The sequence below is a fragment of the Bactrocera neohumeralis genome, chromosome 2, assembly GCF_024586455.1.
Source record: "Bactrocera neohumeralis isolate Rockhampton chromosome 2, APGP_CSIRO_Bneo_wtdbg2-racon-allhic-juicebox.fasta_v2, whole genome shotgun sequence".
NCBI classification, from domain to species: Eukaryota; Metazoa; Arthropoda; class Insecta; order Diptera; family Tephritidae; genus Bactrocera; species Bactrocera neohumeralis.
Window position 1 is genome coordinate 74,125,644 of NC_065919.1, and position 1,090,246 is coordinate 75,215,889.

The window sequence follows — 1,090,246 nt, forward strand, 5'->3', positions numbered from 1 at the left end:
TTTGCAGTTAATTTACGTGAACTTTATTCCTTAAAATTGCCACCCACGCAAAGCTGTCAGTCGCACAATCTACCAAAGCAAAAAATAACAACAACTACAGTAAATAAGCAGTTCAGTAATAAAAGCTTGCCAAAACCTGGTAGCCGATCATTAAAAGTCGCAATCATTTCGGTGGTTTCATTATAGTCACTGCTGATTTATTAATGGATTAACACACACACACACACACTCACATAGGCGCATGCATGCTCCCACCAAATATACATTTCTATGCACATACAAACATACACACACACACACATATACATATATACATATGCATAGTTATAAGTGCTTATGGGTAGCATCACAGCCGCAGCATGATCATCAATCGGGCCTGACGCTGGAACCGGCTTAATTAAGTTAACGTATTCACCTATGCACAATCTAAGAATGTTAGGTTAGTAGCCCGTTGTTGCCAGCCATTAGCGGTTGTTACTGATTTGTTTTCTCTCTTGCTTGATTGTTTTTTTACTGCTCAATTGCTTTCTTGTTATTTAGTTAGTGTTGTTGTTGTTGTTGCTACTGTTATTTTTCAGCCGTTGCCGCGGCTGATTTCAAAGAAAATTTATTGCTACCTTCAAAATGTATTCGGCTACCGTTTGGCATGGAACCCACACCGAAATACCTACACATACAGAAATATATAGCTGTGTATGTGTGTTTATAACAAAAAATAGCAATAAAACATTAGCAACAATAAAAATCGATGGAGGCAAAAAGAGTAAATAAATTGGAATAGTTAATAGCACATAACAAATTAGCCGTACTCGTTGCTAATGCGGCATGAATACGCAGGTATTTATACAAATATTTGCATATATATTAATATATATTTATGTATTCACATAGAAGACTATATGTATTTATTTGTGAATTGGAAGAGGGTGTTTTGGGACTTTTAAGTGGATTTCGTTTTAATTAGATTTTCGGCAGTATGATTTATTTTTTATTCTAAATTTATTGTTGTTTTAGTTTTAACTTTGATTAACGATGCCAGTCAATGGATCGATTAAATAAATGAATAAAATTTTTTATTTATTTAGGATATCTAATGCAAATCTTCACCACATGCGAAAAAATAGGAATATATACATATGTATATGTGTATATATGTACATACATATGTACATATGTAGGGTATATATGCTGAAAATGTTGAGAGCTGAGCCTAAATGGGTTTCTGGGTATTTTTGCGCTCTACTTGAGTATTACTTCAGAGAGTCGTTGTATAATTTTTAGCCATTTTTTAAAAACATTTGAGTTCTTTATAAAAACTTATCTTACGAAGATAATTAAATATTTTAAAGCAAATTTTGGAAAGTTTTTTCATATACATATGTGTGTACATATGTCCTTAAAAAATTTTGTAACACACCTCCAAATAACGAATATTCAGAATGCACACAAATACAAATATTTTTTTTACCTGAAAAATACTATTTTTTTAATTGGCAAGTATTTAAGTTTTTTACTTAAAACTTTTCAAAATTGTGAAATAATACATTTTTAAATATTTATATTTTGTAACAGTAAAATATTTGATTTTCTGATAAAAAATTAATTTTTTTAACTTAGAAAATATTTGCGTTTTTTAAATCCTTTTCAAAATTCTACAATAACAATATTTTTTTACTTAGCAAATATTTATTTTTTACTAAAAACTTTTTAATATTTCAATTTTCAATATGATTTTGTGATGAAAAAAAAATTTTAACTTTTCAAAATTATGAATTATAAAACTAAAATTTTTTATATGGCAAATATTTAGTATTTAATTAGAAACTTTTATAAATTTTTAAATTTTAATACGAGTATTAAAATTATTTCAAAATTCATAATTTTTTACCTCAACAATTTTTAAACTTTTTCCAATTCATATCCATATATGTATGTACATATGTATGTAAGTATATGTATATGTACTTACGCTTATTAAAAAATATCAAAATAATTTCAATATGCTTCAATACGTGTTTTCCCGAAATGATTTAAATGTAACATGAGCGCCATTAACCACTTGAGTTGCTCAGACAGTGATTTCATCTCATTTTGTTGTGGTGAGCAGCAAGATCTCTCGAGTGCCACACTTAATCATCATTAAGTAATGTGGACTTATCTTTAGTGAAACTATTACAAAATGTAACATGCGACATGTGCATTTATGTCTGTATGTGGGCGCACTAAACAGTTCGTAGTAATTTGTTCGCACACATATAAACATACATAGATGCACAAAAAAAAGCAGCGCATTAAGGATACTGGCCACAAGAGGCTGCCTGCCTTTTTACTCACTTTCCTCGCTGATATCGTTTTCCGCCCCGAGTGGAGGCATAAATCAATTTCTAATATTGTAGGCTGGTTTGTTTTGGTAGAAAATGTCATTCGGGCTGGCTTGTGACAACTTACAAACATCACATAATACGCCTACCAGACACATACTGGCACACACATACATGTATTATCTGCGCTACTCGCCGTAAATTGTGCGTGCTGTTGGTGAAAGTGATATTTGATACACAGTGTGGAATTTGGTGAGTGTAGAAATTATGAAATACAATGTTCACTGCATTTTATGACCTTCTCTAATCGCTTACAAGCAGCACTTGACCAGCAGAGTTAGACAGTTGGCATATGCGATAAGTGCGGTGTAATGTACATACATATATATGTATAAGTATATCTGGAAAATTGATAAATTCTACTGAAATATCTTTTTCTTTTCTTTGGAATCATTCTGCGCGCATTTGTTAATTATCCAACAAGTTAATTAATGGCATGCCTATCTAACGGCACAAAATACGCAGACAATGTGTCTCCAAAGGAGAGCGGGTGTCTAAGCGGTGCTAAGCGATTACCAAGAAAACAATTAAGTACAATAAGGTTGCAGACAAATACATATATCTACTTGTATGCGGTAATTTTTTTTTATGAAATTTAAATTTTTAATTTGGAAAAGTTGGGAATAACGGGAGATATTATATTTCCCTAATAAATATAAATTCTATGAAATGAACTCTTCTTATTTTATTAAACAGCAAAAGCATGAATTATGGCAGCTATAACTTCAAAATAATTCGGACTTTGACATTAAATACAATCGGAAAGTTTCATTAGAGGACTATAGTTAGAGAATATAAATACATATATAGATATAGTAAAGTATATTTTTAGGCCGATAGGAGGGTTTAAGAAGTCTTCGTAATATCTATATGGATATTATATATATGTATATATTATATAAATCTTCGATTATTTATTTACCTTTTTTGTGAACTTTAAAAGTTTTATTTAATAAAAAAATGTAAAAATTGTAAAATAAAAATTTTAAATAAGCCATAAATTACATTTTATTTAAGCTATTGTATGTTATTGGAAAAATTAATATGAGTTGTTATATTTGCTGAGCTGCTTATGCTGTTTTTGAGATCTTTTGAGGATACTTTAAACACAATTTCATAAATGTTCTCATTTTAATTAAAAAAAAAAAACACAGTATATAATTTTTTCACGAAAATTTAAAAAAACAAATTTTTAACAAATTATTTTCAAAAACTTCATTTTTTTTAATAATAAAACATAAGAGAAGCAGTACTTATTCGTAAAATAACGTAACGAAAAAAAAAGCTAAATTTTTTAATTTTTTCAAGAAAATATTAAAAAAATTGAGTTTGAAAAATTTTCGAAAATTAAGCTTTTCAATTATCTTGTCTTCTGCTTCGATCACAAATTTATTTTTTTGTAGGTTATTTTTTAACTTAAATTAATCTTCATCTTTTCACGAATTATATCAATAAATTGTTTTAGGTTTTTTGTTCTTAGGATTTATTTGTTCTAAAATGTAAGTATTAAGACTTTTATATACTAAATTGTTTGCGCAATTACATATGTATCTCACGTATAGAAAATAATAGGTTTTTATAAACAAATTTAGCTTTCGACTATCATCATGTTTTAGTGAGATTTTTAGTGAAAAGTTAGCTACAATTATAGGGAATTATATTCAATTTTATAATAATTATTATATATTTTTGTATAATATTAATATATTTTACTAATTAAATATTCCGCATTGGTAAGTAAATCACTTTAAAATGTTATAATTTATTTTGATAAGCCAATAATAATCTAATAAGTATTCCTCAAATACATATACAATGTATGTATGTACACACATATGTATGTATGTATGTATGAGTGTAAAATATATAAAAACATGTCTTTTCACTACTCGAAGTCGAACTCCACCCTCAAGTGCTTCATTTCGTCTTAGCTTGCAGTCGAGTCACTAATTTGTCCTAATCGCCAGCATTGAAGTGCCGCTCAGCAACCTTCTGCACTTCACTAGCACTCACCGTCGCCAAACGATGACTTAGAGTAGCACATTAAGCACTTAATTAGCGCCAATTGTGTGTAAGTAGGCTTGAGAGTGGAAATTATTACGAAACAAACAAATTTCACTGACTCTTGAGTAAATATTGAAAACCGCATGAAAATGAAATGAAGTCTTAATGACATTTTCTCGAGAACACACCGAGTGCTTCAACGACAGTTTACAAGTTGCGAGACGCCATAATTAAGCGCAAACATATTTACATGCATACATATAAATGTGTATTTGCATATGCACGAATCAGCGACAACAATAGGCGCACTCAGAAAGTCATTACCGCTAATTAACCCGACGCCAGGCTTGACAATAGAACACAATAACAGTAACAACAGAAGCTGTGCGCCAATAAAAATACGCGTTGAAATCATTTCGTCAGTTAACTGTTTCCTATTGGTATTGCAAAATTGAATTGATAATTGATGACAACAGTTGAAATTTGAAGAACAATTGCTTTACGGTAATTGAATTTTGAGGTAAATTTGAAAATTTTCATGTGAATGAATATGCATAGAGAAATTATCATTGAGCATTGGCAAATCCGATTTTTTTTTTATAATGGAATTAAAGCAAACTAACCGAATTGTAATTGGATTCTCTTTCAGAATAGTTTTTATTTGGAAAATAAATAAGTGTTTTATTTGGAAAGCAGCCCACAAAGGAAAGAAAATATTTTTGTTTGGTGTATATATGTAATAAGTATATAAATAGAATCAAAAAAAAGTTAAAAAAAATAAAAAAAACTATAAAATTAAACCAAATATCAAAATTAAAAAAGAATTTAAAATTAAATTAAATTAAAACGAATTATTTTCTAGAACACTGCATTTTCTATTAATCTTCAGTATGCTTTAATCCAGTTATATGTATGTATATATTTATTGATTAAAGATATTAATACGTAATATATTAAAACTCTTTATAGAAACTTTGTTAAATAAAATAAAGTCGTACATAATAAAATTAATTTGAAAAAAAAAAATTAATTAATTTAATTAAGAAAGATTGTATAAAATAAAACAAAGTAAAATAAAATTAAATTAAATAAGAATATACATATATGTACATATAATGAATTAATTAAAATAAAACCAATTATATAATAAAATTTAAAATTGGAATTAAAAATTAAATTAAATTTAAAATTAAAATCAAAACAAAATCAAAATTATAATTAATTTAAAATTAAAACCAAATCAAAATTATAATTAAAACAACAGTAAAATCCAAATTAATGTTAAAATGAAAATCGCGCTATTATAAATCTTATTTTGATTTCGTTGTCTTACCAAAAAATTACGAAAATTATTTATGGATTTAATTTAAAAAAGCAGTAAGCAGAATGTCATCACTACAAATGTCATGGTTGTTTGCAATTTGAAAGGGTCAAAGAAGCTCATTTATTTGTTATTAGGAAACCAAAAAAACCACGATGCTTCAAGTGTATGACATTACTGAATGTACAGCAAAAACCAAAAAGCATGGATGCCAACCGAAATTTACTAAAATTGATTTTTGATTCTAGACAAAAAGTCTAGTTTTCAAAAAAGAATTTTTTTTCTTTCGACATTATAGACAAACAGTTTAGTTCTCAAAACAGAAACATTTTTCTTTGGAAGATATAAATATAAAGCTCTCTAATTTCAACGTTCTTGAGACGTGCGATGCAGTTCTAAGCACAAAAGAAACTTGTTTATGAAGCAAGGTATTATTATTAACCTGAAACCTGAACCAAATGAAGGAAAATAAAATCATTTATAAAAAAAAAAACTATACATAAAAACTCAGTTTTTTCAAAGAGTACCATAGTACGACTTTCTATAAAAAGAAGTCTATATTAGTTCCCTTCAGAGTTGTTATATGAAAGTTTTACTGTACATAAACATGTATGTTTAAAAAAAACAACTATTCACTACATTTATTTAATATTTAAAGATATGAGTACTTTTGATTCAAAAAAAAAATAAAAATAAATATAATTAAATTTTTAATTTTAGTTATTTTAAATATACTCCCATTAATACATAATAAGCTTAAACAAATGCACTCAGATTCGCATGTATAAAACATAAATAAATGTGTACATACAGACATATCAATAACAAATTGTCTTAACTAAAGCAAGACCATACATATGTACATATCTACTGTATTCTTGCAACAACTTGTCTGCAAGTTTATGTGTTTCATGCGCCCTCTTAGAATTACCATTAACCATTACCATTAGTAATTAAAACGAATGACACAAAATTGCGATTAATGAATAAGGTAATAAATTTGTTTCATTTAATTTAATTCGCATACATATAATTGAAATTCACACACACACATACATACACATATGCTTAGGCAAGAGAAGTTAATGGCTGTCGATTGATCTGAAGCTGGTCACATTAATTCATTAGTTTAGCTTAATTCAACGCTGCTTGCCCATGCATATAAATATCTATATCTAATGAACTTATGTATTGCTGAGCTATAAAGAAGCATAAACCAAGCGTTTTATCCATTGTACTCTTATATTCGATTCTGTGTTCAAGTGAGCAGTTAATTAGCTCGATAATTGTTATTTTTAATTGAATATTATGCTTTTCTTCCGATAAACGTTTATGAATTTAAATATAGTCGGAATTATGTTGCAATCTAGTTTGTTTCCTGGGATTTTTTATAAAATAATTAATTTCCTTTTAACTTATTGAAATTGGCTTCCAAAATGTTTCCCGAAACGCTGGCTTCAGATTTGGCGAAGAATTTCTCCGAAACGGCTAAAGATATCGACCTTTTTATATGTATTGGTCAGACAGTGTTCGAAGGAAGAAGATTTTTGATAATAATTTAAATTGCTTAGGCAACTCCTGAGATGTAATGTTCTTTGCAGAAACGACTTTTTTGGGAAGCGGTCATTTTGTCAAAAACCTAAATTTCTATAATAATCACCAATAATTTATATATATATTTTTTTTAATATTACGCAGACAAATCTTCCTCACCTCTTTTCGGAGGTACAACTGGAGATCGGCTATAGGATCAAGGTAATCCAAAAATTTTAAAAATGATTTACTGATTACTAAAATAAATTAAACTCCGCAGGTAACAGAAAAGCTAACGATTTGGCAAGTAAAGGCACCCTGGCCCGGTTGTTAATTGAATGGGAACTGGTCGATGCTCCCATTTCCTCGTGTGATATACTACTAGATAGCTGGGCTACACGGATGCTTGATCAGCGCTGGTCTACCATCGGTTCATGAGCTGTTACAAGATCCTTTCGGTTAAAAATACTTGGCGATCTTTGCTCTTAGTAAGGCCAGTTTCTCCTTAGTCGTCGGGGTTATAACAGGCAATTTTCCTATCAACGTAAATGCTATAAGGTTGATAATCTTGCCAAAAGCCAACTGCAGAAGCTGCAAATATGGAAGAAGACGAGGTGGAAAAATCTTAACATTTCCTTCTTGATTGTTCCACCTTTGCGAGCTCAAGACTTAAACACCAGTTAGCATACACATTAAGATATCTCACCGAGCATGTGGGAATGGAAATTAAACGCATCAGCAAATTTTGGTGGTTACAAGACGCTTTTCTGACTAATACGATCGAATCGGATCAGCCACCGAACCAAACCTAACCTACTAAATAAAATGCCGGTCAAAACTTTTCGGATTTTCAGTGGATATAACTACTTAATGGAGGTATTTACTAACTAACCGATCGACTTGAAGATACCTCTCCATCAATACAACAACAACAACAACTCTAGAATAATAATTCGAGAACTCAATTGTCTAAGAATATATTTTTTGCGATCAATATTTGCTGTGTTTGCCGCTACTCAGCATATTCAGAACCGTTATCGGTTTCAAATTAATTAGTTTAATAAATATTCTACTTGAACTTAAAGTTTGTAAAACTCACCTTGAGATTCATCAAAGTCCTTGGTGGTCATTTGAAAGAGCGCGTCCAATGGTGTACCATTTGGTTTCGATTTTGAGCTCGAACCATTGGTAGCTGTATTGTCGCCGCTAGAACCACCAGCGCCACCACCCAAACTATTACCACCACCATTCGACGAAGTGGAGGTGTGCGAAATGCGTTCCCGATCACGATCTCGCTCACGTTCACCCATAACCATTGATTGTGCGCCCGCTGACGCCGATGGTTCACCGGAAGAACGTGCGATCTCCGGTGAACAACAATCGCTAGCCGCCGAACTCGAGCGCTCCGAACCACTTTCAGATGGTATCATATCCATGCCCATGTGGCGCAACAGCTGCGCCTGAGCATTGAAATGCTCCTGCAGCTGTCGATGATAGTCCAACGCCAAGCGCTGCTCATAATGTAACAACGCCGATGGTATGAACGGACGCACCGGCATCGGACCCAGCAAATGATCCCAGGGACGCACAATTTGTGCGCCCGGCAGCAGCATTGGATGTGGCATGCCAGCGGCTGCCGCCGCCGCTGCACTCACCATATCCAGCGGCTCGGCGCGTGGTTGCAGCAGACTGCTGGCGTTCAGCAAGGGGCGTGTAGGCGTACCAGCTGCATGTTGTTGCTGTTGTGACGCCGGTTGTGGCGGCGGTGTTGGCGAGGTGGATGTGGCGCGTTTCTCATGTCCCAAAATATCGGCAATGGAAAAACTTTTCACACCCTCAATATTCGACTTGACGGCAGTGCTAACGGCATTCCCGGCGCCGACATTGGCGGTATTCGGGCTCGCTGTTGTTGCAGTCGAAGTGGGTGTTGTTGGCAATGCAACAACGTGCGTTTGCACCGGACTGGGTGTGCGATTACCAATGGCGGTTTCCTCCATTTCGCTGGACATGCGTAAGCGTTTCAGCGGTTGGAAATACTCTTCAGCTCCGCCTGCACGCGTCAGTCCAGCAGCAGCGGCTGCGGCAGCGGCGGCCGCATGTTGTTGCATTAAGATTTGTTGATGTTGCAGCAAATCGATTGTGCTGCGATGTTGCGACGGATGCGCCAGCGTTGGATGCGGGTGTTGTTGTTGGTGTTGTGTATGGTGGTGTGGTAGTGGGCTGGGTGCGCCACCGACGGAGATTTCTGATTCAGCAGGGCTAGCGGGACGCATGGTGAGCGGACAAAGCATGTTCTGTTAAGCGTACAAGTTTCTCAAAAGCGTATTAGCGCCGTTATAAATGGGTAGCGGCGGCTTAAATGTAGTTTGTGTTGCGTTGCAAACCTTAAATTTTTTTGCAATTTTTTACAAATTTTCACACACGAAATATTGTTCGGTTTAAATTTTGAAAAATATCTCTAACACTGTAGTTGTTGTAGTTTTTGTATCAATTTCGTTTCGCTTCCTTGTTTTATGTTTATTTATTATTTTTTATTTTTTTAAATTAATTTCTTTTATTAAATATTTCTTTTTTCAATGTTGCAACTAAGTCATATATAAGCAGCTACTAATTTGCCGACATCTAAACACGCTTGTAGTTTGTTGAGCACTGTCAACGGACAGCCGACAGTCGACACAAAATTGAAATCAATCAAATCACAAATCAGTTAGTCGCACGAATCAAACGACGCTGCGCCAAAACCTCTAGCAAACGATTCTCCTTGAGATACTCTCTGATTAGCCGCTTCATTTATTTATTGTTGCCACTTGCGCACAACACGACACGACAATATTTCACCGCACTCAAGCACTTGTTTGTACATATGCATGTATGTATGTCTACTTATGTATGTATATATGTTTCTATACCGTTAAGTCTGTCTATACATTATATTTTCGTAGTGATTTTTTTCTTATACTCCCGTTTTCAATATACAATGTATGTATACATACATATATGTACATACATATATAATTTCTTTTTTTTTCTGTGTTCTTGAAGTCTTCTTGTTGATGCTTAATTTTAATATACGACTGACTGACTCTGGAATGGTCGCTACAGCGCACTAATAACCAAACGGATCAAACGAACCAACCTATTCACTCGACGCTTCGCAGTCAACTGTTCGAAACTAGACTGAAGTTTGCTAACTAGACAAGTTGATTTTCGAGTTTTTTGCCGAGGCTCTCCCTGCTTTCGTGCAGCTAACGTCTGCTTGTTACTGTTGTTGCTTTTTTCCCATCTTTAGCATTGTTGCCTATATGCATGAAGAGCTATTAGCTGCCATATGCTGTTGGTGGCGGTGGTAAGTCTCGATCTTTATAGGCATATGTGTGTGTGTGTGAGCATTGCCTGCATTTCAATTGGTTTCTTATGCTTGATGATGCTCCAACCGCGCTCTCTCCGCTGACACATACGCACACACTGTACAAACACAAACGCTTTTGTTGCTGGTGTAGAGCAAATTGTGTGTATATCGTGCCATTCGTGTTGTCGTGTCTTGTTTGTCGACAGTTAAACTCGACAATCAAATCTTAACTAAGCAAATGAGTGAGTAGTCGAGATCCCGCTAACGACAATGGGCCCAGCGTCAATGATTGTGGTGGCAGCGGCAGCGGCAGTGTCAGCCTACGGGCATATTAACAAAGTCAAGCCAAGTCAGTTAGGCAGCCACCAAACAAGTTTCGTGCTACAAGAACGAGCGCACAAACAAAAGCAAAGTGGTACAAGTTGTTTGAGTTGTTAAACAAAAAAACGAAATGTAAACGAAGAGATACTTGCGTATGCCTTACGAGAGAGTCAAATGCCAAGGCAAGGCACACAACGAAAAATCAAAAAGAGAGTGGTGTTTGTATCAAACGCCTATGCGCGAGAGAAGGCCGGACATTATGCGCCAGCTTAAGCACTTGGCTATCACGGTCGCGCTCATCTCTGCCTAAGCTTGTGCGAAGAGTACGCCTGCTATACATGCGTCGAAAGAGAAAGAGGCGTTTGCGGTGAGCTGCAGCCAATCAGTGTGCGACAAGGGAAAAATCGCAATGGTGGCAGATGTGCTTTAACGGTAGTTATGGCGTTCGTCAGCGGCGCAAACTGAGTGGCGGTTTGGACAGCTATGCTCCTCTATTTACACCAACTGGCGGTGTTTGCAGTGCAGTGTGTTAAGGGTAAAGCTCTGCAGAGTAAGCGAGTGAGTGCGTATAGTAGCTATGTGACTGAATGGGTGGTAGAAATTAATAAAAATATGTGCGTCGGTTGTTTGTAAGTAATTGGGCCCTCTAATGAGACCGTTTATAGCGGCTGGAAAAATGTGCGCTTGTTATTAACGATGAGATGAGGATTTATTAAATGCGTCTGACTAGTGCGCCACCCGAAAGCAGCTGTCACGGTTTAAATTGAGGTTGAAGGGCGCATGTAAAGCACCATGAAGGCATATATGTACATATGCATGTTTTTACTATATATGTATATGTAAATATGTATGTAGATATGTTAGAGTGAATTAAAAACCAATCGTTTAATTAAAATTGTGCAAATGACAAAATTAATTTGAAAATATAGTTCAACAAATGGTCCCTTTTTGAATGTATTGTCTATCGGTGGTCTATATAGAACAGATTTACATCATAAATATTTCTCTTCGCTGTGTACCTCGTACATAAGTTTATATGTATACAGTATTTATCTATAGATTATGCAGTGTTGTTGTTGTCAGCACAGACTTTATATTATAAAATATTTAATATCCTAAATGAAAAGCATCAACTCACCGTAACACTTTCAGCATATGTAAAAATGTCATTAGCGACGGTAAAATGTAATTATGTGCAGAAGCTTAGCTAGAATCAAGTAAATATACATACATGTATGTTATTATTTAATTAATATATTTACATGAAATTGGAAATTTTGTTTAATAAAAAATATTCTCTATAACTGTACTATATAAATAAAATGATAAAATATTCAGCAATAATGACGCTATAATACAATTTTTTCCTAGATATTTGACCAATTTTTTTGAGAGACTGTCATTAAGAAAGAAAGTGCTTTTTCAATTTTTCGAATTTTGCTATTAAAATCCTACAAATATAGGCATAATCTATTCACTCTTCTTATTTCAATTGTGGAACATGCATATTTCTCTGCCAGGCTTAGATGACAGGTCTTCGAGAAAAGGAAAAATTTTTTATTTCAAAAAATTCTTTTTTGTTTAAAAAATACTTTTTTTTAAGGCTATTGACTTCTAAATTAGATATCTTTTTATTCCTAATTAGTTTAACATTTTATAAACTTTTTTAAATATGAAAATTGTTAAACCCATTAACAAAATATTAAAATTAAAATAATTTACGAAATTTGAAATCGATTTTTCTTTAATTGTTTTCAAATAATGCATTAAAAATAATTCAAATGCCATTTAAAATAAATTTTTTATTAAATTTTATATTTTTTTTTACATTTTATTTTGTTGCTCCGCTTCGAATTCATCTAAAGATAAATGTTTCTGTGACCGAAAACGCAAATCATCAAAATCTCTCCTACTAAAATCCGTTCACGTTTAGATGGAAATTGAAAATTTAATTTTCACTCCAAATATTTTTATTAAAAAATCCCAACCCTGAGATATTTTTTATGTGAACTTTACTGTTTTAATTTGCAAAAAATTAGATTTAACTTAAATTAAAACTTGAAAATAAGCATTTATTAAGTAATGTTAGAAAAAAAAATCGTAATTAAGTTATTGACTTTAGTATTAGACTAAGAACTTGGGAAATTTCGAGAAATTATTTTTTTTTAATTTGGACATTTTGAAGTCTATACTATTAAAAATAACTTGCAACAGTTTTAAAAAAATTTTTATATAAATATTTCCTCATACACAGAGCTATTTGCGAGTGCATGAAATTTGTAATTTTGATGGACCAAAAATCAGAAAGTTTTTCGAGGACGCCATTTTGTTAAAGTTCAATGCGTTTTAGTAAAGAACCGTTGCATATTTTTCAAGTAATTTAATTTTTATTGTGTGTTTGAAAATGAAAACAACGAATGAGCTATTTAAGTAGCTTATTTTGTATTCAAGCCGACTAACTTTGTCCACATATGGGAATATGAAATATCAGTAAATTATGTACGTTCAAAAATATATATTAGATACTGTTCAGCGTTATATGCATGCGCATTAGGGTGTGTCATTCTGAGTCAACCTTTTTTTTTAACTGAAAAACAGGCTAAAAACTTTCGAAAATGTCAAGAATCGATTCTTAATCGACTTCGACTACTGAAGATCGATTCCGAAAAATCGATTATTTTACGAGAAAACTCGATTTTCGAGTAGAATCGGAATAGAGTTTACCATCCCTACTGGCAGCTATCGCGTGCACATACCTATAATAACCTCCGCACAATAACCACCACAAAAAAAATGATTTTTTTTCCATGTAATTTATATGGAAAACAGAAAATTTGAAATAGGCACCTCTTAATATTAATATTAAGAGCTCATCTTTTGAGTGACTTTCTTTTTCACATTTTCAAAAGTTTTTAGTCTGTTTTTCAGTTGAAAAAAAGGTTGCCTCAGAATGACACACCCTAATGCGCATACATACATATTTGTATTTATATATCAACTTTTGAGAAATACATACATATATACAGCATTGCAAGTACCTGAATTGTTCTGAAAATACAAAACTCTTCACATTTTTCCCCACAGTTGTTGTTTTAGCGAAAACCAAATTTACCACGCCCATCACCACTCAATACGCTCGGTTGTTGGAATTCGGCGACATCAAAGCGATTTTTGTCGTTTCGCATAAAATGCAACGAGCGTAAAGTTGCTAACCAAAATGCGAAAAGAGCAACTACAACAAAAACAAATCTTTAAAAATGCTTTAGAAAAAACAAAAGTAAGATTAAAAAAGAAAAAAAAAAGTACCTACATATGTATTTCCTCCAACTTTAGTTGTCTGCCCGTCGCCAGTAAGTCAGCAGCTTGACAACAACAACTGAACCACAGTTCAGCCATTCAAATAGCCAGTCAGCCGAGTACACTCAGGCATTCAATGGCTAATGTGGTCGTCAGTGCGCTCAAGCTATTAGCTAGGGCTAGCGAGCAGCCAACATTGAGCTTAAACGGTGTTACAAACTTTAAGTGGCGTTGCAGCATTTTGAAGTTCCGTTTTGTTAATTCCGAGTTCGAACATAAAGTCTGATCATGCCTCCACCAATTTGCGCTACCTGACGGATAGCTGACGAATTGTTCAAAGTTGACGCGACTCGCTGCTGCTTGTAATTTGCGGCGAAATTTTGTTTTGCGGATGCAGTGGTGTGAGCGTGTGGGGTGCTGGAGGTTTTAGAAAATTTTAAGTCATATTTTATTTGTAGAAGCTTTTTGCAACGTTCAAAAATGATTTTTAAAGAACAAATTATTGATAAGAGGCGCTTTGAGCACTCTAGACCCCAAAACCTAGAACATTAACCCATGAATGATTTGAAACAACTATTTAAAGTAATTATTTATACTATTTTTTCTCAAAATCAAAACCAAATATTTACATTTATTCCAATTTAGTAACTGCACCCTCTGTGCAAATTATTGGCAGCCGCCTCTGTTACGTAATACCTACAAACACTAAACTAATTTGTAAGTAAGTATATGTTTCGACTATATACCGAAACACCTACATCCATATTCATATGCACAAATACATAAGTGCAAATATGTATACATGCATGTATGTATGTACATCTGTGTTTTGGTGGCTCTTCGAGCGCGGTGGACGTCAATTCGTTCCTTCGGTGGAACGATTCGCGAAGTACTTGCAGTTAATTGCCGTATGCAGATTTTTAATGACTTTCCCACCTTGCGGTTGAATTCGGAAAAAGATTCGGATAAAGACTGGTGGTGTTTCAGTAGCTAATTAGCTTATATCTTTTTAGTTAGTTTCTGAGCAACGTAAAATATGTCGCAAGCGACTCTCAAATGCAACGCTAAATGCACATATGTATACACATATGTATATATTTCAGCGCACACACATACTCATATACCGTGTACGCGTATATGGAAGCGTATGTGCATGTGAAGACACCTCTAACAAATCAGTTCCGAATTCTAACTTTTATAATTCATGGCCTTATATTACCTTTGTTGCATTCTTTATACAAATGTCTCATAAAGTGTGGAATATATGTATTTACTGTAGGCAATAATTAGCAATGAAATTGCGAGAAATAACTTCGGAGTGTGAGTTTAGAAAGTTTAGCAAATATTCCGCCACACTATGGTATTATAGTGTTATTGTGATGGTGGAGAGGGTATAAATAATGGTGATTTATATTCAAATTTGAAGTGGCGTTTTCTTATTGCAGCTAAAAATACCGATGTCAAAGAGTATATATTCTTATTTAAAGCACGAAGTTTTGTTTTTGTTTGTGAGAAATCGCTGACAACCGATTGACTTTCTAAAAAATGTGAGAGTTTCGCACTACTTATTCCGTGTATTTTCAAGGAAGGGGAAAAATTCGAACATAAAAAAGAAATTCTTCTGCTCTGCAGAATTTGCTGACGGGTCTTAAATTGGGTTTGTTATTCTGGAAAGTCTCTTTTATCAACTTTAAGAATCCAGTAAAGATTGAGGGGATATAATTTATTTTTTTGTAGATTAATTTTTATTCTGCCTAAATCCTTAAAATGTTATAACAAAAATTATTTTAGGTTCATATAGAGCGAAATAATATGAAGAAAGAGCCGAAGGCCCTGGTAGCCAGTGCTGATTCTTACAAGTGGATTAATTATTTATAATTACTTCTCTTTTAAATAATTCTAAAAAAAAATTTGGCGCGAAGCCTGAAAGAGTGCTTCAGATTTTAATGGCTTATAATAACATGGCAGAACGAATCAGAATTCTCATTTAACATTTTTGAATAAATTGTTTCAATTATTTTACCAACAATTAATAAAAAAAAATAAAAACCGTTCGAATATCTGCGGTTCCAACTGCTGAACTTCTGGGGAGAAAAGGATTTGTGCAAAGTTTCAGTTCGTTATCTCAAAAACTGAGGGATTAGTTCATGTATATACAGACACATAGACAGACATGGCAAAATCGACGCATTCATATATGTTTTTATAGGGTCTCGGACTTTTCCTTAGGGGTGTACAAAATTTTGTAGCAAATTTAATATACACTGTTAAGGGTAAAAAAATCGAGTTTTTGAATCGTCTAATTATAATTCGCTCTTAAATTGGGGATTATTATTCAGGAGAAATCTCTTTTCTTGACACATATTTTGATTATTTTCTTAACCTCTTTATTATACTCTCGAAATTCCGATAAGCTCGAAGAGATTTGACTTTTATTTTATTCCATTAGCTCTCCTATAAAAACTTTATAGGATAGTCTTTATTATCAGTAGATAATAATATTACGTTGTCTTTGCAATCCTGCAACATTTTTTAAAAAAGTTGAAAATTTAGAAAACGTCACTTCAAGAACCAACCAACTCAAGAGACTTTTTTCTGATGACATGTATTGTGACGTAAAATATGTAATTATTCGTCAAAATTTATTTTGTCGCCTTCAAAGTAACTCCCACCAGATGTAATGCACTTATACCGACGAAACACTTTTCATAAGCACTTTTTGGGATGGCTAGCTTCTTCAGCGAATTTTGTTTTATCTCTTCGATCGACTGATATCGGGTTCCATGGTGTGGCAATTTAAGTTTGGGGAACAAGAAAAAATCACAGAGAAAGTCTGGTGAATACGGTGGTTGATCGATGATAATCATTGAGTTTTTCGCCTTAAATTCGGTCACAATCGTGGCTCGATGCAATGATGCATTATCATCGTGGAAAATCCATGAATTATTCTTCCACAATTCCAGCAGTTTTCGATTTTCTCACGCAATACAACGGAATAGAACTCCTTAGTGACCATCTGCCCCTCTGGAACAAACTCATTGCGCACCACACCACGAATATCGAAAAAAATGTACATTACTTTGATTTTTGAGTGGCTTTGGCGCGTTTCATATCCAAGATATCCACCAAAATCATTTTAACGGACTGTCGAGAAATGTCGAGCTCTCTTGCCATCTCTCTAACGCTTGCCTGACGATTTTCAAGCACCATATCCTTCACTTTTTTAATATTTTCATCAGTTGAAGAGGTCGAAGGTCGTCCAGAATGAGGCATGTCTTCAACGTTCTCTCGATTTGCACCACTCGTAGGCTTTTATTTGTGATAAATCGGAATCATCGTGAGCCTTTTCTACATTCGCAACGAATCCGCACATGAAATTTGGTTAGAAATACAAAATTTGAGACAAATTCTTTGTTCGACATTTTTATCAATTGTAAAAATAGCAACGCACCACTAAGGCGTACCCACTTAAGCAAACTGATTAACAGAATACGTTTTTTGAAATATCATTAAGTTACAATTTCCGGATGCTTTTTTGTCGCTATTTATTTATACAATTGAAATGAAAAACTAGAAACTCAAGTTCAGCAAGATATAAGGCTTCCTGATAATGCCTTGAAACCTCTATTGGGAGATTTAGTATTTTTTATTCGAGAAATTATATTTTCTTAAGATAATATGAAGAATGGTGTACATTTAAGGAATTCACCATAAGATAAGTGTGGGAGATTTGAGAAAGCATGCAATCTAAATATGTTTACTTTAAGAATCCACCTTATCATTTGAAATTTCTTGCTGTAGGAATCTTGGGATCGTCTTAGATAAAATTTATGATATACTCATCATTGCCCACTCAGTGTTTATAATTTTTTCCAGATTTTTAAATAAAGCACATAAGCAGACACAATCTGAGCGCCATCTCATAGTTCTTTACATACGAGAATTGTTCAGAAAATAACGAAAAATATAAAATTGATAATTTCTCGAGTTTGGAGAGCCACGTGTTTTGGTTGGCGATTTGCGTTTGTTAAAAACGCACTCTTTCAGCTTGTTCTTGAATTCTTGACCCAAAACAATTATGCAACGATGCTCTCTGTGATTTTTTCCTTTTTCCAAAAACAAGGAGAACCTAACAGTGCTGTCATTTCACAAGGCGGTTGAAAATCTCTGAAGATTCTGATAAGAATCTCCAAAAATTGAGTGTGTTTCGACTTTTAGAAGTATCGCCGGTATAGGAGAATAATATCGAAAGGGGACTATTTTGAAGGCTAATATTAATTTTTAAGAATGAATAAATATTATTTTCAAAAGACTAAAATTCCCGAGCCGAAGAGTTGTATTTGCGGTTTTTGATAAATCTGTAAGCGAAATAGTAAAAGAAATCTCGTAAAACTCATTTATATTTCACTTTAATAACAAGAACATTTATTTTTTGGCATAGCGAATTTAATTGATCACCAAACGGAAAAAAATATAAATGAAAATTACGATTTTTACTTTCAATGATTCCATTAAAAAGTCATCAATTATTTATTATGAGTCGCTTGTATGCTTGAGTGTGTGCGCTTAAGGAAGAAAAATCGATTACATAAATCGCACGGCGTCAAGGTGTCTAAAACAATTACAACTCAAGTACTTACAAGGCTCCGGCAAGCGCACCGCACACCTGACCCGAACATCCTGCAGCGAAAATCGAGCAAAGTGCAGCGACGGCAACTAACACAGCGCAGGACTAATTGAGACCCTGGGAGGCCAGTCGAAGAGGCAAAGGGCAGACAAAAGGTCCAGTGAGAAATTACCAAAGAAAATAAATATAAATGAGAATACAATTTGCCGTCGACGAGCCAAAACAACAAATGCATTTGCTGCAACAGCAGCAAAGGCAACTGCGTTGGTGGCGATGGCTACCTACACAAACATACGCATGCGCAGCTATTTAGATAGTTTAATTTTTAATCGAATATAAAAAGATACCGATTGCCACTTGTCCGCTGTGTCGGCAGCATGAAAGCAGATTTTCCCTTTGATTTTCATTTAGCTGCGCGCCCACGGAGCAAGCATCGAGCATCAACGCGCTTTGATAAGGTCACAAAGGGCTAATCACACAAATATTTGTGTGTATGTTTGGGGGCAAATGCCGCGATTAGTTATTAGCCATTCAATATCGGATACTAAATGTACGAAGCGGCCACAATAGTCAGGCGCGCGATGCACACACACACAAACAAACCTATGAAAGAGCCGTGGCCGGAGCAGGGTAGCGTAGTTGCTGGTTTATTGCCGCCACCAACGCTTAATAGCTGCGCTTTCGATGGCGGGCGTTGCGAGATTGCGTCGATCGAATTCGATTCTAGCGCTTCTGTATAATTTGTGTACCCCTCGGCGCATGTGTGTGTGTGCACTTTCACATATAAAAAAGTATTGTAAGTGTGTATGTGGCATCCGATGCTTGCGGAAGAATGTGTTTTAAATTTAAGAATTTATTTGTTCATTTGCGTGGGAATTTCAATTTCGACGAAGTGGCGCTGCTGCCACTGCTACGGCAAGTGCGGCAGCAAAGAGGAATGGGAAAGTGTTAATTGCATCAAACATTATCGAGAATAGTATATAGTGTGCGGATGTGTATGTAAATGCGTGTGCCTGCGTAAATTAACCAATAAAAAATTGAGCAATATTTGTTTAGATAAAAGAAGCGAAGAAAGGAGTTGCATGGGAAAAACTTTTGGAGAGGAAATTTTATTTTATACAGATTTAGGAAGTTTCACCTGTGGCGGTGTTTATCAAGCGTGGTATGGGCAGGAGCTAAAGGATAACAAATACAAATGCGCTCATTTGCATGATTATTTGGATTTTTTGAACTTTAATTAAGGATATGAGAGGCAGCTGGACATTGGTGACTCCAAAATTTATTTAAATTTCGTAAGGTGCGTCCTACAATTAACACTTTTCACTAAAAGCTGGATTGATTCGAAAGAGGTAAAGGGCTGCGGCAGCTGGCGAATAACTTAAAAGAAAGGATAACAGGGAGTAAAAGGATGCGATTATCTAAAGTGGTATATAAAGTTTTTTTTATGGTATTTTGTAAATGTACTCATATGTACTATATATTATAAAATTATTTAGTAAATTTTAAGAATAGAAAGTCCTATGATCATTTTTGATAATTAAACGCTTGTCCTCAAAATATGTCTGTGCCATCTTATGAAATAATAAATGTTTCCAGGCAATTAAAGATACTTTTACAAAAATGTATATCTAAGGAGTCTGATGATTTGCCGTGGCCCAAAATATGGTTATCTGCGGTACTAGATTTCAGCATAGGAAAATTCATGGCTGACTCCGGATCATGTTGTGATATACGGAATACAAAAAAAAACGCACTTCAACAAACACAAGGAAGGTTCGACGTCGAGAAGCAGCAATCACAACAGACAGCAGAACGATTTCCTACTCGGCTTGCACTCCTGCTCTCTGAGAGCACTCGTCAACAACTTGGTATAAGGAAACCATTGGTGTTCGGAAAATGCAATAGAACAGCTGGTACGATGAGGAGCATAATACCAGGAGATGGTGAACCCGATTTCCCAATCGATGACGATAGATCAGAAGTTCCATTACCTGCCCATGAAAAAGTTCGAACATTCTTCAGACGTGCAATTACTACGTCTGAAGAACAACCAAGCGGCGGGGCCGATGGATTGCCGGCCGAGCGACGAAGAACTTATATGGAACATGCCTCAGCTGCTTTATAAAATATGATCGAGAGAAAGCACATCCGATGATGGGAATTGTGCTCTGCCCAATCCATAAAAAGGGAGACCCCAGAATCTATGCCAACTACCGTGGGATAAGCCTCCTCAACATCACATATAAGGGTCTATCGAGCGAATTGTGTGAAGACTGAAGCCCACCTTCAACAAACTGATAGGACCTTATCATTGAGGCTTTAGCCTTACAAAATCTACAATCGACCAGATTTTCACCATGCGCCAAATCTTGAAAAAGAACCAACAACAAACTCAGCATCGAAATCCAACGTAGAATAAGTCTTGCCAACAGGTACTACTTCAGACTGAATAGGCAATTGTGAAGTAAAGAACTCTGTCAACGAACAAAGGCCAAATTCTATAAGTCACTAATCATACCCGTCCTGCTAATATGGTGCAGAGACATGGACGATGACAACATCTCGGAGTCGGCTTTACGAGTTTATGAGAGAAAGATTCTGTGGAAGATTTATGGTCCTTTGCGCGTTGGCCACGGCGAATACAGCGGCTACGCTGTCTAGGGCATTTCGTCCATATAGATGAAAATACTCCATCTCTGAGTGTGTTCGACGCAGTAGCCACCGGGGTAAGCGGAGGAAGACCTCCCCTCCGTTGAAAAGACCAGGTGAAGAAGGACCTGGCTACACTCGGAATCTCTAATTGGCGCCAAACAGCGAAGAGGAACCACCAATATTTTCAAGTTAGGCAACATAATTTTTCATTTAGTGACACAATTTAAGATTAAAAAAAAAAACTTAAAACCAACTGAAATCATCTCAGGTTTATTAAAAGATAAATTTCGTCTACAAATAAAATGCCCTAACTTCGGCCTAAACTGCTCAAAACTTTATTCTATTGTTTTTGTAAAATTTATTTCAATAGAACTGAAGTCAATCAAATTGTATGAAAATTAAATGTTACTTCCATGATTTTAACACCGATTTGAACGCCCTCAATTAGAAAACCTCAAATCACTACTGCGCTTATTTATATCACGCGAATTAATTGTAAAAAGTTATTAATTGTGAAAAAATATCAAAAGCATTTTAATGAAGTAATTTCTATGAAAGCAAAAACAAATCTACAAATACAATTACAATTGCAAAACAATCACTTCATTCAATCAAACGACCGCACACGGCGTTCGAAATTCGCCCGAATTTATTACTAATTACCTAAACGAATGCAACAACAAAAACGTTAACGGCAACTAACTCAAATCATAACTAAAGTTTGATGAAATTGCTGTTTGTAATCGTGCAATGAATGTTTGCCTACAACCACATATGAATATGCATGTGTGGGTACTTTGTTGGCTGACCAGCTGACCTGAGCATCTATGCGCATGTATGTGTGTATATGCGCATGTAAGTGTTTTTTAATGATCGTTTTCATTATTTGATTCCACTGGCCGCTTTAGTTCTCCTCATTTGCTCGAGTTTGTTGGCGCTTTGTGTGTGTGTGCTGGATTTGTAGTTGTTAGCTGCGGCTCACTGGCTGTGTGTGAGGTTGCCAAATCAGTCTAACGTGGCTTTCGCAATTTTTCGATTTTAATTAATTTTAAATTAAATCGGTTTTTTCTAACGTTTTTACTTAAATTAGAACAGTAGGCTTTTGACACGAGCTTAACGGTTATGTATGTGTAAATATGTAGTATGAATATGTGTATTGTTGAACAATTACAGGAAGGAGAAAAAAAGGTATTTGAAGTGAACTATTTTTGTTTTTGTGTTTTTTAAAGTTAAATGCATATTTGAGTATTTTTTGTGATTTTTCTATGTTTTCATCAATTATATTCTCTACCCTTACTTATACATATGTCAAAATTGGATTCGGTGATTCAAAAGTAGGGCATAAGGAAAATCAAGAGGTTTCAACAAGGAGTAGCGTCTGACCAAATTTGACCCGGACTGACAAAGAAAACCTATATTTTCATATATTATAATACAAATATTTATTATGATCGTCCAAATAGGCTCCTCACCCGATGTCGGATTCTCCGTTCCTTCTAAGCCTTTTTTTGCTTTAACTACCTGTTCAGGGTATAAATATGTAAAGAATATTAGCCAAAATGCCACCTTAAAATTTTTTCACCCTGGGCCTAATTGATCTAACTTGCCTATACCTACGGGCCTGCCGCGCTCCTGAGTCAGTACAAGCATGTCAACGCTTAATCCAATTTGCCATACATTCGACTGGGATGGTCTTAAGTTCTTTTTTTCGGTTTGGATTCATTTTGAAGCTGTTTGACAGTAACCCCTGTCACGCGGCCAGTAATAATGCGTTTGAGGAAAGTGTGGTCGAGCTTTTTCTTTAACTTTTTCGATGCTGTCGTCAGTAACAGCGTCGGATTGGCTACTCGCTTGAGGCAAGTTTTCGATAAGTTCAAGACCTTCCCTGAATGCGTTTTACCATTCAAATACTTGAAAAATGTTCAAGTAAACTCATGATTAATTATTTTTCATGCTTAAAATCGCCAGACAAATCTTTTGCGTCGTAAACAAACAGCTTTCAAACACACACTAATTGACATATGCAGAAGAAAAAAAGGTGATACCAATCTGAGAATAAGTATTAAGTCCAAATCAAACTTGATCATCAGATGATATATTCCGCTTGAAAAAAATAATTACGATAATTAGGCTTATGAAACGGCCAACTGTTAATAACCTGATTTAATATGATTTGCAAGTGATAATCTTTATTGCTCAAGATATTCTATCACAAGACATAAAACTAATATTTATTGACACTAAAACTTTAGCCTTGGCGGGGTAGTTAGTTTTAAATTCGATTCGATTTAGTTTTTCTTGTTTATCAGCTTCTTATGCAATGGTAAAAGTTAGGGCAAGTAAAGGTTGTGAAAATTTTACTGTTAAGTTATGAGTGTAGGTATCTATAAATGGGCCTTCAAATTTAAATAACATTTATTTAATTAATATATGACTATTTTATTTTTTATACCGTTTTTATACCCTGAACAGGGTATATTAAGTTTGTCACGAAGTTTGTAACACCCAGAAGGAATCGTCGGAGACCCAATAAAGTATATATATAAATGATCAGTATGTCGAGCTGAGTCGATTTAGCCATGTCCGTCTGTCTGTCTGTCCGTCTGTCCGTCTGTCTGTATATATACAATTTTGCAAACGTCATTTTCTCCTCAAGAATCTGCTCATTTGTCGGAACGGCCGATATCGGGCCACTATAACATATAGCTGCCATACAAACTGAACGATCGGAATCAAGTTCTTGTATGGAAAACTTTTGCATTTGACGTGGTATACTCACGAAATTTGCTATATGTTATTTTCTAAGGCAACAATGTAATCTCCGAAAAAATTGTTCAGATCGGATTACTATAGCATATAGCTTCCATACAAACTGAACACATAGTTACTAACAGAAATGCACCTGTGAAGGGTATTTAGCTTCGGTGCAACCGAAGTTAATGTTTTTTCTTGTTTTTAGTATTTGTTATATCACTTGTGAAAGTTATGAACTCAAGAGATGTGAATGTCGTCAAACGTAAGTTGTTATTAATTTTATTTTTAAAATAAATTTGTAAAAATATTTATAATTGGGCATCTGTGGTACAAAAAATATTGTTTTTCCTTAAAAAGGGGAATATCAGCCTAGGTACGGACATTTGTGAGCGTATATTCTCTCAACCAACTAACAACTTTATAATAGTATAATTTATTAAACTTCTAATAACGAGTCGTTCTTTTTTTAGCCTTATTTCTTGAAGGCATGGAATTCACTAGGACATCCATTGATTTCCTTATAACGGGACTGTTCAAAACCACTTCTAAAATCTTTATCAACTGTCTTTTAGCAACTTCACACATCGCTATATGCCATAAGTGCTCAATAGGGTTTGAATCGGATGAATTTTCGGACCAATCTAAGCGTTAAATCCTTTCAAAATTCGAACTGAGTAGGATCATATATACCAATATTATTTTATACAAGATGTTTTTCCAATCAAAACTTAGCCATTTTGCGATGGCAAGGCGCTGAGTCATCCTGGAGGACTTGGTGATCCGTTTAAGGATGAAGCCATTCAATTGCGGGCACTAAACAATTGTTAACCGCTATCGCATATTTTTGTGCATTCATTATTACATCAACAACGTGTTGAGGTCACAAAACATGGTAGGAAAAGTAGCACCAAATCATTTGACTTTGAGGAAACTTAATTTTCTTGACTACACAATTATCTTGGAACCTCTCCCTATCTCAACGACGCACGTAAAGCAAATAAAATTTGCTTTCGTCAGATCACATAATCTATTGTCAATCCTTTTGTTCCCAATTTGGTACTCTTTAGCCCAAAAAAAGTGGACAGCCTTTATTTTTTGTGTTAATAGTGGCTTTTCGGCAGGAAGTCTTCGATATACACCCACATCACTAAGCAGTCGGCGTATGGTTTGGATGCTTAAATCCACTGAGGGAACGTTCAATTTTAAAACAGTCGCCTAAACTTATCCGCCGTTGATTGTTTTCCAAGTATACTTTCGGGGACCACCTGATCCCTTTTTACGCTCGAAAACATCACTATTCTCTTTTTTTCTGTTAAAGACTAACAATATACTTATGTAATATGGCGCAAAAATAAAATGTTCCTTCCGATGTTTTTTGGCTGTATTTTTTTTTTTAATAAAAAAACTTTGATTCTGCTTGTGGATTACTTTTATTTGGTCTTTTTTTACATCAAGTCGAGAATACGATATCATGTAAATGGCCGCCGCCACAGTTGATTGTCATTTGAGCCCTTTTTATGGCATTTTCCATCACTTTGGCCAGAACTTCCGCCGATAGGTCCTCACATTGTTGACGGATATTGCCTTTAAGAGCTGCAAGAGTTTGAGGCTTGTTGACATAAGCCCGCGACTTCAAAAAGCCACACATAAAGAAGTCTGGAGCGGTAAAATCAAATCTTGCTGGCCAATACAAACCGGGAAATGCATCCTTCAGCATATCGCTTGTGGCACGTGCAGTGTGCGCCGTTGTAAAATTTATATATAGTATATAAAAATATTTTTTTATTTGGTGTGTGAATTTTATTTTTTTTTTCATTGGGGGGAGGGGTTTTTCAGGATGTTTCGCCTTCTCATTTTAGCTCGCCTTCCAAAGGATACTTGGTCTAGGTTGGTTCGTCAGCTGCTTGAACCAAATGTAAAATTATCGTTTTTGGCCACTCCCAAGTGAATGGCGCTCAGAGAACTTTCCTCACATGGTTCCTGATTGAAAAAACGAAACGCTCCAGCTCTGAGAGTGTTCGACGTAGTCCCAGCCGGGGAAGCAGAGGAAGAGGAAGACCTCCACTCCGTTGGAAAGACCAGGTGAAGAAGGACCTGACTTACATGGAATCTCCAATTGACGCCAAACAGCGAAAAGGAAGAACGACTGGCGCGCTGTTATAAACTCGACTATAACCGCGTAAGCGATTTTTACGAAAATAAAGAAGAAGAAGAATTTTAATTTTAATACTTTTTATCCAGTATTTCTTAAAGTGGCTTTTACGAAGGACCAAGGTTAGATATGGGGTCACTAAAGGGTTGCATTAGCGAGTTAAACCGTTTCGATAAAGTACCATCATGTTCCAACCACTAACAATCATCAAATTGGAGCATATTTTTTACTTACTAGTTAAGCTTGCGGATAGTACTGTTTATAAGGTTAGTTATTTACATACTACAACTACAAAGTGAAAGGATTTTATTTTGGGGAATTTTTGACATTTTCATAATTTAGCCAATCCAATAATAAGCGTAAAATGCAAGATAAATTTTATGTATTATGTAGGATAATTTTCAACTTTCTATCTACACAAGCGTATGGCATCAAGTTGTATTAGCCTAATATCAGTGTATGGCGCTTTTATAGAAATAACAAAGACAATGCAGCAAACTGACACGCTTAAAATCTAATAAATGCGAAGACAACGGCTGCCCTTTCTAAGATTTCATGAAAGTGGATTAGTAAAGTTTGAAAGAAGTATGAATAGAGTAAGAAAAGACCACCCACGAAATGTGTAACTGAAAATTTCTTCATTAATACCATTGATAATGTGTACTTTCGAAATTATTTGACTTGGCTGGTGAGTTGCGTAACTCCTTTACACTTACAAAGGTATTAAGGAATCTCCAAATTCATTCGAAAACAAAGAAAATTAATACAAATTTATTGTACGTTATGTGAACACTTTTTAGTCATGCGCGCAACCCGGAAAACACACAGTTTAACTGAGATGTGCGGAGGCGCATATAGAACGACTCTTTCTACAATGGTTTTTATGCATAATTGACAACAGAATGTACATATACATATGTAGTATATAGATATGTATATGAACTTGAGTGATTAGTTCTTTTAATTGTTAATTTCTTGGTTTATTAATTCTTTTTTTGTGAGAAAAGTAAATATTTAATTATTTTGCATATAAATATAAGTATTTATACATATGTATGAGTATGCACATAGATTGCTTGTTTTATGCTTACATAAATTTTGGTATTACGGTGTTTACGTGAAAATTAAATGCAATTAACGCTTCTTTTCTAATTTTGAAAGAAAAGAAAATGAGTTAATTGAAAATTAAACAGAGAAAAACACTATCGGGTTGGTAATTTGACACTGGCCTGCTTGCTGGGGATTCCGGGCGCAATGAATATTACACCAACAACGTTCTGGGCGTTATCCTCGATATACGGTTATTACATATTCAAGTGAAGCAGGATGATATGCTCTAAGTCATGCGGCTCATGATTTGAAGCCATTGCAGCCAGAATCGGCGTGACTACGGCATAATCGACCTTGTTAATGAATCCGAGCTAAGATGACATTGTAACCGAGAAAAGAAGATCCGTGAAATATTAAACATAACGTTCTAGTAGGGAAGAATGTTCCAATGATTCCGATTCAAACTAAATAACTACAATTCAGTCTTTCAGGTTAAAATTGTTAGTATAACAGAAGGCGCCACATGTGTTTCTGCTCTAACAAACAAGTCTATAAACCTGCAAGTGGATAGGCAAGCAACAATTAAGGCTCTCCGTAGTGTGTTAGACTCACTGAGTAAGGTTATGCATGCAAGCGATAACTAGACTCTCAGTAGGGAATTCGGTTAATATCATCTGGTTACCAATTCATGTAGGGATAGAATTAAACGAAAAGGCAGATGAGTTGGCTCAATCGGGGACAGCTAGAAACATAAATCCCCTAAGCTGCTCTAGACCATTCAGCTCCTTCAAAAGGTAGTTTGAAGCAGCGGATCCTAGAGGAATTCCTCAGGTCATGGAACCCCAGCAACACAGGGCATAACACAAAGTTACTTTGGATTAGTGTTGATGGGGACAGACCAAAAAGCTCTTACTGCTAGGCAAAAGGGAAGTTAGTAATATTGTAGGAGTCATCTCAGTGTACCTACCCTTAAGATCCCACCTTCACAAAATTTCAAAAGTGGTTAAGGATTAACTTGGTTACCAACAGGGAACGTTGCGCTTTACCTTCCAACCAAGCAAACAAACCAACACAGTTGGAACACTTTTTAGCATATATCACTCTTCTAATGTGATTGTAGTTTCGTGATGTTGATATTTCTTCTTCTGCAAAGTGGCTTCAACCCATTCTAAAAATCGTCTTTCCAATATATATTTTTCATCTATAATACTACCACCATTGTCTATGCATTTAAGGTCTTTGGACAACTACATCTTAGAGTAGTATCAAAATGTGACATAAAAAAAACCATTTAACCTTAGGAAAGATCGACTTTCTATTCTGTTCGCACGACAGTCGGGTTCATGTAACAGGAACGGATCTAGATTTTATCTAATTCAGGACTGCTAATTTGTCAGGTTTCCTCAAAAGTACATATATGTATATTTGGAATATATTCTGCCGATACAACAACAAAAATAAAAACCATTTTCCGAATAGCTAGAAAAGCAATGCACTTTTTCACTGCTTGGAAAATCTGGAATCTGAAGTCTTAAAAGAATTATTAGCGACTTTCGCGACGGAAGTGAAGAGAACAAGAATAAAAAAACACAATTTTTTTTAAAGCCAAGCAATTATGATTACACAATAACTTACATACATTCTCAAGCGCCTGAGAATTGCGCACACTTTCTCAAATGTGACCACATTAAATTTGCACAAAGACCGACTGGCTTGACCCCACAAAGAGAATACAACATGACAAAAGTTGGCCACAAAAGGCGGCATAATGAAGAAAAACTCTAATTACATGCTTAAGCGCTATTCGTATCGATCGGTAATGGGGTGCCGGAGATCGACGAAATGCAGTCCTTAGTCGCTTTTCATTGCCATTGTCACGGCATTGTCGGCCGAAGCGACGCTGTTGTCGCGATCTCGCATGTTGTTGCAGCTGTAATCACTTAAAATGCCAATATGCGAAGCCAATGCGCGACAACAACAATAATAATCACAACAACTGCGTTGAATATGAGCATTGAAGACTCTTTGCAGCACCAGCAATTGCAAGCATGCTTGCCACAGCAACAAAGATTGGCAACATCACCATCACCGGCTACGGCAACAGCAACAACAAAATCATAATAAAGATCGGCGCCGCCACCAGTCCAGACGCGCAACACTACAATGCTGCAACATAACGATCATCGGTCAGAAGAAGAGGAAGACCAGCAACAACAACAAAGCAATTCACAGCAGACAAAGGAAGTGTGGCAAAAAGCAGTAAAAGCGTCAGGAAGTGCAGAAGCGAATTGACGCGACGACGTTGCAGCAGCTTCGGCGGTCGAATATTCCACGGTGTTGCACGAGCATTCAATGCATTTTTTCTGAAGTTGTACGAACGTATGTATGTATGTATGGGAGGAATTGCAGCAACGAACTGTGGCAAAAACTTCAGAGCATTGCCGGGGCGAAGCCGCTCTCGCTGTGGGCTGTTGTGCAAGCGGGCTTTTGTTATCTTCAGCGTGTGTATGTATGTGTCTGTATACATTTGCATAGGTGTGTGTGTCTACAGCATCTCGTTGTTGCAAGCTCCACTCTTGTGTCCTTATTGCCTGTCGTTTCGTTGTTATAGTTGTGGTTGTTCTGTTTAGTTGCTGGTGTTGTTGTTGTTGTTGTCATTAGGTGTAGTTGAGCGCCATCTCGTTTAATGCCTTTAAGGCGTGACCAGAGTATTTTATAATGCGCACTGATCAAAGGATGCCGCCACTTTTTATCTTCGCCGACATTGACTCAATGTTGCAGACACATGCACACATACATACACACACTTATAGACTATACATATACTCGTACATATTCGCACAGCCATCAATTGCCGCCAAATACCTCAACCGTGGCATAGTTAAAGCTCAACTTCAGAATGTTTGCATGCATGTATTGCATGTACATACATACATACATACATGTGTGGCTCAGGAGGAGGCTGTTGGCTAAATGGAGTGAAGTGGAATTGAATTTACTCATTTTAGTTGTTGACTTTACCAAACGCAAAGCCGCAGCACAGTGGTCAGTTAACGATATTTAGAGTAAATCCTGAAAGGTTTGCGAAAAAATTATTTGATTAAAAAGCGGATTAACTTACAAAGTTTTAGCTCGAAAATTCCAATTTTAGGCTAACTGAGGTTCGGTTAAGAGGTCGATCCTCACAAGGATCAGACTTAGTCGGCATAAAATGCTGGACCTTGGTGATATCTAAACCTCCTAAATATTATAATAGATCTATTGCAAATTTGTTGAGACAGCAAATGTCAGTGTATAGCCTTATTCCTTCTGCATTCTGGTTTGCCGAAATCAAAACTACTGAGCTGTTTCAGCCTCAGTCTTGCAAAGGTTGGACAATAGTGAAGAAAGTGCTTGGATGTTTCCACTTCACCCTCCTCCATATAACTTAGACAACTACCGTCCGACAAGATTTCTGGTCTTACGGCATTAATGCCTGTTGGACAGTGTCTAGTAAAAACCATCACTATTCCAATATGAGACTAACAAAATGATTTTTGAGTTAGGGCTTCTAACGTATAGCCACTCAGTTCAATCAGTTTTGTTTTAAACTCTCTTTCTGAACACATTTTTCAATTTTGTAATTTTATCATCTTGTAGAAACTTTTTTATTCCACGGAGTTGGACCCTTTTTCAGCAAGATCGCGTGTAACTCGAAAAATAATTTCATATAAATATGTATAATAAATACATATTTTACATAGTTGCTTAAACTTAAAGTAAAAAAATTATTCCAGCGTGTGCCGGTCCAAAGTAGCATGCACACCCTTAATTCTCGAGGCTTCAACACCCCCAACGATAGTATTATTGCTGTTTTTTGTAACAGCATATAAAAAATATATTTTTAAGAACTCTGCGCAAATGAGAGTCTCTGGCCAGATATGAGCGGCGCCTGTCCGACTTACATAAATAGGTCCGAGTTTGGGACGTAGCGCCATCTTCAAATATAACCGATTGATTTTTAGTTTCTGATATTTCTGCTTTTAAGAAATTCATGCTCATGTTCGGATTATAAAAACTTTTTTTCGTTCCACTTAAACGCGACACTGTGCAAGCGCATTGCATGTATCTGCCTTGTTGTAATGTTGTTAAAGATGCAACGTTCTAAATATGCTGCTCGACTTACAACGCGCTTCAAATGATGCATTTTATGCCACAGCCACCTCGCCCCGTCGCCAACACCAATTTGTGTAAATGTTATATTTTTGCGCTTCCTCTTTTGTTTTCAATCCCTTTGGACACCTTTCATGCCGCAACAGTGCGATTGAGCTCTTAGCTGAATATTTCCTCCTGCTCTCTCGGATAAGTGACTTTTCTTCACTACAAGCAGTGTAAAGAGGCCAGAAGTATATACGTTCCTACCATAATTGTAACTGAACGTTTGTATGTATGTATGTAGCTAAATATCATTAATTGTGGTTTAAAAAATCTCAGTCGTTAAAAAAATTTTTATATTAAATGGTCTTGTCTAGTATTTTTATTAACACATACAAAAATTTATTTAAGTACCAAATAATTATTAGAAAATTTCCAAATTTAGCATGCGTTTTCTGTGCGAGTTTGAGTTTATATTGATAATTTCATGACGTAACTATCAATCTCTCAATTTTCGATACTATCTAATTTGTTGTTATAAAGTAGATTTATACAAAAAAAAAATTGATGCAGAAAAAGCAATACCAGTTTTCATTCTGTAAAAATTGCATATTTTTTAACATTGCCAACGAGGTTTTTCTTCTTTATTGACATAAACACCGCTTAAGCGGTTATAGTCGAGTTAACAACAGCGCGCCAGTCGCTCTTCGTTTTCGCCAATTGGAGATTTCAAGTGTAGCCAGGCCCTTCTCCACCTGATCCTTCCAAAGGTCTTCCTTTTCCTCTGCTTATCCCGGCGGGTACTGCGTCGAATACTCTCAGAGCTGGAGAGTTTTCATTCATTCGGATGATAATTCGATGAGCTATCTCAATGTCGTAGTATATCCTGTACAGCTCTTCGTTACAATAAACCACTTGTAGAATTTGGTGTTTTTCGTCGAGAGAGGACTTTTCTTCTCAATTGCCTACTCAGTCCGAAGTAGCACCTGTTGGCAAGAGTTATCCTGCGTTGGATTTCGAGCCTGACGTTGTCGTTGGTGTTAATGCTGACTCTAAGATAAACGAAATTATATACGACTTCGAAATTATGACTGTTAACAGTGACGTGCGAGAAAAGTCGCGAGTGCGATGACTATTTGTTTGATGACAGAAGATATTTCATTTTGTCTTCCTTCACAACCACACCCATACGCTTCGCTTCCTTATCCAATCTGAAGAAAGCAGAGTTTCCTTGTCTGAAACCTCGCTTTGTATCGAACGGCTCGAAGAGGTCCTTCCCGATCTTGACAGAGACCAAAGTGTTGCTCAACGTCAGCTTATACAGCCATATTAGCTTTGCGGGGATACAAAGTTCAGACATAGCGGCATAGAGGCAGTTACTTGTATGCTCTCGAAGGCGGCTATAAATTTAAGAAGAGGTGATGTGTGTTGATCTTCCTTTTACGGAAATTTTCCAAGATTTGGCGAATGATGAAAATCTGGGCAATTGTAGATTTTCTTTGGCTAGAGTCACATTGATAAGGTCCAATCATTTTATTGAAGGAAATTTATTCATAAGCGAATGTGTCTTTCACACAGTACGCTCGATTGCCTTGTAGCAGGGTTGTTCCGTATCCTCCTGACCCGTGCTGGCATTGAGTCCAACCCGGGCCCCATTTTTCTGCTGCGTTTGCGCTAAAAGCTCCATCCAAACTCCCCCTTTGTCAGGTGTAATACATGCAATGGATGGAGCCATCTAAAGCCTGCTCAGGCACACAGGGAGTGGACCACAACGTACTTGGCCTCATGTTACCAACGCACTACTGTGACCTTAGCTTCTACGGCTGTGCAACCTGCAGATAGTTCGCCCACTTTTTTTCTAAATTTAGCAACGCTTTATTCATTGCTAAAATACAGAGAAGTGGAAATGTCTTGAAAGTTAGGAGAGTGTATTTACCTTCAGAAAAGCCTTAGTGATATAAAAAGGTTTGTTATAATTCAAGACCAAACTATCCGCTATTGAACTTTAGTATAAGCCAAAATGAATCTAATGATTTGAGTACTTATTCTGAATTTGGGCTCAAACTTTCCCAAAACTAAAAACTAAGATTTCTCAAGAACTAATGGGAAAAGTATTTTTGATTGCATGCCCTAATGACCATCTTACCAATATGGATACATATATATCTAAAAAAAGATGAGGAAAGTATGAATGCGTTTCTTAGCTGAGTCAGCTCTAAAGGAATCCATATATTGATGAATTTGAGTTCTTCATCATTTCCAAACAATATTTTTAGGTTGCGAATATTAAGTGTATGGATTTTGATTAAAAAAATTTATTCAAAGAGCAACCTCTTCGCTAAATTTATTCAGGTAGGGTGGAAAATCATTAACTCCGTTAATTATCAAACTATCACGCCTCTATAAATATTAATTAAGTTTAATGCGAACAAAACCATATAAAAAACAAGAAAAAACGTTAACTTCGGTTGCACCGAAGCTAAATACCCTTCACAGGTGCATTTCTGTTAGTAACTATGTGTTCCGTTTGTATGGCAGCTATATGCTATAGTTAACCGATCTAAACAATTTCTTCGGATATTACATTGTTGTCTTAGAAAATAACATATACCAAATTTCGTGAATATATCTTGTCAAATGTGAAAGTTGTCCATACAAGAACTTGATTCTGATCGTTCAGTTTGTATGACAGCTATATGCTATAGTTAACCGATCTGATCAATTTCTTCGGAGATTACATTGTTGCTTTAGAAAATAACATATATCAAATTTCGTGAATATATCTTGTCAAATGTAAAAGTTGTCCATACAAGAACTTGATTCTGATCGTTCAGTTTGTATGGCAGCTATATGTTATAGTGATCCGATATCGGCCGTTCCGACAAATGCGCAGCTTCTTGAAGAGAAAATGACGTTTGCAAAATTTCAAAACGATATCTTAAAAACTGAGGGACTAGTTCGTATATATACAGACAGACAGACGGACAGACAGACGGACATGGCTAAATCGACTCAGGTCGACATACTGATCATTTATATATTTATATACTTTATAGGGTCTCCGACGATTCCTTGTGGGTGTTACAAACTTCGTGACAAACTTAATATACCCTGTTCAGGGTATAATTAGTTGGTTCGCAGCACTCACCCCTTGTGAGTATGCAATATTTTGCCACATAAAACGCAAGAATCATTTTGCTGCACAGCCAGCAGCGAGTGACAATCAACAAGGTAATACCGTTCTTACAAATATACAAACACGCTCGCAATCACGAGGCGCTCCTTATGAAAAGTGATTTTAGCGCCAACAATTTATTGTAATTAACAACAACACAACCTCAATTTACACATTTTAATCTACAGGGTGACTACATTTGTGTGTGTGTGTATACTGCACACATTCGGTGTAACAAATTTTGTCGACTTCATTAATTTCGCCTTTGACGTTTGGTGTTGAAATTTGTCACGCCTCTTGTCAAGCGATTGTCATTGCGCCGAAAGCATTTGCCGTTGTTTGCCTGCTTTGGAACAACTTTATTCATAAGCGAATTTCCTGACAACAAATGCTTGTAAATGTGTGTGTGTGTGTGTGTGGCTGACAACTGTCAAGTGACAAAGGAGAACAGCAATCAAAATATAGCCGAACGAATTGCAGAAGAGCACCGAAGGACTCACCCCTCTGCCACAATAATTACACACTTACACACACACACTCGCACATGCATTTGCAATAAATCAGTTGCAATTGCACCCTTGTGCTGCATAGCCTCCCTGTGTTTATCTTGTAGTTGTTGTTGTTGACGAGTCTTACCTTCTTTGTCACAGCAATAAAGTCATTTTCACATTCGAGTTGGCGAAAATTCTCGGCGTGAAAATTCCACAGCTGCCTTTTCGTGCAGCGCTCACCATAACTGCGTTTACCGTTGGCACTGTGTTGTAGCTTATGCTACTAATCAGTGTTGCCATTGTTTGCAACTCTCGAATTCGTTGAGATTTCAATTGTTTTTGAATGATTCGCTCAGCCATTGATGTCGTGACACGAATGTGCGCATTATGAATTGTTGAGTACTTAATTCTATTAAAATGAAGCGTGTCCGACTGATGATCGTTTGATGTCGATCGTATGAAACGAAGAGGTGGCCATTCATTCCATTCAAAATTTGGCTTAAAAGTAATTTTTGCAGCTGAAATTTTGAGGCGGGATCAATTGCGATCGTTTGCTATTATGCTTGTAGATAAATACTTCAAAATCGACTTTGACATAATTAACTCAAGAACAACTTTATTAATAATAAATAAATAGTTTGGATATTTGTAAATTGAAAGTATAAAAGTATAAAATCGCGAAAGTATAAATCAGTTTTCTTTCAATACCAAAAGAAGTAACTGACATATATATATGGTTAAACGTATTCATGTATGTTTGATTTGTCTGACGGGACCCCGAAGCCAAAAATGTAGTAGTGGCTCTATGAAAACTACCTCTCATTCTGCAGTGACCCATTACTCCAAAAGAGTTTGTTTCCAGATTTTTCTCCAGGAATTTTCATGATGCGTAAATTTCGGCTGAAGAGTTGAAATAAAGGGTTTTCTCAATATTTCCCAAACTTTCTTCGTTTGTGGCAAGAATCTAATAATGGTGCCATAATACTCTATTATAGACTTATGTACTTATATTGTATTGAAACATGTGGTGTGTTACATGTCGTTTGGTAATGAAGTGTTCAATATACTAATTTCATAAGGTGGTGATAGGATTATTTTATTAAGATATTTTATATGAGGTACTACTGTGGGCAAAAAATAGTAAGACTTTTAATTTAAATTTCAAGCGAAAACCAATTCAGTCAGATTTTTTCCAGTTTGAAATGACTGTCAGTGACATCTGTGCCAAACGTCTCATCAAAATACTCATTAGTGTTTAGTATACGCTTGTCTTTCTGAAGTAGTTCCATTAAATTTTGAGTGAGGAATCAAATTTCTGGTGCCGAATTGGTGCTTGCGAATCGACGACTAACAGTTAGAGATCTTTCTGAAGTCGTTGGAATATCAAAAAGATTAGTTAAAATCATTTTAAAGACTATTTGGCCCTAAGAAAAGTACGATTGGTTCCAATATCATAAATTTTTTTCGAAAAACTTTCGATGAAAATCGCTGAAAGAGCTAAAGCTGTCCCAAAAATCAAGTATGAGTAGTGTTTCGATGATTGAAAGTAGCGACGCCATAAATGCATGATGAGGAATGGCGGCAATTTTGAAGCCGTCAAATTTAATGTAGACGAATGAATAAATATTTTTTCCCAAAACGAAATCCCCCTTTCCTTATCCATATTTTCTAAGAGATAATGAATTTCACCGCTAAAAAATTACTAAACATGCCATTATTGATAAACATTCAAAAAAAGTATGTCGAAGTCGAAGCCGACTCTTCAAAAGATTTTGGGAGCTCGGACTTCTCAACTCGTGGCGAATATTACATACAATAGCTTGATAACTTGTAAGAACCTTAGAGCGACTAAGTTTTCCATGCAAAATATCTTGGTGCTATCAAAGAAGGCAGAACAGACCAAATGGAGAAAAACAAGCTTGGTGATCTCTTACAAAGCGAATTGAAATCTCATAAGTTCAGTCGAAAAAACATTCTTTGGTATTTATGTTTTGAAGATTATCTCTTTTAAAAGTTGGCCGCAGCGACGTCTCAGATGTTCCTGGCAAAGGCCGGAACTGAATGGAGATTATCCTCATCGAGTTTAGACTTAACATATCCCCACAGGAAAAAGTCTAACGTCAGTCTTGAAAATACATTTTTGAACACCTGCACGCTAGAGGTCAACTATTACTTACTTAAAACTTTAAACTCGTTTTTCTCGAAACTGTGTATTCAAAAGCGATTGTCAAGTTTTCTCGCGAACTATATAACCGATCTAAAGAAATACACAAGCCTGCCAGATATATATGTATGTAATTTACAAGGCACACCTTTTTTCTGATGGACTGCTAGAAATGATGTCGTAATGGTCGAGTTTCGAATATTTTTTTTTGACAATTTCACAAAACCTTTGTAAAATATGTATCTTTGAATAATAGAAAGTTTAAATAAAATATTTAAATTATTTTATTAAGAAAATAGTTATTGAAAATAGGTCGATATTTCCGTGAGGAAACCCATATGACAAACCCAAATTTTAAATCGATATCTCGAATGGTTTCGCTTTTTCATACAAAGACTTCCCAATTTTTTGATCTTAATAAAGATTTTGGATATAATTCCCCTTAAAAAAGATATCGACATTTTGTCAATTTTCGATTTTGAGCATTGTGGGAACAATGTGTTCTAAATTCGATTTTTTAGTTTGCATTTATGGACGGAATCGCTGCAGAAGTGGATTATCTTTATATTTTTGTATAATTTTTTTGTTAAGAAATCCAACTGTGTATTCCTAAAATTTTATAACTAAGACATTGATAGAGTAGGTTTTTTTTTCTTAATTCCCACTAATCAATTTTTTTACGTTGTCATACTAATGCCCCTTTGAATTTGGTCTATTTCTTTCATTTGCACTTATCAAGCGTGTGTGCATCATTTTCATACGGATATACGCACATACATATGGTAAATGCATGCATTTAATCAATAACCGTATGTTACATGTACATATGTACATATGGATGTAGATGCATACATATATCACATTTATGCTCCAATGGCCGAACGAGTCAGGTTAAATGACGCAAAACGAGAAATTACAACACGCAGCCACAAATGGCGAATGCAAATAAATAATTTGCCACAATGCCTCCTCTCTACACATCTACTTCACTGCGGCCTCTCCTATGTCTGTTGTGGCAGCTATAAGCCGTTTGTTGCATTTGTTGATTTGCTGATTTCATTGTGTGTGTGTGCTTGTGCGCCATCAGTCAAAGATCCTTTAAATTATTTGCAATTACACTAATTGCTGGCACAGTCATCGTGCAGAAAGTGCAATAGTGGCAACAACAAAAGCAGAAACAAGCAATCACAGCAACAAATACAACAAGAAAACAAACATAGCGCCAACATTACGAAAGCGCAAAACCTGTCTACAGAAAGGCCGCAGCAAAGCCTACAACGGTTCCAATATAAATTTGCATAATTACACACACGCATACATATACCTTTGTGAATACATATATATATTTGAGTACGTGTGTGTGGGTGTGTGTATGTGTATAGAAGCATGCATAGAGCACCTTAAGCAGCGCGTCACTTCGAGCGCAGTGATTGCCCCTCGGGTTGGCGGCGCCGAACGGCAAGGCGATAACGTCAAGTGGCCTAGTTTCGCGGCAATGTGGCCCGCACATACTTACCCTCAAATTAGCCTACACCAAAGGTTGACTACACGCACACATACATACATATCACACATATGGATCGCTAAGCGTTTTACTTATTAGGCGTCACTGCAGAGGCAAATGCAAAGCGGTAGCGGTATTACCGTCAATTGCTCGGCTTGTCATGGGTTTGCCAATTTTTTTCTTACGTTTTTGTTGTTGTTGTTATACCCTAAACTAGATCTATTAAGTTTGCCACGATGTTTGTAAAACTCAGAAGGGAATGTTGCAGGTCTTATAAGATACATGTGGGTATATGTGATCAGCGTGATGAGCTGAGTCAACTTCGTCATGCCCGTCTGTCCGTCTGGCAAATTACTCTCTTAGGTTTTGAAATATCGTTTTGAAATTTTGCCCACGTCCCCAGTTTTTCCCAAAATTTCATTGCCCTTTCGGAACCGTCGATATTGGAGGACCACAGCTTATAGCTATCAAGCTGAGCGATTAAAACCAATTCTTTGTATGGCAAACTTTCTTATTTGACAAGAGATCTTCACAAAATTTGGCAACAACTGTTTTCCAGAGCAACTGTATAATGTCCAAACAAATTGTTCAGATTTAATGACTATGGCATATACATATGTAACTGCCAAGCAAACCGACCTATCAAAATAAAGCTCTAATATAAGGTAGAAAAATTTTATCCTTGTGAAGGGTATTATTGCTTCAGTTCGACCGAAGTTAGCGTTTTATCATTTTTGTTGCTACTTTATTTTTATTAAGTGCCAGCCTGCCAGCCAGCCTGCAAGCTGACAATCGCCCACTCAATCGCATTTTTATTGCTGTGCGAATTTGTTGCGGAAAATTTAAGTTGGCGTTGGCGTGCGACGGCCACCCTCCGCTTGCGAATCGCAAACGAACGCCCGCCGAACGCTCGAAAATCCCCGGTTGGGGGGCGGGGGTTCAACGCCGTACGGCTGCCACCAGCGATCTTTTCATGCTGTTTGCATTTATTAATTGGCTGACATGTCCATTTATTTCGAAAATCAATGATTAAATAGCTAAAATGCGCCGCTATGTGATTGCTACCGCTTGGCTTGCGGTGTGGCGCGCAGCTTTGAATTCTAAGGTCGCGCCGGTGGTCGCGTAGCTGTGTGCGGCAATCATCACACGTATGCCTATATATGCATGCATGTGTGCTTGTGTGTATGTATGAAAATCTCAACTTATGTCTGTGTGTTTATATCTTCTTGCCATAAATCGTTTAATTTGGTCGGCGTTGAAAAAGCGAAAAAGCGAAAATGCAAATTGTTGCCAGCAAATGTAGCATTAATCTTTTTCAGCTTAGCAATTATTTAGAAATTTAAATAAATTAATTTTTTAAGCATTTGTTGTCGCTCTAATCGTTGATGACTTACTTAACAACAATTTTAAATTACACAATAAATCTGTGTGTTTACAATGTTGATGAGTTCGTTTCGGCACATTAGGGGTGATCTCGCAGCTGTGGACAAAATTTTGTAGGCAATTAAAATTTGAAAAAATGTAAGAATGTAAATCTGTCTGAATATATAATATAAAACCATTTTTAGATCATTACATTGTAGTTTAGATTTGCTTAATTACTTTTAGCACGAGGCAAATCTCCTTGAAATAGAAATAATGGTTATTCTTCTTTATTGTCGTAGACACCGCTTACTCGCTTTCGCTGTTTGGCGCCAATTGAAGCTTCCAAGTGTAGCCAGGTCAAGCTCCACCTGGTCTCTCCAACGGATTGGAGGTCTTCCTCTTCCTTTGTTTCCCCCGGCGGTTTCTGCGTCAAATACCCTCAGACCTGGAGCGCCTACACCCATTCGGACAATATGGCCTACAGTTCATCGCTCCATCGACTGCGACACTCGTCGCAGAACCATTCTCTCGAAAACTCGTAAAGCCGACTCATCAGATGATGTCTTCGTTCATGCTTCTGCACCATATAGCAGGACGGGGATGATGAGTGACTTGTAGAATTTGGTCAAAGCTCACGCTGCTTTTCCATCCACTCAGATAGCAGAGCGGTGGTACTAGCCTTGAACTCATTAACAGTGCATTCAGGGCTGGTCAAGGAGTGCCTTATCTCGCTATCAATATCATTGAGTCGAGCGGAATCGCAGGAAATTGTAAGGATGATAAGCTAGCAAGAAGAAGTCCTCTAGAACAGCTATCCGTAGAATGGGAATGGTTCGGGGCTCCCCTGTCCTCGGGTGTTCTACTGTCGGATAGCTGTTCTTTGCGGAAACGTGGCCAGCGCTGGACCACCATCGGTACATGCGCTGTCGCAAAAGCCTTTTAGCCTATGATTGATCGCAAGAGATCTAGTGATCTCTTTGGCCTCACTAAGGCTAGCATCTCCCTAGTTATGTGGCTTTTAACAGGACAGAAGCAAGCTGTATGAAAGAAGATGAGTTCGAAACAACTCAACACTTTCTTCCTGACTGTCCTTAGTTTGGGAGATTAAAGCTTAAGCACTTGGAAGCGCAGGTGGATGGAGTCATGTGTAGAAGTTCACGCAAGTGAGAAAAGTTCTCTGATCGCTATTCCCTTGGGAGTGGCCAAAAACGATTCTTTTACATATGGCTCAAGCAGCTCACGATTTCCGGTCTTTGTCCAAATATCCCCTGGGCAGCCAAAAAGCATCCGTTTGAAGGCGAGCTAAAGTGAGAAGACGAAACATCCTCTCCACAGGGTTGTGCGCTGTGTTTGGGGCCAGCCACGTAAAGAGCACTACCAAGGAAAAGAAGAAAACAACCTTGGATGAGAGACCCCCTTTTGATGACGACCCTTGCAAATGTGTTGAGGATTACGATATGCTCCTTTGCGCGTTGGCCATGGCGAATAACGCATTCGATGGAACGATGAACTGTATGAGATATAGTACGATAGGACCAGGTGGAGAAGGACCTTGCTACGCTTGGAATCTACAATTGGCGCCACCTTGCGAAAAGAAGAAACGGCTGGCGCGCTGTTGTTAACTCGGCTATAACCGCGTAAAGAAGAAGACTTGGGAGCGCATACATTCAGTCCCACCGAGTTGGCGGGAATGGAAATTAAACGCCTGTGCAAATTTGTATTAGCCACTAAACGTTTTGCTAATTCATAAGTTCCCACACAGGAGTTTGTTTTTTCTATGGCTTCACAAAGGACTAAATACCACGTGCGGTCTTTGATCAGCCGTCTAATTTAACCTAACCTTGTTTGAAACGACTAGTATATGGAACAAAACTTAAGCTAGTACCAAATCGGAAATGGGCTAAGGCGAAATGTAAAAATTGTTTTTGACTCTAACTTGTCGAAATGGATTTGTTAGCAAGAGTTCCATAACACTGAAGTACATTCCAATAAAGGCTTTACCAAAGTCTTAGAAACAGTTTTAGTAACATATGCAAGAATTTTTGAAATCCTTCAGGTTAACGCTTAATAACAAACTGACACCTTCAGCTTTTCTAACCATTATATTAATATTAACATTTGTATTATTAATTGTACAGCTACTAGTATCAGAAGCGCTAAAGGGTATTTTAGCGCATTTTAAAATATTTGGCTTTATACACTCGTGGCCACGCAAACCTTACAACTATACTTTCTTAAATTTTTTTTTCGTTCTTTTTCGTTCGTTCGGGCTTTTTTTGATTTATTTTTTTTTTTATGTTTTTAGTAATTATAGTTTTTAATTTATTACGTTTAATGAGTAAAACACAAACAAACTTGTCTGTGCTTATACAAAAGCGGCCGATTTTATGTTTTCAAGTTATAACGCGACTAAACTTCGTGTTTCAATTTAAAAAAAGAGAAGAAAACATTAATTTCAAATATAGTGTAAATGTAATTAAATTAAAAAAAAATAAAAAAATATAATTTTTTCATCGCATGTCAGTTTTTTTCATTGCGAACTCATTTTGTTGAAAGTGTTTTGTTTTTAATTTTTAATGTTTTTGATAAATAACATGTCATTAACTTGTTACTAAATAAAAAATTTCTATACCGCAAAAAGTACCGCTATAAAGTATTGTCAAATATGCACAACACTTGAAAATTTTGAGTGGTAAGCTTTGCGTGGCCATGAGTGTATATATGTATATGTATATTGCGATGTATTGTGTTTGAATAAATAAATAAATTTCAAATTATTTATATATATATGTATTTTCCATTAGTACAGACGTGTGCAGCTAAAACGATTTCATTAAATGGAGGTGTGCATTCTGCATAATTTAGCAGATAATATAAATAAATATAATGCTCATAGTAAAGCAGGAAAAATATAGGGTAAAACGTTAAAAATTCAAATTAAGTGCACTCATATGAACATTTATATGTGGGCATATTTCTTCTTCTTCTTCTATAATCATTGGTGTAGAGTTATGTAGCGGAAAATTAGGTTAATATGCTTAAGGCTTAAATTTTTTAATTTGAATTTTTTAGTTTTAACTATAATAGACTGCAAAAATATTTAAATTTACATTGTTATATTTTATGTTATACATACAATATATGTATGTAATCAATTTATAGTATATACATATGTATGTATGTAAGTAATTTCTTAATATTATGACAAATTTTGAAGAGAAGCTTTTACACCTACCAAAACACAAATAACTGCAAAAATCAAAAACTCAAATATGTATGTATTAAAACCTGTTTTGTATTGTTATTTTACTAATTTCAACTAATCATGGCTGTGTTTCAAAATATTTTCTTATTTAGTTCAAAATAATCATTCGTGTTTTGTATACCCATGTCTTTCTGAAGTACACAAAGTACATTCGTCGATTTTTACCATAAGTGAAATTAGTCAACAAAGAAGTTTCACTAAGTTTTGTGTGCGGAAACAAAATTTCTGGATCCGATATGTTCATAATGTTGAAAAAGGCCTTCGGTGATAATTGTTTGTCGCGGATAATTGTTTGTCTTGGTTTTTGGACCACGAAAATGCATAGTCACATAATGCTTTGATTCTTCGTAATTTTTTCGCCCAATTTTCAACCAATATCCTGCCGTGCCACCGTATTCCCCTGATTCCGTGTAGCTTCTGGCTATTCAGCAAACTCAAACGACCGCTTCGGGGAAACCGTTTTGAGTCAATTGAACACATCAAACGTGAATCCCTAAGCGCAATAAAGGCGATGCCGGAAATTTACTTTAACAACTGTTTTGATGATTGAAAACACGATGGTACAAGTATATTTGGGCTAAGGGGGATTACTTTAAGGCGGAAGACATAAATTTTGAAGAATAAATTGAATTTTGGAAGCTTTCAGTTTTGCATAATGATTAATGATCTGTACTTAAAAACATTGCTAACGAGATGATATACGAACAATTTTTCTGGATTTTGCTTACAGAAATATTTTAAAGCTCTGCTTTCGAATTTCTTGACCATTTCTTTTCACCAATTAACATGTGAAAAAATGTGAAAAATACTTCAAGGATATGCAATCCTTTACCACAAGTAAACTATGTAAGCAAAATCTTATCCTCGTAAGTCTATCTCGTGGGCCGTATTTTCATCTGCGTCACGTGGAAAAGCACGCAGATAGTTACTGATGGTTAAACGTGGGTCATTGACGACAATGTCAAGCGAAAACCGTCGTGATCGAATCATGGTGAGTCACCGCAAACGGGGACCAAGACGGTCAGCAAAGTTTTGCTAAGGTTTTTGTGAGATTAGCATAGCACCTACTACTATGAGGGCAATAGCCTGCCCAGAAACGTTCAGATTTTGACACTAGCAGAAGATTTGTGTTCTATCAAGGCAGCAACGTTATCGGTCAAAGCAGTGCATATTTGATCAGAACATACTAACTGTGGTAAATAAAACATACAATTGAATGCAAAAATAATGGATTTAATTTTAACTTTTATCATTCTCAGCGGAATAAAAGGTTTACGAAAGCATACATACATTTATTTTTCTCCCTCCCACAATATTCATCAATTTTTTATGACTTACTCTTCCAAAAGAAATATGAACTTTTATTGCCCTTAAAGGTTCAAAGCGCTTTACTTCTTTCATCATTTGCCGTGATTTACATGTTTATATCAACAGTTTACAATTTATCTGAGCGGAATGAGTCAGTGGAGCCCGAAAGCGATGCTTCATAATATTTATTAATAATGTGATAGTAATTCTTTAGCACATGCAGTCGCTTTATTTGTATTGTTTATGTTCTCTTTATTGCCTTGAACTGCAACTAAGAATCCGAGGGAACCCGCTACACCAAAAAAGGTCGATCAAACAAGGAAGCCGCAACGATTCCATGGAATTGCTACCTAAACAGTAAAGTGTATTCCCACGAAATAAGTCGGCATGTCTAGATCGGCAAGTGGACACACACACACACATGCATAAAAACATATGGAGTTATGCACACAAATACATGTAATTGTGTATGTATTTAAGTATGCCATCAAATGCTGCATTTACTAAATTATATAATACCAATGAAGAGAAAGGAAATATTAGATTTTTGACTGCAGCGTTAGTTGCCGAAGCAATTTGGTATTTCGTGTGTGGAAATTCACAGTTGTCGTGGCTACTGTTAGTTTTGTTGCACCAAACTTCTGTGGCTAAAACTGAAACTAGCAATGCTGGAAGTCTGTTTGGATGTCAGGTGCCTTTCTGTCAATCGTTTTCGCATATATTACAGTGGTGGGCATAAAATAATAATGTATTAAATTTCAAATAAAGTACAAGTGGGGAAAAATTATGTCCTTACATGGGTTTCCTTGGGTAAAAAACAGGTTGTTTTCAAACTTTTTTTCTCATTTAAAAAATTAAATATTTTATTACAATTTTTTATTATTACTCGTACAAACATACACTATTAACAAATAAATTCTAAATTTTTTGGAAACAATTTTTAAATTCGACAATTACGTCGCCAATTTCGATGACCCTTCGGAAAAAGATATGCCCGCGTTGGCAAGATAACTCCTTACAGGATTGTCTAAAGATAAAAATACGTGATTCAGTTAGAACCTTAAGTTAGAACTTGGACTAAGGAAAAAAATTGAAAATTGGATTTTCGGCAGACATTTTTATAAAAAATGTAAATTGTTGTAATAAAAAAATTCTTCCTCCAAGTCTTTAAAAATTGTATGTCAAAGATCTGTGTAAAATTTCACGAAGATCATTTGAGTAGTTCTTAAGAAATCTTGCCAGCTGACTTCAACAACACAGTTTCGAGAAAAACTTGTTTAAAGGCGGCGCACTTAGCCTAGCTAGCCTCGAGCGCACAAGTTCTCAAGGCTGTATCTCCGAAACTATTACTCGGATCAACTTGAAAATTCAGGACAATATTCTAGAGGGTTGTAGAATTTAATAACACAATAAAAAACTCGATTTTTTTGAAACCCGTAAACCCATGTAACCCCTTAAAAAAGATGAGATGAACTGGAATAATTCTGTTCATTAAATTATACATTATTTTAAATTTTTATTATATTTAGCTTTTCATCAAAAAATATTTAAGTGAACACGTTTTTATAACCACCACTGTAAGCGCAAAAGTTAGTTACAAAGTAAGCATTTGTATATATACATACAAGTACATTCGTAAGTATGTGTTTGTATCCTTCCTGAGTGCTTGTTTGACGTTTCCATTCACACGTCTTTGACAAGTGGTCCCCAGTGCCGCTGCAACAGACGCTCGCTCGTTCGCTTACTCGAACGGTCCTTTCCAATTGACTCCCACGTTGTGGGCGCGGCTACTATTTTGACGTTAATAAATGTCAGAACGCTGAGAGCGTGAGTGCGAGTGTGCTAGTAACTGTGTGTGTGATGCCTTTATTGCTGTGGGCATCTAATAACACTCGCATGACGTAATGTTGATGGACAAAGGCATAGCAGCCGGGACGGACAGATGAAAATACACACACACACATATACACATCTCCGTACATACGATGTGTTGTGTAAAGGATATAAAGAGTGAGAATGAAACTGATTGTCTGGGAAATTGACGGCAACATTGATTGTAGCTTTGTTGCTGTTGTTGCTCGTCGTTATTTGTTTGTAATATTGATTGCTTTATTTGCTGACTGCCGAATCGGGATTGTTTTAAATGAATGCCGTATTGTGTTTGTATGGAGTTTTCGGTGGCACAAATTGTTTTCGGGATGATCCCAGCGCCATGTGTGTGGGGAACAATTATTTAATTGCGTCCGCCGTGTTCAGCTGTGATAAACGTACTTTGAGATTACCACGCTGCTGTTTGAATAACACATCATCTGTTTGTACAAGGCGCTCACAAACACATTGCTGTTAATATTTGTGTAGTCACGTCTTTCTAAATATTTTCATATACTCTTAGATACATATGTGGTAACTCAAAGCAGTACTTCAAGCATTTCTTATTGTATTAATGGATTCCAGAAGTGAATTGACGAGGAAATAGTCTTTTTTTTCACATGGTTTCTAAAGCTTTTTCTATTAAAACCTAAGATTCTATTTTTATAAGATGGGCAATCATATTGAAAAATTACGGATTTCCTTCATATAATACTGAATCCTCTATAGGATGTTCAAAAAGAGCTGTCCGGCTGTGAGAAAGGTTTTTTCGTCAAAATTTATACTTTTGAGAAAATGGTGGATTTTCAAAAAAAAATGTTTTTTTTTCTGAACTTAAAGGGTTAAAAACTCGAAATTGGTATCTAACATCTTACTACTTCAATCATTACTTAACAAATATATCTGTCAAAGTAGTGTGAAAATTTCAAGTTGATTGGTACAACCGGTTCGGAGGAATTTTCCCCACTTACTGTAAAAACAACTTAAAAAAAAAACCGTTGGTATTATCAGATAACATATCATAGCTACGAAATTTTGGCCAGATCAACTTGAAATTTTCGGAAAATATTCTCAAAAATAAAAATAATAACACCTTAAGTTAGATTAGGTTAGGTTAGATTAGGTTAGCTAAGTAGGCTGTCCGTGAGACCACGAATAATCCCACTTGGACTTCCAGAGACGCTTGTCCGTTGTGATGCCCAGACCTTCTAATTAGGAATCGAAAGGACCCTCGTATGTCTACGCAGCGCCTTGAGCCAGGCACAAATCTATTGAGCTGGCGAATATCATCTACTCCAGTCAATTCGCCGGGATCGTAGTCTGGCGAAAGCTGGGCAGTGTAGGAGAAAGTGTCTGGATGTTTCCACCTCATCTTCCTCTCTTCAACTTTGACAAGTTGCGTCCTCCAATGTCTTTAGTCTCACCTCGTGAGTGCCATTGAGACACTGTCCAATTAAGACACCTATCATTGCGGTCATGTGAACCTTCTCGAAGATATGTGAGCAAGAAGAAGCCGCCCGAAACTGTTCCGTGGCGCAGTGGCCCAAGTTACGAGAGATGCAATCGAAGTGCGAGGGGATTTCAGAATGTCCCACTCTTAGACCCTTAATGAGTCCAGCTTCCTGGAGTCTGATCGCAATCTGCAGAAATGCATTTGTTGGCTATGCCGACGGGTGCTATATGTATGTAGAAAGACACTAAGTGCCAGCTTTGTTTTTGTAGGTAGGGAACCGCTGATGTCAATCAGAGCCGCTCGTTGAACACTTTCCAGCTGTTTAACGAGTGTGGCTTTGTCGAGCACCCTCACCCTCAAACAAATACACCATAGAACAGTATTGGCTTAACTACGGTTCCGTAAAGCCAAAGCACAAATTTTGATGAGATCAATCATTCTTATTTTAAATTTTTTCTTTCATATTTTGCAAATTATTTCCAACTTCTTAATTTTTATGTATTTTGAAAAGGAGTACCGTTACCATTAGAAGCAAATAAGATCCATTAATTTTTAGTATTAGAATATGCTAGATGGTCTTAATTATGTTACAGAAACACGAATTCTAGTCACTTTTCGCACAGCAGAGAGGATGCTAAGAGTATTTGGAAAGTGGCAGCACTTCATACAGTAATTATACTCGTATATGCAGGGTGATCAGACTAATGTCGACAAATTTTCTCTCACTCACTCGAGCAACCTCATACATTAATCTAGCTATACATGCATATACATATATAAATATAAAAATTTGTATGACTTGGAAAAAATCACAGTCAAGCAATTTAGTAATACAGTGGCAGATAATAAATAAATATGCGCTAAAGTGATTATGCTCATTTCCCATGTCATTGCAGACAATGATGCCGCGCTGCCGTTCTCTGTCGTCAGTGGCATCATTAAAATGCTAAAGACGCAATGGCGATCCGCAATCATATGCATACACACGTACTTGTATGTGTGGTTAGAGGAAGACCACCGGATGGAGGGTATGAAGAGGAAATGTGTCGCGACTGCCGCTGCGGCAGTAAGCCAGCGGAAGTATCAAATGGGTGGCGTTTGATGTCACAGAGTTCACTCTCACTATCCCCTCACTATCCGCTTGCATTCAGGCATACATATGTACACACATGATCTTGGTGACTGCACAAACTGTCCAAGATCAACTAAACGATGTGGTGACTTGCAAAAGTTTCAATAAATTAATTTCGTCTTCTTCATTTTTTATGACTTCTTATTATGCTAACTTTTTAATCGCTTTGTTGTTGCCACATATGTATTTGCCAGTGGTTGACACTGTGGCGTCGGCGCAATATCATTAGCATGTCGCCTGCTTTGACATTACGAGGTCTGCAAACTAATATGCACGCAATTAATGTTGCGCATCATCATTGCCGGCAACAGCGCTGCCGCGGCAAGGGAAAGGTCAGATGAGAGCTTGAATAATAAGAAAATGCATGGCTCGCTGACGATTGCAAATTTGTTTCGTGGAAAAATGTTTGGCGAAATTTTTGGCGCTTTGAAAATGAGGCATCAGTGCGCACCGTATCTGTATATGTACATATATGTGTGTGTGCGTGTATTCAGTGCAGGGTTTATGTACATGTGTAGGCGTGTGTTGGGGGCACATCCTGCCTATATGAAAAAATTCGCTTGGATGACTGCAATATGCTAATAAGCCATACGTTAATAAGCAGTCAACGTATTTAGACTCTACAATTTTCAATATTTATTTACCATATGTTATTTATGTGTGTTTGTGTGTGTTTCAATGCGGAAATGGTAGTTTTGTACTTTTTTTACTCGCAAATATGAGAAAACCAGGAAGTGCAAGTACAATAAATCGCATTTTTTATATAGTGATGGGAGTAACTTTCCGCCCGAAATAATGAACTAAAAGGAGTTGCCAATACTAAAGAATTCCAGGTTATATAATGGGAATACTTTAAATTAAAAGAAGGAAAGCGCTTAAGAATGTTGGTTCTTTTTTGGGGAAAATACTGAAACTTTGCGTTTGCAAAAATAATCGACTTGAGATATAACAGACACCCTCATATTCGATTAAACCATATTTATTATTTTTATAAAAGAAAAACGAGTTTTTAATAAAATGTCGACACTTTTTAGCACTTATTGCCTTATTAGGAAGTGAAGGGGCATTGTTGCATTTTTAAGGGTTAAAGACGGTTTATCTCGATTCCCATCAAAACTACGAGCCCTATAGAAAAAAGTTGTGATAATGAAAGATAATGAAAGGTCCTACAAAATTCTTCTTCTTACTAGTCCGAGTTAACAACAGCGCGCCAGTGATTTCTTCTTTTCGCAAGGTGGCGCCATTTGGATATTCCAAGCGAAACCAGGTCCTTCTCCACTTGGTCTTTCCAACGGAGTGGCGGTCTTCCTCTTCCTCTGATTCCCCCGGCGGGTACTGCGTCGAATACTCTCAAAGCTGGAGTGTTTTCGTCCATTCGGACAACATGACCTAGCCAGCGTAAACGCCAAGAAAATATATTTTAGATTGAATAATTTTTTTTTACCATCGAGACCTTCTCGAAACTTGGCTTTCTCAATGTTGGTCTAGTAGTCGACATATATATTATAGTTTATTGCTGAAGGGCTTACATGGGTTTACGGGTTTCAAAAAATCGTTTTCAAAAAAATTAAATAAAAAAAAAATTATTGTGTTATTGAATTTTATAACACCTCTAGAAAATATTGTCCTAAATTTTGAAGTTTATCCCAATAATGGTTTCCGAGATACAGCCTTGAGAACTTGTGCGCTCGAGGTTAAGGGCTAAGTGCGGCGTCTTTGGATGCGTTTTTCTCGAAGCTGTGTTTTTGAAGTCGGATGGCAAGATTTCTCGCGAACTACTCTACCGATTTTCATGAAATTTTCCACAAGTCTTTGAGATACAATTCTTAAAGACTTGAAATTAGTATTTTTTTATCGATTACAACTATTTGAAAAAAACGAAAATAAAATTTCGCGAAATTTTCATGTTTTTGTAAAAATGTCAGCAAAACATTTAATTTTAATTTTTTTTCCTTGATCCAAGTTCTAAGTTAAGGTTTTAACTAAAACACGTATGTATTTAACTTTTAAATGTTTTTTTCCTAAAAATTATAGAATTTCATTGTTAATAGTGTATGTTTGTAGTAATAAAATATTTAATATTTTGCAAGTGAAAAAATTGTTGAAAAAAGGCTGTTTTTTACCCGAGGAAACCCAAGTAACCCCTTAATTAAAAACTACATTACATATATGCGTGTAGAGAAATCTTCACAAATATAAGAAATTAGAACTGAACATAGTTTTTGAACTAAAATGTATATCATCAGACTATCAAAAAAATGTCGATACTTATTTAATATATGTATCTATATATGTATATTTTGAAATTGATATCAATATTTTACATTTTCTTTTTTTCGAAAACATGTATGTATGTATTTATGTTCATCAGGTGCTATTTACATTTAATTCTCTACTATATTTATTTTTCCTCATAAAAATATTAAATTATTAATAATATCAAAAATACCATCCACACAACAAAATTGTCAAATACAAGAATTTTTCTCGCAAGCTGAACCAAAAGTTAAACTTATCATATGCCCGTAAATATGTATACCCACATGTATGTACATATGAGCAAAACACATATTAACTCTTTCATAATGGCTTGTCCAGTTAATAACACAACATAACCTCACTTTGTCGCCTTTTACGATTTTTTCATGTCATTCTTCTCATCCGCCATATAATCCTCTTCACATGCGCTACTAATTTGCTCTTTTTTACTCCTTTACGACCTACCGCCGCCACAATCACAATCGCCACACGAAATAGCCGCAATCGGAAATGTTTGATCTTTGCCGACACAAAGCGGCGAATGTGTGGCAGCATTCCGCGTGCCCACACTCACGCCCGAACTACAGCGTACCTATGTATGTATACACACATGTACATTCGTGTATATACATATATGTATGTATATACATATATGTGATGCTGGCGTCTTGGCCAATGGCCTGACGTTGTTATATGATTAAGTTGCTGTCTCCTACCTACCTCCCTCTCTCCACCTGGTGGAAGTTCCGCATCAACGAGTTGCGCTTGCGTACATTTCGTATCAAACATACATATGTATGTACATGTGTGTGAGTATGTAGCTAGGTACATCAGCGCCGCTGCCAGAATCTTGAGGTTTGTCTCGTTAATGCCCACTTTGCTTGGTCATTTATTAACGCACACCACCGAAGATCAGAACACACGCAATCAAATTGATCATATTTACACATGTGCGCATATTTAACATATATACATACATAAATATGAGTGTACATATATATATATGTGGTATTTACTCACGTATGTGCTTAAATTAGGCTTGTGTACATGTGGTCTCTGGGTGAGTGCACTTAAGTGTTTGCCCAAGCTGCCGACCGGAATCAGCGCGAAGTCGTGAAAGAGGTAAGAAAAGAATAATGAACAACAACAACATAAGTATATTTTCAAGCGCATTGGCAACCATGCTCACACAATGCCACAAATAACATCATTATGACCATCACATATTTCATCATCATCACCAACAACATGAGCAGCGCCTGAGTGTGGGCATCAACGTCATCATTCTCAGCGTCAACTTGATTTGTACTGCATTCTTGCCGCATTTACCGAGCATCATTCGACCGAAGCCGCAACACAGCTGCCTCCTCGATCCGACAAAGGTTGTTGTTGTTGCGGCTCGTTGTGCCAGACTGGACCTCATTAGCTTTGAAGTTTAGCGCGTTTGCGTGATTGGTTAAAGCGCGTCCAAAGTTTTAGTGAGTTGTTGTTGTTGCTGTTGCATGTAGCTGCTTTGTTAGTAAGTCCTTCACCTTTGTGGCACCGTGCCGCAAGCTGAAGACATGGTTGTTTTTGTCTTTTTCCACTTCTTGTTTGTTAATGTCTTTGCTTTGTAGCCGAGAGTAATGGCCGCTCTATGTGTTTATATACATACATATGTATGTACATACATATATGCACATAGTACATGTGCTTATGTCAGTTGTTTATCATAACTTGTCTAACTGATCTGACAATAAAGACCATTGTGTGTTCAATGCGTCGCCCATTGTGGCAGCAATCAATGCCACACGCGCCCAGTAGCCATTAGTCGGTGTTGCCTATTGACTTCTGGTCTTTGCATTTTAATGTCTATTCGTCACATATAAATTATAAATATCTTCATGTATATTACATATGTATGTGTGTATGTCATTGTTTTACATTGATTGGTTTGGTTGATGCGGCGGTTAGTCACCAGTTTCCCTCCATCTGACATGCAGTTATTGTTGTTGTTATCATGTTTGCTGCTACAGCTTCGACCGTCTATGATTCTGTGTGGTGACTTGTTAATTTAATTTTATTGCTGTTCACCAGCGAGCGGCGCAAATGACAGATTTGTTTGTGGTGAAAGGTTTTCAATTAAGAAAATTAGACAGTTGCACGCTTCGTTGACGCATGTGGTATTTCTAGAATCATTAAAAATTAGTTTCTAACTTTTGATAGAAAAATAAAAAGACGGGCAAAACGAGAAATATTAACCGTTATTATTAGGAATATTTATTATTTCTGATTTTATTTCTCGTTTTTTAACTCTATTATGAGTATTTTTCTTCTTCTTCTCCGAGAACTCAAAACTTCGCCAGTTGCCTCTATCTTTAAAGAGGTCAGGCAAGTTGTATATCCCAAGTGCAGACAGCTTGCTATGCACCTGCTCCTTCCATTGGATGCGTGAGCGCCCTTGCTTCCGTTGTTCATCCATGGGTCTCGAGACGAGCGGGCTTTTTGCTGGAGCATTTTCTTCCATGCGAATGCCTTAACCAGCGCATTTGTTAGATTTTTATAAGCTTAACTAAGTATATACAAGTCGCCATAGAGCTCAAGAGTTCATGGTTTTATCATTTTCGATATTCATTGCTCACATAGACGGCTCCAAAGATCTTGAGAAAAACAGCTCTCTCGAATGCTCCATCATCTGAGTTTGTCATGATCCATGTTTCTGCGTCGTATAATAAGACGGGATTAATGAGTAAATTCCCTACTAATCCCAAAGTAGCACCTGTTGGCAAGAGTTATTCTGCACTTTATCTGCAGGTTTTAATTATTGGTGGAAATTATGCTGCTTCCGAGATATACAAGTTTCTTTCAAATGTATCGTAGTAGATGTAGCCAACAGTTAGGTGACTCAAATGACGCGAGGAATCTTTGCATTTCAGCATGTGCTGACGACTCTGATTTTTAATCCCTATGATGTCTATATTCTTCACATATATATTACAACAATCCTACCCAATGATCTTCCGACTAAAATTGTTGCTTCAGATTTTTTACCATCTCTGCCACAAGAATTTTTTTATGTGACAAGCTTAAGGGGTTACATGGGTTTTCTAGGGTAAAAAACAGCCTACTTTCAACAATGTTTTTCTTATATAAAAATTAAATATTTTTATTGTTACAAACATACACTATTAGCAAAGAATTTCTGAAATTTTCGGAAAAAATATTTTCAATCGAGTCTCTGTGACGCCATTTCCGGTGACCCCTCAGAAAAAGCATGCGCCAGCGTTGGCAGGATAGCTCCTTAAAGAATCATCTAAAGTGAAAAATACGTGTTTTAGTTAAAACCTTACCTTAGAACTTGAACGAAAGATTTTCGGCATTTTTACAAAAAAAATTAAAATTTCAGTGAAAATCTCGAGACTTTTTTTGAAATAGTTGTAATCAAAAAAAATTCTTTGTTCAAGTTTTTAAGGATTGTATCTCAAAGACCTGTGTAAAATTTCATGAAGATCGGTTGGGTAGTTCTCGAGAAATTTTGCCAACCGACTTCGAAAAAAAACGAGAAAAACTCGTTTAAAAACGGCGCACTTATTCTAGCTAGCTCCGAGCGCACACTTTCTCCAGGATATATCTCCGAAATTATTACTCGGATTAACTTGAAAATTTCGGACAATATTACAGAGATGTTGTGAAATTTAATGAGGCAATAAAAAATAGATTTTCTGAAATCCGTAAACCCATGTAACCCCTTTATTGGTTATATTAATTTGTGAATTTCAATATATCGACTGAACAGGGTATATTAAGTTTGTCACAAAGTTTGGAAAACCCAGAAGGAAGCGTCTGAGACCCTATAAAGAATATATATAAATGATCGGTATGTTGAGCTGAGTCGATTTAGCCATTTCCGTCTGTCTGTCTGTCCCTCTGTCTGTCTGTCCGTCTGCCCGTCTGTCTGTATATATACGAAATAGTCCCTCAGTTTTAAGATATTGTTTTGAAATTATGCTAACGTCATTTTCTCTTCAAGAATCTGTTCATTTGTCGGAACTGCCGATTTGACATGGATAACTGTTTAAGGTAATAACATAATCTCCGAAAAAGTTGTTCAGATCGGATTACTATAGCATATAGCTTCCATACAAACTGGACACATAGTTACTAAAAGAAATGCACCTGTGAAGGGTATATTAGCTTCGGTGCAGCCGAAGTTAACGTTTTCTCTTGTTTTAAAAAAAATTTTGAGTTTCTCTCGAACTCTGCTTCTTCCGAATGGCTAGACTGATCCTGATTATTTTAAATCTAATTGTCATGTAATTGATTGAAGAAGTACAATATTTGACAATTTTTCACAAAAATTTACTTATTTTGGGAAGCCGTCATTTCATCAAAAATCAAAATTTTTATTAGTCCTACGATCATTAACTATATTGGTCTTTAGCAATGATAAACTTCTTGAATTTGAGACAATTTCCCGCAGAAAATTTTTCTAACCGCCAGACATGTTTTTTCGAAGTTCCTGCCGGAGATTGCCAACGAGATCAAAATTATCCAAAATTGATTAAAATGATTCACCCATTATTATGATAAATTAAATTGTCAAAATGAATGTTCTTTTATTTGTAACTAAATAAAATTTCGATTCGGTAAAAAAATTGAAAAAGTTGCTTTTTCTGAGTTGTAAGTGGATAAGCAATTTTAGGCCTTAATCGTGGCCGTTGTGACTTATAAGTTTCGAACCGGTATATAGTAAATATAGGGAGCCGGTTCCATAGACGATACAAGAATCGAAAGCCCTCAAAATTTTTTGGACTGGACTTCGTGTAGTTATTTTTATCTGTAAAATTCCATCTGTTTATATCTGTAAAAATCCACCTGTTTTAGTAACTAGATCAAGAATTTTTATATTTTTACAATTTACAAAATTTTCAACTATTGAAGCACCTTTTGCCAAATCCGTTTGTTACTGTGCTCTGTTCACTACGAATACTGTGGAACTAACTCTAGTTTCAATATGAGGAACTAACTGAAGACAGGTGAAGCTTCGATTTTATTATAAGACTCATAATGTTATAACAGGTACATTAAGAATATAGCATATATCTGAATGCCGCAGAATTGAAGAAACAATAAATTTACTTCTGATATTGAAAATACTTGATTTATTTAATTGTAGTTATGTATTTAAAATAATGCTCATATATTTACATATACAAATCTATTTAATACAAACATTTTCTCAAAAATGTAAAACGCACTCTAAAAGCACATCTAATACTATTTTAAGGCAAAACACACTATTTAAAAAACTTGGTTGATTAATTACAGGAAATAATAAACTTTGTGTCAACACATTCTTTTCTCCCGCACTAAGGACCTTATTTATCAAACAGCTTCCACAATTTATCCCCTCCAACTTCTAACATTTCGACTATTAATTGTTTTCGCGTGGCGTTGACGCTCACCTTGCCGTTTTCGTAATGTACCCACACATTATCATCGTAAATGCTGCTATTAATTTTTCGGATAAAGGCGTAGGACCTTACTCCATCGACTCACCTTCAGTACAGCATCTCCATTGCTACACTCAGCAACATCGAAGTTCGACACTTCGCACACCGCTGGGAGCGATTAATTACTTGACAAGCAATAAAATCTAATTCAAGGAAGCGTAAGCATCCACTAACGGATACAAATCGAACACAATTACTCTCGCTTTCGTATTAAAAGGGCATTAGAAGCTTGCAACTTGTTGGCTAGTCGACTGGAAAATCACACCCAATTTGTGCGGATTGCTTTAGAAGTCAATGATACGCTTATTTTCGTTTTCTTTGCCGAGCTTTGTAGAAAGTTTGGTGATTTCTATGAGATTACATACCCTATGAACTGTATGTGTGCGGGTGTTTATGTGTTTGCTAGACGACGCTGACTTCGAGCTGAACTCATTATTCATACTCGCCTCGTCCTTACACATTGCACAGTTACTTCTGCTTGCTGCTTCTGCTTCCGCTGCTGTTGTTGCCCCAAAGGTCTCGTCACTGTCGTGTAAGTCAGCGTTACAAATCGTTATCCTATTTCGCATCCTTTTCACTTCGCACCCCAACACCATTTATTGTACGTTGTTTTTGTTGTTAGCGACTGTTGTTTTGCTGTTTTGGTTGACAATATTGTTGTGTTGTCGGTGGCTGTGTGGTGATTTATTTCTGTTGCTGTAATAAATTTCTTCACTCCAGGTGCAATGCGGCATAAATCAATCTATTAGTTTGTTTGCTCGCTCGCTCCAGCGCTCCGGCGTTTTGGTCGCAAAGCGTGTTGTTGTATGTGCTTTGTGGAGGGAGTGAATGCGTTGACATTTTATTTACTTTGGTGTTTGCTTGACATCGCTGTTTTGGTGCAAAACTCAATTATCTCTTTTCTGACTGTGATTTTGGAGCGGAGTATTTATTTTCTGGCTTTGCTAGTTACCCAAAAGGTAAATCAAAATAAATGTATACACACATACATACAAATAACTGTAGTATTAAAAAGTTAGTTTTGCTTGAGTGATTTATGGTATTGAAGATTATCTATTCGAGATTTGAGTTTATTATGAATGGCAGACCACAAATTGAAATAAACAGTGGAGACTTGGATGTCAAAGGATCCGTCATCGATTTTCAGCAGTGTTTTAAAAATATGGAGATTACTTAAAAGGTTTAAGAAATAATTTTTATCAAGAAAATTTCTGTGATCAAATGGAACCGTGGTGAGAATAAGTACTCAATCTCCCATTTGGATGACATCACCTAGCCTGCGTAGCCGCTGAACTATGTATGTATGTCAATGCCATGTTATAACTCGTATAGCTCATTGTTCCATCGACTGCGGTATTCACCTTGGCCAATGCACAAAGGACCATGAATTTTCCGCTGAACCTTTCTCTCAAAAACTCATACACCGACTCGTCAGATGTTGTCATCGTCCACACCTCTGCACCATATAGGAGGACTTTGTCTTTGTTCATAGATAAAGGAAATTACTTCTCAGAAGTAGTAGCACCTATTGGTAAGAGATATTCTATGTTGGACTTCCAAATTGACATTGTTGTTGCTGTTAATACTGGTTCCAAGATAGACGAAATTATCTACAGCTTCAAAGTTATGACAGAACATATACCGTCTTGCCTTCATACACTACCAGACCCTTTTGCTTCGCTTCCTTAGTGTGAAGAAAACAGAACTAACTACGTGTTTCTTGACACCAATGATACCAATATCATCAGCGTACGGCAGGAGCTTTTGTCGCTTTGTCTGTAACCTCGTTTGAAATCGAATGGCTTCGAGAAATCCTTCCCGATTTATGATTACCTAGGAAAATTTCGACTTTCGTGTTTCTTTCATTGGAAACATGTTTTTACATAGCGGGTCCAAAACCAGCTGCACAACTCCAGCTGGGGAGAAAGCTTCATTGAACACGTTTATATAAAGCGAGCCACTTGCTCCAAGACAGACGTCCACTTACAGCCGCTCTTCCTGATGGACAGTCGCTGCAACATTGTCGAGAACTTAAAGCGATTACCTCGGAATGTTCCCATCAAGGCTCCTTTTCTCTTAGCCGGACCTTGAGATCCACATGAGTTGATTACCGCATCTCACTTTAATTGGTTTACGTTACCCGGGATGTTCGGACTTGGGAGTACGAATTTAGTAGGGTAGCTCAACTGTGGCTGGACACGTACCCATAGTAACTACTAAATCCCATTTAAATCCCAGATCCCACTCTCTACGAACGAAAAATTATGCTCTATAAGGCATTTGCATACTTTTATATGGCGAGGAAACATGGACGATGACAAGCGAGATGAGAAAGGACTTCGAGCATTCGAGAGAACTGTTCTTCGCAAGATCTTTTCAGCTGTCCACGTGAGCGATGAATTTCGAAGAAGAAAGAACCACAAATTATGTGAGCTTTACGGTGATATGGATATATTATACGTAAAGTTAAGCGCACAAAAATCCAATGAATACGCTGGATAGATCACGTCGTTTGCATGGAAGATGATACTTTGGCAAAATGCTTGTGCGACTCGAGACCAATGTATCCAATAAAAGAGCCAAGTGCATAGCAAACTATCTGCACTTGAAATGTACAAATGGCGTAACCTCCCTAAGGATAGAGACAAATGGCGACCCACAGTTCTGGTGGCAGAGAAGAAGACGAAGAAGGAAAACTTCGACTATCAACACTTAACTCCAGTCTTCACTTTTCGGAAAAATCACAGCTTTAATCAAATTTGAGGACCAAAAAAATTTTCGTAATTTTATCTCAATTCATAGCCGTATTATTCTGTCCCTGTTCAATTTCTAATACACTACTATGTATTACATCACAGTTTTGTAATACATATTTCATAACATAATTCTAAACCCTTACATAAAAAATCAATTTTATGAATTTGTCAAAACTTAAATATTTATTTAATAAAGCTGGTTGATACTTGCAAAGCGTTCTTAACACACTTATCGTTATGTTACGTTACGTTACTTATATGTAGCATGCTCATGCGTATAGGAGATGCGTTTTTGAACCTTTATGTACATACATACGAGTACACTTAAGCCGCTAAAGGCACCGCACTAAGCAAATGTGAAAAATAACTTTTTAATTTGCCGAGAAGGAAGATATTTCGCAGACAAAGAGTCTACGCTATTATGGAGTTTATAAAAATCCAATTATTTCCGTAGAACAAAGCAGCTAATGCTAATAGATGTTGTGCACAATTACTCATTCTCGCCCACAAACGGATAGACTGGCACCTCCGCAAGCATTTGTGTGTAAGTGTGTGGGCCTCTCTTTGAAAATAAGAAATGCGAAACAAATTCGAACAAGTGTGCGGAGAAAATTTGGCAACAGGTCCTTTATAAGTCCTGTACAAGTAAGTATTGTGCTGAGACTAAGTAAATACTCACACACACACGCACATATGAGAGTACAAATTGGAAATTGATAAACATTATGTTGTTGGCAGTAGTTTGTAGGGCAATTAAGCCGGTCAATGCGCTCTGCCACAACAATCGGCAAACGCCGCTCGGGTGTAATAATCCACACGCAGCCGACACCTCGAAACAAAGGACGAATTTGCTACACGTTGTTATCCCATTGGAAAGAAGCAGTGCTCTTTGCGATCCTTTGGATCCAGGATCATTATGCTCAGCGCTCAGAGCTCAGCAGTTATTTAACAGGTATATATTAGTTATTGCATGCTAAGGAAGGATAAAGGATGTTTTGAAATGCAGCTATTGTTGGCGAGTGCATGAGTACGTATGTGTACGTGCCTGAGTTTGTGTGTATATATGGTGGGTGTCGGCTGCTATTTATTAATGCGTAAAATCTTTTGTACGTTGGTGGCTAATGGCAAGCGCTTTTGTTCGGTCAATCAGTTCACACCTTTTTCAGCGCTGGCGGCCTCTGCTGTCTGTATCGTCCGAGCGCCTTGCACTGCCAAGTGAGAACTAAGAAATTCCAATTCCATTTGATGCCTCGGCAAATTACAATTAAGAACGGCATAAAAAGCGGGTTTAAGTGAGGCTGCAGTCCAATACATAAATACACATACATATATATATGCATGCAAACATATACTTGTAGCCGTCCTTTGATCTTCGCCGCCGATCTTTGATTATACGCAGAGCCGAAAGTAGGTACCGTACGCCCTTAAAGACGGTGCACAGGTGCCAAAATAGTTTGATAATTATTTTAAGATCTTCGACTAACGGCAGCGTAAATCTGCTGGCAACACGACGTCCGCGCTATGTACGTGTGACGAAAGGGAGGAGGTAAAGGTACATTTTTGGCCAATAAGTGCAATTAGAGCTAATTTAAAGGATGTTTTATGACGCAGCAAAAGCAAAATAAGCGAAAATTGTGAGGAGTCGAAGTGAACACGCTTAAATTATTAGCTGATCTTAAGTGCCCAGCGCTGGCGAGATGTTTATGATAATGTTAAAAAATGCAGGTTGGTGTGAAATTTCCAAAAACTATCACTTTTTTGTTGTTATTTCTTTTCAGTACCGTGTTGAGTAAGTGATTGTTGAAAGGGATTTTATATGTAGGCGGGTTCTGATTAAAAGCATTACATGAGTGTGAGCAATTTATGAATTAAAAAATACCCACGATATATTTTTGGACTCAATTATTATATTAATTCATAAAAGTTTTACTTTTTCTTTAGATATCATCTTAGTTGTGATAGGGGTTGTTGGAATCATATCTGAATTTGGATTCTATGTTATTTTGATTGACTCTGCAATACTTATATTTAAAAATGTAGTCCCATTATTGTTCTTTTTAATAAAAAAAATATGAATGATTAATAAACCCTACTTCTTCCAGTGATTTTCAGAAAAAACCTTTATTTTGGAACGAAGTTATATTAAGATAAAAGGTAGATCCAGTGATAAAATCAATAAGAATTCCAGCTGATCAATTGGCAATTTTTAGCCAATCACAAATTTTTTTGAGACGTTTCATATTGACTTCTGTTATTTCACCTGGTTCGCGAAAAGAATGCCTGCCGAAATGTTTTAACCTCAGTCGTGCGAAAGCTGTCTACCTTTCTTCTATACAACTCTGACAATTTGCGCCGGATAAGATTTTAGCCTGACCAGTCCTGTGAAACTCCTGCTATTGCGTTAAAATTAAGAGAAAATAGTTCAGTGGATCGTCTATATTCTACTCCAAGCCAAAATGCTTGTTAAACTTACACGAGGTTCATGAGTCCAGTAACGGAATGCAGGAAGCCAACGGAGGTGCAGCTCCGTCCTCTTGTCCTCTCTTGCGACCTCTTTGGGCTTGCAGTTTGCACCGGATTCCGCTGTAACCAACCAACCAAATGAGTCTGAATTCGATTGATTTTTCTTAACTAACTTTAAGCGCATAGGAAGCGAGCTCAACGCTAGTATTGCCGTTCTATTGTCGAGGTAAAAGTTGATCTTCATAAAAGAGGTTGCACTTTGGAGCATTAATTAGCTGTGTTAATGACAGCCGCTACTGTTTGAAAAATGGCACAGTGATCCGGCAGCCTAAAATTTATAGAAAACTATGAAATAAATAAAGGTTGGAAGGAGTCTTCACTCTGAGCTTCGACCCATTCCTGATAAAGTTCACAGCGCCTCCAGAATCCAAAAAGATCAATGCCGAACAGAAAAAAGTAGCCATTGGAAAACACAGCGACCTTTTTCAATTTTTGGACCCTTTCGCATACATAGCTTCCCTTACCCTTGCAGCGACCATTAATGCTTTCCGAACCAGTACCCCGAAACATATTCTTCTTCTAACAATTGCATATTCTAAATGACCCATAATGTAGGTAAGATACTGTATTAAGTGATCTAGTCTAGAGGCATGAATTTCAGGTAATCTGTGAAGTTGGAAAAATCTCTTTCCTCTCTTTCCACGAACTTGGCAGTGCCTTAAAAAACAATGTTTATACCACTTTTACCGACTGTTTCGAAATTTTTAAAATTGCTAATAAATAAAAAATTGGAGATATGAATAGTTCCAGACATAGACAAGTCTATAAAGAAGACTCTCTGAAAGTTCCAGGTAAATCGTAGAACCTCAGAAATCGTTTTGAAAATGTTTATTTCAAGAAAAACGGATTTATAATTTCAGTTCCGGTCGAACCAGTTTGTATACCCATATGTATCTCCGAAAATAATTTGAGTTTTGAAAAATTCTCTTGTAGACATATTCCTGATTAGTTAAACTTTGAAAATATAGAAAATCGATATTTTATTCCTATACTACCCTCTTCAGAATTTTGAGTTCCAATAGAGTCTTCTGCTATAATATTTATAAACCCGTATACTTTTTTTCCAGTATAAACATTGGTGTGGAGGGTGGCTGAAAATCCTGATTTAAAACAAATAGAAATTAAAAAATTTGAACTTTCGGGCTATTAGTTTGCATACTATGTCTTAGAGTAGTTTTTCAATATAATCGGGTTTACTTATACAGTTCATGGCTGTGATGTTATTACAACTCCCTAAAATTTAAAATCTCTTTGTGAGTTTTCTTACAAAGCAAAATTGTAGAAATGATAAAAAAATTGTATGCCTTCGTCAATAGCTTGTTGTTAAAAAATCCTACGTGTTTGCATCAACTAGTTATCTAACTAGCAGTACTGATGGGGATATACACAATAGATTTAAGGAAAACTTTTTTAAAGTAAAGCTAAATCCTTATTGAAGTTATTTATAAACTAAGCAGCCAAATAGCTATAGATTACATCATTACTTAAGAGTTTTGACCAGTCTAGGGTTATAAAAAACCTCTTACTTTGGCAATTTATTTTCAAAAACACTCACAAATGAATAATATTTCTAGGACCCTAAAATGTGCTTTAAATACAACAACTTCTGAATACATACCAGTCAATATAGTATTCCAACTACTCTTAGTTAAAGGAATTCCGTACCAAATTTTCACATATCAATTTATTTTACACTGCTTTATCGACTTCATCAAACATGTTGTATGTTGCAAATATACTTCTTGCAGCAAACAGAAATCTACATCGGCATACACAAGTATTTGCCTTCGTATTCTACACCCTCATTCGCCTTTCTTTTGTTGCATTTCATGCTCTGCACCTCACACCGCTTCTTGGTGCTCCATGGTCGCATCGAGTGGAAATTGTAGGCGTGTTGCGTTTACAGCGCATTCGCTGTACAATTGCTGACGTCACACTTACAGCCAACCAATCGGCTGCCGATTGGTCGAGTGTGGCAAGATGAGAGTGCTTGCGTCCGGTATCGTCTGATCCGGTGAGAGGAAATGCGTCGCGAAATAAAGAAATGCGTCGACAAACGGCAATTGTTGTTACTTGTTGTTACTTGCTGTGTTTGTTGATGGACTATCAAGTTGTTGTTTTTGCTAAATATTATTTGTGTTGTTGTCATGCCCAAAGCGTAGCTGCAGTGACTGCCATTGTTGCAAGTATACGAGTATATTTGCGTATGCATGTAATTGCCGCTAAGGGCCATCATTCATGACCCGTCGCCGCAACCAACCAGCCAGTCAACACAAGTACTGCCGAGTCCCCCTTCCTCGAATGCTGTGCAGCAAATGAAATGACTTCTAATTGCTGTTTTACAATTTCCATTTGACATAAACACACTTAGTCGTTGACATAAAATTATAGATTCATGCATTACTAGACTCAATCGAAACGTAGCCATATGAACATGTTTTTGTGTGTAAATAATTGTATACGTATATACATATTTACATACTACTCAACAAATATAATTTCATTACAATTTCCTTTGCATTTATCACAATCAAACTGCAGTAATTGTAAACAAATGAATTTCAAATTAATCGCACCATAATTTCGCTATAATTTCAGCCAACGCACATTTCATTTGGATTTGATTTGAAATCATTTTAAAAGCTACATATTGAACCATATCAGGAAATATTCCAAATAAAGTACGTGGAAAAGATGACTACTACTAGCCGGAAACTTGACTCCGGCGTCGGTAGGTAAAATCGTAGCTGTTTATGTACGCTATATCCTGAACAGTTTAGAAAATATAAAATTTATAAAGTATGCCACGAAGTTTGTAACACCCTTTAGAAGAACCGTATAATATATATTTTTATATAAATGATCAGCTGAGTCGATTTAGTTATGTTTCTCTGTCTGTTCTTCTGTAAACGCGTGAACTAGTTCCTTAGTTTTTGAGATATCGCGGAAGTTTTGAACATGTCTTTTCTCCGCAAGCAGCTGCACATCTGTCCGAACCATCGATATCAGAACACTATAGCATATACTGCCATACAAACTGAACAATCGGAATCAAGTAGTTGTAGGAGCAACTTTCTCATTTGACGAGATATCTTTGCTAAATTTGGCGTGGACTATTAAATAAGGCAGTAATGCAAACACCAAAGAAGTTGTTTAGATCGGGTTACCAAAGCAATAGCTCCAAATTTTTTCCAAATTTTTCCAATTTTTTATTTTTGTCCAATAAAAAACGGTGTTCATTTCGATTTCTTAAACCCGAATGCAGTAGAAACGGGCTCTTATTAAAAATATATTTCAAAAATTTTTCAAATTCTTCGATCAGCAGAACGGATATATTTTCGATCGCGAGAAGATAACTAGATATTGATACAATTTCCATTTTAAATTATTTTCGCATCTTCTTTTCTAAGAAAAAGACCATAAATCATTCTACGGTATAGAATATGGTATATAGAATATGGTCGGACGAAAGCATGCCCGTCAAAAGAGGATCAATTCGCATCACCTCTTCGTCGATTTTAAAGCCTCCTATGACAGCACGAAAAGGAGCTGCATTTATGCTGCTATGTCTGAATTTGGTATCCCCGCAATACTAATACGGTTGTGCTCCATCAGGATTGGGAAGGACCTCTTCGAGCCGTTCGATAGCAAACGAGGTTTCAGACTAGGCGACTCCCTATAGTGCGACTTCTTCAATCTATTGCTGGAGAAAATAATTCAAGCTGCAAAATAAAATAAGGAAGATATTACCTTCTACAAGAGTGAACAGCTGCTGGCGTACGCCGATGATATTGACATAATTGGCCTCAACAACTGTGCCGTTAGTTCTGATTTCTCCAGACTGGATAGGGAAGTGAAACAAATGAGTCTGGTAGTGAACGAGGGCAAGACGAAATATAGGAGATAGGTCATCAAAAAAACAGTCGTCGCACTCGCGACTAGGCTCCCACGTCACTGTTGGCAGTCATAACTGGTGCAGAGGCATATACGATGACAACATCTGAAGAGTCGACGTTACGAGTTTTCGAGAGAAAAGTTTTGCGGAAGATTTATGGTCCCTTGCGCATTGGCAACGGTGAGTATCGCATTCAATGGAACGATGAGCTGTATGAGTTTTACAATGACTTTGACATAGTTCAGCGAATTAAAAGACAGCGGATACGCTTGCTAGGTCATGTCGTTCGAATGGAGGAAAATGCTCCAGCTCTGAAAGTATTCGGCGCAGTCCCCGCCTGGGTAAACAGAGGGAAGAAAGACCTCCACTCCGTTGGAAAGACTAGGTGGAGAAGGACCTGCCTGGACTTGGTATCTCGAATTGGCGCCAAAATGCGAACAGAAGAAACGGCTGGCGCGCTGGTGTAAACTTGGCTATAACCCCGTAAGCGATGTCTACGCCACCAATAAAGAAGAAGAAGAATTTAAAATAATTAGGTAACAATAATAACAAATCTTTAAACAAAAATATCGGATTCAAAAATTCTAAATAAAATTTTAACTCAAAAACCAAATTGAGAAATTAAAATTTTTCTGGAAATTTTATATTTCGAAGCTTTTTTAACCAAATAACGTAATATTTGAAAAAAAACGTATTAAAAAAGCAATAGAAAATAAAGAAGTATATATGTATATAATTTAAATTGTTTCCAATATTTAAGTATCCCACCTAGCATCCTCGGAGCATTGCCTCCATTTTGTAAGCAAACACATGTACGTACATAGGTATTATAGTAGTGTTAGTAGCTATTAAGGCAATAAATTATTGACTTTATGTTGTCGTCTGTGACATTTCATTGAAATTACTATTTTGAGTTTTTATTTGTTTGATTGCCCCTGGCGTTTATTTCATTTCGTTCGCAGCCATATTATTAGCTCTGTATTTGTCGAGTGCCGCAGACTGTTTGTGGCAATAGGGGTGCTAATAAACACATTTCCACACAAACATACATACGTACATACATTTAGCAAATGAAGAGCAGGCTAGCGGAAGGAAGGTGTACGTGTGTATATTTGCGTGTGTGTGTGTGCGGTAGAGTGACCGCCAGGCGTGCACAATCATTTTGTAATGATAGTATCATTAACAATAATTACGGTTTGATTGTTTCAGGCGTCGTTTTTTATGTTTCGCTTTTCGCGTTGCTCACTTGTAATTTTGCAGATCGCCAGCGCCGTGCTCGCATACATATGTACATATGTACATGCATATGCAGTCAAGAGCATACATATGTGCTGGTTGGCTCCGCTCATTGGCTCATTCAGTGGCCATTAGTTGGAATTATATTTGGTAAATAAATTCACCAAGATTAATTAGTGTAATAGATATCGATTAATTTTTTCCATCTGATTAGTAGCACCCATTAGGGGAAATGAACAGAATATAACTTAACTTTATTGGTAATTTCGTATTTATGCTTATTTTAGGAGCACTTCTCTTTTTTTTATAAACTTTTTAGCAAATATTTAATAATAACAAAGTGCTATTTATTAAGTTAAATTTTAAAATAAATAATCATCATTTTAAAAGAGTTAAATCAGCAAATATAATAAAATTAAAAGTTTTAAAGTAAAATATAATGTCTGGTTAGTATGTGCAGCTGCTACATACTTGTATATGAATGTGCGATTCTGACAAAGCAGCTTCTTGGAGAGGAAAGGATGTGTGCAATATATAATCTCCGATGTTTTTTCTGGTTCAGGGTTCAGGATATGATTAAATGGTGCCTCGTGGGTGTGACGCAATGGACCATATTGGTGATCGTTACTACGGAACTAACGAGAGTCAACCACATTAATCGAAAACATTTTTGTTCGGAAATTATAATTACTTTGAACCAATTTATAGAAGAGAGGTTGCAAATAATTCATAAAAAATAATAATTGAATAAATAACTTTTAATCAATTTTTTTTTAATCCCAATTTGTATTCAGCAAATTCACATGACCACTCCAAGAACGCCGTTTTGATTCAATTGAGGTTATGAAAGCTGAATTGAAGAAGGCTCTGATGGCCTTAACGACGGAAGATTTTCCAAATGCTATGATGGCATAAGTATATTGCAGCGGGAGGAGATTCCAAGCCTCCCATTTTTATTTATATAAAAAGACAGCTTATGTGTTTTCTATAAAACCATTAAAACCATCAAACGTTATAAGATAAATACCAATTACTTTGATTATTTTTTGAAAATAAATAAGTTTAAAAAACATGCACTTTAATTAATTGTTTAATGGTTTTGCAATTTTTCAAACTGTCAACCGTTTGTCATACCATTATAAGTAATTAGTCGGTCAGTTCGACATGCCGAAGGAAGTTGCCAGCGGTTAGAGCTTCTGTAAAAAAGACAAAAACAAAAAAAAAAAATAAAACATAAATTTTATTGTCAACTGTCATCAAGTCAACAGTTATGCTGCCGGCCAGGTAGTGACCACAACAGAAGCAATTTTCTTTCATTGGCATGTTAAAGTAATTGCGGTTTTTACAAAATTTGTGGTTCATCAATCTAAAAGTGAGTGAACGTCTGTACTGTATGAATGCACAACACTTTCAACATTTTCAAATGTGGAGCTTTTCAATAATAACTCAACGCAATTGCCTGCGTTGGATGTGAATGAGTGTGCGTGTAAATGTTTTCGACAGCAATTTATTTTGATGCACCTAAGACATTTCAAATAATTTTTCATCACCACCGCTCCCCGCTCGCAAACGCAATTAGCCCCAATTGAAATGATTTCAACAAATGAAATGAAATGGTGTAAGCTTTATGACCACAAACATCAACGTGAGTCAGCGCAGGCTAGAGCAAGTTGATCTTGTGTGAGTACTCATGCAAAGACATACACTCGCATATACATATATGTATATATATATTTTTTTTTTCAATTATCCGCTTTTGTTGTCATTACAAGCCGTGTTCTGTGTGGGCGAATGCTGTTCGGTTGCCTTTCGCGGCTCCAAACGTGGCTGTCTTATAGAAATCTGGTAATATTTATGGCATTAAATTGAAATGCGCTGACAAAAGCTGTCACTGCCAAGCGCTGTCATTAAGTGCCAACAATTAGTGGAGAACAGTAGTAATAAGCGATTGGAGATCGACTATTAAAGCAGTTGCCACTTGGCAATTGGTGGTTGGCCTAATGGCCGCTGCCTCTCCTGGTGGTTAATGTTTGGGCTTGGAAATTGAAATTAAAATTGATTGATGGCTACAAGCCACACACGGCTGCCAGCTGACCTGTTTTAGAGTAAACGATTCGTGTGGCGTGATTACTAGTCGGAGCGCCTTGTAAATGAATTTGTAATAATTCGATGAAATCGGTGCGTTTTCACCTAATATTACTGGAGAATGCAAGGTGAGGCACATTTTTGAAAGCAATTGGAAAATGCGGGAAAGTTGTTTGCTATATACCATATTGAATGGAATATATATTATGTATAGTATATATAAGTATGTAAATAAATATATATATGTATATATTAGGGTGCTATTTTTTCAGTCCCATCATGAAATTTCCTTGGAAATATCCTAAAAAAATTACTTGAAAATTTGAGCCCTTAATATTAACATTAAGGACTAGACCAAGGCATGTAAAAATTTTCCATTGAAAATACACGACGCTTATGATTTTTATCTTTAAATTTCTATAGCTCAGAGGCATTTTATGGCAACTCACACCGGCGAGGTAGTACGGAGCTCTAAACCTAATTTTTCCACGAAATTCGTATTTTTTTGTATATAGTATATCTCGTAAATGGAAAGAGCTATAGAAAAAATTTAAATGACAAACTTGTAGGAAATTTTATTTGCTACAAAAAAGGTTCGAAGGTCAAAATCGCTTTCATTAATACTTCTCGAGATATTCGGCTTTTTAAGGAAGGCTTTATAGGATTTTTATATGTGGTATGTAATAAAAAATCTATGAAAATTAGTTAGTAAGCAATCGGGCTGTATTCTTGACCGACCGACATAAAATTTTAACACGACATTATTAGATATTTGCCAGAAACTGATCAAAGGAAAAAAATATTTGATAATAAATCCGATATTTTTAAGCCACTTGAAATGCAAATTAAAAACAAAAACGATTTTTTCTTTTGAAAATTTTCCGTTTTATCAAAAACTAAAATTTTGAGGACAGTCGATCATTAACTGTATATACATACATATCTACAAATATAATACTTTTCTTAATTTTTGGGTTTGTGATAATTTTAATCATGAAGTCTTCCCAAGCGCCAGATATCTTTTTTCGGAGGACCTCCTCATGATCAACTACGGGATCAAAGGGATTCAAAATTTTTTAAAATGAATCACCTGTAAAGGCCTCTACAAACAAAACTTCACACGAAAAGAGCATTTTACTGGCTTTCAAGTCGATATGGCATCTTAAGGGGTTACATGGGTTTCCGCGGGTAAAAAACATCCTTTTTCAACAATTTTTTTCTCATTTAAAAAATGAAATATTTTATTAGAATTTTTTATTGTTTCAAAAATATTTTAAACTCGGCTATTGCGACGCCTTTTCCGGTGACCTCTCGGAAAAAAGATACGCCCGCTTCGGTAGGATAACTCCTTACAGGATCATCTAACGTCAAAAAAATACGTGTTTTAGTTAAAACTTTAACTTAGAACTTGGATGAAGGAAAAAAAAATTGAAATTTGAAATTTTGACAGACATTTCTACAAAAAAACATTAAAATTTCAGCGAAAATTTCGCGACTTTTTTTCAAATATTTGTAATCGAAAAAACCCCTTGTCCAAGTCTTTAAGAATTGTATCTCAAAGATCTGTGTAAACTTTTATGAAGATCGGTTGAGTAGTTTTCGAGAAATCTTGCCAACCAACTTCAAAAACACAGTTTCGAGAAAAAAGCGTTTAAAGATGGCGCACTTAGCTTTGCTAGTCTCGAGCGCACAAGTTCTCAAGGCAGTATCTTCGAAACTATTACTCGGATCAACGTGAAAATTTAGGACACTAGAGATGTTGTTGAATTCAATAAGATAATAAAAAAAATAGATTTTTTGAAACCCCTGAACCCATGTAACCCCTTAAGCAAATACAAGATAGATATATAGCTTTATTTTCAAATAATCGAGGGCCAAAGTATTTATCATTGTCCACGATAACTTTAAGATTAAGCCATTATGAAAATATGGCGACAGAGTAGTCCAAATCGACAGGTTTTTGGACAAGCTTCATATATGATTTGTGGTGGAGCGCTAATCACTTTTCTTGGAGCATAGACTCCAGTTGGAATTTGCTTTCTTCTATGTTTGCTTTAGTATATCTCAAAAAACAAAGAAGAGGGTTGTCGATCTGTGGTTTCGATGGTTACGGAGCTTTTTACAATTTTCTCATTTTTGGAGCAAAGTGTTTTGAATTGTTCCTCCCATAAGGTAGTTGCCCAAAAATTTTGTCAAGGACTATGACAAGTAAGTCTAAACTAAGCTCTCATTAGGTTTCAACTTATTATCGAACGTCAATTGCAATGCTCTCAGGAACTGCTGCCTTCAAAGAATATGAGTTTTAGATTTCGAGAGTTGTAAAACATGACTCGAATTCTAAATTTTATCAATCTGTGAGTGTAAGAAAATTTCAAATATGTGGCAACATGCTTATAGGTCTTCAACTTTTTAAAAACCGAACGATTTCATTTATGATTTACAATTTCATGACAAATGCAATCTACCTACACAATTGTTTGTTTGAATAATGAAGTGCTCATAACGCAAGCACTTCGGTTCAATGCCACGATTAAGTTGTATAGACATACACACATATAAACATATGTACATATATACTATATCCGTGGACGTGGTTCCTGCGCCAAGTCGTATGCAAACAAAATGTAGAATGGCCGAGGGGGGACTTGTGGCGCCAAGAAACAAAGTTTCGCATCGAATTCGAATGAACTTTACGTATGTGCATGTGTATGTGTGTATTTATGTAATCGCGTCTTGTGAGTAAGCACATGCATGTATGTCATCATATACGCCCGTAAGTGGCACTTTGGCGGCGTACAAGCTGCAATTACTGCCAACGCTCTACACTCTTTTCCGTTAATCTACAAGATACGCTAATGGCTCGATCGTTGCGCATTTAATGAGATTGCATTTGTGATAAATTAATTGATAGTTTCCAGTTGCAGTTGCATGACACTTAAAAAGTGTAGTGTGGGGTTTATTAAATTAAAGTAAGTACCTACCATTGAACATTTAAAGACCGAAAAATTACAAATAAATAAATAAAACAAAATGGTGATTAAAACATAATTATTTAGTTTTATTTGAATGTAAAATAAATGCCATTAATAATATGGACAAATTTTAGTTAGTATAGTATTAGTTATGTATGTATATATTACAAAAATTATTAGATGTACATATGTATTTATCTATGTCGTGCATTATTTCGAAAATATTATTAAATGCATTAAAAAATAAATGAAAAATTAAATAAAAAATATTTAAATTTTAAAAAGTTTAAAATTAAAAAAAAAATAAAAAAAAATTTAATGCCGCAAATTTATCATTTCAAAAAATATAATATTTATTTTCCAATTTTTTAATTACAATTCCCAACACTGTATACTAATGCAACTTCCTTTCTCCGTCGACCACTGGTCACACCTACTATCCACATATAAAATATTGTGAAGATAGAAAAAAAAAATGGCGCATTTTCGTCACATTGATCCAAACTTCCTGGTAAAGAGTTGTCACCTGAAAAAAAATAAAAATAAATTCTTAATCAGTAAGGATGCTGTTATAGTCCCTATTTCAAGAAACACGAAAAATTTTTTTTTTCTAAAAATCAGTGCGATCTTTGAGATCACGATATTGCTAAATATTTTTACCATCAACTTTTTATCATTTTTGAAGGGGGTATTCTAAATAAAAATCATTTTTTAGTAGATTCTTAAAAATACAGAAAAACGCGTTTAAAAAAAAATTCGATACGGCTCTTCGAATTGATCCTGACTCTCCTGGTGGTCTGAAAAAATAAAAAGAAATCTTAATGTAAGGATGCTCTTAAAATAATTTTAATTTTTAAAAAAAAACAAAAATTTTGACCTGCTGGAGAAACGATATGTTATATAAAGGTCTAAACTTTAAGATATATGAAAAAATCGAACTTTTCAAAATTCTACGGCCGAACCGGGCTAGAATAACCCTCTTAATAATTTTAATTTTTAAAAATCCTTTGAGCACTCAAACAGCATATCAAACAGCATTTAAGGGAATATATTTCCAGAAAGTTATGGATTCTTATACAATAATAAAGAGGAAAAACACCGCGAATTTCGGTTTTTTAGCCAGCTTAAGTTGAATTCGTCATCTCTCTGCTAGGTAATTTAGTGCACTATCGCCTCGCGAAATTTCAAACTTAATGGGGAATGTTTATTATCATACGAAACAATATTCATTGGCATTTAATTTCTGAGGAATACTTCTTTCAAATGTTGGTCGCAGATATACGTCTCAGATGGTCCATTCGTTGAGTCCAATTTTCGATGACTCATTCGGGCATTTCGACTGGTAACTGGTGAATGCGCCGGCACAATTGACGATTATGTTCTCAGCGGCATCATTTTTGAAGAAATATGGACCGATGATTCCACCGTCCTACAAACCATACCAAACCGTTGTTTTTTCTGCATGAAATAGCAGCTCTTGATCCTCTTTAAGTTGCTCTTCGTGCCAAATGCGGGAATTTTGTTTTGTAATAAAGTTGAACGATTTATAAACGTTGAAATGCCAAACAATACTGAATAAAAAGTAAAAACAAAGTTAGCAAGTTTAGTTCGATAAAATATGGTACAAGAATACCTCATGAAAGCGGTAAATATCTCTTTCTTTAAAGTTGAATACCTTAGAAAGTATATATGTACATAATTATCTGCTTGACGAATTGAGTCGATTAAGCATGTCCTTCTGTCTGCTTGTATTTGCGAGAACTAGTCTCCCAGCTTTTGAGATATCGATATGCACACGCCCTCTCCTCTCCAAGAAGCTGCTCATTTGTCGAAATCCACGATATTGGACTACTATGGAATATTTACATATATAGCTACTGACTGATCAATTCTGGAATAAAAAAAATGTTTATTATAGAAGATATCTTCACGAAATTTGGTTAGATTATTGTCCAGGACAATTCGCTTTCCTTAATCGGATCATTTCATTTGGTAATGAAGCTTTCAATGCTCCGGGTAGAAAAGGATCTCTTCATCTCTTCGAGATGTACATACTTTATTTCACTGTTTTGAACTAATAATTTAGGCCTGTATAGTACTTTTCAAAGGTTGTAAGAAAAAACTGAACTCCGAGATTGTCGGATTTCTTACATTTTAAAATTGTAACATGTTCTTCTCTATCTAGCACTTAATGCTAAAATGAAATGAATGATTTAATTCTGTGAGAACTGTACCTGTAACGATAATAAAATAATTCACACTTACAAAGAACTCTTCGAATGTCTTAGGCGCAATTTCAGTTGAATTCAATCTTTCCGGTGCTTTAATGCAACATCGATTAATTTTCCTCATCATAAATCACAAAATTTCTAATCTCGCCGCAAATGCATAATAAATGTGCAACTTTCGAGTACATTTATTTCGCTAATATGTGTGGCGCCTGTGTGTTTGTGTGTGTGCAAGGCAAATAAAGTCAAGTGTGTAAGTAATCGCATTCGTTACGCACACTTGTACGCGATTACGGCTGGCTAAATTAAATTCGTGTGCATTGGAGTCTAAATACCGGCCTTGCAGCTGGTCCAGACAACAAACACAACCTGCCTGACATCCTGAAAAGCCATCAAAGCCAAACCTGTGCATACCCCACACTCAATACCTGCGCCGTAACTGTGTGTGTGTGTGTGTCATGAAACAGATTGCGAAGCACATAAAATTTAGTTACGCTTGAAAATTTCGGAAGTGTGAAAGCGGAAGTGGAAATGCCACATTTTATGAGCATTTACTTGCCGATGAATGCAAGAACTTTGGGGGTGGTAAGTTGGCAAAAGTGATGACACGCATACTAAACTTGTCACACTAACACTAAAGCACACATACATACGCACTTACGAGGGCATTCATGACATGAACACTTGAATGGACGCGATAATAAACTGTCATAGATGATTACTGTGGGCATTGTGGCGCAGTGGGGATGTTGATGATGATGGTAATGTTGATGATGACTTCGCCTTCGCCAATAACATTAATGACATCGCCAGCGATCTGGGCGCGTCCACGTCGCTGTGTTCGTTAGTTGTTCGCTACTGCTCAGGGTCATTAAAGAATTTCAATTTACTTCTTTACGGTGGATGAACACGTGGATAAATGACGCGCACGCACACACAGACGCGCACATATATAGTACACTTAAACGCTTTGACAGCACCCAAAGCTTATAGCCCTTCATAGGTGTATTGGTGGCACTTCAAACGCTGCCGCAGCTAAATGGCCGAGAGCAATCAGAATGTGTGGCAATATGACACTTGCACGCAAGGTGTGTCGCCAAATTAAAAACACTAGCATCCAACAAAGTGTTACATAACACGACATAATGAATTCATGAGCGCTTTATTAAGCGAGGGCAAGTAAGTGTTGGCTTCATGTGGCGGGTGGTGTGTGGAAGGACTTTGAATTCTTGGCATGCGCTTTTTGTGATTAGCAAATTAATCGTGTGTGCTTTTGAGTTGTTTCGACAAAAATAGTGCTTTCCTGCCATTAAACTTGATAATTGATTATTTCGTTAAATTTTTTTGTTGTACTAAAAGCGGATATTTATCATGCGCTTAATCTTGCTACGGACAATTTATTTGAATTGGTTATTTTGTTTGTTGAAATGAGAGAAAAGTTGTAGGAAGTGGGGATTTCAATCACTTATTCCATAGCAATTAGAATACCTTCTTCTTCTTTACTGGCGTAAACACCGCTTACAACAGCACGCCAGTCGTTTCTTTTCAATTGGATATTCCAAGCAAACCAGGTTTTTCCTCACCTGGTCTTTCCAACGGAGTGGCAGCCTTCATCTTCCTCTGCTTCCCTCGGCGAGTACTGCGCCGCATACTTTCAGAGCTGGAGTGTTTTCATCTATTCGGGCTACATGACTTAGCCAGCGTAGCCGCTGTCTTTGAATTTGCTTAACTATGCCAATGGTATATCTCATACAGCTCATCGATCCATCGAATGCGATATTCGCCGTAGCCAACTCGCAAGGGACCATAAATCTTCCGCAGAACCTTTCTCTTGAAAACTCGTAACGTCGATTCATTAGATGTTGCTATCGTCCATGCCTCTGCGCCATATAGCAGGACGGGAAAAATGTGTGACTTATAGAGTTTGGTTTTTGTTCGCCGAGAGAGGACGTTTCTTCTCAATTGCCTACTCATTCCAAAGTAGCACCTGACGTTGTTGTTGGTATTAATACCGGTTCCAAGATAGACGAAATTATCTACGACTCCGAAGTTATGACTGTCAACAGTCACGTTGGAGCCAAGTCGCGAGGGCAACGACTATTTGTTTGATGACAGGAGATATTTTGTCTTGCCCTCGTTCACTACCAGACCCATTTGCTTCGCTTCCTTATCCAGTCTGAAGAAAACAAAGCTATGAGGATGGAGCCATGTGTAAAAGTTTACTCAAGTGATAAAAGTTCTATGAGCGCCATTCACTTGAGAGTGGTCGGACGATTCTTTTACATATGTCTGAAGCACCTCACGACTTCCGGTCTTAAACCAAGTAACCTCTGGGTAGCCATAAAACATTTGTTTGAAGGCGAAGCATTCCTCCCTTGGGTTGTGCATTGGTTCCGGGATTCGCCACGTAAAAACACCCGAATGAAAATAAGAAACCGCCTCGAAAGCTAAAATGTTTATAAAATAAAAATTCCTCAAACAATTTGCTGGAAAAGAAGCAGTGCAAAAATACAAAATTTATGCATTTTTTACATAATGTAGTACATATATAAGATGAAGCAAGAACTCTAGGTTTAATATCACTGAAACAGAGTTTCACTTTCTTCTTCAAAACCCCATGTAAAAATGTAGAATTCATGAATAGGAAAGATAATGTCAGATTTGTGACACGCTCCTGAGGATGATAGTTTTACAAGCGAATTAAAATGTTACCAAAGAACAACAAAGCTAATCACTGCACTGAAAAATAAAATTTACTCTTTTCTCAAATCATTCTAATAATTAAGTATTTACCATTTTTACCAGTTTATTTTCGTTTTATTCATTTCTGAAGAATCCGTTCAATTTAATTCGATACGAATTAATGCGGCAGCACGATCATTGGCAAGAGCCCTGCTGACAGCTGCGTTGATCAAGCAGCACCAGCAAGCATTTCGTTAGCGGCAGCGTTGATGCGCGTTGGCATTTCTTTGCTGTAGGTCGCCGGTGGGTATTTGCTGATAAAAATAAGAAAATTTTGTTCCGCTATAATTTAAGCGAATTATCTATGGAATCAAAATCTCAGATACAAACATTTTCGATACGTGTTTGAGCACAAATTCACTAATACTTATGTATTTACGAGTATATGCGTGCTTATGAACACATAAGAGCTTGTGTATACATGTATTAATAAACACATTAACTATTAGAATGGCCAGAGGAGAGAAGTGTTAGGTGCGATATATCATTCTCGTAGAGTGAAATTGAAGCTTCGGAACATTGTTAGTAATACATTTCTTATAAAAATGGTCAATTCACATAAAACTTTTGCTTCGCTTTGCTTCAGACATTTGTTGTCACTGAAAAGTTTAATGTCCGCTTTTGTATTTTGATACTGAAAACAAAACGAGAGAATATCGCCCAGAGAACTAGTCAAAATTTTTATTTTTGACAATGAAAGGTATGTTCCAAAGTAAACAGGCCTTAAAAAACAGACGGTCCAAAAGCATGTCGAACGAGTGTTTTCGCTCGTTGGCCGATAGTCAGTATGCCGGTGCAAGCTTTTTGAATAGCCTCTAAGTCTGCAAAACGCTTTCCTTTCATGGGCAAATGCATTTTTCCGAAAAGGAAGAAGTCGCACGGTGCCACATCAAGTGAATACGGGGAGTGGTTAATGGTTAAAATGTGATTTTTTGTCAAAAAATCGGTCACAAGCGTCGAATCGAATGTGGGATTCTGAGCAATTTTTGGTTGTGAGTCAATTTGTGCGGAACAAACCGTGCACACTCCTTTCGTAAGCCCAAATGTTCGATCAAAATGCGATGTTTTGATGATGTTCGATGTTTTGGAGATGTTCAATTCCATTTCCATGAATTTTAATGATGATTTCAGCTGATTTTTGATGAATTCACGCACAGTTTCGATGGTTTTTCCGGTGATAACGGATTTTGATTTAAAAAATCTAAACTACTATCAAAATGCTCGTTTTTCATTACCTGAAAAACCTTTAAGAAGGTTTTGTGAAAATTTCGACACAAGTTAATCGGTCCAACCGTTTAATAAAATTTTCCTCAAAGTCTCTGAAAACAGAAATTCGAGAGCAACTATTCTAAAATTTTGCGAGTCGGATATTAAGTAGCAATATCTGGAGGAGGTTATTACATATACATACATATATGTATACCTCATTATCAAAATTCGTTTTTAATCACGCTCTCCTTCCATAAGTCATTAAAGACTAATATAAGGCATACCTAACTTTAAATGAAATTTCATAAAGAACAAGAACGATTTCAATTTGGTGAACAGGGAACTAATATCTGTCTAATGTACAGGGTTAGCAAGAAGGGGTGTGCTTCGGTGGCACCAGGTCTTTTTGGAGGACCTGGAAGATGTCGCTGATGAATGAGCAAATCCAAAGTTGAAACGATGTTCATTGTCTTTTTTGACATCAAAGACATCGTCCACCATGAATCTGTTCCTCCTGGACAAACCGTTAACGCCAAATTTTACGTGGTAGTTCTCAAGAGACTCAAACGAAGGGTCAATCGGGTCCGACAAGACATCGCAGCCGATTGGAAGGTGCACCACGACAACGCCCCGGCTCACACCTAACCAAGGCCGGCATCCCAACGCTTCCGCAGCCGTCCTACAGCCCAGATGTGGCTTTTTTGTTTCCTTGCCTGAAAACGCCTATGAGAGGCAAGCATTTTGAGACAACAGAGCAGCATGCACCTCGTCTCTCAAGACTATTCCGGAGAATGCCTTCCATGACACCTTCAATGCTTGGAAATCGAGATGGCAGCGCAGCATCGCAGAAGGAGCCGATTTTGAAAGTTTTTAAAGAATTGTAACGATTGGTTTAGTACATTTTTTTAATCGACTCAGTCCTATTACTTTCCGGACAAACTCTGTACTTTGAAATTTACTGAAATTCAAACATAACCTCGGTTAAGTCTAATAAATACCACACCCCATACAAGATCAAATTATGTGTTTTCGCACTAGAAGAATGAAGCACTGATAAACACAACTGAACAAAAATTAGTTGTTATTTTACTTTGGAAGGGTCGTGGACGTTACGATAGTTCTTCAAGCTCTCCTCCAAAGCAATATTTCTGCAAACTTTTCCTCTGCAATTACTTTAGGATAAAGCTGCCTTACAAATTAATCCATTAAATTCAATTTCTGCATGGATTTTTTTTTTATTTTACAAGATATCTTCACAAAATTTGAAGGAAATTATTTTTGAAGGTGACGCTATAAATTTCGAGCATATTATTTTGATCGGATCTCCTTAGCATATAGTTACCATACAAACTGATCAAATCAAAATCAGGTTAAAAATAATTGTTCCCCGTTTTACGTGATCAGAAATGCACCTGTGAGCGGTATTATATCTTCGATGCAGCCAAAGCTATAAGTTTTTCTTGTTTTCGAAATTAAATTTAATTTGTTGCACCAAACTCCTCACCCCACTGTGGAATTTATTAATCCTTCATTTATTGAATCGTCATCTGTCAAAATAAATTAAATGTCGGTCCGTCTGCCTTACAACAATTGTCCAAGCGTGAGCGTGCCCAGCACGGAGATCCCTCTTACTCGCTCAATGCGTTCGCCGGCGATCGTGTTAAACACGTGTGCTAATCTCTTTACAAAGTCGGTGAAACAATAAATGCGAAACAAAAACGAAACAAAACCCGCCATAAAACTGAATAACACTGTTCAATCAATTTAGCCACACTAAACGCACCGCCACCGCACGCATACACACACCCAAACACACGCACAGGTATCAATATATCCAGCGGCAATATTTTAAGGATCAGTAGCATCAACAACACCAACAACAATACCAATTTACAATACCGCTACCAATAGTGCAAAAAACTACACAAACAAAAACATATTAAAGAAGCTACAAAAGACCATAAAGCGAAAATCTAAAGAATCTCACACCAAGCCAAGGAAGCAAGCAAGCCACTAAGGGCGGCATCATCAAACTCGCATAAATCTTCAATGGTATTCATTAATTTTCCTCTGACGACTCAGCGCTGACCGCAACGCTGCACACATCTAACTATATTTACAAATATTATAAATATGTATGTAGACATATACATATGTATATGGATACTTTCTTGTATGTGCGCTTGTAAAGGCGGTGAACAAAGGAAGTGAAATTGTATGCGCACAAAAAATAGCAAACAATGTATGTGCGTATTAAAAAGCAGTTATCATGCAAAAGTTGTTAAGGCGCAAGGTAGGAGCAACAAAGGCGAAAGGACAACGCACCACACACCACAAGGAAGGAGGATAACACGCCGAGTTTTTTCGTTTATTGGATAAGTTGTAATTATCATTAAAGAGAGAATAGGCGCTAAGGAAGCACACCTTCTCGGAGAATGCACTTATATGTACATATTCAGCCTGGCACAAAAGATAATCGAAAATTGTGCAGATAACATACCTGCATCATATCTACTACACAATGTACTTAAGGAAAAATAATTATTATAGTCAAAAGTTCCACTGATAAGATCCAATCAGTTAATTTATGATGAGCTTTAGACTCTTAGGGGGTCATTCGCGTTCGAGGTTTCAAAAAAAATTTTTTTTCGCTAATTTCTTTTGACAACATACGTAACTAGAAACATACGCCATAAAAGATTTTATCTAAATCGTGTTGTTTTATGAAATGTTGTGCGTAGTGTTTTTAGAATTGACAATACAATAACAGATATTAAAAATATTTAATTTGTACAGTATTTTTAGCTCCAAAAACATGGTAAAAAATCAATTAATTTTTAAATCGCCTCCATTTTGTCAAAATTTCAAATATTCAGAAAAGTAGGAAGACTGCTCCCTTACGACAACAGTTTTCAAAGGACTCTAAGTCCGTTGGATAAAAACCTTATTCTCGCTTAAATACGAATTTAGAAACACTTCGGTTCTAGACTTTCCGCAATCAAGTAAAATATCAGTTTGCTAGAGCTCAGACAACCGACAATAACTTTAATTTTCGAAAACAGTTAAAGTTCAAAAGACGAATGAGACTGATCAATAATCCAAGTAGATGTACTTTTTTCGACAGCCTGTTTTTGACAGATCACGCGTGAGTCATGTCAAGCTGTCAGGTTATTTTTGTTCGCTCAACTTATGATCAACATATTCGCAACACCATCACCCATCTTAAGACCCAATTGGACAATATTCGCCCGAATATACCATGTCCAGCAAGTAGTGAAGAAAATATGGCAACCGTAGCTGAGAATGTACATGAAGGCCGCGAAGAGTCACTTCCGTGCCGTTCGCAGCAACTTGGACTGACATATGGAACGACTTGGCGCACTTTACGTCGAAATATAGCTTGTGCAAGAGCTGAAGCCGTTCGATCTTGGGCTCTTGAATAGCTCTATGGACTCTTGAACAGTTCCAACAAGATCCGATATTTTCGAGACAAATTTTGTTCAGCGATGAGGCTCATTGTGGTTCAATAGGTCTGTAAACAAGCAAAATTATCACATTTGGGACGAGAGCAACCTGAAAATATACAAGAGCTGCCATTTTATCCAGGTTGAATCTTCGGTCCATGTCTATTCAAAAATGATGCCGGTAAGAATTTAACCGTGAATGGCCACCATTATCGCACCATAGTAACCAACTATTTGATGCTTGAATTTGGAGCTCATGATCTCGGCGACAAGACGACACCACTTCCCACACATCGCATCAATCAATGGATTTATTCAGAGAACAATTCGATGAGCAGATAATTTCACGTTTTGGGTCGGTCGATTGGCCACCAGGATCGTGTGATATCACACCGTTAGACTTTTTGCTGTGAGGATATGTAAAGTCTAAGGTCATTCGCCAGTTACCAGTCGAAATTCTCGAACGAGTCATTTAGACTCAATGGATGGAACATCTGAGACGTAGCCGCGGCCAATATTTCAAAGAGATAATCTTTAAAAAATAAAATCCAAAGAATGTTCTTTCGAATGATAATAAACATTCCCCATTAAATTTTAAGTTTCTGCGTTTTTTCATTCAAAAAGTAAGGAACATCGAAATGGATCACACTTTACATTCAAATTTTGATATGAATTTTCATGTCACACAAAAGCCTAAAATCTGTTCTGTTTACCTGTTTTGATATTTCTTTGAAAATATATATGTAAATCTACTGCTCATATATTTTTTATCAGTTGACCTAGAACAATTTTGATGATTAGATGAGTTTTAATAATTGAATATTTCACCAATGTTTATTACGATACAAAACCATGTACACATACATACTTGTATATATTATACGTCGGTATATTTATCACTTTTCATTACAAGATTTATTGAGTAATAATCGGCCTAAGCTTGTAAAATGTAACCTCCCAACCTTTCAAATGCCATTTTTAAGAATCGATCGTATCGGTTTTACCCCAAATTAATTGAATCGCAGTACATCGAGGAGTATCCACATGCAACAGCTTAACCAAGGTGCTCTAAAATGAACAAAGTTTTAACAGGAACATACTATTATATCAGATTTTTAAATCCGAGTTTAATATGTTGATTATTTTTTAAACAGTGTGACTTAGTTATTCAATTGTTAATCAAAATTTTCACTATAAAGTCCTAAAAAGTAGTATAAGTGCGTTAAGGCCCGTTAAAGCATAGTGAGATCCTTTACTGCTTAAAGTTAATCAACAACATGTTCAATAAACCAGAGTTTGTGTCGAAACTTGAACATTTAGAGTGTCCAATATTTGCTTTGGTAACTCTGATGTATCTCTCTGTCCTTATGCTCTTGCAGCAAATTGCTACAGAGTATAATAGTTCACCTAACGGTTATTTATTTGTATCATCTAAAATAAACGAGTTAGATATAGGTTTATGTATATAGTATATGTATAAATGACCAGGGTGATGAGACGAGTTGAAATCCGAGTAACTATCTGCCTGTCCATCTATGCAAGCGATAATTTCAATAAAAATGGAGATATCTTAATAAAAATTGGTACACGTATTTCTTGGGAAAAAGGTGAGAATGAATTCGCAGATTTACTCTATATCGATGTATCGGCAAATATGTGAGTTAGTTTAAAAAAATTGAGACAGCGCGTTTTTCTAATAACGGTTAATCTTTGTGTCCAAAATGGTCAAAATCGAGGGAAAATGTGCTTAGACCCCATATAATTAACAAAGCTTAATCACCTGTGGGTATTCCACTGGCAAGTTGCAAGAGTATTAAATGTTCGGCTACACCCGAACTTAGCCGTTTCTTAGTTGTTTTTGAATAATTTTTGACTGATATTAAGTTTATTATAATGCTACCAATAACTTTTAGCCTTTGAAAGTCTTATCTAAATAAATTTTATTGTCTAATTTTGGAAATCAATTAAATTCACAATAGGAAATTATTATTCTCCATTCAAATGCTTATGACTTTGCTACTTGTGTTGCCGCTTGGCAAACCCATTCACATGCTCACATACATACATACATATGTACATACATATGTATATGCACCGAAAACTCCTCATCCTCATGCATTTGTATGCGCTAATTTCTACCCTGAAAATAATTTTTTGTCATAAACCTACAAATCATTCAACTAAACCGCAACTAATTTGCATTACAAGAAATTCACTTAATTATAAACATATGATATTAGTTAGCACGTTTTCTCATTGCTTTGACAAATTCATTAGTAAAATTGGATTTTTCCCGTTTTGCATTTTCGCATACACAAATAAGTCGCTACCCATACAGAGACAGTAAATACAAAACGAAAGCGATAAGACTTTTCATTTATATAAGCAAAATGTAAATTAATGTTTGTGTATGTGTGTGAGTGCCGTGCAAGTCTTTTAAGCTAATTTGTTTACCGAAGAAGCGAAGACTCATTACCATGATGAGAAAGCAATTTCATTTCTGAGAATATTAGATATTTAATTGTGTTGCTACACTTCGTGTCTGAGAACACATTTTAACTGAATAATTAGTATTTTTTAATTACCACAAAATTTCAGCGCAATTTAGCGAGTATCTAGCTTGTTTCCTGGCGACCTCAGTTAACTGTGTGTTATACTGGCACAGATAACGGGTTCGCTATGTACTCTGTACATGAAATATTAGGGGCAAATAGTTTAATTTTATTACCTGATAATGGTGGGAATGACACAAAACTTCACCGGGCTCAAATATTTCCTTCAACTTAACAAAACTAATTATAACGTGTCTATACGTAAACTGATATACATACTTACTTGTATTCAATCGCATTGTTATTTTGAAGTGGAAAATGTGACGAAAACAAAATGTAGGAGTTTCAAGCAGAATCGTTATAATATATATTTGACTTCTTAGATAATAATAGGAAAGATTTGAACAAAATATTTTTATTTGTTTGAAAACTCGATTTATGTATGTATAGTATACATATTGATGTCTCACATTATACACACACACTGTGCGAGGAAAGAACTGCCCTAGATGTTTTCTGGATGATCGGATCTATGCGTAACCGGATATCGAGAAGCGTAAACGTAACTAAAAATATTCATGTCGGCAAAGAAATGGAATTAAATCGGGAATATTTTCCAGCGGTCATTTTTCACAACTTTCGACATGGATTAACTCAGGAACGATGGATTGAAGAACTTAATTCAATTTTTTTTAATCAAGTTTCATAAATAACAAGTATTCAACGATTGTATAGATTCAACAGAGGCCTTTGATCACTCCAAGACGAATTTCGTAAAGCTCGTTCAAAATCTGTTGTTGGTCCGGAAACTATTGATGTTGCAAAAACTAATATTGCACGATCGTCAAGTGATCTATCGTGAGATTAAGACAGACAACTATGGGCATGAGTGAGACCAGCAAAGATTCAATATTTGATGAATATTTGGCTATAAAAAAATTGGTTCAGTTTGGACCCCACATAATTTGTCAATCGCTCAAAACAAGATTTGTTGATAGAAATATTTAAAAACACGAAAGAGTTGCTAAGAAACACCTACAACGCCAGTCGACTGTATGGGTGTTTGCAGATGAGCAGAATCAAAGAAAAGTTATTTACGCATGGAATAGTTCCACGCAAATGGTTGCTCTGTTGTTTTTAGAAAAACTGGATATGTCGCAAACATACCACTAGAACAACGGAGACCAGTAAGTTTTGAGTGGCGTATATTTGTGAAAAACAAAAGCGATTTTCGCAGCTGAATATTTGGTTGTTCTTTAATCTCGAAACATAAAGGGCAACCCTTGTACTTGTACCTTGAAATTTACAAGGTACAAATTTACAAGGTACAATTGCAATCACAAATCAGTAACACATGTATTTATTTCACAATCAGTGCTTTTCGGATCCTTATCCTGTTCTAACGACCATTGGTTGAAGGTAATTAAATATGATTTAATGTGTCACAATTATCGTAATAATAGAAGTATTAAAAGCAAATTAAAACTAAAATAAACACAATTTTCTTCAACTGCAGTTATAATCGTATTTTTATATGTACATACATATGTACCAGAAAAATTAAACTAAGGCATTGCATAATTTGTCCATACATTATTTTCTATTATGGTGACATAAATAATGTGGTGAAAGTACAGTGGTGTTTTGATACTACCTGAGTGCACAAAATATATTGTATATCGATTTCTCCACTTGATAAACAGAATAGTCACAAAGTAATAACAATCTCAAGTATGGAAGATACTTTAACATTTAAACTTTAATAACTGTAATAAATTCTTTTCTTATAACAGAATACAAGTTTAGAGTTTCTCAACCAGCAAATCTGAAAAATTTACTCGCTGCCAAGAGTTTTTTTCAAAGCAAGAGATCATACATATATGCGTTTTTAAGTTCATCTACTATAAATGGACACCATTAAAGTTCTTCTATATAAAACTAGAAATATGACGATACTACGAAGAAAACAAGGTAAAATGCTAACTTCGGCTGTACCCTTCACAAATACAAAAGGTTCGTTATAGGAACTTGGTTCCGTTCGTTCAGTTTATTCAGAGGTTGCATGCATATTGGCTTGGGCAATATTCCATGCCAAATTTCGTGAAGATATCTCCTCAAATGAAAAAGTTTTCCATACAAGCACTTGAATCTGATTGTTCAGTTTGTATGACAGCTACATATATGTTATAGTGGTTCGATATCGGCGGTACCGACAAATAAGCAGCTTACTGGAGAGAAAAGGACGTGTGTGAAATTTTGGATCGATATCTCAAAAGCTAAAGGACTTATTCGCATATATACAGACAGACGGATATGACTAAATCGACTCAGTTCCTCAGAGAAAATATATTTTACAAGGCCTCCGACGTTTTCTTCTGGTTGTTCAGGTTATCAAAATTTCTTAAAAAATTTTAAGCAATCGACTCGAAATGTCAATATTTGCAGGAAATTATCGAAGGGGTAAGATTCTCCAAAGAATAATTTCAAGGAATGGTGCCGCATGGACAGTCCTTGGAACGATAAAAATCCGGGTCCCTTCCGATTACTTAGACCCGACCGTCGTGCGAACAGAGGAGGTCGTCCGGGAAATCGGCTACGAGATTAAGAGAATCCAAAATTTTTTTTTAATGAATTAAAGGATATTAATTATACGTAAATTTTTTATTATATTTAAGGATTTGTATATACAATAGACTGTGCCAAATAAATAAAATATTTTTTTTTCGGTCCCATATCAAAATTTCGTTGAGAGTCACGAAAAAAAATTTGTGTAAAAATTTGAGCCCTTTATCTTCATTTTTCAGTTAGCGCTCGCAAAAATAAGAATTTTCGTCAAAAAATGTCTTTTTTCATTCATTTTTTGGTTATAGATAATTTAAAATACCAAATATAAAAAAAAACTTGGTATGGTTTTGTAGGAAATTAAATTCTCTACAAAAATGATCCTTTCTCGAATTTATAGAATCAACACCGTTTTCTTTATTGTGCATTCAATTAGAATTTCTTCTATGATTTTTATTTTCAATTATTGATAAACACTTATTAAACTTCTTTCCAACGAAAAAAACAAACTAAATCAATTTTTCTAGGAATGTTTATGATCTAAACAAGTAGTTTTTATACTTTAATTGATTGTTATATGGTACAGTAAAAGATAAAAATAATTTTATTAACAAATATAATGAAGACAAAAAGATTAATCTTTTTACAATTTTTATTTATAAGTCTCGCGGACTTATAAATTATTTATGATGTAAAATTTATAAGATATATCTTTTTTGGATCTTTTTATATGTACGTCTATACCAGAATAGAGCTTGTAACTTGAAACGGCAGTTATATAACCCCGCCAGGGTACAACTGCAAAAATGACCTCATAGATGTCGTTAGTATAAGTATGTATGTGTCACAGCTGATTAGATGAAATTGGCTGCATTAGCTGACTAATTTCTATTCTATAATTTGAGATATGTGGATATTTATTGTTATTTGTTTTGTAAAGATATATTACTTATGTCGTAAAATAGTTCAAATTATGTTTATCTTTTGGGTGCCGTTCATAATAATTTGCCATCACGCAAGCTGCCTAAAAATGGAGATGTTTTTAATTATTTCATGTTTAAGTACAAGATCTTAAAGAAAACAATTCGTGAATGTACTGCCGAGGTTATAGAAGAAGTTCAAGAGATTTGGAGTGTCATGAACATAACACTTATAAAAAACAACATGCTATCACAAAAATTGAAACGCTTTTTACAGAATGGAGAAATTTAGATAAAAGTCGATTTAAAAAACATTCTGAGTTTCATCTGTTGAAAATAAAACAATAGAAAACGTTAATTTCGGCTGCACCGAAGCTAATATACCCTTTACAGGTTCGGAGATTATATTATTACCTTAAGCAGTAATATATGTCCAATTTCGTGAAGATACCACGTCAAATGCGAAAATTTTCCACATAAGCCCTTGATTTCGATCGTTCGGTTTGTCTGATAGCTATATGCTATAGTGAGCCGATCTGAACAATTTCTTCCGATAATACATTATTTCCATGAGCAATAACTCATACAAAATTTCGTGAAGATATATATCGTTAAATGAAGAAGTTTCCCTTGCAAACATTTGATTCCGATCCTTCAGTTCGTATGGCAGCTATATGCTATAGTTAACCGATCTGAACAATTTCTTCGGAGATTACATTGTTGTCTGAGAAAATAGTCTATATCAAATTTCGTGAAGATACCACGTCAAATGCAAAAGTTTTCCATACAAACCCTTGATTCCGATCGTTCAGTTTGTATGGCAGCTATATGTTATAGTGGTCTGATATCGCCAGTTCCGACAAATGAGCAGCTTCTTGAAAAGAAAATGACGTTTGCAAAACTTCAAAACGATATCTTAAAAACTGAGGGACTAGTTCGTATATATACAGACAGACAGACGGACAGACAGATGGACATGGCTAAATCGACTCAGCTCGACATACTGATCATTTATATACATATATACTTTATAGGGTCTCCGACGATTCCTTCTGGGTGTTACAAACTTCGTGACAAACTTAATATACCCTGTTCAGGATATAAAAATTTACCAATAAATTGGATGAATTATTTGATATAAGACTCAAAAGAGATATATCTGATAACTCCTATCCTGAAGAACTTTTTTTGTTAGTAAAAAAAGTAAAGGCCGGTTAACACCTCTATCAGATGACGTAGAAGATAGGAGTTTTCCTCTTGGACCAATAGAAAAATGATACTTATGAAAGTCAATCTTTATCGACTCTAAACATAGCTCATCATTTTAATGTACTAATATTTTGCTTTGACACAATAATAAGGACAAAAGCAAAAAAAGGACAAAAGCAAAAAAAGATAAAATTAGCATAAAATTCATTATTTCAAAAATAAAAAATATTAACAGCTTAAGAGTATTCACATTTATTAAAGTATAAAAACTACTTGTTTAGATCATAAACATTCCTAGAAAAATTGATTTAGTTTGTTTTTTTCGTCGGAAAGAAGTTTAATAAGTGTTTATCAATAATTGAAAATAAAAATCATAGAAGAAATTGTAATTGAATACGCAATAAAGAAAACGGTGTTGATTCCATAAATTCGAGAAAGGATAATTTTTGGAGAGAATTTAATTTCCTACAAAACCATACCAAGGGTTTTTTTATATTTGGTATTTTAAATTATCTATAACCAAAAAATGAATGAAAAAAGACATTTTTTGACGAAAATTCTTATTTTTGCGAGCGCTAACTGAAAAATGAAGATAAAGGGCTCAAATTTTTACACAAATTTTTTTTCGTGACTCTCAACGAAATTTTGATATGGGACCGAAAAAAAAAAATATTTTATTTATTTGGCACAGTCTAATATCCAAGTATGGATATTCGGATATCCGGATATGAATTTGGGCATATTTTTTCCATTATTGGACTTAGTGCTGGAGAAAAATATTTTTACATAGGTATCTCTGTTACATTTGCATTTAATTTCATAATACTACATCACTGCCTGAGCCGACTGCGTTACAATAATAAGTGAAAATATTTTTGTTGTAATATTAATGTGCCACTAATTGTGGCTAGTGTTACTGTATACAAAAGTAGATGGGAAGTGCGCTCAAAACTGCTGTCGGCGACATATTTACACACATACAAATATATGTATACATATATATTAAAGTCATTGCTCGGGAAGAAGTCGAAAGTATTGTATTGATTACACAGTAATGAGCCACAATTTGCTCCCAAATGCCAGCATTTTCTTTATAGAGTTCTTGCCCGAAATACTGCCAATGATCACCGGCTTCTGTCTTGCCACCATCGATATTGTTGTTATTGCACTGCAGCTGGTGCGACTTGCTTTCGACAGGCAATGCGCGTCAAAGGAAATTCGTTTATAATCGCCATCATCAATTACACTTCTACAACGCGTCGGTGGCCGATGGTCGGTGGTCGGGTGGCTGCCTCATAAATTGTAGGCAGTGGCAGGCCGTTCATAATATTGCTGGTGGCATGGCAATGGCATGGCTGAACGTGTGTTTATGTGTGTGGCTCAAATTTCTACTGACTAATTTTCGAGTAATTTTCGTAAAAATATATGCGACGGCGGCAATCGGCAATCGGCAGTTGGCTAACTTACTTATGCGCCTCGTCGCGGCAATCGGTTGATGGCGCAACGCGCACACGCCGCTCCATACATATGTACATAAGAGAGTATAAATGTGTGTGTGTTTGCGATAATGCTGCTGATAGCGGTGGTGTTGGTAAATTGCTTCATCGACGCCTCGCGCTTACAAACAAATAAAACACACATAAATATTGGGCTTATGCGTACGCCGCTCGTTCGCCGTGCCGCAGTGGGTTTGGCAGCAGCGATTTAATTTAGTGGCTCGGCGCAAACCTTCATTTCTGTGTATATATAGGTGTGTGTGTGTTGCCCTGTTTGCCTGCTGTTGGTTCGCTGCTTGATTGGCCGCTTGAATTGTAAGTATGTCTGTTTGTATGTCCATATTTTATTTGTATTCTGGGTGTTCCGGCAATTTGTTCCCTTTACTCAATTAACCCGTCATTGCTGCGCCACTCAGCGCCCTGCACACACTCCGCTGCACGCTGCACGCGGCTTTTGAGACCGTGTGGCCCTCTTCGGGTAACTTGTCTTAATAGAGTTGCCAAATGACAGTTGATTTTTGGGCTGCAGCTCGTACTCCCTTTCTCGCCTCCATTAATAAACAAGAAAAAAAGCAAAAATAATCATTAATATTTTTTATTGTTTGTTATTGTATGTTTCGTAGCCATTATTATTATTAATAATGGAAACAATAATAGCAAAACGAAAGGCGAGACAATATGCCAATTGGGTACGCGGTTGCCCTTTTTTGGGTGCGCGGTATGTGTGTGTGCGTTGTATGGAAAAAAGCGTATATACATACGTACATCTGTATACTAATGCATATATGTACATATGTACATATGTATGTTTGCGTCTATATATTGAGGTGTGTACATTTGTTGCAGCATAGAAACCTATAACCATTCTTGTTTTTTGTTTTTGTTTTTCATACCCATTTATTGTTCTTTACCCGCGTCTTTTTTTGTTGTATAAAGTGAATTAATGCATTTCGCCACATATTTCCACGCCTTTCACATGCCACATTTCACTTATGAATCAATTTTTATTGGTTTTTGTGTGTACACATTTGTTCTGAGCATGCGAAACGGCCGAAAAAGCAACGCTACACGGAGGTCACCATAATATTAATAAGTACATATATATATATCTACATATCTACCTTTATTCTCAACACCAATCGGAAATGCGTAGAAAAGCAGTTTAGAACACACTGCCGCTTGAGTTGCTATCGCCGCCAATATCTAGGCTTTTCTCGGCGCAATTAGGGGCACAACGCTTGTTCAGTCCTGCGACGCATTTTCTTGTATTTTTTTACACATTTATTATTTTTACTTACACACATATACACATACATTCGTATTTAAGGAGTATATAATGCCTGCATGGCAGACGTGGCAACGATCCGCCTTGCAGCGCATCCTTCTAGTCACATTCGCTCTCTCCTACACCGGTTTGCTATTAGCGTAAAAGGATTTTCCGCTTTTCTTGCGCAATTAATTTGAAATTAACCGAAAACCACAAATAAATAATAAAAATGTGCAGGCTACATACACACATACAAATATTTACGTTACGTGGGTGTATGCATGTTGATAATAGAGTTTTAGGATATTAGGCACATATGGGCGCAATTTGACCATGTTAGGTCGCGACACGGCATCTTAATTGCTTTTCACTTTAATATCTCCATTTGTTTGATGAATTTCCATTTTTTCGTCCACTTAAAAATTTTCTTCGCTGCATTGTTGCAGCTGACGGCTTTTCAAATATCCTTTCTCATTTTTTACGGTTTTGGTTAAACTGGTAATCATAGTTATTACAGAATTTATTTAATTAATTTATTTGTACTTAGTATTTACTGTTTTAGGGAAGTTTTAATAATTTGAATATATACTTTGCATCGCATATTCCACATTTACTCTCCGAGAGATCGCGCATTTGTCGAAACCGATCGGATTCAAGTTTTTGTATGAACAACTTTTCATCTATCAATCTAAAGAAATGGTGCAATTTCCGAAGGTCGGATCATAGCATACGGTTGTCATACAAACTGTACGATCGGAATTAAGTTCTTGCAAGGAATCTTGTAAGGAGCAACCAAAGTTTCTTCTTTTTATATTATCGTCGTCAAATATTTAGTTGTTTTCTTAGAAAAATTATTCGTTCTATACCATATCACCCATGAATTAATAGCAGCGTATATGTGGTACGGAAGAAGCGGTCCTCAATCAGATCCATTCTCAAGTTTAAGGGGTTATATACAGTTAGGATTTTCAAAAAATCGATTTTTTTTTTGCGTTTTCTTAATATATATATATATCTGAGTATGCACGTACAAAATTTCAAGTCGATCCGACGAATATTTTCGAAGTTATAGACACATTAGTGATGGCGCGCCGACTACATGTAAAGTGCTTTCAAAACTTTAAACTCGTTTTTCTCGAAACGGTGTTTTCAAAATCGGTGAGCAAGATTTCTCAGAAACGGCTCAACCGATCGGTCTGAAATTTTTACACAAGCTTCTTAGCTATATTTTTTAGTAATTAATCGAAGGATTTCCACATCCGATGAAAATTTCTTATTTTTATAAACAATTATAGACCCGAATTTTGGTCGAAAATCGAACCTTTTGCTTTGAGTAGCCGCCATTTTGTCAAAAATTTTTTTTTTTTTGCTAATTCCTTCGATCAATCACTAGATTATTTATTATATTAATGAAATTTATTTGGTTTTTGCATTTTAGATGATCCAGTCCAGAGATATCGTGCTCACCGCAAGAGGCCTTTTTTTTGCGGACCTCTGCAAAATTGGCAATATCAACGTTCCCGATCATTATTTTTGGCAATAAAAAATATGTGAATACAGTTTAAGGTTGTCATAATATACCTGCCAAGTTTCAAATCAATAAACGAAATAGTTTTCTTAGAACAAATTCTTGAAAAATGCCTTTTTTTCGACCTCCTAACTGTATATAACCCCTTAAGATGCTTCCTCTATTATAATCGAATTTTGTGGCAACTTATCGTAGCTCCTCTTCTTGAAAAACAGCAACGGCTTGAAAATAAGTAACGTAAAAAAAACAGTAAAAATATAATATCGTACCACCTCTTCAATAACAATGGGTAGTTTGGGATGAAAGTTTTATTGATTTCTACAATACCTTAGCATCAATCTGATAAAAAGGTTGCAGAAATTTGTTTATCTACAGATGGCTGAATAGCCATAATCTATTTCAAAGAACAATACGGATTTTAATAATAACCAGGCACCATAAATTGTTGTCATTCGAAAACTATTCTAAAATCACACAACTCGACAAAAACACAACAATGGGAACTTTGCAAAAGCAAATTTTAGTTTCAATGTAAACTTTCATTAACCCTATATAATGATAAAATAGTGAGACTTTGTTCATAATTTTAAAATTCTTAATTAATTCTTCAAAATCTATGTAGTCCCCACCTCATAGTAATCCCTCCTAGCAGCTGTTATTCAATGCGTTCAAAGGCTTCAATAGACTCAAAATGGTTTCCCCGGAGCGGTCGTTTGAGTTTTCTGAACTGCCAGAAGTCACACAGAGCCAAGTCTGGCTAATACGGTGTTGGATGCACGATATTGGTTGAAAATTTGGTGAAACTCACGAAGAATCAACGCAGTTGGTGACGGTGCATTATCGTAGTGCAAAAACCACAAGTTGCAGTCCCTCTGCCCTCTTTTTAGAATAGCTTCGTGCAAACGACGATTAATATTCAAATGTTCCTTGCTGACAATTTGGCCGGTCGAAAGTAATTCAGTCTGCACCACACCTCGATAATCGAAGAAAGCTGTCAACATAACCTTGACTTTCGACCTGCTTTGACATGGTTTTTTTCGGCTTCGGCTCGCTTTTGTCACGATATTCAGCCGATTGTGTGTCTGTTTCCGGGTCGTAAACATAGATCCAAGACTCATCACGCCATTAATTGGCGTAGACACCACTTACGCGATTATAGCCGAGTTAACAACAGCGCGCCAGTCGTTTCTCCTTTTCGCTACGTGGCGCCAATTGGATATTCCAAGCGTAGCCAGATCCTTCTCCACTTGGTCCTTCCAACGGAGTGGAGGTCTTCCTCTTCCTCTGCTTCCCCCGGCGGGTACAGCGTCGAATACTTTCAGAGCTGGAGTGTTTTCGTCCATTCTATGTGAACTATGTCAATGTCGTCGTATATCTCGTACAGCTCATCGTTCCATCGAATGCGATATTCGCCGTGGCCAACGCGCAAAGGACCATAAATCTTTCGCAGAACTTTTCTCTCGAAAACTCGCAACGTCGACTCATCAGTTGTTGACATCGTCCAAGCCTACGCACCATATAGCAGGACGGGAATTATGAGCGACTTATAGAGTTTGGTTTTGTTCGTCGAGAGAGGACTTTACTTTTCAATTGCCTACTCAGTCCGAAGTAGCACCTGTTGGCAAGAGCAATCCTGCGTTGGATTTCCAGGCTGACATTGTTGGTGGTGTTAATACTGGTTCCTAAATAGACGAAATTATCTACAACTTCAAAGTTATGACTGTCAACAGTGACGTGAGTGCCAAGTCGCGAGTGCGACGACTGTTTGTTTGATGACAGGAGATATTTCGTCTTGCCCTCGTTCACTGCCAGACCCATTTGTTTTGCTTCCTTGTCTAGTCTGGAGAAAGCAGAACTAACGGCGCGGGTGTTAAGGCCGATGACATCAATATCATCAGCATACGCCAGCAGCTGTACACTCTTATAAAAGATGGTACCTTCTCTACTAAGTTCTGCAGCTCGAACTATTTTCTCCAGAAGCAGGTTGAAAAAGTCACACGATAGGGAATCGCCTTGTCTGAAACCTCGTTTGGTATCGAACGGCTCGGAGAGGTCCTTCCCGATTCTGACGGAGCTCTTCGTGTTGCTCAGCGTCAGTTTACACAGCCGTATTAGTTTTGCAGGGATACCAAATTCAGACATCGCGGCATAGAGACAGATCTGTTTTCGTGCTGTCGAAAGCAGCTTTGAAATCGACGAAGAGGTGGTGTGTGTCGATTCTCCTTTCACGGGTCTTTTCCAAGATTTGGCGCATGGTGAATATCTGGTCGGTTGTTGATTTTCCAGGTCTAAAGCCACACTGATAAGGTCCAATCAGTTTGTTGACGGTGGGCTTTAATCTTTCACACAATACGCTCGATAGAACCTTATATGCGATATTGAGGAGGCTAATCCCACGGTAGTTGGCGCAGATTGTGGGGTCTCCTTTTTTATGGATTGGGCATAGCACACTTAAATTCCAATCGTTGGGCATGCTTTCGTCCGACCATATTTTACAAAGAAGCTGATGCATGCTCCTTATCAGTTCTTCGCCGCCGTGTTTGAATAGCTCGGCCGGTAATCCATCGGCCCCCGCCGCTTTGTTGTTCTTCAGGCGGGTAATTGCTATTCGAACTTCTTCATGGTCGGGCAATGGGACGTCTGCTCCATCGTCATCGATTGGGGAATCGGGTTCGCCTTCTCCTGGCGTTGTGCATTCACTGCCATTCAGCAGGCTGGAGAAGTGTTCCCTCCATAATTTAAGTATGCTCTGGGCATCGGTCACTAGATCACCTTTGGGGGTTCTACAAGAGTGTGCTCCGGTCTTGAAACCTTCTGTAAGCCGCCGCATTTTTTCGTAGAATTTTCGAGCATTACCCCTGTCGGCCAGCTTATCAAGCTCTTCATACTCACGCATTTCGGCCTCTTTCTTTTTCTGTCTGCAGATGCGTCTCGCTTCCCTCTTCAATTCTCGGTATCTATCCCATCCCGCCCGTGTTGTGGTCGATCGTAACGTTGCGAGGTAGGCAGCCTGTTTTCTCTCCGCTGCGGCGCGGCACTCCTCGTCGTACCAGTTGTTCTTTGCACTTTCCGAAAACCAAGGGTTTCGGATGCAGCTGTACGTAAGGAGTTTGAAATGCCGTCCCACAGTTCCCTTATACCGAGTTGTTGATGAGTGCTCTCAGAGAGCAGGAGTGCAAGCCGAGTAGAAAATCGTTCGGCAGTCTGTTGTGATTTCAGCTTTTCGACGTGGAACCTTCCTTGTGTTTGTTGGCGTGCGTTTTTTGCTGCACAGAGGCGGGTGCGAATCTTGGCTGCAACAAGATAGTGGTCCGAGTCGATGTTAGGACCTCGGAGCGCACGCACATCTAAAACACTGGAGACGTGTCTTCCGTCTATCACAACATGATCGATCTGGTTGGTAGTTTTTCGATCCGGAGACAGCCAGGTAGCTTGATGAATCTTCTTATGCTGGAATCTAGTACTACAGATAACCATATTTCGGGCCCCGGCGAAGTCGATCAGCCTCAACCCATTTGGGGATGTTTCGTCGTGGAGGCTGAATTTACCGACCATAGTGCCAAAGATACCTTCTTTGCCCACCCTGGCGTTAAAGTCGCCAAGCACGATTTTGACATCGTGGCGGGGGCATCTCTCATAAGTGCGTTCCAAGCACTCATAAAAGGCATCTTTGGTCACATCGTCCTTCTCATCCGTCGGAGCGTGGGCGCAGATCAGCGATATGTTGAAGAACCTCGCTTTGATGCGGATTGTGGGTAGACGTTCATTCACCGGAGTGAATGATAGTACTCGGCGACGGAGTCTCTCTCCCACCACGAATCCCACACCAAACTTGCGCTCCTTTATATGGCCACTGTAGTAAATGTCACAAGGACCTACTCGTCTTTGTCCTTGTCCCGTCCATCGCATTTCTTGGACGGCGGTGATGTCAGCCTTTATTTTCACGAGGACATCAACCAGCTGGGCAGCGGCACCTTCCCAATTAAGGGACCGGACATTCCAGGTGCATGCCCTTAAATCGTAGTCCTTATTTCGTTTGCCGTGGTCGTCATCAAAAGGGGGGTCTCTCATCCGAGGCTGGTTGTTACTGTTCATTGGGGTAGGCTTTTTACGTGGCGGGTCCCAAACCCAGCGCACAACCCTATGCAGGGGATGTTTCGCCTTCTCACTTTAGCTCACCTTCGAACGGATGTTCTTAGGCTAACCAGAGGATACTTGGTCAAAGACCGGAAGTCGTGAGCTGCTTGAGTCATATGTAAAAGAATCGTTTCTGGCCACTCCCAAGTGAATGGCGATCAGAGAACTTTCCTCACTTGCGTGAACTTCTACACATGACCCCATCCTCCCATGACATCCTAGTAGTCGGAAAACATTGTTCTTTTGTTTTTTCGAAATGGGTTTCTCTGATCCTTTCGATATTCCAACGATGCGTTGAAAGATATTTTCTTATAACATTCATAAAGCTTCTCTGAAATTTTTTGCTAACAAATCCACACTCACCTTGCCGCAAACATTAGCAGTCTTCATTTACTAAGTAAAAGGTTTCGAGAATTATGGTATTTGATGGGTTTCCTTGAAAAAAAAATAAATATTTTAGCACTCCACAGATACATAAGTATAAGAATTTGTGAAATTTTAATGGTAAAATATTCAAATCTCCGCCATTTTGGCGTCATTATCGGCAGTCTTTCAATTTACCATTTTTCAAAATAAGACACCAAGCCAATGTGTTATGTAATTTAACAACATTACATAGAAAATGTTATGTGCATATGTTTACTTATACACAGAGCCAAAAACTTCACCTATAATCAATAAGATTGACTTCTAAAAAAGCTTTTCGGGCGAGGAGAGCTAGGGGGGAAAAAATTGAAGAAAATTTTACTAGAAAGTCCTCTTAATTTTAGCTTAAATTTCTTCTAAAATCTCTTGAAAAGGAAACCGGCTGAAAATAAAAAGATAACTTCTTATTTATTAATTTGTTTTTGTAATTTTGTCAAAAAATTCAATTGTAAGAAGAAATCTACTTGTTTTTATGAGAAAACTATTAAAGAGCAAATCAATAAGGACATCCACTTATTTTTACTAGAACCTTATTAAATTGATTAAAAAGAAAAACCTTTTATTTTTAAAAGAGTTCTTATTAATTTAAAATTTGCTATTAACGTCTCAAAATGCGTACATACATATGTACATATTAATGTTTGCATATTGCATCAGCTAACTTAGAAAAATTTTACTTGGCGACAGTGATATTCTTTTTATCCCGTTGCTTTTTTGTGAAGTTGCATATATTAAACACCTGTAATAACATGTAAATGGCACGTGCCACATTTCAGTTGCTCTTGTGTTGTATTGTTTGCTAGTTGTGTTGTAAAAATTATTATATTATATTCAAAATGTGCGATATTTATGGTGAACCAAGCCAAGGCAACGATGAATTCTTGGAATTATTAAAGTCCTGGGGCTTGCTAAACGAAATAATTGATACCTTGATTGAACGGGGGGTTAATTCCTTTCTCATTCTTGAGAAAATGCAAATTGATGACGTTGACGCTTTTTTCGACTCCCATCTTATTTATGCTAAGAAGAGTTTCTGCTTAGTTTTACAGGTCATCAACTTGATTTTATTAAGAAGCGTTTCCTCTTAATTCTAAGGGTCACCTTCTTAATTATATTGAAAAGGTTTTCACCTTAGTTTTATACATAGGTTATCTATTACATTTCACTGAAAAGGATTTCATCTAAATTCTACGCGTCATCTCCTAAATTATATTGGAAAGGTGTTCACCTTAGTTTAACGTTTTATCTTCACATTTTTATTAAAAGGAGATTATCCAGTAATAATAAGATGGGCATCTTATTGGAGAGAAACTGAAGAGAAATCTTCTAAAATTGGTTCGAATTTACAGGGCATTTTAGGTGGCCATTTCGCTCTGTGTAAGTATATGTATGTATCGGGTGATTTGTTAAGAGCTTGATAACTTTTTTAAAAAAAAAAACGCATAAAATTTGCAAAATCTCATCGGTTCTTTATTTGAAACGTTAGATTGGTTCATGACATTTACTTTTTGAAGATAATTTCATTTAAATGTTGACCGCGGCTGTGGTCCATTCGGATAGCCCGAATTTCTTCGGAAATGTTGTCTTCAAAGCTGGAATAGTTTTCTGTAGACTTTAGACTTGACGTAGCCCCACAAAAAATAGTCTAAAGGCGTTAAATCGCATGATCTTGGTGGCCATTACGGGTCCATTTCTTGAGATGAATTGTCCTCCGAAATTTTCCCTCAAAATGGCCATAGAATCGCGAGCTGTAGCGCCATCTTGTTGAAACCACATAACCAAGTTCAGTTCTTCCATTTTTGGCAACAAAAAGTTTGTTAGCATCATAGCGATCGCCATTCACCGTAACGTTGCGTCCAACAGCATCTTTGAAAAAATACGGTCCAATGATTCCACCAAACTGCATTTTTCGGGATGCATGGGCAGTTGGCCACCAAGATCATGCGATTTAACGCCTTTAGACTATTTTTTGTGGGGCTACGTCAAGTCTAAAGTCTACAGAAATAAGCCAGCAACTCTTCCAGCTTTGGAAGACAACATTTCCGAAGAAATTCGGGCTATTCCGGCCGAAATGCTCGAAAAAGTTGCCCAAAATTGGACTTTCCGAATGGACCACCTAAGACGCAGCCGCGGTCAAATTGTGTAAATGTCATGAACCAATCTAATTTCAAATAAAGAACATATGCGTTTTTTTTTTAAAAAAGTTATCAAGCTCTGATATATATGTATAAGAGAACATATATACTAGTACATGTTATACATCCATGTAAGTATCTAAACTCATATTTGTACATCAACTAATTGCTTGCCACCTTAGTAACCGGTGATTGTGTTCCACAGCAAAAGATCACCAACCGCACAAGGTGGTCGCCCGCCACCATCATTACAGGGAGAATCATGAGAAGTACAACCAAACGCAAAAGGCGAAAAACAACAATGCATTTTTTTTATTGTACAACTGTACATATGTATATAGTGTGTGTGTTCGCTAGGAGTTAAAACACCACGAATCGTTTTCATATGCAACGACGGCACAAGCCATCAAAATGACCAAAATAACAAAGCAGGCCAGCAAAGAAGAAGAGAAAAAGCACGAAATGAAAATGCAACGTGTGTTTGTATGTATGAATTGTAGCCAAAAGCGGTTAAGCACCAGCCAATATCACCATACTCGCCACCACCAACCAGCCAACCAACACTAACAACAACAACAACAACAACAACAACATGAAACGAGGCAAATGACCAAATGAAGTCAACAACAACAGCAAACAAAATAATAAAATATAAAAAACATAACAAAATAAGAAATAAAATTAAAAGAGAATACTTAAAAGGCCTCGCGCTTTGATTGGTCACCACCGATCGCCGACATTGTTGAGGTGGAGATCTCGGTGTAAGATCAAAGGAATTACTAGCTGCCTGCTGGAGATGAAACAAGTTGTTGCCATTTCATTTGTGGCACGTCAAAAAGCATCGTTTGGCCTTCTGCGGCACTGCGCGGTGGAGCAATTTGAATTAGTGGCAAGCGGCTAGCCGTCAGTGGTGCCTATTTATTGTGCAGCACATCACGGCCCCTGACAGGCGGAGATCATTAGCAGCCATGTTCACGATTGCCCAACAAACAGTCGCACATACATATAAACACACAGACACATACAACAGATGCTGCATGTATCTTAATTGCACATACTCGCACCTATGTACATGCCCATTTTATATGGAATTGCTGTAGGTAGAGTTTTTTTGTATTTGTTGTCCGCATAAATATATCATCACGATGTGCTGTAGATCAGGAATTGTTTGACATTATAGTTAATTATCATCGCTTAAGATTTAATTGCCTTCATTTCTAAGCATTTGTGGGCTCATAGATCTTCATTTCAACGCTGAAATTAGAGGAACACAAGGTGTGAAATTGAAATTGTAGATTTCACCTTAAGAAGCTCAACGGGTTTATATGTGTATGAATGTTTGTTTGTGTATCTGTGAGTAATAATTGTATTAATTGGTTTATTTGTACGTGATACTTTCTATCTGTAAGTTGATTAGCGGTACTAATGAAGATGTTCATATATAAATATTTTTGTTTTATACATACATATCTGCATATAAAAACATAAATAATTTTATTGTTTTTATGATAAATCAACCATGAGCCACTTCTAGTATAGTGGTAGAAATTTATATAAATATGATTTTTCAAATTGTACCTATACCCTCTTATATTACAGTCTAAACACAAGCTGGAAAAGTGTAAAATTCAAAACGTTATAATCTTATGAAGTGGGGTGTTGGCAAAAATAAATGTCGCGCCACGTCTATCACGATTGCCACCCTTCAAGGGATCTAAAGCAACACAATAAACAATAAAAAACGTGAACTTTGGTTGTATCGAAGCTAGAATACCCTTCACAAATAAAAAAAAAAGTTTCCATACAAGAACTTGGTTTTTATAGATCGATTGCTATACGCTACGGAAGTCTGGTTCAAATAATTTGTTAGAATACTGTAGCATATAGATATTTTGTAAATAAAAAATGTTCCATACATGTCCATGAGAAAATTCTTGAAGGTGTCTTGTCAAATAAATTTTCACTGCAAACACTTGATTCCGATCGTTCAGTTTGCATTACAACTACTATATGCTCCAGTAATTCGATAACGGTTCCAATAAGCTTCGTGGATATAAAAGGATTTGAACAAAGTTTCAAAACGATGTCTCAAAAAAATTAGGGGAAATGATAGTATCAAACTAAATATACCCTGTACACTGCCTAAAGAAAACTTTATTAAAATTCTAGACAATAATGTCTCGATTAATTAAGTTGTTAAGAAAATAAGTGATTTTAAATCGTTTGAAAAGTTTATTTGATCCTTTACGCGAATAGCTTTAAGGCTTCTAACTTATAAACTTTGAACATTAGCAGACTCCTAGAAACTTAACGTTTAGCTAAAATCACACACACTAACATACATACTTATGTAACAGTACTGTCAAAAATGTTATAAGTGACTACTACCACTACACCGACATTTTGAAAACAATGAATTCAGTTGACCATTATTAGACTATTATCGCTGTATTTGTTTCTCCAGTGTGATATGGTTCTAAAATGAGTAAATTCGGTTTTTAAGTTCATCGAGGCTCCAATAATAGACAAGTGCCTACATCGAAGCTCAAAGCATTGCATTGTCTAATATCAGTAAATACCATTGTTAAACTAAAATTACTATAATACCTCAAAAATTCAAACCAATACAGTAGTCCCTTTTCATTAAAACCTGTTAATGGTAAAAAGTACGGGACTTCTTTATTTAATAATAAGCCCTTATTTTTCTGTAAATATAGAAATTTCTACAACACATTTACTTGATTTTTGATCTTGAATGTATTTCATATTTTTAAGTTTCTCAAACAGTTTTTTTTCTTAATTTTGCTAGCATTAAATTATAAGTTAATCCGTTCAACACTACTTATCAAATTTATCCACAGCCGTTTTCTCTTTATAGTAAATTGCTCCATAAATTTTAGTTGTGTACTTTTACGAATGCAGTGTTGGCAACGAAATACGCGAAAACCGAAGACTACTTGTATAATGTAAATTCTTACTACATAACCCGTTCATACCGTCTTCATATTTGTACTTATTGTTTTAATATAATTGTTGTAAATCACCATCACGGATGTTTTCTGTGTGAAGATGGTCGGAAAGCTTAATGAGATTTCAAATGTTTTTTTTTATATATAAGATCTTAACTTTATTCCATATACTTAGTATAAGAAATTAATGTAATAATGGACGACGATTTAAGGTTAAATTATAAAAGGGTAATTGAACACTTATTTTCCGATGGTTATTGGAATATGTTCCAAAGTAATTTCTATGGTTGCTTTTAAAAGAATCGAACAGACATAAAAATTTCTAATAAATTAGTTAGAGTTAAAGCCCTTGGCCGAATATATGTAATTCCAAGTAGTTCCTATTGCCTATACCCGTCGCTTTGCCTTTGAGGATATTAGAGTCTTTTTTTATCCGTCCAAGGTCTTCAAACTCGTCAGCATTACTCCAAATTACTTAACGAATATTTTCTGCCAGTACAACAACAGCGTTCAAATAGAAACCCAAAGCATCTCGAAACGCCGTTCTGATCCGTTCGTCCCTTGGCGAGAAAAATATCTCCGACACAGCTCTGTTGATCAACTTGAAATTGTCAAATGACCCTCTGAGATGTGTATATTTACCAAGTAATGATTGCAGGATTGAGATTATTGATAAAAATCTCGATTTTTAACGCCAATATGTAGAGTAAATTTTTTTACAACAAAAGATTTTTTCTAAGTCACCATTTTATGCAAAATCAAAATTTTGACTAGTTCTTCGGTCATTTTCTGTTTTCATCTATAGTATTGATAATTTTATGTGGTTTTTGGATTAAAGGTGTTATGCAGAACAATCTTCTTTACGGCCAGATTCATTTTTTCGGAGGTCCTCCTGGAGATCGGCTACTGTATCCAGAGGATCCAAAAATTTCCAAAATGAATAGCAGATTTTTAAAGTACCTAAAATTCTTTAAATATACATTTATTTAATTTATTTGTTAAATAAATATTTCTCTGCAGAAAATTTCAAGAAAAAAGTATTTTTTTGACTTGCCAGTGGACCAGTCTTTAAGGGGTTATATACTACATCTGTCAACTTTTCGGAAGAAATATATTTCACGAGTAACAAAAACTCTCGTCAAAGGTCCAACTTTTAGTCAAGTTACCCGGATATATGCACTCAGAAATACTTTACACTCAAATACCGCATTGAATACAACAACAAATACACTAGCACACGTGTTGCGCTCAGTCAAACAGATGCTTTAACATTAGACTCAAATATAAATTTTTTTTAAAAAACAGTCACGCAATATTAATAAAAATTAATTAAAACAAATTCGAAATCAATTCATTGAAAGCAACCAGCGACATTATTAAATTAAATTGAAGTCATATGTGCTTATTTAAATAATTTCGTGCAGCTGTAATCAAATGGACAATTATGACAATTAAGCTTCAAGAGCAAAATGAAATCTGATTCGAAACAGAGAACTATACAAATTCGAGCATTTTTGAACATACTTACATACAGATATATGGTATGTATATGCGTGCGTGTCTCTAGCTACAACAAAGTATCACACTATCTAGTTGAAACCAATTAAAACTGAATTTTTCAAAAATGGACATATTAATTTTTAAATTAATAACGAAAAAATGAGTGTAAACAACATAATAAAAAAAATCGGTGAGTGTGTGTGACTGTGCAATTATTTGTTATTGGAGAGACGTATGAGTTCAATTAGCGTAAAAGCTATAATTTAACTGAAAGCTTGTTTGGCACATAAAACCGATTTCCAATTTATCACCCTGAATTTTTCGAAATCGTCCATTTAGGATGTTTACTGCCAGCTCGTGCAATTAACATCAATTTGTCAAAATACGATCAATATTTTACGACTATTCCGGAAGGCAACCGAAAGCATTGCTCTTTATGCATACTCGTATATATGTACATATATATGTATATATATATATATATGTGTGTATATATACTCGTAATGCCGTTAATAAACAATTGTTGTATAAGTTTAACATCCGAGTTGACTTTAATCGAACTTGTTAAAGCCAAATTAAATTGCATACTTCATTGTTGGCGAAACCGAAACAAAGCTCCGAAGGCGTATGCTTTCTACGAGCGCCGAGCAGTGTGTGAGTAATATAAATTTATCGAAATTTTATGACTCTGACCGTATATAAAATATATGGTTACGTAAATATAATGTATATTGTGGCCTTAAATTTCCAGGAAGCGGCATTGTTTTGTAGTTTTAAGTGAAATGTCGAAAAATAAAATAAATGTGGTATATCAGAAGTAGATTAAATCACGATTTTTTATTGATAAATAAGCTAAATAATAAGAAGTAAGAAGCCTATAATTTTGAAAGATTGTGAGATCCCTAAATGGTCATGTGTATATAAATCGGGATGTCTTCAAAATTTATTAGAACTCGATAAAACATTAAATTCTTGATTTTGATCGGTCAATTGTATAGCAGCTATATGCTTTAGTGATCTGATATCCGCGGTTTCGACAACAGACCAGCAGATTCTTGGGGAGAAAAGTATGTTTGCCCAATTTCAGATTATTATCTCAAAAGTTGAGGGACTAGTTCGAGTATATCCATAGACGAACATGGTTAAATCAACCAAGCGCTTGACGCTGTATGTATACATGTACATATGTATACAGGGTTTATCCGGAAAGTAGTAGGACTGAGTCAATTCAAAAAAATGTATTGAACCAAATGTTACAATTTTTTAAAAACTTTCAAAATAGGCTCCTTTTCGATACAGCGCTGTCAGCGCGACTTCCAAGCATTGAGGGCGACACGGAAGGCATTTTCCAGAATAGCCTTGAGAGCCGACGGAGACGGACATATGTATATAGGTAAATCGCCTAAACTCGTGACACTGATCGTGTATGTATGTATATATGTACACATATATAGTTTATAGGGTATCTGATGTTTCCTTCTAGTGTCCTTATATAGTATATAGACTATAATCTATGACATAGGACAATGGTTGGACCTAGTTAGGATGGCTTTCAGCGTTATTCCAAGTTCTAACTTTGAATTCGAAAGTATTATTCTCCTTTGCAGAGGAACCCTCAAAGCTAGAAGAGAGCTTTAATTTACTTTATAATCCTCACTCTTTCATCGTTCTTCATATATTGGGTATGAATACCAGAAACGCTTGCTCTTAAGCACTTTGCACTACCAACAAGAAGTCAATGCGTTCGCGGCAGTACACTGTAAATGCGAGAAATATTACTGAGAAAATATTTGAAGTCTTGCTAATTAGGTAGACGCCGTCGTTGACAACTCAGCTTTGTGCTTGTCGTTGTTGCTGTGGCGGCGCTTCTGATGAGCCAACTTTCGATCGCTTTGTAGGATGATTGTATGTATGTAGGTTTGTGCATAAATTCCAATTTAACGGTACCACCCCAGAGTCTGACATGACACGAAGGCGACAAAGCTGCCGAAAACCGCAACCAAATGCCATCGCACGCTAAGCTGCAGCAATCTGGTGGTCCGCCGTTTGCAGTGAAGCGCAACTTCAACTTTTTAGCGGCGGATTACGCGGGAGCATATAATAAAGGCTTAAAAATCTTAATATCAAATTATGACATATTTCTCGGAATTGACTCGCAATTGCAATTATACATATATTTGTGTGGGGTTTGTTCTCTGGGTATCTTCAACGATATCCGTATGACATTCGCAGTTACCAAATTGACAGACGATTGCGTTCCACAAGAGTTACGCCAAATTGCTTAGTCGAGTCAGAATTGCAAATTCAAATGAATGAAATGCATACTAAATTATTAGATCGCGAATTGCAGACATACAGACATACATATGTACACATGTGCGGCTTTTCTACTGATCTTCCCACATAATTTATTTGAATTCTATTTAGCTTGCTGCGAGGCGGCAGTTTTGTAGTGTTTTTATATACATATGTACATATGTACATACATACAAATGTATCGACATATGTATGTCTTAAAATTGTTATTGTCACATTCTCATATATTTTGTATACTTACAGCAGCGTTTAGTTTTTGGCAGCAATATGAAGCAATGATTACGAAGTAGTTCGAAACAAGTGTGTTTGTCCAGAGGCTTATCAAATTACTTAATTATACGAAAATTATCATCTAGAGCCTAAAGTTGTTCATCATATTTAATATTATCCAAAGCAACCGACAAAATTTTGATAATCGAAAAAGTTTTTTCGTATTTATAATCAAACTTCAACTTATTTCTTTATATTTATACTAAAAAATATATAAAGAAATATGTACCATTTTGGTCGTCCACTTTTTGCCATTTTTCCGCTAGAGACATTATTCCATTTCATAGTATATCGAAATTTCCAGAACAGAAGCGAACCATTGTTGTGTTACACATTTTCACTCATCGTTCCGTAAACTTCACAAATTTCATTTCCCGGTTTAATTCTTTTCCCTTTTTTAAAATATTAAAATATCAATTTCCAACATTATTTTATCACACAATGTGATTTTTAACAATTTAATTCTTTTTTGATTTAATGAAGAAAATCTCATAAAACTACCTATATGGTACTGTGATTGGTAGCACTGGAGATATACGACTGCAACGACATCTATTGACAAAATACGAAAAGACTTTTTCGACTACCTAATATTTTATTTTTCGCAACTTCTACCTTATTTTGATCGCCCACAGTGATTTTGGCAAGTGAACAGCTTTCTAAAGAGAAAAGGATATGTGCCAAATTTCAGATCGATATCTCTTTACAGGAACTCCCATGTTTCCCTTCTGTATTAAAAACTTCGTGGAAAACTTAGTATATCCTGTTTAGGGTATAACAACAATATAAGCCATTTACAAATTTACATAAATTTGTTTATATGTTTGTACTTACGCGCTTATGGCGAATTTATTAATTACCTGAGACAATTTTTTAATTACCTTAAGTAATTTGAAAGCGCTTAATTGCTTTGCAGTCGCTTGCATTAAGAAAACATCAATTTGCGCACTTTAAGGATGCAAACACAATTAACGACAAATAAACACTTTGTAATTTGTGCGACACATCAGTACATTTATACATATTTCGTACTTGCATACGCATATGAATTTCAGAATTTCTTGAAATACATATACACATTTGTCGTGAGGGACTTTGTAAAACAAAAATACTAAAAATCATGAACAGCCAATTTACGACGCCAACAGCGAGCGCTACAAGCGGCATTACTTATAAAGTGAGAGGCATATTCCTTAATTCTTGAAACATTCTTTTTTTTCATCAAAACTTTCACCGATATGCTCAAAATCAATAGTTTTCGTTTCCAAAGCATAAGGTTGAGACTTTTTAGTGAATTTTAAACTCAGACCTCGAAGATTCTATTAATTTAAGAGATAGGATAGAGAAGATACGATTCATATAACCTTTGCTATATAAAATAATGATAATTTAGAGACAAAATTAAATGGGCTTATGCCTTTAAGGCTTTAATCCAGAACAGAATTTTCAAAAAAAGAATTTATAAATGTAATGAATACTGCATTTTGTCTAACCCGTTTTAGTATCATAGCGTTAGGGTCAGTCAACTTCACGTTTTGAACGAAAGTCTGTTTTCTAATTAGATGAAGATGGTACTTGGAGTTTTATAGGAACATTATCTAATAAACTACAAAACCCGTTTTTACTCGTTGATACAAGTCGTTGTCCAAGGCTTTCTTGAAAATGCTGATTCCGATGATTAGTCCTGTACCCTCCAATTGCTATCAAATTTTCCGCTTTAGATTCTCAAAATTCGGCTTTTTTACAGCTCTAGACTGGTCAAACCACGTAAATACCTAAAAATTCTTATATTTCCGATTTGTAGAAAAATTACTTAAATACTACTATGAAAAAAAATAAAACACTTTGTTCATAATTTCAAAATTCTTAATTTATTCTTCAAAATCTATGTCGTGCCCTCAAAGTAATTCCCCTTAGCCACAATGCACTAGCGGCAACGTTTTTTCTAATCCAAAAACAGTTGTTAAAGTCAATTTCCGGAATACTCTTCAAGACGCGTTGCGATTTACGTTTAATGTCTTCAATTGACTCAAAACTGTTTCCCCACAGCTGTTGTTTGAGTTTGGTTGGAAGGAATTCGGAGTGCGCTACACCTCGATAATAGAAGAAAACTGTCAACATAACCTTGATTTTTGACTTGCTCTGGCGTGGTTTTTTCGGCTTCGGCTAACCTTTGTCACGATACTCAGCCGATTGATCGTCTGTTTCCGAGTCGTAAACATAGATCCAAGAATTATTGGCAGTAATAATATGTTTCATGATATCCTGGTGGTCAGCAAGCATTGTACCACAAACGTTAACGCGACGCTGGTTTTTGAAAAAAATTTAGTGATTTTGGTACCGCCGTGCCTTCACTTTTCTTAGGCCCAAATGATCTTTCAAAAAGGTTTTCCCTGATCCTTCCGATATTCCAACGATGCCAGTAAGATCTCTGAAAAGTCTTACTATTTTTGCACATAATATAAATCAAACTATTGACACCTGAGAGACTACCAAACAAAAATTAATTTTCTTACGCCAAACCAACTATTGTCTAACTGCTTAAGTGCCAGTGTGTACCGTCTTAAGGCACCACTAAAGCGTGTACGCGCATTTACTGCATTTGCGTGCCATTTGCGATGGGGCGAGACTTTTCGAAATCTGCTTAATTAGTCTGCCGCGTTCAAGTGTTTAAGGCGCGCAAATCGTTTCGATTAAAATGTGCGCCTTGATTTTAGCCACATGCACGCACACACACACAAACACCTGTATAAACATGGACACCAGCGCGTGCAACCAGCTCCACCGCAGCACCGTTAACTACAATAAAAGGAGGAAAATTGCAATTCGTGTGAATATGTACCATATATGTATATATGTATGCATGTGACTTATGTACATGTGTGTGTTTGTGTGCCTGGTGCACTTTTAAGAAAATTCATCGCATAAATGCCGTTCATATTTATCCTCATTAAATTGTCACGCATGTCGTGCATTTGCAACACTTTGAAGTTGTCAACCATGTGTCCGTTGGCGGTGGCGCAGCGGCGACAGTAACGATGTGATTGTTGTTGTTGCCAAACTGCTGGCGGTGTTGCAAATGATGTTTTACTGGTTGTTGTTGTTACTGCTGTTGTTGTTACTGTCGATGTTGCTGTTGTTGTTGTTGATGTTGCTATAATTGTTGTTGTTTTCCTCTTATTATATTGCTGCTGTTGTTGTCGGCGTTGCATTTACCGACAACCGCAATGACAATATTGGCGCGAACGATGTCTCAACATGAAACAAGACACGAAGAAAGCTTGACAATTAAGTGACATTTGGATTGGCACTTTACTGATGTATTATTATATTGAATAAGACTTTACGCTCAACACTAAGCGGCATACATTCATAAGTATGTATGTGTTGTATATATGAATTTAAATAATAAGTGCAAATAATTTGCGGTTTGTGTGCGAAGAGGCTATAAAGATTTGAAGAGTATTCACATTAAAATTTGGTCGTACTTAAGTAGTGTACCGTTACGATAAAAAATGTTTTCTTCTTTTCAATTAACATATTTAACCAAAAGCCGACGTCAACATGTATCTGTTCTGACATTCACGTTAGAGACTTACTAAAGTGCGTGTCTTCGAATTGCAAAAGTGGTCGAAAGCCACAGGTTCTTTGGTTCATTGCATTTGTGATATACATATTTATACCGTAAGCAAGGTATTTTAACCAGATAGAAATGTCGTAGACCCTATAAAGAATATACTTATATAAAGAGTGTTTTTTAGACATGTGATTTTCAAGAAAAAATAAAACGCATGCAATTGAATGTTAAGTTCAAGGATTTACATAGTTTTATTATACAAACAGGGGTTTGCTATAAAGTTTTAAAAAATATATGGAGAGAGATCCAATTTTCGACCACTTTAGGGAGCAATTGAGATCGCATGTCATAACGCCGTATTATCGTGTTGCCTTTATATGTGTAGACAAGCGATTACAAATAAAACCATATAAAAAATTCCAGCGATGTTAAATAACATGATCTTGTAGGCCACGCCACAAGCCCACAGCGCGAGATAATGCGCTTACCAAAAGTTACCTTCAATAAATTGATTGTTTAGTAGCTGTGTGGTATACGAGTATGACGCCGTCTTGTTGGAAACAAAGATCGTCCACAGCAACATCCTTCAATTCAGGCAAGAACAAGTCGTTTATAATTGCTCTATAATGTTCCCCTATGACAGTAACATTATGGCCGGTTTCATTTTTGACATAAAATGTAAGCCAATGGATTCCATGGAGGACTCCAAAAAGTAATGTTATGAAAATGTAACGGTTGCTCTTCGATACTCTGATAATAAATTTGTACGATTTTCATACGTTGTACCAGATTCCATTTATTAACATTGTCAAGATTACCAACTTCGAAAAAGCGTTGCCTCATTGAAAACCGCACGTCAATTATAAATGATCAGCGTGACGAGCTGAGTCAGTTTTGCCATTTCCGTCTGCTCATCTGTCTGTCTGCCCTTATCTCTCCAAGAAACTACTCGTGTTTCTAAATCGCCATTCATCATTATCGGACCACTACAACACATACATACATACGCACATAGCCGTCATACAAACCGATCGATTAAAATGAAGTTCTAGCTTTTTATTAGACAAATTATCTTCAACAGCAACACCACAGTCTCCGAATGCATTGTGAACAACAATGCTAAAAGAAATGGAAGTGTGAATGAAACAGAAGTAAGAAGATGACGAGTAGTGTTCTTATTGTTATTCAAGTGAGAGATGGCTCTAATGATTCCTAAATTTGAATAAAGGGAAGATAAGAAAGTATATGTTTATTATACTCTTGCAAACAGTTACTACAGAGTATTATAGTTTTGTTCACCTAATGGTTGTACGCATCACCTAAAACTAATGCAGATAGATATTAAGTAATATATACTGGTACATAAATGATCAGGGTGACGAGAAAAGTTGAAATCCGGTTGACTGTTTGTCTGTCCGTCCGTCCGTGCAAGATGTAACTTGAGTAAAAATGAGAATCTCATTGAAACTTGGTATGTGGGTTCCTTAGTACAAAAAAAATATCAAGTTCGTAGATACGGTAACTCCCATATCTCAGAACCCGACTAACCGATTTCGACAAAATTTAGTACGTGGCATTCTTCCTACAATCTTATGTCACATTGTGCAAATGGACGAAAGCGGCCAAAACCACGCCTACTTCCTATATAGCTCAATTTTAAATTCCACTCGAATCGTTCTTTAACGGGATAAAATTTTGCACGAATAATGCCTTTAGTGTTGTTAAAATCCCATAAAAACTGTTCAAGCCCATAGGTACCAAATATTTAGACCCCTGATCGATAATGTCGGTCATTGTCTGATATATAAATTGATATTAAAGGATAATTATTTTACTATAATGGTATGTCTGTATGTAAAAAATGGGTTGAATCGGAGCAATCCTTCCTATCCTATACTTATAATAAAGATTTTCGAACTTTGGGGTGACTTTCTACCGCATATTTCGGCCAACATGTGAGTTATCTCAGTGGAAACAAGAGAGTGTGATTTACAAATAACAGTGTATCTTTATGTCAAAAATAGTTAAATTTGAGCGAAAACTTGACCCAGCCCTTATATAACTACTATTAGGATTTTCGAACATCCGGCTGACTTTACTCAGCCTATACTACATATATATGATTGGTTTTACACCTTAAGGAGTTTCCCTGGCTTTGATTCTTGCAAGTTGCAAGAGTATAAAATGTTCTGTTGCACCCGAACTTTGCCCTTTCTTACTTGTTTCTTTATTTTGCTTTAATAAATTAAAAAAAAAATAACATTCGGTATTTCGGGTATACCTGCATGTGATTATGAAAAGAGCACTCCATTCGCATTTGAAGAAATACAGCTCTGTTTCCTGGAGAATTTTACTATTTTATAGTTCAAAAATTAAACTCAAAGATTATATTACACGCCATTAATAACCCTTAGTAAAGTTTTCTCGACGATATATTTTATTACTTTTTATTCTCCTCAAGTGTTACGGTCAAATTTTATTCAAAACTAGGAATATCAGTATAATATATTTCAATATTCCAATGAATTTATATTTGGTACAACTTGATTTTCTAACAGATGGTCTACCACATTGCATTAAACATTTAAAACTGTAAACAAATAAAAAATGTAATACAAAAGTCGGCTTTAATGCCGCGAAGTTCTACAAAATGGCGCATTCTGTGGTAACTGCTATATTTTATTTAATCCGAAATCTCGCCAGCATCTGTGTACCGACAAACAAAGCAGGAAAAACATTTAGACACGGAGAAAAGCCACTGCCTCAGTTCCTTATTAAATTTGTTGACATAAACGCAATTGTCAGATCATTTATCCGCATTAAATGCTGCGATGCGTAAGGATAACAAAGCCACCCTGAAAGACATTTTGCGCATGGCGTCACTTCAACACCGAGGATTAACGCTTCTGGTGCTCTGTTTGTTGCTGTTAAAATACAAATAGCATTTGCTGTTTACGACAACGTGGAACAACCCTCACAATACAGTGGAGCGCTTTCCAATTTGAAGTAGATATTTTCAAAATTTATTCTGTGGTAAGGAGCACACTCAATGTAAAATATATCGTTTTTGTGTATTTCGATTGGGTTTACCTTAAAAAAAAACATACTAAATTTTTTACACATTTTTTTGTTAGCAGGTTATTGTATGGGCAATATTTTGTTTTGGTTTCGTCCATAGAATTGACCGGAATCACTGCCGCAGAGGAGGGCCTTAGTTTGAGCGTCGTCGGAGATCGCGCGTAACTCGAAAAATATTAAGTTGTTTTCTTCAATAAATATATTAACATTTGTACTACTTTTGACCCACTGTGTATGCTTTCAGTTGTTAGTCTGCTGAATTTCAGTTTATTTAACTTCGTGCTACACTACTATGATGGCGACCTTTTCACACTTCCCCCTCCACTATTGTCATTCTCGTGGCAGTTTTTCGCCATACTTTGACCTCAAACTTGATGAATTTATGTGCATGTCAAGTTTGCCGAAACATTTCTGTAAGGGCGTGAACGTTCAAATTAGACATGGTGGTAGAAATTTTAGAGCAAACTAAAAATAGCAAACAACAGTTATAAATTGGTATGTATGCATACATATCTGTTTAAATACACATACATAGGTACATATGTATGTACATATATCAAACAAATTAATTGAAATGGTGGATGAAGTTTAAATACGAATTAATTAGACTTAAATTGGTGTATATCTAAAACTAAATGTATTTCCACATTAATAATTTATTTATTTGTAATTAATTAATATAAATTTTGAGAATTGAAAAAATAACTTTTAATATTTTTGTATCGAAAGTAAACAGAATTATTTTTAAATTTTAGGGCTCAAGCGGTTTTTTCCTAAATGCTCAAGTTGATCCGAGTAATAATTGCGGAGATGGAGTCTTGAGAACTTGTGCGTTTCAGGCTAGCTAGGCTAAGTGCGCCGTCTTTAAACGCGTTTTTCTCGAAACTGTATTTTCAAAGTCAGTTGTCGAAATTTCTCGCGAACTAGTCAAACGATCTGAATAAAATTTTATACAAGTCTTCGTTATATAAGCTACAAGGTCTTGAACTAATGACCTTTTCAATTAAAACATAGAAAAATGTTCAAGAAAATTTGATTTTTTTTGTAAAAATTCTGCCAAAAATACAATATTCACTTTTCTTGTTGTTTTTCTATCCAATACCTAATTTACTCTTTTTTTCTACCTCATATGATATTGAATGAAGTTCCGCTGCCAAAGTGGAGTCATCTTTTTTCTGAAGGCCTGCCGGAAATGACGTTGTACGTAGATTGCCTTTTATATTTCGGGATTTGAGAGCAAAAAAAAAAAATTAATAATCAAAAATTGATTTATTGTTTTTAAAAATATTTTCCATTAAAATCTTTATACTTTTGCCTGCGTTCCAATTTTCGAAGCATTCTTGCTACTCAGATTGAGATATCTCCAAAACATGACTTTGAACGTACCAACCGCCTCTTCACGTGTCGAAAAACGTTGACCTCTTAATATATTTTTTACGAACGAAAATGAAAAGAAGTCCTTCGGTGCCAAGTCCGGATTATATGGAGAATGACTCATCAAATCAATGTTTTGAGTCCACAAAAATGCAATTGTTTCAGTCGATGTGAGATAGCACGCATTGTCATGGTGAAGAGTGATCCGTCTTCGGTGGTTGGTTTTTCTGCTTTCTTCAAAGACAACTGGCAAACAAATGGTTGAATACCACTAAAAATTCACTGGTCTGGATTGTTCTAGTGGTATGGCTACGAAATGTCCAGTTTTTCTAAATAACAGGCAACCATTTGCTTGGAAGTGCGAACAACTTTTGTTGGATTCCGCTCATCTTGACACCCATACTGTCGAGTTCTGTTTACTTTCGGGCTCATGCGCGTAAATTCACGATTATCTGTATCACCTGTCATCGTAGTTTGTTAACATTTCTCTCGACTAATCGACAAGTACCTTTTTTGAACGATTGACTAATTGTGTGGGATCCAACGTGAACAAAATTTTTTTACAGTCATATGTTCATGCAATATTGATTGTATGTATGCTAGAGCGGCTAACGCCCATAGCTGTTTCAATCTCACTATAGGGTACATGATGATCTTGTAATATGAGCTTGCGCACAGCATCAATAGTGTCCGGAACAACAGTTGATTTTGGACGACCTTTCGCAAATTCGTCTTGCAATGATCTACGACCTCGATTGAACTCACCATACCATCGATAAACACTGGTTTTTAATGGAGCTTCGTAGTCAAAAATATAATTTTTGTCAACATTATACTGTTTCTGAGTTAATCTACGTCGAAAGTTTTAAAAAATAATCGCACTAAAATGTTGGATATTTAATTCCATTTTTTGGTCGAGAAGAATATTTTAAGTTACTGTAAACAACACAAATAGCGCTCGTAAAACGCTCAGAGTATGCATGCCATCAAAAGTGTCAAACTTTACGATAAAATTTTCAGTCACCAGATTGTAACACTAGTATTGCCAAATCTCAATGTATAATATCCAACCTAAGTAAGTAATAGCGGATTTTTGAAAATTTTCCTTTAAAATCCACAAACTCTTTGCAAAATATGTATATTTGAATAATAATTTATATAAAAAAATTTATTGAAATTGTCCCCGTTAGAACCGAATGGTGGAAAAACAATACTACATACTATTTAAAAGTATTTAAACAGATACACACACAGAAAGATAATGCCTATCGATACACTATATACGCGCTTGTGTATGTGCGCTTATTATCATTATGCGAAATATGTATAAAATTACATCGACTTGTGCCGAGACATTATTATTAAAATATATTTGCATATGCACCCATCGATATATGATACATACATACGAGTATGTGTACCATATACGCAACAACATTGTCAGAGTATCAAATTCTAATTGGGTTAAATCAATAATTTTATCATAACACATAATTGCTAGAAACCGTAAACTTCAATGTAACTTCTGCATATGTATTTGTGTATATACATAAACATATAAATAAATGGCATATGCAATTATATTCAAAATAATCAGTAATAATGCGAGAATTAATCGATGCATTGAAGGTTACATTAAACATAATGTTAAAAAACATTAATAAAAAGTATTAAATGTAATTTATAATAATATAAATTATCTAAAAAAATTCCAGATATACATAGTTATTATATTAATTTCTAATATCTAGTGCAAATTTGAATAACAAATACATATTGACTACATCGCACGTTGTTATATATTGTAGTTCTAAAACTGGGAAAGCTTTAGTTAACAAATTAAATTTTGTTAATAAGTAATTATTAATATAATGATTTCAAGGGTCAACGCAGCTTTCACAAAAAAGATATAGAAACAACTATCCTTATCATATACATATGTTGATTATATTGTATATATATTTGAACCAATAACTGGTATGATTCTTCCACAGCAAATCATAATTAACCTCAGGCATAATTTACTTCATTAATTTTTTTATACCCTGAACAGGGTATATTAGCTTGTCACGAAGTTTGTAACACCCAGAAGGAAGCGTCGGTGACCCTATAAAGTATATATACAAATGATCAGTATATTGATCATTGTCTGTATATATACGAACTTGTCCCTCAGTTTTTAAGACATCATTTTGAAATTTTGCAAACGTCATTTTCTCTTCAAGAAGCTGCTCATTTGTCAGAACTGCCGATATCGGACCACTATAACATATAGCTGCCATACAAACTGAACGATCGGAATAAAGTTCTTGTATGGAAAATTTTCGCATTTGACGTGGTATCTTCACGAAATTTGACATGGATTACTGCTTAAGGTAATAATATAATCTCCGAAAAAATTGTTCAGATCGGATTATTATAGCATTTAGCTTCCATACAAACTGAACACATAGTTACTAAAAGAAACGCACCTGTGAAGAGTATATTAGCTTTGCAATTTTGTTTTTAACAAAGTCCGCAAGCAGTTGTGCTATTTAATAAGGACAGCGTGCTATTTAAAAGCAATAACGAAAGTCGTTTTATTAAAACGTGTTTTTTTGCAGAAATAAGGCAAAAATAATATTTTAGTTTTAATATCAATCAATTAAAACCCGGTTTTTCTTTTGATTGCATCGATATATAAAAGGATAAGCACTGCGATCCAAAAACTCGAGAACATATTAAATATTTAGTGAAACAATGAAATTTTTACGGAAAAGTAGCGAATTTACTGAATGCTTGCAAAACACTGGTTGGACAAGCAGTAAAATGGGTTCCCCAGATTGAAACACGCGGCAAGAAGTCAAAAATAGCATTGTTTGTCAAAAAAATATAGAGTGCTGTGTTAAGAAAAATCCATTTATTTCGTCAAAACATATAAAATATGATTTGAATATTGATGTTGATCAATCAACTAACCGCGAAATACTTATAAAGGAAAATCTGAAGAGCCGAAGCAGGAGAAAAGGGCCTATGTTGTCAAAAAAGACCGTACAACAAAGGCTTAAGTTTGCTGAAAGACATATTCTTTGGCCTATATAACAATGACATAACATTTTCGGGTTTGACGAAACAAAAGTCAACTTATTTAATTCTGATTGAGGTACACAGTGACAGCGTCGTTAAGAGAAAAGTGCCCAAGTAATAATGAAAAGCTTTTTCAACTTATTCAAAATTCATGGAATGCAATTCCGGTTTTCGTCTGCCTGAACCTAGTTGACTCTATCGAAGCGGTGTCAATAAGTTTTAAACAACCATGGATTTTCAACAAAATATTAAACTACTTAGAAATTGATATTATCACAATTGAATGAAAACCAGTTACTTTTTTTATTTAGTATGGTATTTTTAGTTATAGTAAACGACGAAGTGTTCTTATTTTTTTTCACATGTTAATATCGCAAATTTGAAAACAAATGCAAATAAAATACAAGTGTTTGCAAAATATGGGTAAAATTGATAAAAAAATTTATTTTTAGTTTGTTCTCAATTAATTTGATTAGTTAATTGCCGTTGATTCCCCCACATTTCTAGATAAACTTTAATTTCATTAACTGCATACCACTGTCCTTATTATTTTTCACATAACGGTACATCCTCCTGAAAAACGATAACATTTTGAGCTGTATTCATTCGTACTTTGTCTGTAGCAGCCGTTAAGGTTAGGTGCAAAGTGCACACCTCAAAAAAAAAAATATTTTCTATTCTAAGGTTAAATTAGGTGAAGAGGCCGATCGAAGAAGGAACTTCATCTTAGAACTCCTATTACTGGATCATAAGATTCTTACAAATTGACAAAACGCTTTGAGCCGATCACAAATTCGTGCAGTCGACAAATGCCAGTTTCGACTATGTCTTCCGGTTACCATGATGATTCAGCCTCAGTTTTGCAAAAGCTGGACAATGGAATAGAAAGTGTATGGATAGTTTCAACTCACCTTCCTCTATATAATTCGGCCATCTAGCATCGGGCATGCCTGTTGAACAGTATCCAATAAGAACTCCTACGATTGCAGCAAGATGAACTTTGGTCATCGCAAGTAATTCATTAGATCTGCTTCTCACTCTGTGCTCTATCATAGGTCAAAAGGCAGTAACACAGGAGTTAGTCGTCAACCAGCACGTGCTAAGCGCATGCGATGTCAATTCAACACAAAAGATCCTACTAGGTCCCAATCTCTTGCAAGCGAAGCAAGGGTATCCTCTCTGGTTACATCATCGGCTTTGAAGTTGCCAGCGATTCCGCTGTGACCAGACACCCAAACGAGTCTGATGTTGGAGTAGCATGCTACTATTTCAAATGCGGACGGACACTTCTTGACTAGTGCTAGTATTGGCTCTCTACCATCGGAGTGAATGCTCACCTTCTTGAAAAACGGCTGCTGGCTTGACTGCGATTTAGTGGTGAGAGTTCCAAAAACAAAGACAATATTAAATGGTCGTCCTTTTACGAGCATAGATGATATTACAAGCGCATTGCTGAAAGAACCAAAGACTATCCTACAAATCGAGTCTGAGAAGTGTTTTGACGATTGAAAGAAGCACTGGCATAAGTACATTATAACGAATGGAAACTATTTTAAAGGCGACAACATTAATGTAGACAAATTAATAAATATTCTTTCTAAAAAAGAAAAATTCTGTTATTTTTTAAACATTCCTGCTATCGCTAACGAGATATAAAATAATGCGTCCTTTGTCCTTTTACTTGAGGTTATGTGCTCAATGAAATGTTGATTCCCAAAAAAAACTTTTACAGCGAATCCAAACTTTTATATATTTAGTGGCGTATTTCGTGCCAGAAATACAAAAGTAGCAGAAGTATTTCTAAAACCAATGCTGTCCTTACGTTTTCTAAAATATCCACATAACTTCCTTTACCCCATCTATATAAAAAATGGTTCCAATCCATTCAACGAAAACACTCCTCTCTTATATTATAGATATTTTGGCTTGTAATAATAGTGTGCTATAGTTATAAGCTTTTATTTATTTGCGGCGAGTAGTTCAAATATAAATATCTTCAATTTGTAAATTTTAATATTCACTTTTACTACAACATACATACATATAGTATGTATATTATATAACGCTCCTGTCTACAAGCTATTTATCGAAGGTCAATATGTAGCGTGTATTCCCACCTGCCTTTTATTCACCATAATTATCTCAGACATGCTCCGAATGATCTTTGAAATATTCAATTAAAGCACATCTGTTTGGAAGTATATTTGTATGCATGTAAAGGTTTGAATGAAAATATATGAATTTATTTGGTTCGTATAATGTTACTCGGCAGCTTCTTGTGTCTGTCGTTGAACTTTTTTCAACTTTACTCCTATTTACTCTTAAATATTTTCAGCTAATAGTCTATGTTTATTTCTGGAACCCTTTCAGTGAATATACATATGTACGTGCTACACCTGTTCTACGGTTGAAAGGATACGGTTGAAAGGATGGTAAAAAATGATAACCAAAGAGCCACTTTAATTGTAAGTATATCTTTGTTTTCAAATTATCCAGCAATTTTAGGTATGTAGATACGCAATGAAATGAACTATGTACATATGTAGTATTTTTGTATACAAAGCAATATTATGTATTATTTATTAAAAATTAATATTATATACTGAACAGGGTATACTAAGTTTGACAAGAAGTGTGTTTGTCACACCCTGTCTAGAAAATATCGGGAATTCTTTATTTCCCCTCTCATCTCCCGCTTATGTGGAAGACAGGTACATTTTTTTCCTAGGTTGATACAAATGTCCTTAAATATGATGCCAAAAAATTAGCGCGATCTGTCAACCAGTGTGTTTACAGCAGCTGTTTATGTCAGTCGACCTCAGTAGTGTTTGTCGAATCTTAAAATTTAAATCAACGAATTTGTGTTAAATTTCGGCCAAATACTCAACAAATATCATTGAGCAAGCACCATATTCACCTGATATGGGCGCCTGTGACTTTTACCTTTCTCCACACTGAAATATCCACTTCGGGGAACACGCTTCCACTCAATTGAAGATATCAAAACAAAGTCGACGCGAGAGCTGAAGGCCATCCTGGAAAGTGCCTAATGTTTTGACGATTGGAAGAAGCGTTGGCACATGTGCATCACTTCAAATGGATGTTACTTTGAGGGTGATAAAATAAATTTAGATGATGATTGAAAAATTTTCGTTTTATTTATAAATTCCGACATTTTCTTGACAGGTAAAATATGTACATATGTATCTAAATGATCATCGTCTCTGTGTATATACGCGAACTATCTCCAGTTTTTGAGATATCGATTTGAAATTTGCTCTGCAAGAAGCTGTGCATTTGTCGGAATCAGGACAATATAGCACATAGCTGTCATACAAATATAAGATCAAAATCGAGTTCTTGAATAAAAAAAATATTTATTTGAGAAGATATCTTCACGAAATTTGGCATAGATTTTTGCACAGGGCAATTCTGTAATCTCCGAACATATTATTCAGATCGGATAAATATAGCACGTTGGTGCCATACGAACTGACCGATCAATTTCAAGATAAAGATGTTTTTATACCCTTTAATTCTATGAGAAATTCAACTGTGAAGGATTTTACAGCTTGAGGCTTGCTTTGTTCAAATGCATTTACTATATTATCGAATCGATTATTTTTATGGATATAACCAGGTAATTAGGGAAATGAAAGAATTTTATAAAATGTAATATTGTAAGTGCCCATTTAATATATATTTAGTATACATGGCATATGTAACGCATTAATACATACCACTAGTATATATGTATGTATGTATAGTATGTACGTGTAGCTATGTAGGGCTTCCGTCCATCACATTAAATAGGCTGTAAAGCTTAGCCAAAGCAAATGTGGTTCATTTCACTTACGTATATATCTATTGCCAACCCTTTTCCACACATTTTCAATATACATGTACTTGTATGTATGTATATGGACGTATGTGAGCGCTAAAATGCTTTTTACTATTATAACCGCTGTTTTACGGCATGGCCACTTTTCTGTCATCAATTTGTGTAATGAGCGGCGAGAATGTAATATCGCATGCATACGCATACCCGCCCAATTAATTTACCGCCAACTTTTATGGTCACTCACTACTCAAATATGCACAATGAATTTATTTTAACGCACGCACACACACACACACATTCAATTCGGCGCAATAAAAAACAACCTGCTGAAACATGCATAAACACAAATTACCTGCATTTGAACGAAACGCACGGCAGACTGCACGCAATGTCGCCGCTGCCACCGCACACACTGCGCAGCAATGCACTTGCATTAAAGTACGTACATACACATAAGCATCATTATATGCGTGTATGTAATGCATGCTCTGCCATCTTTTTGTCCCGTTGTGTGCAGTTGACTTTGTTGTGCGTTTCTAATGACACGGTTGGCACCTTAACCGGCCTGGTGTGACCATGCGCATGCATCTACTACTTATATACAAGCAATACATACATATATATTCGTATGTACTTAATTTAATACGTTTATGGGTGCTTTTAAGCACACACACACATATGCATTAATTTTTATGCGCATAATTTGACACCAGTTTCGGTGTTTGTTTTGACACGATCGTCAAGTCGATAGGCCCTAATTAATTCCCCAAGTAATTTTGTATAAAGAAGATTTTGTAGTTTAGATAAATAATAAATTGCCCATTAATACGGTTTTAAACATAGGCATACAAGAGTTAATCGAAAAATAAAATATTTAGGCTTTAGTACGAGTAGTCTCGACGGAATATTTAAAAAGAAGTAAGGTATTGCTTACTTCGGGTGTGACGAATATTTAATAATTTTGCATATGTGAGATCCAAAAGCGGTGAAAAATTTTCAGGTGTTAACAAAACTCTATCTTTTCTTCTTTATTGGCGTAGACATCGCTTACGCGGTTATAGCCGAGTTTACAACAGCGCGCCAATCGTTCTTCCTCTTCGCTTTTCGGCGTCAATTGGAGATTCCAAGTGTAGCCAGGCCCATCTCCACCTATTTAGTTTTTAAAACTCCATATTAAACAAAAAAGCACTTTGCTATAAAGATATGATCTGAGCAATATATTAAGGTATTTTAGCGTTGTCTTGAACAATAATTTATAGGTTTTGTCCGAAAAGTAATAGGACTGAGTCGATTTAAAAAGATTTATTGAACCAAATGTTACAATTCTGTAAACACTTTCAAAATAGGCTCCTTCAGGTCGATGCAACGCTGCCAGCGCGGTTTCCAATTATTGAAGACGTTAGAAAGGCATTCTCCAGAATAGCCTTGAGAGCCGAGGTGCCTGCTGCTTGGATCCCCTCTGTCGTCTCAAAATACTTGCCTTTCATCGGCCTTTTCAGGCAAGGAAACAAAAAACGTCCGAGGGAGGCCACATCCGGACTGTAGGGCGGCTGCGGAAGCGTTGGGATGCCGGCCTTGGTTAGGTAGCTGTTCGCAAGAAAGGCGCTGTGAGCCGGGGCGTTGTCGCGGTGCAACTTCCAATCGGATGCGATGTCTTGTCGGACCCGATTGACCTTTCGTTTGAGTCTCTCCTTCATCAGCGACCTGTTCGCGTCCCACCAAAAAGGCCTGGTGCCACCTGAAACACATCACTTCTTGCTAAAGCAAAATCCGGGTAAGCCTGCTTGTTCATATTAAATGTCTCTTTCGCAGATTTACGAGTTTCACACAGAATTTAATCGCGTACCTATGCTCTAACGAACGCTGCATTTTCGACTTGCACCACTTACAGAAACACGTCGTGTGAAAATGTTTGCCCTAACTCTCCAGGTGCTCATAGACAACTGACCAGCCACTCGTTCGTTAGCTAAGAACGCCCTCTACCGAATCCAATCGGTGCGAGCACGCTTTGAAGTACAGTCGCGGTGGAAGAAAATCAGTCCTATTACTTTTCGGACGAACTATGGGAACTATACTGGAAATAAAATACTTACATATATCAGGTATATGAGGGATAAGGAAAGAATTGACCCTAGTTCTCCCATTGTTGACATATGCTCACATCTCACCGAATTTTAATAATATATTCTACGATATTTTTGGTAAAAAATCACCAGAAGGCTGTGAGGTCGATACATGGAGGTTTGAAAAGTTCCAGTGCGACAATGTTTGCAAAGTTTTATCTCGTTAACTTCATTGGCTCTCGATTTATATATTCCACATTTAAAGAATCAAAAGGAATTTCAAATTCTTATATATGGGGAGTTGTCGTAGTTGCAGTATGTTTTCACCCATTTTCACTATATTTGTAACATAAGAATGGCAGGATAATACTTTGCACCAATTTTGGTTGAAGTTGGTATAGCAATTTCGGAGATATAGAATTACACTTAAATATGGCCAGTAACGCGCACATTTTCTAATATTGAACACAGCTCTTATGATTGGAAAAATCTGGGTTCTTGTGTTTCAATATTGTCGGGGAGTACTGGATTTCACGCATATGCTAGAAAGTAACCAGGACTGCTCCTACATAATTAGATAACTCTTCGAACACTCTCCAGTCACCACCAATTATGTTTCTGTTGATAGCGTGAGGTCCAAGACTTCCTCCCAGCCCGAAAATTTTGCCGTAATAAATTTTGAAGCCACTTTTGATTTGATCCCATCATATTTCACCCATGGTTTTCGAATAAGACTAAAATGCCCCTCTTACTCAGAGGTTTGTCAGATTTGCAATAAAGAAATGGTCACTAGTATGGGTTTACTGGATTTGCTGTTCTGCTTAATCAGCTGCCAGTAAATGTACATAAAGTGTATACTAACAAAAATTATTCAATAATTATGTTTCTGTTCGGGCCAATAACCTTTCGACCACTTGTCAGTCGCTATCAGACATAGCTAATGCGCCTTTCGTGTGTTTTGTTTTGTTTAGTTTTGTTAATAGCAACACTGTGTGATAATTGGCCACCATTTTGGTTGCATATGTACACTAATAGGCGTTTGCTCACTTATAAGTACTTACCTATATCTTACCCGATTGTTTTGACTCTTTAACTTGTTTCCGCAATTGTTGTTTTGCCAACATTTTTATCTACGCGCCAGTGGCATTTGGTCGACACCGCCGCCGTCCTCGTCGTCGTCGTTGCCAGTGGCCACAATGTCATTTCAGCTATTCCCCCATTTGCAAAGCTATTGCTTGAGGCATTCATATGTGGCATAAGCTCTTATGTACATATAACAGAGACTTATGTAAACTGTTGTTGCGGGTGCACCGCAAAAGGAGCGCTAACGATAGCCGCAAACGAAATGTTGCACCAACATACACACCCATAACTCGGAGCGCAGTTAATGACATTCAATTTGTGGCGGCACCCGCATTGCATTTCTTTTGAGTTCTTGCATCCACAATGTTATATACATATGTATATACCTTCATGTCATATATACATATATGGTAGACACACACACGCACTTATGTATGTATATGCTTTGAAGACTAGTCGTACACCCTCGCTTCCGCTGGCCACGTTCTCTACGACCGCTAATAATATGCTCTTAATGATATACCCATAAATGCAGTTCCATATGTGTGTTTGTATGCCGCAGATGATGACACCCTCAATAAATTAAATTCGTCAATTTCATTTTAAATTATAGGGATTGTATGGCATTTTACCATCAACGGCAAAAAATAAATGTTTTGCTGGTAATTATTTTGCCGCTGTTATAGCATACAGACATATGTATGCACAACTAAGGTCCAAAATGTTAATTTTTGACACGTTTCAGTGACTTTCCGCTGCACCTATTTCATAAAAACTGAAGTCCCATTCTTTCCATGAACAGTTATCCAAAAAATTTCTTTTAGTATATTTCGAGGTTCTCAACTGCAATATCTTGGCTCTTCCATAGTATAGAAAGATATTGAAATTCATACACACACATTTGCTACATTTTGAAAGCTTCAAAGCTGCCTTAATTTTATTTGAATAATTCGAATTTACAGATATCTAATAAATTAATTTGTAAGAGCTAAGCTCTGGCAGCTAGTGTTTCCTACTCTGCAAGATAATAATTGTATTATTATTTTTCATTTAATAAATAAATAAATTACTTCCAAGATTTTTCCTTCGAAATATCTGTTAAAATTTCAAGTGGAAAACTCCTTAAAACTGTTCGAAACAAAAGCTTTAACCTTATATATCATGTATGTATGTAGAATTCTCTAGTTATCACTTTTGGATTCATATCAGGAGTATTCAACACATTTAGCTTACGTAACATCAGCATCAATTTCCATAATTGCAAAACTACTTTGATACAAAGCTAAACATATCTACTCCAGTATAAAGAGTAATTCATTGTAACAAAGGAATTTAGCACAATTCTGAATCCATGAGGGATGTCTGCTTTGTATTAAATGTGGTTTCGTTCATAAAAGCAGTGATGTATCAAAATTTCCTAATGGAAAATCCAGTTTGTGAAAAATGTTCGACTAATAACTTAATCCTAAAATTTTACATTTTTTATGTTATACATACTCAGAACGTTATTGCTATTGTTTACAGTAACTGAAAATATTCATCTTGACCAAAAGCCGTAATTAAATAGTGAACATTTTCGAACGATTATTTTTTACAACTTTCGACATGGATTAAACTCAGCAGCAGTGCTCCGATGAACTCAAGGGGCTATACCAGGGTAACGCATAAAATTAGGCGATTTTCGTGAATTTTTTTTTAAAGAAAGTACTATATTGAATGTTTCGAACTTCTTTGGACGTAATAAGTTATATTTTCAGCTATATTTTAAGATTTTATTTTTACAAAAATAATGAAAAATAAAGGAGTTATGTGCTGTCTTCGGAAGTGCCAAAACAAAATTGCTCCAACTGCTGACATGATTCCAGCCGAATGAGTATCTGAAACAAAAAAATTCAAAAAGTTTATTAAGCTTAAAGATATTTCCTATACAATGGCCTACAATTTTTGAAAAATATCAATTTCTGAAAAATAAATAAAATAACAAAATGCCGTAATTTTTTTTGTTGACAATTTTCAACCAATCAAAAAGATCGTAAGTCATTGGATAGTAAATGTATTTAACAATACTCAGTTTTAATTTGAAGTCGGCTTATTTCTCGTTGAGTTATGATGTCAGCGATTTTGAAAAATGTTGTTTCGAGAAAAACGCGTTTAAAATTTCACTTATATACAGTGTGCGACAAAACTAAAGCACGGAATCTACCTTGTCGGTATTTAAGTGAATAAAATTATAAAGTAGGCATTAAATGATTTTGTTTTTATTTTTATTATTAGTTCATTCATTCTTCTTTTTAAATTAGTTAAAATAAAACAAAATAAATTATTTAAAAAAATAAAAAAATCCATATGTGACAAAATCCAAAAATTTGATGCGACAAAACTAAAGCCCGAAATGGTTTAATGATTGAAAAATTTATGTCTTTTAATATTTCGTTGCGTATCCCTCATTTTTCAATACAGCTGCACATCGGCGAGACATACTCAATTAATTTATTTAACGTGTCGCAGGAAACGCTTTTCCATGCTACCTTACTCATATGTTTGCCCTGCTAGCGGTCGCTCTTTAGAACGCTGGCATCCAAAAACTATTCAAGATACGACTTTGCCGATTTCACAGGATATTTTTGGAAATATAAACTAAGCAACTAAGAAAAGGCAAACAATTTTTTTTTTAAGTGTCACACTGGTATAGCCCCTTAAATAAATTTTTGACGATGAAGCTCCATCAAGATCCAGAGGTATGAATTCAATCGTGGTCGTAGATTACTCAAAGACGAAATTCGTACAGATCGTCCAAAAATAATTGTTGTTCCCTAAATTATTGATGCTGTGCACAAACTTGGTGAAGGAAAATATTAAAAAAATACGAAACTTCGAAACAAGTCTATGACCCCGTAACAGGTGATGAATTGTGAACGTAAGAGCTAGAAAGTAAACAGCAGTTGACTGAATGGGTGTTTCAAAGAAAGTTATGAGCATACAACACTTCCAAGCAAATGGTGGAAAAACTGGACGTGTCACAACTGTGCCACTGGAACAACGCAGAATAGTAAATTCTGAATGATACCCAACAATTTTTTGACAGTTGTCTTTCAAGAAATCAGGAAAATCAACTACCGAAGACCGATCACTCTTCACCATGACAATGTGAGCTCTTACACACCGACTGAAACACTGCATTTTTGAACACTCAAAACATCCACCGTGTAGTCCTGACTTAACACCGAATGGCTTCTTTTTATTGCCACACATAAAGAATAAACTTACAGGTTAACGCTTTTCGACACCTGAAGAGGCGGTTGATACGTTCAAAAGGCATGTTTTGAAGATACCTCATTCAAAGTGACAAAAGCTTCGACAATTTGTTCAAACGCAAGCAAAAGTATACGTATGTATATAGATCTTAATGGAGAATATTTTGGAAAAATAATTAAGCTATTTTCGAAGATCAATATTTGTCTGCATACAGCTATTAGGGGATAGGGATAATTATAACTTAATAAACATTATAAATAGTATACAGCACACAGACTGATTTTGCTGGAAATTTTTGACTCCCTACACAGAACTGGTCTATTTATTGGCACCTTGATTAACTGCCAGTACACTCTCTTTAATACTAACCACTCATTAAGATATAAGTAGATAAAAAAAAAGACATTTCTAAAAACTTCGTACTTTCTTCAATACAAATCAGCACCATATGGCAACTCTGTGCGAAATAAATGGCTTACATTTTACTGCCAACCCTATTACCCAAGTTTGGTTGCTATCTTAATTTCTATTTGACGCCATATTTGTTTATTGTTAATTTGTCACCATTGCTGTTATTGTCATCAACCGTTGCCATTAGACAAAACAACCAAGTAGCAACACACCAACAAACTTAAGCAGATATGCACATGTGTGTGTGCGTGTATTTACAGGCAATATTCGTGTGCGCCCTTGCGGTAACTACATTTTATGGTGCTTTTAGTGCGCGTGCATGAGTATGTGTGTGTGTGTCACTGCGGTTTGCACCCATAATTATTGCCGTTGCTTTGACAACAATGTTGCAAGTTTCCAATTAATTTTATTGCAACGTTAAACGTGAAACACTCTGGAAAAGACGCGCTTACATGAGTTACAATAACAACAACAATAACATGGACACTAACAATAACTATTTATTTTAATGAGCCGCAGCGATATTTATCTACACAAGCGATACTGCAACTAAGTGAAGATCATGGCGTTTAATTGTTTGTGCGTTTAAACCAGGTCCCGCCACAAACTCGAGTTTATTGGTGAATTGAGGCTTTAACTTTACACACTAGTCACAAACGAAGATTCTTTACTTCCTATTAAACACCACTTTTTTTTTAAACTGTTCGTAAAAAAATTTTAAAATTTGTATCTATTCAAAAAACTCTATTGAGTATTAAACTTGGAGTTTCTGAAACTCCCGAATGAGAACATGTCCAAAAAGGTTGTACGAAGCCATTTTTAACTATAACGGTATTGTTGTTTTTAAAGCACACAGACAGTTTTGCTATTTCGGGATTTTTAATATAATCCCGAAATTTCGAGATTGAAACCGGGATTTATATTTACAACAATTACAATTTAACAACCCTAACCTTAAGCCTTAAAGTTTTCGCAACACCAACATATAACAAAATTTCGGGATTCACATCACTATCAAACTTGTTTCTTCGCACATGTTGCAATTTTGCGGCTTGTACAATGTACATCTTCAATAAGGTGTTAATGGTTTGCTCACTCCTTTCAGCTCAGGCTCATCTGCATTAACCACAGCACAACGTAACAACAACACTAATAAAGGGAAGTTTGCAAATTGTGTGATTGGCGAAGCAACTTGTCAACATGACTAAATTGGCACATATAAATTTTCAACTAGACCCCAAACGATTACCATAGCTGGTGCCTAGCAGTCGTGGCAGCACATTATACATATTACCTTACCTTTCTTATGAGAACCAATATCTACTGTTTCTTGTCTTCTTGGCTGATTGCTTTCTAGCATTAAGTGGTTGCTGTATTAAACGCTTACTAAGCGGTATTGCTGTTGTGTGACAGCAATTCTTCATATTGCGTTAAAAGGTTTGGAAATTATAAAAGGATTTAAAAATTTTGCCGATGGCAACAACAATAGCGACGTGCTATTTAAATGAAACCGCAAGGTTCATATTTCATTTGAGTTAAGGTGGAAAGCTGGTGATTAATGAATTGATGGGGCCTTAGAGGCACAATATATGTCGACTATTCGCTTTGTTTACAGCTCCAAATTTATAATGGCGGAAATTATATATAAAAGCGCCATATTCCTCTTTTAGGATCCTTTCATGTTGCAAAATTATTATTTTTTAATCAATGACAAATACTGTTATAATTTTGTTTTGAAAGGTTGACAATTTTAAGCATTTTAATTAAATTTAATTTACGTTAGAAAATTTTTTCTCTGAGTTCATTCTCAGAAAATTATTTTGGTGTAGATCTTTCACCCTCCCACACTTCCACTTGTAAAATGTATCGATTTCTGCGAATTCAGCGACATTATTTTTTCTGATGGCGTGACAATTATATTTGAAACGCAAAAGGAGATATTCTTTGAGTAAAATGAGACTTTTTGTAGATTGACTCCAGATATATCCACGTTTGATGTTTATGAAGACCTTCCGCATAATTTTTTACATAAAACAAGAGCACACTCAATACTTTCAACTATAAATTCGTAATCCGAGCATTCGAAAACATCAAAATTTTCTAAGATACCCGGCTAAGAAGTAAATGTTTTGTAGAGCTATGTAAATTAAGGCAAACTATTTTTTTACTGTAAAACCATTTGTTATAAAAAATACTGTTTGAATAGGTGATAAAGTTGATCCATCATTTCTTAAAGAACTTCTTAAAAAGTTGTCTTTTATATTTTGGGATTTGGCAAGCTTAGCGACGCATTCTGGCAACTTTATTGAAAAATTTAACATTTTTGGTGTTAAAACAAATTTCTCAATAAGAGCGCTATAAGTTTTTTTAAATAAACAAAACCGGTTTGGAATATCAATGAAATTCTTTACATTCAATGCCGATATGTACGAAACTCGATTTCTTTTGCATGGCCACCACGGACACGCTTGCAAATATCCAGATGATGGTCCCAATTTTCGACGGTTTTCAAGCATAAACCGGCTGGTACTGCTGCAATTTCACGTTCGATATTCGTACGAAGTTCATCAATCATCGCTGGCTTGTTGTCATAGACCATAGGCTGGACGCAGCCCCACAGGAAATAGTCTAACGCCGTCAAATCGAACGATTGAGGCGGCCAATTGACTGGGCCATTTTGTGAGATAACCCGTTCACCATACTTGGTTTTCAATAAATCGATTGTGTGACATATTGCCCAAGTCCAATAACACCACCGGCCCATAAACCGCACCAAACCGTAATTTTTTCGGGATACAATGGTGACTCATAGAGTATATGTGGATTGCTGTCTGACCAATAACGCTTATTTTGCTTATTGACGAATCCATTCAGCCAGAAATGTGCCTCATAGCTGAAGATGATTTTTTCCACTAGACGTCAATTGCTGATCTGATAAGCCGATTATGACGACCACAAATTGCACTTAGCGCCCTTAAAGCTGAGGCCACTGACTCCAAATTTCGGTAGTAAATTTTAGTAATTTCGACTGTTGGATCGTAAATCTTTCCATGATGAAATGGCAAACCTTACTGAAGATAAATGTCAAAAGAACGACGAAAAATGTGGCGTCGTTTGCTGTCTCTATTGGTCTACTTTTGTTGCGTCCCTACTAAAAAACCGTTACATACTCAGAACTTTTTGACAAACGAATTTTCTTTGTGTTTTTTACAGTAACTTAAAATATTCATCTCGGTGAAATTCTTTTTCACTTTGCATCCCACACAATTTGTCGATCGTTCGAAAAAAGGCTCTCATTATTTTTAAAAAATACGATAACGGCGTTTTGAAACACGTCTATACATCATGACAGGTGATGAATCGTGGATTTATACGTGTGAAAGTTATTCGCGCACGATGCATTTGGCAACCACACTACTAGAACAACGGAAAATAGTAAATTCTGAGTGATTACAAGCATTTGTTTGCAAGTTGCGATCAGAACACATGTTTTGAACATACCTCAATCAGTGTGGTAAAGTGAGTTTTTGCATCAATATATATTTTCATTCATTCATTATTTCACTCCGAAGTCCAATCGACAGTTATCCGAGGGGAAAACGATAGGAAGATTATGGCGTCATTATTTGGGGATGCGGATGGAATAGTTTTTATTATCTACATACATTGAAAAAGGAAGGACTATCAACAACGACTATTACAAAGCGTTATTGAACCGTGAGAAGGACGAAATCGCCGAAAAACCGTCGCATTTGAAGAAAAAAAGTGCTGTTTCATCAAGACAAGGCACCGTGTTATAAGTGAAAACGATGGCAAAAATCCATAAATTGTGCTTCGAATTTCTTCCGCATCCACCATATTCTCCAGATCTGGCCCCCAGCGACTATTTCCTGTACTTTGGTCTCAAAAGAATGTTCGCTGGGGAGAAATTTCCTAAAGAAATCATTGATACTTTCATTAACTGTGGGCATAAATATATTCAAAATAGAAGTTATATGTAGGGCAACATGATCACTGTTATTTAAATGTCTAAGAAATAATAACAAAAAAATTCTAAAATAATAATATCATCCAAAAACATTTTATTTTAAAACCATATTTGGTAATCTGATGTTATGACGGCGAAATCTCAGAGCTTTTATGCCACAAAAATGCATTTCGATGTATAAATTAACTACATATATGCTAGCGTATGTAGCAAGTAGGTAAACATGTTTATGTACTTACATATGTACTATATATCGTTGTGCGACTTGTCTCGTTATTTTTGTAAACGAAGTGAACAAATCATTTGCACAACAACAACCAATTAATAAATAAAAATAAATTATTATTGCACAATTCATGGGGTAATTAGAGACGCCTCATAAAAATCGTTTCAATATACATACATATCTACATATCTACATATGTGCATATGTATGTATGAACATGTGCACCGATCTGAGCACGATTTTAAATAGACAATTTGTTGGCACGACATACTGTCAAAGCGAGTGAGTACTCGTTTAATAAATGGATGAGTTCGTTATTGCTGATAGGTGCACACAAACACCAATGCACAGACTATAGCTTATATACATACGTATGTGTTGTTGTTCTGATGTATTAATTGAAATACTGTAAAAAATAATAAAAATACAGTAAATCAATTGTTGGATGGAATAAATAAATAAATATATATTTGAGTATGTTAGACATGGCCATTTAATATAAGATATAAATTATTGAATTATTGAATTAATTTAACACAGGAAACATTATTAACCTAGGTTACAACAAAGCCATAATACCCTTCACAGGTGCATTTTTTATGGCATAAACGGGTTCTAAAAAGATTTTTATCTTGCCTTAGATCAGTCAGTTAGTATGGTAGCCTTATGCTATAGTGGTTCGAGATCGGTGGCTCCAGCAAATGAGCAGCTGCTAAGGGAGAAATGCGGCATGCGCAAAATTTCAGAGCGTATCTCAAAGATGTCATCTGTGCCAAATATCACGCGTTAACGTCTGTGAAACAATACTTTCCGATTACCAGGATATCTTTAAAGATGAGTCTTGGATCTATGCTTAAAACTCGTGAACAGACGATCAATAGGCCGAATATCGTGGCAAAGTGTGCCGAAGCCGAAAAAACCACTTCAAAGCAGGTCAAAAATCAAGGTTATGTCGACAGTTTTCTTCGAGTATCAAAGTGTGATGCACTCCGAATTCCTTCCGACCAGCCAAACTGTCAACAGGGAATACTATTTGAGTGTTATGTGTCGTTTACGCTAAGCTATTCATAAAAACACGCCGGAATTATGGTCTGAAAACTCTAGGTTTTTGCAGCACGATAATGCACCGTCGCATATTGCATTGATTGTTCGTGAGTTTTTCGCCAAATTTTCAACCAACATCGTGCCTTAACCACCGTATTCGGCTGATTTAGCTTCGTGTGACTTCTGGCTATTTAGCAAACTAAAAACGACCATTCCAGGGAAACCGTTTTGAATAAATTGAAGACACTAAACGTGAATCGCTATGCGCATTAAAATCTATTCTGAAAACTGACTTTAACAACTGTTTCGAGGATTGGAAAAAACGTTGGCTTAAGTGTATTGGGGCCAAGAGGATTACTTTGAGGAGCATGCTCTTAGCAGTACAGATAAACAAATGAAGAGCCAGTCGGACAAAATCTACTCAGCAGGTAATGCTGTTCAGTTATATATATATATGTATAGTACATACATACTATACTTTATCCAGGGTATAAAAATTAAAATATCAAGAAATAACATTTCTCAGAGAATTTTCACTATTTTTCCTTCCCAAAAACAACTATAAAGCTTTTGTATGCGCTCTCGCTCACGCACAACTGCATTTTAAAATATACATACATACATACATATGAATATGCATATTCCCCCTTACAAGCCCTCACTTAATGAAGCTGCTGCTATTTTTGGAGCATTTCCAAAAATTAATTACATTTTCCTTTCGGTGCTGCTCCATCAAACGGGCGAACACCGGTGGCCGACTGGCGTGCACTCAAATGCGCCAACACGCTTTGCAGACGTCACAATCGCTTGGAAACCGCCACGGATGAGTTCCACACACATTTGCTTGCATCCCAATGACATTACACATCATGCGAATACCTAGTCAGATCTAATATGTGTATGTGTGTGTGTTTGTGCATTCGCTACAGATGGGGCTCATATAGCTCGGTATTTATCTGGTTTGCCAGCGCATCCTGCACCTCTAATTGCACTGTGGCAACGCTCAATTTAGTGCAATCAGATTAAATCCCATTTACATTAGCATGTGCACAAACACCCAGTTACAGTTACATATGTACCACTATTTAATGAGTAAGTACATTCGTTGGATTGGTAGGAACTGAAAACAGGTGTAGAGCTATGCAAGCTTATGTACATACAGGCATAAATATGTATATGTACAGTAGACGCTCACAAATTAGAACTCTCAGAAATTAGAACTTCCAGAAATTAGAACCAGAGTTTTTAATATTGGATGCTAAATTAGAACTTCAAGTTCTAATTTCAGAGCGGTTTTTTTTTTAATTTTAAACACAAGGGAATTCCCATTTTTTGTTGCATTGAATTGAGCATCTTCAAAGCAAAGATGGCAACATAGTTGCATATTTCAGCGATGATGATGTGCCACTAGCACAGTTGTTTAACAAAAATGAGGACTGCAATGAAGCTCTCCAAATGAATCAAACTCGTTTAGCATAAATTGATACAAACAGTTTCATGTGTATTGATGGCATCGAGAAATGAAAGAAAGTAGCGGTGCTGAGTTTTTGATAGCAGTGAAGATGACGTTGTTGATGACACACCAGTTATTTCAAATGCTGCTATTGAAAGCGTTAACAATTTAATAAATTGGTGCAACATGAGTGAATTGTCTTCCAGTGAGCACATGGCCAATCTTTTGGCCCTCCGTAACGATATTGTTATATCGGATTTAAAGAAACCAAAAAAAAAAACAAATATTACTGATTATATCTCAAACAAAAAATAATTTTGAACTGAGCCCTTATCCTGAAATTTTAACTAATTTCTGAAATTTTAAGTTTTTTTTTTAATAATTGTTATGTTTTTAAATAAAATAAGAAAATAAATAAAAAAATGTTTTTATATAGTTTTTGGAACTGGCTTAACTCTTAGTTTTATTATTTAAGTTAAAAAAAACCGTCCAGAAATTAGAACATTTCGGAAATTAGAACTACCCCAAAAACAAAGTGGTTCTAATTTCCGAGCGTCTACTGTATTATGTACATACATACATAAATGTCACAAATATTTATGCATATAAGTTTTTATATATGTATAATAGTATGCGTTTTTTTATGTGATTCATTAATATTAGTTTAGCCACTGTTTTATCGTTATGTTTTGTTTATTAAATGTTTATTTCATTCTGAGATTTTTATTAATACAAAATGTGATTTTTTTTGTAATATCATCGAAATTATTGATACAAATCGAAATAGGCATGCACATCGATAATTCATAAAATAACATACTTTATATCTATTTATAGCCTTTTCCCCGTTTCCCGCATTCCTTTGATTTTCGAAATTGTATTTTTCGAAATTTAAAGAATATGAAAATTCATTAACATTATCTGCATTTACATTAGCTGTTTTCCCCTCTCTACTTATTAACATTCTGTGTCTATTTATTAACATTCTGTTGTAAACTCAATGTTTATTTTCATTTACAGATGGCGCCAGGTTTATTTATTAACATTCTCCGGATATTCATTAACATTCTTGTGTAAACCCAATTTTCTTGTAAACTCATTGTTGAAGTTTCATTTACAGATGGCGCCAGTGTTATTTATTAACATTCACTGTATATTCATTAACATTTTCATGTAAACTCAATTCTCTTGTAAACTTAATATTGAAAAGTAACTTACAGATGTCGCTAGGAACATGTTCACAGGGTGCAACTGTTTTCTTATTAAACAATTAAATACTCAAACCGGTCTATGTTGATCATAAATAACTTCCTGAGTGACATCTACTGTGGAATTTGATTGAAATTTTTAGTGCCAATAAGGATAAGCAGGAAGATATTCACATATAGATGTCGCGGCTGTTGTTAAATGACTTGTTGATGAAAGAATTGATGGATAATTAGGAGTTGTTGAATTTTTGTCTTGAATAAAGAGTTTTTATGTTTTTAATAGTGTTGGCAAATGAGTAAAATACGAAAATAACGTAAGTGACTGAAGAACTGTAGTGAGGGAAGGTTTTCTTAACTTTAACTCATTACTCGTATTTAATATCCGAAATATCAATAAAAGTCCATTGAACTAACATAAAGGAAAATAAATGAAATATGAAGCTTGTAAAACGATATGTATAAACTAATGTTACTAATACTTATCCATTTAAGTTTTGTGATATCTAGTAAAAAATGCAATATATGTACATACATATGTATGTATGTATGTATATATAAAATGAAGATATGGACCTACTTTTGTTCTCATTGGTAGGAAGTTTAACAAAGAACAAAGGTGCTACATAAGTTATTTTTTGTCTCAATGTCTAATACAGATCGTCTTGGTTTCATATTTTTATATTTGGTCTACAACTATATTCATGCATTTTTTCCAATATTTGAACTTTTTTTAGAAAAATATGTGTATGTATGTAATTATATTTTTCAAGTATTTTCCAACCGAAACTATTACATTTTCCAATTTTTTAGCATCTTTCTGCATCGACAAACAAATGGTAGTCAGAAAGGGCTTGGTCTGATCAGTAAGGCAGGTGAGGCAAAACTCCGCAGCCACAGTTTTCCAATCGATCAAACAGATCACCGAATACATCTCCCTCAACACGTGATTGAGGTGAACTAGATTTAATTATTATGTAGTATGTACTAACGCTGACAAGCCACTCCCATCTTTCAGTAAATCTGTTCCTCCAGTTTTTGTATCATTTGGTCACAAATTTACGTGAAATATCACTCTGTACCCGACTATATGTTTTCGGTACAAACCTACATAGAACGCCAAAAATTAAATGTTTCAGGAGCCATCAAGATATTTATTAAGTTAAATGCGATCATTCAAAGGGTTGATAATTTTAAGATGTTACAAATACCTTGCTTTTGTGAATCTTCTTATGAAAATTGTATTATCATAATCATAAACTTCCAGTGGCGTAGCTACAACTTCGGGCGCCCTACCTACAAGTTTCATGAGGTGGTTCGAACAAAAGTGAATTTTTACAAAATATCTCCGATATTAAGTATATAAAATTTAAGAACTAGAAGCCACGCAAATTCTGCAGTTTCAAAATTCTCACAATACGGTTTTTGAGGAAATTGATACTAAATTTACAAGACATCTTATTAAAAGCCATAGAAAAATACCATTTTCGCCCTATACCTTGTACACTTTTGACACAATTTGCAGGAATTTTTGCCCGAATTGGAGTTCTTAAATACCATTTTTGCCGCCCGCAAGACGTTGCGCCCGGGGCGGCGGCTCCCTTCGCCCGCCCCCCTCTAGCTACGCCACTGTAAACTTCCAATATACATACATACATATGTTGTTTAGCACATAAGACGTTCCTATCTATATTTCTGCACAACCTAAGTCGAAATCAAGAGTTATTTTCGAAGTTTCAAACATAGTCGAATTAGTTTCGAGCATTGAGTTCACAATTAACTGAATTTAAAAACTTCCTTCATCTTGTTATAATTTTGCATGCTTGGCTTAGACTTTCATATTCATACTTCCTCATTAGTCACACTACTTTTATCGCTCGTTTCTTCTTGTGACTCTGGACAAGCAATGTAACCTGACATAAACTTAAATGAATCAAATGGCATATGGTTTTGCCTGAATGCTAAATTAAATTAGTTTCCTCTGAGAATTTTCGCTTTGAATTGCCCATGCGAATCATTGCTTTTGTGGGCACGACTTTAATATTTGACACAGAGTTGCCACATGCAAAAAATATACAAAAACGAAAAACCATACAAATTATTTTAATTTAATTAATTTTAGCATTATAACTCATTATTTAAGGATCTGCTCTAATGAAACAAACTCCGCAAATTGTAAATAATATGACTGCTCTTAAAAGAAAAAAGTAATTTCAACATCTAAAAGTATTGATCCCACTTTAGGTTTTTGTCAAGATGTCATCTAATATAGCTTGCGTTTTCCTTTTGAGTTGTCATTAAGTGGAAAAAGCTTTTATAACACCCCGTCTTTTTTATTTTTCGAATTCACTACTGTCAATGTTTTTGTTTTCTTCTTGCTCAGCTAATTCCTTGAGCTCGTCATTAGAAGGAATAGCTGCTGTTTCTTGAAGTTATTTGTCGACGTCTTCCCCATTTATCTTATACTATATACACCGGTCTATTTTACTAATTCCACTATTTCTTCTACTATTTCATTCATATCGACAGAGCGCCCAATGTCTTCACTCATATTTAGGGTTATTTAGAGTTTACATTGGATTCCTCGGGTAAAAAACAGCCTTTTTTAACAATTTTTTTCATGTATAAAAAACTAAATATTTTATAAGAATTTTTTCTTGTTACAAACATACAACCCTAACTTAAAACTTTGACGATGTAAAAAATAACTGAAAATTGAATTTTTGGCAGACATTTTTACAAAAAATAAAAATTTCGTAAAAAATTTTTTCCAAATAGTTGTAATCGAAAAAAAAATCTTCGTCCAAATCTTAAAGAATTGTATCTCTAAGACCTGTGTAAAATTTCATGCAGATCGGTTGAGTAGCCCTCTAGAAATCTTGCCAACCGACTTCAAAAACACAGTTTCGAGAAACACGCTTTTAAAAACTGCGCACTTAGCCTCGAGCGCCCAAGTCCTCAAAGCTGTATCGTATCTCCGGAACTATTACTCGGATCAACTTGAAAATTTAAAAAATCGAATTTTTGAAACCTGTAAACCCATGTAACCCCTTAAATCTGGCCAAATATTCTTACATAATTCATTTAGCAGAAACGCAGACTATATAATTCATGAAGATGTAGAGGTGCACGTTTATTAGAGACATCTACAGATTATACGAAACTCCCAGAGACATGGCAATTGTCCTGACCTACTTTTCAGTGCAAACGAGTCACCTTTTGACGGCCATGAGCGCCTTGGCAGGATGATTCGGATTCAACAATGAGAAGGGGAAAATCGAATTTTATATGATTCTCGATTGGACGGTTAACAGAGCAGAAAAACTTCAAATAGAGAATCTTTTTTTCTTTTACGTTCTCTGCTTCAATCGCCTATATAGCCGTACTGTAAGTGTATTCACAATTAGATCTAGTAGATCGCGTTAAAAACGATATATTCCAAAAATATCATAATCAAGATATGTGGACCGGTTTCGATCGCATTCTATTTTATTTTGGTAATTCTGTAAAGTATAACTCTGTAGAAAAGTGTATGCGCTAGTTGGCGCTAGAGTCAAGTTTGTAGTAAAAGTAGTATTTATGGTCTGATTTAGCTAATATTCCTAATATACTTTGGAAATGAAAAGGAACGTGGGGATTCGTTAACTTCCCCTTTGATTTACAAAAATATTGAGAAAAGGACAATCAAATAAATATCGGTAATTTCAGCACATCAGTATTTTACCGACTTCCAGCTACAAAATAACGGTAAAAACGAAAACAAAACTCAATTATTACTTCAGCAATTTTTCAGCGAATTTATTACAATAAATTTGCATTTATTAGCGAAACTCGCATGGCGATGTGGCAACACGTTTGTGTCTGCTCGTATAATGCGTGCTTTTTAAATCACATCGATTTGCGGCAAATTACGACGACTCAATTGCTTTTCCTTTTCATTTTTTTCCATCTGTTAAATTTAATTTCTTATGATGAGGTTTTCAACATTTTGAATGATTTGCGGTTAAATTGATTGTTGCCGCTGCTAGTGATGTTGTCAATAAGTATTGTTGTTGTGTTGTTACCGCTGCTGCTGCTGCTGTTGTTGTTGTTGTTGTCGTCGTTTCTTGCATTATGTGCTACGCCGGCAATTCGTTTCGAAATCCAATTTCAATTTCAAATAAACGCTTATGCGAAAAATCATTTGTACGTTACGTACGTGTTGCATCACCGATGTCGAGTGTCGAGTGGCGGCTGCAGCAGTCAGCGCCAATTGTTCGGCTGCTCGACGTCGATTTGCCCGCTTATGGCTGATTGCAGGGTGCCGACACAAACACACACAGAATGCATAACTACGCAGGTTTTCATGCGCACACACATATGTTATGTCTGTATAGATGTATGGATTGGTGTGTGTGTGTGTGTTGCAGTGGGGAAGTGATTTGTCGGTAATGGCGAGCCGGACATTGATGGAAGTCTAAATTGGCTGCATCGCACATCTGCCAATATCGTAGACTTGTGAACTTTTGCCATTGGAGCTGCCAACACACGCCGCCCAGCATCAAAATGGCGGGCTGACGCGCCGCCGGAGACTTGGCTATATGTGGCAAATTGGAAAAAACTACTAATTTTGCCGTCCAGCGCCGTCGATGGTGAGAATCGAATCCAAGTCGCTGAAATTCGTTTGATTTGTGTTTGCGTGATTTGCCTAAAAAATAAGCGAGGAGCACATAATTTGCACTAAATTGTCAGAAATCAGCTTCGTTTTTTTCGCAAAGCAATTTCTATATTTTTTATATGCATAGATGTACATATGCACATATGTATGTGTGTGCCTAAGCGGTAAACACACCCCCTGATTTGGCGTTTTATTTAACCACTACTCTCAAGATAATTGCTCCACTTTTTGTTGCCATAAAGCGACGGAATCGCTTACAAACGAGCTATTTAAGTGAGTGTTGCATTATTATTCGTTTCCTCATTACAATTACTATAAATATAAAACTCATTCATGTTTTCATGAATATACTGTGTATATACATACTTATTGTGGAATTCATACATACGTGAACACCGTACATTGTTTCGATTATACAGTATACAGGCAATAAGATAGTTTATTAACATTTTTGTTCCCAAATACCAGATTTGATTTTATGTGAATCTGAAATTAGTTTAAAGCGTTTTAAAAAAAGTCAAGTAAGGAAGAGATAAGTTCAGGTGTAACCGAACATTTCATACTCTTACAATGTTTCCGAATTTCAATAATATATCTCACAGATAAAACGACATTTTCGATAAAAAGTTAGCAATTGGAACTGGGGTCTACATACTCGGTATAGGTATATGGGGGCTTGGGATTTTTTGATTTGATGGTTATAAGGTGGCACTCTTTAAATGCACTAGTCATGCAAAGTTTTAGCGCGATACTTTCATTGTTGCGTGATTTGTATACTGGAAGGAGAAGAAATCAGATGTAATTTAAAAGAGTGTAATGGAAAGTAGGAGTGTTTTTAATCCAATTTCGCCCATATTCTCACTATAAGATGGAAATGCTGGCATAAAGTTACGAACCAAGTATGGTTGAAATTGGTGCCACGCCCATTGCTCAATTCTTATACTGACTCTAATAAAAAGTTGTTTATCATCTCGGCCCGGGATTTCGATTTCCGATTCCGATTTCAACCGTTTCTTCACCTTCAAAGGGGAATCCAGAAAAACTTGTTCTGAACAAGTTTGGTTGATTTAGCTAAAATGGTTTGGAAGATATGTACATATATAAATTATATATAAAACTGCGCGAGATAGCTTTAATATTAGCCATCCGAAATCGCTGGGCCGTTGCATGGCAATTGACAAGGCATTGAACCACTAGCATACACCAGGGTTGAAACAGTAGATTATCATCTAAATCGAGGAACATGGCATCAGTTCATACTTCCATAAACGCCACGCACAAATTTCTCAAATTATGAACTTCTGCCTTATCGACCGAATATCTTAGATTGGGCCCAGGCAACTACTATTTGATTCCAAACCTAAAAAAGTCTCTTAACGTTCAAAATTTTGAGTAGAGTGAGGAGATTATCGCCGCCACGTTACCTATTTTACAGAGATCAAAACTGAATAGTTAAAGCTTATTTGTGTCTATTATAATGACCACAGGTATAAAGATGTATATTATATTATTTAAACATATGTTTGTATGTACATTAAGCATATGTACATATGCATGTATTTACATATGTACTATGTATGTACTATATATATTTGCACTAACATACGCTATGTACTCTTATACATACGTACCGCCTACTCAAAAAAGTAATATTCCAACAAAGAAATCCTCCAACAAAGAAGTACTCCATTTACAGTTGTGGCGGCGTGGGTAATTTATGAAATGCTAACAGCATTTTCGCTTATACATATTTACTTTCGGATGGCTTTACATATGACTATGTACATGTGTACATTTGTATAAGCTATATCAGGCTGCGACTACATTTAAAATGCCTACACTTCTATATACACATGTACCCTACAGTTTCATAAGTATGTATTTATACATACATATATAATATATGTTATAACCATATTAATACACATAAAAGCACATACATATGTACATATATATGTAGATGTATGTATATTTGTATGTATGCAAGTAAGTGTATTTGCGTAACCATTTGCATGAAACATTTATGATAACTGTTCGTTTCGCACACTTTCCATTTGCGAGTTTGGCGGAGAGACAATCCGTATGCTCCACCAACGGTAGGCTACACCAAAACACTCAACAATAATCGCATCCACAATAACGGCAACGGCAACGGCAACGACGACGACGAGAACGCCGACGATTCAATTGTGTTGGGATTTCATGTGAAATGGCGTAATTAACATGAAAGTGTGCGCATTAAATTAATTTGCTTGGCGTTATTATTGCCTCATTGCGGAGCTGTTGTTATTGTTATTATTATTATTTGGCGAACGCGTTGTGGATAATTAACCGGTGAAATATGCTTATGTATTCCCATGTATGTGAGTGTGTACGCTTATTCATACATACATATTGCATAATTATAAAACACTTTCGGAGCTATGCCGTTAGACAGAAGAGATGTCACAAAGGGTGCAGAAAACTCAACTTCCATTTGGAGATCTTTCCGTCAAATAAGAGAAACGACCATTAAACTGGAACAATAAACTTAGTGGTATCTTCGTAAGCATGATGCCGTGATTAAGTTACGGTTGTGCTCCAAGACCTGAGGAGTGCTTCTAGGGTCTATTGCTTAAAACAATCCTTGAGGTAGCTGAATGGCTTGGGGCAGCTTAGGCAAATTGTGTCTCCAGCTGCCTCCGAGAGTTTAGTTATTGCCTAGTGGCATAACGTAAAGCAGGGACACCTTGTATTGAAGCTTGGCTATCGACCAGAAGGTTCGTGGACCTGCTGGTTAGAACAGAATCCACTTTCTGTTATGCCCACAATTTCGGCCTAAAAGACTAAATTGTAGTCAATTTGAAGCTACTTTCTGCGTATGGATTATTACAAATGAAGTCTGCTCATGTAACAATTTGACCATTTGATCCGTCGGTAAATATGTAAGTAGATTTGTGCGTTGTGTTTACCTCCTCATGAGTCTCTTTACTCGGTCGCATTGCCAATGTGGAACGAGTTCATTAACAAGATCGGGTATGATATCTACCCGTGGTGATAACAAGATTTTATGAGTCGGTTGGACGTAAGCATTGCCTCACACTTCACTTGTATATATTTATATTGGCCTTAGGTCAAGGATAACCTCCAGAGCCTCAGTTGACAACTTACCAATCTGAAAATAGTTCGTAGTTCAAGTCGGAATATCGCAGCCATATTGCCCATAGAAATAATTAATAAGAAATGATTTGTAATAATCAATTATTTAAGTTTATCTGGCGGTTTTTACGATGGAAAATATTTAACAACGAGTTTTGCCATTTTTGAAATTTTGTATTTTCAATGGAGTCACGGCAAAATGTTGCAGTAGAGTTTGGGAAATTTACTTTCTCACCCACACAAGTATTTGAGTGACACAAAGCATTCAGCGAAGGTCATGAAATCATCGAAAACTTGCCTCACGCGTGTTGTCCATCCACCTTTGTTAATGACGATAGCATCGAAAAAGTTAAAAAAAACAGCGTTCAAAAAACGTCGTAGTGGCATCAGAGAGATAACAGAGGATCTTAACATCTCTTATGGATCGGAACAAAAGCCGAAACCGAAAAATCCACAATTAGCTGAAGGAAGTGTAGGGAGTTTATGGATTAAACCTTGGCATACTTGCATTGGTTCAAAAGTATCATGTTTTGAAAGTGATAAAAAGTATAAAGAGTTGTATTAAAATTCGTAAAAAATTGCATTATTAAAGCTTCGAATATATATGTATGTATGTACATGCAGCCTCAAGCTATATAGTATATATGTATGTACGAGCGATTTGAATAGTCTAAGAAATTTGTGGTATGGCAAAACAGAAAAGAAGCGGCCTTATAAATGCCATCACTCGCTCTTACTCTTAGGTGCCCCTTTTGACCTTTGACCATATTTACATAAGTATACTCTAAAGCTCGATGATAAACGAACGGAGAAATTAAACTTACAAAACTTCACCTTAGTCCTCTCGCCTCATCTTCATCCTTCTCTGGTCAATTTAATCTTCATTCCATTGTTAATATCCGTTTGTTCATTTGGATAGCATCTATAAATAAATGTACTTACGTAAATTGTTACCCTCATCTCAAAGCGTCAATCAAAGTACGTAACATAAAGTAAGTGCAAAGTGGATATTTTCAGGCGAAAAGGTGCACTTTCACCCATTTTTGGTGGATCTACAAATTGAATGAAAGAAAATTAAACTCAAGTTGCAATAAAAAAGTGATTTCTGCAATATTGTTGCAAACGTTGCCTTGAATTGGTCTTTTATCAACAGTTGTCGGAGTTATTGTTGGCCGAAAACGGACACGGTGGCAGCGGTTAATTTCACGGATATCCCTTGAGTGCGGCCCAGAAAGTGCGTCTCTTTGATTTCAAATTGACCGCCGTCAACGCCACAGCCCCGCCCATTTCCCCCGAAATTGCCGCAAACAACAACTTCCTTTAGTTCCCTTTAGTCCTTTTTGGCAACTTTTATTTTCACATTATCTGGGTATGTTTTTGCTTTAATTTCGCACCGAAACGGTTTGATCCATTTTGGTCATTTCATTTTTTATTGTTGCCACACTTTGTAACCGAATCTTAAAACGCAAACCTCCCAAGAAAGATGCGCAAAAGCAAACCAACAACAACAAAGTCCAAACAACTTGACACGTTAAGTCACAGCAACAACAACAGCAATAAAAGCAGACCATACAGTAAGGGCCTTGCGGACGGACATCGCTTTGGTAGCGCCACCACCAAAGCAAACACTGTGGGGCAACAACAAATGTGTCTTTTTCTTCAAATTCATTGTAGTACGAGTATTTCGTCTCGTTGGTAATTTGACATGAAACTGACATAATTGGTGCTTCTGTTCCTGTCCTTACTGCCTACAAGTTGCCTTTGTTACCGTTTCCCTTTGAAGGTGAATGCTCAGCGCGCGGACAGCATGTGGCCATTGCGTCGGTGCCAGTGCCATTGCCGGTCGGTTGCTATTTGGGCCGGTGGATATCGGTACGGTCAGTCAATCTCTTGGGCGATTTTGGGTTTTATGACAGTCGCTGACGATGTCGTCCGCTCATTCGTTCGGCGCTGACACGAAATGAAGCTACCACCTTGGCGCCGCAGGGGTTCTCGGTACGCACTTAATGACAAATCGATTTATAAAACCCCAATACAAACACCAGTAATTGGTCATAAACAAACAAAAGTGCCCAAATACGCACACATACAATGATATCTATGTATGGGTGCGTATAATATTTGTTTGTGCGTTCGTTGTGTTGGCAGCCAGTCAACAGTAGCGCTTTGGAGGCGTTTTATAGGCGATTTTATTGCGGCTCAGTGGCTGTAACATCCTCCGTTGGCAAGGATAATGACTTTCAATTGTTACGTCGGCACCGATGACAGGCCAATCATCAATTGTGGTGTCAATATGTGTGGCGCTTGTTTTGCCGATCAAAAATATGTTGTGCCAATGACTCGAACTCGTGCATTGGAACAGGAATCGTTAATGTTATTCGTTGTGAACATATAGAAAGTTATACATATGTAAGTTTACACACACACAAATGTCAAGTATATTTAATTGGCATAAGCCCGTATAAATAGCAATAAACCTTAAGAAACTATAATTCAAGTCAATATCGCATGAAAAATAATTATTTAGTGTCGTAAGCATCTAAGCGACTTTGTTCAATACTTTAGAGGTTAATTATGTTTCATCAGAGCTTCCTCCAAAACTTATTTATTATAATGCTGAAATTACAATAAATCTGTGAAAAACAAATAATAGAAATTAACAATAAATGTGAATCTAGCAACTTATCTTTTTTGGTTAAATAATATATAGCTTATATTAATTTATGAATATTTAAAAGTTTTAAATAATTGAAAATATTTTTGACATTATCTTCGTTTGGGGTGTTTAGTATGGATATGGGATCTTGATGAAATACGGTGGATCGGTGGAGGTTTAAGGATTGGCATTCCTTAAGGATATGGGTGATTGTTAAAGGAGATGAGTTGCAGAAATGGCACGTTGGCTGTGACTCCTTCTTCATCAAGTGAAGATGTGTAAGACGGGTGTGCCCAAGGCGTAGTCTTATAAAACATTTGTTCATTACAGTTGTCGTATTGGTTGAAAGTCTTATTGCGTGTTTGTCTGGATTTAAGTTTTTGTAGTGACCAATTTCTTTGCTCCATTCGTATTGAAATTTTTGGTGAAGGTCTTGTAATATCTCACTTTTGATTCGTTTTTTTGGAAATGGTATAAATAGCTGAAGGGGAGATGTTGAAGCCGCTTTGGCTGCTTTATCTGCTAGCTCGTTTCCTGTTATATCGACATGACCTGGGATCCACATGAGCTTGATTCTTTTTTTTAAGTTTATTAAGGAAGTCCTAATAGTAGATATTTCTTCTGAGTGGTTGTTGAGGTTATGAACTCCATGCAGTATTGCTTTGCTGTCTGTGCAGATAACAAACTTATTGCTTTTTTTGTGGCGAATTGCAACGCGCTTAGGACAGCTTGAATTTCAGCCTCGTAGGGTGACGCTTGATCTTGTAAAACTCCGTTTGCTATGAGATCACCATTTTCATGGACTACTGCAAAAGATGTTCCGTTATTACTTTTTGACCCATCCGTAAATAGAAATTTCCAGTGGTTGTTTTTTAATAAAGCGGCTGCCTCTTGAAATGCTTGTTTATAGATAAGAGGGCTAGTTGAGTCTTTAGGATATACAGAAAGCGTGTTGATAAATGATTCGGAACATAGCAACCAAGGGGGAGTGATATGTTTCCCTGAGTTTTTGAATAACCATTTCTGTGTTTGCTTTATCATATAGAACATCTCCACAAGACCTGATCTTATAGATATGGTATTTTTTCGGGTTTTAAGTAGCTTTATTTCCTTATCCAAAATTGAGTTATTGTTAGAACATATAATGTTAACAGAACGTGCTCTAATATAAGCGATACGATCTACTAATGAAAGAAAACCACCTTCGGCTAGCAGATATTTGACAGGAGTTGTCCGAAAGGCCCTAAGGCTAAATCGGACAGCAGCGTGATATGCGCCCATTATTTTCGTAAGAGATGATTTCGAGGTCTTGCCATAAATTTGCAATCCATAGTCAATTTTTGCGAGGATGGTAAGTTTTGTAAAATTTATGAGTGTGTTAGTGTGGATATGGCTTTTGTTTGAGGAAAGGTATTTTATTATATTGAGTCTGGAGGCGAGATCTTGCTTAATGTATGTACAATGTTTGTTAAATGTGTTCCTTCTATCAAAATACAACCCTAAAATCTTAATATTATCGGTATTTTCTATTGTAATATTATTGAATTCAATACTTATTCTCCTGCAGTTATGTTTTCTGCAGGAGTGAAAATGCTTACATTTTTGTAAAGAAAGTTTGGCGCCAGATCTTCTTGACCAGATGTGGATGCTATTTAATGTATGTTGGAAGAAGGATTGGATATCATTTGGATCTTTTTTGTTGCACATAATGTAAAGGTCATCCGCGTACAAACAGAATTCTATGTTTTTTTGTTCTTTTAGGATTGTGACGATATCTTCAAAAGCAATCAAAAAGAGGACTACTGACAATGGGGAGCCTTGAGGGATTCCATTTGACAGAGGGAATAATGGAGAAAAGACATTGTTAACCCTTACACGAAGTTTCCTGTTTGTTAAAAAGTTTTTTATATAGTTGTACATTTTTTCGCCTGTTTTCCATTCCACTAGTTTTTTTAGTACCACGTGAACTCCTATATTATCGAATGCGCTTTGGAAATCTATTGCCAATATAGACACATGGTTTCTTACTGATAAATTTTTACTTATTAAGTGGTCAATATATAGCAGAGCATCTATTGTGCTGGATCCTTTTTTAAAGCCAACTTGTTGTTGGGAAATTAATTTAGAGGAATTGAGGTACCACGTTAGTCTATTTGCTATCATTTTTTCTTGTAATTTCCCTAAGCATGGTAATAGGGATATAGGTCTATAATTTTGGATGGAGATCTCATTTTTGCTTGGTTTAAGTATGGGTATGACTGTGGCTATTTTAAAATTCTGTGGGATAATGTTATATTCGTATGACCGATTATATAGTGTAAGTATTCGTTTTTTAATGTCTATAGGAGAGTTGGCAATCATTTTGTAGGTTATTTTATCGTGGCCTGGAGTTGTGCCCCTGGAGTTCCTTAAACATGCTTCGAATTCCTCAATTGTAAAATTAGTTTCCAAAAACTTTGTGTACTTATTCGGAGAAAAATTAATTTCTGCGTTAAGAGTTGTATTTTTTTCTATTTGGAATTCAATAGGGAAGTTTGATGAGTCAGAATTAGAAGAATAAAATTGTGCGAATTCAAGGGCAATGTCTTTTGGAACTGACATAGTGTTGTTGTTAACCGAGATGTATTTGATGCCAAAGGGCTTGTAAGTACCGGAGAGAAGGTGAATCTTTTTCCAAATGTAGCTTGTTGGTGAGGATGGATTGATAGTTTTGGTGAGGTCTTCAAAGGCTTTGGTTTTGGCTATTTTCTTTTGTCGGATAAAGTGGGCATTCTTCTTTTTGTAATCTATAAGACTTTCTATGCTTTTCACTTGCCTATATGTTTTCCATGCGTCTTGTTTTGCCTGCCTTAATGAATTTAGGTTCGGATTCCACCATGGAACGTTTTGTTTAGTATTTCTACGTTTGGTTTTTGGAATAGATTCATTGGCAGCCTTTCTTAGGATCTTTTGAATTTGTGCGGCTTCTTTGTTAATATTGGGTGAAACTATATAATGATTTTGTGTTGCAATATTTTGAAACTTTCGCCAATCTGCACGGTCACAGTTGAATTGAATATTTGAAGAAGGTATCCTCTCCGAATGGGACAGAAAATTGAAGGTACATTGTATAGGAAAGTGGTCACTATTGTGAAGATCATCTATAACATTCCAACAGGCATGAGGAAGATACTGTGGCGAGCAAAGTGATAGATCTACATTGGTGAAGCTACCATGTGTTGAAAAGTGGGTTGGCACATTATCGTTAAGAATTGCTATATTTGAGCTTAATATGTAATTCTCAATTATTTGCCCCCTAGCGTTACAATATTGGGAGCCCCACAAAGGGCTCCAACCATTGAAATCGCCTAACATTATTACTGGAGTATTTACGTTGTTGGTTAAGCTAAGAAGGTCAGCTACGGTTACAAGTTGTTGGGGGGGAATATAAACACAAAAAATTGTTATAACATGGGGAAAGTTAACTTGTACAGCTGTAGCAATAAGATTTGACGTAATGTTAATATGTTTATGTTGAATAGACTTATGCACTAATATAGCACAACCCTGCTTAGAGGTTACATTGTGATGTAAATTAAAAAAATATTATTATTTAATGCGATAATTACGCGGTAAAGATGTCATTCACACTATTTGCCGATTTCGATGTGCAAATGTCTAAAAATATTTCCCAGAATTTCTATCTCGAACTGTTTTTTTAAAAGAAAGTCTTCCTTCTCTTCTGTCTACTCAGTCCAAAGTAAGACAATCGTATTCTCGTGTTGATGGTACAAAGAGTAAAGCTTTAAAGATCAATAAATAAAAACAATTTACATTTACAGAATTTAAAGTAATTTAATAATCAGTGAATCATTTTGAAGATTTTTACATTCCCTTGATCTTGTAACCGATCTTCACGAATACCTCCGAAAAAAGGTGTCTAGCAAATAGGAAGATTTTCCTGCTTAGAATTATTTCAAATCCAAAAACAAAAAAATTATTATTATTACAGTAGATAAATATAGATAATGATCAAAGGACCAGTCAATATTTTAATTTTTGACAAGATGATGGCTTCCAAGATCTAAGGAGGACATATGGATGTTTCAAGTCCATCCCTCCAGCGTTTTCTGAGAAGTTTTCCCCACCCATTTTGAAAAAAGCATTTCGAGAAAAGCGCGTTTAAAGTTTTAGCAGCTAATTTTCACTAAGTTAAAATATTATTACAATACGCTCATGTCACCGAACGTCGTGTTATAATGTTCGCTATTGATGGTAACGGAACTTCCTGCCTCATTTCGAAATAAAAAGGGTCCGATTATGCTAGTTTTTGGGAATACCATTGCGTTTCCTGAACCACACGTGGATAATATTCACCACAATAGTGATGGAAAAGCCATTAAGCCAGAAATGGTTCTCTTTTGAGAAGATGATTTTTCGAGGAACGTGAATTTTCGTAATAAGTTTGATCAATTTCCAAGCGTTGTACCAAAATGATACGTGACGTGATGAAATGGCAATATTTACTGAACACACTGACAAAATGTTACACAAATCCGTAAACAAGCATGACTGCCACGAGCTGTCAAAATCAAGTCATCCCTCTTGGTAGGCGCTCTACGGCAGCTGCGCCTTTCAAAATACTACGGAAGCTAAGAGGAAAATCTTACAATTGTAGGGGAGGGTCATATTTGGTCGTTGATATGATCATGTGGGACCCTATTTGAACGCAATCAACCGCTCACAATTATTTACGTCATTATTCTTCTTTCCAATTCGCTAAGTAATATTCCTACGTTGATGTATCCAAAACAAAGCAACAATACATGAACTCACAATTCGTCGATTAGAAGGCCAGTTCTTATTATACTACATTAAGATCTCCGTAGATTTTATAGAGTGTTATTCTTCTTCTTCTTAATTGGCGTAGACAATTACGCGATTATAGCCGATTTAACAACAGCGCGCCAGTCGTTTCTTTTTTTCGCTACGTGGCGCCAATTGGATATTCCAAGCGAAGCCAGGTCCTTCTCCACTTGGTCCTTCCAACGGAGTGGAGGTCTTCCTCATCCTCTGCTTCCCCCGGCGGGTACTGCGTCGAATATTTTCAGAGCTGGAGTGTTTTCTTCCATCTGGACAACATGACCTATCATCGGCATACGCCAGCAACTGTACACTCTTATAGAAGATGGTACCTTCTCTATTTAGTTCTGCAGCTCGAACTATTTTCTCCAGAAGCAGGTTGAAGAAGTCGCACGATAGGGAGTCGCCTTCAGGCGGGTAATTGCTATTCGAACTTCTTCATGGTCGGGCAATGGAACGTCTGCTCCATCGTCATCGATTGGGGAATCGGGTTCGCCTTCTCCTGGCGTTGTACTTTCACTGCCATTCATCAGGCTGGAGAAGTGTTCCCTCCATAATTTAAGTATGCTCTGGGCATCGGTGACTAGATCACCTTTGGGGGTTCTACAAGAGTATGCTCCGGTTTTGACTACTATTAATTGAATAGTATGATAACAAAGGGTTTTCGAAAGGTAAAAGAAGGTGCGACGTAATCATAGCTGTTATATTAAATATTTGAAACAAATGTGCTTCAAGCCCTTGTTCTTTCGAGGATAATTACATCTAACTAAACCTAATAGTAAAAGCTTTTTAACACCTTTTCTCTATCATGGTTATTCTAAAAACAAAAGGTCTCATTTTATCCACTCTAATAGTTATTGTAAAACTGTATAAGCTATAAGTTATCAAACGACGTTTTTGCTTATTGAAAACTATCTCAAAAGCATTCACCAAATACATACATATGTAATTGTCTATATAAAACCATTAGAATGGTCATTATATACTAAATTATTTGAATAAATCATCATCCAAAATTCCCCAAACAAAAATTAAATTATGAATGCTGTAGAATATTAAGTTAATGGCTTTTCGTTTAGACGATTTCCAATCAAAGCCATTAGTGACATTTTATAAATGGCTGACAGCACATTATGTACTATGTATGTATGTATGTATATACGTGCACATGGGAGTGTATATGTATACATTATATGCAAATGAGTTTCTGAAACTCGAAGGCAATTATAAACAAATGAATGGTATCTTCAATCGACCGATTAGTCAATAAAAAGCAACAAACATTTTCACACTTTTATAAAATATAGGAATAATATATGAGCATATAAGATAATTTCTTAACATTCGGCAATTTTTCTCTTTCCATTTTTGTTTTTGTTTTTTATTTATTTTTTCTTGCTTCCATAGTCAAATAATTTTAGTTAATGGGCCTTGTCGAATGTTCACATCCGGTTATGCCACAAAAGCTGTTGACAACACACACACATACACAAAAATATAAAATTTTATGAATACTTGTGTGCGAGTGCGTGTGAGTGTACGCTTTTATACTACTTTCCGTTGCCTTAACTGTCTTCTTGTTAATGACAGCAGCGAAGCAGATGAAAAAAGAACATTCCATTCACTAATTTCTAGACGCCGGCACCTCTTTTACTCTAGGGGGCGCTGAAATCATCACCTTTTCGACACAATCAAATTTCGAGTTGTCTGCCTTGTTGTTGCTGTTGCTATTGCAATTGTCGTTGGTTGTGCGTGCTGTCGTCGTTCAACTGCTGCCAATGCTGACTTGAGTGCTGTCATATTATCTTGTTGGCCTGTCAAAGTCATACATTTTCATGCCAGTCTGAAGCTTCAGACCAACACAGAGCAGCGTCCAACACTAAATGGAGGCCTTGTTATGGGAAAGTTGGAAGATGGCCGACCAGTGCGAGAATTGTAAGTCAAACATAAATATTCATATACTATACATACAAGAAATTCATATTCATAGTCGCATTTACACATGAAACTGTAATAACAACAATAAAAGTTTTCGTGTTTGTATTTGTAGTACATTAAGTATTAAGTGGCGATTTGATAAATTTGTTTATAAATTTCATGCGTAGGCTTACTAATTACCGATTATACCTAACATTAATGTAGTGATTTAAGAAATAGGCGTTTTACAAGCTTTAGAAATCACATGACAAATGAGTCAAATAACCACAATCGCTATTTGATTGTTTATGGAAATTTTTGGGTTTGGACAAAAGCAAGCCTTTTTAAGCCAACACTTTACAAAGATCATATTTATTTCATTGTTATAAAGTTTGATTGTGACTGCTGAGCGCGATGCTCGGCGGTCGTATTTCTTATGCTTTTTCACGTTTCAAACAATGAAAAAGATCTCTCGAAATAGAAGCAAAATTATTTTTTTTTAATTGTTGAACAATTTTATTTAGTCAGCTTGGAGCTTACATCTCTTCAAAAACATGTTATGGCGAATGTACATATTTTTTTGCAATGGTGTTGGACATCTAGTAAGGATGTACGGCTAGAGACACCATTTATTTTGTTAATAACATTATGAAGGACGCGGTTATACGGGTTTCTTCGGGTAAAAACCAGCCTTTTTCAACAATTTTTTCTAAAATAAAATGAATTATTTTATTAGATTTTTTTATAATTACAAACATAGACTATTAACAAAGTAATTCTGAAGTTTTTAGAAAAAAATATTTTAAACTCGGCCATTGCCCCGCGTTGGCAGGATAACTCCTTACAGGATCATATTTAGAACTTGGACGAAGGAAAGAAACTGAAAATCGGGTTTTTGGTAGACAGTTTTGCAAAAAATTTAAAATTTCCCAAATAGTTGTAATCGAAAAAAAATCCTTCGTCCAAGTCTCTAAGAATTGTATCTCAAAGATCTGTGTAAAATTTCATGAGGATCGATTGAGTAGCTCTCGAGAAATTTTTCCAAAAAACTTCAAAAACACAGTTTTGAGAAAAACACGTTTAAGGACGGCGCACTTAGCTTAACTAACCACGAGCGCACAAGTTCTCAAAGTTACATCTCCGAAAATATTACCCGGATCAATTTGAATGAAATTTAGAACAATGTTCTAGAGTTGTTGTAGAATTTAATAAGCCAATAAAAAATCAATTTTATGAAACTCGTTAACCCATGTAGCAACTTCACAAGATAATGACACAAAGCATACATCAAAAAGAGCTAAACAGTGCTTCAGTTTCAGACTTTGAATTACAGAAATCATTGATTTAAATACAGCAGCCCCAACGTCTTAGAGAAATAGGATAAAGCATCCACAAGATATTGACAGTGATCTCTTAGATATTGAAAACTACATTAGTCTTGATTTAAAGTACTTCCTATGTAGTACGTCACTGGTAGTTAATACATGGGTATACATATTAGGGCAGTTATTAATGTAGAAAAAAAGTTTTAAAGAAGTCCTGTGTGAACTTAGGGAATATATGTACCGTGGAAAGCCCAAATGAGTACAAGTAGCGCTTTGCGTATTTATAATGAAAGAGATGTTCAAAGAATATCTGAAAAATGTTTATCCTTTTAGTTTATGTTCAATTCTAACTTAATTCTAAGATTACTAAAGGAAAAAAGATCTTTATCTATGTTTTGATCGTTTGGTTTGAATTACCAAAACAATATTCGGGGATTATAGCAAAGTATTGGACAATAATCTATACCAAAATCGTGAAGATATATTGTAAATAAACAAGTTTTCCATACAAGGGCTTGATCTTGAGAAAAGGATGTGTGCAAAGTTTTAGAACGATATCTCAAAACCTGAGGAACAAGTTCTCGTCTATACAAGGGCAGATAAACAGACGCGCATGGCTTAAAGGACAAAACTTGCCGCTATGATCATTTACATATACAGTGAAATTCCTCATGAATGAATAACAATTATTCCATTGTTATACCACCCTAATGTTTGTCCATACTCTCAATAGTTTATATTTTCATTCCATTCTTATTGATAAATATTTAATTTTCACTTTTACATTGCCACTACTCAACTCTCATTACGCCGCACCAACACCTACCCATCGCATTGAATGATGGAATATATCACTCTTCGGCCGTGCGACCATTTGGCAGCAATGCGCGCGAACACTTCACTTAAAAGCCGCATAAATAATTGCGCAAACACCCTACAAATTGCAAATAAACACATTAACCCGAACCTTGCCTTCTGGCTGGCCTGCTGTCAAGCGACACAAACATACACACATACATGCTAGTATGTACATAAAACGGATGCAGGGACGATTGTTCACGAGCGTGAGCTTCCATGCATGTGTGTGTGTGAGTAGCTGGTGCGCTGCCTCCGTCGCAGCTGGTGAGAATGGCGCTCGCACTCACTCTTATCGGACCATGTAAATGTCTCAACTATTTGTTAAATGCTAAAACGACATCGGCCGTAATGGAAATGACAAGTCGTCGGTAACACCAGCGACTGGACGCTGACAGCCACACACCAATAACAACAACAACAGATTTTCTCATATAGTTTATATGTATGTACATATGTATGTGCATATCTATGTATGTATTTATGCAGTTGGCAGTGCTGAAATATTTTATGCCAAAAAGGGCAAACTACGGTATAAAGAGCGACTTGGCGAAAATATGTCTGTATATCGACACACATACATACATATACCCATACAACAATTTACGCAAACACACAAATTTACGCATTCACAAGCCTCATATTTATGAAGTGGAGCCAACGCGTCGCGCAGCCGCTACAAATATCACACAATCACCACATTTACACACACATACATAAGTACGTAGGCATATAGTCCCTTACACGCATGCGTGCTGCATCCATGGAAAGAACAACCAGCGACGCGTCAGCCTTCTGATAATCTGGAGTGAATGTCATTAACATTTTGATTGGATGCACTTTGTACCGATCACCAACTGCTCAGTTCTTGGCTTGTTCGATTCTTCTCTCGGCCGACTTACCGACTGCCGAACTGCCTGGCCGTACGACCAAGCAACTCTTCGCAGAGGACTGCGCTTATCTTAAAAGGTTTTTATTTGGGCGCCGTTAAATGACCACGTTCCTCTGGAGAGTAGGGTAATATTAGTAGTTTTGTGGTGCTTAAGTTGCTTATGAAACATACCATTATACACGCGGATAAATATATTTGTTTGTATGTATGTTTGTGTGTAGTGTACAGTCACACTTTCATAAATTTATTTATTAAGCTGAAAATATCGAAGAGCAGACGATAACAAAGGAAGCCAAATTATTTTACACTGATCGAAAACAAACTCGTCTTAACTTCTGAGGCACGCACTAACAAACAAATATTCATACACATACAAACACACGTACATACAAAAATACAAGCATACATACATACTTATGAATATATATATACTTCTACATGCATGATCTTCTGTTTGAGCCTTATACGACCAAAAAATACGCGTCAACAAAGTGGTCAGCATTCGGTGTCTGGTGTTAAATTGTCGCGTGTCCATTGTTGTGGCACCCCACCCACACTGGCCACATGCACTTCTGTTGCAAATATAATCAGACAACCCACACTTACTTACATACGCATGTACAAATGAATGAATGTCAGTGCGTTGCCAACTACTCTTCTTTTCGCCTCATATTTCAGTCTGCCTGCCTTAATTGCTTTCCAGCGACAATTTGGCTTAAGATTGCTAGCAGCAATTAATCAGACTTTTTGCCACAATGAAAATTCGTATAAAATAGACAAATGATGCAAGTGCTGGGTTTCGAGTGCTACTTACCTGTGATGGCAGATGTACATACAATATGCATGCGTTGTTATGTAAAATATTCTGTAAATGTGCAAGTAATCATATTCGCATTTGTTGGCTTAATTGTTGATTAATTTATGGCGAATAGACTACTTCGGGCAGGACTTGAGAAATGCATACATATGTATATGTATGGAACTGCGGTCTGATAATAACTTACTCATCACCAGTTAGCAATCAAAATTTGCTATCATGCAATATAATAATGCGACAAAAGTCCACGACCTTGTATTGCCAAACCGCTTATTGAAGGTGAAAAGGCACTAGAAATCTCAAAAGATTGCGTGGGTTATATGCAAATTAAGTTCAGCACAATCGAAGAAGTTCCTGCATTCTTTCATGTCCGTCGATGAAATGTGGATACACTGGAACACGTCAGAGACTGAGAAGTAATCGAAACCGTGCACTTCAACTGGCGGACATTTTTTGAAGAAAGTGAAAACTGTCATACCATCTATCACCCTTAAGAATTAACTGTACTTACTGTCTTAAGCCATGATACTGCGTCGGCTCACATTTTGCTGTGTCAAGGTTATCGAGCTGGAAGAAAAATACTTGTATGTTGAGAAATAAATCGCCATGTTGCCAAAATATTTGATTTTCTTTTGTAATCTAATTACTTATCGACCGCCTCGTAAATTCTCCATCAATAAATATTTCATAAGTTTCCAATTCCACATATTCCCGTAGCTGCTTAACAGCTACACTGTTTTTAAATTTCGGAGATGGATGATACTTAATTATGTATATATATTTTCACTTGGTACTCTGAAAAATAGATTCTTAGACTCCTTTAAAGAAATCTCTCCTAGTAAAACTTTTAATTGTACCGGGAAGGGCTACCGACTTATAGTTTTCTAATATTATTGAAAAAATTAAATCTGGTCTCTTACGAATTTTTGTATATCTAGTTGTTTATAATATATATATTAATGGTTAAAGTTTGATTTGACAAACATGATCACTCATAAAGCCCACCCCCAACAAACTGATTGGATCTTATCAGTGTGGCTTCAGACCTGGAAAATCAAATATTGACCAGATATTCACCATGCGCCAAATCATGGAAAAGACCCGTGAAAAGAGTATCGACACACACCAACGCAGAATAAATCTTGTCAACAAGTGCTACTTCGGACGGAATAGACAATTGAGAAGTAAAGTCCTCTCTCGAAGAACAAAGACCGAATTCTACAAGTCACTCATCATCGCCGCTTGCTATATGGTGCAGAGGGCATGGACGATGACAACATTTGATGAGTCGACGTTACGAGTTTTCGAGAGAAAAGTTCTGCGGAAGATTTATGGTCTTTTGCGTGTTGGCCACGGCGAATACCGCTGTCGATGGAACGGTAAGCTGTACGAGATATACGACGACATTGACATAGCTCAGCGAATTAGAAGACAGCGGCTACGCTGGCTTGGTCAAGTCGTCAAAATGGATTAAAACTATCCAGCTCTGACAGTATTCGACACAGTACCCGCCAGGTAAGTAGAGGAAGACCTCCGCTCCATTGGAAAGACCAGGTGGAGAAGGACCTGGCTACTTTTCGAATATCCAATTAACGCCAAACAGCGAAGAAGAACGAATGGCGCGTTGTCGTGTTATTGTAAACTCGGCTATAACCCCGTAAGCGGTGTCCACGCCAATAAAGAAGAAGAGAATGTATATTTATATATATACTTTTTTTAATAATTTCAATCAATTCTTTACTTACAAATATCGTATATGTATTTACCGTTATATCTGCGTACATTTACAAATTTCTAGCTTCTTGAGCAATAAAAATCTTCGAATTTGCAACACATATGTATGTGTGTACATATACACATACAGATCTTTTGTCTCACAATGTCTTCCAATATTTTTGCCCATAAATGCAAATCGTATTCCTAATGACGATCATTTACTACATTTAAATGACACTTTATGTCGCAACAATTGTGAGTTATGAAAGTCGTAAAAAGTTTTTGAAAAAATTTCGAAACCAAATCTTTAATAAATTGTGATCGTAAAATAAACGCAATAAAATAATTAAGTGTTCGATTTGAAAAGTGGACCTGACCAAAAGACAAAAACTGCCAACATTTACAGATGCTCTGACTACATATATATGTATGTATATTCAAATATAAATATATGCTAAACACATCATGTCTATATGTACGTATGTGTATAAGTATTTTGATTGCAAAGTCGGTTAAATTGAAACATCTAATAGCCATAAAAGTGCAGATCGTAAAACCGTCGAAATGATCGAAAAATATGGCCAACCGGTTAGGCCATTAAACGTGCGCTCACTTGTTGGCGGCAAAAATCGTTTGGAAGTGCTCGTAGAGTTAACGAGATGTTTAGCCAGTTAGTTGACGATGGTGCTTTGCTACATACTCGATCAAATATACGTAGAATATACACACATATCGATCCAGATAATGAGCGTAGATTAGAGACAAACTCATTTGCTAAGCGTTCGAGAATAGAAATGAGGCTATAAAATGACACCTTCAGCAAGTAATTAAAAGAGGGCAAGATTGAATCACTCATCGACGCTTGAACCCGAAATAAATGCTCACATAAATATATACCATATACAAGCAGAAGAGGACTTAATCACTTAATTTGTGGCGTGTGGCAAAGTGTCAGCAAACTATTTCACTTATTCGTATGTAATTCAATGCACTTTTAAGTAACAGAAACCTCAAGGGTTTAATTGCCGTACCCTTCCACACGCACATCCGCTTGTTATCGTCCACCGCTGGCCGATGCATTCATCTTCACCTGTGTACTGCACTTAAACACATACATACACCAACGCATTATGTATCTGTAGGTATGTGTATTGTGAGGCGGTGAATACCCATATATCCTGTGAGCTGCACCAGAATGACTCATATTTGTTGCGGCGGATTACCGTCAATTTGCTTATCAACTGTGTTTCTCTTCGGCTTGTTCTGAGCGTTTTGGCGACAATTTTCCTACCTTTGTCGTCGCATATCTTTCCTTTTGGGGTTACTCGATTTAATTTCTTTTGTTTTCGTAATGATTAAATTTTTATAGCAGTGATTCCATCAATTAGCGAGTATTTTTTTTTTTTTTTTTGAAATTGCTCTGAGTGTTTCTTATGTAGCATCTGTAAATTTCTTTGTTTAATATACACATTATCTGTCCTACATTAAGGTTACTAATCCGAATTAAATTAATTGAAACAATCGATTACTAATTTTACGTAATTCTTATAGACGTTCTCTTCGGACGAAGTTTTCGAAATATTTCTACTTACAAACCAATAAAACCTTCTTCAATATTGGCTTTAGCTACATAATCAAAAACCATGCTGATGTGATCAAGTGTTCCGAATACTAGTAGTTTATTGGCAGAAAAAGTTCTTTAATGAAGTTTTTTTATTTAATAACTGCATTTATTTGATGACTGCATGTTACAGCCTAAGTGTGATCCCCCGCCATGTGAAGAGATCAGATACCTAATCTAATCTAATAATCGGCGATTCATTTTGAAAATTTGTGAATTCCCTTGATTCAGGTGGACCTGCGAAAAGAGGTGTCTGGCAGTGAGAAAGATTTTACTGATTAAAATCAACTGAAAAGAAATAAAAAAAAACAGTTATTATAATAGATGAATAATAGCAGCCTGGGCCTGATTTCTGCAACGGAGTGGAGGTCTCTTGATTCGCTGAACTCATCACAGCTCATCGTTCCATCGACTGCGGTATTCTCCGTTGCCAATGTGCAAAGGACCATAAATCTTCCGCAAAACCTTTCTCTCGAACACTCTTAAGGCCAATTCATCCACACCACATAGCAGGACGGGAAAAATGAGTGACTTGTAGATTTTGGTCTTTGTTCACCGAAAGAGGACTTTACTTTTTAATTGCCTACTCAGTCTAAAGTAGCAACAGTTGGCAAGAGTGATTCTGCGTTGGATTTTACGGCTGACATTGTTTTTGGTGTTAATAGCGGTTCCAAGATTGACGAAAATATCTATGACTTCGAAGTTATGACTGTCAGCAATGAGGTTTTAACCAAGTGGCGAATGCGATGATTGTTGGTTTGATGACGTGAGATATTTTGTCTTGTCCACGTTCTCAATCAGACCCATAAGCTTCTCTTCCTTATCAAGTACAGAGAAAGCAGAACTAACGGCGCAGTGGTTGAGGCCAATGATATCAACATCATCGGCGTACACCAGCAGCTGTACACTCTTACAGAAGATTGTATCTTCTCTATTTAGCTCTGCAGCTCGTATTATTTTCTCCAGCAGAGAAAAGTTAAAGAAGTCACACCATAGAGAGTCGCCTTGTTTGAAACCTTGTTTGGTATAGGAGAGGTCCTCCCGATCTTGACGGACGGAGCTTTTGGTGTTGCTCAACGTCAGTTCACACAACCATATTATCTTTTACGGTGATACCAAGTTCAGAAAAAGCGGCATAGAGGCAGTTCATTCTCGCGCTGTCGAACTCGCTTTTAAAATTGACGAAGAGGTGATGTATGTCGGTCTTCCTTTCACGAAGATTTTCCAAGTCTAAAGCCACACTGATTAGGTCCAAACAGTTTTTTGATGGTGAGATTCAGTCTTTAACCCACTATGCTCGATAATATCTTATATGTCATATTAAGTAGGGAGAAGGAACACACTTAGGTTCCAATCGTCGAGCATGCTTTCATCCGACTATATCTTGCAAAGTAGCTGATGCATGCACCTTGTCAGCGCTTCGCTGCCGTTTCTTTTTAATTGGAAGTGATTTCTAAATGGCGGATTCCAAACTCAGCGCACAACCTCACTAGGCGAGTGTATCGTATTTTGTATACATTTGTATAGCGAGCGATTTGGATCTTTGTTATTGCCCTCTATATGTTTTTGCCTAGGAGCACTACGTGGACGTGGCAATGAACCGACTCCGCTATACCAATCAAAGAAAACGAGTACTAAGCTTCATCAAGATATCTTATTATACTCTCGCAACAATGTTGCTAAGGAGAGTATTATAGTTTTGTTCACATAACGGTTGTTTGTAAGTCCTAAAACTAAAAGAGTCAGATATAGGGTTATATATACCAAAGTGATCAGGGTGACGAGTAGAGTCGAAATCCGGATGTCTCTCTGTCCGTCCGTCCGTCCGTCCGTGCAAGCTGTAACTTGAGTAAAAATTGAGATATCATGATGAAACTTGGTACACGTATTCCTTGGCTCCATAAGAAGGTTAAGTCCGAAGATGGGCAAAATCGGCCCACTGCCACGCCCACAAAATGGCGGAAACCGAAAACCTATAAAGTGTCATTACTAAGCCATAAATAAAGATATTAAAGTGAAATTTGGCACAAGGGATCGCATTAGGGAGGGGCATATCTGGACGTAATTTTTTTGGAAAAGTGGGCGTGGCCCCGCCCCTACTAAGTTTTTTGTACGTATCTCGGAAACTACTTTAGCTATGTCAACCAAACTCTACAGAGTCGTTTTTTTCAGGCATTTCCATATACAGTTCAAAAATGGAAGAAATCGGATAATAACCACGCCCACCTCCCATACAAAGGTTATGTTGAAAATCACTAAAAGTGCGTTAACGGACTAACAAAAAACGTCAGAAACACTAAATTTTACGAAAGAAATTGCAGAAGGAAGCTGCACCCAGCCTTTTTTTAAAAATTGAAAATGGCCGTGGCGTCGCCCACTTTTGGACCAAAAACCATATCTTAGGAACTTCCACCGATTTCAATGAAATTCGGTATATAATATTTTCTTAACACCCTGATGACATGTACGAAATATAGATGAAATCGGTTCACAACCACGCCTTCTTCCAATATAACGCTATTTTGAATTCCATCTGATGCCTTTTCTGTATAATATATAGTACATTAGGAACCAATGATGATAGCGGAATAAAACTTTACAAAAATACGGTATTTGAAAAATATGTAAATGACGTATAATGAAATCTCGATTATCACTTTATCATGCGAGAGTATAAAATGTTCGGTGACACCCGAACTTAGCCCTTCCTTACTTGTTTTGTAATGAAATTGAAATTATCGCTTGTACGGACGTAATTCAACTCGTTTCCTCATCTTTATCATTTATATACATTTTTGAATTTTTTTTTCAACTCCTACCCCCTCAATTGTTAGTGATTGACAAACAAAAAATCCTCCCTCAAGTCAGGCGCAGTAGCTTAACTCTAAGGGGTCACTATTTTTTTTTACGTTTTTCGTTTATACATTCAAACTAAAATTTCACCAACTAATTTTCGTTTCTTAAAAATAACCGTCACATATTCAGAAAGTTCACTTTTCAAGCTTTAAAAATTTCTGCGACCCTTAGAATTAAACTACAGCGCCTGGCTTGAGGGAGGATTTTTTGTTTGTCAATCACTAACATTTGAGGGGGTAAGAGTTGAAAAAAAATTCAAAAAAATTTTTGAAGCACCCTAATATACATATATATAACTATCTAACTTTCTTGATTAGTTTTAGGTATTACAAACAACCGTTACGTAGACAAAACTATTATACTCTGTAGCAACATGTTGCAAGAGTTTAAAAAATTTAACAAACACGTAAAGCACGAATCACCCTACTTGTGTCATAAATATTTTCATATTCGATTCTATATTTATTCGGATGTATGTATATATGTATATAAAACTATACATATTCGTACCTGTCGCCGTTAATAAAAGCCAAAAGCGATATTAAGACTACACATTCCGCGTATTAGTGATCTTTAAAAGCTTTTTAATATTATGCTTGTCGATGTCATTTAAAGTTTATTGTTTTTAATAAACAGCAACACAAGTGTTTTTTACTCGCGTTTGTTGTTGGTGATGAGTGTGTTAATTTGTATTTTAAATGCTAATTAAATCGCGATAATTTTTAAAATCAATTCATTAACATGTTTAAGAGTTAAAACAAAAGGCGAAATCAGTTTTTTTTCGATATTCATTAGTCCAAATGTGAACCACATTAATTTTTTCTCAAATACATTAAGAATGAGATACAATATCAGATAAGAGCATTCAATCGGAATCTGTTAAACCAAAAAACGAGAAAACATTTTACACTTCTTTTTATGTATGTTTTTGGATTCAAGAAGTGAAAGGATGAATAATAGCTTTAACGCCTAAGAGCTGACGTAAAACTTCTTAAATACAATTGATCATTAAATGTTAACAAGTAATACTTTGGAAAAGTACAAACAAGTTTAAGCTAGTGCTTTATATCATATCGAAATACCATACATTATCAAAATTATAAAATATTCAATTAAATACTTTATAACCAGTCGTTTTATTGAATTTATCTAAATTAATCTGATTTGTATCAACGGATCTATGTATGTATATATCTCACAAAATAACACAGAATCTTCTGCGAAATGCATAAATTTAATTAGGCTATAACCGCGTAAGCGGTGTCTACTCCAATAAAGAAGAAGAAGACAAATTTAATTTTAATTCATATCCAAGTGATTTCTTTTTTGAAGGGACATTTACAGACTTTAATTAATGTACGTTACAAATCTGCGATTCGTTTTAAAAAAATTTGGATTTCTTTGATCTAGACCCCGATCTTTGGGATGTCTTCCGAAAAAAGGTGCCTGACGGCGAGGAAAACTATCTCAAATCCAAAAATCATCAAAAGTCCTATATCTTCGATCATTTCCTGTAAAATGTATCTAAGAAGGTCCTGTGAAATTTTCCTCACTTTGAAAAGTGTTACGAGAGAAACGCTTTTAAAGTTTTGGTAGCCGATTACAATAAGATGCAGAATTCAAACAAATATGCGCATTTCTCTGAAACTGTTTGTAGGATCAACTTTAAATTTTCGGATAATATTTTCAACTATATGTACATTCGATATCGTAAGTAATATGTTTTTAATATTCACAAGTGAATGTAACCGCTTAAATAACATCTAACAGTTTTATGCAATAGAGACACGATTACTCTTGCTATCTGGAGTAATAAAAAGAGGCATCTATCACGTTTAGAGTTCTCTCATGTCCAATATTTCATGCCTTTGAAATGTCTAGTTTAGAAATCTGATATTTCTAACACACTTTCAATCAGCGCTTTGTAAATATGAGATAGTGGACTTTTGTTTCCTCTGCAAGTGGGTGTGGACTAACTAAAGGGGTTATATATCTTCTTTGTCGAAGAAAAAGTTTGGATTTTTTTTTAGGTATGTAGCAATTATTTCATTACACGAATGTTTTTATTTTTTGATAGTACACTTTACTAGCAATGTTTGTGCGAAATTTCGTGGAAAAATATCAAATAGTTTTTAAGAGGTGGCTGTTTCCCTTAGAGGCCTTTTTTTGGCAGAGCCTTGCGGTGATAATTCCCCAGGTCGAACAAGTCAACTGAAATCATAAAAGTAAACAAATTTCATTAGTATAGTGTAATTCCTTGTGCTTGAACGATTGTTTTTATGATTTTTTTTGTGCACATTTTGATCAATAGAAATTTCACTAAAAACTTCATTTCGGCGAAAGCGAGTTTGTGCGTAAAAAGTCGATCGTTCAAGCACAGAAAAATTTCATTACAAACATTTAAAAAAAAATTTGAAGAAAATCGGTTCAGTAGTTTTCCGCCAATCCATGTCACCGCAAAGTAATTTTTCAAAAAACACTATTTCGAGATATTCGCACGTGAAGCTGGCCGCTCGGGTTTGGGGCCGCAACGAGGCGCGCGGCTAGAAGTGCTGTAACTTTTTTTCTACCGCTCGAATATCTAAGAAAATTTGAGAAAATGTTCTCAAGGAGTTGTTCTTTAAGATAAAGCAATAAAAAAATTTCGATGTTTTGAAATTAAAGAAGGTATATAACCCCTAAAACCGCCATGCGTTTACACCATGCTGTTACGTTGAATCGTTAAACCAAATTCTGAATGGATTTAAGTTTCTTTAATTTTCATGAAATGAAGTTTTTGATTATAATTTATAGATGTCAAGATATATAACTGTTGGAGAAAGAAAAACTCCAAACACTCATCAGTCAAAATTATGAAAATATTTAATAATTGCAAAACCATCTGTATTCTTCTTAAATCATTTTTATGCTTTCCAACACATTCCGTGCAACATTCTGAAATTTTAATTTAGCGTGAGCTTCTTCTAACGGAATCTGGATGTCAAGTGCACACATCATTTTTCATATTTTCAATTTTTTCCTACAGTTTATCAGCAATTCTGCAAGTGCTTCTAAACGAGCGCTTAAAAAATAATAAATGAATCTGTTTAGACTGATAGCCGCATATACACACTTATGGTATGGTACATAAATATGTACATATATACACATGTATATGGTACGTTCTTTCATTTTTCGTACCAATTAAAATTCAAAAACAAGAAAAAACGTTAACTTCTGCTGAACCGAAGCTACAATACCTTTCATAAATACAAAATATCACTATAGTAAAAGTAAGTACCTGCTTGTCTTTAAAAGAACTTGATTTTAATCGGCCAGTTTGAATGGCAGGTGTATGCTATAGTCAAGCGATCTGAACAATTTGTTCGGAGATTGTAGCGATGCGTTGAATAATAATCTTGCTAAACTTGGTTATTATGTACATATATCTTGTCAAATAAAAAAGTTTCGCATCCAAGAACTTGCGTTTGAACGGTCAGCTTTATGGCATCCATATGCTAAGGCTTCTTGGTGAGAAAAGACCGTATGCAAAATTCCAAATTAATATCTCAAAAACCATCGGGGAGTGCTAGTTCCTCATTTTTTGAGATATCGAGCTGTATTCGCGTATATGCAGATGAACACACATGGGTAAATCACTTTAATAACTTATATATGTTAACACTGTAAAGGGTCTACGACGTTCCTTTCTGGGATACAAACTTCATCGCAAGCTTAATATACCCTGTTCAGGGTATGAAAAGTAAATTAGAAAAAAGTGAACAAAATGTGTAATTATTTTTAAAGGCTGGCTCAGTGACTGAATGATTAATTTGAACAGCTTTTTGCTTATGCAGTTATGTAATGTTAATAAAAATTTCACTTGCCGACTCATTAATGTAAGTAACACGGGGTATTGCAGATTTCTAGCTGCCACAATTTTTCCTGTGAGATTTCCCAGCTTCATTCTTTTATTTGGTTTTTTTTTTTTGCTACGCGGACCAGTCGCTTCGGTATACCACCTTACATACCCACACAAAAGTTGGCGTCATTGACTGGCAAGTATTTTCTTTACGTAAGTATATATGTATGTGCGTACATATATGTACATATATAACCACCCACCAACTTGACTTGACAATTGGAATTTTTGTTTCTGTTCGTTGTTTTTGCTTTTTTGCTCACTGCAACAAAGACGACAATTGCAGCAACGACATTTCATTGTAACGAAGGGGAATTCCGATGTTGACACTCACCGCAATTCTCAATCTCCGATGCACATAGTACATCCAATACAACGAGCTCGCTTGTTCCTCTCTTTTGCCTTTCTGCCTTGTTTCCACTAACTATTCAAAACGAATTCTGCTCTTTCATGATTTCTTCTCTTTGTTTCGTCAAGCAATAATAATTCTGCAACAACAATTACTTTATAGTTGCATTACAAATGTGGAATTGAATTCAGTTGGTGTAGCGGGAACTTTTTCAAAATGGCCGCTGGCAGTCACAAGTCCCAGCATGACACGTGAATTATATACATAGTTCCTTAGAGCTCATTTTAAAATTCAAAACAATTTGTGGTTATATTTATTTGAAACTAAATGATGTTAGTTCCTCTCTAGTCTTCTTTTGGTTTTTAATATACTATAAATCGCTATATTAAGTACTACTAAACCTGCACTGGCTCATCTGAAACCTAAGTGGACACTGTCTTATTGGTTCTCATGCGGTGAGACTAAGGATTTTCGAAGACGCAAATTAGAACTACATGGAAAAAAGATGAGGTAGACACATATACTATATATTTCTCCTCCAGTGTTCAACTGTCGCTAGACTAAGGTTGAAACATCTCTATAGTCATAACTTCTATGAACCATGCAATTGGCTGGAATTTAAATTCGCCACCTCAAAAAATATTTCCTGACCTGAACAAACTACTGGTTGTACACAAAGGAAGCGATTAGCGAAAACGATCTAATCAAAAGTTAATTAATTCAGAGAAAAAATGTAAATATATTTAACTTAAGTAAAAACCCTTCTGGAAAAGACATTGTGTATCTCAAAATTATGAAAGAATTTTCCTCTGATTTCTTCTGATTACTACTAGTAAACCCACAGCATCAATCTCAATATATATTATAAAACAATAACCAAGATGTATTTCTAACTAGGCGAAGTACACTATAAAACGACTTTTCTTTATCAGAAATCACTTTGTGAGTTCTTGACAAATAGATACTCGTATACTACTATGAGCAAAAATTATTAAGCCTTTGTTCAAAATTTTAAAATTCTTGATTTATTCTTTAAAATCTAATTCTAATCTTAAAGTAATCCCCTTTGTCCGAAATACACTTGTGCCAACGTTTTTCTCCAATCCTCGAAACAGTTGTTAAAGTCAATTACCGGAAAAGCCTTCAATGGGCGTAGCGATTGACGTTTATTGTGTTCAATTGACTCAAAACCGTTTCCGCTAAATGGTCTTTTCAGTTTGCTGAATAGCCAGAATTCACGCAGAGCTAAATCAGCCGAATACGGTGGTTACCGCACGATATTGGTTGAAAATTTTGTGAGAAACTCACGAAGAATCAATGCAGTATGCAACACAGACGTTAACACGACGTTGTTTTTCGAAAATATTGAGTGATTTTGGTACCAATCGTGCTTTCGATTTTCTTAGGCGCAAATGATCTTTCAAAATGGTTTTCACTGATCCTTCCGATACTCCAACGATGCCAGTCTCTGACAATTAATGGTCGATTCTCAAGCACCAATTCCTTTATTTTATTGACGTGTTGATCATCAGTTGATGTTGATTGCCGTTCTGGGCCGATGTTCGTTGTCAACGCGTTCTCGACCCTATTTGAAAAATCTGTACCAATCAAAAACACTTGCTCGCAACAAACAATTATCACCGAAGGCCCATTTTGAACGTTTCGGCACCTGAAATTTGGTTCCGCACAAAAAATTTAATCGAACTTCAATGTTGAATAATTTCACTCATTATAAAAATCGCCGAATACTTTAGAAAGACAAGCGTATACCAAATACGAATGATTATTTTGATGTGAAGTTGGGCACAGTATCACTGACAGTCATACGAACCTAGAAAAATGAACGAATCGTCAAATGAGTTTTCGCGCGAAATTTAATTTAAAAAGTCTTACTATTTTTTGCCCACAGTAATATTTTAAACCAGCATTCTCTTTTTGATTAGAAACGGTGTACCTTAATTGTTCCGAAAGTTCCAATACCGGAATCAAATTCCTATTGTAACATCTGCTTAAAACAGTGTCCAGCCCGGGTGAAGTTGAGGTTCGTGTAATTTTGATAGCATACCATTAGCTCATGCTAAATCTATTTAATTTCAGCTTTTCAAAATATGGTTACGTAAATAGTTCCATGGGAATATCGGCTGTTTATTCAGGTCTTTTATGCATTTTTATACTCTCGCAACAATGTTGCTAACGAGAGTATTATAGTTTTGTTCACATAACGGTTGTTTGTAAGTCCTAAAACTAAAAGAGTCAGATATAGGGTTATATATACCAAAGTGATCAGGGCGACGAGTAGAGTCGAAATCCGGATGTCTGTCCGTCCGTCCGTCTGTCCGTCCGTCTGTCCGTCCGTCCGTGCAAGCTGTAACTTGAGTAAAAATTGAGATATCATGATGAAACTTGGTACACGTATTCCTTGGCTCCATAAGAAGGTTAAGTTCGAAGATGGGCCAAATCGACCCACTGCCACGCCCACAAAATGGCGGAAACCGAAAACCTATAAAGTGTCATAATAAATAAAGATATAAATAAAGATATTAAGGGGCAGTAAATGAAGATTTAAAGCAAATTTGGTTTTTTGTACATATCTCGGAAACTACTATAGCTATGTCAACCTAACTCTATGGAGTCGTTTCCTTCGGGCATTTCCATATACAGTTCAAAAATGGAAGAAATCGGATAATAACCACGCCCACCTCCCATACAAAGGTTATGTTGAAAATCACTAAAAGTGCGTTAACCGACTCATAAAAAACGTCAGAAACACTAAATTTTACGGAAGAAGTGGCAGAAGGAAGCTGCATCCAGGCTTTTTTAAAAATTGAAAATGGGCGTGGCGCCGCCCACTTATGGACCAAGAACCATATCTCAGGAACTACTAGACCGATTTCAATGAAATTCGGTATATAATATTTTCTTAACACCCTGATAACATGTACGAAATATGGGTGAAATCGGTTCACAACCACGCCTTCTTCTAATATAAAGCTATTTTGAATTCCATCTGATGCCTTCTCTGAATAATACGAGTATATACATTAGGAACGAATGATGATAGCGGAATAAAACTTTACACAAATACGGTATTTGAAAAATATGTAAATGACGGATAATGAAATCTCGATTATCACTTTATCGTGCGAGAGTATAAAATGTTCGGTGACACCCGAACTTAGCCCTTCCTTACTTGTCTAAAATAATTTACCATAGTAATGTATATTTTTTTTTACAATCAGAAAGTACAGGTTTCAAAAAACAGAAAGCATACTGACTTAAAAAAATAAGATATTTTTATGTGAAATTTTTTAATTGTATTATGTTTTTTTCGAGTTTATAAATATAGTTTCCGCTTCATATTTCAAATTTAAAGAATACTTTGTATGCGTACACAAAAGTTCTTTGAAATAATAATTTTGTACCTACAAGAAAAAAAACCCAACAACTTGCTTGTTTCAATTTTTCATATGAATTTTAAACTTATGTGGAAAAGATGTTTATACAAAGGCTTAGCTCTATTCATTACCAACAAGTTGTCCTTATAACTTTTTTCTATAGAGTTCGTAGTTTTGGAGGAAATCGAGATAAACCCTTTTATAATCCTAAAAAAAATGTAACGACACACCTCCCTCCCTCCCCTTCTCTTCCCTCAGATCGTTCGTAAATTCTTTTTAGTTTATTCTTTTTTTTAGCTTTCCTTTCCAAAGGGTCTCAACCTACTATAAATTTTACAAGGCTTCTGCACTAGTGTACATATGCTTTCAAAAATAGTCCACCAAATTGGGTAATGTACTCACATATTAACCAAACAATGACTTATATTGCCACAATCTAAATATACCTCTCGTAAAATACAATTTATAACAGTAAAACCAACGTTGACATTTTCAATTTTCACACTAAAAATGATACCTAATCAAATGGCAATACCTGAATGCCAGAATGCCCGACGAACACGCACGAAATCACGGAAACCAACTTTTCCACAGATTTACCAAAAATTGCAGCAATAAATATAAATAAATTGCGTCTTTGTTGGCCTAGTAAAATTTTTACAACCCATTTCGTGCGCACCAACACTGAATATAACGGTCATAGCAATTGGCTTCTCGAATGCATACATAATTAATGCTGCCACTTGGTTTGATACGAAATTGGAAAGACATTAACCGACGACGACGAAGTTAGAGCAGACGATTGTGAACAATGCTTCCGCATGGACGGAGTGAAGGGCAGGCAGTACATAATGTACATACATACAGACATATGCAGTTGGCAACAAATCGACAGAAGCTTCCAGCGAAATTGCTTTATGTGCAATGGATTTTAATGCCGATGGTGGTGAGCTTTAACCGAATTGTATTTTAGAACAGTTGCGAAAGTGTTAGTAATTCGTTAAAAGACTGGTAATACTTTTCTGGGCAAGATTCCAATTTCGCACGGTACTTATATACGATATTTAACACCAGCAAAGCATATTTTAATGCCTTCCACACAAGCTTTCCTAGGGCGGTAAAGTGCCTCGGGCCTCGGGAAGAGTCTTGCTAAGCTGTAGTCATTAGGTGTAGGTATTAATTGTTCCAAAAAACATGGAGCGCCATCCATATGAAAAAATTGAAGTGACTCTTTCCCTCATCACATTTTTAAGAGATTTAATACAATGATCATAACTTAACCGAAAATAGACCACAAAGGATTTGCAGTCATGTGAAGACTATCAAGCAGTGCATATATGTATGTACATATGTATGTATATATAAAGGTACGTTCACAAAATGATTGGCATCGCATCTATTTTAGTGAGAACATTTACATTTATGGTCATGTGACAGAAATAAAAATGCATAGAAAATGAAAGTCCAACTCCATTCCGGGAAACGCTCGTCTGCACTTAGAGAAAATTGTCAGCCAAATGCCCAAAAGCAAAGTCATCAGCACCGCAAACTTTACCGCAGAAGACAGAGTACTTTTAACAAGATTGACACTCTTCCGAACAGAAACATGTGAACTTGTCGGTGGGACGGTGAGAGGTCGTAGAGCCGAAACAATGGAACTTGTGAAGATTTTCGAAACTAAGGCAAAGCGAAGCTATGGAGCAGCAAATATTGTTGTGGGAGCAACGGCATTGGTTAAATATTCCATGAGTTGCCAATAAAGTCCGGGTTGTGCTGGTGTGTCAGCGTGGGGGGGGAGCAAAGGCTCATCTGCCTTCGCTGCCAGCGCTGAGTGCCTATGGAGGTTCACGGTGTGCTTGCAGGTTGTCTTATTATTAATGTAATTGTGCTTGTTGCTGTTGTTGTAGTTGCACAAAATGGCAAAGTACCATAATATTTATATATGTGTGGATGTGTGTGTTTGTAATTGTGTGCGCTGTAATTGTGTTGGCATGGCTGCGTTATGCGATATGCAACGTGTAGTCTACAACTTCGTGTTTACTGATTGCCACTTGCCTCATGCCTCATGCCACATGCCGTATGCCGCATGCTGCATGCCACATACCAATTGGCATTCATGCGCCTGAGCTCTTTTGTCTTTGCAAAGGTGAAACTAATTTTGTATTCATACCAAGTATCAATTTCGTGTTGCTGCCGCTTGCCGCTGCTGTTGCTGTTGCTGTTGCCGCCGTCGTCGTCGCTGTCGATGTTTAATGCTGCTGTTGCTGTTATTAACCGAAATAAAAGTAAAGAAATGAAATAAAAATTTCACCAAACATTGTTATGTTGCTGTTGTAATGTTGGCTTATGGCCGAGCCTGTTTGTGCGTGTGTGTGTGTGTGTATGTGTTGACTGTGCCGTCGTAGTTACATTTGCCGTCACTATTGTTTTTATTGTTGTGTGGAAATTGTTATTTTGCATTAAAATTGCATCGCAATTGCTTTGCGTTTTATTGTTGTTATACGCAGTTGTACTTGTTATTGTTTTTATTATGGTCGTTGATGCGAAATCCAATTAGCCATACAGCAGCAATTGTGCATTTACTTATACACATATATTAAATACACACATATTTTTACATATGTATATATAAATATGCATATACTTTACGGTTATACATATATTTCTTAAATGTTTAGTATATATTTATATGGTTTAATTGCGTACATATGTATGTATGTACATATATTAAAAGATCGATTTTTTTTATTGGATTTAACAAATTGAATGGATTTCTCCTTCAGTAATAATATTGACAAATAATATTGTCAGTCGTGAAGAAATGTCTTTAAAATAATGGATGATCCAAGTAGAAGTGCTTTTTTCAATAGCTTTTTTTGACAGGACACGCGTGAGTAGTGTCCATCTTTCATGTTATGTTTGTTCAGTATTGCTCAACTTATGGTGAACATAATCGGCCTACTGAGCATACTATTCGCATCACCATCATCCCTTCTAGAGACCCAGCATTCATTGTTGGATAATATTCGACCGAATAAACCACGTCCAGCACGCAGTGAAGAAATATAGCAATCGTGGCTGAGAGGGTACACGAAGACCGTGGAGAGTTGATACGGCGTCGTTTCTAGCAGAAACAGCGAATCCTGCTCCTCCTTTTCTCAGTTGCCGCCCGTGGAGATCAAAATTTGTCGAAAGTTGAGCAGCTGAGTCGATTTAGCCATGTCCGTCTGTCTATCTGTCTGTATATATACGAACTAGTCCCTCAGTTTTTAAGATATCGTTTTGAAATTTTGTAAACGTCATTTTATCTTCAAGAAGCTGCTCATTTGTCGGAACTGCCAATATCGGACTACTATAACATATAGCTGCCATCCAAACTGAACGATCGGAATCAAGCTCTTGTATGGAAAACTTTCACATTTGACATGGAATCCTGCTTAAAGTAATAATATAATCCCGAAAAAATTGTTCAGATCAGATTACTATAGCATATAGTAATAATATAAAAGAAATGCACCTGTGTGTGTATACCCTATATTAGCTTCGGTGCAGCCGAAGTTAACGTTTTTTCTTGTTTTGTTTTCATTTGAACCATGTTGCCATTGTTGAATACGCATATATAGTTTTGTACACATCTAAGTTTTCAATTACAATTTTTCATAATATAAAATATCAAAACTGAAATCAAACTATTAAAAATGGTTTATATATTTATAAATAATAGCATTCGCCTCTGTTTTTGAGTTAGTTTAAGAAAATTTCAAACATATTGAAGACAATTTTTATAATTACAACAGTATATCGAGACGGTAACCCTGCGTTGTGAGTGAGCAATCAGCTGACTCGTTTCTACGGGAAAAACCAAATCGTGGGAAATTTTACGGTCTCTTACGATAAAGCGGGCGGTAGAAGCGGTGTTAGCTGATCATTTACATTGCGCTCTCATAAGATACATAGGTCGTATCAGCTGATTCGGGCTGCTGGTTTACGTTGGTCGCTGTTTCTGTTATTACTGGAACATTTAACGTGGAGCTGAAGGCGCTCGACCTTCCCAAGCGACATCGCTTCGCTCTTATGAGCTATTGAAAAGTTCCAAGGAGATCCAACGTTTTCGAGCCAAATGTTGTTCTGCGATGGGACACATTTCTGGCTTAATGGGCCCTTTCATCCAGAAAAAGCAACGGTTTGGAATCATCATTCTCTATTTCTTAAAAAAATTATGTCGGTGAGAATCGAATCAATCAATGAATTTATTGAAAGAACACTTCGCTGAGTAGATAATTTCAAGTTTTGGACCGATCGATTTGGCACCAAGATCACACGGTTATACTTTTTCCTGTGGGGATATGTAAAGTGTAAAGTCTATGCGGACAAGCCCGCTTCCATTCAGGTCTTGGAGTAAAACATGACGTGTGTCAATCGCTGGTTACCAGTCGGAATGATCGAACGAATCATCGAAAATTGGACTTAACGAATGGACCATCTGGGACGTAGTCGTGGCCAACATTGGAAATAGACAATCTTCAAAAAATAAACGCCAAATAATGTTATTTCGAATTATAATAAACATTCCTCATTAAATTTGAACTTTCTATGTTTTGTTTTTTTTTTTTAAAGTAAGGAACGTGATCAGGATATGGATCACCCTTTATAAAATTACACAAATTTTGTCGCAAATTCAAGTTGCAACTTGTAAAGTTAAAGCGTTCAACAATTACATCGGACTTCAAAACTTGTCCGATAGTAAATCCGGGTTCATGTATTTGAAATAAAATATCTTTCTCTCAGATAAAACTTAACTTGAGTGTCATTACCTAATATCTATTTACAGCTAGATAGAAACTTAAAAAAAATACAACTTTTCTTAAATACAAGATTTTCTGTTTACATTTGTTTTCTACTTTTAAATTATAGCCTCACAAATCCCCATCAACAAAATTTTCTTTTCTTTTGAACCATTCCCCAAGCAATGGGATCAAAAAATCGTCTTCTTTTTTTCATTTCTTCATTTCTTCCTAAACGGTAGTAAAGTGATTTTTAAAAATTCGAAGTCGTTTAAAAGAAAAAGCAGTTGGAAGAGGGAGCTGTTCGACTGTAACTTATGTTATTCGCAATATTACACTCAAATATTCCATTTCTCAGTGTCGTAATTTCACGTCATTAATTAAACAGTCCTATTTAGACTACTTTGGAATGTGAAGAATAAAGTCCTCGTTTCCTTAAATGTGGTGTAACGTGTGGGAGATTACTATTAGATCGTATTAAACAAAAGCATAGACTTAAACCATTTGCTATGTCAATGATTTGGAACTTACTAAAGGATCATGTGAGTGACTGTTAATTTTGTTTGACTCAATCATAATACATTACAACCAAGTCCAAGCACACTATCCAATATTCAAACTTGTCTTGGCAAACAGGCCCATCATACATAGTGTCGAACTGCCTGTTATTTATAGGTCCACCAATACAATTAATAAAGGATAAGAGCTTTGAAGAAGAATCTGGAAATACTTGCAAAGAAATTTTTGACAACCCTTTTCCAAAATTTTCTATTAACTTATAATGCATATCAATCTTTGGGGTGTAGTATGTCCAAGGGGATGCAGTGCTGGCATGCCAACATATTATTGTTAGAGAAGTAAAAATACTTTATTCTTCTTTGGCACTACAACCGTTGTTCGGTCTGAGCCGAGAACATGAAACTACGCTCATTGCTTCCATCCTTTGTGAGGTCATGCCAGTTGTACATCCCAAATGCAGTTAGGTCGATACGCACTTGGTCCTTACATTGAATGCGTGGGCGCCCTAAGTTCTCTTGGGTCACGAGTCGAAGGAGTTTTTCGCATAATTTTCCATGCAAATGACATGGCCTAACTATGAAGCCAAATGCTCATAAAAATCATAAATATTTTTTCTATCTTAAGCAATAATTTCTCTGGAGTGGTCCTGGTATATTCAAAATTTGATATGAGTTTTCAATTGACAAAAAAGTTGAAATTTTATTGACCAGTGTTATCAAAATTAACCTATTTTCTGTAGACTGGTAAACTCCTTAATACCGAAAAAATTGGGAATATATTAGAACTTTTGCTGATCTTTAAACGACGAAATTATTGTTTAGTTCCAGAATCGCATGAATAAAACCATGACTGTATAAATAAACTGACTTATCTATTGATTTATTCTTGTTTAATGGTGTAATAAATTTCTCGCAATAAATTCAAAAATAATGGCCACAATAAAATATTACGCATGTATATAAGTATTTATTTGTATTATGTATATAATCTGCAGCTAAATTATAATTAATATTAGCAAAGAAAAATCATTAAAATATGTTTCGTTAAGAAAAATGTAACAAAAATAATGTTCTTGTATGCATTAATGAAATATAAAATTGCAAAAACGTAAATAAATTACCTTAAAACATTAGAAATTCTTATTCGAATTAATTTTATTAAAAATTATAATACAATTATTTTGTAAATATTAAAAAGCGAATTATTCGATAATTATAATTTGGAAAGAACAGTAAATACAATAAGGCAGAGTCTCCATAATTATTTACTCATAAAATATTAATTTTTGGTTAATATCAAACAATTTTTTATATACAATCTTCATATAATAGTGTCTAATCTTCCTTTGTTTCAGCTAAGCTACTCTTCCGAACGGTTTATTATAGAAATTTCAACTTATGTATGTATTTCTCCTAGTTCTAGACCACATGTAAGCTTTATGAGGTACTCTTACAGTGAACATAACTCATATAGCCGTACTCCGCCATCGCTACCCCACTAGTATATGTACTCACACGTACACATTCACAACTGTACATAGATGTGCATTTGAAAAGTTCAATTCGAATTCGAACAGAAAATGCAATTCGTGCAGACTAATTGAATAATAAGAGTAATGTATATTTGCCAGCTGCAATAGAGTTGTCAATCTAATCGACGATTATCGGTTGGTCGGTGGGTATGCAACGCACACCAATACTCTCAGCGGTTCGCTGCTTTACTGGAATTTCTGCCAAAGGAAAATAGTGCACCAATGTGCATTATATAGGTAGTGTTGAAAATATGTTATGTACTTACCTATATAAGAGTATATGGTAGATAGGAAAGCAGTATGGCTAATAAAGTTCTCGAAATGTCATTAAAAATTTGCCCACAGCGATAACTTCTAAGGTTAACCCATTGAGCTAGTATTGGTGAAGCTTTAACAAGGTTATAAGCTACTTTAATGAACTTACAGGTAATGAACATATATCCAAATCAAATATCTAGCAGTTTTTCCCCCTCTGATTGAAATTAATCCATTTTATATTAAGAAATGTAGTATTTTTTATTTAATTTCCACCATCTGACAGTTTGGTATATAATATTGAAACAGATTAAGCGACTGTGAATATTTAGAACAATCATTTGATGCAAACATGGAAAGCCATTTTTAGAAGAAACTATTTGAGTAGCTCAGCCAAAACCTTCAGATTCAAAATGTTTAGGTTGAGGTGATGGTTTTCAATTCCTTAATCTTATCAGTAAAGCTAAGACCTTGAGAACCTTTTGTTTAGGCAAAAACGGTGCAAAATAATTCTGTCCAAGACTGAGGTACCAATCATTTATACACTTTTTTTCGACAATATACATCAAATTTAAAATCAACCAGTCAGGAAGTAAACTTCAAAAATTAACTTTACACTCTTTATAGCTCTTTCTCTCTATTTTACTGCAATCGAACTTCCATATAACGAATCAAGAAGGCAAAAAACCTTTGTGATTTAGAAAATTTGTAATAGGGAATTTTTGAAGAAGGTTTTGTTGATAAGTACAGATTTATTCAAATATTTTGAAACATTTAGTAACATTCGCTTTTTGTAACGCTGTTCTAGGTTATTAATTAATGCCTCGGTGCACCAAGGCTGTATAACTGAGGTCATGTTTGAAAGGAAATAAACAAACTTTATATGTTTTCAATAATTTTTGGCTTTATTGGGATGCGCTGTTATCAAGAAGAGATATTATTTTTCTATATTGAGTTCTGAACGTTTTTGACAGCTTCAAAAGTAAGTAAATTCGCTTGACATCGATACTTTTTCCAATCAAAGTTTTTTATCGTCCCGAAGCATTTTTTGATTTCCCAATATTAAGTAACTTAAGCTTCACCGATCCTGTCATATTTAAAGCTACTGTTTATTGATTTTAATCGACAAATTTTTAATTCCGGGCTTCCCTAAATATATTTTTCCTTTTTTTTTTAAATCAAAATCGATATAAAATTCATTATGAGCTTAGAAAAATTCGTGGCAAAAAAAATTTTCTCATAACTCTACCCTGAAAATAAAATAATTAGTTGAACTTCCATTCCTCCAGACTCTACAGCTATTGACAGCTAATTAAAAACACTACATAGTTTAAAGTAAATGATGTTATTTTCCAATAAATCACTTACCTTTACTGTTTTTTTCACTCATTTTATTGAAACTTACGTTAAATTTGTAGTCTAATAGTAAAAATTTTAAATTTGAAGATTTTAACAAAAATGTGTAAAATATTTTATAGGCAAAAAATACTGTTGTTAAAAAAATTGCTTACTTTCAGTTAGTATTTTGGGACTTAACCCTTTTTTAATACTGCTTCACATATTGCGAATTGACGTTTTAAAACTCTGACAGCACACTACTAGTGTTGCTTGCTATGCCGTCCTAATATCATCAAAGGACATCCATATTTGTGATATTTTTGGTACCTACAGCATTTTTGACATCAACACAAAAGTGTTCTCTTTAGGCCACTCCAAAACATTAATGAAATTTTCAACAAAAAACTTTTATGTCAACTTTCCCACATGTTTTGGATTATTTTGTTGGAATTTCCATATAACAGGCAAACTCCTCCTTAGTCCATGGCAGAATAAAATTTTTTAGGATGTCGACGTATTTTTCCTTTTTTAAAATTCCATCAATCTTATGGAGCGAATCTACACCATTTCAGGAAAAACATTCCCACATTGATCTTCCACCATGCTTCACCACGCGTGAAACATAGCGAAGATCAAATTATTGATAGATTGGTCGGCGAACATACCTTCGACCATCAGGATCTATGCGATTAGTTTTGGTTATATCGCTCCAATCACATACTGCCATTGATTTGTTGTCCAAGATCAATAAGAGTTGGAAAAGTCCATGCGTTGTTTACTTTGAATTTTAGTCAGAGGTGGTTTCCTGCGTGCTGCCCTATCGTGGAGTCCAAATTTGACCAAACGCCGGGAAATTGTTTTCTTGGATATTTGGACATTATATTCGTCTTAAGTTTTATGTAGAACGTCAGTGCAACTAAATTTTGGATCCCTTCAGGCGATGGTAGTAATTCAGCGATCTATTTCTGTTGCGTTTTTAAGGTTTTTTATTTGTGTGTAACATTGGAAATAGTTTTAAAATTCTGTATACGCTTAAGTATTGAAAACATTTTTTTTAAAAGATTCAAAATTTCTTTGTACGTCTTTCGAGACTGTCGAAGGTCAAAAATCTGACCAAGTAGGACAGGTGTACAGCTGCAGCATTTCCGCTTTAAAAAACTTGAATAATACACTTTAATATATTTTAAACCACAACTTTGAAACACATCCTTACCAGAAATCAATAATATTATTAATAAAAATTAGCACAAGAAGAAACTTTAATTATTTAAACTATTGTTTCTAATCAGCTGTCGCACTTAATTCCCCTTCAGTGGAGTAGCTACAAATTCGGGCGCCCGGAGCCAAGGATGTTCTGCCGCCCCCCTTTATCTACCTACCTACAAGTTTCATGAGGTGGTTCGAACAAAAGTGAATTTTTACAAAATATCTCCGATATTAAGTATATAAAATTTAGGAACGCCACGCAAATTCTGAAGTTCCAAAATTCTCACAATACGGTTTTTGAGGAAATTGATAGTAAATTTACAAGACATCTTATTAAAAGCCATAGAAAAAACTCATTTTTTGCCCTATATCTTGTACACTTTTGACACAATTTGCAGGAATTTTTGCCCGAATTGGAGTTTTTAAATACCATTTTGCCGCCCCCAAGAAGTTGCGCCCGGGGCAACTCCACGGAGTGACAATTTTAGTTTCCGGAAAAAGAAAAAATCAAAGAATCCAAATCTAGTGAATACGGTGGTTGATCGATGGTATTCATTACGTTTTTGGCTTTTTATTCGGTCACAATCATGGTGCATTATCATCGTGTAAATTTCATGAATTGTTCTTCCATAATTCTCTTCGGCAGTTACATTGCTCTCCATGAACGAACGATCGGAATTCACAGGATCAAGTAAGTCCAAAGAGCTGCTTACGGTACTCTTTTTGAAAAACAAAAAAAAAATCAGCTTTATCGGAACGAGTCGAGTAAGAACGCGTTCCACACCCATAATATCCACCAAACTCATTCGAATGGACTCTCGAGAGATGCTCTCTTGCCATCTCTCTAACTCTAACAGACTGCGTGGAAAACTTAATATACACTGTGCAGGGTATAATCAACTATTGATTATGTATGCCAACGAAGTAATCATTGTTAAAATTACATCATTATCATTTACATTTTTCAAGAGTTCATTAGCAAACTCAAAAAACTCAATAGCAACGTAATGTCATTCATTAGCCCTCCAATCCATTATTCAGTTTTCCAAATCTTTCTCCTTCCCACTCACTATCACACTCATTCACTTCGGTGATGGTTATGTTCTATTTTCTCTTTTGACATATTCAGTACCGTAAAATTAACTTCTTGTTGTTGCTGTTTTTGTTGGTGCTCGTACTCATTGCCAATTGTTCTATTAATATGCCACATTTGCGCTTGCCACAATTTAACGATTTCCTCTAAACAGCAAATCAAAGATATCGAAAAAAAGAACGCCAACCAACAAGAAAATAAATATCAACAGAACACAGAACACAAAAGCAAAACGTTTTTCGTTTAAAACGTCGCTAATACCAGCTGCTGTTGTTGCTGTTGTACGCCATAATGGCACTACACACACGAACACTTACGACTGTCACGAGGCGCACAGCTAAATCGCTTACAGCTTGTGGGGGCAAGTCAATAAGCGACTCCATGAAATTGCACAACTACAACAAATTGTATGCACACAACAAAGCAACAAAGCGAAAAAGCAAAATGCCGACGCATGCGCCGTGCCAATGGCAGCACAGCAATTGGCTGCTAGGCTCCGCCTCCATTGTTGCATGTGATCTGCTTGCCAGCATAGGTTTGCATTGAGAGCTGTGTAGTGTAAGTACAAGTATGTGCCGTCAGTGCTGCCAAGTTTCGATAGAAATCTATGAAGCTTACAAGAAGAACCTGTTTAACGCTGCTTGCTCCTCTACTAACCCTCGAATGTAACGAAGTGCTTCATTGCCTTTTGAAACGGTATATGGAAAAGAGGCGGCGCTTATTGCAATGTGTTTTCTCGATTTTGTTGTTAGTGCTGCTGTTAGTGTGTGGGCAATAATGTTCACATTAAAAGGTACTCGTACACACTTCAAGTATTTGTTGCTGTTGCTGCTCTTAGTAATATCACTATTACCGTAGGTTAGGGCGGAACGCTGAGTATTTACTTGCTAACGAGCGCGACGACAACTACAACACAGCAGGAAGGAAGCCGTAAAACTGGTATAACGAGCCGCTACTGGTGCCACCAACAGCAAAAGTAATAGCAACAACAGCGACAACCGCTCTATTCGCCGGTGCCTGGGGTGAGTTGTGTTCGGCACACGCTTGTGTTGGTGGTGGTGGCGGCGACGTTGTTATTATAACTGCTGCGCTCTACTCTATCGGCTGGCGGAGAATCAAAAAGCGGAACGTTTTATTATTAAGCTGCTGCTGCTGCTCTGGTGCGGTTGCAATAATCGAGACTAGCGTGCGTTCGCACAAAACCACTTCATAACTGCTTGGCTACACGTTCAAGTTAATTTGCGCGCTGTTCGCTTTTCGCTGCTCGCCTACTCAACTCGTAATAACGGTTTAAGAACATACGCACGCATACATTAATAAGCTCGCATAAGCGCGTTTGTGTGTGTGTATGTAGGTGTGCGTAGTCCGCGACATATTTGTGCAATTGGCGTTGACAGCGCTTTTTGTCAGCGCAAGCATTTGACACCAAACACATTCGCGACTCATACACGCTTGCCGAGTAGCACGGCAATTGGCCATTCAACAAATCGGCTTACGTTCAAAAGCGTTTAAGCGCTTGCTGTGACGCGTTCCGTTGAAAGTTGTGAAGTTGCGCCTAAATTAAATGGCAATTTTGTGAAAAGACAAAAATCAAATAAAAGTGTGTGTGCAAAATAACAGAAAATAATGAAACTACTTACTTAAAAAGTATACCAAAAGCCGTTAACTGTTCTAAAATTCATTGAAAATTAGTTGAAAAAAACTATTTTTTGAATTAAAACTACTTTTCTTAAAGTTATACGCGTTTTATCAACTCCTTCGGTATAAATAATAAGTGCAGTGTTTTGTGTTTCCGTGAGTTTATACTAAATTGGCGCCACAACACCTCACCATGTCATCAACACACGAACATGAGGATGAGGAGCGTGACGATGTTGAGGATGAACAAGAGATTCACGTTGATGTTGATTCGGATTCACGTATTTCCTGTGGCAGCGGCTCCGACGTGGATATGGAAGGCGGCAGTTGCTATGATGAAATGGAAACGCCGCTAAGGTTGGCCTTAACTTATATCCATAGCCCAAGCAAACTTTATATTGAATACTTATTTGTCTGCTAAGCTTATTAGAAGATTTAGTATATACATACAAGTGCATATGAGGTACAATTCTGATGGATCCGTATATGGATATTCTACTTCCAATTGCCTTATATGAAATGCAAATTTCTATCATTCAAATAACCTTTAGCTCAAATTGGATTTAAAGTTGGGAACTAAAGCATTTTTCAAATCTCATCGGGAATTATTCATAAAGTATAAGTATAACCAAGCATTTCATACTCTTGCAACTTGCAAGGATTAAAGCCCGGGAAGTATGTACATTCAGGTGCATAAGGCCTGTTAGTTATGTATATGGCCGATTTTTCACCCGATTTTAGTCTTTCTAGGAGTGGCTGTAGTCCATTGTCGCCCATTTTCACTCTATATCATAAAAATGTCGGAGGAATCCCTCATGCCTAATTTGGTTGGAATCGGTCAACGAGTCACGAGTTATACGTTTTCACATAAAAGTGGGCGGTGCCAAGCCCATGGTCCAATTTTGACCCCCTACTATCATCTCGCCGGTTAATTTTATGTTTCGGGCATATTTAGTTGTTAATTTATCGTACGTTAAGTAGTTTTTAAAAGTACCGTTATATAACTAGTGAGCGAAACTATCATCCGATTTCATCCATTTTCACACCGCCGGTAGTAGTTCTTATAGTATTTGCGCTACATTGAATTTAAAGGGCGATGCTACGCCCACAACTGGATCTGGCTACTGCGATCTCCTGTGTCAAATTAAAGTTGTATATCTTAATTTAGTGGTTAGTTAGTTAGTTACTTTAAAGATTTTTCGTACCATAATTCTTCAATTGACGTTTTGACAGACTGACTTTGTAACTAATATCCTTGCTTTATCTACATCCAATTGTTTTATTACGACCTTTCATTTCGAATCTCTCATTAGAAAAATTCTCTGACCGTTGAATAAAAGTTCTAAAGAAATGATAATGAAGATATCGTGTTTCTTATGGAGGACGTATAAATCTTTTATTATACTTAATTAAAATTAAAATTATGAAAAATTTTAGTATTTACTTGGCCATAAACGTATAATATTAGCGATGTTTACCTCGTCGCATTTATTGGAGTTCAGACTTGACATTGTCGTATAGGAATTCAGGTGATGAAGTTAAAAATCAAGACGAAGTCTAATTGTCAAAGTTGCGTGGATGAAAAGAGTTGGTAACATACATTTTTCTCCGAAGTCGAGCTTTCGCTAGACCGAGGTTGGAACATTACAGGCGCATTAGCCGTAATTTCATATTTTCCGCCTCCACAAATGTTTAACAAAGCTCAAAGCGCTTGTCGATTTATGAGGGTCTTGTTGATCCATAAGTAGTCGCAAACTAACCTAATTTGGCCATAACAACAAAATGCAATTGCCTTTTGGGAGAAAACTATTTGAAATATCCGATCATTCAATTAAAAGTGAAATCCAAACAAAGACTTTAACGCTTTATGCCATATTTTATAATATCTATATTTAGAAATTTGTATATAAGAAAAAAGTCATTTACTTAATATGAATTTTTCTAAAAAATCGTATACAAAGCTTTCCGAAATCAAGCTTAGTGACACAAAAAAATCATGATCCAATTAGTTGTCCTAAAATCAACCACATTATTATACATTATATGATTATTCACTTTTACACCTAGAAGACCTCGCATATTTTAAATCGCGTATATTCACATAAACTAGAACTCAGAAATGCCTAATAGCAAAACTATGTTAGTCAAATGCTTAAAAATTGTTCAACAATTTAAAAACTTAATAAATGTATGTATGTATAATTTGTAAATTAACTAACAAATTAAACAAACGCGAGCAAAGCAAAATGGGATGAGAAAGAAAAATTAATAAGCTGTGAACACAGCGACGGAGCTAACACGCTGAGCAGCAAAGCAAAACGAGCAACTTTTCTAGTTATGCCACATTCAGGGCGACAAAGTGTTTTAACGGTATATAATCATTATATTTATGTTGTGTACCGTTTCTTCTAAGTGAATTCTTCCGTGAATCTTTTGAGGTCTCGTGGTTGGTTAATTCTGTTGAGAAGTAGCAAATTGAAAAGAGGAATGAGATTTTAGAATTGAACTAAATTTTGATGGTATGTATGTAGACCATGAATACGATAGGTTAGATTTGGCCCACCCTAACATAAATACATAAGTATATACATAGTTCCTGATTTTAGAACTATTTCTATCCAATTTTATAATGACAGATGGGTTCAGTTTTTTCGTTCCTCGTAGAAAAGAAACATATACATATGTATGTTCTTTTAACGATGCTTGTTTGTTCTTTTTACATATATGTATGTTCCTTTTCTGAGTTAATTATGATATTAATTGATTTTGAAAGTTCTGCAGTCGTATTTTTTTGCAACTTGGCTTCAGAAGAAAACTTTTAAATCGAACAAAAAAATAAAAAAACCAAAAAAACCTTAACTTCGGTAGCACCGGATCTTTACACGCATAACATATGAGTCTCCCACGTTTCTTTCTGTGTATTCCAAACTTCGCAAACTCATATACCCTGTTCAGGGTATAAAAAATAAAAATTATTACTCATTTGGTTCCTAGAGTTATTATAACAGTTGTTTTTAATGCAGTGTGTTTATTGTTTCAATTTGGGATATACTACTCATCTCAATTTTATCTTAACGTTACGAAGCCTAATTTAAATTTATGATAATTTTGGTTATGACACTCAAAATAAATAATTGGGTAGTTAAAGCTTTGCAAGAGGCTTGGTGAGATATTTTTACAAATTACAAATTGATATGTTTGTTAACACTACTTCAGAAATAGAAGTTGCTACGAGTTCTAAGTTGACCCCGTGAATTCGCGGTGCTTTTTCATATAATTAAGTCAGTAAACCGAGTCGACGTCTACATCTACAACAAGTAAAGCATGAACATCTGAACAATAATATTATGTTTCATTCTTGAAGCTAAATTGTGTGTAAAATATATATAATTTTACATTTATATATGAAAGATGTCGTCAATTTAATTTTAGCACGATAAGAGCTTGTGAAATCAACAAATTGGCGTCAAGAGCAAAGCAAAATGTGAGAAAATCGTGACCACTTAAACTAAACGATGCTTGTTTGGCATTCTCCACATGTGTAAAGAGAGTTAAAATATCAGGGCCGGATTAACTGACAATATGGGGCCGCTTTGAAACTACTTAGCTCTACACTGACTGTTCAATTATGTTGCTTAAAAAGTATTGGCTTGCATTTTATATGAATATACATAAATGTTTTGAAATTCAAATGAAATGATAACGTTTTAACTCTCTGACCACAATTACACAATTGGCTTTTTTCGAGTATTTCTTTTCAAATTTACTGCTTTACTTCCTTTTAGCGCCCCTTAGTTAGTGCCGGCCCACATAACTGAAGTACACGTAAGACCTGCACCGTTATACGCCAAGCACACAAACTGAACTACCTTGTTACCCAACGTGTAATCCATGCTTTCGTGAACAAATTTTATGCATAAGCATAAATATGTATATCTACACACATTTGCACATACATATGTATGTACATATGTATGTATGGCCCCATTTATAATGAGTGTACATATTTGATTTCCATTTTAAATTAATGAGTTTTACAAAGTGTCACTGATAACAACACGAATATGAAAGGTAGTTTAATCCAATAGACTGCAGCGCGCAAACGCGAATACGCGGAATACTCGCATTTATTAATTAAGAATCGAAAGGAGACTGGGGGCCCACGCAAGGCACGACATAGCGCCGTTTTCGATTAGGCATGCGAATGACGGTGGACAACAATGTCAACAGCAAGCAGTCAGCAGCCCGCAGTCGTATTAGCAATCGCTGACAACACCAATGGTATACAAAACTAAAAAAATCACAACAACAATCGCCCAAAGTCAATCGAATAACGCTGGTGCGAAACATGAACATGAAAACGCGCGTTTAAAAGCAAATATTCGTGTGAATTTTGAGATTGTCCAGCAGCCAGTGACGGATTCGATAAAAATAGAGCAACAACAAGCGAGTGTGCGTGACTCTGTGCATGCGACAAGTTTTTACACGAATATTTTGTTTATACTAAAATGCCAAAAATGCTAAAATCGCAAACATCGCTTGTTTTTGTAGATTGTGTCAAAATGTTGAGACATGAAGAGGCGTTAAGTCTTCGAAGGACATTTTTTTGTATATTTTTTAGCTTAGGACTTTATTCTGTGCATGCAGAGCTTCACATGAAGTGAGAATACGACGTGCCGTTTTTCGAAGTTAGCCTTAAAAGTCGAAATAGTTGCCTACGAATTCCAAAATTGTTTAATTGAAGACATCATTAGTAATTATAATTATGTACCATAAGTTATAAAAGAAGTGGAAGTATGGCTCTCATTCACTTTTTCACAGTAGAGAAATTTTTTGAGAAAGGGGATGTATCTTAATAAAATTGAGGTTAAATAATTGTTCTATGGATTTTGTTAAAAAAAAATTAAGAAAAGGTGTTCAAATTGCCCCAATCTATATTTTATTACGCTGGACAATAACTATGTATGTAATCCGATTTTCCTTGTTGTTGTTGTATTTGTAGCGGCTCAATTCTGCAGAGTTGAAAGTCCTTGGCTGGATAAAAACCCTGGTCCATTCCGGTTACGTAGATCCGGCTGTACCGACTTTTCCTAACACTCATTAATTCGTATATCGACTACTTTTCTATTTAATTCCGGAAATTATATCCGATGTGAAAATAATTCGAAACTAAAAAATCTAAAAAAACAAAATTGTGTGACTTAACTCAAATAAAACAATAAAACCCCTGAACTTAAATGGCTGCACGGAAGCTTTAATACTCTTCAACGTGCATTTCTTATAGCATACAATGGTGTAACAAGATCTTTATCTTGATTCCCAAAGGTCGGGATGTGTGGAAGTTAAATGACATAGTGATCCGTTTGATCCGGAGATTTTAGATTTATTGATTCAAATGAAATTTAGTGAAGATAAGTTTTCCATACAAAGACTTGATTTTAAACATTCCGCTTTTATGGTTTATAGTGGTCTAGTATCAGCGATTCAACTGAAAATTCGATTTCATTTCTAATTGCAGTGAATCCGTGCAGTCGGAGCAAACGCGCTCATCGTCTAGTGAGAATTTACCCTTTAGCATATCGCGCCTGCTGTCGAAGCCCTTCGAAAACAACAACAAACAAAGTCCTGAAAAAGACATACAGAGTGAACATGACTTAGCTGCGTACAAGTTGGCCACAAGCATAGCAACATCGACGTATGGCGGCGCCACCGCACTCTATACATATCCGCATCTGTATCCCACCGCAGCTGCGGCGGCCGCTGCCGGACATGTACTACGCGTACCGCCGCAACGCACACCGTTAACCTGGGCGCTACCCCCATTGCATCACGCCGCTTTGGCACATCAAGCGGTCAAGGACAGATTGGCAGGTGAGTTGATCCAAATAAAATAAAAAACAATAACAACGATATATTATTATAAAATAACAAAAAATTAAGAACAACCAAAAACATGAGTACTAACAAAAGAGCTTCCGTTTAAGTGCTGTCGCTGCCACTGCTTTAAACAAGAGTTTGGCGTATTTGAATATTTTCAATTTAATGATCCATCAAAAACGTCGGTAACATCAGCCGTTTTGTGCCAGCCAAACATGTTGGGCGGCAAAACGTTGTAAACGCTGTGGGGCATCTACTAAAATCACCATTTATGGATTGCTGGATTGCTCATGTTGTCGTTAATCGGAACTGTGTCAAAATCATAAGGGGGTCAGTGATGTGCGCCTTGGTAATGGAGAATACAGTTCGTTAAAAGAGCAGTGTGTGATGTTTTGTATCAAACTGAAGAATTAAGCCAAAACTCATGAAAAAATATATTGGATTTTGGAAATCAACTTTTGAAAAACGTCTTCACACAGTATTAAGGGGCACCTCTTGTGCAAAATTTGTAAAAATTCGATTTCATGTTCATATTTCGATAGATTCCTTTAAAAATAATATAATAACTATAACATGCTAAAATATCTCAAATAGCTTTTCAGTTACAGTCTTCGAAAGTGTAGCCGTTCTAATATTGTAGGGTAGTTTGTCAAAAAATTTCTAAAACTTTTTAAAAAGGTTTAGTTTGGTGTCCTATCGAAGATGGAAGATTGAAAACAGCATTTTCGGCATATTTTGCTTTTTTGCAATAAAAATTAATGCTGTTTCCTTTTCATTGGTAGAGTTTTTTACGTGGGGGGTCCCAAACCCAACACACAACCCTGGAGAGGGGATGTTTCGCCTTCTCACTTTAGCTCGCGTTAAAACGGTGGTTGTTTTACTACATAGAAGTTACTTGGTCTAAGACCGGAAGTCGTTAACTGCTTGAGCCATATGTAAAAGAATCGTTCTGACTACTTCCAAGTGAAGGGCGATCAGAGAACTTTCCTCACTTGCGTGAACTTCTATATGCAGAAGATGTGTTGTCTGAACGTCAATGCCAAAATTGGTTTGCAAAATTTCATTCCGGCGATTTTGACTTAGAGGATACACCTCCGGGAAAGACTCTTGAAGCCGATATGGTTAAAATAAAGTCGATCAATGGAAAAGATGTAGTGTTACACCGTGATAATGCGAGACCTTATGCAAATTTGAGGATTCGCGAAAAGCTTTTGCAGTTTGAATGGGTGAATGGGCTAAAACAATCATCATATTCTCCAGACTTGGCACCTTCGAACTATTACTTTCTCCGGCCGGTCTGTGCAAAATTTGTTGGTTGGGAGAACCTTTACCTCAAATCAGAACATCAAAACTACTTGGAATTTTATGACCATGCATTCAATCTCTTACTCGAAAGATGGAAAAAGGAATTGAATCAAAACAAAGAATATATAATTCCATAGAATGCGAATATTAGACTGGACTAATTTCTAAGAAATCCTTGGTATGATCATAAGAAACCGTATCGCTTTGCACTATGGTAAAAAGCCAATTCTCTTGTGATCTTATTGAAAATACCAAAATATACTTTCTTTTGTTCAAAATCAAAAAATATCCAAAGATATTCGTATAATCCAAAAACCGGCTGCCGTGTCGTCTATTTATACAAAGTCCACAAAAAACATTCAGTTAAAGTACATCCAATAAGCAAACATATTTGCTTATTATGTTCCAAAACCTATGTATCTTCATTCATCCTACGGCCCACATTTCAAATAGCTTGCATGAGTGCTGTAAAGACGTCAACATTAATCACAGCAGTCCTCACTCAAGCGGAACCCATTCGTTGTGGATTCCAGCTTATCAGTGCTTTGGCGTAAAAGCTTTTTCCGCGCGGAAGACCACCGGCTGGAATTTGACAAATGAATTGCATTCAATTACCGCATTACAAAGCATCAATGAGGCTGGTTTTAGTGGTGAAGCTGTGGCAGCATTGAATACAAAGCTGTCAAAGAGAAGTCATCAAGAAAGAACTCTGCAAACTATAGATTTCACTTTCTATGCTAGTGCACTTTACTGGCAATACAAAACATACTTATATAGACATGCTAGATATATGTATATGCATACAGAAGAACAACTGTACATATGTATGTGTGGGTCTTCATATGTGCCACTTAAAATACAATAATAATAACAATTATAGAGGGAGTTGCGCACAAAATCACTAAAAATGGCAAAAGGCTACTGTTTTTCGTTGCAAATTGCGGTGTTGCCAGCAGCAACAACATTCACGTATAACACATTGCTGCCCTCAGCACAACAACAACAACAGTATTGGCGGGGCCAAAGCAGTAGCATTAACATGATTGCCACAAAGCACGCACACTTGAAGAATGCGTGCCACATCGATCTTACAAAAGAGTGTTGCAGTGAAAGCAACAACAACAACAGCAACTAAAAATTGTACGCTATAAAATGCATCGGCAACAACAACAACTACACATGGCAAGTGTTTTGAAAAAGGATGTGTGTTGCAGTTGCACGTTCTCGGCTACACGCACTTGTGCACAGGCATTTTGGTTGCAACAAGGGGGGCGGCGTGCGCGGTTGGCGTACTAAATGGTGGCAACGTGTCACACAGCTTCCAGCGGCACACATGGGCATGCGCTGTGACTGGACTGCTGAACCGATTATCATTGTTGCTACTGTTTTACGGATGCTCAGACTTTGATGGAGGCGCGTGATCTGCTCGCATATATGTATATGCTGTATGTTGTTCTTGTTGTTGCTTTTTAGTAGTTGCAAATTTAAATGGCTAAAGTATAAAAGCATGTTCGCCTTCAAACGTTCTCAACTACACATCGCACTATCACCCGTTGCGCTTCGATGAGTTCGCCGCCCAGAAGTACTTGCTGTCACACACTAGCACTTGCAACTTTGGGGAGGCCTGTCGAAGCCAACATGAAGAACCAATGATGCTAAAGATGATTCGGCGCGTTAAGTATTCATTTTCGCGAATATCCGATTTCATTTCCGTTGGTTGTAATGTTTCAGTGAGGCTCGAGGCAAGCTTGGCTTTTGCTAATTTGTTTACATTGAGCGTTCCTTTCGTGTGTGTACTGAAGACGTGTGCTATCGTGATTAATTCTGCGAAAAAGGGTGTTGTGTTAGGAACTCTGAATGCTTTTATTGCATTTAAAATTTTAAAAGTGATCAAGACTGCTTGGAAATATTTTTTCAAAGAGATTTTCAAAACGTTTCTGTTTCATATCTGATATGAATTCACCACAACTTATAAGTTATATAGAATAACGCCCTCATGGTTATGCTTGCATATTTCTCTCGGCATTTTTAGGTATCCTTTGCTTTTATACATGCCAAGATGCAACTAAAAATTTGGTACATATGGTTCATCTGATGAGCCCAATTTTCGATGACACTTCGTTCCAAATGTGGGAGTTTTGCTTGTTTTGATACCCATTGAGCCATAAATGGTCCTCATCGTTGAACAAAATTTGTCTTGAAATCGTCTGATCTTCCTGGAACTTTTCAAGAGCCCACAGAACGAAGCGATATCGCTAGGAAAAGTCGAGCAGCTTCAGCTCTTGCACAAGCTGTACTATGTTATACACTTTCAATTAAAGATCTCGAAGAAAAATGCGGCAAGTCGTTCCCTACGCCAGTCCGAGTTGCTGCGAATTTCGCCGAGTCGACTATCCACGGTCTTCGGTCTATATTTTCTTCACTGCGTGCTGGAGGTAGTCTATTCGGTCGAATATTATCCAAAAATAAACGCTGGGTCTCAAAATAGGTGATGACGCTCAGTAGGTCGATTATATTGACCATAAGTGGAGCGAAGCGCTGGTCAAAGCTTTCCATGATGAAATGCCAAACAATACTGAACAAAAATAACATGACTGTCAAAAAAGGCTGGTGAAAAAGTACCTCTACTGGGGATTGTATTTGTTAATAGGAATAGAGATAACTCTCGAACTTTAGGAAATATGTAATTTGCAAAGACAATTTTAGTTTTTAAATTTTCTGGATACATTTCAAAAGTTAATGAGAATCGTAAATAAATATCTGAAATATTACGAAAATATAAATTTCTTTACAGATAAATTATGACTCTAGAAACTTTTAATTTCCTCTTATGAAGCATGCCTCTTCATTATCTGAAAACAAAGTCATACGAAAGATTTCTCACAGCATCCCCAAACTTCTTCTACGACAAACAAAAACGCAACTCAATGCTCCAAAATACAAAAATCGAAAAACCAAAAATATCACCACAGTATTTCGTATTTGACCTGTTTAGCCCACCACTTAGCAGATCAATTTAAATTCGTGTCACCGACGGACGAATCGTAGACAGCATTTGTCGGTTAAGCTTCTCGACGCAACATTGCCTTGCCGGCACTCTCCGTTTTCGCTACTCTTTCAAAGTACCGATTGAAGTGTTCGATTTTAGCACTGACAGCGCGGTCGGTCAGCAATGCGGCTTGAGTGACTGTGGACTTTTCGTTATTTTAATGAGGTGGTTTACATGACTTTTTAATTTCGAGTAGAAGGAATTAATTACGCGTTGGGCGGTCGCAGCCGCCAAAATGACTTTGAAATCGAAGCGCGAACACTTCCACGAGCATACATACATACACACATGGCACAAGGCAGTGGCTTGTGCGCCGCCGCGTTTTGTCGTGCACACGTACAAACACACTTTATGCTCGCGCTTTCCACAAACGACGCGCCTGGTTGTCGGCATATTCCTCTTATCCATGCAAATTGTGGCGGTCCGCGCATGCGCAAAAGCCGCTAGTTGATACATATTTAAGCGCAAACCTTTATGTGTATGTTTGTGTGTGTGTTTGCGCATATGGCTTTGGTAAGCTTTTAATTTTATTAATTACTAAACATCGGCTGGTAGCCGGCACTGTTCGTACATTTCCGCCTGCACCTTTTTATTACCTGCTTCTCGGTGTCTTCTCAAGTTTTATGCGTCAATTCCACAATTAACTATATGCACACAAGAAGTCACATACTCGCCTCAATTCGATTATACATTCTTATAAACAGAAAATATTCAATTTTATATCTTTTCGACCGTTTCTTCTCCGCCTCGCTACCTCACCGCCGTACGCTCGTATTTCTCGCTGCGCGTCGCGTCGCCGTTATTGTGCTTATTAATTCTTACACTTTTATCAGAAATTTACGTTGTCGCTTGTTGTGCTCTTTGTCTTCGCTGATAAGGTGGCGCCTTGGCTTTTTCCTCTAAATTGACTTCTTCCAGTCGTTGCCCCGCATTAGCGCAACCATGGTGGCAACATTTCATGGCCCGGCCTCATCTGTCCTTATGCTTCGATGATTTATGGCTGCCTTAAGCCGTTTCTGAACCGTTTAACGATAGGACTTTATGCATATTTAGCGCCGCTATGCGACAGTCATCAACATTAATTGAGTAACAGTTCGGAAGTGGTTAGTGGCGACAACGATGGCTGCACCTTCGCTTCGGACTAAGTGAATGCATAACACATACGAATATTTATGTATGTAAGTATATTGCCAAGAATGAGGAAAAATATTTGTAAGACACAAAAATAGAAGCAAGTGGTGGAGATAATTGTTGCTGAAGGCAAAGTACAGATCAAAGAAAAACCAGAGGACAAAACTGTTTCAAAAATTGAGAATCATCTCTAACTTTGTATTACATATGTACATACATACTTGTACATAGAAGTAGAGAGAGGTCTACAATTTTTTATCGACAATGTTTTTATAAAAATTCAGAATCTTCTCTAACATTGTAATGGTTTAAATTTGAAAACTTAAAATTTTTCACGAATTATTTGTTTAAGCGTTTCATTATAGGCAAGCTCGACTAAGGCCATTTAACCAAGCTAAACCAAACTTTGTTTGTGTAATTCCATACACTCGTATAGAGTCCTCGACTATGAGAGTGGTATAATCTAAAACAATCGATTTTCAAAAACTTGGTGCTAGGTCCGCATTATAAGAGGCGTTCCTAAAAACCTGCCAACCCCGCTCCCAGGGTTTCTGGAGAGTCACTATCGATGTGTATAGCCTGGCGGGATTCTAATGGAACGCAGTTCCTTTTTTGATGGCGATTACTTCCTTTAGACGGTCCAATTGTTGACAGTATAGAGAAGCACGTGGCAAAATGAAAAAATATTTAGTTAAAGTGAACTTGGAGATGGTTAATGAAAAAAATTGATGGTATTCGCAAAAGAGGAGAGTATAGAAGACTCCGTCCGCCCGGTAAACTAAACTCTGCATATAACAGAAAAGTGAAATAGAATGAAATATGATTCAATTGAGGTTTGCACCGTGGCCTAAGGTCTATTGTGCCCTCTCCTCCATCAGGCGCAGCACTCTGATGAATTCTACGAACTTGCTGCGCCTTATCCAGGTGATGTGATGCCTATCCCGATATATGGATCCAAAGCCTTACACCGTCTACAGATTGCTGTCCAATCTAGAATCAGGTGCTCAGGAGTTTCCGATTCCTTGTCGCAAAACCGGTAGTTTGCACAAGAGAACATGCCTATGTCGGACAAGTGCATCTTGAGGCTGCAGTGTCCAGCGTAACGTGTTTTGAAATCTGTTGCTTGCTGTCATTAACTTTCTCTTCCCACACTCGGAGCAGCTAATTTATAACGTGGCACCCTACCACAATATAAGGTTCTGGTCCAACCATCCTAAAAGCCACAGTAGAGGGGCCGAATTCTTCAGCCAGCTAATTGCCGATTACCCCTTTTTGCCCCGTCACCCAGGTGAAGTGTAGACGTTTGCCAACTGACAGGATGTCCAATAACAATTTGATCTCAAAGGCTTGGATTCCTTTGCTTGAAGTATACTTGGAAAACATCTCATAGGTATAGAAAGTTTGGTCCTGCAATGCCTCCACCAATTTCTTCCGATATTTCCTTCGATTTGAATAAAAGTGATCCAATAATTTTTCAACCTCACCGCCCGATAGGACCACTATCTTAAAATAAGGGGATGGAGATGCGCGGATGGGGTAGCAGCTTTGTTTTTACCCTGTGTGTTTTACTGGCTTGTCCGCCGAATTTAGAAAAATGGAGAAATCGGTCTGTAAATCGATTATTGTGTTTGAAAGAGAAATTGTGCAGTAAAATCAAAGATTTTTTTTAAGCTGAATACGAGGACTTTTCTCCCTCGTTGATGATCTGAAAAATTAGTGAAACGAGTTTAAATGTGATCGCACCTCAGTTTTTGATGAGCGAACTCGAAGTGCTCTTCCACAGTCGAATTAGGAGGTTATCGTTTGCAAGAAAACGTTTTTTCCGGCGAATTATAAAAGTTGGATCATTGCTGTGTCCAGTGTAACGAGCTTATACGAGACTATGTTGAAAAATAAATCACGAATTTATATAGATATATTTATCGGGTCAGCATCGAAAATTATTATTTTTGGTTGATAATATATCATATTGGGTAGTCGAAAAAGTATTTTCGTATTTTCGCAATAGATGTCTCCAGTGTTACCAATCACATTGTGTTATACCATATAGTGTTGGAAAGGTGAGATTTTAAGCTTCATTCAAAAAATTACAGCTGTTCAAAAATTGTATAAAAATGGAAGATTTCGATGATTTACACTGATGAAAGTTTTACACTGATGGAATAATGTCTCTAGTGGAAATATGGCGAAAAGTGGTCGATCAAAATGGTACATATTTGTTTATTTATTTATTAGTATAAATATAAAAAAATATAAGTTGAAGTTTGATTAGAAATACGAAAAGACTTTTTCGACTACCCAATATTAGTATATTTAATATGCTATACGGATCAACTGTTGTATATATTTATGTACATGCCATCAATGTCAAACCTTCTTTTTCCATATTATTTAAATTCATATATGTATTTTAATGTAAATTGAAAAGTTTTCCGTTTAATAGACACATTTGTACACACAAAATAAGTATTTCACAATCTGACCCCTTTGATTCTTCAATAACTTTTAATTTATTGCTAAAACTTTTCGATCAAACTTATTTTCATAAGTGCTGCTATTATAAATGACTTCGATGCCCGATAACGTCATATGCAGGAAGCAATTTGCTTAAGTACTTTCATAAAAGTATAAAATCGATGCTTAAGCAGTCGTTAAATATTTTCAAAGTAAAACTTTGCCAACGTCAACGCACCGAATTCTTAGTAAGTTTCTTATCCTTGAAAGTGCCTCGTTGTCCTCCCGTTGCTGCATGTTAAACCACAAAAATCATATCTTAGCTATTTTTCAATTTATCTAAATCAAGTTCAACTACTAACTATGCTGGGGTATTTACGTTTTCGAAAGGTCGTCGTATCCTACACAATAAATACATACTTATACACACAAATATATATTTTAGGCAAATGCCACACCGTTCTCACTCGTCCTTTCGCCAGTTTCCGTCGGTTTTCCGCATAAATAATGCATGTTAAAAGCTTTTCGCATTATTCGTCTTGTGCTAAGCCACAACATTCAAGCGACGCTACGCTCAAGACGATGAAGAGGAAAACGACGAAGAGTGAGACGACGCTTAAGAAGCAGCCCGAGATGCAAAGAATACTCAAGCACTCGGTTGATATCATAAAATGCCATATCCCCTTCGGATTATTTAAAAACGCTTGTGTGGGGCAATAATAAATAAAAATGTACTTATATAAAACCGTCGAGCTCTTGCAAGATTGTTTTACACATATGTTCCAGAGGTAGGTTAGTCGGCCCCCACAAGTGAGCTGTTACCGTAAAGCGCTATATTACATATAAATATTTACGTCTATATGTTGTTAGTGTGTTTATTAGTTCACGAATTTTCACTGCGTTTCTGATATATTCAAATTCAATCGCCCCCAACCACCATTATTCGCAAACAGCCGCACTTATGTGAGGTATGTGTGTGTGCTCATAACACTTACAGCTACATAATTCGTTGCTTTAAATGGTGGGCCTATAAAATTATGCTTACGTGGTTTACAAAGGATTTAAAAGCCTGCCCCCAAGCTCGAAGCCCTTTTCATTGCTGGTTGTGGCTGCCACACTCGTAAAATCGGCAACGTTCACAACGTCGATACACGTAGATTTTGGGGTTGAGCATAGGGTTGATCTTGGCGTCAAGCAAGCACACATACATATACTCGCGTACTCAGCTCCATTTTCAAATGCCGTTAGGTGTTTTTGTGGGGTAAGTGGCAAATCATGTGCTTATGATGTGCAGCGTTTGCGGTGCGATAAATAGCTTTTACTGCAATTGATATTACCGAAAATATGGCCGAAGCACAGCAATCTTGTGCGCACATACAAACAGATTTATATGTGATACATATCGGCATATTCAGTTACGTGTGAATTTTCGATTGGCCGGAAACTCTCGGCATATTGATTCCTCGTAAATTTATGCTCTTACGTCGAGACATAAACAACGTATAAGTTTTGAAATTATTCTGCATTTACCTTGGTCCAAATGTAAGAAATGAGTTGAGCTTTGACTTAGAGGGTTTTATGTGCTTTTGTAGAAAGCATCAATAAGATATGCGATTTGTCAGTTTAACACGTGATCGCGTGCTTGCAATGTAAGTAGTAAAAAATTCAATGGATTTATGGGTAAAATGAGCACATGAATTCTAAGGAAAATTCGAAGGCTGAAATTGGAAATAAGGGAGAAATACGAGTTTAGATACATCATAAAATTTAAAAAAGATTGTTTTCAATTTAAATTCGAGAATTATGCATTGTATATTTACATATGTATGTATATATTCTTTAATGCTTTCAATGTGGAAATTGAGACAAAAGTGATTTTACTTTCGATAAATACATTAAGTTCGCTACATGTTAAAGAAGAAACTCTATTTTAAATACATTAATGATATATTTTTAGTTGCAATTGTATTAGATAAACACGAGCTTCGTCCATAGAAACCAACAATTTGCGACCGTCCCTGTCCAAAACTTTCCAATTTGGAACTCGTTACATTTATTTTTCTTTATACTTAGCGTTACTTTAGCATAGATAGAATGTTTAGTCAAATGTACTCCATTTGGCGATAACTTGTTGCCATTTTGAAAGTAATTACATAACGCAGCTCCCATAGAAACCCACGTCGCTGTTGGCAAATAGTTTCGTCTTCTTTCGCAAGTTTTTCTTGAGACGAACATTACACCAGCAAAGAAATTTTTCCTAGACAGAAACAGGTAGTAATGACTTAGCAGCAAGTTCGGAATTTAAGATGGTTGCATAAGAACCTGCCAACCCAGCTCTCGAAGCTCCCAGCGAGTCACTATCAATGTGTGTGAGCTCGCATTGTTCTGATGCAACACCATTCGTCTCCTATCGACCAAAGCTGGCCGCTTCTGGGTGCTTGCTTCCTTTAGACTGTCCAATATTTACCTGCTTGGCTGTCGAAGAGCATCTCATACTTGATGCCAATGCAAATTCCTGGCAGGGCTTGACGTCCATTATTGACGCGTTCCCAAGCAATACTGAGTCAAGCAATAACAATACTGCCTGAAAAGAATTTTTAGTACATACTTAATCTAATATTTCTGACATTATACACATTTTATATACACCTGTGATAGTGATATCCTGAAAGCTATTTTAAACACCTTCTTTATAATCTCTTTAAAGCAAGATATGTAGGTTGGCTTTTACATAACCTGCCTTTGGCAACTCTAGTATTGCAATCTCGCAACTCCCAACATGTCGTAAGGTTTAACTTTTTTGATATACTTACTCGGAACGTTTTCACATACAAACGCTATTTGTGTTGTTTACAGTAACTTAAAATATTCATCTCGGCCAAAAAATGAAAGAAAAAATGAAATCGACTGAAACAATAGCATTTTCGATCACTAAAGAAATCGATTAGATAAGTCATCCACCGTATAGCGCTATAAACTGAATAACTTCTATTTATTCCCACACGTATAGAATAAACTAGGATGTCAACGTTTCTTCGACACCTGAAGAGGCGATTGATGCATTTAAAAGGCATGTTTTGGAGATACCCCAATCAGAGTGGCTAAATTGCTTCGACAATTGGTTCAAACGCATGCAAAAGTGAAAAGATCTTAATGAAGAATATTTTGAAAAACAATAAAACGATTTTCGATGATTAATATTTGTTTATGTTTTCGACCCAGAAATAAATATGACAACCCTCGCAGTGTAATATTATATATAGCATAATTTTTTTAAACAAAGGATTAACTACTAAAAACAAGCAATTAATACACAATTATCAAAAAAAAAACATATTCTTACTCTCCATTGATGGTCCGCGCTCAGACACTTTTGACGCATTTAAACACTATTAAACTAAAATAAAAACTTAATTGCATGCGTCGGCGCATCTACACCGCCGCTAAGAAGAAGGTCTAAAAATTTAATAATTTTATGAATGAAAAAGTGAAATGCCAACATACACATCCGTAATACTGAAGCGTCCGTCTGTTGCACAGGTCGTGGGGCTTAGCCAAGCGCAAATGACACACGCACTTACCTCTTCCAGCCGATACACGCAACACACTCCAACTACTTAAGTATGACTGATAAGTCGAATTTAGGATAACAACAGCAATTAGGATCGCATCCATGTAAGTTTGTATGAGGTAGATATAGTGGCATTAGTCTGGTTGCATGCTCGCTGCTCGGGGCGCGGTCATTTTGAAGTGTCTAATTGATTTCACAGCAGGTATACACAGGATAATTGATACAATACATTGTGGCACATTCGCGCCGATGAGCTGCGCCGTTATACAGGTACATTTACTGACACACCGCACCGCCACACACACACACACATGCACACATAGGCGCTTAAGCCGTGCCGGAAGTAAATATCGGAAATTGCTTGTTATCTTTGAGAATTTATTGCTTTACAAATTGCTTCCAAACTGAAACCCTACAATTAAATTAAGTTGAGTTCATTGCTCGATTGCTTAGACGCCACCGTCGGTCGGCGCACCACAATCACATGCTTAGACAATAACTATATACTATGACAAAGTCCACACAATTGCGTGCCCTTTCACTCACAAATATTTGTATGAAGACTCTTAAATAATAATCAGCTTCTTTATGCGTTTATTGCTGTATTAAAAAAACATAATTGATGTGCCTTTCGTTTTTTTCTTCTTACAGCTGCCTTTCCCATCACCCGTCGCATCGGCCATCCGTATCAAAATCGCACACCACCAAAGCGGAAAAAGCCCCGCACATCCTTCACACGCATACAAGTCGCCGAATTAGAGAAACGTTTCCATAAGCAAAAATATTTAGCGTCCGCCGAGCGAGCGGCACTTGCGCGCGGTCTTAAGATGACCGATGCACAAGTGAAGACTTGGTTCCAGAATCGGCGCACGAAATGGAGGTGAGTGTTGTTACTGAAACCTCTACATATATTTGTAATAATAGAATTCAGTTATTCTATCAGTGATCCCATTTTGCACACTCAGAAAACATAGAAAGAATCTTTAAAAGGGGATTTGAAAGTTTCGAAAACAAAAAAAAGTCAGAGGAAAATCTGGGGCATAGGATGTCGTAGCGATGACTCTCGTATCGTTTCTGGCCAAAAAGTTAATCACAGTTGTTGAAGTCGTTTTTTCGGTTTCGGCTTCGGCTTCGAAGTCCATTCGTACAGCCACGATTTGGCACCAGTAACGGGAAAAAATAATATCCTAAGGTACGTCGTTATTGAACACGCTTCCTACCTAAAACATGAACCAAAATGTATTGAGTCGATTCATAAGAGATGTAGAGATCCTCTGCAATCTCTCTGATGCCAACATCTTGATTTCCAAGTACTGTTTTCATAATTTCTTCGATATTATCGTTATTAGAGCTGAATGGAAGATTCTGTAGTTATTCCATTGGAAACACAAAATTTTAAGCAAGTTAAGCGAATTTTAACAGACTCTGCGACCTCACTATAGATCCCTCCTCCAGTGTGTCATACCGTGGAGACCCCAGATGCTGACAGCGTAGTATTGCCAATGCAGGACAAGGCATCATGTTTCTACAGTCTCTTCTATCGAGTTCCAATAGGAATTTTTAGTACTTTCGATCTACCATTTTGCACATAACTTTTGTAGTTTTGCACCCAGGTAGCTCGTTCCGTCGTTCTAATGCATGGGTTTCTCAATGTTGATCACGTTTTCGGATGTTGGCTGTATACCCTTCTTGGCAATCTTGTCCAATATTTAATTACCTTACTTCTGGCTATACTTTACCTAATGAACAGTATATTCCAGCACCAACTCCATCGTCCATTTTCGAGCGTTTGAACTTAAATGAAATAAATGAAAATTAAACGAATAATGAGACTTCTTATAGCCCACATTGGATTACCTACAAAATAAAAGTAGTATGCAACAGTCATGTGGTTTGTCAATATACACTGATGCGAAAAGACCGTAAACACTCCAGAGAGTTTATTATTTAAATTAACAGAAATATTTACGACAAGTCCAAACCACCAAAAAGCCTGAGCTCAGTGAAACTAGAACTTATGGTATTTGCACTCTGTCTTTCAAATCTTTATGATGTGAAATAAAGGGTAAATAGCAAAATGGAGTTTTAAGTTTGACTTTTGCGGTGAATCGAACAAGCAACTGGTATAAGTCATACAGACTGGCATAACGAAGATGGCGAGATAAAATAGCACACGATTTAATCACTATATTTTTTTGTACATAATTCATCTAGAAATTTCTGTTGTTGCTATTACAAGTAAGTTTTTTGACAAGAAGACAAAATTCAAATAAGGGATCCAGAGAAAGAGCGCCTAAAAGTCTACTTTTGAAGGTATCTCTCAAAACATATACAATTGAATATTATATTAATCGCAGAAAGTTCCACTTAAAATTGATTTGACATTTTTTAACCGAAAATACTTAAAAACTTTTTAGAAACAAACCGAAAAGAACATCCTTGATTTTTGTTTAGTAAATGCATACCTTTTGGCAACGTGAGTTACAAATGAGTAAAATATGTAGTTGCACAAACTTTGCTGCCACTGCGAGCGTAGTTTAAATAAGTGCCGTTATTTATTATGTACGCGTATGATATAAAAAGTGTAAAATGAAAATAAGCACTTTAAAAATTCATGAACACATTAAACGTGCAAAGTGTGGAACAATGCCACATTTCAATTTCGAGCAGACCGCTTTTTCCCACTTTTTCGGCACCATTTTGCGACGCCTAACCGCCCCCGTAACTGAGCTGCGGCGGCGGCGGAGTGTGGAAACAGTGCGTTTTTGAAAGTGAGTACAAATTTGTGTACAATTTTCATTGTGGGCGTGTGAGTAGGTGGAGGGTAGTTATATCTTTCAACGCTTCAATTTCCAACCCTCACAAATACAAACATATACAAATACGTGAAGGAAGTGCTTAAAAAAACGAAAGAAAACACCTAAAGGGCTTATAAATGGCGGCCAAAATGTTGTTGTAGTTTTGTATTTTTGTTATACCCTCAACAGAAGGTAATGTCAAAGACCTTATAAAGTATAAACATTAGGGTGGGGTGAAAAAAATTTATAATTTATTTTCGTTTGGTGCTCTGAAAGGCAGGTTCTTAAGCACTTCTAAGAAAAACTCTCCAAGCATGAGCTCTTAATTGTAACGGGAAAGTCTTCAGCTTTACAGTTTTGTATTTTTTCTTATTATCTGTTAGAAAACTTCGTATACATATAGCTTCCAACGATATCTTTTATATACGACTAGTTCTTCAGTCATCATCATCTGATATTTTGCACACATTCTTCACTCCCTAAAGAATAGCCTATTTGTCGGAAACGTCGACCGAATTTGGCCACTAAAGCATATAGCATCCATACAAACTAACCGAGTAAAATCAAGTTCTTCTTCTTATGGTATAAGAAATGCATCTGTGAAGGATATCGTAATCGAGTTAAGGTTTTTCGTTATTGTTGTTGTAGTTTAATGTTAAAAGCATGGTCACGTCAACGCTTAGCGCTTACGTAGTGATATCAACGGTTACAAAACTGCTAAATTATTTATAGTAGTACATATGAGACATAGTGTTTGGTACTAAAGGCGGGCGCGCTTTTAGATATTTAGATTAAATAGCAGTAATTTTGGGGTAGTAAGGCCCTTCTTAGCAATATTTATCAACAAATTATGTGTTGAAAGCCATCGAACAGAAATTGTTGGTTATTAGTTAAATAATTACGAGAATAAATATACTTGCAAGTAAATATATCAAAATTATATATAATTATAATCACTTTGTGACAGCGGCTGTGGCGTCGGCAGCGCCTAATGCGGCAAGCCAACACATTAACATTTTAATGGCCAGTGTTCACTCAATCGTCGCATTTACATAGGAAATGGCCGCTGATTACAATGGTGGACATTTTTTACCATTTTTTTTGTTGTTTTTTATAACTGTTATTCGTGTCGCACTGCTCATTGCGCATTGCACTAATTTATCCCCCTAGACTGCTCGAGCTTAATTTGTAGCTCATTAATTTCTTTTGTGCGCCATTATGGGTGGACAGCCGGCGGAGTTGCCTCCAGCAATTGCTTTAAATTTCGTGATAAATTTACTGTTTGCATTTGATTAGAAGTTTTTTTTACTACTTTGTTTATGTGCCGAAATCATTAGATTGTATATTTACTAAAAGCAGTTAACGTTGACAGCTGTCATCAAGCAGTCGTATTGCATGCCAGCACACACACACGCACAGCTAACGTCCATTATATTTTTTCCAACATGAAAGCAAATTTAACTGGACTTTTACTTTGCATGTGCCAACGTGTATTTTTGTAAATATTTACAGATGTACATATATACAATGTATTTACAAATGTATGTGTCTGTATGTTTTCTATTACTTAAGCTCTAGCATTCGCATTTATTTGTAGCTCTTTATTTACTGGTAAAACACACATATTTTATTTGGTGACTGAATTAAGTGTGCTCAACATGCAAACGTCGGCGAAACTGCGAATTGGCACGAGTAAATCACAACAAATCGAGATATTGAAATGATAGCTGAAAATAAATTGCCTGCGCTTTCAATTAATCGCCATACAAATTTCTCGATTCACTGAGTAGTGCCAACACACACACACACATGCCTGCAACGCTGTGACACAAATAAGCATACATACAGACATACTAATTGCCAGCTTTGTATGCAAAAGCTTGCGTGTGGAATGCATATTACAAAGTTTTCGAATACTGATTTATTTGTATGTGTGCTTTTTGTAAACAAATTAACTTTTCAATTAAAGAAATAAATAACCGCAAATACTTGCATGGGTTTCACATCAGCGACAGTTATTTAAATTGTTTGTATGTGTGTATGCAAATAAATATAAAACTCGCTTGATTGACATAATTAGTTAATAATTATGGACAAATATTAATTGTAAATAAATTTTAGGTGATTAAAATTGATGAAATTTGTATTTTTCAATAGAAAATTTTCAATACTAATTAAAATTGACACAAGTTTGTAATTATTTACGAAATAAAACACAATATTTTAAATAAAATGTGAAATGACAGCAATTATTCAAATATTGCACTTAAATATCTATTACTTTTACTATAAATACGAACTCTATTAAAAAATAACGGTATTTCGGTTGTTTTGGTATTAGCACTCTGTCTTTTAAGCCTTTATGAGCTGATATAAAAGATAAATAGCAAAATGGATTTTTCAATTCAGCTAATGCGGTGAATCGAATAAGCAAGTTGTATAAGCCATATAGACTGGCATAACTCAGATAGCAAGATAGAATAGCACACGATTGCACTTAAACGTCTATTACTTTTTAAACTTGATTTTTGGGATAGCCTTAGCTCTTTCAGCGTTGTGCTTTTAATGTCATCTACAAGCATCGAACTTTTAAGGTTCTCTTTATTTCTGGAATTAGGAAAATGTCAGCGAATATGGAGGCTGGGGCAACGTTACAGTATTACTTTTAGCCAAGAAATCAAGAACAAGCATCGAAAATCGCCCACCTACAATAACATAACAAGAATTTCACCGATGGGATTCTCCAAATTCACGAATCTTTTAATTTAAAATTTTTAGAACATACCTAATATGTGTGGTATGCATGGAGTTTTTAATAATGAAAAAAACCTGAGCCGACAGTCATTGTATTTAGAGAGAAGCTTACTTGTTCTAGCTGAGCGAGCGTATCAAAAAGTGATGATTTGGCCAGAAAGGTGAAGGAGGAAGAAGCAGCCGGAAGCATTACTCGATGCAGATTGTTGACAAACACAAGAAGAGCTCACAGAATCTTTAGAAGTCGCTCCCCGCGACCGATTGCCGAAAAATGTACGGAATTTTTGACTAGACCCGAAGCGATAATTTTCCACCATCACGGCGCACGGCTTTAGGTTGCAAAACCAGTTAAAAACAATTTAGAGAATAGCGGCTGGGAAGTTTTGCTTCACACGTCTTATTTCCCAGACCTTGTCCTTTCGGACTACGATTTGTTCTGGGCGATGTAGAACGCCCTCATTCAATTGCGGTTGACATCAGAACAGAGTATCAAAAATTGGGTTTATTCATGTTAGAAAAATAGGAAAATGTTTTAGCTTCAGAACTACTTTGAATAATACTATGGTAGATATTTTCTTATATAAACGTTCAAGTTTTTAAATATAAATTCGTACAAATATCTATAGGACCCATTATATACTTTATAGGGTTTCCGTTGTTTCCTACTGGGTGTTATTAACTTCGTGGCAAACCTAATTAAAGATTTTAGAGACTTGAATAACAGTTTTGAATTTGAAGCTATCCCCAATTCTACTTTAAAGGAACCCTCATATTGTTTCATTGAATTAACTCTAAGTTTTTAATAATTAACATCACTATAAGATTAGAAGGTTTGCAATAAATTATGATTTATTATAAAAAGGAAGATCTCTTTAAAAAATTTAAAAAATCGTAAACACAGTGTGACTGAAATTTTGAAAAGAGAGTGCTTCAAATGGCAGGACTCCAAGTGATATGTCAATATCGACACCTAAAATGCAAAAAACGTAACAACAATTTCGGAAATTTACAGGGGAATGAATGAAACACGGTATAAAATGGAACATGAGTGAAACAAAATTAAAATATTGGTTAAAACTGAGTTAAGTCTGATTGCAGAATCTTAAAATGTTGTACATATCTACAAATAGGTATGTAATTTGAAATACTTAATCATTATCAATAAAACACTCAATTTCGAAATTTTTGATAATACGTTGTTTTGCATTTTAGGTGAGTATATGATTTAGACAAGTTGTTTGTTGTAATTGTGGTCTTACTCTCCATTGCTTAAGGAATTGAAGACAGCTTTTATATACTACATATCTATAATTCTCCGCATATTATGGTAAGATAATAAATTCAAGCAGCCATATAAGTATATGTACACATAAATAAACATGTATAGTCATTGTTGTAAGTTAGTTCATGTTATATAAAAAGATATTTAAATAGAATAATATAGTTATAGCCCTATTTATAGCATAAACGAGTTCTGTCAATAGATTTATATGGCTTTACCCAGTCAATACGCTAATGAGATTAATATTGCTTTTTAATTGTCGATATTTACGGTTGTAAATAGATAATACAAATGTTAAATGTTTATAAAATACTAATATGCCCCAGTTCACTTAGTGAGATTAACATTTATAGCATAAGCGACAACCAAATTTAATTGCTTTTCACATTTGTATGTATGTATACGCAAGTACATATAATTTAACCATCAGTATATACATATATATGTAGGTATTACTCATATATCTAAAAAGCAGACATACATACATATGTATGTTGTTGTGCACGCATATTCTTTTGATTTAAATATTAATGTAATGGCAAGGCATTAACTATAAAGGAATAAACGCAATATAAATGCATCGAATTACAAATACAACAAAACAAAAATAAGTATGTAATACAAGTACTATCGATCACCGATATACAGGGTTGCGTGTTGCACAAATTTACTTTAACTGAGCAACCTGAATTAACATAAATAATTAAACTAATTCCAATTAACGAACTTGGAGCACAAGACAGAGAAGTGAAAGAAGTGATAAAACACAAAAAGCAATTGTGAAAAAATCTCTCTCCAAGGCAATCGATTTGTTGCTTGTAAACAAGTTGACATGTTAACTGTCAATTCGACAAATGTCAAATCAAGTTAATCAAATACTCCGACCAAGCCTCGAACACTGTAGAATGGGGAGCGCTGAAACGTGATCAATGACAAACTTCTACTAAAATTAAATAAAAACACGAAGCACACGAGCAGAAGCAGAAAATACAGAAGAAGCATACGGAGTTCGCAAATCACCTAAATTAATCATGAAACAAAGAAGAACCCCTAAAGAAAATACCGTGAAAGCCTTAAGTGTGGGTGCGGGACATATCCGTATATTTCCTCCTTATGCAGCGCAAGCCATGTGGCGTCCTTCATAGCCGACGAATCACTGTCAAAAGTGATGCAAAAAAAAAAGTGGAAAATAAATGTGGTTTCGTGAGGCTAAAAGAACTGTTGCCATTTACAAAATGAAGTCAAAGATATTAACGGAGAATGAGATGTATATATGTATGTATATTTCGGCAGGAGGCTAAATTAAAGGCAATAAAATTGAGTTGCAGATGGCGGCGGCGTGACTTAGGTCTATGGTATATAACAGTATGGGTGGAAGTCGTAGACGTTCGTCAGCACTCCAGTTATTTGTTTTGTCGCAAAAATTGAATCATGTAACCGTACATAGAACAAATAGATACATGGTTTTTTCGTGTAACAACAGCAATTAAAATGACATGAAACGAACACATCACTTCGGTAAACACTTCTAACAAAATACTGTCCTAATTTTAAAGCATACAAGATGCGTTCCAAAGTAAACAGGACTTTTTGAATCTAGCACCCCCTGGTGGCGCCATCTATATGTCGACTGGTGCGTTAGAATCTGCTATCTTTATCAATTGTCCAGTGAGAATTTCATGACATTTCATTGATTGGAAGTGAAGTTATTGAGTTTTAAGTGTCAATATGTTTGAATTATCGGTTCGAAAATGAGCTTCGAACAAAGAGCCAACATTAATTTTTGTTTCAAAATTGGTAAAACTTTTACCGAAGTGTGAAGTTGATGAAACAAGTCTACGGCGATGATTGCCTATCCCGTGGCAGAGTGCAGAGTGGTTTCAACGTTTTCAAAGTGGTCGTGAGGACATAAATGACGATCAACATTTGGGCCAATCAAAATCCGTGATCACCGGAAATTCCATCGAAACTGTGCGTAAATTCGTCAAAAATCAGCCGAAATCATTATTGAAATTCATAGAAATGGAATTAAACATCTCGAAACCATCGATTTATCGCATTTTGACCGAAAATTTGGGGTTACGAAAGGTGTGTGCACGGTTTGTTCCGCACAAATTAACTGACAACCAAAAATTGCTCAGAATACAACATTCGAAGGACATAATTAAAGAGGTAAAAATAGACAAAAACTTCCTTTACAATATTGTGACTGATGACGAAACGTTATGTTTCCAATATGATCCCGAAACGAAACGCCAGAGTGCTGAATGGAAGGCACAGGATAGCAGGACGGGAATAATGAGGGACTTATAGAGTTTGGTTTTTGTTCGTCGAGAGAGGACTTTACTTCTCAATTGCCTACTCAGTCCGAAGTAGCACCTGTTGGCAAGAGCTATCCCGCGTTGGATTTAAAGGCTGACATTGTTGGTGGTGTTTATACTGGTTCCTAAATAGACGAAAATATCTACAACTTCAAAGTTATGACTGTCAACAGTGACATCCCCTGCGGGTAGGGGGGACCCCCTTGGGTAGGGGGGGAAACCGAATATGCCCGCGGCAGGCATACCTGTCTTAAGAGGCGACTTAAAGTCACATGCACTGTGTATGACATTTATCTGGTCTTGTCTCGAATGTCAACATGGTCATTAGTCAGAAAAGTGCTATAATATATATATATATATATAAATATACAATTATATAACAAACATTTGTGGTTCAAGCGACAAATGTTACCAGTCATGAGTTGGGATTCATGAACACTCAAACTGGAAGCAGCAAATAGTTACAAAAGTCAGACCAAAGTCTTTAACCTAGTACCACGGGGAGCAGTAGCCCCTGGAATTCGCTCCAGTCTGCTCATTGGGTTTGGCCCTTTGGGGAGATTCGTGGTGATTGTGGTTTGTACCTGAATGCAGGAAAAGCATTTGTCCAATGTGGAGTCGCACTGCGGCCGGGTGTCGGACCCAGAGTACGGCAGAGGTTTTAGATGGGCCTCGAACCCGACCAAGGTGGAAAGGGAGTCCCACCCTACCAATTGGAACCAAAGTGTAAGTGTGTGTGCCAGCACTCATGCTTTGGTTCTCCGGAGTATGATGCGGGTGCACGCACTCGTGCTTTGGGGCGCTGATCGACGCTTTGTATTGATCTATGTGTTTCTAGCAATAGAAAGCACCGTGGAATTGAGTCTTCGAAGACAGGTATTCACGTAAAAACACATTGGCTTCTGTCAACAGTGACAGTGACGTGAGAGCCAAGTCGCGAGTGCGACGACTGTTTATTTGGTGACAGGAGATATTTCGTCTTGCTCTCGTTCACTGCAGGCTCTATGCCACTGATATTATTTGTATTTGCGATAAAGTAGACTTCTCAGAACACTTCTGCAGAATTTTACAGGATTCTGTTGTTATGATTCCATTTGGAACAAAAAATTGTAAGCATATTCGCTGTTAATATTTTTTCATGGACAATTTTTTTGCGTTGTGAACAAATAGTTGCATTTGGAAATCAAACTTCACACAAACATATAAAATGTTATTCCAATTTATAAAAAATAATTTATAAAATTTATCGATTTTTTTTACATATGTAAAAGTTGTACTTTTTTTATAGCATATATTTCAAACATTTTAAAATAATTTAAAAGTCTGACTAGTAAAAAAAATATAGCTTACCTATGTATGTGCAAACAATATTAATAATATTATATTAATGAAACAAAAATGAACTTCAAGAGAAACACGATTATAATTTCTTCACAGCACAACTTATTTAATTAACTCTCCAACACCCAAGCAAAAATGAAATCTTTATAATTCCGACCACTTGCTGTGACCTGCCATATATCACTTGCAAACTTGCTGCCAAAAAACATATTTCAACACCTTCATATGAAAATAATGTGAGAAAGTGGTAGCAAGTCCTTGTGGCAGAAATTAGCCTGCACATTTGTCTTAAGGCGAAGGCGAAAATTAATTGTGCACATGTGTTAGCATGTTGACACATAAGAATGGATGTGTGAGCATAAGCGCATTTATCTCTTGAAACTTAGTTAAATCCCGACTTCACACCAATGGCAACACAATTAAAAATTTACGCAACTTATTGCCGCAAACACTGTCACTTGACAAATGACTACCAAATGGCCCTGGAACGGTAACTTGCGTTGAAATGTGTGAGCGTGTGTGGGTGGGTGTGGGTGAGTGGGAGCACATGCGCCAAAAATTTATGAAAATTGGCAAATTAGTTTGAGCCACTGCAAGGCAACCGCAAAATGAAGTTTTCCGCTCCATCACAAAACCACACACACATACACTCAAACACCTCCACATTTTCACGAATTGAAATCAATTTTGTTAAAACAAAAGTTTTGACTGGAATTAATTTCATGAAATGTTTGCAAGTGCGTTTGTGAAAGAAACGGTGAAATGCAAAATCTTAATTAGAAAAATTTTGTTGTTCTTAAAGTAACTTCATATAATATAGAAGTAAAATGTTTGTATTTGCGGTCTTAAGCAATTTGGCTATTAACATTAATTTCTCATGCTTTTGACAAGGTGTGGCGAAAGTTTTACCATCAAAAAAAAATAACAAAAAGAGTACGAAAACCAAATATTTCCTTAGGGCGACCAGGAGTTAGTAGCAACTCAAATTGTGTGCGGAGACTGCCCTCATGCCCACGGGATTTCACGACTTAAAGTGTCCCAGTCGGAAGCACTTTCACGCCTACCAACCAGCAAAGGTTGCCCGAAACTGCCGCTACTAAGAAAGCTACCGCAAGAAAGGCCACCGTAAAAGCTTAAAGAAGAGTTATTGCTTTATGACTATGAGCAACAACAACAATAAAGACGTTCAGCATCAAAAAGGATACACGAAACTTAAAGCTCTAGTGGGTTTTCCGGCGGGGGTAAAACGTGGCAAGGTGATTATATTGCCTGGTCATTGTCGTTTCTGGCTAAATTGTTATTGCTTGCAAGATAATTACCGTTGCCCAAATGGCGGCAGTTAATAAACAGCCACATACACACCGATATGGCTAGACATATTCACACAAATCAGCACAGCTGGAGGCATCCATTTTGTTGTTAAACACGCCACTGTGCGTGGGGAAATTAATGGGGGAGTGGAGATTTCCCCATTTTAGGTATTTAATTCGTTGATGTTTTTGGCGTAAATTGCAAAAGCTGTGAAATGATTTTAATTACCACCCAGAAAAGGCGGGTTTGCTGTTTTAAGTGGCAGATTTTAATGAAAAGGAAAGGGGAAATGGGTGTCGTTTAGAAAATTTTATTATTACATCACAGATAAATACCATTTCTAACGTGTTAGGACTTAACAAGTACTGAGGAAAAAACTTCCGTGTCATCAGAAAGGCAGGCTATAATCGCGGGTAGAGGACTTGGGTGTAAATGCAATCAAATTACAGAATGCCCGATGTACTCGGACATTACGGATTTTGGTAGTAAGGGGATTAGCTGGACTGATGGACGTTTAGACGTTAGAAGTGTAAATCCAGTAGTCGGAACGCTGAAATGTTAGCGTCGTTTGCTCGTGAATCGTTTAGGCGGAGAAGGAGTTTAACTGGGAATTAGGGTTAGCTTCTTGTATGGATTGTGTTTGCGTGTAATATGCGAATGGGGTTCAACCCCTGGTCATCAGTCCAGAGCAGTATGGAAGTTCAACTTATAGTAGTTTCGGCTACGAGGTCTGATACCACAAGAAGCAAGAGCACTTGAAGTTCGCTCCCACCTCCTCATCCGGACTGGCCCCTCGGGGAGTATCTTGGTGGTTGTGGTTAAAGCGGAAATGCGTGAAGAACTGGCTCTTTGTCAGTTGGATGTGGAGTTGCATTGCAACCGGGTGCCGGACCCAAAGTTAGAGGTTTTATATGGGCCTCAAACCCTACCAAGGTGGTTAGTATGTCCATTCCACACATACACATTATGGATGCGCTGATCAACACATTGGTTTCATCCGCTTAGCTTTTGAGCACCGGGGAGTAGGGCTGTCCTCAGCAGGTACACATGTTAAACACACCAGACGTTTTCTTCTGAGTGTTAACATTTCCTTGTACCCTGTTCAGGGTAAAAAAGATTTATAAATACCTTTTATAAAAAATAAAAGTGATAATTTTGATCGCTTAAATAAAATTTTACTCAATTAACTCGAATAACTATTTATCTGATAATGGATATCCAAAGAAAATCTATAAAGAGCATGTATTACTTGCGTTCCGTCACAGCACTTATTCCAAACTCTTCTTTTTTTAGTGGTTTTATCCCTCAATGATGGACGATGAAATATATAAAAATGGTGTCTCAATATTTAATATTTGTAAACTGTGAAATACAAGGTGCATTCCAAAGTAAACAGGATTTTATTTTTGAATCTAGCGCCCCCTTATGTCATCATGTTTGTGTTATCGGTGCGAAAATGAGCTTCGAACAAAGAGCCAACATTAAATTTCGTTTTAAAATTGGTAAAACTTGGAGTGCACGAGTGGTTTCAACGTTTTCAAAGTGGTCGTGAGGACATACATAAATGACGATCAACATGTGGGCCAATCAAAATCCGTGATCACCGGAGATTCCATCGAAACTGTGCGTGAATTCATCAAAAATCAGCCGAAATCATTATTGAAATTCATGGAAATGGAATTAAACATCTCGAAACCATCGATTTATCGCATTTTGACCGAAAATTTGGGCTTACGAAAGGTGTGTGCACGGTTTGTTCTGCATAAATTAACTGACGACCAAAAATTGCTCAGAATGCAATATTCGAAGGACGATTATTTGACCAAAAATCACATTTTAACCATTAACCACTCCCCGTATTCATCTGATATGGTACCCTCCGACTTCTTCCTTTTCGGAAAAATGCATTTGCCCATGAAAGGAAAGCGTTATGCAGACGTAGAGGCCATTCAAAAGGCATACTAGCGGCAATACCGGTTCGACATGCTTTTGGGCCGTGCAAAAAGATGTATCAAAGCAGAAGGAGACTATTTTGAATAAAATAAATTGATTTTGCCGAAAAAAACCATTTGTTCTGTTTTTTTTTACGTCCTGTTTACTTTGGAACGCACCTCATAATATTTAATCGAACTGTTTCACATTCAACAAATTTTCGATTTTTGGTAAAATAAGAGCATGTTAGTTATATTACAAGTGTTCCATAAAAGAGATACTTCGTATTTTCGTAGCCAAAAATTATAAAAAATCTAGTTTATTTACCTTTCAAAAGGGTATTGGTGAAAAACCGGCGTGAAGAGAAAATCAATTCATTCCGATCCGATTTGAAAATGTAAAAAAGGTATTAACTCAACACAATTCTCAGTATATGGCTGAAAATATTTCATTTCTAACGAGCATATACACATACATATTTGTACATTTACAATTCACTCCAATGCAAATGGAGATAAATTACTCTGGAGGGAGGTAAATCAAATCGGCATAAATTAAACGTGTTATACACAAAAATTCATATAAATATGCAGATATCAGCATTTTAAGACAAAAATAAATTTATTCCGGGCAGGAATAGGACGTATAGTATAAAATACAACCACTAACTTACATAAATACATATGTCTGTGTGGCAAAACAAATGCGGGTGCGCTAAAAATGTAATCAATTTCTACTGTTTTGTTTTATTATTTCACTGTGGTGTAGCATGGAAAAGTTTTGGAGTGCAACCGCCACCTCTGCCGCACCACCAACGCATCAACAAACCAGCATCAGCCAACTCCGACAGCATTGCTGTCGGCAACAAGCGCACACAGTGCCACTGAAAATATTATAACGCCACAAACAGTTCCTCCTCCCGTGCGCCATGCCCCATTGTGTTTGTGCCACCAACGCCAACAGCACAACAACCAAACGAGCAATTGCAACTTATCCGCAGTAATAATTCACGCCGCAATATGCGATATGGAACTGAGAAGGATTTGACTTCATTGAGTGCAAATGTTGCAAATTGAATTGTTGGTTTTTGCGAATATCTCGCTGCACATACATATGTACGAGTATCTATATACTATGCATATGAATATATTAGTTGTATGTGTGTGTGTGTTTAGCACACTTTGCTTTACTAAAGAGACAGACGGAGTGTATGGTAGATTTTGAGCTATTGGAATTTGGATGAAAATATGGTATATATGTATGTATATACATAAGTGGCATGTGTTTATTTTGTATGTGTTGCTGAATATAATATAACGGCGTTGCGAGTTTTTTTTAATAAAAAATTTTAAATTAAAAATTGGAAATTTATTTTTTAATTCGAGTTTCGGAATAAAATGTATGGAGCAGGGTGAGGTGGAAACATCCAGAGACTTTCTCCGCCACTTTCGGAGAACCAAGAGACATAACCGAAACTGAAAATGTGCGACTCAACAAATTTGTAATTTATTAAAATTTTAATAAAAACAAAAAAAAACTTTGATTTCGTTTGCACCAAAGCTATAAGCCTTTCATAAATATGCTAAAGTGGTCCGATATCGGTTTCCAACAAATGTGCAGCTTCTTGGGCAGGTGTGTGTTTCAGATCGATGCTTAAATGGAGAAACTTATACAAAATATACATTTTATACGCGTTTTTCTCAAAACTACTTTTTCAAAGTCTGTGGCCACTGCCATTTCAAAACTGCTTGACCGATTCATTTCAAACATTGTATACATTTTTGACGTATAAAATAATGTACTTCCCCCCATCGTTTAGCAAATTTTTTTTTTACATTAAGGGTGTTTTCCATCCAAAAATGTCGGATTTTTTCAGTGGAAGATAGCAGTTTTCACTTTTAGTTTGATTATAATTTGACTAATTTTTCTTGGTTTTTTGTCTTCGAATAATTTCCCTAGATTGTCAAAAGGTCTCTTTGGTCAATAATATTTAAAAGATCAGAATAAAATTACTCAATTTATATTTAAGAAATAAATTCGCAAAAAACGTATTTTTTTACCTTAAAAACCTACCTACCCTTAGTTTGAAATTTTTATTTTTAGTTAATAATCCGATTTTTGATATTAAAAATTGTATTTTAATGTTTCAATGCGGTATTTGAGAATAAAAATTTTAAAATGATTATCAATTATTTTATTTTTGGGATTACATAAAAAAATTCATTTAAATATTGATTCAATCATCTTTTAATGCATTATTTCCAACCCAATACACATATTTTTTTTTTCACAAAAAAGGTATGATTTTAATTCTGTTTTTATTTTACATATTAAATTTCAAACGTGGGAAAAGCCGAACAATGGGGTTTTAAAGAAAATTATTAATAGTATTTTCGCTTCGATGACAACTTATACGAATTGAGGAAATAACTGGTATAAACCTAAAATTTGGCATAATTATATGGAGATATGTGGCATGACATGCAGTTATACCATTTTAATAGGTTATACTCTCTTGTATCGCATCTCAAAATGATGTCTTTACTCTCTTCGATTTTGATTTTCGATTTCGATTTTCAAATGAAATTGTCTTCGCCGCTAATACTGAATTAATTTATAAATGGAAAGTTAGCAGCATTTATGAGAGTTACACTTTGCTCGTAGAATCTTGTGAGATATTTTTGTCATTGTATCTCAAATATATGAGCTTTCGAACAGAAGCTACACTTAATAATACTTCTGATATCATGTCCTCTTTTGTTTCTAATGTCATTACTTTAATTTTTCTTACTTCCAGAAATGTTCCTCTTAAATTCACATGCCTACACACCATAATTGTACAAGCATACACACCTACATTCAAAATATCGATCCCACTGTCCTGTCCTGTCTCTCATAACCAAAACCGAATAGGTATGCATTTACGAGGGTATATCATTAACTTATGACTTATTCAATATGGCGCTTCATCCCCCAATGCAAATACATCTACTCACATGCACTTACATATTTGCGTGGGTAATTCACATCTGTGGCGCACATTAACTTAAATGCGCAAACTCCATTTTCCTTCGAGGAGGGGGGAGTATGCAGTACCGGAGCAATCAGTAAATGCCTTAGTTGTAGTTGTAGTTACGGTAATGAATTAAATGTGTGCTGTCACCGTCGGTTTCATCAACATTTCTTCTTACCTTAATTAATAACGAGCAAGAATGAGGATAAACTTAAAAGTTTACAAATGCACACGCAAAAACTCTCATAATGGCTTATGAATAGGTGTGTATTTTGCACATGTGAACAGTTATTACTTCTGAATATGCATATTGGTGTGTCCACCAACCCACAAGCACATACAAGCCACAGTTTATTGCATTTGTGCCATCAACGCAGGCAATCAGCAATCAGATCCTTAATTTTGGTTTGTGGGCGTGGAAGGATGCATACATATACACAAATGTGAGTGTGTGTGTTTGTTGGTAAGCATGTGCATACACTAATGTGTTTTGAAATTATTTCTCGTTTAAATATTCATTAACAAACTGTCATTGATTCAATGACTACAACAACACGAGGTCGCATAACGGTATTTGTTAAATGGGCAAATGCATACTGATTTACCGTAATTACTTTAGTCAGCGGCCATACAAGTTGCTATAAGCGTTCATGGGTTCTTAGGAATATAGATATGTATATGATTGCAGGTATATGAATATGAATATTTTATCTGCTTTAAATGGACGGTGATTAAATTTTGACTATTTTAGATACGAATATTAACGTATGTTATGTAATCGTCGTATGAGTATTTAGGTGCGCATAAAATTTGAAGCGAAATGTACTAGAACTCAGTCAATACTCTTACAAGCCATTTACACCGTAGTCACACTACTTATTTCATTAACTCATTACTGGATGACTTCGATCCAAATTGGGCAATTGGCCATAAAACTGGAATCTCGAAGTGCAAAATAATCAAATTATTAAAAAAATTGTACAAAGTTGAAGGTTTTCTTTAATATAGTTATAATTTAACTTGCTACCATTTTGAAGTTCATGAAAACCCTCGTTACCGGTATAGTCTAATTTTCTCTTCTCTTCAAGTGAATTTATCACCAAAGTCAATATCAAGGTGTAAGACCTGACGTTGTCCTGATGGAACACAATTTCTCTCCTATTGGCTAAAGATGGCCGCTGTTGGTCTTCCTTCAGACGGTCCAACTGTTGGCTGTACAGATCCGAACTATTTAAGAGTTTGGGCATTGGAGGGCAACTTTTTTTGCAAATACTTCTCTGTGGTGAGTTCTCATAGTAGATGATTCCCGACCAAACAGATAACTAAAACTGCCTAACCGTCAATTCTGACTTGGCCACTGTTTGCGCCGGCTCTCCGCGGCCAGTCACAACCTTTTCGCTTGACGTTGTCGTAAGTGACCCATTTTTCATCTTCACTATGCGTTTCAGAAATATATCGATTTTATTGCGATTCACAGATGGAAATCCAACTAACTTTCCGATGAGGTTAAATTGCCGCATTCGGGACGAAGTGCAATCTAGAGAAATTTAAAAATTGTCATTGCATCTAGAAAAAACCACGGTTTGAAATGATGCCGGTGAGAACCGTCAATGGCGACCGTTATCAAAAAGATGGCACCACTTCCCACACATCGCAATCAATCAATTTGTTGAGAGAATACTTCGGTGAGCAGATAACTTCACGCTTTGGGCCGGTCGATTAGCCACCAAGATCGTGTGATATGACACCGTTAGACTTTTTTCTGTAGGAATATTGTCTATATGGACAATGTCGCTTCGAATCAGGCCTTGGAAAATTGCACTCAACGGATTGATTATTTGAAAGATATAATATTCAAAAAAAATGCCAAAGAATGTTCTTTTGAATGATAATAACCATTTTCCATTATTTGAAGTTTCTATGTTTTTTTTTTTTAACTAGGAAACCTCGAAATAGGATCACCCGTTATTTACAAAAGTTAAATAAAATTAAACTTAAAAAATGCCTTCTCTTAAATAATGTGGGTTTAAGAATTTTTATTGACATATAAAATTATAGATTTTTTTCTAAAATTGGTCGCCCCCTGAAAGCCAATATTAAATGACCGAGTATATTTCGAACATCAAAAAGTTCTTTCATTTTTCATTAACACCTCAAAATTAAAATAATTTGAAGTGTTTGAATAACATTTCTGACATTCTTTCTAAAAATAATCTACAAACACATAAATAACTATGGACAAATTTTAATTTTCCCCCACTTTCATTAATTTTATTTTTTTTGGTTTCTTTGCAGACGTCAAACGGCTGAGGAGCGCGAAGCTGAACGTCAAGCGGCAAATCGTCTGATGTTATCCCTGCAGGCAGAAGCAATTAGCAAAGGATTTGCGCCACCACCAGCCGCGCAACTGTCCACACAAGCGGTTAACGGTGCTCCATTGGCGGCACTGCACGGACTCCAGCCCTGGGCTGAGACACACGCGGCTGGTTGCTAATCCTCCCCACACTAAGGACAAGCCGGAACCAGAACCGTATTGGTGCACCAAATATCTAAGTGCAGTAAAGTTCATTTGTGATATGCTTTGTATATATAGGAAAATCTACTACACTTACACATACATACATACTAAATATTATATATAATAAATACAAGCAAACGGAATTAATCTCAACAAAAATTAAGTATTAGCTATACCGTTTAATTTATAAGCGTCAAGAGGAAAAAAACTTAATTACTCTGCAAACTAAAATAAAACTAAGCCGAACTTAAGTTGTCACAGAGGAATTCTAAAATAAAAAAGAAAAACAAAATTGAAAGTGTAATAACATTTTTGCATTGTAGATGTAGCTGAAACCTTTTTTATTTATTGTCAGGTAAAGTTATAGTGCTTTTGAAAAAAGTATTTAAATTATTTATAACGAAATAATGAAGTCTTTGTATATTTAATTTCCTTTGTGACAATTTGCTTTTAAACTAAAAAAGGCTTCAATTAAAGTTCAATTTTAAAATTAATAAATAGTATTAATATGTAGTAAAAAATCAATTAAAATAAGCTAAGTAATTGTAATGTATATATAGTAGTAAGCTATTGACATTCGTTTTTAGAAATTTTTTAATAAGTTAGATAAGCAATTATGGCATATGACTGGTTATTGCGCAAATATCACAACAAAATAGGACGATAAGTAGCACTTTCATACAAATTTTTTACTTGAGCCTTCAAAGCGCATTTTTAAAGAACAAAGATTGAGTTGGGAACTATTTTCAATGCTAATTACACTGATTTTATATGATCTTTAATCAAATCGAGAAAATATTAATCATATTATTAATAGCATATTTCTCCAAACAAAAACATTACGGAACTATAAAAATGTACTCGGACTAACAAAAAAAAACATTTTCAAGTATTTTTATACAAATCTTTAATATCGCCTTCAAAATAGGGGCCTAAGGATGGCACTCGTTGAAGACAATCAATTTTGTTTTTTTTCGGTGTCGACTCATTTTTAGAGCGACATTCTATGGATTGTTTCGACACCTAATTAGAAGTTATGAATACAGTAATCCGTCTCTAGACCTTCAAAAATCAAAGATTTGCTGTTTGAGAGTCATCGATTGACAATTAGAGACCTCGCTGATAGTATTGGAATAACATTTGGCTCAGCTCAAAGCATTTTGAAGAACGTTTTGTGTCTCAAACGCATCAAGTCTCTATTGTGGTGTCTTTATCACAATAATGTGTCATGTCATACTGCAGTGGTCTTCGCGACTATTTTGGAAAAAATTCGACTCATAGATACATATCGTTCCTCAAACACTGTGAACGCTTGGCTTGGCTTCATGCGACTTCTGGCAATTCAGCAAACTCAAAAGTTTTGACACAATTAAGGTGATAAAAACCGAATCGAAAAAAGGTCTTGAAGGCTACAGCGGAAGAATACTATTCCGACTGTTTAGAGGACTGGTAAAAGCGTTTGCAAAAGTGCGGTTTATCGGACCAGGATTACTTTGAAGGGGATGAAATGAACTTGGAAGAAAAAATTAAGAATTGAACTACATTTTATAGACAAATTCACCTTAGTTTGTGCTTACAGTAGTATAGGTACAACCGATATTCGCTCAGTTTAACTGAGACCCAATCATTCAGGATTAGCTCCTAAGAGCTACTAGCAAAATATTGAAATACTATATATTTGCAATCCTATAAATTGAAAATTAATTCCTGGAGCGGATGTACTCTAAACATATACCGTCGGCTTTAATACATTTTTTTCAATTCAAATAAACTTCCAGGCATTATATAACATTGTCGCTTTAACTGAAATATTTTAAAGCAAATGAGTGCAAATAGAACAATCGTAATAACTGTCGGTATGCCATAAACGCTTTAGTACATTTAGAAAAACATAGATTACTCCTTTTTTAACACTTGCGTTTGCTTAGACATAAAAAAAGACGAGAAGAACAACAGCACAAACACTAAATCGCTTGCGAGACTCTTTCCGACTTCAACAAAGCTTAGAATATTTTAATTAGTTTAGGTTAACTTTAAATAAAACCGCAAGAAATCGTGTATAAAAATCAGTAATAATAAAACACGAGGCATTATTTAAAATAATAAATGTACAAACTTATGTAAATATCTGATAAAAAGAAATAAATCGTGTTTTTCATTATAAATCATCAAATCATTGAGTTACAAAATGCTAAAATTTTAATAGAATTCGCGTGTGTACGAAGTGGAAGCAGATGATAGTCGGTGAGTATCAATACACTCAGCCGAAATCGATGGCCGAGCGAAAGCAAATATCAAATTATTGTAATGGTGCAAAGATTTGAAAATTAAAACTTGCTTCATACTTTCAAAACTTTCTAAAATAAGTATTTGGCAATATCCATGTGCATTAGGGTGAGCCAAAAAAAATACTAAAATTTAATTAATGGGTAAAAACGAACTTATACTCAAAGAAATGAATATATGTGTGTTTCTAGCAATTTTTTTGTGATAAAATCACTGATATCTTTTGAAGAAATTTAGTCAAGATGTGTTTTCTTTAATGTAATTTTGTTTTCACCAACTTTGTGCTCGTCTTTTTTGTAGAGGACTAGTTCTTTAGTTTTTAAGATATCGATTTGAAAATTTTCAAAAGATCTTTTCTTCTCAAGAAGATTTCCAACTATAGCGCACAGCTGACAAACTTACCGGTTGAACTCAAATCATTGTATGGAACACATTTTCATTTGACAAGATATCTTCGCTAATTTGACTCAGATTATCATAAAAAACGTTTGCTGCAATATGCAAACATATCGTTTAAGATCGGACTACTATAGCACATAGCTGCTGCTATAAGAACCAACCGATCAAAATGATATTAAAGATATTTTTATACCCTTATATACCGCTAAAAATATACCTGTGAAAGGTATTATAAGTAGCTTCGTTGCAAGAGAATCTAACGTTTTCTCTTCTCTTACATGTTATTTTTATGGGAAACTTTGAATGCTTACAAACACCTTTTAAAATAAGGCTAAAAATCATATCTTAAAGGGATATTTCCTTCTCCGTATATAGATTCATTTTAACTCATAAATTTGGTATTATTTTTGGGTTTTTTTTTATTCACCCTAATGTGTATATGTACATTCAGGGTTTATTTAACACAGTTCCTTGCAGTGCCACATTACAAATGTTATGTTGTTCAAATTAATGGCATTGAAAAGGTTTAACATTTTTTTAGAAGGCAGTTGACTTCAAACCCTCATCCGTGCTTAACGGTAAAAACGTGTTGGTGTATTTGCTTTGTTTATTGTTCTACCGTTTAAATGGTTGATATGGATATGCTCATTTCATACAAATGCACTCGTGACTCTTGACTACATACGCGTAGAAAGTAATTCCCCATAGACCCGGCAGCGGCGATAAAAAATCGAAAGGAAGGAAAAATTAAGCAGAGACAACGGATTTGACATAACGTCTGGAAAACATTTGAAATTGATGAACTTGTTACAAAAACGCTGCGCTGCGGCAAAACACGTGTCGAAGCGCGCTCTTCATTTAACATCCAGTAGTCGCAGGAGGAAGAGCTGAAACAGCAACTGGGCTTGGCGTGCTGGCCCAACCTGCTACGTAATCAAACTGTAAATTAGTATGTATATTTTTTTCCACCCCTAAAAGGCAATTATCCTTGCATGTCCTTGACTTGGAAAAAGGCGAAAAAAATGATGCGCTGTGCTTAATTGAAAGGGCGTTATTGTGCCAGCCCTCCGAGTGCTGCTGCGACTGTGGTATTAAATACATGTGTGTTGTTGTTCGTGCGCGAGTATTTCGCGGCGGTTACACGCATATCCTGTTTCACATCATTTTGACAATCGTTTTTATATGTTTGCTTATTGTTTTTATTACTTTGGCACTTTACCCGAAATGTCGCTGCTTTCGCTCTTATTAATGTAATTGCCAAACGGATAACGGATTTTCACACACGAGTGACATTTACAATAGCAAGTGCACTGCATACCCATTACAACTGCGAGTATAAACTCATGAGACGTGTGTCGACGCTGGTGAGGAGTGTGGTGTTGCAAGCAAATAAGTTTCAGCCGGTTATTATTTGTAATAAATTTTAATCACTTAATATTTAATGAGATTTGCAGAGAGTGCACAATTGCGGTAAATTAATCTCCGTTCAAACCTGAAAATTTAAGAAAATTTACTAAAGCACAAAAATTTTTGCATTTATTTTTCGGCTTCGCATTTTTAACGGTAGACCGTTCAACGTGTTGATGCGCAACTTTGCAATTGCAATCGAATGCTGTGTAACGCCGGTGACATATCTGCTGTCAACAGCACAGAAAATATGTGTATTTCAAATACTTTGTTGTTGTTGTTAGGTTATGAAATTGCAAAGGTGTTGCTTACATGCCTATGTGTGTGTATATGTATATTCTCCACGGCATTTGAGATCGTGACGCAAATTTAATTTCAATAAAAGTCAACAAGCACTTTTATAGAGAGTGAGAGAAAGAGCGTGCAGTCCTCGTTAACAAACTAAAACCCCGTGCAGCAGAAGACAAGAGAATGCACTTTGTACAGAATTGAGAACAAAGTGTCGAATTTGGTTGTGAGAACAGGTTTTGATAGCCCTGCAGGAAAAATAGTAACACTTTATACTTTTTATACAACACGAAGTATTTTTGCTACAATTTTAGAAGCGCGTCTTTTAAGTAAATAATCATCACAAACAAAATTAATAATTTGCTTATTTTCTATATTTCCTTGAAATTGCAATTTGATTTAATAAGCATTTTGCGACTATGATGATACGATGGTTGAGGCTGTTTACTAAATTTCAGATTTATTTTGTAGTTTAATATTAGTTTTTGTCGAATATTTGGAAATAAATTACCATTGGAGCTCCGTTGGCTTTTTGTTGTTTACTACTGGACTGATAGGCCTCAGACGAGCTCAGCAAGCGTTGGTCAACTGGCTTGACTTGACAAAGGACCGTGCATTGCAGTCTAAGTGTGAGCCATGCTGAGGGATCAGCCATCTAACCTAACCTAACTTTTAGGCAATGGGTATGTAAAAGAAGAGTTTAAAAATAGGTTTCTAGAAAATAATATTCTATTGAATTTAATATACTAAGAGTAAAGCCAAAAATGATTTTCCAAACCTTTATAAACACTTAAAACCTTGTAATTTTAAATAATTCGTCATTAATACGAATAATTAGCGTATTCATTGGATTTTTATACCCTGATCAACGGCCCAGCTGAGCCGATTTAGCCGTGACCATTTGTGTGTCCACCTATACACGAACTAGTCCATCACTTTTTGAAATACTAATCTGAAAATTTTCACAGGAACAAGATATATGCACGAAATTTAACATAGATTAATGCCCAAGACAACGCTACAATATCAGAATAAATCCAGGCTATTATAGCTTCGTAGCGGATTAAGTTAAGATTTAAATAAAAAATATTCGGAAAAATGTTATCAAAAAAACATTTTCATAATAAAAATAACAGTATATTAAAAACAAAAAATATTAATAAATCGCTATTAAAATGTAAATACAAGTATATATATATAAACATATATTGGTGCATATAAACATTTTTAAATATTAACATAAAAATTCCTACAGGGCCCTTTTACAACGAACAGTGTTGCCTGGGAAATTGTCGATACATATTTATGTATGTATGTATTTGAATTTGTGCGAAACGCAGTAGCAACAACGGCAAGGAAGCATCAATTGTAATTGCATTTTAATGCAATTTACGCTTCGGACGTCAACTCTACCACCATCATCCTCACTCGTGCGAAAGCGTACGAAAAGCTCATAGCGATTTACGAATGTTTCCTGCGCCCTGCCAGCAGTGTCACTAGCCATAAACGGCATCAGTCAGCTTGTGGCAGGCTATGAGTGTATGAATATACACGCACACACACACACACACACACATTTGAAAATATGTCCGATGTCCTTAATTTTACTTTTGCTCTTTTGCCAGATTAAAAGATAAAAATTCATATTCCCCAATTCCCAGAGCATACGTTCGCCGCCCAATGCCATAGCGTGAAGCAGCCACTGCAGCAATCAACAACGAACAACAACAACAGCAGCCGTAGCTTAAGCTCTAATACACATGTATGTTTGTGTGGATGTTCGTACATCTCGTGAAATGATTGCTGTAAATGAAAAAGGAAAAATTAAACACGAATGACAGAGTTATTCGGACTTTGTTGCAATCATCCCGCCTCAGCCCTCACAAACAATCCCCGAGGATCAATTACCTTGTTAGCTAGAAATTCAATTTGAAAACATATTTCGTTTGCCGCCGCCACCGGCCAAAGCCAAAGTCGTTGCAACACCAGCACCACCCTCTTTCGTGGCTTACAAATGTACAATCATTTACCACTTGTGTTTTGTATTCATTTATTGTGTTAATAGGAGTGCATATGTGCATATGTGTGTGTGTCGAAAGTAGATGTTTATTTATGATTGTTGGAATGATTTGTTTGTTGTTTGTTGTTGTTGTTACAATCAAAGTGTTTGCAAATCTTTTGTGCCAAGCCTAGATACTTTTGGGTAGACTTTTATGTATTCACTTATGTAACAAAATGCATGTTAGGCAATTAATTGTTTTATAATTATCAGAATATAAAATAAATGTGATTGAATATTTGTATTAGAGCTCTTGATTAATCGACTAACCGGTACAAATCGGCTTTCAGGTTATTCCAATAAATTTAAGAGCTCTAATTTGCCCATGTATTATAAAAAAGATTTATATTTTATATCTATATAATGTCATGTTTTATATCTATATCATTATCGATTAAAAGCGATCTTCTGGCGATATTTTATTGCATCACACCGATCACACAACCAAAGTCACACATATAAGTTGTCATTTTATGGGTTTCCTTAAGCCATATTTTCAATAATACTTTTTTCATATAAAAAAATAAAATATTTTTTCAAATTTTTATTATTTCAAATATAAATTTTTTTCAAAGATTTTGTGAAATTTTCAAAAATATTCAAAACTCGGCCCTTACAGCGTCATTTCTGCCAATCCCTCGGCAAATAAGTGCCTCCGCGTTGACAGCAGAATTCATCTGAAGTAAAAAAGAAAAACATACGCGCTTTAGTTAAGACCATAAACTAGGTATTGATCGGAAATAAGTGAAAGTTCTATTTTCGGCAGACATTTTTACATACTATATGTATCAAATTTTGATGAAAATTTCTCAAATTTTATTTCTAATAGAAATCTTGAAAACCGACTTTGAAAACACAGTTTCGTTAAAAACGCATTTCAAGTTTTAAGATACTCTATAGCTAACCTAGAGCACGCAGCTATTCAACGCTGTAACTCCAAAACTATTACTCGGATCAACTTGAACATTTAAAACAATATTCTAGAAGTTTTATAGAATTAAATAAGGTAATAGAAAAATCGATATTTTGAAGCCGTGAAATTCATGAAACCACTTAAGGATCTCAACTAGTGTGATTAAAAAAATCAAAATTTGTTTTCTTTTGTACATATTTCGATATTTTAAAAGTAACATACTAAAATTATTTCAAATAGTTTTTGAGTGAATTTTTTTCAAAAAGTTTTAGAGTTACAGTCTTCTAAAATGTAGCAGCTTAGTTCAATCAAAAACAAACTACATTTCTCAAATTTGATTGCTTGTCGGAGACAAATGATCCGATCATTAAAAAATTGTTCTAGATGTTCAATACAGTAGCTTACCTGTTTAATTTTGATTAATTCAATTTATTCTTAAAGCCATAATCTCTGCAACAATATAGAACCTTATTTTATTAGCGTCGTTAGGTATCGGAACGTGTCGAAAAATATTTAATTTTTTCTTCAAAAATCTTACTGCATATTCATAAAATATATATGTATATCTAACCTTAAGATGCACACCTAGTGTGAAATTTTCAAAAAATAAATTTTTTTCATTATTCGATAATATATCGATTTATAACTTTGAAAATAACATATTAAAATTTCAAATCATTATCTGAAATAGTTTTTCAGTTACAGCCATTTAAAGGGTAGCCGCTCAATTCAACATTCAACTGATGTTATCGAAAAACGAATTTGGCAGACCAAAACTTAAGTTATTTTTTTAACGTCGCTATTTTGTTAATTTTTTATTACTATTTTTTTTTTTTTGATCATTGCTTTAGTTTAACGAGAATTTATAATTTTTAGATTCCAACCACAAGAATGACTGGAATCACTTCATCAGTAAAGAACCTTTTCGAATATCTCAAAAAACACCTTTAATTTTTTTCTCTAAAGTTTCACTATGTATTTTTGAAGCATGTATAAATATACCCTGCAAATTTCAAAACAATCGATATTTTAGATTTTTTTATTCACCAAAATCGACGTCACACTAAGTGTACTCCTTGAAGATTGTTTTACGCCTTAACGCACTTACCAAATATATTTCATGACGCAAGGTGTACAAACTACTTTCATTTAGAAACCACACATTTTCAAATGGTTTATGGGATCGCACCTATGTTTCAATGACTGATTCCAGCCTCTTTGACTAGATATGATAAGGACCATTCCTGTTTATCTAAGAAAATACTGTAAAGCAATGGTTTTTGACAGTTTTGGGCCGCTTCGGCTATAATCGTGTAAGCGGTTTCTACGCCAGTAATGGAGAACTTATAAAAGTCGATGGATACTTTTAGTGCACACTGTATATATGTATTATTTATTAGGGCGTTTACAAAATTGTGCCTTTAAAAAAACATTGTTTTGAAAGTGTTAAACTAAAGATAAAACTATAATTTTTTTAACAAAAAAATGTATCTGTTCATTTTTCAATTATTTTTTTCTTAATCTTTTTCTTTTCAACGCCGAAAAATATTTATTGATAACATTTGACCTACCCTAATGTAGATAAATAGCATATCCTTATACCAACTGCATATAAACATTTACGCATATTTACACACGTATAAACAAGGCATTTATCACGCGGCATGAGTTATGAAATTATGTTGTTACAACAAAATACTGAGCAACACCAAATACACCCCTGATAATTTTATGATGTAACCAAAGTTGGTGTTTATGAATATTTGATGAGGGCAGTTGCTTGTTATACAATTGGCTATTTACATAACGACACTGTTGGGAGGAGAAGTGGTCATATGCAAAGAAAAGGGAGAAAACGTGACTTTAAAAGTGGAAAAATGTAATAAGGGTGCTTGCAATACATATTAGCAGATCGAATATTAAGATCTTTCTCACTGGAAATAATTTGGCAAATATTTTGCACAAAAGTGTAAGTACGAGTATGTATATACATACAAACATACATATCTAGCTAATGCTAGCGTAGATTAGGTTAATATTTCAATCAATTAGTTATAAGCGCAAAATTAAAGTCTATCCGCAGGCGTTGAGAGAGTTAGTGCCGAAGGTGCCTGGCAAAGAGGTTAGCTTTAGATTTTAATACATGAAAAATCACTTTTCGGATCATTTAAAGAGATTTTATATGCTACTCATGGTAAGATATATGTTCTAGCGACAACTTTTAACGAAAATTCTGACAAAATATGTTTTATATATTGTTGATCATTGCCTAAAATCAGGCGCTTACACAAATTATGAACTCAAAATAAGACTTTAACACAGCTTAAGCAAATGCATGCTTTGTTATATACCGAAAAAAATAGCAGCAAAAATTTCTTTGAAAACCCATTGAGTCTCTCAGTTTTTAAAATTTTTTCACGACCTTGAACATTTTTTTACTCCCTTCTTTGATACACACACATATTTTGTTTTTCAATTTAGCTTTTTGCTATATTTGCACTATTTACTTTCAAGATTTTTTTTTAATTTTTTTATTTTTCACACATATGGTATGTATGTAAGTACATATGTATATATGTAAAAGTATGCACATTTATAGTAATTTTAGACTTGCAAATGCATATAATATTATAACTATAGTTCGTAAAATATTTTAACGAAATCATACATATGTACAATAAATAACTGTATTATGTAAATGCGTATTTATGCTGTTCCAAATATTCTATTAAATATACTACTAAATTCGTGTCGAGTCGTTTCGTTTTATTAATATTTTATGGCCATAATCACGTTTTAATGCTTTCCATAATCGTTCGTCTCGGCAGCATTCAGCTCTTCGTACAATTCATTTGATTGATGACGATTTCCAAATAGATTACCATTTACTGGAGTCAGAGCTTGAACGCCGGCACGAATCGACAGGGGATTGTGTAATAAATATTGCAACTGCATGAGACATCTAAATAAGGAAATGTGATTAAATATGAATATTGAAAATAGTTTCGATTTGAACGCACCTTTCCAATTTGCGTTCGCCATCTTGTTGGAGCATTTCGGCAATATCATTGTCACGATGAGTGTTCACGGCCCGTTTGCCGCTGGTCCAGCCGTGCGAGTATTGGAACGTTTGGCCGAAGCATGTGGCCAAGAAGCAGAGGACAGCCAATGAGAAGAATAATTTGAACATGATGTTTATGCTGTGAATAGTAATTATTGCACATTATTTAAATGTTTATTCGATTGAATTATGTTTAAAGGAGATTTGTGTTGTTTTAAAAGAAAATGTCTTTCATAAAATGTATGTATGTATATATCTTCATATACATGAGTATATTGTACTATATAAGTAAATTCCTAGTCTACTTTATTATATTCATTAAAATTCTTACTCTTTTAACTTATTTGCAATTTATATATGTATATATGTAAATATATATCACAAAATTTCTTAAATAATAAATAAGAATATTTAACATAATACATATTTACATATGTAAACCCTGTCTATGACATTCTAATATTGCAATTGCAGAGGAATACATGAGGGTATATTTTTAGAAATAAAATTATTAAATATTGTAATTAAGCAATATAAAATGATCACTTTGAATAGCTTCCTAACAAAAATCTTTTTAGAAAACTTCACTGAGGTTTTTCATTAAATACTACAAAGAGTGCTGCGCGTCATCTGTGTGTGAATCTTACGACTACTATTTCACATACTCATGGCTGTAAACACGATTTTGCTTCATTTACTGCCACAGTGGCTCTCAATATACAGTTTCAAAGCTAATGTAAACTTTTCACCGAAATATCTATGAAAACACTTAATTTAATTAACTTTTATTTAAAAGTTTCTAAAAAAATCCACTATAAGTTGTCCACTGAACGAAAATAAATTTATAATGTATTCTTACTTTTAATAGAAAGCCGTTTGCTTGTGTAAACTTTGTACTTGATTGGAGCAAAGCGCTGATTGAACTGTGCTTCCTGGTGATGGAGCATCCGTTTTTATACCAACTGCTAGGCTTTATTTGCGACGCCGTGATTAAGAAGATAGGGCTCCCTTTTCACTTCACACATATATACTAACAACTCATATACGCATATGGATAGAAATCTTGGCTTTAACAAAGATTAACAATGATTATTTTAGCTGCGCTATTGTTTTCCAAGGCAGTTACCCCGAAAGTGGTATTTAAATGGGTAGTGCGTGAAATGCCCACATAACAAAGTAAGAGGCAGAAGCGCAAGCACACATATACATACAAACTTACATAAATGCAAATAGAGCATATGTGAAGGAGCGAATTGCACAGGTTTATGGTCGAAAGAATAAATTGAATGAATTTGTTGATTAAAATTACCACTTACGGATTTTATGCTTAAGCAACAAGTGTTGAAGGATGCCGCGGGCTAATGTGAAGGAGTTAAAACACATGCACATGCACAAATCGCGTACCAAAGTGTGGACGTAAGTATTTATTTTTGTATTTGTATGTGCGTTTGTTCAGCGCTGCTGAAATCATTGCTTCAAACAAACTGGGAGATATTTGAGTAGGCCTTTAAGTGAAGAAATCATTGAGTTAAAGTGAATATGAAGGAGAGAGGTTAATTTGTATAAAATTACCTATTTCTTTTTTTACCAATTTTTTATGAAATAGTTAAAATATATTCTTAAAAACCAATGGTACTTTATAGTATGACATTTGAAGAATATTCTGTTAAATTTTGATGAAAAATATTAAAAATACGGAAAAGGCAGCAATTACTCAGGAGCGTCTAGGAAAAATGTTGAATTGCGATGTCCCTCATAACTCGGAGGTAGAGGAGTTATCGCTGGAGGTGTTTTTGAATGACAGGTATAAAAATACTCATAACTTCAACAATTTTGCTCTCTTCAACTTTAAATTTACATACAACAATCTTGAGATAATATGCCTTACTTTTTATAACAATTTCGATTTGAGGTTAGAAAAAATTATATATTTTTATTTACAAAGGAATTCCTACATTGAATAAAGAGTAAAAAAATATATATTAAAATAAGAAAACTAGAGTTTTCTATAGTCAAAACTTTTCAGCATGAAAAATTTAACCGATTTAAATATCAAAATGTTTTAAATAAGCGTAAAGCATCGCAAAATATTTTCAGTATAATATTTTCAAAGTTAAGTGTTTGCCTATACTAATGATAAAATAAAGTTATTTTGAAAATCTTTTACACAGCTTGGCAGCACTCTTATTAAATTTATATACATAAATAAAAGAATTATAGACTAGTTATTTCACAATCCGGATTTGTGGGGACAGTATTTGCACTGGCACTTTCTACAGGCTTCTGCTGAGTTTTATTTCTGCGCCGTAAAATGAAATAACACAATCTGCAAGCAAAAAAAGAAAAAAAATTTAGAACAAAATAGTTTATAAGATAAATGAAACAAAAAATACAAAAATAGAGTAAAAAAGAGAATATCCAAAAAAGGTCACTTACATAAACACCAGCACATTGGGTACATAGAATACTTCACCAAAGAGAAAGATCGCACCTGGAAAAGTTGCCACAGTTTCTTGATATATGACACTGAAAATTGGCGGGAATATGAACTGCCCAATTGGCTCACTAATACCAAATATCGAGTACATTTTGCCTATAAATATAGATTTTTTTTTAAATAAAATATAATAAAATCGCTAAAATAATTATCTACGACACTAACTTAATTCCGCGCCATCAACAATGCTGGAGCTGATAGTTTTGATGGCAATGACACGCAAACTTACGAACATATCAACAACTCCAGCAACATAGAAAGACTTCGTATCACTGGCAAAAGCCTGAAATGTATGCAAAATTTAAATTAAAAGGCCGTAATTAAAAAATAATAATAATTGTGAAACGAACTTACAAATAGAATTCGTGAAATAACGATTGCTACAGCTGATAATATACCAATGGTAGGGTCCGAAAATTTCAGCAATTTACTAAGTATTGCGGTGCCAATAAAAGTACCTAAAAGTGAAACAATAATAATTTAATCCAAATTGTTTAAAGCGTGAAAAGTCGAAGCATTTCTAATAACAGTTTTGAACTTATAAATGGTTTTCAAACCAAAAATATGTATTGTATATATGTACATTAGAGCGGGTTCATTTACAGGGACCAAAGAAACGAGAAAATCTCAAATGCGGGAAAGGTTGTGCGGATCAGCAATTTTTAAGGCGAGGGTTTTTAGGGATCATAAAAATTTGTTCGTCAGTTTTTGGATATCCTTATGAAATTTAATGCGTGTGTGCATTTTAATATCCGATCGGGCAACTATATCAGATATCTTCCATACAAAAATCGCTGGTTCGAGGTTTTAGACCCATAGTCTCTTAAACAAAAATGTTCGGAATGATATGTAGAACATTTCCCACTTACGCGATTTCATAGAAAAAAAAATCGATCTGTTATAATATATGTATGTACATATAAAGTATTTTCTACATACCAACTAAAGCTGCCGCAGAAGAAAACGTGAAGAAGAAACTAAAGTCATTTCCATTCCAATTGAGTTTGATAAGTGTATAACGGTACCAATAGTCGTTTTCACCTACAATAGAGTACAAAATATTTCGCTCTCCATTTAAATTTAATAAACAAAAGTTTTGACCTACCTGAAACGGGACCTAGGGTCAAAAAGTAAGCAGTTATAAGTAAAATCAGTAACATTCTTCCGTGGTTCGGACGTTTTACTAACGGAAATTTAAGGCAATCTAGAACCAAAGTTGGGTCGAAGAATTCACGAAGAAAGGACCGTCGAGCGGGTGTTGCAGCGTCAGCATTCGATAACTGTGCCGACTTATCCGACGGCTCTAAGCGCGAATTCAATTCAAAACTCACATTCTTAACGCGATCCACCTCATCGGTGCCCGTGTGCTCATAAGCCAAATTGTCGGCGCCGACACGTAGCGGTGGTGGACCCTGTGCCGGCAATGGTGGCGGGATGTCCTCAGGTGTTTTTTCAACTGTTTTAGGTGCAGGTTGCACCTCTTTTATAAAGAATATTATATAGAGTATGGCAATAACTTGGAATGATGCGGCCATGCCAAACGAAACTGTGAGACACAATGTAAAAAAGAAAAAAATTCTTGTAATTTTTGTGTTGCAAAACAAACATTAGTGACTTACATATATAACCAAGTTTCTGAAACAGAAAACCGCTTATCGGTTGACCAATAAAAGGCACAGCTGTCACAAACATTGCAAATATACCAAATCTGCAGGAATTGTGCAGAAAGATTAATTTGAAAACAATGGAAAAGTTATAAAAATTATGGAAATATATGTATGTATATAAAAATAGTTTAAAATTGTAAATATTACCTAAATATGCGATCTTTTTCAGGTGTCGCTATAGTTATATAACTATATATAGCCATTAAACAAAACGTGAGTCCGCCGAATAATGCCGGTACGATCGCCTCGCAGTATGCGCCAAATTCCATGGGCAGGGCATCGAAGAAGATTGCCGAAATGAGCAAACCTTAATGGAATGCAACAGTTTAGAATTTTTGGTTAATTTCCATCTTATATATTTTTACAATAATTTGACTAATATATTGTTTTTCTATTACTATTATAATGTTTTTTTTTTTTTAATATGCTTACATGAGAAGGAAAGCAACTCGCCGATAATGGGCATAATCATGCATGGCTTGCGCTTATTATAACGATCGGACCAACCACCAGCAAAAAGTAACACAATCAAAGGAAAGATGGCAGCTGTAAGTAAAAAAATACAAAAAATCTTTTATTAGGCAAATAAATATTGTGTTAAAAAATGTTATAACTCTTCGCAGTGAAATATTTTCCAAACCATTAAATATTTTCATGTACTATGACATTGCATGTATTACATAACCTCAAAATTATAATCCTCATCGAGCTTATTTTTCGTGATGTAATAGTGTATAATTGAGTTTTCTAAAAGATAACAGCGCTAGGTGGGATTAAGCCGCATCTTAATGCCAAGTATATATTTTGATGAAAAAGTTATTCAATATGAATTTAGTTTCTTAGGAATTATCATAAATAAACGCTTTTTTTCTGTTTTACAGATAACTAGTCATATAAAGGATAATGCATTTACTTGACCTCAACGACGTTTCTGTATCCTGAACAGGCTATATTAAGTTTACCACGAAGTATGTAACGCTCAGAAAGAGACGTTGGATACCCTATAAAGTATATACTATACACATACATATGTACATAAATAATCAACAAGACGAGCTGGGTCGATTTAGCCTTTTGTCCATATGTCTGTCCGTCTGTCTGTATAGATAGTCCCCAAGTTCTGGAGTAGAAAACTTTTTATTTGACGAAATTTTACATAATACAAGTATTATCCAAGGCAACGCCACAAGTTAGAAGCATATAGCTCCGATCGGACCACTATAACATAGAGCTGCCTGTAAAAGTTATTATAACTGGGGAACCAAGTAAGATACTACTTAACCTTTTTTGACAGATCACGCGTTACTCGTGTCAAGCCGAAGTTAACATTTTTGCTAGTTTTAATTGAGAAAAGTATTAATTATTAATTACATTTATTTTTTTTTTCATTTATATTTGAAGTAAAAATAAACAAAATATTGGTCAAACAGAAATTTGCATATAACAGTTAATTCAATGGTTTAATACATATATAAACATACATGGAGAAATTAAGCTTCGTGATGAGTTAACATTTGCATTTGAATAGAATATGCAATTAAATACATATGTATGTATGTATGATTGTAATCAATCTCTGAAAACGTTTGAGAATTCGTCGTAATTAAAAATTGTTTCGGTAAAGAATCCGGCAAATGATTTTTTTCGCATCATAAGCTAAATTGTCAATTAATAGGAATTGTTCTTCTTCTATTCAAGCAATTGCATTTAAATATTTCAAATATTTATCAAAAATTTATTTTAAGATAAAAATATAATTATGTAAATATGTTGAAGTAATTAAAAATTCAAAAGTTTAAAATAAAAAATTCTGAAATATTTTTCAAAACCATGTGTGATCTATTACATACATACATATACATATACTACACACTAGCGATTACCGAGTAAATCAAAAGTGTTCTAATCCATCACTAACAAATCCAGTTCATTATTTAATAGCACCTTTAAATCAATTAAACAAGAGAATGTTGTAATAAAATTTTGTGATCATCTTCTAGTAGGAAAATTTCATTCAGCGCTTCACTAATTGACATTATCTCACATCGAATTTGTTTGTTTCTGAAGATTAACACACACACAAGCACACAGATGCTATAAAACACAGCGATCAGAACGAATGCTAATTAATCCGTTTGTACAAAAACTAAAAATTCTAATGAAAACAACTTGTTTGATAATCAAACTGGACGCAAGGTAAGTGCTAACGGAACCAGTTTTGAACTATAATTCAAAATTCTCTGAAGTACTGAAGATGAATTGGCAACTATTTGCATGCGTGAAAAAGGCAAATTACGAAATCAAAACAAATGGAAAATCACGTTCCAATAAACAATTAAAGCCTCTATTGACGAATCTGTAAGTGTATTTTTTTCTTTATCAGAGATTAACAATTAACATAAACGGCGCAAAATTACTATCTATATTTGGAGTTTACAAGTACCACCAAGTATCATTAAACAAAAAATATTAAAAAAAAAACTGAAAAATAATAATATATTAGTTATTCAAACAAAAAATCCTACACAGAAACAAGTAAAATTTAATGATGTCTTCGGGATATTTTTGAGAAGAATGTTTTACTTCTCTGTTTTGTTTTCTTGTTCCGTCACACACACACACTTGTACAGAACTACTGGAGCGTGTTTGCGAAAGGAACTGGTAATACCAGCAATTATTAGATTGGTATTTATATTTTCTGAAATTCAAACACAAATTTTTTAGATTTGCATTATTTGTTAAACACGAAATGCAAATACCCTAAACAAGTTCTAAATACCTATTAAATTCTTTGGTATATATCCAAATTGATACTCAGTTCAAACAGCAAATGAAGCGTTAATGCAAACAACGCACATCATGTGAATTTTCAAAATTTTACGATGGACCCACAAAGGATGAAATGCTATAATAAAACATACACACCAATGGGTGCGCGTTTTCCAGATACATCGGCAGCTAATTTTTGCGCCTCGATTTCAGCTTTACACACGGTGTAGTTGAAGCCCATCGAACCGATAGAGAGCGCAGCATCTGCTGCTACTGCGCCGAGCGTTGTGTTCTCGAAATTGAAGTCGTCACATTCTATGCCCAGCTCGGATTTGTCCAAAGTCGTGTCGCAGATAATTTTATTATAACCCAAATTAACGCGACACGCCTAAAAAATCGAAACAACTCCACTTTAAAGCACAAACCAAAATGAAAGGATCCACTCTTAGTCAATGTTACCTTGTCGAGCGGAAAATTTTGCATTGCTACTGCGTTAAAAACACTAGCCATCAGGTAGAAAAAGAAAAATGGTTCGATCACCAAATATTGTCGATATGCCCATAGTTTTTTTAAATAAACCACCACTCCTTTTGGCTCTGTCTCCGCTTCCGGTGCGGCTTCAGCGGAAATTCCATTCTGTTGTGACATTTCACTTTATGATGGTTGCACTTTGCAAATTTTGCACAAATTAATTTTTAATCAATTTCTGTAATATTAAAATTTCACTATTTTTGGTTATTTTTGCACTCTTCGAGACACTTTAGCACATCTCCAGTTAATTATATGTGAATTATAATAATTGCTGACTAGAATTAAGTATAAGCTTAAACAGAGTAAGCTTCTCGAGTTAGTGACTGCCGATGTTCGCGCCCGTTTAAAAACTAAACAGACTATAACGATTCGTATATTAAGCACCTTATGTCTATTTGCATTCATGATCATCTCAAATTTTGCTAAAACTTGTCTAACATGTGTTGCTCATCTTACGCTTCAGGCAGTTTATAATAACTCTCTTTTGCTTAATCATTAATTTTTTAACAATTGATGAGCATAAACTTTGGGAACTAATTAATTCATGTAAACAAATTAATTATAGGTACATATATTGCTGGTTTGTAGTGAAGTTGTTCTAGGCCTGTGTTTTCATTTTACACTTTGATGCAAGGAAAAACGAATGTAAACAAAAAACGTTAAAAACAAATAATTACATACCACCGATGTTAAATATACACTAATGTAAAAAAGTAATCGTTTAATAGCTTTATTGCTCACAATCACATTCTTTGCTGTTTTTTTATTAAAACAATTTCTTTTTCAATTTATAATTTTAAGTTTGACGTTAAATTTATTTATTTTTTTATTTGCAATATATACCTAAAGCTTTAAATAATTAAATATAATTTTTTATCAGATTTTTAGAGTTAATTTTGTTCAATACCGTATTTGAATCCAAAATTTTTATAAATACTTTTTTTTTTTAAACAGTTAATATAATAAGGTTTGATTACATAAAATGCATTGTTTAAAATTAAAACACGAAAATAATATTTATAAAGAAAATTCAAAAATCAGGTCTTGGCAACCCTAATCATGATCAAACGACTGTCAGCAAACCAAAGATGGGCTTATATATAAATAGTCGAAATTCTACTATCGAAATTTAGCAAATCGAACAAAAATAATTCATGCTAGGTTAATGAGTGAAAAACCTTATGCAATAAGAAAACTGGTGACAAAGCTTTAAATAAATGTTTAAAAATGAAGTATTATAGGTCAAGCTTTCTTGTTTTGAATAATTTTTATTAACTATTATTAATCGATAACATATGCGATTCTCCTTCTTTAATGCATACTTGCACATCACCACCCAATTCAATTTGACATTTTGTACTTGTAAATTTGTTCCGGTTGTTTATTTCTTCACGTCTTCAAAAGTCCTTTATTTATTTGCTGTGTTATTAGTGAGTAAGCTGAAAAGTAAAAATTAACTTCAACATTCGCATTAGTCTAAAAGAGCGCATGAAAATTAACGCAGAGTAACAAATTGCTACCGCAACTAAAACTTTTGTTTTTGCATGGCAACAAAAGAAATTTTGATTTTAATATGAATACTTCGATTTTTGGTAGCTTTTTATGGGAGGCATTGTAGAGATTGAATGAACTACCTAATTTTGCTTTGCAATCGAAAACCGACCATGTTGTCGCGCCGCAGTAAAGAAAAAGCTACCGCTCATAAGGAAGGTGTGGTTGGTAAGTATGTGAAAAAGGAAACACCTCCTGAGATACCAGTGATAAATGTCTGGTCGTTTGATGAGCAGCGCGCCAAGCATAATAAGAAGTCACTGCAGCGTTGTGCAAGCACTTCGCCCAGTTGCGAATTTACCGGTCGAAGTTCTGGTAATTCCAGTCGCAATACTTACTCCTGCGGCAACGACTCACAATTGAATTCGCAGCCTGATTATTATCATGCGAGACGGGCACAATCACAATTGCCCCCCACGACAACGACAACGATGCGTTCGGTGTCACAGGCACATCAGCAACGTTACGGTGTGACGGGCTTTTATGCGCCTACCAATTCCATGTCCTCAACAAACCAACATCCACATTTCTACTCAAGCAATAATTTGGATGTGTCCAGCAATGGACATGGTCATAGCGGTAACAGCAGCAATGCTAGTAACAGCACAAGCAACTATGTAAACATTGAGCAAATCGATCGAATTCGTCGTCAACAATCATCACCTTTACTGCAGCCTAACAATGCATCCTACGAACAATTTCATAGAAGGCACTCTGCTAATCAAAAACATAGTAACTCTTATGATGGACGAATTCGTGGCTTTACAAGCAGTGATACTAATGCCACATCAATAGCTGAAGGTATAGATTCCTACAACAATGTACTTCAGATACCACGTGGTGCTACACCAACTCCACCACAACATTATCCAACCAATGCCAGTTATTTAGCCGGCTCTGACTCCTATCCCATATACGAAAATCCCTTTAGAGTTTCTTCCAATACTTCAGGAAGTGTTATCAACAATAATCATACATCAATGAATAATTTCGATAGTCGTTCTACTCAATCAACTGCAGAAGTTCGCTCTGAGTCACCCATTTATAGTAATACCACTCTGGCGGTTTCCAACAATAACTTGCATTCATCTTACGATTTAACTGGTGGTACAGCAGCTGCAACTTCTGTTCAATCTTTGTACCATGCACCGTCGAGGCAGCTACACTCACAATCGGTCGGCAAAACAAACAGTACAACAAATGTTTTACAAAAGGTGCCATCACAGCAATCCATAGAAGAAGAGCTACCACTTCCACCCGGCTGGGCAATGCAATATACTCTTCATGGGCGCAAGTATTATATTGACCATCACACGCATACTACGCATTGGTCGCATCCGCTAGAGAGGGAAGGTCTACCGGTAGGATGGCGACGTGTTGTTTCTAAAGTTCACGGTACCTACTATGAAAACCAATATACGGGGCAATGCCAAAGACAGCATCCATGCCTTACCTCATATTATGTTTATACTACATCTGCCGAACCACCGAAGGCCATAGGCCCTGAAATGCCAGTTCCTTATACACCGCCAGTACACACACACAATGCGCTAGTACCGGCCAATCCGTATTTGTTAGAAGAGATACCCAAATGGTTGGTGGTATACTCAAATGCAGATTCATCGAAAGACCATATGCTGCAATTCAACATGTTCAGTTTGCAAGATCTTGAGTGCTTCGATGGTATGTTGGTACGTCTGTTCAAGCAAGAGCTCGGCACAATTGTTGGCTTCTACGAACGGTATAGGTAAGTGCGAAATACTGCTATGGAGCGTAAATTGGTACATATATATTGTTTTTTTTTTCATAAATGCTTATCGTTTCGAATTTTTAATTTTTTGTTGTTTTTTTTTATCAGACGTGCTTTGATTTTGGAAAAGAATCGTCGTGCTGAACAGGAGCGCTATTTGCAAGAGTTACATACACAAGCCACACACCAATAACACTCATTAAAATGCAGCTATTTGAATCCTACTTTAGTATCGTGTGTGCTGTGCTTCCCAAAACTTACATACTTGCGCATATAAGGAAACCTTATATATCTTGAAGTATAATTGGACTGTCTTGTTCTGTTGAACTGTGAACTGTTTTCGTACCAACAAACATTTGATAACTTTTAAGTAAAAATTTTATGTTACTGATTTTAAATAATATGTATATTATTTATATTTACCAATGATTACGTTCTATAAAATGTTTTTGTGATTTGCTTTACTATCATTTTATTTATATATACTCATATCTTTTTCATTTTAACCTATATGACTTTTGCAGCAAAAAAAATTATAAATATACTTTATATTCACATTTTTTTCAAAGATAAGTGTTTTACTTTACTTTATGAGCGCATATAAATATATATTAATGTTTTTTTTTTACCTGAACAGGGCATATTAAGTGTGCCGCGAAGTTTGTAACACCCAGAAGGAAGTGTCGGAAACCTTATAAAGTATATATTATGTAAATGATCAACATGACCAGCTGAGTCGATTTAGCTATGCCCGTCTGTCTATAGATAGTTATCTACACTATATATGAAATTTGACACAAGTCCTTTTCTGCGCAAGTAGCTGCTCATTTGGAGGAAACGGAGGGACGCTGTCATTGATCTGTCATAATTAAGTGCAACGTTTTTGTTTGAAAAAATATCTTCATGAAATTTGGCACATATTTTGGTTCAAAGCAGTACTAAAATCTCCAAACAAATTGTTCGGATAGGTTCACTATAGCATATAGCCGCCCTACAGCCTGACCGATACAAATCAAGTTCTGTGTCGAAACCTATTTTATTTGACAAGATATCTTCACGAAACTTCTGCTTCAAATATCAAAACAAAATAGTATAATATTAAGCAAGCTAGCACCTTTTAACGCGAGGAAATGAAATCTTTCAATTGTAAACATAATGAAGTGGTATCACGTATATTTACACACTTAGATTTCACAATTAAAATTGGTATTTACATTTTTCGTCACTTAAGTGACTAAATGCTGAAATAATTATGAAGTTAATAAAAGATGTTTTAATTTCATAATTTGGCTTAGTTAAAAATAAATAATTATTTATAGTTTAAACCTATTACGCATTGATTCTTTTGTTAATTATTCTGTGATTTAGATGAGCGAACCCGGAAAATAGTACAAGTGAATGAAAGTGCTTTCGAAGAAATTTAATACAAAATTAGTATTAATTACTTCGTACTCGAAAAAAAATTTAATTGACAATTGCGAAAAGAAATGGTGCTAAGACCATTGTGACGAAAGCGCAATGATTAGTTTTATTATAGTAGCTTAAAATATTCACAGAAAAATAAACGACTAATTCGTTGGCCTTAACAACCAGCGTCCTTTACATTCGAATAGTTAAAGTTTCCTCGTAAAACTGGAGTAACTATCACACAATTGTTTTTAGTATACTGTAAAATGATAAAATTCTCTGACATTGACCACAAACTTGTACTGAAACTCGTACTATACTCATGTATAGTTCAACAACATTAAAACGAACCTTTTCCTGAACCTTTCCGTTATATAGTTTCTGCGAGTATAACTTGAGGTGTTACATCCACTTGAATGTTAGAAAAAGCTCGTTTTTTGGAATTTATTTTTAAGATTTTATTTAATTAATAAGTATAAGAAATGTACATTTGCAGAATTTAATGAATTATAATAATAATCATCATTTCATTTTGAAAAAATTTGAATTCGCTTGATCCCGTGGCCGATCTTTAGAGGATCTCCGCGAAAAAAGTGTCTGGCGGTGAGAAAGAATTTTTCTGATTTGATCTCAAATCAAAGAATCAAAGAATTGTATTATTACCATAAAGAAATACAGAATATGATCAATGGAATAATTATAATTTTGATTTTTAACTAGATGGCGGCTTCCCCAAAATAAGTCGTTGTCGTTTGTTGTGAAGAAGTTTACCTTTCACAGTTGCTTAAAATATCGAAATTGTTACAAAAATCGTATTCCTTCGATCATTATCTGACAAATATAGCTAAGAGGTCGAGTGAAAATTTCAAATCATTGGGTGCAGCCGTTTTGGAGAATTTTCCACGCTGACTCTGAAAACAGCGTTTCGCGAAAAGCCCGAAAGAGCTTTAGGAGTCCTTTCGAGCGTCCGGAGACGTCTTTCCAAAAACGCTTATACATACATACATATGTATATCCGAAACTATTTGCCCGACCAAATTCAAATTTTCTGAGAATATTTTCAAATATACTATGTACAAATAAATATATTCAATGTCATATGTCGCAAATAGTTGGAGCATATTAATGTAAAAATAAATGTAATAATATTGTAATGAATAACTTCATTTTGACCTAGGTGTTAAGGTTATTTTATAATTTCAGTGCAAATTAAAAAGAAATATATCAAGTCAGCTTTTGAAACCATTAAACAATTTAACTTCGTTTATAGATTATTTAAAATACGTACATATACATATGTACATATGTTTGTATGTACTTATATGTATGTAGCGATGACTTACTGCACACATCTGTCGCTCATATCATTTGATGAATGATAACAATCTACTTTGTATTAAAGTACATACATACAAACTATGTATTTGCAGATATAATTCTAATCAGTTGTAGATTTGGCTTACGTATGCTCTCGGCTGCGCTTTATAATCGGTTATCAGCTCAACAAATCGCTAAAAGTATAAATACTTAACTGTGGCGCATGCATTGAGCACTCTGAGCTGAGTGTACTGTATTGCCCGATTTAAAGTTTTCAACGCTCATGACTTTGCACTTCAGTGTTTCAATTAAAAGCGGTCTCCTCTTGTTACAGACCGAATGCGCCGTTATTAGTCGCGATATAAACGTCGAAGTGATCGGACTCATATGAACGCAGAGACTCGCATTTCGAACACCGTATCGGCTTCAGCACACGTGTGACGATAAATCATTTTTCGCTTAAGTTGCAAAATTTTGCCCGCGTTATTCTCTACTGAGGGCTTATTAGAACTCAACACTTTACTCTGCGCTAATAAATATTAAAGCAATAAAGTTAAAACTTGATTTGTGAATATTTGAATAATTAAACATTTCGGCTTTGGCCTATTAGCAAAATTCCAACAATAGTCGCAGGTGATTCTGGTATGTTTGTTTTCGTTTTCGTTTAAGTTTAACGTATGTTATCCGTTGTTGTTATCCAAAGCGTCGCTTAATATTTCCTGTGGCTATGAGGGGTCGAGCCAGTACAGAAAAAGAAATTCCGATAAGTTTGACAAGTGTTTTTTCGATTTTTGTTTTTTTTTTTTATATGTGTGTATAAAATGTTGTGGGAAATCTTTATTGCTTTTACGTGCTGTGGCGCAAGCTTTTGTCGATTGGTAATGATTTTATGTCGTATTGCTTATTAAAATAATTAATTAATGATATTCGCGAGCCAGCAAATTTCAAAGTGAATAATCAAATTTTGAAAAGAAAGTGATTATAAATATTTATAAATATCAATCATATGTATGTATGTATATAAAGATATGTATTTTATTATGTTACTTATTTATACAAAGTTAACGGTTCATTCACACTACGTCGGTGATAAAAGCATGAATAAGCGTTCTAATTTGAGGATCAAAATGTAAAAATAAACCAAGAACGGTGATATCTCTGTATTATATACGACACTTACATACATGCATATATTCATATGTACATCGTAGATCCATGGTATGGAAAATATCCTTAGGTTTTTTTACTTTTGTAAATATTTAACTGCCGGTATCCCGTTCAGTGGTCGGTAGATATGCGAGTATTAATGTTCAACAAATAAGTGCTAATTGCAAATGCTTACAATCTGAAATGAGCTAAAACAAACACAATTTTTTTAAAAGATGCTTAGTTTACTTTATGTGTTTAGTTTTCTGGATGTTAATTATCCGATTACAGTTCAATTAATTTAAAATTTTAATTGCGGGCATTTTGCTCCTGAAACCTAATCAATAAAAATTGTAATTTCTAAAAGAATTTAAAATATTTTAAAACAAATTTAGCTTACAAGACCTTGTCAACGAAAAATTTAAGATTTTATTATGCTGCAATAAACGACAAAAGCCAGTAAGGAATTATTGTAGCGCGTTTCCAAATATATCCTTTAAAATGATAAAGACAATTGTATGACTTCTAACATGAAACATGAACTAAATTCAGTTATTACAAGGAAATATCTTTCATAAATAGTCATCATACTACGATATCCATTTCTCACTATGAAAAAATTAAAATTGACTTTTCATGCCTTTAGAGTTTTATTGCTTTATGTTACTGTAGAGGGTTATATCCACTTGTGAATTGGAATCCTCCCCAGTGGCCAAGGAAAGCTTACCTTACCACATTTTGCAATTATTTTTAAATTATTGCTGATTTAATTGGCCAATTTTGTTAAAAGTTTTCAAATGTATAAAATGGAAAATAATATTAGTAGGGGGCTATAAATTTATACACAATTTTGAAAAAATTGTTGTTGGATTACAACAAAAATTAATTTACGCAATTACAATTCCCAACGCTATATTTTCGGTTCGTTATAACTTTAAACTTTATGATATAGTCTCTCTAAACTCGTATATATTGGGTAGTCGAAATAGTATTTTCGTATTTCTAATCAAACTTAAACTTATTTTTTGTATATTTAAATAATTAAATAAATAAGCAAACATGTACCATTTTGGTCGACCACTTTGTGCCATTTTTCCGCTAAAAACATTATTCCATCAGTGTAAATCGAAATTTCGAAATTTCCATAACGGAAGCGAGCGAACCATTGTTGTGCTATGTACACGAACTGATACAGCAGCGTCTGCGTAAACTTCAAAAATGTCATTGGTGGCTTGCGTGACATTCTTCCCTTTTTTATAAAAAAAAATTCAAAATATAGCGAATTTCTCCATTATATTCACTCATTTTTGAACAGCTGTAACTTTTTTCAACTTTCCCAACATTTAATTTTTTTGGTTAAATGAGGCTTAAAAGCCTATATGGTATGACATAATTTGATTGGTAGCACTGGAGATATACGACTGCAAGGACATTTATTGACAAAATACGAAAATACTTTTTCAACTACCATATATTTAAAACCTACAAGTGTAGTACTACTGTGATCAAATTAAAAAGTGAATTTTTAATTTATACTTCACGTGTTTTTCGATACGGTAATTTTTTTTTCTGTTGGTAGTACTATTGGGGACATCTATGCTGAAGTTTGATTACAAATACGAAACGACTTTTTCGACTATCCAATATAATGTTCATACGTTTAGAAAAATATTTTTTCTTCTTCAATTGCTTAATACCTAAAAGTTCTACGGTAACGTGTCAGTGGAACAAATTCAAAGCTGTATTATTATGCAAATGTTTTCCAATTACAAAAAAAAAATTCTTTTAAATAAAAGTAATTATTTATTTTGCGGTATATACTTTAATTATTTTGTTAGTTAGAATACTTGATTTTTTTTAATTCTTTAGATTATTGCAAAATATTCTAACATGTATTCTAATCTACGCTAACCACAGTTTGGTTATAAAAATGAACATAGAACATACATACTAAGTATGCATGAATGTACATATGTATGTATGAATTGCAAGTAATCAAGGTAACGGGAAAATAGTTATAAAAATGTTATAACACTTTATACAAGTGAATGACATTAACTGATAATTGATAAGGCAATAGAACTGTTAAAATGAATCAATTTCTTCGTCAAATCGAGGATAATAAAGTGGAGCAATTATTCATACTTGAATGGTTTTATTATATTTGTTTAATTAACAATTTACCGAAATTTAATATACTTAACTATTTTAGGTCTTAATCAATATTAGTGAAACGTAGATTTTATCAGTAATTAATAGCTTGTTTTTCGTACAAAACAAATATACATACATACATATGTATATACAGAAATAGATGGATCACAACTGCTTTAAAAATATGTGATAGGGAAAGAGAAATATTATATGAACTATTATTGATAGGTACTACACTGAAGATTACCAGTCGTTCAGTCAAGAACTGGTACTGGCTCTGAGTGCTTCACTGTTATCCGTTCATTATTGAATTACAAGGAAAGAATATTCCAACAGGAATTGAACAGCGAATATAATATTAAGTATTAATTCCGAAAACTTAAATTATACCCTGAACTGTGCATATCAAAATTGACACAAAGTCAAATATATACCAGCGTGACGAGCTGAGTCGATTTAGTCATGCCTGTCTGTCTGCCATAAACTCCATCTAGTCTCTCAGATCCAACTATCTTTAAGATATCGAACTGAAATTTTCCTCAAGAAGTTGCAGTCAGACCATTATATGATTTAGCACAAACTTATTGATCAAAATTAAGGTAGAGATCTTCATACAATTTTTTTTTATTTTTCTTAAAAACGTTGGATACTAAACCTGTAACGTTTTCAGATTTAGTTATACATATATAGTACCTAGTTGCAATAAGAAATGTGAAGATTAGCAAGTTTAACGATTTTTCTTGTACTGTACAAAGGTGGATCGGATTTACAAATTTTAATACTTTAAACTGACATAACCAAGGGTCTTTATGAGGATACTGTTCCTAAAAACGCGACATATACACATTAATTATCTTTAAGAGAGATATACATACATATACTACTTTTTTTACGCTCTAAGTATCTTTTCTTGGTACTAACACTTCATATAAGAGTATATCAGATAACATGTCGTCGCTTAGAGCACATACTTTAAATAAAATCGAAGAATCGAGTACACACTTATAATAAAAACACCTAAGTTTATAATTTTGAACATATGTAAAATGCGTAGGTGTAATCGTTAAAAACATGATATGGGTCTATATAAAATGATTTCCCAAAGCTCGTTAATAACTCCAAAATATTAGTATTCGCAAGTTACTTCCGTTTTATGTTATATCTTGTAATTATTTGCATTAATCAGTATTATTTTATAGTTTTTAACATAATTAGATATAACAGAATAACTTCTGGTACATATCGTCACCAGAAATGCAAAATAACGTAATATCACATTTCTTAGGTTTACAGGAGAAGCAAAAAACCGTATAAAAAGAAAAACACTAGAGATATTGAAACAAAATTTTCAAATCTTAATTAAAATGAAACTATAGGCTCGAAAATCCTCGCGTTCCTTAACTCCATACCGTATTACTTGGAACATGAAGTCGCTAAACCGAACTCTGGCGGCTCCTTCTTTACCCATTTACCGGAGAGGGAGTTGTGGGTGGAAAGAAGCCGTTGGTGGAGAGGGGCAGTGAGCTATTTCACTGATGGGTCAAAGCTTGAGAGCAAGGTTGATGGAAGGGTCTACTGTCAAGAGCTCTCAATCAACTCCAGTTAAAGATTTTCTGACTATTGCAGTGTTTTCCAGGCCGAAGTTGCAACCATTAAGGTAGTAGTATATTTACTGCTCCGGAGTGCAGCCTCCTTCAGAGAAGTGACCATCCACTCAGAATCAGAGCAGCGATACTGGGCTTGAACGCATTAACAGTGGGTTCAGGATTGGTCAAAAGCCTAACCTGAAGATGGGGTGGAAACAACTCAATACATCCTTCTTGACTGTTCCGCCGAATCGACTGAATAGAAACGACACAACACTGACTAAACCTTGAACCTGAAAATGTATAAAAACGCAAGGCCGTAATTATCAATTGTCTCAACTTTAATATTCTAAATGTTTTTAACATAATGACTTATGGTACATACATATGTATGTATGTAAGTCATTAATCAGGAAGCTGCTTATCACTACATGTAATAACTGCAGGTACCAAAAGAAGCTTGAATGTTAAGGTGTCATAAATTGTATGAACTACTTTATTTGTATTTGAAACCTTGAATCAGAAAATGTATAAAAATACAAGGTCGCAGTTAACAATTGTTTCAGTTTAAATATTCTCTTCTTTTGGAGTGAATTCTTATTTTGATTTTGGAATTGAACTTTTCGTGTTTCACGCTTTGTAGTATTCGCTTTTTAATATGATCTTGCCCTTACCAACGAAATCTTATTAAAAATTTCCAATATGTCCAGCAACATACAAAACAATGTGTCCCCCACACCTACAGCCCCTGTACCTCCTATACCACCACTGTTTCCCCATTTGATTACAAAAAAAAACTTCGCTTTCCGACTTCTCCTTCTTTCTTTATATAAAAATAATTGTTAAATTGAGCTTGTGATAGTTTTTAATAAACGGCTTTTCTCAATGTGGTTCAATAAGCCACTTCTTTAAGGCATTATAATGGGTTGTCAAAAAAGTCTTGCGATATTTTTATTGAATTTTTTTTTTATTGAAATTGAAATGAATTTTTGATGACTCATGCCTAGCTCTTGACCGATGCTACGGCTGCTACTATGCCGGTCTCTTTCGACCAATTCAGCGATTTTATCGCAATTTTCGACGACAGGCCTTCCGGAGCGTGGCGAATCTTCGACCACCTCTACACCAGAACGAAAAAGTTTAAACTATCGTTGTGCGGTGGTCGTAGTAGTACTGTAAAATATGCCGTATTTTCTCTTTATTTTGCTCCATGTTTGCGACGCTATAACTCACGAAAGACTTAAAAGAAACGACAACCAATCAAACACGTGTTAGCGCGTGAAATGAGCTTTCCAAAAAGGTATAGCATGACCCGATGCGACGAATAAAACTAGAACTTCGCGCTAAACTTTTAAATTTAACTGTATTTTAAGACTTAGCATTAGTAAAAATATGTACATATTTTAAAGCTGTTCTTCGAAAGCTCTTTTCAAAAACGTTGCTTTGCGGTGACTCCTATATCTCTGAACTGGATCCACAGATTTCGTTAAAGTAATGTTAAGTATAGTAATTTATCGATTTTAGACCACAATGTTGGCTTTTAATTGTTTATAAAAAATATTTATCTTCGATTAATTACTAAAAATATATATTTAAGAAGCTAGTTTAAAAATTTGATTTAATTTTGATTTTGCGTTTAAAGTTTGGCCTTCTACTTCCAAGCACTCTGAAACGCCTTATTCAAATTTGCATGTTACTGCGAAAATATTCACCGGAACGATATGATTTAGTTACTAAAGTTTATTTCTAGTTCACTGTAAACTAAATAAATATGCAAGTACTTAAAACCGCTCAAATAATAATAACAAGTTATGTTTATTTTATTTAAGTGCATTACTGTAAAGAACCCCTGAAGAACAGATGCAACCTCAGAAAATGACAAATTTGCACTTTGATTGAGCGTAAAGCTGTAAATGAGTGGATAAATTGGTTGGTCCACAATTAGTTGAATCATGGCATTGAGATAAAGTGTTTATTTATTTAAAAAATTAAATTAATTTAAAATTAATTATTAATTAATTAATTTAAAATTACAAAAATATTATTTAATAATTTTTTGTTGCTTAATAACTTGGCGCCACAGAGCAGGTTCACCGTTATGAGGTAATTTTCACACGTACTTGCGTCATATCTAACTCACATTCCACGCAATGCAATAAATTGCTCTTATCAGTATATATGTATATGTACATATGTGACATGTTCTTACATTCCAAAAAGAACTTACGAAAGTGTTACTTTGTTTAAGTGTTATATTCAAAATTAACATAATTCCGGTAGATTTGAACTGCAACGCACAATTCTTCTTTCATTTATATGTACTGGTCTGTTCGCTATTAGCTAATTTGTTGAGCAATGTGCATTTTCTATTTCCAGTATCCATAGGTTAGCAATACAAGTATATATGTAGTATTTTCTGTACTTAAGCTTTTTATGATTGTTTATTTGCTTAACTTTTTAAACCGGCTTATGAATATAGACACTTAGGCACAGGTGTTTTCCAAAGCTACCGAGCACTATATACATACATATATACATAGCTGCATGTACACTTACATGCGTCCGTTTGTAAACCAGAACGTAAAACCGAAACTATAGCGATTCATTGCCAAGAGCGAGGTTAATTAATTAGACTTATTAACCATTTTTCAATTACGTGCAAACATACATATTCACAATGCACTCGTATATGTGTACACACGCCACAGCCATAAAGTTCAACTACCATAAATTTAATACAAGTCACTAATTGCTTTCCAAAGTTAAGGTAAGCCACTTTTTTGAAACTAAAACGAACGTTTTAAATTGAAATCTTTTTTTTTTTGCCAACACTGTTGCGTTAACAATATGAAATTTGAAGAAAATTCCACAAAGTGTTAAAACACCACGTTAAATAACGCTAATTTCGATAAACTCTAATTATACCTCAACAGCTACGCCTACTTTCTACGTGCGTTTGTTAGTTTCATATGTAAATATGATCTAAAATAATAAAAAAACGTCATATTTTTACCCAGGACAGAGTATATTAAGTTTGTAAGAAAAGTACCGGGAAATTGTAAAAAAAACGAAAAATATTTAATTATTCATCAAGATTTATTTTGTCGCCTTCAAAGTAATCCCCACCAGATGTAATACATTTATGCCAACGGTTTCAGCTCCTTCAACGAATCTTGTTTTATATCTTGGACCGACTGAAAACGGTTTCCATACCGATGATTGTTCACTTGTTTGCATGTCAAACTCATAAACCCATGTCTTATCGGCAGTTATAATGCTCTCTAAGAATGCGTGGTCGGAATTCGCACGATCAAACCAGTCAAAAGAGACCTGCTCACGATACTCTTTTTGAACAGAATTCAGATTTATCGGGACGAATCGAGCAAGAACGCATTTTATACACAAAATACGAGTATCCACCAAAATCATTCAAACGGGCTCGCGAGAGATGCTCTCTGCAATCATATCATCTGCATCATATCATTCACTTTTTTAATATTTTCATCAGTTGAAGAGGTCGAAAACGAGAAAGGTCTCGGTAAAAACGGTGTATAATAAAATAACTAAAACAGGCTATATTGAATGTATGTAGAATAAGTTCTTCGGATTTTTATACTCTCGCAACAAAGTTGCTAAGGAGAGTATTATAGTTTTGTTCACATAACGGTTGTTTGTAAGTCCTAAAACTAAAAGAGTCAGATATAGGGTTATATATACCAAAGTGATCAGGGTGACGAGTAGAGTTGAAATCCGGATGTCTGTCTGTCCGTCCGTCCGTCTGTCCGTCCGTCTGTCCGTCCGTCCGTGCAAGCTGTAACTTGAGTAAAAATTGAGATATCTTGATGAAACTTGGTACACGTGTTTCTTGGCTCCATAAGAAGGTTAAGTTCGAAGATGGGCAAAATCGGCCCACTGCCACGCCCACAAAATGGCGGAAACCGAAAACCTATAAAGTGTCATAACTAAGCCATAAATAAAGATATTAAAGTAAAATTTGGCACAAAGGATCGCATTAGGGAGGGGCATATTTGGACGTAATTTTTTTGGAAAAGTGGGCGTGGTTTTTTGTACATATCTCGGAAACTACTATAGCCATGTCAACCAAACTCTACAGAGTCGTTTTCTTCAGGCATTTCCATATACAGTTCAAAAATGAAATCTCGATTATCACTTTATCATGCGAGAGTATAAAATGTTCGGTGACACCCGAACTTAGCCCTTCCTTACTTGTTATAAAATATTTTTCTTAGAGGAGTAGAAAGAATATTCCATTATATCTGCTTGTTTCCGAGCATTAGTTCCTTGCTAAACACTTCGAGATTACAATAGACACCTCTATAATCATAATTTTTTGTTCATTAGGTTATGAGTGACAAAAGCTCAAGTGTTCAATTACACTAAAAAATGCAATAATGATGATCCGATTACTTCATTCATATGCGATGAGTTTCATTCATAAATTACGAGATAGAGAATAATCAAAATCTATAGGATCATGAAATTCGTTCGAGTCATTAATTCCTATTTAATCATTTTACGAAAGATCATAAGCTTAAATTGCTATTGACACTCGATAGAAAGGTCTGTAGGAACATGATCGGAATACTAACTGGTCACTGTCTGGTGGCGACACTCGCCCGCAGAATGGCGCTGACAGATCAAGAAGACTGCAGGTAATGTCTAGAGCAAGGCACCATGGAAACGATGGAGCGTCTTTTCTGCACTTGTCCCGCATTGACAAGAATGTCGCCACGGTATGTTATACAGGAAAAAGTTTCGATAGTGAGGCCATAGAGTCTGCTGAAATTCGCGTCAAGTGCAGGCATCCTCATGGACTTAGTAACTGAACTCTATCTGGTATCGCAAAGGACCAAAACTGGTCTATGCGTGGTTCATTGATCTACCAGACTAGCATAACCTGCCATATGCTTAAACGGCATCTAATAGCTTTGATATAATTAGAAATCAAATCAATGTCCAAAATTTGGAAAGCTGTGTTTCTACCTCCAATTATGGTTAATGAAAGAAAAATTAAGCGTTTATGAAATCTAGGGCACGGGTTCTTATTAAGTACATTTACATATATAATTAATAATGAAATGACAATATCAAATCATCAGTTATCACACGTGTAAAGATTTTGTCCTATATGACGATTTACCCGTCAGGGAAATAATATGTATATGAATAATTTGCATACATCATAACTATAGCAAAGTGTTCTACATATAAAACTCATGATCATATTATTAATAAAAAATTTTCCGACATACTAACATAGAAAAAAGTAATTTTAGTAATAGCAACTTGCATATCGATTTAATAGCACTATAAAATCATTCTAATCTAAGCTACTATACGAAAAATGTATGTGAAATGTCAATTTAATAACCGTTGTTATCAGCTACGTGGTTGGATGAGTTTTATGCGTTGTTTGCAAACTTAATAAAGTGACTAGTGAATATTAGGGATGAGCATCGTACCTGAGTTGAACACGCGTGAATTTAATAAAATAATAATGCTATCCTAAAAGAAATGTCAAACAACAAAATATATTGAAATTTTCTTACTAAAGTGCAAGCAATAATTTTTCACAGTAATTTAGTAACTCAAATCATTCTAATGTTTCATGAATTATTATTAATGTTTAGTAAAGACAGTATAAGTTTTGAATATCAAGTCAGACATATAAATATTTATTTGACAGCTATCAAACAATACTAAAAGTTAACCGAGGAAACTCATATATAAATACATACATATGTATGTATATATTTGCAAGTAGATTAGCTAGAAAAATTACCATCAAACAGTAGGAGAATCAAACATTATTTTACGACGATTCTCCATTCGATTATTAGATTTGAAGTCTGCCTGTCCAACCAATGTTTACCAATCCTAACACGAATTATGGGAATACCATATTACGATTACGTCAAATAAACGTCAATTTCAATGGTAGTTGATAAAATAAAGATTCCTAGAATTGCTAATTGCTGGCAGAATTCATGTTACTGACCTTTTCTTAGAAAAGTAAATAAGCCATCTAAACCATATTAATATATATATCAACACTTGTACTACATAACAAATACATACATATAATGTGTACAAGTCCATATGTATGTACTTCCCCAATCGGCCCCGTATAGACAATGGCACATTGTTGACAAACAGCGATTACATTTTCACTGGCGCAATTAATCGGCGTTTGGTCATTCCAATAAACACTAATATGATAATTTTAGCACGTTCGGTCTCGTTTTCATTCAATAAATGGACGTCGCGGTTATCACGTTTTAAAGGTTCATAGCTGGTGTGCGTATGTATTTATTTATGTATAGAAATATTTACTTTTACAGGGGTGGTTGAATAAAGTTAATCTTATTTTTATTTCGGAAAGCATTTTTTGATTATTTTTGAATTAAAAAAAACTTGGGGACACTATTATGTCCTTGAGTTTTAACATTTCCCAAATGGTCTCGGTATCATCAATGATTAAATCGCTTTAAACATACGTGAAATATTTCACGATTTAGTGCCACAAGTAACCTAAGTTTGTCTATGAAGCATTAATAGGTTATTTTGAGGTTATCACCTCCCAAGAAATGTCAAGGGATTACATGGGTTTACGAGTTTAAAAAATCGAATTTTTTTGAGTAATAGTTTCGGAGATACAGTCTTGAAAAAATGTGCGCTCGAGGCTAGTTAGGCTAAGTGCGCCGTCTTTAAACGCGTTTTTCTCGAAACTGAGTTTTTGAAGTCGGTTCGCAAGATTTCTCGAGAACTACTCAACCGATCTTCATGAAACTTTACACTGGCCTTTGAGATACAATTCTTAAAGACTCGGATGAGAATTTTTTTCGATTACAACTATTTGAAAAAAAAATGTGAAATTTTCACTGAAATTTTTATATTTTTGTAAAAATGTCTGCCAAAAATCCAATTTTCAGTTTTTTTCCTTCGTTCGAGTTCTAAGTTAAAGTTTTAACTAAAACAGGCACCTTTTCACTTTAGATGATCCTGTAAAGAGTTATCCTGCAAACGCGGGCGCATCTTTTTTCCGAAACGTCGCAGGAAATGGCGCCGCAATGGCCGAGTTTAAAATATTTTTTTTCATAAATTGCAGAATTTCTTTTGCTTTTCTTTCTTATTAATGTATTTTTGTAACATTAAAAAATTCTAATGAAATAACCCCTGTAACCCCTTAACCACGGCACAGGCCAAAAGTTTACAATTACTACACGACTATTTCCGCTATATTCTGACTAGGAAGAATTCTGGTTACAGCTGCCTTTAGAGCACAACTCTTGCGTCTCGGTACCTAGATAAGATATAATATTATATATTGAATATATATGAAAATAAAAACCGAAACATTTTACCCAGCGATCACGAATATAACTTCACTTGGAAAAAATTGAATGAAAAAACGAATGACGCCGGTTTGACTTTACTGCTTTACTTACAATAATGCTACAAGAACTCGGAGAATCGTACTCCACCAGTGTTACCGCGATACTTTGACTCTGCACTCCTGAAAAAGATAGTGCTTACAGTTATTTTGTACATCGTCTTCCGATGAATTGAATCTGCTCAATCTCGTCTTGTAATTACTGAACAATTTGTTCAACCAATCTTTAGTAGTAAAAATACATATAAAGATATACATATGTACATATGTATGTAGAAATGTGAACTATATATCTTTATTAGGGCAATCAATAAATGCACTTTCATAAATTCATAAGTGTATGAGCAATCCACACGCACTTTGCTCGTATTAATTGATTCAATTGCGTGGAATTTCCGCACTTAGGCATGAAGCAGTAAAGGAAATTGTTAAAAATAAACACACACACACATACACATGATCTGATTACATTCCTTAAATGTTTTTTTTTCATATACCAACCAAATACTTTATATAATTGCATATTGTATGAAAGTGTTGACAAGAAAATTTAAAATTTATATGAATGTTGTTGTAGTAGGTTCTCAGAAAAACAACAAAAAATTAAGTAGTAATATGAAAGCATTAACAATTAATTAATCAGCGAGAGAGTATTTAAAAGTAATATGAAATACCAAAACAAAAAAAAACATAGTATGTACATATGTCCATGTTTGCATTCTATAAATACTTATGTATGATGAAAACAATTACATTCAAGTGTAGTGATATCGAAATGTTGATAATTTTTACTATAAAGAATGATATTTAAAACAGAACAAAAAAGTTAACTGCAAAAATAAAGTTAGGCTGCCTAGAAACTATAATACCCTTCACGTCACGCCGATCATTTCTGCAGACATTCCCAATTAGCTAACTATGAATGCTTAAATATCGTGACTTAAATCAGCTGAGGTATTCCTCGAAGAAATTTGCAATTTATTTGTGATTTAATTTTTTTATATCATTACTTTTCAATTTGTATAATATTTTAATACTTTTATTTATTTCAGAAAATTCGTGTAATATAGAACGCGCCTAAAATGAAGAGTTCTACTGGTATCTACAGTGTACTTCGGTATACGAAATCATTAATATTTGTGATATCAATATCGGGTGAGTTAGCGAATTGTATATTTCATTGTACTTTATAATTACTAATTGATTCGTCGAACTTCCAGTAGCCTTATTCACACAAACAACCGCAGATGAACGATTCACACGAAGCTCTAACCGAAGCGGGTTAACCGTATCCACACATGATCTCACAATTATAGTAAAAAACACAAAAACATTTGACGTTCTAATCAGGTGAGTCCCAGCAGAATATATGTACATATAAGTATGTAAGCATTCACAGGGTGAGATAATAGTAATAAAACATGTGAGCAACCAATCCAATCGCAAGAAGCGAGTTGAAATTGATCTGCTCATACGACGGTAGAGTTTCGACCAATTAATGACATCCTTCAAATCAAATGACATTCTTTAATATATGGATCTCCCTTCAATTTTTGACACTTTTTTTATATCCCACAGGGATCCATTGGAACAGGACGTATTTGTCCAATTGGTAAAACAACATGAGACTTTAGTAGAATTGGACCCTAACTACTTCACAATCAGTGCATCGAATCCACAAAATAGAACAGTTAGCGTACGAGGACTCCAACTTGGACACCTAGAAGTTACAGCGACGAGCTTACCCGACGAGTCTTGGATGTACGTATGCGCTTCAGTATGAACGAACTTACTTTTTTATTATAATGTACTCATACAATTTTTTTGTACAGTGTTGACGATTTATTTGTACGCATAACTGTTGCAAAGTCGGAGCCGATTATTTACACATCAATCGTGTTCGGTTGGATTTATTTTGTGGCCTGGTCCATCTCGTTCTATCCGCAGATTTTCATTAATTTTAGACGAAAATCTGTAATTGGACTCAATTTTGACTTTCTAGCACTCAACATTGTTGGTTTTACACTATATAGTGTTTTCAATTGTGGCCTCTATTGGGTACCCAGCATACAGGACGAATATGCCAGTCGACATCCACGTGGTATGAATCCAGTTTTATTGAATGATGTCGTATTCGGTTTACATGCGATGTTTGCGACAGCCATTACAATTATCCAGTGCTTTTTATATGAGGTAAGGCTTGGTGAACCATAACACAAACATATCTACTTATTATAAATATAAAAATTAACTTTAGTGCAGTAACTGAATCCTGAACAATGTATATTAAAGTTAAAGTACATATATGCAGGGCCGTAGAGTAAAAACCGGGGACAGAGTATGATTGTAGTGAATTATTGGTTAAATAATGTTACATAGCACCTTGACGTTCGGATAACCCCTGGTCCAAGAGAAATTGTCGAGCTGCATCGATAAGGCATCTGTCTCTATCTGTCTATATTAAGTGAAGGATAACCTCAAGTTCTGAGATATCGGTCTGAAATTTTCCACAAGTCCTTTCTTCCCCAAAAAGCTATTCATGGTATGGAAAACATTATTATATGACAATATACCTTTCCGAAAAAATTATTGCTCAAGGCAACACTACTATCCCCGAACAAATTGTTCAAATGGAAACACTATAGAATATAGCTGTATGTACGTTTTTATTTGGCAGGATATCTTCACGAAATTATGCACAAATGTCCAAAAACAAGATAAATATCTTTTGATAAAAAAAAGTGTACTCGTGACGAAAATTAAAGCTTCGTGCCGCCGAAGTTAACATTTTTTCTTGTTTTATTATTTTCTTGTTTATTATTACAGCGCGCCGAACAAAGAGTCTCCAGAATCGCGTCAGGTATATTAGCCGCAATCGCGATAATTGTTTTGGTTACATTAATTCTAGCCATTACTGGTGTTGTGCAGTGGCTGGATTTTCTATACTACTGCAGCTACATTAAACTGGCGATGATCATCAAATATGTGCCCCAGGTTAGTTAAAAAAAAAATAACAACAAAAACACATTACATATGCCTTCTCAATAAAACGTTATGTCAGAGATTAATTATTAAATTTTACAACATTTATTTGTCTTGAACGTCTGCAGGCGCTGATGAACTATCGCCGTAAGAGCACTACTGGCTGGAGTATTGGTAATATTCTGTTGGATTTCACTGGCGGTTTGCTCAGCATGTTGCAGATGATCTTGAACGCATACAATTATAGTAATTTCTTTTAATTTTTATTAACTTAAAAAAAAAATTATATTCTATTTCAATATCTGCAGACGATTGGGTGTCAATTTTCGGTTCTGTGACGAAATTCGGCATGGGTCTATTCTCCGTGCTCTTCGATGTGTTATTTATTCTTCAACACTATGTGTTTTACAGGTTTGTTTCAAAAGCTTTAAAGTATGTATATTTATTAAGCACTTTTGTAGTGTTGGCCACACATTATTCATCCATCAAAATTAACATACTTATGTACACGCACGTGTGATATCACAAAAGCATAGGCAAACAGATAAATCAAAGTTTGTTCAAGGCAAAAGTTCAATAATTCCTTTAAAATGGCAAAGCCAACTGAACCCACAGCTCCATCAATTCCATACTACAAACATACACACATTGAAGCACCTGCATACTCATACCTTTATAAACGTATGTATATATGCACATAACCATATAATTGTCATATTCATAAAATGCACTTGCTTTATTGGTCGATATTCTATATATATACATAAGTATGTACATAAATGCACAATTTTTGTTTTTAGGCACTCCCAGCAGCTTTCCATCTCTACGACTACTAACGCCACAGAAGTGGTTACAGATAAAGCTGATGAGCAACCGCGCTATTAGTTTTACTTTTTTATGTTTTAGTTTTTGTTTTTAATATTTATTTTGTTAATGCTTGTTAAGCACTCATGTGTAAATGTGTATATTCGCACACTTTTCTTGTACTTAAGATGTATGTATATACAAATAAAAGTATACAATTTAGTACTTTTAAGGACTTCCTTTTATTTCAAACATTTAATTGAAAACTATTTTATTACTTTTCAAGAAATTCTGAGATATAAATTTCACATTCGGAATAGGCTAGGTATAAATAAGAGAAGAAGAGTGGAACAACAAACCAAAATATTTAAACTTTTAATTTTGAACACCCGTTTTAAAATGCGAAATTCTTTGTTTAAAAATATTTAAAAGCGGCTGGCTTTATTTAATATTTGTAAAGAATTATGAACTTAAGCAACAATTACAACATATGTATTTACTAAAATTCATTTCAAAGATAATTTAATTAAAAACTAAATCACAGTCTTGTACCAACTACATAAAATAAATAAATAAAATTTTAATACTGCAAATTGGAATTTAGTCAACTTCCTCGACTGTTGGTCCACCATAATTATCACCGCCAAAGCCACCAGTTTGTTGTCCGCAATTACCAGGTTGAGGACCACCTCCTGCTTGTTGGTGCATCTTTGTCATAATTGGACTACATATTTTCGTCAGCTCTTCCAACTTATACTCGAACTCCTCCTTTTCGGCGGTGGTATTACTATCCAGCCATTTAATCGTCTCTTTACACTTCTCCAGTACTCGATCTTTATCTGATTGACTTAATTTGCCTCCCGCTTCGTCAGCTGCTTGTTTTACACCAAACACATAGCTTTCAAGTTGATTGCGGGCTGTTATTCGTTGACGGTGTTTCTCATCTTCCTCGGCATATTTTTCGGCTTCATTTACCATACGATCGATGTCTGCTTGTGAAAGTCGTCCCTTATCGTTCTTTATAGTTATATTCTTAGCATTGCCGGTGCTCATTTCCTTTGCAGTCACATTCAAAATTCCATTAGCATCCAAATCGAAAGTTACATCTACTTTGGGTACTCCTCGAGGAGCTGGTGGAATTCCAGTTAAATTGAATGTGCCCAGCAAGTTGTTGTCTTTGGTCATGGCTCGTTCACCCTCAAACACCTGAATGGTGACAGCTGGTTGGTTATCTGCATACGTCGTGAAGGTTTTTGACTGTTTGCATGGTATACGACTGTTCCGCTCAATCAATTTGGTCATCACTCCACCAGCGGTCTCAATTCCTAGTGATAATGGTGCCACGTCAACCAACAGGACATCTTGAATTGCACTGCTCTTATCACCACTCAGAATTGCTGCTTGAATAGCTGCACCATATGCCACCGCCTCATCTGGATTGATTGAAAGGTTCAAAGTTTTTCCACCGAAGAATGTTTGTAGCAAGTTTTGTACTTTCGGAATTCGAGTTGAACCACCAACAAGGACAATATCGTGGATTTGGCTTTTGTCCATTTTGGCATCGTTCAAAGCTTTTTCTACTGGATCTAGTGTACTGCGGAACAAATCACCACACATCTCCTCAAACCGTGCTCGGCTAATTTTTGTGTAGAAATCTACTCCTTCATATAGAGCATCAATCTCAATAGAAGCTTCAGTGCTGGATGACAGTGTACGTTTCGCACGCTCTGCTGCTGTTCTTAATCGTCGCAACGCTCGAGGATTCGATCGCAAATCCTTTTTATATTTACGTTTGAACTCTTCTGCAAAGTGGTTTACCAATCGATTGTCGAAGTCTTCTCCACCCAAGTGAGTATCACCAGCTGTCGCTCGCACTTCAAATAGTGAGCCTTCATCAATAGTTAAAATGGAAACATCAAAAGTACCACCGCCCAAATCGAATATGAGCACATTGCGTTCGCCTTTAAGGTTTTTATCCAGACCATAAGCTAAAGCCGCTGCTGTTGGTTCATTAATAATTCGAAGAACATTCAATCCCGCAATGGCACCAGCATCTTTGGTGGCCTGACGTTGTGAGTCGTTGAAGTAAGCCGGCACTGTGATAACGGCATCTCTTACAGATGTACCCAAATACGCTTCGGCAGTCTCTTTCATTTTTGTTAGCACCATTGAACTTATTTCTTCAGGGGCAAACTTTTTCTGTTCTCCTTTGAATTCAACACTTAACTTTGGCTTCCCACAATCGTTAACCACTGTAAAAGGCCAATGCTTCATGTCCGCCTGGATTTTCTGATCGTCATACTTTCGTCCAATTAATCGCTTTGCATCAAACACTGTGTTCTTTGGGTTCATGGCAACTTGATTCTTCGCGGCGTCACCAATAAGCCGCTCCGAGTCTGTGAACGCCACATAGCTGGGTGTTGTGCGATTACCTTGATCGTTCGCTATGATTTCCACTTTTCCGTGTTGGAATACTCCTACACACGAGTATGTTGTTCCCAAATCTATTCCAATTGCAACCATTTTAATTGCTTTCTTGTACTTTTTAGTATTTCAGTTAAACTTATTTATTATTAACTTTCAATATTCTTAAATTGTTTTCTTATGCACTCGGTAAAAAGTTGTTTGTTTTCTGTTTTGTTTTGCTAAATGACTTTAGCTAACTTTGTTATGTTTATTCGCTTTGACTTTTCAAATGAAACTATGCGGAGGAGAAATTTTCGGCCGGTATTTATATGAAATCAGTCGGAGAGAGAATAGTCGAGAACAGATTTCTTGACGTTTCTCGAAATGTCTATGTGCTGTTCGTATGAAATGCTACAGCTGACGACGAAAGGGTGCAATTATTGTGAAGAGAAAAAATAGAAACTGTTCTCAGAAAGTTGGAGAGGAGTATCTCCTTCTCGCTACAATCGGTATCGCTGACGAAAAAAGTGTGCAATTATTGTGAAGAGAAAAAATAGAAACTGATCTCAAAAAGTTGGAGAGGGGTATCTCCTCCTAACTACATGGGGAACGTTTACAGAAAGTTATGTACAAATGTATTTTTGAAAAATGAGAGTGGAGAGTACCTGTACGAAAAATAACCATAATGTTATTTTTAACTTCAACACTAGGAACAAAAGTTCAATCACATTTTGTTAAATATAGTTAGTTTAAGAGGATGGAGGAGAGGCATAAATAATGTAGAAATGTTTATTAATAAATACAGTTAAACTTAATGATCGGAGAATATTTAGTTCATATACAGTTTGTACTTTTTTATTCATATGCACCTCCATGCTTAGAATTAAAATTGTTGACCTACCGTATTTACATAGCGGCATAAATATTGCGGAACGCTGGAGTTTAATTAACTATGCCGTTGCAATTGTGCTAAAAGTGTGTTCACTTTTCATACGATCAGCCAGTAGTTCAACTAAAAACAAATGGCTGATTTTTAATGGAGCAGTAACACCTGTTTGGTTTCACATTTTATGAAAAAAGTGGAATAGGACTATAAATGATCGTTTTTTGGAAAATTTTAACTATAGCTACAAATTCGTTAGAAATTTAAAAGTAGATACATATGTATGTATGTTGCAGATTAATATCTTAATGCAGAAGGCTACGTACCATTTGGTATAAATCAACGTTTCTAAATATACGTATACATTTTAACAGATTTACATAATCGACTTATTACAAATATTAAAGAATTGTCATACTAACATTTGTTTAACAGTTTTAATCTGATATTTCCGATGATGGATATAACTTCTGAACCGATTTATAACATACGATTTTGTTCTCATCCGCCGGTAGAGTAGGTGCTCTATTCCGAAGAGTACAGCTGATTCGGTCGCAAGCTGTTATCGACGAAACAGTCAATAGGTTTCAAATTTGATAATCAGAAAATTAACAAAAATTTCCCACAATTAAATCTAAACAAATTAGCAAAATCACTTATTGCGATAATAATATTATGTAGTTTTCACATAGCATTACGTTTAAGTGGTAAACGCTATAATAGCAACAATCCAACAATTACTAGAAAAAATTTACTCCCGAGAGAAATATTTCATTCATAAATTTATTTCTGCTAATAATTTTATGAGAGAACTACTCTTTCATACTCTCCTTATCAACTGTTGGAGACAACATATAATAATAAAATAAAGGCATATGTCCGTTATTTGCTTTTTTCAGCAATTGCACTACGTAAAGGTTGTTATTCTTTGTAAAAAATTTTGTAATAATAGACAGAGTCATTAAAATTCTTTAAAGCTAACTACAGTTTTCTAGATTCCTATTGGCAACATATTTTACGACGCTTTATCGTTTTTCTCAATTGCGAGTAGCGAATGGTGTATAGACATTTCCAGAAACGTCAAGAAATCTGTTCTCGACTATTCTCTCTCCGACTGATTTCATATAAATACCGGCCGAAAATTTCTCCTCCGCATAGTTTCATTTGAAAAGTCAAAGCGAATAAACATAACAAAGTTAGCTAAAGTCATTTAGCAAAACAAAACAGAAAACAAACAACTTTTTACCGAGTGCATAAGAAACAATTTAAGAATATTAAATATTGAAAGTTAATAATAAATAAGTTTAATTGAAATACTAAAAAGTACAAGAAAGCAATTAAAATGGTTGCAATTGGAATAGATTTGGGAACAACATACTCGTGTGTAGGAGTATTCCAACACGGAAAAGTGGAAATCATAGCAAACGATCAAGGTAATCGTACAACTCCCAGCTATGTGGCGTTCACAGACTCGGAGCGGCTTATTGGTGACGCCGCGAAGAATCAAGTTGCCATGAACCCAAAGAACACAGTGTTTGATGCAAAGCGATTAATTGGACGAAAGTATGACGATCAGAAAATCCAGGCGGACATGAAGCATTGGCCTTTTACAGTGGTTAACGATTGTGGGAAGCCAAAGTTAAGTGTTGAATTCAAAGGAGAACAGAAAAAGTTTGCCCCTGAAGAAATAAGTTCAATGGTTCTTACAAAAATGAAAGAGACTGCCGAAGCGTATTTGGGTACATCTGTAAGAGACGCCGTTATCACAGTGCCGGCTTACTTCAACGACTCGCAACGTCAGGCCACCAAAGATGCTGGTGCCATTGCGGGATTGAATGTTCTTCGAATTATTAATGAACCAACAGCAGCGGCTTTAGCTTATGGTCTGGATAAAAACCTTAAAGGCGAACGCAATGTGCTCATATTCGATTTGGGCGGTGGTACTTTCGATGTTTCCATTTTAACTATTGATGAAGGCTCACTATTTGAAGTGCGAGCGACAGCTGGTGATACTCACTTGGGTGGAGAAGACTTCGACAATCGATTGGTAAACCACTTTGCAGAAGAGTTCAAACGTAAATATAAAAAGGATTTGCGATCAAATCCTCGAGCGTTGCGACGATTAAGAACAGCGGCAGAACGTGCGAAACGTACACTGTCTTCCAGCACTGAAGCTTCTATAGAGATTGATGCTCTATATGAAGGAGTAGATTTCTACACAAAAATTAGCCGAGCACGGTTTGAGGAGATGTGTGGTGATTTGTTCCGCAGTACACTAGATCCAGTAGAAAAAGCTTTGAACGATGCCAAAATGGACAAAAGCCAAATCCACGATATTGTCCTTGTTGGTGGTTCAACTCGAATTCCGAAAGTACAAAACTTGCTACAAACATTCTTCGGTGGAAAAACTTTGAACCTTTCAATCAATCCAGATGAGGCGGTGGCATATGGTGCAGCTATTCAAGCAGCAATTCTGAGTGGTGATAAGAGCAGTGCAATTCAAGATGTCCTGTTGGTTGACGTGGCACCATTATCACTAGGAATTGAGACCGCTGGTGGAGTGATGACCAAACTGATTGAGCGGAACAGTCGTATACCATGCAAACAGTCAAAAACCTTCACGACATATGCAGATAACCAACCAGCTGTCACCATTCAAGTTTTTGAGGGTGAACGAGCCATGACCAAAGACAACAACTTGCTGGGCACATTCAATTTAACTGGTATTCCACCAGCTCCTCGAGGTGTACCCAAAGTAGATGTAACTTTCGATTTGGATGCTAATGGAATTTTGAATGTGACGGCAAAGGAAATGAGCACCGGCAATGCTAAGAATATAACTATAAAGAACGATAAGGGACGACTTTCACAAGCAGACATCGATCGTATGGTAAATGAAGCCGAAAAATATGCCGAGGAAGATGAGAAACACCGTCAACGAATTGCTGCTCGCAATCAACTTGAAAGCTATGTGTTTGGTGTAAAACAAGCAGCTGACGAAGCGGGAAGCAAATTAAGTCAATCAGATAAAGATCAAGTACTTGAGAAGTGTAAAGAGACGGTTAAATGGCTTGATAGTAATACCACCGCCGAAAAGGAGGAGTTCGAGTATAAGTTGGAGGAGCTGACGAAAATATGTAGTCCAATTATGACAAAGATGCATCAACAAGCAGGAGGTGCTGGTCCACAACCTGGTAATTGCGGACAACAATCTGGTGGTTTTGGCGGTGATAATTACGGTGGACCAACAGTAGAAGAAGTTGACTAAATATGAGTCGCTGATATTATGCAAAAGTATTATAGCAATTAGAACTAATTTATAAAAGACTGAAAAGTTCCTAAAGTAGATTATATAAGTTCTTTGTTAACATTTTGTATGTTTGGTTAATGCATAAGTTACTTATGTTAGCGTAATTGTAGTGATTTAATGTTGCAAGCTTAATTTAAATAAAGCCGACCGCTATTCAAGTGTTAAAAAATATGTGTTTTTTTTGTAGTTTTATAACTATAATGAAGAAAAATATTTTTCGCGATCACCTTTTGAAAATTATAGACAAGTTTTATATGCAAAGATGTAGGTCATGTAATTATGTTTCTACGTCTGTACTAACTAGTAGACATTGAAAAGGGTCAAGTAAAGTCACCGTCTCCTTATAACTGACTAGGTTTAATAATTTCGAAAGTTTACTCACAATTTGTATAGGTGATACATATTTTTATTCTTATTTAGACACTATAAGTTTTCATTAAAATATATTAATTTACACAAACTTTGAACTTGATCTAATTTGACAGAGGCTATATTCGATAATTATGAAATATAAACTAAAGGAAGGGGAAGTTGAGAGCAGAATTTTTTTAACAACTTGGGATGTTTTGATTATATTAAATATCATATGTCATTTGTAGTACGACAATTTCCGCTGATGCTAGTCAAGGTTTATTTCAAATTAGTAAATTCTCATAAAACTGTAAAATTTGAGGCTGTTACTGTTTATATAATTTGGTGATTCTATGTAATATATTAATGAAAAAATTACGGCTTTCTATACTAGTATTGTATTATTATTATATTATTTTGAAAACGATGTTGTCGAATTGCTCGGTATTAAATGTTTCCAATAATATTAAGTATTTCAAATTAATCTTCTTAAGCGGGTAAAAGGAAACCCAAAAAAACAACTAAGGAGAGCTAAGATCGGACGCAACCGAAGATTTGATAGTCTCGCAATTTTCAATAATCAATATTATCAACGTTGGTAAAACTTTATATTGAAAAATGTTTTGATCATACTTGCTATTTATATAATGGCCATTTGCTCAATGTCTGGTTAGAAGCCATCTTTCAGTTAAGTTCTGATTAAAATAAAAAAGAAGTCTTGGTTAAGTTATCCAGCACTTAACTGGCAGGTGGTTGCTAATCAGACATTGAAAAAATTGCTCTTAAACTATAGGTCATATAATCACTTAGGGCCGTTTTTTTTTCAATGGTTAACCCCACCGAAAGAGGGAGCCTTTGCTAACCAGACATGAAGAAAAAGACCCGTAGTCCGACATATTTATATTAAAATCAATCTAACACCATCTAACCGATATCCATAATTTGTAATACCGAATGACATACTACTTATTAATATAATCTCCCTTAATTTAGTTGCGATATCTAGATATACTTGAGATATAAACTTAATCGAAAAGGCGAAATTTAAAATATTTGGTATAAAAGGGAAAAGTAATGGAGGGGAGAATATCTTTATATTATGTTAGGGTGATATTATGGTTCAAACGACAACCATTATATGTAGTATATGGGAGTTGGAGTAGTATCGACCCGATTTTTATCTATTTTATTAACATGCCACATACTAAAAAAAAAAAAAAAACAAGAAAAAACGTTAGCTTCGACTGCACCGAAGCTGATATACCCTTCACAGGCGCATTTCTTTTAGTAACTAAGTGTTCAGTTTGCATGAAAGCTACATATGTACTATAGTAATCCGATTTGAACAATTTTTTCGGAGATTATATTATTACCTTAAGCAGTAATCCATGTCATATTTCGTGAAGATACCACGTCAAATGCGAAAGTTTTCCATACAAACCCTTGATTCCGATCGTTCGGTTTGTATGGCAGCTGTATGCTATAGTGAGCCGATCTGAACAATTTCTTCCGATATTACATTATTTCTATGAACAATAACTCATACCAAACTTCGTGAAGATATATCGTCAAATGAGGAAGTTTCCCATGCATACACTTGACTCCGTTCATTCAGTTTTTATGGCAGCTATATGCTATATTAACCGATCTGAACAATTCCTTCGGAGATTACATTATTATGTTAGAAAATAACCTGTGCCAACTTTTGTGAAGATATATTGTCAAATGTGAAAGTTTTCCATACAAGAACTTGATTCCGATCGTTCTGTTTGTATGGCAGCTATATGCTATAGTAAGCCGATCTGAACAATTTTTTCTGAGATTACATTATTATTTCAGAAAATAACCTGTGAGAACTTTTGTGAAGATATATTGTCAAATGTGAAAGTTTTCCATACAAGAACTTGATTCTGATCGTTCTGTTTGTATGGCAGCTATATGCTATAGTAAGCCGATCTGAAACATTTTTTTTTGAGATTACATTATTATCTCAGAAAATAACCTGTGAGAACTTTTGTGAAGATATATTGTCAAATGTGAAAGTTTTCCATACAAGAACTTGATTCCGATCGTTCAGTTTGTATGCCAGCTATATGTTATAGTGGTCCGATATCGGCAGTTCCGACAAATGAGCAGCTTCTTGAAGAGAAAATGACGTTTGCAAAATTTCAAAACGATATCTTAAAAATTGAGGGACTAGTTCGTATATATACAGACAGATGGACAGACAGACTGACGGACATGGCTAAATCAACTCACCTCAACATACTGATCATTTATATATATACTTTATAGGGTCTCAGACGCTTCATTCTGGGTGGCAAACTTAATATACCCTGTTCAGGATATAAACAATTATATAGAGTAAAGTCAACTGAATGTTCGAAAATCCTGATTTTAGGTGTATAGGGGATAGGTCAAGTTTTCGCTCAAATTTATATATTTTGGACACAAAGATACACAGTTAAGAGTAAAACACACTCTCTGATTTGGTCTATATATGCGGACACGTGGAATTTCAACACAAACAGAGAAGGATTATCCCTGAATTTCAATTATCTATCTCACACCTATACCGATATTATCGATCAAAAGTCAACTGTAAGTACTGGGGTCCAAATATTCGGTACCTAAGGGCTTGAACAGTTTTGGTTGGATTTGAACAATTTTTGGTCATAAGGTGGCATACACCAAAGGCATCATTCGTGCAAAGCTTTATCCCTTTATATTAATTGCTTCTTGATTTATGTACTGAAAAATTAAAGAATAAAGTGAAATTAAAAATTATCAAAGATTGATTTTTTAGTAGTAGGTCGTTCAGGAAATCTTTCCTTTAATTTCACTAATTATAGGTTAAGAATTAGTTTTCACTATTTTACTCATGAACAGTCTCATTTTTTGAAGCGGTGGGAAAAAATATGGAATACAGCATAAAATAAAAATATACTACAAGTTACATATGTATATTTCATAATGTCAGATGAATAAATAATCCAACATCATACATATTTCAAAGAAACCTTCCAAAAATCGCTTGTTTACCTCAGGGTTACTTGGAAAAAATAATTATCTGCAACCTTTGTGCTTTTTAGATATGTATATATATAAATTTAAACATTTTGAATATAATACATCAAATCATAAGAAGATTAATAAAATTAGCCCTTTAAAATCTTATAATTTATATAACTATATGTACTTATAAAATATGTAGTCAAGAGAAACCAGGAGTTTAAGGTTTGTATTGTTATCGACTTTTATGACATTCAAAATTAGCCGAAATTGTAATAGGGAAACAAAATGGAAGTGATTTGACTATTTATTTGAGAACAGTAAACATCGTCTTGTTTTCCTTTATCAGCAGATCAATTCGCGTAAGGAACTAAAGAGCAATTAATTGCAAATTAACTCTTTGTTGACCAGTTAACTGTGTCAATCAATAGAAAGAGTATTACTATATGTTTCTTTCCATGATTTAAGGCATTGGTAAATACATATATGATAGATAAGGTTCAAACAATTCATAGACAGTGGACTTCAAATGTTCACACAGCTCAATTGATAGACAGCTTTCATGACCACAAAACGTTTCTATTGAAATTTATTTAAACTGCTATAACAGTTACGGGTCTGTTTCGGTTACGTAGACTTGATTGTAGTGGGAACGGCTTATAACTAAGTCCAGTTTCATTATATCGACATAGCGCAAAACAACCAAAACATAACAAGGGTAACCTACACTGGTAGCCACGCAAAGCTTACCATTATACTTTCTTAAATTTTTTTAGGTCGTTTTTATTCGCTCTGGATTTTCTTCAATTTTGTTATTTATTATTATTACATTATCTAATTATAATTATAGTTTTTAATTTATTACGTTTAATGAGTAAAACACAAACTAGCTTTTCTGTGCTGATTATACAAAAGCGGCCGATTTTTATTGCTTTTAAATTAATACCGCGACTAAATTTCCTGATTCAATTAAAGAATTATAAAATAAAACATTAATTTCAATTATAGTGTAAATGAAATTATATAAAAAAAATAATAATAATAAAGTTTTTTCATCGCATGTCAGCATGTAAGAGACATTTCGAGCTCATTTTATAAAGCTCACAAACTTTCAAATGATTTTGTCTATAGCCGAATGTGTTTTGTTTTTAATTTTTAAAAATTTTGATTGTAATTAACTTACTTCTAAGTAAACAAAACTCTATAAAACAAAACGTACCGCTATATAAAGTGTTGTCAAATATGCACAACACGTGAAAATTTTGAATGGTAAGCTTTGCGTAGTGAAGAGTGTATTTATTTATAAAGAGTTCAACAATGGAGCTACTTTATATAAAACTTCATGTATGTACGTATTAATACGGAACCCATTTGAAATGTATGTAACATAGTAAAAATGTTCTTTTAGCCCAGTTAAATAATAAAATTTCAGGTCTTTCTTTTTTTCTTACTATATATCGGGTGATTTTTTAAGAGCTTGATAACTTTTTTAAAAAAAAAACGCATAAAATTTGCAAAATCTCATCGGTTCTTTATTTGAAACGTTAGATTGGTTCATGACATTTACTTTTTGAAGATAATTTCATTTAAATGTTGACCTCGGCTGCGTCTTAGGTGGTCCATTCGGAAAGTCCAATTTTGGGCAACTTTTTCGAGCATTTCGGCCGGAATAGCCCGAATTTCTTCGGAAATGTTGTCTTCCAAAGCTGGAATAGTTGCTGGCTTATTTCTGTAGACTTTAGACTTGACGTAGCCCCACAAAAAATAGTCTAAAGGCGTAAAATCGCATGATCTTGGTGGCCAACTTACGGGTCCATTTCTTGAGATGAATTGTTCTCCGAAGTTTTCCCTCAAAATGGCCATAGAATCGCGAGCTGTGTGGCATGTAGCGCCATCTTGTTGAAACCACATGTCAACCAAGTTCAGTTCTTCCATTTTTGGCAACAAAAAGTTTGTTAGCATCTTGGTTGACATGTGGTTTCAACAAGATGGCGCTACATGCCACACAGCTCGCGATTCTATGGCCATTTTGAGGGAAAACTTCGGAGAACAATTCATCTCAAGAAATGGACCCGTAAGTTGGCCACCAAGATCATGCGATTTAACGCCTTTAGACTATTTTTTGTGGGGCTACGTCAAGTCTAAAGTCTACAGAAATAAGCCAGCAACTATTCCAGCTTTGGAAGACAACATTTCCGAAGAAATTCGGGCTATTCCGGCCGAAATGCTCGAAAAAGTTGCCCAAAATTGGACTTTCCGAATGGACCACCCAAGACGCAGCCGCGGTCAACATTTAAATGAAATTATCTTCAAAAAGTAAATGTCATGAACCAATCTAACGTTTCAAATAAAGAACCGATGAGATTTTGCAAATTTTATGCGTTTTTTTTTTTAAAAAAGTTATCAAGCTCTTAAAAAATCACCCGATAGTAATATACAATTTTGTAATACAAGTAACAATTATTACTGCATTCACCACTTTGTGCATCCAATTAAGGAATAGTAACTATTCTCCTAATGTAACTTTTCTCTTTACAGATGGCGAAGTTCAAGGTTTCGAATGACATAAGCCTTTGGTGTTGGGAACATGTTTATAAAATTAAAAACCAAATTTTAGATTTAAAATTTTTTTAAAGTAGTCAGTTTTATTCAATTGTATAACCAAGCGAGTACTACCACGTTAAATAACATCATTAACAACTTTCATACATTTTTATAAAGATAAATAAATAAATTAAACCGAGTTTTATATACAAACATATTTACAATCTAAACTTAACCTATAATTTCTTTGGCATTTACATGAATATTAGAATACTGTAAATTGGAATTTAGTCAACTTCCTCGACTGTAGGTCCACCGTAATTATTACCGCCAAAGCCACCAGATTGTTGTCCACAATTACCAGGTTGTGAACCAGCACCTCCTGCTTGTTGGTGCATCTTTGTCATAATTGGACTACATATTTTCGTCAGCTCCTCCAACTTATACTCGAACTCCTCCTTTTCGGCGGTGGTATTACTATCAAGCCATTTAATCGTCTCTTTACACTTCTCAAGTACTTGATCTTTATCTGATTGACTTAATTTGCCTCCCGCTTCGTCAGCTGCTTGTTTTACACTAAACACATAGCTTTCAAGTTGATTGCGGGCTGTTATTCGTTGACGGTGTTTCTCATCTTCCTCGGCATATTTTTCGGCTTCATTTACCATACGATCGATGTCTGCTTGTGAAAGTCGTCCCTTATCGTTCTTTATAGTTATATTCTTAGCATTGCCGGTGCTCATTTCCTTTGCAGTCACATTCAAAATTCCATTAGCATCCAAATCGAAAGTTACATCTACTTTGGGTACTCCTCGAGGAGCTGGTGGAATTCCAGTTAAATTGAATGTGCCCAGCAAGTTGTTGTCTTTGGTCATGGCTCGTTCACCCTCAAACACCTGAATGGTGACAGCTGGTTGGTTATCTGCATACGTCGTGAAGGTTTTTGACTGTTTGCATGGTATACGACTGTTCCGCTCAATCAATTTGGTCATCACTCCACCAGCGGTCTCAATTCCTAGTGATAATGGTGCCACGTCAACCAACAGGACATCTTGAATTGCACTGCTCTTATCACCACTCAGAATTGCTGCTTGAATAGCTGCACCATATGCCACCGCCTCATCTGGATTGATTGAAAGGTTCAAAGTTTTTCCACCGAAGAATGTTTGTAGCAAGTTTTGTACTTTAGGAATTCGAGTTGAACCACCAACAAGGACAATATCGTGGATTTGGCCTTTGTCCATTTTGGCATCATTCAAAGCTTTTTCTACTGGATCTAGTGTACTGCGGAACAAATCACCACACATCTCCTCAAACCGTGCTCGGCTAATTTTTGTATAGAAATCTACTCCTTCATATAGAGCATCAATCTCTATAGAAGCTTCAGTGCTGGATGACAGTGTACGTTTCGCACGCTCTGCTGCTGTTCTTAATCGTCGCAACGCTCGAGGATTCGATCGCAAATCCTTTTTATATTTACGTTTGAACTCTTCTGCAAAGTGGTTTACCAATCGATTGTCGAAGTCTTCTCCACCCAAGTGAGTATCACCAGCTGTCGCTCGCACTTCAAATAGTGAGCCTTCATCAATAGTTAAAATGGAAACATCAAAAGTACCACCGCCCAAATCGAATATGAGCACATTGCGTTCGCCTTTAAGGTTTTTATCCAGACCATAAGCTAAAGCCGCTGCTGTTGGTTCATTAATAATTCGAAGAACATTCAATCCCGCAATGGCACCAGCATCTTTGGTGGCCTGACGTTGTGAGTCGTTGAAGTAAGCCGGCACTGTGATAACGGCATCTCTTACAGATGTACCCAAATACGCTTCGGCAGTCTCTTTCATTTTTGTTAGCACCATTGAACTTATTTCTTCAGGGGCAAACTTTTTCTGTTCTCCTTTGAATTCAACACTTAACTTGGGCTTCCCACAATCGTTAACCACTGTAAAAGGCCAATGCTTCATGTCCGCCTGGATTTTCTGATCGTCATACTTTCGTCCAATTAATCGCTTTGCATCAAACACTGTGTTCTTTGGGTTCATGGCAACTTGATTCTTCGCGGCGTCACCAATAAGCCGCTCCGAGTCTGTGAACGCCACATAGCTGGGTGTTGTACGATTACCTTGATCGTTTGCTATAATTTCCACTTTTCCGTGTTGGAATACTCCTACACACGAGTATGTTGTTCCCAAATCTATTCCAATTGCAACCATTTTAATTGCTTTCTTGTACTTTTTAGTATTTCAGTTAAACTTATTTATTATTAACTTTCAATATTTAATATTCTTAAATTGTTTCTTATGCACTCGATAAAAAGTTGTTTGTTTTCTGTTTTGTTTTGCTAAATGACTTTAGCTAACTTTGTTATGTTTATTCGCTTTGACTTTTCAAATGAAACTATGCGGAGGAGAAATCTTCGGCCGGTATTTATATGAAATCAGTCGGAGAGAGAATAGTCGAGAACAGATTTCTTGACATTTCTCGAAATGTCTATGGCTGTTCGAATGAAATGCTACAGCTGACGACAAAAGGGTGCAATTATTGTGAAGAGAAAAAATAGAAACTGTTCTCAGAAAGTTGGAGAGGAGTATCTCCTCCTCGCTACAATCGGTATCGCTGACGAAAAAAGTGTACAATTATTGTGAAGAGAAAAAATAGAATCTGATCTCAAAAAGTTGGAGAGGGGTATCTCCTCCTAACTACATGGGGAACGTTTACAGAAAGTTATGCACAAATGTATTTTTGAAAAATGAGAGTGGAGAGTACCTGTACGAAAAATATCCATAATGTTATTTTTAAATTCAACACTAGGAACAAAAGTTCAATCACATTTTGTTAAATATAGTTAGTTTAAGAGGATGGAGGAGAGGCATAAATAATGTAGAAATGTTTATTAATAAATACAATTAAACTTAATGATCGGAGAATATTTAGTTCATATACAGTTTGTACTTTTTTATTCATATGCACCTCCATGCTTAGAATTAAAATTGTTGACCTACCGTATTTACATAGCGACATACATACATATGTAAATATTGCGGAACGCTGGAGTTTAATTAACTATGCCGTTGCAATTGTGCTAAAAGTGTGTTCAGTTTTCATACGATCAGCCAGTAGTTCAACTAAAAACAAATGGCTGATTTTTAATGGAGCAGTAACACCTGTTTGGTTTCACATTTTATGAAAAAAGTGGAATAGGACTATAAATGATCGTTTTTTGGAAAATTTTAACTATAGCTACAAATTCGTTAGAAATTTAAAATTAGATACATATGTATGTTGCAGATTAATATCTTAATGCAGAAGGCTACATACCATTTGGTATAAATCAACGTTTCTAAATATACGTATACATTTTAACAGATTTACATAATCGACTTATTACAAATATTAAAGAATTGTCATACTAACATTTGTTTAACAGTTTTAATCTGATATTTCCGATGATGGATATAACTTCTGAACCGATTTTTATAACATACGATTTTGTTCTCATCCGCCGGTAGAGTAGGTGCTCTATTCCGAAGAGTACAGCTGATTCGGTCGCAAGCTGTTATCGACGAAACAGTCAATAGGTTTCAAATTTGATAATCAGAAAATTAACAAAAATTTCCCACAATTAAATCTAAACAAATTAGCAAAATCACTTATTGCGATAATAATATTATGTAGTTTTCACATAGCATTACGTTTAAGTGGTAAACGCTATAATAGCAACAATCCAACAATTACTAGAAAAAATTTACTCCCGAGAGAAATATTTCATTCATAAATTTATTTCTGCTAATAATTTTATGAGAGAACTACTCTTTCATACTCTCCTTATCAACTGTTGGAGACAACATATAATAATAAAATAAAGGCATATGTCCGTTATTTGCTTTTTCAGCAATTGCACTACGTAAAGGTTGTTATTCTTTGTAAAAAATTTTGTAATAATAGACAGAGTAATTAAAATTCTTTAAAGCTAACTACAGTTTTTTTAGATTCCTATTGGCAACATATTTTACGACGCTTTATCGTTTTTCTCAATTGCGAGTAGCGAATGGTGTATAGACATTTCCAGAAACGTCAAGAAATCTGTTCTCGACTATTCTCTCTCCGACTGATTTCATATAAATACCGGCCGAAGATTTCTCCTCCGCATAGTTTCATTTGAAAAGTCAAAGCGAATAAACATAACAAAATTAGCTAAAGTCATTTAGCAAAACAAAACAGAAAACAAACAACTTTTTATCGAGTGCATAAGAAACAATTTAAGAATATTAAATATTGAAAGTTAATAATAAATAAGTTTAACTGAAATACTAAAAAGTACAAGAAAGCAATTAAAATGGTTGCAATTGGAATAGATTTGGGAACAACATACTCGTGTGTAGGAGTATTCCAACACGGAAAAGTGGAAATTATAGCAAACGATCAAGGTAATCGTACAACACCCAGCTATGTGGCGTTCACAGACTCGGAGCGGCTTATTGGTGACGCCGCGAAGAATCAAGTTGCCATGAACCCAAAGAACACAGTGTTTGATGCAAAGCGATTAATTGGACGAAAGTATGACGATCAGAAAATCCAGGCGGACATGAAGCATTGGCCTTTTACAGTGGTTAACGATTGTGGGAAGCCCAAGTTAAGTGTTGAATTCAAAGGAGAACAGAAAAAGTTTGCCCCTGAAGAAATAAGTTCAATGGTGCTAACAAAAATGAAAGAGACTGCCGAAGCGTATTTGGGTACATCTGTAAGAGATGCCGTTATCACAGTGCCGGCTTACTTCAACGACTCACAACGTCAGGCCACCAAAGATGCTGGTGCCATTGCGGGATTGAATGTTCTTCGAATTATTAATGAACCAACAGCAGCGGCTTTAGCTTATGGTCTGGATAAAAACCTTAAAGGCGAACGCAATGTGCTCATATTCGATTTGGGCGGTGGTACTTTTGATGTTTCCATTTTAACTATTGATGAAGGCTCACTATTTGAAGTGCGAGCGACAGCTGGTGATACTCACTTGGGTGGAGAAGACTTCGACAATCGATTGGTAAACCACTTTGCAGAAGAGTTCAAACGTAAATATAAAAAGGATTTGCGATCGAATCCTCGAGCGTTGCGACGATTAAGAACAGCAGCAGAGCGTGCGAAACGTACACTGTCATCCAGCACTGAAGCTTCTATAGAGATTGATGCTCTATATGAAGGAGTAGATTTCTATACAAAAATTAGCCGAGCACGGTTTGAGGAGATGTGTGGTGATTTGTTCCGCAGTACACTAGATCCAGTAGAAAAAGCTTTGAATGATGCCAAAATGGACAAAGGCCAAATCCACGATATTGTCCTTGTTGGTGGTTCAACTCGAATTCCTAAAGTACAAAACTTGCTACAAACATTCTTCGGTGGAAAAACTTTGAACCTTTCAATCAATCCAGATGAGGCGGTGGCATATGGTGCAGCTATTCAAGCAGCAATTCTGAGTGGTGATAAGAGCAGTGCAATTCAAGATGTGCTGTTGGTTGACGTGGCACCATTGTCACTAGGAATTGAGACCGCTGGCGGAGTGATGACCAAATTGATTGAGCGGAACAGTCGTATACCATGCAAACAATCAAAAACCTTCACGACGTATGCAGATAACCAACCAGCTGTCACCATTCAGGTGTTTGAGGGTGAACGAGCCATGACCAAAGACAACAACTTGCTGGGCACATTCAATTTAACTGGAATTCCACCAGCTCCACGAGGAGTACCCAAAGTAGATGTAACTTTCGATTTGGATGCTAATGGAATTTTGAATGTGACGGCAAAGGAAATGAGCACCGGCAATGCTAAGAATATAACTATAAAGAACGATAAGGGACGACTTTCACAAGCAGACATCGATCGTATGGTAAATGAAGCCGAAAAATATGCCGAGGAAGATGAGAAACACCGTCAACGAATAACTGCCCGCAATCAACTTGAAAGCTATGTGTTTGGTGTAAAACAAGCAGCTGACGAAGCGGGAAGCAAATTAAGTCAATCAGATAAAGATCGAGTACTGGAGAAGTGTAAAGAGACGATTAAATGGCTTGATATTAATACCACCGCCGAAAAGGAGGAGTTCGAGTATAAGTTGGAGGAGCTGACGAAAATATGTAGTCCAATTATGACAAAGATGCACCAACAAGCAGGAGGTGCTGGTCCACAACCTGGTAATTGCGGACAACAATCTGGTGGTTTTGGCGGTGATAATTACGGTGGACCAACAGTAGAAGAAGTTGACTAAATATGAGTCGATGATATTATGCAAAAGTATTATAGCAATTAGAACTAATTTATAAAAGACTGAAAAGTTCCTAAAGTAGATTATATAAGTTCTTTGTTAACATTTTGTATGTTTGGTTATGCATAAGTTACTTATGTTAGCGTAATTGTAGTGATTTAATGTTGCAAGCTTAATTTAAATAAAGCCGACCGCTATTCAAGTGTTAAAAAATATGTGTTTTTTTGTAGTTTTATAACTATAATGAACAAAAATATTTTTCGTGATCACCTTTTGAAAATTATAGACAAGTTTTATATGCATAGATGTAGGTTATGTAATTATGTTTCTAGGTCTGTACTAACTAGCAGAAAATGAAAAGGACATCAAGTAAAGTCAACATCTATTTATTACTTACTAGATTTAATAATTTCGAAAGTTTACTTACATATTTGTATAGGCGATAAATGTTTTCGTTCTTATTTAGGCACTATAAGTTTTCACTAAAATGTCAATAATTTACACAAACTTTGTAATATTTGACACTTGATATAATTTGACGGATGCTATGTTCGATAATTATGAAATATAAACCAAAGGAAGAAGCGGAAGTTGAGATCAGAAATTTTTTAACAAGTGGGGAAGTTTTGATTGTGTTAAACGTCATCTGTCATTTATACCGTAGTCCGCCAATTTCCGCTGATGCTAGTCAAAGTTTGTTTCAAATTAGTAAATTCTCATAAAACTGAAGTTTGAAGCAAACTATATAAAATTGTGTTTTTTAAATTTAAATCTTACAAATATTGAATTTTCTAACTTTCTGGAATGTTAACTAAAGAAGGAGTCAAGCAACATGGTTAAATATTTCAAGTAGAATTTGATCTTGATATTAGTTGTTAAAAGTTGCATGTATACTTAAGCAATTATGGATATATCATTTCAAGAATTAAAATAATATTTGGAATTCAGTCCTTAACTCAGGTTTGTAGTACTTTATTAATTTTCAAAAAATACTATGAAGTCCAGCAAAAGTTTATTTATGTGCATAGCAGTCGATGATATGTACGTGATGTGCTCTTGATGATGTGATGAGCGGAGCCGATTTAATTATGTCTGTCTGTATATAAGCGAACTAGACTTTTCAAGGCAATAATCGGAGTATTTTTCATGGTAAAAAAAAATGCATCTGTGAAGGGTATTATCGCTTTGCTATAGATGATATAGATAGATAACGTTTTTTCTTGTTTGTATATATGTATGTATATTTGCACATACAAATGTATACGAGTATAACGTTTACAAGCTATTTTCTCTTATTTGTCGCCAGCTATAATTGTATTATCGCTTACAATATTAGTATTTTACTTAATCCTTAAACAAATCTGCAATTTAGTGAATTGTATTGCACATATAATTTACATGTGTAAGTTTTATTAATATTATCGTCATATATTATATGATAGCACCAAATTATATTGTTTTATTACATCTCCAGTGTATCTATCTACACATAGTCCTACGCCAATGCTTGCAAATGTTAACATATTTGATTATAAGTAAAAAATTTGACTTCAACGGTGGTTAATATTCTAACTTTAAAACAATAGTAAGATATTTCATGTTTAAGGCACAACATTCCAAGGTGTGTAAGTCTCAGGGGACGGTTGATCAATCTAAAGAAAAAGTGGGAAATCATTTAAAAATGTCATATGTGACGAAATTGTAATTTAATTTTACCAATTCGGTAAATTCGTCTTGACATGCCATTCGTATACGAGCAGCCGTCGCTGGGGCGTCTAGTACGAAGTGTCCGATTAGCCGTCTTTCAGCGCGTGCAGCTGCTATTGCTTCCTTAATGGCGAAAAATGCAGTGCTGCCTATGAATAACGGTGGCTCTCCAACGGCCTACATAAGAGTTGTATTAATATATATTTATAAGGTGTAATAGCTATAATCAGATATAAATAAGTAAATGAGCAATTAGTACCTTTGACGAATAAACAGCTCTTGGATTAGGCGCACCAGTTAAAAGGCTCACATTGAACTCGCCCGGTATATCGGCAAATCCTGGTAGTTTATACATGCCAGGTCCGCGCGAATAAAGCGCACCTTGCGGTGAATAAATAAGTTCTTCCAATACAAATAAGCCATAACCTTGCATAAATGCGCCTTCGATCTGTCCAATATCGATAGCTGGATTCAAGCTAGAGCCAATATCCATGACGATGTCTGTGCTCAACACTTGATGATCACCGGTTAAGCAATCAATTTCAACCACTGATACTCCAACACCATTGGTGTAATAATTATAACAACGCGCATTTGGATTTGTCTTTGGATCATCACCAACATCAAGCATTTTATAGAATCCACTTGCTGAGAGACCTATTCGCGCAAAATATGCTTTACTGATCCATTCTTGCCACGTATCTTTCGGATTGGCCTCCTTAATTGGTTTCAGACGCTCATTTAGCTTCTCACAGGCATTCAATACAGCCATACCATTTATATCTGAACCTACACTAGCTGCCGTTGGTGATGTGTTTGGTACCTTGTCGGTTGCGGTTTCAGCAATATGAATTAGCTCCGGTGATATGCCTAATGCTCGCGCGCAGCATTGTATCATTTTGGTGTGTAGACCCTGTCCGATCTCGACTCCGCCGTGCGAAAGCAATACCGACCCATCACCATATATATTTACTAGCGCACCGGCTTGATTCAGATGCATGGCACCAAAAGCAATACCATATTTGGTGGGCACCAGAGAGATACCGCGCTTGCGCCATCGATGGCTTTTGTTAAATTCTGCAATTTCTGCACGTTTCTCGTAGAATTTCGACTGATCTAAGCAATCTCTGAAACACCTTTAGGAAAAGTAAGATATTAATTTCAAATGTAAACGGTATGAACGAGACCTGCTTACTTTTCAATGGGAAAGTTTTCCAACTTTTGATTGTAGTGTGTATAATCACCAGTTTTATAAAAATTTAACTGCATGACATCCAAGTAATCTTTGTCAACTATGCGCGCCACATCGCGTACTATATGCTCCGCTGCAAACATGCCCTGAGGACCGCCAAATCCTCTAAACGCTGTATTGGATGGTAAATTCGTTTTGCAGACCCAACCACCAACTTTGACATTTGGTATGCGATAACAATTCTCGAAATGATTCATAGCACGATCGAGAACCTAATGAAAATAAAATTACTTTAGTAATGTAGTGAAATCCGATAGTGGAAAGTACTTACCGAAAATGAGAGATCCATTGTGCAGCCGGCATTAGTATAGCACTCAATGTCGCAAGCCGTTATCAGACCTTCTTTGGTAAATCCAATTTTATATTTAAAAAGAAAAGGATGTCTAGTGCCTGTTGTCATCATATCTTCATCCCGATCAAGCATGCAGCGCACCGGTCTTCTTAGACGATAACTGGCCAATGCAACTGGAAGTGCCAAGATAATTGAACGCGACTCTTTGCCACCAAATCCACCACCCAAGCGTTTAGATCGGCATACCACCCTATGCCACGGCACAGATAACACATGAGCCACTAGTTTTTGTATCTCCGTGGGATTTTGGGTTGAACAAAATAGTTCAATTTCATCGCTATCCCGCGGCGTTGCCACACAAGCGTGCGTCTCCAAATAGAAATGTTCTTGACCACCCATCCGACAGCTACCTTCATAAACGTGGTCAGCCTGCTCAAAAGCTTTCTGCACATCACCCTTTTCAATATATTGTGGATAATTGGGAAAATAGGATTTATTTGCGATGGCCTGTTCAATTGTTACAATTATGGGGGTTAGCTCCTCATACTTGATATGCACGAGACGCGCCGCACGTTGCGCCAAAACTTGACTATCCGCGACAATAGCACCGATCACCTGCCCCTGGCAATAAACGACTTCCGAAGCAAAGACTTCCTCATCGTGAAAAACGGTACCAACTTTATTTTCATATTCACTCAAATCTTTGCTGGAATAAAATGCGTGTACACCTTGCTGCTTGACCGCGTCGCTGGCGTCAATAGATATGATCTTTGCGTGTGCTTTGGTACTAAGTACAAGGGCGAGATACAATTCATTTTCATGACGCGGAATATCATCGCAGTAAATTGCTTCACCTGTTGCCTGTTTCAGTGCAGAGGCGTGCACCTTTGGTCTACCAATGGGATCACATGTTGGTTGTTCCGCACATACCCTCTCAAAGAGCTGGGCGCTCTTCAAAATCGGTGTGTGGAAGGTATCAGCGCCGCTAAGCTCTCTCTCTGGTATTGCATCATCCTCAATGATACCGGATTTAATTAATTCTTGACTTATTGCTAAATATGCCTTGAAGAATAGACTAACTACTAATGAACGACGATAGGCGATCATACCACCCGGTGCAGACGGCGCCAATGGCAATTCGGCACATAAGCTTTCAGTTACACGCTCGACTAATACCCGATTCCATTTTTGTTTTGCCATGATTTGTGATGTTTTCGGTGCCATAATCGTTGTGGGCGCCATACCGCCAAAAGCCATATAAATTTGTTTGATTATATTGTTATTTGGTTCGAAGGTCACATTTACAACTGCATTGACAATTGCAATATCGTCATCTCTACGACGCGCTTGCTTAAATGCCACAAAGTGTTGATCTTTTGAGCTTTTCGGAAAATATATGCCCACCAATACTTCATGTGGCAGAATTGTATTCTTGCGATATCCAGTAAAGAATCCCGGACCCATGTACACATCTCGAGTTTCTACTTTCCCATCAACTAAGCTACACACTTTAAGCTTGGCACACGCCGCAGTCAAAATAGGGTTCATGTCGGAGATGGGACTTCCAGTCATGATGTTTCCGCCGAGCGATGCCACGTTCCGTATCTGTTTGCCCGCAAAGTAATGCAACATTTTTACAGCACAACGGAAGAAACGTGTCTCATGCTCCGGCAATTTTTCTATACGTTTGCGTAAGTGCTCATCAATGTCCATTAAAGTAACGGCGGAACCAAATAAAATGCTATCCTCTAATTCTCGAATCTCATTCAACTCTGGTACCTTTATGGGGTTAATGTGTACGGTGTATAGAAACTGCTTAAATTTCATTTCAACACCAACTTCCGTGTTGCCAACAATAATTTTACCATGCGGGTGCTCCGCTTTCAGCTTCAATAAGTCTAACAGTTCCACCGGACGGTACCAAGTCGAGCGTGGGCCTTTGAATAAAAGATTTTCCGTATCGTATTGTGAATTTAAATGCAGTTCTGGTGGGAATATGGGTTCCTGACTGGGATCGAAGGGTAAAAATTCACTCTTTTCAAATAGTTTTTGCTTTTCATTGTCGCCATTTTGTATTTTATTACCATTTAACTTGCAGCATTTGTCACCCATGGCACAGCCAAATTCCTTTGTGAAAGTCTTGTATCCTTCCAAAATAGGTCGATAACCCGTGCAACGACATAGATTGCCTTGAAATGCTACTTCCAAATCTTTCATCGATGGTAGAGGCATGCTTCGAAGTAGAGCGTACATAGACATTACTATGCCCGGTGTACAAAAGCCACATTGACTGCCATGAGCTTTAGCCAGACGCTCTTGTACAGGGTGAAGGCGGGTGCGTGTGCTTCCAATCCCCTCTATGGTGGTTACTGCACAGCCATGCATCGCGCACACTGGCATCAGACAAGCGTTGACAGCTAAGTGCTTAACGCTGTTGGTGGCGCGATCGACTCGCGAAAGCATAACAGTACAAGCGCCACAACCACCTTCCCCGCATCCCAATTTTGTGCCACATAACCGCAGTTTGTCGCGCAGATATGTGAGTAGAGTACATTCTGGATCTGGTGTGGGATCAACAACCTGGACAATAGACAAGATATTTTGAGGACAAATTAAATATGGGAATAATTTTTAAAAAGTCAATATTCTATATTTAACGATTTGGTCACAGCAAATTTTAAAATCACTGAAATCTTACGCTTTTATCAATCATGACATCAGGATCTAACATATTTTCTGTGAACTATGTCATACAGAACAGTAATTAGCTAAGGTTAGGTTAAAAGGTCGATCCAAAACAAAACGAATCCCACTTGGACAGCCAAGAAAATCGGTTAATTGTGATACTAAAATAGTCCTAAGTACTTATTTACAGAAAAAACTCTCAAAAGTCGTCAAAGCGCTTTGAGTCTACCACAAATTTGTGGAGATAGCTGATATTAATTCCGACTATTCCAGCTGGGCAATAGAGTAGAAAGTGCCTAGATGTTTCCATCTCATCGTTCTCTATACAACTTTGGCAATTACCATCCGAGATATCTTCAACATTACCATTATTATATTATTATTAACAAAAAAAAGACTCTAACAAGTAAGGAAGAGCTAAGTTCGGATATAACCGAACATTTCATACTCTTGCAACTTGCAAGGATAAAACGCAGGGCCAATTCTATTATTTCTATTAATTCTATTGAGCGACATTTTCGGTAGAAACACAACTATAGGGGTCGACATATTCGATACCCAGGGACTTAAACAGTTTTCGTTGGTGGCATACTTCAAAGGCGTTATTCGTGAGTTTTTAACCCGTAATTTATTCCTTATTTGTACACATAATGATCCGTGAAATATGATGTACGGAATTTGTTTGAAATAGGTCGGACGGATCTCGAGAGATATGTTTTAACCAAAAAGCGGCCCCATGCACATCTTCCAATTATTACACCGGCTTCATTAAGCTATCTCATACCATTTTGGTGGAAAAATTTAATGTCTCTGGCGTATGTATTTATGTTGATTTATAGCGCATTTAGTATTTTTTAACAGCACCATTATATGGGAAGTGAACGGGGTTATTATCCGATTTCATCCATTTTCACACTGTCGGTAGGAGTACTTACAAAATTTGCGCTAGGTCAGTTTGGTTGTTGTAGCCTAAGTGGTTTAAGAGATACATGTATACATTAAAGTCATCAGAGGGTGGAGTCACAAGCTCACTTTTACAAAAAATTTTGCCCACAGGTGCCCCTTGCTACTGTTATCCTCTGTGACAAATTAAAGTTTTATATCTTAATTTAGTGTTCAGTTATGGCACTTTATAGGTTTTCGGTTAATGGCGTTTTGTGGGCGTGTTAGGGGTCCGATTACGCTCATCTACGAACTCGTACTTGTTTTATCAAGGAAAGCGCATACCAAGTTTCATGAAGATATCTTAATTTTTAATCAAGTTACAGCTTGCACGTCGTCTCTTCATCATGTTCATTTATATACATATATGTATATTATCCTATATCTCTCTCGTTTAGTTTTTGGTGATACATACAACCCTTAGGTGAACAAAACTATTAAACTCTGTAGCAACATATTGCAAGAGTATAAATACACTGCTAAAAATAAGTTGTTTTGAATCCAATTCAAGAGCTGATAACAATTATTGAAACGTCAGATGTTTACATTTTAGTAATAATAACCTTTGATGTTCATACAATATACATACATACATATATACGTTAATGGTGCCTAAAGAACTCATAAACAACCCTGTGAGAAAATACCGTTTAGTCCCTACCTAAGGCATAGTAAAAAAAGGTAACAAAACGAAAATATTTACTTTACTATATACACTTTCAATTTGAACAATTTTGCTCCTATATCGCATATCTCTGCCTAAGTCGAATATCGACTAATAAGTTAACAATTTCTAAGGGAAACAGCAAAGTATTTCCTTAGCTTATATTAAAAGGAAAAGAAAGCGCTGAATAATTGAGAACTTAAGCGCTTTCCTGCCGGTCTTAGACATACTATACATACAGGTATGTACTTACATATGTATTTAATTGTTATTATTTGTGATTGTAGGTCGACGAATTTTAGATCGAAAGCTTATCTGCACAATAAGTGCCCGTGTACGCATACCATGCTTGCAGATATGGTAAACACGTATATACATATGTATGTATGTACATATATACATTATACGTACATTTTGTATTTTGATCTAGCATAAAATGTCAGCCACTAAATCATGCTTATCACAAATGCAATAAGTACTACTTATTTACATTTGACTTTTAGAAATATTCATTAATATTAGCAAATAGGAGCACTGTTAAGTGTATAGTTTACTAACCATAACACATTGATTTCATAATTCACATTCATAAATTTTTAAGGGTTTCGTCGGGTAAAGAAAAGCATTTTTTCAAAAAATTTTTCTCATATAAAAAATGCAATATTTTTTTTTTAAATTTATTGTTACCAAAAAAGTTCTAAAATTTTTGGAAAAAAATATTTTAAACTCGGCCATTGCGGTGCCGTTTCCGGTGACCCCTCGGAAAAAATGTGCGCCTGCGTTGGCGGAATAACTCTTTACAGGATCGTCTAAAGAGAAAAATACGTGTTTTAGTTAAAACATTAACTTAGAACTTGAACGAAGGAACTGAATGTTGGATTTTTGGCAGACATTTTTACAAAAAAATTAAAATTTCGCGACTTTTTTTTTCAAATAGTAGTAATCGAAAAAAATTCTTCATCCAAATCTTTAAGAATTAAATCTTAAAGGCCTGTGTAACATTTCATGAAGATCGGTTGAGTAGTTCTCGAGAAATCTTGGCAACCGACTTAAAAACACAGTTTCGAGAAAAACGCGTTTAAAGACGGCGCATTTAACTCAGCTTGCCGATCGATTTTTTGAAACCATAAACCAATGTAACCCTTTAAGCTTAGTTAAGAAGATCAAAACATCTTTAAAATTTTTCGTATAACTTTTTTAGCCAAAGGTTATAACTAAAAATACATATAAAAATGTGCGTACTATACATATATATATTTTATTATAAGCACCACATATCAACTCATATCATATCAACATTTTTGCGTTTTCGAAGATTGTGAATATCGGAATTCTGAAGATCAAAAGTCACCGAGCCAATTAGTGGCGCTTTATAAGTGGGTGTGTCCACGTAAACACAACAACTAAGTAAAAACTAATTTAAATATAACAATAGAGCTATGAGCTCTATAATTTGTTGTGATAGTGAGTAGATTTGATTGCAAGAATATTAATCGTGTTTTGAACTTGGATTGTACAAAAAGATATCGTGATTGAAATCAATTGCTTCCATGTAACCGATGGACAGAAAATTGCATCGGTGGAAACATGTACACATTCGACATAGTATAAGTATGTGAAATAATATTTAAACTGAATAAGCTTTCATTCATAAACAGTAAAACACTACAGACAAAGGCAATATTTCTTTGAGTCTATAATTTTTTTACCTTCTTATTTTTATTGAATAATTATATGCTGCTTACGTGTTTATTTTTATTGCCGGCCCGGAGGCCAAAACAGGTCATGCTTGTTCTCAGTAGAAGAACATCAAGTCATATTATCACACGCTAAGCTATTGATAAAGAAATTGCCACATTCGGAGAACATGTAGTAAGTTGGTCAACAACAGGTTTCTGTTCTCTGTTCTCTCTTATTTGTTATGTCGTTTCGAACACATGGCGAGCACCTCACACACTTCTTCTTTCTCTCTCTTTGCTCTATATAAGATACTATTGATAGATACTCACTGACCTGTCCATTATTCATTCTTTATACTTTTGAGTTTGATTACAGGTTTGTATCTACGCACCTTTTTGCCATTCACGAAAAATATTAACGGTGACTCTTTTTCAATAGGAATTTTTGACGCGTCTCCATTTTTCGCCATGATATGAGGAACTGAATTATTTTGCGACATTTAATTGTACTTGTTTGCTTTAAAGCTTTTCGAAAATTCCGAGAAATGTTTTACTGTAAGCTTAATACTACCACTTCATAACACTTTTTATGGTTAATGTTCTCAGCTGTCAAACAATTTTATATCCAGAAAGATAATTCTGTTAAAATGCAGTTGAATGCAATTACACGTAGTTTTTTGAACTCAAAATTAAAAGCAAAATTGTACACACAACCAGTCAATAGGACTGTCAAAAGCGGACTGAATTCACAAGTGTTTCCACTGTCTCACAAGCAGTGATCATTTGCACATGCCCCTTTGTATGATTATAAACATGTTTGTAAATACAGCTGCTGTTTTGAATCAAATTTGCTCGTGACTCCTCTAGAACAAGCCTTCTATTAACCAGAACTAGTTTGCGAGTCACTCATCCAACTGCTAGTAGGCCAAGAGTGATTTATCAATTTAACAAAAAGTTACCTTACTCTAAAATACACAAATTTTGTTGAAACAGTCTTAAATTTCCGCAATGCAACATGAAGAATCATTATTTAAGTTTTTTATTATTTTTATTTATTTAGAATCTGTCTTATTATTAAAATGACAATAATTAAATTTGCTGACAAAAACATTGATGTTGGAGTACAATGAGAAATATTTTTCTGTGATGAAGGTGAGATCAATTGAATCAATAGAATCGAAAGGGGAGATCTATCGAAACGATATCTGTTTAGTCTCCTACATTATTGAATATTATTCAACAGTTAGTTCGCCCATGGTTCTCGAATCGAAAAAGGCAATGACTACTAAATTCTTCTATAATTTCTTTTACAGTGGAGATTTTTAATGATCTTACCTTGACAATCTTGACCTTAGAAGCCAGTACAGCTGCACAAACCTTAACCTCAGCTGCATTCTCTTATGTTTTTTTTATTTAGATGACAAATTATTTTTTCAACTATTTCTATACCCTGATATCCTAATAGTATACCCTAAGTTTATCACGAAGTTTATTATATCCAGAGGGAAACATTGGAGACCATATATTAATATTTATATACGCGAACTAGCCACTAAATTTTTGAGATATCAATCTGAAATTTTGCACAAATCTTTTCGCTTAAAGAAACTGTTCATGTCTGTCATAGTTCCAAAAAATGAAAATAAACAAAATTATCAAATTACTCACAACGTGTCAAAAAGGACCGTAAAATCATAAATTTGTATACTAGTTTAAAAAATTTGTTGTTTGATTGCATACTAAAATAAGTTTATGCTCTGAACGCTATGTTTTCGGGTCGTTATAACTTATAACTTTATGAGACTATGTGAAACCCCTAAATATTTTAGAAGAAAACGTCTTTATTTTACGATACATCTTTACGAAATCAAGTTTTTTTTAGAATATTTTGTATTTATGAAAGGTATTTTAGCTTCGGTTAACGTTTTTACTCGCTTTTTTAATAATTTGCTCCTGAAACCATCAACTGTTTACAACCCTGAATTGACTTAGTACGAAGATCTTCAAAGTGAGAAGATCATTGAGAAAAATTCTTTTTTAAGAAAGTACGAAAACGTTTCGATATAGTAACTTAAAATAAAATCAAGTTTTTTTTTTTACATTATACCAACAATTTTTTTTTTTGGTTTCTGTTATTGATTCAATTAAAGGTACTTGTTGAGATAATTTAAAGACAAAAACTGTTAACAATTCAATTATATTAAAGTTTATTGTAATATTGTTCATTTATTACATATTTATGATTAAAGATATTCGCAGTATTGGTCCACTCTAAATTCGTTTTGGACCAGTTAAAAAACATTTACAACAGAATATTTTTTTGTTCGTACCAAGAAATGCTGAGAAAGATACTCAATCTCCTGATTTCTCACCACCACTACTCAAAGTCTCGCAACGCAGCTTATCAACTTCTCTTCTTTCCACAAACTAAGCAGAATTTTTATCAAACTTTAAATTGTTATTATTCCATTTGATACTAAATTATTTGCTCACACACTTGTACATACAGAAATTGCAGGGCCTTAAGATTATAATCAATGTACAAAGTACTTACTTAAACTCAAATATTGCCAAGATGATAACCACTTGCATATATGTACATATAAGTACATATGCATATAGTATACGCCACGCATACATTTTAAGTTCTGATAATTTACTACATCAATATAATTCAGACAACAATAACAAGCTTTCGCGGCACCTTCTTCGGATGCAAAGACGCTCATTAATATTTGACAAAGTAAAAAAGTAGGAGGATAGCAATTCAAAGAAGTGTCTTTTAGTTTTTTCACACCTTTATTCTTCATTTATTTTTCTTGTTTTAATAATCGTTTCGTATTCTATCCGAGAAACCTATTAGTGATAAAGAGTAATTCAGAAGCACTGATGGAACCTGTATATATGTATGTATATTATATATATGTATGTAGATATGCTTGTATATACATACACACCTCATAAATCAATTATGCATCACAACCTGATCTACGACAATCTCAACAAGTACTATATAATCCTCGTAGAACTACTACAAGAATTCAATTATTTACAACAATTCAATTAGGTAATGTTTCTTACATTATGGTTTTATTTGACGATTTAAAAAATGTGGAGTATATTTATCTATAAGTACCTACAAACTCAATTGGTGATACAAGAAAGATAACTTTATCGCAACAACCTATATTTGAATCTGCTTTGGACTTGTTCATGGGGGCACATTTGGGCTTATTTTTTATTTCACTAATAAAAATAATTCCAAGTCATTGCAAGCTGATTATATATACATACACTTCAAATTAGAGTATTCTTTAATACCCCTTTAGTACACGCGTTACTCTAAGTAATGCCAACCTAGTAGTAAAATCAATTCGGTCTGAGACGTGGCATTGATGCCTTACCTATTGTTCTTCCACATCGATACCCGTAAACTGAGAAAGAAGTTGCTTAACATTACTCTCAGAGATAAGAAAAGAAGGTCAAGTGACAATATCGCATCCAGGGCAATCATGTATCCTGGCTTCAAAAATTAAATGATTCAAGTCACTTCAAGTGAAATTTCCCAATACATACAGCCCTTATAAACCCATCTCCCATAAGCGGACAAATTTCATGAACACCACGTTTTCATTAATATTTTCATACAAAATAAATTCCTATAACCGGACATGAATTCCTTCCAATGACCGGACACAGCTACTATTTAGGTAATATTTCGCCCAAATTACCTCCGATAAACGGTCAAGATTTCATAAAATTTTAAAAGGAAAATTTATAGAACTTGTAGTTCCCGTTCTTTTTAGTTCTGAGTTGCAACTTCTGACTCCAAGAATAGATTTTAAACACGTTTTGCCTCACCTCATATATACATAGCTCTCATAGCCGGACAAAAACACCGCGGCGGTGGGTGCCAGGGTATGAGGAATTTCACTGTATTTACAAATGCCAATACATATAAATTTATATAGGTATTTCCTACTAGGGAACTCCTACTGTTGGAAAAGAAGTACAGGAATTTCAATTAGTACTTATTTTGATTGATAAGTTCGAAGTATTAATTAAGCAAACAACTTTAATTGTTGTTCAAATAAATTTAACTGAATATTTTAAAAAAGCTTAGTGGCATAATTATGAATAGACTATAAGTAGCTTTTTATAGATATTCCGTTACTTACGACGTTTGCGTAAAACGAAATTACAGATTTATCGCACTTATACGATAAACATTAAACGATATCCCTTAATTACGGTAATACCTAACGAAAATGGTCGAAATATTAACGGAACTAAGCTATTCACGTTTCGTAAAAGCATTTTTAGGTTGGTGGGAGAAGTTTCGGCCAAAAGCTTACTAACTCATATCGCCTCGCAATTAAGTTGGTATGGAAGTAAATATTTAAAGAAAAAAGTAAAATCTAAATTAATTTAACACCGAGAACTTAACCGTCATGCCAACAAAATAGGAAGACGAGAATAATATATACTTTTTAACTTTTTAAGCCCATTTTTGCGCTAACCTCCAGCTATAATGAAAATTGACAAAATCGAACAAATATGTATCTATGTATGTAGACACGCCTTGAACTCACTTAATTGTTTGAGGGGTTTTTTGACCTCATTCCATTCATTAGATGTTCAACGGATCGAATATTTTAGATTCTGGTACTTGTCATAGAGGACTAAACCTGTCGAAGGAATCAGCTTCCCAAATCTTCGAATAATAAATGTTAAGTCAATCCGTAAATACTCCTAGATTCCAGAAATACTTTACTTTTTCGAAGTTATGAACTTACCAAGAGTAAATGAACAAGACACAAGATTTTGTCGTCTCCGAAGTGTCACTGAAAGCTTTTGCGAATCAAATACTTGCGTAATTGATATACAAAAAATCACCAAATCAAAATTTCCAATTTAGTACTTTAAAAAAAAAAAAAATTTATATTTTTCCTATGAAACTGAAGAACAACCCATGGAGCCGTTGAATTTTTAAAATTATTATGTTTCGATTTATTTTTGCTTTTCTTATGGTCATTTGGAGCGACGAATAAAAGTGCTGCAAATGTTTTCATACATATTATGTATGTATGTATATATCGCCAAACATTTCTTTACAAAAAACTAAGGTTAAAAAATAAAATACATTTTTTTCACCATTTAAAAATAAATTCGATGTATTTATTGTATAAAGTTAATTGTTCATTGTTTATTCATAAGGTATTCGAGACGTTTTGTAAGGTTAGAAACGCAGTTAAAGCTCATTGGAGTCGATGATGTCGTTGGTTTCCAAAATTTGCTTCCTAAGGTCTTCAAACGAAGGTGTGGCCTATTACATAAGTAAAAATAAATGAAATAGACAAAAATATTATACATAAAGTCAAAAATTGTTTATTGAAAAGTATAGAGTGAGAGCAATTTTTAAAGTATAGGAAAAATTATATTTTACATGTTAGGAATGATTATTTTGTGAGTTACTACAGTTTGTTATAGAATCGTTAAAATATTTAGAACAAACAGATATGTTTGTATGTATATTGCAGGCAGATCTTTTTTGTAATGTTGAATGTTTGTTTGTGTTTTTGAATAGTGTGTATGTCCAATAAAGCGTTCAATAGTTGAAAAAATCATTACTAAATTTGGGAAAAACAAAAGTCTTATCAAAAAAACCAATAAAATATGAATCTTGAAGTTATTTGAGGCTAGTTGCTACTGACCTGCCAGTAATTAGCTTCCCAAGTGGGGAACATGCGAGTAAAGGCGCGAGGTTCGTGGTTCTGTTCAATGCGTATGACAGTGGTAGTATCGATTGTGCGTTCTGTGGGCTCATCCTTAATATATTTCTGTAATAAAAATATACATATTTAAGTAAAGTAAAATATAAACTACTTTTAATTTAGAATAGCAACCTTCGCCAAATCTAGAATTCTGCCGTTTTCCTCGGCTGTGGCGCCTGTGCTGACCCACATATAGACTTCATCACCGGCGTCTAATAGCATTATGTCATTTGTGTCGAGATCCTTCATACATAAAACAAAAGAAACAATAATTTTGTAAGTAAAAAGTAATTAAGAGATCATCTGTAAACACCTACAGCTTGTTCGAAGTGCGCAATTTCCTCCACCTGCAAGCGTTCACTATTCAAACGGCAGTGGAATAGCCTTGGTTCAAGTAGAGGCTTAGTCGCCTCAGTCATGCTGCGATCGTAGATGCCCTCACCGTGCAAAAGCTCCCAAAAGTTATCGGGTTCAGCACCCTCCTCAACCACTTCGACAACAGCATCAGACCAGTACTTTGAGAAACGCTCGATGGCCATATCCTTCTCGAACTTGCTAGCGGCCTGCATTTTTGCAACAATTTAATTAAAAAGTAAATTACAAATAATAAAAAAACTGTAATATTTACCAAGCCAACCCATATATAGACTTTTTGCGGGTTCATTGTAGTCAAAGCAAAGACATCGTTTGAGGCTAGTGACGACGAGTCCGCAACCACTTCGCTAGCATGCACATCGCTGGCATCAGTGCCGCGTATGCGATATAGTTGTGGATGGATTGGTACAGCGGTGTAAGATGTAACCAATTTTCCCTTGAATATTTTGAGAAAATGACGTGGTTCATTGTTCTGCGTGGTACGCACCAATATTGCATCGAGCTCAAGCGCCAAAGCCAAGCCATCCTCGAACGCACGTTCCTTTACAACCTCTGTAGCTTTAACACCCTCCCACACGTAGATAATCGTGCCTGATTCGCCATTCTTGTTATTGTACTTGTAAACAATTACATAAGCGGCGAATCCCAACAACGGCATTTTTGGTGTCAGTGAAATAGCATTTCGTAATGTGTCTCCACGTCCGCGGTTACTAACATATTGTACCGCTTCTACGATATCATTTTCACCGTTATCGGGCATAAAGCCAATAGCACTACCTCCGCTCTTTTTGAGTTCTTCCACTTCGGTAAGTTCGCTTAATTCCGAGTCGTCTGAGTCATAACCCATTGCAGAGCGCACCAAACGTGTGTGTGACATACCTACATCGCGCCAAGTAGCGAAATATTGTTTAAATGGCGCAGATTCAGCGCCTTCGACCACGCGATGTACCTGTGTCCAAGCGGGGTATTTTTTGGTGCTTAAAAATTCCTGTGCCTTGCTCAAGGCATCCGTTTTTTCCTTTGGTGTCGAGCGACGGCCCACCCAAACGTAAATGCCAGAACCAGTATCCAAAATAAAACAGTCGTTGGTGTCTAGCATTTCTTGACGCAAAGGCTTTGTGGCAATGGGATCGATTTTCAACCCACCACGTGCATCTGATACTTTATATAAAGACACTGAGTTCGCATCGGCCGTCTCAAAAGCACCATCCTCTTGCTCAGCAGCCTCGTCCGGCACTTGGTTTGGCGCGCCTGAGCCCAAAACTTCAAAAAAGTGCTGCTTGTCCAAATCCGAGCTGAACTCATCTAATTATATATATATATGTACATGTATATTTAATATTAAAATATTAAATTTTACGGTTGAATAATAATGCTTACCTGTTATCTCCACCCTGGCACGTCCGTTGTGATCTTGATCGCGGATTTGATTTGCCGCGCTGATCGCTTTCAACTTTTCCACGCGCTTCGCTTGTGGTCCGACATAAACGAGAATCTCATTGCCGGCGTCTAAAATGAAGCAATCTCCTTTGTTCATCGACGACACGGACAGATTTACTTGACGGACACGCACGTTACGTTTGCCCTTCACCTGGAAGAGACGCTTCTCGCCGGCTGCATTAGTCTCCACATGCTTGAAGCCGGTTCCAACGCCACCTTGCTCATAACGCACGCCTGAAGACGACATAAGAGAATACATACATATATGTAGTAATGAAAATATATATGGTACATAATGCTACTGATGACTTTGCAAGTTTTTTGCGTTCCACCCCTTATGCTCGCTTTGGAGTTAGTGCGGACCCATACACGGACGAATACATCGTATATTTGTATCAATTATACTAATACATACAAAAGTTTTGCAGTAAATCAACAGGCAACAGTGGGGACCAACATATGCATTCCATCCCTTACATTTTTTGCATGTGAGCATAGTTGTCTGTACTCACCGTTTCTGAAGTAACTGAGAAATAGCTGTGATTCGTGATCCTGGACTTCACGGTGCTGCACCGGTGCGCCATTAAGCTGGTCATCCAGCTGCACAGCATAAATAGCAGCAGCACCAGCCTCGTCCGTCGATGTTTCCGAACCCAACCAAAAGTGAATATCCCAGGAGAGTTTTTTGTCTTTGCGTTCGATTGTCTGGCAAATGAAGAGAAATTTCCAAAGTAAAATAAATAAGTAGAAGCAAACAACTAAAGAAAGAAATATTGTAAAGATGAGAGAAATGTATGAAAAGTTAAAGCTGCAAAGCATAGCTTTACCCACCCAATGGACGATAGTTGCCTGAGATATTTAAGGACTTGAAAAACTCTCTTAATTGTGGTTTATATGGATGATATTCTGATTAATAGTGTTTTTAACTTACATTTAGTACAATAAATGAGTCGCCGGTATAAAATTTGCCATAGTTATTTTTTGGGTAAGCCACAGGTTCAAAGTTCTGAAAGAAAAAATATGTAATATTTTAGTAGACTCTTTTGGCTTAACTCTAGATATTAGGTTAGAAAAGTGAACTGTAAGTATTAGAACTCTCGGCGATATACTAAATAAATTTTTTTTGAAGATTACCACGAATTCTGCTAAAAAAAAGTTAAGGTATTGCAACATATAATTATTATTTCTATACAGCTAAGCTGTTTCGACATTAATCTCCTATAAGACAGGGACTCAACTGATCTCTTCTAAAAGATGACGGTTTCAAGTACATCTTGGATAATCTCGGCCCTGTGGTTCATACTACCTGAAATAAGTCCTTTACTTTAAAGAGTGGCTTCTAATTTATCGGTATGGATTCAGATTTAAATCCGGCCCAAGCATATATCAGCTTTTCAGTGATGAAAATCGCATCGTCTTTTTACTGCTTCTGTTTGGAGTGCATTTATCTTTCTTACAACTTCGGCTCAGTAATTAATAGCTCAGCATAGGCAAATAATTTAACCGGTTATGAGGACTTGCAATCCAAGTAAAATTAATTTATTAAAGAAGGTTATGTCGGTTGTTATTTTATATTTGAAACCTATATAAATAATCGCTAAAGTCACCGGTCAACATATAGTTGTAACGGGGTTTTCAATAAGAGCGCTACAAAAACGGTTTGGGATTTCAATGAAATTCTTTATTCCTGTGAAAGTACATTCAATACTATTAAGTATGAATTTCGATTTCTTTTGCATCAATCGTCGCTGGGTTGTTGGCATAGACCATAGACATGACGTAGCCCCATAGGAAATAGTCTAACGGTGGCAAATCACACGATCGAAATAACCAATTGACTGGGCCAATTCGTGAGATAACACGTTCACCAAACTTGGTTTGCAATAAATCGATTGTGACATTCGCTGTGTGGCTTGTGGCGCCGTCCTGTTGGAATCAGATATTGTCCTAGTCCGTATCATCCAAATCGAGCTAAAAATATTCAGTTATCATTGAGCGATAGCGATTCCCATTCACAGTAACGTGCCGGTCTTGATCATCACGGAAGAAATACGGCCTAATATACCTAAACCATAATTCTTTCAGGATGCAATGGTGACTCATGGATTATATGTGGATTGCTGCCTGAGCAATAACGCATTTGACGAAGCCATTCAGACAGAAATGAACCTCATTGCTGAAGATGATTTTTCGATGAAAATCCGGATCATTTTCATGTTACTGCTCAGTCCAATTCGGCTTCAGTTCTTGCGTCAATTTGATCTTGTAAGGATGTAGGCCAAGATTTTTTCGCAAAATGTTTAACAACGACGTCACATACTAATTTGGGTCTTTCTCAATTGATGCTACGGGCATTTCTTTATCTTACTGGCACGGGAACATTTTGAATTGTGCCTGTGGATTCAAATTGTCCACTAGTCGCTCAATTGTTGATCTGACAGGACGATTATGACGACCATAAATTGGACGTAGCTCTCTTAAGGTTGAGGCCATTGACTCCGGCAGGAAATTTCAATAACTTCGACTCGTTGTTGGATCGCATATCTTTTCATAATGAAATGGCAAACCATGCTTAAGAAAAGTGTCAAAAGAGCGGGAATAAATATGGCGTCGTTTGCTGTCCCTATCGGTAACGACCCTTTAACGACGAATATTTTTACTTCGACAGTCCATAAGCGAATTTCCTTTAACGTATTTGTATAATTTTTTATACACATATATTTATAGATATTTATATGTATGTACATATATAGCACACAAGAAATGTCCAATAAATCGCATGAAATATTTTGATCACTCAAGCGAAATGTTTTGATTGAATAACTTAATGAAGAGGTTTTACAGTAAAAACCGCTTTCCGGTCATGAACTTATTTCAACAGTAGGTACTTTCTTTGAAGAAATCTTGTTGCATTTTTGATTGATCTTTTGCGGTTGTAATTCGCTTATCAGCAAAAACCAACAGACATTGCCGATGATTCAAGAGCGTGTTGCGTGTTGTTCATATTTTGCATAAACAAATCACTTTTAAAATTTTCCAACAAGCCGCGAAACACGCAACAAAACACAAAATACCGTGAAATAAGTAAATCCGTACCGTTAACTGCAATATGTATCAACACTTACACACACACATATGCAAACATTCATAGCATAATTTTTGGGCTGAAAACCCTTTAAGCCCCTCATGATAACTCACCTCAATGCGCCAAATCTCCAAACCAGGCGCTCGACCGGCATTGGCGAACGCACGATGCATGACGCTGCGACTGGGCGCGAATTTGTCACTTTGGGCAGGGGGCTGTATCACGGACGACTGCGTGCGGAAGGCTGGAGCGCCGGGCAGCAGAATGAACACAGCCAAAATGCTGAAAAATATTACTTATTATTGCGACAAATTGTGGCACGTATAAAAAAGTAGTTGAAATTAATTACAACTCATGAACAAAAATTTAAATAAATTTAAACTTTTTTTAAAATATGTTAAAAATTAGTTTCTTAAGTCACTTTGTTTTTGCCGTTGACTTTTCTTCTTTCAATAATGTTGGAGAACTGAGAAAAGCGAACTAGTCGACTGAATTACCTGCAGATTACTGCCATCTTCGCTGCCATTTTCACAGCTCCTACCAAACGTAGCCTCAGTTACCGTTAAACCAGAGCTTGAGCTTGATTTGTTTTGAAATGAACGATTTTATGTTGTTGTAATTATATAAATGCTCTCTTTTCGGCACGCTCCACAATGCGATCACGCGATGCTTAATTAATTATCTCGGATATACCTGTAATGAGATGTAGATAATAAATTAATAAGTAAGGAAGCGCTAAGCTCGGTAATAACCGAACATTTGTAACTCTTAAAACTTTAAAGGATTAAAGCCAGGGAAGTATCTTCATGATAAAGCTTGTTAGTTATTGGGGTCTAAGGCGAGTTTTCAACCGATTTTATTCATTCTAAGCGTAAACATGCATCACATATTGGCCGATATATGCGGTAAAGTCACCTGGAAACTCGAAAATAGTTGTATTAGGTATATGGGATCTAAGGGATGTATTCAAACCATTTTTTATACAGAGATATTCTACCATCAGGAAAGGATTCTCTCTGAATTTCAATTATATGTCTTACACATTGACCGAAATTTTCGGTATAAAGTCAACTATAAGCACTATGCCCACATAGTATTAAGCCATAGTTCGATTCAGGCAATTTTTAGTCAAAATGTGGCACACCTAAACATTCAAAGTTTTATCCTGATACTAATTTATTCTTGATTTGTATAGTGGAAAGTAATAGTTTCATATGGAATTTAAAATTATGTTATATGGAAAATAGACGTGGCTTTAATCCGATTTCGCCCATAACATCTCGCGGGTAAAATTTAATGTCTCTAGCGTATTTAGTTAATGATTTTAACAAGTTTTTAACTGTACCGTTATATGGGGAGTGAGCGGGGTTATCCTCCGATTTCAACCGCTTTCACACTGTCGGTAGGAGTTCTTATAATATTAGGACTGAGCGAATTTGGTTGTAGCATAAGTGCTCCAAAGTAGTGTTTTTTATCCGACATATACTTTTGAAGGAATTTTTTAACAGTAATTGACTTCAAAAACTTTAATCTTGATGTTCTCGAAACTCTGTTTTCAGTGTCACCGAGGAAAAGTTTTCCGGAACGGGTGGACCGATCAACTTAAATTTTGACTAACCTTTTTTTGAGAGATATTGCAAAAATCAACATTTTGGTTGGTCCTTCGATTACGCTGTGGAACATTTTTGGGATTATTGTCTGGGGGGTGATAAATTCCAAGTTAGGGTGATGGAAAAAAAATTTAAAAGGTCATAAAAAAAAACTGACACATACGAACTCCAAACCCTTTGAGGGTTTTACTATACTGACCTAGTACCATCACCCTGACTTGGAATTTCTTACCGCCCAGATTAGCTGTTGTACTGTGTTATGTACTTATCTATTGTTATAATTCGTTTGGTTTTTGGATTTAGGGTAATTTCAAGCAGAAAAATCGTCATCAATCCCAGACATATGTTTTCAGAGGTCCTCCTGGAGACCGATTACCGGATCAAGGGAATCCAAAATTTTTCAAAATAAATTAAAGCTTATCAAAGTACATTAAATTCTGTAAATTATTTTTATTGGATTATTAAAAAAATGTTCTTAAGAAAAATCACAAAAAAAAAACTAACTGAAAGTGCTTATTACAGAATCGTTTGATAACGACGAGGGGTCTAAACAGAGAAGGTGTCTCAAATGATATTTTTCTTTTTTCTTCACACATAAAATAAATCATTTAATGAAGTGCCATATTTTTCAATATCTTTCCTTATGCCTGCTTTTCATTTGTTTTATGATGCAACTTTTTTAATTTTTTTTTCTTTCTATGTGTCATTTGAAAAAAAAAGAAACATTTGTTATTGTTTGCTTAAACAACATGTTTTTTGTTTGATTATATTGCAATTTGTGCTTTGAACTTATGAAAAAGTGTGTAAAGTTTATTTTTCGTTGACTGACATCACTTATCGCAAAGATAAAAGTTATTTCGAGTATTTTCTTAAAAAAAACATTGACATTCTTGTACACATATTTTGTTGAGAAAAATATCTCGTAGATATATGTAGATAGCTATTCCGAACTGACACTGAGAGGTTTTGAAATACGTGCAAATTTCGTCTAACTGATTTGATATTTTTATCTTTGCTTCAAACTAATTTTTCTATTTCTTCTGCTGCCTATTCATCCCTCCGTCTTCGTATTTAAAAAAGCCTTGCGCTAAACAAAATACTAAGCAATAAGCACGTAAATTATTTAGCAGTTAAGAAATTAAAACAAGGCTTGGTAATACCTTGTAACCACTGAGCCGTGAGCTCGTCGATCATCTTTAAGAAGCAAAATGTCATACAAACATACATACATACATATGTATATGTATATATAAAATAGATATATCATTGGAACAATCAGAAACCGAAAGAAAGCGAACTTGTCAAAATTTGTAGCCGCATAACGAGCGTCATAAACAAAGCTTAATGATTTGAATGCTCATGTTTTTATTTGTACGACATATTACAGAGACGGCTATTCATGAAACCGATGTTAACGAATACCGCAAAGCACTTACTACGAACTTGGCACTGACACTGTCCTCCAATGTACATACGCGCTCATACACATATTAGGTCATGCCAGTAGTTGACTAATCGTATGTACAGCACTGTTGTTTTACAAATTCTTGCCGGCAATTGAAAATAGTAAAATATACGCTAAAGTATAGTATATACATACATATATACTTATCAATGCATATGCATGTAAATGTATGTAATTATCCCAATGTACATAAGTGTCTACAAACATACATAATTTTAATATATAATATGCATACTTGTTTATAATTAATAAATTCAAAACGTATTGTATACATAAAATCAATTTTTAATAATAATTTTAAATAATAAGCGAACGTACTTATATTTCAAAAAATAGAGCAATATACATATTTTTTTATATGTATGTAAGTACGTAGATTTAATTTAAATCAAAATAAAAAATAATAAATATTTAAATTCCAGGATCACGACCCTAAGATTATTTTCGAGTTAGTCCGCGATAAGTCTAGTTCTAGAAAAGTATTGGATTTGGCACGTCAATAATCTAAAAAACAAGATTGACTACTAAACAGTCTTAATGAAATATTATACATAAATAATTAAATATTGAAAGGAAATGGGTTGAGTAACATACTATATAGTACAAAATATTAACTTTTATCATTATTGCGAATTCAAAGCATACATATGTATACTAAATGCTTGATAGTCTAATTTACCATAAGCATGGCTCTAAAGCGCAAAAATGCGCTTTCTGAAGCACACTAAGAGTATAAATTCGATATGTAACATTAAAAAGCTACGAGTATTGTCCAAAGTACAAACACATATAAATATGCAAATACTTTCACCGCAAACAGAAAGAAATGCATAATATAACTATGTCTCTGTTCAATAGCAAAAATTTTGAGAGTTTTGATGTGCCTACATATTTATACATATGAGTGATTTGTATGTACATACATACATACATGCATGCTATAAAATTTATTTATTTATTTACATTTATATTTAACAGCATAGTATAATGCAACCGAATTCATATACAAATGTTACAGCAATACTTCTCTACATCGAAGTAAATTTATTTCACTTTCATTAGCTATTGTATTTACAATTATTACAAAGAATTCTATATGGATATTGTCTTTGTCATTATTCTTCAAGCTTCGAAGTCAAGTAAAAAAATTACGTACGCAAGTAAAGCCAATTACTGTCACTCAAGCAGGAAACTGCATAAGATTTACCGGTTAGCAGTTTCTGTTACTGAATGACTTATTCTAAATACATATATTTAAAAACAATTGATAGTTGTCTCAATTAAATCTCGACTGTATTATTTTACTATTTCATTTATTTTCCACCATATTTCACCTTCATTGCGTTCTTGATGTCCCGACATTTCATACTACATAAGTATGTACAAACAATCAATTAAAATTTTAAATAAGCACAAATCGAACAAAAGTCTTTCCAAGTGTTCGGAGTGTTCGGCATAATTACTTCCAAAGAAAATTGTTCAATTTGCGCCAGAATGAGTGTAAATTGCTCACACCCTCAATCCTTTGCTTCTGTTGTAGGCACATACATACATATATACCTACATACATACATACATATGTATGGACTTGGCTACTATTTTTTATTTATTATAAGTTCTATTAGCTTTTATTGAGCTGACAAGTGGTGGTCTGTACAATCAACACAAAAAAACTTTGCTAAATGCGCAAAACCAATATATTTTTTCAAAGACGGGTTCAATTACTCTTCACTATTGTATACAGTACATACAAAGATACGCAAATCATCAGTTACTATGTAGCATTGCAGATAGATTCTAACGTATTCGTATTCGCTTATTTTATTAGCCTAGATCATTTGTTTATATAGATGAATTATGTATTATGTACGCATATGTATACATACATACATATACACGATTAGATAGGCACCAACAAATTTCTTCCGGGCATAATTAGCGTACATAAATAATCATCAATAATATATGCTAAAACTTGTTTGAATCACAACACACCACTCAAATATATACCTTTTTCCCACATACGGTTCCCACAAAGCACTCGCGATATTTCGTCTATTATAAAGTCGTTTTGTATTTCTCTGGTATTAAAAAAATTGACTTTTACCTCCGGCGGATAACGAGGTACTGAACTGTTTATAAACTCTGTAGCTGTTTATATTCAATTTTGAAATTCGCTTGTTTTAAACCGATGCTCTCTCCCGCGCTCAATCGTTCAATGCGCGCTTTAAATTAAATTGATTCATATGGATTTAACTTCAAACAAATGGAATCTCTTTATGCGGAGAACTTTTAGCGCTAGTAGATCACTCGTGCCTTAAGCAACACATACTGGTGATAACAAAAAATCAGCATCCGAGAGCAAAATACGCTTATCAATTGAGCAGTGATGATTTATAATTTCTAAGAACCGTTGAATATATGCATATGTACTACATTTAAAGCCGAATGCTCCTACTGATTGATATGCACATTCATATATTCAATTAAATATTGTTATATTTATGAACATATTACCCTGCCGCTAGACCGTAAACCGCTCATGATCTGTTGACAAACAAAGACATTTTCTAAGAATTGTTTTTAATTCACACGGCTTTCTTATCAATTAATTCAATTGGACACCGGAATGACCCATACGTATATTTGTATAGTAGAGGAATTTCCGGCAATATAGTTCATTAGACATGTGCTAACAAATATATTTATAAGTACACCAGTGTATGTACACTATATTTATATAATAAATTTAATAGTCAAAACTGTGTATAAAAGTTAACATTTATAAAAGCATCAGTTCGAAACTGAGCCACTGCGTGGACCTTAATAATCCGCAGCAGTATTTGATAAATAATCCCTGCGTCCAATATTTGAAGCTTGTTTGCTTTGCACAGCTTCCAGTTTTGGACACTCAGTGATACGATGACCCAAACCACCACAATAACTGCAACCATGTGAATCACCGAGATCCAAGTAGTTTTCTGCCTCTGGGCACAGCTCATTGAGAAATTCGGGTACTTTTTGCTTAGCTTCGATTAATAGATGTTTCAAATCCAACAACACAGATTGTTCGGCAGTTTTATTGATGAATGTGGTGGCAAGTCCTTTCGTATTCGAACGTCCAGTACGACCAATGCGATGCACATAGTTTTCTACGTCGTCAGGCATATCATAGTTGATGACATGTTGCACATTCGGGAAATCCAAACCTTTTGAGGCAACATCGGTAGCAACCAGCACGTCCTTTTTACCCTCACGATAAGCTTCGACTGCACGTGAACGTTCTTCTTGATCCTTACCACCATGAATTGCTACAGCTTCAACGCCTAAAAATGCCGATTCTTATTGTATAGTTTATCGTTATAAAAATAGCAAAAAATCATTGAAAATTACCCTTGAGTAGCAGATATTCATGTATGCAATCGACATCCTGTTTCTTCTCAGCGAATATAAGCACTGGTGGTGCAGTTTTCTGCAGACAATCCAGAAGGTGTACCACTTTCGCCTCTTGCTTAACATACTCCACTTCCTGTGTCACATTCATCGAAGCCGCACCGGCACGTCCCACATTGATAGTTACCGGTTTTACCAAAGCTGAGCGGGCGAAATTTTGTATTTTCTTTGGCATAGTAGCGGAGAAGAGTAGTGTTTGACGTTGTCCACGGAAGAAAGAAAATATAGTACGTACGTCTTCTTCGAAACCCATGTCTATCATACGATCAGCTTCATCCATACATAAATAACGGCATATATCTAAAGTGGCCATTTTCTTTTCCAACATGTCCATTAGACGACCTGGTGTCGCAACCATGATGTGCACTCCTCTCTGTATAACTTCCATTGCGCTTGAAACTGGTAACCCGCCAATGGCCAAACAAGCACGTATTTCAGGCATACCACATTGTTGCAAGTGTTTACTGTAATGCTGCAATATTATTACAAAATATAACTTAGTAAACAATTCGTTATATGCAATCGTTTGGACTTACCATAATAATATCGTATGTTTGTTTTGCCAATTCGCGAGATGGACAAATTATAAGCCCATAAGGACCCTCGTTTCTTTCGAAAGGCAGTCGATATTCTTGCTCTAATGCAAACATTATAATAGGCAACACAAAAACTAATGTCTTTCCCGAGCCAGTAAATGCGATACCAATTAAATCGCGACCAGAAAGTACGGCCGGTATACCTTGAACTTGAATTGGCGTCGGCTTTTTAATGCCCTTTGCGGACAACCCGTTTAGTATGCCTTTAGGAAATTTCATTTCACGAAAGCTGCGTATGGGTGGTGCTACATCATCGCCTTCAACAAGTATTCTTAAACGTTTGCGTATTGCATTGCGTCGCTCTTCTGTCATAACCGCCAGATAACGTGGTGGACGCCAACTAGTTTTGATAGGGTCTTCATACTGAATACCTTTGGCCAATTCAGCAACACCCATTAAAGCTTTTTGTTGTGTCACACTTTCCAAAATCTTCTCCTCTTCCTTAAGCTGTTTCTCCACAGCGCTTATCTTCTTTGCCTCAGCGATCTTTTTTAATTCCGTATGTTGATCAAGTAAACTAATATTGTACTTACGCCCCCATAACTCGGCTTCATTAGCACCTTGGGACTCTTCGTCACCTTCATTTTCACTGGAGGATTTCGGTTGTGTTGATGCTTCCGAGGCGAGCTGTACAATTCTACCAAGTTTCATTAACTGCTGTTTTTTACGCTCTTTAACAGGAACATAAGGTACATAAGCATCGTCTTCGTCATTATCTGAATTGTTTTCATTTTCCTCGCGACGATATCGTTTAGTTTGTGGAACTTCTGTCATTTCTCCAACTTGTTTACAAAATTTTAACATAAATGTTATCGGAGCAGATGTTTGTAGATCTTATATTTTGCGAAATTCGCGTCTTCACTTTGACATCTATGAACGGTGATGCCAGATATAATCCAACTTGTTTACAAAATTTTAACATAAATGTTATCGGAGCAGATGTTTGTAGATCTTATATTTTGCGAAATTCGCGTCTTCACTTTGACATCTATGAACGGTGATGCCAGATATAATTTATATGGTTACAGAATCCCGCAATAAGATACAAGTTTACTAGGACCGTTTCTCCTGAACCGATTTAAAACAAATAGCTATTTTCGATGTATATTAATAAAAATTAACATTTAACGGATGCGGAAACTGAAACGGATCTACATATATAATAAAAGTGCATCAAGTAAAAACATGTCGATAAAAATACACCCTAAAAAAGTTTTGTGAACATATTGAAGAATAGTTGCTCAGATATTTTATAGGGAAATGCCATCCTGGGTTGGATCGGCATTCTTGTATACACCTATTTTCACCATTTGACAATTCTATTAGAATCTGCAATCCCAAAACTAGCCACTATCGTGGTGAAGCCATAGCCTACATAATGTTGAGATATATGTTGCCACTTAAAAACAATTCTTTTTACGAAATTTAAAACAATAATTTCGCTAAATATGGCAGCATCAAAAAATGTGTAGTTTGGCATTTCATTTCATACAGTACTTCATTAATTTTTCATTTGCTTTATGCATCGTGTTGATAAAATTTTTTCCACGGTATAAATACTTCGTTTTTCCAGTAAATATACATTAATTGCTTTTATCACCGTAATTACACGTCGAAAAATAAACATCCAAAATGGCTATGTCAAAAACAACAAATACCTACAACAGGCAAAATTGGGAAGATGCCGAATTTCCAATCCTGTGTCAGACATGCCTTGGCGACAATCCTTATGTGCGTATGATCAAAGAACGTTTTGGTAAGGAGTGCAAGATTTGCACGCGACCCTTTACTATATTTCGATGGTGCCCTGGAGCGCGTATGCGTTTTAAGAAGACAGAAATTTGTCAAACATGTGCTCGTCTGAAAAATGTATGCCAGACATGTCTGCTGGACTTGGAGTACGGACTGCCGATACAAGTTCGTGATGCTGCACTTAAAGTAGCCGATACCATTCCGCAGAGTGATGTAAACAAGGAATACTATATACAGAATATAGATCGCGATTTAGCCGATGGTGATGGTACTGAGGCGGCGGGTGCAGTTGGTCGTTCATTGGCCGCAAACGAGATGTTGGCAAAACTTGCACGCACAGCTCCTTATTATAAACGTAATAGACCACATATTTGTTCATTCTGGGTCAAAGGTGAGTGCAAACGTGGCGAAGAGTGCCCATATCGTCATGACAAACCCAATGAACCCGATGATCCACTTTGTGAGCAGAACATAAAAGATCGTTACTATGGGCGCAACGATCCGGTTGCTGAAAAAATTATGAAACGGGCAGCTACTTTGCCCACACTGGAACCGCCAGAAGATCGAAATATTACAACTTTATATGTGGGTAATTTGCCCGAAGAAATAACAGAACCCGAATTACGTGACCACTTCTATCAGTATGGCGAGATTCGATCTATTGCTTTAGTTCCACGGCAGCAATGTGCGTTCGTTCAGTATACGAAGCGTGGAGCAGCCGAACTAGCAGCTGAACGTACATTTAACAAATTAGTGCTGCACGGACGTAAATCAACGATCAAGTGGGCACATTCCCAAGCAAAACAAACTGGATTAGCAAAAACAGATAGACGTTTTGATGTGCCCGCCGTACCGCCAACTCCTGTGGCAAATCCGAATGATTTCTTCAATCTTCAGCAAGAACAGGTCACCGTGTTACCTCCTGGTATGAAGCTACATCAAATACCACCAAGTCTTATACCTGCGTCGTCGTATCAAATGTATTCACAGGCTTACGCAGCCCCATACTCAAATATTCCAATCCCATCTACCTCCGGCGCGGCTCTGGACGCTATTCCTCCACCACCAACTGGCGGTGCACCAGGACAAGTACACTATCCTAGTCAGGATCCCAGTCGTTTGGGTGCAGTGAAAAAGTAACAGTAATAACTTTAATACAATTTGCTTTGTATACATACACAATATTCGTTTAGAACATTTAAAAAAAAAAAGAGATTAATTTCAATAATTCGTAATTTTTATTATAAAACTTTACTTTAGATGTATATGTATACTTAGTTGGGAGGGTGCAGGGCAACGAACTACAACTTCCTGAATCTTTACATATCCAAATCTAATTTTTCAGTGTGTTCTGGATAGAAACGAGCTTTCGCCTCTGGAACTTGTACAAAATACTTATCCATATAGCTGGGGTTCTTTTTTAATAAAATTTCATTTAGAATTTGCTCGTTGGTAATAGTCTTCTTAGATATAACCAGACGACGTTCTGCATCTTTTCCATGGCTAGTTGACTTTAAATTGAATTTTCCAGCAATTCTAAAGTTGGAAAAGATAAAAATAGGTTTTGAAGAAAAAGTTATAAGAACATCTTACTCGTGGAGCATTGCCCGTTCTTCCTTTGTAAAAGATGGCTCAAATTGCAGTTCACGTATGTCTTCGGATTCAAGATAATTCTGTAATATCTGTCTAAAATATTTGCGATCTAGTTTACAAGACTCGTTCCCGAGACCTGCGCGATTATTTTTTAGCAAGTATCCCACTGGCTCTTCACGGCCTTGTGTTTTGGAGCCTAAGCCGCCACCGGTCCAACCCATTAGCTTCATCATTTTATAGCCTTTATTAGACGCATCTAATTTTTTATCTTCTGCATTATCAGCCTGCTGTTTTACAACTCCACAAACGATCTCATTATTGGATTTATTTATTTTTATTGTATCACGCAGTGGATTTGGCTAAGAAGTGCATTTTCAATCATAATTACGGTATAATATTACGCAAAATGTTACCTTTATTGAATAACATTTCTTTTGCAGCACATCTAAGGCATTGTTGAAAACTTGCGCCTTTGCTGCTTTCAGGTTTTCCTCGCATGCATCGCTTACCAACTTTCCATTTAAGAACATATTAATTTTTCTAAAGAACGGTATTTCTTAGATTATATAATATTTCAAACAAATCAATTTACAACGTACTTTCTATCATTTGGGCATTCGACTTCCTCTTCTTCATATTCAATATTACATCGCTGGGCAGACATACGCAAGCAATTGCGCCCACCGATTAAAAATAATACAAGTTTACCGAACGGTAGGCCTTCAAAGAGATTATTACTTTTATGCATTCCAGATAATTTGCTGTTATCAGAATTATTTCGATTAAGATTTTGTTGCTTTCCTGAATGTCCACCCGACCTAGCTGCAATTGTTCATGGGTATGGGTATACGAAGAAAATATTTTATTGGACTATATTCTAGGCAGCAAGTACTCACATAAATTCTTAAGACTAAAACGTTATTTTGAGTTTGTAGTTTTTTATCGTCTACCTTTGACGCGTGCCTCAGCTGCTTCTGAAGCTGCTACAAAAGTACGCTTAAGCCGCGTCTCTCGACTTTTCCTATAATCTTTTACAACTTCTTTCGACAACTCGGCCACCAGTTGCATGGTCTCGGATGGATATCGGCAACCCATAAACTCCATATTCGTAAACACTGCAGCAAGGCACACGAGGCGATCTTCCGGGAATTTATCTTTATGCAGCTCCATAAAGTGGCGTCTCATTTGCCAATGCTCGTCACTTTCATGATCAGCGCGGTAATAGTCAATATCCCAGTCCGTGGGGAATTCTTCATTGTTTTTAATCTTCTTTGATGAACTCGCCATAAAATATCAGTTAAAATTTACAGTTTTTATGTTTTGGTCAGAGCAATGAAAATGCGGCTAGACAAAATTCGGTATAAAGAAAACATGAAAAAACCACATGAAGCATTTTGGCTGTGTTCACTTGACATTCCGTACTCGGTAAGTCATTATTATTCAACTAAAGGCCCATTCACATACAACTTTGCTCGACTATGACAGTTCATATTAAAGAAACAATATAAAGATATTATAACAATATTAGCTGCTTTTGTTGGGGCTTGTTTCGTTTCGCTTCGATATAAATGTACTTGTGCAAAGGCATACATCGAACTTTTCTTCGTAAGCAGATGTCAGACGTTAAACGAAACAAAAGTTTTTTGTAAATCAGCCATAAAGGTTCTCATGTAACACGCGATTGTATTGTTAACCTTATAAATTGTAAAATATTAATCAAACTCAGAATACTGATGTAAGGTAGGGGTAAAATTTATTATTCTCAAGTTAATATTCTAAAATTTTCCAGTTCATTGCTAAGAAATATGAACTCAAGCAATTATTTGCAACACAGCAACCCTGCGGCAAACGGGTTGTGAACCCAAAAGAAAATATGTCAACATTTTTGACAGATCAATATTACGGCAAAAACCAAAAAATCAAAAAGTTAGAAGTGTTTTTGTTTATCAATGTGGTTACAAAATAAATAATATTTTAAATAAACTTTTATAATTTGAAACGCTATTCCTATAAAACACATACTTTATTTATAAATGTATTGTTTTGTGATATGAGGTATTAAAATATACTCTTTATTTGGTGTTCACGACTTTTCTACAAACAAAAGCTTTAACATGGATACTGCTGTTCTTGTAAATATTGAAAACTTCATTCAACCCCAAAAACCATTAGTAGCTCATCAGGTAATGTTATAATATTAATAAAATATCTATTGTTGAAAAATTTTATTAGCTATAATATCTTTAAAGATGTATGTGACCGAGATTCCGGACATGATAGTCATAGAAACAAGGTTTATAACACGTCAAATGGCAGAAGCAGAGGAAATATTGTTGCCACAAACATTGATACTCTCTTCCGAAAATATTAATATACAGGAAAAACCTCAAAATGGCGTTTTTCATATTTTTCATAAAACCAAAGATGCAGGCGTTATGGTAGAAGTCGATATTGCTCATAAATCTATTCAGACTGATAGCCGTAACCCACTACGAAATCGTGAACAGCAGACCATTAAGTTTTTTAACCAACAAGATATAGGCATCCAATGTGATATTGAAAATGACATAAACAGTGAAATAATGCCAATGGATAGTAACCCACTGGAGGAATGTGAAACCGATGAATATCATTTATTTTTAGATTTTGTGGAAAAAAATACCTATCTCTACAGGAATAACAAAAAAGAATGCATAGTGTGTGGTGAAATTTGTTCTAATTCAAAACAAACACTATCACATATGGCGACACATTGGGGTCCGCCGGCGCTTTGCGAACTTTGCGGCCAAAAATTTGAACATGCAAATCTTTTAATAATCCATAAATGTACCAACAAAGCAACAAAGATAAAAATGAAGCGACTTTTTAAACAATGCCCGTTATACTCATGTGGAGTAATTGTTAAATCAAAAATTGATTTATATGATCATATTAAAGAACACTTTGGTTTGCTTACCTACCGGTGTTTAGGCTGTAAACAGAAGTTTAGAAAAAGGAAGGAGCTGCTACATCACTCAACAGTACAAAAAACGTGCTTGCCAAAGTTCTGGCGATTACCTTTGTTCCAAAAAAAATTAAGTCAAACAAAAAATGGTAAACTTCGCCGAAAACATATTTTAAGCATTAGAAACAAGCAACATTTACGACTGTATTTTCGAAAAAAATTGCGTTGTCATATTTGTTTACTTAAATGTTTAAATGTGTCTATATTTGCAAAACACCGTAAAAGATGTGTAAAAAAATTTAGTGAAAGGTTAGAAAAGTTGAAGTAATAGATAATTGGTGACTAAAAGTTCTAGCGGATGGAAATAAACTAGTTATCAACTATAATATGCTAGGCTATGACATTTAATTCCAAATAATTTATTGATAATAATAGGTATTTATTAAATAAAATCAGAATTACGCTTTATGTGTAACTTAAACGTTTTTTGTTTTACTTTTATTCGTTTCTCAATCTATACATCCCAACAAATTAATAAATATTTTACAACTAGGCTACGCCATGCGCTTTGCTTATACCTTCAAACAACTGCCGTTTCTCGGCATTGATTTCCTTAATTGTTTGTGTTGCTAATTCCAACTGAACTTTCTTAAGAGCATGTTTACTAATGTAATCTTCTATGAAGGGTAAGCACAAGTCATCCATTTCAAAATCAACTTGTGTTTTGCCAATAGCCGATTGTATATCCTCTTTAACGTCACTCGATGTACGTTTTAGTGCCTTTTCAAGCTCCTTCAATGCCAAATCATCTTTAGGCTTAATTTCATCAATTTGTTTCAAAATATTTTTATAATTCGGTTCCATATCGTGTAACTTATATAACAGTGCAATGAGTTCGGCTGCATTTTGCAGATAATCCCTTCTCACCATATCGTAAAGCAAATCGTCAATGCAACGATGCCAAGCAAAGAAGAATGTCATTGGACCAAAATGTCTCGTAGAACGTAATACATCAAATTGCTTGGTTTCGTTGATGTGTTGATATACGCGGCTGCTAATGGTGTGGAATTCGGGTTCGAAAGGGTCAAATTGCACAACCATACGATTCAAAATGAATAAATATTTTTGTTCATCCAAACAACGTTGTAAATGCTCATCTTCAAACATACGTGGAATACGAATACTACGTCCAGTAAGTGGAAAATATAATTGATGCATTCGTTTAGTTATCTCCATTGGTGCGTGCTCTAGCGTGCCGTCGGTTTGACGAACAACAACTTTTCGTTCTGTCTGCCGTAATCCGTATGTTATATCTGTAATAACATATTTTGTGTCTGAGAAGCCGCTTAACGCACTATCTTTGGATATGATTCGCCGTTCATCCTTCTTCATTTGTACGACAGGGGGCATTTGCAAACGTTTTTTCGCACGTTCAATACTCTTACGAAACTCATCTTCAAGCATGTCCATCGTCATGAGTTTGTAGTCCACCGAGTTGTCTGGCACTGTTGTCTTCTGAAAAATTTTTTCGAGCTGTAGTTGTGTCATGGACTGCAGCAGCTTTTGTGTTTCAGGATCGGTGAATTGTGGTTGTGGATCTCGATCATAAAGTAAAGTTGCAGAGGCTGTGCCCGTATTGCCACTTGAAAAGGCTGCTCGTTGCAAAGCATGAAAGCTCGTTCGCAGGTTAGCATAGTTATATATTTGACGCAGGAACATTATTGTATATATTTTATGTTAGAATTTAATTCACTTTTTAATGAAAGTATGAAGCCACAAATTTCACTAAATTAATAGAAACAAACAGCTGTTAACTCATTGCATGCGACTGATTACAGCGAAAAATTAAAAGTTATATCGAGCTACAAAATCTATCGAATAGACAACTCGAAATCAATCGATATTAACAATGGTATGTTATGTTCTTATGTTAACTTTTTAACATATTTTTTAATGTTATTAACAAATAAAAAGCAAAGTTACAGATTATGTAAATTACTGAACACAAATATATAAAATTAAATGTAATTGTAAATTTTTTTCGTATTGCATATTGGAAAAGGTAGTATATATTAACTATGAATAAAACATAGTGAACATAAATAAACTACAAACGTATGATGTCATATTTGCAAAATTTATGTTTTAAATTATTAATTCTATTTGGTTTTAAGATTAATTTTTCGTAAAAATATGAAGCCCTGAATTTCGAGTTGGTCACATTTTACTATGCAGTGTGTGCTCACCCTAAATTTGTTCCATATTTTTACCGATAATTCCATAAAACCATCTTGCACACATCTCCAATTGTTTTTAAATGGTAAACTAAATTGTTGGTGCCTTCCAACAAAGTTGCAAAAAATACTGTATAAAATGGATTCCGGGACTGAGGAAAAAGCACCAGAACTGCCAAATGATCTCCCTGAGCAAAGAATACAACGAAAACGTCGCCATACGGATAACGTTGAACAACAGAACGGTGACACTGTATCTAATACGAATTATGGAGCCGTGGCGGAGTATATACCTGCTGCAAAGGTGCGCGGTGTTGTTGAATCCAACCAAGTTGGTATCACAGACTTTCCGGACGAGCTTCTTTACGAAATATTTAAAAATCTAGACTCCTGGTCGTATTACGTACTTATGCAGTAAGTATGCCGGTTTCTTATTTATGACATACATATGAATGTACATACATCTGTTTCTATATCATTTCAGCTGCTGCAATCGTTTCTATACTTTATTGATGGACCGACGGTTTTGGCACCATATAGATCTCAGTCAAAAACTATTACCATTAGGTATACTTGAATTTGTAATGGAACGTACACATCAAGGGACTACAAGCATAAAATTGAGAGGTCCATCTAGAAAATATACAAGTGCGGAAATATTGAAGTTTAACAAAGCGTTGGCGGACACTTTCGCTTTGCGAAGTACACAATTAAGTATTTTGGAATTACGTGGTGTTACAGTAGATCTTAGGAATGTAAGTAATTATACCATGCACAGACTATATTAAGTACTCTACGAAGTTTGTAACCCCCAGAAGGATACATCAGATACCACACAAAACATATAAACATATAAAAGATCAGCTTGACGAACTGAGTTGATGTAGAGTGTCTTTCTGTCCGTCTGTCTGTATATACGCGAACTAGTCCTTCGTCCTTCAGCTTTTGATGTACCATTCTGAAATTTTGTACACTTTTCTGCCCGAGGAGCTGCTAATTTCTTTGATCCGCTTATATCGGACCACTTTAGTATACATATATCTGCCTTACAAACTGAATATACAAAAAAGTTCTTTTGTGTTATTGTTCAAGGTAACGGTAGAATCTCCGAATAAATTATTCAGTTCAGACCACCCTAGCATATAGCTGCCATGGATTTTCATTTGTAAAGGCTATTATAGTTTTTTTTTTCTTATTCGTTTCTTTGTAGGTACGAATTGTGAATTTTCCGAAAACTTTAAAGCGGTTAGTTTTTAAAGATTGTAATGTCTGTAAGCCACCAGAAGAACAAACGGTTTTTTCTGGTATTCATACACATCTAGTGAATTTGGAGGTATGTACATAAACTTTATTACGATCAATTCAGGTCTATATTCATTCTCACCTTAAAGGAACTTGGTATTGAATTCTGCAGTTGGTTTGAACCTTATTACATCATGATGATATCCAAAATACCTTCACTGCGTTGGCTTAGTCTCAAAGGTTGTCCGCGATTGGGTGATTTTATACCGTATGGTAGCATGGCTGCTCGTTTTGGTTTTAAAAAACTAGAGGTAAGTATATATACTTATATGCATATTTGAGCATTCTTATTATCAACTAAATATTGCCTGAAATTTTCAGTACTTGGATTTGCGCTTTACACCTATAACCGATTCAGATGTTCAATGTTTTAATGTGGTGCTAACATTAAAAGAATTACTACTTGAGTGTCCCTTAAATATGCGTGCCAATGATACAAAAACTAGCTTATCGACCAAAAATAAAAGTAAAGATTCTGATAGTAAAGATTGTCAACCGTCTACATCGAAGGCATCAGTCTCACGCGAAGACAGTAATTCACCTATTAATTCCATATCTGTAGAGGCAAATTCAAATACGCCCGGACAAGAGGGCCGTGACGATACAACTCCGGATCAACCAGAACAGCCGACTTGTGCTAGCCCACAACCCTCCACATCATCCTCTTCGTCTTCTACATCATCCTCATCGCCTTCATCTGCAATGAATTCACCCTTCGCATCACCTTCGCGCTTAGCGCTAGACAATCCAACAGACAACAACAACGCCCCAGAACCGGCCGGCAATGTACCATCCCGCAGCCGATTTTTGCCGCGTCCAGATCAAGTTATATTCTTAGATTTTGTAAACCGCCGTCCCAGTATACGGCATGTGCGTCCACCACCAATATCGGATAATCAAATCGATCAAATGATACAACATCCATTATTTTGGAATATAATCAATCCATTGGGCGGACGTGAAACTAGTAGGTCGAGCTCTGGGTCAGGGCAAGTACCGCACTTCAGTCATCACCCATGCTGTCGCCAATATCCCATTTCAGACCGTGGAATTTGTTGCTTTGGAAGACCGCAAAATCCAGTGGAGCCTGGTGTAATTTGGATTCGTATCGGCAATCGTCCGAGCGAAAATAGCTTTGTAAGACTTAGTGTAAGAAATTATAAAAAAGTCACCGACATCTCACTGCATCATCTCGTACAATGCTCACCTGAGCTCATATATCTGGATCTGAGTGGCACCAGCGTAACGCGTGAGGGTGTAAAACGCTTCAAAGCTGGAAAACCTGAATGCCAAATCATAGCCGATCATCTTATTGAGTCTAACGACCCGGATATACCGACACTAGATTAATTCTAAAGTACGTTTATACACATGGTGCTGTAATATTTATGCTAAACTAATATGCACACACAATACTACATACATACATATATAAGTATATGTATATTTCTCTTAACATAGTTAATAAGGATGCATATGATACTTGTTGACATAAATTTTATTCAGAAATATTATTTTGAAAGTATATATACATACATACATATAAAATGCATATGCAGCGGAGAGATAGTTTTCACAATGTTTAAAAAGATAGTGATAATAATAATTGAATAAATATAGGAAATAATAAGCTTAGTCTTCCTTCGCCTCATTATTGGATGATTCCTCCTCATCGTCATCATCGTCGTCGTCGTCGTCCTCATCGTCCGTATCCTCGGACTCGGAGTCCGAACTTTGACAATCGGCAATTTCACCGGTGAAAAACATCACAGCCTTTGGAATTACGCGCTCCTTCAGATAGAAGCCGAGCTCAAAATCATTTTGTAAAATAGCCTAGTCATGCAAGCTAGTTGAATTATATAACTGTTATAATTATATGAATTACTTGCATTTATATCGCAATAGTTTGGATCCTCCGTGTCTTCGGGCAGTGTCGGCGGACTGAAGAAGTCGAAAAACGAAGTGTATGCTGCAAATTTATTTCGTTTGTTTAATTCCGAAGTTGACAAAAAAAATATTATTTTAATTGTATGTTTACATTTTTTATCCTTTTCGCTATTGTTTTGCTTCCAATCGATTTTACAACCTTCACATTTGTAAATTTCAGCACCATCATACGAAAGCGGATCATCCACGTCGGGCAGGCAATTCAAAAAGTATGTTTTCGTTAAAATAGTATTCGAAAAAAATTCATTCGGCTCAAAATGAAATTCAATAATGAACATAACAATCGGGTCGTTGCACAATGTCGATCGTATATCGGTGAGATGCTGCAGTTTAACAAGCAAGATACTAAAAATACAACAATCAACTTGCACATGTTCGTGTAGGCCACTTACCGTTAGTATTTTTTCATCCTTTTTGCTTATAAACTCCGTGTAGGATGCCTTGAGTACACGTAACCAAAAGTTTGACAAATTGCTCTCAGTGTTGGTATCGTCTTGTGCCTGCTTGCGGTAATCACTGAAAGCGTAGGCAATAAGGTTAACGGTAAATGCAACTTTTTTTTAATTAACTATTAACTAAGTGAAACTTACTCGAGCAGCTTGGCGCGCTTTTCGAAAATTGTATTATGCTTAACCTCAAATGCTTTTTCCATATTATAAATCTCTTTTTGCAAATCCACGTCCAGCTTAATGGTTTCCAAGTAAAGCTTTTTAAGCTCAGTTATTGTTTTGGACTCGTCCTCACTAAACTTTTTGTCCTAGAAGGAATATTTTTATTAGCAAGTTTCATATAAGAAACCGTTAACCTTATTGCATATTCCTACGAATATTTTATAAAGAAAAATAGTAAGAAGCTTGCCAACTAATTGAAATTTTATGTTTTTTTTCAGTCAGAAAGAATTTTACATAAAATTTGTTACGCGAAATAGTTTCCTTTGGCGCAAAAATATAAAAAATGCAACAAAAGCAATAACGAAGCACCCTTGTAGCTTGCTGATTGTGCTTGATGCTAATCGCAAAAAAATATAGAAAATTAATCGAGTCTTCAATAATTAAGGTAAGTGGGTTTTGCTTCTGGCTATAATAAGAACAAGAAAACAAGTTATCTTCGGCAGCACCGAAGCTGCAAGACCCTTCACAGGAGCATTTCCTATAGCATAAAGGGTATCAAAAAATCTTTATCTTGGTTTTGATCGGTTAGTTTGTATGACAGCTATGTGCTATCGTGATCCGATCTGAACAATATATATTCTGAGATTGTAGTATTGTCTTGGAAAATATTTCATTCTAAATAACGTGAAGATATCTTGTCAAATAAAATAGTTTTCCATGCAATGATTTGATTTTTACCGATCACTTTGTATGGCAGCTTTTTGGGAGAAAAGAACGTGTGCAAGATTTCAGTTCCATATCTCACAAAGAGAGGCAATAGTTCGCTTATATGCAGACAGACGGACCAGGCTAAACCGACTCAACTCGTCACGGTGATTATTTTTAGATAAATGTTTCCGACGTTTTCTTATGCGTATTACAAACTTCATGACAAAAATTAACTGTAAAACAGCGCCCAAGTTAGCATTCTTTCACTCATCAACGAGTACATGCAGTGAACACTTTCCCACTGACCGTTACTCACCGCTGTTTTCTTGGCGCTTGCTACTGAATTCTGCTTTGACACTGGAATCTTCGGCAAGCTGCGCATCTTCATTGATTCCATGTTCATTTTTTACAGTTATACTGGCTTATGAAGCTGAAAATAACGTAAATTGAAGAATTGAAATGTTTTTGATTAAAAGGAAAAATAACATAAATTTTTGTTTTTCAAAATTTAGACACTAAAAGACAAGCCGAAGCTATTTTTGACGATTTGGTTCGTTCGTTTTTATTTCTACGAGCACAAGTAGAATATTTATGCATGAATGTGGTATGGTTTCGGATGTGTACAATGTATGTGATTGTGTACAATCCTCTCTGCTCTTTCTTTTGTCTAAAAAATGTGTATTCTTCCTTCAGTTTGGTCAACAGTTGAAGGTGTTCTTGCTTTGCATGCGGGCGCCGCTCTTGCATGGCCTCATTCAAAGTCGTTCCGCTCGGCTTCATAACACTTTGAGGAAGGTTAAACTTGCGTGGCGTCGTAAAATTTGTCGTAGATAAATGTCGTAAAATAGAGTTATTTGCGTAATATCGTAACAAGGATTAAAAGGCAATAAGGGTTTGGGCTGGGTCGCCTGATAATCCATAACAAATGATTAAGGTTATAAAATTTCACGTTCATCAATTTTCATTTGGTAACTGTATATAAATATTTAGTTACCGTTAATCGGTGCTTATATCTGAATGATCAATGAAATAAGACATCGTCTTGTCTGAGAATCCTGTATAAAAGTTATTATTTTAAACTTCGGTTTAAATATTTGTCGTATAAAAAATCTTTCGTCCTTCCTCCTTTTGTGTAATTTTGCATGTTTCTTCAAATTTTAAAAATTCGGCCAATATGACGTTATTCCTTGCAGTGTTTCCTTCGTTCCAGACATTGTAAATTTTATCTCAAAGACCTGTGTAAAATTTGATTAAGATTGGTAGTTCGCGAGAAACATAGGCAACCAACGATCTAAGAGACTACTTAGCTGATTTCGAGTGCCATACTTTTCATGGCTTTATGTCCAAAACTATTACTCGGATCAACTTGAGCACTCGGTCCAATATACTAGAGATTTCGAGAAAAACGCGTTTAAAATTTCAACTATCTGTGAAATACCTGCGAGCTCTTTAGAACGCTGCCATTCAAAAACTATTCAAGATACGATCTTGCCAGGATATTTTTGAAAATATATACTATAGAAAAAGTACAAAAAAATTCATTTGTTTGAAAGTGTTACTCTTAAAACAGTTACAGTTAGTAGATGAGGTGAAGTGAGATCTCATTTGCATTGGAAATATCGAATCAAGAATAGGCTTCGTTGAAATTAGAATAAAATCGAATTTAATACCGTTAACAAATATACATACATATGATTGCTTTTCATGTTTTGGAGATTTCATTCATGATCAAAAATTGTTGAAAGTTTCGTAGCATTAGAAACAAAGCCCCATTTTTTAACCAAAACGTCATATTACTTGTTTTTCTTATTACGTCGGATTACAGCGAATTTTTAAATGTTTGGTAACATTTTTGTTGTACTTTAGGCCTTTTGCTTCTTCATTCTTGACATGATCTGAGAACAGGAAAATGTTGCTGGTGTTTGTATGCAATTCAGCAAAACACTAACGAAAGGTTGCTTCGACAATAAACTCTGACTATCCGATTAGGTCCTTTGTTCCATCTAAGCTCTATTCGGTAGTATATATGTACATAATTGCCGGTAACTGCAAAATTCTTTTATGTGTCTTCTGAAGTTTAGGTCTAACTTGGCTGGTATCTGTTCATAGTTATCCATATTTGGTAATCAGCAACACAAACTCTTACTTTAAATTAGACTTTGGGAGTGGTATATCTCTCAAGACTTCGCATGCTCTGAATAAAAAACTTCAGGCAGATATCGGCATTTTAAAGGTAAAAGGGTAGCAACTGCTCTAAATGCCGTGCACTGCACTGGTTTGTCTTAAACACAGCGACAAAAGAACTAATTATGCCTCGAAGTGTAATTAATCCCTAGCGGGCGATTCGGTACAGCCTACTGTTGCCACACTTCATGCGGAACGTACTTCAGTAGCTGTAACTGGTTGGCGGTGTCAATGAAGCAGCGCATCGGCAATTATGGCACAAACGCGTTGTCCTGTGTCCAATTGACAAACGCTTATTGCTTACTAATTGAAGATACCGAATGCGCAGTACCGTTCACTGTTTACCATCCATCAGATACTGCAAATGAACAGAAGCAGAACAAATAACGCGCCTGTCGCAGCGCCGTAAGACTCCCCAAGCACCAACCGCTCCGCCGGCGCTGCTGCCAGCTGGCCGTTTGCTCATTTCGGCGCGCAGCTCAGGCGACCTGTAGAGTCGTTCGTCCAACTCCACTCACTCGGGTGGGCGCCAGCGCGGAGGACACGCTCGGCTGCACTCAGCAATGTGCCGCGTTGCATGCCACCGGTGGTGGTAAAAGTCAACAATGAGTCACGAAAGCTGCACGGAGCCTCACCGGGCGTCCAGCGAGGCGCATTCAATGAAATCACAAAATACTTGGCCGAAGTGCACGAAGGAAAATTCGTTACGAAATGGGCATGGAAAGACAAACCAAAGCGAAAGGCTGTGTGGGAGCAGCCTGCGAACTGAAATGAAACGAAATTATGAGTGGGAATACATACGTGTTTACAAATGTACATACATATGTACTTGTGTGTGAGGAAAAAATGGCGCAAATGTAAACAAATTCAGCGAAGCGAAAGAAAAAGTCGCCGGACCGTTGAGCGTGTGTGCTTGTGTGCGTGCGTAGACAAACGATTATGTGTGTCGCGATGTGCATTGTTGGCGTCACATTTGCAGTTATTAATTTTTTGCGGCACACGCTAAACACCTTGGGGAAATTAACTTAAAAAAATAGTTTCATTTATTTTAACGTCGCCCTTTTCGCAATCCCATTTTGCTAAAGACCGGGCAAGAGCAAATGTAACTCATACTATATACATATGTTTGTATGTCTCTAAATAACGACACTTTCTTTTAGACATTCTTCATCAGATGTATGTACGTATGTATTTATAAATGTCTGCAACCTGTTAGCGTGTTGTACTTTTCTTATTTGTTAACCTTTGAAAAGCTGAACACTGATTGCACTTCAAGCCTCTTGCATTAGGCGCCTTCAATTAACGGTATTGTAATAATACTTTAATAATCTTTTTCCTTTTCGTAGAAGCAACATTCATTCTGTTCGATCTCTGTAAAGGAATTTCAGTCGTTAAAGATGGTAGCTCTGAAGATACAATCGTAATCTTGTCTTCTTCTGCTGATCCTTCTATAGGAATCTGAACTCGGCGACATATTTTGAGTCTTGATATCTCCCGTGTTAACATTTGCTAATGCGGTCGCTTTGGAAGAATGTAAAGTATATTTCCGATATTACTATAAGCGAAGAAGCTGTCCCGCTTTCATGTAAATGGATGATACCCACATATGTTCACTGCATTAGATTGGGTTATATTCTTGGGGCTTGGTGGCAGGTTAGGGCTGCGTTCATTTCGAAGGACGATAAGAGATCGCATGTGTCGGCTAAGGATATCAAACCCGTCAGTATCTCCTCTTTTTTTTATTGAAACGTTATAGAAACAGATTGATTTGCACATAAAGGCTAGTACCTATTGCGAAGGTAGGTCAGTGGACAGTGCTTTGCGCACTTTTGTTTCCTGGCTCGAGAGGACCATAAGGAACAAGGAGTTTGCAGTGGGGACCTTCCTCGATATCGAGAACGTTCTACCGGAAGCAATCATTATAGCTTTGAATAGGTTAAAGGTTTGATTGAACCTATCTCAGGAATCGGGGCAATCATAGTATCGTAAGTAATTGGGCTGCTGAAAACGGCCTCTCCATACATCCTATGAATACCGAACTGGTTTCCCTGTACTGCTGCAGGGGAGCCATAAGCAAAAGATGAGGACTCTCACCAAAAGACTACCTTTGGCTCTATGAAACCATAATTAAGCCTATAATGTTCTACGGAATTTGTGTTTGGTCGAAAGCGCTGGATAAAACCACATTCGCTAAAAAGTTGGCCAGTGTTTAACGGGCTGCTCTAATCAGCATTTGTAGAGGTGGTGTGGCAAAATGTATAGCCACGAAAGCTGCGCTCATACTAAGAGAATCTGGGTTTTTTGATAACTGCGAGCTTGAGCACTCTGGAATCCTCGCACACTTTGATTTTATTCGAAAATACTTGGGTTGTCAAACCCAGGGTAAATCGTAGGAGATCCAGTGAACTTTTCGTTCTCAGCAAAGGCCCACATTTCAGTGGTTGGACTGGACACTATCCGATCGGGATTTATGCAGAAAGATTGAATATCTTACCATATGTCAGCTGTATGGAAGCATATGTATCTATATCTGAATGAATCATCTCAACAGTTCCTTTTCGAATGTCGCGCTTTTGATATCTTGGTGAAATAGCGGAAATCGAAATAAAACACCTAAGCACATTTCTGATTGGTTCAGGGAGTTTTTGCCGGTAGCTGGTATTCAACTACAGGAGTTTTTCGATTGGCATCACAAAGGGATGTACACAATACTCTAAGTGGGATACCCTCTCTAATGATGAGGGCTCAGTAATTTTTACCCTAACCCCTAGGCTAGCAGACTCTTTCCCGTATGTAATTTACAAAAATAGAAACATCGGCTCCATTATATGTATATACAGACCAGTAACGTCGAAGACACTCCTTAACGTCTTACAATAACCCTATATTTTGTTATGTAAAATTTAACCCGGGATAAAGAAAATATACATATATATATTTTTACCGTTATCAAATTTTGGCTTTCGGTTTCGGCTTATTCTTGGAGCAGCACTATTCGCTAGCTTGTTAGACAGTTTCGATGTCATATTCAGAAAGCCACGTCTCCACACTAGTAATAATGCGTGTGGTAGGATAGGTAGGGTCCTCAGCTACGTTATCCAGCAACTCTTTTGCAACTTCTACTCCACGCCGTTTTTGCAAAAGGCACAGGTCTTTTGGGAAAAGCTCAGCATTGACATGCTTCATGCCTAAATTATTAAGAAAAATGTGTTTAGTCGACCCATAATGGATGTAGATATCTTCTGTTATTTTTCTGGGACCGACCCGTCGATTTTCTACACTGTTGGTGGATGGACAACTCGTGTAACTTGTGTGAGTAGAGACTACAAAATACGTTTGCAATATTTACAATAATTCCGCAGCGGTGGAACACAACTTCAATCTCGTTTTTCCATTTTTTTCATAATAAAAATCGCCAGTCAAACCATTCATAACCAATGAGTTGCCTAAAACACACTAGTAACAATTGGAGATCAAACTTCACATAAACACAGAAAAGTTTGCATCAAACTTGAAACTTGTTTTCATCGATTGTTTGCTTGCACAGTTTAATAGGGTCAGTCCGAGTCATATTTGATCAGATGGTATCACTAAAGTCATCTCAATCAAACACGCCCACTACCTATATAGCGGAATAATGGCTTTTAACGTTGAAGCACCAAATCAAGTTATGGCCTCCAAAAATCGACTGCATACGAGGATCTTAGAATCCTTCCTTACTCTTTCTTATTTTTCCTCGCTTGCGAGATGAGCTAAAAGTATGCAGTGATGCAGAACACTAAAATGACGCTTGCAGCTCATTGCAGCTGTGAATTAAATGTCACAACTAAACTAAAATTGTTGTACGTGTAATAAGTTTTCTCCTAAAGCTTTATTTAAAATGAGTGGGTGGCTGTGTGTGTGTGTGTAACAATGGAGGCGTCGTGCGTGTGAGCACTGCGTAGGAGTATGCATGGGTGTATGTGTGCAATTCCAGACAATATTACAACTTATTGCCACATCCGTTTCCGCAAACGATTTCATTGAAGCGGAAATAAAGATATCCAATAAACCGTGTTATTACCGCTATTTTGGTTTTACATGAATAGTTTCGCATTTAGGTGCGCTTGTTTGCATGGCTGTGTGTTTGTCTGTGTATGTGCTGTCAATTATGAATGCATGCATTTGCAATATTGTTGGTGTTGTAGTAGTAATACGATTTCAAAGCTTTTTTGTGCTATTAATGATTTTTCTGATTAACTTTTTTGAGCTTAATGCGTATTTCTTGTAGGATGTTGGGAGTAGATGGGGTGTTCCAGCTTTTTTTGAAAATAATGTGATTCGTATTATTTTTAATAGTTTCTTGATACAATTGAATTACGGTGCTCTTAAAATTTTCCTAACTTAAATCTGGTAATACGTAAAATCTTTGTGAAAAAATATTTTAGGTTTCCTACTTTTTTTAAAAAAAAAGCCACAAAAACTTAAAATTTAATGGGGAATGTTTATTATCATTGGAAAAAATATTCTTTGGCATTTATTATTCGAAGATTATCTCTTTCAAATTGTGGCCGCGTCTCCGATGGTCCTTCCGTTGAATCCAATTTTCGATGACTCGTTCGAGCATCTTCAATAGGCGCTAATCTTTAGGTTGTTCTTCGTCCCAAATGCGATAATTTTGCTTGTTTACATACCCATTGAGCCAGAAATGGGTCCCATCGCTGAATAAAATTGGCTCGAAAACGTCGGATCTTCTTGGGAATTTTTTAAGGGTCTCATGAAGCAAAGCAATGTCGGGAAGGTCGAGCGGCTTCAGATTTCAACGTAAAAATCCGAGATGCTGTGAACAGCGCCGAATCGACTGTCTACGGTCTTCGTATACACTCTCTGCTACATTTTATTCCCTAAAGTACTTCCAAGCCTTGCTGACTTGTTTTTTTGGAAAAACTGAATATGTCGCAACCATACCTCTAAAATAACGCAAAGCAGTAAATTCTGATGTGAAGATGCATCAATCTATACAACCTCAAAGCGAGCTCTCACACATCGAGTGAAGCAATTGCATTTTTGAACACTCAAAACAACGATTTGATGAGATAAGTGATAAGAAAAGTGAAAGCATAGTTGGTTTCAAAATCACACAATTTTTTCGAAAAACAGCGTCGCGTTAACGGCTGTGGAACAATGTTTTTCGACTATCAGGATGTCGTATTCCTTCCGACCGGCCAAATGAAAAAGGCGTGAAAAGAGGCGGAGATTATGGGCCGACAACTCTTAGTTTTTGCATCATGATAATACACCGTCGCATACTGCATTGAATTTCAATCAATATCGTGCCGCAACCACCGTATTCTCCTGACTTCTGGCTATTCAGCAAATTCAAACGAGCGGTCCGGGGAAACTGTTTTGAGCCAATTAAACGTGAATTGAAGTCTATTTCGGAAATCCACTTTAACAACTGTCGAGGATTGGAAAAAACGTTGGCAAAAGTGTATTGTTTTGAAAAACTTTAAATTGAAATCTTAAAAGTCTTACTATTTTTTGCTCATATGTAGTAGTACTTAACACATATGTATGTATGTAAAACCATTTCTACATAAATAAATTTGCAAGCAGATCCAATTTAGTATTTTTGTTCTTCACCAAGTTTCACAAGTATGAGTATGAGTACGTAACGCCAACTTGATCTCCGTGAATGGTATATATGTGCACTTGTATGTAAATATGTTGTGTATGTGTGATTAACATAAATGTCTGCTGCTAATTTCTACATTCATTCATTACTTAATTTCTGTGCACATGAAAACACACACGTACACATATACACGCATGCTTACACACACACTGCAAATTTATCTCCTTCATTAGTGGCATTTTGAATCTTTTTGAATGGCGATAATGAAATTTGTACTTTGACTGCAGGTGAATGTGGGGTGTACACGCCGCCATTATTGCAACGAAATCAACAGCAATATTCATGCGCACATACAATTACACATAATACATACATATACACATAGTGCATATGCAGCGTGACGCCTGACAGAAGTGCAAAGACAGCAATAAAGTTTTCAAAAAAAGTATTTCTGAGAACTCTGCTCACAATGCGTCGCTGTGTGGGTTGACTGTCAGCAGGTGTGCATATCGGGGAAAGTGTTTCACATACACATACATTTGTACATATACAGTTTTTCATAACTCCCTCCTCTTGCCGTTGTCAATTCTACTTCCGTCAGTGCGGCTTCCAATAGCAAATGACTACAAATCGCACAAATTGTACGCAATAATTGTAAACATCGCTGATTTAATGTTGAAAAGATTTCGAAAATCTGCGTTTAAGCGCCGGTGGTGGGGTGTGGCAGGGGCCATAAACTAGTAGCGCTGGTTTTATTGCGAAAGTTTTCCAAAGTTTTCATGCATACGAAATATGATAATGTAGTTATATTTTTCATTACATTGGTAAACATATCTGTACATACATATGTACACATCAGAACTCTCAGAACTCTAGTGTAGCTGTGTAGTTTAAGTTACGAATATTTACAGAAATTAAATGTATATTAAAGAAAGATGACTGGTTTTTGGAAGGTAAATCGGATGTAAATTGGTTAACTGTTTATTAGTCAATACATGTACATATATAATATAAATCGCCACCTTTGCAAATTTCATAGAAACAAGTAAGGAAGGGCTAAGTTCGGGTGTCACCGAACATTTTATACTCTCGCATGATAAAGTGATAATCGAGATTTCATTATCCGTTATTTACATATTTTTCAAATACCGTATTTGTGTAAAGTTTTATTCCGCTATCATCATTGGTTCCTAATGTATATATTATACAGAGAAGGCATCAGATGGAATTCAAAATAGCGTTATATTGGAAGAAGGCGTGGTTGTGAACCGATTTCACCTATATTTCGTACATGTCATCAGGGTGTTAAGAAAATATTATATACCGAATTTCATTGAAATCGGTCTAGTAGTTCCTGAGATATGGTTTTTGGTCCATAAGTGGGCGAGGCCACGCCCATTTTCAATTTTTCAAAAAAGTCTAGGTGCAGCTTCCTTCTGCAATTTCTTCCGTAAAATTTAGTGTTTCTGTCGTTTTTTGTTAGTCCGTTAACGCACTTTTAGTGATTTTCAACATAACCTTTGTATGGGAGGTGGGCGTGGTTAATATTCGATTTCTTCCATTTTTGAACTGTATATGGAAATGCCTGAAGAAAACGACTCTGTAGAGTTTGGTTGGCATAGCTATAGTAGTTTCCGAGATACGTACAAAAAACTTAGTAGGGGGCGGGGCCACGCCCACTTTTCCAAAAATATTACGTCCAAATATGCCCCTCCCTAATGCGATCTTTTGTGCCAAATTTCACTTTAATATCTTTATTTATGGCTTAGTTATGACACTTTATAGGTTTTCGGTTTCCGCCATTTTGTGGGCGTGGCAGTGGGCCGATTTTGCCCATCTTCGAACTTAACCTTCTTATGGAGCCAAGGAATACGTGTACCAAGTTTCATGACGATATCTCAATTTTTACTCAAGTTACAGCTTGCACGGACGGACGGACAGACGGACGGACAGACGGACGGACAGACAGACATCCGGATTTCGACTCTACTCGTCACCCTGATCACTTTGGTATATATAACCCTATATCTGACTCTTTTAGTTTTAGGACTTACAAACAACCGTTATGTGAACAAAACTATAATACTCTCCTTAGCAACATTGTTGCGAGAGTATAAAAATGCATTAAAAACTTTAATCGAATAATAAATTGGCAACTACTCGCGGCGAAGAGGAGTCAAAGAAATAATTTGCATTGAATCTCTCTGAATATTACAATTACAACAAATTCATATACTATATATATATATGAATGTATATGTACATATGTAGCATGTATAGTATGTGTGCAGATAAATATTCAATGAAATTACGCGCAAAACTAATTGAATGAAAAGTAAAAGAAAGAGAGACAGATAAAGTGTATTTTTCAAATATGTGTGTATATTGTGACAAAAAATAACCCGTAAATTGTAGTTAAATTCCTCAGGCATATAATATTTCAAAAATATATATTTCGTTGAGTTGGCAGGACTGTCCTTAATTACTATGCCAAATATGAGCGCGATCTGTCAACAAGTTTGTTTACAGCAGCTGTATAAGTCGGTACACCTCAGTGGTGCGTTGCGATTTTTACAATGGATAAAGATATCGAATAATTTTGTCTCATCTTTTGTATTTCTAACCAACCTTTTGTGTGCAAGATCGTTGCGAATGTTGGAATAGTTTTATCAATTTTATCAGAAATTAGTTTTGTCAAAAACACAAGCCTACTAGTGGTACAAAGCCTTTAAAGACGGTCGAATGATTTCTAGCTAGTTCGACTCGTCCCGATAAAGCTGATTTTTTTTTTCAAAAAGAGCATTGTAAACAAGTCTCTTTGGACATGCTTGATATCGCGAATTCTGATTACACATTCATGGAGATCATTATAACTGTCTCTGAGACATGGGGTTATCAGTTTGACATGCAAACAAGTCAACAATCATCGGAATGGGGGGAAAACGAGCTGAAACCAAAAAACAGCAAAGCCGCTCTAAAATCAAGGTGATGCTCATTGTTTTCTCGACATTCGTTTTTTGGTGCATCATGAATTTATTCCGGATGGACAGATAGTCATTAAGGAGTTCTATTTGGCCGTATTGAGGCGTTTGTGTGAGAACATCCGTCGAAAACGGCCGAAAAGTACCTATACCATCGCATCCAGCCACGATTGTGACCGAATTTGAAGCCAAAAACGTAATTACTACCATCGATGTTTCATTTGTATGATCAAACATTGACCTCAAAAAAACATTGACCGCTAAAGGCCATCGCAAAAAGTGAAAAAATATATATTGATGAATAATTAAATATTTTGCGTTTTATTTACAATTTTCAGGTACTTTTTTGTCACAATGTATGTATTATATACAGCCTTAGACAAATAAATAGTACACTTCTGAAAAATGATGTGGTAAACTTATATAGATCGGCGCCTTCCATATATTTTCTGTTTATAAGGTTTTGTACTGCTCGTTTGCTTTGCTGAAATGACTGAGTTCATACTTTTTGGTGATTGAACTGTTGCCACCAATGCAAAGGTAGATTCAGTGGCTTTACCGAAAACAGTAGAATATAGGTCGTAGAAGTAGACCTCTCCTTTTTTAAGCTATATCTCCTTTTCTTGTGAGACCATACTCAGAAAAAATTTAGTTTTAAACACTCTTGGTTTGTTAATGTTCTTCCACAGAATCTGACTTAAATTTTCCAAGTTTGGTACATTTTTTATGCGTGTTTCTTCTAGCAAAGCGGTATATTTTGGTGCTAAAAATCTGTTGTATATTATTTCCCATCACACTTTTAAGGAAGTTGGATTCCAATTCCAATTAGTAGGTTAATTTAACAGAAATTTGGTTTTACCATAATTTAGTTTGAAAAGAAAAATTGCTTGTGTCTTATGTCCGGAATTTTAAATTAGAAATCAGAAGACTCTAAGGAAGACTCCAACCTCTCGGGAAGTTTTAGTTCGATTAGGTAAACGAAACATACTTTAAATGGCGTGTTCAGAATACCTGATTTGAAGTTTTTATCAATTCCCAAGATCTTTAAAGAAGAAACTAAGCCAAGCACCTAGTTCAGATGCAAGAACATCCATAATATTATTAATATTACTGCCATTGTGCTCACATGTACAATATATTAAGAATATTATAATTCTTATGCAAATCACGAAATGTGCCACCTTCCACTCCGCAAATGTAACAACTGCATTGCACTGTTATATGGAAGGAATCATCTGCAGTGCGAAGAAGAAATCGCTTTTGGCGGAATTCAAACAATTGAAAAGGTGAAATAAACGAAATTGTGCATGTGCAGCATCAAACGGAATCGCAGTCAATGCAATTCGTGTTCGTATCTAACGGCATTGACGACAGTGCTGATGCACCGTTACTGTTGCTGCTGCTGCGCCATTGCCACTGCCAGAGCGAAATGAATACGTAAATTGTATTATTAATATGAAAATAATCCAATAAAGCTTATTTTGTATGCAATTTGGCTTAGGAAGAAAACAAAAAGAAATCAGTAGATTTACGAAATTTCACTTGAGCACAGCGACGTCAGTCGACGGTGACAGTGTTAGCTACATAATTGAGTTGCTGACGGAGTTCGGCTGCACATTCCTCTGCAATGATGCCAGTGTATGTGTATATGTAAGTGTGTGAAGATATGAACGTAACGGTATGATGTTTTCATATTGCAATTGTTGGTGGTTTGAGCAAAGGTTTATATTGTATATATGCAAAATGCAAATTAATTTATGTGTGTGTGTGTGTATAAATGTGTTAGTTTGATGTTGTTGCACTCTTAGCTGCCTAGAAGTCGCAACAGGAAATAGTTTAATTAAAGTTCCAGGAAAATCATTATGGGTACTTGTCGTTTACAGGTGGTAAAATCCAAACGGCATACATTCTCTATATGTATGTAGTAAAGATGTATGGCAAATGCAGTGGTTGACAAATGGGCTTTGTGGTGGTGCTTATTTCGTGTATAAAGTAGTAGCCAAGAGATTATTTTTACTATTAACAAGATAATACTTAACAAAAGAAATTTCAAAAGGAATATTTTTACTCTATATCTACGAATTTAGTCCGCACATTTATGGCCCTTTCATGTTATCAATCAGCTGATGCTTCGTGGTCAATATTTATTATGAATTATGAAAAACTGTAAAAATATTGTTTAATTGTCTATTTTTATACTCTTGGGTGACTGTTTGTCTGTCTGTCCGTGCAAGCTGTAGCTTGAGTATAAACAGATATCTCGATGAAACTTGGTATGTGGGTTCCTTAGTACAAAAAAAAAGAGTTCGTAGATGGGCGTAATCGAACCACTGCCACGGTCACAAACCGCCATTAACCAAAGACCTATAAAGTGCCATAACTAAAAACTAAAGTTATAAAACATTAATTTTATTTCTCTCGAGGGTCAAAATTGGACGATAGATGTGGCAGCGAGAAACGCTCGACTCATTTGAACCAAATTTGGTATTTCTCTGACCCTTTTATGTTACAGTGGGATAATGGGACATATCGGACCGCAGCCACGCCTACTTCCCATATAACACAAGTTAAAATTCTATCTGGTTTTTGCCATTCGAGTATACATTTCAAGAAGAAATTAATATAACCGTATGCAACTTTGCACGAATAATGTCTTTAGAATATGCCACCTTATGGCCAAAAATTATCCAAATTCAACAAAACCTGTTCAAGCGTCTAGGTACCGAACATATGGAACCAGTACCTATAATTGGCTTTTTACCGAAAATATTGGTCAATGTTTCAGATTTATAATCGAAATTCAGAGGGAATCCTTTCCAGATAGCAGTGTCTCTGTGGGCAACAAAAGGGTTATATCGGGTCAATACTTCCCTGAGCTGCCTATACGTATGGTAATATAAAGATTTTCTAGCTTCCCGGTGATGGGTAAATGGGTTATTCTAAAAACTACTTTTTAAATTCATCTTGAGCTTCGCCATTTTGTAAATTATCGATTTTTTTTAATCCTAGGTCGTTGTACATAAGTATAACAACCTCAGAAAGAGAATTTTTTTTATGCTTCATATACGGGGAAGGCCTGCCTCAATGTAGCAATGCAAATCCTCTCTTTCAAAAAATACTTAATCTTTTTTTCAAAAATGTTACACTGTACTATGTTGAAAATATGTATAAATTATCCTCAAATTTTTAAAACAATTGATGCAGCCGTTTTTTCTTAATTCTTAAAAATCGCTTTTTTAGGCTGTTAAACTTGGTGTGAATGCAAATCAGATCTTACCTTAGCCACTATTTATTTTTAGCTTGACGCAATCCAACTCATTCTTATTTTTTTCTTGAAATAAATTTTATGGATTCTGTTATGTAGGTATATTCCGAGGATTTATGTTAACTTCTGCTGTTACAACTTCAAAAAAAATATCCCTATCTTTAAAATAAGTACTTTCTGCTTCGTTGCTGTAATGGCGAACGCTGCTTTCAATAACTACATGCTCATAAAGTTTGCAAACCCCTGCATTTAGTTTATCTGTGAAATTGCAATTAGAAAATTTTGTGTACATCCTTTCTTAACAATTTCACACCTAAGAATAAATAAACTGTTACATTCATGCATGCTGTAACCGGCGGGTAAATCCATTAAACACGAACCAAATTCACGACAAAAAAAATGTCATGGCGTATGAGTAACAATTGTATTTTGTGAACATAAAAAGTTGAAATAAAGTAATAAAAAAAATAAAAAAAATAAAATAAGAGTAATGGTAGTCAATTCATGACTCGTGGAATCACATTTTAGTCGTGCCTCTAATGAATAATATTTAAAAATAAAAATAATAAATACAAGGTGCGTTCCAAAGTAAACAGGACTTTTTGAATCTAGCGCCCGCTGGCGGCGCCATCTATATGTCGACTGGTGCGTTAGAATCTGCTATCTTTATCGATAGTCCAGTGAGAATTTCATGACTTTTCATTGATTGGAAGTGAAGTTATTGCGTTTTAAGTGTCAGTGTGTATGTGTTATCGGTGTGAAAATGAGCTTCGAACAAAGAGCCAACATTAATTTTTGTTTCAAAATTGGTAAAACTTTTACCGAAGTGTGAAGTTGATGAAACAAGTCTACGGCGATGATTGCCTATCCCGTGGCAGAGTGCACGAGTGGTTTCAACGTTTTCAAAGTGGTCGTGAGGACATAAATGACGATCAACATTTGGGCCAATCAAAATCCGTGATCACCGGAAATTCTATCGAAACTGTGCATGAATTCATCAAAAATCAGCCGAAATCGTCATTGAAATTCATGGAAATGAACATCTTCAAAACATCGATTTATCGCATTTTGACCGAACATTTGGGCTTACGAAAGGTGTGTGCACGATTTGTTCTGCACAAATTGACTGACGACCAAAAATTGCTCAGAATCTAACATTCGAAGGACATCATTAAAGAGGTTATTTGACCAAAAATCAAATTTTAACCATTAACTTCTCCCCGTATTCACCTGATATGGCACCGTGCGACTTCTTCCTTTTCGGAAAAATGAATTTGCCCATGAAAGGAAAACGTTATGCAGACGTAGAGGCCATTCAAAAGGCTTGCACCGGCATACTCTCGGCCATACCGACTAATGAGCTAAAACACTCGTTCGACATGCTTTTGGACCGTGCAAAAAGCTGTATTGATTGATTTTGCCGAAAAAACCATTTGCTCTGTTTTTTTTAAAGTCCTGTTTACTTTGGAACAAACCTTGTAATATAAATATTTAATTTTTATTTAATTAATTTTTAACAAAGAAGTAACTAACTAGTATTTTTAGTAAATAAATATTCTCCTCAGCTGTATTACTTATAGCACAAAAGCGTATAAAAAAATCTTTAACTTGATTTGGATCGATCAGTTTTTATCACAGCTTTATGCTATAGTGATCCGATTTAAACAATATGTTCAGAAAACTTTGGACAAATAATCCGTGCCGAATTTCTTGCAGATATCTTGACAAATGAGATAGTTTTTCATACAAAGTCTTGATTTTGCTCGTCCCGTTTGTATGGAAGCTATATTCTATAGTGTTCCGGTTTGAACAATGTGTCCAGTAAATGTAGCCTTGCCTTAGAAAACTCTCCTTGCAAAATTTCGTAAAGATATCTTATCAAATAAAAAGTTTCCTCTACATGGATTTGTTCGATTAGTTTGCATGGTAACTATGTTCTAATTATAAAAATGAGATGATCGCGTTTCCGACAAATGAGCAGTTTTTTGGAGATGAAATGACGTGTGAAAAATTTCAGATCAATATCTCAAAAATTGATAGACTAGTTCAGTCGACTAGCTTCGCTTCTCATTCCTGCTCTATTTTTCAGTTTGCAGTTTACTTAAAATTTTCTCTATAATTTCCTTCAGCTATACAGTTTTAGAATCTTTAAGTCATTACTGGAATAACCCACAGAAGTGCAACTTTAAAACAATGGGGCCTGTGGAAAATATAAAAACGAATACAGAGCATTTTATTGAGCAACTTTAGTATTGTTTACAATATTCTTTAACTATATGAGAGAAAATTTATTTTGAAAAATTTGATTTTGTTTAAACTTCTTTAAAAGCAATTGAATTGCCGATTGTTTGCACCACTAAATCACTCCCAACCGGGCATCATGCAATATGTACACTCATTTAACAGTAAATGCACAACAACTTATGCAAGTTGTTACGCCAAAATACAAACTGACGCCCCTCATGACTCAATGTGTAAGTCTGCATGTGTGACTCTGTGTGTGTGTGTATTTGTTGTGCAGTGTGCCTTAAGTTACGAAGTAAACTTGGCGGCACAAAAATAATAGGGGAATGAAGCCAGTGGAAAACTCAAATTCTCCACACTCTGTTGAAATCTACACACACTCATCCACACACGCACAACGGCATAAGCTGTTGGCACCTTAGTTACACACGCGTTTATACAAATACGAGTGTATATGTAGTGGTGTATGTGTTTATTATACACATATGCGCATCTGAGGTTATGCATGAAACATCTCGAAAATTATAATATGCAAAATTGCTTTTGCTTGCATTTGTATGCTTTCTTCGGCGTGCGTATGTAAGAGTGTGTGTGTGGCAGTGCGCCGGTATGTGTCACCAGGCTATGCCGGCGTCTTTGATGAAATGCATTTAGTGCGCTCCAGTGCTTGCTGATTACGCTGCTCCTGCAGCGGATTTCTTCCATTCACTCAGCCCAATTTAGGAATTACACTACTCGGCAAGCACATGCATACATACCTACAAGCTGTGCCGTTCGCACGTCCAAATATGTGCGTACAATTGTATGGGTGTGTGTGTGTCTGGGGCGCTTCACGACCTTTTTGCTCACACCAACACCCATACATATTACATAACTCACGCCTTCTTTCCCTCCATCATTGTATTATATTAGTTTTTGGTTATTTCAAGCTTTTAATTTAATCTCACAATGACGTGAGATGGAGTTTTTAATTAATTTAACAAAATCTGTTGGCATTGTAGCCAGGGTTATTTTGGGGTCAAATCTGTTTTCGTAAACTGTAGCCAATGATAACAACTTAATAAAGTAATTTAGAAATGAGAAAATGCAAAGAAAGCAGATTTTTTTTTGCAAAGAAGACGTCACTACAGTGTATGATCGTGAAACTTAAAGCCAGGGAAAGAAAATAATTTCATTAAAATGTAGTGTAAAATTTAAACTCCTTTGTTATAATTTTGAATTTTGGCAAAATGTTCTTTTGCCTTTTAGTCTTTATTTTACATTCTTCTAACTTACCTTATTTAGATGGTCAAAAGTGGCCTCGAAAAGTAGTGAAGTATAAAGAAATGAAACATTAAAAGTTGCCTGCAATTAGGCGCATCATTACTTTGAGCAAAGTCACAAGCCTAAAACGTTATTCTTTTTAGAAATGTTTCTAAATGTTAGCGCATCTTAAGAAAGAGCAGCCTGTCATAATATTAGTACCAATATCATGACCACTTGATCATTACAACGGATTGAAAATTCACATCTTTTTTGCTACCTCCAGCTAGCACAGCGCTAAATACTTTGAGAGATGGAGAATTTTCACCCCTTTCAATAAAGTACCACAATACTCTGAATTAACTTAAATGCTAGTCATTCGTCAAATATTTATATTCCTGTATACTCCATATGTTAGCTGTCTGACCGATCGGCTTTTTTTTTGACGAAAATATATAGAGAACATAGCTCTGGTCCTCGTTCTCTACTCTTATAACTTCGAGGAAAGCATGGGAAGGCAAAACTCGCTCTAGCTTGGGGCTTCTTGACCACCGCATCGTCTTCGAAGTAGAGGTATTACTGTTCCGGAGCGCAGATTCCTTCAGAGTGGTGACTATCCACTCCGATAGTAGGGCCGTGATTTCGCTGACTGTGCGTTCAAGACTAGTGAAGGGATGTATTACGATATAACTATTAAATAGCTAGTATGATTGCAGAGAATTGGAGACTATGGCCAGTGTATAAAATTAATAAAAATAATGAGCGATCGCGTTCGCTGTGGTTTGCTGTGGTCTGCTGTGGTCCGTGGTTGCCGGTGATCTGTCTGTCTCTCTGTTCTTAATTCGTCTTCGTCAGTCCGGTCATTTCTGTTTTCTACACAGTGTTGCATTTTTATTTAAGATTATTGTCCGTTTACACATTCCGGACAATAAGTCCGCAACGGCGCTTTGCCTATGGTTAATATTCAACTACAGAAGTCTTTTCGTCTTGCTTCACAAAGGACTGAATGTAACAATCTTAGTGGGATCCTTCCTCCATGCCGACGGATCAGCCATCTAACGTGATCTGTGCGTAGTGGCAATCGGCCTACTGAGCGTACTGTTCGCAACACCAACATCCATCTTGGGACCCACTATTCATTATTGGAAAGAGAAAACATAGCAGCCGTAGCTGAGAATGCACACGAAGACCATAGAGAGTCGATTCGGCGCCGTTTGCAGCAACTTGGACTGACGTATGGAATGACTTGGCGCATTTTTCCTCGAGATCTTAAATTGAAAGCGTACAAAAGAAGAACTGCAGCCGCTCGACCTTCCTAAGCGCCATGGATTCGCTCTATGGGCTCTTGAATCGCTCCAAGAAGACCCGAAGTTTTCGAACCAAATTTTGTTCAGCGATGAGGCACATTTCTGACTCCATGAGTATGTAAACAAGAAAAATTGCCGCATTTGGGACGAAGAGTAACCTGAAGAGATTCAAGAGCAGCCATTTCATCCAGAAAAACAACGGTTTGATTTGTTTTCTGGGCCGGTGGAGACATCGGCCCATATTTCTAAAAAAATAATGCCGGTGAGAACAATGGCGACTGTTATCGCGTCACGATAACCGACTATTTGATGCCTGAAATTGAAGCTCGTGATGTTGGGGAACTTTCGGTTTCCACAAGACGGCACCACTTCCCAAACATCACATTAATCAATGGATTTATTGAGAGAACATTTCGGGGAGTAGATAATTTCACGTTTTGGGCCTGCCGATTGACCACCAAGATCGTGTGATATCCCTGTGGGAATATGTAAAGTCTAAATTCTATGTGGACAATCCCGCTTCGATTCAGGTCTTGGAGCAAAACATTACGCGTGTCATTCGCTAGTTACCAGTCGAAATGCTCGACGAGTCATCGAAAATTGGACTCAATGCATGGACCATCTAGCCGCGACCAATATTTGAAAGAGATAATCTTCAAAAAAGTTAATGCCAAAGAATATTCTTTCGAATGATAATAAACGTTGTCCATTATATTTGAATTTTCTGTGTTTTTCTTTAAAAAAGTAGAGAACGGATCACTTTTTATATATGTATATGTATATATAATATAAAACTGAACAATAAAAGGGAAGACCAAACCCTTTGCAGAGTTTAAAATTTAACATATTCTAGATCGTTAGATTTTTTGAAGTTCGTTCACCTGGTTGTAGAGACCTTCGTAGATAAAAGCTCTGTTTTTATATTTTATAAAAAGTGGCCAAGTTTGAACTTAAAGAATTGTCTGGGGAATGCCTGGTTGATTTTAGGATTATGTTAAACCATTTTAAGTTTTGTATTTAATTGCCTAAAGTTTTTTATACATATGTATACTTATGTATAATTTTTTGTTCAAATTAACCTCAATTCTTTTCTGTTCGCCTTAAGGACACTTGAAGACTCCAATTTTAATGCGCCGCCGCTAGACTTGCTCGCATGACGCTTAAACTGCACTTTTCGATTTCACTTAAGTAAATAAAAATGTATTTCAGTTCTCACTTTTTTCCACCAATCTCCAGCACATACATTATGCAAAACCGTACAAACCAATCTTCTCCTCCAACCACAGCGTGTTTGTGATTGTGTTTGAGTTCGTAAAACTGTTTGTCAATATTTTTCTATGCAAATTATGAGAATAAATTACACAAAACAATCGACGAAACCGAAAAACAAGTCAATAAAAAATCACATTACACTCAACATGCCGCAGGGTAGGGTCGGCTGAGCGAATGCAATGCATAAAGTTGGCAAATGAGCGATAATGGAGATTGACAACGAACACCAACGAATGCACAGCGGCAACGCACTCGCAGGAGCGTGAGCAATAAATGAATGGGAATTACTGTGTCCGCGCGACGATTGCGTCGGCGGGCAGCATGAACACGCCCATAAAATCACAAACGCTAAGTGGGTGGAGTGAACAAGACAATAAAAAATTAAAATGAAGACAATAATGACAATCACAAACCACAAATGTCAAAATAAATTATCAATAAATTTCGCGGAGAAAGCATAGCAAAGGACGATTGTGTGAAAAGCGTGCACATTCACCAACTCACCACACATTCGTTTGCCCTCCGGCCCAGCAGTAAACGCTTGTTTGAAGTTTATTATTTCATTTTACTTTTTATTTTTTGATTTTTTTCTGGCATCACTCATTTGACTCCATGGAGCAATTGTGGTAGCACAATGTACATACCGTTTCCAAGTAAATATATGTATATCTATGTTTGTCTGTTTAAACAGTTATTATAAATAGCGCAGTAAACACGCTTACCATAAATAATATGCAATTTGGGGCGGCTAGAATTTAAAAATTGCGCTCAACTGAATTATATGTGAAGTTCTCGATTCTGTCATACAACTGTAGTATAAATCTAGTCCTTAAGGCTAGTTCAGTCAGAGGTTTAGGGTGGGGAACAACGATGATTGGTTTAAAAATACAATTTTTATACTTTTTAAACCCTAAATGTAGGCAATATTTTATATTTACATTTTTTATGTAAATTTATTTACATCAATCGCTCTTCGGCAGGTAATCTCAAACATATGAATGAATTTTTTTAAGGAAAAGGTTTGAATATAAATTTATCGGGTTTAAACTTGTCCATAGAACAAAAAATGAAGCGAAAAAAATACCAACGTTGCCTACAATTAGGCGGGAACATACCAATGTGAGATTATTGTTCAAATTTTTTTATTGAGAGCGTTCAAAAGACCATTTTGTAGACCAGAAAATTTACTACAAAGCTATAAGCTTTCCTTTTTATAATTTTTTTTGCATTCAGTTATTAAATTCATTAAAAAAAAATTCTAGAAAATAATCAAGCTTTAACCGATAATATTTTTTAAACTATTAGGTTACGAAAAACTCGCATGAGACAATTTTGTGGAGCATTAAATTTTCTAGGAAGTTTATGAGAAGAGATATTTGCCAAGTAATTGGAAGCGAGATTAGAATTTTTCGCTTTGATAATAAGAAAAAAATAGAAAACTGTAAGGCGGAGGACTTTCCCGTTACAATTAAGAGCTCATAATCGAAGAGACTTTCTTCAAAGTGTCTAAAAACCTATTTTTCAAAGTACCAAGCAAAGAAGATAAAATTATTTTTGACCTGCCCCAATAACTACCCTTGTAACTATAACTTTCTCACATGCCTAAGCTTGAGCAGTGGTTTAAAAAGATTATAACGGTACCTAAAACAGATGGTTAAATTCTTCAGATTGTTTCGAACTGTTTATTTGCTGAATGTTTATAGCGGAACGAACAACAACAATGAGAAAAAAATTTGCATTAAAAACTCCTACAAAGGGTATTTTCCAAGCCATAAAATCATGCAAAAAGTATCAGGGTTGTTGTTAGAAATATTTTATGAAAGATTGGGCCACCTCTCTGATTTTGCGACTTCGATCGGTGGATCGAAAGAACCCACTGACAAGTGAACAGGAAGATTGGGTTCATACTACGATAAAAGGATTGATGGGAGAAATTCAAATGGAGAAGCATTTCGGTATTGGACTAAACTAGTTGTTATATAATGTAAGTAAAAAAGAAGAAGAGGAGCAATTCTTCGGTACAACCGTAAACGAATGTGTAGGGTAGGGTATACAATAAACATGCTAAAAAAAGTTTCCCCCACACAGTAAAATTTCAAGCATTCCAAGTCCACTCGCGTTCAACCAAATAAATCGAGGTGGCGTCAATGACAACAACACAACAAGCGCAAAAACAGCGGTGACCACAGTAATGACCAGCAATAACAGCAGGAGGGCAACAACTACAACACATATAAAATGTAATGAAAACAGTTAAAAGCGATAAAAAAAACTACAACGAAAAATGAAGAAGAAAGCTAGATAATAAAAAAACACGGAATAAACAAATACAAATCCAGAGCAATAAACAAAAAATAACATCAGCACAGCGACAAAGGAGGATGAACTCAAAGCGTTCGCATTTGGTGAGGAAAAAGTTCACAAGTACAGCGAGGCAACAACAACAGCGCTTAAGAGCGAAGCGCGAAAATGTGTTCGCATAATGACCAAAATGGCGTTGTAAAGCGTAAAGCAATAACTGCGCGAAAAATAATGTTTAAGCCATAATAAATATTCATTTCCTCTGAGTTGTAGTGCTTCCTCTTTGTTTTTTATTTTCAACAGACTCTTCAAGTCATTGTTGAAATTTAGATTATTGCTGAGAATCATTGCCAGGTTTCCAACATGAAGCTCCCCTAAGCTTTTCTCGTTAACTTTGAACATTTGTCAGTTTAGGAGTCTAAAGCTAAGATTGACGGAGAGCTCATTAAAGAAAAATCGCCTTCCAACCTTTCCTACAGGCTTCGACTCATCCGTGAAAAATTTCACTGCGCCTCCCCTTTACCGAATCCCCCCATCCACATCTCCCTCGTACGTTTGCTGATAGTAAAGAAAAAGCCGCCACAGGTGGCCTCTGCGACACAGTGATCCAAATTTTCAGGAATGCGGTTGAAGGAGGAGAGAATTTCGGAATTGGAAGATATTTCAAAATAACAATATGGTTTTCATTGTCTTCATTGCGTACAGAGTCTGCTCCCATGTTTCAGATCAATGTTTTCTTGCAGTAAAGCATTTCAGCTGACATCAGTAAACCCATTTTATACAATTTTATCATTCTAATGCCTCAGATTTTTTGTGAAGTACCTCAAATTCATGAACAAAGAATCATAAACACGCATCTTTTCGGGAAGTTTAACACTTTTTGATCACACGGTCTCTGTCACGGTTGATGTTTTTCTGTGCGCAATGCTATGTTTTTTCAAAGTAATGGGTTTGATTTACTGCATTTAATGCCAGATCTGTGAAGTCTGTCCGGGATTGTATTTAAAGATACTTTTAAATACTTTGCACTTTGCTTAACATTTTTTTTTATACTGAGGACTCGTCTTTTTCAGGGCACGACATCACACATTAAGAAGATCGAAAAATCTGATCGAATTGTACTCTTCAGTGGTCGTTATTTTTTGAGCTCACTGTACATCTCCTCGTGTTTAAAGTAAAGGACGCTTAACCTAATTTTGGGTGCGCTTAGATCTTATCTCAAACATGGTGGACTATACAAGTTTTTACTGCCTTGAAGTTCTTATTGGGAGCAAAAATTTTTTTGATAGTTGGTTGTGAATAAAAGTGTTTACCAAACGATTCATTACATTCACTAATGTTGTGACCACATAATATTTCAACTCTTAGCAATCATTAACGGACGTCTGGGAGTATTTTACCATGAAATTTCAAATACATTTACGATTTTTGGTTAATGCAATTTGTCTACAGAAAGCTTTTCAATGGTGAAAATTCTCGCAATCGTTAACTTAAGGGGAGAACGCAGATAGATTTGCTATACCCTAAGATTAAAAGAAGTTTTTTTCCTTTCAACGCCTGCTAACAGCTATTTGTTAATGTTAAAGTAAATAATAGATATGAAGAGCTAAAATACATTTAACAGTGTCCATCCATAGTGTGACTGTAAACATTTGCGTCTCTCTATTATCAAACTTCTCTGTTACAGTAAATAAGTCCAATTATTCACAGTCAAACTTGATGCTATTTTACAAATAAAAGCATAAAATAGCTATATTATAGCTCTATTATATCATTTGTAATAACAAGCTACAATATAGGTGGTCAATTATTGGACGTACATGCCGGCCATTGTGTTGTTGTTGCTTCTCAAAATGTACATGTAGTAAGATGAACATTCTAAACTCTCTCTATTAAAACTTCTCTGTTAAAATATTGTTTTTTCTAAACAAAATATTGTTTTTTCAAGAATGGTCACTGGCGCTCATTTATCTGTATCACAATAATAAATTTTACGAGTTTGCATCTGAAATCGCCACTTTTAACTTAACATTATTTTATATGCTTTCGATATACATATATAGTTAGTTATATAGTACTTATATAGTTTATCAATTTACCCTGTGAATTTTAACACTTAAAAGAGTTCAAATGGTAGCTTAAGAGAAAACTTCCTTTATATTGAAGCTTTTAATTTATCTAAAGGGGGAAATAATTTTTACGATTTACTTAATATCGTCAAAAATGTAAGTGCTGTTCTGTGTCTGCTAAGTAAATAATACTGTTAATGTAACAGCAAATGTTGATTACATTAATATTCTCCAGCGTAACTGTTGGCTGATTGCAGCTAACTGAGAGAAAAACGTTGAAATTTCAGTTCATTTTCTTAACATTATTTGTCTCTTCACTCATGTTAAATATTTCAATTGAGTTTTTTGTGAATCGCTAACATTTTCATGAGTGCTAAATGCGGTAAACTCAAACAGAATGCAAATGCAGGGCAAACAGAGGTCAGTTCAATAGTTGCTGAAATATCAGCGAGCAATTTATTTCTTGTAAGGAATTTGAGCTCGTAATGAAAGCTATAAAGTGTGTAAAGAGGAAATACTTTTAGAAGTTTTTAATTATTTTTTGCCAAATTTTTGGGTTTTGGTTTCTAAATATATACAAATTTAAATAGGATTAGTTAAGGTATCGATAAAAGTTGCACATGTTGGGTAGAAACGATATCCTGTTGTCGAAATCAACTATCAAATCAGCTAACAAAATAAAACATTACCTGCTGATTTAGGCTGATTACGGCAATATTTTTTTGGAGAAAGAGACCACTCAAAGAGATTAGTTAATTTGCCGTTTTGCAGACGATTATTGGTATTGAAAGATGTAGTATTCGATGACTCCAAAGGATTTGCTGCTCTTAGAACATGTACTACAACCAGATACTTGCCCGAGCCAGCTATCCCATTTGTTGTGGATGCCTTGAAATCGTCTCTTAACTGGAAATACATATAACTAGTTAGCCGCCTCTGAACGGCTGAGGTCTTTTATAAGTATTATTGTAAAAAAAGGCGTAGCGCTTTGTCATTAACTGGCGGGTTCTGAGCTAATAATATTTGAAGGTGGTTAGAACACAGTGCTGCGTATATGACAGTAATGCGTACCTCTAACCACTACCCCACGATAGTGGCACGCAGGAGCTACAAAATAGTAAAAGAATTGCATTCTAGTTTTAATTAATTAAAAAAAGAATAAAGTGTTGCCTACATTTAGGGTGAATTTGAATAAACAAGAGGACGAGCACACAAGAATGATATGTGTGGTTGGAAGTCAACTGAATTATGAATTATGTGCACGCAGAGCATAATATTGTTAATGCTGTATTCTAACAATACTTATCTCGCAGTACTTGAATTACTTAAATGTTGTTTACAGCTTACTTTATTTGTGTTGGCTTTCTTGTTGCCTAAACAAGGTCATCAATGTAATTAAGAATAGTATCTTCTCCACTAGTAAATCATCTATTATAAAAATGAAGATTTCATGACCTTTCTCTTACAACCACCACGCTGCAAAAACTTTACTAGCGTAACTAAATCAAGAATATGCAAACCATAACGATATGTAGCAACGCAGTGCACCTCACCAACTGGATGACTGTTCAACAACCTTTGCAAATATGTTTTCTTCAATCCCAACAACTGTTAACTCCACTAATGGAGCTACTAAAACTCACCACACAAAAGAAGTCAAGATGCGCGCCTGTAAGTATGCAGCACTGTTTGCTTTGTCCTTTTGAAGGGTACTAGCGTGAGCATTCGACAATGCGGAGCACGCTCTCAAGCGCTCTCCGCTGTGTGCCGGTGCGGAGCGCTGTGTTGAGTTTTCGGAGCGACGCGCTTTTTTCGCATTACTCTCGTTTTAGTTTCGGCTGCCTGACACAGTTCAACATCTGTGTCCCCGCCTCACTGACTTTGTTGGCGTTTTCAAACTGTTGCATCAACGAGCGCTTTTCGCAGTGCGAAATCGAAACTACAAATCAGTGTAGACGGTCGATTGAAAGCGAATGGTTGCCAGACGTTAGTGAGTGCACCTTAAAAGCTTGCGTACATACGTAGCGGTAAAGCGCGGTAGTGCAACAAATAACGCGCAGAGATTAATAGGGAAACTGTAAATGGTAGGCATTTATGTTGTTATAAGGAAAACTTGGCGGTGTACGGGATATTTTTGTTAAATTCCAGTAACGACTGGCAGCTTGCATTACGAATTTTGTTAACTTTAATGTATTGCGGGTCGAAACAGGTGGCTTACGGCCACCTCAACCCCACACGCACGTCACAAAGCATACTTACATACATACTTATGTACATACATGCCATTGTCGTGGCTTATAACGAGAGATTATCTACTTTGGCAAATTGAGATTGAGATTTTCCCTACACATTTCGTCGGTGCTGCGCCCTCAGTTAATAGCACTCACGTCAGCAGCAGCAGCAGCAGCACCGCACTCGCTAGTGTGTCAGGTCACTGCCATTATACGAGCAGAACACACGACATACATACATACGTACATACCATGCATTGTAGCGCCTCGTGCTTGTGTGCGTTTGTTTGAGTTGGAGAGTGCAAGTGAAGTTGGTAACGATTTTGGTTCGCTTGCGGTGCCTGTGTCTCCTGCATGGCGCTCGTGCACATTCCCACTCGCATACACACATACATACATACGTACAGGCACAGAAAATGCAGTTAGTTGCAGCTATTCGTTAACGGCCGGAATTGGTCGAACCTTTACACCGAATGCGTGTTGAGTAACTGTAAAGGCAAAAACCGTAAACAACAAGAACAAATATGTTCGTTGGCTCGTACAACATTTTCTTCGCGTGTTATCCTCAGGATAGCAGTTGGCATTTATAACTAAGCTGCTGTGCTCAGTTTTCATCCTGTCGGTTTTGTCGCTCTTAAACTCATCGTCATACTCAACGACGAGTAAGGCAAAGGCGACGGTAACGGCAACGGCAACGACGACGACGAGAATTGCGTGTTGTATTTTGATGCTACATCTCTTGTTGTTGTTGTTATGCGCGTTCCTTCCATGCGTGCCATATACATATGTACATGTATGTATGTGTGTTGGCTGTGCGGCGAACAATTCCACTTCGAGCACTACGAGTCGAACATATTCGAACGTAGAGCCGAGCGCACGTCGTTTTGCACGGCTTGCGTATTCAGCACATCGTTAGGGCACGAAGTTGCGAGGCATTTGTTGGTTGCTGAGCAGCCGTGGCTCATTCACGCCGGAACGTTGCGATTGTTAGTGTCGAATACGTCGCTTGTACGCGTTGTTGCCATTGCGCTTTAGAGCAAAATTTCCTTAAATAAGTACGGCATTTAAATTTTTACTCGGTCACACGCCTGTATGCATGTGTATGTGCTGCGATGCGTGCGTGCGTGCGTGTTTTGCGTGCATTCTAATGCGTGAGTGCAGTCAAGTGTGGATTTGTTGATGTGTGTGAGTTTGGCAGAAATGATTAATTTAATTACTATTATTTAAAAAAAATTACAATCAATTACAATTGATTACAAGTAATTACAATAAATTACCAGTAATTAAAACTATTAATTGTTAAGTGTGAGGAAAACTTTAAAACGAAAGTGTTAAATATTGTCGTGCAAGCGTTGCAATTAAAAGTGTCGCGTTCTATTTCCGTAAATAACACAGTTTCGACCTCCCCACTTATTAGCAACTGCAGTGGAGAGTAAAATTTCACACATTACCAAGTGCTGTCGAACACACTCGCATACAAATAAAGCAAAGTGAGCACAAGTGCATAATAGAAAAGCGTATTTTCGTTGAGATTTCGTGTTGCGCCGCGTTTTATTAGCCCACAACTGCTTACATACTTACATGCATACGTAATAGCAACAATTGTACAATCAAATTAACGCTCTAACACATTATCCGGACACACGCACATAGCCACAGCAGAGTGTTAATGTTTGTACCGCGTGTGTTACAGGGCGGATGAGTGCTCCAGTTCCACCAAACAGATATTTCTGATTTAGCGCACAAACGCAGACCTACTAACACACATAGCCAAAGATAGACATCGTTATACATATACATATATACAGTAAATACAAGTAGCTGCTGGTGCGCCAAGCGAAATTGTTGCTAAACGCGCGCGCGTGTGTGTGTGTGTGCGTAGTGCAGTGAATTTTTCATGAGCCAACGAAATTTGTGTTGCTGATTTAACACAGCCACAACAACACAGGAAAACAAAAAAATAAAAACGCCAAAAGCCAAAAAAATAACAATAACAAAAAAGAAGAATAAGTCAAAAACTACAACAAAAACAAGTAAAAGAAGAATAAGTAGAGTTTCTATTTCTCTGCTATTTTGTGTGCAAAATATTCGCTGTTTCTCCTTTTGCTACTTGCCTTGTTGGTACTGACGCTGGCGCTGCGCTGACTTGGCACGCATATTTTTACAGTTTACGCCATAATTCAATTCGTTTTTCATTTTCGCAAACTCATTCAAGCGCTTTTTAAGGATACTCGCGCGGCTTCAGGCGGCAAGCTTAGCATACTGAATGGCGCGCAGTCAGCGTTAGTACGCACTAACACTTAGTCAAGAGGCTAGCTTGCATGTGCGTTTTTGTTTGTTTTGTTGTTGTAATTTGTGTGCATAGCGTGTAAATTAAATTATTTACAGTTGGCGTACGCTGACGTGCTGTAATTTATGCGAAATAGCACCAAAGCGCCTAAATGTAGGCAACACTGCAATACAAATAATTCACAGCAAGTCGACGCTGCGGCAAGCGTCTTTCCACAAGCAGTGTTTTACACTCGTGAAAGCAATTTCAACAAAATAAAAATAAATAAATAAAATTTAGCAGTAAAAACAACAAAAACAAAATTAAAATTTTGCAGTAAAAACAAAAAATAAAATTTAAAAGTAAAACAACAATAACAAAAATAAAATTTGAAGTGAAAAAACAACAAAAAAATTTTACTTAAAATTAAAAAGTATCATCCCAACAAGTGCTTGCCACCAGCGACTGCAACTTTCATTTGCTGCCACTGACAAAACATAGCCAGCCATATCCCCAAATGAAGTGACAAAAGAAATTGCTGCAGAAGTTCTGAAACAAGTGCGAACACAGCAAAACAAGAATAAAATAAACAAAACAAAAAACAAAGAAAAAAAGAATTTAGTGTAAAAGTGAGAACACAGTGTAAACGCTAAACAACAGGTGAACTTTGCAACTTAAATATTAACCTGCGTCTCCGAGGAAAATTTCATGAGCACTACATACTTGCAACCGACACAAAAGCTGCTGAACTGGTGAGTGCCGTTGTTGTTGTTGTTTTTGTATTAGTTTTTCTTTCTTTTGATAAACTTTTACATTCACTTTTTGTTGATTGCGGAAGCTGCAGCCGTTTCTGTTGTTGTTGCTTTTTCCTTTTCTGCTGTTGTGCTATTTACCGTCGTGCTTTATTACAGCTGAGAGTTCGTAAAACACTTTAATTAATAGATTGATTGCATTGGATACGAAAGGAGGCACAGTTATTTGGTGCTTATGTCTTCGCTGTTTATGTGCTTAGTGTTTGGAGTGCAAGCTTCGATTAATGCAAAAGGACGAAAAAGAAGAATAAGCGATTTAATGATAAACTATGTTTGGAGTTTGTGTTTCAGACTTGAGCTTAGGTTATCGAACTTTTGTGGTTGAGTCATCCAGACTGAAAATAGTTCACTACTTTTATAGGAGATATTTGTGAATTCTTACATTTTCGTAAATATAATTGAGGATATTTTTAGCATTCAAAAACTCGTACTTACTTTTTTTTATTAAATAAATAATAAAATATTGTTTTTTGTTGAATTTTTTTTATATTACCAGTTAAAAAAAAATTAAGATCGAGTTATTTTTAATGCTCTTAAATTAAGCCATGTGAAAAAATTTATTTCTACAGTGTTCTTTAACCTGTGAAATTGTAAAAATATTTTTTATTTTTTGTTGAATTTTGTATAATAGTTTTTTTTACTACCAATTTAATAAAAAAAGTACACTTTTTTTTTCTACAAAACAAGATAGCGAGTAAAAAATAATAAAAATATCGCTATCTAGTTTTGCAGAAACTAAATTTTTTATTAAATTGGTAGTATACAAAAGTATTATACGCAATTCAAGAAAAACAAAAAAAAAAATAAAAATAATTTTGTTTTGTTGAATTTTGTATAATATGTTTGTATACTACCAATTTAAACATTTGTTTTTTTAATTTATTCACTATGTAATTTTGCAGAAACAAAATTTTTGTAATTTAATTAAAAAGCGTTGCCATTTTTTGAAAAAGTAAAATTAATTTTATGAACAATTTAAAATATAATAATAAAAAAAAATGTATATACTTTCGGCAAAATTGGCAATTTTTAAAATGCCGAATTGAATAAAAAATACCATGTAAAAGAAGTGTATAGTATAAAAAATTAAAATAAAGTAATAGAATATTTAACACGGAACGAAACGAGATTATCACTAATATGGAAGTTATCAACGAAAAATCGTATAAAGCTTTTTATGTAGAAATAAAATTCAGGAAATTTATTTCAATATTTCTTTTGGTTGCTTTAATTTTCTGTGTCCAAGCAAGTTAAGTGTACAAAAATTTTGTTGCACAATCGCAATCTGCTGTATTACAGAGTCCCGTAATACTTTGTGAGCTGAAAGCCTAAACGAAGGCAACATTTTTTATTTATTTGTAAAAGTAGAAGTCTAAAAAAGGGAATGGTTATGAAAATCGGAGGCTTTCTAAATATAAATATACACCGAACTTTACATAGTATGATTCTTGGGTTTTTGACTAGGCAAAATATTTATAATTTACTTCAATTTTAAATAGGTTTTTTTTCTTTAGTGCACTTTAAACACGATTTTTTTGTTATGTAAAATATTTAATAAAATTATATTTTCCACATTTTGATTCAATACTTTTGGCCATCCTTCGGGCAAGAGATTGATCTTTGCAGGCAAAAAACTGAACCAAGTGGTTTTAGAGGTCCTGATTTGAGAAAAAAGTTCTTCCATCCAAAAAATTTTACAGAGACCGCAACAATTAATGATAATATGGCAAATTTGGTGGGTGTGTCAAGAATTAATAACTTCTTTGACATTTGATACGGAAATCAGAGTCATTAATGCGACAAAGCAAATTTCGTTCGGTAAGAACATGAGAAACCCATTGATAGTAAAACAGTAGAATATGCTGAAAATGCTGTTTTCGATCTGCCATCTTCGATAGGACACCAAATAAAAAATATTCCAAACAAATGTAAGACAATTTTTTACAAACAAGCCTTATTGTATCAGCTGTTCAAATGTATAATGATAAAGCGGTTAAATGGTTTATTAAAATAAATAATTAGTAATTCATACAATAATATTACATTTACATAGCTATTTAAGTAACAAATTATTAACTAATGCTCCTTTCAGTAAAATTTGTTTCCCTTCAAAATAAGGATTCCTAAACAAAGGCGGTCAAATGAAAATTTAAACTTTGAAAAAAAAAAAAAAAACGTTTGGTTTGAAAGTATATTTAGTAATTTTGCTTCGCGCCAAATTTTCTAATATTTTCATTAGAATATGTATTACCCAATTAACGTTTCCTTTTGAAGTCCAAAATTTACCAAAATTGCTCCATTCGATTAAAATCCGGTGATTGAGTTCGCCAGTTCAGTTTTTGATTAAGCTATCTTGCCCCTTCGATCGAAATGGAATATTTTTCAGATATTTTTTCATACTTTTCACGCCTTTTCCTATCTTCTACAATTAAGTACCGAATTTTTTCAGTTTTCCGCATTTTTCACTAAGAACAGAACAAACAGAAATCCACTTAACAAATGCAAATTTATTAAATTTGTAGTAAATTCCGGTTTTACTTTGAAAAAAGTGAACCAAAACTAAAATTATACTTTCATTTGACGCGCAATCATAAGCTCACCAGCCAAGACTAATAATTGTTTTTTTGGTTGTTTTTAATTATATTTTTACTTTCATTTGAAGCCTAGTTTATTAGAAAATAGTCTAACATTTATTTATATTTTGGCAAGTCGACATGGATTGTTTTGACTATTTGGTGTATTAATTTTTCGAAGACTATTTTGAAACTTTTAGATTTAGATTTTTTGAATGCGATTTTATATAAAGAGGTTTGAACGATGATGCGGATCTATGAAAGTAATTTCCTTAGATTCTTTTTCAAAAATAAAAACAAATATTTTTAATAATTTTATTGCTAGCTTAACGAGTGCAAGTCTGTCTGTAAATCGTTATTAATTTCAAAACTCTTCTCTGAATTGTTTGTAAAAAAAAACGATAACTTAATGCACGGCAAGAAGAAAATAATTGTCATAAAAATTAAATGAGAAATTGAGGGACTCTCTATCTGCACATTCAGCCAAATCTGTTGTTTTTTAAATATAGTACTAACTTGACTAACCTCTTAAGTGTCCAGTAAGTTAGAAAAGTGTCTTTTAAATTATTTTTGGAGAAGCTAAAGCATGGAAAGAGAGAAAAAGAGTTGACTTTTACTATATTTTGACGTTTAATGCTCAGAAATTGCTAGGCTAATAATTAAAAAAAGACCTTATTTGAGGTTAAAATGGTTGTGAGATTTTTACTATGCAAAAATTAAGCTTTTGACAACATTGTTTTACAAAAGTTTCTTAAGGGGGTATTCTACTCTAGAAGCATGAATTTCAGGAAATTTTTAAAGTGTCGTAAAAAAAAGGCAATTAATATTTTTACCATCCATTTTTTTATGGTGTTTTTATTGATATCTTAAGAATACAGAAAAAAAATTTTACAAAAAAATATTAAAAATTAAAATAATTAGAGGGGTAGAGACAGGTGTAAAAAAAAAATTGCGCATTCTGGTGACATTGACTCTTCTGGTGGTCTGAAAAAATAATCAAAAGAAATTCTTAATCAGTAAGGATGCTGTTATAGTCCCTACCTCAGGGAACACGAAAAAAAATTTTTTTAAAAATGGCGACTGCCTGAAAATAAAAATAATTTTTTACGCTTTTTTTTGAAATTCCTGAATTTTTTTAAAATATTAAAAACAAAAATTTTGACACGATGCTTATAGGAACGATAAAGGATTATATAAAGAAGGTTCACACAAAGTTTCAAGTAAATTGGTTGTATAGAACTTGAGATAATGCCGGTACCGTGTGGAAAAAAGTAGTTTCGAGAAAAACGCGTTTAAAAAATTCGATACGGCCGAACCGGGCTACTGAAAATAATTTTAATTTTTAAAAATCCTTTTGAGGATATTTTCTTAAGGGTCTAAACTTTAAATATATGAAAAAAAAAATCGAATTTTTCAAAATTCTAGAGTAGAATATCCCCTTAATGTATTTAAACCGAAGTTGATATCTTTAAACGATTTTTCTTTTAGACTATGCTTTCGTGAAACTTTTGACTAACACCAAATCTTTTTATGTAAGCTAACTATTGGTAAGGCTATCCTCAAACGCAGGTATCCTAAAGAATAGCTACTCCGCATGCACTTCGTAACTGAAATCCAACTGGTATCACAAATAACCAAAACTAGTCCGTGTACTTATTAGCTTACCAGACTAACATAACCTATTTATTGGAAATGTTATGCAGTTTAATTTTTTATTAAACGCAACTCATTCTAACCAAGCTTAAGTGAGCTTTAATCTTCGAACATGTTATTGCTTTAAAAATACTCAGAACTTGAACTTGAATTATTTCTGCAAAAATCGATAACCGATAATTAAATACGCGCATTACCAATATCAATCCACCTTCATAAAAGTGCTTCAGTTTTGAGTTTTTCTACTTAAACCCATATACATACACATACATTTTTAAGCCCGCCAGCCGAACTCGACCCCAGCACCGCACTTATTAAACGGCAATCTGTAAACAAACAAAATTGACTTCTTTTTAATTAACCGGCCTTACGTGATTAACAGCCGACGCGTCGTTGTCTTCATGCCGCCCGCACCTTTAATTGACGCTTTTTAATGTCGCACGACTTGCTGCTGCCAGCGCTGCCTCTGCTGCCGTTACTTTTACAACGTTTTCGCCATCCAATTTGCCGCGCCATAATGACAACGGGCAGCAGTCCCCAGCGAGCGCGCGCGCACAATGTCCTGCTAATTTTTCATGTAACAAATGAAAATGCAAAAACAAGCGAAAACAAAAAGCGCACACATCCACATGCATGCATGTAAGTATGCATCTACACATGTGCGTGTGTGTGTATGGGTATCGGACAATTGCGCGCTGAAGCTGTCATCCGTTGGTCGTGTGCGCGCTTTTTTCGTCCGCGTCATGCGCCGCACTTAATCATATTAACCCGCAAATAGAGTGTGGCAGCGTGCGCTTGCATGTGTAGGTGTGTGTGTATGTGTGTATTATTGCTCGTGCGTGTGCATGTGTTGGCGTGTGGGTGTCACCATCACACATAATAAAACATTTAAATGATGGCACTTAATTTAATTGTTCCTGCCGTTTCATTGCGTCAGTATGTATGTGCGAATGTGTGTTTGCGGCTTTGCATTGTTCTGTCAACGCTGCGATCTGTGGTCAAGCGTCACAAAAAGCGGAAGAAGCATAAAGTAGACAATACAAACAAGCGAGTGCGCTGGCGGTTTTAAAAAAAGAGAAAAGTGAAATAAAAAAATTAAAGAAAATAAAATAAAAATAATTACAATTGCAGGCATATCATCACTTATATTTATATATATTTGTTTGTGTGAAGTTGTTATTGTGTTGATAATTTTCATAAATGCATCGCATAAAATATTGTCCGTCAGGCATTTTACCGGCTATTGCCACAAATTATGCGAAATAAAACATTAATAAAAGCTAACGGTGGACAAATAACTCAAAATAATAAGCATAATGGGAATAGTGATAAATGTTCAGCGCGCTTCGTACATGATACATGGCGTGCTCTAATTAAATTTAACTAAAATTGAGGCGATCAAGTATACATGCAGACATACGCACACACATACACAAATCAAAAAGAAAGTTTTTTTGAACTTTTTTTTAAGAATTGTTTAATATTTTTTTTAAGATTTTTAATTTTTTTATTTTTTAAGATTTTTTTATTTTTTTAAGATTTTTTTTATTTTTTAAAGATTTTTTTTATTTTTTTTATTTTTTTAAGATTTTTAAAATTTTTTTTTTGTAGATTTTTTCAATGTTTTTTTCGATTTTTGTGGAAATATTTGTTTTTAGTTTTTTTCTGGAAAGATTTTCTGCATAAAAATATGTATCCGTTTATATTATTTTTCGTGTGAAAATAAATTTAGATTTTTTAGACTTTTTTTTGAAATTTGTTTATATATTTTTTTAGAATTTTTTTAATGTTATTTTTGACTTTGTATAATTTTTTTGAAATTTCTTTAGATTTTTTAGATATTTTTTTTTAAGTTTTCTTAGATTTAAAAGTTTTTCTTTTTGATATTTTTAACTTGTTTTGATTATGTTGAACAAATTCTCTCCATAAAAAAGCGTATCCATGTCATCATTATAAAAAAAATGTGAGAATGTGTAAGTGTAAATATTAACACGTTAAACACATTCAAATGCAAACAAACATACATACTTACATAGTACATAGATATACAATTCAGTACAGATGTGTTGCGTGTAACCAGAACTCCTGCTGGTCGCGTCGACCACAACAGTTTAATGCTGTGGTTAGTGTGACTTTTACCAAAAGTGAATGGTCACACAAGCTGACTGACATACAACACGCTTATTGGCGTGTATTTTACACAATTTTTTCCATTTTTTGTTTTCATTTAAAAATGCATGAAAAAGCGAAATTTAAATCTCAGCAAATTTAGCAGTTACAAATATATATAAAAAAATAATTTCAAAATAAATATTCTCCGCTAAATTCTGCCTCAAGTGTTATGGGAATTGACAACAGCGCAACTGTTTGTGGCATGAGAAGCGCAACAAATTTGTGTTTATTATGATGCATTGCCTGTTTGTTGACTTTCATTCACGCCTTTTGCATGACATTTTAGAGTTTTTTATGATGAAATCAGTTCATATTTTTATACTTTGTTGCTAACGAGAGTATTATTTTTGTTCACATAACGGTTGTTTGTAAGTTCTAAAACTAAACGAGTCAGATATAGGGTTATATATACCAAAGTGATCAAGGCGACGAGTAGAGTCGAAATCCGGATGTCTGTCTGTCCGTCCGTCTGTCCGTCCGTCTGTCCGTCTGTCCGTGCAAGCTGTAACTTGAGTAAAAATTGAGATATCATGATGAACGGTAAATGGCTCCATAAGAAGCTTATTCGAAGATGGGCAAAATCGTACTGCCACGTAAAAATCAATCTATAAAGTTATAATAAGCCATAAAAAAAGAGAAATTTGGCAATCGCATTCATATTTACACGTAATTTTTTTGGAATTTGGCCCCGCCCCCTAGTTTTTGTACATTCGGAAACTACTATTTAGAGTCGTTTTCTTCAGGCATTTCCATTACAGCTCAAAAATGGAAGAAATCGGATATTAACCACGCCCACCTCCCATACAAAGGTTATGTTGAAAATCACTAAAAGTGCGTTAACCGACTAACAAAAAACGTCAGAACACTAAATTTTACGGAAGAAATTGCATCGAAGGAAGTTACCCAGGCTTTTTTGAAAAATTGAAAATGGGCTGATGGACCAAAAACCATATCTCAAAATAAATTTCAATGAAATTGATATTTTTATTTTCTTAACACCCTGAAATGTTGTATAGGTGAAATTTTTTTCCAATATAATATTTTGCCATCTTTTCTCTGTATAATATATTACATTGTGATGATAGCGGAATAAAACTTTACAAAAATACGGTATTTGAAAAATATGTATATTGACGTATAATGAATATTATCACATCATGCGAGAGTATAAAATGTTCACGTGACAATCCGCTGACTTGAACTTGTTTAGAAGAACGAAAATGGTAAGCTATTGCAAATGTAGAGTAATCAATCTATGGTTATAATTAGAGCAATGCTTCAAAATTTCGAATTTGTAGACATTCATTTTAGTGTTTTGGTAGATTTTTTTTGATTTTTGTTGCATAAAAGTAGGCGCTGGTAAACTAAATTTTTATTTCATCGCGTAATTTTTTATAAAATGATGGCTACTCAAAATAAATGTTGATTTTTTCATAAAGTGTTATCGATTTTTTTTTAAATACTGCAAATTTGAATTTTTTTGTTGCTGCATGTGATAGAGAACAGATATTCATGCTATATTCACGTAAATCCGCTGAGGAACTTGAGAACTGTTACATTTAGAAAAAAAATCAAGCTTCTTATTCTTCGAATAGTTCAACTTTGAAAATAAGTATAAACGATTTTTTTTCTAGACTAGAATACCTCCCTAATATTAAAGTACTCTTCTATTTGGCAATCTTGAAAAAATGTCTTTATTTTTTTATTGGAGATAATTGAAATTTGTTTAGCAAAGCGCCTAATTATAGGCTACGGTTTTTTGTACTAGAATAAAAACGTTTAATATATCTTAAAAACGTTGCCTATATTTAGGTTTCTTTGGAATATTTGAAATATTTATCTAAATCATGAATAACTTTTTCTTATAAAAATAACACTGTGTTAAAGCCAAAAAACTAAAGCAAAGAATCTCTTGAAGCTCTTTTACAGCTAAAAAAATAAAATTTTAATTTTAAATTAATATCGTAATTTTCAATGTATCATTTTACTGTGGCGAAGCCATTTCTTTGTTCTTGCAAAAACATTAATTTTTTTCTGAGTACAAGCTGAAATTTTTGAACAAGACTATTCGACTATTTTAACACACGTTTTGTACTAAATATTCACTTATTTTTTTAAGATAAGAATCACAAAGCTTCATAAAGGGGTTAAGGGTTTCAAAAAAATGCCACTTAATATATGACGTACATACGAATATTATCGTGATTTCGTTGAGAAAGGTTTTGCTTTTAAGGAGTTTTGGGAATTATCAATGATTCAACACTTTCCACAATTTTAATGATGCAAAAGATGATTATCTTCATTAAAGGGGCACAACTATTCGCCAACATAAACGAAGTGAATTTCGAAAACTAAAAAATAACGTACTGTGAGTAGAATTGCAGTTAAATTTTTTAAGGTGAATAAAAAACTCGAATACTTCTTTTCGCTTGGTACTCTGGAAAATAGGCTCTCTCTCGCCAATTAAGTGCTCTTAATTGTAACCGGAATGTTCTTCGCCTTACAGTTTTCTAATTTTTTCGTATCATTAAAAAGAAAAAATCATAACTCGCTTCCAACTACTTGCAAAAATATCTCATTTTAGATATTTATCATTTTAGTTGCAATTTTCATAGTTTTGTATGAAAGCTTTGCCTACATTTAGGAGTTTTTAAATATATGCAGATCTAAGAAAAAAGGTTTACATAAGTATTTGAAAACAATATGGGAATTAATTGGTCACGTGCGAGGAAAAAATGTGAAACGCTGAAAGCTAACGCATTACAAAAAGGGGCTTAAGGATATTATTTTTATATTTTGTATAAATATATTTTTTAGAATTGTTGGCTTAGGTTATTCGTTATTGAATATTAGTTTGTTGTGGTTTCTTTGTGGTCAGTAAATATTTTTTGATAAGTTTTTTATTTCTTAATATTTACAAACGAGTATATTAAACCAAATAAACTATTTATGTTTGTTGACTTCCTTTTCGGTTTCACTGGCGAAGGAAAAATTGATAGTGAAATTTATTTTTTATTCATAATTCATAAAATTTGTCACAGTTACGTAATTTCGTGTGCAACAACTTGTGTTAATAAAAATCTGTTTCAAACAAATACCTTGAGGACTTAAATATGAACAAGTAAATAATAAAATTTGCATAAAAACAACAGCAAATTCAATTGGTATCGCTCTGCTTTCGTTGTCTAAGCAAAATACCGAATTTCACTTTTTATAGATCTTTATATAGAGAGCTTGTACCATATAATTTTCTCTAGCCAATCGGCTTTTAACAAATTTAGTCCACAAAAAATATGCAAAAATTATAATAATAATTAAAATTAAAACCAATTAATATCAAAGCATTATTATAATTTCAAAATTATCAATTTCAAATGCAAAGAGAGAGATTATATAATATATATGTATGTTTGTCCATACATATGTATATACAAGTATGAGTAGCTACTGCAATAAATCACTGGCATAAAGTCAGCATGTTAGCAAGCAAATACATATGCATATGGTACATATAACTAACTACATATATATAGTATATGCATATACATATACAGAAATATAATTGTGGGCGTGTTTGTGTGTGGACTTTTATTCATATGCAAATAAAGACTTGAAATTGTTTGCATAACTGTATTAGCTATTTGAACATCGAGCCATTGCGGTTATGCGCATAATTGGCAAAATATTGTCATTTTCCAAAATACCGCAAAGTGTTTGTTAACAAAACATGAGCATTAAAATCCAAATAAAATGCCAATAAAATGTTCGAGTATATGAAAAATAAATGCGAACACAATATACTCGTAATTGACAGTGACTTTATTGTACACACACTCATACGTTCACAAACAGCGCTATACTTGTATGTGTATATGTGTCGTTTGAAACCAGCATGTTTACCTTTTGTAATTTTTTTCATAAGTGACTTTTTTTCATTTAAACCAGCGCAGCTCATGTTGCAGCTGTTTTCTATGTTGGCAACCCTCTACATGTGTAGTTGTTTTTATTTTTGTGACTTTTGCTGTTGGCGTGTCATAACATGCAATATGTTTTAGAATGAAAGTGGAACAAAAGTGTTTTAAAAAATTGTTTAATTAATACATAAATTTGGTAGGCTTTAAAGAGACGCGTCAGCTTCTGACAGCTCTCTGTTTTGTTATTTAGTTTATGCTAAAAATTGCTCCCAAGTGGAAAAGAACATATGAGGCTATAAAGAGTCTCTAAAATAAGCTACAAAAAGCTTAAGTTGTGCTACTTTCTGTAGAGTTTGCTTTCCGTTTTTGCCTAGAGTGAAGAAACCTCTAAATTTATGATGTCTTCTAGCAAGATTTGACTATTTATGTCCGAAGTTATTCGAAATCATTAAAATATTAAATTGATATTGCCACAATATATCTTAAAAGTAATTATAAAAGGTTATTTCGAGGTTCTCTATTTTTTGAAATAAAAAACACAGAAATTTTAAATTTAAAGGGAAATGTTTATTTTCATTCTAAAGAACATTCTTTGGTATTTATTTTTTGAAGATTATTCCCTTCAAATGTTAGGCGCGGCTACGTCTCTGATGGTCTTTTCGTCGAGTTCAATTTTCAATGACTCGTTCAAGCATTTCGACTGGGAGCTCGCGAATGACACGCGTGATGGTTTGCGCCAAGGCCTGAATCGAACATATCCCCACAGGAAAAACTCTTAACGGTGTGATATCACACAACCGTGAAATTATCTGCTCAGTGTTCTCTCAGCAAATCCATTGATTGATGCGATTTGTTGGAAGTGACGCCGTCTTGTTGAAACTAAAAGTCGCCGAGATCAGGAGCTTCAATTTCAGGCATCAAATAGTCGGTTATCACTGCGCGATAACGGTCCCATTAACGCTGTCGTTCTCACAGGCATCATTTTTGATGAAATATGAACCGATGATTGCATTCGCCTATAAAACACACCAAACCGTCGTTCTTCTGCATGAAATGGTAGTTCTGGAATTTCTTTAGGGTGACTTTCGTCCCAAATGAGACACTTTTACCTGTTAATATAACCATTGCACAATTTAGCTTGAAAACGTCGGATCTTCTTAGAACTTTTCAAGAGCCCATAGAGTGCAGCGATGCCGCTTGGAGATGTCGAGCGGCTTCATGTTCTTGCTCAAGTTGTATTTTGTACGCTTCAAATTTAGGATCTCGACGTAAAATGTGCCAAGTAGTTCCATACGTCAGTCCAGTTGATGCGAACAGCGCCGAATCGACTGTCCACGGTCTTCGCGTACACTCTCAGCTACGCTTGCTATTTTTTCTTCACTGTGTGCTGGACGTGGTCTACAAGTACTCGGCCGAATATTACCCAGTAATGAATGCAGAGTCTGAAGATGGTTGATGGTGTTACGAATAGTACGCTTAGTAGCCCGATTATGTTGTTATAAGTTGAGTGAAGAGCGCGAAACATATTCTTTACAGAACGTGAATTTTCGTAGTAAAGTTGAACGATTTGTATACTTTGTTCAGGCGTAAGGCTTTCCATTATGAAATGCCAAATAATACTGAACAAAAATAATATGACAGCTTGACACGACTCATGCGTAACCAATTTTTTAACCTGATCAAGGATCGAATTTTGGCCATCCAAAACAACCAAATTTTGGGTAAAATTAATTGTTTTTAAAGCGCCATTTTATAAATTTTTGACGGCAGAAAATAAGTTGTTTTTTATGTTTCATCCACGGAGAAGGCTGGACCCACTGCAGCATTTAGCGCCGTTGTAGATCGCGTGTAATATATCGGTTGTATGGTAGATATATGCATGTTATAGTTGTCCGGTTTTCTTCATTTTCACTGTAATTGTAAATCTGCAAAAATTACGTGCTCTTAGCTCTTTACTTAGAGGCAGGATGCTGAAAAATAAAATATCTGATTATTTGGTTGTATAGGAGATAAGTGATATAGTTGACACATTGTACACATACATATGTATATATATTTCTATAGACTTATTTTTATTGCAAATTCGATTATTTTTCCCAATTTACAAACCTGTGTTTATGTAAAAATAATAAATGTATGTGCTTTTTTGTTTGTGTTTGTTTGGCTTTTGGATGACATTTGTTAGTATTTACTCGCATGTTCTTTTGTTGGTTGCCACTTGTTGTCTTTTCGCCCGTTAGATATTTGTTGTCGCATTTGTTGCTGTCATTGACGCCACAGACTTTGATGGTGTTGTTGTTGCTGTTACTTGCCTATTGTTGATATTTATTTAACACTACACCGGTGACATTTACGTGCGTTCTCTGTGTAATCAGAGCATTTTGAAAACCACTCGAAGCCAACCGAGCCACCGGCCCTTCAGCCCATCAACCAAAGGTCTAACCAACCTTCACACAATGAGAGAAATCAAATTCAACACACGACTTCTATGCCACACTCACAAACTCTTCTCAGTAAAATGAGTTGCTTTTGTATTGTATGTTGCATATACATTTGCGTGTGTGTGCGGTGGTGTGACACAAAGAGATAAAAATGTATTAAATTAAAATATTTTATATTGACAGCAGTTGCGGTTGTAAATTCCGGTTCATTTTGTGGCATTTGCGGTCAATGTGTCCTGTCAGTTGAGTACTTCCTCGATGGTGTTGTGTAATTAGCGCACATACCGCAAAAATGTTAACAACAACTGCAACAAGAACAACCAGACCAGATATCAAACAATGAATGCTTAAAGAGGAAATGTTGATATTTTTTCTGTGTTTTACTTTTGAACCTCAGTCGGTAATTGTCACCCGAAACTTTTGTTCAACAATTGCTGTTGCGAGCGTGTAAAGCTTGAGTACAAATGTCCATACGCTTCCTATTGAAATTGTAAGCGGATATTCCATGGAAAAATGTTTTTGATGTGCACGCTTATTGTTGCCTTAAGAGGATACTTATGTCCTTAAAAGAGTGATTACAAAACGCAGAAAGTGCGACAGGAGATCAATAGCAGGATTGCTTCTCACTTAAACCAATACTAGAGTTAGTGAAGTCTAAGTATATTTTTTCTATGAATTTTGGCTTGCTATCGTTTAAAAACTACTAAATGTGTAAATCCTGAACTCACTCAGTGAAAACAAATACATAAAATAATTTTAAGCATAAAATTAATATATTGGGTAGTCGAAAAAGTTTTTTCGTATTTTGCCAATAGATGTCGTTGCAGTCGTATATCTCCAGTGCTAACAATCATATTGTGTCCATAACATATAGAGTTGAAAAAGGTAAGATTTTAAGCCTCATTTAACCAAAAAGAAAAAATTAAACTCAGGGAAGTTGAGAAAAAGTTACAGCTTTTCAAAAATGAGTGAAAATAATGAAGAAAGTCGCTACATTTTAAATTTTTTATATATTTATATTTGTATAAAAAAGGGAAGAATGTCACGCAAGCCATCAATGCAATTTGTTAAGTTTACGGAGAAGATGCTGCATCGATTCGTGTAACACAACAATGGTTCGCTTGCTTCCGCTCTGGTCGACCTATCGTTGAAAAAGTCTATGAAATTATGGAAAATATTGACCAGAACCGACACATATGCAGCCATGACCTTTGCTTAGGAACTTTACATTCATCATCAAACGGTTTTGAAAAATTTGAAAAAAGGCTGCCTACAAAAGGAAGCTCGATGTTTGAGTACCACATGAATTGTCTGTAAAAAATTTAATGGACCGAATTAACATCTGCCATTCTTTGCTGAAACGAAATGAAATCGAACCATTTCTGAAGCGAATGGTAACAGGAGGCGAAAAGTGTATCAAATACGTCAATAATGTGCAAAAAAGATCATGGTCCAAGCTTGTTGAAGCTCAACAAATGGTCAGAAAGCCTGGATTGACACCTCGGTAATGCTGAGTGGTTGGTGTAATTGGAAGGAAATCATCCACTATGAGCTGCTCCAGCCGGGTCGAACGATTGATTCTACATTTTACTGTCAACAACTGAAGAGATTGAAGCAAGCAATGGAAAAAACGGTCAGAATTGATCAAGAGAAAGGGCTTCGTCTTCCATCAGGACAACGCTAGACCACACACATTTTTGATGGCTCGGCAAAAACTGGGAGAGCTTGGCTGGGATGTTTTGATGCATCCACCATATAGCCTGACCTTGCACCATCGGACCACATTTGTTTCGGTCAAAACTCCCTTAATGGAGTAAAGTTGGCTTCAAGAGAAGCCTGTGAAAATTACTTGTCGCAATTTCTCGCCGAGGAACCAAAAAAGTTTTACACTAGTGAAATAATGTCTCCAGCGGAAAAAGGGTACATATTAGGTTCATTAAAGTCCATTATCCTAATTTTTTAAGGCACATATACATTAATGTCTATTTAAATATTCAATAGGGTGGCAACACTGTGCATTTATATTTTAAAATTTATCACTTGAGCACACATACCTGCAATGGATATTGTTAAGTTATGGTTTGCCAGTATTTAAAAATTGCATTAGTCTGGCAACTCTGCGTCGACTCATTTCACGATCCCTTAAAAGTGAATTAAAGTTTTTACCCACATTACCATTAGTTATGTTTTTGCTATTTTTTAAATATTGAATTAGTCTGGCAACTCTGTCTGATAGTAGTTTACATCAGTTTAAAAATAAATTCAGTTTTTTACCACAATTTTTGGTTTCGAAATATTCGGAGAGTGTTATTCTTTCAAGAAGAAGATATAAAACAAATGATTTGTCAGGTGGCTGCCTCACAACATATTGCTCTACATGCAAAGTTTGCCTGGGTATGCAATATGTTATTTTTGGATAAAAGATTTAAATATTTTTAGCAATAATATTAATTTTATACCTACATTGTAATATTTCAGAATTTACACTAATATCTGATTCAGTATTTTATAAAGGTGGCAACACCGAACATCTATATCTATTTTCAAATTCGTCTCTCCCTTTAAACCAGCACTGAATATATCTTAAGTTTTTGTTTGCTGCTTTTTATATATTTAATTAGTCTGGCAACTCTGCACCGCTTCAAATTTTCATCCACATATTTTCACTTCGAAAATTTAGGTAATTTTTATTTTTGGAAAAAAAATTATATAATTTTTCAGATGGCAACACTGGAACTTGTATGTAATAGTTTTTATAGCTTATAACTTTCTTATAGTATATCTGGTAAGCTCTTGTAGCCTTTTCAGCTTAAAAGCTACAAAAAGCACATCACTATTTAGAATTTTGACACACTTTATCTACTTTCCTATTTAACAGTTTACAATAAGTTTTTTCACTAACTTCCAGAACACACATTTGAAGTAGACTTAAGTGCCCCCACGCCACTACATAAATAGACACGCTTATTAAAAACTTCTGGGCAGAACTTCTATTCTCCACCATTAATCTATCAACCTCGCTGTGTCCACACACACACACACACACACACTCACTTATTGTTGAAAATCTTATAATCTTACGATATCGCTTTTATCATCTTGGAAATCAGTTTAATTGTATTTGCAGCCGGTATTGAGAAAAAGTTACGTTCAATTACAAAGTCCGGGCCAAAGTGAGTTTCTGCGCGTGGGTACTTTGCTTGCGCTTGAATAACTTTCAACTTTTCTATTTATTTATGTACAAACGCAGATATGTAAGGCGCAAAGCTTTGTCGTGCGCCTGGCTACATTCGTGCCATCAGGTTATTAATATCCCCATTATTGTTGTATTTCCGTAATTTTTCGCTGATGAGTTTTTTCGCTTCCCTCTCTTTGCTCACTACGCCACCACAAAGTGCTTTGTTCACGATTTACCATTGTCCACGCGCGAGTGCGGTGTGATTCTTAGTTTGCTTTCTGGTTCTTCTAGGTTCAGCAAAAGATAATCCACTCTAAGTATTTAAGGTTGTTTTTCTTGCTTTGCTTTGCTTTGCTTTATCCCGGCTAAAGTTGAGCAAGCGATATGTAAGCGGAGAAGACAGTCAAAGTTATGCAATAAATAATTTCCATTAAAGGAGAATTCACTTAAAGCTGATTTTTTCCACAATTATCCGCGTGGGTCCTTTAAATATGCAATGCGAACAATACATTCCGATTTTTCTCAAAAGCATTCTCTCTTCCCACAAGAGCTGGTTGGAAAAAAGAAAATCGCTTTGTTGTGATTCTTTGACAGACTTTGATGATTGGCGTTCGCTGCTGGCTGTCGATGTCACCGCTTTAATCCGCACCCTGTCGCACTGCTTGTCCGTCTGCATTCCTCTCATTCGGGTTTTTTGCGTTACGCAACGCTTTTATATTCACATATGCGTTTTTGTTCGGCCTTTAACGCTGTCATTATTGCTTTCGTCAATAAAGCGCCAGCGCGAGTTGTCAAACTGTTTGGTTTGTTTGATCCCAGCGTCGGTTGTCATGGTTGCTGCTGTTGAGATATTTCATGTGATCGCTATGGAGAGTTGTTTTCTTGTATTGAAAGTTGCATGATTAAACTGCATGTTGCTTGCACTTGGCCGTTGATATAGCTGTGAGGCTCCTTGTGATAGCGACGTCGAAATGCGTGCCAGAAAGGAATGCAATAAAAATGCGCTGATTGCCCAGCAACGAAAGCGCTTAAAACATAAAAATTCTGCGAAACCCCTTTGAATTAAAAGCGTTGCTGAAGTAATAATCACTCATTATGTCTGTTCGAAGCGTCGGTAGAGAAAAATCTTTATATCCCCTCAACAAGCATTGATAAATCTTTTTGTTATTTTTAACCTATAATGATTATTCACGGGTAAATATAATCGCGATATCTTTTGCTTCTAAACACATATGGCTAAAAGTTGTTTACGACTAATAACAGTAGAAGAAATTTGTTAAGTTCTCTTAATGGATTACTTAGACTTTGAGTCGAATTTCATTAAATTCACCAAAATGATATGTTTTAACTAATGAAGAATATAAAAAAGTGTACTTTCAAAAATCATTTCCTTAAATCCATAGTTATTCTCTCTGTATTTTCGGTTTATGCATCTTATCACCCTTTGGCGCAGGGTTCCTAAGTTAGTGGAACATTTTTATATTTATTATAATTCAAATCAGAATCGAATTTGACACGGAGTGGTCCAATTATTTTAATCTTTTTGTGAAGCTAAATCTCCATGTAAAAATTAGTATGTGTTGATAGCTGTTTTTTACGACGCGAAAGCTTTGTCCAACGAATTTTACCATGCGGAAATGAACTACGAGTTTGCTTGACTTTTTAAATTAAAATTATGTCTAATCGTTGAAAATGTAGCAGAAGGGTTTTAGAAAGTTTACTTTATTACAAACACAAATATTTGAGTAGTACAAAGCAGTAAGTAAAGGTCGTGAAGTTATCGAAAACTTACCGCATGAGTTTTTCATCTACATCTATTGATGACGATATCAAATAGTTAAAGAAACAGTGCTTGAAAAATAACTTGTAAGAACCAGAAATATAACAGAGACTCTCAACAAATTTTAGTTAATGTTTGCATATGAAATGTGTGAATGCCAAAAGACCTAAGTCTTTTCCAATTATCACACAGAGTGGAGTGAAGGTCGTAAAAGAGATGATTGACAACACAGCTAAGGACTCTAGAGGCGTGAGTTTATGAAGACGTCGAAACAGTCTAAATTTAGCGTTCTAACTAACTGTGTAATATGGCGTTCCAGAAATAAGCCGAAACCGATGAAACCAAAATTCGCTGAAGGCACCGACACTCATCAGAGACGAAGATTAAAATGAATATATGGAGAACTGGATTAAGCTTTGCCATGCTTGTATTGGCTCAGAAGCCTGTTTTGAAGGCGACGCAAAAAACTTTTTTATCAGTTCGGATTAAATGGTATTTTTTTCTCCCAGGGAGAATTTTTCTTCTGAGAGTTTACTAAGGAGACGAAAAGGAGCTGTCTGTATCCCCGCAAAACTAATACGCCGGTGTAAACTGACGTTGAGCAATAGCAAAAGCTCCGTCAGGATCGGGAAGGACCTCTCCGAGCCGTTCGATACCAAACGAGTTTCAGACAGGGTGAAATCCAATCGTGAGAAGGTACAATCTTCTACAAGAGTGTACAACTGCTGGCGTCCGTAGATGACATCGGTATCATTGACCATAACAACATTTTGTTGCCATTAGTTCTGCTTCCTCCCGTTTGGACAAAGGGTCTGGTAATGAACGAGGGAAGCTCCATTTGGCGCCAAATAGCGAAAAGCAAGAACGACTGGTGCACTGTTGTAAACTCGGCTATATCCGCAGCTTCCGATGTTTCCTTTTGCGTGATAGAACCTTCGTGGCAAACTTAATATACTCTGTTCACGGTACACAAATTGTTACTGATATAATCATAAAAGTATAATTAAAGTTCCTTATTTTTATCTACGCTTGCATGTGATTTATAATTACAAAAATACATTTTTTTCTTTAACCCTTAATAATTTCTGCTCCGTTGACTCTCTAAAGTGGTATCTTTGTTCAAATTATTTCCTCAGTTTATTTTTTCTGAAAATAATTAATAGCATCGCCCTTATATTAGTACTATATTTTTAAATGCACGTGTTTTCAATTACATTTTTTTTATTTGAGGACCCCTTACTTTAACAAAAAATTTATTATCTGCAGAAAAAATGTTCATAATTCGTTTAGGCAAACAATTTACTTAATTAAATTCGCATTCTTCTGCTAAATGCACTAAATTTAAAATTTTTCACACTAATTACGATTTCACTTTCATGTATATATATCTACATATGTATGTGTATGTATAGAGCGATTTATTTTATGCCCTGCCGCACATAAACACTGCGAGGCATTTGGGTTTGTTTGACCAGTGAATTTTTTTTTGTTTTGCATTTATCTGCTTTAAAGTGCAAACAAAAACAAAAAAATATATGTATGTATGTAAGTATGTGTGTACTTGTAAATTGTTTTGTGTGTAAATATGAAAAAACTGCAATAATAATTTAATTTTATTTGCTGCCGCTGATTTGAGGATTATTTTTGCATAATTTTTTAAATTGTTTGCTTTATTCTTTTATCACACTTCAGAACACATGCCAAGGGGAGAGAAGGAAAAAGAAATATGAAACAAAAAAGGAAATCGCTAGCCAAGCGCGGTCGGTGCAAAGGCAATAATGGCCCGTTAACATTAAACGCCCACACTCTCAGTAACGGCGAATTCAAAGAAACTGTTATCTGCGAAATTAATTAAAAAATGATTACGAGGAATTTTATTTGAATGTGCGCATTTGTTCAGCGATGTAAACAATTCCAAAGAAGGTTTTCATAACATGCATAGCTTGTGCAATATTTTAGTTTTCAAATGAAAAATCAAAGCGTTAACTTTTACAAAACAGCTGCCATAATACTGATCATATGGGGAGTTTTGAAATGTGTATGCGACTATCAATTTTTCGAGATAAAAATAGTTTTTTGATCTAGATGCTTGACTGAACTGCTTTCGCATTTCTGGTAAGCACCTTGATGTCATTTGCCAAATGGAGTATATTTTTATTGAAGCGTTTTGAAGGTGAAACCGCTGGAGAATAGGTACATTGAGCTTTTTAATGGATGGTTCGAAGATTCCATCAACTCTAACTTCAGGCTACGAAATTCATTTCATGTAGTGGGGGCTGCTATCAAGGTGCCAGTAGACGAACTGCTCCGATCTGCAGCCTTCTTCAGAGAGGTGTCTGTGTTTTCAAAGAGTATTTAACCTCTTTAGCAATACTTTTTTTATAGTATCAAGTAACTTTGTTTTCTGAATTGTTTGGGTACCAGGGAAATCACTGGAAACTGCTAAGCACCTTTACCCCTATGTCATCAGATTGGCAACGAGTTGGTTCTAACGTGAACTTGGCAAGCGCCGGACAGCAACAAGAACTTGCGGCTGCTAGATTGTTCTGACCCAAAGTAGAACGCAAGATGCTCTCTGAACTAATTGCTCTTAACAAAGTTCATTTGGCTGCCATTGTGGGCGTTCTAACTAGATGATGTCCAATAGGCTCACAAGTAGTGAGTGGAATTAGTAGAAAGCTTATTGGAATCATCTATACACTTTCATTTCCAGGCTTTTGCTAGACTGAGGTTGAAACTACTTGATACAAACACATTCATCGTAATTGGTGAAGTTATAGCAATTGATATTAACCCCTAGTGGTAGGCTATTCGCACTACGGTGTGCTGATTTTTATCTAGGAAATTTGGCAATCACAAATTAACAGCGTTCACAGCTGTTCAAGTGGGATCCTCCGCTACGTTTGGTGCGAGAATCAGCCGTACGACCTTAGCTATTCTATCCTCGTTCTTTCTCTGAATTTATCAAAATAAATTTATTAAAATTATTTATCTTACTAAAAGCTTTTTTCCTTATACCTTATATAACCAATTAAAATATTGAAATTGTTTTAAATTTTTTCTCTGTTTTCTTCCAGGTAAGTGAGCGATGGCTTCGATACTGAAATATGTATGACTTTAAAAATATCTGAGGAGGTAATGTATTTAGGTAGAAATTGTAATATAAAAATCCGAAATCAACTGGCTTAAATTTCAGTTCTCGCCTAAAATTAAAAAATCGATTGATCGTGTTAGATAGTGATTAATCTCATTTTGCATAAAAGCAAAAAAGAGTGAAAGCTTCATATAGAACTCATTAATATAAAAACTTCTTCTTCGTTCTCCTTATCGCTGTTTGGCGCCAAGTGGAGATTCCAAGTGTAGCCAGGTCCTTCTCCACCTGGTCTCTATAACGGAGTAGGGGTTTTCCTCTTCCTCTGCTTCCACCGGCGGGTACTGCTTCAAATACTTTCAGAACTGGAGTGTTTTCGTCCATTCGGATGACAAGAGCTAGTTAATGTTGCCGTTGTCTTTTAATTCGCTGAACTATGCCAATGTCGTCGTATATCTCATGCAGCTCATCGTTCCAACGAATGCGATGACCAATGCGCAAAGGACCATAAATCTTCCGCGGAAGCTTTCTCTCGAAAATATATAACGTCGACTCATCAGATGTTATCATAGTCCACACCTTTGCATCATATAGCCCGTCGGGAATAACGAGTGATTTGAACAGTATGCTCCTTGTTCGTCGAGAGAGGACTTTACTATACTATACATCTCAATTGCCTTGGATTTCGAGTCTGACATTGTTGTTGCTGTTAATACAAGTTTCCAGATAAACTAAAGTTATGACTGTCAAGAGCGACGACTGTTTGTTTGATGACAGGAAATATTTCGTCTTGCCCTCGTTCACTTCCAGACCCATTTGTATCGCTTCCTCATCCATTTTGGAGAAAGTCGAGCTAACAGCGTGGTTGTTGAGGCCAAAAATATCAATATCATCGGCGTACGCCAGGATCTGTACACTCTTATAGAAGATTATACCTTCTTTTTTCAGCTCTGAAAGCTCGAATTATTTTCTCCAGAAGTAGATTTAGGAAGTCGAACGATAGGGAGTCGCCTTGTCTAAAACCTCATTTGGTATCGCTGGGAGAAATCCTCCCGATCCCGGCGGAGCTTTTGGTATTGCTCAACGTCAGCTTACACAGCCGTGTTAGTTTTGCAGGGATACCAAATTCAGACATAGTGGCATAAAGTCAACTCCTTTTCATGCTTTCAAATCGAAATCGACGAAGAGGTGGTGCGTGTCGATTCTCTTTCACGGGTCTTTTCCAAGATTTTGTGCATGGTGAATATCTGGTCAGTTGTTGACTTTCCAGGATCTCAAGGTGTAAGCAAAAATTTCTCATCGCAATTGAAATAAAAATTTTATATCATCATTTGAACCGCTTTCAATGCACCAAAGCTTTGGCATGAAGTTAGTTGGTGTATAAATAAGATTTTTTGTAATAAGCGCCATCTAGCAGGCTTACATTTCACAGAAATTCTTTCCTAACTTGCTCAAAATACTTTTTTCCATTTGTCATTGTTCAAATTCGCACTTCATTTATACTTGAAGTGCTACTTGCATTTAAAGCTGGGCCGGAATGAGTAATAGAATAAAACTAAACATAAATCGACCACAAGTGTTTGCTCTACTTCAAAACCCTTTTCAAATAATTAAAAATGATGTCTTACCACAGAAATAAAAATGTGTCTGCAATTCAAATACTAAATGCCAAACATTTAACGTATTCAGTGTTTTCAAGAATACTCAAATTTGAAATGACGCATAAAAGTATGCTATAATATTAATAAATGTGTCAACAACAGCACCCTTCTACTTTGTCAACTGAAATACTTAATACATTTTTTTTAATTTTGATAAGAAGGGTGCCCATTTTGGAAATTTGAATATCAAGTCCATCACCGCCTGCCTAAATATTACGCTTGCACACGCAATACGAACGCGCCAGCTGAATAGTTAAACATTCTTTGGCATTCAGCTTATCGCATTGCTTTGCTATCTTTTCCACCCTGTGCCGCTGCCGCTCAATCCTTGCTGCTAGCACTTAATTGCGCTGCAATGCCACTCGGCTAATGTGCTTAATTAAGCCAACGTTTGTTTGCAGTCGTCGGCGCTGGATTTATTTGCATTTGGATAATTAATTCTGGCGTTAATTTAGTCGTTTTCTGGCCGGGCACTGGTCGACGGCGGAGCAAATGCCGCAATATATTCAGCGCTTAATAATTTAGGCCACTGATGAGACGACGGTGGGGGTGTTATTGTGTATAGTTGTTGTTGTGCACATTGCTGTTGTAATATTGGAATTTACACGTGTTCTACAACATGAAACGTCAATTGATCCGCATGCTTATGATTCGTGTATTGCAATTTTAGACAAAATACCTCTCCTCACTAATATTCAGTTTCGCTGGTTTCGAATTTAATTGATACTGCTTAGTTTAAATTTAGATAATTTGGCTTTGAAGCATGTGTTAGAGAGCTTGCAGAGATCTTTGAATTGCTTAGAATTTATATAACGCGTCTTATTGCTTTAAACTTGATCGGTATACAAATATTTTAATGAAACCTGAAAATGCGGAAGTCTGTCCAGATTCCATTGCACCGAAGATATAACATCCTTCACAAATTAAATTTTACAAAAGATTAAACACTTACAAAAGATTCTTTATAAGAACTTGATGCCATGCTAAATTTGGACATCGAAGGTGCTTTTGACAACACGTCTCAAAAAAGCGTAGCTAGTGCACTGGAGAAAAAAATGTGGCAGCACCGTACTGCGCAACAGAATAGCTGAAACCACAGTACGAGATACAAGAATTCGTCTCGGTACTACAAGAGGCTATCCCCTTGTTATGGAGCAATGTCGTGGACGACCTACTAGTTTTGCTAATTTTCTGAGACTTAATACAAAGACGTTTAAATCTGGCTTAAGGTTGGTGCAGTAGGGTTCAGTTGAACATTAACCCCTCTAAAACGGCGTCCGGTTCACGAGACCTAGATCCCTGCCCAGCCTCAGGAACCCTTCCTTTGGGCGAAGAGAGGTAGAGATGACCAACATGGTCACATATCTTGGTCTCTCGCTAGATTCTCTGCGGTAAGCAGCATGTTGACCTGATCTTGGTCAAGGCGACTAAAGCACTAATGGTGTGCAATCGACTGCAAATCCTGGGACTGCAAGCCAAGGAACGTTAGGTGGTTGTACATCATGATCGGGTTACTAATAATCAGATCAATAACAACATGATCAATATAGGGCGGTGGCCTAAGCCTCAAAAGCTTCCCAGACTTCGAAGATGCAACGACTGGCATGTATCTGCATGTCGGTCACAAAGGTATAGCCGGAAACGAACTGGCTGATGAGCACGCCCTCTCCGCAGCATCCACTAACATAGTAGGATCTGAACCCTTCACTGGGGTGAGTAGCCACACCATAAAGGAGCTGCTGAAATATACAATTAACCTCCCTAGGGACAAACTCAGACTACTGGTCGCATTCTACACGGGCCACTGCAAGTTGAAGAAGCACTTACATAGCACGGGCCTAGCTTCTTGAGTAAATTTCCGGTTCCACAACAAGCAAGCTTGAAACACCGGAACACCTGCTAACTGATTGCATAGCAGTCTGCTGACGCACACATCGCTTCTCTGGCATACAGCAACATAATGGACTTTATCAATATGGCCCCACCATATTGTGAGGTGAGTCTTGTGATGTAAGAGAGAGCACAATAGACCTTCTCTACCAATCTCGTCAAATGAAGTACTGCTTTCACAAAAGCGCTAATCAAATACGCTCATATCATATTAAAACCCGTTTTCTGAAATTCCCATGCAAATATGACCCCTAAAGGATGTTCAGCCAAGACTCCTACGTCATTCATAACTTCGAAGTCAGAACTTCGAAGTTGTAGATAATTTCGTTTATTTTGGAACCGACATGAACACCAACAACCATGTGAGCCTCGAAATTCAACACAGAATAACCCTCATCAACAGGTGCTACTTCGGACTGAGTAGGAAATTGAGAAGTAAAGTCCTCTCTCGATGAGCGAAGATCAAACTCTACTTATCACTCCTCATCCCCGTCCTGCTATATGGTGCAGAGGCATGGACGATGACAACATCTGATGAGTCGACGTTACGAGTTTTCGAGGGAAAGGTTTTACGGAAGATTTATGTGTGGTCCGTTGCGCATTGGTAAGGCCGAATACCGACCCCCATTCCGTTGAAAAGACCAGGTTCTTCTCCTAGCTGCACTTGAAATCTACAATTGGCGCCAAACAGCGAGAAGGAAGAACGACTGGTTGTAAACTCGGCTTTAACCGCATAAGCGGTGTTCACGCCAATAAAGAAGAGGAAGAAGTGTTACAAGAAATGACTGAGTCTATATACATATTTGTTTAGACTTACATATTCTTCAAAGTTGGAATTTTGCTGATAAAAATAACCTTTAATTAAACCTAGCTTTAATGGCTATTAAAATATAGTGAAAAGTTTATGAGTCCCCATTAATAAAAACGCACAAATAAATAAGTAAAATAACAACTGCTGACACGTTGAGACCCTCTTTCCCAATCAATTATTGCTAGCCTTCTGTAAGAACGCGTTGAAACGCTCACCCCAACTATTACTTGGAAACCAGCCAGTTGTCGGTGTTCGATGTGAAATTCCTCTTGTTTACCCTCCACTACCCAAGCAGTCAGCAAATAATACAAATACAATGAAATATTGAAAACGAATGTCAATAATCTTGTCAATAGAAGAGCAGTAAAATTATTATTGAATGTACATTATTGTCTGATGCTAACCCTGCAAGCAGGCCATCTGCAGACACGCAAACAAGACACGTACTCACACATACACACATAAATACATATATGTAAACATCCAATTATATTTGTCGATATGTATGTATGTGAACACACTGTCGACGTCGACGAGCATGGAAACGGAAGGGAAGGCACTGCGAATAAGGAGTGTCACGCACGTGATGCCATTAAATTGAATTGTAAGCCAATACGCAAAGCTCAAAAGGCTAACAAAGTGAACGAAGGAGACACATTCAACCGGACCTAATCATAACTGAAAGGATGTTTGGTTTGCCAATGCACATTAAGCCCACATACACACACGCACACACACTAACACGCGCTCACGCAGGCATAGACGTCACACACCGCAGTAGCCGGTGTGATAAGTGATGTTGCCATTTTGCCAATTTACCACTTTAACACAACTACTAAGTACACTGCGTTAGCATTGCTTAATCGTTGTTGTTATTGTTGTCGTAAAAGTAGTTGTTGTTTCTTTGTGTCTGTGTTGTTGCTACAAATAGTACTGGAGGGGGTATATTGATCAACAAAAATGGGTAAACTCTTCAATTACTCACACATGAGCAGCGACAAAGTTCCGTTAGGGAATGTAAATATTGAAATTTCGCAAATGCCAACCACAATGCGAGTCGATTCGAAGGCGAAGTTGTAGCGTGTAACGCACTGCTTACGATTGCCTTTAGGCGAATGCATTTTCTTTAAAGGGTGACGCATTTCCTCAAATGTAAAAAATCGCAATTCTGCTTCAATATTTTAGCTTTTAAGGGGTTTTTCTTTTTTATTGGCGTAGATACCGAGTTTATAACAGTGCGCCAGTCGTTCTTTCTTTTTGCAGTTTGGCGCCAATTGGAGATTGCAAGTGTAGCCAGATCCTTCTCCACCTGGGCTTTTCAACGGAGTGGAGGTCTCTCTCTTCCTCTGCTTTCCTTGCGACGACATGACCTAGCCAGCGTAGCTATGGAGTCATGTGTAAATTCTCTGATCGCCATTCACGATTTCACGGCTTCTGGACATAGACCAACTATCCTTTGGATAGCCAAAGAACATCCGTTTGAAGGCGAGCGAAAGCGAACCCAGTAAAAACCACGTAAAAAACGCCCCAATGAAAACGAAACAACAGCCTCGCATGAGCTTTTCAAGGTTTCATAACTAAGAAAATTCATAAGGAACTATGCAGGATTCAAAATGTCTCATCAACTTGAGGACAAATTTCTTTAATGTTCAAATTTATCAACTTTAAGATTCTGCCTTTAAGTGAGGTCATGTGTTTAACTGAACGCAAATACAATTTTTTTATAAAGCTTTGTTGAAAAATGCTATTTTCTGGAATGTGGATTGTTGATAGACTGTTTTTGGATTGGTTACCTTATGGTTACCTTACATGAGGAAGTATGTATGTAGGCAGTTGTTGGGCATTTTGAACTGTTAGAAAAAATAACCAATAAAGGTCATTTCAAATTTGAATACAGGCCGTAGAGGCGACCAACAATTCCAAGAATATTCTACATTTAGTAAAAGCGCCTCAATTTTCATCTCGCTGGAGTAAACCGAGCTTAAAAGCTGACTGACAGTTGCTTCTATCCATTGCGACGTCAGTGTACATCCCAAGTGCACTTGGTCTTTGCATAGGATGCGTGGGTGACCTTGTTTCTATTGTATTCCCATGAGTTTCGAGTCGAAACAACTTTTCGCTGGAGCATTATCTTCTGCGCGAACAACATGGCCAAACCAGCGCATTCTTTGGTTTTTTTGTGGTTCCATCTTTCTGTTATTCATCACTCACTTGCGAAGAACAGTTCTCTGGAATGCTCCAAGTGTGCTCTCATTTCGTCGTAAAATAGGACGGGAATAATAAGAGGCTTAAAGAGCGTAATTTTGGTTCTCGGAGAAAGGGATCTGCCTCTCACTTGTCTAGCGATCCCAAAGTACAGTTTTCCTCACCGCCAAACGCCATTTCGGAGGTCCTCTTCAGAAAGAATTCTAAAAAAAGTCGGTTTTTCTGATAACCCCTTAAAATCGTATTTTATTTTCTCTATTTTTTTGGACTTGGCGATTTTAGTTTATGTTGATGATGTTAGTTTTTTGGTAATTTCCTAATATTTTTTACGAAGACGCAAATCCATTTTGAACCCCCTTATATCTACATATGTATCTACTACATAGTTATTGAGACCAAAAATGTTACTAGAACAAAACGAATACCAATGCTTGCAAGCAAACACATTCGTTCAACTAATACCGGCCTGATTCAGCAGAATGTCAAAAGTTCAAAACTGCACTGACTGCGTCGCTGGAGACTCGAGGCTGCAGCTCGATTGTGGCGGCCGAAGCGGAGCGCTTTCGAAATGTCGCAAACAAAATAATAGGCGATTATTTTCCAAATGAATTGCTGTGCAAATTACCTTTCCAACTAATTGCGGTTGGTCACGTGACATATGAATTTGGCATACTCATCGAGCAGCCCACTGAAATGGAAAAGCGAAAACTAAAAACTCGTACAATTTAAATGTGTAGCGTACGCTGTTTCACAATGCGGTAAAATCCAACGCTTGGCGCATCCATAATTAACAGTTACAAAGGGCAAAATAACAACAACAACAAAACAAACAAAGACTAATAATAACTGAATCAACAAAACGGTTTAATAAGCCCGCTGTTCGCTCGAGTATATACATAGATAGTCGCATATATATATCTATATATACATATGTGTGTGTGTATGTCGGTCATGCAAGGCGGTAATGGTGCTCGCACGCTTTCTTGGCGCGCTCACGTTCGGTGCGTTCTCACTGGACTGGCCCATAATTGCAGTGTTCGCGCAGCGTTGGCATAAACGCTTCTAATCACAGGTTAAGAAGCACACTGATTGTCACTAACGGGACCTTAATGTTCACGCTATTTTACGCTGCATAAATGGCAGGATATAAATTATTTACGTGGCCCCTATACTTGTTTGAAAAAATAAGAGAGATATATACATACATACATGTATAAAAGGAATTGGCGGATTTTATAAATTTTACCTATTTTTATACCCTGAAAAGGGTTTATTAAGTTTACTCAGTATGTTGAGCTCAGTCGATTTAGCCATGTCCGTCCGACTTCCCCCTACGGGTACGGGGCGACCCCCTCAGGGTTCGGGGGGGAAACCGAATATACCCGCGGTAAGGCATGCCTATCGTAAGAGGCGACTAAGATCCTGGCCACCAGTCCAGGGCTGTATGGAAGCTCAACTGGTCGTAGCTTCGGCTACAAGGTCATACCAAAGACTTTAACCTGGTACCACGGGGAGCAGTAGCCCCTGGAGTTCGCTCCAGTTGGCCCTTTGTGGAGATTCGTGGTGGCTGTGGTTAAAACCCAAATCGCGGGAAGAACTGACTTTGTCAGTCGAATGTGGAGTTGCATTGCAACCGAGTGCCGGACCCAAAGTACGGCAGAGGTTTTAGATGGGCCTCGAGCCCTACCAAGGTGGTTAGTGTGTCCATGCCACACTGCCAATTGGTACTGAAAATGTTTACCCAGTTTTCAGGGCGCTGATCGACGCATTGTATTGATCCGTTGTGCTTTTGAGCACCGTGGAGTTAAGCTGTCGACAGCAGGATCCCACGTTAAACACAATCAGACGTTGTCCGTCTGTCTGTCTGTCCGCCTGTCTCTCTGTATATATATGAACTCAGTTTTTAAGATATCGTTTTGAAATTTGGCAAACGTCATTTTCTCTTTAAGAAGCTGCTCATATGTCGGAACTGCCGATATCGGACCACTATAACTATAGCTGCCATACAAACTGAATGATCGGAAGCTAGTGCTATTATGGAAAACTTTTGCATTTGACCTGGTATCTTCACGGAATTTGACATTGATTACTGCTTAAGGTAAAAATATAACCTACGAAAAAATTATTCAGATCGGATTACTATAGCATATAGCTGCCGTACAAACTGAACACATAGTTACTAAAAGAAATGCACCTGTGAAGGGTATATTAGCTTCGGTGCAGCCGAAGTTAACGTTTTTTCTTGTTTGTAGTTGTATTTAAGTTCGCTCATTTATAAAAAAATATAACCGTATAATTACAAGTTTAGAAGGCTGTGGATCATTAGGCGAAATTATTGTTTAGAGAGGGCTCGAAATGAGAGCATGAATTTTGAAAGCGTTTTCTTTTTATGCTAGATATAGAGATAGACATATCACTAGATGGAGGGAGAGATAAATAGATACTCAATAAGACAGATATATATTGGGTAGTCGAAAAAGTATTTTATATAAATATATAATAATAATATTTTATATTTATATAAATATAAATTTTAACTTATTTTTTTTTTATTTATAATAATAAATAAATAAACATTTACCAATGTTGTAGTACACGAACTGATACAGCATCGTCTCCGTAAACTTCACAAATTTCATTGATGACTTGCGTGCCATTCTTCCCTTTTTATAAAAAAATTTTAAAATAAAACGAATTTTTCATTATTTTCAATTATATAGTATTTGAACAACTGTTACTTTTTTCAACTTCCTCGAATTGAATTTTTTATTGTTAAATGAAGCTTAAATTCTCACCTTTCCAACACTATATGGTATGACACAATATGATTGGCAGCACTGGAGATATACGACTGCAACGACATCTACTGACAAAATACCAAAATACTTTTTCGACTAGCCAATATATGTATACAGAGAAAAAAGAAAGCGAAATTAATAGAGACAGAAATAGATAGGTGACGGAAAAACAAATAAAAATAGAGAAATACATAGAGAGAAACATATCAATATTTCGTGGAATTTTAAGATTTTTTTTTGTAAAAACTCTCAATTATCGACTTGATGGAGTGCTTCAATTCAGTCAGATTTCTGGGTTTTCTTTTATACACCTGCTGTTTGAAATAATCTTATAAAAAAGTGTGGGAAAGTCAGGTCAGCTGACCATAGGCGCAAGCGGAAACTGGAGTTTCTTGATATTATTTTGTTCTCAAATTTTCTTTGGAGCTCCATAATAACCTGTCTGGCTATGTGTGCGGTTAATCCATCTTGCTGGAATCAAACGTCTATGGCGCAATTTTGGAAGAATGGTACCGCTGCACTATCCAAACCCATTAATTAATTAATTTAGCATGCATTTTTAATAAACTTAAATAATAACCTTCCAAATAAAAAAAAGTAAGTCGATTACTCACACAGAAAAAAAGTTATTACGGTAGCATGATTCGTGCGCGACCCTGTATATTGCGCATTTTGGAAGACGAAGGACGTTCCGTGTGGCTAAAAACGTTTGAAGGTGTGGAACTGAAGCATTACTCCATGAAAATTGTTGCCAAATATAAGAAGAGCGCGCAGAATTTAGGGAGTCATTTAAGGGGGGAGCCTGCATTAGAGACTTCAAAAAATCTATATTTTCAAGGATTTTTTTGGAAAGGAAAGAAATGTCTGATTGAAATGAAACTTTTAGGATTTATTCTTATATATTTGAAGAGTCTTCTCAAATTTTTTTTATTATTATACATTAGATATTCTTCATGTTTGAAGAAATTTATGGAGGCGCCTCGAGTGTGCATTTTCTGTGTGGCGGGCAAGATGCAGGTCGCAATTTTCATCTGAAACAAAAGAAATTTTTATTTTCAATAGTGTAATTCCTAGGTGAACCAAGAAAATTCAACAAAAAGTAAAAAATTAAAAAATTTTTCGCAGATTAAAAAAAATGCATTTAAAAAAAATTTACTTTAAATCGTTTAAAAACCGGATTAATGTTAACTTTCTTAAGGTATTTTAGGTTCACCTAGAAGAGAATTTAATTCCAAATACAAAGCATTTTGATTCGTTTCGATAGGACGTTTACTTTTTTTTCTATCTTGCCCGCCAATTAAAAAAAATCGTAGAAATGAAAAACCGAGAAATCGCGCGTCAAAGTTTTCGCTTTCTGCCCAAGAACTCATATATCTGCTAGACGCTCGGTCACTATTTCCCTTCTTGCTTCGAAAATATTTCGAATTCCCATCTATAATTTTGGGGACATATTCTTAGATAATTTTTAAAGACATTTAAGCAAAAAAAAATTCGATTTTTGAAGCTTTTAAAGCAGGCAAATCAAAACGGTCAAAAGCACGAATTTAAGCCAAGAAAAAAATGATCCATTACGACAACCCTAAATGCAAAAAACAAGCGATTGCCGAAAAACGTCCGGAGTTTGTGACTCGATAAGAGACAGTCATTTTTCATCATGACAAAGCTTGGCATGTCATGTTTGGAAAACAGCGGCTGAAGAGTTTTGCCTAACCCGGCTCATAGCCCAGACCATGCCCTGATTATCATTTCTCCCAGTCGATGCAGAGCGCCCACACTCACAAGGTATTAAACCTTGTTCACACCAAAACAAGGTACTAAAAATTGGCTTGATTCATTCTTGGCCGTCAAGTAGACCACTGCCTTTCAGAATGGATTCCATAAATTGCCAAAAATATTGGAAAACGTTAGAGCTTTGGATGAGTTAGACTTTGTATATTACTTTTGTACATGCACAGAAGATATATATATATATAGAAGGACAGAGAGAAAGACGCAGCGATAGAAAGATGGCAAAATAAGAGATAGAAATAGATAATTGCAAAAAGAGATGAACCGAGAAAAATAGAAGAAGTTAGATAGAGAGAAGCATAAAAGTTTTTGGCGTTCTGGGCGTTATCTGTAAACGCTGGCGTTTATCGACTTTTCTTATAAATTTTCTTTTCTCAAGAACTGTTATGTTTGTAATTATAACTGCTGTTACAGTATTTGCAGCAGTTGTCTCGTGCGGCACGGTATTCTATCCTAACTTAAACTAATCTATGCTTTCACTTCCATTAACAACTGATATCCCGAGCCGATTTGGTTTAGTACAATTGAATATCATTTCTGAATTAGCTGTTGTTACTGGTACAAAACAATACCTTAGAAATACATGGAAGCGAAGAGAACAGAACGGAAGCGGAAATTACACACTGCAATGCATTCCATTCGCTGTCCATCATTGACGGACACCCTAAATGTGATTGCAATCAAATGGGCGAGTGTTGTGCTGTCCAGACGTTTCGACGCGTGCATGAAACTCCGCACACACACACACACACACACACACACACACACACAAATATATATACAAATATACATGCGCTGGGATATTGCAACAAATAATTGCCTGAAAATGAGGTTAGAGCGATAGGCAGGCAGAGTGGAACAGCGACGAAGGAACAATGGCTAAGGAAATGAAATGCCTGTGTGTGTGTGTGTGCGAGCTTGCGCCAGTGTTGGCAATGCGTTGCAATTTCGCATTGTTGTGTCGCTAAAAGCCATTAAAGCGATGTGAGTGGCCGAACACTCTGCAAAAGTGCAGCACAGAAAGTCAAAGGGTCGAGAGAGGCGGGAACGGAGGCGAAAAGTGAAATGTTCTTTAAGAAGGGAAATATACACAAAATAATAGCGACACGAAGGCGAGTGTAACCCAGCTTGCCGACAAAAGTGTGCTAACGGTACACCGGTTTCGTTGATAGGGTTGCCCTATTAACATGAAAATAGCTGCCGCACTTTTCCAGCGTTTATGTAAAGCAGTGGCAGAGCAGTGAATTAAACGTCAGGCAGCTAAAGTAGTGAAATGGAAAATAAATCGGGCAATTTTGCGGCGCACGAGCTGCCAACAAGCTGGGAGAGCAGAACATTCATACAGTGTGTCAAAGAGAAATGTGTTAAGGTTCTTTTCGGCGCAGAGTACACAAACATGCGCACACTGATACACACACACAGACATGCAGCTATTGCCAATATATTTTTTCGCAATTTCACTTTTTTCGCCAGCAAAATGAGGTGACGCAGAGTGTTTGCTGCCATTGTCCGAGACGCAAATCGTTATTGTTGTTATTGTTACGGTCTGCGTTGTGTGTTGGTGCGACCCGGGACACTTGAAAATTTCTGGAGGCATTTTTTCGGTGTTTTGCACTTTCCGTTTACCGTTGCTTTTGAGTTTTCCTCGGCTCTTTCGTTTGCAGTGTTTTTTCTCGCGCTTTTCATGAGTTCTTCGTGAGTTTTTTGTGTGTTTTGCTCTCTTCTTCTTCATTTGCTTTGACCAGATTTTAGTTCCTGCATATTCTCTTCCTTTTTTTATTTCACTTTTGACTGTGTGCTGCCTAATGAGCGTCGCACTTATGTTCAACGTCTATGCGCCCATATTTATGCTAAGTGTTTCGCACGACTTTATGATTTTTCGCATTTTCCCGGCATTGTCTGTGCGCTTTTTTCTTCACTTTTCTCCTGCTGCTTCCTTCAACTTTATTGCCGCTGCGCAACTACAAAAGAAAGCAATGAAATAAAAATAAAAAAGAAGAAATTGCCGCATTTTACGTTTCATTTACTCGCTCCAGTGCGTACTAATATCATACCCCGCTGTGCACAAGCAGCGGCAGCTAAAAATTTAACGGTCCTTAAAGAATGTTTTGCGTTAAAAATTTAAATTACGAGCGCCAGCATCACCAACAGCACCTGCGTCGCTTCTCAAGCCACCTTCACTGCTTTCCCTTCAGTCCTTTGCAGCTTAGAACGATTCGCTCACATTACGCCGCCACGTGAATAATTGCGACCTTTTAGCTCACCCAGATTCAGATTTGTTTTGTTGCTAAAGCGCACTTCCGTTACTTTGTTCCTTTGTGCGCATAACTGCTCGTTTGGCCCTAAACCAATACGCTTACAACAATAGCAAATCGCTGTGCTTTTGTTTCTTGGCTTTGATTTATTTACCTGAAAATCGCAAACTTTTCACATTTGCTTTAATCGCCTTACTCTGTGCTGACCAACAGACCGACAAGAAAACCAAAACCAAAAACAAAAACAAAAAAAAGAAGAGAAAATGTTAAGAAATTACAAAAATGTGCAACACAAATATTAGCAAAGTGGCAAAGTTCGTTGGAATGGAATTTATTTATTTTATTTCATTCCTTTCATTTTTCTCCAAGCCATCAATGGCGCTGAGCACAAAGCAGAAGGGTGAATTGTTTTCAACCCTACGTACACATGTTTTCGTGTGCGTGTGTGTGTTTAGATATTTGTTTAGCCACCTGTAGAATGCAGTCGCATGACGGGTCTTCACTGGTCTACCTTTTAATTAAAGCTGTTAGCCGAACTTCAAGGCAAAGTTTTTAATATTCATTGGGTTGAAATTGCTGTCTTGCCGAAAGTAAAAGTTTAAAATTTTTCAAGTGGGACAAATTAATGAGTTAAGGGTTGGCTAGTGGCGAGTATTCAAAATTTTGCTGTACAGGAAACTTAAAAAAATGTAACAAAATGAAAACAAAATATCTGCAGCCGCTCATTAAAGATGAACTTGAAAACTTACATAAAAAATTTAAATGGAAACAAAAAATGAAAAAAGGCAGCAAGAACTCAGTCAGAAAACTCCAATTATTTTGTATAAACTTGCAGCAGGTTGCTACAGCTTGTTTGTATCAAATAAAAGAAAACGAGTTAGATAATGGGCTATATACTGCCGGAATTTTTAAATAAAACGAAAAATATTTAATTATTCATCAATATTTATTTTATCGCCTGTGGGGGTTACTAGATGTAATACACTTATGCCAACGATTTTACCAGTCCTCGAAACACTTTTCATAAGCACTTTTTGGGATAGCGTTCAGCTCCTTCAGCGAATTTTGTTTTATCTCTTCGGTCGCCTGAAAACGGGTTAAATTCGGTCACAATCGTGGCTCGATGTGATGATGCATTATTGTCGTGTAAAATCGTCCTTCCACAATTCCGACCATTTTCTACGGATGTTCTCACGCAAACACCTCAGTACTGCGAAATAGAACTTTTTATTGACCATCTGTCCCTACGGAATGAATTTATGTACCAAATAACGAATATTGAAAAGACAATGAGTACCAACTCAACTTGATTTTTGGGCGGCTTTGTGGTGGTTTTTTGGTTTCCACTCATTTTTTCCCTAAATTTCGATGATTGTTGACTTGTTTGCATGTCAAACTCATAAACGCATGTCTCATTGGCACATTCTCTCCATGAATGTCGAATGGGAATTCGCACGATCAAGCATATCCAAAAATACCGATTTACTGTACTCTTTTTGAAAAAAATTCAGTTTTATCGGGTCGAGCTTTCTTGCTACCTCTCTACCGCTTGCTTGACGATTGTCAAGCAACATATCCTTCACTTTATTAATAATTCAACCAAGCTTGCTGAGAAGAAATCTCTTTGATATCTCGTCCTACACTGTGAAAATAGGTAAAATTAGATAACAACCACGCTTACTCCCCATGTAACGTTACGGTTCTGTTAAAAACTACTAGAAGACCGAGTACTGACTGATTAGCGACATATGATATTATTTTTATAACTTTTATAATAATTTTCAGAAATTATTTGCATTTCGCCTGAATGTAGGCAACGCTTTTCGCGGTTTTATTAAAATAGAAAAAAAAACAATAAATTCATGAAAATTTCTTACAGGAGTGTGTTAAAAAAACAGGTATGGAGATTTTTTGAGTCCACTAGTAAGTCTACATATCGGTTACGGAAAAATTCCAAGTTTTCACTTCCTAAATAACTTATACTAAAGCTATGATAACTATTTCATTGTTATATATATAATAATATATATATAATAATATATGTATTATATGTTTTTTTTTTATATTTATTATTTCTATATTTTTGGCCTCCTCCCACTATTTATACCCTTAATACTCAGCGATGTCCCAAGCAGATGCTTCCACTAATTTCTGTGGTTTTAATTTTTTGCCTCCCTACTTTTGTAATAGTACATCCCATATTCTTGCATTACAATAACATTTTTTTGCTGCTGAAACTTTGTTCCACTGCTGAGCTCTTACCTAAATACTCGCCGGCGCGCCTTTTGTATCGCAAATGTAAGGAAGGAACTCACAAAACGCAAAAAAATGGTTTCGCTTCTATTGCAATACAATGGCAGGGCTACAACAAAAACGACGAGGCATTCAAAAACGTTAATCGAAAAATAATCCATGTGCCCATTAGAGCACCATTTCGCCAGACATATCTATCTGCATGTGTATATGAATGTGTGTATGTCGGCAATGTGTATATATGTGCTTCGGTTCGCATCTCCAGACACAATCTTCTAACTGCGTTGACAATTTGTAGGGCATAAAAAACGAGAAGCTAGGTCGGCAATAAATTGAGGCCAATTAAAATGCAAGCCAAAAACAAAAGCGACATCATTTAACTGAAATTACTATATGCGAGTGCAACCACAAGCAGGCGTGTGTGTGGCGATAAAATGTAAGCGAAACAAACAACAACAACAAACGTTAACTTCGGTTACAGCGAAGCTATGATGCCCAGCACAAATAAAAAAGTTTTCCATGCAAACTCTTGTTTTTGATCGGTCCGTTTGTATGGCAGCTCTATGCTAAAGTGGTTCGATTTGAAATATTTTTTCGGGGAGTATACCGTTGTCTTTGAGTAAAATCTAAGCCAAATTTCATGAATAGTATATATCGTCGAATACGAAAGTTTTCCATATAAGAGCTTGATTTTGATGAGTCAGTTTGTATGATAGCTATACCCTATGGTGGTCCGATTTTAATAATTTCTTCGGAGAGTGTACCGTTGTCTTCAAGAATAATCTAAATCAAATTTCTTGAAGATATTTTGTCAAATAAAAAGATTTTCGGTACAGGAACTTGATTTTGCTCAGTCAGTTTGTATGACGGCCATACGCTATGGTGGGTCGATATCAGCGGCTCCGACAAAAGAGTAGCTTTTAGGGTAGAAAAGAACGTGTGCGAAATTTCAGATCAAGTTCTTAAAAACTGAAAGACTAGTTCGCGTATTTGAAGACAGGCGTTACAAACTTCCGGCCAAATGTGACTCTGTTCAGGGTATAAGAAATCAGGTTAATGTTTGTGAGTGCGGAAGTGTACATGTATTTGTCTGTCTGGAGGAAAAATAGCAATTGTAATGCTTAGACAAAATAAATACCGTAATCACATTTGAAATTATCCACAAACACATAAACAAACAAACATACATGCAAGCACAAAAACACAAAAAAAAAATTAAATAAATAAATAGCAATAAAAAGGGCAACAAAACAAAACACAATGTAATAAGTGTGAACAGTAATCAGATACATGTAAATATACAAATTACAAAGCAAATACAGCAAAATACACACACAAGGCTGAGTAGAAAAACAAGCAGCTCCCAATCAACGGACGGTCAGCTCGCCAGCTGTTTGTTCGACTTTCTGCACACATACATGCACGTATATGTTGACATGGGAAAAAATGTAACAAAATCACACATGTATGTATGTGTGTGCTGTTTGTAATTGTTGCCAAGCCACAGGCTAACAAATACCCTCCACACATTCACCCACAAACATACATGCACACGTCCGATTTGAAAAGGGACAAAGTGAAAAATAGTCAGCAATGAGAGAAGTCACTCAGCAGCGGGTATCGAAGCGTTTAAACCGACAACAAACAAAAAATTGGAAACGAAAATGAAAACAAACCGAAAAAGCTTAACAATTGCTCGCAGCAGCGGCACGAACTGTTGAACACAAAAGCTCAAAGTGAATTTGCTGCACGAAAGCGGTTTGAAGCTGGTGAGCAACGAGAAGCAAGACGCGAGCAAACCAAAGTGTTAAATGACATGTAAGCCAAAAGATTGACCCTTTGCAGCAGTCAGCGCTCATACTGTCTCTACACAAGTACTTATATATACATACATATATATGTGTATGTGTGTGCAACCGCTTTGTCTTGCTTCGGCTAGCCTGAAGTGTAAAGTGCCTGATGTAGTGCCGTTGTACTTAGTTGGCAATCCACAAAAATAATGAAATTTCGCTGAAATCATTTGTAATTTGTATGCTGCACGAGAAGTGGCAATAGACTGGACTAAGAAAGTGCTGCGGTGTAGGCTATGGAATACTGTTATTTGAGGTATAGTTTCTCTGGCTGTTTTGGGTGTGATGTGTGTCACTTTGAAAGGCAATTGGCAGCAGAGCGTTCGTTGTTGACATTTAGATATATTATATCTATTTGTTTAAGCCAAGAAGTTACTGATTTTTCAGATATTTTGAGGTTCAGTGTTGTCTTAAAGGAAAGAGAACTAATTCAGAATTATATTGAAGTTTTAAATATCAGAGAGTGTAGTATAATGGCAGACTATTTCGTTTATATAATTAGCAGTTTTATTGTTTGTTATTATCCTCATAATCAGAAGAGCTCCACGATTGGCTGATGATGTTTTTGAGAAACATTTTATGATTATTTTAATACAAATTTGTATTATCACCTTGAAAAGTTTACAAACGGTTGTCATATCCCTCGCCTGGAATGGCCTTCTGTGCAATCAGCGATCTTTTCCCGAAGCGGAATTTGAAGGTTCGAAAACAGAAAAAAGTCACAAGGAGCCAAATCTGGTGGCTGAGCGATTATTTAGTTCAGTGTTTGATGTTTTTGACAAGGAAAAAGAAAAATTCACGAGTTTTCTCTCCATAAATCCGGTAGATTATGATTCACGTAAAGGACTGAAAACGGTAGTAGTATTCCGTATTGACCGTTTGAATGTGTGGAACGAATTCTTGATGAATGATACCAAGGTAATAAAAAAAAGTATGGTCATCTTTTAGGTTTTTTACCGATTTTGACGTGGTTTATTTGGTTTCGGCAAGGCTTTGGAGCGGCATTTCTTAAATTGTGGTATAGTTTCAACATAAGTCTCATAAACTCACGTCCAAAAACCTAAATGTGTTGTGTCATAAATCGAGTTCCTCTGCTATCTCTTTGATGCCACCCGAAGTATTTCAAGATTTCAAGCAGCTTGGACAACTCGCATGAACTCCTTAAAACTTGTTCTATCTTCCATAGCCGTGATTCTATTGGAAATACAAAATTCCAAGAAAACTCGTTGTTCCAGTTTTTAATGGTAAAAATCGGCATACAAAGCAAATAGTAAACAAATGCACATCAATTGACATACGGAGATCAGACTTCACAGGAACAGAAAAAAAGTTTATACATATCTAGGGAAAAATTGTTAATGGGCCAGTCCGGGTCATATTTGATCCGATGGTAATGTGTAACAGATGAACGCAAGAATATTCACGTCTTAAATTTTGGAAATTTTGAAAGTGGGTATACGTATATATATAGAGTAGGATATATGCTTTAGGTACTACTTGGCCAGGATATACACTTCCGAGCACTATTCAATAGCTCCCTTAATATTGTGAGGTAGGCAGTTTCGCGGAAAAGTTTCGAAAAGCAATTAAAACTTCATTTGGCGCAGTTTAGACAAGTTCTCTCTCAATCATCGGACATTAAACGAGAATTGTGAATTCTTACATATTTCCTACAGAAGAGCTTGAGCTACTACGACGATTTTAGGTTTCGAGCTTCCACGACACCATATTTAATACTGTTCTAGGTTCGGATTCGCAAATAATGATTTAATGATCTAATATAAGATATAAAAACTAAAGTAAACGTGTTGAGACAGTAACTTTAATGAAAGAACGCCTCCATGAATATGCAAAAGTAAAAATAAACGAAAATGGAGAAAAAAATCATAAAAATGTTCAATGAAAAAGTGACAGAACAAACTTATTTCCGGCTCGTAGCTTCTATTGACCGTTAATATATTGAGCAATGATAACGGTCAAAAAGCCAACACGCACACATGAATTTCTGTGTATATATGCATGAGTATGTGAAGATGTAAAACATAAATAGAGATGGTCCTGACAGTATTGGCTGGGATAGTCAGTCGGTCACTAATGGCGGACGATTGGGCGGAAATGTCAGAAAATGCGAAATTGTTAGGCATTAAAACTGAACTTATGTCCACTGGCAGCAGCTGTCAACACTGTGACGCCCTTCTAACGCGTGCGAATACACACACGCACACACAAGCGGAGCAAGTAAACATAGCAATAGATACACAAACAAATATACATATATATATGTGAAAGAATTGCGTACTTCACTTTGACAGTGTGACAAGATGGACGCGCAGCAATTTACGCCACCCACACATATATACCCTCGCAATATACACTCGCAAATGTGTCAGCACGCTGCGTATGTGAATGCGTGAGCGATAAAAGTGAAAGCCAAAGCTAAGGAGCAATAAAAATAACACAAAGCAAGCAACAATAATAAATAAACAGCATGTGGAAACGAGCACAATGGCGAGAAAAACAACAGCAATAATGGAAAACGCACCAAATACGAAAAAATAAAAATGAAAGTTGAAAAAATTGCTGCAAACATTGATGACACCAACACCATGGTTGGTCCGCTTCGAGTGTTTCTACAACAATTTGCAGCAATTGCAAGCGTACAAGCTGCCAAAAGCACTTGCCAACGCACATACACACACATGGAGTGCCTGTTACTTTCACATGTGCGTGCCGTACTGGGAGTATGTGCGTCTGTATGCATAAGTATGTGTGCGTATGTTGTACACTTATTAACGTCGCAGGATAACAGATAAAATAAATTGTTGCGTTGCTTAATTTGCTGTTGCGATTCTCACGTTCGTCCTACATTTGTGCGGCTCACACCCATTTTTGCCTCGACACATCTTCCTGTGCGGCGACATCAGTGGCGCTTGAAAAAACACTGTAAAAAATGATTTTTTAAGGTATAGTTGCGGACATGAAATTTTTGAAAAATCGATTTTTTTCATAAATAAATTTTAAATCGATATCTGCCATAATGTTTGAGTTACAGCCTTTTAAAGTGTCGCCGCTCAGTTCAAAGCTCATTGATCAGTTGATCTTTAATTGCATTTTTCTCCAAACCTTATTTATCAAATTTGCTTCAGTGATTACCCGGAGACAAATGATCTGATCAAGTCAAACAAATGATCCAGTATTTGTAAATTTTTTTCGATCCTAGGTCACTGCACGGATTGTAAATTTTTTAGGTTTCTTCAATGGAGAAGGAATCAGTGCTGGACCGTTATTAACGCCATCAGTCGTTGCGTATAACTCGATAAATATTACATTTTTCTCTTCAAAAATGTATATGCATAAAATATGTATACATACTATAAATATTGCAGGGGCGGATCCACGGGAGGGTGAGGGGATAGTGGTTACTACGTTAAAGTTAAAAGTCATATATTATTACCATCATAAGTAATACTCCGCGAAAAAAGAGCTTTGAGTTGAAAGTACGAAATTATATAGTCCCCTCCCCAAAATTCTACTCTGGATACGCCTCTGTATATTGTGACAAAAAAGTACCCCAAAATTGTAATTAAAACGCAAAATATTTAATTATTCTTCAATATTTATTTAGTCGGCTTTAAGTAATCTCCACCAGATGTAATACACTTATGCCAACAATTTTTCCAGTCCTCGAAATGCATTTCACTTTTTGGGATGGCCTTCAGATCCTTTGGCGAATTTTGTTTTATCCTTTCGATCGAGTGATCGATAATGTTCATTGCGTTTTTGGCTTTAAATTCGGTCATAATCATACCCTTTTTAAAAAAATTCAGCTTAATCGGGTCGAGTCGAGTAAGAACGCGTTTCATACCCAAAATATCCACCAAAACCATTCGAAGGCACTAGCAAGAGATGTCGAGCTCTAAAACTTGTCTGACGATTTTCAATCACCATATCCTTCACTTTTTAATATTTTCATCAGATGAATAGGTCGAAGGTTGTCGAGAACAAAGCTTTGTACCACTCGTAAGCTTATGTTAGAAAAAAAAAACAAATTTGACCAAAATGGGTTCTGTTTACTTTTTTTGTCATGCAGATAATGTTATGCTATTTACGATTAGAGCGAAAATGTTGGCTAAATGAGCATCACAGCTACCACATATCCACACGTTTATTTCAATGATCGGTGCAGCATTTCGGCTGGAATTCCGGCTATAGTGCGCTAAATGTTGTCTTCGTGCTCTTCGAGCTGCTGCTGATTGGAATAAGCCTTTGATTTAGCATAATCCCAGAGCAAATAATCTTAAGACGTTAAATCGCATGAACTTGGCGTCAAATTGACTGAACCATTTTTCAAAATTAACTATTCAAACCAAAACTTTGCGCGCTATGTCTCCATGTTAAGACGAAAAACGTGAAGTGGCACACCGTCTTGTTGGAAATAGAGATCGTCGGCATCGATTAAATCAAATTCCGGGCAAGAAGTGGGTTAACATGGTATTAAATAGCTCGCTAATGATGGTAACGATGTTTTCAGCTTTTCTTCGAAAGAATTAAAACCCACCGGTGCCATCGTACCGCAATTTGCACCAAACGTCAATTTTTGGGGTTCAATTGCGTTTACTGAACCACACGAAAATTTGACTCACCCTAATAGTAGCAATATTATTTGTTGTCGAGGCTATTAAGCCAGAAATGGGACTCATCTAAGAAGATGATTTTTCGATGAACGTTTTTGCAAGGTTCTTTTTGAGAACGTGAATTTGCGAAATAAGAAATTTTCCAGGCGTTAAATCCAAGTGAAATGTGACATGATGAAATGGCAAACCTCTGTGAACATACAAAATTTGACACAAATCCTCCGAAATACGTAATCTCTTTGACTTGACGCTGTATACTTATACTATATAATATTCCAAAATAGTTCTTTCCAACATTTAGGAACTTTTCTCGTTATTATGTCTTCAATAGAAAATAATTAAATTATTGTAAGTAAAAACTGGAACAATTGTTTCTAAATAAATTTAGTTTGTTTTCGTGCTACTTCCACACACACTTTCCATTTTGAAGGCTTAATTTTGACAAAGAAATCCGTTCTATCTCAGAGCACAACATTGGTAGGGATCTTTCGCCTTCAAACGAATGTTTCCTGGCGGCACAGAGGATACTTTGTCTAAGACCGGACCTCTTGAGGTGCTTGAGCAATATGTTAAATAATCATATCTGGCCTTTCATAAGTGAATCTCAGCTCAGAGAACCTTCCTTCTTGCACTTCTACACATGACTCCACCTTCCAGTTTTTATTTAAAATTATTCAACATTTTAGTTATTCAAGAAAAAATAATCAAACATTCGGCAAAATTCATAAAAGACTCAAGTTCCTCAGTTTTTCTTTTGCATTCCACTATTTTAATATACTGTATTTGACTTCGGTGGAAACAATAATAAAAACAACAAAAGCAAAATAAAAAACCAAAAGGTCCCTAGAAGAGTCGACGTTGAAAGTCCGTTACAGCTTTTACATTGTCCATCGTTATCCCCGTCATTGTCTATATTGTCGCTGATTGCATTGCATAAATATTGTTTATATATGTATGAATGAGGATGTATGTATGGGTATACTGTTGCTAAATGGCCAATAGGGAAATTTATTGTTGGACGAATTGCTTCAGATTCTCATTCAGTAATTAATGAAAAGTTGGAGATGATTGCCTAATGTGTGCAATAAATAGAGTTGGTTAGTTTAGGTTAGGTTAAGAGGTCGATCCTAAGAAGGATCTCACTGGGACAGCTTTGAACGCCGTTTCATAAAAAGCTCCCATATACTGGATGTAAAACCCTTACGTACAAGGTGCAAAGTGCTTTGAATCTATCCCAAATTTGTTGAGACGGCTAATGTCAGCTATGGCTTCTGATTCGCCGAAGGTAAGATTAGCGCGATGTTTTAGCCTCAGTCTTGCAGAGGCTGGACAATAGAAAAAATTGCCTGGATGTTTCCACCTCAGCCTCCTCCGTACAAGTTTGACAAGATTGGACAGCGCAAGTAGTTCAGTAGATCTCCTGCGTTCTATTCTAGGCCAGAAGGATCTCACAGTTGCACTGGTACTGGGCGTCGGAAAAATTAGTAAAATTTATTTTGATTTTAGATTGTTTATTTAATGACGATTGCTGAAATAACTTTCAGAAAACGAGATCTTCTGTTTCGATAAAAGTTCAACTGCTGGCTTGTAGCTTCCAGCTTTGTCGAGGGAAAACTTAAGATATGGATGATTCTTACTGCATCCTTTGGCGTTCTCAGCCAATTTTTTACCGTTAGTAATGTTGAAAATGTCGAAGGTCCAGTTTTTCCTGCGTGCCACAGCATAGATTTATGTACCGTGGGATATGTGTTTATGCGACTACAGCGCAATATATTGCCGAGGCATTATGAAGAAAGCAAATGTTACAATATCCAACAACAATGCGATATTGCGGAATGTGCGAAAAGTATGAAATTACTGAGTACACTAGCAGGATAGTCGGACAGACGGACAGGCAGAACCAGGACAGCACGGCAATGACTGGACCTGCCAGGATGTACTTGTATGTATATATGTTAGCTGTGAGAAATGTGGGCTATTAGCAAGCGTATTGCACGCACGCACTCAAATTCTTCTCTATAGCAGTGTGTGTGCGTGTGTGTGAGTGCACGCTGTCCATCGAGTGCCACACAACAAAACAACTGACGAAGTTGGAGTGGTGAGTGGAGTTCGTTGCGACTAAAACGGCAAATAAAAAACACATTCGATTGCGTCACACCGGGGGAAAAGCGGGCTGGAGGAAGTAAAAATAATGGAGCGACACAATGCGCGCATAAAATACAAACACAACAACAATGCTTGCAAGGAAAAATTGCGTTGGGTGGCGGTACGCTTTGAATAGGTGGCCGTAAAATGTCACAGCTGTGGACTAAAGGACTCGGGCGTGAAGAGGGGCTTAGCGAAGTCGCTCGAAGATCGCTTGGCTTTTAAAGATACCGCACCGCACTGTTGTGAAACATGTGTCGACTTGCGTAACGGCATGAGTTTGATTGGCTCTGGGCTGTTGATGGGCCATATGAGGTGGTGGGCCGGCTTGTGGGCGCGGTGCGGTGCGCCATCAAGAGGTTGCGGCGCGGAATGTGACTCCATTAAGCCGGTTGCTTTCTTCAATCTGCTTTTAGTTGGCTGTACGGGGCAGTTGCGCAGATTTAAGGATTAACGCTTGCGGAAACAGCATAACGGCGATTTCATTTTCCGCGCGTGTAGTTGTGTGTGCGTGTGCACTTAAGTATAGGCGGAGGAAGCAAGCTAATATGTTTTTGAATAGGTGCGTGTTGCTCTTGTTGTTGCTGTAGTTGTAGCTTGAGTTGACAAGTAGAATAATAAACATCGTTTGTGAATTATGCCCCACTGCATTGAACGTTGCCTCTCCATTTAGACTATAGTGCTGGCAAACCGCGTCCCACGCCACAGCCAAGTGGCTGTAAATTGCTACTATGGGCATAAGTTAAACAATGAGCGTCAAGTTTTCATTTGGTTTTGTATTATGAATTTATGTAGGGATTTCTTTTTAGCCCTCATTGTGTTGTTATTATATTTGCCTTTTGCTTTGTGTACACTTTTATCGACTTTGTAGCGTATAAGAACCGTATATCCCGAAGCCTTAGATCCTTGCTAAAGCGCTCATAAACGCTTAAGCTGAGAATATAATACTCAATAATGATATAAATTTAAATATTGGCCTACTTTAGAGCGTGAAGGCAAACTGGCGTTAGATATTTGTCTTCATTTATCTGTCGAAATAAGGAACCTTTGCAGTCAGGACGGTTTCAAAGCTTATGAAAGACGAGTTTCAGTGATAATATTTTGGTTTTCTTAAGGCCTTGTTTTCAGTCCTTCAAGTTTTCGAACATCCGTTACGACTTGTTTATTTCACTCTAAAGCAGTGATCAAAGTTTTCAGGAATGTAGTTGAAGGAGGAAAGAGTTGTTACGTTGTTGGTGTAGTAGTACACCGGAAAAGTGCATGAAAACCGTTCTTTGGACACATTCAAGCTCTTTAGCAAGTGCAACATTTTCAAACACCCTCCACCAGACGAATTCACCATAGAATTGACTTGACTACGGTTTCGTAGAGCCAAAACAATACCTTTGGAAAGAGTCCCTACCTTTTCCATATAGCTCCTGTACAGCAATATAAGGCAACCGATGGCTTCCTTAGGCCTCAATATTTGGCTTCCATGGAAGTTTTCTATCAAGGATAGTATCTAGGTATTTCAGCTTATCAAGAGTCAACCTCTTCCTCAGTCGCAAACTAATTGTTAATAAAAACATCGCAGTTTAACTTGGTTTAACGGCTAAACCGCTTCTATGCGCCCACATGGATACCACATTGAGATCCCCTTTGGTTAGCTCGTAGACGATGTTTAGAAATTTAACTTTTCGGCAGGATTTTGCACTACCTCACTCCGCTACGATCGTTCTGTCTCAAAGAAGACTATATTGTAGTACGCAAGGCTCAAGATCCTCTCGATGTTGCGAATGGTTACTGCTGCAAATTCTTTGCGTATAAGGCCTCCCACCAGCCATCATATCATACAAATGATGTAGGCATGCTGAGCTCTCAGCAATTCAGCCCTCGGTATTCAGCTCCCTATGTACAGATCCATCAGTCTTTCCAACGTTCCCACAGAGACGACGATAGGTTAATTAACCTGAAATCCTTTGCACCGACGTGAGAGCTCTTTCCAGCCTTGGTATATACGTTATCTTATCCAATCTACAGGTCTTCATACTATAACCTTATCCAACGCAGTTATGCCGGTATGATGTCATCAGAGCCGCAGAGACTTTCAAGGTCTGAATGAGTTCAGCGCTCAGGCAAGGTCATTAAAAGATCCCAGAAGGCTGTAGAGCTCTCACTATCAGTGGCATTTCTTCAGCGGAAGGTTCAACTTGAAATTAGCATCCAGGAATAGTTTTAGTGACTTTCAGATATCCCAGTGAAGTAGGATTTTCACAGGAATGCACCTAAACCGTGAAGGCTCACGACATTACTCTACACTTCCGCAGAACACTTTGTCCTGCCTTATACACTACAGCCACTTTGTTGAAGAGTCTCCTGCTCGAAGAACAAATTTGACAGCATTTATATGTAAGTCCTCTGGTACATGGAAAGCTGTTAGCGAAGCATCATGAAAAAACTGAGCCATATATAGTAGATTGGGCGCCAACCAGTGTGTATCATAGAGGAGACTTAAATGTCTTTTTCTCCTATAAAGTATTACTTAATCCGGTGGTTCCCTGGGAGAGAAACGTTTTGAGAGTGGGTTAGGCTTAGCGGAGTATAGGTATGACTTCCGGCTTCCTTTACCATTAAAAAGATATACGTATCTATATAGGGAAGTCTTCAGCTTCTTTTGCGATTATATGTAAATTGGTTTACCCTACATAAGCATAACAGAATCGAAGGTCTTCCATACCCATGTACCTCAAAGTCTTTGTGTGCATGACATGTTGACACATGAATTGCTTACTACTTAAGCTAGCATACTAACGGTTATACGATGCAACAGTGCCATAATGCAAACTACGCAACTAATCTGCCTGCAAACATTGTTGTCCAATGACAGATTGATCCGTTGTGGTTTGGCAGGTGCTCAGGTCACATGCGAATGTCCAACGACATGCTTGTGCCCATTTGCAAATATGTGTGTTTGTGTCTGTAATGCTTAAGTAGCAGTTTTGCTAGAGCCATGATATCTCCTTCAGTGGCTGTGTGTGTGTGAGTGCCTCCGTGGGTGCCAGGGCATAGGTCAAAGATGTGTATAGCCGCAATATGGCAACGCTAGTGTATCCATCCACTGATCGGCTCTGTCTTGCTGGGCTGGCTGGGCATAAGAAATTTATGCTGAGCAAGCACAGAGTATTTGTGACAAATACCAATTGCTTGCGGTTAATGGAAGTGGCAGTGCGTGGCTTTATGTGTATTTTTATGTGTGTATGTATGCGTGTATATGCGAGGCGTTTATGCATGTATAGTATGTTTATGAGTTTGGCGGTGGGAGTGCTCATTAATTGGTGTGCCAGCTGGCGAGAAAAGGTAATGTAGATTTCCTAGCATAAGTACATATATACATATGAACATTAGGGTGTATATTTTTTTTGAAGTTTCTATTTTTTAATACCGGTTCACTATCGCATATATGTATGTAGCTGCCATACAAACCGAACCATCGGAATCAAGTGTTTGTATGGAAATTTTTTTTTATTTGAAAAGATATCTTCACCAAATTTGATATGGATTTTTGTCTAAGTCAGTAGTGCAATCTTCGAAGAAATTGTTGAGATCGAGTCACTTTAGCATAGAGCTGCCAAACAAACTGAACCATCGAAATGAAGTGTTTGTATGGGAAACTTTTTTATTTGAAGAGATAGCTTTACCAAATCTTGCACGAGTTATTGTCTAAACCAGTAGTGTAATCTCCGAAGAAACTGTTGAGATCGAGTCACTATTGCATATAGCTGCCATACAAACTGATCGATCACATGTGATTTTTTGATCTGTTGCTTTCAATCTTTCATCCTCAAAGCTAAAAAATCTACAAATATGAAAAGAGAATATTATAATCGACAATTTAGCGTACAACAATACAGGTCTGTATAGACTTTTCCATAAAAACATTTCTATAAAAATTATATCCAGTCAGTAGATAGAGTACACCCTGTCGTATGAGCAACACAGTAGTCAGAAGGCACTTGTATGAAGGCTCAGTACACTTAAGGTATATCTTTAACGTATAACTTTTAATGGAATGGGTTTATAGAAAAAAATATATGGCCTTTTTTGTAGAACGAAATTTTTTTTTACCAAATTAACATTTTTGGAAACAGAAATCGGATTAAAATAAATTGAAAATAAAGAGCTTCTTTACGTTGGTTAATTCTTTTAGGCCACGAAATAATCGAGTTGAGAAATAACGAACACCTTAATGTCCGTTTATGTTTGGCATGTCTTTCTTGTCGTCAGCAAAGTGACAGTGCAAATAAATACTTTATGCATTCATTAACCAAAGCACTCATCGCCGAGTATCAATGTTCATATCAGAACCACAAATGCAAAACACTATTACACTGTGGCTGACTTTAGCACTTCACTTCCCATTCCTTACTCTCGCACTTCTTTGGTGTGTCACTACTTTCGAATGTGTGTTTGTCGATGCTTTGGTGGCCACGTGGTCACAAGGCGTACAATCTGCTAATCAGTCGCTCAATGATACTTCACTTTTCATACATTCTATTCTATGCCACACATACTTCCAAGCGCACACACACCCACTGTGGCAAAGCACCAGCATGTCTTGTCATATCAGTATCTCCTCCAGTAATGGTGTGAAGCAATTGTTTAGCTGGCCAATTGGCGCATGGGAATTGATGCGTTTAATAAAACGCAAATAAATTCGAGCAACATGGCGAAATACATATTCATAAGTATATCTATGGTATATATAACGGTTGTTGTTGCTGTTGCTACAGCCAACAACAGCTGTGGCACTTTCGCACATTCTGCAAAGTACATTTGTGACGGTACATGTGTCGAACACGTTTTCCGATTAGCATATCAATATGCAGGATAGGATGACAAGCAAATTGAAGTGGGCACACACACATACACACACACGCAAGCTTGCATACAAGAGCAAAACACATTTGTATGCACGCACACGTGTGCAGTCATTACAATATTCTCTCAGTTATGCGGTTAGTTTGTGAAAATGCAATGACACCCACTTCTGCCTTTGTATGTTTTTGTTTGTGTATGTGTGTGGGTGTGCGTGTGTTTATGGAAATGTGTGAATATGCACACACATGTGTGGAGTTGCCAATCTTATCGGATTCCCATTACTTTTGGGTTATTGACTTTGTCGCAGGAATATGTTGACAATTATTTCATGTAGACTATGTAACAGTTGTTAGTTGTTTGAAGAAGTTTTCAATATTCCGGAGGTTTGTTTATTAAATTTGCATGCGAAATTACTTTTTTTGCAGTTCTTAATACACACTATTAATATAGCAATAAAATAACAGAGAGTTAAAGCTTACAGAAATGTTTGCTTCAGTTTTAACTCCTTTACCCGTATTTGAGGTGTGCGTCTTCACTAATTGCTGCAAGAAAGATAGTTAGAAGCAATAGAAAGATAATCAATAGTTCTAAAAAAACAAGAAAAATGTTAGCTTCGACTGCACTGAAGCTATATTGTCTTTCCAGGCGCATTTCTTATATCATAAAGCAGTGTATAAGGATCGGCGTCTTTATTTTTATCGGTTAGTTTATCAAGAACTTATATGCTATAGTAGGCCGATCTGAGCAATTTCTTTGAATATTGCGTTATTGTCTTAGGTAATAATTCATGCCAAATTTTTTGAAGATATGTCGTCAAATGAGAGAGCTTGCCATACAAGTACTTGATTCCGATTATTCAGTTTGCAAGGCACATTCTGACAAACGAGCAGCATCTTGGTGAGAAAGCAAATTTCTGGCCGATATCTCTGAAGCTAAGGAACTAGTTCGCATATATACAACATTGTTTCCTTTAAGGGTGATATACTGATTATTTTTCAATACCATTTTTAGTAGGATTTGCCCTTTGCTTCAAAAGAGGCCTCAGTTTCGGCGATCACCTCTTCTTTCGATGAAAATTTCCTCCCAGCGGGCATACTTTTGAGATCCGACATTATGGAATTTGTCGCTGAGAGTCAAATCTCGAGAATACGGTGAATACGGAAGCAATTCGAAGCAAAAGTCGCAGATTTTTGCCATCGTTTTCATAGACATGCGACACGGTGCATTGCCTTTGTGAAACAGAATTTTCTTTTACTTCAAATGCGGCCATTTTTCAGCGACTTCGATTTTCAAACGGTCCAATAACGCTATGTGTCGCTGTTGATGGTCCTTCCTTTTCAAAGTAGTAAATTAAAATTATTATATACAGACGCTTTGTCTTTGGAAGTGGGGGTTTGATGACGACTACTGCAAACATACAGGGTTTGTCCGGAAAGTAATAGGACTGAGTCGATTTAAAAAATTTATTGAACCAATCTTTACAATTCTTTAAAGACTTTCAAAATAGGATCCTTCTGCGTCGATTTCCAAGCAGTGAAGGCGTCACGGAAGGCAGTCTGCGGAATAGCCTTGAAAGCCGAGGTGCATGCTGCTGGGGTCCCCTTTGTTGTCTCAAAATGCTTGCCTTTCATCGGGATCATTTTTGGCACACTTCCACTCGCCGACATTTCGCACACGAGTCACATTGTTGGTGTTTGTCGAAGTTGCAGATCTCCCAGCATGTTCCTCATCAGCGACCTCCTCCCGTCCCTTTTAAAAACCGAAACACACCATTTCTTACTAACGAAACATCTAAGTAAGCCTGCTTGATCATATCAAACGTCTCTGTTGCAGATTTACGAGTTTCACATAGAATTTCATCGCGTACCTCTGGTCTAACGAACGCTGCATTTTTGGACTCACAGAAACACGTCGCGCGAAAATGTTTCTCCTGGCACTCCAGGCGTTCGGAGACAACTGACCAGCCGCTCGTTCGTTAGCTAGGAACGCCCTCTACCGAATCCAGTCCTATTACTTTCTGGACAAACCCTGTATTAAGAACTATGATTTAAGGGCATTCACCTGGAATGTACGGTCTCCTATTTGGGTGTCGCTGCCTAGCTGGTTCTCGTGGGACAAAAAGCAGACATCATCCGAAAAGGTAAGATGGGCAGTACAAGGAAAGTGATGATTAAGTATTTGTGACATTTACTACTGTGGCCATATAATGGGTCTCGAAGTGAGAGAGATACTCGCTCGTCATCGAAATTCACACCGATGGAGGAATGTCTATCCACAATACGCACCAGGACGAAGTTCTGCAACTTAACACTTAATTGCCTCGATGGCAGAGAAAAACAATACGAGTATGACCAAATATGTACTTTTATTAGCATCTGGAACTTATGCCTGCCTTAACACTAGGATGAAAAAAGATGTTGAAGGTATCTTCGGCCCAAAGGTTGATAAATTCAGTCCTTATGACAAAATATACACAAATTGGTCGTGACTGATCCACTGTCACGAAATATGGTTGTGTGTAGTTCCAGACTATAGCACAAGAAAATTCATCGAGCTTCTTGGCTGACTCTGGATCGAAAAGCCCACAACCAGAACCGAAAAGCTGTAACCTCGAGAAACGGTAGTTACATCCGACAGCAGAACGGTCTTCTTCTCAACATGTCGGTGTAATTTATTCGATTTGCAATTTTTTCCATTGCCCAACTCTTTTCGCACATTTCAAGATGGCGCTATCGGCGAGAGTTCATTTGCGTTCGTTGTCGTTTTAAGTTAACGCGACGCCGCCAAATGACGAACTCATTTACATGCTAACTAAGGCCAGCCGTGCTTTCATATCGACATACCGTTAGACATAGCGGTTTGTTGTAAGCAAGGAGGCGTCAAAATTATGATCCGCGTGTTTGTATGTTTGTGGATGTGTGTTCAGTATGGGTGTTCGTCGTTAGAATTTGCATAAAGTGATTTTTGCGCCCTCGCCGCAATGAGTCGCAGCCACGCAGCGGTCGAAGCTGGTAGTTAGTTAACCGTTACAAAGTACTACAACCGCCCACTCATCTACATATTCGCTCACATATGCACATATGTATTTAAAAATCGAAACAGCCAAGCGTTGTGTCGTTTCGTGTGACAAGTTGTCATTTTGTCATTTGCACGCATATTGTTGTTGTATCTGGTGTCTATCAAGCTGTTGTTATGTCGCACATGCGAATATTTGTAGAGTTTTTCTTTCTAAATACATGTGTACGTATGTAAGTGCATGGTTGAGTATAAAAAGCACACGCCGAAAGGTAGTTGCATTTCACCTGTGCAATCGGCGGGCGGAAGTGTGCGTGTGTGTTTATGTCGGTATCGGTGGAGCGGCGCCGTTGTTTGTAAGTGTTTGCCAACGACTTAATGGCGTGTAAATGGGTTTGCCATTCTTCCTTCCTCAGCGCTTGTGAAGCCATCGTTTCGCTTGGTGCCTCTTAACACCTTCTTCCGTTTCTACTTATTGCTAAATTAGTTGATGGGCGGATTTTTTTGCTCTTTATTATTTTCCATCATGCACTTTATTTTCTAATTTCATGTTTGTTTCCAAAAAGAAAGTATGAATAACTGTATTAATATTCTGTACAGGTACATTTATTACGCGATGTAGAGTATAAGATAGTGTGTGTCTTAATTCTGATTGGTCAGTTTGTGTTGCTATATCCTATAGTGGTCCTATATCGGTGGTTCCGACTAATGTGCAGCTTCTTAGAGTGAAAAGAACGTGTACAAAATTTTAGAACGATGTCTCAAAAACTGAGAACCTAGTTCGTGTATATTCAGACGGAAGAACGGACATCTTTAAATCGACTCGGCTTATCACTTTGATAATTGACTTTATATGATCTGAGATGTTTACTTCTCGGCGTTTAAAACTGCGTAGCATACTTAATATATCCTGATGAGGGTATGAAAATGAAGCTTACCAATCTTTGACCTGCTTTGAAACAAAAAATGAAACTTCAGACTTTGTTTGTAACAATGACTAACAAATTAGTTTACAAGGATACCTTCTGAGAAAGAACATGTGGAGCTTAGATCATAAGAAAACGATAAACTTTAAGAATTATATTTGTAAGCCCTTGAAAAGTCGAAATGAAAAGGAATAAGCCGACTTCCAAACTCTATTTGTGTGAGAAAAAGAAGGAATTCAGAGTCTCAAAAAGTTTTCAACAGTTTGAAGTAGAAGGATTAAATTAAGCTTTTAAAGATTAAAATCGAACCTTCTGCTTTATTGTTTTTATCACAATTGGTAATTCGATCCATGATCTTGACAGACAATGAACGTATTCAAAATTGAACACACATGTATTGCATTGTACAGTTAAAAACAACCCCATGTGGTGTGCAGTCCATACACACATATTTAATTAGATAAGTAAGGCTTCAAAAATAGTATATAAGGCTTATAAATTTAAAAATAAAATTTGAGCGAATGATTTCTCACTCGACAAAAGACTTGTTCGTTTCCCCCCACCAGTGGTAAGGTTGACAAAGTCTTTATTGAGTTAAAACAGAACGTTTAATTGATTTCATAAGAAGATCTTTTTATGACATTATAATAATCGGAAGATAACATTTTAGGAGAAAATTAAATGCTGATCATGGAGCATGGAGGTTAAATTTTAGAATAAATTGACATAAAAATAATAAATTTCATATATTTATAAGAATATATTTATCTTTCTTTACCTCTTTCTTCTTTATCTTTCATCGAGTATGTATATGCTGTTTTGTGAGTCCTATAAAATGGTTGCCATCTCCTTATCCGCCGATAGAACTTTCTTCGTCTTCTTCAGCACAGAGTCGCTGGTTGACGTCGGCTATTTCGAAGATGCGTATCAATAGTTTCGTGTTGCGCCGACGATCATGTAACGAAGTGGACATTGCTGCAGATTGCAGTTCAACAGCGGCAAACATTACTATGAAGTGAACTCACCGCTATGCTTGCTGTCCGGAGTGCGGAAACATGACTGAAACATCGCTAGCATTCTCATTCGCAACATTTTATGCAGGATGAGACTCATTGATTCCTTAGAGATATCCAAATTCGTGTGGTAAAAAGTGTTTACGTTCAAACTCAAACTGTCCTCCGACTCAGTTGCTGTGTTCGAACGTTCATAGTTGGGAGAAATGTCGTTGTGGTTATATTTTATTGAGAAAGATAAAATAACAAAAATCAAAAGAAACAAAATACGAGCGATATAAGTTCGGGAAATAGAGGATAAGAAGCTGGCTGAATATTTAAGGGCAAAACTGCGGTTTCTAAAAACGTAGCAGGTAAAATTAAGTTCTACTACTTTCGCGTTAATACAATTTTCTCAGATTACCTCAAATGTATGTGAAAATTAATAAGAAAAATTCTTTCAAATTTGGGTCTCAAGCGCACCGAACTTCTGTAATTTTCTAACGAATTTTTCAGGTCAATATATCTGCTTTTGTTAATTTGGTGAGCTTTATATTCGTTGAAATCTCTATTTTCTTAGAAAATGATAAAACAAACTCCACTTTTACATTTCTGAACTTTGTTTTGACTTAATATCGGAAAAGGATCACAATTTTGAAACGTTTATTTTTTAAATTTTCTGTGGTTTCCATGTGTCTTATAAATTTTGTGTTACTCATACGTCATGGTGTACTGTATGTATGCTCAGTACCGCAAATTCATAACATTAACTGCGTATAAATTTGAGAGGAATGATTTCTTTTTGTGTAGAAAGATAATTTGGTATAAGAATATAACTTGTTCAAATTTCTAAGTCTACCTCCTTAATGCAAAATATGAAAAAATCTCATGTTCTATACACGGGAATAGTAAAATGATATGCTAAGCTGAATAATTTTTAAAGGAAAAACTGAAATTTCAGGTAATCTCTGCAAAAGAAAATTACTTGTAAAGTATTGCACACCCTAATAATAATAGTTTTCACTTACTCACTCTGCTCGACAAAGCGCATAGAAAAACGAATAAATTATTGCTGTCAGCCATATATCCAAAAGCAGATTGACTTCAAGGCTAATTGAAATACTCTGAACTTGAATGTGAAACCGTTGCTTACTTGTGAAGCAAGAAAAGGGGCGTAAGTGCGGGAAGAAATGACAATTTATTACTAAAGTGACGTACACCAACACAAAACTGCTTGCGGCCAAAATGCAACTGAAATGTGTCAATCTCACAAAAGAAGTACAAAGCACACACTTACATACATATAGACAATCCTTTGCAAGTCGGAAGAATTTCAGGGCGTTTTCGCATGCACAGATTCCATTTGATGCGGTCAGTCAAGCAGATATTCGAAAATCTCTTGCAATAAAGGCTAATAAAGCTCGTACTTGCTGCACTTTGAGATGTCTAAGAGCGAGCCGTACATATACGCATGTACGTGTGTGTATGTTGAATGTGTGAGGCAGTGTGCAAAACCAATAACAACAACTCAAACAGCTCAATTTTCAACTGACATAACATATCGAACATAAATTATGGCAAAAGTGCTTCACATGCAGGTGTTTAGGTGTGAGTGTAGGAGTATATGTGTATGTGTGTTAGTTGGACTTGAGCTAGGTGTAAGCTGGCATTGTGTGTCGGCTGGAAAAGGCGTGCGTTTATCAAAAGGAAATAAAGTAAGAGGCGAAAGTGCTCAGTGCAAAATGGTCAGCAGTCGGCAATATAACGGCAAAAATCATAGCTACACGTGCACATTCTCATGCACTTACCTGTAATTGTAATTTTGCCATTTCATTTTGGCACGTGTGTTCTCTAACTTTTGTTCACATCAAATCAGTGCACTATTGATAACAAAGCGAAAATTTACGATGTACAAACAGTGCAATCCGAACGGAGTGTAAATAGGTGTACGCAGTGAAAGACATATTTATACAAGTGTGTAGGTGTGTACATTTGTGTCGGCTCATATATGATGCTGTGGGTTTGAAAATGCGTACCGATTTCTGTCTTTATGCGAGGATTCACGGTGAAGCTCTTGCGGTTGATGACTGCTGGTGTTGTTGTTGTAGCGGTTGCACAGTGCTCTGTTTCTTGGAGATGCAGGGATTTTTTGGATTTATTGTTTAGTTAGGAGGTTATATTTTTGGTTCATTCCATAGTAAATTCATCTTGCCGTTTTGGTGTAGTTCCTGATTATCCAAAATCTCTTCATTGTCAACGATCTTCAGTGAACATCTTGTTTTGTGTGGAATAATCTGATGATTTCACATAGGGGAACAGTCAGTTGTTTTGCTAATAGTTTCTTGTATGCATTTTAGGCCATTTCTGCATGCTTTTCTCTTCTTCAAGCTTAAAGAAGTTTGTAGTTTGTGTTCCTGGTTTGTAGCCTCAGCCAACCTAAAGTTCGTTAACATTGGAAAGAAGTTCCATTACTTCGTTAATCAGTAGGAGGGAAATTTCAGGTGGGGTTTTCTTTAAGAATCTCTTCGTCAATCTAAGCTTTAGTATACCTGACCAAAGTAATGTTTTTCAGGCAGAAGAGGCTGAGCTCGCTAATTGTATGCTCAAAGCTAGTCAAGGAGGCTGTCCTCACAAGAAATAGTATCAAGATACTTCATCATCAGACTTGTTTGGGTGGCTGGTTACGGCGGAATCGATGCTAACTGCAATGCCGGGAAGCTAGCCAGGGGGGCCACCTTGTCCCGCTCACATTGGAATGGGACCGAATTGGATCTCTGTTGGTTTCTTGCGTTTTAGCTCTGGACCAAATGGACTTCGTATGCGCTTAACAAGCGCTTATTGACGACCCGGTCCAGTGTGACTGAAATATCCATTTGGCCTAGAGTAGAATAAGAAACTGATATTAGCCGTCTTAACAAATATGTCATAAGCTGTTGTTGTTGACAGTCCTTGATCGGGTAAAAAGATCCAGGTTACGTTGTCCCGACTGTCGTGGGAACGGTATAAACTCAAAGTACTGATTTATTATATGGAAGTTTTAGATGCCAGACCGACGTTGTAAGATCCCTGACAGGATCGACCTGCTCGATGTCATTAGATTTGCTTTTCTACAGCTGATATGATTCACTTATGTCTCCTGTTTTATTAACTGCATAACTAACGCTGACAACTTCGCTCTTCCATCCTTATCCAAGAAATTCATTTATCCTAGTCTTAAACTCCTATCTAGCAACTCATCGTATGCTCAAACATCTTAAAAAAATAACAGTCACCTCATTCCGATCTAAACAAAGCTAATCTTCTGTCGAAATTAAATGGAAATGAGCTCAATTTTCGCGACCACTGCCCACCGTGCGCCAGCATAGCTGACCTTAGATTGGATTGAATCAATTCTATCAGGGAATTGAATGTCTGCTTGTCCTCCATTGAGTAAGAGATTTCGTTATCTGTGCTATTGTATCCATGCTTTTCCAGCTTGAGCCACACAATGTTGTTGTAAGTGTAGGTATTGGTTAGGTGCAACCACTGCAGCCACAATGACCACACGAACATCCACATTCGCTGCGTGAAATACGAGCAGTGAAAAAGAGTGAACAAAACACACCGCTACACTGAGGTGCCCGAGCAAAGCTATGGCAATAGGTAGCGATGAGAATGTTGCAGCTGTTAGTTGCAGACACAAATACACACACGCACACGTGGACGCATATCGCCAGAGGAGTCGTGGGCAAGTGCGGCATGCAGTGACAACTAAAAATATGGACACAACAATGAAGTAGCCTGAAAGGATGCTGCCAACCGCTCGAGTGCCCGACATATTGTCAATAAATTTTCGATAGTTTACAAGCAACAAGAACACAAAGTGTGCTGTGAAAAATGCATTTGAGCCGTGGGAGCGGCATATGTTTGCGTGTGTGCGAGTGTCTGGCTTTATTCATTTTCTATCTGCTGCGCTGCAACTATTTCGGCCAATCGCTTGCATCCAATGGAATTTTGGCTTTGTCTCTGCCACGAGCTGCTTGCACCTGACAGCGCTTGTCTACTCGTCTGTATGTTTGTATGTGTGCAAGTCGACATTTGGGTCAACAGTGACTGCTGTGTTACTTTTGTCTTTATTTTAACGCTTTTCAATTGAGTTTTCTGGATGACTTCGCGCTTATGCTTCGACATGGTGCCGGCGAGTTACCGTTATGTGCTGTAAAAATCAGCCAAACGAAATATTAACATTTAAGTAAACTTTGTTGCAACGTAAGTTTGTGTTTTAGTTTTTCTCTGTTTGCTTTAGCGTCATTTCATATTAGATTATGCATAGCCCTACTTTGTCGCCCATATTTGAGTTTAGCCAAACATAGCTACACACAGTCACCTGCAGGATAATGTATACGAGTATATATATATATGAGTACGGCATATTCAAGTAAAAGAACATGTTTGAATGTGTGGCTGTGTGTATGCAAGTGGCACAAGGTATAAATTGTTTAGTGTACTGTGCGCGCCGATGTGTGAAAACAAAATGTATAAAACAAAAAGCAAAAACAAAGCATTTTCTTCAAGTTTTATTTGTGCTCAGGAATTGTGTTTATTCGCTTTGTACTTGTGCACTCCTCTTTTGTTATTGCTCCAGGGCTCTATATGTGTTTATCACGCCCAGTGCGAAAAGACAATGTAGGTACATACTTGGATAGAGCAATATCTGAGGGTTATAGTTTCAAGCGAAGAGTAATATATATTTTTCAAAAGTCGGCGGAATATCCAGCTTGGATCTTCACAGTTATATCTTTTATAGCATAATAATGATTTCGATCGATCAATTTGTTAGGCAGCTATATGCATAGTTGTCCGAAGACCACCAGGTCTTCACAATTGAGCAGTTTCTTCAAAAGGAAACATTTTTAGCAAAAACAATTACACAAGCTAACGTGATCGTTCTCAATACAGTCAATCATTCTGAGAATCGCTCCGAACCAGTCTTCACTAAAAGAGCTTAGTAATATTGAGAACTTTTTAGACAAAGTCCCAGAAGATCCGCGGTGAAACGACTCATAGCTATCCCAAACTCCGAAGCTCTAATGTGTGATATGCTCTAAAACTTCAAAAGCTTCTGTAGAAGCTAAAAATGGTGAAGTAATTCTTCTGTAACTTTTTCGGCAGTATATTTGGATAGAAAAGGGCTCTAAAAAGTATTCTCTTTGAAGGTAAATATAACCCAGTTTTTCAATTTACAAAATTTCTACCTACCTTTTATGGTCTGTAAGTAAACTTCGTACTAATATTTAAAAATAATTTTGAGTCTTCGAAACCATGTTCACAGGATAGATTTTTGAATTTCTTTACTCCGCTTTATCGTTAGAAATACTTAATACTGTGTCTGTACAAAAAATAATTTAAATTTTTGTAAACATTTAAATTTGATTTTAATTTTAATTTTAGTTTTAATTTTAATTTTAGTTTCAATTTTAATACTAATTAAATAAGTTTACATTTTAGTTTTATTTTAATTTTAAATTTAACTTCAATTTCAATTTTAATTAAAATTTTAAGTTTAATGTAAATAGCAATATTGTTATTTGAAATTTTAAGCTTCATTTTAATTTTAACTTATTTTAATTTTGGTTTTAATTTTACTTTAATATCAGTTTTAATTTAAAATTAAATTTTGGTTTTATTTTAATTTCTATTTAAATTTAATATTATGTTATTTTTTATTTCAATTCCATTTCTAGTTTAAATTTAAATTTTAGTTTAAATTTTGAACTTGAATTTTAATCTAAATTTTAATTTATTTTTAATTTCAATTTTAATTTTAGTTTTAATTTATTTTTAATTTTAAGTTTATCTTTAATTTTATTTTTAATTTAAATTTTATTTTGATTTATTTTATTTTATGTTTAATTTCAATTTTAAACTTAATTTTAGTTTAATTTTAATTTTAAATTTAATTTTAGTGTTAATTTTAACAATTTTAATTTAAGTTTTATTTTTGATTTAAATTTTAAACTTAATTTTAGTTTTTATTTTAATTTCAATTTTTATTTTAATTTTAATATTAATTTTAATTTTGATTTCAATTCCCATTTTGATTTTTTATTTTTATTTGATTTTAACTTTAGCTTTAATTTTAATTTTAATTTTAGTGTAAATTTTAGCTTAATTTTATTTTATCTTATTTTAATTTTAGTTTTAATTATGATTTTGCTTTTCTTAGTTTTAATTTTAGTTTTTATTTAAAATTAAATTTTTTTAACTTAGTTTTTAGTTCATTTCATAAATTTAATATGTATTAATTTTACTTTTAATTATAATTTCGCGTTTTTTTAATTAATTTTAATTATAATTTATATATTGTTTAAAATTTTAAGCTTAATAAATTCTTCAATTTCAATTCTATTTTTAGTTTAATTTAATTAAAATTAAAATTTTAATTTTTTATTTTAATTCTAATCTAATTTAAACCTTATTTCTAATTTTTAAACTAACATTTTAATTAAATGAACTTTTTTTCCTACTGGGCTATCGCGTTGGCACTTGGCCATTTCGTGCGACACTAACTCGAGTCCTTACACTTTGCCGATGTTTATCCAAGAAGTTACAGTTAATGTCGTCCATTGTGTCGCCTTATAAGCGCACCACTCTGGACTGGGTGGACCACCTCTCAAGTTATTATGTTATTTTGCAGCAATTTACGTGCCTTCCTCTGCTGCCACTCACAATTTACTGTTCTGTATATTTGCTTTTCTTATTCGTCGTTAAACATTTGACTACTGCAACAACAACAACTATGACGGCTACTTTATTGTTTGTGTTTCTTATTATTAAACAAAATAATTTGTGCTTTTATATGGTCACTTACTTTCTCAGCCACTCATTCGCTGGTCACTTGCGCCACTCACCTTTCTATGTGCCCCTCTTGCTCCCCCTTTCTCCTCTCCTGTGTATTTTGTGTGGCGCTACTTTTGGCTTTTGATTGCTGCACAACTTCTCTTCTTTGTGTCACAAGCGATTTCTTTGACATTTGTCAGCTTCTGCCGCCATCTGCTCCGCACTTGTTTGCCCCGCTTGCCTTGCTGGCCGTTGGCAGATGTTATCCAATTTTAGGCTAAACGCAATTTTCTGCCAAATGGTCACACAAATGGCATTTTGCTCATAAACAGAGTATTTAAGTGCTTTGGTGTGAATGGTGGCCGCTCTTAATGGTTTAATAAATATCTGCACATCGGCTATTGTACGCACTTAAAGCCATAGTCACATACACACATGCATACATATGGATTCACATACATACAGATGCGCATAAAGTGGCTCATATGGTGTGCAATTAAACTCACACACACACTCAAGCCTGCCACTTTTATTGGCCCTTATGTAGCTGTATATGCATGCGCTTGCGTGTGTTGGTGTGGCTTGTACGCTCCTTTGGCGTTCGGTCGGCTGCTGGCTGGTGTTGTGTAGGAAATGAAATTATTGTCGGAAGCCACAGGTTAATTAGATTAAATTCGCTCTACTCGTCGACGCACCAGCTTAAATGCGTATGCATGTGTGAGTGTGTGTGGCAAATCGGCTGCGTATGCGTGTGAGAATTAGGAATTTGGTTGCATTTACTGGTTAAGCCGCAGGCCAGCTCTAGCGCATCGCTTGTGGCCCTATTTATGCAGAGGTGTAATTTAAATTTTCACAAAGCGAAGTTCGGCCAAAAGGCATTGCTGAGCCGAGTGAATTCGGTCAATTCGGTCAATTTGGTTGGGTAATTAAATTGAGGCAGTGTGTAAAGTGCAGTAGGCAACTCATGGCATCTTCGGTTTAATGAATTCGAAAGTTTTGCACAACAGTTGCTTGACAGCTAACTGTAAATGCCGTTGCAGGCGCCTTAACACAGTTTTCGAACCCAAAACACGCGCCTGCCTAACGATGTTGATGAGACATTGTCAATGAATGGAACGCAGCTTTACACACCACATACACATACATCCCTACATGCATCGTGTAAACACACACATACATATCAATCGAGTTTTGCATGTAAATTTCGATCTGCTTGTCATGCTACAGCGCCAGCACATTAGCGCCGTTCAAGCAAACGTTTGCGGCAAGATCGCTACGTTTCGCACTCTAACTAGGCATTGTGGCATGCAACATTAGTTATGGTTGCCATTCAATTGTGCCGCCTGCTGTTTTCTTCTGTTTGCCTTCTAGTTACCGCAATTGAAGGCGCTTACTTACAGCCTGTTGTCGTCGCTGATAGTGTTGTGGCTGTTGCACCATAAATGCTACCGCAACCAATTGCCGCATTGCTGAGTGGTGTTGCATGCCATATACATACTTAAGCAGATGCAGTGTGGCACGTGCAATGGCAATTGAGCGGAAATGTTCAATACGCTTTCAACAACTGCAAGCGGCCGCTTCTAGTCGTTTGACAGTGAACTTATGGATGTTGAATCGATTGTGTCAATGGTCTGGAATGATAGGCGATTTAGAATTTGAAGTTATATTAAATTTTGGTGGGAATTCAGTTGGTTTGGAGTGTTTTTTGGTGTTAAAAAACTCATTATGGCATAACTTCTGAGCCAATATTAAAAAAAAAAGATGTTTTTATTGTAAAAATCTAAATCTTAATACAAATCCACATACATACGGCCACATATTGGGTGGTCCAAAAATCTTTTCGTATTTCTAATCAAACTTCAACTAATTTTTTGTTATATTTATAATGAACTTTAATGAAACAAAAAACATTTTTTGCTTTATTCTACTAGAGGCATTATTAAATCAGTGTAAAACTTTTCTGGTTTCTCGGCGAAAAACTGCGACAAGTAATTTTCACAGACTTCTCTTGAAGACAACTTTACCCCATTAAGGGAGTTCTGCATTGACCGAAACAAATAGTAGTCCGATGGGGCAAGGTCAAGGCTATATGGAGGATGTATCAAAACTTCCCTGCCAAGCTCTCCCAGTTTTTGCCGAGTCATCAAAGATGTGTGTGGTCTACCGTTGTCCTGATGGAAGGGGAAGCTCTTTCTGTTGATCGGCTCGGGCCATTTTTTTCGATTGCTTGCTTCAATCTCACCAGTTGTTGACAGTAAAATGTAGAATATGTCGTTCGACCAGGCTGAAGCAGCTCATAGTGGATGATTCTTTTCCAATCCCACCGAACAGTCATTATAACCTTTCGAGGCGTCAATCCTGGCTTTGCGACCATTTGTTGAGTTTCACTACGCTTGGACCATGATCTTTTTTACACATTATTGTGGTATTTGATCCACCTTTCGTCTCCTGTTACTATTCGGTTCAGATATGGATCGATTTCATTCGTTTCAGCAAAGGATCGCATATGTTAATTCAGTCCATTAAATTTTTCACAGATAATTCATATGGTACCCAAACATCGAGCTTCTTTTTGTAGCCAGCCTTTCATTTGATGATGAATGTTAAGTTCCTTAGCGATGTCATGGCTGTTTATGTGACGGTTCTGGTAAATGTTTTCCATAATTTCATAGACTTTTTCAACGATAGGTCGACCAGAGCAAGGTGCATCTTTCACATCGAAATTTCCAGAACTGAAGCGAGCGAACCATTATTGTGCTTCACGTACTGATACAGCATCACCACCGTAAACTTCACAAATTTCATTGGTGGGTAGTTTGTATTCAAATATTTCTCTTTTCGTTTAAAGTTTAAAAAGCTTTTTTATTTTTCAAGGATTCCTTTCTAGTGTCTTTTACTTGAAATAACAGGAAACCTCGCTAACTTCGGCGGCATTAATACTAAATAACCTTCACAGGTACATTTCTTATTGCATAGAAAGATATAAAAATCTTGATTCTGATCAGTCAGTTTATGTAGTAGCTATATCTTTATGTGGTTCGATGTTGGTGGTATACGCATCTTTTTAGAAAAGGCCGTAAGAGTTTCATTCGATATCTCAAAAATTAGAGGGTCTTACTTCGACTTAGCTCATCACGCTAATAATTTATACATATGTATATCCACATTCATATACATAAGGGTCTGGTCATTTTGCAATCGTATAAAACCACTCACACAAATCGAACATTCATCAGAAAAGTTGATCCTCCATCGAGAGTTTTATCAATCCAATTATCATATATTTTGTTGTTTTTTCCTATCTAGACTTGATTCTTCTTATACCGAAATAGTTTTATTTCCTTTACAGCTTAGCAATTAATTAGTTGAATGTCCTCTACGATACTACCCCCATTGAGTTTCGTTTTCATATCATCCATCATATATCATGCTACATACCAAACTCTCCAAATTTTTTCTTCTAAATGAGACACATTTTTCCGCAAGATGATTGCAGAAGTTGTCAGTTTTAATAAGGAACTCAGTTTTTAACTCTGTAAGGAATTCAATGGCGATGAAATTCATTATGATGGCAACTCTTAAAGGTCTAAAAGAGCGCAGAGAGAGCAGTGACAGAATTTTACACCTGTAAAAGCATGGTTTAGCCCAAATGGGCCTTAACGTATACCCCATTGGTTCTGCACAGAAGTGTAAGGCCGATTATGATATACGGTACCTGTATACTGGTATGTTGGGCAATAACTTAAATCCGGTCCACAATATTGCCTTCCTTTTCAGAGAAGTTTGGGAAGGGGCGAGGATGGATCCAAACTAGATAATATAGTAGGAGGTGTTGTCTTTTCAGCAAAATTAGATACCAAACTCGCCTTGCAACGAGTATATTTATATAAACAAATAGCCAAGCAATTTTGAAATCGCGAAAGCCTTATAAGTCTTCTCTGGATCTAACATTCTTTTTCACAACAAACCTGCAATGTGTTCTAGGACCTAGTGATTTTGCTGGCATCTGCAGATTAAAACCAGAGTAGAAACCACACCACAATTAGAACGCGAAAAAGAGGGTATTTAAATACCTCTAGCTACTTGTAGATATGTAAATGAAAAACATGTTTTAAATATAGTTGAATTTGGGTGAACTCAACAAGCAGGTAAATGTGGCCTGAATAGAACATGAGCAGCATATGCCGACTATTAAAATTCATAGGGAATGACATGAGGACTCTAGTAGGAGTGATAACAGCTCACTGCCTTATTGGCAGACATGCCAGCAGACTAGGAGCATCTCATAATGACTATGGTACCAGCTGTCAGCAGGTAGAAGAGGAAGATACTATAGAACATCTTCTATCCCAATGAAAAACTTGGTATAGGAAAGGAATCGAATTATCGTTCCACGGTTTCTCGTTTGTGGGGCTGCGCTGAGAAAAGTTTTTGTACTGAAGAAATACTTCATGTGAAGCCCGGAGTGATTCAAAGAAGAGGGAATAGAGTGAGGAGATTTTAGTCTCTGTTGTACTCACCTACCTACCAATACAAAAAAATTGTCACAAGAACCTTTTGTTAAAATCACTTTTTGAGATTAGTGCATAAGAGTAAAGTCTCGTATTTATGAGTAATAGACTCGCTTTTGTCGTTTATTAAAAAAGTGACATCTAAATTTTCTTAGTACAGATTTAGTTAAGAAGACTACTCGTTGGCAAGCGAAGATTGCATAATATTTGCCAAGAAAACTACTTGAGCTAGACTGAGGTAATGTTAGTCGAATCAACTTTTTGACTTTTCGAAGATTCAAATATTTTATGAATCAGTTATAGATGAAAACAGTTAATAAGTCAAAATCATTACAAATAGCGAGCACAAAAACTAATTTGAGGTTTAAAAAAGTGCTACCTTAATAATATTATAATCCTCCGAATCCGAAATTCTCAGCCGAAAGTTGTGTGCACAGAAGTTATTGATACTCTTTATAAGTTATTATGCGATATGGTACTTCTAGATTTTTATTTTTGAACGCATTCTCAAAAAGTCCAAAAAATAAATGATAATATAAAGTAACAAAACTCCAGTCACAGGGACCCAGCATTATCGTTTGAGTAATTATTTTCTCCTTCCACGCGCAAATGTGAGAGCACAGATATTAGCAAAAACATACTCTAGAATGTATATCTGCAAGAAGACTAAAGTTATCATCCCTTTAGCCAGCTTCATTCACACTCTAAAAATCTGCATGATGATCTTCCCACTCCGTGTATCCATTGAGTGAACGAGTGTGTGGAACCACAATAAAGAGCACCATACTTTGGTTCAGCCATTAGCACCATTACCATATACAATTTTTACTTGACCTAACTTCGTTTCACCGTTAGCTTGCAAGCATAAAGAAAAATCGCAACAACACTTCACGGCAGTATATTGCCGTATTCACTTCGTGCGCTCTAACTGTCACAAACCCTTCCATCAATGATTCATTTGTAGCATGCAACAAACATCTCGGCAAGTCAGTAATTGGTACACACTTGTCACACTTTTCGCAATGCCACATTTGTCGCCACTTCAGTTGTTGCCACACAACAACACAACTACTTGGACATTGGCAATTTACGTGCGTATGTATGTGTGTGTGAGTGCTTTTCTGCAGCCCCATACACAACTGGAACATTTAGACATTCAGTGAGTGCTGGCATTGGGTGGCAGGCAGAGAGTTCAGATGCACACACTCATACTCACATACATTCATACACAGCACAGGGGCGAGTATGTTCTGCTGTCGCAGAGTGTACACAAAAATTGATGAAGGCACTGTAGTCTTCCAGCGGCACGCACCAATGATCAAGTCAATTAGCGAAACCTGGCATCTATGAATTCTTTTGATGAGCTTCGCGATTTTCACGCACCCACACACACACATACACACGCAACTGAAAAAACAGACTTGCAGATGCTGGCGCATGTTGCCACAACGACTTGTCCACCTGCTCAGGCCGATTGCCTATAACCGTGATAGGAAACTAAAAACAAAAAAAAAAACAGCAACAAAAACAACAACAATTGCTATGAAAAAATAGGCCATCATATGCCACATGTCCTTGACGATACCAGTCAACGGTGCAACATCAACAATGACATCGACTGCGACGGCGACGGCGGCAACGCCTATGGCTTCAACGCGACTCATCGTTCGCGGTTTTGTATACAGCTGAATGAGCCACTCTATGGGCACACGGCTGGGGCTGTGGTGGCGCAACAAGGTGGTGCGGAGCGGGGGCGCGCGCGTTCTTTGACGTGGCTTCGGGCATGGTTTTTGCATTTGGTGCCACGTAGGCCGCCCGAAATATGTCAATCATGAAATTGCGTGGCCTGGCTTCGATTTTTTCCGCTTAGCGTGGCATTTTTGTGAGCGTTTTTGGTTTGGTTTTGCTGTCGAAAAGGCGCCTGTGGCGGGTGTTTGCGGTGGGAAGAGCGTCACTTTTGCGACGCTTTTGTTTCCATTTTTTATCATTTCTTGCTGATGCGGAATTTTATCAGGCGCGGAAATTCAGCGCTTCCACGAACGTGATGAGCTTGCCCTGTGTGCAAGGGTGTTTGCCCAACAACTGACAAGATTTTTAAATTTAATATTTTTTGCCTGTGGCGCTTCAATAAAAATGCGATGGAATATTTTAGTATAGATCGTATTTAATTGTCCCTTCTCGGTTTGAGGGGTGGGAAGTTGTTGGTTCGCTATTTTGTAAAATCTGAAAATATATTTTGACATTTGATTTTCTTGCTAATTGTATAACTCCTCATAATTCAGTAGAAGGAGAATAAAGTTCCGATAAGTGGAAAAGCTGAAGTATAGAAAGACATCAGCAACGAGGCAACACTACAATGGAAAATATACTTAGACGTTTTTAGTTTTGTAAAACTTTTAGGTTAGGATCAGCCATTAAGATCCTCAAAATAGCCCTATATGTAGTCCTTTATAAAATCAGAAATATATAAGTCCTGTATCCGATCTTTTAAGTCCACGAAGCGCCTTGAGGCCAATAAAACCTGAATTAGATGTTTAATTTATGTTCCCACCAGCTCAGTGGGACATCTGAAAGTGTGAGTTCCCAAGCGGGGCAATCAGGGCTACCAGAGTGGATATTTACTTCTCTGCACGCTACAGTAGTAAGGAAAAGAATAGACTTCTTCTCAGGCTTTGATCCATACATAAAGAAGCTCACTCCATTTTACTTCTAGCTCCTAACAAAACTCCCTCGTAGGCCGTGGGCAGAGAAAATACCATCAGAGAAATTGATTTAGCGGCTTTATGATCTGAAAGATGTGGTATTAAATCATTGCTTTTACTCCAGTATTTCAGAATGTTCAGATCGTTGTTCTTTTAGAAACCCAGTGTCTCTAAGTCTGATAGCAAATTTCGAAGATATGCACTTTCCAGCTGTATTTACGGACACTAAATATGTGCAGAATGGCATTAAGTAACATGGTTGGCGTGGATCTTAGTGCTTTACAAATGTTTCTGAGCGCCGCTTTTTGAAAGTTCTTGAGCTTTCTTGCAAGTATGGTATTTTCTAGGGCCCCCCACAACACAATGGGTTTAACAATGGCGCCTTACTACTTGCTGTGAGTGGCTTAGGTATTGGCTTCCATGAAAGTCACTTATGTATTTTTATACCCTGAACATTGTACAGTATATCAATTTTGCCAGCGGGACCAGCTGAGTCCAATTAGCCCAGTCCGTTTATTTGCTCGTCCGTCCACCTGCCTTTATCTACGCGAACTAGTCCCTCTGTTTTTGAGATATTGATCTGAAAAATGTCACAAGCCGTTTTCTCTCCAAAAAGCTGATCGTTGACAATATCGGACCTTTATAGCATATAGCTGCCATATAAACTGGACGATCGGAATTAAGTCGTTGAATGGGAAACTTTTTCAATTGATAGGATAACTACACGAAATTTGGCACTTAATATTATCTAAGACAATAATGTACTCTCCAAAAGAGATCCGAAGTTTTCGAACCAAATTTTGTTCAACGTTGGGGCCCATTTCTGGCTCAAAGGGTATGTAAACTAGCAAAATTGCCACATTAGGGATGAAAAGCAATCTGAAGAGATTCAAGGGCTGCCATTTTATTCAGAAAAAACAACGGCTTGGTGTGGTTTATGGGCCGATGATTCCACCGGCCCATATTTCTTGAAAAATTATGGTGGTAAGAATCTAACCGTCAATGGCGACCGTCATCGCGCCATTGTAACTGACTATTTGATTCCTGAAATCGAGTTTTTGATCTCATCGACATTTGGTTTCAACAAGACGGCGCCATTTCCCACACATCGCATCATTGAATGGATTTATTGAGAGAACACTTTGGTGAGCAGATAACTCACGTTTTTGCCATCACACCGTTAAACTTTTCCCTGTAGGGATACGTAAAGTCTAAAGTCTTCGCAGACAATATTGCATCATCACGCGTGTCATTCGCCAGTTACCAGCCGAAATGCTCGAACGTGTTATCGAAAATTGGACTCAACGGATGGACCACGGCTAACATTTGAAAGAGATAATCTTCACAAAATAAATGCCAAATAATGTTTTTTCTAATGATAATAAATATCTCCCATTAAATTTGAAGTTTTTGTGTTTGTTTAGAAAAGTAGGGAGCCTCGAAATGAATCACTCTTTAGCTTCGGTGCAAGCGAGGTTAACGATTTTATTGTCTATTATGAAATGTGTAAAATTATGCAATTGAAAATATTTCCAAAATTATTAAAATTGGTACAAAATGCGGTTAAATATGCAGGTTACACTTTGTTGAGTTCTGAAAAAAATGCTCACGCAGTTTATGGCGCCAATAAAAAGAATAAAATTTGCAAATTAAATGTGTGATGTTTACGAAGTCAGATTTCTGCACGAAACATTAATTTCGCATTTTATAACATACATATACATATATATATATACATATATCTATGCTTGGAAGAAGTTTTCCGCCACAACCAGTTACTTTTAGTTATTACCTGAAAATTACAATTTTATGCTGATGCTATCAAGCGGACTACTCGCATTTCTCTTAACACGATTTAATATTCTAACTTATGCAAAACCGTAAGAACGTAAGTGCGCAACTCAAGCGTGTAGAATGAAAAAGTGAAGTAATGTGCACACATACACACACGCGCTTTTAGCACACAGACTTCTTGCAGCGGCAGCTAGCAGCTGAAACGCCATCACATTTTAGCAATTAAACTTTTGCAACTAGTGGCGAACACGTACTCGACTCTGCTCATTTACATACATAGCATCGGGTCTCGGGTACCCGGCCACCGACATCATTTTAATTTATAAAATAAGAGTGATGGCGTAAAATGCAAACTTTACAACTAAGTGTTGCACTTGGCTTTATCGTCTTCGTTACGTTCGTTGTTTTCGCTTGTGCTTTTTTTCCTTGAATAGCACTTTTTATATTTGCTCGCTTGCAAAGTTGCATGGCATGGCAAGGCTGCGTGGCAGTTGATGTGCTGCAACAGCGCGGCCTGCCAGAAATGCCAATTTCGCAAGCCGAACGTCAACGCCACGTGCGCCAACGCATTGCACCCTCTAAGCAACCAACGCCTCCCGCCGCAGCGCGCGCTGCACTGCAGGCGTTGCATCAATCCGTTATTTGCATTTTTCCTATTTACATTCAGTGGCAAGTCGCAATTTTTTACCCGGCTGCCAGCACCCAAACACACACGCCCACACACCCCTGCTGCCCCGGTTGGCCGCCATTTTTTGCTGGCGGTCAACGTGGTTTTGCTCCACTATGGCTTGTCCGCTTAACGGTCCGTTTGCGCGCCGCCCACCGCCCGCCGCCTACTCGCTTGCTACGTTGGCTGACCATTTACGCGTCTATTTTGTATGCAAAACGATTTATTGCTTTTCCGAATGACTTTCGACCAAAGTTTTTAGGTCGTTGCTCATACGCCGTGGCGGCCAAACTATAAAACTCAGCTCAAGCTGAGCGCATGTGGCGTGTGTTCACTTCGTTGCGCTGTGTCGCTTTCCTGCGGAGTTGCGGATGTGTGTTTGCGTGGGTGTGTGCGCGTGCATTTGCATAAACTCTCGCCCCCCATACTGCCCCGCTGTGTGCTCGTCATCTAAGCCCGTTTGTGCTGCGTAGCCATGCGCCGGATTGTTGTTGTTGCAGCATAGCTCTCGCTTGGTCGCTGTGCGTTAATCCTTGTCGTGGTGTATATCACGGTAACTTTACATAAAGGAAATCAATATTTTCCTCGAGTTAGTCGGTTCGTTGGCTTAGTTTTTTCCCGCTCAGCTCAGTTGCCCATTTGTTGGTGTTGTTTTGCGTAATTCTTTTTAGTTTCGGTTTGTTGGTGACATCCTTCCTTCCCGGCTTCCTGTGTGTCCAGTGTTACACAGTGGCTGACTGCCACGCTGCCTTGGCGCGCTCGATGTCACCAGCGTCGGCTGGCATTTGCTCTGGCATTAACTCTGCCATAAGCACAAATAGTTAGCTGTTCGCAGTGTTGCTGTTGTTGTTGCCGGTGTCAGTGGTTCGTTTGCTTTTGTTGGCCGGCAAGGCGCATAAATCGCAATATGCAAACTTTGGGGACAGGTCCTGCATCCTTGGCGCGCGCGTTGAGTGTGTCGAGTTGTCTGCTGCATGCCGAGTTGCCAGCTCTTGCGAAGCCCACATATGACTGTATGTGTGTGTGTGTGTGCGTTTGGTGTTTGAGTGTTTGCCTCAGCCATGATTATGTCTAATAGATGTCTAAGTCAATCGTTGTTTAAACGTTTGACATGTGCTTGACTTGACGCAGACACACAAGTGCCCGGGTAATAATTTGCAGCACTTATTGTCTGATTGCGAGCGATTTGTTATACCACATGTGTGGACTAGGCTGCTTGTGAATGATGCCATTGGCGAGGCGTAGTTAGGTTGTGGGCTTTAGTTTTTTTTTGGTCAAAGCAACTTGTGTTGCATATATACAGGCGCATTGTGAGAGAAAGCTTTCTGGCGTGGGCGATTATGTAGACATGTAAAATTTACTGTGGCGAATGAATTGCTAACATTTTTCTCTATTTTTTTTACAGATATGCTTTACAACCAGATCAAATTGAACTAGTCGCGAAAGTGTTATCAACAGCTGTTTAAAGGTGAGTAAAATTGCAAAGAAATAATTTGATTACAATTTTACTGTTTTTAGAGTTTGTACTAATTTAAGTTAAGAAAAAAATCTTTTCCTCGATTGTACAATACTCTTCACATATGCATTTCGATCATTTCGTATTGAATGAAAGCATATAAAAAGATCCTCATGTGGATTGTGACTAATCCATTTGTATGACAGCTATGAGTGATAGTGGTCTGATCTGCACAATTTCTTCGAAGATTGTATTGCCTTCGGCAATAATCCATGTAAAATTTCGTGAAGATATCTTGTACAATAAACAAGTTTTTGTCCATACCAGGAATTGATTGATTCCTCAGTTTTTAGAATAGCTTGAAGATGTACTTCTTCGATATCAGCAATAAGGACCAATAAGTTGATTCTTTGGGTCAAAAGTACGTAAACATAATTTCAGATCGATTTCGCATAAACTGAGGTACTCTTCTTCTTTTTTATTGGTATAGTCAGGTTTACAACAGCACGCCAGTCGTTATTACTTTTCGCTGTTTTGACGCTATTTGAATATTCCAAGTGTAGCTAGGTCCTTCTTCATCTGGTCTTTCCAACGGAGTGGAGATCTACCTCCTCTGCTGCTTCCTCTGGCGGGTACTGCATCGAATACTCTCAGAGATGGAGTGTTTTCATCCATCATTCCATCGACTGCGGTATTCAACCATAAATTTTCCGTAAAACCTCTCTCGAAAACTAATAACGCCGAATCATCAAATGTTGTTATCGTCCATGCCTCTGCACCATATAGCTAGACGAGGATAACGAGTGACTTGTAGAAAATGGCTCAAGCAGCTCCCGATTTTCGGTCTTAGATCAATAATTCTCTGGTTAGCTAAAAAACATTCGTTTGGATGCGAGCTCAAGTGGCTTTGGGACCCGCCACGTAAAAAAAAAACACACCCAATGAAAAGATACAAACTGAGGGACTAGTTCACGTATATAAAAAATAAGTTTTAAAGGAAGATTAACCACCGATGTGTTATAACAAGAACAGATAGGTTTAAGCATGTTTGATTTATCTAACCGCTGTACTTTTTGTATCTTTCATTTTGTGTATTTAAAAAACTAGAAAGATTTGTGTTAAAAAACTGGGAAAATTTAATATGTCAGGAAAAGGTTTTCTTATGTTTGTAACTAATTTTTTGTGGTTACAGCTGATATGAAATGTTAGATTACCGGGGTATGACTCTCATATGTTTTGGTTTTATGTTTATTTATTTAGATTGTCACGATATATCATAAATAGTTCTCTTCATGCTGTGGGCTTAACTAGTTAGTATTCAGTATATATTATTCGGATGAATCTTAAGTTCATTTTAGACCACTTGTGGTATTAAAGATTATAGCTGTACCCCGGTACCCGACGTCTTCATTTATTACTGGCACCCATTTGGAACGCTCTCCCTATCATTTCCTGTTACTAATTTGACATCTTCGAATTATTTAGTAAATAGGCTGTTGTTGGCCAATACTCGTATTATCATTCCGGTATGATGTCGAGAATTTGTAAGGCGTGATATTTAAAATTCTTACTTTGGAGATCTCTTTGCGTAGCTTGGGAAATATTTTTAGACAGTTAAAAGCCAAAAATACAGCAAGAAATGAAGCATTTTCGTAAGTACAATTACTTTTTCGACTCTCTCTCTCTCTCTCTCTCTCTCTCTCTCTCTCTCTAACTTCCGTGAATAGTTTTCAAGGTAATTATGGAGCTTGCGACACATAAAAATCTATCAAAACAGCTACTCAGTCTTTTCTTTTCACTTCAAAACGCAAGCCAAAAGTATACAACATGGTAAGAATTAAGTGTTTGTTAACAAAACATTGTCTACAATTAGGCGCTTTGTGAAGTAATAAAGCATATATTTTAGCGAAGTTCCAATCCTAACTACCTGAGGAGTAATAAAGTATATTTTATTTAGTGAAGTTCCAAACCTAAAGCGTTTACAATGACATTAGGTAGCCGATCAGCTATAGTAACTAATAATTACGCAGTTCAAAAGTTGTTGGTATTTGGTAACAGTTCAATGGATCAATATATTTTTTGACTATGCCGAGGGAATAATTTATTAAAATTTGGATCCCTGTTGCCATTATTCAAAATCAAATATGATTTGGTATCGACTGAGGCATTCAACCCACTTAGGTTTCGCTAGTAACTGATTTGTGGTGACCCTACATTGATGCTCTCCATATATAGTACCATCAATCCAAGAAGTGAAGTTCTTTGATTATTAGTCTAAAGAAAGTTTCATTAAATGTTCAGAAATCGCTACAATATCGGTGGAAAATAATGTGCAATAAATGTTTATTCAAAAACATATCAAGGTGTTTTTAAAACTGAATCAATATTAAAAACATTACCATTTTTCACAATTGAAAATTGGCCATTTTTAATATCATTCCAAACTAGATTTTACATCTCTGTGGTAACTCCTTTAATCCAAAAATGCAATTATCAGCAGCGAAGCTAAGACATAAAATCATTATCAAATCAAATAGTATTCGACCAAAGACTATCAGCACTCTCTTCTAAGCCACATACTTAGATGTGATGCTGTTATAACAACAAAAATAATGCTTAACGTCATTTGAAACTTTTTACTCAACTTTTTAGACTCCATTTTAGCATTGAAATTGAACTAAGTACAACAAAAATCCTAGTAAGCGTTCTATCCGTTCTTCCTCTCACATAATTGCAAAGAGCGCGCCACTGAAATTCACTCAGATAATAACTACTAACCCAATTAGAGGTGCCTAATCGTATAACACTCGGTTATACCCACACATTAGGGCGCACACATGCCTACAGATAAATACCTTTTAAACAGACACGCTCGTGTCGAAAATTTATTGGACTAAAAACATTTTGATTCACTCAGAAAGTTTAGCCTGTGGCGAAATAAATTGCACAAAAGAAAGTCAAAAGTCAATATAGGCCGACAACAGCTTCACCTGCATGTCATAAGTATATGTATGAATTAGTAAGTTGGTGCAACGGCTGCAGCAGCCAAAAACCGAAGTCACACACACAGACACATGCGAACGCGCAGCAAAGCAGACGCACCCAAAAGCCGCATGACGTAAAGAATCGAAAGCAGCCGCACAACATAAAATATAAACTTTGACACCCGACGCATTTGCTGCCGTTGCCCCGAAGCATCATACACACACACATACACACTTATAAGCACAAAGAGCTAAGCTCAAGCTGCAATGCACCAACGAGCAACTCAAGCACCATATAAATGGGCGTACGCACACAAGCGCACGCAGGCACACATCAATTGTGGCACATTTACACTTATGCGCCTAATAGATATAGATGTCTGTGGGTGAGTGTGTGTGTTGTATGCGTGAGTGTGTCTGCTTGTGAGTTGGCTGCCGTCTGATATTGCCTACTCCCAGTCTGATCATAAATTTAAGTACCGCAAATCAAATTCAATTGTGTGAGAGCAGAAGTACCCGCTTGATTTGAACACACCCGCCGGCCGCCTTCCTTCAGCAGCAGCAGCAGCAGCAGTGGCAGCGGCAGCGCTCACATGCTGCAGTGCCAAACTCAAATTACAACAAATTCTCGCCTCCAACGTTTAAAACCGAAATTGCCATATAAATGAAGTACTTACGATCATTGTATGCTGAAGCGGTGTGTAGAGACTAGAGCGCCGCCGACGGGTTAACGGTGTGTTGCTGTGTGGTGGTGCGGGTGTATATTTGTGTGTGTGTGGGTTGTTCTGGTTGAAGAGGTGGCAAAGTTTGCTGGCATACGCTCCACATAAAATTGAGTGCCAAAAATTGTTAAATGGGGCGTACATGAAAACTAAATGCACACATATACACATTGACACACAGCCACGTCGGATGCTTGCCAGCGGTCATATGCGCATGTGTGGGTGTGTGTGTGTGTGTGATATGGCTGCAATGGGAGGCCTTGCTCTAATGAAAGGCCGAATGAATTTTTAAATTTTGCGCTGTGCCAACGGGAGCCACAATATATTTTTCTTGTTCTCGTTTTATGTTGCTGTTCACACTTAGGAGGCTAAGCAACAGACGTTGGCTGTGCCAACAGCAGCACTGTAAATGTAGTAGGTAGTAGTGGTAATCCAGCGTAAAAGTTACAGTGCGACAGAAAATTGTAAATTACAAGATTATAAAATACGAGAAAACAGTCATTTAAGGTGTTACATGGGTTTCCTCTGGTAGAAACAGTCTTTTAAAATTTTTTTTTTTGTTTTAAAAAATTAAATTTTTATTACAATTTTTTATTGTTACAAACATACACTATTAACAAAGAAATTCTGAAATTTTGGAGACTCCTCGCTCGCGTTGGCAGCATAACTTACTACAGGATCATCTAAAGTGAAAATATATGTCTTTCAGTTAAAACCTTAACTTAGAACTTGGATGAAGAAAAAAAACTGAAAATTGGATTTTGCTAGACATTTTTACAAAAAAATGTAATCGAAAAAGTCCCTGGCCCAAGTCTTTAAGAATTGTATCCCATAGACACCGTTTCGAAAAAAAACGCGTTTAAAGAGCGCACTAGTTTTCATGGCTTTATCTCCGAAACTAATACTCGGATCAACTGAAAATGTAGGACAATATTCTAGACATGTTGTAGATTTAATAAGGCAATAATAAATTTCGATTTTTTGAAACCCCTAAACCCAAGTAATTTCTTAATAAAACTAAGAAAAATTTAACTTCGGCTGCAACGAACCCATAATATCTGAAGAATATATTGGAAGATTATAGAGTTTTCTTGGATAATGATCTGTGGCGAATTTCAAGAATATATGTATATATGTAAAGGGTTGTTTTAATACAAGAACTGGATTTCGATGGGTCAGTTTGAATGGCAGCAATTCATATATTGGTCAAAAATCAGCGGTCCTTTGTTATTCCGAAGACTCCTAGATTTGCATCACCAGATCCTTGTAGATCGAAGACCTGTGTTGATCTTACTACAAATTCCTTAAAGATGTGTCTACCGAGATCTTTAAATCTCAGTCTGGCAATGGTTTGGCAGTTCAAAAGAAAGTGCCTAGTTGAGTTTTACTTAGTGAACTTGAATTGAAATCCAATTAAAACGGGTTACTTCGGTAGCTTTCGCTGAATTAATTACAAGGTTACCCGGGTGCGAAACTGCAAAAATCATGTGCAAAACGATAGAAGAGATTGTAGGAATATGATCGGAATACTAACCGGTCACTGTCTGCTGGCGACACCCGCGGAATGGGACTTACAGATCGAAAAGATTGCAGGAAATGTCTAGAGCAGGGCACCAGAGAATCAATGGAGCATATCTAGTACACTTGTCGCGCATTATCAAGACTACGCTGTAAGAATCTGGAATTCCCACGGTATGATATACTGGGGAAGGTTCGATAATGAGGCTACAGAGTCTGTTTAAATTCGCATCAAACGCAGGCATCCTAAAGGATGACTACTCCTCATGGATCTAGTAACTGAACTCCATCTGGTATCGCAAAGAACCAAAACTTGTCTATGCGTGGCTTCTTGGCTAACAGATTAACGTAACGTAACCTATTACGAGGTTTCAAATATAACTAATAAAGCAACATAAATTTAATCAATTTTCTTATAAATCAGGGTTTTCCCCCTTTAATATCTTTCTTCAATCTAATAGATATTTTAAGATTTATCGTTTCTTGGTATCTAAGATTTATTTTCTTCATGTATATATAGGACGTTTCTCTACAATTATAGCATATATTCATTGCTTGGAGAATTTCTCTTTCTCTATTTGGACTCGTTTTGATATTATCCGCAACTGACCTCTTAATAATCATGTCTGGGTGATTAGCGGTATTTATAAGATGTGTTTCTTTGATGATCTCCGGATTTTTATCTGCAGATTTGTGCTGCTACAAAAACAACAACAACAGTAACATAAATCTACAAGGCAGGTTCCAAAGTAAACAGGACTTTAAAAAAAATAGAACAAATGGTTTTTTCGGCAAAATCAATTTATTTTAATTCATTTTAATTCATTGAAAATTGTCTCCTTCTTCTTCAATACAGCTTTTTGCATGGTCCATAATCATGTCGAACGAGTGTTTTAGCTCGTTGCCGGTATGGCCGCCAGTATGCCGGTGCAAGCCTTTTGAATGGCCTTTACGTCTGCATAACGCTTTCCTTTCATGGGAAAATTCATTTTTCCGAAAAGGAAGAAGTCGCACGGTGCCATATCAGGTGAATACAGGGAGTGGTTAATGGTTAAAATGTGATCTTTGTCAAATAATCGTCCTTGGAATGTTGGATTCTGAGCAATTTTTGGTCGTCAGTAAATTTGTGCGGAACAAACAGTGCACACACCTTTCGTAAGCCCAAATGTTTGGTCAAAATGTGATAAATCGATGATGATTTTTGATGAATTCACGCACAGTTTCGATGGAATTTCCGGTGAACACGGATTTTGATTGGCCCACATGTTGATCACTTCACTTTAATAACGTTGAAACCATTCGTGCCCTCTGCTACGGGATAGGCAATCATCGCCATAAACTTGTTTCATCAATTGAAACGTTTCGGTAAAAGTTTTACCAATTTTAAAACAAAATTAACGTTGGCTGTTTGTTCGAAGCTCATTTTCGCACCGATAACACATACATACTGACACTTAAAACGCAATAACTTCACTTCCAATCAATGAAAAGTCATGAAATTCTCACTGGACTATCGATAAAGATAGCAGATTCTAATGCACCAGTCGATACATAGATGGCTCCACCAGCGGGCGCTAGATTCAAAAAGTCCTGTTTACTTTGGAAAGCACCTTGATACATCTTAAGCCTTTGTTTCAGAGCGCTCCAGACTGTAAGCATGTTTGTATGCTCTTATATTAAATCCATTATTGGGCACAATCTAAATTTGACCGCTCAGGAAATATCGTGGAGATATGTTAGCACTCGCAGTGAAAATTAATACAAAGTTTCTTTATGAAGTAATGAACAATGAGAACCTTCCGTATTTTTTCTCAAATTTGTAGATTAGAATGAAGTAGATAAAAATATGGATCTAAAAATCATACAATATAACATAGAACATCTTGGAATCATAGATCTAAGTTTTTTTGAAGTCGGGTCTTAATAAAAGAATTTTACCCAATACACTTGACAGTCCTGAAGTCATTCTACTACTTAATTCTGGTTCCGAAGGTAAACATTTTGAATGAGGTTTGGATCTGACTACAATTACAGTTACTGTGGCTTATAACGTGTACCAAAACAGTCACGATTTCCTTGTCTAATGCTCAAATATAGCTAATAAATGACACTGAACCTGCAGATTAAAATCTTGTAGGATGGGCTCATTGCAATCTATCAACTTAAGACTCATAAAAATCATCTCAACAGATGTTGTCTTGCATTTTGAGCAACCGAGCAACCCGATATATTTCTTATAATCTTCTTCTAAGTATATAATTCAAGAAGCAAAGAGTGGTTTAATTTATTGCTATTGATACGGTTTTAAGTAAATTATTATTAGGTACAAGTCTTTTCTAAAATTTCATAATTTTTTAGATTAAAATTAATTCAGAAACTACGAGTGCGATTATTTTAATTTAATATTTCTTAGAACGTTAAGCCACCAGAAGAACTATTCAAAAAGGCTAACCTATTTGTAAATTTATAACAAAAGTTTTGACAATATAGCTGTTCTGCTTACTCGTATAGGCGTCATATGCGATTGATAGAAACCAAGGCGAAGATAGGATTAAAAGGAGGCATTGAACTGGACCAACTGTTTGAAAAACTCACAAGACCTAAAATACAAAAATCTTTGTATTAAATTGTTTGTAAAAAAAATTACAAAAAAAAAATTTATTACAACAAAGGTTTGCATCTAATAATTTGCAACCCAAAAAGCATTAAAAAAATAAATAAATTACCACAACACAATTTTGTAACCACTGTATGGAATATCTAAATTTAAATGTTCTGTGGATTCCAGTGAATACCAAATGTCCTAATTGCTTGCGTGCGTCCATGGGGTCTGTGCGTGGGCGTATGAGTACCTCGAACGCATGCAGGCTGGTCGGCTGTGTGTGCGTGTATGTGCGTGGGTCCATTCGCGGCGGCTGCGGTTGTGGTTTTAATAGGGTGTACCACTTTATTTTTCTAAGTCAAATTTATTATTTTTTAATCACCCCCTCGGGTGTTGTTTGGTGTATAATTTACTTTTTGCGTTGTTTTCTGTTGCCAGCAGCTGCTGTGCCAGGGCAGCCGGCAGCATGCGGTGGCCTGTAGCGTTGCGGTGCTCGAGCAGAATACAGACTCACGCACAAGTAGCGGCAGCAGCCAACTGAAGGACCTTGCCAAAGCGAAAGTTGTATGGAAAAGTTGGAAGTTTATAAACGTAAGCTGGCATAAATTTGACCTTTTTTTGGCGTACAAGAAAAAAACAAGCCAAACACATGCCCCACACACACACACCCTTACTCACGTACTCGTATATGCACACTCAAGAGCATTTGTCTGCACGGAGAGCGAGAAAAAAGTTGGTTCAAAATTTTGCGAGTGGCCGTTGTGAGGGTGCGGTGTGAAATGCAATGAATAATCACTTGTGTGATTTCCGCAACGAGGTCAAGTGTTTGCTTGCCAAGCTTGTTGATTGTGCCTCCTTCACTGCGTTGTTTGGAGTGTAGCTTTCTGCATGTCCTCTTTTTCGTGTTTTTGTTAAAAATTTTAAATTTCCTGAATTAAATTTGGAAACTCGACCCTTGACCAATTATGAAGACTGATTGGCACATACGATTCATCAATTTGTGCCGCCGCTTGCTGTAAGAAACTTCTCCTGGACGCTGTTGGTCACTCGGGGGACTTAAACTTCTCATTCTTTAAAAACTCCTCTTCTATTTCTTCATTGTTCTCCTTTTATTTTTAAATTCATTAAGTCGAACCAATTTTCATTACTTTTTCTGCTTTTCCTTCACTTAACCACACTTTTATCGACCCCTTCTCTACATTAACGCAGTTTTTCAGCTGTTCGTGTGTGTTTTCGTCTAAAGTCAGCAATTGGCTTTAATATCATCACAGCTTTTGTTGTCACCACTGTCACCGTTAGTTGCTTGCTGCTGCTGTTGCCGGCGGCTGGTGTTCGCTTCACCCTCCAGCTACTTTCGAACTGAGATATATTTTTTTCTCACCAACAACAACAAATAGTGGAATTCATTTAATCGCATTGATTGCTGCTGGCATTACTTTGTTTTTGCTTTTGTTTTGTATAATTTTACTTGTTGTCGTTGACATTTTTTCGCTTATTTTGTGGAGACAATTTTTGCTTGCTCCCAATCGCTTCAAGTGCTGGTTGTAGTCGCCGCCGTAAGCACCATTTATTTGGCAGCAATTAAGTTTTCGTCCTTTGTGGGCACGGACGTCCGCCACCGGAAATGCTCGCAGTCAAATTGGTTCAGTTGAATGCTGTGAGCTGCCGGCTTGTTTGTGCTTCATTTGCATGGTTTCTTGCTGTGGGAAAATTTTTGCGTTAGCTTCATTACTGTCCTCCCTGTCCTGATATACATTAAATTGATTATAATCATCGAAAGCCATCAAATGATGTAATTATAATTTGTTGCTCATTAAGTGCTAGTAGGCTTAGTCAATTAGAAGTGCGAACGTATTTAATTTTGGTTTTGAGAACATATTCGTTACGATTTTCTTTAGTTTTTTTTATTTTGATCGAACTTTATTTTTAAATCGTTAAAATGCTGTTTACGCTCTTTTTTCACAAACCCTTATGCTGTTTCGAAGTGATATTTGGTTATTGTTATCTTATACTCTAAGTCAGATACTCACATAGTTTTATTCCAACATTTTGCTTCATTTAATGGGGCTAGTGGATGGTTTGGACTGATTGTATTAACTATGGGCATTATTGAGTTATGCTCGATAACATATTTCCTTGTAGGTATATGAAAGCTAGCTTTAGTATTGACCCGATTTGATCAATTTTTAATATCAGAACATATTATTATCAGAAAAAATTTGAGCAAACTATCAACAAAAGAGCTCTTATACTGACCAAGGCCCAACTGGTGTTTGAATCTTCTTATGTGAGCGAGTAAGGGAAGGTTGGCCTGATTGCATGCTCGGTTAGTTTCATTAAGTTAACCTATACCAGTATATGGTAGTCGAAAAGTCTACTGACATAATACGATTACCCAACGTTTCCCCAAATACCATATTCGGTAAAAAGACTACCTGATGTTCATAAGTCTTTACATGAATTATATGAGAGTTAGGGGAGATTTTGACCCGATTTCAATAACTTACTTCAGAAATTTTCCCATATTTTAAGTAAGATATCAGTATAGATATTGAGGTCAACGTGATTGGTAACTGGGGTCTTGAGAAGTTATAGTATAACTCTTTTTGGACGTGAGATCCAAAGTTTTATTTCGATAACATCGGCACATTTGCAATACAAACCCCGTTGTGGTGCCAAGGAACACGTGTACTAATTTTTATCAAGATATTTGATTGAATTTTTACTGAAGTTATCGATGGCATGCATGTCTGTCAATTGGAATTCGAAAGGTCTTGTCATCCTGATCATTAATATATTGTATACAACTATATCTTCTACTCACGATGTATTCCACTCTGCTGTGAGTGAGGGACACCGGAGTCGCATGACTACGCACCATACAGAGGTCTTTGCCATAAGTTGGTGCGAGGAGATAAACCTCCAACGCAACTATCGCAATGAACAATTAACCATACTTAGCGACAGTCAAGCGGCACTTAAAGCAGTATCTGCTTACGAGATCAAGTCACTACTGGTGCAGGAGCGTAGAGAATGGCTGGAAGTCTATCAGAGCGTAACCTTTTCAGGATGTTCGGTCACAAAGATATAGCCGGAAATGAACTGGCTGACGAGTTTCGCAGCATCCAGTACATGGTAGGACATAAAGGAGCTGTTCCGTAAGAAAGAAGGAGTAGATAGGTAGAGGTATTGGCAACAACTCCAAGGCATGCAACAGGCCAAGTTGCAAATGGATGGTTTTAACCTCAGTGGTTTAAATATGTAATCAACCTCATAAGGGACAAACTCAGGCTACTTGTCGCATTCTACCCTGACCACTGCAAGCTCAAGAAGCACCTATATAGCTTCTTGTGCAAATTTCCGGTTCTGCAACAGGGAGCCGGAAACCCAGAACACCTGCTTATTGACTGCATAGCAATCTGCAGACGCAAGATAAAGGCCATTGGGTCCTTGTTTCCAAATAGAGATCACATAGCCGCATTAGCAACTAGCAGTATATTGGAATTTGTTAATATGTTGGGGCTAAGTGGGTCGCTGTGTCTTAGGAGAGCACAGAATAGACCTTAGGATGCGCGGCAATCCTCATCTATCTATCTTATCTTACCTCTATCCCAATTAGTTTTAGGAGTTACAAACAACCGTTAGATGAGCAAAACTACATACTCTGTAGCAATATGTTGCGAGATTATACGAATAACGGCATTTTTTTCTGCGATTTTTTCTCGCTGCAAGCATTTTAAACATTGTAAGAGAATTTCTGGCAGAGAAATGTATGACAGGTGTTCAATTCTCTTGAAGGGAGCGCACATTTTTTGAGCTAAGGCTCTAATTGGTCTATGTTCTTCTGTTTATAATATAGATCAAATTATAGTAAACACATAGCAATAGTTCATGGGATATTGAAAATCAATTTACACAACGGATGTCTCTCATCATCTAAGCATAGCACAAATTACGAAAAATTTCTAAAAAAAAACTTTTACCCGGGTCAATGATTTAAAAAAAGTAATATCAACCTATGTATTTTAATTTTCTGAAAAACCTTATTATCAGCAACTATTGGTTACTCACTTAAGTTTGCGTAAGAAATTCGCTCCAATTATTCATCCATCTAACTGACTCACAACTTAAATCGACGCCGCTTTCATTACCGCTTAGCTTTCGGCCCTTTTCAATTAAATGCAGACTTGACAAACTCTGTTAACCCTAATTTTCATTTGTCACATTTATTGTTTGCTTTTTGTATGTCTCAATAAAATTGGCATAAGTTGTTGTAATTAAAATTTTCCAAAGCATTTATTACAACACATTAACATAGCTTTTCTGGCTGCCACAATGAGTTTGCGCGAAGGGTTAACTGTAATGAAATGAAATTTATTGCCTTTGTACCCAAATTTTCGGCTCTATTTATCAACAAAGAAACGCACACACACACAGAAACACGATTAGAGGGAAAATTCGACAGGAAAGCGCTCAAAAGCTTATTTACATAAGTTTGCTTTGAAAGTTTAAAATATTATTAGACGCTTAATTTACGATTCGATTGTGGTGATTACAAAAACGAGGCAACAACAAGAGATATTTTCACGAATAAACAAAGATTTCAACATTAAACTTTCAATTCAAATATTTCTGCGCGATTTAGTAGCAATGCAGCCGTAAACAAAAGCTTCGCTAACAAACTTCCTCTCGCGCGGCGGCACAAAAACTTGACTTGCAGAAAGCAGTGAGAACGGTGAAATTAGCGAAAACAAGCAATAATATTATAGTAGGTATATTGGTGGGGTGAGCAGAGGAAAAAATATCGGAAATCATATTCACATAAAATCAGCAAATGGCTTGAATGCATTGAGAATTGCGAACTTTAAAGCTTCGAAGTCAATTGCTTGCCGTACACCATAAAATAACGGTTATGCGAAGGTGTTTATTTCTATTTGATTTTTTCTCGCAGCTAAAATTTGCACTATTTTGTGTGTGTATGTGTGTGTGAGTTGGTTGCGGCTTCGTGTGTTGGTGTTTATGTTTACGGTGCATTGGGGCATGCGAAACACGATTATATCTTATGGTGAGGCAAACGATTATTGCGCTCGATACCGAAATGAAAGCAACAAAGTTAACCAACAGCATAAACACTGAAGCCAATGGCCACACCGAATTGTAAAGGCATGTATGTGGATGTAGATGTATACAGTGCTAGGCGTGGAAATGGAAACAGAAATAGAAATTTTCATTTTTAAGGTATACTAGCTAAGGTTGGTGGAGGGTTATATTGTCAGAAGCTCTCTATTAACTTCAGCTTCAGGCCTTCCGACTATTGCAGTGTTTTCCCAGCCGAGGTTGCAGTCATTAAGGTAGCAGTAGATTCATTGCTCCGGAGTGCAGCCTCCTTCAGAGAAGTGACCATTAACTCAGAAAGCAGGGCGGCGAACTGCACTGCCTAACCTCGCTACCGTCGCATCGAGTATTTTTGTCATAAGACTGGTATCAGTGCCGGAGACGCAGGAAATTGTAAAGGTGATGAGCTAGCAAGGCAATGTAGCCTAGAACCGCTATCAGTAGAATGAGAGCGGGTCGGCACTCCCGTATCCTCTTGTATTCTACTACTAGATAGCTGGGCTTGTAAGACTGGGAAGCTACAGAAACTGAAGGGAAGAAGATGAGGGGGAAATAACTCAACACTTCCATCTTGACTGTTCCGTGGTTCAAGACTCCCACCGAGCTGGCGGGAATGAAAATCAAACGCCTGTGCAAATTTGTGTTGGAGTTCGACCTTTCTATCGCTTCACAAAGAACCACATATAGCAGTCCATGTGCGATCTCTCCAGATCAGCCATATAACCTAACCTAACATAGCCAACATATATGAGAAATCTAACTCAGATGGTGGAGATCATTTTTAGGCTGTTTCTCCAAAATCATTTATGGAAAGTAGAACCTTGATATAGATTCCTTACAGTCTTAGCTACAAGTCGATTTTACTGAAAATATCAACTGTTTCCATTTCACCGCACAACACTGTACGCACTCAAGCATGCTGAGCGCTGAAGCTGGCGCAATTGCTTCGTGGCTTTAGCAGTCAGCATCAATTGTTGCTCTAAAATTCAATTGCTAAAAAAATCGAGTTAAATAAAAACCAGCAGCGGCAGCGCCGACAGCATTAACTGCGCGCAAAAAAGAGGCAAAGCAAAGCGAGACGAAATAGAAAAGTAGAACTGCAGAGCAAAATAAAAATAAAAGCGAATTAAACAAAACAACCTGGTAAATGAGCACTGAAAAAGGCGGAAAATGCGGGAAAAATAAAGTTTGTAAAAATCAAGCTTGAAACCGACCATAAAAGTCCGAACCAATCTGGCAGTTGTCGGGCAGCTTGAGTTACCCACGTCGATATGTAGCTCGGACCGGGCATGCCGGGTGGCAGGTGTTGCGGTTGTGTTGCAAAGCAAGCAAAACAACAATTGTGGCATCATCAGCTTTTTTGTATGAATATAGCTGCGCTCTGTATTGTTTTTGCTTAACTGTTAATATTGTGGGCGTGCATGATGTTTGACTGGTTGGTGCTCGCTGAATGCCGTGGTGTGAGAAGTCCCGACCAAGTGCCAGCATTACCGACTTTAGTTTTCAATAAGCGCACTGCGCACCACTTGAGGCAATTTGTGGCTTCATTTCGTAACGGTTCATCAGTTACATATTTCCTTTCCTTGTTTCATTCACACATAATTTGCTCAGTGCGCAGGAGGTGAAGGTGCTTTCAACTGGGTTTGGAGTGCTAAAGCTCGGCGGTATAAATCTAAATATTGAAGACTGTTGAAGTAAAAATTATTATTTTTTAATTATTTGTGAGCTTCAGTGCAACATATTGAGCATTTTCTCTCGAAATGTGCACTCTTTTTTCTGAAATGTTTCGCGTTTTCGGTTTCCGGTTACTAGACGCCCTGAGTGAAATTAGTATCAATAGTTCTCACTTTCTTCTTCTTCTTCTTCTTAAGTGGCGGAGACACCGCTTACGCGATTATAGCCGAGTTAACAATAGCGCGCCAGTCGTTTCTTCTTTTCGCTACGGGGCGCCAATTGGATATTCCAAGCCAAGCCAGGTCCTTCTCCACTTGGTCCTTACAACGGAGTGGAGGTCTTCCTCTTCCTCTGCTTCCCTGGGCGGGTACTGCGTCGAATACTTTCAGAGCTGGAGTGTTTTCATCCATTCGGACAACATGACCTAGCCAGCGTAGCCGCTGTCTTTTAATTCGCTGAACCATGTCAATGTCGTCGTATATCACGTATAGCTCATCGTTCCATCGAATGCGATATTCGCCGTGGCCAACGCGCAAAGGACCATAAATCTTTCGCAGAACCTTTCTCTCGAAAACTCGTAACTTCGACTCATCGGTTGCTGTCATCGCCCAAGCCTCTGCACCATATAGCAGGACGGGAATTATGAGCGGCTTATAGAGTTTGGCTTTTGTTCGTCGAGAGAGGAAGAGGATGTTGGCAAGAGCAATCCTGCGTTCCTTTCCAGGCTGAGATATTTCGTCTTGCTTTCGTTCACTGCCAGACCCATTTTCTGTGCTTCCTTGGCCAGCCTGGAGAAAGCAGAACTAACGGCGCGGGTGTTGAGGCCGATGATATCAATATGATCGGCATACGCCAGCAGCTGTACACTCTTATTGAAAATGGTACCTTCTCTATTTAGTTCTGCAGCTCGAACTATTTTCTCCAGAAGGAGGTTGAAGAAGTCGCACGATAGGGAGTCGCCTTGTCTGAAACCTCGTTTGGTATCGAACGGCTCGGAGAGATCCTTTCCGATCCTGACGGTGCTTTTCGTGTTGGTCAACGTCAGTTTACACAGCCGTATTAGTTTTGCAGGGGATATCAAATTCAGACATAGTGGCATAAAGGCAGCTCCTTTTCGTGCTGTCGAAAGCAGCTTTGAAATCGACGAAGAGGTGGTGTGCGTCGATTCTACTTTCACGGGTCTTTTTCAAGAAACAAATGTGTCTGGTAGTGTACGAGGGCAATATGAAATATCTCCTGTCAAAAAACAAACAGTCGTCGCACTCGCAACTAGGCTCCCACGTCACTGTTGACGTCCATAACTTCTATAAGTGACTTATAATTCCCGTCCTGCTATATGATGCAGAGGCATGGATGATGACAACAACAGATGAGTCGACGTTACGAGTTTTCGAGAGAAGGTTCTGCGTAAGATTTATAGTTCTTTGCGCATTGGCAACGGTCATGGAACGATGAGCTGTACGACATACATATGCGACGACATTGACATAGCAGAGGAAGAGAAAGACCTCCACTCCGTTGGAAAGACTAGGTGAAAAAGGATCTAGCTTCGCTTTTAATCTTCAATTGCCGCCGACTGGCGCGCTGTTGTAAACTCGACGATAACCGTAAGTGGTGTCTACGCCAAGAAAGAAGATGAAGAAGATTTGTTTCATTCAATTCATGGTTTCAAAATTAAGGCTCGTTCACAATAAATATTCCCAACCAACGCATTTGTATCTCAACGCTTACTTCATACCCTAATATCAGAAATATATTTAAATTTTCAATTGAAAATTCTTAATCCAAAATTTAAAATAAACAAATATTCAGTTTAATGTAAAATAACATTTTGTATTTATTAATTAAATTCAATGTATCGTTAATTTAACTACTTTTAATACTAATTATATTTTATTCACCATTGCTTTACTCATTTAAAAGTAAAATTAAAAAGTTCCTCTTAAACGTGTTGCCCACATTCATTTTATCACCATGGCGGTGCCATAAACTTCAACATCATTAAGTTAACTATTTTTAGTTTAATGCCTCTCCGCTTGCTCTAATGAGAAACTAACTTATTAAATGATACTCAGAAATGCTTTCAATTCGCTCAGTAATAGATACTTATGTAAGCTACAAATATTTATATAAACGACTCTATGAAATCTAATACGATTTCAAGAAAGCAGCATTTCAAAGGCAAAAGCAACTAATGATGTCGGCTGGCTTGATTATTTGCGCAAAAGAAATTGAAAAAAAAATTGTATTATAAGAAAAAATCTGTGTAAACAGACAATAATATGCTTGGAAATGCAGAAAGGACTCTAACATAAAGCCATGTGTGTATGTGTGTTTGTAAGTGTATCTGTGACCAGTGTTCGACACATTTTCACATTCCAGCATTTTTTTATTGATGGGGGGAAAATTGCAAGGCATTCATCAGTTCACCATATTTTTCAGTTTTTTTTTTTTATTAACTAGACTATCAGTGCCGTAAAACAACCAAAACTGGAGCGATTACAGCGGTTGCAAGCCAAAACAAAAACAAAAAGAAAAGAAACAGCAAAGAGAAGCGGTGTGGAGGAATGGAGCAACAGCCGAGCATCATCATTAGTAATGTAATGCCGCTTGTGAGGTGATAGGTTATTACATGTGACATGGGTACTCATATGAGTAGATGTGTGAGGGTATGTGTGAGTATATATAAGGACATATTTGAGGATATATGTGAATACTCATAGAAGGCACCCACCCTTGCACACATAGGCCTCTCATGAAATGCAGTACAGTTATACACCATTTATGCCACAGCTGCCTCAAAGCGTCTGCCAGCGGTTGTGGGTTATAAAGGTGCCGCGGCAAGCACTCATGTAGCCGGGTTCACAGAGACCAGGTTAAAAGTATTAAATGACAATCATTATTTCATTTTATGTTGTCATAGCGAAAAATATGACGCGTTTATGATAAACGGAAATACGAGTGGAATATGCACAAAGCGGACGTTGCTACAAAAGGTTGGGGAACAAAGGGAGAGAATATAAATAGAGGGCAGGAATATAAATAGTAAGCAGAAAAAATGTGAAAATGAAAATCGAGAGGCTCTTTAATGGACTGACGACAGTGAATGATGATGAAGAGTATAATAAATTTCATAAAGGGAGCACTCAGCGTGCAGAGGCGTGTGTGAAAACCTTGAAAGAGTAGCACAAAAATGCACGGCGAACGACTGGAATGCAACAAAAGGCTTCGAATGTGCCGGACCGCAGTGGATGCTATGCGTGAATCAGTCATAGGTACCTCATAAATATAAACATATATTGAATACATATATACATATATATATATATATAGATATGTATATCAACAGTACTTTTGTGCCGCCCGAAATCACCGCTTTTGTTGTTGTGGCATCATCACCGTCATCATCTAATAAAAATGCCATGCATTAACACGTGACAAGCATTAGCTTTTATGCTATTTGCCACCATTAGCGTTGCGGCGCAACAAGCGGCACGCGCTTCGCTCCATGCTTGACATTCTGACAGGCTGACAAAGTGTCGCAAACAAATGAATCAAGTAAACGGCGACAACGACGACGTCGACGACGACAATGCTGGGGTGGTTGGCAACAATGGCGACATAGGCTAGCGTACGAATAAGCAATCATGAAAAGAATAGCTAGCAACAATGCAACAAGTTGCACATTGCTGAAGCGGCGACCCACGCCACACACCTCATGAGCAGCTATAGTCATACGAGTGACGTTCGCTGATGGTGTAAATCAAAATTGTGACAAAGTAAGAAAGACACTTGGTGAATTTTTCTACTCTTCTTCGTCTACTTTGACATACCCAGCACACAATCCACACTCACACACTTTTGCAGATGTATGCATATACGTATATTTGCTCATAAATGCGTTGATGAAGCCAATAAACTAGCGAATTTGTCCAATTTGTCGCATTTGCCAAATTGTCTATTTTATTTCCATTCGCGCGAGCTTCCGTTAACGGATTGGCTGGAAGTGAGTTGCGTAGTGAATCAGTTTCATGTTTTGTTATGTCTCACGCTGATATAAGCGTGGCCTTGAAGTTATTCAATTGGATAACTTGTCGGGGTAAGTGAGGTGGGTGAGTTTCAGTGGTAATTCGCAAGTGTTGAAGTCAAAAAATACTTATGACAAGTAGGGAAGACCTAAGTTCGGGTGCAATCGAACATTTTATACTTTTGCAACTTGCTAGAATCAATGCCAGGGCAATACTTTAAGGTGCAAAGCACCTTACTAGAGGATCGAAATCCAATCAATTATATATATAACGGGTGAGCCAGGTAGAGTTACTTTTTTTAGTATCCTGTTTTTTGACAGACTTTTTTTTGTGCTCAGTATTGTTTGGTATTCCATCATGGAAAGATCATCTGTAAAGAATATGTTTCGCACCTTTCGCTCAACTTTTGGTCAACATAATCGGGCTATTTTGCGTACTATTTGCAACACCATTACCCATCTTGAGACCCAGCATTCATTATTGGATAATATTCGACTGAGTAGACCACGTCCAGCGCGCAGTGAAAGTAATATACAAGTAGCACGAAGACCATGGAGAGTCGATTCGGCGCCGTTCGCAGCCCCTCGGACATGAGGAACCACTTGGCACATTTTACGCCAAATTTCAAATTGAAAGCATACAAAATACTGCTTGCACAAGAACTGAAGCCGCTCGACCCTCCTAAGAAGATCCGACGTTGTCGAGCCAATTTTCGTTCAGCGATGGGGCCCATTTCTGGCTTAATGGGTATTTAAAAAAGCAAAATTGCCGCATTTGGGATAAAGAACTACCTGAAAAGTAGCTCTTGAAGCTGCTATTTCATACAGAAAAACAACGGTTTGGTGTGGTTTGTGGGCCGGTGGAATCATCTACAAAATACACTATTGATTTTGAAAAATATAGTACTTGTTATCATGCCACTTCTTTTGGAAGTTTGAAAATATTATTTTTATTATATTTGACATAGTTTTCGATAAATTCTTGTAGAGATCATACCATTTGATCAAATTCGATCCGGAATGGCAACAAAAAACTACCTTTGCAAGTATTTTGACACAAATCACTTTAATTTTTCTCAACTCTTGTTATTAATTTCTGCTGAAATCTAAAAGCCATGGCACTCTTCACCGAATTTTGATTTTTTCGATTCGGCTCATTTTTGAATTGCCATTCGCTAAGCCTTGTCAACTGTAATGATGTGTTTGATATCAAGCATTGCTTTTGCTATTTCCAAAATTCACCAAAATGTTTTAAGTCGATTCATAAGAAATGTTTAGATCCTCCGCTATTCCTTAGACGTCAACCCTATAATTTTCAAGCATTGTTTCTGTATTATATGATTTTATGTTTGATTTGAGTTGTTCTGCATATTACTCTAGCCCTATTTTAATAACTCGGTTGGTATTTAGTCATAATTCGAAGGGAGTGTAATGAAAACTTAGCCTGAATTATTTCGCCGTGCCGAAATATAAGCAAACATTTTCGATGACTTCGTTATGTTACGCAATCTATTGAGCTTGTGATTCAATTTTAGTATTTTAAGATTTTAAAAATGAAATGAGATATTTTTTCCACAATAAACTGTTGCCTGCACTTAGGCGCATTAAGTGTAAAGTTTCAAGTATAGACGAAGCATGCTTCCTATTTCAATAAAATTGAAAAGTGAACAATGAATTTTAACTGCAATGTGTTTTCATTCATCCCTCACCGGTAAATGAATTTAAAACCAACGCATTAATTAAAGCAGTCGCTCAATAAAACCATAAACGGTGCTATTTTTTATAATTACAAAGGCGACATTCGCAATGAAATCTCAGCAACATGCTGCGTATTCAATTACAAACATTATGCCATCGCCCCCAAAAGTTTGCATAAGTAATCCGAAATTTCCGCTTCTACTATCATCAACGTATATTTGCGCTTCTTGCTTTCTCCCAACGCACTCGCAGCGCCCACATTTTCCCGTTAGGCCTACTTTACATCCGATTACATCCGATAACAATTTATTGATTTGTAATGCGCGTAAATTGAATCGTATTTCCGCCGTCGCTGAGCCGAAAAATACGCGACGCGACATGCCTGAAAGCTGCCAACAGCGCGATCCCGTGAACGGCGCGACGCGGCGCATTGGTTGTTCCGCAGAACAAGCTGCATGCGCTGCGCGTGCTGTTGTTATTGTAGAAATGGCACAGCGCGCCGTGGGCGAGCAGTCTCGCGAAAACAAAGCGAAAAACAAAATCGATATGCCGAAAAACGGAATAAAATTGAGTAAGCGGAAAGGCGTGCAAATGGCTCAGCGGAGAGTGCGGCGCGCGTGGACGGAGGGGCGTGCGCGTAAAGCAGAACGCAAATTTTCGCTTGCCATGCAAAAGACTCGTATATTTTAATATTTTAATATTAAATTCAAGCATTTCCGTTGAAGGCGCGCACAAACACATGCGGACCTACCTCCAAGCGCTTACGTATACCAGCAAATGTGTGTGTGTGTAGGAGAGATTTGCCGATTGCAAATGGCATATATTCACGCGTCAGAAGCAAACACGTTGGACGTGGTATGGTGTGCGGAGCAGCAAAAACGGTGCCACATGTCGCGCGCCACTCGTAATAATCATAACATTAATACGCCGCTTTGTCACGGCGCGCGCGCTCAACAGCCGCCCGATAATGAATTTTGTTACTACACATCACACACATAGACTCCAGCAGACAGACACACATGCCCGCGCTGCCGTTACTGTCTCTTTGCTATTATTACTTTTGGCCATTAATGGCACATATGTATACCTATACACATATATGTATGTGTGTATATACTGGCGCGCGCTGTGGAATAGCCCACAGCAAATATGTAATAGGGCCGCCTCCTGCCATGTCGCCATTTAGCGCGCTGCGATTTCGCCATTTCGCGATTTTGATTTCCATGACATTTGAGTGATGTGCGCTCTTGTTAGTGTGTGTGTGTGTGCGTGTGTTTATGGAAAGCATTGTTGTGCTCGGTAGGCAGCCGCGCGCTTCGCAGTATATCTCATGTCAAGTGCCACATTAAAATTTGCAGTAAATTTCGGTTTTGATTTGAATTTGATTGAGTACCACACGGTCGCGGCAACAACTATAATTGCCTGCGAGCGATCGCATACAAGCGCAATAACAATAAATTCTCAAATCAGCATAGCGTTTTTGTGACTGTCTTCGAACTGTTGCATAAATGATGATCTGTGGTGCAGTTGTCAAAATCGAAAATAGAAGATTTTTGAACATGGAAGGCATGGTTGGAGGCATGGTTGGAGGCATGATATGAGCTGTCCGATTTAGAAACTGTCAGTATTCATAATTTAAAAAAGAAATTGTTGCTGTGAATCATTTATTAGTAAATAGTGCACACATGTATCATAATTATATATTCAGATTTTAATGCAAAATGTTGCCTGCATTTAGGCGCTTTGATATTTTAAAGTTAGTAGTTAGTTGTGGCATATTTCAAAAGCGGGTCTTCAGTGGATTTTAGAAAGTAGTTGTGCTATTTGATTTGATTTGTGAAAGGTAAGAATATTGCGCCTAAAAGTTGATTTTGAAATTCTCGAAATACGCTTACGTTATTACAAATATAATATTTTAAGTTTTTTAACTTTTAATTTTCTTTGCGGGTGAAATCTTAAATATGAATAAATGTGTAAGTTTTGATTTCGGGATTTTGAAATTGCACTTTCGGGATCCCGAAAATTTTAGAGCAAAAATTAATTATTTTGATTTATTTTTAGAACTATCGGTAGTTTTCAAACAAATGCACGAGAACTCTCTGCTGGAGTATTAAAAATTTCGTGATTATTTTATCGAATGAAAGTTTTAATTTTGCGATTTCGGGATTACACTTTCGGAATCGCAAAATTTTCGATCTTAAATTTTTTTATTAAAACTCGATAAAATGTGAAAAACTTGTCGCAGCAAAATATCGATTAATACGAGAATTTTAAATTTCAGAACTTCAATTTTCGGATCCCGAAATATTTTAAATTTTGAAAATACATTTTCGGGTTCACGAATTTTATTATTTTATAAAATTATATTACTAAAACTAGAAGTATCAACTTTTTTGAATGCCCACAATATATGTATGTATGTAGATGTTCAGAAAAGCAATTATTCAAAGCACAATTTTTAAACTAGAAAACAGCTTAATATCAATTAATATGAAAATTTTCAATTTTGGGATCCGGAATTTATTTTTACATCATTGAAAGTAATACGAAAATTTCAAATTTTGAAACAAAATTTTCGGGATTTCGATTTTTTTTAGATTTTGAAATTACATTTTTGGGATCCCGAAAAAAGTATTATCATTAATTTTTTTTTAGACTTTGAATACATTTTCGGGATTGCAAATTTTTTTCCCAAAAGAAAAATATTAAATTTGGAAGTATCAACTTTTATAAATGTCGACAATATGGAGGTTCAGAAAAGCACTATTTTTAAATCAGAAAACAGCTAAATATCAATTAATATGAAAATTTTCAATTTCGGGATCCCGAAGTTTTTTTACACCATTGCATTTTATTCAACTGTATCAAAGCAAATATTTAATTTATTTATTAGTATATTAGACCATCGCTATACAGAGCACAAACATACACAGCTGAGCTCTTCCAAACTGTAGCCAAATATGGATGAGATAGCCAGATATCTGCTTGGTGCTTTTGCCTGTGCCATGCTGAATTGATGCTGCGAAATTATGTCCGTTTTATGGCAACTACTTTTGACGCTGTCGCGTGACCGCACATTTTGCAGCTGATTAACTTTAGCGTTTGTTGGCTATTCCACTAACTGCCATTGTTATTTTAGCCGCTTTTCCAACACGCACACACACACATATTTGCTTCGGCGGGCAGTGGAAATTGCGAAATTTCATTTCGAGCTTTCGGCTTTCGGCTCTTGGACGCATTTATGGCATTTTAATTGCGCTTTCAATTGCACGGTTAACATTCGATTTCGGTTACCAGAAATTCAAACTATTTTCTATTAATATTTACCGTTATTGCGCCAGTTTGTGCAGCTGATTGACGTAAATGCTGGAAAATGAAAAATAAATAGACGTCGCACATCCGAGTGGTTCTGGCTTATCTCGGCTGTGGGTGGCGGGTGGCGGTAGGCGCAAAAGCCTGTGGTTAATTTTAGATTTATTCGAGTTTGAAACTAAATTCAATTCATTTTATTTAAAACAGGAAATTAATGAATTTTCATATGTGAATGTAGCTGAATTTTGTACTTTGTGAAATTTTAGAGTTCTGCTGCCATTAATTTGAAATGTAAGTCTGTTATGACAGATTATCAGATAATTTAAAAACAATATTGCTATATTCGTTTAATTTTCTTTTGTTTCGCTTTCGCATATTTTCTTTAATGTTATTAATTTCAGTATTTACGAAATTTCCAAATAATTTTATTATTTTGTTTTGAAGGGCTTGCTTTGTAGCGCTTACGGTTCCTTAATTTTTCACTTGATCGCTTTTGCAGATAAATGCTTTGGCGCAAGTTTTTAAAATTGCATTTTTGGGATTCCGAATTTTTTAAAACGAATTTTAAGCACTTAACAATTATTTAGTATTATTTATATTGTGCCTCAAAACGATATAAATAAATTCCAGCATTTAATATCCGGGTTTCGATTTCCAGATCTTGAAATTGCACTTTCAATATAATGATATGAAACCATTAATTCGTTAGTAATGCAACAGTTAATTCTCCAAATTTAGAGTATAGGTGGTGGATAAGGGGCACAACTTCTCGAATTTTGTCTCTCAAATATTAAGGTGTGTTCCGTGTATCTAACAGGATCAAAAATGTTTCGCCTTAGAATCCTTTTGGAACTGTTTTTATGCTCTATAACATCCTAAGCCCTTCTAATATAAATCTTCCGAGTCTGCGTTTGCTATAATTGGTTGACAAATTACACAAAATTGTTATTGAAAACAGAGTTATTGTTCTTTTTGAATGTTTTACTTAAACTTAATTATATGATATTGATCCTTTCAAAGGTCATCCTTGCTCTCATCTCATTTTGCTCTTCTTTGTGAAAAGCGTGCTCTGAAAGGAAAATACTAGAGTAATTTTCTCATTATACGGTTCGACATTGCCGAAATTGTCTTAGATTTTATACGGCTAATCGCCGCAATTTGAAATTGTAACTCCCGAACATGAACGAGGGTGGTGTGAGAGAGAGAGCTCACAGCAGAAATTGTGATATTCATGATGTTCTGTCGTGGTACAAATTTTATTTTTTTTCCCAATTTTTATGAACAGAAACGGGCCTTTTGGTATACAGAACTTAAAATCTCCTCAGAGTGAGAAGAAATATTTTTTAAGTGGTTATATGGGTTTTCTGAGGTAAAATAAAGACTTTTTCGTATATATAAAATGAAAATTTTACTAGAATTTTTTATTATTACAAACATACCTTATTAAAAAAGAAAGGAATGAATGAATGAATTTTTAATTAAAAAAAATTTTAAGCTTGGCCCTTGTGCCTCCATTTCCGGTGACCCCCGAGAGAAATGATGAGGTCGCTTAGGCAGGATAACTCCTTACGGGATCATTTAAAGTAAAAAAAATCGTGTTTTAGTTAAAACATTCGCAAATTTTTTGGATATGAAATCTTTTATATTCCGCCTTTGGGAAGTAATTGCCCGATGCATATCGCAAGTGTATTTGCCGGACGGCGGGCAGGATGCAGGTCGCAATAACCTATCTGAAACAAAAAATTCAAAGAGATTCAAATTTGTTAATACCTTATCTTCTAGTTTAACTAAGAAAATTCCAAAAATAGTGTAAAATTCTAAAATTTTTTGAAAATTGAAAAAAGTGGTTTTTAACCAAAGAAATTTTATATTATATTAAATTTGCTCCAATTCCAATTCTCTCTTCAACAGAGAGTTGAACTTACATGTAGAGTTGGAATAATTTCTAAACATAATTAATAGAAACAAATCAAACAAATCAAATTTGATCCGAACTGATACATTTAAACTGTGCATGTAAACATAATTAAGTAAGAAATTTTTCCAGTCTGGTACATCCTTTTTCCTATTTCTGTGCGGCATAATCTTCATTGTCAATTAGTGTATTTGGCAGCTGTTTACGATGCGAAAAATTTGCCTGGTAATTTTTAACACGAAAAAAAATTGTATAATGAGTTTGTCTGTGCTTCTAATCGTTGAAAATACTGCATAACTCTTTTGGGTAGTCTTCTTTATCAAAGCGTTCAATGAGGGTCATGAAGTCATTGAAAATTTGCTTCATGCGATGAATATCCATCATTTCCTGTTCACGTGAATAATGTTTCGTGTATTTACTGTCAGACATACAAACCGAAGTGGGATTGTGATATCCGCAAGGTCCATGAACCATATTGGTTTTCACCACTTCGTCTAATTCTGGATCTATCTGTGGATGAGGAAATAATTTCATCAATTTGATCTGGTGTAATCACCATCCGCATTCAAAGAAGAATGTGTTCGTGCGGAAAACCTCTTTTTTGCTACTCAACAGAATACATCCAGCATCTAACAGCACCATATATACTATACGTTGCTTCAAGATAAAGTCCCTCAAACGTCGTAGCTGTTGTTTGAAAAGTCGTGCTGTGACGTCGTGACGATCGCTTGCTAACTGACCGCGATCCATAATTCCGCACGTATGTCATCGCATCTTGCCTTGCCTTGGCTTTTCATACATTGATGGCATAAATAAGGCCGACCGATATTAGCGCGACCTCTTCGTGGCTTCGTAAAAAATTTCAATCTGTAATTGATCACTTTATGTGAAACACACATAACGTTTTCACTGAATAACTTTCAATAATTTTTCTTTTGAATAGCCGAAATAAAAAAGCAAGCGACCGAAATTGAATGATTCAAATAAATTGAAATACAAATCAAAATATTGAAAAACAAATTAAAAAAAAATGTATGGAAAAAAGTTACTTTTTGGAATTGTCCAATTTTCCGACTTTTCCTCATCAAAAGTTTAAGGAATTTTTATTTCTAAACCTTCCCTGATTCACAACGAACAATCTCTAAAAAATTTTATTAGGATTGGTGCAGCCGTTCTCTTGCGATACTAACAAGCAAACATTCATTCATTGTATGGGAAAAAGAAAATGGCTGTTTTTAAGGGTTTTTCGGCAATTACATATTCGAATTTTTATCGCCGTAAAAACTATCTTTGAACTTCAACGAACATTAAAAAAAAGAATTGGCCAAATTGGTCCAGGCGTTGTTGAGTTATGCGCTTAGCAACACATTTTGCGATTCATTTTTATATACTATACATATACTATACATATGTATGTATGTATGTATAAGATTATTATAATTTAATATTATTTATTTGTCGTATGCCCAAAAAACTCCACAGCCCCCATCTTCTATGTGTTTTTGGGTGACGTAATCTAGCATAATTTATTGCTTAATTTTTGCACATTACTGCGTCATTGAATATGCAACGTATCCGAATCTGCCCATCAAATTTGTTTTGCTAATCGCAGCATCTATTTATTTATTGAAATTGCGAAACCATCATTTTTGGGATCAAGGTGTTTACTCAAACAACAACATGCGTCACACACACATACACACACAAATGTAAAGGCTTTGTTGCTATGCAATAAATTTATAGTTATAATAAGCAGTTATTTGTCTATGCGTATATTTGTGTGTGTGTGTATACGTGTGTTGCTTTGTGCGAAATTTTGCACAATTTAATTACAAAAGTGTCACCGGAATATATTCGGACATTTAAAATTTCATTAATGAATTTTTAATCGCCTGCTTAGCCCGTGGCATCACGCTATTTAATATTCATTTCCGAATATGAGTACAAAACAATTATATTTATTGTGTACGTGACATTAATCAATACCAAATTAAATACATTTATTTTGAATAAATAAAATCGAACCAGCAGGCATTGTTGTGTGGGCTATAGGTGTAGACTGGCATGTGCGTGAGATGATTTTGTGGGTGTGTGTATACAGCTACATATGAGTGTGTGTGTTTGGCTCATTTATTTACATTTTATTTAATATCACCGCAGTTAAAATGTTCGTACAGGACCCGAGCGCTTGCGTTTGCTAAATGAGCGGAAAGCGCACTCACACATGTATATACACACACTGACACACATACATGTATGTGTGTAGCTGCTTATAAATGCATGAAATTGCTGCTTTACTCGTCGCTTAATGGAAATATTTTGATTGTTACAATTGGCAACTCAACATGTGGCATGTGTCGCTGCGTTGATAGCGACGCTGCGGTCAGCGCTGTCACAGTGGTCATTTGTATGGCGCAGCTGCGGTCACCAAATAATAGAAAATAACTTCTAAATTAAGCTGCTTGAAATGCAAATCTCGCTATTGTTTTATGCGCTTACAGCTAATTAAATAAATATATGCGTATATATGTACTTGTACATATATCTATACATAAGTGGCATATATATACGTTAGGGTGTCTGTTATTTCCAAGTTGATTTTTTTTTGTTACAGATGCAAGCTATAGTATCAAGATTTTTTCATTAAAACATTCCTTTAAAAGTTATGCGTAGTTATTGATATGGTACACCATGTCGTATGAGCAACACAGAATTTATAAGGCACGCTCAGTACATTTGAGGTATAACCTTAACTGTGTTTAACTTTTAAAGGAATGCTTCCATGGAACAAATTACTAAAACCTTTTTTATGGAGCTTGAAGTTATTTTCTCTAATATCGATTTTTCGAAGTTGTAAGCTTATTAGCTTAATGTATCAAAAAGTCTCATGCTATATACATATATGGGAAAAGAAACATAATTTAGGCATGGGTTTTTTGGGAAATTTACGAATTGAGAGAAGAACAACGAAGGCATTGAAGGAACACGATGAAAACTCCCACCAAATGTAGTTCTTTACTTGTTTGAAACCATAGTTAAACTTATAATGTTCTAAATTTTTGGGAATTGTTGATTGGTGGACGGCGTTGGAAAAGACTCAGAGATGACTGCTAGCACTATGAAATTTTAGCTTACTTTGATTTCATTCCAAATTACTTGGATTATCAGGTTGCTGAGCATAGCTTTGTCTGTCTTTCTCTGCTCGCATATCTTCTCTGGTGGCTTGTGAGGGAAGTATTTGATGAAGAAGAGACGCGATGAGCCTGTTTATGGATGGATCAAAACTTGCGAGGGACATTCGTGGAGGAATACACTGTCGGCAACTTTCTATCAGCTCCAGTTTTAGGGGTCTCGACCACTGCAGAGCCTTCCAAGCGGCTGCCAAAAAGGTAACATTAAAGCTAAATGCGGAGCGCAGCCTCCTTCAGTGAGGTTACTATCAACTCTGATGGTGGGGTAATGATATTAGCCTTACGTTGGCTAGCTATGTCTATACTTTTTATCTTTAGCATCGAGTTATTTTATGATTAGACTGGTTTGGGAACTTGCCCACAGCGGTATTGCAAGAAACTCTAAGACTAATAAGTTCTTAATAACTGCGGAAGAGGATCGGTTAGCTCCGCAAGCTTTGGTCACCTACTAAGAGCTGTGCCCTAGCAGTGTCTTTCTGGGGCAGAGTAAATTGTAAGAAGTCTTTGGCCACCTTTCGTTGGTTTTAGGAGTTCCAACTGGGCACTGTCTGATTGGGATTCATGCAGCAAGGTTGAATATCTTACCATATGTCAGCTGCATCAGCTGTTTGGTAGACGATGAGTAAGAATAATATCCAAATTTTCTTATCGAATGTTCCACTTTTGCCAGATTACAGCAAAATACCTCGGATTTTATACTTCTAGATATCCAGGCGAATTAGCGGATATAGAAACAAAACACCTAAAACCATTTGTGATGGCTTCCGAGCGGTTTGCCGATAGCTAAGGTCCAACTACAGGAGGGTTTTCGTTTGGATTCGAAAAGGACTATACATAACAATCTTAGTGTGATCCAGCGCTATGCTAACATAACTTAACTTTACGTTTGAAATCGAAACAAAATGCGTTTTTAAACTGGATCATCCTCTTACGACAGAAGACGAAACTTCAGGAGGCATTTGCAAAACAAGAAAACAACTTGCGAAAAACGGACACCCTAGTACACTTCTAAACACCGTTAAACACGGACAAAGATGTGCGCATCAGGTGTCATTGTATATGTATTTTGCATTTGTATGTGTTCATTGACTTCCTTACGAACAGATTTTCATGCATTTCAAATGCGACTCTTTTTTAATTATGTTCACTAATTGAATTTTAAGCTGCTCTTATGTTAATAATAAAAAATCACCGAACACACACACACACACACTATATAACATAGTTACAGATTCAGCACATACTTAAACACTCATCTACATACGCACATAAACACACATTCACTTAAATTAAGCAATCAACGGCAGTCTCCTTCGAGTAAGCGCAAATTAACATATTTCGAATGGCCGCGTTGCAGGGGCATACCGGTCGCTGTGAGCGCAGGTGTTGATTTAGTGGCAGCTGCTAATGTCGCACCCTGTCCGAAGCGCCAGCAAACCAGACGACATGCCCACTCCCGGCAAACAATAGCTAGCAGCAGTTGTAGACCGCCAGGTGCTGTCGCCAAGGTACAATATGTTGCTGCCATGCCAGACACGTTCACGGACGACACTGGTCAGGGTATATATATATATATATATGTGTGTATGTATTTGCCTAAGTGCTAATGTGTCCTAATGTCTTTTTTGAGGCCATAAAAGTGATATAAATTCTCTTGACCATAATTTGCATATTCATTTTTGTCCATCTGTGAGGGCCGCAGCGCTTATGCAAATGTGCGCAGCTGTGCGTGTGATTGTCGCCGTCAGGGCGTTGGAAACGTTTTCATATGCTGTGTGTAACTGTTTATGTTTTAATTATTTCTGCTTTGTTTATTTTTGCACTCATGGAAGTTTCGTTGTGGAGGGAGAGCACGTTTGATGGGCTCTTCAGGATTTTAGTTGAAATTATAACTTGTGGTAGAGCTATTCTTTCGCCGTTAGACTTATGCATAATATGGTCATCAAAGTTTAAGAACAGCGGAATATACTTTTTTTTGTCTTCAGATTTTATTTGACTATAAGTTTGCTTGTGCGCGTAAGTTCTAAATATTCCTAAATGGTCGTTATTTTTTGGTTAAAATGTCTTACGAGTGGAATTAAGAGCTTCTAAGCAGCTAAGAGATTCTCATAGTATTGTAATATATATAAAGTATAGTAAGCCCATTATTCATGCAATAAATTGAAGATTTTATTTAACATAATTAGAATGATCCCGTTTGGGTCAAAACTTGTATCATTGCGCTCAAAAAATGCTTGCCATTTTGAAGATAATTCCATAATGCCACTTTCATCGAAACTTTCGTACGTATTGCAAAAAGCTGGAATAGTCGATTTTCACAAGCTTTTCTTGAATCGAAATTTTCATCAGCTGCTCATACGCCATAGACAGGAACATATAATAGTCGTTTGGTGCAAAGTTCGGACTGTAAGGTGCATGCATAATTACGTCCCTACCAATGCCTCGAAGCTTCTGTTAAGTCACTATTGATGTACTATATATAGTCTGGCACAATTCTTTGCATAGTAACTTTCTAGCTAGCAAAGCTTGCTTCTGATCGATTACTTCCTGATCCAGTTATTAACAGTACATATTCGAAGTAAGAGTTTAATCGTAGAAGAGCAGCTCATACATAGTAGATGATTCTTTGCAACTCCCACCAAACACATAGCGACACCTTCCTTGCTGTCAATACTAGCTAGGTTACCGTTTCCGCTGGTTCGCCACAAATCGGCAACGACAGATTTCGTCTGACGTTAACTTCAACAATGAGTGTATTTTTATGCTCTGGTTTAAAACAAACTCCTTTTATCTATTCCTGTGCTACAATTATGATTGGTAAGTACATAATGACAGCGATATTACATTCTAGAAAATTTTCTTTAGCCAGTTTGAGCTACTCCCAGTATTTACAAGTGATTCTCAAATTGTGCAGACTTTTTTGTTGTTGCTTGTATTTCTGGTTTTCAAATATTTCAATAAAATCTGCAATATTTTATTTAGCCTTTATTCGAGAGATATTCGAAGTTTTTCTAAATTGTTTATTTGGTTCAATTTCACAACGCCTAATAAATTTTGATATCCATGCAATCAACTAGCATGCAATCCCACTCTTTGGCACATATTGCAAACTAGAAGCAATTTTGTGCGTATGCGTGTGTGTATGGCATATAGATAGTAATAAAATTGATTTTAATTACAAGTGATTGCGGATGTGGTTTTTGCTATGAATTCCATTCAAATTCGCTGATGCAAACCAACAAACGGTTTTTCGGGTGGAGTGAGCACTTCTAATCCAAGCAATGAAAACCATTTCAACGCGTAAAATTTGTAATCCAGTGAAGTTAAATGTAAAAATTGTTGGAAATATTTAGTTGAAACATTTTTTAAATTGGATTTACATACATATGTATATATTTCACTTACTAGACTCTTAAAGGTTAAAAAACAGTAAATATGGTAATGGATAATAATGTACAAAAAAGTTTCATATAAAATTTTTGATTTTTAAATTTCTAATTCAATTTAATTTTAGTTTTGATTTTACTTTTAGTTTTAATTTTAATTTTTATTTTTATTTCAATTTTAAGTTTAATTTCAGTTTTAGTGTTAATTTAAATTTAAATTTTAATTTCAATTTTAGTTATATTTTTAGTTTTAATTTAATCTGAAACTCAATTTCATTAGTTTAAGTTTAATTTTAAGTTAAAGTTAAAGTTAAAATTAAAGTTAAAGTCTAAGTTTAAGTTTAAGTTTAAGTTTAAGTTTAAGTTTAAGTGTAAGTTTAAGTTTAAGTTGAAGTTGAAGTTTAAGTTTAAGTTTAAGTTTAAGTTTAAGTTTAAGTTTAAGTTTAAGTTTAAGTTTAAGTTTAAGTTTAAGTTTAAGTTTAAGTTTAAGTTTAAGTTTAAGTTTAAGTTTAAGTTTAAGTTTAAGTTTAAGTTTAAGTTTAAGTTTAAGTTTAAGTTTAAGTTTAAGTTTAAGTTTAAGTTTAAGTTTAAGTTTAAGTTTAAGTTTAAGTTTAAGTTTAAGTTTAAGTTTAAGTTTAAGTTTAAGTTTAAGTTTAAGTTTAAGTTTAAGTTTAAGTTTAAGTTTAAGTTTAAGTTTAAGTTTAAGTTTAAAGTTTAAGTTTAAGTTTAAGTTTAAGTTTAAGTTTAAGTTTAAGTTTAAGTTTAAGTTTAAATTTAAGTTTAAGTTTAATTTTTTTTATTTCATTTTCATAAATTAAATTGTATTTGATTTGTAATAATAATTATTTTAATTAATTTCGACTAATATTTTTTATTGAATTAATTAAATTATTTTATAAATTTTCATGCTTTCAAATGTCGCAGCCCCTTTCTTACTGGGTTTGTTTGCTACATCAAGCTAACGATTGTGGGTTAGGCTTTTATTTATCGTGTCTTCGTTGAACTCCAATTTATAATATTATTATGTTATACATACATATGTACGGCAATATATTCCTAGTATTCATCCATGGAATTTTATTTGATTACAATTTTATAGTTTTCTGCTTTTGATATTATATTTTTTTTTGGCGGCTCTAGTATATATGAATTGTGTCTTTGTAGTCTGTTTCCTCTTTATTATTGAAAAAGAATCAAATGTGTTATTATAAAAACGACTCACATGCATTCACAACTTGGCTATGAAGAGGGGTTTGAATCGAAAACTTGTGACTGGTTCTTTAGCGGGATATGAAACTTATGGTTATATTAACGCGATAAAGTGGCCTGTTTTTCAAAGCGAATGGCAAAAGAGCGATAAATATTCGCTAAAAGAGTAATGTTGTACTATTTATAAATACTTCGCCTGCTCTGTTTTCAAACACTTTAAGATCCTAGGCATAATCTAGTTGAAATAAAAAGAGAGAGAGAGAGTCCGCCCTATACTAGTCGAAACGATTTATGTTAATTGTTGTTTTACGAATTAAATTTGCGCTGCAATCCCTTTCCCTGCTGATTTATTGTTATTATTATTTTTTTGTTAACAAATCACAGTTTTGCGAAAAGTTTCGAAACAATTTCTTTTTTTTTTTGTCAATTTGCATTTGAATATTTTTTACATATCAAACAGCCGTCATTATATTTTATTACAAATTGAAAAGAATGCATTTTAATTACACGCAATTTTCCCACAGAGAATTTTACTAGAGCGATTTTTTTCGATTTACCAAATTTATCGCTTTCGATTTGCGAAATTCGAAATTTATTGAAAACCAATTAGATTTCATTAATGGGAGCGAGTTGTCTGAATAATGCAGCAGCAACACCGCATATTTGTTGCGCACAGCAGGTGTGTTCGCGTGGTGAGGGCGAGAGGAGCAGAGTGGTGATCGGAAAAGTCTGGTGTATTGGCGTGGGTGCGGAACATGCTGCCTATTGGTCCATACTCGTATTTGCACATGCTAGTTTTAGGCATTAAATGCTTAGCGTGTAAATTCATGTACTTAATTTATATTTGCGAACACATGCATGCATATATATTTATATGTATTATTGAGTGCATACATATATATATACATATTTAGTGCATAACTACCTACTCGCATTTAATTAAATGCTTTTGCGGGTGAGTTTGTGTGTCTGTTTATGTTTGTGGTGATATTGTCAACTACCGCAATTGTTAGTGCTGCTAATATGCATTACACCTAGCCAGTTGAGAGAATATACGAGGGTAGATTATTGAGTAAGTGGACTAAGAAATTGGCTGTGGTTTGCTGAAAAGCTCAGTGGTTTGTTCTTATGCAATAAAATGTGAAAAAATATTGCCTACAATTAGGCACTGTGCTTGTTGCATAACCAAATCGCATACCTTTTACAATGATTTTTTCTCTTTGCAGTTCATTTTTGCCTCAGATTCTCATATACTTGTATCGAAAAAGTCGTGTTTTGTGAAAAAGTTATACTCCAAAGTGGTTTAAAAAATTGAAGTTATTACCAACAATCTTATTCTTTCGATCATTATCTACATAGTTAACTGAAAAGTATGTGCCGAAGTCATTTGCCGGATCAGCTTAGAAATTTAGTAGCATATGCTAAAAATAAGTAAGTTGTATGCATAAGAAAAATCGATTTTATGGGTATAACTGCTTTCAGAGTTCTATGTTGTTCTTTTGCTTTTGCGGATTTCTAATTCATTTTTGAAAATTTTATTCAATAGAAATATTATTCATTATTTAAAAGAGTGCAAAAAAAACAATTTTGCGAATAAATATAAAATTTTATGCCACCCTCGTACCTAAGTGTGTACATATTGAGAGTGACAGCCTTTTACTTTTGCCCACTAAAAATTTGCATTTCATTTGGAAATTCGTGCGAAACAATTTGCATTGCTATTTGGGTCAATTGGCCTTAGGTCCAATGGTGGAAGAACAATATGTTTTTTCTAATAGTTATTTTGGGTAGGCATTCGATTGTGGGGTTGTTTGTGGGAGCCTGGAACTATATTATATACTGCATATCAGCGGCACTTATTGATATTTCATTGTATTATAGCTTAAATTGCTTTTAGAGTGTAAAGTGAAATGAATGTGATTTTTCGATTTGTCCCGACTTAGTTCAGCTATGAGCTGTCCACTTTCAATGCTGCTTTAAGCTTTTTAATTAATGATAGTTTCATTATGCCGCAACTTCGATTGCAAATTTAAAAAAAAAAAAATTAAAAAATAAAGTGGTGCCTACATTTAGGCATATTGTAAAATACAAAAGCTAATATCTAGGACACACACCAACAAATTATATCAAAGTGACGCTCTACATAAATTCATAAATTTTTGGTGTTACAATTATACCAGAAGCCAATTCACTGACTTAATCACTTAATATAATACCTTTGACTATTCAACAAAGTAGGCCGATTTGTTATAAAATTTGCGGTAGTTAACATAAAAGTGAATGTTTTTCCAAAAATAGGCTTATAACTTTGCCTTTCAAAAGTGTCTGCTCAGGTAAATTTCAATAGCCTTTACATTTTCAGCAATTTATTATTAGCAAATACTTTTGTTTTTTCGTTATAAATTCAATTTCTATGTTCATACGCCATATATCCATATTAAAAGAGGCATCACTTGCACTTTCATCAGATTAATTTTAACAAACTTATTTATGCATTTTGCTTTTTTGTCGGCCATCTCACTTTAACAATTTTATTTGGAAATTCTATTATTTTGCTGTCACAGCAGCACAGAGTTGTTTAATTTAGTTAGAAACTATCGTGCAACATGTATCGTGCAACATGTGTTGTGTTTCTTTTGCTGTGATGGATGCTTCGCCAGTTGCAAGCACACATTGTAATTTAAATGTTTTATTTTTGCTAACAAAATGTTATGAAGATTTTCAGTCTTTGCCATGTTAAGACCATGTTTGCATAAACATGCAATTAGTTTATGCTTTATTGCTCAGCAATGTGATGGATGCTTTATTTGACCAGTTGCATGACATTTACTTTTTGAAGATACACATTGTAATTTAAAACTGTTTTATTTTTGCTAACAAAATGTTATGAAGATTTTCATAGCATTCTTTGAGGATCACAAATAAGACCAAACCTGCAATTGACTTTGCATAAACATGCAATTAGTTACATATGCATTTATTGCTCAGTGATTACAACTACTTGTTATTTCGCAATCAATTATAAACGTTGTAAGGACATATGAAGAGGCCTGTCAAAAATGCAAATTTTCAACAAATAAAATTAGTCATTCAAAGACAGCAAGTGGAGAGCATATATTGTCTTTTTGCGATGTTATTGTGGTGAAAAGCTCAATTTCATGGAACTTAATTGCTTCATTTTGTTATTCTTTTCTGTTCGTCGAATAGGCTATACGCAAGATATACTGCAGAATATATCTAGGCGCATGTTCGTATAATTTTTGTTATGTGTAGTGTTGTATGCATAATTTCATAAATCGCTTTAAATGTCGCCATCATTTTTCAATGTCATTTCATGCCTTTGGTTTTGTTTATAGCAAAAATTAAAAATAAAACCAATTAAATAGTTAAATACTGAAGCATAAGTCATGTTTCAGGGCAATCTCACGGCCATTGTGTTCATGACAAGTCTATAATTCATAACAAGCGCGAAAACGTTTACAAATTGAGCCAGATCTTATCACTATTATTATTTGTTGAATATTTTATAATATATTATAATATCATTGATATATGTATATGTACATATATAGTATTTATCAGTACTTTTAAGTTAAAATGTTTCAAGCTGATGGCAACACTTCGGAAAATTTATTAAATTTTGAAAAATCCTTGCTATTAACATTTCATTTATTTTATACGCTTGTTTAAAAGAGTTTTCATCTGGCAACCCTTTTTTTTATTTTTCTTCTACATAAAAGCCTCTTATAATTTTTTTCTTTAATTGGACACCCATGGTATATTTTACAAATTGTTGCATTTGTATTTGTATTTTTAAAGTATTGACAACTTTTAGAACACATTTTAAAAAATACATTGATCTTCAATTTGATGTCCATATTTTAGCGTCGCTTTGTTTAATAAAGTTTTATTTTTATTTTTTTTTTATTTCTTACAGGTGGCAACCTTACTCAACAATATTTCCATATTAACGCTCTTAACTTGTATAAGTGTATAAATTTCATTTATGTTATAAAATATTTTTTTTTTTAATTTTGAAATTCAGGTGGCAGCACTGCTCAGTAATATTTTTAAAAGCAAGCTTAATTTTTAACTTTTATAACCCTGACAAGTTTATTTATGTTATAGAATATTTTTCTCAAAATTTTGACACAGATGGCAACATTGTCCAACAATATTCGCAACATAACTTTTATAACTGTCACCAGTTCATTTATGTTCAAAACTACTTTTTTTGTTAATTTTGAAATAGGTGGCAACCCTGCTCAAAGATATTTTTAACAGCAAGCTTTTTAAGCATTTTTAACTTTTATAACTGTGAAAAGTCTACATGTGTTATAAAATATTTTTCTTAAAATTTTTAAACAGAAGGTAACTCTGATTGACGATATTTTTAACTGCAACCTTTCTCTGACGCTGTACAGTTGATTATTTTAATTTTTAAATCTTGAACCAGGAATATTAAGTTTGACACGAAAATCGAAGCAGCCAGAAGGACACGTCGGAGATCCTATGAAATATATGTATACACATGTATGTCTGTGTAAATGATCAGTGTAATGAGCTGAGTCGATTTAGCCATGCCTGTCTGTATGTCTGTCTGTTTGCCCCTCTGTCTGACTGTATAACAATTAGTTTCTCGGTTTTCGAGATATCGATTTTAAATCTTGTATTCATCCTTTTCTTCCCAAGAAGCTGCGCATTCGTTGGAATCGCCGATATCGTACAACCATAACATATATTTGCCTATATCCTAAACGATCAAAATCACGTTCTTGTCTGAGGCCTTTTTATTCATCAAGGTTATTCTAGCCTTAGTGAAGTAGAAGTTAATTTTTTTCTTGCTTTTTTTTTTATTAAAAAAAGTGGCAGCCCTCTTGCTACTTGTCTTTCTTTTTCTTCTTTTATAATAAATTTTTCGGTTTCCAGGTCAAAAACTGCTATTATGTGCTTTAAATAATTTGCTTTATTCATCGGCTTTAAATACAAAATATGCAGACATAATGCTTTAAAATGTTTCTTGTCATTAAGCAAATTGTATTGCAGCTAATTTGGTCTATTGGGTGCAATTGCCCCAGAAACAAATCACAATCTACACACCTACGCATACATATGTATATGCCCTATATATGTTAACTGTCTTATGTCATTAATTGCTTACATAAATACATATAAAGTTGAATGTGTGTGTCAATGTGTAATTATGTACTACGAGTTTTAACGTTATCATACATAAATACTTAACCATAAATGACAGTATTTTGCATAAATAAACGACACTTATGTGTATGTGTATATGTACATACTTATGTATTTGTATACACTAGCATATGTGCAAACCTGATTGTATGTATACATAAATATGTATTAACTTAGCTATTAGTAATCACTTAAAGCCTAAACACATACATATACTTATAAATTATGTATTCCGTCCGTGCTATATTAAGAGAGAATCACTTTAACATATATGAACCGAAAAAAGAACCAACTTTGTATAAATGTTTATACAAATGTATGTATTTCCAGTAAATGGTTGCAATTTATGCCGCATTATAATTATCATAATGATTGTTTTGAAATTTTGCGCAAAGCTTCTATTTAAATCAAATGATACTAACAATATACAAAACGTTATTAAAGGATTTATGTGCAACTATACAAAAGTATGCAAGTGTGTACCTTTATGTAAACTAAGTAAACGAGTAAATGTGTTATTCAGAGCGATATAGTCAATCGAAAAGCCCGTTAGTCGTTACGTTGCTCTTATATGTATACTCACGTTTATTTATTTAGTAAAGCACAGAGTATTTGCTTGCTAATAAAGAACTTATGTGCTTATACATGAGTAGGTATATATAAGTATGTACATTACGGTGTACATTTTTTTCCCAATTTTATTATAACTTGAATAGGGTACCACCAATTTTGTAAAAGCCCCCATAAAGTTTATATATAACTGATCAGCATGAAGAGCTTAGTCGATTAACCATTCCTGTTAGAAGAACTAGTCTCAGTTTTAGAGATATCGATCTGAAATTGCAAACACACTTCCTTTTCTTACCAAGAAGCTGCTTATTTGTCAATCGCCCCTATCGGACATTAGAGCATATAGTTTTACATACAAACTGAACGCTCGGAATCAAGTTTTTGAGTGAAAAAATCTTGTATTTGAAGAGATATGTTCACGAAATTTAACATTTATTATTTTCCAATCTGATCAGTCCACCATAGCTTGTAGCTGTCGTACAAACTTAACAGTCGGAATCAAGAAATTAAGAAAAACTTTTGTATTTCTCGAGATAATTGCATAAAATTTAACACGGGATATTAGCTAAGGCAATGGCGCAATTTTCGAAGAAATTATTCTAATCAGACCATTGTAATATATAGCTGCCATACCTTTGGAATCAAGTCCTTATAGGGAAAACTTTTGTATTTGATGAGATATCTTCATCAAACTTGGTATTGGATATTATTTAAAAAATTTTGATCGGACCACCATAGCATATAAGTAGCTGCCATACAAACTGAACGATGAAAATTAAGTTTCTACAAGGATTTTTTTATATTTCTAAAGCTTATTATTTCTTCAATGCAAGCAAAGTTAACATTTTTTCTGTTATAATTTGCAGACACTCCTTGAAGTTTCAGTTTTATTCTAAAAAAATTCTGCTGCTTACCCTTTTTTATATAACATAAATTTCTTTAGTATTGTACACTGAACAAGTAAATCTTCAACTTTTAAAAAATCATATTCTAATACAAAAATCTTTGTTCTAAAAAATGGTCTGAATTTTTTTTCATAAAAACAACTCTTCAAAAGTTATACGCAGCTATAGTTATGCATCAAATGTATTGAGCGTTCACATATGTGATTTATAAATTTTATGTTACTCATACGACATGGTGTACCATATTAACGCTCAATATATTTGATGTACAAGCTCAAAGCGTAAGACTTTTTAAGTATTGTTTCAATAGGTAAATACAATCAGATATTTTTGTGGAGCGCTTAATTTTATATTATTAAATTACTTTCTCAAAATTGGAGGTTTACTTCCTTCATGAATAATATCAGAAAACCATATGTTCTACACACAGGAAAAGAAACAAATTTTTTCACGCTTTAAACTGAAAATGAATTCATTTATGCTTAATATTTTTAAAGGCAACAAGAAAAAACGTTAACTTCGGCTGCACCGAAGCTAATATACCTTTCGCAGGTGCATTTCTTTTACTAGTAACTATGTGTTCAGTTTGTATGGAAGCTGTATGCTATAGTAATCCGTTCTGAACAATTTTTTCGGAGATTACATTGTTGCCTTAGAAAATAATCTATACTAAATCTGGTGAAGATACATTGTCAAATGTGAAAGTTTTCCATACAAGAACTTGATTCCGATCGTTCAGTTTATATGTTATAGTGGTCCCATATCGGCGGTTCCGACAAATGAGCAGCTTCTTGAAGAGAAAATGACGTTTGCACAATTTCAAAAGGATATCTTAAAAACTGAGGGACTTGTTCGTATGTATACAGACGGGCGGACGGGTGTACAGACAGACAGACGGATATGGTTAAATCGACTCAGCTCAACATACTGATCATTTATATATATACTTTATAGGGTCTCCGATGCTTCTTTCTGTGTGTTACAAACATCGTGACAAACTTAATATATCCTGTTCAGGGTATACGGGTAAAAACTAAAATTTCAGGGCACATCAGCGGAAAAACGGACACCCTAATGTATATATGTAAATATATACATTTCAAACTGCTTGTGAATCATTGCTGTCAATTATTGTCCGAAGACATTTGCGGTTAATGTAAAATTATCAGGCAATCACGCGAGATTACCGCTATATTAATCAATGTAAAGTTATGTTTAAGTACATACTTGTATGTATGTGAGCGTAAACCGCAAACTAATGCTGGTGTGTAAAATTTAATTTGCGAAATAGCCAATTGCCAACGATACATCTTCAGCGCCAGAGTAGGAGGTGATGATTATGAAATTTTAGGATGTGTGTGTGTAAGTAAGTAATCACATAAATATGTAAGTAGTATTAAGTGCAATGAGTATATTAAGTGTAATGAGTATATACTTTCTTATTCTCATACTTAATTATTTATTTGCTTAAATCTCTGCTTTCCGAAATATTATCTTAGTTAAATAAGTACTTACTTTATTGCAAACTTATTGATTCTTTTATTGAATAACGGCAAAGTACTACATAAGTATACAATTAAGTAAGCTGTTTTATTATGTGGAGCTAAGGAAGCAAGTATACTCAGAGTAAATAAGTCAGTTGTGTTGTAAATCATTAAATAATTAAGTAAATAATTACGTAATTAAAAAAAGTAATTAATTAAATTATAATTATTGAATAATTATTAATTAATGAATAATTAAGTAATTAATTAAATATTAAAAATTAAATAGGATAAAATAATAATTAATAATTAAGTAATTAATTAAGGAATAATTAAGTAAGCATGAAAGTAATTAGTTGACTTAACAAGAAAAGAGAATAAATAATTAAGTAGTTGATTAAGTAATTAGCTAAGTAATTAAGTTAAGCAAGTAAGCAAGAAAATGAATACTTATGTAATTAAGTACACAAAACGAGTAGCTAAAGAAGTAACCACATAAATAAGTATACACACCAATTTGGGTATATACCAACAATCGTTAGAATATTCGCATTCGTAGCCTTGATTTCTGCAATCCGCGCATCATCTTGGTCTTAAATAATTAGCTCTCGACAACGTCACTTAGTCACTTGACTTGCGCCAATCGCCTTAAGCGCTCTCTCAACCACCACCGCTTGTGCTACTTGCATGCACACCACCCTAACCATTTGGTTTAATTGAGCGCTGGCGTTCCACAAGTCGGCTCCGTGGCAGTCATCATGGCTGTACTTTATAATGACCGCTGCGGCCGAAGTGTTTGATGGCACTTGAAGTACGTCAAAGGTGCGTTACTACGGAGGAAGCGTGGCACGTACTTGTGCTTACCTCTTTAGATGAAAATCCCATCCAATTGACCTTGAGATTGTGCTTATGCGCGACTTTATCGCGTAATTTGGCATAGTATAATGTGGCCGCCGATTAAACTCATTGGTTTTACAAGTAGCGCCAACAATGTAGCTGTTACGAGAGGTCGCTGGGTGTTAATAGGTTTCAGGAGTGTTTTGAACTTTAAGTAACTCAGCCATGTAACCTACACCGTCCGCAATAGCAGGGTAGTTTAAAAGAGGCTATATCGAAAGAAAGTTCGAGGTCTGCAGAATGAAACATTTTCTTATTAACCGTCTCCACCTTCACACAGGGCATACTACTGTGATCAAATTGAAAGGAGAATGCTGGCCATTTCATCTCCTTCAAAGTAATCCCCTCCCGCTGCAATACACTTATGCTAACGAATTTTTCAGTCATCATAGCACTTGGAAAAATTCTCCGTCGTGATGGCCATCAGAGCATTCTTTGATTTATATTGATACTTATATCCTCAAATGAGTCAAAACCACCTTAATAGCAGCCAATTTTACTTGAAAAACACTACAGTGATCTAGTAGACTAAGGTTAAGATTCATGGAGAGCTCTTTGCAGCTTCGGACCTCACTATAATCAAATTAACCTCAGAACAGGGTATGAAAAAGTGGTTTGATTCATATTTGCCTGTCAACCCGGCGCTGGTCTTTTGGAATGGAATCTATCAATTATCAGAAAGATTAAAAATGCTTATAGCTTTTGATGGAAAATACTTTGAATAATGATATTGTGCATGTTGTGGGCCCATAATTCTGGCTTTGTTTACATATAGCTTCTCGCAAGCGACGCATTACACTGAAATAGTATATTTCGTTGACAGTTTGGCCGGTCAGAGGGAGTTCAAAGTGTACCGCAACTCTTAATCGAAAAAAACTGTCAAGATAACATTGATTTTTGACCCGCTTTGAAGCGTTTTTTTTCGGCTTCGACTCAATTTTGGCTCGATATTCGGTCGATTGATTGTGTGTTTCCGAGTCGTAAGCATAGGTCGAAGACTCATCGGCAGTAATAATACATTTCATAATATCCTGGTAATTGGAAAGCATTGTATCACAGGCGCTCGACCCACGCTGTTTGTTTAAAAGATTGAATAATTTTGGAACCAATCGTTTTCATCTTTCTTAGGCTCAAGTGATCTTTCAAAGTGGTTTTCACTGATTCTTTCGATATTTCAACCAATAAGATCTAAGTATGTCTCTTAATCGTCGATTCTCAAGAATCAATTCCTTAATTTTATTGATCATCAGTTGATATTGATGATCGTCCTGGTCATGGTTCGTCGTCAAATCGTCATTTGTACCAATCAAAAACAGTTTCTTACTACATTCAATAATCACCCAAGGCCTTTTCTAACATTCTGACCGTTTCGGCAACAGAAATTTAATTCCGCACACAATATTTAGTGGAACTTATTTGTTGAATAATATCACTCATCGCCGAATGCATTTTATGTACTTTAGAAGGACAAGCGTCAACTAAACACTAATAATTATAATTATTTTGATGTGACGTTTGGCACAGATATCTCTGACAGTCAAATCAACACAGAAAAAAATATGTCGACTAATGGGTTTTCGCTCAAAATTTAAATTGTAAAAAGTTTTACTATTTTTTGTCCACTTGTAAAGTAAGTAAATAAAAATATTAGGTTAGTGAGTAAGTAAAGTAAGTCTATAACTGGTTGCGTAAAAGCCTTTTACAGTTCTCTTTTCTTCTTCCAAAATTCATCTACGTAAATTTTTTTAACAGACAGTACCATCAATTTGCCAAAAGAAACTACTCTTAACAGTTTAAGCAATTCGTCTATGCCAACAAGTGGGATTACACATTCCAGTTTACAAATATAGACACACTAAAACACACACATATACATACATATGTATGAACAGACAACCGGAGTATGCTTTGGCAGCACTAATTGATGTTTTTCCAATTTGTATACACTTCTAATATCTGCACTTACAGAACTCGCAAAAGGATTGAGAATGCATTGAAATTTTCAGAAACACATACCCATTGGTACACAGACGTGCACACACATGCAAGTGAATAATAGTTTTCGTCTTTAATATTTTCAGTTGAAAACAAATAAACGAAAAATGAATTCTTAAGTGATTTGCATTTGCAAAGCAATTAGTTTGTCTACATAATCTGAGCAGACAAGCTACAAAATATTAAAAATATGTATGTTCATGTGCATGTGTGTGGCCTACATGCATTAGAAGAGAACTCGTATGAGTGCTTTCCATTTTGGTGTTTGTGTTTGTGCAAGTGTGAATGTGCTGAGATTTTGCAGCAGTCATTGCAGTCTCCAAATGCTTATGTGTGTGTGTGTGTATGCGTTTGTGTGGCGCCAGTGGCAAACAATCACATGCTCACACATAGGCAAACACGTTCACTTTTCATCATATTCCCTACGGTCACTCCGCAGCACTGCGCTCATTGATTGGTTTGCGCATGTATTAGTGGCATGCAGCCACAATATCTTTGCAACCGTAAGCTAACTGTTTGATGAGTCCCTCATACAATATCACTTCATTTGCTGCTGCTAATCCTACTCGGCACTTTGCACGTTGCGTTTGTTGGCTTTGAAAATATGAATATGCGAAAATATTAAACTTTTCCAATTTCACACAAACGGCAGAAGTTCTACACTCCCCTCTACTCTCTTTGTCGCAACGGTTCATTGGTTCATTGCTGCCAATAGAGCTTTTCGAACTTGATAATACTTGCAGAAAGCCTCACAAACACTCACACGTGCATGCATATATATATAATATGCGTGTATGTGTGTGTGTGCTCGGCAGACGTTTCGTCTTTCCCTTTTGTTTTGTGTTTGGTCAAGCAAATTAGTTTTCAACATCGAGTTTTTGGATTATGCAAACAGTTTTAAGTGTTCATGGTTACTTTGCCGCAAAGCTTTTTGGTTTCTAAGTTTTATGAAATTTTGAATAAATTTTCATTTAATCGGTAATGGTATGCAGTTGTTGTAAGATTGTTATTAATAGCGGCGTGTTTGAAAAGTTTTTAGATAGTCGAAGATTTTATGCATTTATATGAAATTCTGATTACTTTCGGTGTATTTGTTTTGTTGTTGTGATGCTTAATAGCAAGTTTTTGACTCTTCGTATTCCAGTTATGAAATTGCAAGCCTTATTAACTTAATTTACTGGTTGAAAACTGGAGCATTAACTGAACCTTGCGTCGTCATGTGTAGAAGTTAACGCAAGTGAGGAGAGTTCTTTGAGCGCCGTTCACTTGGGAGTGGCCAGAAACTATACTTTTACATATGGCTTAAGCAGCTCACAACTTCCGGTCTTAGAGCAAGTATCTTCTGGGTAGGCAAAAAACATCCGTTTGAAAGCGAGCTAAAGTGAAAAGGCGAAACATCCCTCCGCAGGGTTGTGCGCTGTGTTTGGGACCCCTATTTGAAAAAACACACCCAATGAAAAGATCAAAACAAAGAGAGAGAAGAGATGAGAGACCCTCCTTTTGAAGAGAGACCCCTCCTTTGATAATGACTACTGAAAACGTTTTAGGGATTACGATTTAAGAGCATGCACCTGGAATGTCTGGTACGTTAATTGAGAAGTTGCCGCTGCTCAGCTGGTTGATGTTTTCGTAAGAGTAAGGGCTGACATTACCGCCGTCCAAGAAGTGCAATGGACGGAACAAGGACTGAGATGTGTAGTCATATAAAGGAGTGCAAATTCGGTTTGGGATTCGTGATGGGAGAGAGACTCCATCGCCGAGTACGACCATTCACCTCGGTGGATGAACTTCTAGCCACAGATCGCATCAAATCGAAGTTCTTCAACATATCGCTGATTTGCGCCTATGCTCCGACGAAAGAGAAGGACAATGCGAGTAAATATGTTTTCTATGAGCGCTTGGAGAGCTGCCCCTTTCACGATGTCAAAATCGTGCTTGGCGACTTTAACGCCTTGGTAGAAAAGAATATATTTTTGTCACAATGGTCGGTAAATTCAGCCTCCACGATGAACCATCCCCAAATGCATTGAAGCTGATCGACTTCGCCGGAACCCGAAATATGTTTATCTGTCTTACTAGATTTCAGCACAAGAAAATTCATCAAGCTACCTGGCTGTCTCCGGATCGAAAAGTCACCAACTAGATCGATTATGTTGTGATAGACGGAAGACACGTCTACAGTGTTTTAGACGTGCTTACGGTCCGAGGTCCTAGCATTGACTCGGATGACTATCTTGTTGCAGTGAAGATATGCACCAGCCTCTGTGTGGCAAGAAAGCGCACGTCAACAAACACCAGGAAGGTTCGACCCAGATTTTTTACTCGACTTGCACTCCTTAGAGCTCAGAGAACATTCAGCAACTCGGTACAAGGGAACTGTGGGACGGCATTTCAAGCTCCTTACGTGCAAACGAAACCATTGCTTTTTGGACAAGGCAAAAGAACAACTGGTACGATGAGGAGTGCCGTGTCGCAGTGGGGAGAAAACAGACTACCTACCTCGCAATGTTGCAATCGACCACAATACGGGTTGAAATGGAAATCAGCGTCATTCCACATTATAAAATAATAAGAAGAAAGTACCTGGATGTTTTGGTCTCACCTTCTTCTATTCAACTTTGACAACTTGTGGCCGACAATGCATGAATGGCTATTGGACAAAGTTCAAGTAGTCCAATAGATCTCTTGCCTTTTACTTTAGGCCGGATGTATCTCGTACTTGAATAGGACCACCGCCTGCCAAGTGTACACGAGTGCTCGAGAGAAAAATGACAACGGACATCCAGCTTGTTCCGCAACCGCTGGGCGAAGGAAAAGGGGCCCTCTTGTTAGCTCCTTTCTACTTTGAATTGATCTGTCTTTTAGTTTTATCTTCTTAGGGTTGTTCCGTAGCTTAGGGTGTAACGGTTACTGGAATAACACTAGTGACGGACAATGTCAAGCATTCTGTTCAAGAAGAAGTCTGAGATTTTCCAGTATGTATGTAAGTGTCTGTAACTCCAAATAGTCAAAGTTTGCAGTTCGATTCTTTTGATGACAGTTTCTTTTCCAACATTCCCTAATTGAACATTATTTTCATTGATTTCCTTCAAATAAATCAATTTGAAGGCTAATTGCTAAGTCGCCAAAGCATTACTCTTTAAAGCTATTGAATAGTGTAGCATACTTAACCTGAATTCTATTATTTCATCCAGCGATGTGTGGAAAAACCCGTTCAGTCTCAGTCTCATTGGTCTAACCGTATACTGCCATACCGGTCCAACGCCCAGGGGACTTGACCTCAATAAAGTTGTACTTCACGCGCGTTAGAAATGGAAGTGTTTGTCGTAGCTATTTACCAGACATATCCTGTACATATCCTGCATGGCGTGCAATTAGCTGAGCTGTGGTTTTTCCACTAAATCCCACAGAATAAATACCTTCAACTCTGTTTTTGTTTTTATTTTTTTGCTCAAGTGTCGCTGTGGCTAGGGAATACAACGCATATAATAGACATTTGTGTCTATTGTCCCAACTAATTAACCGCAGCATTTTTCCATTAATCAAATCATTTACTCTCTCCCAAACTTTTTCGCCATGCATTGACCTTTTGTGCGTCGTGCTTTGCTGCTCACCAGCTGAGCTTTATACACGCTTATACACATATAAGGTCAGTTGGTGGTTTTGTTCGCTCACTTATTCTGCCAAATCTGTTATTTCGGTCTATGTCGAATGTTTTTAAGTGGCGTATAACAGTAATGATCCATTTCCATTTTGTGCTGTTCCAGTTGATATGCGTTTGTTGTTGTTTTATTTTTTGCACGATATTATTTTGGTGCGATTTTATTTTCACTTCCTGTTGCGCATTGCCGTCGTGTACTGATATCTGCTTTACCCTTGGTGGAAATGTCGGCCTTTTACTTGGATAATGTTAAACTGGTATAGGTTTTGTTTGTGAGGCTAATTATGTTGAATTCTATAATCAGCATTTGAACCTAAGAAAGTCTCGATATCTCATTCAAAATTTTCAGTTTATGTTCTTTTACATTTTTTAGAGTATAAGTATGGGTGAGGTAAGGAGACCTAACCTCAAAGACTTTTACTAGAGCCAACTAACACATCTGTGTAAACTGAGGTTGAGCAACACCAAAAGCTTTGTGGCTCTAGGATCGGGAAGACCTCTCCGAGTCGTTCGACAGCAAGCGAGGTTTCAGGCAAAGCGACTCCCTGTCGTGCGACTTCTTCAATCTGCTGTTGGAGAAAATAATTCGAGCTGCAGATCTGAGTAGAGAATAATATTGATATAATTGGTTCAACAACCGCAGCGTTAGTTCTGCTATCTCCAGACTGGATAAAAAAAGAAACACATGGGCCTGGTAGTGAACGAGGGTAAAAAATCTCCTGTCATCAAACAAACAGTCGTTTCACTCGCGACATTGCTCGTGAACAAACTAACTGGACGAAGATCGATAGAACCTTATATGCGATATTGAGGAGACTCATCCCACGGCAGTTGGCGCAGGTTGTGGGGTCTCCCGTTTTGTCGATTTGGCAGGGCACAGTAAAATTCCTATCGTCAGACAAGCTTTTGTCCGACTATATTCCACAAAGAAGCTCTTTATCAGTTCTTCGCCGCACTGTTTGAATAGCTTTGCCGGCAATCCATCGGCTCCCGCGATATTGTTCCTCAGACGGGTAATTGCTATTCGATCTTCTTGATGCTCGAGCAATGGAACGTCCTCTACATCGATTGAAGAGTCGGGCTTACTATCTCCTGGTGTAATGCTTTCACTGGCATTCACAAAGCTGAAGAAGTGTTCCCGCCATAATTTCAGCATGCTCTGGGCATCGATTACTAGAGCACCTCCGGGAATTCCACAAAGGTATGGTCTGGTGAAATTTTCTGTTAGTCCCCGCATCTTTGCGTAGAATTTTCGAGCTTTACCGCTGTGGCCGCCTTACTTGTAGTCGTGCAATTCGGCCTCTCTCTGTTTTGTCTGTGCTCTCAGAGAGCAGGAAGCGGGTGTGTATCTTCGCTGCAACAAAATAATGGTCCGAGTCTATGCTAGGACCTCAGAGCGTATACACATCCAAAGGACTGGATACGTGGCTTTCGTCTATCACAATATGATCGATCTGGTTGGTGGCTTTTCGATACGGAGACAGCCAGATAGCTTGATGAATTCTCCTCTACTGGAATCTAGTACTACCCATACCCATATTTTGAATCCTTTACGTCCTATTATTGGTTTCGAAAGATCTTGAGAATTTTTTCCAATAAAAATGGGTTAAAACAACTTTTGAAAAATATATATAGTTCGAGCCAAAAGCTGTCAAACACTTTTATGAATACTAGAGATTTATGAGAGCTTTTTTGGAAGATGTGAAGTTTTTTTGTTATTTGTTTCATTGCTTAATTAACAACGGTACATCTAATTGTTTTAGTTCGACCAAGGTGATTTCCCTACAGGGTGAGCACATAAATCCACATCAGTTTTTGGCTAAACCAAATAAATTCAGTCGAAACCAAAACAATGACAGCTGCACCGCCGAAAACCAGCAGACCAAACAGACCAGAAACATTAACAATAGCAACAACAGCAATACCCCATAGAAAAACTGATGGCTAAAAGCACTTTCCCTCAGCAATCTATCGATTTTTCACGTTCCTTTTATATACTCGTACTCGCTTGCTGCGCATATTTTCCTACCGCTTGCTGTTGTCGCTGTTGTTGCTATTGTTTGTGCGTCCATTATTGGGTGCTCAGTTCTAATTTAGCGAACACTTATTTCGGGCTCATTGCCGGTCATTAGCATTAACCGTGGGCTGGAGGAGAGCAGCGTTGCATGAATAAGTATGAGCTGGCACTAACACACGTGAATATATACATGTACATATGTATATAAGCGGCAGTATATGGAGTGCCCGGCTTGTGGCAAGTGCTGATTGCTCTATGACTTGTGGCGCCTGAAAAATTTCTACCAGCCCATACGCTCAAGTTGCGGTGAAATGTATTTGATTTCGTAAGGTTGGCTTTACTCAACTGGTCAATATAAGTAGTTGGGCGGAGCGCACACACACACACACATGTGCAGACTTGCTTGGGTAAATATTTAATGGATTTTTGTGATTTTTTTGTTCGATAAAATGTGTATAAATTCCTTGTGTGGCACAAAAATATTTTGCTGGAAAAATATGAATTTGCACAAATGCTTTTAGAAGGTGGGCGTACGGCAAATTGAGTAGTCCCCAGGTCATGCACTTAACGTGCCAAGTTTAAATATATGTTTGTTGGTGGTAATAGAAGAATAAGTTATAGTCTTTTTGTATAAGACGTTGCGCACAACTGGCGGTGGTTCTATTTTAGAAAATGTCAATATTTTTGGTGACGCTTTTAGGGCTGGCAGGCTGCACCAGCTTAGCACATGCCGCCAATTGGCTAATTAAATAACGATGAAAATATATTCTAATGAATTAATTTTGGTATATTTTGTCAACATATTTTAATTTTAGTAAAAAGAAAACTATTTATAAGAATTATAGAAGTGAGTAAATATACTCATAAATTAAAGTAAGAAATAGTAAAAAAGTAAAAAAAAATATTTTGGGCTTTCTGTAATGAATATTCTATGCTGCTAATTTAATAAACTAAACTTAACTTAACCTTTTTGATACAATGAAATTTCTTCACATTTATTTTATATATATTATATTTGAGTTATGTCCTTCATTATAAAAACCTTGGATTCACTATAAAATATAGATTTAAATGATCCGCGTGATGAGCTGAGTTCATTTAGCCATGTCCGTCTGTCCATCAGTTTCTCTGTACATAAGCGAACTAGTCCCTCAGTTTCTGAGCTATCTGAAATGTTGCACTCGTGTTCTTCTCCCCAAAAAACTGTGCAGTTTTCGGAATACCAGATATCGGACTACTATGGCATACACTTCCCATCACAATTGAACGATTAAAACCAAATTCTTGTATGATGGGGTAGGGTTTTATGCTGCGAGACTGAGAACAAAAACTGATCTAATTTCTCGAAAGTCGCTTTACTGTTTATCAAAATATTACCACTTAAGATTTATACTCTTTTGCATGCCCCTGAACCAGTTGTCGGAGCAGTTTGCCCATTTTGATTGAGGTATCTCCAAAACATGCGAAAAACGTTGACTTCTTAGCTTATTTTTTTATCTACGGAAACAAAAAGAAGTCATTCGGTGCCAATTTCGCGGAATGGTGCCGATTTGACAGTCTTTCCCCGGTTAGAAATCCGGGTCCGTTGTCCGTTCCTGTTACGTAGACCCGACTGTCTTGGGAACGGTTCTTGGAATGATCTACATCCTCAGTTGAATTCACCATACCAATAATAACTGGTCCTTGTTGCAGTTTCAACGCCAAAAATTGAATTAAGTTCATCGATGCACTGTTTTTGAGTTAATATATTTACATATTTAATTGCATTTTTTGGTCGAGATGAATATTTTAAGTTACTGTAAACAGCACAAATAGTGCTCGTACAGCAAAATGTTTTGAGAGAGATTAAAATCAAAAATGTTAAACTTTACGAGGTTGTGAGTTGCCAGATTGTAACACTAAGGTTGCCATATTCCGAAATATCAAAGACAACAATATTCGGTGTACATACATCGCTCTAGTTCAGTTAAAATATTGTTCTCATATTTATATGAAAATATCACCTGTGAGCGATTTCGTAAAACTCGGTTTCTTAGTGCTTAACATGCTCTCTTTGCTTTTATGCCACTATCAGATATTTTGGGGAATTGGAGCAGAACGCATTATCTCAAAAAGTATGTCTGAAAATTACTTCATTTGCTCTAGGTTATTTCTACCCCTCTTCTGATAGGCTCTGCCGATAGAACATGGGTCTTTTTCATTGTTAAGATTAACTAGCCGTAATTTTTCATTTAATTTCTTCTTAAAATAAGTTATACTGTTGATTCTAATATCGGTGTGAGATTGAGAAGAGAATGCATACTTCTATCAACTTCAACAGATTAGCAATTTGGCGTCACTTTAATGAGAACTTAATCATTCAAAGTTTTGATATGCTCTTTTACATCGCGCGATCACATGAAACCATATAAACCATAAAACCAACCATTACTTCACGTGTGGAAAAATACACAGTCAATTTCTGTTTGTTGACTTTATTTTATTTCACTTTTGTTATCAAATTGCGCTTAGGTGCATTTTTGAACTTTTCCAACTTTGACATAGCGCTGCCATATGAGCACCTGCTTTAACAGCGCTGCTACAAAGCGTTTAAACTTTTGCTTTGAGTTAAAAATCCATTAAATTTTTACGCTTCAACTTTTTAATCCCAACCACTTTACGGCGCAACGCTAACACTGCCGCAGTCATTACGTTTGAAGCAGAAATAATTAAAGTCTAAATTGCCAAAGAGTTGACTCTAGCCAAAAGAGCGCAAAAAAGCCAAACGCTGACACGGGCAATAGATACCCGGCGCACATGGCACTGCTGTCGTAAAGTGATAGGTGTGCACACAGAGTGCATACTCGTATAAGAGAGAGAGAGAGAGGGAGGCAATGCATGTGTGTGGGCATGTGCTAAATGCCTTGGCTAATTGTGTGAAATCAGCTTGGCATAAAACGTCAACATTTTCAAAAAGTTCACTTTTTGTTTTTGTTGTTTTTTTTTTATTTTTTGCAAAAAAAGAGTATGGAACTGTAATAAAGTTACTCCTTTTACTTTTGACTTCAAAGTAAAAACTTTTACCGGCACATATGTGCGAAAGAGCGACGGAGCAGGGTGTTTTTGATCTCCATTGCTAATACCGTTATGCTGATAGCATTGGTCTGACAGCAATTTTCTAAAGAGATAGGAAAGTGAAGATTGCATTTGCGGCCGCTGCATGTTGTTGTAAGTAAATGTTTGCAATTAGTCGGCAGCAAAGCACTTGTTAATGGATGGCAAATCAAAGTGGTCACAGAGGTAATAACGTACAGAGAGCGCGTACACTGATCGCCGTTGGTTGCTCATACGACACGTCGGCCACTAATGTTATGTATTATGGGAGTACATTTTGACTTGCAGAGAATTATTCAGGAACACCGAACTTGAAAAAATGGTTTGAGTTTTTGAAGAAATATATTTTTGTGCATAAAGATTTTTAAAAATGAAATGAGATAAATAGCTCTGTTTCGTTTCTCAAAATTCTACATTCTACATAAGTAATTTATGAGCAGGGTTACCCAAGCTTTGATTAAAGAATTTCCATTAAAAATAAAATTGTAATTTTTTATCGTGATTTTGGGTTTTAAAATTAAAACTCACATTTTTAAGATGCTTGGGATTTAACAAAATAATAAAAATTTATTATTAATTAAAAAATAATTATTTTTAATTAAAACAAAAAAAAATTATAAAAAAATTATTTTTAATTAAATAAATTTTTAATTAAAACAAATTTATAAAAAATTGTTTTTAAGTAAAAAATAAAAAATAAATTATAAATAGTAATTTTTAATTAAAAAATAAGTCAAGTAATAACAAGTTTTTTTTAATTAAGAAATAAAAAATATATTAATTTTTTTTTTAATTTGAATGAAATAAGAAAACGAGAAAAGAAGTTAATTTTAAAACAATTTTTATTTTTAATTTTTAATCAATTCGGTAGTTGGGTTTAAAAATGCATTTCTATGGTCTCACACATTTAATTTCTTGGTTAACACCAATATCGCAAATTCACATTTTCACTGACTTTATGATTGTTCTGTTAGATGGCAACCTTCATTTTGCATTTGTCGTTGAAACTTTTCAGAGTTGTTGAAATTTTATACTAACAACCAAATTTTGTGATGTAGATTTTCCTCAATTGTTTTTTAATATTTATTTATATGGCAACAATGTTAATAAATAAGCGTACTTTAATATCTTGTTTTGATTAGCAGAAATATTTTTAGACTAAATTTTTTAGAAAATTATAGAATTTTTTATATTTATACCTGGCAACCCTGTTTGAAATTGAGGATATTTTCAGGTATAGCAATCCTCCTCTAGCATTAAATGTGCGTAAACTATACTTAGAAACTTCTGTTATCTTCAAATACGGCTTAAATCTCTGTAGACATGGCACCCCTGTTGAAAATCAATTATTATATAAATTTAAACAGACTGTGCCATTTAAAAAAAAGAACAAAGCAAAATTTAAAATTGTACTAAAATATTTAGCAGTTCCTTTTCCTTAAATAGCAGTTTAGTTTTTTCTTTATAGTTGGCAACCTTTTTAAAAATATAGTAAAATTTGAAAAATTTAATTTTAAATTAATTAATTTTTTAATTAATATTTTCTTATGTTTGGCAACCCTTATAAAAATATTGTACAGGTTAAGATTTCCGAGCATCTGCATTTTTTGAATGATGTCGTGATTTCCAATTTTTAGAATTTGCAAAAATTTGTGATTCTTAGATAAGTGGCTACTTAAAAATAAAAATTATATACAAAATTTAAAAAAAATATATTTCAAAATAATTCTGCACTTAAAATTATGTTTGCAACTTCGATATTAATTCTCAGTTACACAAAATTTTTATGCACAAAAAAATGCTAAAGTTCCAAGCGTAAACAGCAGTAATCATTACTTTGCGAACTGCACGATTATACAGTTAATGTTTTTCTTTTAAGCACGAGGCACTCAATAACCGGGCTTCTGAAGCTTCGGTCTCACCAACAGCAGCATTAAAGCAAAAATACAAATATATACACACATACATATGCACATATATGCATAAGTGTGTGTAAATATGCCGAAAATTTGCCGAGCACACACAGCGCTTATTATAACATAAATTACTTGCCACTTAAAGTGTTGCAATAACTAAAATAAAGTAATATTTATTTAGTGTATATGCATGAGTTAACATATACACAGTTACATATATGTGTATGTGTATAAGTGTGTGTTTGTGGATAACTAGTATATGAATATGTTGACATATACACATGAGCAGGAACACAAACAGAAACTTTCAATGAAATCTCTTGATAGAAACAGGAGTGATGCACACAAAAAATAAGCACGCACACATACACATACTACATCCATATACACTAATGTGTATGTGGACAAAAACAAAAACAAACAATAACATGCGAAACAAAAAGTTCGGAGAATAATGGCACAAGGAGTAGTGGCTGCCAGTAGCGGAGCACTCAAGGCGCCTGGCCAGAAGAGCAACATTGAGTGGTGAAAGGCGAGGAGAGGTGTAAGCCTCGGCTCTGCAGTTATAGCAGATGTGAGCTGGGAAAATTCACACGCACGAGACGTTGCTTCCCAGCCCGTGCCGCAATGCCACGCCATGGCTCGCTTGCAGTGCAAGTTTTGCGCTCGCCAGCGTTGCTGCTGCAGCTGCTGTTGGTGGTGCTGGTGCTACTCGCTCGGTGGCTTGCGGAAATTTTTCAAGTATAATTCATCCTTGTGCACATAATTAAATGCCATCAAAAACTTATGCGAGCGCTTTTGTTTTGCTTTGTTTTGTTTGTGGCACAGCTACTTTTTTCACTTGCACACACACAAATGGATGTATTGCTCTTCTTGTTGTTGTTGTTTCTGTTGTTTGATGCTTTTGTTTTATGGGTAATATTAAGTTAGTGTTTGACTGCTGCTGTTGGTGTTATTTTGATTTTCTGCTTAATTTGAATTGTTTGCAGTTTCACTTAAAAAGCTAGAAAAGGCAGAAAACAACAATAAAAAGGCACATACACACACACACACACAGTCAAAGCAAGTGAGGAAATTGTAAATGCCAAGCATTTCGGCGCTGAAGTGCAGTTGCAATGGGCTGGTGCGGCAAAGTTTTGCTGTCAACACATGTCTGCAATGAGCTGCACAACACACACACGCACGTACGTATTATTGGAAGCATACTTTTAGGTGCATGCATGTGTATTCGTGGTGTGCTTGTAAAATGCCGTTCAGAATGTCTGTTAGAATGCACTCAACAGCGGTGAAGCTCAGCACGAATGAACTTACTGTTGAAAACTTGTTTGAAAGAGGGTTGCCACCTACATATGTATGTATGTAGTTTAAAATATGCATGCAATATAAATTGTAATATAAAAAAGTTACACCAATATGTGTCTTAAATCAAAGATACAATATTTAAGACGCTTGCTGCTGAAAATAAATTTTTAAACAGAGTTGCCAGCTGTTTAACATTTGATTATTTATTTATTTTTTTTTTGAAATTATAATTTTATCAATTTGGTGGGGAAGCTTAATCAGTTTTAGGCACATTTCAGTCGAAAATAAATTTGAGAGTTGCCACATGTTTTGAATTTTTTGATAGTATAATTTAAATAGCGTTGCATTGACATCATTTTTAGACATATTTCCGTTGAAAATACATTTAAGTGTTGCCACCTGTTATGAATTTTTGAGTATTATAATTTCAATGGTGTTGTATTATGAAAGAACTATAAGAATATTTTTAGGCAACTAAAACAGTTCAATATATACTTTCTTTAAAAATATATTTGAGCGCTGCCACCTGTTTTGAAATTTTTGATTTAATATATGCAATAGTTATACATGCTCAGCAAGTGAGAGGTAATGTAGAATTAACTGCCCGTAAATATTTATGATATAATCAGCAGTTCACCAATCAACTTTCAGTCATTACAAATTTTACAATTTTTTAAAATCAAATAAATAAAAAAAAATATTTTCGAGGTGTAAAAAATTTGATTGTGAAAAATTACTAGCAGGTTAAATATTTATTTTTCGTTCAAAACTATTTTTTTTATTTTCAAAAATTTTTTTTCTTTAAATTTCCTTTCCAAAAAAATATTTTACTTAAATTTTTTTCCAAAAAATTTGTCTTTATTTTTTTAATCGGAGCCTTTTTATTATTTTCATTTCAATGAAAGTAATTAAATTTTTCCTACTGGATACTTTAGATTACATTACACCCACCGTTGTTGTTATTGTTCGAGGCAACTTGGAAACAATAGCATACCGGATATGTCTCCGGAAGAAATTTTATATTTATGTAATTTACTGCGATAAAGTTATTGAGGTGACTCTTTACAAGTTGGAAAAAGAGTTATTGTACTCCAATTAGAAACAGATACAAATTTGTGCGCATTTAAGACTATATATGATAAAATCTTTAAAGTGATAGTTAGAAAAAAGAATATTTGTTTTGACGTAAAAGACTTAATAAAAATTACTTTACAGGTTTTTTCCATTCAATTTCCTTTGTTAATAAATAATTTTGTCTTTTTTATATTGAAAATAACTCCTTCTTCTTTTTTCTCTTTTCAGGTATGTTATGTGAAGGCTTCTAAACTGGGTCAAAAAGAGACAGGTATTAGTGTTTATATAAAATCTGATTTATATTTCGGATACAATTTCCAAAACTCACTTTACAAAAAGAAATATTTGCAGTTATAGCTCTCGTTATAACATTTATGAGCTCGCTTTCGACCTCTTTTGGAATGATATTATCTAGTTCTAAGTTGAATGTCGCGTAATTATTTATATTTTTTAGACAAGATAACTTTATATAGTTATATATGATATATAGCATACCGATTTTTGCTCATCTATTTTTCAGCCCGCAGACTTTTCAATTGACCTATTAGACATAATCAAAATCAAATCTTTTGGAAAAATACACATATCGTACCCTGTGCTCTTGCGCAGCCATTGTTGCCCCAATATGGCATATAAACGCTTATTGCCTATTTTCCGTGCGGTGTAGAAGTAACCATTTTCTTCTTCGACATGAGCACAAGACGAGTGGAGTACGTGGTCCAGAATGGTTATAATCCGGGTTGATGTGTTAAACACAGATTGTACATCTGTCTAAAATACTAAGGACCTACCTTATTTACCCGATTAAGTGTGATATTTTAAGATTTGAAGGCTGCTGACCAGACAAACATGTAGAAGATGAAGATGTACCAGTAGAATGAACCGAAAAATAACCTCACTGTAGATTAGCACATCCTTTTTATCTATTTAAAAACTTTTGATCTACCGCTTTGAACATGACTTTGGTAGTTTTGCATTCCGATATATGAATCCATCGACTTTTATCTTCCTCGCTATGTTTTTGGGCAGATCGTCTTAAAGCAATGCATATGTTTGCCAATGTGCGTCACGTTATCAGATGACAGCCATACACCTCTCTTAGCAATCCCGTCTAATATCTCATTGTCATCGATGCCTTTTTGACGCTTGTTCTTGGTGACACTCTCCACTGCTGCCTTACTTCCCAAAACACTTCTAGCCGATATGCGAACGGAGCTTCTGCGTTGATTGCTGCTTGGTTGGCTGCTGATGCATTAGAGGCTAACTTCAGTAGCAAAAACCTCTGCTTGAAATATATTGTTGTGGTGCGGAAGCTTTAAAGACTGCTTTATGCCTAACTTGGACTGTGTTAAATAAAAAAGATTGCTCTATTTTAGCAGAGATGGTTATGCTCCAAAGAAGACATGAGTTTGTCTTAACCCATTTGTTGCTACTGTAATTTTAGAACAACAAACCTTAAAATGACACATCAGCAAATATGATAATGGTACCGTTATCTTTTCTTTATGCGGTGCGAAAGACTACTGTTATATTCCTCATCAGTCAAGCTACAAGAAAAAATTCGAAATAAATATTTTTCTAACTTTACCAAGTATTAAAAATGCCCTAAATAATTATTAGAATCAGACAGAAAAATTTTTCAGTAATACTCAACCCTCCTAGTACTAGAAGTATGTAGTGTTTTTGTAAGCGTGTAGGCAGATCCGATAGGGAGTTTGCATGTTCTCGCGCCGAATCGCTTTATTTCGACGAAATAATTTATGAAAAAGAAAATCATAAACATAATTTGACACTTTTATTACCTTTTTGATAAACACTGAGCTTATTTTCGAAGAAATTTTTATGAGTTTATTTTTTATTAATTACAAGCTATCTCATTTGCTTCAATAAGCGCTCTACAGCGACAACTGTTTTCAGGTAGTAATGTAACCGCGTGTTCATATTTATATGCCTGTGTGTGTGTTTGATGTGCCCTTTCAATGTGCTATAAATATTTACATCACTTTAATTCAGGAAATAAAATGAAAATGAAAAAATTTTATGCGCAAACTTAATGCGTCATAAAACACGAAACCCGCTTTCCAACGCCAGCGCTCGTTATATTGGTTTCTCTAATGGCCTGAGTGACTAACTAACAAAGGCTAGACTGGAATGTCAAGAAAATTTAATGCCACTGCTATCGGCTAAGCGAAGCTCGCAGGTGGGGTGTGCTGGTGGTCAAATGAGGGAAAAAAGCCAAGGTATGTGGAACGTCAGAATTAATCAACTGCTCTTTAGCCATTCCGCTTTTAATTTATACACGCCAAGCACACACAGCTAGTAAACTACGCAGCACACACACATGCAAAATAAATGTCGGAGAGCGGTATAAGCTTAGCTGGCTATTTAGTAGTCCTGCCTGCTGCAGGCTGGTGAGGTAAATAATTTTCGAAATTCTCATTTATCTGCACAATAAAAACCGTTTCTTTTAGCCACCCTCATGGCGGAGGCGCCTCACAAATCTTAACTCCCGTGTCAACAGGCAATTATGCTGAAAGCTTCGTGCATATAAGCTGCAGCGCTGCTGACGCTGGCCCGCGCGCAAAGCATTTCGCTGAGCCGTTATGATATTTGCGGTAACCGTGTGTGCGTTGCTGTTGTTGTGTGGTGGAAAAACTAGCCGCCACTTGTTTGATTGCCATTATATAGACACACACACATACCTATTTTAGTTTTGCCTTTTGCTGCGCGGCTTAATGTAGCGGCGCTAAACACATACAAACAAACTCTGCTTGGCGCTTAATATTATGCAACAATTCTAAAGAAATTAAGTAAATCAAAAGGCGGCAAATGCTTTGTGACATTTCTGTTGAAAGTGAGGGTGAAGCGTGGGGTCCTTTAAAGGCTAGCCGAGGAGCTTAGCCGCCAGTTCGCGCTAACCTTTCGCATTACCACAGACATTTCTGAGAGTTTAGCCTTTGTTGGCCATGAAAAGACTAAAAGCGTAGACCAATTAAAGGGTGAAAAGTAGAAAACAGTTGCCCCCGGCGGTTAAGCAAAAAATGACTGCTTATGGCTTATACTAAGTAGTCATACATTTTTCTTCTTAGTATTCTTATTATTGGGGTTGAAATACAACAGTTTGAAAAATTAATTATATGGAATTGCTCATTAAGTATTATAGTCATTTATATATATCATAAGAATTGTTGTTCCAAAGGCTAGATCTGAACAAGCTTTTCTTAATTGCACCTTTATTACCTTTTTTTAAATATTAGTTAGCGTTAGAAATTTCATTTGGTATTCACATTTCTGCATCTTCGTATTTTTCCTACTTTCAGGAGCCGTTCGATATTTCCTTTAGAAAACTAACTTTAAGTGGATACGTCCAGATTCAGTCGTTGCAGCAGCTGCAGACCATGCTCTGGGGAATGGTTACCGTCGCTTTGGGGACCGATGGAATACCTCCAGTTTTGCTCTTTTCCACAGGTTTGGAAGCGTTCTGACCGCTTCCTTTACCCTCAGCATCCTGTTCCATCAAATGGCGGCATGGGTGCGCACTGTTCGGCGCCATTTTCAAGAAGAAGGTTTCCAATACCTTCATTTCCACTATTTCCCACTGCTTCTGTGACATTTGTCCCAGCGGGTTACTGCGGTCTATGAACGCAACTGTCAAATGCTGTTTTGCAATCTCATTGGCTGCCCCCGCCTTCAGTTCCGCTTCCGTCGAACGCTGTCTATTTCCAGCGGTATGCTCCTCGATGCGATTAGCAAGCGCTGGATCCCAGGCATTATACCAGTTTCGAGTGGCGAAGTGTGCCTGGCCGCTCTTTGCTTCCTCTTTAGCCAACCGTTTTACATCCTCTTTTTTCAGGCTGGATTTGCCCTCGAGTCGGTTGCATATTCCGACCGCCGCCTTGTACCTCGCTTTTGCATTCTACTTCTTCTTGCTGGGCTTCTTCCGGGGCCCTCTCTTGTTGTCAGAGTTGTAACCCTCGGTCGCCTGCACAGGAGAGTGAAGAAGCACGTTTTCCTTTTGCGCGGTAATGCTTACAGCACTTTCTTGGTCCGAGTCTTCATGGACTGTAAAGCTGGTTTGGCAGTAGCACTACAACCATCGCAATCTGCTTCCAATGCAGTGGAGGTGTGGCCGTTGCCGACTCAGTTCCTATTATCGCTGCGCCCGCCGGTCGTAGCAGCCTCGTCTCCCCTCCCATCGACGTTTGTACTGTTATCTTAGTCCGCTTCGTTTCTTTATAGTCTTCTATATTGAGTTTTTAATTCGGGGGTCTCTACACTTAGCATTTTATGCCTACCGCCACGTACCTCATTGGCAATGGCCATTGTATTACCCATTCACCTACTTTTTATGCATGTAAAGCAGTCCAGAGGAGATGATTGGGAAAATACGTCAGCCTTCGCTAGAAGTCGCATGCCTGCAATATAATGACTCTGACAGAAGCTTACAATCATGACATTGTTGGCAGCGACACCCATTGCTGAGTCGACATCCGCGCGAAGGATGCAGCTAAGAAGAACTTTTGCCGACTGTTTAACTTCTACATCTCGAAACTTTCTCCTCAACCAGAGGGATTTTTCATTATCTTGTAAGCTGACTGAATGCACGATATTCGGTCTGGGTCTGTATTCGACATGTGTTCGAAAGTAAACGCATATTTCCTGGACCTTTCTCGTTTCTTCACTGCAAGAAGCCTAATATGTCTGGAGTGATAACTTTCTAGATAAGCTTCGAAACGGTTGAACCACAGGGTTATCAATTTTCCCGCATACAGACTGGACTTCAAAATTTTTGTTAAAATCTCTCCAGTGGACCACCTCGAGAGTTACGTTTGAGATGTCAAAGAAAGGTTGCTGACCACTTGAAATTGTTTGGCAGGTCATTAATTACGCAGTCCTAATATAGACAGTATGGGACATGGAATATGGATAATGTCTCAGGAAGACTCAAGCCCACCCGTCGAACAACTCCATAGTGAAGCTTGCATGCTTCTGGTTGAGAAACATAATACATTCCAGGCAGTTTTTGCTGTAATGCTTACGCAGAAATCGTACTTACTGCCATCTCCTTTTCCAGGAACATCAAGACATTACGTGGACGAACTTCTACAAGATACTGACACCTTTTCGGACGCGACTAACTTCAGACATGTACTGAACACGAAAGAGCAACAATATCGTTTTTACAATATCAACAAAAATAAGAATAGGACAGGCAATTGAAAAGTAGTAGTAATAAAAAAATCTTTAAGTAATCCATTGTAAGCTCAACATACTAATATAATGTTTAAGGCGATAATACTATATTCATTTCTTTATCATTCAGTACATCATACAGACCTTCGTATTCATCGTCTTATTACAAAACCTTATGAATACTTATAATGAGGCGCTATTAGCTAAATTGGACTTCTATAGTGTTTGTTTGTGATGAAATTAGAAACCAACGCACCACTTTGTATCGAACTACAACTCAAATACCACAGAATTGTTCCTACTACTTCGCTTTCATTCTTATGGTAATACTTCGAATTGCAAAAGTTTGGATCGAAAGTGGTGCCCGACATGCCCGTTAACTTGTTGACAGCACCGAAAGAGGTTAGGACAAAACGTTAATGCCAAGACGAATTATGGCTGTCACTCAGCAAGAAATTGAACGAGCTTCTTTCGAATTGGAACAGGTGCGCGAAACAAGGCTGCCGTCCGTACGGCGTAGCGATTATCGAGCGGAAATTGAATTTGCTTCAATTAAACGAAATTTGTGACAAATGCGAATGACCGACGATCGACGGCGCGCCGCCAACGAAGTTAACTATTTAACTGCGCTGCGTCCAAGCAATCGCCCTGCACATGAGTAATTACATAAATATCCAAATACGTACTTGCAAACATACACACATAAAAACGTAAGGCGTAACTATGCCGCCGCCAATGGCTGTACTCAAGTGACTCATGCGCTTCGTTGAGCGTCTACCCGACCAATTTGCGCAAATAATTTTTATTTACTTCACTCATCGATAGCGAGCCAAAGTCATGCCGTCAGCCGTGGCTGTCGTCGCATTAATAGTATTAATAATAGAACTCCTTGTGAGCCACTTCAGACGACGTTGCTTGCTATATATTGATAGCGTTGGTTGTAGTGCGAACGCGCGCGCACAATTGAGGGGGCTCGAACTTATAAGTGGCTTTGGATAAATGACAGCAACACTGAAATGCAGTGAAGCGCTAAAAACCGCAAAAATAATAACCAATTTTGGAATAACAAATATGGTAGCATGTGTGTATAAAGGGTGGTCCGGTTATTTTTGACGGTGATGTCTTGTTCGTGCTGGAAATATTGGCGAAAAACGAGCTTCATATTGCCGCTGGACGAGACGGAATGGGAGATCGACTGTGGACCAACATATATTCATATAATGACAGTTTACTTTTATTTTCCTCTAAAGACTTCAGTGCAAACGCGCGTTGTTCAAAGATGAAGGTTAATAAACATCTTAAATGACCTAGAAGATCTCTGCCGAGGTGCATGCTGCTTGAATCCCCTTTCATCGGCCTTTTCAGGCAAGAAAACTTAAAAGGTCTGGAGAGACCACATCTGGACCGTAGGGTGGCTACGGATGCGTTGGGATGCCGGCCTTGGTTAGGCAGCTTTTCACATGAAAGACGGCGTGAGCTGGGGCGTTGTCATGGTGCAACTTCCAATCGGCTGCGATGTCTTGTCGGACCCGATTGACCCTTCGTTTGAGTTTCTTGAAGACTTCCACGTAAAACTTGGCGTTGACGGTTTGTCCAGGTGAAACACATTCATGGTGGACGATGCTTTTGATGGCAGCAAAGATCGTTTTCACTTTGGATTTGCTTATTCTTCCGGTCTTCCTCAGCAACCTCTTCCCGGCCCTCCAAAAAGACTTGATGCCAGCGAAACACACCACTTCTTGCTAAAGCAACATCTGGGTAAGCCTGCTTGATCACACCAAACGTCTCTGTACTGTGTACGTACCTCTGCTCTAACGAGTGATGCATTGCACCACTCACAAAAACACCTCGCGCGAAAATCTTTGTCCTGTCTCTCCAGGTGCTCGGAGACAACTGACCAGCCGCTCGTTCGTTAGCTAGGAACGCCCTCTACCGAATCCAGTCGGTGCGCGCAAGCGTATTTTTGCAATACCTTTTTGAGGTAGGAAAACCGTTCTCATGGACTTGATGTATGTACGATGGCATCAATTCTATATATTTCTTTTCTCAAAATTTTAGTAAGGAAAGCACGTTACGCATCACCCTGTTTGTATTTTTATATACGGCACAATTGCCAGCGATAAATTTAAGCCTTTTCTGTATGAACATAATTGCCATTAGAGACACATGATGGCCATCAATAATTCCCATCATGTGCGTGTCCCAATTTCTGACAGTTCACAATTCAGGCCGTCCGGCGCATCGATTGCTTGCTTAGTCTAGACTATAGCGCTAACAAAGCCAAAATAAGCTGAGCCATTGCTAGCAGTAGTGATTGCGTTGCCTGCCTGCGGGTGGTGTTGGTGCTGGTGTTGACTTATCAAGTGCATTGACCAACATAGCTAAGAGGAGTGGCGTTGTCTTCGCAATAACTGTGCGTTGGAGTGCCTGTCTTCTAATAATTGGCCTTTTCGCAATTCAACGAACGTCCTAATCGAAATTTCTTTACTGTCCTATCGCAGTGAAGAGGAAAATTTGTACGAAAATTGATTTTAGCTCCCCTCACGCTAAGCACACACACACACCCACATACAAAAATATAGACACACCAGTTGACATTTATGGCTCCTCCAATTTATTTTCCTATACGGATAGCAATAAGCCCTTCGCTCCTCCTTTGACATCGCTATCGCCATCGCCATCGCCTGCCAGCCTTCGTATAATCTTTTAGTACAATGTACGAGTCACAGCTTTAAGTATTTGCGCCTTAACCCGGTTCGACAAAGGAAAAGAAGAGTGAAATGTTGAAAAATGTACGTTTGCACTTTGGAAATTTATTTGCACTTCCGCTGCGAGTAAATCTGTAAGGATCTTTCCAGCTACTTGCCATATAAAGTAGCCACTAACAACACACCCGGCATAGTAATGGCTGTCGAGATAGACTGTGTTAGTAACAGCATATAAATTCCATAAAAACGAGCTGATGGAGATTTGTGTGTGCAATATGCGGTGCGGTGCAGTGCAGTTGAGGGGAGAGACGTGCGCTGGCGCAATGTTGGACCATAAGCACATTGGCCTGCAATGAGACAAGAGGACAAGTGTGTGAGCCTGCGACTTGAGTGGCGTAGGAATTCGGTGAAGCCGTGCCAAGTAGGGCGTAAGACATTGGCGCACAGTGGGTGTTTTTGTATAAAATAAGCGTATAAATATATGAACAATGTTTCTGCAGAAGCTGAGAGTTGCTTTCGAAGGCAATTTGAACTGAACTTGGGTTAATATAATGTAAAAATTAATATTTTTTATAATACAGTGAAATAATAGGTTGTTGGTCGGCTATATACGAAGCTCAAGGTATGTCTCCGTAGGTAAGGATAAAGTAGATTACTTTCAGCTATTTTTTTCTTTTCATCAAACTGCAATTTTTATCGAACTATCGAAGAGCCTCTTCATTTAGCATCATTAGAGTTCTTGTCTCGGAGATTTTGGAGACTTCGGAGGAATAAATTGATTCCCACTACTTCTCAGAAGAACACAAAATTAGGTCCAATGGTTTAAACAATTTCGATCCTAAAAGGGGCAGCACATAACGCCGGTCTGTTGTGATGAAAATTGTACTTGTATAAAGATGAAGAGAAAACTTTTCAAAATTGTGCTGGGGACGAAACTTGTAGTAGTAACTTGTACAGTTTGAAAAATAATCCAGGGTAACTGGGTTTTCTTAAGGTGAATTTCATACTTGAGAAACTTTTTAAAATACATAGAGTCATCCGCAAACGAGCCCTTCAGTTTTTGAGATAATGATCTGAAATTTTGCACACGACCTTATCTCTCCACGTCCACGATCTCACAACTTTCTTTCTCCAAAAAAAGTTCTTTTTTTTTTTAAATGTTATGTTTGAGATATCTTCACGAAATTTGGCATAGAAAAAATTATTCAGATCGGACCACTATAGCATATAGCTGTCATACAAATTGACCTCTCAAAATCAAGCCTTTGTACGGAAAACTTTTTTATTTGACGAGGTATCTTCACGAAATTTGAAGTAGATTCGTATCTAAGGCAACGCTAGAATCGTTGAAAAAATTATTCAGATCGGACTACTATAGCATATAGCTATCATATAAACTGATCGATAAAAATCAAGTCCTTGTTTGGAAAATCTTTTAGTTGATGAGATACCTTCACGAAATTTTACATAGATTATTACCCAAGACTGCGCTACAATCTACGAAAAAATTATTCAGATCGGACCACTATAACATTTAGCCACCATTCAAATCAAAAATTAATTTTCTTATATAGAATTTTTTTTTATTTTTTTAACTTCAGTGCATCCTTAAAAAAAATTGTTTTTCATCACTAAAATATCATGTGGCATCCACTGCACGCCGTCTACTCATGTGTAGCGACCGCCGCGACCAGCATGTAGCCGCATTGTCGATAGTCGTAGTCATGCCACAAGCGGCAAGCTGTTCCAAGATGTCGGCACGCAAGTATGCCAACATTCACACTACCTTCAATTTGCGGTCGTCTCTGTTGCATTAGTTGGCGTTATTAATGTTGCATCGTGTTCGAAGTGACAACGTGTAATGTGCAGTTATTTGCTGGTTGCAAGTTGACTGTACCGGCTTCCGTCTGCTCACACACACACACACACTAGTGGACCCAAAACTCATATCAGGATTTGCCACCAAGATGTGACCGTATGTGTGAGTGTGTATGTGGCGTGGTGGCTTTGCTTTATCTGTTTGTCGTCTCCGCGGTGCACAAACACGGTCTCAAGAAGATATACTTTTAATACTTTTGTGCGCCATGAAAAGCTTTTGCGAGTAGCCCCAACTAAAGGTGCTTAAATTGGACGCTGCAACATATTTTATGTGGGAATTTCAGTAACGCTTGTGTGGCAGGCATCATAAATGTGCCACATGTGTGTAGGTGTGGGTGTGTGCTTTCGCATATTTATATGTGTTTGTATAGCAAAATAACGGTGCATTATTATCATTTTTATCTGCAATTACGCTAACGATCCAATGAGTTCGTTTTCGCTCAGTTCGCCTAAAAGCTCACTACTAACCAGATGCAACCGAAGAATTTCAAGTTTTTTCCTTGCATGCAAAATATTTATGCGTTTACGCCTCGTGCACCATTGAACGCAGGCATTCTCGCATTTCCCTCGCTCTATTTGCATAAACTCAATTACACACACACACACGTGTGGACGCACACGCACATATATATGTATATATGAATTCACCTGCGTGGCAATCAAATTGCACTGCAAATGTTAAATTCCATGTTGACCAATGGCTTTCGAATAGCATATCCATTGCCGGCATAAAACCATAACTGATGAGCCTGGCCAGCCACTTGACGCTTGGAAATGAGATACTTTTCCGCGTAATTTAAACATTGATTGCATCTGTCGACGGCATATCAGTTACTCGCTATTTGGTTGTTGCTGTTTGTGTTGCTGGTGCTGTTGGATATTATTTCATCCTTGCCACATAACTGTATTTGCACATTTGAATTGATTATCCCGGATGAAACTGCAGAATGCTGGAATGCTGCACGCACACACACATACAACAGCCGTATGTGGAACTGCTTTCAATTGCAACGATACTTCACACCTACAAAATTATACCTGCGTTGATGAACTAGCGCTTAGTTTGAGCTGATAGTAGGCATACCGGCATGTCTACCGAATTCGGTACCCTGCGGATTATGCCCAGTTACCATTAGCGATTAGAGTTAGCGGTGATTTGAGCGTATAGCCTATAATGTTATTGTACATATTGTGCATGCTCATTGAAAAGGTCTTGTTCCAGGCCTCTTATTCAAAGAGTAATGACTCTTAAATATAGTAGACTATCTAGTTTGTAAAAATACCCAGTTCTCTTTAACGACCGCTCACGAATTCATTAAAAAGACCTTCTTTTAGAACAATCTGAAGATCTTTCGTTGGATATTTATAAATAACCGTCAACGTTTGCCGATCTCAAGAAGAACTTGAATCTTGAAGTAACTATGTAGCTGGTTTGATGAAGTTAATATTACATTACAACTTCAACGATAGGTAGTTTGATATTCTAATATCAAATTTAAAAAATTATAAATCACTTCCACAATGTCTTGCTACCATTCGAAGAATGTCATCTACATTGTTGTTGAAGAAATCTTGAACAATTTACCAAACAATCTCGATAAATATCGCTAGGAAGTAGAAAACCCAAACAACACTCACTATTTCAGCTGGTTTTTTTAGCTGATACCGAATGATAGAAAATTAACTTCGGCTTCCTAGAAAGTGCCTCCTTATACACTGGCTGTAGTGAGCGCCTTCTGTTCTGTGTCGAATCGGTATCAAACACTCATTCGTTCAATATTGAAGCTATAATTTTGTACTATTAAATATGGTAAAATATGATAAAAATGGTGGCAGAAAACATCCTTTCAGCAATGCTGCCGAAATAACAGTTCTTTTGAGGTTAAAAATCTGGACCCGTGCCGGCTGCATAGACCCGACTATCAGGGAAAGATTGTAAATACAAGCAGTGTGAAGTGTTGCATGTGGAAACGTATATTGCTACCAACTCATAGCTCTTAACGTCAGTCCACTTTTTGAGGTTATGACAGGGAGAGAGTTACAGGCGCCTAGAGAGAGAGAGAGGGAGATTAAACTATGGACTTACAGAGTTAAGAGACAAATGTACTCTCCGATTGATGTAATTTGCTCGTTGTTACTCAAGTGTTGGCTTGGCATTGTCCATCCTTTGTTTGGGGGATATTTATGATATATTTCTTACTTCAAGTTTATGTCGCTTCTCAAAAGTTTTTCACTGTACCTCGATAAAACTAATTTTGTTATTTTACAGTCAACCCTGGGTTTTTTAGGGGAATATACTGTGAAATCTGTCATTCTGACTGTTGACTTTAGTATTTTAATCGGGTTTACGAAAGGATATCATCCCGTCCCTAACTAATCGTTCAATTGAATTTAATTTATTTTTACACTTCATTCGGGCTTCTAAAAAATGTGCCGAAGATATATACTTAATGAAGAAGAACTCATTTCGACGGGAAGCGAAACGAATAACTTGAAATAGGATTTTAATCAGTCAACCATCCATATTAATCCATCCATAATACGGGCACAGAACATAATTTCCATATCCTATTATCATAAGATGCAGACAAAAAAAGAGAGATGCTGAAATGCGCGAGTATGAAGAGCTTGACAAGCAGACCGACAGGGGTAATGCTCAAAAATTCTACGAAATAATTCTGCGACTAACAGAAGGCTTCAATACCAGAGCATACTCTTGTAGAACCCCAGAGGTGATTTAGTAACCGAAGCTCAGATAATACTAAAATTATGGAGGGAAGACTTCTCCAGCCTGCTGAATAGCAGAGAAAGCATAACACCAGGAAATGACGAACCCGATTCCCCAATCGATGACGAAGGAACAGACGTTCTATTGCCCGACCATGATGAAATACCCGTCTGAAGAACAGCAATGCGACGGGGGACGATAGGTTCAAACACGGCTGCGAAGAACTGATAAGGAGCATGTATCAGCTTCTTTGTAGAATATGGTCGGACGAAGGTTCAAGTTTTTTTCTTCAGAGAGCAGATGCTCTAATTTTGAGAGGCAATTAAGAAAATGTTCTTGAGAACTAGAATACTCGCTCGCCGCTGAGATAATAGAGAGATACTCAGATAATAGAGAGATACAAATTAACCTAAAATGGCTTGCAACCTCCATCAATAATTCTTAGGGCTTAAAATGTCCCAACTGGCTCAGTTCAGAAAAAAATGCGTTGCAGGATTGCCCAAACATCTATGATACTTCAGCTCTCTCTTAGATAACCGAACTTTTTGATGACTGAGCTTCGTTGATTTTTGTTGTATTTGTGAAATATGTTGAATGGCAGCGCAAATGTTGCAAGCTAACCGACAATGCGCAAATAAACATGACAGTATTATTTCGCGAAATGTTGAAATCACCGCCTCACACACACACACACACACACCCAACCACACACACGGAAATGCATTTATGATGCAAATGATTTTGTTGCTGCGGTCCCTGCAAGCGGATACCAATGTGGAGATCACAACTCAACAAATCTGCAACTTCATTGCGGCCCATCATCGTAGAAACCGTTACAGGCAAGCGCAACAGTGTTTATTATAACTGTATATATGTATAGCGTGGTAAGAGCACACGCGCAGATTGTAAATACAAGCAGTATGAAGTGTTGCATGTGTTGGGTAATAAAATGGTGATAGTTAACTGATGTGGCAGCAACAACAACAAAAGCCATAGTAAACCAAAAATATATGGCAAAAAATGTGGAAATAAAAAAGAGCGAACGCCATAACAACGGTGACAAAAATAGCTGCCACTCAACGAATGCGGCTTAGCCCATACACATATACATATCTACCCACACAAGCCCACACATACGCACACACTTGTGAGTGCCACCGATTGGCTGTTGTCGTGGCTGCCGTTGGTCGCGAAAAACTGTTGACACTGATGAGCTGTCGCTGACACTGCCACCGCCATTGCTACATACTGTTACAAAACCAACAACAACAACAATAATAAACACAGTCAGCCGGCAACTCTGGCATTTATGGTTGCCCGCCCCACTTTTTTGCCGTCGATTTGTTTATTTTCTATTTTCCCACTCGTATTATTGTTGTTGTTTGTGCTTGTCATTTCAGCATATTCTTCGCTCTGAGCGACCGTTGCGTTGTTCACGTGCCTCGTTTTTCGTTGTTGTGTTGTTGTTTATAAAGTTTAAATTACTGACAATAATATTGTCGCTGCGACACTCTGTTGCTTCAGCCATTCTTGCTACTTGTGCTGTTTGTTGTTGTTTTTTACTTGTTGTCGCTGACAACATACTTCCCGGTTGCTAACACTTTTCTAAGCTTGTTGTTGTTGCTTTTGTTGAGCTTGTGTCATACTTGAGCGTCGGTGGCAGCAACTTGATGTTCCCCGGCGTCTCGTAGCAGCTGCAGTCCACAGCTCGCGCCCGCAGCAATTCTGGGCTTATGACTATTTATTGCTGTGTTATTGTTGTTCTCCACGTGAGTTACACTTACTGGCAGTTGACTTGCCTTGCAAGCGGTTTCAAATATTGCAATCATCACAACCCACTACATGTGGCTGTGCGTTCTTATGATGCAAGTTGTTGTTGTTACGTATTATTGTTGTAATATACGTATAAGGAAAACTGAAGCTTACATGTCCATATAACGAAAGATTTTAAACCGGTGACACATTTTTCACGAATATTAACATATAATACAATATAACGGTAGTAACAAGGTATATAACTGCATAAAATTTTATGTGATGTTCTACAGAAATAAATAAATAGGTTTCCAGTATATGATTCCAGGTGAGTTGGATGTCAGAATGAATTGAAAGATACCCACTACGGACGGGTTCAAAGTGGAACCTGCAACTGCTAGTAGATTCTTCAATTGTGGGAAGCCTGAAGAGCGGATTACGAGACCTAGTAGCACCTTCAAGCTTTGCTATACTGGAGCGTTTGTGTTTAACCAAATTTAAGTGACGACAGCGAGTTACAATCGGAAGGCAGTATGATTTTTATTTTGGAAAGGCTGTCAGGAAGTGAGTTTATACAATAAAATTTGAGTCAAGTTAAAAGTGGCTACAACAACTACTATAGGGACCCGAATTGTTCGAAATTTGTTTAGAGTTCCGCCATTGCCATTCGAGGCACTATCAGAGAAAATTGCTGATCATAATCAGAGTTTGCCAACGTCATAGGCCGCGTGGCTATACATACTACAGTTGTCCGATAGGAAAATTTGTTCAGAGATTATAGAAATGTCTTGGACGATACCGAATTTCGTTAAGATATCTTGGCATATAAAAAGTTTTCCATGCAAGAACTTGAGTTTGATCGGTCAGTTTTTATGACAGCTATATACTGATATCGACGGTTCCGACAATTAAACAGCATTTTGGACGTATGAACAAATTCAGATTCAGATAGCTCAAAAACTGAGGGACCAGTTCGCGTATTTACAGACAGACTAATAGACGGACATGGCTAAATTGACTCAACTGAGTGGGAAAACCAACAATTGGGTTAAATAACGCCGCAAATTTTATGACCGCGAAAACTGCTCTCAAACTGAGAGAATCTGGATACTTAGATGACTGTAAGCACTGAGCACTCTGGAGTCCTTGTACACTTTGATTCCATTTCAAAATACTTGGATTACCAGATCGCTGAACCTAGCCCTAGCTGTGGCTTCTCTGCTCTCATACATTTGTACGTACGAAGAATGAGAGGAAAGAACTCATGGAAACTTTCCATCAGTTCCAGTTATAGGCTTCCTGACCACTGCAGCGCCTTCCAAGCGAAGGTGGCTTCTATAAAGATGGCACGAGTGCTAGCAGCCTGTAGATATCTGACTCCTTATCTCTAGCATCGAGTTACTAAAGATTTGACTGGTTTGCGAGCTTGTGAAGGCAGTCTCAATAAATGCGGAATGGGTATCGGTAGGCGCTCCGTTGGCTCCTTGTGTTTCACTGCTGGTCTGTTGCGCCTCAGACCAAATCAGCAAGTGCTGGCGGACTACCAGCAGCTTTGCAGTCGCAAAGTCCTTCTGGTTCAAGGTAAATCGCAAGAGACTCAGGGAACTCTTATTTCTGCAGGGCCCACTTTTAAATATTTGTAGGATTTCTTACTGGACACCGTTCGATCGGATTTCTGAAGTAAGATTGACTACCTTACCAGATGCCAGCTGCGTCAGCTGTTTGGAAGAAGATTAGTTAGAATCAAAAGTCCGCCCTTCGACCGGCTGAGAGATCAGGCATCTAACCTAACATAAACTTAATTAACCCTGTACGAGATATGAAAATTATGGATGCTGGATGGATGGAAGGGTGAAGTTCTTTTTCCTTGTTATCTGATGCGCATAATGACACAGATTTTGTGGGAAGCGTGTTGTTCTCCAGAATGATAAGCATGCAAGCCCACTGAACTCATTCCAAATATACTTATAGTTATAAAAGGAGGCCTCCCATAGCGCCAAAACTTTGTGAATATATTTAATTAACACATGCTTACTAACATTTGCCACTCGTTCCCGCATATAATAGTCAGGGAGTGTATATATGCAAATGCAATTAAACGCAATTATAAACCGAAATGTTCGCAAAATTAAGTTATTAATGAGATTGTTTTAAATTCCTTACTTACAGGTGAGAGTCACATTACCATTAAGAGAGAAAGCCCACACAATCACCCACTAACACACGCTTACATTGGCTTAATTATAGTGAGTGTGGATTGTATGAGAGTACCCACACATAAGCACACTCACACATATGCAGAAAATCTGTGTGTGTGAGCGCTTAACTGTAAAGTCATGCGGCTGCTACCTTTCGCTTGCGGCAGCGTCGGATATATCAAGGACTAAGGTGAGTGGGTCATGAATGAAATTAAATATGTAAACGAGTACATACAAAAGGTAGAAATACATGCATGAATGCCTACACATACACAGATACATATGTGTGTTTGTGGAGCTAGTGTTCGTATATGTATAAGCGCTTTGCCGCACTGTGCATAATGTAGAGAGCGCGCTAGTGTCAAGTTACAGAATTTTGGCGCGAAAGCGAATACGAGCGCTGCCTTCATCCTTGCAGCGCAGATAATTAAATTGAAATATTAAACGAAATGTAATTGAATAATTCACATTATGCATACAACAGCAACAATTCTGTGGAGATTACAGCAAATGAAATGAATAGTGCGCCCTTCCGACTTACCGCCAGGCAACAGTGTGAATTCAAGCAACAACAACAAAAGCAATATATCTACATTTAAATATACGAATAGATATATAGTATAATTGACAGAATATATGCTGTCATTTGAAATAGTCAAGACTTTAGCGCATTTCGCCTCCTTCTTGTGGCACTGGCTTAAGTAGCAAATGAAGTGACTTTTGAAAACAAACAGGCAATTATTGCACTTTCGTTGCTATTGCTGTTGTTATTTAGGATGCGGTTGTTATTAGTTTACGAAAATAGTAGACATTCAGAGACACTGAGGCCAGTATTAAAATGATTGCGCACATTAGGGTGGATCGAATTTTTTTTATAATTAGTTTTATAAGTATGTAACAGATATACTTCGATATGCATAAAATTTTGGTACACATTAGGGTGTACCTAAAATATTAAAAAAATTGATGCAAATTAAAAATGCACATTAGGGTGGTATATTTTTTCTTGAATTAGCTTAAAAATATATGGTAAATGTACGTGTATCGATAAACACGACATTTTTTACATATTAGGGTGAATCCAAAATATTTTTTTAAATGCGTGTTATGTCATATATAAATGGATATTTAAGGGCGTATCCAATGTGAAATTAAAAAAAAAATTACTTATTTTTCATATATTGGTAATATTATAAAAATACCACATTAAAATTTTAAATCTGTTTCTTAAATAGTTTTTGAGTTACAGCTTCTAAAGGGCAGTCCCTCAGTTGAATAAGCTCAAACAGTTTATTTTCAAACTAGCTTTTCTCCGTTTTATAATCCCTTTAAGTGACTACTCGAATACAAAGGATCTGATTACTACAAAATTCTTTTACCATGTCTTTTATGTACATATATATTTCTCAATATAACGACATATTAGTTTCTTCTTTCAAATTATGAATTTCGATTGTCAATTTCTTACTTTTTCGATTTCATGGAAAATATTTACTGTTTTGAAATTTAGGGTTTTCAAACCAACACTTTCGTCGAAATATATTATTATCTTTACTTTTTCACTTTCAGCCCTCCCTAACTCTCCAATACCGATAAGAAACTAAAAATCCTTGAACTTACAATCGGATCATTGAAAATATCAAAAATTTAATTTTTTAAGAACCACACTAATGTGCAGATGTATGTTTATACGAGTACGTCCTTGAAATTGCAATTGGATCACTGGAAATATCAAAAAAATAAAAAAAAAATTTATAAGTACCACCCTAATGTACAGATGTATGTTTATACGAGTATGTATATGTATGTTATGTATGTATGTATATGTATGTATATAAACTACCCAACAAACTTACCGAGAAATGCAATTATTTAAGCTTTTGTTAAGCGGCACTAATAAAAGTGGCTCTTGAGAGAGCAAGCAGATAGTGCATAAAATAGAAGACTTGAAGAGTGAGTGAAATGCCATAATATCCCAGCATGTCGTTGTATCTCCCTTGAAGCATAAATTCTAATATATGCTCATACTCATATTTTATAGAGCAGCAAACAACATAGAAGCTTATATAAAGATATATACACACAGATACATACATACTTAAACAAATAACATAAGAAGTCGGCAGCTGTATGTATGGGTTTGTTTGCATATACATATTTATGCTCTTTATGATGTCATTATGCTTAACTTAGGCCAAGCCAACAGCCAACCAAGCCAAATGGTCAGTTAGTACATATTTTCAAATAAACACACACACATATACACATTGCATATTAAATATATATTAGTGAAGTGCGTGCGCGTGTATTTGTGTAAGGCTCTTTGCTTTCATTTATTGCATTTATACTGTTGGCAAATGTGGCAGTGAATGTTATTTATGCGCAAGCAGGCATTACTTAATAAAAATGCTTATTTATGAGCAAAACATGTGTGTGCCGCAACGCACACACATACACCCACCTCTAAACACATATCCGCACATAAATAAACGTGTTGATAGGAGTAGTATGCTTCCATACATTTAAAAACATATTAGAGGCATATTTAAATATTCGTTTTCGGGCAATATTGTAGAAAGAAAAAAAGTCCTAGAACAATTTACTTGAGCAATGGCTCATAAAAGCATAAAGCTCTTAATGGTGAAATAATATGAATTTAAATAAGTCTTCAGCCGTACATCCACACAAATTCAGATGTAGCATACATTTAGGCGCTTTTAATATTTCGAAGGAATGCATGAAATGTAATGGTGTTTGGGATTTTCTAAGATGAATAGTGGATGTTGTAAACAAGGACAGCTTCTACATTTTATAAATTTTTACTACGATTGTGGGCTCAGCAATTGGAATTTTAGTGTTGGTGTGTTAAAAGAACAGCGATTTATTATCACGAATCAAACATTTTTTCTTGTGCGAGGCCAATCATTTTGAATTGATGAATCCTATAAATTTTTATTGACTTTTATAGATATCAAGTTTTTATTTTTATTTTTTTTATAATCAAAATATATCATAATACTTGCATAATTTATGTTCTATAAGTCATACTTAAGTGACACACCAACACACAATTGTTTCATAATTGGTAGAGTACATTTTTACATAGTTTAGGCATAAATAATAAAATTTCCGAAGAAAGAAGTTATCTATTTTTCGAGTTACAAACGATTTCCCAAGACGACTAAGATACTTCTCTTAAGGCTCAGTGAATAAAGGCCTAACGAACTAACGCCTAAAAAAAAAGAAATAATGCCTAAAAATTGCATATAGGAATTAGGCGGTTGTTCATAATGAAAGAATGCCTAACATTTTAGGAATTTCTTCATTAAAATTGTTAGGTGATTCTTCATAATGAAAGAAAGCCTAACAATCAAAAATGAAGAAACGCCTAATTAGGTATTTATTCATTTTTGATTGTTAGGCTTTCTTTCATTAATGTTAGGCGATTTTTCATTTTGCTGAAAGTGTGATTTTTATGGTTGCGAAAGGTAAGTTCTCTTTTACAAGTAATACAAAGTAAATGATGAACTACCAAGCAACAGTTGATTTTGGAAATAAAAATTTAATAGTTTTCGAAATCGTAAAGTCAGACAGATTAAAAATTGGTGGCTTCTCAGCTGCTAAATCCTTAACTGAATTTGACTTTTTATTGAAACGCTCTTCTTTCCTCTAACATCGAACCAATTAAACATAGCCTACAACTAAGCACATATACTTATAACTGATATACTATTGCTGTTTTTATCCAAGGCACACATCTCTCATAAGAAAACTGTAGTGGGGGTTAAAGCCCAAAAGAAAATTTAAAAAAATCTCAAAACTACTAAGTAATATATGAAAGATCTCAAGCCATATTTGCGAGGCTTCAACAAATGAATAAAGTTTTTCTTGTAATATAAGTTCCATTATAGATGGTTTGATATATAGAATAGAAAGCTTGTAATATCAGATTGATCTAAATAATGATGGAGACAAAGTGATACGCCGTATCATAAGAAACGAACAGTGAAATTTTCATCGGAAACAAACACCTTCCTTCCTTTATGGTCACGAACTAATGTACCTGTGATGTACACATAAGAATGTGATGAAGTGAAATTGTCGTTATATAAAGCATTTTGGAAATAAGTTTTATTATATAATAAGAAAAATACTAATAAAAACGAGAAGAAAGCCCTTCACAAATACAAAAGATTCCTTACAAAATTTGTGGTCAGAGTTTTGTATGACAGCTATATGCTATCTGAACGACTTCTTCGGTGGTTGCTCCGTTGACTAAGGCATTAACCTATACTAAATTAGATGAAGATATCTTGTCAAATGAAAAAGCTTTACATAGAAACACTTTATTTCGATCGTTCAGCTTGTATGGCAGCTACATGCTGTAGTGGTTCGATATTAGCCATCCCGACAAATGATCAGCTTCTTGATGCGAAAATGACACATTCGAAATTTCAGATCGATATCTCTAAACTTGAGGGACTAGTTTGCATATGTATGGACAGAGCGATAGATGGACATGAGTATGTAAATCGCTCGTCAAGCTCGTCATAATTTAACCCAGACATATAGTGTACGCTATGAGCAGAAATATATATTTGTCAACCCAAAACCTAAAGATAATTAAGTTGCGGACACCTGCTGCCTCAATTTCGGACAATATCCATTTGTCTCTCAGCAAATAGTATGCACATTTGTAAACCTCCACTACAGTGCTGTGTAAAATATATTTGCTTTTGTGCAACTAGAATGGAAAAGCGTACAAATTATGATTACTCCACTAGCTGAAAACTAAACGCCTGCTATGTGGGGCGCCACCAGCTGCGGCTGCGGCTGGGGTGTGTGTGTGCGGGCGACTGCCAATCATTTCAGCAATTTTTACTAAACTCGAAATGAGAGTTCAGAACCCACAGCTGTCGCTGCCAACCGAGTTGATTTGCCTCCATCTATGCCACTAAAAGGCGGGTGTGCGTGTGTATATGTGTTGAGGTCCGCCTGGTGTGGGTAATAAACCACTCGATGGCCGACTGTTGCCGGTAATAATCCTCATTTGCTGATGGAGTTGCCGCTTTTGGTTAGCAAAGCATGCGAAATGGTAAACTCAACTACTCACACACACACGCGCGCACTTCAGTATAAAGGGGGCAGTGAATAGTTTCAAGGGTAGCGCGAGTTAGGCACGTAAATTCGTGCATTTAAATATTTAGCTGTTTTGTTCGGTGTGTGTGGGTGTGCAGGGGAGTGAACGATAAATGCCGAGATATGTATGTCAGTTTCGAAAGGATATTGTTGTGGATAGTGTTCAGTCGCGGATTGTTGGCTTTCGTTATTATGAATATTATGAGCAGACAGGAGTATGATTACAGGGGTGTACCGTAGTTAGTGGGTGTAGTGTGGTGATTGACGTTATTTACTGGTCGAGTCCAGTAAGCCACTTGATAGAGAATGAATTGACGAATTATAGAATATAATCGATGTTTCGGTAAGGGTGGTAATGATTAAAGAAAGATTGCTAAAGAAGTATCGGCTTTGGGATAAAATTAGCAGCTCCAATTGTAAATAAAATTCCGTATATACATATACATACGTCCATATTTTTCAGCTTTATAGAATACTTCAAAAGTCGTAAGATGGCGCTGGATTATGACTCTTATGGGTCCCCTTTCTATCTTATTGGCTGACTGAATGACGTTTGAAATAACTATTCTGCATAAATTTTAAGTTCAGAGAGAATTAAATTGGTTCTGCTTTATCGAGGTTGAAAAGTGAAAAGAGAACTTTTCTACAACAAGAGAAGTAGAGAGGAAACAGTGCAGAGACATTAACAAATTGAAATTACCAAAACTTTGTTTTTTTGTCATTTTGTTTGCAAATTTTGGTTTACTGGGCAACTTCAAATGTGCATATTCAGGGTTCATATTTCAGGCCGACTTTGTAATGTATACCAGCGCTTATTTGCGGACTACTGCTGCTGCTATGACGATTACCTTTCATTCATTTTTGTATTGTAAGCTTTGGTTAGGATGAAAGAACGCGTGTTGCAAGGGTTTTTGGCATACAACGAAATATGACTAAATGAAATGTGAAGACGGCTTAATTAAATTTTACTTCATTTGTTACAAAACGCACGAAGCGACTGAAATATTTGACACAATAACGAAATTTTGCCACAAACACAACAACAATAACAATTCGTACTGACGGAGAATAACACAAATAAATCAAAACTGAAAAAGAGCAAAAATATAAGGAAATATGACTGTTGAAAACAACTAAAAGAGATTGAGAACACAGTTTTTTAATCAAATATTGAGGGAAAATAGTTGGAATCTGATTTTTTTACTTAAAAATATATATTTCAATAAAAAAAATAAAAATGCTATTTTTTCTTAAAATATATTTTTTGTTTTGAAAAACAATTGAGAATCCGATTTTTTCATAAAAAATTTATTTTAAATTGAAATAGATTAATGTTGAATTTTTTCATAAATTTTTTTTATTAAATTTTTTTAAAATTTTTAAAAGTTTAAATAAAAATTTTAATTTAATAAAAATATTATTTTTTTAATTTCAAACAAAAAAAATAGAATTTTATAATGTATAATAATATTTTTTAATTGAAATTTGAATATTTTTGTTTTAAATTCAAAAAAAATAATATTTTTATTTTTTTCTTTTTTGTTATCTAAATTGAGAATTCACATGTTTAACGTGTCACTAGAGTCACTAATCGCACGTGTGAATATGTTTTAATTTCTGCTTCGCAATAACGAAAATAACTAATTAGAAATAATTATGCTAATTGAGACCGATTTCAGCTTTCAACACGTCCACAGCATGCGTAAAAATTTAAATGTGGGACAAATTAAGACACGGGTGACTGCCGCGAAAAATTGCATGCGTATGCAAACATTAGGGTGTACTTTTTTACGGAAAATATATTTCCATTTTCAAATCAACACAATTTTATTTATTAATAAACATATAAAATGAAAATGTCTTAACAGTACATTTAGTTTAGCTTAGTTTTATTAATCTTTTCATTAAATAATAATAATAATAATAATCATAATAATAGCTTTTGGTAAACCCTAATGTGTACATATAATTAGTTGTATACTGAGAAAAATACATATGAATGAAAAAATTAAATATTTTAAATTTAGAACAACCTTAATATTAAAGAAAGAAGATGCTTGCTTGAAAGTAATAAGAATTTTATTACAATAGTCACTTATTCGTTGTACATTTCTGCAAAATAATTGCTACCAACTGTTGCACATTAAAAATAATTAGAAAACGAAGTCATTATTTTTTTCCCAGAAACACATTATGAACACCCCTAACAATTTTACTTACGCTTACACGTTGTCAACGCTGGCTGTGTCACAGACTCAATGCCGCTTGCCGCTTAAGTGGCTTTATGTTTTAATTTCTAGCTGTAAAATTCGGGTTGATGCCTACTGCACACATACATACGCACACAGCGAAACACATTTAAGAAAAACGGCTGTAACCTGAAGGCGGCCTACAATAAAGGGACTCAAGCACATCGCACTCGCATTAATTTCGAAAATCTGCAACAATCACTGCCGTTTGTAAGCGGCTCGTGGCAGGAAGTGTAACACACATACACCCACACACCGGCACTGGGCTGGCAGAAAGTGAAACTGAAGAGCCCAAACTGAAAATCCTTTTTCGCTTGCATGTTGATCCAATTCCTGTTGCTCAATCCACATGCTTCGTCGGCACTGCGAACATCTTTCGGCGAACCGTTAATGGTAATGGCATTCATTGGTGCCACAAGAGTTGGTTGCAGTTGGCGGCATGTGTACATATGTATGTACATACATGTGTTTGTGTGAGTGACTGTGTGCGGACGAGGATGTCGTAATTGTTTCATTTCCAGGATTTACATTGCAAATATGCCTTTGTCGGCAGTTTCTTGCAAATTATTCCATGCACAGCATTCATTTAACTGCCCCTTACACCGCTTTCGCACATGACTGGAAGATGCCAGCGCACACTCTTTGACACATACATATGTATATGTTTGTATGTATGTATGTGTGCTCATAAGTTTTCGTTGTGCGCTCAACAGATGCAAAATCTGATAACGGTACTCGCACTACCCACCGCCAAAAGATCCGTACCGAATGTTACAACTCAGTCAACAAGAACAAGAGTCCAATAGCAGGTTTGCTCTAAACAACAACAAGTCTTTACCTCGTTCTTGCCGTACTAACGGTGTTGGTTGTAGTTGGTGGTGGCGACTGGCATGCCGGATCGGTTGAAGGTTTGCCTTCCACCAGCTTGAGTAGATTTAACCTAATTAAGAATGTTCAACAGGACGTTGCAAGAATACAAATGAACAACGGTATCGTGCTGCTGCCGATGTTGCTGTTGTTACTCATTGTAACTGCTGCAAATGCCTTTGCCAAATGTGACCGGCGAGCGGCGGTTGTGGCAGCACTCGAGTAGCGCGTGGAGGAGGCAGGCAGACAGCCAACCAACTGGCGCAGTTGTGTGTGGTAAGCAATCTTATGGCTGTTGCAAGTGTTTTTGCTGGTATTTTTGTGTTTGTTGTAAGTGTTTTTTTGTTGTTGCGAGTGTTATTTTTTACTTTTGTTGTTGTTGCAAGTGTTATTGTTGTAGTCATCACTGCTGTCGCCGCTCTTGGTAGCGGTTGTAAGGTGTCTCCGTCGTAGTTGTTATTTCCGTTTCTGCTGTTCTAATGTGTTCGAGTGTATGTACGTATGTAGGTATGTATACATGTATGTGTGTGTGTGCATGTACCGTTTTTAATTTTAATTTAAACAAATGTCGTCAACGTTTTCTCGCTCCTTCGCCATTGCTTGTTATTTATGCAACGTATTTGTTGTTATTGTTGTATGTACGACAACTCACCAGCGCCTGTTGTTGTTGGTGTTTTCCTAGCTGTCCGTCTGCTTGTGTGTGTGCGTTTGTTGAACATTTCAGTTGATGATTTTAGTGGCATTTGAGTGGCGCAACCAGACGAAGGCGGTGAAAAGCATAAAGCAAACAACAACAAACAGCTTTGATACAGCGCTTTTTTTATGTAAACAGCTGACGTCAGCGGGCGGGGCAGCAGAATGCTGCTGCTTCTTCTTCCTCAGGATTAAGTGGCATTTGTGCGCCTGGGCACTTTATCTTCATTACAATTCGTTCGTTCGACTGCCCGTCCTTTCGTGCTCGGTGACGTTGAGTTCGGTCCAAATGAGTTGACGGGTCAAGGAGAGTGTATTCTGTGCGACAATGAAGCGCGTATGTTATTGCAGTACACTTTCACTTGGGTTTGTGTGTGTGTGCGTGCTCTTTTCAAATGTATTTTATTGCTATTACTGCGAAGCAACAACTATTTCAATTTTGATTGTGCGCCATTTTTCATTTGGCACACGGCGCTTGCAAATGTCAGCAGCGTACTAAATGAGCCAGAGTGACTGCCTCGCATATTTATTGTCTCATTTGTGTTTTTATGCCTGTGTGTGTGTATGGTTGTATAGTGAGCGTAATAGCGCCGTTATATGTGTCATATTAAGGTGCGCGTAGCAAATGCGTTTAATTAAAATCAAAATTGAAATTTGTTTACGTCAATAAGGAAGGCAACGTGATTTGGTGATAATTCTCAGTCAAGTCGATGAAGGAATATACTGGCGAATAGTACCTATAGTGGTGCACGCAGTTAGGAAATTTCAATTCAATGCTTTGATATTTTTGACTTACACACATAAGTATTTCGATTACCGTCTGATCAGAATTGACCCGGACTAACCAAAAAAAGGAATCAAAGAAAAACACTTTAATGTATTTTAAGAAAAATCCTTATTATGACCCCTCGAAATAAGCCACTGCTAGCATGCCGCTTAAAAGAACTTTTCTAGCACTTGCTAAGCCTTGGGTGGCCTTCGGTAACTTCTGCGAATTTTTTTCAAGCATCTATTTTGAGCTTTATGCTCCAGTTGGTTTTTGCTAAAAATTTAGATCTTTTGTTGTGATTCTTGCATTGACATGTTTCATACCCAAAATATTAACCGAAATGTGTTGCGTCGACCCATGAGAAACGTTGAAATCGTCTGCGATCTCTCTGATGTCAACACGACGATTTTCAAGCGTTGTTTCTTTAATTCAGAGAAAAAGTTTGTACCAATCTGTTTTAGTGAACCAATTCAGTCTGTTTTATCACTTTTGTTCTATAATTTTTTTATACCCTGAACAGGGTATATTAAGTTTGTCACGAAGTTTGTAATACTCATTTGTCGGAACTGCCGATATCGGATCACTATAAAATGTAGCTGCCATACAAACTGAACGATCGGAATCCAGTTCTTGTATGGAAAGCTTTCACATTTGACAATGTATCTTCACAAAAGTTGGCACAGGTTATTTTCTAAGGCAAAAATGTAATCTCCGAAGAAACTGTTCAGATCGGCTTACTATAGCATATAGCTTTCATACAAATTGAAAGATCGGAAAAAAGTTCTTGTATATAAAATTTTTGCATTTGACGAGATATACTCATGAAATTTGGTATAGATTATTTTCTAAAGGAGCAATGTAATCTCCGAACTGTACAGCTGTTGACCGCTAATTAGAAAAGCTTCCTTTTTTGTAGGTGGCTGATGAGAATAATGATAAACATTTTTGATATACCGTTATATATATTCCTAGAAGTCCTGTATTGTTCATGTTACTCTATTTACTACTAAATTCACTCCGTTTTGTAGATTTCACATCTGTTTAAGTTATTTTAATTTTTTTCCGAAATAGTAAATGCATTACGATATAAAAGGTGAATTAAGTGCGACAGCTAATTAGAAACATTTGATCAAAGAATTAAAATTCCTCAAGTTGTTAATTTTTATTAATAATATTACTGATTTCAGGTAAGGGTGTGTTTCAAAGTTGTCGTTTAAAATATATTATTCAAGTTTTTTAATAAGAAAAAGCTGCAGATCTGTAGTTACATTTTTGATCTTCGTCAGTCTGGAAAGACGTACAAATAAATTGTGCATCTGATCAAATGCTCAAGAAAAATTGTTTTAAATGCCTTTAAACATATATTTACATTTACACATTCATTATTTTAAAATCTTTTTCTAATGTTGCACGCAAAGAAAAAACCCAAAAAACTGCTACAGAAATGGACCGCAGAATTAATACTATCTCGCGAAGAGACCCAAAAAGGAATTCAACTGACATTCTACATGACATTCAAGGCGAATACAATGTCCAAATATCCAAGAGAACAATTGCCCGGCGTTTGGTCGAATCTGGACTTCACGGCAGGGCAGCATGCAGGAACCCACTTCTGACTAAAATTCGTAGAAACGACGTGTAGATTTTGCCAACTCTTATTGGTCTAAGCCAACAAATCAACGGAGGTATGTCGTTTGGAACGATGTAACAAAAATAGTTGCTTGGGTCCTGATGGTCGAAGGTATGTTCGCCGTCCAATAATTCATGAATTTTATACTCGCTATGTTCCACGCGTAGTTGAGTATGGTGGAGGATCAATCATGGTGTGGGGATGTTATATCTGGAATGGTGTTGCCCCACTCCATAAGAATGTTGGAATTTTAAACCAGTAGAAATACGTTGACATCCCAAAATTACATGTTGGCATGGGCTGAGGAAAATTTGCTTGTTATAAGGAAGATAAAAATTCAAAGCATACATATGTCTAAGTTGACACAAAAGTTTTTTAATGAAAATTCTATCAATGTTTTGGAGTGGGAATCGTCCAGCCTAGACTTAAACCCTATAGAACAGCTCTGGGTGATGTTAAAAGAGCCATATGCACCAAAAATATCCCAAATATGGATGCGCTTTGGGAAGACATTAGAACAGCACCGCAAGCTATACCATTGGGGTGCACTGTCAGATTATATAACGCGAATTCGGAATCGATATGAAGCAATATTAAAGTAAAAGATAACCAACAAAATACTAACTGAAAGTAAACAAGTTTTTGTAATATCATTATTTTTTGTCTATAAAATATTTTCGTTTCTAATTAGTTGCCGCACTCAAATCGTTGATTCCACATGTTTTTGGTAAAATCTTCAAAACAAAAACGATTTTTAAACAAAACTTTTACTATTCGAGCTTAAGTTTAACATGGGCTTCAATAAAATAAGAGATAATACAATAAATATACGTGATTTATTGGAAAATAACATCATTTACTTCAAAAATAGGTGTCGTTTCTAATTAGCTGTCAAGAGCTGTAGCTGCCATACTTGCAAACTTCTAGTAAGAAATCTTTTGTATTTGTGAAGGGTATCATATGTAGCTTGGGGCAGTCGAAGTTAACCATTTTCTCGTTTTTTGTACTTTTTATTGATTGCTTTAATTATTTTTATTGGCATTATTAAATTAAATGTTATTAATTTGTTTTTAAGTTTATTTTTTAAATAATTCTACTTTATTTATTTTAATCTTTTTGATTTTAATTTTGTGTTATTTTAATTTACTTTATTTTTTTTATTATATTTGATTTTATTTTATTATGTTTAATTTAATTTAAATTTATTTTAATTTATTTAATTTTAATTTTTTCATATCATTTTATTTTATAATATTTTTTTAATTTAATTTTATTTTATTCACTCTCATTTCATTTTCCACCATCCTATTGTGTATTAAATGCATAAATAGTCTTAATATAATATTTCCATACAGTTATTATATATGCAGGTGCATGTGTGCGTATTTTTTAAATTTATTTACATTTCCACATTTATTAAATATAATCCTTTTTTATCCAATTTCACCGCCGTGGTATGCCATTAATTCCGTTATCAGCACCGCAAAGTGGTTGCTGAAGCTTTAAGTAGTTGTTTGGCGAATACTTTTTGCTATTGAAATATTTATTTTCCGATTTCTTTAACGTGGGCAATAAACTTGTTTATTTACGATTTTAATTACTCACGATTTGCCGCTTGAACGACGCATTAAGCGATTTTTTTCAACACACTCGGAAACCAATAAAATAAAAGCGTGTGCTTGTTGTTGCTTAAAAATTACCCATGAGCAATACAAATTTTGCTATGTGGCACGTGGCTCCTTCTTGTTGTAACCAGATGTTGTCTTCTTCTAGTTGTGGTCAAAAAAAGTTGATTATCATCGATCTACACCGCTCTCCATTGGCAGTGACGTTGTCACCTACTTAATTTCGAGAGAAGTACGGACCGATGATTCCACCCGACCGAAAACCACTCCAAACTGTCAATTTAGGTGAATGTAATGGTTGTTTATGAATAGTTTGTGGATTTTCTTCGCACCCGAATCGACAATTTTGTTTAACTACCGCACCACTCAGATGCAAGTGAGTCTTATTAGAGAAGATGATTTTCTTAAACAAATCCTTATCGTTTTCAAGTTGTTCCAAGTCAAGTAATAAAACATCAAACACAAGATACGGCAGGTAGTTGAGGATATTCTAATTTAAAAATATTAGTGTTGCCATATGTCAAACAAACATTATAATTGCACCGAAAATATTTGTAAAGAAATGTAAGGCATTGTAGAAAAAATTTTAGGAAGCTTTGCGAGAAACTAAACGCATGCCTTAGTAAAGTGATATAGCAATTTTAATACCTTGCAGAAACAAAACTTAGTAGTTACAAAAAAAAAAAGAATTACTGCACACAGAAATACCTACTTCACCAAGCAAATAGCATGGTACGAAATAACTTTTCGCAGAAAAAGAAAAAAGAAAAAGGAAAGAGTTGTAGCACATTCGCCCATGCGTCAGAAAAGATGTTAGAGCAGGGTTGCACCATAAGTGCAACTTCTGGTATAATTTGTTCGATTCTACACTCTCCAACGCTTGGCGAATCGAAAAGAGCTTTAGCCGCAAAAATCTCCGAAGAGGTAGTTAGAGTTATACAAATTGTCTAAATTATTTTCTTATAAGATAAAATTCACACCACGTCCTTTTCTCCTCCAGAAACTGCTTATTTTTCGGAAAGACCAATATCGGTTCACTATAGCTAATAGCTGCCCCACACACAATCGATCAAAAAAAAAGATTTTTTTCACAAGATATCTTCACGAAATTTGGCATAGATTGTTTTCTACGATAAAGCTATAATACCTGAAAAATTGTTAAGTTGGGATAATTCAAACATAAAAATAAACGGTTATTTCTCCAACCTTCCTCGCTTCTTATCTGCAAGGAGCTTAACACTCTGTCCCAATATGTAAATTCTCAGCTACCATATTCACGAACTGGACGGTTGTTAGAACATTTTAGGTGCAACATTTGAAAGCCTGTATTCCTTCACTCGTCATATGATCGCAATAACTGCCAAAGTACAGAGCCGCAACAAAATATTCAAGTCGCTAGCCCGTATCGCATGGAGAAAAGACAAAGAAACGTTGTTGGCAACAAATAAGACAATCGGCTGACCAGTCTTAAACTACGCCGCGTCGATATGGCCTCCTGGATGCAGTGAAATGCAGACGAAGAAGCTTCAGACCTGTCAGCATACTATACTCCGGACTATAACAGGAAGCCGTTTGATGTCTCTGGCCAAAAACGTAGACATCGGGCCCGCATGCTTCGGGTTAAGGAACATAACGAACTTCTATCCAAACAGTTTCTGCTAGGAATCCATGCCGCGTCCTGGAAATTTTATGAGGTCTTTCCTTGACTACGTCAACGATATCCGACAGTACTTCGAACGTTACTCATTTCAGACATGCACTGAGCGCCATTCACAGTGGAGCCATTAACACCTTCGTCGACTTCATCTCAGTGAATGGCGTACTTGGAATTCAACCAACACTCATTGCAGGCAATGAGCTCGAATTGCCGCGAGAATCTAGCGGAACCCTTGCGCCACTTCGTTTTGGATACAGTAGCAGGTTAAACTCTTTTTGACAGATCACAGATCACAGAGCACCTGTGAAGGGTATTACAGCTTCGTTGGAGCCGAAGCTAACGTATTCCCTTGTTTTAGAAATCATTCCCCACATCTTTCATTTTCGAATTTTCATGGTTTTTCTACAAAACTCTACCTTTTATCTATTCAGCCTTCAGACATGCCCGCAAGTACAAAAATGTAAATTTACGTATGTTCCGGCATGCAAACACACTTCAATGAGCAAGCGGAAAGCAAAATAGTGAAAATATCTGGCAGTGTCCTATTAAAAAGCAAACCCCATAGCATTTACATAATCGCCAGCAACAATTATGAGAAAATCTGCAGCACTTCATTTATTCGCGCATTTACATTTTTATTACAATAAAATATGAAAAGAGTGGCAGCACACACACACACACAACCGACTGTGACAATAAGCCAACAACCAGTAAAGCAAAACCATAAATAAATAACGGCAATAGCAACAGTGACTAGCGAACGGCGTGAGATTGCGATTGTGATTGTGGCTGACGCTGTGAATGCGGCTGTGGCAGCGCCGCACCAACAGCAATAACAATAAGCCAGAGCGTGGAGTAATCGACGCAGTGAACGGTGGCATGAATGACGAAAATGTGCTGCGAAATTCTCATTATTACAAGCAGAAATTTATGCCAACATCAGCACATTGACACACACATACACGGAGAATACATATGCACACGCACACAGTTACAACTGATTGCTGGTGTGTGCCCATAATTGTTGCCGCCGCTTTGAGCGTTGACTATGAACGTTTTCCGCGCTCACACCACCAACTGTTGCCAATATAACGGCATATTGCCGTAGCCACAAAATGATTGCTGACTCGCTTGTTTACATACATACACACACACCGATACAAATTACCGTTATAGGCGCCGTAGCGTCCCAGTTGCTACCGCAGGTGCTGCTATTGTGTGCTTTTGTTTTGTTGTTGTTGTTTTTACTGCCACCGCTGCCGCCACTGTCATATTTATTATTGTATTTGAGTTATTGTTGCCTTTGTTGTTGTTGTCGATGGTGTTGGTGTTGGCAAATGGCAGACCGTAAGTGCTTATCAATGTGTCGGCACTTTTGACTGCCGATTGGCGCAGCAGCTGCGGCCCTGCCAACACTGCGACGCGTTCATGCCACACAATTCTGTTTGTGGTCGACGGTCTCGTCGTGCGCGCATATGTTGCTCTGTGCCGCAATTTACAGTTGCGACAATATTTTTACACCTCTACGTTAATGATTTTGCGGTGCAACAACAGAACCAACAACAACGCACATATAAATAATAATAGACAGAGTTTGGGTTAGTCAAGCGGGTAGGAAATTTCTATGCAAAATATGAAAGCGGTGACAGTGTGAGCGCGTTGATGGCTGTCGGTTGCTTGCCACATATGTAAAGAGGGTGTTTGTGTGTGTGTTATTGTAGTAGGAGGAATGACAAAAAGCGTATAAAATTGTTGTGTTGGGCCCAGCTGCGTCGCATATTATTTTTATTTCGACAGTAAAAATTGGCGGCCTTAAAATGTGAAAATATTGAATTTGACAGATATTTACAGTTTTAGTTGCAAGCTGGCCCTAGAAGTATTTATTTTAGGTCGGTTTTTGAGAACTTCACATTTTTGCATTTTATAATGAAAATGTCGGTACGTACTCGACCGGCTTCAACCAAGTTTGGTAGGTAATATTATACTGTTATTCCTAAATTGCAATGAAAATAAGGGCGAAGTCAAACGAAAACCACGACGACAAAGTTCTTATATAACACAACTTAAAATTCTATCTGATTCCATCCATTCTTTCACTTTCCAGTATGCAAATTAGGTTAGAACAAATGGTGTCTTTGAGATTAAAAATATCAATCAATCTGTGAGATACATATATTATTGAAATTCGGAAAAATCATATCGGGATAATGTCAAAAATATGTTGAATTGGGTCAATACTTTTCTCAGCCCCCTAATACCTAATAAGAAATTTTTTTTGAACTTCCGCCTGACTTTATTTTGAATATATCGGCCAAAATGTGAGTTATCTCAGTCAATATTAGGAAAGGTGTTTTTCTAATAACGGTATCTTTTGTTTGTGCATAAAATGTATAAAATCCAGTCAACACTACCCACATACCTTTTATAAGATAAGCTGATATCCGGCTTTCATCTTTCTTTAAACCGTTTACGTTGGTCAAAATGTGTGATACTTGATTCTTGAAAATAAGTCTTTGCTTTTTTACTTTCTTAAAAATTATGTCGGTTTTCTCATAAGTACTTATTTTCAAATTTGCTTGAACGATTATTCGGGGACAAATTATCCGTATAATATGGTTAAAATTCAACTTTTGATAAGGTCATTGTGCGAACAATATTTTTTAGCCTAGAATTTTTCTCTTTAGGTTTAATCCATGGAGAACCATACACATCATAATTAAAATTTTTTTTCAAAACTTTTACGTTTATGTATATATAAACTTCCAAATTATAAATTGACACAATAGTTTACTTTTTTTGGTATAATAAATAGATTCACTATTGAATCATCACCCTAAACGTAAACAACGTTTTAGATGAGAATGAAATTTCCAATGAAGCTTTCGTTATCCTAGTATTCACAAAACATCTAACTGAAAATAAATCTTATACCAAAAAAGGTCTCGCAAATTTCACAAGACAACGCATACCATCATTTCATAACCTTGACATATGTACAGTCAGAATTATGTTATGGGAACTGGAGTCTAATCGTCTGCTTAATCAATTGTGCTCAAATGCAAATAGCTGAAAGGCAGAATATATGCCGACTTTTCCAAGAGAGATGATATAATATCTAAGTGTCGTTTCGGCTATTTTTAATTGTATTCAGTAATGTGTAGAATTTCATCATGGAAGGATATACGTAAGAACAACGTTTATGAGTTCTTCAATTTTATGTTTAAAAAAATTGTTAACCATTCGCAACTGCTTATGCGCTTTTACCATTTTATATTCGCAATTATCATCCATCTGTGCTCGCTATTCGTCGAATTGTTGAAAATTTCGAGCATCATATCTTTACATAATGTACAAGTGCCAATAAGGAAAAGAATCGCTCGAACTAGTGAAACTATTGCTGCCGTTTAGATAAGTGTTGCTAAAGATCGCAATTTATACTTACCAAGACGTTATCAAAAAATGGGACTGTCTCAAACCACGTCCTAGTAGATTTCGAAAACGGATTTGAGCTTGCATTCGTGTGAAATAGTTCTCACTCAAGCACCGTAAACCGACATTAATATTTCCGATAGGTGGCAACTTTTCCCCAAGAAGTTCAAGTTTACGTTCCAAATATTTTTCGTAAGGCTCCTTCAACTGCTTATGTTTCAGAGGGTTGGTTTCATTCGTCGAAAATGTACTACAATTAAACTTAGTGCTGTCAGTACTTTCTCTGTAGACAATGTTCATTTCTGGTAGCGTTGTGTTAATGGAAAAGCGAAGGCAGCTTAGCAGAAATTTTCGCGTACCATTAAAGTACAAAAAATCGGTAATCAAAACTATTTCAATTTACTTTCCCTGATAATATTTACCACACGAAAAACATTCAGAATCAACGCGAAGAAATCTACTTTTTAAAAAATTCGCTGAACACTTTGAAGTCGTTGAAATGTGAAATTCATTTACAATTCAAATTTCGCTCCTAAAATTCGCATAATAAATATTTGTGATCCTTTTTCAATGCGAAAATGAATATTAATTTGGAAGCCCGCTATTTACACAAATTGCGAAAATCTTGCGAAAAAATTAATTATTCAACCTTTTGTATTTCAAATATGGTCCAAACATAAAAAATTTATTGCTGTGTGCGTATGGGTGTGTGTGTATATGGGCGCATTTTCAATCTCGCTCGCATGTATTGGTGCCGCAAATCAAATAAAACCGTTTTCCTGTGGCCTCGCTTTTTTTGTGTTTGCTTGAGTTTCGTTTTTATTATTCGCTACAGTACACCACTTTCGGTTCACTTTAGTCGTCGTGCATTTGTTTACCGCGGCAAATTAATTTTTATTTACCTGAACATCGATTCCATGGCCTACTCATAATTTATTTACGCAGTGTTTTCAATGCTTTCGATTTGCTTAAATGGAATTTTTTATAGAATTTTCGGTGTAACGGCTGGACGCTGCTGACAAGTCAAACGGCACTGAAGCAGGTTGTTCATACATAACGGCATGCAGTTACATACAATGTGCTTGTATACAGACACAGTCGCGCTCGAAAAAGTAGCAGACAAGTGGGATTTGATTGATGTGTATTTAAAACTATTTGGTTGCCCTTAAAATCAATAAATTTCTCTAGATTTTAACTGTTCATATAATCAAATATTATTTACGTCTCTTTATCAGAGCGAAATATCGAAATATAAATGATGAACTGAATAGATTTAGTCATGTAAGTCTGTCTCACTATATATTTCCAAATCGACCATCAGTTTTTGAATTATCTATTTAAAAGTTTCACAAAACCATTTCTTCACCAAGGAACTGGTCATTTCTCCGAACCGATACATAAATATCTTGGTATACCCTTTTATGCTAAAAGAAATTTAACTGTGAAAGGAGATATATCTATTATCTATTATAGATAAGGTGACCTTATACTGGCCGGCTTTCATGCTGTACATAGACCTACTGGTTTTTGGACCAGATGAAGGCTCAGTTTGATTTCAGCTGAAGTAATCGTCACATGAAACGTCAACGCTCTTTGCGAACTTTAAGAGCGACTTGATATCTAATTTTGATATTTCAGCTAGCGCCTTAAACAGCGAAGCTTCTTGATATTTAAAAATAGATGTAGATAATTTAAACAGTTAAATAAGGAGGTGTTCCAGTGTCTTTCGCATGACTGCTTCAATGCATATGTCCTCGTTACTTATTTCCATCCGTCTCTCATGTAAAGCCAGTAGAATGTGACTATTCATTAGAATAACCGTGCTGCAGTCCTCTCGAGACCGTGTGAGTAAAATGCAAGTTAGTTTTCCATCGGAGCTCTTACACATGATCTTGGCGATCCTGCATGACTTTAAAGTATTCCACTTCGAAAATTTCTTTATATATGATTTTTAGTGGCTTCCGTATTTCCTATACTTTTTCGGTAACCAGACGGATGTCACTTTTGGCACTTTCATCAGCTATTTCGTCTCCTTAGGGATATTATAGCATCGGTGCAAAGTATAACTGTACAATTAAGTATTTATATTAACAGTTACCTTATTTGACCAAAAACTTATTTGGCTACACTTAACCGTTAATTACATAGTTGCTTTGAAAACTTGGACTCCCAATTAATATTGCAGAAAAAGCGTAAGGTTGGCATAGTCAAAAATTTTATATAATCACACTTTTTAAAGTTGACTTCAATTGAATATAAATTAAATAATTTAGAACCTTATAGCTTGAGAATAATAGTTTTATTATGTAGAATAACTTATATTAAGTGAAATTATCTCTAGTAGCCACTAGATGAATCGTCTAAACAAAAATATTGGAAAAGCTAACCGTTACCGTAACTAGTACCTTAACCGGTACTTAAATGCATTTACGGAGCAATTTAATTTCTTACAACTACTTGAAATTACACAACATATGTGGCAAATGCAAATGCATGTAATTTTAGCTAAGTATACATTTAACTAACCCATAACCAAAAATTTCATGGTGATCTGAAATATAATCCTGATGCTAACTCTCATATTAAAGTTTTACGTGATAACATCAAGAATATCCAAACCAGCTCTTTAACTTCCGATAAGAATTTTCAAAAACCCTTTCACGAGGCTCACCGTTTTATCCAACAGTTAGCTTTTAAAGTGAACTTTAGCACTCAAAAAATCATATTTCTTTCCAAATTTTGTACGAAAGGAAGGCAATACGGCAGTATTGCAGCATTTACGAACACTACTGTGTGGCAGAGCGGCTGGAAACCGCAGCGGATGGAGCGTTGAAAGGCAATTTCGGAATACCCACTTGCGCCACTATCCTATTGGACAGTGTTTAAACATCAGCGACGAATTTGTACCAGTTTTGTAGTTGCTTTTTGCGCTTAAGTGGGCGGAGACGTGGTGGAGCGTGGAGGGTAGCAGGAAACTGTGATTTAAGCGTTTCAAAAAATAAACAAAAGCAACAAGATCAAATAAATCACCAAAAGCATGAGGATGAGCGGGTATCGATGTAGATTGCGAGCATTAGCGGTGTGGAGCCGAAAGCTGGCACCAAAATTAAATCACGTGACAGTGCTTGTAGTATTTGTGAAATATTTTCAGTTTGTCAATTTGCGTTAGCTGCAAGTGGAGTGGCATGCAGTGCTGTGTGCAACGTGACAGATGGTGCGCCGGACAGACATAACGAATGTGGCACATTGACTGCAGAAGAGCGGCGTGCGTGCGTGTGTGTGATGAGGAAGGATTTTCACAGTTACGTACGGCGGAAGGATGTTGGCGCACCGTAGCTGTACGTGAGCGCTTCCGCTGCACGATTGCTAGCGCATAGACACACGCACACACACACATATATATGCACCTTATAATGTATGAGCACACAGTTGCACTTTACTTTTTCGCCGGAATACTCGTTCATACATGCAAGTGTGTGTGTGTGTGCATACATGTTAACAAAATATTTTTTTTTTTTTGAATTTTTTGCAAGCGTCCGAACTTTTTCATGCATTTAAGCACAGCTGTATGCCTGGTAATTGACAAAAGCGCTATTAAATACTGTATGCCATTTGATAGAATGAATTTCATTATTATGTAAGCCTTTTATATAAAATATGATCTGCTGAGTGGCGAGTGCACGATTAAATGGTTTTTAATAATGGATTCCGCTTTTTTCCGGCTTTAAACTCATTTCGCACAAAAGCGCTCCACTCACACCAGTTCTGCTCAATTGATTCCTGTTGGGTGCAAACGGTGAAAGTTACAGTATTTATTAGAGTTGAAAAGAGTGCGAATATAAAGTCATAGACTGACTGAGCACATTACTGTTTTTTTGGAAAAAGCATCAGATATGAAATTTGGAATAATTTTTACGAAAAAACACCTATGTCGGTGTACTGCCAAAAAAAAACTATTTTTGGTATGTAAAATAACACAGTATTATTTTGAAATTTATGGGTATGTTTATACATATTTTAAAAATACATATAGATAGACCAGGCCAAATAATTTTTGAATAACAAAAGAAATGCATAGTAGATTGAGACCCATCAAAAACGAAAGATTTTTTGATAAAACATAATGTATTTGGTAGTCGAAAAAGTCTTTTCGTATTTCTTATCGAATTTCAACTTATTTTTTTATATTTATAATTAATAAAAAAGTTATATTGTGGTAGACCACTTTTTGCTAATTTTCCATCAGTGTAGATTTTTCACATCGAAATTTCCAGAACGGAAGGAGAACCATTCTTGTGTACTGATACAGCATCGTCTTCCTTTTTTATACAAAAATTTCAAAATATAGCTAATTTCTTCATTATTTTCACTCATTTTTGAACTTGTGAACAGCTGTAACTTTTTTTCAACTTCCCCGGTAGAACTGGAGATATACGACTGCAAAGACATTTATTAACAAAATACGAAAAAACTTTTTCGACTATCCAATATATATGTTTTATACCATCAGAAATATGGACTTCGACGTGCATAAGACATATGTATTGCCTTTGAGATTGAAAATTATGTTTTTTTCGATAATATGTAGAGTATGTTTGTGATCAAATTTCGTAAAAAAAAATTATATAAGGTAAAAATAAAAAACCCTAATTGTGGTTGTGTGAATTTTCACATAAATTTAGAGGCTTTGTGTAAATAGTCTGTAAACAAAAGTTATAGGCTTTTTTATTACCTTCAACATTGTCATATAACTTTTTTCTCGTAGACTCGTAGTTTCGCCGGATTTCGATATAAACCATTCCTAATCCTTAAAAACCAACTGACCGCAATTCGGCCGTTAATTTCTTTTTTCTCTAATGTTTGTTATATTATATTTCGTTTCTCATGGGTTTCAATTAACTATGAATTTCTTTTTTAATATTTTCAAAGGCTTCTGCACTAGTTTAACAGTACATTTTTTTAAGAAACAATGAAATATTTTTCGTATTACGTGCAGTCTTCTGCGCTAAAAAACTACTGTTGCAATAATTCGGGCCTTCTCCGTAGATGAAATATTAAAAAAAAATTTGGTAGAAAATTTTTGATCTAGGTCGGACAAAAAATAAAAAAATGGCGGCGTTTTTGAAAAGATGTTTAGAGAAAAACGCGCTTAAAGTTGAACTGATAGAGATGATTGAACTCAGGGCTACACTTCATAAATCTGTAACTCAAAAAATGTTTGAAATATTAATTTAAAAATTTATTATGTTATTTTTAAAGTTATTAATATACTAATATATTTTTCAAAAGTTCACGCTATTAAGCTATGTGAGCATCTTTTCCTGCATATAATATCTTTAGAGCCAAAAACAATAAAATTAATTCTTATCCAGTATTCAATTTTTTATCATTTGGTTCAGTTTTTACAATATACTACAGGTGAGCTGCCAATTTCATAGCGCTCTAAAGGAAGTACGGTGGGCGGAAATCCTTTTAGCTATGTGTATCCTCTACGCGAGTGGGGGCTGAGAAAAGGACGTCACTGTCCGCATTATATCGGCTTGACAACTGAGTTGGTTCGTAGAGCAGGTCTGGGCGATGCGAGCAGTCGGCATCTATCTAAGGCCTTGGTATACAAGTATATCCGTCCTTCTCTTAGTTAGGTTATGTTTTGTCAAACGACACTGGGGAAGGGGTATGCATAGCTACCTCTGCTATTGCTAATGGAGCACTTGGCGGTAGCTATAAAACGTTAAGGGCAAATGTTCCCTGAAAATATAACATAACATGGAGAAGAATAAGGAAATAAAGCGGGCTGGGATATCAGCCCAAATATCGATGAGATAAGTGGGTGCCAACACCGGCGGGCACAGTGAGTCTACTTGCTGTGTCGACTGCTTTGAAGGGAGCAGTTCATATCGGTTGTAGTGCCATTGCCAAACCCAGAGCAAAACACAGCTAGAAACGTTTGAGCAATGCACAAAACGGCGGTCAAAGTTCGTGAAAGACTTAGTTGCCAGTCAGTCCACCTGGGCGATGAAAGAAGAGGAGAGGTTGGCTTGGGCTGACGGAAAAAGGGAAGAATGATGAGACTACTGCGCATCGGGACCACAATTCTCGACCAAGGATCCGAATTTTGCGAAACAGATCGGGGAGGGCGTTGCTACCAAACGGAAGGATTTGTCAAAAAATATGGCTTAATAGCCCTTAGGACCGGAGGAACTAATTTCAAAGAGGGTTTAGTTAGAGAAATTAACCCATATACTTGATAAATGAGCACTTTAATTAGATATGGATAGGAATTTTGTTTTCTCAAACTCCTACAAGGCAACTGGAGTACACTTAAATTTTAATAACGTTTCACATATTTCTATCTTTACTGTCTTACCCGTTCGAAAAACACACTGAGATGAAACACTTCTCCACAAAATTGTTTTTTGTTGCCTCTTATTGCATGGAATTCCACCTATAAATACAACAAATTTAATTAGATGCAAAAATGCGCCAAAGCTCAGCTATTTGTTTCAATATTTCATTTCAAGACTCACTCATTTCCACTCTGTTTCGCTGCCGTCCGCGCAACCTTCAAAAACCTGGCAGCTGACACACGACCAAACGAACAGTCAACAAAGCAACGCGAAAGGCCAACCAATTTTCCAATTTCAACTTTTTCGCCCATAGCGGCGTTTCCGGCCAAAAAGAGAGGGTTGGCAGCGGGCGTTAGGTGTGCACTTGGCGTACTACAGACGTCGCACGTTTCCATAAATCTCTTTGTCAAATTAATGAGCTCATTAAAATTCGTTTAACAATTACATTTTCGCCAATTTTCATAACAGATTTACAACAACAGCAACAATTGCACTGAAAACATAAAACTTAAGCGGTAGCTGGCTTCGGTGGGCTGTGGACACATTGGATGTGGAGGCATACATAGAAGTACGAGGTAGCCGTGGCAGAGATAGCGCAGCCGCTGCGAGATTCGCTGAGTCGGTGCACTATTGTGCGGGTGTCCGTACGGGAGAAGGAGGCTTACTAATTGCCGCGAGCAGCTTTATGAATTCCTTTATTTGTCGTCGCGTATGCGAAGTGTTGTTGCCTGGATGACTAATGACACACTTTAATACAAATTTGTGCCGCGTTTTCGCTGTTCCCAAGAGTAGCGCGCTTTCCACAGGTGCTCAACCCCTTTTCAGTGGCTGGCAGACGCCAGCGACGCTCTCATGCTCACGCTTACTCTTGCTTTTACGATGATGCTTGAGTAATTTGCGTCGCACCTCGTCAATTATCGCCGTTAATAAAGCTGCTGTGCGCAATTTCGCGCCCTGAAAAAAGCTTGAGCGGCGCGCTAGCACAAGTGAAAGAACTGTGAAAGCGCTTGCGAAAAGCATTAACATCAAACGCAGTTTAACTTAAAGGGGCGCCACTCACAAAAGACGCGTGCTTCTTGTCTATTTACTGCGCGAAGCCGGAAGTGGGCAACATAAAGTGTACCGTTATGGCGAAGTGCGTTCACGTTGCGCGCATATAAAGCTTCAAAGGCTTGGAACGCTGCCGCGCTCCACGACGTCGCGTGCGGAAGGTGGGTAGCTGCGGCGTGCGTTCGTGGATAGTCTTCACTGCGCTGCGCTTACACCACAAATTACCATTATACGCTTTCGCTAAACAAAAGCACAAACAGGGGCGGCCCGCTTAAGGAGTTAACTGTCAGCGTGTGCGTGGCAGCCACAAATGAGCGTGAGTCCGCTCGCGTCAGCCATTAATGCTGCCGCTCAAGAGCGGGTGAAACAATAAAATAAAATAGCGATATAATAATTTATGAGACATCATTAAAAGCAAATAGCTACGCTTCATAACGGTATATAAGTAGAACGGTACAAGAATGTCTTCCGTCTCGCAGTTGGGCACCGCTCTAAGCCCGCCTCGTTGCCCAGCCTCTGCTGCAATGTCCTCAGTCCACATTTAAGTCGTATGACAGTCTGCCAGTTCCGCGTCCGTTCAAAGAATTTCTGTTTTTGTTATAGTTGCGTCGCGCAACAAGCTTTTAACGTCCAACTCGTCGCAGCTGCCACAAATCTTACAAGGACCCTCGTCTGGACCACCGGCACTTCAGCTAACTGTACATACACACATACATACATCTGTTTTGAACGCTTTGACGTCTTTGTAATAAAAATTGTTATTATTACTTTATTTATTATGCTTTTTAGGGAATTTATTACCTTTACTTACTTTGATTTCCTTTCCGCATTTTGGTTGTTACTTCATGGTTGTTTATTATTTTTATTTTTGGGAGTTTCGTACGCTTTATTATTGCTACTTTCGCTGCTGTGCCGTGTGAAAGTGAATAAATGAAATTGTTTGTATTTGTGTTTGGAAAATTTTAGTTTTATTAGACCGATAATATCTATAGTTATTCTATTCTCTTTGATGCAGCCTACTATATAACATTTTCACTTTTTATAAGCTGGTCTAGCCCATCGTCCCACATAATACGCCACTCGTCATTACCTTTCATTACTCCAAATATTTTTCTTACGATCTTACTTTCGAAGATTAGCAGTTTGGTTTTGTCTTTTTCGAGTAGCGTCCATGATTTCGTGTTCCTAGCACAAAACTGATCCAGTGATGGTTTTGTATAGGACCAGGTAATTTAAATCAGGTCCAAGCAATTTAAAGGTATGGGTTTCCAAATGTGTTAGCACACAGTTTCCAAATTATTTGAGCCATTACTCCACTTTCTCGGTCAAATAAATATAACAGAAGAAATTTATATTTTGTAACAGTCGAATATCAGTTAACTCTTTTTCAGCTGATATAACAAATCAATTGAAAAATCCTCGGCCTACCATAGTAAAACACATTCACAAACATCTAAATTAGTTTTTTTTATTCAACATGTAGTTCCCTTCAAGGGTGATACAAGTACACTGATTATAGTGACTCTCCAACTTTGCGATTCTATTTTTGTAGTACGATTTGTCCTTTGATCGATGTTTCAACATCTCGAACACTGCTACGAATCATTAACTCGTTGATTGAAGGTTAGAGCTAACCAAGAATCATATGGATTTAATTTTAGTACCGCTATCTATGTATCAGATCGGGAATTTTTCAGTTAACCTATCACTACACAAGTTTACTGTTCATAACAAAAGAAAGTTGCGAGGAGCCTTTGTAAGATCTAAGTCTGCACCGTCGTTTTTATCCAGTTTTAAACCGAAAAAAACACTAATAACTTCGTGAATTTCTACTTTGAACAACCGAACCTCCTTATGACCATTTTATTGGAATATCTCTGTTGAATATAAACTATACATACGTTTTACTGGTTAGACTAAGCGTTCGCTACGATTGAGGAACTATTATAGACAAAACTATAATTTTATGAGGAAAAACGACAAAATTCTCAAGTCTTCTTCTGATTCTGCTTTTTAAGAGTAGTTCCCGTTAAACTTTTGCCTAGTCATTGGTGATTCATATGTGATTATCTGACGATCCAGTTATTGGTAAAAGAATTTTCTGTTTTACAGTTGAGAGGGCAGTCAAAACGGTTACGACGATATATATTTTGACAAAAAAACATCAGGAAATTGTAATTAAATTCCCCGAGTAAATGATATTTGAAAAAAAAAAAACAAAAATGTATTTTGACAAGTTGGAATGTTCGAATGATTTTGGTGGATATTTTGGGTATGAAACGCCTTCTTGCTCGGCACGTCCCGATAAAGCTGATTTTTTTTTTCAAACAGAATACGGTAAACAGGTATCTTTGGACGTGCGAATTCTGATCGTATATTCATGAAGAGCATTATAACATTTTAATTGCCGATAAGTTATGGGTTTATGAGTTTAAGGTAGTAGTCTGGTAATTTATGCCTATTTTCATCACTTCTTTTGAGGGTGGTTTTTTATAGGAAAATAAAAATGAACTATTTTGAATATTTATAGTGTTTTTATTTACATATTTGAGTTTTCACAAATCTCATAAAGTTATAAGTTATAACGATTTGAAATTATAGAATGATAATTGTAAATGTTTAAACTCATTTTTGTATGAAATCCAACAACAATTTTTTTAAACAAGTGTAAAAATTTATAATTTTACGATTTTACGATGCTTTACGACGGGTTGTGAGTACCCCAATTGAAAATATAAAAATTAATTTATTTGACAAAATTTAATACTTTATTACTATCATTATTGTCACTCGAAGTTGGAACCTCAAAAAAAAAATGCACGTGGGTGGCCGGTGATTTTGGCTCTTGATGTTATCTGAAATCAAATATTCTTGATTATTCTTAATCTATGGACATGTCATTCTGGTCGGAACTACTGAAAATAAATTTCAAGGGTAAATAACAAAATGGCGGACTTTGAAAAAAAGTTCTTTTATTTTATCAAAGAAAGAGTTTTAAAATAAAAAGTTAGGGATGAAACAAAATTCTTGTTAGTACCGACGAGAACTATAAGTGTGTACAAAGCCTGTTAAAATTTGAAAGTAATCGGTTCAGTAGAAAAAAAGTTAGGACCCGGGCCGACCAGAAAAACAATGTTTTGAGAAAAACGCGTTTAAAGTTCAACAACTCCGAGAGAGAGGACTCCGAGGCGCTCTAGGAAACTCGTTATAACTCCCGAAATATTTCGAATTTCTGTCTGAAATTTTCACAGTATATTCTCAAGACATTCTACTATCAAATTGAGCAAAAAAAATTTCGATTTTTTGAACTCAAGTTACCAGACTGCTACCTTAACATGCAAACAAGTCTACAATCATCGAATGGAACCCGTTTACAGTCCATCGAAGAGATAGGACATAATTCCGAGAAGGAACTTAAGGCTATCCCAACTCGTTGGCATAAGTGTATAACATCTGATAAAGATTACTTTGATTGCGAAAAAATTTAAGTTGTACTTCGGTACTCGAATTCTCATTCATGATTCGTGAAATGAAATTCGTCGGCATAATAAGCAATTTTTAAGGAAATAACTTTTTCAAAGCACCCCCTCTATTTCCAGTTCAAAATTTAAAAGCTTTAAGTCTTTATGTTTTTCATGTTTATTGGATTATTTACCCAAACCCTTAAGTGATGTTCCTCAATCTTTTGCTAAAAATATCACAAAAAAGTGTTTGTGTGCGCTATTTGTTTGATTTTCCCCTTTACGCTTTAAGTGACGCTGCAAAATTAAATAAACTCAGTGTAAGCATGATTCATAAAACATCGAAAAAAAATAAAAGTAAAAGCCTAACCACATAAAGAAGTCACAATTTACCGTATTCATCGTCAAATATTACTTAAGTGTCGGTGCCCCGAACCCGGCAATTCTATTAAGGGCGAAATATGACGCTCGAAATGTGTGTTGCTGCGGTCGAGTAGTGCCACAAAGCTGTGGAGCTGTTGTTGTGGTTGTTGCAATAACCATGAATGACAAATTTTTATGCTATGTGAAACGCGCTGTGGGTCGAAGAACGCACACACATACACACAAACACAGCCATATGCATAGTTTTCCACCGCAAATCAAATACACACACACACACACGAACTTATGCTTCAGCTCCTTTATTTATACATATATAAGAACATAATATGGACCTCACCGGCATCAAGGGCGGCGTATTCCGGCGCCTGCGTCTTCTCCCCTCGCTCTGCACATTATTCACTAAAGCCTACTAGTCGACGCTGGTGCTCGTCACGCTTCGCTTGGTGCATGCCACCTTTCGGCATTCACCGTTCGCATGTCTTTTGTATTATTATTTTGCCGTTACATTATGCGACTGACTAATATTGACATTATCATTACTTTTAAGCCGTTAGTGCTCTTTTGTCTGCGAATTGGAGCAAATTCTGCCATAAATGGCTTATAGAAAAATTGCTGATTGGTGCGCGGAGGGGGGCGAGCGAAGGAGTGTATTAAACACATATAGTTGGAAATATTAATTTTTGTTGGAATGGATGGGGGCGCAAGGGATGAATACTTCAAAAGTGATAAACAAAATTCAGTCGGTCTTTGTTGGGTGCGTTTGCTAGCTCCACAAAAACAGAAAGTGAACAAAGCGCTTTGACATGGAGTTTGGTCGAGCCAATCGAATGTAAAATCGTGATTAAGCTTAAGTGGTGTATAAATTAATAGAAGCACTCAAAACTGCAATTAATACTTGTAATGAAATAGTCTAGAGAACGACTCGGGAATATTGTGACGTTTGTACGACAATTTATAGCGTAATAAAGGCCGCTAAGACGTTGGTACTGAATGAAGTGGTTGCTTTTACAATAAACTTGGTGTCAAAAATTACCATAAAAAGATTGAATCGCTAGTTAAGTTCTTGTGAATTCTACCTTTAGCACAAGTTAAGTTTTTGATGAAACTTTTTTCAATCTTTCGAGTTCCATTTCGTGGACTTTTTCAGACCTTTTATTTTTGTTATATTATTCTAAAAACCATATTACCATCATAGTTAAGCTACCTTTATTCTACCGACCAACTAATCGTCATATGAACAAATCTTTCATGAATTCCAAATAATCACGAGGCTGTATAAAGAAGGATTTAATATATTGAAGGGTTCTCTAGCTTTTTATTTTCCAACGGAAAAGTATTTGCTTGCAAAAAGTTTAAAGATAGATGCATCCTGATCTAAGACTTAGAACCCTAGGTTAATTTAGGTTAGGTTTAAAAGTCATCCCAAAGAGGTTGCCACTAATTTTAATCGGAAAACCTTCAAAATTCGACAAGGTGCTTCGAGCCTGCCACAAATTTGTTGTGGAAACTAATATCAATTCCGAAAATATCACCAGGTTTGCCGAATGCCGATGTCATCCGAGATGTTTCAACCACAGTCTTGTAAAAGTTGGATAATGGACAATCGAGTGTCTCGATGTTTCCACCTCATCTTAGTCCATACTGCATAGTTTGATGGTTAGTGTTCGACAAAATTTTCAGCTTTACCGCATTTACGACTATTGGACATCTGTAGGATGAATCATACGGAGAGCATTATGGAACTATTTCCAACAAGACTATGCTGAAATTTCGAGGCAAGCCAAATAACAGACATAGTACAATAGAGTTCCTGTGTTCTATTCTAAGCCAGAATATTTTTGAAGTCGCATAGAAACTAGTTTTTGATCAGCGCATGCTAAGCTCATCCGAAGCCGAGAGGTCTGGTAGCAGAGGACAACGAGCTCGGTCTCTCTGTCATTCCGATAATATCGAGGTTTTGCAATGCTTGCAAAATTCTTGAACTTAACGTTTAATAGGTTTCAACTTTTCGCTTACTTAGCTAATATCTAACTGGCTTAAGTCCACTAAATTAATTATACGACTGGGCTTTGACATTTTTGGAGCTGTTTACACTATGAGTGGTTGCCTAACAACAATATTTAGTGTTAAAAACTCACTAAAGACTTTCGAGTATATGCTGGATTTAACTAGGATAACAAATCTTTAGGGCCATAAAGTCAATGAGCTTTTCAGATTTTCTGCTTTAAAGCTTTTAGTGATATTATAGCTTTAGGAAAACGCCTAATCAACTAAAAAGCATTCATAAATAACAAATTAAGCCAAAATAATGAAAATAAAATGAAAATTATTCCTCTAATCTCCTTTAACTCCCGTTATAAAATGCTGAGTACCCATTTTTCACTTGAAAATTCCATACATCCACCGCAAATGTGCATGCAATGACATAAAGCACTTTCACAATATTCATAATTTGGCATAAATTTATCTAGAGAACCATTTGGAGTTATTTTCTTTTGTTCTGTTTTCTATGTGCATTTTATTTCATATGCTATTCAATCAATTTAAGCACTCACCAGTCATCAGTCACCGCTGCATACTTCATAGGATTCATTCATTCACCGACTCACTCATTCATCCATTCAGTTTATATACAACATTATTGACATCATCGTCAACGTCTGTGTTTGACATGAACAATGGCAGCGGAGAGGGGGAGTTGTATAAATACTCAATTGAAAAATATTCGATTTTATTTATGAATATGCGATACCATGCATACATACATACATGCATATATATGTGTGCATATGGAATTTACGGCGGCTTTGTTCCAGCACTGCAGAATGGACGCAGGTGCTCATCGCCGGCATTGTGTGTCCTGACATGATTTCGGCTGGCAGAGCATATGTCAAAAACTGAAAAAAGCAAAACATTTTGGGGGGGAAAATATTGTAAAAAATATGGTGAAAAATCTTGCTGGGCATCTGCTGGTGACTGCATTTAAAGTTATTTGCTTTGTTAGTGGCTCTACCCTCTATCGCTCTACGGTAAAGATAAATAAGTGTGCAGTCAAGCTCACGTGGCGTGGTTGTGCAATGAAGATGTGTCTGTGTGTGTTGTGGATATGGATGGCTGCGCCACGTGACTGCATTGGATGGGTTTATGGGTATCAAAACACAAAAAAAAAAAAATAAATAAACTAAAAGAAAAGCGGATAAGTTTTATGGCTTTATTCGTCTGATTACTATTGAATTGAAGGAAAAACTTGAAAAACTGATCATTAACCAGCATAAAGTTGTGCGCATAGTTCAGAGTGTCTGTAATGGATAATGGTTTATAGAATTAAAGGGTTCAAATATTCATAAAAAAATTATATTAGTTTCGGATTTTGATTTTGTTATTCTCAAAATTACTTTCTGTGTAGGTTTCCTAATAATATACTTATGCATACATACATATCTAGGCATGCGACATCACATCACCCCGTTGAACATACGCTGTAATATCATACGCGTAGCAACATTTTAATAAATAGCTAGTAATAATATTTTGATAAATTTGTTGCTTTTTCGAAATCTTAACATTGATGTGAGGTCACTTATGGACATGTGATATCACGTCACCTTCATAGTACCTTATTAAACAATGATTTTTTTTTTGTAATCATGTAATAGTCGGAATTGGTTACCTCAACGGTGACATCATATCTTATCTTCGTATGTATATATGATATCTCGTTAAATGTTTCACATAAGTGCATTTTAGTAGTCAAATAAATAAAAAATATTCATTTGTATCTGATTTATGCTTTTAAATAACTAAATATGATATCATATCATCAAATCGTCGACATGTGATATCACATCACGTTAACATTTTAATCGCTTAATCGCTTTCAAATGCTTATAAAATTCAGTTATTTATATTTACACTACCTTTGATGTCATACTATTGGTTTAGTTGTGCATGTGATATCAGGTCACATCACCTATGTACATATATTTACTATGGTTGACAAACATCTTTTAAATTTTTTGAATAATACACCCGTAATAAACTATTCAATTGAGAGAGACCAAATAGCAGCACGTAAATTTTGTATTCCTACCGCACATGATCTTCCTAGCTATATGACATCGCATCAATAGTTCTGTTCGCTTTTAATGCATTAAAATATTGTAAAACTTCATGTTGTTCAGAAAATAATTATTTAATAGTATAACATTAAATTAAGAGTACTTTAGTAAGCTTTTTTTAAACAAAAGTCATAACCCTCTCTGTCAGATTTTAAAAATTTTATTCAAAGTACTTTTCAAAAACTAAAATTAACTTGTATTTTTCTCTTTGTTACAGGTATGTCAAAGCTATCACTTTTCGAAGTCAAAGGTAATAAGAAACAACAAAAATGTCAACATTGCTTTCAAATCACAATTTCTCTGAATTCCAAAAATATGACATCTATCTCAGCAAACATTTCTCACATTTGAAAATTGTGCTTTGTGACTTTCTCCTTGCTGTTGTTTAAGCATTTTTTATTACACATTCATCAATTATTACTTCGAAAAACGCAGCTCCATTGAAAAGCTGTCAGTCGAGTGCATTTAAGCGCCTTAACTGTCAGCGTTTTTCCAACTAACCGCTCCTGCGTCGCAGCAAACGCCAACCTTATGCTCGACCCTCGTATTCGCTATCGAGTGATTGCCAGCATGTTTTTATTTTATTATAATTTCTATTTTGTAATTTTAAATTTTTTCGTTTTATTTTTTCACAATATTACAGGCAAACAACAACAACCACAATAATCGCACTGCACTCTGCTCCGGCGCATCTTAAGCTGTTGCTGCGGCGTTTGCCGAGACTGAATTCAATTTAAAATCCGTTTTGTTACGTTGTGCGTGTTGTTGTTCTTGAAAAATGTGAAAAATGAGAAAAAGATCAAATAAATATGCCTGGGCCAATATAATGTCGCAGAGAGAGAGTGGCCAGATAGCATTAATAACTCACTTTTAGTTTAACAAAAAAAAAACAAGTTTTGAATTTATTCTTATAACTTGAATACAGACAAAATAGAAAGCGATAGTGTTGCCAGATTGTTTTTGGAAAAAAATAATTGCCTTAAAAGATTAATTTGCATTAAAATATTGTGTCTACTTTAAATTAAACTTGACAATATTACAGCTATTACTTTTAAATATAATAATTCAGTGCTGCCAGACTGCTTAACATTTTTTTTTACTAAAAATATGTAATTTTTTTTAATTAAAAGTGTGGTGCTGTTAGCGTTGCCTGATTGTTTTGAGAAAAAAATTAATGACTTCAAAAATTTCGAATGTTGTAAAATTATGTTTGAAATTTTGAATTAAAATAAAAAAATATTTGCTTGCTTTTATATTGACAGTGTTGCCAGATTGTCTTGAGCAAAAAATTAATGTCTTCAAAAATTTCCAAAATTTTAAAATTATATTTGAAAATTTGAAAGAAAATAAAAAAATACTGCTTACTTTTATAAATTATTTCAGAATAGAATTAAAATTGTGTACAATTATTTTTGTCGCATTCATTAAATTTTTTTGTTAAATTTTTATTTTATTGTCTATTCTAATGCTTTCAATTGTCATTAGTTATAAAATATAGTATGAAATTTCCATTTTTTTCGTACATATACATTTCCACAAAAGTCCAGCAATCTGGCCACTACAACTAACTTTGTCCGCGGATAGTTTATAAAAAGTAATATGAGCACCGTCTTTGCCGTCGCGCATTTTCTGATTGTCAACTAAGCGGTTATCTCGAGTTTGCTCTCGCGTTCTTGTATCTTATTTTCTGTAATTCAATGACTTGCTCGCATACATACATATCCTGCCAGTTCCGACTCAAGCACACACATAAGCATGTGCAGCTTAGTCGGTCGCTTCCATCTTATTTACTTTTATTTTTCAATAGTTTGTTTTGTTGTTGCAATTTTCGCCAATCGTTCGAAATTGAATTTTCTCACTGCCTTCCATCTACTTCAGTTTGTGTGTGTGTGTTTGTTGCTGTTGCTGCAATCTATCTATTCCTGCTTATAAATAGTCTTTGGACCTCGTTTTTTTTGTTGCTGCCAACCTCTTTACTTCTGAAGTGACGTATAATATTTACTTTTCCCTTTAGTATGAATTGAAAATCAAGTTTTAAATGAATGGCACTTCTCAAAGCTTCTTAACTGCGTTCGGAACTATGGACACTTCAATGACCGCGTATTTGTTCGTTGGTGTTTATTGGCTATCTTCAAGTGGACATTGTATGCTGTTATTGGGTGGTGGAGTGCGAAAGTTGTTGAACCTGTTGATTATTTCTAAGTGAAGGGTTGAATAGCCTTTGGAGTGTGGTCAGTAATGATCACCGCATATTGTTATACACGGTGATGCGGCGAGGTGTTTTCAGATATTTTTGCATATATCACATTGCTTGAAAAAAATTTTAATTTAAAATTTGTATTAATCGATGGCCAAATTTCATTCCAATTAAAAATTTTGGAAAAATTTAAATTTCAGATTTTTTTTTTAATTTTTAAATATATTTTGAATTTCAGATTTTTTTTTAAATAATTTTTAAATATTTTCTGATTTGTATTAATATGCTCTAGAATCGTCAATTGTTGCGGTAAACTTTTCTGAACATCTTGTTTTATATTCTATACTGAAAATTAAGACTATTCGATATATCTAGTAGTTCCTTTGTAAAAGTTACAGACTTCAACTTCAATAAAAATAATTTTTATATTTTTTATAATAATAAATTTATATTAAAAATTCAACTGAAATAATTTTTAAAAAGGTGGCAACCTTTTTTAAATCTATATTTTTATTTCTAAGCTTTTCTATAACGTTTTAGCCATCTAAATACACCGTAGTGATGCTTTGGATTATCAATGCTTTTGCTAAAAATTGTATTTAAAATTTGTATAGTTCGAAGAGGTAAGATTTTTTTTATACAGTCCGAGTATATTACACCACACTATTTGGTGCAAATTCTTCTTAAAATCACATTTGCAAAAACTTATTTCAAAAAAATAAAAGCGCTCAGAGCTTAAAAAGCTCGAAGACCAAATAGATTTATTTTAAAGGTTTAGTTATAGATAGGAACTAGAATTTGCGGTACTGGCCAATAAGTTCATAATTGAAAAAAATTTTCAAGATATAAGGCTGATCTAAATGGTTAAAACAGGTGGCAACTCTTTTATATTTTAATGTTAAGCTATCTATAATATCACATCATAATGGTGTTTTAACTTACCAAGATTTTTATTAAAAATTTTAATTTTTCGAATAGGTGGCAACCTTTTTTAAACTTTATTTTTAGTTATACCGTTTCTGTATCGCTTCATGGGTTTAAATAAACATTTTATTAAAAAAAAATTTTTCGAACAGGTGGCAATCATTTGACATTAAATTTTTACCGCTTTGAGTATTCAAAACCTGAAATACCTTAAAATCTTACTTATATCAAGATAAGTAAACCAGCAAAAAAAATAGCTAAAGCTTCACAAGACCAGAAAGCTCAAATACTTGTACAATGGAGATTAATTTTAAAGGTTTAATTTGTTATTTTAATATGATGTCTCTTGTATTGCATTTAAGACGCTGAGCAATAACTAGAGAGCAAAACTCCTCTGTGATTACGTGTGAGCGTAATTTTATGTTCTCTGAGCTTTAGTCAAAAATATGTTTTTCTCCTGGAACTACCCTTTTATATCCCAAAGTGAATAAGTCTCAGATAAATCAAAGAAATTTCAAGAGTAAGTCACGAGGTAAGCAATGAAGCATCTCTTGAGCCCTTGCCCTGCACCGGCAAGGCAGTGCTTCAAACACTTGGTGATCCCACGGTATGAAACACAGAAAGAGGTGTTGATAGTGAAGAAGCAGAAGCTATGGCAATTCAAGTTAAGCGCTTTCATACTGAAGGATGACTACTACTTCTCACGAACTACGTACTGCACTGCAACTGGAATCGCTAAGCATCATAATCGGTCAATGCGTGGCTCACGAATCTAACTTAATCTACAACACGGTCATTAGTGACTGAACCTTATCCCAAAAATTTACGAATACATAGACATATATACGTTCATCATTGTTCTTTCGCGAAGACTTGCAAGCTTTCCAATGCATAAACTTCAAAAAAACACTCCCAACCTTAAGTCTTAACGCTTGTCTGGCTCCAATATCTGCTAACGTTTCTCGCACACATTTCACGGTTTTTTAATCAACTGTTCTTTTGTTATTTTCGAACTTAAAAATCCTCAATATCATGCTCCGAGCTGCTTCTTATTGTACTTGGGTATGAAGATTTAGCAAAGCCCCAAAGACACATATGTATGTGCATTCACATGTGTTCATCATAGATCTCTATAAAGTAATACCCTTGCGCTGTAATGTCGCTCACATTTTTCGCCGACAAATTTTCACAGTTGGCTGGCAACGTTTTTTCAGCTTTGCTTTGTCATTTCATTGATTCTATGCGCTCTTCATTGCGCTTCAGTTGCTCTGCTCGCATACTGATATTTATTTTTCTAACAATAACAAGTTTATGAACATAAAGATAAACATACGCTGCCGCACACTCTCACACACACACACACACACAAGCGTTTGCTTTGAGCAGCGCGCCACACTCCCGTCCTCCCGCAGTCCCTAATATTGCATTATTTTGGAGAGTGTATATTTTTGCTGTCAAAATCAATTGAGTTCCTGTATTATCGTTGCCGCCCTTGCCGCGTCAACCCGCGCGCTGTCGCTAAACGTTGCATACACAAAGGCGCACTGCACTGTTGCCCTTGCTGCTGCATTGTTTCAAAATGCGCATTTGTCACTTGTCGCCCGCGTCACGCTACACCCCTCTCTCTGCGGCGCTTTCGCTCGTTTCCGCTCACTGCACGCGATTTTGTTGTTCGCTAATATTGGCGAAATTCTTTTTCGCATTTTGCTTTCATATGGTATTTTTTATTGGGCAACATACAATGTGATCTCAGTCCTCGCTCCAACCGCTTTCCCCCTTTCACTTGATATTTGTCAATTTATATTTTATATTTATTTGTGCGCTGTTGTTGTTGTTGTAGCTGTTTATTTTTTGCTTTTTTGCTCTTTGCGAATATTTTCCTCTTCACTGGCAGTATGCTTGCGCTCCAAATCCCGTTATTGCAGTTGCATTTTTTCATGATTTGTGCGCTGTTTTGCCATAACCATTTGTTGGTTTTCAGTTTTGTTTTTGCGTTTTTTGCTTTTTGCTCATTCGCAATTTGTTGTTATTGACTATCACAAATCTTTATCTCGCTTTCATATTTTCGCTGGTCATACGCGCTGCAGCAGAAGGAGTATGTAAAAAAGCAAAAAACAAAATGCAACAACAAAATACAGCAACTACAACAGAAACATCGATGACAACAACAACAACAACGGTTTCAAAAAATAAATTTCATTGACAATATTTCGCTTTCGTTGCACCCGAGCTTGCGCACAAAAGTAGCAAATATTTTTCGGTGTTGTTTTTTCCGTTGTTGCTTTTGTTGTTGTTGTTGTCAAGCATTTAGCTACGAATTTGTTTTGCTTCCGTTTGCAGCGACATATTTTCGTACACAATAATATAAATGTTGGCGTTTATCGCAACAATATGCAGTTTGTTGCCTCGGGCTGTCAGCCTGCCTCTGTGTGTGTGTGGGTAGGTGAAATGCCTCATTCATATATGTGTGTGGTTCTGTGGATAATGCAATGTTGCTCGTTGCATGCAACTCTTTAAATTCCTCCAAGCGTTTCGTCTTTCTTCAGTCATTAAATTTGGTTCGGGCTGGCCTGGGCTTGCGTGCGTTGTGGTTCGAGCGCTTCAGACCTCAATGCCTCTTCCACTCAATTAGCGATTGGCATGCAATTTCGAAATCCACCTGCAGTGTATTCAATTACTTACTGAGGAGTGTTACGTTTGCAGCTATGAACGCAACGGCTTGCAAGCATGTAATTTGTTTGAAAAAGCTCAAGTTACAGGGTGATTCTTTTGGGAAAATGATTTTCAAATAATTATGTTTAAGAATTTTTATGGTGAAGTCGTGTACTTCCATGTTAATAGATGTCTACTCAGTGTTAGGTTAGGTAAGATTAGATGGTTGATCCAGAGATCGTACTTGGACTGTTATACGAACTTCTTTGTGATGTCATAAATATAGAGTTCCTTTATTTCACCCATAGAAATCAGAAAAACGCCTTGCGGCCAATAAAACCGCTCAGATGTTCAACTTATATTTCCACCAACTCGGTCGGATATCTCAAAGAGTGGGCTCCCAAGTATTTAGGCCTTGATTTCGCAAACGCGGAACAATCAAGAAGGAAGCGCTGAGATGATTCCACCTCGTCTTCTTTATTCAGCTTGTGCAGCTGGCGTCGAGTTAGATTTTCAACCTTACTGTATGTACGATAATTGGATAATATTCTGTTAGAATCCTCACAGCCAGGAACAGGCTAGTCTAACTGAAAGCAAAGAGCTCACTGGATCGCTTACGATCGATCATGAGCCAAAAGCATCTTGCGGCAGCTCATACATATAACCATGGTAGCTCAGCGCTGGTCAAGTTTCCGCGAAGCCCAGCTATCCAGTAGTAGCGCACACGAGAAGAGGGAAGCACCAACCCGTTCCCATTCTACTGATAGCGGGCTAAGGTACCTTTCTTTGTCAGCTCATCAACTTTACCGCTGATTGGATGATGCACATTGGACCAGTAGATCTATCGATACCTTAATGACAGCGACCTCCGCTTGAAAAACACTGCAATCGTTAGGAAGTCTACTCAGTGTACTCTTTGGTGCATACTTTCTATGGAACTGGAGAGTTTGAAATAATCTACAATAATTATGTCCAATCGTGAAGGACACGGAATAAATTAAGTTAAATAGGATTAATCCAGTCTCAATAGTGTCTTTACGTGATATCCCATTCCTATTCTCATAGACTTTATTCACTATCTCTTTAGAGTTGAGCACTCTTATGACAACTTCAGCTCAAATTGTGCCAACGCTTGTTGATTTAGGGGCACAATTGATCTAAAAAGACTTTCAATAAGTATTATTATGTTCCTCTGATCCACAGAGAGGTATCCTTAAAAAGTAAGATCAACGCACGAACAAGCTACCAACACTGTTTCATTAAACTGCACAAACACCCTTTACCGCTGACGCATATACATACATACATATGTACATAAGTGTTTGTGCAATATTCTTCTTTAGTTCAACATTAATATCGCTTTCATTTGCTATTCCATTTAATAAATAGTTCGCATCGGTATCGAAATCAGTTGAGTTACGTTTGAAGCGGTCATACGTGAAATTTTAATTGACCCATTTTATATGCACTTTTTACAGATTTTTCACCGCCCCCCAGAAGCCAGTCGTTCATACCTGCTGCAGCTTGCACCTCTGCTCCTCCGTTTACCACTTCTTGTTTGCTGATGCTTTTAACAAATGCAAAACCATTCGTTACACAGAGACCGTGAGAGAGAGCGAGTGCTGCAATGTGAGAGGTGAAGCGCTTGAATTGGTTTTTATTCATTCATAGAAGTGGCAACAGAAATGGGGTCAAGGTTAATCGTAGTTGAAAGGCTACCGAAGTCACGTTTAAACGATGCACGCATTTAATGAAAACGCTTGGGAGTAAATTGAAATATTAATTTTTATTGAAATTCTAATAAGGGCCGTCTATATGAATTTTGGTTAGATGGAACTGTAGATTCTGGTATAAAATTTCAATCTTGTATACATTTTCTTGTTGTGGTAAATACATAAGTTTGAAAAATGCTGCCAGTATGCGACGGTGTATTATCGTGGTGCAAAAACAGAGAGTCGGCCCATAATTTTTACCACTTTTCATTAGTAACTTTGCACAAACGACGCATAGCAATCAAATAGTATTCTTTGTTGACAGTTTGACGGGTCGGAAGGAATTCGGAGTGCATCACACTTCTATAATCGAATAAATCTGTAATCATAAACTTGGTTTTGTGACTTGCTTTGAGGTGGTTCTTTTGACTTCGGGGCCACGGATATTCGGCCGATTGATCGTCTGTTTCCGGGTCGTAAGCATAGATCCAAGACTCATCGTGCTTTCACTTTTCTTATGCCCAAATGATCTGTCAAAATGGTTTTCGCCGATGCTTCCAATATTCCAACGATGCCAGTAAGATCTCTGATCTATTCACATTCTACAAGGTGCGTTCCAAAGTAAGCAGGACCATCTATATGTAGACTGGTGCGTTAGAATCTGCTATCTTTATCAATTGTCCTGTGTGAATTTCATGATATTTCATTGATTGAAAGTGAAGTTATTGCGTTTTAAGTGTCAGTATGTTTGTGTTATCGATGCGAAAATGAGCTTCAAACAAAGAGCCAACATTAGATTTTGTTTTAAAATTGGTAAAACTTTTAACGAAACGTTTCAATTGATGAAACAAGTTTATGGCGATGATTGCCTATCCACTTGCAGAGTGCACGAGTGGTTTCAATGTTTTCAAAGTGGTCGTGGAATGACCGGAAATTCCATCGAAACTGTGCGTGAATTCATCAAAAATCAGCCAAAATTATCATTGAAATTCATGGAACATTTGGGTTTACGAAAGGTGTGTGCACGGTTTGTTCAAATAAAGGTCACGCTCATTGTCCAATTTTTACATCTGGTCCAATATAATGTTAGGTTAGTTGATCAAAACTATTATATTCTGTAGCAAAATGTTTCGAGAATATAAAAAATTCGATTTTTTCACATATGGATAGAAACGTGTACGTACATTACAATACATTGGTAAGTATGTATATTATCGTTAAAAGAGGTGTGAAACTTTGATAAGACATTTGTCTAAACAAACATTGCCTACATTTAGGATGACGTCAATGAAAGATATCCAATTCTTTAGTTATTATTTATATATTTTAACTAAACTTTCGTCTTAGACAATTTAGTGCCATTAGTCCAAGTGCTTTGACACTCAGTTTTTGTTTGATGATCCGAAAGTCCCTCAACCCTTTAGTCAAGGAAACCAATTATTATATTTATTTAAAATGTAAAGAAAACAAACAATATGATCGGACATAGCAAATGCACACTCGAAGTTTCAGAAAAGTGAGCTGAGAGTCGAGTTATAGCTTAGGCTTTTGTTTAACGATTTTTGCAAAATATAGAAATTCTCTTTAAAATTCTACAGGTGGCTAATCCAAAGAACCAATTAAACGTTATTATCTATTAGCTATCACCTCTAATCAATTGCAATTAAAAAGGTTAGATTCGTCCTCAAGTGGGCTAATCCCAAAATCAACTTAAGCAATGATTACAAGCAGCCGCAGAGCATATCGTCTTTGCGCTGAACTTTTCGCTGTAATTCGTTAAAATCGCCTTAACGCTGCCTGAGCGATTGCGTCACACGTAGCGTGTTGTACCTTTTTTGCCCGCTTAGAACTTCAGCTACTTGTTTATCTTTATTGACCTCAATTGAAAGGAATTGCCAGAGACCTAAATGGCTTTGCATGTCCCTTTCACCTTGGCGTAGACAGCTTCGTAAGTGGCTCTTCGCCGCGCACCTCTAATTAAGTGTAGCATTTCAAAGCTGTGACAGTGCTTTGTCGGGTTTTGCATGCTCGAGAGACGAGCCGAGCGGAGGCGGGTGCGGGCTTGGCATTTGCTTAAGCAAAAACACCACGTTATCATATACATATATACAGTTAGCTGCATGCATACAGCAGCTATTTGTAAATGCGTGCTTTAGTGTCTATGTGTGTACGTGTGATTGTGTGTTTGTGTAGGTGTGTGAGTTTGCGGGTGATTTGTGCGCGTGCAGAAAGGCTCAAGGAACTTTCAATCAATTTAACGCATAATTCCTGTTGGATTTAATGGTAATTGATGATTGATTACCTTTGTACGGTGCAAACAGCAACAACAACATAAGCAGTAGTAGCAAAAAAGAAGATACAGTAAATATGCGTAGCCGAAGGTGAATAGCCGTTGTACATAGACACCTATGTATGTGTTTTGATAAGCATATACTATGTAAATGTGGGCTGGGAAGTATAGCTGACTTTGCTTCAGAGTCGTAACTGTACCCAGTATGCATAACAGATATGCCTCAAATATAAAGTAAGTAATAAAGGAAGAAGCAAGACTAATTTTGACTTTCGGCACTGTCTGTTTTTCATTGGCGCCAAAATGTATGCTATACCGAAAACGTTAATTAAAGATATTATAAGTGAAGCTCTTTACAAATATGTAATTTATATATTTTTTCTTTTCCAGACATTTTCGAAGATTATTGGATTAAAAATGCTAAAGAAAACATTCGAGAGAACTAAAATCGGCCTTCAACTAAAACTTTTTTAAGTTATTTTATCCACTTTCTCTAACTCTAGAGAACCTATATAGTTTTATTTATCTTCTTTATTGACGCAGACACCACTTACGCGATTATAGTCGAGTTAAAAAAAGCACACCAGTCGTTCTTCCTTTTTGCTGTTTGGCGCCAATTGAATATTCCACCTGGTCTCTCCTTCAAACGGATATATTTTGGCCACCCAGAGGATACTTGGTTTAAGACCAGAAGTCATGAGCTGCTTGAGCCCTATGTAAAGGAATCGTTTCTGGTCACTCCCAAGTGAATGACGCTCAAAGAACTTTCCTCACTTGCGTGAACTTCTACACATGGCCCTATCCTCCATTTATTGGAAACAAATAATATTCTGAAGCAGTATACTAGTATTATGGGGACAGTTTGATTTACTACATGGATAAATATCATACAAACAAATATATACGAGCTCGTATAGCAAAAAACCAGCAAGTCATTACCAGTTTAGGCGTCTCCTTGTTTTGCTTATCAATACAAGCGTGTATGTGTATGATTTGCGCTTCGCTCCGCGCCTAGTAAACTTACAAACATTCTTGCTATGGCTTTAATTGTTGCTGTTGTTGCCGTTATCGTGGGCGCTTGCAACGCTGATTGTCTGCGAAATTCCCGAGCGTCAACTTATGCAAAATGTTGTCGGACTTGTTGTTTCACTGTTGTTGTCGACTGCTTGTCACTCGTGTTTTTGGTGTTGTTCTTGCTTTCATTTATGTTTTGCTCTTGTTGTTGGCATTTATGTTTTGCTGCTGTTCTTGTTGTTGCCGTTCATCGGCCTATGCCTTGGCAAATCATTTGCTTTGCCTTTCCAATTTAACTTAATACCCTGTAATTTATTTAACTTCGGCTGAATTGTACAGACCGGCGAATATTGCTCGCGTTTATAGGGTGTGTGACAAGAAGCTTGGTGTGTGGGCGTCAATAGACGCGGCTCATACCACCGCGGTGTTTACCTGCCTGGCTAACTCACTGACGGACCAGTGACTGTCGGGCTTTGTCGTGCCCGCCTGGGTGTCGATACACCCTCACGCACCCGAGTTATTTATATATACACACACACATACATTTACTCTCCTGCTCATATTTACCTACAATCACTTGAACCGGTGCAAAATCGATCTGGATCAAATCGAACACACCATAGCTGCGTGGATTTACAAAGGAGGAGATAAGTGGGTGTGAGCCGCCTCTCTGCATACGTAGGTGTGTGTGTATATGCGCGCAAGAATTGATGTGAAAACTGGTGTCATTTGTGCAGCTAATGGCGGGTAAATGTCGGCTTTCTATTTCAAATAGTTTGCATTGCGTGCGACTTAAAGTATTTATTTGGCTTTTAGCGAGGTGTTGGCGATTCCATTTGCTTATCACAAAATTGTCAAATCGCGTTGAAAGTGAATTTCAAATGGAATTTTATTGTAAATATAGCGCAGCGATGAGGGGTGACAGCATAAATAAAAGCTTAAAAAATGTGTTTTCACAACAAATGCGTAGCTGTTAACTTGAGTTATGGCAATTATGTAAATATGTATATATATTAGAATAGGATAAAAATATTTATTTTTTAGAAAAATAATTTTTTTCATAGAAACATTTTTTTATAGACTTCTCACTTTTTTTCCTCAAAGTATAAGCTTTTAATATTAATAGGAAGGACCTTTGGATTTCAGTTTTCTATTTCTTTCTTACTACAACAAAGAAAAATCCATATCCCACTTAAAGCCATATAGCCATAAGCCAATAACATTTGATCGGCGAGGCTTACGAAAATATTCTTAGTGACAAATGAGTATTAAATTCTCTATATATATTCGAGACATTTTGGTCAGATATGCATTTTTCTTTCCAATAAGAGAAAAGCAATTGATTGAAAAGCGGAAGTCCTTAGTATTAATATTAATATATGTACATACTTGAATATAAATTTTTGAGGTGTCTACCCACCAATTTTTCATAGTATAAAATAAAAAAATGTAATTGATTTTTCTGAACAACCTATATAATATTTGTACAGAAGAGAACATGTGTTAAAACATGTGCTTCTGAGTTGAAATTCGCTTTTACATCTCTTTTTTTAAATTTTTTTTCCTTTTTGATTTTTCCGGGATTCTTTTTTGTAATTTTTCCTACTACCTTCTTTAATATTTAATCTTTTTTATTTTAATTTAAATCTTTTAAAACATACATTTATGCCTCTCGTTAATGCAATATATTCAAGTGCATTTCTGGCGTATAATTCAGGAAGTGAGAGTGACAGTCGAGTGCTGAATACATTAAAAGCATAAACTTAAGTGAAGTCCGCACTCGACTAGTTGCATAATATCTTTTCTTTGTCTATTATGAGTTTTCTTCTGTATTAATATTTAGGCCATACAGTTTGTGTGTGTGTGGAGTTTGCCTGTTTGAGAATTTTTTTGCAATTAATTTTCTTTCAATTACATTCTGAAGGGTTTCAGATAAATATAACGAAAAGTTTATTATAACGAAATTTATTTTCGATGGGTTGAAAACACGTAATTTTGAGTCAATTTGATTATTTATTTCTTAAGAAAGAAACTATTAATATTTATTAGTCTTATGATTGCAACCATTATCAAATTTTTCTAAAAACATTGACTATCATCTTATAAAATTTGTATGAAAATAAATGGCAATCGAATAATTCCACTGAAACTTAGATTGTAAGATATATAGTGATAATCATCAGTACAGATTCATTCATTTGCCCCAGCTCCCCCGACGGGTACTGCGTTAAATACTCTCTGAGCTGTATTGTTTTCACCCATTCGGACGACATGACCTAGCCAGCGCAGCCGCTGCCTCTTAATTCGCTGAACTATGCATAGTTCCATCGACTACGGTATTTTACGTTGCCAATGCGCTACGATAAGTACAATAAATCTTCTGCAGAACCCTTCTTTCGAGAATTTGTAACGCCGACTCATCAGACGTTGTCATCGTCCATACCTCTGGACCATATAGTAGAATACGGATGATGAGTGACTTGTAGAATGTGACCTATGTTCGTCGAGAGAGGACTTTACTTCTCAATTGCCTACTCAGTCCGAAGTAGTACCTGTTGGCAGGAGTTATTCTGCGTTGAATTTCGAGGCTGACATTGTTGCTGGTAAGTATCTAAGACTTCGAAGTTATGACTGTCAACGGTGATGTGGGAGCCTAATCGTGAGTGCGATGACTGTTTGTTTTATGACAGGAGATATTTCGTTTTGCCTTCGTTCACTACCAGACCCATATACTTTGCTTCCTTATTCAGTCTGAAGAAAGCAGAACTAACGGCACAACTATGTGGTGAGGCCAATAATGCTATGCAACTCGAATTATTTTCTCCAAAAGTAGATTGGTATCGAATGGCTCTGAGATGTCCTTCCCGATCCTGACGGTGTTTTTGGTATTGCTTAACGTCAGTTTACACAGTCATATTTGTTTTGCGAGCATACTAAATTCAAAAATAGCGGCAGCTACTTTTCGTGCTGTCCCAAACAGCTTTGAAATCGACGAAGAGGTGGGTGTGTCGATTCTCCTTTCACGGGTCTTTTCCAAGATTTGGCGCGTGGTGAATATCTGGTCGGTTGTTGATTTGCCAGGTCTCAAGCCACATTGATAAGGTCCAATCAGTTTGTTGACGGTGGGTTTTAATTTTTCACACAATACGCTCTCTAGAACCTTATATGTGATGTTGAGGAAGCTTATCCTATGGGTATTGGCGCAGATTGTGGGGTCTTCCTTTTTGTGGGTTGAGTAGAGCACACACACTTAATCATCGGGCTTGTGTAATGGTCGTTATTAAAAGGGGGTCTCAAGTCGGTTGTTTATTTTCACTGGAGTTAGTTTTTAAAGCTGGCAAGTCGAATACATTTTTTTATAAATATCGTTACTTCTATATTCTAGTAAGTCTCGCAATACTACTGGGTAGAATATTCTATATGAGGTCTCAAGTTTACCATGTAATTTGGTGAATTTAATTGTATCGGTTACAAATATTTTTTGCTGAAAGACGGCAAGTTTAGATATGCTGAGTTGTGTATGCTATATTTATGTATAATCAGATGGGTCGTCATATACCAAGAGTTGTTGAATCAGACACTCGTATAGTATATCAAATTAAGGTTTGAGGAATTTTATTAGTATGGTAACCCTATTTCGCCATATATTTACTTTATATTTATCATAGCAATTTGGAAGAGTTGCGGTTTTCTTAGTCAAACAATCAACATTTCTGCCCTCGACTTCATATAAATGATACTTTAACTCGTAATCATGGCTCAAACCGTGGAGTTTTCTTTCTTGTTACAAATCAAAGAGCGTACAAAAGCATGCTTTGATTTTGTATAGTCTTTTCACTAATTTGAAGCATTTCACTTCTATCCATTTTAAAATAGTTCGGACTGCATTCTTTTGACTACTTTTCGAACTTGTTACCACATTTGTGTAATTGAAAAGTAATTTTAGTTCATACTAACACATTTTTAGACTTTTTTCAACTTTATTGCTGATTATGTGAGCATTAATTAATGAAACCAAATATTTATATTTAGCACACACACAACGGTACATTGCAGCAGCTTTGAAGCATGAAAATGCTTTTGCAAAATTCGGTTAAAAGTTCCAATTCTGCAATCACGACAAACAATTTCCAATTTAATGATGAGAAGGAGCGAAGAGAAAGAAGTCCAATCAATTTGTTTCAAATTGCTGCACTGCTGCTAATGTTTGCTTGTTTGCACTGCAAAACACACGAGAAGAAATGGAATGAAAATAAAAATAGAATTCAGCAAACTCATTCATTAACTGCCAACACTGGCATCTACGCCAAAAAGCATAGTGTAATAGTTTGTTGTTGTTGCGCAGGTCAGACAAGACAGCACAGAGAAGTCATGCAAATAAAATGCTACTAAGCTTGCGAAGCCGGGGACGATGAGTAGGGGTGCTGTCCGCTGGGCGAAAGGCAAGGGTATCATACTATTTGATTTGCTTAAATGCCGAGGGTCGAAAGAAACGCCATTGAGAGAATAGCAAAACAAATTCACCTTTTGATACCACAGCCGGTGCACAAACAGAAGTAGCAGTTACATACATGCTCTAACACACATACACACACACTTGCATTGCTGCCAACAGCTTGCTCTGCTCCCCTTTGGGTTGAGTATGTGCAAATCCTTTTTGCCGCTTCACGTGTTCGCCAGCTATGGGTCTTAGTGCTTCAGCATTTTGTGGCCATTGGTATCTTCGCTTAAGCATTTGAGGCTGACACATTTACCTCAGCGATTTCATTTACAACACACGTGTGTGCGCATACTCATACATATGCATTTGTAAACAGGCACACCTCTTATCTCGCTGGCCTCTATCGTAATATCGTGGTGCGAGCAGTACTAGGCGAATGTTTCCCTTACCTAGTGTGCATGTGGCCGGCAGGGAAACTATAGAAATTGTCGTTACAGTAATCTATATGAGATAGCGTAATTTCTCGCATTTTATCATATTTAAGAGGGTTAATCCTTTGTGAAACGGCGAGTTCGATTTGATTTAGCTTTCTCATCATTAGAACAATGCGGCAGGGTTGCTTTGCATTTCACTGATCCCGACTGGTATTGAGTCCATATGATTACATATAGAGCAGTTGGGGAAGTAAGTAATTATAGGGCTTTATTTTAATGTGTTTAGGTTGGGTTAGGTTCAGAGGTTGATTGTATCAGAGATCTTACTTGGAAAGTCTAGAACGCCAATTCATTGTGGTACCTAAAAAACTCTTACATACTGGCTCATAAGACCTTATTATAGAGATATGAGTTAAGGGCTAGGATAAATGAATTTCTCAGTTGAGAATAGAAGAGCGAAGCTATAACCGCTAGTTATGCAGCTCATAATGCATAAGCCATAAATGAACCATACCAGCTGCAGAAAAGCAAATGTAATGGCAGCGATCAGATAGTCTCAATTGTTAGAAGTTTGAGACTATCACAAATTTTCTGAGACCGCTAAGTTCGTTTCGGCAATGTCTTCTGGTTCGCGGAAGCTAAGACCGCCGAGATATTTCAGCCTTAGTTTTGCAAAGGCTAGACTATGGGTGAGCAAGTGCCTTTCTTTAAGTCTTACCACATGAATGACTATTGGACAGTAAGAACTCTTACAATTGCGGCAAAGTGATGTCTGCTAAGGGCCAGTATTCTAGTTCAAAAATCTCAGTCGCACAGAAGCTGGTCCTTGAGAACACATGCTGAAGACACGCGAGGTCCGTTGGTCCAGTGCTAGAACGCAATCGGCTTTGCACTTGCTAGCGATTTCACTGTGACCAAGCACCCAAACGAGCTTGATGACGAAGTCTAGTGAGAATGGACACTCACAGTTTAGAGAACACAGTCCTACGTCTGCCGTTACCTTAATAGCAGCCACTGTACTTGGTTTTTCTTATAGCAACTGTTTTCCAAGACGTTTTACTTCTTGTATGACGAAATAAACAGAGAAGTTGAGGAAATTACCTCATATTTTTTCTTGAGGCATCTTTCTACAAGTATGTAGAGGTTATAACTGCTAAAAATGAACAATTCTTGAAATAATCTCAGAAACATTTTTGATAAAACTTGGAATACATATCTTTGGTAGGAGAAGTAACTATAAAATACATGTCTTCGAGACCTCATCCCTAATCTAATCTAACTAAGAAGCAAACCAAAAAAATAGTATTAGAACTCTTTCTCGTCACTTCACAACTTTCCTACAGGGTATGTGTGAGCACGTAACCGATATGGACTTAACCATAAAACGAGATGTAAATACTTGAAAGCAGGAAAAAAAAACAAACAAAAATGATAGCAGCTGCCTATATCCAATGTCCGTTGGTTTAAAATGGCACAAAAGAGAAAAATTGCATAAAATCTCTTTTAACCAAACAACGAAAAAAAAACAAATCACAGTTAAACTCACACCCGCTCCACACGTAGGACCTCCTCTGTTTACCAACATTTTGCACTTGAAAGAAAAAAAATGCAACAACAAAAGCGAAGTAACTTGCATTGCGGCACCCATCATGCAACGAGCGCCATGTAACTGTAACAACGCGGGACTAGCGGGATTATGCAAGACAAAATCGAAGGAAAAAAGTCGGGAAACATTGCAAACTTACTTTGCGCTCGCCCACATCCATTGTGCTGTGCGGCACGCCCAGTTGCTACATATACCTCTATATGTATGTTCATATGGTTGAGAGTATGTATGCATATATGTACATGTGTGTGGATATGTAAACACGAAGGCAGTTGCGAGACAAATATGAACACAGGCCTGAGCGCTCGCATATTTGCTTTGTGCGAGGCAAAGGACAATTTGCGTTGTGTCGCTGCACAAAGCGTTGCCAAGTTGTTGCTTTTTGCGAAACATTTAAAATATTCGCAACGCCTTCTCGGCTCGTTTCAAAAGAGTTGCGGCACGGGGAAATAAATCACAAAAAATGCACACAAGTGTTTGAGTGTTCAAAAAAAAAAAAAAAAAGCATCGATGAAAGCGAGCATAAATTGCAGCGAGTATTCGAATGCTTGAAGTGTAACTTGTCGAAATCCAAATTAGTGAAGTGTATAAAAAATGTTCTGGGTTGGCGTAATGCATCCCTAAAAAATCTTGCACTTATAATTGCAAAGCTGAAAGTGATTTCAATATTTTATACTCACACCTTCATACCTTTATCTCAAAAACAATGTCAATCGAGTAGTTGGTGTTGGTTGGATGGTTGATGAACACATTCTAGCTGTTATAGAGCTCAGGAATTATATTTACGTACTATTTATGATATTTTGACTCAATATTTATATAATACTGATACAGAATTTCAGGTCAACTCTGCTGAGTTCAAAATAATTTATTCATATATTTTTTATTTTAAGCGAATATATTACGCTTGTCATACAGCCCTAATCAGTAGCTCTTAAGCAATACCATAACTCTTGATTTGGATTCCGCACGAAGGAAAAGAAAGCGATATAAGACATATACCTTGGAGGTACTTTTTATTTTAGTAACAAATTTCGAAAATACTTCTTTTTAATTACATATATACTAGAGGATCCGGCCACGCGTTGCTGTGGTATACTATTATCTATATTATAAACCATTCAATACAGTGAAAATCTTATTTACGAATAAAGATGGAAACGCTTTTATCGGTATAAGAATCCAAGGGATTGTACTTGAGATATAATTTTGAATGTATTATTTATTTGTATATATTTTGAACGAATAAATATCACTGGAAAAACTAACAAATTTAAGGCTGCTTTCTCAATGTCTGGTAGCCAGTCTTTCTGTCCAGTTAATAGAGTTGTCCGCTTAATAGATTGTGCTTTGTAAAGATCAACAATGTGCATGATTAATTGATATGTTCGGTTAATAGGGCATCCATTAAATAGAGCTTTCACTATATTCTTTATTTATGAATTGTTTTTACTATCCTATCTTCAAAGTTGGTTCGAACTGGGTTATAGTTTCGGCTATAGTGCGCTGAATGTTGCCTAGAAAATAGTCTATAGGCATTAAATCTTATGATTTCGGCGGCCATTTGTTAAGGCCATTTTTCGAAATTAACGAGTCGCCAGTTTTGCTGAGAATGTGTTCATGTTTAGAAGTGAAACATGAGGCAGCGCGCCATTTTGGAGGAATTAGAGATGGTCCATGATGATCCTATCAAATTCCAGAAAAGGGTCAAAATCGCGTTATAATGCTCGCTAATGATGGCAACGTCATTTCCTGTCTTATTTCGAAAGAAGTAAGCGCCGATGATGTCGCCAAGCCAGAATTCGTACCAAAAAAATGTTTTGCGGGTTCAATGGGGTATTCTGGAGATGATTATCAGAGTTCTGGCCTATGGTAAACACCATTGAATATATCTTCTAGCCGCTAATTAAGTATATTTTAAACATTTTATGGCTTCAGAAAGATTAATCAGTGAAATTTCATAGCTCCATTAACTATTTGGTGTCACAAATAAGCAAAAATTATGAAAGTAATAATAAGAATTTTCCACTGGTCTCTCACTTTTAGCTCAGACGCTTGCTAAATTATGTTTGTACAAATGCATAAAATGCTATAACTCGCCTGCTTGTGTTGCAAAATGCTGACGAAATATTGCAACATGCGCTTGGACGACACCTCCCCCGCCCTGCGCCGCTCAAAATGCTTTTGTGACAATTCATTTCCTTTGGCCCCTCACATTGCGTTGCCACAAATGTAACTGTGTTTTTGCATTCCTTTGCTGTTTGTTATTGTTAACTTGTTGCTCGCCCTGCGCCGGGTCGCTCACAAATGCAAATTTTGTTGACAATTCATTTCCCTTTGGCATTTTCAAGTTGCTTTGCTGCTGTTTTTGTTAGCTCACATTGCGTTGCCACAAATGCTAACTGTGTTTTTGCATATTCCTTTGCTGTTTGTTATTGTTATTGTTGCTGCTTGTCTCTCTCGTTTTGTTTAATTTGCCTCGCTTATCAGAGAGCTCTGCTTATTGCCAACAATTCTAGGTTTTTATTTGGTTGTGCTGTTATTATTACTGTTTTCTTGTGGTTGTTGTTATGTTTTTGTGTATGTTGTTGGTTGTAAGCATGTAGATGCTGGTTTGTTTTTATGCATTACTGCCGTCATGGGAACGACAGTCACTTCAAAGAATCTGCACTTGGTGCCCGCGGTCATACTTTGTGCGCAGCATCGTCATCACAACTCGGTCAGGCGGTGCGGTGTGGTGGCGGCGGCGCGGGAGTGCTCTAGTATTGGTGATTGTACTGGCGGGACGTGTGTGCGGTCAGTTGCTGGGCGCTGTCGACTTGACATGTCGTTAGTTGTCGCCGATGTTGTCACAGTTTAAGGAAGCGCTGTTGAATCTTGCAGACCCACACACACATACAAACAAACATACATATACGTGTGTACTAGTGATTCGAGTTTAACGTTAGTCTGACCGTTACACTCGCTTCGCGTCACAATTAAACTGATTCATTGCAGCAGCAACGCCGAGAGCGCCGGTCTTCTGCGGCAGCACTTAAATCAAATTTGCTTACGATTTATTTTTCATTTCGCAAATAAAGCATTTTTATAGCCACACACACACACATACATACTTACACCAATGTATGAGAGCTTGTATAACTGTATTCAGCCAATGCGATTGTGTGTTGTAAACTCATTTATTTTAAAGCTTACCGTAATTTCATTGGCAATACTAGTTGCGGTTCCTAGCAGAGTTGCTTTGGTGCAACAATAAATACCTTTGTGCTGGAGAATTCATCTATTTCTCAGTATAAATCGCAATCAGCAAATAAAAAAATCAAGCTGACTGCCAGTCACTTGGCATGAAAATGAAAATTCAAATCAAAAAATCCATCAATCCAATCAAAGTCTGTCGGGTTTCAAAGTAAAAATTCTATTGTTACGTGTGTGTGATCGGTGAGTGCAACACAGCGGCTTGGTTTGAGCGCAGACATTTTGTTGTAAATATAAAATGCAACTCTTCACCTGCTGATTTCCGATTTACTTGTAGTTGATTTGATTGCGTTACTGATTTTGGGGTAGACTGATATGGAAATTGGTTTTGACTCTTTTCATTTTGCTTTAATTTTAGCTGACTCTGTGAAAATTTCTTGAAATTTATGTGTTTACTATATTATTTTAATTCTCAAACTATCAAATTTGCAGACTTTAGAAATATTTAGAAGAAGTTGATTTCAGTTGAGTTAAATTAATTCTCAAACTGTTGAGTTGAGTTGAGATGAGTTGAGTTGAATTAATTCTCAAACTGTAAAATTCGCGGGAAATATTTAGTTAAGTTGAGTTGAGTTCAGTTCAATTGAGTTGAATTAATTCTCAAACCGTGAAATTTGCGGACTTCAGAAGTATTTAGTTGAAGTTCAGTGGAGTTCAGTAGAGTTGAGTTGAATTGATTCTCAAACCGTCAACCAAATTTTTCGCGTCTTAAACAATAAGCTGTCAAACACACTTTATAAAGGAGCGATCGGGAATCTGAAGAACTTTTACGGAGGTTGTGAAGTTGCCTAAGTAATAAGCCATGCTAAATTTAATAAAGAAATTTCATCGAGTGAAAAAGTTTTCCATACAAGCAGTTGACATGGCAGCTATATCTTATAGTGGTCCGATATCGACCTTTCCGACAAATAAGCATATTCTAGATGAGGAAATGACGGTTGTGATATTACAGATCTATACGTCAAAAACTGAGGGATAAGTTCGCCTTTATACGGACGAAATATTTTGACTATTATGGAGAAAGTCTTTTTGTATTTCTAATCAAATTTCAACTTATTTTATTTTTTTATATTTATAATGAACTTTAATTAACCAAATATGTAGCATTTTGGTCGATCACTCTTTCCCATTTTTCCGCTAGAGACATTATTCCATCAGTGAAAAACTTTTCTGGTTTCTCGGCGAAAAACTGCGACAAGTAATTTTCACAGCCTTCTCTTGAAGCCAACTTTACTCCATTAAGGGTGTTCTGTATTGACCAAAACAAATAGTAGTCCGTTGGTGCAAGGTTAGGGCTATATGGTGGATGTATCAAAACTTCCCTGACAAGCTCTCCCAGTTTTTTCCGAATCATCAAAGATGTGTGTGGTCTAGCGTTGTCCTGACGGAAGATAAAGCCTTTTCTGTTGATCAGTTCTGTCGGCTTTTTTTTTTTTTTTGATTGCTTGCCTTACTCTTATCAGTTGTTGACAGCTAATTGTAGAATCAATCATTCCACTAGGCTGGAGCAGCTCATAGTGGATGATTCCTTTCCAATCCCACCAAACACTCAGCATAACCTTTCGAGGCGTCAATCCTGGCTTTGCGGCCATTTGTTGAGTTTCACCACGCTTGGATCATGATCTTTTTCACACATTATTGTCGTATTTGATCCATTTTTCGTCTCCTGTTGCCATTCTACTTCATTTCGTTTCAGCAAAGAATCGCAGATGTTAATTCTTCCATTAAAGTTTTCAAAAACAATTCATGTGATACCCAAACATCGAGCTTCTTTTTGTAGCCAGCCTTTTTCAAAATGGTTCAAACTTGTTTATTGATGAATATTGAGTTACGTAGCGATGTCATGGCTGCTTATGTGACGGTCCTGGTCCATCTTTTCCATGATTTCAGCGACTTTTCCAACGATAGGTCGACCAGAGCGATGTGCATCTTTCACATCGAAATTTCCAGAACAGAAGCGAGCGAACTATTGTTGTGCTACACGAACTGAACGTCTCCGTAAACTTTACAAATGACATTGGTGGCTTGCGTGGCACGCTTCCTATTGTTATACAAAAACTTCAAAATATAGCGAATTTCTTCATTATTCTCACCCAATTTAGAACAGCTATACTTTTTTTCAACTTCCCCGAATTAAGTTTTTTTAATTTTAGGGTTAAATAAAGCTTAAAATCCCACACTATATGGCGTGATACAATGTTATTGATAGCACTGGAGATATACGACTTCAACGACATCTATTGGCAAAATACGAAAAGTTTTTTTCGACTACCCAATATATGGGGTATATTTTCGGTTATTATAATATAAATGTGGTAAAGAATACATTTCAACAAATTTGTTTATGTTAGCTTGCTCCAAGTGACTTTAGAAAATGAGTTTAGAAGTACCGTTATGTTAGCTTATTAGATCTTAAGTAAAGCATATACATTTTCTTTCCATTTTAAGAAAAATTTTGGTGTTTGACTTATGTCAACCTTCTAGTAAATAAGCTAAAAGTATTTTAATATACAAATGTAAGGGAATTAAGCAGTTTCTATAAACAAAAAATGTTTAAGTAGTATATCAAAAAGAAAATTATATTTTCATTACACAAAGTTTACCTTAGCACTCGTCGTTGATCCACCAGTCTCTTTTCGCTTATTTACTCTGCGCATTTGTTTGTGTTTCTTTTTCATTGAAGTAAATACTTAATTTTTGAGGTTAGCTTGCGGTGAGGCAGTTATATGATTTTTTCGTTTGGCAAGCAGTGCTGGTGTTTGCATTAGAGCAGCGCGTTGACTTGAGTAAATAAACAAAAAAAATCTGCTTGTTTATTTTTCTCCAGGAAAATCTCAATAGGTAAATGCTAGGCTGCTGCAATCGTGGGGAAATTTATGGCAATTTTTTTTAATACATTTTTTTAAATGTTTTTGTGTTTCATATTTTTTGTTGTTTTCATAAAAAAATTGTAATTAAAGATTAATATTTGAAATTAAATTTTAAATAATTTTTGTTTAAAATTAGTGAACTATATATGGAACTCACATAACCAATGATCTGTTTAAAGCTGAACTTTTTCAAAAATTTTTCGCCTTTACTCTGTGTACGCTCTCTAGTGCACAATCACACCAATGTGTTTAAATAAATAATGATTAGTATAATTCATAAAGGCGTCTGCTATACTTAGCTTCATGCAAATGGAATGAGTATTCTTTAAAAAAGCAATAGCGACGTCTTTGTGAGCAGGTTTTTATGGCTGTTGCGCCGCAGGGTTTGAACTTGAAGCCGCGACATGAACCAGTGCCTGGCACTTACCGCGACCGCAACGTGTGTTCAAGCACTTCTCAGCGCTTGCCAATAAGCATACAGCGTTGCCAACGACAATTCATGCATTCAGACAAACACATATATACACAGAAGCACACATGCACATACGTACTAACAAATACTTATGCAAAAACATTTATCTAAATAATTTTTATTGCGTTTTTCCACAAAGCATTTTCATCTGCTACGTGCTTTAAGCATTCATTTATGTGTCTGCAACGGCTCCTCAGCCTGCAAGTTTGTGTGCGTGTCGGTGTGTGCGTGTATGCGATCGCCACAAGCACAAAGTAAAATTAAATAAATTGTCATCATAGCTGCAGTTCATGTATTTATTTTGCAATTTGTACGCCACTTCGCCTAAGAAAATTTCCTTTTAGATTAAAAGAAATAGCGAGCGAGCGAAATAAGCAGCTGAAAAGCAGACACCATCACTGCTGGGTGCTTGCTGGCAATAGGAGAGTTGAATAAACCTAATTGCAAGCTGGCCGCAGGGCGTTCATGTGGCTGATAAGACGCAGCGCACACAAATATACAGACATAGAGGCATTTATATATATATTTTTTTCGTTTGCTTTGTGCTTCTGCTTTTGTTTTTGTTGGCTGCGCTTTGTGCGCGGGAAATGATTGCCGGGCGTGCAAGCGCGTACGAGCGCTCTGAATGCAAATGGTTAATGGCACTTCGTGTTTAAAAGAAGATGGGAAACGCAAGAAAAAATTAAATATAATAAGATAAATAATGCGGCGAAGTTCTTTCTATTCAAATTCATGCTGGCGAAAACTGTGAAAGACGCGACACAAAATTGCCAAGGAAATTGTAAGGGAAATGCAGTTATATCTTGCAATAATTAAGTGTGTGTGGTTAAGTGGAGGGATATGCCTGGGCGTATACGTAACATTATTTGAAAATAAAATGCATTAAAATAGAATAAATATTATTAAAAATAATATAAAATAAATAAAAAAAAGACAAAATTAACTAAAAAATTACAAAAAAAAAAATACAAAAACAAAAATCTAAAATTTATTTTAATAAAATGTAAACCCGAATAAAAATTAAAAATGTGAATATAGTAAATATTTGCAAGATATTTTAAGACAAAGAACAATAAATGAAATAAAAAAAAAATTAGAAAAAGGAACGACTAAAAATCAAATAAAAATAAAAAATCTAAATGTAGTAAAACAAAAAAAAAAATAATACTAATAAAAGCTAGTTATTTTAAAGAAATTATTCTTAAATATTATGTTGGTCCGATCTGAACAATTTGTTTGGGTATTGTAGCGCTGCCTTGAAAAATAATTCATACCAGATTTTGAGAAGATACCTTGACAAATAAAACAATTTTCCCTACAAAGACTTGATTTTGATCGGTCAGTTTGTATGACAACTATATGCTATAGTCATTCAATTTAAATATATTTAAAGGAGGTTACGCCAATGCCTTAGATAATTATCCCTGTCAAATTTCTTGAATATACTTTGACAAATAAAAGAGTGTTTTAAAAAAAGATTTGATATTGATCGTTCAGATTGTATGGCAACTATATCTATAGTGTTCCGACAGCTTCTTGAGCAGAAAATGACGTGTGTAAATTTCCTTATTGATATCTTAAATCAGTGCGTGTAAGATCATGTATATATACGAGTATACTTTATAATGTCTTCGACGTTTCGTTCTGGGTGTTACTTCGAAACTAACGTAATGTACCCTGTTCAGGACATTCTAGAATTTCTTTTTTTAATTTTTAGCATATCATAACCACACAAGTTAAGCTGAACGGGCTCATACTTGTATTGAGCGCTTCACCGAGTTGCCTTTGCATGCACTTAACTCTTGCTTACTCGAAAATTTCGTAGACAGCAGCTTTGCACTGGAAAAATATATATCTTTCGGAAAGGTAAACGATTAATTTCAACCATATTTTACTCTTAATATATATTTTTGCCTCTTTACTTACTCGAATCATATGATATCACGGAAACGAGTAGATTTCTTAGCTTCATTTTTGGAACGTGCTTGCCTTCAAAGCTATTATCCGCGCTTAATCAACAGGAAATGGCTGCTGGCATATGGTCTGTTGTGGCACGCATTTCGCGCATTTATTTTGGTGGCACGCACGCTCACACACAACAAGCTGTAGACAGACGCAGGCATTAGTTCCATTGTAAACCAACAAATGTTTGAAGAGCGCGAGGTTACTCCCGGTACATGTTTTTTTGTTGGCGAATAAGTATATGTGTATGCGTGTGAGTTTTGTGTATTTTTGTTTGTGATTTTGCGCTTCTCCATTGTTGTGACATTTGAGGAGGCGGCAACTTTTCAGTAGCGGAGGTCTAATCATCACATTTCATTCAATTTCGACGAGGCGGGCGCATGTCGGATGAAATCAGGAAGCTGTTTGTGCTTATAAAATTTTAATGAGTATCTGACTTTTGATTTAGCCAAAATTTGGAAAGATAAATCACGCAAACAGTGCGTGTGGATTACACATTTGTATGTCGAAAAGAAATGACGGCTTTTTGCTTTTGTTTACCTTATTCGGGCTAATGCTGATGTACGTTTGGTTGTAACATATACAAGATAGATACTTTTCTGCTTAAATAATTTTTTAAAGATTTATCTGTACTATCTTTGAGTTGATAGCACCTTGATCTTGTTATTATTTAATTGATATATATACATTTTTGCCTCAGAAGTGGATTTCTTCTTCAAAGTTTGTCCTTGTCTTGGGTGTTTAGAGCAAAAAGGCACTTAAAGCCTTAAAATGAAGTTTCTTTTAGACAAACATGTTATTTCAATTATTTTTTCAGCTCGATTTAAATTATTAATTATTGTTGACACTGTCTTTCTCTAGAAGAGAGTTGTGTAGGAATTGTAGAAAAAGCCATCTGCTATTTCTTAGAACTGAGTTCATAGACAAAGAACTGTTTTTTTGCAGACGAAGAGACGACGAGAAAAGTAAAGGGACCGAGGGGTTCGTTTTCGGGGTTATTCTTCGTAGTAGTTCGCTACTACCTAATTCTGTATTTATTTTTATTTTAAAATCTTTCCCAAGGTTGCAATTGTAATCCCGAAATCTTTTATTTCGTCAAGCAAAAGAATTAGCTAGCAAATGGGATGCAGAAAATTGTCCCACTCGGATAGCTGGATGCCGTGTCGCCCATATGAATGCAATTGGCAAAACTAAAGGAGAATTACCGGAAAATTAGCCACATAAGTTTTCGCGTATAAACTCGGTCTTAACTCAGTGAGAAATTTATTAAGAAAAATTTGAGAAAGAAAGTGAGAACTGGGAATTTGTCTATGCACTCCTCATGGTAATTTAAAAACGTTTGAGTACCCAAAGCGTTAAAATTTCGGATGCGCCTCGCTCTGGTCGACTTGTCGTTGAAAAAATTGTTGAAATTAAGGAAAAAATTGACCAGAAGCGTCACATAAGGCTGGCTTCAAAAAGAAGCTCGATGTTTTGGGAACCACATGAATTGTCCGTGAAAAATTTAATGGACTGAATTAACATCTGCGATTATTTGCTGAAACGAAATGAAATCGAACTATTTCTGAAGCGAATGGTAACAGGAGACGAAAAATTGATCAAATACGACAATAATGTGCGAAAAAGATCATGATCCAAGCGTCGTGAAACTCAACAAATGGCCGCAAAGCCAGGATTGACGCCTCGAATGGTTATGCTGAGTGTTTGGTCAGATTGGAAAGGAATCAACAACTATAAGCTGCTCCAGCCTTGTCGAACGATTGATTCCACATTTAACTGTCAACAACTGATGAGATTAAAGCAAGCAATCGCTAAACGGCCAGAACTGATCAACAAAAAAGGCTTCGTCTTCCATCAGGACAACGCTAGACCACACACATCTTTGATGACTCGGCAAAAACTGGGAGAGCTTGGCAGGGAAGTTTTGATGCATCCACCATATAGCCTTGACCTTGCACCATCGGATTACTATTTGTTTCGGTCAATGCAGAACTCCCTTAATGGAGTAAAGTTGTCTTCAAGAGAAGTTTGTGAAAATTACTTGTCGCAGTTTTTCGCCGAGAAACCAGAAAAGTTTTACACTGATGAAATAATGTCTCTAGCGGAAAAATGGGAAAGAGCGATCGACCAAAATGCTATATATTTGGTGCATTAAAGTTCATTATAAATAAAATCAAGTTGAAATTTGATTAGAAATACGAAAATACTTTTTCGACTACCTAATATGTATATGTGAATGTACCTTAAAACGTCAAAGAAATTGATGCAAGAGGTTTGTTTACTTCCCAAAAATCGTCTGATCTTGTAAACTTCTACAGTTCAGAGGGAGCTGTTCCCCTTTTTTCCCAATTTCTTAAAACATATTTCTAAACTAACGAAACTGATTCGTAAGCTTTTCTGCCGAGCTTTCAAGATTTTTGGATAAATTCTTTACAGTTTCAATGTCATATTAAAAAGTAAATATAGAGTTATAAGCCATCTTTATACGGCAAGTTTGTATGATAATAATACTTTAGACTCCCCTCTCCAATTATTTTTTCTGACACATATCCTAGCCTCAAAGTTATATAGTATAAAACCCAACGCTCCAGAATAGTGATCCTCTTCAAAGGTACTTCGAAATGGTTCTTTCATTACTTCGATTTGTACTCTTAATTTCTCTGCGATACCAAACCTCAGTTACAATGCAATGGTAAGGATAAAGATAGGAACATTTTAGATTCACAGGCATATATTTAAAAGTGTATGATCTTATACTTTAATCCCCTCCACCGCATAAGTGCCACACCTCGGGCTCTTAACCAAAGCCTTAATGTCTATATGGTTCATTTATTCGATCGCTATCGTTTGTTTCCAAAGGCTGTGACATGAACAACAGTTTCAGAAACTATGCGAAGAAAGTTGTACTTGCAACAACAACAAAAACTTCATCATGCCGAGACATTCCAGCATGCGATAAAGGCAGTACGATTGCCTCCGTTGGTATTTATATACTCTACGAGCACCATAAAATAGTACCCTGTAAGTATAGCATGCGAAAGCAAGAACCCCTTTCGTAACTCCCCCAAATTCTTTAACCATCCGCGCGCTACACTCGATGCCAGCTTCTGCATATATCATGCCATCGCCATTGTACAATTTCATATGAGTTTGCTATGTCCTTTGCTTGCGTTTTAATGTCATTATTCAAACTAAAAATGTGTTGTTGTTCTTGTTGCTGCCGTTGTTTTTGTTAGTGTTTTGGTGAGATTTATTGCGCTCGGTCGCTTGATTGCCTTTTGTTGCTGCACTTTGCAGTTACGTGCCGAGTTATGAGTTTGCGTGGCAAACACAGTGTACTTTCATGTGTGTTTGTGTGTGTATGCGAGTTATAGTGCAGCATGTTGCATGCATCACGGGAAAAATGAAAGTTTCAGTTGACAGTTAATAATAATTTATTTGCACATGGCTTTCCTTTGACACACATTCGCTGCAAATTTGTCATGTCTGGCTGTGTGAATGAGCGCCGCGCCGCGCTCAATCGCCCGCCCGACCGCCTGCGCTAAACCATATGTACACACACATGCGCGCGCCATGTATTTAATTACATCTTCTTGTGCTGCCACATTTGAAGTGGAATCCATGCCACTAACATTGCCCCCTTATGTGGCACACACACACTCACATACAGATTCACGCAAACATAATAGCCGACTGTGTGGATTTCCCAATCATGTGACACGCGGCGTGCGGCAAGGCTTATCTGGCGCGCGGTATGCAACGTCATACCGCTATTGTGGCGCTGCGCTTGTATTCGCGAAAAATTTCTGCATTTTGCCTGCCCTCATATCCGCTTCCGCATACAAATTACATACAGCGTATATATGTGTGCGACTCATGTTTTGTTTATGCGCCACGATGCAACGGATTCATTTGGTATTTTGCGCACTCGCACATGCAAGTATATTTGTCAGCGCGCTCATTTACTTGTTTTAAGTTTTTGTTTGGTTTTTGTTATACGTGTGTGTGTGTTTCGTGTATGGCGCGCAGAGCTACTAACATGCCGCTCTTGTTCTGGCTTATTGCTTGCTTTGCGCCAGTTATTGTTCTAATTTGCTGCGTTACCCGTTTCGACTGTTAGTTCTGTTGATGTTGTTGTTGTAGCACCTGTTTTACCAACCGGCCTTACCAACTGAAAATTCAAAGACGCCACTGTGCAAACGCAACTGGCATTGTTTTCTTTGCGACTTTCGTATAATGAGCGTATATACATGCCACGCCAACGGCTGCGCAGCCTCCCCCAAACTGCGCGCCAATCCCCGGCAACATAAGAAACCAACAACATGCAGCTCCTGCTGGCTGCCGACAGCGAGCGAGGGAACAACTTTTCCATGCAGCGCCGTACCACAGGCTCTGCGCCCAGCTAGCTACCTGACTGAGTGTCGCTTTGTTGCATGCAACATGACATGAGCGTCGCTTGTAGTGCTGATGCGCACTCCTATCGCAGCCCCTGTTGCTGTTGAGCGCGGAGAGCACCCAACACGGCATGACATGCTGCAGCAACACAACCGGTGCCACGTGCAACAGCGCGCCGCACCGAGTCACTGGAAAGCAGCTTAATTAAGCGTAATCATGAAATCGCAGTCAGGTCGCGTATAAACATACGACGCGCGCTGCTTGTTCGGGCAGCCTGTGGGTCGCGCAAAATACGAGCATATCATCAAACGGTTAAAACCGGCTGTATATATGTATGTGTATGCGAGCACCAGCTGAAATTCATGAAATTCGCCGCTAGCTTACATTTCTGCAGAGATGTGGCAAGCTCATACCCGCTGGCGATTGTAGCAAGTAGGCAGCGCCTTAGCCCAAATTACTGGCATTATGCGCATGTAAGAGTATATAGCATGCAGCTGTGTTGGTTTGCATGTATTGTGCCGAAATACTCAGGTTCCCGCGGAGCTTTAAACCCATTTTGAATTTTTTACGTTTTGTAGCGCCGAAAAATCTCTGTACCTGGTACTAATCAAGCCTTGTTTCAAAATTCATCATGTGACCCATTTCGTGTATGACACACGCTAATAGCCATTGTTGGCTGCTACTTATACCCAGCCGCATGTACATATGTACGTGTGTACTTTGCAATTTCGACAGTCGTATCACGTAATTTGGTTGCAGAAAATAATTTACAATCTTTGTTATTCCAGTCAGTGTGGATTTGTTTTGGATTTCGTTATATGCTTTGCTTTTCCGTTATACATACGTATTTGTTGCTAGCAAATTTGATAGCAGGAATCTGCTTTACTTACTTCTGTGTTCCGCACGGTACTCGGGTCTTCCAGTTGCAATCACAGCTCTAATTTTAAATTGTGTATTCCCGTGGTAGATCTAAGCTTATTAGGTTAAGTTGATAGTAGAAAGTTTTATACAAAAATCAGAGTAAACTTCGTGCTTTAATATATTTAGGCTTTTAGAAAACAAATAATATTTTTATGAACTTATTGCTTATCTTTCTTTCCAAATTAATATCTGTTTTCAATCTTAATTGATTCCCTTTATCAAGAGGTGTATGAGTTGACTAAGTTTTTAGTGCCTCTAAATGTAGGCAACATTTGTAGTGATTGTCTTTTGCTAATAAAAACAAATGCGCACAACATAACATTGTAAAATATTTAGTTTGACTAATTTAAATTAAGGATTTTTTAATTAAAAAGTTCGATTATCAAACTTCTAAGCGGTTAAAGGCTCTACACATAATAGGCCATAAATTGTATTATCTTAAATTATGGAATCATGGACTTAAGAACTGAACTCCATCTGGTAACGCAATGGACCAAAAAGGGTCTATGCGTGGCTCATTTGTCTACCAGATTAACTTAAGCTAACCTATGCAACAGAAAAACCCATAAGATAAGGCACTGGTATGTAAATTTTAGTCATCAAAAGACGTTTAATAACCATCAGCGATTCCGAAGTGGCTCCAGCCTTATCGCATCCACCACTTTTTGTTTAATCATATTTCAAGAGGCTATGAAAAATATTTAGTTAAGCTTCCAGAGCAAAGAGTGTAAGAGTTTACACTCAATAAAAATATCGCCACTTTACAAGGTGTGCGTCCTGGCTAAAAAAGCGCCTGTTAGTCAATAAACAACTATCTAATCTATCTAATAGCATTCAGGGCTTTATGAAATCAAGTCTCAAAGATAAAGTATACTACCCGGTGTATACGATTTAATAAAATATATAATATTTAAGATCTGTTTGATATTTACTTCGCTTTTGAAAAGTCTCAATTTATTAACTCATTAAAAAAAGACATTTATTTTCCAACTTGGCTTCTAAATCGGTAGCAGCATTCTTAAAGGCAAACCTACGATGCTGCGGCAAAAGTAATTTAATTTTGCACAGTTGTCTGAAAATATCTAACTATTTGTCTCTCATACAGCACATCCGCACGCTACACATTTATGCGGCAAATCCGATTATCACATGCTTTGACACACAAGATTTACTACTGTTGCTTTTGCTAGCTTTGCGAAATATAGTATATGATATACACAGTTGTGATGACACACTTTAATTTTTAATAAATTTTCGTTGCTTGAAAGCATATTTCACTTGCTAAGAATTTAATTTTATTTAAGTGCCGAAATTGATATTTAGTATTTACTTACAGACACACTATTTGTTGGCATTTATGTCTTCTCAAATATTTCCATATGGTCTAACATATTGTGCATTTCAATTGCTATAGCTTTTGCAAATAATACGTAGCTATTATCAAGTCCATAGGTAAACTGGATTTTATTTAAGGAAGTTGCCAATTTTGTTAGATTTAGGTTTCTCATATTTTTCAAATTTGCTATAAATTTACATATCTGTTTTAATTTTTTGTAATGAAATGTATTTTATCTTTATCTTTGCAGGTACGTGTACTTTAAAATATTATGTAAGTGTATTCCATAACAAATATGTGGCGATTTTCTGCTCAAATATATCGTATTCGGTGCTCATTATGAAGGTAAATTTGATTTTTTATGTTAAGCGTTTCTCGAAAAAAATAATAATAATATAAGTATTTAGTGAACAGAAAAATTGGTTTCTGTTTAGTATTTTTGCTTCGCCGAATCACAGTTAGTTCGTATAGTGTTTTTATCTGGTTTATTTCTATAAATAATAGCTTTGTTTTGACTCCCATAAACTGCTTATTGAAAATCTCGTTCGTTTTTTAATTGAAACTGGATTTTGCTTTACTTGCTTAACTTACGCAAATATTTATTTCTCTAATAACATAAAGTGAAGAATAACTTTTTAAAATATTTACTTTTTGTATCGACAATATGCTTTCAAAATTTTATTTAAGCTCACTACTGGCTAATATTATATTCATTTTTGTTAGATATAGTGTGAGGGCAGAATTGGGTGAGTGTCGTCAATAAATTTTGCTTGATACAATAGGTGCGCGTCTCCACTAAAAAAAGCCTAGTGTAGGCAACGTTTTATATGTCTCACTACATTCTTGGTATTATCCAAGCAGAAATTAACAATTTTGAAGATGTGCTGTATTTTTAGAAAATATTTACTTCTTACGCGAAGTTTTAGAACTATTTTGTGCCATATTTTATTAACTTTTAAAATGTTATTTGATTTTTTAGTGTTGGAATTAAATTATATGAACAATTTTACGGCAGTATATTTGCATAAATATTTTACGAATTTTCATCAAGCAAAAATTATTATTGATTTTCTTATGGAATTTCACATTTTTATTTATAAAAAACTATTTGCTTTCTAAATATCAAAAATTTTATTTTTCTTGAAACTGAAATAATTTTCAATGAAGAATTAATTAATGTGGGCGCTTTGTTTATTAACAAGGAAATGGAAGAAATATTTTTTTATGAGCAAACAATATTTCAATACCACTAATTCAAATATAAATATATTTTCAGATTTTAAAACAAATTATTTTCTATTCTGTTACGCTCAACCAATTATTAATTTTTAATACCAAATTGTCAAATTTTTTTGTAAATTTATTTTTCAAATATATTTTCAGCACAAGTGAAATTTCCACAAATTCTAAATAATTTGCGAACAAAGCCGTTTATGCATAATAATCTTTTCCGCTTTGGTTCTAATAATACCCGCGCCATTAAATTTTGTTTATTAATCCCCAAAATCTCCTAACTCAGGTATATTAAACTAAATATTTACAAGTAGACATATTAATTTATGCGTTGACAAACAGCGCTCAGCTGTCATTTTGTGTTTAGTCACCGACATACTAAGTACATATATTATTTATAATTATTATTGACGTGTGTCAAATTAATAACTGACGGTCAAAATCCATTACGCGCTGCCAGCATGATGCTGAACCATAGGGACGAGTATATAGACCAACGGTGTATGTAATATAGAAGGTTTGTTCCAAAGTGAATAGGACTTAAAAAAAAACAGAAAAAATGTTTTTTCCGGCAAAATCAATTTTTTTATTCAAAATAGTCTCCTTCTGCTGCAATACAGCTTTTTGCAGGGTCCAAAAGCATGTCGAACGAGTGTTTTAGCACGTTGGCCGGTGCAAGCCTTTTAAATGGCCTCTACGTCTGCATAACGCTTTCCTTTCATGGGCAGATGCATCTCTCCGAAAAGGAAGACGTCGCACGGTGCCATATCAGGTGAATACGGAAAGTGGTTACTGGTTAAATGTGATTTTTGGTCAATTAATCCTCCTTCGAATGTTGGATCCAGAGCAATTTTTGGTCGTCAGTCAATTTGTGCGGAACAAACTGTGCATACACCTTTCGAAAGCCCAAATGTTCGCTCAAAATGCGATAAATCGATGTTTTGGAGATGTTCAATTCCATTTCCATGAATTTATTGTTGGCTCTTTGTTCGAAGCTCATTTTCGCACCGAAAACACAAGAATACTGACACTTAAAACGCAATAACTTCACTTCAATCCAGTCGACATATAGATGGTGCCACCAGAGGGCACTAGACTTAAAAAGTCCTGTTTACTTTGGAACACTCGTAGTTGCGACAGCGTGAGAGTATCATTTTGACATGCAACACTCATACACGCGTACTTATTAATTTGTTTAGGATATTTCGCTTTCAATATCATTATGCCGTGAAATTTGGAGGCCTAAAAATAAGTACAAATCAAATTTGTATTAAATTTGCGATACCCTCTAACGTTAATGCTAAACAAAACTGCGTGAAACAGCGCAAATTTCAAGTGAGCTACGCTTGCAAGCATAGACTTTTGCACAACCCACCACAGAGTATTGTGAAGCGTGGGTTTGCTGGCTGTTTTAGTGTTCATGCTTTTATTTAGTTTGAAGTTGGTGCAGCAATTTCGACTTTTTATAATAGTATAATCGACTCATAAGTCTTTAATAATACATTTCTATACTCTTGCGACTTAAAAAAAAAAAAAACATTCTTTTCTTGTTTAATGGCGTATGTTTATTACCATTCAAAAGAATGTGACCACAAACCACACCAAACCGTTGTTTTTCTGGATGAAATAGCAGCTCTTGAATCTCTTCAGGTTACTCTTCGTCCCAAATGCAAAAATTTTGCTTAGTTACATACCCATTGAGCCAAAAATGGGCCAAATCTCTGAACAAACTTTGGCACGAAACGTCGGATTTTCTTGGAACTTTTCAAGAAACCATAAAACGAAGCCAGGCTTCAGATCCTGTACTAGCTGTATTTTGGAATATTTCAATTTTGATCACGACATAAAATGCGCCAAGTCGTCCGACTTGCTGCGAACGGCGCTCAATCGGCTTTCCGCGGTCTTCGTGTATACTCTTAGCTGCGTCTAATATATTTTCTTCACTGCGTACAGAACGTGGTCTATTCGGTCGAATATTATTCAACAATGAATGCTGGATACGCTCAGTAGGCCGATTTTGTTGACCATAAGTTGAGCGAAGCGCGGTAAACACATTCTTTGTACAAAGTGCATTTTCGTAATAAATTTGAATGTCTTGGGAACGTTGTTTAGCCGTAAGTCTTTTCACGATGAAATGCCAAACCATGCTGAACAAAAATAACTTGACAGTTTGACAAGATTTAGTTTTATTAATTAAATTTATTCATATGAAACTTTCACACACAAAAACTATTTGAAAATTTTACATAAGAAACTTGTTCTATTATTCTAATTTAATTTACACTATTTTATTTGTCAAGCAGCGGTTGATGCTGCTGGTCTGCACTCCTTGACTTGTTCCATTTAACTACACCACTCTACGTACTGTTCGAATATTGTTCGAATTAGATATGTGTATGCCGTTTTTAAAGTTTTTGTTCAGAGGTGAAGTTAAAAGGCACGTCCTCTACTTGTGGACTTTTGACCCACAGGTTCCACTTCCACATACTACTGTGATCATATTGAAAGGTGAATTTTGTCCATTTCATCCCCTTCAAAATAATCCCCTACCGCTGCAAGACACTTATGCTAACGAGTTTTCCAGTCATCACAGCATTTGGAAAAATCCTCCGTCGTGATGGCCATCAAAGCCTTCTTCGATTCAGCTTTTATATCCTCAATTCAGTCAAAACGTGTCCTCGGAGTGGTGAATTTGCTGAATAGCCAGAAGTTACACGAAGGTAAATCAGGCGAATGCTCATGTGTGAAGATGTGGCGAAATGATCACGAATAACCAATGCAGTATGAGATGGTGCATTATCACACTTCTTTCTTCAATAAATTCAGACGTAGTAAAAATCGAAGATATCGCTTTTAGAGCCTCACAAAACGTCGCGTATCTCAAATACTAATGAACATTTTAACGTGAAATTCAGCATAGATGTTACTAAGAGTACTGCCAACTAACAGAAAAAAAAATTTATCAATTCGAAAAATACGCGAAGTATAAAGTAGAAATTCAATTGATCACAGCGGTATGTTTTTATATATATAAATAATCAGGATAATGAGACGAGTTGAATTCCGAGTGACTGTTTGTCTGTTTATATCGTTATGAAATCTTAATCTTAATCTCTTCGACGCAATTTAATGTGTAAGGTTACTTAAATATTTCCACTATGTACTCTGAAAATGTACGAAATTCTCGCCTACTTCCCACATAACAAATTTTTATTTTTCTCTTTGAAGTATACAAATCAAATATTAATTAAGTTACCAGAATGAAATGTTGCCGAAAAAGTTCCCTCAACCCCAGTTCCCAGTGCATATTGCTGATTTTTTACCAAACATATCGGCCAATTTTCACGTCATTCCGTGCTGTGGTCCGGAGATTCTGTGAGTACATAACGACAATTTTTAATATATAAGTTAAACAACTTTGGTTTTTGATATGAGACAATTTTAGGCAGAAAAATCTTCTTCAACGTTAAGCATTTCTTTTCAAAGGTCATGCTGGAGTTAGGTTACGGGATGAAAGGAATTCCAAATTTTATAAAAGAATCCTCGATTCCGATTTCTTTTATTATTTTATTAAATAAAAGATATTCACTAAAAGTAGCGTTTTTTCTGACAGTAAAATGCATAAACCGCATGAATTGTTTGCAATTTAAAATGTTGCTTCCGCGATTTTGATGTAAAGGCAAAAAAATGTATTTTCGTCGAATCTACGCATACAAGTAAAAGTTTTTAAGTATAGTTTTTTAATTCAGTAAAGGAAAATGCAAAAATTGCTAATTAACGGTTAGTTATTATTGATAAAATTTAATTAATTAACCATAATGTCGCGGGAAATAGAAATGCACTGTTCATGTCGGATTCAAAAACATCAGAAGCAGCGTATTGTTAGGAAGTTACGATAAAATTAAAATAACTATATTTACAAATTTTGGGTTAGGTAGGAAAAGTAGTGTCCTATATGCCAAAAATAGACACTTTACATTGCTAATGGTTTTTGGCGCAACACTGAGAAATAATAATAATTAATTTAATTCGCTGGTATTAAAAAACTTTTACTAATTTTTTTACCACAAACCACCGTGAAGGTGTTACATTAGATAGCAAGGCGCAATGACGCAGCTTTTGGTAGCTACAAAAATGAATTAGAATGAATTTGCAAAAGGAACACGAAATTTTGCGCTAATTGCTTAACCAATTTTCCTCATTTGGTTACTAATGCAATTACAAAGGCATTTTTTTCTGCAAGCTTGCATCATAAACTTTTTTATTAAATTTGTGTTTGTTAATAATTACAACAACTTCTAAAAATTGACAAAAAAGTGCCAAGCGCATATAAATTACATTTATTTTATTTAATTGACGACAACACAAATGCATTCGAGATCAATACTAAATAATTGTGTGCATTGTTGTGCATGCTTCGCGTGTTTTTAAAATTTTTGTTTTGCCAAAACTTTACAAAAAAAACATTGCAAATTAAATGCCAACATTGTTGTTGTACTATTATTTATGTAATGATCCCATCGTATCCGTGTACTTTTTCACCAGATTTTAGATTTCGCTAATTCGCCGCGTTGGTAATTAAATTGCTGTATTATAAGCGTAATTAATTGGCGTTTTGTTGGCAATATAGAAATTGCGTTTGTTTTGTGCGCACAATGCTCATACGCCATGTACGACCGAGCAGCACTGGCAATGCTATGTGCTCGCAGGCGCACTGTTATTGCCCAACAGCGCAGCGCATGCATAACTAATGACCAACGTGTGTTTTGCGTTGAATTTGTAGTTTTTGTTGTTGTGGTCTAATTTAATTTTTTCCGCGGTTAGCAATTCATTAAAGTTTATGTAAGTAGTTAGCGGCTGAAAGGATTGAATTCAAAATATTTTAATGCAGATAATAAAGTGTTGGTGTGTTGAGTATGTGCAAGCAAAGACTACTTGAAGCTAATAGGCATGATGAACAACGGTTATTTAGTTAGTTTGTACTCACTTAATAAAAGTAAAATGTTTTCAATGTTCAAGTGCTTTCCAGGAATACAAAACTAGCGGCTTGCTATGTGGCAAAATATATTAGTTTGCTTTGTGAGCAAAATGCGGCAACATTGACTCATATTTTTTAGTTTGTTCTAAATTCCTTACCGCAAATAAATATTTGTGCTACTAGTCAACACTTTTATATTTATACTTTAATTGCCACCTGCCATTAGCCTCGTTTTCTTTACTAAAGTGCTTCAAAATAGCAAAAATGTCAAAAGCAAGAAATCAAAATTTATACTTTCCCACAATTTTCACACACTCTTGTTCCTTCTCAAGCACATGTGTACCCGAAAAAGTCCACATTTTGTTTATGCGCTGCCAAAATTGCTGCAGGTACACACACACATGCGAGCTGTTGGCGTTGATTGTTTGTGTTTGTGCAACTTTTATTATTTCTTGCTTGCTTTGTAAGTGCAGCAGGTAATTTATGGCACTCGAAAGCGCAAAGTTCAAATGAAATTATAATTCACGACACGCATTTAATGCAATGCAATCCGAAGCGCTCCTTCGCGTCTCCTTAAGCGCCCGACAATTTATTGTTAGCATTTGCGGGGCGGCTGTTGTGTGCGACGTGCCTGCACTGCCGATCATGTGCCATGACTAATGTGAAAAGGCTAAAATGTGCTAAATTAGTTTAACTACAATTTGGATTTTGTTTTTCGTAATTTAAAGTAAGGAATTATTTTGGGCTAGATTTATTATTTTTCCTCATTCAAAGTTAGAGGTTATTTTCGCTATGTGTTGAACGTGTGTAAAGATGCAGTTCAGTTGCAGTTGGGGTTTTGTGGGTAGCAGAAGTGACAGTTCAAAGCGAAATTGTAAGTTCTAAGCTTTCACAAAATATAGCTCAATTCTGCAATTATCTCAAATGTGTTTAATAAGAATTAATCATTCACTTGTGATCTTCAATTATGTGCCTTCAGAGCATTAATTTCGAGTATGTGCTGCATAACTAAAACATACATTTAATTTTAACAAGCACGAATTCCTCCTTTGATTATATAAATTGAAACTTCTACTTACCTTTAAAAGAAAAAAATTCAACTTCTTTTAAATAAGGCACAACTAGCTTTAGTAATAGTGATAAGAAGAGGAAGATAGTAGAGTCGTAGAAAGATAAAAGAAAACTGTAAGTAAAAGAGTATTCAAAAAGAGAGTATATAGTAAACAGATATAGGTAGAGTAAGAAGCAGCCAAGATAGAAAGGACTTAAAAGCAAGAAAAAACGTTCGGTTGCACCGAGGTTATAATATCCTACACAAATGCAGAAGTTTCCCTACAAGAACCTTGATTTGTAAGTTTGTATAACAGCTAAATGATCCAACGTAAACAATTTATTAAGAGATTGCGTCGCTGTATCGGACAATAATCCATGCCAAATTTCTTGAAGATATCTCGTCAAATACAAAATTTTCTTTACAAGAACTTGATTCCATTCGATCAGTTTGTGTGACATCTACATATATACAAGGTGTGTTCCAAAGAAAACAGGACTTTTTGAATGTAGTGGCACCATCTCTATGTCGACTGTTTGCTATCTTTATCGATTGTCTAGTGAAAATTTCATAACATTTCATAGATTGGAAGTGAAGTTATTGCGTTTTAAGTGTCAGTATGTTTGTGCTATCGGTGCGAAAATGAGCTTCGAACAAAGAGTCAACATTAAATTTTGTTTTCAAATTGGTCAAACTTTTACCGAAACGTTTCAATTGATGAAATAAGTTTATGGAGGTAATTGCTTATGCCGTAGCAGACTGCGCGAGTGATTTCAACGTTTTCAAAGTGGTCGTGAAGACATAAATGACGATCAACACGTGGGCCAATCAAAATCCGTGATCACCGGAAATTCTATCGAAACTGTGCGTGAATTCATCAAAAATCAGCCGAAATCATCATTGAAATTCATGGAAATGGAATTGGACATCTCCAAAACATCGATTTATCGCATTTTGACCGAACATTTGGGCTTACGAAAGGTGTGTGCTCGGTTTGTTCCGCACAAATTGACTGACGACCAAAAATTGCTCAGGATCCAACATTCGAAGGACGCTTGTGACCGATTATTTGACCAAAAATCACATTTTAACCATTAACCACTCTCCATATTCACCTGATATGGCACCGTGTGACTTCTTCCTTTTGAGAAAAATGCATTTGCCATATCGGCCAACGAGCTAAAACACTCGTTTGACATGCTTTTGGACCGTGCAAAGAACTGAATTGAAGCAGAAGGAGACTATTTTGAATAAAATAAATTGATTTCGCCAAAAAAAAACATTTTTTCCTTTTTTTTTTTGAAGTCCTTTTTACTTTGGAAAGCACCTTGTACTATATTAGTAGTCTCATATTGGCATTTCAGACTAAAAACGTGTACAGTATTTTAGACCAATATTGCTAAAACTGATAGTCTAGTTCGCATATACATATATAGACAGACATGGCAAAATCGAGTCAGCTCTTCACGTTGATCATTTACTATATGTATATGTACTTTATAAGGTTTCCGACGATTTCTTTGTGACAAAATTAGTATACCTTATTGAGGGTATTATGAAGTGTAAGGTTAAGAGAGAAAAATAGATTGAGAGAGAGAGAGAGAGAAGCAAATAGCGAAGTATAATACTACTGTTTTTCCCATATTGATTCGAACTATTTTAGTTGTTTCGAATACTATCCTAAATCGCAGATTATTTTAGAACTGAAAAAGTGTAACAATCAAAGATGTCTCCTTTCCTCCATGAAAATAATATAATGCTAACGCACCAATCCGGGTGTCATGAAAAAAATAGTGCTAAAGAGCAAGTAAATATAATTATTACCGAAATAAGAAGAGCATTTGACCACAGAGAGTACTGTTCAGCCATATTTCTGAACGTTGCTCAGGCGTTGGATAAGGTGAGCAAAGAAGGCCTTTTATATAAGATTAAAAACATTCTACCTTTAGATTTGTTTAAAACATTGGAATTTTATTTAAAAAATATACAATTTATGGTTATAGTAGGAGATTTCATATCTGATGAACGACCAATAAGAGCTGGTGTACCGCAGGACAGTGCCATAGGCCCAGCTCTATACATCTTATATGCAGTAGATACAGAACAGCTAATAATGTATTGCCATCAACTTTTGCGGATGATATAGCTTTAGTTAGCCGTAACAAATGCCAAATAATAGCATCAAGAGTATTAGCGCAGCACTTAAATTCTGTCGAAGAAAGGCTAGCCAACTGGCTTATGATGAACAAAAGTGTAAGCATGTTACATTTTCGATAAAACCAAAAATCTGCCCGGTATGCTTCGATACTTAACGATGGGAAACGGTCGCACGAGACGCACGCTTTAGTTTCATGCGCTTTTAAACTCATAACATAAATTTTTTGAAAATTAAATATTCACTCGCGTTGCTGTGATCGTTAAGTCCAACAATGACTTATCTGAAGGAACTCTTGGTATTTGGTTTGTTCAAAAGTAACTTAGGAATATAAAATTAAATGTGCTATTTGCAAACCTGTTGAACCTGTAATTGAAAAGTAAAGTCCTCTCTCGACGAACAAAAGCTAAACTCTATAAGTCTCTCATAATTCCCCTCCTGCTGTATGGTGCAGAGGCTTGGGCGATGACAACAACCGATGAGTCGACGTTACGAGTTTTCGAGAGAAAAGTTCTGCGAAAGATTTATGGTCCTTTGCGCATTGGCCACGGCGAATATCGCATCCGATGGAACGATGAGCTGTACGAGATATACGACGACATTGACATAGTTCAGCGAATTAAAAGGCAGCGGCTACGCTGGCTAGGTCATGTTGTCCGGATGGATGAAAACACTCCAGCTCTGAAAGTATTCGACGCAGTACCCGCCGGGGAAAGCAGAGGAAGAGGAAGGCCTCCACTCCGTTGGAAGGACCAATTGGAGAAGGACCTGACTTCGCATGGAATATCCAATTGGCGCCACGTAGCTAAAGGAAGAAACGACTGGCGGTCTGTTGTTAACTCGGCTATAATCGCGTAAGCGGTGTCTACGGCAATTAAGAAGAAGAAGAATTTGCAAACCTGACACTTTTTTGGTACATACTTTCCTAAGTTAGTTAGTTAGTTAGTGAGAAAACAATAAAAGTTAAACGATTTATCTAACATGCCTCGTACTATTGTTACTTTGAATGTAATTCTACTATTAATTTCTCTCATCAAATAAAAGTCGTAGTTTCAATGATTTTCAGCAATAATATTAATTTAAAAGAAGTTAGCAAAGCTCGTATTATCATTTTAGTTTTGGTGACAAAATTTTATTACTTTACTAAATCAAATAAATACTCCTTCACAACTTAACAATTCATTACAAGCCGCTGTTTAATATCTTATCATGTTCGCAATGAAATTCAAGTGAATTAAGCGCTAAAATCATTTCGCTCAGCCGAAGTATTAATTTAATGCAAATTTCACTCAATAACTGCTCGATTATTGCGACGATAGTTTTATATCAACAACTTTATGGGCTCACCAAGTGAAAACACAAACAAAAATGTACACATATTGTATATTTGTGTGTGTTTGGATGTATGTGAGAGTGTGTAGAGCGCGTGCGGCCATATATCTAAAAGGAAGTGGCCAAAACCCGCCGCAGAAGGGGTTGTCACTTTACAGGGTCATTAAAAGTTTTCATTGCTATAATAAATTGAATTTTATGCGATAACATAAAAAGTCGAGAGAAATCACTTACCTCGAAGGGTCGCTCGGTTCGCTGTTTGATTTTGCTGTCGCCTCACTTTGGTTTTCAGTTTCGTGTCGCTTGTTACTGTGACATGTTTTATTTCGAAACACATGTGGAAATTAATGTTTGGTTGATAGTCTTCTTGCATGTTGGTAAATGTTGTTAAGACTTAGTTGAGGAGGCAGTTTGTTTTTTATATTACATAAATATGTATAATTTCGTAATATAGTTGTTTATGGTTAATACTGATATATAGTTATAAAGAAATAATTACTTTTACATAAAATATATATGCATTTTGGTTTAATTTACTTCAAATGACTTTGTTTGAACGTTTTCATTTTTTTTTTGTTATTTTTCTGGCGCTTTGATCCATTTCGAAGTAAAGGAAAAGCACAGAGACTTCAAATTAGTGGGAAATCTTTATTACTGTTACGTCTCAGATGACCCATACGTTGAGTCCAATTTTCAATGACTCGTTCGAGCATTTCATCTGCTAACTGGTGCATGACACGTGTGGTAGTTTGCTCTAAGGCCTGAATCGAAGCGGGATTGTCCACATAGACTTTAGACTTAATATATCTCCACAGGAAAAAGTCTAACGGCGTGACATCATACGATCTTGGTGGATAATCGGACAGCCTAAAACTTAAAATTATTTGTTCACTGAAGGGTTCTCTCAATAAATGCATTCATAGATGCGATGTGTGGGAAATGGCGTCGTCTTGTTGAAACTAAATGTCGCCGAGATCATGGCTTCAATTTTAGGCATTAAATAGTCAGTTATCGAGGCGCGATAACGGTCGCCATTGACGGTTACATTCTCACCGGCATCATTTTTGAAGAAATAATTTCACCGGCCCACAAACCACAGCAAACCGTTGTTTTTTCTGAATGAAATGGCAGCTCTTGAATGGCCTCAAATTCTATTTGTCCCAATCGCGGAAATTTTGCTTGTTTACATTCCCATTGAGTCAGATATGGGCCTAATCTTCGTGTATACTCTCAGCTTCGTTTGCTATATTTTCTTTACTTGTAGGGGTACCAATAAGTGATAACTTTCTGGAGTGATGGTGGAATAAATATTGTCATCTTCGGATTTTTGATAGAAGAACTAGATCAGAAAATAGTATTATTCATTCCGCTAATTGTCAATATTCCATGTGGGAATGTGAAGTGAAAACATTCAGCACTTTCTTCTTCAGCTTACAGCTGTTAATAGATTCGTCAGTAATATCTTCGGCGAACCTGGCAAAATAGCCCGAATTGGCATCTGCCGCCTTAACAAATTTCTTGATTTCTGGGTTTTTTTAATACTTCAGGGTATTTAGGTATTACAATAGACCGGCGTTCTCTACTGTCCAAGTGATATATGTTTTTGGAGTGACCTTTAACACTACCTAACTTAACTCAAGTATCAAATAGGTTTTCCTTCGAGTAAATAAAGACTTCTCTGGAATATTTTGACCTTCGGGTAATTTTGGAGTGAGAGGGGCCTGCAAATGTACCCAACCAGTGGTGAACAGTACACGTTTCATAGAAGTGTATTTTTTAACCGTTGTCTATTGATTATGAAAATAATAAATTTAATCCTAATGGAAATAGTTCATTATAATTACAGTTGAGGATAAGAACCTTAAGTTTCTACTATGCTAATTGCAGTGATCGTCGAATTGTCCACTTCAAAAGACTAATGGTTTTATGAGGTCACGAAAGATTAGTGAGTATCTGAATGAAATTGTGCGGCAATTTTCCATATTTCGTACATAATATGAGGTGATGTTACATCTTCTTAAAAAATAAGCCAATGCATATTTAATATCATGACTGTTTGCCGCTTGGAAGCGAAAAGTAAGGGGAGATACCAAGGGCAAAAAGGACTTACTTGTATAATGTTGAAAAAACTTCTAATACAAGTGTCTTCATCTTCTGTGGATGAGATAAGATGAGATAAATTGCCTGTATTTGAAAGAGAGAAAGAAAGAGAGGGATAGAGAGATAGAGAGAAAATTGCGCTTGCCGGGAAAGGAAGACCAGCTTCTCTACGCCGTTGTTGTCATTTGCAATGAAATATGATGCAGGCGAGATGAAATTGAACGCCAACTAAGCTGCTAGACCGACTATGACCTCTGCACAATCTCCGCAGCAAAGATGATTGCATAAATTTTCATAACCACATCTGGCTAAGAGACACAGAGCTGGAGGCGTGTGTTGGATGGAGCCAGGAGTATGCTGCGCCGAAAACTTTTGACACGCCAAACAATGTTTCATATTCAAATATGCACACATACATGCATGTGAAAGCATGATGTTCCGTTATTTATGCCGTTAAGTGCATTCTTTAACAATTTTCTGCTTTGTGCTCTCTTCCAATCACTCAGCGCATCAGCGGCATGCATATGCAAAGTATCGCCGCCCCGCTCCGGCGCGCGGTTTTTATATGTTTGGGCAGCCGTCGAAAATGACATGAAAAATTAAAGAAAAATTACAAACATCAAAGAGCGAAATGGATGCGCCCAGTGAATTTTGCAACAATGTTGCACTTCCTTTATTGCAGAACGAACTCTCATACCGTCTGCCACATTTTACATACTTGTCACGCTGGTAAAAGAGGTGTTATGCCAAAGTGTGCAAATCGTGAAGGCCTCACACCTGCGCGCGGCCAACGAGTGTGAGGCGCCACCGCGCCCCTCTTGAAGCTCGACGCTTTTACCATTTATGCAGCTTTTCGATGACTTCAACGCGCCTCGTCATAACCGCAACACGCTTAGTTGTGGTGGTGTTGTACGTTGGTTGCTTGCTGTTATTGTTGTTGATGCGCGCCGGCAAGCGCTGGGCGCTGGGGTGGCGCGTGTCGCATTGGGTGTCACATTGTTGCTGGTACTTTGCCTTCCGCCTGGCAGGCGGTGACACGCGGCTGCCAACGCGCAACGTTGCAGTGCAACCAGCTCATCCATTATGGCGAGTGTTTTGTATTTGTTGTAATTGCTTTTGTTGTTGTAGCTGTTGATTTTCATGTTTACTTTTGCTCTGCGGCGCTGCGCTTTTTATTGGTTTTCACTGCAGTTGAGTGTGCTGCGATGCGGCAAATGCGACTTATGCGCTATAAGCCGGGCCAAATGCGAGCGCGTACACACACACACACTCGCACGCGCCAACATAAGCGCACACATTCAGCTGCACGCTTGCTTGCCGTTGCATTCGTGTGTCAACGGCGTTTAAAGTGCGCGCTTAAAGCAGGGTGAGTGCGCTGCGTTGGAGCGAACGGTTGACAGTCACCGAATGGGGTTGAGCGAAGCGCGGTGTGGTGGCGGTCGGTAACATGCATTAATGGCGTAAAGTCAGCGGCGCGTAAAAAAGTCATGAAACATCTTAAAAAATTGTTTGGGGACTTGGGACAGATTTTTGCTCGCTGCCAACAATAATAAATGTTGGCATTGTTGTTGTTGGTGTAATGTTACATTTATATTTCCAGTATGTCATGGCGAAGGCGCGTTGCACCAGCGCCAGCAATGGCAGCAACCGCAGCAGCAGCGACACCCAAACGAGCAACCTCGACTGCAACAACGCCGACAGTCACGAAATGAGGAAGTTGGAGGAATAATGAAAATGACAACGGCGGTAGGCGCGTTGCGCTTTGGTCGCGCGCTGGTCCTGCTGTTATGGGCGGCAGGAGGCTTAAATGAAATTTATGTTGCTGTTTTTGTTGCTTGCACCCGTTAAGAGTATTCGCAAATGGCTCGCAATGTAATGACAATTTTTCATATTTATTTTTATGGCTGTACACTTGCACGCACATACATACATACATACGAATTGTTTTTGTTCGCCTCGATTTATGATTCGGAAATGTTTCTTTAAAATTAATTTTCGTAATGCCGACAGCATTGCACCGGTTTAAGGCCGCAAAAGCAGTCTTTTCGTTTATTTATTGCAAATTTTCTGACTTTGGAGCCAGGTTGGACCTTTAGTGAGTCTTTTACTGATTGGAATATAAATCAATGTTGTCAAAGGTGTTTTGCAATAACATTTGTAGCAATGTCTTTTCAGATCTTTCAGTTTATGAAAGTTGCTCAAATCTTTTCTTTCGTTTAAATTTTGATCTTCTGTTTTTTCTCAGTCCGCCTGAATCGTGGTTTGTCTGCGATCTTTTTAAATATCATTGAAATGACTTTTCGATTTACAAGAAAACCCGTCCACTTTGCTTGCATTGAAATTATAATAGATACCCTTTAGAAATAAAAAACTACATTTTTTAAAAAGTTTGGGTGGCAGCTACATCCCATATCGGTTCTCTCTGGGCAATGCTTTTTAGAGATTTTATCGTTCCTTTGGAAAATAATGTATTCCACGTTATATGAAAATATCTTGTTGAATAAAAAGTGGCATGACATTTAGTTTGTATGGTAAGTATATGCTTTAGTCATCCGATATCGGTGGTTCCAACAAATGAGAAGTTTCTTCGGGTAAAAAAGATATGTCTACAATTTCAGATCGGTATCTCAAAAACTGAGGGTTCAGGGGGTGAGTAGTTTACGCATATACAGACCGACCGGCAAACAGACGGAGTGAGCTATAGTAATTCTCAGAAGAAGTTCCGTGGAGCATGATATCATCGTATTTCATAGATATTCCGTAAATGGGATTTTACTTTCAAAGTTTTTTTAAACATATCCTCGGTTAAAATTCGCGACTCCCCGCTAAATGCTATCAAACGCCATTTGCAATCTAGCAAAGTGGAAACTCCGTCGGTAGATACCAAAGAAATAATTACTTACCTCCAATTGTTGGAGGAGCAATGAATATGCTTTTCGTAGCTCAGCAAGAGATGAAGTTGATATGTGGCGACGAGAACGTTTCCATGGAGGAGCAGGCACGCAAACAAGGTGAGGAATGGTACAGCACCGCGAAAGCTAACCTGAAACGTCTGTGCGCAGATCATAGGTAGCAGACATTGCGAACTACCGGTCAAGACTCACGTGCTCCTGTACCGGAGATGTTCCTGAGAGCCCTAGCTAATGTTGTTTAAAACTTTTTTGTCGCATTTCATAAATTTATATGTTCTGTTCACTTTTCGCCAAGCTGCATCTGCAGATTATTGCTTTAATTTGTGTTTACCATCTGATCAAATTTGACCCGGACTGATTAATTGTCCTTAAAATCGACTCCTGAGCCAATGCAAGATGTTAATGCTTAATTCAAATTTCTATACACTTGATTTAATTTTGGCTGCGATGCCGTTTAGTGCTTTAAGCTAATTTTGGTATTTTCGGTTTCGGCAGGTTCTTGAACCGCCATTTTCCAAGAAGATTGTTGGAAAGTTTCGACGTCGTATTCATAAACACATATCTCCTTACCAGTAATCTTGCGTTTCATGAAAAAAGGGGTCCTTATTACGTCGTCAAATATCTCTTTTGCGATCTCTGCTCGATTCACCTTTCTTTGCAAAAGATTCAGGGTACAAATCTAGTACTGACTCGTTTCATACCTGAAACTTTAACCAAATTATGTTGGGTTGATCTTTAAGATAAATTGAGGTTGTGTGCTATTTCGACGATGTCAACACTACTCTTTTCAAGCACTGTTTCGTTTTTAGATGTTACCGTCATTAAGAGATCTGGATGGAGGACTTGTATTCGACTTTTTGATGACTTCATGACCTTTACTGAATGCTTTGTGTCACTGAGATACTGAGGCTCGTGATAATGAAGACCACTCAAAACATCTCTGCTACATTTTCAACTAGTCTTTGGTCGTGACTCCATTGGAAACACATTTCTGGAAAACTCGTTGTTCATTTTCAATAGTTACTACGTAAAACAACAGCTGCGAAACGCACACTGCACCACTCGAGAAAAAAAGTTTTATGGGTTATGTTTACCAATCTGGTTCGAAATACTTTATTTACAATATCAACTAACAATATATATGATCTCACATCTGAATTCCATATTTCTATGTTGGCAAAAATGTTAGGCAAATTGCCATTAAAATAGAGACATGTTTAAAGGAAAGCGGATAACTCCTTTTGACTTCATTTGATTTTTTTGAAGATGGAAATCTTTACCATATAACTCTTTATTTGGCTCTCAGCAAAGATATTTTAGAACCGCAAAGACAAATGAAACGTAGTTTTGAGGTTACAGGAAACTTCATATTCATAATACTATTACAGTGTCTTCCAACTTGAATTGCGTGGCATCTTAAAAGGGCATCTTGAGAAAGGAATAAGTTCCAAGAGGACGTTCTCTTATATCTCATAGAAGAGATTTTGACAACTAAATAATGCCGATAAATGAATTAATAATCTTCAAGAACTTCAAGTAATATAAGGATGAAATCAATAATATACCGCGCGGAGGGTACTTAGTGCCTAGCAGTTGCTTCGATACTACTCAGGAAAGCTACCAGAGCTTCGCAATGTCATATAAATTCTGAGTTTCACTTTAGCATTTATTCGCATTTTCACAATAGAATCCATCCTTAAGCCTCTGAAAAAGTTTTGCGAACTAACTACATAGGTACATTGGCACCGAAAATGTTAGCCATGTCATGCTTACATACTCCAAGATAAATATCATTTGTGCAGACACACAAAAATAGAGCACAGAGCCAGAGCCTGATAGCATATTGATGGGTTTCGGCATTGACATTTCGTCGGTCGTTGACAGTTAAGCGGCGCATCGGGATTGCCGATACATGACTTATGCAGGCGGCATGACACAACTCACAACTCTCTAATGACTGTCACAAGCAGCAAATAAACATACGCAAACAAACCCGCAATATTGGAGCGAGAGAGTGTGAGAGTGGAAGGAGATGGGTGATTGTGGCACCTACCAATTGGTCTGAGCCATGGAATTTAGGTAGCGCCAGCGTTGTCGTCGTAAAGCGACGAGCTTGCTGATGACAGCTGAATACAAGATGTCGCTATATATAACACTTACCGTTATATTTATGTATGTTTGCTGGCCATTGAATTGGCTGAACGATGGCGATGGCAAACGTACGAGAATTGGCACGCTCGGGACTAATGTATATGGATGTCGCTATGAGCGCGCTGTGCTACGTGTTTAATTTAAACTTTTGCAAGAACGCGAAATAAGCGTTACCTGGCGTGGAAATTGCGCTCTTAAAGCATTTCGTATATTTCGCTGAAACATGTTATATTTTGGGCGTGGGGTATTTAGAATATTAGTGAATTTAAATTACATAAAAGTATGTATGTAAGGAATGAGAGTGAGTATCGTTTCAAAGAAGAGCATATTTTTTGGGGATAGCTCGATTTTATTATTAAACATTCTCAATTCGAGAGCGATATATCGATAATAGTGATCTTCCAAGTTCATGTTACCATTTTGTATTGAGCTTGTCTAAGTCTCAGGGACTTGTTACCATCGTTCTTTCAATTGAAGTCCGAGTACAAGAATTCGGGATGATTACTCAAGTTTTTGTTGCAGCAATACATAAATACCATTGTTATTGTTGTATCTATTATCTAGTCCCTGCTTGTGTGATTAGATTCGAGTTGGTTGTCTGCGAAGTCATCCATAGGCAGGCCTAGGAAACGAGCTGTTTCTACGAATCGAACTATAGGGATAGGGGTGTACCAAGAGGTGGTTAGAATCTTGCGGCAATCTTTACATACTGTAAATATATTTGATATGTCTGGGTCGATTCCGGATAAGCAGCAATCCAGAACGGAGTTGCGCAAGGGGGATTTTTGTGGATGGTGGTTTGACTCTAAACTCATTAATTCACTAAGAGGGAGTGTTGATGTCTCCGGTGTGAATGGAAGTCAGTGCGTGTTTACAATTTTTTGCGCCCGAGGTCTGGTCGACGTACTATTCGATGTTGTCGAGTTAACCAAGTTTCACCAGGGTTGCAAATTTCGTAATTAAAAAATTTTAGATTAAAAAATAGACTTTGATTTTTTAATTCCAAAACCAATAAATTTTTTAATGCGGTTTGTAGTGGTTTTCGCTACTTTAAATGCAACAAAAATTACAAGTTTTAATTTCTTACAGAAATTTACCGCCCACCAACGTTATTTGAGTGCATAAATAACAGCAGTTATTTGCTTATAATTACAGTGTTGTTTAAAGTTGTTTATTCTTCTTTCAATCTAATCAAATTGAGGTCGCCGTCAAATGGCAGCTAAATGAGCTCATCTTCTCCACAATTGAAAAGATCATTTATGTGGCATGTGGCACGCGGCGCTCGGCATATGGCCGCAGCCCCTCCACCGCCCCCGCATGACATTTTCTTATTTAATTAATTTCTTCTGCAGCCGGTTTGCGGTTTTGATCTCAATTAAACGGCTGATTACTTTGATATTTTCTGCTTGCCTGCATCGATTTCAGGCGATTATTTCCAACTACCCTACACTGCGCCACACCCAACGGCCTACCGCAATATAACACACAACACAACAGAGGCTACAGCGCGCAAAGCCAATATTCTCGGCGGCAGCAGCTGCTTTTGGCCGATTTTTCAGTCTCTAAATAATTTCTCACTTTTTGCGGAGCGCGAAGCGAAATCAAAGCAGCGGAAGGAGCGAAAAGCCAAGCGAAAGGACGAAAGCTGTAAAACATAGCAAAAGCATAACGAAAGCGAAGTACAAAAGCGCACACAGGCACACGAAAACAAATGCGCGCAGCCGTGACGATGAGGGTGCGGAGGGCCAGCGACGACGTCTATGGTGGCTGCGTCGGATTTTACGCTCGAACGGCAGCGCATTTTTTCGTAATTAACGAGTGTAATCACTTAATGTAATTAAAATGTTTGTGCCCCCCGCACTAGGTCGGGCAAAGGAAACGCGCTGGCGAACACACACACATACTTCTGTTTGGTGTTAACAAATATGTTATAATATATGTATGTGTGTGTTTGATTGTTTTAACTTTAAATAATCAAAACAATTCTCGGCTGAGCGTTGTAGAGAAGGTGAGGCGGCCATTTGTTGCGGGTCCACATTTGTATGGCCTTTACTGTTGGTCTTTGGTGCAGCAAAGCGGAAAATGACAAAAACGCCGATTGAAAAGAAATTTGCAGCAAATAATTTATGCACTCATCATCATTACTAAAGCCATCGCACTCGCATTAAAATAAATTACACAAATCAATTAAGGTATTTGTTTTCTGGTTGTCGGTTTCTTTTATGATGAGGGATGAAGACAGCTTCTTATTCACCAGTCTTGAATAGTGATGGACATATCTAATTTTGTTGTAAAAAAACAAGAAGAATTGATTACAACAGATTTCTTAAAATGTTGATTTTAATCCATCAGTTTGTATGGCAGCTACATATATCATGCAGTGACTCGATCCGAACAATTTCATCAAATATTGCATCAGTGCTTTATACAATAATCCGTGTTACATTTTTTTGAATATATCTTTATGAAATGACCCTATTAACAAACCTATCAGTTTTATCTTATTTCATAATCTAGTGAATGATCTCTGTCTTCCCGTTCTTTAAAGTTTCCTAACTGTATTTAAATTTTTTTTTAAACATTTTCGATTTTATACTTTTTATGGAGTTCTAACTTCGAAAGACTTCCAGAACTGCGTGATTACTTTTTCTTTTCTTTAATTTTTTAGAAATGATCTTCTGAATATCTGCTTAATCTTAAATATTAAGTTTGCAATATTACCCTTCAATACTGAGCTCTCATAGCTCGATTTTGAAGCTGTTTTCATTTCGTATTAATATAAATGCTGATTTACCGCTGGAATAAAAATTCGAAACCTACCGAAAAATAGTATTTTTCAAAAAATTTCTTGAAATTAATTCCATGTATAAAGATATTTTTCATATAGTACATCTTCATGTAGAGTCTAAATATTACACTTTCTATAGATGATGAAAGCTAAGGCATCTTATATTAAATTAAGATAATGGAGCACGTCAAATATGCCAGGGTGCTTCGGATAAAATAACAGTTAGCTGCATTTCTTGAGGCATGCTTGTTTTAACTAAAAGGCTTCAGATCATATGCTCTTCGATCGATCATTAAAATATATTAGCAGATAGTTTTATAAAACTGGTATAAGTATTAAATATAGCATAAAACTAACTGACGTAAAAACGGTTTATAACTGTTAAATTAACTGGTAGTAATGTCTTCTACCAACAAGTGCAACTCATATTTTGCCAATTGCAATCCTAATTATCGTAGATAGTATTCGAAAGAGAGACCAGAGAGAGAGCGGAAGAAAACGAGGAGGGAGAAGGGTAAGAGAGAAATATAGTGTTTAACTTTAAATGGAATTTTAGTAAATAACTAATTTTCGCGTGAATAAATTTAAATTAGCGAATTTTAATAGTTATAATAGAGCATAAAATATCAGTTAGCAAAAAATATATAATAATATCAAATGATATGATAGTAATAAAAAGCTAAAATTGGTATAAAACTGTTATACTAACTGGTATAAACATTTTATTCCAACTGGTATAAAACTGATATGCTAATTGGCATACAAAATTGATATAGAAATGCTATACAAATTGGTATAAAACTGGACTACTAACTATATTATTCAAGTAGGTATAAAATTGTAATACTAATTGGTATAAGCATGTTATTACAAATGCTATGAAACTACGATGCTAACTGCCATAAAAAAATTGTTATAAAACTGATACACTAATTAGCATGAAACTGGTTGTTTGCATATTTTCCAAACCTCGTAAGCATTTGAAAGAGATAGAGAAAGACAAAACAGCGAGAGAGAGTGGAAGAAAAAGAGAGAGGGTAATGTATAAAAAATGTTACCTTAATACCAGTAATAGCTTTTCTAATAAATGAAATTTCTTAGTCCTGCTGTCATCTGAAAAATGTAGAAACCTACGAATTTTCTAGCCGATATTGAAGAGCTAATCATAGTAGAGGTATGTTCGTGGGCTTGTCCTTATCTATCAAAGAGCGACCATTATTGGAAAAAACTTTCTTAAGTTAAGTGTAGCAATGACTGAATGCTCATGCTACAATTAATGAATGACGCAAAACTGTTTACGGTATACTAGGTAGCTGACACGACATTCTTATGAGAGCGCAATGTAAATGAAAACTCACAGCCACTTTGGATTTTGTAGGATGGTTTAGGAAAATAGTCTTTATCAAATACCTTACCTGCTCAGAACCTTTCAATTGTGGTTGATGAATTTTCAACTATAACTTTAAGAAGATATAAATTTCTTTTGTAACGACTGTCTTAAATTAATAGTAAATGAAGTGAAGATGAAAACCATTTTTCAAAGCATATTTCATACTCGAAAACTGGCTGACCGAATTCACTCATACCGAGCTTAGTTTCCACAGTTGCTTTTGAATACCAGAGTATTCGCAAAATATAAAATTTTCATTAGACATCATCGTAAAATTAGCTTCATATCTCGATGTGGACTTACCTAATTAGTTGTGATGGAGAAACCGGTTTGTTTGCTTCGTCATAATGAAGGCGCCATAAAATGAAAGCTTCAGAAGAATGGCTAGCTGAATTGACTATTAAATGGCGCAGCATGCCACTGTCAAAATATTCAACGAAATGAAGTCATAACAAAAACGAGCGATTTCATTATTAAAAGTTCACAACAAAAGCAGAAATTCCGTAGGAACTCCGCATCCATTTTTACTACTTACTCTACGCTGCTCATTATTGCGGCTGCTGCTGCGTCGCCATCGTCCTCAGCATCATCGGCCATTGTCTGCGGCTATTGTTTGGTGCTGCGCTTGATTGTTTGCTTGGTTAGTTGGCTTTTGTGGCGCTTTCATTAACTGAAATAATAATAGCGCGGCACATTGGATAAATCTATTAAAGTAGCGATTAGTCGAGTGCATTGTTTTGTTGGCATTGCCATATTGATGTCAGCCATGCTGGACAGATTCTTCAAAACGACGAAGCACTCTACACACCCGCACACGGCTGACTTGTCTTTCAATTCCAGTTTGCGTTACATGCCATATCTCGTCGTTCGCTTTTTGGACGCAAAGCAGCAAAGGTTTGCTTAGCAATTCCATTGTTGATTCGCTTGTGTTATGCTTTGTTGCTGCATGATTGCATTTTGCAAAAGTATATTGACGCCGCAACCGATTTGCAATGACAGCGGTGCATCGGCTGATGTCCAGTGCATGCAACGCGTGGCGACATTTCCTGTCGAGAGTGTGGGAGTAAAAAGAGAAAATGGAGAGCAAAAGTAGCGGATAGCCGGGTGACCAACACCTAGCAATGCGGACCGACGGACCGCCGATCTCCTTCTCCGCTGCGCACATTTAGCGGGGCCTCAGCTTCATTATACTGAGCACAATGCGCCTTTGTCTATTTTTTGTGCCATTTTTGACTTCTAATCTTTGCCTCTTTCGGTTTTCGTTTTAATTTTTTACTTTTGTTGCACATTCGTTGCGCGGCTTGTTGTTGTACGCTGGTCCACGGTTGCGTGCGCGCCACTCATCGTGGTCGTTGTCGTCGCATTTCATGTTCCATTATTAACTTCCGTCCATTGTTGGTTACTGAAGCGAAATTGTCGATTTCCTGCCTTGACCGGCGCCATACCCTTCCTCCTGTATGAGAAGAGCATGCGGGTGAGTGAGACTCCCATAACCATTTTAGTGTAGAGTGAAGCCATATTTGTGTGTGTATTAGTGGCTTTGTGCATTTTCCATTTAGTCCCCTGCTTCTCTCAACATTTCCTGGTAGCGCTTATGGTCCTGTACGCCACTTTTACTCGCTAATAGTCATTGTCTTTATTACGCCTGCCTTGTTCCTCCGACATGCGCTCATTTACAAATCTCTACATGTGTATACACATGTTCGTGGCAAAGTGGACATGTGCCCGAGGGCGTCGAGAACGAGTTAATGAACCTAATAAATTAATTGTAATGCTTGTTTCAGGAAAATTAAAAAAAAAAACAAATTAATTGAAAAACGAAAATAAGTAAGTTATGTAGCTGGAAAATTGCTCCAAAGTCAAGCGAGAGTTGCAAGCAGTTGAAGTACGGGCTGTTCAGGTGTACGTAGTAGCACATGCAGATGCCCATATGAAACTTACGATGGCTTGATTAGTTGTTTATTTCCTATATGTTGATAGTAGACGGGCACATAATTATTCGTATTATATTTAATGCCACTTTATCGAAATTTTTTTTATCGATATTTATTGCTTTTTTTTGCCAAAATGTGTCTACTTCTTAAATATTAGGTGTCCCCAAGATACTTTTCAAGTCGCTTAGTGCTATGATTGATACTACCAGTGACTTAAATGATAATACATTTGATGATATAGATGATATATTTGGTGGAGAACTCGGTATATTATGTCTTCATTACGCTTTAATCATGCCTAATAATAATATGCAATGTTTATAAATACTCATATACACAAAATATTATCCCAAACGTAAGTTCGAAAATTTGAAATCAAAAATTCAGTCTAAATTTCTCTTTATAGTATCATATTTGCAAAAATAAAAATAATTTATTTTCGAACATAATTTCGAATTTTCGAAAATAAACTTTTAGCTTAAGTTTCCTTTTATCATCAAGTTTTTGTTGAAATTCAGATAAAAATTTTTTTTTTATGAACATAACTTTGAAATTTCGAATTTAAACAGCCACTCAAAATAATAAATACAACTTTTTCGAACATCGAATTTTCGAAAATAAACTTTTAGTTTAAATTTCCGTTTATTATAAAATATTTGTTGACAAAAAAAAACTATAATGTTTTTTGAACATAACTCTGAAATTTCGAATTTAAACAGCCACACAAAATATGTTTTCGAACGTAACATTTTTGTAGAAATACAATTTTTTTCGAACATAATTTCGAATTTTCGTGAATAAACTTTTAGTTTAAATTTCCGTTTAATATCAACTATTTGTTGAAATACAAAAAAAAAACAATGATTTGTTTCGAATTCTGAAATTTCGAATTTAAACAGTTAGGTTCAACTTACAGTCAATTATTAGCAAAAATACAATACATACATATATGTATGTATGTACATAAGTGTTTCGAACATAACTATGAAAAATCGAAATTAAACTTCTAGCTGTTATTCATAATCAATTATGTGCAAAACCAACACTATACAAAAGTTTTACGAACTCAGCTTCTAAAATGTAAAATTTAAGTTCAAAATTTCTCCATAATCACTTATTTGAATCAAACATATAGAGCAAATTCAATCAAACTTCTCTTTAACGCCTTTGCTTTGCAACCGACGCATAAACATGTACATATGTAGAATACATGTAAATATACATATACGCACACATATGTATACTTTTAACTGTTATCGAAAAGTTATGTCACATGTCGAATTCTTACAAATCCCAGGCGATTTCAATCAAATTGAATTGCCACCGTATTATGAAAGAGAGTCGTCAGTTCATATGCCGAAAGCACACCCAAGCGATCACATATGTATACTTCACTATGAACATACATGTACATATACAGACAGCCATGAGCGCAAACTAAAATTAGAATGCGAACAGAAGGCGCACAAACAAATTTGTGGCAAGTGCGAGTGTGTGAGTGAGTGTGAGGTGTGACTGAACGCCACACACACAGACATAGCCACATGCAAATGGCTACACAAATGACAGTTGTAGTCCGAATTGGCATTACATAGTAGTTTATCCTTTCTCAACTATTCTAATTCTAATGTGATTTCTCATTTCTTCCGCTCATTCATATGCAAAAACTTTTTCCATTATTTATGTTTGGAATGTCCATGAATCGCGCACACACACGTACCACGTTGCTTATTTGTACGTGGCTTCTTTGTGTGTATGTGTGTGTGTGTGTGTGTACTGGGAAGAGTGGCAAGTAAAGGTGGTGGGGACAAAGGCGTAGCAATGTCTAAGCTACAAATGGCGCAGAGGAATTCAATTTATCATATTGTGCAATTTTGTCATTTTTCAATTTGTTGGTGTGAGTATGTGTGTGTATATGTGTTATTGTGTGAGTATGCAGCTCTTCATAACCGTACATCTCGAAGAAAGCGCAGTGGAAGCTGTAAAATTTCGATTGCAGTACAAATCGGAAATAAGTGGACCAAGTAAACATACTAACTTGTGAATACATGTAAATACAGTGTTGCCAAGCAAAGCTGCAAGAAAACAACTCCGGGCGCACATATTCTTATGCATATATGGGCAAATAGAATGCGTTATTAAAGTGCTTTTGTATGTATGCGTGCCGCACAACAACAAACAATGTTGTTTCTTTTACACAAACACACAAGAAACACACACTCACATGCATGCTTATATGTTTATTTGCGCTGCTGTGGCATATGAAATTTTCAAATATTCTCACTTGCCACGCCAGCCGACGCAGCCGAGACCAAGGAACCACAGCAAAAATGTGCACGAAATCGCACTCGTTTCACTCATTCAAAACGCACACACGCACACACATCTACATACGTTTATAAATATGATTTTGTATGCATTTGTATTTGTATTTGTGGAAATTGAAATGCATTGAGCGGCCATAAGTTGGAAAATTGCTGAAATTCGGTAGCCAGTGGTTTTTGCGAAATTCATATTATTTCAAAGTTATAATAATTTCGGTATAAAATTCACACGCACACGCACGCACGTTCATGCATGGTATATTTATATCGAAGCGAATCAGTAAATCTGAATTCATTGTACGATTGCTGCTTGTTTGTGGGCGAAGAGATTGCACCTTTTTCGTCAATATTTGCCAAATAAATGCAAAATTGAGTTTAAAATAAAAAAAAATCAACATAATTTAAGAGAAAGCTCCTTTTGTGCAATAAGCAAACGTGACATTGGGGTTTTGGTGAAAGTGAATTAAATGAGAAGATGAAGTATTTTTGTATTCAAGCGCACATAAATATTTATTTCTCAATACATTCACGTTCGGGTTGTTAAGCCTGAGCATTCATGATCTAAATTGATTTTTAGAAATTTCGGAAACTCTACGGAAGTGGCTCTCGCCTCGTATCACGTGACGAGTCAACCGTGCTTGACCTCTAACTGACTCATTTGTCGGATGGAGAATAGCCAGAGCAATGCACTGGAAAGCTTTGCAGATGATTGTCACAGTGATGTTGCTGATAATGATGATGATGATGCTGATAAGATAGTGATTATGATTATTGTGAAGATGATAATGGTGTTCATCATGATAATGTTGATCAAGATGATGATGATGATTATGATCTTAAGATATTAATAATAATGATGGTGATTATGATTGTGATGATGATGATTGGGATGGTGATGATAAGATGGTGATTATTACGATGATTGTGATGATGATGATGGTAAGATGGTGATTGTGATAATGATGGTGATGCTGACGATGAGATGATGATAGGATGGTGATTATGATGATTGTGATTAAGATGATGATTATGATCTTTATAATAATGATGATCATTGTGATCGTGATGATGATGATTACAAGATGGTAATTATTACGATGATAATAGTGATGCAGATGATAAGGTGGTAATTATGATGTTGATGATTATGCTTATGATGCTTGTGATGATAATGATGATTAGAATGGTGCTTAGATGATTAATATAATGATTATGATGATGTTGTCGATGATTGATTATGATATTGTTGATCATATTTGTGGTGATTAAAATTATGATGATGATGATGATAATGAATACAATGGTGATCTTATATTAATTAAGATGATGTTGACAATGATGGCCTGATGCTGATTAATTATGATGTTGTTGATCATATTGATGATGATGATGATGTTGATAATCTCAGTGGTGACTAATAAGATAATTATGATGACGGTTATTACATGATGATCATTATGGTGATAATGGTAATAAAAAATATACATATAATGATCATCATCATCGATGATTATAATGTTGAATATACTAGTAGTAATAATTTTGCTGATGTTGTTGATGATCATGATGATACAATGAACATTAAAGGTGGTTGATGATAAAAATTATAGATTTAATATTTATAAACTTTACAGTAATAATGATGATGATGATCATAATGTTGAAGGTAGTTATGATATTATTGGTAATGATGATGTTGCTGTAGATTATATAAGTGATGATTAATTGGATGACGTTGTTAGTGATGGTAATGATAATGATGAGGATGATGTTTTGGAATGACGATGATGACACTCAGTATAGTTGGGATGATTATGATATTGAATTCACTGGTGTGTAACTTGAGCGCCTTAGTGAAAAAACATAACTTTTATAGCATTTAAGCTTAGGCGATCAATGCCCGATTGGTACTACTATCAAGTCTCGTAACACATGAAGTAATATTTTTTAAAAGCAAATTTATATTTCCAAAAATTACTTTTCTTATTCTTCAGAGTCAACTTTTTGACGTGATTTGGAAAAATGTTTAATTGGCATACATTTCAACAATATATCGGTCAGTCGAGGTAGAACTATGTTATGAAATAATGTACTCTTCATCTAATTCTTAAAAACATTTAGCAGGCCTCTATACATTTTTATACTTGGCGTGACAACGACCCCAAATACTTGCACTTTCATCACATTTAATACTTATAAAATCTGCCCAGGTAGGTCTAATTCGATTTAAAATCGAATCTGTCAGCTTAAACTAGTTTCTAACTTGAACTCTCTGACACATTTTCTAAGCATTTATTTATCCTTTAGAATTAAAGCTCCATATCAAACTCCTATACCTTCCTAATCTGTTCTAATAAATAAAATGCGTGTGTATGTGCAATACTTCCTTTACAACAATTAAAGAGCGGAAGTGCAACTCTACGCTTTAAAGTAAGTAAAAGTTCTCCAATTAACACTCTCCGCTTACCACCTCAGCTGCCACACACACACACACACACTGACATTCGTGCGTGAGCATGTGTGTTGTTGCAATCACATTTCGCAAAAAGTGTTCGTGCGCAGTTCGTCGTTTTTACCATTCATTTGGAGATTTCTAATTCACTCACTGTGAACACACACACAGGCACGCAAACACACACATATAAATGCTGGTGACCGTAGTGTCGAAAAAGCGACTGCATCAAAAAGAATTCGTTACATGTGTGGCAGCAGCAGCAGTTGCAGCAGTTGGTAAGCAGCAGTGAAGCTCACATTTCTATCATCGAAGCTGGATCGTCTACAAAATTGCCGATTCCTTTTATTGCCCTCTAATTGAATATCCACACATGCAATCGTTCCGAAAAGGTACGACATATACGTGAGTGTGTGTGTATGCATGTGAGTTTCGTGAAGTATTGCAGCGCGGACGGTGTGTGGTGGCAGGGAATGCGCTCGAAACACCCACACTTTTCTGCGACTCTTCAAGTGTATATCTCATTCACTTCCGCTGAAATCAACACAAGTGCACCGCAAATTGGTAATTTGATGTGAAGTGCATGTCCTACAAGCATCAGTGGCGACAGTAGCCAGCCAAGCAACCGCAATAAAAACGGCAACAGCAACAACAACGCTGTCACGTTACAGCTGGCGTTGTGTTTTTGGCTTTGTTGTTTTGCTTTCGGTGTTGTTGTTGTTTTAACTGTACTTTTTATTATTGTTTTTGTACTTTTTGTTACTTTTTTACGTGTGTCGTTGTTTCTGGTGCTTGACTGTAGCAGAAATTCTTTAGCTGACACATGACATGGCGTATGAGTAACATTCATTTTGTATGTGGCTTATGCAAGTGCACTAAGGGTGTTCCTAGCTACAGTGCAAAATTTTTCGCTTTTCATGCTCGTTTTTAGTCCTTGAATTATGAAAAATATTTGCGAAAAGTTTTAGCTCAATTATATTACATATACATATGTGTTTTAGAAGGGCTTAAGGGAGAAATGCTCCGAAGAGAGGAGCTAAGCTTGGATGGGGCCCGGAGTTAATTTCACTAATTTTCTAACCATCCGTAGAGCAATTTTTAAAGTAAACTTACTTGTGTTTGTTATACTTTTGAAAAAATTGTAAAATTCTCTATGCAACGGAATATTACTCATACGCCTCAACTACCAAATATGTTGAGTGAAGTGAAAATATTTCCCAAGATCAGTAGAAACTTGTAAATTACTACCAAAATAATTATAAAATATTGCTTTACGTTTAATATACAGTTATCCTCCACTTTTAAAAATAACAACCACCCTAATACAAAAGCATCTACAAGGATGGTGTATGTATGTATGTATGTATGTATATGAACTTCCGAGTTGTAGTTGAAGGGACAGATTGTCGTACGCTTTAGTGGCGTTACAACCGCACCATCATTGTTGCTGTTGCTACATGAAATTGATTGTTGTGCTTGTTGTTGTTGCTGCTGTTGCGGTAATTAGCGTTGCAGCAACGAATGAATAACAGACTGTAAGCACAATGCGCCAGGATCCGGCTCGACGACGGCAAAACTGCGCTGCCACCAGTTCGTCGCCAAACAGCATGCTGCCTCAGCGCTCAATCAGCAGTGTCACAATGTCGACTGTTGCCGCTGCTGTTGCCTCAGCGCTGTCCAACGCAATCGGCTAATTACTTTGCAACTTGGCAATTTGTTGCTTTGGCCGAAAAACTAAATTGAATTCGGTTCGTTGACTGTCGAGTTGATTCACCCGCACAATGCACGCACACCCACACACACACATACACACACACAACCGCTTGCATATACTCATGCACACATACACAGTCATTCATCCACTCATTTGGTCAGTCACCGTTCATTTCATAGTTTTATTTCACTCTTCCTGTGCCATTGAACTGCAGACCTGCTCTTAGCCGTTCTCCTGCTCTGCCGGTCTGCCGCTCTGTCACTTGTCCTTATCTGCTGAAATGCGACTTTTATTCATTTCGACGTTTGCGCGGGCGCTCTCAAGTACAAGCTCCTTCTGTCTCCAGTCGTTGTCATTATATATTTTGTATGCGTGTATGTGCGTCTGTATGCGTGGTCTCAGTGCAGTGGCTGCTCATTGCGCTCGGCATCCGTTGAAATTGCAGCTTAGCTTTCCTGATTGCCTGGCGTTAAGGAGTGCATGTTGTGTGTATGTGTGTTTTCCATCTATCTTTCGTTGAATTACCAAAATAACTGTCTGTCTGCATGTATAGACCGTCTAAATGACTACTTGCTTCGGTTTGAATTCATACATATATACTCCTGAAGCGTTGTAACTATGTCGAGAGGCGCTGCAGCCTTCGTTGAGGTCATTCGAAGGCTTGCTTGATGGACAAAGAAATTGGTCGGTGGTTTACATACATACATACCTATTTATATCTACACTTCATTTATTTTTGAGTATATTTATTTAGTTAATTGCAATCCTCTCGGTTTTAAGTCGTTTAATTAGCTTTAATTAAGAGTGAAGGAGCGTCTATCCCAAATTTTTAAGTTTTCGAGATCTGTTGATAAATTTTTCGTGAGATTAGTTACGAATAAGACTAAAATTTATTTTAAGTTAATAATAATCCGTATTCAATATTCCTTTAATAAGTTGTTACTTTTTATACTTCAAATGTTCTCTCTATTAGTTATAAGGCGTCTAAGTGAATTATTGATCCGAGCAATCTCAGTTTTGACATATAGTCATACTATTAACAGAAACAGATTATTTTCGAATTTCTTTAATATATCTCTGACTTAGTTATACTTAGACCTACTGTTCCTTAGTAATGCTAGGTGGAAATTCAGTTTAAGTTGAGATGAAGTATTCGTTCTACAAAATGTCAATGATTTTTGCAAACTTTAAGAGCGATAAGATATCTAATTTTGCTACTACATCTAGTACCCTGAACTGAGAAGCTTTTAAATATTTAAGGCGTGTTCTAGATAGTGCTGGACAGAAGTATATTAGCGCCTCTTCCATGCCCTTCACTTTTTGCATGTATTTTCATTACTTCTGCCCATTTGAGTCGCCAGTAGGTTGTGAGCCGTCAATAAGCCAAAAAAGTCCTGCAGTCCCGTACGAGGAAAGGACATGTGTGTTTGTTTTCGGTGCTGCTGCACATGATCTTGACGATCTTGCATTCCTTCTCGCTGTGGTCCGTCCTGGTCAGACTTGTCTTTCGGCAATTTAATTGTGTATTGTTTTGATTACTTACCGTGTTTTCTTTATTGGTTCGGTAACTAGACGAATATTTCTCAAAGGTTCGCAACAGGAACTGAGCTTCACATATTCGGTAACTGGCGAGTTGAATAGTCTTGTTCCGGTTTTGAATATTTTTGGCACTATACCTTTTGATTGATTCCTGATTTGAAACGTGAAAGAATTAATTGGAATTTAAAATTGTGTTATAAGATGCCTCTGGATGTCCGTATGATTCCCGTCCAGACTTCGGAAACAACAAACTTCAGAAATGCACTGACCGCCATTTACAGTAAAGTCATTAACACCTTCACCGACTCCCTCTCAGTGAATGACGTACTTATAGTCCACCACCCTTTGCAGACGAAAGCTCAAGTTGCCCCTAGAATCGGGAGTGACCCTTGCGCAGCTTCGTTCTGATTACTGTAGCAGGTTAAACTTATACTTATCCAGAATCGCCCCAGACATATCAAACATATGTAAGTTACAGCGGGCAACAAGTCCCGGCATGACACTAACCACCTCTTTATATGCTCTATTAACCCTACATATCTGACACCCCTCCCCTTATGGTCCGACCCCGCCGAACAGTACGTTTCCTGGGCCTACCGGTTGATGACCTCGATAACAACTTATCTAATCCTTATCATCCTTACGGGGATTAGGTAACCGTTACAACAACAACAACATATATGCTTCAAGCAAGTCTTGTTGTGGATCTTAATTATGGTGTTCTTCATATATTTACGATTAATGACGTTTTGTGGCCCATCTGCAAAACCAATCTTCCTTAGTTGTGAAGGTTTCATTAAGATATCGCAATTTTTACTCAAGTTATTACTTGCGCGGACGAATGGATGGACAGACGTAGGAACGGACGGACAGACAGTCAACCGGATTTCAACCTTTCTCGTCATTCTGATCATTTATATTTATATATACACAACTCCATACCTATCGCAATTAGTTTTAGGTGGTTCAAACAACCAAAAGGTGAACAAAATTAGTATACTTTGTAGCAACATGTTGCAAGAGTATACACGTTTTTTTAGATTTAATCAAACTAAACCGAGAGGTCTACCACATGTTGTCAATTATGAGCATAAATTCGCCACAAGTCCACCAACGATTCCCTATCCAGCACTTACATAGGCCTCTAAACGCATTAACAAGCATTTAACCCGAAGTAAGAGGCCGCACACACACTACATTATTTATTCGATGCGAATAATTCATAGCCAAAATAAAACATTTATATAGCATATAGGTTATGTTCTTGTAATGCTGTGCGTAAATCCTCAATACACCACCCCGGCAATACGCTGGGAGCTCTGTGACGGCCGTGAGCGTACATATCTGTCGCCGCTGAGAATTGAGTGTCGCCCCGAAAATTATTTATTATCTTCGACGACGAAGACGAAGACGACGACAAGTGCTCCCCGGTGGGCTTTTGGCCAACTGCTTTGCCGTGCCAAACGGCTCGACCGGTCGCAATGACATATAAGCACACATACAAATATACAGTTGATATATAATCAAGTGTGTGTGTGTGTGTGTATGTGGAATGGCAACCCGTTCGCGCCAGTGAAGCGTACACTTTATAATTCCACAATAAATTTCTTTCCTACAATTTCCGGCTGTCATAATTCTCGTTTTTCACATACATAACTCCATCAGAGCGTAATAAATCGATATAAATTTCTTGTGCTTTGGCATTTTCTTATGCCAGCGATGCTCACATGCATACCACATGTACCACATCTGTGTGTGTGTGTGTGTATGTGACTGGTTACGTGTTGCCGGCGGATTTGGGATGGTGGGACGCCGCCAGCTTCGGATATGTCACTGAGCATTCAGCCATGTCACAGCACCACACACACACACACATCCACGCAGATGCCCAGATGTTTATGCAACCGCAAATACCTGTATGTATTTGTTTTATCTGCCCGACTAAAGCACGTCTATGCTTGTGTCTTCATACGTAGACATTTTCCAATTGATAAATTATTTGATATGAAATGCGTAAATTTTCGCATTTTGCCATTCTGTATTCGGTAATTCTGATTAGAGTATTGAGAGTAGTGGCAAAGGGGGCGGCAAATTGAAACCAGCATTCCGGCCCCAAATTACACACAAGTAGATTTATGTAAACATTTTCTGGGCTCAAACCCGCAACTGGCGTCCTTTTTGTCTCTGCAAACCTAATATAAATAAATGTAGAAATGCTACTTCGGCCTCATCTCTTGACATTTAAAATTTTTCTGGCGTTTTTGGAAGATACTTCTTGCTTGTAATGCGTGGCAGCACACCCTGTGGGAATTTGATTCGTGTCATTTTAGTATTTTGCGGATTTTCTTTCGGGTTTGTGTAAAATTATATATACTTATATGAAGTCTTAAAAAAAAATTCTCTATATGATATTCTTCGCAGGAGAACCCGCGGTTGAAAAAAAATTAACAAAATGGCGGCTTTTAAAAATTTTGAATTTTACTTAAAATTTGGATCGCTTTTCTCCTAGAATTTTCTTCTACATTTTGTAATCGCTCAAGTAAATCTGATAAATGTGGTTTTCGGAAGAATATATACATATGTATATAAAGAAAAATTTAATAAACTGTCCGAACTGAGTGGTAGAAAGCTGTAACTCAAAAACTATTTGAGATATGAATTTATAATTTTAGTATGGTAGCTATCATATATTCTATCGAATTATGAAAAATCCATCAGAAATTTTCCAATACATAATAGTTCCGGGCTTTACCTTTAGGTTATGCTATGTTTGTGAACTACATATGTGCCCTTAGGTTAAGTTGAAGTTTCAGATATGAATTAGTTAAGATCTTCGTTAGGTTAGTTTGGGTCAACTGATCCTCTATGTGAATGTGTCGTTAGGTTAAGTTGAAGTTTCAGGAACGATTAGGTTAGTATGTTCGTTAGGTCAGTTGGAGTCAATTGATCCTCCATATATATACACATATATATATATATATATATATATATATTTTACAGAGTATCGGAAAATTCCTTCTGGGTGCCTCAAACTTCATGGCAAACTTTATATACACCATTCTGAGTAGAGTGCTGAACCATTCTCGAAATAGTTCCACACTACTTTCGAAATCATTTGTAAATGATTCTGAAGTTATCAAGGAATAGCGTCCCACTAGTATCGAAATATTTTAAAGAAAGTTTTGAGAATATTTCTAAAAGCTTTTGAACAAATCAAAGTTTCTTGTCGAACTAAGCTCAAAATGGCTCTATAGTAGTTTCGGACTGGTTTCTATAAGATCAAACTTTTGAAGAATTATTACCGAACTGGACTAGGCAAACAAGTTCAAAATTTATTTCGGGATGAAACATAACCTATTACATATACGAGTGTTAATATTATTTACGAAAATAGTGGCGACACTTTTTGCTGATTATAAGAAAAAAGTTCTAAAAAAATTTATTAACTTTAAGATCGGACGTTTTTCATTCTCTATATAAGCATTTAATTATACTTCGATACTAATTTTCAAGCAATAATATTATCCTTCATTATAGAAAAGTATATTATATACATGATATTTTTCCTCTATAACTTTTCTACCAATTTACCTTCCACCACACATCAAAAATATATTAAACACTCGTTCAAGAAATTGTTTACGAATGATTTTGGTAACTAATAACGGTTTCTGTAGGGTTTGCAAATACTTACTTTCGAAGAACACGTGCTTGAACTCATCAAAGTCATCTGGCCTCTCTCATTCTCTTACTCTCCACCCATGTGTTCGTCTTCGTTTATACCTGGATCTCACGCATACATATATATTTTTGTACGTGTGTTTCCGGCATGTTTCTTTTATGTTTACCATCTTTATTTTGGGCTTAAAATAAAAATATGTAAAGGAAATTATAAAGCACACGTACACATACTTCGCTCCGCTTTTCACTCTTCTAAACTCTCTGCATTTTCCTTAGCATTTTCCACTTGAGCGCAGTTTACTTTGCTTGCCAAGTTGCCAAGTCTTGCTGTCGAAATGCTTTGATGGTTAATTTTTTCAATCTTCCAAAAATCAATCATTTCTCGATTGTGTTTGTGTTTGCGCTTGCCATCCAAGGTCTCATGCCGTCACCGTAGTCGCCTCGATTACCATGACAGCCGCTGCGACTGTCGACTGTCTAAAACAAAAACCAAGCAGCTTGCGGCCTCCCGCCTGGTCCGGGGCATTAGTCGCTGTATCGTTGTGCTGTGTAGCGTTTAACCACGTGCGTCCTTGTTTATTTTCTTTTGCCTCAGACCAGTATTTCCAACTCAATTGAACATTAGAGTTGCCGTTCGCCCCCTCTAAGCTTAAACAATCGTCCCTTCTGCCGCTGCGCTGGGTGTGTGTGCAACCTACGGCAGCTCTGTTTGCTTAAAATTCATATTTCCATCATTCTATACGCTATGCTATGCGTCTATCTTTTTATCATTTTATGCTTCTTCATATTCATACATCTTCATTGCAAAGCGTTACATATGCCGAGTGTGCGCCTGTGTCTGAGTTTCTGTTGCCATTCGCCTGGCAGCAGTATCGTTTTGTATACTTTATGATGTCCATCTTCTTGTTGGTTTTCACTGGCCATGCCAGCCATTCGTCTTTCAATCGAATTCCGTCTGATTTCATATGCGATTTGTTTCGATTTTTATTCCTCTGTTTGTTGCTGTTCTGTTTTGCCAAAGAACGATTTGCAAGTCGACGAGGAAAGTAACCCAGTTTAATGTAGTAACAGTTTTACAAGGTTTTATGCTGTTGACTTGGAGCTGACGCATGAGCTAGGAGTTGATACTTATGCGTTCCCACGACCGCCGGGTCTAAGTAACCGTAACGGTCCCAGATTTCTTCAGGAATGTTTTATGCCGCTACAACAACAACAGTTGATACTTATCTCAAATCTATAGCGCTAATCCTTGATTTGCTTATTTGGAAGTACCTAATTTTCGATTAGCAATTGTTTTCAAAAAAAATTTAATAACAAGATGCCTACAATTAGGCGCACTATTCATTCGAAGCATTATTCAAGTTCAATTTTACTTTTAAATACAAATATTTGTGCTTAAATCGTTAATGTATTCAATCAATATCGCAGAATTTATGCTAAATGTAGGCTATTTGTAAAATTGGTGCCTACCATTAGGCGCATAGTTTATTAAAAAAAAGCGATTTCATTTTAAAGAAAACAGTATCCGCACGGAAATCGGGGATGTTTTTGTAATCGAAAAATATGCTTCCATCCTTATAATTCTTTTTCAAAACATTTTATTCCATTTTTTAATAATGTAATATAAGACCCTATATTTTAACTCATATATTTTCTTCTCCCAATATTTTCGAGCACATTAGTAGAATCCCATATATAGCCAGATCTTCAACTAAAATATGGAAAATTTAGCAGTAAATTAGTTAAAATAAATTGTTGCCTACATATAGGAGCGTTATTTATTAAAATATTTGGTTTCTAACTGAAAATTGGGAATAAAACGAAATCGGGGATCTTTTTTACTAAACAGAAGTGTAAGCTTAAATCTTGACCATTCTTTCAGTGATATTCAAAATTCAAATAATTAAAAAAAATTTCTCCCAATGTAGGTTACGTGATATTCATGAGATCTAATTTAGTCAAAAATAATATATACGATCTTTTTAATAAGCCGCCAAGTGTTTATGAAAGCTTGACCAACACTTGCATCCACAATTTCATATCTATATAATTTTTCACTAGTCTCTAACCAGTCACAATTTCCATTACTACTGAACTAGTTCTTTTTCTTAAACATGTGCTATATTACTGTTACTCCACCTAGGCTAAGGCAAAACAAACAACCAGCCGTTGAACCGTTGGTCAAATATGTTCAATGGCATTCATCCAAAGTTGTCCTTTCCGACCCACCGCTGCTCCAGCCAAACATTGTATACGTTTATTGATGTGCTGTCGTCCAAACGCCGCTTCGTCTTTGCTTGTAGCCTATCTTCTTGGCGTTCATGCATCATAATCGCTTGGCATATAAATTTCAAATCTACCTCTTCGATTGTGGCCTCATAACTCGGAGAGTAGGATATGCGCTGCCAAAGGGATAGGTAAATATTTCCTTTTTCCTCGATGCGCCATTTAAGCGTTTTTATGCTGGTTCATAAGCGCAAATAAATCTACAAATGCCGGACATGGATGTGCGCGCTTGTATGTGTGTGTGTGTGTGAGTGTTTGTTTTGTGCAAACATGTAAATTGCGGCATTTCTACACAAATCAATAAAGCGTAGCGAAATAAATTGCCGGTCATTCCTTTCGATGCTCTCTCTGCTTCTTCTCTTTTCTGCGTTGATTTGCTTCGCTTCGCCTTCGGACTTGTGTGTGGGCCGCCTTGTGGCAATAAATGTTGTTTCATTAATTTATTTTAATACATTCACATTTTCTGCTTTTAAATGTTTAGAGTGGATTTTTATATAACGGTTGATTTTGGTGAATCACAAAAATTATGTAAATTTCTTAAGGATGTAATTAAGGTTAGAGTGAATTAAAAGGTACTTATGAAATATTAATGTGAAATTTGTTTGTAGTTACCAAAATTTCACTCTGTTAGCCGATGCTGGTATTAAATATTATTAAAAAAAGTTCTAAGTTAGGTTAGTTTAAATTTTACAAAAAAAAAAAAACAATTACAGCGTATAGAGCAACTTAAGCGATGATATAATATTGCGAGATAGTATAGGGCCGAAATGGGTTCCAAGATGGAATATTATTAGACCGGATGTGATATTGCAAAGAAGAATATGCAGCTATCGGATAATGGATGAATAGTATTTTAGAAAGTTTGGTTAAAAATTGATTTTTGTCGGAAAAGTTAATTTTTGGTACTTTTTAATTCGGAATATATGAGCTAATTTAGCGTCAGATCAGATGTAAGTACATATAACAGCATACATACATAAGGGTCACATGGGAAGCTTAGAAATATTGTCCACACGTTACTCATCATACTTGAACGGTATAAGTACTAGAAAATCGAATGAACTTCAATACAATATTTCTTACAATATTTATCACATGTTAAATTAGAAAAGGTTAGGTTCATGTATAAAAAGGTATAGGTAAATAACCGAATATTTAGCTGAAACTGAAAAAGTATTTAATAGAAAAGGTTAGGTTCATGTATAAAAAGGTATAGGTAAATAATATATTAAACTGAAAAAGTATTTATAGAAAACATTTGATATATTTAACAAAATATATATTTTTGATTATCTGTATAAATATGTTATTTTTTAAAGTTGGCAACTCTAACCGAAATCTTACTTATCAATAGGGTATTATATGGTAAATTTCTGTAAAATCGGGTAGCATAGCCAATTTTGGAAAATTAATATTTGAGATAGGGTTGCCAACTGTTAAAAAGAGTATATACATATACAATCAAAAATTATAGTTTGTAAGAAAATATTTATATTTTCTTTATCAAATACATTGCTGGTCATTAGGTTAGATAAACGTTTACTTGCATTACAATTCTTTTAATATTTATTATTTTAATGATCATTGATAAAAAAGTTGATATGCAACACATTGGGTACTTAACGGTGCTTTAAATTTAATATTCAAATGATTACTCAAACTTAACAAAATTGTGTGTTTTCAAACATTTTCTTAAACCGACTGAAAAAAATATGACTTTTTCTTGGTCATTAGAATAGACACTTTGAAATTTTTATAAGAAAAGTATTTTTTTTTTAACTTCAATTTTAGTTCATGTTAATATTTATGAAAAATTCAAAAAATCTTGCTTCAGTAGTGAGTACTGCTTCCTTTGTTAGTAATAACTTCATTCAAGTATAGTAGCCCTAAACATTTTCAATTAGCTTAGATCTCGAGAATATGGTGAACATGTCGTGACATTCACGTTTTGACTCATAATAAATGACTTTTCTACTTGAGCGTTATGAATAGGAACATTGTCTTGTTGAAAAATCCAAGGAATTATTCCGAAGAGATCATTTAATTTTGGAAATACGCACTCCAACAATGATTTAAAACGATCGTAGTTCATCTTCTGATCGTTAAAAATCAAGTCAATTCTTTCATAAAATGTAATGGCACCCCACACCATGACTCCATCAGGGCAATCTAAAATAAAAAGTTTTTCATCAGTAGAGACAACTCAATGTCAAGTCGAGTGTCAGATTGAACAGTCCGCTTCATATATTCTTTCGCGATAGGAAGCCGTTTTTCTTTGCATAGTTCATTCAGAGGGGGGTTTTCTTGATTTTTAGATGCTTTATGTGTTCTGAATTTCTAATTGTACGCCAAATAGTTGAAAGTCTCGCTTTTAATTCCTAAATTTTGGTTGCAGACTTAGTCGAATTTGAAGCAATTCTAACAATTTTGCATTCTGATTGCTTAGGTATTGTTTTTGTCCTTTATGCCTCTGAATCCGTTAAATATAAGGTTTTGGAGCTGCGTTTTATCTGTTTAGCAATGTTTCGATTGAATAGTCCTTGGGAGTGAAAAAGGTCTACTTTTTCACGTTCCAATAAGCTTAAAATTGCAACTTTTCCCATCTTTACTATAAAGTAGTTCGAAAACAATTTATTTATTTATTATTATGTAGTTCTTTTTGAATTGAAGCGTTGTACCTCTTTAGTTCTCTTTATTCGCCCTTATATTAGTTTGAAATGTTCACTCTTGAAACCACTGCAAGTCTCTTTCAAGAATCGCTCAAACAATGTTTCTTTTAATATAGCCTCGCTCCTTTTTTACTAGCCAACTACGCTAAGAATCTGCATAAAACCATAATAAAATGCTACTCAATGCTGCTATACTCAAATAAACTGATAACATAAAGGCCTTTTACACCAGTAGAAGTCGAAATTCACCACACTGTTGATAAACTCATCAGCTGTTCTGCAAAAAACGCCAAAAAACAACCACCCTTGTGTGTATTGCATACTTCACGGCGCTACTTTGTGCAAATCTGCTGTCTGCGCATGTGAATTACAAACGAGCGATAAGGTTGATTTCAAAACTCGATTGATGTGGATTTTCTCATTTTCATATATGTGTCAACCACCCTTCTGTTACCTCAGTATCGCTGTAGCAACCGCTCGGTGAAGTTCAACAGCGTCGCGTTGCCATTGTGCTACGGCATACATAATTGAACGTACGCAGATATCTAGCTTAGCGAATGAGAGCGCAGTTTAATTCAACAAGTGTCGTGGCAAAAGTGTAAGTGCTTTGGCTGAAGAAAGTTAAGTGCTTGAAAGCAAAGTTGGAAAAGGGAAGGCGGTGTTTTGTGCGAAATAACAAAATTCTTGAGTGAGTGATGCCACAATATTTTGGGACTTACGCCAATAGTCTCTAGTGAGAGCGGGTGAGTCACGCAAATCAAAACAATAGTGGACTCTACTAATGGTGGACGGAGTGTGGCGTATTTAGTTTGTGGCAGCTACTCATGCGAACAGGTTGTTTTGGCTGGCATGGAAGGTCAGCAAAATTGTTTTTTTTTTGTGTTAGATGAGTGCGGTTGTCTAAACTTCCTACAAATTTTATGGTTCGCCATTTTTGATCTCTATTTTTTTAAAGTAAGGAAGGAATGAAACTCAAAAAAAAAATTTTTTTTTAATATTTTCGTCCCATCATTTTTTTCATAAAATTCTATTTAATCGAAATACCGACTAATGACTCTGCTGAGAATACCTGCTCAACTTGTTCTTGCAACATGAATTTACTACCAAGTTCAGCATCAGTTTTTCATGTTATCAATTTGAAGAACATAATAATTTTAAAGCAACATGTATGTTGCATGTGCACGAAAGTATGTGCAACATTTACTTTCTGCATGTTTATTTGTCTCATGTAAGCTCTTCCTCCAGCATACCATAATTCTGCACACATGTCCTTCTATCAGCTTGGCGATACTATTTTTGTTGTTGCTTTTATTGTTGTTGCTTTTATTTTCTTCGTTGTTATCATGTGTATGCATTTTGTGTGTTGCCAACGAAAATGGCACAGCATACACAATCTGGCAACATTTTCTGTTGCAATATTTTCATTTGCTTTTCGCTTCATTCATTTTGTTTAGCTTAGTCAACTTATTTGTTGTTTTTATATTTCGCTTTTGCATATCTTTTGAGTTTTGCTTTTTTTGCACAGATTCGCATTTTGTGCTATTTAATTTTTGGCTTAAACCCAGGCTGGCTGGCTGCAGCATATATTTTTCGGCATTTCTCGTTTGCTCCGCAGTTCCACGAAAAAACGCTCGCTTTTCCAACGATTTTTTGGCACTACACGCAAACAAAATAAAAAATTGTACTATATATACAATATATATTTACATACATATGTATAAACTTGTAAATGGTTAGCATAAATGTGAATAAAAGCCTGGCAGAGGCCTTGGTTCTGCTATTGTGCATTTTTATCACAAAAACTAGCGAAGCCATGTGATTGGCCATAACATATATGTACAAATACATATTAATGATTGTCGCCGTCATATGGAATATGAAATAGTAAATGGTGGCTGCACAGGTTATCAACAACGTAATGTTTTAAAGCAAACTTTACTTAAACGAAAAGAGTAGTGATAAATTTGTAGAACAGTGTTGAAGCGTTTAAGAGTGTAGTGAGGTAGTGAAAGACACAAATTTGGATTTTATAACTATATACAGTACCTGTCCAATAAATTACGAACGAAAACAAAAATTTAATATTTTTAATATAATTTAATAGTATTGAATATGATTCAATACAAAAATATGATAATTTAAGTTTAATGTATATAGCATATAAAAAATAATTCTTTTTTTTAATACGCCAAATATTTATGTTTTTATAAATGATTAAAGTTAGAACTCCGGATAATTTTTTTGTTCGTTCGTAATTTATTGGACAGGTACTGTATATTGGGTCTATAAACATATTCGTGCTTTTTTTCTTCACATTTTGGAACTTTATTTTACAAAAATATATACAATGGTATTATTCAAAGTTTTACCCATCTGAAGCTATAACACTTTCATATCTTTCTGTATTCAATCCTTAAAAGACTTGCTACTCTATTTAAATGTGAATCGTATTCCAGTAAGGCTGTTTTGCATCGACCGGAACATGTAAGTGGTGCCAAGGTCTGCCAACCCGCTGATTTCCAAATAGTTTATAGCCTCATAATATAAGGTTGACGTTGTCATGATGAAAAATTATTGTCTGGTATCTAGTCGCAAATTTGATAATTTTTCTGCAAACACTAAATTCAATTTGATGAGTTGTTGTTAACAGAGTTTTAATAAGCTCACCCGGTTTTAGAAGTAGATAATATATCACCCTCTTCCGATCCCACCAACTATAGACCAATACTTTGGCGTCGTGATTATTCGATTTTGTTGTAGATTTGGCTGGTTGGCAGCAGGCTTCACATACGAGTTAATATTTTTAGTGTTGTCGTAATGGATCTATTTTTTATACTCAGTCACAAAATTTTGGAAAAAACATCCCTTTTTTGTAGCGTTCAATCAACATTTGTAATTAGCAAAATCGTCTTTCAAGTAATTTTGGCTTCAACCATATCATACCTAATTTCCTAGCTTTTCAATGTATCTGACTGCTTCTAATCATATGGCGTCTTGATTAACTTGCTAAGAATCCAACATTCGAAGGGCGATCCACCACTCCCCTCATTCACCTGATATGAAAAGCGTTATGCAGACGTAGAAGCCATTTAAAAGGCTTGCACCGGCATACTGGCCGCCATACCGGCCTACGAACTAAAACACTCGTTCGACATGCTTTTGGACCGTGCAAAAGCTGTATTGAAGCAAAAGGAGACTATTTTGAATAAAATAAATTGATTTTTTTTTAAGTCCTGTTTACTTTGGAACAAACGTTGTAAGAATGAGAATAATCAGAATTCATTAAGAAATATATTAATCCACTAAAAATCTACATATTCAGCGAATTTCAACAAATTTCTTTTGAAAGCCAAGGGAAATTCAAACATAACCGAGATCGAACCCACTTCCAAAGCCAAACTCGGTCAGCTTGCAAAACACCAAGGGCATGCTGATTATTGAAAAGAGAAACATTTTTTAGTTGGGTGTTCTGTTCGATTCTTGTGATCTTCTTTCGTGGACATTTAGCTAAAGCGGATGAATATCTGACAAATACTGGCTGAACAATTAAAATATGATATAAAAACCATAAGAGCCGGTTTTGTGGTTGTTGAGGTTGATTTCTTCTTGTTACTGTATAGACAATAATCATCTGTTTAGCATTCGGTTGCTCTAAATCACTTTACATACTAAGTAAAGAATCCACTTGATTTTTCCATAGCAGAGCAGAACCCAATCCGATTAAATAATGGCATAAAAGATAAAAGATTTACGCCAGGTGGCACTGTGTCGTTCATTTAATGAGGAATGTTTATTATCATTCGAAAGAACATTCTTTGGTATTTATTTTTTAAAGAATATCTCTTTAAAATGTTGGGCGCAGTTACACCTTAGATGGTCCATCCATTAAGTCCAATTTTCGATGACTCGTTCTAGAATTTCGACTGGTAACTGGCGAATGACACGCGTGATGTTTTGCTCCATGACCTAAATCGAAGCGGCTTCAGTTCTTGAACAAGCTGTATTTTGTACGCTTTCAATTTAAGATCTCAACGTAAAATGTGCCAAGTCGTTTCATTCGTCAGTCGAGTTGCTGCGAATGGCGCCGAATCGACTCTCCATGGTCTTCGTGTACACTCTCAGCTACGGCTGCTTTAGTTTAGTCACTGCGTGCTGGACATGGTCTATTCGATCGAATATTATCCAATAATGAATGCTGGGTTTGAAAATGGGTGATGGTCTTGCGAATGGTCGGCTCTGTAACTCGATTAAACCTATTTACCATAAGTTGAACGAAGCGCGCGAAACACATTCTTTACAGAACGTGAATTTGCGTAATAAGGTTGAACGACTTCTGACGATTTGAAAAAGTGTTACTTAGGCGTAAGACTTTCCATGATGAAATGCCAAACAATACTGAAAAATAACAACTTGATCGCACGTGGTCTGTCAAAAAAAGGCCATACATAAAAAAGTACCTCTACTTGGATCACCCGTTATATAGCTTTTTATTGAATGTCTTTATATTTTACTATTTCTAAGGCTGATTAACAAAGTTGTTCAATATATGATTTTGTCGTTACTAAAGTAATGAAATATGATGTTGGAAAGATCATTTAATTTTTAATCATTTAATATTTATATGAGTACATTTATGTATGTTAAGAGGCCAAACAAAGACGAGTGGAGTTATTTTGTTATATTCCCACTCAACTGTATAAACAACTTCACTGAATAAGAATCAGTGCTCTAGAAATTCTCAACTGGTTTTGAATTTATTATTCAATATATTCTTACAAGTCCACTACAATTTCTTTCCCTTATTTAACTTGGATTTCTCGAGTAGCTTTCGACGAAGTGCTTGCATTTTTAACTCAAAAGCTTCTAGAGTCCATAATTCTTTTCTTTAGAATAAGAAAAAAATCACGTGAAAATTTCCGCAAAGACTAAGGCTTATACTCTCCACTTCTTCTCCCTTTATTTACAGATTAACGCAGAGAACACTTGAGAGCATTGCTAAGCGGGTCGACTACTCCGCCAAATTCGACGTCGAGCGCAACAAGAGGGCTACTTTCCATAAAAGTTTCAGACAAACTGCCAATAAAGTGGAACTTTTTTCCTTCAGCACACAAAACACACACACAGTTACATGCACACGGACACAGATACACAGTGAATACACAGTGAATCAAATCACTTACTCAGACTACTCTACTGGTTATAGTTGATCAATCGTTGAATACTTTGTGGCAAGTGAATGCAAGTTGAAGAAGAAGAATAAGAAAGGAAAAGAATTTGCAGAAATCGTGCAACATTTGAAGTAATTAAAATTTAGTTCCAAAAGTAAAATCGACAAAGTGCACCCAAAAAGAAAGCGAAAAAGAGAAAAAAAGTGACGAAAGTTTACATTTGCAATAACAACAACTACAACAGCAACTAATCGATAATCGAAAAGTAAGTTAGAGAAAAATAGCAAATAAAGAAAAGTGCAAAACCAAGTTGCAACAAAGGGCGCGTGCATGCAACATTCCGGCCGCATGTGGCAGCGGCAGCGGCTCTGCTGTGGCACAGTGCAATCGAATAATTAATTCAATGCACTTAAAATTGCAGTTTTCAACTTGAGAAACGACGAGAAAATCGCATTTAGCCCAAAACTACAGATATACTGCAACAATAACAACAACTACAACAAAAAGAACACAAATAATAATCACAGTGAACGAGTGGCGATACAAAACTAAACTAAACTAAAAGTGAAATAAAAAAAAAGCAAAAACAAATTAAGCGAAAGAAAAAAACCGAGAGTTGAGAATAGATAAGCAGCCGAGAGTAGCGAAAAGCGTGGCAAAGTTAGCGTGACAAAGTTTCATTTGTCGGCAAATTGAAGCGGCGTGCAGCCTGCTCGACAGCAAGTGAGCGCCAAGTGCGGCCGAGAGGGGCTGAGGGGTGAGTGAGCCAGCGACCGCCTGCTGTGTGAACAACAAAAATGACGTGCGCCGCTCATAGACTAAATGGCATAAATTCACAAATACAAAAACAAGAACAAAAACAACAACAAAGAGTAGGACATCTGGCAGCATCCATCAGCGGTTGCAACAACGACAGCGGCAACGGCAGCGAAAAATACGCAAAAGTGAAAAGTTGCAAATTGATGTCGACGCAACAGCGTGCCACACGCGCACACGCCATACCCCACCACGGCCAACACCAGCAGCAGCAGCAACAACCACAACAAAAACAAATACAGCAGCAACAAGAGTTGCGCGCAGCTGACATAAATTGTAACGGTGTTGGTGGCTGCAACACCGACGAATTACTTGCAGCACAAGCAGAACAGAAGCAACAACAAAAACCAACACACAACTCCACCACCTCCAAAATGTATGACAGCAACAACTTGCAACACTCGCTAGAAGAAGTGGAAAAGCGCAAGGCAGTCACCAAAAGCGTCGCTACCATCACCACCACCACCACGACCACTTTTACCACAAATGTAAATAGCGTCCAATCACGGCGGCATCAGTTGCAACGGCATCAACAGCTCACTCTGGTGTGCATGCCGTTAGGTGAGCGCAATAGTTGCAGTAAAATTAGCAGCAACAACATCACAGCAACACGAATGCATAACGGTTGCAGCAACAACAGCAGACAGCATCAGCGGCAGCTAATGCAACAACAACCGAAATCCTTCGCCGGTTACACACGCCTCTTCAGCGTCCTGTTGCTGTTCGCCCTGCAGCATGTTCCAAGCGGTAAGTGATGGCTTGCACTATACATATATACATATAAGAGTTGGAGTTAAACTTTTGCCAGATTCATTTTATGTGACATCTGGTATTGCAGATGGCAAATGTCCAAAAAATAAGGACTACATTCGTTAGAAACAGATGTTGCCGAATCTTTCTTCATCTGTTCTTCAAAGTTCCGAAAATGCGTCTCCTCCTTATAAATATGTTTTCTCTATCAATAAACGGTCATGAAGATTTCTTTTGAATCCGCTCGTTATTTGTAAAAATATTATTCCGATAGATTGTATCAAAAGCTCCGAAGGCCAATCTTTATATTTTGAGTAATACTTTCCACTTGAAACTGTTGAGAATTGGTTAAGTAGCTAATTTTCCTCGAGAATCTTACACATTTATAGAAAATAATAAGAATAAGAAAATTAAATAACAACAGTTTACAGTCATTTTGCGACTGCAATATTATAAGCGGCTATAAGCATTTGGGGTCTCCATGGTATGATACACTATATGAGGTATCGATAGTGAAGTCGCAGAATCTGCTAAAATTCGCGGCAAGCGCAGGCATCCTAAATGATGACTACTTCTCTTCAACCAAAGAACTGAACTCCATCTAGTATCGTAAAGTACCAAAACTGGTATTTGCGAAGCTTTTTGGCCTACCAGTTTAATCTAACCTAACCTAATCTAATATTATGTGTCTTGATAATTTCGGTTTCCTAACACGTAAGATTCAATGTGTTGTAGTAAAGGAGTGCGGGTTGAAAATAGTTGGAAGTTGGTTGAACAATTTTTGAACTCAAATGCGTTATCAGAATCAAATACCCTACATAACTCTTAGCACATCAGACGTAAATATTTCATTTAGATTTGTTGCTTAGTGTAATTAAAAATACTTGAATTTCACCTATTCTGAACTTAGTTCCCCATCGTTTAGTTTTATCAACTATTCACATCTAAAATAAATAAACAATATCGATTCAATAAATAAACACAAGGTTGTTTAATTAACCCATTCGGAGTAGAAAAATATCTCTTAGTAAAAATACTAATTTATATTTTCAATTCGTTCAGTACTATAGACTTTATCCGGCACACAACCAGCGATTGCGAGCTATCAGGTATAAGGTTCTGATTACTTTATCGAATTTAAGTCAACACATAGTATGTGTGATTTAGCCAAATAAATATATTTATATAAAGTTCTCTAACTCTCTGTCTATAAAGACTAACTTGTATTTTGAATTGATTCAGTACGATAGAATTTATCCAGGACACATACCAGCGGTATTTACGATAGTCTCATTGAAATAAATGTAATTTAAAGTACATTATTTTTGCTAGTTCAGGAGACCACAAAAATTCCCATAGCAGTACATAGTCGAAACTTGCTACGTTAAAAGCAATAGTCCGCATTTTCCTTTGTAGAGTGCTCATATACAATACTAGGGCTGCTATATATATTCTGGCCAAGGGCAACACTAAGTGTTGCCAGGTGCAATCTGACATTTCCATTGGAAAGTTTGACATTTTTTAGCATAACATCACTCAGAACGTTTTGTCATTTAATTGTGAATTGTTTTATTTACAGGGAATTAAAAAATTCATCTCGGCCAAGAAATGGAATTAACTCGTGAACATTTTCGTGCGATCATTTTTCACAACTTTCGACGTGGATTATCACGACAAGAGTGCATCGATGAACTAATATCTTTGTATGGCTATGAAGCACCATCCTATAGCACTGTGAAAAACTGGTACGACGAATTCAATCGTGGCCAACGCTCGCTCAAAGACGAATTCCGTTAAGGTCGTCCAAAAACAGCCGTTGTGCCAAAAAGCATCGATGCCGTATATGAACTGATAATGCAAGACCGTCATGTAACATACCTTCAGATAGAGGCATGCCTATGCATTTCTCCCACCAGCATACATTCGATATTGCATGAACACCTGGCCGTACAAAAGGTTTGTTCTAGTTGGATCCCGCACAATGTGACAATCGCTCAAAAAAAGGCTCGTGTGGATTGGTGTAAAGAAATGCTGAAAAAATACGATCGCGGTGCTTCAAAAGTCGTTTATAAGATCGTCACAGATGACGAATCATGGATCTATGAGTATGAGCAATCGACAAAAAAAACATTTTCGTTCATAAATATGATTAGATTATTAGGCCAGAAATATATATAGCAACCTACATATTACCTGATTTTAACTCACCCTTTCATAGTTGGGTGAGAGCTTGCATTGTCATGGTGAAGAGTGGTCCGTCTTCGGTGGTCGGTGTTCCTGGTTTCCTGAAAGAAAATTGGCGAACAAAGAGTTGTGTAGAATTTACTGTTCGGCGTTGTTATAATGGTCATGCTGTCAAAAAGTTTCGAAGCAGTTCTATTGTACTTTTTACACTTTTCTCTCGGCCAATCGACACGAATCTTTTTTGTTCCCACGACAGTGGGTCTAAGTAATCGGCTCAGGTCCGAATTTTTATCCAGCCAGGGACTGTCAGCGCGACACAATGACTTGAAATTACTTCAGGAATTTTTTCTGCCACTACAACAACAACGGCTTTATTTAAGCGATTGCGTGAGTGGGATCCAACGTGAACAAATTTCTTAAGTCAACTGTGCATGCAATATTGAATATATACTGGTCCCACTAATACCTATAGTTGTTCCAATCTTACGGAAGGTCCCGTGACGATCTTGCAATATCAGTTTGCGTTCATAGTTTACTAGGTAGCAATGGATTTTGTATGACCTGCACAAAATTCGTCTTGGAGAGATCTACTACAATAATCGCTGATTCTTGATGGCGCTTCATCTTGTTCTTATATGAACAACAAAACCTTTTCATGCCTCTGGGAAGGCCATAAAGCGGATTGTAAAGGATAAGTTACTTCCGATTTATTTTAATATTAACATTTATAATTCCTCTTCCAAGTATTTCTATGAAAACTCCTCTATTCATACCTCAATTTATATTTGCCATAGCAACTTCAATAACCTAAGACTAAAATGCAACAAGAACTTAGAAATATGTTTACTTGTTTGCGAAAGTAATCACTAATAAACTATTCATATTTACTCCCTAACATCAAGCCTACTTCGCTCACGCTCCGTTGTGAATGAGATTATGACAGCCGTCTAACTGCCAGCCGTCGTGTAAGTCTCACGCAAAGCCGAACAATAACAAAACGGTTTCCATTGAAATTAATATTACAAATGCAATCTCTAGTTTGCTGCCAGCCGCGCTTACACTTCCCACAAATAAACTGCCTTGCAATCGTCCGCCGACGGCGTTCATTTACAGTTCGTCAACTATGAGTGACCGCGCGAGCGGCCCATCATCGAGGAAATGAAATTGCGGTTTGGCAGAAGTTGTATGTCTTTTTTTTTTGGCACAAAACGGATGTTTTGCGGGGCTGATGTTGCCACAAAAAGAAGTTGCAACATTTATTTCTATATTTCGCGTGTTTGGCCTGTTTGCAACACTACAGCCGATGCAAGTGTTTGGTGTTTGAATGTGCAACAAAGGTCGATCCGCTCGAAGCGCCACTGCCAGTACTGGGCGACGGACTCAAGATGCAATGCAAGCAGCGTCTGTTGCTAACGGCGTTGCGAAACTTATTTGTGGTTCATTATGCACTGTTGAAAGATTAGGAGTATTCGCGTAGAAGTCGTAACTGTTATTGTGCCGGCGAAGGTTCGTCAACTCGAACGCTCGTGGTGCAAAGTGGTTGGTTCTTAGACGCATTGTGGCGGAGTTAGAGCACAGTGACTGCTCGGACGGAGCGCGAAACTCGAAATATATAGAGTTGTTGTTGTAGTTTTTGTTGCGCTTGTTAGTCATATTGCGACTATTGTTGCGTACATTCAATGCCAGCGTTTGTTAGCGGTTTGCTTGGTCGCGGCAAGACGTTTGCTTGGCGGCATGTTAATGTGACCGCAAGCAACCGTCCCTCCGTTGAGCTCACCAAATTCCTAGCTGCATAGTCGATATGCCAAGTTGATTGATATTAAAGTGGTTGCCGCGTTGCTTTTTCTCACATTCTATTCAAATCGTCATCATTGCTGTTGGCGGCGTCAGTGTCTTCCGTACAAGTTCGGTTAGTGCCGCAAGGTTTCTTTTCTATTTCATGCGCTCTGTTCCTAAATATTCATGGACGAAGCACGAAGAGAAATAAATTACTTGCTTCACAGTACAAAGTATTGCCGGCAGCTTTGGCAAAGCCGCAAGTACAAAACCGCCAATGCTTAGCCGAAGCAGTAATATTGAAATTTCTCAGTACACTTTTTTCGTTTACTCCGCAGCATTTTTTCTTAGCAAACCCACATCGCTTCTCATTTTTATTGCATTTTCACTTGAGTCGCAGGCTTCGACGTTGGTATTTGCGGCGACGGCGGCGGCGGTGGCGCGTGCTTTAAATTCATCGGCATGCAGACGCGGCGCTCGAGAGAGTATGCATACCAATAACTGCCACCGCGCGGACATTCGAAGACAGCAAATTTTATTTTAATTATTGCGCCTTTCCCACTTCATTTTGTGTCAGTTAGTTTTCCATATAAATGTCAGAAAAGTTGGCGCTCAAAGTCGGCGCTTCGTTACAAGAGCGACGCGGAGCGAAATTGCCGGCAGTTGCGTCGATTAATTCGGAGTGTAGCGGAGCTGAGCGCATGTCAGCGCCTCAACTTTGTTAGCGCACTAATGCCTGCTGCATATTCAAGGCTGCTGTTTCTAATGCGCGTTGTTGTCTACAACAACTACTGCTAGCAGCTGTGCGCTGCCAACTCAGCGCCTTCATTATACCACTCGCGCCGAGTTGAGCGTCCTTAAAGCACTTGACGCTTTCGCTGTTTATTGCACAGTCTTCAGTCAGCGACCTCGGCACTCGGCGCTCGGCGCTCGGCTTAGCGGCTCTTCCGCTTCTTAGCAGCTGCCCCCCGGCGATGAGTGTCTGCAGCCGCAAAGTGTTTGAGTTTATACGCTGCCGGCTGCCAGCTGCTCGCCGGCTGGGGTTTCCCAACAGCTTTACATCGAAATGACCGCAAAAAATAAAAAGCAATTAGTAAAATTAATTGCTCAAGTTTCGCTTTGAAATATTCAAACTGCCGGATTAATTTACTGCAGTGCCGGCACAAAGCCGCACATACACACCGCCAGCCAATGGCTTAGCAAGTTGGCAAGTGCGGACGACAATGCGGTTGTGGCATTTTGTGGTTTTATATGCGCGCTTTTGATGCGAGAAATATTTTCACGTCTTCGGTGCGTCGCTTGCTTTTTCATTCACGACTTCTATAAATACTTCAGATACCCACTTTACTTAGTGAGAAAAAGTGTGTGACACAAAAGGAGGAAAAGAGTGCAGCAGCCAAATCCTCAATGTACATATGTGCGTGTAATGGTTGCAAAAGCTTCTGGTTGTTGGCGAAAGTTTGTTGGAAATTTAATCAAGATGTCGAGCTGATGCTTTGAAATCTTTGATAAGCAGATCCATTTCATTGAGTGGCAGTTAAATCCTTGCTGATATTTGACAAAGAAATTCAGTTTTAAATCTAGTTAGTTGTTGGTGAGCTCCTTTGTCTTTCTGTGTAAAGAAAAAGAGTGCTTTTGCGAAAGCTTCACGAAGCTGTACAAAGTTTGGCTAAAGCGAAAACTGCACTTTACGAGGTTATTAAGCACTGGCCCAGAGGTTCAATGGCCAATTATGGAAACGGCAGAAAAACGTGTAACTAATTGTCTTTAAATGAAGCCGTGAATTGAAAAGCTTTAGTGTTTCTATAAGACTCAAACTCTCTACGCAAAAATGGTATAGATAGAGAAGAAATACAATACTGCTCCCGGATAGCAAAGAGAGTTTTGTAGGTGAGAAACATTATAGAAACATAAATTTCGATTTCCTTTGTTTTTCATATAAATGGTGATCCATTACAAGGTTCCCTAGTTTTTTAAGAAATAACACAGAAACTTCAACTTAAATGGGGAACGTTTCATCTCGTTCGAAAGAACATTTTTTGGCATTTATTTTTTGAAGATTATCCCTTTCAAATGTTGGCCGCGGCTACGTCTCAGATGATCCATCCTTTGAGCCCAATCTTCGATGACTCGTTCGAGCATTTCAAATGGCAACTGACGGATGACACGCGTGATATTTTGCGCTAAGGCCTGAATCGAAGTAGGATTGTCCGACTAGACTTTGCATATCACCACAGGAAAAAGGCTAACGGTATGTAATCACACGATTTTGGGGGTCAATCGACCGGCTCAAACGTGAAATTATCTGCTCACTGAAGTATTCTCTCAATAAATCTATTGATTGAAACGGTGTGTAAGAAGTGGTGTTGTCTTGTTGAAACCAAATGTCGCCGAGTTCACGAGCTTCAATTTCAGGCATCAAATAATCGGTTATCATGGCGCGATATCATTAGGGCTATGTTCTCATCGGCATCATATTTGAAGAAAAATGGACCGATGATTCCCTCCACACCACATAAAACCGTTGTTTTTTATGGATGAATAGTTCTTTGATATCTTCAGGTTGCTGTTTGTCCCAAATGCGGCAATTTTGCTTGTTTACATTGCCATTGAGCCAGAAATGGGCCTCATCGCTGAACAAAATTTGGATCAAAAACGTCGGATCTTCTTGGAACTTTTCAAGAGCCCATAATGCAAAGAAATATCGCTTGGAGAGGTCGAGCGACTTCAGTTCTTTCACAAGCTATATTTTTTGCACTTTCAACTTAAGATCTCGACGAAAAGTATGCCAAGTCGTTCCATCTTTCTCGGCAGTTGTTGTGTTGTTATCCCTTTTATTGCTCTTATATGAAAACAAAATCTCGAAATAAGGTCTTGTATTAAAGGAGAGGATTAAAGCTACCATATGTGACAGCTGTGATATTCACTTTATTCGATTTTTTTGAACGTAGAGAATATCGGCTCAAATAAAGAACTGATGTCAAACTGACTGACATTCGAGGAAGCAACAATTGAAGACAACTACTGGCAATTATAGTGCCTCATACTCGTTTTCTCTCTATCGCTCTCAATCGGGCTTGTATGTTCACAATCCAAGTTCATAACTTCGCTCGAGTAAAATCGCACTTTATCACTTTTTTTGCCAACTTTTTCTTCCCACCAGCGAGTTGACCCATATTTTCACGCAAACCGAGTAAATATTTGCAGTTTAATACTTTGTTTTCCAACTCCGAAGGGATTTAATGTGACACGCTTGTAATGCACTCTCTCTCTCTCTCATATATATGTACTGTAATTTCTTACCGTTACGGTACTTCGCGGGCATGTGTGTACATAAATCAGAGCTCATTTTGCGCTCACACTTTCGACTTCTCGAGATGTCAGAAAAGTTTTCGATAAGCACGGTTGGGGCAGCAACCCGCAAACTGGCAGCGAGAAACTTAAAATATACTGCATGCTTCTTGAGAAATTTGCAGCGACTGGGCGGTAGGGGGCGTTGTGTGGGAATGAAGTTAAACTATGAACATAGGCATATGTAAATGTATGTGTGTGGGGAAGCTGCGCTCATGGGCCGACGAGGCCACTGTCACTGTCAAATGTTCAAGCGCGCATACGCTACGCTTCTTGGCAATATTGGAAATTCCAGCATTTCACTATCACGATGCCACACAAAGCAGACAAACAAGCAATTCAGCAGACAGCAAAAAGTTTGCAATTTTTTCGCCAGCTCACAGCGAAGCCACTACTTTGCATATTAGAGGCGCGCTCATCAACCAACAACAAGGGTCTGTGTTATGCCATGAACTTTTTACTTGTTCTTGAGTCTCAACCGAACTGCTGCGCCGTCTAACCGAGCGACATAGCCGCTTGGGGAATGTCTATATGCCTGCGTGTGTATGGATGCGAAAGGGGGGGTTCACATGTTATAGGTTCGCTGCGGTTTTGTTTGAAATTCGGTGCGCTGCGCTCAACGTGTACATGTGTGTGTGTGTAGCTGGGGCGTAGCGAGCAAGTGGGTATTACGAGTGCTTAACCGCCAAACTGCCAGTCGAAGCAAATTCGCGCATTTGTTTGCTTATCTCAAGTGAATTGCTTTTTCCTAACTGCCAACAATCTGCGCGCCGACTTACCGTACTAACAGGCAGGCGAACTACACTTGAAGTTCATAGCAGCTACAACAACAGCAATCGCAGCAACAGAAAGAGTTGTAAGCGTCGCGTTTGTTCGTGCGCCTCGCAATCGCAGGCTCGACTTTATTCTTGGCGCTTTGCTTGAGTTTGTTTTGGTTGTTGTTGTTGTTGTTGTTGTTTGCTGTAGCTCCCTTTGCGGTTGATCCCGAAGTGACATGTTGGCGTTGGGACGCGCTGCGCTTGTAGGCTGTGAACTGTCGCGTCACTTGAGGGCTCAAGTTCAGTTCAAGTGTACTTAACCAACACACACAAGCAGCACTCACAAGTGCAGTAGTAGTGTTAGTGTTCACATGTGTGAAGCACATGTGTCTGGTTGCCCTTGATATGTTGCTAAACACTAATCGTTGAGTTGCCGAGTGGCAACAAAATGAAAAGACTGCAACGCTAAACGTCTAAAATGGAAACTACACACAAACATGTAAAGAGCGCGGGGAGGCGTGTCACAATAAAAAATTCACCTAGGCTTACAAAGCTCTTTGTTCATGACCTCTCCTCTACTCGCACTTGTTGGCAAATGTTGGTTGGCTAATATCTTTGGTTCCACCTAAAACATCGTTTACTTGCTTGTGGCATATAACCTTGCTGGGCCTGAGTTCTGAAGCTCCGGGAAATTTGTTAATCAAAGATTTCTACTCTATTTTCTTTTGTTTTAAATGTTGTGTTGTAATTTCTGGGAATGCTGGCGAGTTGGGAATCAGTAGCTGCATAAAAATCCGGGTCCGTTCCGGTTGCTAAGACCAGACTTTCATGGAAACAGTACTGGTTTTAAAAAATCGTAGCTGTTGCTATTCCCTTGGAAAATTATTGATTTTCCGAAGGCTTTTTTCTGGTTTTTATGAACGTAATGCTATTGGATTTCTGAAGTCCAGGATATCTTTCTGTAACCGAAAGTCTCATATTATGGTGTGAATTTGGACCCCTGTTTGCGCTTGTTTTCTTAAATTAAACTCTTCTTTTCAAAAAAAAATTCGGTTGAAAACTTCTATCACATTTTTGGAAGGGTCTGATTTTGGAGGATTGTGTTATAAGGGCGCATACAATTGTCAGATAGTTTTCCAATCATCCGATATATCGAACTCAATAATTTCAAGTATGTTCTCTGAAAATCAGAGAATATTTTTATATTCTAAATGAGCGAACAGTTGGTGTAAGGGGTAAGGTAGGGTGACTACTACACCAGTCCGCTTGTGATCGTCGACCAGCCATCTAATCTAACCTACTTTGAGAGCGCTTTGATAAAATTTCCCGGTTCTGGTAATCTTCTATTCTATATAAATCTATACATTTATGTCTGCTCTTCTCTGGTGCTCAAATGTGTCTTTAGAAAAAAATCATTTAGAGAACATCTGCGCCCCACAAAATTGTTATCGAAATCGGGCGCAAATATCTGTCACCGCTCTAGCTTCCGAAATACGAGAGTTTGTTTTACTGCTCTGTTTCTTCCTCATTTCTGAATGTTCACTTGACGGATTACCGTCACAATCTTCAGCTGCAACGGCGTCAGCAGTCTTTCATCAGTGAGCAGTCAGCTGCCACCTACGATCTATCATCCCTCATTCAGCCTTCGTCAAGAGCTTCGCGTTTTCATTACTGTCCGCGATTATCCGCCGCCGCAGCTGCTTCCATACTCATTCGTACGACGCATCCACTCTGCACGGGACTGCATCATTTTCTGCGGCTGTCAATAGTAATATTGCTTCGCGTTATTTCCGCATTTTTATTGTTCACCATATTTTTTGTTGCTTTTACCATTTTTCCGTTTCCTCCCTCCTTCCTTTCTCAACTACTGCAGCGCGTGCTCTTTGCTGTTCATTTGTCAGGTGTTGCCTGCCTGTTGGGGCAACGGTATTTCGAGAATATGGAAAACTTAGTCGCTCTTAGCGGCCAGCGGTGTGGGGTGGTGGTTTATTTATTGGAAAATTCGATTTCCGTTTTCCTTACGTGACATGGTTTGCGTCACACTTTAGCGTCAGCTCCCCAACCGTCAGTTTAATCATATGTCAGTCAGTTGGACGGCCATATAGAGTGCGGAAAATGGAGGAGTGAGGACGTAGAAGTGTACGGATATGGCAAAGTAATTGAAGGTGTTTACATGTCCTTGAATACATGGTTATGATTGCTATCTGTGGCATATATAAGCATTCATCAGTACATTTTTCCAAAACTGTCAGATTAATGATCTGAAATTTCCACACGACTTTCTTAGTTGTTTTTTTCAGATAATATAATTTGGAATAAGATTTTCAGCAGAAAAATCTGCCTCATATGTAGACACTTTTATGCGGAGGTCCTTCTGGAGATCGGTAAGGTAAGTTACTGAATATAATTCCCTAAGAAAGTTTTTTTACAGTGTGAAATATATTTGAGGGGCTTAACATCTTCCACCGTGTATCCAACTTTATTAGCAAGAACTTTTCTGTGTTAACCCTTAAACTTCGCAGCATTCGATGCGTGTAGGCTCCAAACAATATCCTTGCTTTATACCACAATCAACTTCAACTGTTTTTCTTCTTGTTTCCGTAAAAAAAATTAATTTTCGAAACAAGTCTCGCTCAACTCAGAAAAAATAGCACATTTACGGGGCATAGAAAAAGATGGCTGGCCTAGCATGGCTCGCGCAATACTCTAAACATGTACTGTACTGAGTTAGGCCTTATGGGTTGTCTTATACCTTTTAAGTTGCCGGACCATTGTAGTATATTTCAAGCTGAGATTTTTGCTATTGCGAAAGCTGGTTAGTTGGCCACTAATGCACCTGTAGGCAATTCCAAAGTCAAAATCTACGTAGACAGTCAAGCAGCAATCAAAGTATTAACCTCGTATCGCATATCGGCCAGTAGGCAATTTGTCAAGTCAAAATCTACGTAGACAGACATTGTCAAGCAAAGTGCAATCAGGGCTAACATTCAAAAACGTGATCAACATTGGAAAGCCTCGTATCGTCATATATCGGGTGATTGATAACTTTTTTTAAAAAAAAAACGCATAAAATTTGTGCCTTTATTTGGGAAAATGTTGACCGCGGCAGCAGTTTCGGAAAGTGTTGTTCGAGCATTTCTCCGGAGCCCGAATTTCTTCGGAAATGTTGTCTTCCAAAGCTGGAATAGTTGCTGGCTTATTTCTGTAGACTTTAGAACTTCACAAAAAATAGTCTGGGGCTAAATCGCATGATCTTGGTGGCCAACTTACGGGTCCATTTCAGATGAATTGTTCTCCGAAGTTTTCCCTCAAAATTAGAATCGCGAGCAATGTGGCATGTAGCGTGGAAACGGTCAACCAAGTTCATTCTTCCAATTTGGTAACAAAAGTTTGTTAGCTAACATTCGCATTCACCGTAACGTGCGTCAACTGCATCTTTGAAAAAATACGGTCCAATGATTCCACCAGCGTACAAACCACACCAAACAGTGCATTTTTCGGGATGCATGGGCAGTTGGCCACCAAGATCATGCGATTTAACAACTATTCCAGCTTTGGAAGACAACATTTCCGAAGAAATTCGGGCTTATTCCGGCCGAAAGCTCGAAAAAGTTGCCCAAAATTGAATGGATGGCCACCTAACACGCAGCGCGCAACATTTAAATGAAATTATCTTCAAAAAGCCAATCTAACGTTTCAAAAAGAACCGATGAGATTTTGCAAATTTTATGAAAGTTATCAAGCTTGTCTTAAAATCACCCGATAAGACTATCCGACAGAAGCATTGTAAAGGAAATCAAAACCTGATGACACAAGCTACCTGTGTGCAAATCGGAAGTATGCAAAATTCCTATTGCCACTTTATAGAAGAGGCTGTAGGAAATTACACACGCCCGCAGGATAAGGTTGGTAGATTGACAAGACTGCAGAAAAAGTCATGGGCAGGGCACCAGGGAAACAACGAATCTCTCGTGCACTTGTCTCGCATTGGTAAGACTACGCTGTAAGCGCTGTAGGTAAGGTATCGACAGTGAGGCCGCAGAGTCTGTTAAAATTCATGTGAAGCGCATGCATCATAAAGCATGACTACTTCTCTTGGACCTGGAAGCTGAACTCCATTCTGTATCGCAAAGGGCCAATCTGGTCTACGCGTGGCTTATTGGCGTACCAGATTAATCTAACCTAACACACGGGGTGCTCATAACCTTTGGCATTATTGAGTTTTAGTTTCCGCCTAGTTCCTTAAATACTTCACTTTCCTATTAACCTTAAAGTCTCTATTTTATTTTCCGCAGAAAGCACATTTTATATTATGTTTTTAAATTTAATAAATACTTTATACACATATGATGAAAAAAGTTGAGTACGCCAACGTTTTGCCACATTAGAAGTATACATTTAGTATCGCTAATTTACAATTAGAATACTCGATGGAAAGTACTAACATACGCACATAATTTGCCAGTCAGCTACTTCAGCATCTAGTCGACAAGCTAATTAGGTAGCTGGCATATATCAATTAGTGGCTTGGGCGTTTCACACAAGCACCATTTATTCATTCGCAAGCATTCACTTAGCAAAAACAAATTCACGCCCACGTGCAACACACCTTAAAGCCTTAAAGACGACCCAGCGAACAAAAGTGAGCGCGCAATGCCATGACAATACTTCGCAGTGTAAGGCTGGGTACACAGTGTTGTCAGGAGCAAAGAATGAATAATAATGCGGCCAATTAAGCAAGCTTTACCAATAAAGATAAGTTTACATTTCTTATCCACTGAAGAAGGTGTGTTAACGCTTTTTGTTTGTCTTATTTTTAGAGGGTTCTTACTACTTACTTGATTTACTCAACTCGTAGCCTAAGCTTTGCTGATATTCCTTTGATTTATATTGATTTTTCTTGTAGGAAAAACTATTTCCGTTAAACTAAATTTTAAATGTTTCGAAATTCAATGAAATTCTTATCGTAAACTTTTCAAAGTGAACATTTTTCTTATTGAAAATTTGTTCGAGAAGTTCAAACGAGCAATTATTCATTGTATAATATTTTTCCAGTTATATAAAAGGATGCTTCCACTTAAATGCTTATTACCGTTACAAGAATGCCCAAATTTTTGTTTGAAATTTCGACCCAAAATTGTGGCATTCCGGTATTAATTAACCCTTACACCAATTCATCGCTGGGAGCGAACTGAAAAGTGTTACGTAACACTGTTTATATGTGTATGTGTGTGTGTGTGAGAACACCTATGGGGCACCTTAATGTTACTATGTGTTTGTGTCGGTCTGTCGCCGCATTTGCGTTAAGCTTATTAAAAGCTTTAAACTAAGTAATTATCTTTCGGTTTTCGCATGCAGGTTGAACATGCTGACATACACTCGCACATATGCACACCCACACAGACACGAACACACACACACACACACACATGGGCTCCTCACTCAACCAAAACACACAATTAACAGACGAAAAAGACACAGACGAAGGACAAATGATGAGCATGCTGATGCACTGCTGTGGCGGCAACAACAGCAACAATAGCGATGTGCCAACGAAAATAAATTCGAGCCATTGAACTGTGAAATTATTAGCAACATGTGACGCTCACCTCAAATTAACCGCTCACATTTCGCTTCATTATTGTCCATCTATGAGTTATAGTTGTTGTTCTTGCTGTTGCTGTTGGTGTTGGTGGTATGTTTATGTGGAATGCGAAAGACGTGTGAGCGTAAGTTAATCACGTGTGCACGAGTGTGTGTGTGTGTTTTGCTTTCTCTTCCATCAAATTTAACTTGAGTTGCTCAACACTTTTCCTTCGCCGACAAATCGGTTATTGGCAGATTTTCCCACAAAATTGTCTGTCTGCCAGCCTGTCTAATCGTCTGTCTGTGTGACTGCTCTAATTTCGCATTTGGCTGCGAAATGTGGCCGCAAGCCAAATCAGCTCACTTTGGACTCAAACAGAAAAGAAAGAAAAAATGAAAAATAAGCGAAATTTGTCTTGTGCAAGCGCCACAAACGCTCATACATTGTTATACACACACACATGTATATGCCGTGTAAAAATAATGTGCGTTCGCAAAAAAAAAGTACGCGCCGCCAGCAGTGCAGAAGTGCGCCAGGAAAGTTCGTTGCCATTTTCTGTACCAAATTTGAAATGTATTGAGTTGAAAATATTTTTGGCCCCCCCCCTCTCCCTTTGTTGTACGTTCCATAGCTATATGGACATTTCTTACTTTCATCGTGCTTTAGTGTTTCATGGAAAATATTGGAAGAGTTTATTGGCTTCAATTTTACGCTCACTACCCCACAGTCTCTTTGATTTTCCGAACTCATATTTCACCATTTATTTTTGAAGCACCAAGTTTTGGGCCAAAGTTGTTGACACACATCAAATATATATGTGAAATTTTACTTATGAAATATCATTTTTATTTAATTTTCAAGTCAAATAATATTTCGTAGAATATTTCAACTGCGATCTATTTGATATCAACAGGATGATTTTCAAGCATAGTTTCTTTAACTTTTTTGACTTTCTTTTTAATATTTTGCTGCTCTTTAGAATCCAGGTAGATCGCTTCTTTTCAGGCTGATTTTATTCCAGAATTGTAGTAAGGCATAAGCTAATGGATTTAAAAGTCCCCGGAGTTCAAATTTCTTTCTGCTGTTACTTATTTCCTTCTTCTCCATAGGAATACCAAGATCTTTGTGAATACTTTTAACCGAATTTTCCATGGTAAACTTCTTATCACTCTGAGCTTTTTTGACTGGAAAATCTGTTTTAAGTCAATGTTGGTTTCGATGTAATCGTGTCCTCGGGTAAAAACAGCCTTTTTTAGATTTTTTTTCTCATATAAAAAAAGAAATATTTTATTAAAATTTTTTACTTTTCGAAAAATGAAATACGTTATTACATTTTTTAATTTAATTAATTTAAAAAAAAAAAATTCTGAAATTTTTGGAAAAAAATATTTTAAACTCGGTCATTGCGACGCAGCCTTGGCAGGAAATCATCTAAAGTGAAAAAATACGTGTTTTAGTTAAAACCTTTACTTAGAACTTGGACGAAGGGAAAAAACTGAAAATTGGATTTTTGGCTGACATTTTTACAAAAAAAAAAAAAAATGAAAATTGCAGTGTAAATTTCAGAACATTTTTTTTGTTAAATAGTTTTTCATCCAAGTCTTTGAGAATTTACTTGAAAGACATGTGCAAAATTTCCTGAAGATCGATTGAGCATGTAGTTCTCGAGAAATCATGCCAACTGACTTCAAAAACACATTTTCCAGGAAAACGCGTTTATGGACGGGGCACTTAGCCTAGCTAGCCTTGAGCGCACAAGTTCTTAAAGCTGTATCTCCGAAACCATTACTCGTATCAACTTGAAAATTTAGGACAATATTCTGTAGAAAATTCGATTTTTGAAACCCGTAAACCCATGTAACCCCTTAACGGAGCAGGAAAGCACATTCATAACATTTAAAAAAAAAAAAAAAAATCATCATCCAAAATTTATTTAATAGCCACTAACCATTCTAAAATGTTTTCGCCTCGTCTCGGTGATGTGAAATCAAAATCTACCCACCCACACAAGTCTAGATTCTGGGGAGGATTAAAATTTCTCCTAACGAAGAGAAACAAAACCAAAAGTTGGCACTGAAGTGAACCAAAGCTGGCGTTGTTGCCACAGAACACAGCAGAGTGACATTCACAAAAGGCGCACAATTAAGTGAGCAAGTGGACAGGCACTTCTGGGCACAAACACACCTACACACACAGATATGAGCAGCTCAACTGCTCAAGTGCCGACAGTTGTTGTAGCTACGCATGTGACTTTCTAGCCGATTTACTTGTGGTTCTAATAAAATGCCTGGCCAAAAAATACGCACATGTGTGCGCTCAAACCGTTGGCCATCCGGCGACGCCTGGCACAATGCTAGCAGGTCCTTGTGGAAACCTGTCGCCGTGTGTGCTCATTCAGTAGCACAGCACTTCAAAGTGACTGAAGAATGGTAGAAAGCAAATATTTTCCAATTTCTTTATACAAAACAGGCATCCTTTTGTCCGCCTGCACAACAATTGCACTTTCTCCTCGCTCTCGCTCTCCCTGTCCGTTGTATGATGTACACATGTGAGTGTGTGGTGATATAATTTCGTCTGGTTTTGTGTTGCTCAGTAATGTGTTGCACATAAAGCTCTGGCAATCGCAGTCAGCCGACCTAAGCACTTGTGAAAATAAATTTGTCTTAAGCTTTGAAAGCGTGAAAATAAGTGTAAAATACGTTTATACAATATCTCACAGTTCTATGCGTGTGCGTGTGTGTTTGTATGTGCTTGCAAGCAATTTTCGTGCTACTTGCAACACTGTATGGCGGCGGCATTTTACGTACGTCATCTGTAAAACGATTTAGTAGCACATTTTTTGTGAGTGTGGGTGTGTGTGTGTTGCTGGGGCATATATATATGCCATTAAATACCGTTATTAGCAACGAGCACTTGATGTCGCTCAAAAAGTTGTCTAGCGTCGAGTATGCGGAGCAAATGCCTGTAGGTCGTCTTCATTATTCTGCACTCAGTGCGTCTGCTTGTGTGCGCCATGTGTGCTGTCCAGCGCTGAAAAGTTTGCACAAAAGCCGTTCAAGTGCAGGCATCGTATTGCCTTTGTTGCTTTTTTTCTCGTTTTCTCATTTTCTATTTTTATGCCTTTTAATCCGCAGTCGGTTTCAACTTGAAATAAATCAGTTTCATGTTTGGAAAATTGAATTGACAAGCGATTTAAATCCTTTCTCTCTATAGAGATAAGCTTCTGCTAACAGCTGACCTTGTGCGCCACTATGTGGGGAGTATACGGGGAAATGCAAGTGCGTTTAATTGTTCGAAAAGTTTTTCTGTTTTAATTTGAATGAATACTCATACAAATATTTTGATTTCAGACTGAATAAGATATTGTCTTTAATTCAATGTCTTAATAGCTGCATATGAAAAAATTAAGTAGAAAATAGGGATTTAAAAACTGGCATAAATCGATTTTATGAAAAAAGATTGCGGCATATCTATATAATAATAAATATTTTCATAAAATTGTTGTTTTCCTCTTGCTTCGCATACATAGCTCAGTTTTCAAGGTACACATTGTTCTAAAAGAAATGTTCGCATTTTTATTTTGTTATGAAAATATTTTGCGATGGTAAAGTGACCTTAAAAGGTCTGTGCACCCATATATTTAAGTCAAATATGCAACGTTTTATTCAATGAGCTGTTTGAAAATAACTTTATAAAGACATTCTCATAGTGAACTTCGTTCCTATTACTAAAATATTAGAAAATTCGATCTTCACAAGCTTCAATTTGGGCCAGATTTGCACCAACCAAATCACTTACCGAGACAGGAACAAGTATTAATTACTGGATGTCAGCTCTGGACTATAAGCTAACGTGCATAATAAACTTCCTTCAGACTGTCCATATGTTGAATGTCTAAGTAAGAGTTTGTCCGTAAAGGTGAAGCGCGGGGTAGATGATACCTTGCCAATTTTATGAAAACCATATTTGAAGCTTCCTGACCTTCCTTAACAATCCACTTCAGAAATGATTACTGTTGCTGCGGTTCAGTATGAAAGCATTTACTAAAAATCTTTTGCTCCTGCTTACGTCACAGTTGGACCACGCGGCTACCATTATGTGGTATTATCGATAACTGCGTGAATTGGTCTTCGTTCCACGACAGAGGGATCTAAATAATCGGATCGAACGCGGAATTTTATCCGGTTAAGAACTGTCACCTCGGCACCATTCCTCGAAATTACTTCAGGAATGTTTTCTGCCGCTACAACAACATTTGGTGGCGCAAAGGCAGCAGAAGAATTACTCCAGGTTGAACTCAATGCCAGCACGAGTCAGGAGGATGCGGAGCAACACTGCTGCAAAGGGTTGCTCCAGGGGCGACAAGCTTAAACTAAGACATACCGATCTAAACGAGGTAAGATCTCCGAAATAACAACCATTGGCCAGATAAAATCCGGGTCCATTCCGGTGCGTAGAACCGGCTGTTGTGGGAATTATTTAGTCTTCAAGGTCGGATAAGAGTCGACTAAATGAAAATTGCTCGTGATTGTCTGTTACAGTTTCAGAATCAGGCAAGTAAAGCGCTGCGTCTTCGTTTTCACGATTTCTGCCTTTGATGCACGAACTAACAAAACTATCGATATATCAAAAATTCGATTTTTTTAAAGCCATTTATATATATTTTTGAGTAAAAAATTTTTACTTTCAAAATCTAAAATTTGGGCAACACTTGGGCGCTTGCTATAACGACAGAGTTATCATTCACGCTTGATATCCTCTATTCTCTTGCTATTCCGTATTCGATAATAGTAATAAAATGGAACTGGAATTGTGTCAAAAACTTATAATTTCTTAAATTTCTAACTAAATTTGCAAAACGCATATATTAACCGAATAAGCAACATTAGAACTAAAGAAGGGTTTTTTTTGAAAAATTTTCATGCATTAGTATTTGAAAATCACGTGGGATTTCATACATTTAATGTCAAAGATGAAACGTTTTATCAGATGTTTGACATTTCATCATGAATATTAGAAAACTTACTTCAAACGCTTGCAATTTGTATTACCAAAATCAGTGTTCGGTTCAGCGCGCTATTACGTTAATTTATGGTCTACGATTTAATGAGATTGTCCGCCGCTCAGTTTACTTTGCCAATTGAAAAACCATATTTGACGAACTAACAAAACTATCGAGAATATTGCGTCTGTTGCTGCGAGTTGGCAGTATGAAATTTTTACTTTCAAAACGCGGATCTTGGTGTAAAACCGTATAAATAACTTGCAAGAACTGGCACAACGTCAGAGGAATGGGCTAAAAATCGGATCGAACGCGCTTGCTATAACGACAGAGTTATCATTCACGCTTGATATCCTCTATTCTCTTGCTATTCCGTATTCGATAATAGTAATAAAATGGAACTGGAATTGTGTCAAAAACTTATAATTTCTTAAATTTCTACACTAAATTTGTATGCTCTCCACTCATTAACGCATTGCTACTAGTTACATAACCGAAACTTCATTAAAACCGCAGCAGACATTAGAACTCCCTTCTTTGTATTACTTTATAAGTAATTTTGTACCTAAGTACGACTGACCGCTTAAACACGGTGACACATTTAAATGCACCAACAATTTCTGGACGCGCCACATTTCGCCCCTCCGATGTGCCGTTGCTGCATGTTTATGCCCCTCAGTCACTCAACGGTCCAACGCTGCAGCATATTTAAGCAGCGGTGTGTTGCATGCAGCTATCCAACGCTTTAATATTAACATTGACATACACAGACATATACATACAAATGCGTTGCATGTAAACACACACACATTCGTGATAGAAAAGTGAATAACAGAGCTACAAGCGCCGCAAGCTTACGTCTGGCAAACATTGAAGACCTCACTCAGCTTAGTAGTCTACCTCGACATACACGCGCGTCGCAACGACATCTTTGCAATGCCATCAAAGCATCAAATACATTGCATACTTCACGGCGCATACTCATGTATCACGCATTTTCACTTTTTTCTTTGCGGTTTTTGATGCTTGCTCGGTGGTTTTGTTGCTGCTGCATGCAACAACATGCATACGCCCGTATATACATGCATGTGTATATGTGTGTGGCACATCAGCCAGGTGTTGTCATTTGCTCTGGTGGCAGTTGTATTGTCAAGTTTAATTTAAAATTAAAATGTGCTGACATTGGCAAAGACACTGAGCACACGTTTCAGCTTTGTGTGGCGAGTATGCGACACATACATACGCGCTGCTGAAAAATTTAAGTTAATCTTTATTATAGAAGCAGCTGCAGCGCACGAGCAACGCATTTTTCTGTTGCTACAACAACAACGCCTTCACTTGCCGTCTCCATTTCTATGCGTCCCATCGTGATGCCGCCAGCGAGCACCCTCTTTAGCAGCTGCCTCTGCCAAGCAAATCTCAACTCTTCCTCATGGCTATCCAACTGTACATACACATATACAACCGTACTCATAATCATGCTAACTGTATATGATCCGTTGTTCGGTTTGGTAAGTGCCATTGCCCACAGGACGAGCGTTTGTGTGGCACGAGCAAATATACTCGAATGTTTTGAAGCGTTTATCTTTCGGCAGGATAACGAAGAACCGTAAGAACGTAGCACAGCAAAAAAGAAAAGGTAGAAATGATGAATTTCATAGAGAAAACCCGCAACTTGCGGTATTTGTAGTTAGCTACTTTCTTCCATGGCGAAAGTGTGCCACACAATGAACGGGTCTACAGCGCCACACCCCCAATACCCCCAACACCCGTTCCACATCGGCGTCCTTGACATGACAAGCGAGGATTAACTTATTTTCTACAATTGTGTAGAGATGTGTAGAGCCATGGATATGCAGAGCAGCTCGTTCAGTTGTTGGAGAGCAGGTGAGAGCGGGCAGTGTTATGCCAAACCTCTGCAATCAAAAGAAATTCGGTTAAAATGTATGCGCTATATGTATGAGCGTGTGTTTGTATGCATATAATTCATGTGGTTGCCTGTATATATGAGTGTATGCGTGTGGTTTAGTGATGCGTTAACGGAAGAGCGAAGTGTGGTGCAACCATGTTGGAGCAGATGATCAAATGATGTTGCTGATGATTTCTATGATATATGCGCACACATTCATACATATACTTCCGCAAACTACACACATACATACACACACCTACTCACACATATTCATACATAAATCAAGCTGTTTGACGCCTTCATTCCGACATCAAGGCGGTCAGCTTACAACTAGCACCGAGCTGCTGCCAAGCTGATAGAGTGAGCATGTAGCGCTGGTTACGAGTAGCGACGGCCGAGTAGCGAGCGGTTTGCGGTTTGACACAGGTGTTCTTCCTCGCAAATATGCATAAATTTAAGGATTTTCCACTAAGTCTCGTTTGCCATGGTTTTGCTCTTCTCAGCCGGGCATTAAAAGCATTTCCTTTCATTTCAATTTGGATTTGTTTGATGGCTGCGGCTTAAGGTAAACTAAAAACCTGAAAACATAGAGAAACAGCGATTAAAATGGTTAAGATTTAAATAACGATGTAACGGTAAAGCAAAAAAAAATCGCTAAATTTAACTGAGTCAACTGTAAGGATTCGGTATTTGCTTTAATTTGGTTTAATTAAAGGTTCTGAAGAGACTTCCTGACTATCGTAGGGTTTTTCAAGCAAATGTCGCTGTCATTAAGGTGGCGGTAGATTTACTGTTCCGGCGTGCAGCCGACTTCAGAGAAGTGACTATCCACTCTGATAGTAGCGCGAAGATAATAGGTTTAAAACCTTTAACCAAGCGTTCAGTGCTGGTTAGGGAATGCCTAATCTCGTTATCATCGAGTCACTTTGTGATAAGACTAGTATGGCTGCCAGGCCACAACAGGATCGCAGGCAACTGTATAACTGATGAGCTGGAAAGAAAAAGTACCCTGGAACCGCTATCAGTACTATAGGAATCGATCGGTGCTCCCATATTCTTGTGTGCTCTATTACTGGACAGCTGGGTTTCGCGAGACCTTGGGCAGCGTTGGGCTATAATCAGTTCATGCGCTTTCCTAAGATCCTTTTGGCTCAAGATTGTTCGCAAGAGATCCAGTGAGCTTATTTCCCTCATTAAGGTTAGACTTCCACCAGAATTTATACGGTGTTTGTCCGGAAAGTAATAAGACTGAATCGATTTAAAAAAATTTATTGAACTAATCATTACAACTCTTTAAAACTTTCGAATTAGGCTCCTTCTGCGTCGGTGCATCGCTGCCAGCGCGGTTTCCAAGCATTGAAGGCGTCACGGAAGGCATTCTCCGGAATAGCCTTGAGAGCAGAGGTGCATGATTGGATCCCCTCTGTCGTATCTAAATGCTTGCCTTTCATCGGCCTTTTCAGGCAAAGAAACAAAAGAAGCCCAGGGGCCACATCTGTAGGGCGGCTACGGAAGCATTGAGATGCCGGCCTTGGTTTGGTAGCTGTTCACAAGAAAGGCGGTGTATGCCGGGCCTTCATTTGAGTCTCTTAAGGACTTCCACGTAAAACTTTTTGTTGACGGTTTATCCAGGAGGAACAAATTTATAGTGGATGATGCCTTTGATGTCAAAAAACGTAATAAGCATCGTTTTCACTTTTGATTTGCTCATTCATCAGCGACCTCTTCCCGGCCCTCCCTCTACTCTAACGAACGCTGCATTTTCGGCTTGCCCCACTCACAGAAACCCATCGCACGAAAATCTTTGTCCTGTCTTTCCAGGTACTTGGAGACAACTGACCAGCCGCTCGTTCGTTAATTAGGAACGCCCTCTACCGAATCCAATCGGTGCGCGCACGCTCCAAAGTACAGTCGCGGCGGAAGAAAATCAGTCCTATTACTTTCCGGACAAACCCTGTATATGGTAGTTTAGGGCAAAAAGGGTCGATTATGTTATATGTATCGCTTGGTAAATGATCCGATATATTTTTTTTCTCGCAGCTTGTTTAAAGGTATATATTTCTAGGATGCTCATCTACTTTACTGAGTTTATTAGGGAGACGAGGCACTAGTTGTGCGTTTCAACTCTCTTAGCAACAAAATTTCAGCTTTGACCTTTCGTTTCCCGTATCCACAACTAATCCTTCGAAAGCAAATTCACTTTATATTTACTTACTTTGTTAAGATTATACCGTTTTTTCGTAGAATTTAAGTAGGCCAGCTTATCAAGGAAACGTCTACAAATTTCGTTGTTATCCCAGCACGTGTAGTGGTCGATCCGTTGCGAGGTAGGCAGCCTGTTTTCTCTCCGTTGCGACACGGCTCCTCGTCGTACCAGCTGTTCTTTTTTGCACTTTCCGAAACCAATACTCTGGAAACGAATACACATACAAACACTATTTACATTACAAAGCCATCAAAGTATGAAAAAGATTCTAAAGAATATCCTTAAATTTTTTTTTGAAGTTATACTATTTTTCGCTACTAAAAACAATGAGAACAAGCACAAGTTTTATGAGTAGATCTACCGTTAATCTCTTTATGTGAAAAGTGTTTATACAGTTATGTTTTGTGTTTGCACTACACTAGTAATGCGAAACATTTATGAAGGCGCTTAGGGGCAAAAAGGCACGCTAAAGTGACGTGGGCGGAAGTTTGTGTTGGCTTCTTGTGCTCACAATAATAACAACAACAAAAGTATGTACACGTAGTACAATGAAAAAACGAGCCTGGCAATCAGCGTCAGCCAGTTGCTATTAAAGTTCACCAGCGACGGGATTAGAACTTGTGCACTTTGCGGCCGAGCGTGGCTAATTTAAGTTAAAAAGCAATAAAAGTACGGCGCCCCAGCGTGTTCCAAAGCATAGAAAGCGCATGACGCGCTTAATGCACACGTCTCAGGCGATTGTTGTTGCAAAGCTTTTCAACTTTTCAATTAATTTTACGACATAATTTATACTTACTTAAAAATGGTTTAAGCAGAATTTTCATTTTGACTTCAGAAAACTAATACAGTGCCGATATAGTCAGTTTAGCATTGTTATTACTTAATGGAAAGCTATAATGGAGCTTTCTGGCAGCTTTAAAAATACGTTTCTAAGTTCGATTTTTACTGCCGGCGGCTGTGTCCTTTAAGTATTTTTAAAGATCGGTTTGTATTTAATAGCGATGTGCTATAGTCTAGAGGTATTTTTTTCTTTTAAGTCATAGAATAACACATATATTTTAATCAGAAAGTCACCTTCAACTAACCTCTGGCGATAATTCCGAAAAGTTTTAGTGTCAACCGACGCCTTAGTTTTGTTGATTTGTAAGTAAGTTTGTAACTATCTGAGAAAACTACTCCAAAAAACGTTTCTTACAATGGAAAGAAACTTCATAAACTGAGATTACCGAAAAATAAACCAATTTTTATTATGAGTGTATAGCGGATTCGTAGCCAATTACAAAGCTACTTGAGTTGGTAAGGAAGGTTACCTCAGCTGTATTTGGGATGCGAACGAGCGCAGGTCCGCTGTTCTTTTGCGGTAAGAAGGGGCTTGAGTGTGTTATTGCTGCGGAATAACTGGATTTCCGATGATGACGTGAAGAGCGAGAGATATGTTGGGAGCAGGAGGCTTTTAGATGATAGGGTCAGATATATATGGCAAGACCGTTGGGACAACAATCCTAAACCAGTTCGCTAATTTTCTCATGCGGACTAGCCTTCGGTGAATATCGTGGTGTTTGTGGTAAAAATATGAATGCGTGAAGAGCTGACACTTTGTCGGTTGAATGTGAAGTTACATTGCAACCGGTTGCTGGGCCCAAAGTACGCCAAAGGTTTTAGATGGGCCTCGAACCTTACCTAGGTAGTTAGTGTATCCATTCCACACTGCCAGTTGATACTGATTTGATAAGATGTCCTCAGAAAGTACCCACGTAACACACAACGGACGTTGTTATTTTCCGCCTATTTTTGACAGCTGGGCCTGACGGGAGCTTAATGAGGGGTGGCCAATTGTCGACACCAGTGCAAACGCATGAGAACCAGCGAGCTCTTTGCAGTTGCAGAAGCTACTTGGAAGTCTACTCAAGTTGAAATATTTCAACTTTTGATTGCCACGTATTTTCGAGATAAAGGCTGAAATACATTGGCCCTTCAATCCAACGTGTTTAGACAATCAGCTGATCTGGCAGTATATACATATAGTATATTAAAATGCATAAAAAGTGATGAGCTCTATGGGTGCTTTGGCGAATAGAATTACTGGAGTTATTTTAAGGTCCAAGTGCGATCTTTGTTGAGGTCAGCGATAAAACCGAACTTGTTAAAATTCTTTTTGACTTTCGGACTTTATTTACAGATGAACCGAACCGAATGCTAAAAATAGACTCTCCATTTTCCATTCCAAGGTCGGCGCACTAACAAAGCGCTCTAATTCACTTCAATCAAAGCGCAACGGCCACCCGCTAGCCCCAACCTTTCGCATCATAAAAAAGTATGATTATTTTTCTCCAGAGAGCCAGCGACAAGTGTGTTTGCCTTTGAAATGCAATTTATATATATATATAAAGTACTTTTTTTTTGTAATATTGCCCCGTAATATGGCAAAGTGGCGAAATCTTCGTTTGAGGGTAAATATTTGTGCATCACTCCTGTCGCCGGCTGGACACAACAGTACCGTTATGACGCGCACGCAGCTGTGTCGTTCACAGACGGTGGCATCATCAACAGCTACAACAACAGCTCATAACTGTAAGTATAAATTGGCAGCGAAAGCTGATGGAAATCATTTTCCTGCAATTGACGAAACGCAGCTGAAAAACCAACGGCGGAGGGAAGTAGTTACTTGTGGAGTGGCTGGTGAATTCGTGGGGTGGAAGTAAATTAATGCTATCGTAAAATGATGAAAGAGGAGTTTTTTGGTTTTGGTGTTTTTGGAAAAATATGAAAAAATTGTTGTCACTCAAAAAATTCCGTGAAAACTTTTCACATTATATGTTGCCGCAAAGTAGTCACCAGCCGCGGCAAGAACAACGTCAAGTGCAATAGCGTGTGTTCCTAACGTCTCCAAACAGCTATAACTGAGAGTGGTGAGTTAGGAGCTTTCATGATGGAGGTACTGCCGTCTTTCTTGTTCTCCCAAGCCAGCGCTTGCGTCGACGCTGTGCTGCCCGCTGCTGTCAAACTTGACTTGCCGATGTATTTGTGTAGTACGCGCTGTATTTGCATTGGAAAGTCATAATTTTTATGCGACTTTTGAAAAAGTTGTGCCGCCAAGTATGCGCGGCTACAGCCTCCGACTCCTCGACTTCTCGCTTACTTGGTCGCTTGCGTCACATTTCTTTCGCACGCTTTGTAAGCCACAACTCCAGCGCTGATACGGCGCGCACCCATGAGACTCGCGAGTTCGCTCAACTTAACACTTTGTTGTTTTTAGTATTTGTTGCTGTTGTTGTCTCCGGCGACTCTACGTTTAACTTTGAAAATCTCTTAGGGTCCTTCTTTTTTTGGTACTTTCTGACTTTGTTTTCCATATTTCTATATTTTTTCTTAATTTCCTCTTGTTTTGCTGCTATGCGACGTGAGTTGCTGGTGCCTCGTGCGCGGTGGCATCAATTTTCATTAAGTTGCCTTTTTCTTGAACAATATTTGTAAGCATTTTTTATTTTTATTTTTTATTCTTTTTGTGCGCTGCTTTGATGCTTGCTGCTGGCGCTCCATTTCACCACCACTTTCCATTTGGAAGCCAAGCCAATAATTTCGCGTGACTCCATTGCGCGCACATTCAACGCCTTGCTGCCGCCACAGAGCGCCCGCCCTGTGCCCTGCCACTTGAAACGGTGCTTTTTATAGAAATTCATAGAAAAGTTTCTACGGTTTTATGTAAATTAAAAAATCTGATATTTCCGCTAATGGCGTATGGCAGGCGCTGGTGCTTCCTGTCTTCATCAACCACAAAAGCAATAAAGAAAAACAATAACAACGTTGCCGCATTGACATTTTAGATGAGTTGCTGACTTCTGCTTATTTGCGGTTTGCCAGCGTTGGAATTTCGCTGGTAGCATAGTGTAATTGAAAGTCAGAAATTTTTTGTAAATATATTCAGCTGTGCTGTACCCCCTCCCAAGTATGCAAATGATTTTTAATAGTTGAATGATGGCAATTTCTAAGAAAATCTGCTTTTATATTGTCATAACGGAATTTGACAAAAGCATGCGTACAGTTAACGCAATCAAAGACAATGAAATAAGTAAACTGTTTCACTTCACTCAATTATATTTCACTTTTGAACTTAATTCGCTCAAATAGTGGAATCATTTTATCCGAATGCCTGACGAAAGTTTCACGATTTCGTGTTTAAAGTCTGGTTCGAGGTAGAATGAGTTTTTCGACAGTAAGATTTGTCAATCACTGATAGCTGGGGGTTCAAGTGTTGATAGGCTGTTTGACAGAGACAAATCAAGGCTTTTGCCTAAAAAAAGACATAAAGGTGGACTTAACGCTGCAGACTCACTAATAAGTTGTGAACGGACTTAATGTAACTTCTCCTGAAAGTGACTTGGGTTCATATTTATTATAAAACTATTTCGATATCTAAATTGTTTAACGGTTAAGACAAGTGATAATTGTTTGTCGAGAGCTCGGAAGCAGACGATCAATCTGCCGAATAACGTGGCAAAGGTGCGCCGAAGCTGGCTTTGAGGAATTACTTTGAGAGACGATTTAGTTTTTGAGGAAGGAATTAAGAATTTTAAAATTATGATGAAAGTCTTACTAGTTTTTGCTAATAGTGGCATATCTCGTCAAATGAAAAAGTTCTCCATGCAAGCATTTGATTCTCGTTCCGTTGTATGTCAGCTATGTGTTAAAGTGGTCCGATATCGGCGCTTCCAACAAACCAACAGATTCTTGGGGCAAAATAATATGGGAAAAATACAATAAACATTGGGAGATGACGATAATAAAATCAATAAATTTTTGTGTAAAATGCTCCTTCAATTCTAATTAAAACCCCGGAATCAGTTCAATATTGTCCAACCTTAATAAAAAGGATTCATGTTTAAAATGAAAGTCAAGAAAGTTTTTACTCTTTTGTAGTTTAACAAGTTGCTTAACAGAGCTGCAGAATCTCTAGCGGAGTGTTATTGAATGTTACTCGTTATAATGTTTCAACACTCACAAATCTTTAATATCGTCTTCAAGGTAGACTCCTTCAGATTCAACACAAGGATTTCATTGCTAAAGCCAATTTTTCATAAACTTGTTCAATCCTCGGCTGGGATGGCTCTTCTTGGCTTCAATAAAATACAGAAAAAGTCACAGAGGGCCAAATCTGGCGAATACCGTGGCTAAGGAATGATTCTAGTTTCACGTTTGGCCAAAAAGTCAGTCATGAAAATACTAAAATGTGAAGGCGTTTATAGTGGTGAAAAATTTCTGAATTTTCTGCCCGCAAATTTGGTCGAATCGGACGAATTTTTTTATGTAGACTATGAAAAATAAACAAGTAGTATTCTTTATTGACTATTTGAGCATGTGGAACGCATTCATTTAGAACCACACCACGGTAATCAAACAAAATAATGAACATCACTTTGATTTGCGATCGACTTTGACGTGGATTCTTCGGTTTCTGCTCAGTTTTGTAGCGCCATCCTCTAGATTGTTGGATAGTTGCAATACATTACTCATAAACCCTCATCTGGTCACCAGTAATGATGCGTTTGAAGAATGTAGGGTTCTCAGCTACGTTTTCAATTAACTTTTTGGGACCTCAAAACATTAACCTAAATGTCTTGAGCCGATCCATATGTGATGTTGGGATCTTCTGTTATCTCCCTGCTGCCAATCCGACGATTTTAAAGCTCCCAGTTTCGATGCTATAGTCATTAACAGAGTTGGTTAGACGACTTGATGAGGCAAGTTTTCGATGACTACACGACCTACACTGCCTGCTTTGTACTTCTGAAATAATTGTGCTCATGTTAGAGTAGACTCCCAACCCCAACATTTTCATCTATTTATTCATTCATTGATTCCATCGGAATTTCGATATCGATGACCACTATTAAATGACATATAGAGATCCAACTTCATTCAAAGATAGAAAAATGTTGTACCAAAAAATTTCATCGTTTCGGTTTCCTCCAGTTTTTCTAAACGAATCAGTCCGATTCAGATTTGATCAGATGGTGTCGCTTATAAGGTTAAAGCGATTGACAGTTGGTCGGGGATCTTTGCAGCTACCAATAATGCGGTTATGACCAGTCACTTGTAAAGACAACTAGATACAAGCGAATGGTTCTTCCTAAAATTGATCAGCCTCGTAGAGTTGGTCAAAACTTTGTTATCTCCATAATACCGATTGCGAAGTTTCAACAACGTATATTGGTAATGTAGCCATTTTTCTTGATTACTTTCAGTTATAACGTTCAGTATACCAATTAAAAATTCCTTAAAATATTATTAATGCTGAATTCGGTTTCTATAAACTTTACATGTTTTAATGTTGTAGAGTGTTTTATCACTTAATTTTGTGACTGTGCTTCATATGGATTTCGATTTTATGATGAAGGTTGTTCACTGGAAAGCCTAAAACTTATATATGTATATGTAGTATATTAGAAATTTAATGAATAACTATGCGAAAAATAAATAAATTCAAAGTTGATGAATACCTTGACAGCTTGAGTTACACCACTGCGTCGCAATCCTTTCCATTACACCCAAAGACTCCATTAGCATGGAAATAAGTGAAAATTCAATGAAATGTATCAAAGTTGTTTCCTCAACTACTTAGCTTGATTATAATGAAGCGCTAACTGTCAGAATCCTTCAAAATGCAATAATACGCGTAAACCCTTATGCCGCACCCCTCCGCGCACTTAATGCACGGTATAACTGTAGTTTTAAAAGCATTGTCGTCGCTGCGCCGTGACAAACACTATATCAATGTCGTGCTAATGCGCCATAAAGTGCTTTATCAATCAATGCGAAAGGGATTTAAAGACATAGAAAAACAACCGTGCAAATGTCAGAATAATGTAATGAGAAAATAGAAATGCCAGCGACGAAACAGTTGTAAAGTAACGGGGCACACATACATATGCGTGAATATGCGTGTATGGGTGTGGAGGGCGCGATGCTTAGCGGGGCAAGCTGTTGGCATTTAAAATGAAATCACAGTTTCACACACATACATACACACCGTCATATGTACATTCCAACTATTGCGCACACGCACAAACACACACATGCGTCGTGGCAGAGTGGCAAATAGATAGAGAAAGCAGTCAACTCAAATAAACAGCGTCTCAAATCTCAGTTGCACACTTGATACGCGCTTAGGCTGTGGGCTAAATAAAAAAAATTATAACAACAACGTAAACAACAACAAAGAAATAAAAACAACAAAAATTAAACCAACAACAATGCAAAAACGAAAATCACCAACAAAAATAGAGCCAACAATAACAACAAATTCGGAATCAACAACAAAAGCAAAAAACCAACAACAATAACAATACCCCTCTAGCATATTGCTAGCTTAAGGGGTGCAGGTCTGCCTGGCAGCGCACGCTTCATTAAGCCACAATTGCGACCATGTGACATTGCCGGCTGTGGCGCGTACATTTCCGGCGGGGGTTTGTTGGCACTTCATCACGTCGAGTAGGCAACGCAACAGCAACAAGGCCAGATTAGCGCAGAAACGTCAGTGTCAATATGCCACACACACACAGAGCAACACATGTGGGCACTTATAAGGCAGCCGCTTTTTGTTGTTGCCATGCCAAAAGCGGCGCGGCGCGATGCTAGGGTGAGTCGAACTTAGCTGAGCTGAGCTGCGTTGAGCCGGGCTGAGCTGCTTTTTGTGTAGTGCTAAATAAATTCTGTGCAATGAATTTGCGATTAGAACGACAATGATAACAGAATGTCGAATGAAAGAGAGAATTTCAAGAGAAAAACACACGAACACACATACGAACGCACACCAGTGCACGTGGAGGCAGTGGGATGGCTTGAGAGTGGCGAGACGTGCAAAAAGGTGGCAAAAGCCAAGGATAAGTGCAAATAAGGAAATACTTTATGTCAACAACAAATGAACGCACACAACAACAAAAACAACAAGCATCTCAACAGCAACAATTACACAAGCATGTTTTTGCAATGGTACAAGGGCAGAAGCAGAAGCGACAACTGCAACAATTACACATGTATGTGTGGCACACACACACTTATGTGGCAAAACAGCAAAAAGCAACAATAACAAATGTGTCAGCAACATATGTACGCACTTAATTTCCACGCTCGCAGTCCCCGTCAAACGCTACTCGCCGCAGGGTCGCAGCTAGACGCTAACAGCAGGACACTAAAATCAAGCATTTTTCCCGGCAATTGTATTTGTATATGTATGCGTGTGTGTGTTTGTCGACAAACTAATAACAACAACGGCAGGCATGTGACAAGCATACAAGGCGTGCGTGTTATCAGCTATTAGGTTAGGACCGCGGCGCTACTGTTGTTACAAGTTATGTAAGTTAAGTGTCAGCTATAAGAACAAAGATGCATGCTACCTAAAGTCTGCAGTGGAAATAAAGCTGTGCACATATTGGCGCCAAGTTTTCATGAGGGTTACTAAAAGTGAAATATTTTAGAATTTATTTAATTTTTTGTTTGTCTTGGGTAGGGTACACAGGGTATATTAAGATTGCCACGAAGCTTGTCATAGCCAGAAGAAAACGTCGAAGACCTTATGTATTATGAATGATCAGCGTGTCGAGCAAATGTTATTTTGCCATGTCTATATGTCTGTAAGCTTGCTTAGCACTTTTTGAGCTGAGGCTATTGACGTTCCTTTTCAGGCGGAATAATATTTAATATTTTTTGTTAAACTATTGAAGTTATTTACTATTCTTATTGAGTATTAAGGTCCCTCGCTTACAAAAATCAAAAAAAAGACAAAAAATACTAAAAATCTACAAAAAATTATAGTAGAAATTTCCAAAAACGTAAATTTTTAGTGTTGTAGTCAAGAGGTGTAGTGGTCGAAACACCATCAGTCACTAAAATTACAAAAACAGCTGGAAGTGATGAACAAATTTTGAACTCAAATTCGTAATCAGGACACCTCAAATACCCCACAGGCTATTTAGCATAGTAGTCGCAAGTTTTTCCCTCAGATTTTTATAGTAGTGCTATTGATTATTTAAATAAAGGTAAAGTAGAAAGAGACACCAGTAGCAAAAATTCCAACAAATTAACTCTACTTATGCCCGGATCATTTGCTTTGTGTTGCATACTTTGTTTTTGTTTCGACCGAAGACGGCTGCAATTGTCTGAAAATACCAGAAATGGTCAGAAACTTTTCAGGAGTCTACTTACAAGCGAAACGAGACGAGACGTTTTATTTTTGCTGTGCATCACAGATTATCAACTAGAATTCTATTAAAATAATGAACTGCGTTGTCGTTTGCTTATACTAAAAATATTGAGAGTTCGAAACAGTTAACATACATTTTTTTCTGTGATGATAAACACTCCGCTCTTAGTTCGGATAAAATGTATCAGTCGTAAACGCAATACTTCGTGCTCTGTCGTATTAATTTTAGTATCATAACGCTTCGATTTGAATTTTATAAAAAAATGCTTATTTCCTTAAAACTATATATGATAAATAAGTTATCTATACTTTAGCAGCATTCTAGGCACCTTAGCGCCCATATCGAGTTTTCATTAATATTTGTACATTTTTTTCATAAAAAACAAGCTTTCCGTTCTGCCAAAAATCAAAATTTTTAATAGTTTTTTAATCATTACTTTCGTTTATCTATTATAATATTATTGTTTAGTTATGGATCTGAGGTAATTTTAAGCCGAGTAATCTTCCCTACGAATTGACAACTTTTTTCAGAGGTCCTCCTGGAGATCCACCAAGTTTTTCAAAATGAATCAAAAATTTTTAAAATACATTAAATTCTATAGATTAGGTAAATCTGGTAGGCTAATGAGACACACATAAGTAGATCAGTTTTGGTCATTTGTGATACCAGATAGGGTTCAGTTAACGCGAATTTCAATAGACTATGTGCAGTGAGAGCGACTCGATACCTCTTCTAACGTCTCATACCCATTAAAATCTGTGAATATATTCCGTTTTTTTTTGTTTCTAATATATGCATCTCATCCGAGGCTGATTGTTAATTTTCATTGTTAAGATTTTTTACGTGGCGGGTCCCAAACCCGGTGCACAACCCTGCGGAGGGGATGTTTCGCCTTCTCACATTAGCTCGCTTTCGAACGGATGTTCTTAGGCTATCCAGAGGATACTTGGTCAAAGACCGGAAGTAGTGAGCTGCTTGAGCCATGTGTAAAAGAATCGTTTCTGGCCACTCCCAAGTGAATGGCGATCAGAGAACTTTCCTCACTTGCGTGAACTTCTACACATGACTCCATCCTCCAAGCGGTGTCTACGCCAATAAAGAAGAAGAAGATATATGCATCTTACAAAAATTTCACAATAAATGCAACCTTTATTCCTTATAAGTGAATATAACTCCTTGATTTAATAGCTTTATGAAAATTTTTCTAAGGTTTGTCTACTACTTACCCGTATCTTAATTAGAATAAGGGTTTTACTTGTGTAAAAAACAGATTATTTTCAAAAAATGTTTTCTCATATAAAAAAATAAATATTTTATTACAATTTTTTGTTGTTACAAACATACACTTCTAAAAACGAAATTCTGATTTTTTGGAAAAAATATTTTACTTAAACTCGGCCATTGCGACGCCATTTCCGGTGACCCCTGGGAAAGACGTTGCGCTCACGTTGGCAGGGTAACTCCTTACAGGATCATCTAATGTGAAAATACATGTTTTAGTTAAAACCTTAACATAGAACTTGGATGAAAGACAAAAAACTGAAAATTGAATTTTTGACAGATATTTTTACAAAAAAATTTTAATTTCAGTGAAAATTTCGTGAATCTTTTTTGTAAATAGTTGTAATCGAAAAAAATACTTTGTTACCATTACTCGGATCAACATGAAAATTTAGGACAATATTCTAGAGGTGTTGTGGAATTTAATAAACAATAAAAAAAATTCGATTTTTGAAAGCTGTAAGCCCATGTAACCCTTTAAGTTACAATCTGACTACATAAAATACGCGCAAGATTTTGAAAAAGATAAAAAAAGCTGTTATTTAACCCATTAGACGCTGGCTTAATCTGAGTTAAACCCTTCTTTCTTCGTTTCAGAACCACTTTCTTCGAACCAACTGTCACGCCAATCAATCAGATAATACTTCTAACATTCTTTAATACATTTTTTCAGCTATGGATAAAGTATTTAAGCCTTTAATCGCAAGCTGTCACGTCTCACATGCGCTCGACCGAGTGTAGCGTGCTCGTGCAATGAACCGCCAAGTGTGTGCACACGTCGAGCGGTCATATAAATTGCGTATCATTAATATTTGTTAGTGTCTAAAAGCCAAAAGCAACCCGCTGCGGCGCATAAAACGCTTAATGAAGTGAGGCGGAGAAAAAGGTCGTGCAGCAACACCAACTAAGGGCTAACTTGCCAACTAAATGTGCGTGCGTGTGTTGGGCGGCGTTTGGGGTGAAGCAGCTGTCATGTAGCTAATAAATAAATAAAACCTAATTGTCGAATTCGATTCGATTGGACGACAGTATAACAACAACAACAGCAAAAAATAGCAACAATGCAGTAATATAAAAGAATAATTGCTCATAAAACTAGTAAATCCGGAGGGGTGAGTGCATTTGGAGAGATAGATACTCACCCCTATTTATATATACATACATACACACATCTAGATCTGCGTATATGAGTACCACAAGGCCGCGCGGCCTGCGTTTGTGTTGTTATCGTTGTTGTTGTTGTGAGTGTGAATTGTTTTGCTTGTCACTGTAGTGCCGCATTTGTTTGCCACAGGTAAACATTCGGCTTTGGCAGCTTAATTCAACCTCATATTTGCACTCTTATTAAGAGCTCGCTGTGCGTAGGTATACATGTACGGGTGTGTGTTTGTGCAGCCTGCGGACATTTATCTAGCGGCCACAACACGTGCAACCTCTGATTGTCTGAGATTTGTTATTTGTGCGACGCTTATCATGACAGATGGTCAAAATCATGTCAAAGAAATTAAGATATTTTCTAAATGTTTAATGTTTACACGCCGACACAAGAAGTCTTCGTGTATATTGTCTTTTTTGTTGTAGCTGTTTTCCAAAATCCCAATTTACTCGCGTTTGTTTGTCGACAAATCCACAGAACACGGTGCGGCATGTTTTCCGTTGCATATTTAATGCGGCGGCATAATGCAAACAGACATACATACAGACAATTTGTTCGTTTAAAAAATTCATAAGGCAAAATGCGATAACAATAACGCCATTTCTCCCTGCCACCCCCGCCAAGGCAACACTTTGTGTAATTTATTGTGTTTTTATGGCTCGAATGCGTCACACAGTTTGCTTTTGCTACCCGCGCTACCTAACGAGATTTACATGTATGTATGTATGTACATACATACATATATATACTGGTTATTCGTTGTTAAGCTATAAATAAATGGTTCTGTTTATTTTTCTGTCGATACGCTAAGAACGAACATTAATAAATGAACGACAACAAGAAGACCATTTGCCATTGCCAAAAGAAAACAAAAAACATCAAGACAGTGGAAAGAGTCAATTACTAACTGTTTACCGTTATATTTAGGTATTATTTGCTCTTCCAGCAGTGTAGAAATGAACCCATAGAATGTGTTTGAAAGTTTCAAACATAACTCTTAAGCTTAACTCTTAAAGAGGAAGGATCATTTAGTTTTTACTATTTTTGGACACACTTCTAGATAAAAGCATCTTCAGGCCTTAACTTACTCTGCGATAAGGTTCGACGAGTCGTAAGTAAATGCATTAAGAGTTTGAAATCCGAATATCTATCTATTCGTCCGTTTGTCTGTCTGGCCGCTGGCTCTAAAGGCGATAACTGGAGTGGGAATTGAGATATTGAGATGAAATTTGCCGCATATATTCCTTGAACACACAGACTACAAATTTTATTAAGTGGGTGTGATTCACATCCTAAATTGTTAAATATGCTTATCTTCCAAAACGCTAAAGTTAACCCAACTAAAGTTGCTGAAAAGAAAAAATCAGGCAATAAACACGTACCATATAACAGTTATGTTGAAAGCTACTAAAAGTGCCACAACTAACTGAATAAATGTGCTTTCTCTTCTTCTTTATTGGTAGAGACACCTTTGCAATGGGGACGTTTTTTACGTGGCGGGTCCCAAATCGAGTTCGCCTTCTTACTTTAACTCGCCTTCAAACGGTTATTCTTTGGCTACCCAGAGAATACTCAGAGAACTTTCCTCACCTGCGCAAACTTCTACACATGACTCCATTCTAAAAAATGCGCCTACTTTTAGGAGAAATTCTATATATCAGGAACAACCTGTCCAATTTCAATCAAATTTGGCATTTGGTATTCCTATTACACATTGTGAAAATGAATGAATGAATAATTCAATCTGATTCGTTCACTTTTTTCCTCTTCTTCTTTATTGGCGTAGACACCACTTATGCGGTGATAGCCGAGATAGCAGCGCGTCAGCCGTTTCTTCTTTTAGCCAATTCGAGATGCCAAGTGCAACCAGGTCGTCTCCACTTGATATCTAGAACGAAGTAGAGGTCTTCCTCTTCCTCTGCTTCCACCAGCGGGTACTGAATCGAAAACCTTCAAAGCTGGAATGTTCTCTTCCATCCGGACGATATGACTTAGCCATCGCAAGCCGCTGTCTCTTGATTCGCTGAACTTGTCAATGTCGTCGTATATCTCGTACAGCTCATCGTTCAATCGATTGCGGTACTTGCCGTTGCCAATGAACAAAATGACCATAAATCTTCCGCGAAACTTTGCTCTCGAACACTCTCAACGCCTCATTGTCCATGCCTCCGAACTATATAGCAGGACGGGAATGATGAGGGACTTAGAGAGTTTGGCTGTTTGTTCGTCGGAAGAGGACTTTACTTTTCAATTTTCTACTCGTCCAAAGTATCACTTATTGGTTAGAGTGATTCTGCGTTCGATTTTAAGGCTTCACTTTCAGTACACAAATCAATCAAGTTTTTAGATTAAAAATTAACACAAATAATGCCCTCAAGGTACTTTATCTTACACCCAAAATTGCAAAAATCTGAGTATGACTTTTGAAGGACTGAGACACCAAATTTGTGGACCCCAAATATGAGCGATTCCTTACCGAACATATCGGTCAAGAAGGTCTCGAATTGAAATTCGGGGAGAACTGTCAACTTGACAACATTCCTCGAAATTACCTCAGGAATGTTTTATGCTGCTACCACAGCAATTAATATTTAAGAAATCTTTATAAAATTCGGAAATAATCTATTTACCAAAACCCGAAGGAATTTCCCCGGGTTTAATCCCTGCAAAGTGCGAGTGTATAAAATGTTCCGTTACACCTGAACTTAGAGCTTCCTTATTTATTATATGCTGAATGAATTGACTGATGGCGCGTGTCCCGAAGAAATCAGTCCTGAAGAAATCAGTTTCAGTCACGACGTTTGGCATATACGTCAATTTTGATCTTAAGAGTGTATTTTAGAAATATTATAAACAATTGGGAAGGGTAGTTCTATACCATTCAATTTGACATGCTTCAAACTTAAACTCTTAAATTCGGCACAGAACTCAGCTTAACCTCATTTCTGTGTGACAGAAAGCAAAGTTTTCTTAAAACTTGTATATATATGTACATATACTCGTGGCCACGCAAACCTTACCACTCAAAACTTTCAAGTATTGTGCATATTTGACTACATTTTATAGCGGTACTTTTTGCGGTATAGCAATTTTTTATTTAGAAATAAGTTAATAACATGTTATTAATCAAAAATATTAAAATTGAAAAACAAAACACATTCAGCTCTAGATACATCAAGTGAAAGATACTGAGCTTTACAAAATGAGCTCGAAATGTAAGAGACTGACATGTGATGAAAAAATTATATTTTTTATTTTTTTTTATTGAATTTCATTTACACTTTATTTGAAATTAATATTTTATTTTATTTCTTTTTAATTGAAACACGAAGTTTAGTAGATGTATCACATTAAAAACAATAAAATCGGCCGCTTTTGTATAAAGACAGAAAAGCTAATTTGTGTTTTACTCATCAAACGTAATAAATCAAAAACTATAATAATAATTAGATAATATAACTTAGTTTACTTATGCGTACTAAAAACATAAAAAATAATTGAAAAAAAAAACGAAGAAACGAAAAAGTCCGCAAAAAATGTGAGAAAGTATGGTGGAAAGGTTTGCGTGGCCAGGAGTTTCTTTTGGTTTCTAATATTGACGAAGGAACGATAAGAGTTTTAGTAAATTATTAATAAATGGATGAATACTAAATTCTAAATACTTTTTTGTTACGTTATGATCTCCGGTCCCTATATTTTCTTACTACATCCTTTTGAAGTTTTGTAAGCAACTTTATCATTAAGAACGGACTTAATAAACAAGAATATGCTGAAAGAAAATGTGCAATAACTTTTCTCTATAAAAATGGAATAAATTTTAAGTAATGTAAACTTCGGTTCGGATCTCTGCAGTACAACAAATGCCATACTTTGTTGCGCTGTCAAAAAGTTCTACCGACTCCATTTTTAGGTTGCCTAACGTTTTCTCTCCCAACACTGCCACTTTATCGTTTAACTGAAAACGAAAGATCACAACAACATGTGAAACATTTGACATTCAATTCATTTGTCTAAAGAAAATAATTGTCAACTGAAAGAATCTCTGCAAGACTAAAGCGTGGTGAGCATAGTTTCAGAAAGCACAAGCAATGTGATAAGCAGTTAATAGGATTTTTTATGTAAATTAAGGAAGCAAATATATAATAAAGGAAAACAAAATGGTAAAAATACCCTCACAATAAATCGCATTTATATTTTCAAAGACAAGGCAATGAACATAGTGTTCATAAGAAAACTGCGTTTCGAGCTTTGTTAGAATTGTCATAATATTAAGAAAATATTTTTTGCTGTTTTATCAAAAACAGACATTCTGAACTCCGCATTTTTTCTTTACCACCTCCGGTCTTAAAGATTAATTATTTGAACTCACGTTGCTCCATAGGATCCAAGGTTTGTAACAGGAAATTTGAGCTCTTGCCAATATGTACCAACAGAGCCTCAAAAGGCCATATTTACTCCTATAATTATGAGTTTGCCGCATTGAGTCATCAAAATCAGTTTAATATTGTGAAAGTGATGGGAAATTTGAGAGATGAATATCCAAGAATAATGTCCTTAACTCGTTGAAAATTTTAAAAATAATCAAGATTTTTTTATCGTTAAGTTAATTTTAAAAAATTCCTAAAATTTCGGAACTTGATTTCTCTATCTTATTATTTACTTTATCAAACTTTATTATTATAATTTTTCTTGACTTTCGATGATCTTGGTGGCCAACTTACACTTGAGATGCTTCGCGAGCTTGAATCTTGTTGAAACCACATTCAACATTTAAATGAAATTATCTTCAAAAAAAATGTCATGAACCAATCCACATATAAAATACCGTTTTGAAATTAAAAATAAGCCCATATTTATTATATTAACTTTTACGTATTTGAAACGGCATTACCTACACACACATGCATATGCAAATGAATTATGTAATCTTCACATGAATGTGGGTAGACTGTTATTTTTGTAACAATAGGCGCGAGAAAATTACAATTACACTTATTTGTCTAGACGGACAAAAGTCCACAAAAATACTCATAAATTTATGTTGCATGAACGTGTAATGAGACATAACATAATACCGTTACACGTATAAACAAATATTTGAGCAGAAACGAAAGCAACATATGTTATGGCCTGAAAAACGTGAACGAAAAAAACAAAACGAAAGCGAAACAAACAATAAAACAAAACACGATAATGACACATTTTCACTGCAAATGTTCTTAACAAGGTCACCAAATTAGCTGCTCTGCGTAAGCGATTTAGTTTTTTGGGAATACATATAAGAAGGAGTCGGAAAGTGTGCCCAATAGTTTTATCAAAATAAAATTATATTACTTTAAGTGAGAGAATTTTTTGACTTTAAGTTCTGAGGTCAGTTGCAGAAAACACTTAGCCTTGAGCGATTGTTCTGAGAGTATGGAAAAACGCATAGACTTTTTCTTTTTCAGGTATTTAGATAAATGTAGAAAAATGTATACTGAATTTTTCTTTGACAAAAAAAGTTCGATATATGCTTTGGTATGAGCTCGTTCAGAACGAGGCGAAGCAAAATGTTGGTTGGAGTTCATCTTTTTACGTTTTCCCGAGCAGCGGTTGTAATTGGTATTAAAGAAGTGTTAATTCTGACATACCTTGTGTTTTCTTCAGTTCGTTGTTAAAGCATGAACTTGGGCTTCTTTGCGGCATGAACCCAGTAAATATGCAGCCGCTTTCCAGAAATCGCTACATCTACTGCCTTCCTGCTTCTAAGGGTGTTTTCTGACGTAACTCGAGGTTGTTATTTTTGCCTTAATTACTGCCTGGCTATCGACGTATATATTGAACTTCTTTATGTGAAACGTTTTCCAACTGTACTTCGGCCTGGAAGTTACTTCAGTATTCCGGAAGCTTGAAGTGTTACTTGAGATACAGCTCTGAGCAAGGGATTCCTTCTCCTACTCCATTACCATTTTTTGGCCCGTTTGTATGGATGTTGTAAGTTCCACTGGTGAGTCGTATGCTTCTGCGCCATACACATTCCTTTAGTGTGACCTGGTTGGTACCTGTTCTCTCAATAGGGATATATCTGTCATATAAACTAATGGATTAAAATCAATTTTTTGAGTTGAAAATTTTTTTATTTCATTAAATATCTTCCCGAAATTATCGGATTGGTTTATTGGATTGGAGATTATTAGTATTAGTCCAAACTAACGTCAAAATCTTAGCAGAAATTGAAAATCTGGCCACTATAGCTATAGCTAACATACAAATCGACCGATCAATATCAAACTGAAGGTCTTTTTGTACTCTTCTATATAATAAGAAATACAAAAAGGAAGAAAAAAGAAAGATAAGAAAAATAATAAAGTGTCGGAGTTAACATTTTTCCTTGTTTTTGCTTCAAAATTAGCTTCGCTTCCTTCTTGTACTCGTACAATTTCGTGCAACCCTAATGGTAAACTAACTGCAATCAAGTCCAAATTATTACCGATCATTACGAAAATACTGTTGCCTACTTTTCAGCGCCAATACGTTGGCTCACAGATGCTGCAACATTTCGCAATTTGTAAAAGCCGCGTAAATACCGTTAGCTGCATTCATAACATTTAAAACAATTTCGAGAAAACACAAGTTTCGCTCCATATTTATTAGCGAATGACAGTAAAACAAGAAAAGCGTTAATGAAGATGACGGCAATACAAGTTGTTGGCCAAATAGTTGGCGATTGGAGCGTCGGACGGCATTGGCCTAAATTTAGCACACTGCCATAACGCTTGAGATCGGCCTAAACCGCATAGAAAGGGCTCTATTAACCTGGCCACTAAGGCGCTAACGGGAACTACAGCTATAAATGCCTGTATGTATATGTGTGTGTCTCCGTGTGGCAACGACTCGGCGAAGTTGGCCAAATTAAAATGAACTCAAGCTTAACTTTGCCTAAGTAGTTGATTGCTGTTGTTGTTGTATGTACACTTTGGTGCCTGCTTTATTTGTTAGTATAGTTGGCTTCGTTGCTTGTTGCTTTTGCTTTTGTGTTTGTAACTATTTTTGTTATTATTGTAGTTTAAGGATGAATGCCAACACCTGGAAAGGCGGAATTCGCACGGCTGCTTGAGCTCGGATTAAGGTCTATCTGCAAAATGGCCGAAGCGCAGACGCTTAATAAACTTCCACGAAACTTTTCGCTCACTGCTGAGGAATGCCGCAGCTTGCTGGGTACCCAAGACCGGTGTGGAGATAGGCACTTAGCGGGGGCTCTAAAGTGCAGTAGCTGCGCTATTGCCAAGCTTACCGAAATTAAAAGGACACTTGCTCGCTTCCGTGACAGCCAACTGAAGTTGAACTTAATTTCACTTTAGCCCTCACACACATACACACAAAAATATATACACTGTTGCCTATCTGGCAACGCTTAACGGCATTATCTATGCTCAGACCCTTCTCGCAAGGCGAAAAGGTAAACAAAATATTTGGCTTCAACACTATTTGCTCGGTATCCTTACTGTTGTTCGTGCCTGTGTGTATGTGCTTGTGACTTCGCCGAACTTAACGTTGTGCTCGAAATGATTTCAAATAATTTCGCCCGCCTAAAGACCATTTACATTTTTAATATGATTAGACAAAGTAACGGTGAAATGAAAAAAACAAATAGTGCGGGCGGCAAAAACAAAAAGTGCTGAATTCATCGCAAGCAGACTGAATGCGAAATTTGTTTCAATTTTCTGGCAGAGGAGAGGGGAGAAAGGCGAAATATGCTTGAAAACTAAGTGGTCTGAGTAGAGATGCCTTGTCACCCTAATACAATAACAAATTTTGCAAATAGCGGATAGTTTTTGGGAAGCGGTGGTTGCCACTATATTTTTACAACAACAAAAAAAACTAATAAATATAAAAAGGAGAAAAAAACATGAACATAGCGCAAAAAATAAGAAAGTATATGAGAAAGCAGAATAAAAACAACAACAAAAATAACTGAAACAAAAAAAATTAAAAACTAACAAAAAAAAATAAGGAAGGGCTAAGTTCGGGTGTCACCGAACAATACTCTCGCATGATAAAGTGATAATCGAGATTTCATTATACGTCATTTACATATTTTTCAAATACCGTATTTTTTTAAAGTTTTATTCCGCTATCATCATTGGTTCCTAATGTATATATTATACAGAGAAGGCATCAAATGGAATTCAAAATAGCGTTATATTGGAAAAAGGCGTGGTTGTGAACCGATTTCACCCATAATTCGTACATGTCATCAGGGTGTTAAGGAAATATTACATACCGAATTTCACTGAAAGCGGTTAAGTAGTTCCCGAGATATGGTTCTTGGTCCATAAGTGGGCGGCGCCACTTTTCACAACAACAAAACTTTTAGTGATTTTCAACATAACCTTTGTATGGGAGGTGGGCGTGGTTATTATCCGATTTCTTCCATTTTTGAACTGTATATGGATGAACATAGCAAAAAAATAAGAAAGTATATGAGAAAGCAGAATAAAAACAACAACAAAAATAACTGAAACAAAAAAAATTAAAAACTAACAAAAAAATTACAAAAAAACAACAACACAACTTTACCTGTTCACATTCAACTTCAGTTTTTTTCCCTCAAGAACTAAAAACTCACAATTGTGACTCCATCAGGTCACTCAGCAGCTTTTGATCCCATTTACAATTGTTTATTTCAGCTTTTTTTATTTCTCTTCTCTGCTCTTTACATTAAATTTTCCGTAAGCTCACTGTGACCAATAATAATACTTTTGTTGTTTTTTTCGTCTCTTCATTAAATTGGAAAAATGCGTTTAGTACTGTGCCACTGTGCATGTACGTGTGTTTGTGTGTGTGAGTCTGTTTGTCCGAGGACGAATGTCAAATAGTTATGATAATAGAAAAGTTACTGCCTTAGTGAGTAGACAGGGAAGAGCGCTCTTATAGTTTTAGAGCTTGCAAAAAATATTAAAATAAATGGAAAAACGAAAAAAAAATAATAAAGAAAACAAAACTGGCAACAAAAACAAAGCAGCAACTAGCAAATGCTGAAAATCGGAAAATTGAAATTTGCCCAGTGCCATGGTAAACATAAACGTTGGAGAGACAAATGGCATCACAAATGGAGGCAACCACTTGAGCAAAATAAGCAGCTTGTCGTGTCAGCAGCAGGTAATGCCGCTCATGTTGCAAGGTAAAATAATAAATATGGAAATTTAAGAAGTTGAATTGAAAAGCAAACTTTGAGACGTCACAAATTTGTTATTTTCGGACAATTTTGTGCAAAATCTAATACAGTCGCACCAAGGTCTCTCGCTTCCCATGTCATGCTTGAAGCCTCTGGTTTATTTATATACTGCAGCACTTAATATTCTGTTGAAAAAAAAAACAGAAAAAAAGATTTGGGAGATTTAAGTGACTAGTGGAGAGAAGAAGAGTGTTGTTTGGAAAACTGTGAAAAAATTTTTTGGCGCAAATAACTTACATAAATACCTCGCCAAGAAAATCGTATATTTCATATTCATATATTTTATATTCCAAATCAAGTCGAAAGGATGCTTAAAATTCATATCTGAACGACTTACAAAGTTCAGATACAGTTTTTTCAAAATTTCATACTTTTCAGCTCCAATACGTTGCTCACTTACCAAAATTACCGAACACGAGTACCTTGAATACCAGAAATACTTGTGTATGGTTAATGTAAGGTTTATCAACAGCCAGTTCTCAAAACTTTTTTAGTGCTCTCATGAAAGGATTATTTTAACCATGAGTGGAAAACACCGAGAAAATATATCTTTTATCCATAGAAAAGTATCAGTGAAGATTAAGAGATTGATATTGATATTGATATTGATAGTGATATTGATATTGATATTGATATTGATATTGATATTGATATTGATGTTGATATTGATATTGATATTGATATTGATATTGATATTGATATTGATATTGTATGTCATTTTCACAAACAAATGCGTGTCCATATGTACATAATCGCAATACTTACAATTTTTAGTCAGCCGGCAACCCTTTTAAAATTGTGAGCCCTCTTTATACCACTAATAAATACTTATTTATAGCTTATTTTATTTAATTGCTCTTGTGCTTTTCTATTATTTTCAAAAGACTTCCCCACAACTTTCGCTAGGTTCGCCCTTTCCTAGTACCTTTCCTAGCTTTCCCGTACCTTAATTATGCGCAGCAGGTGTCCGAGCCTTTGTACTTTGCGCTGTTAATTTGGTGATTGCAACAGACGCGAATACCGTGTTTAAGGAACGCGTGAATTGATAACACAATTCTATCGGAGAGCCTTGCCGAAAGGGTGCGAATAACGAGTTGAAGCAATAGCTACAAAAACAACAGCGGGTGTAACATTGTTTGCGATGCTTTTATTTAAATTACTTCTCAACTATGCTTTTGTTGTTGCTTGTGCTGTGAATATTTGCTGTAAAACCCTTGCTTTGCAGCTATTGCCTCATGGGAGGGGGTGTCTTATGTAAATATATGCCGCAGGTATATATTATAAATGTATAAATTCCAAATATTTTTGTAGCGCTGGAACACAAGGCGTTACAGCAAGTCAAGAACAAGCACAATAACAACAACAAATCAGCAAACAATTCAAGCGAATTTGTCCCTCGAGACCGTAAGTAGGCCAACAAGGTTGCAAACATTCATAGCTCGCTCGCGCCGCAGCAGGAGAAGGAAAACACCGCGCGAATTGCCAGTTATGCGGCATAACGCCTAAATATAAGCTTTACATTCCACTAGCGCGCTACGGTACGTTGTTCATGTGCATACCGCTATTAAGAAGCAACGACGCAATTGCCAGCAACGCCTTGAATTGTCGACGGTGCCGAAATTGTTAAGAATTTCCGCTGTCGGGGCACTTTTCGCGAGCATCAAAGCTTAGCTGCCTTTAATGCCACGCCTGGCGACGTGCCGCTGTTGCGCCCACGAGTACAGGGAAATTGTTAACAAAATACAAAGAATGGCTGCTACTGCTCGTGCTGTTGCATGCCGCAAACCACATGGACTGTTTTGCTTGAGGTCGGTTAACAACAACAACAATAACAAAAAAGTGAGTGGAAAGAAAAACCAAGAATTTTCGTGAAAATATGTCGGAAATGCAGAGCGAAAGCTTGAAGTCGACTCAAAAGTCCAAATAGTTGGTGCATTTCTTTCACTTTTCCTCCCACCATATAACTGTACTGTCGGTCGAAATGTGTTGTATGTTGACGAGCACGCATAGCTGTGCCCTGGTGCCACCACTAACAAGCTTATATTTTTCTTTGGTGGCTAAAGTTTTCAAAAGTGCCAAACTTAAGTTTCAGCTCGCTGGCAAATTGAAAATGAGCCATGGAACTTGAAGTTTATAGGCAAATCAATCAAAAGTCAGTTTTTAGAAGAATTTCTTCAGTTTCTTAGAGCTACTTTGACGCTTTGTCGTCGAAAATCGGTTAAGTAGTTCACGCTAGAGTTTTTTTGAATTGTATTGCTATGTTGCTTAGAGGTAATTGATTTATAAAGGCAGAACACTCAATTTATTCCTCTAACTTCAATATGTAGAGGTGTCTAAGAATCTATATTTCTGAGTATCAAGCGAAAAAATTTGTATCCTCACCCACACTAATAATATAGATATAGATCAGGATTCCACAGTAATTTTTCACAGAACCTTTTAATTTTTCTTCTTTTACTTATTGCGCCGAAATGTAGGCAAAATTTTAGCTACAAACCTATGCTTTACAAAATCTATTAAACATTTGCGAAATCACTTTTTGTAGCTGTATAGGAAATTGAGCCGGTAGTTATCCACAATCAAATTTGAGTTTACATTTAAGAGCTCAGACTTCACTAAATTTCGGGTAATATAACATTGCGCCAAAATGTAGGCAATGTTCCTAAATATTTCGAAGTTCAGTTATACTAAAATGCTATAAAAAATAAATTTTAAATATTCCCATAATTTTACCTTCCAACATTAACCATTTCCTCAACTATTCCCATATCCTGTAGAGAGTTCGTAAAATGCGCTTTAAAGCATTCAACGCTACTCGTCAATAGCAGCAACTCAAGCAAGCTGCTCTCCACACCTCCATCGCCAAATACCGTTACTCGCAGCAGCATATGCCGACGTGCATGTTTGCTTATCGTTGCTCCCTTCAGTGGCAGTTGAAGTTTCGTTTTAATTAATAGCTCCCGATTTCTTACACTTTCACTGCTTAATCATTTACCTTCCCTCTGCACAGCCGTGCACCATTCTCCTTCGCCGCATATTGATTTGTATAGCTTTTTGCAGGAAATTAAATTTATATTTGTTGTTTTCACGCGCGTATCTGCCACACTTGCCCTGCAACCACCCACTTAATCGCCGATTTGCCATCATTCTGTGGCGTTTGTTGCTCGGCAAGCTTATTGAATTCATTTTCTTTAATTAAAGCGCACGTTTAATTGCGAACGACTTTACACCGCCACATGGAATGATTGGAATTTTTCACGAATTCGGTACTTTTCAGGCGCTTATACATAAGTATATATCCATTAATTGAACTGCGCGGGGGTCTAAATAGATTGTGGAAAGCTTGGTGTTGAATCGTTGGAAAATTATTGCGCTGTGGAATAGTTAGTCTTAATAAAATTTAATTTGATTAAAATTATTATGTTTAGTTTATCATAAGTATAGAATCATAAAAGGAAAGTATTATATTGGGTGGTGTTGGGAAATTAAGATTTTTGGTAGTACTAGGCCTCAATATTTTCTATACTTAAGTTTTCTCTTTTCCCTAATATTTTTTATACTGTCACTAGTTAGACTCAAAAAATGGCACATCAAGTGTTAATTGAGCCCGATAGGGCGGCACTCCTACCTACCTAGTTAGACTCTTCTGCTCGCCATCGTGTCTTTATACCCTGACCGGAGTATGTTGAGTTTATCTTGAAGTTTTCAATACTTACAAGAGAAGATGGCCATAAAATTTGTATAAAAATGATCAGCCTGGCGAGCCGAATTGATTTAGCCATGCCCGTCTATATATATGCGAACTAGCGTGATAATTTTTGAGATTTCGATCAAGAATTTTACAACCGTGGCTGTTTATTTATCGGCCGATATCGGACCACTATAGAATTTAGTTGCCATACAAACCGAACAATAGGAATCAAGTGCTTGTATGGAGAGCTTCTACTTTTGAAGAGATATCTTCGAGAAGTTTGGCATGGATTATTGTCCAATGCAACAGTGCAATATAAGTCAATATAGCATATAATGGCCATACAAACTGTACGATCGGAATCAAGTTCTTTGTAAAGGGTGTAATGTCTTCGGTGCAAGTGACATTAAACTTTTTTTCTAGTTTTTGTCAAATTTAGTTATATTTTTATATTTTTCTTCAATGAGCACACTTGATGAACCTAAAGGTGGTGTGAGTCTTGGCAAAAATTTTCTTTGTACGAGGTTCTAGACTCCGCTAATATTATAATCAATGTTTCTGTTATTTTTTTTTAACAAAAATAATTTATTTTCTGTTCAGAGGAAGACAATATCTTAGTTGTTGCACAAAGTATGACCCATGATATTTTAGAGCTTTGTTCAGATTTTTAGTAAGAAACCCTCTACTAAATTGTTATCTAGAAAATAAAGATACAAAAATAAGATTTCATAAGGTCGCCAACCCGGAGTTGTTGATATTCCAAAGATCATCTATGTGTTGGGACAATTTTGTACTTGGCGAAGTTCTTCGGAATTATACGAGGTAGTACGATACTTCGAAAATTTTTCGGGAGAAAGTTCGTAGACCAAAATGTTGTACAAAATAGTCGCTCATGAAATTTTACTCTAAATGTATTAACTGTATATTTTTGAATTGTAAAACATTTTTCTATTTTGTAAGAAATAAAAAGTAAAATAGTGAATATTCTGTCTATAAATACTCATACGTTACCCGCTAACCCAAAAAAGTGCTGTCTACATAAGGTCTACGTTTTCGTAGTTGTTGGAATTCTAAACGGTCTCTAACCATGTATTGATCCATGCAAACAGTGAGGTTAAAAACCCCTGTTGAACTTATTCGAAATAAGGCGAGCTGAATTTATACTAAATATCTATAAAAAAGTTATTTGAGGTCCCATCTCTTTTCACTTACCTACAAAATCTCTCAAAAAAATTTTACGAGCACATAAACTCACTGCTGTTAGTTTCATTCAGTTGTTAAAATAATAGATCAACTACATAAAAAACATGAAAAATTTATTTAAATTATAGCCGGGAATAAATTCAATAAATAATATATGCTGTGCTTTTATATCACCACTAAGTCTGATACGTCTTGGAGTTCACAAAAAAGACGGTAACGGTGAAATATATACATAGGTACATCCATACATTTGCAGCACTTCCATATGCAAACGCACACACATATGCATGTGTGTTAGTCAGCTATGCAATATGCGGAAAATTCGATTATGTTAATATCCTGCGATTGCCCTGACGACTCAAGCTCTCTTAACGGTACAGCGGAGTCAGTCGTGCATGTGAATGTGATGCTGCTGGCGTCGCTGCTGTTGTTGCTGTTAACTTCAATTTCATTTTATTGGCGCTTTACACCTTCACCTTCACACAAATACAATGACACATATATATACAAAAATATGCATACAGACGCAGTGGCAGCGCGAAACATTCATGCACATTAGTGGCTTTGAATGGATCAAATTCGTATAGTCATTTCGGAAAAGAGCTTTTAATAAAATATTAAGTGTGAAATTATCTAACAAATTTATTACAAGCTATTTTCCGCTTTTATTGCGCGCATAAAAGAGCAAAGCAGCGCTGACATTAATTTATGACTATCAACGGTAACAGTCGGCGCAGAGCAACAAGCGGCTGGCAGGCAGGCAGCTGGCAAGCAGTCGGCAGTATCGAGTGTCGAGTTGTGAATAACGGCTTCCCACTCAATATTGTGTCTGTGTGTATGTGTGCAAATAGTATCGATATACACCTGCACACACACACATAAACCTTTACTTTAGCATTTACAAATACAAAAGCGCAAAAACAAATAAAATTGGCAGTTAGCGAAGTTTGGTGTCTGGGGAAGAAGGGGTGTTGGCGGAGTAGCACGAACGTTGCAAAGGTGAGCGCAGCAGAGACTACTCTTATAACGATAAAGTTGCCTCACCTTTGCGGCTTCGGCACACTAGAAGTATTGAGACGGGTGGAGGGAGCGGCGGCGAAAGTTTTATGCAGACTTTTAATAAAAAGGAAAACAAAACAAAATCATAAACAATGAACAAAAAACAAATAACGGTATAAAATGTATAAAGTAAACTGAGCATATGAACAGTTACTTGTAGTGGCTCAGTCAAAGCACAATATGGCAATCTGTTACTCAAAACACCATAAAGCATATGGAAGCATATATTATGTAAGCAAATTTACTGCGACTTGCTGGGTAGTAAGAACTAGTTACAGCTGGAACTAGTTACAACTGGAACTTGTTAAAACTGGAACTAGTTAAATAATCAATATGCCGCAGTCAGTTTACTATTTTGATGCCTTTTCTGGTTTTTTTCGATTCTGGACTACTTGTTTGTACATGTTTTATATTTTTAAAGTAATACCTTCATTATAAGACTTGAAAGTGTATCCAACTGCAAAGTATCTTTTTTCTCAATATTAAAAGATTAAGAACGATTCCATCTGGTGGCTGATTTTCAGAGCATACTGAAGTTATGGGGGACTTTATCGGTGTGGCTTGAGACTTGGAAAAACTACAATCGACCAGAGTTTCACCATGCGCCAAAATTTGGAAAGTACCCGTGAAATGAAGATCGACACACACCACCTCTTAGTCGATGTCAAAGCCGTCTTTGACGGCAAGAAAAGGAACAGTCTCTGTAGCGCTATGTCTGAACTTGGTATCCCCGCAAAGCTAATACGGCTATGTAAGCTGACGTTGAGCAACACCAAAATACCCTCAGGATTCGGGAAGTACCGAGCCGTTCGATGCCAAACGAGGTTTAAGAGAAGGGAACTACTTTCGTGTGACTTCATCAACCTATTATCTTGGAACCAGCATCAACAAATCAGTCAATATATTGTCCGGAGGTATGGACAATGACATAATCTGATGAGTCGGCGTTACGAATTTTCGAGAGATAGGTTTTGCTGAAGGTATATGGTCCTTTGCGCATTGGTAATCGATGGAATGATGATACTTTCTGCGCCGTACCATTCCAACACCGAAAATGTGACCAAAGAATGACCACAAAATCTTAAGGCTGTCCCAGTCACAGAGTTTTCATGATGCTGGTTTATTATGACGGTCGGTTATTGAAATGACCATCAGTCGAGTTACGTCTATACTTCTCGCTCTGTTCCTTCAAATTTTTCACCTAGGCGCAGCAGCATAATAGAAATGGAAGCGCTGTCTTGAACTTCAAGCATCTTTGGTAAAGTATTCAGAGTGAATTCACCATTACCGTTACTTTGCTCTACAATAGACCAGTTAAAAAACCACAGTCACAAGAAATACTTCCAAGTCGCCACCGTACATTTGAGTGCGTGGCTGCCCTCTTTTGGCCACACTTCGCTTTGTCGCTCGCACACGTTCTGAACACAATGCCAAAGTCGACACACCCACTTAGCCAGTCATCAGGCTGACAGTCTTTATGCTCGCTTTCAAACAATGGCATGACGACCATAAATTATCTCAGCAGCTCACATGAAAGCGCAACAACAAAAGGAAACGAAAGAATGAAAGAAATGTTTGCACTGCCTAAGCCATTGTTGCTAGGATAGTAATTTAACAATTTTCTTTATTCTTTCCCTTTTTTTGGGATGTCTAAAAAATGCCAGCGAGAAGAAAATGAATTGCCGCAAATGGGTAGAAGAACAACTTGTTACACTTGCTCTCTCTCAAAGGCGTTGCGTTGAGTCAATTCTGTGGGTGTCGTGTAATTGCCTGCACGAATATTTCGTGAATAGCGGCAAGATTTGCTGGCGTGGATAGGTAGGTAGTTGGTATTGTGGGTGAGCTTAGAAGCTAACACATTTCGTAAGCTTATTTATATTTCTTTAAATATCTTGGTTTTCTTTTGGTAACCAAATTCTAAGCAAATGCCATTCCTGTTTGGGTAGACTTGTAAAAGTTTCCAAGAATTTGGGGGGGGTTAGAAATTTTGAAACTGTTATGTGTATGTTGTTGGAAATGCTGTAATGTTTTTAATATTCTGTCAAAGCCGCAAATATTATGTGAACAAAATTTCATGTGGCAAAAAATACTAAGTTTAAGGTACTCATTAATGTGCTTCAGTTTGAGAAAGTCGCAGGAGAGATACTGAAACGAGTGTTGGGTTGAGAAGAGCTTCTCCCAAAAATATAATATTTCCAGTAAAGTTTGATATTTGCAGGTTTCAAGAGCGAATCTCAGAATTTTTGCATACAATGCCTTTTGTAGGTTGTATATCGAGACGAGTTTCGGCACTTAGTCAACATTTAACAGAATTAGAAAATGAAAGTATTATTGTGTGACATCATATTAGCTATAAGCATATTTTCAGCTGAACTCAAATTATCAAATCTTCCTCCTCTTCTGCTTCTTCTTTGGCACTACAACTGTAGATCGGTTTGGTTCAAGATCACAAAACTTCTCCTGTTGACTCTTTCGTTTGCTAGGTCACTACAGTTTTACATCCATTGGATGCGTGGGCGCCCTTGTTCCTTCTTCCCCCAAGGATCTCGAATCGAAAGAACTCTTCATCTTTCAAGCGAACGTCTTGGCCTAACCACCGCTTTAGTTGAATTTTCAGGTGTTGAACTATATCCAAAGCCCATACAGTCCATAGTTCCATCCTTTTCGATATTCCTAGCTCATATAGAGGGCTCTAAAGATCTTGAGAAAAACAGTTCTCTAGAGTGCGTCAAGTACTTTCTAAGCTCGATTGCTCGTAGTACAGTTTTCTGCGCCGCATAATGGTACGCGAATAATGAGAGACTCAAAGTTTATATTTTTTTTTCGTCGAGAGAGAGATTTGCTTCTCAATTGCCTACCGATGCCAAAGTAGCACCCGTTGGCGGAAGCTTATCTGCGTTGGACCTTCAGGCCTAAATTATTGGTGGAATAAAAACGATTAACTCTAAGAATAATGGCGATTGCAATTAAGGGGCTTGCATGAAAAACTTAGTAAATATACAACGATACGAACACAAGCAGTATTGCAAAGCAGAATAGGCCGCTACATAACGTTTAAGGCAGTTATCGCTAATGACTTAGCTGGGACTTCAGCTCGTGCAGACAGAATTGTCAATATATTTATACGCGTATATGGATGTATGTAAGTAAGACAATATGTAGGTGAGTCCAGCAAATTAGGTATACGCAATTAAAAGGAAAACAAAGCGAAATACCGGCGTGTGGCAAGTACACGTGTAATGTCATAAACGGCTTGTCATATACATATGTAGGCATATAAAAAATTGCCTCGAGTTGCCGCTTAACATTCATTTTCAACATAATTTGTTGTAATCCTACAAAAATTAATAACATATATGCTATTATAAATATGTGAGTCTTAGGAGTGTTAAGCTCTTTACTGAATATCTGAGTGTAATGAAGTATGCTAGAACAATAGTCCAAAAATATGTGCTAATCGCTATGTCAGCTTTTCATTTGAAACTTCTAATTTGACATTTCAAAAGCTGTTTCTACTCAAATGTATTAATTAAGCAATAATTGTCGTGAATTTATATGTCATTTGTACGCCTTTGCCGCCTCGACTATGCATATTCCGGAACACTTGGAAATTTATTATTAAGAATTGCTCGCAGCTTCAAAGCGATTGGCAATTAGTAAGTGAATTTACGCCACTAATTGCAGACAACCAACGGCAACGCCTTGCATATCCGACTACAGGGTGAGTACAAGGTTTTTGCTAGTGAATTTTCGAATTTTGTAAGTAATGTGGTTTTGAGAGTTTTAATGACAAAGAGAAACGTTAGAAACTTTTTGCATTTCTTCTAGTATTTACATACTATTGACGCTTAAGTACTGATATTGGACAAACAATTTTTTGATGCTAAAAGAGGCCAATACCACCGAATATTATATTTTTTAATTTAAAATTTTAGGAAAACCTTTTAACTCATTTTAAGACTAGTATAATATCTAATTATGGCCACCTTTTTGAATATTCAGAAGCAAAAAGGTCTAAAAAATATGAATAGTTCAATATTTTTCATGAGGAAGCAGCTTTTTTTAAACCTTAAGCCACGCTAGACTACAGCTTTGATCCTATCCTGTACAGATATATTCTAAGGGTCTTAGATACTTTATCAAGCTCTTCAATAATGCGTCTAAAGGTTTGCTAGACTACAGTTGAAATATGACCTATTCCTGTACATATATTTTAACATATGAAACAAGCGCCTAAAGGTAAGCTAAGCTACATTTTTAAATGACCTAACCTTGTAAAGGTCTCAGATGCTTTATTAAGTTCTTTTAGTGCTTTCCCGAGCACGTTTCTATTTAATTTCTATCTGCAAAGCGATTTTTTAATTTTTAAGTGTTATTTTGCGCCAAAAAATAGGCACCACAATAAATAATTTTAACCCACAACATCCAGAATTAAAAAATATATAAAAAAAATATTTCAATCCCAGCATTCGTAACGCCAACTACTCCCTGTACAGGTACCGCGCCAACCAAGGTTGTTGCACAATGAGCGCTGTGAGCCGTAAGCGCCGAGTAAATCCCTCTTGCAACACCACACCAGCTTCTTCAGTTGTTGCTGTACATTCGTCTATACTTACTCCAGAAATTGTTGGCGCGCCCGCTTACTCGCAAATTAGCAGCATCGCTGTGTTGACTAATTCGCTTCTTTATGGCTCACTTGGCAAGCGCTCAACTATTCGCATTTAAATATTTAATAGCATTTATGTGTCGCACTCCCTAAACACAGTAACGGATTTACGTAGCTACATTTACACATTGACTCGATCGAGTTTGACACTTGTAGCACACTCGTGCATGGCTGGGCGTGGCAGTGACTATATACACCACTCATATTGTTGTCTTGCCGTCACGCTGTCAGCCAGTCGCTTGTGCCCTGCTATCAACTTGAGCTTACCACTTCAAGTGCTTCTTGCGACTGCACCGACTTGGGCGGCTGTGGGAGCTGAGAGGACCGTGGGTGCTGTCGAGCTGTCAAGGCGCGTCAGACGCTTAGCATTCAGTGGCATGGCTGCTCGCCTGCCCGCCGTCGGTGTGTCACTCAGCTGAACTGACATCCTGTTGTTGCCGCACACCACCCAATGCCAACCGCCTTCGTATACCAGCGTATTTGGTTGGCATTGGCATGAGCGTCAAAATAAAAGCAGATTTTAATACTTAATCGCATTTAATGCTCCCCATTTCGTTCGAAAACGGCAGCGTCGGCCTAGCAGCTGGTTGCCTCGTCAGAGCCACGGCTTGTCGATTCACTTGCTTTTCCACGCATTTGTGTGTAGATTTTAATGAAATTCATTAGTTGCACGGCTCTAAATGTATAAGTGAATGAGTGCGAAAGTGAAAATGTGGCGAATGCGAGCCGCTTTGAATAATTGAATTAAAAATATAATACTTAAGTGCTCGTTGATGTCGGCGGCTGTTGGCGGATGGGGTTTGTTTGTGGGTATGTAGGTGCAAATAAGCTTTCGGAGCCGAGACAATGAGTACTTTGAAGAACGTTCGAAGTTGACATGTGTGGCTATTTATGTAAGAGTGTGTGTGTGCGAAAATCTCAGTTCTTCAGCGTAGCGTAGATTACATAAAGTGTTGTTGTTGTTATGGAAAAAGTGCTGAAGTCACTTTATAATTGAGTTGTGGGAAAGCGTATTTTGCTCCTCAATTATGATTTTCACATTTGCTTTACTCCCAGCAATTATTTTTTGATTTTGTGAGCAAAAATCTTTTCGCCAAATGAAACTTGAGATTTTCGGCGAATACTAGGGATACAGAAGAAGTTTTTAGACTAGCAAAGGAAAACTGTAGCTAATTATGGTGTATTATGAGCGTCTGTATTCACAGTAAGGAAGTGAGTTACTTGGGGTTAGTGTTGATGGTGTCCAGACCAAAAAGTTTCTACTTCTAGCCAAAATAGATTTCAGTAATAATATAGGGGTCATCACAGGGCAGTTCAAAGAAGGTAGAAAATTTAATCGGCGGAATGCCGAGCTTGCGTGGAAGATGATGAGATTCTGGAATATTGACTTGGCGAATGCATCACCTTCAGCCGCATTAGTTGGATATATTCCAGAGCTCCAACTTAAAAGACATTAGTCAGCAGGGGTGGAAAAATTAGATATTTTTCCAAATTCACTGTGTTGCTGAATAAGCCATTATTTAGTTACCGCCCGAGAGTACAATGAAGCCTAAGTGCGGCGGACTGCGACTTGGCGCTCTTGCGGATTCCTTCTGCAGCAGAAAACAAAGCAAAGCAATTAGTAAGAAGTAAGAATCGAACACAAACATATTTCGAAGTCATCTGCATTTGCTTTCAGAGTCCTTGTCAGTGAAGAAGTCAAGCGTATACAAGTGTTTCAAGACTTTTGGAAAACATAAATGTGAGACTCTATGATTGCAAAGCATTTTGAAGTAATTTTCGTCAAACATATATATAATTTCTCCCTACAGTTTCAAGTTCTAAGCACCTATAAATTCTTTGACGTTCGAGTGTTCTAAAACGGTCGCTAGTTTATGGTGCTAAAGCAAGAGTGTGGACTTAGAAAATCCATGCAAATATGAAGTGTTTCAAATTCAAGATCGTGTTCTCTTAACAGTTCTTCAGAGAGCTCTCTCGACTTTTCAGATTAAAAGGTGGGTGCATAAGAATCTCCAAATGAAGCTTCTGGTGAGTCAATATCGACCTGTGTTTCCTGGTGTTCTGCTAATGGAAAACAATTCCTCTCTTATTGCTCAAGCAGGTCGCTATTAAGCCATTACCTTCAGACGGTCCATTTGTTGACAGTGCAGGCAAGAACTAAGAGTTTGGCTGTAGATGAGAAGCTCTTATTAGATGATTTCCTACAGCGATCGAGGATTTACTTTATTCTGCAGATGTTTTCAACAATTAGTCTTTCAGAGAGTATTGCGTGTTTGTCTAAACAAAAATTGTGCCTGATTGGCTTTGACAGTGTCAGAATCATAACCACTAATCCCATTATTAGCCGCTTCGCTTGCTTTTTCCCGCTTTTTTGAAGATTACGATATAAAAAAATATAATAGTAATTGCTTTTCTTCTCTTTCTTTAATGGCGTAGACACCGCTTAGGCTACTTCTTTTTGCAATTTGATGCCAATTCGAGATAACAAGTGCAGCTAGGTTCTTCTCCACCTGATCTCTCCAACGGAGTGGAGGTCTTCCTCTTCCTTTGCTTCTCCCGGCGTATCCAGCGTAGTCGCTGTCTCTTAATTCGCTGAACTATATCAATGTATATGCGAAGGACCATAAATCTTCCGCAGAACCTTTTTTAAGAAAACGTGTAACGTTGACTCATCATATGATGTCATCGTCCATGCCCCTGCACCATATAGAAGGATGGGAATGATTAGAGACATATAGAAATACCAAGTTTAATATTGCGAAGCTGAAAGTATTGAGAAGTCCTACCAAGTGATGTGTACTTGGAAAAATACTAAGATTTGTATGCTTTTTATCTTGGTTATAGGAGAGATTGCTGGCTTTATTGAGTCAGACCACTTCTTGTTGTCTTAGATAAGAAATAAATAGATTTAAATTTTATCATTTGCTTAATTTTTTTCGAAGGAACTCTGTTATGCAGAGAAATATATATGTACATCACATAAAAACTTCCTCCATTACATAAAGTAGTATACAGTTAAACTCCGTTTTGATTCCCGTTTTATACTCTCTTACATAATTTTATCGCAAAAAACACTTTGCAAAATAATAAAACACAACCGCAAAGTATTTAAAAAAAGATACTTCTATGGAACTGACATCCCTCAGTTGCATGCGCCGCAAAGAGCGCCTACAAGTGCACACTTTTTCGCCATATTTCATGCATCGCCCACTCTTTACACGTGTCTTTTTTGTTATGTGCCTACTTACAGACAGTATAAGTACATATATACATACATACAAGTTAAACTGAATGCATTTATCAACACATTAAATTATAATTTTCCCAATCTACGGCGCATACAACAAAAAAGCACACACAAAGCGTCTCACATACATGGCATGACAATCACACATATGCACGCGCGCATTAGGCTGACAGTGCCGGAATCAGCGCAAAGGCGGGCGTCCGGCGAAAAAAGACTTGGCTGACAGTGTGGAGTTTCACTAGATCAACGCTGCTTCATCAACACGCCGCTTTCTTTGCGTTGGCAGTTCATCTTTTTCGCGTCCGCATCCGCTGTGTACACACAGTCCCAGCGGCTGCGCGGCGAATGCAAACAAAAAAGGAGCGAAAGCAAAACAGCAACTACACGCAGCGCTGGGAAAAACGCGCTGCCAAGTGTAGTGTGCAAAAATTATGCCAACCTTTTTTGTGCGCGTCGGCGACGCTGCAGCTCGCCAACTCTTCAGTTCGCCAGCTCTTCAGCTCATGTTAAATGTAATAGTTTGACTGCGACGAAAAGAGATTAAAAAAATGCCGTTATGAAAAGTGAGCATTTCGTATGAGCTGTTGTGTGCTTTTTTTTTGTTGGTCGCTGATCTGCTCATATATGCAAAGCTTTGTGTGTGCGCGCCGGTGGCAAAAAAAAGCGCGCGCGATACAAGAAGAACGAAACCGCGTCTGCTTCCGGCCCGCCAGCGGCGTAAAATATTATTTATATATATGAACGTAGATAGTTATGTTTGTAAACCGCAAAAAGTGCAGAACTAGTTCCAGAAGTGCACTCAGACACACTGCCACTCCCCCCGCCCACATCCGGCCACCCGCTGTTTGACAAACAGTCTCTTAACTGCTGCAATTCATGCGCGTCGCTTGCTCTCCACCGCTGTGCATGTGTTGGTGTGTGTCTGTGTGTATGCAGTTGGAGCGGTTTGAGTCCTTTATGCAAATTGCATTTGATTTAGACAGCCGCGCGCCGGAGATTAATGGCAAAAATCTGTGTATTATAGCGAATGTGAATTTCAGCAGCAGATTTGCATTGCAAATCCGCATGTCAATGGGTTTTAAATGTGATTTTGTATTACTCTTTTTTACCGCACACTCTAACTAACTCTATCTCTCTTTTCTTCTCTTTCTCTCTTTCAGGTGAGTTCATTTAACCATTTAGTAATTAAATTTAGACCAAGTGTGTCCAACTTGCAAACACGACTGTGCCGTTGTTTGTGTCTGAGGCAAAAACTGTGAGTATTAAATATTTAAAAACTGCGTATTAAGTGCTCAAAGGATTGAGAAATTTCAAATGGCCGGATTAATGAGTTTCGAAAGCAGCTGACCGCTAATTATGCCAATGCTGCGTCGTGGAAAATGTCATTATTTAGAAAAAAGTGTGCATTAAAACGCTTGCTGATAGCTGAAATACAGGGTTTTTCAATAAGAGTGATATGATTAAAAAAACAAAAAAAACACACACACTAATTGTTAAGGAAATTCCAATTTTTTTATTTAATATGAAGTACAATCGAGAGAATTAAGTCATGAATATAATTCAAATAATTTCCATGACTTCTTGTGTAGGAACGAAATCGATGAAGCCAATTCATAAATCAAGTCGTATTTCGTGAATAGCACGATCAATATCGACTTAAACAGAGTCTGGTTCACTGCTAAAGACCAACGACTTCAAATAACCCCTTAAGAAGTAGTCTGATGGTGTTAAAGCACAACCTATTGGAAGCCATTCAATGTTACAATTTCTTAAAATAATCGAATCTTCAAACTTTTCCCGCAATAATTCGGTTGTTGCACGTGGTGTGTGTCACCTAGCCCCGTCTTGTTGGAACTAGATGTTGTCAAGATCAACTTATTCCAATTGCGGCCATAAAAAGTTGGTTATCGCTCTCTATTGACAGCAATAGTGTCGAAAGAAGTACAGACCCATGATCCCACCCGAACAAAAACCACACCAAACTGTCAATTTAGGTTTTTATGAATAATTTGTGGATTTTCTTCGCACCAGAACCGACAGTTTTTTTTATATACTGCAATACTCAGCTGAAAGTGAGCCTCATCTGAGAAGATAATTTGCTTAAAAAAATCGTTATCGTTTTTAAGTTGTTCCAAGGTAATGTCAGTCGTGAACTTTACATACATGGTGATCCAATGGCTTCAATTCTTGAGTGAGAACAATTTTATATGAATGGAAGCCCAAATCCTTTTTCAAAATCCGTCAGGTCATGGTTTATAGAAGTAACAAGTCTTGAGAAAGGCTTGGAATTGACAAATTGCGGTCTTCAGCAACATTAGCCTGAGCAGCAGAGCGGTTCTTTGTCTTATTGGCACTTGAACATTATGCAGAGGAAATTTCGACGAATAGCGAGCGCTGCTGGATGAGTATTACGACTATAAAATTACAAAAGCGCACGAAAGTTTGCAATTGGAGATCGATTTTTTTGATAAACAAATTAAATAATTTATAACTATTTATTCATAATATTCTTGCGTTTATCTTTTCATGATCTAAACGTTATTGAATATAAAAAAACAAAAATACAGAAATGGCTGAAGTAACACTTAGAAATCATTTCACTTCAATTGAAAAACTGGATACGTGGAAATTCGAAAAATACAGATGAAAACTTTTTGCGGAGCAAAATTTGCCATATGTTAGCTTAGATAGAAAAAATATTACTTAAATCTCAAACATTATAGTGTTGCATTTTGTCGCAAAAAAAGCTTGAAACTACAAGAATTGCCATACTGAAATTTTTAGAAAGCATGTGTGCAACTACCCTTACCTTATAGTTTCTTCACTGATTTTCTTTGCGCACTTGCATTATTTATATTGTGCTCACCAGCTGAAAAATCCGGCAAAGAATGTTCAATGGCAATTGCACTAAAAAAGTACTTGAAATAAAAAATCCAATTCGAAAAAACAAGTAAACAAATAACTGTACTAGCGTGAAATATTCAACAGGGGAACGTCAATGTACGCTTGAGGAAGCTTACAAAGAATACTGATGCTTAGATGGCGCTGTTATATACTATTGAGATACACAAAAATAATTCCGATACGCTGAGAAAATTCTTTTCGAAATAGCCTTCAAGGCGTGTAGCGATTCATGTTTAATGTCTTCAATTTAGTCAAAACGCTTTTTTCGAAGCCGTCGTTTGAGCTTGCTGAATAGCCAGAAGTCACACGGAGCTGAATCGGGGAATACGGTGGTTACGACTCGATTTTGGTTAAAAATTTGGCGAAAGACTCTTGAAAAGTCAATGCGGTATGCGCCGGCGCATTATCGTAGTGCAAAAAGTAAGAGTTGTCGCCCATAATTCCAGCATCTTTTTACGAGTAGCCTCGCGCAACTGACGCATAACACTCGAAAAGTATTGCTTGTTGACAATTTTGCCGGTCGGAAGGAATTTGAAGTGCACCAAAACTCGATAATCGAAGAAACTGTAAACGAAACCTTGATTTTTGACCTACGTTGACGTGGTTTCTTCTGCTTCGGCTCAACTTTGCCACGATATTCGTCCATTTGATCGCCTGTTTCCGGGTCATAAGCATAGATCCAAGGCTCGCCGCTAGTAATAATAAGTTTCATGACATTCTGGTAGTCGAAAAGCATTATTTCACAGACGTTAACGCGATGCTGTTTTTCGAAAAAATTTAGTGATTTTTGAACCAATCGTGCCCTCAATTTTTTAGGCCCAAATGATCTTTCAAAATGGTTTTCTCTGATGCTTTTGATATATCAACAATGTCAGTAAGATTTCTTACCCTTAGTCACCATTCTCAGTTACAAATTCTTTTATTTTATTGACGTGTGCTTGATGTTGATGGCCGTCCTGGATATGATTTGTCATCCACAATTAGCAATTTGTACCAATCAAAAACACTTGCTCGCAAGAAACAATTATCACTGAAGGCTTTTTCCAATATTCTGTATGTTTCGGCACCAGAAATTCGATTATACAACAACAAAATTTAATGGAACTTCTTTGTTGAAAAATTTCACTCCTCGTAAAAATCGCCGAATGCACTTTATGTTCTTCAGAAAGACATCCATATACTAAACACTAATGATTATTTTGGTGCAATATTTGGCGCAGATGTCACTGAAAGTTACCCACATAGAAAAGAAATATTATATTTCGATGCATAGGTTTTCGCGCGAAATTTAAATTAAAAAGTTTTCCCTTTTTTATTCACAGTTGTGCTATCTAGTTTGGTTTTTTTGCCAGCTGGCAACTCTATTTCAAAATTTGTTTAAATGAAAGATGAAAGCTTACCGTAAATGTTTCCTATGTATGGTTATTGTGGTTGACGAAATTTTGTTTATGCTCAATTCAAAAAATTTCATTATGCGGCAACAACGAACTTTAAACTTATTTCTGTGTTAGGGTTTTAAACGGTAGATTTCGAAAAACGGTAACGGTAGATTTCGAAACCTAATTCATTATTAAGTTTAACTTTTACTTTGCGTTTAAAGTCCAATATACGAGTAATAATGACAAAGGGAGAGAGAGAGATAAAAATGTACTTTTGCCAAAATATTTAGCTTGTTGCAATATACACGTTATCAGCTGCACTTTTTACTAGTCGAAACAGAATGTTTTGCACAATCTTTTTTATGCTGGCGAGAGTTTCTTTTAGTGTAGCTGCATTTCTCTTTCAAGAATATAAAGAATTTCCATTTCGAGATGGCACCTTAAGAGCCATTGACGTTATCAGCGCATTCATAGATATTTGTATATGTGTGTGAGTGTTACTTGTAGTGGTATATGTGCGATGCAGCATTGTTGTCTGCATTTTCGACAAACTTCCTGTGCAGACAATGCTCAAGAGTGACGATGGCATGACAAAGCGAGTGTGCATGTGTAAGTGTGAAAGTGTGTAGGTGTCAATATAAATATGTAGGTGTAGGTGTAAAGCTGTATATGCATAAATATGCATGTATAGTATATATGTATACGAATGCATCTATGTATGTGATTATATACGAATGCCTTCCGCTTTCGTGCAAAATCATTTCTCTTGTCGCGCTTCGGAAGCGATAGAAGCGGAAATGATGTACGTAAGGATGCATGCATATGTGTGTGTGTGTGAAAGCGTGTACTTATAGCGCAGTGTCAGAGGTAGTTGCGAGATGTCGCGCGATTGTCGGCGTGATTGCGTTCTACGGGGCTTCTTTTATTGCGCACAACGGCAGCGCGGCAATCATTCAAGCGTGCACGCATATCAATACAACGCTATAGCAGTGTGCGTCTATGTGTGTGTGAGTGCAGCATGTGCAATTGAATGCAATGCGAAGTGCGCGAAGGTGCTGGAAAGGCACAATAATCAACAAGAGAGTGTCAAATGCGCGAAAAGTTGTTTATTTGAAAACTGCCACAAAGAGCGCATTCACCAATACCAAAGCAGAAATACACATACACACACGCGCACAAGGAAATGCATGGCAAAAAGACAAACGTCAATTACGAAATGTAATCGAAACGGCATGTGCACTCTGCAAGGGAAGACCAAAAGCAGTGTTTTGCAGCAAACACAGACAAACACACACATATACATATATATGTATATTATTATTACATATTTATGTATACCGTAGTGTGGAGAAAGTGTTAGTAGCAGCGCCAAGTGGCAGCATACTTTAAGTTGCACTTGCCTTTGGTAGCATTCCACAACCGTTAGTAAACAACTTTAAGCTTTCATTACAGCGCTGAAATATAATTCTCATGCGTGCTGCAGATTCTGCGCCGATTAAGCAATAAAACGCAGCAATTACTTATTTAACTTGGCGAGCATGCCAAAAACGCCAAAAACCACCGCAACTTGCTCACACTCGACTGCTTTGCCGTTTGTGAAAAGATTTTAAAAATAAATTTATTTCCAAAAACCTTCAGCACATTGGCATTCGCAATTTGTTGGCACATTAGCGTTGCCCTAATTACGCCCTAGAGCCTCGTTTCGGTCGCTCGCACGAAAATCAATAAACTAAATATAAGCAAAATCACCGAAAGTGGCTGAAGCCGTGTGCAGCTGGCAGCAGATTTGGGCAAGACAGGCGAAAGCAGCGTTCAAGAAAGTGAGCCAAATGCAAGAAAACCCAGTAAAACCCGTTCACATATATACATATATATATATACATATATTGTATATACTCATAGATACTGTACATTTTCTTAACAGCAGAAACTGAATCTAAAACGTATCAGCTGCGCACATACTACTGCACACACACTTTCCATTAACAGCAACTAAACTGAAAACTGAAAACTTAACTGTTATGCGAGTATAAGGATCATACTTGAACTTCGCTGACCGCATGTACTATTAGTGCATATACATATGTATGTATATATACTCTTATGGATACCTTAGGAATATATGTACATACAAACATACCCAAGCAGCTGCCCAAGAGTCTTAAGAAATTTGCTGGTCCGTCTAATCTATTTTAAATATTTCCAGTAACCAAAAACAGGTCTTTCATTGGGTAGAAAATCTTTTGACAGTAATTTGCTCAATTTAAGTAATCCAAATAATGTTCGAAAATTCTACGAAAAGAAGTGGCGACTAACATAAGGTTTCAAGATCGGAGCATACTTTTGTAGAACACCCAGAAGTGTTTTAGTGGCTGATGCCCAGAGTAAGGTTTGAATAGCAATTAATGATAAGGAGCATGCTTCAGCTTCTTTGAAGAATATGTTTGGACTAAAGCGTGTGCCACGATTGGAATTTAAGTGTACTCTGTATAACCTCTCCTTATTCGATAAGTGAAATTATAACATTAAATTTTTTACATTTTTCTAGAGATATCACAATCAGTGCTAAGGAATTACTTAGATTAGTTTACTGGCTATAAAAGGTGAGAGATTTAGTGAACACCTCACCTTCACCAAGATTCCTATTGCCCTGGTTATAAGACTTCTAAATACTCTCTGTCCAAATTCACGCAGTGAGTTTTTGAGATTCAAGCAACGTGAATAATATTGAGATATCGCAGTTTCTCAGTATTTTTTTGGATCAACCATAGAACCTAACCTATTTCTCGATAATTACTTATGTGCTGAGAATTATCCAAAGGAAATTAATTTGAGTATTAAAGTTTTCCTGATTACTCCGCTGCTTACGCTGAGAGGAAGCGCCACCAGTTTAATTAATGCGTTTAAAAGACTAACGATACTTACTATCTTTAAGTTGCTGCTCTTTAAATTTTCTTCTAAGACACCAGTCTGAGATTTCTGATAGATTTTTTTCTGAAAAACTTTCTGGTCCTAACAAGTCCTCGAAGTCGCTTGATGGTAGGAAACGAGCTGTTACAACGGAGTCAAGTCTTAGAAAAAAGGATGTTAGGTGAGTAGGTTTGGCGGGTAATGCAAAAAGAGAGTTAGAAAATCTTTATGTGTTTAACATACGAGGAACTATACACATCGCTTAACTCATACCAAATTTAAACAATGATTTGGCTGTGAGTCGGGTCCCCGCGTAGTGCTAAAATCACATAAATATTTTCTACCTAAAATAACGCCGCGTTAATATTGCTCAAGAGAATCAGTCCGCGACGATCCAGATCTGCTCCAGAGGGTCATAACTGGTGACGAATCATGGGTTTATGGTTATGACGTGGTAACTATAGCGCAAGCATTCTAATGGAAGCTGTCGCATGAGCCCTGAACAAAAAAACAAGCCAAGTTAGGTTGAATTTGATCTCAAGGAAGCATCTTGGTGTCTTACCGACAGCAGAGAAGTGCAATTAATGCACAATTTAAATAAATAAAACAAAGGGATTCTTAAGTGCTTTGAAAATTAAAAAAACGCTGGCGGAAGTGCAATATATCTGGGCGTGATTTCTTTGAAAGAGGCAAAATATAGTCGAAAATGTCTTTTCGTATTTTGCCAATAGATGAAGAAATTAGTTTTATTTTGACATTTTTGTATAAAAAAGGGAAGAATGCCACGCAAGCCTCCAATAAAATTTTGTGTAGCACAACAATGGTTCGCTCGCTTCCTTTCTGGAAATTTCGATGTGAAAGATGCATTTCGCTCTGGTCGACCTATCGTTGAAAAATTCGATTAAATTATGGAAAAGATTGACCGGGACCGTCACATAAGCAGCCATGACAGTCTTCCATCAGAATAACACTAGACCACACACACATTTGATGACGCGGAAAAAACTGTGAGGGCTTTTCTGGGAAGTTTTGAAGCATCTACCATATAGTCCTGACCTTACACCATCGGACTACCATTTGTTTCGGTGAATGCAGAACTCCCTTAATGAAGTAAAGTTGGCTTCAAGAGAAGCCTATGAAAATTACTTGTCGCAGGTTTTCGGCGAGAAACCAAAAAAATTTTACACTGATGGATTAATGTCTCTGTCGACCAAAATGGTACATATTTGGTTCATTATAAATAAAAAACAAGTAAGGAAGGGCTAAGTTCGGGTGTCACCGAACATTTCATACTCTCGCATGGTAAAGTGATAATCGAGATTTCATAATAGTCATTTACATATTTTTCAATATATTTTTGTAAAGTTTTATTCCGCTATCATCATTGGTTCCTAATGTTTATACTCGTATTATACAGAGAAGGCATCAGATGGAATTCAAAATAGCTTTATATTGGAAGAAGGCGTGGTTGTGAACCGATTTCACCCATATTTCGTACATGTCATCAGGGTGTTAAGAAAATATTATATACCGAATTTCATTGAAATCGCTCTAGTAACTCCTGAGATATGGTTCTTGGTCCATAAGTGCGCGGCGCCACGCCCATTTTCAATTTTTAAAAAAAGCCTGGGTGTAGCTTCCTTCTGACACTTCTTCCGTAAAATTTAGTGTTCCTGACGTTTTTTGTTAGTCGGTTAACGCACTTTTAGTGATTTTGAACATAACCTTTGTATGGGAGGTGGGCGTGGTTATTATCCGATTTCTTCCATTTTTGAAAATATGGAAATGCTTGAAGAAAACGACTGTGTAAATTTGGGTAACATAGATATAGTAGTTTCCGAGATATGTACAAAAAACTTAGTAGGGGCAGGGCCACGCCCACTTTTCCAAAAAAATTGCGTCGACTTATGCCCCTCCCTAATGCGATCCTTTGTGCCAAATTTCACTTTAATATCTTTATTTATGGCTTAGTTATGACACTTTATAGGTTTTCGGTTTCCGCCATTTTGTGGGCGTGGCAGTGGGCCGATTTTGCCCATCTTCGAACTTGACCTTCTTATGGAGCCAAGGAATACGTGTACCAAGTTTCATCATGATATCTCAATTTTTACTCAAGTTACAGCTTGCACGGACGGACGGACAGACGGACGGACAGACGGACGGACAGACGGACAGACGGACGGACGGACGGACAGACACGGACAGACAGACATCCGAATTTCGACTCTACTCGTCACCCTGATCACTTTGGTATATATAACCCTATATCTGACTCTTTTAGTTTTGGGACTTACAAACAACCGTTATGTGAACAAAACTATAATACTCTCGTTAGCAACATTGTTGCAAGAGTATAAAAATAAGACTTAAGCTTGATTTTTGCATAATTCATCAAATATTAATATTTTCTATGATAATTTATATATATTTATTTTTCATTTCCATTTAAATACATATATATCATTTTCCTCGAGTTCGAGATCTGAAACAAAAATTTTTAGCAGGATATGTATTCTGATAAATCCTTTACGAACTACTTATGCCTGCTGTTAGCTTTAGAACTTTAATCGTTGATATGGTAAGTGTAACTGTACTTTTTCATGTAAAGAGCCAAGTTTAATCATAGTAAGGTACATATTTATATTTGCTCTCAAAACGGCTTTTTGCAAGAAAGCTCGAACAAACGAATTATAAATAAGTCAGGGTCGCAAATTATACGCCACAGAGCATGTAATTTTTACCAAGCAAACCATAGTTGCCCCACCAGCTCATTTCAAATAGAAAGTGGCCGCACACAAAACGTTTGTGGCACAATTTCAGGCGCAGTCACCTATAAATGTGGCAACGCCTCTGCCTCCTCGCTGCCAGCCCCCATGCCACCGCTATTTCACATTGCGTACACTAATAATATATTTTCCATTTGATTTCCACTATAATGCTTTTTCGAGCACTCGCTCGAGCGCAGTCTCATTTCCGTTTTGCTTTCTTCTTTCTTATAATATTTGTTTTTTTTTGTTTTGCTTTGGCAGCACTGCACTTTTGTGTAGCGGCGAATGTAGGAAACGACTTTCGCTTTATTTTCGCTTATAAAATTTTGTGGTGTGGTGATTTTGATTTTCCATTTCGGTTGCCGTTGGAGCGTCTTCTCGCTTCCAATTCAATGCATTTGTAGCCATTGTCCGCACCTTCATTGCCACCCTTTACTGTTTGCTGGCCGCATTCCAATTTATATCTTCGATTGCTTCCTCTTCGGCTAAATACCAATAAATAAAATTGTTTTTTTATTTCACAATAAATTTGTATTATTCCAACAGCTTGTTGGCATTTAGGCTACCGCACACATGCCCCCTCTGCCGCCTGTGGTGATTGTTGCCACACGCATGTGAACGAGCATATTTCTCTTGGCGGGTGGGTGTCCATGTGCTTGTGGCCACATTACCTAGCACACGGTCGCTGCTTAATGGCAAAAGGTGGCAATTTAATGGCGTTTATAAAAGGTCAATTTGGCTTCCGGCATAGACGCACAACGCCTGGCCGCCATGTGGAAAGGGTACACGCACACACACATACATACACAGTTATTCAACCGTACTTTATTGGCTCGGTTATTCACAAAGGCGCACTTAATAAATTACCCACTCTGGCTTTTGGCTTCTGACTTCTCGCTGACCACTGCCGTGCTACCAAATGCAACGCTGTTTGTGCACACGAGCGCACCAAGTGCTGAGTGTGAACTTTGATTTGTTATGTTACATTTCATTGAGTCTGTAATGGCGGCGCACTACCAGAGGCTTAACGTTGCCTTGATTGCTAACAAGTAGCGCCTGATTAAAGAGCCCACTCAATTGAACCCAGCCGCCTGTTCCGTCCTACTCTTGCCAGCTCACCTATCGACTAGTTCTGGCTACTTAATGAACATGAAATGACCTGTCCAGCAATTTATTAGCCAATTCAGCGTTTCTGCTAATTTTCTTCTCGACGCTATTTCAGTGTTCGGCATTTATTTGTTTACATGTTTGCTCGTGGTGTTGCCTACCATAAGGCGCACTAACTACTTTACGCAATTTTAGCTAATATTGAACAGGTATATATATAAATAATGTAGTATGAGTGTACAGGCTTGATAGCATGCTAGAATTCATTTGGTGTGCAACTAAGTTGTTGTGTAATTCATCAGCAACACTCACACACTCACGCACGTTAGCGATTGTTCTCATTCTCACGTACGCTGACAGTTGCGCCGGTAAATTTTATGTGCATTCCAGTGGTAGTAAATTTCGTATATAGTCAGCTAAAGGAGGCTCATAAAAGCCCCAATTGGCATTCTTTCCTGCTGACTGACGCCGTGGATTGTGTTGCCATGCCGTTTGTTTGGTTGCCGAATTTGGTGATTTCGTTTTATGACACTCCTTAAGGCTTTATAAAGTTCAATATGTCAGTGCTAAATTCTATTTATTTAGTATTTCGGACATCTTCAAGAGCTTTATGAGAGAGAGGTATGTTTTTATTCTATTGAAATGGAACAAAACTCCTCATCAAGTAAATTAAAGTGCAAATATATTTATACAAGACCGCACAGTTTAGCCCATATTTTGCTTGTGAAAGGTTAGACGTGGACGACTACTCAAAGTTTGTGTTTGGATTCGGCTTGTCGTATTTTTTCCACTATTTGCTTGAAATGTTCCAATAAAACAATAAGAGAAATCACTCAGCAAGATTGTGTTTTGAGTTTTTTATTGTTTAATCGGCAAAAAAAAAAAAAATAGTTTCCAGAGAATTTTGAGGAACGCTGGCGAGTTGACAGACTTTGGCCAATTGAAAATGCAAGTTCGTTCTAGTTACATAGGCCCGTCTCTGTTAAGAAAAATGTACAGAAATTCTCTTAAACTCTGCCCAGATACCACTTTTCGTTCGTTGTTCTGAAATTGCTTGCTACGAGGATTGCCTTATATATTAGATGTTCTTGAGAACAAAAACAAATATTAATCAACGAAAATCGCTTTATTATTTTTAAAAATATTCTCCAATAAGGTCTATATCGTCACCTGAAATGCAAAATAACGTAACATCACTTTTCGTAGGTTTACAGGAGAAGCAAAAAACCGTATAAAAAGAAAACCACTAGAGATATTGAATCAAAATTTTCAAATCTGAATTAACATGAACCTATAAGTATATTTTAGAAAAAAAAATAATGAAAAAATTAAGCAAATTTTATAGTAGGTGCCTTACGTTATTTTGAATTTTCATTTCTGAAACAAAATAACGTATGATCATTCTAAATTTGTAAAAAAACTAAAAATTTGAATATTAATACTTTTTTTTTTAATTTTAAATAAAAACAGTTGCAAGTTTTTCATATTTAATGTTACTTTTATTATTAATATGTATGTGCATAAGTACTAGAAAAAATTTAAGTATTTCAAGCTAAAAAATGAGGATAATGTTTAATTATTATTTATTAAATAACTAATTATTCAAAAGGTATATCATAAAAGTAATAACAGTCTGCTGGAATTAAAGCTTCTAGGTCCTGCAGATGTTGTCATTTCCTTAGTTATTGTTAAACTTTGCAAAAGAATAGGCTGCTGAATTCCTAAAAAAGCACGGGTTATTACTTAGAACATGGAGTTAAATCATCAATATACGATGTTTTGAAGAAGCCGTTGGAGAAAAGGGACAGAGAGGTTCTTCAAATGGGTCAAAGGTTCCTACTGTCAGTCTCTATCAACTCCAGTTTCTCCAACTGTGTATTGCAGTGTCTTCCAGGCAGATTGTTAAGGTAGCAGTAGATTTACTACTCCGGAGTGCAGCCTCCTTCAAAGGAGTGACCATCGGCTCAGATAGCAGATAGGCGATTCCAGCCTTGAACTCATTAACAATGAGAGAATTCAGAGCTGATCGAAGACCTAACCTCGCTATCAATCGAGTGCCTTTGTGATGATTTGAGTGCCAGACCACAGCGGAATCGCAGGAAACATGAGCTAGCAAGAAGAGGCACCCTAGAACCGCTATCGGTAGAATGGGATCGGATCTGTGCTCCCATATCCCAATCTTTTACTGCTGGGCCACAATTTTTACACACGCTGTTGAAAAAGTCTTTTGTCCCAAGAACGTTCGCATGAGATCTCATCTCTTTGCCCTCAAACACCTAAACAGCCATCGACTATTGGCTTCCACGCAGTACCTTCGGATGCCATCTATACAAGCTGTATGGAAGAAGATTCAACTCAACACTTCCTTCTTGGCTCAAGAGTTTAATCAGATGAGTTTCAGACATCCCACCGAACTGGCGGAAAGTGTTTTGTTAATTTATTAGTTAACATTTCTTTTGACCAATAGGACTACATATATGTATGTTCACCTTCCACGTTCGATCAACGATGTAGCCTAAACTAACCAAAGCACATTGAACTTAAGCACTAAAAATAAACATAAACAATAAATGAAGGCTAACTTCGATATAAAAAAAAACACTGTTATATTTACATACTTGAGTGATGATACGTTATTTGGTTTAACGAAATCAAGCACTTGATGATACGTTTTTTTTGCGACTTAAAATTTGCGACACATATGTAATATGATGTGGTGAATCGTAATCAGTAAAAAACTCAATTTTGAATTTTTTGATGATACGTTATTTTGCATTTCAGGTGACGATATACTTTTGCATGCGTTCTCTTATTGAAAAATCAAAATATTCTACATTAACATCTTTACACTTTGAACCAATTATCAAGCCATTTTTTCCACTCTGATTAAGGTATCTCCAAAACGTGCGTTCTGAACGCATCAACCGCCTTCTCAAGTGGGGAAAAACGTTGCCCTCTTTGTATATTTTTTACGAAAGGGAATAAATAATAATCAGTGGATGCCCAGTCACGGTTATACAGAGTTTTAAATCATCAAATCGATGTTTTGAGCGCTCAAAATGCAGTTCCTTCAGTACATATAGTATGTGTGAGCTTGCATTGTCGTGGTGAAGAGTTATTCAGCTTCGGTGGTTGGTTTTCCTACTTTACTGAAACACAACTGGAAAAAAAATGGTTGTATACCACTCAGAATTTACTGTTCCGCGCTGTTTAAATGGTGCGGCAACCCTTTGCTTGAAAATGACTCGCGAACCAACAACTTTTGTTGGACTTGGCTCATCTGGAAACACCTAAACAGTCGACTGGTCTTTAACCGGGCTATCCATAATTCATCACCTGTCAAGAGTTTACAGATGAGTTTCGAAGCACCGTTATTGCATTATTTTAACATTTCTCTTGACCAATAGGTACGAGCCATTTTTTGTGAGCGATATATAGTATGTACATATAGTAGGTCACATGATGATCTTGCAATATCAGTTTGCACACAGCACCAATAGTTTTGGATTGTGATTTGGGACGACCTGCACAAAATTCATCTTATAGTGATCTATGACCTCGCTTGAGTTCACCATCAATAAACACCAGCTCTTGATAGAGCTTCAACGACAAACATTGAACGAAGTTCATCGATGCACTGTTCCTGAGTTAATCCGCGAAGGAAGTTGTAAGAAATAATCGCGCAAAGATGAATATTTTAAGTTACTGTAAACGACAGCAATGCATTGCGTTTTTTCTCGTATGTTTTTTCTAAGCTTTTGACAGAGCAACGTAAAAAGGTTCATCTCTATTCATTGCTATTGATTGGGGTATTCCGGTTTTTCAATGGCTATTCAAATTATCTGTCAATTTGTTGTGATTTATGATACTCGACACACTATGATGCCGTGTCCACATTTTCGTCATAGAAATATACGAAGAGATGCTTTTTATTACGCATTCAATTCTTGAAATTAATTAATTATTATCGATGCTTAGAGGCCTATAAATAATTCTACAGCAAACTTCTTGAGATATGGAGCGTTTTAGAAATATGGATAGCATATCTGGTCCGATTCTCATATTAATCTCTTATTTATGTCGGTACGAGGATTTTTAATATTAGCTAATGTGTTCACTTTAGAGAAGCGAATCAAACTAACTATGCAAGCGTGATAACTTTGTTGCTACTTTTACATGTTCATTTTTTGACAAGAGAACTGCTCTTGAAAAGAGTATGTGGAAAAACGGCGAATCGATGACTACCATTATAAACTGCATAATATGTTCAAACTTTTCCTCTCTCTCCTCTCTCTCTCCTCTCTCCCCTCTCTCCTCTCTCTCCCCTCTCTCCTATCATCTCTCTATCGCATTCTTATTCTTCTATCTCCCTATCGGCATCTTGTTCACATACCCTCCTCACGGGAGATTTATTTCGCAGCAAATGAAATTCCGTGCGGGCCTCGCAAATGCAATTTAATTCAGTTTCTAAGCAAAACCGCAAACCTGCTTCAATCTATTTCGACTTTTATTACAATTTTTTGTTATTGTTGCTGTCGCTGTTGCTTTTACAGCGCTTTTATCACATTGACACTGCCAACGAATTTGCTTATGCAAACCACTCGTTCAATTTCGCAAAGTTTTTTGGCGGGAGGGGGCGCGTAAATAAAGTCAACAGACTCTTATATAAAGAAAATATATACGCGTATATGTGTGATCATATGTTTGCATGCATGTGTGTGGCAGTGTGGTGTGAGTATTTGAATTTTACGGCATCGATAAAAGCAAAAATCCGCCAAGCAGAAAGTCGGCTCGAGTTGAGTGCTGCGACGGTGTTGTGAACCGCAAAACAAACTAGCAAATTTACGCACATCCACTCGGGGGAAAACAGCAACAACAACAACCACCACACTACGGCAACATTATATAGTTGGCAAGGCGGCGGTGCTGGGTGGCAGCGCCTGTCAGGCACTTGATTGCATCCTTGAGTAGGCAACCACTAAAAGTACAGCCGCAAAGAAACAACCGCAAACATACGGTTGACAACATCTTAGGCGTCCCTCAAGCCGCACCCCTCTCACTACCGCGCCCTGTTGTTGCTGTTGCTGTTGGCGTGCGCAGTGGATTTGGTTAGGTGCAAGCTGTGTTTGCCGTTATTTGGTGTGTGTATGTGCTCGTTTGAGTGGCTATGCGCCGGGAGGCTTTGCAGCGTACATACACTGCTACAACAACAATGCCGTATCTGTGGCAAGTATTTGCGGGCATGTGTGCGCTATGCAAAGTGAAAGTGTGAAAGATTTCTCATGTGCCTTAAAATCGAGACGCACACTCGCGCCCACACGCGATTCAATCTACTCACTCGAGAGTTTTATCGAGAATTTTCAATAGGCTTTTGACACGCAATATGCTAATGAGGCACTTAGCAGCGGTTTAGGCGCAATAAACCAATTCTAGCACACACACATACATTTATACGCAGGCTGGCAACTCTCTGCTTGTGTGTGTGTGTGTGTGTGTGTGTCTCTGTGTGCATCTACGCATGTCTGCCTCATGTGTGGAGCAAGCGTGTTATTAAAAAATAATAGCTTGCAAAAGGCGTTAAAGCACAATGATGAATGCAAAGCGAACGCTTTCCTGGCTCTGTTGTTGTTGTTGTTGCTCACCGCTGTTGCTAAAGATTCATGAATGCGTTTTTGAATAATTTCGATTGTGGCAAAAAGCGGCATGCATACACAAGCGCCCATGTTTTTGCGCGCGACACGCACATGCATGCATTCAACACACACACTCACACAGTCATCCATCCATATTCATATGCTTGTGTGAATTTTTTCCCGTAAAAAGCGGAAATTTGTTGATAAAAACGTAAAATAATATGCACAAATTGCATGCGCGCAACGGAGGCGCCACACCAAAGCGCAACAGCACTTTAGCTGAAAAAATTGAAATGTGCAACAAATTGTTGAAATTGTGGCAACATAGCGCTGTGTCTGCCAAAAATAACAGTTATTACATATGCAATAAGTTCTTTTAACAATTCTAGCATTTTTTTGTATTTTGTATATAATATATATATGTATGCATATATATACTATAAATATACAAGCATATATTGCAACAAACTCACTTCCAAAATGCATGCAACACATTTTTTCAAATTAATACTTGTATTTATGTATGTGTATGTGTATGTTTTCATTTTTTTCTTTAATTCTTATTAATACCGTATAACTATTAACAATATCGGATGAGTGGCGTGTATGACTGCTGGGCGCCGTTTTGCAACATCACTGATTTTTGCTCAAATTAAAAGTGAGGAGTTTTTATGAACGAGTTCACCGTTTTACTAGCACTCTAGTATTCTTTGTTTTTATTTTAATATTTTTTCTATTTTTTTTAATAAACACTATATACCTTGGGAAAAAATGTGGACATCCCCACTCCGCTTCTCTCAATTATTACATTTGAATAAATATTATTTAAAATTTGCATTTGCTTGTAAAAAATTGCGTTTTCAGCATTTAAATGCTCTGAAGGCTTTTAATTATGGTGTAAAGGCCGAAAAAGTTGAACTTCAATTACATATATACATGTGTATAAGTATGTATGTGAAAAATCGAATAATGAGTTTAAATGCGATTTGTGCGATGAAGAGCGATAATGGAAGAGCAAAAAAAGGAAAAAAAACGTATGCTACAATAAGTTAGGTTGATTTTGATTTTTTTAATAGATTTTTAATAAGGTGGCAACACTGCTTAACATATTTTGGACCAAGTTACCGACAAAAATTTCTGAAGTAACTTCCAACGGTTATAAATTACATATTCAAATGGAATTTATTTTTCGGACAGGTGGCAACTTTTTTAAAAACACTCAAAATAAAATTAAAAACTCTATAAAAGCTAAATTCGTCTGAAACACTTACCATTTTTTTGACAATATTATGGTATTTCAAATTAAATATATACCTTAAAGTGTTTTCTCTTTCTGGGAGAGTGGCAACACTAATCAAACAATTCTTCTAACTAAGTATAATCACGTAATCAATCCAGTGAGCACTGTCGTCCTTCTCGAGCTGTAAGTCACCAGGGCGGACGGCGTCTTTCCAGCACTTTTCAAATAAGATATGCAATATCTCTTGCCACATTTTGTAGGGCTGATGAGGGAAAGCCTTGCCATGGCGTATATTACAGAATAGTGGAGAATAGCCAAAGTAATCTTCATCCCCAAGGTAGGATGGAAAGACTACTCGCTGGTCAAATTAATCTTACTTCCCTTATGCCAAAAGAGATGGAAAAGATTGTAGACAATTATTTAAGATCTAAGGCGCTGAAAATCGCACCACTAACACTGCTCTTTACCACCTCACAGCTGAACTTCAGAATTCGCTGAAAAATGGCGAGAATGCGATAAGACATCGAGGGTGGTTCCCACGCAAACGTCATCCCTCAACCTTACCGTGGAATAGACATGCGAAATTAACACTATTCAGAGCCGCCAAGGCAGTCATGATATGCAGACGCCTAGCCGCTAGATGGAGCTGCAAGCCAGGTATCTGTGTATCATGATCGTAAGACACAGTCTTCGGTAGGCCTTTAACTATCGAAGTTTCAAAGTCTTACGCAATTAAACACGGCATGCTGGAGCTCGCACCGCTGCATCTAGTGATCAAACTGGTAGTGAAGCATAAAATGTTTGTGATATTAATTAACTGGCTCTTTTTCCAAGGGACGAATAGAATAAACTTTGGAGTGAAGTGATTCCACGCTTAACCTACTACTGAGGTGCAGCACTATCTAGTGGTGCAAAGCAAACTTTTCATACCAATCGCACGTTTTCCGATTTTCAGGCAGAAGTCTCAACCTCCCTCGTGACAAATTCCGCCACCTTGTCGCGCTCTATACAAGGCGCTGCATATTTATTATTGGAGAGGGCACGATAGACTATAGGTCGCCGTGCAAAGCCTCAAATACTTTCTATCTATCTATCTGTATACAGTTTTCATTTACCCCTGGGATGAGTTATTATTTATTCTGACATTGATTTTTGAGCATATTTTGTGTTTTAGTCTATCGGTAACTCTTTGGCACAGCTATTAGAAACTCTTGTTTATATGAAGCTCTAAAAGTATGCTTACTACTTACATATGTACTGATAGAATATGGCAATATTTTGGCATTCATGTTTGTATTTGATTGCGGTCAATTTAAATATATCGAACCTGCCAAATTTTAACCTCAAGCACTTTCTCTTCTTTAGCAACTTTTCCTTTTTCAGTTTCTATTTACAATCCATGTTTATTCTTTGTTGAACTTTTCTCTAAACCTTTAGGTCTTGAACTCCCAGCAAAACACAAAATATTCCGCATATATCTTGTTCACTCTACTGGATTGATTTCTGTAAGGTCCATAACAAATCATAAACAAATTTAATCAGATACTGCAACGAGTGCTTGGAGTTTGCATTTTACCCATAAAATAATTTTTATTCCAGTTTTCTAAGCATCTGATTATGGTTTCGTTAAAAAACCGTAAAAAAAATGTTTGTAATTATAATTAAACAAATTTTCAACTGTATATACTCATAATAATGTGGTGAAAAAGGTGTGCGACTTTGATAAAAAAAATAGACTACGCCCAGATGTAGGCAACTTTATTTAATTAAAATCTCAATATGTGAGAAACTGCGGTGAATATCGCAGTTATCAGAGTGGAGTGAGATAATTGCTTAATATTAATGTGAAAAGCACCCACCTCACACTCCCCTCTCCCTGATAACATGCTATCTTCGCTTATGTGTACACATTTATTTTCCATCATTTGCAGGTTAATTTTAATTTCATTTAATTCAAGAGCCATATTTCACGCCACACTATTCGCGTCGCAGCGCTCGCCTACTACTCATCGGTGGCACTTGAAGCGGCGCTCCGCAAACACGAAACTTGTTTCCCACTAATCCCAGTGTAAACACGCGTTTAATTTGTAATAACATTTACCGTTACACTTTGCAATAATTCAGGAATTTTCTTTTCACTCACTCAACGCGACGTAAACTAACACACACACCCAGCTCACACGCACACACATGCTTTTGAAAATAGTTTATATGTGCACTGCATTGCCAGGTAGAGAGGCTGCCAGTCGTGCGCACATACATATACATGTTGCATGTGTTGGTGTGCGTCTGTGCTTGCAACATCTCAATGTCTTCACTTGGTTATGTAAGAATCGCTATGCGTTGTACATACCGCGCGTTCATTTTCTTTTAATTAATTAATTTGTCCTGCACGCTTTCGTGGCATGAGACATGTTATTTTCTGTTGTTGTTGTTTTAGGGCGTAAGAGCTCAGCTACAAGTGTGGGCGGAAGATAAGTGGTTGCTGCTGAGAAGTGAGTCAAGGTAAAAATATGCTTCTCTAATTTGTGTTTGCTATTTTTTGGTAACGCCTCACACCCCCTCTTGAGTGTTGCACGAAGATATCAAAGGCGACACTACAGCAACTAGCCGAGCATTACTTACCTCAAAAGTTTACGACTACACATGCAGAAAAGCACGTGAGTGTGTAGGTGAGGGGGGGAGATTTTTGCACGTGGATGTATGCGTGTATATGTGTGCGGCGTGTGGCGTGTGGCATGTGAAAACGCGCTAATTGAGACAACTGAAGTAATTTCGTAATCTTAGACAAGTATGCTAGCGTTGCTGCGGGGGGTTAAGTGGCGCTCAGTGATATGTGAATGGGTATGTGCTTACCCACACATATACAAACACGTGATAAATATATTTTATGTTGGTAGCATCTTAATTAGTGGATAAAAGAGTGCATTTGCATGGTGATAGTTTCGGTGCTTTCGCTTTCTTTTACGACATCAAAATGCTTTTAGTTACTTTTAGCGCATGGTGTAAGGCCTGAGGCATTTAACGCGCAGACAGAGTGCTACTCGTATATTTTGCTATAATTAATTTTGAATTTCGTAAAATAGTAAAATTGTGCGTATGCCAAACCATTGCCAAAGTACATTTCAGGGGAACTTCTGATTAGTTTTAAGATTAATTTCTAATTCCGCATTTAATTATTCATTTTATTGTAATTAAAAAAACATTCGCGAATCACTAATATACCTAAAACACTTCACTTAAACGCTCTGAAATAAATTTTGTACAACATTTTTATTTTCACATTATATTCCACAAGAACAACAACTTTTTCATTTTATAACAGTAAATACGAGTTGGTTTCGAATACGTCGAACCGGTCGCTTAAAGTTAGTCAAAATGTGTGAGTGCTTATCAATAACATCAAGTTACTTCGTTATCAGACTTACGAAAGATTACAAAGCTGAACAGTGAAAACAAGCAAATAGAATGAGCTCTCAGAAAATGGCATCTTTAACCCAATCTCATAACAATGGCCCACGCACCGCCGGCCAGTTGCATTTCAGCTCTGGTTCAGTGGAACTCGTGTGAGTTCAGTAAGTGTTGGTCAACTAGGAAAAGCTGATTGGAGGAGGTTAAGCACTTTTTCCTCCACTGATTAGCTTTTTCATCCACTTTAAGGGCTTCCGGACATCAGAACGCTAGTCCTTCTTAGCTGTCCACGTGGAATAATTTATTTCTTGACGCATATTACCTTATTGCTTAATCTAATCTAAGCAACTGCCGAATATATGTATATATAGATTGTGACAAAAAAGCACCTGGAAATTTTAATTAAATTCCCCGGGTCTAAGTTGTTCTCAACTGATGAAACTATTAAAAAATGAAGAAAGTGGTGTTTGAAAATCGTTAGAGAGAATGCAAGAGAGCTCAACATCTCTCGTGGGTCTTTTTGAATAATTTTGGAGGATATTCTGGGTATGAAACGCGTTCTTGCTTGACTAGTCCCGATGAAGCTATTTTTTTTTCAAAAAGAGTACGATTGTTACAGAATTTAAAGCCAAAAACGCAATTAATAACATCCATCAACCACCAAATTCACCAGATTTAGCCACGTGTGATTTTTTCTTGTTCCCAAAATTGAAATAGCCGCTTCAAGGAACCCGTTTTCAGTCTATCGAAGAGATAGCACAAAATTCTCAAAAAGTGGTTATGGAAAGTGTTTCGAGGACTGCAAAAAATGTTTGCATAAGTGTTATACTAGACATATGGTGGAGATTAGTTTAAAGGCGACAAAATAAATATTGATGAATAAATAAATATGTATTTTGCGTTTTGTTAACAATTCCCGGTTACTTTTTTGTCACAATGAATATCATATTTGTCAAATTAATGAGTCACATAATAATTGTGATTGTGTGGGAGTGTCCACATATACATATATTTTACATAACGCTCAAGCTTTTACCTTAGCGTATTTTGGATCCAACGATAAAGGCTATCATGAGATTGGATGAATGATATCTTTCATCTCTCTGGGGGAACTGTTTTCAGAAAATATATGGTTCTGAGACCATTTACATCTGAAGAGAAAGGATTTTATTTAATAAGTGACCGATACTTTCTATTTTACAGGTGATAGTTCTATACAGGGTCTCCTGTTCTTGGGTGTTTAAATCTAATATCGTAATTTTGTGCGCTTTTCCATGGTAAACGATGAAGATTCTTTAACTGTACCTAAAACTAAAGAAACTCCTTAATATTCCTCTAATCGCTGGGTAAGGGACCTTTGTTAATGAAAAATTCATTTAGGATTCAGTTTGTAAGTTCCAACAAACCGTTAATCCTTATCCGTTAAACAATATCAAGCTGCAACTGAGAGAGTTTGTGTCTCTGTGTAGTTATCTATATGAGTATCTGCTTAAGTTCTAAACTATAGTTGAAATTCAACTTTCATTCGAGTAACTTGTTTGATATAAGCCTTTAAGAGTTATCTTTGAATATTGACCTCATTATCAAACTCAGTACGTCATACCTTGCGTTAGTAATTGTGGTTTCTCAGAGGGTTTCCTCAGCGACCTTGATAAGACTGTTAATATACATAACTTCTTAATAATCTAGAACACCTGAAATTTCATAGTGAAAGAAATGGAAGTCACATAATTACTTCGAATGTCATTCAGAGAAATGAAAATCTGTTTTTTCTCATGCACATACAACGAAATTGAAAGAGATACTTTCCCTATTAAATATTAATATTGACTGTTTTCTCCTGTTAGCGATTAGCTGCAGTGATCCGATCTGCACAATTTCTTCGGGGTTACACCCTTGTCTTTGGCAATAACTGATGCCGAATTTTGCGAAGATATCTCGTCAAATAAAAAAGCTTTCCACACAAGTACTTGATTCAGATCGTTCAGTTTGTATGGCAACTACATGCTATAGTGGTCCAATATCGGTGGTTCTAAGAAATGAGCAGCTTCTTGAGAAGAAAAGGATGTGTGCTAAATTTTAAGTCGACATCGCATAAACTGAGGGACTAGTTCGCTTATAATGGCGGATGAACGGACATAGCTAAACCTATTTCACGCTGATCGTTTATATAGTATACATATGTTATACTGGGCAGTCGTTACAGTCGTATATCTCCAGTGTTACCAATCACATTGTGTCATACCACATAGTGTTGAGAAGGTGAGGTGAATGAAAAAATTCACTATATTTTGACATTTTTATATAAAAAAGGTAAGAATGCCACGGAAGCCACCAATGATATTTGTGAAGTTTACGGAGGCGATGCTGACTCAGTTCGCGTAGCACAACAATGATTCGCTCGCTTCCGTTCTGGAAATTTCGAAATTTCGATTAACGCTGGTGGAATAATGTCTCTAGCGGAAAAATGGCAAAAAGGGGTGGACCAAAATGGTACATATTTGTTTATTTGTGTGTTATATGAAAAAAATAAGGTGAAGATTGATTAGAAATACGAAAAGACTTTTTCGACTATGTATATATTGTATGTATACATTATGGGGTCTCCGAAGTTCCCTTCTCCTCTGTGTGTTACAAACTTCATGGAAAACTTAGTATACCCAGTTTTCGGCACAAATATAAAAATGCGAGGGTATTACTTCGTGCAAAATTGAGTTCAAATCAACAGTGTTCCCGTGTGGCCAATACATATCCTTCATCACCGATTTCACTCAGATGAAAAAGCATTTAAATAGTTGCAGATAGTTGCCTGAGTCTTTCCCGTAAACTTTTTGTCCCTTCTCCCCCCAATTGCTTATAGAAAACTGTTTATGCCCCACAAATGCAATGTCTTTAAATAATTAAAGCAATATTATTACTCTGCTTAAACACACTCAAGTTCAACGCTTAAATTACACGAGTCACATGTCAACAACTGCTTTTGATTTGCATACTTCAAAAAGATTGTTTTCTTTTGTTGCATGCCACAAGCGAAATGCGAAGTGTTGTGGCACATGTGTTCATAATTTTTTGCTCACACCTGTCCTGAGCAAATCGACAACTGCTGCTGGCATTACATTGTGCAAAAAAAAAAGAGAGAAAAAATTAAAAGAAATAATAACAACAACAAGGGAAATAAAAGAATTTTGAAATTTTGTAAGAAACGACAAAGTAATGCTTAGCAAACGCACCTTGCGGCTGACAGCTCTTCGAAGTGTGTGCACGAATTTTTCAATGGCTTAATACAGCAAAAACAACAACAACAACAATTTGTATACATTTGTATAAATGCAACACGCCTAATTGCCCTCAAGGTGCCAAAAACATAAAGCATTTGAAATGATATTCCTCCTTTGCTACCAAAATTTACATGTATACATGTATGCATGTGCGTGTGTGTATTCGTAATCGCCGTAATCTCTGCTTACAACTTAAAAATGCTACTTAAATGCGCCAAATGCCGCGCTCATACGCTTTAAATACGTGCAACAAGAGACAAGCGGGCGCGTCTTAAGTTCCAGCTTTGCTTTGCTGCAGCAACAACAATAATAATAACAACATTTAGCACCCCACCATGTTGCTGGTAACATTCGTTTACGAAACGAGCTCATTTACAAGTGAACAGCAACCCGCTCCCTTCCCCCCCTCTGCTCCCTTCCCCCCTTAGCCACATGTGTGTCGCTGCTCCTGTTTTCACTTTGTATGCGCGCCACTGATTTCCCTACGGCTGTCTGACTGCCTGCGCGCCCGACGTGTGTAAGTGTGTGGCAAATTAGGGAAAAGTCGCAACACGTGACTTCGTGTCTTTTCCATGCAACAAGAAAACTCGGCGAAAAATCGTGTTGCAGGCACGAAAAAAGCACAAAAAGTAAAGCGACACCACCCTACTCCGCACACCTCTGCGTAGCTGTGTAATATTTTTACGGCGAAAAAAGTTGAAAATAAAACTTTTAAATATAATGAAGCAAATACGCAGATGAGCGCCGCATTTGGCATATCAACGTGGAAATGCTAGCAACAAATACAAAAAAAAAAACAACAACCAGCTTTTTGCTACAACAGTCATGATGAGCTGGTGGAATGTTTAATATTTTTCCCCTGTCTGCGTTTGTGTTTATCCAGAGTTTTTTGAATGAGCACTCACATATTTGGCGTTGTTGTTGTTATACGCGCGTGAGTATGTGTGTGTGTGTAGTTGAGTGCGAAAGTTTTTCGTGTCAGCGCCGCACTTTGCAGCACCGCTGCCACCTCTTTAGCACTCAAGTTGCACGTTTAAATATGCTTGCAACTGATAACACAACCTGCTTCCCTACAAAAAGTGTGGCGCAGGGGTCGGAGTGGCTCCTACGTACAGAAAGATACTTGAACAATACAATGAAAAACATCGCAAAGCCAACGGTATTACTGCAGTGAGGTGTTGCAAACACACACATCACAGTCAAACTTAGTGGCAAACAGTCTCAGCGGCCAGACAGACAGACAAAAACGGTATATTTAGTTGGCATGAAAAGTTAAATCCGCACCAATGCTCTAAAGTAATCCGGCCACTTGAAGACTTTGACTCCTGCCACACACACACACATATCTCCACATATATATATATGTATATATACATATTTACACCCAAGCGCATGCCGTGGCATGTTGACGACTATCAGCAATGCTAACTGTATACTTGACTTCGCAATATTTTGTCTTAAACAACATGCCGCAACGCAGCTTGCTTTTGCTGGGCCAGTGGCAGACGTGAAAAATTGCAACAAATGAGTTGGCAAATTATAATGCAACAAATCTGTGCCGCAAAGCTACTTTTCAGCGCACACACATGCGCACAATTGTCGGTAGTGCGAGAAAATGACTTTTGAAATGTGGCGACAACTAGCGCCAAACAGCGCTCAGCAGCCGGCAAGAGGCAACAGGCGGTCGCCATAGCGGTGGAAGCATTGGCGCAGCAGAGATCCCGCTGGGAGGATTATAGACTTTTGCTTGCAGATTTGACATGTTTTCAAATATATTGGATTACAGAGTTTAACCCTTCATAATTTTTTTTGTTTAGTTTCACCTTAGTTGACTGACATACAAATAATAGACAGGTTCCTTGCCGCTCTTTACTCGGGTAGGCTACATAACTAGCTGTTGATGACCACATATGTTAGTAGAATAGAAGCTTATATTGTACTTGAAATCTTACTTGTGATTTTATAAGATCTCTGTAAAGCCCACTTTGAGTTACTTAAAAAAGCTACACTTTTCAGGTTTTCAGTATAAAACTCCTAAATGTAGGCAATGTTTCCAAGAATTCCACCATAGAAAAATATTGCCAACAATCAGGCGTAATATTAAAGAGTAAAGTCTCAAACTAACGGTGTGCCCACTAAAAATGATTTATCCAAGACCTCAATGATCCTCTTCAGACATTTGCTGTGGCACCGTACGCATATCTTCCTTATTATTTTTTTATTTGCTTCATTTCTTGCACGCACATTCCAATTACACGTCAAGGCAAAAGTTTGCAAGTATGAAAATTAAATGAAATGAAATGTTAAAATTCTACCCATTAAGTGTAGGAACATAATGGCTGAGACGTCAAGCATTGCAAAAAGTTGAGCGGCAGATTATGAACCGCTATGAAAAGTTTTGCTTCCTCGCTAAACAAAGCCAGACTGCGCAATTGAAATCCTAAACAATGCTTGGGTAGATAAACATATGCAGCTTCACCGGGCAACTACCAAGGAGTTTTGTGGTGTAAATTGTAACCACTATAAGACGAAGAGTGGCGACATTAATTCATTAAAAATTGTTATAAATTAAAAAAAAAAATTATATAAATACTGTATGTATAAATTCAGTAAATTTTTTATGGAAGATAAGATCATGTAGTCACTTAGTACCTTTATTTGTTCATAAATTTCCTTTCGTGAGACTAAACTATGAGCTTGAACTCTTGCCTGTGCCAAACCGTTCAAATAGTTAATTAAATATTTAATTTCAAATAATATGTATAATTTATTCAGGATTAAATCTTAATCATCTATTCCGGCTCTTGAAATCATCAGGAGAAAACAGAAGTATGTGTCACGAGTTCTGCCAAATATCTCGCAGTTATCCTAGATAGAAAACTAAACTGGAGAGAACACGAAGAGAGCAGGAGTTCCAAAGCACTTCGAATCTGGAACTCCTGCAGAAGATTCATTGCCGAAGGTGGGGGTTTACGACCCCACGTGGTTTATTGGCAATACTTACGCCTGGTGCAGTGGTATGGTGGATGGTGTTATCGAAAAGATGCTGTATTTAACCCCAGGAACAGGAGCGGCCTATTTGTTGAGGATTGCGGGCTGAAAACTACCTCAACAATGGCTCTTGAAGTTATCCTCAACATCCGGCCAATACCAATATGAGTGAGGTATGAGTGAATTGACTCAATGGTTTTGTGATCAACAGCTCCAACAGCGAAATCTACTTATTCACTGACGGATCCAAAGGTGAAACAGCACTGGAGCGGCGTTTTTATTTAGTAATCCGTACACAGAAAGCTGCTTCAAACTAAATGACTACCATTCAGTTGTGCAGGCCAAATTGTGGGCATAACAGAAGGTACCAAGTGGACTTCTGTTCTAAACTGCAAGCCCATTAATATGCCATTGAATAGCCCAGCGGTAATAAAGGCTATATGTAGAGCCAATACCAAGTCTCATTGCAAGCAGGCAATAACAATTAATGAAATGGCAGACGAACTGTCGCGCTCAGATCCTTCAAAGGTTGTGGGAAGCAATGGATCCTACGGGCATACCTCAGTTCTTGGAACACAAGCAACACAAGAGACATAAAGTTATTTTTGTTGATGGTGTACCGACCAAAAGTTCTAGAATCAGGAGCTTAGTATCCTTGCAGGGGTCATGACAAAAGCACCTACCCTTAAGATCCCACTTTCAGGAAATATGAAAAGTGGAATGCGGAGCTTGCACGAAGGGTGATGAAACGCATAAACATTATCGATGCGAAAGTCCAGCCTTCAGCCGAAAGAGAAGAGACTTATTCCACGGCTCCCAATACTTCAACTTAGAAGACATTGGGAAGCAGAGGAAGACATCCACTCCGTCGGAGGGACCAGGTGGAGAAGGACGTAGCTTCGCTTGGAATCTCCAATTACCGAAAAAAAGAAACGACTCACGCGCTATTGTTAACTCGGCTATAACCGCGTTCTATGCCAGTAAAAAAGAAGTAGAGACATTGGGCTTAATCAAGTTTTTTGCCAAATGCACTGAGTTGCTGGATTAAGTTTAAATGGTGGCCTAATGGTGGCATAAGTGCGACCGCCTGTGGTTCGGCGCTAATGCGGATCCTTTGTATATAAAGTACCCTGACATGTTAAAAACCAAAATACCAAACATTATTTCACATAAAAATTATAACGTAATGAAATTGAAGTGCTACGATAGTATAGAAATTACATAGCTACAAAAATTACATATCTGCACCCATAACTCTGCGGCGGCAATAACGGTTTGCAACGCCAAACACTGTAGTTTACAATAGTGCCAATTAAACTAGTTTACGGAGAGAAAGTTTCCTTAATAAAGTAACAAAATTCTAAATTCTAGTTAATTTTTACTATAACCGTGGGATATGTTCGTATATACACGCACACACATATATATGGAACTCCCGCTTAAAATAATCTTGCATTAAAACGGTACAAGAAATCACAAAGTAGCGGTAATAACTGATATTCCCGCTTGTCTTCATGGCTCCCCAGTGCATTTCTCACACTCACTAACGCGCTTACGCGGCCTTGCTGTCTCCCTCTCCTCATCTGTATCTCTACCATATGCATAAAGCCAAACATTTGATCTTCGCTCCTTCGCTCGCCGTATTATGCGTTTTGCCTTCGCAAGTCACTTAAGCAGTTTACGGCAGTTGTTCGCTTAAATGAAATTACATCCCTTCGACCGAATAAATACAACTTTATTGCATGAATTTGTACTCGCCCGTAGTTTTCGCGACGCCAACGGCGGCTGTGGAGCAGCGAGTCCGTGCGACGGCCCGCTCATTTGCACTTGGCCATAAAATGTTGAAACTTTTGTTGCCAGTTGGTTTTGATATCGTTGTTGTCGCGGCTCCTTCGGCTGCAGCTGCTTCTTCTTCTTCTCGCGCGCTGCTTAATTGAAAGCTGCAAATATTCGTAAGTAATCGACACAGGCAGGTAAAAAGTAAATTCTGTTTTACACCGGCATTGCCAACACGGTGAACGGTAGTTCTGGTAGTGCGAGGCAGCGTCCGCTTGTTCTTCGTTCGCCAGCGATGCCATAATTGCAACGTACGAGGCAAACGTGCGTAAACGTGCAGAAACTTTACGTCAATTAAGCTCATCTGCAATTGTTGTTCCATGCAAGTTGGCCTGCTCGTACCTCTGGCGCGAACTGTGCCACGTACAGAGCACAGTGTGCTGTTTGGGTATACTCGTATTTCGAGCTCGTGTTTGAAAATTAATAATAATTTTAATTTATTAAAAATTTTTTAAATTTAAACATACGTATCTGTAATATTTGCTTCGATTTTTAATAAATCCAATCCTGTTCCCCTAGATGCAGTAAATAAATGCAATTTTCAAAAAAAAAAATGATGTACTGGCGTAGACACCGCTAACGCGATTGTAGCCGAGTTATCAACAGCGCGTTAGTCGATTCTTCTTTTCGCAACGTGGCGCAAACCGGAAATCCTAAGCGAAGCCAAGTCCTTCTCCACCTGGTCTTTCTAACGGAGTGGAGGTCTTCCTCTTCATCTGCTTCCCCCGGCGGGTATTGCGTCGAATACTTTCAGAGCTGGAGTGTTTTCATCCATCCGGACAACATGTCAATGTCGTCGTAGCCGCTCATTCGCTGAACATCGTTCCATCGTGTCGATATATCCATACAGCTCAACGTTCCATTGAAGACCATGAATCTTTCGCAGAACCTTTCCCTCGAAAGTTCGTAACGTCAACTCATCAGATTTCATAGTCCATGCCTCTGCACCATATAGCAGGACGAGAATAACGAGTGACTTCTAGAGTTTGGTTTTAGTTCGTCCAGAGAGGACTTTTTCTTTTCAATTGCCTACTCAGCAAGTAATATTCTGCGTTGTATTTCGAGGCTGACGTTGTTGTTGGTGTTGATGCTGATTCCAAGATAAACCAAATGATCTACAACTTCGAAGTTATGACTGTCAACAGTAATATGGGAGCCTAGTCGTGAGTGCGACAACTGTTTTTTTTTTTTCAATGACAGGAGATATTTCGTCTTGCCCTCGCCAGACCCATTTGCTTGGCTTCCTTATACAAACTGGAGAAAGCAGAACTAACGGCGCGGATGTTGAGGCCAATGATGTCAATACTATCGGCGTAAGTAGCAGCTATATACTCTTTTATAAGAAGTTCTGTAGCTGGAATAATTTTTTCCAGGAGTAGATTGAAAAAGTCGCACGATATGAAGTCGCTTTGTCTGAAACCTCGTTTGGTATCGAACGGTACGGAGTGGTTCTTCCCGATCATGACTGAGATCATCTCCGCCGTATTTGAATAGCTCGGCCGGCAATCCATCGGCCGCGACCTCAAGAAATATTTTAGAAATATTTTGCTTGAGCAAGTATGACGCTGTAGATTTCTTTCTTCCTTTTCTTGCACCGTACACTGCAGCTTGATAACCGCTACAACACCATACTGTTCAGCTAAAAATTGTAAAATATAATGCACTAACGGACACACACACGCACACAGGTATATATTTATACAGTTAACGGTATCGTAGTTCTCTGGTGAGACTTCCGCTTCTTTAGCAATTCTCTTTCACCGTCATTTACGTTGCAAAGTTTAAAGTTTTCTTGCACTTCTTGCCGGCTGCGCCGTCGTTTAGTACGCGCTGCATTGTTGTTGTTTTTGCCATTTGTAGCAATATAGTGTCGAGGTCCTAAAGCATATTCTCATTACGCAATTGTAAAACTTTTAATGTTGCTCATTCAATTCATACCATACTTTGTTATTGTTGTTATTACTGGTACTGCTATTGACGTTGCTGTTGTTATTGTTGCTGCACATTTTCCGCTTGCATTTCGTGTGCGTTTTTATTGCCATATCTGCTTAATTACTATTGTTGCTGTTGTTGTTGGCACACTTTTTGTTGTAATTTATGCTATGTTTGTTTCGTACAGTTTCACCATCCCAGTTTCGGCTGCTGTTTCCGTTTGTACCGTTGCATTTTCGGGCTTTCGCTTTATTGTTGCACTATCTGGCATTCTCCGGGAGAAAGAAAGGGAGAAAGGGCTATGAAAGCAGACAGGCGTTGATGTGCGTAAATCGTGTTTTCCGGCAGGAAATGCTTCCCTAACGGCAAAAGTTCGAATGTGCATCTTTATTGCAGCTATAAATATGTACAGTTATTTTTAGTGCCGTCGTTATTAGTTAGACTTAGTATGTTTGTACATATGTTTACGAAGGTACAAAGCTTGAAAGCTTCGTGAGCATTTCATTCGCCGGAACGCACAATTTTCCATCAACATTAGATTGGCTAAATTTGTATGCATCTAAATGCAGACAGCTTAGGTTAAAATCATATTTTTTCGTTATCGTAATATGACAATCTTCTCTAATAAAGAAACATTTCTTTGACATTACTTTTCATAGTATACTCCAAATCCTTTTAAACAACTTCATTTGAAAAAAAAAGTATATTTATATTTATTTATTTTTTCGTCGTAATATGGCAACTCTGTTTGCTGAATAACAATTTACTCGCATGTTTTACAACTATTTGTCATCGTATTTTTCTTGTTTCTCAATTAATTTTCATAATTTATATAATTTAAAGGTGGCAACCCTAATAAAAGCTTAAGTTAATTTTAATAATAATTTTTGTAATATTCAAATATTATAATTTATTTAAAAATGTGGCAGCTCATAAAATTTTATAGTGAAAAACGTTATATAATGTTAAATTGCAATTGGAAAAAAATCGAAAATAAAAGTTGCAAGTTTTTGCTTGCAAAAATACCGTTATTTATGTATGTAAATATGTGCATTAACCGATTTTCTTCCCTTCAGACATAAGTTTCAATGTAATTTACAAAAAGTAAAAATCTCATTTAACAACGCCTTGGCAAGGCTGCTCAAATGCCTACTCATTTAACCTCCCAACATTGTGCTTCCTGCGCTCATCACGTGTCCGCAACCAGTTCATTTCGTTTTCAATTACAAACCTCATTTCCAATTTATGCGCATTTTCCATTCTCATTTACTTCAGCACTTCACTATTCAAGGTATAATCGTGCCTGCCTGCATGTATCTATGTATGTGTGCATGTAGTTAGGTGTGAGCATCAGCTCACCGTTTTTATACGTTGCAATATGCTTTCTGTATTGTGTTGTTGTAACTGCAACTCGGTAGAATGGGAACTAACATTTAAAACTTACAACAACAACAAATATAAGCAAATAAAGTCTACTTAGCATATTTGAAATATTCCTATAGTGCCGTATGAGAAAATGGCTGCAGTTATATTGAAAATGTACATATGTATATAAAAAATTTATATGTAGTTTTTATTTGAAATTTCGAAGACTTTTACGCAAATATTAAATATTTTTTTTTTAATGAAAGAAAAAAATTTCTTGAACTGCGTTGCCATATTTTTAGAAAATATTTTTTATTTGAACTTTCGAAGTCTTTTACTCGAATAATTAAACATATTTTTTTAATGAAAGAAAAAAATTTCTTGAACTGGGTTGCCATATTTTTAAAAACTTTTTTATTTTAATTTTCAAGTTTTTTACGCAAGTTTACGTCTTTTACGCAAATAATTAAATAAGTATTTTTTTTAATGAAAGACAAAAATGTCTTGAATTGGTTTGCCATATTTTTAAAAAAACTTTTTTATTTTAATTTTCAAGTTCTTTAACGCAAATAATTAAATAAATAATTTTATTATTGACAACAGGAATTCTTTCTGAACTGGGTTGCCATATTTTTACAAACAATTTTTTGATGAGAGACAATGACTTTAATAGATATTAGTTTCTTAAAATTTGTATGCAGTTTAGGTGAAGTTCTTACTATGCCGAATAGGTTTGCCACACTTAAACAGAATATTATTGATTATAAATATTTTTTTCTAAACGGAGACACTATAACTAAATAAATAAATAAAAAAAAAATATAAGAGATTGTCTGTAATTGATTTGCTTCTTAAAATCATATGCAACCTAATTACAATTAATAAAATATGGAAAAATGTTGCCACCCTTCAATAGAGTATTAAAGTAAATATATTGTATTGATAACACAAATTTTTATATTAATTTTAAATGTCTTTGCCAGTAATAAAATAAATAATTTTTATTGTTACCAAAAAGGCCAATAAAGTTGCCATATATTTTATACTCGTAAAACATTAACAAATAAAAATAATCGTTATAAGTCTTTAAAAATTTTATGTATTTTTAGAGTACTTATTATAATACAGAATATGGTTGCCATACTTGAAAAAATAATGGAATATATCTCTCAACATTGTTTGAAGATTTTCATATAAACACAATATGTCAGTAAAAATAGCTTCAAGAGACTGCGAGTTTCCTATCTCCCTCTTTTCTGTTAATTTACATCTCAATAAACTTACCAACAAAGTGGCTTCAGTGGCATTCAGATTCAGAAATGCCGTTTTATTTCTAACATATGTATGTTGAAGTACCTACATATGTATGTATATCGACAACAATATTTAAATAGCGAAAATTTGACGACAGCAACCACAAACGTTTCATCGTGCCTTGACAAACGAATGTGTCTTCACAGCCTTGAGTGTGCGCGCACGTGGTATTTAACTGTTACAAGGACACTTTCGGCGATGCGCAACCCAAGCAACCGCTTCACCCAAACGCTGCCAGCGTTTATGGAACACTAAACTTATTATGTAGTTTGGAGCGCGAGCGAAAGCAGATGTTTGGCAAAGTGATAAGTAGTCCGAAGTTGTGACAGATTCTCACAGCCGATTGCACTTAGATCCTGTATGAATATGCGTGTTTATTATGAACAGTTTGAGCAGAAAAGCTCTGGTCCTTTTACTTTGTATAATAATATTTGTATTATTATTTTTTATTGGGTTGGGATGGTAGTAGTATATTCTCCTCATCCAGACTTCTAGGGCATTAGTGATGCTGGTCTATTAAGCTTGTCACAAGTCGCGGAAATTTTTAAAGTTTGAAAAGCCAACTTTATGAATATGTGATGGTTATTTTTGAGAAACGAAAATTAGTTGGTGAAATTTTAGTTTGAATGAAAAAACGAAAATTCCTATGTTAAATGTATGGGAACCTAAAACAAATAGCGACCCCTTAAAGTTAAGCTACAGCACCTGGCTTGAGGGAGGATTTTTTGTTTATCAATCACTAACATTTGAGGTGGTAGGAGGAGGAAAAAAAAATTTAAAAAAAATGTTTAAAGTACCCTAATATGTATATTAGGTTTATAGGGGCTAAAGGAAGTAATGACCCGAAACCAACCCACTTACGGTAAACAGAGAAAAATATTCTCTGAATTTCAATTACATTGACCAATATTTTCGGACAAAAGTCAACAATCGATACTGTTGTCTAAATATTCGATACCTAGGTGCTTGAACAATTTAGGTTGGATTCGGACAATTTTTGGCCACAAGGTGGCATAGGCTGAAGGTACTATTAGTGCAAAGTTGTATGCGGTTATATTAATTGATTTTTGATTTGTAGTGTAAGAAAGGAAAGAATCAGATTGAATTCAAAACTGTGTTATATGAGAAGTAGGTGTGGATGTAGTATGATTTCTTCCAGTTTCGCACTGTAATATAATAATGTCAGAGGAACGTCACGTACCAAATTCGGCTGAAATCGGTCGAGCAGATTCTGAGACATGTAATTTCACCTAAAAGTGGGCGGTGCCACGTCCAACGTCCTTTTCACACCGGCTCCTATAGTCTTATCATACTATCTCGGGCGTAAAATTTAATGCCTCTGCCGTATTGAGTTATTGATTTATTGCGCTTTCTCAGTAATTTTTAATAGTACCGTTATATGGAGGGTGAACGATTTCATCTCTTTTTACACTGTCTGTAGGACTTCTTGTAATATTTGCGCTTAGCAAATGTAGTTGTTGTTGATTTAGCGGTTTAGGAGAAATGTATATTGAACTTATTAGAGGGCGGGACCACGCCCAATTTTTCAAAAGTTTATCTGTGTCAATTAAGAATTTTATATATTAATTTAGTGCTTAGTTATGGAATGTTTTTTTTCGGTTAATGGCGTTTTGTGGGCGTGGCAGTGATCCGATTACTTGATCAAGATATCTCAATCTCAAAGACAGACAGAGAGTCACCCGGATTTCAACTCGCTTCATCACCATATAGAGAACACCATTCTTCCGTTTGGAAAGCTAGAAATTTTGTCACTTGATATGATATGAATTGGTCATTAGTGACCCGAAATCGAAATGAAATTCAAAGTTAATTAAATGCACTGGCATACATATCCCGTAGAAATAAAATCTAAATGAAATGAGACCTTTCTAACAGAGGATTACAGCTCTAAAGTTTTGCGTAAATTAAAAATAATCAGCTAATCTCCACTAGAGGTCATTTGTTACAATACTAGGAAATAGTAGGATTAATATTTTATTGATTTTCCAGTATTTATGTTATTTTTTATTCATTCATTTACCTTTTTCTATATTTTTATTTCTCTTTAAATTTTTTTTCTTTTATGACGTAAATCTACGAGCACTTAAAAACTTAGCGCGCACATGTAAAATATTTATGCAGAAATTCGCTGTTATTATTTACGTTTACCGACCCAATAAAATATTTTTCCCTTTTATTACTTTGTTGACCCCCAGCAAAGAAGGGAGCACCGAAGGGAATGAGCTGAAATTGTCAAAACAAACAAAAGGCAGCAAGAAAAAAATAAAATAAATTAAAAACACATTTTGTTTAAGTTGACCCACATAAAGTAGTAACAGTTTAAGACCCTTAGGGGCCGCGCCATACACACACGCGTACACTACTTAATACACACACACAAGCACAAATAGTTGGCGCATAACTGGTTGTCACATAGCGATCCACATCGCTCGGAGAAGTTCTTTGCATATTTTATTTACTAAAATGACAATCGCTTGTACCAATAAAGGCACACACACACAAATACATACGCCTCACACATACAGTTGCATAGCCACACGTGCACATGTCGAGGCGATGCCATGAATAATGAAGGCGACAAAGGAAAGCCGGAAAAAGGGTCAATAACAAAAGCGAAATGTTTGCTTTGCATGTCGCATGTCGCTGTGCGCGCATGTGTGTGTGAGAGCGTGTATATACAAGTGCCTTGACAGTGATTTTTAATAAGTCTCGGCCACAGGCGGTTGCGACGACAGCCATCGACTGGGCAAGGCGGGCATATTGCTGTAGCCCTTTTTCGCTTTCACTTGAGCCTTTTGTTGTCTTTTGTCTCCGTGGGACGCAGGCTATGCTGGCGGCCGCCACACCGGTGGACGGGCCTGGATAACTGGCTGCGTGAAAGTGCTAACGTGGAAATGTGTTTATGCTAAGATTGCCATCACGTAGGCAAACGGTCAATCGATGTGCTCGGCCATTTCGTTTTCTACTAACGGCGGTGATTGAAAGTGATTTGCAGTTTCTCCTATATTGTTGTTGTTTTCAGTGCGTTGCGGAACAGGCACAATCTTAAATTTTGTTATCGAATCCCAAAAAGAAAAGAATTCGTTACATCTTGTTCTTTTGTTCCATTCCATGGTGTGTGGGTGTGTGCTCGTATGGCTTTCGTATAAAAATCAGTCCTCAGCCCACTTTTTTCACATCTCTCGATGGCGTGTGACCTGACGATGTTACGGAAATTGTTTTAAATATTGCCCAGAAAATGAAATATTGTAATGGAAATTGCCGTAACAGTGCGCAAAGACTGTCAGCCATTAACCACAGACACGCCTACATACAGAATTTGATTTATGTATTTGTAAAGAGCCATTATAGATGCCCCTGCTGGAAAGCTTTAAAGCGTTAGAAGAAGAAGTAATCGCTGAACGTTTGAATCCAATGAAACTAAATATTATAAGTGTGATTACTCAATATTAATGTGGACTAGACTGAACTATGTTAGTGATGTTTGTTGTAAATTCTCGCGCATTTACCGCCATGCTCATTGATATAATTGCTATGGTGAAGAGAGAGTAAGAGAGATAGAGAGAGAGACTTAAAATTGTCGATGTAGTAATCTATCGGAAACTTCTATTCTACATATGTAAGTCTAAGTTATATCTTCTTATTGTCGGACTTCGTCTTCTTCTTTGGCACTACAACAGCGTTTTGGTCTGGGTCGAGAACACGAAACTTCGCCATTTGTCTTTAGCCTTTCCGTGGGCATGGATCTCGATTTGAAGGCGCTTTTCGTTGGAGCATTAATCAACCATCATTACCATATTCCTTTAGCTTCGTTGGAATATAACCATTATATTTCTATATATTTTACAAATCGTTATTAAACAAAGGTATATAATTTTGGAAGATATTGGTTTACTGCTTAACAGCCACATTACCATTTTCAATACACAATCGACATGTTTTCGATACAAATTTCTCTTACCAAATTAACAATAGCTCTTTCAAGGTAACTTCGTATCCATGTGGGTCCACGTTGTCCTGTATTCGAGCGAAAAATTTCGATATTTTTAAATATACATAAACGACATAATTTTTGTTGATATTTTTTTATTGCGTATTTATATTCGTTACATAGTATTTTTATACTTTTCATGTATCGATAATCGATATTTTTAATTACCAATTCAATACATTTAAGTCCTTAAGTTTTTAAACGAACTGCAGTTTCATTTTTAAATTTCCGTATATATTTTGTTTTATCGGTATCGATCGATAATCGATATTTTTAAATGCCAATTCGATACTTTTTATTACTTGAGTATTTAAAACTATTGTAATTTAATTATTAAAGTTTCTTAAATTTCGTATTCGCCTTGTTTTATCGATATGCAATTAATATGTTTTCGAAATTTTTAAATATCAGTAATCGATAATTTTTTTCTGATATTTTTTATTGCGTATTTATATTCGATATATGTTATTTTTTACTTCTTCTACATCGATAATCGATATATTTATAACCAATTCGGTATTTTTTATTTCTTAAGTTAAATAAAGAAAAATTGTATTTTAATGCTTAACAAAAAATGTATTTTCGATATTTTTATTATTGTTATTCCATATATACATATTTCACACCCTCTATGGAAGTTTTGGAATATCCGTTTTTAGTATATAACATTCTCTTCCTTCTTCTTAGAGCTAAGATATTATTAAAAGTTTATTGTAAATTCCCGACTATATGTTGTCAATAATGCTAAACATATCTATATATGTGGTGGCATAAAATACGTTCATAAATTTATCAAATCTTCAGACCTACCTTGTTGGAAGTCAGAGGTTTCTGTCGTACTTTGTGACAAAAAATCGTCGGATAGGCCTGAGGTACGTTTTCTAACTGCAATAATATTTCAACTCACAAAGAATTCATCGTAATCTAGTGGCTAATTTGGTTGAGGCTTCTTTCAACGAGCATCAGGCGTAATTCCACGCTGTTCTATCAACTTGGATTCTCGGAGAGTGATTTCTATCTCAGCTTTGTTGAAAAGTTGAATCCTTCTTTACTTACTTATCTATGAAATGCCTTAATCTATTTTTGGCTTTCCAAATCATTGTATTTTTATTTTCATGGAACAAGAGACGCGATCTGAATGAAACAGCTGTAAAATCGTCAATACTATGTGACCTCAAAAATTGATTCGTAAAACTTTTGCAACTGCTCGTTCAAAACTTGCTAATCTGACCAAACTTTCTAATTTCATAATTATAATTTCGCTGGCTGATTTCCTCATACTCTAAACTCCTTACCTTCTCTCTAACAATAAATTTCCTACTGGGTTGCTGTGCGTAAAACTCTTTACAGTTACTTTCGACACATTTTCAATTAATTTCTTCTGGTTTTGCTATTTTTCAGCAGCTTTCGTTGCCGAATTTCACTTTCGAATTCGAATTGGAATTAAATGCAATAGTTATTGCTTTTTGTTGCAATTATTTAGCACTCGTGTTGGTATTCAATTCTATATTGCCGTTATTTGCGGAGGCCGTTGCTTTGTTGTTCGAGTGTGTTGTTGTTATTGCGCCTTAAGCCGGCAGGTCGGTGCAAATTATTGATGAGGCAGCAAAAGAGAGCAACTGAATTCGAACATAAGCTTCGACGCCACTAAATATGCAATATTGGACGGTGTTTAAATTCCAAAAAGCAAACACACATACACAATTACAATTGCACGAATTTGCCACAAAATAACACTGTTGCATAGTTCCACATTCGTAACGCAACAAACAACAACACACACGCACACACACACTCAGGGAATGTAAAATAAATACATGCATGTGGCAGCACAAAAATAACAGACTATTAAACAAATAAATAAGTAGTTGAGAATAAAGTTGCTTGCAATTGCGCGCATTGGTCAGACGCTCAGAGGAGGGCTTGGAGTGCGGGCAAAGTGTGGTGGCGACTCTGCCTTGTTGTCGGTTTAGTTTCGACTGTTTATTTCTGCATTTGCAGCAGCTTATTTTGCAGCAGTTGCTATGTTTCTTCATGTTGCATGCCACATTTTGTTGCACATGTGCGCGTGTGTGTGTGTTTTGCGTGTGCATGTCTACGCTTCGGTGATTCGGCCTCGCGGTTGTTGCCTTCCATTTGCCCAGCTCCTTCTGACGCTAGAAAATAGAATACTGTGCTGCCGCAGCCGCAACCGTTGCACGTGTGTTGGCGCGCAAAGCTAACTGCAAGCGGAGCATTAAATTCGGATATATTTCTATGTGCCAAACGAACTGCAGTGCAACTGCTGGCATTCGCAATAAAACTATCAACAAGAACAAGCACAACAACATCATCGACATGCAGTGTGCCAGCAGCGCCGACACACAATGCGGTGCGGCAGTGGCAGTGGCAGCGCCAGCAAACCTACGGAGAGTCATTTGCATTTAAATTATGCGCAATTTTCTCATTTCGGTATTTTAAGTATGAAAAATTGGGCTGACCCCCAGCTCCATTGGCAATGACAAACAAGAATTCAAATGAGAAATACACCGAATGCAAGCAGCACTCCGAAAAGTAGTGATAAAAAATCCAAAAAAAAAACACAACAACGAAATTAAATAACTGTAGAAAACTAGTTTGGCCAAAATATTTGCAACATCTAGTAGGTACATTAAAATGTAGAGTGCTTCGGAATGTCTGCACTATTCTAGGGAGGCGAAATGAGCGCAAGAATTTCAATACATTCAACGAAAGATTTAGGCCAAAAATTTAGATGCACTTTATGTATTATAACGGTAACTGAAAATATTTTTTTTGCTAAATTAAATTTTTTTTATTTAAATTAAGAGTATAACAGTTAAAAAGGTTTTAAGAACTATGCCATCTACAGTATTGGCTGCAATTATTATTATTTTCAAATATCAAATATCAACCCAACGATTACTGTTGGGCAGAGAAAGTCGGATCCTCTTGGAACTTTTCAAGAGCCTATAGAGCGAAGCGATTTTCCTTAGGAAAGTAGAGCGAAATCAGCTATTACACAAGATAAAATTTGTACTCTTTTAATCTTTTTAAGGGTCTTGACTACCTGCGAATCGAGATATTAAATTTAACTTCAGACAAGTGAAAAGAATTGCTCTATTCAGGACTTTTACTAAGAATATAATGCCAAGAATTTCTCTAAGACTAGCAAGTGTAGGTAGATTTATAAGATTTAAACGACTGGTGGAGGGAAGTAAATTATAGAATCCCATCGGAAATTCCCTAAAGCAAAAAGAAAAACTTGTTGTTTGAGTAGACTCTAACGTGTCATAACAGATTTGATAACTAAGGTTCCATACACAAGAGAAACATTCCAAAATAGCTCTATTCAAAGTGCTTTAACATAATACGGATCTCTAAATTCTTTAGACCAACGTTTAACAAAACTGAGAACACATTTTGCTTTCAAGACCAAGATTAAGATTAAAATTAAGCTAAGGATTCATAGTAACTCCCAAATCAGCAAAGTTATTTATAAATTTAAAATAATCGTTTTTTCTATATTTTTCTATCTTCTTTTTTTCTATTCAATGTACATACTATTTTTAAAAATATTCCCCAAAAATTTTTAGCTGATCCGAAATCGATTACCAGAGATATACGCGCATTTGTTATAATATTCTTACTTAGTCTAATTTGACCCCAAACCTTTAAACGCATTTTTCTTGAAACACTGTTTTCCGAGTTGGTGAAGAAAATGTCTCCGAAAAGTATAGACAGATCGACCTAAAAATTTTAAACGACCTTCCTTGTCAATTAATGATCGATTTAGTAATGTTTTGGATAACATTTTCGATTTTGTAAGCCGCTCTGAAGTGTAATTTTTTCACAAAACAAAAGGAAAATTATTTTGTCAAAAGTTAGCATTTTAAATACTCCTTTGCTCTTTATCTGTATTCACCTACAGTAAAAATAATTTATTTGATTTTAGATTATAGATAAGATTAAAAACTTTGAACTTAAGGCAACAAATATGCTGTTATTCAATATAAGACAAGAGATAGAAAAATGTCTTTTCTAATTAAATTCCGACTTAATTTTACACAAAATGTTGCGTTTACTTTACTTAAGGTGTGTGACTTCGCTTAAATTAGGTGTTTGACTTATCTAAAATATGATTCTGCGCCAAGAAGCAGACAAAATTTTGCTAACAAGTCTTCAAATTATGTTGCAATTTAGAAACCGTTATTAACTACTATGTCTATATTTATACCCCGAGGGCTTACATAGGTTTCTTCGGTCAAAAAAGGCCAATTTTTAATATTTTTTGTATTTTTAATATAAAACAAGAAAAAACGTTAACTTCGGCTACACCGAAGCTAATATACCCTTCACTGGTGCATTTGCTTTAGTGACTATGTGGCCAGTTTGAATAGAAGCTATATGCTATAGTAATATGATCTGAACAATTTCTTCGGAGATTAATTTATTACCTTAAGCAGTAATCCATGTCAAATTTCGTGAAGATACCACGTCAAATGCGAAAGTTTTCCATACAAGCCTTTGATTCCGATCGTTCGGTTTGTATGGTAGCTATATGCTATAGTGAGCCGATCGGAATAATTTCCATCAATATTACATTATTTCTATGAACAATAACTCATACCAAATTTTGTGAAGATATATCGTTATATAGGGGAAGTTTCTCGTGCAAGCATTTGATTCCGATCGTTCACTTTGTATGGCAGCTATATGCTATAGTAAGCGGATCTGAACAATTTCTTCGCATATTACATTATTATCTTAGAAAATAATCTGTGCCAAGTTTTGTGAAGATACTTTGTCAAATGTGAAAGTTTCCATACAAGAACTTGATTCCGTATTTTGTATTTTTGACAAAAGTTTTTACACAAAAATGAAAATTTCTGTGAAGGCTCTAGACATTTTTTTTAAATAGTTGTAATTGATAAAAAAACTCTTCGTTCATTACAAATTATCTACGCACAAGTTCATTAAGATCTGTAGTTTGAGAACAAACTTGACAACCGACTATGAAAAAGCAGTTTCGAGTAAAACGCATTTAAAGTTTTGAGTGATTGGGTATAGATAACATCGTACGCGCTTTCAAGACTATAACTCCAAAATTACTACTCAGATCAGCTATAGTATTTAGGACAATGTTCTAGATTTACTATGTATAGAATTAAATAAGACAATAAAAAATTTAATTTTTGAAGCAGTGAAACCCATGTAACAGCTAAGTATGCCATGAAGTTTATAGAGTAATACCTAGAATGAGTTTTAGTCATGTCCGTCTATCTGTTCACCCACTTCGCAAACTAGTTATTCCATTTTTGGGATATCGATCTAAAATTTACTCAGATCATTTCTACCCAAAAAGCCCCTAATTTGTCAAAACGGCTGATATCGGCTCACTGCGGCATTTAGCTGCCATCCAAACTGACCGATCAAACTCAAGTTCTTGTATCGAATATCTAGCGAATATATTGTTTAGTTGGGTCATATAAATTGACATATACAAACCCGAATAACTATCAGTTATTATGAAATTGACCAGTTAATGACAATTTCTAGGTATTCATGTGTGTCATTCATTGCTGTCATTACTCAAAGGAAAAACAAGAATTATTTCATATAACTTCTACCACAATTTAATTTTCTCTCACTTATGCTATTGCTGGTCTAGTCCCTATACTCACCAAGTGTTAATTTAAGTTTTTTTGTTAATTACTATGATTCCAGCAATTTCTTTGTCCCTCGGTAGTAATAGCATTGAGGGCAACTAAATATTTTGCAATTAAATTCACAATAAAACTTAGTTGTTGCTGCATCCTTTTCACATTCGTTTTGCCATTATTTTTTGTCTGTTTGTTTTTGTTGGACAAGTTCGTTAAATCGTATTTTCCGAGAAGGCAAGGAAAAAACGCAAATTTTTGCAGTCAAACAGAAACTATTCTCAAATGTGCCAGATGAGAGAACAAAATTCGAAACAGAAACTGGCAACTACCAACTGGCAAGTGGCAACTTTAGCCGTGCCACAAACAGTTGCAACATACGAACGTGCACGCGCACAAACTAAAATTGCGAATTGCAGAATTTTTGCGCACAAAACAATGCAAAACAACAACAAAAAGTACAGTTGTGAATAATTCGTCGAGTGCGAAAAAGTTTAAACACTCAAACACCAGCAATTACAACACAAGCTTAATGCAATTTCCAACTATTTGCTTTGTTGGCTCATCATAATCATCAACGCCACAGCGGCGGCGACGGCAATTGCTGCAACAATTGCACCAGCAACAACAACAAAAACACTAATAATATGTTGCATTACACAGCCAAGTAGCGGCATTTAAGCACTCGGGCATATAAACGACGAAGCTCGGCACTCAAAGAACGTGTGTGTTAGTGTATATGTGAGTGTGTGTGAAGATGTGGGAGTGCATGCACATTCCTCTAAGCGCTTTCCATTTGCACTTAGCCCACTCGTGTGTGCGATGTTGATGTGACGATGTCAGCCGGCAGTGTACACCACACACATGCACTCTTCGTCTCGTTGCTAATCACCAAGTGACCTTTGCCTTTCACCGCCTGCCTCCGACCAACCGCTGCCTCTCGGCGCTTGGCATTGTTTCTGGCAAACGGAAAAAGCGAAAACTTGCACTGCCCGCAGTCATTGCCGTCATCATTCACATCATCAACACGACAAACATCCTTGTTAACGTCAGCAACAGCGGCAGGGGAAGAGGCAGAGGCAAGAATAGCACCAGAGATAGCGGCAGTGGCAAGCATAGTATCTGAGGAACAGAGGCAGCGGCAGCGGCAGGGGCAGTGGCAGCAACCAGATTATCCACGTTTTATTTGCACGGGGCACCGGCAGTGGCCTCAAATGCAACCGCTGCCGTCATCGCCACCAACAACACCACAGCGCCACGCTGCCAGCAGCTCAGCCTTACCGCAACAACTGCACTTGCGGGCTAAATGTGCCGCACAATGGCAACGCGTAGTCCCCAGGACAACGACAGCAGCTTGACTCATGTCTAACTGCAGCACAATCGCACACGTATTCACACACACGCACACACTCACTCACACATAAATATTTGCGTAGCTAGAAAAACAGTGAAAAATCGCATATTAAAATGTGAGCGAGATATGCAAAGATGGTTGGCAGGCGACGGTGGACTTGGCGGTGTAAGAGATGGGAAAACCGAAAAACGTTCCATTATCTGGGACAACGACGGCTTAGGCGGCAGCCAGCGCCTACAACGACAACAACAAGCATAACAACAATTATGTTAGCCAGCCCGAGGTTGCTGCAACAAGCGTCATTTATACAATTCAGCGTGTGTTTGAGTGCTTAAATACCCAGTAAGCGCTTGTAGTGTTGGCGACGCACTCGAAAGGTCTTCAGTTTGTTTTGCGCGCAGTCAAATGCTGGAAAATGTTGGCTCTTACCGGTGTCACCTGACACTCAAGTTTCATGGATAGCTTTTGTAGAGTAACGCTCACAGGTTGTAGTAGCTTAAAATGATTTTTCTTTAATTAGTGACAAGCGCAGATTGCTCTGGGAATATTGTTGGACTTATAAAGAAATATCTTTCAACGCAATTGGATACAAATGATCTATGAAGAGAACGATGTAACAATACCGCGCTCTATGCACTTAATTTTTTTTGGTTTAAGAATTCAATTGAGATCAATACATGATGTAATAGAGAACTAGATCTTTCCAAAATTTCCTTTTCGTTGTTTTATTTTTTAAGTTTTGCATCGGAAACTCGAGTTTATTGGCTATTTTTGAGTTTGTCTGAGAACACTACTCACAAACATTCTATATAATGCAGAAAAAATAGTTTTGCTTATCAGCCTAAAGGATTTTGTCGTTAAATACTGCTCATAAACACAGTTTTTACCACAAAAGTAATAATATAATCGAGTTTATTTAGATTTTAGTATTGAAAAACACAGAAAACACTCAAAAAGCCGACAAATTTTGGAGTTTTTCCTTTAAGCTTTACTCAGAGGTACTGCGCTGACACTGACTAAAATATGTAAAAGAATTCTATAACTAGCGTTAGATACTACTTTTTCGTGGGTTTCATGTAGCTGCAATGCAGTTTTGCCACGATGAATAACAATTTGGCAGCACTGTTTTCTGTTCTAAACTCTACTTCTCCCACAAAAATAGAAAACGATCAAAAACTGTTTGAATGGGTTGGGCGGGAGACTATTTGAACACGCTTGCACCATAAACTCGAGTTTAAGAGACCATAATATTTTCAAATTGAACCTCTTTGAAATGGCTCGTGTAGGTTCAGGAGGTCTTGAGACTATAATAAGTCTACAAAGGTAGGTTTAGACGTTTTTAATTGATGTTGCTATTGCTGTTATTGTTGTTGTTGTAACGGGTACCTAATCCCCGTTGGGATGGTAAGGATTTCATAAGTTGTCGTCGACGTCATCAAACGGTAATTTGATTTTCGGTTTATTGGATGTAGGCGTTTATTATAAATTTTTGCACACTGGTATCTCGCATATATTTAAGTTACTAATAAAGATATCTAAGGAGACCGTACCAATGTGTTCTAGGAAAGATATATTCAAGGATTTAAAGAGAATGCTGTATAAAAAATGTAAAAAACAAGCTAAGTCAGCAAAGGCGCATGTCGAAGTCCCAGTGCAGATAATTAAAATTAAAAAAAATAAATTAAAATTATAAAAAATAAAAAAAATCATGGTAGCTTAAGTCCCATTGAAAACCAAATATAAAACAACAAAACTTAGAGGAAAAATAATTTATGAGCGATCTGAGGTCAGAAAAAGGAATGGGTTAAATTTTTAAGGTTTAAGGTTCATCTTGAATTCCGGCAAAGCTACGAATCCCATATAAAAAAGTTATAGGCCAAAGTTGTAGGTAAAGAAAATATCTAAAACTTTTTTCACATAATTTCAAAATTTATATAAAAAATTAAAATTAACAAGTTTTTGGGGATATTAACTTTAATCTTGAAAAGAAAGGTGGTTTCTTTTACGTGGGGCCTTTTTTCATTTTCTGAGCAAATTTACCATATCAATGTATATATTTTGTTATCAAAAAGTAGAAATTTCAACAAATATAAAAAGAACTGAAAGAAATAAGATTTTTTTCGTAATATTTTAAATAAAAACAAGTAAGGAAGGGCTAAGTTCGGGTGTCACCGAACATTTTATACTCTCGCATGATAAAGTGATAATCGAGATACCGTCATTAGCAACTTTATTGCGAGAATATAAAAATGATGCCATCTGAGAGATTTACTGATATTTTCGGTGAAAAATTAGGTTATGTTAGGTTAGGCACTGAATTCTTCTTGTTCGATGTAAGGGACCTTGAAAAGTTATACTCCGATCACGACAATTTTTCCACAAGGGATACCTCAGCTCAAATACCGTATTTGTGTAAAGTTTTATTCCGCTATCATCATTGGTTCCTAATGTACTATATATTATACAGAGAAGGCATCAAATGGAATTCAAAATAGCGTTATATTGGAAGAAGGCGTGGTTGTCAACCGATTTCACCCTATATTTCGTACATGTCATCAGGGTGTTAAGAAAATATTATATACCGAATTTCATTGAAATCGGTAAAGTAGTTCCTGAGATATGGTTTTTGGTCCATAAGTGGGCGGCGCCACGCCCATTTTCAATTCAAAAAAAACAGCCTGGATGCAGCTTCCTTCTGCTACTTCTTCCGTAAAATTTAGTATTTCTGACGTTTTTTGTTAGTCGGTTAACGCACTTTTAGTGATTTTCAACATAACCTTTGTATGGGAGGTGGGCGTGGTTATTATCCGATTTCTCCCATTTTTGAACTGTATATGGAAATGCCTGAAGAAAACGACTCTGTAGAGTTTGGTTGACATAGCTATAGTATACGTACAAAAAACTTAGTAGGGGGCGGGGCCACGCCCACTTCTCCAAAAAAATTACGTCCAAATATGCCCCTCCCTAATGCGATCCTTTGTGCTAAATTTCACTTTAATATCTTTATTTATGGCTTAGTTATAACACTTTATAGGTTTTCGGTTTCCGCCATTTTGTGGGCGTGGCAGAGGCCCGATTTTGCCCATCTTCGAACTTAACCTTCTTATGGAGCCAAGAAATACGTGTACCAAGTTTCATCATGATATCTCAATTTTTACTCAAGTTACAGCTTGCACGGACGGACGGACGGACAGACGGACGGACATCCGGATTTCAACTATACTCGTCACCCTGATCACTGTGGTATATATAACCCTATATCTCACTCTTTTACTTTTAGGACTTACAAACAACCGTTATGTGAACAAAACTATAATACTCTCCTTAGCAACTTTGTTGCGAGAGTATAAATATGCAGTTTAGATCTTAAGAAGGTAAATTTACACCAAATTTCCTCATTGAAGCATACAATAATATCAGTATAATATAAAAATTTCAAATCTTACTATCCTTTTTAGAATTTTGGTAATTTAAGAATTACAAACTTCAATTTTTTATATTCAATTCAATTATTTGTTGTTTCAGTAACTGAATTTCTTTGTATTATCGGTAATAAAAACATTTTTTGTTTTTCGAAAAATCCAAATAATGAATGTTTTAAGTTATCGGTAACAAAAATTAATTTGATTTCGAAAAATTCCAATTTCGAAATTAATGATTTTGAGTTTTTGTATTAAAACAAAATAATTTTCGAATCGAAAATTTAAATGAAAAGTATTAAAAGGGAATGATTTATATATTTCTAATATATTTTGCGATAGTTAACAGATATTAAATGAAAACAAACTAAATAGTACAAAACTATCTTTAAATTTTATTAACATTAAACTTTTCTTTAAAGAGATTGGCAAATACATAGTAAAGAACGAACTGCGCGTGCATCAAATAATGGAAAATTCGAAAACACCCTTTTCTAGCATTTTATTATAAACTTCGGTTTTTCATTTTCATTCTTAATTTTTAAACCGAATTTTGGAACTAAAAATGTCGCTTAATTTTTCAAATCGATATTTTGTGACAGATATATCAAAATTATGTTGAATTCAGATAATTCAAATAATAATTTAGTTTTCTTTTCATGCATTATTGGCAACTCTAATTATGAGACCGAACAGTTCTTCCTAAATTTCCCCTCAATCATAAATTGGTGACTTTGACGCATATGTACACCCCTAATGCTATCAAAAAACGCTATGATACTCTCTCACACTACAGCGGTTGCCACGGCGCATGTGCACTGCGCTTACGTAAGTTGCAACTGCGACTAACTTATACAAAAACAAAAGCACTAATATACAAAATAGCGAATGTGTGGATGTGAGCAGCGAAAACTAAGTGAAAAAGCGTAAAAAACGTCTATGAACTGCCCCTGCGCCTGCCACAGTACATGCAACAAATTCTTACCCACCCCACCGCTGCTGAAGCTTGGCCTCCACAAAGTATCGCATTGCAGTCGCAGCAGCAACAACAGTTGCAACACTCTGCTGCTGCGCAACACAAGAGATCTGCTGGTGTGCATTGCCAGCTCAAAGTGGCTAACCGAAACGCACCAAAGGCAACATTAAATAAACTCAACGAAGCATTGAGGGAGCGAACGAGCGCGCCAGCAGAGGAAGGCCGAAATGAAAAGATGTGTGCAACAGTACGGTGCAAAACAGTTGCAGCTTATATGTTGCATGTTGTAATAATAGTTGTTTTTTCGCTTGAGCAGCACAAAAAAAAAACAACAACAACAATACACGCCTCCAGGGATGTAATGATACTCTGATACACAGCGCGAGCAGAGCAACACAACTTTTTATTTCGCAAAAAGTCAGCGCCAAACTGGGGTATGTGAAGCGGCTGGGAGTCAGCGGTGTTGCAACTGCATTTGTTGGTTTGTGCGTGTGTGTGTGATTGCTGTAGAATGTGTGTGCTCTTTGTGGCGCACACAAAGTAAAATGTTGCTGGTTCTTAATTTAATTTTTTCCAACTAAATTCTTAAAGCTGCTTAACACTTTTTTCCGCCTTTATAACGAAGCTACTGTCCAAAACGCTTTTTAGCATTCACTTTTGCGCTGCCGCCACTCGCTTTTGTGCTTCTTCTTTGTTTCTATTTTTTTCAATTTTTGCTTTATTTGTTTCTATGTTTTTCGAAATCGCCATTTTAATGCCGAGTTTTTTAACTGCATATACTCACCAATACACATGCAGTTGTTTGAGCATACGCTTTTATGTGGCGCCTGTAAACAAAAGCAACAACAAAATCGTCGATTGGATTTGCCGCCTCGTTTGTAATCGTTTATGTTGTAAGGCAGCACTTACACATGCTTTGCAAGCGCTGGATGCAGCAACAATAAGTACAATTGCAAATACTAGCAAGCATTGCTATACATATATACATATGTATGTACATATGTTGATATTAGGGTGTTCGTTATTACCCAGTTGGTTTTTATACACTACACATGTTATATAAAGCTTATGACACCCAGAAAGATGCGTCGGAAATCTTATAGTGTCATATATGTATAAATGATGGGCTAAACGATCTGAGTTGATTTAGCCATTTGCCTCTGTCGGTATATTCGCGAACTGGTTTCACAGTTTTTGGGATATTGATCTGAAATTTTGCACACGTGCGTTTTTCCTCAAGGAGCTGATCATTTGTCGGAACCGTCGATATCGGATCACTATAACATTAAGCTGCCATACAAACTGAACGATCGGAAATTTAGCCTTTGTATGGATAACATTTTCATTTGCTGAGATATTTTCAAGAAATAAGACACAGATTATTTCTTGATGCTATATTGCAATCTCCGAAGAAATAGTTCAGATCGGGCCAGTATAGCATATAGCTCCCATAGACAATTGCTTGCAGGGAAAACTTTTCATTTGACGAAATATCTTTTTGATATTTGGCAATAGGTTGTTGCCTAAGACAATATTGAAATCTCCGAAAAAATTGTTAAAATTGGATCATTATAGCGTATAGCTGCATTACAAATTGACCGATCGAATTTAAATTCAAGGAAGGAGTCTTTTGCATATGTGGAGGGTGTTATAGCCTCGGTGGAAGCAAAGTAAATGTTTTTCTCGTATTTTTTTGTGTTTTTGCAACGCCTCCTGAATTGTCGGGTTTTGGCATCATTTAACATTGGAATTTTGAATCTTTCGCAACACATTTTTATTTCCATAGCAAAAAACCCACTACTCGAAAAAAATCATTTTTTTTTACAAAATAATTCTCAATACATAAACAAAGAGTTTTGATACATTTTTTCATAAAAATAAAGTAATAAAACAAAGTTTTACATTAAATAAACTGAGCATCAATAAAAGTGGCTTTCAAACCCAATGTTACTCATACGACATGGTGTACTGTGTGAATGCTTCTCAGTATACCTGATAGAAAATAAAGAGTTTGGTTATGTTGGCTCTAAAAGTGAAACTTCAGGGGTGTTTGCAAAAAAGAAATCAACTCGGCAAATAACGGACACCCTAGTATATATAGTACATATGTACATGTGTATTTGTGGATGAGCATAAAGGCTTTCATATGCACCCACAACTAAAAGTTTGTTGCTCATTGTCCACGTTGCCATTCATTCAAACACACACATACTGTCACCCACACACCCATACGCATCTACGTGTAAACACCATTCATTTTCATTTCGTTTGCACTTTTCCATTTTCATTTTCACTCTGCATTTCCATTTCGATTTGCCATTCTCTCGCGGCGATTGCAATTGCAACCGACCTCTGGGCCTTTTTGGCTATACGAATGCGTTACACATACACATAACTTACATATATACAAATGCAGCTACATATATGTTCATATATTTGAGTGTGTGTGTGTGTGCGTGCGCTTGTTGACGCCATTGATATTGCTGTCGTTGCAAGGTAATCCGATTTGTTACACTCAATGCGGATGCGGGCTTGTTTTGTGTGCGCCCAGCCGTCTGTCCGTCCTTTAGCGCTTGCGTGTGTGTTGTTGTTGTAGGTGTAAATGCATATCTCCATTTATCGCCTGCCTGCACAAATGCTTCGCACAAACACCTACGCAAATACACACCGTCATTCGGCTTGAGCGGCAATGCCTCTAACAAAAGATTTGTTCCTACTTTTCTGCTTGTTTTTCCCTTTTTTTTGTGTTTGTGGATTTTTGCTTTCGTTTGTATCCCGTTTTGTTTTGGCTTTTATTTGTGACATAGTATGCAAGCGCTTTTTCTATACTTGTAGCATATGCGCCGGTTTTGTTGTTGTGATGCTGCTAGTTTTAATTCACATTTGTTGTTCTAACGGATTTGCCGGCAGTCAAATTGTAACTGTAGTCATTTAACTCAAAATCTGAGTGGCAATTTAAAATTGAAAATTCAAACAAGTTGTTTCTTTTTGTTGTTGCTGAACTAATACGAGTATGTTAGTCAGGTTAATGGCAATATGAGGTACGCAAACCATAGTTGGTTTTATGCTGATGACAGATGACCTTTCCATTAGAGGTTCAAAAGGTTATGCAATAGTTTTTTCCGTTAGAAATTCTCAATATCCACAGAAAGTAGATATTTAAATGAAATGTGACATTTTTCAAATGTGGGCGTGGAGCGCTCCCTTAATAATGTATATAGTGTAAAACTAGATGAAATCGAGTGATAGCCCACCCTCCAAATAACGCCCATGAGTCAATAACACCCGTAGACCCAATATACTATTTGTATCCAATAAAAAAATGTTCGAACCTACGGTTGACTTTAAACCGTATGAATCAGTTTATACATATGTCAGTTTTCTTAGCAAAACTCCGTGTTCGAATAATACTGGATTTACCATACTTTAATGCTGAAAATGTGTGAAATCGGGCCACGAATTGGTTCTTCTTCTGTACTTGCGTAGACACCGCTTACACGGTTACAGCCGAGTTAACAACAGCGCGCCAGTCCTTTCCTCTTTTCGAAATATGGCGCCAATATGAAATTCGAAGCGAAGACAGATTCTTCTCTACCTGGTCCTTCCATAGCAGGGGAGGTCTTCCTCTTCATTTCGTCTATTCGGCCGATGTGACCTAGCCAGCGTAGTCGCTGTCTTTTAATTCGCTGAACTATGTCAATGTCTTCTTATATCTCATATAGCTCATCATTCCATCGAATTCGATATTTGCCTTTGCCAACGCGCAAAGGACCATAGATCCCGTCCCCCACTTTGGTGTTCTTCAGGCGGGTAATTGCTATTCGAACTTCTTCATGGTCGGGCAATGGAACGTCTGCTCCATCGTCATCGAATAGGGAATCGGGTTCGCCTTCTCCTGGCGTTATATTTTCACCGCCATTCAGCAGACTGGAGAAGTGTTCTCTCCATAATTTTAGTATGCTCTGAGCATTAGCCATTGCTCACCCTTGGGGATCCTACAAGAGTATGCTCCGGTCTTGAAAACTTCTGTTGGACGCCGCATATATTCGTAGATTTTTCGAGCATTACCCCTGTCGGCCAGCTTGTCAAGGTCTTCGTACTCATGCATTTTGACCTCTCTCTTTTTTTTTATCTGCAAATGCGTCTCACTACCCTCTTCAGCTCTCGGTATTTATCGCAGCCTGGACATGTTGTGGTCGATTGTAACGTTGCGAGGTAGGCACTCTGTTTTCTCTTCGCTGCGACACAACGCTACTCATCGCTACAGTTGTTCTTTTGCCTGTACATTGGTACATATATTTGGATATAAGTAAAAAAAAAGATTAAGGGTAAATGGCAGATTATTTACAACTAAAAACGTTTTTGTGGTCTTGTTAGTTATTAGTTCATGTATACTTAAAGCGGGCTAGGTATGCTAGTGTACTATAAATGATGATGACTTTATATATATCGATCAGTATATGGGTTATCTTCATAAAATTGCTGTAAAAATGTTCTGGAGCCCCTTGCTTTTACCTCAGAATACCCTGTGTCGTGATTTTTGACTTTCGCGATGACCGTAAGCTTATTATTTTAATGTAATCTTAAATAGGCTATTCTTTAGCGCTAATCATGAGTAAAATTGGTCTACATATAGAGCGAAAGCACTAAAGCTGCGCATCTATACATTGAAAGCATAAAAGGCTTATGTTTGAAGAAAAAAAATCACAAAAGCTTCTTAAATATACATACAAAGAAAGCTTAACAACTTTGGACATATAGAGAGAACGCTTAGAACCTTCGCACATACGCAGTGAAAGCACAAAAGCTTCGCATTTGTATAATGAAAGCACAGTAACTATCTTAGCACGTGAGGTCGGTGCTAAGGGCAACTAGTAGAAACTCTCTTAAACCAATAATATATTATATATTACTAAGTCTGTATTGAAACCTCTCTTGTCTTAAGTCCTGTAAACACCAATATATGAGATTTCATTAAATTTACTCAAGTAGCATACATCACCTAATAAATGGACTTCAATCTTTAAATATTTATAAATGATTGTCATTTAATCATGAATTTCAGAGCTATTACGCCGAGCATAAGATAACAGGATGTAAAGCTCCCTAAGTCACACGCACATAAACAATGACATAGACAAGTGTATGTGTATTAGTAAGTGGAGGTTATTAATATTTACTGTTGGCGTAATGACAAGTCGACATACGTCACTAAAAATATTTATTGCTCGGACGCAACAACTGCAATGACAATAACGTGAACAACAACAATGGCAAATGACAACACTAAATCATTTTGATGATTTCAATTTGCCTTCAATTTCCTTTATGTTCTTTCTTATCGTCCGAATTCATTTGTTGGCCTTTGCCATCCATTTTGCGCGTTTCAATTTCCGCCACACATATAAGCTCGTACTAGCTATTAGTGTCTTGCCTTGCCTTTTGTGTGACAAATTCCTTGCGTCGTTTTGTGTTGCTTCTTCTGTCACTTTTTCTATCTGCGTATCTGCGTATGTGTGTGTGTGTGTGATTTGCTTTGTCTTAACTGCCGACATGATTGATGTCCTGCGAATGCGACAGTCAATTATGGTCAAATCACCGAATCACTTCTGCTGGTTGTGCTGTGAATGCGTTTGACCGACGGGTCGCCGGTCGCCGGGTTGGCGGCCTGTGGGTGGGTAGGTCGTCGGCCGCGGATGATCATCAAAATCGCTCGCCAGCAACACGACCCGTCAACGCTTTCTCTAGCTAACCTTGTCATTCAGCCTGTCACAACTGTGGGCCTATTCGCGCTTGTCAAGCCGATACCGTTCGGTGACCTAGCGAGACAAGTGCGCCCACACTCATATGTGTCCATGTATGCGTGAGAGTGGGTGTGTATGTGTGCGGCACACACGAACTTGCCGCCTAATGCGGCACAATCAATTCCATTATGAAAATCTGTTGTCTTCTGCGTTGTGCGCCTCAACGCTTTCTTGGTTTCTTCAGTTTTTTATTTCTCCATTTACGTTATTTTTACTTTCTTATGTAGAACATAAAAATATAGGTTATATTTTCCGTTATTTATTCTCGTCGTTGCGCACGGCCTTCAATTGAATATTACTCTGTCATCTATGTCATCTGCGTCACTTTTTCACATGCCATTGCTGCTAGGTTGTTATTGAAATCTTATTGTTGTTGTTGTTACGTCATATAAAGATTTGCCTATCATTTCTCTTTATTGCAAATTTCATTTATAGTCTGCTTCCGTTGTGGGACTCGAATGCACGCTACAATTATTTTGCTTTTCATGTCATATATTTCTTGTAAATCTGTGTTTGACATTAGGGTGTGTCACAATTTAGTTAGCTTTTTTAAAACCTCTAAGATAAATTTTAGTTAATACATATGTTGACGTAATTATATTATATGTGTGTAACCCTAACGGCATTTTTGACTTTTACGGTTAGCTGTTAAGTCTTGTGGGTTTCCGAAAACAGTCGGCAACCGGCTCGTTGTTTATAATTTATATACGCTTTTATAATAAATATATGTGAAAATCACGTAATTAATATTATTCACCACCCTAATGTCCAATATCATTTGGATTTAATAATATATGTGAGAATACAAATACTTTAAATTTCACCTTCTCAGCAGTTGCTTAGGTTACTAAGAGAATTTATCCAAAAAAAATTCTCTACTCTTGCTTTGTACAGAAAAAAAGTACAAAATATAAAATGTGTTAATCTAGGTTAAAAGATTATCTTGTTATCTTGTTGGCATAAACCATAGGCTTGCCGTGGCCCCACAAGTAATAATCTAACGGCGTCAAATCGCACGGCCGAGGCGGCCAATCGGCTGGGCGATTTCGTGAGATAACAAGTTCACCAAATTTGGATTTCAAAAAACTGTTTGTGATATTCGCTGTGCGGCTTGTGGCGCCGTCCTGTTGTAACCATATATTGTCAGAGTTGATATCATCAAATTCGGGACAAAAATATTCGGTTATCATTGAGCGGTAAGGATTCCCATTCACAGTAACGTGCCGGTCTTAATCATCACGGAAGAAGTACGGACCAATGACACCGCCGACCCATAAACCGCACCAAATCGTAATTTTTTCGGGATGCAATGGTGACTCATGGAGTATGTGTGGAGTGTTGCCTGACCAATAACGCATATTAGACGCTCAATCGTTGATATGACAAGACGATTATGACGACCATAAATTGGATGTAGCGCTATTAAAGTTGAGGCTACTGACATCGAATTTCAGTAGTAAATTTTAATAATTTCGACTAGTTGTTGGATCGTATATCTTTCCATGATTAAATGGCAAATGCGTTGTTTTTAAAAAAATTTAATTGAATAATATTTGCGCTTAGAATAATATAAGGGTTTGGGAGATTGCAGTGAAGAGCGGAATCCTTTTTAAAAAGAGGGCGTGGACCTGCCCCCTAATAAATCGCATGTACCAAACCACTTAAGATCACACAATTAAACTTGCTAAGAGCAAATATTTTCCGGATCTCTTCGAAAGTGTAAAAATAGTTGGAATCGGATTATAAACCCATACCACATATAAAGCCCCTAATACTGAATATATGGACCCAGTGCTTATAGTTGACTTTTCACCGAAAATATCGGTTCCTCGGAAATCCTCCGAACCTAGATGATAGTAGTATGTTTGTGTGCTACAAATGGTTTGAATCGGGTCAATACATCTCTGAGTCTCTCTATACTTAATTTAAAGGTTTAAAAACTACCGCGAGACTTTATATCGCATATATCGGCCAATATATGAGCTATGAGATATGTTAATAAAATTAAGCGAGCGTTTTTTTCTTATAACGGTGCACTTTTGTGCTTAGAATGACGAAAATCAGATGAAAACTCGCCCTAGATCCCATATTACTAGCAAGCTTTATGTACTTGTGATACTTTTTTGAATCAAATATACTATCATAATCTATCTTTATATGGTATTTTCGTTTAATTTATCTAATTTTAAAAATTAAAATTGACCTTGAAGTTAGCTTCGACAATAAAGACGAACATTTGGAAAATTTATTGATATGGCCTTTTCCTAAGCAATAATGGTAACATTTACATAATTGTTCTTTTTATATGAAAACTAACGACGTTGTCGAATTTCAGCCTTTTATCTCTAGTAATATACATTGCCTGGTTTGTTTTTCCAAAGGGTCTAGTTGCTAACCATTTTTTGTTTTTGATCGATAAGGCAAATAAATTTATAAGGAAAAATAAATTTATTTACGAATTCCGAAACAAGCACTTTATATTTACCACATCAAATTGTCTCACTTTTTTTGCAAGTACTGCTATTTGCAGCACCCTGTGTTTGGTTTGAGTTCATAACCTCGCTTTTCTGCTTTATGCGCCTTTAATACGAGTACAATGAACGAATTGATGGCAAATGACATTTTCCTTGGTATTAATTTTGTTGGCTCTCAATTCTGGGAAAGGGTAATGCACACACACACACACATACAGGTACAACTATGCTTCGCTACTAAGGTTACAATGAATGAAAGAGAAGAGAAGCAGCTCTTCATAAATAATGCCGGCAAAAGTAATGTGCTTAATAAAATGTGCCTTATTATTTTGACTTTTCGCATAACAATAGCAAAGAATGGCGGGGACCTAAGCGCAATATACAATATGGTTGTATATATACATATTTCTATAGCTTTATATTGAAGATTGTATGAATATAGATCCAGCTATGGAGTCGGCTGGGGCTTATAGTAATGAATTACTAAGTAAGCCAGCTAAATGTGTATGTGCTTGTGTGTGTATGCCGAAGTATATAGGTCACTATTTATATCCTGGCAACGCAAGCGAATTCACTTCTTTCAGGGCACGTGGCGCATTCTCTATGAACACATAAATTCCGCTCGATCCTAGAAACACATTTAAATCAAATTTCCGCATTTGATGTTCCAATCTGCGTTCATAAATGAACCACTCAATTAATAATCATCAAAAGTATGCTTTTGAATTTTCGAAAATGCTCGATGGGATTTCATTTTTATTATCTTAACGTTCTTCCAATGTGAAATTATTCCACTCATTAAATTGTTCGTTAGCTTTATGGCCCTGCAATCGCCAGATTCATTAGCAATAAATAATAAGAGCGATCATTTTCATTTTATATCATTTTATATCCCACGCAGCGGCAGCGGCAGCGACAGCGGCAGCAAACACAAAAGCAACGGCGAAAAGAAAGAGATAAATAAATTACATTCACCTCAACGCTTTGCACCTTTAAAGGAGTCAACGAAAATGCGTGATTAAGAAGCGGCAGTAAAAATAAATTTTAAATCTCTGCACAAACACATACACACACACGCACGCGCATACTTATAAATATTGCGCTGCATCCGGCATGAGTCGCGGGCCTTCGCTTCCGCGCAATAATGGCAACTTAATAAACATTACGCATCGTTTGCAACCGACTCATCGCTCATCGCGTCCACCAACGCACACCCCAGACACTTGCCAGCGCTCTTAACCCCTCTCCCCATTTCTTTGTTCGTGCCGCTAAGCCGTAGCTTTACAAACCACGCAATTTCGCGTCATAAAAGCACAACAAAAGCAACTCGGCAGCGTACTTAATAATTCAAAGCAACTTTATGCTGATACGTAATCTGTTTCACTTGTCTGCGATACAATAAAAACAGCAACAACAACAGCTAAAACAACTAAAGTAAACAGCGCGTGTAAATAAATGTAAAAAGTATCGATTCTGCGGAAGTAACAGGCTTCTCAAAGACAACATATTGGAATGGCAGAAAATTTGGCTTAAATGCTTCCGCATATTCACATCCGCTATCTCCCAAACTCCATTTTATGTGTAAATGCAATAAAGTTAGACGTTGCGTATACGTTACGGTGAGCAATAAAATACAGCAGGTCGCATGGCAAATGAGACATGACTGGCGTTGGGGATAAAATTACCAGTCATAAAGTGCGCGACAGAGAGTGGTAGTTGCAAGCGGTATCCACTTTTTAACTGAGCGGTGAGAAGAGCAATCAACTAAGCTATTGAACGGTAATTAAAATTTACATATTTGATGGAAGTTCGCGGATTATTGACAATTTCTTTTGTTTTTTTTTTGCGAAGCATCGAAATTAATTAAATTATTGATTGAGTGAGAGATGTGTGATTGTAAATGGTTTTAAAACCTTTTTCAACTATAAATTGGAATAATTACATAATGTTATTATTATTATTAACTAATTCTTGAAAAGAAGTATTATTTTCGAGTTGCAGAAGAGCTCTCCTATTTAAGCTAGTTACCAAACGCTTCAAAGAACGGGCGCAAGCAATGTTTGCAACGTTCTTTGGGGGATAAAGCTCAAAAAGCTTATGATATATGCTTCTTGTATAGAAAAAAACTTTTGGGAAAAGCATTTGAAATGACCATGTTTCACACGGTGCGTCTGCTACAAAGTTTTATACCATAATGGTTTCTTATGTTGAAGGAGTCGGGCCAGTAAAGAGCACTCCAAACATAATTAACTTTTTCAATTTATTCTATTCTATTGTAACGTTGCGAGGTGGGCAGTCTGTTTTCTCTCTACTGCAACACGGCACTCCTCATCGTACCAGCTGTTTTTTTTTGAATTTTCCAAAAACCAATGCTTTCGTTTACAGCTGTACGTAAGGAGCTTGAAATGCCGCCCCACAGTTAACTTATTCCGAATTGCTGATGAGAGAGCAAAAGTGCAAGTCGTGTTTAAAACCATTCCGCAGTCGGTTGTGATAGTAGCTTCTCGACATCGCACCTTCCTACCTTTGTATTTTGCTGCTCAAAGGCGGGTGCGTATCTTCGCTGCAACAAGACAGTGGTCCGAGTCAATGTTAGAACCGCAGAGCGCATGCACATCTAAAACACTGAAGACGTGTCTACCGTCTATTATAACATGATCGATCTGGTTAGTGGCTTTTTGATCCGCAGACAGCTAGGTAGCTTGATGTATTTTCTTGTGCTGGAATCTAGTACTACAGATAACCATATTTCAGGCCCCGACGAAGTCGATCAGCCTCAGCTCATTTGAGAATATTTCAACGTGAAGGCTGAATTTATCCAACCGTTGTGCCAAAGACACCTTCTTTGCTCACCCCGGCGTCATAGTCGCCAAGCACAATTTTGATATCGTGGAAGCTCTCATAGGTGCGCTCCAAGCGCTCATAGAAGACATCTTGAGTCACATCGCCCTTCTCGTACGCCGAGCGCAAATCAGCGATATATTGAAGAACTCCGCTTTTATGCAGCTTGTGGCTAGATGTTCATTCACCGGAGTGAATGCCAGGACTCGGCGACGGAGTCTTTCTCCAACAATGAATCCCATGTAGAATTTGCGCTCCTTTATAGGTCCACTGTAGTAAGGACCTATTCGCCTCAGTCCTTGTCCCGTCCATCGCAATTATTGAATAGCAGTGATGGCAACCTTTACTCTTACGAGGAAATAAACTAGGTAGGTAGGACGGTTCGCCTTCTCACTTTGGCTCGCCTTTAAACGGATGTTCTTTGGCTACCCAAAGGATACTTGGTCAAAGGCTGGAAGTCGTAAGTTGCTTGAAAATAATAATTTCTGGCCACTTCCAAGTAAATGTCGCTCAGAGAACTTTCCTCATTTGCGTGGACATCTACACATGGCTCCATCCTCCTAAGATGAGATTCTAGCGTACTAAAAACCTACAGTTTTTTTGTTTCTTGACTCAATATTGCTTCAGCACCCATCAAAGATTCACACGAGCTAAAAGCAAATACAAAAAAACGGTAACATCTGCTTAAGAACTCTTAAATTAATTGCTGAAACAAATCACTGCCACACCATTGCAAAAATTCTAATAAATATACTGAGATATATATACCTGTACTTGTATAAATATTACCACTTGGATACAAAAATCAATATAAAAAACTCAAATAGAATGCGAAACCTCGCCCCTGCATGTAAATGCAATCACGTTTGCCGCTCACGTGATACATTCGTAACGCTAAATGGGTGTTGCGTAAACAGCAACAAGCGGCAAACACAAATGGAAAATGTATTGAAATAAAAATCAAAATGAAAAATTGCAAAAGAATAAAAATACTTTCCAACGTAAAACAACAAAGAACACCAAAACCACTTGCAAACTAAACAAATGAAAGTGAGAGCGGTGAAAATGAAAGTTTACCGAATCGGAGTAACAAATAAAATCGTCCAATTCAAATATTCACGCAAAGTTTACACAAGCAGCGCCCAACACCCGCCACACACCGCGCACCAATTGCTAAAACAGCGACAGCTCGAAGCACGTGGCGCATTAAAAGCGCTTTAAAAAAATAACGGCATTACGACAAATCAAAAGTGAATTACACGGCGAATAAAAAATGACTTCGAGCAGCTTATGAATGTGTGCGGCATTAGCAGCGGCCAAGAAGAAGAATGGGCAAGCAGCAAGTTGGGTCAACAATTCAGCGGCTGCTGACGGAAAAAAAGGCGAAAGCAACTCAAAGAAGCTGCAAAAAAAAAATAAAAATAAATAAATGTTGTAAACAATAAAAACAAGCGCTTAAGTGGGATAGAGGGAGCTACATGGTTTCAGCAACATTCGCAATACAAGAATAAACGCTTTACAAGCATTTGTCATTTGCATGCCGAGAGGCGTACGCAGAAAATGCCAAAATGTCAAAATGTGAAAATGTTCTCCGTTTGGGTGGTACATGTGGATGGATAAATATACCTTTGTTCGCCTCTGGGAATTTTATATATGCAAAAATCACGCCTTTGGAGAATGTACGTATAATGTTTGTATCTGTGCTTCAAATTTGATTGCGGCACTGAATTCAAAATCCCGTTAATGGTTACAAGCCCATCCCGAAAGCTGAATATTTCGATTTTTTATTTTTTTGTTGTTACTATAGTGGCAGAAAACATTCTTCAAATGATTTTGAAATATTTTGACGAAATTATAACATTTTTCGGGTTAAAACCAGGATATGCACAGTTTCCAATCTTCAAATGATATTTACAAACCTATCCCGAATTTTGATTATTTCATTCTTCAAATGATTTTGAATTATTTTGGCGAAATATAACATTTTTCGAGTTAAAAACCAGGGTATATTTCGGGTATACACTGGTTATGTATCCGATTGTTTTGAATTGGAGTTGCTATGCAAATATAATAAACATATATAGTTTACTCGTGACTTACATCTGAAGAATACCTACTATATGTTTTAAATTGTCTAGTATCATAAAATAGAAGAAAATGAAACCAAAAGTCATTTCGAAGTTTTTCCAAAGCTCGAAAGAAAGCGCAAATTTGATCAATTAGACCACTACTGACCCTATTCTCTTTATTAGTCTATATATTTCAGTAAGTTACTTCACCTAATCACCCCAACAACAAGTAGTCTTTTCGGTTGCAAATATGTTTTTCATAAAAACTCTCTCCAAGTGCCTTATTAAGTTTATTAATGCCTCCGTATTCGATTGGCGAACTGCCAGTATTTGCCTTGAGCGATAGTTTTTCTGGTTTCTCACCACTCTCATAGCCAACAAAGAGACGCTATCAAATCTGTATATATTTATTTTATGAGAACGTGAAAGACCTTAAGCAGTGAAACCAAATCATTATTATTTTTCGACTAAATAACTATTAGTGGACTTCGACAAAAGTCGAAGGAGTTCAAAAATGTAGTCATATCCACATGAATTTTATTCGTTTTTTGTAGGTAGTGGCATCCCTAATACATTATTAAACTAAGCTCCATAGAAATAGGGAATAATAGAGGGATCCCGAAACTCTTGGACTGTCATTTTTGTTCCAAAAATTTTATTTAACAATTTATCCTACAAATCCATTTCCTTTGCAAAATTGTCGCAGACACCGCAAAACCCGAAGCCATACTCACAACACTGGCACTCGAATTCCTATGCAAACACACGACAACAACAAAGGCGAGTTCAAATAAACATTTATAACAAATGCATGAGCGTGTGAGCAAACATATGGTCGTGAATGGTAAATGTAACCGCTCATGTATGAATGTATGAATGTAAATAAAAGCGTCAAAGTCAAAAACACAAAAGCCAGCGCCAAAGGTCAAAGAAAGAAGGGTAAAGCAGAAGAAGTGCCAAAGGCGAGGCAAAAAGAGGTAGCGGCGAAGAGAGCAGTGCGGCGACATGAATACACATAACAAAGGTGACGCGATGGCGCTGTGGCGCTACAAGGGTCGTTAAAAATTATCGACAGCCCAAAAGTGTCCCCGCACTCGAATGCCAATCGCGCCGCAGCGCTGCGCCTGCCAAGGAGATCCAAGCAAATAAAAGTGAATGGTATAGAAATCATGTCGCGTAATCGAAATTTTCCTCGGCTTTGATTGATTTTTTTCGTGCTTACATGCACCGTTACACGCGCTCACATACAACGCCGCTAAAGTGATTACAGTGATTTGAGAATTTCCAGCGACAAACTCACGCGTCATTTTGCGCCTTTTATTATTAACATGTCATTTTCTGCTTCGCGCATGCATTGCGGCAACATGTTTTCAGTAATTTTTCAAAATACCGCTAGGCTAATGTACAAAGTGTGTGACAAACACGGCAAAGCGCCTAAAAGCGCGCAATAAATACGTTAGCAAGTGTCATGTTCGCGCGTCGAAAAACACTTATCACCGCCTAAGTGACAACAACACAGCAGCAACAACAACACGGGCAAGCAGCACACGACCTCTGGCACAGCGCGACCAAAGTCAGTGAGCATGAGCATTCGCGCGCCTAAATGTATGCCACACTCATACAGCAGGCATATAAATGCTTTGCCGTCGACTTCTTTTATGCTTGGCGCCCGATTTCGCCGCAACTCCGGCGCGTTGCGACTACACGTTGCTCGAGTTCAAAAATGTCACACGCCACTTTGTGTTCCCCACACATGACAGCTGGCACGGGTTCACACCGAACTCGGTGGGCGCAAGCACACGCACGTATAATTTGCCTTCTGAGTATATTGCTCGGTCTGACTGCACACCTTCATTTCGGAGGCACATATATATCCATTTGTGTGTGCGTCTGTGTGTTTCAATGGTTGTGGTGTTACATTTCATTTTGGCTCCGCTCGCTTAGCTCAGTTCATTGATGATAAAATCGGAAATGCTTTCGAGTCAAATTCGAGGGTTCCGCTCGTTGGTCTTTGGTTTGAACTCCTCGAGGCGCACCGGCGAGCAGTCAACCGGTCAAGCATATCTAAGTGTATGCGGCAAATTGTGGCATGCATTGTGAGTAGTTGTGCGCCAGCGTTCTGCTAAAAGTGTCGACAGTTTTATTGCTTCGACGAGATTATCATTGTCGATTTCGGTGTCACTAAGCGCGCACACATAACTGTAAAGTTGCGAGTGCTAACTTCTGGCGTTTGGGTTGCAATAAAGGAGAGTGTGTGGTTTAAGTGTAGGCGCACAATTTTTTCATGAGCTTCGCGTTTATTTAAAGAGGTTATGTCAGGCTATGTTTTTGGCGCGTGAGAGATTTTTTTAACTTAAAATGGATGTTTTATTTTAGGTTAAGGGCGATATTAAGGTCATGTTGCTTGGCGGTCATAATCAGCTGTTTAGGGGGACAACTGTTCCATTATACAAATGATGTAATATTTTCCAGAGATTCTTATTTAAATAACACTATTTTACAGTCATTTTGCGACTGTGATGTTAGAGGCTATTTATTGCTTGTTTTAGGTTAGTAAAACCGAAGGCGATAGTAAAAATTACGGTACTGCATACCAATCTGTTCATACAAATGGGATATTTTCCGAGCATCTTTCTAGCAGAAGTCTTTACAATTAGTCAGTGTACAGAAATTAATCTCCAACGCAACTATCGCAACCAGCGTATCCCTACACTCAGCGATAGTCAAACGGCACTAAAAGCGATCTCAGCTTATGAAGTCAAATCGCTATTAGTGGAGGAGTGTATAGGAAGGCTGAACCGCCTATCAGAGTTCAACCGTGTACACCTGATCCGCGTATCGGGGCCTAAAGAGGTAGTCGGCAATAAACTGGCCGACGAACTAGACGCTCGGGGTGGTTACTATTGAGCAGTTACAACCTACCAAGGTTTTGAGACATGATCAACCTTCACCGATACAAATTTCGCCTCCTTGTCTCGCTGTATACTGGGCACTGCAAACTCAAAAAACACTTGTCCAACATGGGCATAGATTCTTGAACAAACGTCCGGTTTTTCGACATGGAACCGGAAATTCCAGAGCACCTGCTTATTGATTGCTTAGCGGTCTGTAGACGCAGGAGAAAGGCCCTTGGATGCACGTTCTTAAATAGCGATCACATCCCCTTATAAGCAACTAGCAGTACATTGGAATTTATCAATATGCTGGGGCAAAGTGGGTGCTTGAAACTTAGGAGAGGGTATATTAACCCAATCTTAATTAGTTTTAGGAATTACAAGCAACAATAAGCAACAAACAGACAACAGCAACAAAACTATGCTCCGTAGCAATATATTGTGAGACAATACAAATAACGGCATTTTTTTCTGCAAATTTGTTCTCACTGTATACGTTATAAACTTTACAACAGAATTTATGGCTAGACCAACTATATGATTCTAAATTGTTCTTCGATTTGTAGAAGCAGGCTTAAGGCCCTTGCATCCATCTACATGGACAGGGAGCACATCACCTTCATCGCGCCCAGCAAGCTCCTGGAATTGTTCACAGTGCTGAATCTTTGTGACCATATGTGATAGAAGAGAGGGCACAAAATACCAATGGTATAAGTCCAAAACCTCAATTATTTTGTATTACGACACCTCAAATAACCGACAAACTTTTTAGCCATTTTTCAAAGGTGGAATTAAAACTAAATATATATATAAGTAAATATATGTATACTTATACTATTGGGTCCATAAAAATATTAGTACATTTTTTTCCTTCTTCACAGTTTACAGGTTTATTTTATAAAAATATATACCATGGTATTCCAATGTGGCTGTTCTTCATCGGCAGAAACAAATGCAGGTCAGAAGGGGCAAGGTCTGGGCTATAAGGCGAGTGAAGCACAACTTCCCAGTCACCGATTTCAAAATAGGTTTTAACCGATTTTACAACATGAGATCAAGCTTTGTTCATAAAGATTTTTAGAAATTCGCACCACAATTCGTCAAAACTGATCCTACCAAATACAAAGCATTACCTTAGCGTCATGGATAATCGGGATTGCTGTTGATCTGGCTGGTTGGCTGGATTTCACATATGAGTTATTACCATTCTTCATCACCAATCACAATCCGATACGAAAATGACTATTTTTCTAGCTTTAAAGCAGCATTCCCGACCTGTAAGTCGTCTTTCAACGTCTCTTTGCTGCAATTCATATGACACAGAATTTCCTAGCTTTTCAATGTATTTACTGCTCTTAACCATTTAGAAAAGGACTATTTGGCTGACTCTCAAAGATTCCATGAACTCTTCTTATGTGTAACAACAATCTTCAGGGAGTAATGTTTTCTGTTTATAATCTCCAAACTTTTCTGATAACCTAGAATTTTTTCGTCTTCCAAACTTTTATCTATTCGTTCACGCTAGCTGACTACCTTAAACTTTCACCAAAATATCATAGCGTTCATGTTGAAAAAGAACTTTTGCAAAAACATTTTTTCCGGCATAAAGTTGGGCATATTTGAGTGGGAAAAAAGTATTGTTATTTACGCTTGAAATGCATGACTTATACTGAAAAGACGAATGAGGACAGTGGCTTTCTAAGCCGTATTTAGAATACTGGAAAAATAGAATTAATTCTTCCTAGATGGATTTAGAAAATTTAGGGTTTTTGCCACAGTTTAAGTCTTTTAAATAATTCACTGTTAATCAGGTCAAATTAGCTGCTAATTATTCAATTAGGTCGCAATCAATTATCAGTTAATTTATATTCTGCAGAGCAACTAAAATAAATCACAATCGGCCACATAATAATTAGTGGAATATTAAAACATCACCTCCAGAAACACACACGAATACGCACGCAGGTTTTGATGACTTCAAAATTTTGATTGCGTTAAATTTTCATAAGTTGTTCAACTAAACAATTTATACTCAAGTAATTATGTGCACTGCGGTGGAAACTCATTTCGGTAAAAGCTTCGCCGAATACAAGTGTCTTCCCCCAGCAATGCAACAACACGGACTTGCGCTGTTATAATCAGTCATTGCGCTTGGCAGCGCTGGCAACGCGAGCGTAACATCACTGTCATAAGAAAAACGCCAGCAGCAATAACAACAACAACAACGGCATTAGCGAAAAACTTGATTGGCATTGAGCGAATTTTTGAACGTGCCACAGGTCAGTGAAGACCAGCAGTTGGCTATGCCATAAGTACAAAAACAACAAGCATGGCCAGCTAATTCGCATTACTCGGGAATATTATTCGCTAAAAGCATACAATTTCTGGTTATCCTTGCGAACGGCGATCACCCTGCCATGGCAATGCAAGCGCAACAACAAAGACAACAAAACACATACATAGCAATATGTGGTACTTGTGTGTGTAACGGTCAAGGTGGCAGCTGAGTTGGGCTGAATTTTCAAGCGCACGAAGCGCCGTGGCGCACGTTGCCAGCTGCCGGCGCTGTTTGTGCGGCATGTGGCGCTTAAATATGCAACAAGACCAACCGCAAATTCGGCGAAATGAAAACTAGGATTTACTGATGCAGCAAGGACGGCACACATGCACACACGCACACTCAGCCGCACACACAAAGCGGCTTAGTCTAATAGCTTACATGCAAACACGTTTACAAATATGTTCGTGTATGTATGGCTGTATGAGTGTGTTAGTTGATGTTGTAGCGCTGCCTGCATGTGTGTGCGGCAAGTTGGCTTCATCGTTGCAAAAGCGCGAAACTTTGACTGCCTGCACGGGCCAAGTAGCTGTGGCAACACTCAAGTGCCATTCGAGTATGAGTGCGCGCGCGCGTGTATACATGTGTGTGTGTGCGCTTCGGCCATGAATTAGCGTGACGTGGCACGGTGCGGCTTGTCGTGGCAGCAGGCATTCAAGTTTACGTGAGCACGTTAAAACAATCTCGAAAGTTTGCGAAAAACAATGTGATTGCGAGTGAAATATTCATGAGCCTCGCTTTTCCCATGAAATCCTACACCCAAAGCAAAGCAATTCGTTACATTCGCACCAAGTTAATGCAGAGGCGTGCCATGGTACTTGTAAACGAAAGTAAATTACCATTATCGCTTTAAAAGCGATGTGATTTTTGTAAAGCTTCTCTGGTTTACTTACTTTCTTTTGATGGGTGGATTTGGTTCTTACAGGCGCTTCTTCAAAACTGTTATTATATTTTGTAGTCTAAAATACCCGAGTGCTAAAACTAACTTTCAGAACTGCTATCAGTAAGAAAAAGCTAAAAGTCGAGATAGCGAAATAGATATGACCGAAATGTGACAGAAATTACCAAATATATTATTAAATAGGTCCAGGTAAAACATAGATTCACAGCCGCTATAATGGTGTATTTCGCGCTTAAAGTAAGACTGCCTTATAAGAATATTTGTCGCTGGTATAAGCTCTAGAGGATTAAGGAAACGATTCCACACTTCCTCGGCGAGAGCTCAGCTCTATCACAATCCCGAAGTGGAACTCTTGGAACCAATCAGGTACCAAACCTAAAATGTCCAGCAGTAATTGAAACCTTCTGCGTGAAAAAAAACTGAAAACAACTCAATTTTGAGGCTTCGAAGTTCGATTGCGTTCAAAAAACTCGTCAGTCATTTGATAGATAATCGGATCAAGGAACAAGAAAAGGGAACTTCGAGCCAAATCTGGCGAATACAGTGCGATGGTGTATTATCATCCTGTAAAATCCATCAATTGTTCTTCCACAATTTCGACCATTTTCGACGGATGGTGCTACACAAATGCCTCAATACGGCGAAATATAACTTTTTATTGACTGCTTGTCCCTCCGGAACAAATTCATGACGCACCAGACCACGAATATCGAAAAAATATGAGCATCACCTTGATTTTTGAGTGGATTTGAAGCGATTTATTTGGTTTCGACTCGTTTTGTTCCTTCCATTCCTATTTTGGTTGACTTCTTTGCATGTCAAACTCATAATCCCATGTCTCATCGGCAGTTATAGTGCTCTCCATGAATGTGGAATCGGAATTCGCACCATCAAGCATGTCCAAAGATACCTGTTTACGATACTCTTTTTGAAGAAAATTCTGTTTTATAGCGACGAGTCGAGCAAAAATGAGTCCCTTACCCAAAATGTCCACCAAAATCATCGAGGTCTCTAACTCTTGTCTGACGATTTTTAAGCACAATGTTCTTCATTTTTTTAACATATTCATCAGTTGAAAAGGTCGAAGGTCGTCCACACCGAGGCATATCTTCTAATATACACTGCAAAATATTAATTATTAACTAATTAAAGGTTTTACAAAGAGCTTTCTTGCTGTAAAATATGCTTGAAATAAATACATGAAAATGATATATCAACACCAATATTCTCGATTTAAAGGCGCTCTAGACTTAAAAACATATTGAGCGTAATTGTGATTTTACGTTCGGTAGAAGGTTGTCACGACTAATACTTACAAAATGCCAATAATTATCATGATCGACGAAATCTGCTGCCAAAACTAATAAAATTCAAATAATTTCATAACCTCAAAAAGTATTTATTTCTGTCATTCCACTTTGATTTGTAATAAAAATATCAAATCATAAGCCAAATAAAAATTATATTACACGCGGCAACAAACTTGCAACCAAAAACTTTCCACACTTCTACTAACCACTACTGCTTGTGGCCAGTCCTTCAGTTCAGCCGAACGCCAACGAGCGTCAAGTGGCTGAGCACAATTGCAAGGCCAAAGCTGAGGAGCGGCAGTGCAGTTCGACAGAAGTCAGTGAGATACGTTCGTTAATTTCTTGCTCTGACAGTGTTGCACGTCATTCACTTGATTGCAACATTGCCGCAAATGGCAGCACACTTACAAAGTCTCGACAGACATATAATCGTAAATTTGTATGGCAACACTCAAGCGTAATTGTTGCACTGCAGCGTCGAAATTGCGGCTGCTGTCACACCAACACATTTACAAACTGGCGAGAGAAAAGGAATAAAATTTGAAATAAAAAAAATTCACTCCACAGCAACGCATGGATAGTAGTCAACGACGTGGCGCCACTAAATCTCACAATAAGCGCCTAATTCTCACTTCAAAGCGCCACTTACTCGACGGCCATCGAAATTCGGCGCGAAATGTGCACGCCAACATCATATTGCAAATTCCGGCGGAGTGAAAAGTGTTGGCGGAGAAAAAAAATCGCGGAAATAAATCTGCAAGGCGTCGAGTGAGCCGAGATCACTTCAACTTTTCTTCACGTCCAACACGGCCAATTTAATCGTCAATTACGCTCAGCGTCTGCAGTCAACTGTGCAACCACCAGCGCCCTGCAACCCTGCACGCGTCGCTTCTAACATATTTTGTTGCGCGCGGGCGCCGTGTGCAAATTGCAACCGAAAATCTCATGCTCGCAAGCCAGCTGCACACCATCAAACACTCTCTCACACATTACCACAGCGTGCCACAGCGACGTTGCATAAACTTTATCAAGCGCCGTTCATCATTTTTCTACTCTAACTCAAACGAATATGGTGTGAAGGCACAAGGCCAAACGTGCCGGCGAGCGCCTGATAGGGTCACCTTCATGACTTTCGGTCTCTGCTTTGCCATTAACGGCGGGCGGGAGTATGGCTTAGTGTCCGCCAAACCTATGCAAATTGCCACGTTTCACTTAAAGTTGTCACCGACGACATCGTTTGCCGGCCACCATCGCTTTCCACCGGCCGTCGCCGGGCAGCGCAATCGACAACGACGTCGCCATCGCCGCCGTCATCACAATCAGAAATCGCCGAATCGACGTGGCTTTGGCCAATTTGAAAGTTTTATCACAATTGACGTGCTCGGCAAATCAGCTGCTGTCATCAACGCGTTGGCTAATGGCGGATAATGGCGACGGATGTTGGCTGCGGATGCTCGCCGCTGGTGTAAGCGCTTCTAGATACATACTATTAGTATATGTATGTATATGTATACACAGACATATATACATATGTATCTACATAGATATATATAAGCGATATTAGCAAGCGACAGCGACGTCTCATTTCTCATCTTATGGCATTTGCCGCTGTTCAATGCAACTGAATAATTCATCGCCGCCATTTTCTTTAGTTAACAGTTGCATTTGTTTTGCTTCCATTCTATATTGGCATTCTGCAGCTTCATCTGAATTTGTTTGAAGAAAGTTTGGGCTTCCGTCAGGCTATATTTCTTAGTGCGGCCGGAAGGCACACCGCAGCGCCGCGAATCATCGGAGTCTGATACTTTGTAATTTAGTTGTAATTTAGACACATTAAACACTATAAATTGGCTGAGCACTTTTTCTTCAGCTTTTGTGTAGATTATTGATGATGTTAGGTTAAGCTGGAAAATGAAGTATGTAAGCGTTATTTCTAAATTTCATTGGAGATGAAAATTTATATAACTTTTTCAATAAAAACTTCTTTGATTGAGAAAAAATGTAAATCCAAAGTTAGATCTTGGCACAGAGACAAACTGGTATAACTGTAAAAAGATAATGTGCCAAAATTTTTGCTTAGTCTATTGAGAGTTATGAATTTGACAAAATGCTCTGTTTGGATCTTTAAGCCGTTTTGCAGCCTTTACCTTCCCATAAATAGCGTTGAAATATGAAACGTGTTTGAGTATAGTCACAATACTTGATTTCCAAAAATTAAGTAAAATCATTGCTTCTGTTGGCCCGAAGTTATAAAATAACAAGCAAGGAAGAGATGAGTTCGGATATAACTGAATATTTCAAACTCTTGTAACTTGCAAGGATTAAAACCCTAGAAGTACCTTCATGTACATACGGTTTGTTAGTTAAATGGGGTTTAGGGCGCGTTTTCATGCGATTTTATTCATTCTGAGCATAAATATGCACGGTTATTAAAAAAACACACTCTCTTTTTATTTTTATTAAATATATTGTCCGATTTATGCGGTGTAAAGTCACCCGGAAGTTCGAAAATCTTTATATTCGATATATGGAGGCTAAGGAAAGTAATGACCCGATTCAACCCATTTTTAATGCACAAACATGCCATTATAAGAGAAGGATTATCCATAAATTTCATTTATATATCTCATATTTCGGATAAAAGACGCTTATAGTTGACTGGATCCACATATTTAGTACATAGGGGTGAGCTTCGGTTCGGTTTACGCAATATTTGGTTAAAAGATTCTTCATTTGTATACTGGAAAGTTTGAAATGGAATTTAGAATTGTTATATATGGGAAATAGGCGTGGTTGCAGTCCGATGTCGCCCATTTTTGCACTGTTACATAACAATGTGAGAAGACCGAAGTACCGAATTTAGTGGAAATCGGTTGGGTGGGTCACGAGATATGTGATTTTACATAAAAGTGGGCGGGGCCACGCCCACCTTCCAATATTATCCCTGGCTCCTGTAAAACCTTCCCATACCATCTTGTGGTAAAATTTAATGTCTCTGGCGTAGTCATTCCTTTATTTATTCCGCTTTTAGTAGTTTTGAACAGTACCGTTATATGGGGTGTGAGCGAAGCTATATTCCGATTTCATCCATTTGCACACCGTCGGTAGAGGAATTTTCATAATATTTAAATTTCGCGCTAAGCGAATTTGGTTGTTGTAGTTTTAATGGTTTTGGAGTTATGTACTTATTAAAGGGGTTTGCTACGCCCACTTATTCAAAATTGTTTGCGCTAAATTAGAGTTTTATATCGTAATTTAGTGCTTCATTATGGCTCTTTATAGGTTCTCGGTTAGTCGTTCTTGGCTTTTGCCCAGGAACGCGCATACCAAGTTCCATACTTTTCACTCTAGCTACAGCTTGCACGGACGGACGGATGGACAAAGAGACAGTCAACTGGATTTCAACTCGTCTCGTAATCCTGATCATTTATAGATATATGTATATATAATCCTATATCTATCTTGATTAGTTTCAGGTGATACATACAACCGTTAGGAGATCAAAACTATTATACTCTATAGCAACAGGTTGCAAGAGTGTAAAAAGACAAAATATTCATTACAAGAACTTGATTTTGATTGGTCAAATTGTATGGCAGCTACGTACTATATAAGTCCGATCTCAACAATCTTTTAGGAGGTTGTAGCGTTGCCTGTTGAAGAACATTCTGTGCCAAATTTCGTGAAGGTATCTCAAAGCTGAAATAAAATATGTCTTATACTAGGACTTGCTTCCAACCGTTCATTTCGTTTGACAGCTGTACGCTATAGTGGTCCGATATCTGCGGTTCAGACAAATGAGCAGTCTATTGCTGGCAAACGGAATAAGCAAAATTTCTGGTTGATATCTCAAACATACAAGGTGCTTTGGTGCTTTACAAAGTAAACAGGACTTTTTGAATCTAGCGCCCCCTGGTGGCGCCATCTATATGTCGACTGGTGCGTTAGAATCTGATACAGTGAAAATTTCATGACATTTCATAGATTGGAAGTGACTGACGATCAAAAATTACTCAGAATCCAACATTCGAAGGACATCATTAAAGAGGTCAAAAAGGACAAAAACTTCCTTTACAATATTGTCACTGGTGACGAAACGTGGCGTTTCCATATGATTCCGAAACGAAACGCCAGACTGCTGAATGGAAGGCACCGGACGAGCCGAAACCCAAAAAATCGCGCAAGGAGAAATCAAACGGGAATACAATGCTGGTTTGTTTTTATGACTCCAAGGGTATTGTCCACAAAAAATTCTTCCACCCGGCCAAAACGTTAATGCGGTATTCCACCTTGGAGTTTTGATGCGTCTGGTGCGCCGTATTCGACGTGTTCGGCCCGAATATCGCGAAGATGAAAGTTGGCGTTTGTTGCACGATAATGCGGCGTCCATCGATCGACACTTGTGACCGATTATTTGACCAAAAATCACATTTTAACCATTAACAACTCCCCGTATTCACCTGATGCGACTTCTTTCTTGTCGGCCATACCGGCCAACGAGCTAAAACACTCGTTCGACATGCTTTTGGACCGTGCTAAAAGCTGTGTTGAAGCAGAAGGAGACTATTTTGAATAAGATAAATTGATTTTGCCGAAAAAACCATTTGTTCTGTTTTTTTTTTTAAGTCCTGTTTACTTTGGAAAGCACCTTGTATAAGTTATACAGACGAATAGAGAGCTCTCCACTTCTTTCCTCTCACTTTAATGTTTAAGTTTTCGACCACACCACCTACACTGAGCGGTTGATGCATTAATTTTTCACAATTAATTCATTGACATGTATTTGCAATTGAACGCACACATACTCACACATACATACTTTGAGAAGTGCCGACATATTATAAACTTAACAGAGCGCAGCTTCTTCTATACATCGCCATCTATTCTACTCAATACATTTGCGCTGTGATGTTACAATCATGTTTAATACATACATACATACGTATACACTTTTCCAACTTTACTTGTCAGCAGTACCGCTTGGTCCATATTTGAGCGAACAAAGGCTGCCATAAGAAAGCAAACGTCTCCGGAAAGTTTCCTCATATTCAAACTATTTGCAAACTTGTTGCCTGCGGCGGTGCAAAAAATGCTTAGTCTTCGATGAAAGCTCAACGGGTGCAATGAACTCGCAAATTTAATAAAACCTGCAGCATGGAGCGTGGTGGGGATGGGAGAATTTCATTTATTTCTTCTTCCTTGCACTGATTAGTTTGCAGTCACAGTCACTGTGGGGAACACAAACTTAAATTTCTCGCATTTTTTCTTGTGATTTTTTGCTGTGTCGAATTCTTTGTTTTTGTAAGATATTCAGGAACTAGATGTTCGAGACGTTGAGATGCAAGACTCACTCCTGTCATTCTTGTTTTCTTTTTTCTAACTTCTCATTATTTAGTCATTTCGGCTACGAGCTACTGCCCAACTAGTGGGCCACAAGTCCACAACGCTTTTTGTTTGTGCTTGTCTTGCAACCCTTTTTTATATTTGCTCAACGCCTCTTTCATAGTCAGGCAACCCGAGTACGCATTAGCGGTAAACCTGCGGGCCATTTTCTGCTCACACATTTTCCTTTTTTCTTTTCGGTCTTTTAGTTCATTTCATTCGCCTCTCTGCTGCGACACACACACACTCGCATTCTCAATTACTTGTCTTTGGGAGCGAAAATGTTGCCGGAGAAGGAATTGTTTGCGTAAAGTTTGCAGCGGCCGCTGTGATATTTTCATTAAGAAATTCCTTTTTAAATTCTTAGATCAGCGTACGTAGCATATTTCCAGGAGCAGTTGGCCGCTCGTTTGACGGGTTGGTTGCTTGGCTACAATTCGACAAACGGCTTTGTTTGCTTGGTCCTCGAGTAATAAAGGGAAAATTTAATTATTTTCATCAAGTGAAGTGCAAAGTTGTGCGTAAGTCAAATACAAGCATAAATACTGGTAGTGTTGTTGTTGCTGTGTGTATATACGCCTTACCTTTAAAGGTTTTTGACTGTGTGGAAGAAAGAGGATATCTTAAATTTGTTTATTTCAACTTCAGAGGAGTGATACACGCTCGAAAAGTTACTAATTAATATAGCTAAATCTAAATTTGAAAGTTTTATGAGAAAATATGGAAGTTTCTGTCAAATTCACCTACACAGAAGAAACACTAATAAAGGGAAAAAACCTCAAAAGTTAATTATATAAATTTTTGTCTCAAAAATTGCACATTTATGGGAAATATATGTAGGAAAAGGAGACCTTGTTCTACAAGGGTTGAGTCTTTTCTGTACAATTTCATTTCCCTTTCCGCAAAAAAAAAAAACTCAAATAAGAATAAAGAGTTTAACTACATTTTCCCTTCAATTATATTCTTTTCATTTTTATTAAAGCACTTAACTGTCATTTATGAAAAATAATAACATCTTTAAATAATCGTGTTCTATTTCGCCCTTAAAATTTTGAACAATGCTTCCAAATTTTTTCTTCAAAGGCGCTCCTTTCAATTCTCATTAAAATGCCTTCTTAAATTGAATTTGGAGTTTAAGATAAGAACTAAACAAAATTGTCAATTTCTGCTGCACCGGAGTCATAATATCCCTAGAGATGTATTCTTATATCATAAAGGGTTATAAAAAATATTTATATTCATGTTTATCGCTTCGCTTATTTGGCAGCTATGAGTTATAGCAATCTAATTTCAACCGATTACGAAATGAAAAAATAATTTAATTTTGAATTTTGCTCAGATGTGTTACTTACAAACCTGCCAAGGAGTACCAGTTCAAGGTTGATATCTCCTTCCTTTGAACTGACACTGACTAGTCTTCCCATCGTCATCTTTTCTTTGCACTCTATGCACTATACTATGTCACATCAATATTTACTGTCTGTTGTAAAACAAAATGGAAACAATCTTACGATGAGGGTGTTCATTTTTACACTTCCCATTAAAGTAGTTCGGTTCAAGCACTCGTTTTTTTATATTTTTTTTGTATTTTGAGTAATTAGAGTTTTTTAAAAAATATATTCCTTTAATCCTTTGCTTAAATCAATAATCTCAAAAAGTGTACAACGTGCCTTCCAAAGTAAACAGGACTTTAAAAAAAAACAGAACAAATGGTTTTTTCCGCAAAATCAATTTATTTTATTCAAAATAGTCTCCTTTTGCTTCAATACAGCTTTTTACACGGTCCAAAAGCATGTCGAACGAGTGTTTTAGCTCGTTGGCCGGTATGGCCGCCAGTATGCCGGTGCAAGCCTTTTGAATGTCCTCTACGTCTGCATAACGCTTTCCTTTCATGGGCAAATGCATTTTTCCGAAAATATTTCAGGTGAATACGAGGAGTGATTAATGGTTAAAATGTGATTTTTGGTCAAATAATCGGTCACAAGCGTCGATCGATGAGACGGTGCATTATCGTGCAACAAACGCCAACTTTCATCTTCGCGATATTCGGGCCGAATACGTCGAATACGGCAAACGCTTCAAAACTCCAAGGTAGAATACCGCATTAACGTTTTGGCCGGGTGGAACAAATTCTTTGTGGACAATACCCTTGGAGTCACAAAAACAAATCAGCATTATCTTCACGTTTGACTTCTCCATGCGCGATTTTTTGGGTTTCGGCTCGTCCAGTGCCTTCCATTCAGGACTCTGGCGTTTCGTTTCGGGATCATATTGGAAACACCACGTTTCGTCACCAGTCACAATATTGTAAAGGAAGTTTTTGTCCTCTTTAATCATGAATGTGAATGTTAGATTCCGAGCAATTTTTGGTCGTCAGTCAATTTGTGCGGAACAAACCGTGCACACACCTTTCGTAGGCCCAAATGTTCGGTCAAAATGTGATAAATCGATGTTTTGGAGATGTCCAATTCCATTTCCTTGAATTTCAATGATGATTTCGGCTGATTTTTGATGAATTCACGCACAGTTTCGATGGAATTTCCGGTGAACACGGATTTTGATTGGCCCACTTGTTGATCGTCATTTATGTCCTCACGACCACTTTGAAAACGTTGAAACCACTCGTGCACTCTGCTACGGGATAGGCAATCATCGCCATAAACTTGTTTCATCAATTGAAATGTTTCAGTAAAAGTTTTACCAATTTTAAAACAAAATTTAATGTTGGCTCTTTGTTCGAAGCTCATTTTCGCACCGATAACACAAACATACTGACACTTAATAAACAATAACTTCACTTCGAATAGATGAAATGTCACGAAATTCTCACTGGAGTAGATTCTAACGCACCTGACATATAGATGGCGCCACCAGGAGGCGCTAGATTCAAAAAGTCCTGCTTACTTTCTAAAGCACCTTGTATATAAAGGGTGATCCATTTTTTTTTGTATAGCCTTAACTGAAATAAATCTAACTAGTCCTCATTTTCTATACTTAGGCATTCTGTGCTTTATTTTTAGCCCATTACCTATAGCGAGCACATTGTCAAACGAAAAATTGCACAACCAATAGACAAAAGGTGTTTTGAAACATAAATAGTACACAGATATTTGCCGCAATAATCTCGCCTTTATCCACAAATTATCGACTTCCGTTTGCTGCCTTAATTTGACATTATTTCATTATTATTACCAATTGACAGCAAAAAGACACGCGTTGACATTTTTATCTTGTCAACAACCTAAACAAAGACAGTACAGAATGAAGGGGAAAACAAGAAAAAACATAAAACAAAAATAGAATAGAAAAGTAGAAAAACGCAAAAACTGAAGTCACTGGTGCTGGTAAAGCCTACCCTCAGGCGCCGACAGTAAAAATTGCAAGATAAGAAAATAAGCAAGCAAAGTCTATAAACGGCAGTGGAAAACCGAAAAAGGAAAATGGATTATGCGTTAACAGCTAAGAAAAGACAAAACTGAAAAAACAGACAATAAAAGGTGAACCCAAGAATAACAAACTCTTGACAACAAAAATAAACAAGAAACACAAATAAATGGCAACAGCAGCGAGGCTTAGATCAATATAAGTGGATTCGAAGCAAAAAACAAGGCAAATAAACAAAGCAAAGAAAGCAACCGAACACAAAACGGATACGCAATAATCACAATTTTCCAACTAAGGCTATATAAGCGAGAAAAGGGTATGAAAAGCCTTCGAGCAGCCGCTGCCTCCAACGCCTACACGCACTCGCCGGCGCAGAGATTGTGCAAAACAGAAAATCGAAATCCTTAGTTTGAGGCCACTCATACACACGAGCAACACACACACACATACAGAAACACAAACACATACACATACACAGGCACATACACACATATACAGCTATAAGCTACCTCCAGGACCCACACAAAAATAGAAACACATGCGTGAGTTGCCAGTCTACTACTTCTTGTGTGCATGCATGTTGTTGTTTTTGTTGCTGTGGCATACTAGTGGCCTTTTCGCCACTCCACTGGCCCGATATTTGGTGATAAATACGACGTTTGACACTTCATTATTGCGCCCACAGCGAAATCGAATCAATTCGAGCACGACGCAGCCACGGCATTGGCGCACACTTCACTTTGAGCGTACGCACAGCCACACACCCACATGCTGTTTCGCATTTTTTCTGCTCGCCTTCCAATTTTTTTTCCTTTCCTGGCCGCTCTAAGGCAATGTCAAATGCCGCTGTATCGCTGCGTGTTGACTCAACACAACAGTCAAGATGGTCAGCGCGCCCGACCCGGGGAATACAGCGCACAAGATCAAACAGGCAAATGTCGTCCGCTCGCCTGCTTGGCCGTCGTATGTCGCTTGTCGAACGCCAGCGACTTGTGCCAAAACAGCGTGTAATTGAGGAATTGCGAAGGAAAGCACGAAACGACACTTTGCCCTGTTGACACATTTGCTTAAATGTATTAACATGTTCCCGGCTGCTGTTGTTGTTGCTGTGTTATTGTGTTTATTGTTCCTGTCGCTGTCGTTGTCACTGCTTTCGCAGCGGCATTTGGCTTGTCTATTGCAAGGCGAAGAAAATTGGAAAAATCAGCAAAAAAAATAGAGAAAACAAACTATGTCAAGGGAAATTGGAACTTGTTGGATAGCAAAAGCAACAAAAAAATGGTAAGAAATCGTGAACGATATTGAAGGCAAAAGTGGGGAGTGTGTTGCGCTGGCCAAGTGTCATTGAAATTAATTGATTGTGCACACACACACGCAAACACACATACATTGTACGATTGATACCTAAGGCGACAATCTTTATTATTTCCTTAAGGATATTTACGGTGAGTCAAGGTCATTTCGCTTGGAATAGTGAACGCAAATTGAAAACAATTAATTCTTTGGATTAAACATTATTTTAGAAAAAACGGTCTACTAAGGAATGTCTTTGTTCGAGTAAGGACTTAAAGAGTTAAAGTTTAAATGAAAAACATAAGCTGTTTAAGGACTTTCAAGACTTCATAAGTCTAAGATAGATGGCATATTTTATATTAGCCAATTCTTAATAGACTAATATTTGTACCCATAACTCTTGTTTCAGACAACCAGACCACTGTAGTTTCTTTCAAGCATTAAGCTATTTCCAAAGTAAATTTGTCTGGGTCCCTGGATTTAGCAGAATTTAAAGGTGCAATAACTGCACCTTGTCCGATTGACACTCAGTTGGTGATACTAAAAATTTAAAGGACGCAACTTGTTCAAGTTGCAGGGAGAAAGATGAAATGAAAACATCTAGGCACTGTCTCCTTCACTATCCAGCTGTTGCCAGATTAAAGTCAAAGCAACTTTGTTGCCATAATTTCTGCAAAGGCAGCGAATTGGCTGGAGTACATACAAGGTGCGTTCCAAAGTAAACAGGACTTAAAAAAAAGAACAAATGGTTTTTTCGGCAAAATCAATTTATTTTATTCAAAATAGTCTTCTTCTGCTTCAATACAGCTTTTTGCACGGTCCAAAAGCATGTCGAACGAGTGTTTTAGCTCGTTGGCCGATATTTTGACCTGGTCTGCCAGTAAATGCATTATTTCGGTGCAAGCCTATTTGAATACAAGGACCTTAATGAAAATGTTTTTTGTCCTTTTTGACCTCTATAATGATGTCTTTGTTCGCATTTTCGCAAAATTTAATTTTGGCGATTACACAAACATTCCGACACTTAAAACGCAATAACTTCACTTCCAATCAATGAAATGTCATGAAATTCTCACTCAGGGGGCGCTAGATTCAAAAAGTCCTGCTATCTTTAAGCACCTTGTATTAGACAATTCAATACATTTGTAGCAGGCTCTGGGCCCTTTGTAGATATATAAGGTCTTTTCGATTCGTACTAAGAAAATCTAGGCATCACAGCGAACAGGCGTCTCTAGCAGTTCAGGTGGGATTATTCGTGGTCTCACGATCATCAGCCTATTTACCTAACCTAACCTAACTTTAGCTGAATTTTAATGTCTACAAATAAATCATGATCTTTCTTATAAGCTTTTCATTAAACTTTCAGCTTAATGGACTACCAAAGATTTGCGTGGCTGTCACGAGGAAATGTAGACAACTCAAAATTTGTTCCAATCTTCTTATAAACGGTTTTCAGAGCTCCTTTTGAAGCGATAATACCATAGAGATCATAAAATATATGCTTAAATATAATTGGATCAGCTAAATAGAGCTTTATATTTCGGCTATTTCACCAATTTACTTTTTTTTATGATTACTATCTACTCGCGTACTTACTCAAAATTAGTTCATTTGTACATAAATACATAAATACTTGAAAGCACACTCCATGTTTTAGATTGTTAATTTTTTACTGTTTCATTATCTTCGCAGCCTTGATCCACTTTCAACTTGCTGTCTCAAATGAAATCGCACATTTGTTGTTGTAGCTTTATTGATTATGCTTGCACTCCGCTAACAGCATGCTCTTGGGTTTCATTTAGACATCGAACGAATTTATTGCAAATTAATCACTTTGAAATCGAAAACAATTTTCCAAAGGATATTTAACTATTTCCCGCCTTAGAACACCTCTCAATCAACAAATACAAGTCTAATCGCAATTTCCTCATTTATTTATGTCAAATAAATCGAGTACAATTAATTTAAGGAAAATTGCCCAAGAAAGTGGGCACAAAAACAAACAAAGTTAGACATGCTGCCATATATATTATATGTGTGTGTGTGTCTGTAGTAGCTTGCAGTTAGCTAACCAGTTTAGTATACGAAATGCCATAGAAAACGGCAAGTCATTGACAAATTAAATTCAATTCGAAAATGATATTGAAAATTGTCGGACAAATGTTGATTGCGTCTTACATATGCACACACACACACACACACAAATACTTGCATAACTACGGTTTACAACTGCCTGCACATACACGATTTTGTAGCATGACTTTAGGCGTGTGTTTGCATACAGAAGGCTCACTGACCTACAGTTCGCACTAGTTGCTTGCGCCATGCATTTACATAAACACACACATACAACTGTCTATATGTCTGCATGTGCTTGTTGTTGTATGTTGTTCTTGCGGCCTTGTTGTGGCGATAAATTGCATACAAAACTTTAGATTTATTACATTTCCATCAAATATGTAAACTAATTGATGAAGAAGAAATTAAAAGGCCTCTGAGCCATCGTCTTTGCTGCAGGCTTACACACACCCACTCATATACATTGGTATTTAATGCAAATGCTGCTCGCTCTACAGACGGCCAACGCGGGGCAGACACTGCAGATTGTGCCGTCGACAAATTGCTGTCTATAAGTTGAAGTCAAAATGACGATAATGAAAACAAGATGGACAGCTATAAGCTTAACAAGTTTAACTCAATTCAATTAATTTACTTAGGATAAAATGTAAAGCTGCCAAGGCTCGGCTCTATGGCAGAAGGAATGTAAACGAACGAACGGACTGACAAACATTTAAACTGAGATTTGTTTGAAGGTAACTGTTGGTATATGTAACAGCGAGAAACACTGTCGATTGAAGATTCGTATATATGTATGTATATGCATAAGTAAATATATACATATATATATATATATATATATAAATATGAGTTTGTGTTGAAGGATTTTTGGCTGAAATAATTTGCTAGTCCAATTTGTTTAATTTTTTGGCAGTTAAGCAAATAAAGATTCTCTTCTCAAAGTAATCATAGCGCTCTGTTAAGAAAATGTACATATTTCTCAAATCTCTACATATATGTAGCACACATTAGGCTGCCCGTCATTTTCTAAATTGTTGTTCGCTTTTGGGTGCTCTTTTTTAAGGCAATCGTGCAATGCCTGAAGAAATTGTTCAACTCGGTTCGTTATGCTATATAGCTGCTACACAAACTAACCTCAAAGTTTTTGTAAGAAGTCCTTTGTATTTGTGCAACCAAAGTTAACGTTTTTGCTTTAATCGTGCTTCTTTTCCCATATTTAAACAATTTTATGATATATGTATGCATTAAGCAAGTAAACTCAGAACTTTCAAAAAATATATTCAAGTACAAAATTTTCCACTCTACAGAAAAAGTCTGGCCAATATTTTCAACAAAACTATACTTAAGAAGTAATTTGCATTCAAATTTATACATCAAGTGCAATGTTTTCACGCAGTACACCATGTCGTATGAGCAACTCAATGTTTATTAACCATTGTATTATATTAACTTGGGACTCAACTCAGCATTAATAAACTATTGCATCAACTTGGGAAATAATGGACACCCTAGTATGCAAACACATACATTTATTATTTTTTTATAAGTGAAAAACGCTACTTCCCCTATCTTCAAAGCCAACAATTTTTTTAGAGAATAAATTCCAGTTCTTATTTATTTAAACATATTTATTGAGACATACGAACATATCTGTTTGTTAAATTGTGCATTTTTATTTATGTACATATGTATATGTAAGTTTTTGTATATATGTATAATTCGATATTTGCATTTTTGCTTTTACCAGCAACTAATGAAGTGCCTTTAATTGAGTAGCACATCTCAAAAGCAATTGGATTTTGGCCACAATGCAATTTTCATTTACAGCGGTTTAAAAATTCCATTTTGAGAATTCTTGTGAAAAGCAGTTTTCAGCGTAAAAATGCACAACAAAAATGAATGACACTTAATATTTGCTTTGAAAGTATCTACTTGAGTGCTGAGTAATGTTATTAATCTATAATTTAGCTTTAATCGCCTGATGGTACAGTAAAACACCTCCAAAGAAACAGCAGAGTTGGAAAAAATTTATTGGAATCATAATAATATGAAACTTACTTGTATATATAATGTTTCAACATATTTTTATATTTTCAGATTCATTGGTAGTTGCTTTTACCCATTTCTGAAATTTTAAAAGATTTCTGAATCGAGCATATGTTCTATTACATAACACAGACAATATTTCTTAAAAAATCAACCCTTTTATAACCAATACTATTTGTTTTTGTTTTTTGCTGTAAAAAAATATATATATATGAAAACAACGCTAAAACCTTGCTTACATTTGGGCGCATTGAGTAAAAGCAGCCAAACAAGGAAGCTTTCCTTAAAAATTAATTAATGATTTTTTTCTATAAAAAATAATTGTTTTTGTAGATTTGAATTATCATCATTGGAATAAAACTAAAGAATTGTCATCAAAATGTGGACAATTTATAAATTGGTGATAAGCATTATTATATAATTGTTTCATTACTAAATACAGATGCAATTAAATATTATGACCACTTATGATTGGTGTATGCACAATGTGTTATTGAAGGTGAAAATAGAGCATGGAAATATATTTCTGATTTTTTTTTAACTCAGCGCATCTGCAGCAAAAGGCTTAATAATACTTTGATTTAATGTTTTTCTGGTTAGAAAATAATAATCGTTAATTTTAATTTTTTTTAGTTTTATGATAAAATGAACTGTAAGTAAACACTTTGCATAGATCGACAACAAACGCATTAGTTTTAGATTTTATGAATCAGAAAAAACCAAAATAATATCAATAATGCCACTTATGTTTGTGTATGATGTCTGCAGCCTCTTCTCAATGTTTCTTAAATTTTTTCTTATATTTATATATATTCTTTGTATTGCGTATGAAAGTTTTCTACTAAACAGTTTCTTCTAAAAAAATAGCACATATTTCCAAGTAACTTCCCTCAAATTAATAACATAATTTTACATTAATGAGCAAATATCTGCAGACAGCATAAGCCAATCTAAGTGAGCTGGTCATTACGGCAAATGAATGGCTTCTTTAGGCGGAGCGTGAACTAATTGTTTATTCGACATATGTAAATGCCGCACACACACCTTAGAGACGCATACAAGTACTAGCACACTTTCATATTTCCACACATACATATTGTTATACTATATAGTATATAGTATGTACATTACACATGCACATCGGCTCGGCAGCAATTGTAATAGATGAACTTAAAGAGATTAGCTTCTAATAGAATTTATGACATTCTCCGGAATCTCGATAAAAGTGAATTGGCTTATCGGAAACGTTTACAATTTCCATGGAATTTATAATTTTACTAATAGGATTCATTTGCAACACATACGCATGTGTCGGTGCGCGTGTGTGCATGCGTATAATTTATAATATTTTAATAGGATTTAATAAGTCAAATTTGTCGGATAGTTGCAAGGAAGGATGGCATCTATTTGCTATTTGCATATCAAATGCATATATTTTGCGCAAGCCATCGAAGGACGCAGCTTAAATAAATTTGTAATAATTCCTAACCTAACAATCTTATGCAGCTTAGTGCTAGTCATAATTAAATAAGAGCATAATATTAATTTATTTATAATAAGCTTAGCAGGAGTTTTTTTAAGCGAAGTAGAAGTTATGTAACTTATTTGCTTTATCTGGTAAATCTTAGAAACTCGAAGCTTGACTTTCTAAAGTAGATCAACTCGCATGTATGTATATACTTTAAACTTAAGCTTCTGAAGCAAAGTGTTAACACACCAGAATTTCACCATTTCGAATGCTGGCCTAGTCGTGGCGACTATTGGCTGCAGTATAATTTACATACAGTAACTTTGGGCATGCCGAAAAAAAGTATATTTTCCAGAATTTTTTTCTGAGAAAACTTTTAAATTTATTAATCAAAAAATTTGTATACATATTATGGTGTTTCTTAAATATATTTTAGGACCTGGTATAAGCAAAAATATTTATTTGGAAAGGAACTACAGCTGATCTCCGGTAGCTAAGGCATTTGGCGGTCACCACTATATCTCTGAACTGGATCCTCTGAATTTAAAAACCAAACAGTTTTCGTTATTGTAATGTTAAGTGTACTAATTAATCAAAGGAAAAAACAAAATAGGATTTTTTGACAAAATGGTGGTTTCTCAAAAAAAAATTGGTTTTTGACCAAAATTTCGGCATTAAATTGGTTATTAAAAAATATTTATCGGTAAGAAAAAATATATTTATGAAGCTCGTGTTAAATTTTGATACTAATAGGCTTAGCCGTCTTCTAGTAATGTTGATCACCGATTTTGAGAACATCATTTTGAGAAAAATGCGTTTAAAATTTGGAATGCCTTTACATACACTTTGAAATGCATTTTTAAATTTGCGTGTAACTTCGAAAAAATTCAACGGGAAAATATAAAATTTTCTGTGTATATTTTTAAATATATGAACATTAAAATGAAAATTCTAACTGTATTTAACCGCTTATACATTAAAATTTATATTTCTTTGTACATTTCTCTAAAATTAGTTTTTTTTTATACTAAAATAAACACACTTCCTATTCAAAATTGTTTCTTATTTAATTATAATATAATTTCAATTTTCGGTGCCTTTGTGATATATTTTACTAAATTCTTGCTTACTCACAATTTAAAAATTTAATATTGTGCTACTTCCATGTGAAAATCACTATCGACGCACAATTCCATGGATGCTTGTATACATCATTACATATATATTTATACAAATATCAATCAGTTCACCGGCTCATAACTACACACGCTCAACATAACAAACTATTGAACGGTGTGGCATAATCACAGATGCTAACACTAGCAACAAGTGATTTAATCATGCAGCAGGGTTTACTGCTTATTCGACAGCCTGTTACGTTGCAAACAAGTGTCACTCATACGTCGTGGCGCACCGGAGTTTCAATAGACTTGCCAGTTGGGGCGGCTGAAGTGAATACCACTACACATATATAACGGCTACTAATACATATGCAATTGAGTGCGCATACACACTTGTGTTTAAATGCCTGCAAGTGTATGTGTGTGTAGGTGTGTGCCTGCTGCCATAAGCCATTTATGTTATTTTTCTCGAAATCCATACACGAATTAATTACGTACGAGCATTATTATTTGTGAAATGTGCCACCGAGCCTCATAAATAATCTGACTGTAGCTTGTAGATTTGCGCATAATCTATAAAATATGCACTCGATGTTGCCAACGAGACGGCAGCAGCAGACAGGAAGCGTGTGTGAGTGTTTGCCTCTGTGTTTCTGTGGTTGTAAGAGTATTATGTGAGTGCTAGAGGGTTGTGTGTGTGTATGTTTGGTTTGAAGATGAATTGTTCCACTGCAACGGTGACGTAAATCACAAAATTAATATATTCATGGTTGCAATATCTGATGGACCATAATTAGATGACATAGCAACAATGATTGTGTTGCATAACGGCAGCGAGTGAATTGCTTTGAGGTGATAACGCTTGGCAATGGCTGCTTTGCTGCTTTTTGTTGTTGCCTACACATTTTATGTTAATATATGCGCAAACTCATTGCGTGCATGTATGTGTTTACGTGTGTGTGTGTGTGTATGTGTGTATGTGTTTGCGCATGCATTTGTGTGGTGACAATGGCGTTGATAAACATGTTGCTCCTGGCATTAACAACGATTCGACTTGTCATGTTAGGTGTGAAGTGCTTGGTCATACATTTGTATGTATGTATATGTGTGTGTATGTGCATATCACCTTGTATTCTCTAGTTAAGCTTGGTATAATTGTACTTGTCATGTGTATATATATGCGGCAGAGTTATTTATTTGGTCGCAGTGCTAATTCCTTTGAGACGATACATACATTTTTGCTCGTTAGTATCCATACATATATATTTGGCTCTGATGATTATATAAGCATTCAAATGTATATAAAGTTGAAATTCACAGCGTTCTTTAATGATTCAGTCGCTTTTTCAGCTGTAACTTAAATACTAAGTCAGTTGCGCGTCACCTTGGCGTATATGAATGTGTGTGTGTTAGTGCTGCTCATTTGCCAAATCATAGACTAAAATAGTTCATAAATATTTATGAAGTTCCCATTAGACACATTTCAGTATTTTGTTAACTTTTTATATATTTTCTAACCACGTAAGCATACATAGATAAGCGCAGATGTCAGCTGTTTTCGGTTTGATAAATGACATTGTGGATTTAATGAAGATATTGCATAATTCTAATTTTATTTTCTTTTTAAATTAATAGCAAGTTTCATGTTTTCTGAAGTCGTTAAGAAAGAGTTTATAAATAAATTTACTTTACCCGCAAATTGTTTGCATAAATGTGGTGTATACGACTTTGAGATAATTTCGGAAAATATAAACAAAATTTGAATAATAAGAAACGTTAACCACGGTTCATCTAAGCTATAAAGTGCTTACCAGGTGCAGTTTTAATGACATAAAAGTGTATAAAAGCACCTTTATCTGAAATTTGATCAATCAGTTTTATGGCAGCTGGCTAAATGAGATAAGCCGCCCCCCCTAATGCCACTACACATACACCACATACACAGACCCCACATTCCACAGGACCCACACATCAACACCACCCACACGCGAGAGGACATCCACACACGCAAACACATACCACACTGGTCAAAAGGGTCAACTTCAAAGTTTGATCAGTTTCGTTTACAAAATAAATACAAGTATCTAAATATAACAAATTAACTTCAATTGAATATAACCGAAGCCGGGCGTTTTATTTAAAAAAAAAGGTAAAAGAAAGTGGTAAGTGTCTTACGGGTGAAGTGCGCATCTACTCAACAGCAGCTATATACTATAGTGAGCCGATTTGAACAATTTTTTGCAGATTACTCCATTTTCTAAGCCAACTATCCATCCCAAATTTCTTGAAGATATCTCGTGAAATGTAAAATTTTTCCACACAAGCACTTGATTCCGATCGTTCAGTTTGTATGGCAGCTATATGTTATAGTTATTTGATATTGTTGATTCCGACAAATTAGCAGTTTCTTGGGAAGAAAAGAGCGTGCGCAAAATTTCAGATCGATTTCTCAGTATTTACAGACAGACAGACGGATATGGAATGACTAAGCTCATCAGGCTGAACATTTTGTATACAAGGTGCTTTCGAAAGTAAAAAGGACTGAAAAAAAACAGAATAAATGTTTTTTTCGCCAAAATCAATTTATTTTATTCAAAATAGTCTCTTTCTGCATCAATACAGCTTTTTGCACGGTCCAAAAGCATGTCGAACGAGTGTTTTAGCTTGTTGCCCGGTAGGCCGCCAGTATGCCGGTGCAAGCCTTTTGAATGTCCTCTACGTCTGCATAATGCTTTCCTTTCATGGGCAAATGCATTTTTCCGAAAAGGAAGAAGTCGCACGGTGCCATATCAGGTGAATATGGGGAGTGGTTAATGGTTAAAATGTGATTTTTGGTCAAATAATCGTCCTTCGAATTTTAGATTCTGAGCAATTTTTGGTCTTCAGTCAATTTGTCAGTTTTTGCGGAACAAATCGTAAATAATACAAAACTCAACTTCTCATTTTTTGATGATACGTTGTTTTCCATTTTAAGTTATTAAATATGGCTTCTAGAAATATGTTTTTGCCGACATTTCCTTAGATCTATAACTTATTTAAGCAAATTTGGTTTTAATAACAGTTTATCTGCAGCATAAGCGCATTCAATATACATATAATATCTTCGTTACAACATTAAATTGTTTTGCTTTCCATTTGCAGTGTTGGCGTCAAGTAATTTGATGAACAAGCATGAGCCGATGTTCATTTCACGTTCGGAGACATTCAAATTTGTTGCTGGGGACACAATAAGATTGCCATGCGAAGTTGCCAATACAGGTAAGTTGTATCAGTATGTTGTAGAATTTCAAGAAAGAAACTTATAAGAATTATTTCTATTATTATTATAAATGAAAAGGATAATGCAATTAAAACTTAACAATACAAAAAGTATCAGCATTAGTGACTAAGATCATCAGCTTACTTATGACAATTATTTTTATTTATTTGCTTACTAATATGAGAGTACGATGCACTTCTCCTCTTTTTCAGTAAAAAATTAGCACTCGTTATATAAACTTAAAATACAAATATCTTCTTAATGAGGACTATGTTCTTTCGTATCACTATGTATGTATAAAGCGACAGGAATTCACAAACAAAGTTTTTTTTTTTGTTTTTGCAATTGATTATTTTTTGTTTCCTTGGAGGATTCGAAATGATTCATTCTTCTATAATCAACAGCATAGAATCTCTGCCTTTACAAGATAGACTCTTTCACTCTCCCTTTTTAAGTATTAATGTAGAACGAATCGTTGGAATTGCTTTCAAAAACTAAAATTACTCGGAGTATTACTTGATGGGCTCTTTTACTAGATTTTCTTTCTCTAGGGCACCATAGACCTAAACTTGCTGATCAGTTTATCCTTTTACTCAATTTAAACCCAGGGGGATATGGTAAATCTATTTTTTTATAAGGTAGAAGTCAGTTTGTTTCAACCAATAATTTTGTTTTTTTTTTTTTTGTTTTTAAGACTTCTTACGCCCTTAGTGTATATTTAATGGCAACTAAACTAATTTTGAATATTCAGAAGTTTTTTAAAAACATTTGCAAGTGCCCTCAACTCTGATTTACTCTACACATCTATCTAAGTCGCCGCGTGACCATCTGCCCATAATTCCTTTCAAAAAAAGGGTGACCTCCATCCTAACTCTTCCATAGTTCTTCGAGTAGCACCGAACTTATGAAGTTCACACTGATTTAGGACAACCTTCATGATATTCATCTAAGAGTGATCTACGACTCCTAAGAGTCCATGTTCGTGATTTCATTCCATTTTTTTGCCGAGATAAATATTTTGAGTTACTCTAAACAACGCAAATAGCGCTCATAAGGCAAAGCATTGAGTGTATATATGTCAGATAAAAGAAAAATAAAATCTAAAGTAGCTACTGCCACCGGTATTATTATCAGTTATATTAAGTTCTTTTCGCTAATGCATGAACGATTTTGAGGAGCCTTCTGCGCATCACAATTTCAAAACCGAGCAGCTTTAAGTTATGATTTGAATGTGTAATGCTTGTTAGAGAATGTTGAATATGTGTATTTAGGAAGTATCAAGTGCTGTTGAACACCTCTGCTTTTATCATTAAAACTCCTCACTTTACAGCATAGTGCACTACTAAATTTCAAACAAAAAGAAAATTAAAGACATTTAATCTCAAACCTGCCCTCACTAACTGTACCTGACAAACGTGAACCTCAAAATCACAAATTACGGCTATGGAGTAAATATTGGGAATAAAGTAAATTAGATACCAGAGAAAAGTGCACACAAACGTATGTAGACGTGTGAGTGTATGTGTACACACACAATCATATAACTCGGTCTGATCCTGAAGTATGGTAACGCTGATTTACTATGAATATGAGCATCATTAGCATAAGCAAGGACGCCTTTACTTTAACAGTCTATTATGTGTGTATGTGTGTATGCTTTATTGTTGCTTGCATTGCACCATAAGCTGAGAACCTGACGTACAGCACATGATTGATGTGAGCGGGCAGCAAAGGCAGTGCATGCATCAAAGGCTTTTCGCTTATTTGTATTGTTACTGGATTTAATATGTACTTAAGTAAGTGCATGCGTGTGTGTGCTGTGTATAAAAATACCGTAAAATTGCTTGTTAAAAGATAATGCGCGTTTCCACTTTATATTAACAATGTGGTGGTAAGCATTTTTATTTCATCTTCGTTAACTGCAAGTGAAAGCCAAATTTACGAAAGTGGAGCGAAAAAGGCAATTTGGCATATTTAACGCCTCTTATTACGAGAGTAGATCACATTTTGGTTGATGAAAGCGTTTTAAATTTTTGCTGGTTTTTTTCTTTTTATTATTGCTGCTTATTTTTGTGTTGAGTACAGGCACGTCGTTTTTGGCGTTAACTTGTTTCCTTTGGCCTGCTTATTAGCCGCACACACAAATATATAAACATAAAACACGTAAATAAAGAGCCACAGGTGAATTAGGAACCCACACTGCGCCATTAAGACGCGTTACCTAGAGACTCTGCCATTTTGTCGCTGACAAGCAGTGACGCTCTTCAGACATTTCGCCTAGGCACACACCGTTCAGACGCGCCATTAAACGGCAGAAAATAATTGAAAGTGTTTTTAAAAGTGCCTTTCGAAAAAAATTAAAGCCCCGAAACTGAGTTATCAAAACCCAACAACAACGACAAAAAATACTCGTAAATACTGAAAATACGTTTTTGTAGCATAAAGTGCTGGGAAATGAGCTTTTACATTCGATGGCCGCTGTTAGTCGCGGATGATGTGCTTGTCTTTGTGATTGACAGTTGGCGGTTCGCTGAATGACGTATGGACGGAAATGACCTATTTAAATTTATGTGCAGCTCTATTTTATTACTTGGTCTATAAAATGGTAACGCAATCACTGGAACTTGAATTATGACCCACATATGTGGGCGTGCAAAATGAGAGGAGACAAAAAGAAGTGGTTGAAAGAGGCTGCTGATCTGCTGATTCGTAGAAATTTAAATTTTAAATTTTAATAGTAACATAAGTGCACGATTTTTCTTTCAAAATGCTCTTATTTTATAAATATTGAAGGAAGATGAATTAGTTAGATATATGCCCGTTAGGCGCTTATCCAACACACTGGTGGTTGCTGGGGGGATATATGGAACAGATAAGAGTGCTACTTGCTCATTTCCACTGAAATCAAAAAATTCTTACATCTTAAATTGGATTTCAGAGCACAAAATATGATAACAAATTGAGTCAGGATCAGAAACTGAACTATTTTTCCATTACAAGGCTAAATTTTTGTCATTTCATATGGATATTTGCTCCCCTTTTTGGTTTAAAATCATTTAGCGGCGAATGAAGAAGAGACAGGAATTCTCAGACACCACCGAGGCATTGGTCAGAAGTCTAAAGCAGAGCCTATTAACCATTTCGGCAATGAAAATCTTGAATCAAGCTTTTTTTTTCTAGTTGTTAGTGTAAACGGAAGTATGTTCTTTGTTTGCATTTTGTTTTCCAGAGAGTAGATAAAAGATTCTACCGTAGCTTAAGCTCAGAAGATCTTGCTGCTGTTTCTGAATACCATCTCAGATTCAACTCAAACTGGAATAAGAAGAAAACATTGCACCGAAAAGTAATACTCTTCACAATTACAAAATACTCCCTAAGGGAATTTGATTTTAATCGGTAAGTGTGTATGCCAACTATATGCTATAGTGATTCGATCAACACTACTTCTTCGCTGTTTGTACAGTTGCCTCAAGAAGTAATTCATGCGAAATTTCATGATAATATCTCTTCAAATAAAAAAGTTTCCCATACTAGACTTGATTTCTTTCGTTCAACTTGTATGGCAGCTATATGCTATAGTGATCGGATTAAAATTATTTCTTTGATTATTGTACCGTTTGTTTTAAAAGTAATCCACGCAAAATTTCATGAACCTACTTCTTCAAATAAAATAGTTTCGTCTACAATGACTTGGTACCGGTCCATCAGTTTGCTTGACAGTTATATACCATGTGGTTCAATATCGGCGTTTCCGACATATGAGTGATTCCTTGAGGAGAAAAGATGATTGCAAAATTTCAGATCAATATCTCAAAATCTGAGGGACAAGCACGCATATATACAGGCGGGCATGACTAAATCTACTTGGCTGAGCTCTTAGCTGAGGTTGAAGTATTTTATTGTCTTTAACTTTCTTTAAGTCTTGAATTTTGTAGACCCAGCCTTAGCAAACGGCATTTAAACGTCACATGTTAATAAATTTTATTTACACTTGTAATATAAAACCATAAATTTCTTTGGTACCTTCTTCCGCATATTTTGATATATTGTTGTTGGTAAAATATAACTCAAAAATTTTGCTATAATTTATTTGTAACCACACATATGCCGCTTAAGCGTGCGTCTTCGAAGTTTATAAGTTAATCACAGAGTGCAAATCCATTAAGGACAACGTCCGCCTACCACTTTCCACGCCTCTGCCACCGCTAGCATTTTGCTAAATCATTTAGCCTCAAGTCATATATCTTTCGTGGAGTTGGCAGCAATATTGGCCTGCTCAAAAAGTAATAAATTCTCGCACTCGGACAAATAGCATGTCCAGTGCTGTGTCCTTACACACACAAACACACGCACACATACATACGGAGGCGCTCAAGAACACAAACAAGCGGGCAAAGAAACATGCAAATAAATTTGTATAAACATGCTGGTGCATATGCGTGAACTTAAGTGTATATGTGTTTGTATGCATGTATGAATGTGCTTGTGTGTGCGTGCGCGTGTTTGTGTGCGTATGAGAAGCAGCATGTGATGTGAGGAAATGCATAAAGTAGATACATTAGAGTTGACTTTTGCAGCTGCTGGGCATTAAACCGAAAACGAAAGCAAACGAAAAGCACAAAAACAACAACAGCAACACCAACAGCACCAGCATTGGCAACAAAACATGATAATTCCACACAAAAATCTTACGGGTCAGTTAAGAACTTGAAAGGAAACCGCAACATGGCTAAGAATACAGGACGTACCCGAGACCGTTTTATGTACATTGTCTAGTCTTCCAGAAAAACTTAACTCATTTCAGTTGACTGCTCTCTGGCATTACTATTACTCCTTGCCTTTCAAGCTTTTGTTTTAGTTGTTTGCATTGCTACGTGTTTGTTCGTATGTATGTTTGTGTGTGTGTGTGTGTGGTGTTTGGGACCAAAGGACAACTTGAGGCCGCTGCAACCCGCTGTGGTCACTGATAGCGCTTGGGCACTTTACTCCGCTCAAAGTCTGCCACACCAGCGCTCCGCCCACTTCTGCCGACAAGTGCTCGCCCAGCACTTCACTACCGGCCCTACAAAAACAATTTAAGCGTCAGTGGTAAAAACAAACCAAGTAATGCTCGGTATTAGGTGTGTCGTCGTAAGTAGCCCGGCCGGTTGTGTGTTGGGTTAATGGTTTAGTTGTGTGCAAGTTGCTGGTCAGCCGGGCTGTTGTTGTTTCAAACTGCTTTAAATAGCGGTCTGTACATGTGTGTGTATGGTGGCTGGTTGTCTGCTCAATTTTTGGTTGCAACGGCTTAGCTTTAAGTACACGAGTACTTATTTGCTCATTGTTATCAAGTGTGGCTGGCTGGCATATGTGCAGGTATCGGCATGAAAATGTAGTTGCATATGTATTAAGAGCCTTAACGGCACACTATTATACTAAATATTTGAACTTTAAAAGTTTTTTGCAAATATTTTTGAAAGAGAATATATTTTTTGTGAGAGAAAACAATATTTTCTAAAAAGTTTTTGAATTAATAAAGGTGATTTAATCTTTATGATCAATAGATATCAATATGAGAAATAGAAGCAGATTTTTTGTTTTCGGTTTAATGCTCCAATGAACCTTTCCTTTGTTAAGTCTGGATCATACCTGAAGCTTTTATAATGTTAATAAGTCCCAAGGCAACTAAAATTTTACTGTAAAAGCTTGTCCTGACTGAGATTGGTTTTGTTTCTCATTAGACTACATACGTGTTTCAGAGCGCATGCGAGTGATTAAGCTATAATTTTTTCCAAAGTGACACTTGACATTTTAATTAAATAATATTAAGGAAAACTTTCAACTTTCTCAGGGTCTATCTAAATATATCTCTGAGGGTTCAACAAATATGTCTCACCTTAAAGAATCTTGAAGTTATAACTATGCTGAAAAAAAAATATTTTTAAACCAAAAGTTTTTTCGTGGTTTTAAGAAATATTACAAAGCTCTACTAATTTTTGGACAAAAGGTCACATCTTTTCCAACAAATGTAAGCAAACTTAGAACATAAAGGAAACTTTCAAATTAAAAAAATGAATATTGGTGAAACACTTTCCATTCTAAAAAGTTGTTCTTTCAGCTACATGTTTTGGTAAATTTTATTTAAAAGATGGGCCTATCTACTTGTGCAAATAGTCGGTTCTGCGACAGGGAGCATGAAACTCCAGAACACCTGCTAATTGACTGCATAGGAGTCTTGAGACGCAGGGTAAAGGCCCTTGGATTCATGTTTCCACGTAAAGAACACATCGCCTCAATAGCACTTAGGGATATATTGGAATTTATCAATATGCTGGGGCTAGATGGGTCGTTGTAACTTAGGTGAGGGCACAATAAATCTAAGTTCGCGGTAAAATCTTAATTTATTATCTTAACTTATATAAATATAAATAAATTTTATAAAATTGTTTGGTGCCAAGTCAGGACTATACGGTGGATGATTCATCAAACCGATGCTTTGAGTATTGCGATGCGTTTGGTTTTCTTGATTTCTGAAAGTAAACTGGCAAATAAATGGTTGTTTATCGCTTAGTAGTTACTGTTCTAATAAATTGTTGGGAATCCAGCGTGAAAAAAATTCTCTGTAATCAAATGTTCATGAAATGTTGAATGTATGATAGTTCCACTAAGGCCTTTACTTCTCTCTGTCTCACAATAGGTCACATGACGATACTGCAATATCAGTTTGCACACAGCATTATTAGTTTTTGGATAACAACTGATTTTGGACGTTTTTTACAAAAATTATTTGTGTTTACTTACATTGTGAAGAAAATCACTCAGAAATTGTGATTAAATTTCCGGGTAAATGATAACTCAAAACTATGTATTTTGCTAAGTTGGCTATGCCAAATATGAGCACTATCTATCAACAGGTTTGTTTACAGCAGCTGCTTAAGTCGGTACACCTCAGTAGTGCGTGGCGATCTTTACAATGATAAAAATATTGAAAAAAGAATTAATCTCAAATTTTGTATTCCTTACCAAATTTCATGTGCCGAATCATTGCGAATATTGGAAAAGGCTAACGGTTATTCAGGTGATTCAGAAAAAGAGTTCGATTTCGACTGAATTTGAAGCCAAAAACGCAATGAATACCAACCACCGTATTCACCAGATTTGGCTCCGTGTGACCTTTTTATTTTCCAAACTGAAATTGTCTCTCTGTGGAACCCGTTTTCAGTCGATCGAAGAGATAAACAAGATTCGCTGAAGGAGCAGAAGGCCATCCAAAAAAGTGCTAATAAAAAATAGTTCGAGGACTAGAAAAATCGTTGCCATAAGTGTATTACAACTGGTGGAGATTACTTTGACGTCGACAACACAAATATTGATAAATAAATAAATATTTCGCTCTTTGTCTTCTTCTCCTGCATTTACTCTGAAGGCTTCAAGGCGTTTATTTATTTATTTATATTAATTTATTTTTATATTTTTCTGTTTCCTCACGAAATTAGTCTGCTTTGATTTTTGCAATAATTATTTTTACGGTTATTTCATTTCATTTTGCTTTGATTTGCTATGAAATTCGATTTCATTTAACTTTTTGACAACCTCTTTAGATTAATTTCGTGTTACTTTGTTTGCAGTACTTTAGATTTGTTTTCACGGACATATCTAACCTGAGAATGCTCTCCAGAGAACTAAAGATTTTTAGGGTGAAATTATTAAGTACTAAAATTAGAAAGCCTTATCAACACAAATTAAAACTCTTAAAAAAAAATTAACAAATTTCACCACACTTTTATCAATTTTAATTATTGTATTTTAACTCCATTCAGTGTACAACAGGTCGTATGAGTAACCTTTAGCGAAGGAATTCCTTTCAATTCCAAATAATAATTTGTGGTTGAATGGTGTTGAAAATAAAAAATATTTATTTTTTTAAATTCAATATAAAATTACAAAAGTCCAATACATGCACAAGTCAGCTACCGCGTGTGTGTGTGTGCGCGGTAATGAGTTTGTATTTGGACAGCTAAGCCGGAAATTGAGGCGATTTGCGTTGCTCTATGGTTTTCATTTATTCTCACTGCAACTACCTACAACTATTATTGCATACTTTTGTCTTTATTGCAACACACTCGCACACATGCAACATATATTGCACTTTGTTGCTGCCACGGCGAACGGCGCTGTGTGGACACGTTGTTGCAACACCAATTTATTGTATGCACTTTGTTGTGCAACATATTACGTGTACTAAATAGCTTCCGGTTACAAAATCAACAACAACAATAGCAACAAAAGACAACAAGAGCAGCAAAGCAGTCATGTGAAGCCACAACCGTAGCTACCTAACACTCGTAGAGCCGACAAATTTGTGCTCGACATATAAATAACGAAGTTTCACACACAAACACACACACACTTGCAGTATGCACAAACATACGCAAAGTATAAGTGTAAGCTTTTGTGTGCTTTATGCATATCCGAAACACTTAAGTTACGTAGGCAACATTTAAATGTCGAAAGCTGTTTCCGCACAAACTTCCCAGCGCCCGTTAGAATGGCAACAACACAACAATGCTGACAACTAGCGCTACCACAGGGCGAAGAAGCTGCAGTCGATGCTTGTCTAACATGCACTTTGTGCCTGCGCTCTGATGAGTGTGCTGTGGTCAAACGCTGTCGCCTGCCCGACATTGCACTAAGTGCTGGGATATGACAACAACATCAACAACTAGCAATGCAATTCCATCTATCGCACGAAAGAGTGCAACCAGAAACAGCTGTTGAGCGCTAAAGTTAGACAACTGAGAGGCGAGAGAAGAGTCGTTTTAGGCTGCCTGTACAGCTCTTTGTTGGTTTTGTTGTTGTTGCGTTCGAGTTTGCCTGCGTTAACGGACAATATATATTTACCGTTGCCTATAATTATTTGCTATAATACAATCGGCTGCAAACCCAAAGGCAGCTCTGTTGTCTCCGACCAGCTGGGCGCCGGTCAAAGTCTGATCTTAACAAAAACAACACTTTAGAGTCAATCTACTTAGACAACTGCCAACAACAACTGACAGCAACAACAACTACTAACAACAACAATAACTTTTAACAACAGCAACAACAATTGCAATGGCTCGTGAAGACTCATGCAAACCGCAAGTATTGCGGTTCGGCAACAACATCAACAACAAATTCGCTTAACTGGAGCAATGCGTAATTGAATGCCTCATTAAACGTTGCCTTCTACGCAAGGATAAGAAATTAATTGTAATGGCTATCACAAAACACACACACACATACACAGTTCACTCATTATCCACTGACACACGCACAACTTGCATCCGTAACTCCTTAATCCCTCGAACCCTAACGCATCGAATAGCCAATGGGTTTTGAGTGTGGCAGTGGGAGTAATTAATGCAAAAGCGTGTAGAATTACATTCTTTATTAATTTCAAACATGCTCATAAATCTCACACACATACATACATTATCGTATATACACTCGTTGTCTTATTAAATATGTATGCCTGCATATGCTGTATTTTATTTCGTCATTATCATCACATGCATATTTAATTCTGATCAAAGCAGCGAAGCCACAAATCAAATATGAAATAATTGCATATTTGCATAAAGTAATCTCTTTAATATGAGCCCAAACAAACGCTCACACACACATATACATATATATATATATATATATTTCATTGGCTTCTCTTATTCGTTGGAAAAATAAAACACAAATTTGTGAATTGTAGGCGCGGAGTGTGTGCAACTTGGGAGACTCAATGAGAAATAATATTTTTTACTGAGTATAAGATTCTTCTTCTTGGAAAATTTTTTCAGCAAAAGGCTTACCTGCAACTTAAAAAAATTGTAGCTACTACTTTTTTTTAGTGGAAATTAAATTTCTGCAATATCACTGATCAAACATAACTGTCAAAGACCTTTTATGTTTCCAAGTTTTATGAATAAATAACACCGTAATTGGTTAACAAAATACAGCTGATAAAGTAAATAGATAAAATTATATTGCCAGAAGCTATTTAGCTTGCTAAAAGTTATCACGAACACAGTTATATATTAAGTTGTCAAATATCTCCCTTTCGCCTTTTTGTCTTTTGAATTTCGAGGCCATGTGTAAAGCGCTACAGAGTTCGTATCTGGCAATACTATACATATTTGAAAGGTCTCAACATAACCTACAAAACGACGCTATGCATGAATAGTTTGGATATTGCGTTCAACAGTTATAGACGTGTAAACATGGAGTTCATTAACGCCGAAATTCGCGATATTTTAAATTTTTCCTTCGTTAAAGGTAAATCCACTAGAGAAACGTTCCGTGAGATTTTTGGTGTTTTGAGGGATGGTACTCTATTACTTTGAACTGCGGAGGAAAGGTTTTGACGATTCAGAGCAGGTGAAAACGACACCATGGATAAGTCAGCCGGCGGAAGACCTGTGACGACGAATACCGATTAAATCAAGGAAAAAACCGTGTTAGACCGGCATGTGGCATCTCGTGACATCGCCCAGAAGATGGGAGTTAGTCAGCAAACCATTTTAAAACAACTGCAGAAGGCTGGATACACAAGAAAGCTAGATGTTTGAGTGCCGCATGATTTGACGCAAAAAAACCTTCTGGACCGAGTCAACACCTGCGATATGCGATATGAAACAGAACGAACTCGATCCATTTTTGAAGCGGATGGTGACTGGCGACGAAAAGGGATCACATACGACAATATCAAGCGAAAACGGTCGTGGTCGAAGGCCGGTGAATCGTCCCAAACAGTGGCCAAGCCGAGATTGACGGTCAGGAAGGTTTTGCTGAGTGTTTGGTGGGATTGGAAGTGAAGTACCCACTATGGGCTGCTCCCATATGGCCAGACGCCTAATTCTACCATCTACTTCGAACAACTGGACCGCTTGAAGCAGGCAATCGACCAGAAGCGTCCAGAATTGGCCAACAGGAAGGGTGTAGTGTTCCACCAGGACAACGCCAGACCACACTCTTCGTTGATGATTCGTCAGAAGCTATGTGAGCTGGGATGGGAAGTTTTATCGCATCCATTTAGTCCCGACATAGCGCTAAGTGATTACCATCTCTTCCTGCTCATGGCGAACGCCCTTGCTGGTGAAAAGTTGAACTCAAAAGAGGCTTGGGAAAAGTGGCTGTCCGAGTGCTTCGCAAATAAAGAGGAGGGCTTCTACGAATAGATTATTGCATGAAACGATGCATATTTGAACTAAATTCGTTCACTGTAACACTTTTTATAAATCATTGAATAAAGAGCAAAAAAGCGAAAGGGAGATATTTGACAGCCTAATGTTATGTTTAATTTGCAAACCGGAACAAGGCAAGGGGACACCCCATGTGACTGTAAATTTTTTTTAAGATTTTTATGAATTTTGTATAATATAATGAAGAAAACACAGAGCTTCCAAAATTTTACTTAATATTATTTAAGCCTTTATCGGAAATAATGCATTTTTTAAGTAAAAATATATTGAATATTTTATAATACTAGAATATTTTTTCAAATTTTAAATATTAAATTTTTTAATGCTTTTAAACATTAAAAACTAATATTTCATAATTTTTTTACAACTAATTTTTTATAAAAAAATAATATTTCAAAAAAAATCGTGGCGTTATGTTCCCACCGTCATTATATTTAAAGAAATAAGGACCGATGATTACACCGGCCCAGAAACCACACCAAACAAACCGTTGCTTTTTCTGGCTGAAATAGCAGCTCTTTCATCTCCTTAGGTTGCTCTTCGTTCCAAATGCGGCAATTTTTCTTAATTGCACACCCATTGAGCAAATTGAGAAATGGATCTCATAGCTGAACTAAATTTGGCTTGAAAACGTTGGATCTTCTTGGAACTTTTTAAGGACGCATAGAGCGAAGCGATGTCTCTTGAGAAGGTTGAGCTTCTTCAGTTGTTGCACAAGCTGTATTTTGTATGCTTTCAAATTAAGATCTCATAATGCGCCAAATCGACACTCCACGGTCTTCGTGTACACTTTAAGCTGCGGCTGCTAATAATGAAAGCTGGGTTCAAAGATGGGTGATAGAGTTGCGAATAGTAGGCTCAGTAAGCCGATTATGTTGTCCAAAAGTTTCTGGCGAAACACATTTTTATCATCACGTCATTCAAGAAAAATATATACCCTAGCTTTCATTGGTTTACTTCACCGTTAGCTTCGGTGAGTCATAGGCACTGAAGTCCACTAAGTCTGTATCTGCGGACTTGAAATTTCAAACTCTGATTTTGAACATTTTTGGATCTGAGATTAAATGCCTCAAAAACAAACAGTATTCGAAGTTTTATTTTAGTAACTGTTTTGGCACGCGATTTACATATTTATACTGCAATAATTGTATGTAATTCAAGATATATGGGAAGGACACGTGGTATATGGGAAGTTTACGTTGTAGTAGCTTAGTTTCACCCTTAGTTCAAATAATGTCATACACGATATTTAGTTGAAAACGATTTAATAGTTCCTAAGATAAAGGATTTTTCCCAAAGGTGCCACCCCCATTGTCCAATTTTTATGCCAATTTTTTTGAAGCTCTTTTCTACCATTTTCCGCGTAAAATTGTATGTCTCTGACGCAATTACATACTTACTGAGCTTTCGCACGTTTGGTATTGTTCAGCATAATCCTTACTGGGTAGTGGGCGTGGTTATCATATGACTAAACACGTTTTCACAGTGTTAGAAGTAGCTGTGAAAGGATTAAATTAAAATTAATTAAAATAGTGACCTAAGTTTTATTTACATTTTTACAGATAATATTACTTGTACTCTATAAATAATATCGTTTTTGTACAGAAAATAGAGACTGCATATAATCAAAACTTTTAACCAAAATAAAACCGGCGTCTATAATCTCTTTCACCTGTCAAACGTCGAACCACTTACGACCAATTTATTTAACTTAATGAAAGTAAAAGCCAACAAAAGCATACCACATACCAAGACCTTTGAACTTCACCACTTAAATATTCCAACAAGAAAATTTAAGCACCTGCTCTTTATAGAATGACAATCGATCTAATTATTGATGCGGTGTCGTTATGAAATTCTCAATGCATTCATTTGCATGCGCTGAATTATAATTAAATAGATTATTTGCATTTTTCCATTTTCTCACTCATTTGAGAACGCAAAGCACGTTACACGAAGGGTCGACGGTGTTCGATTGCCAAGTGTCGAGCACTCAGCCAAGCTCGGTTGACAGCGCTAAGCCAAGTGGCTGTCGTGTCACTCATTTACACCTCACAGTCGTATTCATATTGCTGGCTGCTTAAGAGCAGGAGTGGGAGAGCGTTTCCATTATGAAAAAGTCGCGTCATAACGGTGCGGTGTGGGTGGGTTTGTGCAATAATTTATGCATGCCTTGAGTATTGAGTACAAATTTAGAATTGTCAATCACTTTGCGTCGAAGTGAATTCATAAGTGTAAAAGGTGAAAGAAATGGAAAATAAAACAAAACCACGGAGCAAAATAGAACAACAAGCAGCCAGCTGAACGTCGAAAGCAGTGGTAAAGGAGGGTGCGAAAATACATTCAATCATTGTTTAGTATACGCTTGTCTTTCTGAAGTACGTAAAGTGTATTCGGCGAATTTTACGATAAGTAAAATTAGTCCATAAATGAGTTTCATTAAACAAATAACAGTCAGAGGTCTAACTGTCATCGTTGAGATATCGGAACGATCAGTGAAAACCATTTTGAAAGATCACTTGGGCCTAATAAAAGTGAAAGCGAAAAATGAAAAGTAAAACGATTGGTTCCAAAATCACTACTGACCGCCGGGGTGTCATGAAACGTATTACTAGTGGCGATGAGGCTTGAATCTATGCTTATGACCAGGAAACAGACGATCAATCGGCCGAATATCGTGGCAAAGGTGAGCCGAAGCCGAAAAAATCACGATAAAGCAGGTAAAAAATCAAGGTTATGTTGACAGTTTTCTTCGATTATCAGGGCGTGGTGCACTGCAAGTTCTTTCTGACCGGGAAACTGTCTGTAAAGAATACCATTTGAGTGTTATGCGAAGAAGGCCAAATTGTGGCCTTTCCAGAAGGTTTTACCGTTGCCTTCGACATTAATCTATCACAAATAGAATAATGAGGTACTCCTGGCTAAAGAAACCCTTCAAAAAGCGACATGTTTTCATCTCACTGTAATATGTTTCTGAGCTTAAACATCATGGAGTTCAACTACTCGCCAGAGAAACATAGAAGTGCAGGTGATTTTTGTTTGGATCTTCAGTTTTCTTGCTACCGTCTGCATTATATATTTCATATACATTTTTGCCGGCAAGTTGGAGAAGTGGACTCTATTAAAACACCTTTGAAGTTAGCTTTGTACTTTTTTTCATTAGTTTTTCATTCGAATCCTGTTTCCCTTCAACAATTTGCTGCGGTTCACACACATATTTACTCATAACATTATGGCACTATCCATTACAACACATCAATCACGAAACGTTAACCGCACCGAATGATAGACTTACTTCATTAGCAAGTAACAAGCACTTGAAGCTAACACGCGCTCTATCTGCACTCACATCTGCGACGTCCGTTCGCTCTATTGAATACTCGTATCTTCATTCCGTTCATCTACTTACACGCATTCTCATTCGCATCCGCATCCGGCGTGTGTAACCGACCGAAATGTCAAAGGCGTGCGACCTTTGCTGCGAGCATGTGAATTATTGATTTCATTGCCCTTTTGTTGTGGTTCCCAGTCTTCAGCGCTGTTGCTGTTGTTATTGTGTTATGTTAGTTGGCATTGTCAGTGCCGTTGACGAGTCAAATTGAAAACGCACGAATTAATGAGTTCAACAATTCACGAAACAGACAACACAACCGACACAACACACAAGCAGCCCTTCAAATGCCGCCGGCTAAGATCGCTACATTACACTTCGCTTCGCCGCTGCTGCGCGTCGCCGACATCCTGTGCGCCGTTGCAAAGGAAGCCACTGATTAAGAGCGGCAACGCGGCAACGGATGCATAGCTAAGCCAACAGCTCATAACAGCCGAAAAGCAGCCACCGATCTGCCGCCACCAGCCGCCAGCCAGCCACAATTGACAAAATCTATTGAATTGGTTGAGCCGCGGAGGCTGGCCCACTCGAGCTATTGGAAGAAAGCAATATGCAGGCTGTCACATACACACACATACACACACACCCTTGCGGCGCTGCATTAATTCGTAGTTACCATAAATACATATATATCTGCCTAGGGTCTCTCTCTGCAGAGTGTGTGTGAGAGTGCGCGTCCGTCTTCACTTTGCGGCTTCTGATGCTGCGACTTTCGGCGTGCGTTAGCATATGTACATACATATGTGCGACTTCCTCTGCTGACTCGCTTGAAACGCCGCTTCAGTGTCTCGGCTCCTTCTGTTGCCTGGCAAATGCGTTCGCTCATTCAATCGCTCGTTTATTCGTTCGTTCGCTACGTGTTGACAAACATTTCAAGCGTGGCTCAATACACACTCCACATCAAGTGCCTATTTGCCAAATCCACTACATGTATGCTCATGTTCATATGGAAGTGTGTGTGTGTGGTTAGAGTTTGAAGTGTGACTGTATGGGTGCTTTGTAGTGTTCCTGTGTCCATTAACATCCGCACTTATCCCTTTGTATCACGAAATTGTTGATTGATGTTTTCATGTGGAAGTGTAATTGAGTTTCTTTGCCAGTTCATGTCATCATAGCTGCGGGGGGTACAGCAGAGCGTTGAACCATACCACGCATATGCTCATATATGACAACAGGAATAATTGGGGGCGGTGGGGAAAATTGGTTTCCGGCTGGTGTGAAACTTCTAATTAATGGATTTACTCAACTGTGGTCGAATTCGCCGGTACATTTGTGGGAAATGTCTCAATTAATGTGGATGTATTTATGCAGGAGTTGCGAAAGAAATTACCGCCTGTAAACTCCTTTGGAAGAGACAGGAGTATTCCCTAATTTAAGTATTACGCAGAAGAGTTTCTTCCGCTAAAGATGTCATCACAGCTGCTTGGAGTGTACGGCTCAATCGTTACAGATTGATTACCTAACGATTGCTTCGGCACCACACAGTGTTGCCAATGGTTTCAGGAATCTGTTGGCTATTGCTGCTGCCACCGAAGTGGATTTCAGGGAGGCTGCTACCATCAAGGAGTTCATCAAGGACCCCAGCAAGTTTGTTGCTGCGTCTTCTACTCCAGCTGCTGGTGCTGGCGCTTCTGTCGAAAAGAAGGATGAAGCCAAAAAGGAGGAGTCGGAGTCCGAGATAGACTACGATGTGAGTTGATTGGTTTGTTTTCATGTTTTTATTCAGAGGTCTCTTAAGTGAAATAGCTTCTATATTGAATACAGTAAGATTGCTTAACGACTAACTAAACTTTTTATTTTACTTCGATTTTGGTGGAGGCTGGCTCCTTATATCTACGTCTTCATGACCACTTTTTACATGACAACTATTTCTGGTCGGATGCGCGGTAAGCCTTTATCGAATGATTCCAACCATTTTGTTTATTTCTGAAAATATAAGTAATTTACTTTCTTGTTGGTTAATGTAGACTTCGCTTCATGCCAACCCTCAGAAATGAGATGTCTGCTGCTATAGACGCTTTGCTTAAGCTCTCTCCCTAACTTGTATAATATTTGAGATATTGAGTTGGGGTAACGGAAAGGAGTCGATTTCGATGCTCACATAACCACTTGCTAGATTTTCTTGGAGTATAAATTAAAATGGCAATGGAATCTGCCTCTTCGATATCGGTCTTTGTTTATTTGAATCCCATGGACATAAACTACCACTTACTTGGAGATAAGTATTTGGATTCTAGCTGTGCATTAAAAGCTAGTCAAGGAATGTATGTCCTCACTAGAAATAGCATCAAGCCACTTCATCTTCAGACTCGTTTGATTGCCTAATCACGGCGGAATCGCTGCTGACTGCAAAGCATACGAGCCAGCCTGTGAGGGCACAATTGTGTCGCTCACTGTGGAATGGGACTTAGTTACATTTCCAGTTGGTATATTGGGTTCTAGCATTGGACCAATCATCCTCGTGTGCGTTGGTCGACAACCAGATCATATGCGACTGCAATATCCTTTTAGCACAGTAGTGTTGAACGCAAAAGATCTTCTGAACCACTTACTCTTAGCAAAGTTCGTCTTGCCACTGTAGTAGGGATTATTACTGAACATTGTCCTATAGACATTCATCCGGTAAGGCTTTAAATCTTGTCGGACGTTGTCAAAGTTGGTTGTAGGAGGGTAAGTTGGAAACATCCCAGCACTTTCTCCTCCATTCTCCAATCTTTGCAAGTCTGAGTATGTAAAATCTTAGCACTCTAACCTTTCAGTAGAAATAGCCTTTGGCTGTATAAACAAACTTATGATAGGCTCAAAGCGCTTTGTCGTTATGTAAGGGTCGTATGAGACAGAATTTAAGAGGTTTTTAGGTATCACAAAAGATTGTCATACTAAGATGTCCAAATTATATGCTCGTAGGATTGATCTCTTAAGTAACTCAATTTGCCTTTAATGTGGGTAGCACTAGATGTGTGAATATAAATTTCCTATGGAGAGATCCCCGTGAAGTTACAAAAGATTCCAACTAGCAATATTAGCAAATAAATAGTTTTCTAAACAATATATTTGTTAGATTGGATTAATCAGGCGATAGTCATAGTGAGACAACCTAAAAAAGGCGATTTTTGAGAATATAAAAATTTACTGGATCAAGGTAGATTTTTACCTAAAATATTCACCGTTTCGTATGATTAAAATTGGATTTTGATGGATTTTGACGAATATGGAAAATGTAGTTTTTAGAAAAGCGTGTTTAAAGATGAACTGATGGGCTACATTTTAGAAGGCTGTGACTCAAAAGTTATTTTAAATATCCAACAACATACACAATAAACTCATTGGCGTAACTTGTCTTGACAAAAAATAGCTTAACGGTGTTAAATGACATGACTTCACCTAAACTAACGTAACATCACTTTTCATAAGTTTAATGGCAAAATAAAAACGGTATAATAGTAACCACCATTACACTGGCCTACACTCCTAGGATTTTATACCTGATTTTGGATGTATTTTGTGAGTTGATACGAGAAAACAAGTCACATTTTCCATATCCGCTCTTGTTCATAAGAAAGAAGAAAAAAAACATTTAGTAGCGGGAATATGGTTCATCCTACCTACTATACCGCCTACTGATGCGCACAGAGCTGCACCAAACCAAACAATTTTTTTTGTAGGTCAGTGTTATTAAAACAAATTTTTAATTTTGGTTATAAAATGGTTATATATTGGCAATATCTGACAGCGGAAGCTAAAAACAATAAAAAAGCCAATTTCGATTTTTTTTGATGATACCTTTTTTTGCATTTTAGGTAACGATATGTACTTACTAAACTTTTGTAATTTCATATAATAACTGTAAATAACTCAAGTATCTATATCAAATTTATTTTTATTATTTTTTTTAATACTCTTCCAGATCCTTATGTGGTTGCATGGAAGCGTGGCATCGCCATACTCACCGCCGGCAATGTGAAGGTAACACCGGATCCACGTGTGTCGCGCGCCGAGCGATTCAACTTACAGATACGTGACGCAGTGCCACAGGATGCCGGCGACTACATCTGCCAGATCGCCACAATGGAGCCGCGCGAAATTACGCACACAGTCGAGATCTTGGGTAAGCGCTCGAAATAAGCAAACAAGTATTCTAAACAGTATAACTGTAAATATAAATCAATTGTTATGCAATAATGGCTTAGTAGAGCGGAACAAGGTAGTGCAGCTCAACAACTGGTCCCACACACACACACACACACACATGCAAGGAGAAAACAATATTTTGCGTCTAATTAGAGACGACCAATGTCGAGAGTCATTTGCATACACGCACATATACATATATATACTAGTATATATGTATATCAACATGGATTCTATTGCTGCGTTTAAAGTTTTTGTTTTCCCATTTGTTTTCATTGTTTTTGTGCATGGAAAAGCGTTGCGTGTGCGCTCGATTCGGCATTCATTTGCCAGTTAGTTAATTTTATGTATGTGTGCATATGTTTGGCTGTGTGTGCGTTGCAGCATGCTCACTATCTGCCGCGGCAAGTGAATGAGTGCCGCCGGAAGTGTGTCAACAAGTTCCGCTACATCGCTGCCGCTGCACGCGCTCGGCGCAGTCGCGTAACGCCATTTGGTTGTTAGAAGTGCACACACGCGCTCACACATACACACACACACAGCCAAACAAATATGATAATCAATTTTTCGAAAACGAATTTTCACATGAATGCATACCGTTATGCCGCCGCGCATATTTGCTCTTCCAGAAGACTGCGTCATATTGATGGAACTCGCGCGCACAAATGCAGCGCAACAAGCATTCAATGCTGGATTTTCGTGCGATCAACTGATGCAATTGTGTCAAGGATAATGAACTTGGCAGGCATCCATGTGTGTGTGTGTATGTGCGCGTGCGTGTTTCAGCGTTGCAATTATTTGTTAGAATTTTGCATATTTTTGAGTTAACGGTGTGTGGAAAATTGTTTGCATTTTTAATGCAGCGCAACAACAACAAGCGGAATTTAGTATTTGTTTTTGTTGTTGTTATTTGTGGTGAGTTAATTAAAAGTGTGATTTAATGAACACAGCGTTGCTCGCGCAATATCTCATGGTGGCTTGTCAAAGCGTTTCTTTTTCGCTGACTCTTTTGATATTTTTGTTCTCGTCGCAATTATTTTCACATGCCGTTCGTTATTGGCTCTGAGTTAGTGGAATATTTTGAAAATTTTCGATAACAATATTATATAAGCAATTATAAGTCAAAAAATACGATATTGATTGATTATGAGTGTTAAAAGTTCTTTTTAATGATTTTTTAGGTATATATGGTGAGCCAAGAACTTGAAATGTTTTTGTTTACTTAGTTATTCTGAAAAAAAAAAGTCATACAGGCGAGCCATTGGTAAAATAAGCGGATTTTCAACATAGATACTTCTTTGTCTCTATGAAATCATAATTAAGCCTATAATGAATGATCCGTTCCAAAAATAAAGTTCGAAAAACAAGTAGAATATTATTAAAGTCCACAAAAGTTCACTATATAGCTATATACACCTACAAACACAAACATGCTAGTATTTCTCCAATTTCCTTCATATTAATAAAGCATTGACCCACCGATTAAGCGTAATCTAGTCATCTGCAGATTGATTCCGTTCGCACTTTCCTGCTCATTCTTATGCTAATCGATTCAGCTTACTAAGACACACCAGCACTGGTTTCACCTAGTGCCCTCCAAAGGCTATCCGCAGTCTCGCTGGCCAACACTATTTGGTGTAATTACAAGTACATATGTATTCGCGTTCTTTGACCATGCCCGCAAGCAAGTAGGCAGTCGTCGGTTGGCGACTTCATTTAAATGCCACTTGGGAGTAGTTGTGGGCAAGGAAATGAGTTTTTTTTTTTTATTTCAGCGACGAAAGCGAAAATTATGCCAGCCATCTATAATTAATATATGCGCAATAAATTTGGAACGATGGGTTATTATTCGTATATATGTATATATATATATAACTGAAATTGTATATAAATATTAAGCAAAAATTATACCTGCCCAGAGAGAAAAGAGAAAGAGAAAAGACAATTTGCAGTAAATGATTTTACGTAACAGCTAGTGCGAATGTTTCGAAAATACAGTGACTTTGAAAATTCAAGTACAAAAAAGAAGATTTTGCATCTGAAGCTGTAGAAAAGATATGTCTTATTATAAAATGGTTAACTTTCATGTATTTGGACTACATTAAGAGTCCTGCATACATTAAGTCACCTCAATAATTAAACCGGAGAGTTCTTTTAAATTAGGGATAAGTTCGAAAAACCAAACTTTTTGAAATCGCTTCTACAGAAACACAAGCATTTTGTCTCAGTCGGCAATTAAACCAATTTATACCCAGTAGTACCAACGACAGATAGTAAAACACACTTTCTGACGAAATTTGCGCACTAACTTATGATATAGAACTGTAAATTGGCAAAGGGGATCGCGGTACCAAAGGGCACTTATGGGCACAATTTAATAAAAGTGGGCATAGTCCCGCCCTCTAATAGATTTAATGAACATATGTATAGTCAAATTCGCTTGCGGAACTTCTTATATTATGTAACTATTTCGACGTTCGACAGTCTGAAAATGGATGAAATCGGATGATAACCCCGCCCACTCCCCATATAACGGTAGCGTTAAAAACTACTAAAAGCGCGATAAATCAATAACTGAACACTGTCTGTGGCGTGTAACTTCTAGGCCCGTGTCGATGTGCCAGGGCTTTATTGGAACCGATGTAAAAAGTGGACTATTGGCGTAACCAACCATGCCCACTTACCATATAACACAATTTTAAGTACTAGTGGTATTTTGCACTGTTTTTTTTTTGTTCAAATGCAGCTGTTTCTCGGAGTTTTCGTCCTTCAAGCGTTCCAAAAACGCTATGTAATAGGCGCTGTTGATGGTCCTTCCTTTTTTAAGTAGTCAAATACAGACGTCACAACCTTCTCAGCTGACTGTTGCGTTTTTTCACGCCTTAGAGTGGCTTCATCGTTTGTAGTCCACTTGGATAACTGTCGATTGCACTTCGGAGTGAAATGATGAAGCTATGATTCATCCATTGTCAAATATAATTCAAAACTTCGGCGCTACACTTGAACATCTCCAAACACTGCTCCGAATCATCAACTCGTCGTTGCTTTTGACCAAAAGTGAGTGATATGATATAAACGTTCAATTGATAATTTTAGAGTACTAACTTGTTTAATGTTTTCATCGGCAGCAACCTCTTTTGGGTGTCCCCTGTGTTACCCGCCTTCGGTGCTCATTTCACTACGTGTAAACTTAGAATACCAATCCTTGATTGTTGATTTTCATGGGACACTGACCAGAAACTCGCCATCAAGCCAAGTTTCTGCTTAAACTGGATTTTTTCCCTTCAAAATGCAGTACTTTATCAACAGACGAAATTCCTTTTGATCTATTTTTTGTAAACTAACAAAAGTTGCTTCACCCAAAATGATATAATTCACAAAATAATAATTGGGGAGCTGTCAAATTGATACTCGAGGATTTTGAAGGTTAGGACTCACTAAAAATCATGCAGAATTAATGCTAGTGGCGCCATCTATCTGTCAGACATGTGAGAATTATATTGGCTTTTCACTCTGTACTCAAGCAATTCCTACAGGGGCCTCGTAACCACATCGATCATTACATTGGCGCACATTTCTTATGCAAATGAGCAGCGCAGATGCGTATGTGTGAATAGACTGGCCAGTAAGCCGCATAATAAACAGTCAAATGTGGCAAATCGGTGGGGAATTACGACACTCCACGTGGCCGCCGGGCGCAACAAAGACAAAGGGATGCTTGCCCCCACTTATGACCATAAAAAGAATGAAACAGGCAACGGCGCATAAAAGTCAATGCAGCAATATTTGAAGTTCAGCATTTATGTGCTTAAATGCGTTAGCAGCTTCAATGTATGTATATATGCGTGTGTGTGTGTTTCAGGATGCCGCCAGCAAAAATTGCGAAATCAATAAATTACACACACACACATGGCAACACATGTGTGCTGCAGATGGTCGCTAAGCAGCGCGGTGGAGTGGCTTTGTATACCCAGAGCCTTAAACCCCAATCAAAGAGGATCACGCTTCTTAAAATACGCTTCCACTCTGCTCATTTGCCTGCTTCGCATTGCGTCTCACTTTGGCGTTTTATCTCGACATCAGACATTTTTGCTTATTTTCGAGTTTGACTGGGATTTTACAGTTAAAGTGAAGAAGGGAAAAGGTAAATATATACCTACATGCATACGAGTATATATACAGCTGTCAATGTGTTGCTGTATATATGTGTGCGTGTCTCTGTGTGCGTGTGTGTGCTTAGAGCCGTCGTCGGCAGCATCTTTGTTGTAAAACTTCTAATCAGAATTGATGAATAATTTGCATATATTTCCCGAAGGCATTTTCCCTTTTATTATTTTCATCCTTCCCGGTGCACTCACACGCAGACACACTCTCACAAACTCACAATTTTCTTAAGAACTCTTCATTCCCATTCTTTTATTCCTGAATCTCGAATATATTGTGTGTATGTGTGTTCAGTGCCTACACCAGGGATTCCATTGCTTTTGCTGACTGCAGCTGCTCGAGTACATTTAGTTGCCTTCGAGTGGAGCTCGGAGAGGAGAGTGCTGCATGGAGATTCTGGCGGATACGCCAAAGGAAGGCGAAAATCTCAAATCTCTAAAGTACGGCATGCTTATCAGCAAGGAATAAAAGAAACTGCACAAAATGCCAGCAGCAAACACCAATACAAGAACAACAGCAATAAGCGTTTACAACAACAACACTAAAAGTGCCTGCTTGCAGATAGTGAGCGCTCAGCGCTTTGCTCCAAAACTCGTTGCATTAAAGTGTTTTGGCAATTGTTGTTGTTGTTGTTGTCGTTGTTACATGCTTATCCTCAGCTTCCGTTTACTCAAGCCTCGCGCTCAGCTCAACTTCTTAGCTTAGGCGAAATTCTTTGCCCGCAGCTGTGCAACGGCGCCGGCATAAACCCTCAGCTCTCAGGCGCTGCACTGGCTCTCGCTGGAAAATTGAATTTAATGCGTTTGCCACGCGCAAAATTACAATAGCGGCAAGTATCCATTGCAATTGCCTTTGCGTAGCTGCTGCGAGCGTTTGCTGTTGCATGCAAATGACTTCTGCTCGCTGTGCGCTTTAAGCAAAAGTCGGCGCATGAATTTATCAGCAGCTTTTCGCTATTCAAATCTCCACGATTCCACTATATTCCACTGCATCTGTGCTGCCTTCTGCTGCGCTTGGCGTTAAAGTAGTGAATTGAAGTGCGAAAATATTTTAATTGTCAGATACTTTTAACACCCGGCATCTTATTAACTGTAATTGTGAAATAGACGGGTTTCTTCCCTAGTTCTTTGGATAAGCAAGATAATATATGTATAATATACAGGTGTACTATAAATGTGGACATATTAGGGTTATCCTGAACCAAATGTAGTTAAAGGATTTATGCGTTTTCGTTTGTCTCTAATGCCAGTTTAAAGATACTAAGGCCACTACTGAAGTCAGTCAAGGTTTCTTTCTAATATTTAAGAATTAGTGAAGCAGACTTATAATCTACGAAACTTCTTTCTTAACTTCTTCTCATTAGACTTTTATTTTCTAAATTAGTCAAGGCTAGGTTTCTACTGGATGATATTGGTTTCTACCGGTTACTTCTCTCATTTCGCTACCCAAAACGCCGCCAGAGATTAAGCGGCAGTAACATTTACAAGAAATTATATAACATATGGTTTATATCCTTACAAAATAAAAAAGAAAACACGTCAACTTTGATTGCACAGAAACTGCGATACCCTTAGAAACTTCAAAATGTTCCTTTTAAGAACTTTGATCGTTTTTATAGCAGTATAAGCAATGGTAATCCGATCTGGCCATTGCTTTAGGCAATAATCAGTCTTTCAATTTGTGTGGCAGCTATTTGCTATGTATAGTCGAATCAACGAGAATCTGTCTACGAAGTTTTCCTAAAATTATTCGTTATGAGATGAAGTAAGCTGATCAACTATTTCTAGGAAAATTCCTATGTTCACTTGACTTTTTAAAGAATAAGCTTGGTTTTCTGTAGTGCTAGAACAGACATTCAGAATCAGAAGGTACTATTACCTTCTACTTCCAAACAGGATGGTTAGGTTAGGTAAATAGGCTGATTACCCGTGAAGCAACGAATAAGCCCAATTGGAATGCTATTGGCGCTTGTTCGTTGTGATGCCCAAAACTTCTAGATATAATCACATATCGACAAAACTTCAAGAGATTACGATACATTTATTAAGATGGCCAATATATATTTCAGCCAATTCACCGCATTCGTAGAAAGTACATATGTAGTAAATAGACTGGCGAAAGCTAAACAGTTAAGTAGAACGTGTCGGTTCTAGATGTTTTGACATCATCTTCCTCTCTGCAACTATGACAAGTAGCGTGCTCCAAAATAAGTCGAGAGATAAATGTTCAATGGACCTTTTATATTTCATCCTGAGCCAGCGGACTTTCGCAACCCCACAACTGTTGACTGGCGACCAACGCTTGCTGAGCTCGTATGAAAGTTTTGGCGCTTTTTTGAGAAGTTCACCGGCTTTACAACTTCCGACATCACTTCGCTTTCACTGTTAGCGAGCTCAAGACTTCTGTAGTAGCTTTTCTATCGGAGTAGATGCATATTTCCCCAAAAATTCGCACTTTGGAGAAATTCATCTTGATGGCTGCCAGTTCTGATTCACAGGCACCACAGTGGTCTAGTGGTCTTAAGAATACTCCCCTTAAAACCTTAATCTATCAGTAAAAAAGTTTACTGCGCTTCTTCTCCAGCGACTGCACGCCACCCACAGCACAATCAGAATAAATTCTAAAGCAAAAATTTAGTAAATTTGTAACTAACGGCATAATTTCTCATACGATTTACTTGTATTAGACTTTTGAGCTGCATCTTAATAACAGCATCCTCAGCATCTTAAAAAGGGAAAGAAGAACAGCAAAACTATTGAGCGCTACATGGAGAGAAATACCCGCTCATTAAGAAAGCACGAGTAATACAATCTATAACTGTCTCAATACCGAAAATATGTCAAAAGGTACTACAGTTTACAGGTCTAATATGTACTAGGCAATATTTAAAAAAAAATGGAAACACACATGAGTTCTACAACATAATGCTCATTTAATGGAGTGACAAACACTGACTGACTGTCCAACTCACATGCACATCAATGTACGAAGAGTTTCATGGAGAGAGACAGAGAGACACACATAAAAGTAGCTTGGGAGCGAAAAACCACATCCGAATTCGTGTTTATTGAAAACTTCGTCACACGGACGCCAAGCGCGGATGGTCTTGTCGGAATGACTCCACATGTGCTGAGCGCGTGGGCATGTGTGTTTGTGTGCGCGATGTAATGACCATGAATGTAATGGTTATTGAACTTTTACACAACTACTAAGCAACATAATAATCATATTTTTTGTCAAACTTGGACCATAGCATAAACAACAACACGTATACATGCATGTGGGAGTATGGCAACAACAACACGCAAAACAAGCACTGAAAACAAAAGAGTGAACAACAGAAAGAAAACTACAGAAGAATATCAAATGTTTTTCAACTTTTTATGGACGCGCCTGCGAGAGGGGGCAGCTGAATCGCCATAATGCCAAAAATCGCCAACACACACATACACACAAGCGTACACACTGACGGAAGCGGGCAGTTAGATTCGGTAGCTCCACTAGGGCGCTGAGCGCCGCACGAGTATGAATTTCATTGCGAAAGTCTTGCTCATTTCCTCCTTAGCTCTTCATTCGCCGTGCTATTTCTGCTTTGTGCTGCCGGACTTTTTATGAGGAGCGTAAATTACTTTCAGTTTGTGCACTGATGATGAAAAAATAATGTCGGCGAGCAACAAAAGTTTTTGCGCTGTAGGAATTTTTCGGCAACAATGGGGACACAATCACAATCACAAAAACCAAACAGCAACTCAGAGATGAGTACTGTAAACAAAAGTAGCGAAAAGATAAAATTATTGTTTAATGATGGCCAAAGATGTGACTGCTGGCGGCGGCAGCGCTGGACGAGCGGCGAATCGAACGACCGGACACCGAGCAAACAAAGTTCGGTTAATGTGGAAATATGCGCATGTATGTGTGTGTGAGTGTGACACGGCTCGGTGACGCTGAAAATGATGGGGCAGCGAACTGAACCATAGCGTCGAAAAGGGAATCGGGCAAATAAAAGTAATGGGAAAATGCGGGAAACGCCGAAAATCGTTGTTAAACATTTAAGTAGCAATATTCCGTCGCACATTTAATTACTTAAAGCGCTACTTGTGTATTCGGTGGAAATTGGAGGGGGAGGAGGGCGCATTTTTTATTGATACACCGACTAGGGCAATGAAGTTGTTACTTTGTTTGCGGTAGTTTTTCTTAATTATGCCGAGCAGAGTTGCCAACGCCGCGCTCACTTAGATAAGTATATTGTTGTTGTTGTTCTAAAATAGCATTACAACAACAATGAGTGAAACTTAAAGTCTTAAGATCCCTCCACTGCGTAAAAATATTGTTACTGTTGCTGTTATTTTTTCCTCAAACCGTCCTAAGTGAGTTTTTCGATAATTCAGATCCATCTTTCTACTTCTCTTTCTTATATAGGGGCATAGACCCCGCTTACGCGCTCGAGATAAAAAGAGCGCGGCAGTCGTGCCTTCTTTTTACAATTTCGTGGCAATTCGAGAAACCAAGTCAAGTCAGGTCTTTCTCCACCTGATCTCTCCGACAGAGTAGAGGTCTTCTTTTTCCTCTGCTTCTCCCGGGCAGTTACTGGTGGGTAGAGATGGTATGTGTCGCGGATCTTTCTTAAGATTTGGCGCATGGTGCATGCCAGGTCAGATCCACAGATCTTCAGCGAATATAGATATGCATCTCTTCTAATTTCGAAGATCTAATTGAAACTCCTAGAATCCTATCACCTACAACAACAATTTAAGTATTTTCTGTAAATTTAACGCCAGTTTTGCCGGAAGTATGGTCTGAGGCCAGCATAACCTATGTTGTTATTGTACAGAGTTAGGTGGCCAAATATCTATATCAGCTGCGACAGAAAAGAAGTTCGACCATCGCTGGAGGAAATCTTAGCCCGAAGTATCCCAACTTTCTTTAAATTAAACGTTATGGAAGGCACGGAAAAATAATACGTTTCGAAAGCAGCCGATTTGTTCCCAAATTAAAGCTCGAAAAGTATTCCTTATTTAACCTAACTTTACTCCAAACCACTTGCAAGAGTCCATCAGAATGCCAGTGACTGCAACAAGCGCAAGACGAATGTCTGGCAAACACTTATGAATTTCTTAATAAAACAACACAAACAACAACAACAAAACAAATTTTATTAGCATAATAGCACAGCAAAAGCAAAAAAGCAGCAAACCAACAACCAATCAAACTATGCCAGCAGCATGCGATAGACACAGACAGCAACGAAAATATTCGCATGAAATATGCAGTCGGTCGGGCGACGTCTGTGGCAAGTTTGGCAACGCGTATAGTTGTGCGGTTGGCCTTTGTCAATAATAAAATGCATTCATTTTCCAAAAGTTTATTCGTCTCAATCGACTTTATGAATATTTACTGCAGAAAAAATTGCGTCGCTGACGGCCCGAGTGGCAGGCGACAGTTGGTTGTTAGAAGTAGCAAACTAATGCGGTCGGTCACCAGCGAGTCGCCACCCCCGTAACCGTAAGCTGCTGCACGGTCTGGTCATGTCGTTAGCAAGAGACAAAATTTGGGAAAAACAACAAAAGTTCAAAAGTAAAAAGTCCAATTGATCAAATTTAATGGTTTACTGCTTTGATGACTGCTGCGAAAATCACTCAAGCACTTAGCGAGTCAGTGTGGCAGCTTCCCGGACCACAAGCTGAAACTTCATCGAGAATTTGTGTGCGACAACGACAATGCAACAACAACAGCAACACAAACAATACATTTTGTACGGCGCACATTACAAGCAATTTTAGTTGGAAAGTTCTTTGGAATATTTCTTATTGATATTTGGCGCAGCTTTTGTTATCAAATTTTTTCGCTTTTCTTCAAAGAGCAGAAGTTTTTAATGTTTTTTGAAAATTTCGAAAAAGCATTTAATAATTATTTTAAGCAAAGTCGGTGGTTATAAGATGGTTTTGATAACATTTAATGTTTAATTAAATAACCGCGAAAAATAGATTTCGTTTGATGTATTTTGCTTTAATAACGAATGCTTTTCTGATAACTCTGTGGACATTCTTGTATTTGAACGCTTATTAATAAAATCATATACAACAGCATTACTCAAAGTATTGCGAATCTTAAGCTCTAACATTTTTCCAGCTCTCTGGCAAGTCACGGATTCTGCATCAAGAGTTTAATTATTTAAGTCAATTTTTGATACCCTGTCTTAATGTGAACCGTATTCCAGTGAAGGTCTTCTACATCGACTGAAACAAATGGCAGTCAGAAGTGGCAAGATCTGGACTATGAGGCGAGTGAGACTCATTTCCCTGCCGCAAATTTTCAAATAGTTTTTAAAATTTCTTACAACACGAGGCTGAGCGTGGTCATGATGAAAAAATATTTTATCGTGTCTAGTCCTGAACCTCTAAGGTCATAGCAGAGCACGTCTTTAGGATCCCACTAAATACATATCACTGCCTAGGCTTCAAGAATATTCGGTTTGGCCGTGGATTGTGCTGGTTAGGAAGATTGCACATATCTTGTTTTGCCTATAAGGTTGTTCTAATAGATCGCGTTTTCACCACCAATTTGATCAATCCAATGCCCATGCGACTTTGGACTGTATCAATCTGCTTTTAAACGATTTGAAATGCCTTCTTATGTAATTCCAAAAGATTCCGCGAGTTTTTGGCAACCATCTTCATACAGTAATGCTTCCAGTTTCTCATCTTTAAACTTTTTTGGACATTCAGGACGTTCTTCTATTTCCGAACCAAAATCACCACCTGATTATTTATATATTTTTGCTAAGATACATGTGCTTGGTTTTAAGATAAGGTTGTTGTGGTATTCAAACTCAAGGTTGTTTTGATATTTATTACTATTATAAGGATTACGTTCCATAACTCGCGCGCGTTAAATTTGAGACTCGCATCATATCTTTATTGCGCTATTGTTGAGGATATTATGCACTCCTTTCAAATTACGATTGAACTTTTTCTCAATACTGTAGTTATTCTAAATATATATATTTTTTTTATGTTACACAATCTGTTTGGTCTGTTATGAATGTCTGTTCATCGTTCGTTCATCAGCTCACCAAGTAGCCATGATATTGTAAATGCCTTGCCGGTTCCATACGAAGTGCCCAGAAAACACCGCCTTGTTCACTAACAATAATCATATAATCCACATACAAATGTGTATATGTATGTAAACAAAAATTACTGTACCCAGGCAGTAGCTATGTGATGATATTTTGTTTTTTGAAGCAAAAAAGTATTCAAATGATTCCTACATGAATATTAAACGCATGCTAATGATTTGAAATATAATTATTTTATATATGAAATGTTTTGACTTTCAATATAAAGCGATAAAAAAGTACCCGATGACCGTCGCTTAGTTCTAGGCTACCTCCTGAGCAATTTTCAACCAAATCGGTTAAGCCATTTTTGAGTTATAAATATATACCTACAGTGCAAAATTGACAGGGATTTTACAAACAAGTCCTTCTTTAGGACCTTCTAAAGGTCTAAGGAATAGCTGCACAAATTTTTTTCGTTTTTCCGTGCAGTGATTCTGACATTATGCGGGCACATAACGAAATAGCGTTTCAATTTTATATGTATGTGCCGACAAAACCGCCAGAAGCTCTAAACTCTACTGCCGGTACATTGTTTGTATATAATGATTCCTATTTGTCTCACAGTGCGTATACGTAACTTACAATTTTTATTGAGTTCTACGACAATTTCTGTGTAATATTTAGTTCCCCTTATTATATAGACGGGCAAGCTTACATTATTACTTGTAATTGGAAACTTATTGAAAAAAGGTTATGTTAAGATAATCAGGTAGGCCAATGAGCCACGCATAGACCAGTTTTGGTCCTTTGCCATGCCAGATGGAGTTCAGTTACTAGGTCCATGATGAGTTGTAATCCTATAGGATGCTTGCGCTTGACCCAAATTTTAACATACTCTGTAACCTCACTATCAATACCTCCTCCAATGTATCATACCGTGAGAACCCGAGATGATTACAGCGTAGTCTTGAAATCCTCCATTGTTTCCCTGGTGCCTTGTTTACACATTTCCTGCAGTCTTCTCGATCTGCCAGCCCCATCCTGCGGCGTGCGTCACCACCAGACAGTGACTAGTTAGTATGTAGATCATGTTCCTATCCTGTCTCTTCTATCGACTGCCAATAGAAACTTTATGTACTTCCGCTCTACCTTTTCATGACTTTTGCAATTTTGCACCCAGGTAGCTCGTTCCATCGAATTTTTAGGAAAAGTAATGGGTTAGTTTCAATCGTAAGAAAGAAGGGTTAAAGCCAGAAACTATTAAAAATTTACAGACAAATTTATTTTTATCAACCAAACTTAACATTTAAATTATGTATAGTTTTATTATTTCTTGTTATATATTTCTATCTCAAGATGCATGGACTAAGCACAAAAACAAGGTTCCAGAAAATATCGCTTAAATCTGATAAATATATATGTATTTATATTTATATACTTATTGGGGTTTCTTGATCTCTACGCAACCCAACAAACAACAAATCTTTATAGCAATAAATAAAAAACTACATACATATATGCCAAGAGTTATCATGTAAAAGCAACAATAAAGAACAGTTGTATACATGTGTATGTATGTATTTCTATTTCTTCTTCACTTTCAATTTATGACCTTTAAAAGTCAAAGTTAAGGAGTAACTTTTCGCATAATTCGGCTTATAAATTGAAGCGCACACACATGTACGGCAAGTGAGCATAAATCCTTCTTATATATACGGATCTTCACAGCTAGGAACTTCCGAACTCTTGTTTTACTAGCGTTACATATGTAACTGTAAAATTCCTCAATTGTGCTTACAACATATTTGCGTAATTTTAATTACTGCCGTTATTTAACGTAAACCAGAGCCAACTGTCGCCTGCTAAGCCACACCACACCCAATCGTGCGCTAACAAATACCCCCGTTCGGCTTGATGAACCAACTCTCGGCCTACAAATGACTTAGCCGAATACCTTGCACACGCTCCCGCACACTTTTTCTCTCTCTCTCTCTCTCTCATGTTCACTCCTTTTCTGGCTCCGTTCCTGCATTGGTCTGTGCCATTTGCTTATTGCTGTTGTTAATTTATGTCAGAATATCCACAAAGTGTCAAGTGGACCATCATTACATCATGTTTATGTAGTTGCAAGTGTGTGCTGGCTGCTTGATTGTGGTGTAGTTAGTGCTCTTGCAAACACACGCACACATGTGTACGTTATTTTTAAGGCACGCACACACACATGCAAACACATATTTGTAAGTTTCTGATTTGGGCTCCTGCTTTTATGTTGGTGTTGCACTTTTTGTTGTTATTATTTTTGAGTTTTGCTGTTGTTGTGCCGACCCGGCGTACATTTGTGGCAAATTAACTGTCCGGGCATGTTTTCTCATTCGTTCATTTAGCCACAGACCATAAATCACAGTCGAGTTGTTATCATTTGACGGCAGCATATGTTGCAATAATTGCATGCCACGCCCTGTCGTTCCACTCACTAACCGCTCACTCAGTCAGCATGTCAATGCAGTTGTTGTATATACATATATACATATATATAAATTTATAAGTATATGGCGAATCATTCTGCAGCCAAAGTTGGAAATTGGCAGCGCAAACTCTTGAATTGCCAGCCAGTTGCGAAAGTTTGGAAAGTTAAATTCTTCAAATATGCAAATTGGCGTCAACTTAAAACTTGAATGAGTTCAACTGCGTGCAGTGCTTTCCACCAAAAATTAAGAAACAAAATAAACGTCAATCTGCTAATGAACGTAGACTGCAGACAACCTGTCTTAATAAGTGGTGGAATGCGCCGACACGCCTCTCATTACGCCCATTCGCATTTATTGCGTGTCATGCACTGCTGTGTGGCCTTGTGTTGCCAGATTATTTAAAATGAGTTTCTTTCAAAAGATCAACATAGTGCTAACGGGGCCATGGAAGTATCAAGGTGTGTTCCGTAGACATATGTGTGCGGCGCTAATCAATAGTAACTATTTGAGGTTGGCTTAGTTGGCGAAATGAGTAATACATTTTTTCACTGAGTTCATGAAAACTTATTTTAGACTTATTCCGCAAATAACTGTTAATGTTTATACGTTTTATAAATTTTAATCTCAACTTTTATAAATGCTGCATTCGTTTCATGCAAATTGAGCAAGAACTTATTTCACGGCAGCTAATTTTGCAGTTGTGACATATAAACTAATTTCCAACTTGTTTTATATAATATTCAGAAAAAGTCTGCGTACACGGTACCAACCAAAGCAACTCATTGAAAAAAGCCTTTTAAGACTACTAGAAAATTCCTTAGAAAAAGTTTGCGTACAAGGTACAAAAATCGACTAAAGATATTTTTCTTCGGAGTTGCTCTAAAAATTTAATAGAAAGTTGGATCTCCCCTACGTTTTGAAACTTCTGAGAAGTGTTTTGGCATTGGATCAACAATCTTTAAGGTTTCTCTCGAAGAGATTTTAGCCCATTCCTCCTGCAGTACATCCTTGAGCTTTTGATATAGTTGTGCGTTAGCGAGTTTTTCGTTCCAGTAATTCAAATCTGGCGATTGCAGTGGCGTTCTCAGCTGCTTGGGGGCGTTGTAAAGTTATCAAATTTTTAATCTGCGATATACTTCGGGTCGTTATCTTGTTGGAAAAGATATTTATTTCCTATACCCAATTCTTCTGCGATTTGCTTCAAATTTCTTTTTTGTTTGGCCACAGTGGACTCTATAAATTCCATCCGGCCTACACCATTACCAGCCATGCACCCCATTTCATTGCGTCGCCACCACCATGTTTCACAATAGGCTGTAAGTTTTCCTTACCTAGTAACGTGCCCATTTTTCGCCATACAATCATACGCCCCTTGATTCCAAAGATGCAAAACTGGCTCTCATCGGAAAAAACTTCCGGGGCTTCCCATATGAAAGTTTTCTTGCGTGCGACGTAACAATGATACAAGTTATTTTTAACAAAAGAAAAGAGGATGCAAGCATGTATGCAGAATTTTTCCGCCTAGTGTATGTCTTCATAAGCTTCTAGCTTCATTTGAACTTGTGGACATTATATATTCGTGTGTTTTCGCAAGAGATGGTGTAATTTAGTTATTTTTCCATAACTCCAATATTCTGAATATGTGTGCCTGAGAAAGTGTTTTTATGAGGAATCCTTCTTCACTAACACTAGGAGAAAACCTCTACTGAAAGTCATCAAGATTTTGATCTCGCTTAGCGAACGTGCTCAAAGTGACAATTTAAAAGATCAGAGCTGCTTCGAGCTAAACTATTTCGAAACAAATTTGAAGATTTCCAGTTGAAATTTACATTCAAATTCAAATAAATGATTTTTACTTTGAAATATTGCGCTTCAGCCTGCCGCCATACGCTATATTAGCGAAAAATGCATTGAAAATTGTTTAAAAGCAATTTTCCACTCATTGCAATCAATTTTCGCGCTTCGAATATTTCTGGCATTTTCATGCACACATTTGCAACACATGTGGCATACATGTAGGCTTGTGTGTGGGTATTTTTGCGGCCGCTCATTATTGCTGAACAATGATGTATTTCACGCTACAGACCACATTTTCGGAAGTTACCACGCAAATGGTTGGTTTTGTTGTTGGGTTTCGCTTATTAATGCCGTTGTTTATTTGCTGTTGCAAGTACATGCACACAAATTTGATTTAATGTTATTGACTTTTCACTTTACAAAATCAAATGGAAATTCATTTTAATTATGATTTTCATTTGCCGATGCGGTTTAATTCAGTTCGCCGCATTTTTGGTGGCGCCCCTCGCTGTGCCCTCTTTGTGGGATTGTTTGTATGGTAGTGGTGTTGTTGTTAGTACTTTTTGTATTTGTTGTTCACTTTGGTGTATAATTTAAGTAATTTTTAGTGCGAAGCTTAAATAATTTTGTTTTTATTGTTGAATTGTCATTAAAGTAAAAAAACTTTAAGAAAGTGTAGAAGCTTGATCTCAAGAGCGTCAAATTTCTGCAACTTGCATATTCTCGACTATATAAATTTTGTTAATTTTAATGGTTTTTGAAAAATTTTTTATGAGGCTTTGTATATCGTTTTTTCATAGCGCTTAACCAAGGCTGCCGTGGCGTATGAGTAACCCGATACAATCGGGGGGAAAAATTCAAAGTTTTTTAAAACTAAAAACTTTTTACTCAACGTCTTTTTCAACACAGAAAATAAATTTCTTAAACCATAACTGTTCGACTAATTCATTAATTTTCTTTGCATGGTTGCAACGCTCAACTCTCCTACAACTTTCCTTCTTCTAGTGCACCACAAGCAAGGCCTGTGCTGTCTTGCTCCATCAGCTTCACATAAACTTTTCTATTATCTCTAAGCCAATGCAAAATTTCCATAATTTCGTCTACTCACATAACAATGAAGTAAAATCTATTTATTTGCACTTTTTTCCTGTCATAAAACTTTGCCTTGTCTCGGCTGCGGCATGTTCGGCAATGTGGTCTACACTACTTTTCTTTCACTCTTCCTAACTAAACTACTTTGGTTCTTAGGGGAAAATCGTAGCTTAGAGGGGTTAGTTTCAGAATTTCAAGCAAACTAAAATCCCAAAACAAAGAAAAAAGGAGTGAAAAAGCAAATCGCAAATACTAGGACCAGGCGAACTAAAGCAGCAGCGAAGCGCACAGATTGGCAGCGTCAAGCTGGCAGAGTGGCAGGAAGATGATGTCATGTGTCTACGGCAAACTAAAACCTTATATAGAAAATTGAAAATATTTCGAAGAATTTATAAATTATCATGTCGTAAATGTTGGATAAGCGCTAATACAAATAAACGCGTATGATCCCTTAGAAGATTACGCCTGCAAGTGTGTGCGCTCATTTTGGGTGCTTGAGAAGTGATTGGCACGCACATGCAAAGCTGCGCAGCTGCCTGTCAGCCTGTCGGTATACTAAAAATTACATAAAATTTCTATAAGCTTGTATGTAAGTATATACTTATGCATATGCATAGATATACTGGGTTCTTTACTATATCTAAGTGTCATTTCGGCCGTTTTTAAGACGCCATGATCTGCAATTTTTCTTTCATTGTATTCAATAATGTACAGCATTTAATAATGGTGAGATATATACGAAAATACCATTTAAAAATTATTCAGTTTTATTATCAAAGTTCTGACATTGCAACTTTTCTTGTGTTTTTGCCATTTTATGGTTGTAATAATCATTCACCAGTGCTCGCTATTCGCCGAACTGTTGAATATTTCGTCCCTGCATTTTCATTACCTAATATTCAAGTACCAATAAGAGAAAGAACCGCTTGAAGTTATGAAAATATTGCTGCCATTTGGACAAGTATTGCTAAAGACCGCAATTTTTCGATTCCAAGGCTTTCCAAGGCCCCAAGTTTCAGTATACTGACACTCTCCCGATTTTATTAAGAAGCCCAATTTGCATAGCTGTGCATTTTCTTCCTTACATAAATAAATACAGTTTTCCTAAGAAATATCCACAATATCACTGGTTAAAACAGTTTATCTTTGTTTTGTCACATGAAAACTTTTATCAAATTTTCAAGGTACTAAGGCTTCAAAACAATAATATGTGAATAAAAAAAATTAGCACATTTTCTTGTGACATTAGGGCATATATTTTCTTAAAAATTGCAAACATCAGCCACATTTGAAGAAATTATTGCTTAATATTAAAAAAAATACTTATGATTTTTGTGAATATTCGAAAGGTCTTTTATAAGTCTCCAGCAATAATCTGCTATTGTTTCTGCGCGCCATTTCCCTTGAAAGCGCTTTTTCATAAAATAAATGTTCTGATGTAATCTTCTCCTTGTACGTTACTCACTGGACACAAACTTGCCGCAAATAATTCTAATTGAGAATATAGCAAATTTATTTCTAAAGACGACATATTACACCCCAAAGCCTTATGTGACTTTATAATTTAATTAGTTAACCCTTTGAAATTTTTCGAATATGGTTTCATAGAAAATTTTGCACATTTCTGATCATTCAGTTCTTCTTCACAGCTCTTAAACTTTATGAGTTGCCGTATTTGTGGACCTACTTTAATTTGCTTCGCTGAAATTTCTCTTTCATACTTGTATATACAAATCCGCTGCCATCTCTAGGCGCAGACAGTTTGGCACTCTGTAGGTTAGGTATGTTGGCCGAAGACAAATTTGGCTACTGGGGAGTATGTTTGGACTTGCTTGTTTGATTCAAACATAAATAATAATCACTTGCCTGAGCATTTGGTTGTGTTCAAATAATTGGTAAATCAAATGGCAGATGCCTGACAGAGAAATTATCTTGATTCTTATATTTAATATTCAATTAATTACGTACATAGAATTAAGCTGAGATTTAGCAGTTAATTCGCCACACACATAACAAAAACACTTTCACTAGCATGTTAACGATGTAAAAAATTTATATATTGTATTATGTGAGATAATCGAATGCTATAGTTTCGCAGTCGTATATTGAATTTATTTAAGAAAGAGACAGTTATGAGGTCAGAAACAAATATGTAGAGTGAAGCTGATTGAAACAAAATAAATCTATTATATATGGTGTGTTAATTTGGGTACACCAGCTTAAACCAAAATCATAAAAAAGTTCATATGACAAAAACAATGTGTGCTATATTAAATTTCAGAGTATTTTCTTTACGCAAATATTATTTTATTTAAGCGGGTATACTGGTCTAGAAGCATGAATTTCAGGTAATTTTTAAAATGTCGTAAAAAAAGGCAATTAATATTTTTACTATCCATTTTTTATTAGTTATTTGTTAATTTTAGAAGAGTGGAGAAAAAAATTAAAAACTAAAAAAAAACAAAAATTATGAGCTGACGAAGTGAGGGGTCTCTAAAAATTTCCACGTGACCATACCCATGATTTCAACACTCCTAGTTATCTGAAACCAAAAAAAAAGATCATTAATCTAGAATAATGTCGCAATGGCCGGAATTACGGAAAAGTGGGAAAAGTTTTGTTTCACAAAATGGCGACTGCCTGAAAAAAATTTTTTTTGGATCACTTTTTCTGACTATTTCGAATTTTTTAAAAATAACAAAAATAAAAATTTGGGGATGGGGCTAGTTCCAACCATAGACAAGTTTATAAAGAAGACTCTATAAAAATTTCAAGTAAATCGGTCCAGTAGAACCTGAGAAATCGTGGGTATCGCTTAAGTTTAGGAAACAATTCTAGTGAACGCGGACGCCACGTCACAAAATCGTCTGTATCTCCGAAAATAAGTCGAATTTTGAAAAATCCTTCCAAAGTCATATTTTGGAAAGTCTAAACTTTCAAGATATGCAAAAAAAAAAATCGATTTTTTCAAAATCCTAGACGGGGGTATTCTTGTACCCTTATATGTAGCTAAAATTATCAAGATTTTTAATTCTTTACTTTTATTTTAATTATTGGATAAGTATATACATACTTCAAGTTTCAACACACTTCACTGCAGAAGGATTTTCATGAGTTCATATTACTATTTTTTTTTTCTTGAAATTTTATTTCATTACTAATTCATTACTTCATTAAAACATTTTCAAAAAGAGCTAGTACTTTTAACTCACAATTAGCTGTGAAACCACGCCAATCTTATATGCAGTAATATATGCTAGTCTTTTAATCTAATTTATATTTATATTAGCTTAGCCCTAAGGTAATTAAATATTAAATTAGCAAAATAATAACATAGTTAAAAATACGAAAATTCGCTCAAAATATATGTATCAAATAAGAACTAATTTCAAATAAGTCGCATATTTATGCCTAACAGTACAGATGCATACATAGTGCCATAGAAATAGTGTATTTCTATCTCTTTAAACCTCAAATGGGTAAAATATTTTTCTACTTGCCATTTACAAACCCCACAGATACCGTTATGCAAAAATGTTAGTAATTTACATGAAATTGCAGGAATTGTTAAACGGCTGTACTGGGCTTTACATTTCCCTTAAATCTTAATTTGAAAACAGTTGTAAAATAATTTTCCACACAAACAAACAGCTGCACGCACATACAAGCAACGCTGCTATCATGCGCAGCTATTTATATATTCGTATGTATGTATATTTGTATATGTGTGCGTGCGTTGTGAATTTATGTGGGCCGGAAACAATATTGCCTTTAATGCAAACGACTTTTGCGGCAAAACCTTTAGTTGCGTTTAGAAATTCCCAAACATTGAATTAAATTGCTGTCTATGGGAGACCTGCTGACCATAATAATTTCAAATAGCAACAACACAAATAAAATGTAAATGCACACGCATTTGTATTTATCTGGACTGGGCTTGGAATGTGGCCAGTGTCATCGCCACACTCGACCGCCTCCCTTTCCAACTGATTTGCTTTACACATCGTAGGAAAATGCTGTTGCGTATACGCCATGACTTCCTGTTGCGTTGCCCTACGTTGCTCTATTTTTTTGCCTCTTACTTGTATTTGCCTATTTTGCATATTTCTAATGTTCTTCTGTTGTTCTGCTTGTGTATTTTCATGCTCTGCCTTCGCACAGTGCCACCAAGGATCCATCACATTAGCACCGGCGGACATTTGCAAGTCAAAAAGGGCTCGTCGGTGCGTATTGAGTGCTCGGCCTCCGGTAATCCGACGCCGAACGTAACTTGGAGTCGTAAGAATAATATTTTGCCCAACGGTAAGATTTGAATAAGTTATAAAACATTTCAAATAAACACACTTTGCATAGTCATCTTCCTACCACCGCAGTTCCTGTCTGATATTTGCGCTTCCCTTTTGTGCTTCATAGTTCCTTTTTATTGTTTAAGTAAATATTTTGTGGACTTTTATTTTATTTTTTATAGTTTTTCAGTTTACTTTTTATATTTTTTATTTTATTTTTTTCCATTTTATGAAGTGTCTTTTTTGTTACTTGAATTTTTTGCTTCCTGTGTACACACTTACGCACTTCCAACGGTGCATAGAGCTTGAATATCCTCACCACCGCTCTGTGCATCAGACACGCTGCTGCATTTATCAAAAAGCAAATAAATAACGCTGCATATCAATAAAAGTAAGAAATATGTGGCACGGCGCCTAAAAGCACACTTCGTCTGTCATATTTCTGTGGAAGGCGCACTGATGTCAGTTGATTTAATTAAAAGTGCCATTCAATTTTATTGACTCACATTCTCGCAGCTCAATTGGTGCATTGTTGTTGTTTGTTTTGTGCTCACTCTGCTCGCATGCATTTTACGCTCTACTTTTGGTTTCCTGTATTTTTTTTCTTTTTTGCTTATATTTACTTTATTCCATTTTTTTAATTCTTATTTATTTATTTATTTTTTCTGTTTTAATTTCATTTTTTTACTTCAACAGCTTGCCATGCCACATTCTTCAATGCCAGCATCCTTCGTATATCGACCACTTCCTTTTTCGTAGTGCATTTCCTCCTACTCCACATCCTCTCATCATTCAATCACTCAGTTATTCCATCACGGCAGTAAATTTATTTTATTCACATGTCCCGTTTTTTATATTGCTTTTCCCGATTTGCTCCAACAGGCGAGGAGAAGCTGCACTCGCACATCCTGTCGATCGAGAACGTGGACCGGCACAAGGGCGGCGTCTACATTTGTACAGCCAACAACGGCGTCGGTCAACCGGCATCCAGTCAAGTCGTCCTGCATGTCCTATGTAAGTTGCGAAACCAAAGAGCAGAACAAAATCGCTTTTAATAAATATTGTACAATATAATGTAGTGAAGGAAAAATAGTACGAGAAAAAATCGAAACAGTGAAGTATCAGGTCGGCATGCGGTGAAATACTCGCCGTCGGACAAGCACAAATGAAAAGTTCTCCTATTTATTTATGCGCTCTCGTATGCAGAGGTTCGTTATGCGTTTACGCATACTTCTCGTCCAAGTGATAGTATGGAGGTCTGTGTAAATTCGTCTGTTTATAATTGTGTAAATACTTTGCTCCTTGGCAGCACTGGTTGAGAGTGAGTGCCGTCTGTTAAATTCGATTAGCGAATCGGACCGAAAGTATTGGATTCATTTCAGAAAACGTTGCTGCTTAATATTTATATTTTTACTATTTTTACTATTTATTAGGTTAAATTATTACTAGACATATATTGGAAAATAGTCAGAGTTGCAGTATATCTTCAAGACTGTATTCGGTTTCTGAAAAGTTTTAGAAAAGTTGTGTGGAAATTGAGATTGAAATGGTTATGGAGGTAATTGTGTATAAGGAAAGAAAGTGATATAGACAGTACTTGCGATTCAAATATATAATAAGAAAAAGTCAAATATGCTAATTAATATTCTGATAGCGAAACAAACAATAAACAAAGAGAGGGAGAGAGATAAAATAAGACATTTAGATATGGTTATTGACATATATAGTACATAGATTTAGATATGAAAGCATACGTATCAATAGATGGCTCTTAAAATTATAAAAAGGGAAGCAAGTGTGAGGAAAGATGAGAGAGAGAGAAAAAAGGGTGAACATGGAAACAAGAAAAGAGCTTGAAATGGAGGAAAAGATGGAAATTTATAGAACTGTTGATATTAATATTGAAGTTTGAGATTAAAATTAAGCTCTGTGTTGTGAGTAAGCTTGAGAAGGAGTTGGGAATAATGTTTATGGTTAATGGAGGTTATATGGAGAAGGGGTTGAGAAAAATGGTTATTCATATGAATAAAGTATGTATAATTTGATGTTGTTGTAAAAGAATAAATTATATGAGTTCGATAGTGAACTAGGGATGGAAAGTTTAGAGATAGATGTCCTTGAAGATATATTGAGATAGAGGTAAAAACATTCTAGAGGTAGGGTTGAAAATAGAGAAATTACATATATGGTAAATAAGTATGAAAATAAATGAAAAATCCGACTCAGCTCAAAAAGTGGTTGAAATTTAAGTTAAGGTTTGTGTTTAATGTACACGTGAGGCTGATAGATGAGGTTGAGGTTGAGGTTGAGGTTAGATTGAGATTGAAGGTGAAGTTGAGAGTTAAAGGTTAACGCTAAGATTGAGATTGATATTGATATTGATATTGATATTGATATTGATATTGATATTGATATTGATATTGATATTGATATTGATATTGATATTGATATTGATATTGATATTGATATTGATATTGATATTGATATTGATATTGATATTGATATTGATATTGATATTGATATTGATATTGATATTGATATTGATATTGATATTGATATTGATATTGATATTGATATTGATATTGATATTGATATTGATATTGATATTGATATTGATATTGATATTGATATTGATATTGATATTGATATTGATATTGATATTGATATTGATATTGATATTGATATTGATATTGATATTGATATTGATATTGATATTGATATTGATATTGATATTAATATTGATGTTGATATTGAGTTCGAATTTTAGAATAAGATTGAGTTTTTGATTGAGATTGATGTTGAGATTAAGATTGACATTGAAGTTATGATTGCATTGGAGGTTGAAGCAAAAGAAAGCAGGAAAATCTACTTCTATCAAACACAAAACTAAATATTTAATATTAAAAAGTTTTAAAATAAAGCAATGAAGGCTCATTTCATTTAAAGTACGATTACTAACAATATATTACTTTTAAACTATCTCTACTATCTGTAACTCTGTCAGAAGATACTTACAATCTTTATTCAATTTCAGATCCACCAGAAATATCCGTTGAACGTCCTATAGTCTTCTCCGGCGAAGGACACGAGGCAATGCTGGTCTGCATAGTCCATGGGGAAACACAACCTGAGGTATATTCCACATAATATTATTAATATAGTTAAACCATAAAAATATTTGAATGCCAATTTGAAAGAGTGTTTTGTGTTAAAAAGAGAACACTAATAACTGAAACTCCCAAAACACTTAACACCAAATAGTCACCACAAAACCAAAAATTTCATTTCTGATTGCATAGCAAAAATTAAATGCGCGCCGCTACTTCATTACTGAGCGCGACCGTTAGTTGATGGAATTCGTGTCATTATGCCCGACCACTTTGCGCATTTAAATGCTTGTTTGCTTATGCGATGTTTATGTTTGCCAGTTGTTTTTATTTCCTTCGCGATTGCATTTAAAAAAATTATATATACATAAATACATATATGTATGTGTATGTGTGCTTGTATTTGTTTGGGTGTTGGCAACGCTGGAAATCATCATTTTGAAATTGGTATTTACGAGCGTGTCTGCGGTCAATGCACAGAAGTATGCAGCCGCGAGTCGCACAACTGTCATGAAAATGAATATGAGCGCTGCATTCAAGCTTACACAACAACAACGACACTAATACTACTGCATGCGCAAATGCAAGCAACGCGACATATATGTACATATGCATCCTGCATTCGCGCGGTTACAGCGAAAGTGTGGAAAAATAATTGCGTTGGGCGGCAATGCCACAACCAAAAACAAGAACAAAATACAAAAGCAACAAAAAAAAAACAGAAAAATGTCAATTGACGAAATTATATGAGTGAAAGGCAACGCGCTCGCTAAAAACCGGCATTTCTATGGAAGTTATTATGCACACTAAATCCCCTGCTCAGCCAGCTGGGAAAGCTATGCGCGCCAACATGCGCCATTTTCACTTTATTAGCGCGTTTTTCTCTGAATCACTTTAGTCAGCAGCGTCGTGTATGTATGTGTGTGTGTTTTGTATTCAATTTTGCAATTTTCATTTGCGCGCTGCTGTCATTACGCGCCCGCAAATGTTTTATTTTCGCTGGGTCACATTGGGCGTGGCAGCGCTTCTGTTGCTGCTCCGTTGCAGAAAACAACATTTCCGCATGCAATTTGTGCATTTGCCTTCACTCGACTATTCATTGCATTGCATTGACTCATTCGTTTTTGCTGCGCGCCATCATGTCCACTTTGCATAACGCTCGTGTTTATTTATGTTAATGATACACAGGCTAGTATACAATGTGATAGTCCATGCCCGAGGGGTTGAGTTTCTGTGCCCAAATTATTTTACCCATATAAAAATTAAACTTTTCTTTTCAAATATAGCCAACAGTACATCTCGCCTGCTGTGAAGCTTTCACAAATTTGCATTTTAAATCAATAACTCATTTCCTAAGTACAAAAATTGTTCCTATTATTTAATTGAATTCTGTTACACACGCTTACTTAGGAGGCATTTATGGCCTCTTTAAAAATTGCTCGAAAACCAAACAACATTATAAATAAAGCAAACTACTTTTTCGCAGTTTTCTCGCGTGCATTCGTTCGCATATCCTCAGCGCATTTTTGAAATGAGCACAATTTTAATGAATTCTCACATTTTACTTAGATATGCAATGAGTAAAGCGAATGAATACAAATAAGCACATTAGGGTGTGCCCAATTATTTTTACAATTAGCTTGGCTGGTAGATAATTAATTGAAAAACTAACAATAAAACTTATAAATTAAGTCTTACGTTAGTTCCGACATCATCTAGAGACATCAAGCTTTCACTAAAAAAGCTTTTATCTTTCAAAGTTTTCACTCGTTTATTTATAATGCTATTTGACTGCGAGTGTCCATTGGAAAGTAAAGCTTTAAACTTAAAAAGTTTAAGTAAAGTTAGACGTTGAGCTTCCAAACAAAACCAGATTTTAACTTTTGAAGCTTTCACTCGTATTATTGAATAGTATTCATAATGCTATTTGATTATTATTGAATAATATTCATAATGCTATTTGATTTCAGCATACATTGAAAATTAAAGTTTATGCTTAAGAAGCTTTCACTAATTCTAACCTTAAGCTTTTGAAGCTCTCACTAATCTCACTGAAATTTTAAATAATAATTATAATACAATCAGATTGCGAGCTCCATTAAAAAATTAAAGCTTTCACTAATTTCACTACAAGTTCCATTCAAAATTAAGCTTTCAAGTTTCACAGCTCTCACTTATCTCACTTACAGTTTAGATACTAATTAAATTGTAGCCATACTGTGAGTTCGCATACAAAATTAAAGCTTTCACTTAATTCACAGCAAGTACCATTAAAAACTAAAGGATAAGCTTTCGAAATTTTTGCTAATCTCACTGAAAGTATAAATAATAATGCAACTGTGCTGTGAGCTTCCACAAAAAATGTAAGCTTTAAGTTTTAGAAGCTTTAGGGAATTTCACTGAAATCGTACTGTTAGCTTCAACCAAAATTTAAAGATTTATAGTTTCAAAACTTTTACCAATCTTATAGAAAAAATTTATATTTTTTTCATTTAGTTAAAATTGATTTAAACAGTTATAATATACTGATATATATTAATGCATATATACGATAATTATTTACAATAGTTACCGTTTTTTGTCTCCACCTCTACTACCAATTAAAATTCACCGCTACCTGCAGCATAGCTTAGAGTGTTGAACAATTGCATAGTTGTTTCTTATGAATTCCCTCACCCTAATGCTTGCATACATATACCAATTTATATCGGCAAATGTAATGTAACATGGTGAGCGTGTTATTTTACCGTTAATTATGTAAATTACCTGAGCGCTAAATTGCATTGCAAACAGCGTGAAAGGTCATGCAAATATTGTACTTCGCGGCATTCCCTTGAGCCACGAAAGCCAAATGCACATACACATACACAAATGCATGCCATACGTATGTATGTATGTACTGTATAAACGTCATGTGAAGTCATGACGATTTTTCAATGACCCAGACGTAATTTCAGCCCAGTGTCGGTGTTAAGGGAAATGGAAATATTTTTGTATGTGTATATTTGTATGTATATGCTTAAAGAAGAATTTTTTATTTTGTTTTCAAAGTGGAAAAATTTTAATAATACTGCGTTCTATTAAAGCTTTTTTCTTATATTTTCTTCTAAAGTAGGTTCGAATATGAAAGTATCGCGTATTCAGTGGACTTAGATCTTACTGGTTAGTTGGTAATCATAATTTATTTACTACTAGTTTTGCTATGACATGAGTATATATATTGACCTTAAAAGGCTCAAGATATGTCTTTTGAGCTTAAAAGCTCTTAATTTATGCTTTACCGCTAGCTTTCTACGAGATAACAGAAAACGCTAGACGAGATCTTAAACTGATTTATGGTAAGCTTAAATGAAATTTCGAAACTTACTTACCACTTAAGTTCTTTTATATAATATTATGCGTAGCCGCTCTCAGTACAGAGAAACATAAAATAGCGGTGCCAAGGTTATCGTTAAGCTCAATAAACTATAACTTTACTTCTTAAAAGTGGTACTTAGAATTGAAAGCACTTTCTGCCTCTAAGAGCCTTCCACGAACTCAAAGCCAAAATTAAATATTCGAGTACAAGAAGCACTCGAATATATAGTAGGTAGCAAATATTATTCAATTCATGAAAGAGATCATATGTATATTCCTGGACTAAAGCCGCATCGTAGCCGATTCTCTATAAATTTAGAAAAAGTTCAGTAGAGCTGACCTTGCCTTTATGGAAGTTTTTGTGAAGAACCCTCTCTGTTAAGCTCAGGTTTCTTCAAGCGATCGAGATAAGTCTCCGGCTCTCCCATACTTCATCTTTCCGAACCCTTTATATAATATATCCCCAACCGACTTGTTTACTGAGATGTCATTTTGGCTTCTTTTCTGGATTTGGTGACCTTCAGCATCCTCCAATCTTCCGTCAGGACATCAGGATTGTATCTACAGAGGAACTGCACCGCATCCTCCCTTCACTTTCGGAATGGACGAAATGCAACTGCGGTTCACTATTTCCAGGATGCAGTACTCCCACAGGTCTTGAAGCTTCCCAACGACTTCAATTACCTCAATCATTGATAAGTATCTCTATATTGTAGGATCCCCAGGTCTTGTTGGCAAGCTTCCCAACGACTACTCAACCGGTATTTCTACAATTTGCATTGATAAGTATCTCTATCTATTGTAGGGTTTTCTCCTGATGGAGCCAGCTGATTGATTTTACAGCGTCGTACTTTTTTCTCGCTCTTTTAGTCGGACCCGCTGTTTCTCTTGCAACAGACCGCAGTCTTTTTGCTGCAATTCCTTCCTCTACCCGCTTTGTGTGAATTGCGGTCGCGAAGTATAATCGAACTTTCCTTCTCCTCCTTCGTCTGGATGAACTTGCAGCTAGGCCGTTCAGGGACTTTCACAGTTGCTTTATATAAAAACCTATACCTATTTGCAGTTATCAAGCCATTAATAACATTTCCCAAGTCGTTAATGAAGCTCTCAATAAAATCAATTTCAAAATTATCACATATGATTATGACTTCCAAGCCAAGTTGAGGTTATGAATAACTTGCTTCGGATGTTCGAATATATACATAAATATGTATGTACATACGTATTTCGGCACACGTGTACTTATGAAGCGATTGTCGATGCCTACTCAAGCAATTCCAATTATGAGAGCCGCCTGAAAGCCTTTAAATTAATGACGAATTTGTCAAAAGCACTTAAAACACGCACGCACACACATACTCGCACACACTTACCACACACAGACACCAAAAAGCATATGCGCGCAGACTGATGACACACCAGCATTGACGAACTGATGAACTCAGCGAGACACACTCGAAAATGTCAGTTAACTAAAAACACAAAAACACATTAAAGCAACAACAATAATGGCGATGATAATGATTTACCGCATGCTTTCGCACCTACAAAATAGGCCATCAACACCGCCAACATTTTGCATTTGCATTGACGAGCGAGATTGACAGCACAATTTGAATTTGCATTCGTTTAGCTCATTTCGGATATGAGCTCCGCAGCCGAATCCCTCGCCCGCACACGCTTTTAAGCGCTGCACACATGCATATTTTTGCCGGCATGTGTGTGTGTGTGCGTCTGCGAAGTAAATTACTTTGCAAATTAATTTTCAAATTAGAGCGGCGAATAAGCAAATCGATTAAGCAGCCAACACGACGTGTCCGCCGACACCTCGAACTCTCCCAGGCACCTCGAGCTCCTAACGGTGCACGCGCTGAGCGGCTGTTGGAACGGGTGAGAGTGTGTGCCAAACACCAAGTACACCGCAGAAACACCAACAGATTCATGTAGTATGTATATGTGCGTGTGTGTGTATGTGTGAGGCTCCGAGCTATTTTAATATTTTAATGAATTGATGGATTTGCACGTAAATCAACTCGAAAACACTTGAGCAGCCATTCAAAATGAAAATCGTATGAATAAGCGTGTACGAGTACACACTCAGCTCTGCGGTGTGGCGTTGTGAGCCGAGAGTACAGTTAGACGTTTGCTGACTAAATGCTGGGCTGGCAGACTGGCTGAGCTGTTGGCTGGCTGCTGCGTTAGTTTGTCGGTTGGTTGGCAGGCTACCAGCTTGCCGCTTTGATTGATTGACTTGCAGACTTGCACGTTGCCTGGCATATTTCACCAAAGCAGCGCAGCGTCGTTACGGCAGAGTTTGGTGCGGCATAAAGGTGTTATTATTTTATGCGGCTCGGAAGGCTCGAGCTTTGGCACTTGTCTGCTATTATTGTTGTTACTGTTCTTGACGAGAATAATCAACGACCACATACGGATTGCGGCAAGTGCTTGCATAAACATACGTGTGTCATGGTGTGTGTGGATTTGTAGCACGTTGGTAATAACTCATATATAAAATCTTATTTGTTTGAATTTCGTTGATCCAGAGATCACAAGTCAAGTGTCAAAATCACTTAAAGCTCTATAGTCTACACTTCTAACTGTACGGTGTGGCAAATGTGGCAGCGTGGTTGACACTCAATAGCACAAACCCTTAACAAACACACACACACACACATATATCTGCATGTGGCACTTTGGTGAAGTGTCAGTGTTGCTGGAAAAGTGCTTTTAAATATTTGAGCAATTAGTAGCTGCGAATTGCTTGCAATTATTGTGAGCATGTGTTTGTCTAAAACATAACGGTGCTTATAAAAGTTGTGGAGCTTAGCAAAATATCGCAAATTGCCATTAAAAGCAGCAGCAAAATTAAATATATTTTCATCTTAACAAAACTTACTTTAAAATACAGATATAAAGCTGTAGAACTTCAGGTATTGGTAGGTAAAAGCTGTTAATATAACCTAAAGCACGAACTTGCTTATGGTGCTACTTTTCTATTATCTGATGGACCCATTTTAGATTTGCTGACACTTACAAGTAAGTACAACTTCATCTTGCCGCTGATAAGTGCCGTTACAGATAAATTTTCAGCTGGCTTTAAGCAAGAAGTTGAAAGTTTGCTGTCGTAGATTTCTAGCTGATTTTTTGGCAACCCTTGTAGGCAGGATTTATTGTATATACATATATAGTAAACGAGTGTTTCTATTATTATAAGTCGATAGGTATCAGACATATACTACAAGCATACAAGTATATGTAGTCTATACTTACAAAACCTAAGTTTTAAATTTCAAAATGTAGGCGGAAAAACACTAAATTACATTCTTACGTTATCATATCATAAAAAACACGCGCTCACATTTTCGTATAAATATTATATGAGCATTCATAAACTGAACTGGATTAGATTTTTTTAATTTTTGATGCGCTACAACATAAACTTACAAAACAAATACTGAATAGATTGCGAAATATTTAGTCCATTGTTATAGTTATAAATACTATACCTCGTAATATATGTATATTAAAGAATCAATTTTGATCTTACCCTTATGGGCAATAAATAGTAAGACTTTTTAATTTAAATCTGGACAAAAACACATTCGTCGAAAATTTTTTTTGTTCTATGTATGGTATGTCGGCCAAACTGTCATCAAGTAATACTTTTTGAGTATTATGCACCCTTTGCGTGAAGATATTCGTAAACAGAGGGTGGAATTTGGTGCCGACAATTCTTGGCCTTGCACCACGATAATTCACCGTCGCATACTGCATTGATTCTTCATGAGTTTTTTGACACATTTTCAATCAATATCGTGCCGCAATAACCGTGTGTGACTTCTGGGTATTCAGCAAACTCAAAGAACCGCTCCGAAAAAACCGTTTTGAGTAATTAGACGTGAATCGCTACGCTCAATGAAGGTTATTCCGGAGATTGACTTTAACGACTTTAAAAATGTTGATACTTTCTCTCTCAGTATAATCTCCAAATCTGGTGATTTTGGTGTAGAAAGGTTTTGAGCGATGTGCCACAAAATAAAATTACCAAATAAAGAAATTAGGTAAGGACATGCACATTTCGAAAGTGTATCAAAGATATCAAAAATGTATTTCTTTTAATAAAAAACTACTGCTTGCATATTCACTATACAATGTTGGACGTATTTCCCTTAAAGATGCACTCTCCAGTGTTAAAAGATTTTGATGGGTAAGTAGATCGATAGAAGGGATGTCTGATGTCCTAGACCTTTAGGAAATCCATTGTGAATTCACCAGCATTAAAATCATCTTACTCTATAATGTCCCTTCCAAAACACACTGTGTTTCTAACCTAACTCATCAAGAGAAAATGTTTTATTTGTGCAACCTCCGAAACACCTTCCTGAATCCATCGGCAGATAATTTTGACGCTTTTCTATACAAAGCCTTTAATTCGCATAGAATATGTAATTAATATATATATTCTTTTTCTACCTCTTGCCAGCTTCCTGTAATAGTCATTGCATGACGTTCCTAGTCTGCTGGCATGTCTGCCAATTAGACAGCGACCTGTCTGCACTCCTGCTAGAATTCTTATATATGTATCATTTGAAATTTAATGGTCATAAATTCATAAATTCTCTCTTTTCTGGTTCATCTTCTACACAATTCGCAGGTATATCGCTATGTTGTGGCAGCCATTGCAGATTTATGGTAAAATAAGTTGTCAGATGCGCGAAGAGATCTAAGTATTATTTTACTATATAAGATTAAACCCTAACCTTCCTGATTTCAAAGCTGCTTGGCTATCTGTATATATAAATATATTACTTGTTGTGAGCACACTCCTTATCAGAACAAGAAGGTTTTCTTTAACTGCTGTGATATCCGATAGGAAGACTATGCAGAGGTAGGATAATCGAAAGGTGATTCTAGTGGTTAGTCTTGCTAGAACGGCAAATTATCTAGTTTCGAGCCATCCGTGTAGGTGCTTATTCCTGTGTTCCTGTCTACCTTACCCCTTTATCACTCTTCTCTCGAAGTGTTTGTAATACAAGGCGCGTTCCAAAGTAAACAGGACTTTTTGAATCTAGCGTCCCTGGTGGCGTCATCTATATGTCGACTGGTGCGTTAGAAACTGCTATCTTTATCGATTATCCATTTCATGACATTTCTTCTATTGAAAGTGAAGTTATTGAGTTTTAAGTGTCAGTATGTTTGTGTTATCGGTGCGAAAATGAGCTTCGAACAAAGAGCCAACATTAAATTTTGTTTTAAAATTGGTAAAACTTTTACCGAAACGTTTCAATTGATGAAACAAGTTTATGGCGATGATTGCCTATCCAGTAGCAGAGTGCACGAGTGGTTTCAACCTTTTCTAAGTGGTCGTGAGGACATAAATGACGATCAACAAGTGGGCCAATCAAAATCCGTGTTCACCGGAAATTCCATCGAAAATGTGCGTGAATTCATCAAAAATCAGCCGAAATCATCATTGAAATTCATGGAAATGGCATTGAACATCTCCAAAACATCGATTTATCGCATTTTTACAGAACATTTGGGCTTACGAAAGTGTGTGCACGGTTTGTTCCGCACAAATTGACTGACGACCAAAAATTGCTCAGAATCCAACATTCGAAGGACGATTATTTGACAAAAGTCACATTTTAACCATTAACCACTCCCCGTATTCACCTGATATGGCACTGTGCGACTTCTTCCTTTTCGGAAAAATGCATTTGCTTATGAAAGGAAAGCGTTATGCAGAAATAGAGGCCATTCAAAAGGCTTGCACCGCCATACTGGCGGCCATATCGGCCAACGAGCTAAAACACTCGCTCGACATGCTTTTGGACCGTGCAAAAAGCTGTATTGAAGCAGAAGGAGACTATTTTGAATAAAATAAATTGATTTTGCCGAAAAAACTATTTGTTCTGTTTGTTTTAAGTCCTGTTTAGTTTGGAAAGCACCTTGTATTGAGGCCCAACAAGATTTTGTTATCCTTGCTTCTAAACCACAAAACATTTCGATTAAATTTTATATGACTTTTACTCAGTCACATAATGGTCCCGCTCTCTCTCTCTTCTGTTCAATTCTATTATTATATTTATTTAATCATAACTCTTTCATGTTTCGTAATCTGAAAGATATTCGTAGTGAATCCGCTTTGAGTATATGACCGTTTTATAGCCCCAAAGCAATACATATTCATGAGATGGATTTTTAATACAACCTGGATTCAAATTTAGTTTACTTCAATGTTTACTTATAAAATTTTAACCTTGACCAGACATTTCATTCACACACATTTGTATATCGTACTGACATATCATACTATGGTATATAAAATAATACAAGAATTCTTCTTTAGATTGCATATTAATGTGATTTTGAGCTAACTCGTAAATTCCAACAAAAGAACCTTAATCATCCTTGAGCAAAATCACTTTCATTTTATAATTTCTCCTTGGCCTTAATGCATTTAGTTGCATTCGCTATATGCTTTTTACTGTTCTGCTGCATTTACTATACATCTTTGTCGACTAGTCTTTGGTTTACTGATTTTTCTGATTTAACTCATTTCACTTTCCCACTCTTTTGCCAACATACATATATGTATGTATTATATGTATATTTTATATGCATACATACGCATATACAAGTGTGCTTGTGTGGGGTTATTTAATTGTTACCGTTAACTTTTCCTTCAGCGAAGCGTAAAATCGTTTTGTTAAAAGCATTTGCTATGCGAGAGCACACGGCCAAGAGCAGCTCACAGATTGGCCGCATAGGTTTCCATTTATACCTCGTGCTCTTGTAAATTCACTTTTATTGAAACGAAAGGAACACTCGCTACGCTAAAAGAGTGCAAGTTAAATGAATAGTGTTAAATTACGAAACGCGTTAATTTTAATGCAATTAACTAGACTTCTAGCAAGACTTAATATCACTGCTTAAGGTGGATTGTAGAATTGTGTAATTTTTTTATGTTAATAAATTAGTAATTCTAAACAGTTAAAGCTAAAATCACTTCTGTCTTGTAAAAATAGCTTCAAATCGTTAATTTGTTAATACTTCGATAATTTTAATAATTTCCACATATTTTAGTATGAACATTTTCCCCCGGCCTATCACAGTAAAACACATTTTTTTCGTAAAAATTAATTTTTTCTATTCATCATAGTTAATTTTATCAATGCATCACGATTACAGCGAATCTCCAACTTTTTTATACAATTTTTGTATTACGATTTGTCCTTTGCTTCAAAATTGGCGCCAGTTTCGGCGATCACCTCTTCATTCGACGAAAATTTCTTCCCTGCGAGCATTCTTTTGAGATCTGAGAATAGGAAATAGTCGCTGTGGGCCAGATCAGGACAATACGGTGAATGCGGAAGCAATTTGAAACCCAATTCATGAATTTCTGCCATTCTTTTCACTGACTTTTGACATGTTGCATTGACTTTGTGAAACACCACATACTTTTTCATCAAATACCGCCATTTTTCGGCGATTTCGTTTTTCATACGGTCCAATAATTCATTTCATTCCACTCGGATGACTGTCGTTTGGACTTCGGAGTGAAATGGTGAAGCCATGTTCCATACATTATCACATATCGACGCAAAAATTCGGGTTTATTACGCTTGAACATCTCCAAACGCTGCTCCGAATCTCCAAATGTGAATTTTATACACGCGCCTTATAGGGTAGGGCTAACCAAAAGTTATATTGATTTAATTCTAGGAGCGTCGTCCATGTGGGTCGGGACTTTTCAATTGACACTCATCGAAGAACTAAGATTTTTGATGACAATTTCGATTTTTAAGCCTCATTCAGGTATATTATTTTTCACAAAAACGACTTTTTTTGGAAAATCCGCCATTTTGTCAAACATCAAAATTTTTACTAGTCCAATGACCATTATGTGTTCTAATGGTTTTCCAGACTAATTCATGAAAGATCTGTGCTAATAAACCAGGGTAAGCAGGTACTGCGCCGAACACTCTCAGAGCCGGAGTGTTTTCATCTATGACCTCCCAGCGTAGCCGCTGTCTCTTAATTCGCTGAACTCTGTTAATGTCTTCGTATATATCCTACAGCTCAAAGTTCCATCGAGGATGAAAGATAGAGTCAATTGTAGAAGCGCCATTAACTTGAGAGTGGTCAGAAACTATTCTTTTTCATGTGGCTGAAGCAGATCACGACTTCGGTCTTAGACCAAGTATCCTCTGGGTAGCCAAAAAACATCAGTTTGAAGGCGAGCTAAAGTAAGAAAGCGGAACATCCCTCACCAGGGTTGTTCGCAAGGTTTGGGACCCGCGACGTAAAAAACGCCCCAATGAAAAGGAATCAGCAACCTCCTTTTGTGTATATAGTATTTAAGACCATTACGTTGAAGCCGGAATACCCTTCTCAAATGCAAAATATTCCTAATAAGAACTGTCAGTTTGTATGGTCGTCATGTGCAATTAATCTTGAACAATTGTGAGAATATCTCTTCAATTGAATTTCCATACAATTCCTTGATTTCGATCGTTCTATTTGTATAGCAGCTATACGCTCTATTAGTCCGATATTGGGCATTCTGACAAATGGGCTTCTTAATGAGAAAAGGATCGGTATAAAAATTCATAACGATATCTCAAAAACTGAGACAATAATTCCTTTATATATAGACAGACAGTTAGACAGGCAGACAGACATAGCTAAATCGACATAGCTCGTCACGCTGCTCATTTATGTATGTATATGTATATGTATATGATAAATCAGAAACCCTTTGGTTTCCATTTGGTTGTTACAAACATCGCGGGAAACTTAATTTACCCTATGCAGGGTATAAGGCTTGCTGGTTTAGGACATATCAAAGCCAATCTCACTTACGCCTCTTCCGATTAATAAACGCGTGATAAAAAGTACACCTTCGAAATAAGAATGTTAGCAATTTCCTGCAACTCAACTAACAACAAAGTAGTGAAACGCTTCAAACACTTCGCGTAAATCCTTTCCCGCTGCTTGCAAAAACAAAAACTTTCCGAGTGCACCAAAGAATTTTTCATAAATGCGAGCGGATTTTTTTGAACTTTAAATTCTGCTCGGTGCACTCGAGAAAGCGAACAGCATAAAAAGAAAACTGTATTTCACTTGTGCGCCACGCCAGTACGTTTACTTCGAAAAGGGGGAGCTAGCATGTGTGTGTGCGGGCGGGTGCTGCTGATTGAAGTTAAATGAAGTACGTGCTCGATAGAAAGTTGAATGAATGCCGCGTACGTGTGTGCACACCGTTGCACCAATATCGCTGCCACATTGGCGTACACGAGGGAACACCTACTTCCCGAAACGCTCTCGAGCGCACGAAGCCACGCACTCAGGCGAGTTAAAACGGCGTTGAGGTGTCAGGTATACTACGCCACTGATTTGGCGCTTGTTGCTGCTGCTCTGCTGGCAAGCCTTTGCTCACCTCTTTCTTAATTTTCCTCCTCATTTATGCACTTCACACTTCAGACGTGCCACTTCGGCGCACTTTCCGCCACTCAGCACCTCGGTACCGCAGCTTGCAATTTGTTTGTTGTCACAACTTTATGATTATGCTTGTTCATGTTTCTTCCTGCGTTGTTGTTGTTTCGATTGTTGTTGCAATATGTTTTGCAAGCATTTTCATTTGGCGCGCGCTAACTCTAAACTGTGTGCGCACTAAACCTCGCATATACATATGTATGTATGCATATGTGTCTGTATGTTTTCTTTTGTTTGTATTAGTGCGTGTACAATATATGTGTGTATGTTGGCTTAAGTTTTTCTGCATCGCCAGCCAACAATAACTTTTTCGCCAAAGCACAACGTTTTTCTTTCATCCTCAGCTCACACCTTTAACTCAAAATTTGTGTCTGTATGTGTGTGTGTGTGCGTGTTTTGTTATTACCAACTGCTCTTTCACACTCGCTCGTTTTTATGTCTCTTATTTGCTGATTAGTGCTGATTGGTATTTTTCGCTTTGCTGCTCATCAATACTAATTTTCCTGCGCGCCACTCTGCGCTTTCGTCTTCAACTTTTCTTCTCTGTATATGCATGTACAAGTACATATGTGTGTGTTGTGCTTTCAAGTTAAGATTTTTCGTTCAACTCGCCCACTCACCCGCTGCCGCCAGCGCTATTGTGTAGCTAGTCTCAGCTGCAAAACGCACGTTTCACTTACAAAAGACCGCAACACACACACACGCAAACACACACTTGTCCACACTAAAACACTCACACGCACACTCAGGAAGCTGTTTCTCAAAGTTTCATTGAAGTTTGTGCAAACGATATGGCTGCTAGTCGCTGGCCGCCAGTTGCTATCTGTCATGCCGTGTCATAGATGAAGACATCGCTTTGCCATTGGCGTTGATGAGCGACTCACGCAGAGCTGTGCTAAGCTGAGCTGAGCAATAGCGGCTGTGTCATCATCGCCGCACCGCACCGGATTGTGGTCGGAGATGATGAAAAGCATTTCTAAGCAATGCCGCTTACACACCAATCACTTACGACTTGCCAACACGCAGGCATTCACGGCAACACACACGTACACATACATATGTACGCCCCCACACGTAGTGCTAACCCCCAGCCCATGCTTCAAATGAGCTGAGATAAAGAAAAGACGGCGAATGCAAAGGTTTGCACGAAATGTGAAAAATTAAGCAAGTGTGAAAGATTGATTAGAAACGGCAGTAATTGATGAATTCCTTCGTGGAAAAAAGTCAGCAAGCAACAGCCACAACAACCCCTGTAATATGTATATAAAATATACATTTATGTGTATGTATGTATGTAAGTTGTATATCGTGTCTTCTACTTCCAAGTGGTTGTGGCACAGGAAATCAATCTCAGCAGCAAAGTTTAAGTGGCAGGTAACGCCTAAATGATTTTCTCTTGATTTCGTCTCGATTCTTTTGATTCTTCGAAACCTTAGCAATTCGCAATCAACACATTAATGAGCACAACTTTATGTCAATGAATTGGTTGAATGCTTTAGAAAACAACTTTATTGACTTGAGCACTTCTTTGGGAATTAATTGTATAAATTTGTTAGACTTTTTCTCCAGTTACCATCTAGCTCCTAATGAGGATGCCTTTAGTGTTTTCTATTGTAAACGAGATGAGTGGAAAACTTTAGAGACACACTTCTGTCTTTATAAGCTGAGAGCACTTGGTTATAGAATGTAAGCGCCTTCGTCATATTCAAGACAATACCTCTTTTGTTGAAGATTTTGAAATCTTCTTGTCATTTTTGATGGAGATTCTGAGTTTTCTGATTTCTAATGTTTTGAGTTCTCTACTAATTCAAAAAGCTTTTCTTGTAATACCTTATTCACACATTCTTATGTTTAGTCTTAGAATCTTCTTGCGAACAGATGTACTATATATCCAGAAACTTCATGCTCTGTTCAAAATATAATTTTAACAACAATTTTCGGGTATCTCTGAGAGGGTAACTCCCTTGCTGTATAAGTGACATACTTTTATACTGATATGTGCTCTCTCAGAGAGAGAGAATTCTTTCTCATTTATTGTATATAAGTTTCTTTTGTTCTCGGTCTATTTTATCGTCGGTCCTCAAGTTGCTTCAATACTTTCTCTACTCGATTTTAAACTAAGCAGTTAGTTCATGAGTTAGAAATTCGGCACGACCGATCTAATTCCTGTTTACAAAACGAAGCTTTGTGGTTAGTGCCAGGACTAATATAGTTTGCAAGGAAGAGCTCTTTTGATGCAATAACATCGGACTGGGGCCAAGGCGGAGTTCCGTTGTTCTCATGCGATTTAATACTGCAGAGCTGGGTTAATGTGAAGGAGTACACTAAATGAATATGGCTCATAGAAGGAAACAAGATACATATAAAAATAATTGCTCTCGAAAAGTCAATTGTTCAAGTTTGATCGCCATAATTTTTCACGCTTCATATAGACTCAATATCTAACATCATACATATAGAAATAAAAATCGCTTTGAGGCACCTTGATCAACGAATTATTACTTTTCCTCGACAGGCAGATCTTTAAGGTTGTCTGCTACGCGAGCGCTGTTGCTGCTCTCTGTTCATGGATGAATTTTAGTAGGCTATCCCGGTTCATAGGTAAAAAGGGCTGTAGAATATCTGCTAACTAGGCGGAAGATCATGACTTAAATTTTAAAAAGAAAACAGAAATCCATTTTTTCCCAAGAACGACGAACACTTCGCAGTTCATTTTCCTCTCCTTAAGACAAAAAAAAATAAAATACTCTCGAGCTCTCGGATTTATCCTAGATAAAAACTACGCCAGAGAGAACACGTTGAGCGCAGGGCTTACAAATCTGAAACTCCGAGGTTTACGAACCCACATTGTCTATTGGCTGTACACTAGTGTAAATATACGTACATATAAGGTGGATAACATGCAGGGAATTAAGGGCGCAATGAAAACTACCACTACAAAGACTCTGGACTCGACAAAGACTCTTCGACTCCTGCCAATTCACATACAATTGAAGTATGAAGCATTCCAGCCAGCTGTTGCAGCCAGATTTTAGGCCATTGGATGGCTACTGACTCGTCGTCAATACGGCAAGAAATCATACTCGACTTTGTTAATGAACTCGGCAATAAGCTGGCAATGTAACCAAGAAAAGGATGCCTACGATGAATGACACTTCGCTTTCATTTCTGTATTACAGAAGGTGCCAAGTGGGCTTCTGCTCTAATTAGCAGTTCCACAAACCTTCTAGTAGATAGCCAGGCGGCAATTAAGGCCATCCGTAGCGCCAATACTAAGCCCCACTTCGGTATATGTATTATGGAAGCAAACAATAACTGGACTCTTAATAGCTAACACGATGAGAATCATCTGGGTACCCGGTCATATAGCAGTAGAAACAAATAAAATGGTATGCGTAATGGCTCGTTCGAGTGTAACTGGAAACACAATTCTCATAAGCTGCCCCACACTATTCCCTTCCTTCAAGACTTATTTGAAGCACGGCACCATACAGGAACACCTTAGGTCTTGGAACACAACTTACCACAAAATTACCTTGGGGTAGCGTTGATTGTAGACGCACTAAAAAGCTTCTACTTCTAGGCTACAGGGAGCTTAGTAATATTATAGGGGTGCATGCTTTCAATGCGCCAACTTGGGAGACATTTTACAATTGTGGTGGAATATAATCAGGTTTTTTTTACCGGTACTAGCTGTAAAACCTGCTTCTAAAGCAACCATGTGCACCTAGTATTTGGGTTAGGTGGAAATCCAGGTATACATGTCGTCTGACGATGCACGTGTGGATGTCCGGTATCAGTCTGTGGGTCCACCGTCCTTTGAGTGAGATTTGCACAGCTGCGGCCATATTGTTTAGCTTTACACTCTCTCATCTCTTTTGTCTCTTATAGACAGCTCTGATAACTTGTATTTGTCAACCTAGATGTCAATGGATATCACACTGCCTATAACTTCAGCAGCATCGCTTGATATTGTTCGGAAAGCACTGATAAGTCTTATTGTCGAAAGCTGTAATGCCCAGCGCCTGGATCCATATTGGAGCCGCAATATTGGGTAGTCGAAAAAGTCTTTTCGTATTTCTAATCAAACGTCAACTTATTTTTGTTTTTATATTTATACTAATAAATAAATAAACAAATATGTAATCTTTTGCTCGACCACCTTTTTGCCACTTTTCCACTAAAGACATTATTCCATCAGTGTAAAGCTTTCAACAGTGAAAATCGAAATTTCAAATTTCCTGATCGGAAGCGGGCGAACGATTGTTGTGCTGCACGAACTTCACAAATTTTATTGGTGGCTTGAGTGGCATTCTTCCCTTGTTTGTAAAAAAATTTCAAAATAAAGCGAATTTATTCAAAATTTTCACTCATTTTTGAACAGTTGTAACCTTTTTTCAACTTTTTATATGGTGTGGCAAAATGTGATTGGTAGCACTGGAGAAAGTTATGGAGTTATATTAATTTTTTTTTCCAAATAGGAAATGCGTTACGATGTAGAAGGTGAATTAAGTGTGACAGCTAATTAGAAACAGTTGTTTAAAGAATTAAAATTCCTTCTGTTGCTAATTTTTTTAATAATATTACTGATTTCTGGTAAGGATGTGTTTCAAAGTTGTGGTTTAAAATATATTATTCAAGTTTTTTTAATGAGAAAAGGCTGCAGCTGTACATCTTCCCTACTTGGTTACAGTTTTGAACTTCGTCAGTCTGGAAAGACGTACAAAGAAATTTTGAATTAGGTCTCAAACAAATTATTTTCAATGCCCTTAAGCATAAAAAGAATTTTAAAACTATCACCAATGTTACACACAAAGAAAAAACCTTGAAAACTTCAACAGAAATAGACAGCCGAATTACTACCATTGCCCGAAGAGACCCAAAAAGTGCTCCACTAACATTCCACATAAAACTCAAGACGAATATAATGTCCGAGTATCCAAGAAAGCAATTTACCGGCGTGTGGTCGAATTTGGACTCCACGGTAGGGCAGCGCGCAGGAAACCACTTCTGACTAAAATTCAAAGTAAACAAAGCATAGACTTTTCCAACTCTTTTTGATTTTGGACAACAAATTAATGGCAATTTCTTGTTTGGAGCGATGTAACTAAAATTAATCGCATAGATCCTGATGGTCGAAGGTATGTTCGCCGACCAATATATCAAGAATTTGATCCTCGCTATGTTTTGCGTGTAGTTAAGCATGGTTCAGGATCAATCATGGTGTGGGAATGTTTTTCCTGGAATGGTGTAGGTCCGCTCCATACGATTCATGTAATGTTAAAAAAGCAGAAATACGACGACATTCTAAAAAATGTCATTCTGCCATGGACTAAGCAGGAATTTGCCTGTTATATGGAAATTCAAACAAAATAACAATCCAAAGCATACGGGAAAGTTGACACAAAAGTTTTTTGTTGAAAATTCCGATAATGTTTTAGAGTGGTCTGAAGAGAACACATTTGGGTTGGTGTCAAAAAATCTTTAGGTACCAAAAATATTACAAATTTGAATGTCCTTTGTGATGAAATTAGAACGGGCATGGCAAGCTACACCATTGGTGCGTTGTCAGAGTCTTATAACGTAAATTCGAGATCGATGTGAAGCAATATTAAAAAAAAAAGAGATAACCAACAAAATACTAACTGAAAGTAAGCAAGATTTTGTAATATCATAATTTTTTGTTGATAAAATATTTTCCTTTCTAATTAGTTGTCGCACTCAAATCGTGGATTTTGCACATTTTTGTTAAAATCTTCAAAAAAGGAATTTTTAATTAAAAATTTTACTATTAGAGTTTACGTTTAACGTAAGTTTCAATAAAATGAGGGAGAAAACAGTAAAAATAAGTGATTTATTCATCAATAACATCATTTACTTCAAACTATGTAGCGTTTCTAATTAGCTGTCAATAGCTGTATGTATAACAGAGCCTGCTTTTTTGCTTTATGTTCGCACACCACCAATTTTAAAGTGACTGTAGCTAACGCTTTAAAAATTAAGCACACCACAATGAATTTCTCTCAATTACAAAACAAAATGTTGAAAACGAAACTCAGCGCTCATTTCAAATATCCATGTATAAATAAATATTTAAATACGCTAACTAAATAGCGACGTATTTATGACTTCTAAATATATCGTTTACTTAAATAAGTCAATATCATGCACACATAACCTAAAAATACTGCGTACTTTGCTTGTAAATATTTACTAACTAAAACCAAATTTGTTTCGTTTCTCTTTTCTGCTCTTGTTTTCGCTCTCTTTTCATGACAACTTCACCATATAAATCAATCCAACTGACAACAACTATTGCGGCTGCCTGCTGCGACAACAACAAACAACCACCACCGAAATGTCAAATTTTAAAAACCGGGAATAAAACCGTTATTTGGAAATTTACATGCTATGCGCTTTTTTATTACGCCCACAACGTTTATCAAAATGTCAACGCGCGCCTGGGACTAAACAACAAACGCCTTGAAACAACAACGGCAAACTCCAACACCGGCTGGCTTGCTGGCTGGCTGGCAATGTAAACAATAACTGTATATTTTTGGCATAAAATAATTTCATCAAAATCAACGCGAAACTTCAACTCGCAACTTTTGCTGCTAATAAAACACACACGCATACACACACATGCACTTGCAACACGCTTGTGAATTTATGGCTTGAATGAATGGTCTCACGGCTTGAATACGGTCAACAAACGTGTTTATCTCGCCTATGCGACCATGCGGTTACGCCACATCATCCGCACATTTGTATATGTGCGTGTGTGCGCTTTCACATCCCGTTGGGTTTTTGCCCACCTGGCCACCATGGCCACCGCTGCTGCCGCTGTCGTCCGCCAACGCGGCACATCCGACGCAAATGCAAATCTCGCCGGGATTGTGTCACATTTGGCTGTGCTTTTTATGCACGTCGCATTGTTGCTTTTGTTGGCGGCACACCTGTGCCTCGGCAAATGGAATAAACGTCACAACAATGTCAACAATAACAACTACAACGGGTGAAACAAAAAATAAATGAAATGCTGTTGGGCGACGTCAAAAATGTGCGCTATGTGGACTGACGCGCGTGCACGCCAACGCGCATATGTATGTGTGATCACACACTCATACACTCACACACACGCCCACATTGACAACAATTTTAATGGAATTTGAACCCTTGGGCTCATCATTCCTGCTGCCACAACGTCTTGAACGTATGCGTGCCTGCCACGACGTGCGCACGCCACTGGGACCCCGTTAACAACAACAATACGTACAACATAAATGCACAACGCACGTACTCACACGCTGCCGCCACTTTATCCGCATATTTGTCACACAACAACGAAATTATTACATTTCTTCCGCCTGCTGTACACATTTTGCGCCCACCGCTGTATTTCGCATTCATTTTTTTTTTTTTTTTTTTTTTCTTTTTAATATTTTTTGCGCTTCATTTTTATATCATTTGTCGTTTTTTGTTTATTTATCCTTTAACCATGTATGCGCTGCCGCCCGCCAACGCTTATCTGCCACATTTGGCGCCGCCATCTGCTGCCGCGCGCCGCCCAATTATTGTCCCACATTTCGCACACCTGCTGTTTTCATACTCCCGCCGCAATCGGGCACCGTCTGCGTGTCCGTCTGTCGGTTTGTCTGTATGTGCTCACCTGTCCATCTGTACTTCCGCGCGCCCTTCATCCGTGCGCCAATCTGCCCGCCATGTTTATATGTCTGCGTATGTGTGCGCTTCCTTCCGGCTGTGTGCCACATGTTTTCCGCCATGCGCCTCACACACATACACACGCGCGCCGTTGATTGCCGTTGACGTTCACTTGACGGCCGCGTACGTGATGCGCCTCAACGCGATGTGTTTACTTACGGTTACCGTTAATCCGCGCCACCGCTCACCACTCACCGTTCATCGCACGCTGCTCACTTCTGTTGCTTGTTTGCTGTACGCCGCCCACATATGATGCCCGCCATATGTGTTTGTGGACACTCACGCGTCACACACGATATGCCTTCGCCGCCATGTTTGCGGTTGCTTGGCGATTGTCATATTTTCCGGCTCAACTTCAACTGCTCGGCGCTCATATCGCTTATTGTTTATCTTTTGCGTTCGCCACCCTTTCGGTTACGCACTGCGCTGACTTTATGTACTTCGGCGAAATCACCATAATTTGATTACTCCCTTTTTCTGTGAACCAAAAAACACACACACACACACACGCATAAACAATACTCTGTTGGCTCCGGGTGTCTTTCACATCGCACTCCCTCACCCCGCTCACTACCTGCCACTTACGACACTGTCGCCGAAACTTGCGCGTGTGTTTATTATTTTCTCTCCTGCATTTATTTACTTAACACCTTTAAATTGTGGCACGGTTACATGTCCCACACTCACACACCCTCAAATATGCGAATCTACAATTAAACAAACCAACATTTTGACCCCCACTTTCAACTCCGCGTTAATCATCACACTTGCTGTCGCATTTCCATTTCTCCTTGTTGCCCTTTACTTGCTTTTGCACAACTTTGCAACACCGTTATACTGCGCTGTTATTAACGCGCGCCTCCTTGCAAATATTCGCATGCAATTCCCTCCCTTGAAATATAATTTGCGCTCTACTTAACATTCTTTTAATCAAAATATCCTGTGACCCCTTAAAATTTCCGCGAAAATTTCATCTACTTGCCACATTGCTGCATGCCACATGCCACAATGCTACCCAAATGCTGTCGATATTGCTTACACTTGTGCAGGTGCTTTGGTTCAAGGACACCATGCAACTGGACACCACCGAACGTCACATCATGGAGAATCGCGGCTCACGTCACACGCTGATTATACGGAAAGTACATCCTCAGGACTTTGGTAATTATTCTTGTGTGGCCGAGAATCAGCTGGGTAAAGCACGGAAAACTTTGCAACTGAGCGGGAAACCAAACATTGCCGTCTTCAATTCGCCGCCAGTCAGTCAGTATAAGGACAGGTAAGTGGCGCATAAACGCAAACGCAAACAAACATACATCAATACACGCAGGCACAAACATATATATACATTCATATATACATATGTGTATATATATACTCAACTACTTTTACCCAAAAGCTATGTGCGTTGCTTAATACTCGTAAATTTAAGCGCATTTCAGTTAACTGCGCTTCTTTACTCCATAGTTTTTCCAAGCAAGCGCTTGTTTGTGTGTGCGTCTGTGCTGGAGTTAAGGTAATTCAACTGCTCACGAACTCATTACGATGGTAAAGCGGAAGTGATAAGAAAGGATGCTGCCACAAAAGTTTTGAGTTAAAAGTACCATCTGGCATTAAATCCTTCACACACATACGCACTCACATATATGTACTTGTAACTACTTAAATATATGTACTATTGATACATATATGCCAAGATTATACGATTTCTATACATTAATCGTCGGCAAAACAGCGATCTCTTGTGAAATTTTAGTTAAGACTTGCTCCAGCCGTACTTCTTTTTGCGGAAGTTAACAATATTCTTGTCTAAGATTTGTTTGTAATTTTTTAAATTCTTTCAATATATGTGGAGATGAAAGGAAAGTTAAACCTCCACTGGGAATGTTCGGAATTCTGAACTTTTATTTGGTAGAAGCCTTCGAAAAAAATGGCGAGAGTTTAACGGACTGCTCTCATCAGTATGACACCACAACGAACCATACCAACTATGGCACTGATTGTCCTACTTCATGTGGCACCGATGGACATAGCCGTGAAGTAAAGTTATGGCTGCAACAGCTGCCCTCAGACTCCAATACTCTTCGAACTTAGATTAAAGTGGGTTGATTTCCAGGGAGCTAGAAAAAATGAAAAATCACGTAAGCGGCAAATGTTCTGCGTATCATTCTGAACAACTTTGACTAAGAGACTATAGCTTCAAACTGGTTTCGAGCAAGCAGTTTTTAAAATAAATTTTTCAGTCAGTTTTTGATATATCGGAATGAAATTGAATACGTACATAGGTGCATTCTGATATTGTATTGGTAAGCCTCCTTTAGAGTGATGACTAACCACTCCCATAATAGGGCAGCGATATTAGGCTTAAGTTCACAGACTTTGTGCTCAAAACTAATGAAATGCTTTCTACATTCCCTATCTCTAGCATTGAGTTATTCTATAATTAGAATAGTTGTGGAGCCTGGCCACAGCGGTACTCCAGGCAACAGTAAGGCTGATGAGCTTGATAGGATGGGTACTTAGGTCTCAATAACTGTGGCTACTTGTGGTTCACTACTGGAAAGCGCTAGTCGGCTATAAGCGGCTGTGAGGTCACATGGTCCTTTTGACTAGGATAAGTCGAGGCGAAAACATACTTAAATAGCGGAAATAAAATAAAACACCTAAGCAGATTTGTGATAGGTTCAGTGTGTAACCAATGAGATGAAATTATAAAAAGCCAAGATATTATATCGTAATTAATTTATCGATTTTGCATGTTTCTCAGTTGTTCGGGTTTGTATGCGATTGCAGTAGCGTACAACGTTGCCACCAATATAAAGTAGTTGCCTGTAATTTTTATTTGTTTTTTTTTATTTTTTTATTTTTTTGTGGAGACTAGCCAGTTATTACTTTACGAAACAGTTCATGAGAAGTTAATAAGCTATTCTGATTAAAATAAAAACAAATATATTATTAAAAGAATTACCAATTGTTTAAAATGGTTTCTATAAATGTGGACACCTAGACTAATTATTGCAAAATGAGTATCATACCAAAGTTGTCTACGCAAGTCCCAATTTAAAAAGATTTAGAAAAGGGCTTGCCATTTCTACGTTCAATATTAAAGTTACAGAAATTAAAATCAGTGATGTTATAGGTCTTTTGTATCATTTGGAATAGTTATTTTACTTAAAATTCTGTATAATACTCCACTTATACTAAACAACAACTCTTAATGCCTCAATTTATAGTTTCAACATTATTTTACTCTATCAAATTTGAGCACGAACGCATTGCATCCGATGCTTCTCTAGAATTTTCTCAATTGGTTCCGAAGCATTTCACTTTTATTACGGCTATAAGCTGATTTTATTAAAAACCAATACCATTCACCAATCGCAGTTAGTTTTATCTACGCTTTGCCAATTACTTGGGTAATTCTGTTACTAATTTAAGCGAGTGCGACGAGGCGAGCAGCATAGCAGTGTAATAATAAAATGTTTACGCATTAAGTTTTCTGGCAAAATAAAAGGCAAAATAATGTGCAAAAATATATGGGAAAAGAGTGCGTAGTAAACATATGCTAATTAATGAGTGAGTGTCAATATACAAAGCAGAGATAAACTTTTGTGCAAAAGATACTTCTAATTAAAAGTTACTCATACGCCACGCACCAACGCACACATTACTAACTAAACGAAGCAAAAATGTCGGAATATATTTATTTACATACATAATATAAGTGCTTGAAATTAAGTTTAATACACTGTTGGGGGAAAAAGTGGTGTTTGGTATAGTAAACCAAAGCAATGGTTAGTATATAGGTCTTGCTTTAAGCCTAAGCTTACGTCACTTTTTTGGCAGCAAATATATTAGTGTTGATTCTTGGATCTAAAATATATGCGTAACTTATTTCAATACTTATACTCATCTGATGTTGTCATCGTCCGTACCTCTGCACCATATAGCAGAACGGGAATAATAAGGGACTTATAAAGTATGGTCTTTGTCCGTCGAGAGCGGACTTTATTTCCCAATTGTCTACCCAGTCCGAAGTAGCAACTGTTGGCAAGAGTTATTCTGCGTTGGATTTCGAGGCTGACGTTGTTGTTGGTGTTAATTCGGGGTAAAAGAAATTAATTTTTTTTCGCTTGGTATTATGAAAAATTGACATTTCTACGAAAATATATTTCTAATGTATATGTACATATCGCTTTAAACGAATATTTGCCGCACAATTATCAACTTACAGCGTAAAAATCGGAGTATATAAACTTATCGCTCTGCCGTCTGAAACCTTTGCTCTGAAGCACTTAGCAAATAGCAATAAAAATGATTATTAACAACTGTCGGGCAAAAAATATAAAATAAAATAAAGTGAAATAAAATAAAATTGGCAGACAGTAAAATGTTGCAATAGCGGCATTGATATTAGCACACTAAAGTCATGGCAAAGGTCATATGCAACTTATACATACACACAGATATATTTCTGCAGGCAAATGACGATAGTTTCTCAGGTAGGAGCAGTCTCACTATACGAGCTGGCAAACTTTTTGCATGTTAATCGAAATTCTGACAATTTGTCGTGTCACTATTGGAAATAAATAATTTAGAAAAAGTTGTGGCACTATCAAAACAGTAAGTTTATACAAATAGTTTCTTAAGACATCTTTTAGAAAATTATTTTATTTATATTTTTTGATTCAATTTATTTTAAGCTTTGATTTTTTTTGCGATAAGAGTCGCCAGCCGTTTAAATTTTTTAATTATACCAAAGAAAATATCACAAACATATTTCGTGGATTTTAACTATTGCTGAAATATATTTACACTTGTGTGAAACGGATCTGAATTTACACTTTATGTTGCAACCAATGTTTCATTAGAAAAGAAGTATGAGACAACACTAACAACCAGCCATTATATAAACGTCTTTATGGAGATCGAAGTAATGCGATAACCAAAAGCTATAGTTCAATATTTGAAGTAAGCAAATAAACTAGGAATTTTTGTGGAAAACCTTATACAGTGAAATGATAATAAAGTGTAACTCTGGGAACATTATATATAAAAATATTAAAAAAGTAAAGGATATGATGCTCTAAAATTGTGCGGCAAGTGTTGGAGAGATGCCAAGAGAACTCGACATCTCTCCCGAGTCCGTTCGAATAATTTTGGTGGATATTTTGGGTATGAAACGCGTTCTTGCTCGACCAGACCCGATAAAGCTGGAGTCGATCCCCGTTCATGGAGAGCATAACAATTGTCAATGATACATGGGTTTATGAGTTTAACATGCAAACAAGTCAACAATCAACGGAATAGAGGAAAAAATGAGCCGAAACAAAAACCAGCACGCCAAAGCCGTTCAATAAACAAGGCGATGTTCCATGTTTGTTTCTATGTTCGTGGTTTGATGCATCATTAATATAATCCAGAGAGTGAGATGGTCAAAAGGTGTTCTATTTGGCCGTATTGATGCGTTTACATGAGAGCATCCGTCGAAAACGACCGGAATTGTGAAAGAAAAATGCAGGGATTTTACACGATGATATTGCGCCATCGCATCAAGCCACGATTGTAGCCGAATTTAAAATCATGATGTTTTCTTCTTCCCGAAATTGAAATTTTTGCTCTGTGGAACCCGTTAACAACCGTTCGAAGAGATAAAATAAAAGTTCAGTTCGGTTTCTATGGCAGCTATATGTTATGGTGGTCCGATATCGGCAATTCCGACAAATGAGCAGCTTCTTGAAGAGAAAATGATGTTTGCAAAATTTCAAAACGATATTTTAAAAACTGAGGGACTAGTTCGTATATATACAAAGGAAAGACAGACAGACGGACATGGCTAAATCGACTCAGCTCAACCTACCGATCATTTGTATATATACTTTATAGGCTATCCGACGCTTCCTTCTGAGTGTTACAAACTTCGTGACAAACTTAATATACCCTGTTCAGGCTATAAAAACGCGAATTTATCTAAAAAAAAAATATTTTTAAAAATATTTCGAAGTAATTTTCACTAACACTTATGCCATGATTGTCTAGACTAATATATGCATGCAACTGAGCGCAGCAGAAAGCTTCCCTGAAATTCATTGCAAAACTCATTGCTCACCGCACATTTCACGCACAAGCGCATCGAAAGTGTGTAAATTGCAGCGGCAATGATGCAGCAATGGTGACAATGACAACGACAACAACGCCGTCAACAATAAACGGTCGTTGCAACCAACCGCATGCCAACCACCGGTGCGTATAAGTAACTTGGAGCGACTGAAGCAGTCTGCTGAGCAAACATGAAAAAAAACTGAAGAAAAATGAAGTTGTGCAACTTAATGTTGACGTTTACGGTTGAGCGCCGACGTTGCGTCACTGTCTGCGGCAATGTGGCAAGCGTGCGCAACAAAAACAAGCAGTGCAACCGTATTTTCACTGCAACCACGTAGCATTCAAGACACTCACACGCACACACTGTTGTCTGGCAGTTCGGCGCACTTGCGAACGCTTTTAATGAGTTCTTTCACATTTGCTTAGTTTTCTTCGTTTGCTGGCGTGTGGCAAATCGTTAAGTTGCCTGTGTTGTTGCAGACAATCACTGCTTTTATGCTCCTTTGTCGTTTGTGTGCGCATCTAACTTCGTTTTGCTTACAAATTATGCGCTGTGGCTATCGTGCTGGTTTGCTCCGGCCGCACTCCTTTGTTGTTGGAGACTTTGTAATACTCGCAAAATGTTATTACACCAGCGTGACATTAAGTTTTATTTCTTGAGTTGCAATAAATGCAGCGACAGCAATATAACTTGATAATAAGCCAATGGACAATGTGCATAAAATCAAATTGATTTCATTCTCCCAACTCGGTGGCAGGTAGGAAAAAAATCTTTAGACCTTTATATTTGTTATATAAATGATATACATGTATATGTATGTGTGCATATATTTCGAACTCGAAACTTTGTTTTGTTTTAGGGTATTATGGTTTCGTTCTGAATACCGAAGTTGAAAATATAGATATAAGGTAAAGTTTGAAATTTCGGCTATCGAAAAACTAAGTTGAAGCAATGTATATGTACAGTAGATACATGATTTTGAAGACAATTTTCAAATTTTGTTTCGAGAATATAGAATTAGAACTAGAAATGACCCTTAACATCTAAACAAGAGGTATTTAAATTAAGACTGGGACCGAAAATCATCAATTTTATTCCTTAAAAAAATCCAATCACGGTTCATTTCTTATTGGCGAGTTTTCAACTACTTCCATATCTTACAGACAACGCTCAGTGTCCTCTGGTCAAATTTGACGGGGACTGATGGACAACATACATATTTACGTATTTTATTACAAATTTTAATTCTTCAAAATAAACTCCTTTGCCAACATGCATGCCAATGCTTAAGCCAATTTTCCATACACATGTTATAAGCTCCGACTAAGATGGTCTTCAGCGTCTTCCGCGAATTTTGATTTTTTCGGTTCCGGCTCATTTTTGGCAAGCCATTCGCTAGATTGCCACTTTCTTCTCGAATAATGATGGGTTTGATGAATGCAGGGTTCTCGGATTGTAAAGGTGGCTCTGTTGTGACCTCTATTAAAGATATTAATGTCTTAAAATTTTTCGATGTAATCGTCCTTAACACAAGTTAACAGAAGTGGATGGACGACTCGTGTGAGACAAGTTTTCGATGACTTCACAAACCTTCACCATTTGCTTCATGGCACCCAAATACTTGTGTTCGTGTTAAATTGAAAACACACAATTTTAAGCAACTTTCTTAAAATTTTTTTTAGTCAAAATCTCCACACAAACTTTTCGCGTCGTAAACCAACTACTGTCAATCACACACTAATTCACATATGAAGATTGAACCTCACAGAAACAAAAACAGGGGTTGTACCAATCTAGCAAAATCGTTACTATCGATTCGGTTTTTGTGACAAGTCCGAGTCAAATTTGATCAAATGGAAAATGTGGCTGGTGGAAAGGTATCGTAATCCCATATGAACCTTCTTTCTAGATGGCACAGTTGAGATATCTAAAATATGTTCAAGACACGAAAATATGAATCGAAGGTCTTAACATATTTACAAATGAGTTTGCAGATCTATTAATAAAAAGTAAGGTCAGATCGCAAAGAAATTGATGGATCTTACTTGGACAGATAGATCTCATAGATCGCCAAAGCGTTTTAATCTTACAATAATTTCATTAAGTCAGTTTTTATCGACCCCTGCCACTCCGCAAGGTTATCTAAAGACATATCTACCAAGATATTTCAATCCCTACTGCCAAAAGCCGGGCATTTTATTAGAAAGTGGCAAGAGGATTCCATCCGACAGAATACTTAGCCACACAGCGTGTAAACCTATTGGACAGTGTTCACTCAGAAGACCAACAATTGAGACGAGATTGACTTTGCCAAGACTCAGTATTTCGGAGGCCTCTAAATGGTTCATTATGGGCTGAGCTTACTAGAGGTCCTAAGGTCCAACGCCAAAACCCAGAAGCCATCGGAAAACAGACTTGGTTTCAATCGAATAAAATTGGGTAAAGGGTATCCCACCTAGAAAGCTTATCGGCTTTGCTCTAACCAGCGATTCCGCTGTGATCGAACATAGCACACGACTGAAGAGATGAATTAGTAAATATTCTTGCATAATTAGTAGAAGTAAGTGAGTTAAATATAGATCAATTAATTAAAGAGGGAGCTCAACTTTCACTAAATTTCTCAGAAACAATGTTCGTATCCGAGCGAAGTGAGCGCTTTCTTACATCCTGCTCCCTTCTTTTTAAGCCATCACAAACTAAGGTCAATCAGCTAACGGGAACTTTGTGTGCATTGATTGCAAGAGTAAAGGATTATGCATGCAACAAATTGCCAACAAGCAAACGACTCAGCTAACTTGAAGTCGAATTGCTTATTTAACCTCTACAAGGAGAAGTGGGCGGCTACTTGAGGCGCTTAACTGAAACTCACAGCTGCTCTCCTCACACACGCATAAACCAGTTCGCAAGTACAGTGCGCTGCCTTTTGAATGTGGATGCGTGTGTGTGTGCTGTTCGGTTATCCGCAGCACTTCTGCGTGCAACTGCAACAAAGTCAATGCACTGGCATGTGGCCGCCTGCAAGCGTCATTGTTTTCGCACTTCAGCTTCTTAACAATGCAAACATTGACTATGCCACCGCCACACGCCCTCGCGGCATGCGCCGGCTTGTGCTCAGCGTCTTGGCGACCATTTGCCAGCGGGAATTTGCGCTTGACTTTGCTGTCTGCGGCGCTGCGAGAATGACTTTCTCGACATCAGCTCGACGTCAACATGGTGATACTGCAGTCAAATGCCTCGGTGGTGGTTGTTGTTGTTCTTGTTTTGTGGCGGCCATTATTGTTTCGCCAATAGAAGCGGGAACTTCATTAAGTTCGCTGCTGCCCGCGTTCGTCCGCTTGTTGAGTCAGCAGCTCGACAATGCGATTGTTATGTTGCACATAATGACAGCGATAACAACAACAACAATTTTTGGGCATACCCATATATACACACGCCACTGAGTGGATCAACGGCATTTCTTGATTGCAAGTTTGTATGCATAACAATACCGTTAGTGTGCGCTGACGTACACATGAAAACACACACATACATATACAGCACTACAACTTCTCTTTTCTTATGCTTTTCACTAACATCTCGTCTCGTCTTTCTTGCAGATACAACATTTCTTGGACCGTGGACTCACACACACCCATCGAAGAGTACAAGCTGTCCTTCCGAAGGTTGCCGCAAGGACACGAGGTCGATAACTCCATCGATACGCACACCGGCTCGTCATCCTCCTCGACGCTGCTGCAGATGTATGGCGGTGGCGGTGGCGGCGGAGTCGGTGGTGGCAGCATGGGCGGCGGCTTGCTTGGCAGCCAGCACAATCATCGTCTTGGCAGCGGTTTGGGCGCCGGTCTCAGCAGCTACGGCAATGTGATGCACTGGGGTCGTAACGATTGGCGCGATGTGGTGCTCGCTGCGATGCCATTGTCACATCATTACACCCAGGGGATGAGTTATATGATACGCGGACTCGATCCGGACCAGCACTACGAGGCCACTGTGCAAGCAAGGTGAGTACAAAGCTAGCGTCATGAGGGAGACACATCGAGACAAGCATTTTGTTTGTAAAATCCTTCCAACAGCTGCCGCGTGTTGCATTCAGAGCAAGTCTTTTGCTGTGCCACAACTCTATGGCCACTGGTGTGGTGTAACAGTTTACTTGTCTCTCTTCTAAGTTCTGCTTTTCAGTTCAGCTGAAATTGACTACTCCTTGAGTAGATATCGCAATCAATACTTCAGTGTATGTGTCTAAGACAAAAACAATGTTCAGCTGTTGCTTTTGTTTTTGTAATTTTCAATATACGTGCAACGACTTGTTGTCACTTTACAGCTGTTTCCCTATTATTGGTACCACTTTTGCCCATTTCACTCTTATTGTTGTTGCTCTATAAGCTCCGACTACGTGCGACGCCGGAAATACCTTCCCCTTCACCGCTTTTATTGGCGCAAATTGATAGTTTATAATGCTCAAGCTCTTGATCAGCAGCTTTTGTTAGCTTTCGCGTTGCCACATTAACAATTTGCAACGTTAGCGCACACTGCTGTTCCATTGCTTTTGTAGCTGAAGCGAGCAGCGTGACAACAACAGCGTAAACAACAGCAGCAATAACCGTTACAATGGCGACATGACACGCTAAGCGCTACACTTTGGTGGAATCTCTGTCGTAGCGCGTTGATTTAGTGCAAGATTTCGCTCGGTTTGCCGTGGGGCATTTCATTGATTGCTCGCTGAATTTGATTGAAACTGATAGGTGCCGTGCAACAGGCGGAAATGTTGCGTAAATAGGACGCTAAAAAAGATGTAAAGATGTAAAATGAAATTTTTTATTTCGTCCCTATTTTGCCGTTTACAAGCTTTATTCGTGGCAAATATTTCTAAAACGAAATCATTCACTATAGACAGAAACGGATAGTAATCACTCGATGTGAGGTTTGGACTATAAATCCGATACACAAGAACTTCCTAAGCACCCGTAAACCCGCGCAAGTCACTATAAAAGTATGTGCCCTTGGTAGAACACAACTTCTTTCTTATTGTCCAAACCTAGCCACAATTATGAAAGTAAAGGCCCAAAGTTGAGAGTGTTTCTTTATAAGAGCAGCACCAAACACATAGTAATACCTTTTTAATTGTCAATTCTTTCCACGATTCGACCACAACGGTTTTCGCTTGACATTGTTATACATACTTATGTCTATTTTTCTACACCGGCTCTCGTGGACATTGCCAGCGGACACCGTATCTTTGCTCCCTTCGAGTTGCTTCTAAGATGACCACCGTCCCATTTATGAGACGTTGGGGGCAGAGAGGTAGAGATGACGAACATGGTCAAATATTTTGTGGTGTCTTAAATGGTGTAATACAATTAGTCCTTCTCCCAAGGGACAGCATTACCGAAAGAGTAAACTTAACCAAGATGTTCAAAGTTACCCTTAGCAGCAAGACTGAATGGAATGAGTTCACTCTCGAGCTACTTCAGAGAGATAGTACAAGCAAGTGGTACACCGACGGTGTAGAGAATTGGTGCAGGAGTTGCAGGATCACGTACCAAACTCTCAATACATATGGGAAATTTATCGAGCATTTTTCAAGCCAAGTCTTTGCCATAAGTTTGTACATAGAGATAAACTTCCTAACGGAACGTAACCAAGTGCACCTTATCTGAGTGCCGCCCGCTCCGCAGCATTCACTAACATGTTTTGGTTAGTCCTTAGAATATTAAGAAGCTTCTTCGCAAGGATGAAGGTGTAGGCAGGGAAGTTTTGGCAACAACTCCAAGGCCTGCGCCATGCCAAGTTGCTAATGGGGCCTAGCTTATTGCGCGAATTCCCGGTTCTGCGACAGAGAGCCTGAAACTTCAGAACAGCTGCTAATTGGCTGCATAGCAGTCTGCAGACGCAGGATAAAGGCCCTGAGATCCATGTGTCCAAATATAGGGATCACATCGCCTCACTACTCAATGCTGGGGCTAGTTGAGTTTTTATGCGTTTCTCATGGATACAGTATTGTTTCTGTCTTGGATTCGTCTAGAGAGGCTGCTGACTTAGCCACCTGGTTTGATTTTTCAAAAATATTCTTATGACTGGAACCCAAATTATGGTTAAGTCGAGTGGAACTTAAAGCCTTCCTTGCATTATTTACTGCGCTGGAGATAAACTTTGGCGCATAACATCAAATGCTTCATCAGAAACGTAGAAACCTTTTATTGCTGCTTGGATATGTGGACAATTTTCCACCAAACAGTCCACCCTGTAGCTTAATGTGTTAAAAATTTTATACCTCTAGAAAATTAAAATTCATTCTGGTTGAAGCTTTTAAAAAGAAGGAATTTTAAAATTGACTGTTTTTTGTCGAAATCGAACCAAAATGCTCACAATTCTGGACAAATATTATATAACTTCTCAGATAACTTTCGTATATAGTTTTCTTTACACAAATGAGTTTTTCACTAATACTTTGAACTATGGATTAAATGTTACTCTATTACATAAATAGTCTTTTGGTATTTAAGCTCAAAAATTGCAGAACTTTGTCCTCAAACCTAACTGACCTACTGAGTCTTAATCCAGCAACAAAGTAATACAAAGCAAATAATTATAATAAACATTTACGTATACATATGCATATTGTATATACATACATGTTTATAATAATATATAATTAGGTATGTGTATGGATTGCATAAGTGAATTATGACCTTAAATAAACATGTAGGGCCTCAGGGCACAGAAATACTTCCAATTTCACTTTATTTGTTCGGCAATGCTAATTTATATTTAATTCATGAATTGTTTATTTCTCGTTATCTCGATACTCGCATACTGCAAGCGTCTTACTTGCCCAACAATGCTCAAATAAAATCAGAAACTAATTACAGAGGCATGATATGCAAACCCTCAAACAAATTGTATGCAAATACTTAGTCCGTCCGGTCCGTGCAGGTATTTTGCTCTCGGCCACATGCCACTTGCCGTATGCCGCATGCCGCATGCTGCATTGACGCACTGATGCAATTGATGTGTTTTGTCACAAATAATCATCTGTGCTTAATAATTTTCGAGGTGACATTTTCATTCTCTAATTAATTGCAAATTCTCGTTTTGTTCGTTTGTTTGTCTTTTCGAACGTATTTGAAATACTTTAGGACTCAAGCAACCGTAACGCAAATAGCTAAGCATTGGCTAAATTTCATTTTAATTACATTTGTATTTGCAGGAATCGTTATGGTTGGAGTGACTTGACGCACAGCTTCCTCTTCTCGACATCTTCGAATGGTAAGTGGAAAATTGCTGCATTCAACGTATTTTATTACATTATTAGACAACTACACAGACACATGCGTGAATAGCCCTAAATAAGTGTCTCTATATAGATTTATTTGTGTATAAAGGGTGTTTTTTTAATAGTATAGAACTTTTGCTTCAAATTAGATTGAAATCACAAACACTTTGAGACTTTGAGGAAATTCTAAAGAAATCTAACGGAGAGACATGAGTTTGCTGACCAGTTAGCACACCCTATACTTAATAGAACACGATTTTCAAAGCTCAAGTGAATTTGTAACAAGTTTCCTTCGTTCAAAAAACATAAATGTTAAAAACATCTGAGAGATTTACCAGCTTGCACTCAGCAATTGTATTCGCCACAGAAAAACACCCTTTATATTTAAGTTTATATTCATGCTAAAGTGCACAAGTAAATATTATTTTGAAGTGCAAAGCCGTTTTTATGTGCCATTTGTAAATTACATTAATTTGAACATTACCAAAGCAATTGCCTGACAAAGTAAACCTAAACTAATGAAACCACACACTTGCATTACAATTACATATACACATGCACACATATATATACATGTGAAATGACATAATTAAATATGCAAATCCCTGCATGCATAAACGTTTGGGATTATATATTAATTTTTAAGAAATTTTAATGCCAGTTGCTGATAACTAGCACATGCAGAGCACTAACATAGACAAAATAACATTTTTTAATACACTGAAAAAAATTCATATACTTATACTTAATTTTTACACACTTAATATATAATACTTGTATTAATATGATAAAAGACTTTACATTACAAACATTTGATGGAATTTAAAATTGTTTATATGCGAAGTAAGTGTATTATTTGTCTGAATTTGCACTTTAATGTAGAATTGTCAGTATATTATTACCAACCGAATTGTGTTGAAATCGATCGAGTAGGTCCTGAGATATGGGGTTTCAACTAAAAGTGGGCGGTGCCACACCCGTGTGGATATCACAAATACAATATATATACTCTTGTTTCTATTGAAAACTCCTTTCAATTTTTTGTGCGACCTTCAAAGTGTTCAGACGGTTAAATAAGAAAACATGTTCCACAACCATACACTTTTTTTTTCAAATTAATTGTTGGTTTTAATTTTCTAATAGCATATGAAAGCCACTAATGTGACTTTTAAGTCTTTTCTCGGTCTTCTCTCAAGAGCTTAAGGCTTTTCTTTAATTTTTTTTCTTTCTAAAATAGTACTCCCTTCTTAATCCTCTCAACGAAACTGCCTATTGCTTTCACTTTTTGTTCAAAATATTTCCAAAATGAAAAGTACTGAAATCTTCACATAAACTCGATGCTGTGATTCGATTTATATGACAATGTTCTTACCCTTTTTATACCCTGAACAGGGTATATTAAGTTTGTCACGAAGTTTGTAACACCCAAAAGGAATCGTCGGAGACCCTATAAAGTATATATATAAATGATCAGTATGTCGAGCTGAGTCGATTTAGCCATGCCCGTCTGTCTGTCCGTCCGTCTATCTGTCTGTATATATACGAACTAGTCCCTCAGTTTTTAAGATATCGTTTTGAAATTTTGCAAACTTCCTTTTCTCTTCAAGAAGCTGCTCATTTGTCGGAACGGCCGTTATCGGACCACTATAACATATAGCTGCCGTACAAACTGAACGATCGGTATCAAGTTCTTGTATGGACAACTTTCACATTTGACAAGATATATTCACGAAATTTGGTATATATTATTTCCTAAAGCAACAATGTTATCTACGAAGAAATTGATCAGATCGGTTGACTATAGCATATAGCTGCCATACAAACTGAACACATAGTTACTAACAGAAATGCACCTGTGAAGGGTATTTAGCTTCGGTGCAACCGAAGTTAACATTTTTTCTTGTTTTTTGTTACAAAAGTAATACAAACAGCAGATCATGTCAAACATTTTTACTATTATGGGCAAAAAATAATAAGACTTTCTTCATAACTTTTAAATTTTTAATTTATTATTCAAAACATGTTGACCCCTAGAAGTAGTCGCCCTTGGCGCCAATACACTTGTGCCAACGTTTTTTAAGCCTCGAAACAGTTGTTTAAGTCATGTTTTAATCAATTGTAGTATTTCAAAAATAAATTAAAAATTTTAAACATCTATAAAAGTTGTGAAAAAATTTCAGCTTTGTACTCGTACTATAACCCAAGCATAAAAACTGAATGATAATAAAATATATAAAAAAAATTGAAAGTGATTAAGGTTTTTCAAACTTACTTTGAGGGTTTCCAAAAGTGATCTAATTAAGTCTCATCTCAGATATTTTCTTAAATTCCTTAAATACAGTTATATACATATATCAAACTTAACCCGGATTGACAAAGAAACAAAATTGCTGGATGGTATCGACGACGTATTCATAAACCAACGTTAAGACGCTAGTAATGAATGGTTATATGAATGTAGTGTTCTCAACTGGGTTGTCAATCATCTCTGTTGCAACCTCTACTCGACGTCGGTTTTGCAAAAGGTTCAGGCTTCCTCTTCTATCTCTCAGATGCCAACACAGCGACTTGCAAACTTCGTTTTTCTGACTTTTACGATAGACGAATGCACGACTTTCATGCAAGTCGTTTTGGATTACTTCGCAATCTTGCTTTGTGCTATTCAAATTTGTGATAGAGCAGACTCCACAAAGCGTTTCTGCAACATTTTCAACAATTCCGTAGTTATGGAACATAGAAAGCACAAAATGTCAGTGCAATTGACCTAGATAATAAATATGAAAAGTTTTAAGAAATTCCTTGAGCGATTCCAAAAGTAATCTATAAAGATTTTATTACGACGATCATTTTAGACATTTTATGAAATTTCTTGATTTTATCTACATACATATATACATTGAAAAAATTGTTCTTAACCATAGCCGGAAGTAAAGTGAAGCTTGCAACGCAATCCAAGGTCTAGTGGATGCTCCCCTCTGTCACAACGATTACATACATAGGCCCAGTACACTGATAAGTTCCAATATCCTGTTAGAGTTGTTGAATCAGATTCCATGTCGGAAATCGGCAGTTTGCACAATAGGCTATAATGGTTAATAGGTGTTTCTTGAGCCTACAGTGCGCAGTTTGAAATGCTAAAAGTAGCCGGAATGTCTCTCGAGAGGCTGATTACACTATTAAACCCAGAAAACTTGCCTGCGGCTTCCATGCTTCTTTCTGCCCACTTTTTTTCCTTGGGAAGCAGCTTATTTGAGGTATGCAGCTTTACAATCCTACCATGCTGTAAACAGCTGCAAAGCGCGCAAGCTCATTAGCCGTTCTCAAGCAGTCAGTGTACCACTTAATAGTGCTACACCTTAGCAATAGGTCAAACGTGGACTTACACTAGTCAGTCTTACTGCCGAGGATAACTTAAAACTTCTTTATGAAGTTTGCTTTTTGCTAATGCTGTTCCTTGTCAGAAGGGCCAGTGATGTTTCACCTCTGCTGTCATTTGAAACCCTGTTTATTTAGCTATTTGATTGATGACCAGTTGGAGCGGTGTGAGTTCCAGGTTAACTTCTAATGCTCCAGCTGAGTAATTTCGAAATTTGAAGTCCTACCAAAATCTGTTTTGCTTTCGAAGTTCACCACCACTCCGTATGTAACAATCGGTCCCACGATCATGGTGTGCATTCACCTGATAGTGCGTAGCTTGCATACCGTGAGCATCAGTTCCACATGCTGTTTCCACAGAAGAGTGAAATCCAAGGTGAGGCCCAGATATTTAATTTAATTAGTCAATTATAACTTTCTGCCACCAAGAGCTTAGCTTCTTATGCCTGGCAGGGACTTTCTCTTAGTAAACGGGACGATGATTGTTTTCGACGAGTTGCTGTCTAAGCAAACCATACTGCACCAACCCCTTGCTGGCATTATATCCTTTGAATGTTATCGCAGAGAGTATTCTTGAGTTTGCCTCTTGCTAATAAAGCAATATCGTCCGCGGAACCTCCTCTCCATACACCATGCTCCATGCACCTAATTAGGAATATTAAGATATGTGCCATAAGAAAGTTTTTGATTAACATTTTATTTTAGAAATGGAGGAAATTAGTTTTTCACCAGCTAAAATTTCTTACTAATTCTCTATGTGTAGCTTATATGTTTATTTGACAAATAAATCGCACAAAAATTTGCCAATAAACATTATCGCAAACACTTAAATGCCATAGATACGTACGAACACATATGAATACAATCTACATATATAGGAAATGTAAGCAAGTATGTTAACGCCAAAAATGAAATATCTTTGCCTTTGTGCAAAGCGCTTTTTGCCCATTCGTCGCTTGGGGCGTTCGGCAAAGCAAATCAGTTTAAAATATTCCAATTTAAATGCATTAAAATATTAGAATGCAAAGCAGCTGACAAAACTATGCCAAGCGCATAGACACATACACACATATCACATAGTAGATTACACATATATATATATATATATTTATATGTATTTGTGTGTGTGCAACTAATGCGCTGCGTTGCTTTGCTTGGCACGCATTTACTCATCTATTGTAATATTACTGTGAAATTGCAATAATAAATTTCTGCAGAGTATACACTCATATACATATGTATGTGTGTGCGCATGTATGTGTTTGTGTCTGCGAGTGCACAGACAAAGGCCAAGCAAACGTGCCCGTCAACGCTGGTAATATTATTGCATTTATCTTGCAAATGCACGCACAGATAACAAAGCCGGCACACACACACACACACATGCGCATGTGTCTGGAAAGTGACAGAATATAAGGCAGAGGAGACTGCAGCGCTCTGCGCCCTAGCTCCAGCGCTGTGGCAAGCATTGTTAGAGAGCAATGTCATGCCCCACAACGGCACTCCAGGCTTGGAGCTGCTTGTGATTAAGAGCAAGTACTGCCGGGGACTGGGGAGCTGAAGAAGGCTGCAGCCAGCGCTGCGTCATGTGAGCTGCTTTGAGTTACACATTCATTCATTTTGATTTCACTTAAATATTCATCCGATTTGCGTCAGGCAAACAGGCAAACCGAGTCTCAACATATTCGCACAACTACTGACACAGACACGCACACAAACAAGCTAAAACTATGCATTCGCATGTGTGTGTGCTTGCATGTTGCATAGCCATATGTTAATGGTGGCAATGTTGCATGCTGTTGTCGTTGCATTTCGCTGCTTTGCCACTGCCATTCATTGCGCAACTATTTATGGATCTGTGAAATTGTCATTTCGGCACGCACTCACTAACTCACGCCACCGCACTTTGTCACACACACGCACAAATGCATCAGCAAAAGCGGTTGCAAGCGAAGCAGCTCGCAAAGCCAGTAGATAAGTACGTAAAGCCAATGTTGCAGCATGCCGAATTGCCGCTGCGTATGTGTGCCTGTTTGTGTTTCCATATGTGTGTGTGTGTGGGCGTGTGGCAAAGCTAAATTCAGCAAATTAACAATTTTTGGCACGTTCATTGTAATGCGCGCTGCTGCTTTTTACCATTGTGCACACAGCCAATAACACGCATAACAGCCACATCCGACCCGCACACACACACACATACATACAGACATATGCTTACAATAGCAATAACAATTCGAATGCCTGCAGCGCTCACATTGGCGGTATTTTGTTAGTTTAGTTGGTTCATTTCGTTTTCGTTTGTTCTCAGATTTACCAACTCCACTCTGTGCACTGTGGCGTATACGTAACATTTTGCATGTGCGCAATCATACAAAAGTCCCTACAACAATGAGCGCCTAGTATATTGCTACTAGCATGCTATAATGTCTCCTTTCAACTTCCAACACACACGCCAACACACACACCCAAATACACTGATATAACTGCAGTCGTTTGTCTGCCGCGCGTTGCCATTGGCGATGCATTGTGCCGCGCCACGTTGGATGAAATGATTTTATCCCACTTTATTATTCAATCCGTTTCATTTCATTGCGTAGTATTTATATCGCTAATTGCATTAAAGCAGCTCAGCTTTTCATTCTAATTGCAAGCGTTATTCGGCGCTTTGTGCGGACTTTCATTTCAATTCAATTCCATTATTTGCCTTTCATGTGTGCGTGGTACTGTGTATGTGAATGTGTTGTTCAGGGAGGGATTTTATTTGGTGTTGTACTCATATTATCTCCTAACACGTGTAGATTGCGGCTGACATAAGCAAAAACTGACATATTCTACAATAATAGTGCAACCTGCGATCGCTTGAATAAAAGTATGTTAGGGTAGGCTAGGAGATCGATCCTTACAGGGGCTCGATTCTTACTGAATTAAGCTTAGATACATATATAATATCATAAGAGCCTTACAAAGGTTTGAAACGTTTCGGCTTTGTCTTCGGGTTCGCCGAAGGTAAGACTGCTGAGATTTTTCGAACTCAAACCTGAAAATGGTAGATAACGGAGCTTTTCCACTGAATATATCCACATCACCCCCCTCAACACAGAGTCCAGTAAGAAAACCAACGATTGCAGCAACATGTACTTTCCTATGGAAAAAAGGGAAAGTAGTTCAGTAGATCAACTACGTTCTACTCGAGGTGCGCATGCGTGGTACAACGGTTAAGTGTTAAAACGCAAGACGTCAATGGAGATCCAACTCGGTCCCATTCCGATGGGAGCGGGCTAAGGATGCCCCTCTGGCTAGCTCATTGGTTTTGCAGTTGTCAGTGATTCCGTTAAAACGAGGCCCAAAAATAAGTATCATTATGAAGTGACAGACGCTATTTCTAGTGAAGACAAATACTCCTGGCTACCTTTGAGCGCATATTTAGTCAGCTGCTCTGCTGTTGGAGCCTGAAAAATACTACAGGGGACCGCTAGCCTAAAGCTAAGATTGACGAAGAGCTCAGCCTCCAACCTTCTCTGCTAGCTTTGACCCATCCATAAAATAGCTCACTGCTCCTTTTCTCCAGCGACTCCGTTCTATCCACATATCGCTCGTCGGTATAGTAGCAGAGATAGAACCGCTGCGATTGGCCTCTGCGAAGCAGTGATCCAAATTTTTCGAGATGCAATTGAAGGAGTAGAGAATTTTGGCGTGTTTTGTTCGGACGCTTTCATATCCCCAACATCCAACAATACACCTGCCGGCAACGTCCATCGGTGTTATGTGTTAAATGGCATTAAGTGCTATTGTTGGTGTATTCCGCAGTACCGATGAGAGGCGCTCATTGGGCACGATAAAGCTGCTTAGCAAATAAGTTTCTCTTCTATTCCTATACACTATATAGCATTATTGGCTTGACTATACTTTCGTAAAGTCAAAACCCCACCTTTAGTGAGGATACCTTAATCTCTTCTCAAATTTTGGCAATCTTTCTTCTAGGCTGAAGACGTTAGGCTCCAAAATAGTATAGAGACACGGTTGATGTTATACCTCCTAATAAAGTTTACGTCTGCAGTTTAACTTGTGTTGACTCTCGCCAAGTTGGATACCATGTTGTGGGGTTCTTCAGTCAGTTCGTAAATTGTATTTCGAAATTTCCCTTTAACCATAAAGACAATGAAGTCAGTGTGGGTAAAAAATTTCCCTTTAACCACAAAGACAATGAAGTCAGTGTGAGTAAAAAACAAGCATTTTTTCATGTTTACAATATTCTAATTCTGCTCATTTGCAGAAGTATATATTTTTGCTTGTGCTAATATTGAAATTATTTCAAAAACAAACTATGACTCCTTTCAAATTTACACTCCTCATAGCCAATCTACTTAAAGGATGATTCATTTCGAGTTTCCCTACTTTAAAAAAAAAAAAAAAAACACAGAAACTTCAAATTTAATGGGTAATGTTTACTATCATTCGAAAGAACGACTGGTAACTGGCAAATAACAAGCGTGATGTTTTGCTCCAAGGCCTGAATTGAAGCGGTATTATCTGCATAGACTTTTGACTTTACATATCTACACAGGAAAAAGTCTAACGATGTGATCTTTGCCAATCAACTGGCCCAAAACTTGAAATTATCGGCTCACCGATATGTTCTCTAAATAAATCCATGGAATGATGCGATGTGTGGAAAATGGATCCGTCTTGTTGAAGCCAACTATCGCCGAGTTCACGAGGAAAGGATATTAAGGGAATATATCCACTTGTCAATTTGAAGAACACGATTTGTTTTTGAATGTCAAGGGTCTATCAGTAAGAACAACATGATGAAATGAAATAAAGTATTCAAATTTGGTAAAAGTGGCCACTGTTTTTTTTTTGGTTTTTCTTTTTTGTGGGGAATATTTTAATCTATGCTTTGAACATTTGAAATGTGGGCCAATTGACCACCACGTTTCTTTTTGCACATAACCACACATTCGAAACACTGTTTTCAGACTCGCTGAGGAAAACTTCATCCAAACTAGACTAGGCTTATCGACTTGATAATTTCACACGATCTTTTGAGTAAAATTGTCAAGTAAAGTCGAAGGAATAAGAATTTTGATATGTTTTTCGATTTTTCACAAAAAAGAACAATTTTTGTTTTTAATTAAGCGGAAGATAAAAATTGCAACTACTTCTTCGTTCCTCACATGTATTTTGATTGAGATTATTTGAGCCAATTATAGTATTTTCGAAGGTCTTCCTAGGGTTGAATCGTCTATTACTGAAATACACTAAAATGATATTTAATAAATGGATCTTAAAAAAAAGTACTTTTCTGAATTGTCAGTGCTTATAACTCCTTTACACGGTTTGTAATTTCGGCTGTAATGATTACACTGTCAAAATCATTTTCGGTATATTAAAGCAGATGAACACTAATTGTCAGAGAAAAGTAATAGAAATTCATCTATACACTTAATGAAAAGAAATTTAAAAGCTTTAGTATTTTCTTCTCTCATCACATGGCTGTTTTCAGAAAGAATGGATGATGATTTAGGCAAAAAATTGCAAGCATAAGCCCATCCTTTGCCGTTATTTGCATAAATTTAATTTGAAATTTGCTTTCTCAAAATTTCTTTAGTATGCAAGTAATTTTAAAATCTCTCATTGAAATATTCAAAAGTTATAAAAAATATGTGCGAATAAAAAAATTTTAGAAAACTATAAAAATAATACCTGCATACAACTAATTTCACGTGTGTAGCTTTGCTTACATAACAGTATTGCATTTTATTCCATTGGAAAATCAATTACGTATACGCCCCGTTACACGCTGCAACGACGTGCAACTGGTAAATACTCTATTTTCCTAGTATGTGCTCTAAAAAATGGCTGCGTAAACGTAACGCAACAAGAAAAAAACACAAAATGGTGGAAAAGTGTTTGAGAAAAAATTTACCGAAAAAAAGTGCGACAGTAAAGTGTAGAAAAAACTGTAGATTTAAATGCAAAATGCTATTTTTGCATAGAATACGAAATTACTGCAGCGAAAAAGTTGCCAACGAGGCAGGGCGCAGCCAGAAAACAGCGGAAAGAGGCGCGTGAGGAGTTTGATGGGTGGAAGGTTCGACGCAACTAAACTCGGTGTATGCCTTTGGCTGTTGCATGTGTGTATAAATGTGTTTCATACGCATAACTTTTTGTGCTTTTCATGAGTGTGTGTGTGTGAGTCACGCCGAGTGTTATTTCCTGCCCAATGGAATAGAACTGGGCGCTCCACTACACACAAGACACTGTTTTCAGTGTTTTGGACTGGCTTCGCCCCTTTCCAACTAAAAAAAACACACAGTGCCACATCTATACGGTAATGGATAAGCATATTTCGCTCTCCCTATTGTGTCTGAGTACGTGCGTGCGCCGCTGTGAAGGAAGGCACGATGCGCAGCGCCTAAGCGACAGACGCCGTGGGAATGCGGCGAAAATTTAATAAAGGATACGTGCATTTTGCAAAGTAGCGCGACAATAAAATACACAATGCAATGCCACGCTGGCAGCGACAGCGCCGAACAGTGAAAGCTACAAACGCCGCTCGGCGCTCGCTTTGGTGCAAAAAGCGCCGTTGCCTTTTAGTGGCACTCTTGCCTGCGTCACTCGCTGTGTATCGTGCTAGTGTTGCGTTCTGCCTTCCGCTGATTGCACGTAGCTTCGTTTTTGCCAAATGAAATGTAGATTTGGTTAAACTTAAGTTTATGATCAACGTGACTTATTTAATACCAACGCTTGCGACACGCAAACTGATACGAGGATTTGCCTGCAGATTTTAGCTGGTCTGTAGTTGAAAGAAACTTCGCAAATTTTTACTCAGTGCATCTATTTTTAGAAAATTCCTGAACCTTTAGACACAAGTGGTTGGTGTGCAGCTAGAGGTTTGAGGAGCGTGTCTATACAGCAGTCTAAAATTTAATTTTGTTTACGTTTTTATTTTAAATATTTTCATAATATATTAAGGCAGCAAATATGGCTTTAAATAAATGAATATTAAAATGGTGAAGATAATGTTTGTCGATGTGCCAAGATATTTTATGAATTTTAGAACACACTTGCCAAAAAAAGTCAGTAATAGGTATTCTTGAAAACAAATATCTATTAAAATCTTGTTCTTTTGTTAAAAATGTTTTTGTGGTGTATTTTGCAATATAAGTGAAATATTTATAATACATAATATTTCACATCGGTGTTATACACAATTAAAGCGAAATAGAGATTATGGAAATTTGTTCAGATTCTTAAACACGAAAGAAAGTTTATGGGTACTTAAGGGGATATTCTAGTCAATTGTCCCTACGTATGTTAACTAGCGTTCTTGCCAGTTATAAGCAAAAAATATTTTCTTCTATACATTTTTTATAGTGTCCGCATTCATATTTCAGGAGTAGACCAAAGTAGATAATTCTTGAAAAAAAAAAAAAAAACAAAAATAACACAATAAGAAGAAATAAAGTAGCAACTGTTAAGGGAACGATTATTTCCGAGGAATTTGAGGTTGTTGAGGTTGTGAAAATGAAGGGGAGGAATGTGGTTGAAGGTTAAAAACTTTGTATCTGGAGTTCCGGCAAAGCAAAAAAATTATATAGCAATTTTTTCGGTATGCTAAAAATGTATGTGAAAAATTAAGATGAACTAGTTTTTGAGATTTTGTTCGTATCTTGTACAAAAATTTTTTATCTTAAACTTATTGTGCTTTTTTAAATCAAATTATTAAATTTTTTCTCTCTTTATATTTACCTAATATTGGAAAAACTCCTAGTTTTCAATTACAAAATCTCGAGTTAAAAATACAGATTTTTTTTAAATATAATTGCGGAAAACTCTCCCTTACAATTACATTTAAAAAAATATACATTTGATAAATTTGATCACAAAATCAATTCAAGAAACATATAATATAACAGTATAAAACTTTTCACAAATAATGCCTTTCAAGAAAGCCACGTTTTGACTATAAATTGTGCAAATCCAAAAAAACTGTTCAACACCCAAGGAACCGAATATTTGGACCCAGTATCTTTAGTTGAATTTTTTCCGAATATATCCGTCAATGTATGACATTTATAAATGAATTTCAGGAATCAGCTTTTCCTAACAATGGTGTCAATATTTCCCTAAGCTCCCATATACCTAATACAACGACTTTCGAACTTCCAGGCGACTTTATACCGAATGTCTTGGCCAACATCTGAGTTATCTCTATGAAAATGAGAGAGCGTGTTTTACTGATAACAATGTATCTTTCTGCTCAAAATTAATAAAATTGAAGGAAAACTTAACCCAACCACGTATAACAAACACACAATGTCTGGGAGACTTTTCTCCGTACGATTTGTAATGGTATGTAAGGTATCTTCATAAATATCAGAGAACATTTAGTTAGCATTTGGCATATTCATAATACGCAGCATTATAAAAAAAGCTGGGAATCCTTCTTTCACCCTTATTTGCATGTTACCCAGAAGTTAAAGAGTTTCTCATTTTCACTTCAGAAAAGAAAAGTGGCAACATGGCTTACTGCTGACTCTCAAAATTTTTTTAATTTATTTTTTTCCTCTATTTATGGTATTAAATTATAGAATTTATATAAAATTGTCACTTATACGAAATCCTTTATTACAGCAGCCCAATCGAAAAATCGTATTACATGAAAAGGGCATAAGTCAATTTTCAAAAAAAAAAGCACTGCAAAATGAACAAAAGTGTCACCATAGACGAAATTGTCGCGAGCTGTCGACTCATAGAAACTTTGTCAATTTCGTGCCGATGCGCACAAAGTAGTCATTTGCTTTTTTCAATATTTTATCAGAACTCAACTTTTTGTTCCGCCCCGTTTCCGCACAAACTCGTCGTTACTTCCATGAACAGAGGCGTTTTCTTGCCTGCGATCTAATTGTTGCAAGCAAATGTGGAGAGTTTGAAATATTGTTTGCGAGGAGCAAGGAGAAGTTCATTTAAAAACATTTTAAAAAAATTCCGATCGTCACAAAACAAGGATATAACAGGAACACTCCCTGGATCATACTGAAGATCGTCCTAAAATTTCATCGAAATCGGTGCTGTCTATGAAGAACACACACCCAAAATATCTTTTTCTCTTTTTATACTCTTGCTACAGAGTATAATAGTTTTTATATAGATTTATAATTTTTTTTTTCTTTAGAAACATGTTTTACTGAAGTGATCTTGCAATATCTGTATTACCATACCTGATGTTCGAGAATTTTTAGAGCCTTCTAATGTCAAAACTGCATACAACTGCTGTGCAGCTATTGTGCAGTAAAAAAAATTTAGATTTGACAAAAGCCATTTTTTGCAAGTCACCGACTAAAATGTTAACAAACAAGAAATAAAGACAAAAACAACAACATAAAATAATCAGCAACAGGCAACTGTGCGACAGGGTTTACACAAAGAAATCGTAGAAGAAGCAGCTTGTCTACTTAGACCGCTTTTTGCGTCTGCTGCATGCACTACTTTTTCCCAAGAACTCGAAGTGCTGTTGTTGCTGTTGCAATTTTTGTTGTTGTTCTTGATGTTGTTGCTTGTTAAAGCAACATTTCACAAGTCCAGCGCCACTTTCATACACTTTAACAACTTTTACCATTTGTTGTTGCATTGTTGTAGTAGTTTTTGCCTTCTTCCTGCTTTGCTGGATATTGATGTTGTGTCCCGCCACGCCGCTGCTGCCTCACAATGCGCTCGTGTACATAAATATATAAGTAACTTTGTATACTCACGTGTGTGTGTGTGCATCCGTTAGGTACAAGTAAAAGTTTTCAATTTAAAATTTGCTAGCCTGAAGTACTTGTATTCCCCGAGGTATGGCAAAAAGAAGCAAATAGAGAGACTTAAGTGGCACTACAGGCACTCTTGGTTGTTTAGCTTGTTTTCTCTCTGCTCTTCTACTTCCACTTCGATTCTCATAATTGTGTTCCCTTGTGTAGTAGCCAGGCAGCCAGCATATATGTGTGCGTGACGGAGTTTGTGCGTAGCGCGCGTGCATGCGTAAGCGTCGGCGCAGCTGTGCGTAGCACAACTCTTCAATACTCTTCCAAGAAATTCACTGCGCTGCTGCGTCTTCTTAAATTATAAATTGCGAAAAAGTGCATTATTTTTTTCCAGCTCCTTGTGGCCCGAGCGTGTGTTGGCCACCTCGATTACTTTGCTTAGCCGAAGGCAAAAAGTTGAGCACCGCACATAAGCAACCAAAGCAAAACAACAATATAAACAACAGACGCAGCAATAAATGGCAGCAAAGTTAACATCATGCAACACTTAGAACAACAACAATGCGCACTTGGAGTGTCAACGACAGCAAAACAGCAAATGACAACACACCTCCAGGGCAGGCAGCATAATAACGGCGGAGAAAGGGGTCACAACAAAAGACAAGACAAGCCAAGTTGAAGCGGGAGGGGGAGGGGAGTGGGCGACAGCAGTTAGGCAAGCGAACTGAGCATAGCTCAAGCCAAAGAAAATGTTTGCTTTGTTATTTAGTGGAAAAAAGTAGGAAAATAGAATTTTATTTGAGTTGTAAATTGCCGGTGACAATGCTCAAGTGGCCGTACAATAACAACAAAACCAACTGCTGTAAAGTGGTGGGGAATAATTTAAGTATTTTCTGTAATTACTGGTTAAATGAAATACGGTAGAAACTGCATTAAATTCTATACAACCAGATGACCTTAAAAAATACATAATTATTATTATAAATTAAATAAAAACAAGAGAAAACGTTGACTTCAGTTGCAGCGAAGCTGGAATACCCTTCACAAAAAACGGAGTTTCCATACAAAATTGATTAAGATAGTTCAGTTTGTAAGACAGCTATATATTATAGTGGGCCGATCTGAACAATATTTTCCGAGATTATATCACTGCCTTAGGTAGTAGCCCACGTCTAATTTCTTGAAATTATTTCGTTAAATTAAAAAGTTTCCCGCATAGTCTCTTTATTTCGGTCCTCCAGTTTGTATGGCAGCTTTATGCTTTTTCGTTTCGTTGTATGTAAAGAGCTTGGAATTCCGTGCCACAGTTCCTTTTTACCGAGTTGCTGATGAGTGCTCTCAGAGAGCAGAAGTGCAATTCGAGCAAAAAATCGTCTGTCTGTCTGTTGTGATTGGAGCTTCTCGACGTCAAACATTCCTTGTGTTTGTTGCCGTGCATTTTCAAAGCAGAGAGGCGGTTGCATCAATGTTAAGACCTTGGAGCGTACGCAAGTCTGCCACACTGTTGGCGTGACTTCCGTCTATCACAACATGATGGATCTGGTTAGTGGCTTTTCGATTCGGAGACAGCCAGGTAGCTTGATGAATTTTCCTACGCTGGAATCTACTACTACAGATAACCATATTTTGAGCCACGGCGAAGTCGATGAAATGTTTCCTCGTGGAAGCTGAATTTACCTACCGTTTTTCCAAAGATACCTTCTTTGTCCACCCTGACGTTAAAGTCGCCAAGCACGATGTTGACATCGTGACAGGGGAGCTCTCAAAGGGGCGCTCTTAGCAGGCATCTTTGGCCACATCGTCCTTTTCTTTCTTTGGAACGTGAACGCAAATCAGCGATATGTTGATGAAATTCACTTTGAATCGGATTTGGCTACACATTCATCCACCGGGTTGAATGCCAGGAATCGGCTACGGAGTTTCTCTCCCACTACGAATCACACACCGAATGTGCGCTTTTTTATTTGGCCACTATAGTGAATGCCACAATGAGCTTTTCGCCTCAGTCATTTTACCGTCCATCGCACTTCTTATAAAGCGCTGGTGTTAGCCTTTACTCTTACGAGAACATCAACCAGCTCGGCAGCGGCATCTACCCAATTTAGGGACCGGACATTCCAAGTGCATGCCCTCAAACCGTAATTTTTAATGCATTTGCCATGGTCGTCATAAAAAAAGGGGTCTCTCGTCCGAGGCTGTTGTCGTCTTTTCATTGGGAGCTTTTTTTTACGTGGCGGGTCCCAAACCCAGCGCACGTCCCTACGAAAAGAGGATTCACCTTCCTATTTTAACTCGCCTTCAAACGGATGTTTTTGGCTACCCAGGAATACTTGGTCGAAGACCGGAAGTAGTGGGCTGTCTGAGTCATATTTAAAAAAAATCATTTCTGACGACTCCCAAGTGGCGCTCAGAGAACTTTCCTCACTTGCGTGAACTTCTACACAGGCTCCATCCTCCAGATTGCATTATTACCTTAGACCCATACAACATTTTTTGAAGATTTCTCGTCTAATGAAAAAACCGATCAGTTTGTCTGGCAGCTATAAGCTATAGTGGTCCGGTCCGGAGGGACTAGTTCGAGTATACACAGAATGACGGACAGACCATTATGGCTTAATCGATCAGTTATATTACATATATTTGGTAGGATCGCCGACGCTTCTCTCTGGGTGTAACAAGCCTTGCTATAAATCAATGAAGGGAAGTTTTTGAGTAGAGCTGCCACGACAATTTTATAAAAAAAATGTAATATAACTGATTCCGCCTTGTTGAATTCAGTATTTGGGTTATACACAGGGAATTCAAACTCTTGTCGCACCTGGCTGTTTGAAGTTCAGCAGTTATAGGCGGCAGAGTTATAGTAGAGGACGCGCCATCTATCAAGTCGACGTGTAGACTTTAAAAACATCTATACCTAGTTCTAATGCTGACTTCCTTCGGTGTGTTTACTACACTCAAATATCCTCGAACAGCTTACAACTAATTTTCTAGCCTTACAGAGTATCTTATGTCAATGACTATAAAAACATAGGCATTTGCTGTGTACATAGTATATTCTATTAAAAGTGATTAGATATTTTAAACATGCAGCGATTTCCATCAGTTCGCATTTTTAAGGCCACAACAAAGTTGCAATAAAAATAATATGAATTTATTTATTTTTGCTTTCAATCGCCATTTAAAATCCAAGCATCAACCGTACATACTTTTCGCTCTGCATGCGGCACTAACGAATCTAAAGGCGATAAGATCCGAAATTCAACCATATTTTCCTGTCATTTAAATTCATAGAGCCAATATTTCAGCAAACCAACAACAATTTTATGAATAAAGTAAATCATAAGCCGCCACGAAGGCTTTAACATTTTTGCATACATACAAATGCACACACATGCAGGTATACAGGTATGCATTGAAAAGTGCACAAAAGCAATTCTACATGCAATCTAACAACAAAACCAACCATAGCAACACCGGCACACAAATCTGCGTGCACCTTTATAGCGAAAATCCCGGCATTTTCATATTGCTCAGCGTATTCACGCCGAAAACGTCAAAATTGTGTAACGTGAAATTGCAAAAATGTTTTCAACCGTTTTTTAAATGCCCCACCGCCCACACCGCATACTCGGTCCGGTGCCGAATTGTCATAGAAAAATGCAAATTTATATCAGAATGCCCACGATTAATTCGTGCACATTTTCACGCCTTTTTCGCTTCCCCAGCACCTTTACACTTCAATGACAAAAACAAAAACAACAAACATAGAAACACGAAAAACGACAACCGCAAGCTGCATTCTATCGAAATCACCGCTATGATCTAAACACCGAGCCATCTAACGAGTTGTAAACCATTCAAAAATGCAGAAGCCACCAGGTAGTTGGGGGAGCTGCTTGCACGATATTCACAGTTCACTGGCGAAGAAATCAAATTTTCATATCGCTTGGAAAAAATGTGACCTGCCACACGTGTGGCAATTACAGTGTTGTATTTCGTGTGTTGGGTGTACATATGTACATAAAATGAGGCGACAGCCAATCTGGATTTACGACATAAATTTAAAGGGGATAGTTTGGGTGCCTTAAAATATGCTTTAGTATTTAGAATTTTGATTTTTTTTACAATTTTTCTTATATTTGTGTACCAGTAAGTTACAACATATTTTAAGGTTACACATTGCAGCTTATACGCCTAAAAGGATGCCTTGAATTCAGTTAGCATTTTTTTTTAGATTTTTGTCAGTCAATTTGTATGACAGCTATATGTCATAGTGGTTCCATCTGCAAAATTTTGCACGGTTGTCCACTGGACCATAATCTGTGCCGAATTTCATGGAGATATCTCGTTAAATACAAGAGTTTCCCATACAAGAATTTTGTTTTGATCGGTCAGTTTGTATGAAAGGTGTAAGCTACAGTGGTCTGATCTAAACTATTGGGCTAGAGATTGTACTACTACCTTTCAAAATAGTCCGTGCCATATTTCGAGAAGATATCTCACCAAATTTAACCATTTATTGGTTCTTCAACGTTTCCTTCATGATGATAGAAATTTTATGGCAAACCCAATACGGTAAAAGGGTATAATAAAGGCTCTAATAATAATTTAGATTGTTTTCTGGTATATAATCTTTTCTATCTTCCCAAATTCGTAGATGAGATCCACACATTCCACTTGAATCCACAATTTTCCCCTCAAAAACCACATATATTTGATCGCTGCACAATCTAAACATGCACCACAGTGCTTATCAACTACAACAACGAAAACAATAATTTCGCATATGCAAATATTCCATGAGAGGTCATCTGCAGTTTTGTATATAAATTTATATAGCTATCCAACGCACACATACAAACACTCAACGCATTCGTTGCCACATAAAACCATCATGCAACGCTCTTTTCAATCTACAAAATAGTCAAATGCAGCCATGCCGGCGGCTAGCTTGTACCTACGAGTATGCTCGTTGAATGCATAATAGTTTAGGCCACGCACAGCTGAAACAGCCGCTGTAACAACACAGCAGCAAAAGCCCCGGCCAGCAAGGAACAACAAAATATTATTGCGCGCATAAAATTCTAACCAAGTCCCACCAACTTATCCATATACATATACGGGTATGTATATGAAGAAGGCGAAATAGTCAAAACTTGGTACCGTTATCAGACTTTTGAATCGCCATGTGTAACAAAAAAAAATATGGCAGCGCAAGAACAACTAACGAGTACTATTGCGAGTTCACAATTTTTGGCCACGAATTGGTCATCTGGACAATTTTGGTTCTATTGAGCTGCGAGCGCCATCTCTATTTTGTGCGCGTTTCTTGCTCTCGTCATGCAGAGTTATATGCATCTGCCTAAATGTATGCTATGGCAGAGAGTCCAGCTGGAATTAAAGGCCGGTTGGAAAGTTTGTGGCTTTTGAATTTTGATATTGAATATATTTTCAATTTAGCAGGGAGGGAATTTAACTGAGAAACAAGTCTAGTAAGCTTGTCGGCTGAAACAATTTAATCTTTGTATATACCAAGATTTTTTTTAAGTAAAAAAAATTAGAGCTTTGTTCCACCGCCAATTTTCAAGCTGATTCTCAAACCCTTAATACTTATAATTGAGAAGAGTGAAGAAATAATTTCTTTCTTTTGTTCTATATACTAGTAAGGCTTCGAGAATTTATTACTCAATTATGGCTTACCTTTCTGCTCATTTTCATTTAGATAAATTTGTAAAAAATAAATAGCTTGGTATTTGGCTCAAAAATATTTAACAACAAATATAATCCTTCCAAATCCTTCCAACTAGAATAATTTTTTATTACGCCTAAATGTAGGCAATATTTTCACATTGCAATTTATTTTATAAAGGTTGTACGCATTATCCATGAAATTGCTGCCTATATTTAGGAAAAATTAATAACTTTTCTTTGCTTTGTACTTGTCTTCAAAAAATATATTTGTGATTATTATGTAATGATATAGCTTAGTATCTGACTCAAAAATATTTATATTAAGAGTTATAGTTATTGAGGTCAGTACAATTTATTCATTGCGCCTAAATATAGGTAATATATTCCCATTGTTATTCATTTTTTAAAGGTTTTGCGTATTAACAAGGAAAATGTTGCCTAGGATGTTGTTTAGGAGAAATTACTCTCTACTTCCTCTTTATTTTTATTTCTTTTATTATTTATTATCTTTAAAAATTTATTTATAGTTATTTTGTTACGATATAGCTTACTATCAGACTCAAAAACAATTTACAATAGTTATAATAATTTAAATCAGAATAAATTATACATTGCGCCTAAATGTAGGCACAATTTTCTCATTCTAATTCGTTTTTTAAAGGTTTTACGTATTAACAAGAAAATTATTATTTTCATTCTGTAAAAATTAGTGTCTCTGGTATGCCTTCGATACCAAAATACGCACATTCTAACCTCAAAACTTTTTTAGAGGGAAAATTGCTACTTCAGCAATTTATCGTAACTATCAAATACCAACCAAATTTTATAAAAAAAACTCAGAAAAATATTTTCTTATTATATTTAGTGGTGCTAAAGTGCTTTAGAACTATCTTTGCCGGATTTCAATACGCCATATATTTTTAGATAAGCAAGAAGAAGATAAAAGAAATAAAAAAGATTAAACTAACAGACTACCAACTAACTAACTATGCCATTGTGGCTAACTTTCTCCATAAGGTTTGGTCTCCAATATAAGCGTGTGCATTTCTTGCTAACCTTTCATGCCTGGAATAGCCTCTTGCAAACTTATGCAAACGATTTTTGGCCAGCAGATACTCAAGAGCAGTGGCTGCCAGCTGTTGTTGTTGCTTGCGCTGTGGTCGAGATTGCCGAGATTGCATTTCGACTGCAATGCGCTGTTCGGTGGCGCAGCGAATTTAACTACTACTGCTGTCAAAAGCTGCTGTCATTAGTCAACTTCAAGCTGTCAAAAGACACATATTCATTTAAAAATGTTCAAACATAATTTACCTTGCCAAAAATATATATTTACTTCTTTCAAGCGTGCATCCCAAGCTTTTTCGAAAAAACTGACTTCTTTTGCCGCGTTTCAGCGCCATTTTCGAATAAATCATTTGCTCTCAAAAGTTGATGGTAATTGGCCACGGTAAGCTTCCAATTAAAATCAGCCGTGTCAATAATGACAAATGAGCATTTATCATTAAGTATTTTTTGCTTAATTTATGTTGACATTTTCGCTGGCTGTCACGGCGTGGCATTGGCTCAATCGCAGCAGTTGTGTCCACAGCAGCTTTACAACCTTAAATCTGTGCATATACACACGCGCGTATGTGTGGCAGTGTGTCGAGTAATCATTCACTGTTTATGGCCCTGACACACACACGCATTTGCACTTTTGCTTGCATGTGGAGTAATCTTTCTGGCAGCACAAAACTTATTAGTGGCAAATGCAACTGTCGCGAAGCTGCCCTGAAATCGAAATGAAAAAGATAAGAAACCAGGATAAGAAGTGCAGAGTTGACAGCGTTTGTGCCACTGTTTTCTTTGGCATAAATAAATAACTGTACTAAATACTCGACGAGTGAAAGCGCACTTGACTGCTGTGCGCACAACAACTGGGGCGGCATTGACGCCACTACACACATACATACATACATATGTATACAGATAGCAGCTATGTATATCCTTCGTGTATGCTGATGATGACGTCGCTGTCAAATGCGATAAATTGTTAGAGATTGCAACATTCACTATTATATATATATATATATATATATATATACAAATATACGTACATGGAACACAAGCGCACACGCAGCCACTTGAGGGTCCTCAATTGCCGGCATCACAGTTCGCCCGTGTGCGTAGCGTGCAAATGCGGTTTGTAGCAATATAATTTCAGTCTCTTCACACTCGCACACACAAACTTAACGCTCGCGTGTGATCACTTGTCAGAAAAGAAGCGCCGTCCAATGATTTGCCCACACACTTCACTCATTTCGCCGCTGTCATTTGACTACGTCTGTGCGGCATAATGACCGCCTCGCTTGTTCTTTGCCAAGTTGACACTGTGCTCGTTCAGCACTGTTCCATTTACTGTTACATGGTTTAGGAATATACAATATTGCGCGAAATATAAGCAGCGTTCTCTATTCTATAAATAATCTAAAATATGAAACCATACAAATTCTATACATATATCTTGGAAATATTCACTTAACTCGAGTTGGCTTAGATTACTTGTGTGTTACACTGGCTGTCAGTGGTTTGATATCTAATTCTGAGACTTCCTCCAGTCTCTTGAACTGCGTAGTTTCTATATATCTAAGCCGAGTTCTACGTGAGGCCTAACATAAGCAGAGAAAGTGCTCCAGTGTCTCTCTCATGGCTCCTTTCCACTTCCTACATCCATAGTATAATGCCCATTCGGCTGGCAGGTGACGCAAGTTGGTTGAGATCTGTCAATAAGCCAACAACTGTTCTGCAGTCTTTTCGATACACTGTCGGTAAACAGCACGCGAGTTTTCCTACCGCTTTCTTGCACATGATCGTGACGATCCTCCATGTCCTTACGACGCTTCACCTCAGCCAGATCCGTCTACCAGCCCTTGAGCAAATTTCATTGTGTATCGTGTTTTATGATTTGATTAGGTAGTCATACGAATGCCACTCTAGGTAATCTCATCAACTATTTCAATTACCGGAACACCCTTGTGGTCTTTTTCTTCTTCGAAAGGCATTCTCCGAGGTGATACGAGGTGAGATTATTACTTTAATTTCTATCTCAGCAGCTTTTCTAACGGTAAAGACTTCGCCCTCTAAGATACTACATTACTCTGGCAGCTTGAAGGGTCGCCTAAGGTCTAGCTCAGCGCCATAGATTCCGGTGCCCGCTCATCAGCCATTTTTCATCCGTCCGTGTTGATGTTGAAAGTTTCCCCAGTGGGTCGTGTGGTGCTGCGCCATCCACCCTCTTTCAACGTGACTTAAAACCTTCTCTCTCAGATAAAGGGTGAGGGTATGTGGTCTATACTCGAGTTGAGTGACTATGACTGCTTGTATATACATATCAAAAAATTGTATTTTTTTCAATTACGAAAAACTTAATTAACTTATAATTACTTCGACCGCAAGTCAATATTCAGACAATATATTTTGTAGGAGATTTTTTTTGGTTTCATCCACGGGTAAGGCGTGAATCACTCAAGTGGTGGACATTTTTACGCTTACAATTTTAAAATATATTTTTTTTAATTCCCAATACTCGCAAAATCGCCTTGTTTTTTCTAGGGCGAACTAAGCGTACCTCTCAAAATTAGAAATTTTGCCTTCCCACAAATAAATAAATAAATTCCGACAGTTGTTGCTTCTGCTTCTATTTTGCTCAACACTGTAGCACAGTGTATGAGTGTTGGCTACATTTCTGCCGCGACGTAATTGGGTCAACCTAATTGTTGCTGTCTCTTCAATGCTGACACTGCAACTGAGCAAAGACTTAAGGACTATGCTCTTGGAACTTGATACCAATACGAAGCAGGAACATTTTCATTTCACACCAACAACAATAATACAGTGCAATTAGCGCCTTACAATGACTGTGCATTATTTTTTAAAAAGAAAGAAAAATTAGAAATATGAAAACTTTAATTAAATAGTCTTAAACCAAAACATAAATAAGTGAAAATTGTTTATGAAAAAGTTTGAAGTTTGCACTTAGCTCCGCAGAGGAGATTTTGAACATAATTCTATGGATTTAAAAAAATGTTCATTCTCAAGGTTTAAAATCTAACACGGCCGCTTAAAAATTATTTGGTTCAATTCAATTATGTGTTAGAGCTTTTTTTGTTAATATTGCTTTGTGACAAAATAAAAAAAAAAATAGTTTTTGTGGCCATACTTGTTTATGATCTAATGTCTCACACAAAAGCTTTTGGTGAAACCTGTAAGATTCACGCCAATAAAAGTCCATTTTAGAAGCCAAACATGCTTCAACTGCATCTGAAATTTTTAGGAAAAAATTAGGCCCAATTCTCACACATCTCCACTTGCCTTGAACTGCATACCCAAGAGCACCCTTATGATTTGCGATTTTAAATTTCAAAACACTACTTGCTAGTTGCTTTCATTAGTGGATATAAATCTGTTAGAGGGGTCCAACTTTTTTCCTGTTTTACTTGTACTCATTTACTTTTTTCTTTTCTACGCCGTAAAATCTACTTTTCACACCTCCTAAGCACTCTTTAGCTGCTTTCGCAACATACTGAAGAAATATTCGCACTTAACACTTGAAATGCTTTCATAACCACTATACTTTTATGTAGCACAAGGCGCTTATCTATTGAGGAATCAAAGCCAAGATTGCACACTTCCAACTAAGAAATGCGTGAATGATTCTTGCGAGTATTCGTTCGTGCAAAGAAAAGGCCTGCAAACACTTTTATACTCGAATGCTTACATCTTATCGCAGAGTTGCATATGTGTAAGTGAAAATATGCTTATCTGACAAAACTGAATGGCTGTTAGGTAGGTGTGTAAATTTGTATGTGGTAAGAGTTTGTGTGGGTGTTGTAGATGGGCGTCTGACACGTGTATAAGCGGTGCTAACTCCAAGTAGAGCTTACAAAAATAAATTTCATATATCCCAGCATATACCTTTCACCAGCCGTTACCTTGGTTTATGCACACATACCCTCACAAGCATACACACACACGCGCAGTTTCGTTTGAAAAATTGTTAGGCGTAATAGTATGCTTCCCGGAATCATTAACGCTTTTACACATAACTGAGCGGAGATTATCTAATAAAAAGCATAGAAGCGCACAAAAGAATGTTAAGAAATTATTATGAAAGTAAATATGTATGTATGTGTTGTTGTTATAGCGTATTTTGTTTCAAAATGTAATTGTCTATTAACAATGAGCTTCAAATTTTAAATACTATGTTTTTTATATCTATGTATGTACTCACCAACACCACGAAATATTCACACATACACGCACACACTGTAGTATATGTATATGTTCTATTTCATTGGTTTCCTTTATGCCTCTCTTTCATATTTTGTTTTGTTCATCTTCACTGATTTCACGGTATTTGTCCCCTTATTTCAGATGGACTTATTGATCTATCATCTTTTCTAAATCACGGTTCGTCAGGTTAGTTTCACTTCCGAAAAGTTTTCTTAACAACTGCACCGTTTTTGCACTCACTTCATTACTTTCTAATAATGAAAAAAATAGTTTTTATAATAAAGATAATTTTAAAAAATAAAAATAATTTTAATAATAAACAAATAAATAAATAAAATTAATAAAAAAAAATTAAAAACTAATTTTTAATAATTAATAAAAAAAAAGCATTTAAAAAAATTTAATAATTTTTAAGAATATAAAAATAATTAATTTCATATTCAAAATTTGGCTCTCAAAGAAAATTTCGAAATTTCAGAAAACTAATTTTTTATTGTGACAACGTGTTATGCAAATTTTTCAGTAAACTACATAACTCGAAAGTGCAACTTTTTCTTCGAGTTCAAATAAAAATATTTATAATTATTACGTCATCACGAAGTCTTAACTTTTTCTCATTTGCATGCACTTTTTTGAATTTTTTTCATTTCTGCATGTGCTCTTGCTTCTTAACACATTTTATCTCCAATTGCATAAGTTAAGCAGTTAAAGTAGTACTTTTAAGTAATGCACTTCTTTCTATAAATCGAAAAAATTTTCAACTAAATCATTATTTATGGAATAATAAAAGCTATTTTATGAAGCTTCAGGACTGGGATCGGAAAACGCTTTTCATTAGGCCGTTTTTTTATACTTTGGTTTTCAATTAAACAAACTTCTCGGAATGAAATATTCGATATAAAATTTCTTAACATGTGGCAACTATACTCAAAAATATTTTCTACTTTAAACTTTAAATCTCAGCGGTAGTAAACGGTGTTTTTTTAATAATTTTATTGAGTTAAAGTTTCCGAAGTTTTCTTTTAATTTTTTTGAATTAAAAATTTCAAATTGTTGGCAACCCCACCAAAAAATAAATTTAACAGAACGCTCTCTAAAGCTCACATCTCTTTGCGCCTGCTTTATATTAAATATTTTATTTTATAAATTTCATTGATTTAAAATTTTGAAATTGGTGGGAACTCTACGGAAAAAGTTAGCAAAATAAAATGTGATATCTATACGGTAGCGGCTCTTTAACAAGAATTTATTCGCCTGAATATTTTCAATATAAAATTTGATTTATTATTGTTAATGTGTGGCAACCATTCCCAAAAAATTTAACTACACTAACTTTAACTACTTTACTACTAAATTTCCTGAAACCTTCCAAACTTCTACGCTAGTAAACCGTAACTTTTTTAATTAAATTGAATTAAAATTTTCAAATAGATGGCAACCCTTAAAAAATCATACACTAGTAAACAGGTTATTTTATTGATTATATTGAATTAAAATTTTCAAATACATACATAAGTACGTGGAACCCTAAAAATAAAAGTTTATTTACAAGACTTTTTTTTTATCGCTCACATCTCTTTTTTCCAATAAATATTTTAATATATAAATATTTTATTATATAAATTTTAATTGATTCAATTTTTTAACTAGGTGGCAACTCTACTAAATAACTTAGTAAAATAATGTTTTTTTTTATAAAATTACCCATATTGTGTTGTTTCCTGATTTCAAGAATTTCTGTACCTTACTAGTTTCGAACAGGTGGTAACATTCTAATTTATATACATATTTATTTATATATATATATATATATATATATATATATAAACTTCAAATAAAACAAAACAACGAAACTATAAGCAAATTGGCAAAATAAGCGCTGTAAAGGGTGTGATGCTATACAAATTTTCTCGATTAAAGACTTTACTAGCGCGCCAGAGAGTATCACTTGAAGAAAAAATTATAATTATTTATTTATTTTAAAAATAATGAACAACTATCTTAAAAAATTTCATAAAATAAAAAGGGCTAAGTATTTTATTAGTTTGCATGTTCTTTATACCATACTTATATTAATAAAAAAAATCTTAATATCCTACATAATTCGAAGAAACATTTTTGCTCCTATAATACTTATATAATTTTGAGTGCTCATTTTAAACTTGGTGCAACACTAATCCACTCATTTTTACTTCATTGCAGACAATGAGATGCGGGACCTGAGTGTCACATTCTATGGCAGCGGTGCCACACACAAACTGCGCTTGAGCCTCACCACGCTCTCAGTTGTGACACTCATGCTGGTGAAAGTCAACAAAAGCTTTTGGGTCTAAACACTGCTTTAAAGACCGGTGAAGTGAGAAAAATGAGTTGGAATTTTACAAAATCCCTAATTATTGGGGCTAAAGTTGATATTATGCAATCAGATTACTTTTATAACTGTAAAACTAAAGCAGAAATAGAGAGTAAAAGAGAGATGGAAAGGAAGAAAAAGTTGGGCAGTGTTGCAGAAACAGAAAAAGCAAGAGATCTAATTGTAGAAAGACAAAATGTGAGCGATGGTATATAGGGTATGTGTTTAAAATTAAGCTAAAAATTTTATAACTGTAAACATAAATTTTTATTTAACCGAAATTTATGATAAGCTTAGATTTGTGATGAACTGATTTCTATTCATAAAGTATTAGCTTATGGTTGGCAATAAGCAGATCTTATTTTTTATGTTAGTTGATTGGAAAGTTTTACAAAAATATTTAATTGAAGCTGTGGGAGTTTTGAAATTAATTACGAAATTTTTTTTTTGAAAATTTTGCTTGCACTTCGTAAGAAAGTTTAATGTAAAAAACAAAGGTGAAATTAATGCAAAAGCGCTGATTGAAGGATCGTTTAAAGGATCGATGCGAAAAAGACAGAACCTCAATTGTAAATAGTAAAGTAATTTTTACTCATAAACCTAGGTTAATTATAATAAAAAATTATTAATAAAAAAATATACATTAGAAAATAAAAGAAATTAAAATAAACAAAAAATCATTAATAAAAAATATGCATTAGAAAATAAAAAAAATCAAAATAAATAAAAATATTGTCACCATCAGACCGACAACCAATGTCAAGCTGACGGTTAAGAGGCAGTGAAAAGAGCAGAGAGCAAAAACCAGCGCGTGTATATGAAAGATTATAGGCTGATGTGCGTGGCAGCGCTATCAAACACAAGCGCTAGAAGCGAGTATCACTCACACACAGCCAAGCAAAATGTTATTTCAATATTCAACTCTAGTACGTAATGAAATAGTGAATAATAAAATGCATATTGGTGAGTAAATGAAGAACTTAGTAAAAATTTAAACTAATTTATTGTTAGCGGAAATTATGCAAAATGTAATAATATTAAAAAATATTAAGCAGAATATTAATAAAATATGTACGTGCTAATGCGCTCTTATACATATGTACATATAGACACGTATATGTTTAACATAGGTATATACATATAACACACACACACAAATATACTCAATTGAATTCAACAATCGCACATTGAAGTATTAAAATTTAGTAAAAATTAAGTTTGGCAACTCTGTGTCGTCGTTTTTGTGTAATCTAGTGCAAATGTTGCCACACAACTACAAATTAAATAATACTTAGTAGCAACTTAATGCGATGCAAGCGCTGCTAATATTAGCTATGATGAGCTGATATTATTATATATAATGAAAATAAAATAACAATTGCTTGCGGCCATGCATACATACATACAAACATAGAGAATTTTTAAGCTTTTTGCTATTTTAATAATAAGCGGTTAAGTAACATGTATGCGTAATTAATTTTAAAGTGTAATATTAGAAACATAAAAGGGTGACATTCTTGTAAAACCTTTCTATCGTATGTATGTATTTTTTTTTTTTTTTTGTAAAAATGTAGAAGGTGAAATTGTTAATATTTCGATAAAGGTCACAGCAATTAAAGATGATTAAAAAAATATATATTATTTAAATTATTATTAGTTTTTAATTAAATTTATTTCTTTCTATTTATTCATATATTTCATAACCATGCGCAAAATTAAAAAAAAAACAAATATTTTTCTAATAATTATGGTAATTTTAAATAATTTGTATATTTTTTTAATTCAATTAAATAATTGATTTAAAAAATATGTAAAACAAAATTTAATTAATTTTCCTTAATTCAATTATTTCCACAATCATGCATGTAAATAAAGAAAAAATATCATTTTTTTGTTAAATTCAATTAAGTACATAATTATACGTTGAAATTAAAATAAATTATGATTTTATAATTACGGTGGAATAAATAAAAAACATAATATAATAACAATTTAATTAATAAAAAAAATAAATTAAAATTTAATTAAGAAAATGATTGTAGTCAACATAAAAAAATTTAATTAAAATTTACATTTTTTCACGCATGCTTTTGAAGTAGTATGATTTAATAAAAAAGTTCAATATATGTTTCCAATAAATTTTAATAAGTTTTTTTATTAAATCATATTATTTCAAAAGCATGCGTAAAAAAATAAATTTATGTTTTAATTAATTTTTTAAACATTTTTATGTTAACTGCAATTAATTTTTTAATCATGCGTAAAAATTAAAAAAGAAAATAACTTATTATTTAATATTTTTTTATGTTAAATAAAAAATATTAATTAAAAGAAAAATTAATTTAAAATTTAGTTAAATTAAAAACAATAAATTTTTAACTTAATTTATTAATTAAATTTTTAATATATTTATGTTAAATTCAATGAATTTCATATTCATGAGTGAAAATAAAAAAAAGTAAATCAATTTTATTAATTAAAATAAAGGTAATCTAAAACTTAATTAAAATTTTAAGTTTTTATGTCATATTCAATTAAATTGATATTATTTATTTTATTAAATAAATTAATAAAAAAATTGTATTAATTAAAAGAATTTAATTAAATAAAAACAATAAATTTTTGATTAAATTTAGTTATTAAAATTTTTAATTTTTTGTGTTTAATTCAATTTATTTCATATTCATGTGTGAAAATTAAAAAAAATAAAAAAAATTTTTATATTAAATTTTCATTATCAAAAAATACAATATATGTGACTTCAATTTCCTACTTCGCCATACTAACAAGTTAGTTGTTTATTATGATTTTTTAATTTATTTATCATATGATGTTTTTTTATTTACCATATATATAAAGTTGGTTCCGTTATATAAAATTATTTGTTTAATGTTTCATTATTTTTTTTCTTTTACTAGATCATATCAGGTTTTTCGATGTTTAATCGCTGGGGTGTACCTATATTCAAACTTTTTCGTTTTTTTTACTCCAATTACTTTATATTTCAAACTTTTTTTCATTTTCAAATACTCTTTTTTTCATTATCAAAAACATTTCGTTGCCAACGATTCTTCTTAGTATAAATACTTAAAAATTATTAATCTAAAATATACAAAACTTTTGAGTACTTTGATGAGATCCTTAGTCAAATAATATGAAGCTTTCAAAATATGTCTTTGATTAAACAGCCAAATGAAAGTCTTTGAATTAAGAAAAATATTTTAAATCATACTATAATTCAACCTATTTTTTTTATTTACACAATTTAATGTATTTTAATAGTCGGGGATTCATTTTGAAAAGTTTTGGATTTTCTTGATTGTGTAGCCAGCATCCTGGAGGACCTCCTCAACGAGGTGTCTGGCGGTGAGGCCTTCGTAAAAGTATCTCTAGCTATTATAAGTGACTTGAAAAAATCAAAATTTCTATTAAAAATCGTATTCTTTCTATGTCGACCTAACAATTATATTTAAAAAACTGTAAGTTTAAGATTTCGAGTGCATCCGCATAACACGTTTCGAAGAAATTTTTCTCACTGACACCAAAAACAGCGTTTCGCGAAAAAATTGTTTACGATTTTAAGTGCCACTTACACAAAGATAAAACTTTCTACAAATAGGCTGAAATCGCCGAAATTATCTGCCAGCTCAACTTCAAAATTTTGTGGCATATTTCAAATATATGAACACTCAGTAAATAAGCAAATAAAAAAAATAGATTTTTTGAAACTTAGAAGTGGGTATATAACCGCTAAAGTAATTTTTGCGGCGGGTCGCATAGAAAATGATAGCATTTGAAAATTTCCTAATTATGAAATAAAGTTTTCAATTTAATGCTCAAATATCTCGAAAACTAATTATTTTATTTTTTAATGTCACTTATAATTTCAATTATTATTTATTTATAATTAATTTATTTTCTTTATTTCGCTAATGATTTCACTGAAATACTTTTGGCCAAAATTTACCACTTTAAATTACACTAAAGCATACGCAAAAAATATACAAAATCTGAAATGTGAACAGTTTGAACCACCAAAATATTTGAATTATATAAAATACGTACAGATATATACATAATTAAAATAAATTAAGAACAAAAACAAAGAAAAATATATAAAAGGTAAAGAATAACAACAAATATCTAGATAAAAATATCGCTTAAGCAAGAAAACGGCGAAGTGAAATAGCAAAAAGCGCAGACAAATGAAAAACGAGCGAATCGCGCCGACGTAATATGTACAGGGTGTTAGCGATGCGAACTTGCTTGAAATGCGGATTATACATAAAGATATATATACAGCAAATAAAGAAAGAAAAAAAAATTACCCAACATCAAAAATAAGAACTCAAAAATCGCTAATATACCGTTAAAAATAAGCAACTGCTCTCCAAATGTTAAGCAATTATCAATCTTCACACACATTTTTCAATACTGCACTGAAAATATTTTCTATTTTTTACAAAAACAAAAAACCGCTAAAGAGATGTTAGAGCATCAAAATACAAATACAAATGCAAATACATACATACATGCGAGTATATGGGTAGTTTAGAGAACACCCTGTTGTATGTACTTGTAAATGAAATGCCAAGCAGTACTTTAAATTAATATAAAATAATTATAATCGATACAAAAACAACAACAAAAACAAAAACAAAAACAACTAAAAATTAAAGATAATATTAAATAAATATGAAATAAATAAAATAAGAAAATACATAAAAAGCTAAAACAAAAAATTCAAAAACAATTTCAAACAGAAAAATGGAAAAAAGCAAAAAAAAAGTAAATTTGCGATAACTTAAATAATTTGGGCAACAAGAAAATGAATGAAAATCTATGATAACGGTATTTTATGGGAGCTTAATCATATTCCCGCATAGGAAATTACACACCGACACACACACACACAAACACAAACATACAAGAACAGACATGCAACTGAGGAGAAATATGAAAATATACGTACATACATATTTAGTCATAAATTATATGCAGATATCTAAATATTGATTGTTGTGCAACAATTTAGATGCATACATATTTACATATGTATGTATGTGTGAGTAAACATAGATTAACTGATAACAAAAACACACACACCGACAAGCGCCGGCTAAATGACAGTCAACACACACTTTGCAGATGGAGAGATATCTATTTACAGTTAGCTTTTGAAAAAATAGCAACAACAACAAAAAGTGAAATCAGTAAGCGCTCGAAGCATTAGCTATGTAAATGCAACTACTGGCTATTACGCGTATTTGCTGAACGAACAACAACAAATAAAGTCACACACACATGAAAGACAACATGAAAGGCATATTCATCACACACACATTTAAACAGACATACTTACATAACTAATGAAACAAAAGCCTTAAACTAAATGCATACAAGCGTAGACATGTTTGTAATCGTACCTCTCCCCTATCCACATACACACACACCCAAACTCAGCCATAAACAAGGTCAAGAGAGCAGACTCAACTCGCAACATGTGCTTGTATTGTATGTACACCTAACTGTAACTCATTTGTAATTATATATGCGTAATTAGCTACAAACTTTCGCAGTCATACACACACATATACATACATACAAACCACCTATGTATTATTTGTATATAATTTGTGCGCAAACCAAAATCTGAGGAAGATTTTTTTTCAACTAATTTGCTTTCTTTGTAGAATATACATACGTAAAGATCTATGTATTTGTGAGTAAAGAAAAAAACCAAAAATAAAACTATAAGTGAGTACATACATAAATACATGCATATATATGAAGCAAATCTTGACATACATACTACATACATAAAACTAAAATATTTGTTTATTTTGTAAAATTTTTAAAAACTACAAATAAAGTCGATATTATCATTATAAATGTAAATTAATGAGTAAAATCCTTGTTGTTGTTAATTCATTTTTTGTTTGGAGGGAGAAATGAATTGGGCAAGTGGCGGTGTCAGCAGTCTATAATGCGAAAATTAGTATTTATACTCATTAAAGTCTGCTGAAAGAACGTCATTCTCTTCTAATGACATCAGCCTAAATGTATGCTATTCCAAATATATTGCAATTAATGGGTTTTTTCAATAAGAACGCTACATAAGTAGACCGTTAGGGACACCAAACGATGTCATATTTTTCCATGCTCTTTTGACATTTCCCTTCAACAAGATTCGCCATTTCATCATGAAAAGATTTTGGGCTACATCCTTACAAGATCAAATTGAATTAGGCTGTGAATAGGAATCGCTACCGCTCAATGATTACCGAATACGTTTGGCCCAAATTGAATGCTTGGACAATATGTAGTTCCAATATTACGGCGCCACAAGCCACACAGCGAATGTCACAATCAATTTATTGAAAACAAAGTTTGGTGAATGTCTCACGAAATGGCGCAGTCAATTTGCGCCGTTAGACTATTTCCTGCAGGGCTACGTCAAGTCGACTAACAATAATTTCTGTTTGCTTTTGTTGCATTTCAAATAATAAAAAACTATTATAGAGGTTGTCAAATATCTCCCTTTCGCGTTTTTGCTCTTTATTCAATGCTTTATAAAGTTACAGTGATCGGATTTAGTTCAAATATGCGCCGTTTCGGTCGATAATCTGTTTCCATCTAGATAGAAACTTCATAATACCCCCTTCATAGAAGCCCCCCTCCTTATTTGCGAAGAACTCGGACGGCCACTTTTCACAAACCTCTTTTGAATTCCACTTTACACCAACAAGAACGTTCGCCATGGACAGGAGCAGGTGGTTATCACTTGGCGCTATGTCTGGGCTATGTGATGGATGCAATAAAACCTCCCATCCGAGCTCCCGTAGCTTCTGACGAGTCATCAACGAAGTGCTTCAAGCGGTACAGATGGTAGAATTAAGCGTCTGGCCATATGGAAGGAGCTCATAGTAGATGATTTCCTTCCAATCCCACCAAACACTCAGCAAAACCTTCCTGGCCGTCATTCCCGGCTTGGCCACTGTTTGGGACGATTCACCGGCCTTAGACCACGACCGATTTCACTTGAAATTGTCATTCATTTTTTGATTCATTTTTCTTCGCCAGTCACTATCCGCTTCAAAGGGTCGAGTTCGTTCTGTTTCAGTAGCATAACGCAGGCGTTGATTCGGTCCAGAAGATTTTTTTGCGTCAAATCATGCGGCACCCAAACATCAAGCGTTTTTGTATACCCAGCCTTCTGCAGATGGATTAAAATGGCTTGGTGACTAACTCCAATCTTCTGTGCTACGTCATGAGGTGCCACATGCCGATCTAACTCGACGTTTTCCATGATTTGATCAGTATTCGTCGTCACAGGTCTTCCGCCGGCTGTCTTATCCATGGTGTCGTTTTCACCCGCTCTATACGTAGCCGCGAAATTTAAAAGACAGAAAGAAAATATTTCGTACTAAGACAGCTTCTCCAACAGGCGTTTGCAGGGGATTATCTACTATGAGCAGCTCTCCTCTTAATTCGAACCTATAATGTAAAAGTCGATCGTCTGAAGGAAGCAGCGGACTGCTTTGACCAATAACACAGAAAACAACAGTTTTATCGCATGATCAAAAATAAGTTTTTAAACTGGCTTTATAAAAACAAGTGGGAAACCTAGGTCTTATAAAGATGGTTTCTTAGATATGTGGTTTTCACATTCTTCATTTCATTCATTCGCAAGTAAGTTTTAAAAATGACGACCTTTTTTCTTCAATAAATTGATTGCTTCGTTGGCTTTGTGGTATCTACGGCCGTCTTGTTGAAACCAAATGTCGTGCATATCAAGATCCTCCAATTCAGAGGCGAATAATGCCACTGACTCTAACATTATGGATTTTGATGAAATATGGTCCAATGATTCTCTCTGCCTATAGGGCACACCAAACTGTGACGTTTTTCGCATGTAACAACGTCTTAGTAATGGCTGTTGGATTAACATCACTTCAATGCGACAATTTTGTTTGTTAACGTACCCAAACATCAACCAAAAGTCATATTCGTCGCTGAATATTTTTTTTTTTAATCTGGGTTGGGCCCACTTATAAAATGTGCGCCGCCATTGATGATCGTTTAGCTGTAATTATTGCAGAGTTCGATTTTATAAGTCCGCGAATCAAGATTGTTCTGGAAAATCTTCTAATGCCAATTGGGCACAGCTCTAGTTATCACTAGAGTTGGCGAATGACCTCATTCGAGTTTTCTTTGGTACTCTGCTCCACAGCATCAATAGCATTGCTTTTTCGCCACCTACAGCGTGCCTGAGGATTCACATAATTCACTATAGCTAACATGGTGCGAACCCAATTCATGACTTTTGGAAATACGCACTCTATTGGACGCTTATGTCGACCGAATATTGGGCTGAGCGCGTGAATCATTATTTTCGTAATAAACTTGCACAATTTTCAAACGTTGTTACGGAGGGAGTCTTAACGTTATGAAATGTCAAACAAAAGTGAGTAAAATAAGGTAAAAACTGTCAAAAACACGTTTAAAAAACTCCCGCTCTTTTAAAAATCACTCCAATATGGGGCTTGTAATATTTTTCCAATAAACGACATTCCTCATCCTGTAATCTGTCTTAATAACTTTGGAGATGGGTATGTATGTATAAAGGGTGATCCAAGTAGAAGTGATTTTTTCAAAGCCCTTTTTTGTCAAATTACGCGTGAGTCGTGACAAGCTGTCATGTTATTTACACTGAATGTTTGGCATATCATCATGGAAAGGCTTGCGCATGAACAACTCGCTTTGCTCAACTTATGGTCAACATAATCGGCCTACAGAGCGTACTATTCGCAATAATATCACCCATTTTGAGACCAGCATTTATTATTGGATAATACTCGACCGAATTGAAAGCGCAAAAGCTACAGCTTGACCAATACCTGAAGCCCCTCGACCTTCCCAAGTAACATCGCTTCGCTTCATGGCCTCTTGAAAAGTTCCGACAAGATCCTACGTTTTCAAGCCATATTTTGTTCAGCGAAATGCCGCATTTCCGGCTTAATGGGTATGTAAGCAAGCAAAATTGTCGCATTTTAGGACGAAGGGCAACCTGAAGAGATTCAAGAGCTGCCATTTTATCCATGTCATTTTAAATAACAGTTTGGTGTGTTTTGTTGGCCGTTGGAATTATCAATCCATAGTTCTTCAAAAATGATGCCGGCAAGAACGTAACCGACAATAGCGTAAAGGTCGCTGAAATTGAAACTCGTAATCTTTGGCGACATTTGCTGTCAACAACACGACACACTTCCCACACATAGCTCCAACAATGGATTTATTCAGAGAACACTTCGGTAAGCAGATAATTTCACGTTTTGGGCCGGTCGATTAGCCACCAAGATCCTGTAATACCACATCTTTAGACTTTTTCCAGGTGGAATATGAAAAGTCTGAACTCTATGCGCTTCGATTCAGACCTTGCCGCAAAACACCACGCATATCAATCGCCAGTTACCAGTCGAAATGCTCGAACGAGTCATCGAAAATTGGAATCAAGGGATGGACGATCAGAGACGTAGTCGCGGCCGACATTTGAAAGAGATAATCTTCAAAAATTAAATGCCAAAGAATGTACTTTCAAATGATAATAAACATTCCCCATTAAATTTTAAGTTTCTGCGCTTTTTCTTTAAAAAAGTAGGGAACCTCGAAATGGCTCACCCTTTATAAATGCAAGCAAATGCATTTTCCAGAGGTTCTTGGAAATTTTATTGAGGTAATTCATCGATTGGGTGTTAGTCCGTTCAGTGCATGCAACGCACACATAACTGCGCAGCCAACAAGAATAATTTGCGGCAACAACCCTATATACAAGTATATACACACAATTGATATGTGGCGCTTGCGAGATGAGGTGCTCCCGCGGCTGTGAACATATTTTTCAAGAACCACAAGAATTTTATTGGCAATATTGGCGGTGAACGCGCAGCCACAACGCAGAACACAATGACCGTGAAGGCGAGGAGGACGCCGTCGTGCCGCCAGAATAACAGCGTGAATGCCAACCACAACAAAAGTCATTTATGGTCGCTCGTCGGTCGGTTGCAGCGGTAGCTGGGGAGGCGATGATTCGGACAGACATTTATGGGCAAATAAAAATCGAAATGTGGTGATTTAGCGCTTCGCGGCATGGATTACACATGCACATACAAACATGAGCATATCGCTCATGCATATAAATAAGCGGATTGAAACAATAAATGTGTCGCTGCTTGGCGCACGTTGGCGTTGCGGCGTTGCCACAATTGTGAAATTGCGATTTGCTGCGGCAACAAGCTCACAGCTGTTCTGTGTGAAATATGACTTTGATTTGTATTTAATGTATGGCTTTGTGATTTGTGCGTCTTTAAAATGTATTTGGGCATTTTTTGTTGATCAAATCACGCTCTGCGCCAAAAATTATGTCAAAAGAGACCTAAACTGGCAAGTGTGTTTTTAGAAACTTTTGTTCTTGCACTTTTTATGTATACTGTTCAACATTGTTGACAGCAACAAGTTGCATCAGCTAAATAATTTATTGTCTTCTATTATTTGTTGTCATGTTTCAACGGCCGACCGCGCGAATTTCGTTGTTCAACTAGGTCTTATGACATTCCCGCCTTGTCTCTTCCAAAATTTCCTCTCTTCTACTCATTCAACAGTTATTTATGAATGTTTTTTTCACATTTTGCAGTTCCATGTTTTTCGGCATTAAATATTTACAAGCAAATCTGTCGCTTTCAACACTCTTGCTGCCGACCGATACCGAGAGAGTTGCAACAACAGCAAAAAAGAGAAGAACATAATGCGTGTTGCAACAGCGCAAAATTTTAATTTTCAACTAAAACAACAAACATTCATGCATGAAAGAACACATAAAAATACGAGGCGGCAGCGCTTCTCTGCAACACACACCAGCAACACACAATTCGTCCAAATATCCAGTTGCACAAAGTTTTGCTTTTTTTCATTAAAAAAAGTTTGCTATTTTTGCTGCCATTTTATTTATTTAGCTTATGCGCATGTGTGCGTGTGTCTGTGTGCCAATGTGTGTGTTGGCATTTGCATGTTGTTCGCTCCTCATGTGTGTTGTTGACATGTCTAACTTACTGTTATAACAGTACAATATATTCCCCGTATTGCGGCTGCATTTATTATGTGAAAATTGTGTGTTTTCCTCCTGTTTTGCTGCGCTACACGCGGTGTTGTTGTTGTTGCAGCATAAAAATAACAACAAGTTAAATATTTATATAACAAGTCGGCTGAAAAAACGTTTTGCAGCAGCAGCAACATCGGCAAAAGCAATCGCAGCAACAACTATGACTTCAATAACAATAACAACAACTTAACTGGCAAAGTTTGTAGTAAAAAGATTAAATAAAAAATAAAAATTATAGAAAATTGAATTATTGCGGTTTATGCTTGAAAATGTGTTGCGAATTTCTTGTTGTTTTTGCAGTTCGCACATCGGCGAACCTAAAACATGGGTAAGGTGTGTATATATTTTTACCATAACCAAATCACACTTATCTCAAGAACCAATACCAATACCAATATGGCGTACGGTATATCTCGGCCTGAGCCTTGCAAATTCAATTATATGAGGTTTCCTTGACCTTTAATGAGAACAGATTTATCTTTTTTATGGCAACTAATCATACATTGGTACAAAAAAGTACCCGGGTATTGTAAATAAAACGCAAAATATTTAATTATTCATTAATATTTATTTTATCGCTTTCAAACTAATCGCCAATAAATGTAATACACTTATGCTAACGATTTTTCCAGTCCTCGACACATTTTTCATTAGCACTTTTTGGGATGCCCTTCAGCTCATTCAAGGAATTTCGTTTTATCTCTTCGATCGACTGAAAACGGGTTCCACGGCGCAAAACTTACAGATTGGGGAACAAAAAAATCATAAAGAGCCAAATCTGTTGAACACGGTTCATCGATGGTGTTCATTGCGTTTTTGGCTTTAAATTCGGTCAATATCGTGGCTCGATGTGATGGTGCATCAACGAATTGTTCTTCCACAATTCCGGCCGTTTCCAACGGGTGTTCTCACGCAACCGCCTCAATACGGCCAAATAGAATACCTTATTGATCGTCTCACCCACTGGAATAAAGTCATGATCCACCAAACCACGAACATCGAGACAAACAATGAGCATCACCTTGATTTTTGAGCGGCTTTGGCTTGGTTTGTTTGGTTTCAGCCAGTTTTTTCCCCTCCATTCCGATGACTAAATTTTTACCCATTTTTAACTCAAGGATATATCGTTGTCATAAAGAAGCTTTCCTTGAACTTCAATCCAAGAGCTCACAAATTCACCGATATGTTAGATTAGGTTAGGTTATGAGGTGGATTCTAACAGATATCTCACTTGGATAACATACAAGGCTGTTTCGTTGTGTTACCTAAAAAAATTGATCGATATGTTCGATATGAATTCAGACATGGGCATATTCGGTATTTGGGGGCTTGAAAGTTTCTGGTCCGTTGTCGACAATTTTTGGTTGAGAGGTAACATACCTTGAACGCAACAACATATTTGGTTGATATAAATCTAAGGTTTAAAATATCCTCCTAAATTGAGCAATATATGTGAGTCCAATATCCAATTTTCACAATGCATTCTATGCAACTCTTCTTTACTATCTCGAGTGTGAGGTTTAATACTGCTGAGGTATTTATTTAGTTAGTTATCCCAAAGTACTTCGGACAGTGTAGGCAATTGAAAAGTAAAATCCTCTCTCGACGAACAAAGACCAAACTCTTCAAGTCACAGATCATTCCCGTCCTGATGTATGGTGCAGAGGCATGGGCGATGACAACATCTGATGAGTCGACGTTACGAGTTTTCGAAAGAAAGGTTCTGCGGAAGATTTATGGTCCTTTGAGCATTGACAACGGCGAATACCGCAGTCGATAGAATAATGTGTTATAAGAGATATACGCTGATATTGACATAATTGAGCGAAATTATAGACAAAATAATGAAAACAACATAACTGAGGTGGGCTTGGTTATCATCTGACTTCGTCTATTTCAGCAGCGTATGAGGAGGAGTTATTAGTGAGTTTGGTTTATTTAACTTTAGAGACTTGCAAGTTATATATTTTTGTAAGAAGAAAAGGGTCTTGAATTTTTCTCAAGCTATCGCTTCGATTGACAGACGGAGGAACAGGCTGTCATCGGAATATAACTCTTCTCTTCATCATGGTAATACTATGTCGTCAATAAAACTTCCATTCCGATGGTTTCATTTCTTTGACAACTGGCAACATGAAAAATGTTTTCAGGCAATTGGCTAAGCAGACGGGCATTACCATAGTTGAGTCACCCCCATCGCATATCCGGTGTTCTACCATTTCTATCCTACATAGCTTCTGCAGCTTAAATTCCCTGTAAAATGCCCACTAATGCCTTTTATGACCTTTACTAAAATAATGGAGTTTACAAGGCTCAGCGAGTCAATGTGCTGTCAATGATTGAAAACAAGAAATGGTTTTTTTGAGCGCTCTGAATTGAAAATTTTTTGGATCAGTATTTCAAAGCCAGTACGAGACGATTTCTGCACGATTTAAACATATCAGATTATTATACTAGCCTGCAGTTAAGTCACTAACGACATGTGAGTACTAAATAAGTGCTTGACAGGAATTTTGATTATTCCCTCCGGCATTCATATTAAACTTGGATTCTATCCTTAACCTGAACCTGTTTTCTTTATATGCTCATATACGTATACCAATTTATTTATAAATTACTTACATATATACATATATATATATAACAGAAATACAACAAATGTTGAAGTGTGAAAGGCTTCAGCCATAATTGGCAGCTCTTGAATCTTAAAGAGCAAGGTCAGACCAAGAAGACATATGCATGTGTCATAAATCGAAATTCGTATAATAAATTCAATTTCAAATTCATATAACTCTTTTGGCAGCAATTAGTTTCGAGAAAGAATAAAATGTTAATTTTAATTAAAATTTTCAAATGCAAATTTACGTTCCTAAAAATTTATTGCTTTATTAAAATTTAACTAAAACTTGTCATAAAATCTTTAAAATATTAAAGTTGGACAGATGTCAAAATGCAAAAACAAAAAAAACAAATTTACCTGAGAACAATTTGACACTGATGACGGAAAAAAGATGAAAGAAATCTATTTGTATGGCAATTTGGTTTTAACTGAGGAAAGAGACGAAAAGATAATGTTTAGTAAAAATTTTATGCAGAAAATAAATATTTTCAATTTTAAATCGATTTCTTAAAGACATGGCAACGAGTGCAAAAACATACTAATGTTGTCTACCAAATCACTTCTATGCTTAAAGCACTTAAAGGTTCACAGCACACACAATAATACACTAAAATTTTTGTATGATGGCGCTAGCTATTACGAAGTATATTGCAAGTTGCAACAACAAAACTAAAATGAAATAAGATAAAACCTTAACTTCGGTTGCACTGAAGCTCTAATACCCTTCACAAAATCAAATTTTTCCTTACAAGAACGTGATTTTGATCGTTCAGCTTGTGTGGCAGCTATGAGTTATAATGCACCGATCTGAACTGTTTTTTTCTCGGTTTGTATAATTATCTTGAACAATACTGGATTTCGAATTCAATGAAGATGTCTAGTCAAATGAAAAAATTTTCCATACAAACACTTAATGCCGATGGTTCAATTTGTGTGTCAGCTAGTTATATGCTATAGTTGTCCAATATCGGCGGTTCCGGCTTATGAACAACACCTTCGGAGAAAAAAATCGCTAAATTTTAGGTCGATATCTCTGACATAGCTATTTCCTGCCGGGTATGACAAACTTCGTGGCGCACTTAATACACACTGTTTCCGGGTATAATAAAGAATAAAGTAAAACTCACCAAACGAACTATAACTTTAAGTGGAAAATTCGACGGTAAACTATAAAAGCAAGCAAACACAAATTCATACATTCATAAATATGAGCAAATGTAAATTCTGCAAACAAATATTAACTCATACACACACACACGCGCACAAATATTTGAGCTTCCACCTGAGTGATGGTTCCATAAATGCAAGCGCCACATCCAACAATTCATCATCTTTGATGAGCGCTCTGAACGAAAGAGAACTTTATACCCAAGTGCCGGCACGCATGTGTGAGTGTATGGGTGTTCAAACAGATGTGTACACGTGTTCCTTCAATTTGATACGAAATATTGCAGCTCAAGCACCGGGTAACAACGGCAATGCAGCTGCGTTGACGGCGCTCAATGAAAGCAAGGGAGGGAAGCGTAAAAGGTTGTGGTGTAAATCTGACACTTTCCTAGAAAAAAGTATGAAGAAAACAAAATAAAATTATGATATAACTTGCACATGTGCATTACCACTTTTTTTTGGAATAAAAACTACTTTTCAGTAGTAGAGGTTATAAGGTGAAAGAAAAGCGAGGATTACCACTGACTTTAGAAAAAAATTGATCTGATGGAAAGATTAGTTATTTCACCGATAGCTATCGTAATTTTTATGTAACATAAACAAATTCATCTGCTGGCGTCAGGTATGTATGTATGGATTTTTGAGATATTTAGTTTCAATGAAAAATTAATGATTCTTAAAAAACGGTCTCATAAATAATTAAAGAAATAAAAATTCCGTCATTATAATGTATCTAATTGTTTTAATTTATATTATGTCATATACTAAAGTATATTTATAAAGCAGTTTGCAAGAGAGTTTTATAGTAAAGAAATATTATGAATTTGGACTAAAATTAATTATTTGTATGCTACGGGTATAATAATTATTAGTTTTACATAAAATTTTTAACAAAACGGTCTCGCTATATTTTTCAAATGTACTGTAAACATCTGTAAACACCTATAGAAAGTTCAAAACCATAGATGTCTATCCAGTAGCTTTACTTTCCATTTGCATCTTTCAACAAAAGTTATTGCCATGTCTTACAAAGCATTAACTCAGATGTATTTACGTCAGTGTGATTTTCTTTTTGCTGAGGATTTCAACCCTCATAGCAATTAGAAACGAAAAAAACAAGAAATGAAATTAAAATAATGTCGAAAGGTCCCAAAAAAAGAGTTTCAAACATGTTGACTAACTGGAAACATTTTTTTAACACTTTTCTTGACTATTTGAATTTAAAAAAAATTAGAAATTTAGATTTGGGGATAGTTTCAGACATAGGCAAGCCGAAAAGAGAGACTCTCTAAAACTTTCATGTAAATCGATCCAGTAGAATCTGTGGGGAGCGTTTTGAGAAAGACAGTTTCGATAAAATTCCTATATATCCGAAAATAATTTGACATTTGAAAAATCCACTTGTAGGCATATTTTATAATTGTTAAGCTTTGAAAATATAAAAATAAATCGATTTTTTTATTTTTAGACTTGAATACCCAGGCAGGTAATTTTTTTTCTAGGTTGATAGGAATGTCTGCAACATTTGTCAAGCGTCTGTTTTACAGAAGATTTTATTATTTTCGATACATTTTTATCATTTTTTATAAACAACAAAAAGAATATTTTTTTGATTTTTACAGTAGTTGAGACAGCTTCAAGGTCTCAAATTTTGTACACGGAACGAATATTTTCGTGCGAACAAGTTGAAAATGTTGCGGAAAGCCTTTAGTAATCAGCCTACGACACAAAAAAACTAATATACAAGTATGGTATGTGGCGGAACGTGTTCAAAGCGGGACGAGAACGCGTGAAAGACGCAACGCGCTCAGGCACTACTTAAACCTCTGCCGACGGCGGCCATGTCCGAAAAATCAAAAATTTTTTGTTCAAAAATCGTCGATTGACAACTATACTCTATGCTAATAGTGTTCGAATATGTTTGGCTCAGTCCAAGCAATTTTGAAGAATGATTTGTGTTTCAAAAGCGTCTCGATTGGCGTCAAAATCACGTCGTGTTGGTTGCGACTTTTTTCAGGAAAACTGGATTTATATTGTTCCGCCACCAATTCCAGGACGCAGCTTTGACACGATTGAGAAGTTAAAAACCGAATCGAAGAAAGTCTTGAAGGCTTTACGGGAAAAAAAACTATTTCGACGGTTTCGCGTACTAAAAAGCGTTCGCAATAGTGCGTTTTATCGGAAGAGGATTAATTTGAAGGCGATGAAATTGACTTCAAAGGATAAATAAGGAATTTATATTGTGTCATAAGTTCACTTAATTTTATGGTCGCAGTAGTAATACTGATTAATTTTGTTATATTTGTGGTGTTTATGCAACTAAATAAGAAAAACTGTTAAGTTCGGCTGCAAAGAAGCTCTAACAATCTCCACAGGTGCATTTTTTATGGCATAAAAGGATAGATAAAGATCTTTATCTTGATTATGACCGGTCAGTTTTTAATGCAGCTTTAATAATATGGCATCGATCTGATCAATTTTTTTGGTGATCTTGTGCTAACCAAAATGCATTAAAATTTCTTGAAGATATCTAGTCAAAAAAAGTTTTGCCTACAAGAACTCAATTTCGGTCGGTCACTTTAAATGCTATATTGGTCCGTGGTTCGATCTGAACAATATGTTACGACGATGGTGACGATGGTCTTGGTTAAAATCCTTTCCAAATTTTATGAAGATATGTTTGACATTTGTATGGCACCTAGATACTATGGTGATTCCATATCAATGGTTCCGAGGAGCAAGCAGCTTCTTGGGGAGAAAAGCACGTGTACAAAATTTTGGGTTATTATCTCAAAACTATGAGGCTAGTTCGCGTAAATTCATATGATCGAACAGGCAGACAAGTGAGCGGGACTAAATCGACTCAGATCGTCATGCTGAACATTTATGTATACATACATATACAAGTTGTACTTTATGGGGTAACCGACGTTTCTTTCGGGGCATTACAAACTTCGCGGCAAACCTAATATACCCTATTCTGGGTATAATTAACAAGCATGTGCACCTACCTAAAACTTTATCTTGCAACCACTACCGAAGCATTAGTTGGCTGGCACCTACTTTTAAAACTGCATCTCTGCGCAATATTTCCAAACTAGACGAACGAATAAAAATGTTTATGTAAATGCTATACTTTGGATGTTTGTCGTTACGCTGCAGCTGCCCCATTTAGTTGCACACTAACTGGAACGTATGAAGAGGTGTGGCATCGATATGGCTGCAACGCAACTATGCCACAATCTTCTACACTACTTTCGCTAAATAAAAATGTATGTAAATGAAATTGAGTCTGCGCTAGAGAGGCCGGCAGCACAGTGCCGAGGAGCGAGAGGCGGACGAGCGAAGCAAATATGTGGCATTGTTTGTTGCAGCAACTCGGCCGTTTAAGCGGCAAATGGGCAGCTGTGCATGTAAATGCGCGTTTATTTGTGTATGTATGTGTGGGAATGTGTTTTCGTGTGTATGTGTGTGCGTTGCAATGCTTGAGTGCTTGTTGTGCAACAATACTTGCATTGTTTATTTAAGGTCCTCGGCTGCAGGAAGCGCCATTATGTTGGTCCTATGGCCCGCAAAGTCGCACCGCAACAACATGCCGCAAAGCTGTTGTACTTGATGCTGCTCCTGATGTTGTTGTTGGCTTTGGGAAAAAGCGAAAATGCTGACACTCCATGGGGAACGCGGCATGTTCGTTGCAAGCGCACATAACCTCTTATTAACATATGAAATTTATTATTCAAAAAATAAGCCAAGATTAAATTCGATGTGCAACACACACTTACACACACACGCATACAAACGCGTAACAAAATTGCGCGCACACACTCACATTAAAAACTTCTAACAGTAATATATGCACCTATGCACACACAGACGATGTGTGAGAAATAAAGATATCACACATACAAACACCCACACACGTACACGCCGCTTCGCAGCTGGGCTTTTGGTACGTGCGCCACCATTGCGGCGGTCAAATGGCTGACGGTGTGTGTTTTTGTTGTTGCTATTTTGTTTTTGCCCACAGACGAAAGCATTAGACACCAAACCGCAGCAACGTAATGCTCAGCTGTGCCACATGAGGGTGTTGCAACAATATTACCATTGTTTACATTGCTCTACGCGAGGCAATGCTCAGCTGTGTGCGCATTTCGTCGGCGATTGTGTGCAACGTTGAGCACAATTCAGGCCACTTGCCCTGCTCTTCAAGTTCTCACTTCCGCTATTCGTAACGGCACTTACTTGCAACGCCACATTTTGCATTGGCGCATTTTTTGTTGTTGTTGCCGCTGCTGCTGCTGCAACCACAAGTTCACCAACTAAAGCATGTATTTTTAATGGCACCCATACCCAAACATGGGCACACACACACTTATACACGCACACGTGCATATGCGCACTTGAAGTGCACTCAACACTGTGGTGTTTTAACTGGAATTCTTACTGTGCCACCTTCACCGCAATTACTCTGCTCGTTGCTTCTCGTCGATGCAATCTTTGCGAAGTTGTTTGCCCGAGCTCATGTGTGCATGTGGATGTCGACGTGTGCAGGTGTTCGTGAGTTTGTTGGAGTTCATAAATTATGTGGCATATTTTTAGGCGCATTGCAAGGCCTTGGCATCTTTGTCGTGGATGCAAATTCTTCGCTACAGTGCGGAAATTAAATTGTTTTCTCAAATTAATTACGAAGCCATCACTTGTTCGAGGAGACTTAGTGAAAGGCGAACAGCCACGGACGGCCGTCGGTAATTTGAATATATTGAACGCAGTGAAAAGCTTCATAGCACTGCTTTTTGCTTATGAAATCTATCATTTATGCAACATTTTTGCTAAATAGGCTAGTAAAATAGCTGTTTTCATTTCATTAAATCATTTAGTATTATTTAGTATTATTTAGTATTTTGTAAACTCTACATTTATGAAAATTTTAATTTGACCGCATAGCGCCACACAAAGAAGACAATTTTGAAAGCTTTTATTAAAAAAAACTTTTTTGCGAGAGCGATAAATTTATTGATCACACTCAGCACAGAATAGTTCGAGACCTTAGATCCGCATTTGCTTGGAGTGTATGCAATTATTTTCTAGTTGGCCAACTCCGTCGAATAAGGTGGTGTGAAAAATCTCCTTTCGTGTTCTTATCCGAGCTGTTAATCACCGAAAATCCCTTTATTGCTTTTCAAAATCTTCTCCATAAAGATTGTTGAAGCATTTTTGCCAATTTGACTCAGGTATTTCCAAAACAAGGGTCTGAGTGCATCAACCGCCTCTTCTAGTGTCAAAAAACGTTGACCTCTTAGTTTATTTTTGACGTACGGAAATACAAAGAAGTAATTCGGTGCCATGTCAGGACTATTCGGACGATAACCAATCAAATCGCTGTGTTCGTTACTCAAAACTAAAGTTGTTTCAGTCGATGTGTGAGCGCTCGCAGTGTGGTGGTCAAGAGTGATCCGTCTTCAGCGATTGGTTTCCCTGACTTTTTGAAAGACAACTAGAAAACAAATGGTTGTGTACCACTCAGAATTTACTCTTCAGCGATCTTCTAGCAGTATAGTTACGACACGTCCAATGTTTTTATAAATGCCTGCTTGGAAGTACTTCGACCACGAACAACTTTTATTGGATTCGGATCATTTTGAAACACCCATTCAATCACTATTCATTCTCTGTTGCGATAACATAGACATGTCTGGAAGCCCCATTATAGTATCTTTTCAACATTTCGATCCACCAATCGGCAAGAACCGTTTGTTGAGTGAGTGAGGAATTTTGTGGGATCCATGGTGAATAAGTCCTAGTCCCATATTGAATGTTTGTATATACATATATGTCCCCACTAATGCGAATAGTTGTCTCAATCTCCCGATAATTTGCATGACGATGTTGCCATATCAGTTTGCGCACAGTACCAATATTTTCCGGAAAAACAACTGATTTTGGACGACCTTCACGAAATTCGTCTTGAAGTGAACTACGACCTCGCATGAATTCACCATACCCTTCAATAGTCCTGGTTCCTGATGGAGCTTCATTGCCAAAATTTTAATTAAATTGATCGCTGCACTGTTGCTGAGTTATTCCATACCGAAAGTTGGAAAAATAAATGGCGCGAGGATGTTTGCGTTTTAATTTAATTTTTTAGGTGAGGTGAATATTTTAAGTTACTGTAAGCAACACAAATAGCGCACTTTTGTCAAAATATCTTCAGTGAGTATAACATAAAAATGTGTGACGGTAATCAAAGAAAACCATGATCATCATCTTGGTTTTGGATAGACTTTGTAACAGTTTTTAGAAAGCGGCTCATTTTTAGAGCGCCATTTGTTAGCCCTTTCTCATTTTCGGTTAAGCTAATCTATAAAAAATGTTGAGATTCTCTTTTACCTCTCTGATGCCAACGTGTCGACACTACGATTTTTAAGGACTATTTCGTCAACTATTTCGATGTCACACTGCTTAACAAAGGTGCACGCACGACTCTTATGAGGAAAGTATTTGACGACTATGGAGCTTTTACAAAAAAAAACCCTATTAACAATGATCAAAAATATAACAGGAAAACGAGGGATCGTTTCTTCCAAAAAAGCAGCAGATATAAAAGAAACAATTCCTTCATCCTATTTTAATAGACATGAAACAACGAAGACAACAACTTTTAACTTCAAGTTCAGCAAAGCTTTAGGAGAACAAATATCATGGAATCATTCTTAGATAAAGGAAAAAATAAAACCACCTTGACAGGTTTGGTACATAAAAGTTGCCTAGGCAACAGAAGGAATCGGCGCGGGTAGTATGAGTTCAACAATAAAACTGAAAATCCCCATGGGCAAATATCGTGCATTTTCCAAGCAGAGTATTCGCCATCACCTCATAGGCAGAGATCATACTCAGGAGCATGACAATTAACTGCCCAAAAAATAAGGTGACATTGTATTTATTTTGAAAATTCTTTATTTATTCTTCCAAATCAATTTCATCCCCTTCAAAGTAATCCCCTCCCAATGCAATGCACTTATGCCAACGGATTTTCCACTCTTCGAAACACTGGTTGTAGTTACTTTTCGGGTGACCTTCAGTTCCGTCTTCGCTGCGGCTTGAATCTCCTCTATCGTATAAAAACGGTGTCCTCGGAGCGGTCTTTTGAGCTTGGTGAACAGCCAGAAGTCGCACGGCGCCAGATCAGGTGAATACGGTGGTTGCGAAACGATATGGGTTGAGTTTTTGGCGAAATGATCACGAATTACGAGGGCAGTATGGGATGGTGCATTATCGTGGTGTAAAAACCAAGAATTGTCTTTCCACAATTCCGGGCTTTTTAGGCGGATAGCGTTACGCAAACGACGCATAACGTTCAAATAATATTCTTTGTTGACTGTTTGACCGGTTGAAAGGAATTCATAATGCACAACACCACGATAATGGAAGAAAACAGTCAACATGACCTTGATTTTTGAGCGACTTTGGCGCGATTTTTTTGGTCTCGGCTCTCTTTTGGCACGATATTCGCTCGATTGATCGGTTGTTTCGGGGTCTAAGCATAGATCCAAATCTCATCGCCAGTTATAATGCGTTTCATGACACCGTGGTAGTCGGAAAGCATCGTTTCACACACTTCAACGCGACGCCTTTTTTCCAAAAAATTCAATATTTTTGGTACCAGTCGAGATTTGACGCGCTTGAGGCCCAAAACATCCTTCAAAATGGTATTGGCTGAGCCTTTCGATATGCCAACTTCATAAGCAAGGTCTCTAATAGTTAATCGACGGTTTTTCAACACCAAATCTTTGATTTGTTGAACGTGAGCTTCGTCGGTTTAGGTTGATGGTCGCCCTGGACGCTCTTCGTCTTCGACACGTTCACGGCCGGCTTGGAACTCACTATACCACTTGTAAACATTTTTTTTAGACATAGCCTCATCACCAAAGGCTTTCTGCACCATCCTCAACGTATCCGCAGCAGAAAATTGATTCCGTAAACAAAATTTAATGCAAATTCTTTGCTCAACAAATTTCGACATCGCAAAAAACGAAAAACTCACTTTTAGCAGCTCCCAAAACGACACGTATCTCAAACACTAATGAATATTTTGACATAAAATTTGACATAAATATGACTGACAGTACTATCAACCTAAAAACAAAATAATTCTCCAAATCCTTCGATGCGCGCAGTTTAAATTCAAGTGTCATATTTTTTGGGCACAGTAGCATACCGAGTTTTCCAATAAGAATGATATTACTTCTAAGTGTTGCTTCGGGGACTTTTAGTATATCAGGATCGAAACTTTTTTTTACAAATTTATTTTAATTTTATGGAAAGATATATGCAAGATCCACGTTTACAAAATAATCGTTCTCCAATTGCAACTTTTCGTGTGCTTTTGCCATTTTATAGTCGTGATAATCGTCCACCTGTGTTCGGTAATCGTCGAACTGTTGAAAATTTCGAGCATACATCTCCTTTATATATTGTTTAAGTGTCAATAAGACAAAGAACCACTCGAAGTAATGAAAATACTTAAGGCATGTCTCGTTCTTGACGAAAGTGAAGGTGGCACACGAGAGCGTACGTACGATCATGCATGAAAAATTGGGGAAGCAACGCGTTGCTGCAAGACTTGTTCCGATAGAAATGAATTTCTTTCAAAAAAGGTATCGAGAGCATGTGGCTGCAGACATACTGGATCGAGCCAATTCGGATCCCATCTTCATGGAACGCATAATTGCTGGTGACGAGACACGGGTCTACGAATATGACACACTTACGAACCAGCAATCATCCGAACGGCGGTCCAAAGCTGCGCCAAAGCCGATCGAAAGTGAAGGTAATGCTCATTGTTTTCTTCGATATTCGCGGTGTCGTCCACTATGAATACGTTGCGACTGGTCAAACCGTCAACAAAGAGTATTATCTTGGTGTTATGAGACGCTTGCGAAACGCAATCCGTTGTAAACGTCCGAATTTGTGGGCCAACAATTCGTGGATTCTTCATCATGATAACGCACCATCGCACAAGGCCATCATTGTGAAGGAATTTTTGACCAAACACTCAAAAAATATCATTGAGCAAGCACCGTATTCACCTGATATGGCCCCCTGTGACTTTTTCTTATTCTCTACACTAAAATATCCACTTCGGGGAACACGCTTCGACTCAATTGAAGACATCAAAACAAATTCGGCGCGAGAGCTGAAGGCCATCCCGGAAAGTGCATATAGAAAATGTTTTGGCGATTGGAAGAAGCGTTGGCACATGTGCATCGCTTCAAATGGATGTTACATTGAAGGCGATAAAATAAATTCAGAAGATGATTGAAAAATTTTCGTTTTATTTACAAATTCCTGATATTTTCTTGAGGGAAAGAATATAACAAACATAATCACTGGTTTAGTAGTCACAAAATTAGACACTACAAGAAAAATATACATTCTAACAACACCACTAATTCAAGAATATTATTTTATTTGGCAAAAATAACTTAATCATATTATGTGGATTGTTCATAGGTCGTTTCTGTGAGCTAAAACCGAGATATCGACGCACATACGACGGAATGCAATGCGATGTCTAGAAGATTGTTGAAGTATCTAGGACATATGAACTCGAAGCGAAGTTCTAACGGGAAGCGTATTTCTAAGAGCATTGGGAAAGACAGAAAGAATGTAAATTTAGATGTCAGCAACAGATTTAAGGTCCATATAGATATATACCTGCTACAGAAAACAGAAGAATAATGGAGCTTTGAGTACAGCTGTTGTTATTGCAAATCATCTTGAAAAATATTTAAATATGCAAATATATATTTCATAAAGTTATTTAAATACATTTATAAATAATTAAAGGAAATAAATATGAATATAAAATTAATAATTATATTTAAAAACCATAAAAATAACTAAGATCTTCTTCACTCCAACAATACACTCAAAAAAACAATGTGAGCAAAATCAATTACATAATTAAAACTAATTTTTCTTCCGGCAATCAAAGATAAGAAAATCTGTTCATTTATTACATAATGACTAACGTGAAATTGCTGCCGCATTTAGTTGCTAATTTGCAAATGTTGCGTGCCACACGCGACACCAACGCAGCAGAATAAATGAGCTCGCATAGAAAAGCGATTTGATTAAGTGTCCAGCGCTTATTATGTGTCCACTTCGGAAAGATGGGTGAAAAGGTCACAGGCCAGAAAATGATAGCAATTATTAAACAACAACAAAAACCACAAGTACAAAAAATTGTTTTGCACACGTCCGAAACACGCAAATGCCAGCAAACGCACACCGTCATACACACACACACATATATATACGCAAATTAACGGTGCTAATAGGCGCTGTCATATTGCCCCCATTTCGACGTCCATTTTTATTGTTGCCCATAAAGTGACCTTTCATATTTGCTGAAGCTTGTTCTTTCTCTTCTATTTACCGCTACTATTTGCTTTGAGCTTGTACTAGTGTTGTGCGTTTTTGTTGTTTTCTTGTTGGCGCTTTGGTGCGCAGCTTCTTGTGTTTGTTGCTTGTTAACTTGACACATTTCCCACGGGGAGCGTAAATCTGAAAGCAGTACAAACAGCGCACGGAAAATGTACCGTTTCTTTTTGCTCCTCGCAAACAACCTACATTACGCCCGCGGCTATTGCATGAAAAACAGCAACAACAAACAACAGCGGCAGCGACAGCAGGCAGCGCCAAAAAGGTCGAGATTAAACGAAAAACGAACTCGAGAGCGACGCCGGTCCGAACCATCACCACCTTCGATGCCGTCGGCCACAAAGCTGCAGGTGAGTGACAGCTAAAAGCAGCAAATATGACAGCGGCGATAACAAACACAGCTGGGCTTGATAGGCGGGCTGTGATGGACCAGAACTTGCGCTGGGAAATGCGAAAATGAAGGGTTTTCCGGCAAAGCGGGCGGAAAGAGTGAAGGTGGAGCTAGCAGAAACTGCGACTCTATTTTTTGCATGACAAGGAAATTATTCTATTTATTTCTGCTAACAGCAAAAACAACAACAACAAAGTAGCGTTGGCAATTTGCTTCCCATTGCGTTAGTTATTTGCAGATTTCCAGGTAAAGGTATTGAAGTGTGATTAACGCCAATGCATCAATTGCAGCTCAACAATAAATCGCCAGCAAATTGGCTCAGTGGGACAACAGCAATACATTTTATGCTTATTGCTCGCTGCCACTCTCAGCGATGACCTCCAGCAGCGCGGCAAATTGATTGACAACCAAATTGATCTTTTCACGTCGTACGAAGAATCATGCTAAAAATGCTAAATAACGGCGCTAATGTAAAGATAACAGTTTATTTATTTCTCCAGCTAAAATAAGCCAATTTTTAGCAATTGGTAAAAAATTACATTAGCAATTGTATTAAGGGTACACATGGTGACAGAAAAATACCCGGAAATTCCAAATAAAAAGCAAAATATTTAATTATTCATCAATATTTATTTCGTCGCCTTTAGAGAACTCATCAAAACACTTTTTTCGATCGCCTTCAGCTCTTTCAACGAATTTCCTTTTGTCTCTTCTATCAAACGAGTTCCACAGAACATCAATTTCAGTTTGGAGAACAATAAAAATCAAACGGATCCAAATCTGGTGAATATGGTTATTATTCAATGGTATTCATTGTGTTTTTGGCTTTAAATTTGGTCAATATCGTGGCTCGATGCGATGTTGCATTACCATCGTGTAAAATCAATGAATTGTTCTTCCATTATTCCGGGCGTCTTCGACGGGTGTTCTCGCGCAAATGCCTTAATGCGGCCAAATAGAACTCCAAAAAGTGAAGATCACCTTGAATTTTCCCTCCATTTCGAAGATTGTTGATTGTTTGCAAGTCAAAGTTATAAACCCATGACTCATCGGCAGTTATAATGCTCTCCATGAATGTAGCATCGGAATTCGCTCGATCAAGCATGCCCAAAAATACCTGTTTACGGTACTCCTTTAAACAAACCTCAGCTTTATCGGAAGGAGTCGAGCTAGAACGCATTTCTTGCCCAAAATATCCACCAAAATCACTCGGACGGACTGGTGAGAGATGTCGAGCTCTCTTGTGAACTACTCTTGATTGACGATTTTCAATCACTGTATCCTTAATTTTTTTAAAATTTTCAACAATTGAAGAGATCGAAGGTCGTCGAGAACGAGGCATGTTTCCACGATCTCTCGACCGTCTTTGAAGAATTTGTACCACTTGTAGGCTTGTGGTTTTGGTAAAACTGAATCACCGTAAACCTTTTCCAACATTCGCAATAATTCTGCAAACGAAATTTGGCAAGAAATACAAAATTTGTGTATTACTTAGGTGTACAGCCTTAAGCAGCTGATGTAAGGAAACTGGTTAACAGATCGCGCTCATATTCCGCATGGTAATTAAGGACAGTTCTACCAACTTAGCAATACACATATTTTTTTTTAAATTTATAGGACAAATTTAATTTCAATTCCCGAGTACTTTTTTGTCATAAGGTATAGCTGTCAAACTTGTATATAGAAAACTTTTCTATTTCTTGAGGTATCTTCACAAAATTTGGCACGGCTGTTTGCCTAAACCAACGCTATAATTTACATGCATACTGTCCAGATCAAAGTACTATAGCAAATGGCCTCCATACAAACTGATCGATAGATAAAATAAAACTCAAACCCTTGTATGTAAAACATTTTTATTTGCCGAGATATTTTCATAACATTTGCCTCGAATTGTTGTCCAAGGCAACGCGACGAGCTCCGCGAAAATTAATCAGATCGGACAAATATTGCATATAGGTGCTATACAAATTAACCGTTCAAAATCTAGATAAAATATATTTTATCATACTAGATTGCCTTAATTTGACTCGCATTTGTTTATATCAATACACGTGCCTAAAAAGAATCAGCAAAACCTTTTCCGTTGGTTGCAAACCGTGCGCCGTTTATATCTTCCGATTTAGTTACACATATATTAATGCTATAATAAATTCACTCAGGAGGGTATTATGGCTTCGGAGCAGCCGAAGTTAAGCTATTTTCTTATTATTAGATGATTTTGGAAGCAGTAAATATAAACATAGTTAGGTATTTCGTTCAATATATCTGGAACTACACAACTTAAACAAATCAAATTGTTAAATTAAGTTACTCATACGCCGTGTTGTTTTAACTACTCAGTGATGAACAATATCAGTAAAAGTAAAAATTAGTAAAAAAGTAATACGAAGTTAAAACAACTGCTGCAAGGCTAAAATATATTTTAAACCTAACTGCTTAATATTTTTGTGTTCGGTCACTGGCATAATCTAAGCAAATACGCGCATGATTACCATTAATTGCACATTTAAACTAATTTTATTTCACTTTTACTACCAGCTTATTTTTATTATTTACCAACTTTTTCTTGTTATAAACTTTATTTTCCAGCATAAATATTTTCGACCTCAAATACCTAGATACTCAAAGCTAAATTGACCGGCACTTGATGAGACCAAGTGCTATGACGAGATTGCTCCGAATATTTCTGCCATCAAACAAGTTCGTTTGTGTAGTTTAATTGGCGTACCACGTGACCTGCTCTCTTAATTGCTTTGTTTGTGCTGAAAGTTCTTTTAATTATGTCACAGTCGAGTGACAAGCTAAGGAAAACTTCTTATTTACTATCGATAATATGGCAATGAAATAGAAGTAGATTGGTATGAACGTGTTGCTGGGTTGTTGTCGGTAGCAATAAAAAATTATTGAGCTGTAAAATGAGTATAAATTTGTTGAAATGTAAAGAATATAAAGTTTTGTTTGTTTGTACAGTTTATATATAATATAAGTTAATGTATATGACAATTTTTTAGCGAAGTTAGAGCTTTTATAGCACGAGGATCAGATTTCATTACGCACTCAGCGGCTTCGTAAAAAATGAAAATTTTTGAATTTTATGTTTAATATTTTTTTAAAACTTTTCTTTTTTTTTAAACATTTTTCATAAATGTTTCACAATACCCATGGCGAAATCTAAGCTCACCTCTTTCTAAAAGTTACGTATCCGCACTGTCAATCAAATTTGCCAAAACGAAATACAATACATACGTTACTTATACGCCGTGTCATATTATTAATGTTCGCATACTTATTAATTAACGAAATAATTATTCTGGTTGGTAGGTAATTCAAAAATAGTTTTACTTAAATGTGACCAATTTAGAGGTTGATGTGGTTTTTTCTAGAGACCAGAAGCCAGAATTTCGATATTTCCCAAAAGGATAAGTTTCAAAAAAATAAATTTTGAATTTGAGGATTATGATATGCAAGGAGCTAGTTTTGAATATCAAAAGTATAGAAATATGAAAGTAAATTTTCAAATTTCTTGACTTTGAAACACTTTTGGACTTTAAAAATAAGCTCTGAAAGCCCAATGCATTCCTAATCATGGTAGCAAATATAAATTGAAAATAGAGATAAAACAATATTTTTTGGAAATCTAATAATTACCAACAAACTAGTTCACAGCTTAAAGTTTATTGACTAATCAACGTACTAGAATCAGGTGCTAACTCGAAGTGAATATTTGGCAAAGAAAAGTGGTCGCACAGGATCCCATCCCAAGAGATATGTCAAAGGACGAGTGCATAGTGTAAATCAGAATTGCTCTATGGACCCAATGCACCCGCGTGCACAACTAAATCAAACACGGACTGACAAACAATGCTGCAAATCAGCCGTAGCAAAAGAGAAAAAATCAAGGACAGAGCAGGGATTAAGAGCGCAAACAGACGAAGTAGCAAATGCCAAATGTCGAACGAATGCATGGAAAAAACACAACAACTACAACGTGGCAAGCAATGAAAATAACATTACAACAGATCAACTATGGATTAACAACAACAACGACAAACACATAACACTTTGGATTGGCTATTATATACATATGTATGTACATATATGCATTGCATACTTACCTACATGTATACGAACTTGCATAGAGGCACCCATGTGAGCATGAGAGTTAGCCGCTTGCAAATTGCAGGCGAAATTGTTTGAGCGCGTCGTCGAGGCGCAACCCGACGCTGCGACGAGTGGACGTCTTCAAATCGAAATGCCACACAACGACAGATCAGCAGAAGCAAAGAGCAGCTGAAGAACAAAAAAAAAACACAAAAATGCAAAAATTAAATAAAAAAACTTGTATTCACGAGGGCGGAGGCGAGTGGCCGTGTGGCACAATTGAAAAAGTAGCAAAGAAACTACGAATGACTAAGCAAAGAACTTGCAAAGAATCTAGCATAAATACGGAAAAAAGAACACACAGAATCAATGTTGCCAGTGTGCATGCAGAGCAAATTGACAGACGTACAGTCAAATAGTCGAGTGACGAGGAGCTGAGCACGACGGAGTCAAACAAGGATGCTTACATGAAAAATCACTGTAAAATACCACAGGAAAATAAAAGCAACGAATGAGTGTGTTTATGAGGAGATGCAGTTCAGTGAAGGCGCAAAAAGAATCAAATTGGATATATGCTTGTTTACAATAACAAAAACCTAGAAAAACAACCAGCCAACAATAGCTGGTTGTGCGGCAACGAGCGATCGGCCAGCGGCAAGCGACATAGACTGCCATACACACACACAAACACAAACACAGCGCAGGAGCGGCAAAGCACTGGCGGCAAGTGAAGGCAAATGAGAATAAGAGACCAAACACACAAATCCAAGCAAATCGGATTTTATGATTTTCGCTGTGTCCGCTCCCTGCCTCACTCCTTTGTCAATCGCATTTGTGCTTAATACTTTTTTCTATTTTGATTTTCTATTTTTTATTTATAGCTTTTATGTGCAGACCATTGTTGAGCGGAGCTTTCGTTGTTGTCGCTCGTTAACTTCAATTGAACAGAGCACAACATCCCACACCGCGCCGCCGCGTCACCGGCCGTTGCACTTGTCACTCAGAGGATGCAATTTGGTGCGCCAAGTGGATGTCTTCTGTATTTATTTTGCAAATCATTTGTTGGTTTGGCACAATTGTGCTTGGGGAATAAATTGATTAGGAGCCCAAGCGGTCGCAGTCGCCTGCCGAAGCATAAGCTGGTGCTGCTGCACAAACGAGGAGTTCGCCATAGGCGATTAGTTGCGCTTCAACATTCAAATATCGGCCGATTGGGTGAGGCTAAAGCGAATGAGTTATATTGTATATGTTATTTGATTTGTGTGCATTCACAGTTAGCCTGCCAAATGATTCATCTGTTGTCAACAATGACTTTATGATGGCCGAAAGAGGAGGCGAATCTTGAACTTACAGTGCTGCCTTCATAAAGACACAAACAATTATTCGAAATAATGAGAAGAGTTTATACCCTACATCACATAACAGTGGGGATTTTATATGAAACAACGAGAAATATACACAACACAGGTGCAATTTTTATAGCAATTATATGTATACCTAAACCTAAAATGTACCCTACCAACGGTTGGCATCCAATGGAGATCTTTGGCGTGATCTTTCTAGCTGGATCTTCTGAAAAAAACCAGTGTGAATTAGTTATTGCTCAAGAGACCAGTTTACAGAGCCGGCACAAAGATAATATCTAAGCTTGTTCTAGGTACAAAAGCTGACACTAACTTCAGCTTAAGAAGCTTTAAAACAATTTAAAGCGGTTACATGGATTTACGGGTTTCAAAAATTTAACTTTTTTTAATATCTTATTAAATTTTACAAGCTCTCCAGCATATTGTTCTAAATTTTCGAGTTGATCCGAGTAATAGTTTCGGGGATACGGCCTTGAGAACGTGTGCGCTCGAGGCTAGCTAGGCTAAGTGTGCCGTCTTTAAACCTGTTTTTTCGAAGCTGTGCTTTTGAAGTCGGTTGGCAAGATTTCTTGAAAAGTACTCAAACGATTTTCATGAAATTTTATATACTATACATAGGTCTTTGAGATACAATTCTAAAAAAAGATTTTCTTTTGATTACAACTATTTGAAAAAAAATGCCGCGAAATTTTCACAGAAGTTTTAGTTGAAATCGTGTCGCAATGATCGAGTTCAAAATATTGTTTCTAAACTATTCAGAATTAATTTGTTAATAGTGTATATTTGTAACAATAAAAAATTCTAATAAAATATTTAATTTTTTATATGACAAAAATTGTTGAAAAAAGGCGGTTTTTATCTGAGGTACATGAGTTTTCACCCTTAATTAAGCATGGTCATTGGGGTGGGTCAAAAAATATTCGTTTGGAAATTCTGCTGCCTTACAATTTTCCAATTTCGCTACCAACTACATGAAATGAAAACATTTCTCGTTTCATAGATTTTATAGGAAATATAATGCTCTACAAGAAGAGCCTGTTACGATTCCGATTTCAAGGTTGATTATTTTAGGACAATAATTTCTTTCTTATAAACTTTATAACTTAATAGAAAAATCGAATCACTTATAGTTTTATAGGAAATTTACTGCTCATACTGGAAGGGACTTTCTGAAAGGTGTTTAACCCTCTCATGCTCGAATTAAAATGGGCGCAGTTAAACATTTTTTAGGACAGATATATGTTAGTCTTAACTCAAGTATGAAGTGATAAAAATGTCAAAGTCCTTAGTGTCCTGGTTCGTTTGTTACAGGATGTTGACTGTAGGCAACAGCATTTTACAAAATTATTGTATTATTATTATACTTATTTTTATTTTTAATAACTTTCTTACCTTTATTTATTTATGTTGTTCCCTTGGTTTTACAATAAAACAGCTATTTTAATCTTTTTTAAGACTTTTTGACAAATTCACTTTACGAATTGTAAGCCACGATAATGGCCACTTTTGTTTGCATAAGGGTAATTGGTACAGAAATTAGTGATATTTGCTGTTTTATTTCAAAAGCGTAACAACTTAAATCTTTCTAATATTTCAACAAAATTTAAAAACACATCACAACTTTTTAAGCCTGAAAGAAAATGTCTGCCAACCTCGTGTTATATTTCACCACCCAGATTTTAATTTAAAATTTCTGCACGTGTTTGAGTGAGTATATCGGATTCACAACGGATAACGGACGTTCAATACCAGCCGAGGTTCATTCACTTTTGAAACACCTGAACATTTAGATACAAGTGTCGGATAATGTTCATCAATATTAATGTGAGGCCAAAAAGTTTTCATATAAGCTGCCAACTCACCGCGCCCAGCCAAGTCATATTAACAATCGGCACATTAAATGCCGTTAAAACAACACACACACTCACAAAAACCGCAGCCACAATTGAGATTTACTAATAATCCACACAATTTCCAGCGCTCAATACAAAACATGCGGATATAGTGAGCGCAGCTTGCTGAAAAACAATAAAGAGAGGCAAAAACAACAATAGCAAATAATAATAAAAGAGCTGAGGCTCACTTGATGGCCAAACTTTGCAGTCGCATAACCACTTCGAGCCACAACACAACAAACGGCGATTGCACTTAACGGGAGCCAGCAGCTGCCGGTCGGTATTTCATTATTGTAAAATATTCGCTCGCTGAGCAACAAAAACAACAACAATAAAAAGGAAAAGTAGGAATGAAAAACAAAAGCAAAAGCAAAGAAAAAAAGTGCCTGCAATTCCTGGCGCACTTCAACGTACTTATCCTACATATCCCGTTAGCGCAGCAACGCAAACTCACACACACACACACACATAGCAGCGCACTCAAGCTGCTGCAAAACTTTCATAAATATGCAATGACCAATTGTTCTCAGCAAATCCATTTTACGATTATATTTTTGTGCTGACCACAATTAGTGCAGATCCGCACATTACAAGCAAAATAAAGGACAGACAGACAGGGCACAGCTTACAGCAGTCAGCTGCCGGCACAGCTGGTCAGCGGCTTCACGTCACTGTTGTTGTTGTTGTTCTTGTTGCATGTAGACATTGTCAGGATGCTGTCATTTGAAGTGGCATTAAAGTCATTGCTGTCAATGGACTGCACTCGGAGCCGGAGACCGACGTCCACCGTTCACCATCCACAGACAGACAAGCGGATGGCTTTAGTCAGCATGTGGAAGAATGTCAACCAGACTGACTGATGGCCATTTACAGCAACAGACAGCCGCATTGCCCGCTCAACTAAGGCACTCACTTGTCGTCGTCGGGGTCGTCGGCGGCGCAGTGGAGCGCTGAGGTCGCACACCCTTGCTGCATATTTGCGCTTTATTCCAGCGCCGGTCAGTTGGGTTTCTTTCCTTGTTTTTGCACTTTTTGCGCGCCTCTTCGCCTTGCTTTATTTAATTTTGTTCTGTCAATTCATTCATATTAAATGTGTTTTCCTTGCGATTTGCTAGGAAAATAGAACGGAAACGGATACGCCGTCGACTGAGATTAACATTTGCGCCAGCCAATATGCACACATGCATAAGCACATTTGTTTGAAGCACCATGCTTTCGTGTGTGTGTGGGGTTTGTAAATGAATCATCGCTCCGCTTAAGACGGACACTTGGTTGGCTTAGCGCTCTTTGCCTGAGCGATCGTCGAATTAGCAAAACATTGTATAAAAGTTGTGGTCATACTAAACCCAAAGTACAGTTAAATACTTAATCGCACAGACTTCACATATCGCACATATATACATATGTATATTATTTGTTTGCAAGTTTGCATAAAGAGAGGAGTGCTCTTCTTTTCTTAAGAGGCAGCAAGCTCTGATATTTAATGCTAATGAAGGGTCACTTACTTCAAATAAAGCCAAAGAGCTTAAGCCTCATTTGTATTGATTATCAATTACCCAAGCGTTAAGCGTGAATAGATTCAAAAAACTCGAATGACTTCCACAACACTGTTTTTAGAAAATTTACAGTTGAATGCGGCCGACATCTGTTATACATATATGCTAGCCAGTTATCAAAGACGAATTTCAAAAGATGTATTATCCTTGCATAAATGTTGACTGTCATTGGTGGTTTTAGGCAGGAGTAAATTTAGGCCATAGCCATTTCGCCTTCCTTTCGGAAATACTAAAATATGAACTTATTAGTGGTTACTGAACATTGATTTCCAAAATCAGACTTAATATAGTTTGTAATTGAATATACTGCACATACAATATTTTTCTTGTTCGCAAAAGACGTCATTAGGGTTAGGTTAATGTCAGCTTTTTAACTAACCTCAAAGTTGTTCGGCAGCATAAGCCAAATTCTGAATACTTTAAGATTGAAAACTGAGTTGATATTTACGCTGAGTAGAGTGTAATACATATACTTAATGTTCCTAAGGTATCTCACATATTGACTGATATATATAGTATAAAGACAACCAAAAGTTTAAAAGTAACATTACCCGATTTTATCCAATTTTGATATTACAACAAATGATTCAGATCAGAAAATATGATCACTTAGTTTTATTGACATCAATTCAGAGCTTTACGACACATCATTAGATTAGTTAGATAGTTCAAATTTACGGGAGGCTAGGGAGAGCTTTCAAACGATTTCTTACATTGTTAGCGCCATGATGTACTTGCTATTGAGAGGAGCTTCTCTCTGAATTTTATTATAATTTCTTAGATATCTACCGACATATGCGGTATAAATTCAATCTGAAGTTCCAAACCATTGATTGATTGATGGGTTGGTATGTGTTGGCTAGAGAAATTATTGCCCTGATTTTATCCATTGTTTAGCAATGAAAATGTACTGTTACCAGAAAAAGAAGGTTTCCTGAGATTTATTGAGATTACGACTGTGGGCAAAAAATAGTAAGACTTTTTAATTTAAAATTCGCGCGAAAACCCAGGCGGTGAAATATTTCTTTAAGTTAGTATGACTGTCAGTGGCGTCTATGCAAATCAAAATAAATAATAATGTATGGTATTCAGAATGTTGGAAAAGGCATTCGGTGATAATTGTTTGTCTTGAGCAAGTGTTTTATATTTGTAAAAATTATTCAGAGAGAGTCGAGGATGGTCATCAACAGCAGCTGGTGACCAACACGTCAATGAAAGAAAGAATTAACGCTTGAGAATCAACGATTAACAATTAAAGGTCTTACTGGCATCTTTGGAATATCGAAAGGACCAGTAAATACCATTTTGAAAGATCATTTTTATCTAAGAAAAGTGAAAGCACGATTGATTCCAAAATCACAAACTTTTTTTCGAAAAACACCGTCTCAATAACTTCTGCGAAACAATGCAATACCAAGATGTCATGAAACGTATAATGCGCTATGAATCTTGTATCTATGCTTACGACTCGGAAATAGACGATCAATCGGGCGAATATCGGAACAAAGGTGAGCCGAAGGCGAAAAACCCACGTCAAAGCAGGCCAAAATTAGGGTTATGTTTACAGTTTTCTTCGATTATTGACGTATGGTGCACACTGAATTCCTTCCGACCGGCCAAACTGTCAATAAGGAATACTTTTTGAGTATTATGCGCCCTTTGCGCGAAGAAATTCGTAAAACGAGGTGAGAATTATGGCCGACAATTCTTAATTTTTGTACCATCGCATACTGCATTGACTCATCCTGAGTTTTTCGCCAAATTTTCAACCAGTATCAGTGGGTTATCTGGCTTTTCAGCCTACTCAAATGACAGCTCCGGGGAAACCGTTTTAAGTCACTTAAAGACATTAAATTTGAATCACTACATGCATTCAAGGTTATTACGGAAATTGACTTTAACAACTGTTTTGAGGATTGGAGAGAGCGTTGGCACTAGTGTATTGGGCCAAGGGGAACTATTATGAAGAATAAATTAAGAATTTTAAAACTATTTACAAAGTTTTGCTATTTTTTGCTCATAGTTGTAAAAGAAATAGGGTCAACCGGAACTTTGAAAATCGGTGTGTTACATTGGTGCTATGAGAACCTATTTTATTTATACTAGGCACTAGGGCATATCATTACCTGTAAAGTACGCCCTCTAAGTTTAATTATAAAATCTTAGAGATTGGCCGTTTTTACCGGTTAAAGTCAGCCAAAAGCATTCAAAACCACATATTTGGTATCTAGAGGCTTGATAAGTTATGGTCGGACTTCGTCCAATATGACATGTTAGATGTCATATTCTAAGGCTAGGAAATGGTTGAAATTTAAAATATTTTTAAGTGCGAAATGTGCTTGATTGAATACCAATTTCGTCCACTAGTTGAAATAATACTAGTAGTCCGACAGCTATATAATTTGCACATGTGTCTTCTAAAGGTTAGGTCTACCTAAAAAAATGCGGATTCAATTCTAGAAATGAAACAATTTTTTTTGATTGGTTTTAAAGATACTGTATTACTTCGTGTAAGTAAGAAAAAAATTTATTTTTTTACAGAATTAAGCACTAATAATCGATGATCTAATTTAAAAATTTTGGACTGCCTTGATCCCGTAGCTGATCTCCAGAAGGACATCAGAAAAAAGCCAAATTTATTCGCTTAAAATTACTTTGAATAAAAAACCGTCGATTTTTTGCGATTTTATGAAAAAATTTACAATGTGAATAGAGATGGAAGTTTCCGAAAATACCCAACTCATCCGAACTTTAAAAAATAAAAATAATTATGTGAAAATAGTAGGGACTAGTATTATACCACCGCCAATTTCTCCAACTTGGTTAGAACGTTTTGCTTTTGGTTTACCATTATAACTGTTCGAATTTTCGTAACCAAACCGAAATCGAATGCAACTTTCACCTCATCCTCCATCTTATTCCTTTAATATTTGCCATTATTGTAGTGTTGAAAATATCAATCTCAAGCTATGAGATGCCAACTGCCAAGCATATACCAGTGAAGCTCGTTTTGCTTTCTCTCTCAAAGGTGTACTGATGAAGCTCTTTTCGTTTTTTTGTCTTCTTCAACTAACGTGAAGCCTACAACTGCACTGACTGCGGCTTCGTCAGCTGATTCCTAATTGGAATGCATCCAAAGGATAATGATGTTTTCATCAAAGCTCAACAATATTTCTCCTTGTTGCCAATCAATAGTGTTCCTTCTTGTTTCCACATCTTTGTGCCAACTGTTGCTCATTCAAATCAACAATTCATTGCCTGACAATCAGTTCATGCAAGCAATACATTAGCACACATTCAATTGAGTAACAGCACTGACACACACACTCTCAATCGCTAGAAGATGCTAGATAGTTGCTGTTAGATGAGTGTCCAATCGGCAATAGTGTAGCCATCGTTATGTTCTAAAGATATGCTCTGTATAACTGAACTGCTTCTGAAGCACCTTAATACAACAACTACAAAAAAACACAACATATTTGTAATTAAGTCTTGTCAATTTTGAATTATATTGACATCGGTTTTGAATCGTCTTGGTGACATATACATACATATACATTAGTATATATACCCTCCTCCGTATATATTGGGCATAAAAATACAAAAATGTGTTTTCTGTTTTTAGAAGCTTTATTTTTCTGATATAGCAAAATCTCAAATACTCTATAAATCAATGTTGAGGAAGGTTCTTAGCTCAAATCATCCATGCCAATATTATTCAAATATATTTTGATCAGATTACAAGGAATAACGTAACGTCGTGCTATTTCCATAATGGAGGCCAAAGAAGTTGAAGATTTGTTAATACCGTTCAGTAATGTATTATTACTTCTTAGGATGATCGAGATCGATGCAATCTATTTTCGATTGAACATAGTATAGTATATACATATCATCTGAAGAACATAAAAGCAATACTTTTACATTTTAATACATTTTTTTTTGGCTAAGTTTTGGAACGTCATTCGCTGTATTGTCTAACAAATTAGACGTCATATTCATAAATCCACGTCTCGTAACTAGTAGTGATGCGTTTGATGAATATGGGGTTCTGAGCTACGCTGTCAAGAAATTCTTTGCTGGCTTCTACTCTACATAATTTTGCAAAATATAAAGGTCATTTGGTACGGCTGTAGCACTGACACACTCTATGTCCAAAAACATTAACCAAAATGTATTAAGTCGAACCCATATCCTATATATGTTGAGATCCTCTACTATCTCTCTGATTCAAGGTCATTTTCAAGCACTGTTTCTTTAAGTTTTTCGATGTAATCGTCATCGTCTCGCATGCAACAGGTATTCGATCTTAACTGAATAATTCTTTTTGTGATAAAGCAGACTCCCTAAGGTACTTTTGCTACATTTTAACAGATCCGTAGCCGTAAATACATTGCATAATTTGAAGCAAACAATTATAGAAAATATTCCTCAATTAACTTTGACAGTTAGGTCTACGAAACTGAAACAGATCCGGCTTCCTATTCAACCAGTGACTGTGAACTCGGTGAATTTTCTGAAGCCTTTTTTCATAACGGAATCGCTTGCAAATGTTTTGAAACCATATGGGAAAAACGACGCATTATATATTATACTTGTATATTTAAAGTTCCTTAGCGATTTGGGTCTTGTATGAATGCCAGCTGATGAATCAACTTTGAAGTTTTCATACATTTATTTTATAGCCTTCAAAGGAATCCCCACTAGATGTAATACACTTATAGATACGATTTTTCCAGCCCTCAAAGCATTTTGTTTCGGGATGGCCTTCAGCTCCTTCAGCGATATTTTTTATCTTTTAAATCGACTGAAAACGGATTAAACGGAGTGGCAATTTCAGTTTGGGGAACAAGAAAAATTCCTACGGGCCAAATCTGGTGAATACTATAGTTGATCGATGGTATTCATTTCGTTTTTAACTTTAAATTCGGTCACAGTCTTCGTTCGATGCAGTGGTGCATTATCATCGTGTAAAATCCATGAATTTTTCATCCACAATTCCGGCCGTTAATTATTATTATAATTATTAATGAGGCACCAAACCACGAATATCGTATAAAACAGTGGGTATCAGCTTGATTTTTGAGCGGTTTTGGCGTGATTTTCGATGATTGTTGACTTGCTTGCGTATCGCGCGCATAAGCTCATGTTCCATCGGCAGTTTTAATGCTCTCCATCAATTCGGGAGATTTACTTACGATTCTCTTTTTGGAAAAAAAACGTTTAATATCCAAAATATCTACCAAAATCATTCGAACGAACTAGCGGGAGATGTCGAGCTCTCTTGTGATCTACTCTTGATTGACGATTTTAAATCACCATATCCTTCATTTTTTAATATTTTCATCAGTTGACGAGATCGAAGGTCGTCCAGAACGAGGCATGTCTTTAACGATTTCTCGGGCGTCTTTGAAGGCTTTGTTCCACTCGTAGGCTTGTGGTTTAGAATAAGCCATAACTCTTTTCCAACATTCGCAACGATTCCGCACACGAAATTTCTTTATTTTTATCCATTGTAAAAATCACAACGCACTACTGAGTTGTACCGACTTAAGCAGCAGATGTAATGAAACTGCTTAACAGATCGCGCTTATATTCCACATGGTAATTAAGCACAGTCTGGGTCTGGCAGTGAACGAGGGCAAGACGAAATATCTCCTGTCATCAAACAAACAGTCGTCGCACTCGCGACTTGGCTCTCACGTCACTGTTGACAGTCATAACTTTGAAGTAGTAGATAATTTCGTCTATCTTGGAAACAGCGTAAACACCACCAACAATGTCAGCCTAGAAATCCAACGCAGGATAACTCTTGCCAACAGGTGCTACTACGGACTGAGTAGGCAATTGAGGAGCAAAGTCCTCTCTCGACGAACAAAAACCAAACTCTATAAGTCGCTCATAGTTCCCGTCCTGCTAAATGATGCAGAGGCTTGGATGATGACAGCAACCGATGACTCGACGTTACGAGTTTTCGAGAGAAAGGTTCTGCGAAAGATTTATGGTCCTTTGCGCATTGGCCACGGCGAATATCGCATTCGATGGAACGATGAGCTGTACGAGATATACGACGACATTGACATAGTTCAGCGAATTAAAAGACAGCGGCTACGCTGGTTAGGTCATGTTGTCCGGATGGACGAAAACACTCCAGCTCTGAAAGTATTCGACGCAGTACCCGCCGAGGTAAGCAGAGGAAGAGGAAGACCTCCACTCCGTTGGAAGGACCAAGTGGAGAACGACCTGGCTTCGCTTGAAATATCCAATTGGCGCCACGTAGCGAAAAGAAGAAACGACTGGCGCGCTGTTGTTAACTCGGCTATAATCGCGTAAGCGGTGTCAACGCCAATTAAGAAGAAGAAGAATTAAGCACAGTCCTAGCAATATAGCAAAATACAGTTTTTTGAAATATCATTTACCTGGTAAGTTTTCGAGTACTTTTTGTCACTCCAACATTTAAAATACTTGCAATACAAGTTCCACACAATCCAGAGGCTTTATTAACGGCTTTTATGAGAAAAAATTCAGATGTAAAAAATTTGTTATGTTTACCCTTAATTCGAAGTCTTTTAAGGCGGTTTCTAAAATTAAGCTATATAAATATATATAAAGCAATATCTCTAAGAACTCTAAACCTACAACCGACTCAAATCTAATCCTCAACAAGATTTACCGTTAACAATTACTGTTATATGTTTGCTGATAAAATATGTTTTCCACTTTTGCGAGATAACGGTAGTCAAACAGTGACCTGTGACTGACTGCAACAATTTATAAGCCAACAAAAAAACTGCTGTCAAGGCTACCCTTTGCCAGAGTGGCCGTGCGAATTTACAGTTATGCATGCCCCTATTTACTACACAGTGTACCCACACATTCCTGGCTAATAAATAATCGACATTTGCAAGCAGAGCGAAAACAAAAACAACATAAATAAAATAAATAACTTTAAGCGCAGCACTTTTTACAGTTATTTTACAGTTTTTACACACACTGCCCTTTTGACTTAGCAATTTCGTGGTCCGTTTTTCGCATTTGTTTGTTGTGTGTGGGTTTTTGCGCTTTGTACTTGCAGTTATTGTTATTGTTTTGCTTATGTGTACAACACTTTTAACAGCATTTTGAGGTTAACTGCAGTTGCAAATGCGAGCGCTTGACTTTTCGAGTGCAACTTAGAAATTTATTTGCGTTTTTTTACGCCGTTCGCTTTTTACGGCGTTTTCGTAGCTTTTTTCCACTATTTATTTGTTTACCACTTGAACAACAAAGCGTCCACACATACGCACACGCGCACGTGCACCTACATCGGACTTGCCACATTTGCCACACTACAAACGCATAATTTAATTAACAAGTTGGCACGAACTCTTTTGCCACACGAACTGACTGTGAAATATGCACTCGAGACGTGCCACGCCACCATACACGCGCGCGCAACGCGACTCCACCCCTACACGCCGCATAAGCACAGCCTACATGCAACAGCGTTTGCAGCGGTGCGGCATCATCGTTAATTGTTCTGATTAATGGATGCATCCATGACCTCGCCACCATGTGGCAGCAGCAGCGGCAGGTTTTATAGTGCAACACTGCGTGTTGGCGCACAGAAAAACAAATTTCGCACAACAAAATGCAAAATGCTGCACATTCATAGCGCGCAGCCAACAGCTTACAGTTTACAGTTGGCAATTTACAGTTTACTGTTTACACTTTTCCGTTCTTGCCGCATTTAGCATTCAGCTTACATGCCGTTTAGACTTTTTCCGCATAAACACATGTTCCTCATGTGTGTGGGTGCATTTGGGAGGGGAAAACGGAGCGTGCATTGGCTTTGTTTGGCGTGGCAGTTGAGTGTGCCGCTATTCCAGCTGCGTCGGTGGCAGCCAGTTTATTTGAATAGCTCGTGCCTTGACTGACGGCCGCATAGTCCGCCTCTCGCGCGCCCTTAAGCCGTCCGCTGCCATGCTTCGGCGCTTAATATACATTTTTACCGCCACATAATGCACAGCCTTGCCACCATAAATCGGTTAGAAGCGACTACTGAGCTCTCCGACTCCGTGTCGCCAACCCACTCAAGCTGTGTTTACACACACCCCACCCAAGTTGAGTGCCACAAATAATTCCGTGCTCGCACCCCTAATGCGTCCCCCTGTCACTGTTTGCTTAAGGTGCCAACTTTTTGCATTCTTCTATTTCCCTTTTCCGTTGTTCTTTGCTTTTCAATGGCAGCATTCTCCGCTCATTTTGCATTGTTGATTGCCACGGAATATTCCAATTTACAGTTCCGCAAATGTTTATTACACTAATCATGCACCCTTCGGCTGCCGTCCGCCGTCCGCCGTCGCCTGTCGGCCGTTTTCTACGCTCATTATTTAGGTTATGCAGCACGGATCGGCTCGCCTCGGCTCGACTGTCTTGTTAATGTGCCATTGTAAATTAAGTTTTGCAGACATTTAAGAGTTTTTTTAAATTAATTACAGCACAAATTGTACAGTGTGCCGCCATAAATCATGGAATGAAGTGCGCTTAACTGTTGGTCGAGTAAATATAATATAGTGCGGAGCTAGAGCTTGGCAACTTTCCGTCCATCCCAAAACAGTCGGGCCGGTCACGAGGAATAAGAGTAATAAAATTTATGAGAGGCAAGCAGAAAGGAATGACAATGCTTCCAAATATAATACATTATGTGCAACTTTCAGTTTCAATTGGATTAAGGTTTGTATGGTGCAGATCGAGGACTGTCTACACAAAGCTATTATAAATACATTAAGCTGAAATTATGTATTTTGAAATTTTTAAACTTTACTTGGCAACTCTGAATTCACAGCTTAATAACTTATTCAGTGATGATTTTCTCAAATATCTTTAATAAAACTCAATATATACGTCGATAGCCAGGCGGCAAATAAGGCAATAAGCCCACATCGCGTTAGAGAATTTCCTTAGAAATAGAGAGGCCGCAGGTAGCGGCTGGCGGAAAACCCTGCATCCAGACTATAACCAACTAACTTTCTACCGAACTAGTACATAAAACACGGAAAAGTTATACAATTTAATTTCGGAATGGGCTAACAGACGAATGAAAGTGACATGGACTGCATTAAGGACATGCAGCAACGCCACAAACTTGAGCAAGAGCTACGAAGAAAAGCGCACATGCCTTTTACGCACACGGTCTCGAAACTACCATCGTCACATGCGAGCCGGATGAGCAAATGTAACAACGATGCAGGAAAGTACGCATGAGAGAGACGCTGACACACCGCCAATGCTTCTGTCTAGCATTATCTATAGCTTGACTTTTGGTTTCGTTGATTCCGTTTCGGTAATTTTGATATAAAGAATGTACGGGTCACTGGAAGATTAATTGTTGAAAACGAATATCGTAAATCGGATGGTTTCGGGCAATACAAAATGGCTTACCTACGACTACGTCAAGCGAAAATTACCGTGGTCGAGTCGGTGCAAACTATGGTTCGGTCAGGATTGACGTTCCTGCGATGGTTTTACTATGTCTTTAGTGGGATTGGCATCATCTAGTTACTAAGAGCTGTTCCTATACAGCCAAACTCTTAATGCGAACCGGTTTTTTCAACACTTGAACCATCAAAATAAAAGCAATGACCTTTCTGTCTCCAATAGAAACATAACTCTTTTCCATTAGCAAAACGTCGGACCAAGTGATTACTACCTGTTCCTGTCTATGGCGAGTGATTTTGTTGGTGAAAATTCGCCTGAAAAGAGGCAACCGTTCCTATTTTTCCCAGTTAAGGTGAGGATTTTGAAATTAGCTCTAAAATGGCGAACTAAATATTTAAAAAGATTTGAAGAGTGTGATGAAAAATGATACTGGGCAAGCCTTAGAGTAATTCTTTCTTAATAAAGTCTGGTCTTATACAATATGTCGAGGTACAAACCTAAACTAATAAATAAAGCAAACAGTTATACCTCAATGCGATCGACCCTACATAGGTAATGTTATAGCTTACAATGCATATCCAAGACGGAAAGTATTCTCATGAAACCCCATTTTCAGCTCAGAGGTAGCATGTTGTTTAAGGGATAATTTTAAGAAGTCACTGAAGCATGAGATTAGGGATCGAGACATATATCCTATATCCTATATCCGAAGCGAGGATATATCCTATACAATTTTTAAACCAATTTGTTTAAATTATTTACATCGCCCCCTGAGATCAACCTAATTACCAAAAGAAGGTATATACCTCAGCATGCACCGTCAATTAGTTTTTCCATCAAGCGCCCCCAGCTTGAGTCAGTTTCTCACCGAACTATTCCCCACACAATAAGAAATCAGCAGCGTTATTCTCGCCACATTGGCGCCATTTCGCCATTATACCCAACTTTGTGCCCGCAACGCGCTTCATGCAAATGCAACGGTAATAGCGACGGCGACCAACACAACGACAGGCGACTGCAACAGCTGCGGTGGACCGCAACAACTCGCGTCATTTGTTCCGCATCCGCTGGTCATGAGCTGAGTCATGGCAACGATGTGTTGCAACACGCTGCAGCGCCCTGCGCAAACATAAATTTCTCACGCCATTAAAGAAAGCAACGCGCTGGTAATGCATCATGCACCTTTTCCCACACACACACACATATGTATATATTTACAGTTATAAATGCTGAAATAGCTGCTTCCTTGTGGGGAGCTTTTTTCAAAAGCGCAACGTGCAATCACTGCAACGGTTGAGGTTGTTAGCCGCACACACATACACAGGCATGCCTTGGAAGATGCCAGCGTTGCTCCGCTTAGCACCCACCAGCTTTACTGCTAACTCTTAGCGAGCGCATTTTGAGTAATGACTAACACATTTCCGCATTCATACAGCGTGAAAACGTTTGGCTCTACTGAGCATCGAGCGCACCCTATATCCGGTGCCGTTTATTGTTGTGCACCAAACGATTTGCCCGGCGCCGAAGCAGCGGCACTTGCAACACAGTTTCTGCCTCCGCGCTCATTTAAAAACTACGTCGCGCGTTGCGGTCGCCGGCATTAGCTGCTCGATCTGCTTTGAGTCAATAAAGAGAAGAGCAGCACTGAGTCATCTTCTTGCGAAACGGCGAAGGGCGGGTTGCATGCTTAGTTAATGGCGTTACGGTGGTGGCGCGTAGAGGAAAGCAGGCGACTGGGACTAAGATGTGAATCTGCAAACAGAAATTGTGTGGAAATTTGAAGGAAGCGTGGTGACATGGAAATAACAATGCTCGGAAGAAAAATTAAGTATCTGCATTATTTATTCAAAGAAAATATTAATTATGGAGGTAAAAATGTGAATTTATATTGAACAGGGTTGCATTTCTTAAACCATTTAAGATGATCCGCATGAAAGTAAAAGTTCAAAGAAAATTTAGATGTCAGTGAATGAAGTTTAACCCACAAAGGTCAACAGTCAAGAGCTGAATGGGTGCTCAGCGAGAAGTACTTGCGAGTACGAAGTCTTAATGGAGACGTAATTCTGACCCTTCGACGAGTTTCCTGGCAACTATGGTTTAGTGTAGAGTAGGATTGGCTTTGTGTCACTCGTTGGTGTGTCTCATCGCTGATCGGTGCCGGACCCAGAATACAGCTGAGGTTCAAACCAAAATGAAATAGATGTCCATTCCCCCGTTCTCACAACAATCGGTTCTACGTAACCGGAACGCACCCGGCTTTTTTCGACCAAGGACTATCAACTCGGCAGATTTCTGTCGCTACAACAACAACAGTGCGGTGCTTTGGTCGGATGAATAAACGTCCAATGATTGGGGTATGAGTGTACTCTGTACTCTACCCTTCAACTAGGATGGAGATTCAGCATTCTGCGTAAACTATCCAGGGATTAGCCTACTTAACATTGCATTTAAAGTTCTTTCGACAGTATTTTATGATTGAAAATTGTCAAAAAAACTGATTGAACCTTAGCAGTGTGGCTTTCCATCCACCATAGACCAGATTTTCACAATACCTAGGACCTGGAGGACCCTTGACAAACAAATGGACACTCACCACCATTTTGTTGATCTCAAAGGCACTTTCGACAGCAGTGACAAGAGCTGCTCATTCGACACAGTGTCTAAACTTGGTATACTAGGGAAACCCATACGGTTATGAAGAACGACGTTGAGCACAACCATCAGAACTGTCAGGTTAGTTTCTCCTTTTTCCGGTCCTACAATACGACACGAAAACATGGACAATGACGTACCGAGATGAAAAATCATTTGTAGCTTTCGAGAGAATTGTTTTCGCAAGATATTTGGTGCCATCTGCTGATCTGCAATCTGGAAGTTGCGAAAAGCTCTTTCGATGCAAGATTAATGGGTGGGCAACGGAAGCAAGGACGCTCACACATCCAATTGAGGAACCAAAATCTGTCTGCACTTGGGATGTAAAACTCGCGAGATCTCTCAAATGATAGAGGTATCGAGAAAGTTTTGTGCTATCGCCCAAATTTATCCACGGTTGTAGTGCCACAAAGGAAGAACAAGTACTATATATTCCACCTCACTTATTGGTACCAAATAGTGGTTTAAATCCGTTTTAATCCGTGAAAAAGTGTCAAAACCTTTGGAAACTGTGTGCCCAAGAAATATATTCTGGCGGTCAAAGGAGCTCCTCACATGCTACAAGCTCGATTGACTCGCGAAATCCGCATAAACCTAGCTAAATAACAAGTACTTCTGTCAAGTCTCACTGTCCCCGCAAGAACTGACATATTTCGCATTTTATCGCAAGTATGTAAAAATGTCAACCTTTCTGCCATTAACCTTGTTTGGTTTAATAATAAGAATAAATAAGCATAAATATGTTGGATTACATGTAACTCCAAAGCCTTAAAAAACTCATACCTTTTTATTCATAATTTATGCCTGAGCTGTGGACAAATGCTTCAGCTCGTTTGTTGTAATTAAAATTTTATCAAAATTACTTAACTCTGGCAGTCCGATGTCGTTTGTTATGAATGTGTGTGTGTCCGTACATAGCATGTCAAGCGTTGGATAGAGCAAATAACTCTCTCGCTTGGTGTGCCACCCACTCACACTTCGTAGGTACATAAGTAGGTGAATCATTGCCGTCGCACAGGAAACGGAAGTATATTATTTATGAAGCGCACACGACAGCTCACAAGCATTTATACAGACAATCAATTTGATATGCTTACTTACTCGTAGGAGAACTTATTTATGTTTTCGGCATACACCCACACACACACAGACTATTTCCGCTCGCTAAGTGCATTTGTTAGCAGTTACTCGTTACTTTCTACCTTTTTTTTCTTTGGATGCGAAATTTTTCATGATTTTAATGGACAGATTTATGAATTTGCATTAGCAAAAGCGTTAACTAGCCTTAAGTTGTATTTATTTCTTGGGATGTTTAGAACGGATATTTTTCCTTTTCACTTATTCTCTAATCTCTATCATGAACCAGACGACTCATATTTATGCATCAAAAGGCACAGAAACTATCCAAGCTTTAGGTTAACAATAATTGGCATCAATCTATACAAATGTTTTGCTATTTGGTGCAGAAGCATGGACGATGTCAACATCTGATGAGCCCTTAAGGAGTTTTCAAGAGAAAGTTCTTCCACGTCTCGAACTATTTTCTCCAGAAGCAGGTTGAAAAAGTTACACGATAGGGAATCGCCTTGTCTGAAACCTCGTATGGTATCGAACGGCTTGGAGAGGTCCTTCCCGATTCTGACGGAGCTTTTGGTGTTGCTCAACGTCAGCTTACACAGCCGTATCAGTTTTGCGGGGATACCAAATTCAGACATCGCGGCATAAAGGCAGCTCCTTTTCGTGCTGTCGAAAGCAGCTTTGAAATCGACGAAGAGGTGGTGTGTGTCGATTCTTCTTTCACGGGCCTTTTTCAAGATTTGGCGCATGGTGAATATCTGGTCGGTTGTTGATTTTCCAGGTCTGAAGCCACATTGATAAGGTCCAATCAGTTTGTTGACGGTGGGCTTTAATCTTTCACACAATACGCTCGATGGAACCTTATATGCGATGTTGAGGGGGCTTATTCCACGGTAGTTAGCGCAGATTGTGGGGTCACCTTTCTTATGGATTGGGCATAGCACACTTAAAATCCAAACGTTGGGCATGCTTTCGTACGGAGAAGCTGATGCATGCTCCTTTCAGTTCTTCGCCGCCGTGTTTGAATAGCTCGGCCGGCAATCCGTCGGCCACTGCCGCTTTGTTGTTCTTCAGGCGGGCAATTGCTATTCAAACTTCTTCAAAGGAACGTCTGCTCTCGTCATCTTGGGGAATCTTCTCCTTCTCCTGGTGTTGTTGCGTTCACTGCCATTCAGCATGGAGAAGTGTTCCCTCCATAAAAGTATGCTCTGGGTATCAACTAGATCACCAAAGTTCTATCTTTCTTCTTCTGCCTAAATGCGACCATCCTCTTCAACCTATTTTCTAAACCTCGTGTAGTGGTCGATCGTAACGTTGCGAAATGTTTTTTCTCCGCTGCGACACGGCACTCCTCGTCGTACCAGCTGTTTTTGGCAGCAAGACTGGTTTCGGTTGCAGCTAGTCATTTGAAATGCCGTCCCACAGTTCCCTTATACCGAGTTGTTGACAGTGCTCTCAGAGAGCAGGAGTTAAAATCCGAGTAGAAAATCGTTCGGCTGTCTGTTGTGATTGCAGCTTCTCGACGTCGAACTTTCCTTGTGTTTGGTGGCGCGCGTTTTTTGCTGCACAGAGGCGGGTGCGAATCTTTGCTGCAACAAGATAGTGGTCCGAGTCGATGTTAGGATCGCGGAGCGCACGCACATCTAAAACACTGGAGACGTGTCTTCCGTCTATCACAACATGATCGATCTGGTTGGTACTTTTTCGATCCGGAGACAGCCAGGTAGCTTGATGAATCTTCTTATGCTGGAATCTAATACAGATAACCATATTTCGGGCCCCGGCGAAGAGAAAACCCATTTGGGGATGTTTCGTCGTGGAGGCTAATTATATCGTTACCTTCTTTGCCCACCTGGCGTTAAAGTCGCCAAGGACGATTTTGACATCGTGGCGGGGGCAGCCCTCATAAGTGCGCTCCAAGCACTCATAGAAGGCATCTTTGGTCACATCGTCCTTCTCTTCCGTCGGGGCGTGGGCGCAGATCAGCGATATGTTGAAGAACCTCGCTTTGATGCGGATTGTGGCTAGACGTTCATTCACCGCAGTGAATGATAGTACTTGGCGACGGAGTCTCTCTCCTACCACGAATCCAACACCAAACTTGCGCTCCTTTATATGGCCACTGTAGTAAATGTCACAAGGACCTACTCGTCTCTGTCCTTGTCCCGTCCATCGCATTTCTTGGACGGCTTTGATGTCAGCCTTTGTTTTTACGAGGACATCAACCAGCTGGGCAACGGCACCTTCCCAATTAAGGGACCGGACATTCCAGGTGCATGCCCTTAATTCGTAGTCCTTATTTCGTTTGCCATGGTCGTCATCAAAAGGGGGGTCTCTCATCCGAGGCTGGGTATAGCTATTCACTGGGGGTGTTTTTTTACGTGGCGGGTCCCACACAACCCTATGTGGGGGATGTTTCGCCTTCGAACGGATGTTCTTAGGCTACCCAGAGGATACTTGGTCAAAGACCGGAAGTAGTGAGCTGCTTGATCCATGTGTAAAAGAATCGTTTCTGGCCACTCAAAAGTGAATGGCGATCAGAGAATTTTCCTCACTTGCGTGAACTTCTACACATGACTCCAGCCACGGCGAATATCGCACTCAAAAGAATGATGAGCTGTATGAGATATACGACAACAGCGGCTACGCTGGCTAGGTCATCTCGTCCGAAAGGACGAAAACACTCCAGCTCTGAAAGTATTCGACACGGTACCCACCGGGGGAAGCAGAGAAAGATAAGACCTCCACTCCGTTGGAAAGAACAGGTGGAGAAGTACCTGGATTTGCTTGGAATCTCCACACTGCGAAAAGAAGAAACGACTGGCAGTCTACGCCAATAAAGAAGAAGAAGACTCAGCCTGCTTATAGCTTCTTTAAAGGAACATCGAAACTCCTCTGTAAGATTCAAAGGGAACTCCATCTCTCGTTTGTTGTTTTACGGCAGAGAGTAAGTTAAGATGGCATTACGAAGCTCCATTTTTGCAAGAAAGAAATGAAAACATCAACCAAAGTATATTAATCGACCATCCTTAAACCTATTTTAAACCTCTGAACCCATAAATTGTATCCAACGGAAAGCAAAGGAACTTCTGCTAGACACATGAGAGGCTCTACAGTAGCAGAACAAAGGCAACTCTTCTTGACAGCATCGTGAATTGTTATGGTGACCAGCATGCATTTTGGTGCATTATACATAGATACGCCAGAAGATTCATAATCGCGAAAGCTGCTTTCAAGTTCAGAAAAAATGGGTTTCTAAATGAACACATGTCTGAACATGCGGAAATCCTGATACGATCACCTAGTCGTCAAACCAAACTCTGGCGTCTTTTTCTCTGCCCACATACCAGTAAGGAAGTTGTGAGTTAATGGAAGCCGATGGAGGTGAGAGAGAGTGAACTTCATTACGGATGGATCATAGCTTAAGAGGAAATTGGTGAAGGGGTATATTGTGATGAATTCTCTAGAGTCAGACTTCCTGATTATTGCATTGTTTTTCTAGCTGAAGTTGCGGACATTTAGTTAGTGGTAGATTTACTGCTTCAGGGCTTCCTTCAACTATCAACTATGATATCTAACCGTGCGTTCAGAGCTGGTTAAGGAATGTCTAACCTCGTTAGCAATGGCATCGAGTAAATTTGTGATAAGACTTCAATGTATACAAGGCTACAGCGAAATCGTATGCAATTGTAAATCTGATGAGCTGGAAAGAAAGGGTACCTTATCGCGGCTATCAGTAGAATGAAAATGGGTCAGTGCTCCCCACTCCTCGTGTGCTCTACTATTGGATGGCTGGACTACGCGTATACTTAGCTGAGCTACCATCGGTCCATACATTTCCACAAGTTCTTTTTGGCTCAAAAGCAATAGTAAAAGATCAAAGGAGTTTTCTTTCCTAAGAAGGGCTACACTCTGCGTAATTTTAGGGGTTCTAACCAGTCTTCGCTCTATCGGCATCCATGCTATAATGTTGAGAATCTTACGAGAGGCTAACTGCATGGGTGTGGAGAATATGGAAAGATATCAGAACTTCCTTTTTATTGTCCAGCATTTGTGAGATTAAGACTTAAGCCCTTGTGAATTAACACCTTCAGATATTCTACCGAACTGGCGGGAATAGAAATTAAACGCCTGAGCAAATTTTCATTCCCCACAGGACGCTTCGCTGACTTATAAGTTCGATTTATAGAAGTTATACCATCTTTATGGCTTAACAATAGTCTGCATATAGGAGTCCAACTGTAGTCTCTGGATTAGCCATCAAACCTAACCTACCCGCAGAAGAGATTACACACTCTATACCTGTAGCCTAACTCACTTTTGTATAGGTAGCGTCTATTTAAGGTTAGAAAATAATGATTCTAGTGCAAAGATATAAACAAGACCCTTCTTTCGTTGATTTCCTTCCTTTCAAACGACCAAATTCTTAACACAAATCTGCGAAAGTGGACGCATTTGACAAATTGTGTCTTAATTGCTTATTTAAAGCGCAAAAGTAAATGTTTCTTTGACCTGCAGACATTGCGGTAACAATGTCAACATTGCTTTATAACCGTTACTACGGATTACGAGAAATTTTCACTGTCGAAAATTTAACCCCAAATGACCACTTAATGCAACAACTGTAATTACAACTACAAACACAACAACAACTGCAGAGCTCATAAATGTAGCGCAAAATTTGTCTTGAGCAAAGAAAACAAGCGCACACACAAACACCCATATTGTCGATTACACACACACAAACGTACTCATAAAATGTATGTATGTGTGTGTGTGTGACTGAAGCATGCATATATGTGTGTGTGTGGCGAACTGCAATGAAGTTTGCCATGCAACAATGCCTCACAGTTGTGGCCAAGAAACGCAAAAGTGGCTACTTCAACGATAACAACAACAACAATACTGCAACGTTATAAGAAATGCAAGGCAAGCAGCTTGTTTGCAATACATTTTCCGGGCAGCTGACAAAGACCAGCCGGCAAGGGTGATAAAGCGCAATCACAAGCCCGCCAACAACTACAACAAACCCACGCCCACCCTCGGCGGCCACCGGCAGCACTTGTGTGCGCTGCGTTACTCGTAAATTTCAAATGTACAAAGTAATCACTCACTTGCAACGTGAAGTGCCGCATTGCCGTTGGTCAGCGGCAAGCGAGCGACACACACCCACATATAGATGTATATTAAAAGTACATATGTGTGTGTGTGTGCATGAACAGTTGGAAGTGAATGTATTTTATCATATTTGCTTAGCGCTTCAACATGAAACATTTCGTTTACAATGGTGCAACATGTGCAACAGTGGGTCGACAAACAGTTAAAGTTGGCCAATAAGTTGTGGAGGGTGCGCGGTTGTGCGGTTGGGCGGCAGCAACTCGAGTCACATTCAAGTTGCAACTTCATGTTGAACACTTCAATCTTGCCAAAGATGTGTGTGAGAAGTTATGCATTGGCTTGTGGCCAAATTTATGGCAAATACATGCAATCATACATATGTACATATATACAAATATATATATATACTTTAACTTATTTTATTTCAACTTCATGCTGCAGTTGTTGTTGTTGACTTTGCTGTCGCAAGCTGTTATTTGTTGCATGTTGTTAATATTTACATTCTGCTTTGCTTTCCAAAACGTCAGCAAGAGCGAGACAAGTCAGCACGATATAGCACACACACCCACACACACATGTACATATATGCTCTCCCATACAGTTGCATAGACGTCTGCAACTGCTGACTACTGACTACTGACCCCATAACTATCAAAGTGCCCGCGACCCCGTTGCACTCCTCCTCTCTTGCTATCCCGCACTCTCGCAACTCAAAGCTGCCAAATCGCTAGAGGCCACCGCTACTCCTACTCAGGCCACTTTGTAGCTAGCATAGCTGAAATAAAAATAAAACTTACCAACAACAACTACCAACTGCGCGCTTCACTACTACACAACGCAGTGACCAAAGGAGTGCTGAGCGCTGCAGTAGCGGAATGTACACACCGAAAAGCACGAAAAATAATAAAATAAAAACGTTGAAATAGATAAAGGCAAATAGCAAGTAACTAAGCGCACCCGCGGGCATTAACAACTCGTATCCTTATCCGCATCCGTGACGGCGTCCGCCGCTTGCATGCTCGCGCCTCGGCCACGTGGCGTATACGTAACATTCCTTTCGGTATTACCTGCTGCATGCAGCGCAAATGCTACACTTACTTCCGTTGCATGCACACATGCACACATGCCTACACACACACACATTCAGTGTTATGTTGCATTCTTCGCTTGTTTTATACTCAGGTTCTTCGCATTCAAAACGGTCGGGCATCTAGTATTGCCGCTCACCTTTAAATCAGCTTACAGTATTTGTTTAGCGAAATGGAACACAAACAAATGTTATTTGTTCTGGCAAATTTATTCACCAATACTTTACAGTTAAATTTGTTTGTCAGTCCGAGTCAAATTTGATCAGATCATATATCAAATATGACTCAGACCGACAAAAAAAACTTATTTTTTAAGTATTTCAATACAAATCTTGTGCGCAACTAAATTTCCGCTGTTTGGCAATAAATGGCTCCAGTAGTTAGTGGTGATCAATTTTGAAATATTCGAAACGTTATAAACATAACCTATACGATACGAAGGTGCTGTCCCAAGGGAAACAATGTGCCGTCATTGGTTTTGTCGGCTGTGATTTCGATACGAGAGTACGCGTGAAGAAAGACCGAAAACTTTCGAAGAGAATTGGAGGCATTGCTCGATGAAAACCCGTGGTAAACAAAAAGAAGAACTTGATTCAACATTGGGAGTCATCCGCCAAGCTATACTATTTCAAAGCAACTACACGCAACCTCTATACTAGGAGACGCACGAAGAAATGATTTTGTTGCATGACAATACTCGGTCTCACGTTAGGAAACCCCATTAAAACCTACCTAAAAGCGCTTAAATGGGAAGTCCTACCCCACCTGCCATATTCCTCCCGATAATCTGCCTGTAGTCTTCCTCACGTACCCACTATACCATACTACAATTAATATAAATATATCGGTCATGCAGGCAAAATTTCATGGCTAATGGTCGAAAATTCAACGAAAAGATGCGGCGGCTTACAGAAGGTTTCAAGACCAGAGCATACTCTTGTGGAACCTCCAATGGTGATCTAGTGATCGATGCCCAAAGCAAACTAAAATTATGAAGGGAACACTTCTCCAGCCTGCTGAATGGCAGTGAAAGTACAACGCCAAGAGAAGGCGAACCCGACTCCCAATCGATGACGATGGAGCAGACGTTCCATTGCCCGACCATGAAGAAGTTCGAATAGCAATTACCCGCCTGAAGAACAACAACATGCATCAGCTTATTTGTAAAATATGGTAGGACGAAAGCATGCCCAACGATTGGAATTTAAGTGTGCTCTGCCCAATTCACAAAAAGGTGACCCCACAATCTGCGCCAACTACCGTGGGATTAGCCTTCTCAACATCGCATATAAGGTTCTATCGAGCGTATTGTGTGAAAGATTAAAGCCCACCTTCAACAAACTGATTGGACCTTATCAATGTGGCTTTAGACCTGGCAAATCAACAACCGACCATATATTCACCATGCGCCAAATCTTGGAAAAGACCCGCGAAAGGAGAATCGACACACCACCTCTTCGTCGATTTCAAAGCTGCTTTCGACAGCACGAAAAGGAGCTGCCTTTATGCCGCGATGTCTGAATTTGGTATCCCCGCAAAACTAATACAGCTGTGTAAACTGACGTTGAGCAATACCAAAAGCTCCACCAGGATCGGGAAGGACCTCTTCGAGACGTTCGGTACCAAACGAGGTTTCAGACAAGGCAACTCCCTCTCATGCGACTTCTTCAATTTGCTGCTGCAGAAAATAATTCGAGCTGCAGAACTTAATTGAGCAGGTACAATATGATATTGATATCATCGGCCTCACCATCCGCGCCGTTAGTTCTGCTTTCTCCAGACTGGACAAGGAAGCAAAACAAATGGGTCTGGCAGTGAACGAGAGCAAGACGAAATATCTCGAAATTTCGTCTATCTTGGAACCAGCGTAAACACCACCAACAATGTCAGAGTGGAAATCCAACGCAGGATAACTCTTGCCAAGAGGTGATACTTTGTACTAAGTAGGCAATTGAGAAGTAAAGTCCTCTCTCTACGAACAAAAACCGAACTCTATAAGTCACTCATTATTCCCGTCCTGCTATATGGTGCAGAGGCTTGGACGATGACAACAACTGATGAGTCGACGTTACGAGTTTTCGAGAGAAAGGTTCTGTGAAAGATTTATGGTCCTTTGCGCGTTGGCCACTGCGAATATCGCATTCGATGGAACGATGAGCTGAACGAGATATACGACGACATTAACATAATCCAGCGAATAAAAAGACAGCGGCTACGCTGGCTAGTTCATGTTGTCCGAATGGACGAAAACACTCCAGCTCTGAAAGTATTCAACGACGATTTTAAAAATTTCTTCTCTAGACAACAATCCAGGCCATTTTTCTTGAAGTTATCTCGTAAAATAAAAAAAGTTTTCCATACAAGCACTTGGTTCCGAATGTTCAGTTTATATGAGAGCTATATGCTATGTGTGACTTATTAGTCTACCATACTAACCTAACCTATATGATATAATGGTCCGATATATGTTGTTACGACAAATGAGCAGCTACTCGGTGAGAAAAACTCAAGGTGTATTTCTCATATAACATATACAGACGGGCATGGCTAAATCGACTCAGCTTGTCATGCTGTTCAATTATATACTATATAAACTTTTTGCGAACTCCGATGTATCTTTTTGAATTTGCAAACTTCGTGGCAAACCCTTTACTGTTCGAAAATACTCATAACTTAATTTTTATTACAATCGACTTTAAATTGAGATCTCTAGAATGATATTAAGCATTAATTTGAAACTAAAATTTTCGAAAAAGAGTTTAAAACAACCTCGTTCTTAATGCGCTGCCCACCAACTGTCTTCAGCCAGTTGATTGCGCGCTCCAACCGACACCGTCCAGAGTTTGCCGCCGAAATGCTTTATGTGACTGCATAACCTCGCTTATACACATGTGTATACTAAAATATATAAGCACACAAGGCGCCATATGTACGTATGTGTGAGTGTATGTGGGATTGTGGAAATGATTGTATGTGCAACATTGCAACACTTTACGATGAAAATCGTAGCGTCGGAACTTTTGAATTAACTACCGTTTGCATAGCTCACTTTTTCACATTTTTTCAACACTTTTTTAAATTGGTAACCTTTTTGTTGTTGTTGTTACAACTTTTTTTTCGTATTGCTTGTGTTTTATTTTTCATCCTTACCAAGCAGCGTTGCAACATTATTGCTACCGCTCCTTGTCTTACAAACACACATACATACATACAGTATGCCTCAATGACGTCCAGCGCAAATTGCAGTTGAGAAAATAGCAAATCGACAACAGCAACAACAACACTGCAACGCATACGAATTATGTGCGACGTTGCAACACCAGGTGGCAAGCGGGTGAGTTCGTGAGTTATAGGCGGTTGCATGTGAATCGGCAGCGCACTCGGTGGCCTCGCAACAACTGCATTGACTGGCGCTTACACACACGCACGCACGCACACATGTTAGTAGAATTTTGGCCAACGTCAAGCGCATCCCAACTGCTCAGCGTTGCTCTCGAGCTACCTTACCGTTATTTAACACACATATAGGGCAGCTGATATATTTATACATATATGTGTGTATCTACTTTATATATATCTGACTGCGTACCCCTCTGCTGGCCAAAATTATTTTTATTTGCTGCAGCGTTTTTATTTTCTTCTTTTTGTTGTTGTTGTTTTTTGCTATTTATTTAGTGTGTTTTTTGCTCGTCGTTTCTGCTTAAATTTATTTTATTTGCAGAGCTATGCAATTTTGTTTTGTATCCTTGTAAATCTGTTCGTCCTCGATTTCTCATTCCCCTAACACCCCACTTCCACCCCTTCCGACCCTGCTTTGTCCCTCAACGAAGTTGCAGTGCAGCATGTAGCATGTTGTATGGTAGTTGTTGTTTACTTAAATGTAAAATGTTGTTTTTCTTTGGTATAGCCAACATGCACATACCCCCTTGCGCCTTCCCCCCTCTTCCTCACCGTAATTCAGTGGTACTTGCTCTAGTTTTTGGCCTACAAAATGCCCGCTTTGCGCTCGTATAAACTGCCCAATTTGCCTGTTGCTTTTGTATTTGTTGTTTTTGTTATTTGTTGTTTCGTGTTTTTTTCTTGATTGTTGTTGTTTTTGCCTTGATTGTTTTCATTTGGTGTGTTTAAATTACTTTCGTATTTTTAGCCAACCAAAGTGCATTAAATGAGTGGGCACAAATAGGCTTAAGACTCGGACCTGTCTTCGAGCACCACTGCGCCCACAACAGCAACAAACGTTAAAACAAGAAATGCTCTGTTATTTCTTTCGAATTCGCATATCCACTCAAGTCCAGACCAAAATAAACATTTCGTCTGCCTGTGCGCTTCGATTGGCTTCGATCGGTTTCAGCGCTCCCTTTGTTGGTGCATAAAGAAATTTCTATTTACTTATTTATTCCGGTTTCTATTTTTCGATTCTTTCGCTTTCCATTTTTCCATTTTTTTCTATTTATTTCTAATTTTACTTCCTTTGGCACCTTAATCGACAATGTAGCCTGTCATGGATGGCCTGCAAATTTTTTGTTTTTCAATTGAAATCAAACAAATTAACAACTACAACACTCGTGTCAAATTTGAGGTTATGTAGCGAGCAATTTGGCTTAGTAATCGCTGCCGCCACAGCACTCGCCCAACCACTTTATTGGCATTTGCACAAATCCAACTAATAGAAAGTTTAGTTGTCCAACGATTTGCCAGCGTCGACCTACTCGATTGCGGTAAAATCCACTCAGTGTTGCATTTTGTTGTCAACCGTCTGCGAAGTTCCAACTTCTAAATTGGTCAATTGCCGGAATAGTTATTTTTCTTGCTATAAATAATTGGAATTGTTATTGCGGTCATTTCGCTCTTTATTCTGAAAAACCTTGTAAAATATATTTAAAATAATTTTATTAAAAATTCAGTCGAAACCATAACTGTTTTTAAAAATAACATCACTAAGATTTGCAAAGTCAAGTGTTTAAAATCTTTTTTTGGCGTTTTCGATTCCTAACGAAGTACCTTTCAGAGCCCCTATACAGAAATTTAAAGCAAGCTAATGCATTCTTTTTGTGTCTGATTCGCTAGTTAAAGCATAAGGATTTTTAAATTTTTTTTCGAATATCGAAGAAATTGTAAGTATTCCTGTTTTTTAAGGATATTTTTAAAACGTATTTAATTTAATAAAATAATTAAAAATAATTACATTTCCAGAATATAAGATAATAAAGTGATAAGTTTCGAAACATTTTGGATTCCCCTCATCACCTAACCGATCTCCATGAGGATCTCTGAAAAAAAGTGCTTGATGGTGAGGAACATCTTCTTCTTTATTGGCGTAAACACCGCTTACATGGTTATATCCGAGTTTACAAGAGCGCACCAGTCGTTCTTGCTTTTTACTGTTTCACGTCAATTGGACGGTGGTCGTTTTTCACCTGGTCTTTCCAAACGAACGGAGGCCTTCCTCTGCTTACCCCGGCTGGTACTGGGCCGAATACTCTCAGAGCTGGAGTTTTTTCATCCATTCGGACCAAATGACTTAGCCAGCGTGACTGCTATCTTTTAATTCTCTGAACTCTGTCAATGTTGTCGTATATCTCATACAGATCATAGTTCCATCGAATGAGATATTCGCCGTTGCCAATGCGCAAAGGACCATAAATCTTCCGCAGAGCCTTTCTCTCGAAAACTCATAATGCCGACTCATCAGATATGGTCATCGTTTATGCCTCTGTACCATATAGCAGGACGGGATGATGAGTGACTTGTAAAATTTGGTCTTTGTTGGTCGAGAGAGTACTTTACTCCTTAATTGCCTGCTCAGTCCGAAGTAGCACCAGTCGGGAAGTGATATTCTGCGTTGGGATTCGAGGCGCAGATATTGAGGTCAATAATAGCATACTCCAGCAGCTGTGCATTCTCATAGAATATTATACCTGCTCGATTAAGTTCTTCAGCTCGAATTATTTTCTCCAGTAGCAAATTGAAGAAGTCGCACGATAGGTCGCCTTGTCTGAAACCTCGATTGGTATCGAACGACTCGGAGAGGTCCTTCCCGATTCAGTTTACACAGCCGTAGTAGTTTTGCGATGATATCAAATTCAGACATAGCGGCATAGAGACAGTTCCTTTTTGTGCTGTCAAAGGCGGCTTTAAAATCGACGAAAAGGTCGTATGTGTCGATCTTTCTTTCACGAGTCCTTTTCAAGATTTGGACATGTTGAATATCTGATCAGTTGTTAATTTTTCAGGTCTACGGCCGCACTGATAAAGTTCAATCAGTTTGTTGACGGTGCGCTTTAATCTTTCACACAATACGCTCGATTGAACTTTATACGCGATGTTGAGGAGGCTTATCCCACGGTAGTTGGCGCAGATTGTGGCGTCTCCCTTTTTGTGGATTGGGCAGAGCACACCTAAATTCCAATCGTTGGGCATGCTTTCGTCCTACCATATTTTACAAAGAAGCTGATGCATGCTCCTTATCAGTTCTTCGCCGCCGTATTTGAATAACTCGGCCGGCAATCCATCGGTCCCCGCCGCTTTGTTGTTCTTTAGGCGAGTAATTGCTATTAGAACTTCTTCATGGTCGGACAATGCAACGTCAGCCCCGTCATTATCGATTGGGGAATCAACAGTAAACCATTTTTAACCAAAATTTCGTTGAGTTCGAATCGAACGATAATGGAAGTTACTGACAACTGTGATTCAAGTACACACTAAAGTCGAGGCGTGTAACAAGTAAAGAAAATTTTTCATTTTTATATTTAAGTATACATATTTATGACGTGAAGATTTTTTAGTCTCACTCCAAATAAACTGTTCTCATTTTGACCTTGAACTATTTACGAAAGCGGATTTTACAAATTTTTGCGCATTAATTTATGCATATTTCAAAAACGCAAATAGACCATTTAAGCAGCTTGAACGCAGATGGGAAATTTAATTCTCCGCAACCACAATTGGCACATTTTCGGCATGCGAGCATACGAGTAGCAATGTATATCTGTTTGCATGTGTGTGCGTGTGTTTGGAGGCGACAAAAAGTACGCCAAAAGCGAAATTGGTGTCACGCGAATGTTTGATAAGCCAATGGAGCGCGCATTGTCACCGCCAGCGGCTAGCCTCTGCATATCCGCATACCATCTCTCACACACACACACATACATACACACAAATATAGTATGTATTCAAATATGTGTCCACGAAACCCGCGAAACCAACACATCGGCACTTGGCAGTTAGCAGCGGCCATATGAATGAATGAATGATGCCACCAACGCGGCCGCATAGATAATATTAACAACGCCATTTTGCGGTTTCATACAAAATTTATAATGACCAAATAATAATTTATACCAACACCGTACTGCATAAAGTGGACCAACCACCAGCGGCCACATACACATACGCACGTAACCCGATTCAAGCAAATAGCATACCTTGGGAAATTACACACCCGTCGGTAAATAGAGGCGCGGTAATGTGTGTGTTTACTTGGATGTTATGTGTATGTATATATATATGGAAGGAAGCATATGTATTTTGAAAACCCTGTAGTTAATCGGACAAACTCGAAACTAACGTGAAATGCAACCGGTGTATTTGGAACTAAATAACTAATTAACCAATATTAGCACTGAGAGAGTTAGGTTAGCTTAGGTTAAGAAATCGATTCCAAGAGTGAATATCATTTGGACAGCTTAAAGCCCACTGTCAACATATCGATTGGATCAGTGTGGCTTTAGGCCTAGAAAATCAAAGCATGATCATATGTTCACCATGTTCCAAATCTTGGAAAAGACCCGTGAAAAAAGGATTGATTTCGAAGCTGCTTTTCACAGCATGAAAACAGCACTCTTGCCGTACGGTGCAGAGGCATGGACGATGACAACATCTCATGAGTCGGCGTTACGAATTTTAGAAAGAAAGAGTCTGCGGAAGATTTATGTTCCTTTGCGCATTGGCAACGGCGAATACCGCAGTCGATGGAATGATGAGCTGTACGAGATATATGATCGGGTACGTTGGCTAGATCATGTCGTCCGAATGGATGAAAACACTCCAGCTCTGAGAGTATTCGACCCAGTATCCGACGAGGGAAGCAGAGAAAGATTTCCAATCCGTTGGAAGACCAGGTGGCGAAGAATTTGGCTACACTTGGAATCTCCTGTTGGCGTAGAGGAAGAACTGTGTAAGCGGTGTCTACGCCAATAAAGAAGAAGAAGAGTCTTATAGGAGCTATTTGTGTGTCCATAGCAGGGGCTGCACCGACTTCAGCTATTTGTAAAAGTGTTGCCACATGTCTTACGTAATATATGTGAAATATTCGTACATAGTTTGACAGCTTTATTGATCTTCGAAAAAAAGATAAAAACTTCTTTTTAATTTTAGAAGAATGAATCAAGTTTTTATTAATATAGAACGCTGAATGGATAAACGTACACATGAACCGACAGAGGGATGGATGGATGAATGGGTGGATGATCTAACGGACGGATGAATGGATGTACTGAAAAACGACTGTACGAATGAAGCAAAAAGAAGGACGAACGCAAGTTTTATATTCTGAACTGTATGCACAGAAGGATAAATGTACATAGATGGAATATTGAACGGATCGAGGTGGCTGAGTGCACGGACTAATAGATGGATAAACGGACGAATGGACTGGCGGATATATGGATAGAAAGATAAGTGGATAAATTGACGGACGGATGTCTCACATAATGTGTACATGAATGACGAGCACATGGAAAACTGAATGGATCAGGATAGATGCATGCACCGACTAATAGAGGAACGAACTCGCGAATATACTGGCTAATAGGCAGACGGATGGATGAATGATAAATAAAGTGGTTGGACGGACGTTGATGAACAGTTGAATTTTCACATAACGAATAGAGGGACAGACGCATGGACGACTGAACGGATCAGGATTGATGAATAAACGGTTTGATGAACGCATAGACGGACTGATTGATGAATGGTTGAAAATATAATATAATCGACTGATGGACGGTCGCATAAAAGATTGAATGGAAAGACGGAAGGAAGGGTGGATATTTAGACGGATCGAGGAACGGATACATTGTTAAAAAACGGGCGGGCGCTTAGACGAACGGACTGATGCACGGACAAATTGTTAGATGGACGAAAAGATGATTAGACTAAAGTTTCATACAATGAACGATCATATGGACGATGAATGCAAGGAAGGATGGATGAATAAAGACGGAGTGGCGAACAAAGTTACGGACGCATCGATGAACGAACGAAAGCACGGATTATATTCACATTATGAACGGTTGCGGAAAGCAGAGATATTACTATCGAAAAATTAATAGCTTTTTGCCTTCCGCCATTTCCAAACTTATCACAAAGCGTCCAGGAAGTAACTAATTACTTCAGGAAACCCCACAAATTTTCACTAGAGTCTTATGCCACTCCCATTTGTAGACAACCTTTTAGCATGTGTCTAAATATAAATATTTGCGTGTGTGTTTATCATCTGCGCCACAATTATCCCCATTGCATGTGTTTGTTTGTGTGCGTAGAATTCGCGTTGGTGTTGGTGTGTGCTGCGTCGCTGTGATAAACGTTGGTAAATCGCAATTTAAACGGAAATAATCATGCTTGACAATTTCACATAATTTTCGCGTGGCAACTCTCCAATGCCCAAGCACGCATACTCACACGCTCGCACGCACACGCTTACACACATATGAGCCTCAGCTTATGGGCACGCACTGAGGCCGCGGGCATTGTTGACGAATCTGTCGCAAGGGTAATATGTGTGTACACACACACAAACATGTGTGCATGTGCGTTCATTGTCCTGATTACACATGCATCGGTCACAGGGGACCGACTGCCACATCTGCCGCAGCTGCTGCTCCTCCCGATGGCATCATTTTGCGCCAACGCCGCCACACTCGCGCGCAAGCTGCCGCACTGCGGCTACCACCTCCATGCCAATTCGAACACAAACACAGCGCACACACAAACTCACACGCACACATCTGAATTTTCTGAATATTAGTATTTGCTAACGATGCTGCGTACAGCGCCCCCTGATTTACCTTTTTAATCCTTTTAACATTCAGCGGCGAAAAGTATAAAAAATGTTGCGGTGTTGTTAATGACGCCCGCCAATGATTTACTAAAACGAATGGCGCGCCCACCATGCGTCGCCGACAGTTAACCTGCTGAAAGCGACATTTACAGCGTCACCGGCAATGATAGAATGCCCTCGGCCTTGGCGCGCGCGCATAGCAAATACGCAAGCGCCAACATAAATTAAGTGTAATTTCAACATCCGGGATTTCGGTTGCACTCACACATAGAATCACATCTGTGTGTGGAAATGTTTATGCCGCAGAAAAGTTTAATTTATTGCGGCAGCTTTTAAACATAGTTAAAATGAAAAGTATGTGAGAGCTGCGTGATTAATTTACTAATCAATTATATTTTATTTGAAAACTTGTTAAAACGTTTAACGGGAACAACTCACTTTATATATTTATATATATGTTATATTATTTCATTTACTACTGGGCATACTATTCTCCACACCATCACCCATCTTGAGACCTAACATTCATTATGGGACCGAATAGATCACGTTCACCACGCAGTTTAGAAAATGTAGCAACCGTAGCTGATAGAGTACACGAAAACCGTGGAGAGTCAATTCAGCGCCGTTCGCAGCAACTCGGACTGACGTATGGATTAACTTGGTGCATTTTCCGTCGAGATCTTAAAGTGAAAGCGTACAAAATACAGCTTGTGCAGGAACTGAAGCCGCTCAACATTCCCATCGCACATCGCTTCGCTTTATTCACTTCTGGCTCAATGGATTTGTAAACAAGTAAAATTGCTGGATTTCCGACGAAGAGAAACCTGAAGAGATTCAAGGGCACCCATTTCATCAAGAAAAATCAACAGTTCGGTGCACTGAAAATACTACTAAATGCGTCAAAGACATGGAATTTCTTTATAGGATCCGGTGTCAAAATCATACAATGGGCGTAAGACCATCGACATTTGTGTGAAATTCCATACCTCAGAACCTACTTGATCAATTTCAACCTAAACCAGTACGTAACAAGTTCTTGACATTCTTATACGGTAAGAATAAATATGAGCGAAATCGGACTAGAACCACAGGTACTTCATACATAACACAACTTTGAATTTCATCTGATTTTTTTCGCAAATATCATATACAAATCAAGCACTAATTAAGGGATCGTCTCAGTGGTACCTTCCGCGATTTTTTTAGTGTTGAAATTAACTAATCTGTGCAATTTTTTTATAAATAAATACAAACATGACAAATACAAAATATTTTTTTATGTTTATTTAATGGGTGTATATTAGTTAAGTAAATTATTGCAATGACACGTAAAAAAGGGTCCTGTACGATGTCCACGGTTGTGGCGCAATTTTGATCTAAAACAAAAATGTCAAAGAAATTATTAATCTGTAGGAAAGTCACTGTTTTTTAAAACAAAATGGCGGCGGTTTGATAAAAAAGTATCGAATTTGGCCCTTTTTTCGTCAGTTTTTCGTAGAAAAACATAGAAAAATTTCCAGAGAAAAAAATAAAAGCTTTCCTAGCGCGGTAGCGAATGACGTTAAAATTGTTCTCTCCAAATTTAAACTAGATATCTTCACAACTCTTCCTTTGAGAGTGGAGACAGTTTTAATTTATCAAAATAAATCGAATGGTGCCTTTGAAGTGTGCAACTTTATAACCAAAAATTGTCAAAATCCGACCACAACTGTTAAGCCCCCAGATACCGAAGATTTGAACCTCCGTACCTCTTGCTGACTTTTTACGGAAACTATCGGTCAATGTATGGAATATATAATTGAAATTCAAACCAATTTTTCTGATAATAAATAATAGGTCTGTGTGCCAAAGCTGTGTTGAATGCTATTAAGTCCCCTTATACCAAACTCAAAGATTGTCTAACTTTCGCCTGACTTTATACCCAAAATAGTTGCCAATATCTGCTAAATAAAATATTTAAATAAAATTGTATGGGCGCGTTTTGCCTTAAAATGGATAAAATCGGGTTATAACTTTCCGTAACCCCCATATAACTAACATTAGGGTTTTCAGACATCCGATTGACTTCACTAGCTATATTTTAGTGATAGTATATGAAGTACCTTAATGAAACTCAGAAAGCATATTTTTCTGTTAATAATATTAATCCGTCTTCGGCGGTTGGTTTTCCTGATTTCTTGAACTACACTTCTGCACCACTAGGAATTTACTATTCTGCGTTATTCCAGTGGTATGGTTACGAAATATCCAGTTTTCCAAAAAAAAATGCGAACAACTTTTTTTGGATTCGGCTCTTCTTGAATCACGCTTAAATTTAGCAATCATCACCTATCACGATTTCATAAAAGTGTTTCGAAGCACCATTATCGTATTTTTTGACATTTGTTCCGACCAGTCGACACGAGCCTTTCTCGAGCGATTGAAAAATTGTGTGGGATCCAATGTGAACACAATTTTTTTTTAAATATTTTATATTTGTCTCTATTTCACGTCTCTATTGGACGTTCTTCACAAAATTCATCTTGTAGAGATCTACAACCTAGATCGACTACATACTACGCACATAGGCCTTTAGGAGGCCCGTTGTGAACATCCTTCCCATACCATCCATAAACGCTGGTTTTGATGGTTAAAATCATCACCAAAAATTTAACTAAGTTCATCGCCGTATAAATATACCGTTGCATTTAACAAGCTCTTTTGGTGTTCCCGTATTCATTCAAACAAATTCCAACCAAGAGGAGCAACAACCCGCAGCAACAACTACTGGCGACACCTTTGTATTGACATTTAGTAGACATGTGTAATTTGTAGATCATTGAACGCAATGTCCGGCGTCGTACACGCACTTAACGGTACGCATTTAAGCGTGTGGTATTGTCACAACAACACCGCAATGCAACGCGAAATCATTGCCAATATTTATACAGTAAGGCCGGGCCAATTGAACGCGTGACCGCGCCCTCTGCACGGCCGCCTTTATGCAGGTCATCGTGGCACAATCGCGTCATAAACATAGATATAACGGGTCTCCTAGTATGTACATGGAGTACTCAATACAGACCGCCAATGCAGACAACAATTGTTGCAGAGTGCGAAAGGCAAATATTGAAAGCATCAGCGTCGTTGTTGTGCCGTTATGTTGGTTGCCAACAGCCGCATTGTCGCGCCATTCAAAGCAGACAAATGCAGAATATTCGACATTTCAGGTCATTTGTATCGCCACTGAGGCAGGCACGCAGGCAGACAGCGACGAGTCACTGTTTATTATCGGAGTTGTGACAGCATGTGCGAGGTCCAGCCCGGGTCGCAGTTCACCGACGCGTACCCGACAATTGTCAGAGGACGACGAATGCAGTGACAGTATCGGCAATTTGGTTTTGTTCGCTCGTATTTTAGTCTCCGCTATAACATTTGACAGTTAGCACATACCAAGGTGGACATACTTGTATATATATTCATACAGTTGATTCGCTTCATGACATAAACTGCATGATGACTGATGATTTTCTGTTGACATTGAAAAACTGTGTGAGGGCAAGCGTAGAGAAGTCAATATAAACCTGCGGTGCCACATAATCAGTCTATGTTTTATGCATATCAGTGGTTATTTTTGTTAAAAAAACAACATCGGTATATCCACATACAAGGAAAGGTCAAGAAGGGACGCTACAAACACGTGTTACAAATGGAATGTTTTTGAGCAGCAGTCGAGTGTTCTCATTATTGGTGGTGAACAATCACAGTACCCGATATCGAATTATACCTAATTACAAGTATAAGCCAAATCCAAAACTTTGTCTCTATAAACACCAAGAAAGTCGATTTTTTGTCAAATTCAAGTGGTGATTAATGTTAAACACCAAACTATATAATAAGTTTCCTTTAATATTTCGGAATTTGTCCGCCTACGCTGTGTGGCTTGTGGCACCGTCCTGTTGGAACCACTTATTGTCCAAGTCCATATAATCCAATTCGGATTAAAAATATTTGGTTATCATTGAGAGGTAGCGAATCCCATTCACAGTAACTCTCTAATCTTGATCTTAACGGAAGAATATCGCCGACGGCCCATCAACCGCACCGAACCGTAAGTTTACCATGGTGTCTCATGGATTACGTGTGGATTGCTGCCTGACCAATAACGCATACTTTGCTTATTATTGAAGACATTCAGCCGAAATGAGCCTTATTGCCGAAGATATTTTTTCGATGAAAATCCGGATCATTATCAAGTTGTTGCTCAGCCAAATTCACAAAAATACGACGATTCTAGTGGTCAAGCGGCCTCAGTTCTTCCGTCAATTTGATCTTGTAAGGATGTAGATCTTTTCGCAAAATTCGTCACAACGACGTCTCAGAGATGCCCACCGCTTGCGGACGATGTCTGAGAAACTGATTTGGGTCTTTCTCAATTAATGCGCTAGCGGCAGCAATATTACCGACGGGCACTTCTTTGTCTCACTAACACGTGAACATTTTGTACTGTGCATGTGGATTCAATATTTTTTGCTAGTCGCTCATTTATTGATCTGACAGGATGAGTATGACGATCATTAGTTGTACGTAGCGCTCTTATTTCGACTCGTTGTTGGATCGTATATCTTTCCATGATGAAATGGCAAATTTTACTGAAGAGAAATGTCAAAAGAGCGCCGAAAAATATGGTGTCGTCTGCTGTTTCAGTCGGTCTACTTTCGTAACGTCCCTATGAAAACCTTCTTCTTGTTGATTACACTGTGGAACATTATTAGGATTCTTGTCGGGGGGGTGAGAAATTCCAAATCAGGGTGATGGTACTATCTCAGTATAGTAAAACCCTCAGAGGGTTTGGCGTTCGTATGTGTCAGTTTTTTAATGACCTTTTAAATTTTTTCCTTATCTTGATGTTTTTTCGCTTAGTTGTACCATATTTTTTTTTTTATAAAATTCTTAACAATTCCGAGTTTAATATGCAGTGGAGGCAGCAATATCTTCTCCTTCGGCACTAGAGGCTCACGAATAATATTGACCGTTTGTAAGCTGTGCTCTCTGAGTTTCCATCCGTGGCATGCATATTGGTCACCGGAAAATCGTGTGTCCCAATCGCACAAAAATCACATATATTTTATTTAGCCGCTTTGAAGACCGCAAAGCATTAACAAAAAACAAAAAAACTATACGGACCTAGTACCATCACCCTGACTTGGAATTTCTCACCCCCCAGATTAGCTGTTGCACTGTATTATAAATTAATATTAGTTGTAGACGTAGAAACATAGCCTAAGGTCAAGAAAAATCATAAGATTGATCTTGACTTCATATGTAGTGGACAGCGTTTTGAGTTTAACAAAAATATGTTGAGGCGGCTAATATCAATTTCAGCCGGATAGGCTGGTTTGCTGAAGGCGTATCTACCGAGATATTTCAACGTCCCTCACTCAAAACATGAGCAATAGAGAAGAAAATACCTAGGTGACCCCAGCTCTCCTTCTACCATGCAGTTTTGACTAAAATATTAAGCCACATCGCCTGTGAGCCTATTGGACAGAGCAAGTATTTCAAAGGGCCGGGTCTTACGGTTCACTCCAGGCTAGAAAGATCTAGCAGTCGCAAAGGTTATGATTGTTGACATGCGCGTACATAAGTCCAGCGCGAGAGAGAAAGAGAATAACGGAGTTCCAACTCGCTTTCCATCAGATGAAATTGAGGTAAGGCTGGCATTTATAGCAAGTTGATCGGCTTTACAGTGTTATTCCGCTTTGACGAACAACAGAACAAAGTTCTCAAAAATTCCTGAATTTTAGAGCCATGACTATAAACTCCCTAAAGGTATAATATTTTACTAAAAAAGTATTGACTGATGATAACTTTTCTATAAAAATACAATTTGAAGTGACGCCTTCTTCTTAAGAGCAATGACAAGTGATTTTTGGGAAAATCTACCAAATTATCTACTCAAATCTACAAAACGCTGTACGCAAAACTTTCGCAGACTCTCGAAAAACAACGCATACGATAAATAACTATGAAAATGGCCTCTTTAATGTTTTGAAAGTTTCCGCGTCATTTGCTTCGCCCCCAACCAAAAGTCTGTTTGAGTAAAAGGCCAAGCCGGCGCTGTGCACCACTCAACGAACTACATGGTTTATATGAGTGGTCGTCGGCGGGCGAGTGAGCCACTATTCAATTGCCAGCATTACAGCTATTACTGTGATGAGCGACAAGCAAGAAAAATTACTTCGACGATGATTCGACTTATTGCCGTCATCAGCAAAACTTCAGACGTCCGGAGAAAAATCACATGAAAACTTAAAACAATTATAATTTCCTGCTAAATTAACTTGATCAAACACGAGAACATTAAAACTTTATCCAAGACGCAGCCGCCGCCGCCCACACAGCGCACAGCGCACACCGCACACGGCGCTTAAGTGAAATGTTAGCAGTCAAAGGCGGCGCTAAGCTCCCACCACCACCAGCGCCTCCGAGCGCCAATCTTAATGGCATCCACAGTCCAACAACTTTGTCGCAACATCATCGATGAGCGGCGCGCGGCTTCCAAGTTGCAAGCTCCTTTGCAGCGCATTGTTGTTGGAAGCAAGAAAATCTCGCTGACCGATAACAACGCCAAGCGACAGAGAAGCCACGGGACCTTTGAAGCGTGGGCGCCGCGAAGGAGTATGAGAAAAAGCGCACGACAAAGCGCAAGATGATGACGAACGGCGCAACCACACACGCACACATGCGCATACAAGCTAACGGTGAAATTGTGCAGAAGAAGTCGACAAATAAAAAAATGTGCGAAGAAAGAAATTTTATTAGAAAATAAAGCGAAAAGAAGTCACAAAAATCATGCTCAAATCACAAAGCGAAAAACCCGATAAGAAGTATAAATAAAAAATGGACGCTGAAACAAATAAAGTTTGTAACTCTCCGCCGCTCGGCGCTGCTCCACAAGCGCTCCGCAGAAGTCGTTAAAAGTTTATAAAAGTCAAACAGAACGCGCACGACAGTTGGCAGCGTCAGCTCTTGGCGGTCGCAACAACAACACTCAAAGCAACAACACGGGCGTGTAATGCAACCGCTGTTGCAAGCAACCCGGGGCCGCAAGCCAAGGATCACAAGTTGCTCTCGAAATCAAATGTCCACTTTCCAATTTCTTGGATTTCTCAGCTCGAATGTCGCCGCAACTGCAAAGGCAGAAAATGAGATTTTGTGTAGCTGTCGAGCGCGTTGGCAGCATTGGCGGCCAGCGTTGATTTAGTTGTCACAGACGCTGCAGCTGCGCGCGTGGAAAATGATTTGCTGCCGGCTCTTCCGTTTGAATTGTTTACACAGCGCTTGCATACACAATTTCGTTCATTTTTCATGAGCTTTGTTTTCTAGTATTTTGCATCGCAATTTCTGCTATCTGCGGCAGCTTTAGGTGATAGTGTAAGTGTGTGCGTGATGGCTATCTGACTGTAAGTTCTAATGTTTTTAGTTCGTATTCAACCGCGGAAATATATGCAGAGCTGAAACTAAAGAAACGGCTTTGCCTGAAAATCAAAAACAGAGTTGAAAATATCTTTACTTGATAATGTTTAGTATACATATATACACATTAGGGTGATTCATGTTTACACAGCGCTTTTATTTTTTCTTATTATCAGATAGAAAAATTTATTTCGTTCATTTTTCATGAGCTTTGTTTTCTAGTATTTTGCATCGCAATTTCTGCTATCTGCGGCAGCTTTAGGTGATAGTGTAAGTGTGTGCGTGTTGGTGGCTATTTGACTGTTAGTTGTAATGTTTTTAGTTCGTCATCAACCGCGGAAATATATGCAGAGCTGAAACTAAAGAAACGGCTTTGCCTGAAAATCAAAAACAGAGCTGAAAATATCTTTACTTGATAGTGTTTAGTATATATTCACGTATGTACTATATCCTATTTCACAAAAAATTACAGCAAAGAACACAATTTTCGCTTTGAAGGATTTGGATTTTGGCTGAAAGTATAGACTCACAAGTGTTTAAGACTTGACTTGAAATATTGAGTTATTTCCACCTCGTCTTGTTTCATATAGCTTCTGCAGATGGCTTCTGGTAATATTCCCAGCCTTACATCATTGACGCCAATTGGCCAATGGCCCTGTTAAAACCCCCACAATTAGGGAGAGGCTAGGCATACCTGCGGTGCATGTATCAATGGTGGTCCAGCGCTGGCCAAGCTACCGCAGAGCCCTCCCATCTAGTAGTAGAAGACAAGAGGATAAAAGAGCGCCGGCCCGCGCCCATTCTACTGTTAGCGGGTGTAGGGTGCCTTACCTTGCATCAGCTTTACAATTTCCTGCGATTTCACTTAGGCCTGGCACCTATACTAGTCTTATCACATAGAGACTCGTTGCTATTCTTAGCGAATTTTCGCGCTCTTTGATCAACCCTGAACGCACTGTTAATGAGTTCAAGGCTAATATCACCGCCCTGCTATCTGAGTGGATGATCACATCTTTGAAAAAGGTTGCACTCCGGAGTAAATCTACTGCTCTATCAATGGCTGTAAGCTCGGCTTGGTAAACATTGCAATTGTCAGGAGGTCTGAAGCTTGAGTTTTTAGAGAGCTCCTGACAGGAAACCCCTCCACCAACTTTCCCCCAAGCTTTGACCCATCTCACTGCCCCTCTCCTCAAATGGCTTCTTCCCACCCACAACTCCTTCGCCGGTATATAGGTAGAGAAGAAGTCGCCAGAGTTCGATTTGGCAACTCCATGATCAAAGTGATCCAGTATAAAATCAAAGTGTGTAAGGATTTCCGAGTTTTCAGACACGTCTGCTTTTAGGAACCCAGATTCTCTGAGCCTGATAGCAACTGCCGCAGCCATATACCTTCCGACGAAGTCTACGGCACTAGAGCTCTCGAGTTTCTTTGCAAATGTGCTATTTTCTATAGTCCTCCACCACGTAAAGAATAGAATATAATGGGCTTAACTATGGTGTTGTAGAGCCAGAGGACCACTTTCGGTGAGAAACCTCACCCTTAACCAATGGCTTCTCTACAGCAGTATAAGACAATCGATGCCTGTTTTGCTCTCTCTTCGGTATTCGGATTTCATGAAAGCTTTCTATCCAGAATGAGTCCTAGATATTACACTGTATCCGCCGGTTGCAGACGGATGTCTTCCATTTGCGGCAGCGGTGCCACCGGAATCTTGTATCTTCTAGTAAATAAAACCATCTCGGTTTTATTTTAGTTCATGGCGAGACCACTTCCAACCGCCCAATATGTTACGACGCTGAGATACCCTTGCGTCAATTCGTACGCGGTACTCAGGAACTTTCCTTTGATAATATGTGCTACTTCGTCTGCATAGACTATCACCCGGGAGCCACTATCCTCAAGTTTTTTAAGCAGATCGTCAACGAACAAGTTTCATAGAAGAGGAGAGAGAGCTCCACCTTGTGGGGTTCCTCTACACACATTTCGTCGACCATGTGCATTGCCCAACTCCGTTTCAATCACTCTGTCGCACAGAAGTTCAGAAAAAGAAAAATGAGGTATTAAAGGTTTGATTCAACCGCAAGACCGTCCAGAACAGTTACGACTGCTTCCGACAGAACATTATTATAGCTCCCTCAATATCAAGGAAGGCTCCAACAGCGAATTTTTTAACCCTAATGGCTTCCTCAAGCCATAACACGATAGTATGCAGAGCAGTGTCTACTAATCTGCCTTTGCATGTTGCGCTCCTGATAAATGGTCCCTCGGAATGCGGCTCCTTATTTACAACTCTATCAATCTCTCTATATGCACCTGTAGCGGGAATTATAACTTCGGTGCACACGAAGTTAACATTTTTCTTGTTTTCGTAAAGGTCAACCAATAGAAATTTTCATGCTCGACGATCTTTTCTTTGTCTAAAGCTTCCAACATCATCCGTTTTTCTCTTGGGATACACTTTTTAGCTCATCACACATTGAATTCACCCTCATCTACTACGTTTTCAAACCCTTTTTACTTTCTTATCTCTTTCTAAGCACCTCGAGTACAACTTCAAATTAGTTTTAGCTAGAGGTTTTCAAATTCTTGAGCTACTAATTAAAACATAAATACAAACGAAGCATAAAGCCTCTCAACAAGAGGGAAGAATTTTTTATTTTTTTTGATAGATTTTTACTTAAATTACTTGGCATCACCCACCCTTTCTCCATTATTAAGGCAGATTTAAGCAACAGCAAACTCGAAGGTATCTATGATAAAAATAACTGAGTCTAGGGAGTTAACCCATATGAGTAGTCATTAAAGCACTTTTTAACAACCGAAGTCAACTTCCAGTTGGGTATTTCAAATATCGCATGTATGTGTGTATAGTATGGCTGCTCGACTGCTTCTGACGTCAATTTCAACGCTTTGCCAATTTGCATGATAAAGTTTTTATTTAACTTTACCCTGCATTTTCTCGGTTTTCTTGGTATGAGATTTCAAGACACCGCTTCACCTCTCACCACCATTTTGTCATCCACGAAAGTTTGCATAAATGAACCGCAGCCACAGCTCGAGAGCGCACAAGAGCGCTCAAGTTCCTCAAGACTCAATAGCAACTCGATGAAGGTTTGGCAGTGTGTTGGGTGGGTGTGTGTGTGTGTGTGTGTGTGTGCGCGGAAAATTGTCTGCGTGTGTGTAGGTATTTACTTGGTGCACATTAATTTCACTTGTCAAAGCTCGTAAAGGCATAAATTCAAATTTTCAGCTGTCAAACGGAGAAGGTTGCGAAATTTTATTAACCTGTTCCATTAAAAGGGCACAACTGACCCCATTAGGCTCAACAGTTCTCACTTTTGGCACTCACTCACTCACTCGCTCACTAAACCCACTTATAAGTTTTGTGTTGGTAATAAAAAAGTTTGCACTTGCCCAGCAAGTAGCGAGCGGAAAAAATAAAATAAAATAATAATCATAATGAAAGATATGAAAATGAAACCGAAGCAAACAAAGGCGCAAACAGATGAGCAAAAAACATAAACTTTTTCATCAGCAGTTTTTTATTATACATTTTAATATTATTTTGTATTTTTTTTTTTTTTGAATATTTTTGGAAACGGCGCAGCTTTAATGACTCCGTCATTATTGGGCCGTAAAACAAAATGAACACTCGACCGTGCAAATACTCAGGGGATGCGCCGTCAACATTGAACGAAGCACAAAAGTGTGCTAAGAATCGGAAAGAATTGCATTATCTTGTTTGCGCCACCCTCCCACCGTCGCCTCATCACCACTATCACCACTTTAGTGAATTGATTTGCTAAGTTTGACGCTCAGCGGACGGACAGCTTTGCGGTGCACATTGTGCGGCGAGCGTAACGCTCAACATCGGTTAGCTGTAAAGCAGCTACTGCTTGGCACGCCTCAGCTCAGCCCAGTCATTCGTACCTTCAGTTCGCTGTGCTGTCATACCGCACCATATTTTGCAACTGTCATCTTTATTTCATTTTTCCATGCGCTGTCAAAGGCACACCTACTCACACACACACACATAATACATAGAAGTTGTGCGTGTATTTCTTCCGTTATCAAATTTTGACTCAATTTAATAAAGCATGATGAGGGTTATTACCCTCAACTGCAGCACGAGTGTATGTGTGTGTGTATCTCAGCTAGTGTCTTAAGCTTTTTGTGCGCTGTTTGCATTTCCGAAAATAGATTATTAAAAAGTTATGTTTTTGCCTCATTCTCCAAAATTAAATTCTTATTTCGTTATACCTATCAGCCGATGAAACTTTCTCCGATAACTTGGGGCAATTGTTAGAAACTGCTTCAGCCTACTTAAGCGCCTATGAGAGTGTTTTCTCAGAACTCTTTCGGTAACTTCTGAAGATTTATATTCTCAATTTTTTTGCAGTAAGCGTATAGTGCTTTCCGAGAAAACCGATGTAGGTTTATCAAACGAAAAGACTTAAATATTTGAAAGTAAAAATAGTTTGGAATTACTTTTTTGATATTTAGAAACGAAAGTAATAGTATTTAAATTATTATTCTTCTTTATTGGCGTATATCGGCTACAGCCGAGTTTACAACAGCGTGCCAGTCGTTCTTCTTTTTCGCCAGTTAGGGATTCCGAGTGTGGCCAAGTTCTTTTCCACCTGGTCTTTCCAACAAAGTGGAGGTGTTCCTCTTCTTCGCAGAGCTGGAGTCTTTTCATCCAATCGGACAACATGACCTAGCCAGCGTAGCCGCTGTCTCTTAATTCGCTGGACTATGTCAATGTTGTCGTATAACTCATACAGCTCATCACTCCATCGATTGCGGTATTTGCCGTTTTCAATACGCGAAGAACCAAAAATTTTCTGCTAAACTTTTTTCTTGAACACTTCTAAGGCCAAGGTTGTCATCGTCCATGCCTCTGCAGCATATAGCAGGACGAGAATAATGAGTGAATTATAGAGTTTAGTCTTTGTTCGTCGAAAGAGAACTTTATTTTTCAATTGCCTACTCAGTCCAAAGGAGCACCTGTTGGCAAGAGTTATTTTTGTAGATTAAAGAAATCGCAGGATAGCGGGTCGCCTTGTCTGAAACCTCGTTTGGTATCGAACGGCTCGCAGACATAAAGGCGGCTCCTTTTCATGCTGTCAAAAGCAGCTTTGAAATCGACGAAGAGGTGATGTGTCTATGCTTTGTTCACGGGTCTTTTCCAAAATTTGGCGCATGATTTATATATGGGCAGTTATTCATTTTCCAGTACTGTACCGCTGTGCCACCTCCGAAACGTCGTCATGAAACCTTCGAAAGCCTTGATATTTTATAGTCTCCTCTTCTTCTACCTCTTGACAGCTTCTCCAATTGGCTTTATATGGTCTTTCTAGTCTACTGACATGTCTGCCAATTCGACAATGGCCTATTAATCACTCCTACTAGAGTTCTCGAGCTATTCGCTTTGAATTTTAATGGTCGGTATATGCGGCCCATATTTTATTCATACCAGGCAAGCCTGCTTGTTAAGTCCACCGATACTCAGCTAAATGTATAACATGTTTGTCGATTAAATATTTAAAAGTTGACAGAGTCTCTCATTGAAGGGTGGTACCCACTTTGGTTAGTTCGATTGCTTCACAGTTGCCTGGGATATCATTATGCCCTGGAATCCATTACAAGTTTATCGTGGATGTTAGATCCATTAAGAAATTAAGGCCATCTTTTGCTATCTTTGGCGAGACTTTGTGAATTTCAAAGTCGCTTGGATATCCGAACATATAAATATATTCCTTGTTGTGAGCAATAGAAAACTTTCTTATTTTGCTGTGATCTCCGCTCGGAATAACATCCACCCGAACTCGTGGAGCTTCTGGAGAGTCACTAACACCATATGTGGCCTGGCGTTGTTCCACTGAAACACAATACTTCTCTTTTTGGCCAAAGCACCACTTTTGGGCGATTTCTTACTTCAGACGTTCCAATTATTGACAGTACAGACTCGAAAGAAAGGTAATTCCTTGGCAATCCAACCAAGCTCATAACAAAACCTCCCTCTTTGTCAGTGCTGGCAGTTTGCATTTGCTCACCATGTATTAACCACATTCGTTTTCCGTTACAAATTATTATCTTTTCATTACCAAGCAGAACCCAATGCAATGCGAAATACAGATTATCGTCATGTATTCAAAAAATAACAGATTTCCTTATACTTGGCCTCATATGTTACATAAGGTGAAGACAATAATTTTTTCTAAATCTTGTAGAGATTCGTTTTGAAGTCACCACGCAACCCAGAACAGAAATTGACTTAGATAAATATCACAAGGTTGTATGAACACAAACGGTGAATAACCAATTTGAATTATTTTTCACGAAATAACAAAAAGTGTAATGAAATAAGCAAGGAATTAAATTCCCAAAAAGTTGCGTGACATTTTTAAGATAGCTAAGTCCCGTTAATACCAACGCGTAAGATTGTTGTATATATTCTTAAATCTAGCATGCAATTTCGCATACAAGAAAGCGACGACAAAAGCAGGAAAGCAAACTTAACTAACTGTAAAAATCTTATTGTGATTTCATTTTCTCCCCAAAAGAAATGCACACGCCCCTTTAAGTCGATGCACGCATATAACGGTAACACGCACACATATTTACGCAAGCATCTTCATAGTGTAAGTTAGTTTGCTAAAGGAAAATATCCGGCGAACGCGAAATATTAAGCCAAAATGCACAAGCGCATCGCACGCGAGCTGCTGGCGACAAAAGGCAAGGTTGTGTCTGTTGCTCCCCTTCCTTTTTTTAGTTTGAAGCATTGAGCTGTGCAAATTGCCAGATATTTCGGTGTTGCGGGTGCACGAAACGTAATTCGCACAACTTCGAAATCAGCGAATAAAAGAAGGTTAAAGGGAAACGCTCTGTAACAGCGTTGGCAATGGAGGTGCTTCATGAGGGGGAGGGCGAAATAGCATAAGTGCGAGCGTGTTCACTTGTAAACACAAGCACACACAACAAGCATGAAGTGCATAACTGTACACATAACTCAATTATACTTTACAGCAGGAGCAGGCAACGACAATGGGAGTGTCATAATACAGAGGTGCATCTGTGTGTGTGTGTATGTTTCGGTGTTTTTGGTGTGAGGAATTCATGCAGCAAGAATAGAAATTTCGAATTTAATTTATTTGGGATGCTTTTTCACTTTTAGAATATATCTCATTCTCCAATGAAGCTGTCAGAAATTGGTTTCGTATCATGATTTCGATTAAGTATAAGAGAAAATAGAGTTTCGTTTGAGAGAAATGAAATATACGATAAACAGTGTATGCGAGTATTAGGTTTGCTGCGAAGTCTGTCACACTCAGAAATACATATCAAAGTAACTACATAGTATAATATAAATGAACAGCGTTATATATAACATAAGTTATTTTCAAGGTAAGGGCAGAATCTCCGAACAAATTGTTCAGATCGGTCGACTGTGGCATTTAGCTGCCATACAAACTGATCGATCAAATTCTAGCTAAATATTTTCATAAAAGCTATTTTCTTCATATTAAGTGACCTTAATTTGATTTGACTGTTTTTATATTAAACAATATGGTTAGAAAAAATTATCGGATTTTTTCTTGGTGCAAGCAGTAACTCGGTTAACTTTTCTGATTTAGTTATATATACGTGTGTTCAAAAAGTATCGCGAATTTTTAATTTTCGCGGGTTACGTATATTCGAATTTCGATTTTTTTATGGCGTTATGTTGGTACTCATGTCTCTCACTTATGCCGACAAGCTCGGCCATTTTGAATGTTCATTTAATTGTTGACCGCTGCTGTGCTTGCACGTGTTTTGGATCGTCTTCGATTTTTACCTATTCAAAAAAATGGATCAAAGAACCTGTATCAAATTTTGTGTGAAAAACGAAATTAAGTGCGCGAATGCATTCCGAATGTTGACTGTGGCATACGGAGAAGCTACCTTGGACCGAAGCAACGTTTATTGGTGGTACAAAATGTTCTCAGAAGGCCGAGAAGATGTGAACGACGAAGAGCGTGCCGGACGCCCGAGCACTTCAACAACAGACGAAAAAATTAATGAAGTGGAGAAAATGGTATTGGCCAATCGTCGAATCACCGTTAGAACAGTTGCTGAGGACCTAAACATATCGATTGGCTCGTGCCACTCGATTTTTCTCAATGATTTGGGCATGAGACGGTTCGCCCGCGAAATTCGTACCAAAATTGCTCAATTGTGACCAAAAACAGCATCGCATGAACATTACTAATGAGATGTTAAATTCTGTCCGCGACGACCCAAATTTGCTCCAGAGGGTCATAACTGGTGACGAATCGTGGGTTTATGGTTATGACGTGGAAACCAAAGCTCAATAATCTCAATGGAAGCTGACGCACGAACCAAGACCGAAAAATCGCACCAAGTTCGGTCGAATGTGAAAGATTTGCTGACAGTTTTCTTCGATTGCAGGGGCGTGGTGCATAATGAGTTCTTGCCACAGGGAAGAACGGTCAATAAGAAATAATACCTGCAAGTCATGCGCAATTTGCTCTAAGCAATCCGCCAGAAACGTCCGGATTTGTGGAAGAACAAAAATTGGCTTTTACACCACAATAACGCCCCTGCTCACACATTGTTGCTTGTGCGCGACTTTTTGGCCAAAAACAATACACTAATGATGCCGCAGCCACCGTATTCCCCAGATCTGGCCCCTGTGACTTTTTCTTGTTCCCTAAACTGAAGAGGCCCATGAAAGGACGACGGTACGCTTCTCTTGACGAGATAAAGACGGCATCGAAGGAGGAGCTGAAGAAGATAAAAAAAATGATTTTTTGAAGTGCTTCGAAGATTGGAAAAACCATTGGCACAAGTGTATAATATCTCATGGGGATTACTTTGAAGGGGACAAAATAGATATTCATGAATAAATAAATAATTTTTGAAAAAACACAAAATTCGCGATACTTTTTGAACACACCTCGTACTAACGGGTTTTTCAATAAGAGTGCTACAAAAACAAAGAAATTATTTATTCCTGTGAAATTATATTCGACTCCTTATGTATGACACTCGATTTCTTTTACACGACAACCAGGCGCACGCTTGCAGAAGTCCAGACGCTGAACCTGATTTTCGACTGTTTTCAAGCATAAATCGGCCGATATTGCTGCAATTTCACATCCGAAATTCGTACGAAGTTCATCAATCGTCGCTGGCTTGTTAGCATAGACCATAAACTTAACGTAACCCCCTATTAATTGTCTAACGGCGTCAAGTCGCACAACCGAGGCGGCCAATTGACTGGGCCATTTCGTCAGACAATACGTTCACCAAACTTAGTTTTCAATAAATCGATTGGGGCATTCGTTGTGTGACTTGTGGCGTCGTTCTGTTCGAACCATATATTTTCCACGGCCATGTCATCCAATTCGGGCCAAAACTATTTGGTTATCATTAGCAATTCTCATTCACAGTAACGACATTGTTGGCAGCTTGGCCGGTCGGAAGGAATTCGGAGTGCCCACTTTTCGATAACCGCAGAAAACTGTCAACATAACCTTGGTTTTTGATATGCTTTGACCTGGTTTTTAGGCCTCGGCTCACCTTTGCACGATATTCGGCCGATTGATCGTCTTCTTTCAGGTCGTAAGCATAGATCGAAGGCTTATCAGTATTAATAACACGTTTTACGACATCCTGGTAGCCGGAAAGCATAGTTTCATAGACGTTAACGCGACGCTGTTTTTCGGAACAAAATTAATTATTTTAGTAGTTTTCTTTGGCCCAAATGATGTTTCAAAATGGTTTTCACTGATCCTTCCTATAGTCTAACAATCTCAGTGAAATCTTTCACAGTTAATCGTTGATTCTCAAGCATCAATTCCTTTATTTAAGTGACATGTTGATCATCACTCGATGTTGATGGCCGTTCTGGGCGTCGTTCGTCGTCAACGCGTTCCCGTCCCTCTTTGAATAATTTGTACCAATGAAAGACACTTGTTCGCGACAAACAATTATCATCGAAGGTCTTTTTAAGCATTCTGAACATTTCGGCAACTGAAATTTGATTCCACGAACAAAATTTAAAGGAACTGCTTTCTTGAATAATTTCACTCATCGTAAACATCGCCGAATGCACTTTATGTACTGCATGAAAGACGAGCGTATACTAAACACTAATATATATTTTGATGTAATATTTGATTTAGATGTTACTGAAAGTCATACGAACCAGAAAACACATATTTCGACGAATTGGTTTTCCCGCGGTAGCTAAATTAAAAGGTCTTACTATTTTTTGCCCACATTAGTACCTATGGTACATACATTGCATGTTCGAAAACAACTAAAATTCATATTAAATATTTGCTCTATTAAAAATTGTATATCTCGTATATAAGTATATGTTAAAGTACCACAATTAACTGTTCTACTGTAAGCACATACACATTCCTGAATCTCCTGAAAAAAAAGAAAGACGTCGTTTAAATGAAAATTCCTGAGCGTAGTCGCGTGCTTGGAATATTAAAGAATTATGTACCTTGGAATATTCGTAATTAAACTAGAACGAGCATTTACATGCATGTTTGAACATACATATATATATGTATACATATCATATATAGGTGTATGAGAGCCATAGTATTGCTGAAAAGATTTAGATTAAGTTTACCAGTAGGTTGTCGTTTATTCTTGTTGTAATGGTAAACATACAGCAAATTTTTTTTTAGTCAGCTGTTGTTCTTTGCACAAGATATTTTTCGATTACGTTGTACCGACTGCGGGCAGGTTTAATACTTTAGTTTGGTAAATGTTTCTTACGCGCTGAAATGTAGGCAACGATTTACTGCAAGGGCCTTATTCGTTCATTGTAATTGTAGCGGCATATAGCGTTCCACAATTCATTTTTAGTTGACAGTTCTTGCTTTTGGGTTACTTATATCCAAGTTTGAAGGAAATTCGAGGTTTCCAGCTAACCAGATAGAGGATTCCGCCACTGAATATAAAAATTGTACCGAAAAGACAAATTCCCAACTTCTCTCATTACTAATCCGATGCTACATATAATAGGTGTGATACCGCTCAGTTTTATTTCAGATATAAATATCGCATACTCCAATTTTAAACTGTCTGAAAAAATTGTTCTTATCTAGAAATTTGTACTCCCAAAACGACCTTTTATATATATTTAAATATGCAGCATATGTACTATGCTGCATACATGTGTATGTATGTAGTATGTATATCTGGTATAACGGTACTCACATCGACACTACCCGTTACCGAGCATAAAAGCGGGGCCCCCATTGAGAGCGTAAAAGAACGATCAACCATTAAATTAAAGTGAAAGTGTGCAACCATCTTTCATTAACCTAACTGCATACACACACATATATATACGCACACATGCTTATCAACTATAGAGCATTCTTTGCAACCACCTTTTTTCGGCAAACCAACCGCACGCTTTGAACGCGTGGCAAACACGCAAGCACACCTGCACCGGAGGCTCATTTCCTTCCATTTTTAAATGATTCCACTTAAAAATAATAAAAATAAAATGAAATTGCTCATAAAAATAAAAACAGCAACATCAACATCAACGTAGAATTCGCAATTCGGGCGCAAAGTGTGCACCAACAGCACCGCAAACGCTTTATTCGACTTTTGCAACTATTCGCCGGCCGTGAGTGGCCAGTGCCCGGCGCGTAGCAGGCTCAATAACGGCACTGGCCGCAACTTATATGTGTGTGCACACGTATAATAACCGACCGCTGGCAATAACATAAATTCGGTTTCTAAAAACCATACAAAAATTTAGCAAAGTGCAAGCTAACTTATTCACGTTCGCGCAGAAATGTGAAAAAATGTGCACAACAACAACGGCGAACAGAGACAAGAAAACTTTCCGCATTTGGCGTACGCATAGTCTCAACGGGGGCACTGTGCACGCGAAACGCCTCTGCGCCACCCTTAACGGTAACTGTTGGTGTATTATTATTATTTTTTGTTATTTTGTATATTGGTTGCTCACCAGGCGAGCTCAAAGGGGGTGTGTGTGTTGGGGTAAGGTAGGCATGTGGGGCAAAGCGCAAAAATCAACACTGTTGGTCAGTTAAAATATTGACTGAGAAGCTTCATGCAGACAACTGATGTGTGCGCTTTTTCATTTGCTGAGTAGAATTTAGTCTGAATTTTAAGGCTTTAACATCTCTAAAGATTATATTAGAAATAAAACTCGCTAAAATGACACCTGCAGGTTTAAGTTAGGGACTTGACGTCAAGATCAGGGAAAGAACATTCAATAGCGGGTTCCATCTCTTGTTCTTCCAAACAACTTTGGCAATATTTTTAAGGAGGTAGGTAGGTTCGAAAATTTCAAAAAATCGATTTTTTTTTTCTTGGTCTTATTAATTCTACAACACCTCTAAAATAATATCCTAAATTTTCAAGTTGAACCGAGTAATAGTTTCGGAGATACAGCCCTGAGAACTTGTGCGCTCGAGGCTAACTAGACTAAGTGCGCCGTCTTTAAACACGTTTTTCATGAAACTGAGTTTTTGAAATCGGTGGACACGACACCGAGGGAGATAAGGTCTCAACGGCTGAATTTTCAACATTTTTATATCCAAATTTCAAGAGATATTGTACAAATATGTACCTTTGATATGTCATATTATATTTTTTAAATATATGACTGTTCATATTAAAAAGAAAACGTAAAATTACCTTTTTATGTACCTCTGCAACCACCTAACCCCTTAACCATAACAGATGGCCGCCGATGGAGAGCGCCGCACTTAATTGGATACAAAGAGCGATATGCCATATTACAGTGTCTTCGTTCAATGATCGTTGTTTTAGAACAATACTACCTCTCTATATCATGTCAATTGAAAAGCTCCCGGCCTACCATACTAAAACATATTTTTATAAGCCTCAGTTTGTACGATCACCTCTTCAATCGACGAAAACTTCTTTCCAGCGAGCATACTTTGAGAACAGCAAATAATCGACAGAGGCCAGATCTAGGAGAATACAGTGGATGCGGAATCAATTTGAAACACATTTTATCGATTTTTGTCATCGTTTTCACCGATTTGAAACACCATGCATTCATTGTCTTGGGGAAAACAGCACTTTCCTTTTCGGTGAGATCGTCTTTCAAATGGTCCAATAATGATCTAGTCGCTGTAGATGGTCTTTATTTTATCAAGGTAGTCAATAAATATTATTTAGTGCATATTCCAAAACGTGGACGCCATAATTTAGCCAACCAACTGTTTCGTTTTTCCACGCCTTAGAGCGGGTTCATCATATGTAGTTCACAAGGAAGAGTGCCGATTGGATTTCGGAGTAAAATGATGTAGCCATATCCCATACATTGTCTGATATCGACGCTTAAACTCGGTTTTACTAAGATCCAACATCTCCAAATACAGATCCGAACCATCAACTCCTCATTGCTTTTGGCCAAAAGTGAGCTCGCACGGGCCTCACTTTGCACAAAGCTTTCTCATAATCAAATAGTCGTGAATGATATCATCTACACGTTCTGTTGATATCTTTAGAGTACCTGTTACACCGAACCACTTCACTTTACGGCCATTCAAAATTGTTTTCTGAACTTTTTTTGTTGTTTTCATCGGTAACAACCACTTTTGCACCACGTCTAAACAGTATCCGGAAACTCGACAAGCCTAATTTTTGTATCAGCTGTATTTTTTCCTTTCAAAAAGCAATATTTTATCAACATCCGAGACTCCTTTTTATCCGTTTTTTTCACAATAACAAAAGTTGCTTCACTCAAAATGATACAATTCACAAGCTAATATCCGATATCTATAGATCAGGCCTGGGACTTTTCTATTGACCTGTTAAACATCAATTAATCTATGAAAATACTCCCAACGTAAAATTCTTCATATCAATTTAGAGGGGCAAAGAGGTTCTGACATTTTATTTTCAATTAAAATTTCCCGCTTCTTAAGATAACTTTCCACCTGAAATTTTAGTTAGATAAAACAATATAGTCAAAAAACTTTGGTAGTGTTTCCGATGAAACAAGAGACAACCTCTTAATGCTTAAAGATAAAAATAGTGCTGAAAGCTTTAAACAACACTCCCAAAAATAATCAACGCAGTTACCAAATCTACATCAGAAGGCTGCAGTTTGTCAGGAAAAGAGCCCTCTCAAGAATTGTAAGACTTTGGTTCAGAATGTATGAAATAACCAAACAGTTTCTTCGAAAGGCCGAGGAAGATAAACCGACAATATTTCTTAAATCAGAATAGAAGGATCTTTACCTGCTGATGACCCGATAAGTACTGACAGAAATTGTCTGCATATTGCCACATTAGACCAAACTTGGTTCCATGCTATAAGCGAAGGCCGTTCCCACCATAGTCGGCCCTAGGACTATCAACTCGGCGGCATTAAACAAAATAATTTTCAATCTTTTTTTCAGAAGTTCATGAGGCTCTCATGACTTCCGGTTCATATCTGGAGAGAACAGGTAATAAGAAAAGTAAAAAGAAACTGGCTGAAGCTTATATGTACAGTTTGGAACTGGTATAAGTTACTCTAAACGGTTCTTTCAACAAATCTTGAAAACATGTCGACACTTAAAGAGTACAAACCCAGCTATAGATTCTAAATTAAACTGTAGCCATTGATTCACTTACTTAACGTCTGTTTTTCCAAAGACTCTTTTTAATTGTGGTATTTAAACTTATTTATTATTAATCAGTTCGTATAGCCTGCTATGTGTGTATGTGAGTAGAAGTCGAGCTGCGAGCACCCGCAACACCCACATCCCGGGTGGGCCGATCAATTTGAAATAAATTATGCAAACCACCCTCGAATTTAAATGCTTCCAATGCAGACATCAAATTACAAATCAGTACGTCCCAGCGGATTTCGCCGCTATTACGACGCCACCTTTTGCTGCATCGGCCAAAACACAGTTCCCTATCGATTTAATTTTAACATCGAAATCAATTCACTGTTGCAGCGAATAATAATAATAAAAGTGGCGAGCGAAATTCACGCGCAGATTCCGACAATCACCGGCCGAGGAGTACCGGGTCTGAGGCGGAGCGGCAGTGCCAATACATTAGGCTAATTCAAGTCATAAATTGCACGTGGGCAGCTCGGCTATGCGCGTTTATGGTAAAATAGAAATTTCGCACTCAACCCCCAAAGCCCGAGGGAGTCCTTTGCGTGCTGCCGTTACGCCTCGGCGGACCTGACCAAAGTGAGTGTGGCCTACATACATACACGCACACCCAGGCGTACATTTGACGTTGGAGCCACAAATTGAAAACCGGAAAAAACTTAAAATTCAATTTGTATTGATGGAGCTCGCCGGTCGGAGTGAGGCGTGCGAGAAGTTTGTGAAAAATTTTCATTTAACTAAAGCACCTGCACATTTCGCCACTCTCACACACACACACACATGCACAGTGGACGCGTCCTGCAAAAGCGCCAGCGAATGGAGAAGGTTGAAATGCGAGAAGGCATGTAAAAAAGGTAACAAGTACCGTTAGGATTTCACTCGGCATTTACACCAATTGGAGGCAAAGCAACAAAGTGCTTTTATAACGCGGCAATTTTAAAAATTGATAGAAATTGTAGCAAAAATTGAGTGGATACAGCTACTTTGTAGACACACCAGCACAGCGAGGAATATTTAAAGAAGTTAGCGGCGGCCAGTAGTTTAGGCAGTCGGTCAGGCCTTCACCCGCAACGGCACTTCGGCATGCGGACGCAAAGAGTTGGCATTTGCAATCTCAGCATCACCTGCACTGGGCGGCGTCGAGCGGAAAGTCGGCAAACGCCGCCTAATATCGCACAACCGCAAGGCAACCGATGCAGCGGTGGACCAACCAACACACCACACAATCAAATCAACAATGCGGTCAGGCAATGGTATAGAATAGACAGAGAATTGCACTACGTCGTCATAAATCTTCTGCCAAGAACGATGAACTCTTCGGGACTTTAGAGGTATTTTTAGATTTTTTTCACAGTCCGTGTGAGGAATTGGGAGGAACTGCGAATTGTCTGTAAATTCGTTCGACTTTTCATTAGATTTTTGTACATACTTTCATCTGAAGATGTTAAACCAGAAGTAGATGAATAAAACTACGTCCGTGTTCTTTCTTAAATTTTCGGCTTTCCGTTCCAAAACCAAATCAAGCTTAAAGTAAGGACAGAGCAAAGTGTGGCAATGACCAAATAACCAAGGGTGATTACTTCTGAACTCCTGGATCCATATTTACCCTCGTTTAAGCTCTACGATGTTAAATTGCTTCTACGTATTATTATATCCTTATCCCTTTAAAAGTATGGTCTGACTGTAAATGTAATTGAGAAATTAAATGTCATCCACTTAATAAAAAATTATTAATAAATCGTATAAGAATTACAAATTTGAATTACTGAATGAACGAAAAAGAAAGAGCTTAGTAAATATGTAGATACGAAAGTTTTATACAATTTTTCTGATTCGTTCTGAAAGAATGTTGAATTAAAACTTGAAGTCCTCTCTTGACTTTAAAATCTTGGTGGATCGAAAACGTGGGATCTATTTGGAACTTTTCAAGAGCCCAAAGAGCGAAGCGATGTCTCTTGGGCGGTCGAGCGGCATCAGTTCTTTTACAAGCTGTAGTTTGCACGCTTTCAATTTAAGATCTTCGACTTAAAATGCGTCAAGTCTTTCCATTCGTCAGTCCGAGATGCTGCGAACGGCGCTGAATCGACTCTCCACGGTCTTCGTGTACACTCCCAGCTAAGGCTTCTATGATTTCTTCACTGCATGCATAATGAATGCAGGGTCTCAAGATGAGTAATGGTGTTGCGAATAGTAAGCTCAGTAGGCCGACTACGTCGACCATAAATTGAGCGAAGCGCGCAAAATACATTATTTACAGAACGAGAATTTTCGTGATAAATATGAAAGATTTGTAAACGTTGTTCAGGCGTAAGTCTTGCCATGATGAAATGCCAAACAATACTGCACAAAAATTTCAAATAAGTTCCTAATAAATCCGCATTCACATTTTTCCGAACAAAAAATTACTCTCTGAGGATTATAGTATTAGCTTAAGAACATATCGCTCCACTGCGAATCTTCAGTTGCTTAGAAACTATAAAGTATGTACTAGAGAACGTCCAACTATATATAGAATAAGTATGTAAATACATTTTCACTTCATATACTTTGAAATACAGGAGTTGATTGCATGTGGAACCTCTTGTATTATTTTACTCTTTCGCTCTTTCCATCACTTCTCTTCATACGATTTTTATTTTTCCGGTTTTTACGGTTTTTACTTTTTTGTATTGGTTGTTATTTCCTGAGGTCAGCAGTGATAAAATGGCGATTTTTATCGCCGCAATAATATAAAATATATATATGTACCGTTATTTTTCTATGTAAAACCTGTTAGTCGAGCAATTGGAGCGTTTTCGTCGCTATAAATGTTGCTGTATTTGCAGTAAGTTAAGCTCCTTTTCAAATGCAGCAGCAGCAATCAGCTTTGTGAACTTCGTAGATGTTGTTCCAGGGCCATATTAATTTGTTGGAGCTATTTTTATTAGCTTTAAAAGAGTTTAAAATAATTGACCTTTTCCTTAAGACCAGTTTAATTCAATTACTCGCCAATGAAAAGGCTATACTTGTAAAAGTAAAGCGAAATATCCTTCAACTTAAGTAAATATGTTTATATATTTCGGAATATACATATATATTATATAGTGCAGGAAGTTCAAGGATATTTAATGTAGTATAAAGTAATAAAAAATAAATAAAATAAAAAGTGTAAAAAGTACAGCAGTATTCTACAAAGCAACCCGCGTAAGTATAAAAGTCGGTTGATTAAACAAAAGCCTTGCTTCTTTTGGCAATTTGGCTTCAATTCGAGATACCAAGTGCACCCAGGTCCTTCTCCACCTGATCTCTTCCTCTGCTTCCCCCGGCGGGTATACATTCAGAGCTGGAGTGCTTTCATCCATACGGACGACATGACCTAGCCAGCGCAGCCGCTGTCTATTAATTCGCTGAACTATGTACTATATCAATGTCGTCGTATAACTCGTACAGCTCATCGTTCCATCGAATGCGATATTAGCCATTGCCAATGCGCAAAGGACCGTTAATCTTTCGCAGGACCTTTCTCTCGAAAACTAGTAAGCCAACTCATCAGATGTTGTCACCGTCCATGCCTCTGCACCATAAAGCAGGACGGGAATGATGACTGACTTATAGAGTTTGATCTTTGTTCGTCGAGAGAGGACTTTACTTCTCAATTGCCCACTTAGTCCGAAGTATCACCTGTTGGCAAGAGTTATACTGAGTTGGATTTCGAGGCTGACATTGTTGACTGGTTCCAAAGATAGACAAACTTATCTAAGAGGATGGAGTCATATGTAGAAATTCTCGCATATGAGGAAAGTTCTTTGATTTCCATTCACTTGGGAGTTTCCAGAAACGATTCTTTTACAAATGGCTCAAGTAGCTCACGACTACCGATATTAGACCAAGTATCCTCTGGGTAGCCAAAGTATATCCATTTGAAGGCGAGCTAATCTGAGAAGGCGAACTATACCTCTTAAGGGTTGTTCGCTGGGTTTGGGACTTCCACGTAAAAAACGCCCGCAATGAAAAGTAAGCAAAAGCCTCATTCGACTTTATTTAAAAAAAACTTTATAAGTAAGAACCAAAAGTGGCGCAATATATGAGCCAGCAGCGAAAAACAACTCATCCCTTGGTTCACATCTCCGCTTTTAACTTGGTAATTGAACCACGTGTGACCTCGGAAATGTCTTACCAACTACTGGTGCTTTCGCAGTGGCAGGATCGAGGTAAGCCATAAGTAATCTTGTGATAACTAGGTCTCATGTGAGCTTGGCGATCCCTATAAGTGGAATTGTGAGCTTTTCGTTCTTAGCAAAGTCAGCCTTTTCCTAATTGTAGTGATTAAAATTTGTCTTATGAGCACTATCGTCTTACATAGTTAACCTCTCCCATAATTGCAGACATTCCCATAGTAAATTAATTATTCCAGAACATAGTAAGTAAACTCTACTAAATTTATTACGTAATAAGACTCCAAATATAACGACGCAGCATTTCAACCACCGGTTTACTTTCCAGCGAGGAACTGGCCCCAATGAAAATCGAGCTATTCGATATCCACGGCGGTGTGCACACAGTCAGAAGAGTTCAGATCAAAATAGGTGTTGATCGAAATAAATAAGAGAAAGATCTGTTCAGCACTGCAAATAGAGAGACACAGTCGTACTCAGAAAATTTTCAATACAGAGCGCAATGTAGTGAAAGAAAGATGAGAGATAAATCATAACTTTAAAGGCATGGCCGTGAGTACCTTAACATCTCTTTGTCTTTTCTCCTCTTACGACCCTCAATGTAGCACTGATTTGGCAAATTTATTCGTGCATTCACTTTTGTCAAATTTTATACATTAAGACACCGAGATCTCACCCCACAAGTTATTATTATTATTAAATTAATATTTGGCAAAAAATAAAAAAGGGTGGTGAATTGCCGGTTCGTCAATTGTTGCATCTCCAATGTTCGGCTTAAGTTCTGCCTTACAATGATGGAAAACATGGCGGAGGGCATTTTTTTGTCAAATTATGACACGCTTCAAATTCTTACGTAACGGCCGTATTGATGCAATTGACAGAGGTACACATAGCATAATAACGGGCACAGCCGGCCAAAATTACTAACGAAGACAGCGGCCGAGTGAGCAGACAAAAGGCACCGCACGCAACCGCCACTGCAGCTCTCCATCTACTCAGCTCTTTTGTTGTGCTAACAATTCAATTAAATATTCGCCTTTGTAGCTTGATTATGCGGACCAGCCAGCCGGCCAGCCGGCCCATCACCAGCAAATCACTCAGGCCTATGCTAAATGTAACGACTTGACGCTGGGCGAGTTGGATAACTACGGATTACCGATGGAAGTCAGCGTCAAAGCAAACGGATTGTGCGGCAGCCGAATGGTATGTAAATATCGGAATGTGAGCGTGCGCGTGTGTGTGGATATCTCAAAGAGGTCTCCTCTTTGCGCCTTGCAACAGCGGCACATTTCAAGAAAATCCACAACGTAGACAATGAAGATGAATTTATAGCTTTTTAGAAATTTTACACTTGATGGCGTCTAATGCGATTTTGTCATTTTCTAAAAGAAGCCGATGTCTTAGCCGCAGCCCAACAACTCAAGCGGCGGAGGCGGTGCGCGGACAGGGGGAAGAGAAATTCATTCTTGCGTATTTGAATAATCTTGGCTGAGCCGAGCGCAAGCATATTTCATAATTTATCTGTAATAAAACACAGCATGCAAGCAGACACACACACACACACACAACACCACTACAATCATAGTCATTTAGTTTACATAGAAATGCAAAATAAATAGGCGTGCTACAGAAGACGAAGCTGTAGAAGCCTTAAGACGGCTACAATTGCCAGTCGCCAGCGGCAGGAGCAGTTCCATTGTATTTCACGTACACATACACACGCATACAAGCATAAAGACGGAAATCAGAGCTTGGACAAGCATGACAAATTCGAATGCACGCTCATCGCCTTGCAACCGAGCGCCGACCCAGTAGGGAAAACTGGCGCCGCGACGTCATTTGGAGTTTTAATGGATTTGGAGGGTTTGGAGGAGCAGATAATCTGCATATAAAGCACTTTAAATACTTAAAAACACGTAAGTAATACTCAACCAGTGGATCCGAGGGAGAGTCTTGAGTTGGGAGTAGGGTAGGTTTAGCGGATTAAAGTTCCACACTCCGGCTTTCCATGCTTCCACATACTATAAAAAAAGTTCTAACAAACAACAATTGTGAATGGTAGTTTGGTGCTGGTCACCAACTCAGCATGATCCTTAGATTCAGACTACTAGAACACTGCAGTATATTTAGGGATTTGGCAACCCTAGTGTTGCAAACTGGCCACTAACAACTTTATCGTAAAATTTGACATCTTTGATCTTATACATACCCGGAACGTTTTGACTTACGATCGCCATTTGTGTTGCTTACAGTAACTTAAAATATTAATTTTATTCATTCAAACAATGGAATTGGATAGCGAATATTTTCACGAAACTATTTTTTTTACAACTTTCTACGTGGATTAACTCAGCAACACTGCAACGATGAGCTTAACTAAATTTTTCAAATGCCATTTATTGCCGGTATGGTGAATTCAATCGAAGTCGCAGATCACTCCAAGGCGAATTTAGTGAAGATCAACCAAAATCAGAAGGTAAACAGCGGTCGACTGTATGATTGTTTCAGGGTTTTTCAGGAAAACCGGAAATATCGCAGCTTAACCACCAGAACATCGCAGAATATTAAATACTCAGTAGTACACAACCATTTTTTTGACAGTTGTCTTTCAAGAAATTAGGAAAACTAACCACCAAATACGGACAATGCGGACAACATCGACTCAAACAACCGCAATTTTGCGTGTCATATCTTCGGTGAACCAGGCAAGAATCTGTATTAGCCAACTCAACAACTTTGGAATACTTAGATCCAAAACTTCAAAGATATACATACATATAAAGACCTTTCCATCCATTTTTAAAAGTTCTTATTAACGCAAAAGACCAGTCGGGATGTCCAAAGGTGATGCTTTCGATCTCTCTCGGGATCAACTCTCTAACGTAACCCAGCCTGGCAGTGGTCTTAGATAGTTGCTGACGTTTCACAATCGTTGGATCCTAAACAAATGTGTAACTATATTAATAAAAGAAAGCTTTTTTTACTAACACGGTTTGTATTTAGTTGATCGCAACGTAAGAAGAGGTCTACATGCATTTCGAAGCAATATACTTTTCCCCTGATTTCTATTTTATGTATATGAAAATATATTAGTTGTACATACATACTTAGACGTACAAAAGCGCAGCAGGTAGCGTTTCTCCAAGTGTCTTACGAGCAACCTGTATAGAGAGACAGCGTGCAGCTTGAAACCGACTGTGCAACCAACTGTGCATCCAGCTTGTTATATATTATTATTTATTTATGCATCATTACTTGTTCCCCACCTTTATCATATTCCTATTTCCTTGCTGTCACCCGAGTAGACAGGTAATAACAAAGTTTATGAAGTTCTCCTTGCCAATAAGCAGGAGGCGTCTGCTTTTTGTCAATAAATTACTTTAATAGATTTTTTTTGATTTTTTCTTTTTGCAATAAGTAAATTATTGCTTGCTCTACTTGGTCCTTAGTATGCACTTTGATGTTTTTGTAATTCTACAAAAAATACAATTGAAGTAAAGTTAAAGTAAAATGCGCGGAAAACCTTAAACATTTATACGTATGACTCGAAAATGAAGGATTGAGTTGGTGCGCGAATATACTCTGTAGAGTTAGGCATAAGGCAGCCTTTTTGCCGGACCACTACGGTTTATCTCACGCAGACGTCTTTGCTATTACTAAAGCCGCGGAGTTGTCCTCTAATGCCCCTGCAGGCAAATTCAAAGTCAACATCTGGGTAGACAGCCAAGCAGCTAATATCTGAAAATGTGATCAACATCATTGACTATAAGACGACCTTGACAGAAGCGTGGTAAAGAAAATCAAAACCCAATGGAATGTATACCTGGGTGCCAAACAGCAAAAGTCATGTGCAAAACGATAGATCAGAAGTACACAAAATTCCTATTGGCTCGGGATAGAAGAGACTGTAGGAACACGCCCGCAGAATGGGGCTGACAGATCGAGAAGACTGCAAGAAATGTCTAGAGCAAGGCACCAGGAAAACTGTGGAGCGTCTTTTGTGACTACGCTGTAAGCATCTAGGGTTCCCACTTTATGATACACGTTAGGAGGTATCAATTGTGAGGCCGCAGAGTCGGTTAAAATTCGGCACCAAGCACAGGCATCCTAAAAAATGACTAGTCCTCATGGACCTAATAACTGAACGCTATCTGGTATCGCATAGCACCAGAACTGCTTCATGCGTGACTCATTGGCGTAACAGACTAATGAAACCTAACCTAAAACAAACATTGAAACGCAGCTCCACAACACTGCAATAAGGAGATTGGAACTGGTCTTATTTTCAAAATCGAGATCACTCTACATCCACAATTTGTTATAAAGCAAGGTAAGTGTACCCACTTACTAACAATTTTCAATGAATAAGAGGTTGCTTATTGCCAGATGTTCTCAATCGTTATGTTATTTAATGGAAGGATTTAGTTTTCTTAAGGTTTAAATTTTGTTTCTGACAGTGCTGGAGTTGTAACCACTAAATACTAAATGCTGTTTAATGAAAGCTTAAATATGATAAGTATCAGCAAATTTTACCCAGACTGTCAAAAAAAGTTACTTTTGTTGGATTCGGCGGATCTTGAAACACCCATATATTTGACTGCTGTTTACATTCGGGCTTATAAGCGCAAATCCATGATTCGTCACTTATTACGATGCCGTAGACGTGTTTCGTTGCATCGCTATCGTATTTTTTTAACATTTCCCTGGAGTTTTTCTTTTTGAGTCATCGACAAATTGTGTGGGATCCCACATGAAAAAAAAAACAATTTCCTGCAATCAAATATTCATCCAATATTGAATTTACGCTGGTTACACTAATGCCTATAGTTGCCCAATCTCACTATAGGTTACAAGACGATCTTGCAATACCAGTTTGCGCATAACACCAATAGTTTTCGGAAAAACAACTGATTTTGAACGACTTTTACGAAATTCGTCCTGGAATAATCTGGAATCTTTATTAAATGAAAAATTTATAATTAAATAATTATGTTCAACATGCACTGTTGCTGAGTTAATACACATCTAAAGATTAATAACGCGTAAATGTTCGCGACTTAATTCCATTTTCTGGCTAAGATGAATATTTTAAGTTACTGCAAACGTTTAAGTTATGTAAACATTTAAAAAAAGTTTTAACTTTTTTAAAACTTTCTTAAATTTTTGCAATAAAGGATTAAAGTGAAATAAAAAAAAACATAATTAAAAGTAAAAAAAAAACTAGCAACTAGTGGCAACTCTTTCCAAAAAATTTTACCAGAAAACTTCCTTAAAATGAGAAACGCACTTTGTTTTAGTGATTCTTAAAAATTTCAGTTGCTTAAATTTTAACCACAGGTGGCAACATCCAAATATTTTATTTTATAGTAAGCAAATATTAAAGGAATTGACATTAAGCAGTTTAAATATACTGCACTTAACTTTTCCTAAGATCCATTCCATTCGGTGCGACCGTGACGAGATTTCGTTCCGCAACAAAATTTCGTTGCAGTCGGCCCAATTTGTTACAGCGCCTAAAGAAATTTGTCATCTAAACAGAGAGTTTTTCTTCATTAAGTAAGAGTATAGGGGAATCTCTCATCCGAGGCTATTTTGTCCTTTTCCTTGGGGATGTTGTTTTAAGTGACGGGTCCCAAACACAGTGCACAATCCTGATGTGGGTTGCTTCGCCTTCTCACTTTATCTCGCCTTCAAACGGATATTTTATAGCTACTCAGAGCATACTTGGTCTAAGATCGGAAGCCGTGAGCTACTTGAGCCATGTGTAAAAGAATCGTTTCTGGACACTCCCAAGTGAATGGCGCTCATGAGAACACATAGCTCCATCTTCTGTATAAACTGACGTTGAGCAATACCAAAAGCTCCGTCAGGAGCGGGAAGACCTCTCCCGAACCGTTCGTTTTCAAAGGAGTTTTCAGACAAGGCGACTTGCTAGCGTGCGACTTCTTCAATTAACTCCTGGAGAAAATAATTCGTGCTGTAGATTTTAATTAAGGAAGTACAATCTTTTACAAGAGTGTACAATTGCTGGCGTACGCTAATGATATCGATATCATTGGCCGTAACAACCGCTCCGTTAGTATTGCTTTCTCCAGATTGGATAAGGAAGCGAAGCAAATGGGTCTAAGGGTGAACGAGTTCAAGACGAAATATTTCCTGTCTTCAAACAAACAGTCGTCGTCGTCGAAATCCAGAATAACTCTTTCCAACAGGTGCTACTTCGGACTGAGTAAGCAATTGTAAGTAAAGCCTCTCTCGACAAATAAAGGCCAAATTCTATAAGTCACTCATCACCCGCGTCTTGCTATATGTTGCAGAGGCATGGAGGATGACAATTTCTGATGAGTCGGCGTTTACGAATCTTCGAGAGAAACGTTCTGTGGAAGATTTATGTTCCTTCGCGCATTGGCAGCGGCGAATATCGTAGTAGACGGAGAGATGAGCTATAGGTGATGCACGTCGACATTGACATAGAGCCTAGAGATTAATTAAAAGACAGCGGCTACGCTAACTAGGTTATGTCATCCGTATGGATGAAAACACTCCAGCAGAATCATATGAAGCGGAAGACCTCCAGTCTGTTGGAGAGATCAGGTGGAGAAGGACCTGACTGTACTTTGTTACTCGAATTGGCGCCAAATAGCGAAAAGAAGAAACGACTGGCGCTCTGTTCTTAACTCAGCTATAACTGCGTAAGCGGTGTCTACGCCGGTAAAGAAGAAGAAGTAATCGTAAGTAACATAGTAGAATGTTCATGAAATTTCGAAATCAAAGTATTAAATTTTAGATTCATCGACATTTTCAGCATGCTTCATTTATTTATTTAAGTGTTTGCAATTACTTTATTGTCCGTTCATGTCAATATAACACATTTAGAGCAAATTTTGATTCACTAACGCTTTTCAAGCCATTCTTTTGTAACTTAACTTTTAACTGTCATAATTGCGCTTGAATACTGAGAATTTCGAATAATTACACATGTCAAAATGCTTTTATTCAATATTTCAATGAGCAATTGTTGGCATTTCTGGTGGAAATTCATCATTTCATATTCACATTTTCTTTGAAACTACTCGTATTTAAGTTTATATACTTATATACATATGTATATATACATATATATGCGTATGCGTGTGTGCTTTTGTTTTCCTGCCCGCTTGGCCGGCTGCCGCTTGGAGAGCAGCGGGCTATTTGCATTATTTCAGCTTGTTTGCACATCGCCCCTCATAATTAAGTAAATAATAATGCTCGAACAAATTAATCGAGTGTAAAATATGGACAAGGAAATTAATTTCGAAATTTACAGTGTTTGGTATTTGCATATGAAAAGTGAATATAAATAATTAAAATTGACATTTTGTGGCAACGCTGTTGAACGTCTCTAAAAGTCAGCATAAAAGCCAAGTGCCAGTTAATTGGCCAACCGGGCGAGTAAGTGGCGGGCTGGTAGCTGCTTGACGCCCCTTGAAACAAAAGTTGACCGGTCGAAAGTCCAGTTAATAGTTCTTCGCAGTTCATTTATTATGTATTACCATAAACAAGAGCACACAACATGAACCCTCATCAAAGAAATTAAGTATTATATGTATGTGTTTGAGATGGTGTGTATGTGTACATATCCTTGTGCGGATGAAGGTCAATGAAATAACTCGATTTTGGGATTTTCCTTGTAGCTTTTAAGATTTCTTTTTATTTTTTTTTTACAACAAATAGTCAAACTATTACACACTGCCTTACTTTATTTTCGATCTTAAGCTGTCGCTCTAGGTGGATCATTATTACCACTTTTGAGAGTCTTAGATATCAAAAAAAAAAAAATATCAAAAAAAAAAACGATTAGGTTGAAAAAAAACAATAATATAATCCGAGTGCTTCCTGAGGTAATATAATATAATAAAGGATATTCAAGTATGTAAGAAGAAGTCTATAAAACACCGCTTTATCATTAGCAGCCAATCATTAGAGAACCTTGCCTAAACATTGCGCGCCCCTAGTGCCCCGATTTTCAGAAACAGAAATCCAAAATGATGTTTTATATACACTACTCACGCTATCCAGATCATCGAAGTACAAATTGCTATTCCCCATAATAATACGGATTTTTATAGCACTGACGACGGCATCTACTAAAAATTTTTTTTTTCAAAGTTTCAAACCTGTGATCAGGCGATTTTTAGCTGTGACATACACCATGGTTACCTCTTTTTTCTTTTTATTGATATTAGTAGAGTTCATCACACATCACCTATCAGCCATTTTTTCCTCTTACCATGATTAAAGAATGGGCTTTAATTAATAAAAGAACTCCAGCACTTGGACAGCTGTCAATTAATTAATTGCGATGTCAGAAAACTCCTAGACTTGACCCACATCTAGGAGTTTTGCTCAAATGTAGGAGTATGGAAAACATGCTTTGATCACAGGTCTGTTGGGGCAAACAGTTTCTATTCAAACCAATTTGCTTATACCATTGAAGGTGTGATGTCCAGAAGATGTCGATTTAGAGAAAGTTTCGTAATCCAGAACATTACGCCGCAGTGATTCTAACTAACTTTTCGAATAGTACACCTATATCTAAAGAACAATAAACCTTAATGAAAGCAAGTACTTCAAAGGACATATTATATTCATTCTGAGCAAGTTTTTGTGGTTGACCATATTGGCCGCATGGATACAGCAGAGCTCATCACCTTCACAATTTTCAACGATTCCGGCATGAGCACGAACACACACAAGTCTTATCACTCATTGCAATTAATAAGAAGACCAAGGCTGGAGAGTCAGTCTCATTCTTTGATCTAAGTGTTAGGGTATTTTTAAATAAATAAAATATCACTTAACTTATATATTTCAATTGAAAATCTTAATGGAATTGACGCTGGCTTCTGAAACACATTATGTGTAGTGTTTACATGTAGTTATGTAATATAATTGGATAGTTTTAACAGATATACAAATTTTTCTATATAAAACTTGCTTTGACGCTGTCACCTGGCAATTAAGTTAAGTGCGCGAGCATATTTATGACTTAATGTAGTATTCTTTATTACTTCTTCTTAGGCAATACGAGCACATGAGCTTGCCTGACCTCGAATATTTTTGTGATTTATATTTAGAAACAAGAAAAAACTTCCACCGGAAGTAAATATTGCCAACAAATAATTGTATGTATGTATTTATAGAAGTTGTAATTTGGAATTCGTTGCCGTAAAAATAGAAAACTGTTGTGTGCGCCAGTGCGTATGACTAATGATTGAAAGTGTCGCGTGTGCCTGCTCTTTTTGTATAGATAAATCAAGGGTTGGAGCCTCCAAATAAGCGGTATGCTTATCATTTACTGATTTTAGTTTGGATTGAGCGCAACAGTTAGAATTTTTTGTGCCAGAAAAAAGTAATTAAAATGAGTATTTTACCGCTGATCGCGTGTGTCCTGATATCTGCGTTATATCCAAACAACACCGAAGCTGCGAACATATTAGTGATAACGCTTGGAGGCACCAAGTCACATAAGATACCGTTCATGGACTCATACCCAGGTAAGTAGGAAGTATTTTGTGAGTAATTCCAAAGTATTTAAGAAGTAATTGGAAAGTTAAGAAGGAAGTAATTGAAGAATAATTAAGTAATTCAAAAGTAAGAAGTAATTTGAAAGGTAAGAAGGAAATGATTTAAAAATAATTAAGTAATTGAAAAGTAATTAAAATGTGTTTTAGAAGTATTTCAGTTATAGAAAGTAATTTAAAAGTAATGGAGTAATTGAAAAGCGGTGGAATAATTAAAAAGTATTTCAAAACTATTTGAGTTATAGAAGAATAATTGAGCAATTGAAAATTAGTTAAGTAATTCAAAACTATTTAAGAATTAATTGAATTATTGAAGACTATTAAAAAATCAGATGCACTTAAAATTATTATTCTGTTTTTAATAGGGAACATCAAATTACTTTTGTCAGTGGCTTTAAATCTGCTGCTGTACTCATAGGCTTAGAAGAGGTGGCACCAGGACAGCTTTTTGACTATATACAAGAAAACATGGACTTGGATTTGGTTGGTGCGCGTTATGATGGAAAACTTCCGTTAACACAGTGGCAAGCTCTGCGCTATCCGGCCGGGGTGAAGATCTAATTCAAGATTCAAGATCAGTTGTCATTTCACATTCTTTCCCGCAGGCCTGGCGGAGTCTTCTGAGTGATACTGCAACAATCCACTCGCTGCTTTCGAAAAGCTACGATTTAACCATTTTCGACGGCGCTTTTCCCGAATGCGCACTCGGTTTAGTACATCGATTGGGCGTGCCATTCAGGTACATCAACGGGCAGCTTGTCTTTGGCTGGCAATCCGAATGTGTCCCACCGCATGTTTTCATCACATTGACTCATTCCATGAATTTCTGGCAACGCCTGCAAAATATTTTTACACATATCACGGCGGAACTCCTATATAAGATGAGTAAATATTTACACTTTTGAAAATTTTCAGACGCCTACAGAAAAAAGGGAGTCGATTAACTTCCTAAGCTGCTGTTGTCATTTAGCTTAAGCAGTGGAAACATTATTACCTTCAGTAGTGAGGAACTATATGTTATGCCGTTAGTTTTCACCTGGCATTCCTACCCTCTAGACCCAGTGAAGTTATCTCTTATGTAATTGAAGAAGAAAACAGTAGTTATCGCAACCTTCCATTTAATACTTCTTCGAATCTATTTGAAACTTGAGCAGGAAGTCTAAAAATCTAGAATATAAACTATTTATAATTCCAGTATTTCACCGCACAAGTACACGCTGTACTGCAAACTTACTTAGACCGTCTTTTGCAGCACCCTACATACTGGGACGCAACGTGTCATTCATACTACAGAAATATCCAAATGTAGCCGATATCGCTTGCATATATTGTCACCCAGTCAACAAACTACCGCAGGAGCTCGAGCATTTTATGTCGTCTGCGCCGACGGGTGTCATCTACTGCTCAATGGGCTCATCGGTGCGCGCTGCCAATATGTCAGCGGCTTAACGCTTGGTTACCGCAGCAAGACACACTCGGCCATCGGCGTCTCAAAGCCTTCATCACACACGGCGGGCTTACTAAGCATGTACGAAGCGATTTATCATGCGGTACCAGTGATAATGCTGCCCGTCCTCTGCGATCATGATGTGAATGCGGCAACGGCAGTCGCCGATGGCTATGCCATACAGCTAACACTCGACGTCCAATTAACTGCCGCGAGGTTACAGCGTGCCATTTATGATACGTATATTAAACACAACGGTAAATATAGGCGCGCTGTTAGGTGAGTTCAGTTATGGATATTTAATGGAGTTATGCTGTATTAGTTCATATTAAAACATTCTCCGTCCACAGAGTCTAACGCGCACTTTTGCTTGATCAGCTAATGTCACCACTAGAGACCGCAATCTTTTGGACTGAATAAACTCTACGCCACCGCGGCGCACACCACTTACAGCCACCTGCGCGCGACTTCAGGCAGTTTTCCAAATCTTTTCTAAATATTTTCAATAACTCCACATTTGCTCCGCACGCTCACCTCGCACCCTCTTCACTTACCACTTATTGGATGTGATCGGCGCCTTTGCTCTGGGTCTGCTGCTGTTGATTGTTCTCCTCGCCGCTCTGCTGAAGTGTCTGCGCCATCTGTTGTTCGGGGACAAAGCTGAAAGAGATTGAGTGCTTTGCGCACGGAATGCATGTTGTCGTGCACAAAGTGCTAAATTAAAAGCGAACAAAAGCCAGCCATTCGCAGGTTCCCCCAAATGTATGGCATTGTAATGATTTGAAAATAGAAATATTCCATAATGCAGAATTCCCACACGTCTTTTGAAAATGTTGTTGGTATTTTTTAATTTGGCGCATTTCGCACATAAAGCACCGCTCATCCGACTCCGCTGCCCTTCTTCGGTATTTGATAGCAGCACCTTGCCCCGCTGGAATACTTGCTTAGTTCATTTGCTGTCAAGTCAACGCACGCTTCAGGAGTGTATTGGCCGCTCAGCCATCTCCGCACGAAAAGGGGTGTGAGGGGGCAAGCGCGTGGGACTTATTGCAATTGTGCGTTCGTTTCCACAATAAATATTACGGGCATGTCGCACATGTCAAAAAGGGAAAAATGTGGCACGCTGCTGCGGCGCGGTGTGGAGTGTTGGTGTTAAAATTACATAACTGGAAATTGCTGGAGTGCATTATGTTGTATCACATCAACGAGTGTCATCGTCTCCTGCTGTTATATACAACTCTCTTTTCTTCACTCACACACACACACATACATGCACGGGCAGACACTGCAATCGCTATGATAGGAGTAAGTTAAATTGCTGGATGATTTCATAGTAGCCGTGCCCTAAACTTCTCGGAAACTTAAAAGGCAATTCACCAATTGTATAGGCGAATGAGAGTAATTTTTTAGTTGTTGTTGTAATGGTAAGGATTAGCTAAGTTGCCGTCAACGTCATCTAAAGGTAGGCGCAAGAAACGTGCTGTTTCGACGGAGTCGGAAAGGAAGAGGGGTGTGCGATGAGTAGCGTTTGTGGGGCATGCAAAGAGAGGGCCAGAGTCATGAGGAGACTCATTGCACGCAGGACATGTATTAGATACCTTGAGCTCTATTCTGGATAAATAGGAGTTTAACCATCTGCAGTATCCATAACGAAGCTGCGCAAGGATCAATTTCGTTTCTCACGGCAACTCGAGCTCTTCGTGTGCAATGGGCGGTGGTTTGACTCCAAGGACACCATTCACTGAGAGGGAGTCGGTGAAGGTGTTGATGGCTCCACTTTTAATGGCGAAGTCTGGTCGGTGTATTGTTTGATGTCGTCGACGTAATTGAGGAATGACCTCTTGTTGCTCCTACGAGGCGCTTCCGCTCTAAGCAAGAATACCTAACTACATTAAAACTCACAGTCGCCAAAAATATACAAGTATAGTATATCGCACTTTTGGAAAAAATATGATATGATAATGTGTCAAAATTGTGACTTCGAGTTGATGACAAATCAATTTTTAATTTTTCTTAGTTTTTTCATTGATTCGGAAGCTAGCTATATCCGGAAAACAGAACTTCCGATGACACTCAATCTAACCTTAAACGATTACTCTAACTGTTGCTCAAACATGCAAGAAATAATAGGAATCTTAGACGCGAAAATTTTCCCATAAAAACTGTGCCCAAAAAATAAGGTGACATTGTATTTATTTTGAAAATTCTTTATTTATTCCTTCCAAATCAATTTCAATCAATTTCATCCCCTTCAAAGTAATCCCCTCCCAATGCAATGCACTTATGCCAACGGATTTTCCACTCTTCGAAACACTGGTTGTAGTCACTTTCCGGGATGGCCTTCAGTCCCGTCTTCGCTGCGGCTTGAATCTCCTCTATCGTATAAAAACGGTGTCCCCGGAGCGGTCTTTTGAGCTTGGTGAACAGCCAGAAGTCGCACGGCGCCAGATCAGGTGAATACGGTTGGTTGCGGAACGATATGGGTTGAGTTTTTGGCGAAATGATCACGAATTACGAGGGCAGTATGGGATGGTGCATTATCGTGGTGTAAAAACCAAGAATTGTCTTTCTACAATTCCGGCCTTTTTAGGCGGATAGCGTTACGCAAACGACGCATAACGTTCAAATAATATTCCTTGTTGACTGTTTGACCGGTTGGAAGGAATTCATAATGCACAACACCACGATAATCGAAGAAAACAGTCAACATGACCTTGATTTTTGAGCGACTTTGGCGCGATTTTTTTGGTCTCGGCTCTTTTTTGGCACGATATTCGCTCGATTGATCGGTTGTTTCGGGGTCGTAAGCATAGATCCAAGTCTCATCGCCAGTTATAATGCGTTTCATGACACCCTGGTAGTCGGAAAGCATCGTTTCACACACTTCAACGGGACGCCTTTTTTCCAAAAAATTCAATGTTTTTGGTACCAGTCGAGATTTGACGCGCTTGAGGCTCAAAACATCCTTCAAAATGGTATTGGCTGAGCCTTTCGATATGCCAACTTTATAAGCAAGGTCTCTAATTGTAAATCGACGGTTTTTCAACACCAAATCTTTGATTTGTTGAACGTGAGCTTCGTCGGTTTAGGTTGATGGTCGCCCTGGACGCTCTTCGTCTTCGACACGTTCACGGCCGGCTTGGAACTCACTATACCACTTGTAAACATTTTTTTTAGACATAGCCTCATCACCAAAGGCTTTCTGCACCATCCTCAACGTATTCGCAGCAGAAAATTGATTCCGTAAACAAAATTTAATGCAAATTCTTTGCTCAACAAATTTCGACATCGCAAAAACGAAAAACTCACTTTTAGCAGCTCACAAAACGACACGTATCTCAAACACTAATGAATATTTTGACATGAAATTTGACATAAATGTGACTGACAGTACTACCAACCTAAAAAAAAATAATTCTCTAAATCCTTCGACGTGCGCAGTTTAAATTCAAATGTCACCTTATTTTTTGGGCACAAAATATGGTATATGTAAATTTTATAGGGTCTCCGATAGGTTCCTTCTAGGTGTTATAAACTTCGTAGCAAACTTAAAATACTTTGTTCAGGGTGCTCGCACCATACCACTTTTGGAACCGCTGGCTCCCAACAAATCAAGTTGATTTACGCTGACGCCGTCTGGTTGGCGGTAGTCGTCACTCATTCAGTGATGGTTGACATTGGCTCTTATTCGCTACAACAAAGATTACTTTGTTATTTGTTCTGTAGAAATATAGCTCTGAGCCGACGAATTTTTTGTCATTCTGAAAGCTATGTTGTAGTATTTTGAATGATGTTGATGTCGTGCAGCTTAGGAGATTAATGGCTATGAGTTCATAACTGAAAGGAGCTTTACTAGATATTAGGTCGTACTTCGCTCCTTATGGCACTGAAGTGTCCTTATTTCACAGAACCTCATGGGCCAATAAACTGCAAGGTACCTCAAAATATCAGAAAAAGTTTTATAGAAGGCTGATTTTAAGCCAGTGGCGAAGAAAGAATCTTAAGAAGTGTAATTTAGAACTTTTACACGCTCCGAACTATCGAACTCACTCAACTGGGACAGTCGCAAAAAATTAAAGAGAAACGTGAAAATAAATAAACATATCTAGAGACGAATACAAGCGCGAGTATTAAGGACACACCTAAGGTGTTATCACCCTCTTTATGACTTGTCAAAAAATTGCATCGATGTCATTGTGCAATGAAACATAAATGTCACAATGACATTTGCAATTTGATGTGGTTGTTGCAGCCACTTGATTGCGGCTTGCTACGCAATGTGCGGACGCCGACTGAGCGTAGAGATGGAGAAAGATGCGAGCGAACGGTTGCGTTGCACACCATGGTGTTAGCATTCGATTGAGTGACAGCCGCAGGATATAACACTAACGCTGTGGTCCGAGCGCTGATGTGACGGTTGCGGGGGGGATCGCCAAAGCGATTTTTATTACACATAAATAAGTGAGCATCATTCAACAATTCAATCAGTATGACAGCGAAACACGGCAACAACTACTCATACACATACACACACACCAATACAAACATGCAAGCATGCAGCACAAAAGCAATAGCAACAACTGTGAGCTGAGGATTGCAATGGCTGTCACACCGTTCCAATACGTCGAGCATATCAAGATGTCATCCACCGGCGCTGGTATTTGTGTGTATGTATATATGTATTGGTTGTATGTATGTGGATGCGTGTGATTTGTGTGCGTACTTTATGCGTTTCAATAAATTCTGCTATAAATCGAGTGTGGCATGTCTTGTGTTATTAGAAGAATCGGCGAACGGTCGGATGCACTGAAGTGGAAGGTTTAGTTTTCAAGCAGTCATATCGATAGCACCACCAGCAGCAAAATAACATTGTCATCGCAGCGCAGAGAAATAATATGAAGATTGAAATGCATGTATTACTTGCTGTGCAACGGTGGAGGACGCTTGCAGTTGCTAAGCTCGGTGGCAACGACCTTAGTCGCTGGGTTACGTGAGCTCTGGAGCTGCGCGCTTGCCAACCGCTTAAGAAGATAGAAAGAATAAGCGAAACAAATGATGATTAGACTGAATTCTGTAGAAAATGGTGTATAAAAATATAAATGTCAGTTCGGTAGCGGCTCCGGTGTATAATTAGGATTTACACCGTAAGTCATCAAAAAAAAAGCAATTAAATGCAATAAACAAGAAAAACCGTTAACTTCGGTTGCACCCTTCACAAATATAAAAGGTTGCTTTCAAGAACTTGATTCCGTATGATCTCTTTGAATAGCAGCAATATGCTATAGTGGTCCAATATCGGCCGTTTCAACAGCTTATCAAAAAAAATCGCTTGCAAAATTTCGGTATCTCAAAAACTAAGGGACTATTTCGTATATATGCAGACAAACGTACAAGCAGATGGATGTGGCTATTGGCTCAGCTCATCATGCTGATAATTTATATTTTATAGAGTCTCCGAAGGACCGATGTCTCAGAAATGTCTCCTTTGTGATTACCTATTGACTTACGGAAATGCCTTTAATTTTCTAATTACTAAATTTTAAATTGAAAAAGCATACTTTTAGGCAGGTTCTGTTCACAGAACGTGAAAGCTTCAAATATTTAGAACCATTAATAGTATTTTGGAGTTAATTTGGTTTCATGTTCATAACAGATCGATCGTGTTTTGATAGATGGACGACACATCTTCAGTGTCCTTGACGTATGTGCGCTCCGAGGACCTAACATAGATTCGAAACACTATCTTGTTGTAGCGAAGATACGCGCCCGCCTCTGTACAGCAAAGCACGCCCCTCAACAAACACAGGGATAGTACGACGTGGAGAAGCTACTATCACAACCGACAGCGAAACGGTTTTCTACTCGGCTTGCACTCCTGTTCTCTGAGAGCATTCATGTCCAACTCGGTATAAGGGAATTTTGAAACAGCATTTCAAGCTCCTTATGAACGGCTGCACGCGAAACCATTACTTTTCGGAAAGATTAAAAGAACAGCTGGTACGATGAGGACTGTCGTGCCAAAGAGAAGAGAAAGTAGACCGCCTACCTCGCAATGTTGCGAACGACCACAATACAAACGGTGTGGGATAGATACCTAAAGTTAAAGAGGGAAGTGAGACACATGTGCTGACAAAAAAGAAAGAGGCCGAAATGAGGGAGTATGAAGAGCATGAAAGGCTAACCGACAGGTGTAATGCTCCAAAATTCTTCGAAAATATGCGGTGACTAACGGAAAGTTTTAAGACCGGAGCATACTCTTGTAGGACCCAAAGTGGTGATCCAGTCGTTGCTAATGTACAAAGTATACTGAAGTCATAAATGGAACGTTTCGACAGCCTGCTGAACGGCAGCGGAACTGCCTTTATGCCGCTATGTGTGAATTTGGTATCCCTCAAAGCTAAAGCTACATCAGCATCAGGAAGGACAGACAAGGGAACTCACTAGCATATGGCTTCTGCAAGCAATTGCTACAGAAAATAATTCGAGCTGCAGATCTGAATAGAAAAGGTAGAATATTCTTTAAGAGTGTACAGCTCCTGGTGTATGGCGATGATATTTATGTATATCATTCCCCTCAACAACCACGCCGCCAGTTTTGTTTCTCCAGACTGGATAAGGAAGCTAAGCGTTTGGGTCTGGTTGTGGACGAGGACAAGACGAAATATCTCCTATCATCAAACAAACAGTCGTCGCAATCACGACTTGGCTTCCACGACACTGTTGACAGTTCTAACTTTGAAGTCGTAGATAATTTCGTTTATCTTGGAACCAGCATCAACACCAACAGTAACATCAGCTGTGAAATCCAACGGAGAATCACTCTTGCCGACAAGGTTCTGTGGCTTAAATATAGTTTTGTTTTACTAATATTAGTTTCTCAGTAAGAAGAGCAGTCACAACACCGTTTCTGGGCTAGCTGATCTCGAGTAGGGATGATTCATTCTCATACATATAGTTTTAGAACTTTTCGAGATCTGTGGATAAGTTTGTTCTCAGGAGAGACGATCAGGTTATTTGTGGTTAGCTACAGATGGGACAGATAACTGATAATTAAAAATAGTTTTTTGGAGGTGTTTTAACTTCAAAATAGTGAAATCACATTTAAAAATTAAAAATAACAATCGATTATAATTTTTTCCAGTGTTTCAATCATAAGTTGTATTCAAAACAATTATTATGTAATATAGCAGAGCTTTTATAAGCACAATCAATGGCAATGCTATGTAAAGCTCAACAAAGAGCTTTTGCGTTAAGCTTTTCCAAGCGTAGCTTTAAACGACACAAGCTCAAACGCTCTCTCAACTGCTACTACACAAGCATACAACTATGTTAACACTCCAGACACTGCACAGCTCCAGAGCCAATAGCTATTGCCAAACAGCTGTCCAATTTATTGCCATTGTTCTTGGCAATATTTTTGAGCAGGCTTTTTTATCATGATAACTTAATGCGAAAAATGATCGAGCAATCATGTACGAGCTATAGAAACGCTAAATATATTGAAGATAGAAGAGAACACCTAAATTTTGGATACATCCGTTTTCATTATTATGTACCCGTAGACTTCATTATTGGAATGCACTCCTCCTGAAAGGTACTCGTATTGTAACGTAAGACGGAAAAGTAATTCATAATTTTTGCAGAATGTCATTTGAGCACATTATTAGAAAGGTTTTGAAAACTCCAGCCCATAAACCCTTAAAATGTAAGAGTTAATGACTTTTTTTGTTTGATTTTAAACGATTCTTTGAACCGAAATATGATGAAGGCTAACAACTGAAGTTTGAACTAGAATACTTTGCAATAGGGTTTTAATTATTGGACCAGTAGAGCTCGAATTCCATTCAGTCATGACGTCCGAATGAATGAAAACACTCCTGCTCTGAGAGTATGCGGGAAGTAGAGAAAAGAGAAAGAGGAAGACCTCCATTCTTTTAAAAGTATCAGGCGGAGAAGGACCTGGCTACACTTGAAATCTCCAATTGGCGCCAAACAGGAAAAAGGAAGAACGACTGGCGCGCTGTTGTTAACTCGGCTATAACCGCGAAAGCGGTGTCGACGAAAATAAAGAAGAAGCGCACGAGGGTCAGTAGAGATTGCCTTTAAGAAACTAACCAAAAATTTCCGAAATGTTTACAGAACCAATACTAGTTACATTACTAGATACATATAAGCAATACGTAGTCTCCACTGGCAATATTGCTAGCAATGCAGGCTGCTAGACATCAACTACTGCCTATCCAGATAATGTGACGAAAAGCTAAACGAGAATAGCAAGAAATGACGATCAAAAGCTCTGCACCACACGCTTGTTGTTGTAAAACTGAAACCAACTAAGAGCTGTTGAAAGCGCTGGCGTGCTAGCGGCGTGTTTTGCTAACTATACACTTGATTAGCCAGCAGGCGCTACGCTACAGCTATTGAATTGTTTGTATCTGTGTGTGTGTGTAGATTAAGTGTTGGTAACACGCGCAACGCCAATTTTATTTACAAAACGCACTCAACACACTCTTTGCACAAAACCAGTTTGGCAATAAAAGCTTCCACTTTCAATTGGAATGAGGTAAGACATGCGATCTTTCGAATCTCAGCGCACACATTTGAGCGAAAAGGCAAAGCGAACGGTTGGGCTGCGCGAAAGCAAAAAACGGTGTGCAAATTAAAGCAAATAATACAAGTAACAAAATATTTATACAACAAAAAAGCGAGAAAAATTTTACAAAAATATTAATTTGCATAATTCGGCGCTGAGTGAAGACACGAACAACGAAATGTAGCAAAGCAACATTTTAAAAAACATAAAAAGCAAAAAAAAATTAAAAATAATTGTTGTTAGGTACGAAACAAAAACTGGTAACATAAGTTATAAAAGCGTTTAAAAAGTTTATAGATTTTTCGAAAATTATAGACAGCGAGCGACAAGTGATCGACGCACAGTGTGCGCTAAAAGTAAACAAACATTTCTATTTCTCTAGAGTCTGCGATTTGGTGCAAAATTCAACGGTGAATTATGCGTGCGACAACAAAAACAATAACTAATTTGAAAATCACAAAAACAAAAAAAACTTAATGAGGAAATTTTTAATCAAAATTGTATGTAATTATTGAAATTGAAAAAGTCAACTGAAGAAGCGACAAAACGGAGATAAGAAAATACACAGCCAAGTCGCCGTTGTTTTGTACGAGCCAGTGTGCGTGTGTGGTGTGTTTGTGTGTGCCATTATTACGAGCGCAAATCGTAACGCGCCCAAATAAGCTATCGCAACAACAACAACAGCAACAATAATGCGATTAACTAGAGCGAGTTGCGCAAGTGATAATTGAAGCACCAAATAAAAAATAAAAAAACGCGTAAATTTAATAAATAAAAATAGCAAAAACAACAACAACAACTGCGCATAAATGCTATACAAAGCTACAAATAAGCATATTTGGCCAACAGCTAGCAACAACGCGTTGTATTTTTACAAAAACGAGACCTGAAAATAATCAAAATTCAAAAATTACAACGCCAAAACTGAGCCGAAATCGCACATCTTTATCAGCAGAGAATATGTGCGGCAGCTACAACGGCCACACGCATCTAGCCAGCACACGAATTATTGAAATATTATCAATTGAACAGCTTTTGTTGTTTTGTAAGTCGAAATCTTAATGAAAACTGCGCAAGTAAACACTTCGCACGCACACTGCCGCCACTGATAGCGAACGCGCGCCCGCAGCGTCCGACGCATGCGCCTAGTCACATAGCAGCCAAAAGGCAGATATCGCGCGCCAACAACAACGACCAACGCAAATGCATTGTCATTCTTGCATTGCACACACGCATAACACAAATAATTAGTTAGAAATACATACACATATATTTCATAAATATTGGAATCGGCCATTCGAAATACACCCAACCGTCGCACTCGAATTGTACCACAACGGTACGCCAGCTGATAACAGCTTCACGCCACAGTTCAGCGTTCGTTGGATTGTGGGCGCATAAAGTGGGCGCATGCAAGGTCACTTATAGCGCTCCGTTACCCAAAACTGCCGCGCCGCGAGTGGCAACGGAATTGATACCAAAATAACAACAAAGAAATTATACGAAAACTGCACGAGGACGCCGAAAATATGGAAGGCGAGAAAATGTCCACGTTCTATTCGAGTTCGAATAAGGTAAGCCAAGTCTACAATTCTACATATATACGTACACATAGGTGCCTTAATCAAACCTTTAGGTCTAGCTATAAGCAATACTCACACTACTTGCTTAACCAAGCGTAGTTTTTATTTGTTTTTCTTAGCTTCTTCTTTAATAATCTTAATTTGTTAGCAATTAGATTTAGAAAATATTATACCGACCATCAAATTAAGTTCGAAAACAAATGATTATATATTTGTTTCCATTTGTTTGTACTTGTATGTGTGATCTTGCTCAGCTGCTGATAACCCCTGCTGTTAGGTATGCCTACACCTTATCACTTGTCTGGAAGTCAAATCTTGACACCTCTCTCTCATACAAAAATATTATAATCAATGTGTGTATGACTGTGTGTATATGCAGCAAATACATAGTATTTATATGGTGTATATATACACACATACATATATATAAATGTGGTACAAATCTGCACCTTAAGTAATAAAATTAGTTTTAGACGAGTGCGTCACAACTTTTTGGTGGGTCGCAGGTTCAAATCAAACGATAATTCAATTAAAATCTTACTATATTTTAGAATAATATGTTATAAGAGTTTTAATCATAGTTACAGAGATAATACCTAAACTCATAGAATGAAATGAAGGCGCATATTACAAGTTGTTACTAGGTTAGGTTAGATTAGGTTAGATTTAAGTGGTCGATCTTAAGGGCGATCTCACTTGGAGAGCTTAGAAACGCAAAGGTCAATATAGATCCAACTCGGTTTCATTCTGTTCTTTCGGTTCCTAAACATAAAGACGAAATTAAAGCACGTATCATAAGTTCTTACTAGTTTAGATTAGATTTAAGAGGCCGATTTTAAAAGGGACCTCACTTGAACAGCTTAGAAACGCAAGACGTCGATCGAGATCCAACTCGGTTTCATTCTGGTGTTAGCGAGACAAGTTAGCCCTTCTGGGTAGCTCATCGGCCTTATAGTTGCCAGCGATTCCGCTGTGATGAGGCCCCCACACGAGTTGGATGATGAAGAAGCCAACTTTCCCTCTTAGCTTCGACCATTCCACATCCCACTCATCCGTATGTGAGCAGACAAAAAGCAGCCACGAGTAGGCTCTGCGACGCAGTGCTACAAATTGTGTGGAATACAGTCGAAGGATGAAAGAATTGCGATACGAGCTTGTTCGGATCACTTCAAAAACCCACTAAAGAATTTTTGAGGGAAGCGTTTAATACAACTACAAAACATTTCATTAACAGTAGATGAATACAGAAACTGTTCGAAGAACTAGTCAAAATTTTTGTCAAACTCATCAGAGTGGCTTAAGAAATCGTTCTTACAAGTATTAACAAAAATACTTATTATTTCGAACTTTATTTGACATGTCAAGGCTCCTTACTTTTTTTAATAAAAAATGCAGAAACTTCAAATTTAATGGAGAATGTTTCTTATCATTCGAAAGAACATTCTTTGGTATTTATTTTTCAAAGATTATCTCTTTCAAATGTTAGCCGCGGCTACATCTCAGATGGTAGATCCGTTGAGTTCAATTTTCAATGACTCTTTCGAGCATTTCGCAGCGGGATTGTGCACATAGACTTTAGACTTTACATACCCTCACAGGAAAAAGTCAAACGGTGTAATATCGCACGATCTTGATGGCCGACAGAAAGCGTGAAATTATCTCTTCAATACATCCATTGCCTGATGCGATGTGTGCGAAGTGGCGCCGTCTTGTTGAAACCATATGACGATAGGAGCTTATATTTCAGATATGAAATAGTCGGTTATCATGGCGCTATAATGGTCGCCATTTTGATGAAATATGGTCCGACGATTCCACCAGCCCACAAACCACACCAAACCGTTCTGTTTTCTGAATGAAATTGCAGCTCTTGAATCTCTTCAGGATGCTCTTCGTCCCAAATGCGGCAACTTTGCTTTTTTAGATACCCTTTGAGCCAGGGCTTAGGGTTCTTAAGAGCTCAAACTGGTAACCAATACTTCGAATTTTTTTTGTTTAAATATTTTAATGAACTCATAATCACGTGTTAAATCTGATTTTTTGAGAAAACTACCACAGCGCCACCTATGGAGAGCATGTTCTTTTTTTTATCAAAAATGCTCTTAAACATCAATATATCATAGTTTTCCTTAAACAACAACAAAGAATACTTAAAGCCACGTATATATATATGCATCTATATATACACATACATTCATACAGTATACAAAAATATGTCGAATTTACTCCTCTCAAGCGCGATGTCAATGCATTCGCATTTTAGTGTTCTAAATCCACAATTACCACTTCGTATATGTGTGTGTGTGTGTGGAATTGTTGCAATGCTAAGAGATTTTACGCCATAATTTTATGCTGCATTTTATTGAACAAGGGAGAGTCCACATTGGTAGAAATATGGACCACTAGCATTAGAAAGCAAAATGCATGGCATTCATTACGCAGAAAACACCAACAACAAGAGCGAACAACGACAATCTGCAACTAAGTAAGCTAGTAAGTGAATCAAAAGTTAGTGAATGCCTCGAATGTAGTGCAGAGCGAAAATTCTGTTAATGACAAAAAAGGTGATTGGTGGAAAATAGAAATTTATTTATTTTTAACCCGGTGATAGAAGCGCGCCACACACACACACACGCGCACACATGCGCAACAGCAACAATATTTATGCATTTAGTTACTCAAGTTTACAGATGAGCATTTTTTTGCTAGCGCCTCTGCAAGCGCTTAGATCAACAGCTACCGGAATGGTGGAGCGCGAGCGGTGACTGCGGAGACTAAGCTCGACAGATGGAAAACTATTTTTAATTATTGCCAACTTTCAATCTACTAAATACCAAAGCTACAGCCGCCAAACAAGCAAGCAAACAGACAAGCAACGAGCTTGTAGCTGTATGTATGTGTGTGTGTGTGCGGTTGTGCGCTGCCGCAATGGCGCATAATAATAGCGAGTGCATTAGTAAACGAGCAACAACAGAAAGATTCTAACAATTAGCAAATTCTGCGAAATGACATTTTCACTTTGCCGCTGCTGGCGCGCTGTTGTTGCTATTGTTGCGCACATCCAGGCAACTTGTGTTGCGGTGCTAGTGGCGGCGTTGCACCACTGGAACATACGCGGCGGCGGCGGCTGGCGTCGCGGCCGACAGAAAGCGGCTACATTCCTCATCTTCTTATAAATTGCATGTTTTTGTGCGCGCACTAGTGGCGGTGCAGCGCTGCCACACCGCCAATATAAGCGACACTTTGCAGACCTACTTAGGATATTCTCGTTTCTCAAAGTACAAAGGCGACAAAAACTTGAATTGGCCATTTGTGATTGATTTGCTGATGATCGTCATGATTTGCTGATTTAGCGCGCCGCGTTGCACCGCCCCGCGCCCTGCCGCTAAGGCTGGCGCTATTTCTGGAACTAGCTGCTATTGCTGCGCTCCCCCACTCGCCGCGCCACGCTTCGGCGCGCTGTTGTGCGGTGTTGGCGCGCAAATGCTTAAACGATCTGACACTTGGCCGTCAATGTCAGCGATCGCACCGTTTGCTATTGTAACAAGCAACTCGCGTACCTACCAGCAGCGCGCAAACATACACACTTGCCACAGAGAATGTCATTTGCGCAGCGCTGGACCCTCAGCAACAGTTTTGCTTTTCATTTTGCCATTTTATTTGTTTTCGTTTTATTGCTTGTGTTACTTTTCTAATTCTATGCTGTTGTTGCTGTCGACGGCGGCGCTGCTGGCCACAAGCAAGCATGCTGGTGTCAACTATGTCGTCCATCCGTGGACCAACTAGGCATGTGCGGTGCACGCATGTAGGCAGTCCGGCCTCGACAGCTAAAGGCCTGCTGGCAGCTACGGACTATGGACGCGGCGGGCAGCAGGCGGCAACAGCGGGTGTCTGTATTATGGGGTGAAAATCGCTCATTATGGCAGTAATAAAATAAATACTGTCCGTAATTATGAATGTGTGTACTGAGTATGTATGTGTGTATGCGCGTGTGTGTGTAGATTGCCATCAATGCGGAGAAATGTTATGGAATGCAAGGCAAAAGCTACAAAAACCAAGTGGAAAATCAATGACATAAATACTTATCTGTTCTTAGGTGGCGACAGTAATATTTGAAAAACACAACAACAGCAACAACAAAGCGTTTGTGGTATTTATTTATAGTGTTTTTCATTATTGCAATTTTAACTGCTTACTTTTACAGTCTTAAAAGCGCTAGCATGCGTCCACCTATTTAGAATGGCTATAATTTGTGTGGTGTACTCATTTTGATTTGTAGAAATTATATAGCGTGAGTTTGTGAGCTGTAACTAGTGTGCTTAAAGTGTCATAAAACAAAAGATACTAAAAGAAAACTTCTATTTACCCTCACTGAATGCTTTAAGTTTTTGAGTAATTGATTACTGGTCAACACTCTGTAATATGAGTACATATGTATATACCTCATTACCTTGAGCTGCTTCTAAAATTTAAGGCACTTTTTCTCTTTCACTCTCGCATCTGCACCACAAAACCGTTATTGCTTCATAATAAGCAAAGTTATTCAGAAAGTGTTGCGCTTGTCTTCCTATAATTCAAATTCCTTGGTATATCATTTAGTCCCTTTTCTCTTTTAACTGGTTCTATACACTTGAAAGTCAAGAAATACGTGTCTATCGAGAGTTTTCTTTGAGTAGTTAATTTTATTAAAAACCAATAATAAAGTACAATTATAGAATTTAATTCACTTTAATAATCGGCGATACATTTCGAAAACTGTTTAAGCATCTTGAAAATGAGCAGGATATTTCTGCTTAAAAATATCCCAACTCAAAAACAAAAAAAAAATATACATATATTATAACAATAGATGAATACAGGTAATGACAAAAATACTGGTTAATTACTGGGTAGGTACTGGTTAAGTACTGGTTAAGTACCGGCTAAGTACTGGTTAAGTACCGGTTAAGTGCTGGTTTTGGGAAAATGATGGCTTCCCAAAAAGAATCGTTTTTTTTAGAAAAACTTTACATTTTAGAATGGATTAAAACTTACACTAAGTTAAAAAACTCTTACTAAAAGCTCATATCTCCGAAACTATTTGCCGCATAAACTTAAAAATTTCAAAGAATATTTTCAAATGTATGTATGTGCATAGCAACAACTCACGATTTTTTTGAATTCCACGAGGAATTATAATGTTAAACGAATTTTTTTCATAAGTAAATATTCAATATTTCTGCATTTATAAGCCATTCGCAGATTTCCAAAGAAATATTACGCCTCTAAAAGGAAAACATTCAATAATGTTTTTAGGTATACATACATATTTATACTTGCCTGTGAACAATACTATTCCAATTTTGAAAACTTTTACATCAACATATTTTATTAGAAAATTAATTTTTTCAATTTTTTATTAAAAAGAGACTTCCGAAACAGTTTTAGTTCATAAGTATTATAAAATATAGTAGAAACCTAAAATTTTCTTAATCTTTTTCGGATCTCTAGTTTTTATAATAAAAACTCAAACCTTTTCATTTATTATATTTTCCACTCACAATCCAAATATTTTATCCACTTTAATTCTACTGCAAAAACCATCAACATTTCTCTCTCCTTTAGAACTTGTGTGTTCGCAACACTGTTCCTAAGAAATATGACTAATTTGCTCTCTGCTTACTCTGAGAAATTTTCTAGACATAATTTGAAATATTTTGTAAGGATCTGAGAATGTCTGAACTCATTAATTTAACTGTTCGATTTATTTGGAGGTTTCGAAAGTTTATTGTAGAAACATTCAGAAAAAGAAGTCTACGGCAAAATTGTATAGTAGATCACTGGTTAGACTTGTAAAACCATCGACTGTTATGAATGGAAAATTTTTTAATATAATGAATCTATATAAATTCCGTAATAACGATAAAGTTGTAAACTGTTCAGGACGTTTAAATCTATGAAGACAAGAAAAAATCAGACGATAAAAAGGAGAATCATTCAACATACCATATTTCCTTCGAAGCAAATTGTAATATCGCTTTTGAAATCATTTCTGCATCATATTAGAATAGAGTAAATAATTTTTAAGAGCAAAAATAAATCATAATAAGGCGGAACCGAATGAAACGAAAAATTATATTAAATTGAAAGAAAACAATACGTGCGATTTGTGGTCGGGGAGAGTAAGGGAAATGCCGTGGCTGAATTTTAACAGTTAAAAGTGGTTTGAGTCAATTTCCGACAAAACTAAGAGTAATATACAAAAAAGTTATGGAACAAAGTTGTAGTTAATGAAAAGATCTGCAACCTTTGTATACAGACTTTTTTCTCATAACCTCAAAATTTATGTGAAAAAATTAAAATATTAAAATTTTTGGGTTTTTATTTTTATTTTATTTTATTTTTTTTCTAAACTTTGTATAACGAAATCTTTCACAAAACCTGGAATAAACTTAATTTCTTATGTCCAAACACAGCATTTTTTCATTTAAAGATCCTAATATAGAAACCTTATTTCGACATAAAATCGAAGAAAAGCCCAATTTTCAATCAAAAATTCTAGCGTCAAAACGTCAATTTTTTAAAAAGGTCCTATGTGTGTTCTACTTTCTGATGGTATTAAAAATATATACATTACTAACAAAAAACGGACCCAAAGGCTTCTGCACTGGTTTAATATAGCAAGGATTATAATTCAGATGCAAAAATCGGGTAAATTACACTGTGGAACATTTTTGGGATTATTATCTGGGGGGTGAGAAATTCCAAGTCAGGGTGATGGTACTAGATCAGTATAGTAAAACCCTCAAAGGGTTTGGCGTTCGTATGTGTCAGTTTTTTTATGACCTTTTAAATTTTTTCCTTATCTTGATGTTTTTTCGCTTAGTTGTAACATTTTGGCAAAAACGTAGTTTAACATACATAACTCGCGAACCACTATTATCTATTTTTCCAATCCATTAGACGGTTGTAGCAGCTTTTACACACTATATTTGATGCCCAATTTTCGTTCACTATAACATAAGAAAAAATTTAAAAGGTCATAAAAACACTGACACATACGAATGCCAAACCTTTTGAGGGTTCTACTATACTGACCTAGTACCATCACCCTGACTTGGAATTTCTCACCCCCCAGATTAGCTGTTGTACCGTGTTATGGGACTCAAAATACTTTATGTACTCAGTTTTCGATTAGTAATATTGTTCGAGTATCGCAAACTTTCAACGAACGTCAGAACAACCGCAAAACAAACTCCGTATGCCATAAGAAAAACGAAATTTTTAAGATTTTGAACAAGTGAGGGAGAAGGGTAATATTCTTAAACAGCAAACGGAATTTTAGGACCTTACAGCGTAGCTCTTTATCTATAAATTGTAGTAGATAATATTCAATAATATGGGTTCTTACACTCTTACCAGTTTTAGGACTGAATGACTGATGAATTTCACAATTTTACAATTCTTCAAAATCTACATATATCGTTTCTCTCAAAGTAATCTGTCCTGACCCCAATACACTTGTGCCAATGTTTTTTCCAAACTGGCGGTTAGTCTTCTATTCAAATTCTTATATAAAACCCACTGAAGAACTTTTATACGCCATATGAATTTTTTATCAGTTTTTGTTGTAATATATTTGTCAAATGTCAACAGTTGTAAATTTATCAAAAAAAAAATCAGACAACCTGAAGCATGTTACAATGTTGCAATCTGCAACTGCATTTTGTTGCAAACTTCATGCGACACAATTCTAAATCAACACATAAATGCATACAAACACACATAAGTGCTGGACCCAGCTATAAGCGCGCTTGGCTTGATTTTGAAATCGCGAAAGGTCGTCGCTTAATTGAGATTAATATTTTTTCAAGTTTCAAGTCACGATTGCGCGTTGCTAGCCGCCACACAGACATAAATCGTCGACATTATTACAACTTTATAACCACTTTGTTGTTGTTGATGTTGTTTCAGTTGACTTGAGTGGCTGAAGTGCTTTGATTCTAAAATGTTTGCATAATTCCAAGCAATATTTATATAAGATTCTTATTTTTTTGTGACTTTTCCAACGGCACAACCCACGCATGCGCAGCTACCAACCACGGCAGTGACAATTGTTCTTTTGCTGTCGCGCCATCACCGTGCCCACGGCTTTAATTAATTAAGCCGCGCGCAGCAATGTAAGTTAGCTGCGACATGCCTGCGGCGTTTCTTGTAATGCGATTATTTCAGATTATTGCCGAAACGTGCCACACAGAGTCGGTGACACTAACACAAACGCTTAGCAAAAAGCTGCAGCGCTCCGCAGAGCAACAGCATAGAGTTGGCATTCAAATGATCTGCTACAGAACAAATTGAGATTTAATGGCTTGGCAGTGAGGTGGGTAAGGGTGCGGTGGACATTGCAAATATGTCGCTTGACTTTTAGTAAGCACTGTTGCACACCTGCCACAAGCAAAACGCTTCAGCTTGTTGTTGCTCGTGCATCCACAAGCGCAAATCGCCGCAATTGCAATGCGACTATAAATTAATATAATTTTAATTTTTATTTAAATGCATGCATTCTTGGTTTGCTAGCCGCTCGGTGGCACTGCAACAGTCACAGCCAACAACTGGCCGCCACAGCAGCAGCCAAGGCCAACTGGTTGCAGGCCGAGCGCTACCTGATGGCTATCGCTTGTGTGTGCGGCTCGTGCGATTTGCAACTAATCTAAATGCATAAATCTCTACAGGGTGATTCAAATGTAAATAATAAAGTTTGAAAAAAATATAAATTTAAACTGATTGGTTAGTTTCAATGCGAAAAATTGATCTTGGCAGTTTTCGGTGCTTGGAAATTCAAAAAATTTACATATTTAGATTAGTCGAAAAAGTCTTTTCGTATTTTTAATCAAAGTTCAACTTATACAAGGTGCGTTCCAAAGAAAACAAGACTTTAAAAAAACAGAACAATACAACTTTTTGCAGGGTCCAAAAGCATGTCGAACGAGTGTCTTAGCTCGTTGGCCGGCATGGCCGCCAGTATGCCCGTGCAAGCCTTTTGAATGGCCTCTACGTCTGCATAACGTTTTCCTTTCATGGACAAATGCATTTTTCCGAAAAGGAAGAAGTCACACGGTGCCATATCAGGTGAATACGGAGAGTGGTTAATGGTTAAAATGTGATTTTTGGTCAAATAATCGTCCTTCGAATGTTGTATTCTGAGCAATTTTTGGTCGTCAGTCAATTTGTGCGAAACAAACCGTGCACACACCTTTCGTAAGCCCAAATGTTCGGTCAAAATTCGATAAATCGATGTTTTGGAGATGTTCAATTCCATTTCCATGAATTTCAATGATGATTTCGGCTTATTTTTGATGAATTCACGCACAGTTTCGATGGAATTTCCGGCGATCACGGATTTTGATTGGCCCACATGTTGATCGTCATTTATGTCCTAACGACTACTTTGAAAACATTGAAACCACACAGTTTTTGCCGAGTCATCAAAGATGTGTGTTGGCTAACGTTGCCCTGGTGGGAGACAAAGCCCTTTCTGTTGATCAGTTCCGGCCGTTTTTTTCAATGGCTTGCCTCAATCTCATCATTCATTCGTTAATAACTCACTCACAGAAATTCAAATAGATGTGTGCTAATCAATATGCAAGTTCATCTTAGCAAAAGTAATGCTCATTCGCTCAATATACCTCCTCCAGCGTATTTATTCGCAAAGTAGAACGGATCGAAAATATCTAAAACAGAACTTGGTAGCATTAAAGATAACGCTTATACGACTTGAGTAAGGTATACGCTTGCTCTCTTGTCACAAACTCAACTCGCTAACTTTGTTTTTGCTTACTCATGTAAAATATGTGACTAAAGAGCAGAGCGCACAGGCAGAGACATGGTGAAAGGAACATGTCAGTATTAATTTATTAGCTGAAAGAGAGCAGCCACTAAAACTGCGTGTAGAGAAATGGTGAATCGAACAAGTCAATGCCAATTTACTATCTACAAGATGCTCGGTTAATGTTTTCTGAATTGAGCAAAGACTTTGACGCAAAGTATACGTGAATTACAACAACTGCGCGCCGCTGTCAATGTAGAATTACTAATTCAAACTGTTTATGCACCCTGTATATTTTCTTCTTTATTGCTTACGCGGTTATAACCGGACACTGTATATACTCACATATTAGTTTATAACTATTAGACGACAAATAAAAACCATTTAGTAAATACAGCCTCTTCTGTTTAAAAAATTAAATTCCGCACCACCCTGTACCACCATGTCGTTCATTTTCTACGCCGCTCTATTCTAATATGAAATTCAAATTTACAATATTGACATATAATCGCATAAATAAACGAGTCTTTCAGAATATGTTGATAAAAGCGTTCGCCACTGACACTGAAATGCTTGATTGAGCGTTGCAGGAGCGGTTCAGCGTCGCCAAAGGGAGCGGCGTACGATGCACTTAATGTAATTAACAAGCTAACTGTTAAATCAGCACAATTGCGAATGTAAATTTATAATAAAAGGTTTGAAAATCAATACTAATTGAACACTTCGTGCCGGTTTTATTACTTCACGCTACCATTTCCATTACCAAAGGCAGTAAAAGGCACAAAAAGTGAAAAAAAACGCGACAGTAACAACAAAACTTGTAACTTTGTACAGGTTCTCTCTGCAACGCTGCCACTTCGACGGCTCCAGTTGCTTGTAGCTGTTCAAGGTTGAATTATAAATACAAATCAAGTTGAGTCTAATAATTCTTTGTTCAGCGGCGACTGACAAACGCCAAACGTCAAATGGCAAGAGACAAAAGGCAAAAGGCAAGCGCTGCTAATCGTTCGGTGCGATTTTGGCCCGCCACGGCCGCTGGGTTGGGCTGGGTCAGTTGCCACTGCGCAGAACGTAGAAAAAGCCAACTCAGTGCACACACACGCATGCACACAGGCGTACAGAGCAATAAACAAGCATTGAAATTATAACAAATTGCTGCGCACAACAACAGTAACAACAACACCAGCGCCATTTGAATATGTAAGAAGAACAAATGCAAATAATCTTTCATTTATATTTATGCATGTGGATCACTGACGAACGTTCTAAGCCAAGCATGAAAACAAGTTGGCGCACACACACACAAATACATGTGTAAATAAACACTTGTGTACGCTTACTTGACAAAATGGTGTTGGAATTTTTTTGTTGTATTTTTTATTATTATTATTTATTTTTGTTTTTTTTTTTTATTATATATTTTTTTGTATTTATTTATATCTTGTCTTTTGTATTGATTTAATATGCGCGCAGCTCGTTGGCTAGCGCGTACAAACCCATTTATTTGATCGTGCGCGAGCGCTTGATTTTATTATGCTCGTACTTCTTTTTTTGTTGCTTTTGTTGCTGCTGTGTGTTGTTGTTGGTGGTGGGTGTATTAACAAACTGGATTTCATAATAGCTATGTTCTGAGCAGACACAAATGCCGCCACACATACTTTACTACAGTAATACATATGTATGTATATTTGTGTGTATGTGTTGTTGCTTAAGTACGTACAGCTGTGCTCCCACAAGTAAAGCTGCTCTCAGGTGTATATACATATTTCGAAAAATTATGGTAATTGTAGAACAAAAGTACATATATAAATCTACAGCAAGCTTGGAGCTGGAGCTTTGTTCCTCACAAAATTTAAAAAAAAAAAATTATTGTTTTTTTTTTGTTTTGCAAAACTAATATCTTCGTGAGTACGCTGCGATCGATAAATGTGCTCCTGATTTCTTTGTAGTTTTTAATACACTTCACTTTTAATATGACTAGCTTAGTATTGATTTTACAATTTGAATCATACATACATATATACTATATTCCAAACAGTTGGAAATTCGCTCTTAAAAATATTTTCAATAAAAAATTTCCTTAACACCGTTTAGTTTGATGCAATTTTTTAATACAAAACAATATTTAAATAACAAAAAATTATAAAAACATTTTATAAAAAAAATTGTAATAAAAAAAATTTTTGATAAAAAAATTTTTAATAAAAAATATCTAATAAAAAACTTTTAAATAGGCGGCAGCGCCACAAAAAAGTTTTCAATTGCATGCTGCTTTAAACCGCTTTGGTTTGATGCAAATACATTTTATTTTATTTTCACCGGTTTTTTATTTCAGAAGTGGCAACACTCCCAAAAAAAATTATCGCCAATTTTAAAGCTCTTTGGATTGAAACACCTATTTTCTCACTTGTTTTCCTTCTCAGCTTTTTATGTTTTTCTTTGTAATTTTTTTGACTCGCTTTTTAGACCCTTAAAAACAAAAGTTTCAACACTCCCCGAAAATATTTTTTCAACTGGTTTAAGCCTCTTTGAAGTGATGCACATATTATTCAACTTGTTTTTTTTTTTTTTAACAAAAGTTTTTCAATAGAAAACTTTAAAAGTTGGCAACCCTTATCCCAATATTTTCAATTGCAAGTATTTTTTGATTAAACTCATACGGTAGTAACATATTTTTCCTTTCTTGTGTATTCAAAATTGTGTAGTATTTGTATATTTTTAAGTGGCAACACTACCAAAAATAATTTTTAGCTGTAGGATTTCTTAAATATTTTTAAAACGCTTATAAATCCCTAAAAACCCAGAAAGAAACACAAATGTAAGAAGTTCAAAATTTGAAAAAGGTGGCATCCCGTATACAAAATTTTCAGTGCAAGCCGACTTTTACATTTTTGGATTAAAATCCATACGTTATTAACTTATTTTTCTTTTTTAAACTAAAAAATCTCTAAATCAATATATTCGTTTTAAAACAGTAACATACAAACTATTTAATTTCAAACCCTGAGTGCATATTTATATTCCGAAAATATATTTAAATTGCTTCTTCCAACAACATAACCACTATTTTAACTGCTCAAACACCAGCAGTGTGATGGAATTTTGTTGCGCCACACAATTTCGTTGCCGCCAATCAGTTAAAAGAAATGTAAAATTTAATAATATTATTGAGCAAATATCCCATATCCCACATATCTTTATACACATTATTCAAGCGCTTTATCAAACTTCAAGTTGTTTTTCTTTTTAATTCCATTAACCACCTGAGGTAATGAGTCTACACCAAGCAGCCACTCATTTTCGTTTCGAATTACTAAAAATTAGAAATTTAAATTAAGGCAATGATTTTTCCATAAATTTCTATATTTGCAAATTTGGAAAATCCCATAAATAATGAGCGTCATACAATTTTAACGAGCCGAGTTGCGCTCCCCATTTTCTTCCACAGCATTGTTGGGATTATTGCTCTCAATTATAGTTGCATTCTTAATATATTCCAGTCTCACACACACTATGGTACACACACACATAAACTAAAATTTTTATTAGTTGACTCTAAATTGATGAGAGCCACCGATCAGCTTTCATGACTAACAAACGCTAAATAGTAATTGTTGACTAAATCTATGCGCTCAATTGCACTCACGTAAGGGATTTCCAGTTATAAAATGAATGCTTCGTTGCACGGTAGCAAAGGGAATCCATCGAATTTTTATCTTACAATAAAGCTAAAAATAGATTTTCCTCTCAGCGGCAATTTGATAAAGACCAATAATATCTCATCGTCATTAAAAGCGGTAGTTAAAACGGGAATTTTTCCAATTCAAATATCTTTCGGGATTTTGAGGTAGTAAAGAAATGTTGGGGCAAACATATTTCTGCAAATAAAGTTTTGTGTTTACAAATTGACATATTTTGGTTTTAGGTATGTTCAACAGTGACGTAACAATACAACATTGATTTACTCGTTTATAAGTAAACAAAAAGTAATGTGATGGAAAGGAATGGCAAAAATAAAGATATTTATAGTATTCACAAAAATACAAACAGAAAGTAATTTAATTTTTTTTTTTACAAGAAACCAGTGTTTGTGATTTTTTTTTTTAGATTACATTTGGTTAAATGTACTCATTTAAGAATATTTCCACAATAAATGAAAGTTATTGAAAATTGTAACTTTTAGAAAAAGTTTTGTTTGAATATTTGTTTTTTGTATTTGCGCATATATTTAAAGCAAATTAGAAGTTATATTATTTCTCTATAATTGTTCACAAAGCGTTATAAATAATTTTACTGATGTCCACGCCTTGCTAAGGGATCAGCCACCTGACCTAACCTTCACTTTTAAAAATAAAATTTATTTTTCCTTTATCTAATGCCTTAATTTGAGCACATTTCATCAAAAATACGAAAATCAGAAACAAAGATAACGAAGTACTTTTGGAGCCGATAATTGCCCTCGAAGCTGTCCGAAGACACACAATGAAGTCATTATCATTTGAATCAATACATGTTAATTAGATATTCATGTATGAAAATGATCCTAAACATGCAGCCAGCGCAGTAAAGGATTGGTTATCTACCGAAAGTATTGATGTGTTAGAATGGCTAGCGCAAAGTCCCGATCTTAAGCCAATAGCAAACCTTTGGAATGATTTAAAAGTTAAGATCGGGCAAAAAATTATCAAAAATTCGTATGATCTTGGGGTTGGAATTAAGGAGGCGTGGTATTCCATTCCACGGAGTAGATGCCAGAAACTGGTGGAGAGCTTACTTAACAGATGTCAAGCTGTTTTACAAAATCGGGGCTATATAGTACAACAAAATATTAACCTGGTAATGAAAATATAGCAATTTTTTTGCATTCGTTCTTATAAAAGTTTTTTTTTTTACAAAATTCCGAAAGTGTGCTATTTCTTAGTGCAGCCGAAATCGGTGAACCTTAAAAAAAAATTTCAAAAGAAAATAAATTCATTTCATTTAGTTCTTGTTCTTTTTTTATACAATAGGTACTAAATACATCTAAAACAAATTGCTGAAAATAAATATAAAACAGCAGAGCAGCAGAGTTGCCAACTAATTCATTGCTTATAAAATAAAATTAAATCAAACACAACAAGTTAAAAACTGACTAAACATGTTTAGCGTTACCATACCATTTTTCATATAAAAATGTTAGCTTCAGTGACTGCAAATGCCGAATTTTTTGATGATATCTCGCCAAATAAAAAAATTTTCCATGCAAGCACTTGTTTCCGATCGTTCACTATGTATGGCAACTATATGTTATAGTGGTACGACATCGGCCGTTGCGGTAGACTTATTGGTGAGAAAGGAATGCAGGCAAAATTTTAGTTCGATATCTTAAACACTGAGGGACAAGTTTGCGTCTATGCAGAAAGGCGGGCATGGCTCAATCCATTCAGCTCGTCATGCTGATCATTTACATATACATACAATTGCCCAAAAGGAAACTCTATAGACCCCAAAAATATAAATATATTAAATATATAGCGGATCTAGCGTTTCCTATTGAATATTACAAACATAGTGGCAAACTTAATATACAATATCCTATCAAGGGTATAAACAAAATACTATGATTAATATTACTGAGCTTTATTTTTACCTAGGTGATGCAGTTACTGTTTCAGTGCCAATATCTTTCTGTAAGGGTTGCTATCAAGTTCATAGCAAAGTTTTGTATAAACTCTTTCTTTTGAATGAGGTGCTGATTGCAAGGCTTTCAGTAAAAAATTTATATAAATTCAGTGAATCACAAAAATTTCATTAAACCCCATATTTTCTTTCCTTTTTTTATCAAATCACTTACATCTCTGATACAAAACATCCTTATGACATGAGCGTAAAGAACTTTTTTGTACAAAATTTTACTTTCCATAACTTTTCCTTAAGAAGTTTTTCAATAAGACCAGGTATTCAATCAATTTTTCCAAACATTTGTGAAAAACGTGAAAAATCGAAAGGAAGTACTTAAAGTCAAAATTATGCACAACAATAACAAAGAAATTAATAATATATACATATATGTATATATATTAAAATGCAGTGGTTGGTAAGCGCCTTAATAAATTGAATATATAGAACTAAATAAGCAGTGAAGTATAATGGAGGAATAATTTGCGATTACATGTGTTTGCCATTACTTGGGCTCATAAAATCTTAAAGTTCTTTTATATGCACTTTAATAAGGCGCATACCAAACGCAGCATTTTGCTTTGAAAAAGTCAGCAACAACAAGTGCATACAATCCACCACATAATGGTAGCGCTGATTTAATGCGCTGATAGGGAAAAATACTTAAATGCGAGTACTTAACTTGCGTCAGTTTATGATTGAGCATAAAGTTTCGCATACAAAATGAGTGCAATGCGCTACAAAATAATGATCGCTGCAAAAATAGCCGAAGCACGTTGTCACGCAGCGTTGACGGGAACACCGGCGTAAAGCGAAGGCAGCGCAAAGCCAACGCAGCCAAACGCCCACAGAATTAGAAGTGCGCAAGCAGGCGTGTGCGAATATGCATAAATCCAAAAACAACAAAAAAAAACAGAAAGACAGAAAAAGCGTAAAGGCATTCACTTAGAACGCATTCAAATGCGCAGCAAGCGGTCGTGTGGCCGAGCACACGGCGACTGGCACTGTCAACACGCATGCGCACGTGACGGTCGGAGCTGCATTGCGCTGGGCATTTGGCCACCGATAGACACGAGAATGGCATAACCCTTCACCGGGCGTTGCCATGCCTGCTGGTACTTAGCAAATATTTGTTTGCATACGAATGTGTGTATGTGAGGTTGTGCGCAAAATCGGCGCGATATCAGCCGCTGCCAGTGCATATCTCTGGCGAGTATGAAATGGTGTTTTCCTGCGGCCGCTGACATGCACATAAATTATCTGGACATTTGTGAGCTATTTGTTCTTTATTTTATTACTTTGTTTAAAGTTATTTCGCCTTTTTGCTTTTCGACTTTGTTTGTTTCGCGCCCCTCCACGGCCTTCGCTTAGGGCAAAGCAAGGCAGTTGGAGTTTGTAGTGCTATTGTTTTTTGTTATTGTTGTTATTGATTTTTCATTTTAAATGCTATGCGTCGTTTGCGTATGTTGTGCAATGCTTGAAGCATATTTCATTTGAAATTGCCACTATCAAAGGCGTAGCGATGAATCACAAGCGAAGGGGCCAAAGACACTTGTCATGCAAAGACCTTCAGAAAAGGAAAACAAAAACATTTCAATTAAAGGCGAAATAGAAAACTACAAAAGCATAACGCAATGCTCAAGAATGTGCATTATAATTTTTTTATTTCTATTATGTCTTTATATTTCCAACTCGCACTAAAATCGCGAGTTTTTCTGCTTTGATTACTTACTCATTTTTGCCTTTTCAGTTACTAAGTATGCTATTTGTTAGTCAGGTTTCTGCTGCCACAACTGACCATCGAGCGCTGTTGGAATTAATGAATTTCAAATTAAAATCGAATATTTCAATTTCAACCAAAATCAATGAAATTAGCTTGGCGTTCAGCAAATCAAACGAAAGACTTAAGCAACGAACTTGATTGTCGTTGCCGCTGTGCTGTGCTTGTGAAGGGGAATGTAAAAGGAATTTACGTGCTGATTATTTGTATTATGAAAAGCGTAAACATAGTTTGAACTTCCTATGGTGGGCGTGGTCGTCATACCCACTAGGAATTGTAGGACATATTTTTGTGAAAATGCAGTAGTTTTTAGATTATAAATTAAAATTAAATTTTTTCTAATTATTACAATTTTTTTGTTAAAATTATAATTTTCTTAATTATTTTTTTAGTGAAAGAAATTAAAAATTTAAATTAAAAATTAAAAAATGTTAAATTTTATTTCTTTAAATAAATTATTTTAATTCAAAATTTTTTAATTACAAAAAAAAAATTAAAAAATTAATAATTAAAAAATTAAAAATTATAAATTTTAATTAAATTTTTTTATAATTTTTTTTTATTGTTTCACAATTTTATTTATTTAAAATGTCAAACGAAAATTAATATTAATTTTTCAATTATCAAAGCAATTTAGCTCTGAAATTGAAAAAATTTGCTATTTTTTCATGAAAGTCCTTAATTAAGTTAATTGGTAATATCTCCATATACATTCGTATTAATTTAAACAGTAAACTAAACTAAAACCATGCAAGCAAAAAATGCAAAGAGATTGTTTATTAATTGTCTCAATTAAATCTTTCACTAATTGACTTAATTAGCGGATTATCTGAAACGGTTATAAAATGTGGGTAGAATATTTACTAATGCATTTAAAAGCAATATACATACTTACATATGGCTTACTAATTGAGTCAATTAAATTGTTCACTAATTAACTTAATTAAAGGACTAACTAAACGTGCTATAAAACTGGGTATAACATTTGCTAATGCGGTTAAAACAGTATAGTTACAGATCATTTGCTAATTAACTCAATTAAATGTTCACTAATTGACGTAATTAGAGTACCAACTCAACCGGCTATAAGAAGTGGGTAAAGTATTTGTTAATGTTGTTAAAAACAATATACTTGTAGATCATTTACTAATTGGCTCAATTAAAGTAATGGTTGAACCATCTTGTCATATAAATCGGCTTCCTCACTCAATTAAGTTAATAAAATATAGATATATATATATAATATAATAAGTATCCCACCAATAAACAACTATCAATTTAAAGTGTTAACATTTTTTATCACTTGATGTTGTAAAAATATGCTTTTAACATTCCTCCCGCCTTGTCTTGTTCGTGCCATATTGCGCACAAAATTAGATCACTATGGAAATTCCGCTGGACTTCCTGCTTTACTTAAATGCCCGCAAACAAACGCAACGATTGTTTGGCGTGTGTGAAGCTGAAAACCCAACTCGACTCACGTTTTCCAAGTGTTCACACAACGGGACAACACGAAATACAAAATGTTCTAAATCTCCGCTAGTAAAGTCAACGTAACGAATTGAGGCAAGAGACAATTGTATCTAGCAATCAAGATATAAACAATTGTGTGCTTCTACTCAGCATGTGAATAGCAATTTAATAGTGATTGTTGTTTTGTTTTTTTTTTCACTTTTTTTTGCTGTCATTCTTCTTCTCTGCTGCTGCCTTTGCGCCGCGACACCTGTCAATGTTGCAGCTAATAAATTCGCAATTCAACGCGAAAACGTCATAAATCGAATAGGAATTTTTTTCTTACGCGCCAACACAATACGCTTCATTGTGCACAGCAACATTGTGTGACGAACGGACAGACGGACGAACGGGCTGAGGGACCTGGCCGCTGGTGTGGCGGTCATGTCGCAAAGTTATTTTTAGAAATTAAAATCAATTAATTTTCCCGCACAATTGACACATACTGCGCGGTTGTTGTTGTATTGTACGCGGTTACACGCTTTGTTGTTGTTCGTATTTGTTTAACAACATGAACGGCAAAGCAAAATAAAACGATCGGTACGGTTGCGGCCACAGTTCATGGCATATCCCACTTATCTGCCCACATCAGTACTCCAATTACCAGCTGCCAGCAGCCAGCAGCCGCTGACGTGTTGTTGTAAAGTCCCAGCGTTAGCATTTTCCAGCGTTTGGGTTATTCTACATTCCCCTACATGTTGTTGTGCTCGTATTTCTATAGCGTTTTATTTAATGTTGAATTTATTTTATTTATTTTCAATTTTTCAGTCAGCGTAGCACAATAAAAAATGTAATAACTTCGTGACTAGTTGGCATTTACATATTTATGTCTGCATTTTAATACACAACAAGCGCACACGCACACACATACTTCATACATATATGGCATATGAAGTAAATTTGCGCATATAAATTTCAAACAATGTTCGAATAAAATTGCCAGTGCCTTCGGCATTACACAGCACATACTCGCATGTCATATACATGTACATATGTATATATCTGCATATGTATGAGTAAAGCTGCTCATATATGCTTAGAACTTAGCTCGCTTGCTTTTGCTGCTCACGGCTGATCGAGCTCGAGCGCAAACTGGCTTGGCGTTGGAAAACCCCGAATCAGTTTAAAAATCGGCCGCTGGCAACTGCTAAACAAACACCAATGACAACAACAATAGCACAATGTTAATAGCGCACAGTGTTTGTATTGCGGTCATAAAATGCAAACCAAAGTTTTTAACTTCCACTTATATTACCGCTGCTGGCTGATTTTATAAGCTATGCTGAAAGGGGATACATTACTTTTCATAATTACATTATTTAATTACAGTTATGTAATCGTAATTGCAGTATTTGTGATCTGCATTATTGTAAAAGTAGCCTGAAATGAAACGTCATTGTAGTTTTCTTGATCAACATTACTAAAACTGTTATTAAGTAATCATATACAAGCAATACTAGTATTAAAACTTGTGAAACCATTACTAGCTCATCACCATTATGTAAACGGTATCGTAATTGTCATAATTGCGGTTAGTTTTAGGTAAGTCTCTAATTATGTGTAATCGTAATCATAATTTTCATGATTATCATTATAAATACGTAAATCTTTAATTATGTTATTAAAATATTGTAATGGTAATCATTATTTTCATGATTATTAAGCGTAATCATAATCATTATTTTCATGATTACCATTACTGATAAGTAAATCTTTTATTATGTTGTTAAAATACTGTAATCATAATCGTAATTTTCCTGACTACCATTACCAAAATTTAATCGTGAAGAATGTATTTACAATTCTGGAAACGTAATCACAATTTTCATGATAACAAATCGTAAAAATTTTACATTACATTAATTAATTACAACTCTGTAAACGTAATCAAAATTTTATTTTCATGATTACCATTACTGATAAGTAAACCTTTAATTATGTTATTAAAATACTGTAATCATAATCGTATTTTTTATGATTGCCATTACAAAAATTTAATCGTGAAGAATGTAATTTCAATTCTTGAAGCCTAATTATTATTTTCATCATAACAATTACATTACTCTCCAGTCTTGAACCCATAACACTGTTATCAATCTACCACACCCCGCTCACGATCCTACTTAGCGTATCCCGGAAGATATCCCTGTTTGCGTTCCAGATATTAGGTCTGGGAGAGATTAGCTACTTGTTTTAGCGCGAACCTTATGCTTCTTTTATTATGGAAAATAAGCTGAGGCCAGCATGAATTCTGCTCCTTTACTCTCCTTGGCCTGCGCAGTCAATATTGTACCTGACTACCACACAAGCTCGGGGTTGATTGATCTCGATTACTTTATTGGCGTTCATCTTAAGGCATCTAACCTTCCCTTTATAGACTCATGGCTCTTGGATCAGCAGGATGCCCAGATTATACGTTGACGACCACTACAGGATCGGTTCAATGAAGAGCCGGTCCTCATCCCCGCCGTCGTCTACACTACAATCCATCGGGTCCTCTAGCCCCTCCAGAAGTTCCTGCGTGGGTGGCACCCCTCCTTGATCGCATGTACTCATATCAGTGACTTCCAACGTCGCAGCCTGCTTTGACGTGCTAGCGCTAGGTAGCGCTACACCAGCACCTTCTCTGTCTTTCCGCTCACGGTAGCCGCTTAAGGCTGACTTAAAATAGCTATTTGATGTGAATCTGACCCACTGTTCAACGCCGTACACACGCTTCTCAGAGCACATATTAGCAGCGCAAAAAATTACATAAAATCAATTAGAATATAAATAGATACATATAAAAAAATAAAAAAAGTAGATACATATTTTGTATAACAGCACATATCGATATACACACACTCAGCCCTCCTCAAATCAAAATAGAATTAATAACATATTTATATCAACAATAGCTTAGCTTTCAGCTGCGCGCTCAAGCTTATGCTGTTCAGTGATTGAGCGCTTTTCCACGAAACTCTTCAGAACAAAGCGGAGAGAATATTGAACGGCGTCAATAGCTTAAAAGCTAGCAAATACGACCAAACTAGTTCTAGCATGAAATGCAATTTTACTAGCGCCAAGCTTTGGTCTAGCGCCTTGCGTCGCTGATGCGCGGAAATGCTAAAAATACGACGCGAATGAAAAACAGTTTAGCTTAGCAAACCAGCATTACTTTGGCTGGAGCATCGAGCTTTCAGCGCTTGCATTTACGCTCACAATGCACCCTTTCGTGCAAGCGCATGCTTAACATTTACGAGTGTTCGGGACGTGGTGAGGCGGGTGTGTGTTTAGGCACACACACAGCGCGCCACGTTAAGGGCTTAATCGCTTTGACGGGGTGTTTTGAGCAACTCAAAATGTGGGCTTTCACAGCATGCACAAATGCATTTTCGTTTGGGAATTTTCTCTGAGTCGCCTCGCGACCGCAGATCGCAACCGATAGATCGTTGTGGCGTCATACTATCCAGCACGCTAACGTCTCGATTTGCATTGCTAAACGCTTGGAAAATGGCAGCGCTAAGTGAGGTAAATCGTATGCTTAGCAGTTTGGTGCGGCGCGCTACAGAAATATTTAGCGCTGTCATAGCAGCTGTAGCGACTAGTTTTAGAATGACGCGCTTTGTTGACGGTATGCTCAGCGGCATTCGCTCCGCCAATGGCTAAACTGTATGATTGATCTGATTTCGATGGAAACGTACGCGGAAGTCAAGGCTGTGGTTATCGCGCACCTTTGCTGATACAACACAATTCAAGTGGCTAGCTATTTCGATTAAAAATAGATTTCCTTTCAAAATAATATACAAAATAGTGCTGTAAAAAAGTGAGTGTGCGTGACTGGTGCGTTTGCGTAGCGCTTTATAATAAACACTTGGAATATATTATTATATTATAAGCAAAAATTTAGAAAAACCTACCAACTGTGCTTTTGTTAAGTGTTCAACTACAACAATTTATTTCTTTCGCTCGCCTCGTTTCAGTTAACTCAAAACAATTGCTTGGCGCCACCCACCACAGTGCCTCATCTGCAGCTAACACCTTCTACTACACACACAACAACGCCGATGCAATCATCCGCTCAACACTCGCTTTCACTCAAAGTGGAACAAGCACAAGTTTCCACTAACGCATTTCTCGAACCATCTAACGCAACCGCGTCCTTGTCCTCGTCTGTGTCGTCTTCAACCACCTACAACGATCCTTTCGCCGCCTATGCCGAAAACTTCGATCTATCACTACTACCTCAGGATTGTGCTCAAACAAACGCTAATATACCCACTATAGTATATCAATTTGGTTGTAATACACCCACTACACCAACAACGACACCCGCATTGTCCCCAACCGCCGTGCCGTTTCATAACCTATTAACACCACCACAGATTAAAGTCGAGCAAGCCTGGTCGTTCGGTTCCACTATCTCCCTGCCGGAGGAGATCAAGCGCGAGCCACAATCGCAACCGATGCTTAAGTCGGCGAATCAATTGATACCACCACCACCGTATCCGCATATTTATCCCTCACCCCAATCGAGTCCCGCTCAATCGGAATACGGTTTTCCGCAATCACAATTCGCCGGTTGTTTCGAGTCGCAGAGCTCCTCGTTGAGCTCGTCGCGTTCATCTCTGCACCCCTCATCGCCATATCCCTCGCTAGATGCCTGCAATATTAAGCAAGAGTTGCACATCCTGCCACCATCGCCACCAGAGTCCAACTGTGAAGCTCCGTCTCCGCATTCGTCGTGGCCCGATATTAAATCGGAACCGCTTGATGCTGATGTGGAGACTTTGATCGATCTGAAAATGTTGCTCGATAAAAAGGAGTTCTCCAACGCAGCTTATAACGACTACAACAATAGCAGTAGTGAATGTCATTTGAAACCGTCGGTAGCGATGCCCGTACAACAACAACAACAACAGCAGCATCAGCAACAACAGCAACAGAAAAGTCAAGATCATCAAATGCTACGTGAGTTCTTCGAAGAGAACCACTTTCCCATGGGTTGTAGCATGAATCAAGTTGGTGGCAATATCGAACAAGTGATCTCAATGGCCCTCGAGGATACGAAGAGCCAGGCCGTGGAGACCTGTGCCAAATTGCAGATATCACAAGGTAAGTTATATATTGAAGACTCAGTTCTTGTTTTGGGGACGATTTTAAGGGTTTATTTATTGATAATATCGTCAATTATACAACTATAGTTCCTTCCTTTAATCGGTAACAGACTTGATAATGTTCCTTACAGTCGGTAATAGACTTGATAATTTTTGGTTTTAAGCTTACTGAGCAGTTTCATATTTCTTTTAGGAAAGATTTAAAAGTCGCGAGACCAAAGTATATCCTTAAGGCTTCCACTTTAATTCGAAGTGCTTCGATGAAGTCAATACGTCAAAAAAGTAGTCAAAGTTCGGAGGCTTTAGCAGTTTCTGACAGCCTATAGTGTAAATACGGGATCTTAAAAAAATTTTTACCTTAAATTTAACAAAGTAAATGAATTCCAATTTCCGTGGACCCGAATAATACGCGATTTCAATACCATAAACTCAAAATTTATATTAAGGCTCTCAGCACTTTACGTATAAATATTGCTTGAGCTCCACTTTTAGGTTCTTCATAGTTTAAAGTACTAAGCTCGTTTCATAGTAAAGATTGTTCGTAGAAGGTGTACGATCTATCTTCAAAGATTGTCTCTCTTTGGTATTATTGAGAACTCTATGTGACTTCAATAATTGATCAAAGGGCTACCGAAATTTCTAAAGCTTTATTGATGCAGTGAAAGGTACTAATTAACTAAGTCTCATATTTTATGTCCTCCAATTGATTTCCTACTTTTGAAAACGTGTCTACGCCCATTTTACCGAGTCTCTAATGGAAAAATTTTGTCTCATTGAAAAAATTTAGTCTTAATGTTCTCGTCTATTTTTCAGATCCCTGCGATTGGTCGGTATCTCAAGCACACTCTTGGCTACGTTCCACAGTAGCCCAGTTCAAATTGCCAGAAATTGAAGATTTGGAGGCAAAATTCCCGGAAAATGGTGCAGCACTAATATTACTCAGCGAGGAGGAATTTAAGCGACGAGTGCCAGAGGTGAGTGGAAAACAAGAGCATTTTGTGAAAAGGCGAATTATCGAAAAATGCAAAATCGTTTACAGCAAAATTTAATTATCGATAGGTGAAAAATCTTTTCCATAAAATCGGTTTATCAATAAACAACAAAATTTATTTTACTTGGAATTTTTGCATGCAATCGATTTATCGATAAATTAAAAATCATTTTGCATAAAATCGGTTTATAGATAATTTTTTGCATACAATCGTTTTATCGCTAAATTAAAAATAATTTTTCATGAAATCGAATTATCGAAAAAGGAATCGGTTATCGATAAAAACGAAAAATTTATTAACTTAGAATTTTGCATACAATCGATGTATCGATAGATACGGAAAAAATTGCTTTCATAGATTTTTAGTAGAAAATCAAATTATCGATAAACGAAAATCATTTTGCATAAAATCGGTTTAACGGTAAATACGAAAAAAGCTATTAGGGCCAATAACTTTTAATAAAACTAAATTCAAATTCAAACGAATTTCACTTACGCAATCGCAACTCGTTTACTAAGCCGTCCCTTGTGTTAAGTAGAGCACAGAAAACCAAAGCAAGATGCAAGGTAGTTTTTCCATTATAATGTTTCGTATTGTTGTTAGTGCGCGGCACCGTAAATGCCGTAAGCTTTAATATGCATTTGCCCCAAAAATACAGTTTCACGAGTTGGACAACATTCGGGCGGGCAGAGCGGCATGTGCAGAAGACGCATTCAATAATGTTTAGTGGTGGACAAAAGACGAAAGCACTGCTTATCAAAGCAGCAACAGCAAAACAGCAACAAAAGCAAGGAGAGAAAGAAAGAAAGACGGGCTTGTCGAAGTGGTCGCACCAAATTCCAAATACTCATATAACAAATACGAATGGGTTACAAAATCAAGGGGCCAAAATTTAATTTTGCACAAAAATGGACATTGTAAAATTAAACAAACACAAATAAGTAGGCAACAACAAAGTAGCAAACCAGCGAAGAAGAGACGAGAGAATCGAAGAAACAAGTTTCGTAACCGCGTTGACGTCATTTTCGTATAAGCCCGACACACACACACGCACACTCACTCAATGAAGAAGCAGCGCTTGTGCCTAAAAGCCATAATTAAAGTAAAACAACTACAACAATGATAGCGCAACGGTAAGGTGCTTCAGACGCCACCATCACCAACAACAACACACCGCTGAAACTAGTAACGATTAGTAAGCTTTTAACGCACCACAACACCGACACAAGTGGCAAGCGGTGCGCGGTACCGAGCGTGGAACGAGTGACTAGTTAAAAGCAATAACAACAAAAATGTGTTAAATTTATTTTTGGACTAACCAAATGGAAGATCCGAAAGAAAGGAGGAAGACTAATGGTAAAAATAACAACAGTTATCGAGTTGAAGCGCTGGAATGCAGAGGCAAAGGTGGCAAAGGGAGAGCGCGATAGCGTGCGAAAGAGAGCGAGAGCGGCGCGTTAAATGAGCTTTGTTGAAGAAAATGTGTTTTTGCTTGTTGTTTCTTGTTGTTTTTGTTCTATAAACGGGTATGCAAACGAAAGTAAGTGACTAGCACCAAGTGCTATGGAAAACAAGTGCGGCAATAAAGCAAAAACAATAAAATTAAAACGAGCTGCACTTGCGCAAAGTATTGAAGAGTGTTGCCACCGGTATAAACTGAAACATTTCTGAAATAAATTCTTAAAATCGTCGATAAAATAGCGGGTGCTATTAATTATAATGGTAATTACATGATTTTCAGACCCGTGCCCACAAATGGTGCACTCGTTCCAAACTGACCTAACCCAAAAATTTTCGAAAGTTTCTGAGCTTTTGAAACTCAATAGAAAACTTCCGCAACAGTAATCCTGAGGTTTTTTTAACTTCTTCTTCTTTAAGGTCTGAGATCTGAAGATATTTACAATTTCTAACGGTTCTTTCCATTTTTGCGGCTGCCACTATCTATTAATATACTAGAAGAACAGTTTAGTTCAAAACTCACATGCGAGTAACCATATATTCAAAATTTAGCTTCAGCAATGGCCCTCAAACACCCTTCCAGTCAAAATCTCAGAGAACAAGGTATACAAAACGAGAGAAAACCAAACGAAAAAAAGACTCAAAAGGGTACATTCCACTAAGTTCATACTATGTTCATTTCTAAAAAAGATGGCAACACTGGCCGGTAAACATGCAGCAATATAAGCCAAATCAACGAAATCAGCAAAGCGAAAAAAATTGCGCAAAACAAAAAAACCAAAAAGTCGAAAATGACAAGAAAACCGGCAAATGCAACAACAACGACAACAACGCGCGGCAGCAATCAAAACAAAATCGCAGCCAGAACGACTTCATATCGACGACACGACACTCTTTTGAAAGTGCAAAGAGGAAGAGTAAACGGAGCGTCGGTGACGGCGACAGATTGACCATGATCACGTCAAAGCCGCGCACCAGCCAGACACAATCGCAAGCTAGCAGCCTGAGAGCGGACAGACGTCGCCGAAGAAATGCAATCGATGAAATGAAAAAATCAGTAACCGTGGTCATGGACGAAGGTGAAAAAGAATGCGCGAGTGTGAAGGTTGTTTAGTGAAATTGTAGCTGTCGCCGCTATCGCGCCGCTGCAACGTCGGCTGGCGGCGAAAGGGGGCCGAAAGGCCGTTCGTTGCTGTGGCTTCGTCGCGACCAGCTGGAAAATTATTATGCGCCGAATTGTGATAATTTACCCAAAGCTGATGCGTTGTGCATAATGTGCAAAAGCAACAAAAGTGGCAGCAACAACAACAACAATATAAATTCAGTTGTTTGGGAAAAGAGACAAACAAGTCGCCGAGTTGCATGTTGGACGGCACAGCAACAATAACAATACGGTGCACAACAACACTACAAACAGTCGAAACAGCAATGACAACAACAACAATACGGCTCGCATGACGATGTGGAAATAAAGTAACTGAGCCAACGACCAGCAACGACATTGCAAGGTGAAAGTGAGCCGATTTTGTCATTATGGTTGTTGTAGTTATATATACACAATAAGCTCGTTGATTGTTGCTGCTATTGATATGTTGTTGTTGTACAACAACACTGGGCCGTATTGTAGATTGCGTGTCTTTCGGCGCTTTGGCTGTTTTGTAGGCAACCACGTTGTTGGGCCACTCTCGACCCACCACCGCCCGCTCTGCCCCCTCGGCGCACATTCACTGCCACAACAGCCGATTCGGCGCAGTGACGACGTGGTCTGATCACTGCTGGCCCACTCTTATGCGCTGGTCTATAAATATCACAATATTAATGGTTTTTTGGGTTTCGTTACTCGCTACTCGTTTGCATTGTGTCTGCTTGCTGCTGTTGCACTTTTCGGTACTGCTGTTGGTTACCGTGTCAATTGTAGATGAAAATATTCCATCAATGCAATCTCGGCTGAATGGCATCGCGCCGGCTTGGTTTGCATTTGGCTTTTCATTTTTTGATTTTTTTTTTGTTATTGTTACAAGTGTGCGTGTTTGATTGGCTGTTGTTGTTGTTGTTAGATAGGTTGCATTGGTTGCTTCTTTCTTTTGTTTAACACTTTGATTTCGGTGACGGGTAAATCAGCGTTGATTGATCTAAATGAGGGAAATATGCAAATATCGATAACAAGCAGCAATTGTTGTGCTTCTTCTTCCCAATTAGGTTTGCATTAGGCGCTCAGAGTGGGTCAATTAAGGGAGAGTCACTCCTTTCTTGTTTTTTGATTGAGTTCTTTCAGTTAACACTCATTCAGAATGACCGTTAAATAAGAAAATTAAGCTAGAACTAATTAAATATATAAATAAATGTATCGGATTCCAAAAAATATCGAACCGAAAAGCTTTTTTGTAAGCTTAAGCTCAGTTTTCAGCCTAAAAAAGACTGCTCTAACAGAATTAAATTCTAGAAATATTCTGCAATGTGTCAGATAAAGAAAAACTGTGTGGACATATTTGAAGTTAACTTTTTCAGTTCAAGTTCTCCCAGCAACAAAATATTGCGAGCTTATTAGAATATCTGAGTCGTCCCTAATCAAAATACAGGTGTTACTAAAATAAAAGCTTTTTTTGACTTATACTACAATAAAGGCTTAGAGATTAGAAATTCGGGAAAGAGAACCCCGAATGCTAAAACATTTCTTTCAAATAAGTCCAAATATATGTGAGAGAAGAAAATTTGAGCTGTGTGCGCTTAAAAATCAAAGATTAGCTTACAGTTCATATATAAAGAAAAGGTATAAGCGAAAGATCGGGTTCTCATCATAAACATGCTGTGCTCTTGACTGACCTTCTATGGAACAGTGTTGAAATCACGTTTCCTCTGTGAACGGATCGGCAAAAAAAATCCGCACTAACTTTGAGGAAGTTTCGTTTTCCTTATTTTTTTGTTGTTGTGTTGAATATTATTTTTGTTGTTGTTGTATTCAATATAATTTTTTGTTGTAGTGGCTTCTATTTTTCTAAAAATTGTAGATATTGCTACAGAGCTGACATTTCTAATTAGAAAATTTTTGTTGTTGTCTTGAATATTATTGTTTTTGTTACAGTGGACTCTCTTTTCGAATTGTTTGTGATTTTTGCTGCAGAGCTGAGATTTCTAATAAGAAAATTTTGTGTTGTTGTATTGAATATTATTTTTGTTTTTGTTGTTGTAGGGGCTTCTCTTTTTCCAAAAAATTTGAAGATATTGCTAAAATTTTGTGTTGTTGCATTGAATATTATTTTTGTTTTTGTTGTTGTAAATATTGCTACGGAGCTAGCATTTCTAATTAGAAATTTTAGTTGTTGCATTGAATATTATTTTTGTTATTGTTGTAGTGGCTTTTCTTTTCCCAATTATTTGAGATATTGCCACCCAGCAGACATTTCTAATTAGAACCAAACTTGATTGGAGCCAAGAGTTTTTTTAGTTCAAATATTATATATTTAAAGATAGCTTCCAAACTACCAGTTCTTGACCGGAAATGAAGTACACTCGGCATACGTGAACTAGATTTTCCTGAGAACAACTCACTAAGAAGACAACCCATTGACCTATGAGCTTTAGTTTTGTGAACCACTTTTAAGCGAACAGAAAATGTGGAGTGAGTTTTTTTAAAAAATGATTTAATATATTGTCTTAAAAACAATTGTCCCAAGACAAAACAAACTGCTAGTTATCTGGAAGTTATTAAATTTGAAGAACAAGGAAAAACGTTTACTTCGAGGACACCAAAGCTGAAAACCCTTCACAAATAAAAACGTTTTTCATACGAGAACTTGACGTTAATCGGTCAGTTTGCAGCTATATGCTTGTGGCGTCTGCTCTAAACAATTGTTTCCGAGATTATGATGTTATACCGTTATTATAAGTAATAATCCTAGCCAAATTGCGTGCTGATATCTTGCCAAATAAAGAACTTTTTCAAATAAGAACTTGAGTTTATTCGGTCAGCTCGTATGGGAGCTATATGCTATGATGGTTCGATATCGGCGGTTTCGAAAGATAAGCAACTTTTCGGGAAGACAGGGAAGTGTGTTAAATCAACTCAGCTCGTCACGCTGATTGTTTTATTCTGGGTGTTACAAACTTAATATAAACTTTTAAAAATATAAAAATATTTATTTTTTTAATTTTCACATCGAAAATCAATTTAAATTTGCCACAAAACAATGCTCGAAATCACTATTATTACAAAACTCAGCTATTTATTAATTTATATACGAAAACCTACATAAATATATTACTGTTAAAATCATATAATCATTAGCCGCACACTATCAATCAAAATATATAACAAAAAAAGAGAGCAATAATTACAAACAAAAAATATTTCCAAAAGCTAAGCCTACGCGAGAGTCCATTGCTCACATGCAATAAAAGCATGGTTTGGTCAAAGGTCGAGCTAATATGCCACTGGCATGCTTTTATTTACATACATACATATATACGTATGACCATATATATGTAGATAAATAGTTGCAATCAAAACAAAGTGCTTCTTTTGGTTAAACTTCCAAAAATCGCCGCTAATACCAGTTATTTGTCGCCATCGAATTGTGTAACCGGGCATCTCTCTTTCCACACATACACACACACGCACACATGTACACTCGCGCTGCCATACACATTCGTTGGGCGCTTACATAATTCTTAGAAAAGACAAGATAAAAACAGAAACTGTAATGATGGCACCGCATAAACATTAAATGACTAAGTTTTGACTGACTTTGGTATTAACTGAGCGTATGCAAATGAGAGCTGTTGACTTTCGTCGCGACAAGGCCGAATTTCGATACAAAATGAAATACATATACAAATATATGCATGTATACAAATGTGTGTATACATGTACGATGAAAATATATTTGTGGCAGCGGCTGCAGGGAAGCGCTGTTAGCAACGGTAGTTTAGTTGTTGGCTTTTATTGCCAGACACAGTTAATGGACTTTGATGTTTTTGGCATTCCTCATTATGGCCTCACGGGAAAATCGATTATTTAGATAATAATAATAATTATTATAATATAATAAATATATATGCGAGTAGACATATTTGGAAATATCTATAAAGGGTTGGTGATTATAAGCCATTGTTCATTCCACACTGCTTACGCGGTTATAGCCGAGTTTACAGCAGAGCGCCAGTTATGGTCACCACCTGGCCTTTCCAACGTAGAGGAGGCTTCCTCTTCCTCTGCTTCCTCCGGCCGGTACCGCGTTGAACACTCTCAGAGCTGGAATATTTTCATCCTGATGACATGATCCAGCCAGTGTAGCCGCTGTCTCTTAATTCGCTGAACTATGTCAATAGCGTCATATATCTCGTATTGAGTAGGCTTATCCCACGGTACTTGGCGCAGATTGTGAGGTCTTCCTTTTTATGGATTGGACAGAGCACACTTAAATTCCAGTCATCGGGAATGCTTTCGTCCGACCATATTCTACAAATAAGTTGATGCATGCTCTTTATCAGTTATTCGCTGCCATATTTGAACAGCTCGTCTGGCAACCCATCAGTCTTAGCCTCTTTGCTGTTCTTCAGACGGGTAATTGCTATTCGAATTTCTTCATGGTCGGACAATGTGACGTCTGCTCCATCGCTATCGATTGGGAAATCGGTTTAACATCTCCTAGTGTTGTGCTTTCACTGCTATTCACCAGGTTGGAAAAGTGTTCCCTCCATAATTTCAGTATGCTCTGGGTTTCAGTCACTAGATCACCGCTGGAGGTTCTAAAAGAATATGCTCCAGATCTTAAAACCTTCAGTTAGTCTTAAAAACTTCTATTATTCTACGGCTATTACCATAACAATGTAGCGTTATTTACTTTCCAACGAGGTCTGAGTATAAGAAAAGGGCGCTGGAGATCATAACCCGAGAATACTATGGATGCCAAGGCCATTTGTCGAAGTTATTCTAAAGTTTTCACTGATTTGTCGCACTGTGTATGATCTCTATACTTGCATGTTTAGTATGTTCTTTATATAGATCTTACGTAGCCATTAAATTATATTTGATCACACATTTCAACGTGCAAAATTTTGCTATACTGGAGCGTCTGTTCTTCTAGAGAAATTCATATACTCGTATAATAATACATTTTTATTTTAAATCTTTTAAAATCTTTTACCAGCAGCTGAATTGCACTGATTAATTTTCCTTATCTTCTTTCATTTCAGAGCGGCTCCGACTTGTACGCGCAGCTAGAGGTGTGGCGCTATCATTTCAACAGCAATGCGGCAGAAAGCGACGGTAAGCTTCATAAGAAACACTTTAATCTCTACTAAAGCAAATTAATCAACGAATTACTTGCACTTTCAGATGACGAGGATATGCTGCCCACCACAAGCGCTCTAGCTGTTGCCGGCACAACAACAACCACAACAGCAAAATCAACTGACACGAAGCGCACCGGCCGCAGCGGTGGCTCACACATACACCTGTGGCAATTCCTCAAGGAACTGCTCGCCGAACCGCATGCACACGGCACGGCCATACGTTGGATCGACCGCAACCGGGGCATATTCAAGATTGAAGATTCGGTGCGTGTAGCGAAATTATGGGGCGGACGCAAGAATCGACCAGCAATGAATTACGACAAATTATCGCGTTCCATACGGCAGTACTATAAGAAGGGGATCATGAAGAAGACCGAGCGCTCACAACGTTTGGTCTATCAGTTCTGTCATCCCTATCAGTTGTAAGCTGGAGAGCACAAATTAGAAGAAATGTGAAAGTGAGGCGGCGCGTAGAAAATAAAAAAGGCATTTGGGTAATGCAATGTTCATTTGGTGTGGCAAAGAAATGGCCTTATTGACAAATCAATAATTTATTGCTATTTATTTATTTATTTATTGCATATACATATATACAAAATATTTATTTATTTATTTATTTAAATTATAACGAAAACATATTTATTCGTGGATGCTAAGAAGTTCAATAATTTATTTATTTATTAAAATATTTATTTATTTATAAACGAAAGAAAGTGCCTGTAAAATTACGCAACGCTGTTGTGTTAGAGGCCACAGCATTGCTTAATAATGCTGTTGATAATTCTTGTATCTCTGAAATGTCCAGTGACCAATAATAACTTACGGCAATACTGTTAGTATTGCTGCGTATGAAAATTGGCAACGTTGGAACGGTTTTAAAGCAATATTATTATAACAACAACTTAGTAAAAAAGTAATTTGGTAATAGATAAGATAGAGTATGAACTTTTTATACATTTTTTTTTATAATCTACAAAGCTTAATTGCAAACACAGAAATGTATTTTCTTAACCCGAAGTTAATGCGGTTAATAATTTGACACTTGTTTAAGTACTCGTATTTAATCAATGTTTCACAAGTTCACTTTATGCTTGAAGCATCACGCACAGTATAAAGTGTTTCACAAGTTCAGTTATTACTCTATGCATTACCAAAACTAGTTTCCATTATGAAACCGTTCGAAAAACACGCCTTGGTAACACTGGAAAGCCATATATCTATGATATATCACTTTAAGTTCTATGAACAAAAGAATTTAGCTTTAAGTATTGAAGCGATATCGCAAGTTATGAAAAAGGGTGAGTCGTATTTGACACCTTTGCGTGTTTGCAACGAAAATGTGCTTGGCAGAAAAGCGTAGATAAAGCGATTTCCATATTAGTATGTACCAAAAACATAATAGAAATGCTGCCTTGAAAATTTTTTACTAAAAAACTTTTATGCAGAGATAAAATATTATAAATATGTAAAAATATATAAACAAAAGAAAAGATTTTCGATGAACGTCCCGATTTTCTGCTTAGCTCATTTAAGCAAAGGAGGTGTTAAATATTTATTTATTGAAATATATACGTATATTTATATACAAAATATATAAGCTATTTATTGAAGCGCATGTTATGTGAATGTAGTTTTAAGCGATTTGCATTGTAAATGGATATGTTTTTTCGGGTGTGGGTTATTTATTGTAGCTATAGGGTTAATGCAATTTCAAAGTGTCTTAGACAAAACAGAAAGTAGTTTTTTTTACTTATATACATATTTATTGACATTTTACAATGAAAAAAAAACAAAAAATATTTTTAATAATATTTTTTATACACAATTATTTATTTATTTATTGCTTATAATGTGGTGAAATACAATTTTCACAACGGTGTATAAATTAATTAATTAATTTAATTTATTTATTTATTGATTTTTTTGTATGAAGAACAAAAGCACTTAGCAGCAAGACAATGAACAAATCAATGCCACTCGTAGCTGTTTAAGAATTATTTATTTATTAACTTAAGAAGGCGTGTATTTTCATGCAAGAAAATAACAAAAACAATAATCAATGCTAGAAAAGTGTTGAACTAAACCATTTTTCCCCTAAAGAAATGCCATTTGAAAGAAAATTATTAATTTATTAAATATAAATATTATATTTATTTATTTATTTTAGCATTAAGTGCGGAAGAAGTGTTTTGTAATAATTCACCTAAGACAATGAACGTCAATTTGTGCCTATTTAATTATGCGATAATCTAATGTGCTAACTTATTTATTACATAATTTATTTATTGGCGCCTTAGCACCGCAATGACCAATAATGGTCGACTTGGCCAAGTTGCAAGTAGCTTTAAGCGTTTCAGCAAATACGAAGCAAGCAACATAATGTTGCAACATAATGTTATGTGAACAGAGTTGCCAAATATTTGTGAAACTTTTTTTATATAATAACTCAATGGGGAATCAATTGTGTACTCAAACAAACTCAAACAAAAACAAAAACATAAGAAGCGTACAACGAATCGTTGCTTTTTATAATATTTATACATATTTATTTATTTATTTATTGCCGAACAATCAATTATTTATATCGTAATTTATTTATTTATTTAAAGCAAACAAAACGTTAATTATAATGTTAAAAAAAAATAATTATTTATTTATTTATTTATTGCAAGGAATTGTAACATTTCGATAATTGAAATAAAATGCAATTGACATGTGTCAAAAAAATTGTTGGTGTATTGTAAAACAATCCGGGATGGAATAAGTGGTGTATTGTGGTAAATAAAAATGAAACCAAGCTAACTTGTTCTTCGCTCAATATATAGATGTCGTAAGTGAGGAACTAAACACTTCCCCTTCTACCATAGAAATTTCCATTGCTGCGGGACTGCGCTCCCATTACTTCAGAGCACGATCAACTCGACCGGCCTGCGCCAGATTCCAGGACGTGGGACTAGAGCAATGCATTGCGGTGGGGCTCCATACCATAAAGGAGTTGCTCCGCATGGAAGAGAAAGTGGGGGAAAGAACGTACTGGCAGCAAGCTACTACAGAGGAATTACAAAGTTGTAAGGTTTAGAGATATGATCAACCTCCCTCCAGATAAATTCCGCAGGCTCAGGAAGCACTTGTCCAACATGAGCAAAGTGTGTTGCGCAGTTTGCCGGTTTCGCGGCATGAAAAACGAAACTCCGGTACAGGAGATTGCACAGAAAGTTGTAGATGCAGACTCAAGGCTCTAGCCTCCATCTACGTGGGTCGCCCTGCAAGCTCCTGGAATTAATCAGTTCTGGACCTTTAGGACCAAAACAACTACAAACCACAATTATTTTTTATCCATCTATCTACTTCAGAACAAATTTTCCAAAATGGACCTTTTGCAGATCAGTTTCTACTTTCCCTGCGTCCAGAGATGCTTACGACTTTGGCTCACCTTCTTTTGACTTGAAATCTCCGGGGTCGGGTAGTCTGTGTCTAAGTCCATTTTTTTAGTGAGTACATAAGTACCCGTCTGAAGAAACACAAAGCGGCGGGTGCCGATGGATAACCGGTCAAGCTATTCAAATACAGTGTCGAAGAACTGATAAAGAGCATGCAACAGCTTCTTTGAAGAATATGCTCGGACGAAAGCGTGCCCGATGAGTAGATTTTAAGTGTGCTTTGCCTAATCCACAAAAAGGGAGACAATCTGCGCCAATAAGCGTACTCAACATCGCATATAAGGTCCTCTGCGTGTTTGCAAACTGATAGTGCATTATCAATGTGGTCTTGGGCCTGAGAAATCAACAACTGACCAGATATTCACCATACGCCAAATCTTGGAAAATACCCGTGAAAAGACGATCGACACAAACCACCTCTTCGTCGATTTCAAAGCTGCTTTTGACAGCACAAAAAGGATCTTTATGCCGTTATTTCTGAATTCGGTATTCTCGCAAAACTAATACGGCTGTATAAACTGACGTTGAGCAACACCAAAAGCTCCGTCAGGATCGGGAACGAGGTTTCAGATAAGGACACTCCCAATCGTGTGACTTCTTCAATATACTCCTGGAAAGAATAATTTGAGCTGCAGAACTAAATAGAGGAGGTACCATCTTCTATAAGAGTTTAGAGCTGCTTGCAACGTTAGCTCTGCTTTCTCTGGACTGGATAAAGAAACAAAACAAATGGGTCTGGTAGTAAACGAGGGCAAGGCGAAATATCTCCTGTCATCAAACAAACCGTCGTTGCATTCGTGATTTGTCTCCCACATTACATACTATTGACAGTCATTCCTTCGAAGTTGTAGATAATTTCATCTATCTTGGAATCATCATCAACACCGGCAACAATTTCGACGCTGAAATCCAACGCAGAATAACTCTTGCTAATAGGTACTACTTCGGACTGAGTAGGCAATTGAGAAGTAAAGTTCTCTCTCGACGAACAAAGTCCAAACTCTACAGGTCGATGTGTTATTTGGTGCAGAGGTATGGACTATGACAATATCGGATGAGTCGTCGTTACGAGTTTTTGAAAGAAAGATTCTGCGGAAGATTTACGGTCATTTACGTATTAGCTAGGGCGAATACCGCATTCGATGGAAATACCCATATGTGTTAAATAGTAGTACATCTCGCCTACTGTGCCATGGCTATATATATTTTATTAGTTAGGCCGTACTTCTTCCCAGCATTCATTTGTTTGTTTCCTCGTCAGTTATCTTGTGGTCATTCGTATTTCAATTCCGCCGAAAGTAGGAGTGATCTGACATTTCAACACTTAAAATTCCATCGTAACTGACGTTCCATTGGTCTGCACCAATTTCCTTTCATTTGTTCAGTAGTTCTCTGTATAGCTTCAAATCATTTTCACAAAGTAGGAGGGATTTTTGAAACGGGTTGCTAGTGCGTCTATCATATTGACCTATTTGGCGCTATTGAATGGCTTTCTTATGTCTATTACTGCAAGGAGGACTATTGTTTTTTCGTGGATCTGCCTGGAATATAATATATAACTCGAAACTGGCGCTTCAGAACTGAGCCAACCTAACAAAGTTGTTTGAGGGCATTAAAGACCATCACAGCCCAGGCTTTTTAAATTGAACAATGACAGTACTTAACCCTTTCTTATTAGTATATATGCACCTTGCCTTCGCCTTTTGGAGGACACTACTAGTCTCTGCCAGATTAAGATGTTACAAGGTACTTTCTCATATAAACATAGATTTGACATTGCCTGCCAAGAAGAGAGCACCATTAAACAAGACATCATCGTAAATTAAAATTTGGTGTAAAACTTTTTGAACTTAAAGCTCCGGAAAACGCAATCGTTAAGCTAAGTTAAACACAAGAGTTTAAAATTTCAATAAGACAGACACACTTACATACAAACATGTATAATACACACAACGTAATAGTAGTTGGTAATCGCCGAGTATGCCGACAGGAGCGAAAGGTGTAGAAGGCAAGGGGTTAAAGAGATACACAATAATAAGTAACCATTCGGTGGCGCGGCAGCTGGCTCTGCCATATGTACGCCGAAGTGCCTCCGCACACTCCGCGAGCGTAATCAAAGTTTGCTACAATCGCATATAGCTCTAATGGAGCGGACAACTTAAACACATATTCGCCGGGGAGTATGTGTGTACAGAACATTCGAATAAATAAAAGGAAAATATGAAAAAGCAACGAATCTTATATATATATATATATATATATATATATACATATATATATATATATAAAGGCAAAGCAAACACACAGAAGGAAGAACAGACTTTGCACTTCGTGTGCGCGCAAATACGAAGACGTTGGCGTACTGCAAGGAAGGTCCTTGCAAAGGCAAAGGGACATTGCACCAGTGCACGGCATCGTTCTGCAGTGCCGATACGAACGTAAATGCAATCAATGCCAAGGACCTGAAGTGCATATATATAAGTATAGGTATGTTTGAGTACACAATGGTGCCTGCCCTCTCAGCTCCAACAGCTATTGAGCTATTACGAAGACAGAGCAGTCAACGTGCTATACTATATACATTATATATGTGTGTAGGTGTGTATGTACAATATAGTAGCGTCGTAAGATGTTGTCAGAACTTTTACAAAGTTGCAAACACAGTTCTTAAGGGCGCTCCACCTTCCAGCCACCACTTCAGCACGAGTATATCAGTCATGCCTCTCATGTTACCTAACCATCTGGGAAGATAAGGAAAGTATGTTTGTTTGCATCTAACAGCTGGCACCTACAGCGGTGGGTTTCACCTAAGTAATTTTTGTTATACCCGGTACAGGGTATATATGTACATTAAGTTTGCCAGGAAGTTTGTAACACCCATAAGAAAGCGTCGGAAACTCTGAATATCAGAGATTTGGTCATATCCGTCTGTCTGTTTACCTGTCCGTCCTTCTCTCTATACCTACTACCATTCTCAGAAGAGAAATGTTGAGTTATTGTCTAAAACTATGGTGTAATATCCGAAGAAATTGTTGAGATCGAATCACTATAGCACATAGCTGCCATACAAACTGAATAATTGGAATATAGTACTAACATTGAAAACTCTCTCATTTGACGAGATATTTTCACGAAACTTGACACGAGTTTATTGTCTAAAACTTTGGTGTAATATCCGAAGAAATTGTTGAGTTCGGATCACTATAGAACATAGCTGCCATACAAACTGCACGTTCGGAATCAATTGACTTATTTGACCAGTTATCTTGACAAAATTCGGCAAGATCGGAATACTATAGGATATAGCTGCCATACAAATTGACGGAGCAAACTAATGTTCTTGTATGGAAACTTTTTTATTTCAGAAGACCTGTGACGGGTATTACAGCTTCGGTGCAAACGAAGTTAAAGTTTTATTTTTGCTTTTGTTTTTATTTCTATTTTCGCTTTCTGCTAATAATTAAAATATGCAAATATTTACTATTTACTTTGGTGTCAGCGTGGACGCAACGAAGTTTAATAGATTGTGCAACTAAGGAGCGCGTCATCTCCTTGTGCCGTGTGGTGCCTAAGTAAGTAAGTTGAGTTTGTGTGTGTGTGTGATACCGCTGCTAAACTTCCACAGCGAAAGTCAATTGATTCACCACTAGCACGCACCCACACACATCCACCTACAAACACACGCTCACACACACATACATGCAAGCAAAGCAAGAAAAAGTTTCGCTGCTACAAAGCAATATCCTCACTTCCAAAGCTCGTTTTAATATTTCTTCTAGTCGCTATTTCTGCCACACCTTCATTTTCGTATTCTTTTGACATATAATTTGCATGTAAACAGCGCATTTTTCCTACACATTTTCTACTCCGCAGCTAAACTCGTGCGTCCTTTCGTCCTCGCTTGCAGCCAACTTTGTTTTGAGGTTTAGAAAATATATATTTTTTTGTTTGCTTAGCAGCTTGGCGCATAGCTGTGGCCACAATGATAGAGTGACAATGTTGCACATACTACGCAGTAATTTATCCTATGCAAATGTAACGGTTAATTCAAAACTATGTTTATATGGACTCCGCATGTTTTGGTTCTATGCACGTGCAGGGAAATGGAAAAAATCAGGGCGTCTAGTCTAGGCATCAATAAGATCCTGCTTAGCGTTGACCAAGAGAGTCGCTCTCTCAGCAGACCGAATATATATTGGGTAGTATTTTCGTATTTTCGCTATGTTTTAAAATTTTTGTATAAAAAAAGAGAAGAAGACCACGTAAGCCCCCAATGAAATTTGTGAAGCTTACGGAGACGATGCTGTATCAGTTCGGATAGCACAACATTGGTTCGCTCGCTTTCGTTATGGAAATTTCGATGTGAAAGATGCACCTCGCTCTGGTCGACCTATCGTTGAAAAAGTCGATGAATTTATGGAAAATAATCGTCAGGACCGTCACGTAAACAGTCATGAGGTCGCTAAGGAACTTAAGATTCATCATCAAACGGTTTTATACCATTTATAAAAGGCTGGCAACAAAAAGAAGCTCAATGTTTGGGTACCACATGAATTGTCTGTGAAAAATTTAATGGACCGAATTAACATCTGCGACTCTTTGCTGAAACGAAATGGAATCGAACCATTTCTGAAACGAACGGTAACAGTAGACGAAAAGTGAATCAAATACGACAATAATGTGCGTAAAATATCATGGTCCAATTGGTGAAGTTCAACGAATGGCCGCAAAGCCAGGATTGACGCCTCGAAAGGTTATGCTGAGTGTTTGGTGAGATTGGAAAGGAATCATTCACTATGAGCTGCTTCAGTCTGGTCTAACAATTGATTCCACATTTTACCATCAACAATTGATGAGATTCTAGCAAATAATCTAAACAAAATGACCAGAACTGATCAACAGAAAGGGCTTCGACTTCCATCAGGATAACGCTAGACCACACACATCTTTGATGAATCGACAAAAAATGGGAGAGCTTGGCTGGGAAGTTTTGATGCACCATATAGCCTTAACCTTGCATCATCGGACTACCATTTGTTTCGTTCAATACAGAACACCCTTAATGAAGTAAAAATGGCTTTAAGAGAAGCCTGTGAAAATTACTTGTCGCTGTTTTTCGCCGAGAAACCATAAAAGTGTTACACTGATGGAATAATATCTCTAGCGGAAAAATCGCAAAAAGTAGTCGACCAAATTGGTACTTAATTAATTCATTAAATTTCATTATAAACGAAAAAAAAAGTTGAAGTTTGACTAGAAATACGAAAAGACTTTTTCGACTACCCAATAGAAGCCTTTTCAAGAAGAAGAAATCTATGATGATATGAAATGGTCGAGCGGCTTCAGTTCACAATCCCCCCTCCTTCAGATTTTCTACACCATTTTTTATTGCAGATTACCCACAGCGTTCATTTACATGCTAAAGGACACAAAGCACAACCATCATAAATATACCAAAATAACAATATTAATAATAACTACTATATAATAAGTGAATATTTTCTAAAAAAAAAACCAAAAACCTTACGAAAACATTTTTAAGAATAAATTCAATGAAGTCAAACTTTTCTCGTATTCATACGCGTATTTAATTGACCCACCATGTCGTATACGTAATTTTCAGTCTATGTACAGTGCTGTAAAATGCAGCGCGTCGGACTCATGGAAAAAGTGCAAAATGAAATTGAATTCACCGCAGTAAATTCGATTAAAATATTGATAGCGGAAATCAATGTTTAAAAAACATTACCGTTAAATTAACGGAACAGTAAATATTGGCAATTCGCATTACTCTCCCCTCTTTTAAGCGGCGCTTAAACACATCGCGTCTACTGCATTGCAATTTATGGATAAGCGTGTAAAATGTTTAAGAGATTTCGAGGGCACTACAAAGGTCAACTTACAGTTAAGCCCTCATATCGGTCATAAATTATTAAGCGAATCGGCAAATGTAAACACCGACTGCGGCTATAAATGCGGCAGTGGCATTCGACGCTTAAGTATTGCAATTACAACTACCATTACAATTACAAAAGCCAACACAAACGCATTGCAAAAGTGTTGGAATGTGAGCGCAGCCGAATTAAGCGCGTACTGATGGCATAAGCAGGCCTCTGACTCGACCGTGACACGCCACGACGACGACGACAGCGCGAAAGTGCGAGCGAACAGCCAACCGAAGGGGTGGCGAGTGTTGCGATCCGCATGGCGTGAATCAGGCTGACGTGTGGCACGTGTAAGTTTGTAAGTAAACTACTATTAATTACATTTTAATGGCGTTGGTTTTAAATTCATGGCTTACAATTAAAGCAGCCGTGAGATTCACGCTCCCAGGCAGATGCGTACGTTGCGGCGCATAGTTGCGAATAGCGGCGCGTGTGCATGTCTGGCACAGGTGCACCTCAGTATGGAGGATTCATAGTAATTGTGATTGATTATTATTTATTTGTAATTCTGGTAATTAAAGAGTACATTAGCATTTGTTGGCAGCGAAGGTAATTAATTTTTTAATTAATTAGCGGCGGCATCATTAATGGCAAAAATAGTGGCAGGTGAAGTGTTGAATGAAGGTGCTTTTTGGTGGCAAAAATTCATTTACTGTTTAACCGAAGCTAATACGTCCTTCACAAATTCAAAAGACTCCTTACAAAAACTTGTTTTTTATTGGTGAGTTTGTAATGGTAGCTGAAAGCTTAAGTAGTCCGGTCTTAGATATAGCGGCGGTTCGGACCTTATGCTAAGTATTTTCAATACCAATTGACAGTGTGAATTGGACCCACTAACCACCTTGGTAGGGTTCGAGGCTGATCTAAAATCTCTGCCGCATTTTGGGTCCGACAACCGGTTACAATACAACTCAACACTCAACTGACAAAGTGTCAGTTATTCTCGTATTCGGGTTTTAACAACTACCACGATACTCCCCGAGGGGCCAGTCCGCATAGGCAGGTTGGACTGAACTCCAAGGGCTCCCCGTGGTACCATAATTAAGTCTCCGGTCAGACATCCTATACCCAGTCCTCGACCCGCGACCCATAAAAACTCCTCAGCCTATCAGATAGGTGCCTCTGATGCAAAAACGAATTCCGTAAGCCGGAAACCCAAACTCAAACAGAACAGAACAGAACAGACGGTCATGGCTAAATTGACTTTGTCACTATAATAATTCGAATTCTACAGAATTTTGTTTGGTGGAAGGTGCTGAAAAAATTACACTCTTGAAAAAATTAACAAGTACTGAACGGACTGCGTATAGCATCCGTGGAAATAGCCACAAAATATCTGGCAGAAAAAGTTGTCTAAGAGAATCCGGCCATTTAAATGACTGCGAGCTTGAGCACTGTGGAAAATACTTGGATTACCAGATCGCTGAACCTGACTGTGTCTGGACTAGCTGGAGGAGAGACCGGTGTGCTTTTCTGGTGGGTTAGTACGCTGTCCATCGGCTTCAGCTTTAGGCTTCCTGACCCAGCAGCGGCTTCCAAGCGGTGGTGGCTGCCACTGCAAAATTAAGGCAGCGATATTAGCCTTGAGTTTTCTGACTAGGCGCTCAAAACTATTGAAATAATGTCGAGTTATTTCATGATTAGATTGGTTTGGGTGTCTGGACCCAGCGGTATTGCAGGAAATTTGTTAGGACAGACACTCTTGTCTCAATAACAGCAGTATAGGAGCGATTAAGAGCTGATTTGGCTTCCTGTGATTTACTATTGGGCTGCTGAGCCTCAGACTAAATAAGCAAGCGCTGTTCGACTACCAGCAGCAGCGCAGTTGGAAGGTCTTTTTGGCCCTGGGTAAATCGCAGGAAATACAGGGAACTCATTTGTTCTCAGCAAGATCCTCTTTTCAATGGTTGTAGGTATTCTGACTGAACACTGTTCGGTCGGGATTCAGGCAGTAAGATTGAATATCTTTGCAGATGCCAGTTGCATCAGCTGCTTGGAAGATTATATTTCATCTTCTTCCAAGCAGCTGATGCAACTGGCATCTGCAAAGATATTCAATCTTACTGCCTGAATTACTGAATAATTTTGCTTTTATCTCGCAAAAGCCGGAAGATTATATTTCATCTTCTTCCAAGCAGCTGATGCAACTGGCATCTGCAAAGATATTCAATCTTACTGCCTGAATCCCGACCGAACAGTGTTCAGTCAGACTCCCAGATGTCATATCATTAGACATCCCGATGATATAGCGGAAATAAATATAAAACACTGAAGCAGATTTATGATAGATTCAGAGCATTTTAACTGAGCTGATATCCAGCTACATGAGTTTTTGCGTTTGGCGTCGCAAAGGGATGTACACAACAGTCTGTGTGATCTCCTGCGTAAGGTTGAGGAATCCGCCCTTTTAACATAACCTAACCATCGAACATCGAACAGAAAATTTAACAACGAGTTTGCTTACTATTTTATATTTTCAATGAAACGAACACGAACTCAAGTATTTGAGTGCAACAAAGAGCACAGTGAAGGTCGGGCAGTCGTCGAAAACTTGGGTCATGATATCCATTCAACTCTCTTAATGTCGGTAACATCAAACAAGTTAAAAGCAGCATTGCTCGAAAATCGTCGGGCCAAATTTGACCAGATTTGCAGGCGTAAAATTCAAGGATTTTTCACAATATTAAGGTGTCCTCAAATTCTAGCGAGATTGTGACTGACTTTTTTGCAAACACGATAAGAAAGGTATCGTTCAGCCAGCGTTTTCACCAAATTTGGTTCCCTTGAGTCTATTGGTCACTCAATGTTCTTCCAGCCGAAGCTTATACAAATTGTGTTAAGCGTTCACATGCTAGTATTGGCTTGAACGAAGTTTAGAGAAGCTACTAGTCAAATTTTATTAGATATTATTATAATAATATATGACTATATTTAAGTTTTATTTGAGTCGTTTCCACAAAAAAGTGAATTCCAAACGTCTAAAGACTCCATTTCAACAATCATTGCTCACAAATACATAATGGAAATCAAGTTTTCATTACAATTATCTGCAGTGTCCACAAGAAATTTTAAAAACTATAAAGAAAAATTCGTCCACTAAATTGCCGCTTAGCTGAGCTGGACTACAAAATAATAGGATTGATTTGCATTGGAATAGTTCCACATTTCATTTTTTGGCTACCCGAAATGCCATTACTTATTCTAATATTTGATATTGCTCAACGATTTTCGGAACTAATTGCTAACATGTCATGCTGACAAAGTAATTTGGAATTATCTCATTGCTGCCAAACAATTTTCACTCCTTTCTAACGGCATCCAGCGAGCACATAGCAAATGCAAATGCAACCACACACACTACCATAAAAAGAAATCTTCACTTACAAGCGTACTGTGTGTGGATGGCTGTAAGCGCTGGAGATAATTGCTGCCATTGCTGCCATACTTATTCAATTAAATGGGGAACTCAATTTCCAAAATCGCATCTATCATCTTATTAGAATGAAATCACAGGGATTTTGTGGGAGTGCAGACGAAAATAAACCATCTTTGCTGCCAGCAATGTGATGGCGTAATATGGATGCAAGGTTGTGTGTATGCATTTATATCAGGATGCAGTGAAAGGATACAGCCAGCAAAAATAGTTATGAAAAAACCAACAACATTTAAAGCCAATGAATTCGCTGCCGACCGCGTAGCTGAATATATATACATTTCTTTATATACATATATAAACATACATACATACCTACATATAAATGGCATAAAATGCCAGGGAATTTGATATTATAAGATTCGGTGAGCACTGCTGCAAAGCTGGCGAAATAAAATCCTGGTAAACATGCGGCCAAAATATTAAGCACACTTCATTATTATTTTTTTTTGTGATTTTTCACACAAAGTTTTTATAAAGTGATCAAACAAAAATGTTAAAGAAAAAAATTCTAACGTTTAAACAGCTGTCAACATCTTATATACAAGATTTTTGGCTCGAAACGAAAAGTTTGATCATACAAGTAACATCTTTAATTTTGAGAAATTTCCAAAATTATTCATATCTTTTGATTATTCCTCTTGTAATACCACCAGTGGTGATCTGGTGACTGATGCCCAGAGCATACTGAAGTTACGGTGGGAACACTTCCCCAGCCTGTTCAATGACAGTGCGTCTTCATCAATCTACTGCTGGAGAAAATAATTCGAGCTACAGAGCTTAATAGGGAAGGTACAATCTTCTATAAGAGTGTACAACTGCTGGTGTACGCCGATGACATCGATATCATTGGATATAACAACCGCGCCGTTAGTACTGCTTTCTACAGGTTGGACAAAGAAGCGAAGCAAATGGGTCTGGTAGTGAACGAGGGCAAGACGAAATATCTTCTGTTATCAAACAAACAGTCGTCACACTCGCTACTTGGCTCTCACATCACTGTTGACAGTCATAACTTCGAAGTGGTATATAATTTCGTCTCTCTTGGAACCAGCCTTAACACCAACAACAGCGTCAGCCTCGAAATCTAACGCAGAATAACTCTATCCATCAGGAGCTATTTCGGACTAAGTAGGCAATTGAGAAGTAAAGTCCTCTACTGATGAACGAAGACCAAATTCTACAAGTTACTCATCATCCCCGTCCTGCTAAATGGTGCAGAGGCATGGACGATGACAACAGCTGATGAGTCGACGTTACGAGTTTTCTATAGAAAGGTTCTGCGGGAAGATTTATGGTCCTTTGCCGCAGCGAATATCGCATTCGATGAAACGAAGAGCTCTGAAAGTTTTCGACGCAGTACTCACCAGGGGAAGCAGAGGAAGCGCAAAATCTCTATTCCATTGGAAAGACCAGGTGGAGAAGGACCTGACTACACTTGGAATCTCCAAAACAGCGAAAAGGAAGAACTACTGACGCGCTGTTGAAAACAGTTTAAAATTATTACTTGGAAGAGAATTTATGGCAAATTCTGCCCCATATAACAAATGTATTTTGTAAAGGGTCGTAATGACAGTGCAGTGACCACGTTACATCAGTTTTCTAACATTCCATGCGCTTTCATAAGGCAGTTTAATATTGGTGTATCTATTATTTTTCCTGTGAGTGTACACATATTATCATAAGTATATATTGAAACTATAAGAAGACAAAAATAGATCTGACTACCCAAAATTAAAAATAAATTAACCAAAATTTGGCGTGAATTGGGGAGCACAATCACTGGACCAGGAGTGGCATGCAAATCAACCTGTTTCTTTCACCAGAGCTTACTGCAGATATAAAAATGTCATAGATCCTTAACGGCAATAAGAAGTCAGAAATGGTAAGTAACTGATAAGCAAATATACCTACATTCACATAATGGGGTTGCCAATAAGTACAGTTTGCCATAAATACAGATATAAAAGCAATCGATTTTTCTCCGGAAGCATCGTTGTGGTTAATATAATTATGAATAAATCTGAACCCGAAATAGGCCACTTGAGAGCCATTATCATAGACCTATAACATCAAAATAAGGTTAAACAACTCTAACGGGGATGGAAATATTTAATTTCGACGACCACTTAAAGTCACCACTGCGGGAGTCAACTCCAAACTATAAGACCAAACCGTTCCAATTGGTAAACCCTATATCCACACGCTAAACATCCATCATAAAAATGATAATCGAATTAGTGAAAGAACTTGCGTTTTCCGACGCTTCTCGGCGCGTATATTCTTCGCGACTTGAACAAAAAACTTGCGTGTTCTTTTGCATAATTTCTGCGTCGCCGGCAAAGGCTCCAATTGCGTTGTGCTGCGCTGTGAAATTCCTTTTGATCCTATCAAGTAAATTGAATTCGGCAATTTGAGTGCATTTTTCCAACATTTTCTTCTTTCGAGATGGCATTGGGGCGTTGTTGTTGGTATGGAGGCCTGCCGCCAACTGCCGTAATACTTATACACAAAGTGCAACAAAAACTCAAGCATTGCAGGCGCTCCGTGTGGAGGTATATGGGCGTGTGTGTGTGTGTGTGTGTGCCTGAAAAGTTGTCAAATCTTTTGGTTTTTTCGCGCTTTTCTTGCATGCGTACTTTTCGCAAAATTTACATTTAACCAAAGTGCCGTTATTGTTGCTTTATAATTTGTCGGCACTCACATTTTAAGCCGCTTTGGACAGGTAGTGATTTCGCAATTCGAGGTTACATCGTTAAAAGTTTCGCCGCCAAACAGTTTTCTGAGAGTTGTTTTGAAATTTGCACGCATTGCCGAGTCGAGATTATTGAAATTTTGAAATTTTTTCTTACAAATTTTTTAATGAAAGTTGCATAATATATGTGCTATAGTTAGATAAATCAGTCACATATAGAATATCCTCCCCGTGGCTTCAAGGCGAAAGCTTACCAAGTAAACCTAAGAGAGACAGGTTAAGACCTAGTATCGTTTTTATTGTTTATAGAATTTCGAGACTTCTTTTAGATAGTCCGACAAATGTTTAAACCAAGCTACCGAATTACCTGAACCAGAACACCTTCAGAAGACGAAACATTTCCTCCCCGGGGTTGCGCGCTAGGTTTGAGACCCGCCACGTAAAAAACACTACCAATGAAAGGAAGAAAACAACGGATAAGGGACACCCCTTTTGATGACGACCTCTGCAAACTCATTTAGGATTACGATTTAAGAGCTTGCACCTGGAATGTCCGGTCCCTCAATTGGGAACGTGCCGCTGCCCGGTTGACATCACCGCCGTCCAAGAAATGCGATGGATGGGGCTGAGTAAGCAATTGAGAAGTAAAGTCATCTCACGTCGAACAAAGAGCCAACTCTATAAGTCACTCATTATTCCCCCATTGATATATGTTGCAGAGGCATGGACGATGACAGCATCTGATGAGTCGAGTTTTCGAAAGAAATGGTCTGAGGAAGATTTATGGTTGGTTAAAGTACCAACGGCGGCAACGGCGAATACCACATTCGATGGAGCGATGAGCTGTATGAGTTATAAGCCGACATTGACATATTTAGTTCAGAGAATTAAAAGACAGCGACTACGCTGGCTAGGTCATGTCGTCCGTATGGATGAAAACACTCCAACTGTAAGAGTATTCGACGCATATCAAGATCTCCACTTCGTTGGAAAGACCTGGTAATACTGCTCCAGGATACTGCTCAGTATGAAAGGACCTCAGTGACCGAGATCGTCGCAAAGGTAGACCAGCAGTTCTTGATATATAGAGTACTAGCTCGACTCGACTCTTTTTGGTTCAATTCTGGATAAGCTGAATACATCAAGAAATTATCGCCAAGGATTCCTTCTGACCCGGTCTAAATCGGAGGAAATCTAGTGTGTCCTTTACTTTCAGCGAGGTTCGTCTTTTCGGAGTTTTAGGAATTTTAATTTGTCATTGTGCAATCGATGTTCACGTGTATTTTGTATAAAATGTTAAGAAGAAATTCACATAATCTCGATTCTCCGTTCTGAACAGTTTCGTCTTTAGAAGATCAAGGCTTAAATCGGACACCTTCGGACATCCAAGTAAACCAGCGTCAATTGAAATGAGGCCCGTAAGCAATCTTTCGATGAGTTCTTTAGAAGCCCAAGACATGCAGATCCCCTTTCTGAGAAGCTTGGAAACCTTTCGTACAAGCTAACCTATAAAATGATACAAGCAAAAGTAGACTCATAGCCATGCAATTCCTGTTCTTGTCTTAAGAAGTGACCGTTGGTAATAAAAATTTGGCAAAAGTCACTCCTAACATTATTTTTCTTCAAACCAAAAACACCAACAACACGGTTTTATTTAAATAAATCGTGTATACCAAAAATATGGCAGCATTAGGTAAGATTTGTGTAACGCCGGCAATGAAATGCCACTTATGTGTATTAATCAAATCACGTAGTTTCCCAACTTAAATACACTGCAAGGCACAGCGCACTCATACACACACATACATACACATGTATTTGGGGATAAATATTCTCCATATTTGCGCTAATTCTGCGGATAACTAAGTTGACACCGTTGCTGCGTTGCTCCGAGCCAAAGTTAACATGCGAGCAAATGTGCATATGTGTTCCGTTATGCTCCTGAACGTGTACGCGTGTGTGTGTCTTAGACCTGTGAGTAAGCTACATGAGCGTAGTGCTTGAGCCCATGTGTCCTACACAAAATCGTTGTGCCAAAGTTTTCAGCACTTGCATCAAGTAACAACAACAAAGCACACTTCTGCAAACTGCCGAATCATAAATAAATACCAAAAGGCATGCAAAATTAGGCAAACATTTATAGGAGTACGAAATACAGTTTTCTTCATATATATATGGACCGTGTTGGAGAAGCATTTTTTGAGATCTAAGAACAGGAAGTAGTCTCTCGGACAAAATCTCGAGAACGACGCCTTCCACGCTTTGGAGTGGGTTCATATTGGGCAATCCCCTGAATGACTGTCGATTGGACCCTGGAACGAGATGAGTGAGCTCAGTTTCATCCGCTGTCACATATCGACTCAAAAACTCGGCTTTATTACACTGAACATCTTCAAACACTGCTGCGTCTCATCAACTCGTCTTTTTTTTTTTTGGTCAAAAGTTAGCTCGCGCGGTACCTACTTTGCACAGGAGCTTTCTTATACCCAAGTATTGGTGAATGTTATGTTATATCTTTAAAATGATTGCTACAGCGCAAGATGACAATTGAAAATAGTAATTAGAGAGACACTTCGTAGGCGAATACGAATGCTTAACTCGAATAATGAAAGTCTACGTCTAACATCTTGCTAATTTGTAATATTCTTCTCCATGTTCCGACGGATGGGTAAAGTCGAAAAATTTATTCTTGTTTTCAGCAATCCCGTCAGCGCCCAGCTCCAGAAAGGGCAAAAGATAAGTAGTCGTCCCAAGGAAACACTTGAAAGTATTACCTTGAGCCTCAAAATTCCGGTTGCGGGTTAGGGGTAATCTCTAAGTGCTGCGCTGTAGGGAACCGATCGGATCGCAGGTTGTGGATAATGAAGGGGTATTTGCTGTAAAAGTTAGCAGTACCGAACCGCGTTCAGCAACAGAAGGGGTAGAGTCTCAGAGCATCTTTGGGTTGGACTGAGTCCCTCATAAAGCTAAAGTGACTCTCATCTCTTTGACGTGTATTATGGCGCTATTTAATATAACTTAGAATGTTAAGCTCATATCATAGGCACGACAGTGGTGGAGCTCTCAGTGATAAAACGATATGGTCCACAGACTTCGAGGAAGCCTTCTACCACTACTATGTTTTTAGTCATCAAAGGACGGTAGTTTCTGTACCTCGCGAAAATCTGCCACCTCGAATTAGATTAATTAATTTCAAGATGGATGAAAAAGCCTCCAAGGTGTAACCGTGTATTGAAAAATCCGCCTGCTCCGGCAGTCTGTCCAATCGATTTGGTGGTGCGAATTTCATGTAACGTAAACACTTGATAGTCCGTTCTAATTATATGACCACCGCTGTAGCTGAAGAGCGCTGGCTAATGGCAAAAGTGTGCAACTTTTGTCACGTCCGTACGCACGCTATAGCGCCTAAAAATATGCTTTTCATTTATTTAATACAAAAGCTATGTCTTACAAGCATTATGAAAGCATTTAGGCTAAGACGCTACCGCGATTACGACGACAACTTCGTGACTGTGGCCATCGTAAGTACTCCACACGCGCACCACAGCGTCGAAGCATTTGCTTGGAAGGAAATTTTAAAGGACTAATTTCTCTCGAGCTCAAACGACACACGGGCTAAGAAGTTGTCTATTTAATCCAGCGAAATCCCACGAAATTAACACATGTAAATATGTAATTAAAGCGGTAAATATGTGTGGGAGTTTGTGTGCTGAAATCATGTGCATAAATATGCAAACGCGCAATTACGAATACATACGAGCAGTTACCTGCCAACGTGCCTGTGCATTCGTATCTGCCCCTATGTGTTGCACGTTTATGTGGCAACCAGCCATAAAGTTTGTTGTCGTTCTGTGCCTACTCTCGTACAATTTATATTTGTAAATATTTCACGAACACTCACGAAAAGTTTTCATTGCGCCTGTTAATTAAAGAACATATTTTAGACTTCGAATGAACAACCTCGATTGTTGTGGCGTAAAACTACGGCAGAGAATAATTTTCAAGGAGTTCAAGTCAGCATGAAGTTTGAGTTTGGGGATTTGGTATTAAAATTGGGATTGTTGGAAGAATACTTGTACTTATTAAATTGCCAAGTAAGTTCTTGGAAGTGAGCCGCATGGAACCAGTATTTTGACGAAGCTCTCAAGGCAACTTCTTATAAAATGGCAAGTGATCAAAGGACCTTTAAGTTATACATATCACGGTTCGATCAAGTCAGAATATCAATACTTCAAGAGATCGTACATGTCTGCGGTCCTAGGTTCATTTTAATAATATTCTTCTTCTTTATTGGCGTAGACACCGACTATAGCCGAGTTTACAAAAGCGCGTCAGTCGTTCTTCTTTTCGCTGTTTGGCGTCAATTGGAGATTCCAAGTGTAGCCAAGTCCTTCTCCACTTGTTCTTTCCATCGGAATGGAGGTCTTCCTCTGCTTTTCGTCTTTTCGATCTAGAGACAGCCAGGTAGCTTGATGCGCGCCAGTCGTTCTTCTTTTCGCTGTTTGACGTCAATTGGAGATTCCAAGTGTAGCCAAGTCCTTCTCCACTTGTTCTTTCCATCGGAATGGAGGTCTTCCTCTGCTTTTCGTCTTTTCGATCTAGAGACAGCCAGGTAGCTTGATGAATTTTCCTTTGCTGGAATCTAGTACTACAGATAAACATATTTCGGGCTCAAGCGAAGTCGGTCAGCCATTTAAGGATGTTTCATCATGGAGGCTAAATTTACCCACCATTGTACTAAAGATACCTTCTTTGTCCGACGTGGCGTTAAAGTCACCAAGCACGATTTTGACATCGAGGCGAGGCAGCTCTCATAGGTGTGCTTCAGGCCCTCTTGAAAACATCTTTGGTCACATCGTTCTTCTCTTCCGAGGCTGTTTTCTTCTTTTCATTTGTAGTGTTTTTTACGTGGTGGTCCCAAACTCAGCGTACAACCCTGGGTAGGAATGGTTTACCTTCTTACTTTAGCTCGCCTTCCAACGTATATTTTTTGGCTATCCGGAGAATATTTGGCCCTCCATCCTTCAATCTCTCTTTAGCCTTTTAAATTTAAAGGAGGTCTTTACCTCTCTCTTCTCTCTCTCTCTTTTCGTATAAGCTCCCTCGTAAAATATTGATATTCACACACATATGATGTTTTGTACAATCCATTGTAATGGAAAGGTCTTTCCTATTGCTACAAAAACCGAACCAAAGTAATCAGTTCGAACCAAAAAATCTACATATTCAGACCGAGAGCTCCTACTTGCAGTTTTGGAAATATTTTATGCGGATACAACAACAATGAGAGCTCATTAACAATATAACAAACACTCAAGCACCTCAAGTCAACTCTTTTCCACGCTTCTCAGAAGAACTCAAATATGCGAAAATAATTTATTTTACAAAAATTTTCCGCATAGACTTTGATTAAGGGGCGCGTCTGGGCGGCGACAATTGGTGGCACCTCAAATTCATTTACTTGACTTGACATGAATGCATTTGGCCGCAATTATGAAATGAGTAGGAATATGTGTGCAGCCAAAGGTCGCAACTCGCGTTGAATAGAGTAGCGAAACGAAGCGACTAATGGTCTGTTAAACTCTCATACACACACACACCACACACACATGCATGCACGTCCGCCATGGGCTGTCGAGGCGGAATATCTTGCATTTTTGATTTATGTCCTTTGTAATGCAGCAGTCCTCCACACTCACCATTTAAAGCGGCTACTTTTGTAAGCTACTGTGGCCTACATTGTCGGGTGACATAGTAAAAATGTTGACAACAACAGCAACAGCTGAAATGCCCACACTTTTGCGCACTCAGCATTCTTAGAGCATTTCATACTCACTCTCATATACATATATGTTCGTGCGGTGCTTCTTTCACGAGCGTCATTTTACTAAAAAGTCCCACACCATAACTCTGTCATGTGGGTGTGTGTAGCGAGTGTGTCAACACAACAATGCCCTCCAAGGAATGTTGATCTTAGCTGTCCACCCTCCCTCTGCCGTTGTTGACTTTCTGCGTGGATTATGACAAACTTTCGATGGACCGGACATTAGCACATTACTCTCTTGGCAGTAGATGAAGAGAAGCAGCAAATGCTTGCGATTATTCTTTTTAATTTTTCTGAAGTCATAGCGGAACACGGCTATGTCATGGCTCTTATTTATAATTGATTGGAATTCCTTTCGGTTTCGTGATAAATGAAGTAATAATTGGGGATGTAAGGCAATTCAAAATTATACTTCATTTTGCCCCAAAAAATGTTTCTTGGAACAAACTTTTTAAGGCAAAGAAACAAGTTTAGGAGTAGTCTTGGAACTCGTTTATAACCGATTTTACAACAGCGCCCCAGTCATTCCTCCTTTTCTCTGTTTGGCGCCAATTGGAGACTCCATGTGTAGCCATGGTCTTCTCCACCTGATCTCTCCAATAGAGTGGAAGTCGTACTCTTTCCCAAGGCGGGCACTGCGTCGAATACTCTCAGAGCTGGCGTGTTTCCATTCATTCGGACGCCATAACCTAACCTGAACTATAAAGTGAGAAGACGAATCATTCAAAAAATTTTCCAAAACTTTCCGATATCAAGTGACTGACCCCTAGCTTTAAGGTCACATATATAGTATGCTACAATCTTCGATCTAACATAATGATAAATATGTCGGCTAGTATGAAAATATTTCGCATAAATACCTTCAATTCATTTTAACCGAAGCATGAAAACAAAAATAGCAAAGACAAATCTAAAACAAGAAAGTTAATTGCCGTTAATGACGACATTAATCACAAGAAAATGAACTGTGCCAAAGCCAACAATACTTGTACTGAAAGGAGAATATGAATACTTAAGTAGGCGACGTCTACAATAAGGGCAGCCGCGATGATGGAGTACAAAGGAACCGTTCAACGCAAAAAGCTATTAATGTAATTTCGAGGACCAACACAAACACTCCGTTCACCCGAAGCACGAACGAAGCAAAAATGAAAACGAGAGAAAAACTCACAATGGCGAACTAAGACTAAATTGATGATGAACTATGCCGTGCCATATTGCGCCTTTCAGCGGACGAAAGCAAGAAATTGCGCATAGGAAACACCAACAAGTGTAATAAGGAGAGTAATGAGACAATATAATGTGATAAAAAAGGTCGATCAGCGACGTAGCTGAGCACAATGGATATATCCAAAGGAATAATGTCAATGATATGATAGCTATGTTCTTCATATAGCTATACGAGTATTCAATAAAAAGTGTAAATACCCCGCATTAGGGAAAAATATCGAGGTTACGAAGCATGTCAGTGTTATCATATCGTCAAGCGGAATGCATCTAAAATTTGAAGATGTATTACTAAATTAAAGAGAAAATTCTGATATTAACACTTGTATGACGTCATTTTAGCGAAACGTCAACCAATTTAACATAACAACTGATCTAAATTGACTAGTCCATTTAAAAAAAGTTTTTTTTGGCGATTTTTGCCAGAGAAAGAAATTTATTTTGTTTATAATTTGTTTCCAATGAACAACATCTACGGAATTGTAGAAAATAGAGCAGAAGTGTTTTTGCGAGTTGACAATATCAGTAACACAACTATTTAAGTGGCACAAAGCATCCAGGGAAGGTCGTGAAAAATCGAAAACTTGCCTAATTAAATCGTTCATCTACCTCGAAAAAAGTTATGGAAACACTTGTCCAAAATCGTAGTGTCAGCATCAAAAAGATAGCAAAAGACCTCAACATCGATCCACTTATTTTGGTTAATGTTTTGGTTATGAAGCGTGTCAATGAATCTTGACCTGAATCTTTTGCACAAATGACACCAAGTAGAGATTACAGAACGCGTCATTACAGGTGATGAGATGTGGGTTTATAAAAATGGCGTCGAAACTGTCCAACAATTTAGCGAATGGCGCCCAAAAATGAGCCGAAACTGAAAAAAGCGAAATTCACTTAAGTCACTGAAGGCCATCCCAGCGGAAGCTTATAAAAAGTGTATGGGAATTTGGATCAAGCGTTGGTATGCACAAAATGAGCCTATTTTTAAGGCGATCAGTATAGATTTTTTTTGTCTACGTCAGATATTCCTAGAGCAACTGGTTCTTTGTAACAGAGCGAAGAGGAAAAGCTATAATTAAGACGTGTTTTAGATATGTGAAATCAAGGGCTACAATTAACAGTCTTGAGATGGTGTACTCCAATTTTAAACCTTGGCTTATCGGTCGGTTTTGATTACAATTTAATGAGAGAGTAATTCACAGGGCTCCAAGTAAAGTTTACGATGAGAACTCGAAACTGTCTGTAATTTGCCTTAACCTTCTTCAAAAGTTATATGTGGTTTCTTCGAATATATTTGTATCGGCATTGAAGGTCAAGTAAGCTTAAGAGGTCTATCTTAAGAGATATCTCACTTGTATAGCTTAGAACGGCGGTCGGTTGTCGTAGATAAAACACCTGGACAATGGAAGAGAAAGTGGCTAGATGTTTTCACTTCACCTTGCTCCATACAACTATGACAACTAGCGTCCAACAAGATTTTAAGCCATACCCCATGAATGCCAATTGGACACTGTCCAGTAAGAACTCCTACGATTGCGGAAAAATTAATTTTGCTCATAACAAGTACTTCAGCAGATCTTTTGCGCTCTACTCAAGGTTAGAAGTATCTCCCAGTAGCACAGGTTGTCGTTCGGCGCCTGCCAAGTGCATGCGTAGTCCATTGGTCCACTGCTAGAACAAAAGGTGCCAATGGATATCCAACTCAGTCGCATTACGTTGCGCACAGCTAGCTGATACGCTTTGCAGTTTCCAGCGATTCCTCTATGACCAGGCATCCAAACGAGTCTGATGATGAAGTAGCTTAATGCTAGTTCTAGTGACGACAGGCATTCTGCTGACGGAGTGATTGCGCACCTCCATTAAAGAGGCTGTATTTCGTATCAAATACGTCTACCGCCACTTTAACTCCTCCTAGCTTCAATTCATCCATGAAAAACTCACTGCGCTCTTCCCCATATCGACATCTCCTTTGTGTGTAGGAAGAAAAGGCAGAAGAGAAAAAGCCGGCACCGCACACTGATCCAAGTCTTCACTAAAGTATCTCTGAATTTAAGTTTAGGACAGTTGAATTTATTTATATCAAATATTGTCACCAGCACACTTCCAAGGAAATGGAAAGAAACATAAAGAAAAGTGCAATGTGGTTTGTAATCCTTTAAAACATCAATAGCGGACACTGGGCTGTTGATACTCCAAGCCACTTAAGCCTGTTTCCTCACGCGACTTTTGCACACACAAATAAGGATATGGTTTAACTTGAGTATTACCTTTGTAAGTATGTAAGTTTATGTTAAAATCCGAACATTTTTTAGACGAATGATTTTAAAAGCTACGAATTATGTGCAAGTCAGGTGGGAAACTCAGGAATCCTTTCGTCACGCATCAACCACAAGCAACAATTTCGACCACTACAATAGTAAAATAGAATTTGAATATTTATTTGGTCCCAAAGGCGTAAAAGCCTTGAAAACCTTTTGCTTTTATGTGTGAGTTTCAGAGTCACATGTATAGACACCTATATACATATACTATATAATGATATCTACCTACCTATATATTCAGCTATCTCTGCGAATATTAAAAAGTGTTGTATGTATCTGTGTACACCATTAGGGTCACTCTTCACTGTTTTTTGGCCACAAATAACTGACTCTAAGTGCACCCAAGCCGATGTTTACTACCTTCACACAGGCATATACAGCCAGCCAAACACAAATACTCTTCAAGAGTAATTGTTACTTTACTTTTACTTAGTGTACATAACAGTAAATCTTTTAGGAAGGCACTTAAGCTGTTCAACTTTTGCCATCTGTTAGTACTTCTTAGCCGAAACTCTAATCTGATACACAGCTCCCAGCATACGTATGTGTATACTACGTGTAAAAAAGTTAATAGTAAGAAGTTAAAAGGTCAGCTGAGAGACGATTTACATAAGAATCATCATAAATGTTAGTTCTATGAAAATTGAATAGTTCGAAGCTACTGGAAAGGCTTTTTTTCACAAAAAAAATGGTAAGGAATGCTGCCGAGTTAAAAATACGGGTCCGTACCAAGTGCGGAATCAAATTTCTGGTGCCGAAACACAAAGAATGTAAGAAAACACTTTCGGAGATAAATGTTTGTCGCGAGCAAGTGTTTATGATAGGTATACATAAATTATTAAAAAAGGGTCGAGAATGCGGCCAGGATGGCCATCAACATCAACTGATGATCAACATGTACATAAAATAAACGAATTGGTGCTTGAGAATCAACGATTAACAGTCAGAGATCTTACTAGCATCGTTGAAATATCGGAAAAATCAATGAAAATCATTTTGAAAGATAATTTGGGCCTAAGAAAAGTGAAGGCACGATACGTCTTGGATCTATGCTTACGACCCGAAAACAGACGATCGTGGCAAAGGTGAGCCGAAGCCGAAGAAACCATGTCAAAGCAGGGCGTTCAAGGGTATGTTGACAGTTTTTTTCGATTAACGAGGTGTGTTGCACTCCAAATTCCTTCCGACGGTCCACGATAATGCACAGCCGCAAACTGCATTGATTCTTCGTGTCGCAACCACCGTTTTCGCCTGATTTAGTTCCGTGTGACTTCTGGCTATTCAACAAACTCTACCGACCGCTTCGGGGAAACCATTTTCACTCCATTGAAGACAGTAAACTTGCATCGGTATGCGCATTAAAGTCTATTCCGGTAATGGACTCAGCAACTTTTTCTAGGATTGAAAGAAACGTTGGCACAAGTGTATTGGGGCCAAGAGGGGAATCTGGTTAGGATCAAATATGCCCAGTTTTGTTCGATAACTTGTTGCCATTTTGAAGGTAATTTCTTAATATCACTTTCATAGAAATCCTCGTCGCGATTGACAAAAACCGAGGGCAGTCGATTCTCGCAACCTTCTCTTGAGGCGATTTTTTGTGATTGGCAGGAAGAGATAGTAATCACCTGGTTCGAGTTCCAGACCATAAGGGACATGCGTAAGAATCTTCCAACTAAACTCACGGAACTTCTGGTGAGCCATTATCAATGTATGTGGCTTGGCGTTGTCTTGATAGAACAAAATACCTCTCCTTTTGCCCACAGCTGGACGCTTCTGGGGAATTGATACCTCCTGACGATCCAATTCTAGACAATACCGATCGAAGCTAATAGTTTGGCAGTAGGGAAGCAACTCGTAGCATATGACTCCTGCCAATCTCACCAAACACAAAGCAAAATCTTTCTAACCGTTAAGCCTGCCATAGCCACTTTTTACATCGGTTCACTGCGATTCGGACACGACCGTTTTTGTTTGACGTTGTTGTAAGTGAGTTCTTTTTCATAAGTCCATTGGGTTTTCATTGCGTTAACTTATTTGGCACCATACATCAGGCTTCTTTTTGAATAAAACCTCACTCCTGGGTCAGTGTTAACGATTTCCATAACTTTATCAAAATTTTCGATAATTGATTTTCCGGAGCGTGTTGCGTCTTCGACATCAAAATTAGCGAAACGGAATAAACGAGACACTGTTCGATCGCATGAGAGTCGGGTCTACGTAACCGGAATGGACCGGGATTTTCCGGACAAGGACTGTCAACTCGGCAAAACTCTGCAGCTACAACAACAACAACAGCAGTAAATATTCACATTTCCAGCCGCTTGGCTTGCGTTGGGAGTTTTATCGAGCCTGGTACTAAGTCAGGCAATCAAATAACGGTTAGATAAGTGTTTTAAGTATGGAATTTTATTTTTTCTTTTTGCTAAACCTAATATTAACATAAAGTTCAAAAATTAGAGTTAACCTGGACACAGCATTGTGCACTGTTCTCGCGAAATTATAAAGAAGCTACGCCTTCTGAACTCTTTTCATTACATTACAACTCATCCTTACCTAATTTCTGTTCCATCACCGTTATTTAAAGTCCAGTCGTACAACTATCCTGCGAGTACTTATAAGTTTTCTCTTCGTGTTCAGTATGCAGCACGGCTTACAACCATTCTCATTATGTCGCTTTTTATTTCTCACGTAGTATTTTAGCAGCTTGTTTATTTTCGGTTGTAAAATGTTAATGCTTAGTTTCTTAACTAAAATGCTTTTAATGTTACCTACAAGTGAAATAACAAAAGTCACAAGGAGCAAAAAGTAATTCAATAAAGCAGTCGTGATAATAAAATGCAAATATACATACATATAAACATAGCTACACACACACACACATACATGCAAGCGTTCCTTCATACACAAATACATAAGTATGTATGTAGAAAGTAATGGTTATCTACTCAAGTTATACTTGAACACATACAGATTTGTGGTAAAATGTATAAAAAGTGGGTAAGTGGCTAGTCCCCAATGTACAGATGAGTTCTTAGATGTACGCATATACACACACATACAACTTTTAACTTTTGAAGTCGCTATATTTTTTTCCTTTTCCTACCTGTAACTGGGTTCAACCTGATCGGTTGCACTTGTTCCTCAGTAGGTTAGATAAGAATGTTCTAAATCTAATTTACATAAATATCATCACAACAACAACACCCTATTGCAACATATTGCAGCCGATTGCTGACTGCCCAACAAACTGCCACAACTACCAAAGGTACTGCGGTACGAAAAGAGGATAGGTGCACGGCAGCCTTAAGAAATTGAAAAACTTTGTAATTTTCTAATTAAAGTGGAAAACTTGACGCGCTTTACTTTATTGTAACAGTTTTAAATAAGCATATGCAAAAGCAATAAGTAAGGCTAACGATGTGACCAGGAACTGTTCAGTTTAATATACAATAGATTATGCATGCCTGCATATACATACATACATTTGTATAGGTAGGTAAGCTTAGAAATTTAATATTACAAACTTTTTGCAATATTAAATTTTAATTCAAAAGCTCTTGTAAGAAATTTCATATTCAAAGGCGCCGAAGTAGGCTTTCAGTTTATTTTAACGACGGTGATTTATATGGTAAAAATATATTCGGAAATTCGGTTTGATTGACAGCTAAGACGTTCCCTTCTCAGAGTCGTCTGATTAGCAATCAACTCTCAATTAAGTTGTGGTTAATTCAACGACAATCCCTCGCTCAGTAAAGAAGTATATTTTTAACCAGAGCTTAACGGACAGATGCTGCTAACCAGACAATGAGGAAACTTATGGCCGAACTTTTTATACTCTGTTCAGGGTATCACAAAATCCTTTGAATTTCGCTTGCTAACGGAAAAATACATTTTATCACATCTTATTTGTTGGCTATTTTTTTCAATAATACTTAATTATTGGAATTATGTATGTTGTAGCACAGTGATCGCAATCACACTTTACTTTTATTAGATAGTATATTATTTAAAACAGATCACAACACAAAATATTTTTCACTATGTTTTATCTGTTAGAACTGAAAATACAATTCCTTTAAAAAATGTTTATTGTATATTTAAATAAATACGCATTTAAAGAAGAAATCATATATTAATAAAAGCACTTTTTTGTTAGAATTTTGTCAGAAAAACACAAGCACAAGCTCATTTTATATAAGGAGCGAACAAAACTGGACTACATTAGCTCTTTTTTTTTTGTAAACACTAATCACAAATGCTAAGTAACAATTTTCTTAAATATTATCTATGTACATATTCGTTCTTAGTTAGCTACAATTATCTATTTTGTCGGGTAAGTGAGATAGACAGATTATGCCTCTTCCAGTAACTGTCGTTCGAGGTCGGTGCCCTCGTATAGACCCTGTTTACGCATAGCTTCCTTTAACTGTTGATACTCAAAACGTTTTTTAGACCATTGATACCTTTACGACGTATTATTGCATAGAATATAAAAATCAAAATTTTAGCTCATAAATACTTCATTATCGTAAACTGTTGAATAACATACCTGCAAACCAGCCAATAGCCAAGTGTGCTGGTGAAAAATGTGCCAAAACCTACATGTGTCGACAGCCGAGTACGCGAAGTGCCCAGGAAGGTAGCAATCCCTACCGCTACACCACCACCAATCCCGTATAGATAACTATTACGAAAGCAGGGTATTTGTGAAACATCACGTCCAAATACTTTCAGCTCCTGCAATTGCAAAGCGACGAGTGTTAGAAAATGTCATTTATTAATTATTGAATAGTTTTACTCTTCTGATTGGTTCCTCGTCAACCATTAGTCTCGGGTCATCCATATTTGAAACTTAATTAGTAAAACTATAAACAATCCTCCAAATTCAACAAAAAAAATTCACATTTCACTATGAACAGCTGTTTTAACGTTACTACCGGCACACACCACACAGCTGTTCAATGATAATGCAGGCCACGGAATTAATTTAGGATGCTTATTGACCGCTGTGACAGTGGACAATAAAAAAATTTTAGTAATATAAAAATTTCAAAGTTTCCAGTTTTAAAAAGTGGTTTAAAACATGAAAGTGCTTATTTTTTCGTTATTCATATATACTTTTACAATACGTGATTTGGCCCATAAGCATGGTAATGCAGTTCAAGCATTTGCTTTGGAGAGTTTCGTGATAAATGAGTGCTGCCACACGTGAGTTGGCAATTATTAACAGTTAATATTTATTTTAATTTACATATAACATATAGTTGCGGCATATGAGAGTTTATTGAAACTAGCAATCGAATGTTGGTCAATATTCGGAATTTATAATGAGTTTACCTTTTCTTGAGGTTTTTAAATAAATTTTATTGTCAACTATGTTAGAGTGCAGTTGAAAGTCGTGTCAATACGGTAATACTAAACTCTCCAATAATTTTGACATTTGAAAATAAAAAAAAACTGGTGTTTGATTATTATTTCCGAAAGGATATAATTTCCGCTTTCGCCGATTTGATTTATCATATTAATATACCATTTTAATTATATATAATGCTCAATGTGATCCGTTTTAAATTATACAAGGCAGAGAACTTCCAAAATAACCAGCTTGAGCAACGCAATTAGCCTTTTTTCCATATCAGCATACAATTTTTCTTCTGAGAATATTCTAGAATCTGGTTTCCATATACTATTTAGAGTAGGTAAGATTTATATTATTACAAGTTCTGCAATATTGTGTAAAAATTTTGTTCGCAGCGCTCTATTGTGAGCATACTCAGTTGCTTCACTGAATTTTGAAGTATCAGTGTGAGTCTTCTGAAATCTGTATTCAAGATACTATTTAGAGTAGGTAAGTCTTATAATATTGAAATACTTACTATACATCCAAGTTAATGAGAATTAGTCAACTTTTTTCCTCAGTAATGGCAATATATTTTAATAAAATTGCTTAAATATAAAGTGTTTAAGATTCCAACTATTTATTTTTCTCCTTCTTGGTTTTGATGCTGCTAGAATAGTATGCTTTTTCAGAAAGTGATCGATTTCCTAAACTTTGTTTATATGTGATTGTGTCATAAGTCAATATATGTATGTATATTGGTTTGAATGGCATTACGTAGTGAGATTATATGATGTACTGCGTAATTTGTTTATGTAAATTATTAAATTAAATAACCAGTTTGGAAACAAAAAATTTAAAAATTTAACTAAAGCCGATATTGGCTTGATTCAGCGGTTTTAAAGCTTTTTGCAAATTCTTATTTAATTAAAATAACATTTTTTTCAGTTGAAGAAATTGTTCAAATATAATATATTAAATCGTTCAATTTATTAGTACACATGTATGAAGTTATGTGTTGCATATATTTATGTATGCGTTTATATGATGAACATATATTTTCTGTGTTGCGTTACGTTCAAGTTAAACAGAACTATAACAAAGTGTTTTATTACGTAAAATATTTTTGAACTAAATTGATTGTAATGCATTGTTAAAGATTGTGATACGGCATTTGGTTGTCATATATAAATACACATTAGTTGGTGTATGCCAATATGTATGTAACATATTTTGCATGAATTTTTATGCATGTACATATGTGTTTAATACGCGTGTAAGCATACATGAATGCAATATATTTAGCGTATAAGTATGTATATATTATATTTGTTTGCATGTTTAGATATTTGTGTAATTAATAAGTTTTGTTTTCATATATGTATGTAAATGGTATGTACGTGTGAATGTAAATATTTTCGTTCACTTTCTGCAAGGCGCCACAAGAGTGGATAGAACTTATATAGCGTACATAAATATGTTTGGGATGTGTAAGGATAGTAAATAAATTCTTTCTAAACGATAATATGTTATCTAATTATTATTAATTTTTTGGTTATATTGTTAATATTTGGAAAACTTTCATATCAATCATTTATTTCTAGACGCTTTCGTATAAAGATTAAAAATGGATAGATTTTAAGTTTTCGTTTTTCTTTTACTCGTTTGTTATACAAAGTGTAGATGTGTTTACAGTTATATATCAAATATATAGCTAATCACTATATACGAGTATATGCACTCATTTTTAATAACCGTTAGGTACATGCTATAAAGTAAATAAAGCATTCTTTCACAAGTAATATATAAGTAGATGTACGAAATTAGCTTTGTGTATGTGTTTGTATGTATTCATTTAATTTAATTTGCATCACGTTTTCATGTAAATTCTTTTTAACATATACATGTATATATATATAAGCTTGATTTGCTTAGAGAAAGAGATCGTGTGTTATTTTATAACATAATATTTCTGTAATGTCTGTATTTTTTTCTTTTTCTTTTTCTTTTTATATTGATATTTGCATTAAAAGCTATCGATTTTTAAACTACTTTAAAAACGTCTAGGCAATCGCATTTGTGAGAGTTGTTACTATGTTTTTTTTTATTTTTTCTTTAGTAGACTTTTTGTACAATTTTCTTATAGTACATTTACGTGTTCACATATACATATTTATGTGTTGGCGTTTCTACTAAAAACAAAGCAATTTTAAAATTCTTCCCCAAATTCTAAAATCGGAATTGTTTTTGCCCACTCGTCGCGCTTATTAAACGCAAGAATGTAATTTTCATTGAGATTTCGTTGCGTATTTACAATTTTTTTCTTCTAATATTTTTCGTAATTTTATAGAAAATAAATCTGAACTTCTATGACTTAATATTATGTATGTATATAGACGTTTTCGAGTTCGTTTAATAGTTACATGTAAAGGCATCGCAAATATACATACAGACATGTATTGACATATGTTTGCATGTTCTTAAATGTACACAGATTAGAGTATTATGCATTTTTGTAGAGGAAATTGAAATGAAATGCAAGAAAATAGGCGCCTGGTAAAATAAAGTGTATATTAATTAAAAATTAAAATTTTAAGTTTTCTATAAAATTTCTTTTGCCAAATGTAGTAATAGTAAATTGAGCAAGAAATGTTGCAGTTTTGTTTTTGTTTTGAAAAAATCATGCTTTAACATGCGAGTAAAAAATCTTCCCCAATTTTTCACTCGCCGGTTATAGCGTTGCCAGTAACGAAACTGAAATATGATATTGCAAATATGAACGGTTTGTGCTTTATTATTATTATTTACTTTTTTGTGAAATGTTATATATATTACATAAGCGTCAAAATGAAAACAACGCGCTGCTTGCAGCGTAGTTGGTGCATAACCTCAAAATATTGACGTTTTTCATAAAGCGTACGCTTTTAAAATAATTTTTTTTTAATAACGCCTTGTTACGAAGGTTTTTATGGTTTTTAATATTTTTTTTTTCGGCCTAAACGCGTCACAAATCACAAGTCGCAATTTGTTTTTTTTTTTACTTTTTTAATTAATTATCTTTATGCTAATTTCAATACTACACCGCTAGTTCAATCTATTTGAAAATATTTTATTCGAATATGAAATGTTTCAATATGCGCCTTACGCTCTATCGGAATATTAGAATTTTGAATACCATCTTATATGTATGTATGTATGTATGGTTGTGTGTATGAAAAGTCCCTAAATGTTTAAAAGTGTTGTACGCGATTTTTTTAAGAGTAAAAATGTTTAAGGTGCACAAATGGCGCTTGCGTAGTATTTTTTTTACTTTATTTTTATAATTTTTTTCATAAGTATATTTAAATTGATTTTAAAAATAAATCTATTTGCGCAAAAGACGTATGTTTAAAAATAAATAGCGTATATATGTATTGCGTAGTTACATATGTATTTCTATTTTTTGTTTTACATATTTCTTGGTTTTTGGTTTTGTAAAATATGATTCCGAAAAATTTGCTAGGTATGTATTCAAAGTTTCGTTCTGTTTGTAGTTAAGTGTGTAGGATTTGCTATGTTTTTATTTTCTTCCACTATTGTTTATGCTATTTATTCGTTTTTCTAATCGTTATTTTTAGTATCTTCTGTAACTACCGTGGTTATTGTAATATTGTGCTTACCGCCGGTTTTTAAGGTACATACATGCAATGGTATATCTATTAAAAAAATTGGTTTTGTTTTTGTTTTTTATTTATTAATTTATATAGAAAAATTTGGCGTGTACGATAGCTCTGCAATATTGTGTAAAAATGTTGTTGTAATATATGTGTCTGTGTGTGTGTGTTTGCTTACATTTGTAATATCACTAGGATAGGAAGATGAATGTCAGCGAAAGATTCATTATACTTTTCATGCGATTTTCACGAAATAATAGTTAAGTAACTTAATTATAAAGAGTTTTTCTTTAGGTTTAATGTGTCTTTTTTTGTTTTCTTGCCCGAATTTAAAGCTAATATTTCGTTTAATTTGGTTAAGTATCTGCGTTTTAAAATTACTCGCGTTATTTTTTACTATTTTTTATAATCAGTGTGAATATTTTTCTTAAAGTTACGGTGTATTTATTTGGTTTTGTGTTTTATATGTGCATATACATATGTGCATACGTATTGTTACATACATATGTATAACGGTTATCTGCTACATAAATTATTTTATTTAGTTTTGGTGTTAAAAGCTGCAAGTATACGCGTTTATGTATATTTTTTTTTTTGTAATAATTGTTTTTTGAAGAAGAAGAAATAAAAATATGAATTTGTTATGCAAGTTTTTTTTATCGTTTTTAACAAAGCATTTTTCTGTGTATTTGCGTTATTTCGTTTTTGTATGACATTATTTGCTGTTAAAATAAAGTAGTATCTTAAATATTTTTTTTTTATTAATTTTTTAAATATATCTTTTTTTATTAATTTTTTTTATTTTTTTTTTTTTTTTTTTTTTTCGTTTTTTTGCAGTTTTTAGCAAATGCATATGTGTTACTCACTCATACGCTTTTTGCAACTACTTGACTTGTGCTTAGCTATAACCATCACTCTCGTTTTAATTTTATATATGCACGTAATTTTATTTTTGTTTTTCTGTGTGTTTTTGTTTCTTGTTTTTTGAACATGCTTGCAGTTTCAACTACAAGTACTTCTTTTGATTTGTCTTCTTTTACTTTTTTCATACACACAAGTGTATATATTATATATGTATACGCTTAGATTTTTTTGTTTTTGTTTTCATTTGTATTAGCATGCATTTTTAATATTTCATATACTCGATTTTTTGTGTTTTACTTCTTGTTTCTCCCTCAATCAACTGCAATCAATCACTTTTCCGGGACTATAATCTCGACCGCCACACTTTCAGCTGCTGGATTAGCAGTGATATTGGTGATAAGCGGCATTTGTTGTTGCTGTTGTTGTTGTTGATGATGTGGATGCTGATGTTGATGCTGATTGTGATACTGCGAGCCCTTCCTCTCCAGCTGACCGACATTAGCTACATTGCCTGGTGCCACGGAATTACTACGCGTCGAACGTATAGACGTGGCTGATGCGTTGCTCGCGCTGGCGCTGCCCGAATGTGACCCTGCTCGCGGGTAGACAAAGCAAATTTTACAATGAGTAAAGTAAGTACTTATAATGTTGTGTGTATTCATTTAGCATTAAGTGTGGGAGTTAAGCATAAATCTGGTTATATTAGTTTGGGGTAACACTTTCAGCTACAAACAAATGTACAAAAACAATTTATTATATACAAATATTGCATATTTAATTATTAAGTAGTAAATATTTTACAGTTAAACAGTTATTTAGTACGTATATTACATTGTCACAACAATTATACATACATTCAACTATTTACAGCGCACATTTCTAGGCACACTCTTCTATTTTTGTATTGAAAAACAAGTAAATTATACACAAAATCAGCAAATTCGCAACTTCTTTTCATGTTTGCACTTGGCATAAATGCTGTAAATTTGCTAATTTTGTGCATAATAATTAGTTACGGCAATCGCAGCACATGTAAAGCGTCAAATAAGTTAGAGAAAAAGTTATGGTCGTGAATGCAACTGAAGTTCTAAAGAAAATCAAATCGGAAAGCTCCAAATGAATGCAATAGAAACAATTAGCCGCCAACTTGGCGAGAGAAATAAAAGTATGCCATCTTTCATACATAAATCAGAGTTATACGTGAGTATAAGTAACGGTTTGGCTTTGTATAAGTTCTACTTACAAACATACTTGTATCATATTCATAACGATCTAGCTCCACTCGTTCGTTATTTTGGTTTTTCATGCAATAATTTAATCAAATAACTATATTTAACTCATCTTAAAAACTTTAGTTACAACTACCGTTACAACATTTTTCTAGAAACTAACGGATTTCTATTCAAAAAATTTCAATATATAAAGTATTTTAAGATAAGAGCTAAACTGCCTTTCTTAAGGAGGCATTAGGGGGTCATATACAGTTAGAATTTTCATAAAATCGATTTTTTTTTAATTTTGTTTTCTTAATGTACATATATTTTTCATATCGTTCCGATAAATATTTTCGAAGTTACACGCAAATTTGAAAAGCGTTTCAGAATTGCATTACCCGAAGACGCTTAAACCGATTAGTCTCAAATTTAAACACGTGCTTCTTAAATATATTTTTTAGTAATTAAACGAATATTTTATCTCACCAATAAATATTTTTTTAATAAATGATTTAAGCCCGAAATTTTTGTCAAAAATTTATTTTTTTTTTACCCTTTATTTTGTCAAAAAAAATATATATTTTGCTTATTACTTTGATTTGCTTTACTAGATTTAACGTTACTTTAACGATATCTGTCTGTTTTTTTTATTTTCAGATGATCCAGTTCAGAGATATAGTGATCACCACAAAACCTCTTTTTTCGCGGAGATCAGCTGTAGTTCCTAAATAAATATTTTTACTAATACTAAATCTTAAAATACAGTTAAAAGATGCCATAATATGTGTACACATTTTTGGATAAATAAATTTAATAGTTTTTCAGGAATTTTTCGGCCTTCTAACTGTATATAACCCCATACCTCTGTATTGCGTTGCGATTTTTACAATGACTCGTTCTGAACGATCTTCGACTTTCTTAACTGATAAAAATATTCAAAATGTGAAGAATATGATGCTTAAAATCTTGAGTTAAGTGTTAGATAGATGGCAACGAGCTCGAGATCTCACGCGAGTCCGTTCGAATGATTTTGGTGGATACTTTGGTGGATATTTTAGATGTAAAACGGTTTCTTGCTCAACTCGTCCCGACAAAGCTGAATTTTTTTCCAAAAAGAATAAAAAACGCAATGAATACCATCGATCAACTACCGTATTCACCAGATTTGGCAGTGTGTGATTTTATCTTGTTTCCCAAACGGAATTTGCTTGTTTGGGGGAACCGTTTTCAGTCGATCGAAGAGATAAAACAAAATTCGTTGAAGGAGCTGTAGGCCATCACAAAAAGTGGAGATGAAAATTTTTCCGATTACTGGAAAATTGTTGACATAAGTATATTACATCTGGTGGGGATTACTTTGAAGGCGGCAAGATAAATACTGTTGAATAATTAAATATTTTTCGTTGTAATTACTATTTCCGTATACCTTTTCGTCTTTTTTGATATTCCAGAAACCCATGCTTCAGTAGATAAGACTTGTTTTAATCAAAAACTTACACGTTCGAATGCTAATTCCCAAAGTTGTATGCAGAAGGATGAGGCGAAAATATTCAGTCACTTTCTTGTACTGCTTTTCCTAGACTGAAGTGGAAACACCTCGGCAATCATACCTGCGGCGAATTTGACGAAATAGCTGAAATTGATATCAGCCGCCTCAGCAAATTGGTGCACGTTTAAAGAACTTTGTCGATTTCTGTGTCTCTTTTCGAACAATACTTAGAAGTATTTAGATATTACAGCTCAGCATTATCTCAGCTGTCCAAGTGTGATCCCTTTTTTCGAACGACTTATTAACCAAACCCACCCTCAACTGACTATTTCAATATGCTTTTATCAAAAGAATATGTTTCGAAACCTCAGTTGGAAGACAAAGGCCGTTTTGACGGAAATTGATTCGTTACTCCGAACTGACTTCATGTCCTCAATGTTTCGATGGGTGTCGACAGTAATAGATTCATTCGCGACGAAATCAAACACAATTTAGATATATCCGTATAGATTTCTGTTGCGTCCCAACACTACAACTCAACGTCATCGTCTTTTCTGCCATTGATCATATGACATCAAAGAGAGTGATCCACTTCCAGCTCCACATTTCTAAACTAGCTTTCTATTGTTTTTACCACTGTTCCAAATTTAAGTATGACTACTATGTTGTAAGTTTTGTAATATTTTTATCCAAGTTATTAGGATATTGTGTGTTATGAGCTAGAGAGTCGTAATTTAAAGAGTTTATTGCAGTTTTGCATGAGCTTATTAATATATAATATTTATATAAAGTGTAAGGTTTGCGCTCGTAAAAATATTGTGTGTGTTTGTATGCATGTGGTATACATATATGTACGTATATAGTTTGTATCAAGGAGTACTTGCGAATAGTCACTGGGCATATAATCAACGGCTACTGCTACTAAGTTCCATACATATATATGTAAGTATGTACATAATAGAAATCTGTATGTGTGTGTGTGTGTTGGAGTATTAACTAAAGAACTCTACGGTTGCAACTACTTGGTGTTATTATGCACTTACATACAAACATACTTTATAACGGATTGTATATAGTAAGTGGGCAGTTAGTACGGTGTAGTTGGAAGATATTGAATAGAACTACGGATATTTGTTTCAGCTAAGATTACCAAGACTAAAGTAGTAGGTCCACTAAACATTCAAATATAATTCTTAGCTTTTCATACAAACAACATACATGTCTGTGTGTGTCTGTATGCGGAAATGAACGCACCATGCACTTATTGGTGTTGTTGTCAACTGGGATACCGAGCACAGCTAATGCCTGCGCCTTCGACCCACATACTCGCGCTTATGTAGCCATCGTTATGCTTAGAGTAGGCAATTTGGAACGGTTCATTCAGAATTTGTTCGCCTTGATGGCGACGGCTGGCGGCGTGGTCAAGCACATAGCCGTCTCGATGTCGGTATCCGCATTCGCTGGGGCTGTGGCAGTTGCATTGGACTGTGGCGGCTCTGGCGGTTGTGATTGTGGTGATGGTGGCTGTTGGTGGTGGTGGTACGTTGTGTGTGTGGTCGGCGTGTACGGCGCGTATGTATGCGGTGCGTGAATGGTGGTGTGGGGATGCTCGAGCAGACGCGAGCAATTCGAAACGTCGCTAACACGGGAGTCACTTGAACGAGTGTTGCTCTTGGAGCGCGTCATACGCCCTGATTTGTGATCTGTTTCAATGGAATTAGCCAATTTGGAGACATCAGTCGATTTGCAATTGACGGCATTTAGTCAGTTAATGCTAATGAGATGATTTTTATATACTTAGATTTAAAATGTGTTACAACTGATAAGATTTGTCACTACTTAAGTATTTATTATTTTAAAAATATCTTGATTCAGTAAAAATTCAATATTTCTACTTATGCTGTTTTTGGTTGTAAGTACCTTGCATATCGCTTTTCAAAAACAACATCGTCTAGACAAAAACCTCAACTAAACAAAATCAGTAGAAAGGTTAAATGATTTCAACATTTAAATAGACTTATGCTAGAATCATAGTGAGGCAAAAGCGAAAACGGTAAGAAATTGATTTTTCGCAAAAAATCAAAAAAACATTTTTGCGTTCGATCCACTATATTACATATTTTATATCGTTCCAAAACTTGTTTTGCGGTTTTATGGGTACAATAGAAACCTGAACTGCCATTTTAAGTATATAGATATATTTTAAAATTATAAATAAGTAATTAAATAGAAATCAAAGTTGGACACAGACATAGACTGTACTTAACTTCAGAAACCGAAATCTTTCGGCGGCTCGGTTTAATGTGGCTTTTCAGGAACTTGCGTATGTATGTATATGTTTTATAGTAGAATCAGCGCCTATCGAAAAATTAAAAAAAAAATGCAAGCATTTTTTGGTGACGGCACCATTCGGGAGATTAATTCCAACTTATTCTGAAATAGACCTATGAGCTGACGAAAAACAAAAAAGGTGACTAGAAACAGAACGCGATTAAAAAGATTTCAGTAAAACGTCGACAAAGTAAAACTTAGCAAAATTTGTATCCAGAAACGTGGGTGGTCAAGTAAATATAGCAGCTGTAGCTGTGAGTCTACACGAAGACCGCGGAGAGTCGATTTGGCGCCGTTCGAAGCAACTCGGACTGACCTATGGAACGACTTGGCGCAATCTGCGTCGAGATCTTAAAGTGAAAACGTACAGAATACGGATTGTGCAAGAACTGAAGCCGCTCGACCTTCCCAAGCGACAACGCTTCCCACCCGATGTTTCTGAGCCAAATTTTGTTCATTGGTGAGGCCGTTTCTGGCGCAATAGGTACGTAAACAAGCAAAGTTGCCGAAGAGCAACCTGAAGAGAATCCAGAACTGCCATTTCATCCAGAAAAAAACGGTTTGGTGTGTTTTGTGGGCCGGTGAAATCATCGGTAGAACGTAACCTTCAATGGCGATCGTCAACGCGCCATGATAACCGAGTATTTGACGCCTGAAATTGAAGCTCGTGATCTTGGCGATATTTGGTGTAAATAAGACTGGGCCACGTGTGATATCACATCGTTAGACTTTTTCCTATGAGAACGTAAAGTATAAAGTCTATGCAGACGATCCCGCTTCGAATCAGGCCTTGGAGTAAAATATTACATGTGTCATTCGCCAGTTACCAGTCAAAATGCTCAAACGAGTCATCGAAAATTGGACTCAATGGATTGAACATCTGAGACGTAGCTGCGGCCAACATTTTAAAGATAATCTTCAAGAAAATAAATGCCAAAGAATGTTCTTTCGAATGGCAATAAGCATTCCCCATTTAATTTGAAGCTTCTGTGTTTTTCTTTATAAAAGTAGGGAACTTCGAAATGGATCTTTACGAAGTGTCAACACCATCTGATCAAATTCGACTTGAACCGGCCCGGCGAGTGCAAATCAAACGATAAAAAATTTATTTTTTAACTTGGTACAATCTTTTTTTAAGTTTGTCCGAAGCTTAATCTTCATTTGTCTGACTATTTTCACAATGGAAAAAAATTAACACAAATTTGCTTGAAATTCATCAAACGCATCATTACTGTGGTAACGAGACGTGGATTTATGAATATGACATAGAAACTCTCCAGCAACCTTGCTAATGGCGCACCAAAAATTAACCGAAACTAAAAACACCAAAATTCATTGAAGACACCGAAGGCCATCGCAGCCTTGACTTATAAGAAGTGGATTAAGCTTTGGCATTCATATATTAGCTCAAAAAGCGTCAAATTTTAAGACAATAATAAAAATTTGTGTTAAATTACGTTAAACTGTTAGTTCTTTTTGTCCGTCTGAATCAAATTTGATCTGGCTTTACGAATTTAAACATAATTCGGTCAACTTTCAAGTGGAAATGTAAAATAATAACGAAAACCGAATACCGAAACTCAAGAAATGACGTTAAAGCCTTTCCTAAGCCGTGTCCAACTTCGATATAGTATACTTATAATAATCCATTATCTTACATATAAATACAATGAGCATTTAATTATGGATTATTAAAGCAAAATCGGCTTATAACAAAAAATGACTTAAATCTAGCAAAACTAGCGATGATTTTAAATAAATTGAAAATTAGTTACAACGCAACGAAGATATGAAATATTTGAAGTAGCTGATTCACAAAGCCTTGTAAGATACAATTACAAAATATTTGGGAATATTTTACATAAAAAGCCATTCCAACTATTTATTTAACTGAAAATATTTTGCAAACATTTAACATTTCCATTTCAGTTTCAGTTAAATTTCTGGATCGAATCGTATATTGCAAGGACTTGTGAGCACACCAGATGTGTTTTTCTGGTAACCTTACTGCAAGGAGGCACATACATACAAATTATACATATAGATATGTACGTAGCTTTAATTCTTTATATAAAATTCTTTAAGGAGAGACTTTTAATTGGATATTTTAATTAATTTAAGAAAATTAATTTAATTTTTGAGCTTTTTTTGTTGCTTTTGGCATTTAACTTTCAGTTGAAATGTATGTATTTTGGATACAAACCTGTCTTACCTAACGACGGATTCGGCGAATGCGGACGTAGCGAAGCCATGCTCGGCTGGCGCGACGGTGCTCGCACCGACATACGCGAGCCGCGTCGCTCCTGGCCGTGCAAGAGTTTGCTATCACGCAAAAGCGATACGTTCATGAGACGTGGATTCGGTGTGTTGAAAATTGTCCGGTTCTCACGCCAACGTGCCCTGAGTAAATGTTTATTATTGGCGTATATTTTGTGTTATTAAACAACAACATCAACAACAATAACAACAAATGTTTTATTTGTTTTTATTATTATTATCATATTTTTTTTGTTTTTTTTTTTTTTTGGTGATGGAAACGATGGACGTCGGTACGGTGGATCATGATAAAAATAGAACAAAAAGAAATAGAAACAAAACGAGCTCGATCAACGCAATTCAAGCAAATTATATTTTAAGAGTGATTTTTTTTTTAATTTTTTTTGGTTTTGGTTTTCAAAACATAATTACACAACAATTCGTATAAATAATTAGTATTAAATTTTAAAGCGTTTGCATTTATGTATGTATGGTATGTGTGTAATCATATGTGATGAACTCAAAATCTTGGCATTATACAATTTATAAATCTGTATGTGTGTGTGTATGATTTGTGTTAATTATTGCAACAAATTCTAGGCGACACGGCGTAGTCAATTCAAAAACATCTATTTGTAATCGCAAGGGCGTGGCTAAAAATTAGCTCTGTAACGGTTGAAAATTAGTATACAGAAACAGATTGAATCCGAAATTTTTGTTATAGATGGAATAGAACTAAAAAGCAATTAATTTGAAAAAAAAAAAAATATTTTTTATAGCAACATCGAATTTTATATATATTTTTTTTTACTGTTTTAGCTGGAAAATTTTAAATTTGAATTACAAACAAAAAATCAAATTTTGCAACACAAATAATATTTAGTTAAGACATGTCACTGAAAAACAATAATATTAAATTTAAAAAAAATTAATAAGCAAAAAAACATTTTTAATTTTTTTAGCTACGCCCACGATACTTTCCTCTAAAATTTTATTTTATCTATTACACGTATGTATACTTAGGTTAGAAATTACCGTGAATGAACAATAATAACATTTAATCCACTAAAAGCATAAAACAATATTGATTTATAGTTAATATTAACATGTTTGCCTTATTCACGGCCGCCGAGAGGGATTCATAGAAAGATTTTCATTTTATTCAAGTACATATAATTTCAAACTTTCATTGAAACATAAAGATAGGTCCTGCTGGGGATCGGTTATGGGATCAAGTGGATCCAAAGAAAGAAATCAGTGGGCCGAATATCGTGGCAAAGGTGAGCCGAAGCCGAAAAAACACACCAAAGCAGGTCAAAAATCAAGCTTATGCTGACAGTTTTCTGCGGCTACTCCGGAAATTGACTTTAACAACTGTTTCGAGGAATGGAAAAACGTTGGCACTAAGTCAAGTTGGAGCCAAGAGGAATTTCTTTGAGGTGGACGACATAAATTTTAAAGAATAAATGAATGACATTAAAATTATAAGCATTGTCTTACTATTTTTTGCTCATAGTAGTATAACCCCTTAAAAATGTCAGGTTTTGAGAAACTAGAGTTGGGAAACTTTGGGAAACTAGAGTTTTGAGACAGTCTAAGCGTGGGAAAGAGCATTCAACTTTCCAAGAAATTAATCGCTCATAGATTGAAGTGGGTTTTTAAGGAATCTCTTTAACAAAGGTATCTCAGAAGCTTTTGTCAAGCCAAAGCAAGAGATTACTTCGTAATTACTTAATAATTACTCGCAATCTGACGCGAAAATTTCAAACCATTAATACATACCAAGTGGCATAAGAATGCGTGCGACTTGAATTGGGTCACTCAGTTGTACATTTTAAAAATGTCTCTCCACTCTCTCGTGAGTACTTTACTGTATTTCGTTAGATGTTCCATTTCTTTTGTTTTATGTTTTAGTGATTTTCTTATCGATTTACTTGCATTGTGTACATTTAACAAAACTTGTAACACATACATAGGTAGAGTTTTTCCCAAACGGAAAATGACATAATCGCTCTCGGTGCTGGTGATTATTATTGCAATAAGCAAAACAAATAAAATTATATATTAGTAAAAAATGCCAAAAAAGGTCACTTAGAAAGTGGACGTTTATACAAAATTGTATAAATATGTACTTTTGTATTGAAAGTATCAGAAATATTACTCACTGGCTAAATAATCGAAGGACGACACAAATTATAATAAACATCAATGCCATTCCTACCAGTACGCCAATCATTGCCGGATCGATATAGGTCTCTGGTCCACGCTTGTCGCCGCGCCCTATTTTTATGAGAAAAATGTTGTTATTTTATTTAATTTTTAAATGCATTTCGTTATTGTAAGAGCAAAGGGAAGGAAACAAATGAGTAATAAGTTTTTGGAAAAAAAATTAACAGTTTCCTCAACTTTTTCATTTTGTAAAATAATTTATTTTGTGTAAAGTGTTTATATCGCATTAGTGTGAAGTGCTAATAATATATTCATTTTGAGTAGCTACCCTTGCATTCGACTGTCCCATCTTTGCCCCAAAAGGGCATCATTTCATAACGGCAAGCGCAGCGTCCATCACGGCATTCGGTTTGATAGTGTTTTACCTCGCATTGTTCGTTAAAGAAACAAGACTCATTCACAGCAGCCTCTGAAATGAAAACATGTTTTACTTTATATAATAAAAATCTATATGCTTGTATGGCAATAAGTTCGATAATATGTTTCCGAAAGTAAACTTTAGTAATCGTTGTTTCCCCTGAAGAACATTTTCTTTCTGCATTTTCCACTCAGGCTAAACTAATAATTGAGGGCTATAGTGACCCTCGTTGGACTCTCAAAACTGACATTGTTTTCGGTGTTTAAAGTATTCCTCTATTTTTTTACACTAAGAAGAAAGACCTAATGAATCAGTGGTTTATTGCGAGATCTTTCGCTTCATGACTTTATGGAATGAGGCCGCGCTATTTTTAAACTATTTTTTTAAATAAACATGAAAATTATTATATTAAATATAGCAGTTTAATATCGTGGTGGAAAATTTTCTAATCGACCTTCTAATATCAAATCCTACTAAATTGAAAAACACATTATAAATTGTAGACGTGCGGGTGACATAGTACTTTATTGCAATGTGTAATACTGTTGTCAGTTCGTGTATGGAATAGGAAAATTTCACCAAAAAAAAAGGATGTGGACCAAGTTGTGAGAATCTTTTTAGAACTTCTTCTGCAGTAACTTCAATGTCATGATGCGTGTGCGGAACGCCAGGCCGATCAATCTATCTTGAAGCTTGTTCATCCTCAGCCACGTTTTCATGAGGCGAAGTGTCGGAAAAGATCGTTTCGAGCTAGCATTCGTCGCAGAAAGCGTGCAGAATATTTATTTGGTTTTCAAAGCACATGCTTTTCTAGGAGCAGCAAACTCAGTTGAAATCCATCCAATACTTCTCTAGAAAAACGCGTCTTCAAATCTTCGCCGATTGTATCCAACAAAGGCATATACACTGAGACTCTGTAGTATTCTTTGCAAGTTCTCACGCAGAAATGTTCCCGTTTTGTTTGGCGGACGCAGATTCTTGGTTTTTCTTCGTCATCTTTCAGTTCTGCTGCCATTTTTTTCGTGTCTGAATAAATGGATCGAAAAGGTTCTTCAGCTTTTTATCATCGATTTCAGAAAAAGCAGTGTATCTGTCATATTTGATGTCTTTGCCAGATCGATCGATTCTTTCTGAAGAATCACACTAGGTGAATGAGTTAGAGATAAAACATCACGTAGGCAAAAAATCCCAATTATAAATTCAAATTTGCACACGGATGCGATGAGTATCGTTGCCCATTTCCTAATCTGCATCGACCGGAACACATGGTAGTCAGACGTGGCTAGGTCTGGGTTATACGGCAAGTGAAGCGAAACATCCAAATAGTTTATAGCCAGTCTTACAACATGAGGTGGAACGTGGTCATGATAAAAAACTATTGTCTCGGATGTAGTCGGAAATTTGGGATTTTTTCGACTGGTAGCGTTCTCATTAACAGTGAAACTTATTAGAATAGAAATGCACCCGGTTTTAGAAGTACATAATATAGCACGCTCTTCCGATCCCTCCAACTATAGACCATTAATTTGGCGTCATGATTCGATTTTGCTATAGATTTGGCTGGTTGACCAGATTTCACATATGAGTTATTGCTTAGGGTCGTAATAGCTCAATTTTTATCATCAGTCACAAAACTAGGGAAAAACTTTTGTTTTTTGTGACGTTCAAGTAACAATAAGCAAAATCGTCTTTCAAGGTCTCTTGGTTTTAATTCATATCACACTTAATTTCCTATCTTTTCAATGTATTCCGATGCGTTTAAACGTTTTGAAATGGCTGCTTGAGTGACTCCGAAGGATTCTCTGAGCTCTTCTGGTGTTTAACAACTGCTCATCTTCAAACTTTTTTTACCGCCCAAGATGTTTTTCGCCTTCCTAGCAAAAATTGCCACCTTTAGCACGTTCGTTCAGCTAGACCGAGTTTACCATAAACTCTCACCAAAGCACGAATGCTTTTGACTGAAACACTTGATATTAATGAAAAACACTTTTCAAGCACAAGTTCGACATATTTTACGTAAAAGTTTACTCTTCCCCATGCTTATTCATCATATTGGAGCAATGACAATGCAAGTTTGACCCAATATATACATATATAGAAAACTTATATCACGCCAATTTATGTGTAACGCAGAATTGTGTCTCCATAAACCTCAAAAAATTTGGTGCTCAGTCTTGAAAAAAACCTCTTTATTTTACATTCGACGGATTAGGCTAAAGCAACCTTATCTTCGCAATGGAATTGGCATTTATCTTCTTGTCTTTGGATTATTATGCCTTTGGACTAAAAGTTTTACGCAACATATGATATAACGGCCCATTTGTTACCACTATTTATACCAAATAAAAAAACATTAACTAGTGCTTTGCCAGCTCTTAGTACTGCGAAGAATATATATACATACATTTATATATATAGAAGATATTTTGTAAAAAATTATTAACTTTAAATAAATAACCAACCAACCTTTTCCACATTTATCAATATGATTGGTCACCGGTAAATCCTCAGTGCATTGACATGACTTCTTCTTAGCATCACAAATGGAACCTGGAAAGCCGCACTCCAATGTGTTCTCACACTTATCGCCGAACTTCTTTTGTCCTCGGCTGGCATAGTCTATGGAAAAAAGTGCAACTTATTAGAATAAAAATGTAACAGTAGATAAATAAAGCTCAAAATATTGCTATTTTTAGCAAGCACTTCACAGCACAATGCAAATGTAAATGTATTTGTATATATTTATGTATATATAAGTATGTGTGTCGTAGCTCCATACTATATATAGCAAATAAATGATTTTTTTTAAATACACATGTATATGCATAACAATGTAAATAAGCATTAAGGCGGCTCTGCCAGTCAACAAAGGAAATGCGGCACACCACGGCGTATGAGCAACCAAAATAAACGCTTCACATAAAATATATAAAAAAATTATATAAAAGAATGTGTGGCCGCACCCTAAAGTGCATGCATAATGCATCATATGTGTTTTATTTATATGTGCATATGGTAATATTGTGAACTTTTTATTTCCGCCATAATGCGCCCCAAGGGGCTGCATGCGCAAATGTGCATTTGTATATAAATATTTATGTACATACATATGCATATGCTATATATAGACACATATATTGTATTTGAGTGTGTTTGTGTTTGTGTTTTATTGTCCTTTGTCTGTGCTTGTGTGTGTGTGGAAAAAGAGTGATGATGACATTTTGTGGGCTGCATGCTGGCCGCTAGGGAAAACAATGGCGTCAATTTTATAAAAAGGCACAGCATCAGCGATTCCGAAAATGCCAACACCAGCAACAATAGTGTCATATTCAAAAGCAAATACCAGAAGTATGCACCCAACCGCATTTGTGTGTGTGTGTGTGGGTTAGTAACCCGTACGTTTAGTATGCAAACATCTACTTAAGGTGCTTTTACAACACACGCACACGCACACGCATGCATACTCATGCCTGCAACTGTGTATGTGTGAGTTTCAAGTGGTTTAGCTTAATTTTATTGTCTTACGCTACATTGGTTTTGCATATTTGATTATGCAGCCACACCGCCATCCATTCGTGTACGTGTGCATGTGTGCGGCTGAATTACAAATGTGCATTAAAATTCAGTTATGTGGCACATGCGTGTATGCAGTTAAGCATATGGCTTGGTATAAGCTCAAGTGGCATCAAAGATACAAATCTGTGGTGACCTGGAAATTGTTGCTCTACTTTCATCCACTACTTGCCTTTGTGCTTGTTGTTTTTTTATTTCTTGTTTTTCGTTTTTATCTTCTTTTGTTCACAAACTGAAAACGGCTTTAGAGATAGTTTCAGCTTTTTAGAGTCGACTTAATTTTAATAATAAATAAATGCCATTGTTTATCCTTTTGTATTTGATATCCTTAAGCTGTCTTTTACTCTGCTTTTGGTTTCCTTTTCTTTAGAAATCCGTCTTTATCAAAAAAAAATGCCAGAAGGTCAAAGAAAATCTTTCAAACTGGCAAAGAGCTTTAGAAATATTCAACAGCAGAGAATTCATTACACATACACACACATATTTTTATGAGTAATGAAAAGACTTCGGAATTCGCGTTATTTTGCCTTATGGTGTTTACGTTACATTTTGAAAAGACTTTAAACTTTTGTCATATTAAAACTCAGAACTGTATAGTGAGTCTTTGGCAGCATAACACCTTAAGCTTATTCACTTATGTATACAAAGAATGGAATTTTTTTGCAAATATGTCCAAGTAAAATGTATATGTTTGGGAATGTTCTTCGAAAATTTGAAATGGTGGAAACCTCCGAATCCCAAAATTCAATATGTAAATCGATAAAGAAAAGAAACGGCCCAGTCCCTTGCACATGAGTTCAAAAGTTAGTAGGAGACGAGGCTGTACCTCCGGCGGGCACAAGGATCTTTCAAGCTGTGTCGCCAGCAGTACTGCGACTGGAATGGGAGCAAGTTGCGATGCTTGTATATAGTTGGTACTACTGTCAATCTAACTCATACAGCGCGCTGTTGCATACAGTTTATGAAAGGATTTGAGTGTATCATTCCTGCCAAATGATTGGATTCCCGATGCTGTTTTGGAGAAGGAAGGATATCTAGGGTGCAGGCAGCTTCTGTCTGAGTCTGAGTTTTCTGCTTAGGACGCATGAACTTCTAAACGCATGTTTGCATCAGAGACACCTATTTGATAGGTTAGGGTGTTTGCGTGGTACGCCGGCCGAGGACTGGGTACATGTTATTGCAGAATGCCCGATGTAGTCGGACATTAGAGATCTGGGTGGTATGGACTATGACTAGCTGGGCTGATGGACGTTGAGATATTAACGATGTGATCTCCACTAGTCGGAGTGCCGAACAGTTAGAGTTTTTTGGGGGGTGAGTTGTTTAGACGGCGAAGGCGTTTAACTGGGTATTAGGGTTAGCTTCTTGTGTGAATGGTGTGTGCGTGTAATGCACATATGGGATCTAACCCTCGGCCACCAGTCCAGAACAGTACGAAAACTCAGTTGGTAGCAGCTTCGACTACGAGGCCAATCTGCTCATGCGGACTAGCACTTCGGACTGACACTTTGTCAGTTGAGTGTGGAGTTGCATTGCAACCAGATGCCGGACCCTGAGTACAGCAGAGATTTTAGATGGGCCTCGAACCCTACCAAGGTTTTTGGTGTGTCCATTCCACACTGCCAATTGGTACTAAAAATGCCAGGCACTGTCAACGCGCTAATCAACGCCAAGCCAAGCTTTCGACGGTGAGCGAACCGAAAGCGGCTTTATAAAAAAGAAAATGTGGGGATGTAGACGAGAAGCTAAACGCCAAGCCACGGAAATAAATCCGATTTACATTTTTTTAAATTTTATTATTACTATTACTGGTTGCAATTAAAATTTCATTATTTTTATTTCACTCTTAAAAACCTATTATAGCGTTTAAAAATCTAAAAAATACGCAAATCCTCCATTTTAATTTTGTAATAAATTATTAGCAATAATTCTCTAATAACTTAATGCATTCCCTAAACACTCGTGAATGTAAATTATAGCAATTTGTCACAAGAATTTATTTATTACAACTGATTTGTATTAGTAAATTAATAGAAGGAGGTAAATAATTTGCCTTCTACACATGCAAATATCATATGTCAATAAGGTATATAATTGAAGTATGTATTTCAACTATGTAATTCAAACATTTATATAGTTAGTGGGTTACACCCACACTCCAATTGAATTAACAACTCCTCCCCAATAATTACAGAGTTTGCGTGCCTTAACTACTCAGCAATTTTCTATACACTATCCTGCTGGGAACAACACGTTTAGTTCGAACCCACACCTTCAGCTTACGAGTCGTTAGGCCGCCTGCCAGGGATACATGATTTGAAGTACCCTCACGAAGTGGCTCACAACCAAACCCGGCGCCATAATCCTCGCCACTTTTCCTACTGTATTATAATATAATAAGCTAATCTCATGTTTCAGGAAAACTAAATATTTTTTCCTGTTAATATTATACATTTACTTATCGCAATAGTGTACATACATATGTAAAATTGTTCACAGCATGCCTGCATTGTTTTTGTAATTAATACCAATTTTTTTTCGAACTAAGCTTGCCAACTTTGCATCACTCTATGAAATTTCCATCACTTTGCTCTTATCGCTGAATGCCTTACAAAGCGACGACAGTGCTGAGTGTTTGAGGTTAATTTGTTTGGCACCTAGAGATGGCTGCTATTTCGGGATCAATAATATATGTGCACGATATCGATAGTTCTGGCAGGCATAAGAAATCGATGAATAATAAATGGCACAATTTTTTTATAAACAAATAAAGTGTCGGCAATCTGTCTGCTAAATATGTCAAAAACGCGACTTCGCCACTTCGCTAGCCGGCAGACCTAACTTTCAAGGCTTTCGCACTTAGAAGTCCACAGACTTGACAATGATTTCACTCATGGTAATGTTCCACATCCATGTTTAACCCGTTAGTCCGAAGAAGGTCGTTTGTGTTGCATTTAAGAAGTATCGATATCAATATCCATAATGTCGATGTCACTTTCGATTGCCCGTGATATCGACAATTGAAAAAAAACTATAGATAAAAGTTTTTCTTTATAGTCTATAGAAAAGTTTCAGATAGGAATTAAGAGTTAGATATACCATACACCATATCATACGTCATCCTTAAATGGAAGAAGTGCGCCCTAACTCACTCTAGTGCTATCACGACCCAAATTGGGGAGTCAAAACAAAATATTTTACCTTCAAAAACTAACGTACTTCCTGCTCAAATACTTAAAGAAAGAGAAACTCAAGAAACATCCAGCAAAAATCTAACGAAAAGATTTGTCCGTATACAGAAGTATGTAACTGTAATCCAGTTCCAAATATAAGCAATTAGAACGATTTTCATAAAACTAACTGCAAAGCTCTCACCTCTTCCCACTCTCTATCTCTGAACTATTGTGCGGATATTAAAAAACTAATATAGACTAGGGTAGATAGTTTTTGGTAACAAAAAAACTTAGTAGGAAGAAACCCATCGGAAACGAAAGATAAAATAACGAACATTAAATGTAAAATAATTTACAGGCGATCTGAGGTCGTCGAAAATAAAAGTGGAGAGGCGTGGTTGAATTTTTAATGGTTATAAACAACTTATTTCCGGCAATGTTACGACTCTTATAGATAAAAGTGATATGGCAATATTGTACTTATAGAAAAGATCTACAACAACCAACCACGTCCTTCTCTTCCTTTTTCCGATCGCAGCTTTTGGTATATTTTTCAAACACTGCTGTACTAGTCTAAGTGATAATCATAACTCAGCAGTTTTTCTTTACTTATAATAAAAATGCTATCTGAAATGCAGATCTAGGCTATACTCATTACCTTGCAGACCAAAGCGTGTGTTACAAAATATCTTAAAAAGCGCAAAAGCTATTGCAAAAGCTCTCAAAAGCTGTAGCTCGTATTTACAAACACCTTTCAACACTTAAGAGCTTGTGAAAATAAAGGATGTTATCTTCAAGGCTCAAAGCAGATGATCTTATTTGATAAAACATTGTCTTCTTTGCGTTGTTCCATTAATTACAAGACACTATATGCTCTCTTACAAGATTATCATAAGTATTACATAAGAGAAAGTGCAGTCTTACTCACCGAATGGTGGGGTGGTAGTTTCCGGGCTCATGCTGAAAGTGTTGACTAAGAAGAAATTGTCACCATCATCGCTGTGCACCGTGGGCAACAGGAAAAGGATGAACATGGCATAGAACACATACGAAATGGTGAAAGGGACACGTGTTTGCGGTGTAGAAATCATTGACGTAAATGAACTGGCGCACAAGTCACTGCCAACTAGTGATGTGGATGCTGCGGCCGCGGCTGTTCGGGGTAGTCGTGTCGGCAACGACTTACGCGCAGGCAACTGTGTCAGCAGCGATGGCACTAATGGTGAGCCGCCACTTGGTTTCCCATGATGTTGGTTGTTGTTGCCCGTAATGCCACACAGTACTAGCGATTCTTGTAGGCGCAGCATTTTCGCGGCGAACGCTTGAATATTGAATAATGAAGTGGCGAAACCACAAATTGATAGCCAGAAAACCGTTAGAAATGGCAACGTTAGGAATGCACTACTTTTAGTATTGGACTTAGTTGTGACATTCTGATTGTAATTGCCTGACACGGACACGCCGCGATCGACATCGGCGTCGTGGCGTTCCACCGATGGCGAAATATTCAGAGACGTTTCCATTTTATGTACGTTGCTGGCCATTTCACTTAGACGAGTATCCTTAAAATCGGTGTTTTCGTTATTTCGTGTTAAAGCTTTCGTAGAGTTAATTGTATTTTTGTTAATTTTACAAACTACACATTTATATTTTTCTAGAATGTTTTTCTCGTCGCATTTTATAATAGCATTGCGATTGTTTTGATCGTCTAACGGCTCATAACAATGGCGTGCATTGTTTTTAATTGTGTACGTTTTTGTTTTTCTTTTTGTTGTTGTTATTAATATTATTAAGTAGTTGCTGTTGTAATGTTGGGTATGCCTCTTACGATTCCCTTTGCTATTACTATCCGGTCCGAGCCGCAGTGTAACATAGACTGTTCGATAATCAGCAATAACGGCAACATTTGCGGCGACAGCAACAACGACGACGACGACGACGACAACGACAACGACGACGACGATCACGAAAGCATCAGCAACAGCAGAAGCGGCAGTTGTGTGAACGGCGGCAGCAACAGTGTTTATTTGAAGCGATAACAATGGTTGATACGAACGTTGTATTTTCCTCACATTCATTCGCTAACATTTGTTTCGTATGTATAGTTTAGCGTCTTTACTACGACTGCCGTGAGCAGTGGAGACGAAAGCTTTATGGTGGGGCTTTACAGCCCCATCTGATCTCATATTATGTTGTCGTCGTCGTGGTCCTCATCCATTCTGTTCGATTTTTCAAACTTGATACGCTCTAATTTGCCGCTTTCAGATTTTCTGCTGTTGGTTGCGCCACATAAAAAACCTGGAAGAATATCGGTAAAGAAGTGAGACGGAATATGAAACTTATATGTACATACAAGTATATGTATATAACACAGTACAACAGCTAATCTGGTGGGTGAGAAATTCCAAGTCAGGGTGATGGTACTAGGTCAGTATAGTAAAACCCTCAAAGGGTTTGGCGTTCGTATGTGTCATTTTTTTTGACCTTTTAAATTTGTTTCTTATCTTGATGTTTTTTCGCTTAGTTGTAACATTGTAAAAAAAAACTACGTTTTTGTCAAAATGTTACAACAAAGCGAAAAAACATCAAGATAAGGCCTAGTACCATCACCCTGACTTGGAATTTCTCACCCCCCAGACAATAATCCCAAAAATGTTCTACAGTGTAATATAATATGCCCGCTATACAAGGTGCGTTCCCAAAGTAAACAGGACTTTTTGAATTTAGTGCCCCCCCCCCCATGATGATGCCAGTCCAGTGAGAATTGCCTGACATTTTATCCATTGAAAGTGAAGTTATTGCGTTTTAAGTGTCAGTATGTTTGTGTTATCGGTGCGAAAATGAGCTTCGAACAAAGAGCCAACTTTAAATTTTGTTTTAAAATTGGTAAAACTTTTACCGAAAGGTTTCAATTGATGAAACAAGTTTATGGCGATGATTGCCTATCCCTTAGCAAAGTGCACGAGTTGTTTCAACGTTTTCAAAGTGGTCGTGAGGACATAAATGACGATCAACATGTGGGCCAATCAAAATCCGTTATCACCGGAAATTCCATCGAAACTTTGCATGACTTCATCGAAAATCAGACGAAATCATCATTGAAATTCATGGAAATGGAATTGAACATCTAAAACATCGATTTATCGCATTTTAACCGAACATTTGGGCTTACGAAAGGTGTGTGCACGGTTTGTTCCGCACAAATTGACTGACGACCAAAAATTGTTCAGAATCAGAATCAACGATCGACGCTTATGACCGATTATTTGACCAAAAATCACATTTTAACCATTAACCACTCCCCGTATTCACCTGATATGGCATCGTGCGACTTCTTCGTTTTTGAAAAAATGAATTTGCTCATGAAAGGAAAGCGTTATGTGGACGTAGAGGCCATTCAAAGGGCTTGCACCGGCATACTGGCGGCCATACCGCCCAACGAGCTAAAACACTCGTTCGATATGCTTTTGGACCGTGCAAAAAGCTGTATTAAAGCAGAAGAAGACTATTTTGAATAAAATAAATTGATTTTGCCGAAAAACCATTTGTTCTGTATTTTTTTTAAAGTTCTGTTTTATGTCGGAATTTACAGTAGCATGCAAAGGTTATAAACCCTTCGTTCAGATCCAATTTATCCGATTAATTATGCTCATAAACAAATTCGTGGAGAATGCGATAAGTAAACATGAAATAATTCTAAGATTAAATATGAGATTATATCTACTAGCAAGTCAGAAAAAAGCATTTTTGTTTGTTTTTTAGAGACATGTATTTGAGGAAAAAAGCGTGATTCTACTACTACCTATTTTTTTTTTAAGAAAAATCACATAAACTTCAAATTTAATGGAACATGTTTATTATCTTATTCATATTCAAAATGCCGCGGCTACGTCTTACATGATTAAACCGTGTAGTCTATTTTCAAAGAATCGTTCGAGCATTTCGACTGTTAACTGGCGAAAGACGTGCGTGATGTTTTGCTCTAAGGCCTGAATCGAATCGAGAGATTATCCGCATGGACTTAGACTTTACCTATCCAAACAGGAAAAAATCTAACGGTGCGATAACACACGATCTTGATGGCCAATTGACCGGCCTAAAACGTGAATTTATCTGTTCACCGAAGTATTCTCTCAATAAATCCATTGATTGATGCGATCACAAGCTTCAATTTCAGGCATCAAATAGTCGGTTATTAGGTCGCCATTTAGGGTTACGTTCTCAACGGCATTTAAAGAAATATGGACCGATGATGACCGTTGTTTTTTCAGTACATTTTAGTATGTTTCTATTAATTTTAAAACCACATAGATTCCCTTGATCTCGCCAGCGAACTTCAGTAGGGACTTCGAAAAAAAAGGCGTCGGGCGGTAGTGAATATTTTTCTACTTTGAATTATCTCAAATCCAAAAACCAAAAAATTCTCCTGTAGTAGATGAAAGCACGTAATGATCTGACGACTTGTCAATCTTATTTCTTTTATCATTACCTGATAAATATAACTTTTAGGTCCAACCGTTTCGGAGAAAATTTTCTCATCGACTCTGTAAACATCGTTTCAAGCAAACAGTTTGAAGTGTTGGCAGCCAATTACAAAATTCTTACAAACACGCTTAGATCTCCGAAACTGTTTGCCGAATCAACTTAGAATTTTCGGAGAATATTTTTAAATAAAAGGTATACCAAAGTTAAGGCAAGATTGTAATTAACGCAAGATTTATATTTACCGTCAATTAAGTATGTGGTAAATAATTGAAAACCCTAAAAAAATTGTTAGCTGACAATTTGAAAAATAATGAAAGCTTAGAAGCCGCAGTTCGAAATTCTCATCCAAAATCCATCTTTTTAAAAAAGGAAAATTGCGCAACTGAGTTTCTCCAGATTTCACTTCTACACGACCAGATCGGTCTGAATATTATATTCTACAGTGGTAGCTTGTTTTTCAAGCAGAGCCGTGATTTTGGCCTTAGGAGCCACTACAGCTGCGCACACCTTAACCTTAGCTGAGTTCTCTTAATTTTCACGACGCCTCTCCATGTACGTCTTTTATGAATTGTAATTCCCAGATACATATGTATTTTGCGCTTATGTTTGTTGATAGGAACTGTCCATATAAGGCCACTAGAGTACATATTTCGCAGCTGAGGGTATACACCACTTGTATGGACTTTTCGGTATTAATGTGAATAACCATTTTGTGAGCCTGCCGTTCAATTACGCTCGCAGTTTACTGAAGGCGGCAGTAGAATTGCTACTCGACACTAAAAGTGCAGTGTCATTCGCATAGGTCATCGTAATTATGGAATCATATTTTAACACTAAGAGGTCAACCTTGTAGATAATGTGGAGCACACAAAAGGCTTCTGCTATGCTAGAATTGTCACTAAACTCGTTACAAGTAAAGGTGTTTTCGAAATGTGTAATCCGCTTTTCCTAGCATTGCCATAGTTCGGCACCAGAGACTTCTGCGGTTGACAATTGGTGGGCAACTGGATATCGGCTTTTTCTTTTGTTTATTGCTTTCTGGATCTCCTGGTCTACCAGCACCCAGATATACTTCTACTGACTTATTGCGTAGTTTCCAGAAAGCCTTTCTGCTAACTTACCATGCATGCTAAAACGTATCTTCTCTCTCAGCTTTGTCATTATTTCATCAAACCAGGAAAGCCTGTCTCGCTCATGGTTGCTCTCTGTGGATCTAGCAATAGGCGTGCTCACGAGGGCATCATTTTGAATGCTACTGATCAGGGGTTCCACAGCATAGTCAATATTTGGTCAGAGCAAATGGTGCTGTTGGTATACACATTGTTCTCTAGCCATGTACGATATTTAAGAATGTTTGCCTCTTTGCCAAGTACACTTGCTATGTGTAGTATTAACTTCAAGCTGAACTATGCTGTGGTCAGATAGTATTTATGTTCGTCCAAACAGGTGAAAGTACGTTGTGTCTTGAGTTAAAACCTTTCGAGATAGCAAAATCAAGAACATCTGAAATATTCGTGAGGTCGGATTGCCAATAAGCTGGCGAAGCTGTCTGAGTAAAATAAGCCGAACACGAACCGTCAAAATAAGCGATTATGTTGTCAAAAACATACAAAGTTAACCTTTATATACAACCCGTTAAAGATGCCGCCTGTTATCAGTTTCGATAACATAGTTTTATATTTTTTCATATAATTTTAATTCACTAAACCAAATTCAATTACAATTTGTACAAAACTATCTTTATATTTCGTAAATTTCCACAGTTTTACTCTACATATACTGAACTTTTTTACTATAAATAATACCGTTAAATATGAATTGCACACCAACCAATACAAAATTATTCTGAGAATTAAAATAAATCCAAAAAAGTGATACATTTAAAACAAAAACATGGCAAAAAAATTTCAAATTTCCACCTTCACTGTACCAAATCATAGAACTCTGTAGCGACGCCCGTGTTTGGTTTGCCGCCATTGTACACGGTATCCTCATGCCCCTTGATAGTGTCAGTTTACAATGATACACATTAACACAGTTGTTGTTGTTTCCATTTTTATTTTTGGCCAAGCAAAACGAGCTATTTTCTAATGTTTGTCGGCAAGTAATTTCCGTTAGTAGCCCCAGGTATCCGATTTACCTAAGTAAATTTTGACGGATTTAATTTCCTACAGCTAGACCCACCTTTATATTTTTGTTTGTACTGTAGACGGTCAGAATGAGCGAGACCAAACCGCAAGTAAACTGTTTACATTAATATACATAATAACAACAAAAAGTTGAGAAAATTGTCCTTAACAATTGAAATGAGAACGTGCAACAATTCTGAAGTCATTACCACCAGTCTAAATGTCGCCAGTGGAAGATTAATTTGAACCAAAAGACAAAAAAATTGGATATTATCACTTCAAGTTTGTTGTTCGTAGGCCAACTTTTAAATTTATTGCCAAATGTGTGCGTAGGATGAGGTCAAGTGAAAATAAGTATTTGTTGTGTTTTTCTGGGGTAAAATTTATGTACTCTACGCATAATTCATAAATTGTTTGGCATTCACAGTATTTAAAGTTGAAAAGATATAATCCGCGTTAAGGAAAATATTTACAGTGTTTTCTACTTTTTATTTTTATTGTGCTCATCATTCATTTAACGCATTGTATGCAGAAGACTGATAACCCTCCGATTTAGAAAAGAATAAACTTTGTTGGGATTCAGTAGCGATTTGCGATGGAAATGCGGTCACTGAGGTTTTTATGCGTTCACTTATTTACATAGTTTTTATAAAAGGCGGTTCCCTACTTTTAATAGAAAAAAAGAAATTACAAATTTAATTCGAAAGAACGTTATTTGGCATTTATTTTTTGAAGATTATTTCTTCCGAATGTTGGCCGCTGCTACGAGTCAGATGGTTCCTCCGATTAGTCCAATTTTCGATGACTCGTTCGAGCATTTCGACAGGTAACTGGCAAATGGTATGCGTGATGTTGTGCCCCACGGCCTGAATCGAAGCGGGTTTGCCCGCATAGACTTTACATATCGCCACAGGAAAAAATATAACAGTGTGATATCACACTATCTTGGTGGCCAATCGACCGGCCCGAAACGTGAAATTATGTGCACACCGAAATGGTTTCTCAATAAATCCATTGATTGATGCGATGTGAGGGAAGTGGCGCCGTCTTGTTGAAAACAAATGTTGCCGAGATCCTGAGCTCAATAGTTGGCGTTGACGGTCGCCATTGACGATTACGTTCTCACCGGTGATTCCACCGGCCCACAAACCACACCAAAACCTTATCTTTTCTGGATGTAATGGCAGCTCTTGAATCTTGCCCTACGTCCCAAATGCCATTTGAGCCAGAAATAGGCCTCATCGCTGAATAAAATTTGGCTCGAAGACGTCGGAACGTCTTGGAACTTTTGAAGAGCCCAAAGCGGTGTCGCTTGGGAACGTCGAGCGGCTTTAGTTCTTGCCCAAGTTGTATTTTGTACGCTGTCAGTTCAAGATCTCGACGTAAAAAGCACATAGTCTTTCCATACCACAGTCCGAGTTGCTGCGAATCGACTCTCTGCGATCTGCGCTTACACTCTTAGCTACGGCTGCTATGTTTTCCTCTTTATGTTCAAGCATCTAGGCACCGAATGTTCAACTTGTAGTTGACTTTTGACCGAAAATATCGGTCATGATATGTGTGATGTGTGAAATGCAGAGAGAATCCTTTTCCAATGGTATGTCTGTGTGTCAAAAATGTGTTGAATCATGTCAATACTTCCCTTAGGTCCCTTATAACTAAAACAATGATCTTCGAACTTCCAGGTGACTTTATACCGCATATATCGGTCATGTGAGTTATCTCAATGAAAATGAGGTTACGTGTTTTACTGATAACAGTGTATCTTTGTGCCTAAAATTAATAAAATTGGACGAAAACTTGACCTAGCCCCCATATAACAAACATATAACATCCGTGTGACTTTACTTCATATGATTGGTAATAGTAAGTGAGGTACCTTATAGAATCTCAGTGAACATTTTATTAGTATGTGGCATATTCATGGTATTTAGTATCCAGAAAAATAGATAAAATCGGGATTTATGTAAGTCGTGTTGCACTTTAATGTATTTCGCTGGCTTTGATTCTTGCACGTTGCAAGAGTATAAAATGGTAGTTTGTTTTTGAAAATAGTCAACTAATTAAATGGGATGTAATGCAGGTTCGCCTCCACGCGGTGAATTCTGGGTAACGCTAAATGACTTCCCGATCTTGTTGAACTGCTACGGACCATTAACCCCTAACCGAAAGATATTACGAACAGGTTAATGTATTTGGGTTTGGTTGAAGCCTGGGCTCGAGGTCGAGGTATTCTGCCACCTTAAAATGCGTGTAAGATACTTTGCAGAAATGGCTGCAGGCTGCCTCCGTCCCGATAAAACTGTGGCAGGTCTCAGAGTACGTACTCCTCCCCACTTTTAAAGCGTATTAAAGCATTTTTCTTGTTTCTTCTAAGTGCCATATACAATTCTACTTGTTACTTCAACGTATATTCAAAGATCTTCGCAATCTAATGCAAAGCAAATATGCTGCGCATTTAGAATACAATATTATGTACACATACTTATACATAAGTACATATGTATGTACATGCATATTTAATTCTCGTCCTATACCAACAGAACTAATTACCAAGGAAGTCGGAAAATTTGCCCAGCGATTGATTTGAATTGGAATGAAAGAGTCCTGGCGCCCTTAAATAATGCATTAGCAGCTCAATCACGCTCCTTTTAATGCTCATTTAAGCTTTGCTATGCTTTACGACCACTTTATCGAGTCAAGTGACCCAAGCTGTTATAATTAGCGACAAGTATATAATATATAATGACGGCATATAATATACAAATGTTTACATATTACAGATGTGAAAATATTAGAATAACAAAGGAAAGTTACTCAAGTGTGCGACACACAACTACAAATGCACAAGTGTGTGTGCTTGTATGTGTGTGTTTACGATATTATTATTCATAAATTCGCAAGGCACTTGAGCACAAAACAAGAAAGCAAACATACATACATATATAATATTTGATGAAGTGGTAGCCACTCTTCATTTAAGTCAAATTTCATAGCCTCAAGCACACATACACATACAGGAGCATACATATGCAAATATACACACACACACATATAAGCCATATAATTATGGCATAATTTATAACGGCAGCTGAGCGAGTGAGCGCTCTCTTTAGCAAGCGTATAAAACGAATCGATACGAAATTTCCACGCATGTCGCATATCGCTGTCGCGCATGGAATGTCCTGCCACACGGTGGCTTGTCACGCTCATGCATTTCACATCGAAAATTTTCAAAGTGGCGAATATGAACAATATCACATTGCAAGTCGGAAGTAGGCGCCGAACCAAAGTAAATAATGAAGTATACACACACACACACACAAGAGTCGTTTTGTTGCATACACATACGCACATACATACATACATATGTATGTATGTTTACATATGTATATTTTCATAATTTCGACACAATTTTACTACACCGTTAACTGCTTTGTACGGCGTAGTTCTGTCGGCCTGGCCTTCAGCCTCCAACTACGCCCAAACGCGTTTGTACAAATTGTGCCAATGTGGCACCACCGCTCAATAAATAATAAGCTGCAGTCACATTTGTTACCTTCTCAATACAAGAAATATATGAAAATATGAAAATTTGCTAATATGCACTTACACGCTTTTATTGCAAGCAGTTGCTTATAAAAACAAACGTTTGTAAAAATTTTCACCAACTCACTGCATTATTGCGACTTTTATTACTCGCTTTGTTGTTGTTGTTTTTGTTGTTTTTTGTTTGTGAATTTATCGATTAATTTCCCGTTATATTAGTCACCACTACACATTATAGTATCAATAGCGGAAAGTCATGTGGCTGCAACTACACAACACCAACAACCACACAAATGCATACAACTGCACACACATACACGCACACACAGAGCAAATTTATCGGACAGAATCGTTAAGTACTGGGGGCACGTTTTATGTACTACTGCAATTAACCGCTATAAGCCAGACCAAATTGGGCGAGTTAAATATGCCTTTATTGTTGTATTTTTAGCATCGCGCTTGACCGCTGACAAGCAGGAGCCTTTATACTAGACACAAACACACGCACGCACACACACACACACACACAGACGTCCGTGCATTGACAATATGTGACCTACTAAGTAGTTGTTGGTCACAAATTATGCCTTGCACGAGACTTTCGTTGGTTTTGCATTAAATTTCCAAGTCACAATTTCAATAAATTTCATATACATATGTATTATATATACTATATATGTATGTATATGTTTTTAATATTTTTAATTTTTTTCTCAATCCGATTCTGGCTTATTTTCATAAATTGTTGTATTTTGACATGCTTCAATGCATTTCAGCTGCCCATCCAAACCATAAAACTATTTTTCGATATTCCAATACAACAACAATGCGTTTCACAAAACGGGCGTTTACCTTTTTCAATATTTTTACAACAAATCGCACAGATTTCACGCCGCAAGCGTTGCACGTTTATTTTATTCACTTGTTGTTGTTGTTCGTTCTTTAACAATTCGCAATGCTTCAATGTTTTCTTTGTTAATGCACTCTAGCGCTTACTTTGTTACTCTACTCATACCAATTTATTCTTTTATTTTTTTTCTGAACAATAGGCAGCGGACATCCGCTACAGTTCGCGACAAGTTGACGCTCCTTGACAATACAATGCGATCTGATTTGTTCTTTGCCGTTTGAAATATTCGCAAGCTCCTGCGAATCCATGTTCTACTTTCGTCTCTTCGTAGCGATGCTTTTGGTTAATATAAGTATACTTGTAGGATATGCTATGGAATTTATGCACGCAAGGGATTTCTAGATGAGAGTGCACATGTGCGCGCTGCGTAGTGCTGCGAGTCCCGCTCTGTGGTTTGTAGAAAATAGAAGTTAAGAGAGAAAGGCGAAAATTTGTCCGGTATGGAGAAAAGTTTCAGTAAACGCGGAAAAATAACCATTCATATTACATTATCAGCATTCGTTTTCCCAGAAAAAACACTTTATTAAATTAAAAGTAAAAAAATATGTTTCTAACACATCAGTTCTTAGGAATTGCCGATTCAATCGAATTCCAATCTCGACGAATTCAAAATCATAAACCCAACTATCCTTTCAAACATATTTAATTCTTCTTCAGGCAGTGTTCTTGCAATTCAAGGTCTCTCACATTTAGATCCGAGGTTAGATTAGGTGGTAGGGTTGGTCCAAAAATCGGTAGATCGTTCTTTGTGTTAACTCTTAAAAGTGTATCATCACATCCCCTAAGATTCACGAAGCACTTCGAGCTTACCACAAATTTATTTAGGCGATTAATATCAATCCCAGCAACTTCGCTTGGTTCACCAAAGATGTGTCTACCGTGATATATGAATCTCAGTCTGGCAAAAGCCGGCCAATAGTGGAAGAAGTGGCAAGATGATTCCTACTCGCCTCCCTAGCTTTGACGAAGAGCATAGGACACCACGTGTAATTGGACAGTGCTCAATCAGAACACCTACAATTGCGAGGAGATGAACTTTGCTAAGAGCCAGTAGTTCGGAGGACCACTTACGATTCACTCTGGACTGGAGGATCTCACGGTCGCACAATTTGTGGTCGTTGACCAGCTGAGCTCACTGGAGGTCCAAAGGTCCTGCGCTAGAATGCAAGAAGACATCGAAAAGTCAACTCGCTTCCAATCCTCAATTTCAATTAGAGCCTACTCCCTTTTGTTTCTCTTTGTACATTTCGCTGTTAAAGGCTTTGATGAGTTATTTCTTCTAAATAAATTTATAGAACTTATAGTCCCCACACTACACAGTACCGTTTTTACTGTAGTTAATGTTATTAATATATATATATATGTATATATATATTTTTTTGAAAAGTTGATATATTTGGAAAGACATTTTTATCTACAGCTTTGGCGATCCTTTGCCCTATACGAATTTAAGATAATTACAGTTGATTACTGGTTATTCTTTTCACGAATCGTAAAATTTAAATTTATTATGTTTGTTTCACCTCTCACGTTTCAGTTCCGTTCATTCATTAAAAAATCGGAAATCCCGCTTTTTCGGTTTTAGCAAAACACTATAATAGTTGTTGCTTTGAATCAAAACAAAAATACGAAATTCCGATTGTCGTCGGTAAATGTCACAAGGCGTAACTTAACTAAGAGCGTATGCGGCGAGGACTCACAGGACATGCGCTGTGGCGTGTTAGAAGAGGTCCTATGAGTTTGTTGTTCTCAATATGCTTGACATAATTTTGCTTTACACAGCATGAATTAAATTGCATAAAGTACACTTCGTTAAACTTAAATGCATTAGGGTGGTACAGAGTGTCAGCTCGTCTGATTGATCTGATTTTTTTAAAGTTCAAAACTATAATTTTCGAAATGCTTCATAATATATTTTCGTAAATACATACATGCTACCATCCATTATACCACGGAATCGATAGAAAACATTCCTACATTGGTAGAACCATTTTACGGTCGCGTGATGTTTGATTATCATCGATCTATACCGCTCTCCATTGACAGTGATTGCGACACCGCTTCATTTAGAAAGATGGACGGACCGTTGATTCAACCAGACCAAAAGCCACACCAAAATGTCAATTTTGGTTTTTCATGAATACTTTGTGACTTATTTTCGCACCTGAATCGACAGTTTTGTATATTTATCGCACCACTCAGATGGAAGTGAGCCGCATCGGAAAAGAGGATTTTCTTAAAAATTTCGTTTTCAAGTTGTTCCAAGGCAAGGTCAACCGTGAATAAATCCGTCAGGTTACGGTTTGTGACAGCCCCAATTCTTGAGAACGTCTTGGAATCGACAAATTGCAGCCTTCAGCAACACTTGCCTGAACGGCCGCAATATTTTCATTACTTCGAGCGGTTCTTAGTCTTATGGGCACTTGAACATTGTCTGCGGTGGTTGAACGATTCCCATGAGGCTGGTTTTTGGTGTCTTCACGACCTTCACTGAATGCTTTGTGCCACTCAAATACTTGTTTTCATGATGAAGTAGATTACCCAAATCACTTCTTCTACATTTGTAACGACTCCGTAGCTATTTTTCCATTGAAAATACAAAATTTCAAACTCGTTGTTAAACAAATGAGTAGCTTCTTTGGGAGCAAAGGAAGCGCGCAAAATTTCGAATCGATATCTCAAAAGCTGAGCGACTATATATGTATATATACCACAGTATGTATATACTACAAGGTGCGTTCCAAAGTAAACAAGACTTTAAAAAAAAAATAGACTAAATGGTTTTTTCGGCAAAATCAATTTATTTTATTCAAAATAGTGTCCTTCTGCTTCAATACAGCTTTTTGCAGAGTCCAAAAGCATGTCGAACGAGTGTCTTAGCTCGTTGGGCGGTATGGCCGCCAGTATGCCGGTGCAAGCCTTTTGAATAGCCTCTACGTCTGCATAACGCTTTCCTTTCATGGGCAAATACGTTTTTACGAAAAGGAAGAAGTCGTACGGTGCCATATCAGGTGAATACGGGGAGTGGTTAATGGTTAAAATGTAATTTTTGTCAAATAATCGGTCACAAGCGTGAATCGATGAGACGACGTTTTTGGTCGTCAATCAATTCGTGCGGAACAAACCGTGCATACACCTTTCGTAAGCCCAAATGTTCGGTCAAATGCGATAAATCGATGTTTTAGAGATGTTTAATACCATTTCCATGAATTTCAATGATGATTTCGGCTGATTTTTGATGAAGTCACGCACAGTTCCGATGGAATTTCCGGTGTTCAAGGATTTTGATTGGCGCACATGTTGTCATTTATGTCCTCGCGACCACTTTGAAAACGTTGAAACTACTCGTGCACTCTGCTACGGGATAGGCAATCATCGCCATAAACTTGTTTCATCAATTGAAACGTTTCGCTAAAAGTTTTACCAATTTTAAAACAAAATTAAATGTTGGCTCTTTGTTCGAAGCTCATTTTCGCACCGATAACACAAACATACTGACACTTAAAACGCAATAACTTCACTTTCAATGGATAAAATGTCATGAAATTCTCACCGGACAATCAATAAAGGTAGCAGATTCTAAAGCACCATAATAGATGGCGCCGACAGGGGGCGCTAGGTTCAAAAAGTCCTGTTTACTTTGGAATGCACCTTGTATATACAAAAGTACTATACTCGTATATACATACAATAATATACTTTAAGCCGACGGTTTTCGACGTGTCCTGTTTGCTGCCCCTTCGTGGCAAACTTAATGCAGTTTACAACATGATCTGTAGTGTATACTTTTTTAGGTATTAATTTTTCCAGATTGAAGATATGTATATATGTAAGCATTATTTCCTTATATAGCAATTGCTATATCTGTAGAGTATGTTCCCTTTGATCCCCTTCAACCACACCACTGACTAAATCCAATCATATGTATATATAAACATATGTCTCTGTTAACTTTTGCATTACAGTACCATGCTTCAATTAACTATTTCTAGCAAAAAAAAAAGTAAAAAAAAACTCTTAAGCAGCGATTTTCCCGATCTGGTCATTTCATTCAGCAAACAAGCTAAGGTATATGCATACATACCGATATGCAGCTTTAAAGCATCGATCACTTTTTCAGGCGTTCCCACGCAAGTTTGCAGCGGCACGCACTGAAATATGTACATACATACATTTATACATATGTGCATACAAACACACCGAAATGCTGGAACTTTGGCAAATGCATTGAACTATACGCTTTACTTTTGGATTTGGACTTAAAAAGCGCCCGGTTTTCAGCCACTACTCAGATACACATCAGATACGGTCTAACGCAGAACGGACAGCGAACAAGCGCGAAAAAATTTTAAGATTTTGTTATCTATTTCAAAACTTTCATACAAGATTCAAGAAATAAATTTCGTCTCAAACAGTACAAATTAGCTAATTCGAAATATTTGATTGAGCAACTTTTGAATTTGAAAGGAATCTGTTGCTAGTGTTCAATATGAGTGTTAAGTGCAGTGTTGTTTGGTGTTCGATGGCACTTTTGTGCTTGACGAATGCCTTCCCGGATGGTGCGCCCGCCGACACTTGCGTCAAACAACGTGCGAATCAACCGAATCACGGCAAAGCGCGCACACAACCCGGGCAAACTATTCCGTACGAAGTTGTTGCCGATTCGGAAACATTCCATCCTGGACAACCAATTTCAGGTGACTAAGGTTGCAACGCGATGCATATGTATATACATACATATGTATGTATGTACATAAAATTTCATTGAAGTTTTTTTTTAAGTTTTAAAGGCAACTGTGAAATATAAAACTATAAAATATAATATAAAGTACTCACCCAAACTTTCACCTGTTCCTAGATTTTCTCACACCAAAATATTTATTTGTAAACAAAAATTTGATACTGTCTTGAGTTTTTAATTTGCAGCTATTTTGAATAAACTAATTTACGCAACAATCTTTGCAGAAATACTCAAATAATCGAAAGCTATTAAAAGCGATAAACTTTAGAACCTTAAACTTTGCACTCAATACAATAACCGGTTGCACTATATAAAACAAGTAGTAATCAAAATAATCACCAAACACCAAAAAAATTAAGTATTATCTCTGTGCAGGGGTGCAAATAATGTATTTAAAAAATTTAATTTCGAAAAAAAAAAAATTTTAAATATCTGATCCTAATACCTAAAAACAAAAGATGTAAATTCGAAAATACTAGTTAAAAATAATTCTAAACTTTCTGATCTCTGTACAGGGCTGCGAATAATGTACATATTTAAAAAATTATTTAAATAACTTTTTTTTTATTTCTTTAACTTAGAAATTTCGAAAATCTTAATTAAAAACAATTTGAAAATTTCTGATCCCGAATACCGGTTAGAAAAATTATAAATAAATTTTCAAAAATCCGATTAAATTTGAAACTAAAATTTTTAATCCTAAGTCCGGGTTTGAAAAATTAGAAAAATGGTAATCCTAATCTTATAACTAAAAGCCTTCGTATTTTTTGTGTTGATTGTTGCGTTATCTTTTGACAAGGAAAGTTTATTTTTAATAAAATTCCAATATAGTTCTACACTTGTTGTCTTCTTTACATTTAAATAATTTTATTGATTGTGTTTTAGGTATGAATATGTAAATCTTTCCTTTTTTATGACTTTTCATTCGAGCTTTTTTTGAAAAATATTTTTTTTATAGTGTAATGCGATTTTTAAATAGAGTAAACATTTTTCTACTTTTTAATCTTGTCAAAGGAAATAAAAATCCAACTTCCAACTTTGGTTATTGCATATTAATTAGTTTGAAAAAGTCAAAGAGGCAAATGTGCGAAAGTGATAAGAGCAAGATTGTTTGTTGCTTAGGTTTTTACAAAATTTATATAAAGGTTCGAGGTTCCCCAATTTTTGAAAAAAAAACAGAGAAAATTAAATTTACTCTGTGATCAAATTGAAATTTTTAATTTATACTTTACGTGTTTTTCGAATTTAAAAGTGAATTCTTTAATTTTTACTATGTCTGAATTTATTGAAGAAAAATGTGCGATAATGCACCATCTCATACTGCATTGGTTATTCGTGATCATTTGCCCACGTTTTCAACTAATATTGTGCTGCAACCAACGCATTCGCCTGATTTAGCTTCGTGTAACTTCTGGCTAACCAGCAAATTCACATGACCACTCCGAGGACACCGTTTTGACTCAATTGAGGATATAAAAGCTGAATCGAAGAAGGCTCTAATGGCCATCACGACGGAGGATTTTTCAAAGTGCTATGATGTCTGAAAAATTCTTTGGCATAAGTGTATTGCAGCGGGAGGGGATTACTTTGAAGAAGGGCAAAATTCACCTTTCAATTTGATCACAAGTACTGGTTTACTGAACGGCGCCGAATCGACTAACCACGGTGTTCGTGTACTCTATCGGCTACGGCTGCTATATTTTCTTCACTGCGTTCTGAACGTGAACGTGTGATATTAAAAAAGAACCTCTACTTAGATCACCCGTTATTAGGTATCGCGTATTTTTAAACTAGTATCTCGCTTAAGACCGAAAGAGAGTATATGTTTCGTATTTATACCCTTAAGAGGGTATGCCACGAGGTTTGTATCAATCCGAAGGACTCTATAAAATATATTTATACACACATATACAAATGATCAGCTGAGTTCATTTAGCCATTTCCGTCTGTATGTATGAAAACTAATCCCTCAGTATTTGAGATATATGTAGATGAAATTTTGCACACCCTCTTTTCTGCTCATTTGTCGGAATCGCCGATATCAAAAAACTATAGCATATAGGTGCCATACAAACTGAATGATCAATATCAAATTCTTGCATGAAAAACCATTTTATTTGATGATTGTTGAGATTTGACTGCTATTGCCTATACTATCTTCCACAGAAACTTCCCGACCAAAATCAAATTATTATATCATTTTTTTATTTTTTAAGGGTTACTACTTGTTATTCATTTTCTTAAACCAATCGATTTCACTTCACAATAAATTTTATTTGTTTGCCACACACGAGCATACTCGAAATGTTATAGTAGATGTGGCCTTTCTTGCGATTTTTCTGTTAGCCGGCTGCCGTAAAAGTTTCGACTGTTGCTAATATTATTTGATTTTCAGTTGTTGCTAAAAATTTAGTTATCATAGCACACATATTCGTATTAAATTGTACATATATTCATTTATAATATACTACATATATATGTATATATGTACATCACAACTGTCATAAATAAATTTCCATCATACTCAAGTAAAAATATAAAAATATGCATTTATTTTATGTATTTACCTATTTATAGAACCGACTATATTTAATGTGCGCACATGTTTCCCATACTTTGAAAATAACCGAATGCATGAATGTTTTCATTACGTTTTTATATTTTATTTTATTTGTTTGCAGTTTCGATTTACCCCATCGATCAAAAGTCCACCTTCCGCGGATTCTTTCTGCAGGCGCGCGATGCCAACTCCAACGAATGGATTGGTGAATGGATACAAAGTGAGAATACCAAAACTATACCAGAATGTTCAGCCATAACGCATTCGGACAATCGCGACAAGTTGGGTGCGAAACTGTTTTGGAAGGCGCCACAAAACAAACGCGGCCGTGTTTACTTTACGTAAGTAACTTAGCCTTTTTCACATTTTAATTGCGGCGCGCTTAGGAATTTCGACAGCTGTTGGGGCAATATTGTGTACACAAATGTACACACATACTTTGTACGCTGTGATATATGAAAAGGAGATTGACTTCGGCAAATAAGCATAAAAGCTTAAACTCGGTATGTAAATCTGTGGAATATATGTATGTATATAAATTATATGTACATATATACAATTTGTTGCATGCAAATGTGTGTATGTATATGTAAAGTGAAGGAAGTGCGTGCAGACTCAATGTGTTAGTAGTATTTAAATACTCGAATTTCAGTGAAAGGCCAATACTCCAATGATCAGATTGGTTGACAAAATATTTATAGACATTATTGAACTATTTAAAGGAGGTTGATAAAAGGATAATATGCTAATTTAGGCCAACTCGGTGTCTGATAGCTGTTTTAGGTTTAGTATTCTATAGGTTCGAGAGCCCTAAACCTAATATGTAAAAGAATTGCTAGTTCGCCGGAAAAATTAAGGGGTTACATGGGTTTCCTCAGGTAAAAACAGCCTTTTTTCAACTATTTTTTCGAAAGAAAATCCTCCGTCCATGTCGTTAAGAACTGTGTAAAATTTCATGAAGATCAATTGAGTAGTTCTCGAGAAATCTTGCCAACCAACTTCAAAAACACAGTTTCGAGAAAAACGCGTTCAAAGACGGCTAGCTAACTTCGAGCGCTCAAGTTCCCAAGGCAGTATCTCCGAAACTATTACACGGATCTACTTGAAAATTTAGGACAATTTTCTAGAGGTGTTGTAGAATTTAAAAAGGCCATAAAAAATTCAATTTTTTTAAGCCCGTAAACCCATGCAATCCCTTAATCACAATTTCCCTTTTTCCTTGACTGATTTAGGGGAGAAACTGTAGTACTTCATAGGTTCGAAAAGCCTTTTGCGCCAATATGTAAAAGAACTGATGATTCGCCGACAAAATTAAGAACAGTTTCCAATTTTTCTTTGAGTTTACAACTATGGTGGTGACTGATGTAGGAGAGAACTTATATTGATGCCTGCTCCTAATGGGTTTATGACCAATAGGTCTGTATATACTTTTCTTAGATATGTTCAAGGCGTCATTTGTTCTAAATAGTTTAGTTTGTTAGATAGAAGGTTTCACTGATTGCTTCTTACGGTAGGTACCGTTTGTATTTTCTACATTCCAGGTTCATCAAAAGTTGCTCTAGTTTAGCTTAACTCGAAAGCTCTTTCATTGCCAAGCATGCTCCTCTGACCACGAACTCAATTAATACTACTCAATAATAATTTTTGTTGAAGAGGTGTTACCATTTTGAACTTTTTTCTATAATATAATAGTACAAGATTTGCTTCCGAGATTATTTTATAATCGTCGTGAAGTAAATTATCGAAGAACTGCACTTAAGCTCAGCCCAATTCTTGGAAGTGAGTCGGTGTATTCCGAAAAAAATCTCAACAAATGCCTTAGTTAACTTCTCGATGCAGAGATCAAAATGATTATTATGATTTAATCAAATATGATTGCATTTCATACAAAAGAAGAAAAAATATTTACTTCGGCTGCACCGAAGCTATAATAGCCTTCATAGGCCCATTTCTTATAGCAAAAAGGGGTATGAAGAGAGCTTTTAGCTTTATTGTGAGAGAGATGTATGCTATAGCTGTCCGATTTGAGCAATATGTGCGCAGATCATCGCATTGCCATGATTGATAACAGTGTATGCCGAATTTCGTGAAGAAAAAATCAAAATTGTCAAATAAAAAAAATTTCCCTTGCAAGAACTTGCCTTTGATGGGTCAGTCTGTATGGCAGCTATATGCTATAGTGAACCGATATCGACAGTTCCGACAAATGAACAGCTTCTTGAGAAGAAAAAAACGTGTGCAAAATTTCAGATCGATATCTCAAAAACTGAGCGACTACTTCATGTAAACTCCCAATTACATGTAGGGTATAAACAAGCATAAATATGCCATTTGTGTTTGTTGCTTTAGTAAATTGCAAGAAACTTCCTTTTTGGTAGACTAAGTAATTCCAACAAATGAACAAACACACATACACACATCCACACATTCACGCGTATAGCGATAGCATAGGAGACATAACAACCGGCCTATGCTGACCTACTTGCCTTTTGCATTAGCAGCAGCCAAAGAGTTGGTGGCAAGCCGGCAAATCTTGCAGCAAATGGTAAACAGTAAATGCGGCTAGTGTTTACCCATATTGCACAACATGAAATATTTATTGCTTGATTCATTAACCATACTTTACGATTTCTTTTCATGTTTTTTTTTTTTTGATTGCCCAAATCACCCATAAGTGCTCATACTCGCATTCGTACAAAGACGCATGCGCGCACGCACTTAGACGTGGTGTTCTTGTTATTCGTTTGCGCCGGTTGCCGGTTTTAGTAAATACTTCATATTTTGCATACATTTCTGTGTTTTGTTTTGGCAAAAATAGAATTTGAGTGGCAATGCATATTTTTAATATGAACTTTTTAATGAATTTTATGACAACTGGACAGCGTAAGTGCTTTTGCATATTCTTCGTTTCAATTCTTGATGATGATACTTCACAACGTTTGTTGTCTAAGAAGCTGTTGTTGTTGTTGTAGCGGCAGAAAACATTTCTCAAGCACTTAGGAGTTTTGGTGCGGAGCTATTTTTAAGTACTAATATCCATTTATAAAAAAATACCACCTTAGCTAATTTAGACCAGAACTAGTCATTTAAACTTTGAGCAAACCGAATTGTTGAAATATCTTTTTCCTAGATTAATACAGCGGTTTTTACATTCGCGTAAAGTTTGATCTCCATCAAAAATGTTTAACATCAAAAAGTTTAACAACGAGTTTGCTTGAAATTTTGTGTTTCCAATGCAATCAAGTCTATTGAATCGTTGAAGATTTCACGAACACAAGTATTTGAATGGCACAATTGAATACATTAAAGCTTCTTATCAAATAATCTTTTCAAAAAGTCTATCCATATTATCCGGTTGGTTCGAAAGTGTTAAGGGTAAGGAAAGGGTTATTATTATATTACAAAAAATTATCAACTTTTATCTTTACATATTTTTTTTACAGAAAAGTTGGAAAGTGCTTTAATATTGTATTTTGTTGTGTATTTTGTTTTCATTTCAGTGGCACAGTACTGAAGGAGTATTCAATATTTTGGAGCGACATCGTGGCAAAGGTACAAGCTACGCAGTGAGAGTATCATGGAGCGAAAGCTTTAGGCTTCCTTCTAATTTTGTAGCGTCGGGAAATAAAATTTGAAAGCAAGTGAAATTAACAAAAAATCGCTTTGTAACTAAATTGTTTATGCACCTTGACAAATAAATTCGAATGAACGAAAACTACTCTCTTTTACTTCGATATAATTTGAAAAGTATTAAAAGAGTTTAAGGTTGTAAAATATTTTACTCGCAAACAAATTTAATCTTGCAAAATACAAAGAGAAGAAAGAAAGATAAGATTTACTAGAAAGTCGGTAAATATATATTTAGAATAAAGAAGGAGGGATATTGTTTTATTAAGGGGTATTCCAAGAGCTATTCATACTTGAAATAAAGGGAAGAAAGTCGTGTTAAGGTCTCTACCATTCTGGTCAGCTGAAAAATAAAAGTACAATGGATTCTTGACTACTAGAAATGTCGCTATTTCAAGAACAAAAAGTAGTCGTCTCAGAAGTAAAGATCGATTTTTTCTATAATTTTTTAACTTTGTCGAATTAAAAAAAAATTTTCTTCTTTTGTAAATATTTAAAGAATATTTATGCCATATTTGAAGTAAATGGAGTGAGTAGCTTCGCGAAAAATGCGTTTTAAGTTTTATATGAACGTTAAACGTTCCAGTTGCCACGCTTTAACTTCGAAAATATACTGAATTTTGAATAATTCTTTTAGGGATATATTTTTGAATATCTAAACTATTGAATCATGAAAACAAAACCGTCGATATTTTTGATTTTTAGACTGGAGTTCCTCCTTAATACAAACCTTTTTCTATTTTAATAATTTTTGAAATCATTCTTTACGAATTTTATAAAATACTTTTATTCTTTAAGAGCTCTGTTGTTTCAAAAAACATAAAATATTATATTAACCGCGTACGCGGTATCTTTGGCGGTAAAGAAGATGATGAACATTATTCAGAGCAATTAGACAATGAAATTTATAAAATTGGGAGCTAGTTTTTTGATTTTTTATTATACATATATAAGTATATTAAATCATAAATAAATTTTGGAATATATGTATGTACATATATTTTTGATGTGATATTTTTCCATACATACGACGACTGAGTCTACGGTATCAGAAATGACACGACAATCCAAAGACCATTAGTCAGCTCGCATTTCTCAATATTATTTAAGATTAAATATTTTTTTTTTACTTCAAAGAAAATTTGACGCACCGTTAAAAACGTTATTCGAAAAAAAAACGAAACTTCTGAATTGTTTTTTAAATGTCATGTCTTTTTAACGTTTTATCTGTAGCAAGGTTTCATACTAAATTAAGCTGCCTTCCACAAAGCAAAAGCTCATGTACTTCCCTTACAAAAGCTTGAAAGCTTTCCACATAGCGAAATAATTGGTTTTTTTTATGGGGGACGCACATGCTTGAAGCAGAGAATTTAAAGTATAGAGAAGGCAGAGAACATAAAAACATGTTTTTACGCAAAAATTTTTATGCAAAAACATGTTTTTATGTTCTCTGGTTAGGGAGTATTGACTCTATTTTATGCAGTTTTGGCAACATCACATAATTTTTATGTAAATTCCTCTGAAGTATTTAAGTACTACCGTCTTGACTGTGTCATTCGCCAGTTACCAGTCGAAAGTTTCTGTGATTTTTCGGTAAAAAGTCGCGAACCTCGAAATGGATCCCTCTTTATAAACAAAAAACCGTTAGCTGTGCAATATTGTTTTACTATGTTAAATCATTTTGCCGGAGTATCAAAATATTATGTTATATCGGGTGATTTTTTAAGAGCTTGATAACTTTTTTAAAAAAAAAAAAAACGCATAAAATTTGCAAAATCTCATCGGTTCTTTATTTGAAACGTTAGATTGGTTCATGACATTTACTTTTTGAAGATAATTTCATTTAAATGTTGACCGCGGCTGCGTCTTAGGTGGTCCATTCGGAAAGTCCAATTTTGGGCAACTTTTTCGAGCATTTCGGCCGGAATAGCCCGAATTTCTTCGGAAATGTTGTCTTCCAAAGCTGGAATAGTTGCTGGCTTATTTCTGTAGACTTTAGACTTGACGTAGCCCCACAAAAAATAGTCTAAAGGCGTTAAATCGCATGATCTTGGTGGCCAACTTACGGGTCCATTTCTTGAGATGAATTGTTCTCCGAAGTTTTCCCTCAAAATGGCCATAGAATCGCGAGCTGTGTGGCATGTAGCGCCATCTTGTTGAAACCACATGTCAACCAAGTTCAGTTCTTCCATTTTTGGCAACAAAAAGTTTGTTAGCATCGAACGATAGCGATCGCCATTCACCGTAACGTTGCGTCCAACAGCATCTTTGAAAAAATACGGTCCAATGATTCCACCAGCGTACAAACCACACCAAACAGTGCATTTTTCGGGATGCATGGGCAGTTGGCCACCAAGATCATGCGATTTAACGCCTTTAGACTATTTTTTGTGGGGCTACGTCAAGTCTAAAGTCTACAGAAATAAGCCAGCAACTATTCCAGCTTTGGAAGACAACATTTCCGAAGAAATTCGGGATATTCCGGCCGAAATGCTCGAAAAAGTTGCCCAAAATTGGACTTTCCGAATGGACCACCTAAGACGCAGCCGCGGTCAACATTTAAATGAAATTATCTTCAAAAAGTAAATGTCATGAACCAATCTAACGTTTCAAATAAAGAACCGATGAGATTTTGCAAATTTTATGCGTTTTTTTTTTTTTAAAAAAGTTATCAAGCTCTTAAAAAATCACCCGATATATACATACATACATATGTATGTTTTGCATACATGTGCCATGACATGAAGAATGCAGTCCCACCAATAGTACTTCAAAAGCTCAAAAAAGAGTTGGTTCATTTTAGAAATACATATGTATGAATATTTTCGATCGTAAGTTGATTTGATTGAAAGAGAATTAAATCAATAAGAGGCCGGTTCAATTCTGCAAGTATAAACATATACAATTATGCAACATACACCTATTTATAATCATAACTGTAACAAAAACAAATTGATGCACGACTTCCTGCATTCCAAAAACAAATCTACAAAATAAATGAAACTAACAACAAAGTACTTATGCACATATCACAAATAAATATAGTAAAAATACACCAATTAATTGTATTATCAATTTGCAACAACAACAAACCCAAACAAGTGATCATACTTATCAAGCCGCGTTGTCTCGTTGTCATGTAAAGGTTTCACTTCCACATCGTTCTAAGCGGGCTCACGTATATTACAATCCGGTTTTTATTATCGCTTCGCTCAGCATTCGTAGACATCGTCGTATATTTTCACGCCAAATACTTCAGTCTCAAGTCGAGGTTGCTTTCGCGTGGTTTGTTTCGAATTAATTTCTCTTCGCTTTAGTCGTGAATAAGTGTTAATCCATCCCTAAAATAGCAAAGTTCAAAATGGTCATTAATTTTGCCGCTGGTCCAGCTAAATTACCGGAGGAGGTTAGTTTAAACCGCTTTACTAACATAAACACTATCTTTTTTAATGAGGGCACAACATTTGTATTAATCTATTCGTGAAACAGCAGTGCAAAAAGTTCTCTTATCACTTGAGACTTGTGAAATTAAAATACCAAGTTACAGTTTGGGAGTTCAAATTTTTTGCAACATTGAATCCTACTTCATAACTCATTGATCTTTATCCGTATAAAACTATTTACTAAATATTCTTTGCGCTTCCAGGTACTGAAAGAGGCACAAGAAAATTTGCTCAATTGCAATGGCACCGGCATATCAGTGATGGAAATGTCTCATCGTTCATCAAACTACGCAACGATACAAGAAACAGCTATCAATGATCTACGCGAGCTATTGAATATTCCATCAAACTACAAGATACTGCTCATGCAAGGCGGTGGCACTGGACAATTCGCGGCTGTTTGTTTTAATCTCATAGGACGCACTGGTATCGCTGATTACGTCGTGACCGGTTCTTGGTCAGCCAAGGCAGCAAAGGAAGCTGAACAATATGGCAAGGTAAATTTGGTAATACCCAAAGCTGCAAAATACACCACTGTACCTACACAAGACACTTGGAAACTCGATCCAAATGCCTCCTACATTTACTACTGCGACAATGAGACGGTCGATGGCGTCGAATTCGACTTCGTGCCCGAAACTACAAATGGTGTGCCGCTGGTTTGTGATATGTCGTCGAATTTCCTATCACGTCCAGTTGATGTCACGAAATTCGGTCTCATATTCGCCGGTGCACAGAAAAATATTGGACCAGCCGGTGTGACGGTTGTTATTGTACGTGAGGACCTCATCGGACAGCACATTAAGCAGACACCGTCGGTTTTGAATTTCGCGCAAATGGATAAAAATGCGTCATTACTCAATACGCCGCCAACTTTTTGGTATGTCATATCTTTTGCGTACTTTTTCTTAAAATATTAACGTTTTGTTTTAATTATTTTTAGCATTTACTTGATGGGTTTGGTATTCAAGTGGATTAAGCGTAACGGCGGCATTGCAGGCATGGAAAAAACAGCTGCAGCCAAATCAAAGCTCATTTACGATGTAATTGAGCAGTCGAATGGCTTCTACAGCTGTCCGGTGGAGAAGCGTGTGCGCTCACGTATGAATGTACCGTTTCGCATTGGCAGCAGCGAGGGTGTCGACGCCTTGGAAAAAGAGTTTTTGGCAAAGGCCGAGAGTCAGGGCATGATTCAATTGAAGGGTCATCGTTCAGTTGGCGGTATTAGGGCTTCGCTGTACAACGCCATCACTGTCGCCGAAGCCGAGCAGTTGGCTAAATTACTGAAAGAGTTCGCGCAAAATAATAAAGTTAAAAATTAAGAGGAGACTGAATTTAAGAACACAATAATTGAAATTTTTGTATAGATTCGTAATATTAAATATTGATATTTTAAGTAAACAATTTTGTTTTCGTTTTCATATTTTAAAAAGTTTTTCGAAACTCAAATAATTGAATAGCAATGTAATCGAAGATATATTACTGCAATGTGGAAGTGCAACTACTCTATGTACGAAAGTACTAGCCAATTGATCTGAGGAGATTGTAGCGTTACCTTGGAAAATAATCCATGCCAAATTTCGAGAATATAATTTCTTAAATAAAAAAGGTCTAGATTTTGATCATCCAGTTTCTGCGGCAGCTATTTAATATATTGGTCCGATATCGGCTTTCCAACATAAGAGAAGCTTCTTGGACGAAAAAAGGATTATTAAAAACTCTTTTTAAAGTTTATCTTATTATTATAACTTAGAAACTAAGAGACTAGTTTACGTATATATACGTCTCGGTTGTAAAACAAATATGAATCGGCCCTTGAACCACCGAACACAATATAAACAGAGTGAAATTTCTACTGGTTACTTCTGGGACGACCCGAAGATCCAAAACTGATCAAGAGCGGTCATTACAATTAAATAGAAATACAGTTGAGCTTCCCTAACTCACCATAATCCACCAAAAAACTTCGAATTAGAGAGCCTTCGAGTTATGCAAGGAAGTTTGTATGAAATTTGACTAGTATTATCAATTCAAGTGTTCGAGTTATGAAGAACTTCGAGTTATAGAAGTTCGAGTTATGAAAGTTCAGCTGTATTTTATAAAAAGAAAAAAATTTCTCCTCGGGAGAACAAATAAACTGTGGTCAAATTGAAATGTAAATTTTGTCCATTTCATCACCTTCAAAGTAAGCCCCTCCCGCTGCAATACACTTATGCCAACGATTTTTCCCGCTATCATAGCATTTGGAAAAATCTTCCGACGCGATGGCTATCAGAGCCTTCTTCGATTCAGCTTTTATATCCTCAATTGAGTCAAAACGGTGTCCTCGGAGTGGTCATCTTCTCATGTCTCATCTTTCATCAAAGTAAGCCCCTCCCGCTGCAATACACTTATGCCAACGATTTTTCCCGCTATCATAGCATTTGGAAAAATCTTCCGACGCGATGGCTATCAGAGCCTTCTTCGATTCAGCTTTTATATCCTCAATTGAGTCAAAACGGTGTCCTCGGAGTGGTCATATGAATTTGCTGAATAGCTAGAAGTTACACGAAGGTAACTGTGGTTGCGGCACGATATCACTTGAAAATGTGGCGAAATGATCACGAATAACCAATGCAGTATGAGATGGTGCATTATAGCACATTTTTCTTCAATAAATTCAGACATAGTAAAAATCAAAGAATTCACTTTTAGAGTTTCACAAAACGACGCGTATCTCAAATACTAATGAATATTTTGGTATGAATTTTAGCATAGATGTCACTAACAGTACTAACAACTTACAGAAAAAAAAACACCGATTCGAAAAACACGCGAAGTATAAATTAAAAATTCACCTTTCAATTTGATCACAGTAGTATGACTGGGAAGAAATAATCAAAACGGGATGTAGTAAAAGTAAATACTTTATTTAATAATTGATTGATATCTATATAATTTTATAATATTCTTAGGAAAAGTCTTTACAGAAGTCGAAACATCCCTAATGATTTAGATGTTGTCATAGATATCGTTATCTTATAATAGGTATAGAGAATAAAAATAGTATTCAAGGTTGCAGACGCCAATGTCACATAAAAACACAACACATACTCTCAAGACTTGCGATAGTATCCCGAACTTGAAATACTACCAGCAATACGTCACCATCGTTGATTGCGATCCTCGTTATCGTTATTAACCCTATTCGTACCACGTAGTGACTTTGAGTCACTTTTTAAATTTAAACTGATGTACTTGTTGTAATATTTTTTAATTTTGGGCAAGATTTTATGTATTCGTTCAATCATAATTCACCTTTGAAAAACTCCATAATTCATAATAAAATTGTTTTTTTTAGATATTTGTTAAAATAAATTTATGTTTATAGCTGCGCAAAGTACCTCGTAGTGACTTACAGTCACTGTATGAAAGCATTGTTTTGATAAAGATAACGGATCAACATGTGCAAAAGTTGAGTTCTTCATAATTTGCAAAGCTGATGTTTTTACTACATATTTATTTAATTTCTTCTTGTATCATTCACAACAGAGAAAAATCAGTTACATTTGTTTTTCGTAGCAGCAGGTTGTAATATTTGGAGCAGTTTATGTTTATGTAAAGAAAATTTGGTACAGTTATATGTTACATACTTGAAATTTTGAATTACTAAAGGTTTGTTTTGCAAACTTATTTTGTTTATAGTCTGTAGTTTAGTTATAAAATTATTGAAATATTTAGAAAAATGGCAAAGAGGACAGGATTGGCAGAAATGGAAATTCGCGCAGCTATATCAAATAGTGATGATGAGAGTAGTGATAATGAGGCAGAATGTGCAGTAATTGTTGATGACTTGGAAGATGTAGTGTCTTCTGATAGCGAAGAGGAATGCTGCGAAACTGTTTCTGAAGTGGATGATGAAATGTGTGTATCAGATACTGAAGAAGTGGAATCTCTTGTAAATGTTTTTGTTGGTAAAGACGGGACTGAGTGGAGTGAACTTCCAAATATTACCCGGAAGACACCTTCTCACAACATAGTGACAGGAAGCGTACACAAAGTAATTTTGCCGCCAGGCAAACACATTCAATCTCCATCGGATGGATTTTCCTTATTTTTTGACAATGATTGTTCTGAAAATTATTGTTGATTGCACAAATATAAATGCTACTGAACAGCTGCAACAAAAACGGAAGCAAACTGATGAAATTGAGATGCGCGCCTACATAGGCTTACTGATTGATTCAGGAATCCGAAAAAATGGAATAAGTGACTACAAAGAGTTTTGGGATCCTTTATATGGAAGATTACTTTTCCGAGCTTGTATGTCAAAAACCAGGTCCTCTGACTTATCGCGCTGATGAAAAAGCAACAAGAAATTCTCGTAGAGCGGGGGATAAATTTGCTGCTATAAATATTTGGGACACATTATAAAAAACTTTCAATTTGACAATCGATGAACAGCTCGTTCCCTTTCAAGGTCGTGTTTCATTTCGACAATATATGCCTGCAAAGCCAGACAAGTATGGAATGAAAATTTGGTGGATATGTGACAGTGAGACGAGTTATCCATTGCATGGAATACCTTATTTGGGTAAGGAAGGCACTAATAGACAGACAAATTTGGCACAGAATGTTGTCAAATAGCTTTGTGAATTCTATGAGGGTACAAATCGAAACATTACTTTGTTTCAATTTGTTGTTACAATTTCTTTACCAGTTTTGATTTATCGCTCGATCTTTTATCAAAGCGTCTTACATGTGTTGGAACTCTTCGAAAGAATAAAACATGCATTCCTTCAAATTCTCTGCCTTCCCGGCAACGAGAAGCAGGAAGCAACCTTTTTGGCTTTCGAAAGAACATGACTCTAGTAAGCTTTGTCCCAAAAAAAAAAAAAAATAAAGCTGTTCTCTTGCTCTCGTCGATGCACCACACTGCCGATATTGACGCAGAGACAAAAAAATCGGAAATAAATTTGAATTATAATGCCACTAAAGGCGGCGTAGATACGTTTGATCAATTGTGCTATGCTTTTACAAGCAAAAGAAAAACTCGCAGATGGCCTGTAGCTCATTTTTACAATTTGATAGACGCCGCTGGTATAGCATCCAAAGTAATTTGGTTGTCCTTATATCCAAAATGGAATGATTCAATTATTTTTCAAAGATTTGTTCCGGGAATTAATTATACCAAACATCGAAAGAAGAAGTTTAAGCCGATTGTCAAATGCTAATAAAGCAGTTAACACTGACACTATATCAACATCATTATCCCCCAAGAAGTGTTTACCGCCTCCATCCAAAACAGTTCGCCGTCGATGTCACTTATGCCCCTACAAAAAATGCAGGGTTTCTATGCAATGTTGCCAAATTTGCACCAAAAATGTTTGCAATGAACACTCGCAAAAGGCTATAACATGCGTGAGTTGTGTGCAAAATAATTAGTAGTTTAATATTAATTATGAATTCGTTTCTTTTATATATGTAAGGGCCAATTTATTCACTCTCCGTTACAACTTAATGCTCCATTAGAGAGAGTGAATAAATTGGCCCTAAATATCTTTGCATTTTATGTTTGTTGTAATGAATTACTTTAAACATTGAAATAAAACCAATTAAATAATACTTAAGCCGTTTTATTTATACGGGTGACTCTAAGTCACTACGTGGTACTCTACGTCCGCACAAGCACGTGGTACGAATAGGGTTAAAGCAACGATGTCGATAATGCTAACGATAGTTTAGTACGCCTGGAAACTCGATTATAATTTATACGACAGATTGCTTTACCATCTCTCAAAACTTTTTTCTCTTTAAAGAAATGTTAAATCTCACTCTATCATTGATTCATTTATTGATGTTTTGTGTATAATGTACGTAGTATTCAAGCAACAATTTTCCTATCTAATTAAGGTTATTTTAGTCCACTTTGTCTCGGAGGATGGAGTCATGTGTAGAAGTTCACGCAAGTGAGGAAAGTTCTCTGATTGGCATCGAAGTTGTCTTAAACCACAAGTGTTACTTTACTGTAATACTAAATTCTAATTCGCATCGAAACTTTACTATTGTAGCACAGTGTATTCCTAAGCGTCATGAAAGCAAATCATATGTTACAATTTGAGATGCTAATTGAAAGTCATAGAGTACAATGAGCAATGAACGGCGCTAAGCACAAAACGTACAGGCGATTTTCCATAATACATCCGCGATAAGCATTCATACACACTAGAGCTCCCACTCCCGGGATCCCGGACTTAAAACTCCTCCCGTGATTTAAAATTAATTTCCCGGGATATTCGGGATTTTTGTCAACATGGTTTTATTTTCTAATATCAACAAGTTCAGAGGAAGCCAAGTGCAAAAAATGTAATGCAGTCCTCAAAACAAAGGGTGGTTCAACAAAAGGATTACACGAACATTTAAAGGTAAAAATTATAAATCCGCAATAAAAATAAGATTGTAGAGAAATTGATAATTTTAGGTTCATGGCATAAAGTTGTGCCGCGAAGCAACTCCTACAATTGCTGTTCCCAAGAAAGTGGCAAAAATTACTTCACATTTTTCACCAAAAAATGAAGAAAATATTCGTGCTATTATGGCCAGTTTGGTAGCTGTGGATGGATTAGCATTTTCAACCATTGCGCATCAAAACAAATCAGAAAAGGTATTGAAGCCAGAAAATTTAAAGTTCCCAAATCTGACACCACAATCAGAAAATATGTAATGGAATATTGTGAAGAATGTCGCGAAAGAGTGAAGAAAGAAATAATAGATTTGAAAGTGAAAAATAATAGATTTAGCATTTCATTCGACAAATGGACTTCTGTGGCCAATAAACGCTACTTGAATTTAATACTGCATGGTCAAAAAAACATATGGAACTTGGGACTCGTCCGAATAAAAGGTGCCGCAAGTTCTGAATACTGCATTGATATGATTGAATCTCGTTTGGTAGATTATGACTTGAGTTTAGCAACTGATATTATTTCTATTATAACTGATGGTGCCTCAACTATGTTAAAAATTGGCAAACGCATAGGTCCACTTCAACAGCTGTACCTGGCACATGGAATACAGCCAGGTATCCTTGATGTGATGTACAAAAGACAAATTAAAATTGAGCCAAATGAAATTTCTATATGTGAAGATGATGATTCCGAAGAAGATACGAGAGATCAAACTGATTGCATACAGGTAGACATATTTATTTATTTTTTTAATATGAAAATCCAATTTTTATGGCATTTTTAATTAGCTGATAATGAAGAACGTGGAGAACTTACAGACGAATTTGATATCAAAAAAATTATAGACAAAATTCGGAGCGTTGTACGGTCATTTCAAAAATCTCCCAAAAAGAATGAAATTTTACAAAAATATGTGAAAATGGAGTTCAACAAAGAGTTGCAGCTCATCCAAGATTGTCAGACTCGGTGGAACAGTTTACTAAAAATGATTGAACGGTTTCATATGCTGGAGTCTTGCTTGAAACAAGCGATGGTCGACCTTAAGGCAGATTGCTTGGAATATTTTGAATTTAATATTATTAAAAGCATTATTAGAGTTTTAAAGCCGGCAGAGTTAGTTATAGAAGCTTTGTGTCGCCGTGACATGAACCTCTGTTCTGCTGATGCAGTGATACATTTTATGCTGGACGAAGTTAAAAATGTGGACTTATCAATAGCTTTCAATCTTTTTGAATCAATTAAAAAACGCGTTTCTGAAAGGCGCACAATATACACGAATATATTGAAACTATTAATAACGGGAAATTTTGTAAGTACCACAAATGAACCGAATTTAGAAGAAATGACAAACACTATTGTAGAAATTGTCAAAAAGTACAATACTAATGATGTTGAGAATCGCGATATCGATTTAAAAATAATCGAAAATGAAAAGGAAAAAACGTTTAAGGAAAGGTTGCAAGAAACTGTCAAAGAATCTCGCGTTTTAAAAAGAAATGTCTCATTATCAGTAGAGGAAGCGGTACCACAGGAAATAAATTTACTTCTTGGGGGTGGCGGGCTTGGCAGCTATCTGGAGGTTCCTTGTAATTTTTTAAAGACAATACCACCAACTAGTGTCGAATGCGAGCGTTGTTTTTCAGTGTCTGGCCGCATTTGCACTAAAATCAGATCTAGTTTAAACGATGAAACAATGGATGCGCTTGTATTTTTAAAATACTATTTAAAATTAGTTCCTACAGAAATCGATCTGTGATTTTTATTATTTGTTTTTTGACAAAATAATATATATATAATACCAAATACATAGGTATATTTTTAATTTAATTCATGTAACTGGTTCGAAATAAAAAGTGAATTATATATTTTTTTCAATTTATAAGGAATAATAATTATTATTAAATAATATTTTTTTTATTATAAAGAACCCAAGAACATCGGCATACTTAATTAAATCTATGTAACTGATTGGAAATAAAAAATTAATTTAATTTTTTTAAATTTATAGGCAATAATTAACAATTTTTATTTTCTCCCGTTTTTCCCGGGAATCCCGGGAAATGAAATTTCGATATCCCGAAATCCCGGGAATTCGAAAACATTCCGGGAGTGGGAGCTCTAATACACACACAAAAGATTAACAGTGGTATATATAGTATACAACGTACGATTATGTATAGACTTGATAAGAAAAACGCAAACATGACGTGGTAACAATCAAATACAATAATCTTCATGATCTTTAAACAAACGATACGCTATCAGTCGTC

At 36.8% G+C, this 1,090,246-nt stretch overlaps 23 protein-coding genes, 2 long non-coding RNA genes and 2 pseudogenes across 43 annotated transcripts in view; 14 read left to right on the forward strand and 13 right to left on the reverse strand.

Annotated features, from left to right (window-relative positions):
• Nucleotides 1-10,785, reverse strand: part of LOC126767752 (homeobox protein HMX3-like) — a 14,848-nt gene extending 4,063 nt beyond the window's left edge. Inside the window, exon 1 of the mRNA XM_050485353.1 lies at nucleotides 8,339-10,785. Coding sequence (XP_050341310.1) covers nucleotides 8,339-9,530 — 1,192 coding nt within the window. The 5' untranslated portion in view covers nucleotides 9,531-10,785. The remainder of the gene's footprint in view (nucleotides 1-8,338) is intronic.
• Nucleotides 10,786-183,943: 173,158 nt separating this feature from the next.
• On the forward strand, nucleotides 183,944-223,191 carry LOC126767619 (T-cell leukemia homeobox protein 3). The gene is made up of 4 exons (XM_050485075.1): nucleotides 183,944-184,771; nucleotides 189,933-190,285; nucleotides 202,453-202,681; nucleotides 220,849-223,191. The coding sequence occupies exons 1-4, from the start codon at nucleotides 184,608-184,610 to the stop codon at nucleotides 221,045-221,047; spliced, it is 945 nt and encodes a 314-aa protein (XP_050341032.1). The 5' UTR covers nucleotides 183,944-184,607; the 3' UTR covers nucleotides 221,048-223,191.
• A 7,653-nt stretch (nucleotides 223,192-230,844) lies between these two features.
• On the reverse strand, nucleotides 230,845-232,460 carry LOC126767644 (pro-corazonin). Its single transcript, XM_050485121.1, has 3 exons — nucleotides 232,344-232,460; nucleotides 231,444-231,623; nucleotides 230,845-231,385 (listed from the first exon to the last, which is right to left on the reverse strand). The coding sequence occupies exons 2-3, from the start codon at nucleotides 231,611-231,613 to the stop codon at nucleotides 231,220-231,222; spliced, it is 336 nt and encodes a 111-aa protein (XP_050341078.1). The 5' UTR covers nucleotides 231,614-231,623; nucleotides 232,344-232,460; the 3' UTR covers nucleotides 230,845-231,219.
• Nucleotides 232,461-233,631: 1,171 nt separating this feature from the next.
• LOC126767640 (uncharacterized) lies at nucleotides 233,632-281,096 on the reverse strand. Of its 2 annotated transcripts, none has more exons than XM_050485113.1 (11): nucleotides 280,252-281,096; nucleotides 246,154-246,328; nucleotides 236,081-236,194; nucleotides 235,796-235,955; nucleotides 235,601-235,689; nucleotides 235,087-235,527; nucleotides 234,921-235,022; nucleotides 234,336-234,439; nucleotides 234,147-234,264; nucleotides 233,921-234,077; nucleotides 233,632-233,810 (listed from the first exon to the last, which is right to left on the reverse strand). In XM_050485113.1, exons 2-11 carry the CDS (start codon nucleotides 246,188-246,190, stop codon nucleotides 233,699-233,701), a joined length of 1,434 nt encoding a protein of 477 aa, XP_050341070.1. In that variant the 5' UTR covers nucleotides 246,191-246,328; nucleotides 280,252-281,096; the 3' UTR covers nucleotides 233,632-233,698. The 2 variants fall into 2 exon arrangements, with proteins under 2 accessions (XP_050341070.1, XP_050341069.1); XM_050485112.1 differs by lacking the exons at nucleotides 246,154-246,328; nucleotides 280,252-281,096 and adding exons at nucleotides 238,574-238,805; nucleotides 238,877-239,291.
• On the forward strand, nucleotides 240,292-243,395 carry LOC126767641 (scaffold protein salvador). Of its 3 annotated transcripts, XM_050485115.1 has the most exons (3): nucleotides 240,307-240,378; nucleotides 240,545-242,246; nucleotides 242,358-242,789. In XM_050485115.1, exons 2-3 carry the CDS (start codon nucleotides 240,574-240,576, stop codon nucleotides 242,440-242,442), a joined length of 1,758 nt encoding a protein of 585 aa, XP_050341072.1. In that variant the 5' UTR covers nucleotides 240,307-240,378; nucleotides 240,545-240,573; the 3' UTR covers nucleotides 242,443-242,789. The 3 variants fall into 3 exon arrangements, with proteins under 3 accessions (XP_050341071.1, XP_050341073.1, XP_050341072.1); XM_050485114.1 differs by having other exon boundaries at nucleotides 240,292-242,246; XM_050485116.1 differs by lacking the exon at nucleotides 242,358-242,789 and adding an exon at nucleotides 242,887-243,395 and having other exon boundaries at nucleotides 240,295-242,246.
• Nucleotides 245,240-261,291, forward strand: LOC126767643 (cystinosin homolog). 4 transcript variants are annotated; one of them, XR_007669143.1, is made up of 10 exons: nucleotides 245,240-245,615; nucleotides 258,326-258,428; nucleotides 258,494-258,623; nucleotides 258,852-259,034; nucleotides 259,106-259,466; nucleotides 260,100-260,267; nucleotides 260,384-260,501; nucleotides 260,564-260,666; nucleotides 260,717-260,936; nucleotides 261,056-261,118. XR_007669143.1 is itself a non-coding variant. In XM_050485119.1 (9 exons), the coding sequence occupies exons 2-9, from the start codon at nucleotides 258,356-258,358 to the stop codon at nucleotides 261,138-261,140; spliced, it is 1,218 nt and encodes a 405-aa protein (XP_050341076.1). In that variant the 5' UTR covers nucleotides 245,243-245,615; nucleotides 258,326-258,355; the 3' UTR covers nucleotides 261,141-261,291. The 4 variants fall into 4 exon arrangements, 3 of the variants coding, with proteins under 3 accessions (XP_050341076.1, XP_050341074.1, XP_050341075.1); XM_050485119.1 differs by lacking the exon at nucleotides 260,717-260,936 and having other exon boundaries at nucleotides 245,243-245,615; nucleotides 258,497-258,623; nucleotides 261,056-261,291; XM_050485117.1 differs by lacking the exon at nucleotides 260,717-260,936 and having other exon boundaries at nucleotides 245,246-245,615; nucleotides 261,056-261,291.
• Nucleotides 261,530-275,957, reverse strand: LOC126767639 (heat shock protein 68). Of its 2 annotated transcripts, none has more exons than XM_050485110.1 (2): nucleotides 273,876-275,957; nucleotides 261,530-261,682 (listed from the first exon to the last, which is right to left on the reverse strand). In XM_050485110.1, the coding sequence occupies exons 1-2, from the start codon at nucleotides 275,776-275,778 to the stop codon at nucleotides 261,660-261,662; spliced, it is 1,926 nt and encodes a 641-aa protein (XP_050341067.1). In that variant the 5' UTR covers nucleotides 275,779-275,957; the 3' UTR covers nucleotides 261,530-261,659. The 2 variants fall into 2 exon arrangements, with proteins under 2 accessions (XP_050341067.1, XP_050341068.1); XM_050485111.1 differs by having other exon boundaries at nucleotides 261,530-263,491; nucleotides 275,688-275,956.
• Nucleotides 265,499-280,037, forward strand: LOC126767638 (heat shock protein 68-like). Of its 3 annotated transcripts, none has more exons than XM_050485109.1 (2): nucleotides 265,499-267,092; nucleotides 279,304-280,037. In XM_050485109.1, exons 1-2 carry the CDS (start codon nucleotides 265,691-265,693, stop codon nucleotides 279,825-279,827), a joined length of 1,926 nt encoding a protein of 641 aa, XP_050341066.1. In that variant the 5' UTR covers nucleotides 265,499-265,690; the 3' UTR covers nucleotides 279,828-280,037. The 3 variants fall into 3 exon arrangements, with proteins under 3 accessions (XP_050341066.1, XP_050341064.1, XP_050341065.1); XM_050485107.1 differs by having other exon boundaries at nucleotides 265,499-266,964; nucleotides 279,176-280,037; XM_050485108.1 differs by having other exon boundaries at nucleotides 265,500-265,781; nucleotides 277,993-280,037.
• Nucleotides 281,097-281,191: 95 nt separating the features above from the next.
• Nucleotides 281,192-289,771, reverse strand: LOC126767637 (xanthine dehydrogenase). The gene is made up of 6 exons (XM_050485105.1): nucleotides 289,438-289,771; nucleotides 283,055-285,655; nucleotides 282,727-282,995; nucleotides 281,791-282,667; nucleotides 281,541-281,708; nucleotides 281,192-281,476 (listed from the first exon to the last, which is right to left on the reverse strand). Exons 1-6 carry the CDS (start codon nucleotides 289,543-289,545, stop codon nucleotides 281,426-281,428), a joined length of 4,074 nt encoding a protein of 1,357 aa, XP_050341062.1. The 5' UTR covers nucleotides 289,546-289,771; the 3' UTR covers nucleotides 281,192-281,425.
• A 4,255-nt stretch (nucleotides 289,772-294,026) lies between these two features.
• On the reverse strand, nucleotides 294,027-304,915 carry LOC126750745 (gelsolin-like). 2 transcript variants are annotated; one of them, XR_007666827.1, is made up of 12 exons: nucleotides 304,805-304,915; nucleotides 300,217-300,412; nucleotides 299,833-300,001; nucleotides 297,566-297,640; nucleotides 297,147-297,339; nucleotides 296,575-296,868; nucleotides 295,448-296,499; nucleotides 295,137-295,382; nucleotides 294,952-295,062; nucleotides 294,760-294,885; nucleotides 294,492-294,675; nucleotides 294,027-294,371 (listed from the first exon to the last, which is right to left on the reverse strand). XR_007666827.1 is itself a non-coding variant. In XM_050464469.1 (11 exons), the coding sequence occupies exons 2-11, from the start codon at nucleotides 300,243-300,245 to the stop codon at nucleotides 294,297-294,299; spliced, it is 2,370 nt and encodes a 789-aa protein (XP_050320426.1). In that variant the 5' UTR covers nucleotides 300,246-300,412; nucleotides 304,805-304,914; the 3' UTR covers nucleotides 294,027-294,296. The 2 variants fall into 2 exon arrangements, 1 of the variants encoding a protein (XP_050320426.1); XM_050464469.1 differs by lacking the exon at nucleotides 294,492-294,675 and having other exon boundaries at nucleotides 304,805-304,914.
• A 605-nt stretch (nucleotides 304,916-305,520) lies between these two features.
• Nucleotides 305,521-307,704, reverse strand: LOC126760581 (ATP-dependent RNA helicase abstrakt). The gene is made up of 3 exons (XM_050480327.1): nucleotides 306,784-307,704; nucleotides 306,188-306,719; nucleotides 305,521-306,120 (listed from the first exon to the last, which is right to left on the reverse strand). Exons 1-3 carry the CDS (start codon nucleotides 307,645-307,647, stop codon nucleotides 305,618-305,620), a joined length of 1,899 nt encoding a protein of 632 aa, XP_050336284.1. The 5' UTR covers nucleotides 307,648-307,704; the 3' UTR covers nucleotides 305,521-305,617.
• A 643-nt stretch (nucleotides 307,705-308,347) lies between these two features.
• Nucleotides 308,348-309,823, forward strand: LOC126753801 (pre-mRNA-splicing factor RBM22). The gene has a single exon (XM_050465503.1). The coding sequence runs from the start codon at nucleotides 308,476-308,478 to the stop codon at nucleotides 309,733-309,735; it is 1,260 nt and encodes a 419-aa protein (XP_050321460.1). The 5' UTR covers nucleotides 308,348-308,475; the 3' UTR covers nucleotides 309,736-309,823.
• LOC126753788 (NF-kappa-B-repressing factor) lies at nucleotides 309,811-311,565 on the reverse strand. Its single transcript, XM_050465493.1, has 5 exons — nucleotides 311,139-311,565; nucleotides 310,788-311,010; nucleotides 310,602-310,728; nucleotides 310,189-310,547; nucleotides 309,811-310,131 (listed from the first exon to the last, which is right to left on the reverse strand). The coding sequence occupies exons 1-5, from the start codon at nucleotides 311,473-311,475 to the stop codon at nucleotides 309,915-309,917; spliced, it is 1,263 nt and encodes a 420-aa protein (XP_050321450.1). The 5' UTR covers nucleotides 311,476-311,565; the 3' UTR covers nucleotides 309,811-309,914.
• A 527-nt stretch (nucleotides 311,566-312,092) lies between these two features.
• LOC126753818 (zinc finger protein 354A) lies at nucleotides 312,093-313,613 on the forward strand. Its single transcript, XM_050465529.1, has 2 exons — nucleotides 312,093-312,371; nucleotides 312,438-313,613. The coding sequence occupies exons 1-2, from the start codon at nucleotides 312,303-312,305 to the stop codon at nucleotides 313,458-313,460; spliced, it is 1,092 nt and encodes a 363-aa protein (XP_050321486.1). The 5' UTR covers nucleotides 312,093-312,302; the 3' UTR covers nucleotides 313,461-313,613.
• Nucleotides 313,591-314,980, reverse strand: LOC126753811 (28S ribosomal protein S22, mitochondrial). Its single transcript, XM_050465515.1, has one exon. It carries the CDS (start codon nucleotides 314,849-314,851, stop codon nucleotides 313,682-313,684), a length of 1,170 nt encoding a protein of 389 aa, XP_050321472.1. The 5' UTR covers nucleotides 314,852-314,980; the 3' UTR covers nucleotides 313,591-313,681.
• A 446-nt stretch (nucleotides 314,981-315,426) lies between these two features.
• Nucleotides 315,427-318,303, forward strand: LOC126759443 (uncharacterized). Its single transcript, XM_050474261.1, has 5 exons — nucleotides 315,427-315,780; nucleotides 315,851-316,121; nucleotides 316,577-316,699; nucleotides 316,758-316,919; nucleotides 316,990-318,303. Exons 1-5 carry the CDS (start codon nucleotides 315,506-315,508, stop codon nucleotides 318,016-318,018), a joined length of 1,860 nt encoding a protein of 619 aa, XP_050330218.1. The 5' UTR covers nucleotides 315,427-315,505; the 3' UTR covers nucleotides 318,019-318,303.
• LOC126759451 (nucleosome assembly protein 1-like 1) lies at nucleotides 318,149-340,150 on the reverse strand. The gene is made up of 7 exons (XM_050474271.1): nucleotides 339,851-340,150; nucleotides 320,251-320,364; nucleotides 319,206-319,372; nucleotides 319,008-319,131; nucleotides 318,707-318,938; nucleotides 318,558-318,637; nucleotides 318,149-318,501 (listed from the first exon to the last, which is right to left on the reverse strand). The coding sequence occupies exons 2-7, from the start codon at nucleotides 320,335-320,337 to the stop codon at nucleotides 318,301-318,303; spliced, it is 891 nt and encodes a 296-aa protein (XP_050330228.1). The 5' UTR covers nucleotides 320,338-320,364; nucleotides 339,851-340,150; the 3' UTR covers nucleotides 318,149-318,300.
• A 6,227-nt stretch (nucleotides 340,151-346,377) lies between these two features.
• LOC126755964 (uncharacterized) lies at nucleotides 346,378-862,122 on the forward strand. Of its 4 annotated transcripts, none has more exons than XM_050468716.1 (14): nucleotides 346,378-346,497; nucleotides 349,033-349,665; nucleotides 422,506-422,568; nucleotides 608,037-609,801; nucleotides 757,332-757,448; nucleotides 775,958-776,158; nucleotides 796,924-797,064; nucleotides 797,931-798,062; nucleotides 800,083-800,180; nucleotides 821,788-822,017; nucleotides 830,438-830,842; nucleotides 834,049-834,107; nucleotides 858,342-858,386; nucleotides 860,403-862,122. In XM_050468716.1, exons 4-14 carry the CDS (start codon nucleotides 609,036-609,038, stop codon nucleotides 860,531-860,533), a joined length of 2,325 nt encoding a protein of 774 aa, XP_050324673.1. In that variant the 5' UTR covers nucleotides 346,378-346,497; nucleotides 349,033-349,665; nucleotides 422,506-422,568; nucleotides 608,037-609,035; the 3' UTR covers nucleotides 860,534-862,122. The 4 variants fall into 4 exon arrangements, with proteins under 4 accessions (XP_050324673.1, XP_050324681.1, XP_050324665.1 ...); XM_050468724.1 differs by lacking the exon at nucleotides 346,378-346,497 and adding an exon at nucleotides 496,454-496,672 and having other exon boundaries at nucleotides 347,627-349,665; XM_050468708.1 differs by lacking the exon at nucleotides 346,378-346,497 and having other exon boundaries at nucleotides 347,627-349,665.
• LOC126763782 (uncharacterized) lies at nucleotides 483,523-484,345 on the reverse strand (annotated as a pseudogene).
• A 97,059-nt stretch (nucleotides 862,123-959,181) lies between the features above and the next one.
• LOC126756655 (uncharacterized) lies at nucleotides 959,182-959,782 on the forward strand. Its single transcript, XR_007666621.1, has 2 exons — nucleotides 959,182-959,365; nucleotides 959,419-959,782. It is a non-coding gene; the product is annotated as an uncharacterized LOC126756655 (long non-coding RNA).
• Nucleotides 959,783-959,855: 73 nt separating this feature from the next.
• On the forward strand, nucleotides 959,856-962,715 carry LOC126763887 (UDP-glucuronosyltransferase 2B9-like; annotated as a pseudogene).
• A 7,826-nt stretch (nucleotides 962,716-970,541) lies between these two features.
• Nucleotides 970,542-1,005,266, forward strand: LOC126758371 (DNA-binding protein D-ETS-4). The gene is made up of 5 exons (XM_050472630.1): nucleotides 970,542-972,119; nucleotides 994,846-995,977; nucleotides 996,793-996,953; nucleotides 1,004,625-1,004,697; nucleotides 1,004,767-1,005,266. Exons 1-5 carry the CDS (start codon nucleotides 972,075-972,077, stop codon nucleotides 1,005,147-1,005,149), a joined length of 1,794 nt encoding a protein of 597 aa, XP_050328587.1. The 5' UTR covers nucleotides 970,542-972,074; the 3' UTR covers nucleotides 1,005,150-1,005,266.
• Nucleotides 1,005,267-1,033,637: 28,371 nt separating this feature from the next.
• On the reverse strand, nucleotides 1,033,638-1,034,585 carry LOC126751398 (cytochrome c oxidase assembly protein COX20, mitochondrial). Its single transcript, XM_050461641.1, has 3 exons — nucleotides 1,034,407-1,034,585; nucleotides 1,034,158-1,034,345; nucleotides 1,033,638-1,034,071 (listed from the first exon to the last, which is right to left on the reverse strand). The coding sequence occupies exons 1-3, from the start codon at nucleotides 1,034,449-1,034,451 to the stop codon at nucleotides 1,033,960-1,033,962; spliced, it is 345 nt and encodes a 114-aa protein (XP_050317598.1). The 5' UTR covers nucleotides 1,034,452-1,034,585; the 3' UTR covers nucleotides 1,033,638-1,033,959.
• Nucleotides 1,034,586-1,035,515: 930 nt separating this feature from the next.
• On the reverse strand, nucleotides 1,035,516-1,067,284 carry LOC126767864 (uncharacterized). Of its 6 annotated transcripts, none has more exons than XM_050485561.1 (8): nucleotides 1,067,102-1,067,284; nucleotides 1,057,015-1,058,384; nucleotides 1,051,807-1,051,959; nucleotides 1,049,251-1,049,391; nucleotides 1,048,919-1,049,033; nucleotides 1,046,710-1,046,897; nucleotides 1,043,385-1,043,869; nucleotides 1,039,956-1,040,055 (listed from the first exon to the last, which is right to left on the reverse strand). In XM_050485561.1, exons 2-7 carry the CDS (start codon nucleotides 1,058,162-1,058,164, stop codon nucleotides 1,043,547-1,043,549), a joined length of 2,070 nt encoding a protein of 689 aa, XP_050341518.1. In that variant the 5' UTR covers nucleotides 1,058,165-1,058,384; nucleotides 1,067,102-1,067,284; the 3' UTR covers nucleotides 1,039,956-1,040,055; nucleotides 1,043,385-1,043,546. The 6 variants fall into 6 exon arrangements, with proteins under 6 accessions (XP_050341520.1, XP_050341519.1, XP_050341518.1 ...); XM_050485559.1 differs by having other exon boundaries at nucleotides 1,043,421-1,043,869; nucleotides 1,046,701-1,046,897; XM_050485558.1 differs by having other exon boundaries at nucleotides 1,046,701-1,046,897.
• On the forward strand, nucleotides 1,040,030-1,041,505 carry LOC126767870 (uncharacterized). The gene is made up of 2 exons (XR_007669170.1): nucleotides 1,040,030-1,040,095; nucleotides 1,041,335-1,041,505. It is a non-coding gene; the product is annotated as an uncharacterized LOC126767870 (long non-coding RNA).
• A 4,191-nt stretch (nucleotides 1,067,285-1,071,475) lies between the features above and the next one.
• LOC126767869 (putative defense protein 3) lies at nucleotides 1,071,476-1,078,162 on the forward strand. Its single transcript, XM_050485569.1, has 3 exons — nucleotides 1,071,476-1,071,856; nucleotides 1,074,582-1,074,801; nucleotides 1,077,961-1,078,162. Exons 1-3 carry the CDS (start codon nucleotides 1,071,649-1,071,651, stop codon nucleotides 1,078,028-1,078,030), a joined length of 498 nt encoding a protein of 165 aa, XP_050341526.1. The 5' UTR covers nucleotides 1,071,476-1,071,648; the 3' UTR covers nucleotides 1,078,031-1,078,162.
• Nucleotides 1,078,163-1,081,322: 3,160 nt separating this feature from the next.
• On the forward strand, nucleotides 1,081,323-1,082,934 carry LOC126767866 (probable phosphoserine aminotransferase). Its single transcript, XM_050485567.1, has 3 exons — nucleotides 1,081,323-1,081,493; nucleotides 1,081,734-1,082,410; nucleotides 1,082,474-1,082,934. The coding sequence occupies exons 1-3, from the start codon at nucleotides 1,081,449-1,081,451 to the stop codon at nucleotides 1,082,850-1,082,852; spliced, it is 1,101 nt and encodes a 366-aa protein (XP_050341524.1). The 5' UTR covers nucleotides 1,081,323-1,081,448; the 3' UTR covers nucleotides 1,082,853-1,082,934.
• The last annotated feature ends 7,312 nt before the right edge of the window (nucleotides 1,082,935-1,090,246 follow it).

Coding starts and splice junctions, on each gene's coding strand:
- LOC126767619 (XM_050485075.1), top strand. CDS start 184,608: ATGTCATCAACACACGAACATGAGGATGAGGAGCGTGACGATGTTGAG. Junction 184,772..189,932: donor GAAATGGAAACGCCGCTAAG/GTTGGCCTTAAC, acceptor TTCTAATTGCAG/TGAATCCGTGCAGTCGGAGC. Junction 190,286..202,452: donor GGTCAAGGACAGATTGGCAG/GTGAGTTGATCC, acceptor TTCTTCTTACAG/CTGCCTTTCCCATCACCCGT.
- LOC126767644 (XM_050485121.1), bottom strand. CDS start 231,613: ATGTTCAAATTATTCTTCTCATTGGCTGTCCTCTGCTTCTTGGCCACA. Junction 231,386..231,443: donor GGCGAACGCAAATTGGAAAG/GTGCGTTCAAAT, acceptor TTCCTTATTTAG/ATGTCTCATGCAGTTGCAAT.
- LOC126767640 (XM_050485112.1), bottom strand. CDS start 239,065: ATGTCACAACAGAATGGAATTTCCGCTGAAGCCGCACCGGAAGCGGAG. Junction 238,806..238,876: donor AAAATTTTCCGCTCGACAAG/GTAACATTGACT, acceptor TCGATTTTTTAG/GCGTGTCGCGTTAATTTGGG. Junction 234,265..234,335: donor TTATTTCACGAATTCTATTT/GTAAGTTCGTTT, acceptor CATACATTTCAG/GCTTTTGCCAGTGATACGAA.
- LOC126767641 (XM_050485114.1), top strand. CDS start 240,574: ATGAACTACCTAATTTTGCTTTGCAATCGAAAACCGACCATGTTGTCG. Junction 242,247..242,357: donor GGCTTCTACGAACGGTATAG/GTAAGTGCGAAA, acceptor TTTTTTTATCAG/ACGTGCTTTGATTTTGGAAA.
- LOC126767643 (XM_050485117.1), top strand. CDS start 258,356: ATGAAGAGTTCTACTGGTATCTACAGTGTACTTCGGTATACGAAATCA. Junction 260,268..260,383: donor TCATCAAATATGTGCCCCAG/GTTAGTTAAAAA, acceptor GAACGTCTGCAG/GCGCTGATGAACTATCGCCG. Junction 260,502..260,563: donor CTTGAACGCATACAATTATA/GTAATTTCTTTT, acceptor CAATATCTGCAG/ACGATTGGGTGTCAATTTTC.
- LOC126767638 (XM_050485109.1), top strand. CDS start 265,691: ATGGTTGCAATTGGAATAGATTTGGGAACAACATACTCGTGTGTAGGA. Junction 267,093..279,303: donor TATTCCACCAGCTCCTCGAG/GTGTACCCAAAG, acceptor CAGCTCCACGAG/GAGTACCCAAAGTAGATGTA.
- LOC126767639 (XM_050485110.1), bottom strand. CDS start 275,778: ATGGTTGCAATTGGAATAGATTTGGGAACAACATACTCGTGTGTAGGA. Junction 261,683..273,875: donor CGGTAATAATTACGGTGGAC/CTACAGTCGAGG, acceptor ATTATGGTGGAC/CAACAGTCGAGGAAGTTGAC.
- LOC126767637 (XM_050485105.1), bottom strand. CDS start 289,545: ATGTCGCAAAATAATTCAGTTCCTCATATCATGGCGAAAAATGGAGAC. Junction 282,996..283,054: donor CAATGGATCTCTCATTTTCG/GTAAGTACTTTC, acceptor TATTTTCATTAG/GTTCTCGATCGTGCTATGAA. Junction 282,668..282,726: donor GAAAACTTTCCCATTGAAAA/GTAAGCAGGTCT, acceptor CTTTTCCTAAAG/GTGTTTCAGAGATTGCTTAG.
- LOC126750745 (XM_050464469.1), bottom strand. CDS start 300,245: ATGGCAGCGAAGATGGCAGTAATCTGCAG. Junction 296,869..297,146: donor TCTCAGTTACTTCAGAAACG/GTGAGTACAGAC, acceptor TGTCGTCTTCAG/GCGTGCGTTATGAGCAAGGT. Junction 294,886..294,951: donor GAATTCTAGATTTGGCGAAG/GTTGCTATTCTA, acceptor TTTTTATTACAG/AAATATATTAAGGATGAGCC.
- LOC126760581 (XM_050480327.1), bottom strand. CDS start 307,647: ATGTTAAAATTTTGTAAACAAGTTGGAGAAATGACAGAAGTTCCACAA. Junction 306,720..306,783: donor AAACATACGATATTATTATG/GTAAGTCCAAAC, acceptor ATAATATTGCAG/CATTACAGTAAACACTTGCA. Junction 306,121..306,187: donor TGAATATCTGCTACTCAAGG/GTAATTTTCAAT, acceptor CGGCATTTTTAG/GCGTTGAAGCTGTAGCAATT.
- LOC126753801 (XM_050465503.1), top strand. CDS start 308,476: ATGGCTATGTCAAAAACAACAAATACCTACAACAGGCAAAATTGGGAA.
- LOC126753788 (XM_050465493.1), bottom strand. CDS start 311,475: ATGGCGAGTTCATCAAAGAAGATTAAAAACAATGAAGAATTCCCCACG. Junction 311,011..311,138: donor AGCTGAGGCACGCGTCAAAG/GTAGACGATAAA, acceptor GAACAATTGCAG/CTAGGTCGGGTGGACATTCA. Junction 310,132..310,188: donor GAACGGGCAATGCTCCACGA/GTAAGATGTTCT, acceptor TTCCAACTTTAG/AATTGCTGGAAAATTCAATT.
- LOC126753818 (XM_050465529.1), top strand. CDS start 312,303: ATGGATACTGCTGTTCTTGTAAATATTGAAAACTTCATTCAACCCCAA. Junction 312,372..312,437: donor AACCATTAGTAGCTCATCAG/GTAATGTTATAA, acceptor ATATCTTTAAAG/ATGTATGTGACCGAGATTCC.
- LOC126753811 (XM_050465515.1), bottom strand. CDS start 314,851: ATGTTCCTGCGTCAAATATATAACTATGCTAACCTGCGAACGAGCTTT.
- LOC126759443 (XM_050474261.1), top strand. CDS start 315,506: ATGGATTCCGGGACTGAGGAAAAAGCACCAGAACTGCCAAATGATCTC. Junction 315,781..315,850: donor TCGTATTACGTACTTATGCA/GTAAGTATGCCG, acceptor ATATCATTTCAG/CTGCTGCAATCGTTTCTATA. Junction 316,700..316,757: donor CACATCTAGTGAATTTGGAG/GTATGTACATAA, acceptor CTCACCTTAAAG/GAACTTGGTATTGAATTCTG.
- LOC126759451 (XM_050474271.1), bottom strand. CDS start 320,337: ATGAACATGGAATCAATGAAGATGCGCAGCTTGCCGAAGATTCCAGTG. Junction 319,132..319,205: donor AAGCGCGCCAAGCTGCTCGA/GTAAGTTTCACT, acceptor CTACGCTTTCAG/TGATTACCGCAAGCAGGCAC. Junction 318,502..318,557: donor CAAACTATTGCGATATAAAT/GCAAGTAATTCA, acceptor TTGCATGACTAG/GCTATTTTACAAAATGATTT.
- LOC126755964 (XM_050468716.1), top strand. CDS start 609,036: ATGACGTGCGCCGCTCATAGACTAAATGGCATAAATTCACAAATACAA. Junction 834,108..858,341: donor CTTCTCGACATCTTCGAATG/GTAAGTGGAAAA, acceptor CCCTTATTTCAG/ATGGACTTATTGATCTATCA. Junction 858,387..860,402: donor TCTAAATCACGGTTCGTCAG/GTTAGTTTCACT, acceptor ACTTCATTGCAG/ACAATGAGATGCGGGACCTG.
- LOC126758371 (XM_050472630.1), top strand. CDS start 972,075: ATGGAAGGCGAGAAAATGTCCACGTTCTATTCGAGTTCGAATAAG. Junction 972,120..994,845: donor TCTATTCGAGTTCGAATAAG/GTAAGCCAAGTC, acceptor GCCTCGTTTCAG/TTAACTCAAAACAATTGCTT. Junction 995,978..996,792: donor CAAATTGCAGATATCACAAG/GTAAGTTATATA, acceptor TCTATTTTTCAG/ATCCCTGCGATTGGTCGGTA.
- LOC126751398 (XM_050461641.1), bottom strand. CDS start 1,034,451: ATGGATGACCCGAGACTAATGGTTGACGAGGAACCAATCAGAAGA. Junction 1,034,346..1,034,406: donor ACGAGGAACCAATCAGAAGA/GTAAAACTATTC, acceptor TTGCAATTGCAG/GAGCTGAAAGTATTTGGACG. Junction 1,034,072..1,034,157: donor GGCTATTGGCTGGTTTGCAG/GTATGTTATTCA, acceptor TACGTCGTAAAG/GTATCAATGGTCTAAAAAAC.
- LOC126767864 (XM_050485559.1), bottom strand. CDS start 1,058,164: ATGAATGTGAGGAAAATACAACGTTCGTATCAACCATTGTTATCGCTT. Junction 1,051,960..1,057,014: donor AACTACCACCCCACCATTCG/GTGAGTAAGACT, acceptor TTTTTTCCATAG/ACTATGCCAGCCGAGGACAA. Junction 1,043,870..1,046,700: donor TCCGTCGTTAGGTAAGACAG/GTTTGTATCCAA, acceptor CCATTGAAACAG/ATCACAAATCAGGGCGTATG.
- LOC126767869 (XM_050485569.1), top strand. CDS start 1,071,649: ATGAGTGTTAAGTGCAGTGTTGTTTGGTGTTCGATGGCACTTTTGTGC. Junction 1,071,857..1,074,581: donor TCCTGGACAACCAATTTCAG/GTGACTAAGGTT, acceptor ATTTGTTTGCAG/TTTCGATTTACCCCATCGAT. Junction 1,074,802..1,077,960: donor CGCGGCCGTGTTTACTTTAC/GTAAGTAACTTA, acceptor TTTTCATTTCAG/TGGCACAGTACTGAAGGAGT.
- LOC126767866 (XM_050485567.1), top strand. CDS start 1,081,449: ATGGTCATTAATTTTGCCGCTGGTCCAGCTAAATTACCGGAGGAG. Junction 1,081,494..1,081,733: donor CAGCTAAATTACCGGAGGAG/GTTAGTTTAAAC, acceptor TTGCGCTTCCAG/GTACTGAAAGAGGCACAAGA. Junction 1,082,411..1,082,473: donor AATACGCCGCCAACTTTTTG/GTATGTCATATC, acceptor AATTATTTTTAG/CATTTACTTGATGGGTTTGG.